Source organism: Peromyscus californicus, unplaced genomic scaffold (assembly GCF_007827085.1).
Source record: "Peromyscus californicus insignis strain IS unplaced genomic scaffold, ASM782708v3 Scaffold_8__1_contigs__length_139910024, whole genome shotgun sequence".
In the NCBI taxonomy this organism is placed as follows: Eukaryota; Metazoa; Chordata; class Mammalia; order Rodentia; family Cricetidae; genus Peromyscus; species Peromyscus californicus.
The window spans coordinates 49356108-50509540 of NW_026294606.1; the positions used below are offsets into that span (position 1 = coordinate 49356108).

Consider the following 1153433-nt stretch of genomic DNA (forward strand, 5'->3'; position numbering starts at 1 on the left):
GTCAGCTCCCCAGTTGTCGCCCTCCTTCCCCCTCGGTCCCTCCTTCCCTCCAGGTAGCTGTCCGAGGTGTCCCTAGGTCATCCCTGGGAGCCAACCCGGAACAGGGGTGGGCGGAGTCAAGGCGGCGGGACCCAGAGCGGGACTCTCCTGCCAGCCAACCGCACGTGGTAGAAGCGGGGGAGTGGGCGGAGCCTGGGTGTGGGCGGGGCCTTCCACACGTGACTCTCAGTGGGCTATTAATCCGCTGGTCGCTGCTTCCCGGCGTGCTGGTGCTTCGCCGGAGACTCTGCGCCCAGGCGTGCCGCCCCAGGAACTGCACAAAGGTCACCGCAGCCCACTGCCTATCCATCCATCATCCGCCCATCCATTCATCCATCCATCTTCCGTCCGTCTGTCCATCCCTCACGCCGCGCTCTCTTCCCAGCCGCCCACAGCCGCCCAGCGCCATGAACCAGATAGAACCCGGAGTGCAGTACAACTACGTCTACGACGAAGATGAGTACATGATCCAGGAAGAGGAGTGGGACCGAGACCTGCTCCTCGACCCGGCCTGGGAGAAACAGCAGAGGAAGGTGAGCAGGGTCCCTCACGCATGTCTGTGTTCTGGTCCCCATGGGGTGGGGGTGTCGCCGGTTGTGGCCACTAGAAGAGGCCCCCTGGTGGAGGTGCTGTGGTCCTCCCAGCTTCCCACCACACCCGCCCCATCAGAAAGGACAGCAGATCCAGGGACAACAGGCAGGACACCGTGTGTGTGTGTGTGTGTGTGTGTGTGTGTGTGTGTGTGTGTGTGTGTGTGTGTGTGTGTGTGAAGTTAACATAAGTCAGAAAACAAATGATGTTCAAAAGATTTTGTTAGCCTAGAATCTGAGAGTCTCAGGTCTGCTCTCCTTCATGACCTTGGCCTAAAGTTGTTCTGTGACAGGTCCTGCTGTCTTCATTTGCCCCAAGCCTGTCTTCCCACTAAGACACAAAATGAAAGCCCGCTCTTTGCAAACTTTCATAGGTCTGGCCCAAAGAGTGGTTGAAGACCATTTGTTAAACATGTTGGGCTCTTTAGAGAGGGATGCTGTAGAACCCTAGACATTCACCCACAAAGTAATAATCATTTCACACTCTATTTATAGTTCATTGAGGTAAGCACACAGGGATGAAAGAGGCAGCCAGCTCCCAAGAGCTCCCTCCCCATCCTGGTTGGTGCTCTCTGGGGCCTAATGGAACATTCCACTATTTCAGGGTTTCTTCTTGATCCTCTTGGCTAAGCCAAATAGGGGACACTCACCAGGAGGCTAAGTTCCACCTTGATTTGACTGGGCACAGAGCCTGGATGGCAAGGCAAGATAGCAGACTAACCCAGCATTGTGACAAAAACCAGTGTCCCAAGCCAGTGCCTCATGCCTACTCTTCTTATTTCTTCTGGGCATGAGGAAGGTGGATTTCCCTCCTAAGAGCCTACTTTTAAGTCAATACTTAGTGCGACTTGTAGGTTTCTATAGCTGCTCCTGTGGATGATTGTGTGACAGGGTGTGGACAGTAAGTGTTTAATGTTGGAAATCTGTGTGCCATCTCACCCAGTGGTGTGGGCAAGAAGGAAAAAGGCCTCGTGCTTGGGTAGTGATCAAATAACCAAGCGCTACTTTTTACATCAGTATTTCTCTTTTCTTGTCTACTCTCTCTTAAATTCCCAGTAACAGTCCTGTTCTTTAACCTTTCCACTCCGCCTCATTTCCTAAGGTGTCTGTCATCACCCCCTTTCTTGGGAACAAGGGGTTGACCGATACATTTAGAACTGGAGTCTTGTTAAAGGGCTTACCGAGAGGGAGGCTCATGGCCCTGAGACTTACACCGTCTGGATGTGTCAGTGTGTAATCACTTGGTAAGAAGTTGAAAAGGGACTTTAATTCTAGCAATGAACATCTCATTTCCTTTTTTAATTTTCTCAACAAGTTCGATTACATTTTTCATAGCTTAAAAAAGAACTTAGCTTCTATGTTTTTGTTTTGAAGATTGGTCATTTCTTAGGAGGAACAATAAATACCACAGCTTAGGCATGGAACAAGAAGAATGCCCATCATTTTTGAAAGCCAGAGTCTATTCCAGAACTTTCTGTTGATTCTAAGAAAATACAATACAAAGCAGGTGGAGACATTGTCAGTTTCTGAGGATGCGTCGTTATGCTTCCTGACCTATTTAATTTAAAAATATATTCACAATATTTTTACATAAGTAGTATTGTCCAATTTTTTTTTTTTAGTTTTAGGATTCCCGAGTGACCTGTTATTACAATTGTAATAGCACTTGAAGTATGTTATTTAAAAGCTGAAATATCACCTGACCCAGTTCAAAACAAATTCCAAAAAGTGTAATACAATCATTATTTCCCCCCTTAAGATATATTGAGCTGAATGTGGCATCACATGCCCACAATCCCAGCACACAAGAGGCTGAGCCAGGGGGATTGCTGCAAGTTGGAGGCCAGCCTGGAATACATATTGGAAAAAAGTGGGGGGTATAGCTTAGGTGTTGGAGATGCTAGGGGAAGCAGAGTCCTGACTTGCTCAGAACATAGACCTGAACGGATGTGCACACAGCTCTTTCCCCTTTTGGTAGAGAACCTGCTGCAGTCAGTGAAATTGTGTGGAGCCATGAGCTCGGTGCAGCCAGGGCAGTGGCCTCTATATTTGTCCTATGAGCCACTGTTGGAACCGGGAGCGGACAAGATGCCATTGTTTCTATTGTGGGCCACCTTCTCTGCACTTGCCATTTCACTGATATGCCGGGTATGTGATCTGTCAACAGATGCTGGTGGCTCTCGATGACGTTGGTGGCACACTAATGGATGTGGTGCCTAATTATACCCACAGTTCAGAGGCTTGGGACTGTGGTAATCCCTGCCCCCTGGTGTGGAATGCCTTGCTGCAGAAGGCCTCAGGAACAGTAGAGTGCTTTTTTTAAAGGTCACTCGAGATGTTGGACTTAGAATGTGTGTGCTGGCATGCCCACCTTATCTGTGAGGGGGTATTGGGACCATGGAGTAGACTCTACATGGTCTATAAGGAAGATTGTGTTTTAAATTTAACTACAACTCAAGGAGAGGAGAACAGTTCCTGTAGTGCTGAGATGGAACATTTAAAATAGTAATGAAGGCTAGGAATGTAGCTCATTTGGTAGTGTCTGTCTAGTATCCAGTGGGTCCCAAGTCCAATACCCTAAATAAACAGGGTGTGGTGGTATATGTCTATAATCTCAGCACATGGGAGGTAGAGACAAGAGGATCAGAAGTTCAAGGTCATCCTCAGCTACATAGTTGGATTTGAGGCCAACCTGGGATGCAGGAGATTCTGTCTCAACAAACAAACAAACAGGAAACAGGAATGTCAGCAGAAAGTATCAGGTTTTAGCCGGGGTGAAAGAGAAAAACTATCATTCAGGACAGTTTAGGGATTCTTGTTTCCAGGTAAGTCAGGCTGCCCTCCAGGGCTTGTCAAAACCTTTAACACTGATCTTCTCCCACACACGTGGGAGTCTAGAAACAGGTTTCCTCTGCATCAAACAGTATGCTCGGGCTTAACCTCCAGGGAAGCCTGGGCAGATGGAAACCTGTCACAGCAACAGTCCTGAATGTGCACTGTCCCTGAAAGTACAGGACAGATCTCTTTAACCTCATGGGAGGTGAGAGCAGGTCTTTAAAGAAAACTTGAGTGTTTCCATACCTAAAGGGTTCTTCCATCTTTAATGTGTACCTGATGCCATGATCATGACTTTTCTAACCTGTGGACATTCTGGTGTTACTGTATTCTTTCCAGTTTAGTTGGCTTTGTTCTTCATGGAGCTGTCTCCTGTCAGCCTGGCCACCCCAATAACATGTGGCCATGTTGGATCAGGCAGCCTGGAATGATAGGTGTGTGGGAGCAGCTGGACACAGGGTGGGGATTAGACTGAGAGGTCAGGATCTTTTGGACTGCCCCTTCTGTGTTCTGTGTGGGCTAAGGGCACTTAAGGGCATGAAGTCCAGGCCCTCAATATTGGGAATTGAACCTGTGGCTTCATAATACTAGGCAAGTGCTCTACCACTGAGCCACATCCCCAGCTGTGACATGAACTCTTGTGTAAAGTTTTTATCAGGAGAAAAGGAACTAATTGGCCAAATGAACAAGCTTGTGGAATTTCTCAGATTCAGGAGGCCCTGATGGTTCTCAGCTCTACTTGGTTCTTTCTGTTGAACTGCAGTTGAGTCCACACATCTTTCAAGCCTCAATTTGTTTATTTATGAAACAAAGATAAAATTCTTTCATACATCACCAGATTGTGCCTCAGTCAAGTATTTAAACTGAGTTAGTTTGAAGGGACTTTATATACCGTAAAGGGATCCATATATATTAAACACTACTGTCAGCCTTATAAGGCAGTACTTGTTAATTTGACCAATTGGTCTGACAGTCATCGGCACTATGCTTGGACTTGGGAGAGAGAATGAAGTGTAAGATTCAATCCTTGGTGATTGAGATGTACTATTTGATAGTAGTAAAATGTATACAGCAGGAGCTGGGCATGTAACTCAGTGGTAGAACACTCGTCTAGTATGAGCTAAGCTCTAGATTCCATTCCCAGCACCACACACATCCACATCCACACATCCACATACACACACACACACACACACACACACACACACACACACATCCACACACACACATCCACAACATATACATCCACACACACATACACGTCCACACACACACACACATCCACAACATACACATCCACACACACATACACATCCACACACACATACACACAAACTCAATAAAAATATACACAATATACCACTTTATTTTAATATTTTTTTTAAAAAACATACCACTTCAGCTATTTATTCTAAAAAATTTAACATTTGGCCGGGTGGTGGTGGCGCATGCCTTTAATCCCAGCATTTGGGAGGCAGAGCCAGGAGGATCTCTGTGAGTTTGAGGCCAGCCTGGTCTACAGAGCAAGATCCAGGACAGGCACCAAAACTACACAGAGAAACCTTGTGTCAAAAAAAAAAAAGTTTAACATTTGTTTGTATGTGTCTAGGTGCACGCATGCTATAACTATGCATGCCATGGATGCTAGAGGATAACTCGTGGGAGTCAGTTTTCTTCTTTCATGATATAGATTATGAGGGTCCAACTCAGGTTATCAGGCTTGGAGACAAGCACTTTTACCCACTGAACCGTCTCACTGGCCCCCAACTTTAACCATTTTAAGGACACAGTTCATAGGCATTTGCCAGATCTCTTCTATCATCCCATCCAGAAACTCTACCTCTCTCTATGCCCCTTCCCTGGTGTACTTTTAAAGATAAGATTTGCATGTGTGAATATTTAGATCACAGGAATGTTTAATAGCAAATGCTGGATGCTCATCTAAAGCTTAAAACTTCTGGGAGGTGGAATAAGGAGAATCATTGTGGGTGGAGAATGATAGGAGAGGGTTTACAAGAGGGTAGAAGTTGAACTGGGTTTGCACTAAAGTAATTGTTAGCTGAGCGAAAAGCAGAGAGAAACAGCCTTCTGGAGTCGAGAAATGGTGTGAAGCCCTGTTGCAGGTTTGGCGGAGAGATAAGGAGGAATAATTGCTGGGTGAATCTAATTAAACAGATGTGATCTTCCCAGTGAGTGTCCCTGCACCTAAGACTGGAGACAGGCACTGACAATAGCAGTGTCTAATGAAGAGCATCCCTTTATCATCCAGAAGACTGGATGGGAAGCTATTTACAGGATGTATCATCATTCTGCACAGGGCATGAACAGCTGTGTCCAAAGTGGCTAGCTCCCATGTCTAGGGAGGAGAGACTAGAGTTCTAGATAGTCGTACAGGCCAGAGAAAGCTTTTAAGAGTGGAAGGATAAAGGAAGAGGTGAGGACAGACTCTTATGTGAGTTTGAGGAAGCCTACACATCCGACCCAAGGGAGCAGTTCTTACAAATACATGCTTAGTTTGCCTGAGAGGTTCTAAGATGCCCCAAATCACTGTTTTTGTCTTCTGTCGTTGGGAATAGGATGTGCCCTGTCCTTTCAGGCAGATTCACCAAGTAAGAAACGTGAGACCAAAATACGATTTTCTGTGCACGGGGGAGGAGGAAGCGAAGTCTTGACTGGGACCCTTAATTAAGGCAGTGTCAGAGAGCTGTCTGAAAGCCCTGCAGTTGGTTGCTGCAGCTAGGAGACGCCCACGGAAAAGGCGCAGGCTGCAGTGGGCGGGGAGCCGCGCAGAGGAGTTGGTATAGAATCCGTTGGAGGACAGTCAGAACTCTGCCTCCGTTTCCCTGGGAACGGGACTAGTTCTTCCAGAAGGAAGAGAAAGCAAATGGTGGGGAAGTAAACTTAAATGCCGCTTTCAAAGGAAGGGAACTCTTAAGTGCAGGAACGTGGCCTCCTGTGTGTTCAGTGTGTGCAGGTGCACTTGGGTGTGTGGGGGGGCGGCGGCAGAGGTTGAGATTAGGTGTCTCACTCGGTCTCTTCTCACTTTATTATTTTGAGACAGGGTCTTTCATCAATGAGAGACCCGGAGCTCACTGATTCGGCTAGATTGCCTGGCCTGCACCAGAGAACCTCCTGTCTCAGCCTCCCCAGCACTGGTTTTACAGACACGTGCCTTTGCAACTGACTCTTTATGTGTATGCTGGGGATCTGAACTCAGATCCTCATGTGTAAGCAGCAAGCTCTTTACTGACTGAGCCCTCTTGCCAGCCCTAGATGTGGGTCTTTCTGTAGAAGTCCCAGGAATGTTTTAGTGTAGTTTTATGATGTGTTCTGCACCAGCACACATCTGAACACAGGCTCACCCAGGCATCACTACACACTCTTTCTCCAGTGTTCTAAACTGGAAAGTCACCTAACCCTGGTGATGAGGAGATGACGAGTGGACACAATGTGGATGTCACTCTGTCATTCTCTTCCCACAGTCATTGATTACTGTATCAAGATGCCGTTCCGTCTCCTACACGTGCGGTCCATCAGTTCCCGGTTCCCATGGTGTCACTTTCTAGACCTACCCCTTCTTCCTCTTGTCTCATTTCTAAGTCTTTCATGCTTTCCAAATTTCCTGCCCTGGCTAAAGGTGGTGGCTTCATGTGCAGTTCTTCCTCTGTGCTCTGGCTTGTCACCAGCTTTTGTCCATGGCTCTGGCAAGAATGATCTTGGAAAGACATGAGCCGAGCTGAGGTGTCCGCGGCTGCTACCACCACCTTCTCCTCCCCCCTCCTCCTCATTCTCTCCTCCTCTTTTGTCAGTATTGGAAACTGAACCCAAGCCTTATGCATCTCAGGAAAGGACTCGACCACAGAGTCTCTGGTTGCCCCTCACTGTGTTTCACCTGCTCCTTTATGTTATGTGCACCCCCTCTCCTCCCTCCACTTCTAAGAGTCATACTCCCCCATCTCCCATCCCAGCATCCCCACTCTGGGAGGTCTGCCTGCTGGGATAGGAGTGTCTTGATGCCCTGTCTCCTAACCAGGGCTCAGAAGTGTCACTTCTCTGCAGCCCCAGGCCCCTGATTGAGCTTGCGGAGAGAGCTTGCTCATACTTATTGAATGAGCAGATTATGAACCATCTTTCTGAAAACAGTGAATCTAATTAGCTTTTTAATTAAAATTTTAATTTAAAAAAGTTTAATAGTTTTTAAAAAGTTGTATATATATGTGGGTGGGATATATATATATATATATATATATATATATGTATATGTGTGTGTTTGTGTGTGTGTGTGTGTGTACAAGGTTTTTTTTTTTGGATGCCAGAAGGCATTTGACCCCTTGGAGCTGGGGTTACAGGTGGTTGTGAGATGTTTCCAGCCCTCCCCGCTCCTTGTTTTTTTGTTTGTTTCTTTTACAGTTTTATAACTCTTTGAATTCCTACTAACCTTGTTTTGTAGTGCTTTTAAATATAGAATGGGGCCAGTAAGATGACTCAGTGGGTAAAAGCACTTCCTGTGCAAGCCTGATGGCCTGAGTTTGACCCCCAGAATCCACATGGGTGAAAGAGAGAACTTCCCTCTGCAAAGTTGTCCTCTGACCTCCACTTGTGGCACACAAGCGCATATTCACAGATACATCACACACACACACACACACACACACACACACACACACACACACAGGAGGGGGTGGGGAAGAAGGGGGACTTGTTGGGACAAGGAATGGGATCAGCAAGAGTGGGAATGGGATAGAAGATAATAGAGGGTGAGTATGGTGAAAATACATAGTACTGGAGAGATGGCTCAGCCATTAAGAGCACATGTTCTTGAAGAGGCCCCAGGTTCAAATCCCAGCACCCACATGGTGACTCACAACTGTCTATAACTCGAGTTCCAGGGGATTCAACAACTTCTGATCTCTGTCAGCACTCTGCACACATGCATGTGGTGCATAGAATGCATGCAGGCAAAAATACTTATATGCATAAAATTAAAAAATATTTTAAAAGTGCTTGTATGTATTTGCACATGTCATAATAAAAACCATTATTGTATAACTAATATATGCAAATAAAAAGAAGAAGAAATAAGAAATGTATTTTATATAAAAAACATGAAGAATAGATAGAAGTGATGTCACATAGTATGTGAGACCCTGGAGCCACGCTGGCCTGTGCAGCATTAGTGTGTATCATGTTTTAGGCCATGAAGTTAACATGACTGAGTTGTCATGATTCATTTGTTTTGCCAAGGGGGAAAATAAATTTGTTCATCATTGTCTGTACAGATTGCTGTCTACTTTGAAAATAGATCCTTTGTGGTGTCTGGTACAGTAGTATGTGTGTAGTGGGGTGGAAGGTGAGGAGCCTGTAGCTTGGAACAGACTCTCAGTGGTTGTTAAACCACATGGTTCAGTGGAGGAGTATGAGGTTGTTTGGGGCAAGTGGGAACTGTATGTAGAAAGAGGCTACGGTTGACTTCTGTGCAGGTAATTGTAACTGAGACCACAGGGGCGCACAAGAAACCTCATCTTTGAAAGTCGCAAGGAATCTTCAAACTAGGGAAGTAGAGGAAGGAGGATGGAGTCCAAAATCACCCTGAGCTCCTCACTGCATTGAAGGCCAGGGTACTGGGCGATGCTGTCTTCGAACAGCAACAAAAAGTTTTCAAGTGACTTTGTAACAGTGAGACAGATGTGAAGACAGTAATCGCCGGGGAGGGGGATCTCGTTTCTCTCTCGAGATACTGTGTATGTATCGGGTGGAACCGATGATCCTGACTCCCCCAAACTGCTTGTTGTTCAACCCCATGAAGCTCCTTTACCCTTATTGTCACTCAGACTCTATTCCAAGTTCACTGCCAGAACCACAAGACAGCTGGGCTGTAGAACTGAGCGGTGACCATGCTACCTTGATTTCCAGTGGCTTTAGTGTGTGTTTCAGGGAGTGAGGGAAGTGTTGGGGGTCTAGGGGAAGCTAACCTGTGGGATGTGGATTGAGGAAAGATGAGGCAGAGGTGGAGACCAGGGAGGGGCACAGGGGACGCAGTAGAATGAACTAAGAATGGAGGACTCCAGAGGAAGAGGTCACAACAACTGAGTGTGGAAGCCGTGCTTTTCTGGATGAAAACGTGCATGAGTTACACAGCTTGGGACTGTGCAAATTTGTCAAGCTGTCTTTGGTTTTTCCTTCTGGAGAAATTGCACCTGGTACCCTGATAGAAGATCAACAGTGATCCCAGATCTTCTACTTCCTGGAGCAGAAGCCTGGGGCTCTGGTACCATGGAATGGAATATCTCTTACTTCATGAGACAGTTTACACCTTCAAAGCAAACTAAAGCTATGAGGGATTATTTGAGGGTACGTGCTCAAGTCTTTGGCATAACCCCGAGTATGGCCACTGGTAGGCTTTATTGAGGGTGACATCATTGAAAATTTGTATGGATTACTGAAGAAACTAGATTTTTGTTTCATCTTAACATACCAGGTATAGAATTAAACTTCAACATTAATCATTAGTTTACACACACACACACACACACACACACACACTTTTCCCCCTTCTTTCCGAGGCAGAGTTCCAGTCTGTAGACTGTGGTGACCTTGAACTCTTGCTACTTCCTGCCCTGTCTTCCAAGTGCCAGAATTACAGGCACAAGTCACCCCTTCAAACTCCCTATTTCATCGTTTGAAAAATTACAGACGGGTTGTCCTTACACAGGTATTTTATCTTAGGATTAAAAGACAGAACCATTTTGTTTATTGGATAATTTCAGTCATGAAAATAGTAAATGACACATAGGATTTTGCCAGCTTAGAGATTCCCCTGTAGAGAATACTTTTTTTTTTTTTTTTTTTTTTTGTTTTTGTTTTTTCGAGACAGGGTTTCTCTGTGTAGCTTTGCGCCTTTTCCTGGAACTCGCTTTGGAGACCAGGCTGGCCTCAAACTCACAGAGTGAGTTCGAACTCACAGAGATCCGCCTGGCTCTGCCTCCCGAGTGCTGGGATTAAAGGCATGCGCCACCACCGCCCGGCGAGAATACTTTTTTGTTTGCTTGTTTGAAAACACATTGGGTCAGCAAAATGGCTCAGGAGTAAAGGCACTCTCCACTGAGAGTGACAACTTGAGTTTGAATCCTGGGACCTACGTGTAGGAAAGAACCAACTCCTGAAAGTTGCCCTCTGACTCCCATGTATGTACTGCAGCACACATACATACACATAAATAAGTAAATGTAATCTTAGGATTGTTTTTAAAAGGAAACAGATACACTGATGAGAGACAGGCGAGTTGGAGAGATATAAGCTGTGGGTTTGCATTTACACACTGACTCTTCCGTTCTACTATTTCACTTTTATGCAATTTGAGGTGATTGGTGATTCTGTTGACTATTTTGGCCATGTATTTAGATTTTTGGAGAAGGACCTCTTTTTTCTTTCGATATAACACTAATCCCCAAATTAAAAGCAAAACCCAAGCAGACAGTAAAAGTGATATTTTAATGTATGGATTTTCTTCTCTTTTTGCCAGTGGGTTTTTAAAAGGTGTGTGTAGGAAGGGATTTTGGCACATCATTCCTGGTACCCTAAACTCTTCACTGTATGGAGCGGAGGCGCAACTGTTTTGAGAATTTCTAGACATCATTTTAACCATATATGTATCACTGTTCGATTTCACAAAAATCGTGCAAGACACACATTTTTGTCTTCAGTTTTTGCTCAGAGATGTTGAGTCACCTGCCGAATGGCTGCCGAAGGTGGGGAAATGGTAGCTAGAAAATGCACATAGAATTTTGTCTGAGCCGGGCGGTGGTGGCGCATGCCTTTAATCCCAACACTCGGGAGGCAGAGCCAGGCGGATCTCTGTGAGTTCGAGGCCAGCCTGGGCTACCAAGTGAGTTCCAGGAGAGGCGCAAAGCTACACAGAGAAACCCTGTCTCGAAAAACCAAAAAAAAAAAAAAAAAGAATTTTGTCTGGATGAAAAAGTTGCATTTTATCTTACAATTAAAATTTTGTGAAAGGATAGAGTTGCCAGTTACTCAATTGCATGTTTTTTGGGTTATAAGTGGTAAAACTAGATTTCAGGTCCAAGCTTCTTAACTATAAGGGTAGATTAAAAGCGGGAGCGGGGAGGGAGGGTAGGCTAGAGGTGACTTGGTGGTTAAGAGCACTGGCTGCGCTTACAAAATACCCAGGTTTGGTTCCTAGCACCCACATGGCAGGTTACAACCATCTGTAACTCCGGTTTCAGGGAACGTGAAGCCCTCTTCTGGTCTCTCTGGGCACTAGGCACTCTCAAGGGGTGCACAGATAGACATGTCGGCAAGATACTCACACAAATAAAATGAAAAAAAAAAGTTATTCAACTACTTCTGTTTTTGTTGCTGTCTGCTCAGATCTATAACCAACAACCCCAGAGCAAGTTGTTGAATTTTGGCTGGGATGAAAGTTGAATTAAAAGTCTAGAATTTTAGCTAGGGCTATAGCAGAGTTGGTGTAGTGCCTGCCCCAATGCACAAAGCCCCGGGTTTGATCTCCAACACTGTATACACCCTCTGTGGTGGCACCTACAATCCAGCACTTAGCAGGTGAAGGCAGGAGAATCAGAAGTTCAAAGTCATCCTCAGCTACCTAGAGAGGTGAAGGCCAGCCTGAGTTACATGACACCCTGTCAAAAATGTCTAGCATTCAGTCCATCTGGTTTTTCACTCATCTGAAACCTCCTGCCCCTGTGGGAATGTCTGTGCATCTGTGGATTTTTAATTTCAAACCTTACTAACTGGGAATGTCTGATGAGAGTGGAAATCCTGCATTTTAAGCTTTGAGTACACTATCACGCTAAGGCTTTCTTCAAGCAGAACTCTAGTGGTTGCTTCATCCAAGAGAAATGCCACGGTAGGAGGAAGGGACCCCAGGAAAAGGCAACCAGCCTCTCTCACAGTTTTCAAGGACATCCCACACACAGCTCATGTGTGGGGGTAACTGCTTGTATGTTTGACTGAGTTCCTGAAGCAGAGCCAGGGGCCTAACTAAGTATTTGAGCATGCATATGCATCGGGTGAAACCATATGAAGCTCAGGGCCAGCAAGATGGCTCAGAGGTAAAGGCGCTTGCACTTGAGTTTAATCCTGGGAACCCAAATGGTGAAAGGAGAGAACCGACTCCTGAGTGTTGTCCTGTGACTTCCACAGTTAAATTGTGGTATGTGTACAGCCATGCCCTTCCCCCACAACACAAAATAAATATATGTGATAGAGAAAAATTAAAACATGAAATTCTTAATGCTGACTCCCAAAACTACATTTTGTGTGTGTGGCGGGGGGGGGGGGGGGGGGGGGGGGTGCAGAGAGGCAGGCCAGGTAAGCACTCTACCAACTGAGCTGCCATCGGCCCCCACCCCACTTTTTGTGACAGCCTCTTGCTATGCACCCAGGCTAGTTTTGAACTAAAAATTCTCCCATCTTAGCCTCTCAAGTGCCAGGGTTAAAGACTGGCGCCTCCACGCCTGGCGTCTGATTCAATGAGACACTGCTTTGTCACTGTTGTCCGATGTCTTCAAGGTCCTTGATCAGGAACACAAAACCCCCAAGTGGAGTTGCCTCCTTCAGGGAAGCAAAAAATGGTGTGTTCAAAGCCAAGAGTTGAGGGCAGAGCTGTCCCCCCACAGATGTCTGTCTGTCTGCGGGAAAACATTCCGAGGTCAGAGCCCCCTGGAGAGTCAGCCTACAGTGTTAGAAAATGATAGTGCAGAGAATCACATTATGTTTAGATACATTCTGCTTTTATTTATTTGACTTCTTGTTAGGAAAATTTTCAAAAATGTGCAGAAACAGGGAATAAAATACATCCATCCCTCTCTTCATGGGGAAGAGCCAAGTTTCACAAGTAGGGGTTGTTCAATTTTAAAAGGAAGAGGGATATTTATGGTTACAAACACTTTTTAGGAAAGCAGCTAGGCACTGGGTAATGGGCACTGGTGGCCTACTCAGTACTTACTATTCATTTTGTGTTTACTCTGTCTTTTTTGCAGTATAGGAGTTTATTCAAGAGCTCCACCCACTGTGCTACATCCCCAGTCTCCTTGATATGTTAACACAGGATCCCAATAAATTGTCCAGGCTAGTCTGGAGCTCACTCTGTACTTAGGCTAACCTTAAACTCATGATTCTCCTGCCTCAGCTTTCCAAGGAGATGAGACAATAGGCATGTGCCACTAGGTCCTGCTGCTTCTCCTTGTTTGGAAGTCTTCCTTCCTCCCCAAGGTCCTGTGCTGCCTGCTGGGCTTCCTCTGTGATCCATCCGTACCCCACTACCCCCAAGTCCAAACTAATCTCTGATGCTCTTTACATGATGTTTTAATCACGGGAAAAAGAGGTTCCTAAGACCTGCCTTTCTGTAATAACCAGTATTTTATTTTATTTTTAAAGATTACTATTTTATATGTAGAGATATTTTGTCTATATGCATGCCTGTGCGCTATGTGGGTGCCTGGTGCCTGTGGAGGCCAAAAGAGGGAGGTGGATCCCCTGGAACTGGAGTTACAGACCATTAGGAACTGCCATGTGGATGCTGGGAACTGAACCTGGGTCATCTACAGGAACAGACAGTGTTCTTAATGGCTGAGCATCTCTCCTGCTGTGGACCAACTCAACTCTGTGTGCCTTTATTGCTTTTTGTTCATGTTATGTGCTGTGTACCTGGTTTCATAAGCATTTATTCTTATGCTTCATACAATTTGATATTAATCTGTGCTAGACATTAAGGATACTTACTTGTACATTTGAAGAGCTAAAAGTTAAATATTATTTAAATACATGAACTAGGAAGCTGAAGAGAAGACCCCGTGGTTAAGGGCATGTTGCTGCCCCTCCTGAGGACCTGAGTTCAATTCTGAATACCCATTTTGGGTGGCTTTCAGTCATCTATAACTCCAGCTCCAGGGAATCAGATGCCCTCTTCTGGCCTTCTTAGGCAACTGCATACACATGGCACACACACACACACACACACACACACACACACACACACACACACACGCTCACACTCACACTCACACTCACACACATAAATAAAAACAAATCTTTAAATATCTGAACCAACAGCAAAGACAGACATCTTGCTTTGTTTTTCTAATGGTTTTAGACTTTTCTCAGAATTACAAGAATTTGTTTCTAAGTTTAGATGCTTGAAAATTTAAGGATAAAGTGGGAATAAGTTTATTTACTGTAGTCTAAAAATCATCTTGAAGGAGGCATTTCCCCTTAGTTCCCTAATGAGACACAGGTGGTGTGTCACTGTTTGAGCCCTTTAAGGACTTGGTCAGGAAGCAGGAAAAACCGTGTCAGAGATGCCTGGTGTGTGACAGTGGCCTCTATTGCTGGAGCTGGCATCTGGTAACTGGATCTGCAGGATTCCAAAGGATTTATCTTCCTCAGTACCAAAGCCCAGACAGGGTGTACCTTCGTCCTTAGGACTATAGTGTGTAGTGTTGAAGTACAGGGGCTTGCACATGAATATGAAAACTCTTGAAGTAACACCTTAGTAAGAGATGAACTTCATCTGGCCTGGTGGCACATGCCTGTAGGCTCAGGAGCTCAAGGTCACCCTCTGCTACACAGCAAGTCCAGGGTGAGCCTGGGCTGCTTAAGACTCTATTTCACAAAGAAAGGAAGAAGGAAGGAAGGAAGGAAGGAAGGAAGGAAGGAAGAAAGAAAGAAAGAAAGAAAGAAAGAAAGAAAGAAAGAAAGAAAGAAAGAAAAGGTAGACTTCAGAAAACTAAGGTTTCTGGATTGTAACTAGTTTGGGAATATGGGAAATTAGTACAGTAAAATAATTAACATAATTACAGATAAACAGGGAAGGGGAAAAATTGTGAATCTGGGCTAACAAATTTTATATAATTTTGGGGTTGGAGTTAAAGCTCAGTTGATAGAAAACTTGCCAGTTGTACATGATGCCCTGGGTTCCACTTACACCTCACACAACAAAGCTTGGAGATGTATGCTTGTAACCCTGTACTGGGAATAGAAGTAAAAAGGTCAGTGAGTGATTCGAGGCCAGCCTCAGCTACACAGGGAGTTTAAGACTAGCCTCAGCTACACAGGGAGTTTAAGGCCAGCTTGGGAGATAAGAGACCCTTAAAATTTTTGTTTTTTCCAATTCTTTTTTTTTTTAAACTTTTTTTCCATTTTTGCTGCTGGTTTTAAACCAACCCAAGGCAAGTGCTGTACCACTAAGCTACACCCCAGCACTCCAAATTACTTACATTTTTAAAAAACCTTTTGTATTTATTTTGCATTTGTGTGTATGTGCACACCCATGTACTATGGAGATCAGAGGACAGCTTTCAGGAGTCTTTCTCCTCACCATGTGTGTTCCAAGGACTCAGGTCATCAGGCTTGAGGTAAGTGCCTATACCTACTGAGCCCAGTGACTTACTGGCCTTCCAAATTACTTCTCTAAGCTGTATTTCAAAGTAGTTGCATAAATGACATGTGTTCATTGTGAAACACAAAGGTGAGAAAGTTAAAGGCACACGTCAGAGAAGAGCAGAAAACGTTTTGTCTCGGTGCTTCCTGGCCGACGATGAGCAGTGGTGTAGGAGCACGTGCTTATCTTTAAACCACAGCATGGAATTGTCTGAAATGATTCAAAAAACAAAGACTTCATCCTGCACTTTTGTGAGCATTTCTGGGAACCTTGCTTTAAAATTAAACACCAAAATATTTGATGTGTGTGGGTGTTTTGCCTACATGTGTGCCTGTGTACCAAGTGCATGCCTGGTGCCTGTGAAGGCCAGAAGGGGGCGTCAAGGTCATCTGGAATGAGAGCAAATGTTGTGAGTGCTGGGGACTCAGGTCGCCAGGAAGAATAAGTAGTCAGTGCTCTCATTCTCTGAGCCATCTCTCCAGTCCTTAGGGAACCTTCCTAATGAAGAAATCCCAGCCTGACTACCTGCTGGGTGGAGTCAGCAGGATGCTGGAAATGCCCGACTTCCCCATGTTTTTGCCATATGGTAAGCATTCCCCGCATATGTAAGGAAAGCTGTGCCTGTATCTGACTGAGGTCTGGGGCAGCAATGCAGACAGTATGGTGTATTCCAGAAAGCTGCTTCCTCCCAAATGAATGCTTTCATCCCTTTGTGTAGGCAGCCATTTATTTGGGTCCCCCAAAATAGTAACAGTATGGATGGTGAACTTGAATTAAAGAATATTTTGCTGTCTGTGTGGTACAAGCTGCTCCCCCAGTTGCTGGATGGGCTGAGGGGGGAAGCATCAATGTGCTTTTCTTTCAGCTTTGACTTCACCCTCAGGAAGAGAATGAGCAAAGTATAATAAACTGAGCAACAGTTGGGCTGCCTGGCCAGGGAGCTTCGTGTCCTGCATGATTCCGTGGCTCTGAGGGAGCAAGTTATTTCGGGAAGCATAGCTCAGATCGATCAGATGTAGCCTTAGTATGGTTGCTTACCAGTAAGTCCTTGGAGGAATTCTCCACCCATCTCATGCCAGAGTTGGGAGGCAGGTGTGACCCCACAGAACACCAGGCTAGTGGCTGAGTTGGGCTCTGGGCCTAGCACAGCGTTAAAGCTTGCATGATGAGGCCCCAGTAGCTTTCATGTGATCCTCAGTGTTTACTTCACCCCTTCATCTTTTACAGAGAAAATGGATTAGACTTTCATTATGAAGATGTTTGCATAGTTTAACATAATGTGTCTAGCCTTAAAATAGTTGGGGAAGAATCACACAGTTCTTGTCAGTTAAAAGGAAGGGCTTCCCCAAGATCAGCTGTGACCCTTTGTTAGAAGAGAGGATGCATGGGACTTGGTGTGGCTCAGTGATAGAGCACTTACCTAGCCTGTGCCAGAGCCCCGGGTTCCACTCCCTACATTGAAAAAAAAAATAGCAGAAGAGATCATATATATTAGCTTAAAGCTTTTTTCTATTTACTTATTCATTTATTTAGTGTAAGCAGGTGGACTTGTACCAAGGCGTGCTTATGGAGGTCCGAGGACAGTTTTCAGGAGTCAGTTCTTTCCTTCTGTCATGTGGGTCCTGGGTGTCAAACTCAGGCTTGGTGGCCAGCCCTTTTGCCTGATAAGCTATGTCACCAACCTCAGGGGTTTTTGTTTTGTTTTGTTTTTTAAATTTTGGTTTAAAGCCAGGTGTGGTGGCGCATGGGCAGGAAGATCTCTGTGAATCCCAGGCCAGCAAGGACTACATAATGAGACCCTGTCTAAAAACCAAAAACAAACAGAATTTTGTTTTGAGAGCTGGAAAGATAGCTCAGCTGTTTAGAGTATCAGATGCTCTTCTAGAGGACCCAGGTTCGAATCCCAGCACCCACATAGTAGTTCACCGCTACATGTAACTCCCTCTTCTGATCTCTATGGGCATCAGGCACATACATGGTGCACAGACATACACACAGGCAAAACACCCATATGCATAAAATAAAAATAAATAAATAAAATTTTAAAAAGTTGTTTTGAGAATCTTGCAATGTTCCTTGAGTGAGCTTGCATTATCGGCTAGCCTTGGGACTCTGAGCCTCAGAGTATTTGTTCTCATTAGAAAGCTTAACTCTAAGGTAAGGGCGGCAGAGGTGGGGATGAGTAATTGCAGCTGAAAGACAAGAATCAGGAGCGTGAGTAATGGACTTCTGTAAGCTGTGCTGAAGTGTTGTGGAGGCTTCTCCTGAACAGGAGGAAATCAACAGATGGAAGCTGCTTGGCTTCTTGATAAATGTAAGATCTTTGTGAGGCAGAAAAAGTGCTAAATAAGTCAACCTAAATCCAGCATCAATTAATGAGTGTCAGAGGGAATGTGAGGATACCCATTGGGTTTCATTTGTTTTTGACATTTTGAGACTGTCCTCACTGTACAGCTAGAGCTCATTGTGTAGCCCAGGCTAGCCTGGAAATCACTGTGTAGTCCAGCTCGGCCTCGAACTCCTGATTCTCCTGCCTCTTTGTCCTTTATTTTAGGATGTCAGGTGTGTACCACCATGCCTGGCTATGTTGTGCTTTAAGGGAAAATTTGACATGGAAAAAGGATGTAGAAAACCATGATTTAGGACAGTTATTGGTTTTGTGGGGCAAAAGAGGCGGATCAACAAGTGATAGATGCCTTGCTCCTGTATGAACTGCTGCTTACCTTCATCAAAATCGATCAAGTTTCCATTGAGGGAAGAAGTAGATCATTGGGTAAAAGCACTTGCTGTGCAAGCATGAGGATCCAAGTTCAAATCCTCAGCACTCATGTAAAAGCTGGGTGTGACTGCACACCTGTAACCCCAGCAATGTGTGGGAGCGGAGAGGGGACTTTTTGGCTGCCAGCCTCGATCCAAGTTAGTGAGAGACCTTGTCTGAAAGGAACAAGGAAAAGAGTGATAGGGACACCCAGCATTCTCCTCTGACAGGCACCCCTCCAAACACATATAAACTGTACACATTCGTCTCATGCAATATATATGTGTGCATATATATATATATATATATATATATATATATATATATATAGTGTGTGTGTATGTATGTGTGTGTGTGTGTGTGTGTGTGTGTGTGTGTGTGTGTGTATGGTAAAGAACACTGTTGCTCTTGCAGAGCGCTAAGTTCAGCTCCCAGCACCCACATTGGTTGGCTCACACTACCTGTCATTCCAGCTCCATATGTATATACCCACACACAGATACATACACACAATTAAATAATAAAATAAATCTTTAAAAAATTACATTTTAGCTGAGCGATGGTGACGAATGCTTTTAATTCCAGCACTTGGGAGGCAGAGGCAGGTGGATCTCTGAGTTTGAGGCCAACCTAGTCTACAAAGTGAATTCCAGGACAGCCAGGGCTACACAGAGAAACCCTGTCTTTAAAAACAAACAAAACAGAATGAAAGATTACACTGTAGACTGGAGTAGTGAGTGTTTAGCCTGTCTGCACATCTTTAGGAGGGCTCTATTAATAAAGACAGTTCTTAAATAAACCTATGTAATGGTAAATCCATGTTAAAGATGTTCATTGGACTTGAGCTAGTGGCAGTCCCCTGCCTCAGCCTCTTAAGTTCTTCCATTACAGGTGTGAATCACCATACCCAGATTAAATAGGTGATTTAATTAAATTGATGTCATGTATATGACTGTAGACCACAGATGAGCATATAAGGTCATTGATGTCATGTGTATGACTGTAGACCACAGATGAGCATATAGGTCATTGATGACATGTGTATGACTGTAGACCACAGATGAGCATGTAGGAGGCTTAGGAGCCCAGCTCTCTCCCTGTGGAACTCCACCTTGCCAGCCATTTCCCACCTCTATGTTCCATAGCTATGATTTCTTTCATCCTTTCTGGAGGTTATTTTATTTGTTTACTTTTGTGTGTGTGTTGAGAGTGGGTGGGGTACATGCATGTGTATGTGAAAGTCAGAGGCCCCCATTATAGGTCTTCCCTAAAGCCATTCTCCATCTTAGTTTTTGAGGTGGAGTCTTACTGGACCTGAGCTCACCATTTTTATTTTGGCTGGCTAATGAGCCCCCAGAGGTGGGTACTGGGGATCCAAACACAGGCCCTCATGCTTGAGCAGCAAGCATTTTAACCATTGAACCTTCTCCCTACTCCCTTTTTCTGGATGTTTTGAGGAAGATTCCCACATATCAGAGAGATCACTCCTTAAACCCCAGTGCATCCAGGCTAGGTTCAGCTTTGTTGAAAAACCCAGAAAGCATTATTTCTTGCTACACAACTTCTTAGCACTTGTGTTTCTGAATTCTGAGCAGCCTGTGGTTTAGACAGAAGGCAGACTCTTGAGTTTGGCAGTTGAAGCCTGAAGTTCCCAGTTCAGAATTTCTGATTAAGGCCAGGTCTGGATAAGACGGCCTTTCTAAGTTCTGGAGGAGCCATGCTTAGCCTGCCCACTTGGTCACCCATGAGTGGATTCTATTTTTATAAACATCCTGTCCAGTAAAGTTGCCTGTTATTTTTGCCCCCTCCCTTCTCTCTCAGCTTACAGAGTCTTTCGTGATGTTTGAGAATTCTACAGTTAAGTTTGGCATGATAATTTTTTTAAATGTAGAATTTGAACAGATACATGTTCTGAGCATTTTTGGTTTTTAAAAAAGAACTTGGTTACACTTTGAAAGCTTGGTAAGTAAGATCATATTCAGCAACAGACTTCCAGGCATGGTGGTAGCTCATGCCTGTGATGCTGGGAAGCTGAGGCAGGAGGATTGCAAATGTGAGGCTAGCCTGGGCTACAAAATGAAACTCTGTCTCAAAGAAAAAAAGCATGGGCTAGGGATGTATCTCAGGTGATAGAGTGCCTGCTTAGCATGGACAAAGCCCTGGGCTCCACACCCAGAATACCATACATTGGATTTACTGTAATCCCAACACTTACTCCAGAGGTGGAGGCGGTAGGGGCAGAAGTCTGGTTTGCACCACTTAGGGAGTTTGAGGCTAGCCCGAGACACACGAAAGAGACCCTGTCACAAACAACCCTCAAATAAGAAGTGGTTATGACATGCCACTGTACTCCAAGGACTGCTCCCATTGAGGTCAGAGAACCTTGGTTTTCTGCGTCGTTGACTTCACCAGCTTCTCCTGAGTGTTCAATGAAAATGGCAGGGCTTCGGGAAGCCCTGGAGATGTTTGCTGGCCTTCCTACTGTGAAGACTTTGGGGGTGCATCAGCTTTAGATAGAAAGCATCCAGAGTGAGACCCTCCAGCTAGGGTGTGCTGGACTGACTCCACAAAGGTCTTCTTCTCTTTTCCCTCTCTCATCATTTCCACATCATTAAATATGCTGCCAGTGCTAGCCTTGACCCTCACTTTTGCTAATGAAATCCAATGTATTTGTGGCCAAGACTGTGGAAGTTGGGATGGACAGGCCCTGGTCCTCTGGGTGATTTGAAGAAGGCAGTATTGGAGGTGTATCCAGTTTATTACGAACCATGTCCTGATTTAAATGTAACTTTATTATTTTAATTGTCCCTTGGCAATAGGGCTCTTTTTTTAAAATTACATAGGCAAACATAACTCTTATCGGAAAAACTAATGATCTGAATACTTTTTATCAGATTAAGTTAAGATATGCTAATATTGGCCAGAAAATTGGTAAAGGCTCTTGCCAGCAAGCCTGACAACCTGTTTGATTCCTAGGACCATGTGGCAGGAGAGAACCAACTCCCACAAGCTGTCTTCTGATCTCCATATGCACACACACACACACACACACACACACACACACACACACACACACGAAATAAATGCAGTTTTCAAGGATATGTGCTAATGACAGGACTGAGGGTGTGACTCAGTTGGTAGACTGTCCGCCTAGCCATGCATGAACCCGGAGTTGGAGTTCCATCCCCAGCATGATATAAACTAGACAAGGCAGTGTAGTGCATACCTGTTGCCAGCACATTTGGCTACTGGAGACTGTCTTGAAAAAACAAAGATACAGTAACAATGCTGTTAGTTCTCTAAACAGTGGTGTCAGTGCTCTTGATAAATCTGGGAAAGATGAAGACTGGGCAGCCATCCAGGTGCTGGGACAGAGACCTTGTATCCCTTTTAGCCTGGTAGCAACATCCTGTGAACTGTGCTAAGCAACTGTGTGTTTATCTTCAGCTATCAGAGGTGGGATAGCTCCTAGGCTCAAGCAGGCTTAAATCACAGCTAGGGGTTGGTTGTCTCTGAGAGACCTTTCCCTACCTGAGCAAGACTCTAAAGTGGCTTGATTCGTATTCATTCATTCATTCATTCATTCATTCATTCATTCATTCATTTTCTCTCCCCCCTCCTCCTCTACCTTTCCTACCTCCCTCCCTTTCCCTGTTCCTCTCTCTGATTTCCTTTCTTCCCTCTCTCTCTTTTATAAGACAGGGTCTCACCATAGATTAGGTCATGAACTCACTCTGTAGTCAGGGGTGGCTGACCTGTGCTTCCCCATGTCACAGTGTCTAACATGATCTTGGAGATTAAGCAGAGGTTTGTTAGCAGAGAATGAAAGAACTTCCCGGCGGTGGTGGCGGTGGTGGCGGTGGTGGCGCACGCCTTTAATCCCAGCACTCAGGAGGCAGAGCCAGGCGGATCTCTGTGAGTTCAAGGCCTGGTCTACAGAGCGAGATCCAGGACAGGCACCAAAACTACACAGAGAAATCCTGTCTTGAAACGCCCCCCCCCCCAAAAAAAAGAACTTCCTACTGTGTAGCTTGATACCTGGCCATGTAAATTATGAGAACATTGGGGTTCTGAACAAACTTCAAGACATCCTGGAGATTGATGGTAACCGGCTTGCAGGATCCTTAGGGTTAATGTTCCTGATGTTGTATACTGCTTGCTTTAATTTACTTATTTTTCAGCCTGGGGATGGAACCCAGGACCTTGTGCATACTAAATTAAACAAAAACTGTATCACTAAGCTGCACCCCAGTCCTGCTTTGGTGAAGTTTTTAAGATTCTGTGAAAAGTTGAAAAGTGCACAACCTTGAAAGTGTGAGGTGGTTTTTTTTTCCTGTTGGATGATTATTGAGTCTCATGGTCAATGTTTTGTCACTCCTGTGAGTGCTTTCTGAGTCCAGAGACTTCCTGAATGAAGTAGAGGCCTGCAAAACACTTTCCTTGATCTTTTCCAAGATGGTGAAGGGTCTGAATATTTAATTTTGTTTGTTTGAGAGAGAGTCTCTCTCTGTAGACTTGCTTGCCCTGGAACTGGCTATGTAGACCAAGCTGGCCTTAAACTTGAAGATATCCCCACTTCTGCCTCCCAAATGCTGCGATTAAAGGCATGTGCCACCACACTCAGCTGGATATTTAAATTTAAGGCCACACTGGTGGCTTCTTGGTATGTGTGTGTGTGTGTGTGTGTGTGTGTGTGTGTGTGTGTGTGTGTGTGTGTGTTGCTACACTTCTATGCATGCATGTGTGTCTAGAGGCCAGAGTCAATCTCAGATGTCTCTTCAGGAGCCACCCACCTTGCTTGTTGAAAGATCTCTCGCTGGCCTGCAACTCTTCAGGTGGCCTAGGCCAGTGTGCCCCAAGAATCCTCTTGTCTCTGCCTCCTCAGCCCTGGGATTACAAGCATGTGCCACCATGCCTGGCACTTTTTTAAACATAGTTTTTGGAGGGTTTACATGGTTTTTGTATGGGTTCTGGGTGACTAAACTCAGTCCCTCAGGCTTGCAAGGCAGGCTCTTCACCAGCTAAGCTGTCCTTCAAGCTGCTACACTGCTGGCTTCTGATGCGGCTTTCCAGGTACTTATTGGCTGGGGTTGGCACTGTTGCATTCATATGGATGACACAGTGTCACTCTTTGTGTGGTGTATACACTATCAAGGCTTTTCTATTTGGGGGTGTTCAGGGAGGTTCATAGTGAGGCAGTTACTTCTTGTGGCAGCTGCATGGATGAGTGGCAGGTGTTTCTACCCTCAGGGTTAGGCCATCTACTCCCTGAGAGGGCAGAGTGTCCTTTCTCAGTGGCAGTTCTAAAAACCATCCCCTTCAGAGAATGAGCTCTGTCCTCCTTCCTCTACCTCCACCAAAGATGCTGAATGCATGGGCAGCTCTCTAGAACTCCCTTTCCTTCTGCAATAGTGATCAAGAACCAGGAAGGTGATCAGTGATTGTGGCAAATTAGGAATTCATGAAGTAGAAAAGAAGACACCGTGAAAGCAATTATTATAAATAAAATAGTAAATGGAGCATTTAAAAAAATCAACTTAAAACAAAATTGTGTTTTTAATATATATGTTTAAATTAATTCAGTTTTTCTTTTTTGGTCAGAGTGTATTCAGAATCATCTCGCCAGGCAACACTGGCCAGCCCACTCCTTTATTTCTCCTCCTAATAACCATTTGAACTATCTCAATGCTGATCATGGCAGTTATTGTACCTATTTTATAGCTGAGCAACCATCAAAATGTGAAGGACAAATAATTGCACAATGTCACAGTCAGAAATAGAATGTGAGTTCTGAGCCACGATTTCAGGTTGGATGCAGCTCCCTGCCCATCCTCCCTGTTCCTTTTTGGGAAATTTTGACTGTTTCACCTGAAGGTTTCAGGCCAGGGCAAGTGTCAAGGCAGGCTTAGAACACACAGTGTGTGCTTCTTGACTCCCTGAGGAAAGGTAATGATAAGTAACTTCAGAGTCACGGAATGCTTTCATGGTTCCTGACCATGCCCTTGTAGACCATTCTGTCTTATCACTAGTGAACTGACAAGACCTCCCTGCCCTTGACCTTCATTCTGTGGAGCCCGGTCCATTGCATTCAGAAAAACACTAAGGCGTTTCCATTTTAGAGAATGTGTCTGAAATGGGTGTTATATGTAGTAGTATATTGCCCAAATTTGTCTGGAGAACAGGTCGTGGTGAGGGTTGAAAGACAGAGAGGGAGCAGACTTAGAACCTTTTTACTGAGAGTAACCAGCCAGGTCTGGTGACACAGGCCTATGATCCCAGCTGCTTAGAAGTCTAAGGCAGGAGAATCACAAATTCAAGACTTGCCTGAGCTACAGCGTGAGTCAAAGTCAGCTTGAGTAACTTAGATCCTGTTTTTACCGAGGAGGTAGCTCAATGGCAGAGCACCTGCCTAGCATTCATGGAGTCCTGCGTTCAGTCCCAAGTACCATAGCAAAGGCAGGGGAAGGGGGAGAGAAGAAGAGTGGGGGGGAAGGGGAGCAGGAGGAAGAGGAGGAAGAGATGAAACAGACTCTTCTAGGTCATTGATTAGTCTTTGTGTCCCCAGCAACAATCTCTTCAGGTACACATGTGACCAAAGAAGAATGATAAAAATAATTACACAATAAAAGAAAACAAGCCAAAAAAACTACATGAAGCTAGAGAGTCAATGGTTAGGAACACTGGCTGTTCTTCGAGAGGACCTAAGTTCTGTTCACATGAGGACACACATGGTGGCTTACAACCAACTGTCACTCCAGTTCCAGGGGACCTGACACCTTCCTCTGGTCTCTATGGGCACAAGGCATGCACATGGTGCATAGATGTGCCTGCAGGCAAAACACCCATATACATAAAATAACATTTTAAAAAATTTAGCTGGGCGGTGGTGGCGCAGGCCTTTAATCCCAGCACTCTGTGAATTCGAGGCCAGCCTGGTCTACAGAGTGAGATCCAGGACAGGCACCAAAACTACACAGAAAAACCCTGTCTCAAAACAAACAAACAAATTCTAGTTCCAGGGGATCTGATGCTGCCTAGGGCTGGAGAGACGGCTTAGCGGTTAAGAGCACTGACTGCCCTTCCAGAGGACCTGGGTTCAATTCCCAGCATGCACATGGCAGCTCATACCTGTCTGTAACTCCAGTTCCAGGGGATAGATCTAACATCTTAACACAGACATACATGCAGACAAAACACCAATGCACATAAAATAAAAGTAAATTTATAAAAAAAAATTAAATTACAGATGAAACTACTTTTCCTTAAACCATTCCTCATAAAAAATTTAATAAAATATTTTATGAATGGATGGAATGTTAATCGGTGTACTTGACTAAAAAGTGAAGGCAAGTACCAAGCAGAGCAACTGAACAGCACATGTTTCTCTCCTCGGTTCAGCGAGGACCTAAGTTATGCTCACCATTAAGCACACACGTTGTTCTGTGTTATAATTTCCCTCTGGGAAAATCAGTGGATTTAAGTCGTCGTTTGTGAAAGATGGAATGCCCCCCCCCCCCATGTTCTCACACGTGCTCCTGGAAAGCCTCTTCAGCTGATCCTTGGCTGCCATGTTTCAAGGTTTGAGGAGCATTTTTTCCCGGAGCCTCTGGGTTGTATTCAGGACTATGGCAGAACTAGAGACTGTTGGTGGTTTGAGTGTCCCACAGTCTTACCAAATGAAAGCAGGTGACTGACACGTTACCAGAACAGGACCAGAATCTTAGCCCTATCTGCTGCTTCCTGGGCCTGGAGAGCTCCTCTATGGTCCAGGGATGAGCACCACTGGAAGGGGAAGCCAGCTTGTGCCTGTAGACTGCCCACAAAGCACCTTGGCGGTTGTGATTCTCTGTGCTCCGGGAAGGGATTCTGTACTTACTCCAGTAGTCTAAGGACCACACAGCATCTCTTTCCTTTACTTACTCCAGTAGTCTAAGGATCGCACACAGCATCTTTTCCTTTACTTACTTCAGTAGTCTAAGGACCACACAGCATCTCTTTCCTTTACTTACTCCAGTAGTCTAAGGACCACACACGGCATCTCTTTCCTTTACTTACTCCAGTAGTCTAAGGACCACACAACATCTCTTTCCTTTACTTACTCCAGTAGTCTATGGACCACACAACATCTCTTTCCTTTACTTACTCCAGTAGTCTATGGACCACACACAGCATCTCTTTCCTTTACTTACTCCAGTAGTCTAAGGACCACACACAGCATCTCTTTCCTTTACTTACTCCAGTAGTCTAAGGACCACACACAGCATCTCTTTCCTTTACTTACTCCAGTAGTCTAAGGACCACACAGCATCTCTTTCCTTTTGCTGTGACAAAGCCCCTGGGGTGGTGCTGCTCACAGACAGGGTGTATCTTTCTTCCTTCCCCTCTTCCTCAGACAGGCCCAGCAGTGTCTCCTAGGTGATTCCAAATCCAGTCAAGTTGACTGTTCATCTTCACACCCAGAGCAGCAGTGCCTGTCACTGCACTTCTATCTGTTATCTCTGGGACTTTGAGCTTAGTTTATTTGTCTTCCTTTCTGGCTTGTGGTTCTCTGAATTCTCTCTCTCTCTCTCTCTCTCTCTCTCTCTCTCTCTCTCTCTCTCTCTCTCTCTCTCTCTTGTTTTTTGTTTTTTTTGTTTTTTTTTTTTTGAGACAGGGTTTCTCCGTGTAGTTTTGGTGCCTGTCCTGGATCTCACTCTGTAGAACAGGCTGGCCTTGAACTCACAGAGATCTGCCTGGCTCTGCCTCCCGAGTGCTGGGATTAAAGGCATGTGCCATGGCTGCCCGGCTTGGTTGTTTTAATATTTTTTATTACCTTTATTTATTTATTTTTTGTGTGTGTGTGTGTTTGTATACATAACAGTGTGTGTGTGTGTGTGTGTGTGTGTGTGTGTGTGTGTGTGTGTGTGTGTGTGTAGTTGGAGGACAACTTTCAAGAGTCAGTTTTCTCCTTCCACCATGTGGGTTCGTCAGGCTTGACAGCAACTGCCTTTATTCCCTGAGCCATCTTGCTGACCCTCCCTCTAACATGTTTTTATGTTTGCCTCACTCCCTTGTTTTTGACACTGGTTCTTGGTATGTAACCCAGACTGACCTTGAACTCATGAGTCTCCTGCCTCAGCCTTACAAGTGACGAGGATTACATTCACATGCCACTGTGCTTAGCTATGTCCCTATTTCTGAGATATCTAAAACACTTGGATTTATCACTAGGTGCAGAGGAATGGGAATAGTGAGGTGGAAGAGGGTTTGAGCTGGAGGGAAGATGGTGGAGGGTCTCAGACTGGCTAGGCAGCTTCTGGGGAGAGCTGTGGGGCGGGAGATTTTTGTGTCCTTCCTCCATGGCCTATCTTTAGTTCTCAGAGTGCCACTTTCCTTTAATATGGGGCATCTGGCTAGGGGATCTAGTTCTGAGGTCCCTCCTGGAGTAATGTGGTCCTACCTTTGTGGCTACTTGAGTTCTCCAAGGTTCAGTTCCCATGGACCTTAAATATATAAATATATACATATATATTGCTGTATATTTATATATCACTAAGCAAGAACACCTACAAAGGAAGTTCCAGAAGGTTGTAGAGTTTTGTTGCTGTCTTGTGTATCCTAAGGATCCAAATACTTTTCCCAGAAGCCCCTGTGATGGCAAAGGTATAGGAATAATGTCCCTAGGCTGTGGCAATTAAAACTGTAAATAGAGTCCACGTTAAACATTCTAAGAAGCCGTATAATTCCATCTCAGTATGCATTGGCCTCTTTGCCAGCAATTGTCATGGAGCCGTCTGAGCTCCCTTCCCATGGTACTCAGCCACATCCTTTGTTGGTGCTTTGGAGAACTCATTTAAAGGTAGGATGCTTCCTGGGGCTGCATCCTGCTGAACACATTGGCTGTTTAGATTACACTCATTCTCTGGACTTGCACAACCTTGTAATATGTATGATAGAAAGCCTCCACTGTAGTTGTGCCCAAGAAAAGACATTATCAGTGTGATTTTCACAGCATTCCATGGGGTGTTAGAAGCCTGTGCTGATGTCATGAGCAGCTTTGGGGATATGTACAGAAGTGCCTCTGATACCCTGACTTCGAAAGGATTTAAATGATAAGACACCAAGTACCACAGCTAGTCCTTTTTTAAGTAGAGCCTAAATAAAAGCAACTCTATAAATGTTTACATTGTTATGTTTTCCTCTCTGTCAATTTTTAGGTGATCTGGTATTCTGTGTCTTCCCTGCAGGATCACACACATATGTAATTAATCTGGATGTTGTCAGTTAAACAAATAAGAGCACCTTTCAGGTAGTTCTGTTGTTGTGTAATGTTAGTTCTTAAAAAGTCTTTAAATTTTAAGTGTGTGTGTGTGTGTGTGTGTGTGTGTGTGTGTGTGTGTGTGTGTGTGTGTGTGTGTCTAGGTCAAAGGACATCTTTCAGGAGTTGATTCTCTCCTTCCACCCTGTGGATCCCAGAAATCTAATTTAAGTCATCAGGCTTGGTGGTAAACTCCTTTACCTGCTGAGCCATGTTGCTGGCCCTGTTTTATGTTTGTTTGCTTTTTGTTTGTTTTATTTGTTTGTTTTGACAGAGTCTCATATAGCCCAGGCTGACCTCAAACTCTGTATGTAGTCAGGAATGACCTTGAACTCCTAATTCTCCTGCTTCTACCTCCCAGTGCTAGGATGAAACCTTGTTCTTATTTGGTACTAGAGACCAAACCCAGGGCTAATACACACCATGCAAGTACTCTGCCAATTGAGCTACATTCCCAGCCCCTAAGTACATACAGTGAAGTTACACTTAAGCAACATTCTTGTAGCCATCTTACCTTCAGATAGCAAGCCTGATATCTAGAGTGATGCTGGGAATGCTCTGTGGCTGCAACACCTCACACTGAGCCCTTGAACGATGACTGGTGTAACTTTGAGGCTACATAATAAGTCTCAATAGCCACTTGGAACTAGACACTGCCCCATTGATAGGATCTAGGTCTATTGGAGCTTCCATATTTATGTCTAAAGCTCAAGTGTGTTTAGGAGAAGCAATTATTCATTTAGACTCTTGGGGCAAATTTGATTTCTGTAATTCCGAAAAAATGCTTACACATTTTGCCATTGAATTTCTATCAGTTTCATGTAGTTCATGAAACAAATGACTGATAAATTCAAAAGTCCCGCCGGGCGGTGGTGGCGCACGCCTTTAATCCCAGCACTCGGGAGGCAGAGGCAGGCGGATCTCTGTGAGTTCGAGGCCAGCCTGGTCTACAGCGCGAGACCCAGGAAAGGCGCAAAGCTACACAGAGAAACCCTGTCTCGAAAAAAAAAAAAAAAAAAAAAAAAATTCAAAAGTCCCCTTTATTACCTGGGAAAGTTGGTTTTTATGGGCACTGTGCTTTTTCCTGGGCCTGCTTGGAAGCAGCCTGTTTGGGAGAGGCTGATTTTTCTCATCATGAGTACAGACCCTCTTTATGTGTCCCCTGCCTGCCCCTCCCCCCTTTTATATGCTGGGCACTTTGTTCCTGAGCCCAGCAGCTGTTGTGACAGGGGGACAGTTTGCATTCTTAGCCAGCAGCTGCCTGAAGCATTTATAATCTGGTTTTGGCAGGAAATAGCACACAAGTGAAAGCTGAGTTAAAAGAAGCTTGAAAAATAGCAGAGTAACTTAGGGTGCCACTAATGTGGGGTCCGTTTTCCTCTGCAAATTGTACTAGTGACTTGTTAATATGATAGGACCTAGAGGCAGTCCGGGTGGGGCCATGTTTAGTCAAGTTTAAAATCCAGAATCTAGGCGCTGGAGACATGACTTAGTGATTAAGCCCGTGTACTACTCTTCCAGAGGACCCAAGTTCAGTTCCCAACACCCTATCAGGTGACTCACAACCAGCTGTAACTCCAGCTCCAGGTGATCTGACACCTTCTTCTGAGCTCGTGGGACCCTGCTCTCTCTCTCTCTCTCTCTCTCTCTCTCTCTCTCTCTCTCTCTCTCTCTCTCTCTCTCTCTCACACACACACACACACACACACACTTTAAAATAAAATAAATCTTTAAAAAATACAGAATCTGAGCTCAAGACATAGAATAAGCTCCTAGGAGGTTATTACTATTTTTATTTTTTAAATAATATACTAAGTTTGTTTTAATTGATTAAGCTAGGAACTTAAAATTATTGTTCTTTCAAGATAAACTGATAATTGGTAGTTGTGGGTCCCTCCCCTCCTCTGCGCTGTAACAGTGTCAGCCACCCGCAACAGAGAGCGGTTTCAGCATTCCTTCGGCATTATTTATGTCTCTTCAGCAGGCAAGCTTACTTCTGCTGAATTCAAGGACTAAAAGCATGCCCTTACTGTCTCTTTCCTTCAAAGTAAGCGTTCGTCAGAAGGCTCAAGGACTGGGTGTCCGTGTGGAGCCACTTCTCACTGAAGGTGAGAACCCCTCAGAGGCGGAGCGAGGCTCAGCAGGCAGAAGCACTGGTTGCCAAGTCTGCCACCCTTAGCTCTGTTCCTGAGGCCTGAGGCGGAAGGAAAGAATGGACTCCTGCAGGTTGTCCTCGGACTTCCACATGTGCATCCTTTCACTCATGTATCCCTCTCCCCCACAAAATAACTAAACAGATACGTAAGTAAATACATGTAAAAAATTTTAAATTCCTCAAGTTGTAGTTGCAAACAAATGAATTTTGTCCCTGAGGAGATTTTACTGAGTGTTCACCTCTGTGTCTCCAATTCTTCTCTACATTGAATTCTGTTTCCTGTAGAAGACCAGGTGGCCCTAGCCTCTGACAGACCCTTTCAGCGGTTCTTAACCTTCCTAATACTGAGATACTTTTAATACAGTTCCTTGTGTTGTAGTGACCACCAACCATAAAATGACTTTGATGCTGCTTCAGAACTGTAATGTTGATACTGTTGTGAATTGTAATGTACGTATTCGATATGCAGGACATCTGATACATAGCCCCTGTGAAAGAGTCAGTTGACCACAAGGGGGTCGCGACCCACAGGTTGAGAACCACTGCTTTCAAAGGAGCCAGGTGCTGTCCATGAAGAAGAGGTCTGCCAGCTGCTTGGCCTGTGCTCACTGAGTCTGGTTTTCTTTGCAGACCTTCACTGCCTGGTGCAACTCGCACCTACGGAAAGCTGGCACCCAGATCGAGAACATCGAGGAGGATTTCAGAAATGGCCTCAAGCTCATGCTTCTTCTGGAAGTCATCTCAGGTGGGTGTGCAGACTCTGGACCGTGTCTAACATGGTCATCTCAGGTGGGTGTGTAGACTCTGCACTGTGTCTAACATGGTCATCTCAGGTGGGTGTGCAGGCTCTGCACTGTGTCTAACATGGTCATCTCAGGTGGGTGTGCAGGCTCCGGACCGTGTCTAACATGGTCATCTCAGGTGGGTGTGCAGATTCTGCACTGTGTCTAACATGGTCATCTCAGGTGGGTGTGCAGGCTCCGGACCGTGTCTAACATGGTCATCTCAGGTGGGTGGGTGTGCAGACTCTGCACTGTGTCTAACATGGTCATCTCAGGTGGGTGTGCAGACTCTGCACTGTGTCTAACATGGTCATCTCAGGTGGGTGTGCAGGCTCTGGACCGTGTCTAACATGGTCATCTCAGGTGGGTGTGCAGACTCTGCACTGTGTCTAACATGGTCATCTCAGGTGGGTGTGCAGACTCTGCACTGTGTCTAACATGGTCATCTCAGGTGGGTGTGCAGACTCTGCACTGTGTCTAACATGGTCATCTCAGGTGGGTGTGCAGACTCTGCACTGTGTCTAACATGGTCATCTCAGGTGGGTGTGCAGGCTCTGGACCGTATCTAACATGGTCATCTCAGGTGGGTGGGTGTGCAGACTCTGCACTGTGTCTAACATGGTCATCTCAGGTGGGTGTGCAGACTCTGCACTGTGTCTAACATGGTCATCTCAGGTGGGTGTGCAGACTCTGCACTGTGTCTAACATGGTCATCTCAGGTGGGTGTGCAGACTCTGCACTGTGTCTAACATGGTCATCTCAGGTGGGTGTGCAGGCTCTGGACTGTGTCTAACATGGTCATCTCAGGTGGGTGTGCAGACTCTGCACTATGTCTAACATGGTCATCTCAGGTGGGTGTGCAGACTCTGCACTGTGTCTAACATGGTCATCTCAGGTGGGTGTGCAGGCTCTGCACTGTGTCTAACATGGTCATCTCAGGTGGGTGTGCAGGCTCTGGACCGTGTCTAACATGGTCATCTCAGGTGGGTGTGCAGACTCTGCACTGTGTCTAACATGGTCATCTCAGGTGGGTGTGCAGACTCTGCACTGTGTCTAACATGGTCATCTCAGGTGGGTGTGCAGGCTCTGGACCGTGTCTAACATGATCATCTCAGGTGGGTGTGCAGACTCTGCACTGTGTCTAACATGGTCATCTCAGGTGGGTGTGCAGGCTCTGGACCGTGTCTAACATGTAACCTACAGGGCAGGGTCTGTGAAGATGAACATGCTCTTTGAAGTTGGTTGGCTACAACATGGCAAAAAGCTGGGTGCAGTTAATTCTAGCACTGGGTAGGCAGAGGCGGATGGATTTCTGTGAGTTCCAGACCAGCCTGGTCTACATAGCAAGTTACAGGCAAGCCAGGGCTACACAGTAAGACCCTGTCTCAAAGAACAAGGCCAAGGCCAAGAAAAACTTTTTCAAAGAGCAATCTGCCTGGGTTGTTTGTTTGTTTTTGTTTTTTGTTTGTTTGTTGGTCCCCCCCCACCCCCGTTCTAAATGAATGGATTCTGTGTATAATAGATTTTAAAAATGTTTAGGGCTTGATGTGACAGTACAGCTCTATAATTCCAGTCTGAATCAAAAGGATCACCATGAGTTTGAAGCCATAGGAAGTTGCAGGCCAGCCTAGGGTACATGATGAGATCCAGACTCAAAAAACAAAAGAAAATAAAACAAACAAAAACCCCAGTAAAACAAAATAATATACTGAACATCTCAAAGCAAGAGAAAAAATGGACACTTGTATGGTCCCTGCCACGCTATCTGCTTCATCTTTAGTCCACCTAGTATAAATTACAGAAATAAATGACCCCTGGTCCAGGCCAGTGCACGTGTTTCACATGACTGGACTCGTGCGAAGATCACCCTGGGCTTGTCATCCGGTATAGACAGGGCAGGGTGAGTAGGTGGCCCTTAAGATGTGACTAAGGACGGGCGGTGGTGGCGCACGCCTTTAATCCCAGCACTCGGGAGGCAGAGCCAGGCGGATCTCTGTGAGTTCGAGGCCAGCCTGGTCTACAGAGTGAGATCCAGGAAAGGCGTAAAGCTACACAGAGAAACCCGGTCTCGAAAAACCAAAAAAAAAAAAAAAAAAAAAAAAAAAAAAAGATGTGACTAAGAAGGAGAATGGCAAGCCCACTCTGGTCCAGATAGCCTCATAACCAGATGTCTAGGAAGCCCTGGCAACTACTCCTGTGACTTCAATTAGGCTACCTGACTTCCTCTAACAGCTAGCCAGCAACTCTGAATGCTCCAGGGTCACTAACTGGCTTTTCTCTTTGTGAATGTGAAGCCTAGCTCATGGCCAGACCTGACATACTGATATGTCTGCAAAGAGTGCAATATCCTTAATGCCATAGCTCTCTTGGTCACATTGGCCTTGAATGTGTTCCCTCTTTGTCATTTGGGGAAACCAGGAAGATGTCAGAAGCAGTGGGGTGATCATTTCCTCTTTTAAAAAAAAGCCTAGATTCTAGTATTTAACCCCTTGATTCAGAACCAAGGCAGTACTCTGAATGATTCTTTTTTCTTCCTTCAGGGGAAAGGCTGCCCAAACCTGACCGGGGCAAAATGCGGTTCCACAAGATTGCGAATGTCAACAAGGCTTTGGACTACATAGCCAGCAAGGGGGTGAAACTGGTGTCGATTGGGGCTGAAGGTAGGTGAGAGGCGACCTCCTAAGGAGGAGGTCTGTTTCCTCCCTACTCCCACCATGCTCCATGCCTGTACCATGCTCCCTACTAGGCACTGCCTATAGACCTGAGAACCAGGAGTGGGTCCCAGAGTCTAGACTCACTGGTAAAGAACAACAGCAAGTATCACACCTTGTCTTCTTCAGACCTGTTACTGGAACGAGAAACAAGATTCGTGTCTGAAGGACTCTAGGTTAGGAACTGATCACTAGGACCAGGTGTGGTGTTGAGACATGTCTGTCATTCCAGAACCTGAGAGGCTAAGGTCCATTTAAGTTTGAGCGCATTTCTGGCTACATAGGGACTTCAAGGCCAGCCCTGGCTGCATAGTAAGATCTTGTCTCAAAAGAAAACAAAGCAAAACTGAATAAAACTCCTAATTTCTAGGAAGGGAGCAGCCTCCCCATTGTCTGTGGAAGACTGGGCATGAGGGGAGGCCAGGAGCTGGATCAGCTGCATGTCACTGTGCATGCTGAGTCCTGCAATTGCCATTTAGGGAAGACTGCAAGGTGGGGCAGGACAGAGATGAGAGGACAGTGTCTTCTCTCTGATGGAGTCGTAGAACTCCTAGGTGGTCTGCAGCAACAGAACATATACAAGATTGGTGCTTATTATTAACTCAGAATTCATTTAAACTAGAACCATTTGCAATAAATGCCACACAAGCAGACATTCTGCAACACTTGTTTAATCAGACGGGTCTGCTCATGTGTATCCTTGCCAACTGTGTACTGATTGTGTCATCTGTCCACTAACTTGTTTTTCGCACCCCAGAAATAGTCGATGGCAATGTGAAAATGACCCTGGGTATGATCTGGACCATCATCCTCCGCTTTGCCATTCAGGACATCTCAGTGGAAGGTAAAAGTCTTGAATGGTGATCCAGTTGTCTGTTTGGAAACTGTGCTTGTAAATTAAAATTTGAGTAGGCTATTGTGACATTGAGTAGTCATTATCAAATGAGAGGCATCTAAGTTGAGTTTTCAGAAATGTTATATTTCTGTGGGAAAAGCCCCTGGTGGTGCTGTTCTATTCTTGGGGTGGAATCACTTTGCAAAAGATGAGCACATGTTCAGAACAGACGTTATTTTTAACACGGGTCTCTGTTCTGCATATTGCACTAGGAAGTTCACAAATTAACTAACAAAATAGGCAGAGGGTTTTCCTTTCTTCTTTGTTTTCTCTATCCTTCCCTCTCTCCTCCTCCCCTCCCTTACTCCCTCTCTACTCCTTCTCTTTGTCTCCCTTCACTAGGGATTGAAACTGGAGCCTTGCACATGTGAAGCACATGTTTTGCCACCGAGCAAAATTCTTCAGGCTTATAGCTAGAATACCTTGTTAATAATAATAATAATAACAACAGCAACAATAATAATAATACTGAAAGTTGGGTATTGTGGTTGACACCTATAAACCTAGCTCTGAAGAAGGTATGGCAGGAAGATCACAAGTTTGAAAACACCTTAGACTTCATAGTACCAGGGCTACGTAATAAGATACTGTCTCACCCCCAAAACATTGTCTACATTCCTCCAAATAAAGAAGAAAAAGAAAGCAGGAGATGCTCCTAGCTTAGCTAATGCAATAGTGTGAATCAATCTTCAAAATAGTATCTACTCCATAAAGTGGGTTTGCCTTTAAATATTTAAATTTAGTGTGTAAAGCTGACACAATTATGACAAATTACTGTGTTTTTAATAAAGTGGGAACCTTTAGGAAGCATCTTGTTATTTTCATTAGCATGAAGAAATACACTTTTATAGAACCACATTTGCAGGAGTTTTTAAATGCAGACTGTGCATTCTTCAAACTAGCTGTCATTTCTGAGCCTGAACTGAGGTTTGAATGTCGTTATATCTTAGTTTGATGTTTTGGATGACATAAGTGGGTTTGGGGTTCTAAAAAGAGAATCCCAAGTGAATTAGAAGTTCTCTATGGGCACATACTGCAGGTTCCTTGTCAGCTAGTACAAAAGCAGGCAAGTGGAGTTTTTAAAGATTTATTTTATTTCGATTATGTATATGTATGTGGGGAGTGGTGTGTGCGTGTGAGTGCAGGTGTTCTTGGAGACCAGAAGGGAAGTCAGAAGGAAGTCAGCTCAGCATGGGGGCTGGGAACCGAACTCAGGTCCTCTGGAAGAGCAGTATGAGCACTTGACTACCAAGCCTTCTCTCCAGCCCCAGTGGGGGGTTTTTTAATGATTGCTGACTGATGATGAGTCACTAACAGCACCAGAAAGACCACCATCAGAGCCTCTTCTAGCCTGGGAAGAACACGCCACCTCTTCCAACTGAGGCTTGGTTAGCTGTTAGTTACCAAGCTAAAGAAGGCTGAGTGCTCGGCAGTCCTGCTTGCCCTTAACCTGTTCTGCAGGTACACATGCTGTACTTTGAGAGTTAAGTAGGCAGCTCTAATTTTCAGAATGTCCAGTTGACATTTGCCAACAGCACTGGATTCAGATTTAATTACAAGAGGTGCTGATGAGATGACTTAGCAGGCATCTGAGCCTGACAAGCAGAGTTTTCCTTCCTGGACCCCACAAGGTGGAAAAAGAGTACCGACTCCTGAAACTGGCCCTCTGGCTTCCACCTGTACACCAGCGCGCGCGCGCGCACACACACACACACACACACACACACACACACACACACAATTTAGTTTTAAAAAAATTTAAAGAAATAAACATTTAAGAAAAAGATTTAATTACAGTAATCAAACACTTGTTAGGCTAAAAGGCACAGTAATAAATTTTGTTAAAAGTGAAAAAAAAAAGAGCACTAATAATGACATGCAGAGCCAGGGAAGGAGAGAGGTAGCAAGCACATCAGACCGCACGTGCTGGTAGGTATGAGTGCTCTGTTTAGAGATGGGATTGGTCTAGAACTCCTCCTGCCATCTCCTGAGTATGGGATTAAGGGGTCCAGCAAATCCTTCTCCAGTCAGCATTGCAGAGGTGAAGGGGTTTGTTTGTTTGTTTGTTTGCCGAATGGTTGTTTCGGTTTTTCTTCTTTGTATTTTTGTTGTTGTTTGGGTTTTGGTTGCTGGATATTGCACTCAGGGGCATGGGAACACTAACCACTCAGGTATTCTACTCCTGCGCTACATCCCATAGCCTTGGTTACAATTTTGTAATTAGTGATAAAGCAAATTTAAATTTTTTCAGGTGTAGCTGTGAGAATGGCATGTCTGAGTTTCCCCTAAATGATTTTTTTGTATGTCTAAAATAAAATAGCCTTTTTCTGAGTGCTTTTCCTTCCAGACACCTTTTCTTGATGTCATTACAGAAACATCTGCCAAAGAAGGTCTGCTACTGTGGTGTCAGAGGAAGACGGCCCCCTACAGAAATGTGAACATCCAGAACTTCCACACCAGGTAAGTGCCAGGGCTTTCAATCCCTGTCTGTCCCCGCAGAGCCCAGGGAGGCCAGGAGAACCACATGGCTTTTTACTAGGTATCTCTCCTGTCCAGGGGGTAGTTTCCACAGCAGAAGTGAAGTTATCTTTTCCCAGTACTTAAGGTTTCCCAGAGGAAACAGTCCTTTAGGGTTTGCAAGCAAGGGGGTGTGTTTATAAGTGGAGGCTGTGCTGTGCCAGGGTCCTTCCTAGTCTGATTTGGGGCTCCTTATGGCAGGAGTGGTGGACTCTTATCTGTGACAATGGGACCCCAGCAGACTCTGCAACCACTCTGGGCACTCTGCCAACCTGGTGCCTCCTGCTAAGTCCCTCAGCTTTATCATTTTTAATCACTAAAATTGAGAACAAATAGGAAAATCACATTTTAAAAACGGCAGGGAATAAGACAGATGCAACCCAGACTTGGCATGGGAGTGCAGCGTGGCTCTGGCTGCAGGCTTAGCTCCCAGGAGGTTTTCTAGTACTGTCACATGTGAGCAGAGGCTTGGTCATATTTTCATCCTTTGGATGGTGAGTTCCCATGGGTCTGTGGATAGTGAGAGAAAGGAAGGACAAGGTCACATCACAGTGACAGACGGGGAGGTACTTCTAGCTAGAAAATTATTAGATTAATGGCTATGGAGAGGGAGGGTCATTTTCCTTGAAGGGTGTGACTCTTGATAGGTCAATCATACTCCAGTGAATGGTCCCCCATGAGTATATGGACAGCACAGTTGGACTTGATGGATTATTTTTTTTACAAAGAAAGAAGAAGGAAGAGGATTGGGAAGATGGGGATAGATCTAAGAAGAATTAGGGAAGAGTAGGGAATGAGGATTAAACTGTATACCTATATGATTCACTCAAAGAAATACTTTAAAAATTATATTTAAAAATACGTTAGAATATCTCCAGGATGGTAGCACCAAGCTAGGCCTTCAAGCAGAGGAGAAAGGAAGCATTCCCTGTCCCAAAGAAGCCAGGGAGAGCTGAAACAGCCAGCCAGGATGGAAGTCAGGCTCCCGTGTTTGCCTGTATGTAGCTGTCTCCTCTTCTCACACTGAAGCCTTTCCAAGTGATGTTTCCATCAGGGTCTTCTTCCATTTCTAACTCCCTGAGGGATCCCTCCCATGCCCGCTCTCGCTGACTCTGCTGTCTGCAGTACACTCAGAGCTGAGCATCCAAGGGCCATTAATAGTGGTGTCTGTCCCTGCTGACATCCAAGTTTGTGACCTTCTCACCTACAAGCTTTGGCCTTTAAAAAAAAATAAAAGTAAGCTCAGAATGGTACCATCCATCTGCATTCCCAGCACTTAGGAGACTGAGGCTGGAAGGGTGAGAGTTTGAGGCCAGCCTGAGCCATGCTGAAGGACCCCCTCTCAAAATAAATAGATAAATCAATGAAAGCAACCCCCTGAGGAAAGACAGAGTAGCTGGGGGACGGTGTTGGCTTTGAAAAGTACCATAAGAACTTTCAGAGGGGTGCATCTCCCACATGGGGTCAGTATCCTCGGGGAAGGGGGTTACTGGGTAGTACCAGGTAAGGACCAGAGTGAAGACTGGGTAAAAAGTGAGTAGGAAACCCCAGGATTAAAAGGGTAGGGACAGTGGTAGACTTATTTCATTTCCCATTGCTGTCTGTGCCAGCACATAGTGGACAGGGCCAGGGTCCCTGGCAAGGCCGGGCCTGCTCAAAACGGAAAGGAGAGGGAAGGGAATGGAGATGTGCATGGGAAAGTACAAGGCGGGACCATCTGGGGCCATTGGTGTCACTCATTGGGGAGGTCCCTTTGGTACATGACATCAGATGGGAACAGCTGGTGTCTCACCCAGGGGAACCCCAGGTCTCTTCATTAACCCACGTTCTTCTCCTCTGTGCTGTGAAGCTGGAAAGATGGCCTTGGACTCTGTGCCCTCATCCATAGACACCGGCCTGACCTCATTGACTACTCAAAGCTTAACAAGGTCACTCATTTGGGGTGGTTTTCAGTGTCACCCACCCATCACGCTCGGCATGTCACCCTGAGAATGAACACATCAGCAACTGACTAGCATGAATGTGGGCTGCCCGGAAGGCTTTACATGGTAAAGGTTTTACAGGCCTAGATTACTAGACAGTGCCTAGGGTTTGGGGAAAAGTTCAGTTGCTCTCCTCCTTTTTAATGGCACCAGGAGACTGCATATGTTAGGGGAGAGCTTACTAGTGAGCCGTATTCCTTGCCCTTAAAAATTCACTTTACCTTTCTGGAGGATTCTTATGTATCTGTTGAGAACTGATTAATTTGTTTCTCACACAGGATCATCACAACTATGTCATTGTTGATGGCAAGAATTAGTTTTTTGTCTTACAAAAGAAGCTTTGGAAATTTGGGGTGGGGTGGGGGAGTTAACCTTAGAAAACAATTCAATATTCTAGGTCTCAGATGAGGTTGGAGTTCAGTGGAGTAGTGTGGAATACGGGGCTCTTGTAGCTGAGGCTGGCTTTGAACTCTTCATCTTCCTGCCTCTACATCTTAAGTACCATGATTGCAGGAGTGCTCCTCTCACAATTCCAAGTAATTCTAGGCCGGGCGGTGGTGGCGCACGCCTTTAATCCCAGCACTCGGGAGGCAGAGCCAGGCTGATCTCTGTGAGTTCGAGGCCAGCCTGGGCTACCAAGTGAGTCCCAGGAAAGGCGCAAAGCTGCACAGAGAAACCCTGTCTCGAAAAACCAAAAAAAAGTAATTCTAGAGTGAGGTATGGTGCCCAGCACTTGGGAGGGTGAGGCAGGAGAGTGGTGAATTTGAGGGCAGTCAATCCAGACTATCCAGCAAGAGTCAAGATCATTTTAAAACGTAGGTTGTGGAACAAAGAGAAACCAGGCGCTCTTCTGGAATTGCCATGCTTCAGAAATGATAACGCAGGAAGATTTAGGGCCAAGAGTATGGCAGTCTCAGACATGCTTGCCTTGGGTTGTAGCCACAGATTTCCTGCTGGTGTGCTGAGCTGGCCGTTCATGTGTGCTGTGTATTTTGGGTTGGAAACTGGCTCTATTGCATGCTGCCCTCACGTGTGTGGCATGTACAGTTGTGGGGCAAGTGCTCTCTGGCTTCCCTCAATCTCGTTAGTTATCACTTGCCTCACCTCCATCCCCACTCCCACCCCGGCCTGTCTTCATCGATTCAGAGCATGCCAAGGTTGATTTGTTCCCCAAAAGATGAGGACGGAGGTACCATGGTAGAAAGTAGCTTTTCAGGCTAGCCAATGCTCATAAGCATATGTACATTTTCCCTATGAATGTTTATAAAATGAAGAACTTGTTCTAAATAGACTGTTTCACTACCAATTTAGAGTGATCAGTTTTTAGTTTGGAAGTGAATAGACTTGTGGAATTAGTCATCCTTAGTGGGTAGAAAAATTAGTAATATATAATGACAAGTAGTGCTTTACACTCTTTATATCAGAATCTATTCTGAATAAATGTATGTATGCATATATTCTCAATATATGTAAGCATGTGCATAAAATCATGCATACATATTCATTGAAGTTTCACACTAAAGTCAGTGCTTTAGTTTTTGTAGTTTGTTTGACACAAAGGTCTGGCTGTGTAGCCCAGACTCCCCTTAAACTCAGGGCAGTTCTCCTGTCTCAGCCTCTAGAGTGCTCGGATTATGGACATGAGCCATCACACCTGGTTTCAGTACTTACTAGTCCAGTGTTGTAGACCTAGAAAGTGGGAGAGCCAGGGCTTGCCCAGGGTCACATGACTTCCTGTGCTAGGAAGTACTGAATTGCCACATTTCATCTCTTTAAATAACAATCTAAACCAAATGGTTGCCACAAAGTCTCACTTTGTTTTGGGCTCTGGAATCTTGCTTACATATTTTTTGAAAAAAAATTTTTTTCATCTAGCTAGTAAACTTCATAAACATAGCCATAAAACAGGCAAGTAAGATTTGCTTAACAAGATTAATCAAATGAATATATGCTTTATTGAAACAATACTTAGTTAAAAACCATTTTTGCCTGATATAATCAGATACTCTGTGAAGTAAAGGACATGACAGTGGTGTTCTCTGTGGGCACATCTGAAATGTGTTTTTGAAGCCTGAGGCTTTCAGGTGGTCCCTTGTAGTAAAGGGGCCTGAGAACACTGCAAATCAGTGCAGTTTCTAAGATGTTCAAATGGGCAGACGAGATGGCTCAGCAGGCAGAGGTACTTGCTGGCCAAACCTCACAACCTGAGTTCAACCCCTAGACCCGTGATGGAAGGCGAGAACCAACTCCTGGAAGTTGTCCCCTGACCTACACACATGCTCTGTGATACACATGTGCCTGCCTGTGCACGCGAGATAGACAGACAGACAGACACACACACACACACACACACACACACACACACACACACACACCCCAATAATAAATTTAAAGAAATTTGAAATATTTAAATGACACTGCACTGAAAGCTGGTTGAAGCTGTCCCTGAACTAACACTGTTGTTCATTTGGCTTTTTCTCTCTTACCTTCATCCATTTCAGACTTATCATAGTTCATCTCTTTAAGAGATTAAAACAATTTATGTCAAGTCTTCAGTTTTTCAGTTACACATCTCTAGTTAACCTTGTTATGCATGTTTAGCCAATTTCACAAGGTGGAAAAACATAATTTCCTGTAAAAAGAACATGACCATTGTGAATTCACTTGAGTTTTTAATACTGTCATTTTCTCGCCTTTAACATAATAGAAGAATCATTTCTGCTCTTCATAGCCACCTAGGACCTCTCCAGTGAGCTAAGCATTCACCCAGTATCACCTGCTTTTCATCTTCCTATGCCCCAGCTCGCTTATATTCTAAACCAACGTATCAAGCTGAGTGTGGTGGTGCATACCTGTAATCCTGGCACTTGGGGAGTAGAAGCAGGAGGATCAGTTCAAGGGAGGACTTGTGAGGTGTGTCAAACAAACAGACATCACAGTATGATTGGGGTAAACATCCCCAAGGTCTCCTTCCACATCTGGAAAATGGCTTTCATGATTTAGAACGGTTGAGGGTTTTTCCATAGCCCTAATGCATATCAGGGTGTCCTTTCTGACTGGTGACAAAATATCTGACCCCCCACCCCCTAATCCAGCATTTGTCCTCTTACACCCTGTGAGGTGGAGCTGCATGGGTCCTGTGGTTTCTGTGACTTCTGATGTTTCTCTCCGTGTCTCATAAGAAGGAACGTCGTGTAATTCTAGTCCTGTGTGAGTGGGAAGGTACCCTTCCTGCAGTGACATGTGTGTCTTGTTCATTGCTTTGGTATTTTAAAAACCTGCTTGTCTTGTTTTCTACACAGGATGACCCCATAGGAAACATTAACCTGGCCATGGAAATAGCAGAGAAGCACTTGGATATTCCTAAAATGCTGGATGCTGAAGGTGAGATGAAAGAATGCCTACCGAGTTACACAAAAACAAGAGCAAAAAAACCCTATAGGTTGTAAAAGCTGTGGCTGTGGATGGGAGCTTTGTAAAGCTATAGCCATGTTACATCTGAAGTACTTAGGATTCCAACAAAGCTCTGTCCCTCAACACATGAGTATTAGAGTTTTGTGTCTATCTTGCTCATACATGATCTTGCTAAAAAATGGGCCAGCAGAACTGTAGAAGCAGGATTTGACAAAAATTTCAGCTTTAGATAAGAACTAGAATGTGGGGGCTGGAGAGATGGCTCAGTGGTTAAAAGCACTGGCTGTTCTTACAGAGGTCCTGAGTTCAATTCCCAGCAACCACATGGTGGCTCCCAACCATCTGTAAATGAGAGCTGGTGCCCTATTCTGGCATGCAGGCAGAACACTGTATACAAAATAAATAAATCTTTAAAAAAAAAAAAAAGAGAGAACTAGAATGTAAGCCAGGTGGTGGTGGCACACACCTTTAATCCCAGCACTCGGGAGGCAGAGGAAATGGATCTCTGTGACTCTGAGGCCAGTCTTGTCGATAGAGTGAGTTCCAGGACAGCCAGAGCTATACAGAGAAACCCTGTCTCAAAAACAAACAAATAAAAACAAAAACAGAATGCTTTGGTAAATAGAGATCTAGATAGGTGTGTGTGTGTGTGTGTGTGTGTGTGTGTGTGTGTGTACAGATACATACGTATACACACTGTCAAAAATATGTATACATATCCCAGGTGTGTATAAATATGTAGTATGTATATACATATTTATACATACCACATATTTATACACATCACATAGACAGTGCTACAGTACTGGAGATTGAGTTCGGGGCCCTGTGTATCTATGCAAGCACTCTACCACTGAGCTGTATTCCCAGCCCTCTTTTTACTTTCTAGTTTTGAGTCAGGGTCTCAAGTCTCGTTAGGTTACCCCGGCTGTCCTTGAACTCATCCCACAGTCCAGCCAGGTCTTTTGATCCTCCTGTCTCAGGCTCTCCAGTAACTGAGATTGTAAGTCCACACAGCAGGCTTTATTGGTTTGCTGTTTTTTAAAAAGACTTTCTGTGTTTTGTTTTGTTTTCAGGAGCAGATGCTTTTCTCTTCCCTGTGGAGAGATACATTTAGCAGATAAATCCCTTTGTGAGATTTAGCACTTAAGAGAAAACAAGTCTTCCCAGCTGAAAGCTGTGGAACAGAATTTAAAATATGGAGCATTTGGCCCTCAGTGTACTCACCAAACTTTCACGTGTTGTTTTGAATTTATCTAAATGAAATTTAATGTTGACAGACCTGGGTGGACTTTTGTATGTTTGCAGTTTGCCAGTTCCCCTTCTGGGGACTTGTTTCATATCCTTCTCATGTCCCTTTGGAGTGGTAAATTCATGGGGCTGTACCTGCGGCCCACTGTTCAAAGCACAGGCATTTGGAGAGGATGCATTCATTTCATTTATCCGTGAGCAGTTATCCCTCAGCAGACGAGTACTGAACACTTACTGTGAGCCAATTCCTGTCTGCTGGGAACTGTGGGATCCTGAGCTGTGTAAGTTTCTGCCCTCTGTGGCTCTGACTTTGTTTTTTGCTTTGTTGTTGTTCGTGCCATTATTCCGTAATGGGAATTCTAATTAGTCTTCCGTAATGGGAATTCTAATTAGTCATCAGTCAGTTCTCTTAGCACTGAACAACCACAAGCTGGGTGGCTTAAAGCACCAGAGCTCCGTTCTCCCCACAGCTCTGTCTGAACTCGGAGTGTTGGTCAGGCCAGAGGCTGAGAGGAAAAGATCTTTCTCTACCTTTGGGAGCTTGAGAGCCCCAGACTCCTCACCCTGTGGCAGCATTGGTCTAGGACTGCCTTCTCTTGGAGTCTGCCTCCACCTGTCCTTGTGGTATAAGGACACCTGCTGGGCTAAGGGATCTGTGTACTCCAGCCTTAGTTCCTCTTCACTCCCTCCCCTCTGGGGTGATCCTTCTGCATGAGGTCCAGGCACAGTTGCTGGCTCAGCCGTTCAGTCCATGGCAGCAGCTTCTCAGTTAGCAATACTCTAATCCACACCCCATGTGGGTGCTAACACTTGAACTCCTTCGTGGTTCTTACAAGTACTCAGAACACAGACAGAAGGAAGCCCTCCTGTGCTTCCTGCCAGGCTCTCTAGAGGGAGAATGCAGAACAGGAGCATAGAAATGCCCCCTTCCAGCTGTCCTCTCCTAACTGAATTTGTATTCATGTCCTCTCCCCATGGACTCTTCCATGTGGTAACTAACCACCAAGAACTCTTGAATTAATATCCAACGTGGATTAATACGTTCATCTCTCTGCTCATTAGTGCCTCTTGAATGCCTGTTCCGAGTGGAAGGGCCAGGGTTGCTTTCATTGCACACTGATGGTGGTAGCAGGATCACCATTACAGTCCTGGCATTACTCACCTCCTCCTCCGTTCTGGTTCCCCTTAGTCTCTGGGTCCTGGCTGGGAATGCAGTTATCCATCCTTTACTTTGTCATCTGGCTGCAGGCATGCTTTAGCACTTGTATCATTTCCTCCTCCCTTTCTCCCCCTACTACCTTCTCCTTCTTTTCTTCTCCCCTCCTTTCCCTGGCTCCTTCCCTCCTTTACTTCCAGTTCTCTGAACAAGGTCTTTCTATACATTCCAAGTTGACCTTGAATCCACTATATAACCCAGGCTAGCCCAGAACCAGAGGCAACACTCCGCCTCAGCCTCCCAAGCTCTGGGGTGTCTTAGGGTTCCTATTGCTGTGAAGAGACAACATGACCACAGCAACTCTTGTAAAGGAAAACACTTAATTGAGGTGGCGGCTTACAGTTCCAGAGGTTCAGTCCATTATCATCATGGTGGGGAGCATGGTGGTGTGCAGGCAGACAGGGTGCTGGCTACATCTTGATCAGAAGGCAACAGGAAGCCCACCGTGACACTGGGGGTAGCTTGACCATGGAACTCGAAGCCCACCCCCACAGTGACACACTTCCTCTAACAAAGCCACACCTACTTCAACAAAGCCACACCTCCTAATTGTGCCGCTCCCTTTGGGGGCCATTTCCTTTCAAACACCACATGGGGTTACAGGCATGTGCTGTTCTGCCTGACTATTCCTTTCTTTGTCATCTCCTTTAATGATCCATAATGTTTATACACCGCGTTAACCATAGCTGTAGGAGATCTGTGCAGGAATCTTGTGACGGTTAAGATTGTGATGGTCTTGGGTGCAGAGCGAGCCGGGATGTAACCACTGTGGATCATCATGTATTACCAGAGAGGTGTTGTGGTCTGCTCTCAGCCCTGCTCTCACCACGGCGGCGTTCAGTAGCCTTTCCTCCGCTCATTCGCTGTGCTGACGGGCCCACATCTGCTGTCAGCTTAGCCCTGACTCCTGGCAAGTCCTTGATTTCCACCTGCTATTTCCGCTCTCATCCTGGGATATTTGTGTTGGTCTCTGAATCCACGTGTGGGCTATCATGAGTCTAACTGACCTCCTGAGCCATGAACTTCCCTCGAAGTGGAAACTGGGGGCATTCTTCTCATCCTGTCTACCATACTTTCTACCATTGGTAAAAATTATATCCACCTTGAACCTGTTTGGAGGTGAGCTCTGAGTTTAGATCTGTAGGCACACATGCTTCTTGTAGACCTGTAGACGGGATCTTGTTGACCTCAGCCCTCCAGGTCACAGAAAGCCTGTGAATGTGCTAGAATTCTAGGAGCCTCGTGTGCTTTCTTGTAACTTAGGCTTTTCTGGACCTACCGTACTCTCCTCTCTGCAATCTTTTTCTTTCCCTTGGCGGTTCTCACAAGCTCTCAGAACAGAGACTGCACGTGTGACTTCTGTGATTTGAGCCAGACTCAGACAGCAACTGCGTGGTGGGGCAGGCTCTCTTTGAGACCTCCCAGAGGAAGTGCTTATCAGAAGCCTGCTGTTGGAGCATCCAAGCACTTAGCCCTCTTTTCTCCACACAGATTTAGTACACACTGGCAGACCCTCCCGGATGACAGAGTGGCAGTAACTCACGTGTCCTGTTACTGTCATGCCTTTGCTGGTGCACAGAGGGGAGGTCGTGGAACACGTCACCACTCGCCCGTCACCTTCTGTGTCTCATTTTATTTTCTATCATTCCCCTCACCCTTCCTGGCCCCTTCTCCTTAACAAGGAGACCGTCTGGTTCTGAGGAAGCAGTCCTTGGTCTTTTATAGTCTAGTTTTCTTTGAAACTTTCTGCTCCAATGCTGGTCGTGTTGTTTTCCAGAAGGTTCCATATGCTTACAGGATCCCACATTCATTTACTCACAGCTTCAGAAAACCCAAGGTCAGAGTTTCACTGTAAAGAATGACAGGGTATCATTTTATCTCCCTGTGTGCATTGGCCCAACCATGTCTATGGACAGGTAAAAAAGCACTCACCAAAAATGATATCATAGGAGGAAAGCATGTGTGGTCAGCAGGTTCTGTTTCTCTTCTGCATGGTCTGCAGCAGCTAATACAAATGGCAGCAATAAGCACAGCCATGTTTGCCCCCTTCTTTAGATGTTTCCTTACTCTTTGTGGGAAGGTAAGTATGTTTTGAAGGTGTTAAAGACAACCCACCCCCGCAACCACACACACAAAATGAGTTTCACCTCTCTCTCAGGGTGGTTTCCAGAGCAGAGAGCTCCCAGGCATGTGAGGGTGGGACTGGGAAGTAGGACAGCCCTGCTGTGTCTCTAGCATCGTTCAAAGTAACCTGTCTTCCTCAGAGCCAAGGTTTTGAGACTCACAAACAAGACTAACAAAAATGGGGTAATGATCCTGATAGATGCCATATGAATCCCCATGTTAACATGCTATATATACTTTCAAAAGCCCATTGAAGGGATGCAGGGCACAAGCCCTCAACTGGACCATTAAAATAGCCAGTTTCCAGGACTGGCAAGATGACTGAGTAGATAAAGGCATTTACCAACAAGCCTGATAACCTGAATTTGGTCCCCGGGCTCCACCTGGTGGAAGGAGAGAACTGACTCTCAAGAATTGTCCTCTGACCTCAATATGCATTCCAATAGAATGTGTGTGGGGGGCACACATTCCACGGAATATGTGTGTGGACACACACACACACACACACACACACACACACACACACACACACACATTCATATACTGAATAAATGAGTAAAAAAAATGTAATCCCCAAATTCCTATTCTGGGATCATTTCAATGCTGTCCGGCTGCCCTGAGGTTCTGGGTCGTGGGCCCATGAAATGCGAAGCAAAGTGGTCGTGTAAGCTGATCAATTCCTCCCTCCGTTCACCGTGGTTTCTCCTCTTCGCCTGTGTGTGTCTGTGTCCCGTGTTATTTTTGCCCCCTCAGACATTGTCAACACTCCCAAACCCGATGAAAGAGCCATCATGACTTACGTTTCCTGCTTCTACCATGCTTTCGCGGGAGCGGAGCAGGTACACGTCCCTTGTGCACGCAGCGGGCTGCGCTGCGCTTCTGTGTGCGCGCGTGTGTTTCTGGGTGTGTGTCTGTGTGCTTCACATCTGACCTCGGAATCTCAGTGTTTCATAACGACCTAACACAGCAAGTTCCAAACTACAAGTCATTTTTTTTAACTTTAGATAATAACCAAAGTGTTTTTCTCTACTCTTTCCCCTTCTAAGATATTTCTTCTACTTTGTTAGAAAATTGTTAGAAATATTTGTACATTCTGGGGCGCAGAGTGCCTCGAAGAGTGCGCTGCATGCATCGAGTGGTAAGGGAAGGTGACTAGGAGACATGAAGACTTCTCCCATGCTACTTGTTCTCATTGGCCTGGAAATGACCTCTATTTAGTGGTTTGCTCCATCATTCAAGACTAATTGTATTTTTAGTCAAAGGGATAAAAAGGTTACAACCTCAGAAGCATTCACATACCTCAGAACAGTCTGAGGGACACTGTGAGAGAACAGTCATTCACCTTCTGCAGATTCACCTGTCCCCTTTACCTGGGCAACCCGTAAGGACTGGATGGGCAAAGTGTGCCTTGTGTCTCCCCTCTGTAAAGGCCACCGTGGAGAGATGAGGGTAATTGGAATCAGCGTGGCCAGGAGAATCAGGGCTTTAGAAGCCAGGCTTTGGGAAAGTGTCCAGTTGGTTAGCTTCTCTGGGCCACATTGGACAAAGATGGATTGTCTTGGGCAGCACAGGGGTGTCCAGCCTGTAGCCCAAAGGTTGCAAAAGTATGCATATATTTACTTTGCCTGACATTGCAACATTGTGTTGTCACCTACAAAGTCCACACTCAAGAACCATGCAATTGAGCTACACACACACAATTTTTTTCAAGTAGGATTGGTGAGATGGCTCCATGGTAAAGGTATTTGCTGCCAGGCCTGACAACCTGAGTTCAATCCCTGGGACCCACATGGCAGAAAGAGAGAAGACACTACAAGTTGTCCTCTGATGTCCACAGATGTGCCTTGGTACACATATGTCTGTACTTACTTGTGCACAGTCTCTGTACATGTACACACACACACACACACACACACACACACACACACACACACACGTAAAATGTAACAACAAACAACAATAAATATGGGGGCACACTCCTTTAATTTCACCACTTAGGAGGCAGAGGCAGGCAGATTTCTATAAGTTTGAGGCCAGCCTGATCTACATATTGAGTTCTAGGGCAACCAGAGCTGCATAGTAAAACTGTCTAAAAACAAAGAATCTGAAGAGTTTACAACATGATGTTGGGATACATTCATTGCTGTCCTGGTTACACATGGCACATGGGCCATGAGTTGGACACCCCTGCTTTAGGACAGACAGGCACATACCTCTTCTTGATCCATTGGAGGAGCATATTATGAAACATGTGACCCAAGTTCCCTTCAAGATGATGACAGAGAACTATTTATTGCTTCGATGATTCCTCTTGTAGATTAAACAATGGATCAAACAACATCTTAAGGCAAACTTGTCTCTAGTATCCTATCTAGAAAGTTCTACCTGTCCCTGAAAAGAGCTGAGGTCTTTCCATGGATTCAAGGTCAATGACATGGTAACAGGACCCAATCACTTCAGCTTTGAGCTCTGAAGCCAGTGTCATTCCACCCCGTAGTGACAGGGTCAGTGTTCAGGAGCATTTAGGTGGACAGTCAGGGACCTGAGATCTTGGTGTCCTTTGACCCACATATTTCTGTTACTAACTTGCTCAATGTTTTATAAAGCTTGTGCTTTAGACTAATGATATCTCCCCGTTATTCCCTACAGTGTATTCAGCCTGCCCTGTAAGTCTGTGTGAAAACTAAAAAAGGTGTGAACTGATTCATCCCCTCTATCTCACCCGACCCTGACCCAGACTGCACCATTTTCAACACACCATCTCCTTCAGCCTGCCTTGCCCGACCATGTCTTGCTTTATGTGTGTTTGCACGCATACCCTTGTCGACCAGCCATCCTGTTTACCTATTGTGTTTTGCAGGCCGAGACAGCAGCTAACAGGATATGTAAGGTTCTTGCTGTGAATCAAGAGAATGAGAGACTGATGGAAGAATATGAGAGGCTAGCGAGTGAGGTAAAGGAAATGGGTGGCCCCAGCTCTGTCCACCTGCAGCCAGGGGTGAGGCAGAGACTGCCAATGGATTGTCCATGTTTATTTTTGTACTTTTCATCTCAGAGAGAGTGAAAGCAGAAAACACACCTGGGCTCAGAGGTTGTTTATCCTGTAGCAACATGCCTAGTGCCAATGCTCCCCCCACACCCCCATGGTCTTTGCAAAGACTGCAAAGCTTAGCTGTAGTCTGCATGTTTGGAGGTGGTAGGAAGGGGACTCTAGTCTTAGCTCTGTCCCTGCAAGGTCAGACCCTCAAGGCAGCATCATGCACCTTGGTTTTTTTTTTACCCCTGGCTTGTGGGCTACTGACATCATGTAGGATGCTCTTTGTGTCAAGAGCCCTGTTCAGCACTGTGACCCCATGTGAAAGGAGTTTGCATAATCTTTTTGGAGGAGGAGGTGTGTACACAGGCCCAGAGTGGGATCTGGGCTCACCTTCTGAAACCTTGGAGCCTCGGGGATGCATTTCTGTGGCTCTTTATCCTGATTTTTGATTTGAGCAATGCTTTTACAGTTCTTTTTCTTTTTCTTTTTCTTTTTTTTTTTGGTCCTTATCATAGCAGAGAGGGTACCAAGGCATCTTTGTTGTGCTTCTGTGTTCCTTTTGTGACACAAGCCAAGGCCGAGGGACCCCAAAGCTGTGTCCTCAGAGACAGAACTCAAGTAAAGAGCCATATTCAAGACCGGATAACTTAAACTACATTTTAAAAATAGTTTAAAAGGTTAAAAAAAGAAAACAAAAATAAATACAAGACTAAATAATTTTTGCCTTAACTTGCTTGACCTGATATTTGGTCTGTGCTATGAAAATTATCAGCCTAAGTGGGTCTAATCTTCCCAAATCGGTATTTGATGATGATTGAATCAAGGTAAATGAAATGTATACCTTCATGCTGCTGATATGAGGAAATTTTGGTTGTTTGATTCCTTCCACTCTTTTTTCTTTTGTAATTGTTATTATTGATGTGGGAAAAAAAATCAAATTCGTTGGCAGTAAGGCCAGTCTCAAACTTCAAGAGTTTAGTATGTTCATCACAGGAAGATGGTGGTAATTGTCAGGAATTTTCTTACTCATCACACCATTAATTTAATTTCGCTCTCATTGCTGTGATAAAACAAAACAAAACAACAAAAACAAAAAAAACCCCAAAACCCACCTTACAAAAGTAACTTACAGGAGAAATGGTTTATTCTGACTCTAAGTTCCAAGGGGACAATAGTCCCCTTGGAAAAGGAGGCATGGCAACAGAATCCTGAGGTGAGCTGGTCACATTGCATCCACAGTCAAGAAACAGAGAGCCAGGCGGTGGTGGCGCACATCTTTAATCCCAGCACCTGGGAGGCAGAGCCAAGCGGATCTCTGTGAGTTCGAGGCCAGCCTGGTCTATAGACCAGGACAGGCACCAAAACTACACATTGAAACCCTGTCTCGAAAAAACAAAAACAAACAAACAAAACAAAACAAACAAACAAAAACCAACAACAACAAAAAGAAAGCAGAGAGAGAGAGAGCAGGAAGGAAGGCCGGACTGTGAAAACCACAGAGTCTGCTTCCAGTGATTCACTTCTTCCAGTGAGCTGCTTCCTCGTAACGCTTTCCTAAACAGCGCCACCTGCTGGGCAGCAGGTGTTCAGACACATGAGCCTGTGAGGGACATTCATATTCAATCTGCAAGTTTTTCATTTACTCTTGTGAGAGTGGTGGCATCATCACTATAACTAGTTTTCATTCTAGTCTGCTGACACTTTCCAAGGGATAAGTACACATGTGAGTAAATTAAATAAATAAGTAAATAAAGTAAAAGGGGGGCTAGAGAGACGGTTCAGCAGTTAAGAACCTGGCTGTTCTTCCTCAGGACCTGGGTTTGAATGCAATTTGAACTGTCTGTAGCTCCAGTTCCAGGGGCACCTGAACCCACTTCTGGCCTTTGAAGGCACTTCATGCATGTGATGCACAGACACACCTGCAGGCAAAACACCCATACACATAAAATAAAAAGTAAAATCTCAAATTAAAGAAAAAAGTATGTAAGTGACTAGGTGTCTAACAGGTCATCTCTGAGACCTGGGTGGTGACTCCGGAGAAGGGAAGATACTAGTTTTGGGGAATTCACTACCCTTTTTACTCATACTCGTGGATTTTCATAAAAACTAAATGATAAATCCTCCTCTGCCCCAGAGTCTGTCTTAGGCTTATAGTACATTCTCTAGGAGTAAACTCATTAGAGACCCGAGCTTGTTTTTTTTCAGTGAAACCTTTGACATGCAACCCAGTTCCTTGCTGAGTGTATCAACACCATTCTTTGCTTTATTTTGTTTTTCTTTTTAGAATTTGAAAGCTCCATCAGCATTTGTCCGCTAGTGTCTGGTTGCTGTGTTTCTTGTACATGTCACATTTTTGTCAAACACGACTTTGTGTGCTGACCTGAAGTTCAAGTTAAACCTGTGTGTGGTCTCATTGGGGTGGTCACTGTGGCCCTGGGTGGACACTGCTATTCATTGTACCATGCACAGAGCTGTCTCCGCCCTTGAAGTCAGTGCAGTTGTGACCATGTTCAGTCATTTGGGAGCCTGAGGGGAACTGGTTCCAGTCATTGGGCCCCTTTATTTTTGAACTGGGAGCAGTTTGCTAGTATTTTCAGCTCCACTTTTATGTTTGGAAACAGCTCTTAGAATGGATTCGGCGCACAATCCCCTGGCTAGAGAACAGGACACCCGAGAAGACCATGCAGGCCATGCAGAAGAAGCTGGAGGACTTCCGGGACTACCGTCGTAAACACAAGCCCCCCAAGGTGCAGGAGAAGTGCCAGCTGGAAATCAACTTCAACACGCTGCAGACCAAGCTTCGGATCAGCAACCGGCCAGCTTTCATGCCCTCCGAGGGCAAGATGGTGTCGGTGAGTGGCCGCAGTTCAGCCCCCACTGCTTTTGGTCTACTGAGGAGGCCTTTACTTCCTGAGTGTGACTGTTAGTGAACGGCCCTGTAATCACTCCATTTTTGTGGGTTGAGAGATTACTGAGGTTGGACCCCAAGACTTTGCATGTACAGGGCAAGCACACCACCTCTGAGCTACCTCCCCAGCCCTTTTCAGATCTTTCTTTCTTTTTTTAATCTTGCAGCCCAAGTCACTAGCAGCCAGGGTGCTTTATTTATACAAAATTAGGTAAGCAGGGAGAGATTCACGTTGTTCCAAAACATAGATCATATAATTTTTGTTTTTGGACGTGTGTTTCACTTTTTCTTGTTCATCTTTTAGGCATCGTTGGTAAATTATGATAGAACAGATTTATCATTTCTAATCATTTTCTCTCAAGTTTTGATGGACTCTGGACTGACAGCTGGGGATCAAATCTTTCTTTTGAGAAATGGTCTTACAAAGTTAGTAGGCTGACCTCGAGTTCATTAAGTTCCCCAGGCTGGACTCAAACTTACATCCCTCCTGCCTCAGCCTCCTGAGTAGCTGAGATTATCAGTGTGTGCCACCAAACTTGGCATTCATTACTGATACTCTACCCTCTCCATCATGCAGTTCTTGGTGTCCTGAGATGGTGCCCTGCAGGCTTTCAGCAAAGCCTCTGCTCCTCCCTGCCTCCCAGACTTGTGACCTTGCCCTTGCCTAGGTTTCTCTATAATTTACATCATCTAGCTCTTCCCGGGCACTCCCCTTCCTGCCGTTACCACTGACCCTCTCCACCCTGTGGGACTTGGTCCACATTTGGAGGGGTGTCTGGGTAACTGATAAGAACAGCTGTGCTAATTTAAAAGGCCACCAGCGGGATGGTTAGTTGTGCAGAAGAGGCAAGGAAAGATGCAACCAGAGGACATCACTGTCAGACACGTGTCGGGGGATTCATGGGAGCCCTAGAAATCCACATGTGATACCTGTGGCCTCAAACATTTTCTGTTCCTCAGGACATTGCTGGTGCCTGGCAGAGGTTGGAGCAGGCCGAGAAGGGCTACGAGGAGTGGCTATTGAATGAGATTCGGAGACTGGAGCGCTTGGAGCACCTGGCTGAGAAGTTCAGGCAGAAGGCCTCCACGCACGAGACGTGGGCATATGGTAAGCGCTGAGTGTGGGCCGGGGAGATGGCTCAGTGGGTAGAGATGCTTGCTGCCAAGTCTGACACCCTGAGTTAGAACCAATTCCTGCAAATTGTCCTCCGTCCTTCATAGACACACTGTGGCATGTGTATGCACACCCCACACACAACAAACACACACATACAACATACATATAAATAAATAAATGTAAAAAATGTAATCCAAGTTCTGCTGGACTTGGTGGTGTGTATTCCTCTAATTCCAGCACTCAGGAAGCTAAATCAGGAGGATGCTCAAGAGTTCCAGCTCAGCCTGGACTATACATTGAGTTCAAAGCTAGACAGGTCTCTAGGAAAAGATCTTGTTTCACAGCAACAGCCAGGGGTTTGGAGAGATGGTTCAGCAGTTACAGCTGTGCTCTTTCCCGGCAGCACCCAAAGCAGGGAGCTCATAACCCTTGTCGCTCCAGCTGTAGGGCATCTGGTGACCTTTCCTGGCATCCACAAGCACCTGCACGTACATGCACACACCCACACAGAGACACATACATACTTGAACACATAATTAAAAATAAAAATAAGTTGGGTGGTGGTGGCGCACGCCTTTAGTCCCGGCACTCAGGAGGCAGAGGCAGGCAGATCTCTGTGACTTCAAGGCCCGCCTGGTCTACAGAGCGAGTTTCAGGGCAGCCAGGGCTACACAGAGAAACTCTGTCTTGAAAAACCAATAAGTAAATAAAAATAAAAATAAATCTTAGAAACAAACAACAAAGAATGGACATACTGTAGCTGTTTCCCTGCTAAGGCTTCTGTGAAGCATCAGTGAGTTCATATGATAAATATTTCAGTCGGTGTCTGACACATCCTAGCTGAAATGTTGTCATTGTTGACGTGCACATTTGCTTTCCATTTCCTGCTTTACAGAATTAAATTGTCACTAGTCAGAGAGTAAATGTAGATCTGGGTACCTGGTCGTAGCAGTACTAGATTTAAGAAATACTTACAGAGAGGGCTGGAAATGTGGCTCAGTTGGTGGGATGCTGGCTTAGCATGCACTAACAAAGCCCTGGATTCAATCCCCAGTGGTGCATAAATTGGGCATAGTGGTACATGCCTATAATTCCAGCACCAAGGATGTAGAAGCAAAAAGATCAGAAGTTCAAGGTCATCCTTGGCTAAATACTGAGATCAAGGCCAACCTGCACTAGGGACTCCTTGTCCAAACAAAAAAATTAATAAAGAAAATCTTATGGAGGAATTAGTGGAGGTTCCAAGAAGGAAATCTCTAGTGTTTAGAGTCAGAACAAACAAAACAGGGCCACATTTCACCCCAGAGTGTAGCTTTCAAATATAAAACCTGGGGCAAGAAAAACCGGCTGACGGGCCGTTTTTTGAGACCAGGTCCTGCTGTGTCACTCATACTCAACATGAATTCACAATGCTCTTGTCTCAGGCTCCTGGGTGCTGGGATTACAGGTGTGCACCACCATGCCCAGCTAACTGAATAAGGGTTTTACTCAGTCGTCCCCTGTGGCTCATGGAATAATTTCCAACTGAACTGTGTGTTGTGGTAGGAAAGAAGACATTTGTGACTTAGAATGATGCAGAATATACTTTGTAAAATGCATGCTTCTCCCACCCCACCACCTTTCTTGCTGGGCACCTCCCCTGTGAGCACCTACGGGGCTAGCTGTTGCTTGCAGGCTGGTCCTTATCCTTACTTGAAATCTCAGTATTCTCTGATCACATCCTGGTGTGGGGAAGCTGCTGTGTGACTTTGACTTTTCATGCTTATTTAATTGATTAATATATTTAGGCAATACTGGGACTTGAACTTATGGCCTTTGCATATCCTAGGCAAGCACTCTACCACTGAGCTGCAGTCTTCTGTTTCTTTTTTATTTTGAGACAAAGTCTGACAGAGTTGCCCAGGCTGGCCTTGAACTTATGATCCTGCTGCCTCAGCCTCCAGATTAGTTGGTGTAACAGACCTGGCCTCATGCTTCTTGCTGTCCCCTTTGCAGGCAAAGAACAGATCTTGTTGCAGAAGGATTATGAGTCAGCATCCCTGACGGAAGTGCGGGCCCTACTTCGGAAGCATGAGGCCTTTGAGAGTGACCTGGCTGCACACCAGGACCGTGTGGAACAGATCGCTGCCATTGCACAGGAGCTCAAGTGTGTGCTGGTACCCAGAGTGAAGGCCGTAGTGGGCTATGGGCACTATACAGGGTCTCCAGGGAGCAGGCACTCTTCCCTGCTGAGTTCTAAGGGTCAGGCTGGAGCCCCCAGGGATGGTGACTTTGGTATCTAGAAATGTAAAAACAGGTTCATCCTTGCTGTGTGCCAGAGTCCTTGGGTCCTCCCATCCCTCACACTTGACCCTCATATAAACTATTCTGCTTCCAAGGAAATGAGATGTCAGTGTGGAGGCCTAGCCGCCTGGCTCACACTGGGGCAGGCGGTAGGACCCATGGCTCATGCAGAAAGAAAGGCCAAAGAGAAGTCACTACCTCAGCCCTGACGAAGCGATCTGCCTCACTTTTCTAAGTTTTGTTCTGTGGGAACAGATGTCGTGGTGCTTTTAGTAATCATTGTGCAGATGTTTTCTGCCTCTACTTTATGCCTGTGATTCCTGGGATGTGTACAGTGTGTGTGGAGGGCAGAAGAGAGTGTCAGATCCCCTGAAGCTGGAGTTCCAGATGGTTATAAAACTCTGGGTTCTGGGAAATGAACCCAGGTCCTCTGCAAGAGTAACTAATACTCTTAACTGCTGAGCCATCTCTCTGGCTCCACATCTGCAGAATTTTTATTGCCTATCACTTAATAATAAAAACAAAGTAATTAAAATGTACTTCAGTACGTTGCTCCCTGGTTCCTCACTTTTGAGGAGCATGAACCCCTTAATTAACAAGTAGGGCTTCATAACACACCATATCTCAGATTGGCCCATATAAATCCTTCATCTTTTCAGCCTCACATTATAGCTGGACCTTCTATCATGGTTTTATGCTGCTTGAATGTTGGCTCTTTGCTAATTAACAGCCACTCACTAATAAAATGAGGTCTTGAAAAGGACTCAAATTATTTAGTGTACTGTAATGGCTCCCGTGAGTAATTGGAGCAGTCTTAAGTGTTGCCCATAAACTTTAAGCAATAATTTTTATATTATTATGACTGTTCTTCCTGGCATCTTTGGTGCTGTTTGCTCCACAGAGCTGAGGTGAAACCAGGCATGAGATTTAGGTTGTGTTCATCTGACTGTCAATAACATTCTTTTCCTTCCTGTCCATCCTAAAAATAAATCAGAGATTTTATGCAGTTCTCAAAAGGACATAAAAATAGTCATTAAGAGCCCCAACTCCCCAAATGTAGGTGTCCATGGAGCCATTGTGTAAGAGTCAGGGAAAACGGGGAGACTCTAGAAATAATCTCAGAGGGACGGCGTTGATGCTTCCATTGTGGTTTAGCAGGAAGTTCCTGCAGTGTTCACTCTTGCTTCTTGAGACGGGGTCTCTCTGTGTAGTCCTGGATGTTCTGGAGCTCTCTGTGTAGACCAGGCTGGCCTCAAACTCAGAGATCCCCCTGCCTCTACATCCCGAGTGCTGAGATACTTTTTCTTAATAATAATTTTTAAAAATAATGGTCTGTGAATGGGAAGATGCACACATGTATACCATCGTGTGTGTGTGTGTGTGTGTGTGTGTGTGTGTGTGTGTGTGTGTGTGTGTGTGTGCAGATCAGAGGGGAACTCCCAGGGGTTGGTCTTTGCCACCCACCTTACTGAGGCAGGGGGCTTTCTTGTTTCTGCTGCTGTACTGTGTACTGTAGGCCTCTAGTTTTTCTCCTGTCTCCCTCCCATCATGCCATATGAGTTCTGGGATTACAGGCATGTACCATTTAGCTTTTTATGTGGGTTCTGGGGACTGAACTTGGGTTGTCAGACTTACATAGCTAGCATTTTTACCTGGGGAGCTATATCCCCAGACTCCTTAGTTACTTTTTCGTGTATGTTGTCAAAATGCCTGACAGAAACAACTTGAAGGGGGAAAAAGTTTATTTTTGCTCACAGTTTCATAAGGATTTCAGTCAGTCAGGACAAAAAAGACCAGGAAACTAGGAGATCTAGTGGATTTCTTTTCTTTTTCTTTTCTGCCTCTGCCTCCAGAGGATGGGATTGAAGGCATGTGCCACCATGACCTAGCGTATCTTAGATTTCTATTGCTATGATGAAACATCAGGACCAAAAGCAACTTGGGCCGGGCGGTGGTGGCGCACGCCTTTAATCCCAGCACTTGGGAGGCAGAGCCAGGCGGATCTCTGTGAGTTCGAGGCCAGCCTGGACTACCAAGTGAGTTCCAGGAAAGGCGCAAAGATACACAGAGAAACCCTGTCTCGAAAAACCAAAAAAAAAAAAAAAGCAACTTGGGAAGAAAACGATTTATTTCAGCTTACATGTCCTGATCACATGTGCTGAAATCATAGGCCATCATGAAGCGAAGTCAGGGCAGAAACTTAAGCAGGAGAGGAACCTGGAGACAGAAACTGATGCAGAGGCCGTAGGGGAATGCTGCTACTGTCCTGCTCCTCCTGACTTGCTCAGTTTGTTTTCTTTCTTTCTTTTTAAATTGTTTCTTTTTATTAGATTTATCTTTTATTTTATGTTTGAGTGTTTTATCTGTGTGTATGAATGTGTACTACTTGTGTGCTTAGTGACCATGAAGATTAGATGAGGGCATTGGACCCCTGGAATATGGAGTTAGGAATGGTTGTAAAACTACCGTATGGGTGCTAGGATTCGAACCCATGTTCTTTGAAAGAGCAACAAGTGTTCTTAACCACTGAGCCACCTCTCTGGCCCCTCAATTTTTTTTAATGTATCCCGGAACGACCACCCATAATGGGCCTGGCCCTCCCACATCAATTATTGATCTAGAAAATGCTCTACAAGCTTGCCTGCAGGACAGTCTTATGGAGCCATTTATTCAATTGAGGTCCCCCCTCCCCGCCCCCTCTCAGATTACTGTAGCTTTCATCAAGTTGACATGAAACTAGCCAGCACATCTAGAGTGGAACCAGAGATGAGTATGACCTTCTAAGGCCCACTCTTGGTGACTCACTAATGCCACCAGACTCCACCTTCTTCAAATTCATGCAACTGGCCAGGGACTAGGCATTCAAAACATGAAACCATAAAGGAAATTTCAGATTGAATTATTCAGAAACTTCTGAGAAAGACTTGTCTCTTTAATGTTTACTCTTGAACGAACTACTGCCTTTCTATTTCATATCAGCGTTGTATAGCTGCTCGGAGACATTTACTAGGTTTGTCTTTTGATTTATAAGTCAAAGTAGACACAAGAATCTTAGTCAGCCTTGGTGTATTTGTAGCTAGCTGGTGCTTGCTCTTAAGAACTGGACAAGCTTTAATGAGGTGACAGGGAGCTTCTGTTCCTACCAGAATGTTCTGGAAGAACACTCAGATAACAACCGTATGCATTTCCTCTGTGCAGCAACACAAACAGCAGAGTCAATAAACATGAGCTAGTATATGAAAAAAGAAAAGGCAGTGTGTGTGTGAGACAGAGGGTAAAAGTGCTTGTGGCCAGTCCTGATGACCTGAGTTCAAGGCCAGGACCCACGTGGTACAAAGAGAGAGCTGACACTTGCAGGCTGACCTCTGACCTCCATGCACTTGTGTCGTGTGTGTGTGTGTGTGTGTGTGTGTGTGTGTGTGTGTGCGCGCACGCGCGCGCACATACACATTTATTTATAAATAAATAAATATGCAATAAAAATTGTTTAGAGTAGTGGACAACTACTGCCTTAACTCAAAGTTGAATAAGCAGAGAAACAAACTGGAGCCTCAAGGGCATGGTTTATGGGGAGCGGGGCACTTCTCGGGCTGTTTTTAAAGAAGCCGCCTGAAAATGCCTTCTGGTCTTTACATGCTCGCTCTCTTCTTAGCCTAGGAGGGTGTTTGGGTTTTATGCAGGACTCAGACGTTTATCCCTGAGATGAGGGTAACTTTCACCCAAGCAAGCTTTTCCTTTTGTTCTGTTCTTTCTACCACACTGGAGGCATCCAACAGTCCAAAGAGTGGTTGTCCCTAAATGGAAGAGCTCCATACTGCCCAGTTTTAGAAGTCTCTCTGTACTCAGTCATGTCCCCACACCCTCCTGGACTGGTCACTCAGTAGGCAGCAAGCTGCGTGCCCTTCTAGAGGAGCCAAGGACACAGAACCCTGCAAGCGGACACCTCCTTCCCTGTGACTCATTTCTATGTTCCAGTCACCATGGCTGCAGCTTGCTCTCTGGACTGACCTGGGTCAGATAGTTGGCTTTCCTTGTAGTTTCCATTTAAAAGTCATGCTCTCAGGAGGCCTCAGAGAGGACACAGGGAAAGAAAGCCAGCCAGAGGCATTGAGAAGACAGTGGTGCCTGTTTTAAGAACTGTTGACTAGCATGATTTTTAGTAATTATTCCAAGTGATAATACTTCCAACAGGGACAGTTCACAAAACCCTGAAATTCCCTACCAGATTTCCATACCTTTGTTTTTTTTTTTTTTTTTTTTTTTTTGGTTTTTCGAGACAGGGTTTTTCTGTGTAGCTTTGCGCGCCTTTCCTGGAACTCGCTTTGGAGACCAGGCTGGCCTCGAACTCACAAAGATCCGCCTGCCTCTGCCTCCCGAGTGCTGGGATTAAAGGCGTGTGCCACCACCGCCCGGCTGGCTCATACCTTTGTATTTTGCATATGTGTATGTGTGAGGTGGGGACCAGGGGTCCCTGAGAGATGTGGAGAGGTCAGTCTCAGATGTTTTCACCAGTCACTATCCACATTTTTTAAAGACAATTTCTGAACAGCCAGAGGGCTTGTGTGATTCAGCTGTGTCAGCTGCCTAGTGAGCCCCAGGGATCCCCTTCTCTGTGTTAAGTGGTAATCACAGCAGCACATTTGTGGAGGTCAGGGGACAACATAGGCATGAAACTCAGGCTGTCAAACTTGGTGGCAGGTGCCTTTAGCGGCCGAGCCATCTCACCAGCCTCCCCACCGGCTTTCTATTCGGTCTTTTTAAAAGGTGTGGGGGTCGGGGGAAGACTGTGAGGTGACCTGCTGTGTACACATGAGGACCTGGGGTCGGGGGAAGACAGTGGGAGATGGCGATCAGTGGAGTGCCTGCTGTGTACGCATGAGGACCTGGGGTCGGGAGATGGCGATCAGTGGAGTGCCTGCTGTGTACACATGAGGACCTGGGGTCGGGAGATGGCGATCAGTGGAGTGCCTGCTGTGTACGCATGAGGACCTGGGGTCGGGAGATGGCGATCAGTGGAGTGCCTGCTGTATACGCATGAGGACCTGGGGTCGGGAGATGGCGATCAGTGGAGTGCCTGCTGTGTACGCATGAGGACCTGGGGTCGGGAGATGGCGATCAGTGGAGTGCCTGCTGTATACGCATGAGGACCTGGGGTCGGGAGATGGCGATCAGTGGAGTGCCTGCTGTGTACACATGAGGACCTGGGGTCGGGAGATGGCGATCAGTGGAGTGCCTGCTGTATACGCATGAGGACCTGGGGTCGGGAGATGGCGATCAGTGGAGTGCCTGCTGTGTACGCATGAGGACCTGGGGTCGGGAGATGGCGATCAGTGGAGTGCCTGCTGTATACGCATGAGGACCTGGGGTCGGGAGATGGCGATCAGTGGAGTGCCTGCTGTGTACGCATGAGGACCTGGGGTCGGGAGATGGCGATCAGTGGAGTGCCTGCTGTATACGCATGAGGACCTGGGGTCGGGAGATGGCGATCAGTGGAGTGCCTGCTGTGTACACATGAGGACCTGGGGTCGGGAGATGGCGATCAGTGGAGTGCCTGCTGTATACGCATGAGGACCTGGGGTCGGGAGATGGCGATCAGTGGAGTGCCTGCTGTGTACGCATGAGGACCTGGAGTCGGGAGATGGCGATCAGTGGAGTGCCTGCTGTGTACGCATGAGGACCTGAGTTTGATCACACTGAACCCATTTCAAAATCCTGGCACAGGGGCTGGAGAGATGACTCTGTGGCTGAGTGCTCCATGACCTGCTCTTCTGGCCTCCACAGGCATACACACACACACACACACACACACACACACACACACCTCTTCCCTGTTTATCTCCCTCACACCATTAATCTTTCTTTCTTGCTTTTCCTAGTGAACTGGACTATCATGATGCTGTGAATGTCAATGATCGTTGCCAGAAGATTTGTGACCAGTGGGACAGATTGGGGACACTCACCCAGAAGAGGAGGGAGGCCTTGGAGGTGAAAAGCTTGACCTATTGACTTGAGAATTCCTACCTGAGGCTCCATAATGAAACCAATGGTGTTAATTGTTTCTCCGTGGCCTTGTGTCCTCGTGCAGAGAAAACCAAACATTCTCCAGTAAATGGAGTCTTAAGAAGAATGTGGAAAGTAGGAGTCAGGACCGAGGGAGGCTGGTGGCTTAGTGCTGGAATGTATCAAGTCAGCAGCAAAACATATTCTTCAATTTTAAAATGTTTGAGTGGATTATGGTTGAGGCCCTGTTTGTTAAGTAGCAAGCACTACAGATTTCCCAAAGTTCTTTTGAAAAATTTTAAAGACTTATACATTATTTTTAATTTATGTGCATGAGCATTTTGCCTACATGTATGCCTGTGTACCACTTGTGTGCCTGGCACCTTTGGAGACCAGAAGGGGGCATCGTATCTCCTGGACTTGGGGTTACAGATGGTTATGAGCCATCATGTGGGTGCTGGGAATTAAACTCAGGTCCTCTGGAAGAGCAGTATAAGCTCTTAACCACTGAGCCATCTCTCTAACTCCACCAAAGTTCTGCTGTGCCAACAACTGACTCAGGATATCAGACCATCTTGAGATATGTACCTGGAAAATGGCAACAGATATGGAAGGGAAAAAATGCTAGAAAATAAGTCAGGGAATATAGCTCAGTTGGTAAAGTGCTTGTCTCATACACACCAAGGCCTGGGATCACTTCCTCTCATCCTATAAAACTATATTGTGGTTAACAGTGACTAATCAAAACTCAGGAGGTAGATGTAGAAGCATCAGAAGTCCAAGGTTATCCTTAGCTGGATAGAAAGTTCAAGGCAAAGCTGGGCAGTGGCACATGCCTTCAATTCCAGCACTCAGGAGGCAGAGACAGGCAGATCTCTGTGAGTTCAAGGCCAGCCTAGTCTCCATAGTGAGCTCCAGGATAGCCAGAGCTACCAAAAGAGACCCTGTCTCAAAACAAAACAAACAAACAATAACACTCACTTCTACTTAATCTTCAGAGAACTGAGAAATTGCTAGAAACAATTGACCAGTTGCACCTGGAGTTTGCCAAGAGAGCTGCACCGTTCAACAACTGGATGGAGGGCGCCATGGAGGACCTGCAGGACATGTTTATTGTCCACAGCATTGAGGAGATCCAGGTGAGGGGACTCGAACCCAGTATTCTTTCAATTAGTGTATATTTGTTGTATGAAGTGATGTGTTTGTTCAAGTATTTCCTGTACCAAGTCTTTATTCTGCATTACTCTCTCCTAACCCCACTTCTGCCTGTCTCCTTCCTTTTCTCAAATAGTCTCTCTTCTGTTTTCATGTCACATGTATGCATGTGTGTATGTGCCTCAATATGTGTATAACACCTAGGTTCTGGGTTGGTAAGATGGCTTAGTTGGCAAAGGCACTTGGCCTCAGTCCTGACAGTCTGAGTACAATCAGCAGAATCCACATGGTGGAAGGAGAGAACTGACTCCCACAAGTGTCCTCTGACTTCCACACACATTCTGTGTCATGCATGAACCCGAACTCACACCACACACACACACACACACACACACACACACACACACACACACACACACACACACACAGAGAGAGAGACAGAGACAGAGACAGAGAAACAGAGAGAGACAGAGAATCTGTAAAAAGGGAAAATAAAAGCCGAGCAATGGTGGTGCACACCTTTAATCCCACCACTCAAGAGGCAGAAGCAGGTGAATCTCTGAGTTCAGGCCAGCCTGATCTACAGAGTGAGTTCCAGGACAGCCAGGGCTACACAGAGAAACCCTGTCTCAATAAGGTAAAATAAACAAAACAAAAAGGGAAATAATAAGGGTCCAGATTGAGGAAGACACCTGATGTTGACCTCTGGTTCCCACAGTGTGCACACAAACATTCATGTAATGACATATGCACACATACAAAAGAACCTCCCAAACAGCACCCCTGCTTCCTGCCAACCTAAAGTGTCTTACTCTTATATTTCTCCAGAGCATTCAATTAAGTCTATAAATAAGACCTGCTGGCTTTGATGTTAAGAAGAACAGCTACTGTCAAGTACCCAGGACCCAGTTTATTCATAATCCATTTATGGTGAATTCGAGATATAATAGAATATAAAGAAAACACACATTTGTAATTCTCTTTCCAGTAAAATTGATATGTCATGAGGGCTGGCTTTAGTCAGTAAAGTATTGCTTTGTGGGTATAAGTTCGTGAGTTCATTCCCTAGAATCTACATTAAAAAAATTTAACAAATTGGGCATGATATTACTCGCTTGTAATCCCAGTGCTGGGGAAGTGGAGATAGGCTGGGACTAGGTGATCAGCCAGACTAGTCTAATCAGAGAGCCTCCAGGCCAGTGAGGCCTCCGGTCTCTACATACATACAAACACACATACCAAGTTCACACTAAAAGTCTGGGTGTGGTGGTACATGCCTGTAATCCCAGAAGCTGGGAGTAGAGAAGGAGAATCAGGAGTTCAGGGTCATACGTGACGACATAGCAAGTCAAAGCCAGTCTGGCTACATGAAACCTTGCCTAAAAATAAATAAGTGTACAGTTGACGCTCCTGTCAGATTGGTTCTCTGCCCTGTTCCCTGGCCTAGAGTCTGATCACCGCACACGAGCAGTTCAAGGCCACGCTGCCTGAGGCTGATGGGGAGCGGCAGTCCATCCTGGCCATCCAGAATGAGGTGGAGAAGGTGATCCAGAGCTACAGCATCCGGGTTAGCTCCAGCAACCCCTACAGCGCCGTCACCATGGATGAGCTGCGAAACAAGTGGGGCAAGGTGGGCAGCTGTGGGCTGGGCGTGGGTTGAGGGAAGGACAAGGTGGGCAGCTGTGGGCTGGGCGTGGGTTGAGGGAAGGACAAGGTAGGCAGCTGTGGGCTGGGCGTGGGTTGAGGGGAGGACAAGGTGGGCAGCTGTGGCCTGGGCGTGGGTTGAGGGAAGGACAAGGTGGGCAGCTGTGGGCTGGGCGTGGGTTGAGGGAAGGGCAAGGTGGGCAGCTGTGGCCCGGGCGTGGGTTGAGGGAAGGACAAGGTGGGCAGCTGTGGGCTGGGCGTGGGTTGAGGGAAGGACAAGGTGGGCAGCTGTGGGCTGGGCGTGGGTTGAGGGAAGGACAAGGTGGGCAGCTGTGGGCTGGGCGTGGGTTGAGGGGAGGACAAGGTGGGCAGCTGTGGCCTGGGCGTGGGTTGAGGGGAGGACAAGGTGGGCAGCTGTGGCCTGGGCGTGGGTTGAGGGAAGGACAAGGTGGGCAGCTGTGGGCTGGGCGTGGGTTGAGGGGAGGACAAGGTGGGCAGCTGTGGGCTGGGCGTGGGTTGAGGGGAGGACAAGGTGGGCAGCTGTGGGCTGGGCGTGGGTTGAGGGAAGGACAAGGTGGGCAGCTGTGGGCTGGGCGTGGGTTGAGGGAAGGACAAGGTGGGCAGCTGTGGCCTGGGCGTGGGTTGAGGGGAGGACAAGGTGGGCAGCTGTGGCCTGGGCGTGGGTTGAGGGAAGGACAAGGTGGGCAGCTGTGGGCTGGGCGTGGGTTGAGGGGAGGACAAGGTGGGCAGCTGTGGGCTGGGCGTGGGTTGAGGGGAGGACAAGGTGGGCAGCTGTGGGCTGGGCGTGGGTTGAGGGAAGGACAAGGTGGGCAGCTGTGGGCTGGGCGTGGGTTGAGGGGAGGACAAGGTGGGCAGCTGTGGCCTGGGCGTGGGTTGAGGGAAGGACAAGGTGGGCAGCTGTGGGCTGGGCGTGGGTTGAGGGGAGGACAAGGTGGGCAGCTGTGGGCCGGGCGTGGGTTGAGGGGAGGACAAGGTGGGCAGCTGTGGCCTGGGCGTGGGTTGAGGGGAGGACAAGGTGGGCAGCTGTGGCCTGGGCGTGGGTTGAGGGAAGGACAAGGTGGGCAGCTGTGGGCTGGGCGTGGGTTGAGGGAAGGACAAGGTGGGCAGCTGTGGGCTGGGCGTGGGTTGAGGGGAGGACAAGGTGGGCAGCTGTGGCCTGGGCGTGGGTTGAGGGAAGGACAAGGTGGGCAGCTGTGGCCTGGGCGTGGGTTGAGGGGAGGACAAGGTGGGCAGCTGTGGCCTGGGCGTGGGTTGAGGGAAGGACAAGGTGGGCAGCTGTGGCCCGGGCGTGGGTTGAGGGAAGGACAAGGTGGGCAGCTGTGGGCTGGGCGTGGGTTGAGGGAAGGACAAGGTGGGCAGCTGTGGGCTGGGCGTGGGTTGAGGGAAGGACAAGGTGGGCAGCTGTGGGCTGGGCGTGGGTTGAGGGGAGGACAAGGTGGGCAGCTGTGGCCTGGGCGTGGGTTGAGGGGAGGACAAGGTGGGCAGCTGTGGGCTGGGCGTGGGTTGAGGGAAGGACAAGGTGGGCAGCTGTGGGCTGGGCGTGGGTTGAGGGAAGGACAAGGTGGGCAGCTGTGGGCTGGGCGTGGGTTGAGGGGAGGACAAGGTGGGCAGCTGTGGGCTGGGCGTGGGTTGAGGGGAGGACAAGGTGGGCAGCTGTGGCCTGGGCGTGGGTTGAGGGGAGGACAAGGTGGGCAGCTGTGGGCTGGGCGTGGGTTGAGGGAAGGACAAGGTGGGCAGCTGTGGGCTGGGCGTGGGTTGAGGGAAGGACAAGGTGGGCAGCTGTGGCCTGGGCGTGGGTTGAGGGGAGGACAAGGTGGGCAGCTGTGGGCTGGGCGTGGGTTGAGGGAAGGACAAGGTGGGCAGCTGTGGGCTGGGCGTGGGTTGAGGGAAGGACAAGGTGGGCAGCTGTGGGCTGGGCGTGGGTTGAGGGAAGGACAAGGTGGGCAGCTGTGGGCTGGGCGTGGGTTGAGGGGAGGACAAGGTGGGCAGCTGTGGGCTGGGCGTGGGTTGAGGGGAGGACAAGGTGGGCAGCTGTGGGCTGGGCGTGGGTTGAGGGGAGGACAAGGTGGGCAGCTGTGGGCTGGGCGTGGGTTGAGGGAAGGACAAGGTGGGCAGCTGTGGGCTGGGCGTGGGTTGAGGGAAGGACAAGGTGGGCAGCTGTGGGCTGGGCGTGGGTTGAGGGAAGGACAAGGTGGGCAGCTGTGGGCTGGGCGTGGGTTGAGGGAAGGACAAGATGAGCGGCCAGGGGTTGGGTATGAGATTAGGGCAGGATTAGGTGAGCAGCTGGCCGTAGACTGGATGTGTGATGGGAGAAAGGGTTGGGGGAAGAAGAAAGACCTAATTCATCATCACCCTCAGACTTTCCTTCCTTCTGGGTTTTATAGATATGTTAAATTGTCCTGCTGTTTAGCAGCTTCTGTGATTTGTGGAGAAAGAAAATAGAAGTTATTTTCCTTAAAGAAAATACTATAAATTTTGGCAAAGTACATGTTGGTTATGATATTAATACTGTCAGGGAAACATTTTCAAACCCTGGCCTGAGATGGCTCAGTGGGTGAAGGCCCTTGCTGTGCAAGCCTGGGGACCCAATGCCCAGATCCCACTTAAAGGGAGGAGAGAAAACCAACTCCACAAAGTTCTCCTCTGACTTGCACATGTGTGCGGTAGCATGTGTGTGCGTGGAACACACGCATGCATACTCACACACTCACTTGCACATGCACACACTGTTGTGATAGTGACCATTACTGGTTCTACTGAATCCTGTGTGCATCTGATGCTCACATTCATAGATAAAGGAAATGCTGACTTTCAGTCAGGGAAAGTGAAGGCTTTCCCACATTCAAGTTCATGATTCTGTGCTGTGGTCCCAGTCCCCATGGGCTTGGTGCTGCAGAAAGAGGCTCTTGTCTTAAATACCCATGACTAAGCTGTCCTTTCAGTAGTCCCTTGGTGTCACAAGGTAACTGTCAGAACTAGTCCCTTGAGCAGGGACTCCCATTTCTCTCTGTTCCCAAAGCCTCTTTCCTTTTCTTCCCGCTTGCCCCTTCCTCCCTCTCCAAACCCTAGAGTCCTAACATCTGGTGGTGAGCTCATCCTGTGGTCACTCCTGTGAGACCAGAGCTGGCCTCTCACCCTGCTGTCCTTGGGCTCTGACAGGTGAAGCAGCTGGTGCCCGTCCGGGATCAGTCCCTGCAGGAGGAGCTGGCTCGCCAGCATGCTAATGAGCGTCTGCGGCGCCAGTTTGCTGCCCAGGCCAATGCCATTGGGCCCTGGATCCAGAACAAGATGGAGGTAGGTGGCACCCTTTCTGGAGCCTTCCGGAGCCTGGACTTGGTACTGAGCTTCAGAACAGCACATCCCTGCCTTGTTTTCTGTCTGCCCCACATTGTCTGTGACCTTTGTCTCTCCATGCCAAGGGCTGGTAGAGAGGTCAGAGTGTAGGGAGAGGCACACTGAGAGAGGGGGCATTCCCACTGCCATCTCTCATCAATGACAAAGCCCTTTCTCAGGTTTGGTCTCACCAGGAGCTAGATTTTTAAACCATCCCTCTCTAAAGAGGGCAGATGAAGACTCACACACACTTTGTGTTTCTAGAACATTCAGGGCACAATAGCGTTGGAATGGCTCTGAGGGTCTAGCTTCATTTTATAGCTTTTCAACAATAGCTAGGAGATATTTTCTGTCTCCCCTTTGGGATAAAATGTTAACTTTTAGAGGTATAAACACCTAAAATTGTAAGAAATTCTTCCCAGTGGTCTGATACCTGTCTGGCAGCTCTGCCGATGTCTGTCAGTCCTAGGGCCCCCAGCACCAGAGCACAGTCGCTGTGCTCAGAACATGTCTCCACCCTTCAAGAGCGCCAGCGGGACTTTCCTTACTCCTGCTTTGGATCATGGTGGTTGATTTTCTTTCCCCGTTCTCTAGACAGACATGAACTCCACCTAATTTCATCTTGTGATCTTGTCACCAATCTGGGAACATCTAGTGCCTTGGGCTGCCTGGTGTGGATATGGCCACTGGCACAAAGCCAGAGGCCCTCTCTGTCTGTCTCCATGCTCACTGTCTGCCTCCAAGCACCCTCTATCCACCCACCCGCCCCCAAGAGTGCCCCCTCACTTTCCTCTACCTGCCTCCTACTTACCCCTGGGAGACTGCCCCCGTCACTGAGTGCCCCTCTTACCCCCACACATAGGAGATCGCACGAAGCTCCATCCAGATCACAGGGGCCCTGGAGGACCAGATGAACCAGCTGAAGCAGTATGAGCACAACATCATCAACTACAAGAACAACATCGACAAGCTGGAGGGTGACCACCAGCTCATCCAGGAGGCCCTGGTCTTCGACAACAAGCACACCAACTACACCATGGAGGTATGACAGGCGGATGGGCAGGCTTCGCTTTGCCACCGACCTTGACACCTTCTCAGCTTGTTTCCTCATACACATCTCCCTCTCTGTTTGTGGAAAATGCTGTACATGTGAACACAAGAGAGATTTATGTCTTCCTACTTACCGGGTATGGAAGAGCACTGTGAACTGTTACCAGTGCCAAACAATAGTTAATTGTCAACCTTCTATATTACTGCCACAGTGAAGTCATTACATTTCTTTGGAGGGGTTACTAGAACTTAAATTGTCCTCATTTCTTCCCATTGTGTTTTGGTTAGGTTTTTTTTTTTTTTTTTTTTTTGTTTTTTTCGAGACAGGATTTCTCTGTGTAGCTTTGCGCCTTTTCCTTGAACTCACTTGGTAGCCCAGGCTGGCCTCGAACTCACAGAGATCCACCTGGCTCTGCCTCCCGAGTGCTGGGATTAAAGGCGTGCGCCACCACCGCCCGGCTTGGTTAGGTTTTTTGTTTGTTTGTTTGTTTTTTGGTTTTTGGTTTTTTGTTTTCATTGTTTTTGCTATTGTTTTTGAGACATGGTATTATATGCCCCAAACCCTCCTGGATCTGACTGTGTAACTGAGAATTATCTTGAATTTCTGAGCTTCCTGCCTCCACCTCCTACGTGTGGTGATTATAGGCCTGTGCCACCATGCCCATTTTTTATTAGTTATTTTAAAAATTAGCATATAAAGTCAAGACTGTCCCCATTTCTGCCAGTATGGTTCAGTTTGATGTCCCTGGGAGCCATTGGGTATAACCCAGTGCCCATCCAGCTATTTGATAAGTGTCTTTAGTGACAAATAGACCACATGTTGAATATTTAATCTCCATAGCGTGGGCTGGAGATACAGTTTAGTCATAAGTACTGGCCTAGCATGTGCAAGGTTCTAGCTTTAACCCCTAGTTCCAAATATATGAAATATAAATAAATCTGTCCTATTATGCAAAGGGCCATTTTGTAGATTGTCATTTGTAGAATTCTGGTCTCACTTCTCAACATTTCCCACACTGTACAGAATCTTGCAAAAATTGAAAACGTGGAAATGTTTTTAAGTCTGGGAAAGTTAGGCTGGTGAGAAGGCTCAGCAGGTAAAGGCACTTACGGTAAAGCCTGACAATCTGAGTGGAGTCCCAGGAATCCATGGAAAGGGAGAGGGAGAGAGCTGATTCCCAATTTTCCCTGTGGTCGCTGCGCATGCACCCTCACCACACTGATGATGATGATAATAATTAATAAGATAAGTATAGAAAACCTCTACCAAGCTGTGCTTACTTCCTGCTTGTTTGAGTCACCCTCCTTCTGTGACCGGGGTGCACTAGAACCTCCTTGACCTAGTGATTGTTGGTTCTTCTCCTTGGTAGCATATCCGCGTTGGATGGGAGTTGCTGCTGACAACCATTGCCAGAACCATCAACGAGGTGGAGACCCAGATCCTGACAAGAGATGCCAAGGGCATCACCCAGGAGCAGATGAATGAGTTCAGAGCCTCCTTCAACCACTTCGACAGGGTACTGCGCTCTCTCTCTCTCTCTCTCTCTCTCTCTCTCTCTCTCTCTCTCTCTCTCTCTAGTTGTGTGAAAGGCAGTTATATCTGGAATAACATGCATACTGTCACTTTGAGTCCTCAAAGTCTCATGTATCCCAGGCTGGCTTTAAGCTCTCTATGTGGCTGGGGATGACCTTGAACTCCTGGTCCTCCTGCCTCCACTTCCCAAGTACTGAGATGACAGCAGGAGTGTGCCATCATGCCTGGCTAGTCACTTCAAGTCTTGCTGCTCCAAAAACTTCACAAGGAAACTGAGTGACACCAAGGGAACTAGCTATCAAACAAGCAGTGGTAACTCCTGATGCTGTGCCAAGTGACAGTACATCAGGGCATTTGCTTTGTTTCCCGGGGCTAGGGATTAGCAAGCACAAGGCCCTGGGTTCAGCCCTCGGCTTGGGAGAAAGGGGGAAAAAAGTCAAAATCTACTAAAAAAGATCAAACAAACAAATGAACCAAAACAACAATGTAGCTTGCTTTGTTTCCTGCAGACCCTTTAACTGGGACATTATAGTTAATATCAAAGTTTAACTACCCTTAGTGAAAGTACCTGCTTGGGCTGGAGACATGGCTTGGTGGTGAAGAGGTCTCCTGTTCTTGCAGAGGACCTGGATTCAGTTCCTAGCACCCACACAGTGGCTCACAACCACCTGTAACTCGGGCTTCTGACCTTCGAGGGCCCATGCATACATGTGGTACACACATGTACACACAGGCACACAAACATAAGCATTAAGTAAATAAATAAATATAAAATGTTTTTTAAATGTAGAAAAAGTTTATTTATATTAAACATTGGAAACAAAGTTTTCTTGGAGTGTGTTGGGGTAAGAGATCAGATGTTTAGATTACTTCATGTTCTCATTAGACAGCAAGATGGGACCTGGTGTGATGGTACACGTCTTGAAACTCAGCATGAGGGAGCAGAGGCAGGAGGATCTCTGTGAGTTCCAGGCCAGCCTGGTCTACATAGTAAGTTCCAGCACAGCCAGGACTACATAGCGAGACCCTGTCTCAAGAAATAAAAAAGAAAAGAGAAAGAGAAAACAACAACAACAACCAAATGGGATGGCAGGGCCATGGAGGCTGTGGATGGAGAGCTTCCTCCAATGGACATCTGAGTTGCTGAATGTCATAAAGAGCAGGAGTGATATTATCAGAGTTGTGTTTCTGGAGAGGCTCATCAGGATGCTAGATGGGAATGGGTGTGTGTGTGTGTGTGTGTGTGTGTGTGTGTGTGTGTGTGTGTGTGTGTGTGTGTGTGTTGGAGTGAAGGTCTGAAACGGAGCAGAAGTCTGCAGAGCTTAATGACAAGATTTGAAGGCTGTGTGAGGGAAAAGTGATAGGTGACATAGTCATTCCACACTCTGAGGGCTAGAGGGGAGTGCTCATGTGCCATGTCCAGTAAGCCAACCCTTCTACCCCAGCAGTGGGAGGCCAGTTTCAGAGCAAAGCCAGGGAGTCTGCACTTAACGATCTTCTCCAGCAAGTGACCATCTGAGACGGAGAGAGAGAGGTTCCCACCTACAGAGCTATTGCTCTAAAGTGGGTGCAAGAGCCAGAGCAGGGCACCAAGGGAAGTAGACAGAGGAGTGGTAAGACAGAGTGCAGGGCTGCAGAGTGGCTGACACTGGGGAGGGCTAGACCCACAGGCCTGAGCGCCAACACAGGTTCCATTCGTACAAGACAGAACTTCTACTATTAGGTCTCCAAACTGGCCATTTCCTGAGTGAACAGAATCAACCTCATTACCAATAAAGTCATGCAGGTGTTTGAATGTTAGCTGTCCCCCTCACAACCCTGAGACATGTACAAAGGAACACTTTCCATCCTGCTCAGGATTTTGCATCAGCTACCACCTACAGAACTGAGACCACTGTACCATTGGGTTTGGGGGAAAAGCTGAGCTTGCCACACAGATGAGGCCACTACACCTGGCCCTGGGTTCCATTCCCAGCTTGCATCTGAACACTAGGTCCCAAGGCTGGGTGAGTAGCAAGTTTCCAGCTCTAGAAATGTTTGCAGTATGTGCTGTTATCAGTAGGTGGCAGTGGTGAGCTCCTGACTGGCTCCTTTTGCTGCCTTTAATGTGGGTTCTCTTAATTTTTAATTAGTCTTTCCAGCACCTGCCTCCTTCTCCTTTCCTTTCCTTTCCTTTTATTTTTGCAGCTCTCAGGATCAAACCTAGGTTCTTATGAACGTTAGGTTAGCACTCTTCCACTGACTTACAGCCTAGGCTCCTCTTCCCTGCTAAAAAGGCTATTTTATAATGTTCTTGTACTGGTGGCTTTGTCCTCCTATAAGTCAGGGGTGACCTCTGATCTTGGCTGGGCCACAGGTCAGTGGGCACTGGGTCAAGCAGACCTTTTCATCTTGTCCTTAACTGCCCTCTCTCTGTTCTTTGCATTTGCACAGAGGAAGAACGGCCTGATGGATCATGAGGATTTCAGAGCCTGCCTGATTTCCATGGGCTATGATTTGGTAAGACACAAGCTGCGATTTTATCGAGGTCTGATACTGTATCAAGCCTAGATTGTGGGAAACAAATGATATAATACTTTTGGATTGGTTCATTTTCATATCACAGGGCCATGTTTTTTTGAAGATCTGCCTGTCACTATAGGAAAACAGTGCTACAGAGTTAAAAATTCATTTTTGTCCAGTAACCAGCAAGGTTTCCTTATGGTGAAAGCATCAAGGATATGAGTTTTCCTGGCAATTCTTAAAAGCTTTATTAATATAATTTACATACTCCACTGAAACCACTTAACATGTACAATGGCATCCAGTATCCTTAGTCTTAAAGTGTGTTTTCCTTTAATATTTTAGAAGACAGAAGAGAGATTCTTAAGGGCTGGACATGATGATATAAGCCTTTAATTCCAGCTCTTTGGAGGCAAAGGCAGGTGGATCTCTTCGAATTCTAGACCAGCTTACTGTACATTGAGAGTTCCAGGCCAGCTAGAGCTAAACAGGGAGGTCCCTGTCTTTTTTAAAAAGGAGAAGAAGGAGGAGGAGGAGGAGGAGGAGGAAGAAGAGGAGGAGAAAAAGGAGGAGGAGGAGAGGAAGAAAATACATCAGCTAAGAAAAACATACTTGCTGTGAGCTGTGACAATCATAGTGTGCTCAATTACCTTTGAGGAGTTACATATTTATCTATTTTGAAACAGTATCTTGTTAGATGGCTCAGGGTAGCCTTGAACTTGCTGAGATCCTCCTGCCTCTGCCTCTAACCTGGGGGTTAGAGTCCCAGCACTGGAAGAATAAATTAAATATATAAAATTTCAAAAGAAGCCAGAAAACCAGGTGGATGACGTATGCCTGTAGTCCCAGCACTTGGGGTATCTTGCTGTGTATCCCAGGTGATGGATGATAGCTTGGAACTTACTGTGTACTCCAGGATGGCCTCAAACTTACCATCCTTCTGCCTCAACCTCCTGAATAAAACACTGTTTTTTTAAAACTTTTTTTATTTCAGTGCTGGGGACATACTAGTCAAATGCTCTGATACCGAGCTGTACTCCCAGTTTTTAATGAGTATTTTATACATGACCTGCTTTGATTCCTCTGGTAATTTAAACTAAGGAACAAGCACTATCTTACTTAATTACTCTTCCTAATTATGTAATGTAAATTAGAAGAGCATTGTGGGCTACCCGATGGACAGACTTCTGACGTGCAGGGGCTTCTGGCTTGATGCTGCAGCAGCTTTTAAAACTGATGAAAATGAGACTATGTCACCCAGCAGGGAAGCCCTTTTCAGACAGTGAAGAGAACCATGTGGAGGATCCTTTGAGTTTTCAAAGCTTGAAGCACTCACTGTCTCTGTACCTCCTCGCCTTAGGGTGAAGCTGAGTTTGCCCGGATTATGACCCTGGTTGACCCCAATGGACAAGGCACTGTCACCTTCCAGTCCTTCATTGACTTCATGACCAGAGAGACTGCAGACACGGACACCGCAGAGCAGGTCATCGCCTCCTTCCGAATCCTGGCTTCTGATAAGGTCGGCTTGGATAGATTTTCTTTTGTTTTAAAACTTTTTAAATTATCTTTGGGTCTCTGAGGGAAGTTAAGTACACACAAACATGGGCCTTGGCGTGTGTCTAGGTCAGAGGACAACCTCAGATGCCAGTCTTGCCCTCACCTTGTTTCAGATATGGTTTCTCTTGCTCCATTATGCAAGGCTAGCTTGCCTGCAAGTTTTCAGGGATTCTCCTGTCTCCACCTCATATCTCAGCATAGGAGTGCTGGGATCATAGATGCATAGTGCTATATCCAGGCTTTAAAAAAGTGATATGCGTGTGTGTGTGTGTGTGTGTGTGTGTGTGGACAGTTCTCTCCTTCTGCCCTTACGTGGTTCCAGGGACAAGCAGCGTTCTCCAGGATTGTGCGGCTTTTACCTTCAGAGCCAATTCACCAGCTGGACATTTCTAATATGAATTAAGCAGGGTTTATAGTCAGACAGACATTCAGGGAAAGAGTAAAGTTCATCTCAGAACATGAGTAGGTGAGGGCTTCTCAAAGGAGAATCGCTATATGTGTGCTTTTAAAAGCTCTATCCTCAGATGTCATTCTTACTTTTTCCTTTTTTTTTTTTTTTTTTTGATTCTTCAACTGAGACAGCAAGAAAGATGGTTTATTGTACACGAGTTACACTTGGCCACAAGTGAGAGCAGAACTAGTCCAGAATGCCATAGGTCCAGGGAAGAGGGCCAGGGAGGCTGATTTGGTTATAACAAAGGCAGTCAGGTCTCTCAGGTGGTCTCTGCGAGCTGATGGTGATGTTCCAGGTCCACTGAGACTTAGAGCGACAGTAGCACACTGTCCCAACAACTTGTACCATCGCCCTGGCCTTCGGCATCCCTTATTTCTGCTCCTTCGGCCTTTGTGGGTGCACAGGCTGGCTTACTTGGACCTCTGCCTCAGCTTTCTTCTCCTGCACTTCAGCCTGCACATCCTTTTCTTCCTCCACTTGGCTCTCATGGCCCAGGAGTTTCCAGGAAGATGGCGCTAAGGCCAAGAGCAATCTTACCTTTTCTTTAAGAGACTTTTTTTTTCATAGCAGTTTTTTTTCCATATTTTTAATAGACAGAGCTTGAAAGGGTCTCTGTTTTCTAAAAACACCAGTTATGTGAAGTCAAATGACTCACTCCTGTGTTCTCCTCAGTGTATGATGTAAACCAACTCTACCTGTGAGGTGGTAATGTAGATCAGAATGTTTGTCACTCACATTTGGCCCAGTTTGAGAGAAATATTGGTGATAACTCTTCATGTGCTTCTAAGAAGCATACTGAATTTCCTGCTGGCCACCTTGTAGACTCACCCTATACAAACCCAGCTTTTGTTCATCAGTTGGTACAATGGGTGGTAGAGGCCCTACCTGTAAGCCTTGCCAACATAAGAAATGTGTAACTACTAAGATGGCTTATAGTCTAGTGTTCTCTGCATTTAATTTGCGCCGCTTGTGTGTTTCTTTCCAGCCCTACATCTTGGCAGAGGAGCTTCGCCGAGAGCTGCCCCCAGATCAGGCCCAGTACTGCATCAAGAGAATGCCCCCGTACTCAGGTCCTGGCAGTGTTCCTGGTGCCCTGGATTACACAGCCTTCTCCTCTGCCCTCTATGGGGAAAGTGACTTGTGATGCTGTTTCTGTAATCCCTGACCCTATCAGAATGCAATAAAGGCTGAAGTATAGGTTGTTTCCTGGAAACCTTGATAAATTTTATTAAGAGGTGTGGTGAGCTGGATGCAGTGGTACATGCCTTTACTCCCTGCACTTGGGAAGCAGAGCCAGGTAGATCTCTGTAAGTTCAAGGACAGATCTGGTCTACCTAGCCAATTCCAGGCCTACCAGGGATACATAGTGAGACCCTGTCTCAAAAACAAATAAACAACAACCACCACAAAAGAGAGATTAGAGTGAGGGAGGGGCTAAGAAGAAAGGTAGTCTGTAAAGTGCTTGCCATGAGCACAAAACCTCAGTCTGATCCTCAGAACTTACACTTAAAGAAGAAGAAGAAGAAGAAGAAGAAGAAGAAGAAGAAGAAGAAGAAGAAGAAGAAGAAGAAGAAGAAAAAGATGGCTCAGCAGGTAAAGGCGCTTGCTGAAAAGTCTTAACAATCTGAATTTGATCCCTGGATCCCAAGTGGTGGAAAAAGAGAACCACAAGTTTTCCCTGTGGCTTTCACACACATATACACACATGTACCTGTACGTATAGGATCATGCACATGCTCAGATAGTTCTCTGTAATGAGTCTTTCTCTGTCCTGCTCACCAGCTCCCAAATAATGACACGGAGACTTACTGTTAAATATGAAAGCTCAGCCTATAGCTTAGGCTTGTTCCTAAGTAGCTCTTACAACTTAAATTCATCCATTTCTATTAATCTGTGTTTTACCATGTGACTTTTTACCTTTCTTTCATTCTGTATGTCCAACTCCCTCCATATTTCATTGGCATCTCCCCTGTGCCTCAATTATTTCCTCCTACTTCCTCTCTCTGCCCAAAAGTCCTGCCTATACCTCCTGCCTAGCTATTGGCCGTTCAGCTATTTGTTAAACCAGTCACAGTAGGATATCTTCACACAGAGTACAAATACCCCACAACATGCTCCCTGCAGCTTGTCCTTTCCCAGCCCATGTCAGGCAGAAGCAGTTTCAGTGCCGGGTGATATAATGGTACTTTACCCATGGGTTTCTCTCTGAATTTTTAGCTACATGAAATGAAAGGGTAGGTAGGCTTGTTTCTTTGATTAAGTGAACCAGATCCTACTCAAATGCTATGAAAATAGGGTACTCACAGTACAGAAGTGAGTGAGGGTGTGAAAACCAAAACATTCAGGATTCATGACTGGGAGAAGCAATCACAAACTGATACTCTGAAGGTCTGGTGAAGGTTATGGTGTTTAAAATAAATCTTCATGCCGTTTATGTTTATGTGGTTATCCTTGGGAGGACATGTTTGGGATTCTAGCTTTGGATTTTCTTATCCAAAGATCAGCTGGACTTAAATCTAAATGATTCTGTCATATTGCCAGTGGAATGAAGCATTGTGAGATGGGCCTGGCAGTGGGAAAAACGATTGCTCAAAAGATCTTTAGTATTAAAAACCTTTTTTTTTTCTTGAGACAGTGTTTCTCTGTAACTCAGGCTGGCTTCAAATTGGCAATCTTCCTGCCTCAATTTCCAAATTACAGAGAGATCACAGGTGTATGTCAATATGGCCCCCATTTAATAATTAAAACAAACAAAACTTTTTGTTTTTTTGAGTCTCATGTAGCCCAAGTCAACCTTGAACTCAGTATGTTCCTGAGAATGACCTTGAACTCCGGATCCTCCTGCCTCTGCCTCCAAAGTACTGGGATTACAGTGTATCACTAAGTCAGGCTCATTAGATTTTAACGTTTTATTTATTCTATTATTACAGTTTAGTCTATTGTGTGTGCATGTGGCCATGTGCATGTGGTAACGTATATGGAGGTAAGAGGACAACTTCTGGGATTTGCTTCTGTCCTTTTACCATGTGGGTCCCAAGGATCCAACTCCAGTTGTCAGGCTTGGTGGCGGGCACCTTTACCTCCTGAGCCATCCTGTTGGCCTTCATTCATATTTTCGAATAACTAACTTTTATTATGTAATGTGTGTGTTTGTGTAGGTAAGTGTACATGGGTGCAGGTGCATGAGAAGGCCAAAAGTGTTGGATCCTCTGGAGGTGGAATTACAGGCAGTTGTGGGCCACCAGACACGGGTGCTAGGAACTGAACTCTGGTCTTCTGGAAGGGCAGTGAGTCTCCTTAACTACTGAATCATCTTTTGGGCCCGTTCCCATTACCGTTTTTGAGGCAGAGTTTGCAGTCATCTTTTCACTGCGTAGGACAAGACAGTCTGACTTGTCGGGGAAATCTTCCTTGGGACAGGAGGTGATTGCCGGAGATGGAGGTGGAGTCAAGAAGGAAAATGAGGTGTCTGTTGCTGTCTCTTGATTCCAGATGCCCAGAGCCTTTTATGTCTAATGCTCTGTCCTTAAATAAGGAGCTGGCAACAACAGTTCCCAATGGCACAAGAAGGCTGCAGTCTGGGGACACCAGGTGGAGCTCTCATGCCTTAGCAGGAGAGGTCTGCCATTCTCAGTTGAAGGAGGTAAGGTTTCCCCTCTGGCCCTTTGCACTCCTTTGCTACATTCCTTCTGGGAGTTAATATCACTACAGGTCAGGGCTTCACCTCTTGGATAGGACAGGGATTCATAGCATGGCTCTGTCTGGGTCAAGCCCCAACCCCTCAAGGACATAGGACATCATCTGTGCTCCCCACTGGGTGTCTTGGTCTAGTCAGTGTGCATTCAGTTTTCCAATCCTGTTGTCTAAAGCTATATGACTTCCCAGAATTTCCATCATGCTGACAGCTTGCAGCAAACAAAGTGGGAACTCCTGTGAAATGTTGGTCCTTAATGATCAGGAAATGAGCTATAAACAACCAAAACAATTGCTAATTGCAATTAAAGTGTGAATAGAGAGGCAGCAATGTGCCTACTAACTATGTCTGTTTCCTCGGCTTTGATAGGTTGCCACAGCCAACTGGAAATTTGTTCTTTCCTACTTACCAGTGTGTGCTGATAATCTCACTGACCTTTCACCTTGGTCCATTTTCTTCATTTGCTTCATAATTAAGTAGTTGACAGTTTGAACATCTCTGAAATACTTGAACCTTTAAGTTTAATATCAGATGCTTTTGGGGTGGTATATAGGTAAGCTTTTGACCACTGTATTTGAAGCAGGTGCTACGCTCCAACTGGAAAGGTGAAGGAGAACCCTGGGAAGTTATTCCTCTTCACTGGGTACTTCTGTTTTAGGGTGGCCATGGGTAACTCATCTCCCTAATTTTTTTTAACCTCCCTACAATATTCAGTAAGAGATTGGATCGGTACTATCTAATAATAAAGGAGAAAGGGAACTAAGCCATGAAAAACAATAAAATGTTTGTACTGTCATCCTAGAAGTTGTTTTTATTTCTGATCATGAGTTATCAATTAAACTTGTCAAAGAAAAAAAGCATCTCTGTTTTTATCATTTTAAAGGATACACAGACAATTTGGTTAGCTGTAAACAAACTTCTCATACTTGAAACATTCATTTGGTGTTGTGTTTGCTTCCTTTAAGGAGTCAAGACTGGTTGGGGATGTGGCTCATTTGGTAGAGTGCTTACCTAGCATACATATAGTCCTCGGTTCCCAGCCCCAGCACTGCATAAACCAAATCTGGTGGCACATGCCTATAATCCTAGGGAAAGAGGAGGATCAGAAGTTCAAGTTCATCCTTACCTACATAACTCGGAGTTCCAGGATAACTTGGGTTACAGGAATGAGACTCCCCCTTTAAAAAAAAAAAAAGGAGGAATAGGGGAACTTGTATGTAGTGTGGAGTAAACTTGAAATGGGGGAATTGGGACAGACGCACTGTGGGGTGAGTGGTGCATGACTAGGAGTAATGTTTAAACAGTAGGTCAGTTCAGAATTCATATTCAGTTCAGAGATTACATATTTGTTAATTGTCCATACACCCAGTTCTTACTTTCGGGTTTCACACTATGAAGGTCTGGGCTGTGACTTGGACATCTGTGTTTTTATAAACTCTACAGGAATTCTGCTTAATTCCCAACTGAGAGCCTGTGGCTTAGAGGGAAGATCATTTAGTCATAAAAACCCCTAGAAATTAGAAAAGCCCTCACTGGAAAGGTTAATAGGGACTTGAACAGCAAGAGTGGCCAGGCCAAATCATTGTGTTGTCTGTTTGGCAGAATAAAAATGCTTGAACATAGCCAGACATGGTGACACATACCTCTAAGGCCAGCGCTTGGGAAGTAGCGTCAAGAGAATTAGAAGTCCAAGCTCATCTTTAGGGAGTCAGGTTATCTGGGTCTATATGAGGTCCTGTTTCAAAACAAGTTCCCACCACAGCAGTTTAGGCTTCTCTACTGAGAAAATCAAGGGGAAGAGAATGCTTGTGAGATCATCAAGGGACATGCACCACTCCTCTTGCATGGTTAGGAACTTCTGGGAAGGGAAGCCAAGCTGGCAGGTGGGTAGGAAGTGGGTTGCATGGGCCTTTGGAAGACACGACCAGAGAAAGAGGAAGATTCACCCTGTAAACAGTGGTTATGCAGGAAGGCAGAAAGTCTCTGTGAATACACCGCATGAGCCAGGAAATGGTATTATGGTCAGAACTTAATTTAAAAGGATTGAAATGAGGATAGGGATTACTAGGATTGAGGTTCAGAGGCTAAGACCTTGACCCAGGAGCAGGCCATGGGCTCCACTGGAAAGAAAACAAGGACAGATCAAACTGGGTACACTAAAGTTGCAGAAGCAGACTAAAATCTGTGCCAGAAATGGACTTTTTAGTTATTTATATTTGGTTTTTTGAGACAGAGTTTCACTCTAATGAAAGGTAGCTTCTGATTCAGGGTGGTCTTCCAGACTCAGCCTCCTAGGTACAGAAATGGATTTGTGTGTGAGTGTCTCTGTGTTGTGTAGCAGTTTCCTCCAAGAGTAAAACCCTTCATCTTGGAGGGAAACTTCTTAAGACATAAGACACAAAGGGAGAGCAAAACAGAAGGATATTTTCTTAAGATTTATTTTTTTATTTATATAATATATGTGAAGGTTTTGCTTGCTTGTGTGTATGTCTACCACATTCCATGGAAGTCAGAAGGTGTTGGCTCCCTTGGAACTAGAGTTACAGACGGTTGTGAGCCACCATGTGGGTTCCGGGAATTGAACTCAGGTCTTTCTCAAGAGCAACCAGTGCCCTTAGCCACTGAACTATCTCTTCAACCTCACATCAAGGTGTTTTTACACTGGATGTTTACAAGCAGGTGAAACAACAGGGTATTCTAGGGGAGGTTGAAACACTCAGTAATGCAGGGAGGCTTCATAAGGAAAGGAAGTAAACAACTCAAAATAGCTTCAGGAAGTTCCTGAAACTGACCAGATTCACCAGGCCCCTCCCTCCCCAAGAGTATGTAAGCATTAAAGACTGACAGGAGTTACTCTTAAAAGAGCCAAACTTCGGAGAAGACTCAGACTGCCAACCAGCCTGGAAGAGGCTCAACCCAACTGAATGAACCATTTGGAAAGGACAGTCTACAACCTGTTGAGCTGCCTGCAGGTTGTGCAGTGGGCTCCAGATTTCCAGTTTTCATGAGCTGTCTCTCATGCTAGGGTGGACATTGGTGATGCAGTTGTCTTTAAGTCATTTCTGCTCCTGTAAGTAACCCCTCACCCATATTCCTATAGGTAACCCAATAAAATTCATCAGTTCACCAAGTTGAACTTTGGTGTTATCCCTTCTAGGGTGAGTAGGCGTGTGTGTGTGTGTGTGTGTGTGTGTGTGTGTGTGTGTGTGTGTGTGTGGTGTTTCCCTAAGAAAAGTCTTATCTCAAAACTGAAAGGATCGGTATCTCTCAGGACACTCCAAGACCAAGTTATCAGCACAAAGGAGATTTATTTGTCCCAGAGGGACAAAGGGCGGGGAATAAGAGACAAAGACAGGAGACAGAAGATAATGGAGAAGGAGAAGGGAACAAGGGAGAGGGGAAGGGGTATTTGTCTCAGAGGGGACAAAGGGCTGGCTCTGGATAGAGATGAGACAGACTTGGCCCATAGGTAAAATGGCAGTTTATAAAGGTAAAAAAGAAACCTTTTGTTAGAATGAAGTGTTTAATTTTAATTGGGCATGTTAATTAGGTGAGCCAAAGGGGGCTTTTGATTTCTGGACTTCAATACTTTGATAGCTGGACCTTGGTAGTCAGCCTCAGGAGGAGGAAGTGGCCAAATAAGGGAATGGCCCTTGGCTAGCTTTAGGAATGTAATCTAACAGTTTTTAGCAAGGCAGAGGGAATGGGGGAGAAGGACAAGACTTGCCAGAGCCATCTTTGTCATGCTCGAGCTGGCTAGAGTCCCTTCAACAACAGTGTGTCTGTATCTGTGTACGTTGTATGTGTGTGGTGCATGCAGGTGTGTGTACCTGTGTGTATACATATGGAGGCCAGAGAAGGACACTGGGTATCTTCATTTATTACTCTCAGTCTTATGGTCTTGAGTCAGGGTCTCTCACTGAACAGGAACATTTCCACTTTGGCCGTGCTACCTGGTCAGCAAACTCTTCTGATCTTTCTGTCTCTGTCCCCCAGTGCTGGTGTCCCCCAGTGCTGATGTTACAAGCATGTGCATCCATTCCTAGATTATTACGTGAGTGCTGGCGTCTTCATGGGAACTAGGGTCTTCATGATTGCACAGCAAGTGTTAGTCACTCAGCCATCCTCCAGTGTGGGAGCCTGCTCCCACCTTTTGAAGGATTCTTAGGTAGAGGAGAAAGGAATTAAGAAGTGATGAGAAGAAAGACAGAAACACAGGATAGCTTTGGGAGGGCTTGGGTCAATATCCAACAGCCACTTCATTTACTCAAAAGGGCTTTTTATAACAAATCCAAGGGGAGAGGCAAAAGACCTCCCCCTTGCAAGATCAGAGCACATCGTACAGCCAAATGTAGACCCTTCCAAACACCTGGTAAACACGCCCATGGTCAAACCATCCCAATAATGCAGCCTTGTTGCGTAAAGCAAGCTCAGATTCTCTGACCCTGAGTTAGTTCTCACTAGGAAGCCTCTGTGGGCTCCTACACTCTAGCCCCTAGAAAGTATTTTTAAAATAGAACATCATTGTGGGGGTGGATAAGAAATGGAAAATGGAGAGCTGGCATGGTGCTGCACACCTGTAATACCAGCACTAGGTGGGGTGGAGGCAGGAGCATCAAGAGTTCAAAGTCATCTTTATCTACATAGGGAGTTTGAAGCTGGACTGTAATAGGCTCTGTCTCAAAAAACAAAACAAAACAAAATAAAATAAAAACTCCAACAACAATAAACAAAACAAATAAAGTGGAGATGTAACCTTAATTTAAAAATCCAATTCTTGAGGAAATCACAGAAGAGTTGGGAGCAGAAATGTAAGAGGCCATAACAAAAAAAGCCCATCTTGCTCCTTTTCTCTGCCTTTGGGTGAGAGGAGGAGAAGTGAACAACTCCTCTGCCCACATGACTGCTGCCAGGGTGTCCTGATCAAGCCTGTGGCTGAGTACTGAGACTAGAACAGGGAATGTCACCTGACTTTCCTTGGTCTCCATAAAGAGCAGGGACACATCCCTGGCAACTACTGAAATGTCACATCTTGTTCCTTTCCCCGGGTCATCAAAACAGGGCTGTGGTTTGCTTTCCAGTCTGCTTTCCACATTGCTTCCTTCTTTATAATTGCGTCTGAAACCAGTCTAAAACTTAATCAGGAAAACTGATGCCCAGACGCAGTCCTGCTGAACAGTTAGCATGCTAGAAGGCCGTCCTGTGTGCTATCTCTACTAGGCAAGCTGAGAAGAGTCAATGACCAAGATGCTAAGAACTTTTTTTCTAGGGTGGACTGTTCCTTTTTGAGACAGGATCTCCTAGGCTGCCCTTGGAGTCATGGTACAGCTGAGGATGACCTAGAACTTAAGATTTTCCTGCTTCCATTGCCTGAGTGCTAGGGTTCCAGGCATGTCCCACCACTCCAGGTTATGTCTAGACCTCTTCTGCCTTTGGATTATGTTGCAACTTGATCATTTTAACTGTATATCATCTTCTGTGAAGGAACAGAAGACAGTATTGCTATCTCACTTAATCCTTTTTTTTTTTTTAAAGTTTTCTGAGACAGGATTTCTCTGTATAGTTTTGGTGCCTGTCCTGGATCTCGCTCTGTAGACCAGGCTGGCTTCGAACTCACAGAGATCCGCCTGGCTCTGCCTCCCAAGTGCTGGGATTGAAGGCGTGTGCCACTGCTGCTTGTCACTTAATTCTTATAAACTCATCTCTAATGTAATAGTTGTTCCTTAAAGCCAAATGGGCAAAATACTAACTCGGTTTTGATTGTTGAACATTTTTCTACTTGGGATATTAAAAAGTTTCTTTCTTGGGTTATAAGAGATTTTGTTATCAATGTGGCTTCAATTTAAGAATCATTTCTAATTTTCCTTTGTTTAGTATGTAAGTTTTCAGAATTCAATGATAAGCCTTTGAAAAATGTTCTCAGGGTGGCTGAACTCCCAGCATGCTGGAGGCTGGAGGAGGAGGACTGGTCTGAGTTTCACACAGTGAGGTCTGCAATAACCTGACCTACAGAGTAATATCCCATCTCAAATGACTTTATCAGGTACCTTTTCCTCCTTATATCACCTTTCTAAAGGCAAGAAAAATTAGTAGTTATCAAATTCTGCTCTTAGTTCTATATTTAAGCTGATTAAGTTCCATGAATAATGGTTCCCAGAAGTTGCACCTTCAAACCAAGCCTTCTGTAGGCTGATTAATTCATTAGAACTTCAGTGATTGTGGAGAGCTGGAATGTTGCAGATCCACAGCCTTCTTAAATTTATCTTGGACTACTTTAGCCTTCTTCTTCTTTTTTTTTTTTCAAGACATGGTGGTTTCAGGATATTTGATCACACTGTGAAACTCCGAGACTGTGTTAATAAAATTAACCTTGGATCAGGAGGCAGAGCCAGCAACTAGTTGACAGGAATTAGTCATAGAGAGTGCAGAGGACCCAGGAAGATGGATGGAGAGACACACAGAAAGGAATAGGGAGGGACTTAGAATCTGGGGTATTTTTGATTTGGGAGAGGTGGAGAGATGCTCTCTTGCTGGGACTATGACTGAAAAGGAAGGTTAGCTAGTTGCTTCTCGGCTTCTCTGATCTAGCAGGTTTTCATGCCAACATCTGACTCCTGAGTCTTTATTGGTAAATAGAACACTTAGACTAAAAACAACATTTGGCATCCAATGTGTGGGCTTCTGCCACTGCTGCTGCTGCTGTTCCGCACCCAGGCCCCTGAGTGACTCACGTTGGTGTGGATTTTTGTACATTGATATAAATTTAAGGTTATTTTTGTTACAACATACTATAAGGTACTATACCTATATAACTCATTTAAAATTGCAATGCGAAGTTCTAGTCCTTGAAAGGTACTATTAGAAACTGTTTAGGATAATTAAGATAACCATCAAACTTGTAGTCATGCTAGGTATATTTTCAAGGTCAAACAGATATATTTTCGATAGATAGGTGGTCTTCAAACACTTCAGAGATCTACAGAATTGGCATTTAAGGTGTTTTAATAACAAGACTTTTCATGACATTGAGATAGGTCTGCTTCTGGAAGCATTAATCTACTTCAGAGAAGATGATGGGCATTGGAGAACCTCCATATGGAGTTTACTTTCATTGTGGCAAAGTTAAACACTGGGAAAAAAAACTGCCCTTGCCTCAAAAGCTGACAATATGCTATCCAAATTGGACAAGCAGAATACAAAGGAAGTCAAAGAAAGTTGACTGCCAAATTTTGCCAAGATAAGGTAGGTCATTCCTTCAAAATCCCTGCTTCACAGAAAACTCTGGGTTTTTTTTTTCCCCTTTACTCTTTACGCTTTGGGGGGCCTACTACCCTGCTCCCACATAAACCACATGGAGTCTTATTCTTTCTTATGAATGCCCCACCTTAGCTTGGCTTATTTCTAGCCAACTTCTCTTAAATTTTGTTGTGTACCTTTTGCCTCTGGGCTTTTGTCTTTCTCTGTTTCTGTGTACCTTTCTTTACTTCTTACTCCATGGCTTGCTGTGTAGCTGGGTAGCTGGCCCCTGATGTACTCCTTCTTTTCTTGTTCCTCGATCTTGTTTTCCCAGATTTCTCCTCCTATTTATTCTCTCTGCCTGCCAGCCCCACCTATCCTTTCTCCTGCCTTGCTATTGGCTCTTCAGCTCTTTATTAGACCAATCATGTATTCTAAACAGGCAAAGTAACATAGCTTCACAGTTAAACAAATGCAACATAAAATAATGTAACACATTCTTGTATCATTAAACAAATGTTTCACAGCATAAACAAATGTAACACATCTTAAAATAATATTCTACAGTCTGTCAGATATTGTAGGCCTGTAGTCCAAAGATGAATATCCCAACATTGCAGAGGAAATGGGTGACTGTCCAGGCAGCCAGCTGTCTCTGTCATTCTATAGTTTTGGAAATTGCTTACCTTGCACTTCCTGTTTACTTTGGTAATATTTTATCTTTCTCAGGTCACTGATGGGTGTTAAGACTTTAGTTATACCGTTTTCTTTGTTACCAAATTCAGAAAAGAAGCTTAGAAAAGAGATGTAAAGTTTAAAGGTTGAGAGACATAAACGCTTAAGTTGTTATCTAAGAAAAATTTTTTAAGGTCTAAAAAGACATTTTTAGGATGGTAATACAAGTTATAGTGCAAAGTAGAAAACTTTGGTATAAAACTTTGGACTTACCAAGATAGGATAGCTAATAGAGTATTTCCTCAGAATTTGCCAGATACAAATGGACCAGACATTGTGAATGTAATTCTTACCTGATAATTGTTCTCATTGTAATTAGTTTTACTGTGTTAGAGTTAAACCCTTTCCTTTTCCTTTTTATTGAGATAATACCTAATAATTGTTTTTACAATTATTAGTTATTATTTATTGTTCTTACAATTATTAGTTATTATTATTAAATAGTTTTGCTGTGTTAGAGTTAAAACCTTTCCTCTTTATTTAGATAAAAAGAAGGAAATGTTGCCGGATATTTGATCAAACTGTGAAACTCTGAGACTGTGTTAATAAAATTAACCTTGGATCAGGGGCAGAGCCAATGACTAGTTGACAAGAATTAGCCATAGAGAGTACAGAGGAACCAGGAAGACAGATGTAGAGAAGCACAGGATGGAGTAGGGAGGGACTTAGAGATTCATGGGCCTCTGTGTTTTGAGATGGGTGGAGAGGCACGCTCTTGCTGGGTCTCTGACCAAAAAGGAAGGCCAGCTGGTTGCCTTTTGAGTTCTCTGACCTAGCAGGTTTTCACCCCAACATCTGACTCCTGGGTCTTTATTGGCAAATAGAAAAATTTAGATTAAAAACAACACAGGATTTCTCTGTGTAGCCCTGGCTGTCCTGGAACTTGCTCTGTAGACTAGGTTGGCCTGGAACTCAGAGATCTCCCTGTCTCTGCCTCCAAGTGCTGGGATTAAAGGCATGCTCTACTATCGCTCTGTCTATTTTAGCCTTCTAAATAGCCATTCATAGCCATTCTGTGTGTCAGACATAACATCTGTGATTAAAAAGTAAAAACCTTTTAGACTGTCTTAACTTAACCAAACACTGGCTTCCATCAACCAAAAGGCCAAGAATGCCATCAAATAGCCCCTGAGTGTTAGTCCTGAAAATTTCGAGGAGAAAGACAGAATCTGCCATAGTCTAACTGAAGCAAGCTTTATTTTGGCCAGTCCAGCTTGCTACCTTTCCCTAAACTGGGATTCTAGAGAGCAGCCCCTGCTGGCCTCCTGAGGTTCTTTTTATACGATAGCTAAGGTATGCACAGCGGTAAGAGAGTTGGCTGTTATACATTGTTAGAAAGATACAGAAGGGAAGGAAGAAGGGTAAGGATATACATCATGTGAATGGGGTTGCAAGTTTATTGTTAGTTGAAAAACATGTTTTGCAGTTTACATCAGATCTAAGAAACAGGAACTTATTCTTAATTATAAATAGAAACCTTAACTTGCAAGGACTTAACAACACAGGACAAACAAGAAGTTATTCTTTAACTTTTGCAAGGATTAAACACAGGACACTCAGGAACGTATTCTGCAACTACAAACAGAAACCTTAACCTGCACAGGCCAAACAGGCCAAACAAATAGGTCAAACAAAACAAACAAACAAACAACAAAAATAAACAGACGCAGATCTATCAACAGGTAGAATTATTAGCTGAAATAGTTCTACAATATGATAGGGCACTTGACCTGCTCTATGTAGAACAAGGGGGTATCATATGGTTTTAAGAGAAAATTGTTGTTTCTATACAAACCACACAGGGATCATTAGAGATAATATGACCGTACTTAAAGAAATGTTGCAAAATAAGGGAGACCTAAGATGAAATAAATGACCGGTACCTATTCTCATGTTCAGGCTCCTCCTAGATAGTAACTGATGTTGTTGTGCCCGTGTTTCAAGACCCCCAAGCAAGACCACCACACAGCTGATATCTGATGCAAGCACACAGGAGTTTATTAATAACAAAGCAAGCCTGGGCTTGGTGCATTCCAAACACTCGACACAGCGGGTGGAGGAGGATGGCCCGAGCACTCATTTCAAGTGGTTTATATAGGAAAGGTTTACGTGCAGAGGGTTACATATCTCGGGATTGGACGAGGGGGCTAGGGGTGAGGTAGTTCTTTGAAGTTACTGGCTGAACTATAAGCATGAAATTACTAGTGGCTAGCAGGATGCAGGGTATCTACAGAGACATACATTTTTTTACTCTCTATGTCCTGTTTTTGCTGAACCCAGGATATATACATTCAGATTTATTGTTCCAGTCCTATTTTCCCATAAGTTCGATTTCTGGTCAGTTGAGTCCATTACTCCCCATATCCTGTTTTGCCAAGTCCAGGATATATAGATTTATTGTTCCAGCCTTATCCTCCCATGAGTTCAACTTCTGGTCAATTCTAAAACTGCTGGTCAGCAAATACCTTTTGGGGATTTGGGAGAAGGGAGTGTCTCTCAAGATGGCTACTGATTTTTCCCTTTCAATGTCAGCTATCACTGGACCTTTGACGCTTCGTTTCTGCTAATTACTGTTGGCCCTTGCACCATGAATACCTTAATTAGAAACATAAATTTCCACCCAGGTGCCAGTAAATTGATAGTTATTAGAGCCCAATATAACCAGGTGCCCACTGCAGAGTCAAGGATGTAGTGAAACTCTAATGGAGTCATTGTCTCTAGGGTAAACATTAGAATGAAATAGTTGTTTTCGATGTATCTTGGGTAAACTTTGGAAGAATAGTTGTTTTCTAGAAGTACTTTGACCTTGAAGAAATCATTGTGGAAAACAGTGATTGTCTTCTGTTATCTATGGAGTTGTTTTTTCTGAAGGAGCTTTACAGCCTTTGCATGACTTTGGTCACAAGACTATCCTGGGGTACTGCAAACAGTACACAATAAGGACTAAAGTGGCAGGGGTGTGATGTTTTCCTTCAGGAAAAACATATGATTAGGTCAGGGGCTTTGGTATGTGCAACTTGTTTTACCCAAAAAAAAAAAAAAACCAACTAATTTTGTGTATCAATCAATCAATAAGCCTTTGCATGGCTGTTTAAGGTTCAGTTCACAGAAACTTCCTTCCTGTTGCCAGAGAGCCTAAAATGCCTCCTGGAGTGACCCTCTTTCTTCAATTGACCCATGCCACACAGAATATCCAATACAAGGATTTGACACAAGAAACCACTACATTGGGGAATGTGAGACGAAAACAGGAACAATCTACCTTGCAGGTTAAGGTTTCTGTTTGCGGTTAAGACAGTTAAGAATAAGTTCCACTATTGTGGATTCCGTCTTTCTCCTTGCAATTTTCAGGTTTAAAATGAGGCTGATAGTAGAGCTTACCCTACTTTCCTGTAACCCTCCTCTCTGATGTTTCTTCCTATGTATTTGTAAATTGTCAGATCTCCCAGAAACCCAGAACAAGGCTCACTCAGTACCTGTGACTCCTCCCAGCACTTCTTACCCTGCCCCCACCTCACTTCTCCAGCCCAAGGGCTTCGCTTCCCTTCCCCCAAGCTTCTCATTCCTACATAGACCTGGCATTTAGGCCTGGAGTTCTTTTGGTCCTCCACTCTTGGCTCCTGGTTCTCTCTCTTGCCACTCTCTCTTCCTCTCTTGCTCTCCCCTCCTCCTCTGATGACCTGGTTTATTATAGATTCTTCCAGATGCCTCTGCTGAATTCTCCCTCATATCTACAATAAAACCTCCTCAACTATATCTTGGAGTGGTCATGTCCTCATTTTTCACTCATAAAATATCTTGATTTATGACTTTTTGTCTTATTAAATTGTGGTTGATATATTATGCACCCCAATAAACTTATCTGGGGGTCAGAGAACAGAACAGCCACTATATTAAACATAGGTTTAGGCAGTGGGTAGCACACGCCTTTAATCCTAGCATTCTGGAGGCAGAGATCTGTCTGGATCTCTGTGAGTTCAAAGTCACACTGGGAACAGCCAGGCATGGTGACACACGCCTTTAATCCCAGGAAGTGATGGCAGGAAGCAGAAAGGTATATAAGGTGTAAGGACCAGGAACTAGAGCCTTGTTAAGCTTTTAGGCATTTAGCGGTAGTTCAGCTGAGATCCATTTGGATGAGGACTCAGAGGTTTCCAGTTTGAGGAAATAAGATCAGCTGAGGAATTGGCGAGATTAGGTTGAATGTGGCTTGTTCTGTTTCTTTGACCTTTCAGAATTCACGCCAATACTTGGCTCCTGAGTGTTTTTATTAATAAAACCTTTTAAGATTCTTGTTACCTGTTGCTAAGTTCACACATACCTCCTGTCAGCGCTAGCAACTGGCTCATGCTCTCAAGGACCTCCAACAGTGACATCCTCCAGGCCTACCACAGTTGAAGGACCTCACAGCAAATGCAGATTGAGAAGATTCCTCAGTGAAACCCTGCAGCAGTCTCTGCCTGTCAATCATTCTTGCTTGGCAGGATGTCTGTTGACATGAGATTACTACAACCTTTATTATAGCATGGTATTATAAGGAATGTTTTTGTGAATAAACTGCATCTTCAAAAGGCAAAAAAAAAAAAAGATTCGTGTTACATTAACTATCAACTTATCAACAAACATTGAATGATAAGTGATAATTGGAGAATTAGTCTTTATACTCTTAGCAAAATCTTCTGTTATCTCCGGTCATCTCTCTCTCTTTCATTCTTTCCTGCCTAATCCATATAATCCCTTCCAAGTATGGCCACCTTTGGTAAGGTGTAAAAAACAGGTCTGAGATCTCAAGAAAATTACCACACAATCCAAAGTATTTCAGCAAGGCAAAAAGTTTTATTTCTGTAGAAGTGTGTGGCTGCATTTAAGAAAGCAAGCACAACCAGTAAGTAATCGTCCAGTGAGTTTTTATTCCTAACACTAAGTGACTTTACATTCCTGTGAGCCTAGTTAATTTAAAGCCACTCAGTTAATAAGAAGAATGCAGTTTTGAGCACAGAGTGTAACCTTGAGCACATGTTTTGATTTCAAGAAGTGCTGACCCTGGAAAAATCTGATTTTCTGCCAAGTAGCTTATTAACACTTTTTAAAAACAGTTTGTCAGCTGGGTGTAGTGGTACATGGTTTCAATTCCAGCACTCAGGGGACAGGTCAGGTCTCTATGGGTTAGATGCCAGTCTATATAGAAAGTTCTATGCAAGGCAGGGTCACATACAATGAGACTATCAACAAACAAACAATGGAGTTTGTCTTACTTAACCCTCTTTGATAGAAAAGATGGTACAGGGACCAGAACATGGCTCAGTGTTTAAGAACACTTGCTGATCTTACAGAGCACCTGGGTTTGGTTCTCCCACCCATTTTCAGCAGCTCACGACCACCTGTACCTCCAGTTCCAACAGATCTAATACCCTCCTTTGGCCTCCAGTGAAATAAAAAAAAAGAGAAAAGACAGTACATTTTGTTTACATTTCCCACATAAGGATGCTATATATTATACATTTTGATTACAATTCTATATATTATATTCATTATTATATGTTTTAAAGATTTATTTATTTTTTATTTTATGTGTATGAGTATGTGCCTACATGTGTTTATGTACACTTTATGTATGCAGGTACCTAAGGAGGCCAGAAGATGGCATTGTATCCCTTGGAATGGGAGTTACAGAGAGTTGTGAGTCATCATATGGGTAATGGGAACCGAATCTGGTCCTCTGCAAGAGCAGCAGGTGCTTGTAAGTGCTGAGCCACCTCCTCAACATAGTTTATAAACTTTAAAATTTGCCAAATGAATCAGGGGTAAGCGGCTTATAACTATAATGTCAACACTTGGAAGGCTGAGGCAGGAAAATTGCTAGTTTGAAGCTAGCCTGGTCTACTAAACAGTTTGAACTACAATGTGAGACCTCCTCTCAAAAAACAAAAACATCAAATAAACTAAAATTGAGGTACAATTTATATACAGTAACTTGGGAGTGTTATGCTTTTTTTCGTCCCATGAACACAGTCTTACTATGTAGCCCAGGCTATGCTGGAACTCACAATCCTACTGGGAATTAAGTGCTGGGAATATGGGCCTTTATCACTACTCCCATGCCACTATTCCTGGGTCTATGTATTTTTTTATTTTTCTAGAATAAAATGTTTTATTTTACTTTTTTATCTCTTTTACCATGATCAACCTCACTGAACTATCCTTTGGTTTTGAATCTGAAAAATGGTGTTTGTTTGAAAGCCGCACACAGGCAGCTGATTCAAAGCCAAATTGTACTATATACTAAAATCCTATCTTAAAAAGTATTGTGTTTTGGGCTTGGGAATTTAGCTCAGTGGTAGAGCGCTTGCCTAGCAAGCGCAAGGCCCTGGGCTCGATCCTCAGCTCCAAAAAAAAAAAAAAAAAAAAAAAAAAAAGTATTGTTTTATTTAGGTGTATTTCCTCTGACTAAAAAGAACATACCCTCCCTTTGAGACCCAGCTAATTTGTGTGTGTGTGTGTGTGTGTGTGTGTGTGTGTGTGAGTGTAGGGTGTATATATGTCTGTGTGCTGAGATGTATGAGCCCCAGGCTTACAAAGTCCAAAGGATAACATCTGGTATCCTCCTTTATCCCTATCCACATTATTCCCTTTAGCCAGGGTCTTTTTCTGAACCTGTAGCTCACCAGTTTTTCATTCAGCCTGGTAGCTAGCCAACCTCAGAAATCTTAATGTCTCTTCCCCTCACAGAAAATACCCATGTACTTATTTGCTTTAGAATACAACAGGCACTTTGGGATGTTCCTTATTTTCTTTTTTCATGTTTAATTATTTATGTGGCGAGTTGTCCTTACTGACTGACTCACTTGTGCAATCCAAGTGTGTACCTCAATGCTTTACATATAGGTAGTCAATAAATGTTTACTATCAATGTGACTATTAGCATTTATAGTTGTACTATTAGCATCTATAGTTGTACCTCAGAATTTCTATAGTGCACTTACAGGATCTTATTTTAATCCCTGTTGCGATCCTGTAAACTAATAGTCACTTCTGTTCTAGTATTTCTTTTCTATGGATAAGGGAGACAGATATTTAGTGTCAGTAAAACTAAGCTACAATTAATTTGCTAACTTCAGGTTACTGGTCCTTGATACTGTACCATTGGCGCAGGTCAACACCGCAGCATGTATCCCTGCACTAGAACTTGTAGCCCGCTTGGCGAGGCACTTCCGGAACCCAGAAAAAACGATGCTCAGGTCTCCCTAGGACCCAGTATCGAAGACTACATTTCCCATAGGGCCACGGAGCAAAACCTCCGGCGATTGGTTGCGACCAACAGCCTATACACAACGGCGAGGAGTTGGTAAGGACCAATCAATCACATGCCGCGGAGGGGGCGGGCCCTCCCGCGGGAAGCTAGATTGAGCCGAGAGCTAACGGAGCTGTAGCTGAGTTCGGTGGCAGCGTGTGGCTATTTCCACGTCGTCCTCCCCTTAAGTGTTTCGCTGAGGCTGCGCGGGTGAGTTCTGCGAGCTCTGCGCTTGAGAGTTCGGTAAGAAGCGCGTGCCCGCGGCGCGCACCCGGAGGCCCCGCGTGCGGGCTCTGGAGCTTCAGGCTCCTGGACGTCGTCGGTCCGTTCGTCAGGGCAGTAAGCGCTGGCTGGCGCCGCCCGCGGAGGAATTCTTTGGAGATCACGCCTTGCCTGCTTGAGGAGGAAGCTCGGTGGCGTGTCGCCTGAGTTGTCGCAACCCGATAACGCCTCCACCCAGGTCGAGCGGTTCTGTCGGTGCCTCAGCTCCTCAGGTGCTTCTCCCCAGAGACGCAGCCCAGAGCCCGGGGGGCCGCGGACCTTGCTGGGTCCCTTTCTCCGTCTACACGCGCTCGGTTCCGGAACGGCGTGCATTGCCTTTAGCGCTGCAGGTTCCTGTGGGGAGTTCTGTATGATGTAACGCTCGTATTCAATAAATATTTACCGAACGCTGTCTGCCCCAGAAAAGTTAAGATGCTAGGAGGTTGGTAAGGCAGCCCAGGCAGTTGAACCACGTGGTTTTTTAGTTTCTTTTTCTGCTCTTGACTTCTGTAGACTCTAGCGTTAGCTTGACCGTGGGCTGACCGGACTTCTCCCAGGGGTAGGGATAGGAGGTGGAATAGTAATCGCAAATGATTCTGATGTTGGTGGCACCGGCTTCCACAATGAGAAAAGACACAAAGGGAGTATAATTTTAGTTCTGTGTGTCTTAAAAATTTGGGCAAAAATTCCTATAACACATGGGAGGTGTGTGGTAAGACGTGGAAACGGGAGAGTTAGTAATAAGGACATCGGAGTTGTGCTTGTCCAGCCGGCAGGAAGCTTGGTTTAATTAATCCCTAGCTCAGCATAAAACTAGGCGTGGAAGTAGGATCTGAAGCTTAAGGCTATTCTCTGCTACGTAATGAGTGAGTTCAAGTCCAGCCTGGGTTACATGAGATCCTGTTTCTTTTAAGACAGAGCAGTGACCCAGTGGTATGACATGGTGTGTAGCACCGGGAGGAGGGTGAATATCTGACAAATGGAGCTGGTAGAATTGTCCTTGAAGCTAGTGGGATGGTGCTTAACGGCGCATCTGTTGCTATAAAACAAGATCTCTTTTTCATAGAGGTATGGTAATAACGAATAACAACCTTTAGGGCTTCAGGCTTCCTCCTTCCCATTTAAAAAAAAGAAGAGTAATTTCTTCTTTTGAATATAGTTATGGCTGTCAGCAGAAAGCCTCTGAAAATTTAGAATAGATTGAACAGTGAATGAAAAATGAAAGAAAATGGTTGAATACTTGCACCTGCCCCTGCCCCCTCCTCCACTTTCATTCATGGTTGAACACCAAGTTCTAGGTCAATTACCTCCATACCTGTGGCTTAGAAATGACGCTAGATATATTTCTACTTCTCTCATGTATGTGTTGGTATTACAACCAAGTTTTAACATCCTAAAAACCCTTAGTCACTGGTGTCCACCTTTTGTTGTTGTGTTTTTATTGTTGTCGTTTTTCTCTGCTTTATTTCCTATCTTACTGTCAAGTTTTAAACAGTTTTTAAGGAAGACTTAAGATTCTTGAACTTTAAAGATTGAGCCCGAAAGCTGGATGTGTCCTGAGCTGTGGCTGTGCCTAGTGGTGGAATGCTTGCCCTTGCAAGTATCCAGCCCAAGAGTGAATCCTTCCAGCTGGTGGGCAGGGTGGGAGATTAACCTCAGTCCCTGATTATGTCCGTTGAGGAAAGGAGACTTGTGGGCCAGCAGGAATTTTGTGTGCGAAAGTTTCAACTACAGCTTCTAGCGATTTCTTGGTTTCATCCTTGCATGTTTTTAGGAACTTAACTAATGAATGATTAATGGAAGAATGAATAAATGAGCGAATGAATTGATAGCAGCCCAGTTCTCTTCTGACTTTTAAAAATTAGTGGGAGAAAAAAATCTATTTCAAAAATGAGGTATGTACACAGATGCCTACAAAGTAGCAAATCAGTTCAAACTAGAGATTAGAGGCCCCAAATGAAGAAGTATCTTGCAGGGGACTTGTGGGGCAGATCACTAAAGCAGCTGAAGTGGGAAACTGCTGAGAGAGCGTTGAGGTCGTTTGCTTATAGTGCAGAAAAGTATTTTTAATCCTACTCCAAAAGGGAAGTCCTACTGCAGACCCACATTAGGGTTGTTCTCTCTCCAGAGCTTGCCACTTACATTCGTATATTAGAAACAGATTGTCTTATATCTTCGTCTTATTCTGTAAGTTGCTTGGTTTTCATTTGTTCGTAGTGCTGGGGATGCTGGGGATCTGCTGTAATGCTTTGTACATTTGTACACATACAGGCAAGTGATTTACGCTGAGCTGTATCCCCAGTCTTTTAGAATACTTCTCAGGTGCCACCTGAGTTATGTACCTTTGAGCATCTGATAGATGCTGTAACCAGTTAGTCCTACATTCATTTATCCTTTTGAATGTTTACTGTGAATACAAATGGGAGTGGTTAAAAAAAATGTTCAAGTCAGAAAAAGAAAAAAAAAAAGGGCTAATTTACCAGGTCAGTTCTTGGGACTTTTTTCTATACAGCAGTTATTTACATGTATACAGATTTAAATATAAAACAATTTCTGATCATCTCCTGGGGGTTATTATGAAACCATGTATTCTTTTATTTACCCTAAAAGATGCGTCAAAGAATCTATTCTACTTAGAATCAGAGTAGTTATCACTTCTCTACTTTTTGGCTAAGATCAAGCGTAGAATCGGCCTAGTCAGTTGTAAAATATACTGCATATTCTAGGCCTAACAAACTGAACACAGAGACTTTTTTTGGAGGTGGGGCCATTCTTTACAGAAAAGTAAAGTTTCAGTGAATGCCCACTATGTTAAGGGAAAGGATAATCATCAAGAGGATTTAATTTTTAAATTTTACTTATGTCTTTATGTTTGTATGTATTGGGGCAGGGGGATGTTGTTCAAATGTGCTGGTTTGCACATGTTGGTCGAGGTCTTAGGAGGTCTGTTCTCCTCCCACCATGGGCATCTGGAGATTGAACTCAGGTCATCAGGTTTACACAGTAAGTGCTCTTGCCTACTGAGCCTTCTCCCCGGCCCAAGGGGATTTACTTTTAAGAGAAGGTTCTGATGGCAATTAGAAATGCTCCACTCTAATGATAATTAGACCTAGTAAAAGATAACCGCCTACTAGAAAAATCAGTAGACGCTTAGACTAAGGCTTCTGGAGAACATCTTAGGTTCTCTAAGTGATAAATTGCACATTGTTCTTTAAGGATGATAAGCATATGGCTGATGCAGAATTGGATTTTGTTGTTGTTTGTTTTGTGAAAGGATCTCATATAGCCAAGGCTGACCTCTGAGCTCACTATGTAGACGAGAATAGCCTTGAAGTCTTGATCTTTTTGCTTCTGAGATTGTTGGGATTACAGCAATGTACCACCACACCTGGCTAGCAGTAGATTTTTAAATACCTAAGTTGCAGAGTTTTATCTTCAGTTCCCACCCATTTATTACATGTATTCTTTTTATCTATTTGTATTTGCTACTCATTATTCTCTTGCTTCTGTAGACTCTTTCATATGTATCCATATATTTATGTATTTCCTTGTAGATCTCAGAATTTATATGTGGGTTTGGCTGTTTATGGTATATAGCGAACTGTTGCAAAGGCGAAATTTACATAAATATGATAGTTAATTTTTTTCATTCACTCTTCCACTCTTAAGAACCATCTATATTGCCTTAGTATATTGGTTATTGACATGAGGTATTTCCTGGGGAGTTCATACCACATTTTCTATAGGATGAAATTTCCTGAGTTTGCCTCCACTTGCCCCTTCTACCATATCCTCTGTGTTCTCATATGGACCAATGTTTTACTTTCTTTTTGGAAAATATATCCGAGAGTGAAATTGCTGGTTTTCTGCATGGTTAATTTAACTGAGCCCTGTGAGGCTACTTTCCAGAGTGGTTCTTGTTGTCTACATTCCAGGCAAGGAGGCTGCTCTACAGAGTGGCTCTAGGTGTCTGCATTCCAGCCAGCGAACATGAAGGTTCAGGCGTTCTTTGGCATTATATACTATTTTGAGTCCATGTCTACTGGAAATAATAGCTATCATCATGTTTTAATTCTTTGATAGCTAATGAATTTAAGAATTTCTTAATTTATTTGTCTTGTTTTCTCTCTCTCTTTTTAAAGACAAGTCTGGTAGCATAGCTGGCCCTAAACTTGCTGTGTAGCCAAGTACAACCTGATCCTCCTGCCTCCAGCTTTTAAGCGCTAGGATTATAGGTTTGCCTCAGCGAGGCCTAGAATTTCTTTCCCTTGGCTATATTTGTCTTTTTCTTGTTCTTTTGGCTTCTTAGTATTATACTTTTTTTTTTTTAATATGGAAGCTCTAGATGTTAATCCCTTTTAGTTTTAGACATAGCAGAATCTTTTCCTAATCTATCATCTGTGCTTTTGTTTTAGTTTTTATGGGATCAAACATCTGAAAAATTACATCGTTGCACACATCTTTAATTCCAGCATTTCGGATTAAAGCTACATAGTGAAACCTTGTCCCAAAACCAAAACCAAAACACAAAAACCAAAAACAAACCAAAAAATTACAGATACTGAGCTGGTAGTATATTTTATTATATTGTAAGTCCTTAGTTTCACTGGTTCCAATAAACACACACACACACACACACACACACACACACACACACACACACACACTTACTTTCCTTCTCTCCCATCCATCCAAGTTGGATCTTTGGAACTTAAGTTCCTTTATATTAAGTCATCTAAGTTTTCCATATAAATTTTAGAACAAATGTAGCAAGTTAACAAAACAAAAACATACAAAAAAAGCCCCATATTTTGTTTAGTTTTTAAAAAATATGGCCATGTGGTCTCATGCTTCTCTGGTGACTCTACAAACAAGATCTCAGAATTTGTATGTATGAGGACTGAATTATTCTATGGTAGTGTAATGTCTTAAGACTGAAAACGAAGTTTATATTTCTAGATTGAAACGTGAGTACAGTAGGGACCCCACTGAGAAGTACCACCCCCCGCAAAGCCCTCCCCCATGACAGAGTTTTTCTACTAACTCAGAGATTCACCTGCTTCTGCCTTTAACTGCTAAGACCAAAGATGTGTGCCTCTATGCCTAGCTTCAAGTATTTTTGTGAAAATGGAGGGATAGAGGCACTCTCCACAGTTAAATTTACTAAATGTATGCACTTGCTCAGTGGCTCAGTCATCCTGAGAAAGACATGTAAATAATAGAATGATGATTGTTTGTTTGCCTGTAGCTGAAGTTTTCCTTGTGTCCCACCCAGTCTGCAGCTGCTCAGACCCAAGTAAACACACAGAGGCTTATATTAATTATAACTGCTTGACCATTACCTCAGGCTAACTACTGACTAGCTCTTACACTTAAACTCAGCCCATTTCTGTTAATCTATATGTCGCCATGTGTTCCATGGCTTTACCTGTGTGCCGTTACATGCTGCTCCCTGGACGGTGGGCTGGCATCTCTCACTCAACCTTCCTCTTCCCAGAATTCTCCTTATCTGCTTATCCCACCTATACTTCCTGCCTGGCTGCTGGCCAATCAGTGTTTTATTTATCAATCAATCAGAGCAACACATTCACAGCATACAGAACATCCCACAGCATTTGCCTGATGTCAAAAGCCATGTCTCATTGTCTGTGGGAAAGATTGTACTTTTTTTCCTTAGGAAGTTTGGGTATCATTCTTATAGAAATTCCACATAAGTGACCTTTCTCCCAATGTCACACCCAGTGCTCAGATAATCTTATTCCAGGGTGGATTACAGCATTATCAGTCGGGCACATTAAGGGTTTTGGCTCTCCTTTTTCTCATTAGAAATATGTTTTAGCCGGGCGGTGGTGGCGCACGCCTTTAATCCCAGCACTCGGGAGGCAGAGCCAGGCGGATCTCTGTGAGTTCAAGGCCAGCTTGGGCTACCAAGTGAGTTCCAGGAAAGGCGCAAAGCTACACAGAGAAACCCTGTCTCGAAAAACCAAAAAAAAAAAAAAATAAATTAAAAAAAAAAAAAAAAAAAAGAAATATGTTTTAATTGTTCCCATGGACTATTGTCTTCTTTCCACGAGATTGGCTCATGGGAAGTGTTTTATCACCTGTAAGTTCAGTAAATACAGCCAGATGTGGTGGCACCTGTGTCATTCCATCATTTGGGCGATAGAGGCAGCAGGTCAGGGATTTGAGGTAGCTACATAGTGAGTGCAAGGTCAGTCTGGGCTGCATGAAACCTTTGTTTTTGTCTCTAAAAACAAAACAAGTTCATTAACTACACTTAGCTAGTTTGGGTTTTTCTTGCAGGTTATGGAAGTGACCTGAAGAGGACTAAGATGGAGCTCACTAGTAGAGAGTACGCTTAGTATAGGGATTTATTTTAGAGGTCACACTGGCAGGGCTCATGATCTGAATAGGCAGGTGGTTGTTTGCAGGGAGAAGAGGCGTCAGATGATATTGAGATTTGGAGTTTACATTTCTGGGAAAGACATTGTCATTCACAGAAGTAGGAAAGTAAAACAATACAGCAAGATTGGTTTTGAAAATTAGATTGAGAGTCAGTTGGGTATTCTGGGAGGAGATGTCAGGTGCATAGTTTGAAACCTGCGCCTTAGATTGGTGTCTTCAGTAACTCGTAGGTCATTGTTTACTGTAGAGAGTAATCTTTGAAGAGTGGCAGAAGAGGAAACTGTATCAGGAAGATGAGGAATCTGCATGTTGGAGATGGGAAGGAGTTAATTGGGGGCCATGGGAAGTATTGGGGCATCATTGATCATATATTCCATTGCTGCTCTGTTATTGCTGTTGCTGTGATAAAATACTGTGATGAAGGCAACTTACAGAAGGAAGGGTTATGATGAGTCCATCATGGTGGGGAGGTTTGGCAGCAAGTGGCAGGCATGGCTGTAGGAGCTGGAAGATCACATTTCACATTTGAACCCCAAGCAGGATGCAGAGAAAGTGGAGTGCCACTATATACTCTCAAAGCCCATCCCCAGGGACCTACTAACTGCAGCAAGGCAGCAGCTCCTAAACCTCCCCAAACAGCACCATCAACTGGACCAAGGTTCAAATGCATGAGGTTTTTAGGGACATTTTACATTCAAATCATCACAGGCACAGAGACAAGGAAAGAGCCCAGCTGCAGGAGGAGTTGGAGGTGCTTCCACCAGAAGACATTTGCACAGGACTAGGTTTATCACTTGTAGAGTGAAAAGGATGAGAAGGACTTGGTACCAAAGTAGAGCGGAGGTGGAATCAGCAGATGCTGGAGGTACTGAAAAGATGAGCCACAAAGGCTTGATGTGAGTTCATTCCAGTCAGCTCCCTTGTGACCTTCTACTAGTTCTTAGAAACTAGACAGTAAGGTTGGAAAGGGCTGGAATTGGGATCTTTTCTGGGAGCATTTGAGAGGTGAGGAGCTTGAGGGTGTGAGGAGGGTATTATTTCGTAGGCAGAGCAGAGGTGAGTGAGGAAAACCCTGCGGTGTGACTGTTTTGATTCCGGCGGTAGGTGGATGGGTGATGGTGGAAGCTGACACTCTAAGGTCAGGGTGGAAGTGTCAGTGTTCTCAACTGTGTAAGCTGGACAGAATTCACTGAGTTCTGAGGACTTCCTCAGCCTGGCCTAGGTTTATGCCCCTTAACCATTGTTGACTGGTTCTCTGAACTCTGAAACAGAAGTAGCTCGGCCTATGCCACCATCGATTGGGGTTCATCGGTGTTTTGTGATGTGTAAAATGTTTCATTAGAAATGACAGTAACAGCTGGACAGTGGTGGTGCACACTTTAATGCCAGCACTTGGGAGGCAGAGGCAGGTGCATCTCTGTGAGTTCGAGGCCAGCCTCGTCTATAGAGTAAGTACCAGGATAGCCAGGGCTACACAGAGAAATGCTGTCTTGAAAAATGGAAAAAAAAAAAATGACATTAATAGCATTTTCAGCAGCAGTTTTCTAACGCTGTAGTTATATAAGTTCATAATCTCTACTTATTCTGTGTTGTGAGTTAGGAATTATCCTAAATTTCCCCTCCATGTTCTCTCTCTCTCCTCATCCTTCCCTTCCTTCTCCTTACCTTTTTTCCCCCTTTGTGGTGCTGGGACAAACTCAATGGTCTTACACATGAGGTACCTCTTACCTACATCCCCCACATAGTTTCTTCTTTCATTCTTTGAAGTCAGTGTTTACTTTCTTTAAAGGAGGGATGAAGAAAACCCTGCAGGATGAGATTGAAGCCATTCTTAGGAAGAGGATTATGGTGCTCGATGGTGGAATGGGGACCATGATCCAGCGGTACAAACTAAGTGAAGAAAGTTTCCGAGGTCAAGAGTTCAAAGATCACCCCAGGCCACTGAAAGGCAACAATGACATCTTAAGTATGACCCAACCTCATGTTATTGGCCAAATTCATAAGGTGAGTTGTTTCTAGGCTCTTAAACATTTATTCAGACTATTTCATGTATCAAGCTCTAGAGATTATGGAAAAAGGATGTGATTTATTAAAAAGCAGGTGTTTCACACCAAATAAAATTTATATACTATGTTGGTTGGGCCCTTGGGATAAGCAGATGACAAAGGTAGGTTGGTTTTTTGTTGTTGTTTTTTGTTTGTTTGTTTTGGCCTTTGCAGCATTTAAACTTTAGCTGAAAAACCATACATCCTGGAACAAATTAGGAGTTTCATATTTGCCTATTAATACCCTGTGAAGATACACTGAAAGATGGTGTCTTAGTTTGTGCTGCTATAAAAATTCTCAGATTGAGTTGCTTAAACAATGACATTTCTATTTATTTATTTAGTTTTATATGTGTGAATGCTTTGACTGCATGTATGTATGTGTATTATGTGTGTGCCTGGTGCCCAGGGAAGCAAAAATCAGACCCTCTAGAACTGCCTCCAGAAGTTTTAGATGGTTGTGAACTGCCATTTGGGTATTGATAGTCAAACTTGGATCTCCTGGAAGAGCACCTGGTACTCTTAACTGTTGTGCCATGTCTCCAGGCCCCAGCATTTATAGTTTGTAACAGTAGGAAGTGCGTCACTGAGATGCCATTAGATCTAGTGTCTGCCGAAGGCCCTCTCTGCTTACCATGTACCTTTCTTCCTATCGTATCCTCACATGGTGGAGTGCAGTAGGAGAAAGCAGATTTGTTCGTCTGGTAGGGTACACTAAGGTCTGAGTTCCATGTCTTTCTTTCCCTCCTTGCCAAGATTCCTATGTTAAATTTCAGTACAGCCTCAGGAGGTGCCCTTAGGGTTGTTTTCTGTCTGTCTGTCTGTCTCTCTCTCTCTCTCTTTGTGTGTGTGTATGTGTGTGTGTGTGTGTGTGTGTGTGTGTGTGTGTGTAGTAAAATATATATGTAAATATATATCTCTACATCCATCCATCCATCCATCCATCCATCCATCCATCTATCTAAAATTGCACATACGGTGTTTTGCCTGCATGAATGTCTGTACTGTATGCATACCTGGTGCCTGTGGAGGCTGTAAGAGGGTGTCTGATCCTCTAGAACTATAGTTACATATGATTGTGAGCTGCCATATGAGTGCTGGGAAAGAAGCTGGGTCCTTTGGAAGAACAACCAGCTCTTAACCTTAGGACCATCTTTCCAGCCCCCCTTCCTTGCTATTTAACATAAAAATAAATTCCTGTTTGACAATAAATTGCTACCCTCCCCAGAACTACTATCAGTTGATACTTATCTTCCTAATTATTTTTGTTACATGTTTAATCTGCATATTATGTGAGTAGAAGGTACATGTTTTAAACATAATGGCTGTATGTATATGTTACTTATCTCTGCTAGAATAGTTAACAGAAATAAGAGATTTATTTTGCTCAAAGAGAGGGTACAGTCCATTGTGGCAGAAAGGCATAATAGTGGAGGGAGCAGTTGCTTATTACATGGCATTGGTCATGTTACATTGTGCTGATCAGGAAGCAGACAGGGACTGGTTATACCCTCCTTCCTTCAGCTCGGCCCACTTCCTAAGGGTTCTACAACCTCCTGAAACAGTGCTACCAGTTGGGACCAAGTCTTTAAACATGAGTCTAAATTTGCATTCAGACCATAGCAGTATGTTTTACACAGTGTGTTTTCCTGTTTAGTGGTGCTTGGCGGCCTCACTGTGTCATAGACGTACACAGTAGTTTTTTTAGGTGTCATATGACATGTAATAAAGTTGCTTTAGTTATCTCCCTCTTGAAGACTGCTATTGTAAATGTGCTGCTCATCTTGGCTTTCATTTTCATTTCTGCAAACATTATTCATCAGCTTAGGAAGACTGAGTTTGTTGACTGTTAGAAAATCAAAGGGTTTCAGGCTGTGAGTCAGACTGAGATGGAGATGTTGTTCAGACAGAGAAATTAGGAAGGCGGGTTTTAAAGAGGCAGAGTGGTAGGGTACCAAGTTCTCAGTGTTCCAGGAGGGTGCACATAGAGGAGTAGGAGATGCAGCCTGAAAACAGCATGCTCAGAATTTGATCTCTTAGGGGTGGTGCAGTTCTCAGTGCACATCAGTTATGTTTCAGTGGGGAGGTGTGGAGAACAGAGCTGGTGGCTCCTGAGTGCCCACGGTGTGCCAGACACCTGAAGTGCTGGCTGATAGTACCATATAGATTTACTGTTGGTGGGAAATGGTTTTAATACTTTGGATGAGGAGGCCAATACTCAGAAAATTTAAGGAACTTGACAGGCAGGATTCTAGTTACTGCCCAACCACTGCCCCTTGAAGTTTGTATATTTTTCCCTTAAAAAATGGCAACAACAACAAAACCCAAAGAACCCGAAACCAAATACCAGAGTTTAAGGAATGTGATAAAATATATATAACTTAATGTATTATTTTTGTCTGAACTTACATTCTGTGCTTATGTATTAGACCACATGCCTTTCTGTGAAATTCTTGTACCTGCTTGCATCTCTAGTCTTGAAAGTGTTGTCTTACATGTTGGTTAAAAGGTGGTTGTTGGTGACAAAATGAAAAGCCATGTTTATGCGGTCGGTGGTGGCGCACGACTATAATCCCAGCACTCGGGAGGCAGAGGCAGGCAGATCTCTGTGAGTTCAAGGCCAGCCTGGGCTACGAAGTGAGTTCCAGGAAAGGCACAAAGCTACACAGAGAAACCCTGTCTCAAAAAACTAAAAAAAAAAAAAGAAAAAAAAAAAAAAAGGAAGAAAAGCCATGTTTATTATTGGGGCCATGGACTCTTAAGCTCACAATAGCTGACTTACTGTCTTTTGTTGCAGGAATACTTGCTGGCTGGAGCAGATATCATTGAAACAAACACTTTCAGCAGCACTAGTATTGCCCAAGCAGACTATGGCCTTGAACACTTGGTAAGACTTTCCTGTCTAATATGCTTATTAGTATTTATTGCACAGGAGATTGCTAATGACAAAACCACCTGAAGTGGCGGTCAGTTTAATCCCAGTTATCAGGGATCATGGCTTGAACCTCTTCTGCTTATGAGGGTAGCAGCCCATTTATTGCAGCTGGCTTTTTGAGGCAAGTAATAGTCAACTAACAGTGTATCCTTTGGTAAAGGCAGTAGTACTGACTGAACCTGTACATGTAAGTAAATGGCTGTGGCTGTTCCAGTGCAGAAGTGGATAATGAGATGGGCCCTGAGCCACAGTGCACCAAACAAACCCTGTTAGGATATCCTGGTTTGTTAATTTGAGAAGCCAAGGCAGTTAAAGGAGTTGATGCAGATTACAAATCTAAGAACACTTGCTGGTGTGTGAACAGCTTCTGAAGGGTCCCTTCACTTGTGGACAGACTGCTTTGCGTGTGTGTGTGCCTACTTGTTTGCTCTTTCCCAGCAAGAGGTCCATGATCTTTCTCAGATGAAAAAAATTGTTTTTATGTGCTTGAGTATTTTGCTTGCATATATATCTGTGCACTCATGAGTGTGCTTGGTGCCCGTGGCAGCCAGAAGAGGGTATTGGGTCTTCTGGAACTGGATTAGCAGGTGATTGTAAGCCACCATGTGCGTGCTGGGAATTGAACTCAGGTCCCCTGGAAGAGCATCCAGTGCTTTTAACTACTGATCTATCTCTCCAGCACTCTTTATCAGATTTTTTTTTTTTTTTTTTGTAGTTCTGGAGCTCACTCTGTAGACCAGGCTGATCTCAAACTCAGAGATCTGCCTGCCTCTGCCTCCTTAGTGCTGGGTTTAAAGGTGTGTGCCAACACCGCTGGCATGATTTTTTAAATGTTAATCTACAGAAAGTTTAGAACTGCTTCTTCCCACCATAGTCCAGTAAGAAAATCAGGGCCAGGGAAATCTGCTCTGAGAACTGCCATCTGGTTCTGGAGTGGCTGAGACACTCTAAGATCTTAGATTTCCTCTCTCAAATGTTGGTGGTTTTCCCACTAGAATACTTTTCCTCTTTCTTTTTTTCTTTCAAGACAGAATTGCATTGTATAGCCTTGGCACACTTTGAATTCACCGTCTTAGCTTCCCAAGTGCTAGGATTATAGGCTACCACACCTGGGTTAGAATATTTTATTAATTTGTGGAATATTTGGCTATATCAACTTATTTGACGTGCTAGAGGCCCAGATATCAGCCTTACAATGTATGGTTTCACTTAGCCCTCATTAGTTCATGCTAGTTCTTTGATGAGTTCAACTAAGAATTAGCTAGTTATAGATCCCTTGCTGGATGGAAGAAAAGCAGGACAGACTAACTTCAGTGGTTGATATGTTAGGCCTACCGGATGAACAAGTGCTCTGCAGATGTGGCCAGAAGAGCCGCTGAGGAGATAACTCTGCAGACAGGTAAGGGACGTTCTCCTTCTTTATTGCACACACACAAGTTCTTTGATGGTCTCAGCTCTAATGTGCAGTTTTCCTTTACATGATGTTTGGCTTGGGAGCAAATAATCTACTTGTTTGCAGGATACTTCCTGTACGTAGTGTTATAGAGAACCATTCAGTGTCTCCGAAGTGACACTGTTCCCCTGGACCTCCAGTTCAGGGTTTCCTCTTTTACCCTACTGATGCTCATAGCCTGACTTGGTAGCTAGGCATATCACTGGGTTATTAAATAGCAACTGGCTGATTTGATTTTGGTTATTATTAGAGTATTTGATGTTATCTTTCTAAAGCTGGCTTCTTCCTCAGGCCTGGCTTATTTAAGCAGTGATTGCCTTTTGAGCATTTTTCTCATGTAGACTACTGATGACCTGATTGCTCTTCCTGGCTGACAGAGGGCTGTAGCATTAGATTCAATCTTGCTGGGACTTGGAAAGTGGTTCTTGAAATAACTAACCTCCTGGCTAGCTGCCATCAGAACATTTGGGCTGGTGAGAGGCTTCGAGACAGGGAAAGCAGTAGAAGAAATATATCGAGCTCTGAAAGATTTGGGACTGTGAAGTTATTGCCAGTAGGAAAGATGGGAAGAAATTGTTAGGACGTTACTGACTGCATACTAATGTAGAAGACCAAAGCAGTTTACAAGGAAATCTGTTTCTGAGAGATAACGCTTTAAGTTCATGGACTTGCAGAGCCTATTACCCCAACAGAGGGGTGGTCATGGGCTATTGAACCAGTTCAAACAGGGAAAGATAAGGACATTTTCCTTACACCTATCTACACTATTATTCATCACTGGGGAAGATAAAGAACATTTAGGCCTGAAACCTTTTCACAGGCTGCAAAATAATTTCTCTTTTCTCTTTTTGTTTCTTTTGAGGCAGACTTGGAGTCCAAGGCAAGTCTCAACCAGTGTTGCAGAGGAGGAACTTGAACTCTTGATCCTCCTGCCTCTACCTCCCTAGTGCTAGAATTACAGATGGGTGCTGTCTTACCCAGGCATTATTAGCTAGTTGGCAGGCTTCTCCTGTGTAATTGTAAAGCACAGCCCAGGTTATGCTACTAAAATCACCAAGTAATGAGTTACAGGACTCCTGGCTTTTGTTCTGATATGCCTATGAGCACAACTTCCCAGGCTGCTATAGAAACAAGTTCACTACTGGCCTAGAGGCAAGATTAAAAAAAAAAAAAAAAAAAAAGATCTTTATTTTATATGCATTGGTGTTTTGCCTGCATGTATTTCTGTGTGAGCATGCCAAGTCACCTAGAACTACAGCTATAAACAGTTGAGAGCTGCCATGTGGGTGCTGGAAATTGAACATGGGTCCTCTGGAAGAACAGCCAGTTCTCTTAACCACTGAGCCATCTCTCCAGCCCCTGAGGCAAGATTTTTTTTTTTTTTTAAGAGCTGACTAGAGCAATATTCATTCTGCTTTATGCTGGAATTTCAGGCTTTATAATTGTTAATTCTGATTTAATATTTACTCTAGTGAAAGGCCTGCAATGTAATACCATAAAGCATTTCACATTATGTTCTAATGTGAATCACCTTGTTAATTTCAAGACTTTGAATTTTCCTCAAGAATAGGGAGAAAGTATGCTAACACACAGCTGATAGAAAGGGATTGCATGCAGAAATACTTGGATTTGCAGTTTGAGAGTAGTTTTGAATTGTTAACGGCAATGATATTTATATCCCTTTTATTGTGTGATTTTCCTAGTCATGAACAAATATGTTAAGAGAATCTGTCTGTCAACTCAGTGACATAAAAATTAAATAGACTTTTATTAGTTCAATAAAGTTTTGTTTCAAATGAATTCTGAAAAAATTAGGCTTTTAGAACTTTTTAGGTTTCTGAGCTATAGAGGACTATAGCCTTATAGGAAAATTATCCCTCACCTCCCTTTTTCTTGACTGGGGGAGGTAAACCAGGATGAGTGCCTCGTGTGCTAGGCAAGCACTCTACCACTAAGCCCCAGTCCCAGACCTTTTTATTTTATTTTGGGATGGAGTTAGGTAGCCCAGGTCAGCCTCAAACTCACAGACTTGCTTCTGACCCCTGAGAACTGAGATTATTGATCCTAAAGTCTGTGTATTCATACCGAAAAGTTTGAGTGACTGGTGATTTCACACTTTTTTTTTTTCTTTTCCCAAAGGAATCAAGAGGTTTGTGGCTGGTGCTCTGGGTCCCACTAATAAGACACTTTCTGTCTCCCCATCGGTGGAAAGGCCAGATTACAGGAACATCAGTGAGTATTCATTGCATACAATCACAGACCTTGGGGAAGTGCTTCAGTAATCTACAAATCTACAAAGTGAGACCTCAGAAATGTGACTGTAAGTGTTTCAGGGGCATACAGTAGTGCCTGAAATACTCTAACGTTAGCAGCTGTCTTTGTTTGAGCCTGCTCCCAGCTGTTCATGGTCATATGTCAGTGCTTCCTATAAAACTAGCTGAACCAATACTTACAAGGAAGACATCAAGCAATTGGGTATCAGCTCTTGATCTATTATAAAATAACTGCTGTGTTGTTTTTTCCCTTTCTACCCTCCACTTTTTGAATTTTTTTTTTTTTTTATCTTTTTTTAAGACAGGATCTGACACAATAGTTCAGACTAGGCGGCCTAGCATTCTGTCTAGCCCATGCTGTTCTCAGATTTGTGGCGGTCTTTTCGTCTCAGTCTCCTGAGTGAGGGGATCACAGATGTGAGCCACCATGCCCAGTTTATATCACCTTTCAATTCCCGAAAGCAGTCTAAAATATCTAAACATACTAGCCTTATAGGTACACATTAGCATATATAAACTTGCTTTGTTGAGATTTGACAAAAAATTGAGAGTGTAGGTCAATCTGCGAGCATTAATACTGTATGAAAGATTTAAAACTCTAGAGCTAATTCTACCACTGTGGTAATGGATTTTTGTGTAGGTGACAAGTCCAGGTGAGTACAGCTTATGGGATTTCGTTTACAGAATAGTGCACGCTGTGCTGCTATGCTTCTTTACTAAGAGTGGCACTTCCCAGGCTGGTGTGGTCCATGTTCCCTGGATGTGACAGTGCGAGCCTGTTCCCAAACGGTACCAAGTCAGATGTAACTACATAGCTAGCATAGTAGGTGTCTCTGTTAAATAGCTAGGCAGTGTTTTCTTTTTGGTTGGGAGATAAAGTGAGAAGACAGATGACTTCTCACTGGAAATAGATGACACAGGACATTTCTTACAAAATTGACCTAGTAGTTAGTGAACACTGTCGGTTCCATCAAAATTGTCTTCTGGAGAGGTGGCTTCTTATAAACTGAGATGGGGGAAATCCATGGGATCATAACATTTATTAGAGATTTAACCTGTGATGTATCCAGATCTCATTTATTGTATTGTATTGTATTGTATTTTTTATGTGTGTGTGTGTGTGTGTGTGTGTGTGTGTGTGTGTGTGCGCGCTGCGCGCGCGCGCGCGCGCATGTGTATACCTGTAAAATTCAGATGAGGTGGTGAGTCACCTGGAACTGGAGTTATAGGCAGTTGAAGCTGCTTGGTGTGGGTGCTGGGTTCTCTCTGGTCCTCTGGAAGAGTGGCAAGTACTCTCAACGGCTGAGCCATCTCTCCAGCCCCTAAATCTCATTTCTTAGATTTGTCTCCTAATGGGTTAAGGTGATCTATGGGAAGAGTGATTGATGTGTTTATTTTAAAGATGTTGAGAATAAAGTACATAGTTCAACAAATTAATGCACCTTCCCACTCCTAGCTCATATGTGAGAAGAGGAGGGCACATGGCAGTGGTTTTGGAACAACTTTGTTTGTTGATTATTTCCTACCACTGAATTTGGTTTTTACACAGTGTTGTCCTTAAACAATTGCATTGTAAACCATCAATGATTCACAGGGGCCAGACTTGAGCTTGGCACACGGTGGTGTCATTCAGAAGGTGTGGGTTTCTGATTGCGCTGGCTGTGATTTGTTTTCTGCAGCATTTGATGAGCTTGTTGAAGCATACGAGGAACAGGCCAAAGGACTGCTGGATGGTGGCGTTGATATCTTACTCATTGAAACTATTTTTGATACAGCCAATGCCAAAGTAAGTGAGGGGAAGAATGGAGTGGGATGATGGAGGACTGTGAAGAATCCTGTACAGTTAGAAGATAATAGTAGCTACTGCTGAAGTTGAACAAGTTCCTGTGTTTGCTCCATTATCGTCTGTCTCTGATTGCCTCTTTCATGTGTGTGTATACCACCACACCTGAGTCTAGAAACAGTTATTTCCTTTTCAGTAATTTATGCCCTCGGCTCTTTTTTCTACTGTATGTTTAAAAATGATGCATGTATGTGTGTGTGTGTGTGGGGGTATGTGCACATCAGTACAGATGCCCACGGGGTCTAGAAGCATCTAATTCCACCTATAGCTAGAGTTACCAGTGGTTTTGAGCTGCCTGATACAGTTGCTGGGAATCAAACTTGGGTCCTCTGGAAGAACAGTATGTGTTCGTAACCATGGAACTAGCGGATACACAACTGAAAAGAATCACAGTATTGTTTTTATTGGAAACATGGGCAGGTAAACAAGAACATAAAGCACTAGGGTAGATTTTTTTTTTTTTTTTTCTTTTTCTGGAGCTGAGGACCGAACCCAGGGCCTTGTGCTTGCTGGGCAAGCACTCTACCACTGAGCTAAATCCCCAACCCAGATTTTTTTTTATTTGATGGAAAAGCTTAAAAAAAGTCACTGAATTTTTAAGTTTTAAACTATGTGGCCTGTATTGCTTATGGTGGAAGTATATATGTGCACACATGCATTTATGTGTATATACGTATGCATGTGTAAGGGGGCATGTGGAAGATGGAGGATAAGCTTGGTGTCATCCTCAGGAGTCCTTAAATTTAAAGGATGCCACCCACTTCAATTAAGATGGTTCCTCATTGTTGTGGATCTCTCCAATTAGACTGGCTAACCAGCAAGCCCCAGGGACCTTCTGTTTCTACCTCCCCAGAACTGGGATTACAAGTGTGTTTCACCAGCTTTTAAAGTGGGTTACAGGGATTGAACTCAGGTCCTCATGCTTGTAAGGCAGGTGTTTCATCAACCGATTATCTTGGATATGTATAAATTTTTAACACTTTATTTTGTACGTGTGTATGTGTGTGGGTATGTGAGTGCCACAGTGCATCAGTGTTTATGACGGTGGACACTTGGGGAGTCAGTTCTTTGTTTCCACCGTGTGGTCCCTTGATCAAACTTAGGCTATCAGGCTTGGCAGTGGGCACCTTTACCCACTGAATCATCTTGCAGGCTCCATACATTCTTTTTTATAATAGATTTTTTTCCAATGATATATTTGGGATTTAAATGTGGTGTACTCCTTATTTTGAAGTATGAAGTAGGGAGAACATTTGTGTAAGATTATTTCATTTTCCTAATAACATCTGTTAAACACTTTATTTTTCATTAATTTTTTTCATTTTATATGTTGATGTGTTTTTGCTTGCATGTATGTTTATATATCACGTGTATGCTTAATGCCCATAGAGGCAAGCGAGGGCTTGGGATTCCCTGGAACTGGGGTTACAGAGGGTTGTGAACTGTCACATGGGTGTTGGGCATTGAACCTGGGTCCTCTGTAAGAGCAACCTGTGTACTTAACTGCTGAGCCATTTCTCCATCCCTACATACTTTATTATTTCTTAGTGACATGAACGATGCATAAGACAACCTGTCCTCGTTAGTTTTTTGTCAAATTGAAACAAGTCAGGGTCATTTGGGAATAGGGAGCTTCAATTGAGAAAATGCTTCCATCAGATTGGCCTGTAAGGAAGTCTGTGGTTGATATGGGAGGGCCCAGCTCACTGTGGGTGGTGCCTCTCCTTGGCTGATGGTCCTAGGTTGTATAAGGAGACTGAGTAAGGCATGGGGAGCAAACCAGTAAGCAGTATTCCTCCATGGTCTCTGCTTCAGTTCCTGTCCCCAAGTTCCTGCCTTGGCTTCTCGTTTGATGGACTGTAACCCGTAAGACAGATATAAACCCTTTCCTCCCTAAGTTGCTTTTGATCATGGTGTTCTGTCACAGCAATGGAAACCTGACTAAGACACCCTAAATTCTGTAGTCCTTTCCAGAAGTCTGTTCATGTGGCATTACTATATTGTTTGCTACACCTTTAGAATAGTTTGAATGACTGGCAGTTCTTTTACCTAGAACTTTCTTGGCTATTCTGATGTATTTGTTTTCTATAAGATTTTAAGGGTAAAAAATCTTACATAGCCAGGGGGTGGTGGCTCATAGCTGGGCGGTGGTGGTGTACTCCTTTAATCCCAGCATCAAGGAGGCAGAGGCAGGTGGATCTCTGTGAGTTTGAGGCCAGCCTGGTCTGTAAAGAGAGTTCCAGGACAGCCAAGGCTGTTACACAGAAAAACTCCTAAAAACCAAACAATAACAACAACAACAACAACAACAAAACCCCAAAACTGTAAGATTTTAAGGGTATAAAATTTTACACAGCCAGGCAGAGGTGGTGCACACCTTTAGTCCCAGAACTCAGGAGGCAGGGACAGGCAGATCTCTGAATTCAGGCTAGTCTGGTTCAGGGAGGCCAGAGCTACATACCGAAACATTGTCTTGAAAAACAACAAAACAAACCAAAAAACCACAAAAAAAAAAACCCACAAAAAAAAAATTTTAAGGATCAATTTTTTTTTTTTTTAGTTCTGAAATAGGAATTCCAGTTTGTTGTTTTTGTAGCAGAGTCTTGCTATGTAGCTCAGGCTGACCTAGAACTGGTCTCACAGGCTGGCCTCAAACTTGACATCCTTCTACCTCAGCCTTTCAAGTATTGCATTACAGGTGTGCATGACCACACCAGCATTCAATGTTGTTGACTTAAGAACTTTCCATGAAAAACAAAACAACTGGAAAGTTCATCTAAATGACAAATTACTTCCAATTTCAGTGGTGTTCATCTTCACATCAGTGACTAATGATAAAAGGAAGAAGAAGTAGAAGATTACTGCTTGTGACTTAAATGTGGACTGTTAACAGAGGGAAGGAGTTTTACAACCCAAGCTCCTGAGGATTTTTCTAGGGATGCACATCTTTGGTTCTTTTACCTACCTTTGATGTATGTGAAAGGTTGACAAATGGGCAGGGCATTTTGTTGTATTTACTTTTATTTTGATTGAGGGAGGAAAGAAAGAAAAGTTAACTCTTCAGCTCTTCTTCAGAGGAAATAATTAGCTTGTTAGGTGAATTCAGATTATTTTATTTTAATTTTTTATGGTTTTTGGGGTTGAACCCAGGACTTGTGCACCATGCTAGGCAGGGCTCTACTACTGAGCTGTTCCCTTACCTGAGCATTGGTTAGTGTGTCCAGTGTTACACTTGAGATCCCTCACCTGAGCATTGGTTAGTGTGTCCAGTATTACACTTGAGATCCCTCACCTGAGCATAGGTTAGTGTGTCCAGTGTTACACTTGAGATCCCTCACCTGAGCATTGGTTAGTGTATACAGAGTTACACTTGAGATCCCTCCCCTGAGCATTGGTTAGTGTGTCCAGTGTTACACTTGAGATCCCTCACCTGAGCATTGGTTAGTATGTCCAGTATTACACTTGAGATCCCTCACCTGAGCATAGGTTAGTGTGTCCAGTGTTACACTTGAGATCCCTCACCTGAGCATTGGTTAGTGTGTACAGAGTTACACTTGAGATCCCTCACCTGAGCATAGGTTAGTGTGTCCAGTGTTACACTTGAGATCCCTCACCTGAGCATTGGTTAGTGTGTCCAGAGTTACACTTGAGATCCCTCACCTGAGCATTGGTTAGTGTGTCCAGTGTTACACTTGAGATCCCTCACCTGAGCATTGGTTAGTGTGTCCAGTGTTACACTTGAGATCCCTCACCTGCGCCTTGGTTAGTGTGTCCAGAGTTACACTTGAGATCCCTCTCCTGAGCATTGGTTAGTGTGTCCAGAGTTACACTTGAGATCCCTCACCTGCGCATTGGTTAGTGTGTACAGAGTTAAACTTGAGATCCCTCACCTTAGCATTGGTTAGTGTGTCCAGTGTTACACTTGAGAGGGTGTCATGAATTTAGGGAAGATTTCCTTTCCTCAGCTTTGTGTGTATCCTACCTGAAGAGGTCTTAGGAAAGGGGTGTGCTGATCAGGCAGTTAGATTGATCTTGGACCTTTCTCAGAAATAAAGCTATTCTTTTTTTTTCTTGACAGGCGGCCTTGTTTGCACTCCAGAAACTCTTTGAAGAGAATTATGCTCCTCCCCGGCCTATCTTTGTAAGTTCTTAAATATGTGCATGAGAACTCCTCTCCCTCTAAGAAAATTCCTTTACAATTAGGGTTTTGTTGTAGGTTTTCTCCCTCCCTGGAATGGTAGAATGTCTTTCAGAAACTATCCCTCTCTTCACCTTCCTCCCATCAATAGTCTCTTACCTCTGGAGAAATATGGAAAACAAACCTAGAAGTGATTGATGGAAGACAGGCTGTTCAAAAGAAGCCAAAGGCTTAAAGACTTGGTTTCCTTAGAGCTCACAGAGGGATGGATGTGGGCGTGTGACGTCTAAGGCTGTCATTCTTTCCCAGTCACTAGGCATGTATCCATTCTGCCAGTGCTCTCCCTCATGAAAGAACTAAAAAACTTTCACTTGTTTGTTTCTGTCTTTGTGACTGTATTCTTTACCAGACTCTATATTGTTGATCTGTTACATTGTTTATTCAGATTTCTGGGACCATTGTTGATAAAAGTGGACGGACTCTTTCTGGCCAGACAGGAGAGGCATTTGTCATCAGCGTGTCTCATTCAGACCCACTGTGGTGAGTGACTCTTTCTTTTGGGGCATTTTTACTGGGGGCTGCACAGTGTGGCCTCAGAGAGGCCTTGCTTCTGTTTTCCACTGTGCCATTTCCGTGATGCACTAGATTTCCTCTAGTCTTTCAGACTTTACTCTAAGGGCTTCAAGGCCACTGTAGTAAATGGGCCACGTTGATATCAGGAGAGTTCTCATACCTTCTGGGCAGTCAAGTGTTTGCCTCTGAGTCTGCTTATGCTTTAAGATTGCAAGTGTTAAGGCAATGTCCCTCCCTATTTGTGGGACAAGCAGAGGCATTCCAGCGTAAAATAAAGTAGGAATGTTAAAGGTCAGGTTTTTATCTCTTAAGAATGGAGGGTATATAGAAGTTAGCAATCATGTGAAAAGAGTTAACATATGAGAAACTATTGTTTAATGATTGACTGTTAACACAGACTCTTTTGTTAACAAAGAACAGTAGAGTCCTGTGTTATTATTAATTCATCATTTATTGAAATCTGGCTATGTGCTCTGGAATACTGGTCAAGTGAAATAGTCCACATTAGGAAGAAGCCCTTCACTAAATAAGAATGTAAGGCCGGGCGGTGGTGGCGCACGCCTTTAATCCCAGCACTCGGGAGGCAGAGCCAGGCGGATCTCTGTGAGTTCAAGGCCAGCCTGGGCTACCAAGTGAGTCCCAGGAAAGGCGCAAAGCTACACAGAGAAACCCTGTCTCGAAAAACCAAAAAAAAAAAAAAAAAAAAAAAAAAAAAAGAATGTAAACCATGGGTCACCAGGTAAAGGTGCTTGCTGCTAAGCTTGGTGACCTGATTTGATCACCAGGACCCACATGGTAGGAGAAAATCCACTTGTGCAAGTTGTCCTCTGACTTCCAGATGTGCATTCCTCCCTTGTATTCCCTCTCCCCAAATACAAATGGTAAGACAGATGGTGCTGTATAGAAACAATGAAGGAAATGACTGTGTGTAGTGGTGAGTCCTTGTAAGATTCAGAGATGGCTCTTTAGACATGGTAACATCTGAACTGTGTTGGAAGACTTGAGCCAGAGTTTGCTAAGCAGAGAGACAGGATACATGGGTGTGCCAGAGTGACTTAATGTCAGCCTGAGAACTGAATAGTTGATAAGAAATATCCATATGTGATGTTTCATTTGAGCTTTACTAGAACCCCAAGAACTGAGTGGGCATTACTTGCTGTTATCTAGGTACTTGTGGTTGAAGACTGCTTGGCTGGGTAATGTCAACAGTGGAAAAGACAAATTAGCATTGGAACTAAGTTTGGAAAACATTCAAACATCCTTACTAGAGATAGCACAATGATTTACAGCATTCATTTTTATATGTTGAATCCAGGTGACAGTAGTCTTGATTACTTGATTACTTTTTTGTTGCTATGATAAAACACTACAACCAAGACAACTTATAAAAGAAAGCATTTAATTTAGGGCTTACAGTTTCAGAGGGTTAGAGTTCATGACCATCACGGTAGGGAGAATGGCAGCAGGCAGGCATGGTCCTGGAGCAGTAGCTGAGAGTTCCCATCTTGAGACACTAGGCAGGGAATGATGAAAGTCTTAAGAAACCTTGAAGACTGCCCACAGTGGCACTCTTCTTCCAACAAGGCCAGACCTCCTATACGTTCCCAGTTTCACCAACTGAATCATGTGAGCCTCTGGGGGCCATTCTCATTATAACACCACAGTGGCTTACCATGAAAGTCACTGAATGTACTAGTAAAATGGCTAAACTGAAAAGGTCTGTTCAGGTGGAAGTTAACTGTGCATTTTACCTTGCAGTCCCCTTTTTATGTGTTTGTTTTTGAGTCAGCATCTCCTGAAGCTCTGACTGGGCTCAGACTTGCTGTGGCACCGAGGAGGCCTCATGCCCCTGCCTCCTGAGTGCTGGGATTACAGACATCTGCCATCGTGCATGAACTTGGACTTAGCAGTCTTAAGGGAGATGTGAGGATCGGTTGAAAATCAGTGATCAGAGAATCATACTTGCTTTAGATCAGGTACAAGCTTATTTAAACAACAACAAAAACATGGAAAGCAGAGTTTTCTATAGTCGCTCCCTGCCCACACTTGCCCCAGTTTTCCCTGTTAACAACTTGCCTTGGTGTGGTATGGTATTAATAACCGAATTATTAACCGAATATTAGTGTACATTAGAGCTCACTTTTGTACATTCTATGGATCTTCCCAAATATGCAGTGACATGTATCTGCCATATTTATCTATTATAACTTGTATGCATAAATGTTTTGAATGAAAGATGATGTTTCTGATACCTGCTTACTGTTTTTCCAGCATTGGATTAAATTGTGCTCTGGGTGCCGCTGAAATGAGGCCTTTCATTGAAACAATTGGGAAGTGTACAACAGCCTATGTCCTCTGTTACCCAAATGCAGGTATGTTTGGGGGGGAGTTGCACATGAAGAATGGGATATATTTAAGTCATGATAAATGGGGTAATGTCTTAATTTGGAGAATTGGTGTTGTAATGTGTGTGTGTGTGTGTGTGTGTGTGTGTGTGTGTGTGTGTGTGTGTGTGTGTGTGGTGTGTACATATAGAAGGGGGTAAGGAGGGAGGCTCAAGTGTGTGTATTTGTTTGAGATTCAACATAATTAGGGCATAACTTCGGGGAATTGGTCTAGTTATGTCACTAACCAGAGTTTTGCCATGTGAATATAGCCAGAGAGATGCCAAAATAAGAGGGATCCCCTCCCCAGTTCATTTATTAGCAGAACAACATTTTTTTTTTTTTTTTTTTTTTTTTTTTTTGGTTTTTCGAGACAGGGTTTCTCTGTGTAGCTTTGCGCCTTTTCCTGGAACTCACTTGGTAGCCCAGGCTGGCCTCGAACTCACAGAGATCCGCCTGGCTCTGCCTCCCGAGTGCTGGGATTAAAGGCGTGCGCCACCACCGCCCGGCCAGAACAACATTTTTGATAGTAGTAGGTGTTGTTATGTTCTAAAAGCTAAGATCTAGTTGATGGCACATAAAACTTTCAAATATTTTTTTAGATCTCTAACTATCTAGTAAATGTTGATAATTTGGTCTAGGCTGGCCAGATTTCCCAGGGGATGTTTTGAGTACTATTCAGCTATGTAGCGCTAAAAGTCATTTTCTGTATATTTTTTATCTGAATGTATACATTAAAAAATTTAAAATAATTTTGTTAATATGTATGCATATGATTTATATGTGTGGGTGCAGTTGCATGTGTCATGGCCTGCATCTGGAGGTCAGAGGATAATTTTTGGGAATTGGTTCTCTCCTTCCACTGTGGGTTTTGAGACTTGAACTCAGGATGTCAGCCTTGTGCAGCAAATGCTTTTGTTTGCTGAGGCATTTCACCAGCCTCAAATATATACATTTAAAAATGCATAAAAAAGGGTCTGAAGAGATGCTTTAGTGGTTGAGAGCACTTGTTCTTGCCAAAGATCTGGATTTAATACCCAACATCCACATGTTGACTCACAACCATCCATAACTCCAGTTCTAGGGGATGTGACACCCTCTTGTGACCCCCCTGGGCTCCAGGTACTCAGGTGGTGCATAGGCATAAATTTGAGCAAAACACATATACCCATAAGTAAATCTTATAAAATGCATAATATATTTTATTTTTCTTTAGTAATTAGGGGCAAGGCATGAATCCAACAGGAAACTAGATAATCAGAGGGTAAAGAATAAGGTTATACAAAAGAGAGATAAACATTTACTTTAGAAACAAAAATGTCACAAGCCCTAGGTAAAAGATACACATGGGAAATAGTTCAGATACTATGAAACCTTTTATGCCGTCTGAAATGCAGTAGAAGTATTTAATTTAAAGAAGGCTGGTTTTTCTTGTTTTTTGTTGCATTGCATATCAGATGTTCATTAGTTCGAAGGCTGTGGGAGTGTGTACAGGGTGTCTTCCCCACGAGCGGTTTTGAAGAAGAATGAGTTTATCTTATAGTAAGGGACTTGGAGGTGGAGATTGGAGCACTCTGTTCCAAATGGGAGTGAACTCTCTGTTTAATATGTAAAAGAAAATGAATGTTCTCCAGATTTTATTGTTGTGATTCTATCTGTTATATCAGTACTGCATTATTATTCACTTTGTAAGTAATTAAAATTTGAGTGTCAATACAGAATTATGTAAGTTTTAAAGCACTTAAGTATTTGTTTAGATACTTTCGAATAATGATTGAAATGTCCTTTCTCAGGTCTTCCCAATACTTTTGGTGACTATGATGAAACACCATCCATGATGGCCAATCACCTAAAGGTCAGGGATCCATTCATTTCAGTTCTGAAGAGACAGATACAATGTTCTTTTAATTACTTAATTAACTTGGAGATCCAGTCTGCCTTGCCTAAGCTGCTCTTAAACTTGCTATCCTTCTGCCTCAGCCTCCTGAATAGTTGTGTTTAGAGAGGCATGTGCCACCATGCATGATGGAAGGTGGTATTTAGATTTAACGTAATTTTCCCTCAAAATCTAGTATGTAAGTAAGAAAATGAAGTTTAGGTACTCTGAGTTAAAGTAGTGGAAGCATAAAGCAGAGCTTAGCTGTCTGCTTACTTATTGATTGGCAGTGGTATCTGTTGGAAAATTCCCAGTGAGGTACTCTCCAAAGTAAATGAGTCCTGGCTCTCTATAATGTCCTGTAGCTAGAGTTTTCTTGCCTGGCCCACAGTCAGGATAAATCTCTCTCACCTGCCAGTCCCACAGCCGCTCAGACCCAACCAAGTAAACAGAGAGACTTATATTGGTTACAAACTGTATGGCCGTGGCAGGCTTCTTGCTAACTGTTCTTACAGCTTAAATTAATCCATTTCTATAAATCTATACCTTGCCACGTGGCTCGTGACTTGACTTACCGGCATCTTCACATGCTGTTTGTCATCGTGGCGGCTGGCAGTGTCTCTCTGACTCAGCCTTCCACTTCCCAGCTTTATTCTCCTCCTTGTCCTGCCTATACTTCCTGCCTAGCCACTGACCAATCAGTGTTTTATTTATTGACCAATCAGAGCAACACATTTGCCATACAGAACATCCCACAGCAATGTCCCTTCTGCAAAACTATCAAATAATGACTTCCCCTCTCATTCGCTTCAAAATGCTGGGTGGGTGGACTAGATGTTCACTTGGCTCCATGCTGCTATCTGCAAATCCTCCCTTTCTGGAATGTACGTGCCATCTTTGAATCACGAGGCTGAAATACCACTGCTGTTGCTCAGTGCACTCCTCTAATGATGCCTGTTTCCCTTCAGTTTTTGAATGTTCAGCTCCTGGCTCACTGATGCTTTCTCCTAGACTGTTTCTGAGTCATTTCTTAGATTCCAGTATCCATTCTTTGTTTCCATTGAGATAGTCCCTGTTTTTGAGCTTGTGATTCTCCTGCCTCGGTCTCCTGAGTACCGAGATTATAATTTCAATTATCTTAAGTAGATAGTCTTGGTGCTGTGCTTTCTCAGCCCCCTTATTTCATCTCACTTTTTCACTAACTAGCCATGGCTTGTTCCAGACCCTGCTGATCATCGTGGCGTCTTACCCATGTGTTTGATGGAACACTTGAAACATGGCTATGTGACAAAGGACCTTCATTTTTTATTTAAAAAATTTTTAAATTAAATTGAAAAACTGATACTCATATGTTATTTGAAAATGTATTGTCCATTTCATTCATTCTTGTCATATGGGTAAAAAACTGTTTCATTTAATTAAATAGGCAAATAAAATGTCTACTGTGTTTCAGACAGCATAAGTTTTCATAGTATCTAAACTATGTCCCATGTGTATCTTTTACCTAGGGCTTGTGACATTTTTTAATCTAAAGTAAATATGTTTATCTTTCTTTATTATAATCTTAGTTATTCAGGAAATACAGAATGTAAATGCTCTTTTGCTGAGTTTGTTTTGGTAAATTTAGAATTCAGATGAATTCACTTTCTCTAAGTACAGGACTTTGCCATGGATGGCTTGGTGAATATAGTTGGTGGCTGCTGTGGTTCGACACCCGATCATATCAGGTAATGGTTACCTCTTTTTTCTTGCTTTAGAAGGACAGCTAAGTGTTCTTTGGTGAAGCACATAGCTCCGTTAGATTCTCTCCTCCAGAGAAAAAGCAGTCAGGTGACGAGCATTTTGAGGTCTAGAGGAATATCCTCCTTGGTGCTGTGTAGTCATTACTTACTCATGCTTTCCAGGGCCAGCATGAAGGAAGGAGTGAAAAATGGCAGTGCTGGTTATAGACACGTTTATCCTTATCATTTGTGGTTCTCAGAAAGATTGGAATTCAGAGGATGTTGTTTAGGACTCTGCCGTCTTTCCCAGAGTGAACAGTGATTGTGTTTTCAGCCAGCCCTTACTGTTCCGTGTATGTGCACATAATATATTTCTTTAGCTAAGTTACCCAATACTTTTTTTTTTTTTTTAACTGCTTTTCTTGACTTCTCTGATAGAATTTTTGGCTGGAACTTCCTGTGTAGACCAGGCTGGCCTGGAACTCACAGAGGTCTGCCTACCTGTCTTTGCCTTCTGAGTGCTGGGCTTAAAGATGTGTACCTACACATCTGGCCTCTATGATAGACTTTTTTTTTTTTGGAGACAGGGTTTCTTTGTGTAGCTTTGGAGCCTGTCCTGGAACTCGCTTTATAGACCAGGCTGGCCTCAAACTCACAGAGATCCACCTACCTCTGCCTCTGGAGTGCTGGGATTAAAGGCATGCACCACTACTGCCTGGCGACTTTTTTTTAATTTATTTACTTTTATTTTATGTGCATTGGTGTTTTGCCATGGGTGTCAGGTCCCTTGGAACTGGAAGGAATTACAGACAGTTGTGAGCTGCCATGTGGGTGCTGGGAATTGAACCCAGGTCTTTTGGAAGAGCAGTCAGTGCTCTTAACCATTGAGCCATCTCTCCAGCCCCTATGATAGACTCTTAATAACTATAAAGTTACTATGTATTTGCCTTTTTGGTGCTGTTAATTGAAACCAGGGCTTTGTATATACTCATCATCTACTCTAGCACACTATACTTATATCCCTATTTTTTATACATCTTTTATGTTATATCTTCATCAGTAGTTGAAGTATCATATCTTTGGATCACAGACTGACTCTTCATTTTTTAGTTCACTTCCTCTTTAACAGAGTTGTTTTTAACTTGTGTATTTGTAGGTTGATGTACTTATTTATAAAATCTGCTTTTACTTAGTCACCCACATACTAATTTGGAGACAATAGAGTGAGCAGTGCCTACAGGACCTGATAAATAAATAGAGAAAGCTAGATTTTGTGGTTTATCAAACACATGATTCATTGAAGTTGACAATGTTGAAGAGACTGGATACCTGAAACCCGTTTGGAGGAACAATTGTTTTGAAGTGTTCAAGCTCTATTTCTCTGTCCATCCCCTGTTGTATGCACAGGACTGTCCTCTCCCACTGCCAGCAAACACGCCCAGTCCCCAGTTTACTGTTATTTCTCGGAGCTACAGACTTCTTTTTGAAGTTGTTAAGCAGTTGATTAGGTAGCAAGGGCATGTTTATGTGTAGATTTGTAAAGGCTATCTGTGGGCTGGGGAAGGGAAGGGTTTGCAGTGTGTCTTTGTGCAGACCTCATGTAGCAGCTCCAAGCTTGTGTCTGGGATGGTGGAAGCAGTACAGGCAGCACTGATGAGCTTTCTGTTGCTGAGGAAACTGAAGGATGTAACTGCTGCTGTACATTTAAGTAGGCATATCATTATGTGCATGGGTATATTGATGCAGACTTATTTCATAGCTGGAAATTAGCTTAATTAAATTTATGTTGCTCTGAATTAATGAATATAGTGTTTTCTCTTTTAACTTAGGGAAATTGCTGAAGCTGTGAAGAAGTGTAAGCCTAGAGTTCCACCTGCTAGTGTTTTTGAAGGACATATGTTACTATCTGGTAAGTCTGAGGTTGTGGTTTTGATTTAAAAGCCATCTGTAGGATGTGTTTAATGTGCTTGTGTCTAAGTGGTAGTAATATTTATACCAGGAAGCTTATTAGATCAAAGAAGAGTGCTTATTTTTCTTGGCACTTAGGTAAGTTTTACTAAAGAATTCTGTTTTTTTTTTTTTTTAAGGATGGGGTAGAAAGATTGATTTCAGGGTAAAAATGAATGAAGGCTGGGTGGTTTGCTCATGTACTTCCCTTGTTTCAATGAGAATCTGTGGGTTTGTCTTTGCTGCACAGTGATAGCATACCCTTGTCCCATGCCTAACAATTTTAATGGTCAGTTGATAGGAATTATTGAAAATTCTAAATGGCTAAGGCCTAGTGCTTTGTAATGGCAACAGTGTCTTCCTGGAAAATTTCATTTGCTTCCAGATATTGTTAGAATCTTTATTGTTTTGGTCTTTATAATTATTTGTATATTTATTTTCTGTGTGTTTCTTTTTTCTTCTTCTTTTCCTTTTTTTTTTTTTTTTTTTTTTTTTTTTTGAGACAAGGTCTCTTTAGCCCTGGCAATCCTGGAACTCATTTGTGTAGACCAGGCTGGCCTCAAACTCAAGCTCACAGAGATCCACCTACATCTGCCTCCTGAGTGTTGGGATTAAAGGCATGCATCACCATGCCTGGCTTTTTACTTTATTTTCCTGAAATAAAATTAAATTAAGACAGGTCTCATTGTATAGCCAAGGGCCACCTCAAACTAACAATCCTCCTGTCTCCTCTTTCTGAATGCTAGGGTTACAAGTATGTGCCACCATGTCCAATCTGAAAAACACTTTGTTAACCTGTGTATAAACGGTGAACAAGAGAAGCACTGCTTCTGTATCTGATTCGTCATTCCTGCTAGATCAGAAGCACTTGTCAAATGCCATTAGGTCACACGAGCACTCTCAGTGTTAGTGGTTGTCATCCCTATTTGCCTGGTACACAATCCTCCAGATTATGTGAAAGGTCAGGGGCATAAGACTCATTAGCAATGAGAAAAGTCAGAAGCTGGAACTGTAGAAAGTGATTGCTTCCTGAGTCCGTGAACAAATGGCCTGGAATATCTGCATAATTACCCAGCCCATTCATAATCTTATTCTTGCTCATATTAGCTTTTTCATATAATGCTTTGGCAAAGGACTCAAAGGCCATTTTCTTTTTTAATGACAGCTCTGATAGCTGATGCTAATTTTGTGCTTCATTTTTATGCTAATTAAGGCAGAGATCATACCTGATTTGTAAGCCGAAAGGTTGTGTGGGCAATTGTCTCAGATTGTGTGATCATATAAGTGATGAACCCAAGGCCATATGTCTCCAGAACCTGCCTCTGGCAATTCAGGGAGACTGCTTCTTAAAATACTTTAAAAACAAAGCAGTTTGAGAACCTTTTTATCTGAGTATAATGCATCTACATGTATTATCTGATACTTGCCTCTGAATTATTAGCCTGTGCCAGGGAAGAAGCTGTTACTCCTTAGTAAATAAAGCAATAATACGCCAGAAGCCCAATGGCCTGCTTTGGGTGCCTCATGTTGGAAGACCTGCCACAGTGACTCCTGCATCTCCATCTGGGTCCTCCCTCACCATCCAATTTGGCGGTGCTAGTTTCAGGTTCAAGGTCTCTCAATTAAAGAGATGGGGTGACCTCCCATAGTCACTGTTGATGGGACCTTCCACATACACTGTTGATGGGACCTTCCACATATGCTGTTGATGGGGTGAAGAGATTTGCTCCGTGCAGCTGCAAGCTGATTTCTGATAGAAAGCAGTTTTTTTTTCCTTTGAGATAGAATTTTGCATCATAGCATATAAAGTCCTACATGCTGCAGAGTTCTGGGATTACAGTCATGAATCGCCATGTCTGATTCAATAATCCTTTTTGTTTGTTTGTTTGTTTTTTCAAGACAGGGTTTCTCTGTGTCCTGTAAATTGCTTTGTAGACCAGGCTGGCTTTGAACTCACAGAGCTCCGCCTGCCTCTGCCTCCTGAGTGCTGGGACTAAAGATGTGTGTTTTGTTTTTACAGTACTTTTTATTCTTTGAGAATTTCATATAATGTATTTTTAACATATTTACATAAATCCTAACTTTTCTAACAACTACCCTTTCTACTCTGCCATCCCTCCCTACCCAATCTTTAGTTTTCTCTCTGTCTTAGTTAGGGTTTCCATTGCTGTGAAGAGACACTATGACCACGGCAACTCTTACAAAGGAAAACACTTAATTAGGTAGCTTACAGTTCAGAGGTTCAGTCCATTGTCATCATGGTGGGGCATGGCAGCATATAGGCAACATGGTGCTGGAGAAGGAGCTGAGAATTCTACATCTTGATCTGCAGGCAACAGGAAGTGAACTGAGACACTGGCCATATCTTGAGCATAGGAAACCACAAAGCCTGACTCCACAGTGACACATTTCCTCCAACAAGGCCACACCTACTCCAACAAAGCCATATCTAACAGTACCACTCCCAGTGAGCTTATGGGGGCCAGTTACATTCAAACCACCACACTCCTCAACCTTCCAGTTGGTGTGGCCTAACTAGTTTGACTCTTTTTTTTTTTTCCTAGACAGGGTTTCTCTGTGCAGCCCTGACTGTCCTGGAACTCACTCTGTAGACCAGGTTGGCCTAGAACTCACAGAGATCTGCCCTCTTCTTCCTCTCAAGTGCTGGGATTAAAGGTGTGTGCCACCATTGCCTGGCTGCACATGGGTTTTGAAAAGAAAAGTGACACACACTCCATTTACCTCCCTTTCCCTACCTCCTTGTTTCACTATTTCCTAGCAGCTATCAGATGCCAGTAGCTTCTCCGCTCATGGTGAGATTTTGTGCCCATTTCCCCTCATATAGCCCTGAATGAGACATAACAGGCTCCTCTCCCAAGGCTTAGGGATTTCAGGGGAAAGTGGGGCAGAAGGATATAGCTGTCAGAAGTTGTGGGTAGCATCACCAAGCAGGATTTTCCAGACACAGCAGAGTCGTTGCGTGTATGAACTCAAAGCAAACAGAGCAGCATGCACAAGACCGACTTAAGCTTAGTCCCCTTTTGATTTGAAGCCTTATCACGGCTTTTGCCCCAGAGTGGTAGTTAAATAAGAATGATGGTGACTTTTCCTTTTCAGAGGCTGTGTGGGCCAGTGCACTATGGGTATTTGCAGCAGAGAGCTCTGATCTTCTCTCGGGAGATCTGATTGTAAGCACAGTTGCAGCAAGTAGCCTTTCAGTGTTCAGAAAAGATTGTGATCCTGTTTCCCTTCAGATCTCTTATCCCATCTGCTCAGATGGGCTTTGACATTCTTGCTGAAAATACTTTGTTTTATGTCATCCATGTGCATTTTTAAGACTTTCTCAAAATGCTTCTCCTTTTAAGGTCTAGAGCCCTTCAGGATTGGACCATACACCAACTTTGTTAACATTGGAGAGCGCTGTAATGTGGCAGGATCTAAGAAGTTTGCTAAACTCATCATGGCAGGAAACTATGACGTGAGCATCCTCATGAGACCCCCTGGGGCATTGCCATGCCTCTGGGTAGGCTGCATGTCAGGAACGTGTGTTTGTTCTGGCTGGTGCTATTGCAGAGCTGCTAGGAAGTATGCGAGGGTGCTGATGGCAGCTGGCAGTGGATGGGACAGCTGGACATTGAGGCCTTGAAGACTTGATGTTGCTGTTACTGGTCAGAAAGCATTACATTTGGGGTGTGGGGTGAGATGACTGGGAGGGATCCAGCTTCTAGTCATTCATTGTTCCGTAAGTTTGGATATTTGGGAATACTCTCCATTTTGGCCTCTCAGAAACCAATCCCATTGTTTTAAACTATGTAGTATGTATATGAACATTTTGCTTACATGAATGTGTGTGTGCCATGTATGTGCCTGGTGCCCACAGAGACCAGAAGAGGGCATTGGATCCCTAGGAGATGGAGTTACAGATGGTTGTGAAATTCCTTGTGGGTTCTGGGAACTGAACCTGGGTCTTCTACAAGAGCAACAAGTATTTACTTACTTATTTTCAAGACAGGGTTTCTCTGTGTAGCCCTGGCTGTTCTGGAACTTGCTCTTTAGACTAGGCTGGCCTTGAACTCACATACATCCACCTGCCTCTGCCTCCCAAGTGTTGGGATTAAAGTCATGACCACCGCCTGGCAACAAGTATTTTTAATTACTTAGTCATCTCTGCCGCTCCGAAAGAGAATTCTTATTCATCTGACCACATCAGATGCTTGCTGAGGAAGGTATTCTTGATCCTGTAGGTCAGCACAAAATGAAAGGCCCTTGCCTTGAGAAGTCTGCATTTTTAAGCTGTGTAATACTATAGATGAGTCTAATTTAATCCACACAGAGCATGCCTAAACATCTGGATAGATTTTTCTTTTCTACAAATATGAAATAAAAATGGAAGAAGATGGTTTGAGGTTTTGGGTTTTGTTTTTCCTGTGACTTAAATTCTTTCTTTTTTATCCTGGTGGTGGTGGTATATACCTTTAATCCTAGCACTAGAGAGGCAGAGGCAGTTGTATCCCTATGAGTTGGAGTCCAGCCTTGTTTACAAAGCGAGTTCCAGGGTAGCTGGGGCTACACAGAGAAGCTCTGTCGGGGGCGGGGGGGGGGTTTCTTTTTTAAACTGGGGCATAGTTGTACTACATGTCTTTAATTCCAGCACTCGGGAGGCAGAGGCTGGCAGATTTCTATGAGCTCAGGCTGGCATGGTCTACATAATGAGAGCCAGTCTTAAAAAAAATATGTTTTTAAAAATTATTTTGTCTGTCTTTGTGTGTGCATGTGTGTGTGCTTCTGTATGTATATGTGTGCATACCTGAACATTCATGTGCAAGCCACTTTGTGAATGTGGAGTCAAAGGACAACTTGGAAGAGTTGATTCTCTCCTTCTACATTTATTTCTTGGATCAAATTCAAGTTGTCAGGTTTGGTATCAAGCACCTTTACCACATGAGCCATCTTGTCGTCCTTTGAGTTTTTATGATGGTTTTTTAATTTCAGGATCTGAATAGATTTAAGTGTTTTTTTTTAAATATACTTATTTTATTTATGTGTGTATTGTGAGTTTATGCACATGTGTGTGTGCATGGGAGTCTAGAAAGGACATTAAATCCCTTAGAGTTAGAGTTTGAGGGATTCTGTGGGAAGCCTGGCCTATTAGATGTGTGCTGAGATCAGGACTCAGGTCCTCATGGCTGTGCATTAAGTGCCCTTACCCTTTGGACCATCTTTCTAGCCTATAGATTTAGGTGCCCTACCCCTCAAGACAGGGTCTTACTATGTAGTTCTGGCTGCTCTGGAACTCACTATGTAGACTAGGCTAGCCTTGAACTCACAGTGATCAGCCTGCCTCTGCCTCCCAAGCGTTGGGATTAAAGGGCCACTATGCCCAGCTTAGATTTAGTTTTTAGCCATGTAGCACCGACCCATTTGTTTATCATCCTTTTTGGAATTGCTAACCACTGTTTCCTGGCATCCCCTGATGTCTTTCCTAGTGCAGGTGTTTTTTGCCTGCTGCTCTTTTTCATCTTGTTGCTGTTATTCCTGCCATGTACTTCCATCTTGCTTGTCTTCCAGATCTGGACGTTTTTGTGAGTAGGATACAGTTCAGCTTCTTGAGGCCGTCATCTTTTGTCTCCACCTTTGCTTGGAGCCTTACCATCTTGATTTGCCCCCTGAGCATTCTGGAGGGTTGCTCTGCCCTCATGCCTTGGCTCTTGCTTGTGCCTTCTGAAGTCCTTGTGACCCTTAATAGTCAGACGGTGTTTGTCAGTTGGCAGAGGAGCTCATTTTATTTTGATTCCTCTGCTTATTCTCTGGATACCCATTTCAGCTTTGAGATTGATGGCCTGGTTAGTGAGGGCAGAGATACTTTAGGAGGAAGTACACAGATAGACAGACTGTTAAGGTTTTCTTATGTGCCTGGCCACTGTGCTGAACTTGCACAATCCCATGAAGTCAAACTGCTTGTTTCCACCATCCACAGATGTGGTAATGGAGAGTTGGGGGGGGGGGGGTGTTAAAATTATCAGTCTATCGTTACATAGAGTTGATAAAGAAAGTCTTGAAGCCCATGTACTCAACTGCCTGTGGTCCTTGCCTAGCGGGACCTGTAGGGAGATGCAGTTGAAGTGGGGCTTGGGGCACAGACTGGGTGGATGAGTCCTTCATAGACTCTACATTTCCCTGACTTCAGTGATCTTCAAGGCCCTGTGCTTTGAAGGGGAGAGCACTGATAGAGCAATGTTAGGTCTGATGTCTTTCTCTTAAAGGAATGATGCCATGACCCTGAGCTAGTTTGGGAGCAGTCTACCTTCAAGCACTTGTTCTGTGACTGATGAAATAGGTCAGATAATGGCATCTGTATTTCCCAGGTCTTTGAAACCTCTGTTGATAACCTGTCTCCTCTGCTTCCTCCAGTCTGTTCCTCCATTGGTGGGATGAAGACTTTTCCTCTCAGGACACACCACCTTTGTTAAAGTTGGTTAGCTTTCATATCTGTTTTAGATAATCTTGGTATTTGATCTCCACACTGGTTATCAATACTTGTTTGTGTTGTTTTTCAATGTGACAGAATTGTGTGCCTCCAACGAGATATAAGCCCTTCAAGGACAGGGGTTGTGATGTACCTTTTTTATTCCTAATACTATTGAAATCATCCCTGATACTAAAAACCACCCCCTTCTCCCCTGTGCTGGGGGCAGAACCCAGTATCTCATGCTTGCTAAGCAAGTGCTATAGCCACTGAGCTGCAGTCCCAGCTCTGCCTCCCTGCCCTGTTACACACACACACACACACACACACACACACACACACACACACACACACATACACACTCACTCTTGAACCTAGGGCCTTGAGTGTACTAAGTAAGCACTGCCACTAAGCTGCAGCCTAAGCACCTAAGCAGCTGAAATCCTGTTTTTAGACAGGGTCTTACTGTGTATCCCTGGCTGGTCTCAAACTCAAGAGACCTACCTCTGCCTCCCCAGTGCTAGAATGCCCAGCCTGAAAGCCATTTTTAATTTGTACTTTTTGTGATCCTTTGGGCTGGGAGTGTAGTTCAGTGGTAGAGCTCTTAGTTATCCTTGTTAACCTCTTTCTCTGTGTAGATTTGTTCTCTGGCATATGTCCAATGGCTTCTTCCTGTTTATCACAGTGAATGACAAATTCCTTCTGTGGGGTGTGTGTGTGTGTGTGTGTGTGTGTGTGTGTGTGTGTGTGTGTGTGTGTGTGTGTGTGTGTGTGTGTGTGTGTGTTGGGGGGTGGTTAGGGGCAAAGAAAAATCAGGCTAGCAGCAGCATCTATTACTGATTTTCCCTTTGCTCATTTATTGGGCTACAAAACTATAATGAAGACTCCAACAAGTGTCTGTGTTATGTTTGTTAGAAAATGTCATTGAGGGCCTGGAGAGATGGCTCAGCAGCCAAGAGTATATTATGCTTTTGCAGAGGACTGCCCATTTGGTTCCCAGCACCCACATAAGGCACTTCACTTCCCCCTGTACTCCTGTTCCAGGGGAATCTTACACCTACTGGCTTCTGTGGGCACCTTTGTGCACATGGCATATACTCAAACAGACACACATTTATATGCAAAATAAAAATAAATCTTTACCTATGTGGGTAAACATTGAAGGATTAAATGAGTTTGGATGGTTGCTCTAAAGATCTTTCTTGAAAGAGCAGACTTGAGCTCGGTTTGAACCAGTCTGGAAGGAAAGGTGATTATGTTGCTAGCAATGATGTTATGTGATGTGTGGAACAGAGGTGATACTTGTCTGGGTAAAGTGTCCAGTGAGGGCCAACCAAGAAAGGCATTTGGGTGAGAAGGTGTCGTTGCCTTAGAGGCTCAAGAGTTTAGATCCTTCATGGTAGGAAGCTGCTTTGGTGGACTCTAAGCAGTGAGGTGATGTGTGAAAGGGTTAGTAGTCTAGGGTGAGCATTGGGGAGTAGGGGACAGGCCTAGAGTCAGGGAGCCAACATGTCTATTTCAGTAACAAAGGGCCTCTGAGGGTGGGAAAATTACTCTTCTTAGTCATCGTCTCCTAACCATACTTCTCCCATTCCTCCTCTAGGAAGCCCTGAGCATTGCCAAAGTACAGGTGGAAATGGGTGCTCAGGTGCTAGATATCAACATGGACGATGGCATGCTGGATGGTCCCAGTGCAATGACCAGATTTTGCAATTTTATCGCCTCTGAACCTGACATCGCCAAGGTTGTACAAGGTTTATACTCATCAAGGAGGTTTACCCGCTTGCTGTCATTCATTTATTTATTTAGCCTTGTCTATCTGTCCGCTCAGGAACTGCTTCTCTTCCTACATTGAAAGTACCATTGTTTCTGATTCTGAGCTTTCTTATTAAGCAGTCTGTTCCACCTAGAGCAGATTTTAGAGTGATTGGGCTCGGCTGTTGACGAGGTGTCTTGGAGAAGTAGGCTTCAAGAGAACTGAGTTTTGTCTCTTGTCTGGAGTGTGAGAGTTGACTGTTGTATCTCAGAGGGATGCGCTTAGCTGTTGCTTCCACACTGATTCTATTCCTCCCATGGGAAATGGAGCTCAGTGAGGGCTTCCTTACTGTTGGAAGAGGCCTTGTTGGGCCTAGCAGATGAAGACGGTGACATCTCACAGGGTTAAATCAGGGTGTTCTGTCGGTGTTTATACTTGTTCTTTCAAAGGTAATGTTAGGGGTTGCAGAGCTGCCTCAGTAATTAAAGCACGTACCGCCCCTGTGGAGGACCTGGGTTCAGTTTCCTATACTTACTTCTGGCAGCTCACAATTGCCTATTAACACCAGCTTCAGGGAGATCCAGCTCCTCTGGCCTCCACAGGCACCTGCATTTGGGTATACAGACCCCCAGACAGACACAGATATAGACACATTTAAAAATAATAATAGAAACATTTGCTTGTTTGTTTTTGAGACAGGGTCTTTGTAGTCCTGGCTGACCTAGAACTCACAAAGATTTGCCTTTCTCTGACTCTGCTGTAAAAACTAAATGTTACAGAAAGGTGAAAGGCTTTTGTATCAGTCTTTTAGAATGTTTTAGAGGGTTTAAGCTAAACCTTTTTTCCCTTTGTCTATGTAGCCAAGGTTGACCTTGAATTCCGGCTGCATCCACACTGGTGTTTATCACCATGCCGGGAAGGACTTTTAAGGGTTTTTTATTTTAAAGAAACTGTTCCCAGAGTTGCATATCTTTAGGTTGAACTGTCTTTTTTTTTTAAATTAGGCTTTAGTAAGAACTTAACCAGAAGCCTGTAGTAAGCATTAAATTGTATTTACCCATCTTCCATTACTAAAAGCCCTTCCAGTTTTCTGGGAGTAAACCTTTTAAGATCGTTAGGTTCAGAGCAGCTCTGGTCTGTTCAGAGTCAGTCTGAATCAGAGCTGTGGGGAAGAAGTCTGGGTCTCCTTAGAGCCAAGCACACCCTTCCTCATCTCTAAGGTGAGGTGATCAGACCCGCTGTGCTCAATACTTCAATTGTGATGGTGAGAGTCTCTTGTTAACTGAAGGATCTTATGCGCTGCAGAGAACTTGTTACTCAGTGCTCTGACTTGCAACAAATGACCTTTCTTCCCTGGTTTTAATCTATTAAATTCACTGGACATCGGGTGTGGTGGCACACGCCTTTAATCCCAGCACTCAGGAGGCAGAGATAGGCTGATTTCTGTGAGTTTGAGGCCAGCCAGGTCTACAAAGTGAGTTCCAGGACAGTAACAGAGAAACCTTGTCTGGAAAAACAAAAACAAAAATGAACAAAAACAAACAAAAATTTACTGGAGACCAAATTTAAGTCATTAGGATAGAATATAAAAATATGCACTAAGCAGCACTCAGGAGGCAAAGGCAGGAAGATCGCAGTTGGAGACCAGCCTGGGCTACATAGTGAGACCCCAAAGACCCTGACTTTAAAGACCCAAAGTATGATTAGTACGTTTTCACCAGCAGAGTTGGAACACCAAAGTATGAGCTCTTTCAGACACTGGCCTGGTACTTACCTGCCATTTGCATTTGACCCTTTTTTGGGGTAAACACTTTATTACTAGTGTGCTAAGGAAAGCAAAATTGGAAGAGTCCTGTGTTTAAATGGTGTCTTACATCCTGTGCTGGCCTGAAAATCACTGTGTAGTTGAGGATAGCCTTGAACCTTTTAATTCTCCTGCCTCTATCTTCCAAGTGCTAGGATTAGGCTTCTGTCAACAGTTTGTGAACTGAGGACCTCTGCAAGTACTCTACCAGCAGTGCTACTTTCCTAGACCTCCCTGCCCCCCGCCCCCATATCACCCTTTAAAACGATAACTTTTTTCTGTGTGTGTTTATGGTATTGGGAAGCAAAACCAGGGCCTCACACATGTCAGGTTCTCTGTTGCTGAGACAGACCCACCCCTAGACTCCTTGTTCTTTTTGTTGTTCTGTGTTCTAGCCTTTCCTGTACTTTCGTCTTTACTTGTTTAAACATTTATCTTGGTAATGGTGAAGCCAAGGACCTGTTCGCCTTCGAGGGAGGGAGTCAGTTACTAACTGACTGCCCTAAATAATAGTACTAAGTCAGCTGTCCTGCCATATTTATTTCTTTGTGGCAGTGAATCATCCTTTCACCTTTCTTGGAGCAGAGGCTGGATTAGTCCATGGTCTCTCATATGTTCATTTTAGTTGTTTGTTTTGATTATTAGCAATTACTGTTTTTGGGGGGATTGGGGACTAGATCTGTTTTTCCTTTCTAATATTTTTTTTTCCTGCTCAGGAATTTGTTTTTATAAAGAGAAGATTTAATTTGAGTACCTTGGCCAGAGGGATCTTTCCAAAGAGCAAGACTCTCAACCTTAATATCGAGTCTGGGTAGAATGCTTGAATAGTCAAGCAGGTGTTTGCCTTAGGGTTTAAGTGCTTGGAAATATAAACTAGGCCTAAGCCCATGAACTGCTCTCTTGGATTCTGTCTTTGAGCTATAAATCTTGGCCCGTGTACATATTCTCTTGTGAGCTGATCTTACTATAAATATTTAACTTTAAGCTTAAATAAGTGTTTTAAAATCCTATTTTAACACCCTAGATTTATTTATTGTTCCCTAAAGAAGCAATAGAGTTTGTTGGGAACCATTCAGAGGGAACTTCTGGTGACTTGTGCCCTGTGATCTTCCTGTCCTTCTGTCTCAGGTGCCACTGTGCATCGACTCTTCCAATTTTGCTGTGATTGAAGCTGGCTTGAAGTGCTGCCAAGGGAAGTGTATAGTCAATAGCATCAGTCTGAAGGAGGGGGAGGAGGACTTCCTGGAGAAGGCTCGGAAGATTAAGAAGTTTGGAGCTGCTGTGGTCGTTATGGCTTTTGATGAGGAAGGACAGGTAAGTGGTTTCTGTTGGCCTGGCACTGTTGCCACCCAATGAGGAAGCAGTGGGAGAAAACCAGGTCTGAAATAGCTGTATGTGTATACACACAAACACGTACATGTGCTTATCTGTCCACACAAGTTTACACATACATTCATACATAATACACTTCTGAAATCTGATACGTTGTACAGTCTTTACGTCAATAGGGAAGGGTTGAATTATTCACTAAGTTGCTGGGACAGACAGCTGGTTTTACATTTGGAAGAAAAAAAAAATAGAGTCCTGACTTAATTCATTTTGTGCTGCTATAGTAGAATACCACTATCTTAGTTTCTTTTCTATTTTTATGGCAAAACGCCATGACCAAAGCAACTTAAAAAGAAATCATTTAATTTGGGGTCATGATTGCAAAGGATTAGAGTCCACATCTTTCATGGTAAGGAGCCCAACAGCAGGCAGGCCTCCCTGTTGAAAGCCCACACCTAGTGACATGCCTCCAACAAGGCCACACCTCCTAATCCTTCCCAAACAGTTCTGACTGAGGACCAAGCATTCATATATATGATCCTATGGAGGCTATTCTCATTCAAACCACCACAACCACAAACTTGGTAATTTTAAAATACTATAAATTTATTTGGCTCACAGTTATGGAGGCTAAAAAATTGAGACCTTTTTGTCTGCTTTGTCCTTTAGTGAGGGGGCAGAGAAAAGGTGAGGAAGAGCAAGAGAGGGTGGAACTTGGTTTTATAAAAAATCCACTTTTTGGCAGTGAGCCCATTCCTTTGATGACAACATTATGCATCTAAGAAGGAAGAACCCTCAAACCTAGTCACTTCTCCCACTTTTAAATTCATTATATTTTATGTGTGTGAGTGTTATGTCTGCATCATGTACATGCCTAGTACTCATGGTTGTCTGAAGAGGATGGTGGATTCCCTGGATCTAGTTATAGATGGTTGTGAGATGCCATGTGAATGCTGGAAACTAAACCTCGGTCCTCTGTAAGAGCAGCAAGTGCTCTTAACTGCTGAACCATCTTTCCAGCCCTGCTAGGCAGCTCTCAAAGGTCCCACCACTCAGCACTAGCACCACATCCTACTATATTCTAAAATAAAATAAAAAAAAAATAAAGATTGAAATGTAAAAAATCTTGAACAATATATAGGAAATCATTAAGATTTTCATGTAGAAGCTATTGCTGATCTCAAGATGTGAAAAAGAAAATTGATGAATGTATTCACATAGAAATGTAAAACTTTACGTGGCAGAAGATATGGTACTATTAGTAAGTTGATGTAGTTTCTGTATGTCAGAGAACAGAATGTCCCTAATAGAATGGACAGAGGGATTGAATGGCCAACTTACACAGGGGTACAAACGGACAATGAGCCTGTGAGGAGATAACACGATTTCTAATGCTTAGGGGAATAGTGAAGCAGTAATTCATTTCTTTCATCAAAGAAAAAAAATGAGAAGATTGATAAATGGCATCTCACATCTGTGCTGCAGAGCCAGGTTGAGGCTATGGAAGCTGTACATATCATGGTAGTTCCCAGTGATACATATGCATTGGTTCTACAGTACTGTTCTTTATAGGTCATGTTAACTTTCAGAAGTACGTAAATGTCCATGGGATAGTTAATCGATAGTTAATCTGTTAAGCAGAAAAAACTCCAGTGCTTATGATGAACCCTCTCCTTAGGTCTTAAGATAGGTTGTACATGTAAAGCCACGTGCTCACTTCCACTGTAGTATTGTGGTAGTCAGAAATTGACACAGCCGTCCATTACTTGAAGAATGCTTACGTCTTGGTATATGCCACATAAGATAACTTGTACATTAAAAAAGAATGTGATGATGGGACTGTGTGAGGAAGTAATTGACATGATTTCAGTTTTATTCAGGAAGCATTTATGTAGATATATATGAGTCTGTATAAACAGAAAAAAATTGGTAGGTGTCAACTAGGGTAGAATAGTCTACCATGGGGCATATTGACCATAAGTGATATTGTCTATATTTTTGTATTTTTGAAATAAAATTGTTTTGATTAAAATGCTTTTACTTTTATACAAGATACATTTTTGCCTTGAGAACAATTGAAATAATTCCAGAAGAGTACCAAAGAAAGATGGTTATCATTAACTTACATTAGACCTTAGTTTGTATACCCAGTGGGCACAGCACATAAGTCAGTTGTTTTTCCTATCATCCTCTACCCTAGTCCACACACCTCTACCCTTGTCCCCATCTCCCAGGGTAATTCATTTCAACCATGATTCTTATAAATGCCTTGTGTCAGAAAGAGATTCCCAGAATACCTTCACAGATGTGAAGAGCCCAAGTCCTGCAGTGTTACCATCACACAGGAAGAAGAGCAAAGCGTGTAGGTGACATACTGCCTGAGCTTAGTGCTCCAGCTTCCAGCACACTCTTGGAATTTCCCTCTCTGAGTGAGAGTTGAGTGGGTCCTTTCACCCCCTACCCCTGTTAAAAAGTGCTCTTGTTTCATCCAGACCTTAATATTTACCACTGCAGAGTAGGGTTTTCAACAACTATCTAAAAGGGATCAGATCTTCTCAGTGTTGGCTGGGCAACATCACTAAGGACTCCTGAATTGCTGGAGCCAGCCTCAAGATTCTGATTCAGCTGGTTTAGGGTACCATTACTATGAAACAAACAAGCAAAAGCCCCTCATAGCTGAGAACTCTGCCTGATTAACAGATCCTTCATCCTGTTCTGCTGAGCTTCACGTGGGGCTGTGAATTCTTGAAGGGTAACCAAGACTCAACAGCATGTGAGTTTTACAGTGCCAAACATGATGTACGATAGGGCCTGCTCCCCACAGAGGCCTCTCCCAGACCTTACTCTGAGGTCTGTTTCTTTACGTGATGGCCAGAATCTAGGAACTGTTCTTGGGCCAGAGACTAGGCCAGATGTCAGGAGAACAATTTGACAAGGGCCTGTAGAGAGGTTATAGGGTACTTGCTCTATTCCTGGAAGTGAATTCCTGTTGTGAGAGCATGTCTGTGCTGTTTTAGGTGGGGAGCTACACCACACCCCACTCTATCCAGTGCCCAAGTTGGCTCAGATAGAAATTACCAGACTGTGCTTTCTTTCTTTCTTTCTTTCTTTCTTTCTTTCTTTCTTTCTTTCTTTCTTCCTTTCTTTTTCTTTTTGTTTTTTTAAATTATATTTTTTAATGGCTACAATAGACATTTATTTAAAGCAAGGTATCTGCAGAGCATATAATTCTTAAATTGTGATTCAGGTTGAAACAACTTCATAAAAATATGCTCAGACCAGGCACATCCACAGATCTCAACTACAAGATCATTTCTTTGCCCATTCTTATTTCTCTTTCCCAAATAACCTCTTTCTGATAGGGTTCAAGGTAGAATTTGTCCTCCTTATATTTTGTCCACTGTTCCTTAGGCAAGATCTGATGCCTCCTGGTCAGGTCCAGGGCTCTCAGTTTGAAACATTCTGTCATTATAAAGATCCGCAGGAAGCCTTCTTATGGCTTCTTTCACATCTTCAGTCTCGTATGTTGTATCATCTCGCATTACCCCCAGTTTGTTGAATCCTGCAGCATTATAATATCATTTTCGAAAACATCCAGCCACTTGTTTGACACTGCACCAGCAGGTCTGCCCGTCGTTTTGACCTGAGAGTCAGACTGTGTTTTCTTATTTTCCAATCACATGAGGTCCCTGAAGTTCAGAAAGTGTCTGGTCAGAACCAGTTCTTCAGTAGCCTTACTGCTCCTCTCCCAGAGTGGGGTCTTCCCACCATGCAGGCTCCTTCGTATTTCAGTGAGATCAGTCATGTTTCAAGAACATCTTTTTCCACATTGATTTAGAATTGACCCTCATAATTATTATGTATTCTTATGACGTGATAGCCAGCACAGTAACATAGCCTTACCTTTTCCTGTACTATACACACTGTACTTCTTCCTACACATGCATACCTATGTAGTAAAACTTGCAAGTTAGGATCAGTGAAAAATTAACTAACATACTGTACCGTTTTTCTCAAAATACCTTCCTGTACTTTTCATGGTTTTACTTACAGAGAGTGCTTTATAGCTTCTGGTTGGTGTATCCCCCTTGTCAGCGTCACCAGTCCTGTGCTCAGCACTGAGTAAAGGATCATGGGCCAGGTGTGGTGGTTCCTTTATTTCCATCACTTTAGGGGTGGAGGCAGATGGGACTCTGAGGATTCTAGGGTATCATAGCAAGTTTCAGGTCATCCAGGACTGCAGAACTGAGACCCTGTCTCAATTTAATGAAGAAAGGATCGTATGAGCATGTATTCAGTGAGTGGATGTTAGACAAAAAGATGACTCATATCCCAGGTGGGATGGAGCAGGACCGTTGAAGATGTGAAGTTTCTTTACACTTTTCAGAGTGGCATGAAATTAAAAACCTAGGAACTGTTAATTTCTGGAGTTTTTCACTTAATATTTTCAGACTGCAGATGACAGTGGGTAACTAGTACCATGAAATAGGAAAATGTGGGTAAGAAAGAACTACTGTTTTTTATTTTCTGCCCACCTCCAGAGCACATAGGATCAACAACATTTAGAAATTCTTAATGTAATTTGATGGGTATGCCATTTGGAGATTTGATCTGAAATGAGCTTCCTTGGCAAAGCTGAGAAACACTTTGGAAAAGTAGCATTCATTCACTGCCTCATTCATTCCTTCAACATCGTTTTGAGCACATATTCTAGCAGCCCCTGCTCTGATCTCTGGGGATCAGTAAGACGGATGTTCTAGCTAGTGGAGATAATAATAGAGAATAAAACAACTGAGAATAATAATAAGGTATATGGAAAGAGAAACCTCAAGGAAAGGAGGAGGTGGGAAGGGTGGTGGTGTGCTGATTTGGAGGGAGTGATAAGGCAGACTCTGAAGGGACAGCTGACTCTGTACCTGTGAGCTGTGAAGTATAGTTAGGCCTTGTGTGTTCTGGGCCGGCAGCAATAGATGGAAATGGAAAGCCTCTGAGGTAGCAAGAGCATGGCAGGTTTTAGGAACATCAGAGGAGCAGTGAGGAGTGAGGACAAATGGTGGGGCCGAGGTGGAGGAGAGGCCCTGGCTGAGTGCGATGGGCTGAGGAGCAGGGAGGGTGGACCTTGCCAGAATGTGTTTTGTGTTTTAGGATCCTACCCAGAAGGATGATGATAATTTGTAGGTTTTTAAAAAAGGCTTTATTTCATGTGTATGAATGTTGCCTGCAAGTATGTATGTATGTACACCATGTGAGAGCAGTGTCTACAGACCAAAAGAAAGTAGTCTGGTCTTCTGGAATTCAAGTGGTGAGCCTCCTTGATGGTGTTGGGGACCAAATTTGGGTCCTTCGGAGGAGTAGTAAGTGCTCTTGACTGTTAAGCCATCTTTCTAGCTTTTGTTTTTGTTTGGAGACAGGGTCTCATTATGTAGCCCTGGCTGTCCTGGAACTCACTGTATAGAACAAGCTGGCTTTAAACTCAGAGATCCACTTGTCTCTGCTTTCCAGGTGCTGAAATGAAGGATGTAGGCCATTATGCCCAGCACTAATTTGTAGTTGCAGCTTGAGCATGTGGTTCCAAGCATGTGTTCTAGTAGGTTTGTGTGGTAAATAAATGCATGTCCTTGAGTCTGCTTGAAGGAAGACCCAAGAAAGCTACAGCAGTGTTGTTTGTGTGAGAGGCACATTGCAGGCAGGTGAGGAGAAGTGGGGCACTTTGAGGAACTCTTTCCCGTTGTTAGCCCACAGTGACTTGACACTCATGTATGCAACTCAGGGTGGCCCCTACATGTCACAGTTCTGCCTCACCCTCTCCAGTGCTAGAATGACAGGTGTGATGCTCAGCTGCTTATTTTTCATCTGTCTTTAGTGGAGTTTGATTTTTAAACCACATCTGTCTTTAGAAACCCACTTTGTTAATATATCATTTATGAAATTTTTTCATAAGGAATAAAATTGTTATATTGAAGACAAAGTAACTGATTGTCTTCTGAGATAAGTTGATGAATGTTTAGAGGTTTGACATTTGGGTTTTGAAGAAATAGTCAGTGAGACTTGAGTGGTTTTGATAAGTGACATATGCTGTTTCCATAGACAACAATTTGCTTTTCTATTGTAAATGACATTTCTGCTTGTTTCTCAGGCAACAGAAACAGATGTTAAAATCAGTGTGTGTACCCGAGCCTACCATCTACTTGTGGAAAAACTGGGCTTCAATCCAAATGACATCATCTTTGACCCCAACATTCTTACCATTGGTACTGGAATGGAAGAACATAACTTGTATGCTATCAATTTTATTCATGCAACAAGAGTCATTAAAGTAAGTCTGGGTATTTGCTGTCTTTATCCAAGACACAGCTCAAATTTATCGCCTTGGTTTAGTGCTCGCTTAGAACTAACACATACTGATTTGCTGAGAATAGGAACGTTCCTGTCCTTAGTTTTCTAAAATGTAGGGACTTTTATATAATGCTATTTTAATTATAGTGTATGATACACATGAGAATATATAAAACATACAGTCTGTAGTCTATAATAGATAAGTAGTAATGAACCATATAGTAACTTTCACTTTTCTGAAGTGGCATGAGGCTACTGCCCCATCTCTCTTTTTCTGGATATGCCTTATTCTCAATTTCATGAAGTAACTTTCATTCTGATATCTATGGTTCTGAGACTTCATTATTGTTTTTGATAATAATTTTATTATATGCATGTCTAGTTTACATTTATATCCATTGATTTTTGTGCTTGCCAGTGTATGCTCTAAAATTTAGTTTTGACCTGAGTCAGTACTCAGGCTGCTTTTGTAGTCAGCCGTGGACATGCCTTTTGTAGGCTTGACTCACATCCTCAGATGAGGATGACCTTGGAGACAGTCAGCGCTTATTCTGTAAACAGGTGTCTTGTGAGTCTGTTCAGTGCCCTTTTATGTTCTGCTTTTTGTTTGTGATTTCCCTGTTTGAGAGTGCCCTTCAGTCCTGGTGCTAGTGCTTTTTAGTGTTCACAAGTGCAGGACACCTATGGTGTGTCTAGTAGAGAAAATGCTTGTTGAATAAGCCTCATTCAGACATAAGTCACAGGGCTGCTGGCCATGAGTTTAGTCTTAATAATTAAGATATGCATGCCAAATAAAGTGTCTTTAAATATTTATTCATTTTTATTTATGTGTATGTATGTGTGCCTGGTTGGGTTTTTGTGTACTACATATATTTAAGTGCCCCAAAAGCCAAAGAGTATTGGATTCCCTGACACTGGAGTTAGAGGTTGTTGTGAGCCAATGTGAGTACACTGTTGTCTGTTTATAAGAGCAATTTGCACTCTTAACCGCTCTGCTCTGCCATCTCCAGCCCATAGGATGTTTTAACAGACACACAAAACAAGGCTGTATGCTGATGAGGTGATGAACATAGGACCAGAGGCTGCCAGCTGCTGTGTTACTTGTGAGGACAGAACTATTAGGGAATTACAAGAATTAGGTATATGTCCACATAGTGTAAATTTGCTGCTTTTTGAGCTTAATGTAATTCAAATAATAAATTGCTTATGCTGTTTTCTCCCTATTCAGCTTCTTTTTTTTTGGACCGGGTCTCACCATGTAGCTTAGGCTGGTTTAAACTTATCAGCCTCCTGCCCAACCCTTCTCCAGTGCCACCAGGCCCACATCAGCCTTGTTTTAAATTTCATTTGTATTGCGATAGCTATATCTGTTCTATATTTTCACTAGTGTGTAATTATTTGCCTGAGCACGACTAGCCATTTCACTGTTCCACAGTTGTGAACATTCTTGCATTAGGTTGGTGCAAAATTAATTGCAGTTTCAGATGGTAAATTTTAAATCACAGCTAGGCTCAAACATACCTTCATTAATCAAAATAGGAACCATTTATAACCAACTTGTTTTTACCAATGAGAAATAAATTTTTTAATTCTCCTAGCATAAAAAAAAAAAATCAGTGTTCTACAGGCTGTGAAGATGGTTCAGCAGGTAAAGTCGTTTGGTATCAGTGAAGCTGATGGTCTGTATTCAGTCCCTAGGTCCTACATAATAGGGAAGGTGAGAACTGACTCCTGCAAGTTGTGTTCTGACCTCTTCACACACATTGGCTTGTTTATATACTACTCCAAATAAATAAATAAATGTAATAAACACTTTTTTAAAAGTCAGTGCTTCAGGATTGGAAAGAATTTTTTCTGTCCTGCTGATTGTGGAAATTTTTTTCTTCAAAAAGTTATCAAGATGTGTGAAGAAATGGCAGTCTGTTGGTGAGTGATCAGGTGAATATGGTGGATAAGGCAAAGACTTCTTAGCCCAGTTCTTGACTTTTGAAGCATTGGTTGTATGATGTATAGTCAAATGATGCCATGGGGAAGAACTGGACCTTTTCTTTTGACTAGCACCAGCTGCAGGCATACATGGTATAAAATAAATATTTAAAAGAGCAAGTAATAAATCATTAACAAAAACCCCGTAAAACAGGACTGCATTTTTTTTTTTTTTTTTTTTTTTTTTTTTTTTTTTACCATAACCAAACTTACCAAGAATGTATTTCAACATTAAGGAACAAATTTCCACAATGAAACCTACCATTACTTTTGCACCAATCTAACATGTTAGGCCCATATGCCTGAGTTAAGCACATATGCCTGAGTTTCTCTGTAGCTTAGGGGTGGAATGGCTAGCCAATGGCAAGCTGTCTTCCTGACACGTCGGCCTGTGTTGAGAGTTACTGTTACGGCTAATGCTGGATACTGTCATAGGCATCTCAGCTGGCTTTGCTCTTCTGCATTTTGTCAAGTTGATGATGAACTAGAGAACTTGTTCATTTAAGTTACTGAAGACTTCCGGCTTTGAATGGGTCAGGAATGTATGCACATTTATAGAGGCATGCACATAATCTTTTGCTTTCTGCCCCCCCCCCCCCCCCCCCCCCCCCCCCCCCCCCCCGGGTTATTTATCCAGCAGACATTTCTTGTAACTCATTTTCATGCCTTACGATGGTCATTATAGAGATAGTCAGAGATAAAAATAGGATTTGATATTTTTCCTACAAAGGCTAAAGTGTATTAGGAAAAGCTACTTATGAAGCAGTGCTTAGTTAGAAGTGACACTATAAAAGGCGATAGATATATAAACTAAAAGAGGAACCAGAGTACTTGACACAGTTACGTGGCAAACTAGCAGTTCTTGGCCTAGTAATAAGCTCAGAGTTACTCTGGACTTTTTTTTTTTTTACTTCTCCTTTGTACAGAGCTTACAAGGTATGACTGATGGTGGCTTTTGACAAAATAAGAGAATCTTTCCATATTTTTACACTTTTCCAGGAAACATTACCAGGAGTCAGAATAAGTGGAGGTCTTTCTAACTTGTCCTTCTCCTTCCGAGGGATGGAAGCCATTCGAGAAGCAATGCATGGTGTTTTCCTTTACCATGCCATCAAGGTATGGTGAAACCAACTTTAGCTTAGATGCTGGGAAGATGGCTCTGTGGGTAAAGTGTTTGCTGTACAAGCCCGAGGACTTGAGTTGAAATTTCACAGCCTCTGTGAAACGTAGTGTAGTAGTAGCTCCTACTGGTGAATGAGAGATGGAGACAGAATCCTTGGAAGATTGTAGAACCAGCTAGCCTAGCATGTCCAGTGGTGAACAAGAGACCCTGTCTGAAACAAAATGAAAGGCAAGAGCCAACACCTAGAATTGTTCTCTGACCCCCATACATGTGCCATGGTTTGTGTGTATCCACACACATATATTACACTGTAAACATATGCAAGATTTTTCAAAGAATTGAAACAAAAATGATGGCACTGTACTTGGACGTACATCAGGCTTACAGACAGAGTCCTGCAGGATAACTGACCTCTTCTGTCTTTAAATGAAGCTTCATTGGAACAGGGTGCCCTCATCCCTTCTCCTGTGTCTTGTCTAGGGCTGCTTTTACACTACAGCAGAGTTGAATAGTGACCAGCTATATTATAAAGTATTTTTCTCTGATCCCCGATTTAGGATGTCAGTAAACATTCTCATTTTCCTTTATATTGCCCTTAGTTTGGTATGGACATGGGCATAGTCAATGCTGGCAACCTTCCTGTGTATGATGATATCCAAAAGGACCTTCTTCAGCTCTGTGAAGACCTCATCTGGAACAGAGACTCTGAGGCTACGGAGAAACTCTTACGATACGCCCAGGTAAAGGAAAAAGTATCCAAAGGGTGACTTTTCCTGCCTTAGAATTTATCACTCACTGGTAGCTACTGGACCTTTATTGTAGAATAGGAACAAATGTAGACTCGTAGACTCGTGTCTCTGGATCATTAATCATCATCATCATGGTTTTTATAGTGCTTTAGAGAAGGTATTGCAGTTAGGTCGAGGAGGGAGAAATAGACCTTGTCTAGATTGCTTTAGTATTCTGAACTTAGACTTTTCTAAATTGATTTTTTTTAAGAGACCTTTCTTTTTTTCTTTCTTTTTTTGTTTGCTGCAGATAGTTCACTCTGTATCATTTATAGTTACTTTTTGGTCTTAATTTTAATTCAGACTCATGGCAAAGGAGGGAAGAAAGTCATCCAGACAGATGAGTGGAGGCATGCCTCCATTGAAGAGCGTCTTGAGTATGCTCTTGTGAAGGTGAGTACCAGAGCCTGTACAGGAAGCCTGGCGACTCATGGCGCCCTGGTGCCATTGCTGACAGCACGTGGAGGGGGCGCTGCCCTAGACTTTTGACCATTGAATCCTAACCTGCAGGGGTCTGTTTCCCAGTGCCGTTTGACAGTGTCTAAAGATGTGTCCAGTTTTCATAGATGGGGTGGAAGATGCTCTGGAACTCAGTGGCTGTAGTGCACAGGATAGGCTCACATACACAGCAAGGACTTGCCCAGGCAATTAGTAGTTCTGAGCTTGAAAACCCTCTCTAAGCCAGGTTCCTTTAGGTCAGTCAGCAGGACAATAATGGCTCTTCCACAATAGATAGAATTTTAGGTAAGATATCAATTTCCACATTTGTGAGCCTGGAAAATTCCAGAGTGTTTTTTTTTAAAAAAGCTCTAGAATTTAACTTTTAATTCTTAGACCTTCCAAGAGTCACGTATTTCAGTTTTTGGACTATTCATTTGTCGCCTACAGTCCTTGAGGATCCTCGGCTTTAGAGGCTTGTCAGCAAAGGCCAGGCAAGTCAAGGGGAGAAAGTTCCTTTTTTTTTAAACTTCACCTGAGAGCCTTTCTAGTGTTCAATCCTGGTCTAGCTAAGTAGTGTTATATATAGTGAGAGAAGATACTGGTTTATTTATTTATTTGAGACAGGATCTTACTGTGTGTCCCTGGCTGGCCTGGAACTCACCATGTAGATCAAGCTGGTCTTGAATTCACAGAAAATCTGCTTGCTAGCGCCTCCTGAGTGCTAGAATCAAACGCATGCATCACCACACCTCATTGAGCAGATAGATACTGATTTTATAGAGATGTTTATTTACTAGCATATAATCAGTTGCTGAGAATTGAACCCAGACCCTCACACATGATAAGCACCTACTTTACACTGAGCTACATTCTTGTCTTCACTAATACCTTTTTTTTTTTTGAGTTACTTCCTATTACTAGCTAGACATTGTAAATAAATGGCATCACAGTGATTGTCAAAATAAACACAGGGTTGGTACTGTTGTGATTCTTTGAGGAAACAAACTTAATAAATACCTGCATTAGTGATGAGAAGCAGGACTCAAACTCTGTCGGACTGATTCTGGGATTCATGCTCTTAAGCATCTCCCTGATTCATTCTTTGATTTTTGACCTTAATATAATTGCTTGTTTGTTCCCTTCTCCCTCCTTCTTTTTCTTTCTTTTTTTCTTTTAAGGGCATTGAAAAGTACATTGTTGAAGATACTGAAGAAGCCAGGTTAAACCAGGAAAAATACCCCCGACCTCTGAATATAATTGAAGGGCCTCTAATGAATGGAATGAAAGTAGTTGGCGATCTTTTTGGAGCTGGAAAAATGTTTCTACCTCAGGTTGGCAAAACAGACATTTTAACAAATCTCTTTTTCTGTTTTTCAGAAATAGTGAGTTTGAGTATTTTCTGAATTTTTAGTCTAGGCGGAGCTTGACAGTGTTATCTGATCACTCCTTCTCTGGGTGTATTTAAGAACCATCTCTTGCCAGTCCATCTTTAGAGTGTGTAGAGGTTAGAAAGCTTGCAGACATTCTTAGTACCATAATCTGCATGTTCTGAATTTCCATGCCACCTCTCACCTTAGTTCCTACCCAAGATAAATGTAATGTTAATACTAACATTTGACTTGACAAGCCAGTAACCATCTTTAAGAATGCATATTTTGAAAATATATTACTCTTTTAAGTAGTGGGACTAAAAAATGTTATGCTTTAAGTAAAAATAGAACTCTTTATTCAAGCAACTACTTAAAACTATCATTTAACAAATCCTTGCTGAGCATCTAGGTTAGGGGCTCTGAAGCATATAAAAAGCTAAAAGAGCCTCTTCTTTCATAAACCTCAATTTTAAGCGAGTTAAAATCCTGGAGATAGAATAATGGTGATGCATCATGTTGAGACATGGAACTTAAAATAAAAAAGACTACAGAATTCAGAGACACAGTAGAAGAACTTTAGGCAGGGGGGAAAAAAACCTACCAAGTGAAAGTTGAGAAACAGAAATTATAACCTTTGGTTTGTGTTTGGTTTTCCTCTTGCTGTGCCTCATTTATTGGTGTTCCCCACAAGGATCTAATTCCTCATCTTGCTCACTGTAGAAATGTGGGACTGTTGAATTGTGCGTTCTTAATTGGTTCTGAAGCTCCACAGGTCAACAGTGGCAGTCATGTGATGGTTTGCTAATGATGCTTGACTCTGCTTTCATCCAGGTTATAAAGTCAGCCCGTGTCATGAAGAAGGCTGTTGGACACCTTATCCCTTTCATGGAAAAAGAAAGAGAAGAAGCCAGAGTACTTAATGGTTCAGTTGAAGAAGAGGCAAGTCATTTTGTCCAGGCCTGGAGTCTTTTCAGGAGCTGGCCTGGAAGACTGTTGTTTTTGTGGGGCTGGGAGCCTCATCAGTGAAGCTTCATAAAAGTCGGTGCCCTCTTTCCACCTTTACTGAGTGGACTCAGGCATTGAACTCAGGTCTTTAGGTTTTCACAGCAGATCTTCCCCTACTGTATCATCTTGTTGGCCATGTTCATGTTTTGAATGTATCGTGTTTGCTTTTAGAAAGCTCTTCCCCAAATACTCTTTGGTTGTACCCTTGGTACCACTTGTAGCAGTCATCCTTGCTGACTGCACCACCAGAGTCAACCACTAGGCCTTTTACTTTATTTAGAGCCCTGTGTAGTTCAGGCAACTTTGGTCCCTAGAACTCTAAATTCTTAATCTAAATTTGCAGTTGGCTGAATTAGAGAAATGATGCATGCCTTGCATACCTTTCCTTTCCATTTTCTTGTTGTTTTGTCAGTGCACAAAAGAACTGTTTTAGAAAAATAAAAGATGCTTCTACATTCCCTGCACTGGGCTGCTTTCAAAATTTGAGGGAAATCTGCAGTTGGCCAGCTCCTCCCTTGTAGCAGGCTTTCTTTTGGGCCACCAACCAGCTCCCAAATCATGACATGGAGACTTAATATTAGTTATGAATGGCTCAGCCTTATGCTCGTTTCTTGATAGCTCTTATAAATTTAACCTGTTTCTCTTCATCTACGTTTTGCCTCAGGCTTTTTATCTTTCCTTTCTTCTGTATGTCCTACTCCATCTGGCTGGCTGGCCCCAGGCCTCTCTCTTTCTCCCTTATTCTCACCTTTTTCTAGATTTCTCCTCTCTGCCCACCAGCCCGACCTATCCCTCTCCTGCCTAGCTATTGGTCACTTAGCTCTTTATTAGACCAGTCAGGTGCCTTAGGCAGGCAAGGTGAAACAACCTTGCAACACCTTTTTACATAATTAAACAAATGCAGCAGAAACAAATGTAACACACCTTTACACAGTTAAAGTAATATTCTGCAGCATAAACAAATAAAACAAATCTTTACATAGTTAAATATTCCACAACACTCCCCTTTCCAACTCTCAGCAATATATCTTGGCAGTTTCAGGGTTAAGGATGTGTTCTTTAGCTGTGGGACTGTGTCTGTGACTGTTGACCCTCTTTCAGATGCTAGAACCTGTGAGCTTGGTTGAAATCCCTGAGCTGACCTGCTAGGCAGGCCTCTATTGAACTTCTGGGAGGCACAGAGCTCCAAGTAGAGACTGTTACTGGGTCCCCTACCTGCCTTTGAGGTGGTTCTGCTGTTTATTCCTCTGCCATCACCTGTGTGGCTCATGAGAATCAGATGGTCTTCCCTGGTGACCCCCCACCCATGCTCAACTGCTTGCCTCACTTTGCAGGATCCTTACCAAGGCACCATTGTGCTGGCCACTGTTAAAGGTGATGTGCATGACATAGGCAAGAACATAGTTGGTGTGGTGCTGGGCTGCAATAATTTCCGGTAAGTTGAGACTTTACTCCATCCCCTTCATGTTTACAAAGGAATGTAAATCGTAAATGTTTTACTGGGTGAGAGGGATGGGGTGGTTATGGCCATGTTGTCTACAGCTGTGAACACAGCTTTTTTTGTAGGTTCATAATTATGTATCTCTTAGGTATTTGTTAAGGGCATGGAGAGTAAGACATAATCCCTAGAGTCAGGCAGCCAGGAGGCTTCTTGAGAATCTGTATTGGACATAGTCTCTAATAGTTGCTCATCAGGCTTGTCTTAGTTAGGGTTTCTATTGCTGCGATGAAACACCATGACCAAAAAGCAAGTTGGGGAGGAAAGAGTATTCAGCTTACACGTCCACATTGTTGTTCGTCACCAAAGAATGTCAGGACAGGAACTCAAGCAGGACAGGAATCTGGAGGCAGGAGCTGATGCAGAGGCCATGGGAGGGAGCTGCTTACTGGCTTGCTTCACTTGGCTTGCTCAGCCTGCTTTCTTATAGCTTCCAGGACCAGCCCAGGGATCGCACCACCCACCATTGATTGCGCCCTCTCCCATTGATCACTAATTGAGAAAATGCCTTACAGCTGGATCTCATGGAGGCACTTCCTCAACTGAGGCTCCTTCCATTGATGACTGTAGCTTGTGTCAAGTTGACACAAAACCAGCCAGTACAAGGCTTCTCATGGCCAGCACGTACCATTTTCTGCTCAGCAAACTGCCAGGTTTTAGACCGGGGTTCTTATGAGAGCTGGCTTTGTAGGAGGGCTTTGTCTTTAATAGTCTTGCCGTCGTCCTGTGTTTCTTGGTGATTATACTAGTGTTCTCTAAGGAACAGAACTGATAGAATGAACTAATAGATGTTTATATATTAGTAAGGATTTATTAGAGAGGCTTACAGGCTGTGGTCCAGGTAGTTTCTGGTCCATCTGTTTCCTGACAGAAAGGCCAAGGATCCTTAGTTATTCAGTCAGAGACTGGATGTATCAGCAGTCCCAGTCTGGTGCTGGAGTCCCAGAGAGGTCCTAGAGAGCTACCCGTTTCAGTCCACTTTGGAATCCCAAAGAAGTAGGCTTAACTGCTTAGAGTGGGGGCAAGCAGACAGAAAGCACAGCTTCATCTTCTGCGTCCTTTTCTGTGGGCTGCCACTATGAAAGTATGGTCCAGATTTAAGGTGAATCTTTGGACCTCAAAGATCTAGATTTAGGGTGGATCTCCCACTTCGAATAATCCAACCGAGAAAAATCCCTCACAAGTACACCAAACTGCTTGCGTTTTAGATACTTTCAAGTGTAGTCAAGTTGACAACCAAGATTAGCCATCACAGTGATGATGTAGCTTTTGGAGTGATATATTCAGGTAAAACCTCTTTTTGCTATCTCATAATGAATAAATATTCATAACAAAGTTATTTCCACATAAGCTAATGTGGAAATATAAACTTATATTAAGTTTATATTTTCCTCACTTGATAGTATAGCTCAATGAAAAATCACTAATGCCTGTCCTGGTCCATGTCTGGCCAGCAGTCCTTTGGAGTCGGGGCTGCTTTCCACTGTGCCTTTTCTCGGATGGAGAAGTCTGCTGGTGCTATGGTTATGCCCTCTTGTGTTCTCTTTTCTGGTCAGCTAACAGTGAGCCCTCCCAGCCTCTCCCCTCAACACTTGACCCATCTCTGTCTGGAACACTGATTAGACTCCATTCGGGAAGGCTGAGGCCGGTTGTGTCAGGAAGGCAGCTTCCCCATGGACAGTCTTTCTACCTTTTTTTCCAGCCTGTCTTGAAGACAGCATTCTTTCCTACCCTGAAAAATCAGGACTGTGGTTTCTACCACCTATTTTTTATTCATTAAAATGACAAGTCAGCCTTTGTTCTGTGATGTCACTTAGCTGCCAGTATTGTTTTGACCTGTATCAACTTAAACTGTAATGTATTCCAAATTTCCATGGAGAAATAAGTTAGAATATTCAGAAGTGTTTTTGATCAGATTATTGATTGCATGACAGTTGAGACAGTAGATATACTGTCTCAGCTATGGAGAAGACAATTATGTACTTTCCCTATTTAACACTAGTTATATAAGAAAATCTGCTATCAACAGAAAACTGCTATAAGTCAAGGGCAGTTGATGCTAATCCAGCCTCTCTCAGCACCTTACAGGATCATCAGTCATTTAGAGGCCTTTCACTTGTCATGGTTTGATGGAAGGACTTTGAAAAATTTAGTTTTTTTAAAAATAGAAATGGGCAGGGTGTGGTGGTGTATGTCTTTAATCCCAGCACTCAAATACAGAGGTGAGTGGATCAACATGGTGAGTTTCAGGCCAGCACAGGCAAGTAGACAGAGAGCAAACATTTCCTTCTAGGTCATTTTATGTGGGTTTCCACCAAAAGGTATGGCCCAGATTTAGGATTTCAAATGATGCAGATTTAGAGTGGGGGAAAGAAAAGGGGGGGGGGGAGCAACAGAGGTAGGCCCTGTGAGTACTTTTTAACCCTCAAGTAGAAGAGGGGAAAAAAAAAAGAAACAAAGGAAGAAAAAAAAAAAAAAATCACAGCTGGGTGCTGGACTGGTAGGATGCTTCCATCTAGTGGTAGGATGTGTGAATTGCAGGGGCAGCTGCCAGGAAGTGATAGGCACCATCAGGTCCCTGCAAGAGGAGCTGCTGTTTAGTACAGCTAAACAGCTGTTGAGTTTTCTTTCATTTGTACCCCTCCCTTCTCCCTTCCTTCCTCTACCTCTCTGCTATTTTTTAATTGACATGGACTACATCTTCCTAAGTTACATATTTATAAAGTGTGACATGAAAATACATGACTACACAGTGTATTGAGCAAGCGTTTGTCTCTTGTGTCCTTACTGAGGTGCAGGCGTCACCCTCCCCTCACAGCTCTTCATAATACGCAGCAGGTGTTGTGTCCAGTAGCGCCTGCACTGCTGTGGAACGTGGGACTCATTTCTCCTGCTTAACTGTGGGAGTTAAGTCTGCTCCGCTGCTCTTTATCTTCCTCTCCTCACCCCGTCTAGCCTCTGCTAGTTACTTTTCAACTTTCTTATACTTTAAGGTCAACTTATACGTTAAGTTTCTTCACATGAGAGAGGTCATATTTCTGTGTCTGGATTGTTTGACGTAATGTCCATCAGCCCCATCTATTTTGCTGCAAATGACAGAATTCCATTTTTTTTTGGCTGAATAGCAGTTCATTCCATGCGTATGTTACATTTTCTTTCCCTGTTTATCCATTGGTGGAGGCTTAAGTCATCTTGGCTATATATGCACAATTTTACTTTTCTTTGTGATTTCTTCTGAAGAGGAAAAGAGCTAGTTTTGTCTATTTTGTAAATTCTGTGTAATTTAAAATACTATTGGACACCATTAGTAACTCAGGTTTTGTAGCTTCTGTTTTTTTCTGAATTTAAATCCCAAGTACAATGTGTACTTAAAGCTCTTTCTAAAAATACTTTAAAAACAATATATGTGTATATATACACACTAGTGCTTGTGGAAATCAGGTAACAACTTGTTTGGGCGTTGATTTTTTTTGTCTACCATGTGAGTTCCAGGAATCGAACTCAGGATGTCAGGCTTGGTGGCAAATCCCTTTACCCACTGAGCCCTCTTACCAGCTCTTAGAGCTCTGTTCTAAACACCAAGGAAGAACATTGGAAAAGTAACAATTTTCACAGCTTTCTTCCTCACCTTTCTTCCCCCTCCTCACTTTTCCTTCTTTTCACGCGGGGTCTTACTGTGTCGTCCAGGGTGGCCTGGAACTGGAGTTCTTCCTATTTTAACCCTCCAAGTGCTGGGCTGAGATGTATACCACCAGACATAGGTCAGTTTTCATTCTTCCTTCTTTTTAGTCTTTTCTGTGGCAGGAAACAGTATTATACCTAGGGGAGACCCACAGACATGGGGTGTACACCACTCAGAGTGAGCAAGGGATGGTAAAGGAAGTGGGTGAACAGGAGGAGACCAGAGTGGGGGTGAGAGGGAATGGCAGGGGTAGACTAGTCGTACCCACCTCTAGGCCCCAGGAAGCTCATGGAGTTTTAGCTGGTCATGGCCCCAAACCATCATGGTGTAGGATCAGCCTGGGCTGCCCTTTCTTCCCTGCACCTAGCTGGTACTACTGCTTCAGTTTTCAAAGCGTAGCTCTGGTGCCCCTGAGATGCCTCTAGTTGTTGTTTGGTCTGAACGGTCTCTGTGCCCACTGGAACACTCTATGGGGGCAGTTGTCATGCATGTCTAATTCAGCTGTTTCTCAAATATGCTAGGCAGTTCATTGGTGTGCCCTTGGAGATGCCCTGGGACAGCCTCAGTGCTAGATTGGTACTCAAGGCTGGGAGGGACTGCCTTTGTGAGGCCCTAAGCTCTGTGTGTAGAAATTGGAAATACTCCAGGGGTGTATTCAGTCATTTCCCAGCAAGACTTCTTGAAGGCAGGTTAAGAACTGCAGGATGACATTGCTTCCCAGTCCCCTTGCTCACTGTCCTCAGTCTGCCTCACTGACCAGTGCTCATTACTCTTCTTCTGGCTCCTTCTTCTCTGATCATCCTCAAACACAAGAATGCCTCCAGGCTCAGCCCTTGGGTTTCTCCCCTGTCTAAAATGATGCTTCTTAACCTTTCATTTCCCCTCTCATCGTATCTTATGGAGACTCAGGTCTGGTGGGAGGGTAGGTTTGGGAAGTCCTTTATTTCCAGGCAGCTGTCTGATAGCATTGGTGCTCCAGGTACAGGAATGGGCCCCAAGTAGTCAGGCCCAGGACAGGCTCAGCCTCATCATCTATCTAGTGTCTTAACTCTGATAAGGTCCGTTGTCTTTGTGTGGATCTCTCTTCCCAGACTCCAGATGTTCATGTAACTGCCTAAAGGGCTCTATTTGAATTGAAATAGCAAACTAATATTTTGGAAATGGAGTTAGTTGCTATCATCTTAAGAACACCTCTCCCTAACTCACCCGTTTCAAAACACTGCTCATACCAAACCCTTGGGTGTTCCTGGCTTCTCTTCTCCCCAGCTTCATGTAATACAGTGTTTGCAGGGTATGGCCAGCTCACCACCCATAACTGCTTCTAAACTGGGCCAGACTATTGTTAGGTGTCTCGGTGTGTAGCAACCTAACCAGTTTCTGCTTTTCCCCTGGGCTTCTCTGGTTCCAAGTGAATCTGTTTGACTGCAACCAATCTTACTCCTCCATTCAACTCCTGTAGTAACTTATCAGAGAATCGTAGTTCTTGCCCTGATCTACAAGGTCTTTTTTCAGGGTGTAATCTCAGAGCTGCCAGGATCCTGTTCTGCTAATTAAATCAGTCTCTGAGAAATACAGGCCAATTTCCAGTTGGGCTCAGTTGAAAAAAGTACGGGTTCCATTGTGTGATGGTGGCTCTTGACACTGGGTTTGAGAAGCCCCTCTACTGCTTTGGGTGTGTGCTCTCTAGTCTCTGTCCTTTGTCCTGTCTTACGCATGTAAGATGTACCCAAAAGTAACAAGATAAAACGGGAGAGAACAGTGAGAGCAAGATAATTGTTGTCATTATTCTGATGATTTTTAATCAGATTTAAAAACATAATACAGGGCTGGAGAGACAGTTCAGCCATTAAAAGGTAGAAAATGTCAAAAATGTAATACAGTGCTGTAAAGAGCTCTGTGGTGCATGCTTTTTGTCTTGATTTAAAAGCTGTTTGCAGCCGGGCGGTGGTGGCGCACGCCTTTAATCCCAGCACTCGGGAGGCAGAGCCAGGCGGATCTCTGTGAGTTCGAGGCCAGCCTGGGCTACCAAGTGAGTTCCAGGAAAGGCGCAAAGCTACACAGAGAAACCCTGTCTCGAAAAACCAAAAAAAAAAAAAAAAAAAAGCTGTTTGCTCTTGCACCTAGTTTATATTGAGCAGTGTATACTTAGTCATCTTAAACAAAAGATCCTTCATTACTAGATTTTCTTCAGCATTAAAAATCACAGTAGCCTGAGAGGTCATCTGCCACCACCTTCCAGAATCTGTTTGCTGTTGGTCAGCACTAACAGAGCACAGTGTACTTGTTGTCAACTGGAATTGTCTCACTTTTTGTTGGTTCCATAGTGTTGGTTAATTAAAAAAAAAAAAACAAACCCAAAAACAAAAAAAAAACCCTCTTGTAAAAAGAAATACAGGGACAAGATACCAATCCATCAGTATAAGAGGGTTTGCATAAGAATGATAAGCAAGCCTACTTCCCACTTCTGTGTTCAGCACTCACTATTGACAATTGATGTTATGTTCTAGAGATGTTCTTAAGTGAACTCAAAAAAAAAAAAAAATTAAGCATTTTGTTTGTTTTGTTTAAGACCAGAGTTTCACTGTATAGCCCAGACTATCCTGAAACTTGCTAGATATAGCCCAAGCTGGCTTCCAATTCATGACAGTCCTCTTGCCTCACCCTTCTGAATTCTGGGATGTACTACCACACTTGTCAATTTTGGTTTGTTTTCAAGAATTTCTGACAATAAAATAAGTGAAAATACATGCTCTAATTTTTAAATCATCTAACAGATATAAGGTTAAGTGAAAAAATACACAATGGGAACTCTCTCAACATAACATGGAAGAGTTATAGGTAGAAATCTCCAGAGAGTTTCTAGATTCTGTGAGTTCCAGGTTGTGTACCTCTCTGAAATTCTTTGGCATTATTCTGCCACCCCTCACTCCCGCCTTTTTTTTTTTTTTTTTTAAATAGTTATCTTTACTTAGGTATATGTGTTTGGGTGACCTTGGAGATAGGGCATTTGATTCCCTTGAGCTGGAGTTACAGGGGCTTGTGAGTCACCTAATATGGGTACAAGAGTAGCAAGGGTTTTTAACTGCTGACCCATTTCCCTAGACCCTGCTCCCTGTTCTGTCTCGGTGCTTGCCCTTCAACTCCCCTCCAACTCGTGTGCCCACGAGAGTTGTCTTTCTGTTCAAGACCTGCGGACCTCTCCTGGTGATGTCTCCGAGTCACTTTCTCTTCCCTTCCTTGCCTTAAGTATGATCTTTGCCCAGCAGCTGCCCCACAAGTGCAGGGACTACCTGCTTCTGCTCATCCTCTCTACTCACTCCCATCAGTACTTTTTTTGGCCTGAAAGGATAAGGTAATGAGTTTTGTCCTAGTTTCTGATTCATATCCCAACTCTACTGCCAATCGAGTGATGGAACCTTGTCTTAGATGATCCCTTTTTCATTAAATTGGGTGTGGAGTAGTACTTGTGACACAGAGTTGAGGGGAGGGTCCAGATTGCCACTCAATAATCACAATATAGTGGAAACAACCCAGGTTTGTATTAGTAGATGAATGGGTAAGAGGATGCAGTGTGTCAGTCAGTTCTCTGTCACTGTAGTAGATACCTGTGATGACTTAGAAGAAAGGATGGTTTTGGCTTATAATTTTTAGAGATTCCAGCCCCTTGTTGGCCTTGTTTTTGGTCCTGTGGCAACACCGCACGTCATGGTGAGAAGTGTCCTGCAAAAGCCTTGTTAATACTTGGGTTGTGAAAAAGAACAAGGAAAGCACAGGGCTCCTGCTTCAATAACACAGAATAAAAATTAATAAAAATGCCAAGCTGGGAGCCAAGCCTTCAAAATGCTGGTCTTTTGGGGCACATTTCAGATTGAAACTATAGTATGTAATCCATTCACACAATAGAACATTATTCTCCTTAAAAGAAACTCATGTGGATGACCTCTGGTACTATGGTTCCAGTTTACATTAGAGCAGCATTTAGTGGCTAACATTAAAATGTTCATTTCAGCTCTGTCTCTTATGTGCTCTTGTTAATTTTCTGACATCTCGTTTCTTGCCACAGAGTTATTGATTTAGGAGTCATGACTCCCTGTGATAAGATACTTCAAGCTGCTCTTGACCACAAAGCAGGTACTGTGCCTCAGTCTCCTGGGTGTAGCATTCAGCATTATTCTCCTGAGAGTCTGTTGGAGAATGGTAAAGCCCAGCTTATGTGGGGTCTGAGGGACCTACAGGCAGCCAGCTCCAGTGCAGGGTGTTGGGGCTTGAAAGAGGTGTGTGAGTTTCCATGGGCCTCCTGAGTTCTAGAGGTGGAGTGGACTGGCCTCTTAGAGGAAAACAGCTGGGTTGGATTTTCCCTTTTGTGTAGTTGTTTTTATGGTCAAGTCTGAGAGTATCATAAACTAGAGATAATTTCTGTTATGTGGCTTCCTAACTCTGTTACAACTATGTTGCTGCACAATTAAGTTACACTTCTTATTACCCAAAGCAAACATTAAATTCCTAGAATTATAAATTGACGTTATAGGTTTTCTGATCTTCAGTCCAAAATGTTTAAAAAGTGGTCTTCTTTTCTCTTTTTTTCATTATCACTGGTCAATTCTTTTTTTTTTTTTTTTTTTTTTTTTTTTGACAATAGATATAATTGGCTTGTCAGGACTTATCACTCCATCCCTGGATGAAATGATTTTTGTTGCCAAGGAAATGGAGAGGTTGGCTATAAAGATTCCATTGTTGATAGGAGGAGCAACCACTTCAAGGTAAGTCAGCATGATAACCTTTATACTCACTCTGAACTCTCCTAAATGCCGGTGTTTCATGACCGTGGGAAAATCTGCTGCTGTTCTCTCCTTTGCTTCGCGAGTTGTCTCCTTGGCGCAGCTTCCCATTCTTTCACGGGAAGTGTGAGAAAGCTTCTGGAGCCTGCTCTGGGGACTGCTTTGTGAGTCCCTCTGCTGGCCCTGTTTTGGATTCTGTTGGCTTGTAGTTGTCTTTTCCTTAATCCTCTTGTCTTCCAGGCAGCTCCTAAGAATTGTAATGTACTCTTTACCCTCTTGGAATCAGACTGAATAGCAAAACTGTGGTGGTGTTTTTTGTTTTGTTTTGTTTTGTTTTTTATTTCAGAAAGATGTTGCTTGAACTTCTGCCTACTCTGTTCAAGCAGGAGTCATGCTAAGTAATTATAAATTTTGTGAAGACACTCGAACCTTGTAATAACGACACACTAATGAAAATGAACTAGGAGGTCAGTTGGAGGAGTTGTTTCCAAGAGGAGGACTTGGGAGAACTTTAGGATGAAAGGCATAAAGAGGAGAATGTCCACACTGAGTTACATGGGCAGTGCTTGGTCTAAGTTCTGCCTAAGATCGTGGTCATGGCGAGAGACACTGGGCTTCTGCAGGATTTCTTACATCACAGATACTTGATGGTTGGCAGAGGATAATATCAGGCTGGAACATTGAATTTGGTGGTCCCACAGTGTGCAGGGTTTTTTGTTTGTTTGTTTGTTTGTTTTTTCTAGTGCAAAAGTAAAATAATACTGTGGTCCTAGGGATTCTAGAGCTCCTCAGAGAGTGAGAGACTTCTTGTGAGTCATTGCCTCATGTGAGTGTGCCTGGAGCCTCAGGCAAGAGCTGCTGTTGCTGTCCTAGTCTGAGGACAGTCTTCAGGCAGAAGTTCTTTGCACAAAAGGCAGGGGGTTAATGAAACTGCTTAATACTTTTCTGAAGGTTTTTAGCTGATTGATGAGGTTAACCCACATTATGGAGAACCATCTACTGAATTTACAGATTTAAATATTTATTGCAACTAAGAAATACCCTCAGAGCAACATTTGGACTGCATGCAGTGTGATCAAAAACTGACTAATGTGGCATACCCAATTTTACACATAGAATTAACTATCATATTATTTATAATGTGAAGGGAGAGTTTCCCCAAGTAGCAAAATGTTTACATCTTTATCCATTAATTACTTTTCATTAAAGTGATATGATAATTTGGCCATTGTTGCTGATATTAGAAAATTAGATTTGTTTCTTACCAAGGACTGACTTACTAGCCAAGTGGCAGAATTATTCTTAAGGGATCTGACTGGCCAGTGATAAAGAGGATTTATTTGTGTGTGTGTGTTTGTTTTCTTTCTGTACTGAGATTGGTACCTAGGGCTTGTGCATGCTAGGCAAGATCTCTGACTCAGCTATGTCCCCAGCCCCCTTTTTTACTTTAAATCTTTTATTTTTTTACTTTTGGGACAGGTTCTCACTAAATTGCCTAGTCTTGAACTTGCCTGTAGCCCAGGATGGCCTGGAATTTGCAGTCCTCTGTCTCAGCTTCCAAGTAGCTGGAACTATAGGTCTGGACCTATAGGCCTGGTAGATAACTTGGGCTTTAGGAACTTAACCTAGTCTTTTGCTTAGTGTGGAAAGTGGCAATAGAACCTATGGACTATTGTCAAAGTAAAGACTTAAAAATTGGGATTATGTAATATACTAAATCTCTACATTAGGAGTTATGCACCTGGGATGCTGGATTCATAATTAAAATATTTTTATATCATAGTGTGCTTCATTAAGGTCAAGAATTTGTTACTTGTGCTGATTGGAAGTTGACTACTTGGTTCATTTTATTATAAGAGCCACCAGACAAAAGAAAAAAGCCCTCCTCAGACACCTGGTTGTTTCTCCTCACATGGTTGAGGGTTCAGCAGTACCTAATTCTTCCCTTTGCCAGATGACAGCTCAAGACTTGTATGATTTTATGAGACAGATTTCTGAGGGTGATAAGCTATGACTTTTCCAGTAACAGCATGAACCAGACTTGTGTTCCCAAACATTTGAGTACAAGGTATGACCATCCAGTAGAGGGTCTTTAGAGAACTGAAGGTAGGGGTCAGAGATGGGTGGGAATATACTTGGAGTGTCGCATTTAAACCCGTTATTCTATCTGCAGTGTGGGTGATGTGGTATCACATACAGGAACTTCATGGAAATCTGGCTTTGTTATGGGCAGAACTTCACAGGGTATACATTCTGAAAGTCATCTGTTAAATTTAACGTGTAGCCAATTACTACTGTTTTAGTTAGAGTTTCTATTGCTGTGATGAAACACCATGACCAAAAAGCAAGCTGGGGAGGAAAGGGTTTATTCATCTTAAACTTCCACATTGCTGCTCATCACCAAAGGAAGTCAGCACAGGAACTCAAACAGGGCAGGATCCTAGAGGCAGGATTTGGTGCAGAAGTCATGGAGGAGTGCTGCTTATTGGCTTGCTTCTCATGGTTTGCTTGGCCTGCTTTCTTAAAGAACCCAGGACCACCAGCCCAGGGATGGCCCCACCCACAATGGGCTGGGCCCTCCCCCTGTCAATCACTATCTAAGAAAATGCCTTACAGCTGGATCTCATGGCGGCATTTCTGTTGACAGGGTTTTTCGGTGTCCCAGGAGCTACACCCAAGTAACCACAAGGAGGTTTAATATTAATTATAGATTCTTGGCCAGTAGCTCAGGCTTGTTACTAGCCAATTCTTACTGTTTTAACCCATTTATATTAATCTACATTCTGCCACGTGCATCATCTTGCACCTCCTATTTTCTCTCCATGTCTCTCTGGTGACTCCTCCGACTCCTTTTCTTCTCCCAATGTCCTTAGTCTGTTTCACCTGCCTGACCTTATCCTGTCCATCCATTTGCCAGTCAGCTTCTTTATTAAACCAATCACAGTGACATAGAGTCACACAGTGTAAAGGAGTATTCCACACCACACATTTCCTCAGCTGAGGCTCCTTCCTCTCTGATGACTCTAGCTTGTGTCAAATTGACACAAAACGAGCCAGTACAACTACAAAGTAGGTTTTGCAATTGCCTTTTTTTCTTAAATTTAAGGGAAAGTCACTTTGCTCTAAGGTAGAGATAATTTTCTGAGTGTGTGTGTGTGTATTTAATTGCTCGGAAGTAAGGTGATTTTATCTTCCTCTTTACTTTGACCATGAGCTTTTGCTAGGGAAGCTTAAAATGTAGGGGTGTGTATAGAATTTCATGGAATGCATTTTAGATCTGTTCTTACTTCTGATTTTATCATCTTTTTTTTTCTCCTTTGTTTTTTAAAAATGTGTGTGTGTGTGTGTGTGTGTGTGTGTGTGTGTGTGTGTGTGTGTGTGCGCGCGCGCGCGCGATGGTCAGAGGATAACCTTGTAGAGTTGGTTCTCTTGGGTGTGCATATGCCATGGTGTGCACGTGGAGGTCAGAGGACAACTTGGGGCACAAGAGTTTCTCTTTCTACTTTGTGGGTCCAAAGGGTTGAGTTTATGCCACCTTGCTTGGCAGTGGGTGCCTTCTACTCACTGAACCATCTCACAGGCTCTCTTCATCTATGTTTATGTGGGCTCCAGGCATGAATTCAGGTGGTCAGGTTTGTGTAGCGAGCACACTGACTGGCTGAGCCACCTCACCAGCCCTGTCAAAGCACCAGCTTAACAGCACCAGTGTTTATATAAAATACTTTCATTCTAGACTAGGCCATGATATGAAAGAAAAGATTACAATACACTTTGACTAAGGGAAAGAATATGAAAATGCCTGATTTGGAAGAAGGAAAGAACAGGAAACACATGGCGGGAACTTCTGTAAGCCATCCTGTGAGCCACTTTTCTCCCTCTTCAGGCCCCACTTAAACCACTTAAAGTGAGGCTATATTTGTTTCCAGTTCTCAGTTTTGTATATTTCTTAATGAAATTGCTGATACATAGCCTCCACCATTGCCATAAGCACCTACCAATCAGGACAATATGTTTAACATGTTAAATGTGATATTTAAGAATTAAAGGTTAAGCTGGGTGGTGGTGGTGCACGCCTTTAATCCCAACACTCAGGAGGCAGAAACAGGCAGATCTCTGAGAGTTCGAGGCCAGCCTGGGGTACAGAGTGAGTTCCAGGAAAGGCGCAAAGCTACACAGAGAAACCCTGTCTCGAAAAACCAACCAACCAACCAACCAAACAAAAAGAATTAAAGGTTGTTCCTGGTATCTGCATGTTAAAGTTTGGCAATGGAAACTTGGGGCTGAGCAAATCTTAGAATGAAGTATTTTGTTACTTCTATGCTTTGTTTTAAATGAATTGATTCACTTTGTGATATTAGGGGTTGAAACTAGGGCTTTCTGCATTGTAGCAAGAGTTACAGTGAGCTATAGCGCTGGCCTCTTTCTGTTCTGTTTTTGTTGCATTTCAGGTCTGGGGTTTCTTTTTACAAGTAGAAGTGGGGTTGAGGCCAGTGTATAGATGGCTCTCTCAAAGAGGAAGCAGCGGTCAGATCCGTGTCCTGTGTCTTCTGCCTGCTTCCTGCTTCCCCAGGGCTCTGGCTGTTCTCCCAGTTCATTTGGAGGGAGGAAGTTGACCTTGATGACAGTAGGGTGTGACTGCCAGGGACTGTGTTCCTCCCTTGGCTCAAGCAGGCTGTGATGAGTGCCTGGGCTGGAACTCATTCCTTGTTGGCAGATAACTAAGAACAAACCTTTCTCATTTTGTCAGACTCCCTTGGAGCCAGGCCTATCAGTTTATGTCATTTCACCTTGTTTTTCTCATCTCAGGATGGGAAATAGTCCTTCTTGGTTTATAAGGGAAATTTGAAGTTCAATATTTGTAAGTAAGTACCTTGAAGATTGCTCTTGAAAATACTTTAGAAACATATTATCGCTAATGGTTCTGAACATGAGTTGTCTGAGCAAAGAGCTGTCAGCACTGATGGATATGCTTTTCTTCTTGACCCTTGTTTTCAGAACCCACACAGCAGTTAAAATAGCACCACGATACAGTGCACCTGTAATCCATGTCCTAGATGCATCCAAGAGTGTGGTGGTGGTGAGTGTGGGGCCTTCCTTTACTTCAAGTGCGTTCTAAAGAGGGGACAGAGAAAGCACTAAGAGCTTAGGTATCACTTGAGACCCACTTTGTTTTGACAAGTTCTACTGCAGACATGTGAAAGAGCAGGTGAAGTGACATGTGAAAGGTCATGGTGTGCCGCTGCAGGGCTTGCCCCGCTGGAAGTAAGCCCCGTTGGCATGTCTGGTGCTTTTAGGGATGCTGACCGAACTGAGCAACAGCTCAAGGATGGCACCAAAGGTGCCTGGCACTTGGGCATCTGACCAGATTGACAGATGCCTTTCATTTACAGATATGAGTCAATTTCTTTGGCCATTGCTAGAATTAAATGGAATGTAGGAGTTTTAAAATGACTTTGTTCCAGATGTAAGAACACTTGATAGGGCCAGCTGACTCAACCGAAAGCAGTCACCAGATATTCAAAACCAACAGTAATAGATAGCTCCTCACTGAACATAACAAAAAGCCTTGCCCAGGTGTCTTTCCCTGCCCTTGTCCTCTAGTGGATCCTGATTGCCGTTCTCCTGTGTTTGCTGAATAATAGGCAACACCAGCTGGGGGACATGTGAGAGACCGCATGGTCCTTCAGTTTCCAAGTTGCTTGCCTAGAAACTCAGTGTAAGGTAGAAAAGAGCTAAGCGGACTCTTCTGTCCTTAGTCTCATTTGTAGTTTTCAGTGAAAGCATAGTTTGACAACTCCAGGGATTTTTGTAGGGAAGAAATACTACTGAAGGGTCTGGTGATCTGGGGGACTCCAGCAACACCGTGCAGACTGGATGACAGTGACCACAGTTTCTATGCTGTATTCTGAAAGGAAAAATTCAGATCTGTGTATTTATTTACATGGAATTTATACAGTAATCACTATTACACTGAATTGAGTGTATCATGAGGTGTTATTGCAAGGGGAGGGGTGGTGGTGGTGGGGGTGGGGGTGGTGCCACCGCCGCCGCCGCCCGCCGCCGCCACCACAGTATGTGTATGGAGGTCAGAGACAACTTGTGGGGATTGGTTCTTCTTCTAGAGCAGGTCTACCCTGCTCTGGTCCTCAGGGTAGTTTGGGCAGGGCAGTTAACTCCAGCCCCATGTATCCCAAGCCCATGTAACCATGGGTCCTAGGGATTAAAGTCAGGTTGTCAGGCTGGCAGCAAGCATCTTTATCTACTGAGCCCTCTCACCGGGCCTCAGTAGAGTTGATCTTCCTTGGCTGCCTTATGGTTGTTGAACTTTCTCTTGCATTTCAGTGTTCTCAGCTGTTAGATGAAAATCTGAAAGATGACTATGTTGAAGAAATACTGGAAGAATATGAAGATATTAGACAGGACCACTATGAGTCTCTCAAGGTAAGTGATAAAAGCAGGTCTGTGCTCATTTCAAATCAGAGTGATCTATGGTTTTTCATGGGTTTTATTGACTATTTTGAGGAGTCCTTTGAGAGAGGCCTATTTCCTAGTACAAATTTGAATTCTTTGGTATTTCTAAATTTCTGATTTTTTAAAATTAAATTTTTTTTTTTTTTTTTTTTTGGTTTTTTCGAGACAGGGTTTCTCTGTGTAGCTTTGCGCCTTTCCTGGATCTCGCGCTGTAGACCAGGCTGGCCTCGAACTCACAGAGATCCGCCTGCCTCTGCCTCCCGAGTGCTGGGATTAAAGGCGTGCGCCACCACCGCCCGGAAAATTAAATATTTTAATGAATTATAAGTAGGGAATGGACCTGTATACCTATAATCCCAGCACTTAGATGGGGGCAAGAGGATCATGAGTTTGAAGCCAGCCTGGGCTATATAGCAAGACTATATCTCAAAATACTTGGGAATTTTTTTTTTAACTGTATGAAGGCAAACATTCTGGATCCTCAGTAAGTATTAGGCTGTATGCCAGACACTAGGCCTATGAGAAAGTAAAACATGAGCTCCTAGACATCCCAAAAATATGAGCTAAACCATTCTAAAATGGTATTCTCAGACTCACTGTTGAGGGAAAATGGAAGAAAGGGGAGATGTTAACCAGGTCATTCTCAAGCCTCTCCTGGTTATTAGCCTGATCCTGTCTGCTATTCAGAATCATGTGCCAGGAACAGTCCCTCTAGGCTTCAGGAACTCCATAATTACCCTTTGAAGTTACTAGGATAGTCCTATGCTTGTCTGCATTTTCTTTGTGTGGGGCATTAAGAGAGTTGCTCGGAATGTGAATGAGAGAATAAAGAGTTGATGTGTTTCTGAGGCGCTGGAGAGCCGTAGGTGCTGCTCATGGCTTCTTCCCAGTCTCCTGTTTGCCTACAGCTGGCAGTTCCGTGGGTCTACCCTGCTCTGGTCCTCAGGGTAGTTTGGGCAGGGCAGTTAACTCCAAGCCCATGTGTCCTGAAAGAACTGGTCAGGGCTGCAGGGTTAATCTTACAACCACAGTGAACACATGTCACTCTTTACCGTGTTCTATTCTGGTGGCAGTGTGAAGCAATACTGGATAAGAAAGATAAGGATTTCTCTTTAAAAGTATTTGGTTTTATTCATTTGTTTTGTTTGCAAAATTTTCTTGGTTATGTTTTCATTGTAGAGATAGAAAAGCTAACAGGTTCTGACTAAATTACTATTTTTTTCAACAGGAGAGAAAATATTTACCCCTAAGTCAAGCCAGAAAAAATGGTTTCCACATTGATTGGCTGTCTGAACCTCACCCAGGTCTGTGGCTGTTGCTGGAGACAACTTAAGTGTGATAACTGACAATGTCTAGGAATGTTTGCAGTTACTCGGCTGCAAATGAACCTGCAAGCGAGTAATTCTCAGTTGTGTGTTGTAATAAGTCACCCTCATTTAAAAGAAAGTAGATAGGAAGACCTGTTGAGTGCCACAAACTGTTGTGAGATGGATTCACCACGGCTTCCTGAGTCCTTTGGATGACTCTGTAACAAGCATGTTTATTGTCTCTATTCTAATTGAAGAAACGTGGATTTCAGACAGTAACATGAATGGTTGTCCAGCTTCTACCATCAGGTTTGTCTTCTGTAGCCTCGGTGCTTCTCTGGGCTATGCTTGAGTGAGCCTCCTCGGCTGACCTGAGTTGCATGCAGGCCAGAGGACTCACTGAATGTCCGAAATATAAAATAACTACATTCACAGGTCTTGAAAAACTGCAGCAAAGCTGGATCCTTTTTCACCTTCTTGTTCTGTCTCTGGATGCTTCCCTTTTAATTTCTCTTATGTGGTTTCTTCCCGTTTTATTTCTAGCTACCTTTCTTACCTTACATAGGTATTCACAAGGGAATAGTATGCGTAAGATGTTTTGACAGGCTCAGAGAGACATGAGGCACAAATGTAAAACCGAGACAGGGTGAAGGGGGATTCTCTTAACGGAATCCGTATTTCCAAGGTAATGTCTGAATCCAGCTTTCAGTGCTCATGACATCTGTGTTCTGCACATGCTCAGCAGAGTCGAGAGGATTCAATTGGAAATGGAGGTGTGCTCAGTTCTGATTTCATTCCTGCTGGGTTCAGTGTGGGTTAGTGCAAAGAGTGCCACGTTGGGAGCTGGGAGGCCCGGCTGCTCATCCTGGCTTGGCTCCTGGCTCTGATTCACCGTGTGACCTTGAGTGTCTGTCTTCTACATTTGATAGGCGCTGAAGTATAAAGGGGGATTACTTTATGGAAATGTTGAACGGTTAAAATAAGACACTAATGTGAAAACCTTTGAAGAAATAGAAATCACTACAACAGAGTCCATGCTGTAGCTTTTCGCTGGTTGTCTTTTACTCTGAAATTATAGAGGCACCAGGGCAAGTCATACACCCAAATATATATTTTGCTAGAAATGACCCTGAGAAGGCCCATGATGCCTGGTAATGGTGGAGATACTTCCTGGATTACCTTTTTAGCCCCCATATGATGACATCACTAGGCTCTAGCCTGCTGCCTGAGGGATCTGGGGTCCCAAGGTATGGCCTTTGAATGTTTTGAGGATAGCCCACTTGTCTTCAGGGAGCTGTATGAAGTAAAACCAGTAAGAAAGCAGGGCTTTCTCTCTAGGCTCTGGGAAGTAGAGCCTGAAGCAGCCTTGGAACTCTGGCATGAAGCTTGATCAAGAGCAGCCCTACCCTCAGGGACTCCACACCTGCAGGTCGTTGCCTGCCTCCTAGCAGGAGGCCTCTTTGGTCTGAGGTGTCAGTGGTCTCTCTTGAGTCTCCTCTTTGGTCTGAGGTGTCAGCGGTCTCTCTTGAGTCTCCTAAGAGGACTGTGCAGACGTTATTAACAAACAAATCTACATGATAATGGTTAAAAAGTGGGGGCGGCCCTGCATGGCAGAGCAGATGGGGAAGAGTCACTGTGGTGCAGGAAGGCAGCGATTCCAGCTCAGTTAAGAGCTCCTCTGTCTCGCCTTGCTTTCTGAGAGGCCCGTGTTCTGCAGAGCAGCTGCTAGCAGTGGAACAGCAAGGCCTTGGATCCCTAGTCACAGGGAGGCATGGGCACTCAGAGTTGGCAGTAGCACTAGCCCCTTGGCTTCTGGCCCAGTATCCATGTGGCATTGTGTCCTTGGTGTCCTGAAATGTCTGAAGCACAGTCTGCCTGTAGAGTCCCGAGGATTATGTGTGTTACGATAGGTTTCAGATTTGAGATGTAGAGACCGATTTCTGAATGCCTGTGTATTTCCATTACTCAACCTAAGAAATAACTTACAACTTATTTAGTCTTCTTTAAAAAAGTCAAAGATATCCATAGCAGCAGTCCTGTATTTGTCCCTCCCCTGTAGAAGTAGCCACAGTTTCGAGTTTGGAGCTTCATTTCCATATATGCCTTTACACTTGGTGTGTGTGTGTGTGTGTGTGTGTGTGTGTGTGTGTGTGTGTGTGTGTGTGTCAGTGTGCAGTGAAGGCTCTTGGTTCCTGTTTGTAAACTTTATATAAGTAGTGTACTACACACGCCCTTCTGCAGTAGTCTCTCTTAACACTGCCACCGACACCCAGAAGCGAACTGAAGCCTTCCCTTTTGCTAAGACATAGTGGGGATGAAAAGGTTGGGGGAAGAGTTTCCAGCATGGGGTAGCCAGTGTGCTGCATGGGCAAGTTCCTTCTCCATGATCGTTTAAAGTTACACTCTTGCTGAGACAGCTTCTGTGGGTGACAGGAGGGAGGCAGGAGTGGGAGTAAGCTCCAGTGAGGAGCAGGGAAGGGCACCTGAGTGTGTTGGTGTGAGTGCTGTCCCAGCTCGTGTGGCATTGACAGCTGTGCCACTTTCCTCTAGTGAAGCCCACATTTATTGGGAGTCGGGTCTTTGAAGACTACAACCTGCAGAAGCTGGTGGACTACATTGACTGGAAGCCTTTCTTCGATGTCTGGCAGCTCCGGGGCAAATACCCCAATCGAGGCTTTCCCAAGATATTTAACGACAAAGCCGTGGGTTAGTAAGTCCTTCCTGCCTGGTATTCAGGAGGTGGTGGTGTGACTCTGAAGGTGGTCTCAGAGGACTAAGCGCTAAGTGTTTAGTGTGCACAGGATATAGCTGCTTCCATATTGCTCACCCACTCGACTTTCAGATGGACATTTCATAGTTTGCTGGCCCTTATTATGTCAGGTAAATCTGGCCTTTTATTCCCCACTTCCTTTAAATGAATGTACTCACTGACAGCAGTTACATTCTGGTCTCTGTGTCCCACACAGAGGCAAACAAAAAGGAGGTAATCCTGTGACTTAGTACCTGATTTACTCACTGGTGCAGCCGACAGTGCTAGGTTTGTGCTGGGCTCTTGCTCTGGGTTCAGCCTGCGATCCCCCTCATATAAGAAGAGGGGCTAGGACTCCAGCAGGAGGTTAGAATGGGCTTCCTGGAGGCGGTGGTACTTGAACTGTTATTGAAGATTCCATGGAACCGCTGAGGCTGGGCTTAGGGATAGGAAGCAGAAATGAAGAAGGAGCATGTCAAATTGAGGCGAATGAGAAGCCTTGGACATGGGTGCCCATGTGGGGAACTGCAGACCTCATTGTACCCAGAACATTTAAGGAAGGAGGGAGACTTGGCATGGTAAAGGAGAGAAGTGAGTAAATCCCTAAATTGCTCCCCTCACTTGTCTCGGGTAGCTTCACCCCAACCAGCCCCTAGAGACACGGGAGGAAGAGTACTGGTGAACTGTGGGATTCCGGCTGGAGAGAGCCAGGGAAATGAGATACTAGTCACCTTGGGGAGGTCCTGGGTATGCTGCATGCTGAGACCCAAGCACTTACAGGTAGTGGGAGGATTGGGTAAGGGACTTCTTACTGCACTGTCCCTGTGCCACCACAGCACGCTGTGAAGGAACTGTGCGACTGCCCTTCACGCAGGTAGGGCAGCACAGTGTTGCCTCCTGAGAGCTAATGGGAACTGATGGAAGGGGCCCCAGACCTGCAGGGGCTGAAGCTATTCAGATACAGTACCAATGCCGTTTAAGAGGATTTGGACCACATATCACCACTCACCCTGTCTCATCCCCATACATCTCTGTGAAGTTAATAGGGTTGTATGTGGAATGCCGATTCTTGCCCTCTTTCTGACAAGACTGTTTTGGGAGCCATTGATTTAGCTCTCTGGAGTCTACTAAATGGGAAAATATAACCAGATTGAGCTAGAGGAGGCACACTGTGGGGATTCGTTTCATGGACCCACTAGCCACTGTTGCTCTGCTTCAGGCTGTGCCGTGGCAAACTTGAGAATCTTTGTGAGAATGGAGAAGAGGGCAGGAGAAGGAGAAGCAGCAGTGCTTTAAGAAGAATTGTTGTTTGCAGGTTATTATCGGCATCTTTGAATAAATTCTTATTGTGTTTTTTAATAGGTAAAGAAGCCAGAAAGGTGTATGATGATGCTCAGAATATGCTGAACATACTGATAAGTCAAAAGAAACTCCAGGCCAGGGGTGTGGTTGGATTCTGGCCAGCACAGAGTGTCCAAGATGACATCCACTTGTATGCAGAAGGTGTGGTGCCCCAGGCTTCAGAACCCATAGCCACCTTCTATGGGCTGAGGCAGCAGGTATGGAATGTGTGTGGACAATGAGTACACTGCTTTGACTCTCAGGCTTGGAAACTACACGGTGTCAGTGAGAATTAAATAAGAAACCTGAGCCTTTTTTCTGTTCCATTTCATCCCAAACAGTTCTCCATAGGCCTGAGTCCTAAGCATTTGTGAGGATGGAGAGAAGGCACCCACATGGGTGTCCATTAGGTAGGGTAGGAGTTCACTGTAGTGTCCGCAGATAGACAGGGAACAGTGCTGCTAGCCCAGCTGTCATACACGCATGGTTCAGTCTTTCAGTCCCCTTATCTCTTGCAACTAGGGGGCATTTACTTTCCCTAACAGTTGCTTCTCATCTGAGTGTTCTATTAAAGACTGTTACGTCACTTACTGTCTCAAAGGGAAGTCTGGTGGGGACAAATATCCCAGAATGTCCGCCCCGCCAGGTCCCGAAGAGGGAGCAAGAGAGCCAGAGTGCAACCGTTTCATGGTGCTGTTGTCAGGCGGCTTATGTCTCTGTTTCACAGAGGAAAAGAAGTGGGCAGAGGGAGCTGGCGCTGAGCTTCGTGTGCAGAGAGGCAAGCCCCCTTGAGTGCACCCTGGCTGTGCTCTCCCTGTAACAGTTCTCGGTGCACACCATCTGTGTTTTCCTTTTGCCTCACCCTTAAAAATGCAGGCACCATACGAAGACTTGAGCACTGTAGACACAATTGTCTCAGTCAAGAATTGGAGCTAGAATTTAATAATTAGCAGTAAATTACTTCTTTAGTTTCACTCACATTTTTAGTGATTTAAAATTGGTAGTGTTGCCTTTTATCATAATGCAACTCATAATGACAGGGTTTTAATAGTAACAACGGATAGGATTTTTAAATTTGGGCCTTAATACCATAAGGAGTTATGTGAGAACAATTTCAGCTTTACTCTGCGTGCTTAGGCTCAGACACCACCGGATACAGAGTAGGGAGTTCCAGTGCTGAGCTCTGGCCCTTTCTTGCTAGGGAATCATGAGCTTTTCTTTGACTGGTAACTAAGGGCAGACACCTGCTGGGCCCATTCTTTCATCCTTGGTTTTCCTCTGCTGTCTTTTCACTTCCAGAATGAACTAAATACTGTTGTGTCAGGGAAGTCTGGACATGCTGTATAAGGACATTTTCCACAGTGGATTCTCAGTTCACTCTTTTAGTAGTCCCTAGAAAGGGGAACTGGACCATATGTCTGTATTGCCTGTGTGGATAGCCATTTATTAGGAGGTGATCTGTAGGGCACTGAAACAATGTAGCTGAGCCTTTTGTTCAAAGTAAACTCTGTTCAAACTCTGATTGGCATCCCTTCTAAGGCACAGTGGGACCAGTGACCTGTCCTACTGCAGAGTAGGTTTGTGTACCTCTCCTGCTTTTCTTTCTTTTTTTAAAATCAAAGAACAGTAGAGTGCCACTAGAAAATGGACTAACCCTCCATTCACCTCTATCCCTGAGCTCCGGGACACTTATGTCTTCTGACCTGCAGCCACTGGCTTATTCTCTGCCCGGCGTCAGGCTACACTTGCTCTCATGACTAGCAAATGGCTTAGAGGATTCTGGGTGACTCCTCCTTGATGAATTTATCAGTCTCGAGTAGTTCCATGTATCTAGGAGCATTTGTTTCTAGACCTGATGGGGCACTGGTGTTAGCGCCTGGGTCTGGCCACTGCCTGAGCCTGTGGGTCAAATTTACGTCTCAGATTTCTTGCCTGTGAAATAGAGCGTGTGGATCACTTTCTTCACTGAATTGCTAAATTAGTACCCTGTAAAGAACAACAGAGTGTTAAGTACTTGGAAGTATTAGTTAGAAGCTAGTAACTTTTTATTGACTGTGATATGTATAAGACTTTTATAGCTTCATAGCAGGGAGGATAATTACCAGTTGAGAGTAAACCAGTGGAAGATAGACACCTGTGCTATGGAGAGAGCCTGTCTGTGTGTGTGTGTATATATGTGTGTGTGTGTGTGTGTGTGTGTGTGTGTGTGGTTTTGAGACAGGGTCTCATGTGTCCCAGGCTGGTCTCAAACTTGATGTATCACCAAGGGACCTTGAATTTTTGATCTTCATGCATGCTGAAATTAGAGGCCTGCAAGATTGTACCTAGCTTATGTGGTACTGGGGATCAAACATAGAGCATTGTGCATTCTAGGCAGGCATTCTTCCAACTATGATTCCCAGGCCCTGGACAGAGTATTTGTATTCAGAATGCCTTAGTGTGTTCTTAGAAGTCTAACAAACCATGGTAGACAACACCGGGCCTGTATGCACTTGACCTTAGCAGTTTGTTAAAGTCTATCTGTTAATGCACAGTGAAGGCTAATCCCTTTATCAGGCTCTTCTCAAACATGCTCATCTGAATTGAAAACACTACAAAAGTAATGTTTAATCTATGGTTTTTTAAGGTTCTGGTTCCTAGCAGAGTGCCTACAGGTATTCAGAAGTGTTTAGTGAGTGCATAAATGAGCAAATCCACTAATTTCCTAATTATATATGCTACATCATGTCATATGTTTTTAAAAATGTCATTTCATTTGTGTCTTTGTTTTCTATTGCTATAATGTAATATTTAAGACTGGAGATTTATAAAGAAAAATGTTTATTTTGGTTCATTGTTCTGGTTGTTAAGTCCAAGATCAGGCAGCCACATCTGGTGAGAACCACGTGCTGCTTTGTAACATGGCAAAAGTCAAAAAGGCACATGGGTGAGTGAGAAAAGAAGGCTGAACTCCAGTGATAGCCAACTCATCCTGCAAGAAAGATAGTAATCAAGTCATGAGGGCTCCACCTCCTATGCTGCAGTGCTTCTGGGCCCCATATGGCTATGTTGAGTAATTGCAGTTTAGTGTATGAACACACTAAAGTATCTATTGCATCCTCACTGTGTGCCAGACACCGTTCTGAATGCTGGGTAGAGCTGAACGTAGCAGGCAGACATTGTATGTCCTAAGGCTTATATTCGTTTTGCTCTTTACTATGTCCTGGTGCCATGGCCATACTAATGACTTCTCTGCCCAATGCTTGGGTTTTAAGGCTGAGAAGGACTCTTCCAATATAGACCCCTACCACTGCCTCTCAGACTTCATTGCTCCTCTGCATTCTGGTGTCCGAGACTACTTGGGTCTGTTTGCTGTTGCCTGCTTTGGGGTTGAAGAGCTGAGTAAAGCCTACGAGGATGATGGCGATGACTACAGCAGCATCATGGTGAAGGCACTGGGGGACCGGCTGGCAGAGGTACAGCATTGGCAGATAGTGGGGTACTGAGGTGAAGTCTGGGTGTTGGAGCTCTCATGACAGTGTCAGAAAGCCTGGCAGCCTTTAGAATCTGTGTCACTGTGTAGTTGAGCCAGATGCTGCCGGCTTTAACACGATTTGTAGTTTAAGTCCTGTGTCTCCCAAATGCCACTCGGGTCATCTTTTAGCAAAGAGAAACCTCCAGTGCTTCACTAGTTGGTTGTTGCCCTCAAGGGTCTTGACCTTATCTCTGAATTAGTCTTCCTTTGATTATTGTGATGCATCATTTTACTGATAACTCCCAGAATTAAAATCAGATTTCTGCTTTAGAGTCCTCTGTAATGTTGGCAACTTTGGTAGAGTTATCTTTGCTGCATGTGGGGTGAGGCAGGCCAAGCTGTCGGAGGGCCTGTCCCCTTTCTTTTCAGCAGGCCATGGAGAGTACAGCTCTGTGGTCCCAGTACTCTTCTGGTAAAGCTGTGGTCCCATTGACTTCAGGAAAATGGCCTACAATTCTCAGATTATTAAATATGATACTTCAGAACTCAGTTGAGGACACCATTGAGTCTCAGGTCAGCTAGTGAAAGTACAGTTTTTCCTGACTGTGGCCAGGTGGGGAAAGTGATTCTGTGCCACTGTGATGCAGGGCTGGAGGCCACAGATTGCTTCTGCTTGATTGTGCCCCTCTCTCTTCTTGTTCCCAGGCCTTTGCCGAGGAGCTGCATGAGAGAGTTCGCCGAGAACTGTGGGCTTACTGTAGTAGTGAGCAGTTGGGTGTCACAGACTTGCGCAAACTCCGATATGAGGGCATCCGACCAGCTCCTGGTTACCCCAGCCAGCCTGACCATACTGAGAAGCTCACCATGTGGAGACTGGCCAACATTGAGCAGGCCACAGGTGTGTGGGAGACAGTGAGATCCTGTCCTTGCTCATTGAGTGCATGCACTTACCAATGACATATGCAGTTAAAGTTTTTATAAAATGGAAGAACTTAGCATGAAATCACCCCCCATCCCATCCTTTCTCACTTGGATCTGTTCTGGCACTTTACTTCCAAATTACAGCAATGTATTTTTTGCTTTAATATTTTAGACTTAGTTTAAACTGTTTACTCTTGCCCCATCCTGGATGGGGATTTACCTTGTTCTCTTTTCTTCTCCCTGGCTTTCAAACCTAGTTTTCTGTCTTGGTACAGTAGTTAGTGGCCGGCCCCTGTCCTGTTGGATGAGTCTTCTGCCTGCTCAGGCCTGCACTGCTTGCTGATGGCTGTTTCTGGGCTCTAAAGCGGCAAGCTCCCAGCCTTCCCAGAGCTTTCTCACTTCTCTGTACTTGCTGTTAACATTAATGCTCCTCTGCAGTCATCATCTCCTCTTCAGTTTTCTCTATGGCTTGAGTCTCAGAGTTGAAAGTTAAAAGTTGACCTGTGCTCTGTTGAGACAACAGCCTCATTGTCCTTGGCTCGGGGTGGAGTCAGTCATTGTTCTGAGGCTGTGTGTTGTCCCATCCTTACTGCATAGCTTGTGGAGTTGAGAGGACTCAGGTTAAATCACAAACCCCTTGGAATTAATCAATCAAAATTAGCTATCAAAGCTGGCAAAGTTGAATCCATATCAAAGAAAGGAACTGGGAGTGGCGTTGGATCTGGGTCTGCAGAAACAACTCTGGGAATCACAACATCTAGGTGTGAGCCCCGTTTCCTGTGAGTGAGCTAGAGATCTTTAGAAAGTATTTAGTCCTTGGTGATTCCATGTTCTTGTCCATAGAGTGAGTAGTGCTGAGTAACAGTCCTGAGGACCCTTCCTTCTCAGTGCTTTTGTGGGCTTGTTCTTCATTCATGCTACCAGCTCACCTCACAAAGTCATGAGGAGCGTACTGCCAGGGCTAGCAGTCCTGCCTGAGAAGACTCAACGTAGAGACAAATTGGATCCTCTACAACTGATCATGGGTAGCTGGGGGAAAGAATGCAGTCTTTTCCAGGCTTGCTTCCACTGGGTATAATGTGCATGTCCTGAATTTGGTTTTTCCACGTGACAAGAATTTGCTAGACACTGTGATCGGAGCTTCTTACTGTGTCATTGTGTCTGCCTTGAAAGCATGAGTTTACTTGGTGCTCATTCAGAGTCTGTTAGTATCCTGCCTGGGCACTGATTGCTTCCTGTGGTTCTCTTCAGGCATCAGGTTGACAGAATCCTTGGCAATGGCACCTGCTTCAGCAGTATCAGGTCTCTACTTCTCCAATGTAAAGTCCAAATATTTTGCTGTGGGGAAAGTTTCCAAGGATCAGGTAAGTATGTGACTTCTCTAGATAACTGTCTTTAAAATGGACCTGTAGGACCCACTTTACATGACAGTGATGTGGGGTGTGTGTGTGTGTGTGTGTGTGTGTGTGTGTGAATAAACTCACCCCAGTTGTGTCTTAATTTGATTTCAGCCCATTACCCTGATTCTAGCCCTCCCTCTCTACCTGTGATACACACACACACACACACACACACACACACACACAAACCTTCCAACTTCCAAGCAGCAGACATATATGCCACATGCTGTTTTTTGCCTAGAGAGTAAAGCAAGTAGGCAGACAGAAAATACCTCTGTTTAGCTCAGTAGATTGCTGTCAAGACAAGATATGCCAGGTTCTTAATGTTTATTCCAAAAACCTGTGGAAACTCAGATCAGAAAAGAAAGTCTTGGCACTTTGGTTTAACAAGATGCTTCTGTCTTTTACAGATTGAGGATTATGCTTTGAGGAAGAACATGCCTGTGGCTGAGGTGGAGAAATGGCTTGGCCCCATTCTGGGATATGATACAGACTGACTTCTTTCTCTCTCACACTCCTTTTCTCTTTCTCTTTTTTTCTTTAAAACCTTATGTTTGCTGACCTCAAGAGAGTACCATCCAGAGTGCCTTAGAAATAACAACAAAAAGCACCCGGATGCCTGCCTGGCCAGTGTTGGAAGGCTGGTTGGTGGCATGTAATGTAGAGCAGGTCTTCTGGGGTCCTAGAAAATAAGTAACTTTTTCAGGGACCTTAAATGAGGAACAACAAAGTGCTGAGGCTCCTGGTGTCCCTGGGTCCTTAGGATTGGAGCAGGCAGAAGGTGTCTTTTGCAACTTGTTCCTGTTTTTTTTTTTGTTGTTGTTGTTTGTTTGTTTGTTTTTATTGTTTTTTTTTTCTTTTTCTTTTTTTTGGTTTTTCGAGACAGGGTTTCTCTGTGTAGCTTTGCGCCTTTTCCTGGAACTCACTTGGTAGCCCAGGCTGGCCTTGAACTCACAGAGATCCGCCTGGCTCTGCCTCCCGAGTGCTGGGATTAAAGGCGTGAGCCACCACCGCCCCGGCTTGTTTTTATTGTTTTTATCACATGAAAAAAAAGATTCTGAAAATAAGTTGAATAGGGGAATGTGTAGAGACATGTGACACAGAAGCAAAGTGCCACCGTGAGAAGTGTGACATTTCAATCTAAGTGGTTTCAACAGTAGACTTGGATGGGGAGCAAGGCAGTCCTCTTTTCTCCTGCAAGACCTCATTTTCTGAGGCTCAGCTAAATGACTATAGAACTCTTTGGCAGAGGCATGCTCACTGCTTGCTGGACAGAAATACTGGGACTGTTTGCCCTGGTGTGCTGGTGTGGCTGTGCACCTGACTCCAAACTCATATATTTTGGATATGCTACATTGACTTGTCTCTGTTATTTCTGGAGAAATTGTTCAGGGCGTTAGGCCGTGAAAGTACAGACTCCAACTTCAACTTGACAGTGTAACTGCCATGTGACATAAGCTAAGTGCTTAGTCTCCCCAGCACTGTCTGCTCATCTATAAACTGAGAACAGTGATACTAATTTCTGTCTCACTGGGGTGAGGCTTAAACAGGAGTGTGCATGGAGACAGTTCAGATACACACAGATGTCTAAGTGGAGGTCCTGTAGAGCTCTGTAGTCTTAGCACAGTAGGTACTCATGAGAAGAATAAGAGGTTAATGGAGGAGGTAGAATAGGGAAATGTGTTTGGGAAGGTGACTGTGGGGGACTCTCCTTCTAGGATTAGAACCCCAACTTAACATTTACACCAACTGAGGGAGAAACCACCGCCATCAGGACTCATCTTCCGTGAGAGAGACTCCTCCCTTACCTCATATGTTGCCCCAAAGCACTTGCCCCAAACACGTCCTCTGGTATAGTGGAGGCAAAAAGAAGAAAATGGCTGTTGGGTAATGATGATCCTGCGTATCTGTAGTCTTTCCAAGTTTATTTTCAAAGTAGTATACATTTTTTATATCTTGTTTTTATACTTGCCCTCAGAGTGAAAAGAATTGTCTTCTTTTTTAAGGTGTGTTTAGCATGTACTAGAATATAAATGGGACTCATTAGTTTGAGCCACTTAGTTTCAGGACATACTTTCATAGCAGGTATATTCTTTAGACTTTGGGACATTCGTCTGTGAGGAAGAATAACCTCTAGATATTTTACTGTATTTCAACTGAAGAATTACTAGCAGTCTATTTATTTCATTGCCACTCTTTGAGCTGGCTTCCTTGAATATGTCTTTGATCTAATCCATGACATACGTCGTAGTTATCTTCCTCTTCTTTTTTGCAAGTTGGGGTGTATAGATACTCACTAAGGGATGTAAATGATAACTTGAAAGCATCCTTCTTAGTTTATTTTAGGTATTCCAGAGAAGCTGGACTCCAAAGGCTAACATTCTAAACTGGGCTCTTGTGTGCATGATTGAATGCACCCAGCATGTTCCCTCACCATTGGCACCTGAGACTGACATGAACTGATTTCACACTCAGAGCTTACACATTCATTCGGGCTGCATGTTTATTTTTTCACAGTTGGGAATTGTCTGTAGCCAGATGTGCCTGCCCTATGCCTGTTATCACAGCATTTGGGAAGTGGAGGCAGAAGGAGGATTGGCGTGAGTAACAACAGGCCATCCTGAGTAAATAGACTGTCTTCAAAAACAAAAACAGGACCAGCAAGATGACTTAGTGAGCAAATGTACAGGCTGCCAAACCTGACCTGAGTCTGATCTCTGGGACTCACATGGTAGAAGAAGAGACGGACCCCCGACCTCCACTTGCAGCTTGTGGCACACCACACAATAAATACATGTTTGGGGGGCGGTGGGAAGGAGTTGTCTCCGTTTTGCTGCTTGCTCTGCTGCCTGCTGTAGAGGCTCGTTTTGTGGAGCAGTGGCTGGGGATAGGCATAGTTTTGTTGTAACTCTGCTCCTTTGAGCTGTTTTGCTAGCCATTCTCCTCCATTCATAATGAACACACATGGGAATATCTGCCCCCCCCCCCCCCCCCCCCCCCCCCGCCCCAGCTCATGGTCTCATGCATGCTCTCTTCACATATTTGGGCTTCTCTCGTGTACCGGTTATTTCTCTCCTCCTTGCACTTAGTGCAGTAAAGTTAAGGGAGGTGTCTTTCTCATCTCTTAGCACGGAACACTTCTTAATTATTGGATCTAGAGGCCTCCCCAGGGGATTATCTTCTCCGTGGTTTAGACAGTGTTGACTGCTCCAAGTTCTTACCCATATCCTCTCCCTTGACGTAATTCTTTTGTTAGCCTTTTATGTTTATGGTCGTTTCTCAACCATTTTTTCTTCTACCTGTTTAAATTCTTACACTCTGTCATTAGTTGCTTTCCCAGCCTGTTGTTTCAGAGGTTGATGTCATCTGTTCAGTACTCCAGGCTCCTCCATTCTAATCCTTGCTCCTTAAGAGGAAGGTTGCCACCTCAGTCCTGAAGGAGTACATGAGGCATCTGCTGGTTGAGTCTCCCAAACCTTGCCTCTGGGTATCTATCTCATCTGCTCTCCAGTATATTCAGTAATAAAGACCGATTGGTGCTGCCCAGTCAGCAGATTGCAAGCTCACTCCATACTGTCTTTCCCTAGGACAGTTTGCTCAAAAATGTGTTGGTCTGGTGGTGGACGTACTTAGGGAAGGCCCTGGTTGACTCACATTTTAGGACCCGAAGAGTAAAGATGGAACATCGGGGAAGGAACAGATGAGGAACTGTGAATAGAAACATTAAAGGTTATAAAGATGCCAGATCTTTCCAAATTGAGCTATGAAGTCAAGATTTCCAGCGGCAGTTCTAACTGAGGTCATGTTGAAGACAAGCAGATGACTAATGTGGAGTAATAGCAAAGGATCAAAAGTGGTCAGATGCTTATGCAAATGAAGAAAGGTTTAGGGAACTTGTCTGACATTACATGGAGCTTTGGTGCAGAAATGGCTTCAGTCATTGTTACCAAAGGCTAAGGACTTCAGATAAGCAAGTGAATGACTTTTTTTTTAATAATGTAGTTCTTTATTGATTCTTTGGGAATTTTACATCATGCACCCCAATCCTACTCACCTTCCCACCTTCATATCTGCCCCTCACCACTTCATATCCATCCCTCCCCTAATAGGTCCCCCACACCAAGAAAAAAAAAAAATTAAAAACAAAGTACACAAAGCCTGCCTGCCCTCCACTGGCCCTGGTATAGCTGGCCCTGCATCTTGCAGGAGACTACAGCAGGAGAGCTGGACCTGCCCCTCATGGGAGAGCTGACCCCAGCACTCAGGGAAGATGGCCCACTCTCACCTCAGGCTTGGGAGAGCTAGTTCCACATTCACCTCGCCTGAGGGGGGCAGTTCTAGAGGCCCAGACTGACCAGTTCAGCTACCACCCTGAGCCTTGGGTTGGCCCACTCTAACATCTACCCCATCTATGAGCTGTTGGAGCATGTTAAGGGACTGGTCCTACAGAAAGATAGCCACGGGATCTCCATGACTTGGCAGGATATCCAAAAGGAGTTTTGATGAGGGTCCAGTGATGCTGTGCCAGAGGCCTCGAACCAGACCAATGACTCACTGCAATGAACATTTGTGAGTGAGACTGATTGGACAAAAGGGTCTAATGCTGTGACACACCACAGCTCCCAATGTTACTAGGACAAATGAAGAGGTGTTTGCTTTGAGAAGACATTTTTAAAAAAGTAACCAATAAGGGATTAGTAACCAGAATGTATAGAAAAGCATTCTCAGGATGGTGGGAAACAAATACATGTTTTGTGGTGATCAGAAATGTGAGATTCTGTTTTCTGTATGTAACATTTGCAAGAATGGGACCCACAGTTCCAGGTGTTAGATGGTCTGTAGGTAGTCACACATCTTTCACATCACTGCTTGAGAGCAGTTACACCTTACAGATGTGAACAATCTACAGTGAATATGGGCAGAACTTCTAGTCATGTTCAGCCATGTCTTACATTTTGGTCATGGCAGTATAATCATGGTAGTAACAGATGGATAACTGAAGTTCTGTGCATGGGAGAATGGTTTCATAAGGTACCTTCAGGTACGTGGTGTGGTGAAAATGAGCGAATTACAGCCACAGTTGGCAGTATAGGGCCAAAACAAGTTTCTTGTGACTACTTAAGGCACTATACCTATTTTTATTGAGTTCAAAAGTGTGTGAGACCAAAGAACATACATGGTAGCTTCATATGTGATAAAAACTTACAAAGGAAAGTCACAGAAAACCCAAAATCAAGCTTAGTGATAGATAGCCTATTGAAGGAGGAGTAAAAAGGGCCGGAGAAAAGCCCACAGGTGAATTGTGAATAACCTGCTTTAGTTCTTGGATGGGAGGGCTATGGCTGTTTACCACACACAGCATTTTTGTGTATTTTAAATATGCTATATTTAATGTGTATTTAATATATTGTAAAAAATAAAGTACAATGGAAACCTCAAGTCTGGCATGATGACTTTGTATGTATTGTATATGTCAAACACACTTGGAAGAATGGAAGAACATTTTAGCTAGAAGAGCGGGGATGAAGGCACTTGGACAAGAGGGATAGATTTGTACACCAGAATTCTATCTCACAGCCTAGGTTTTGGTGGATGAGTGGGTGGTACCATATGCTAAAACAGGTTAGAGGAGGGGAGGAGAGTTTTGGAAAGATGGGATATGACTAGACTAAACTGTAGCTTTTTGGAGATTAATCTGCCTGTTGTGTGTGTAGTGTGTAAGATAGGACTGTGTGCTCGGTGAAGGTCTGCGGCCTAATCCGCCTGTTGTGTGTGTAGTGTGTAAGATAGGGCTGTGTGCTCGGTGAAGGTCTGCAGCCTAATCCGCCTGTTGTGTGTGTGTAGTGTGTAAGATAGGGCTGTGTGCTCGGTGAAGGTCTGCGGCCTAATCCGCCTGTTGTGTGTGTAGTGTGTAAGATAGGGCTGTGTGCTCGGTGAAGGTCTGCAGCCTAATCCGCCTGTTGTGTGTGTGTAGTGTGTAAAATAGGGCTGTGTGCTCGGTGAAGGTCTGCAGCCTAATCCGCCTGTTGTATGTGTAGTGTGTAAAATAGGGCTGTGTGCTCGGTGAAGGTCTGCAGCCTAATCCACCTGTTGTGTGTGTAGTGTGTAAGATAGGGCTGTGTGCTCGGTGAAGGTCTGCGGATTCTGCTTGTACTTTGAAGTCCTCTAATGTAATTTTCAAAGATCTTTTTCTTCAGCCCTTTTTTTTGTTTTATTTTTATTTGTCTGTGTGTTTGTTGTTTTGCTTTTGTTTTTTGAGATGGGGTTTTCCCATGTAGCCCTGGTTGTCCTGGAACTCCCTCTAGACCAGGCTGGCCTCAATCTCAGAGCTGCCTGCCTCTGCCTCCTGAGATCTTAGACATCAGCATATATTTTTTTTGTTCTTAAATAGATGATTTTGCTCTTTCCACTTGAAAAAAAGCACTGCACAGCTTTTCTTTGATGCCCCTGAATTACTGGCACCACCACGGTTACTTTTTGTACAATGTCATAGGAATTGATAAGTAGCCCAGACAGCTACCAAGTGACTAATGGGTAGGTAGCATATAAAGTGCAGATACATACACACTGGACAAGGGTCATTCGTGTCCCTGGCAGGACAGAGTTGAACAGTGTGAGAGATCACACTACTCAGAGTGGTACCCAGTTTAAAACTTAGTACTTGTTTATTTCTGGAATTTTTCATTTAATATATTTGGGCTGTCATTTCTTGTAGATAACTAAAACAGTGGATAAGAGGAAGAGCACTGCTATATAGTGTGGAGACTCACAAAGCAGGCAAACTTATTTTTTGCCTAATAAAGGACCTTAGCCTTGAGCTTACATATTCTATGAAATTAAGTAAGTGTTGCTAATGGACTCAATGCAGATCCACACAGCAGCCTCCAGCATGAAGCTTGAAGTGACTGAGAAAGTTGTTTTGAACTTATGTAGGATTTGTTACCAGACAGTAGTTTATCTAAAGCCTTTTTCTAGTCATTATCAGGTTTCTCCTTCCATTTTTCTGGATGAGTATTGACATCCATTTAAAAACTTGAGAAAGCTGAAGCATGTACAACAATCTGATAGCAGAGGCAGGTCAGGTATCTGGTCTGCTCAGTTCTCCAGCAGACTGAATGAATTAAATGTCGAGTAAAGGGGTTGAAGAAATTGGCTTGGTGGTTAAGAGCACTGGCTGATTTTCCAGAGGACCTGGGTACAATTCCCAGCACCCACATGGCAGCTCACAACCACCTGTAACTCCAGTTCCAGGAGATGAGTGCCGCCTTCTGGCCTCTGGGCGCCAAGCATTCGCATGGGGCACAGACAGGTATGCAGACAAAACACCCGTACTTATGAAAAGATTTGTTAAAAATCGTGGGTAAAGGTTGGAATCAACTATGAATCAGTGATCTTACCATCTCTCCCGCAAGGTGAGCAAATATACAATAGATTGAAGGATATACCTATATGACTTAGTTTGTCTCTGTTTTGCATTGAAGTCTGGACTAAATTCTCTTGTAATTAGAAGATTTAAAACTGCAAATGAGATGAAAGCCAAAGCACACTTAATACTATGTTATTCCTAACAGGTTGGATGAGCCCAAGAGAAAAGGCCCTGTGAAACACCTTCACTTATTAAAAGTAACACTGGGAGAAACAGAACAAACCTGTAGCACTTTAACATTAGACACAGAGGCATGGAATCTGTCCTACTTGGTAAAGTACTCACAGATGAGCATGGCATGCAATAGCCAATGACAGAACCAGAAATTTAGCAGTCCTGCCAGGCACATAGTAGGACTATAAGTATGTGATGAGTAAAATTGTCACAACTGAACACCAGAAAGCCACTTAGTGTTCTCTAGCTTTTCCAGGCATGTGCAAGGCTTGCTGCATCAGCCGCTGCACACAGGCAAATCTGCTCTGTCCATTAAGGAGATTATCCAAAACTATAATTTATCCAAAACTAGGCATAGTGAAGACTTAACGAGCATTGCAGTATTTTTGCAGTATCTTTTGAGTCATCAAAGACTCATTAAAATTCAATATAACTTCAGTGTCAAATACATTTTGCCATATGAATTGTTTTTGAAGATTATCCACCCAAGTGTGATAAATAGGATCTGTCTCTCTTAACTGAAATATAGATGAAGTAAAATTCTTCCCATTGTGTCCCATAGTTGAGTATCTTCTGCTGCTGTTATCATGTGGTAAAAGAAGGAAAACTGACATTCTTCCAGCTGGTAAATAGGGTACCAAAGCATAGAAGATAGTTTGTCAGGGCAGATGAAAAGATGCTGGGGTAGAGTGGTTACAAAATGAGGGGGAGAGTTGTGACAATGTCCTGGTGTAGGGCAGGGTTGAGTGGTTTAACTCCATTGACGGGGCCGGGGTGTGCTAATTTTGCATGGTTTGTGTCAGATTAGCAGGACTCTCTGACTTGAGAAAGCAGAATACTGGGTTTTATCATGTGAGAAGTGAAGTTTGGTTTTGAATGTTGCCCTCAATTTTTTCCTCAGGATGTAGGATTGAAGAAGTGAAGATTTGTGGATGGTGGAAATAAGAATGAGCTTTATGTAGTATGGTGATATTTTATTTGTACTGAAATGTGATTTTATTTGTATGTTAATAAATAAAGTTGCCTGGGGGTCAGAGCTAATAGCAAGCCATAGCAGAAGCTGGGCGGTGGTGGTGCACGCCTTTAATCCCAGCACTTGGGAGGCAGAGCTAGGTGATCTCTGTGTGTTCAAGGATACAGCCAGCATGGAGACACATGCCTTTAATCTCAATACAAACCATAGAAGACCTGGAGGTCTGTACAGACAGGCAGTGACGAGGAGGTCATGTGGTTGGGATTACAACCAATGAGAAGGCAGAACAGAAAGTCAATAAAAAGGACAAACACACAGGAAGTAGGTCTCTTGCTGAGAGGAAAGACAGCAGGGGCAGTGAAGGGTAAGCTCAGCTGTCAGCTACTGCTCTGGCCTCTTTGGCTTGTAACTCTGCAATTGGCTCTGTGTTTCTTATTTAATAAGACTGTTCATCTACAATGTAGTATTTAGTAGTGTGACCAGCAAATATGTATGGTCCTGTTGGTGAAAAGGAGACAAAGAAGTGGAGACATGACAGTCCTCAAACCAGGGGGAGAGGACAGAACTTACCTAAGTCTTGACGAGCACTAGTGGGATAAAGCATGTCTTTGCAAGGAGTAGAGTGGATGCTCCTTTCGGTTGGTGGTTGTGCTGTTACCAACTGCTTTGATCTTGTGGACTCATTTCTACTGCCTCCTTTAGTTCAAAGGAAAAAACTGTAGATTTGGGTGAGATCTATTGCAGAGCAGAACCAGTAGGAGCAAAGCCATTTATATCAATCTGCCCTTCCAACTTCTTCTCCAGAAGGCTTACATAAGCAGTGGTATTATCAGACACAGGGCATGCTGGTGGGGCAAATTCCTTCTATTCTTACTTTGGCTGAGATCCTCAAAAGGTGCATGTTCTCTATGAAATATGTGGATCTCTTCATACTCATTCCTGTCTATGTTCGTCAAGTAGTTATTGGTCCATATCCTGTAGTAAGGCTGACACACAAGGCTCACCAGAGCAAATTTCCCAGGTCTCCTGGAGGGCACTGTTTTCTAAAAGTCTGAACTGACAGTTTAGACATCAAGCAAGTTAGTTTTCATATCTTCTTATTTAACCTGGCTTGAGGCCAGCGTGCAGTGTACTCCTGTGAAAAACATGATACAGTGACCTGGTTGGTAACCTAAATCAAGCTGAATATTTCAGGGTAAGTGTGTGCATGTGTATGCATGTAACATGCACACATTCATGGGTGTAGTGAAATCTCAGTACTTGGAAGACTAACATGCACATACATAGACTGCTGTGTGTCTCAGAAGAAAAGGTCTGTGGTCAGCCATGAGCGTAAGTATGATACAGAATTGCTTCATGAATGCAGATGCAGGAGTAGCTGTCAGGTCTCCCTCTTTTTCCCTCCCCATGACCTTTGGGAACAGAAGTGCCCAGGCATCTGCCCTGCAGATTACCACGCTGTGTTATGAGGAGTACGGATAAACATCTGCCTTCTGAAAAGAATCAACTTCAACACTCTGCTGTCTAGAGATCTCCAAATGCAGCATACCTTCCTACCTTTATTATAAAGTAGGCATCTCTTCTCTGTCTTCTTCCATCCTCACTTCCAACAGCATACTTTTTGAGCATTCAGGCAACTTGAACAGAGTTAATAATTTAACATTAATGTAAGTTTTTTTCCCTTAATCTCTGGGATCGGAGAGAGTGCTTGGATGTTGGTTCCAAGCACTCAAGCAGCTGCCGCTGCCTGTAAGTCCAGCTCCAGAGAACCTGATGCTCTCTTTTGGCCTCTATAGGCACTTTACACGTGGTATGCATGCACACGACACACTATACACACAAGTAAAAATTTTAAAAAATCTTGGAAAAATCTTTTAAAACCTCACAACTCATTTTAGAATTATTTTTCATTCATGTGTTAAGTGTTATTTATGAGTAAAACCTACAGAAAGAGTATCACATTAAGTCACTATGCTAGGGACTGGAGAGATGGGTGAGCAGTTAAGAACACTGGCTACTCTTCCAGAGGACCCAGGTTCAATTCCCAGCACCCACATGGCAGCTCACAACTGTAACTCCTGTTCCAGGGGATCTGACACCTTCACACCAATGCACATAAATTAAAAAAAAAATCACTATGGTATGCCCTTAAGTGACCCTTACTATCTGTTGTAATTTGAGTGTTTCTCCTAAATTCCATGTTGACATTTAGTTGTCATTATAACAGTATTAAGGGGTGGAGAGAGCCAGGCATAGTGGGATCTCTGTACTTGGGAGATTGATCTAGAGGAATGTCATGAGTTTGAGGTTAGCCTGGGCTACAGAGTGAGACACTGTCTCAAAGGGAAAAGAAGTGATTAGACTATGGGACTCTGCCCTCACAGATGGCTTAATACTGTGATCAGAGGTTCCGGTGAGTTATCTCAGGAGTGAGTTCCTGATGTTTTTGTGATACTTGTTAACTAACAGCCTCGACTAAAGGTTGTGTGTCCTGGGTACTGGGAGAGGCCTGGGTCAGATTTGTGTTGTGTCTTCTTAGGAGATAAGTGTTTAAGTAGCTGCAGTGTATAATAATGCACTTCACACAGGCCTTCCCTGTCATGCCTCTAACAATTGCTTACTGGTTGAGTATGGGCACCTTCCAAGGCTCTCTGCCTTCAGCTTCTCCCCCTGGAAGGGGAGGTAGGAAAGGGTAGAACTCATATGTGGTAGTATTGTGTTCCCCAAAATATTGTGCACCCTAATAAACTTATCTGGGGTGAGAGAACAGGACAGCCACTAGATACAGAGGCTAGAAAATGGTGGCACACATGCCTTTAATCCTAGCATTCCAGAGGCAGAAATCCCTCTGGATCTCAGTGAGTTCAAGGCCACATTGGAAATAGCCAGGCATGGTGACTCACGCCTTTAATCCCAAGAAGTGAGCCTTTAATCCCAGCGAGTGATGGCAGAAAGCAGAAAGGTATATAAGGCATGAAAACCAGAAACTAGAAACTTTTGGCTGGTTAAGCATCCAGGCTTTCAAGAAGCAGTTCAGCTGAGATTCATTCAGATGAGGACTCAGAGGTTTCCAGTCTGAGGAAATAGGATCAGCTGAGGAACTGGCGAGGTGAGGTAGCTGTGGCCTGTTCTGTTTCTCTGATCTTCCAGCATTCACCCCAATAACTGGCTTCAGGTTTGATTTAATTAATTAGACCTTTTAAGATTCCTGCTACACTCATATGCAGGAATCTTAACTGACACATGACTTAAAAACAAAAGTTTCCCTAACTAAAAACAATGATGGAGATCCTTGGGATGTGTTTAATTTTTTTCAATTATTTTGTAAAACCATGCTTTTAAAACATTCATTTAAATATTTTTCCCAGTTGTTTTTAGTTATTATTGGCCTAGAGGGAATTTTTAGAAAATTTCTCCAGTCAAAACTTTCCCTCATAATGTATTTTAGAAGCATTTATTTATTATTATTTAAAGGTTTAGTACACATACATACTGAATTTTGATCATTTCACCCCCATTATTCACTGTCACTCCCCTTTCTCCACCACTGAAGCCCTTCTTCAGTAAGTCTCCTGCTTTGATGTATGTCTTTTTTTTTTTTTTTAACTCGCTGAGTTTAATTATGGTTGCTTATATGAGCATAGGTCAGGGGTTACTCACTGGAACATGGGCAGCTTATCAGAGTTTTCTCCACTGAAGAAAATGACCCACCTTCCTCCAGTACCACTGACTATCTACAGTCCCTGAGTGAGGGATAGGACTTCATGGGCCTCATACATGCTAGGGAGGTACTCTATCACTGAGCTAGTTCAACCCCTTACTATTTTGAGACAGATTCTCATTGAGTTGCCCAGGCTGGACTTGAAGTCACCCTCTATCTCAGACTTGAACTTGAAATCCTCTTGCCTTGACCTTCTAAGTATCTGGGATTGCAGTCCAGTGCCACTTGGACTCACTGAATGTATTTGTTATGCCCTTGAATACAATATCCATTTTGCATCCTGTGGACCAAGAAATAATTTGACCTTAAAGCTTTAATATTTAATGAATACATTTTATAAGTCTAGTTGTCACAGAGAGTGATTTCTCTCAAGCATGTAAACTGAAACGTTCTGGAAAGCATTTGCCATTCTAGAGTCATTAAAAACATGAGTCATGGGAAGAGGTCAAATAGCAGCATTCACAGGAGTTTGGAAGAAATGATTCCCCCGCTAGGGAGCTTCGAGGGCTCCAGGCTCCAGTGGAGGAAGTCACTGCCAATGGGGAAGAAGCAGCATGAGGATGGATGAGAAGTGAGCCTGAAGATGTGGCTGAATTGCTGTGGCTTTATGATGAAATCTTAATGGGAGAAGAGCTGCCTCTTAAAAATGAACAACATAAAGAATGATTTCCTGGGATGGAACCTACTGGTGAAGAAGACACTGAACATTGGTAAAAAGTCAACAGAGGATTAATACTACTGCACACACTTTGTTGATTAATCATGGTTGGTATCTTAGTTAGGGTTTTCTCTGTGTAGTTTTGGTGCCTGTCCTGGATCTTGCTCTGTAGCCCAGGCTGGCCTCAAACTCACAGAGATCCACCTGGCTCTGCCTCCCGAGTGCTGGGATTAAAGATGTGTGCTACCACCACATGACCTTAGTTCGGGTTTTTATTACTATGAAGAGACACCATGACCATGACAACTTAAAGAAAACATTTAATTGGGATGGCTTGCTTACAGTTTCAGAGGTTCAGTCCATCATCATCATGGCGGGGATCATGGTGGTATGCAGACATGGTGCTGGCTATATTTTGGCTTGCAGGCAACAAGAAGTCAACTGAGACACTAGGCAGTATCCTGAGCATAGGAAACCTCAAATCCTACCCCCACAGTGACACACTTCCTCCACCAAGGCCATACCCACTCCAATAAAGCCACACCTCCTAATAGTACCACTCTTATAAGATTATGGAGGCCAATTACATTCAAACTACCACAGTCTGTAGCTAAAAATTTTTCTGTGTCCCACCTGGTCCAAGGTCAGGACAAATCTCTCTCACCCACCAGTCCTGCAACCACTCAGACCCAAATAAACTAACCCATTTCTGTTAATCTCTGTGTCGCCACATGTTCCGTGGCTTCACCTGTGTGCCATTCATTACATGCTGCTCTGGACGGCGGGCTGGGGTGTCCTGACTCAGCTTTCCTCTTCCCAGAATCCTCCTCTCTACTTGCCCTGCTTATACTTCCTGCCTGGCTACTGACCAATCAGCATTTTATTTATCAACCAATCAGAGCAACACATATTCACAGTGTACAGAAAGACATCCACAGCAACAGTCAGTGTTTTGGGTTAAAACTGGTTCTTACCATGTTGCCCAGGCTGGCGTGAAGTTCACAGTTATGGTCCCACTACTGATACTTAGAGTGAACAACAGGTGTAGCACAGCATACCTCCAAACTCTGGCTCAAATGATCGTCCTGCTTCAGCAGTCTGAGTATGGGACTGTGCACATGCTCCCCTCCACCTGACTTGACTCCTGTTTTGGCAGGTTCTCTGGGTAAAATGCTGTCAAGCAGCATCACATGCTACAGAGAAATCTGTCATAGAGGGGTCAGTCAGGCAATGCAGAAAACTTCATTGTTGATTTATCGTTGTCTTATTTAGGAAACTGCCACAGTCCCAACCTTCATCAAGCATCAGCCATCAAGATTGAGACATACTGAGCTGGATATGGTGATGCACACCTTTGATCTCAGTATTGAGGAAGCAGAGGCAGGTAGATCAAGGCTAGCCTGGTCTATATGGTGAGTTCTGGACTAGCCAGGGCTACATAATGAGACCCTGTCTTATATGAAATGAAAAAAGAAAAAAATGAAAAGCAATTAAAGATACCTGATGTATCTTTAGATGTCAACCTCCACTTCCATGTGCATGTATGTACACTTTGAGTCATGTGTGTACACACAGCACATACAAACAAATACACCCACACAAAATAAGGTGACAGTTCAGAGGAAGACACTTGACATTGGCCTTTAGCTACCATACACACACTTGTTCACACACAAATACTCAAATTTTATAATAATAGTAGATCTCATATTAAGTGTTCTTAGCCCAGTGAAAACAAAACAAAAAGCAAAACCAGTGTCCATCAACAAAAACATGGGTAGGCAAAGTGTGGAGTATTCATACCATGGAATACTCTTCAGTAATAAAAAGAATGAACAACTCATAGACATGGCCACACAAATAAATGCTACATCTTTTGATCCAGGTAACCCAGATGCAGACATGCCTACTAAGTTTAAGTATGGACTAAGGTATTCCATGGTATTCAGAACAGTGAGTGTTCTAGTGAGGTTTCTGTTGCTGTGATAAAGCACCATGAACAAAAGCAACTTGGGGAAGAAAGGGTTTGTTTCAGCTTACAGTTTATAGTAACCATGCAGGAAAGTCGTCAGGGCAGGAACTCCAGGCAGGAAATGAAACAGAGACCGTGAAGAACACTGCTAACTGGCTTACTCCTGCTGGCTTGCTCAGCCTGCTTTCTTATAACACCCAGGACCACCTGCCTAGCTATGACACCTCCCACATTGAGCCAGGACCTCTATCATTAGTTGGTTAAAAAAAAAGAAAAAAAAGAACGCGCCCTATAGAGTTGCCTACAGGCAACCTAATGGAGACGTTCTCTCCATTTCCTCTTCTCAGATAAGATAACTAGCTACTAACAAGTGGACAAACAGCTAACCAGGACGGTGAATATGAGGGCTGGGGGGGCTGACCACAGTGGGCAGGAAGGTAATTTCTGGGATTGTAGAAATCCTCTCTAAACGTGGCCTGGGGTGATGATTCTATGAGAGGCGTAGTCATCAGATCTCAGTGGACTCTACACCCAAGATCTCTGCATTGTCCAGTGCGCAAGGGGAACTGTAGCCTTGGCAGATGTTGAACCTGATTAGTAAACTTCTTTTTGCAGTAGTTTGGGCTAGCAATTTTGTTTTTGTCATTGGAAGAAGTAGCTATAAATTTGAAAATGAGAAAAGAGTATAGCTAGAGGCTGTGGCTTTTGGTAATCTAATTTTTATAAAAAATCCCAGAATCCAGAAACATTTTGGATAAATGGACATTTATCATAAAATAGATCAGAACCTTGGTAGCTCTATCTTTTGAAAACTGTTATTTCTTATTTAGTGTTATTCAAAGACCATATCCTAGGTATTTAATAGATTTTACTTTGCTTTGACGTTTCCAAAGAATGCTTTTAAATATCCTTCCCTACGAAAAGAAATTGTGGTTTTGAAAACACACATAGAATGTCAAAAGTTTGGCATAGTCCCAGCGAAGCCTGAATTGTCTTGCTGTTTCCACTTTAAGCCTCTTAACAATGGGTCTGTTTCTATAGAGCAAGGGCAGACCCCAGAAAAGTAATTTTTCTTGCTTTGTGGAAACTTCTTTATCTGGCAGAAAATGGTAACTCATCAAACTGTGACAGAAAACAGCTTTTCAACTCTCAGTCAATTTGATCAATATTATGCATCCATCAAATGAAGGATCGGGAGCGATAACCTCAAAAAGAGACCCTGGTAGGCAACTAGGTATCGATCTGTGTTTGGCCTGATGGAGGGAGGCACAAAGACAACAAGTGATGGCAGAGAGTGGGGACCTGGCCACCGGCCCTTTTCTGCTGCCCCAGGCAGGATGTGGCTGGAAAGCACTACTGTGGGTTTTTCTGCAAATGCAGCTTCTTCCTGTCACCGTCAGTCAGAATCTGGTCCTAGCTGGGAAATGGCTCCTCCTCTTCTTTCCTTGGGGTTTTCAGGAAGCCTCAGAACAACTTACAGTGAAACTTAATTACATTCATTCTGATGATTTGAGATCCACTATGATTGGAAATATTTTGAGGATAATGTTAGTGATTTATACCAAGAAGTAAGAATAGATATCTCAATAGTATGAAGGAAGTGTGGGAAGGTCTCAATTTATCTTTGAGATTAAAGTCTTTTCAGAGGCTTTAGAAGCATTGATTCATATTAAAGTAATAAATGTGCTAATTACAGTTGGATCGTTTCAATTCATTAAGCCAGGCCAGCAGACCTCTCATTAGCTTGCCACCTCAGTGGTTAAGAATGATGATAGGTGTTGGCTAGGGACCCCTGGAGTCATCATCTGGCAAATGTCTAGGTTAACCTCAGACAGAAGCTCTTCTTGGTGTCATCCTTTTCCTTCACCCCCTCCCCCACTCACTGTTCAAGGCCCTAATACCTTTGAGAGACTTCTTGGCACATTGTCTTAATAAAGTCAAGGAAATGAACTGAGCTTTATTATGGTCCTTGTGGCATCCTGTTAAAATTATTTATTTAGGTCTCTCACCCTTCTAGATCATCACTTTTTATAAATAAGATCTTATGGTGCAAATTAATGTATAATTAGTGATATTTATACATAACTGATACTATTTTAGCTAATTCAAAGCCATTATAATCTAGTAAGTGAAACTGGAGGCTGCTGTGAACAAAAAGTAGATCTTAAGGTTCATCCAAGAGCATAAGACAATGATTGGCACAAAACGCCGACCTAACCAACAGTAGGGAAACAACGGTGGCAGGCTCTTAACTGCTAATGAGCAAGCTTTCCTGGGAAAGCGCTGATATCATCGGAGGAGAGCAGACTTATAGATAAGCATCTTTGCAGTCGCCCCTCAGGTGGTGTGGTCTCGCAGGAGCTCCAAAGGAAAATAATTATGTGGGTAACTCCCTTTGACAAAGGCTCAGCAGAGACACAGAAAACAGCTACTTATCAGTTGTGCGTGGCCTGTCACTGGATGCATCTGCATTGCTAGACTCGCATCCTTTCATTGAGTGGATTACATGAGCTCTGAGGTTCTGCAGAGGGAGCCTGCCCTTCCATAATCCATCTTTCACAGAATGACAAAGGTGACTGTCCAGATCATCTGAGGATGCAGCATCACCAAAGAAGTAATGAGAACATTGCTGGCTTGTATGCTCAAGTACATAAATCAATTTCCAGCTTCATTACTCGGAGTCTGCTCTTCACCATGAAAAAAGAAAGAGCCACATAATCAAAAATTACATAACAAACGTATAGCTTCAGCAGGATACCTGGAAATCTCTCTCCTGTCAGAGAAATGGTGAAGAAACAGATTATGTAAACAATGGCAAGAACACAACCACAACCTCTCCGCCTGCTAGAGGATGTACTTTGGCTAGGTGTTGCATATTTACTCGAGTTACTGAAAAGAGAAAAGAAACCTTTTCTGCTTCCATGCATATTATTCCACAAAGTGTCCAGAGGTTGTGATATTATTATGAAACTGTCTAGCTGCTTTACACTGTTGATCAGGGAGAAATTCTTTTTTTTAAAACATCAAATCATTTTTTAATTGAAAATAGATTCACACAATACAAAATGACAAGTTTCCCCTCCCTATACTCCTCCCAGCCCCCTTCCTTTCTCCTCCAAATCCACTCCCTCTCCTCTCTTCAGAAAAGAGCAGGCCTCTAAGAGCTAACAACCAAACACAACAAAACAAAATTCAATAAGACAAGGCAAAAGCTGGACAAGGCAACCCAAAGTAGGAAAAGAGTCCCAGGAGCAGACAAAAGAGTCAGAGACACACCAGATCCCACTGTTAGGAGTCCCACAGAAACATCAAGCTAATGGCCACAACATATATGCAGAGGACCTGGTGCAGACTCACACAGGCCCTGTGCTTGCTGCTTCAGTCTTTGTGAGCCCATATGAGCCCTGCTTAGTTGATTCGGTATACTATGTTCTCCTGGTTTCCTCCATCCCCTCTGACTCTACAATTTTTCCTACCTCTTTTCTGCAGGGGTTCCCTGAACTTCAACGGAAGGTAACCTGTTGTTTTACCTTCAGCACAGTGGCTGTGCCTTAATCTGCTATTTCAGCCATCAATTGCATCTCCACAGTTACCGGCCTGCCTCTCTGGCAGCAGCCTGGCTGTTCAGGCTACAGCCTGGTGGGAATTCTTTTCCCATAGGCACTGGCTCTGTTGCTACTGCTAAAGGTAGCTTTAACTAAATCTCTATCATTCTATTTATAAATAAGACTTAAGATTCAGAGGCTGGGGTGAAAACCTGCTAGCTCAGAGAGGTTGAGTAGCAACTAGTTAACCTTCTCTCCTTGCTGGAGTTTCTCAAAAAGCCCATCCTTCCACTCCATCAAATATGAGAGGAAGGCTATTAATCTGATGATGGACAGAGGTGTGAGTGTGGTGGTGATGTAGATGACTAGGGGCAGATACAACCTTTTATGGGTATATCCCCAATGACCCAGTTCCTCCAATTAGGTCCTACCTTCTAATAGCCCATTTAGCTCTGAACTCACCAATGAAACTAACACCTCTCAAACAGTGCCACCAGCTGGGAAGCAGCCTTTTCATGTCAGCCTTGTGGGGAGACACTTTGTTCTAGTTTGATTTTCTGTTGCTGTGATGAAACATTCTGACCAAAAGTAACTTGGGGATGAAAGGATTTATTTGTTTTACCTTTCCAGGTCACAATCCACCATAGAGTGAAGTCAGGGTAGGAATTATGGAAGAATACTGCTTGCTGGTTTACACTCTGGCTTGCTCATAGGCTCATCTCCAGCCCAGGACCACCTGCCATGGTGCAGGCCACAGCTGGTACATCAATTGGCAGTCAAGAGCATGTCCCACTGACATATTACTGACCAGTCTAATCTAGGCAATTAGTCAATTGACATTCCCTCTTTCCAGGTGACTCTAGGTTGTGTCTAGTTGACAATAAAATGTAGGACACACTTCATGTGCAAACAATAACAGCCTTCGTTTCTAAGTCGGAGGTTTATTTTGAAAAGAGGAGGAAACTTTGCAGTTTGTTCTTGTTCCTGTCTAACATGGAGTCAGCAGAATGAATCAAAAGGGAGGAATAGGAAACGCAGATGAAAAGATTGGAGTTGTTGATCACAGGAGCCAGTGGAAGAGAGAGCTTTGCCTTCTAGTCAACCTCCTTTCTGTCATCTGCCAGTGGGGATAAGACTTTCTCAAAGCCTGTTGGCATCTGAGATGACTTAGTATGTATCTGTAATATTCCTGGAAGGTGTGTGTGTGTGTGTGTGTGTGTGTGTAGAACAGCAATGATAGCTCAAAGTATCTTCCAAAGTCTAACATTTTTGTTTCATCAGAGAGGGAAAATTTTCTTCAGAGACTCGAGGCTGCGGATAGCTTTGGAGTCGGGACAAATGTGCACCTGTGTCTATACCTGTGCCTACTTCAGTGCTCGAGAGGGAGAAATGTGTACATGGAAGGGAGTGAGACAACATTAAAAAAAAATGAGTGAAAAGAGGAGAATTTTGTAGCAAATGGAGCTTAGGTGATGCTTTGAGGCACAATGGCTTTCACGATTCTCCTGTGTCAGTAAGTTCACCTCTGTGCATGTACCTGCAGATTCCAATTATCTCCTATTCCGTAATTGTTTGGATAATGGTCCTGAATATTGGTTCCATTGATGATGTGGGACAGGAATGAATGATTGACATACAGTTCCCGATGAGATGGTCCCATTCAATAAACATTACAGGAGACCGTTGTTTGGGCCTCAACAGATGAGACTAAAAAGAAAAATGGAGTTATGCTAAAGTTCTACATCAGCAAACTGAAATGAAGCTGTTTATCTAACCTTCCAAGAAGCCAGGAGAAATTAGAGAGAATGGTCAAATTTCCCATAACTGATTTCAATAGGTTTCAATGGTGAAACCCCATTCTTCTTAATCCTTATACAAAAAGAAATGACCTGAAGAACAACCATCTCATCATTTTTCTGTGTTTCTGTCCCTCCCTTACAATGGCAGTAGCTTTGAAATGATTGATACACTATGTTCTTTATTTCTTATTTCTCCAGTCTTTATCTGCTTGCCTCACTGGAACACTTAGACTGCTATGTGAAATGTTGTGTTGTCCGTCTGATGATGAATATATAAGATCAGTTAAGATCTTGAAAGGGAATTGTTATAATTTGCCATTTGCCATTCCTTATAGGAAAAGACCTATTAAGAGGAGGGTGTGATGGATGTTCTTGGTTATCAACTTGACTACATCTGGAATTAACTAAAACTCAAATGGCTGGGCACACCTGAATGGGATTTTTGCTTAATTAAATCATTTGAAGTGGGAAGACCCATTTATAATTCAGGTCTTTTTTGTTTGTTTTTGTTTTCTTTTTTGAGACAAGGTTTCTGTGTAGTCTTGGTCATCCTGGAACTGAGAGATTCAGCTGCCTCTGCCTTCCAGGTGCTGGGATTAAAGGTGTGCATCACTATCATCCTGAAATATAATCTAGATCTTTTGAGGTAAGAAGATCTACCTTTAACCTAGATCTTCTGAGGTGGGAAGATCCACTTTTAATCTGGATCACACCTTCTGCTGGCAGCCTGTAGAAGGTACATGGAAGAAGGAAGCTGGTTCTCTCTTCACCTGCTTGTTCTTGCTCTCACAGGCAAGTCCACTCCTTCCCTGGCAGTAGAGTCTACTTCTTTGGGATTCTAGCATATAGTGGAGACCAGCTGAAACATCCAACCTTGTGAACTGAACAACGACTGGATTCTTGGACCTTCCATTGGTAGACAGCCATTGTTGGACTAGCTGGACAGCCTGAAAGCCATATATACACATACATACATGTATACATATTCATTCTGTAAGTTCCACTCCTCTAGAGAACCCTAATACAGATGGCTTCCTAAAATGACAATCCATCTATAAATTTTGTACTTGCCTTTTATATCTAAAGAGCTATTGCTTCTTTGATCACAATGAACATTTCATAGTCAAAACTTTAGCTTGCCAACTGGAAAGGTTTTAGGCTAATGGTATTTCTTCTTGATATAGAAGGGATTGTCTCATGTCAATTAGAACATGTAGCTGCATGTAATGGGACATGCTTAATCCCAACACTTTGGAGGCTGAAACAGATGGACCATGAGTTCAAGTCGAGAAAACTACACAGTGAGTTGGAGGCCAGCCTGGGCTATATGAAACACTGTCCTAAAAATCAACCAACAAATAAATCAACCAATCAGCTAACCGGCCAACCAACCAAAAAGAACATGTGTCAGTCCTGCCAAGTAAGACCAAAATGAAAGGGACAACCTTCTGTAAATTTCCCTCTTTTATTTATGGACACCAGCTTTATTGGACTAGAGTCCACCCTATGACCTCATTGTGCCATCACAAAACTGCATTGTGTCTGTGATGGTGGTATATTGTAGCATCACAATGCTGAACTGCGACATCACAGTGTTCCATCATTTCATTACAACACACCACTATTACCATCCTCCATTTCGCCTTCATAGTGCTTACTATGTCATCACAATGTTTCACTGTGATAGAACAATGCTGCTGTGTGCCATTATGATGCCTTATTTTGCCACCAGAGTGCTATATTGTGACATCACAGTGCTCCATTGTTTCACCACAATGCTCCATTTTCATCACAATGCTGAACTGTGGTGTCAATGCCCATATTGTGAGAGTACAGTTCAGTAATTTGTGTGTGTGTGTGTGTGTGTGTGTGTGTGTGTGTGTGTGTGTGTGTGTGTATGCTTGGATGCACATATGTGTAAGAAAATAGGCATAATGTATGTGGAAGCTAGAGGATATGATTTCTCGGGTGCTGTCTACTTTGTGTTTTGAGAGTTTCTCACTAGCCTGGATTTCAGCTCACCCATTGGGCTAGATTGTCTGGCCAGTAGGCCTGTGTGTCGCTGGAGTTGAACTTGTGATGGTTAGTGTTAATTGTCATCTTGACAGAATCTAGTGCCATCTGGAGATGGACCTCTGAGCATGCCTTGCTTGTGTTCACTGATGTGAGAAAACCCATCTTAATTGTGGGTTGGCTCCTTTCCTGAAAAACAGTCACGTCTTTCTCTTTCCTGATGGTGAATGTGATGTGACCAGCTGTTTTGAGCTCATCATGCTGCTTTGACTGCCCCACCATGATGGACTGTACTTTGAGCCTTTCCTCCCTTCAGTTCCTTTTGTCAGAGTACTTTATTACAACAGGAGAAGAAACCAAAATGGGGCCTCGTTCACGTTAGGCAAGTGCTCTACCACTGAGCTATGTTCTCAGCACTGAATAACCCTTTAGCCACCCTGTCTCTGCAAAATGTCACAGTCTGAAGTACTTGGTATTGTTAGGAATTCATAAGAATTCTAAGTGGACAGAGTTTACTTCCCAAGTCTCACTTTTTTTTTTTTTTTTTTTTTTTTGGGCCATAGCAGAACTCAGACCATAGAATTGTACTATCATGCAGCTATCATGAGCACCTGGTTACTATGCCTTAATGGCCAGCATAAATTATAGCCTGCATCATCTGGACTGGGTGGTTAATATGGCAGCAGAGGAGAGAGAAGCTGCTTATAAGACCCTTTGTTGAAGTTGTTGCCTGACTGCAAGACCATTACCTTTGTGCTATTCTTATTCAGGTCAAAAGAAGAATGGTGGGCCTGAGATGGATCAGCAGCTTTGTGCCTGAGATGTTCTGACCTGAATTTGATCTCCAGAACCCACATGCTAAAAGGAGAGAGCTTTAAGAAAGAGTATAGAACCCTCCTAAACATGCAGGTCAACACATTAGTCCCATTGGTGTTACCCACCCTCACCCTTGAGGGTGCCGATTCACTCATAGACCTCACTCTTCTTTCCCAAGCTGTTCCTTTCTTCCAGCCCCAGTGCGCACATCTATACCACAACCCCTCCACCTGAGGCCCCGTAACATCATGGAAGAGGGAAAAGAAAGATTATAAGAGCCAGAGGACCAGGGCATATATTGTGAAATTGTGTCTTCTATATATAACAGGGATTATGCAATCACGAAATCTAAACAATATGGATACCCAAACAAGACCTGCACAATAACAGCACCAGTTGACATGCTAATGTAGATGGGAGAAATCTTCAAGACCCCATACCTAGATGATGAACTACAGGCAGTTAATGACCGTTGAAAAAGGGAAAATCAGTCTTTCCTAGCCCCCTAATTGGCTATCCAATACCAAGTGGTCAATTCTAAAAACATATACATAGGAGCAACACTAAATGGATCCAGAAGGTTGTATTGATATGTTAATGTGTATGCATGTATATACCAATAATAATTAAAGGGGGAAACCCAATAGAGATAATACTCTACAGTAGAGTGAGGACTTGGAAGGGGAACAGTGGGAAGGGAGAGCAGGAAACTGAAATTGATCAGCATATACTATATACATCTGTGAAATGTCATAATGACACTGTTATTTTACAATATTAGTGAATGTCCCTCTCTGTTTTCAGTTTTCTTTCTGCACAGTTTGTCTCCAGGTTCTGGGATTTCAAGATGAAACTAGTCTCACTAGCAGTAAGTGCATAGTGGGTAAACGAGCCTTTATGCATTGAGGCTAAGATGGGGCGTCTCCCCACTTTTATTTAAAACTTTTTACATTTCTTTGTTTGTTTTACATGTAGGTGTGAGTGCTCACATTTCATGGAAGTCAGGAGACTGTAGAAGTCAGTTCCTTCCCTCCACCATGTCCCAGGGATTGAACTCAGTTTATCAGGCTTGGTGTCAAGTCCCTTTACCCTTTACTTGTATTTAAAAAGTAATATAGCACCATCAAAAAAACCTTTTGCCTATATGCCTAATATTTTAATAGAAATGATCTCATTTTTTTCTAAAATGCCCTCTTGGCACACTTATATACATAAATATTTCTGTGAAATTAGAAGGGTGGAGAACTTAATTAACTTTTAGGTTTATTTTATTTTATGTGTATTAGTATTTTTGTCTACATGTATGTGTACTATGTGCATTCCTGGCGCCTGAGGAAATCAGAAAAGGCATTCGATTCTCTGGAACTGAAGTAATGAATGGCTGTGAACTACCATGTGGGTGCTGGAAACTGAACTTGGGTCCTCTGCAAGAGCTACAAATTCTCTTCACTACTGAGCCATCTCTCCAGTTCTAAATTTATTTCTGTTTTTGCCTGCATGTGTGTGCACAATGTGTGTGTCTGGTGTACTCAAGAGCCAGAAGAAGGTAATGGATCTCCTGCAACTGGAATTACAGATAGTTGCAAGCTGACTTGTGGGTTCTGAGTTTTTTTGAAGAGCAGTCAGTGCTCTTAACCATTGAGCCATCTCTCCAGTTACAACCACTTTTGATATCTGCATAAGCACTCATTTTTCTTAATAATGTTGAAATAGTTTACTCCGTGGTGTGTGATCAGTATTTAGTTCTTGAATTTAACAACAGCAAGTCATTGGCTATCTTTGGTTCTTTTTCCCCTCACTGCACTGGTCTCTGGGGACACATTCCCTGAAGTGAACTCCAGGGTCAATGTTAGAAATGCATCAATGGTTTCTTTATATGTATTTATAACAGTTGTTTCATGGGAAAATGAATTCTGAGTTTTTCAAACAAGCTTCTGCACAAATAAAATCATCTCACATTGCTGTTTTAAAATTTTACTAATGATTATTTGGCCTTCATGTTTGTGTTATGTAAGTTTGTGTTTCTGAGTGTAGACATACTAAATTTCTCAGTCTTCTTAGGAAGCTATTTTGTGTTCTCAGCTTTGGAGAGCTGTGCTCGCTCGTATGCCCAGAGTGCAGGATTCCTGCTCACCTTCTCTTCCCAGGACATTCTCAACCTGCAGAGAGCATTAACAAAGGCATCTAGCTCCATTCCGTTGCTCGGGTGGAGCATGAGAGGGAGGCAGTGTCTCCGTGCTAATGTCTTTCTCTAGAACACTCTTGTAGGCGGAAGGAGTAGGAAGCGTTGTCAAGGCTGAGAAGCAGGACGCAGCTGCTTCTGAGAGCTCTCGAAGGAGTTGGGAGGTCTCTTGTGGGCTGCTGTCTGTCCTCTCTCAGGTGAAGCCACTGGTTAAATAGCTTGCTAATGGAGTTCTCTGGAGGGGCAGGGATTGGGTTTTCTCACTGGAGCTTGCTGCCAACTCTCAGATACTTTCAAAAGCCAGTCAGGTTGCCAGCAAATATGTCCAGAAAGACAGTGAAAGGATAAAGGTACCAATGACTCCCTAATTCCTCCCCCATTCTTCCTTTTCTTCCCTCCCTCTCCCTCTCCCAGACCTGCCCCCACTTTAAAAAAAAAAGCTCATTTCTAAAGTGCTTTAAAAAACTTTTTTTTTTTTTTGAAGATGGATTTCACGTAGACCAGGCTGACCTTGAAATTACTGTGTAGCCAAGGATGATCTTGAAGTCCTGATCCTCCTACTTCCACTTCCTGGATGCTGAGATTATGGGTGTGTGTGCCACTCTACCCAGGGCTTCTTGCAAGCACTCTACCAACTAAGCTGCATCTTTTTTTCCCCCTAAAGCTTTTTTTTTCCTTTGAAGAACCAGCGCATTTTCTTTAAGGTAGCACACACACACACACACACACACACACATACACACACACACACACACACACACACACACACACACACACAGAGAGAGAGAGAGAGAGAGAGAGAGAGAGAGAGAGAGAGAGAGAGAGAGAGAGATTAGAGGACACCTGGGTGTCTGAGTCCTGTCTTCAGGCTCAGCTCAGGCACAGTGATATCCAGAATGGGAGCATCCACTCTTAGACTAACACAGTGTAGGCCCTAGAGAACATTTTTTTTTTTTTTCGGTTTTACTCACTGTCTTCAAAACCACCTTATCATTAAACCAACCAAACAAGAACAACGCTAAGGGAGAGGCTAGGGAGGAGGAGCCTTTTACACCGCAGGGGGTTGTAAACGACTGCAGCTGTTAAGAAAATCAGTGTGGAGGTTCCTAGGAAAACTAAAAATAGAATGACCATTTGATCCAGCTATACCACTCCTGGGAATATACCCAAAAGACTCTTAAGTCAGCATATCACAGGGATTCTTGCAAAATCGTGTTTATTTTGGCTCTATTCACGACAGCCAAGCTAGGCACCCATCAACAGATGAACAGATAAAGAAAATGCAGTATACACACAATGGAGCTTTATTTAGTCATCAAGAGGAACAAAATGCTGTTGTTTGCTGGAAAACAGATACAACTGGAGGCCATAGAAAACAAAATAAGCCAGATTCAGAAAGGCAAATAACATATAACATTCTTCTGTGGAGCCTGGATGATATATATAGACACACACACACACACACACACACACACACACACACACACACACACACACACACCATGGAAGTTGAAGGAAGACTGTAGCACAATTCTTAGAAGTTCTTATTAATAAAATCAAACCTGAGGCCAGTTATTGGGGTGAAATGCTGGAAGATCAGAGAAGCAGAACAAGCCACAGCCACCTCACTTTGTCAGTTCCTCAGCTGATCCTGTTTATTCAGACTGGAAGCCTCTCAGTCCTCATCCAGAATGAATCTCAGCTGAACCGCTGCTCAAAAACCTAAAAGCTTAGGCAGCTTAGTTCCTCGTTTTCACGCCTTATATACCTTTCTGCTTTCTGCCATCACTTCCTGGGATTAAAGGTGCGTGTCACCATGCCTGGCTATTTCCAGTGTGGCCTTGAACTCAACAGAGATCCAGGTGGATCTCTGCCTCTGGAACGCTAGGATTAAAGGTGTGAGTGCCACCATTTTCTGGCTTCTATGTCTGTCTAGTGGCTGTTCTGTTCTCTGACCCTAGATAAATTTATTAGGGTGCACAATATTTTGAGGAACACAATACCACCACAGAAGACTGTTTAGGAAGAGGAAGGGAATGAACAAGAAGAAGGAGGGAGGTAATGGGAATACGTATGATCAAAGTACATGATATTCTTGAATATGGATGTTACTATTGGAATCTCTTTTTTACAATAAGTATACATTAATAAAAAATTAAAATGGGTAGGGAGGTATCTCAGTAGTACAGTGCCTATAGAAATAAAAATGGCTAAGAAATACCTGAAAAAATGTTCAACATCCTTAGCTATCAGGGAAATGGCAATTAAGACTACTTTGAAATTTTGCCTTACCCCACTCAGAATGGCTAAGATAAGGAAAAAACTGAAAGTGAATGCTGGCAAGGATGTGGGAAATGGAAACCCTCATTCACTGCTGGTGGGATTGCAAACTGGTACAGTCAATATGGAAATCAGTGTGGTGGATTCTAACAGAGTTAGAAGTAGATCTACCATGTGACCCAGCTATGCAAAGCAGGAGTTCGAGTGGTGTACATGCCCAGTATTGGTAGGCTACTGCAGGGGGATTGCAGTGAGTTTGAGGCTAGGCTGGGCTACTACAACTAAAATCTAAACTAAAACGAACAACCTGGAAAAGGTACACGCCAACCAATCACAAAACAGTACACTAAGGGCCAGCACAAGTGCCTGCCATTACCCCTGCCCACTTCCTGCATCCGTCTCCTCCATTTTTCTTCTTCAGGCAATGTCTTCGCTACCAGGCATTCACCCCAGTGGCCCACAGTACTTGCTGAGTTCCCTCCTGGGCAACTAGAGAGGTCTGATTAGGGCAGATTGGGTAAATTTGCATCCCTTGGGATAAACTGATCATACTCTCTACCTCTAGAGAAATGCCTAACTCTATTCTGCTCTTGGAGTGCAGAAGCTCAGATTTGTGTTTAAGCATTACTCCTGTGATGGTTAATCTTGTTCATCAATGTGATTGGATCTGAGATCATTTAAGGGAAACACCGGTGGATAGTAAATCCAGGAAGGATTTACAGGGGTGAGGGTAGGGAAGAGAGCCTTCTCCCAGAGTCGAGGTCAGGACCTTCTAGACAACAGCCTAGACATAAAGAGGTCTGAGGGGAAAGCTCTTACTTCTGTCTGCCCACTTTTGCTCCTTCCAGGTGAGTGCTTCTATTCGGTTGCCACAGCTACCACCATCTTTTGCTGCCATCTGAACTCAGTTCCATTGGCTTTCCAATGTAAACCGAAGACCAAAGACCATTGACTCTCCAAGAGTACCCCAGTCTTTAAGTGTCATGCTGGAACTGCTGAGACATCCAGCCTCATGGACTGCTCATTCTGTGCCTCTCTTATCACACAGGCAGCCATGGTTGGACTACCCAGATTGTGTTGTATAAGATAATCTATTAAATCCCCTTGTAGTATATATTCATTCCATGGTTCTGTTCCTCTAGAGAACCCTGACTAGCTCACTCCTGCTCCTCCAGTAGAAGAAACTTTGGATGTGTGGCTGGGTCCTTTGATTAGCTCTGCCTGGCATCCAGAACCCTGAACAAACTGGAACAGATGGGAGTGTGGGGAGAGGTGGTTCTCCAGTCCTCATCCCCAGACACCTCTCACTGTGCAGCGGTGAAATGCGACTGAGACAATATTTATTACACACCCACCGTGAGCAAAGCTCTCTGCCAGGTAACACTGTGGTACAGAGACAAATGACTGTCCCTGATCCCCAGAAATGAAAAATTGACCAGAGGACAGGGACAGAATGAGGAGACTGGACAGGCAGAGTGAAAAGCGCAGGCTAAAGCACAGGTGGGAGCCAGGAGACTGGAGATACCATTCCACCCTGCTGGGAATGTTTAAGAAGTTTGCGTCGACTCCTCAACAACCATATGTTCAATTTTAGTATTATTAGAATCCGTGCTTTTCAGGATGAGGAAACCATGGCACTGTGATGGTAAGAAATTTGCCCAGAGTCATGTACCTGTAGTAGTGGTATCAGGACAGACATGGAGGGACTGAAGTTCCAGAAGGGGATCTGTAAGGGATCAGGGCCAAAGTCACAGTGAGTGACTTGGGAGGTGATAATGGGTTTTTCTGTCTGTCTGTTCATTTATGACAAATATTCCACAATTTCCTCTGGTCAGAAATTCTTTGCGACAATTCCCTTGGCTCTTGGTCAGTCAGAGGACAGAATCATTTGGCTCATCCATACTATGAATGGCCCAGCAGACAGCTTATGTTCTAAACTGGCCATTAAACCTGCCTATGACCTTGTCAGCTTTGGCTACATTCATTTGGATGGATGCACGGTCTTTGGTATCAATGAATGATGTGATTGGTTTTGGAGCATTTCTGTAACACTAACTCACTAGTGTCATTCTGTTGAGACTGCATCTGCTTTCACTAACTCCAGTAAGATCACAGAGAGGGGAGAATGATTTTATGTATGTATGTATTTATAATTTATTTATTTATTTATTTATTTTGTTTTTCGAGACAGGGTTTCTCTGTGTAGCTTTGCGCCTTTTCCTGAAACTCACTTGGTAGCCAAGGCTGGCCTCGAACTCACAGAGATCCGCCGGCCTCTGCCTCCCGAGTGCTGGGATTAAAGGCGTGCACCACCACCGCCCAGCCAATTTATTTATTTTTAAATCATGTTTATATGTGTGGGTATGTGCACTTGAATGCAATGTCCATGGAGATCAGGTGCATTGAATTTCCTGGATCTGGAATTACAGGCAGTTGTGAACTGTCCAGCTTGGATGCTGGGAGTTGAACCTTGGTACTCTATAAGAGTAGCAAATCCTCTTAGCCTCCAAGCCATGTCTCCAGCCCTAAGAATGATTTTAAGAGGCAAGAAAAGGAGCAGGGTCTCCAAATTGCAGAAGCAGTAACAGTCTGAATAGAGTCCTCCTGTGGCCTTGTGGGATGTTGTCTTGGCAAACATTGGCAAAGCTAATGGTGAGCTGTTTTGTTTACAAATGTTCCTCAGCAGGTGACCAAGTCCCTGGCTCTGGCAGAGGCTCTATAATGTTGGTTCTACATGTGTGTGAATGAATTGTAAGATGGGTGGTGCAGTGGGTAAGGTGGATGGTTATAGATTTTTCAGGCCTTGAAATGTGATTGCAATGAATATTGACTGAGAGTCTCACTCCTATGGGTTTTGAGAATCCTTGAGATTTGTAGCCCACCCACTGAAAGGTATGAGTGAGAATGATGCATCAAAGAGGCAAGAGTCTGACTGTTACACAAATCCTAAATAGTCTTATAATAAAAAAACCCAGAGCCAGATGTTGGGGTGATTGCTGAAAGATCAGAGAGACAAAGCAACAAGTCACAGCCACCTCTTACCTCTAGGACTCCTCAGCCTGCAAAGACTTCAGTTCCTGTCTCCTCACACCTTATATACCTTTCTTCACCCATCCATCACTTCTTTCCTAGTGCTGGAATTAATGGCGTGTGACTCCCAAGTACTGGGATTAAAGGTGTGAGATCTCAAGTGCTGGGATTAAAGGTGTGTGCCACCACAGCCTGGCTCTGTTTCTCTCCTAGACTGAATCAATCTCATGTAGTCCAGGGTGGCTTTGAACTCACAGAGATCCAGGTGGATCTCTGCCTCCCAAGTGCTAGGATTAAAGGTGTGTGTCACCATTGCCTGGCCTTTGTGTTTAATCTAGTGGCTTGTTCTGTTTTCTGATCTTCAGGCAAATTTTATTAGGGTACACAATATATCACCACACCTGACAGCTAGTTGGGACAGAGGGCAATGTTCACAGGACTGAGAAAGAGGCATGTGAGCATGTGAGTGAGTGAGTCTAGGCAAACGAGCCAAGGAAGACTCCAGTTTATAATCTGGTGACAGTGAGGATGAGACACACATACAAACGTGGATGAGTTTGTGCATGTACACATACACAAGCATAAATGTGCACACGTACAGACATGTGTCTCTGTCCTAGTCTACCACCATTCAAAAGGAGGAGGGGGGAAGAAGAGGAGGAGGAAGAGGGAAGGAGAGGGAGGAGAGAGAGAGAGATAGATGGGGGGACACACTGATTTTTAGCACAAACGCTGAAGATTAACCACATCCTAAATTCTGGGATTTTGACAAAAACTATGCAGCAGCAAAGACAATCAGATGCCAGGACTGTGAGCTGCTAATCCTGAATATTTGAGCTCTAGTAAAAAGTCCTTCACCTGTCAGTCCAGCCGCCAGGCACTGCACTGTATTTTCCACTGTCCCATAGGTGGTTTGCCACTGTCCCATGGGTTGTGAGAGCTACATCTGGAGTTCTGGGCCCTTCCTGGAGCCCTGGGACACGCAGCTCAATAACTTTTCCCTTGTTTGTTGGAGTTAACTGCAGCCTGAGTTACTTGCTGAGATGAGGATACTTCCTCGAACCCTGGCTCTGCTTGTGGGGTCCCTGAGTGCCTTAGCCATTTTTTCCAATGTCTGCTCCCCAGAATCTGAGCCCTGTTCCCAGTTGTCATGTAGCAGGATTGAGCAGAGCTTTCTGGCTTTGGTCTAGTTCTGCTATGGCAGTAGGACCTCCTCTTCTTGCTTATGAGTCTTCTTCCGGAGCCCACTTCATATCCTGCTGCCACGGTGGCCTCTCTTGTGATTTCAATGGCTGATAGCACCTGCAGGCCCTGCTTGACCATCAGTGCTCTCAACCCATATTGAGACATCTCTATCTTTTTGTAAATCACAGCTGCTGATGAAAAGTCCCTGAAGCATGTGGTCAATCGCTAGTGCAGTAAGCGATAAGGCTATCTCATGACCAAAGATGTGATAGGTCCCAAAGGTAGAGCCCCATGTTTAAGAAGTTTCAATATGGAAAAGGTGCAGCATTAAGTTGAACTCAGAGCCTCCAGACAGCTGGATGTCCCTGAAGCTGCCCTGACATTGTTGACTTGGCCCTTGGTGAGTAAGAGAACACAAGAATGCAAAGTGCAGATTTTAGCTGGGTGAATGGATCTAGGCAGAGGCCAGAGGTCATGGCCATTCCTGGACAGTGAGAAGTGGTTGGTGGTTGGGTTACTTTGAGGCAACATTGTGGTGACTTTTTTTGAGATAAGGTTTCTCTGTGTAGCCCCAGCTCTACTGGAACTCCCTCTGTAGACCAGCTGGCCTTGAAATCAGAGATCCACCTACCTCTGCCTCCTGAGTGCTGGGATTAAAGGCATGTGCCGTTATACCTGGCTGTTAATTTTTAAAAAAACTATATTTTGTTTATATTTTTAATTATGTGGATGTGGATGTGTCTGTATGTGGATTGGGTTAGTATACATGTGCACACTGTATTTGCAGGACAGAAGAGGGCATCAGATCTCCTGGAGATGGAGTTATAGGCAGTTGTAAACCACTCAGTGTGGGTACTAGGAACCCAACAGGGTTTTCTGTAAGAATAACTGCTGTGGGATGCCTTTCTGTATGCTGTGAATATGTGTTGCTCTGATTGGTTGATAAATAAAGCTACATTGGCCTATGGGGGGGTGGGATGGAGCCAGGCAGGAAAATCCAAGAGAGATAGTGGGAGGAGAAAGGAGAGTGGGCCAGACGTTGCTAGCCGCCACCAGGAGAAGCAAGATGTACTGGTAAGCCACAGGCCACATGGCAAGGTATAGATTTATAGAAATGGGTTAATTTAAGATGTAAGAGTTAGCTAGTGAGAAGCCTGAGCCATTAGGCCATATAGTTTGAAAATAATATAAGCCTCTGTGTGTTTATTTGGGACCAGCTGCAGGATGTGGGTGGGAGAGATTCTTCCCGACTGCAGGGCCCAGGCGGAACACAGGAAAACTTCCAGCTACAAATAATACCTGTTCTTAACCATAGAGCCATCCCATTTGGTGATATTTCTTCCTAGATATTCATGTATGAAATTACCAAAGAACAATAAAAAATAAAGTGAAGAAATGATCAAGGAAGATGCCTGACAGCAACCTCTGGCCTCCATATGTATTCATGTGCACCTACATACACATATGCATTCACACACACACACACACACACACACACACACACACACACACACACACACACACACACAGAATTACAGCTTAAAAAACAAGAAGGTGGTGGGGCTCTGTTCATCCTGCCTGAGTGTGAGGTAGGCTCTGGTTCACTCACCACAGTTCCTAGTCTTTGTTGCTCTTTGCTCTTCCATCTTCAGAAGTGAGGAGGAAAACCCAGGGCTCCACTCCCCGCTCCCCAACGACTCCTACATTCCCGAAGATTATCAATTCTGAGGCTCATTATGCCATCTATCCCTGATGAACCCCATCCTCACAAGAAAGCCCAGGCCATATGGCTGCCCTTTTTGGGTAAGATAACCCCTTACTGCTTTAGATTACTATCCTGGCTTATTTTTGTCTCCATATTCTTAGTACCAATGTTTCTAGTCCACATTGTACTTTGTTTTACTTGTATATCCTACATATTTACTTCAGGAGAATGTACCCTTGTGTATTTTATTGCTCCTTAGTCTGTAGCACCTTGTAAGTGATTACTAAATAATTTTGAATGAATGATTACAAAACAGAATTTAAAAATATCAGCTAAGCATGGTGGTTTATACTTGGAATCCCAGCACTCAGAAGGCCAAGAAGAATGGTGTTAGTCTGAGATCATCCCGGAATACATAGTGTGATGGTTAGTGTTAATTGTTATCTTGACAAAACCTAGAATTACCTGGAAGATGGGCTTTGGTGTGCCTTTGGGGATTATCCTGATTATATAATTGAGGTAGTATGAGAGCCAAAGTTACATTTTAAGTTTTAATTACTATGCCTAAGAGATCCATGAAACAAAAATGCCTCTGATCTGCAAACCCCTTGCCCAAGGACAGATAGTTCCTGAAGTGCTGGAGGCTATTGTTTATGGGAGATAACAAGCCACATGTTTTTAACTCCCCTAAACAAGTTTGTTTGACCCATCTGTGATATGCTTGATCACATATGGACAGGAGATTCACAGGCTGGAGGTACATCAGGATGTATACTTGCCTATGATTGGATCTGGTGGGAAATGCAATGAATTATGGGATTTCCTTCTTAAGCCACTACAAACTGTGATCTGGACCATTTCCCAGGAACCTTGGTATGGACCTAGCCAGAGCACATCTACCTGATCAGTAAAGCATGCTTCAAATTTGGTTTTAAACCGTGGTAGTGGTCTTATTTTCGATTAGTGGGATTAACAGTAGGAAGATCTGGACTGTATAAAAATGTAAAAATGAGCTGGGCAACACTTAGGAGGCAGAGGCAGGTGGATCTCTGTGATTTCAAAGCCAACCTGGTCTACAGAGTTTGTTCCGAGACAGCTAGGTCTACACAAAGGAACCCTGTCTTGAAAAACAAAATGAAAAACAAATAAACAAACAAAATGTAAAAATGACTGAGTACTAGAATACATACATTAATTCATTGCTCTTTGCTTTTGACTAATTGCGATGTGACTGGGGCTTCAGTACCCTGCTACCTTGACTTTCCTGTAGTGGAGGACTGTAACTTGGAATTGTGAGTCAAATAAACCCATTCTCCCTTAAGTTGATTTTGCCACAGTGTTTTATCACATCAACAGAGAAGAAACTAAGACACACAGTGAGTTTCGGGTCAGCCTAACCTACAGTGAGGCCCTGACTTGGCATGGAAGGCAGACTATAAACCAGCTATAAACTACAGGCTAAATGATGTATCATGATAGTTTTTCTGAAAAATATCTCCCTCTTTTTACCACATGAGATGCATAGACCATACAGTCTCTAAGGCACAGGCTTTAAACAGATGCCAAACCTGGCAGTACTCTGGCCTTGGACTTCTAGCAACTGTCTGTTTTCTGGATACTTGTTTGTCACATTCTTACATGGCTGACCCTATCCCTTCCTTCTCTTACTGTGGTGGTTTGAATAAGAATTGCGCGCCCCCCCCCCCCCATCGCCCCCAAAGGCTCATATATCTGAATACCTAGTCACCAGGTAGTGGAACTGGAACTGTTGGAAAGAATTAGAAGAATTAGGAGGTGTGTCCTTGTTGGAGTAGGTGTGTCCTTGTTGGAGTAGGTGTGTCCTTGTTGGAGTAGGTGTGTCCTTGTTGGAGTAGGTGTGTCTTTGTTGGAGTAGGTGTGTCCTTATTGGAGTAGGTATGGCCTTGTAGGAGTAGGTGTGGCCTTGTTGGAGGAAGTTTGTCACTGGAGATGGGCTTTGAGGTTTCAAAAGCTTATGTAAGGCCCAGTCTCTTTCATCCTTCTGCCTGTGGATCAGGATGTAGCTCTCAGTTACTTCTCCAGTGCCCTGTGTGCCACCATGCTCCACTGTACCATGATGATAATGGACTAAACCTCTGAAATTGTAAGCAAGCCTCCAATTAATGCTTTCTTTTATGAGTTGCCTTCGTCATGGTGTCTCTTCACAACAATAGAACAGTCAATGACTAAGACAGAAATTGTTCCCAGGCATTGTATAAGGAGATATGATTGTGTCAAGTTGACAAGGGATGGACTTATGATGGTTATTCTTGGTTGCCAACTTGATTACATCTGGAGTTAACTAAAACCCAAGTGGCTAGGTATACCTGTGAGGAATTTTTTTCTTACTTAAATCATATGAAGTGGGGAGGTCTGCTTTTAATCTGGATCTTTTGAGGTGGGGAAGATCCACGTTTAATCAGAGTCACATTGTCTTGTGGCAGCCTATATATAAAGGACGTGGAAGATCATTGCCTGCTAGCTCTTGCTGTTGCTGGCAAGTCTATTCCTTTATTGGCATTAGAGTCTACTTCTTCAGGACGCTAGTATATACTGAAGACTAGCTGAGATATCCAGCTTCATGGACTGAACAACTACAGAATTCTTGAATTTCCATTTGCTAAATACAGCCATCGATGGACTAGCTGGACATAACATGTGAGCCAGTCTAATAAATTGTGTGTGTGTGTGTGTGTGTGTGTGTGTGTGTGTGTGTGTGTTCATTTTATAAGCTCTGTTCCTCTAGAGAACCATGACTAATAGACCTAGAAGGGTGCTTCTCAGAGTAAATAACATCCTCTATCATCAACTCTCTGAACCTTTTGAGTTTGCTTTATGTCTCTTACAGTATTGCACTACATGTATGTTCTGTTCTCCTTGTTTCCTCCACTTAACACAAGTGCCACTAAATCAGGGGGTGTATTTGTTCTTTTGCTAGACCAAGAGACTGGAGCAGTCCCTCAAGAAGGGTATCCATGAATATATGTCAGCTGCTAAGTAAAAAGATGGACGATGGTAGCAAACTAGAGAATCAGGGGTAGCCATGATGATTTTAAAGTTGAGGGGATGTGGGCTGAAGGTGGTAGGCTGTGCCATTAGGACATCAAGAAGTTATAAATTCCCTCCAGCCATTCTTGGGAAGATCTGGCTGTAAAATGTTTGCTTTGGAGTGTGAACTGGTTAGGCTAAGAGTGAGCTAGAAAGATGTGTCTTTGGACAAGAGTTTCAGGGAGCCATGTAAGAAGAATCTAGAAGGAGGCTAGAGAAGGAAGGACACAGAACCATGATCCAAGGTGGGAGTCTGAGTAGAAGAAACCAATAATGGCAGAAGAGCTGGAGAGTGCTGAGGAGTAGGCTCATTGTGTACTCTAGGCTAGCTGCTAAATGGATTGTAATGCAAACTATGTGTCTTAGTTTCTTTTCTGTTGATGTGATAAAACACTGTGGCAAAATCAACTTAAGGGAGAAAGGGTTTATTTGGCTCACAATCCAAGTTACAGTCCTCCACTACAGGAAAGTCAAGGTAGCAGGGTACTGAAGCCCCAGTTACATCGCAATCAGTCAAAAGCAAACCCCAAATCCTGTACAGCAAAATCTACTCTGTATAGTTATCCTGTGTAAATTATGCTTGCTACGAGTCAGAGGCTAGTCTTTGTCCTCTGTTGCTTTTGTAGACAGAGCCCTCTGCATGCTACTTCTGGGTCAGAGAACACAGAGAGGTAGGGCACACATTGATCTTCAGCATGAATTAGTCTCACTCACACAAATGTCTCCCACAGAAATTGTAAGAGGATTGTGCTTACAGGAGGAAAAGCACAGCCATTGATAGCAGTTATTTTTTAATGTGACTTAGTAGGGAGAGAATTAAAGTCCTGTCTCTGAGTGGAAGATTATTAAGTTTTCTGACCTCAGGGTGGGATCTATTGAAGAGCTCTGGAGAGGGAGAAGGACTTGGAATTTCATGATGATTTTCCTGTCAGGAACAAGTCAGAGATGAAAAGTGAGAGGGCAGACACTTAGTTCAAAGGAATTAAAATGAAAAATGGATTTTTAGCAGAGTGTAATGAGGCTGCTGCAGAGGCTGCCTTAGGTCTGGGCTAACTTGGCATTCTAGGAAAAACACTAGGGCTAGAGGGTCACCTGCAGAGGAGACTGTAGAAAGTCTCAGTTCAGTGCGGTTCCCAGACTGGGGGGATGGCATTACACAAGATTGGGTTGGGGTTGGTTGTCTTTGGACTGTAGTTAGCAAGAGGGGAGGGAAACACAAAACCTAATCTAGCAAATCTAGGGGAATGCATCAATGCTAAAAGACAGTTGGGGAGGATGTGGCTGTGTGGTGAAAAATTAATAAATTAGGATGATTTTGCATGTTATTTTGCATTAGTACAAGCTCCCAGAGTGGTCTATGAGGGGTTGGGGATTTAGCTCAGTGGTAGAGTGCTTGCCTAGCAAGTGCAAGGCTCTGGGTTTGGTCCTCAGCTCTGAAAAAAAAAAGACAAAAAAATTAGCAGAGTGGTCTATGGATGTTGCTGAACTGGAGAGGAAAGTACTGGTGGGATTGTATTCTTTTTATTTGGTTTTATATGTATGTACAGTTGAACATAAGTGTGTAGGTACACATGAAAGCCAGAGGTCAGCAACTTCAGATGCCATCCTCAGGAATACCCCCTACCTCCTTTGAGACAGAGTCTGAGCCTGGAGCTCACCAGGTAGGCTAGGCTAGATAGCCAGTGGGTGTCAGGCATCTGACTTTCTCTGCCTCACTAGTGTTAGGATTACAAATGTGTGACACCCAGCATTTTTTACATACATTCTGGGATTTAACTTGGGTCCTTAGGCTTGCAAGGCATATCTGTCTGTCTGTCTGAGCTGTCTCCTTAGACCTGATGGGATTGTATTTAATGTGGTTTTGAATTGGAACCTAAACGAATATAGGTAACTCTCTGACATGTAGGCTTATGATAGGTGGAGATGGCATGGTCTCAACTCTAGTGAAGATAAGGTGGCTTCTGACTAGAGGCTTTGTAGTCCTGAGAGGAGGGCCAAGAAAAAGGGCATGGCCTATCATTTCTACCATCCTCCCCACTACCATTTCTGGGAGCCATGTAGGTAGGTGTTAGAATTCCTAGCCACTTCCCCAGCTGCATGACCACACATGCGCTGTCAAGATGCTTAGTCATCCCAGGGCCTTATGACCTATATAATCTATGCAATGCGTGATCATATAATTTGCATGCAGTGTGATCACATAATCCATGCACATGCGTGGCATAGCTACGTAAGTCCATATATGTGCAGGGGGGTGGGAACCTATAAAAGCGGGTTCCACATATTCCTCCCCTCTCTTCCTGCACGGTCATTCCCCATAGGCCTATGCACACTCCTTCTGTTCCCTTCCCTTAATAAACTCTTATAGTGGGTTTTGTTGTACCTCATGGCTTTTCTCGCATGGTAAACAGTGCCGCTTAATGAATAACATTGCGCTGCGTAATAAATAACAGTAGGTATGACAAGGAAAGTAGGAGCCTGGTGAGTGCAGTCTGTAGTGCCGCCAAATACAGAGGGCCAGACTGATGCTCCAGTAATGAAATGCACAAAGTGGTCCTTAGCTCTGTTTTTAAAAATTAGATTTTAGGAGGCAACACAACCATCTATTTCTGTCAATGCCTTTAGCCACACCTGGAAGAATCTTTCTTCAAATTGGTTCAGAGATCTCACATGGCAAATAGATTGTAAGAATTTGGTATGGATTCTTTTAGGGGGCCATTGTTGGCCTGGAACAATGCCCTGCTAGTTTTAACCTTTATGTACAGTGTTTTCTAACACTGTATTAGTTACTTTTACATCACTGTGGCCTAATACCTGGAGGAAGCCACTTCAGTGAGGAAGAGATTTATTTTGGCTCAGAGTCCACAGATACAGTCCCTGGTGGTGGGCAGGTAAGACATTGGAGCAGGGACTCCATCCATGGTGGTGGGAGCTTGCACTATGGCATGCTCTTCAAATCTTAGCTGTAAGGAAGCACAGAGCTCCAACTGGAAACAGAACTGGCCCACAACCCTTAAGTCCACCTCTGCACCCCTATGTCTTCAAGCCAGGCTCCATGTCTAAAAGCTTCCACAACCTCTCATAACAGCACTACCAGATGGAGACCAAGTGTCTGAATATAGGAGCCTGTAGGGGACATTCTACATGCAAACTGTAGTACTATCCCAGAGTGTATGATACATTTCCTAAGAAGGACATGGAGATCCTTAAGGAGGCTTCTGAGACTTGTTATTTAGTATCTGGCAGTGTCTTAGGTTTCTATTGCTGTGAAGAGACACCATGACCACAGTAACTCTTTTGAAGGAAAACATTTAATTGAGGGAGCTTGCTTACAGCTTACAACTTCAGAGGGTCAGTCCATTATCATCATTGTGGGGAGCTTGGTGGTGTTCAGGTGAACGTGGTGCTGGAGCTGAGAGTCCTACATCTTGACTCAGGGGCAACAGGAAGTCAACTGACAGTCACACTGAGGGAAGATTGAGTGAGAGACCTCAAAGCCAGGCCCAACAGTAACATACTTCCTCTAACAGGGATACACCTCTTAATAGGTGTATTAAGCCCTCCCCCAACTCTCTTTGGGGGCCATTTTCTTTCAAACCACCACATTCCACTCCCTAGCCCCCAAAGTCTTATAGTCATATCATAATGCAAAAAAATGCATTCAGTCCAATTTCAAAAGTCCCTGTAGTCTATCAGTCTCAAAGTTGTTTCAAAGTCCAAAGTCTCTTCTGAGAGTCATGGTAATCTCTTAACTGTAATGCCCCTGTAAAAATCAAAATAAAAAAGCAGATCATATACCTCCAACATATAATGGCACAGGATATATATTACCATTCTGAAACATAGGGAAGAGAGCATAGTGAGGAAAAACTAGACAAAAGCAAGACCAAAAGCCAGCTGGGCAAACTCCAAACTCTGCATCTCCATGTCTGATGTCAAAACTCTCTTCAGATCTTCAACTCCCTTCAGCTTTGTTGACTACAACACACTTCTTTCTCTTGGGCTGGTTCCACTCCCTGTTAGCAGCTCTTCTCAGCACGTATCCCATGACTCTGGCACTTCTAACATCTTGGGTTCTCCAAGGCAATCCAGGCTTCACCTTCACAGTTTTACTCAATGGCCTCTCTAGGCCTCCATTCAGGGATACCCCTGACACATGCCTGGCCTTAGCTGCTTTCCTTAGGCACTGAGGCAAATTCCATAACCCATTTCTTCTATCCTTAACTCTAAAGCCAGAACCACATGGCCAAAGCTGCCAAGTTCTGCTGCTTGTTGGGGCTGGAACATGGCCTTTTTTGTTTGTCCTTTGATTGACTGTTGCTAGAAGCACCCAGACCCCTTTTTTGTTTGTTTTTAAGATTTATTTATTTATTATGTATACAATGTTCTGCCTGCATATATGCATGCAGGCCAGAAGAGGGCACCAGATTTCATTATAGATGGTTGTGAGCCACCATCTGGTTGCTGGAAATTGAACTCAGGACCTCCGGGAGAACAGCACGAGCTCTTAATCTTTGAACCATCTTTCCAGCCTCAACCCAGACCCATTTTAACACAGGACCTCTCACTGACCTGGAACTTGCCAAGTAATCTAGGCTGGCTGGGCAGCAAACCCAAGGGATGTATCTATCTCTACCTCCCTAGCACCATGATTACAAGCATGCCCCAGCATGCCTGGCTTTACTCACTCACTCACTCACTCACTTACTTACTTACTTACTTACTTAATTTATTCATTCATTCATTCATTCATTCATTTGTCCTTACACTTGCACAGCACTTTATCACCAGAGCCATATGCCAGCTGTCCTCTGTCTTCTTCCTCTGTTCTGTTTCTCCTCAGGAAATTTCCCTTTTCTCTGCCTGGAACAGTGCTTATGACATAGTACTCAGCAAAATTAAATCGATAAATGAATGAATAGCAAATCTATATTCATAAATAATACTGAGATAATTCCAGGTAGTGCTTTTGTGTTAATTATCTCCTATTAAAGAACACAGAGACATAAAATAGGTACTGAGTCATTCAGGGTCAGGCACAACTTTTAACTAAATGACCTGGAAAATTGAAATCAAACTCTATTTTGACCCAAATAAAGCAAGAACTGTTTCAGTTTTCTTCCTCATTTTGTCAGCAACAACCACGCCCTAGTTTGCTGAGATAAATTAGACTTTAGCTGGATGAGGTCATGAATTGCTGAGTAACTAATGAGAAGTAAATGGAGTTTCCATTTTGTCTCTTTTAAAACGGAGACTTTGGATTTATACTCATGGCTCTTTATACACTCCAACTGTTTATATGTACTAAATTCCTTGAACAGAGAGCTTTTGTTTAGTAAATCCTTTGTCCAAATGTCAAATGAGCTCTTTATTCTTTGTGTACTTATTAGATATAACAAGGTCTGGCTCATCCCTATTTTGAGGACATTTTCCTAAAGTATATTTGAAAGGGGGGCATTTTTCCATGACCTCATATGAGTCACCTCCTCACACAACATTGGTAAGCTGTCACTTCTTCCCAATTTGAACTATAGATCCTGTGCAATCTCAATCAATATGCCACCATGTTGTTTTGTGCATTTCAACAAACTGCTTCCACAGTTTATAAAGGTGGTAAATGACTCAGAATACCAACACTGTTTGGAAGAAGACCACATTGGAGGATTGGTGCTACCTAGCTTTAAGACTTCCTATAAGCCAACAGTGTTTAAGACAGTGTTGTACTGGGGAAAGGCTGGAAACATAGGTCAGGGGTGAGAACAGAGAACTCAGGAATAGGACTATGCAAATATAACACACCGAGAATTACCAGTGGGCCAATGGAATAGGGGAGTCTTTTCAATAAACTGTTGAACAATTAATGTTAACACGCCCTAACTAGTCAAGCCAAACCAAACTAAACCAAAACCTAGACCTTCTCACAAACTAACTCTATGTCACAGACCTAACTGCAAGAAACAAAATGAAAAATCCAAGAGGAAACAAGAGAAAATGTAAGGTCTTTGGTTTTTGTGACCAGTTTTATATGCACTAAAAACATTCCTGAAAGAAAAAAAAATAGACAAATTGTTAAAATTTAAAGCTTCTTAAAAAAAGTTGCTGTTAAGAAAATGGGAAGATTACCTGGGTACCCACAGGCCACCCTGGTCAGAGAAGCAGGTAGGCTGACTGCAGACCTTGGCCTCTCCCTTCTTTCCTTTAAATCCAGACCTCCAGTTTCTCCAGCTCTGTAGTGGACCACCTGCTTCAGACTCCCTTCCTCCCTGCCCCCATCCCCAGCAGACCACGTAGCTCTTCTCCCTAACCTTCCTTCTCCTGACTCAGCCCTTTATCCCAGCCCCGAACTCCAGCAGACATTCTCTGGGAACATACCAATCACACCTGCCAGAGAAGCCAGTCAGTGAGTTTCAGATCTTCACTCTCTCTCCTCTCCTCCAATCCAATCCCCAGGTCTTATCCCCAGCTCCATAGCAGAACATCTGTCGTGGTCTCTCCTCACTTTCTGACCCCATTCCCAGGGGACTAAGCAGATCCTGGTGGAACACCCCACTTTCCTACCTCCTGTAGACCCCCTTCAGCCCCATACCTAAGTGTCAGCTCCCAATACCTAGAAACACATTGTCTAGAACCCCCAGTGGCCACATCTGGCAGGATTCCGGAAGAACTCTCTACCAGGCAACACACGGCTAACACACTCTCCTAAGGACTAGAGAGGGTGACGGAAACCAAGGAACAAAACACCTACCCAAAAAAGACAAGGCCAGATACCAGCACCTAGAATTACAACCATCCCCAAACCAGATGCCTAGACTCCAGCATAAAAACAAAATCAAACAGTGTAACATGTCTTCACTGGAGCCCAGCAACCCTTCTACAGTAGGCCCTGAGAAACGCAGCATAGCTGAAACACAAGACAAGGACCAGAAAATAGCCTTTATGAATATGATAGAGGTCCTTAAAGGGGAAATGAAGAAATCCCTTAAAGAAATCTAGGAAAACACAGACAAGCAGTGGAATGAAATGGATAAAACAATTCAAGACCTAAAAGTGAAATATAATCAATAAAGCTTGTAGAAGTTGACAACCAATATCTGATTTAACTTAAGGTTCACTCCACAAGATGGAACCCATACCCAACACTGCTTGGGTGATCAAGAACTTGAGACTTACCAGGGACCTCAGGTAAAACCAAATAATACTGTTCTAAAAACAAACAAACAAACAAACAAACAAAAGCAGCAACAGTAACAAAAATAACAGAAACCAAATAAGTAGCAATAAAATGACTCCTAATGACATTCTGCTATACACGTAGATCAGTACCTTGCTCATCCATCATCAGAGGAGGTCCCCCCTGTAGCAGATGGGAATAAACGCAGAGATTCACAGCCAGACAATATGCAGAGTGAGAGACCTTGAAACACTCAACCCTACATGGGATGTCTCCATCAGATCCCTTCCTTCAGAGCTCAGAAAACCCTGCAGAAGAGGAGGGAGAAAGAGAGTAAGAGCCAGAGAGGATGGAGGATACCAAGAAAGCAAAGCATTCTAACCACAACAAGACCTATGCACAGTGTCTGAACTGGTCTGTGCCAGATGGGGTCCTAGAGTTGAAAGGAGAAGTGGACACATGCCTCCATCACTAACCCAGAAGGTACGTCCAATTGATAAGCACTTGCAAATGAAAATTTAGTTTTCCTCAAGGGAATCTCACTGGGTAAACAAACTACTCTTAAGGGTAGACTGCATGCTCAACAGTAGATCCAAGCCGGGCGGTGGTGGTGCATGCCTTTAATCCCAGCACTTGGGAGGCAGAGGCAGGTGGATCTTTGTGAGTTCGAGGCCAGCCTGGTCTACAGAGCAAGATCCAGGAAAGGTGCAAAGCTACACAGAGAAACCCTGTCTCGAAAAACAAAAACAAAAACAAAAACGCCAAAAAAAACAAAAAACAAAAAACAGTAGATCCAACACAAAATGAACTCAGAGGCATCTTTAGAGGTTTCTTGTCTCATAATGTTATGTTGGGCTTTTTCTTTTTAAGAAAATTATCACTTTATTTTCTATTTTTACTTTTATTTATTATTTATTTTTATTTATTTTTCTCTTTTTTACCCTACAGGCCCTTTGCATATATATTACGACATCTGGTTTTGTGTTTTTATGGGATTCTTGAGTGTGCTAACAAGCAGGTTTCTTCGCCTATATTTGTTCCATTGTCTATATTTGTTTCTTGTGTCTTTTCTTGGGCTCTTTTCCTTCTCTTTGTTTGTCTTGTCCTATACTGGTGTGTTGGTTTTTGTTTTATCTTATATTATATCATATTATGTTATTATTATTATTATTTTCAGAAGCCTGTTTGTTTTCTAATGAGAGACAAAAAGGGGGTGGATCTGGATGGGAGGGGAGGTAGGGAGGAACTGGGAACAGAAACCATGATCAGGGTATATTATATAAAAATAAATCTATTTTCAACAAAAGCAAATAACAACAATAATAATAATAAATGGAAAGGTAAAGCGTAGACTTAATATATTTGCAAAATGCTTATGTGATGAATGCCTGGTATCTAAAATTCATAAATAACATTTATAACTCAGCAATAAGAACAACCCAACTACGGAAGTGAGCAAACATCTAAACAAAAACCTCTGAAAGAAGATATACAGATGGTCAGTCAGTACATGAAAAAATTTCAACAGTGTTTTCCATTGGGGAATTACAAATCAGAACCACAATGAGACACTACCATATCCACACATTAAAATGACCAAAATAAATAAATCTCCCACAATTTCTAAGGCCGTGAGACTATAAGGCAACAGAAATTCCTTTGCTACTGGTGAGAAATTTGGCATAGCCATTTTTTCAGTTTCTTTGGAAGGGCCTAGAACATTCCTTTAATATTATTTTATAGCTAGCTCAATTTCTTCTCTTAGTGTCTTTTGGTAAGAGAACATTTGATATAAACCACAGGATTACATGTGGTAACACATAAGGAACTTGGAGATGACAGTTCCAGGATGGCTAATGTCAAGTTCACCTGTGTCAAGTCCTGGATCAGCATTTGGAGGGTGGCTGTGGCTTTGAGCACTGGGTCTTTTAGGGTACCAGCTGAGCAGAAAGGAGTCAGAGAGGTTCTTCCATCAGCAGAGTGCTGTTCCTGGAGATGAGCCACCATATACTTAGCATTCTCTCAGGTTCCCAACTCTGAACTCAACCACAGTGCCTATCTCTCATGGAGACAGAGGGGACTTCTGTGGCTCGTTCATGTACATTGGACATAGCACCACCTGCCATATGAACATGCCTAGGGTTCAGCTGACAAGGATGAGATGTGGAATGGAATGGCTGTTGGGAGGGCAGACAACAGTATCTGCCTCCTGATTGATTTCTGTGTGTTTCACAGTTGGCTTTCCAGTGATGAAGACAATACTCTGGGGTTAGGGGATTAGCTCAGTGGCTGAGTGCATGCCAAATAAGTGAGAAGAACTGAGTTCAGTCCCCAGCACAGAAAGGAAAGGTAAGACTTGTTTCTCATAACACTTCAGTTTTCAGTATTCTTGAACATTGCTTTGTTCTGTTGTCATCAGAACTACAACAGAGGCAAAGACAACAGCTCTTCTTTGACAGAGAAAGAGAGACTTGGGGTGGTAGTGGTTGGGGTGCTGGGACTTAGCAGAAGCCCGAGGAGCTGTCCCTAGGGACCTCTACCAGTACTGCCGGATCCTTGACTATGCCACAGAAAAAGAATTCCCAGGTGGGTTGGAATGAAGCAAAGTTAGTGAGTTTATTAAGTAGAGAAAGTATGTGCTTCAGATTTAAGTGTGGAGAGAGAGAGAGAGAGAGAGAGAGAGAGAGAGAGAGAGAGAGAGAGAGAGAAAGTGCATGCTCTAAGTATCTTTACAATGGCTGCATATATGATTCTGTGCTTTTCTAAATTACTTTGTTCAACAGATAATTTATAAGACTTAAAAATTAAGAAAGGTTTAAAAATTAAAGTTTTGGACTGTAGCTCAGTTGGTTACACATTTGCCTATCATGAGTGAGGCCCTGGTTTTGAGCCCCAGTACCTCATGAACTTTGCATAGTGACACATGAGTGTACTCCCAGCCTTTGGAGGTAGATACAGGAGCACCAGAAGTTCAAGATCATCCTCAGCTACCTATAGGTCATCTTGGGATACATGACAGCTTGTTTCAGAAAATATTAGGTACAATTTAAAAACTGTGTTAAAAAGGTAATTTACTTATTTTTCTCATCTTAAAGAATTTCATTTTTGTAAATGAAATTGTAAGGTCACTTTATGAGGTGCATTGCTTAAATTTTGGTATGGGAGAGGAGGGCTACTACAGTTAAATCAAGGCCATAATCATTCTGTGCATAATGTTGTCAGTGGTATATGTGTGTGTTGCATATGTATGTAAATGTGCAGGTGTATTGTACCTATGCACATATAAGGAAAGGACAGAGGGAGATGTTATAGGTGTTTTATTTCTGTTACTCTCTACCTTATTGCCTTGAGACAAGGTCTCTCACTGAATTAAAAACTTGCCTTTTTGACTAGGCTGTCTAGCTAGCAAGCTCTTGGGATCTACCTGTCTTCACCCCACATTCCTAGGTTATGGGCACATGAGACACACTGACTTTTTATATGGATGCTGAGGATTTGATCTCAGGCCCTAGGATGCTTGGTTAGCAAGTACTCTTGACATCTGAGCCATCTCCTGTAGGTGGAAGTTTTTCTCCTGCCTGCCTGTTCCCAAATACTCAGCAGCCGCTTCCTAAATAATTGATTCGGAAGCTTAATATTACTTATAATTGCTCAGCTGGTAGCTCAGGCTTATTACTAACTAGCTTTTACCCTGCTGGCAACTTCTGACTCTGCCCTTCCTCTTCCCAGAATTATTCTAGTCTGATTGCCCTGCCTATGCTTCCTGCCTGGCTACTGGCCAATCAGTGTTTTATTAAGCCAGTTTGAGTGACAAATCTTTACAGTGTACAGCAATCCCGCAGCAGTCTCCCCAGTTTTATTTGCTGGTTTTTTTTTAAACATACTTAATTGAGATGTCTTCAGGAAAGCAAGAATTATCTCTGTAAGTAGTTTTGATTTTACCAGTTTCATTGAAATTTCTGACTCCCAGCCAGATTTTGGAGTAGGGACTTCTCTCTGTTTCCATGTCCCATAATTGTCCTTGTCTTTTTATCACTCAGAAGGCACTGAGTGAGTCACCTATGGTCTTGCAGTTTTTCGGAGATGGGAGTAGATTGAGATCTTCTGACATGAGCTCCCTATAGACTTTTCACTCTTCTCCTATGGGTGTATGCAGAATGCCTGGGAGCCTATACATGGAGCTATGCTGGAAGTTTGGGCCATGTTTTCTGTTCAGGCCAGCACCCAGTGTTCTCCACAGATGGTGATTGCTGGATGCTGAATGGCTGACTGCAGGCTGCTAGAGAAAGGGTGGGTGGTGAGGCAAAATTTTAACACAGACAGGTCTTGTGAAAACTAAGCAATGCCTGGACAGAGGATGATGTCTCTCAACTGGGGTACAGATGGAGGCTGCAGATGTGTGAAGGTTGCATCAGCCTACAGGGAATCCAAATGTTCTCAGAGGCATCTTAGCCATCTAATTTTCTGTCAGGAACAGTTACAAGATTGGATCTAACCATTAGTGTGCTCCCCCTCTCCTTCTCCTTCTCCTCTTCCTCCTCTTCTCTGTCTCTGTCTCTGTCTCTCTCTCTCTCTGTATGCTGGTATTCATGCATATGTGTATGTGTGTATGTGGAGGCTAGAAGACAACCTTGGATGTCTTACCTCAGGCACCAGTCATCGATTCTTTCTGAGACAGGGTCTCTTAGTGACCTGGAATTTGCCATGTAGGCTAAGCTGGCTGGACAGTGAGCCCCAGGTATTCCCCTGCCTCAGATTGCCTCAGATATAAGTGTGCATCATTATGCCAATCTTTTTCACATGGGTTCTGGGGGTCAAACTCAGGTCCTTATGCATTCAAGTTAAGCAGTTTACTGATGACACCATCTCCCCAGCCCCATTAGTTCGCTGTTTGTGTTTGAGACCAAATAAGGGGTAAACTACAGCTTTGGGGGAGCATCTGGGAACACAAAGCCACAGAGAAGCACCTCTGATCACTTCCTAGGAGCAGATGGTTGGAAAGCATGAGCGCTCCCAGGGTTTGCACATTGCAGTCCTCTGCTCATTGCTTACTGTCTGGTCCCTGACCTGGGTCCTTACTCCCTGCCAGTCAGCAGGAAAATTACCTAGTAATAAACTCATGTGTTTCATGTAGTAGTCTACACTGAAAAATTTCTTTGTCAAAAGTGTTTTCAGTACACATATTAAAAGGAATACAAATTTAAGACCACTTAAACCATGCCTTACTCTTGAGATTTCATATTAAGCAAGCCTTTTGACATTGTGACACAATGATGTCATCTAGAAAGTTCATACTGGAGAACCAACATGCAATGGATTTGCAAAAGGTACAGATGACTTTTGGGATCCAGAAGAGACTATTTCCAGGGCTAAATTCTGTTAATGCTAAAGATGCTCCTTCAGCAGGGCTTGAGGTACTTGCATATGGCTTATGCCCATCTTTCGCTACACTTTAAGCCATCTCTAGGGAATTTACAATGGCTAATGGAATGAGAATCTGCATAAGTAATTATAGCACGTAATCTAGGAAATAAGGACAAGGGGAAAAAAAAGAGTCTGTGCATGCTTTGTAAAGATGTAATTCTTCCCCCGGGTATTTTTGATCTATAGTTGGCTGAATTCATGGATGAGGAACCCAAAGATACAGATGGCAGACCAGCTTTATCTAATTTGGTAAAAGTTTAAAGAAAAAAATATACTAAGATCATGCTTTCTCTGAAAGGAGGAAGGAAGGAAAGAAAGGAGGAGAGACGTCAAAGAGGGTGGGAGACGGGAGAGAGGGAGGAAGGAAGGATGAGAGGGATGGCAATGAATGGATGCCCTTTGTGTTTATTCTGATCCCTTAATCCTCTCTTTAATCTGATCCCCTTTCCTCTCAATCTTATCTCTAGGCTTTAAGTCCACGAGATTAAAGTGAAGGTGATGTCATTTATTTTGGACTTAAACTCCAATTTTCTTTGTGAGTGGGGATCTTCGCATTTTCATCCATTGCAGTGGATGTGAGAGCCTGCAAATCTAGTTCCCGAAACATCTGCAAAGCCCCCAGGCCCCGGAGACTGCTGCAGGTGGATTGAGTCACACCTTGCAAATTGCAAGTCTAGCTCTGAAGCTGGAGCCTGTTTGCTTTCCTGAGTGTCTGTGTCCCATCGCTCAGGCCCCCTGGGAGCAGAGAACTCTGCTGACTCACTAACCTCCTAGTTTGAGGATGCAATCATTGTGGGAAAGGCAAGATGACAGGGGTGCCAGGCAGCTGCTCTCACTGCATCTGCAGTCAGGAAATCAGAGAAATGAACGCTAGTGCTCAGCTCACTCTCTTACTTCTATCCAGTTTAGGAGCCCAGTCCATGAGATGGTGCTGCTCATAGTTAGGATGCATCTTCCCATCTCAGTTGGTCCAGTCTGGAAACTCTCACAAACAGGTCCAGAGGTTTGCCTTCTAGGTGGTTCTAGAACCTGTCATTTGACAATATCCACCCTCCCAATGGTGTGAGGCTTCTTCCAGTAAACTGTGGTGATAGGGTTGGAGGTGTACCACCGTGCTTGAATAAGAAGTAGATTTTAGATTTCATGTGTCTACGGCTTCCCTCTGTGGCTTTTGAGAGAGCATCATGGGTTTTGTCACAGAAGCAAGTGGTGTTTTCTTGGGAGGCAAAAGGCATCAGCGGCATGCCTCAGGTGGCATCAGCGGCTCTTGACTTGTAGAGTTGTGTTTGCTACTGTGATGAATAATTTTATGTCAACACAGGCTAGAGTCATTTAGAAAGAGGGAACTTCAGTTTAGAAAATGTCCCACTGCGTTGGCCTGTGAGAAAACCTGTGGTGCATTTTCTTGATCAATGATTTATGTGGGAATGCTCAGCTTACTGTGGGCAGAGCCACTGTTGGCCTAGTAGTCCTGGATGCTATAAGAAAGGGGGCTAAATAAGCCAGAAGGATCAAGCCAGTAAGTAACAACCCTCTATGTCCCTGTTCCTGTGTCCAGGTTTCCATCCTGACTTCCTTCTGTGATGGATTTATTTTTTTTCCTTATTTATTTATTTATTTATTTATTAAGAAGGTTTTTTTTTATTCATTTTACGTACCAACCACAGATTGCCCCCTCATTCCTCCTCCCACTCTCCCCCAGCCTTCCCTCCCATCCCACCGCTATCTCTTCTTCTGAAAAGGTATGGCCTCCAATGGGGAGTCAGCAAAGCCCTGCACGTTCAACTGAGGCTGATCCAAGCCCCTCCCCTTGCATCAAGGCTGTGCAAGGTGTCCTACCATAGGCAATGGGCTCCAAAAAGCCAGTTCATGAACCATGGATAGATCCTATTCCCACTGTCAGGGGCTCCTCAAACAGACCAAGTTACACAACTGTCTCGCCCATGCAGAGGGCCCAGTCCAGTCCCATGCAGGCTCCACAGCTGTCGGTCCAAAGTTCATGAGTTCCCACTGGCTTGGTTTGGTTGTACTGTGATGGACTTATAAACTGTAAGGTGAAATAAACCTTTTTTCCTCCCCAAGTTACTTTTGGTCATCATGTTTTATCACAGCAATAGAAACCCTGACTAAGACAGCTCCCCAGCGGCTTAAAATCCTTGGGAATTTGGTCCAGCCAGGAGAGGAGAGAGGAGAGAGGAGAGAGGAGAGAGGAGAGAGGAGAGAGGAAAGACAGGATCCAGTTTTACAATGTGACTTAGAAGGTCCTTTGTGTTTGTGTCTGTGTGTATGTGTGTGTGTGTGTGTGTGTGTGTGTGTGTGTGTGCGTGTGCGTGTGCGTGTGCGTGTGCGTGTGTGTGTGTGTGTATGTGTATGTGTGTGCCCAAACATAACATGAAGTGATTTCTTCTATTGCTTTGCATTTTTATTTTATTGATGGAAGATTCAACCTAGAGGTCATCAATTGCAGCTCGTCCTAGCCAGCTTGCCCCAGGGATGTCCTGTCTCTACCTTCAGAGTGCTGGGGTTATCAGTGGTCACTGTGCCTGACTATCTTTTTTTTTTTTTTTTTTTTTTTTTTGGTTTTTCAAGACAGGGTTTCTCTGTATAGCTTTGCGCCTTTCCTGGATCTCGCTCTGTAGACCAGGCTGGCCTCGAACTCACAGAGATCCGCCTGCCTCTGCCTCCCGAGTGCTGGGATTAAAGGCGTGCGCCACCACCGCCCGGCCAACTATCTTTTTTACATGAATGCTGGAAATCTGAACTCTGGTCCTTCATGTTTGTCTGGCAAGCTTTTCATCTACTGGGCTATCTCCTCAGCCCAGGAAAGGTCTTTTTGAGGTACCTGTATCAGTGTCTACTTGAGAGTCTGCAGAATAGTCAAGTCCCTAGTCAGAACAAATAGGCAAAGGGACAATTTGAAAAGCTGATGGGATTGAGGAATGCTATGGAAACATGCTGAGATTTTCAAAGACTCAGTGGACTGCCTGGGGGGTCAGGAGGTATGGGAGAGTGGGCTGCATTGTGGGAGCATCAGTCACTCACAGTGTGACTTCCTCCACACCCAGACATCACACCTCATTAGTTAATTTTATCAGGGGTGTGAACAAAATGCTAGAGAGAAAAAAATGAAGGAGGCAGGATTTATTTTGACTCTTCATTTCAAAGGGGTCAGTCCATGGATTCTTGGCACTGAGGCCAAATGTCATGGTGGTAGGAGAGTGTAACTGGGCGGATTGTTCACTTCTGGGTGGAAGGAAGCAGAGAGATTGAATGCTGTGCTCTGCTGCCTTTGTTCTTTCCTCTCTTTTATTTCATCCAGGTCCCCAGCCCATGAGTGTGGTATCAACCACCATCAGGGTAGATCCCCCCATCCCAGCTAATCCTCTCTAAAATCGCCCCCACAGACATGCCTAGAAGTGTGTCTCACTAATCAGGCTGACTCTAGATCCAGTCAAGCTGACAATGAAAATCAACCATCACATCACCTTGGAACATTTTACCCCGATTCAAGTTACTGAATCCAGTGTTTTCTTGGGTTGGGGACAAGCCCTGTGACAGGCAGAGCTTGGGGGCAGTAGATACCGTACAAACTCCATCCACGAAAGCATCTGTGTTTTTTGATGTCCTTCTCTCCGGCACCATGGCCTGGTCAGTCACACCAGCTGGATGACTGCTGTCCGACACTCCCTTAAATGGAGAGGCAGAGGCTGTCTCAAGTGGTACTCCACCTCTCATAGGCAGGGCCAGCTGCTCTGTGTCCTCGGTCAGCCCTGTCTGCTGACAGGACTATGCTCCTAAGTTCTGACAGAGCTGATGAGGAGACACTAGCTTCTTTTGAAGCTGCGTAGGCAACACCGACACAGAATGGCCTTTTATCCCCTCTTTGGCTGTCAGCCTTTTACACACCAGTATCCTTGTTTACCCTATGAACTGAGGGTGACTGATAATATTCCAAGTCACACTGTGTGACTCCAACACAGAGATATGGGATGGTGCACTGGGCTTTGTCTAACACCAGGAGTGACCTTTCAGCACCAGAATGCCTGGTGGCAAAACACACAAAAACCCCAAAACTTAACAGGTTGGTGTTACTATTTTTTTTCCCTCACAGCTCTGGGAAAGAAGAAGAAAACACAAAGAGTTAAATAAGCATTCCCATAGCCACTTTTTGGGTATGTATATGGTGTGTGTGTGTGTGTGTGTGTGTGTGTGTGTGTGTGTGTGTGTGTGTGTGTGTATGCATGTGGAGGTCCAAGGCTTATGCCAGGAATCCTCCTCAAGCACTCTTTTACCTCATTCAATGAGGCAGGACTTTCAATCAAACCCAGAGCTCAAGGATATGCTCTGGGGACCTTTCTAAGGAAAGGAGCTAAGCTTGAGTCCTCACACTTTCGCTTAACTACTGAGCCATCTCTATAGCCATCCACCTCACTTCTTTTGAGACAGAGTCTCTCTCTGAACCCAGAGCTTGCTGTTTCAGCTAGCCCAGCTGGCTACTGAGCTCTGCAGGTTGCCCTGGCTCTGTCCTGCCCCAGATGTCCTATGATTCTGTTTTCTGGCAGTCCCCAAGTCTGGGACAATTAGGTTTTGCCTTCTATGGGCAGGAACTGAAAACTGTATTGATTTGATTTGCTTCAAGAACAAAGGAAACCCAGGCAGTCATGTTCTCCTAATTAATTTTTCATATTCCATGACCACTAGTGCTTCTACAGACAAGTGAAGCCCAGGAGTGGTTTCTCTGATGCTTTCTAGATGTCTAGAGACCCCTTCTGTCTCCTGATCCACCAGCATAGCTGGGAAGGGACACAGCTGTCTTCTCATGGGTGGTAGATCTCAAAGTAACTGCAGCAGGGGAACAGAGACAAAATCAGAGAGACACACAGAGAGGGTCGAACAGTTAAAATCTCACAGTTGTCCTTCCTGAGATGAGGATGATGTGACCTTCATTTCCTATCAGGGAAACACAGGAGCCCAAGGTGACCCAACAAGGGTGTCTCAGTGACAAATAGTATAGGTGTAAGGAGAGCGGTGAGTTTCCTTTAGTGCAGTAGGGCTGCCTTGTACCATGAGGTCATGAAGATAGTGATGTGCGTCACCATTTGTCATCAGCAAACCTCTTCTCTCTTATCGGGAGGTCCTGCGGGTCTTGCTCTGCAGGGCTCTGGTATGTGGCAGGACACAGCCTCTCTGTGTGTCATTAGAGAAAGCACATGTCTTATTGCCCCGGAGTTGCTGATGTTTATTTCTCCACTGGCTTGTGAATGCTTTCAAAAGAGTAAGTCTGTCCCCTATATCGAGTTCCTAGGGTCCTGTCCAAATGAAGCCCCAAGCCGGTTCCTAATGGATAAGAAATAAAGAAAAATAAATATGACCCCAACTCTTATCTTCCCTGGAGGTCCCAGGCTTAAGCATTCTTGTTGTCTAGAAGTTGGTTCTGTATGTATGCAGGATACAGGATATGAGTGGGGTGTGGGGAAAGGAGTATTGAGGTTTGAATCTAAAATGCCCCCACTGACGTATGATTTAAACACTTGTTTCCCAGCTGATGGTATTATTTTGTGTGGCTGTGGAAACTTTGGGAGGTAGGGCCTAACTGATGGAGTAGAGCAGGGCTGGGTCTTCAGAAGTGATACTTGGCCCAAAGTTTTGGCCTCATTCTCTGCTTCCTAGTCTTCTACGTCAACAACCTCCACTCCACATTGCTGTTGCCATGGCCCGAGCCTCCCCTCCCAGCCCAGCCGGCTGTCAGACACGGAAGTCTCTGGTTCTGGAAGCCATAGTTTCTCTTTGAAGTGGTTTGTGTCTGGTACTCTGGCAACGGTGATGAAAGGAAACCAGGATAGAGTTTTCCCATTGATGGGTCTTTCTGGTATGAATGACTCATTGCATCACTTTCTGGCTTCCCAGGGTAGTTGACAAGTCCACAGTCATCAAGACATGGGCCTTAGAAATCAGCTGGGGTGGTTGTCTTGTTGTCTCCAACAGGGAGGTCCAGAAACTCAGCATGCTAACAATACAAAGCATGACTTCTTCCTGCTGGGTGAAATGGAAGCATGTGTGAGGCCCTGGGGAGGAGAGTGAAAGGGACAAGTGAAGGTGTGTGACGGTTGTCCTGTCAACCTAGCTCTGTTGCTTGTCTCACTCCCGGGAGAGGCTGTGTGCCTTTGGGGTCCCTCTGACGTCAGACTCACTAGAAACACAAAGAGGAGCCCAGGGTCTATCCAGTAAGCCCAATGCATGTTGGGGGTTGCTTGTTTGGAAGATGCTTCACTTATAATTATTAATAAAACCCAGTGACAAGCCTTAGTTTCAGCCTTTTATTTATATTTATTTTGTTTATTTTATATGTGCATATTTGTGTGTATGCATGTTTGTGCATGTTCATATGCAGCAGGTGCACATGCACTTTATGTACATGCATGTGGACGCCAGAGTGTCTTTGCTCAAATGCTGTCTACCTTGATTTTTTTGAGACAGGTTTTCTTATTGACCTGGGTCTCACATATGAAAAATGTGCATATACATACCACACACACACACACCCACACCCACACCCCCCCCAAATGGTAGAAGAAAATGTAGTTTAGCTGGACCCTTAGGAGAGGGGAAGACTTTGACATATAAAAGTATTCCAGATTATTAAGTTTGCTTCATTCACATACACTGTTGACTGTTCAAGTAGATGTGGTTATATGGCTTGCTTTGTCAAATGAAATCTGAGCCAGTGACTGCTGTGTGGTCAGTGTTTCTTATTTTCAGCTGTGTAACTGGTAAGGTTTAATATTGTATGCCTTGTCACCCTGAGTACTGGATTGAGAAGAACACAGAGCAGAACTTCAAGTTCACAGTCAACGGAAGTAAGCAAAAACCCTTTGTGGGCAGACATGGAAATCTAGGTCTTATTTATTACAGCAATGCAACTTTAGCCTAACTGGACCGAAGCAAATTTCTCCCTGATGTTGATTTCTCTCTCATAAGGCCTTTGGCCTTGATGGAACTCCCTCAGTAGCCATCTTTGTCATCCGCCTTGCTGTGAGCTCTGGTGAGCGTTTCCTTGACTGTCCTTTCTCTGTAAAAGTGCCTCATGCACTCCACATTCCAGGACCTGCTTCCCTGACAGCAAACCCATCCCCTTCATTGTCCTATTTTGCTTTATTTCATTTTGTATCTTTTATATCTCCATCAATGACATGACACCTGAAGAGGAAAGAACAATATTTATATATATCTATATATCTATATCTATCTATCTATCTATCTATCTATCTATCTATCTATCTATCTATCCTGTGACTTCAGCATCTTAAACCTAAAACAAAATCAAAGCAAAACAATAACAAAAAAACAAACAAAAAATCTTTGAATTTTTCCTTTTTGGTTAACCATTGGTAGGTAGCTTTATCAGGTCCTTACTGAGGACAGATCGAAAGGTGCACGAGAGGAAGAAACAGGAAAGATGGATGATAACGATAATACTGCTAGGATGGAGGCCAAAAGAGGCCACTGAATCCCCTGGGACTGGAGTTACAGATGTTTGTAAGGCCCCATGTGGGTGCTGAGAATCCAACCTGAGTCCTCTGCAAGAGCAGCCAGTGCTCTTAGCCACTGATTTCTCTCTCCAGGTGCCCACCTTTCAGATTTGCAGCAAGTTTTTTTTAAAGGTTTATTTTTATTTATGTGTGTGTTTCTGTATGTGCAGGTGTGTGTGTGCAGGTGCTCATGAAGGCCAAAGGAGGGTGTCAGATACCCTGGAACTAGAGTTACAGGAAGTTGTGAGCTGCCAGATTGGATGCTGGGAAGACAACTCAGGTCCTCTGCAAGAGCAGGAAGCGCTATTAACCTCTGAGCCATCTCTCTAGCTCCCATCATATATTGCCTAAGTGCTCCCAAAATTCAGATAAGTAGGCTATTTGTCTGCTTGCTTATATAATATCCCCTAGTGTGTACATTAGTGAAGGTGTAACTTTAGTTTGTCTTCATTATTCCATTTTTCCTGTTTCTTTTATGAATTAGATTAGATGTCCAGTCTGCCCAATAACTAAGTGAATGAAAGTGAATGAATGAGCAAATTATATATATGAGAGAGAGAGAGAAAGAGGGAGAGAGAACACTACCAGCCATTACTGCTTCTGGCTTATTGCCAAAAGAGATAAAAAAATTGAAATATATCTAAACATTTGACTTCTTTTGGGGGGCTTGGGTATCAAACCAGGGCTGTGGGCACGCTAAGTGTGCACTCTACCACCGAGCTGCAGCCCCACCCCAGAACATTTTGTTTCTAACAGGTTTCCTCTTTCTAAGTAAACTATGATTGTGGAATGCTGTAAAGGATATTACCCCCATTCTTTGGAAGATTGTCTCGGTTTCTAAACTGCTTGATCATTCAAGTTAATTCTTCTTTGCTGTACTGAGCTGTATATTTTCAATATTGTGAGCAGTTCGGAAGATGAATGTTAAGGGTGTTAATGACTGTGTTTGTGGTATAGAAAGGGAGAAAGCACTGACGTTTTCTTTGTACAGTGTTTAATGTTTTTGAGTCCTCACAGCAATTTAACAATTATTACTGAACAGGGTATAAAATGTGTAGAGTTTTGGATAAATTTGAGAAATGTGCAATGTAAGTATTGTCTATGTTCATCATACTGGTTGCTATATAGAGTTCACTATTTCTAAAGCACTGTATAGTTAACTGTGTTGGTTTACTTTAAGCCATTCTCCTGAGGAATATATGTGACCAGACATTTGTCCTCATAACACTCATGGGAGCTAAACATTGTATGTGGTTTAGAGATAACAAGTATTTCAAGATCAGCAAAAAGTGGTCTGCCATGAGAAGCTGAAAAATTGGGGAAAATGAAAGAAAATAGTGCAGCATTTTCTAAGATTTCAAATTGCTCTGAGAGTGTCCAAATGTCCAATGTGCAGTATCTTCATTCTGATTGGTAGCTAGTTTTTCCTTCTTCAGGCAGTATGCCTTGGTCATCTGAAGGCTGGGGTACCCATACTGGATTTCACCCTGAATTCCGGGAGAAAGGAGAGAATGAAAAAGCTGACCGAGTCCTTGGCTTCAACTCCATAATGCCAGAGGGCCTTGCTAAATCACCTTCTAAGGACTGATTCAAACTGAGCACCAGAATGAAACGATGTGGGAGAGCAAGAGCTAAGTCGGAGCTGGTGATACCACCCCATTTCTTCCTTTTTTTTTTTTTTAAAAAAAAATTATTTTATAATTTAATTTAATTTTACATATCAGCCACGGATTCCCTTGTTCTCCCCCCTCCCGCCCCCTTCCCCCCAGTCCACCCCCAATTCCCATCTCCTCCTGGGCAAAGACTCCCCTGGGGATAGAGTTCAACATGGTAGATTCAGTCCAGGCAGGTCCAGTCCCCTCCTCCCAGGCTGAGCCAAGCGTCCCTGCATAAGCCCCAGATTTCAAACAGCCAACTCATGCACTGAGGACAGGTCCCGGTCCCACTGCCTGGATGCCTCCTCCAAGGCCTCTTTGCAGGCCTCCTTTCCATTCTCCGCACTCTCTTTTTATCACCTCCTTCTTTACAAGTTTGTATCAGCATCAGGAAGTAGAAGACCGTGTAACAGGATGGCTGAGGGTTCAGCCACCAATGGAGAGCGCATGCACGAGGGGAGGGCTTGGTTCCTTAATGATTTCCGTTTTCACTCTTCTCTCCGTTTCTTTTTCCAGTTAACTTCATTCTTCCATGCAGCCATCTTTTGCATGCACAACACCCTGCAAATCCAGTTACTGAAAATTAATTTGCCTATGCAAAACAGATAATGCAAAGTAAATAAAAAGCTCAGCCTATCTAAGGGTCTAAGCAGGAAGGTAGAGATTCTAGAGGGGACTGACATTGGACACCAATCACACATTGTCCTTGAACTACTAATAAGTAGCAGCAGCATTATATGGAACTGCTTGACACCACCGGCCAGGACTGAAGAGGCCCTTGTTGGGATTAGGAGTCCACAAGGTAGAGAGATAATGCTACATAAATAGAAAGTGCTTCCTGCACAGTATCTATCTGCTCAGAGAACAGTCTACTCACGTAAGCAGTGGGGGCTGGGGCTAAAGTCTCAGTATTTGGGGTAACAGTTCTAAAAAAAGAGTTAGAAGATGACTTTGGATACCCTGAAACAAATAACAAAGAGCTGGAATCACTGTGCAAAGGACAGGAGTCTACCTGCGAGGGTATGAAGTAAACAAGCAGCTGACTATATCAGATGTATGTTTTTTTTTTTAAATTGTATGTGTGTGCTATATTTAAAAATAAACTTTCTCTCTCTCTCTTTGTGTATGTGTGCCTATCTGCGGAGGGCAGAGGTCAGTACTGGTGCCGTCTCTCACTCTCCACCTTATTTTTTAAGATAAGGTCGCTCACTGAACCTGGAGCTGTTTCTGCTAGATTGGCTGAGCAGCAAGCCCCAGAATGCTCCTGTTTTAATTTGCTGTCAGAGGCTGGATGGTTAGCTACCGGAGGGATAGATCAACACTTCTCCCATTCCTGTCCTTTTGACTTGCTTAGAACTGCTTTCAAATAATTCTTCACACATTCGGTGAGTGATTTGGCCAGGGCAGGAGAGCTGGGATCCTGGTCTCCAGTTTTTGCCACAGAACCATTGTTCTAGAAGTGCTGGCACTTATGTCCCAGCGTCCTAGTAGTTTCTATGTTGCTGTCTTAGTTAGGGTTTCTATGTGAAGAGACACCATTGCTGCAGCATCTCTTATAAAGGAAAACATTTAATTGGGGTGACTCACTTACAGTTCAGAGGCTCAGTGCATTATCACCATGGTGGGACATGGTGGTGTGTAGGCAGACATGGTGCTGGAGAAGTAGCTGAGAGTCCTACATCTTGCAGGCAACAGGAAGTGGTCTGTGACACTGGGTGGTATCTTGAGCATATATGGGACATCAAAGCCCGCCTCCATAGTGTCACAAATTCCTCCAACAAGAGCATACCTCCAAATAATGCCACTCACTTTGGGGTCCATTTTCTTTCAAACTACCACATGTGTCTAGCCAGACAACATGACTGGCTGGTCAGTTAAGATATGTCAAAATTCCCTCCACTCACTAGAAACCAAATGGAATCAATCCAGTTTTAAGTGTTCTTACAATCAATTAGACAATATTTGTTAAAAAAAGTGGTTATACTTGAAATAATTTTATACTTGACAAATGTTTGAGGTGCTTAAAAATAGATTAATAAATAGGAACACCTGTCTGTGGCTCTATGACTCAAGACATAAATGTCAATATTTTCTATGTTCTAGATATGATCCTCTGAGAGTTGAGGTGATTTGACCTGGCTTTGTGTTCTAATTCATGTTTTCACTCCAGTAAATGGGAAATATTTTCAAATGCTTGTAGAGTCACACAGCTTTGTACTTAGCTATTTCGTATATAAATAGAGCATTATCGTACAATAATTTTAATTATGTGACTAATCTAACACAGGGGCAAAACAATTTCTCCTCCCCCCAAATTGATTTTGCTACATTGAAGTGTCAGCTGGGGACAGCAGGGCAGATCACGTGGTTAGCCATTCTATTTTTCTTTTCACCACTTTCCCACCCCTGGGTCCAGGTCATCCTCCTGAAGCCCCGACTCAGCTCCTGTTTTCCCAGGTAACACACACTAAGGCAGAGGGTGGTTGGCCATTGGGCCTCCTCTAACATTAAGGCAGTAGGTGGTTGGCAATTGGGCCTCCTCTAACGGGATTCACCGTGAAGACTGGGAGGCAAGTCCTGAGACCCCAGGATCTCCCTGGAAACCAGAGGCTAGACCGTGAACATTCCTCCTGGTGTATGCCTGTGCTCTCCCAATGTTGGAAAGTCTTAGGGAGCAGGCCTTGAGTGTGCCCTTCTTTTCAAAGCTCTGACTCTGCCCAGGCTCTTGTCTTCATTCTGAACTGAGGTGCTTGGTGGAATACTCATTAAACTGATCAATTTCTTACTAGGTGGTTGGAACCAAGTATGTTGTCAAAGAGGTCTCAGCATATGACCAAGGGTTCAGTGTGCTCTAGCCGTCTGTGGCTGGGCCATTGTGATTAATGTGTCCCCGAGACTCTGTGTCCTTTGGCAACTGTTCCTTAACAGAAGGCTGGGCCTCAGATGTGGCTTTCCGTAGTCTCTCAGTGTTCCCAGTCATTATGCTTCATGCCCATGTCCTAAATTCTGACCAGGGTGGGACTTAATCTCTGAGTGACAATGACAATGGCTTGGATATGGTAGCATTACAGCGGTGTTTGTTATAGACTGTCTTATTTAAATCTCACCACAAACCGCAGAAGCAGAAATCCCCCCTCCTTGTTTTGTGGATAAGAAAACACGGTCTATGATACAAGAAAGCTGTGAGGCTCTCTGGCTAGAAGCACAAGGTTGGAGTCAGAACAAGCACCCCAGGAAGCTGGCTTGCAGCCAGCCACCAGGGCATATTGACTTCGGCAGGAGTTTGGATTTTCTTCTTTTTCCTCCAGTTATTTTTCATTTTAAGACTCAGGATGGGAAAACACATGCACCACATGTGTACAGCTTTACTTACCTACTCACTTAATTTTCTCCTTGCTGTGACCAAATGCTAGAGAAATGTACCTTCGTGGAGGAGAGGTTTACTTGGGCCCATGGTCAATGGAGACAGTCTGTCACAGTGGGGAGGGTGTGCTTGGAAGAGCAGTTCCTCTCTGCGGTGGCTGCCTGCTCCTATCAGGGTGGATTGGGTCACATCTCTCAGTCAGTCCTCCCCAGGGTTACTATCACAGACACATCCAAAGGTGGACCCTACTACTGCCTGCAGTGTTCAGTCTAATCGAGTTGACAATTACAGTTATCCCTCGCACTTACTTCCTGCTGTGTCTTTGGCTGGATTGGATTCCAAATGGTACATTTTATAGCAAAATCGTTTATGGTAGTCAAAAGCTAGAAGTAAACAAAATGTCCATCAATTGGTGATGGGTTAGCAAAATGTATATACCCATACAATGGAGTTTTCACTCACAAAAAATGAGCAAAATGATGATATGTACTATGATAGGATTGAATATTGATTATAACAAATGGAAGAAGCTAGTCACAAAATACTGGATAATGTATTATTTATTGTACGTAATGGCCAGAATAGATAAATCTATGGAGACAGGCGATTAGCACACCACACTTTAAAAGATAGTTCTAAAGCCCATGGCTGAGGAATGTGCACATACAGTAGGTCCTCAATAGAGCAAGAAGAGTAGAGCTGTTATGGAAGTTGATATTAGTTATGTTTCTCATTGCTGTGACCGAACAACTTAATAGGAATCAGCTTAAGGGAGCAAAGGCTTATTTTGGTTCTGTGCTCAGGGGGATATAGTTACCATGGTGGGGCAGGCATGGCCATAGATATGTGGTGGGAAGCTGCTTGCCCACATCTGGTAGGTCAGGAAGCAGAGAAAGGAGCATGTTTGTGCTCAACTCTCTTTCTCTGTGTTTCTGTTTCCATTCAGTCTGGAAGGCAGTGCTTACATTCAGTCTGTGTCTTCTCTCAGCTAATCTCTGGGAAACGCCTTCATGGACACTGCATCCCAAAGATGTGCTTCTCCAATACCTTGATGTTTTAATCCAATTACCTTAAGTGTCCTAAGATAGTAAAGGTGATAGGATTTATCTCAGACTGGGTCCCAGAATCTGGTACACGGTTATTATCAGACCCTTGATACACATTGGTGTTGCTGGACTGTGGACTTGGCAGTGTGTGTATTGGTTGTCTACAAATAGTTCAACCAGCAAGTGCCCTTTCTATGCTGACAGGATGTCTGGCCCTATATAAACATTTCTTTTTTAGAACTACTCTAATTCCTGCCCTCCTTAGTTTATCATTAGTTTCTTGAGAAAATAATCTGTGTGTCCCAGGATGGTGAGTCAGGCCAGGGATCCAGGCCATTTTCTGGGCAGTAGCTGGACTCTGGGCTCTATTCTGTTAGGACCAGAGCCAGCTCGCTGCAGAGAGGTATTCCTTCCACCTCCTGGTGGCCATGGCCAGCCCTTCTGCTCCTTCTCTCCTGCCACCCCTGCTTTGGTGGTTGCCAGAGTAACCATAAAAATATTACTCCACATGCTCCAGGAACAAAATGTCAGTGCGCTTTACTATTGTTTTAATTTAAAAACAAATGTGTGAAAATAACTCCAGCCTGGAAGAAATTCCCTTTTTGGCACATGGCTCCCTTAGGAGAGAAGACTTGGAATCAATGTGAAGAGGGCAGGCAGAGCAATGATACTTAGGCTTATTAAAGAGCCAAATTCCTACATTTAGAATGATAAGTGTTTTACAAATGCTTGCTGAATACTTCTTGCTAGACCCAATTTCAATATTTTAGGAATAATATTTTGAACAGCATTTCCTTCTCAACCCAAATTTGCATCCACTGAGAACCTCCAAATGTGATCCTATTTGGGTACAGGGTCCTTGTAGATATAATTAATTAGTATTATCATGGGCTTGGAGGATGCCTTCAGTCCAGTGACTGGTGTCTTTAAGAGAAGAAGAGTGAATAGAGAGAGATACAGATAGACAGCTGTGTAGAGATTACAAGGAGAGAGGGGATCATGGGAAGAGAGAAGACAATGGGGAGGATGGGGCCCATGGGGAGTGTGGTGACCATGGGGAGAGTGTGGGTCATGTGGAGAATAGTAGGAATTTGGAAAGACATCAGTAGTCACCAGGAACTGGGAAGGGCAGGTGGCATTTCTCTTGGAAGGTGGCATGGCTCTTTGGATAACTTGGTTTCAGACTTATAATCATTCACACTGTGAGAGGATAAATCTTGGTGTGACTATTTGCCACCGCAGCCCTTGAGGACTAGAATTATGTGTTTCTTACTTTATAATTATAGGGCAGTATTATGAACCCCCAAGGTATTTGGGAAAGTGGGCATATGGCATACATATGTATGTTTCCAACTGCTCAGTGTATAGATGCAATGCAAAGAAAAACAATTGAAAATTTGGACTGATTGGCTAAGGAAGAAGAGGGGATTCTTATTAGAGACAGGATTCTGTGGGTCACGACCAAACTTCCTGACCATAGTCTAGATGTCTGATGTTTTAGAAACGAGTTAAATTGCTGTCTGTGAGACTGTGCCAAGGACATGGAATTCTGTCAGATAGCTCCAAAGGTGAAAGGGGCTATGTTCCAAGAACAGAGAGAAGATGATGCAGAAGGAGTTCAAGGGACAGGGAATGGAGACAGACAGACAGTAGGACTCCAGAAAATGACAAGTCAAAGTTATTGTAAAATTCCTGGTGGCAAGGGTGGCAGAAGGACTTTTAATCTATTTACTTATTTTCCATTTATACATGAATACATTTTATTTCGGTCAAATCTGCCCCTCACTCTTACCTCCAACTCATCCCCCTCCCCTCACATCCTCCTCCCACCTTATGTCCTCCTTGTTTTCCTTAATTAAAACATTTTAAAATTAAAATACAATCACGTCATTTTCTCCTTTCCTTTTCTTCCTCCAACTCCTCCCACGTCTTCTACCTCCAACCCTTACTCTCTCAAATTCATGCCCTCCTTCCCCCCTCACATACGTGTGTGTGTGTGTGTGTGTGTGTGTGTGTGTGTGTGTGTATGTATGTATGTATGTATGTCACCCTCAAACAAAGGAAAGCAGTCTAGAGAACATAACACCCACATTCACAAGAGGTGAAAAGGGTGTTTTTTGGTCATTTAGTGGGTTATGGATGTTTGTCATCATTTAGGGGAGGTATAGGAATATAGGATAAAAAGACAACTATTAACCTCAAATATTTTATATTGGTATGGATTTTGGTATATTGATACAAATTTAAAATTATTTTTGCCTTACTGCATGTATGTTTCTACTCTCATGTGGAGTATTGTGCTCATGCAGCTCATTTAAAAATTGAATGCATAATTTAGAAATACAGGTTAGTAGTTATCTATAAATAATCAAACTTGCAGTTATGTTAGTTATGTTTTAAAGGATAAAAATATATTTTTGATAGATAGATGCTCTTCAGATGCTTCATAGACCTACAGAATATGTCATTTAAGATGTTTTAATAACCTAAGGCTTTTCATGACAATGAGACATGTCTACTCCTGGCAGCACCAATCTACTTCATAAAAGGATGATGGTCATTGAAGAACCTCCATATGGAGTTTGCTTTCATTGTGGCAAAGCTAGCCATTTGGGCAAGAAACTGCTCTTGCCTTGACTCCTGACAGTATGCTGTATAAACTCAACAAGTAGGACACAAAGGAAAAACACTGCTGAACTTTGCCAAAATAAGGTGGGACAGTTCTTCAAAATTCCTGCTTCATGGAAAAGTCTGCCAGATATTCTAGGCCTGTAGGCCAAAGATGGATTCCCCAACATTGCTGAGGAACCTTGGGTGACTGTCCAGGCATTCAGATGTCTCTGTCATTTCTATAGTTTTGGAAGTTGCTTGCTCTGCACTTTCTATTTACTCGGGTAATATTATATCCTTCTAGGGTCTTTGATGGAGTTGAAGACTAGATAGTTATAGTTACAGCTTTCCTTAGTTATGATAGAAGGTAAATTTTCAGATATAAAATGTTCCCCCTGGGTTCATGTATTTGAACAATTGGTTTTTAGCTGCTGGCACTGTTTTTGGAGGTGTGACCCCTTGAAGAGGTGGGCCTTAGCTGCGGGAAGTTGGTCATGAGTGTGCTGATGGGGAACTTTAGGGTTACAATGTAGCCTGCTTCTGGCCCATACCTTTGCTTCCTAGTCCTCTGAGAGTAAGCAAGCTGCCTCATGCCTATGTCCACAAATATAAAAGTCATTCTCGTCACCAGGCTGTTAGCATTGTATCTGTAAACTAAAAGAAGCCCTTTCTTCCCTGAGTTACCTTGCCCAGGTTTCTATCCTGGTGATAAAACTGGTTGTAGCTGGTCCATAAGCATAGCTGAGCACAGGGTGCATGGATGCTCTGTAGGCCTTCCGAGGTTGTTTGCTTACCTAGTGCTTTGTTTCTTCTATTTGCCCTTTTCTACCCAAACTAATGCAGTCACTTGCACTGCACATAGGATCAGTTTGGGGAGTAGCACTAGCTAACCCTACACACCAGCCTGTCCACACTTGGCTCACACTCTGCCCCATGTCGCCTGTGGAGCTCAGTGAAACAAGGAGTCACCTCGTCACCTTGACTTTTCCTGAAGGACTTCTTCATTTCAAAGACATCCCTAGAGAGGATTTTTTAAAGCCTGTTTATATCTTTCAAGTTTTTTTTCTTCAGTGCTAACCTATCTTTCCATGACAAAATTTGAAGTAGTTTAGTTTATGATAACAACTGATTATTTCTTTATTTCCACTTGTGAGTTTTGAGAATGACTGATCAGAAGCATGTGTGCTATTCCAAGCACAAACACCCATGGCTTGAGTGAAGCTGGAGTATGTTTTTTGTTTGTGTTAGTTCATTAGTAAGTGCCCTGCCATGGTGCTTTATACATGTTATTCACAGGGACACTTGAGCTGCTCTATCTCTGACAAGGATAACAACTCTTACTTATATATTTGAATACGTTTACTCACTTTGAAGTTCACACTCATTGAACCCTTATTCCAGTTCATTTTGCCTTGAGAAATTTTATTTCATTATTTAATATTGCATTTTATTATTTTTGAGACATCGTCATGTCCAGGTTGCCGTGGAATTCACTATATAGTCTTTATTTTAATTTCTTTACTTTAAAATTTTTGTGATGCTAAGGATTACATGGAAGAGTCCTAAAACAAACAGTTTGAAATTATTTGTATTGTGGTATATTACTATGTCTATTTTGCTATTATCTGTTGTTAATTTTGAACTGGTCTGTGGTTGTTGGAATGTAACCTGTCCCCCGACAGGCTCATCTGTTTGGACCCTCTGTCTCCAGCAGGTGGTGAACTCTGGAAGGCTGTGGAACTTTTCAGAGGTGAGGCTTGCTGGAGGAAGTAGGCACTGGCCGGCCTGAGGTTTTATAGTCAGTCCTACTGTGTACACTCTCTGCTTTCACAGTGTGACAGCCAGCCTCTTGCTCCTATCATCATGCTTTTCCTGCCCGATGCCATCATGATGGTCTGGATCTCTTTGGAACTGTAAGCCAGAACAAGACTTCTGTCTCTTCAGTTGCTTTTGTTAGTGTTTTATCACAGCAAAGACAAAATACCTAAGGCATGTTCTTAATCTACAACATTTAGTTTAAAATTTAGTTTCAAAGTTTATCACAGCTATAAGTGTAGAGGAAAGCCCACTATGTGCAGTCTGCAGCTGTCTGAGGCTCCAGGCATCCCCTGGGGTGTCGAGGAAAGCCCACCATGAGTAGTGTGTCTGCAGCTGTCTGAGGCTCCAGGCATCCCCTGGGATCTAGTTCAAAATTTTAATTTTAAATTATGCAGTACTGAAAGTTGGAATTCAAGGTCATACTTCTGTAACACAGGGCCCCAGACTCTAGTTTCCTTTAAGAAAAGATCTATATGTTTTTATTTTATATGCATTATTTTGCCTGCAAGTTTGTCTCTGTGAGGGTGTCAGAGACCCTGGAACTGGAGTTGCAGACAGTTGTGAGCTGGGAATTGAACCTGAGTCCTCTGGAAGAATAGCCAGTGCTCTTGACCTCTGAGCCATCTCTCCAGACCCTAAGGTTTCCTTAATATGAAAGTTTGTTAGACTAAAGGTAAGTGGTTCAGGTCAGCAGAGCCACTCTGTTTTAATAAGGTCATCAGAGTCTAGCAGAAGGTGAGCCCATGAATAAAGGATGGTGACCGGAGTAAAGACTCTTTGGGCTGATGACATGCTTTTTATTTATTTTTAAATTTCTCATTCCCAATTGTGGCCCATCACTTTCTACTGCCTGAGGTCTGCTAATGACCAGCCAGCATAAGTAGTAGGCCCCTCTCCCTTCTGGGAGCTCAGAGAGAGCACAGACAGGGCCTGAAGCAAGCCCGTCTTGGCCACCACAATTCTTTTGTCTCAGAAGCTTCTGTTCTACCCCCTCATAATTTCTTCCCCCATTCTCTCTCTCTTTTCTTTTTAACACTGAAAGTAGGAGTCAGGTGTTACATTTTCTGGATTGAAGCTCCAAGTGTTTTGTAGCTAGAGTTTTCCTGCCTGGCCACAGTCAGGACAAATCTCTCTCACCTGCCAGTCCCACAGTCGCTCAGACCCGACCAAGTAAACACAGAGACTTATATTGGTTACAAACTGTATGGCCGTGGCAGGCTTCTTGCTAACTGTTCTTACAGCTTAAATTAATCCATTTCCATTAATCTATACCTTGCCACATGACTCGTGGCTTACCAGCATCTTCACATGCTGTTTGTCATCATGGCGGCTGGCAGTGTCTCTCTGACTCAGCCTTCCACTTCCCAGCTTTATTTTCCTTTTTGTCCCGCCTTTACTTCCTGCTTGGCCAATGACCAATCAGTGTTTTATTTATTGACTAATCAGCAACACATTTGCCATACAGAACATCCCACAGCACTTCCCCCCCTTTTTTTTTTCCAAAAAGGAAGGTTTTAACCTTAACAAAGTAAAATTACATATAATTTGGGAATTTGAGCATAGCTTCTCTTACTACTTCCTGCTGGAGGGGGGCGCTGTATCTTATGGGGACACAAACAAAATTTTAGGATTATGGAATAGTCCATGAGGGTGTATCATCTGAGCCAGTTGCCTTCAAACCATTCTGGATGTTGGATCATCTGGGCCATGGTGTCATCGGAGACCTTTCAGGGGGTCTTGGCTGGTCAAACCTGATGTATCTTAATCTGGAACAAATCCATAGCCTTTGGCTTTCTGTGGGAACAAAAGCAGAGTCTCCTTTCCAAAGCAACATATCCTTATATTCAAATTTTGAAGTCAAGGTACCCTTAAAATATACATTTTGGCATAACTCAACAGCTATTACAATCAAATGTTTTTCTGCAGTTAAAAATCCCAAAGACAACACAATCCAGATTCTTTGTGTAATATTCATCTTCATGTGGTTCATTTTCCACCAGCTCTGGGAGCTATCATGGGTCTATGCTTTTATCCAAGCAGTGTGTAGCCCAGAAACCTCTTTTTTTGTTTTGTACTAGCAAAAGCTAAATCCACCACGCAGCTTAATGTGCTACTTGCAGAGGCCTCATTCCTGCCATACTGCGGGTCGAGCGCACACGCTAGGAAGCCACAAGTAGCTCAAACCGGCAGCTGCAGCTCATTTGAGAGAGACATTAGGAAGCTGTTTTTAGCTCCATTTTAGAATCTTTTTTCTCAGTTTTTAGGTGGAAACTCTTGCCACCACGTTGGGCGCCAGTGTTTTATCTGTTTGTCTTGATTTCCATATCTGTCTTTTATTTCTATTTCTAGGAAATCTTCTTAATTTTAAGTTACAAATCTCTGTTAAAAAGTTTCTTTAATGTTTGAATTTCTCAGAATTCTTTCTTACTCCTTTTGCATCAATACCTGTTCTTGGTTTATGATTGCTCTGTCTTGCCAGTTTGGTGATAATATCTGATGTTATTCCACATCTTGCAATTTCTGTTCTTTTGAGGTTCATGTTTCTATTTATTATATGTTTTTTCTATATTTTAGCTTTCTTAAAAATACCTGTTTATTTTTAGTTTTGTATTCTTATTTGGGATAAGAATATAAAGGTTAGGAATGGAGGTCAAACTTGTGTAACAAGAACCTACAAACTACATTTTTTTTTAATATGGAAGTTTAGTTAGATTAAAGGTGAGTGGTCTGGGTCAGTGGAGCAGCTCTGTCTCCTGGGGTCATCAGAGTCCAGCAGTAGGTGATTGTCGATACCTGTTAGTGTAAAGGGTTGGGGGATGCATGGTGGAGAAGGAAGACAGAGAAGAAAGAGAGCCACGACATACCAGGAAATTCTGATTGCTGATAGAAAAACAAACAAACACACACACACATACACACACAAAAAGAGCAGAGCTAGTGGCAACTGGAAGCAGAGCATCAGTTTTGATTAATTTTTGATTAACTTTGATTATTTACTTGTTTGAGTTAGGAAACACGTAGGTTGTTAATGAAGCACATCTTTGAGTATGTCTGTAAGGATGTTCCCAGATAGGATTAACTGATGGAGGAGGCCCATCCTGAATGTGGGCAGCAAAATCCTGTGGGGAAAAAGGACAGAGCCAGCAGAGTGACAGCATTCCCTTTCTCCGTTTCCTGATCTACCCAGCTGTGAGCAAGCAGCCCCATTCTTCTGCTGCTGTATATTCCTGACATGGTGGATTGTACCCTCTAACTATGAGCCAGAATAAATCCTTCCACCGGAAGTTGCCTCTTATCAGGTATTTGGTCTCAGCAATGAGAAAAGAAACTGCTGTAATCGGCAGGAGACAATCAAAAACACCTGGACAGCTGGACACTTGTCTCAGGAGGACTCTGGAGGTCAGGACAGAACCAAGGAGAAGGGTATCAATGCCGTGTCCAGGGTGACCTTGAACTTCTATGAATAGATGTCTGGAGTCTGTGTGGCTAAGACCGAGAGTTTCTTGCCTTCAGCTGCAGTTGATATGGAGAACCACAGAGACTGACTCTCTATCAGGTTTGCTTGGTGACAGGCTTTTGGTTGTTGCTGCTGCTGGGAGCCTTTCAGGGCATTGGCATGAGGAGGGTTTTTGTTTTTGTTTGTTTGTTTTTCTTCCCTTCTAGCTAAAGATATCTTACACAGAAGAGCAAATAATTAAAATACATTAAAGGGCATGCAAATTGAATTAGTTGAAAACGAAAAGGAAATAAAAACAAAGCCAGAGCAAGAGCATTGAACATTTTTATGTGAACTCCATTAAGAACAAAAGAGTAATTCTCATATATGGTAAAAGAGAAAAACATGTATAAAGTGAAAACTAATTGACAAAGCAAATGGCTTCCCAGGACATGGAATACAGATGGAGTGTCACAGGGACAGAAGTGGGGCTCTTGATCAGGAGAGAAAGAAAAAATGACAAAACTGAAGCAGAGAAAATATAAAAACTGCCGGGCAGTGGTGGTACACGCCTTTAATCCCAGCACTTGGGAGGCAGAGGCAGGGGGATCTCTGTGAGTTCAATGCCAGCCTGGGCTACAGAGCAAGTTCCAGGAAGGGCGCAAAGCTACACAGAGAAACCCTGTCTCGAAAAACCATATATATATATATATATATATATATATATATATATATATATATATATATAAACCTAGCTTTCTGTGCTGCTATCGCTCCCACCAACATGGGGAACATTCCTCAGGCACACTGGACGGTCTACAAGAAATTCGGTAAACTCCAACCCCACCAAGGGACACAGGACAAGAAGGGCGAGGAGTCTTTGTATGCTCAGGAAAGAGGCATTATGACAGGACACAGAGTGGCCCCAGGGGCAGACTAAGACAAAGAAGGTTGTTCTGAGACTTGAGTGTGTTGAGCCCAACTGCAGATCTAAGAGGATGCCGGCTAGTAAGAGATGTGAGCATTTTGAATTGGGAGGTGATAAGAAGAAAAAGGGCCGAGTTATCCAGTTCTAAGCCGATTTTGTTATAAAGACAATAAAGTCATAAACTTTTACTCAAAAATTACACACACACACACACACACACACACACACACACACACACACACACACACACACATCTCCTAGAGCAAGGTTCACAAAATGAAATCGAAAGAGACTGAGTGTTTTAGTCACAGGATATAGAAAAAGCCGGACTTGTCACTCTGGTGGTAGAGCACTTGTCTAGCAGGCACAAAACCCTAAGTTCCAGCCTTAGCACTGAATGCAAACCAGGCCTTTCATCCCAGCACTCTGAGGTGGAAGGAGAAAGATTAGAAATGCATGGTCATCCTTGGCTACACAGGAAGTTTGAAGCCACCTGGGATCTCAAGACCATGTTGAGACAAAAAAGTATTTTTTTTTTGGTTAGGTATACATAGAAATCTGATTTTAAATGTAACTTACAGGGTTGAGACATTAAAAAATCTGTTTACTTATCTGTCCATCCATCATTTATTGAAACAGCACCATACAGTTTTTGTTCTGGAGGTCTGAATGGAAACCTTGAGGGGAAAATCTGAGTCATGTACCCACAGGCTCTGGATATTTGCCACTGTAAGTACTTAGCAAGCTTTGGTTCCATTTTAGAGACTCTTGCGGGGAGAAGTTTAGCTAGTCACAAAAATAGTAAGTTACACATTTATAAAAAGAATGCCCTAGAAGTTTCTAGACTCAACTGATACGCATAACCTCCACATCATGAACGAAGCTGGAAGAACACAGTTTAGAAGCCATCCTATGAATATTTTAATAAGAGCAGCAGTACACAGTGTGCCTTTGTGAAGAACAGATCCTGGCTGAGGATGCCACTCTCCCCATCTGACAGAATGATAAGGCAGCTGACTGAGAGGGAGGTAGTAGACAGGAGCTGCTTGTGACTTCACTAAACATTCCTACTTCTGCTCAGGAGGTGACTGCACCAGGAAATTATGATGGTGCTAACCAATCAAGAAGGAATGAGATGGACTGGGCGGTGGTGGCTCACATCTTTAATCTAAGCACTCAGGAGGCAGAGACAGCCGGATCTCTGAGTTTGAGAGCAGCCTGGTCTACAGAGTGAGTTCTAGGACAGATAGGGCTACACAGAGAAACCCTGTCTTGAGAAACAAAACAAAACAAAACAAAACAAAGAAAGAAAGAAAGAAAGGAAAAAAGAAAGAAAGAAAGAAAGAGAAAGAAAGAAAGAAAGAAAGAGAGAAAGAAAGAAAGAAAGAAAGGAATGAGATGGTTGAAGGATCTAGAAATGGTAGCCAGGGTGTTTTGAGCTGAATAATGACAGCCAGCCAGTTGTATGACAATCCTGTGAAGAGTGTCTGGTGGAGGGAGAGGAGCCCCCAGAGAAGTCTTGCCCTGCTTGATGGTGGGAAAGAGGGCCAGTGTCTTTGAAATGTTATGAACAAGTGAGGATAGATATGGTTAGTGGGTGGGAAGGGTCTGAGAATGCAGGGTCTTCTCATCATGGTATAAATGCCATGGCTTTTATTCAAGGGCAAAGAGAGAGGCGAGGAATGGATTGGAGATGGCTGAAGGAAGTGGAAGAGGCTGCTGGGGTGGAGTGAGGGTGTAGACAGCTTGGACCAGGACATGGGAGAATAGCCAGATTTGCAATCTATTTGTTGGCATAAGTTGCCAGCGGACTGATTGTAGGGAGCGAGGGAAGAGGGTTAATCAAAGCATGTCACCTGGGTCTTTGGCCAGACCAGCATTAACTGTGATGGGGAAGACTTTGAAGCAAGATGAATGAGGATGGGATTTGGGGGTGGGGTTCTTCCTGGTGTCATGTCTGAGTTGCCATCTGTCCATTCATTCGAGACTGAGGGAAATCAGGTATTATTCTGGACCTCGGGGAGAAATTGGCATCTAGAAGAATCAGGTAGAAATCACAGCCTAGAGATCTGGTTTGTATGGTTTCACCTGAGTCCTCGTGATTTGCCTGTGAGCTAGTTAAAAGTAGCAGTAGATGAGTGGAAGGCCTTTCTCAGCCTCTCATCTTTCATACACCCTCAAAAGGCTGAACTTCAAAAGTCAGCAAGTGTCCAGCACTTTCTCTGAAAGATCCACATAGATGTTCCAGACTTTCTGGAGTGTGGCCAATCCTTGCCACCTGTTCTGTCATGTCCAGGCCTTTGGTACCTTCAATGGAGCCGAGACAGAGAGAACAGCCCACCTCACAGTCTCCTTCACTCACGTTACCATGACCTCGGCACCCAGTGATTAGTAGGCACTAGATAAACGGTCTTAGTTTTTAAAGTATCAATAAGACACTTTGGTAAGAAGAGAAAGTTGGGAACCCCCAGTACAGAAAATCCATTAGTCTATCCCAGGAAAAATATTTCTAAGGATCTGGCAACTTCCTAACTGAATTAAGATGGGATTTAAGGGAACTTAAAATGCCTGCTAAAGTCCTGGTTCACCTAAGCCCTGCATAAAACATACACACACACACACACACATACACACACACAGCTCTGCATGAAACACGAACACATATACACATACACACGCACACATACAGCTCTGCATGAAATACACACACACACACACACACACACACACACACACACACACAGAGCTCTGCATGAAACATGCACACATATACACACATACACACGCACACATATAACTCTGCATGAAATACCCACACACACACACATGCGCGTGCATGCACACACAATAATCTAAGATACATGTCTTGATCATCTGAATGGCTATTCCTAGGATGAGCTACATTTTGATTATTGGTTCACCCCTGAGATCCCACCTTGTCTTTCTTATTTCCTTTGTCCTTTAATAACGAGGACCACTGCTCTTCCTGGACCTACTCATGTCCACATGATGGATGATATTTGTTACCATGTAGTTCACAAGTCATCTGTTCCAAGCAGCCTTTCCCTATGTCCTTCACCACCCATTCCCACCTCTCTACTCTGTCAAAGCACTCACTTTTCTGCATGCCATACTGCTGTAAGCTCCAGAAACCCAGTATGTTCTTGCTCATTCTGTATTCTGGGAAGAGAGCACAGAGCCAGGCAGTAATGATGGCGAATGAATACTAAATGCTTGAATGCATGGACTGAATATCAACTGTAAAGCCGACTGGGCTGCCGAGGTGGCTCCGCCCTGGTCTCTGCCTTCAGCTCTCTTAGAATGCAGTGTCAAGGGGAGGTGTTGGCTTGAGCAACTTCGTCTTCCATGACTGGAGTAAATTTCTGCTAGTGGCTCAGTATGCCTGCTACCTGAAAGTAAGTATAGAATCCTGCCAAGTGTCATGACCTAGAGCCCAATAGGGCACAGTGATCTTAAAGCTCAGAGATTATTTTCTCAAACTCACTTTCCTTAGTTTATCACCTTTAGAAATTGCACCAGGATTAGGACATTCAATGACAAATTAAATTTTTTAAATTGAAACACATTATTCCATTTGTATTCAGCCAATCACAGTGGCAGTCAGTATCAACATCTTCCTGAATTTTCTATTTTTTCAGAACCCCATAGCATTGGATATGTGAGTAACCTACCCTTCCCAGTACCACATTTACCCCTGACACATGGATCTCTTGTAGTCAAGTCAAGATGAAGTTCAGATTGATGTGACCTTGTGGTCAATAACAACAACAGTATACTACATGTGCAGATATCTAACACATGTGACATTGAGTAAAATGGAAGATGAAAACAGAGGAGGCTATTTGGGTTAATTACATAGGTGTTGTAGACGTTTGAAGAATATCTGATAGATTTCAACTTGTGGGTTAACAAAATGGAATTTCTTTATTTGACAAAGAATCATGTTCCTCTGTTTTTAAATAATGGCAGATATTCTTGAGATACCACCTTAAGCATAAGACAATCATGATAACCCCTTAATATTTGAGGGCTCTCTATCCAACTGTCCATGAAAATTATTTGAAAGCCAGACAACTGTCCCATTAAAATTATTTAAAAACAAATGCATCTTTATTGTATATGTATTACATAGCAATTTCCTTTGTGATAAAACATTCTATCTTAAAGAGAATCTTGCTAAGACTCAAGGTGTTCTAATGGCGGTGAAACATCCTTTCTACAGGGGAGTTTCTTAAATCTCAGAAAGTAAACTCAATATCTTCAGGAAATCCCTGAAACTGACCAGATTCACTTTCTAAGTGTATATAAACAGGAAGGACTACTAAGAGACATCCCCAGACAAGCCTGGGTGCTTGGAAGAGACAGAGAACAGCCAATCTGCCTGGAAGAGGCTCAGACCAACAAAGTGCCTAGAAAAGACACTCTCCAACATGTTGAGATGACTGTAAGTTTTGTAGTGAGCTCCAAGTTTCTAGCTTTCATTAGCCATCACCCATGCTGGGGTGGACTTTTGATGATGGAGCTGTCTTCAAGTTATTTTTCTCCTGTAAGTAATCCATTACCCATATTCCTTTAAGTAACTTAATAAAACTTATTAATTCACCAAGTTGGAATTTGGAGGTATCCTTACTGTGGTCTGTCATCGGTTTCCTATGTGGGCTGGGTAAGTGCTTGTTTATGTCTCCATGAGAACAGGTCACACAACATGTGTAGACCTTTTTCTTGTCATTGGTCCCTAAACTAGTAACAAAATTTGCATAATTAGTTATAAGTAATCTAAAGATGATGTAAAAATGTAGGATTATATTTGTAGGTATAGTTATATGTATAAACTTAATATAATATAAAACATCATTTTATATGAAAGACTTGATCACTGGCAGATTTTTGTATTTTCATGGAGTCTAGAACCCACATTCTCTTGATATCTAGGGATTGCTGTAGTATAGATATAAGTTAAGGCCGAATTTGCTGGTTGTTTAACCAACGTTTACCTCAGGAACCCACATCTTGTCAGAAGTTAAAAACTCAGATATTCACATCTCCTTGGGAACCTGTACTTCCCCAGGAACCCAAATCTCTTCAAGAACCCGAATATGTGCAGGATACCACATCTCCTTAGGAACCCAAATCTCTCCAGAATTCGTTTTTTTTTTTTTTTTTTGATTTTTTTCTTTACTAAGAAATTTTCTACTCACTGCACATACCATCCACAGTTCCCCCTTCCTCCCTCCCCCACCCCCTCAGCCCTCTTTCCCGAGCCACCTCGCATCCCCACATCCCCCAAATCGAGGTCTCCCATGTCTCCCCAGAATTCTATATCTCCTCAGGGTGCCACATCTTAGGAAGCCATTTCCTCAGGAACTTATACCTCTTCAGGAAACCACAACTCTTTAGAAACCATCTTCTCAGGAACCCATAGCTCTGTAGGAATGTATGTATTCTCAGGAATGCATGGCTCCACAGGAACATTCATTTCTTCAGAACCCACATTTTCCTTCAGCAGAGAAGGTGGTCAATTAGTGAGATTTCCTTTATGGGGAGTTACTCTTTTCTGTGATGTTCTGGGCTCCTCTGATGCCGTGATGGGCATCATATTGACTTTTGTCTTCTATATATAGTTCAGTCCTGACCGGCTAAACTTGAGTGCTCATTGCAGTTTGGAGCTTAATAATTTTAAGATCGATAAAAAGAATGGGTAATATAGTGATGAGTAACCTTAGAATCTTAGAAAACCAATTTCACCCAAGCATCTGAAGTGTGGAGGAAAGCATAAACTGGATTTTATTTTTGAACACAGAGTAATCCCTTCCTTTTCCCTTGAATTTACTTGGCATTCCAAGAGCTATCAGGACCCTGGTTGGCCTGCAACCAGGGACAGATCTCTGCCAGAACCTTTTATAGTCCATGCTAATCTAGACTCTTGAACTTTCTACTCTGGCATCAGGGTATGTGAGGAACACAAAATAATGATAAAGAGCTCAGTCATGGCATCTTCAGACCACCGCCTCACTACTCAGTAGCTATGTGGTCTTGGACAAAGCAAGTTATAAGACTTGGCTCTTTCTTCCTAAAATGGAATGTGTGAAGATGAAGAGAAATAATGAAAATAAAATGTCTGGATCATATAAATAGTCAACAAATAGGACGACATCATCATCATCTTCTCTATCTTGGTCGTCATCTTCATCAACACCACCTTCATCATTATCACTTTTATCTCCATTCTCTTCCTCCTTTTCCTCTTCATGATCATCTTCATTTTCACTCTCATCATCATCCTGATCATCATTGTCATCCTCATCATCTTTATCTTCATCATCTTCATAACCACTATTATCCTTCATGTAATTTCTGGTTCTCTGCCATGATACAGACCCAAAGATTCAGGCCATGTCACCTGAGGGCCAACTTGTGGTGATGTCTCTGGTGAACTCCTGGTATATTATCCTAGGGCAGGTACACACAGGAACTGTAGGAGCTTAGAGAATCTTCAACAACTGAGGAAGAAGTTGGTATTTTGAATTCACATCATTGGAAAACAGTAAATGAATAATCTTATATGTGCCCTAATGTTTTGTTCTTTAAGGATGCCTAGAGTCTTGCCAAGCTAATGATGAGTTATGTTGTCCCATTCTGATCTGGGCAGGTGCAGAAAAACTCTTTATTAAACCTAGACCACACAGCAATATTTTGTTCCCCAAACCAAACCAACCCAGCCCCCCCAAAACCCAACAATAAGAAAAGGAAATATTTCCCTCCTTTTTTGAAGATTAAAAAAAAGCCACAAAGGAGAACAATCGTCCATTTTGAATTGAATATATTAGAAAGAAAGTTCTTTAAGCTGTTCTTTTCTTTTGTAACAAAAATCATATAAAGAGTCCAATAATATGGATGAGCTTCCATATTGGTTTTCCAATGCAGAGTGGTCAGTCCTGAAACCATACACAAACAAACAACAAAAATGGACTAAGCAAGTTGCATTTATATGTATTTGTGAACACACACACATATACACACACACATATATAACAATAATAAAAGAAAAAGAGGCTATCACCTTGAGAGTGGGGGGACATGGGTGAAGTCTGAGGGAAGGCAGCTGGGAGGGGCTGGAGAGAGGAAAGGGAGGAGGAAAAGTGATGTAATTCTATTTCAATTAAAGCATATTAAAAATAAAATACAAAAAGGATTCTAATAAAATAAAGCAATATTAAGAAAACATGTTTCAACAGCAGACATAAAAATGGAATATATGCAATATGAACCTAGGGAAAAAGAAACATTTTTATAAAAGCTGAACAACACATAAAGTACTGAATATTCACGACTCAGAATAGCTTCCTCCGCTATTTTTGCATAACTTCAGCCTAGAGTTAAAGATTCTAGGCATAAAGTTTATGTCCGCATCATATTTCTTTTTCTAAAATAAAATTATATTTAAAATGGAAAGTTCTAAAATCCTTTTTACTTACAGGGTTTTTTTCTAATTTACCTTTTGGATGGCTTAGCTACAAGTCTCTAGTTTCTTCCTCTATTGATGCAGGAATCTGCCAAGTTTTCCGGTGAGATGATGGGTACCCTTCTGTAACACAGACATCGCACTATAGAGTGAGAATACTTGTCCATAGACAGACATATGATATTTATTTTTCTTGGAAATAGACAAAAACCCTAACTCTGTGAGGACAAAGTTAGTGGAAATAAAATGTAACCCGAATGGAACTTTCTGGTCAGTTTTAATGATCTGTCAGATGCCATAGCGTGTGTAGCAGAGGGAAATGGATGCAGGATTATTTTATAATCCTTGCACCTGTACAGGATGGGCATTTGGAGCTGTTCCTCTCTCCATATTTTTTTGGGGGTAATATAAGTGAAAGAACTGTGAAATAGGAAAATGAGGTACTGGATTTCTTGTCCCAGTTACTTCAGACATTTTATCTTCTCAGTCATAGTTACATAGATTTTTTTTAAACGTTTATTTATTTATGTGTGTGGAGGCAGAGGAGAACTTGGAGGCAGTTCTTTCTTCTCACCATGTGGCTCCCTGGGATTGAACTCAGGTTGTTGGGATTGGTGGCAAGCGCCTTCACCAGCTGAGCTATCTAGCCGGCCCACAGCTGTCTTTAAAACGGGGGATCTGATTGCTTGTTATTGCATGGAGCATTGTGAGGGTTGGGTATGACACTTATGGAGGAATGTTCAAATTTTATTCCCCAGGGAGGATAACAGATACTATTGGGTGAGTTTAGGGCCACCCAGTGACTCAGACTGGTCCTTGTCATTCCAGTTTATTGTAATTCCTTGCTTGTGCAGGTGGACTTTGAACTCTTGTGTCTTGCACCACATTGCCTGACAAGATGCTCATTTTGTTGTTGAATGCTGTGATTGCTGTGCTGTTGTTGAAAAGTATCTATCTATCTATCTATCTATCTATCTATCTATCTATGTGTATGTGCCTGCATGGATTTATGTGCACTAGTGCATGCAGATGCCCATGCAGGCCAGAGGTCATTGGGTTTCCTGGAGCCGGGGTTACAGGTGGTTGTGAGCCGCCTGGTGTGGATGCTGGGAACCGAATTGGGTCCTCTACAAGAACGGTGAGTGCTCTTAACTACTCAGCCATCTCTCCAGCCCCTGTTACTGGACATTTTGTTAAAACTCCTCGTGCAGCCACACCATGCCCCTTGTGTGGATCGTCTGTGATGAGAACTTATCTCTGATGAGCGCGGTGCACTCTGACTCGATAACTAAGAAACCACGTCTATCTAGAACCGAGGGAGTCCAAGTGAAAATATCGAATACACTTAGAGAGTCCCCACTCTGTGCACCCCGGGAGAAGGTGAGTTTTCCACGCAATCCGAGGGGCTTTGGCAATTGGTGTGGAGAACTGGAGCGCGGCTCAGCGGGAATTAGCGCCTTGCTAGGCAGGGCTTGAGGTCAGGAAGGGCAGCAGGTGCAGGGGAAGGCTGAGCGCTCTGGCACGCGCCAGCCGATCCCCCGAGCAGCCAGTAAGCGGCGCTGGGCCCCGGCGCTGGCGGCCGGAGGAGCGAGCTGCGGATTACCTGCAGCAGCCGGGGCTGGCAGCTCCTCCCCGCCCGCCCCCAGCCCGCCCCCGCCGCCGCACTACCGGAGCTCCGCGGGCTCCAGGCACTCGCTGGCGGGAGCCGGGGCCGAGCGCGCCGGCCACTGGGGCCTCCTCCCTGCGTCTTCAGGCCGGCCGCCCTCCTCCCGCACCGTGCGGCGCAGGGAGGCCCCGCGCCTCGGCCGCCCCCGCTCGCCCGCCTCCGCCGCGCTGCAGGGGGACCGCCGGGCTCACGGCACCAGCAGCGCGGCCCCGGGGCGCCTCCGGCTCCTGGCTGTGGCCGCCGCAGGGGCAGCGACCTGAGCAGCCGCCGCCGGAGCCCCTAGAGCATCCCGGGTAGCAGTGACTAGAGCGCCCAGAGAAGCCGCAGAAGCAGTAGCAGCAGCGTGAGTGGCCGCTGTCGCCGGGCTCCGCAGGGCTCCCTAGCCGGCCCGGCCAGGAGCGCGGAGCCATGGCTGATGCGGGTGAAGGCGAGGACGAGATCCAGTTCTTGAGAACTGTAAGTGCCATGTCGCGGCGCGCGTCCTCCCTGGGGAAGGGGCGCCCTGGTAGCCACCAGCCGAGTGCCTGCAGAGTGACAGCCGGCTGCGGGGCGGGAGGCGCCCCAGGGATGCTTGGAGGGGTCCGCATCGGCACATGTGTGCAGGTGTGCGTGTCGGTCCGGGAAAGGGCAGGACGCGTGTCAGTGCGCGCGTGTGGAAAACCAAGGGGACCCTGTGCGGTGACAGCGTGGCGAGCCAGCGGGAGGTACCCGGGCGGGTGCTGCCCAGCTGCGGGAGCCCAGACTGGCCAGGGACCTCTCTGACGGCCTCAGGCTAGGGTGCAGAGCCGTGTGTCCGTGGGGCGCGCGGAGAGTGGGGACTCCGGTTGTCGCCGGCCCGTCCCTGGGGCTTTGGGGCTGAGTCTGCGCGCTGTCACAGAGCGAGGACATCGCAATCCGCGTACTTGGCATAGCTCACATAGTGAGTGGCCCAGGGTTGAGGAAGCTGCCCGGAGGATGCCCCCAAGTCAGGATGATACGAATGCCACAAGGGCTAGCTCCAGTGGTCCCCACGGTTCCCGGCGTGGTGACATGGTGGTTTTGTGACGACGGCTTGCAGAGCACATGGGAACCGTAGTGTGTGTGTGTGTGTGTGTGTGTGTGTGTGTGTGTGTGTGTGTGTAAATGTGTGTTGTATGTGTGTGCGCGCCGCATGAAAGCATTTACACAGGGTGGGCATCATGAACGTGTGTTGTCGTTCTCTAAACGCTGGCTTGTTGAATACCTAGTGCAGCAAAGTGCGTGCCTGCAAGTGTGTGTGTGTGTGTGTGTGTGTGTGTGTGTGTGTGTGTGTGTGTGTGTGTGTGTGTACGTGCGCGCGCAAGGCGAGGGTGGCTGCCCGGAATTTCCACACTGGGTGATAGGCAGGGAAAGACTGGCCTCACTCTAATAAGATTCCTTCTCCGTAAGTGCCCCTTGGCGCTGCTGCTTCCTCCCTGACTTGTTTTAACACTGCAGATACTTCCCAGCCGGTTGCTCACCTCCAAACCTGGACTGAACCTCCAGGACCAAAGAAACGCAGGGACTGTGTTAGAACAGTCTAGTTAGCCTTCACCGCATCATTTCAGCCCTTCCTTCCCCACCTCTCTTTCCCCAAGAATATCCTCCTGACAGGATTCCTGGATTTCAACCTAAAACTGCGTTTTTTTTTTTTTTTTTTTTTTTTTTTTGGCTGGGATATCTTCCCAACAGTCTAAACATCCCACTTCCAGGTACAATCCCTTTCATAATCACAGAAAACACCACAGATGGGAAAATTTTGAAATACTAACTAGAAGATAATTTTTAGGTGTGAAACCATGTTGATGTGTTTGGGTAAAATCTGGAGGGTGGCATTAGAAGCCCATTCCCCTGCCCCTTTTGCTCTTCACTGGTATTTTTTTTGGGGGGGGGGTCTTTTGTACATTAGAGGGTATTCCAGAGAGGGCTGGGAGTGCAGATCTGGGTCCAATGGGGAACACTGACCTGAGCCACACTCTGCTGCCCCAGACCTTTAGAGAACATCTTCACTAAGACATTGCTTATGAGGCTATTTGAAGTCTTCTAGCCATATAGTTTATTGCATTTCTTAGTGGACAATTGTCTAGAAGTTCTGTTTTGTTTTTAATGAGTCAAGTCATAGCCTCAAAACTAAAGAATGTCTTCTTCAGGCAGACTATATATTTAGTTTCTATATGGCTTTAAAATTCAGTTTGTAACAGACTCCACAGGGTTAAAATTAGCTAGGAAATTTTGGCTGGTTTTGTACATTCAAGGGCTCCCTGCAGGCTTAAATGTTAAGCCCAGCTTATGGAGATGCTGTTATCAGGATGCTTAATGGGGGACTGAGGGACTGTGCTTGCTTGTAGGTTTTTTTTTTTTCTTCTTCTCTTCTTTCCACATACAAAGTCATGTTAATTCTATGCCACTTAACAGCTGCCTGTCATCCAGAGCAACACCTTTGATAAGTGGGGCTTGGGTAAGGTCTGGCAGTCCTAGGCTGAGATTCTTCTTTTAATAAAACATTAGTAGGTTGTTGTGCTGATGATAAATGACCTTGAAGGAGTAGCACTGTGGAACAGGGTGTGTGTGTGTGTGTGTGTGTGTGTGTGTGTGTGTGTGTGTACCATTCGTATTTTAAAGGAGTGCATCTTTTTCTTAGCTTGTGATTTTAATATGATAATTTTCAGGTCTTTTCCCAGCTCCCCTGTCTGCTGCCCTGGATCCTTTCCATTTTGTTCTTTAACCTGAGCATGTCAGTGGTTCAGTAATGTTAATGAGGTTAGCAAAGGCAAGAGTGCCATTCCTTCATTAGCCTCATCCCCTTGCCCAGCAGTTTTTAAATGTGCAAGTGTCAATATGAGTAATTTCATTTGGCATTTATTTATTTATACAAGTTTTTACTTGCTAGCCTAGGCTGGCTCTCTCTGTAACATAGGATGGTATAGAATTCCCACTCTTCAGAGGGCTGGGATTACAGGAGTCACCATAACTGGCTTCATTTTTTTTCCCTTTAAATTAAAAAAAATAAATCTCAGGCTGGCTTTGAACTTGCTTTGTAGCTGAGGGTAACATTGATCTATTGATCCTTCTGCCTCCCATTCCTGAGTGCTGGAATCACAGCTTGCACTCTCACCACAGGTTGATGTGGTGCTGGGGAATGAACCCAGGGCTTTGTGCATGCCCAGCAAGCGTACGCCAGCCCCCATCTTGTTTTTTAAAGGCACACGTACCAAGGAGCATTAACACTCTGCATATCTTGAGGCAACAGTTATAACTGAGGACTTTCTGGTAGTAATAGACAAAGCTATTATACATAAAAAAAAATCAGTCATGGGGACACCATTACTGTGCAGTGGACCAGACATTTATACAATCTGATTAGCATATCCTGATTATCATCTTGTCTATTGGATTTGAATTTTGCATTCCAGCACATTGATGTGTCTTTCTACAAGCCACAGCTCCTTCCTTTTTCTTTTCTGAAAGAGGTCTGAGATGACTACTCAGGGACACAGAGGTGACATCTTTAATGGAGCCTTTCCATGAGTTATGTATTTTCGGTTGCTATCAAGTATGTCTTCGTTTGTGAGAGCTTTTGTGACTGTTAGCCCATCGGTCCAATTCCCATCTCCTTTCCATTATACTGTTGCTGGTTTTGTTGTCTGCCAAGATTCCTTCCCAGCAGGTGATGGGTGGTTTCCCTGCCAGCTGGAGATGTGCTCCCTCTGATCTGTTTATATTTACAGGGACTGAGAAGATGCTGTGTAAACTTTGGATGTGCCTGACACTTGGGGCAGATGAATCCTATCATAAAATAAACTGTTAGCACCTAATAGATTCACCCACTATGTCCAGACACATGTGTGATTTGAGATGTGTGGCTTCTTTTATCTTAAAAACTTTTATGGCTTTCTCAACATAGCAATGAACTGTAATTTGGTATTTAAAAACACAGATCATTTTTTAAAAAGTAACCATTTATTACTTATTTGGTGTGTGTGTGTGTGTGTGTGTGTGTGTGTATGTGTATGCTCTTTGGTGTTCTAGTGGAGGTTGGGGACAATTTAAAGAGGTCGGTTCTATCATGTGGGTCCTGAGGATTGAACTTAGGTTGCCACGCTTGGCAGCAGGAACTATTATCTGCTGAGTCCTTTTGCCAGCCTAACATTACTCTTTTTCTCAAGCAGTCTTGTACAGTTTCATAGAAGGTATAAGCTATGCCCTTGGCTTAAGAAAACCTGTGTTACTAGATGACCTTGGTAGAGGTTAAGCTCTCAGTCTTCTGCCTTTCCTTTTGTCGTTGTAAGTATAGCTGAGCTACTCTAGTAACACACCCCGTCGGGCAGTCAGTATCATGCACACACAGACTTTAAAATTGGGTCCTTGATGCAGAGATCATTCTACTTTGCAGAAGGAGCTCTTCCATGGGAGGATTTCTTCCTGTGCTTTCCCATCTTGCCCCATAGCGACAAAGAGCATCTTGGGAATTGCTCATCAGTTCATAGCAGTGAAAAGAAACCTTGAGGTCAGTGATCAGTGCTGTGCAGGTAATGTCTGGCCCCGGTTTGTGGAGGGGCAGGAAGATTGCTAGTGTGAAAACGGTGCCTCCCAGCAGTTAGGAACCCCCGGCTCTTTCTTCAGCTGCAGGAGTGTCCATGGGACAGGATCTAGCAAGCTGTGGACATTTGTGCTTTTTGCTTCCTTGATCACAAAACCGCAGAAAGCTTGAGGTTAAAAAAAAAAGCGCACCATGGTACTTTCTCAAGGAACTGATGGGAACTCCTTCCTCATTGCCCAGGATAAGTCATTAGATTTTAAAACAAAAACAAAACAAAACTTAGCAATCAGTGCGTACACTCGCAGGAAGGGCAGGCTCTGCAGCCCCCAGGATACTAATTTATTTGACATTCTGCCCTATTTGTACTTTGGCTTTAGATAAATTTTATTTTTTGTTTTAAAATCTAGACTGACTTAGCAAAGGAAAGATGACAGCATGCAGCACCTGGGTGGCTGCAGATAGCGTCTTGATGAGAGGGAGGGATGATAAGACATGCGTTTGGACCCGAAGACCCAGGGGAAATTCTGTTGATTCAGAAACTCATTAGCTGAGCACCTTCTGCATACACACCAGGATCTTGGGTACTGAGGAAACATTTAGAAGAAGTAGAGAAAGGTTTCTTTTTATTATACATATAAAAGATTTAGAGGCCATGAGGGGACTGTTCAAAGAAAGAAACAACATACAGACCATCTTTAGTCCCGGGTAGGTTGAGACAGTTAGGAAACAGTCCCCACTCTGCCCTCATTTCCCCCATCTTATAAACAATGAAACTCAAGCTTAGTGCACCCAAGGAACTTGACTTCGTGGGTGTCACACTCCAGGTCAATGTCTCAAATGGTCAGAAATATGTGGTACTTCTGAAGCTTTGCTCTAGGTGCTGCACATCTGCCTGACATTCTTTCTGTCCTTATCTTGACCTTCACAGTATCCCTGCCCATGCCTGCCTTCTCCCTCCTGCGTCAGAAAGGACGGCCTCTGTTCTTTCGGAGCCGCAACCCTCACGCACCCTAAACCCTGGGTCAGGAACTGCCTCCATCCTTCTTTGCTGCTGGTCCCCTCTCCACGTCTCCTTTTGGTTTTTCTCATAGCCTATGCATCCCTCCCTCACTGGATTTTTCTTCTTTTGGTTTGACCCTAATGCTTTACTTTGCTGTTCAACTCCTCTAGATGAGGCCTCTGCTCCTGGTCAGCACCTTCCTTTGTGACCCCCTAACTTCTCCTCCTTGTTCCTGAACTTGCTGGGAACCCCTGCTTCCCAAATCTAACCTCCCCTCTTCTTCTGTCCCCCGAGACCCTGCTTAGGAGTTGTACACCTGATCCTCTGTTTTGAAGCTACTTCATGTGGTCAGGGAAGCAGGACACGTTCTGTGATGTTTTATGTATTTTTTGAGTGTGCTTTTGGGGGGTTCACTCCAACTTTGTGTTTGGTTACCCCCAGATTCCATTCTGTTCTTTCTTTGGTGTCTCCTCTGCTTTCATGAGTTTATGTGTGTCTCAAAATCTGAGATCTTTGGGGGAAAAAATGCAACCACGTCTCCATTCATTTCTGAGGGCTGGAGCTGGACGGGGTTTCTGTGTGCTCCTTTTCCATAAGGGCACTGACCTTACTTGCAAGGGAGGCCATCCAATTTCCTTCTGAAGGCCCCACCTATTGAGACTATAATTTTTTTTTGTTGGTTTTTTTTTGAGACAGGGTTTCTCTGTAGTTTTGCGCCTTTCCTGGAACTCACTTTGTAGACCAGGCTGGCCTCGAACTCACAGAGATCCTCCTGCCTCTGCCTCCCGAGTGCTGGGATTAAAGGCGTGTGCCACCATCGCCCGGCGAGACTATCATTTTGAGGGCTGGGATTTCAACATGAATTTGAAGGGAACATAAAAGATCAGAGCATCAGCACCTTGTATTTCAACCTTCATCATCTTTCACTCCTAACAAATATGCCCTGCCTCTTTGAATCCTCCTAGCCCTTTAATGAGGGTTTTATCCCCAGCCCTCAGTTCAGAGTCCTGTCCCACCCAGACTCTCTTCTCCCCTTCAGCCATGACCTCTTAGGATCTTCCCATTCATGTTTATACTTTGTTTTACTGTTTCCATCCTATAAAGAATTTTATGGCATCACTCCAGCTAATGTCGAGTTTGCTCCCTGACCATCCCCCCAAACCCCAATCTGTTTCATCCATTTTAGTTTCCTCTGATGCTTAACTTTGTGTTAACTATCAAGGACAGATTTGAGGAAAATCTATGGCATTTGCAATAGCTGGGCAAATAGGCCAATAGGCACCTTCCTCCATGGTAAGAGTCACTCAAATGTGTTCACCCATAGAAGAGTGCTCTATTGGAGGTGAGATCCCTTTAGAGACAGGGAGTAGAAAGTTTGGTGGGTGAAAGTCTGAAATGAGGACAGAGGAGGTGAGCATGGTATAAGGGACACCATCCCAATAGCTGCGGGGCCAGAGGTGGCATCAGTGTTGAGGACACAGTGTCCACATGCTTGTGTGAGGGACACCATTCTGATAGTGGCAGGGCCAGAGTGACATTGGTGTTGAGGACATAGTGTCCACATGCTTGTGTGAGGGACACCATTCTGATAGTGGCAGGGCCAGAGGTGGCATCAGTGTTGAGAACACAGTGTCCACAAGCTTGTGTGAAGGACACCATTCCAATAGTGGCAGGGCCAGAAGCAGCATCAGTGTTGAGGACACAGTGTCCACATGCTTGTGTGAGGGACACCATTCTGATAGTGGCAGGGCCAGAGGCGGCATCAGTGTTGAGGACAGTGTCCACGTGCTTGTGTGAGGTTGTTCAGGACACATCTGAACAGTTCTAGACACTGGTTTGGAAGTTCCCCTGGTCTCACATACAATATCAACCTGGAGGAATACCTGCCTACCTGTCTGATGTGCTCAGTCAGGGGCTCCCACCGTCATACGGCATTCCCCACCTGCTGTTGTTGCCTGCTTTATTTCTGGTATGCCTGTCTGTACTTGCTGTCTACTGTAGGACTCTTAGGTATTGCGTGTGTATTTTCTCATAAAATTCTTACTGAGTCACTCAGAGTTTGGTACAAAGAAGTCAAGCCATCAGCCAGGATTGGGAGCGACAAGGGTTGGACATAGGGTTGTAGCTCCAGGTGGCCATTCTAGAGCCCTCGCTCACCCCCAAGGTCAACAGAAAATGACAGGAGGACTTGGCTCTTGCTTTCCTCTCTTCCATGTGTGCCTGTATACAAATATATGTGGTTGCATGTCCATGTGTGTATATATACACACATGTATGTGGTTCTGTGCGTGTGTGTGTGTGTATGTGTGTGTGTGTGTGTGTGTGTGTGTGTGTGTGTGTGTGTGTGTGTGTGTGTCTAGGCCAGAGCTCAACCTCACATGTCAGTCTTCAGGAGCCATCCATTTTGCTTCCTGAGACAGGACCTCTCACTGGGACCTGGGGCTTGCTGACTAGGCTAAGCTGGCTGGCTGGCTGGCAAGGCCCAGGGATCTTCCTATCTCTGCCTCTCCAGCAGTGGGATCACAAATATATAATACTACACTTAGTTCTGGGGAATCCAACTCAGTCCTCATGCCCGAGCTATATCCCTAGCGCCTCTTCCTCTCTTTAGAAATATCGTCTACATTATCAAATGTGCATATTTTGCACTCCAAACACTTGGTGAGGGTGTCTACCGCACAGTAGGACATTGTTTAATGTTTGTAGACTTGTTCTCACTCTGAGACAAAACTAGATAATAAATACAGAGAGGTGCAATTTCTTCAAAGTGTGTTAGGTGCTTTTATTCAGCGGTGCTTTAGCTTGAATCGGAAATGTCTTCACAGGCTCATGTTTTGAATGCTTGTTCCCTACACAATGACAGTGTGGGGACTAGGCCCTTCAGCACATAGGCTTAGTTGGCAGAAGCGGGTCCCTACAGGTAGACCTTTGAAAACCGTAGCATAGCCTGGCTTCTCCTGGTCTCTGTTTCTTGGTCTGTCATGATGTGACTCTTCTGCCACTCTCCCACATCCTTCCGGCTTTGATGGACAGAAACTCCCTTAAGCCGTTTGTATCTCTTAATTTGGTTCCAGTGACACGGAAGTCACTAATACAGGGAGCATGTACTTAGAGTGTGCTTTGTTCATGGCAGTGTGCCAGGAACCTATGAAAGGCTGTGAAGCTATGAGAAGACATAGGTCATGCAGAGCAGAAATGATGAAACAACTGGGCCTTGTGCACATAGAAGCTGGAGCCACAAGTTCTGTTTGTGAGGACTGTGCCCTGTGCGCTGTCATGGGGGACAGAGGTAAAGAGGTGATGAGCGTGGCCATGATCTTTAATAGGTGGCATTAGTGGCAGTAAAAGCATACTGCATTTCACATCAAATATGACAACAACAGAGACGGAGCATTGCTTTCCTGTGACCAGGACACTCTTGACATGTGTCTCCAAGGATAAATTCACACTGGGCGTTATGACAGGCTCACAAGTCCTGTTGGGTCATGGGAATGTCAGGAGAGTATTTCATGTTGAGTCACAGACAATGGAAAGCTGCCCTTTGAATGTCTTTGGTGATTCTCAGAGAACCTTGAGTGCTCAGTCCCACTCTTGTCCTCTTTGAGACACTCTAGAGTGGTGCTGTCTTCTGAAGATGGGTCATGTTTTAGTGTGAACCTCTTGTTCTTGTCGTGAGAGACTGAGTCACCCAGGGGTGCCAGAAGAAGTTGTCCCTTTGGCGTCTGCCTTCCACAGAAGAGGACAGCAGATGCGTGAAGGGGAAGAGATGGCTGTGCCGGCACTGTTTATCACGCATGAGGTACCGGCTGACTGGCTGCCATGTGTAGGACATGGTACCCAGTGCTTAGACACAAATAGCTCAGCCATCATTCCTTCCTTGAGAGAGCTTGTACCGTCTCTGTTGGGAGGGATGGAGAAGAAGGGGAAATCAATGTTCTACTTGGAAGAACACTGGGAATGGAGATTGAGAACAGATACTCTTAACAGGAAAGGCTGGTGAGGAGAAAGGGAGACCTGATGTTGTATGCGCTCTCCAAGGCTTCATGGGGAAGACAGGATCTCCAGTTAAGAATTTTCAGACTGAGAAAGAGCTTCAGGAATCCTGGTCCAACCCTACAATTTGATCATGAAGGGAAATGGAAGGACAAAGATGTTGGGTCCATTTATTCAGCTCAGACAGGAGAGCCATAATTCATTTGATTCCTGGAACAGTTCATTTAGTCTATAAAGCCATTAATTGCACGGCTACACATTAGGAAACCGAGTGACAGAGGGGTGAGATGACTTGCTCAAGGGCAATTTATGAGTGAGTGATGTTGGTGAGCTAGGTTCTTCCGGAGGCCAAAATCTTCTCTCTTCCTCCTTCCTCTTTCCCTTTTCTCTTCTTTCTTTCCTATCTTTTCTTCCTTCTATCCCTATCTCTCCCTCTGTCTGAAACTTGCCAGAGACTGACATGGATGACTAGGAAAAAATGGTGACTGGGCTCTCCGCTCCACTCATCCCTTAGGGTTCTCTCTGCCTTTTATTGGCCTCTGAGTTGTTTAAAGCTCCTTGAAGTTGTAGTAATGGTTCTGGAAGCTCAGACTTTGGGGGATGCACCGTGGGCCTCACCAGTCCTCTGTCTCTTGAACCTGCGCCTGCTCACCCTCGGAACTGCAGATTGCATTTGGGGGTGTGCTTGCTGAGTGCACTGGTCACCTGGTGGGCTTCTGTGTTTGCATGTCTTTTGAGTTCTCCTTCCAAGCTGCTGTGACACCATCCTAGTCCTCTCATTGAAGAAGTGAAGCCTTGGCCATGTGTTCATTTGTATTTGTTTGAGTCAGCTGGTTACCTTGTTGGAGAACTGACTTTTCATATCACCAATGTGCCTCTACAGGGGTGGGATTTGGTGAGTTTGGGTGAGGAGAACATGAACAGGGGCCATATGGCTGTCTTTTTGGTTTCCTCTCCCCAGGAACACCTCATTTTGCCCTGCTCTGTGCCCTTTAGACTTCTGCCTGTGGGTGTTGGGAACACGACCTCCCCCCTTGCAGCTCAGGAAGGTTGTTGCTGATCACTGCATGACCCATCCTCTCTGTTTGATTCTGTCCCTTGCTTCCAGCCCAGTCCTTGGCAAGAAGTGATCCTTTTATTAGACTATTTCCAGTTAATCCCACGAGAGTGCCCACTCACTCCTTGGCAGAGCTCTGATGGAATAGGCAGGAAACATAAAGGGGCATGTTTGGGAAATAGAGTGATAGTGTGGGCCGTGGCAGTTGCAGAAGAGCAGGGAGCCTTGAGACCAAGGTCAATGGTTTGAATTCTATATGTAAGGCAAGAAGGGCCTTGGAGTCACTTGTCCTTTCCTTCCCTCTGGGGGGAGGGACGTGATTCAGACCTGTCTGTTAGGAAGATTGGTGAAGCAGCAATTCATAAGATAAATTGGAACAGTGAGAGCACAGCCCAATGCTAAAGCCTATGAGGAGAGTGCCATCTCAGAGTTGGTGCCGGCTAACTAAGGTCTACATTGGGGTGGTGTTTGTGGGCATGCTGAAGGGACCCTGCTGAGAATAGATAGGTAGCTGATTAGATATAAGGCCAGGAGGAAGACACAGATGAGCTCAGAAGGCTTTAGTAATGGGGTGAGGTTGACTTGAAACCAAGAAGGTTTTATGGGGAGCCAGTGGGTTTTGGGTTGCTTTGGAATGTTCTTATGGACCGAATTTTCCCCCTGGAAAGACATGTTGACCCCACTAGTATCCAGAAGGTAACCATATTTGGAAGGACGGTCTTCATAGAGATAATCAAGTTGAAGTGAAGTCGCTGCAGTAGGCCCAGTCCCACATGAACAGTGCTGTCACGAGAGGGGCCTGGAGGATGGATCCACCTCAGAGGGATGATGGGAAGACATGGAAAGCAGCTGTACAGATCACAGTAATGCGACTACCCGCTAAGAATCACGGAGGCTTCTAGGAGCTAGGGTGTGGGGGCAGCTGGGACAGATCTTTCTGTCTATAGGAGGAGCCAACCTTATATTAATATCCTGGTTGTGGGCTTTGACCTTTTCACACTGTGAGATCATAAATGTCTGTTATTTAAGATACTTGATTTATTTTGCTTTGTTAGAGCACAAAGTTCAAAAGTGAACTTTATGCTTTACTTAAAAAATTATTTTGTGTGTGTGTTTTTTTTTGTGTGTGTGTATGTGTATGTGTGTGTATGTTTGTGTGTGTACATGCATATGGAGTCATAGTGTTGATACTGTGGCAATGTCATCAGGCCTCTCTCCCTACAGGGCATGAGGAAGAGGAAGAAAAAGAAAGGTGTAAAAAAAGGGTTGTACTAGTCCTCTTTCCTTCCCTGTAACAAATAACCCACATAATACATTTATGAAGAGGAAGGGTTTGCTTTGACTTACAGTTTCTGAAGTTTTTACTCCATGATCCCTTGCACCCATTGCTTCTGGTCCTGTGTTGAGACAGGTGTGCACAGGAGGGCAAGGGGAGCAAAACTTCACGGCCCGTGTCTTGGTTAGGATCACTATAGCTACCATGAGACACCATGGCCAAAAAGCAAGTTGGAGAGGAAAGGGCTTATTCAGCTTACACTTCCATATCACTGTTCATCACTGAAGGAAGTCAGGACAGTAAATCAAACAAGACAGGAACCTGGAGACCGGAGCGGATGCAGAGGCCGTGGAGGGGTGCTGCTTACTGGCCTGGTCCCTGGCTTGCTCAGACTGCTTTCTAATAGAATCCAGAACCACCCACCCACCATGGGCTGGGCCCTCCCCCGTCAATCCCTAATTAAGAAAATGCCTTACAAGTTTTTCTACAGCCCATCCACACTCAGGAAGCAGTGAGACAGGAAGCCAGACTGGGCTATAAAGCATCAAGGCCCGCCCCCAGTGACTGCTTCCTCCAGGAGACTCTACTTCCTAAAGGTTCCATAACCTTCTCAAACAGTACCACCAGGTGTGGGCCTATGGGGCATTTCACATCTAAATCACAACACCACCTATCAGTGATCTGAAAGTGAGTGTCTGCAGTCAGTGACAAAGCATGGATGGCAGCCTCATTACTGTCCCAAATCAGTGCCTGTCAGGCTTTCCCAAGAGGAATCTTCCTATCTCTCTTTTTGTGTTGTGTCTGTGTGGGTGTAGGTGTACATGCGTGTCTGTGTATGCAGGCTCAGCGGTACATTCATGTATGTGTACACATATGTGTGGAGGCCAGAGGTCAACCTCAAGTGTTCTTCCTCGAGTGGTCCACTTTCTTTTTTTTTGAGTCAAAATCTCCCAGTGGGACCTGGTGCTTATTGATGAGGCTGGGATGACTGTCAGTTAGCCCCAGGCATCTGCCCGCCTCTGCCCCTCCAATGCTGGGATCACAAGTGTGAGTCACCGTGCTTATTCTTACAAGGGGATGGAACTCAGCCTTCATGCTTGTGTGTCGGGTGCTTTACTGAGCCATCTCCCCAGCCTGGGAATCTTATTTTGAGGTGGCTATTATTATACAATATAATAAAATATTATACAATAATATTATGCAATAATCTGCCTGAGACTAACTATACTACAGGCATTCCATGTGTCAAAGACATGACTGGACAAAATATTACCAACTGGCTGTGTCACATGGGATACAGTCTTACCTTGCCTGAATGTGTATGTAGCATTTGTATATGTAACTACATCTACATGTCAATGAAAACTATCCATCCTGTATTTATGTGTGTGTGTGTGTGTGTGTGTGTGTGTGTGTGTGTGTGTGTGTGTGTGTATCACATGCACATGTATGTAGTTGTAGGCATCTGTGTGTGCACATGTGGAGGCTAGAGGAAGATGTCACATGTCTTCCTCTATTCCTCTCTGTCGCCTTCTTCTTCTTCTTCTTCTTCTTCTTCTTCTTTTTCTTCTTCTTCTTCTTCTTCTTCTTCTTCTTCTTCTTCTTCTTCTTCTTCTTCTTCTTCTTCTTCTTCTTCTTCTTTTAAGGTTTATTTATTTTGATGTGCATTGGTGTTTTGCCTGCATGTATGTCTGTGTAAGGGTTTCAGGTTCCCTGCAATTGGAGTCACAGAGAGTTGTGAGCTGCCATGTGGGTGCTGGGAATTGAACTCAGGTCCTCTGGAAGAGCAGCCAGTGCTCTCCACCCCTGAGCCATCTCTCTAGCCCCTGCCTTATTCTTTTAAGGCAGGCTCTCTTATTGAACTGGATGCTCACCATTTAGCTAGACCAGCTGGCCAGTGAGCTCCCAAGACCCACTTCTCTCTGCCCCTACTGGAGTTACATGTCTTTGTAGCTGTGCCCAGCTTTTTGTGTGAGGTGCTGGGCATTTGAATTCAGTTCTTCATGCTTGCACAGCAAGTGCTCTTACCCACTGACACATCTTCTCAGCCCCCATCCTGTGTCCTTTAGAGAACTTTGAAAAAACTAATATTTTTAAAATTGTTTTTTTTGACAAGTTCATATATGTATTCCTTGTATCTTGGTGATATTCACCCCACCTCCTCTTTCCCACACACCTTAAGTCCCCACATCACATTCTCTTCCCACTTTATGACTGCCTCCTCTTGTTTTTGAAAAGAAATGTTGCTGCCTGCCTGGACTTGGGTGGGGCCACCCCCTGACCTTGGGCAACGTACCAGCAGCTACACCTCTGAAGATAAATGACCCCCAACCCCCACCCCAGCCACCATCAACTGCCAGTAGCTCTTCAGCCAGAGGTGGGGCCTCATGATCCCTCCCCTCTCCATGCTGGCATGTTGACTGGCGTTGATCCTGTGCTGGTAACCACAGCTGCCATGAGCTCATGCATGCAGCGGCCTGGTCACGTCTGGAAGACGGCATTTTACAGCACTCTTTGCCATCCTCTGGTTCTTATGCCATTTTCCTTCCTCTCCTCCTTGGTGTCCCCCAAGCCTTGTGGGGGAGGGTCTACTATTTGCACGGCACGTGGTCACACCTATGGAGCCCTGTCCCCCGACCCTATCCTGTATCTTGTTACAAACTTCCTTTGACCAGTGACAGAAGGCGAAGGTCAAGCTTCTACACCTCCATGGGGCAGAATGCCTCTAAGGATGAGCCGCAGCTCAGGCTGACCAAGCCCACACACCCAGTTCTCCTCTTGGAAGAACATGAGCTGCTCCCATGTAAAAGCTGGTGAGAGAGGACTGAGAATCAGATGGAGAGAAGGGAGGGGTGGGACCAAAGTCCTCACCGGCCTCTTCCTCACTGCCAGCCGCAGTGAGACTCGGCTATCTGCTCACCTGGTAAAGGTGATGAGGGGAAAATGTGTGCATAGTAACACTTGGGCACAAAGACGTGGGGAGAGGGTGGCTTTCCAGTGTTTGCACTGCAGAGTGACGAGGCATGGCCATGTCTCCTGGGACGCATTTCTTGTTTGAATCCTGCCTAGGCCGTTTTCTAGAGAACAAAATGTCACGTGAGACTCTCACACGCTTAGCAGAACGAGAACCGTGGCAAGTGTCAGAGCAAACGACATGTTGCTCCGGAGGCTGGGGAAATGGCGCGGCTGGTAAAGTGCTTGCTGTGAAAGCACGAGGATCCGAGTCTGGTGTCTTAGAACCCATGTGGGAAAGCTGGCTGCAGTAGCATGTGCCTGTAATCCCGGTGCTAGGGAGATGGAGACAGGGGCATCCCTGGTCTTGCTGGCCAGCTAATCTAGCCAAACCAGAGAGCTCCAGATTCAGTGAAAGACCCTGTCCCCCCAGAGTAAGGCAAGTGAATGAGAAAGATAATCAGTGTTGACCTCTGGCCCCTACATGTATACATGTTCATACTGCTTTGGAGGCCTCAGACGAGGAGTTGAGTGTCACTTGAGAATGGCGCCTGTGGTTCTCTGGGTCACACTTCATGCAGCTGCACTGTAAGGATGGACTGCTTAGCAAGTGAACGTCACTCTCCCCGCTCTGTTCCTGGCTGTTTGGTACAAAGTGGCGGCATAAGATCATGTGAGGACTCAGGAGGGTGCAGAAATGGATGTTAAATCTTCCTGCTAACAATGACAATGGACTGCCTGGAGCCTGAATAATGGAACCTAGTAAAATCTGACCCAAACAGAATCTGGAAAGGAAATAAAAAAGAACTCACAAATCTTGGCGTCAGAGAGATGAATGATGACATCCTCTTCTGCTTGCTGTTCATATAACCAGGAGTCAAGAACTTTGCATACCTGAGCAGCAGAGCTTCCAAGAAGGGCCCTGATATTGTGGAAATATGCTCTATTTTTAGGTTGGATAAATTCAGTCTCTTTTTATGGGCAGGGAAAATTATTGCTGAAGTGTTTTTGATAAGGTCCTTCTATGCTGTGGACGGGAATCTATTGAGATTATAACATTTAATCATGGGGGTGAAGTGAGGGAAAGATAAATGAGGATAAATTATAGGCTGTGCCTGTGGTTTTTATTTGGGTGCTAATTGCTAAGTTTGGGGGCATTAATTTCTATTGGCTTTCATGATGAGCTTTGTGGTTGTTCCAGTTTTTGTGCATGCAGTGGACACGGGATTGATGACCTATCCGGCTAATGTTTTCACTGTGTAGTGTTGATCTATATGGCTAAAGAAGACCATGGCTATCTGGTGTGCTGGTTAGTTTTAAATGTCAGCTTGATACAAGGTAGAATCATCTGAGAGAAGACCCTGAATCATGGAATTGCCTAGATCAGATTGGCCTGTGGGCATGTCTGTGGGGGATTGTCTTGATTGCTAGCTGGTGTAGGAAGGTCCAGGCCACTGTGGGCAGCAGTATTCTCGAGGCAGGTGGTAATGAGCTGTATGAGAAAGCTAACTGAAAGTGATAAGACAACAGAAGATCAAGGGGCTACAAATCGGAAAGAAAGAAGTCAAACTTTCACTATTTGCAGATGATATGATAGTCTACATAAGTGACCCCAAAAATTCCACCAGGGAACTCCTACAACTGATAAACACCTTCAGTAATGTGGCAGGATACAAGATTAACTCAAAAAAAAAAATCAGTAGCCCTTCTATACACAAATGATAAACAGGCCGAGAAAGAAATCAGAGAAACATCACCCTTTACAATAGCCACGAATAACATCAAATACCTTGGGGTAACTCTGATTAAGCAAGTGAAAGACCTGCATGACAAGAACTTTAAGTCTCTGAAGAAAGAAACTGAAGAAGAGAAAGCTAGTGAGCCTAAGCCTGTTTGTGTGTCTGCAGGCAGCATCCTCAGTTCAGTTCCTGCTGAACTTCTTTGGTGGTGGGCAATGCTGTGTGGAATAGCAAGCCCGTCTGTCTCCAAGCTCTTGTCTTGACTTCCTTCAATGATGGACTGACTAACCTGGAGCTCTGCACTGAAATAACACTTCTTACCTAAGTTGCTTTTGGCCAGGGTGTTTTGTTGCAGCCACGGAGGAAAGTAGGGCATGGATGTCATGTTGTTCCATTTGCTAAGGTAGATAATTCTCTGTCTATGGTGTGTCAGGAGTGGGCAGGCTGCTATTGGTGTATTCCAATGCTTCTTTCTTCATGTATATTTCAAAACAGCTCCCACATTGTTACTAATAAGACTTTAAACTGAAAAGTATCTGAGACTAGCAGCCATGGCCATCTGGGTAAGATTTCCATTAAGGTCCATGCCAAATCAGCCCACACTTCTATATAATATGCTAGCATATATTTTTCTATTTTACCCAAGAGAAAAATTAATGAGATCAATAAAATGCTGGCTAAAACTTTTTATGTTTATAGTGGTAGAAATATAAACTCCATCCAAATTAATTATTTTTGTGACTCTATTCCTCCTTCTCCCTTTCTTTTCTCTCTGTTCCTCACTTCTTTCCTTTTCTTCTTTTTTAGAAGGTCTTGCTATTTATCCCAGGTTAGTCTGAAACTCATTATGTAGCCCAGGCTACCCTTGAACTAGTTAGTGACTTTCCTGTCTAAGGCCCCTGAATGTGGGGATTGCAGATATTTGTCATGAGGTCCAATTTACTTTTGATTTTTATAAAATCAAGTGGCCTGGAACTTACTATGTAGACCAGGCTGGCCTTCAACTCATAGAGATCCACCTGCCTCTGTGTACTGAGATTAAAGGCCTGTGCCACATGCCCAGCTAATTGTAAACATTTTTAATTTACTCTTTGAGAATTTAGCTCTCTCACACACACACTGAATTTAAAAATATTTATTTAATGTATGTGTGCCTGAGTGTATTTATGTGCACACATTCATGGAGAAGCCTGTGGAAATCAGAGCAGGGGATTAGATTCCCTGGAATTGGAATTGAAGACAATTGTGAGCCCATGTGGATACTGAGAACTGAACTTGGGACATCTGCAAGAGCAGCAAGTGCTCTTAACTGCCAAACTATTTCTCCATCCCACTATGAATCTTCAAATTCTTGTTCAAATACATGTTATATCCAAGACATTTAACTGGACTCTATGGTTGTAGTAGAATATATTGGATATTGTCCTTTCCCACAAGATATGATTTCTAAGACAATTTATACCTTTAATAGATTGTTTTGTTCCTATGAAAGCTTTCCAAAGAAGAAACCAAACCTCCGTTGAAATGTTATGTGAGTGTTGTGTAGCCATTGCCTGTGAACTGAGACATTCCACTCTGGAAGGAGGGTCTTCAAGCCTCTCTGGAAGTCTCTGAAACACCTGATTTACAAGACCTCTCCCTCCGAGGCGCTGAAGGGGGAGGGGAGACACTTCTATCTGTTGAACTGCCTGCAGGCTGTGCAGTGTGCTCTGGGGCCCAGCTTTTGTGAGCTCTCGCCCATGCTGGAATTGGCTGTTGCTGATCCATCTGCCTTTGGGCTGCTCCTGTAAGTAATCCAATAAAGTCTCGGGTTTACCACGTTGGACTTTGGTATCATGATTTTGTTCTGTGCTTAGTTTCCTAGCTTGAGTGAGAAGACATTTATTCATATCTCTCCAGGAACAGTGTTGTAACTGCAGCCCAGTGACATCTTATGGTAACATATGTAAATCTTATGTGTGTAGTTTTGAGTTGTTTTCATCCAGATTAGCACATGAGTTAGCAGCTCATAGAACACCTTAACTTTATAGAATCCGAAGGTTACCACTAGGATGTCTTCTAAGAAACTAGATCTGTTCTAGGTATTTTTGTGCTTCGTGTGAGCACAGTAATGCAGTACATTCCACTTTCTCTGTGGCTTCACATTACACCTGTGAGCAACAGTCATGCTGTGCTTTATGGTGACTCATTATTGGCTCGTTCTCTGTGCCATCATTTGTGGGTCCATTCTAGTGACAGACATTGGGGTGCCTATCTAGGCTTACTTTTTTTTACTAATACAATTAAGACCAGAATGAATATTCTCAAATATATTAAATATATATTTAGAGATTTGAAAAAGCACACCTGAAATATAGATATGAGTCAGTTATGATCTGAGTGCAAAACATGTTTCCCAGGCTCATGTGTTTGAACACTTGGTCCCTGCTGCTGATGGTGTTTTTGAGGTTATGGAACCCCTAGGGAGCGGGGCCACACTGGAAGAAGGGGATCACTGAGGCATGGGCCTTCAAGTTTACAGTGGCTCTGCTTCCCATGAGCTGCCGCATGTCACTCTTCCACAGAGCTCTACCACCTTCCCCGCCACAATAGGCTATAGCTCCCGAAACTGTGAGCCAAATGGACCTCTGATGAGTTGCTTTTTGTCAGTTTTGTTTGGTTGTAGCACAGGAGGGAGCAAAAGTAACTCCAGCAATGTTCATTCTGGTGAAAGACTGGGTTAGCATTGACCTATGTGCAAGTTTCCCAGGGTTTCCTTGTAGCAGTCATCTGTCACCTCTGGCTCTTACAACAGTCTTAGACATAGCAGGGCAGTTGCACTATGAACTCACAGTGGTTGTGACAGGATGTGTAAGACCCATGCAAGCCCAGGCAAGACAAAAGCCCAGCATACAGGGGAGAGGTGCACCCCAAGTCTCACGTATGCTGAGTAGCTATGGTCAGGAGAAAGAGAGTTAGCTTTCTATAAGGGTGTGGTCCTGGTGGGTCGAACACACTTCCCATCAGATGATCACATGCTTGACTATATAGCTAGCACTAATTGGACTCAGTGGGTTTTAAGAAAAATGAAGACAGAAAATTGAGTGGATATGAAATGGGGTATGGGCCTTGAAGGAGTTGGGACAGAGGGCGAATTTGGTCAAAATACAATGTATGGAATTCTCAGAGGATCAATTAAAAATATATAAAATTGTAGTCACTATAATGGATGTGTTAGAGGTAGCTCATTGTGACATTTGTTTGTACGTTTTCATACTCAAGTAGCCATTTGGATGTATTCTCTTGTAAAACACTGCTTCAGGCCTGAGCCTGTCTTTAAGATAAGGCTCTTTTTCCTATCAGTTTATTCGGAGTTTGTTCTGGTGGCAGTCTCTGCTCACATGTGGCTGTTCCTATGTCTTCTCCAGCACCCATTTTCTCCCTTCCTGGTCCTCTGATAGTGATGAGCAGTAGTGTCTCATGGTCATGGTCATGAACTCCAGTTCTTCCCTCCACCCTTCTCTCATTTTACATTATTGGGGTGTGTGTGTGTGTGTGTGTGTGTGTGTGTGTGTGTGTGTGTGTGTGTGTGTTGTGCACTTGTGCCACAGTGTATGTGTGGAGGTCACAGAACAGTTCTCTCCTTCTACCACATGGGTCCTGGGGACTGAACTCAGTTCATTAGGCTTGTCAGCAAGCCCCTTTACCCTTGAGCCATCTTGCTGGCCCACAGCTCCTTTTTCATTTCATCTTCCAAAGCCTTTATTTTTTTTTTTAACTTTGACATTTATTTCTGTGAATCACCTAGAACTTATTTTCTCTTCATAGTCTGGTTTGACAGTCAGTCCCTACCCCTGTCGCTCCTCTGGATGTCTAGCTGATCCAGTCCTGGTTATTATAAAGACTGATTCCTCCCAGTGATGCTGAAGTAGCATATAGGAAACAGGTGGTGTCTGTTGCTGGAGTCTGCGTTCTCTCCCATTGGTCTGTTGGACTTTTCTTGCTCCAGATGCTGTAACTTTTAAATGCTGTTTCATTTGATGCTGCTTCGTTAAACACTGGTGTTCATTGTCAAACTTTCTTGTTCTTCTGGGAGAATGGGTTTGATATTCTTGGATCATTTCATTTCAGCTTAAAATTTGGAATTAGCTTATAAATGCCCACAAAAACCTTACTAGTATTTTATAATGAAATAGTGTCAACAGAGATCAGACAGAAAGAAATGTCTTCCTTACAATATTAACTCTTCTCAGCTGTCTTAGTTAGGGTTTCTGTTGGTGTGAAGAGATATCATGACAATGGCCATTCTTATAGAGGAAAACTCTGTAGACTAGGCTGGTCTTGAACTCAGAGATCCCTCCTACCTCTACCTCTTGAGGGATGGGATTAAAGGCATGTACCATCACACACAGCTCTGAGCTTTTCTTTAATTCCTTTTTACAAGTTGGAAACTTAGCTGGATGGGGTTTTGCCCTGAGGTCACCACTCCCTTTATTCCATTTAACATCAGTTATTTCTTTAGTCTGTTTATCTCCTTGAACGCAGATCTAGCTCCATTCCACTTCCTGGTCCCCCTTTTCTCCTCAATCTGTACATTTTGTATTTTTACTTGCTCAGCTTTCTCCTTTTCATTATATTTCTCCATAAGAGTGAACACTGGTAACCACAAAACAGTCTATAGGAGGCTGTTTTGAGATTTCCTCTGCCAATTTCTTCACTTTAGCCTCAGGCAGACTCCAGACAAGGGCAAAAACCAGCCACATTCTTCACCAAAAAAATCACAAGAACAGTTTCTCAGCTACATATTAACATTCTTCTCCAAAACCTCTTGATCCAGGCCCCCACAGTTCAAGTAATTCTCAGCACCATTGTGTTCCATGTTCTTTCTAGTATGGTCCATTAAGCAGCACTTAAAGCATTGAGCTGCTTTTCTAATTCATAGTGCCAAGGTTCATATTCCTCTAAACAATAGCATAGTCCAGCCTAGCACAGCAATAACCCAGTCCCTGGTACCAACTTCTGTCTTAGGTTTTTATTGCTGTGAAGAGACACCATGAGCACAGCAACTCTTATAAAGGAAAACATTTAATTGGGGTGGTTTACAGTTTCAGAGGTTTAGTTCACTATCATCATGGCAGGAAACATGGCGGCATGCCCACAGACATGGTGCTAGAGAAGGAGCTGAGAGTTCTACACCTTGATCTGCAGGCAGCAGCAGGAGACTGTGAGCCACACTGGGCATAGCTTGAGCATAAGGGACCTCAAAGCCTGCCCCCACAGTGACACACTTCCTCCAACAAGGCCACACCTACTCCAACAAGGCCATATCTCCTAATAGTACCATTTTCTATTTGCCAAGCATTCAAAGACATGATATGGGGGCTATATCTATTGAGACCACCATACCAACTGTGAAAATAGTGTGTTGTTGTTGTTGTTTTTGCTCTTTTGGGGGCCTGACACCCAGATCCCCCCAAAAAAAAATCACATATAGAGGCTTTTTCTTAATTATGAATGCCTGGACTTAGCTTGGCTTGTTTCTTGCCAGTTTTCCTTAACTTTAAATTTTCCCATCTACCTCTTGCCTTTGGGCTTTTCCCATTCTCTTACTTCTTTAAATATTACTCTTACTCTGTGGCTGGTTGTGAAGCTGGGTGGCTGACTACTGGAGTCCTCCTTCTCTGGCTGCCTCTTCTCCTCCCAGATTTCTGCTTCTATATATTCTCTCTGCCTTCCAGGCCTGCCTGTCCTTTCTCCTGCCTTGCTATTGGCTCTTCAATTCTTTATTAGACCATCCGGTGTTTTAGACAGGCAAAGTAACACAGCTTCACAGAGTTAAACAAATGCAACATAAACAAAAGCAACACACCTTTAAATAATATTCTACAGCAGTGTGTCCTTTTTATAATTAGATGTCTTTACTTTTCTCTCAGCATTATGCCTTTTTTTCCTGTAAGGTTTTGCACATTTTTGCAGAAAGATTAACACTTAGGCACTTGATGTTTATTGATGTTAATGCATATGATATTATTTAAAAGTTTGGTTCAGTGGTTAAGAGCACTGGCTGCTCATGACCCCAATGCTGGTCCCACAGTGTCCACTTAAGCTTGCTCCTCAGCTTCCATGTCTTGTTCTCATCACATTTCCTGTGGCTTCAGAAAATGCTAACTAGAAGACATGGTAGTAGATCTTTGATACTTTTCCTCATGCCTCAATTTTAGGAAAAAGAAGTGGTTCATTTTGTTTGATATGATCTGTGCTTTTCCAAGAAGTTCTCTGTTGTTTTTGTCTCAGATTCTGTTTGATTTTGAGAATCTTACCCTGTGCATATGTAGCTTAAAAAATATGTGGATTTAAGCCTGTTCTCTCACTGTGTGCGGGGTTAAAACAGAGGACTGAATGAATGTGTTTTTCTCACATTCATTTATTAAGATTCTGACCCCACAGTGTCAGGGTCAGACAGCAGGGCCTCTGGTAGGCAAGTGGGTCAAGAGGGTGGAGTCCTTATGAATGGGTTTAGCCCTCTTGATAGAGATCCCAGAGAGTGCTCCTGCTCACTTTCTAACTACTGGGTGAGCATGTTAATGAAAAGGCAGCTGTCTGCAGGTCTGTGGAGGATGTCTCACCACAACCCCACTAGGCTGTACCCAGTCCCAACTGCCTGCTTCCTGAACAGAGAGGGAGCAACAAACTCCTGTTGTTTTTAAGGCACCTGGGATGTTGTGTTTTGTTACAGCAGCCGGAACAGACTAAGAGTGGGAGCTTTTTGTACTTCTTTGCTTTTTCATTTTGCTTTCTTTGAAATTAGTCAAGTATTTTTATTTGCTTATAAGTTTTTTTTTTTTTTTTTTTTTTTTTTTGCAAATAAGATTTTTCTACCGTTGTTTTAGTGTTTACACCAGAAATGGTCATATGTCCCCTTAATTTACTCATATCCACATTAAGTAGTAATTATATATTTATCCCCTCTCTTTGTGCGGTTAGCATCTCATGTTTTAATGCTACTCCCCTCCCTTATCCAGACTAAGTTCCTCAAAGGCAAGCCTCCTTTTAGGTCTTATAAATACTTGGGCTGGAGAGGTGGCTCAGTGGTTAAGAGCACTTACTTTTGTAGAGGATCCAGGCTTAAAGCCTAGAACCCACTGGGTGACTGACAACAGCCTGTAACTCCAGTTCCAGGGGCACCTGTCCCCTATTCCAGCCTCTAAGGGCACTGCATACACGCGGTACGCATGCATATGTACAGGCAAATGCTGATCAAACAAAATAAATGAGTCTTACAATAATACTTGGGTCCCATCAGACTCTTTCTGGGAATGTGAACATCTCCGTTAGGATGTTGTAGCCACATTTCTCCACTCTACTGGGAGACATTCTGTGTAAGAGGAGCATTCTGTCCTGTGATGCAGTCAGTTCCTAGTATCTTCAGATAATCTTCTGTTTCATCTAGTTTTATAGTTGTATTCAGAATGCCTTGGGACGGTGTTCTCAGTACCAGCTTCATCATTACTAAGAAGCCAAGTCCTCCACTGGATGCTAGATTTTGAGGGTCAGCACAGCTGTGCCTGTGCTTACTTTTAACCTTTTATTGGTTTTGGTGTATTTGTATTTATGCAAGTGGATACATGTATGTATGTACAGGTGTGCACACATTTGTTTGTGGAGGCCAGAGGTCAACCTTGGGTGTTATTGCCAGGCACTGTCCATCTTGTTTTTGAGGGTCTCTCACCACCTGGGAACTCACCTAATATGCTAGACTGGCTGGCCAGTGAGGCCCAGGGAACCTCCTCTTTCTGACTCCTCAGTGCTTGGACTGCAAGTGTAATTACAATATTACAACTGTGAACCACACTGTGGCCTGTAGCAAGCTTTCTCGGACTGCCATCCCCCAAGTCATAATGTTATTAGTTATTAGACTTGTTATTAGTTATGAATGCTCGGCCTTATCTTATGCTTGTCCCACTAGCTCTTATAACTTATTTTAACCTGTTTCTCTTCATCTACATTTTACCTTGGGGCTTTTTACCTTTCTTTTACTCTGTATGTCCTACTCCATGTCCGGTTGGCTGGCTGGTGGCTGCCTGCCTGGCTGGCCCCAGGCATCTCCTCTTTTTCTCTCCTCTCATTCTCTCTTCTTCCTACTATTCTCTCTGCCCACCAGCCCCACCTATCCCTCTACTGCCTAGCTACTGGCCATTCAGCATTTTTATTAGACCAATCAGGCAGGCAAGATGAAACAACAACACATCTTTTACATAATTAAACAAACACAACATAAACAAATGTAACGCATCTTAACATTGTTAAACAAATGCAGCATAAACAAATGTAACATATCTTCACATAGTTAAACAAATGCATCATAAACAAATGTAACACATCTTTGCCTACTTAAGGTAATATTCCCTAACAGTGACCTGAATTTTTATGTGGGTTCTAGGGATTGAACTCAGGTCTTCACCAAGCAAGCACTTTACCAACTGAGCTCCTTCTCTAGTGCTGGAAATGCCTTGTATTTCTCTGGGATAAATGCTTGGGGGGGATGTTTGGCAGGTTATTTCGTAAGTATTCTTTTAGGATTTTTAAAGATACGCTTGCTAAGTGAGTTTGCAGAATGTCTGCCCATGAAACATGGCCACCAGCCTTGTGTGTCGTATGCAGTTTGTTTACATCATTACCAGCCTTTGGGGCTGTCACTATTTTAAAAGTTTAGCCATGTTGCTGGGTGTGCAGTGACACCTCATCATGCTGTTAATTTGCATTCGTCTAATGGCTGGTGATGCTGAACACATTTGCGTATTTTTGTGTGCTTATTGCCATCTGTGCAGTTGTTTTTGGTCATGTCTTTTGCCGGCTTTAAAATATTTCTCTCCTTCCCTTTTCCCTTTCCTTCTTTTTCTTTCCTGTTGATTAAAAAAAAAAATATGTGTAATGTTTGTGTCTGTGTGTATGGGCTGGTGGGGGCCAGAAGAAGATGTCAGATCCCCTGGAACTGGAATAGCAGGTGTTGTGAGCCACCAGACATGGGTTTTGGGAAACTGAATTCAAGGCCTTTGTAAGAACAGTCTGATCTCCTAATTGCTGAGCCATCTCTCTGGCCCATCCTGTTGTTTTAAGAGTTCTTTATCTATTCCAGATGAGTCTTTCATTGACTGGGTGACTCATACAAACATTTTCTCCTAGTGCATAGCTCATCTGCTTTTCCCTCTTAGTGGACCTATTTGCAGAATCAAAGTTTTTCATTTGGTAAAGTACTGTTAATGAATATGCTTCTTTTGAGGGTTGTGCCTTTTGCCTCATGTCAAAGAAGTCTTCCTCGAGCCCCTGACCCTGAATCTGCTCTCCTTTGTTTTCTTCTAAAGGTTTGGTAGTGTTAAGCTTCACATCAGAATCTGTGACACTCTGTCACTTTTATGCAGGTGTGATGCAAGCACTTATTGACTATTTATTTATTTAGCTAACCGATCTCCAGTTGCTTCAGCAGCATTTGCTGAAAAGGCTATCATTCCTCTATTGAGTTGCATTTGTACTTAAAGAAATCATTTGGCTTACTTCTGTGGGGCCATTTATGGATTCCAAGCCTCTGTGTGTCAGGTGCCCACCAGTAATGAGTCTGGACATCAACTTGAGTTCTAATTTCTGATTCCTCTTTTTCAAAAATTGCTATGCCATTGTAGTTAGTTTGTGTTTTTATATGAATTCTGGTACAATCTGGTCTCTGTTCCCAGAGGAAATTTCACCAAGACCTTGTCAGGAATCGAAGTAATCCTGATTATCAATTTGAATGACTTGGATTTATTCTGAGTCTTCCACAAACCTAGAAGCAGCTCATTGTGGCAAGTCTTCCTTGACCAAGCTCTCCTCAGTTTACATCCTGTGCGCAGCACCCTGTTTCCTTGTTCTTTTTTGCTGGACCTAAAATACACACCAGCCAACCTGTGGCTATGTCTGCACATCGTTTTTCCTTGACAGTGTGATGAATGCACACCGTATTGTAGTCTACAGAGCTGTCATGTCATCAATCACACCGTACAGTGAGCGCGTGACCAAAGTCAAGATCCACGAACTCATGGATCTATGTCTCCAGGTTGAATTGAATTGTTTTGACTAATAAGTTATCTTTTTCTGAGCCAGTCTCAGCCAATAGTACTGATGTTCCTTCTGGGGTCATTTTCCTTGGAGAAAGAAACTTCTGAGAGTGTCCTCGGGTCTGAATTCAGGGACTACCATGTGCAAAACACTTGATCTGTTGCTGAGCTGTACCCCAGCCCCCTCATTATCTTTTAAAAAAATTTCTTGGAAATCAGCGTATGCAGTATGGTGGTTCCAATAAACCATATGGCTGCAGAGACAGAGCCATTAGTTGTTCCTTACTTGTCAATGGGTGAAGAAGTTTATTCCATTGTAAAATTATTGTTTTTACAGGTCACATATCCTTACTATGGCTCAAGAATAGTTGGAGCCGGGCAGTGGTGGTGCACGCCTTTAATTCCAGCACTTGGGAGGCAGAGCCAGGTGGATCTCTGTGAATTTGAGGCCAGCCTGGGCTATAGAGTGAGTTCTAGGAAAGACACAAAGCTAGACAGAGAAACCCTGTCTCGAAAAACAAAAACAAAAACCAAAACAAAAAAAGAGAATAGTTGGAACTGTTGCATTTATATGTGCTGTTGAAACTTCTGATGGACAGGATTGTGTTGGGTGACTTCTCTGTCCCTTTTCCATTTCCACTGTTGTATGCTTGTGTATTGCTGCTGTTTCTCTTACTTCTTTTCTTTTTCCTTCCTCTTCTCCTTTTTTCCCTACCCCTTAAATCTCCCTCCCTCTATTTCTCCCTCCTTCCCCCTCCCACCATTCCTTCCTTTTCTTCCTCCTCCTCCTCCTCAAATTCAGACTCATATTCATTCTGTTTTGAGACAAGATCTTGCTGTGTATCCCTAGCTGGCCTGATACTGTATGGTATCCCATATTGGCCTTAAACTCATAGCAATCCTCCTGCTTCAGCCTTCCAAATGCTGGAATTATAGGTATACAACACCATTCCTGGCACATTTGTCTCTTCTTGGGGATTAAGGGACATTTCCAGTTTGCTAATCTGTCCCCTCCACACTGTGTGTTTTCTTGTTACTATGCTCACTCTAGCTTTTTGTATTGGAATGTTTAAAAAGGAAGGTCCTTGCCTGTCTCAGGGTTTCAAATGCTGTGAAGAGACACCATGAGCATGGCAACTCTTATAAAAGAAAACATTTAATTGGGTGGCTTACAGTTCAGAGGTTTAGTCCATTATCATCATGGTGGGACATGCAATATGTAGGTAGATGTGGTACAAGAGAAGGAACTGAGATTCCTACATCTTGATCTTCAGGCAACAGGAAGTGACCTGAGTGTCACACTGAGCTAAGCTTGAGCAAAGGAGATCTCAAAGCCCACCCCCACAGTGACACACTTCCTCCAACAAGGCCATACCTGCTCCAATAAAGCCACACCACCTAATAGTGCCATTCCCTATGAGATTATGGGGGCCAATTACATTCAAACCCACATTTCTCTATTGCAATCTGACTAAATATGTGAATGCGTTCTTGTTCTCATAATTCATTTTTACTTTGAGCATTAAGTTGCTTCTTTAACTGTACTCTCTGAATTTTTAGGTACAAAACGAACTTCTGGCTACTGTCTAGCTTTCTCTATACCATGGCCTTTAAGTGACATTTTGTTTCATGATGCTCTTAGGTAAGTGAGTTGAGAAAAATCCCCACATGCAACAGAGATGTCATATAGAGCAAAATGTTCTGGATTATGTCATGTTTGGCATAATGATAGCAACTCCAGGAGAAGTTGCCTTTTCTAGGAGAAAGGAGATGCTGTCTCCTGATGATCTGGCTGGGCCAGTGATAGTGAGATAGTGTCCCTCACTACAGCAAACCACTCGGGAGCAGATGCAGAGGTTTGAGGGCGTGATTTTTAGAAGGGTTATTATTTTGTGTGTTTTCTGATACATAAACTTGCTTCTTTACTAATTTAATGATGTTTTTAACGTTACTGATATCTAGTATAATTAATTTCAAACTAGGCACAGCGAATGAGACATTTATGGCTCATGCTATGCGTACAGAGAGGACCTTCACACCGGATTCAATTATTAATGCCTGTTACTCGGATGACAAAAGGAATCTGTGAGAATCAGGTGTGTTTATGTAACATTTAGCTCTGGGGAGAAGTATTTTTCAAGGGAAACATTTGAAGATGTCCACCAAGGGTACAGATGCCTCTCACAAATGTTTAAATTCAAGTGAGGCACTGAGTTACCAGCAATGAATGGTTTCTTTTACAGTTTTGGCAAAGTCTATTTTTTGCCTTCTATGTAGTATTAGGCAAGAGCTCAGACTTTTTATTATGATGTTTTATTTTCAAGGTTGTTTCCTTCAGCCAATTTCATTATGCCATTTCTCAAGGAATTTGTCTTAATCATTTTTAATCATTACACTGGTTTTCCCTACCTTTGAATTTTATTAGGTGTCCTCTGTCTCTCTCTGTCTCTTGTGTGTGTTCCTGTTTGTGCGGGTTTATGTGCTTGTGCACATGGGTGCATGTACATTAGAGGTCAGAGGACAACCCTGAGTGCTGTTCCTCCAGTACTATCCACTTTTTGTTGTTGTTTGTTTGTTTTAGTTTTGTTTTTTGAGACAGAGTCTCACTATGCAGCCCTCCATAGCCTGGAACTCACTATGTGGACCAGGAGGGCTTTAGACTCATAAAGGTCCACCTGGTTTTTCTCATTAGTGCTGGGACTAAAGTAGTGTGCCACTGTGCCTTATTCCACATTGTTTTTGAGACAAGGTCTCTCATTAGCAGTCTTAGGACACCCAGCAATCTACCTGTCTCCATTTTCACCAGTACTGGGATTACAAGCATGGCTTAAAATGTGGCTTCTGGAGCTTGAACTCAGGTCCTCATTCTTGGAAGGCAACACATTACTGATTGAACCATTTCTCCAGCCTACGATTCTTTTTCTTAAAATCTTAATATCCAAAGTGGAATGTATGACTTTAATAGACATTTCCCTTTATCCCTTCACCCTATCTTTTAATGTTTCCCCTTGCTCATCTGACATGATGAAACTGTGAACCAGAATAAACCCTTTCTCTCTAAGTTGTGTCTTTCCAGGTGTTGGGCCACAGCAGTACAACATAGCAAGTGTGACTCATGGTGGGGAAAGTGTTAGCCTTTGAGGTCTGTTGTCTGGTAGGACATTCTGTTTCCCACTGGGCAAGGGACTTCCTGACAGTCAGTGCATGGGCAGGGAGGCTGAATGAGAGACAAGTGCTGGCAATCCTTCCATCCTTGCATCGGAGATGGGGATGGCTGTGAGCTGTGACCAGGTGGCCCTAGGGAGCTGGTGTCCTGAGTTTTTCCATTAATGTGACAATTGGCAGCATGAAAGGAGAGAGTTCAAGAGCCTTTTTGGACTGTCAGCATTCACATGGCTTGTTGTAAGCACAAAATGCATTTGTTGACTTACATTTAATGTTAAAAAGAATTGGAAAGGGGGCTGGGTATTTGGCTCAGCAGTTAAAAGCACTTGTTCTTGTAGAGGACCTGGGTTCAATTCCCAGCACCCACATGGTCGCTCCAGTTCCAGGGGATCCAATGTCTTCTTCAAGCCTTTGAGGCTACCAGGCACACATGGTGCACATACACACATGTAGGCATACACATACAATAACAATAAATAAATCTTAAAAAAAAGAACTGGAAGGGGTTTTGGCCTCCTTGTTCCAATAGCAGAGCATTTTAATATAAAAATATTTATATTTACTAGTTGGTGCTACAGGTACACCAGAAGAATGTGGCATATTCACCTGAGAGTTTCTTTTGTTTATTTATTTTTTTAGATTTACTTAATTAATTTGTGTGTGTGTGTGTGTGTGTGTGTGTGTGTGCTCACGAGTGCACACACTGCCACCTGCTTATCTTTATGTGTGCCACATAAGTGCAGTGCCCCTGGAGGCCAGAAGAGGGTATCTGATCCCTGGAGCTGGAGTTACAGGTGCTTGTGAGTGCATGAATGCTGGGAACTGAACTCAGGTCCTCCTCAAGAGCAGCCAGAGCTCTTCACCACTGAGCCACCTCTCCAGCCCCCGATGACCTATTCCTCCTGTTCCCCTGCTGTACACTGCAACAGTAGTTTTGGGATCTAGAGGATTTATAGAGAAGGTCTTTGCAGCATGTTAAAGTTAACCCTGAATTTCAAAGAATGTGGATTTTATCCTGGAGCTGAGTGTCTGTTTAAGGAATTTTCTTTTGAAAATTTCAATAATAACTTAATAGTAACAATAAAACAGTTACCGTTTATTAACAAAATAAATGAAGGAGGTGAACCTGTCATTTCATGGAAAGCAAGGGAGGTTTTTTTTTTTAATGATCTACCACACATTTCGTCATTTCAAGCAAAAGAATTATGGAAATCATGTATCTGGCTCAATGAGTTTGACAGCACCTCAATATCTACAGATATTGCAGGTGAGAATGGTGGTGATATAATTATGACTTTTGATATTAAAGTATATCATTTATAGGATTTTTTTTTTTTTTACTGTGTATGGTTGGTGTTGAGAAAACAAACAGGGCTTCTATTTTAGGCTGTTCCTGACTTTAAACAGGAAAGTCAACAGTCTCAAGGTAGATGAACCTAGTTGCAGCATAGAGCCTGGGTAGGAAGGGTGGGCAAGGCTGGACAAGCATTGAAACTGTAGCTGTGTTTGTTGGCTCCTGTAGTCCTACACTCATACAAGGCAGTGTTTTCCTTCATTATAACAAAATATGTGAGAGAACTTGCTGGTAAAGGGAAGGGCTTATTTGGATTTATAGTTTTAGAGATTTCAGTCTACGATGAATGAACTGATGTTTTGGACCTGTGGCCAGATGGCACACCAGGTTTGGAGTACATGGCAGAGCAAAGCTCCTCAGCTCATGACCAACATGGGGGCATGGGAAGACGGCCAGTGTTGTTGTTTGTTTTGCTCTTTTGGGGGGCTTGCCACCCAGTTCCCAAATAAATCACACACGGAGATTTACTCTTAATTATGAATGCCCAGCCTTAGCTTGGCTTGTTTACTGCCAACTTTCTTTAACTTAAATTATCCCATCTGTCTTTTGCCTCTGGGCTTTTCCTGTTCTCTTACTTCTGAAATCTTACTCTGTGGCTTGCCCCTGGAGTCCTCCTCCTACTCTGGCTACTTCTTCATCTCCTCCCAGATTTCTGCTTCTATATATTCTCTCTGCCTGCCAGCCCTGCCTATCCTTTCTCCTGCCTTGTCATTGCCCGTTCAGTTCTTTATCAGATCATCGGGTGTTTTAGACAGGCACAGTAACACAGCTTCACAGAGTCAAACAAATGCAACATAAACAAAAGTAACCCACCTTAAAAAAATATTCTACCACAGGCCAGTGTCCTATATTTCTCTTCAGGAGTATATTCCCAATGATCGGAGACCTCTCACCTCTTAAAGGCTCTACCACCTTCGAGTAGCTCTACTGTGAAGAGTAAGCCTCTATCCCATGGGCCCTTGGGAGACACTTTTGCATAACAGCTCTCTGTAATGTATAGACAGTTGTCACCCCCGTTTTCATAGAGAATTTCAAAGAGAATTTTAAAGCACGCAACTTGCTAATTTGAACCAAGACTCAAAACCTACGTATGCCAGAGTCTATTCTCTAGCCTGTGACTATGTGACCCCCACATGATCACTACAAAGGTCAAGTGGGAAGAGTCTTTCACCAGCTAAATGTTAGGTATTGCTTATGGTGTGGAAATCAAGTATCAGTGTTGATACTGTAAACTCGCCTTCTCTCTCTGTCTCTGTCTCTCACTCTGGGTAGGTGCACATGTGAGTATGGAGGTCATTGATCAACCTAGCGGCTGTTCTCAGGTGTCCCTCATCTTTTTTAAGACAGGGTCTCTCATTAGCCATCAGGCTAGGCTGGCTGGCCAGAAAGCCCCAGAAATCCTCCTGTCTCTGTCTCCCTAGCACTGAGGTTGCAGTCATGCATCACCACACCCATGAAGACCACGCTTGGGTCCTCATGCTTGCATATCAAGCATTTTACTGTTAGAGTCATCTGCCAGCCTGGAAAAGATGCTTTTATTTTAAGTTTTTGGTATTGCTTTTGTGCATTGCTCTATTGTCCTGGTGGAATCAAAATCCCTGTTTCATGAGTCCCCAGTTAAGAAAAAAAAAAGTTAGTGATAGATGTTCCATCAGTACGAGTTGCCAGTCCCAGCAGACTCTCTTGGAATCCCCAGAGCTTCCAAATTCCCAGGACCATAAGGTTAGCTCACCAAGTGCCTGGAAAAGCAGATGTGTGTGGGCTGAGGGCTTGTTGGTCTCTCTGGGAGTTCTTTCTATATGTAAAGAGCGTTAAATTGGACCCTGCTTTCCCAATGGTTCTTTATGTGGGTTTAATAGGGGAAGCCCTCAAGTTATGCAGTCCATGCATGAAACACTCATTTTCATGCACACCTGCAGTGCGAGGCAACATTCATTCTTGTGCCATCTCATTGCTGCTGCAGAAGTTACAGAGCCTGGGCAGTGTCTCCTTTTTATGAAGTGAAGATTTGGGTACATGTTTTTTAACAAGCTGACAGATGACTTGCCTTCTGTAAGCAGTTACATACTTTCTATTTTGCGAGTGTTTATAAGGACCTGGATCCAATCCAGGATTATAGCCTCACCCTGCTTCGGGCATGCAGTATGGGGCAGCTCTGTTTTGCTGTGAGTCTTCCCTCGAGGAGTCACAGAGAGTGGTCAACAGCTACCTTTTCAGAGTTCATTTATGTGGGGCCAGGAAGTGAGCAGCTGAAATTGTGCCAGTTTGGTGCCTGCTTTGTTGGGAGTTATTTGCTGATAGAATTCCTTGCAACCATGTGGAATTTTCCCCTGATCAATTTATGTGGCGGTTGGAAATCCCAAGCTCTGGATGGAGTCGTTGCGGTCCTTGGATAGGTGTATTCTAAGTGGTGCCGTGCTTTGTTCTCTGGAGTAGTTAGCTCTTTCTCTCTTTTCTTCTGTGTGTGAGGGAGGGGGGAGGAGAGGGAGAGAGGGAGTTGAGTACACTAGTAACAGGATTTCCCATTGAACCTGGAGCTAGACTGACAGCCAGTGAACTCCCTGAAATCCTCCCATCTCCACCTACCACATTGCTGGAGTTATAAGAGTAGCCTGGCTTTTCATATGCTTCCTGGAGATCCGATCTCAGGTCCTCATATTTGTGAAGCAGGGGTCCTTCCTTCCTTCCTTCCTTCCTTCCTTCCTTCCTTCCTTCCTTCCTTCCTTCATTTCTTTTTGCTTTTTAAGGCAGGGTCTCACTGTATAGCCCTGGATGGCATGGGACTCACAATGTATACCAGGCTGCCTTGAACTCACAGACTGCCTCTATCCTCCCAGTGCTGGACTAAATATGTGCACCACCATGCCTAGCATAGCCAGGATTGTCGCACATTGAACTATCTCCCCAGACCTGGGTTTTCTTTTGATGGTGTGTAGGATTTAGATCAAAAGCTAAAATCCAGGCATCCAAAGCTCCTCCTTTGACAAATCACAGTTTGCCTCTTATTTCATAATCACCTCTGTTCTCTGTCTGTGTTCCTTTGAGCTGTTCCCTGGCAGCTCGGAGGACTTGAGACTGTCAGTTGGAGAGGTAGGTATACCAGCATCCTGTTGGGACTAAAAGGGCTGATGTGCTGTTGTGTTAGCTTTCTTATTGCTGTGACAGTAAACCTCACATAAACAACTGAGGGAGGAAGAATTTGCTCTGACTCACAGCTTAATGTGGTTCTGTTCATCATGGTGGGCTGAATATGGTGGGTAGAGGAGCTCCCATCTCAGTGGCTAGAAAGGAGCGGTCCAGATCTAGATCCAGACTGGGTTAGGGAGAGTGGGAGAGAGAAGAGGGGGAGGGGGTAAGGGTGGGGAGAGAGAGAGAGAGAGAGAGAGAGAGAGAGAGAGAGAGAGAGAGAGAGAGAGAGACAGAGACAGAGACACACAGAGAGACAGAGAGAGACAGAGACAGTCAGACAGAGAGAGCGAGAGAGGGGAAGGCTGCACCTAGGGGCTTTCCCCATTACCCCCTTTGTTCCATCCGGTCCCCTAACCTATGGGATGGAGCCACCATACTGCAGGTAGATCTTCCCACCTTAGTCTTGTCTCAATCTCCCTCACAGACACTCCCAGAGGTGGGCTTTACCACACTCCTAGGAGCATCTCAGTGCAATCAGCTTGGCACTCAGGATGAACCATCAAAGCCATGTCTAAACACAGGCAGGTGTCCCTTATCATAAACTATGAAACAAAATGCTCCTAACTCTGTTTCTATATCTCCATGCTCCAAATTTGAGACACAGCAATGAGTTAGTCACTTTCTGCCTCCTGTGCTGTCCCCTTACCACTCTCTGAAATGGCTCTGTGACAGGTTACCAGGGAGCTCTCAAATGCTTTCCCCCTTGGCTGTCCCTGAAGGATATGGGGTAGCTATCTGTGTAGGTCACAGAGAGCACTGTGTGTTTTGCATTCATCTTAGTGTGAGCCACCAGATTTCAGCAGTTCAATAGCCATAGCTGGCCGGTGGCTACCATATTGGATAGCATGGGTCTAAATAATAACCAATTCCCTCCTCACCTGGTGACTTCACTGTCTGCATCTGAATACTTCCAGGTTTGTCCTTGCCTTCCTTTATCTGCCTGCACATTCTTTCTTGAGAAGGTCTCATCCACAACCCCATCACCAGGTATGGTGGGGGAGGAGCCAGTACTAGCCCAGTACATCTGTCTTCACTTGGATACCCAATAGGATCTTAGATTAAGCATTTTGAAAGATTTCATCATCTGAGGCTGGTTTTCTCTGCCTTTATCCACCATTCCTGGATTCTAACATTCCTTCTAATTTCATAAGGCAATTAAGACAATTAGCCCATATAAGCAGAAAGCTGTGAATGCCTAGAATCCATGAGCTGAGGGCTGTGGAGATTGAATGGCACTTGTCAGGAAGTTTGGCACAGCTAAGGAAGTGCGGAACTCTCGCCAGCAGCCAGGTGATGAGGCACCTAGAGCTATGCATGAACACCAAGCTCCTTATTGCTTTTATTCATGAGCAGAGCAAGCGTTTACTTGGTACCAAATGCAGCAGTGGAGGAGGGGTATCTCATGACCTCCATCTCCCTGATGCAGATACTTGGGGGAGCTGAAGCTGGCTCCCATCGTTCCTTACCTGTTCCTATTCCCAGCGGCTAGTCTTGGAGTTCCCTGGAGATTTCACTGTTTCCAGTTTCTCTGCCTAGGTGTTTCAGTTTTGGCTGGGCATTTCCTAAATGTTCTGGTCCCTGTCCGTTTTCTTTTCTTTTCTTTTTTTTTGGTTTTTCGAGACAGGGTTTCTCTGTGGAGCTTTGCGCCTTTCCTGGAACTCACTTGGTAGCCCAGGCTGGCCTCGAACTCACAGAGATCCGCCTGGCTCTGCCTCCCGAGTGCTGGGATTAAAGGCGTGCGCCACCACCGCCCGGCCCCTGTCCGTTTTCCAAAGAGGAAAATCAAAAGCTGATTTGGACTCGACCTAAGATGAAGTTAACTGCGGATTTTACCCTCTGCACCCATGCAAGGAGCATGAAGTGAGCCTGAGGAAGGGCTGAGGCTGGGCCCCTTGCGGCTTGTGACCACAGCGAGCCAGAAGGACCTTGTCCTCAGAGGTGACTCCCCTAAGGCTGAATAATGATAAGAAAGTGCAGAATTAGGACTGCCCTCACCCATGCATTACTTCACGTGTATTTTATTGAGTTGTCTTTCAGCAAAAAGCATCCACGAGCAAATGTTTTCATTTATATTCAATTTTGGCATGGTTTGTAAAATGTGAGCTTCAAATGTTTTGTAATTTAATTTCTGTTGGGCTTACAGAGTAGAAACCCTCAAATTAAAACCAATTTAAAAGCACTCTCTGGGGTGTTAAGATGGTGTTTGCAGCTGCCCCTCCCCTACAGAATTATTTTGTAAGAATTTATCTATTTCAGCTATAGGGGAGAAATTGGTTTGGTGGTTGAAAATAAGCTAAGGAATCAGAATCCTCTGAGTTCAAATCTTGGCTCCCCTTTTGGAAGAATTACTTATCTTTTCTCAGTTTACTGCCTCCCCTTTCACATAAAATAAAATCTATCCTATTAGAGAAAAAAATGTAATGTGCTCAGTTAACACTGGTGTCCCCTCTGCTGTTCCCAGGAGTTGCAGTGAGGGGGTGCATTGGTCACTTTTGTGACAAGAAGCAACTTCAAGGTAGGAAGGGTCTCTTTTGGCTCATACATCCAAAGTGCAACCTCCCATGGTGGGGAAGTACCAAGGTGCAACCTCCCATGGTGGGGAAGTACCAAAGTGCAGCCTCCCATGGTGGGGAAGTACCAAGGTGCAGCCTCCCATGGTGGGGAAGTAATGGCAGTAGGATCTAGTCCAACCTCCACAGTCAGCCGAGAGATGAATGATGCTTCTTAGCTCACTTTCTCCTTTGTGTTCAGCCTGGGCCTCAGCCTATGGCATGCATGATACTGCTCACATTTAGGGCAGAACTTCCCACTTCATTTAACTCCATCTAGCAACTCCCTTAGAGCCATGCCCAGAGGTTTGCTTGTGGTATCTTGCTAGGAAAGCTGCAAAACAAGGATTGTAAACTCAGGCGTTTGCACAACAGAAATACATTTGAATGCTGTCTGGAGGTTGGGAGTCTGATATCAAGATGTCACCAAGATTGGTTCCTCTTAGGGCCTCTTTCCTCGGCTGGCAGGGGCTGCCCTTTGAGTATGTCAGGGTCCTCATCTTAAAAGGGCAAGAGGATTGGGGTCCACTGAAATGACCGCATGTTAACTTGAGAAATCCTTTAAGACATCGTCTTAAAATTGGATCTCATTCTGAGGTCCTTTGTGGTAGCGCTTCCACTTGTGAATTTGGGGGATACCTTCAGCCCATATCCCGGCCCATCTTAGTGATTTCTACAAGGCCCTGCACGAGGGTAAACAGTGTGACTGGGGTCATGTTATGTCACTTCATCATGCTGAGTTCTGGGAGGTTAGGTCACTGTGGGGTTACAGACTGAATGGACTTTTATTCCCCAGCTGAGATAGACCACGTTGGCTTTCAGCCATAAATTATACTTTAAATTTGATGGGACTGATAGCAGTATAGTAATGAGCCTGTGGCTCCCCCCCCTTGGGGCAATGTGGGCTATCCTTGTATATCCATGCTTCCAACTCTTGAATTCTTCCTCCTTCTCCCTCTCTTTCCCCCCTAACCTGATTACTGATCCCTGATCAGTAAACTATTACTGATCTACGTTATAGTCTAGCAAAATCAGGATTAAAAAAAAAGCCATAAATGTTTTGGTCTAAAATAAAAAATCTCATACATTCAGCTCCAAGGACCATTGGTGGTGGTAGATGCATTCTTAATGCCAGATGTTCCAGGAAGCTTTTTAACTGGCCCACGGATATGTCAACCAACAGAAAACGGTGCATTTTAATCCTGCCAGGAACCAAGATGGGGGAATTGGAAGTTGTTGAATCTGTCTTGCTACATGCTCCTATCTGAGCTGCTAACAGAGTGGATGCCCCTTGTGTCTGGTTGGCTGTCCCTGGGCTTCATCTCTTCATATTGCTCCTTCCACACGGGTGTCCTTTTCAAACGAACCTTCATAAACATTGGCAGAACTCTCTGTGACATCAACTTGATGGGGTACAGAGTCACCTGGGAGACACACTTCTGAGCATGCCTGTAAGGTGTTTTTTTTTTTTTTTTTTTTTTTAAGAAAGCACTAACTGTGGAGGGAAAACCCACTTTGGGGGTTCCAGGATGAATACAATGGAAAAGTGGAGGAAAGCAGCTGAATGCTAGCATTCACCTCTCTGTCCTCTGACCTCATACCTGGGCTATGGTATGAGTGCCTACCCCAATAAATAATAAATTTTAAAACGAGTAACCACTTTCTTCTATATACTGTTTTATTCTTCCTAAGTATATTTATTATTAAAAACAAATTTTGCTCTGCCTAGTCCTAGTCTAGATTTGTTTGTGAGGGACAATGAGTCAGTGAGAAATATCCAAAAAAATTTAAAAATAAATAATCTACTGAGGATGAATTAAACTGAAGTATGTCTTAATTTTATATGACCTCACACTTTCTCAACACTTCTGAAGGGGCAGTGATTTTGTGCTACTTTTAGTATCTCATTAAAAAATAGGAAAAGATAGACAGTCTATAAACTAGTTAGAGCAGTGGTTCCCTTTGCTATTTTTGCTAGGGCCAGTGTATCTGCCTCATGCTGAGATGCACAGGGCAAGTGAAACCTCAGTTGGTGAGGCTTTAGAATGAAGTTTTCAGTAGCTTCTGTTATGCAAATTATTATTTTTTCTAAGAGATATATTTATTTTATTTTTTATGTGTGTGCGTGTGTATGTGTGTTTATATGTGAGTATGTACATTTGTGTGAGCAGTACCTGCTGAGACCAGAAGAGGGTGTTAGATTCCTAGAACAGGAGTTACAGACAGTTGTGAGCTGCCTGGTATGGGTGCCAGAAACCCAACTCAGTTCCCCTGGAAGTAACTGCTGAGTCATCACTCCAGCCCCAGAAGATTATTCTTGGTAGGTTAGTGTGTTGGCTAGTTTTGTGTTAACACAAACTATAGTCATCTGAGGGGAGGGAACCTCAAGTCAGAAAATGCCTCCATAAGATTGGGCTGTATACAAGCCTATAGGGCATTTTCTTAATTAGTGATTGGTGAGGGAGGGCCCAGCCCATTATGGGCAGTGCCATTCCTGGGCTGGTGGCCCTGGGTGCTCTAAGAAAGCAGGCTGAGCAAGCCATGATGAGCAAGCCAGTAAGCAGCACCCCTCCATGGCCTCTGCCTCAGCTCCTGCCTCCAGGTTCCTACCCTGCTTGAGTTCCTGTCCTGATTTCCTTAGATGATGAACTCTGATATGGAAGCATAAGCCAAAAAACCCTTTCCTCCCCAAGTTGCTTTTGGTCAGGTGTTTCATCACAGCAATAGTAACCCTGACTAAGATAGGCAAGTATTTAAAGAGGAAGACTCCTTTTTGAGAAAGAAAGCCCACGTGAAGCTTAAGGGTCTGAGTGACTATGCCACTGCTAGCATGGGTATGAGAACATCCTGCATGTGCATTGGAAAAAGCTAGTCATTTTGTAATAAATTAAGCTAGTTAAATGAAGATTATATACTTACATTTAATTGCATACATTTATTTTTGGACAAGTCTTCACATAATATTTATGTTGGGTAAGTTTGAGCTGATGGAGGCGTGTTACTATTCTGGAGGAAGATATTAATAGAGATTGGATCAAATGGTTCACTCTGAAAATCTGGCTTGGAAAATGGCATAGAAAGTCATCCAGACTGGTCACACCAGTTGTCTGCTGGGGGCACTCTGCCAGGATTAGAGCAATTGGTAGCTGCTGTGGTGTGAAGGTCACCGTGGCATAGGTTGTTCTGGATTTCATGTGAGGGCTGGACATAGTCTCATGTATACTGCTTAGAGGGTCCCATTAAAACAAACAAACAAACAAACAAAACTTTAGGAGAAAGGTGCCATTCCCTAGACCCTGGTAATCTGGATTCAAAAATTTACAAATATCAGGGCCTGTTTTTCTAAGACTTGCTGTTCTTCAAGTCCTGAATTGTGTCCTAGGACGAAGCCTCACTTTTCCTCTGAACCTTTGAACCTCAGACCTGTGCTGTCTTGCATGGCAAACCCTGGCCATATTATCACTACAAAGAAAAGCACCCCGGAGATGTAAAGCACAGCCTTGATGCCAGGCCTCCACCTGCCTCTGCCTTCTGAGTGTTGACATTAAGGGCATGCACCACTATTCCTAGCTATACTGATATTTTTTCATCAGTTTTGTATGTGGTTGTGTGTACCCATATGTGCATGTATGTGTGTGTGCATGTATGTATGTGTGTGTGTGTGTGTGTGTGTGTGTGTGTGTGTGCAAGTACATGCCTGTGTATGTAGTTGTGTACTTATACACACATAGAGGTCAGAGGAGGATACCTGGTGTCCTGTCCTATTACTCTCCACTGTATTCCCTTGAGGTTGGATCTCTCACTTCTCACTGAACTTAGAGCTCATGGTTTTACTAGATTGGCTGGTAGCCAGCAAGTCTCAGTAATCCTCCTGTCTCCCCTACAGGACAGTACTGGGATTACAGGTCTAAATGATTACATTTGAGGTTTTATGTGTGTGCTGGAGATTTGAACTCACATCCTCATGTGTGCACAGCATGTATTTTTGCCCATCGAGTCACAGCCCCCATCTTGTCCTCTTTCTTTTTAATCATATGTTTTTCTGACTTCTTTTGATCTTGATTTGATGGTCAGATGCAGCTGGAATGACCATCATCCTATCTACAAAGACTTGGCATGTTTGTGATACCGGTTTTGGGGAAGGAGTTCTTGCCCAGAGTGGTTCATCAGGACAGCCTATGGAATGGGTTGTACCCTGCCGATTTCTGGGTAGCACTAGGTTGCTGTTGTCCAGTAATGTAGAGTGCTGTTGTAAGGTCAGAATAAAAAATAGGAAGGCAGAGTGGGAGGCCTAAGGGAGCCTAGATGGCCCTCAACTAGGTCCAATTGACCTAGAGAGGACATTTTCTGCATTGTGGACTTCAGCCTCGATTGGGTGCTGTATTTGGGACTGTGTCCCCTAGGGGAAGTGCTTAGCCCTGGGCTGGGGGTGCTTAGGCACTGAGTGGCTCTCAGGAACCAGAACGTAAAGAGCAACAGCATCAGATGGCACATAGGATAAACAGCCAGAAAGGCCACTGGGCCCCTTCACTGGGTCCAATCAACATCAGTGCTTTTGCACAACTGAGATAATCCACACAAGACCTGTTTCCCGTTCCGAGCCTCCACACAGACATGTCTGGCTGTTCAGACAGGAGTGTTTCTGCAAAGGGGGACCCAATGAATACTGAAAACTGACGTGCAGCTCTTAAGTGCATTTGGGAGAACTTGCTACACACGGGCTCCCTGTGGGGGGAATCCTTCTGTTTCAAAATCATTTCCTTTTTGTTGCTGATTCTACAGGGCTCAGTTACACTCTGGCTGTGAAGTAATTTCCTCTGCAGAGCAGCAGCTACACATGCTCTTGTGTATTTTGAGTTTTTACTTTGTTGTTATTTTTAAAATAAACTCCTTTTACTGTAATGAACTTGCAAATAAAAACATCATGCAGCTCTGTTAGGGTGTCCACTCAAACATGTGCCCAGTCCAAAACTCTCCATCTCAGCGGACTTCTGTATAGTTAACATGGCCATTCTGAAGCCACGGAGCTTTGTTCAGGGCTACACATTTTCACTATCAATTACATTTTTATGCACTTATCCACCACAAAAAGAAAAACATGGTGAAGTCGAATCTAGAAAAATAATTAGCTTTAGATCCTTTTTTGCTTAAAGGACAGAATGTAGACAAATGGACATACAGTCATGAAAGAGGACTTTTCACTCATGTATTTGTTTATTTAGTTTGAGACAGGGTCTCACTATGAAGTCCAGGCTGTCCTCAAACTTATCATTCTGCCTCTGCTTACCAAGTGCTGAAATTATAAGCCTGTGTCACCATGCCTGGCCTCTTTTATAATCTTAAAATGGGTTTCATTTGTTATTAATCTACTGATAGGGTTTGGTTATGACCCCAAAGGTTCATGTGTTAAAACCTGAGTTCCCAGTTGGTGTCCTATTGAACAATTACTGAAGCCTGAAGGTTCTAATTTTTCAAATTTATTTATTTATTTTGGTTTTTTCGAGACAGGGTTTCTCTGTGTAGCTTTGTGCCTTTCCTGGAACTCACTCTGTAGCCCAGGCTGGCCTCGAACTCACAGAGATCCGCCTGGCTCTGCCTCCCGAGTGCTGGGATTAAAGGCGTGTACCACTACCTCCTGGCCCGGCTCTAATTTTTCAATGGTTTAGTCCATTTATAAGTTCATAGTTGAATGTTTTATGATTAGGAGATGAGGCTTTGGGAGCAGGCCTTGGAAAAGTATATCTTATCCCTGACCCCTGCCTGGTCCCCTCTCTGCTTCCTGGTTGCTGGGAAGTGAGCAGCATTGTTCTCCACACACTTCCTGCTATTATATTTTACCTCACCCAGCCTGAAAGCCAGGGGCCCAGCTACCCATAGATTGAACTCTCTGAAACTATAAGCCCAATAAGTCCTCAGTTCCTCTGCTCAGGTATTTTGTCACAGTGACAAAATAAAGTAAGGATGTCCTGAGGAACAAAGGCCATTATCTTCTTTATTTTGGGGGTGGTGGGGGAGGGGATCATCTAGTATGTACTGATCCAATATCTGACTGCGAAGGTGTTGAACAAACACTGGTTAATAGCACACCTTCTCCCGTTTGACAAATGCTTTGTTTATTTTATCGTCTCACACATTATCAAGACTCTAAGTTGTAGATCAGCTTTTTTGGGGCCCTGGCTCTGTAAATACAGATGGTCTGAATTAAGTGCTATCCTAAGTCTATTCATGAGGCTTTTGTGGCTCAAAGTGATTAAGGAGCTTCTTCAGGCCCTAGATGTGAATTAAATTTCTAAAAAGCCTCATCATATGCTTATCAAGACTTTTCTCCTTTTTTTTTTTTATAACCTTACAGTTTTAGAGATAGTCAAGGCACAGAGGACATGTGATGAGTATGTAAAACGAATTTTCTTTATTCAGTCTTTTTTGGTTTGTTAAGAGAAGCCTTAGTTTCTGTTGTGAAAACTGGAGTTATTAATACCGACGTGGGTTCTCCACATTTCTAGGATCTCATTACATTATAAACTGTCACAAAAGGTCAGTGAAGGTGGTGGTCCCTGGGATCCTGGACATTTCTACAACAGCAGCCATGGGGCTGTGCAGCAGCCTTCTGCCGGGCAATCTGAAAGTCTCAGCATAACTGTGCTCTGGTGGGTTTTGTGAAAAGGGAATCTCTTCACCAGGACCGTGCCTGGGAGTGCTGTGGAGTCAAGAACTGAAGAACAAAATGAACAGACTTTGACATCAGCTAACAGCGGGAGGCCTGAAACCCCTTCTCAAGCCATGGACATGCCCACTGGGCCTCCCTAGCCTGTGATGAGCTGGGCATGGAGCAGCTAAGCTCTGGATTCCATCTGGGAGGGGCACCCATTGTGTCTGTGAGGCCTTGGGAATGACTGTTGGCAGCCATTTGAGCAGGTGCCCTCAGCTGGGGAGAATTTACATGTGGAGAAGACCAGACAAGAAGCAAGATGGCCTCTAATAGGCTACTCATTGCACAGCTCAGTGTGGTTCAGGAGGAATCCACAGAACAAGATAAGCATGTCAGCTGGATTCCTGCAGTGTTTGACCTTGAAGTCAGGCATTCCAGACAGGAGCGACAATGTGAGCCCTGAGAAAGCCAGGTCCCCCTGGACTCTCGCTCCTGGAATAGTTTTACTTCTCTATAGAAGCCAGAGTCTCATGATGAATTGGATTTAAAAACTATCACAGAAAAATAGTGAGCAAGGCCATGGCCCCTGGATGTTATTTTGTATTCCCGTCAGTTTTCATGGGCCTGGATTTATAGGAAGGAAAATTATAATCCAGATTTGACAGTCTCTCCCTTCGGCAGGAGGAACTAGCCTTTTAGTTTATGTCATTCAGCAATGCCCAACTCCACATATTTTCCACTGTAGCCCAGCGCCACTGCCAGGCTGGGAAATCTTGCCTCAGGGCTTGTTTCACTTGGGGATTAAGTCACGTGCCCCCTGCTCTTCAGTTCTTGTCACCACACTTGAGTCCCTCCTACTTCCTCCCCCTCATTTGTAAACTGTGAACCTTTTCATCTGCTTTTGTTTTTCAAGCCAGAACTGTGCACTCATAGCTTTTGTTCCTACGAAAAGGGTTTCTTTGCAGCGCTGCACAGAGGCTAACAGGCCTTGGAGCTTTGCAGTATCCGGTTCTCTCTGCATATCTTAGTCCAGCCCCAGCAAGAGATGTCTCAACAGTGTTAACTTTTATTCCTCCAGCCATTGTAGGGATTCTGTGTGTGTGTGGTATATGATGTGTTCAGGTGTGTGTATGTGTATGTGTATACGCATGCATGTGTATGTGGAGTCCAGAACTCTATTTTGGGTGTCTTCCTCAATCACTCTCCACCTTATTTTTTTTTAAAAATTTAAATTATGTGTATATGTGTGTATCTGTGTGTGAGTATATGCCTGTGAGTGCAGGTACCCTTAGAGCCCAGAGGTGTTGGATCCCCTGGAGGTGGAGTTAACAAATGGTTGTGAGCTGCCCAATGTGGGTGCTGGGAACCTAACTCAGGTCCTCTGCAAGAGCAGTGTGTACACCCTTAACCCAACACCTATTTTATTTTTTTGAGACAGGAGTTTTATTCTAGTTTCAATTTGTTGCTATGATAAAACACCAACCAGAAGCAACCTGGGGAGGAAAGGGTTTTACTTGGCTTACACTTCCAGGTCACAGTCCATTACTGAGGGAAGTCGGATGTGAACTCAAGACAGGCAGGATGGAAGAATGCTGCTTACTGGCTCACACTCTGGCTGGCTCACAGGCTAATGCTCAGTCGGTTTTCTTGTATAGCTGAGGACCAGTTGCCTAGGGATGGTGCTACCCACAGTTGGCTGTGACCTCTGGCATAATTAATAATCAAGACAGTGTCCTCCTGCAGGTGTAGCAACGGGCAACTCTGATCCAGGCAACTCCTCAATCAAGGCTTTCCTCTCCTACGACTCTAGGCTGTGTCCAGTTGACAATTAAAGCTGACGAGGACAGGCTCTTTCAGCAGACCAGGTGCTCACTGATTTGGCTAGACCAGCTGGCCAGCAAGCTCCAGGGATCCTCTGCTTCCCCATCTCTCCAGTGCCATTGTGCCTGGCTTTTTATATGGGATTGGGGACCCAAACTCAGGCCCTCATGCTTTGAGGCAGCGCTTTGCCACCCATGGAACCATCTTTCTGGCCTCGAGCTTTTTAACTAGGATATAATGATCTCACTGCCTGGATAAGGTTACAGAAGAGGACCAAGGGTGTGTTCCGGCGCTGCCTTTTGGACCTTGTCTCTCACAGGGCCACATCTCACACCTCCTTTTCACGTGTGGGTTTTGTTCCTGAATGCCTTTCTCCTGCACGGCATTGAGCTAGATGTTCTATATCCAGCCGGAACTGGTACTGTTGGCTGACCCCACAGGCCCTCCACTGGACTGCCATCCCAACTGAAGGTCTTGAGTTGCACTTGTGACTTCAGGTTATTTTAGTGTAGGCTGCTTATTCAAAACCTTACCAAAATTGGTTCTGACTAATGGCCCTCTTCAAGTTGGATTGATCTTAGCTTTAATGTGTGTTTTCTTTCTTTCCCTCAATTTCTGGATGGCTTATGTTCCAGTGAATGTGATTCAAGTATTCCAGTGCAGTCAAGGACACAAACTATGTCCCTTAGGTAGATAAATAGAGGGTAGAATTCTCTTGAGTTGCCAGACTGACCTTTTCTATCACCACCGAATGCTCTGAAGAAATGGTACAGAGATTTAAGCCTGTAGTTAAAAGGTGGCGGAACTAAAATGCTTGAGTTGAAGGATCCAGGAGACTGCCCCCCTATTTGTTCTTCATCCATTCCTTGGCATTCATTTTTAATTAGGAAGTGGACCCCAGATGGCAGGACTGCTCTGCTTCTACTGAGTGACATTACTTAAATCAGGTTAAATAAGGAAGAAGGATGCTCTATTGGTGTGGTTTCTGGGCCTCTGGCAGGTTTATAGGTTTTGACTTAATACTCCTCACTATTTCTTGGGCACCCCTTGATACCAACTTACAGTGTAAGAGATTGGAATTGATAAGGAAATGGGAAAATGTCTTGCAATTCAATCAGAGCAAATTGTGGGGCTGGAGAGATGGCTCAATGTTAAGAGCACTGGCTGCTTTTGTCAAGGTCCTGGTCCAGTTCCCAGCATCCAAATGGTGGCTCACAACCACCTGTAATTCCAGTTCCAAAAATCGGATCTGACCTCCTCTTCTGGTCTCTGTGGACACCTGCATTTATATGCTCACACACACATATGCACAGAGACAGACAGACAGACAGACAGACACACTGTTTTTTGGCAAGGGAAGGACATGGACTTAAGTAAAAGACTGCTATGTTTCACCACTTCTGGGAACTTAGTTTTTTAAACCAAGTATGAAAATATCCCATGTCTGTCCACTACCAGTGATGCTAGTCATAACCAGTCAGCATCACCCACAGGGAATGGCTAGGCCAGAGAGACAGCAAAACCGAAACCTTATATTCTGTGATTTCTTGGTGAGCCAGTCCCCTCCTTGTTGGTCTTGATATTGCTGTAGTTTCCTTGGAACACATTTGTGTTTTAGATAATTACACTAAATTAAGATTTGAATTTCAAATTGAACTTCCTTTACCATTTTCTTTATTAAAATATATGCTTTAAAATGTTTATACTTAAAGATAAAATCAAGATAGATTCACAGTCTCTTAAATGTCCTATTCATTTCCTAAGTAAATAGTTAATTTGTATACAAAGTTGTCATTTAAGACCTCAAAAAGGCATGCCATTTTTGTCACACCATTTGCATTATAAAATGTCCTGGCACAGGGTCTGGAGAGTGGCGCAGCAGTTAGGAGCATTGGCTTCTTTAGCAGAGATCCAGGTTCAGTTCCCAGTACCCACATGATAGCTGACAGATACCCAGAACTCATTTTAGGGATCTGACTCCCTCTTCTAACCTCCTTGGGCACATACAAATATAGAGGCAAACACTATACACATAAAAGTATGTGGGAAAAAATTGCTGGGCACAGAAGATTGGTCAATGATTCAATTTGTATTGATTGTTTAGCTTATAGATTTTATTTTCACCAGTTTTTTGAGACATAACTGACAAGTATACATGTTCAAACACACACTCACACATAGATAGATGTATTCAGAGTGTACAGTGAGATCCTTTGACATCATTGTGAAGTTATTGCTATAATCAACGTAGTTAACACAGCTGTTACCGGCAGTGTATGTTCATGTGTGTGCATGTGTGTGTATTTATGTATGTATAGTAGGGATACTTAAGGTCTCTTTAAGCAAAGTTCATGTATGCAGTACAGTAGTGCTAACATGCTGTGCATTAGGAACAATAGCCTAGCACAGAAGCAGCCTAGGTCTCTAAGAATGGGACTGTGAATAAGGAAAATGTGGGCTATATGTACAATGAGACTCTGTTCAGTCTTAAATAGAGTGAAATCCTGTCACTTCTTACAGTATGGATGGGCCCGGAGGGCATCATGAGGATGAAATAAGCCAGGCACTCAAAGATGACACTGTGCGATCTTGCTTACACACTGAATCTAAGACTCATACGAGCAGAGAGAATGACATTTTCCAGGGACATGGGGGGTGGTTAGTGGGGAGACGTGGGCCAAAGGCTATAAAGTGAGTTTTGCAAGATCTACTGATTCTGTGTGGACTGAGAGAGAAGTCCACATGACCTAGAGCAGCTGCTGCCGAATACTCCGTGAGGCCCTGAGACTGGCTCCCCCACTCAGGCAGTAATCCCAGGGGAGAGCTTGGATGGTCTGGGACTCTGCTTGGCTTGGGCTGTGCACAGCTCTCTGCTAACAGTGCCCCTGGCACCTCTCCTCCCTGACCCATGTGCACTGTGCACACATATTCCTCTCCAAGCAACACACCTAGCAGCCTTGGACCCCCACTGTACTGGACTGTGTATACATTCTCTAGAAACTGGGACAAGGTTCTCTTCCCCTTACAACAGATTTGGACAGTTTCTAATCAGATATATTCCCAATGTATGTGGTGTATGAAGAATGAAAGGGGATGGTTCCATTTCTTCCGGGTCTGGGCCCACTTGGCTCAGCAACTGGAAGATGGCATGGCATTAGAACATAGCAAACAGAAGGCAGAGAAGAATGAATTAAGAAGAATGAATCTCTCTTCATTTACATGTTACTTATGGCACTAGCCTTGTAGGTCTGGGCCTTTGAAGAGTTACTGCGGTTTCAGCAGGCAGTTGGCCAGGACAGGAGACACCTCATGGGACTGCAATTCTCAGGCTCTCCTGAGCAGGGCACTGAACTATGTCTTTGTGTCAATGACCTAGAGTTCCTCTGAAGTTGTCCTGGAGAAAGGCAGCTGCTTCATCGGTTTGGCCCTGTGCTACCATGTCTTCCCCGTTCTTTCATTCTCTCTGCTTTGGCCCCAAAGTTTATCTTTGCCATTTGTCTTGTAGATGGGACAAGATACCTGATATGAAGCACCGTAAGGGAGGAAGGGTTTGTTTTGACTGATAGTTGAGGCGTGAGGTACATCATGGAGGGGAAGGAGTGGTAGCTGGTCACACTGCATCCACAGTCAGGGAGCAGAGAGAGATGGATGCTGCTTCTTGGGTGGCTTTCTCCTTTTTATTCAGTGCAGGACTCCAGCCCATGGGATGGTGGCACACACAGGGTCAGAGGGTCTTCGAAACCCCCTCACAGACATGCCCAGATGTGTGTTCTCAAAGTGGTTATTAACCTCAAGCTGGCAAAATCAACCATCATTGCATCCCGCTTTCCAAGTTGGTACACATATCAGTACTGGCCACTAGCCTCAGAGCTGTGTGACATGCTTTCTTTCAGGGACTAAAAGCTTCCTTCTCTGTCCAGTTACCTCCTTACACCCTGCTGTCTATATGAGGGCTGGTCCTCCCCTGTGACTGATTCACATTGCAAGAGGATGCACAAGGGGTCTAGCCATCTGGTTCTCTCTGGGTCTTAGATGCTAAAGAGACAGACCCTACCAAATTTCAGCCACCACTTTTCATGTTTTTATTAAAAAAGAAACAAATCTGACAAAAACCTTTTTTCAGTTTAGACACAACAATTCGCAGTGTTACTGTTAGTCTCATGGCCATATCCTGAGGGTAGTGGGGGGTTTCTGTCTCCACTGTGCAGAAATCACCTTCAACTGTAGTCAATTTGTATTCTGGTTTTCATCTTTTATGTTCATTAGACAATTTAGTACACACACACACACACACACACACACACACACACACACACACACACAGTAGAAGTCCTTCCCTGTTTAATGTTATCTTCTTCCCGGACACAAATGCACCCTGGGGCTGTGCACTTAGGACTCATTTAGTGAAATAGAGAGGTCACAGCATGAGGCTGGGATCAGCAAAGACAAACGCAGGTGTTTTTTTGCTTGTCCACCAGCCGTCCTGAGAGAGTGATTTTAAAACTATTTGACAGTTAGGGGCAGGAAAAGCCTTTGCATTGCCATAGAACACACATTTAAAAATGACCTTTTCTGTTGGCTTCCTTTGTTTTAGGGCAGGGTCTCCCTGTGTAGCACAGGCTGTCCTGGAACTCTTGATGCAGGCATGCATCACCACACTTGGCTAAAATTTACGATTTAAAAAAGGGTTTTCCTTTATGTTATGTGTTGCCGGCATGTATGTTTATGCACCACATGCATGCAATGCTTTTGGAGGCCAGGCGAGAGCATCAGATTCCCTGGGAATGGAGTTATAGACAGTTGTGAGCTGCCATGTGGGTGCTAGGCATAGAATTTGGGTTCTCTGGAAGAGCAATCAGGGCTTTTAGCTTTGGAGTCATCTTTCCTAGACCACTAAAATGTACTACTTGCTCGATTCATTGGTGTTAAATATATTCACATTGTTGTGTATTAGATGTCTGGACCCATGTGGGGCTTGTTTACCATTGTGTAACAGGCAGGGAGGGGTATCACTTTGCTTACATGGGTATCAGTCAGTGGCTGTGAACATTCTACAACATCCCTCCCACATCCACTGGAGGCTCTGGTCACAGGTCCCCTGCTGCTGCTGGCAATGTCAGGCATTCTGGCCGATTGTCAGGGGAGAGGTTTCAGTGCAGAAAGGCCTTCTGGAACCTCACAAATAAGGGCTGCTGCTCACAGCCTGTGAGTCACACATGGCTTCTTCTGGCAGAGTCTCAGTTCTGGCAAACTTGTCAGTCCAGGTGGAACAGAACCCTGAGCTGGCCCAGCTGCTTTCCTCCTGGGTGTTTGGGGAGACTCAAGTGTTGATGAAGCTACTTACTGTCTGCATGGACTTTAGAAAGTCATAAATACGTGGAAACACACCAGGAGAAGAGGGTAAGGGGTTGAAGGAAAGAGGGAGCTGTGGTGTCCAAGGTCATTACCAGGTGGAGCATCTTTAGACAGCGGCAAGTGAGCAGCCTTGGAGGGATCCAGGGCTGGCAGACAGGACACCAGAGTATGGGGGCAGGAGGTAGAGATGGAGCAGAGTGGGAGAACAGGAAACAGCCAAGGGGAAGCTGAGGGGCTGGGGCTGATGCAGGGTCTGGAGCGCCACCTCAGGACTGGGTTTCACACTGCCAGCCATCAGGGAATCATTTCAGAGCTTCGAGTTGGGAGATAGTGTATTCCAATTTTTTCCGTTTGGAAAGCTCCTGTGGCTGCTGGGTTGAATCTAGACTGGAGTCAGGTAGGGGGTGGCAAGTAGGCAGCTGGAAGCTGCTGCGGTCTCTACCTGGCAGTGGCAGGTAGAGCAGCCTTTGTGGAGCATCAGAACTCTGGGGGTGCCTTGCATCTAGCCAGCAGGGTTGCCCATGTTTTAGATGCAGGCTGAGAAAGAGGAGGAGGAAGGGACCACCCTAGGTCCTGGCAGGTATGGTGTTTCCAACCCTGCAGCTGGAGAAGGAAGAAAGGAAGAGAGGTGGGGTGTGTGGGGGAGGGGTGGGCACAGCTGCTCCAGTTAGATGACTCCTTTGGTAGGTGTGAGGGTGGGGTTTGCAGATGGCACACATTGGGAGAGAAGTGCATTTCTTGCTGTGGTCTGCATGGGATCTTTCTGTCCAGATCCTTTTAGGCTGCTTGTCGAAACACCATGGACTGGGTAGTCTACAAAACAATTGATTTCTCAGCCTTCTGCAGGATTTCTAGTCCAAGGTCAAGGGACCAACAGATTTGGTGTCTGATGGTTGCTGTTCCCTGGTTCATAGATAGCACCTTTTCCTTGTGACTTCACATGGTGGAAAGGTCTTTCAAGTGCCCTTTAAATTTATTTTTAATTATATACATATACATATACATATACATATATATATATATGTATATGTATATATATGGGAGAGGGTGCAGAGGGGAAGGGTATGTGCACATGAGTGCAATTGCCTGTGGAGGCCAGAAGAGGGCATCAGATCCTCATGAAGCTGGAAGTTACAGGCAGGAATGAGTCACTGAACATGGGTGCTGGGAACCAAACTTGGGTCCTCTGCAAGAGCATATGAGCTCTTAACTGTTAAGCCATCTCTCTATGAAGTCCTTTATTATTATTATTATTTTGTTTTAGGAGGCATTAAATCCATTAATACAGGCTCTATCCTCATGATCTAATTACCTCCCAAAGCTCTCAGTTTTTAATGCTGTCATCGTGGGAGTCATTATTTGAACAAATGAATTAATGCTGCAGCACATAGGAGATTGGTTTGCGTTAGGGCCATATGGATGGGAAGCTTACAAGGCGAGGACGGATGATGTTTGCTAAAGAAAGGCAACAGCAATTAAATAATGACATCCAAATATCAACAACACTTTGTACTTTATATGTCTTAGCAGAGACGTTGTAAGTATGTACTGTGAACCTCACTCTGATGGTTAATATTGATTGTCAACTCAGCAGGATCGTGAATCACCCAGAAGATAAAACCTCTGTGTAAATCCATGAGGAGCTTTCCTGATTGGGCTAAGTTGGAAGAGCCATCCTAAATGTGGGTGGCCCTAGGGGCTGGGGTCTTGGATTGAATGAAAAGAGGACACAAGCTGTGCACCGCGATTCATCCCTCTCTGTTCCCTTCTGGTGCCTGTAGCGTGGCCAGCTGCCTCAAGCTCCCACCACAATGCCTTCCCCTCCATGACGAACCTTACACTTGAACTGAGAGCCCAAACAAACCTTCCCTCCCTCAGTTTTTGTTGGCAGGTGCCTGGCACAGTGCTGAGCAGAGCCACTAACACACCCACATATGGTTCCTTGCTTATTAGGACCTTATGGGCTGTCTTGGTTACTTTTCTTGTTGCTATGACAAGATGCCATACAAAGCAAATTAAGGGAGGAGAGGTTGATTTTTAGCCTTATAGTTCAGAGGACACAGGCCATCATGCTGGGGAGGCATGGAGGTCTGGGGCAACACAACCTGCTCACGTCTTGTGGATCAGGAAGCAAGAGACCAGGGCAGGACTGGGACCTGGCTATAACTGGCATGACATGCCTTCCAGTGACCCACTTCCTCTGCATAGCTCCACTTCCTAAAGGTTCTACAACCTTCCAAACAACATCACTAACTGGGACCCAGTGTTCCAATGCATGAGCCCATGTGTGTGTGTGTGTGTGTGTGTGTGTGTGTGTGTGTGTGTGTGTGTATGTGTATATGTGGTGTGGTGTGTGTGTGTGTGGGGTGTGGTATGTAGTGTGTGGTATGTGTGTGGGTGCGTGTAGTGTGTGGGGTGTGTTGTGTGTGTGTGTATGTGTGTGTGTTGTGTGGGTGTGGGTGTGGGTGTGTGTGTGGTATATGGTGTATGTTGTATATGTATGTGTGTGGGTGTGGTGTGGTGTGTTGTGTGGGGTGTGGGGTGTGTTGTGTGGGGTGTGTTATGTGTATGTGTATGTGTGTGTGTTGTGTTGTGTGTGTGTGTGTGTGTGTAGGATTGGAATTGGTAGTGACATTTTATATTTAAATGATAGCACATGCTTTCCCTTCCCTATCTTCTGGGTTTCCCATAACAACTGCAAAGTCACCTCACTATGTCACAGCTTCAGGATGCTCAGCAGTTCTAGATTCAGGTCGGTGACTTACATCTCTGGGTTTCGTTCCAAGTCCATGGAGATGCTGGCTTGGGGCAGGGTCATACAACCCCAGCTCTGCTTGGAAGCACTTCCTGTGAAGCTGGCTGTCCTTTGTGTGCACAGAGACTTCTCCCTCTTTCTTGAAGGTGGTCCCAGAACTGTGTGAAGCTTGACCCTCATGACTGCCATCTTCCTTTGTTATTTTGGGGTTGTTAAAAAACCTCTGCTTCATCGTGGGGCTGGTTTACGTCATGCCTGTGCTTACAGGACCCGGGCCCGTTTTTCTGAACCCGTCATTCTGTTGTTGCTGTTACAGCATTTCAGTGAAAAGAGTCTTTGAAAGTATTTGTCATCTTACAATGAAGTTTCTACAGAAAGTATAAAATATGCCTTTAAAGAAAGGGATAAATTCCAGCCCAAGACTCAAGCTGTGGATGAGGTTGAGAGCACCTGCTGTCAAACACATGTTCCCGAGCTCCCTCCCCAGGACTGAGGTTGAGAGCATCTGCTGGCACACACATGTTCCCGAGCTCCCTCCCCAGGACTGAGATTGAGAGCACCTGCTGGCACACCCATGTTCCCGAGCTCCCTCCCCAGGACTGAAGGTGAGAGCACCTGCTGGCACACACATGTTCCCGAGCTCCCTCCCCAGGACTGAAGGTGAGAGCATCTGCTGGCACACACATGTTCCCGAGCTCCCTCCCCAGGACTGAGGTTGAGAGCACCTGCTGGCACACACATGTTCCCGAGCTCCCTCCCCAGGACTGAAGGTGAGAGCATCTGCTGGCACACACATGTTCCCGAGCTCCCTCCCCAGGACTGAGGTTGAGAGCATCTGCTGGCACACACATGTTCCCGAGCTCCCTCCCCAGGGCTGAGGTCACACTTTCTCTAACTTTCCTCTGTGAGAGTGATTAGAGCTAAACCTGTTGACAGCCCTAAAACTTCAGTGAAGGTAGAATAAGGAATCTGACTCCAGAACATTCTTTAGTGCTGTGTTTCTCCCATATTTAACATTCTCTCAGGCTGTTGTTCAAGTTTCAGATGTTTATGGAAACCTCTAGACTGAAGCTGCAGGGAAATGACTTCAAATCTGGGTGGTCAGACCATGGCTGCTGTAGGAAGAAGAGCCATAAACAGGGGGACCTCTTCCCGCCCAGGTCTGAACTGGTTGAGAGGATGAGAAGAAGTGGGAGGTCAGATGGCTTGGCTTGGCTGGAGGATGTTGTGTGAAGTCTGCCAGCACCAGCCCTTAAGGAGAAGTCTGTTAATTGAATTCCTGGAATGGAGTTGATTTACTGCAGAGGCCCCAGTAGACCCCTCCCTGGAGGCAGCCCTGGAGCTGTAGTGGAGCTCAGAGTAAATCAGTGGGCTTCCAAACCCTAGGCCCGGCCAGTTCAGAGCTGAGCAAGGCCCAGGTTTTGCCTTCTCCCTGGAAGGGTGTCTGAGTATGCATGGGCTGCAGGTGGAGGTCCTGGCTACTGTGGAAGACAGAGGTGTACCTGCTGTGGTTGTTAGAGGGGATCTACTTTCTTGTCCTCTATGTGGTTCCATAGCAGTGGTTCTCAACCTGTGGGTCAAAATCCCTTTGGGGGGGGGCGTCAAACGACCCTTTCATAGGAGTCACGTATCAGATATCCTTTGTATAAGATATTTACTTTATGGTTGACAGCAATATCAAAACTATGGTTATGAAGTAGCAATGAAATAATTTTATGGTTGAGGGGTCACCACCACATGAGGAACTGTGTTAAAGGGTCACAGCATTAGGAAGACTGAGAACCACTGTTCTGTGGGGTGACATGCTTTAACAGACACACAGAGGTGGGTTTAATTCTGAATGGCAGCTTGTGGTTTCTGCTCTCTGTGCATGTATGTGTGGTAGAATATCCATGGGAAAATTGAATGCTATGTTACACGTGTATATAAAAGCATATAACTATTTCATAACACTACATCCTAATACAGACATGTATGATGCTATAACTTTGTACTAATTCTACATAACATTTCATAACATATACTATAGTGGACTTTGTGTGGATGTGTGTGTGTGTGTGTGTGTGTGTGTGTGTGTGTGCGCGCGTGTGCACATGGCGGGAGGTGGATGGCAGGTATGCTCTCAGTTTTCTCCACCCTAGTTTTGGAGACAGGGTCTGTCACTGAGCTTCAAGCCCATCCCTTGGGCGAGATGGACTGTCAGGACCCCCCAAACATTTGCCTGTCTCTGCTGCCTCTGGGGACTGCAGTTGTACGCTGCTGCACTTAGCATGTGGGTGTGGGGATCAGAACTGAGGTCTGCATGCCCGAGTGGAAAACACTTTGCCCAGTGACCCACCTCCTAGCCCCTGACCCTGTATTTTGAAAGAGTTTTAGAATCAACCAAGAATGAATCTAAAACAAAAGTACTGGCAAGCCCACACCTGCTTACATTTTGTTTTCCTTTGAGACAGAGTAGTCCACACTATAGCGCAGGTGGCCTATAACTCACTGCTGTAGCCCAGGCTGGCCTACAGTGATCCTCCTGTCTTAGCCTCCTAAGAGGTGGAATTACACGCATCAGCTGCCATGTTTGGCTTACTTGATAGATTTTAAACTGAGAAATAGAATCTGAACAGACCGAAAAAGGCTCCTTTTAAATCATATTTATTTTTGCATGCTGGCTAGAGCATGGCACATGCTAAGCGAGCACTCTGCTCCTGAGCTACACCCCTGCCATCCCTCCCTGTTGGAAAAATTGCTGAAGAACCTGCAGCTGGATGCAGACAGGGATCACATCAACAAGTGATTGCCTTGAAAAGGAAGTTGGTTTTTTTTTTTTTTTTTTTTTTTTTTTGTGTGTGTGTTGCTTTTCCCCTGAGGTGCTATCTATGTGTTCTGGAAAATCTAAAAGCAGTGCTGGCTATCTGTGCTTATGTCCCGAAGCCCACCAGCATGCAGAGATGACTGGTTCTGTGGAAGCACCTGTGTGAGGGGCCCCAGCCCAGGGAGGCATCTGTTGCCCGTGGGTGGAATGTGGGTGGCATCTCCTCCCAGCAGCACCCTGCAGCAAGGGGGGGCATGCAGTTGATTTGAGAAATTGAACAAAAACATTTGCTAGGTGGGTAGAGGAGATGGAGTTAACTGGTTACAGTCCTGTGATGGGTAGTTTCTGGGGATGATTATGTCTGAAGGGGTTTGTGCCTTAAATGTCATCTTGGTGGCATTCAACAATGTTTTCTGAACATGTGACCTGGCTTTGAACACCAAGCTAGTTTCCCAAATGACAGGTCCCAAACTGGATCCTAAGACAGATGCTTGGCTGGTATGATACTGCCAGCTGGATCTCCTTTGCTTATTAGAGAATTTGGATGTTCTTGTTATGCTTTTGACCAAGTTATATGTCCTGAGCTGTGGGGCTACAGAAGAGAAATTTTCCAACTACTGGCTCCTGGGGGTTCTTCACACTGAATGATACTACATAAACTTTCATGTGAACAAACAGATACTTAACCCAGATAAGGCATCAGTGACAGGATTCCACCCAAGTCTAGGCTGGTGAACCAGTGAGTTCATTGGACTTACCATGCTTACAGGAATGTGGGTGACCTCAAAGTAGCTATATACCACATAAAAGACTCACCCCAGCATGGATTATGGCTTCACTATGCACAGATGGGGTACCCCCTTCAATTAACCATCTACCCTCTATACATCCAAGTTTCTCTCAAAACTCTTAGTCCATGGGCAGCTGGGGCAGAATTATATGCATCTGGGTGGGAGCAGGTATAGGAAGGGGTGGCAGAGACCTCCTGTAAGGTCTAATGACCATCCCTGCATTCCGCTTCTGTGAGAAAACATCAACAGACTGGATGCTGAGGGTCTCTGGTGGCTTGTCCCAGCTGTTCTGAGGCGGATGGCGGTGGCTTTTTGCTAGGAAGGACAATGTTCTGTAAGCATGTTTTGGAATCTTCTGAAGGACTTGTTAAAAATGCAAATTGCTGTGCCCTGACCCCAGAGTGTCTCATCAGATGCAGATGGGTCTGTGGCAGGATCTAAAGACATATTTCTAGCAAGTTCTCAGATGTCGCCCGTTCTCAGATGTTGGCCAGTGCTCTAGGCAAAACTGGCAAATCTGGCTCAGATTGCTGCTGACCTGCGACCCACCCAGGTAACCAGTGTCCCTTTACATGTCTGTGTTCTCACCTTGGTTCCTGCCTCTGAGTGTTCATGGTCTTAACCCTCTTATTGTGGACTACTCCATTCTGTGAGCAGTTGAAGCCAGGGTGTCAGAGGTGACAGCAGCTAGCGTTGGAGTGCTTCCACTGAACTGGGTCCCTGTACGTGTCTGTAGTCATTGTTTAACCCTCCAGGCTCCTGAGGTCAGTTTTTTTTTTTGAATTTTTTTTCTTTATTAAGAAATTTTCTACTCACTCCACATACCATCCACAGATCCCCCCTCCTCCTTCCCCCACCCTCAGCCCTCTTTCCCAAGCCACCCCGAAACCCCACATCCCCCAAATCGAGGTCTCCCATGGGGAGTCAGCAGAGCCCAGCACACTGAGCCTAGGCAGGTCCAAGCCCCTTCCCACTGCACAAAGGCTGTGCAAGGCGTCACGCCACAGGCACCAGATTCCCAGTAGCCTGCCCATGCACCAGGGACAGATCCTGATCCCCCTGCCTGGGTGCCCCCCAAACAGTTCGAGCCACACAACTGTCTTCCGTATCCAGAGGGCCTAGTCCAGCCCCATGGGGGCTCCACAGCCACCAGTCCACAGTTCATGGCTTCCACTAGCATGGCCGGTCATCTCTGCACGTCCTCCCATCATGATCTCGATGTCCCTCACCTGCAGAATCCCTCCTTTCTCTCATCAATTGGATTCCCGGAGCTCAGCCTGGTGCCTGGCCATGGATCTCTGCATCTGCCTCCATCGGTCACTGGACAAAGGCTCTATGATGACAGCTAGGTTATTTGCTAGACTGGTCACCAGAAAAGACCAGTCCAGGCTCCTGAGGTCAGTTTTGATGTTCTTTTGTGTGGATTCTTTTGAGTTCACTGACATGGACAAGGGCAAATGTAATGCTGAGTCAAGCTTGCAGCTTCAGATGCTAGTTGGGTTGAGGGTGAAACTGCTTGGAGGGGAGATGAAACAATTGTAGGTACACTTGATAAATGTTCTCATGTTTAGTGTCAGGCTATTTAGGGGAATTTTTCAAGCATGGATAGGATAGTCTTTTATAAGATTACTTAATTGTTAGTGGCTATATTTTGTCTTCCTTTCTCTCAAAAGTAAGGGTGGGGGAACATCTTAACAGTTTGTGATAGGAAATGATTAAAATTGATTCCTTTCCTCCCTTTATGTCCTGGAACCTTTGGTGGATGATGGAGAATTAGGTGGTCACCTGGAGGTAGTGTTGTGGTCTTGAGGATGTGGCTTCATGGAAGGTTTTGAGGGAAAGTGAAGGTATCTAGCCCCGAGTGTGCAGAAGAAGCAGAACAGGAAACTATCAGATGGACAACACTGCTGTCCCCAGAGTGCTTTGTAATTTCTGCTCACTTTTGTCCATCCTGTGAGGGTTACTGGAAACTTTTGAATCTTGAAGCATACATACCTGTGTGGCTCACACCCTAACTCTGCCCAGTATGCACTCTAGTACAGGAAGGGCTTGTATGATTGTAGGTTTGTATCTTTCTGAGCCCATACAGTGAGGTGGCAAAATGTGATTCATACCATGTAAAGTTCCAGAAGAGCAGGTTTCTTATCTGGCATCCTATGACATCTTGTTCCTACATAGTGGCTGTTAGATGGACACCAGCCATGGGAGGTTGTTGCTAGAGTTTTCCTGCCTGGCCCACAGTCAGGGCAAATCTCTCTCACCTGCCAGTCCCAAGCCGCTCAAACCCGATCAAGTAAACAAAGAGACTTATATTGGTTACAAACTGTATGGCCGTGGCAGGCTTCTTTCTAACTGTTCTTACAGCTTAAATTAATCCATTTCTATTAATCTATACCTTGCCACGTGGCTTGTGGCTTACCAGTACTTTACATCTTCCTTATCCTGATGGCGGCTGGCAGTGTCTCTCCCACCCAGCTTCCTGTTCTCTCTATTCTCCTCTCTGTTAGTCCCACCTATACTTCCTGCCTGGCCACTGCCAATCAGTGATTTATTCATTGACCAATCAGCAACACATTTGACATACAGACCATCCCACAGCAGGAGGTAGGTTTGACACTTAATGTTCACTGTCAACTTGACTAGACTTGGAATCACCTAGGAGACACACCTCTGGGTATGTCTGTGAGGGTCAGAGAGGTCGAAACGAAGAGGGAAGATCCACCAGGGGTGTGAGAGGCACCAGTCCCTAGGTTGGGGCTCTGGATTAAATAAAAATAAAAAAACCACGAGAAAGCAAGCTGAGCACCAACCAGCATTGATCTTTCCCTGCTCCCTCATCCTTGAGTTGCTTCTTGTCAGGCTTTGAGTCACAGTCCTGAGAAAGCCAGCTAACACAGTACAGACAGCCCAGTGCACCCCAGTGGGGAGTGAGAACATTAAGAGAGACAGTATTTGAACAGAGGCAGTGGGGGTCCCAAGTTTTCCCACCCTGGCTTTAGATTTTTTTCTCTTCTTTTATGTCTCTTTGCAATTTTATATTTAATTTGGCCACTTTTGTTTACCTCTTCCACTAATTCCCACCCACTTCTATCTAAATTGTAGTATTAAGAAAAACCAGTTAATGATTCACCCCCTTCTAGGCAAATCTCTAGGGTTAAATGATTTAGTGTTTTCTTCCTTTGATACATGGCTCCCCTCTGTAACACACATATAGTAGTAATTACATTTTAAAATTTCTGGGGCCTCATGTTTATGGGTTTAATCTCTCTATGAGGACATAAGCCTTTTAGGAACAGGGACCATGATTCTCTGGTGACATGTACTAACTTTGAAAATACCATGAGTTCTTGGCTCATGTTTAGTTTATAGTCCATTGTGTAACTTGCTGTCACTCTTGTGTTTGGCTGGTGTATCTTCGATTCGGTGTTGTCATTTGCTTTTTTAGCTCTAAGTCCCCTACCTTGGATATCCTTGGTACTACATAAATATTTATTGAAGGAACTCTGTAGAATCCCAGAAGTGACTCCTCTCTCCTTTGCATCCTCGGGGTGCAACACTTGGTAGGAATCCAGGGCAAACTCTTGCTTTTTAGGTACAAATGACTTCTAGGTGCAGCTTCAATCATTTCAGAAAAGGGACTTTTCCCTCGCACCCAGCCAGCCATAGAACACCATTGACCCTTTTGTTTAAGGACTTGATCACATGGTCCTTTAACCATGGGATACAGCTGCTCCCCAGATGTTAAAACCACATCCTACTTACTGATACTGTTTCTGTTGCTGTGATAAAGCACAGTGACAAAAAGCAACTTCGGGAGGAAAGCTAAGTTACACTTCAAGGTCATCGTTCATCAATGAGGAAGTCAAGACCAGGACTCAGTCAGAAGTAGAAACTGTGTAGGGACATTGCTGGTTTACTAAAGTCCATGCCTAGGTAGCTTTCTTACATAGCTCAGGACCACTTGCCTAGGGATGGTGTCTCAAAGGATGCTGGGCTCACTTCCATCAAGAGGGACTCCCTTCTCAGAGGACCCTAGCCTGCATCAAGTTGACAGTCAAAGCTAACTCAATCAGTCTCTTGCATTTCTGGCCTAATCTTGACATTTCGTAGTGTTTGGAAGGAACAAAAGATGACTGTAATATAGTATGGAGAATCTACATAGCACACTTATGAGACAGAGACAGTGGCAATGTGACTTCTAGTCACACGTAATGGAAATATTTCCTGGTGTACTGGTTTTTAAGACCACATGAGAATAACTATTTTGTGTTTCTTTTTTATTTTTATTTTTATTTATTATGTACACCGAAGAGGGTGCCAGATATCATTACAGATGGTTGTGAGCCACCATGTGGGCGTTGGAAATTGAACTCAGGACCTCTGGAAGAGCAGTCGGTGCTCTTAACCTCTGAGCCATCTCTCCAGCCCCTATTTTGTGTTTCTACATGGTTAGCTCCTTTTAAAGTATTGTAATAAGGGAAATGGGAGAATTCAGGGCCCTAGACTGAGGCAGAGTTAGAGTCCATGGCACTACATCTATTCAGTATCCTTCCTTTCTCAAATATACAATGTCCCTCTTCTGCACTCAGCTGTCTTCCCAAGTAGTAACATTTTATTTCTTTTTTTTTTAACTAAAAATTTAAATTGTTTTTTTTTTGACACAAGTTCTCCTGTCCAGGCTGGTCTTGAACTGACTATGAGGATGATCTTGAACTTCTGATCGTTCTGCCTCACTCTTCCTAGGGCTGAGATTGCAGGCGTGCCACAAAACCTGGTTTATTCTGTGCTGGGAATTGAACCCAGAGCTTCACACATGCTAGGCAAGTACTTTGCTATTTGAACCACATCCCGTCCCCAACCCGGCATTTCTGTACAAAGGACAAAGACTTTGGTTTTATAAATAAGGAGGATTTTAAAAATACATATGTCCCTGAGCTGAGTAATATTCCACCAGATACAAGTTTGCATCAAATCCAAGGAAATGTTTCTTTTCCTTTTTGTTGGACATTTTTATGGAGTAAATATAGAATGACCAATGCCTCCAACAGAGCCTTGGCCTGGTCAGTGGCACGAAGACTGGTTTAATGATGATTCTTTTTTTGTTTATATTTCCTTCCTTATTAAAATCTGTTAAAACTGATATGTAAAACTTCTCTTGCTGGGCAGTGGTGGCACACGCCTTTAATTAGGAGGCAGAGGCAGGTGAGTCTCTCTCTGTAAGTTCAAGGCTAGCCTGGTCTACAGAGAGAGAGAGAGTTCCAGGACAGTCAGGACTACACAGAGAAACCCTGACTTGAAAAACCAAAAATCAAACCAAAACTAAAAACCCCAAACCCCCAAACAGAAAACCAAACCAAACAAAGCAACCCCCGCCCCCCCATAAAACAACAACCCAACAACAAAACCAAAACCAAAAACCAAAATACAAAAAAGTCACTTTTCTTTGCTGGACGTGGTGGCTCACTCCTGATATCAGAGCAGTCAGGAGGATGCTAATGGAGTGGGCTTGTGAGTTTATGTCCAGAAGGGGCTACATAATGAGAGCCAAGAGGACCTGGATGTAGCCAGCTATTATACAGCTAGACCCTGTTTCTCTGCTCCTTCCCCCAATTTTTTTTCTCTAAAATTTTAGCTATTACAAAAACCATTTTTACAGAAAAAGCCTTTGACTAAGGAGACAGTCTAACACATGAAAACTTTCAAAAGTCATGAAACACAAATTTCCTTTAGAAGTTAGTTCTGAATGAGGCTCTAGTCATGGAATATAAGTGTATGAATGCTTTGAGCTCAGACACATCAGACTCCAACACTCAGAAGCTTGGAAATGTCTAGATTTTGAAATTGCTGCTGTCCCATTGCCATGACTCTGGGAATCCCTCTAAAATCTCCTTGGTAAGGGAAGAAAATCGAGGGCGAACAGAATATGTCTCCCAGGAGAAATATTAATTTAGGAAAATACTTGGGCCAGGCAGGCCAGCCTCTCGAGTCAAGGCCGTGGGCAGTATGCTCCTACCCTTTCTAACGAACAGAGTGGCCTGGGGTGGTCCTCAACATCTCTGAGCCTTGACTGCTTCCTTAGTCTGTCAGATGGGATTTGAGGCAAAAAAGTGTTACTTCTCACTGTGACAAACACCTGCAGGAGACAACTTACATAACAGTGGAGTTATTTGGGTTGGGGATGTGAGAGGATGCACTCTATTGCCAAGGCTTTGGGCTCTGTGGTAGTGGGATCCTGAAGCTGCTCACTCATCCCAGCAGACCAGGGAGCAAAGAGATTGGGCCAGAACTGTGGCTGGATTATAACTCACAAAACCTTCCCTACTTAACCCCCCATGACCAACTAGACCCCACCTTCTAAAAGTTCCACAACCTCCTCAAACAGTGCCACCAGCTGGGAGCCAAGTGTCCAAACCCAGGAGCCCGTGGGGGACATTTACACTCACACCATAACAGCAGGATAATAGGTATTCTGGTCAAGTCAGGATCGGGAGTGCACTTTGGAACAGAGTGTGAGAAGGAGCCCACGTGTGTCACTATGGGCTCCACTACTGTAAAGAGCATTCAGGACACTGTGAGGAACAAGGTCATTGTCACTGCCAAGTGTAGAACTTGGGGAAAGTTTCCATGTTGACTGTGAGATCTAACTTCACAGGGGGAGGAAAGCGGAGCCTCGGCCGGCCGTAGTCAGGAGTGAAGCGATATGGCAGCATCATTTCTTTGTGCCCAGGCTGTCATGGTGGGTTTGCCTCTGCTACTGGAAGCTCAGCTGGAGACCTTCTCGCTCTAGGTTAGGAGCAGCTCAGTACTTACTTTGTGGGATGCAGGAGTTCTCTCCAGGTTTGCAGGAGTCACCTCTTTGTTTTTCAGATAGATCCACAGGGAACTGTAGAATGTAGTTCTACAGAGTGAGGCTGCTACCCACAGTGGGCTACTTCCTGATCCCCCCAGAACCCCAGTTCAGCTGCACTCCAGCACAAAGGTGTGTTATAATGGTGTTGGAAAAGAACCACTGGAGAATGATGAGGGAATCTTTTTAGGAAGTGTGGTATCACCTCTTCCCTGTGAGGAGGAAAGTGTGTTGTTCCTCCTCAGCAGCCAAGCTGGGTTCACTAAGGTTCACTTCACACAGCAGATGTGAGCTCAGCTTTGGCATCAGAATGTGGTGTGATGGTGTCTGCCCCTCTGGGTGAGAACAAACTTCTAGGCCTGGGGGCTTTAGCAAGTGTGAAATGTTACCTCAGAGACTGCAGCGCTAACTTGGGAAAACGGAACCTCTCTCCAGGACCCCTCTCCCATTTCCAGCGATAGGATTATGCTTGTATTTGTAGGGTTTTCAGCTGAAATTGGCTGGAGCTTACTGGCTCCTTTTCTATTTTCATTTATTTATTTATTTCTAAGGATTGTCTTTAAAATTCTATTTATTTATTTATTTATTTATTTATTTATTTATTTTTATTTATTGCGTGTATGTGTGTATGTGTGTGAGTGTACCACGGCTCATAGGTGGAGACCAGAGGATAACTTGTAGAAGTTTCTCTCACTTTCCACCATGTGGATCTAAAGGTTTAAACTTGACCCATCATGCTTGATGGCAAATGTCCTTCTCAACTGAACTATCTCACTGGCTCTTCCTTTTTACCTTTTAATTTGGTGATATATATATACACACACATATGTATTACATATATATATATATATATACGTACTTGAATAAGATTTATTATAGATGACTTGCAAATAAATAAAAACATCACATACAAAAACCAGCCAAAAGTCTATACAACTCAGCGATCACCTTATGCAGTCAGTAAAGGCATTCCGAATGGAAGCTGTGAGGCTTCACATTAAATTTTATACTTTCATCATGGAATATGTTTTTGGTTTTACCTGCTACCAAAACCAAAATATCCAGCACAGAGTTAGAACTAGAAAAACACATTTGAGAATGAGGTTTCATCAGATGTATGTGAAACGTGGGCTGGATATAACCATAGCGCTGGTCCCTTCTGCCCACCTCCGGGAGGGCCTGACCACACCTCCTGTGAGACCGTAGTCACTGTGGCAGCCACAGACAGTGCTGGATATAGTGAAGCAGCTGCTGGTGACATCTGCTGCTGCTGTCAGCTGTGTTGCAGGTCCTAGGCTCAGCCCTGGGGCAGCCTAGCACCCTCGTGGGTCTAACCTCTCGGGAGTACCAGGGTCATTTGCTAGTGAGAAATACTCTGTAGTCAGATTCATGGTGGGAGACGTTAGAGTGGGGGTAGAAGGGAAAATGGGGAGTTGGTTTTTGACAGGGAAGATGTGTTTTTCTCTTTTTTTTTGAGGTGATGGATTTCTTAGATCAAATGACTGGCTTGGCAGGGAAGGCCGAAGGGCATGTACACTTCTGGGGACTGTATTGCAAGTTGCCAGGAGGCCAAACTCCTTTCCCTGTCACCATCTACAGCAGCTCACCATCCTCACCTTTGATTGCCACTGTAATAGTTTACTATGACGTATGATAGGATCATTGTAGCTGGAAGATTTCCTGTGTCCCACCTGGCAAATGGTTGGGACAAATCTCTCACCCACAGTCCCACAGCCTTTTATAAAATAATCACACAGAGGCTTAATATTAACTGTAACTGCATGGCAATGGCTCAAGCTTTTAGCTAGCTAGCTCGATATTTTAAATTAGCCCATAACTATTTATCTATGTATTGCCACATGTTCATGGCTTTACCTGTGTCCCATTACATGTTGCTCCTTGGATGGCTCGCCGGTGTCTCCTCCCCTTCTTCCTGTTTCTCTCTTTGAATTTCCCACCTGCCTCTAAGCTGCCTTGCCATAGGCCAAATGGCTTTATTTATCAACCAATCAGAGCAACACATATTCTTAGTGTACAGAAAGACATTCCCCCATCAGATCATATTTTCTATCTAATAATGGTCTGATGTGAAAGTTCATGCTATGTGGATTTTACCATAATTAAAAAAAAGAGAAGCAAAATCTTTATACACATGTATACATGTGAGTAACTTTGTTTTCAAGGGGTGGTTTGACTACGTCTTCTATAATCAGGGCAGCCATTTTTCTGTCTTCCTGTTATAGATGAAGACATTGGGACCCAGAGATTTGCGATGCCTAAACAAAGAGCACATGCCCATCAAAGGAGGAAAAAAAATGTTTTTTCTACTTGTTTTTTTTTTTTTTTTAAAAAAAAACAACTTTAAGCTAGAGAGATGTCTTAGAAATTCAGAGCATTTGTTGCTCTTGTAGATGACCTGAGGATAGTTCACAGCACACACATCAGGCAGCTCACAACTGCATGTAACTCCTGCTGCAGGGACTCCGACACTTCTGGCCTCCATGGGCACTTGCACATACATGTGCGTAATACACACATATGCATGCAGGAAAATCTTAAAATTTTTAGAAATGCTATCAAAAGCAACAAATATTCCCCAGCTGTGGTGGTTTGAAAGAAAATGGCTCCCAAAGGAAATGGCATTATTAGGAGGTGTGTCCTTGTTGGAGGAAGTGTGTCACTGTGGGGGTGGGCTTTCAGGTCTCTTTTGCTTAAGCTTCCCTCAGTGTGACTGTCAGTTGACTTCCTGTTACCTGCAAGATGTAGCACTCTCAGCTCCAGCAGGCTCTCAGCCTGCATGCTACCATGCTCCCCATCATGATAATGGACTGAACCTCTGAAACTGTGAGTGAGCCATCCCAATTAAATGTTTTCCTCTATAAGAGTGGCTGTAGTCACGGTGTCTCTTCATAGCAATAAAATCCCTAAGACACTAGCCATCCTTGAGATAAATTTGCCATGCACTTCTTTATATCATTTGCATATGTAATACATGCATATATGTTTATAACACACATACATATATGAATATGTTTTAAGAATGGACATCATATTGAACATACTGTTTCTTTTTTTAATTTTATTTTATTTTACAATATAATTTAGTTCTACATATCAGCCACGGATTCCCTTGTTCTCCCCCCCTCCTGCCTCCCTCCTTTTCCCCCCCAGCCCATCCCCCATTCCCACCTCCTCCAGGGCAAAGCCTCCTCCAAGGATTGAGATCAACCTGGTAGATTCAGTCCAGGCAGGTCCAGTCCCCTCCTCCCAGGCTGAGCCAAGCGTCCCTGCATAAGCCCCAGATTTCAAACAGCCAACTCATACACTGAGCACAGGACCTGGTCCCACTGCCTGGATGCCTCCCAAACAGATCAAGCCAATCAACTGTCTCACTCATTCAGAGGGCCTGATCCAGTTGGGGGCCCCTCAGCCATTGGTTCATAGTTCATGTATTTCCATTCGTTTGGCTATTCTCGCTCATATAAACCCTCCTCTTTCTCGCTAATTGGACTCCTGGAGCTCCACCCGGGGCCTAGCCATGGATCTCTGCATCCAGTTCCCTCAGTCATTGGATGGGGTTTCTAGCACGACAATTAGGGTGTTTGGCCATCCCATCACCAGAGTAGGTCAGTTTCCGGCTGAGAGGATATGGAGCTAGGGGAACTCTCTTCCACTGCTGGTAGGAATGCAAGCTTGTACAACCACTTTGGAAATCAATATGGCGCTTTCTTAGAAAATTGGGAATCAATCTCCCCTAAGATCCAGCTATACCACTCTTGGGCATATACCCAAGGAATGCTCAATCATACCACAAGGGCACTTGCTCAGCTATGTTCATATCAGCATTGTTTGTAATAGCCTGAACATACTGTTTCTTAATCCATACTTTCAAGCTCAAATTATGGTTAAGTACTTAAAGGAGAATTACTCTATCAGTCATTTTTCAAGATATGTCATTCCCGTGAAAAAAGAAATAAAATCACCTCTTTACAGAAGATGCATTTAGAACGAGACAATTCTGGGTTGTTGTGTAGACGTGATGGGCTCAGTTGTGTTTCCCTCAGATCCCTCTTCAAGTCCTGACCTGATATCTGAGAAAGTGACTTCGTCCAGATAGGGTTTATAAAGAGGGAATTAAGGTCAAACTAGGTCATTCAACTGGGCCTAATCCAGTGGGACTGCTGTCTGCACGAGGAAGGAATACTGAGGGTGTGCATGCACAGAGAAAGGGCTGTGTAAGGACATGGGCACACAATGGCCATCTGTGAGCCAGACGGGGGCTTTCAACCTTGCTGACCCCCGATCTCCTGTGTGCAGCCCTCCAGGATTTCCCGTTGTTTCGGTCACTTAGTCTGTGGCATTTTGTTGAGAGAGCTCCAGCAAAGTCTACCGGTGGGTCATTGCTGAAATTGTCGCAGTGATCACACCCTTTCTCACCCTCTCACCTTCATGCACCTGTGCTGTCATTGGAGTGCATGGCTGCTCACGGCAGCCCAGGCTCCAGGTGTCCAGGGACAGATGCCTGGGTCCCGTGTCAGATGAGCCTGCCAGGCTCCACAGATGCCTCCCTCTTTAACGAGGATCAGCTTGGACAATATGTGTCTGAGGAGTGGCAGGCAAAGCTGAGTTGACCTGGCTGTGGGGCTGCTCTGTACTCAGGTCGTGTGGTTCTAAGTCAGTCAAAGGGACAGATTGCAATGCACTGAAGGACTTGCCATGTGTCACCTCTCAGCTCTGAGGAGATGTGGGGAAGTGTTCACCCTGGTTGCAGGTCCGGGTGTTGGTTCCTCTGCCTTCCTCTTGGCTTTGAATCCCACTGTCTTGTTTTGGGCCACTTCCTACAGCTTTGAGCTTTGTTCATGATACGGATGTTATTCAGTGAGAACCAATTTAATATTCAAAAGTCAAAGGACAGAATCATCACCTTCCCTTTTCCACCACGATGTCTGTTCTTCAAAGCAGAAATTGGATAGGGAAGTGTGTGTGTGTGTGTGTGTGTGTGTGTGTGTGTGTGTGTGTGTGTGTAGATGGACATGTCGGAGCATGTGCATATATGTACATGTGTACACATTCAGAGGTCAGAGGTTAACGTTGGGTGCTGTTCCTTAGGAGCTATCACCTTACTTGTTGATCAGGAGTCTCTGCTTGGCCTGGGTCTCTGCTTCAGCAAGGCTGGCTGGTCAGTGAGCCCCAGGGACCCTCCTCTTTCCACACCCTGGCACGGGGATTGCAAGTGTGCAGCCTCACACTGGGCTTCCTGACTGGGTGCTGGAGACTGAACTCAGGTCCTTGTGCATATGAGTGTTTGATGGACTGAACTATCTCCCCAGCCCCCAAATGTCTGTTTTTATAGAATTGGGTGGGAGCCTGCTGACTTCCCGGACCCTCAGTCTCTGGTCTAGTAGTTATTGCTTTTGTCGTAGGAGTGTCTGAAAGAAAATGAGATCATCTGCTAGTGGCTTAGCTCATATTTTCTGACACAGCCGATACCCGATAAATGTTAGCTCCAACGCTATTATTTAAGCACCTTATCCAGTGGTACCTTAGGAATTATAGTAACTGGGAACTATAATTTGAATTCTAGAAGCTCTGGACAACTTAACCACACTTAAGTTCCTTTCAGAAAGACAGTACATTTGACATAGCCAGTTCATCTTTAAAATGCACAATTTGTTAGAGCTCTGAAGCAGTCTGTGAATGGAAGATGTGTAATGTGGTGGTGGAATCTTAAAACATGCTGTGAGTGCTGTCCGGGACACATGTCTAGCACTCCTGCTAAATGATTGTGTGATCGCATGCAGGTCTCTTAACTTTGTGCCTCAGCTTCCTCGTTGGTAGTGGCTCGTTCTGAGGCTTAAGTGTGCTTGCCATAGCCTCGTTTGGCTGCGGGCTGTGACTGTTCATGTGGTTGTCCTCTGATTTGGCTCTCCAGAATCTAATGGCTGATGAGGGGATAAGGACCTTCCAGATGGGAGTTCTGAAGGACAGTAAGGACAGTCTCACAGTGCAGTGGGCCCACTATTTGCCAGGTGTCTGGAGACCTGCATGGCATCTCTCCCTCTCATGAGAAGCCCATCCCTCCCAAGGCCTTGAGGCCACATCCAGTGGGAGAGGCCAGCCATCCTGCTTCCTCAGGAACTCATAGCTGTGGGCTTTACACACTCTGCGTGCACACATGTATATTAATGCTCAGCGAGACTGATGTGGCCCAGGAGTTGTGTTGTATATAGAAGGCATGAAGGTGACAGGAAGGATAAATGTCCTCAGAGATGCATCTTGATGTAGTTCGCAAAAATACAAGCAAACAGCAAACACTATCATTTTTTGAAGGTGCATGTAGGTCATGGAGGAAAGTGGCTCTGGTCAAAGGAGTGTGGTAAGGAAGAATGGGATTATTTTGAGGACCAACTTTGTGCCAAACACCCAGACTACATTTTACAAAGATTCTCATTCATTCTGAAGGTAGTGGAAGAGCCTGAGTTGGTCAAGGTAAAGGCTGTTTTGAGAATCGGAACAACTGAAGGCCAGGGAAAGAAGGGTCAGGCTTCGAATGAGTAGCCGTTTTGGCTTGGTAAGGGCTGGTGATTTTGTAGAATTTCTAGCAGAAATTATTATACCATTGTGATGGGAGGCTGACAGAGAGTGGAATGTCACCGTCTAGAATGGTGTTTTTAGTATTAATCCCAGCTGACACTCTGGATTGACAATCACACACACTCCATAAAAAAGAACAAAGCAATAATCACCAGAGACTTCCATGAGTCCCTGTAGACAGGCCTGATGGGTGACCTTGTAGGGCTTGTAAATTGCATCACATTGTTGGAGAGATGGAAGGAATATTGTCCATATGGAGCTATAGATCCAGACACAGTATAGTTGCTAGTCTCTCTTGGTATCCTTAGGGAAATTAAGCTGTGAGATTAAAGAACAAACATCAGAGTGATGACTCATAGGTGTGGAGATAAAATTAGCTCAATAGCTGTTCCCTCCAGATATGAGTGGGGGCCCTGAGAGTTGAGCTCACCCTAGAGCAAAGCTTGCTTTACTCCTTTTGAGATCAAAATTGTCATCTGTACTTCAAATGGGGACACAGATGACAGAGTTATCAAATCTCTGGGAAATCCAGAGTCAGTTAAATGTTAGTTGGTAGACATTGGTGCTGAAGGTCAAGGCCAGGGATGGTGATAATGATGATGATGGTGATGATGATGGTGGTGGTGGTGGTGATGATGATGATAATGATGGTGATGGTGATGATGATGGTGATTGTGGTGGTGGTGATGATGATGATGATGATGATGATGATGGGAGCAATCTCCCTCAATGAGAGGGAGGCAGTCTCAAGGACAGGGTCACATAAATACTCCACAGAAGCTGCATGCTGATCTGAAGTGAAAAAAAAATGAGTTCCCAAGTCAGAAAAATCTTAACAGAAAGATGGCATTTCTTTTCAAATGGTGAAAGTGAGAATAGGACTTAATGCAAAAATGATGCTGGATACAGGCTGGATGAGGTCACCATCAGGGGATGTCACAATCCTATTGGAAGATGCTGGAGAGATAGGTAAAGTGCTTGCCTTGCAAGCATGAGGACACTGATTGATCCCTGGAACCACATAAAAGGATCTGGGTATGGCGGTGCATCGTATAACCAAGCACTGGGGAGACAGAGACAGGTAGATGCCTGAGGCTCACTGGCCCCAGCCAGCCTAGCTTAATTGGCAAGTTCCAAGCCAGAGAGAGATCTGGTTTAAAAACAATAAGGGGAAAGATCCTGAGGAATGGTATCCAAGCTTGTTCTCTGTCCTGGACACTCGCATACACAGATACGCACACATACCCCTCTGTCTTAGTTATAATTTCTATTGCTGTGATGAAACAATGTGACCAGCAAGTTGTGGAGGAAAGGGTTTATTTGACTTATACTTCCACAGCATTGTTAGTCATTGAAGGAAGTCAGGACAGGAACTCAAATAGGGCAGAATCCTAGAGGCAGGAGCTGATGCAGAGGCCATGGAGGGGTGCTGCTTACTGACTTGCTTTCCCCTGGCTTGCTCAGTCTGCTTTCTTATAGAACCCAGGACCACCGCCCCAGGGATGGCACCACCCACCATGGGATGGGCCCTCCCCCACTGATCACTAACTGAGAAAATGTGTTAGCTGGATTCATGAAGTCATTTCTTCAACTAAGGCTCCTTCCTTCCTCTCTGATGACTCTAAGTTGTGTCAACTTGACATACAAAATCAGCCAGCACACCTCCACATATGGACATGAGGAAAGGTAGTAGAGACATCTAGAAAAAGTTTTTTTTCATACAGCCTGGTTTTACTTGGGTTTTGAAGAAGTGTGTGTGTGTGTGTGTGTGTGAGAGAGAGGGGGGGGGAAGGGCGTTATTTAGATTACACAGAGAGAGAGAGAGAGAGAGAGAGAGAGAGAGAGAGAGAGAGAGAGAGAGAGAGAGATATTGAGATTGCAGATAAACATAAACTATTAGGTGATGTGCCACCACTTTTCTCAAGGAACTTTTTATTGCAAGTTAACAAATTTTCTCTTTTAAAACATAATAAAAATGGTTATGTATAGAAGGGCTAAAATTAAGTTTCCATGGCATCTCAGATGAACAAACATTCCTATCTCCTTTCAAGTTGCATAATGAACATGTGGCAGCACTGTAAGGATTACCCCCAGTGGTGCTGTCATGCTCTGGGGAAGTTTCTGAGACTATCATTTGAAGTATACTAGGCACTCTTGTCCTCTGCAACATGGTGGTTTGAGGGTGGAGTCCATCATGGCAGGGAAAACATGGTGACAGAAGCTTGGGACAGCTGGTCATATTGTGTCCACATCAGTAGTCAGGAGAGAGGGATGCTGGTGATCAGGTTGCCTTTTTTATCTTTATTTTTAAAATTCATTCTACTACTCAGCACATGTGATGGTGCTGCCCACATTCAGGTGGGTCTTCCCTCCTAACCCAATCTCTTCTGGAAATGCTGTCCCAGGCACACCCAGAGGTGTGTCTCCTAGGTGATTCTGAACCCTGCCAGGTTGAATGAATATCAACGGTCTCAGGGAGGTAGCCAGTAGTAAAGAGAAAGGACTTGCTTTTGCTCAGCCCGTGGAGCTCTAGTCCATGCGGAGGTAGCCCTGTTGGTTTGAGCCTGTGGTAAGAAAGCATTACATGGTGGCAGCACATGACAGAAGCATTCATCTCATGGCCAAGACACAAAGCAGAGCAAGAGAAAAGGCTGAGATCCCCAGATCCTCTTCAAGGGCATGCCAGTAGGCACTCTCTTCCAAGTTCTTCTGTATCCTGATACAGCAGTGGGTTTAGGACAGGGCTTTTAGGTGCATGTTTGTCTCCATGCAGGACTTGGCCATCCTGCACAGTGATTGGTGGCTGTTTAAGATTAATGCTGGGGCTGGGAAGATGGCTCAGGCAGTAATGGGTAGAAAGCACAAGGGCTTGAATTTGATCTCAGAACCCATGTCAGAAACTGAGTGTGGTGATGTGAACTGGTACCCCAGCTCTGCAGTGGAGATAGGAGGATCCCTGAAGCTCACTGGTCAGCTGGCATAGTGGCATTGATGAGCTTCAGAGTCAGTGAGAGAACCTGTCTCAAAAAATTAAAAGTAGAGCATGTAGTAGGGTGCCCTATGTAAAAAATTGTGTTGCAATTAATCAATATACATTTCTTTCTTTCTTTCTTTCTTTCTTTCTTTCTTTCTTTCTTTCTTTCTTTCTTTCTTTTTCTTTCTTTCCTTCTTTCCTTCTTTCCTTCTTTCTTTCTTTCTTTCTTTCTTTCTTTCTTTCTTTCTTTCTTTCTTTCTTCTTCTTTCTTTCTTTCTTTCTTTCTTTCTTTCTTTCTTTTCTTTCTTTCTTTCTTTCTTTCTTATCTTTTTCTTCTGAGACAGAGTCTCAAACCCAGGCTGGCCTCCAGTTCACTCTGTAGCTGAGGATGTCTTTGAACTTTTGGTATTCTTGCCTCAACCTCTCCAGGTGTGTGCCACCATTTCATGCAGTGCAGAGGACTGAACTCAGGGCCTTGTGCATGCATGTAAGGGGAGCACTCTCCTAACCAAGCCATGCTCCCAGCCTTGAAATTATATTTAGGTTGTGACCCTTTTAAAACCTTTTCTCATAAACCATATGAGCAGAGCATAGTCTTGCATGGTCTCCTGGCACAGAGTGGAGGGAAATCTTTTGGAAGAATTTGCAGTGGGGTTGGTCAGTGATCAGCACACACAATTCGCTTAGTTTAATTACTCAGTTGCACTTTTTTGATTTTCTGCCACTGTGGTTTATAGGCACAGCCTTGGCAGATGTCCTTGTCTGGTCACTGACTCCAAGGTGGATTTCTAATGTTTTGTAATTAATTAAAATGTTTTCTTTCGGGGTGTGGGTGGTAGAATTTCTTTATTATGAAAGGAAATAATCTTATTCCTTATTTGGTGAGGTTTCTTTTGTTCATGAATTAAAGTCTGGATGAATTTTATCTAATGTCTTTCGGACAGCTTTCTCTCTCTCTTTGTGTGTGTGTGTGTGTGTGTGTGTGTGTGTGTGTGTGTGTGTGTGTGTGTGAGAGAGAGAGAGAGAGAGAGAGAGAGAGAGAGAGAGAGAGAGAGAGAGAGGAGAGAGAGAGAGAGAGAGAGGTGGTAATTTGGGTGCTTGGATTTGAACCCAGGCCCTCAGACTTGCATGGCAAACTCTTTACCACTGAGCTAGGTCCCCAGCTAGGCAACATTTTTAAAGTGGGGGCTGAAATTTGGGATCATCCCTCAATTTTCTACCATTTCATAATTATGGGATGGTACAGGGCCAGCAGTAATGTAAATTTAGCTTTTATATCTTGGGAAGTCAAACACCTTTCAAAAACCTTACCCCTGGTGGGTGAAGGTTCCCACTTCATAAAAACTCTGGGGAAATTACAACGGACCCTCCTCACCACCAGCCAGAACCACCTTCTCTCTCCGTTTCTCTCACTCTGGTGTGAAGGGAAGGTATGCCAGGTGCTTGTGGGAAACCTGACTGCTGGTGTTTCTTCCTTACTCATGGACCTAAAGGCCAAGGCTGTGATCTGCCTGACATTTGCTGCCCCAAGGCCCTGATGATCTAAGGAAAATCAAACAAGACTGGATCCTGGAGCCAAGAGCCAGGATGACCTCATGTTCCATTTATCTTTGGTAAATTTGGATTTGAGGCTCCAGGGAGTGAGCCAATGTGCTAGGACTAAGGGCAATTGCCAGTTATGAGGTTCTGCAACAGAAGAAGCTATAGTTTGACCCCTGCAGCTTGGCACTTGACTGGTGATGGGGCTTCTTTCATGATGGGCAACCATAAATTTTTCTTTCTTTCATCCCCATTTTTCATGTATGTATGTATGTGGTGTACATGTGTCTATATGGATGTTTTTGCTTGTGTGTGGGCACACATGTGTGGATATGTTTTCATGGGGAGGCCTGTGATTAATGTCAAGAATAATGGAACCATCTCCCATTGATCTTTCACCTTAATCACTGAGGCAGGGTCTCCTGACCAAGCCCAGACCTCACTGATAGGGTTAGCCTTCCTAGTCAGCTTGCTCACTCCCTTGCTTCAGACCTCATTTCTCTAGCTTTATGGAGCTTGGTGTCCTAGAGTAGACCTTTGCAGCTGGCCCTTGCTAGAGAACCCTCTAGACACAGTAGCCAGATTGCCTGTATCAGCTGGTTGGTACCTGTGAGTGTGTGTTCCAGCCTCTCCCAGTACTCCACAACCACCCAGTATGGAAGCGTGAAAACCCAGGTCCTTCTGAGACAGAGATGATCCTCTGAGTTCCACATGGAAATCAGCAACTTTAGTATGCCGTTGAACCCTTGCGTAGCTCCCTCTCTATCCATGTATTGCATTATCTACATCCCACAGTCTCTCAGGGATTCCTTATTGATACTTTTGCAAACCCCTCCTCTTAGGGTCTGTTTCTTGGGAAACTGGTTTCAGATGTCACCTAATCTAAGTACCCACTCTCTTACGTATGCTGGGGAGATATAATTACAAACACAATCTTCTCCCTCCTCTGAAAAACTCCTCATGAAGGAAGTGAAAAAGATAGCAGTTTTATTATCAAGTGAATATTAAACCAGAATAGGGTGTCTATTGCAAGCAATCAATTGAAAAACAAGACAGACAGCAATCTATTTTGTTACTTTTCTCAGGACAGACAATTAGATCCTCAAGTAGGAGGATTTGACCTCACAGGGTTACCCACAGTTCATCTGAGTCAGGTCACCTAGTGTCCAGGCTGATTACGGGTGTCAACGAATTCCTATCTTTGTGATAGGAGATCGTTTGACAGCTTGTAGTCAGGCGCCCACCCAGTTAGGCTTCTAGCCTCTGTTTGAGACAGGGAGATAGATAGGGACACTATCTCCCTTGGGTGTTAACATTCCCAAGAGATGGTTCCCAGGTCCTTGAGCAAGCTATTTTGGGGTCACAGAACCGACTGAAGCCTTATTTAGCTTTCAAAGGAATTCACGCTTATTTTGGAGGCATGAAGGAACTCACAAGCTGTCCATAGAAAGTACTTGAAGGAGAGGGAGGGGTGACTCCTTGCTTATTTTCAACATTGAGAATTATTTGGTTTCTAGTCATTACTCGTAGACCATGTTTCAGGTGCAGAGATCCTGCCACACCCTTCATGTTATTTTTTTTCTGCAGCTGTCTCGCTGTGGTCTTTGTACACACTTGGTTCTATATGCGACACATGCCTGGAGTTCTGTCAAAGCTGGTGAGCTGGGCAGTGAACCTGAGAACCAGCCTGGGTTTCTCCTTCGCTCCTAGATGTCCTGTGCCCTAACTGTACTGTTCACACTTTCCCCTCTTGTAGCGCATAGGCACACTTCCCTAGCTAGCAGTTATAGCCAAGCCTACTACTTTTGAGCTTTTAAAAAAAGCAAAGCAAACAAAACAAACCCCATGATTCAGCAGGTGAGATGGCCCAGTGGGTAAAGGCACACACCACTGAGCCACAGGACCTGAGTTCACTCTGGGCTCCCACGGTAGAAGGAAGATGGCTTCCTGCATGTCGTCTTCTGCTTGTGAAGAGAAAAAATAACATTAGGTGATGAGAAAGGATGGAGTGCAGACAGAGGAACTCACGGGTCATGGAAGAGGATATAAACTGTTTTCTAGTTCCAACTCCATCAGGCATTCCCTCTGTTGAACATGTGACTTCAACTTTCTGTGTGTTGAAGTAGCACGGATCATTTTTGCACCCCAAGGAATTCAACATTTCTTCCTTTGAGGCAGTGACTGTGACAGCTGGGTTTTCTTTTTAATCCCCCCAATCACTAGTGCAATGGGAAGCAGACACAACTAGTCACTGAATACATTTATCACACTGACCCACTTAGAAAAAGTATTCTAAAAAAAAATGTTGTGAGGGAAGACATTTTACAATCTAAAATTTTCCCCCTTCTTCTGCTTGAAACTGTATCAAATAATTCTATTACAATGTTATTTACTATATAAACTATATTGTTGTGAATAAAATGAAATGCGATTGTATGAAAAGCCAGCAGTGCTCTGTAGGCAGGGTTTGGCATCAATCACCTGTGCTCACCATGGTTTCTCAGGCTCAGGCATTGTTATGTGTTGCTCTGTGCACTCCCTTACTAAAGTCCATTATTCCTTCATGTGGCTCTATGGGCAGGCATATGCCCATATTCCTGCCCATGGGCAGCATGGGTTTCTTGTCCTGGGATGGTGAATCCCTGAGCCTCCTTATTGCATTTTCTGGTGTGTGCACACTTTCTCCAGGGGTGCTCTCAGAAATGAACTCGGAGGCCACTCTTTCCCTTGTGGCACTAATGCCTCTGAAAGTCCTGTCCATTGTTCCTGCCTGTCTGTCTGTTTCCTGCCTCTGCAGCAGGGTGATGTCTGTTATCAGCCTTTTTCTCCACCTCAGCCCCTCAGTGCATGCTGGCTGTAGAGCTCTGGGCAAATTAATACCAAAGGCTCGGTTCCCCAGGATCACTGTCCTCCAGAGACGACTAACTTTCCAGCCTGGTGATGGAAGTGGAGGCAAAAATAGGAGCAGCAGTGAACTGGCAGCCAGTCCAAGAATAGCTCTGCTGGAGAAATATGCCTTGATCGTAATGTTTTTAAATGGGGGGGTTCTCACTGTCAGTGGCTGTTATTAATTAAAGCTGCAGGGCTTTCCCTTATAGCAGTGGCTTCGTTTGAATAAACAAATAAAAAAACAAAAAAGACTTCAAAACCTAAGGAAACAGCATCACGTCACGATTAGTAAGAATGTTAAAGATTGCCCGCAGATGGTGTGCTAATAAGATATATTGGTTCCATAAGGATGTGAGATTAGCAGTGAGTTGGGAAATAATTATATGTGTTATTGTGTCAAATAAAGCAAAGAAAACACAGTTATTGACTTTTTCTGGGAAGGAACAACTCTTTAGAAAGAGTGAAAGTTTTTTTTTTTTGAAATTTAAGGAAATGTTAAGCATAATTGAGAACCCTTTTTCTTTGATTCTAGTATCTGGAATCCCACGTGCTAATTTAGTGGGTGGGATCTCTAAGCTATTAATAGTAAGATATCTAAAGAGGACAGCAGCATTTGGGAGGGATGTACAGGGTCCAGTGTGGCCAGTGTCCTGGTGAACCTGTCTGGTTGACATGGGGAAGAAAGTGTGAACACTCAGTTCCCAAGGTCACAAATGACTTTCCCAGGTCTCCTCTGCAGACGTGTCCCTCACACAGCCATTATTATTCCTGGGCCCAGGAGTCCCTGCCATTGATGGAATGTGTTTCTCCTTACAACATTCTTAAAACTTATTTTTAATGATGCTTTAATTCCTTGATAGTCCCATAAATTTATATAGGGCACAATAATCACACCCATTACTATCTCTTTCCATTTCTTTCCCTCACCACATCTTGTAGGGTTGTGATGCTTTTCCTGGAGTTTGTTTAGACATTTAGGGGGGTGTTGAGTGTAATTGTAAACCTTACTTCCTTGATTCCAGTGTTTGGAATCCATGTGCTTAGTGGGTAGTGTCTTTAAGCTATAAATAATGACAACTGATAGTGAAATTGTGACAATTTGAATTCTTTTAATGCTCACTTTCCCCTAGTTTCTGTCCACTTGTAAAAGGCTCTTCTTGGTTCTCCTTGGAGAGTTGTTTTTTTCTGTCATCTAGCCAGCTTCTTTTCTACTCAGAAAATGTGTTGGCTCGCCCAGTTCCAGCATGCGTTTTAGGTCTGATGCTTATCTGTTCTCATCATCTCATTTCTGAATTTTAAACTACATTCATCTTTCTCTTCAGTCACTTAAAAAATAGACAAGAGTTTGGAGACTGAACCTGATGTCAAATTTCTCTCTACTCACCTGCTCTGCATCAGACATGCTATTTTAAATTTTGTGCAGTTATTTATTTATTGCATGGATGCATGCACCACGGCACACTTGTGGAGGTTACAGGACAACCTACACAGATCAAGTTTCTGCTTCCACCACATGGGTTCTCAGTTTTGGTGGCAAATATGTTTAGTCACTAAGCCGTCTTGCTGGCTCCAGATATAGTATATTTATTTTAGATTTAGTGATTTTATTTTATGTGTATGGGTATTACTTACGTGTGTGTATGTGCACATGTGTGTGCCTGGTGCTCTTGGAGGTCAGAAGAGGGCATCAGATTTTCTGGAATTGTGTTATGGATGGTCAGCCACCTTGCTGGGAAATGAACTTGGGTCTTTTGCAACTTTAGTGAGTGTTCTTAACCACTGAGCCATTGCTCCAGCCCCAGATATAGTGCCTTTTAAAGAAAATATGTATAATTACATATATAATTTATTTTGAGACAGGGTCTCCTTAGGTGGCCTTAAACTTGATTTGTACACCAGGCTGGCCTCAAACTTGCAGTGATCCTCCTGTCTCTGTCTCTGAGTGCCAGGATTACAGGTGTGTGGTACCATGCCTACCTGAAGGCTACACCTGCCCTTAATGTTATCAACTTTAAGGTTTGGAGATGGCTGCAAATGTCCTTTATTCTGGGACATGGTGATTAATACATGAACCAGTCTCTTTGGGAACAGGTTTTGGGGTCAGACAGACAACTTGCAACTGTAAATTTGAAATCCCAGGCAATTCTTTTTACCTGAGATTAACAAATGCAAGCAGAGATCAAGATTACTCTGCTCAATGACACATACACATAAAAGAGACTGAAAAAAACTCCAGGGTGTTCGTTGTTGTGTCCCATTGAGAGTGGAATGAGGGTTTTATTATCCCTGGAAAGTGGGAAAGGTCTCCATATTGTAATTCAATGCAGTATCTTCTATTAGCTCCGCTTCAGTTCACTTTCTCCATTCATCTCACTACTACACTGATAGAGTTTCTTACCTGCCCTCAGTTGGTCTGTGAAGTGGTACACAAGCTGCTTTAGCAGTATCTTGAGGTACTAGCTTCTGCTCCCTGTGAATTTTTAGGTAAAGAAGATGAGAGGCAGTAGTCATTTCACATATGTGAGACATTGTCATGGTTTACAAAACCTGGCCAGTGTTCTACCCAAGGAAGTCCTCCATGGCTTCTGCTTTAGGTCCTGCCCTGATTCTCCTCAGTGATGGACTGCGATGTGGAAGAATGAGTGAAATAAACCCTTTCCTCCCTAAGTCGTTTTTTTGTCAGTGTTTTATCTCAGCAACAGAAAGTTATTATTGGTGGACAAAGCAGCCCAACTGACTAGAGAGAAAGATTTGCAGTGCACCAAGCGGTCACAATATGCTTTAAAAACTCTCTCTCTCTGTGTGCAAGTGCACATGTGTCATGATGTGTGCATATGTTTTGTGTGTGTGTGTGTGTGTGTGTGTGTGTGTGTGTGTGTGAGAGAGAGAGAGAGAGAGAGAGAGAGAGAGAGAGAGAGAGAGAGAGAGAGAGAGAGAGAGAGAACAACCCGGAGTGTCAGTCCTTGCCTTCCACTTAGTTCAGAGTCTTGGTGATCACTGCTTTTTAGGCCAGCTGCCTGACCCATGATTGCCCCCTCTCTGCCTCTCATTCTCATTGTAGAATGTTGGGATTACAGATGTACACTACTGCTTCTGTGGATGCTGGAGATCTGAACTGAGGTCCTCATACTTGTGTGTCAACTACTTTATCCGTTGAGCTATCTCTCCAGCCATATATGTTTCTTGGATGTTCCTCATGTCATTTTGAAATGATTCAAATGAAATGGCTTCTGCTATCACCAAGCTTTCAGCATGACATGGCATGCTTATAGGGTTTTGTAAGATGAATTACTAAATGGTCTTATTAATAAAAACAAACCTGGAGCCAGGTATTGGTGTGAATGCTGAAAGATCAGAGAAGCAGAACAAGCCACAGCTAACCTCACCTTGCCAACTTCTCAGCCAATCCTATTTCCTCAAACTGGAAGCCTTTGAGTCCTCATTTGAATATATCTCAGCTGTACTTCTGCTAAACAGCCTAAAAGCTTAAAAAGCCTCTAATTCCTGGTCCTCACACCTTATATACCTTTCTGCTTCCTGCCATCATTTCCTGGGATTAAAGGCATGTGTCTTTCCCAAGCAAGAGATGAGATTTCAAGTGTTGGGATTAAAGGTGTGTGTCATCATGCCTGGCTGTTTCCAGTATGTCCTAGAACTCACAGAGATCTGGATTGGTCTCTGCCTCTGGAATGTTAGGATTAAAGGCATGTGCTACTATTGCCTAACCTCTATATTTAATATAGTGGCTGTTCTGTTCTCTGACCCCCAGATAAGTTTATTGGGGTACACAATATATCAACCACAGGGTTTGGTCAGAAAGACCTAATGTTGAGTTTCCTTACTTGCAATTGACCTGTTTCTTCTTCAAATCCCTAAACATCTCACTGGCCTCATGAGGACGTGAATGCTCTAAGAGCTTCTGAGACACAGATTTTAAGCTCAGTGTGTGAACATAGTTGTTACTGTTGTGGAGCGTAAGGAATGTAGGGTAACCTCTCATGGAGTGGGAGAGTGCTCAGGAAGTCTGTGTCCTAGAGGAAGTCATGGTGGGCTGTGGGTGAAGCTAAGGCTTTGCAGTATGACAGGACTTGGCACTGATTCAGCAAACACTAACTCAGGGCTCTTGGAAGCATCGCAGTACTGGCTGACAAATCAGATTTATCTTTGAGAAGGGCAAGACAGGGTGTCAAGAGATTGGAAACAGAACAATGGGTGTGGTTTGCCCTGGGCTGAGGGATTCTGAAGTCCTGGAGCAACAACAGATAGATGTGATGGGCCACGGAATAGACATGGACAGAATACAGAATAGTGAGTTGAATTGCAGAAATGTTAGGGGAGGGGAAGGAATGAATTATGAATGAGGTGAAGGTGTCTTGTGTTGGCCAATCAGTGACAAGTGACAGTGAATGAATACAGGACATGTAAATGAAAACAAACAAACAAACAATGGTAGCAGATGGGAAAGGAGAGTATCTCTTTCATAGGAAAGTCCTTTAGCTCTGAATTGTTCTGTGCTGTTTTTTGAGCAAGGATAGGCCATTATCATGTGTCTTTATTCTGACAGCCAGATTAGTCTATGATATTTCTGCAAAATACTTCTGACGAACCAATATCAGACATTTGGAATCATAATTTAATGTTGAGTCAACTGGGATGAGATACTTCCAGACAGCATAAGGCTTGTGTATGCACACCCCTCTTTTATTTTGGCATTTCTTGAAGGTTAGAAAGCATAGCTCAACAAATATCTTTAGACTTTTACAATAAGTTTGCACACAACCTATAAAACTAAAAATTTTAAGCCATGGGTGGTAAATGAATGTTGTAAATTTTGAAGATGATACTGAGTTGTCGTCTAGTTTTCATTTAAGTCACCCCAAGGCTGTATTTGTGTTAGAAATAAAGACATCACTTTCCATTGTAGAAATAGTATCTTGCCACCAGGCTTTTGATTTTAAAGAAGCACATAGAACTAATGTATGCTTTTAAATTTTTTTTTCTGGGTTGGTACTTAATATTTCTAGAATCTTCTATTCCAATTGAATGGTAGATGATGTTTGGAATCACTTTGGTCATAAACTAATAAATACAGTTGAAGAAGAGGATGAGTGGGAAGAGAGACCACAGCCTGGAAAAGGTTTCATTGTACTGACCCTGCCCAAAGAACGTTGCTGACCCCTGGTGATGCTCCAAAGTGGAGGACATGGCCCCCAAAGGGGCCATGGGTGGGGATTTTGAGTGGGGTCGCTTTGCAGAGCTTTCTCCTCAGTTTAGATTAGGTTTCTGAGCCCTCTTGGAAGGGCTGGTTTGGTGCTTCATTGTCACCTCACAGAGACACATCTGGGTGGTGCAGCACTGTTGTGAGCACCCTGAGGTCCTCTGAGAGCAAAGAATGGAGCTGTTGATCAAGGAAAATCAGTTATAATGTCTTATTCTCATCAGTCCATACAACACCCAAACATGCTTACCTTGCTTTCTGAAAGTCATATAGTTTTTCTTAAGTAATGGATTTCATTATGTCCTTTTCAGACATGTTGTGGTGCCTATTCATCCCCATTCTGCATTCCCTCCTCCCCCTGTTTCCCTCTTGTAGTCCCCTTCCTCTTCCTCAATAGCCCCCCCTTCTGTTTTATGCCATGCGTGTTGTTTGCTCCCCTCCCCTTCCCTCAGAGCTTCTTCCTTCCCCCCCTCATGTTCTCTTTTCTAGTCTTACAACATATACACATGCTAGCTTTAGCTAAAGCATCCTGAATGACCTGTGTGGATTAGAACTACCTCCTCATCTTGAGGGACATTTCAGTTTTCAAAATGTTCATTGCTTCACTCATATTTTTCTTCTCATTGGCTTGATGGGTGAAGCAGGACTTTAAAAATGAGTACAGTTTCCTCTGATAATAAGACACAATTCTAGGCTTTTTTAAACACACATTTTGTGTGTGTGTGTGTGTGTATGTGTATGTGTGTGTGCACACGTGCACATGTGCACACTTGGGTGCCTGTGGAGGTCAGAGGACATCTGGCAGGAGCCTGCTTTCTCCACCATGTGGGACAAGGGGATCAAACTCGGGCTGTGATGCCGGTGGCAAGTCCCTTTGCCCACTGAGCTGTTCCCCTGGCCCTACCGTTCTTGTCAGTTATGGAGATGAAGCATGTCCCATGACTGGCAGTCAGAGGAAGGGTGCTTCATGGCTCCTCAACTTCTAAGGTGTCTTAGATACCACCAGGCCAGTTGTGTGTTCTGAACCTCAGGAATCCACAGGGACTCTCAGACTTACTTTAGTAATACTCACTTCCTTGTTTCCTTAAATTAAACTATCTAATAAAACAAGGGAAGTGAAACAAATGTCTATGGAGGCCAAGAACCACTTCTGAATAATGGCTTATTAAAATACATCAAAGGAAATTAGATTTCTGTTTGGAATTTTATTTAAGGGAAAGACTATGGTTTTGATTTCAAACTGGATATTACCAGTTTTATATTAGAATAAAGTTCAATAAATACTCACTAGATAATGCAAATGGTCATTAAATTGTTTGGATAATTGTAAAAAATTTAGTTGTGTAAGTATGGCTGGCTATTTAGTAGGTTTTCATTTATTATTACATCTGGTTGGGAAGGATATTGTAGTGAGGACCATTGCTGCTGATCCTTAACCCTGGGCAATGGAATTCTTGGATCTGTATCCATCTATTCTGCCAATTATGGGCTATAAATGGTCAGAAAAGAAATGAAGCATCTGTTTTGAGAATGGACAGGCTTGCTGTTCTTGCCGTGTGCTGCCCAAGCAAGAATCTGAATTTGATTAAAGGTGCGCGAGAAGATGTGCAGGTGGAGCCAAAATATGCTCCCATTCTACCGAGGGACTTGGGTATCCATGGAATTTGGTTCTGTGTCTGTGAGGCCCTGAAACCAAGCCCTGGAGATACTGAGGGATGACTGTGTTTGAGATCACCTCTCAGAGCTTTCACAATTCCAACGTCCCAGTGCTCGGTCCTGTGTGTGTCTCTGTGCTTACACTTACACCTCTCACCTTTGGGTGTCTGATCTAGCACCCAGGTGCTCTTTCCTGAAGGACCTACCTGGCCCCTCAGTTCTGTCTTGGGCTCTTTGTCTTCCTCCTTCATCTCTCACTGATCTGCCCATCATGGCAATGTTTCTCAAACTGTATCCTGTGGAAGCTGACAGCAGTGCTGTCTTCCACAGAATCCATGGTCAGAAAGTTCTAGAGTGGATCCTGGGACTATATTGTAAATTCACTTTATACCCTGAATTGTATTTAGAATGATTAAAATGTTTACTTTAAGGTTATATATATATATATTAAAATAATAAATAAAACATGAGAATCAGAGAAGTCTTCCTGGTTATATTGTGGAGGTTTTATAACACATTAGTAGATTAGAGAATCTGAAAAGTTTTAAAGTAACCTCCTTAACTTTGCTTGACTCAATATTCTCAAGCTGTTGATAGACTTTAAAAATGCACAATTACTTATTAATGTCTAGCTAGTTAGTATTCTCTGGAACACCGAGTTCTAATTTCTTGCTTCATCAAGTATCTCCAACTAATGAAATGTCAGAGACAGGACCACTTTTGTAGTCCTGGACTAAAGGTTAGGGCAAGTCTTCAGTGAAGCATCTGTTGAAAGAAATGCAATAATGTGTCAAATCCCCCTAGACAGTAAGAAAGGAGGTGGATTAATAAGAACCCAAAATTAGCTCCTTGAATTCTGAGCTGCATTCATCTTTCACCGAGTAAGTATAAATGAAAGCCTCAGGAAGTTGGTGTGAAGGTTGAAGGGGGTGGTGTGTTATGGAAGGTACTGCATAAGTGTTATTTTTTTGCCAATAGGAATTTTCATAAACTTGTTGTAGGTGACATAAGTTGAATGTTTGTGATGAGATGATTTCTGGATATGCAGGAGAATTCCTCGGAAGAAGCTGTGCCTACAAAGGCTGATTGAAACTTCAGTGATCTGGAGAGGTTGGGATGTTACAAGTCCAGAGTCTAATGACAATTTATCTTAGGCTATTTATTCATAGTCTACTAAATACCCATTCCTTGACCCCTCCCCCTTTCTGTGTCTCACCTAATGAATAAAGCTGACTGAACATCCTGACAAGCAGATAAAAAAAAAACAAACCTTTTGGGATGTATTAACTTAACAAAAGCCTAGTTTCTCAACAATCAAAGGGCCAAGAGTGTAGTTAGATAATACCCAAGGCCAATCACAGTGTGCTCCAGCTTGCTGGAATCTACCTACCTGATGTCTCCACCAGCATATTTGAAAAGTGTCTTGATTTATGACCTTCTTTGTTCTGTTACTATTAAAAAAATTCATGAAGTTGCTACTGCATTGGAACATGGATTTTGGGGTGACCTAAATCTGTGTTCCCTGGGTCATGGCCATTCATATTTGGCTTCAGAATAAACTATTTCTTACTCCTTTTGAAGTGAGAGTTGTGTTTTTGTATTGACATGGGGGAAGCGTTGTAGTCACATGAGTTAAGGGACTGTAATAATTTAGAACATTGGAGGTAAAGCTAAAGTAGACTAAGATAGAATGAGGTGAAGAGGTGCTTGGAGGCAGGACAGCAAAAAAGGCACACCTTCAAGAAAACACCGTGCCCTTTCCAAAGTTTTAACTTTTGCATGTGCTCTTTATCTCTGACTTCTGAGGAGGAAATTGGAGATGGTTTGAAATTAGGCATACAAACTATCATAATTAGCCTATGTCATCTTATACCTACATGCCTCCCCCATCTCTAAAATTGACTTGCTGTTGCTTTCCCGGTCTTTGGCTTTAGAACTTAGGTGTGCCATGCATTTTGTACCACATATTCTACTTTCACAAATAGCCAAACTAGTAGCTCTGGGCTCTTTTAGGGTAAGAATCATATCCCTGAATTGACTCTTCTGTGCTCAGTATCATGCTTAACACAGACTAGATATAGAATGAATGATTCATGTTTAACACAGCTAGGTATAGAATAATTGTAGATGCATGAATGAGTAAACAAAGAAAGTGTGGACCTTGCATTTGTTTATTATTTATTCCTTGACAGTTCCATCCAAGTATACAATGGATTTTAATCTTTTCCACTCCATTATCCTCTCTCACCCCCTCCCTCTTACACTGAAATTCTTCTTCCCGAGAAATAACCATCCTACTTTCACATTCTGTATGTGTGACCCATGGAGTTTAAGTTGGGTTGCTTGTGTGGACCACGGTTATTTACTGGAGTGTGGGCAACTTAGTGATGGCTACACCACTGAAGAATGACACTTCATTCCCTAGCAACCATTAATTGGCAAAATTTCCTCATGGAGCAGTAGGTTCTCAATCCCTAGAGCTTGCTTCTTGTGCTTTAGACAGTTTGTGATTTCTCCTGAGTGTATAAGGTTCCGATTGGTAAAACTATTCAAAACCACATCCTCCCTTTCAATGCTGAAGTTAGGAGATCTGGTAGAGATCAGCACCCCTTATGCACCACATAGTTCATAGTTAGGTCTCTACACCTGAAGAGCTTATGGTAGACTGATGCTTTGGGAAGTTTTCCTGCAAATCTGAGCCATATTTTAAGACCCACATCACTTACTACCTCCATGGACACCTGCTTGTGGAGACAATCTTAGGAAGTCATTAGTGTATAGCTGAAACTATTTTATGTTGCGTTATTTCCTCATTGCTTCCTGTATGGATTTTAGGCTTCTCAACCTCCCCTCACCCCCATCCCTGTTTGAGTTTGTGAGGTCAGGGACCTCATGCCTTATGGGTCCAACTGTGAAAGCATCATTAGAGTTTATGAACTAATCTTAGTTCATTCCTGAGGTTGGCACTTGACGGGCACATTAACATTCAAGAATTGTAAAACAAGCCCATACTTACTAGTCATGTTAATTTTATTACCAGCTATAATTGGTCCAGCAGATCTGACAATTTTATTATGGTTTTCAGTTACATTTTCTTCCATATTTCCTTAATTATTAGTCTGCTGGTGATCTTCTCTTCTGTTCTGTTATGTAGATTTGCCATCTTTACATGACAAATGTAATGTGATATTTCAATTTATATATACAGAAGAAGAGGATCCCTCCCCCTTCTTTCCTCTCCTTGTGTAGACTGGGAGCAGATGGAATTGACAGTGTGGCCCTGGATATCCAAATATGTATTCTTCTTGTCACTGGAGTCGTCCATTTTACCAACACCTGATGGCCTCTTACTGATTCTTATAGATCTCTGCTTGGATGAGATTGTACTGGCCCTGGGTGGTAGTTTTAAACTCAGATGCCCTCCCCCCCAAGTAGACAGTTTAAAAAAACAACAACAAACAGAGAACCAAAAAACCAAGAATTAGACTTGAAAATTTATAGAAGGACAGTTCTTTGTAGCTTTGCTCTGTAGTCAGAAGTTTTCCTGTGTTCTGCCTGGTCTGCAGCCGCTCAGACCCAAGTAAACACACAGAGGCTTATATTAATTAAAACTGCTTGACCATTAGCTCAGGCTTACTACTGACTAGCTCTTACACTTAAACTCAGCCCATTTTTGTTAATCTATATGTCACCATGTTTTCTGTGGCTTTACCTGTGTGCCATTACATGCTGCTCCCTGGATGGTGGGCTGATGTCTCCTGACTCAGCCTTCCTCTTCCCAGAATTCTCCTTGTCTGCTTATCCTGCCTATACTTCCTGCCTGGCTACTGGCCAAGCAGCGTTTTATTAAACCAGTGTACAAAAGCATTGTCCCACAGCATTGCTCTATGCCATTATAATTATGTATTTCTATACATACAAATAAGTTGCATGAAAATATGTTTTTTTCAACATTAGGCTTATGATGGGATTGTATACAGGTAGACATTATTGCTCACTTCAGTTTTCTGTTTTTATTAAAAATCTTTATTATTTTTGATGGACATAGTTTTAGATATTTGTGGGGTAAACTATAATTTTTATTATGAGACAGGGTTTCATTATGTAGAACAGGCTGGCCTCGAACTCATAGATCCACCTGCTTCTGCCTCCCAACTGCTGGATTTAAAGGCATGTGCCATCATGCCTTGACAAATGTAATGTGATATTTCAATTTATATATACAGTGGGTGTCAGTCAACTCAGGGTAATTAACATGCCTATTACTTTGAACTTTCATCATTTCTTCATGATGAGTGTGTTTAATTTCCTCCCTTTATTGAAATAGATAACACAATACTGTTAATTGATTTCCCCTATGACAGGCAGGACAAACCTGTCCTTATTTCTCCTGTTAAACATTAGCATTATAATCATTGGTCAACATTTCTCTCTTTCTTGTTCCCAATTGTTTGCTTTACAGACATTTAAGAAAGAAAATAACTTCTTCTTACTTAAGAGAAAGCTAGGATTAGATCAACGACTCAGCAATTAAGAAAACTTACTTCCAGAGAATCTGAGGTTCATTCCCAGCACCCATGTTGAGTGGTTTATAGCTACCCCTAACTCTAGTTTCAGGGGATCCAACAGTCTGTTGTGGTCTCTGTGGGTACCCCTACACATGTAGCTTTAAATTCACACACACACACACACACACACACACACACACACACACACACACAAACACAAACACAAACACACAAATATATATATTAAAAGATATATTGAGATGTTACTTTAGATGGCATGCTAAATTGGGAGAGTCTGTTGTTTATAGCTTAGGAATCATTTAAGCTGATGACTAAGTTTACAAACATATGGATGAAAAGAACTATTTAATTACTTTGAAAATTATCTGTGAATAGGTAAAGTTATGATAATAGTGTATATATGATTATGACATATTTTAAAAAATGTTTCTTTTCAGTTTTATTTATGTGTGTATGTGAGTTTGTATGTGTGCGTGCACACACGTGCATGTGTACCCATGCACAGTTACACACAGAGGCATTCGATCACTTTGAACTGGAGTTACAGGCAGTTGTGAGCTGCCCAGTATGGGTGCTGGGAACTGAACTTAGGTTTAAAGCAGCAAGTGCTCTTAACCACTGAGCCATCTTCCCAGTTCCTAATTAGGATTTATAACAAATATAACTTTGGATCACACATTTCCAGTAAGAAAGCAAAGAGTTTTTGGACCTCTCATATGGTAGAAGACACCTCTATTCTGTTTTCACTGCTACCGAGACTTTGGGGAAAGGATGAGTTACATTGTGTACTCAGACTTGACAGTGAATTGAAACACAGCTGAAGGAATTACTTTGCCATTTTATCAACTAGGAGTTTCTCATTTTATTAACCATTGCAATAGCTTTAATTAAAAATGAATCTGGAAATGTCCTCTGAATATGAAAGAAGAGTACATTTTGGTAGTCTTTGCATGTAAATATTTGCATAATATTTCAAATTGAGTATTTACAGACAGATTTATTTCTTTTCATATAGAGAAGATTGCTTGTTTTATGTTTTCAGCTGGAGTGTCAAAGGGAATGGAAGCTTGGGAATGTGGGATGGGAGATTGCAGTCTTTTTGGAGACTAATGTAAATAGGGATTTAAGGAATTATTGTGGATTTGGGAGGAGGAATGATAACAGTATGGTTAAGCTTTAGAGGAGGTTCCTCACTGTTGAGGGGTATGCACTAAAAGTGCTTAGGGATGAAGTGATATGTGTATAGCATTCTTAGGGGAGGGCATGGTGGAGGTGTGGTGAAAACATGACTGGCTGTGGGCTAATGTTTATTAAAGTTAGGTGGTAGGTGCATAGGAATACATGGAACAGTTCTCTCTGTGTTTGAATATTTCTATGAAATTACATTATGGATCCCAGTGAGGTTCATCCTGATGGCCACAGATTGTGAAGCTGTGAGTTTGGATGGAGGTTGTAGAGATTCCTGCCCAAACTCCCTGGGCTTGTGGGCCTTGTTGAAAAGCTAGGTTCTAGAGAATACACTAGCTCCAACCAATGGGTAGGGACCACCTGGAACATTCTTTCTGAGACTGTTCTCTCTTTGGCCAAAAGTCCAAGATCAGATAGGGATGTCTGCATGGAAGGAGGAAGTGAGGACACTGTGCCAGGGCATCCTTGAAGCATGCTGTGCACTTTCAATGACAGCTAAAAGACAGTAGAGCTTCTGAGTAGAACAGGGGGAGGACCATAGTGCACTGGTCCTTAGCTGCCTCTCCTGCTTAGGGCATAATCTGAGTATAGAGAGAATGGGCAGGGATGTGCTATCAGTCCACTGTGTTTTGAAAAGTGGAGTATATTGTTCAGAACACTAATATGGAGTAATGAAGTCATCACATGATTTGTCCAACAATTGCTTTTGGTTTTGTGAGTAAACTCTCACCTGATCCCCCCGCCCCGTGAATATCTCTCTAGTCTCAGGAAGCTTTAGAGGTCAAATGGAGATAATTTGGGATGCCATGTTCAAAGCCCATTTTACATCTAATTATTTACTTATTGTATGTGTGTATGTGTTGGAGCACATGTGCCATGATGCATATGTAGAGGTCAGCTGACAGTTTACAGGAGCTGGTTTGCTCTTTCAATATGTGAGTTCTGTGGATGGAACTCAGGTTGTCAGGCATAGTGGCAACCTCCTTTACCTGCGGAGCCATCTCACTGGCCCTAAAACCCACTTTCAATTTAACAGACATGCTGTAGTTTGGATCTGGAATGTTCCCTAAAGGTCCACTTGTTAAAGGTTTGGTTTTGGATTGGTGTTCTTGGGAGGTACTGGAACCCTTTAAAGAGGGGGTGTAGTGGAAACTGGGTCTCTGGGATGCCAGTTTCTTTCTCTCTGTTTGCTTCCTGGACACCCTGAGTTGAGTATCTTCTTTGAACATGTGTTCTTGCTATAATGTGCTGCCTCCAATAACAAAATAACTATTTCTTAAAGTGTGAAACATTCATAAAGTATCATGATTCATTCTTGTGTGAGTGGTGATCTGAGGTATGTATGGTATGGAGAATGAAATGTGTTTTCCCCCCTACACTTAAATAAGTGGTGTCATCAGGTACCTTCATTGTATAGTGAAAAGCATTACCTGTAATTAACCTTGCCTTAACTTTGCTTGTGTTTGATTTGGCACTTTTATTACATAAATATGCTCTAAGAATCCTTTGATAGAGGCTGGAGACATGGCTCAGTAGCTAAGAGTACATTCTGCTCCTCCAGAGGATCAGACTTCACTTCCAAGTACCCATTTCCAGCAGTTCACAATCTCTTGTAACTCCAACTCCAGGTAGTTTGATGTCCCCATCTGGCCTCTGTAGGCATTGCACTCAAAAGCACACACACACACACACACACACACACACACACACACACACACACACATACACACACAAAGCCCTTTGCCATTTCAAAAACCTATGAAAACACAAGAAAGTAATTGGAACATTCCCTAAAGATTTTTTTCTTTCTATTAACAAGAAGAACTGGAGGGAGGAAAGAACAGGCCGGCTCTGGTTCGTGAACACTCCCGGCTCGAATGAGTCTGAGTCTAATTTTCTGACCAGAGATTCAGGAGTTGGCTGTGACCAGACAATTATGGAGATGCTCCAAGTTAACGGCCCTTTTACTTTCGGGCTCAGACATTCCTGACGGTTCTCAAGAGCTGTTGTTGATGTGGGTTTTATCCACCAATCAGTATTTCTACCCTGATAAAAATTAAAACAGTGACTCTTTAACATTTACTTTATTAAAAACAAAAAACCCCATTGCACAATAAGTAACTTTTAGAAAATAGAAGTAAATGAGAATGACAGTATCATGCTTTTTCCACCCCCAAATTCTGATGCTTATCTCCAGTACATTGTGTGTTATTTAATGTGGTTACTTCATGGAGGTACATGAAGGAAATCTGTGCTGAGAGGATGGGACTCTTGGGCCACTGGTGGCCCATAGGGGTCCCTAGAGCTCAGACAGACAGCATGGTTTTAATCTACAGGGTACTGCATTTTAAAACTTTAAAGTCCCTAATTTGACAAAAAGTTGTCCCCTTAAAAATTCCAGATTTGATACATACAAAGGACATAATGAATGGGACCCTTTTATTTCAATCAATTTCTGAGCAGCGTAGGATAGAATTCACGTGTTTTGTCTAGTCACTTATCAGCAAACACGGGATTGTGTTGCCTAGTGGGACTTGAAGGCACTTTTAAATTAGGAGAAAAGGGACATGGTGCAGCTTAGATACCATTTCCATGGGGCAGTGTTATGGCACTTAGAAAGATAAACAGGGCCGGGCGGTGGTGGCGCACGCCTTTAATCCCAGCACTCGGGAGGCAGAGCCAGGCGGATCTCTGTGAGTTCGAGGTCAGCCCGGGCTACCAAGTGAGTCCCAGGAAAGGCGCAAAGCTACACAGAGAAACCCTGTCTCGAAAAACCAATAAAAAAAAAAAAAAAAAGAAAGATAAACAGAAGGGTCTCAGTGTCTGGATGCTCTGTCTAGAGTTAACAACTATTTTGTTCTTTTTTGTTGTTGTTGTTGTTGTTGTTTGAGACAGGGTTTCTCTGTGTAGCATTGGAGCCTTTCCTGGAACTCGCTCTGTAGCCCAGGCTGGCCTCGAACTCGCAGAGATCTGCCTGCCTCTGCCTTCTGAGTGCTGGGATTAAAGGTGTGCGTCACCACCGCCTGGTGGGATTTTGTGCTTACATATATGTTATATGTGCAGACATACACAATGAGAGGACCTGAGTTTGGTTCCCAGCACCTGTGTTGGGTGGTTTACAAGCCTCTTTCACTTTAGCTCCAGGGAATCCAGTGCCCTCTTCTGGCTTTCACAGTCACCTGCACTCACGTATGTATGTATACTTTGCACTCTCCCCACATACATATGGTTAAAAAATACATGTCTTTTAAAAAGGAAGTGATGCCCATTCAAAAGATCCTTTTACCTCTTTTAATCAAGTGCTGATTACCTGAGGATGCTGTTACCCATGTGGATACGTGTTACTAATACTAGTTGGTGGTTGCAGAACCAGGCTTTCCTTTTGAAAACCAGAGACTGTTGTGAAATACTGTCCTCTAAGCATCATAAACATCACTGTCTTTATCTTGACAGATCAAGATGGCCTGTTGATAATCCCTCATAGAAGTAGAGGGTGGGAGGGCCTCGCACTTCCCCTGTGAGCCCAGCTATGTGTTCTTGCACCTCGCTGATACCCATATGTAATTCTTCTCCTGTTGCCTGTGGTTTCATGGTTTTGGGAGGTGTTAGAGAATATAAGGTGTGGGAGGCCAACTAAGGTGAGGGACTGCATTGTAGAGTTATGGGGATGCTGTCACTCACACTGGGATGAATGAAATCTTGTAGCAATGTAACTGCTGTGTGGTATCCTAAGCAACTGTGAATAACCCCTCACCCATGCTGTGTGAATAAACCCAGGAAACACATTGGTCCTCAATCTGTACTTGGGTGAAATCCTCAATTGGGGCTGTCGTTAGAGCTTCATCTGGGATGAGTAGACATTTGTTTCCCTGGGAAAAGCTGATGCAACAGAAGACTAAAGAGGGAGCTGGAACAATACTACTTTTCCTGTTAGCTTCAATGTAAGCTTTAGCACCAAGACTTGGTCCGTAGTAGTGAGGTCTGGAATATGTACAGGAGATCTAACCCTTGGAGTCTTCCCTGGGCACACTGGCCACCACTGAGGGGTCTATCTGAGGGGCAGGGCTATCCCTACTTCCCGACTTCCCACCTCGTAGCTGATGGAGGCTGAAGTCTGGCTCTGCCTGGTACATGGTCAGAAATGTAATTTCATTAGTGTCCTTGAGTTAATGAGACTGCTGCTTCCAAGCTGGAGAGCTGTCAACAAGCAGGAACAGCTAATGGTGCTGATGCTGAGCAGAGCTTCACTCCAGCCGGCTGGACTCGTATCTCTGCTCAGCTGCAGGCTTGATGAGCCCTGTTGGGAGTGTGCTCACTGCACAGGGATCTGGGCTCCCAGGTCACAGGTTGAATGTGACATTATAGGGCAGGCTGCAGGGACAGTGGGGTGAAATGACATCAGGTTGCACCAGCAGCAAAGTAGATAACTTCACAGATGAATGTGTATGAGAGGAAGGCATTAGTTAAGCCTGTGTTCGGCTACACACGGCCTCTCAATACATGTGGATGGTCACTTTGCAACTTGTGGTTTGATAATGTTGGTGGTTTTTAGTAAATTCTCTCAGGGCTGGGGGTCTAATTTTTTTTTAATTTCCATAAGTTTTTTATTATAAAAATTTTCTTGGGTTTTATATATTTGAAGATATATCACAATTGACCTAAGATTTAAATTTGAAATATGAAACATATTGTGTATACAAGGCATGCATTACTTATTGTTCAATAATGACAAGGTATAGAAGAGTCAAAATGGTAACTTAACAACAGCTATATTCTCATTCAAAGTATTTTAGTTAGGTTAGGCTGTGATAACAAATATCTCAGATTTGATAGTTTCTGCACATATTTCCCATAGCTCTGGAGGCTAGTTGTTCAAGACAAAGTAGCCATTTTCACTAATTTATAATGAGGACTTTGAATTTGTTTTTAAGTATATATGCTTATTAACATCATTCCCACTCCTCCCTTTCTTTCTTCCAACAACCCTCCTTCCCCCAGTCTCTTCACATTCATGCCTTCTTTTTCTTAATTGTTACATGTGTACATATAATTGAATAAATACAATCTCCTGAGTCCATTTAGTGTTGCTTGCCTGTGTATGTTTTCAGAGCTGACTGCTTGGTATTGGATAACCAACTAAGGGCCTTATCCTTTAGGAAGACTGATTCTCCTACTATCAGAAATCTTTGAGTGCCTGTACCTCTTCATCTAGGAGTGGGACATTGTAAGATTTTCCCATCCATACTGGCATATCCACTACTGGGTCTAAATTTTAAAAGGTTCTTTTTAACCCCCTCCTTTTCATACACGTGTTTTGATTGCATTTATTCCCTCCTTACCCTCTTTTATATCCCTCCCCTGCCTTTGGTCTCTATTCCTCCCAATACATTCCCATTCTACTTTCGTATCTTTTTAAAAACATGACCCACTGAGTTTTTAATTAGACTTGGTTGCATGAGCATGAGTGTGAGATTATTTACTTGATCATGGTTAACTTATCAAGGGCCACACCATTGGGGGGAAATGTTTTGCCTTCTCCGGCATCTATCTACCAACAGCTCCTCAGCTAGGGGTGTGGAGTCCAGATTTTTAAGTGATTAGGATTTTTTTCAGTATGAAACTGTAGGGAGTGGAATCAGCTGAAGGTTTAAATATGTGTGAACATTCATAAAAAGGGTTGCCCGTTAAGAAGCAGGTAAAGTCTAGGGTGTATTTTGTTCAGTAACTGTGTTTCATCATTGAGTTGCTGAGTACTGGTGAAGGCAACTGGACACGGGAGAACATTTGCAGTTCTTGCTACACACTGTACTGTACCAAAGAGCTCCTGGAGCGTTTGCTGCTTCCCATGTCAGCGTTGAAACTGGGCAGTGAAAACATCAGCATTTGCTGTTAGTGTTAGGGTTTGGGGTTCAGTCTCTGTACAAAGGGACATAACAAGCCAATGGCCCCTTGCTGGAGAGTGTGCTTGGATGTGAGGACGTGAGATGGAGTTAATTGTCTTTGTTTAGGTTTGAACAAAAGGATGCTGAAAGATAACGAAGTAAGCAAACGAACCTCCCCACCTCGCTGCAGTTTGGCTCTGAATGCCTAGTGTTTGAAGATGGTTCTCCCAAGAGGCTGTCATCCAAGCTTTTTAATTTGATTTTGAAAGCTGTGCTTTGTTGAATATTTGATGACACCGACTGCAGCTCTCTGCAGCGCCTTCTCCATGAGTCCCTTCTGGCAGCTAGAGGAGCCTGTCGTTTTGGAGATTTCCAGGAGTTGACTTGATTCTCTATGAGGGAGTAGCGAGAGGAAGCATGCTTATTCTAGTCAGTTTAGCAGGCACTAGAGGGGTAGGGGGACACCCACAATCTCCTACCTTTTGATAAAAATCCCAGCAGTCCTCTGTTGCATAGAGGGCCAGGAGCTGTAGCTGTCCAGCGCTCCACTGAGGGCTGTTCTGCTGAGTAATGTCTCCAGGGATGATGGTGAGGATACCCTTTGGTTTGTAATAGCTCTCCGACTTGATGGCTGCACTAGCCTGGGCTTTCTCATCTGTAGGGCAGAGAAGTAAGGCCCACAGTTGCGTTTAGATCATTCTCTAAAGCCAGGAATCAGTAACTTCTGTGGATCCATTCGAAAGAAAGTTTGCATGTTCGGAGTCCATGATTGACTGCTGTAGGTTCTCAGCCATGTAGCTCTTAAAACAACCAAGCAGTAGCAACAGCTGCTTTTCCTGGATGCTGCCCCAGTCCACTGGACACACTGAAATGTTGGGAGACTCAGCAGAGATCAGGGAAGGAGGGAGGCTGGAATCCATGGCTGGCATGGTACACCCTTGAATACTCAGTGTGGATGCAACATGGGCGTGGGAGGACTAGGCAGCTGCATGTGAGGATACTGCAGTCTTACTGGGCTGGTGATGCACTTGCATTCCTGGGCATGGGAATGGTGCCTTAAAGGGCTTGGGAGAGGATGCCTTAGGAGCCTTATGCTACATCTTTCTTTTGGGTCCTTTATTTGACAGTTACTAACTTTACTGTTTTTTTTAAACTCATCCTATAACTACATGTTAGAAATCATGTGTATTTTATTTTTTATTAATTAGAGAATTTCATACAATGTACTTTGAATATGTTCCCCTCTCCCAACTCCTCCCACAACCACCCTATTCACCCTCCCATCCCTTCCCACCCAATTTTGAGATTCCTTTTTCTCCCCTCTCCTCTTCCTCCTCCTATTTTGTTTCCCCCTTCCTTCCTTCCTTCCTTCCTTCCTTCCTTCCTTCCTTCCTTCCTTCCTTCCTTCCTTTTCCTTTCAATCTAGTTTGTTGTCGAGCTAGTCTTGGGGTGTAGGGCCTGTCCTGGTGTGTGGTCCACTTACCAGGGGTCACATCATTAGAGAAAACTGACTCTCCCTCTTCTAGCAGCTGTCAAATGCCAAAATAGCCTTTCAGCCCATGGTAGAACATTGTAGTCTGTTACTTCTTAAGAGATCTTTTTTTTTTGGTCTGTTGCTGATAGGTCTCCAAGCCTCCAGTCCCTTCTCTTCAGAGAATAATTCCTGCTTCCTGAGGATGGAGGCGAAAAATAGGTCTATCCTATAATATGTGAATTCTAGTTTTCATGAAAAACATTTTGAGGTTGTAACTTAAATTTTTTAGATTATGCTTGTATTCCTCTTTGTTCACAGGGTCATAATAAGCTAACTGACCTTTGCTGGAGAGGGTGCTACAGGACATAGGTTGAAGTTATTTTTTCTTCCTATGCTGGGGATCAGGTCCTCTGCTCTGTGCTTGCTGGGTGGACACTTTACCACTGAGATACTCCCACTGCTCTCTACTTCCACTGATTTCCCATGTGAGTAAGGAGAGCAGAGCTAGTCACCTTGTGTCCTTCCTGAGTGCTCTGCCTTGCTTGGAGATCTGATAGCCGACTGGAGCTTTTTCTTTTGATTTTTTTTTTAACCGGTTGGTTTAAACTCAGGTGGGCATTTTGGTCTTTGTTCCCAATGGGGAGACATGTGAGGACATAGGGTTGTCAGCTCTGCTTTTGATTCATTTTCTTAACCAACCACAAAGTAACAGAGCTGCTTAAATATCTCATTTAAGTCGCCTTCACTCTTCCATTTTTATTTCTGCGTCTCCCATAAGAGTAGAAACTTTCCCTTGGATTGGTCCTAGTGATTTCTCTTTACCTGAGTGCTGATAGAATGCGATATTTCTGATTGAGTAACATATTAGGACACTATTAAACTTTAGTTATTGTGAATACAAATTAATCATTTTATAACTGTTGTCTCATTAGATTCTAATTTATTTTCCCACCTAGACAACAAGGGCCATTTTGTTTTTGTCTTAGATGGATAGACTTGGGCTCCTGTGTTCTTATTGCCATTTTTCTGGGGGAAGTATATCTTAATTTCCTGCTGGGCCTCAAGAGCAAATGTGGCTGGATTCGCCACTTTGATTAATGCTTAACAGACTTGTGGCATTTGAAGTTAAAAAATGGTAACTTGGAACTTTAGAAATGCTTTGGTATCATTTGTACCTGAGTAGGTTACAGGCACAATATGCAGTTTGGTTAAAATGATAAGCCAGTTTGGTGAAGATGCATACCACCAAAACTTGCACCTTTATCAGCTATTATATACCACATAAAACTTGATATATAAGTGTCCTTCTGAGATGAACTAGTTAGTGTTGATTTGGCTAGGGTTTAGATACTGTTTTAGTTCTTTTGTGCATGTATTGAGTTATAGCTGTATACATTCATTATTCTGAATGGTGGGATTCAGCAATCAAAAAAATAGACCAAGTGCTTCTCTCAATGTTTTTATTCCTTTATTACTGTGTATGTATGATGTGTATGTGGTGAGGGAGCTCACATATGTCATAGTGTACATGTGGAGTGGGAGGACAACTTGCAGGAGTCAGTTCTCCCCTTCCATTGTGAGTTCCTGGGATTGAACTCAGGCCACCAGGCTTGTGTGGCAAGCTCCTTTACCAGCTGCAGTGTGAGGTTGGGGAGAGAAGGTAGGCTTATGGATGAGAACTTGAAGGCAGCATCTCCTGGCAGTAAAGTTCTCTGGGTCTCAGTCACACAGTCTAGGTTGCCTCTCTGCTAACAGGAGACAGGAGCAATGACAAAATGTAGTGAGATGAACAGAAGCATCTTCGAGCTTCACAAGAATATGCCATTCATTTCATCTTGCCCTCATAACAATCTCTAGCAATCTTTATGATAAACTGGACATGGGAAGTCTGTCTCTATTCTCAACACTCAATGGGGCATGAGGGTCATGAGTTCAAGGATGGCCTGGGGTATATTGTGATACCTTGTCTTTTAGAAAAAAAAACTTTATAGGAATACACGTCTGTTAGGATGCTTCCTGTGGCATAGGACATTGCAAAACAAGAGGCTACTTCCACAAATGGAGGAAACCACCCCCCCATCAAATTTTTATTTTTCAGATGACATTATTTGCAAACATTAACAATAATACAAAATATTAACAAATGTAAACACTAAAAATACATTTGGAGAATGGCATTTTATATTAACTAATATGACACAATTTACCTGATATGCAATAAATAATGCCTCTGAACTGGGGCCTCTTGATCAGAATAGACTGACAAATTGTTTTATAAGGTCTTTACAGTACAATAAGAGGAATTAGGATTTTAATTTTTCTAACGTTTCCATTTTTTCACATATTTACAGATATAAAAACACTAAAAAGGTAGTGGGGGTAATCTCTTTGACTTACTTAGCAAAATGAAAAATAGTTTACACCGAGGAAATATCCAATGATCTTGCAATTATTACATGATGAATTAAAGCAATATATACAGAGAAGATGGTGGTTTTGTTGCTGGGTGGCTTTGTTTTTATTTTTATTTTTTTAACAACTGTGAAGACTATCAAAGAGCTAATGAATACATTTTCTGTTTGAAGGGAGCCTAAGCCTTCATGCTCTCTTAGGTCCTTAGTAGTGACTGCAACTTTCCTAGGTTTCCATTATCCCATCAGTAACATCTCTCAAAACATATAAACCTTTCTTTTTTATGAAAAACAACTTACCTTTTCTGTATGCATTTATTTTATAACTGCACATGCATTTATTTCATAATTACATATTCATTTATAATACTTAATATTACCTACTTAGTCAGGAAGAGCAATGCAAATGATTAAGGACTAGTCATCGGGAACCATGTGCAGTCGTGTGTATCTACCTCTGACTGCAAATGAGTCTGGCACTTTGCAGTGCTGGGGATTGAACCCATGTTCTGTAGCATGCTAGCCATATGCTTGGTACCAGTGAGCTACAGACTCGGCTGAGTTTTGTACTTTGTTCTGGTTATATAATGTGACAACAACACAAATAGGAGGTTCCGGGAATAATGGATATTTTTAGAGCATAACTGGGTGGGTGGGGGCTGGAGAGACGGCTCTGTGGTTAAGAGCACCGGCGCTCCTCTGAAGGACCCAAGTTCGAATCCCAATAACAATGTGATGGCTCACAACTGCCTGTACATCTAGTCTCTGGGATCTGACACCTTCTTCTGGCCTCTGAGAGCACCAGCAGGTTGTGCACAGATATACATGCAGGAAAAAACACCTATACATATAAAAATAAAAATCTCAATCTCTCTCTCTCTCTCTCTCTCTCCCTCCCTCCCTCCCTCCCTCCCTCCCTCCCTCCCTCTCTCTCTCTCTCTCTCTCTCTCTCTCTCTCTCTCTCTCTCTCTCTCTCTCTCCTTGGAATTTGAAATTACAGTTTAAAGCAAATCCAGAAATGCAAAGATTTGGACAGTTGAGGTGGCACCTGATTGCAATTTTAGCACTTGGGAGACAGAAGCAGGAGAATTACAAGTTCAAGGCCAGCCTGGGCTACTTTGTGAGTTCTAAGCCAGCTCCAGCCATAAGAAATGTTGCCAAGATTCGTGGAGGCTGTGTAGATGGCTTGTTGCAGCCAGACCTGTGCTGTGGAGCTGTAGGAAGAAGCAAAGGCTGCAGACACAGCCCTGGCTGTGCTCAGCAGTGGTTCTGGAGAGCAGAATCCATGTAGGCGGAGGGCCGTGTGGCGGTGGGGGTGGAGAGGTGGTGGAGGTGTGTGCACGACACCATTGACTCTCCATCTGTGTTCTCAGTGGCTTTCATTCTTGGAGGTTCCAGAAGGTATTGATTGTGGTATAGAGGAGATGGAGGCAGATGGTCAGGTTTTTCTTAAACATCAGTCCTTCCTTCATGAAGAAGAGGAGGTCTTAAAATACTTGGTTTTGAAATGTCAGCAGCAATATGAAGGATGACATGCAGTAATTGCCAAGGAGTAGTGCAGACACCGAATTATCTGGAAACAGGGGACCTTCTTCTTTCAATCCCTATTCACTGCCTGTCTATGGAAATTTTTCCCTGCTGGACTGTATCTCCACCTCCAGAATGCCTGGATTACATGTAGATGTGTACCATCACACCTAGTTCATGAAGAACTGAGGATTGAGCTCTTGTGCATGCTCAGCAAGCGCTCTACCTACTGAGCCACATCACCAGCCCCTCACTGCTTTCTAGAATCATGGTAGGCACCTCAAGAGTTTGCTTGAGTTCCCAGATTGGCAGAGTTATGATTTATTGTCTCCCTTCCCATTGCTTACCTCCCTTACTGTGTGCTAGAACTCCCATCTCAGTGCCAGAGCCAACCTTACTGTTGAGAGTTTGACTGTTAGCCATGTGCACTGTCAAAAATATCATATATTATGTGGGGACAAATGGGAATCTCTGAGACTCCTCTGGGCCTTTTTACTCCCTGTCTGCTTTCACTATGATGCTTGGATGGTACAGTGCCATGCTTTTGAATAGGCTGCGGTAGATTACTGTGTTCTGGTCCTAAAACTTCAGAGTTTTGTACCATGCAGTGAGTAATGTGTGTTTGCTTCCCAAGCAGGTGGTGAGGGATTATGAAGCTCTGTAAAATGCATACAGTTCTGTAGATAGAGTTTTCCTGCCTGGCCCACAGTCAGGCCAAATCTCTGTCACCCGCCAGTTCCACAGCCGCTCAGACCCGACCAAGTAAACACAGAGACTTATATTGCTTACAAACTGTATGGCCATGGAAGGCTTCTTGCTAACTGTTCTTATATCTTAAATTAAGCCATTTCTATTAATCTATACCTTGCCACATGGCTCGTGGCTTACCGGCATCTTAACATGATGTTTGTCATGGAGGCGGCTGGCAGTGTCTCTTTCTGCCTTCCTGTTCTTTCTTTTCTCCTCTCTGTTAGTCCCGCTTATACTTCCTGCCTAGCCACTGGCCAATCAGTGTTTTATTTATTGACCAATCAGAGCAACACATTTGCCATATAGAACATCCCATAGCACAGTTCCTTTGCAGGAATAGCAAGGCTGTTACCTACGGCTTTTTCTGCTTGGTTCCCAAGAGGCTAAAAGCACATGTGCAGTCTCTTTGGCTGTGCCTTTAAAATACTTAACACTTCTGAATGAGAGTGGCAAATTAATTGGAGTGCCTGGCTTCAATGATGGCCCCCTCACCAGTACTATGTGGGCAAAATTAAATTACGACTTAAACGCATTGGCATAGGAGACTACTTCCTAAATAGAACACCAGTAGCACAGACTCTGAGACAAACAATCAATCAATGGGACCTCTTGAAACTGAGAAGCTTTTGTAGAGCAAAGGATACGGTCAACAAGGCAAAGCGACAGCCTACAGAATGGGAAAAGATCTTCACCAACCCCACATCTGACAGAGGACTGATATCCAGAATATATAAGGAATACAAGAAATTAGACATCAAAATGCCCAACAGTCCAATTAAGAAATGGGCTATAGAACTAAACAGAGAATTCTCAACAGAGGAAACTCAAATGGCTGAAAGACATTTAAGGAACTGCTCAACATCCCTAATCATCAGGGAAATGCAAATCAAAACAACTCTGAGATACCACCTTAGCCTGTCAGAATGGCTAAGATCAAAAACACTGAAGACACCTTATGCTGGAGAGGATGTGGAGCTAGGGGAACTCTCCTCCACTGCTGGTGGGAATGCAAGCTTGTACAACCACTTTGGAAATCAATATGGCGCTTTCTTAGAAAATTGGGAATCAATCTCCCCCAAGATCCAGCTATACCACTCTTGGGCATATACCCAAGAAATGCTCAACCACACCATAAGAGCACTTGTTCAGTTATGTTCATATCAGCATTGTTTGTAATAGCCAGAACATGGAAACAACCCAGATGCCCTTCAACTGAAGAATGGATAAACAAAATGTGGTACATATACACAATGGAATACTACTCAGCAGAGAAAAACAATGGCATCATGAGGTTTGCAGACAAATGGATGGATCTAGAAAAAATCATCCTGAGTGAGGTAACCCAGACTCAGAAAGACAAACATGGTATGTACTCACTCATAGCAGGATACTAGACATGAAACAAGGATGACTTGTCTGCTACTCACATCACCAGGGAGGCTACCTGGAAAACAGGACCCCAAGAAAGACACAGGGATCACCCAATGACAGAGAAATGGAATGAGATCTACATGAACAGCCTGGACATGAGTGGGGGTAATGAAAGGCGAGGGTTGAGGGAAAGAGAGCTTGGGGGAGCGGGAGATCCCAGCTGGATCAACAACAGAGAGGGAGAACAAGGAATAGGAGACCATGGTAAATAAAGACCACATGAGAATAGGAAGAAGCAAAGTGCTAGAGAGGCCCACAGAAATCCACAAAGATACCCACACAACAGACTGCTGGCAGTGGTCGAGAGACAGCCCGAACTGACCTACTCTGGTGATGGGATGGCCAAACACCCTAATTGTTGTGCTAGAAACCTCATCCAACTACTGAGGGATCTGGATGCAGAGATCCATGACTAGGCCCCGGGTGGATCTCTGGGAGTCCAATTAGCGAGAATGAGGAGGGTTTATATGAGCGAGAATTGTTGAGACCAAGGTTGGATAAAGCACAGGGACAAATAGCCAAATGAATGGAAACACATGAACTATGAACCAATGGCTGAGGGGTCCCCACTGGATCAGGCCCTCTGAATGGATGAGACAGTTGATTGGCTTGATCTGTTTGGGAGGCATCCAGGCAGTGGGACCAGATCTTGTGCTCATTGCATGAGTTGGCTGTTTGAAACCTGGGGCCTATGCAGGATTGTTTGGCTTGGCCTGGGAGGAGGGGACTAGACCTACCTGGACTGAGTCTACCAGGTTGACCTCAGTCTGCGGGGAAGGCTTTGCCCTGGAGGAGATGGGAATGGGGGGGGGGGTTGGGGGGAAGGTGAGGGGGATGGGAGGGGGGAGAACAAGGGAATCCGTGGCTGATATGTAGAACTGAATTGTATTGCAAAATAAATTAATAAAAAAAAAAAAGAAAATTAAAAAAAAATTACGACTTAATTCTTTCTGTTAGGAAGAACACTTTCCCTTTAACCAGGTTCTTAATATGCAGTCATAAAAGGTGGATTTAATTAGTGAGCTCTTTCACCAGGCTTTGGATTTTGTTTGCTGCTGGGGAAGGGTGCCTGGCAGTTCTAGGTGCTGGCCGATACCTTTCTCTCATCATGTCTGTTATTTTTATGTTGATGTGAACAAATACTTGACGGAGCAACTTGAATGAGGAGAGGTTTATTTTGACTCATGGTTTAAAGGGATACATTTTATCAAGGCAGGGGACTCATGGAGGCTGCAGTTCGGTTTGGAGCTGTGGGAGCTTTTTTCCTATATCTTGATGTGTCAGGAAGCTGTCGGGGCTTGACAGAAAGCAGGGTCTGGGCTGTAATCCTGAAGGTTCAGTCCCTAGCAATTCACTTTTTCCTGTTAGGCCCCACCCACAAAGGTTCCACAACCTTCCAAAGAGCACCACCAAGTGGGGAAGAAGTGTTCAGAAACTGGTATGAGTGGGGGACATTTTATATTCAAATAAAATTATTATCATGGGGACAGTGTGAAAACTGTAGACCACTGCCCAGGCAGACAGAAGAACTGGTCGTTGAAAAAGGTTACCTTTCATTTCCACTACCTGTTTGGATTTCACATTTTAAAGAAGAAACTTATAGCTCCAGTGGAACCCCTCCCCACAACAAATGTGCCTAAATCTTTTGTCCTTTTATACTTCCTGCAAATTCTGTTTTAATGATTTTTTTCCCAACATTCAATTGTGTACAATGGTGGAGCTATTAGGAACTGTGATGTCATTTTGTTATGAATGAGACTGTGGTCTCTGAGGTTCTGGGGGGTGGAAGAATTAATATGTGGAGTCAGGCTTTCCTTTTGCTGGAAGAGTTGTTCATCTGATGTCATGTGTAAGGCTCAGTGTGGTGGATGATTTTGATCAAATATTTCTGATTCGAAATGCCAGAACCTACATCTAGAAGGATCCCAGCAAAAAGCTTGCAATATGAACTCTGGTTCACTGTTGGTTTTTATGGTCATAGTATAGTCCACTGATGCTCACAATTACTCTGAGAAGACCATTGCCGTCATCATCATCATTATCATCATCATCACCACTACCACCACCACCCTTAAGGAATTATTGCTCTGACTTTTCAGTTGTAAAAAGGGGGGGGGGTCAGAAAGATTAACATGCAACCAGATGGCTGATGGTGATGTTATAAAGAAACTGTTCTTTTATCTGCAGCTTTTTATATCCAGACAGGGTTAGATGTAGATCCTATTTGTAGAGTGTGCTCTGAGCTTTGGGCATTTCTTGCTTTATAGCTAAACCCTTCCACTGGGTTTGGAACAGAAGACAGTGGCGTTAAGCCCTAGTATTGCTGTTCATTATCTGTGTGACTTGATAAACCACACCTCCAGCCCTGTTTGCCTATTTCTATAGTTGAACACGAGATTGGGTAATTTATAAAGAAAAGAAATTTATGAGTATGGTGCTCACTTCTTAGTCATTTGGTAAATGTATTTCTTCTGGTTCATGGTATTGTAGAGGGTCCACGTGGGGAGACAGAGAAAACTTGTTTTTATAATAATACATCTTCCTCAGTAACACATTCATCCAGGAATGTACTAGTCAGTTACGAGAGCAGAGTTCTTCTGAATCAACCAACTCTCAACCATTCCACATGGTGCTTCTTCTTACTATATCACAAGGCAATTAAAACCTTTATGCCCTTGTTTGTAAGCAGTGAAAGCGTTTTCTCACTTCACTGGCCTGGAGAAGATTACAGGGGATGTGTGTGCAGCCTCAGAAGTACCTCTGGTAGAGCTGCTGGAGTAGCTGGGTCAGATGGTACCTTTCATCCTGGACCGACTGGTCTTCTTCCTGGCATAGCAGATTTCCACAAAGGTGGATGGGGGCATATGTGTGTGTGTGCACTGTCACCATGAGTATCTGTCTGCACGTGTGCATGGACAATTTTTATGCCGGATTCTTAATTGTCCTGCTGTAGCTTTTGAACTACAGGACAGAAGCATTAAGGAAGAGTTTGTCCTTGGTGATAAAAGATGAAGTTGATTAAATAAAATAGTTTAATTTTGAAAAACATAGCTTTAATGATTCCTGATTATTCAACATTATGAAACTTTAAAAAGTTTCATTTCTTTTCATCCTATCTATCTTAGCATTTAAACAGAGGTATTTGTAGTTGTTTGAATAGGTATAGCCCCTATGGACTCATGTATTTGAATGCTTGGCCATAGGGAGTGACACTATTAGGAGGTGTGGCCTTGTTGGAGTAGGTGTGGCCTTGTTGGACAGTTCACTTCCTGTTGCCTGTGGATCAAGATGTAGATAGAGCTCTCAACTCCTTCTCCAGCACTATGTCTGCCCACGCACTGCCATGCTCCCCACCATGATGATAATGGACTAAACCTCTGAAACTGTAAGCCACCCCAATTAAGTGTTTACCTTTATAAAAATTGCTGTGGTTGGGGTGTCTCTTCAAAGCAATAGAAACCCTAACTAAGACAGTATTTAATGAGGTTGCAGAGGGGTGTGTCTTGGAGGTCTAAGAATCTTGGGTCTTTATCCATCCTCACATTAGTGCTAAGGAAATAGCCAAGTTCTGTTGATAATAATGGAAGCCTGGCTGAGGGTACCACATTTGATTCAGTTTCCTGTTTTGTCCTAAGGCAATCATATTTAGCCATTCCCTCTTAATGTAGGCTTACTTCCCATTACATTTTATTTTTAAATATATTTTTATTTATTTCTTAAGAATTTCATACATGTACACAATGCATTATGTTTGTTTTGTTTTTGAGATAGGATCTTACTCTGTAGCCCTGTCTGGCCAGGAGCTCCCAGAAATCCACCCATCTCTGCCTCTTGAGTGATGGATTAAAGGGGTGTGCCCCATGTCCAGTCCTGTATCATTCATTTTTAGTATATTTACCCCCAAATCCCTCCCTAACACTCCTCTCTGCCATACCCCCACCCCTTTACAACTTCGTATCTTAAAAAAAAATAATCTACTGAATCTAATTAGTGCTGCCCATATGCTCATGGGTATAGGACCACCCACTGGAGCACAGTCAATCTACCAAGGTCTACACTCCTGATGGAAATCAATTCTCCCCCTCCCTGCAGCCATCAATTGCCAGTAGCTCCTTAGGCAGGGTGGGGACCTCATGAGCCTTTCCTCACCTGTGCTGGAATTCTGACTGGCTTGATATTTTGCAGGCCTCACAGCTCCTGGGAGTTCCCAAGTAGAGTGGTCCGGTCATGTCAGAAGACATGGTTTCACAGGAGTACTGACCGACCTCTAGCTCTTATGATCTTTCCTCTGTTTCCTATGATATTTCCTGTGAACCTTGGAAAAGGGTGCAATATAGATATTTAAGGGTGTTTATGAGTCCTACCTACCACTACTGACACCCTACCCCCCTTATCCCCTCTCCTTGCTCTCACTGTTACTTCTCATCCTGCCAGGTGCCACTTAGGGAATCTGGGACTTGATTGCCATTTTCTGAATGGAGCCTTTCCTGATCTCACTGCCCTCTTTGAGGTCCATTCTCCTCTGTTCCTCTGCTCTTCCTGTGATAACTCCAGAGAGTGGCACTTGCCTGCTTAGTCCTCTGTTTCTCCCTCAGATCTCCTTTGTGACCTGACAGTCTCGTGTGCACCCCCGCTTCCATGTCACATAGCAGTCAATAGAGTGTGGGGACTTCTAATTTGTATGAAATTTTCAGGAGAGACTCCAGGATGGGGCTCCTTATAAATATTCCAGCAATGACATAAGATCAGAACTAGGTAGCATTTTTGAAGCACTAGTAAAGAAAAAGGGATCTGAGAGACTCAGGATTTGCAAACAGCCAACTCACTGGTTTATTCAGATTTATCAAGGAAGGCTGAAAACCTGGGTACTAAATAAGGTTTTCTCTTTTCAGTCTTCTGAAATTTATTTTCTAGATTAGGTGTGTCATCATGGGTCAACTTTTATGATTGCAGAGCTTCAGCCTTGTTAATAATGTATAACTGCCTAATGAATCGGGAGCTTATGCAGAACACTTGAATATGCAAATTTATAATACTCAGACATGGAAGGCTCATATTTTGTGTTTATCTAAAATTGCTCTGTCTCATTTGCATCAGATTTCATGGGTATCTTACATAGTGAGGGATCTCTGTGCATCACATTCTACTGGAATGGCGTCCCTGAGGGTACTGGCATTAAAAGTTGAACTTCAATTATTTTACATGTTTTATAGGAACATTTTATCTATTTTAAAGTAGCAGAAATGATGGCCTTGACTCTGATGTTGGGGAAACCAGGCTTGGGGATATGTTTTCAGTTTTTTTTCTTTAATCTTTTGGGGGAACCAATAGACGTTTTAGTGTTGCTTTAGACTTATAACCCTCAAATGCATTTCCTCAACAGGTGTTTTTATGTGTCTGCCTACATACACACCCATGCCCGACTGTGTACGTGTACCTGTAGTATATTTGAAAAGTGGCTGAGTTGTAATTTCTTGGGCAGTGCTAAGAGGACCCAGTAGGTGTGAACTATTAGGATATGCATTGCTATTCTTCAGCTCCTTTTGGTTTTGCAGCATGGGGGGTTGAACCTTGGACCTCACACATGCTATGTAATTGTTCTACCATTGAGCTACACTTCCAGCCCTGCAGTACCATTCTTAAATGCCTATGTCGTTTCATATATAATTTTGAGTAGCTTTGTGAGTATTAAGAGTATTTTGTGTTTTTATGCTCAAGTTGTTTGGAATTGGCTACTACAGGATAAAGTGAGCTGTCTGCTTCAGGACTGCAGGGTGATTTTAGAAGGTGATGTGACATAGTAAATTTGATCTTAAATACTCTTTAAAATATCCATCAACATGCGAGTAGCTAATGAAAATGTGAAATATGTACACAATGGACTTGTATTCAGTTATAAAAAGGAGCATGAAATGATGATATTTGCAGGGAAATAGGTGGAACTGGAGACCATCATACAAAATGAAAGAAGCCAGACTCAGACACGCATTGATCGTTTTCTCTCATGCAGAATCTGAATTTAAACACACAGTGACATATGTATGATGTACAGGACTGGACTACCCTCTAAGCCAAACTCCTGCCATCTTTATGAACTGTGTTTCCTTGTAAAAGATCATCACAGCTGGGCTTGTTGGCTGGTGACCTTCCCTTACAGAAGGAGAGGTGGGAAGTGTCATGGGACCCTTACTCACACATCCAGACACTGTCCCCCATCAGTTGTTTGCAGTTCTTCCTGTGGCCTCAGTGAGGCACTTCAAGTATAAGGGCTATCAAGGACTGGAGGGGGGGATCTGTGTAGCCAGGGGAGAGCCTTCGTCCCTGCTGGGTGCAGCTGCTTGAAGTCCTGTCCATAACCCCTGACCAATTGCTCTGTGTTTGTAAACTCATTGGTTCCTCAGAGTGAACTCAGGAAGAATCTGTACCTTGGTTTGTGGTTGGGACCTTAGGAACAGGGCAGACATTGCTTAAGACGTGGCTTAAGGGATTTTTAGCAGCAGTGTATAGGCGTATATGTAAGGCATGAAGAGGGGAGGGCTATGAGAGGAGGGGAAGAGATTTAAAGGGAGGGGAGGGGCAAGAGAGGAAAATGGAATCTATGTGCCATGAAAGCAGAATGGGAGATTATTTAGGGCAAGAAAGGAGCCAACAAGAGTGGCTAGAAGGAAGTGGGGGGGGGGGGGTAAATAACAGCAAGGTGTTGTGATATAGGTGTATGAAATGTCATATCATAATGAAGCCATTGCTTTGAAATACTGGCTACAGTCAATAAAAACAGTGAAAGGAAGCACATACATGCGTGTGCACCTGAGCATGTACACATACACACTTGGGGTGGAGAACTTTAGATATTTAAACCAATGCTATGTAGAAGCCAACAATAAATTGAGAATGTATGAATATGCCTCTGCAGTGGAGGAGCATGACCAAAGCCAGTACTTCCCCATGAGCACTTTTCTGATTTAGTCTCTCCTTCCAAATAAACAGTCCCTATCCCAATTCCTCCATCATTTTCCTGTCTTCTTAACCTAAAGTGTATAAGATTTGTTTATGTCTGAACTTTAAAGTAATTTCAAATGCTTAGCATGTGTTTTCCTAAAATCAAACCTTGTTGAAACTTATAGCTTTAGATTCCTGAAGAAGATGATCTCTCCCTCCTCCAGTAGCCAACACACACACACACACACACACACACACACACACACACACACACACACACACACACACACACACACATGGAGTTACCTTGTATGGGTGGGATAATGACTTTCTCCCAGATGCCATAAGATCTCAAATAAAAAGCTCAGTGCCTAGTGTGGGTTACTTCCCTTGAGTTGTCAGTGCCCCCCCAACAATACTGGTTACTGTTATTGCTCTAAGTAATTTAAAAATTATCAAAAGTTTTACTATAAACCTTGGGGTTCTTAATACACCAAGAATTTCACTTCTGCATAGAGTGTAGTATGGGAAGATGTCTTTAATGTTTTTTCAAAGTACTTCTCACCTGCTGCCCTTGCGCTATACACTGGATAGCTGCACTTGCCTGTTACTGTCTTCATGATATGTGTGTTTCTGAGCCTATTTCTACATGGTCTCTCTCATGATTGAATTATTACAGCTAGTACAAGTATGGTGTCTTTTAGAGTTGTCCTTGCTGTTCATGACCATCCTAATTATCACACTTTATCTGCACTGCCTGACTGCTCCAGAGAAGAAACAAGACCATGGTCTTAATGTTGCCTTTGTTCATCTTCAGAAATGCTCCAGATATCAGGAGACACTGTTGGAACAGATTGGACAAAGGTTCATTAAACTGCTGTCTCCTCATGAAGCTAATTACATTGGCTGACCTCTGCCTTTGTCATTATGGTATCTTCTGAAGCTAGGACCCTGCAGCTAGGATTAGATTGGGCTTGTGGTTTCCCCGGTAAGTTCATTGTGTTCAGGAGATTAGGAAGACCATTAGAAGTTCTTGAGATGGCCCCCAAAGAGAAGGAATCAAGGAGGGAGTTTACAGTTCCTGAACCAGTGAGCCCAATGACTCCTTTGCCCTTTATACCTTATACCTCATTTAACTTCCCAGGGTCTCCGAGATGGGAATCTATTTCCTGTCATTGCTGCCTGGTGTGGACTGATTCACACTGTATCACTCACAGTCTTTTCATTGGTTTGTTGCTGATGCTGTTCTTGGATGAATGTTAGAGATGAGGACCACTCTGCATACTGAATAGCAGTGTTTCCAGGTGATGCACTGGGCAGAATGTGAGGATCTTTGGCCTCAACCAGTGGTTGTCATGGTTTCAGCAGAGATCTGTCTTGGAATGGAATGCTCTTAGGCTGACCAAGAAAAAGGACTTAGCATGTCTCTTGGTATGCCTGCAGGACAGTGCAAGGTGCCCAAGTGGTTTTCTGACTGAATTTCAGGTCTGTGACACAGGAGTGCTAAGGCTTTTAGTTGTAGGGGTGGTCTTTCTATTTTCAAATTTACTTTTAATTCTTTGACAGCTTCATACATGTATATAATAAATTCAAGTCATTTGTGCACCCCATGCCCTATCTCACCTACCTTCTCCTCCTGCTTAAGCCGCCACCACCACCACCACCACAGTTGTTTCTTCTCCTCCTCCTTCTTCTTCTTCTTCTTCTTCTTCTTCTTCTTCTTCTTCTTCTTCTTCTTCTTCTCCTCCTCCTCCTCCTCCTCCTCCTCCTCCTCCTCCTCCTTCTTCTTCTCCTTCTCCTTCTCCTTCTCCTCCTCCTTCTCCTTCTCCTCCTCCTCTTCCTCCTCCTTCTCCTCCTCCCCCTTCTTCTTCCTTCTCCACCTCCTCCTCTTCATCCTCTTTCTTCTCCTCCTCCTTCTTTCATTCATTTTTTTTTCCATGTTGGATGTGTGTGACCCATTGAGTTTAATTATCCAGGAGTGTTCTTGATGGGAGCCCTAGCTTGCTGCACCCTGTCCTTGTCTTCTGTGGCAAGTCACAGGTAAATGAAAGAGCAGTTCAGGTCACCAGTGGGAAAGATAGGTTGGGAGCCCAGGACCATGTTTTGAAGGGGGATTCTCTGTTCCAATAGCCAGAAAAGGTGGACTGTTGGGGGGCTGCCTGGAAGGAAGTGGGTGAACAGGACACAAGTGACATCCATGTCACCAACTCCCCTCCCTCTTCTGCTTTGGATACTGGGCTGCTCTATACAGTCTGCAGCTCACAGTTTTGCTGTGACTTTGGACTTTGATTTCTCTCCGGCAACTGACCCTCTACCTCCTTCATTACTGATGCACAGTACTCTCCTTCCTTCATTACTTATGCACAGTACTCTTCTTACTTCATTACTGATGCACAGTACTCTACCTCCTTCATTACTGATGCACAGTACTCTCCTTCCTTCATTACTGATGCATAGTACTCTACCTCCTTCATTACTGATGCACAGTACTCTACCTCCTTCATTTCTGATGCACAGTACTCTCTTTCCTTCATTACTGATGCACAGTACTCTCCTTCCTTCATTTCTAATGCACAGTACTCTTCTTCCTGCACTACTGATGCGCAGTACTCTCCTTCCTTCATTACTGATGCACAGTACTCATCCTTCCTTCATTACTGATGCACAGTTCTCTTATTCCTTCATTACTGATGCACAGTACCCCACCTCCTTCATTACTGATGCACAGTACTCTGATGCACAGTAGGCTTTATGACTCTTAGACTTTCCTGGCTTTTGATCTTTAGAGAAACTCTTCCTTTTCTGCTTTGACTTTGTCATCAGCTCAAGTAATGATGATAATGATGATGATGAATTAACATGCTAAAATTAATTACATCAATTGACTGCATAATTAAGTTCAATTCTATAATTAATTATATTTTTTCATTTAATATCATGAAGATACTGATATTAGTTAAATATTAGATTATATATGTGGAAATTTCAGTGTGAAATGTCCCCCCCGTAGGCCAATGTGTTCAAATACACCAAGTCCCTAGTTGCAGGTAGGCCTTGAGGTGGAACCTAATTGGTGAAGTGGGTCATTGGGGGGCTTGAGGTTTCTTAGCCCAGCTCAGATTTCAATCCTGTCTCTGCTTCTTCACTGTGGACAGGATGCAGTGTGACCAGTTGCTTCACTCTTTGCCACCATGCCTTCTCTGCCATGATGAACTGTATCCCCTCAACTGTGAGCTGAAATAAACCTCTACTCTCTAAAGTTGCCTCTTGTCAGGTGTTTGACCACAGCAACAATAAGAAGTAACTAGTGCAATATGATGAAGTCAATAACTATATGAACACATAGCAATAATTACCAATCCTCCCTGAGGAGTGTTGTAGGTACCTCTATCCATTGCCTTATCCATCTTCATTCACAAAGACCAAAAGGGAAATATCAATGTTCTATCATGTGGTATAAGAAGGTCAAGTCATTTTCTCAGTGTCAAGATCCTGGTGAATGGTGAGCTCTGCAATGCAGCCTGGGATCTCTGCAGAGGTCTCTTGGCATCTCCAAAGGGGGATCTGGAGTTTTTCAAGAGACATCAGAGCTCCCTAAAGTGTGTCAGAGCAGATGCTTTCCATGTTGCAGCCAAGTTGGGGACAGTTGGATGCATGTACATCATCTAAGTTGGCTCTAGTATGCTACAACTAAACTACTAAAGCAGCCAACCCAGCAGTTGCCTTGCAGAAATGACACTTCACAGTAGCTGCCAGATGGAATGAGAGGTCTAATAAACACAAAGCATGGATGTAAAGTAGGTGCTGTGTGCCGAGGGGTAGGAAACTGGATGGTATGGCTATGATAGGGTCTAAGCAGGAAGATTAGTAGAGAGATAATTGTATTCAAATCTGTAATTCTCCTAATTTGTTGATTTTTTTATGTCATGATGAGTCCAGAAGGACCAGGACCAGAATCTGGCCAACCAAAAATCCATGGCTTGTCATGATCAGTTCTTGGTGCATATTAAACTGAATTGAATTGTATTCTGGTTGCAGGCAGCTTTGTATGCACAGCCTACTTTGTCTTATCTGTCTGTCTGTCTATCTATCTATCTATCTATCTATCTATCTATCTATCTATCTATCTATGATCTATCTTCCTTTTCCTTCTCCTTCTTCTCTTTCCAGTTTTGTTTTGAGATAGATGGGAGATAACCACAAGCTTTTACAGTGTATGAATCCCCATCCTTTAGGTAGTTGGGGCTTTGGATCTCTAAACTGCTGACTCATTCGGGAATTAAGATGCAATATGAAGTTGTCTTCAGCTGTGGGATAAACTCAAAGACTTATGGAAACTTTCACTAGTGTCGGCTGACCTCATTAAAAATCCTTCCTTTCCTTTGGTCCCTGTTCGCTTGTAACTGGGATTGGGGCCAAGACAAGACACAGATGTAGAATGGAACAAGGGAAGCAGTGTATTAGGTAGGGCATCAGTAAAGCTCTGCAGTCCTCTGCTGTATATCCCAGGGGAGCCTCGAACTCATAATCCTCCTGAGCCTCCCAAGTGTGAAAACTGACCGAGGAAGCTATGTTACAGGGATGGATGAGGGAAGAAGAAGGGAGAGGAGGTGCACATCCCAAGTGTGAAGCAAGACCACAGGGAGCCTGTGGGTGGAGAACCACAATGTGTCCTTTGGAGTTACTACTTAGCAGCCACAGGTGGCCTTCAGATACTGGTTTAGGAAAGATGTGGGCATGAAACCACTGGGGACACCAAGTACAGAACATGTATTTGAATGTTACCATGACATAATCAGGTTAGCAAAAAGGAACTTTCTGGTAGTGAGGATGAAGAATGTGTAGAGCAGTGAGGTTCAGAGAACTTGGAGAAAGCAGAAATGCCAGGGTGGCAATGAAACTAATCAAGACATGGGGACAACTACATGACCTTTTAGAGACTTTCTTGAACATGGACCTAAAAAGCTGCCTCTTCCCTTGTTCCATTTTACATCTGTGTCTTGTCTTGGCCCCAATCCCAGTTATAAGAGGACAAAGGGAAAGAAGGATTTTAATTAATTAATTAATCAATTAATTAATTTTTATTTTTATTTATTATTTTATTTTTCTTTATTAAGAAATTTTCTACTCACTCCACATGCTATCCACAGACCCCCCCTCCTCCCTCCTCCTACCCCCCAGCCCTCTTTCCCAAACCACCCCACATCCCCACATCCCCCAAACTGAGGTCTCCCATGGGGAGTCAACAAAACCCAGCACACTGAGCCTAGACAGGTCCAAGCCACTTCCCACTGCACCAAGGCTGTGCAAGGTGTCACACCACAGGCACCAGATTCCAGAAGCCTACTCATAGACCAGGGACAGATCCCTATCCCCCTGCCTGGGTGCCTCCCAAACAGTTCGAGCCAATCAACCGTCTGGAAGGAAGGATTTTTAATGAGGTCAGTCAGCCCATACTAGTGAAAGTTTCCATAAGTCTTTGAGTTTATCCCACAACTGAAGACAACTTCATATTGCATCTTAATTCCCGAGTGAGTCAGCAGTTTGGAGATCCAAAGCCCCAACTACCTAAAGGATGGGGACCCATACACTGTAAAAGCTTGTGGTTAAATTGATCGGGATTGTGGGCACATCATACGTTATGTAGGAAGCTTTCTGTCCCTCTGCCACTTTCTTAGAGAACCCACCTTCACATCAGAGTGTAGCCCTGGGTGGGTCAGTGCAGGGAAGATCACTGACATTTGGAGTTGGTCCTATGATTCTGCCTGGCCAGCAGTACCTTTGCTGTGGGGACCCTACTGTGGGAAAAGTCCATGTCTAAGCTGGACTTGGGGTGTGTGAAGATGGATACTGGTGCTGAGACCAGAGGAGGTGGCAGGCATGGGGAGCCCAGGAAAAGTGGTCCATGTGGCTGCTGCCTCAGGAGGACTGTAGCTCCTGCCCTCTCCCAATTAAGGGATGAGAAGATGCTGACTCTGCTGTGCCCGCACCTCACCATGCAACTTTCAGGTTTGCTCAAATTATGGAATACAATTTACAAGAAAAGGAAAGGAGGACTTTCCAGGAACCATAAATAACTGCCATTAAAGCTTAATTTAATCAAGGATGCATTTCTTTTTCAGAGAATTACATAACTTGTTTTTTGATAAATAATAGGCGCAGTCACAGGACTCATACGTTCTTGGCAGAATAAATCATCTTTGACAAAAGCAGTGCTTATGTGGTCTGCTTGTATTCATCCTTATATAATGTTAAGCTTCAGCTTTCACTGAGGTACTGTGTGTCAACAGTGGTGGGTTTATCAATAATCTACAGAGTCTGCAGCCCTGTGTTGTATGTTAATATTTACCATGTGCTGCTGCTTAGACTGTTTTCTTGTATGATAAGTATATTTGCTTACTCCTTCCATCCTTCCCTCCTCTCCTCCCTTCTTCCCTCCCTCCCATCCTTCTTTCCGGAACTTCCTATGGTCTTCCTGAAAGCTGTGTTGGTTTCTTTTCCTCTTTGGTTGTATTAAAGTATTTTGGTCCCTATAGAGGAGTTCTGCATTTTGAAGCTGCTAGATAGACGTAGTTAAACATTACAGTCAGAAGGCACTGAGATCTTGCTGTATTCTACAAAACTGACTTTAGGAAGTGTAGGTATGTTGTCTGTGTATGTGTAAATGTTCATGTACACATGAGTATGTATGCATATAGAAGCCAAAGGTTAATGTTGGGTGTCATCCTAAAAATTTCTCTACTATATTTTCTTCTCATTGAACCTGGAGCTCCCTGATTAGACTAGATGGGCTGACCAGTGAGCTCCAGAGGTCCTCCTGTCTCTCTCCAGCATTAGTGCTGGGGTTACAGATATGCACTGCACCTGGATTTCACATAGGTACTAGGGATTTGAACTCAGGCCCTCATGTGGCATGTGTCTTACTGACAACACCATTTCCTCAGCCCACAATCTAAACCAGAGTTCTTTGTCTTCATTCAGTGTACTTGGCTTCACCCATCTCTATTTCTAGCTCCATGACCTGTGGTCTTTGGACTGGCTTGTTTAGATTCAAAACAAGGATCTTAGTCTCTCTTGTTGCTCTGCCGTCAGTTAGATAACCAGTGATCACCCGTTAGATGTTCATATGGAGTGAGGAAGCGGCCTGATGGAAAGCAGGGGTCACTTCCTGGGAACTGCCCAGCTTCTGGGGACAGAAAGTGGTGGTTGTGTGGCTGTGAACTCTCGGTGTAAAGTGACTGAATCTGACTGGTATTCCAGAAGTTTCCAGGCAATTGTCAAGGTCTGGTTGTGAGAATGAGAGAGAGTTCTGGAGGCATAGACAGCAGCAGGACTCCAGGCACATGAACTCCAGCAGGCATCTCCATCACTCTTCTGTGGCTTTGGTGCACACATCAGGTAGGCAACCGCATGGCTCTCCCCTTGCAGTGTGCAGTACAGCCCCTGCTCCCTGTTCTTGGCTTCAAGGGCCTGGTTGCCAACAGCTCATCGACACAAATCAGTCTCTGGGTCTGGGCCCTAAATTTTTCAGCTTCAAGGGTAAGAGAGCTGCTGTTCAAGTCCTTGGGCATCTGCAGCCTAGAGCTTATTAGTCCTTTGGGATCTGAAGCCCTCTTACAGGTAAATCCCGCATCCTGATTCTTGATGGGCTCTTGTCTTGGAGGGATTTATAGTAAGGAGCTGGGAAAATACTTGTCTTCTTTTGTCCCTTCCTTTCTGTGTTTTGTTCACAGATTTGGCAAAGGCCGCCCTTTCCTTGGGTCATTCAGAACAATTTGTCTTCCCAGCACTGCTTATCTTTGCAGATTTCATAGCAATACATACATGAAAGACAAATAACCTGAAGTCTTAGGGTATAATAATAACTCTACATTTTACTACCCATCTGGAGGCTTTACTTCAAGTCTACCCAATGAAAATCTGGGCTAAGTATCAGAGGAGCTTGATATTGTAATGGTACAGTGACAGTCATTTATAGTTTTGGGCCAGATTCTTTGTTTTTGCCACTTGGATTACCAAGATCCCAAATGATGTCTCCTGGGTAATTATGGTGAGCCTTTTCCCTAATGGGGTAACAGAGACAGAGCGAGACCTGCTTGCATAAGTAGCCCCATCACTGTGAAGCCAAGTACGGGCTGTCCTTCCCTCATGTCCCCAGAAACCCCATCATCTTGATTTACTTTAGAATACAAAAAAAAAAAAAAAAAAAAAGACTTCCCTGTGGCTGTGAGTGGAGTAGGAGCCTGCGGTAAGTTTTCAGTATTTATGTCAAGCTGCTGCAGAGCTGGTAGTTTGCACAGGAAGCTGCCCACTTGCAGAGGCCTCCCTAGAGCTTTGCTGTGCAGGCTGTGCCTCCATCCACTGTGGAATCTCTGGAAGAGGAACCCTTGGGGGTGGAAGAGCTATGTGGACGGGCCCCTGCATGTGAAGCAGGATTAGGTCTCTGCCAGTTCCCCAAGTGAGAGGCAGACTTGGCTATAGCCTGGCTCTTGCCAAGCTCCCAGAGTGATCAGGGGGATAGCTGGCCGGCACCCCTACTTCCCACATTTGGCTTAGAGCTGCAATAAAAAGCCCAGTGGAGACAGAGTCACATAACTTTCCAATCCTGAAATTGCTCTCTGGACAGTAAGCAGATGGCTACATCATACTGTGTTCTGTGGCCCAAGAGACTTGGGCATTATTTTAAGAACTCAAAGCTCTCTCCAGACTACACCTATTACAGCCGACTCCTCCCACCCCCAATATTTGGGGTGTCAGTTATAGTTTGCCTCTGAGCTGTTACTGTCATAAACCTCTACACACTTTGACTCATTGTGCATAGTTTTAAATGGTTTCCTCCCCATTCCTGCACCTCTTTCTTCGTGTGTGTGTGTGTGTGTGTGTGTGTGTGTGTGTGTGTGTGCACCTATGTAGGGGCTAGAGGACAATCCTGGGTGTCATTCCTCAGCTGCTGTCTCCCTTTTTTGTTTGTTTGTTTGTTTTTGAGCCAGGGTCTCTCACTTGCTTGGGCCTGTCAAGTAGATTCCCATTTTTTACCTCCCAGTGTGGGATAATAACTGTGTTCCACTGCACCTGTCTCTTTAATACAGGTCCTGGGGATCAAACTCAGGTCCTCATGCTCACTTGGCAAGCGCTTTGCCAACTGAGCTAGCTCCCTAGCCCCTGCTTTCTTCTCAGACTTCAATTTGTTCTTCAGATTGCTAAACTTGTGGACTGTTGATGGGATTGCGTTGTCTCATGACTGAACAGTTAGTTTGGAGGAGAAAGCTGACATTGCTCTAGAAATTCTGTTTGTAGGGAATGACCATAACCATGACTGTGGTTGTGACCATGAGTGCCTGGTATAGTTTTTGTTAGGGGAAGTCAGAAGATGGGCTCATTTCTGCTGTGTAGTTCCTCAAAGTTGGTGTTCTAGCATTTATTTATGAACAGGTAAAAAGGACAGAGAGATGGGAGGGACTCCCTGTCTTTGGTAGGTACAATAGGCCATCTGTGGTGAGGGTGGGGAGTAGACACTATGTGCCTGTGGGCAGTGCTTACATTGCTTTTGTTGTTGTTGGTTTTTGTTGAATTAGGAAAAGGTGGTGTTTTAGTTTTTGTCAATTTAACATAAACCTGGGAAGAGGGAATCTCAGTTGAAGAATTGCTTCAACTAGATTGGCCTATAAGAATGCCTATGGGTGTTTTCATGACTACTGATTGATGTGTGGAAGCCCAGCCCAGAGGGCAGAGCCATCCCTGAGCAGGCAGACCTGAACTGTATAAGAAAGGGAACTGAGCAAGCCATGGAGATCCAGCCAGTAAGCAGCATTCCTCCATGGTTTCTACTTCAAGCTCCTACTTTGAGTTCCTACTTTCGCTTCCCTGGATGATGGACTGTGTGTAAAGCCTAGTAAACCCCTTTCTGCCAGCTTGCTTTTGTTCTGAGTGTTCTAGCACAGCAACACAGAAATGTAACTAGAACAGGTAGTATCTACGGGGTCCAGTGTGTAATCAGAAGTTTCTAGCTACTGCATTGCATGAACTTGGATTTATAGGGTTCTTGACAAGGTTTGATGAGCTAAGCTTCGGGTTCTATATGAGGATAATGATTCCTGATGTAACTATTAGGATTGTTAAATAAATCGATACACAGGGAGGTTTTAGCTCAGTACCTGACATCCTTGTTCACTAAATTTTAGTGATTAGCATTACACCACTTAAAACAGTTCTTGGGTGATGATTTAGGTAGGCTATTTTGTATCAATGTTTTGTAGACCTAATATTGACTACTTTAGATTTTTCTTTTCCAATTTTGTGTGTGCATGTGTGGTATGTGTATGCATGTTTACGTGAGTGCAGGCACACTTGAGTATATGTGTGTGCATGTGGAGGCCTGAGGTCGATGTCAGGGGTCATCCTCAATGACTCTTCCACCTTATTCATTGAGGCAGGATCTGGCAATCAAAGCCAGCCTCACTGTATGGCTAGTCTGGCTATCCAGCTTGCTCTGGGGCTCCTGTCTCTGCCTTTGCAGCTGGAATTATAGCTGGGCTACCATACGCGCCTGGTATTTATGTGTTTTGGGGGCTCCGAAGACTGGTCTTCACATTTGCATCACCAATACTTTAACCAGCGTGCCATCTCCCCACCTTCAGGTTGTTTGAAAATAAGGTTTTTGTCTGATGTCTTTTCTCTTTCTACATTGTGACATCACTAAATTTGTTGGACACTAGAGATCTAGAACTTTCCCATTTTGCAAAGTTGAGAGTCCTAAGATACTAATCCCCCTTCTCTCCCACCTCTTGGAGTTGGCATTCGTCTTTCTACTTAGTGTAATTTTGATTTTTCATATGCTCTGTATGAGCTGGAACCATACCTTGATTGTCCGCTGCCGGCTGACTTACCCCACTGTGACATGGTGTCACATCCCTGAATGCATTGCCATCTGTGTTCTACATCTTTTGCCTCTAGCTTTGTTTCCCCCCTTTGCAAGATTAGGCTTCTATATTTAGCTTATTTTTAGAGATTCATTCATGTTGTAGCATGTAACAAAATCCCTTTCTTTTAAAAAAGCCAAATACTATTCTTGTGTGCACATGTTCACTTGTGCATGCACATATCTGTTCATGTGTATGTACACGCATGTTCATGTATGTTCATGAGTGTGGACAGGTGTATGTGCATATGTTTATGTATATGTACACATGTGTGTTTTGATGTGTTCTTGTGAATGTATGTTTGTGTGTGTGTGCCACATGGATTGCTTCTACCCTTTGACTATGAGGAATAATTCTATGGGAACACATGTAAATATTTCTTTGGATCCTGTTTTGAATATTTTTGAATATGTATCTTTGTCATGGATTGCATAGGCTACCCAAAAATTCACATGTTGAAATACAATCATCAAGGCGATGGGATTTGAAGCTTTGGGGAGATAATTAAGTCATAAAGGTAGAGCCCTCATTGATGAGATTGGCATCCCTACAGAAAAGGGGGCCAGAACTAGCTCTCTTTCTCTCCTGGGAAGACAGTGAGAAGGCAGCAATTATGGTCTGGAAGGTGTCTTCACCAGATGCTGATGTCTGGCCCTTGGTCTTAGACCTTCAGCCTCCATGCCGAAGAGAAACTAATTTCTGTTCTTTATGGGGCCCCATCTATGTTTGTTGTCCTTGTCTTTAATTTCTAGAGTAGAATAAGCTAAGAAAACAACCTGGAAACTAGGTTGTTGGATCCCATGGAGATGCTATTTTTAACTTTTTGAGGAACTGCTGTACTTTTTTCCATAATGGCTACCACTCTAGCTTCCCATCAAAAATGGGCAAACATTTCTGCAGAGCCTCATGAAAGACTTGTTTTCTGTTCTTCTGGTGCTGGCCATCCCGATAACTGCTAGGTGAGATCTCATCATGGTTTTGATGTTTTGCTCTCAGGTGGTATGATTGAGCACCTCTTCATACATGTAACGCACTCTTGGTTACTTTACTCATTGCTTTGACCAATACCTGTCAAGAAGTAGTTTAAGGGAGGAAGGATTTATTTGGGCCCATGGCTCAAAAAGTCTATCATACAGAGAAGGCATGGCCACAGGACAGTAAGGCTTAGTGGTTAAGTGCACCTGCTGTGCACCACAAAGACTGGAGTTCATATCCCAGCACCCATGTAATGAGCCAGGCAGCCTGTGCATACCCAAAACACTAGTTTCAAGGGGATGGACACAGGAGATCACTAGGACTCACTGACTTCCAGCCTAGTTGAGAAAACTCAAATGCCAGGTTCAGAGAGAGACTGTGACTCAAAGGAGTAGGTGGAAAGTGATAGGGGACGACACTTTTTGCCCTCTTCTGGACTCTGTGTGTATGCACAGGTGCATGCACACACATGCACATACACTCACATAAAGTAATATTTAAAAATAGTGAAAAGGATAACATTGCATCTATTATCTTGTTGACAAGTGTTGATATAAAATAAAAGTCCCTTAGCAATTTCCCATGTCAGATGGCTGTTGGAAATATTTTGTAGAGGAGGAAGCAAGTGATGGGAGTTCTCTGATTATTGCTGCAGTTGTTTGTCCTGGATGAATAATGTTTGCTACATTTTGGGTCAGGTCCCTTAAGTGAGAATGGGTAGGTTTGTTCAAATCCTTAATTAGCATGATACCTGCTTTGATTCCTCTGCAATATTACCACCTGCAGTGAGGTAGGTAGTGTAGAGTTTCTGGATAATAGTGTAAGGAGATTACATTTAGGAGAGTCATGTGGCATGCTCAAGGGTAGGTGACATGCACAGACAGAGCCATGAGGTGACCCCATACTTCACATATACAATAGCTCATGTAATCCCTGAACAAAATTGTTTGACAGCTTTTAATATGTTATCAGTAAACTTCATATTCTCTGAACTTGCTTCCAAAAGAGAAGCTACATACTTAGTCACCATACAAGAGAATCAGCCTTGAGCACTGCCCTTACCCAGGAGCCAGGAGACCATGGGAAACATTCATCATCTCCAAATTCAAGAAAGGAAGCGAGGCTGCAGGAGAACATGTACCCTCATCTAAGGTGTTCAGCATAGACACGGTGAGGAGTATTGCTAAGGAAGATTTGGTTTTCTTCATTTTCATTTGGCTTCTTGTAAGCATACCATCAAATTTATCATGGAATAAATAATCATCGGTGTGCATTATCTGGAATTGTATTCTAAATAGTGTATGCAATTAAGTTATTTGATGTTATTTGGGATCCAAGCATGAGGACAAGGGTGAATCATATGTGCTCTGGATTCTTCCCAATCCAAAGCCCATGGCCATGATGGCATGTGTTTGTAGATTGTCTGGACATTTCTTTTCTTGGGAATATTTGGGATAGTTTTGAATGACTTCTTTGGACCTGACACTGGTGATGTTCATTAAGTAAAATGAAACTGAGCAGGGATCCCTCATGTAAGTATCTTTTACTCCCCCCCTGGACCACTAAGCACTGAGTAATACTTTTGGAAAAAGATGGTCACATATGCTGCAGACATATTTGGAGGGAGGTGTGTGTATACATCTGTGTGGAGGCCAGAGGTTGATGTCAGCTGTCTTCTTCAGTTTCCCTACATCTTGTCCTTTGAGGCAGAGTCTCTCAGTGAACCTAGAGCTTGCAGATTCATTAGGCTTGTTGGCCAGCAAATCTGAAGTATCCTGTTTCTACCTCCCCAGTGTCTGGCTTTTTTTCTATATGGAATTCATCTTTTATGAGAGGATGAAACTCAGGTTTTGATGCCTGCCAGGCAAACACTTTACTGAATAAGTTATCTCCCTAATTTTTGGATCTCTTTTTAATGTAATTGACACTGCTTTATGTTTTGGAAACTTCAGAAAAGAGATGCACATTTTCTACTAGTGTCAAAACTGACAAATCCATAGAAATGTACGCAGCACATGATGAAACAGAACTGCAGGCACCAGGATTTTACCAAGTTCAAGGAGAATGTGTGTTACATCTGCCACTGTTTTCTCACTGTATTCATAATGGCTTGGTAGAAAACACCTTCTAATGAAGAGGAGACTGCTTTCCTCTGGAGTCACATGTCTCCTAACTGCCACCCCATCTCTAACTTTTCTTTTTTTCTTCCAGATGGATGAAGTAGAATCCTTTTGAGGTCTTCACATGTTTGTCATTGATAAGAATTGAGAAAGAATTTTACTTGGAATTATCTTTCTTCTGCATTCTCAAATCTTTGCATGAAAGTAGTTAGTTTCTTCTTGTCTTGACTTTGACATAGCTGCTCTCGAGTATGGACATGTTATTAGCATTTCTTAGTGTGCACTGATCCTTCTCCTTCTTTGGGACTCTGGTGGGGCTGGCTTGGTGGAACCTGGGTTGGGAATCTAGAGAAGAAAAGAGATTTCATGGCTATCCCGGATCTTCCAGACACAGAGATTCAATCACTAATGGAGTCTTTACTTCTGGCTCTAGTTGCACATATAATATACTATATAATATACATAATAGAGACACAGGCCACAAGGTGCTTTTGGAACAGTCTCTGAAATGACTATGTAGGGAGGGAGGTATGGAACTGTTGAGTATCGATGGACTGTCCAGGACAATGGAGGTGGATAGGGCCAGAGCATTAGGTGAACAGGTGCTGTGGTCCCATCATTAAGGCCAGTCTGATCTGGACTGTCTCTCAAGTAAGACTTAAAAAAAAGTTTTTAAAACAGGTGACTGTAGGTTGTGTCATGTTGACAGTTAAAGTCAGCAAGTATAAGAGTATATCACAATAACCTTATCAGGGTCATGACTTTGACTTGGGGAACCATTAGTAAGTAATGTATTACTAGCCCACAAACCCTGTGATATTGGGACAATCATCTATTTGATAACTAAAATGGCTACTAAGTAACTAATGGGTGGGTAGCTTATACAATGTGTACACATGAGATAATTAATAGTTTGAAACATTTCAGTGATTTATTTCTGGTATTTCCCATTTAGCATTTTCAGAGCTCAGTTGACAGCAGATAACAAACTATGGAAAATGAAACTGTGACTAAGGGGGAGTAACTGTCACATCTGTAACAAGTGTAACAGCAATTATAACAGTAAAGGCAGCTGAGGAACAGCAGGGAAGCACTGGCTGGATTGTTTCCTCTAGGAATCCAGCAAACCCCAGGTTTTTGTTTTTGTTTTTGTTTTTTTAGGAAAGGTAAACCTTTGAAAGTAGGAAGGAAGGTGAAGTTGGTGTGAGTGTTTCAAGAAGCACCTGATCTCCATTAGGCAATCAGTACGTGTTTATGGAGTAGTGAATAGACATGTTAAGAGTTCTCCACATCTTTGAGATGTTTCAAGTGATTACTCATGCATGATTTTTTAAAAATTTCATTTTCCGATATGTTTGGTTTTGCTCTAAAAGTTTAAGAAGTTCATTCTACATCTTGTAAAGTATGAACTATAGAAAATACAGAAAAGTAGACTCTAGATCTTGAAATTAATACTCAATGAAAATTAAATCAACTAAAATTTTAGCTCTTAAAGTCACCAGTGTTAGAGTTTCGTGTGTCACATTTAGTCTCTTCTATACATTAGCTGAGGAGTGTTCTCACATCCTACATTGCATGTATGTTTCATGTATTGGAGTGTGGAGTTGTGGGTAAAATACCAGGTTAGGTATCGGTTGGGCATCGCTTCAGTGTACTCATTGGGTAATCTTGAGTTATACTATTGCTTCTCCAATCAAAGGTGGTGGTTTGTAAGCTGGGCAGTGGTGGCACACACCTTTAATCCCAGCACTTGGGAGGCAGAGGCAGGTGGATCTCTGTGAGTTTGAGGCCAGTCTGGGTTACAGAGTGAGTTTCAGGAAAGGCTCCAAAGCCACATAGAGAAACCCTGTCTCAAAACAAAACAAAACAAAGAACAAAACAAAAAAAAGAAGTGGTTTGCATTGTGTGAACTTGAAGAATGAAAAAGAAAGGGCTTGTGAGGGCTTACTGTAATATCTGTGAGCCTGTGCTTAGGACTCCATAAACCCAAAACAAAAAGGAGCTCTTGGATGAGTTTGCAGTAATTTCTGTCTTCAGCTCTGTGTTTGTCTGGTAGGCTGTTAGAATCATGCTCAGAGTTCCTGACAGGAATCTACACACGTCTTTCCCAGTCTCCAGTATAGCCTCTCTAGGGAAACAGCAGTGCTTCTCCATCTCTGAGAAATCTCTAAGTCAATGGCAGCTCAAGGAATAGTATTCCTCAAGAATGCTCATGGAAATGCCCCCAGTACACTTTTTTCACATTCTTATCACAAACTGTCTTTAAAGTTGTTGAGGTGTTTTGGCTCTTTTTGGGGGCCTACCACCCAGATTCCAAGTAAACACACACAGAACCATATTATTACTTATTTTTGTCCAGCCTTAGCTTGGCTTATTTCTAGCCAGCTTTACTTAAATTATCCTGTCTATCTTTTGCCTCTGGGCTTTTCCTGTTCTCTTACTTCTGTAAATCTTACTCTTACTCCATGGCTTGTTGTGTAGGGCGGCTGGCTCCTGGAGTCCTCCTCCTTCTCTGGCTACTTTTTTTTTACTCTTTCCACACTTCTCCTTTCCCAGGTTTATCCTCTCTGCCTGCCAGCCCCGCCCATCCTTTCTCCTGCCTTGATATTGGCCATTCAGCTCTTTATTAGACCATCAGACCTGTTTTAGACAAGCACAGTAACACAGCTTCACAGAGTTAAACAAATCCAACATAAACAAAAGTAACCCACCTTAAAATAATATTCTACAACATGTATTTGGTTACATTTTAGCTGCACTAAAAAAAAAATAGGTTGAGATTAAGAAAATTTTACTTTTGGGTGACTCTCATGTAGCTCAGGCTGGCCTCAAACTTGCTGTGTTACCAAGGATGACCTTGAACTCCTGATCCCTTGCCTCTGTCTCATGAAGGCTTGGATTCCCGGCATGTGACCATGACTGGTCTCTGTTGTGCTGGAATTGAACTCAGGACTTCATGAATGTTAAGCAAGCACTCTGCCACCTGACACATATCCTCAGACCCAGCGATGCTAGTTAGGTAATCTGGGTAGAATAAAACACACGGGAATGTACTTCGATGGCTTTATAATTGTAGAGTTGCTCTAATATATTTTATGGTTTGCCTTCTGTTTTTCAAAAAGTTTCTGTATTCATTATTTTCCTGCCCCCCCCCCCAACTCTTAATAGGTAGCTAGGGTAGAGCAAAAACTCATTCTCTAACCTGAAGTTTCTGTCCTATTATTTCTTCTTTGAAAAAATTCTCTAGCTGGCATTGCTTCTGACATTTGATGGTAGTTTGTGGCCAGAGAGTCAGTTTTCTTTAGGATATGGCCTGTGATTGGTCACCTATGCCCTGGTTAATGGATGGCCCCAACACAGGCACCTAAGAACAGCACTGATTGGACTCAGTGGACTATTTTTTTTAAGAGGAAATGAAGCTTGAAGGATGGTGGTGGGGTATCTGAGAGGAATTGGAAGGGTGCGTAAATGTGATCTAATACATCATATACAAGTATAAAATTACCAAAATATTAAAAAAGTATCTTGTTTTCACTTTTCATAATTGCTTGCTACATCCATTTGGATTTTCCTTAGGAAATTAACCTAATTTTTTTCTCATGAATGGTGATTTCTTGTTATTTGTCTTTACCTGGTCATTTATATGTAAGCTCTAGCATTTATCAAGTTGCCATATAGTTACAGGTCTTTGGTTGGCTATAGAATAAGGAAGATTTTGGTCTGAAGAATGAAATGAAATAGGAATTGCTGATCATAGACTTCAGAATCAAGAACTGTTTGATTCTGAAGTCTATGACTTATCAAAGCTTTGGATAATTTGCATGCAGAAAAATCTGTATGGAAGAGAAGCTCTGAGGTGGATATTTTCTTGTCTTTTAAAATTTTAATTATTTTATTCTCTGATAGTTCCATGCATATAATGAAATATGATCATATTCACCACTCATTGTTCCCTGGATCTTCTCTTATATATCCAGCTCCCAACTTCATGTTCTAGTCTCTTGTTAATAACCCACTAAGTCTGTTTAATGCTGCCTATAGGTGCAGGGGTGTGGGCCATCCCCCTGGGCAGCATGTCAGGGGCTACTCATTTCTGGAGAAGTGACAGTTCATCAGAACTGCATCTAGCCAAATGGGTGGGTGTTCATCTGGACGAGGATTTCAACAAACTTAAAACAATTATTTATATGTTTGCCATGTGCGTCTGTGTGAGTGTATGCCACATGCATATGGGTACCTCTAGAGGGTAAGTGTGTGTTGCCAGACATTGGTGTTGGGAACTGAACTCCAGTCCTCTGCAAGAGCAGTACATGCTCTTAATTGCTAAGCCATCTCTGCAGCCCTGAGCTTTAACAATTTTAATTGAATATAGATTAATGCCATATAAATTATTGTCAGATTAATTCAGTCAAGATTAATGTGGCAATGTGTTCTCTTGTCATTGGTGAGGGATAGATACATAGATCCTGAGGAATTCCCTGAACGTTTTGGGGACCTTGCTTCAGACCAAACTGGGGTTTGCAGTTTTGATGCTGAGTAGAATTGCAGGACTAGATGGTACAGTGAAGTAGAATTGGAAATTTTATTAAAGATGCTTTAATATAGGCTTAAGTATAAGCATTGAGAAAGAAGACAATCACAAGGAGGGGCAGCGGTTTCTTAAGGGAGAGTAAGCCATTAATTGTCCTGGCATCAGCCACAGACACTCTTCTCTCAACTTAATCTCAGAAGGTTGAATAGAAACATTTTTTTCTCTCTTTTGATAAGAGAGATGTGTGATGTGGCTACAGAGATGCCTTGGGTGGAGTGATAATTTGATGAAGGTGAAAATCTGAGAAAAGTGTCTTCTCCCAGCCATAAACCTCACCAGCATTTTAATCATCTGGGAGAAATCCCTTCAGGTTCCCCAAACCTGTTCTTTCTTTTGCTTCCACCAGGCCTTCCCATGTGGCCTTTTATGACATGGAGTAATATTTGTGGAAAGGTGGTATTTTGAATGAGGAACGTAAAAAATATTACCTTCTTCAGTTCTGACAAAGCCTCTTTTAGTTAAGAATTGAAAGTAGGGGGCTTGGGGGAGGAGCTCAGTTGATAAAATGCTTGAGGCACTAGTTAGATGACCTGAATTGGTTCCCCAGCCCCCAAGTGAGAAAGCCGGGTATGACAGCTTTATAAAGTGTTAGTCCCACTATAAACTTATAGTGGAGACTCTGAAGGCAAGAAGGTCCTTAATGATTTCTGACTGGCTATTCTAGCCATTGGTGGGTGAGCTGAGGTCTGGAGAGAGAGAGAGAGACACACACACACACACACACACAGAAAGAGAGAGAGAGAGAGAGAGAGAGAGAGAGAGAGAGAGAGAGAGAGAGAGAGAGAGACAGAGAGAGAGACACAGAGAGAGAGACAGAGAGAGAGACACAGAGAGAGACATACATACAGACACACATGAACACAGAGACACACAGGCAGACATACACAGACACAAACACATGCAGACACACACACACACACACACACACACACACACACACACACACACACACACCACACACACACACACACACACACACACACACACACACACACACACACAACCTGAAAACTGAAAATGACTGGGCCAAAACACATTTTGACTGTGTTGTCTCTGCCTTCCTTGCTAGCAACTGAATGGAAGAAAATGAACCTGACTGGATGCTCATTTATTACTTCTTCAGTCCATTAGTGTCACTTTGAGGTCTTGACTCTGCCCTTGCTATTATTCAAGGTCTCATTTCACTGCAAAATTCAGCCTTGACAGCTGTCTTCTTCTTTCCCTAATAGTTCTGGACAGACATGTTGATTTGTAGCATCTGATGAGATGCACACTTGTCAACCTGGACTGAAATAGTTTAGAGTCTTCCTATGAAGTCTCAGATGTGTTTATCCACCTATCAGGGAAATTGCAAGCAGATATGAGTGCCACATCTTTCCTTAAACACCTGATGTATTAGACATGAAATCAATCATTAGACTATAGGTTTAGTGTGTATAATCATTTATGGAAGTCCCTTTCCAAAAATGGGCATTGGCATTTTCCTTGCCTCATCTACCTTCATCCCTGCCAATTATTGTCGTCTCCAATGTTCAAAAGGTCCAAGTCTCCAAGAGGAATCTTCAGTGGGTAACAGGCTTTTCAGATGGCCAAAGTGTCCCTCCTCTTGTGACTTGTGTCTGATGGTGGCACTGTAGGTTTTGATAATTCTGTACTGGCTGATACTATATGCCAGGGGATGGACCAAAATACGTCGTACCCTCAGGATCGGTTTGGTAAGTGCCATTTTGTTCTGACTTATTTCACCTTATCTACTGATTCTTGTTGACTGGTCTACCAGATGACTAAAGGATAAGCTGTCACATAGGTTGGATTTTCTGGGTAAATGGAAGTACAAAATAGAGAATGTCCACAGAAAAATTGGAGAAATGAGAATGGAATGAACAAAATCATAAAGGTGGGATTCTAAATGAGATGGTTTAAATGAGAAACATCTTCTGTAGGGTCAGGTATTTGAACACTTGGTCCCCCAGTTGGCAATGCTATTTGAGGAGGTTGTGGATCCTTTAGGATGTGGATCCTTGCTGGAGGAAGAACATCACTGGGGCTGGGATTTGAGAGTTTAACCTCATCCCACTTAAGTTTGCTTGCTCTGCTTAATCAATGTGGATAGAGATGTGATTTCTTAGTTTTCTGTTCCCACCATCTGTTACCACGCCTTGCTTGCCATGATGGACTTGCTCCCTGAAACTGTGAGCCCAAATCAACTCTTACTTCTATTGGTTGCTTTGGGTCATGGTGTTTTATCTCAGCAATAGAAAAGTAACTGACACATTTGTTATAGATTTATGACATAGAGGAAAAGATTGGATTTAGGAAAACATCCTGTCTATCAAAATTTGTATTTGTTCTTAAACTTTTCAAGATTTACATATGCATGTTATGAGTATATTTTTATGTCTAATGATACTCTGTTCTTATTTCTTTTTATGCACTTAAAAAGTTACTACAGTTATTTTGTGCATATGTTTTTTATTTGTACATCATGTGTACACGTGCATCATGGTGGGCATGAAGTGGTCAGAGGACAACTTTCAGGAATCAGTTTTCTCCTTCTGCAATGTGAGTTCTTGGGGATTGAACTTTATCCCCTTAGGCTTGGTGACAAGCACCTTTACCCATGGAGCCATCTTGCTGGCCCTCTTTGTCACTCATTTCTAGTGACTCTTCTCCCACACCTATTTGCTGAAGCTTTCTAAAATTTTCTAACATGAACTAAAGAAAAAAATTCTGTGTATTACTTGATATTTATGCATAGTTGAGGGTTTAAAATTCAGGTGTTGCTCACATGATGTTGAGAAGTAGAGACTTAAAGGGCTCCTTCCTTGTGGGTGGGATAAGGGTATTTATTATTTACACACACACACACACACACACAAACACATACACACAAACACACACACACACGACTATTATGTGTGTATGAGTGTGCTAGAGGTCACCTTGAGTGTTATCCTTCCTCAGGTACCATTCATTTTGTTTTTATTAGATAGATCCCTCTTTGGGAGACACCTGAGACTTGCTGATTAGGTTTTACTGGCTGGTCAATGAACACCAGGAATCCCCCCGTCTCTACCTCCCCAGTGCTGGGATTACATGAGTGCACCAGGGCCCTCAGCTTTTTATGCAGATGTTGGGGATCTGTGTCACATTGCCACTCATGTTCACGGAGGAAGCACATAACCAGCGGGGTCACTTGCACAGCTTGGGACTAAAGATTTTGAAAGGAGACCTCAACAAGCAGTTGTCCTCTTCTGTCTTCTACTTTTGCCTTCTGCCAGGTGAGGATAGAGTAAGAAATTCCTCACTGGGTATGTACATGTTGATCTGGGTTTTCCCAGCCTCTAGAAAGTGAGGAGATAACATTCTGTTCTTACTAAACAGAACACCTAGTCTACTGTGTTACAGTAGCACACACTGAGACACAGCTAGTGGGACCATTGTGTTCTAAACATTCTGTCTTTTCCAGAGTTGCCCATAATGACAAAATGGTAGTAGTTTGCTAATGTTTCCTTGGGCTTTGCCTTAGATTGGCTCTTGAAAAATAGTTGAGGGAGTGTTAGATTCTAAGGGAGCATAAAGGCTCAGGTTTGCTCTAGGGGAGGCCTAGGTGAATAATAGCCATCTGCACCATCTCAATGGTCTGGTGCTAGGTTTGCTTGTGACTTATGGGAGAAGCTCTTGCATTTGGACACTTGCATTTGGACACATTTCCTCTGCTCCAAGTGTGAGCTTTGTGGAATTAGTTTTGTTTGGATGGTGAAGAATTTTGGAGTTATCTCTGGTAATGATTGAGATATAGACAAAACCAGGTGTCGTCACTCTGGAGTTTGCTGACTGCACGTTTTATTGACAATAGTGAAAATTTGGAGTGTCTAAGTCTTCATGCTAATGTGGATTTCTGACTGATTTCCTCCATTGAAACACTGTATATTGTACAAAGTAAACACATTGAGATGCATAGGCAAGGAACTTTCTTTTCATAGTGTTTGAATATCAGAGCTTTGAACTAGAAGTGCTGAGTGTGTGCTTCTTAGGATGCGTTTGTCACACTTGTTTGCATGGTCTTGACTTTAGAAAAGTTATTGTCCTAGTTACCTTTTAATGTCAACCTGACACAGCCTACAGTCCCCCGAGAAGGGGTATTGCCTAGATCATAGCAGTACATGGTGGACTGTTTTGACTGTTAATTGATAAGGAGAACCTAGCCTGCTGTTGGTGGCACAATTCCCTGGACTGTATAGCTAGATGAGCATGAGCCAGACCAAGCCATTGAGCAGTGTTCCTCCATGGTTTCTACTTTAAGGTCCTTCCCTGACTTCCTTTAGTGATGCACTGTGATCCTGAAGTGTAAGTTGAATAAATCTTTTTCTCACCAAGTTGCTTTTAGTGTTTTATCATAGCAACAGAAAGAAACTAGAACAAAAATCATGTCAATTTTTCAATTTTATTAATTGACAAAAATTCCTATATTTAAGATGTACAAGTGACAGCCTAATGTACAAATAGATCTTGAAGACTACCACAATGCAGACAATTAACACATTGTTCCCTATAGCATAGTTAACTGTACATGCATGATAAAAGCACAGACAATCTCTCACTTCACCCAATTTCAGCACAATGTATCATCATTAACTACTGCACTCACGTCTCTAGAACATACTCCTCTTGTGACATATTTATAGGTTTTTACCTTTTGGCCAACATTTCCCCTTTTCTTCTAACCCTTGACCTCTTGAGAATCCAAAAAGTGTTGAATTCTGCATGGGTAGATGTCTTTGTCTTGATGATTTTACTCAGGTTCATCCTCCAGGTTGATTGACCATAGTTGGAGTGTGTCCCCTCAGGCACAAGGCATTCAGTGGGTGATTAGATAATAGGTCCAGTCCTTGTGAAGAGAGTTACATCTTTAAAAAGAGGAGAAGCAGAGCTAGGATCAGCAGACCCAAGTTGAGGATGATCCCTCAGGGATTGATAACTCATGCATATTCATATAGGTCATTAATATTCTTAATTTTCAGGATGTCTGCATTGTCTTAGGTTTTATGTGTTGCCATGGATATTTCTGTTGGAAGTGGTGGACAGGCTAAGGACTCAGAAAGTAGCTGTCACTGAACGAAGGGGTAGTGTGCTGCTGTGGGGTGGGTTAAAGCCTGGACTCTGAATGTTCCTGAATGCAGCTTCTGTTAGAGGACACAACAGGAATATGTGTGTATAGGGGTTCAGGAAACTAAACTTCACCTACTGCAGAACACCCCACTTTTGTGGTACAGTAACACCCAGGGTACAGATGTAGGGAGCTAGTTACAGCTGCAGCTGTGCTTGCATCTGGTTTTGCACTGATGAGGAGAACGGCATATGTTCTTTAAGAGATGTCCTTGCTAACATGAGGAGTTTGTGTTTGCACCTCAGACCACCCTCTGCTGTTTAAATCAATTCTTTTCAGGGGAATAAATGAAAGCTCATATCGATGGACTTGCCAGAGTTCACTTAGTAGCCGAGGTTACCTCTGGGATGAGAGCTGAGTTTTTCCTGTGCTGTGTTTAGTGCATTACTTCTGCATTGTTTATTTACTTATTTGTATTGGGGATATACCTAGGGCTTTGGGCATGTTAGGTAAGTGCATTATTACTAAGCTATATCCCCAGCACTCACAGCACCCATTCTTTATTTTCTCCATCCTTCTTTCCCTTCCCTTCCTCCCTCCTTCCTAGCCTCCTTCCATCTCTCCTCTCTCTCTCTCTCTCTCTCTCTCTCTCTCTCTCTCTCTCTCTCTCTCTCTCTTCATTTCCTTCTTTCTTATTCTCTCTTTTGCTTGTTCTTTCTTGGGACAGGGTCTCATGTAGCCCAGGTTGGTCTTGAACTTGCTTTGTAGGTAAGAATGACATTGAACAGCTGATCCTCGTTCTTCTACCCACAGAGTGCTAGTATTGCAGGTGAGCTGCCATACCTGGTTTCTGTGGCGCTAAGCATTGAACCTAGGGCGTCATGAATGCTAAACAAGCACACTCTGAAATGAGTCACATCTCCAGTGCCTCCTGTGCCAATTCTTAAACTAAAACACCAAATCATTTCCAGAAGGTGATCTCATTGCAGTGGATTTATTTTTTAGTTTATCACTTACCTACTTGACAAGGCTCTGAACCATGATTGCATCACTTTGAAGAAATACCAACAATGCCACACTTGATTGACATCCTCTTGGTGTATATTGAGTAATTGTGGTGTGTGTTTAAGGGGAGGTCCCTGTCAATCACACCCCATTCCTTTACTATGGTTTATTACTTTTTTTTTTTTTTTTTTTTTTTGGTTTTTTGAGACAGGGTTTCTCTGTGTAGCTTTGCGCCTTTCCTGGAACTCACTTGGTAGCCCAGGCTGGCCTCAAACTCACAGAGATCCACCTGGCTCTGCCTCCCGAGTGCTGGGATTAAAGGCGTGCGCCACCACCGCCCGGCGATTTATTACTCTTGAGGATGGTTTTTAAGTTCTTAAGACTATCCACTCAAGGAAAATGTCATCTTTTATGTGGGACATAGTTAGGATAAAATTGATGATTAAAACAAATGAAGTTAATTAGCTGAGGGAAATTAAAATAGAAAAATAAAACATCTTTAGTCAGATGTGCACAATGCAACAAAAGCATTGGCACATTTTATGCAAATCTTAATCTGTTTGACAGATGAGTAAGAATTCAAAAGTTAAAGGCATGTCAAGATTTTTACAGTTTCTTGCAGTGTTTTTTTGTTTCTCTATATTTTACCTATTACAAAGAATGTTCTTTGGAAAAAGACAAATTAAAAAAAAGTGAAGTTCTCCTTTAATCCTAGGTATAGATATTCCTGTGATGGTTACTGTTGTCAACTGGACAGGTCTAGAGTCACCTAGAAGACAAGTCTCTGTGCATGACTGTCAGAGTTACTAGAATGAGTTAATGGAGCTGGGAAGACCCCACCATAATTGTGGATATTACAAGCACTGGGGCCCTGGACTGAATGAAAAGGAGAACATGTGCTGAGCACAAGCGTCACCTCTGCTTCCTGACTGTGGATGCCATGTTACCATCTGCCTTGCCCTCCTGCGCCCATGCCTTTCTGCCATGATGGACCGCACCCTTCAACTATGTCTTAGTTAAGGTTTCTATTGCTGTGAAGAGACATTGGGACCACAGCAACTCTTATAAAGGAAACATTTAATTGGGTGGCTTACAATTCAGTCCATTATCGTCCTGGTGGGGTATGGTGTTGTGCAGGCAGACATGGTGCTGTAGAGGTAGCTGAGAGTTCTATATCTTGTGCAGGCAACAGGAAGTGAACTGAGACACTGTGTGTGTCTTGAACATACCTGAGACCTTAAAGGCTACCTCCACAGAGACACACTTCCTCAAACAAAGCCAACCCTACACCAACAAAACCATACCTCCTAATAATAGTGCCACTCCTAATGAGCTTATGGGAGCCAATTACATTCAAACTACCACATTCTACTTCCTGGTTCCCATAAGTTAATAACAATATCATAATGCAAATTGCATTTAGTCCAACTTCAAAAGTCGTCATAGTCTATCACAGTCTCAACAATGTTTTAAAGCCCAAAGTTCAAAGTCTCTTCTGAGATTCAGGCAATCTCTTAACTGTAATCCCCTATAAAATCAAAATCAAAACATACTTCCAACATATAATGGCACAGTATATGCATTACCATTCCAGAGTGTAAGAAAGAGAAGATAGTGAGCAAATACTGGACCAAAGCAAGACTGAAAACTATCTGGGCAAACTCCAAACTCTGCATCTCCATGTCTGAGATCAAAATGCTCTTCAGATCTCCAACTCTTTTCAGCTTTGTTGACAATAATACATTTCTTTCTCTTGGACTGGTTCCACTCCCTGTTAGTAGCTTTTCCTCGGCAGGTATCCCATAGCTCTGGCATCTCTAACATCTTGAGGTCTCCAAGGCAATCCAGGCTTCACCTTCACAGCTTCATGCAATGGCCTCTCTAAGCTCCCATTCAGGGACACCCCTGACACATGCCTGGCCTCAGTGGCTTTCATTAGTCATGGAGGCAAATTTCATAGCCCCATTCTTCTGTCCTTAACTCCAGAACCATGTGGCTGAAGCTGCCAAATTCTGCTGCTTGTTGGAGCTGGAACATGGCTTCCTTGTTCAATTACACCTTTCACCAGCTTTCTGATTTTTATGGTTTCCTTCACTGCCTAAGCTTGTTCTGGAACTTGCTCTGTGGACCAGGCTGGCTTCAAACTCAAAGATCTGCCAGCCTCTGCCTGTCCAGTACTTTAAATCCCAGAGATTAAAGGTGTGCACCACCACACCCTGCTCTAAGTTTTTCTTTAATTCCTTTTCACAAGTTCAAAACTTAGCTAGGTGGGATCTTGCCCTGGGTTCACCACTCCCTTTATTCCATTTCTTAATCTATTTATCTCCTTGAACACAGGACTTAGCTCCATTCCATTTCCTGGTGCTCCTTTTCTCCTCAAATTTTATATTTTATAATTTACCCTGCTCAGCTTGCTCCTTTTCATTATAAATCTTCAATAGAGTTACCACTAAAAACCATATAACAGAGTCTATACTAGGCTGTTTTGAGATTTTTTTTTCTCTGCCAATGAAATTAATCCAAAATTCTTCACTTTAGCCTCAGGCAGACTCTTCAGACAATGGCAAAAGGCAGCCACAGTCTTCACCAAAATATCACAAGATTGGCCTCTAGGCCACATACTATCATTCTTCTTCTCTGAAACCTCTTGACTCAGGTACCCACAGTTCAAATCACACTCAGCACCATTGTCTTCCATGTTCATACTAGGACTGCCCATTATGCAGTACTTAAAGTGTTTTACTACTTTTCTAACCCACATCCCAAGATACATATTCCTTCAAGCAAAAGCATTGTCAGGCATATCACAGCAATACCCCAGTCCCTGGTACAACTTCTGTCTTAGGGTTTCTATTGCTGTGAAGAGACACCATGACCATGACAACTCTTATAAAGGAAAATATTTAAGTTACTTTCATCAGACATTTGGTCATAACAACAAGGAAGTCAGTAATATGTTGCCCCATACTTTTCTGTTATACTGTCCATATTAGTTTTCCTTTCTCACTAAAACTATTACCAGTATGTTAGGGACACTAATTGATCCAGTTATTTATGCTCAATGGCTTTACAATATCCTGTTGTATAATACTCTTATTAGTGAGCATTTCGGCTGTACTTAGATCCTTACCATTAATAACAATACATGGAATAGCATGTACCTTTGAGAACTTGCTGAATTCTTCACTTTCCTCTCCCACTCCCTCCATCCCCTCCTCTTTCCCCTTCTTTCCTATTCCCATCTTCTTTTGCTCCCTCCCCTCCTGTCCTCTTCCCTCTCTCTTCTTCTCCTCTTACCTCTTCTTTTCCTCTTTGGGACAGGTCTCACTCTATTCCCAGCTAGCTCAGAACTCATTATGTAGCTCAGGATGCCCTGGAAGTATTGAAAATCCTGCTGTAGCCTCCCAAGTGCTGAAGTTACAGTCTCATGATCCAGCATTCCTGGCTTTTAGGTTATTTCCATAAGAAATAATTCCTAGGAATAGTATTGAGGGGTCAATGGTATATCACATTTTACAACTTTTTTTTTAAATCATTTTGCCAGAATGTAATAATGGTATGCATGTCTAGCCATATAGAATAATGTTCATTTATCTCTGTGTTATGTTAGCCACAGGGGGATAGAGTCACCTTTTCCTATTTGCCAGGCTGTTAGGTAAAAAAAAGTGACATGCTAACTTATTTTTAGAGTTTGGTGATCTGGTCTAGAGGACAGACCTTCTGTGTTTGCATGGATCATTTATTCTGTGTCTGCTGAGTATTTCTCATGGGAACATGGTTATCAGCCTTTTCATTCCAGACCTTTATATAAGCTTAGTGAATGCTATATGATTTTCCTACTTTGTGATTTGCTTCAACTGGTCTTATAATATAGGGTCTTTACATTTATATATAAGCATACACCTTTATTACTTCCTATGACTATTTCTATGCATAATTCTTTAAAATTATATCTATTTGGTTTTGGTTTTTCAAGACAGAGTTTCTCTGTGTAGCCCTGGTTGTCCTGGAACTCACTCTGTAGACCAGGCTGGCCTTGAACTCACAGAGATCTGCCTGCCTCTGCCTCGTGAGTGCTGGGAATATTGGCATGCACCACCACTGTCTTGTTTTAATACTTAGATTTTTAATCCATCTGAAATTTATTCTGGGAAAGCATAAGGGAGCACACTGGCATTCTCTTTCCCCATTGGTGCTCACTTGTCCCAGTCATTGATTTTCTGGCTGACTCCTGATGTTTTAATGTATATACACAAAGCCCTAAACAATTTTTTTTGCTAGTATATGCCTCATACTGCTTTACTTACTACAACTTTATATTTGATTTTAATATGTAATAGAGGTAGTCAAATCCAATACACTCCTTTTTTTGCAATTTATTTTTACTTTCTTGTGAATTTATTCTTGCAGATGAACTTTAAAATATAAAAATCTTCATTGAATACATTTGCAAAATCAACGTGAGAAATGAAGTGGTTGGCATGAGATTTTTCCCGGAGAAGGCATCTCAGGGCATGGATATATCTAGAAGTTTGAATAGACCTTCGAAATCTCGCAAGATTTGATAATTCCAGAGCCAGAGAAAGAGAATTCACAGAAGTGGTCCTCACCTCAGACAAGTCAGCTTGGAGGTGGTGGTGTGGGGTCTTTGTTTTTTTTTTTTTTTTTTTTTTTTTTTTTTTTTTTTTGTTTCATTCTACTATATGAGGGAACTGGCGGCTTTACTTTGACATGCATGGTATTTTCATTTGGCTCAAACATTGGGCCAGGAGAATAGGGCAAAGAAACCCTGGATCTACCTCTCCACTGTCCCTGTCCCAATCACTTCACACCAGGAGGGAGATCTGTAGCCTTGTCAGGAATGGAGTGAAGCACTGCTTTCTCATGGGAGTTGAAAGCAAGGAGGCAGTTCCTGCCATTCCACCTCAGTGTCTGAGGTCCAGTTGGTTCCCCAGGCACTGCATCCCCACACCTCTCTGATGACATAGAATAGCAGCTCATTCACCCTACATGGACATATCTGGTTTGTTACTGTCTTACCAACTCTTCCCACCCCTTTTTCCTTAACTTGGTTTTAGGTTCCAGCATTTGTCTGGGCATTAGTAATTCAATCTGGAGAAACCCTTTAGTTCAGGCACAATTTCCTTCCCTGGGAATGTCCTCTAGGACCTAGACATAGACCCGGACCTAGACCCAGACCTAGACCTGGACCTAGACTTAGATCTAGATCTGGATCTAGACCTAGACCTGGACCTAGACCTGAACCTGGACTTAGATCTAGACCTGGACCTAGACCTGGACCTAGACTGGGACCTCGACCCGGACCTTTCAACCTGGACCTATACCTGAACCTCAACCTGGACCTTGACCTGGACCTAGACCACTGTTTTAGGTGTTGGTTTCATTTGCTGTATGTCTTAGTGGGCTTTCTATCACTTTCATAAAACACCATGAACAGAAGCAGCTTGGGAAGGCAGGGTTTATTTCAGCTTAAAGCTCTCAGGTCACCCTCCATCACTGAGGGAACTCAGGTCAGGAACTGAAGCAGAAGCCACAGAAGAGTGCTGCTCACTGGCTAGCTCCCTGAGCTCTGTCATCAATCAGTTAAATGCCTTGCTGTCTTGCCTAGACCAATCCGGTGGGGACATTTTCTCAACTGAGATTCTTATTTCCAGAAAACTAACTTGTGTCAAGTTGACAGTAAACTAGGTAGGACACTACAAATGAAACAAGTTAAAAGATTACATAAACAGGGAGCATTTCCCATGGCCCTTTGCATCTTTAAAAAGGACAGTAAGACTGCAACTGTAAATCATTTTTAGATAAATTACATTAAAACTCCACATAGGGCTGACGGGATGGTGCACCAGGTGAGGACACTGTCTCCAAGTGTCTGGAAACCTAATTCAATCCCCAGGACCAGCAGCGTAGGAGAGAACCAAGTTATCCTCTAACCTCCATGTATGCACTGAGGCATGTGTGTGCAAGCAAATACACACGTACACATACATAATAAGTGCACACATGCCATAATAACTAACTAACTAACTAACTAACTAACTAACTAACTAACTAACTAACTACGTAATTTCTCTATTTCAGCTTTGGAAAATGAATACTCAAGGCTTAGCTCAACCCCAAAGACTGCACTTATTTTTCATCTCCCCAAGCCTATAAGTCACAAGCAGGTTGCCTGGAATGGAAAGCCAGTTCCCGTTGAGGACTGTGTAGGAGTTTTGGATGCAGGTCTGAGGTACAGAAATATTTGTTGGTGCCAGTGTGACTCACTAGGTTGTCACTCCAGTTTATTTGGATCATTTAATATACAGCTTAATACAGCACTGAATGAGTGTATCATGTATACAGTAGGTATTCAGTAAGTGTTTATGAAAATGAAGGGCTACCTCTAAAATTTTTCCAGCCCCTCACCACAACAGTGTTTACTGTCTAACAGAAAGCAGGGCTCTTGCAGAGAATACATTGGCTATGGGTGGATATGTTGTTCAGACTTCTTCCAGAAGAACTCACTTATCTCTGGGAGGCTTCCCCATGGTGACTTTGACTATCAGGATAGTGAGCATCCTGGGTGGAGGAGGCATACCCAGAATAGAAGTGACTTTGGTTCTCCTGTCATCCACAGCTCTGAGTGGGTTCTGACTACCTTTCCTTCCAATGAAATCCTGTGTGAACATTCTTTTGCTCAGTCCCGTTTTGTCTGATGACACTTCATGTGACATTATAATGTGACCTTTCCTGTGAAGTGGCTCAGGATGCAGTCTTTCTATGTGTCTAATTTGTTGATATTTGTCTTTTTATTTTAAGGTATGTGTACGTGTCTCTGTGTGGGTATGTACACATGAGCACAGATGCCTGTAAGAGGCCAGAGATGTCCAAAACCAGTATGGGCCATTAACCACCCAGCCATCTCTCCAGTCCTTCTCTATTTGTCTTTTTAATGTTTGAGTCTAGAAGACATTTTATTTAATGTGCCTACTATTATCTGACTGTGAAATGTCCCCACAGGCTCATGTCTGTGACCCCACTGGGACTGTTTCTGGAGGATGTTCAACCTTTAGGAGATGGGGTCTAGCTAGAAGTGGATCTTTGTGGCATAGTCCTTGTGGGTTGTAGCCTGGCCCTAGTTCTATCCTGAGCTCTCTGCTACCTGACTATTCACAGGGTACAACCAGCGCCTCAAGTTTCAACTGCCACAGCAGGAAGCCGTTCTCAACTCCATCTTCCCTGCTGTGAAGAAGTTTATCCCCCATGAGGCTCTCTTTTCTTCTTTCTATTAGGCATGTTGTCAAATAACAAGCAAAATATTTAGTACAACAGCTGTAGTGACCACAGGGGAATTGGGGGAAATCTAGTCTCGACTGCTTAGGCAGTCACTAAGGGCTTTGGTCCACGCATTGGTCAGCCTGACATGGAGCTGTGGCTGTAAAGCAGCTGAAGCTTATGTCAGCTTGAATTGGTGGATATGGAGTAAGAACTCAGTAAATGATTGTAGTGGTGACTTCCTGCAGTCCTGGCTGGGCACAGCATACAGTAATTGTGCCCCATGATTAAAGAGTAGCATCAACAACTGGCACCCTCTTCCTGCACTCCCTCTAAGAGAAGTCCACCCTGGGGATGCAGCTGGTGGGGGAGCATACACATGCACACAAGCACAGGGGTTTTTACCTTGGATTTGTGCTCTGCAAACACAGACTCTGCTGTATTTGTTTTGCTTAAAGGGTTTATTGCTATGCCATTCTGATGTGAAAAGATAGTTAATGGAGACAGGAGGATTAATAGCAGAGTTTAGAATCATTTAGTGACTAATCACTCCGTGGCTTAAAAAATTTACCTTGATATGCAGGGCAGCCCTCCCATTAACATTTCTAAGCTGTTTAGAGTCAGCTGGATGCTGTTGGGTGCACATCCATTTTTCATCTTCTCATTTCCATTCAGGAAACATCAATAGAGTTGAATAATTCCCTGTCATTTCTGAGACAATAAATATGGTTGTAGATTATTAAAGGGTTATTTTTCATTTTCATGGTGGGTAAGCGTTAAGAGGGATCCTCACTGAGTAGTTGTGACTTACTGATTATGATCATAGGATTCATATGAAGTCGCGCCAATATTTTCATGATGCTTTCCTGGTGCTTTTGTACTTCCATTGGAATAGCACTAACTGTGATGTTTTATTATTTACTGGACACCTGCTGGGCACAAGCTAATTATATGACTTGTGTATATTATCTTTGATATTGACAGTAGCTTCTCAGAGTAACTAGCTTTTGTAGCAGAGGGGATACAGGCTGCAGAAGCTTCAGGAAGGATCCTAATGGCTCAAAGTCTAAATATTTTTAAAGAATTTTTCCCTTAAACTTGAGTTTAACTCCTTCTTTTGGAGGCATCTGCGTCAGGAATTTGGTCTTTGGATGCTGGAGTTAATTAGTTAAATGCTGGTTTGTGGGATTAAGTTATATGATGCATGCTCAGTGTCTAGAGCGGACATGTCACAAAGCTACTACTTCCTCTTCACTGCAGGCTTTGGTTTGGGTTCCTGGTGTTCCTTCTGAGACCCAAAGAAATTAAAGTATCAATCAAGGAAACAAGTTGGGGGAGTCAGTAGACCTGAGACTGAATATGGTATCTTCCAGTTCTGAGGGCTTGATTTTCAGAGGTGCTTTTGGCTGCAAGTGAGAGACTCCTTTTTATGCATGTCTTATACTGTGTGTGTGTGTGTGTGTGTGTGTAGAGATATGTTTATGTGTATATAGATGTGTGTTTATGTGTATAACATACATTTAAAATTTATATGTTTAATGTCAGCCAGGAGAATCCAATTTTTTTTGGCAGTATCTAGAGCATCATAACTAGTAGGCAGGATGAGACACATGCCTTGTTCTCTCCATCTGGCCTGATTAGGGTGTTGACTTTGGTCCTGCTGATGATTCAGCACTTCTTCCCAGCCTTTTTGATCATGTACTATTGGCCTTGAGATCCACACTGAGAATGACTGTGTTGTCTTCTGTCTTTTCTAGTACTTTGGTGGTCAGAAAGGCTGATGGTCAAGTGTATGCTTCCTCCTGGTGGTGGTCTTCTGGGGCCTGGTGTCTGGGGCCACTGAAAGGAGAGAACTGACTTGGCTTTTTGTAGAACTGACTTGGTTGCCTGATCATCACCTGCCTCAGTGGTTTTCAGAGCCTTTGCTTTGGCTCTTGCTGGGGGTGGGGTGTGAACTTCCTTCTTCACTTCGGTCTTATCTTGGCGAAAAAACACAAAGATGATTTATTTTTGTCATTTCCCCCTCTATTTATTATTATTTTTGGAGCTAAGGCTCAGTGGAGTAGCCGGAGGTGACCTTGAACTGCCAGGCCTCCTGTCTCCATCTACCAGTGAGTAGTGTTGGGGTTATGTGCACCATCATGCCTGCCTGGCTGTTTGCTGTCATAGTTCCAGAAGTAATGGTGACCCAGAATGGGCTCATCCTAGTGGCTCATTCCTGTGTTCTTGGTGCAGTCCATCTAGTAATGAGTAGCAAGAAGGTTACTCTGTCCTGATATCCTGTCCAGGATGGAAGTAGATAGACCATTTCTTTTTTTCTAGAGGAAGAGTTTTTTCCAAAAACCTCTTTCCCCAGGAGACTTCTGTTTATGTCTCATTAACCAGACTTTGGTCAAATGCCCATTACTAAAATAATTGTTAGCAAAGTAAAAATATCCAGTGTAACTGGGAGAGAGGTGGTGGCTTCCTCTGAGGCACTTGGCTGTGGGGAAGGAACTGTACCACAGAGCATCAAGATCCTGTTAGTTAGGAGGAAGGAGGGAAGGATGCTCATCCATTAAGACTGGATCTCCCTGTGGATACAAGTGGGAATGTTATGCTTACCTTATTTGCATATTTAAGGAGTTAGGCACCATTCTGAAGACTAGCATCATTACCATGAATGTAAAGAAGCCCGAGACCTGGTTGTGCAGTCTTCAGATAGGACATGTCAACAGCATCAGTATTTCCTCCCTAAGTGCTTGAAGAACCTGGAAAAGAACAAAGCCAGGCAGTAATACTATGTTTTTCCTCATGGTGTGACCTGCTCTCTCTGGACAATGTGCTCTCTCCTGAGAGGAAAAAACAGCAGAGCTGAGCTGAGGACACCCACTCGTTTCCAAATTTACCAGAAGGGTGAAGTCATCTCTTAAGGATGAAGGAAGACGAAGGACTGAACAAGGTCCAGAGTGGGTGTTGAAGGAATCCTTTCCAACCAGGCTCTAGGTGTGGGCAGGAAGGGCTCCCTGTAAAGGCAGCATTATGAGTAGATGAAGTTGGGAATGTAGTGAAAACATCATATTACCATTAGAGTAGGGAATGGGACAGGTTGCCATGTGGTACTCAGCAGTGGTTCTGTGGGAAAGCTGCTGGTCTAAGCAGAGCTGGGTTCCTGTTGATTGCTACGCATGTCCCCTCTCACTGATTCCTGGAGTTTAAAGATGGCTCCTCCTGAACCAAGGTGTTTGTGTTTCGTTTCTCTAGCTCTGAAGGGCATCTGCACTTTACCACATCATTAGTGGCATGACTCATATATTTACTACCAACAGGGGGCAGTACTTACTATTGTGTTTCAAAGCAGATTGCTATCTTTGAGAACATTACACACAGTGTGGGTAGAAATACTGTTTACTTAGGGAAGCACCTAAGGCACTCTTTAGGCACCTTAGAGCTCATGGGAAGCCACACCAGAAGGGACCTGTCTGAGAAAATGGTGTCCTCAGAATCCATCTTACTCCCAATTGTAATAGTCATTTAAGAGTGTCTGGGCTGCTACTTCACCGAGTGGTAAAGAAGTGATTAGTGGAGAAGTTTATGGTATCTGAAATCAATAATACTCTGCAGAGGGAGGCCAGATTTAATTCTAGGGTTGCCATCTGAAATGGAGCTGGAAGAGATGTGTCGTATGGCTCCTCATAGTGTGGCATACATTTGATTTCCTTGTGCATGGATTAACCCCGTGGTCATTTTAGGAGTATAATTTTAACATGATGTGTGAGGATGGCAAGATGGTTTATGTAGCTGACTGAATTGCCTAGTCTCTAAGCAGCTGTCTATCAAATATCAAGAACTATATAGTTTTTGTCATTTTAATGTCTGTTTTCCTTGTTTGATTTTTTTTTAAAGCCAGCTAAATGTTTTGCTGAAGAAGTATGGAGAAAATGAACCAGTCCTTTTTAGAACTTCATTACAGTTGGTGTTGGCTATGTGTGTCTGGATCTGTGGTGGAGAACCCAGTCTTGGCATTCATGGGATGGACATGATTTCTTAATACAAATGTTGTGCCTTCTTATATTTTGTTTCATCAGCACTAGCGAAGACTTTGAAATAGAATAAAGCAGAAGGGTACAGAAACAGGATATGCTTTTTCACATTCTCTGAGAAGAGAGATGCGTATGGAATTAGAATCCATGGACAGGCAAGCTGGATGAACTAGCTTATACAAGGAGGCTAGCACTGATGACAGTGTCATTGTGGCTAAGTAATCACGTTCTTTCAAGCCTTTTCCACTCCCACCCAACCTTACACCATTTTGCTTTTTGAAAGGAGACATTGTGAATCCCCGTTTTCTCCATTGTAGATGAGGGTAGGATGGACACTCTTTTAGCACTTCTGGAACTCCCCTGGGCTATGAGTGTGAAACTGGCTTATTTTCCCCATTAGGTGTCTCCAAAGATGAAATCTTCTTGCTACCAGCCACATATATCCCACTGTTCTCTAGCTTGGTTAAAATGAATTCATGTCATACAGTAACTTCTGTGTTCTGTATGAGGAAATGTAAAGATAGGGAGGTTTTGAGTGTTGGCATGACTGACAGTTGTGTTGGATGTACTTGAGCATTCTTGTACACCTCGTCTCCCACAGGATGGGGCATGTGTAGCCTAAGCCCTGTGTAGCTGAGGTGTCCATCGCTTTTTCAGAAGGAAAAGGATATAGAAGGAGAAAGCTGGGGATCCCACAGGAAAGGAGAGTGGAGATGGAAGAAATGCTGCCTTGCAGTGATGGCACACTTGAGTCATTCCTGTACTCCAGTGGATATTGTGACTTTGTGTTTGTGTCTGTGCGCCGATCCATTTTAATACCTAAGAGGTGTTTAATTATACTGTGCAAACTTAGGCTGTTTATACAGATCCGGAGGGCACCATTTCCTTCTTAAATTTTTTTCCTTGTGCAAACTTCATTTGTTTGAGCAAATCTTTTTATTTTTGAGCAATAAAGAGATTTTTGTGATGAAAATGACAGTCCTAGATAGCTTCTAGAGTCTTATTATTCAGTACATTTCTGTTCACTGTGTCTCCTCTGTGTCTGTCTATCTGTCTGTCTGTCTGTCTCTGTATGTAGAGGTGAGCACACACATCAGTGTCAGGGTCAGAGCTGTACTGTTCTATTATTCTGCACCTTACTCTCTTAAGACAGGTCTCTCTGAACCTGGAGCTTGGCTGGCAGCCATCCAGCCCCAGTCATTTTTCTGTTCCTGCATCCACAGTGCTGAACCGTTCTTCACTGATTTTTTTTTTTTTTTTTTTTTTTTTTTTTTGTGGATGCTGATAGTCAAAGTCAAGATATCATGTTTGTGCAGTAAGCACTGTTACCTCTGGAGCCATCTCCCCAGACATTGGGTGAATTAGGATATTGTGTTTCTTCTGGGTGGATTTATTTTTTTAATTTTTTAAAATTTATTTATTTTTATTTTATGTGCATTGGGATTTTGCCTATATGTATGCCTGTGTAAGGGTGCCAGATCCCCTGGAAATGGAGCTATAGATAGTTGTGGGCTGCCATGTTGCTGCTGGGATTGAACTTGGGTCCTCTGGAAGAACAGCCAATGCTCTTAACCTCTGATGTCATCTCTCCAGCCCCCAATTCTGGGTGGATTTTTAATGGATGTGTCCTGTACTATCACACAGTGTTTAACATAATCATGAACCAGCCAGGAATAATGGTGATTAGACCTGCTGTCCCCTGATTGACCATTATATACATTAAAAACAGATACAATTTGTGGTGGTATTGTGTTCCCCAAAATATTGTGCACCCTAATAAACTTATCTGGGGTCAGAGACAGAGCAGCCACTAGAATCAAAGGCTAGAAAATGGTGGCACTCACACCTTTAATCCTAGCATTCCAGAGGAGAAATCCCTCTGGATCTCTGTGAGTTCAAGGCCACATTGGAAACAGCCAGGCATGATGACACATGCCTTTAATCCCAAGAAGTGAGCCTTTAACCCCAGGGAGTGATGGCAGAAAGGCAAGATATATAAGGCGTGAAGACCAGGAACTAGCAGCATTTGGCTGGTTAAGCTTTTAGGTTTTGAGCAGCACAGTTCAGCTGAGATTCATTCTGGGTGAGGACTCAGAGGAATGGATGAGGAGTCTGAGGAAACAGGATCAGCTGAGGAACTGGCGAGGTGAGGTGGCTGTGGCTTGTTCTGGTTCTCTGACCTTCCAGCATTTACCCCAATACCTGGCTCAGGTTTGATTTAATTAATAAGACCTTTTAAGATTCATGCTACAATAATTCCTTGGAGTATTCCCTAGGAGCTATACATATTTGTAAATGTGAGTTGAAGGGATATTGAACAAACTCAAACTTCAATGTGATGCCGCTAGCTATTATAATGTGAGTTACAGACATGAGTGTTGGTAAATGTCTTACCAGTCAAGCTGGATTGGATGTAGATGATGTATTTTTGATTCAGTGCAGCACATATTTCAGGCTGACCATTAAACTTGTGATCTTCCTGTCTCTACTTCCCCAAAGCTAGACTTGTAGATGTTTGCCTGGTTTATTTGATGCTCAGGATCAGACCTAAGGCTTCATGCATGCTAGATGTTCTGTTTAGATTTCTTTGCCAACTTGACACTAGCCAGGCTCTTCTGGAAAAAAAGCAAGAGAGACAATGCCTCTGTCAGATGGACCAGTAAACAAGTCTGTCAGGCATTTTCTTGATTAATGACTGATGTGGGAGGACCCACCTCACTGGGAAAGGTGCCACCCTGAGATGCTTGGTCCTGAGTTGTGTCAGAATGCAGGCTGAACCAGGCAGTAATAGCCCTCCTTCAGGGCTTCTGCCTCAAAATTACTGCCCTTTTTAAGGCCCTGCCTTGGCTATATATCCTGTAACCAGGATATATAGGTCAAATAAACACTTTTTCAAAGAAACCCAAGTTGCTTTTGGTCTTGGTCTCTATAACAGCAACAGAAACCCTAAGACAGTGGGCAAGCAGTCTCTCAATGGAGCTTTATCCATAGCTGGATATTTGGCTCAGAGCTTCAGAGCTTGAGTCCAGCAGAACCTGGCATAACTTGGTAGGTAGAACTTGAATCATCAAGCCTACTGGGCAGTTTGGGGTGATGTTCTCTTACTTAGATAATTAGAAGTAAATTATCTCAAGTGAAAAGGCTTAACAAGCTTTTTTAAAAAGGAGGCCCAGGCAAGCTGTGTGATATTTGTATAAATAAAAGCTTTCTGTTTCTACCTTTCATGTCCCAGAGCCTTTCCACCCTTTAAAAGTATAGGTACTTTATACTAGGGTGACATGATGATTAGCTTTGTCAACCTGACACAACCTAGAATAACTTGAGAAGAGAGTCTCCATTAGGGGTTGTCTAAATTGGGCTTAACTGTGGACATGTGGAAGATTATCTTAAAAGTTGCTGGATGTGGGAAGATCCAGCCTACTGTGGGGGGCACCATTCCCTAGGCAGAGAGGCTTGAACTATGTAAGGGTAGAGGAAAAGAACTACTCACCAGCAAGCAAATAGGAAAGGATGCACTCATTTTTTTTCTCTGCTCTTGACTGTATGGATGTGACATGACCAGCTGCTTCAAATTCTTGCTGCCTTGACTTCCCCACACTAATGGGCTGTAACCTGGAATTGTGCGATAAAATAAACCTCTTTCCCAGGACTTGCTTTTTGTCAGATTCGTTTGTTTGCTTTAATCATAATAACAGAAATGAAGCTAGAACAGACCCACTGGATTTTCTACTGCATTCTCTTAACAAGAATCTCTACTTTTTGCCTTGTGATGGAAGCCAATCCTACTACCTGCTTCAAGTTTTACATTTTTTTAAAGGCCATATAACTCAAATTCCACTATTTGGAGAAAATAACAATAACAATAAAATTAAAAAAATAACATGCCCATTTTTTGATAACTTTTACATTTTATTTGATAACATTTTACATTTTATTTCTAATTACCTGTTTTGTGCCTTAATGTACAAAATTTTTAATTTTTATTCTGTATTTAAATTCCTCCAGAAATTATTACTTCTGCTGACAGGAAATGTATCTTGAATTCAGATTTTTAAAAAATCTAAAATTTAAAAAGTATCACTAAATTAAGTCTCTTTAAGAACCCTAGGATACCAAGAATATTGATCAGTTCTGTGTAGCTAGAGTTTTCCTGCCTGGCCCACAGTCAGGACAAATCTCTCTCACCTGCCAGTCCCACAGCCACTCAGACCTGACCAAGTAAACACAGAGACTTATATTGCTTACAAACTGTATGGCCGTGGCAGGCTTCTTGCTAACTGTTCTTATAGCTTAAATTAATCCATTTCTATTAATCTATACCTTGCCACGTGGCTCGTGGCTTACCGGCATCTTCACATGCTGTTTGTCATTGTGGCAGCTGGCAGTGTCTCTCTGACTCAGCCTTCCACTTCCCAGCTTTATTCTCCTCCTTGTCCCGCCTACACTTCCTGCCTAGGCAATGGCCAATCAGTGTTTTATTTATTGACTAATCAGCAACACATTTACCATACAGAACATCCCACAGCACTTCCCCCCCCTTTTTTTTTTCCAAAAAGGAAGGTAAACTTAACAAAGTAAAATTACATATAATTTGGGAATTTGGGCGTAGCTTCTCTTACTACTTCCTGCTGGAGGGGGGCGCTGTATCTTATGGGGATACAAAGAAAATTTTAGGATTATGGAGTAGTCCATGAGGGTGTATCGTCTGAGCCAGTCGCCTTGAAACAGTTCTGGATATTGGATCATCTGGGCCATGGTGTCATCGGAGACCTTTCAGGAGGTCTTGGCTGGTCAAACCTGATGTATATTAATCTGGAACAAATCCATAGCCTTTGCCTTTCTGTGGGAACAAAAGCAGAGTCTCCTTTCCAAAGCAACATATCCTTATATCCAAATTTTGAAGTCAAGGTACCTTTAAAATATACATTTTGGCATAACTCAATAGTTTTTACAATCAAATGTTTTTTTGCAGTTAAAAATCCCAAAGATAACACAATCCAGATTCTCTGTGTAATATTCATCTTTATGTGGCTTATTTTATATATTAATTTTACTGTCTCTTTAAAGACTTTTTTTTTAAACTATGTATTTGTTTCTATAACTCTATATATCACCTTTTTTGTCTCTTTTAAGCCTACGTATATTTTACACACATTGTAAACTTTTATATCTGAATCTGTCTTATTGTGAATCTATTGCTTTAAACTGCAGCAGCTGTGGCTGCTGGCTCCGCCCACCTCAGCTTCCCAACATGGCTACGTTTACCACCAGCTCTGGGAGCTATCGTGGGTCTATGCTTTTATCCAAGCAGCGTGTAGCCCAGAAACCTCTTTTTTTGTTTTGTACTAGCAAAGGCTAAATCCACCACGCAGCTTAATGTGCCACTTGCAGAGGCCTCATTCCCACCATACTGCAGGTCGAGCGTGCACGCCAGGAACCCACCAGTAGCTCAAACCTGCAGCTGCTGCTCATTTGAGAGAGACAATTAGGAACTGTTTTAGAATCTTTTTTCTCAGTTTTTAGGTAGAAACTCTTGCCACCACGTTGGATGCCATTTGTAGCTAGAGTTTTCCTGCCTGGCCCACAGTCAGGACAAATCTCTCTCACCTGCCAGTCCCACAGCCACTCAGACCTGACCAAGTAAACACAGAGACTTATATTGCTTACAAACTGTATGGCCATGGCAGGCTTCTTGCTAACTGTTCTTATAGCTTAAATTAATCCATTTCTATTAATCTATACCTTGCCACGTGGCTCGTGGCTTACCGGCATCTTCACATGCTGTTTCTCATCATGGCGGCTGGCAGTGTCTCTCTGACTCAGCCTTCCACTTCCCAGCTTTATTCTCCTCCTTGTCCCGCCTACACTTCCTGCCTAGGCAATGGCCAATCAGTGTTTTATTTATTGACTAATCAGCAACACATTTACCATACAGAACATCCCACAGCAGTTCTGGGAATATTTTCCCATGAGCTGCTACAGCAGAGGCCTTAGGGAGCTTGTAGGGAACACACTGAGAAGGTATTTTTCTTAATTATTTGAGCTGCCAACATTTTTTCCCTAGGCTCTCTGAAGTAACCTTGATCTTAAAGTGAAACCCTTTATACTTTGGGAAGAAAAGACTCCCATCTGTTACATGTTTTCATACTAAGAACATATATTCTTAGGTGCTCAGGTGCTATACTTCTAAGCTGGGTAGATCCTTTGAAACGAGTCTCAGTCCTCAGTCATCTATCAGTCCCCACCCCTTAGCTTTTCCACCTGGCTGCACCCAGACTTAATTCATAGCCTTTCCAGTTAGTGGGTTTGGCTGTTTGTAATGTTGGTGTTGAATACCCTCATGAGATGGTCTAAACAGAGAGCTAATGGAATACATCTAGGTTTACATCTGCCATAAATGTTTAGTGGGAGATGGTGTGTCATTGACTCTCAGGCCTTAAAATATTTCATATTAGAATAATTTCAAGTTTCTTAACTTTGGGAGATAAATTAAAATATGTAAATTGAAATGTTGCAAACACACTTTTAACTGTAAATTGACTTTTTTCTTGCTCTGAGTGTTGAATGGGGGGGATGGTTAGTTTTCTAGGTATTAGGATATCCTTCTAGGTAATTTGCAAACTTTGCTTAGTGTCTTAGGGTTACTATTGCTGTGATGAAACACCATGACCAAAGCAACTTGGGGAGGAAACGGTTTGTTTAGCTCATTCCTCCACATCACAGTTTATTATCAAAGGAAGTCTGGACAGGAACTCAAGCAGGGCAGGAACCTGGAGGCAGGAGCTGATGTAGAGGTATGGAGGGGTGCTGCTTACTGGCTTGCTCCCCATGGCTTGCTTAGCCTGCTTTTTTATAGAACTCAGGACCACCAGCCCAGAGATGGTACCACCTACAATGGACTTGGCCCTCTTCCATCAATAACTTCTTAAGAAAGTGCTCTACAGGCTTGTCTACCACCCAATATTATGGAGGCATTTTCTCAGTTAAGGCTGCCTTCTCTCTGATGACTCTGGTTTGTGTCAAGTTGGCATAAAACTAGCCAGTACACTTAGATACCTGGAAATTAAGGTAAAAGGTTTTCATCATCTCACTGACCCTCATCCACTCTCCTGCAGAGCTCACCTCTTCAATCACTTGTGCTGAAAAAGTCTACCATTCTTTTCAAAGAAATTGGGAAATGTCCTCAAAGCCTCTCTGGATATCTCTATGGGGCACAGAATGCTTGAAAAAGCTCTGAATATCCTGTAATTCTTAAAAAAAAAAACTCTAATCAAAATTTAACTTTAATTGTGACCTTTGGTTTTCACAGGCCAGAGACCTTACTATTAGCCTAAAAAGTCCTGAAACTGCATTAAGGTAGAAACATTATTGTGGCAGTTTACAAAACATACATACTAATGATAGCTCTGCTACTAAGTAGTGTGGTGGTCTTGAGTCCTACACTACACCAAGCTTGAGGTCCACAATGACAAAATGAGCAAGTCATAGAGGGCTCTTCGAAGGAAAAAAATAACATTTATTTTCATTTATAATACACTAAGTGGTTTAGTGACACCCCTGCCCGAAGTCCAAATATAGTAGTAGCTCAGAGAGCCCTGAGGTTCGTGGGTGAGGTGGGTGAACAAGCTTGCAGCTTCCTCCCAACCTCAGGATCTCATCTAAATGTCATTCCTAAAATTAGGTTATTTTTCAGTGAGTTGGCTGCATAGGATGGAAAGATAATTCCGTTTGTATGCAAGGAAACAAATGACAGCTAACACTGTTTGTGACATGACCACTGTCTTCAGATGACCCAGCATCTCAAAGAACATCTACAGATATTATCATTTCAGATCAGATGGAAATGGGATGAAATAAGCACTTGGGATTCAGCAGGCCTTAAATTATTAGACTCAAGGATGCTGGCATTTGAAGAAAGAGGCAGATATCTAATTAGAAAACTGTACTCCTCTATAAACCTGATAATGGAAAGAGAAGTCATGCGGATTGTTAAATCTGTTGTAAGACAGGGATTGAACCGAGTGCTGTCTTCTCTAGAACACTGAGCTGTTCTGTGCTGGACTTTGGGTCAGTGCTCTTGTGTGTCATCATGTCTATGATGTCATCAACACATGAATCATCCTAAGCTTTAATATGTCAGAATGTGATGTGTCTTAGGACATGTGGAATCTTATTTATTCCAAAAACTGATTGTTAGAAGTTGACAAGTAGCAGTGTGAAGTTTGGATTACTCTGTGATCATACATGATGCTGAGTTGGTCACGGTGTTTGTGTTTTAGTGGCGAGTGCAGTATAAAGATCTATTGGTAATACCCTGTAGTTAGTTGCAAAAGTGGTAATAGCAGTGCATAATTTTCCTCTCGACTTTGCATTTTCACTCTCTAGGGAAATTAATGCAAGGAAGAAAACTATTCCCACTAAGTGTACAGTGGTGAATGAAGAGAATACTTCTAGTGTTCCCCATGAGGATGGAGGCAGAGCTCACAAAGCATGGCATTTGGTTGTGTGTTGTGTGTGTTGGAAGCCATATTTTCCTATCATCTGTTCAGTCTGGGTTCTGTACTTCATTTGAACTTGACACTTCAAGCTGTCAGCTGTCTTATGTCAGGCATTTGGTCATAGCAAGGAGAAAAGTGTATCATAAAGAGTAAGGTTCCATCCTTTATAGCCTATACAAGTCTTTCTCAAGATTTATAAATAAAACTTCATTTTTATTTGCCAACCTAACACTTTTTGTGTATATATATATATATATATATATATATATATATATATATATATATATATAATTTATTTATTTATTTTTATTAAGAAATTTTCTACTCTACATACCACCTGCAGATCCTACCTCCTCTCTCCTCCCCTCTCCCAGCCCTCCCTCCCAAGCCACTCCACATCCCCACATCCCCTAAATCAAGGTCTCCCATGGGGAGTCAGTAGAGCCCTGCACACTGAGCCTAGGCAGGTCCAAGCCCCTTCCCACTGTACCAAGGCTGCACAAGGTGCCACACCACAGGCACCGGATTCCCAAAAGCCTGCCAATGCGCCAGGGATGGATCCTGATCACACTTTGGTAAAATAAATGCATCAGTATTTCCCAAAATATGTAACATTATATTTTAAAAGAAATCCCTAGATTTTAAGTTTAGTAAAGTGGAAAATTAGGGAATCTGATGTTGATGGAAAATGCAGGAATATTGCTATTTATGTTCTGTACAGAGAAGTAAGTAGAGCATTCTGAAAAAGAAATAGGAACAGAATGGCAGGAGAGATAACCAATTCTTTGAAATAAAGATTTTATTAAAACTATAAACTGGAAAAAAAGAGGAAGGTTCAGACCATGGTCCAGAGGTGTGGGGGTGCCACCATCACCCTTCAAATCATTTGTACAGTCTGAGTTGATCCCCTTGAAGATGAATATCCAGATATCTTGCCAGAAAAGACAGCACTCAGCAAAGCACCTGTCTAGACAGCAGGTAGACTCCCCCTTCTGCCTGGGTGCCACTGTTCACATGCAGATGGACTCTCCCTTCTGCCTGGGTGTCACTGTTCACATGCAGGTAGACTGTCCCTTCTGCCTGGGCGTCGCTGTTCACATGCACCATGTACCAGGTGGCATTCAGAAGTTTAGAGAAACCTTACTTTTCGGCATCTGTGGCTCTTTACTCCCAGGGCAGTTGCGGGATCCATGCAGACTTCCTCTGTCAGAACATCTAGAACATAGCATTTAGTGATCATCTCATAAAAACCCAGGCTTTCACTGTTTCAAAAATGGATTTTCAGTCCTCACTCTTTTCATGTTGTGCCAGCAACTCTGAAGGATGGCTTATATGGATTATAATTGGCCTGTCGAGAAGATCTTTGGCTTCTCTTACATGTGTGTAGTGTGTCACTGGGCTCACTGAGCAGTTATCTGAGGAGGATTCCAACGACTTCTCAAGGGAAGCCATGCACCTGCTAGTGTGGGAATGAAACTCAGTGTTGGGACCCAGGGACTGGGAGTAGGAGTTTAGAATGTCTGGGGAAACGTTCATCACTATTAAAGCTTGGGAACAGAGGGAGGCCGGCAATAGAGCTGTGGACAGTGTCTGCGTGCATTCAGATTCAGGTTTTATGTGAATTGAGGCACACAAAACACACAACAGGCATCAAACTAGAGGTGAGTCTCCAGAGACTCGATGCGGACAAAGGACAGTGCTGATCAGAGATTTGTGGATGGCTTTAGGACTTGGAAATCCCGCTTCTACCTATTGAGAGAAACTGAACAGGTTTGCCAGTCAGCAGTGGTCCACCAGTTCTTTAATGCTAGAGATGGCTTTTGTCTGAAGTCTCCCTGTGCTGGGGAAATTTTCATTATCCTCTCTCCTTTTGTGCTGGGGGTGGAATCCTGGACCTGCCTGATGAGTGCCAGGCAAGTATCCCACCACTAGCTACACCCCAAACTCCTGATTTTTTCACCCCTCTCCGTGATCCCTTCAATGCCAGCACATTGCTCTCTTTTCTGGGAACTGTTGCTGCTGTTCTTCTGAAGGCAGTGGCACCCCTCGCTTTGCATGTAACGGCGTGGGTTAGGAAGCGCTTGGCCCTCCCAGCGGTGTCAGTGGTCTCTTACTTCTCTGCATAGTGGGTGAATTTTAGCCTAGAGGTTTGCCGTTTTTGTTTTCTTGCTATGTTTGATTTGGTTTTTACTTAGGAATAGTACCCTACCTCACCTCTTTCCTTTTGAAACGATGCACATTTGGATGGCTTGATTTAAGGAGTGCTTGTTTAATCAATAGAGCCAGCCATGCAGTGGAGACTCTAAGGCATTTGATTGCCAGCTTCAGCTGAACATGAGTATAAAATTTGTTTAACTTGTGACTTTATTTTTTATGATCCTGCATATTATTTTGCAAATGATCGTTGGTTATTAGCCAAAAGCTATCTTCAACTTTTTTTTATTTTGTCTGATACTGTCACGAGTATAAATGAATTTCACTCTCATCTGCTTCTTAGTTTAATTTGAACAACTGTGTTGCTGTGGTTGCTTCTTTTCCTGGTTGCCATGCTGGGGACTGAACCCAGGGCCTAGTGCATCTTAGGCAAGAACTCTACCACTAAGCTACACCTCCATTATTTTAATTTTAAAGAAAAGATCTTTAGTACCTTGTCCCTTGCCATAAGTAGTTCCTTTATGTGTTTTTAAAGTAAGAATACTTACAAAGAAGAAAAAAAAATTGCTCAAAAGAATTAAATAGCCCTAGAAGAGGAATCATTCAGAGTTATGAAAACTATTTGCTTCTTTAAAACCCTTTTAGCCAAGTCACACTTTTCTTGTCATTTTCTTTTGATATCAGGCTTTATATTATTCCCTCCTCCCTGCTATCAGGTTTTAAGTAACAGACTTGCATGGTTCCAGTGCCCACTTTGTGTCAGCCGTTCATTGCAGAAGGGTTCCTGTCAGGGCTGATCTTGATTAAGGCAGTTACAGTAACTCCACAGGGAAGGAAATAAAGCCCAGGCCCACTCAGGTGTCACAGTCCAGTGAACTGCTGGGGGTTCCAAGTTCCATTGTGTCCCTCTGCCACCAGTGCCTTCCACCTCCCAGAGTTGACTAGGGAAAGGGCTCAGGTGACAGCTTAATAAGCAGCCCCTTGCTGGCCATTTACAGCACCATGGGTGGGTCGCACAAAAGAGAAACGTTGTGGAACAAAGACTTCTCTTGGGGTAGCCATTTAGGTAGCTGGAGAAAGGAAGAGCCTAACTTGGTAGAGAGGAAGAAAAGGAGAAGGCCTACTGAGAGAGACCTGTTGATGGTTTCCAAAGAAATCAGAAAGAACCTGTGGTAATTTAGGTGGATCTGCAAGTGCCAACTGCACCACAGGCCACTGAGCTGAGCAGCCCACAGGTTCTATAAAGCTTAACGCTGCAAACAGAAGTCCTGAAGCATAAGGGTTTGTAGCCCCTCTGGAAATTAAGATGAAGGATTGATTCATTTGAAAAAAAATCAAGCAGGGAGGTCAAGATCATGATGAGGGAACCCACAGAGACAGCTGACCTGAGCTATTAGGAGCTGACTGGATTGACAGCTAGGGAGCCTGCATGGGACCAACCTAGGCCCTCCACATGTGGGTGACAGTTGTGTAGCTTGCTCTATTTGTGGGGCCCCTAGCAGTGAGATCAGCACATGAGCTGGCTTTTTAGAACCTATTCCCCATGTTGGGATGCCTTGCTCAGCCTTGATGCAGGGGGAGGAGCTTGGTTCTGCCTCAACTTGATATGCCATGCTTTGTTGACTCTCATGGGAGGCCTGCCCCTTTCTGAATGGAGGAGGAGGTAGACAAAGGTAGGGTGGGGGGAGAGAACAGCAAGAGAGGAGGGAGGGGAAACTGTGGTTGGTATGTAAAACAAATGAAAAAATTTAATAAAAAAAAAAGAAAAAAAATCAATACATTTCCAAGGAGAATTGGACTTCTGGTAGTGTGTCATTCATCAATCACTATAGCATCTTTGCAAAAATATCTTCCATGTGAAATCTGGGATATTTCTTAATTTTATCCCCTATCAGATAGCTAATGTATGAGTTTATAATGCACACTGTGTATCTTTCTATTGTTGGAGAAGGATGAATTAATACAATTAGATGTTTGACCTAGAAGCCAGGTAATTCGGTGAAGGGTGGAGCCTAATTTTCAAGACAGTGATGGAAGCATGCAGGATATTCCCTTATCACAGGCATTTCTAAAGAAATCAGTTTGTGCTTTTAAGAACTTAGAAAGATGTCCAGGCATGTAGTATCCCGATGGACACTTTGTTTTTAATCTCAAGATAAAAGGATGGTTGATTAATTGCATGTCTTTGATCAGATATTGAGTTGCAAAAGCTGATTCAGTTTCTGTCTGGGTAAAATTTTGATGAGAAGTTTGAGGAGATTAGTAAGTACTTTGTCCAAATCGAACATGGCTTTTGTGCTGCTCACAGTGGCCTTTCCCCTTCTTCTCAGTGACGTCTCTGTCTGCCATCTTGACACTGCTGTCTTGCCATGCTCCAGAGAGTGCCTGTGACTTTGTTCATGATCTCTGCTGCTGGTCCACGTTATTGATGCAGATGTTAGCAATTGCTAACTACTGGATGACATTTCATAATTTCATGTGTTCTATTTAATTTGAACTTCGTGGATAAAGGAGCAAGTTAATTTTTTTGAGACAGTTTTTTAGTTCTTTGTGTGGATATATGTATGTGTTTTTATGTGTGTGCGGGTACATTGTATGGATGTGTGTGTTCATGCATGCAGGTGTGTATGTGTGCAGGTTCATGTGTATGCTGGTTCATTTGTGTATGGGACCAAGTATGTGTAACTTTCTTGGTCTTTCAGAGTAACTTCAGGCATCATTTTTCATTGTCCATCTTGGAGGGTGTGTGTTTATATGTGTGTGTGTGTGTGTGTGTGTGTGTGTGTGTGTGTGTGTGTGTGTGTGTGTGAGAGAGAGAGAGAGAGAGAGAGAGAGAGAGAGAGAAAGAGAGAGAGAGAGAGAGAGAGAGAGAGAGAGAGAGACTCTTATTCTTTCTGGAGATTGCCAACTGCCTGGCTAGTCAAAAAGCCTTGAGATCCCCCTCTTCTGCCTCCCCAGTGGTGGAATTACAAATGCACATCACTACCCTTGGATCTTTATGTGGGTATGAGGAATTGAACTTGGATCTTCATGCTTGCATAAAAAGTGCTTTACAGATTGATAACTCTTACCAGTTCCTTTGGTAAAGTTTTATGGGTATTATTTTTTAATTCCCCCCCTTTTTACTTATTCATTTATATAATATTTCTCAAATATCTGCTATGCTCCAGAATAAGACAGGGTCTTTATCCTCGAAGAGTATAATCTGAGTAGGAGAGAGCCATAGAGAGAGTCATGCAGAACATGCCAAGTCATAGTCCCCATGAGCAAACCCATTCACATAACTCAAGACGGACAGGGTGAATTTATTTGAGATGTTTGCATTTTTAGGGGATAACAACCTCCTCTTACACCTCTCCAGTAGAGCTGGGATGTGAGAATCTTAGGAAGGTGACAGGGACAGCAGATTGGGAGTCTGTGACTATAAATGCTAGAGAGAATCCGCTGCAGTAGGCTGTTGGGACGCTCATGGCGTGTCTTTCCTCCTGCTGCTTGACTCCCACCCTGATCTCCTATCATACCGCATTGCACACATGCCCTTACAGTCAGCAGTCCACTTGTTCTGTCCCCTCAAGTGGCCTCTGAGCACTTGGAGGGCACTAGTTGCCAGCTTTTTCAGAATACGGAACTCAGTACATCCAGCCCATTCACACACTAGTAATATTTTTTGATCCCTTGCTCAGCTATTTCTCTTCTTCTTCCTCCTCCTCCTGTCTCCCTGTCTCTCTGTCTCTTTCTTTCTGATTTACTGATAATACATATTCATAAAAGATTCGGGCCCTGCCGAAGTCCTCTTCTTTAAACATGTATCATGAAGTAGGTATGAACTCTGGCCTTTATGGTCCTGTGTTTCCTTTGGTGGTTCACCCTCTCCTATTTCTCTAAGGCAGTGGTTCTCAACCTTTCTAATGATGCAACCCTTTAATACAGTTCCTCATGTTGTGATAACCTTCAACAATAAAATTATTTTCGTTTGCTACTTCATAACTTTTTTTTTGCTACTGTTATGAACTATATTGTAAATATCTGAGTTTTCCGAAGATCTTTTGGGGCTCATGACCCACAGGTTAAGAACCACAGCTCTGAGGTGTCTTCTGCTCCCACATGGGGTTGATGGCCTTACTTTTTCTTTCAGTGGGAAAAAAAAAAGAAGCAGTTGGAAGAGGATTTCTGCACCTTCCCATTTCTACATCAACCAAACTCCCAAGACCAGTATCATGACTCCTTTCTTAGGATGCCACCTACACCTGGGCTCTGGAAGCCAGGTGCAGATGCTCAAGTCACAGATGCTGCATGCATCCAGTGTATTCTTCTCCCTGTTGCATGTTCTCCCATCAGATGTCACATATAACAACGTTTCCTTACTCTTACACATGTCAGGAATACTTGTCTTGGATCTTTTTCTTTGTTATTCCTGTGATTTCATGCAGATGCTGTCATGAGAGATGCCTTCCCTCTATGGCCTATTTAAATAATTACATTCCATCTTTCCTGTATCTTGCTTTGTGTGTGTGTGTGTGTGTGTGTGTGTGTGTATGTGTATGTTACCATCTGTCCTTTATTTCTATGAGGTCAGTTTTGTCTGTTTGATTATCTTCTCTTTACCTCTTGTCTTAGTTAAGGTTTTTATTGCTGTGAAGAGACACCATGACCACAGCAACTCTTATAAAGAAAACAATGAATTGGGGTGGCTCCCTCACAGTTTCTGAGGTCCAGTCCATTATCAACATGACAGAGAGCATGGTGTTGTGCAGGCAGACATAGTGTTGGAGCTGAGAGTGCTACATCTTGCTGACAATAGGAAGTTAACTGACAGTGACACACTTCCTCCAACAAAGCCACACCTACTAATAGTGCTACTCTCTTTGGAGGCCATTTTCTTTCAGATTACCACACCTCTCTCTGTAGTTCTTAAGAGTACTTGAAATATTAAAGATTTACCCTCCCCAAGCCCATATTTCCTTTCCTAACTGTGCATCTCTCCAGCTTTTGCTCTGTTTGTAGAGAAGGCATACAAGTTCTGACCATATCTACCACTCTGCATCTTCTCCCATTCCATCTTAAATCATTCCCATTCTAGACCTCCTTCCCACCTCTAAGGACACCTGAGTGACACCTTTGAGAACCAGCTATCAAATGCCTCAGCAATTCTTAGCCATCTTCTCAGTTGGGATTTGCTTAGCGTTCTCCATAGTTCAAGGATTACTATCTCTCCCTCTTTTTTTTTTAAACTGGCTATGTATTTCATTTGGCTCCTGATTTTCCTCTGCCCTTATAGGCCATCTTCTTCACCTATCCCTTGTTGAATTCTCTGTACTTTTGGAACTCTTAATGTTGAGAGCTACAAGTTAATGTTGAGTTTTAGTCCTCTTATCTCATTTATCTACCCATACCATCAATGATCTTAATTAGTATTATGTCTTTAAACACAGTCTTCACTTTGAAGACACTGAACTACTACTCATCATCAGCCATGACATTTCCCCTGGATTCCAGGTTTGTAAATCTAGACACCTGCTTGACCTCTCCATTGGATGTAATGCCTCATAAGTCAGACACATAATAACTTGACTCAAATGCAAGCTGCCCCTTCCCTGGTGTTACTTACCTCAGTTTGTAGTTGCACTGTCCACTCAGGTATTTGGCCATAAGACCTTGTGATCATTATTTCCCTTCTCTGTCTACTCCACATCAGCAAATCCCATTGATTCTGCATTTAAATGACTTCTTCCCAATACTTAGACATGTGACACTGATGGTAGGTACTGACATTGTTTGATGAGGCCACAGGAATTCTTATACCCATAGCATGGCAGTACAAGTGAGGTTTTTAGAGGAGAATGCTGAAGTTTCCCATTCCTCTGTTTGCAACTGGTGCTCGTCTTGGTTGACTATGTGTCAAAGCCCTTTCCATGGTATACAGGGCCCTCTGGAAGCATACTGCTATATCTCTGTCCCATTTCCTCTCACTCATCTCAGTGCCTCCCTCCCCCTTTTGAGTCCCCAGGCCCTTTCCCTTTCTGGACACCATGATTATTGTGCTTTCTAGCTGGACTATTTCCCACGCTTACTCATAGCCTTGTACAGATCATGGTTAGTATCATTAGAAAAGTTAGCTCTGGCTACCCTATAACACAGACCTTTATTTTTATTGATGGTTCTACCTCATACTACTTTTATTATGGAATCAATTTCATAATCACATGTTTTCTCACTGTGAATACCTTCCCTGAGTCTTGTATTTTGTAAATGAATTTAATCCTTTCAAAAATAGGAAAGAGAAAGGAACAATTATTTATCATCTTTTTATATTTTGGGCACCGTTTCTGAGGTACTTTGTACAAATTATATTCATGATTAATGTAGTTCTTTAAAACAATCCTCTCCAACAGAGTTTGATTTATTTTCATAGATTGGAAAAAAAATGATAGTCTCTGTGACCACAAAGGGAAGTGAGGAATGCTGGGATATGAACCCTGGGTGTGGCTCACTCAAGAGCAAGGTACTTTTCACTTAATTTGTGTTGCTCCTAGCTGCTAACTGATAATTTGAAGGTAAATGACTACACATGACCACCATGGGATGACTTCCCACCTAGTGGTGATAGCGCTAAGGAAAATTGGTAGACTGACTTCCCAGGACCTCCCTGGTTGATCCCCACTACTGCTGTGGGACAAGGGCTGGAAACCTAGCTCCCTGATTTGGCCCCAGGAGGTTCATTGTGTCCAGCCACAAGCTTTCAAGTGGCTCAGAATCTTCCTTCACATGCATGAGTAAGCCTGTTATGTTTCTGTTTGCTTGACTTGACCCTTGTTAATGGGCTGATATTCTTTGTGATTTCAAGGCCAAGCTTTTGAAAATCCAATCCTAAAACCTATACCCTGAATTTTACTCGTGGTACATGTCACCCTTTAGCTGATCTCTACAGCATCAGTATGTGCTCAAGAAAAATAGCTGAGCAGAATCTGCTGCTTTACTGGGACTGATTTTCACTGCACCATTGCCCATCTTGGTTCTTAGCACGAATAGATTATGGTTGGGTATAAACTCCTAGCTCACTGATGGATTTTCAGGCCAGAGAAAAGCCCTCATTGGTAATGTTTACTGTTTGTAAGAAAAAAGAATCAATTCAAAAGACAATGAAACTGTGGGAGTTGTAGTGTCTGCTACACTGGATGCTCATTAACATTTTAATTAAATAATTAGATTTATCATTAGCAGGAAAGAAGGGAATTGAATAGTTTCATCAGTAACAGAAATACATGGAAGGTTGGAATGGAAAACTTTTATTTCCTTCTATTTTCCCAAAGCAAATCTATGAACGCCTACGTAGATAGAAGCTATGCCTGTGCACAGAGGTATGGATGCATAGATGGAGGCTAGCACAGAGGTATGGATGCAGATGGAGGCTGTGCCTGTGAAAACAGCTATGGATGCACAGATAGATGCTATGCTAGTGCATGGCAGTGAGGAGACAGAAATCAGAACATGCCCTGGAAAGAAGAGCATATTTACTTGTATGAATCTTATTAGAGCAAGCTCCTTGCATTTGTTGCAAGCTCTTTGCTGGTTATACTCTTACAGTAGAATACTGTGAATTTGGCCAGATTACTGTTATATTACCTTACTGCATCCTGAAAATTTGTCCCTACTTCATATAGTCTAAGAGCAATATGTTCACTGAAGGTCACTGTATTGTGCATGCAAGAAAGGATGGTGTTCTAAAAAGTTAAGTTGCCTTATCTTGAAATAATGAGTTTTGGATGCATACATTCAGATCTTAAAAATCGCCTCTAAAATTAACCTCTCCACATTCTCTTGTACAACAGTCTACTTAGGCAATGAGCAGTCTTTTCAGTATCCTTCCTTAAAATGGGCCCTTTTTAGCATTCCTCATTAAAATGAAGGATTTTCAGAATCTTTACTCAAATGTTGAGTTAATTAGTATGCTGTGGTTTTCCTTTTAGAATTTGAACATGGATTGTGTTGTGTGACTGGGAGATGGGTCTTGGGGCTTCCCAGCACTTGCTCTTTGTGGGTTCTGTCAGTATTTAGAGAGGAGGAAGATGGTGTCCAACATTCTAAAATATGCATTTATCGATGGCCAAAACTCCCTGAACATATGGTCTCCTCTAAAATGTAGATATAACCAAACCAACATGTATAATATGTACATATATTCATACTTATATATGGGTCCCATCTGCTCTATGTAGATACTAAATATTTCAATGTACTATGAATAAATATATTTAATTTGTATGGAAACACAGGTCACAGTTTGTAGTTTAGGCATTTCCAGCATAGATGCTAAGGGGTTAACCTATTTGGAATTTATTTTGGTCTCTTAATACTTTATTTGAGGATTTGGGGAGGTAGCTTAGTTAGTAGAATGCTTACCTAGCATTCAGAATGCCCTGGATTCAACCTGTAAACCAAATAAATTGAAGATGGGAGCTGGTTCAGGCTGGTAATTGCAGCACTTTGAAGGTAGAGGCAGGAGAATTAGAATTTCTATATCATCCTTGAGCTACATGTGTATGAAGCAAGCCTGGCTACAGGCCACATCTGTCTCACTGTCTTGTAGCCACATGTACCCTTCCTTCTTGTCCTGCAAATATACAACTCTGTTCTTTCCTATATCAATAACTAAAAGTTGGGCTGGAGAGATGGCTCAGTGGTTAAGGGCACTGGCTGCTCTTCCAAAGGTCCTGAGTTCAATGCCCAGAAACCACATGGTGGCTCACAGCCATCTGTAATGAGATCTGGCACCCTCTTCTGGCCAGCAGGCATACATGCAGATAGAACACTATACATAATAAATAAATAAATCTTAAAAAACAAAACAAAACAAAACAAAAAACCTAAAAGTTATGCTTGAGCTCTACTGGGATGGAGATATTATTGGTGGCTAAGCCAAACTATCTCTGTGTGGATGTAGACCTTTTATGCATGAATAGGAATAACTTTTCTGTAGTAGTTATCTCTTTGATCTGCTTGCAGGTGTGTGTGTGTGGGGGGGGGGGTGTCAGATAACTTTCTTGGACTCAGCACATTTATGAAGATGGGTTTATCAGAGGTCTTGATAAATGGACCAGTGTTCATTTATCGATGCCAAATGAGAGATGTGGGCCACTGAGGGCTAGGACCACAGGGGTCTTCCTAATTCATGCTACTTTTAGTTGGAAAGTAGAAATTGATGTATTCTGTGCTTGTGATTTCTTGTGAATATATTAATCAGAGTATAACTTTCATCTTGCTTGAATGATGCAAACTTTGACTCTCTGAAATCTGTCCTTATTTTTCGATTGGATGTTGTTTGCTCAAAACCCTTTGGTGTTTATTCTCTTGTAGTACAATTCAGTAGTACGTGCTACTTTGAATAAAGATCAAATTAAATACTCATTTTTTGTGAGCTGCTTTCAGCTAATTGACACATATCATCTAATCTGTTTTAGGTCTTAATCTTATACATGTGTACAATTGCATATGTATGTGTGTGGTATGTGAGTGTTTGCATGTGAGTGTTTGAGTGCATGTGCATATGTGAGCACATGTGTTTGGAGGCCTGAGGTTGACACTGGGTGTCTTTCTCTATTGATCTCCATTTTATATGTTGAGGCAGGGTCTCTTGTTGAACCAGGAGCTTGCTATCTTGGCTAGTCTTTCCAGCTAGTTTGTCCCAAGGATCACTTGTCTCTATCTCAGCACTGGCATTACAGGTGGGTTGTCACACTGTTAATCCCAATGGAGAGAATAAGACCACTACCACAATTAGAGTCACATTTGAAGCAAGCTTGATTTTTTTTTATTGGGGTGCATTCAAGAGCTGGCCAGAGATTGCCTCCTAAGTCAGGTTAAAGACAGCAGCCTGAATCCACTTCTTGAGCCCCTTTTAAGGAGTGAAATCATGAGTAGTTTTACAGAAGGGAGACAATGGGGCAATAAGGAAATAAAAAAAAAAATCTTAAAAAAGTCATGTGGTCACTTACCATGTGATTAGGGAGGGGTCAGAGAGAGAGAGGGAAGGTCAAGAGGGTTGGGGTATTCCCAAAAACAAATCAAGGTCACGGGTTGGGGAAGGTCAGGTTCCAGGAAACCGAGAGCAGCTCAACTCTCACAGTAATAGAAACTTATTTAAAAATACAGCCTAATGGCTACTGCCTTCCACATGGAGTCAGGCGGGTTCCTCAGCACCCATCCTCATTTTGTTTGGGTTCTGGGGCTCTGAACTCTAACCTCTGTTTGCACAAGAAGTGCTCTCCTCACTACGCCATCTCCCTAGCCCTTTTCTTTTACTAACCCCAAGCTCCATGTTGCCACAGCTGTGAAACTAGTTCAGACATGTAGAGTAGTTTCAAGAACTTATATGAAGAAAGGAATGCCCTTTGACTCATTGGTTCTGGGACCTTTTCTTCTACTTTGGTGTCTATCAAGATGTTCAGTTTGCTATATTTCAAAGGGCTTCATGACCACATCTTGAGTTTTTTGTCATGTAGTTTGGAATACTGGCTAAGACACACCTCGTTCACTGCCATACAGCTACACGCATCATCCTTGTTCCTCAGTCATGCAGCTCTGCTCCTTTGCATTTCAGGACCCCGTTGCCCCATCTGCTAACAATGGTCTCCTGCAGATCTCTGACTGTCTATCCGGTTCCTTATGCTCTTTGGGGGTCTCACCACACAGTACTCTCAGTTCTTTGCCAGACTGTCCCACCCAGTCCTCTCAGTTCCTTCACAACAAAGGTCATGCTCTGTGGTGGCCCCTGGAGCATGATGGGAAGAGATACTCAGATGAAGGAGGTGATGCCTCCTGTGGAGGAGCTGATGTGTGTTGCACATCACAACAACTGGAAAGCAAGCAGCGCAGCAGATTGCAGGGCTTAGGCAGTGTACCGCCAAGTGCAATTTACAGAAGGAAGGGTTTGTTGTGACTCCCAGTTCCAGAGGGGTGGAGACCATAATGTCTGCCAAGGCATGATACAGTGGCAGACACACACACACACACACACACACACACACACACACACACACACACAGAGAGAGAGAGAGAGAGAGAGAGAGAGAGAGAGAGAGAGAGAGAGAGAGAGCGCGAGCGCAGGCTATAAACCCTCAAAGCCACCCAAAGGGGCGTATTTCCTCTGGCAATCTTCTACCCCCTAAAGGTTTTATAATATCCCCAGACAACATTAACTAGGCATCAAGTATTCAAATGCAGAAGCCTGTGGGGGGCATTTCACATTCAAACTACTAAAGACAACTAGGAGGAAATACTAAAGGGCCCTAGGTATCTGGTACTGATACTTGATCTGTATTGATCTGGTATTAATTACTGCATCACTTGTTGAGATAGGGAAGATGGGTGAATGGAAATATTTTGAGGAACTGCAGAGAAATGATATGTTGGACACATTAAATTCCAAGGAGAATATAGATCCTTACCAGATATGGTGGCACACATCTGTCATCCCAGTACTCATGAGGTGGAGGCAGGAGGATCAAGAGCGCAAGTTTAGCTTTGGCCTACATGGCAAGTTTGAAGCTAGCCTGAGTTCCATGTGACCTTAACTCAAACAAGAAAACAAAAATAAAAACTAACATGACATGATTTGTGGGTGCTGGTAAGATGGTGTGTCTGGGCCTTCTTTCCTGTTTCTTTCTGTTCCTCTGACACTTGTAAAAAGGCATGCAAGACTTCTTCTGTTGACATCTCAGCCTTTCATTTTGCTAAGTCTTTGATGGCAGGAAGCCAAGCCTTCTCCTCTCTGGAGATTGCTGATGGGCTCCTTCTCATGGGCCCTTCAGGGTCTCAGTGAGGTAACTGATGGCAAGTACTTGCCTGGACATTCTTGGTGCAGTAAATTTTGTCAGCCCTGAACAGTGCCCTCATTTAGGAGGAAAATGCAAAGTTCCTTTGTGATAGAAGTTTGTGCTTCAAAGATGTGCTAGAAAAGCCCTGTTGGAATGTGTATATATTCAGACACAGTGCTGTCTTCAGATTTCTGTTTGGCCGGTTGCCATCTCTGGCTGGTGGAAAGAAAATGAGAGGTCTGGCATCTCCATCGTGCCTGAGAGTTGGATGTTCCTGTCCTGCTTCCCCTTGGCTGACATTACCCAGGCTCAGGGTGACTGCAGGCCTTAAAGCCCGTACTTCTTTACATGCCATCTTGTATATAAACTTTTCTATAAGAGTCAGTAATATAGAGCAGGAGACTACTTCTGTAGCTTGCTTGTTGTTTGTGAGATCAAACATTGTGTTTACCTTGTATCCTGGTTAGTTTTTATAATCAACTTGACATAACCTAGTGTTGTCTGGGAAGAGAGAACTTCAGCTGAAGATTGACTCATTTCGTTTGTTTTGTGGGTCTATCCATGTGTCACTGTCTTGAGTGATAATTGGTGTGGAATGGCCAAGACCATTGTGGGAAGTACTGCCCCTAGGTAGGAGGTCTTGGACTGTGTAAGAAACTTAGTTGAGCATAAGCTGCTGAGTGAGTCAGCAAGCAGCATTCCTTCATGGTTTCTCTTGCAGGTTCCTGCCTTGAATTCCTACCCTGCCTTTCCTCGATGATGGATCATGATCTGGCAGTGGAAGCCAAATAAGCTCTTGCCTCAACAACTTGCTTTTGGTCAGAGTATTTTATCCCAGCAACAGAATGAAGCCAGAAGTCGGTGCGTCAGACCACATCACACCACAAGTTAGGAAAGCTTAGTTAAAAAAAAAAGGAAAGGGGACTACAGGAAAGCAGTGGTCTGTAGTCCCTCTGCTGAAAGCAAAGCCAGACATAGTCCTCAATGTAAAGTATCAAAGGCACACCAAATTTCTCCCCTTGAAATTGCACAGGGAAGGATCTCTCTCCTCCCTTGTCTTTCTCTCAGAACTATAAATGTGAGCACTGGAAGAGACTTTGGAGGACCTTGAACTCTGCTGGTGGAGAACTGAGACGATGCAGTCACATCATAGTCTAAACAGAGTAATATCACTGCCAATAAAAATGACTGAAGAAAGCCAGATGCAGCGAGCAGCATACTCATCTCGGCACTTGGGAGGTGGAAACAGAAGATCAAGGTCATCTGGCCACTTGGGCTACACAAGAACTTGTCTAGAAACACACACACACACACACACACACACACACACACACACACAAAACAAAAACAAAAACAAATCAACAACAACAAAACAAAAATAAAAACCAAAAAACCCAAGAATTTTCTGATGTCTTTAACGTGTGCCTGCCTACCTGTCACTATCAAACCACAGGCATACATGTCATGAGGTGTCAGGTCACTTTTAGTCAGGGGCAACGCATGGGCAGCAAAGTGTGTGGTAGGGGGCCTGTTGGTTAGTGCACAGAAAACGTAAAATTTGACAAGAGGGAATTGGCTGGCATGGATGACATGAATCCAGGCAAAAAAGGGGGTACCATTAGAAGAAAAAAATTCCAATGGAGCAAAAGAGTTAGAGAAAGAAAAGTGGGCTGGGGACAGTGACAGTCCTGGAGAGATTCCACACACAGCCAGAGGAACACACTGAAGATGGGTTTCCAGCAAATGAGGACGGCTGATGTGACAGAAAGGCATTATCCCAGAGGAAGTGGCACAGGGCGAAACATTTCAGAGAGATTTCCCCCTGTTGAAAGCACATAGAAAGTTCTGGAAGCTGATTCCATCAGAGAGGGAGTGTGTATTCTTGCCAAGGCCTGTAGTTGATGCTTGTAGCTCATGGGAAGTTCAGCGGTGGGCAGGTGAGCTCCATGCAACTGTTCTTGATCAGTGGTTTATAAAGAAACGAACCCCCCCAATTCTTGATATTTCCAATGCTTTAGATTATAGTATACTAAATTCATTTTCGTTCCACTATTTCCTTTCAATTTCCTGTATATTTATAAATCTTATAGTAAGAGTTTTTAATCTTTGGCCAAAAATTTTAAAGGTCACAGAACAAGTGTAAACAATCATAATTTTCTCATTTCTTCCCTTTTCTTTGTCTTCCTTTCTACTCCTCTACATAGCTTTTCCTTTTTTCTTTGTGCTAGGCTTAAATTAGGGGTCTCAAGCATGATATACCTGCAGTGTACTCGTGAGTACACCCTAGGTCAGAGCTTTCCTGGGTGTTGCTAAGACTCTGTTTTCTGGCTCCAGCATCTCTTCCCCAAACCCCTGTCTCTGGGCCTCACCCCCACACAGTCTTACTTCCAAGTCTTTGCTCAGAAGTCACCCCCCCACCCCCCCGTGAGTCGCTGACAGTCCCTCTCCAGAATGATAGCACTTCCCATCCTCTTAGATTTCTCTGTATTTTTTTCCTTATAGAACTTTTCATCTTCTAAGTAATTATACATTTATTGTGTTTCTGTTTATTGGATCTCTTCCCTTGCCAGCACGTAAGCCTAATGAGTTTGGGGATCTTTGGTGTACCAGGCAATTTATCTCAAGCACTTAGAACAGTTCTTAGCATATATTTGTGTCCCAAGCAAGTATCTGTTAAGTGATGAATGAACATTTGAAAGAGGCTGTTGATGTTGTTGGTTGAGATTTATTTTCTGTGCTGTTCTGTTGGCATCATTTGTTAGAGAAATCATGTCTTATTAACTTGTCACAAATTTGCCTGCAATAGAGGATTGCTCTTGCCTTTCTCCCCGTAAATATCATACTTCCCTTTTAGGAAGTTAAATTTTTAGTTATTTATTGGGAATGGGGCACACCCTGGCATGCATGAAGGTCAGAGAACAGCTTCTGAAATCTGTTAACCTTCTTCCACAAGTGGATTCCAGGGACTGAACTTAGGTTGGGGGACTTGGTGACAGGCGCTTTTATTGGGTTCTTGTTTTCATACAGCTGTTCATACCATGGCACATGTGCCAACAGGCAGAATGTGGCCTAAGGAGCTGGAAAGAACTGATTCCTATCCACAAGAAGCTTATCATTCATGAGTTATGAATTTTACTTCTGGTAATTTAATAGCAGTTGGGAAATGAATATGGAAGCATGAATAAAATATTTAGACTTACATTTGAATTCTTCACGAGCTTTAATATGCTAGCACTGAAAAAAAACTGAGTCTCCTTTGTTTTATAGTTACTTACATAAAGCAGGAGTCCCTGTAAAGGATAACTGGAAGAAGGATTCCAGGTGCCAGGGGCTATTGTGATAGGCTGGCCAACTGTAGAAGGAAGTGGTTTTTCTTCCATGCACCCCACAGATGTGAGAGCCACATCTAAGGCATAGTTGGTCAAAATTGGTAAACCCAGCTGAGCATGGTGGCTCATGCCTATGATCCCAGCCCTTGGGAGGAAGAGATGAGAAGGTTGTGAATTGAGGGTGACCTGGATTACATGGTAAGGGTCCTCTTTGTTTTGTTTTGTTTTACTTACACATCCTCTAGAGCTCACCCTCCAGTCTCTCCTCATCCCCCCTCCCTCACCATCACCTCTCCTGTGTATCAGTTTCTAGATTCTCTGGTTCCAATCTTTGCTTTGAGGTTTCTCCTTTACCTCCTTTCTGGATATCTGTAGCTCTAATCTTCAGGGCATTTAGCATTTCTTTGCTCTTCAAAGGTATCCTCATCTCTTTTGGTTCTGGGATCAGCCAGTGTGCGTTTTAACCCTGTGTGAGGTCTCTAGGTATTCCTTGAGGTCTTACCCTCTTTCTTTGCCAGGATGTGCCGGCCTGTATTACTATCTTGTCATGGTGTTTGTGGGAAAGCAAGATTCTTTCATCACTGAGAAAGACTTCGTGCTGAGCTTGGCTCTGGAATTGCAGTATTTTTCCATGAGTTGAGTGAAAGGGTGGTACCCATCTATTAGAAATTTTCGCTTTTTGTTTTATTCCCTATAAATGAATTCATTGAGATTCATGCTTACTGGCTCCCTCTTCCATTCCTGACATTATGGTTTGGGGGCTATATTTCTAAGTAATAATAGTCTCAATTTAATAACTGGACATTAATAGCTACAGAAATGAATACATAATGACCAAAGAAGCTAAAGGGAGTAATACAGTTACAGGGGTGTAAAACACAAGAGCTAACAGCCTAGTGGAGCAGGGGAGGCTTGTGTCTAAAGACAATGTTTGAATTTAAACCTGAAGGATGGTCAAGTGTTAACTGGGGGAGGACAAAGGGGCTTAGCAGCATATTGAAAAGACTTATGGGAGAATCAGAAGACAGGAGGTTGGTTGAAGATAGTTCCTTGGCTACAAATGGGGGGACACACGGTCTTAAAAACTGATGGATATTTGGGCCTTTATTCTTACAGAACTGGGAAACCATTCAAGGGCTTTGTTTTTTTTTTTTTTTGTTTTTTTTTGTTTTTTTTTTTTTTGAGATAGGGTCTCATGTTACTCTCAGGCTTGCCTTAAATTCACTATGTTGAGGATGACTTTGAACCTCTGATCCTCCCCACCTCCTTCCAAATCCTGGGATTACAGATGTGTAGCACCATGCTAGTTTATGTGGTGCTAGGGATCAAATCTTCATGCATGCTAGACAAGTACCCTACCAGGACATGTGAATTCAACGTTCTGTGTATTTAAGCAACTAGAACCATTTTACATTCCAAAAGAACTCAACAAGTGTTATTCCTTGGAGAATGGGCTTTCTTCTTAACTCCATAGACCATTATTATAATAGGAGTTAGACATGACTAGTCAATGGATACATTTGTCTCATTGACCTACTTAGAAAAAGTGATTTTTAAAAAATGTTTCTTCTATGGAGAGAGCTCTTGTAATCTGAAACTTCCATTTTCTTTCTTCCTTCCTTCCTCTCTGTCTCTCTCTCCCTTCTTTCTTTCTTTCTTCCTTCCTTCCTTCCTTCCTTCCTTCCTTCCTTTCTTTCTTTCTTCCTTCCTTTCTTTCTCTCTCCCCCCTCTCTCTCCTTCCTTCCTTCCTTCCTTCCTTCCTTCCTTCCTTCCTTCCTTCCCTCCTTCCTTCCTTTTTCTTTTTTCTGAGACAGGGTTTCTTTGTGTAGCCTTGGCTGTCCTGGAACTAGCTCTGTAGACCAGGCTGGCTCTTAAACTCACAGAGATCCGCCTGCCTCTGCCTTCTGAATACTGGGATCAAAGGCATATGCCACCACTGCCTGGCTAAATTTCCATTTTCTTATGTTTAAAACTGTATCAAAGCATTCTATGTCGATGTCATTTATATGTAAATTGTATACCACACATAAAATAAAGTATGTTTTTCAATTAAAAATTAATAAAAGCTCTACCAATTGAGCTATATCCCCAGCCAAGCTGCCCCCAAACTCATGAATCTCCTACCTCTCTACCTACCAGTTTCTGAAATTACAGACCTTGTGCCAACACACCCAGATTCATGACATTTTTTCTAAATTATTGAAAGTGTTTTTACTGTTCTATTCAACATTTTCCTAAAGTAGATTTATTGTTTGAAATTTGTTTTACAAAATAGAAAATGATAGCTTCAAGTCTTTTATGGGAGCAGCAAGAGAATTTTACAATGCTCGTCATTTGTGCTTCATTAACAGATAGGTTTTGAAATAAAAAATAATGAAGTAACAACTTACATTGGATCCATTTTGTAGTAATTTGATTATGGAATATGATTTATTGTGAACCGAGTATAAGTGTGTTGCTCTAGTAAGGCATTAGGGCAGTAGACCTGGGGGAAAAAGAAATGTGGAAGTGAGTTAGTTAGCTAAACAGAAGAATGCCAGTAGGTGTGTAGGGGAAGTGATGGGGCTCAATATGACCCCGGAATATTGTATAAAAGTATAAAATTATCAGATTTAAAAAAGGTTTTAAAAAGTGTAACATATAAATTTTAAGGTGCTTTTAGCTTTATGTACTAAGCTAGGAGTCATTATGGCCATCGCTTGCATGCCTTAGACACACACTTGATACACATGACCAGGTTTAGAAGCAATAACTGTGAATTTGAGACTTAGCCTCAGGAGCTAGTTTGAAAGAAGCCTTATGACCCACACAGACATCTTCCACTGTGTCTTTGTCATGTTAGCATTCTGGATCTCATCAGTGTTAGGCAATATTAGTCTTCAGCTTTGGGGCTAGAAACTAGGTTTTATATACATGAATATTCAAATTAGATCATCAAACACATATCAGACACATATTAAGCAAAACCAAAGCTGCTGCACATGGATTTCAATCAGCAGAAAACTGCAAGTTGTTCCTACTAGCTCTTGCTGTAAAGCCTGCAGGCTCTTTTGTCATAGGAGAAAGTGTCTTCATGGGGATGAGTGATGGGCAAATAAAAGGGAGTTGGCAGGTGGCTTGCATTCTGCTATTTGGTCCATCAAGTGTTTGGCATATATTACTTTCTGTCAAAAAATGGGAACCCATCACTTTCAGGGCTGTAAAATAGAAATTGTTCTCATGTATACTAGAAAAAGCTTTGTGGGTCTGTCAGGTTAGGCTCTGTTATTTCAAGCCAAGTTATGATTGGCAGTCCTGGCTATAGCCTGTCTCCTTGGCAATGTAGTTGAACTTTTCTGAGCACAGTGTTACATGGTTCCTGGGTTGCTTTGTCACCCAAGTTTGAGGTGCTACATGGAAGGGAAATTATGTAGAAATGTCAATTGTATAGGTTTGATAATATTCTTGAGTGAATTGTTTAGTCTTTCGTTTTCTTACATAATTGGTGTTCACATCATGGTGGACATTCCAAATGATTTCTGCATTTCTGTTTTTTTTCCTAGTATGCGTAGCCTGACTGACTGACTTCTTTCCTTGATTATTTAATTACTTACTTATTTAGTTAGTTTTTGAGACAGGATTTAAGTTATCCCAGACTGGCCTCAATTTGCTATATAGTCTAGGGTGACCTTTAACCAACTTCTGACTCTTCTTGCATCTCCCCAGAGCTGAGATTACAATTGTGTAATCACCACTTACAGTTTATGAAGTACCAGGGATTGGTACGTGGCTTGATGCATGCTAAGCAGATTTTCTGCCAACTGGGCTACATCTCCAGCTATAAACTTATTTTAATATTCCATTGCTTATCGGTGGCCTCTTAAACTCTTAGGGAAGACCACTCATGTCTCCTAGGATCCATATGCTTTGTGAGACCCATTATGGATCATAGATACTCAGAAAATGGCCTTAAACATTGACATTTATTAGAAATGCACTCTTAGTACCACCCAAAGCCTACAGAATAGGAGTGTGCATTTTAGCAAGATCCTCTGGCATCAGGATGCATGTCAGGATATGGGTAACAATGCTGCTGGTAACAAAGCATGGTTAAAAAAAATATCAGTTCATGGTAGATACAATGTGGATATGGCTTTCAGGTTCAGATACATTAGATTTAATGATTCAGTTCGTGGAAACATGTATAACAAGTTCTAGTGAGGAAAAAGTTTTGTTGTGCCTCATTTTCCTCCTCCTGTGTCTGTGATGAGTCTTTATATGACATGGGAATAGTGAGGGGCAGGCAGACTCCATGCCTTTGAGAACCATGTGATGCCTTCTTTGTTTTCAGTTTCTTAGTAAGGCTGCTGTTCTTATGAGTCCCCAGTGCTGTGTACTTCTTTCTCCTACCTACCCTCAGCTCTTACTGTCTTCAGTTCTGTTCACTTCCATGTCTTTAATTCATGCCTTCAAAGAATTACTCACTAAATAACACTGGGGCAGTCTCCAGCTTCCCCCAAAGGTTCTTTTACCTTGGAGTGCTATTTACATAATAGAGCTGGGTCCATAGGACATGTAATACAAAATAGTAAGAGACCTCTGGGATTTGCTAGGCCTGCGAGCACATCAGTACCGTTTCCAGCTTTCTCATTATACTTCATGTTTGGAAACCACCACATAGCTTTGATCTTGTAGTAGATTATGTAAAGCACTTCACGATCTTTTATTTTGCCATGCAGCACATGAATTTTGCATTTGCTCTTACTTATAGGGAAATCAGGCTATTTTTTCCTCCAGCAAATGGCTTTTCAAGTAAAATGAATGTTCATTCAAATTAATGAGCACCCAGAGGTGGACTTTGAGGGTGGTAGTTAGCAGCTTTCCTTGGCCTGTGGCAGGTGCTATTTGCTAGCTGCTTCATTCTGCTGTTACCATGTAGGAAACGAGAACAAACAGCAAATACCAGAAAGGTTTAAATGCAAAGTGGAATTGTGCTTTTTCAGATGAACACAGCATTAGCTTTGAGGTAACCAAAGCAGCTTATTTTCTCTTTCTTGGGATTCGTCCCACTTACTCATCTTTTCTCTTCCATTCTACGATGGAATGTAGTACAAGTGCAATCCTTGATACAGTGCTCTGGGACAGCACTCTTCAATGGGAAGACTCCTGAAAAGGATTGGTGGATGCTTGTGTTCTTCCCTTTGTCCTGTGTCCTTCTGTGACTTTGCGGTTGACATGTCAAAATACAAGTGGTGGGCTTGACATGAGTCAATACGGTACTTGCTATGCAAGCATGACGACTGTCTTGGATCTCTCAGAACCCATGTTAAAACAAAACAAAACAGTCAGGTATAGCAGAGGTGGACACAGGAGGATACCTGGGATTCACTGATCAGCCTTCTGAGTCAGTGAGCTCCAGTCTCAGAGAGAGAGAGACCCTTTCTCAAAAAATAAAGAGGGATTAAGGAAGACACCCTTGCTCAGATCTCTGGCCCACCCCCCACATACCACACCATACATACACCACACACACACACACACACACACACACACACACACACACACACACCCCACATACACCACACCCACACCCCCCCACACCACACACACACACACCATACACACACACACCACACACACACCACACACACCACACATACACCACACACACACACACACCATACACACACACACCACACACACACACACACACACACACACACACGCACACTACAATTGGTTGTATATTTTTAGACATTTGCCATTAGTAATAGAACCTGTTAAATGGATGATACTTTTTGACAGAATAACTGTATCACCTCTTAGTTGGTGTCTGTTTAGTCCCTGAGTCATTGTGGTAGCACTTTGTTTGCATCATCACTTCAGAGACTGAAAGCCTTGCCTAAGATCACATGGCCTCGTGTGTGGCAGAGCCAAGATGGCAGATTCTGCTCATTCTTTTTTGCAGGGGATATGGGCTGGTCTTGATCTTGCTATGTAGCCCAGGCTGGCCTTACATTGGATCCTGCTCAACTCCACATTCCTTCTTCTTGGCTGAGTCACAGTCTCTACGTCAAGTCATCCTGTCGATCACCTTTTCCTGTGAGCATGCTTGTCTGTAATCCTGCTTCACCACTTGGTTTGAATCCCTTGTTGTGTTTCCAAGTATTGAACTGACAAATGGTCTCACTATGTTTTAAAGCAGCCCAAGATCTTCTCAGATAGGATCTGCCACTGTGTAGTAGAACCAGGGTGACTTACCATCGACTTGCACCCAGTTCAGTTATTGGCATCTTTCCCTGAGTTGGTTTTAGACTGCCATGCATGCCAGTCTGTAGGACCTGTTTCCTTCTTGAAGATGTTTGATGTCCTCAGAAGCAACTTATTGGTGAAATTATTAAGGCCACTCCACGTAGTTAAAAGGAGATTTATTTAATGGCGTAACTTACAAATTAAGGAATAGGTAGGTCGCGGAGTCTGGGGAAGGTGTATCACAGTCCAGCGGTGTTCTCTGGAGCTCTGCTCGGTCCACCTCTCCAGTCCAGGGTCCCGCAACAGAGAGCGCCCGCCGATCCAGATCTCGGGTCCCCCTGCGCCTCCCTTGGCCCCGCCTTGTAGGCATGACAGTTGCCGAAGTCTCAATGGGGGTTGGAACTTCCAGATCAAAGCTGGAATGGCTACCCACTACATCTCCCCCTTTTTGTCTAAATAAGAAAGTTCTAACCTAATACAAGACTATATACAAAGGAATGGTTATCAAATATTGTCCAGGAATAATGAGGGATAATGACCTAGATAAGATGGAAGTACAACCAATGCAAACAATATCAAGCAAGAAACACATACTAAAGTCCAGAGAAGTATAGAGCATAGGTAAATGGCATGTTACAAAGATCATTCCAAAAGGTGTCCTATCCTAAAGAACCTGAATCTAATACTTAATATGTTCTATCTACTAAGTTGTAACTATAACTGCTAGTCTTCAATCCCATCAAAGACCTGAGAAGGAATATAATGGTACCTGAGAAACGGTAGATGGATGCAAGCAACTTTCGGGAATCTTGTGAGAGTAGACGGAGACAGCTGGCAGCCTGGACAGTCACCTAATGTTTCTCAGCATTGTTGGTGCATTCAAATTGGCTACAGGCCTAAAGTATCTGACAGACCATTTTCAGAAGCAGGAATTCTGAAAGACCATCTTACCCTGTCTTGGCAGAGTACAGTGGTCGCTTTCCTTGTGTCCCACTTGTCCAGAAAGGATAGCATTGCATTAGTACTGTCAGCCGTCGAGGCAAGGGCAGTTCTTTGCCCAGTAGGCCATTTTGTGCCAAGAAGACAAACTTCCAAATGGAAATGTCTTAGAAGCCCAACATTCTCTCGGGATCAAATTGATGCAGCCAGGAGCAATTATGTCTCACATCAACAGAATTCTAAGTTATTTAAATGCCATATTCTCTAGGTCTATGAAGTGTTTGAAGATTACCTGTCCATCTGACATATGTATCTGTAAATCTGGATAACCTAACTAACGTAACTATAGAGATGACAAGCATAGGTGACTATAAATCTATAAGTCTTATTTACCGAAATAACCTAAGGACTAAGGCTTCACGTAAACAAGGTAAACAGTCTATAAGCAAGTGTATGGTAAAGAACGATGACTTCAAAATTGTGACAATACACAAGATGTTATAACAGAGGTAGGAGTATATAGTGCGATATGCAATATGACAATAATCTTAAATATATATCAATATACCGAATATCCTAAACAGAAGTAGAACCTACATAAAGTATGACAGATATAAATTTACATTTGTATCAATATACAAGTATTTCAAATAAGAGTAGAAATATATGTACATTATAACAAATATAGTTCCGTATTTGTATCAATATACAAATTATCTTAAACAGGAATATAAAAATAGTTTACATTTGTATCAACATATAAGAACCCATAACAGTGCAAATTACAGTGCAAATTATTTAAGGCTACTATGGATGGCGGGGAGCCGGGATGGTGGGAGCCGGGGCCCGCACTCAGGGAGGAGGGGGATCACCTCACTCACAGCGGTTTTTCGCTGGTCTGGGGGCTAAGCTAGGGAGCTGAGACCGGACTAGCTGCTCCCTTTTTCGGGAATGGAACCGTGTAGGTGTTCCCTGGTTCTATGGAACTCTGCAGGCGGGTTTAGGTACCCGCCAGCCGGGGAGGAGGCTGAGGGCGGGAGCCACCCAGGCCTTTGGAACTTGCCCCACGTGAGCGCCAGATATTGGTGAAATTATTAAGGCCACTCCACGTAGTTAAAAGGAGATTTATTTAATGGCGTAACTTACAAATTAAGGAATAGGTAGGTCGCGGAGTCTGGGGAAGGTGTATCACAGTCCAGCGGTGTTCTCTGGAGCTCTGCTCGGTCGGTCCACCTCTCCAGTCCAGGGTCCCGCAACAGAGAGCGCCCGCCGATCCAGATCTCGGGTCCCCCTGCGCCTCCCTTGGCCCCGCCTTGTAGGCGTGACAGTTGCCGAAGTCTCAATGGGGGTTGGAACTTCCAGATCAAAGCTGGAATGGCTACCCACTACACGACTGGTTTCTTGGCACTTTTGGTGATTGAAACTGTGTGAGAGTGTGAACTAGAAAAATCCTGCCTTTCATTGATAAATGTTTGCCTTTGGTGATAGCAATGAGAAAATTGATGAGCTTTTAATGGCCCTGGCCCTTCCCTTTCTCCAGCTTCCAACTTCCTTCTTGCAGATTAAAAAGCACCCAAGGAACTGACCCTGTATAGCTTTTTTGGGTGGCAGTTCTTACATCTGGCTCATGTTCTAGGTTCCTTTTTGCTCCTGTGATTAAAAACAAACAAATGAAAACACCCTGACCAAAAGCAACCTTGGGGTTGTCTTCCATCCCAGGTTTTAGACCATCTTTTGGGGGAAATCAAGGCAGGAACCCAAGCAGCTAGTCACATCACACCCAAGGTCAAGCAAAGAAAGAGTAAGCATAGCCTTCCTTGCTTGCTTTCTCTAAGATAGCTTTGTCCTCTCTTATACTGTAGAGGACCCCTTCACTGGGGAATAGTGCTTCCCTCAATGTACTGGCTCTTCCTGAATCACTTTCCCCCAAGGAATTCAAGGTTGTGTCTAGTTGATGGTCAAAACTAACTAGCACAACTCATATTTAATATTTTTTTTAGATATTTTATGAGTATTTTGCCTGTGTGAATGTATGTGCACCATTAGTGTGCCTGGTGCCCATGGCAGTCAGAAGATGATACCCAATTCCCTAGATCCCCTGAAACTGGGGTTACAGATGGTGATGTGTCACCATGTGGGTACTGGGAATGAAATTTGGGTCTTCTTCAAGAGCAGCAAGTGCTTTTCACTGCTAAGCTATCTCTTCAGCACCTTACACCTCAGATAATTAATAGGTAACAAAGTCCTGTTTTTCTGGATCTTACTTAGCCCAGCTGTGTGGAAGCTCACTTTTCTTTCTATTTCTCTCTGTAGGACGATGAGGTAGTTCTGCAGTGCACAGCGACCATCCACAAAGAGCAGCAGAAACTATGTTTGGCAGCAGAAGGATTTGGCAACAGACTTTGTTTTTTGGAGTCTACATCCAATTCCAAGGTGGGTCAAAAGCTCTCAAGGCTGATGGAGTATTCAAGTTTCACTCATGGTAGTGAGTTCGTGTGTGAGCACTCTGTTGTCTTCTATGGAACAGGCAATTTATAAACTAAATGGGGGTAGGAAAATGTTTCCGCTTCTTAATTTGAAAACTGAGTCTTGCAGAGAATCGGGATGTACTTGTTCACAGGAGTAGAAAAGACCCTGATCCATGATGACTGTTTGGTAGTGGAGTACCAATGTGTCTATAAGTGATGTGATTACTAAATGGAGAATGGCCTAGAAGGAAAGCAGATTAACAGGAAGACAGAGATCAAGAGAGGTCTTTTTTTTTTTCACAGCACTTCACTTCAGGAAGGCTTTTTTAAGATAGTGATGGTTGAACAGGCCAGATTGAAGTGACTAAGTTCTTGAAAATTCCACCAGAAGAACAAAGTCATGCAACATCTCTTGGGCAGGCATGAGGACTGCTTAACTAGTACAAAGTGACCAGTAGTAGTAGAGGAAGTCTCTAAGGATAACCTGGAGCCCGGGATGGGAAGGGGTCCAGGTTTCTTTGTAATGCAAAATCAGGCAGTGATTCCATTTGTTTGAAGGGCTCTAAAGATTCTCATGGATCTTACTGAGATTTGAGATGATGGAGAGTGAGATTGGAAGCTGGGAAGGAGCAGGAAGGGGCTTGCTTTGTCTGATTGGCAGCTAATTCTTCCTCTCACTGGGAGCTATGGCTGTGGGAATTGTGATTGGATTTAGACTATGCTCCAAGAACACCCTGGGCCTGTTGATAGGTAAGTTTGTGAAGAATTGAGGAAAGAAAACATTTCTGGGAGTCATAAAATGAATGAGGAACAGCCCTTGCAGTGATTCCCTGCATAGCACTTTTGGGTTTATAGCATTCTTGGTGTGTACAATCTCATTTAAATTCCACCATAAGAGGAAGTATGTATTGTGGTCATATTCATTAGACAAATAAAGAACTGGAAATAGATATCAAGTCCTAGACTTGAAATACTTAACATGACTTCAACATCAGTGTTGGCAAGGACTGTGCACACTTCTACCAAAACTTCAGGCTTCAAATATTTGATTAGTCCTTTATGCCACAGCACCTTTTAATTGTAAAGTAACAATGAGTATATAAGATATATTTATTACAGTTATTTATGCCAAGTGAAATTCATCAATGTTGGATGTATTATACACCCGCTTAGATTTTTTTTTTTGGTTTGAGAGAAGGACTCATGTAGTTAAGTATATGTTAAGGATAGCATACTCTTCTTTAGATATTTTTTTGAGAAAAGGTCTCATGTAGCTTAGGCCAGCCTCGAACTTGCCATGTAGCCCAAGGATGCCCATGAATGTATGACTCTTCTGTTTCCACCTCCTAATGCTGGAATTTCAGGTGTGTACCAACACAGCTGATTTCTGCAGTGCTAGATTTGAGCTCAGAGCTTTACAGATACTAGGTAAGCACTCAGACAACTGAGCTTCACCCCAAGTCCTCTCCTTACACTTATTTGAATTTGACAAATTTTATTGGAACATTGTCTAAGTTATGAAAACTATTCTTTGAGGACTAGCATCTTCATATTTAGCATTTTCTTTGATTTCTCACATTTTTGTGGTGGCTAGAACAAGTTTCTTTGGTTAACTGACTCTTTAAAAATACTTTTACTCTTTTTGTGTTTGCCTGCATGCATGTATGTGCATCATGTGTGTGTTTGGTGCCCTCAGAGGTCAGAATGCAGCATCAGATGCCCTAGGACTGAGTTACAGGCAGTTATGAGCTGCCAGATGGGTGCTGGGCAACAAGCCCAGGTCCTCTGGAAGAGCAATAAGCACTTTTAACCTCTGAGCCATCTCTCCACCCTTGTAACCTGGCTTTTGACTATCCTCATTGTATCAAACATTGTATTAGATGATAGTTTTGATTCTTTGTTAAAGAAATTTGTTTCTAATAATAAAAATTAATATTCCGGATTAGGGAGATGGCTCAGTTGGTAAAATGCTCACACATACAAAGACCCAAGTTTCATCCCCAGAATCCATATAAAAAAGTTTGGCATGGTGGTGCACACTTGCAGTCTGGACATTGGGAAGGCAGAGACAGGTAGATTCCTGGAGCTAACTGGTCAGTCAACCTAACCTCCTTGAAGAGTTGCAGACTAATGAGAGACCCTGTCTCAAATCTTAAAAAAATGTGGACACACCCAAGGAATGACACCCAAGGTTGTGTTTTGCTCCCCTTACATAGTAATACATACTCAAATTAATATTCCTAGTTCAGTCATGGGTATACTGAGTGACAATCAAGCATTCACATAGGCCTAGATCTTCACTTGAACTGTTTAGTTCTTAGCAAGGAAACACTTGACTCTGTGTTTGCTATAGATGATCAAATGAACTGAATATATAATCCTTTTACTTTCACAGTACTTGCATTCCTCCTTCTATGAAAGAATGTAGTATGAAAAGTTGCACTGGATTATTTATAGAATGTAGAATTAAAGATAAAACTGATGTTGGGCAGAGCACTGAGCTGTTTTCTTATTTTGTTACAGCATAAGTCTCCTTCCTCTCCACCCCTCAGGTAGCTGGATCATCTGGCATGTCCTTGTCTTGCTTCATTTTGATATGATTTGATACTTTATTCTTTTCTTCCAGCAGCTTTTTCTCTTTGCCTTTTTCATGTAGAGTTGGGACTCTGGGCTCCGATTTTTAGGTCTTAGCAACTTTGAGACAGAAGTCAATTGCTTCTAAAAATAAGGGGAAAGGGCTTGTCCATCAAAGTCCATGTAAAACAGCCTCTTCCCAGTCACCTTTCCCAAACTGCCACTGTAATCCCCACTTCAATGGTTTTCTTCCTGTATTTCTAGGATGTACCATGTGGTCTATCTCCTGACAATCTTTACAGGACATTGTAGAGTTCATGCTGATGTTCATCTTGTCTCTATATACCAAGCCCTGGACCTTTAGGGACCAGATTTAACTCCTTTGTTGTCTCTTGGTTTATGATTCTAATCTGTAAATACAGCTGTAGTGCTGTATTTCATCTGGATGTAGCTGGATTTGACTTTCATTAGTGAAAAAATGGGATGTAGTTTTCCTTTCTCCAATTGGTGTCTCCTGCATTTGTCATGAAATAAGGAGCATAGAATGATTGTTGGCAATAACCAGTCAGGTTCTATAAATTATATATGAAGGCCTGGAAGCAGTCCCAGAAATAGCTCAAGCCATAACATCTTTCCATCAAAGGCAGGGTTGCCTTCTTGGGGGAAATTGTGCATTATGCTCCTAAGATGTTTATTCAGGCTCATCTTCTCCTGGAAGGGAAGGTTTGAATATCAGTGTAGATTTTCCTGCAGAAAATATAAACGTTTACGTCTGATGACATGATTGGTTATTCCTCATTCAACATGACAGGTATTTGCTGTGTATTCCTTATACAAATGGCATGTCATTTTTGCCTCTATAGAGTTGAGAATTTGGGCTTTGAGTTTTGGATAGCAACTTTGAGGAAGAAGTCAATTTTTAACATTTTAGACAGTTGGGGGCTGGAGTGGTGGTTTGGTGGTTAAGAGTGCTTTTGGCTGCCAAAGACAGCTGAAGTTGGTTGCCAGTACCTGTGTTGAGAGTCTCACAACTTCCTATAACTCCATCTCTAGAAGACTGGATGCTCTCTTCTGTATTCTTTGGGCACTTACACACATGTGCACATATCCCTTGACTGTTGCCTACATAAATAAATCTTTAGGAAAATTTTAGAGAGCTCAGTTGGGGAGAGGCTCAGTTGATAACGAGCTCACCATGTCAGCATGAAGACCTGAGTTTGAGCCTCCAGAGTTCACGTGGCTAGTGCTTGAAATTTCAGGCCCAGAGAGATGGAGCCAGGCAGATCCCTGGGGATCATTTCCGGCTAGCCTAGCAGCATCCAAGTAAAAAGTGAAAGACCCTATGTCAAAAAAGCAAGGTAGATGGCTCCTTAGAAATCACACTGGAGGTTAATCTCCAGCCTCAGCAGCACATATGTGCCTGTGTGCACCACCATGTCCCTATGCACACACATACATAAAAATATTAGGGAGATACCATGTTATCAGACAATCATAGTTTTTTAAAAATCTTAATTATTTTTCTTCATAAAAACAGAGTTTCATAGGGGATAAAACACTTTCTCCACACACCCAATATAACACATAAGGCAAGCTCAGTGGCTGGCATTTTTTGCATGGAATCAGTGAGTTCACAGGAAGATGTGAGGGAAAGATGGCATTTGTATTGTTCCCCAGTCTGGTGACAAGAACACATTGGAAAGCATAGTTGACCAATGTGAAGCAACAGCCATGTCCACAACACATCTTTTCCCACAACAAAAGGTCCCTATACCTGAAAATTAAGAAATACATTAGGAAATAAATCTTGGGTCAAAGGAGAAGCAAAATAAATAAAGAATAATCAAAATAAAAAACTATGTTTCTTATATACAAAGATAAAGCATGATGTTTTAGAATATATGTGGTGTAGTAAAGAAGTGAAGATGATATTTATAGCATTAAATTCACATATTCTTACAAGTTAAAAAAATGAACAACTAAGTAGAAAAGTAAGAAAAGAACAGCAAAATAACCATAGGAAAGCAGCAAGATGGAGCAGTAAAATCAACTGATGGGATGGATTAGTTAGTTTAAAAAACTCATTCTTTGAAAGAAAATCAGTAGAAAAACCAGTAATGAAGCTAATGAAAAAGGACAAGATCTCAAATAGTCAAATGTTAAGTTTCATATGGGTTGAAGGTGTTAATAACCCTAACAGTGGAAATTTAATCATAAAAAGACATTTACCCACTTGTATGCCAATGAATTTGAAAATATTCATGAGATGAATAATTTATAACCCAGGCTAGCCACGGCATAATTTATAACCCAGGCTAGCCACGACGTACTACTGATCTTCCTGAGTCAGCCTCTCCTGAGCGCTGGGACTACAGATATGCACAATAAGCTTAGGGCCCTAGTCTATTATTTAAAATTAGAATGGCCCTGTGCAGTGGTTCATACTAGAAATCCTACTACTTGGGATACTGCGACAGGATTGCAGTGAGTTTGCAGTCAACCTAAGCTACACAGAGAGTTCAAGGAAAGCCTAGGTTGCAGAGTAGGACCCTGTCTCAAAGATACAAGCAAAGGTGCACTTCTGTGCCCAGCTATTTTTGTGTGTGGATTCTAGGGATTGACCTGAGGTCCTGGAGTTTGCAAGGCAATCACTCTGTAGCCTGAGCCATCTCTCCAGTCCTTGGCACACCTTTTAAAAAGGACACATCCATGTGTAGAATGTAGACTTCATCACTGAACATGGCCTGCCCTAGCTGGCTTTGTGGATGATCTGATCATTATAACAGAAAACCCACTTCTGACCAGTGTCTTACAAAGGAGCACAGCCAGAGAAATGGGACAGTTCTGATTTTCTATTCTTCTTCTCACTTACTATGACTTTGTAATCTGCAAGATAACTCATTAAGCAATAACCAGTTCACCTACTGGGCCTTTGGTAAATTTGAATTGCTCAATGGTGTTGACTTGAATTACATGAAAAGATTACTTACGGCTGATGTTTAATAGCTGAAACCAGGCATATTTAACCATGAGATAACTAAAAACAAATACTCTACTGTGATTTCATAGGAAGACCAGAATAACACTAATGAACTCAAATGGTTCAACTCCCCAGCCCCCCTGTGAAGGATTTCTATTAGTATTTGGTTTTATGTTTTCACTGGAGACTGATCTATTTGGCTCTTCAGGTCCATACAGGGGGACATTTATAGTAATATGCCATGGTGAATACTTATCTTCTCATATGGCACCATGTGCTGCTATCTTCACCTTGTCCGGGGATCTAAACCTATGGTAACAAGCACTTCAGACATAATGAGTAGGATTGGTGAGATGGCTCAGTGGGGAAAAGTGAGTGCTGCCCACTAAGCCTGACCAGCCAGCTAAGTTCTATCCCTGGGTCCCAGATGGTGGAAAGAGGGAATGACTCTTGAAAGTTGTCTTCTGACATGCACACATAAAAATAAATGTAATAAAAATTTTTAAAAATCATAATGATGTATCTAATGTATCAAAGCAAAAAAGGGATAATTCTTAAGCACGAGTTTATTATATACAAATTTATAATAGTAGGAAATACTACAACACTAGGAAATAATTTTACCTCAAACATAGTAGATCTGATGGAATCCCGGGACCACAGGAGCACAGTTTGGGAAACGCTGTTATATACCAATGTAACCATCTAATCCATAGTTTACAGAGTAATCCAATCTTAAGAAATTCGCTGTAACAAAGACTTGCTCTTATTTAATGGTCTTATTGTGATGAAGTATCTACCTGATGTCTGTGAGCAGAAATAGTATGGGTGCTGCCAGTTTTTCTTTGGACCGTCAACTCCCAAATAATGACATGGAGACTTCTTATTAATTACGAAAGTTTGGCCTTAGCTTAGGCTTGTTCCCAACTAGCTCTTATAACTTAACTTAACCTGTTCATATTAATATGTGTTCTGCCATGTGGCTCATTACCTCTGCTCAGTATAGTACATTCCACTTCCTTAGTGTCTGCCTGGTGAATCCTACTTCTCTTCTTCCTAGAGTTCCTATCTCTGCCCAGAAGTCCCACCTATCCTCTCCTGCCTAGTTATTGATCATTCAGCTCTGTATTAAACCAATCAAAAGTTCCTTTCACATAGTATAATCAAATATCCCACAACATATAGGGGTATTATGGATTCCTTGCAGCTAAAGATGTCACAGACTCTGTGCTGCCTATACTGGCCCTTGTCCACAGCACACATAAACACTACTGTTAATTTTTATCAGTCTTTCAAGAGTTGACAGTGAACTCTTCCCAGGGCACTAGAGAGATGACTCAGTGTTAAGGAGCATTTGTGGCTCTTGCAGAGGACTTGGGTTTGGTTTCCAGCACCCACATGGTGGCTCACAACCATCTGTAACTCCAGTTCCATGAGATCTGACTTCCTGTTCGGGCCTCTGCAGGCACTGTACAGATGTGTTGCACATACATATAATGTAGGTAGAGCACCTATACACATATATTTAAAAAGAAAGAAAGCTTTCCATTTCTTGTAGTTTCTCTGACATCACTTTAATTACAAGTATTTCTTCCTATAATGGGACATGAAAAAGCAGAATTTTATCTCTGGCGACTTCTCATTTCAGGATATTATCTACCCCATCAATAATGCATGGGGCATCAATGATGCATGGCAGTTGTGCTATTCCAGATGAACTGCTCTTCTTATTCAAGTGGGAAAATTTGAATAATAAAAATGTCAGTATGAGATAAATGCTAGATGATGTAAGAAAGGTTGGCTTTAAAAATAAGGTTTGTGAAGCATCTTAAACTTCAGATGCTTCTTTCACAGCATGTTTCCTCTAACATTTAATTGAAATAATAAAACATGTTATAGAAAAACAAATCTGAGTGTTATTGTAGTTCTGTTTATTTATTTTGGATTTTAGGGAATTTTGTTTCGGCAGAAGGGACACACAAGAAAGACCAGCATGTTGGGAAAGAATGTGAATTTTCCAGTAACCACTTTTGCTTACCAGTATCCTTGTGTTTTGTCATACATCACTTCTTTACCAGTATTTTAAGAGGAAAGGAAGGTAATGAGTGTGTGTGGCAGAAAGAAAACATCTCCACGAGGGCTGGAGAGATGGCAGTTAGTAAAGTGCTTGGCTTGTGAGCTTGCTCCCCAAAACCCCTGGGGAAAAAGCTGGCCATGCTGGCACGTGCTTGCAGTTCTAGTGCTGGGGAGGCAGAGACAGGCTGAACTCTGAAGCCTGCTGGCTGGCTAAACTGGCCTGCTTGGTGAACTCTAGGCCAATGAGATAAAGTCTGTCTCAAAAATTCAGGTGGCTAGCTCCTGAGGAATGGCAGCCTACTCTTGTCTTCTGGTCACACACATATGTGTGTGTACACACCCAAGAAAATTTAGAGTAAGTGATTTGGTGCTTAAATCACATTCTGATGGAACAGAAGGTTTGTAACATTTGATTAGGGGAACAGATTATTACATTGGGCTAGAATGGAACTGTGTTTCTGTAAGTTATAGGTGAATCATTCCTGCTAGAATTTAAACACTCATTTATACTGCTACCCACTTAGGAAAGAATGGCTACAAAAGGACATACTTGTAGAATAAGATGACATAATTGAAATTCTCCATCTAAGAAATATTTTATGGAATATTTAGATAATAAATGTGACATCAGTGTATTGCGTTATAAGTTGAAGATTCATTCCCAGGAACTTTCATGGGTTTTAAAGAATCCTTGTGGTGGTTAAGAAAGGGGTGCTCTATTTCCTAGTGAATTTCTTGCAAGATCTAGAAAAAATAAATAAAATGAAAACTTTAGAAGAAACAATTTTTACCCATCATCTGGTGGAGGTCTCTGCTAATCGTGGAGCAGATGGGACTGCCTGGAGCAGATCCCCGCTGGAGCTTTCCTCTTGCTAATGGAGTTCCTCCAAGCACTGGGAGAAGATTAGCAGATGCTATAACCCACCTGGTCTGTCTGCTGCATACCCAGGTGCCATGCTGGCAAATGAAGTGAGCAATGGGGTTATGTTCTTGTCACCTCATCCGCCGGCTCAGTCTCTGCCTGGTGGTATGAGCTTTGGAGAACAGGAAGATGAGGATGGCTTGCTAAGTACTGGTAGCTTTGTTCTGCCCAGTAGGTACTCAAGGCCTTTGGGAACATCCTTCCAGAACCTCATGTGGGACTGGCTATTTGATGATAGTGAATCTGTCCCAACACTAGAGAACAGATGTTTGTAGGAGAAAGAGAAGCTTCTTGTCCCACCCCTTTTCCCATTTCTCATGTGTGTTGTGCATGTGTATGTGTGCATGATTTTTGAATGTATGATTATGCATGGAGTCTCCATAAAATAGCATACTCTGGGTTTTCCTTATCTTTGCCTTCCAAGTCTGGAATTATACCCAGGATGCCACACCTACTCAGAATTTACATGGGATCTGAACTCAGGACCTCAGTCTTGGGATGCCCTAAACTACTGACGCCATTATCTCCTCGTCCCGAAGTTGCCAGTCTTTGACACCAAGATCTGAATTTGAAGAACAGCACTGTTGTGTTAGGGGCTTTTGTGCTTCTTCCTTTTTAGATCTCAGAGTGTGGCTTAGCTGTGGTAGACACATAGCAGCCAGTGGAGCTGGCTTGGCAGCTTTTCCTGGAAAGAGCCAGAGAGTAAATATTTTAGATATCTTGGGTCATGTTTTCTTCTCAACTCCGACATTTAGCCCCAAAGCAGCTGTAGACAGTATGCAAATAGATAAGTCTGGCTGTGAGCCTAAAAACTGTACAGATGGGCACTGAAATATAAATTTCAGACATTTTGTGTGTGTATGTGTTTGTCTTGTACATGTGTGAGTATATGTGCATGGGAGCATGCACATTGTGTATGTACATGTAGGTGGAAGTCAGAGGTCAAGGTCAGTTGTTTTCTGTGGCTCTCCAACTTCTTTGTGTGTATGTGTGTGTGTGTGTGTGTGTGTGTGTGTGTGTGTGTGTGTGTGTGTGTGTGTGTAGGGTCTCACTGAACCAGGAACTCACTGATTGCTTGGGCTGACTATCCAGTGAGCTGGAAACTTCCTCCAGTGGCTGCTTCTCCAGTGCTAGGATTGCAGGCCTGTGCTGTAGCTCCCAGCTCTTTATGGTCTTCTGGGGATCTGAACCCAGGTCCTCATGCTTGCATTCAAGCACTGAGGTATCTCCCCAGACCACCCCCCCACTCCCCCGACATACACACAAAAGAGGAAACTATTTCTATTTTATGAGCTGTTAAAAAAAATGCAGTGGCCATATATGGTGCACAGAAGCAGCATAGCTCTGTCTGGTCTAATACATGGGAAGCAATGCATTTCTAAAGAAGTAGCTGGAACAAATGCCATAAGACTAATATGCCAAAGTATGACAGAGGAAAACTTCCATGTCAGTTAAAAATTCTTATCCCATCATAAAGCTAAGAGAGAGTGAAAACTTCTGTCTCGAAGCATTAGTTGAGTCTTATGACATTGGAGGCATAGGTCTTCATGGATCTTCTAGGTGGATGGCAATTAATGAGTTAATGTTTTTGAAATTTGAAGGGGACCAAATGGATAACACTTGAGTTGTATAGATTATAAATAGAGTTTGGTGCAGAAGCATGCAACTGCCAAGTGTTCTATTGAAGGATATGGTGGGCCTTCATACTCTGTCTCCAATGTGTTAATTGAAAGACAAGGAACAGTGGGCAGTTCTTGAATATTGCATTGTATATCATATGCTCTGCGCACTGATTTGGTACTTTGAGACATGCTTCTACATTCCCCAAAGTATAAACAACCCAGTTCAGTTTTCCTAAACACAAAATGAAACTCTGTGCCTTTGAATATGCTCCACTTTTCTTTCTTCCTAGAAGACCCTTGCATATACTTCACTTGAAGGAAGCAGACTCCTTGATTCAGCTGTTAAACATGGCTTCCTTTGTAAAGCCTTCCTACATCTTTCTGAAGAACCTGCTGGCAGAGACAACCACTCACCTTTCTCATCTCAGGAACTAACGTACTTTTGAAGGAAGTAGATGGTCAATAAATATATATTGATTTTTAATTGTCTTTCATTCTTTAGACCCTTAACAATATTTATAGATCAATTCTGACAGTTCATTAGTTCGTGTGGCTTTGGAAAGATTCTCCTGTACTCTCCATAGCACACAGAGATTGCCTTCCTGCTTTGTGGAATTAATTGAATATCTTTAACATGAATTGAGTAAACACATTTGTGGCTACAAAAATGCTTAATGCTGCACTGATTGACTATGGGCTTGGTGCAACCCACTTGGAGAGATATTTAATTTACTGCTTGATATAAAGAACAAATCTCTATTGTCATACTTACACCTAATGTAAAGACTCAAAGGCTTTACAGAAAAATTCTGAAAATAGATAATTACAAAAGTTCCATAGCCAGGTGGTGGTGGCAGCGGTGCATGTCTTTAATCCCAGCACTCGGGAGACAGAGCCAGGTGGATCTCTGTGAGTTCAAGGCCAGCCTGGTCTACAGAGTAATCCAGGACAGGCACCAAAGCTACATAGAGAAACCCTGTCTTGAAAAACCAAAAAAAAAAAAAAAAGTTTCATGATTAAAATGCTAAGATCTTTTGTTAGTATAACTTTGTAATATCTTTCCATAAAAATATTTCAGCTGCAAACATTGACATGTGATAATGAAGATCATGAAATTACATTTTAATACAAAATGTAACAATCCTTTTAAAAACTAGTTTGTTATTTCTGATAAAATCAAACTTTTATGACATAGCCTGGCAATCCACTCAATCATTTAATCAAAGAGTTATTTATCTGCTTCTACTCAAAGTCTTGTCCAAGTGTGTTCAGGTGCTTTTTCTCATAACAGCCTCAAATTGAGAAGCAACCCTAATTGCCATCAACTGACAAAGTGATATTATGTAGTAAGAAAAAAAATGAACTACTCATTTGTTTCTATAATTTGTTTCTGTAATCACTAGGGTACTGTCACCTCAGGGCCTCCAGTGTCCTAGTCATGGATTTTCAGCCCTGAGTGACATCTCCAATTCCAAATTTACTAATTCTGTACAACACAGAATCCTTAGATAAAAAGACCGATGCAACATCCAAGAAACAAACAAACAACAATAACAAAAACAACAACAAAGACCCAAATGTATCTCTGTTGATAAGGCAGCTGAACATGAAGGGTTGGGAGAAGTAAATGGGAATTTGCTGTAGAGATAAGTAGATGTGTCTCTTCCACAAAATAGATGAACCCATTGTACTTTGCAAATTTGGTAGTTAAATGATAGTTGTGAAGTCTGAAAGTGCATCAGATTGTGTGACTTAATTGGTAAAGTTTATTACTTGTGAATCATACTTAAATAAAACTGATTTTAAAAAAAGTTCCAAGAATCATAAACATCAAAGCAAAACAAACCCTCATTTCCCAACATTAAAAGGAAAGACTTCTGGATATCAACAGGTAGTGTAACACACAAAACAAACAAGCAAAACAACAGGACAGAGCTCAGACTGGGAAACAGGGTTTTAAATTGTGCACATAAGATATGCAGAATTTCACTTTGGAGAATAAACAGAGGTCTCCTGTGAATTCATAATGAAAAAAAGAGAATCTAAGTTGAAAAAAAAATACTTCAAGCATTTGAAATTTCTCCAAGAGAGGTAGCTCACACAGCTTCCTAATGTTTTGAAAGATGTTTGGTGGTGTTTGGGGTGATCAGTAAGAAAAGGAAAACCACATTTTGATGAACTATGTGTGACAGTGGCAAAAGGTTGCAAGGGTGACTCTCTAACACGGTGACAATGGGCATCCTTAAACATTTCTGATAGGACTGTAAACTCGTAAAACCTCTTTAGAAAGTAATATAGGACACACACACACACACACACATACACACACACACACACACACACACACAGAGCGAGTGTGTGTGTGTGTGTGTGTGTGTGTGTGTGTGTGAGAGAGAGAGAGAGAGAGAGAGAGAGAGAGAGAGAGAGAGAGAGAGAATTTTGTGAATGTTTCCAATGTATTTGACAGTCTCTACCCTCCTGGTTTTCTCCCACTCCTCCCTGACCCTCCATGCACTCCCCTCCCATGCTCTTTTTTATAGCTTACTGAGTTCAATTAGTGCTGCTTGTATACATGTGAATGTGAGGCCACCCACCTACCAGGGGCCATGAAGAAAGCTGACTATCCTTACCCAACAACCATGAAATGCCAATATCCCCTCAGCTAGAGATGAGGCCTCTTGAGCACTTCCCCTAGCCACACTGGAGTACTGACCTGCTTCATCTTGTACGGGTCTTGCGCATGCAACCACAGCTTCTGTGAGTTCATGTATGTCTTGTCATATCTAAGTGATACTGCTTCACAGCAGTGTTCCCAAAGCTCTGGCTCCTACAGTCTTTCCATCTTTGCTTCCGCAATGTCCTCTGAGCCTGGGGAGGGAGAGGGTGTAATATAGGTGTTTCATAGAGGGCTGAACACACCACAGTCACTTATAGACCCTCCTAGACACATATTTGTTCTGGATCAGCTTGCTCAATATGTGATCGTGAAAACATGTGCATACATGTTGATGTCAATTTATTTGTAATAGAAAACCAAGATCTAGTAAAAGGAACAAGCCCGGGTGATGATGACATCAAATGCTGGTGAAGCTGTGGCACAGTGGGAGCAGGTGTGCTGGAGGACTGTGTGACACCTTTACATCAGATAAACATGCCTTCACTGTGTGATTCAGTTACCATCATCCTTGGGCAAATGACTTGAAATGTAAGGTACGGTAGATACCTGCACTTGAATGCTAATAGATGCTTACCTAAGTCATAAGTCTCCAACCTTGGAAGCAGCCCCACGTCTTTCAGCAGGTGAGCAGATGAACTTTTTCATACCCAAACAGTGGGGGTAGGATTTAACACTAAAGGAATGAACCTTAATCTGAGAGAATATGTGATGGAACCTCCAATGCACATTGCTAAATGAAAGAAGTCAGTCTGAAAATGACTACACCTTATGTGTTGCCAACTAAATGATATTCTAGAAAAGGTCAAATTGTGGGGACAATAAATAGGTCAGAGGTTGCTTGGAGCTAGTAGGGTGAACAGGAAGTATACAAGATGCTTGGGCAGTGGGGACTGGCCTGTTGATGTCGATGTTGGTGAGGTGTAAGTGATAGGGGCAGGGAAAACATGGGAGTGCTCTCCACCTTCTTCTTAGTGTTATTGTGAAAATAAAATTACTATAGAAAATTAACCCATTTGGAACAAAAACTAAACAACCAACAGATATCTCTAAATATTCACCAGAGAGGAATTAGCATATATTTAAGTCATGCACATTGAAACCATAAGCATACATGTTAACAGTAATCAACTCAAAAGTTAACCCAGAGTGTATATAGACATATGCCTTGTTATACTATGTATGTCATGTTAATATATGCAAGATAATTCTATATAGGCAATTAGAATATGCATGTATCAGTATCTGAATAAGTATATGTAGTGGTAAGCAGTAATTTCAGCAGAAATTATGGCATTTCTTCAGGATGGAAGTAAATCAAGGCTGGGCACTTAGTTTGCTTCATTTCTGTATGAAAGGACTTGATCTTTAGCTGGCTGTTAGGACATAGATGCTGATTACAGAATTGTGTATGTGTATGCACATTTTAAAGATTACTTATGTGTATGTGTAGATGAGTGCTGTGCCTGCAGAGGCTGGAAGAGGGCATCAGGTCCCCTGGAACTAGAGTTACAGGCAGTTGTGAGTTACTTGACAAGCATGCTGGGAACCAGACTCAGGTCCTCTGCAAGAGCAGCAAGTACTCTTAACTGCTGAGCTGCCTCTTCAGCTCCAGAATTTGTATATATTTTATTTTGGAAATACTCCATTAAAAAGAGGCTATGGACAATGGTGCTTGATTTGCAGCTGGGTATTTTTTTAATGAGAAGCATTCAAACAATGAATCTAAGAAGCTCTAATGCAATATGTATGTACATGTATATATGTATATATATTGCAGTATTGATTTACATTTTTGAGGTTGCACCTTCAAAGCCTCCAGAAGAAATTGCTTTACAATTTTGTTGCAATTCCAAGCTTAGTGTTGAGGTAAGGGAGCCGACTTGCTGAAAAGAAATAGAACCAAGAGGAGCTGAGGAGATTTGCACTAGAGTCTACCCTGCAACACAGAGTCCTAGCAGGCTGCAGTTGAGTTCACTCTCTGTTCCAGCTACTAGAAACTAAAGTTTACTCCAGTATTTTACCTAAAAGCCCCAATTTGCACAAAGCTCATGACTAAGTCAGTGTTCCAGAGTTGATATGAGAAACTGAAACAGAACCTTTCTTCAATTGTCTCTCACACATTCAACATAGCACTTTACATCTCAGTACCTCTGACATTTCCCCAGTGACACCAATAAAGAAAGCATCCTATGGTTTAACTTAGTTTTTACACTTTTCACTTTGGGATGGCCTCAGATCATGAGAGCTCAGTCTCACAGGATGTGATGTCAAATGCCAGGGTCCAGTTGCAGGGCTGACATCTGAGGGTTATCCAGGCTCTTTTCATAAGCTAGAATGACTCAGAAATCAGATAGTGTCTTCACTGATATTTTCAAAATTAATTTTTGGTTTTTATTCTTTGGTGTTTTCATGTATGTATGTAATGAATTTTAGTTGTTTTTACCCCCATGACCTCTCATCTCCCCCTCTCTCCCGCTGAAACTCTTCTTCCCCACAAGTCCCTATCCTTCATATCACAGGAACATACATTGCTATTGTCTGGGAACAGCTGTTCAAAACACGAGCCTGTGAGGGGCCCTTCACAGTCCAACCATAGTAGTTGACAACATAGTATTGTGACTTAATGTTATGGTCAAAGAATGCAGAAAGGGTATTTAGTAACTTCACAACTCTGGGAATTCTGACTGTGGGCACAGTGACTCTGAGAGAGTGGAAGTGACCCAGGACAAGCCTTTCTGTATTTCAGCATCTACTCTACTGTCAGTTCACATAGTGGTGATCAGTGCCCCTTATATATACAGACTGATCTTCCCACTACGGAGTGAGCCAATCACATCGTTCACAGGTTACCCACACATTGCCTTGGTGGTTTCAGGCTTAGGAAATAATACAAAACCATTAGAGTGGAAGAACTGAATCCAAGCTTATCAGAGCCATCAATACTGGAAGGAGGACGCCTTCAGTTCAAATTTCAGCACTTGCTGGGTGTGGTGGCACACGCCTTTAATCCAAGCTCTAGGGAGGCAGAGACAAGTGGATTTCTGAGCTTGAGGCCATTCTAGTCTACATAGTGAGTTCCCTTGCATTTCACTAATAAAAACAATCTAGATTAATCTGAGTGTCATATCAGAATTATTTGACAATAAAGTGTTCTTTATTGTCAAATAAAATACATCTTTTAAAAGAAGAAGCTAGGACTATATATAGAGACCCTGCTTCAAAAAACAAAACAAAACAAAACAACAACAAAAACAAAAACAGACAAATGAACAAACAAAAATGAACCAAATTAAAAAATTCTAGCTTCTCATATATTTTATTCTTCTTTTAAAAGATTTATTTTATTTTTAAAAGTGTGTGTGTGTGTGTGTGTGTGTGTGTGTGTGTGTGTGTGTGTATGAGTGCAGTTGCCTGTGGAGTCCAGAAGGCAGCATTAGATCCCCCTGTGGCTGGAATTCTAGGGGGTTGTAAGATGCCCAACATTGCTGGGAACTGAATACAGACCTTCTGCAAGAGTTGTACTCACTCTTAACCTCTGAACCATATCTCTAGTCCCATCTGTCTGTCTGCCTCTCTGCTTTCTTCCTTCTTTTCATTCTTTCTTCCTTTCTTTCTTTTGGATCTATGTGGAATTGTCTCTATAATTATATCAAGGGTATGAGAAAATAAGATTCTAACAGGTTTTATATATTCTCATCTGAAAACAAGTAAGAAAGGATTGAGATTTCATCAGTAAATTAGCATTTGCTGCCCAGTTTATCCTTTCCTTGGTTGGTCTGAATGATATTTGGCTACATAACATCCATTGTGTAAGTGACCCAAGGATTTCTGCTGGTGAGCAGCAATTCCATACTTGGAGTATGTCTGATTTTGATGTATAACAACAAAATACTCATCTGCCTTAGCAGGCATCTGTTAAGAGCAAGCTCCTATGTGAACTAAGTTAACAGATGTCAAGTACTCAGAACATTCACAGGCAGACAAAGCAGAAGCTTGATGATGGTATTTTACTAGCTGGTTTTATGTCAACTTGACACAACCTAGAGTTATCAGAGATGAAGGAGCCTCAATTAAGAAGATGCATCTATAACATAGTCGGACATTTATCAGGACTATTGACTCTCAATAATGACAGGGAGACTTACAATTAATTATGAAAGCTCAACCAATTGCTTAGGTTTGTTTCTAACTAGCTCTTATAACTTAAATTAACCAATATCTTTTAATATACTTTCTGCTTCATGGCTTTATTACCTCATCTCCATGGTGCCCATCATGTTTGCTCTACATCTGGTTGGTGACCCTGCCTCCTTCTTCCCAGTGTCTCTCTGCCTTGAAAATCCTGCCTAGCTATTGGTCACTTAGCTTTTTTTTTTATTAAATTAATATGTTACTGTGACATATCCTCACACAGTGTAAAGGAACATTCCACAACATCTCCCTCTTTTTGTCTAAAGAAAAAGGAAAGGTTTTAACTCCAACACAATAAAACTGTAAACAATAAGAACAATTATCAAGAATTACATTTATAATGTCCAGTCCATTTGTATTTGGCATATTTAGAGAAAACATTCCATTACCTATCCTCTCTTGATGAGTCCAAAATTTTATACCTAAACTATTTTTTATCATAACTTGTATTACCATCTTAAAACTACCTTTTTAGATCTCAAAACATCTTCTTAGATAAACAATTTAAGCTTTTATATTTCTCAACCTTATAAACTTTATATCTCTTATGTAAGTTTCTTTTCTGAATTTTGTAATAAGGAAAACTGTAAAACTATAACCATCTAGTCATCAACCTCATCAAAGACCTGAGAAGTATATAATATTACCTGAGTAAACAGTAAGCGCAGAGTAAGCAACTTCCAAAACTAAGAAATGACAGAGACAGCTGGCTGCCTGGACAGTTACCTCAGGGTTCCTTTGTAACATTGGGGCATCCATCTTTTGTCTACAGGCCTAGAGTATCTGAGAGACTTTTCTGTGAAGCAGGAATTTTTGAAAGACTATACTACTCTGTTTTGCCAAAGTTTGGCAGTCACTTTCTTTTGTGTCCTGCTTGTCCAATTTGGACAGCACACTGTCAGTAGACAAGGCAAGGGCAGTTTCCTGTCCAAATGGCTAGCTTTGCCACAAAGAAAGCAGACTCCATATGGAGATTCTTTGATGCCCAGTATCCTTTTATGAAGGATATCCTCCTCTGTCAGGAGCAGAGGTGTCTCACTGTCATGAAAAACCTTATGTTATCATAGCATTTTAAATGCCTCATTCTGTATGTCTTTGAAGTGTTTGGAGATCACCTGTCTATCTTAAATATTATCTCTTTATGACCCCGAAATATACCTGGCTATAAGTTTGGTTGTTGTAGATGAGTAGCTACTAACCTGTATTCTTTATTATCCTAAATAACTTTCAAGTACTAAAACTTTACATTTTTAAATGAGCTGCATAGGTACAATACTTTAAAAAAGAAATAGAAATATGTAATATAGTATAACAAAAATAACCTTCAACTTGTATCAATATACAAAATTTCATACCAATATAAAATATTTGAGACAAGTAGTTGTTCAAAAGTAGACTAAACAATCTATCCTTTTATCCCATCATTTCTATACTATATCCCCCCTTTTACTCTTCAGAAAGAGGTCCCTGAATCTAATCTCCTTTGTTCAGTTCTTTCCTCACCATTGCCAGTAACAACTTGTAACCAACCCCACCCTAAACAATGACAAATATCCATGACCCACTGAATGACCAAAAACCACCTTCCTCTTCTCTTGGTATTGTGGGTATCATGTTCTCTAGACTGCTTCCTGCTCTCTTGGGGTGATGATGTTTTTGGGGGACCATGAGAAAATCAGGATAATGGTCAAGTCCTGGCTAGAATAGTCTATGAGGCTAGACCATCTCAGCCAGCAGCTTTGAAACTGTTCTGGATGCAGCACTCTGAGGAAACTATAACAGAGGCATTCTAAGAAACTGGATCACCTGGGCCACCTGTTTTCATTGGTGTCTGGTCTCCTTCTTCTGAAAATACACAAACTTTCAAAGGTAACATACATATCTGTATTAACACAACTATGGACTGTGCATTGTACATAAGTCAGCCAAAGATGATTTTTTGTTTGATGTTTGAACAGGTAAAATATATCTCACTTGTCTTGTGTGTTTTTTTTTAATGTTCATTTCTTTATGTTTGTTGTGGTGTTTTCAGGGGGTCTCTCCAATCAAATCTGATCCTCTTTAACCTTGAGCAAATACACAGCCTTTTGTTTTCTATGGAAACAAAAGCATAACCTCTCTTCCAACTCAACACATTTTTCATTCTAAACTTCCATTCTGAAGCCAAGCCATCCCTAAAGTATATAGCTGTTTTAATTCAGCTGCCCCTTCCACAATCCAATTTCTCTCAGCATTCTCTCTTTATTTGTTCTCTGTTTATTAGCATTTAAAAATTCAAAATTAACAAAGCACCATATAAGATCCAGTTACTCTGTGTGTTTTCCATCTTTATGTGACTTATCCTTTTTATATTATTTGATTTTCTCTGTAAAGACTTTATTTTATTATTTATAAACTGTTGTTTTCAATGATTGTCTATACTCATTTTCTTTTCTTTTTTTAAGTCCACACACATTTTTTAAACACACTGTAACCTGTTTAGAGGTTTTCTCCATCTGGATCTGTCTTTACTGAGTACCTACAGAGTTCTGTGACAGCGTGAGACACTCCTTAAACTTCCCGTCAGCTGCTGGCATGGTTCAGCTTAGCATATGGCCCTGGCAGCTGGCTCCATCCTGCAGGCAGCAGCCAGTAGTGGTGCCTCTGTATGTCACTGGGCATCAGCCCATCTGAGAGAATGCAGGACTAAGAAACTACATCCGGCTCCTTGTCCAGAACTTTTCTTAGCTTTCTCAGGCCCTATGTTTGAGTATTCGAGCCCCCACATTGGACACCATTTGTAGGCAGATTTTTTTTATCAGGACCATAAGCTCCCTAATAATGACAAGGAGACTTATTATTAATTATGGAAGCTTAGTCAATGGCTTAGGCTTCTTTTAACCAGCTCTTATAACTTAAAATAACTCATATCTTTTAATCTACTTTTTGCCTTATGGCTTTATTACATCATCTCCGTAGTGCCCATCCTGCTTGCTCTGCTTCTGGCTGGTGACCCTTCCTTCTTCTTCCCAGCATTCTCTCTGCCTCAAAAATTCTGCCTAGCTATTGGCTGTTTAGCTTTTTTATTAAACCAATCACAGTGATGTATCTTCATACAGTGTAAAGGAATATTCCACAACACCATAAGATCAAGCTGTAGGCAATTTCTTAATTAGTGATCAATGGGAGAGGGCCCAACCCATTATGGGTGGTGCCATTTCTGGTTTGGTGGTCCTGGATCCTATAAGAAAGCAGGCTGAGCAAGCCAGGGAGCAGGCCAATAAACAGCACCCCTCCATGGCCTCTGCATCAGCTCCTGCCTCCAGGTTCCTGCCCTGCTTGAATTCCTGTCATGACTTCCTTTGGTGATGAGCAGCAATGAGGAAGTATAAGCCAAATAAACCCTTTCCTCTCCAAATTGTTTTTTGGTCATGGTGCTTTGTTACAACAGTAGAAACCCTAACTAAGACAATATTACCATTATCTACCAGGATACTCTTAAACATTTTAGTTGTAGTCAGATCTGCTCAAAAGCCCACAGCTCATGAGAGTCTGTGGAGAAATACACATTGAATACTACATTAGTAAAGAACACATAAAAAGAAGTCAAAGAGCTGCTGTTTCCCCTACCTCCACCCTTTGACCACTGTACTACAAGGAGTCAGAACTTGACAGCAGTTAGATCTGACATGGCCTTGGCCCCAGACGTTCAAGTCTCCTGGGATGCTGTATGTGAGTTTATGACCTTAATTACATCTATTGCCTATGGATCTATGCCTCACAATAGAGGCTGTTGCACTTGTGAGGTTATCAGGGTCTGTGAGACACTATAGGATGAAGGACAGGAGCCAGGGATTTAGCTAAAAGAATTGGAGTGTTATATAATAAGTCCTTGAGAAAGTATTTCAGTCCCTCTTTGGGACTTTTATTGGTGGGAGATAGAATCTGAAGTCCTATGGTAAATTTGACATGAACTGGCTGAAATCATGCTAGGAAGTTGTTTTTGTTTCAGCTCCTCTGTCTCCCTTCCTCTCTTCCTCCCATTTCCTCTCCCTCTGCCCTCCCTGCGTCTTCCCACATACCCCTTCCCCCTTTCCCTCTTTCCTCCCTCCTCCCCTTCTCTTCTCCTTCTCCTCTTTCTTCATTTAATTAACTTTTCTTTCTTTTTTTTTTTTGGCTGTCTACCAGATTTCCACGAGTGTCTGGACCAGATCACAGTGTTCTACTGCAAATACAATTTTCAGTTCTTTTGAGAGATGGCACACAGAGCTTAATAGCTAAAATTCCATTCAGAAGGATGATCAGTCAGCAAAAAGATGTGTTTCAGTGTGCATTCTTTGAAGGCCAGTTGCTCTCATAGGTCTTGGTTTGGCAGCTCTAAAAACCAGCATTACTTATGTGTCCGGGGAGGCTTTACACTCTCCTGGAAGCATGTGGATGGGTACACGTTCAACATTACAAAGAAAGTCAAACAAAAGCTACCCGCTTCTCAGGCAGCTCTACTGTACTAGGGGTCACCTGTGCTATGAAAAGGCATTATTAGTTGATTGAATATGTGTCATCTCCACAGGAGCAGTGTGAGCTCATTAGTGTTGAAGGTGTATGAAACTGGAAAGGGCTCAGCAGCAGAATGCTTAAGGGTGATCCTGATGCTGTTGTCCTGGGGCAGAGATGCAGGTGGTTCACCCAGTTGCTAGCACATCACCTGAGCTGCTCATCTTTTGTCTCTGTCACCTGGTACTGGGTTATGAAGGAATCGATGCTAGCTTCTCCAGGAAATGAGGTTAAGCTAACAGGCATTTTCTCAGGCCCGGAAGTGTGCTTGATTCTTCTTTCATCAACCACAACCACAAACTGGGGTATAATATGGATGAAATGAATATGACTTGGGCTTAGCTTGGGGAAATCAGATGGATAGTTACTGTAATGGAGGTTATTACTAGCTGTCTTTTAAAAATTTTCTGTTTGGTTGTGTATGGGTATAAATGGCTCACATGCAGAGGTCAGAGCACAACTTTTTGGAGTTGGTCCTCTCCTTCAACTGTGTGTGTCCCAGGCATTGAACTAAGATTGCTAGGCTTGGTGGAAAGTTCCTTTATCGACTGAGCCATCTCACTTGCCCTGATATTAACTTTCTTTTGTATCACTGAAGCTGGTAGTTTCTTATATTGTCACTCCCATCTGTCATTGCTATGGTATAGAAAATCCCATTTTTTTTTTCTAGAACTTCTGAAATAGAATCCTTTCATGTTACTTCTACTAATTTTTTTCCAACTATTCCTGGTGATATCTTAGTCATCAGACTCACAGTCTCTGGCTTCTTCACCCTGTTTGACCTCACTATTGAATTTGCTCCTTTGAAAATGGGGTGTGCCTCTTTTCCTGTGATTGTCTACCGGCCTATTGCCTTTTCTTGCTTCTTCTTCTTTGTGTGTGTATGTCTGTGTGCACATGCACATCTGTGGGTGCACATGCACATCTGTGGGGCTCAGAGACTGAGGACAATTGTCTTCCTCGGTTATCTGCTTCAGGATTTCCTCACTGTTCCTGGAGCTCAGTGATGCAGTTGACCTAGCTGCTCAGCAAGTTCAAGGGATCCTCTGGTCTCTACCTACCCTTCAGTTAGCATCACTTAATGTGCTGGCATCTCAGCATGGAAGGCAGTCACATCTCCTCCTGGACCAGACAGGCATTGCTTCATCATGTCTGATATTGTCCCACGAAGACTGGCTTATTCCAAATCTTAGGGTGTCATCAACATAATGCATTACCACCTTCCTCAAATTACCACCTTCTATGATCCTCAGTCCAGTCAATAGTGGCTCCATCTTAGCAGCATTTTAGCTGTCAAATTCTGGCTTAGTGCCTAGTTTCTCTATTACCTTCTCTGTCCTATTGCTTGTCAATTCTGCTTTCCTTTTCCTTTAGGACTGTGCCTCAGAGTTTCAGTGCATGAATCTTTGGTGTGTTGGTGGGGGACTCCATTTAAACTTTGTCTAAGTCATAGCAGTATTCGAACTTTAGAGCATTCTTGTGGCTTTGTCAAGACCCTGTGTCCAACTCCTCCCTTCAATGTCTGATGTGTTAAAGTGAATGGAAGTCGAGTGACAAGTTTTCATGTATTGATGCATCTTGTCTACAATGAAAACCTTACATTACTTAGTGGATCAAGTCAAACAGCTTTTTGCTATTTGCTGTCAAGCATCGTGAAAGTAAGAGCAACCTCTCTCAGAAGAGTCCTGCTAATGGTTAGACCCTTCCAAAGGCACATGGTCTGTGTTAGTCACCTCGGTGCTCTGACTGAGCCTGATGGGCAAATGAGAAATACAAAAGCTTAAGCTTAGGTGCATGCAGATATTTAACTTACTGGCTATTTTTAAAATATTTATTTCTCACCAATGTTGTTGTGAATGATATTTTGTTCCCAGTTCCATCCCATATTGTATTAGTAGTATAAAAATTGAATTTTGTGGTGCTGGAGAGATAGCTCAGTGGTTTAGAGTGCTTGTTGCTCTTCCAGAGAACCAGAGTTCAGTTCTTAGCATCCATGTTGGACAACTCACAAATGCCAGTAACTCCAACTGTGAGGCATCTGGAGCCCTTTTCTGGCCTCTAAGGGCATCTGTACACATGAGGTACATACAGATCTACACATATGCATAAGTTGAATTTTGTGTGTTGCTCTTGGTTTTCTTTGTTAGGAGTACTAGATTCATGTGCATGTGTTACCTGGGCCTCTAACTGTACATGATTATATGTAAATTCAGTTTCCTTTATTTTCTGATATATCTATCTTTATCTTTTCTTGTCTCTCTTTTCTTTTTTCATTTAATTGTATAATTTTCAGGACATAATTTTTATCTTAGAACCCATTTGTCTCTGAATGATACTGATAGAGTATCATTTTCCAGCCTTTTCAGAGTTGATTGTCATGTACATATATTTTATAAATATATTTTTATACATATGTCTCTTTGTGGTTTTCAGTCTGTGGGGTGTGTCTTGTAGGGGGTGCAGAGTTAGATCATGTTTTTTGAAAATCCTATTTGAAAAAAAAATCCTCTGCATTTTGGTTAGTGTTTTTAGAATAAGCATATTTAATGTAAATATCGATACTTTTACTAACATTTGCCATTTGTCATTATTTTTATTTTTAAAAAATTTCCTTTTCTTTATGTGTGTGCACGTGCATGCATGTGTGTGCATTCAGTGCCCACAAAGTCCAGAAGAGGGTGTTAGATTCCCTTGAGCTGGAGTTACAGGTAGATATGGGCTGACTTGTAGATGATTTCTAAACAGTCTTATTAAATAAGAAACACAGAGCCAAATACAGAGGTGCAAGCTGTAGAGATTGGAGCAATAGCCACCAACTAACCTTAGCTTACCACCTCGCTGTAGCTTCCCAAGAGAACCTCTTCCTGTCTAACCTGTGCCTTTATTGCCTTCCTGTTCTGCCTTCTCATTGGCTCTAAGCCCAGCCACATCACTTCCTCTTCACTGCCTGTCTATACAGACCTCCAGGTCTCTATGGTTGGTACTGGGATTAAAGGCGTGTGTCACCACACTTGACTGTGTCCTTGAACACACAGAGACTCTGCCTGCCATGTGATCAGATTAAAGGCATGGGCTACCACCACCTGACTTCTGTTTATGGCTGACTACGACCTCTGATCTCCAGGCAAACTTTATTTGTTAACATACAAATAAAACATCACATTGCAGCACAAATAAAATACCATCACACTGACTGATCTGGGTGTTGGGAGCCAAACTCAGGTCCTCTACTAGAGCAGCAATCACTTTAACTGCTGAGCCATTTCCCCAGCCCCTTGTCATTATTTTTATATGCTGGTACATGTATCATACTTTATTTTTTTTTAAGTGAGCCCATGTGACTTACTGACTCCTCCCTCTCTCCCTCTTCCTGTCTTCTCTCTCCCCCTACCCTCTCTCTGATCTTTCCCTCTCTCTTCTTCTCTGCATATACTCCTTTTCCTACCCCTTCTCTGTACAGAGTATGAAATAATGGGCCACAGCTCTGTGTGGAAGATCATATTACAGATGGTCCTATGTATATATGTTTATGTGTATTTGTTAATGATGTCAATGCCAAGCCACTCTTCCCCAGCTTTATTCTCTCTTTTGGTGCTGGGGCATGAACCAACCATGAGACAGGAGTTGTCCCACTGAAGAACATCAGCCTTGTTTTGCATTGTCAAGCTATATCTGTAAGAGAATAATAACTGCTTTCAAGTGCTTTCCTACTAGATCCAAGTCGCAGGTTAGTTTTCCTGATCATTTTATCACTGCAGTATAGGTTATACATTGTGTTTTTCCTGTCTATGCCAAAATTTTGAGCTAGAGCTGTACATTTTTTTTGCTATTTAATATCATTTTTTGCTTTTGTTTTTTTTTTCATTTTTCTTTATTAAGAAATTTTCTACTCACTCCACATGCTATCCACAGACACCCCTCCTCTCTCCACCCACTCCCCAGCCCTCTTTCCCAAGCCACCCTGCATCCCCACATCCCCCAAATCGAGGTCTCCCATGGGGAGTCAGCAAAGCCCAGCACACTGAGCCTAGGCAGGTCCAAGCCCCTTCCCACTGCACCAAGGCTGTGCAAGGTGTCACACCACAGGCACTGGATTCTAGAAGCCTGCCCATAGACCAGGGACAGATCCCTATCCCCCTGCCTGGGTCCTTCCCAAACAGTTCGAGCCAAACAACCGTCTTCTGTATCCAGAGGGCCTAGTCCACTCCCATGGGGGCTCCACAGCCACCAGTCCACAGTTCATGGGCTTCCACTAGTGTGGCCGGTCATCTCTGCACATCCTCCCATCATGATCTCAACGTCCCTCGCCTGCAGTATCTCTCCTCTCTCTCATCAATTGGATTCCCGGTAAAGCTGTACATTTTAGAAAATATAGCCATCCTAAGTTCAGATACTTCCCTGTTGAAGGCTGCTCTTGCTAGATTTTTATATTCAGCGTTCAGTGTTGAGTAAATTTCCTAGATTAAACTTTTAATTTGTGGACATTAATGTCCCTGGTCAAAGTTTGAAAGGTTCCTTTTATTTTAAGAAGGATTTCCTAGGTGAGTCCTTGTTTATACATAGCTTAGCATTCAGCACTGATAGTGCAGAGACTATGTGCCCTCTTAAGAAGGAAGGAATCCACTCCTTGTAAGTGAACCGCCTGTGTACGGGTAGGATACAAGTGTGACAAGTGCTGTAGGCCATCTGCGTGTCTTACATGTGTGATTTCAGTGAGGATCTTTGGAGTCAGCCCCATGGCACATGGGGCCTCCCTACACTTGTCACTGTCACACCATGCCTACTGTGGCAACTCCTGCCCCTGCCCACAGGGCAGCCAATGCCAGGAAGGAACAATACAGGTGTCTCACACAAAGTTCAGCAGTAATCTAAGCCATGGATGGGCCCACATCCTTAAGTGGATTCACGTGGCTCTGAAAGTGTTGGGTATTTATTTGTCCATTTATTGTCATTTTTATTCAGTTTTCTATTTTAGACAGTGGATATACTAGCCTTCTCCCTCAGTCATAGGAAGGAATTCCCCATAAATTTTTCTTTGATGTCTCTTTAATTGACCTTTAAAAATATTTACAAATATATATAGTATATATGTATATATATTCTATACATACATGATCCACACATACACACATGTATATAATTGTGGATCATATTCATCATATATCTATCTCCTAGAATAATCTTCCTAAAATATCCCTTTGAAAAAATTTATTTTAATTATGTGTATGAATGTTTTTTCTGCACATATGTATGTGTACCATGTGTGTGCTCTGTGCACTTGAAGATCAGATGCCCTGGGATTGGAGTTATTGATGGTTGTGAGCCACCATATGGATGCTGGGAACTGAACCTGGGTCCTCTGTGAGAACAAGTGCTTTTTTTTTTTTTTTTTTTTTTTTTGGTTTTTTGAGACAGGGTTTCTCTGTGTAGCTTTGCGCCTTTTCCTGGAACTCACTTGGTAGCCCAGGCTGGCCTCGAACTCACAGAGATCCGCCTGGCTCTGCCTCCCGAGTGCTTGGATTAAAGGCATGCGCCACCACCGCCTGGCGAGAACAAGTGCTCTTAAACACCGAGCTACCATTTATGTCATCCACTGACCTGTTCTGAGCCCACTTATTTGTTAGATGAGGTGAAATATTTGCTTAACCGAACTCTACTTCAGATCGATAGATTCAACTTCAGCTTTCTAGTCTATGAGATTTAACATGACCCCAGAGTTGTCCATATCTCTCAAATTTAGTCAAAGAAAATCAAGTGTTCATAGTTACAAGTTTAATTCCATATAACAGGTGGAACCTCTAAGCTAACCTATCTGCCCTGCCTTGTTTATACTGCAATTCCATTTTGTATCCCTCCCATCAAGATTCTTCAGCCAGAAAACATTGCCCCTTCTACTGCAACGGTGACTCTCTTGGGTATCCAGCCAACTCTACAGCATGACTGAGCACAAAGGATGGCTCTTTCCATGCCTGACACCCTTGTTACTGTTTGTTCTTTCTGAGCGGCCCATCCCAGGACATGAGCTTCTAAAATGGCTCTGATTTCAGATCCCAAGTTGAGGCAGTGTACCTATGAATGGGTTCTGTTTGAATCTCCTTTTCACAAAATTCCTGGGAGACATCCTTACCAATCCATAATTGTCTCAGGACTTACCATCAAGCTTGTTCATGATTCATTGTTTGTTGGGATGTTTATCAGGCAGAGCTGAGGTCTCTCTGGTACTAATGTTCAATGCCTTCTGTGCCCTGTGTTATCTTCCTTTTCTTATCTCTATATTACTGTGACAAGGCCAGATGCTTGCTACATATGCAGTCATTAAAAATCTGGCCTTTGAGCAGCATGTGAAGTTGCCTTGTAGTCAATTAAGCTGTTTGAATGACAGCCTTGGGCCTAACACTTTCATTCATTATTGTCTCCTTTCCATTTGTATACTCATTTCTTTATGCCTTTACTCCAACTGTTCTAAAGTCTGAGATTTCAGTTCTATAACTATAACTAACTTGAAGATTTTCTTTATTTTTATGTACATGTGTACATGTGTGCATGTGTGTGGGTGTGACCCATGGCATGGGTGTGGAGGTCAGAGAGCAGCTTTGGGAATCAGTTCTCTCCTACCATAGGGATCATGTAGATCAAACTCAGGTCGTCAGCTTGGTGGGAAGAACCTTTACCTGCGGAGCCATCTCACCAACCATATAACTTTTGAGTAATAGATATCTTCATCTTGAGCCCCTTCTCAGAGCTTCATTCTAATATGCATGTAAATTACTGGAAATTATGAGTTTTAAATGCAGTAAGTATGTGGATCATACCTAGAGTCTGAATGGTTGGTATATAGTCCTCCTATTTGAGATCATAAATAACAGGGTGGGGATGGAGAGGTGGCTTGGTGGTTAATAGTACACACCACTCTTGTAGGACATGAGTTTGGTTCCCAGCATGCAGGTGGATTGGGCCACAACTGCCTATAACTCCAGCTCCAGGGTATCTGGTGCTGTCCTCTGGCTTCTAAGGGCAACTGCACACACATAACATATGTTCACATAGATATACACATAAGTAAAAAACCTTCTAAAAATCAGTACTGCTTCACATTTAATAGGGTAGAAATCAACCTGCTTGCAGTGGATTGGCCTTGACAATGTTAGAAGCAAGGGATGCCTGGGTATTCCCATATGCTACTTTAGAGACCTGATGTATTACTTTTTTGTTTTATAGGATAGGGTCTTTTGTAGTGCAGGATGACCTTGAACTCATTAAATAGCTGAGGATGACCTTGAATTTCCAATCATCTTCCTCCACCCCAGTGCTGAGATTATAGGATTGCACTACCACACTTGGTTTTTGCTCCCGAATGAACCTAGTGAACCCAGGACTTTGTGCATGCTAGGCAAGGACTTTCCCAACTGAGCCACATCCTCATCCCCTGTTTATTACCTTAAGACTCCTTTGTAGTAGGAGAAGCCTCTTCTCTGGTTTCATGTGTGTGTGTTGCCCTTCACAGTTTCATGGATGCTAGTCAGAAATGACTCCCACTCAAGATGCATGCGAACAGAGTTGACATGATACAGTATCACTGTGTTGATATTAAAGAGAGAAGGTCGTTGACAAACACTAGCATACTTCTAGTTTTGCATGGGCACAGTTGGTCTTTGGTATTTTAAAAAGTAGTTTTAAAAAGTAGCTTGCTCTACTCATGTACTATTAGATTTGAAAGATGCTTTATGGATTATAAATTATGGATTCAAGTATGGTTTTTCAGTACCATGAAGTCCTTGGGTGTTGTGTTCTAAAAGATGGATTTCGAAGAGTGGAAACCCTTTGAACCTCCACTAATTCACTAGAGATTTTCATAATTAAGAACTAAATCGGCACAGCTGTGGCCTTTGAGGTAGTAATGGCCTGCTAATCATCCCTCATTTAAACCTGCTAATGCCTTTCTCCTACCTGGACCCTGTTGTGGTCCAGAATGCCAAGATCAATGCCTCCAGCTTTTCTGAACAATCTTAATGCCTGGGGATACCCAGGTTTACCAGCTTCATTAATTAGCAGACATTTACCCTTGTCTTTCAAAGAGGTGACATGACATTCATTGACACAGGAATGTGTTGATATATTGTGTCTCCCAATATATTGTGCACTCTAATAAAGCTTATCTGAGGATCAGAGGAAAAAGCCAGCCACTATATTAAACATAGAAGTTAGGCAATGGTAGCACATGCCTTTGATTCTAGCATTCGGGAGGCAGAGATCCATGAGGATCTCTGTGAGTTAAAGGCCACACTGGGAACAGAGCCAGGCATGGTGGCACACACTTTAAATTCCAACACTAGTTAACCATAAAGGTCTGGAAGTCTGTACAGACAGACAGGAAGTGACAGAGCTGGGCAGAAAGAGGAAGTGATGTAGCTGGACGGAGAGAGCACGTGAGATGGCAGGGACAGAAAGGCATATAGGCATGGGCATACAGGAAGTAGGTCTCTTTGGAGACTGAGGGCTGGTAAGGTGAGGTTAGCTGTGACTTGTCCTATTCCTCTGATCTCTTGGTTTTAATCCCAATATCTAGCTCCGGGTTTTTTATTAATAGGATTGTTTAGCAATTTGTCTTACACAGGAACAATCTTTGCTTTGCAAAGGTGATCATATTAACTTCTGGGGCAGAGAGGGAAGGAGGGAAAAAGAATAGGACAAAGAGGGGCTGGGACAAAGTGGCTCAGTGGGCAAAGTATTCGCTATGCAAGTGTGAAGGCCCAAGTTCAGATGCTAAAACCCAGGTGCTGTGGCATGTGTGTATAATCCCTGTGTGAGGGCCTGAGACAGAGAGAGGATCACCAGAGCTCGCTGGCCAGCAGTCTAGTACTAATCTGTGAGTTCCAGGTTTAGGGAGAGATACTGTCTCAAAAAGAAAAATAAATAATGTGGAAAGTGATGGAGAAAGACATCCAACGGATATCAGCCTCTGGCCCCATGTGTCCACACACACACACACACACACACACACACACACACACACACACACACACTAACATATACACTTATCTACACAATTAAAAAAATAGACTTAAAAAATACCTGGAAGATGAACATCCACGGAAAAGTGAAAACCTTGAAATAGTTTTTCCAGGCTGGCACTGTGGTAGGGTAGTATGAGTGAGGTTTTGAAGCCATGTAGAAAGGAAAACAGGAGCTGGGATTTTTGTGTATTCTGGCTCATATTTCCCTCCCACAGTGTGTAGGAAAGGTCATTGGTCATGAGACCAGGGTTATAGTGTCACTGAGGGAACATATAAGCTTCAGGACAATGGTTTTCACCAGCTGGTGAGTAAAATCTTGCAGGGTGCGTGTGTCCAGTCAGTACATTGGCAGCAGCAACTCTGTTGTGCTACTTTACATCCCGCTAATGCAAGGAGGAGCTGACCATCAGTGGTCATGGTACTTTGCCAGAAGCTGCTCAGCAGATGGGTGGCCAAGCCCTGATGAGCTTGCCTCAGCCACAGGCCATCTGCTCCATCTGAAAGTGTGCTGTGGGTACCTTCCTATGTCTCGGCCAACCCGCAGCTTCTCTCTTCATTTGCACCTCTGAGTTTCTGAGCTTTCATGTGAATGTGGGCTTTTCTTAAACTGGAGAGATAAAATTATATTTTATTGGCATTTCTTTTCAGCTTAGAAGACAGATTTTTAAAGAAACTTGAGTCTCAGTGATTCTTTGGAGTAGGAGTGTTCTTCAGCCCATAGATTGGAAGCCCAAGCACTTTTCCATATGGCTTTTGGCTGATCACCTATCAGAACTGAATCCTGAGTCTCTTTTTTCCTTGCTGTCAAGCTATCAAGATCGAAAACAACATTCATTTTTAAAACACATTTTGTTTGAATTGCTTCCATGTTGCCCTAGAGGTCGCCTGAAGCACACTGAAAGGAGGTGTAAAAGTTAAACTAACTTCTTTGCCTTCTTGACGGGAACCCAGGATTCCTAACAGAAAACCAAAATGAGAGGAAACCACTGCCTGAGCTAAAACCCTCTCCATCCCTGTATACATTTGTTTAGCTTTCTGGAAACAGATGAAGTTACATACATGTAAATGAAAATTAAATGAGAAAATGCAGCACACACTTGTATGCAGACAGCAGCCAAATCTCTGTGTCCTAAGTTGGAGGCAAAATATGAATCCAGCTACAGGAATATAAATGTTTATCTTATACAAAAGAAAAAGCCTGTGTCAATGAATGTTTTATATCAATTCATTTTTCTGTTTGCTTAACTCCAGTATTAACTGAAGCCAGTGTTATTTCTCTGTCTTTGTAATATTTCTGTAATCATCAGGCTGCTTGTTAGGTTAGAAATGAACCATTGAGATCTGGAGAAGCCTGGATTCTAAAACCAGCTTTAAACATTTTGTAATTCTTTGGAAAAGTAGCTTAACTTCTCTTTTGTCTTGTCAAAATCACTGTTGTAGGAATCCTGGCCATGGGACATAGCCAGTACAGACAAAGCTCCAAGTGTCATGTGTCTGAGTAGATGTTCCACGAGGAACAGATATTATTCTCAGTCAGTTCAAAGTGTCTTAGATGGGGGTTGGGGTGTGTAGCTATCATCTGCTAGAGTGAGGGTGGGGGGGATAGCTGTCATCTGCTGAAGTGGGGGTGGGGGTAGTTCTCATCTCCTAAAGTGGGGGCTGGGGAGGTACCTTTCATCTGCCGAAGTGCTTGCTGTGCAGAGGACCTGAGTTCTATCCCCTTGAGCCCATGTGAAAATGAGCCAGATGTGGTGGTACACACTTGTCATCTCAGTGCTGGGGAGGCAGAGACAGGAGGATCTGTGAGGCTCACACTCAGCCAGCTTAGACTACTTGGAGAACTGCAGGTCAAAGAGAGACCTTGTCTCAATAAAGAAAAGGGGTGTATGTGTGGGAGGGGGCGCTGGAAAGATAGCTCAGCAGGTAAGAGCACTTGCTGTTCTTGCAGAGGACTTGGGCTTGGTTCCTGGCACCTGGCAGCTCACAACCATCCTTAACTCCACTTCCAGGGTATTACATGTCCTTTTCTGACCTCTGAGGATACTGGGCACACACATGATGTACACACACAGGTGCAGGCAAAACATAAAATAAAAACGTAAAGTAAAAATAATACTTGAAAGAGTTGAAAGCTGATTTTTTTGTTATTACTGTTAACTTCATCATAGATTTTTTTTATGGTGGATAAGTGAATTCAACTTTTAAATTGAATTAAATTTATTAAAACATTAAAATATCAGGAAACATTTAAAAATATACAAAATAAAAAATTGATAGCGAAAGTGTGAAACCCTGAGTGAAGCTCCATGGCCTCTTAAAGACCACTTGAACAACATAGAAGTTCAAGGGGTATGTGGAGTTTGGGACTGGGCAAGTGTTTGAGTGGCTACCCTAAATCAGCTGCTGCACTATGTTTCTATATTTTTAAAAAGTAGATAGCATCTGAGGAATGATACTTTGTTGACCTATGGCCTCCATACACATGTGCACGTACCTACTCCTACACTAGCACACATGCAAGCATATACATGCATGCATTCACAGACTCATAAGAAAGTGTTAACCATGTAATGTAAACACAATGCATCCTACATGCGAAGATGAGGGTGAGAGGTCACAGGTGGGAAGGGAAATGGAGCTTTACAAGTTCAACTGACTGCATGCTTGAGGAGGATGTTACCCTGATGGTTCCTTCTCTCTCCACATAGAATGTCCCCCCGGACCTGTCCATCTGTACCTTTGTGCTGGAGCAGTCCCTGTCGGTACGTGCTCTGCAGGAGATGCTGGCCAACACGATGGAGAAGTCAGAAGGGGTAAGTACTCACTTGTATAGATGTGTGGTCTTTTACTGAACTTAGTTGTATGTATGTGAATGTTTGCCTGCCTGGGTATTGTGAAATATTTTTTGCTCAGTCAGTGGCTTCTATATGTTGCTTCCTTATGTTTGATTTCCTACTTTATCTATCAGGCCTAGAATGTCTTAAAGACATCTATAAAAATAATTCAACCTCCATTCGCTTCATGCTCATGTGTGTGTTTTGTGGGTGTTTGTGTGTCTCCTTACATGTTCCCGTGTCACCGTCTGACTGCTAGCTTTATGCCTGGCTGTTTGTCATTGACCTCTGTCTCATTTTCAAATGTCCTTCTCCAAGTGACATGTCCTAAGCATCTTTGTAACGGATACAATTTCATGGCACCATTCTGTATTTTAAATAACAAAATTACAGCAGTACAGCTTCAGCAAATTGTAATTTTGCAAACAGCAAACCATCTTCTGAAAATTAAAATTCCTCTTCTGTATCCTCATGATGACATTTTTCTTTGAAAGCCTATTGGGTTATTTTAATTATTTTTCCAGGAGACACAGGATTGCTGTTTTTTTGTTTATTTGTTTGTTTTTGCAGGGGGAGGGGGTGATAGTACATGCTCTTAATCAGTTCATTAAAGTTTGTACATAATCAGTAGGAGGAATGGCCACCCCACACCCCACCAGTTACCCTAGTGCTTCATAGTCTAATAAACTATTTGCTTCCAGGAATTCATCTGGGACTTTCCTTGCCGTTATTGACCATTTGTTGTTATTTCCAAAACTCTTTCAGTTTGGATAAATAAAGAGATTAAAAAATATTGTCACAAAGTTTCATATGATGACTAATCAACTATGCTCTAACATTAACCTTTTTAGCCCTAAGGTTTTAAACACATCTTAGAACATTAATTAGTTTTTTTCATTAATTATAAATTAAATTTTTACATACAGGATGTATGTGTGACCAATATGGATAAACCATTTATGGTTCTTGTAATTCTCCTGAAAATCCTGTTTGTCTGAAATTCTTTGGGAATAAGGTGGAAAACACAACTAACGTCTATCAAGAATGATTCCGTTTCTTAGTTTTCTTTTTGGGCACATGTCAGAGCATGAGTGTTAGCCTGATTGTCATGTGTACATCTCCCAGAATTTTGCTTTTCAATAAAAAATTTAATTGTTTTAAAAATCAAGACATGCTGTGAGCAGATCTGTTTTCACCTTGTTGATAGGAATAAAAGTTGCCATGATGATTGTGGGAGATAGTTTGAAGGTGCTTCAAAAATTAGAAATAGAATTATCACATGATCCAACAATTCCACTACAATATGTACATCCAGAGGAAATAAGTATGTTGAAGAAAAAAAGTTTTAACATAATGACTAAATGTGGAAGAGAATAATGATTTTACTCACCGCTCCAAGGAAAGCTGTTTTACCAACCTCCAAACATGTCACATGTTTTATATTATTTTAAAATCACTTTTGATGACTACCAATTACAAATTTCCCATATCAACAGGTGTGAAGTTTTATTTATTTATTTATTTATTTATTTATTTATTTATTTATTTATTTATCTTTCTTTCAGCAAGGTCTGCCATTCTCTTGGAGTGGAGTTAAATTATGAAAAAAAATGAAGTTTCTCTGTTCAAACAGTGGTTTCTATCTGGAATTTCACCTCTTGTGGCTTTTAATATCAGAGGCATACCAGTTTTTAAATTTGAATTTGTCTTAAAACAAAACAAAACCAACAACAACCAAACAGCCATTGCTTTTGCTTGCAGAACAATGTCCAAAATTTTATATTGCAAAGCTGCTTTTTCCTTTTCTTTCTTTTTCTTTTTTTATTAAGAATTTTTTTACTCATTTTACATACCAACCACAGATCTCCCTCTCTTCCATCCTCCTGCCCCCTAGCCCCTGCCAACCCACTGCCCCCATTCCTTCCTCCAACAAGGTTAGGCCCCCATGCTTTTTCTAAACTTAACTTTGGAAAAATCTGTATCCATGAGGTTGAACTAGGCAAGCTCTGAATATCCCATGCCCAGAGGAAACAATTAAAAATACTATTTAGGGATTTGTGCTTTTCACATTTTATTGTTAGAATTCTGGATCCCTTTCTGCAGTTCTTTTACTTAGTTGAATTTAATTTTGACCTTTTCTCTAACCAGAACATTTCTACCCCAGAGAATGTAGACATTTGTGTGAGGAGTTGGATCAGCATCTTACAAAGCCCCACATGGTTGCCTAGGATTGAACATAACTAGGATTGAGAGCATGGTAGGAAGCTCCTATAGCGGTGGTTCTCAACCTGTGAGTTACAAGCACTTGGGGGAGTTGAATAACCCTTTCACAGGGGTTACCTAAGACCATAGGAAAACTGTTTACATTATGATTCATAACAGTAGCAACATTACAGTTATGAAGTAGCAATAATTTTTATGGTTGAGGGCTACTTACAACGTAAAAGGTCACAGCATTAGGAAGGTCGAGAACCACTGTCCTATAGAATGTGCATGGGATAGTGCATGGGGCATATCATAGAGGACCTTAGGGAGGTCTAGGTTAGGAAGCCCTCTTGGATGGGGACTGTTTACCAACACAGATATAGCAATTTCCCTTTTAACAGCTGTGTTACCCCTTGGGGTGCTTATATCATCAGCTCAGGGTTAAGTTGTGCGACTGGCAAGTGCTGCTGGTCTTGTATAAGCCGAGTCTCTTGGACTCAGCAGACATGCCTATCATCGCTTCCGGTCACATAATACCTCTCTAAACCAAAAGCATTCTGGATTATTTCATCCAAAGTAAGAAAAGAGCCCAATGTGTGATAAAATAGAGATAGAGATCTGAGCTAGTGTTTGTCATTCAGAGCATCATGACAGTAGAGGACCAAGAGCAGATGCCTAGAGATGCTGAGGACAGAGAGACCCCAGCGAGGCCACAGGAGGATGCACCTGCTGCACTGTGTCCACTGCATTTTTATTCCAGGTGTTTTTCCTGACTTCTGCATACACACACATCTTTCCTTCTCTCCCTTCTGCAAATCTTGGATTTCCTGTGGATCTTAGTTCTTTTCTGTCTCTGAACCCACAAGTGTGGGTTGCTTCTTCCTCAGGGCTATTTGTGGGTGTTTCTCTAGTACAGCATTCAGAGGAGAGGCTTGAGAGTGCCATCCTAGCTCTGTCCTCTTTTCTGAGGGAATGGAAGTCTTCATCACCAAGTTTGAGTAATGACCAAATATGATGTTGGATGTAGAAGAGTTAGCACCCGCTTCAAAGTAGCATTCAGAAGAATGAGGCAGAAGGGTTGCCATGAGTTTGTTTGAGCCTAGCATGGGGCTACATAGTGAATTTCAAGAAAGCCTGGGCTACAATGTGATATCCTGTCTCCAAACAAACAGGTGGCTATTTATACCCTTTACTGAATTCTCATATAGGAATAATTCACCTGGTTGTCCTGAAACTCATTATTCCTGCCTACCTTTTCTCTGATTTCCCTTTCTGGAATCTTAGCTAATCTTAGCACATCCCCTTCCTGCACTGATATCCCAACTAGGTCGGCCACATGGAGTTGAGCAGTTTAATGATGATGCCATTGTGTGAAAATACAGTTAGTATGTATGTAAAATGAACAAAAAATTCCTTGATTAAAAAAAAGTCTCAGGAAAAAAAAAACCCAGTGACAGCACTTGCTATTCTAGTTTCAAAAAGTTTAACATTTGGTTTAACTTTTGCTCTTGCTGTTGGTTTTATCTTAGTAAACTTACTAAAAATATTTGACATACACTTCTCTTTATATGATTTTATTTTTAAACACATAATTGAATCTAACTGTTCTGCTTCCAAGGGCACACCTGCCAAGTGAAAAGTGATGCAAGATAGTGGAAAGAGTGTGTTCAAGAGGTTTACTGAAGTGTCTTTCTAAAGTACTGATTGTTTATTGTGAAGGCTTCTCTTTTGTTTAATGCCATAAGTACAATATACAACTTGGATGTCCTAGTTAGGAGCATGTGTTTGGAAAAAGAAATGTTCCACATTTCCTGTTCTTTCTGTCTTTTGGTATGGTAGCTTCTGGAAGACTGTAGAACCTTGTCCCTTTTGATGTTCACTTATATGACTTTTTGACTGCTATTTGTACTACTAACGGTACTATATATTTGCCCTGAGCCTTAAATGTAGGAGAAAATTACAGAAGTAAGAGCTGGAGGCCCTGGATATCTGCTGCTGGATAGTGTCTCTAAGATATGACAGGGAAATTGCACCCATGAAATCCTAACCATACGGTTGAACAAGACCAACATAATGACAGCTTCAGTTGACATGACAAGCTGGGCAATAAGGTCCCACCCCTAGATGAAGAGTTACAGGTGACTAATGGCTGCTGATAAAGGGCTAATTGATTTTCTCTAGGGTGGCTCCCACATAGGTTGTCTAGCCCCAAGTGATCAGCTCTGGATACATTACCAGCAATGCTAAATGGATTAAGTAGGTTCTGTATACATGTGTGCATGTATACATATGCATGTAACAGTAATAATTAAAGAAGAAGAGGTCATGAATTGGGAGGGAGGGGGAACATCGTAGGCTTGAGCTGGGGAAGTGAGGCAGATGTAGTATTCATGTATGAAGTTCTCAACAAAAATGAAAATTAAACATACAAAAAATACCAGGAGGATTAACCAGAGCTTGCTTATACAGCCTGTTCTTGGATAGGGAAGTATGCTGATATCTTTGGCACTTATTCATTTTAATTCAGTATATGTGTAACTCACTGTGGAATTTAAGGATTTACTGTAGATTATGAGTGATACTTTACAAATCAATAGAATCTAGGATATGATAAAATAGTATGAAGATATAATATCGAGTTGAATCTTGAGTGAATTGAATTTCAATCATTCATTTATTTAATGTTAATGTTTTAAATATTTGTGAAATAAGTTATGTCATATAACATCTCCGTGGCTCTAATGATAACTAGTGTAGTTTTGCCATTAATGACTCTGTGATTTCAGGGTTAGAAAAACAATTACAGTGCTCTTGTGAGGACTATGTTAAGAGTGTAGGGTTTCTTATTATTTTGAATTTTCTCTTAATTTTTATACTCATCCTCCACACAATTAGAGTTAGTATGAAAACTATTTACATGAGTTCATTTCAAATTTATTCCCAGAAATGATTTGATCTTATTGGGCCATTCTTCAGAATTCAGGTAGAAAACAAAACTTCCAGGATGTGAATACATAATATTTTCACCAGTATTATTTATTTTCTGAGAAAAGGATATCTCACTTTTGTGTAACAGGCACTCACAGAGATCTTCCTGCTTCAGACCCCTAGGTGCTTGGATTACAGATGAGAGCCACCACACCTGGTTCCGAGGTTTTCTTAGAGTGCCTTGAATGGCTCTATTTACTAAAATAGTTTATTATTTGATATGAATATAGGAGTACTGTTAGAAAGAAAACTACAAGAATACTGCTTACTTTTAAATAATGCTTTGTCTTTTAATGAAAGGGACAGGGATACCCCAGCGACTTAATTGTTGATAGAGCTAGCAGATGTAAGTTGGCTCTGTATTTTTTTGTGAAAAATTAGAGTTGTAGAATGTGAACTATTAACATTCTTGTCTGTAGTCTCATAAAATTCTTTCTCTTTGACTCATGTACTCTGAGAACACTCAAAAGTGCATCAAAAGGCTGCTAGCTAAACTCACCAGTACATGAGTTTTTAAAACTACATTTTTCAAACTTCAAAGCACCATAAACGAGTTTTTATGAGTACATGTATTGAGCCTCAAGGCACTGATTTCAGACAAGTAATTGCACCAAAAAATGATCTTGTACCTGTGCAAGAACAAAAGGTGAAATTCAGGGAGTCTGATGCTGTGTCTTGTAGTGTCCAAATGCTGAGATTAAACAGCACACTCCCAGAGGTAAGAAAACCATTGAGCAATCTCTCTCCCCTGTACTCTCCTTATTTATAAAGTGAGACAGAATAATAGTATTTCCTTTGTGGAGCTGTGAGACTTAAATACTGTGATAGACACAGGACAAGCCCATCACAGGGGTGACACTCTGGGTGTGTTCACATCATTTTATGATTTTTCTGTTGAGTCACACTGAAAAGCTATATCTATATACCCCTGCCCCAGGAGAAAGCAACTATAAACTGTGGACTAAATATAAAAACTTCTGAATCATTACTATCACTTCACTCAACACCACAAATATTCACAGATTTTAGCTGTAGTTTTATTTCTCTTAAAACAGATGACCACCACTGAAATGTGGTGGCTTAAAACATTGCTTATCAGCTCATATTTTTAAAATTCACATATTTATTAGGCCCTGTGAGCTCGAGGAGAGGTAGATGTTAGCAGCCTTGTTAGTTCAATTCCTCACTACAATGTAAAGACATCAGACAAATGCACCCCAAGGGAAGAGGGGTCTATTGTGACTCAGTCTATGGTACAGTCCATCATGGCAGAGAAGGCATGGTGGCTGGAAAGAAGGTGAGTGGTTATGCCATATCCACAATCAGGAAGCAAAGAATGATGAATGCTATTGTTTGGCACACTTTCTTATTCAGTCCAGGACTTAAGCCATGGGATGGTGACACTCACAATGGGTGAGTCTTCTCACCTCAATTTAACCTAGTCAAGATAACTACCCTACCCTATTCAGGGTCAAATGCTAATCTACATAACCCTTTACAGTTGATCTTAGGGACTTGTTTCCTAGGTGATTCCAGATCCAGTCAAGCTGACAATTAATAGTGGTCATTGCAGTCATCCAGTGTTCCTATTTGTGTTTCAGAATGCACAGGGGAAGCTCCTAATACTCAGTATGACTTCTTCCAGTCCACCCTCACAAATGCTTAGAGGATCCATGCTCTATAGGCAGTAAGATGTCACTAACTCTTTGTATGAGAAGTTGCTATTCTCAAATGTCTACTATAACTTACACCCTCTTGAGAGGCTGGGTTCTGTTTACATCTGTTTTTCTGGAACATCCCTCTTAAGTAAAACTAAAGACGACCACTTTAGGGAAGAGCCCAGGATGCCAAAAGCTTTGAAATTTTCCTAATGGATGAATCATTCTCTGTTTTGTCTAAAGCCTGTGTATATGAACACATTTCTTCCCGTCATACACAGAACTGAAACTGTAATTTAAAATAACTGGGATTATAATTTCCTAAAGGGCCTTCAGTTGCACACATTTGTGAAACCTTACCTATTTTGTTGTCATGTATAGAATGTGGAAGTCTGTGGTTGAAATGTGCATCTTTTATTTGTAGATATTTTTTTCTATTCAGGAGCAAAGACTACATGAGTCTGCATTTGACTGACATGGTTCACAGACTCCAGCATCAAACTCAATAAGGAAGTCAATTTCATCAGTGTGTAATTTAATCACAGTGGCAGAGTTATAGACTATTTCAGATTTTGAACCCTGAATGTATAGATTATTTGATTTGATTAGAATCATTCAATTCAGACATTTTTCTTAGATTTTTTTTGTGTGCTTACAGTATAGAAGTAATTTTAATATGAAGTTATTTCCTAGCAAATGAACAATAGGGTAATTTTTTATCTCTGCACACCATTTCTTTACAGTATATAGAGCTGAAGTTTAAGAATTTTTTTTTTTTTTTAGTGAAGTCTAGGGACATTCACTGTGGACCTGGAGTTTCTTTAAGATTAGTATTTAGGATTTTTCTCCTAATAGTTGAGTAATTGACCCATCATTATCTATGGCTGATGATTCTCTTCCTTGTGTTGGTTACCATTTCTTTTTAAACACATTAAATTTGTACACAGTTCCAGGTTTGAGACTCATAGTTAAGCCTTCCACCACACAAATATGTCTACTATTGTCCCTGCAAATGACAATGATTTCACATTGTAGAAATGTATCACCATCCAATGAGGTCTGTCCTAAGTGTTTGTATTTTTCCCTCCGCACATTGTTTGTGTTCTTCTTCTTGTTTTTTTTTAATTGTCTCAAATGAGATTCCTCTTGGCATTTAATTGTGCTTAGTAATTCTGATGAACTGCCCACCCAGCAACCAGCTGCCTGTTATTAACTTAGGGACCCATCATTTGAATTTGCTAACATGAAAGCTTATGCAAGAACCGCTTTGCCATACTTTCTGCTTTGTGCAAGGAAGTGTTAATAATTTTGAGCTTGATGTGTGCATATTTTCCTAAATTTTTACAAATTCAGGAATCATTTAAGTAACAATAAAGGCACTGTCCTGCTTCTATACGAGGAATAATTGAGAGGATCTTAATTTTCTGTTGCCTGGTTTAGTTTAAGAGAGGAAAAAGAAGTAAGTTTCTGAGTAACAATTCTGAGTGCTTTTTGCACATATGAGGGTCCAGGAATTCTGAGGTGACTGGAGTCATGACTGACAGGTCTGACGAAATGGAAGCGTGTGGGTCATTTAATACAAAGCAGTATAAAGAGAAAAGTTGGGCTAATTATATAATTCAGCAAATTACTGGACTTGCTTTTGTGGCCTCATTTGCTTAATTAAATTTATGGTAAATTTTTTTTCTTAAAATGACAGTAGAAAGAATTTTGCAGTCTCATGCAGTTTAAAAATACACACCACAGCCATTATTCTCATGGGCAGATATGACTTTAGCATTTATAATCTCTCCAATAAGAAGGCTGTGTCCATGTGTCCTCATTTACGACTTTGCATTTTCCATTTTGAAATTGCTTGGCCTGTTCCTGGAAACACTTCAGAGACCTCGGTTTGAGGTCTAAGGAATCTCTATTCTGACATTTGAAAATATATATTAAGGGGCTAGAGATGGCTCAGCAGTTAAGAGCACTAGCTGCTCTTGCAGAGAATCTAGGTTTGGTTCCTATCACCCACATGGTGACTAAGTACTATCTATAACGCCAGTTCCTGGGGATCCACCCCCTCCCCTTCTGGTGTATGTGAGTATCAATTACACATACATGCAGACAAAACATCCATACACATAAAAGTAAACGCATCTTTTTAAATAAGAAAATATGTACTAATACAAGAAAGAAGTAGGTGGGGAGATGGCTTAGCCCCTAAGAGTGTGGTTCTGTTCTTTCAGAGGACTCCAGTTCAGTTCCTAGCATTTATCTATACATTGTAGTTCACAACTATCTGTGACTCCAGCTCCAGAAGATATGACTCCCACCTTTGACCTTACTGGGCATCTGAACCCACAAGCACAGACTCACACATATTTTTTTTTTAAAAGATAAATATAAAAGGAGAACTGAAAGGTTTCTTGGTGAATATTGTGTCCAATAGTTAAGGAAAGCATGTCAGAAAGCCTGCTATTGTGCCTGTCACAACAGATTCACAGGAAGAATTAGCATCATTCCTGTTGGGGACAAACGCACTGTTGAAGTGTGTTAAGTACTAACGTTCCAACATAACGATGCAGATTTCTTTTAGTTCTGTGTTCATTGGCGGTTTGGTCACTTAGTACATATTAGGTAATTTGCAGTCCACATATAATCCATAGCAAGTTTGCAGGGAAAGAAACTTACAAATCCAAGCAATGCTTGTTTTACATTGTTTCTCATTTGAGTCAGACACTGCAGGAAACATTTGGAGAGGCATAAAATTAAGTAGTTTTGTTTCCAAAGAGCAGTTGACCAGTATTGTAACTTCTGGGACAAAAAGTTTAAAAGCTCAAAACTAGGAACATTTAAAAATGACTAATTTAGAATTCATTAACTCTAATAAGAGGTATTAAGTTACATAAGAAATACGTTTCAGAGACAATGGAAACTTCCAAGGTAGCTAGGGATGTGGAGCCAGAATTCCAGCACAAAAGAAGTACATTGAGGTATGCCTAATACTTTCAGAAACCTGGGGTTTAAAATATATGTGCTATGGGGGTTTGAGAGATGGCTCAGTGGTTAAGGGTAGTGGTGTCTTGCAGAAGACCTGGGTTCAGTTCCCAGCACTGGTGTAGCTGCACACAAAGGGAATCTGATACAGACACCTGCATGCATGTGCTGCACATAAACTCGTACATGCACACACATATACACAAAAATAAAAATAGTAAACAAATACCTGTGGTTAAAATGCATAATAAAATAACAAAAAAATGGGAAGATATAAAACTGCTCCTTTTGGAACATGCTGAAGTTGCTAATTTGTACTAGAGTGTTAAAAACCATCAATGCCTAAGTGATCTTTGTCAAGGAAAAGACTGGTGTACTCAGCAGCCTTCAGGGCAAATGGAACCACAGTATTTGATTAACGTAAAGAAGAAGAATGAAGAGGAGAGAAATAAGAACATAATGGGATTAAATCTGTTCTGAATTTAGATTATTAGTGATGGCTTTCTGCTCTTTAAATATGGTAAAAAGTTGTTAATTGTGTGCTTTAATAGGCAAAAATCATGGAAGTTGTTTCAACCTCTTCCTCACCCTTCCCTCTCTCCCCCTCTCCTCTCTCCCATCTCCTCCTCTCCCTTCTTTTCTCTAGGGGGTATAGTTGCTGGGTAGTAGGGGACATGGATCAAGCTAAGGACTGTGCACATACTAGGCAGGCCCCTGCCACTGAGCTGAGCTCTAACCTTAACCCTGTAAATTACATTTCAGTAACAATTTAGAAAGACCAAGAGACCTACGGAATACAAGTGCAATGATAAATATATTTCAGCAATAAAGCTAAATGTAAGTGAATAGAATATTTTGGTTAAAATTTGTGAGTAGGGCTAAGGAGGCTGAACATGCAGGAGGCCTCAGTCCTGCTTTTTCTGTTGCTTGATTAACAGTTATGTGCTGCTGACCATATTAAATGATAGGAAAAATAAAAGCTGTAGTCTGACAATATTTGTATATGTATATATAGCTGGAGTAGTGAAGTTACTGTCTGAAATGGAATAGGGCAGAAATAAGTATGGAAACGAAGATGGACTTTTTTTATGAGGACAGCAAATTTATAAGACAAACATAGTAATTATAAATTTATATGAGTCTGATGATAGAGCTTACACATTTAGTAAGTCAAGCTAGGCACAGTGATAAGGGAAACCCATCAATGTGAGACCACAGCTATCATAGTAACTGTTACTGTACATGGGAAGTCAGTCAACAGGGTGTGGACAATCTGCCCCATTTGCAGGCCACTGCCCTGAGACTCACCTCTTCCCAGCAACCTTTTACACTTTTTGGGGAGAGGGCCTGTCAGTCTTGTGACTTTCTGAATTTTTTAAACATCACAAGCTTTCTGAGTCTTTAGAGCCTCATCCTTCTCTTGAGAAGTGGGTGTTTGAATAGGAGGAATAACTACTCAACACAGTCTCAAATAAAATGACTGAGGCAACTCCAAGAAACAACAGCACCAACAGTGTAAGGGTATGGATTTTCCATACTTGGTGCATTAACTTGCAATTAAAACATAAATGCAAAATTGAGATGGTATGTGAATTACCTGTTTTTCATTTAATGATATAATTTCAGCAGGAGTTATTTTTGTATTGGACTGTTGTGTCCTCTGCTAAATCAAGCTGACTTTTAAAATGACTACTTCTCTTAAGAGATATTTTTGTTTAAAAAATGAGGTTGCTCTTTTTATTAGTGTTCCTGTGATAAAACATTTAGTATAATCTGCTACAAATATTGTAGTATTTTCTCAAGCATGATAAAATTGATATATTTCTTTAAACTTCCACATAATCAAGGGCTAGGGATGTAGCTCTGTTGGTAGAATGCTTGCCTAGTGTGCGCAAAGCCCTGGATTCGACTCCACCTAGGCATAAACCAAGCATGGTGGGGCTGCAATTCCAGTGTGTGGGAATGCAGCAGGGGGATTAGAAATTCAAGGTCATCCTCAGCTGCATGGGGAGTTCAGGTCTGAGATACATGAAATCTTGTCTTAAAAAAGTCACGAGTAAGTTCTTAGAAAAATGTTCATTTTTTTCCCTCCTTTTTTTATGAATTTGGTAATTGCTTAGATTCTAAAACTGACCAAGTTTTTGGAGATTTTTTCTTTTGTGTGTGTAAATTTCTTGATTAGCCCCATGAAAATTGTTTTTTCTCCTCACTGTTTGCAGGTATTGCAAAAAGTGACTCATGTTGACTTTGACAAGAGCCGTGTCATGAAATCACTGTGCCTGGCTTATGTGTAGTTACAGCCCTGTGGTCCTTGTCTTGTGTGTCCAGCTGACCATCCACTGCCTAGCACTAGCTGTTGCTAAGCCCCTCTGGTTATCTGGAGAGAGGGGAGTTCATGTTGTTCTTTCCAACCCCCACTACTGTGTCATCATTAAAACTCCTGTAGCTGATAATGTTAACTATGGCCTGATTCCCAAGTCTGTCTTCTGATAAATCCTACAGTGTTTATCTTTGCTCTGGTGTGTACAAGCCCGTGTGCTGTGTGAATGTCTAGCATTTAAATGTGAGCATGATGGTATCATACATTTTGATAATCATTTATATTATTAAAACACAGCATTAAAATTTTCCTGATAAATATGGAAAAGAAATAGTTGTTTAAAATATTTTTTCTTATAAGCATACAAATATAAGATTTGTCCATTTGGGTATAGGACAGTCTGTGACAACTGAGCCACATTTTTCTTTCATTGTTAGCATACAAAGAATTGGGTTTCATTATGACAGTTTTCAAACAAAATCTCCTTATGTTTTTTTCTCTCCCTTTCCCATGCCCCGCCACTTGTGCTCTTCCATCCCTAGCAACCCCTTTCCACTTTCATGTCACAATGGAGTTTTTCCCTCTCCTCATCTTGCTTCCATTTACTCTAGCTCTAAAGAAACCGATTTACCTTTTGAATTATCTAATGTCTGTGCCACCATACTCAGTCTTAAAATCATTTTATAACATTTAACAAATGTGGCTTACAAGACATGGATATACTTAGCTAATGCCTGGATTTAGCTTTAGCTAAACAGCTTTAGTTTTTGTTTTTTTTTTAGATCTGATTAATGAAATTTTCTAAGGAGAAAAAAAACCTAAATTAATGAACAGTATGAATTAATGTCAGTTATCACAGGACATAAATCATGCATTCTATTCTAGGGGTGAAGAGTGGAGATTTACTTTTAGAGTTGAGTGTGTCCCTCCATAGTGGACTCCAGGAACATTCTAAAAGGCGTTCTTGTTGACATGTAATTTTGTTGTTGTTCTTTTTATACCGTGGGTATCATACTCATGTCACTTTTGTTTTTTAAATGAGTCACACTGTGATTAGAGTACCTTGCATTTCACTAATAAAAACAATCTAGATTAATCTGAGTGTCATATCAGAATTATTTGACAATACAGTGTTCTTTTTTATTGTGGAATTTTATGTAATGCTCAAAAGAATGAGGTAAGAGAAATTTTTGCTTTTCATGTTGTAAGGGAAGTTACTATGAAGCATCTTGTCTCCAGATTGTCATTGTCCTTTATAATTAAGTGGAGCTTTCGGGGGAGGGGTTCTAACTATCAAGATGGCAGATTGTGCTTGAGATTCTATACAGCTCAACTCACCTTTTGAGTGTCTTGGGCTGTCTTCTGGACCTGCTTCATTTTTAGCAGAATACCTATGGGATTGCTTTACTAACTGAGAATTCTTTGGTTTATTGAGATGAATTGATAATGGGAAGTTTGAATATTATTGTATATTCTTTGAAATAGGAAGTAGATTTTGGGTCAGGGGTCACACTTTAGTTGACTTAGACAACCATCGGAAACATTGTTAGGAGTTTTTGTTTTGTTTTGTTTTTAATTTCTTTTGGCTTTTTCTTTCCACAGCAGGTTGATGTGGAAAAATGGGTATGTGTTTCCCTGCATTTACAAAGGACTTGTGACCAAAAAGCGCATGCTCGCTGCTGCCTCTGAACCTTTTCATTTTGCTTCTTAGCACAGCTTCTTTTAGTGTTTGAACTCACTGCTTGGCTATAATGACCACATTTTACCGGTCACCAGTTAGAACCTTTTATGTCTCTGAGTTACTGTCAACTGCAGCGGGCTCCATAAAAGGACTTTCTACTCCCAATTAGATCGTTTTATGTAATTGGTTTAATTATACAAATGTTGATGTATACAAATGTTGATGTATAGGAAGGGTTTTGTTACTAGTATTCAATATGATTTGCTAAACAAAAGTGAATGTTCTATCTTAAAAATGCTGCGGTACAGTCTCAATATTGCTCCATGCATTATAGAGAGAAAGGCAGGGCTTTTCCTGTGTTCATGCAGTCTTGAAAAGTGAAGGGGAAAAGCAAATGGCTTTGCCACATAGAAAAGGCAGTTACAGGTGCCCGGTCTGGAGGCAGTGTGAGGTCCACACTGTTAGCAGTTTGTGTCATGGTACCATGGCATTGGTACTCTGTTTCTTCATCTGTTAAGAAAAACGATGAGGAATGAAAAGAGAGACAGAGGAAATAGGTGTGGGTGAGAGGCAAGGAAAAAACGAAGTGGGGCAGGAGTTAATTTAGACCAATCTATCAAAGTATCCAAGTCCTTCTGTTAATACTCCAAGGTTTGAGTGGAGTTCAGTCACCCCAGCATTTACATCCCCACTCAGCTTGTCCCCAAAGTTCATAGCAATGACAGTTTGCCTTAGTATTTTGCTTTTTTTTTTTTTTTTTTTTTTACTTCATAGGAAGAGTCTCTCGAGACAGACTGAAGTTGTTACTTCATTTTTCCCTTGTCACCTACCCTTACTTGGGGCTGTCTCTCTTCATCTTTATCTTGGGGCCAGGTTCTCTCCATCCCTGTCTTGGGATCTGCTTCTTTTGATACAGTGGAGCTTCCTCACCTCCCCCATCCCATCGGGGGCCTTTCAAAGTGATCCCCAAACAACTACATGTCTACGAGGATGTTTGCATTTTTTTCTCCCTTTGATCCTCTTTCAGCCTCTATATCCAAGCAAGTTCTATTGATGAGACTTACTGTTTCTATGATGATATCCGTGCTAGTCTTTGAGACCTTCCATATTATAGTTTAAGTCCACCATACCTTAAACTACTTCTTCTTGTCCGGCTATTTTATTTTTTAATTTGAAATTGTACACCTCCCTCTAAGACAAGAGTTAAAATTCTGATCCGTGCTCAAACTTTTCCTGATGGGCTATGGGCTCTTGTTTTTCTAAGCATGGCTATGGCACCTCCTTGTTTAAGCCCCACCCCTTTAATATCAGCCTTTTACAACATGTCTCTGTTTCTGTGTGTATCTGAACCCTTCTTTTCCACCGCAGCATTTCTGTGCTGTATCTAGACTGGCACTTTCTTCAGTATCCCTTCAAGCCACTCTTAATTCTTTTGAAAATCAACTATGTAAACTGTATAGAGAGACATAGAAATAGATATTATTTGAAAGCATTTGCAATTATTCCTCTGTGTTTGCTTGCTTTCCATCTGCCTCACCAGCCCACATGCCCCTCTCCATCCATAACGATTTCTCATTTTAAATTTGGCCTTCTGGTGTGAATTTTATGTTAGAAATTGCTTGTTAGTTATAAGGAGGTCATGGAAACACCATTGAATGGAACATCACAGGCTTTGTTTGGCTGCTGACCAGTTTGGTTAGGCTCTTCTTGTTCCTGAATGTTAGTGTTCTGTCAGGAGCTAATCACACTTTTGTTGAGCTGTGCATTCATTTAGAAGCCATGTCTGTGGAGTCAGTGTCATTCAGACTGATGAACACTCTCTTTGACCTCTTTCTGTATAATTCAAATCTCACTCGTTGGCCATTTGAACTGTGAAATTCTGCTGTGACAGCCATACTGGAAGGGCAGTTGGAAATAACTTAACCCCCTGGTGTTGAGTGACCCTATTCCTGGGGAGAAGTGAGCAAATATCTGTTCACCCCAGCTAGAGAACTGATGACAGACTCAAGAGAAGCTACTATCAAAGCCCAACTTTTGTGAGCTAGTGAGCTTCATCGGATTATTTCGAAGAGCAGAATGACTCAAAGGCAAACATATCACCAAAAGCCCACCCCTGCATGAGTAACAAGCTCATAAAAGTTGGAAATCCAGATGTCTTAGTTAGGGTTTCTATTGCTGTGAAGAGACACCATGACCATGGCAACTCTTATAAAGGAAAGCATTGAACTGGGCATGGCTTACAGTGTCAGAGGTTTAGTCAATTTTCGTTGTGGTGGGAAGCATGGCAGCATGCAGGCAGACATGGTACTGGAGAGGTAGCTGAGAGTTCTACATCTGGATCCATGGGCAGCAGGAAGTGAACTGTGAGCCACTAGGCCTGGCTTGAGCTTCTGAGACCCCCAAAGCCTGCCCCAGTAGCACACTGCCTCTAACAAAGCCACATCTACTCCAACAAGGCCACAGCTCCTAATAGTGCCACTCCCTATGGGCCTATGGAGGCCATTTTAATTCAAACCACCACACCAGAGGGCACCACATAGATTATAGGAAGCTCTACAGGCTAGTGAGAGTCTCTTCCAGGCAGCTCAGCTGATCTGAGAATGAGCCTCAGCAGGCCTTACTGCTTATATAAGCTTTGGGAGGGAGGAACCTAGGGAATCTGGTTGGTTTCAGGAACTTCCTGAAGGCTTTGAGTTGTTTACTTCCTGCAGGATGGAATGTTTCACCTCCCCTTAAGAAATTCTGCCTTTTATTCAGCTTCCCTGTAGGATGGGATGTTTTACCCTGGAGGAAAATTGCTACACAACACTTAGAGTCTGTTCATATTGCTCTGTGGGTACATTCTTCCATGTCCCTTGTGTCTAACTAAAATAGCCTTACTCATATTCATAGATTTAGTGTGCCATGGTCATTTCCATCACACCAGTCTCATGATGGCAGTCATCATGATGCCCTATTGGGTCAAACCTCAGGGTCTCTGAAGTTTTACTTAGTTAGGGAGCTCAAGCCACTGTGACCATATCTCTGAGTCAATGAGTGTGGGCAGCAGTTTCTGCTGCACCTGACCTGTTCTTCAGGCTCCTGTTCTGTGACTTTTCCATGTATGATGGAACGAGAAGAGCCCAAGGTTGTCTGAAAGGCTTCTGATTCCAGAGTCATTTCATTTATCAGGGCCTTGTTGGGTATCTTCAGGGAGCTTCCATCATGGATATTCCTGACCTGTGATTCTCCTGCTGTAGTCTGATGCATCTTATCTGTCTGGTTTGGGAGTTTACCTTCTCTTGGTGTGTCCTAGAACAGTCCTAGGCTAGATCTTCCTAGGCTGCCCATGTTGTCTGTGGGCATGCCGTCCCTTCCCAGATGCTGCTCCATAGGAACTATATGTATCCTTTCGGCCTTTGGGCTTTAGAAGTCACGAGTCTGCAGGCTTCCAGCTTCTGTGGACAGGGATGACCTTCATGACACTTGTGGTGAGGGCAAGCTTGTGAAGGGAGGAAACTCTCCTGGTTGAAGAGCTCTTCTCTCAAAGAAGCCATCTTCTTGCCCAATCACCTGCTGACAGCCTGCCGAGTGGGTAGTCAGCTGACGGAAGCAGGTGGACTCTCACCCTGCTCCTTTGGAACGGGCTAGGTGGTGCTCAACAGTGTAACTGTTGCTCCTTTCTGATGTGGGTGCCTCATCTTCACATCCACTTCACTGGCTTGCATAGCATGCATTCTGCAAGCCACATAAAGTTCTTAGGAACCTCATAAAACTTAAGCATATACATAGTAATATACACAGGTGATGCATATATAGGGTATAGGAAATTAAAATGGCGCCTTTGGATTTTCTTAGAGCATAAATCTGAATAGCTTCAAGATTCAAGTTCCCCCTCCCCACCTCTCTCCTCCCCCCCCCGTCCTTGTTTCCTCTCCTCCCTTCCCCTCTATTCTTCTCTCTTCCCTTTTGTCTTCCCTCCCTCCCTCTTTCCTCAGTCCATCCCTCCCCTTCACTCTCTCTGATCTGTCCTGTGCTCCTCTCCTCCTTTTCCTCCCTTCTTTCTTCTTCCCTTCCTTCCTCTGTTTTCTATTCTTTCCCTCCCTCTCTCCTTCTCTTCCTCCATCTTTCCCCCTCTCCTTCCTTCCCTCTCTACTTCCCTTCCTTCCTTCTTCCCTTCTCTTCTTTCCCCTTATTTCCCTTCTCTCTTCCTTCCCTCTGACCCCTTCTCTTCATTTCTCCTTTCCAGCTTCTCTTTTTCTCACTTCCTCCTCTTTGTTATTCTCGATTCCCTTCTTGCTCCCTTCTTCCCTTCCTCATGTTTCTCCCTCTTCTCTCTTTCCTTTCCTCCTCCTTCCATTTCCTCTCTTCTCTTGTCTTGCCCTTCCCCTTGTCCTCACCTCTTTTCTTCACCTCTTTTCTCTGTGCACTTCTTCTTCCCCTCTTTCTTTTTCCTCTTCTCCTGCCTTGTCACTCCTTGACTCCCTTCTTATCCTTCCTTCCTTCATCCTTTTCTTCCCCCTTCCCCCTCCTTTGCTCAACTTCTTTTTCCCTTTTACTAATGTCTCTTTGGAGCATCTGTGTACTTGTTTAAACATAAATCCATTAAGTTATAAAATGTAACTCTTCACACTTAAAAGAAAATTCTATTTCTGAGTCTTGATATAAAGGATATTTAACTATTATCTTCACTTACCCCATCCTCCCCTGACCTTTTCCTAACCTTGGTGTTAGTTTCTCACATGAAGGCCTGGGATTTCAGTCTATGAGAGGGGATCAGAAGAGAAAGAAACATACTGAAATTGTTACATATGGTATATTATTTGTAGATCAAGTGACTCCTTCCACTTATCTCTAAAAGATTCATAATGTTGCTATAGATATTAAAATACAAAATATTTTAAAATGTTTCCTAGCATCACAAAATAATGCATTGCATACCCAGCTATCATATGAGGGTATGTGAAAAAACATATCAGGATTCATTCATACTCAAAATGTATAAAGCATTCCATCTCTTGCGGTAGATAATTATTGGTTTGTTGGTGGCAGTCTTAGTATATAGGTCAGGCTTCATATGTCTTCAGTTACTTTGACCCATGTGTTTGCTGTAAGGGTCACTGTAGTGTTTTGTGTATAGAAAACTCTCTTTTGAGACAAGCTGGAAAAAGAAGAAAGCTCCAGATAGCTATTGACTTCACACTTTAGGCATTTCTGAGCTCTGTAATGTATACATGTCACTGAGCTAGAATGCCAAGTCTTACTCTAGATTATCAGCATCATTTCTTTTCCTTCTGAAGCAGAACTAGATAATTATGAAAACTTGTATCTGTCAAATCTATTGCACTCAGAAAACCAGGTCATTTAAATAATTTCTGTACTGAGTTATTGATTGGTTGGAAAAGACAACAGTTGACACACATCTGCTCCAAAATATGCTGTAGTCTTTTTAAGCATATCCACACATGTGTGCTCAACCAGATGTCAATAAGTGACCAGAGTGCTGGCAACATGAGTCACACAGGAGTGTGGCTGTGAGAGGTTTCCTGTGTATAACTGCCCTTTATGGGTTGAAGGCTGAGACCTGTTCTGATACTCTCTAGATCTCCATTTGCCATGCCCTTCTCATCATGCAGTATTGGATATTTTTGGTAGGGAAGTCTTAGAAAGTTAACAATGCATACAGAATATGCTCATCATAAGAGTAGTAGTTGACATTTCCCACAAATACGCATCTACAGATGTTATTCTATAGTATATAAGGAGTATGCTTTGAATGTGGGATTATTCATGTTAGACTATGTTTATCCTCTCAAACATATTGTGAGCATTCTTAATTAAATACAGCCACTGATTCACCCAAATCTTTGATGAAGGCACTTCTTTTTCTCAACATAGTGAAGCTACTTCACTCACAAGGGAGAGAGGAGAGGTGGCAGATGGAACATTGTGGGAAATCCTTACATCTTAGCTCATGGAGAGACAGGATATCACAAACATCTGACTTTGAATGAGCATCTTCTGTGTGGAGCAGGGTGTTTTAGTTTCTTAATGGGGAACCCAGGCTAGTCCTGCTCCTGAAACTGTTCCCTCAGAGTCCAGCATTCAGATCCTTTGAATGATAAGTCTCCTGAGTGAAGGTTCCTTGGTTGCCAGTTCTCTGTCTAGACACTTTTTTTTGGGCATCTTCCAGTAAAGATTCATTTAAAAATTGTAAGAGAGATTCTTAGATAAAAGTAATAACTTAAAAAAAATTTATTCATTAATTCATTTCATTTCATTCAGTGTGTGTGTGTGTGTGTGTGTGTGTGTGTGTGTGTGTGTGTGTGTGTGTGTGTGTGTATTTGTGTATTGTGGGGTGCACGTACCACAGTGCATGAGTAGAAGTTAATTAGTGGGAACTGGTTCTCTCCTTTTACCATGTAAGTCCCAGGAATCAAACTTAGTTCTGTATGATGCCTTCCTCTTAAGGGTGTAGGAATGGGTTCTTTTTCTCTGCCAATTAAAGAATTAAGGGGCAGAAAAGAAGTGTGACTGGAAATCTTGGAGAGTTTGAGTGGGGTCATCAATGATACCAAGCAAACCAGGGTCCTCTCTGGGGGGTTCTTAGTTTCACTAATAAAAAATATTAAGAATGATATCAAATAGACATTCAAAGATAATTCTTCAGAGTTTAAAAGAATTCTCCAGGGCAAGCACACTGTGAATTTGAAGCTGACTGAGGAGGTAAGTGGAGAAGATGAGCCAACATGGAGATCACCCACATGTTAACAGGCAGCCACACAGTAAGGAGGGGAGCTTTACAGAGATAGTAAGGAAGTTGAGAATATTAGAAAGTTACAAAAGAAAAGACCCAGGGTAGGCAAGCTGCAAATCTCAAAACTGCCCCTGAAGAGAGGAATGGAGATGCCCCATTGTTTGAGATAAGCTGGTGTGGAGGTCAGCACATGGAAATGAGAGGGATTTTAAAGAGAGAGAATAAGGAAGCTCAAGTACTAGGCAAGCATACCTAGGCTCTGTCCAGCATCAGAAAGAAAAAAGAAGAGAAAAAAGTGAATAGTTACACTTTTCTGAGTCTGGACTTAGAAAGGTCAGCAGACCCAGCACAGCATGGTGGGGGCTGATAGGAGCTGCACAGGGTGGAGTTCTAGGAAGAAAGAGTGCATTATCTGAAGGAGAACTCACCTGTCTATGGGTGGCCCCTTGGGTACGTTCCTGACCTGCTCAACAGAATTAACTCTTAAGGGAGAAGAGAAGGCAGGATTCCACCTAGATATAGAATCCATTTTTCCCTGTAATAGTCAGGCTTGGCTGGTGGCAGACACCCTTACTTGTAGAGACATCTCACTGGCACAGAATTATTAATGAAAAATTCATTTGTATTAGTCAGGGCTCTCTAGAATAACAGAACTTATAGAATGAATCTCTCTCTCTAATATATATATATTAATTATTATTTATAATTATTAATTATAATTATTATCTCTCTAATATATATATAATATATATATATATATATATATATTAGAATGACTTACAGGCTGTGGTCCAGCTAATCCAACAATGGAATGGCTAGCTGTGAAAGGAAAGTCCAAGAATCCAGGAGTTTTTCAGTACATGAGATTGGATGCCTCATCTGGTCTTCAGTAGACACTGGAATCTCAAATCCCAAATAAGTAGGCTCTGATGCCAGTGAAGGAATGGACTTGCTAGCAAGGCAAGGACAAACAGGCCAAGAGTAAAAGCTTCCTGCTCCCATGTCCTTATATAGGCTTCCAGCAGCCCATATTAGATTAGAACTGGATTAAATATCTGGATTAAAAGTGTGTCTTTTCCCAGCTCAAAAGATCTGAATTAAAGGCATGTCTTCCTACCGCAAAGATCTGAATTAGAGGTGGATTTTCCTCCTTCAAAGTAAGAAAAAATCCTCCATAGATGTGTCCACCATTTTTGGGTTTTAGTTCCAGATGTAGACAAGTCAACAACCAAGAATAGCCGTTACTGTTTCACATTACTAAACTGAATATGTTAAAGATAACAAGGCTGAGCCACAAGTCCTCACAATGGTCAAGGTGTTCCCTGAGTGACTGTTTCTTGCTTTGTACTGAGAACAAGATAGAGCATAATTTGGGGTTCTTTTGATGTCTGGCATTTGTTGTCTGTGTGAAGCATTGATATTTTACTTATAATCTCCTTGTAATCATTTGTGTTTCCCAAGTACACCTACTGGGGTCTTTCAGATCTATGGTGATGGGTGACCACATGGGATTGTGTTGTGTTCAGTCAATCATTTGTCCAGCAGTATCACCTCTGCCTGTGCTGAGAGGGTATGCTAGCAATTTCTCTCCCTGTTTTAACATTAGTAAAGGTGTTGTGGGCAGTCATACCTCAGCTCTTGCTCTTCACATCATCTGTGAAATCTATAGCAACTGAACTGACCCTAGATAGCACTTGATAGCCGCATGCAGTTTTACACCAGAGAACTAAAACTCTGTGTTTCTGTGCAAATTGGTCACCATCTGTCTTATTTAAGGTTACTGTTGCTGTGATGAACCACCATGACCAAAAACAACTCTGGGAGGAAAAGGTTTGTTTCACTTACAGTTCCACACAACAGTTCATCATCAAAAGCAGCGAGGAGGAACCTGGAAGCAGGAGTTGATGCAGAGGCCATGGAGGAGAGCTGCTTACTGGCTTGCTCTCACAGAAAAGCTCGCCAAGCTTTGAATACTCAATGACTTTTCTAGCCTAAAATCCTTTCATACCATCTAAGAACTTCTACCAGAATGGGAAGTGGGTCAGAACCTGTGCAACATGCCCATGCTATAATCGCCCTTATCATGACCCCTTACTCCACTTTCTCTACTGAAATCTTAGCTTGTGTCCAGAGAAATTTTCACAAGTGAAATTAGTTCAGTTTATCTCTCATTATATTTATTTTAAGCATAAACATGGTGTTCTCAGCATAGAGAGAGGATGTGTCATAAAGGGTTTCCTTAGTTGATTTTGTTGTTGTCTTTTTCTTTTAATCATACCTACGTGGTGTTGGGATGGAGATCAAACTAATATATCCATTCCTCCTGATTTAATGCTGTTTCTTTCTTCCTTTCCCATGAGTGATCCCTTTGGAAAAATCTTCTGTTGTCATCGCTTTGTTGATAGTTACAACTTAAGCCAAATTATTCAAGAGATTTGAAAAGAAAGAAGGTTAATCTGGATCTAAGCTGCAGTCAGTCTCTTGTGCTCTTGGTTGTCCCGGGACAGCTGTGTGGCATCCATACGTGCTGTTCTTTCTCATTCTGCAGATGGATGCTTCCACCTTCCCTTAGCTGTTCTGTTCATTCTACTCCATTGTATGGTCAGGTCTCCTGCTCTGTGTCTTCCTCTTCCTCTTCCTGATGTTATACACGACTATATATTCTGAAGAGCCAACCTGGGCAACTCTGCTGACTACTTTGTAAAATTACCTTCTGCCACTGTAAAGTAGTTAACTTAGGAAACTGCCAAATCAAATCAAGAATAGTTTTTAAAGAAAAATTTCCAATCCCAACCCAATTAAAATCCACAGAAAGTATCTATTGTAACCATGTGCCATTTGAAAAATGTTGATTTTTTGTTTGTTTCTTCTAAATATGACATGAAAATGATTCTCTCCATTTCCTCATGGGATCATATTTCCATTGTCCTATTTTGATCTCTGTTGCTATGATAAAACACCTTGACCAGAAGCAACTTGGGTAGAAAAACTTCATCTTACACTTCCAGGTCATAGTCCATCATTGAAAGACATCAGGGTAGAACCATGGAGGAAAGGTGCTTGTTGGCTCACTGTCTTGTGCTTAGCTGGCTTTCTTACACAGCCCTGGACCACCCACCAAGGTAATAATGCTTCCCATAGTAAGATGGGCCCTCCTGCATCAATTAACAATCAAGAGAATCCCTCACAGATACACATACAGGTCAGTTTGATCTAGGCAATCCCTCTATGAGGCTTCTCCTCTAAGATAACTTTAGGCAGTATCACATTAACAGTGGAAGCTAACCATTAGGACATCCAATATTGTCAGATATGAGGGCATGTATTGTTTTGGTATGGAAAGTAAGTTTCCTGTTGTCATTGACCATTAATATCAGTTACATTTTTTTTGTAACTAACTTCCTGCATTTTCTAAGTGAATAATAAAAATTCTCTTTTACTTTTTATTATTTGACAGCTCATACATTTATACAATACATTTAAGTCCATTTCACCTCCATCCCACTTCCTTTCTTTCCCACTGGAACCCTTTTCCTAAGAAGTTCCTCACACCACCTAAGAAGTTCCTTTTGTGCATGGTCCACAGAGTTTACCTGGAGTTCCTTGACTGAGCATGGTGGGAGGTCTTCAATTTTTTTGAATTTATTTTCTTGTTGTTGCATTTTAACCAAAGCTTCCCCTTCTTCACCACCATCCACTCCTCCACTGTTTCTCTTCCAGTAGAGGTGAGCATCCCCTGGAGGTCCACCTACCATGGTATATCAAGCTGCACTGAGGCCAGGCACCCCATCCTCAAGCAAGGGTGGATGAGGCAATCTGGCAGGAGGAATGGGTCCCCAAATCAGGCAACAGAATCAGAGACATCCTTTGCTTTCACTGCTAGGAGTTGGTGGGAGGTTATTTAACAGGTCATGGGCAACTTTCCAGTTGTGACATCACTGAATAAAATGACATCCTCCCCAACAACCATTAACTGTTGATATATTCCCTCAGGGAATATTGTGGCCTCTTATAGCACCACCCTCTCCATAATGAATTGTTGGTGGACCTAATCTTGTGCAGGTATTGTGCAGATTTTCACAGCTGCAGTGTTATGAGTATAGTGGCCATGCCATGTCCAGAAGACATCTTTTTGTTTCCCAGCTCCCCATCTTCTAGCTCTTACACCTTCTCCATCACCTGTGTCACCATGTTTCCTGAGATCTGGAGGGCGGTGTATGACTGCTCATTTAGAGCCGAGCATACCACCATCACTTATCCTTACCACTTTGTCCTGTTATGGTTCTCTGTGTTACCTGCCTGCAGTGAGCTTCTATAATGATAGCTTGGAGCAGTGCTAATCTCAATGGTGAAGCAGAGGTGGGCAAGAATTTCCCTTGACATTATAATATAGAAAATGAAAAACATCACTCACAATGGTATTTCCACTTATTTATACACATGCTTCTGTTTATATGTGTTTCAGGGAAGCAACTGTAATATTTACAAACATGTATATTGGAAAATGTTCCCTGGATGTTTTCCTTAAACCTAATGGGGATATGTCCATATTTTTTCTTAATATGTTTTAAATCTGTTTATAACAACTTACTTCAGCCCTAAGTTGGGAAATCAAACATTTTCCTCCTTCTTGAATGTTTATCTATGTACCTTCCCAGAAACAAATCCAAGAAACTAGAGGGCATCTAGTAAAGACTAGGAAAGATGTAAATGTTTTACAGAAGAGATAAGAGCTGTATTAGAGAGGTTGTGCTGTGTTTAGAGAAAAGGAGAAATAGCTTGTGTGCCTTTCTTTGAAATGCATCTCTCACCATAGGCAGCATCTAAGGACTGCTTCCTGTTCCCTGCATGAAGGATGTTCGGCTCCATGTTTCAGAGTTTCCTAATCTGTTTCTTCTTACCTACCAGCTTTACTAAACTTAGTTGGGTTGTCTTGTATCACTGCATTTATGCCAAAAGAGATGAAATGAAGTTTTTTTATTTAAGCATTTGCAGAGAATAAATGGAAGATTATACCTCTTCAGTGCTTGGATGTCATAAATTGAGCCAGGCATTTTTAAACTAGTGTGGCATGTTTTCACAGAAAACAGCTGAACTAATGTAAAGATTCCTTTAAAAAGATTTTGCTTGCTATAGCATTTTTCTAGCATGTAGTTGAATATACGTTCTGTTGCAACATCAGTGTGAATTTTCTGTTTATCGTTGACATTGCTCCACTTAGAACAGTGGGGTTTTGATAAATAAGGTAGTTTGAGTCCTTGCAATGATTTGTATTTAATATTTTCTCTCTTTTCTTTATGTTTCCACAGAAGTTCATGATGAAGGTGAGGCCTTGATCTTCTGCTGTGTGTGTGATAGTTCCTGTCTTAGTATGGGTATATGTGATAATTCACGTCTCTTAGTGTGGGTATATGTAATACTTCCTATATTTTAGTATGGCTATATGTAGTATATATAGTCTTTCTTTCTTTTTCTTTCTTTCTTTCTTTCTTTCTTTCTTTCTTTCTTTCTTTCTTTCTTTCTTTCTTCCTTCCTTCCTTCCTTCCTTCCTTCCTTCCTTCCTTTCTTTCTTTCTTTCTTTCTTTCTTTCTTTCTTTCTTTCTTTCTTTCTTTCTTTTCGACTTTTTGAGATAAAGCTTCTCTGTGTAGCCCTGGCTGTCCTCGAACTCACTTTGTAGACCAGGCTGGCCTCGAATTGAGAGATTCACTTGCCTCTGCCTCCCAAGTGCTGGGATTAAGGACATGTGCTGTAGTGTTGCTTATGTATGGTCAAAGGCAATATTCCATAAATTTTAGGATGGCTATATATAGTATTTTATAAGTTTTAGGATGGTTATACAAACTTGCTTTATGTTTGCACAATAACTTTCCTTTAAAAAATTTTAAATGAAATCAAATATTTAACATTTAAATGTAAATCATCTGTTTTGGTTTTATAATTTAAATAAATTTTGACACTTTAGGGTCATATAGCACCAAATTAAGTTTAATTAGTCATCTTTAGGGATTTCTTCCATTAAAGTATTTTTCAATTGTTACTTGATTAGAATGCTACCTTTGTAGGGATTCTGGCTGTTTTGCTTTTGGAAGACACTTATGTGAATCTCATGGGACCTTACATTGGGAAATGAGAAGAAATTCCATATTAGTTACTTTTCTGTTGCTGTGATGAAATGCTGTGACCAAGGCAACTTATAGAAGAGAGAGTTTGTTTTAGCTCATGGTTCCAGAAGGCTGGAGTCCGTCATGGTGGGAAGGCATGGCAAACAAGCTGCAGGCATGGTGCCTGGAGCAGGGACTTGGGAGATCACATTCAACCATAAACATGAAGCAGAGGATTAACTGCAAGCAGGGTGATGCTATGTCCTCTCCAGGCTTGCCTCAAGTGACATTCTTCCTCTAGCAAGGCTACATAACTGAAACCTCTTCCAACAGTGCTGCCAACCGGAGGTCAAGTGTTCAAATACCCCAGCCTCGGTGGAACATTTCTTATTCAAACCACCACAAGCATCAATAACTACATATTTGTTCTAGAAAAGAAAGTAATTCATCCCTATTTTATTTCTCAACTAACTTAGAAAATTGGAAGCCCTTCAAAGGAGACATCTCAAGAGGTTAAAGCACGTGGTAATGTCACTGAAGGAAGAAGTTGAAGACAGAGAGGGAAATGAAGTTGAATTTTTTGGGGCAGTTTCAGCCACATTATCCTATAATTATTCAAGAAGCTTGCTGTTTTATGCTAAAACCTCAGAAACAATAAATACATCTATTTGTATTCAGTTAATAAATACTTAATACAATTTGTAACCTGAAGAAACATCATTTTAAAGATAGAAATTCCTGGAAATATGGATGAAAATTTGGATATGGATTGAAAAGGAAAGAAATGAGACAGTTCTCTTGCACATCTATTGACTGAGTTAGTTAAGGCTTTCATTCCCATCCTAAACCCCAGGGTAGGAATTGTTGCCTTTCCTAGGTTGACCCTATTCACTAATAGTAAAGACCATGAGACTGCTGATTAGATGACAGAGCCTAGTATTTATTTCTTTGAAGCTACCTCTTAATGAAGATGTGGAACATCTTTCAAAATATCATGTCACTCAGCTCTTATTTTTCAGTAGAAAACACTGGTGTATGATAAGGAAAGGGTGCTACATGCTGTATTACATCTATCATGACAAGTGTTTTGGTTGTGTAGATATGATAAGCATGAAAATATGAATATATGCCATTTCCTGCAGATATTAATAAATAGTGACCTTGGGTTGAAAAAATTCAGTTTTTGTTTTTGCCGAATATGCATTTACTATATTTATTGAATCATTGCCTGCTAACCCCGACCTCTAAACCATGCTGTATTCACAGGTGCATACACTCATCAACCAAATTACTTACCCCCAAGTCCATTGCAGGAGCTGATTTGTAAAACAGTACAGATAGAAACATGAGGTTGGCCACTTAAATCCAGATGTTATATACCTTTAAGACAGAATTGGGTTCTGATTTCTCTTAAGTGTGGGACAGAATTCATCACATTAGATATTGAGGAAAGGTTGGTGTCTCATTAAACAGAGCACACACATGTGATTAGGGCAGTTTGCACCACTTAGTAGGATGAACATGATCAGTTTTTATCTTGTAATCCTGATATACAGCCAGGTGGATGTGTACTTGTTATGGGAACCTGTTTGTGATTGCTGGTGCCAAGGTTCTTGTGTTGGTGTTATCTAACTCATGGTAGTTTGTTCAGGGGACTTGTGGTTTCCACACTAGCACAGGTGAGAGGCTGGCCACTTACCGTCAAGCCACTATTTGCTCAATGTTTTACTGGGTTGGCCAAGCCAGGCATCTTGTTAGAATCATTCTTGATATTTTTGTGGGGTTCAGGACTTAAGGATTGCAGGACTGTTAGAGAATTTTTTGTAACTGGGATTCAATTTGGCTGGAAATGTCAGACCCCACCAGACCCTGATGCCCCTGGGTGAGGCTCCTTTTACCTCCAGTTATTCTTAGACCTTGGGCAAGGTTGGGCAGAGAGGCATTTTCTCTGAAGATTTTTCCTCCATGAAACAACTATTTTTTCTTTATTCCTGATGTTAATATTTGTACATATACTTAAATGTTTCTCCACTTAAATGTCTGAACACTGTGAAAGAAATCTTATTACAGATTATCCTTGCTGTGTATAATGTCTGTTTCTAGGCCATGGTTCTGTGTCACAGGACTTCTAGAGTTCCATGACACATGACAGCCTCCCAGGGGTATAGAAGATTAGTGAACCACATTTCCTTCTTTCCCCTATTCCTCTCCCAGCCTCTCTCCTCCCATCCCCTTCCCCCTTTTATCCCTTCTTTCTGTCCCCCTCCCTCAGAATTGTACCCAGGACTTGCATGTGATAATCCTTATTACCCTACCACTGAGCTTCTTTGCAGCTCTGATTTCATTTTTTACAAAAGCCTCACAGAATGACAGCTTTGAATCAGACTATCAGAGTGTTTCTGTACAGAGGAAGGGTTCTCTGTCCGCCCTGGTTTAGTATCACACAGCTTCAAAAGTGGCATGACATAGTATAGCCATACTTAAGATGTTTAGATATTATATTTTATAGTTAGTGAATTTAATGGCTTTGATAGTAAATAATATAAAAGATTGATTAATAAGCCAGTATATATTGCAATCATGTATTTTTAAAAATATTGAGCCTAAAAAACAGCACTGAAGGTTGAATATAGAACCAACAATATTCATGTATTGGTAAACCACTGTTATTGGTCCTCATCATTACCATTCAGATTTTATATTTATGTGGGCTACAGATTTAAGCTTATGACAGTAATACCTCAAGTGCAGCTGTAGAAATCCAGCTGTTCTCCTGTCCCACAAAGTGGAAGAGATAGATAGCCCCTATGACTGTTTCTCTAAAGAAATATAAGTGTAGCCGGGTGATGGTGGCGCACGTCTTTAATCCCAGCACTCGGGAGGCAGAGGCAGGCAGATCTTTGTGAGTTCAAGGCCAGCCTGGTCTTCAGAGTGAGATCCAGGAAAGGCACAAAGCTACACAGAGAAACCCTGTCTCGAAAAACCAAAAAAAAAAAAAAGAAAGAAAGAAAGAAATGTAAGTGTAGATTGTACATTGAGTTCACACCCAAGTGTAGACACTGACACTTTAGTTTACAATGTGATTTCATCAGGAGGACATTTTTTACTTGGTCCTAGAAATGTAAAGGCCCACAAAGGGCCAGCGATGCTAAATTTGTCTTACAATGACTTGTGAACTTTACATGAGAATTTTTCTTTTTTTAGATGACATTCAGAAGTATCACTTAGGTTTCATTTGAAAGTTGGGACATTTTTATCCACTTATATCTTATGGATTTATTTTACATTATTCTGTAATATTGAGTCTGTCAGTCATCTCTATGGGAATGAGAATAGCCTCCCACCTAGAAGTGGGGTAACCATTTTCACAGGTCTTTTTAAAAAGTCAGATTTTACCTTTCATTAAATCATGGGCTCTCTTAAATTACAAATCCCATTAAGAGAAGATGGTCACCCCAAATACAGAATTTCATTACTGTACCCCCTCTTCTTTCTCAAGCACCTTAATTGAGGTAGGGGGCATGTATGGTATATGTCTTCGTACACATACACCACAGGCAGGTATATATGTCCTTGTACACATACACCACAGGTAGATGTATGCCTTTGTACACATACACCATAGGCAGGTGTATGCCTTTGTACACATACACCATAGGCAGGTGTATGCCTTTGTACACATACACCATAGCTAAGTGTATACCTTTGTATACATATACCATAGGTAGGTGTATCCCAGTACTTTTGTTTTACTCTTTCTTACTGAACTTTCCTATGAAGACAGAAGAAAAATGTATTGACCTAGTTCTTTACTCATTCATGATTCTCCTCTTCTCTACCCTTCTTCTGTCCTTTCCATAGACTGCTCAAGGTGGAGGCCACCGGACACTCCTCTATGGACATGCCATATTGCTACGCCATTCCTACAGTGGTATGGTGAGTGAACATCTTGACTGGTCTAGAGTCAGATAGACTGTCTAGAATGTTGAGGGTATCATTTCAGTAATGATAGTAATGAGTTTGAATAGATACGTTCTTTAATACCCTAGTGTCTTGTTTAGTTTTCTCATTTATAAGATGAAGGTTAGATTAATACATATCAGGTATGACTCCTATTTTCAATGCCTTTGATAGATTTTTTTTTTTTTTTTTTTTGCTTAGAAACTGTATGACCGTGGCAGGCTTCTTGCTATCTAGTTCTTATATCCTAAACTAACCCACTTCTATAAGTCTATATATTCTCATGTGGCTCATGGCTTACCAGTCTCTTTACATCTTACTTCTCATGGCAGTGGCTGGCAGCATCTCCTGACTCAGCCTTCCACCTCCCAGAATTCTCCTCTCTGCTTATCCCGTCTATACTATACTTCCTGCCTGGCTCATGGCCAATCAGCATTTTATTTATCAATCAATCAGAGCAACACATTCACAGCATACAGAAAGACATCCCTAGCACTTCCCCTTTTCTTTTTTTCAAAAGGGTTTTAACTTTAACATAGTAAAATTACATATAACAAAACAATTATAAAGCAAGAATTACAGTTCTAATATCTAGTCTATTTGTATGATAGATTTTTAATATATGTAGAAAAGCAAATTTTAGGAAGAGGCAAGTATAAAATCCAAATGCTATTTTCCATTTCTAATTTTGTTTCAACCATTAATTCATAAGTGCATTAAAATATCCAGATCCAAGGGATCTGACACCCTTTTGTGGCATCCAAGGTTACCTTCATTCATATGCACATACATATACATAATGTAAAAAATATCAAAATAAAACTTAAAATACCTTTTGGAAAAGTAAGATAAAATACTATCTGTGGAGATCCACAGAGCCTCTTGTCTGTCATCTTGAGAGGGAGTGCTTTGCAGTCAAGATGGAGAGTGAGTCTCCAGGTCAGTTTGATTCCACAGCCCTAGGATCTTGACTTCCAACTGCTGTGCCTGCTCATCCAGCCCATTCCTCCATCTCCCTTCATACACCTGCGGACACCATTTAGCCAGATGTGCCATGTTCCATAAAAGGGTTGCTTAGTGTTGGCATTAACCACCCAGGCCTTTGGGAAGGGGGTTAGCCTTGCTTAGTTCCCACCATTGTTTCTGAATTTTCTTTGCTGGAGCCCCTTCTCACTGGCAAAGTACTTGTTTCACACAGATGGTCCGGTATTTTAAGCTCATACCACATTCATCTTAGTGTCCTCATTCTTCTGTCACTTAACAAGGTGTTTGAAGTTGGGGGCAGGGAAGCTGGCATGAAAAATGATCTAAACTTTATATCTAAGAATAGATACACTTAAGATAATCTAAAGATGGAGGGAATGAGGCAGTGCAGTTGAGACAGTCAGAGTCCCCCGAGAGAAATGTGTTTGTGGATATTCGTGTTGCCCTCCTTTTATCAGGATGAAGAACTGCATACCCAAGTAGATTCTGGGTGTTTCTTTTATGAAAACTAAAGTAGAAGATAAAAGTGACTAGTGCTCAGGTTTCTTTTGGGGACAGCGTTTTGATGTAAGATCATGTTGTACATTTGCAGAAGGCCATGACTATCACATGAGGGGAGAGATATACAAACATGTCCCGATCACTTTTCTCCCTGTCCTGACAGAGTTCATTTCCCTAGTCTCTTGTGAGGGGCAAAGGTCTGCCTTTCCTTATTCCTGTTGCTTTGAAGGCCTTCTGTGCAAGTGATGCTTTGCCTCCGATGTTGGGAGGTCTCTGCTTCTCACAGAATCAAAATTTTTAGAGAAACACTAATCAGAGATAGACCGATAGCAGCTTACTTGTCCAAATTGGACTCTGATATGACTGTACACATTTTATAATAATTTAATTTTAGTTAGCATATAAATTATAATATATCTGCACTCATATACACGTGTACATTATGCTTTGTTCTCGCTCACCTCCCTCACCGCTGTCCCTCCTCTGCCCTTCCTGGTCTTCTTTCCTCCAAATGGTCCCTTTTTCTGCTTTCATGTCACATAGAGCCTATTGCTCTCTCTCACTTCCTCTCCCTTCTCCATTTACACCTTCCCATCTTTCTCATAGTCCCTCTTCTACTTCATGTGCTCACACATCACCCATCACCCTATTCAGAATGGCTGTCATCCAAAAAAAATGATAGCAAATGATAGTGAGGATATGGAAAGGCAGGAACCCTTACGTGCTGATTGTGATAATGTAAACTTATGCAGCCACCATGGAAATCAGTGTGGAAGTACTTCCAAAAAGCTAAAAATAGAGTGACCATGTGACTCAGCTCTACCATGTGTGGGTATGTGCCCATAAAATTCTAAGTCAACAGACCATAGATGTACTTGCTCATCCATGTCTATTGCTGCATTAATAATGGTAGCTTCAGTAGGACTGTCCACATTTTGTGGTGATGACTGATCTTGTATTTTTAGTATCTGTGCTGTCTCTCCACCTCCCGGTCTTCCACTGACAAACTGGCCTTTGATGTTGGTCTTCAAGAAGACACCACAGGTGAGTACCTGGTACTGTAATGGAACCCTACTCAGAGAGAGTCTGGCTAGACATGGTCAGAGACACATGAGGTGGCTGTTTGTATCATAAAGTCAGGAAAGTGATTTTCTCTTTGACATTTTTGGTAGAGTGGGAGAATGTATTTTTTCCTTCTGGTTGATTATTCCTAGGTGATTGGTTAGATATAAAATTTTGACAGCATATCCTTACTTGTGGGTTGAGAGAGATAAAGTCAATGCATACTGCATGATGGATTGGCTATGGTAAAGCTTGCTGATGTTTGCTGAACAGTTTGTAAAGTATCACTGCATGACTTTTAATCATTCGTCTTCAAACATTCCTAGGTATAATATAATAGTGTGCTCAACGTTAGCACTCAAACACAAAAGTATAAAATGAAATTCTTTGTTGCTTTGCCTCCAGGGCTCTGCTGTGCTGTGTGTCCAAAAAGACAGCTGTTTCCCTATTTTGGAAACAACGAAAAAGGTTTATCCAAAACATTTATCCTTCCATAAAATCCAAATATGAGAGCACAAGGTTTTTCCGTGTTCTTGTTCTTTGTCATCTGCCTCTACGTTGACTCACTGTACCCCAATTAGAGCATTTTGTCTTTTACAATGAGCAGGCATGACTTCTGGAATGAAATTTTAGTAACAGAGCTAGGGATGTAACTCAGTGGTAGAGCACTTGTCTACCATGTGATGAGTCCTGGGTTCAATTCTAAATGTCAAAAAAAAAAAATTAGATGCCAAGTAGAAAAAGGGATGGAAGGAGAGAATCTAACTTTTATGTTGTTCTTCCCTGCTCACTCCATTTTACCTCTTTAAAAAAAATAGTTCTCAATGAAGATGTTGTTCAGTGATAAGAGTGTTGACAAGTGTAATGCCCTGGATTCTATCCCCAGCACCATGAACCAAACGAAACTCATGTAACACACATGCACAAAGTTTTTGGGAGCTGTACTTAGCACAGTGTAGCTACTGATTACAGTTTTATGTCCTGAAATCTTCAGCAAGCAAGAGGGAAAGAACTGAAATCTTTTCTCCACACACAAAGGTTATGCGTGCCTGAGGAGAGGTCTTTGTCCTGATGTAAAGTTCAGATAGCAAAACAGTCCATGGTACCCACATGTAAGGTACAAGTTTACATTCTGTATTGTCATTAAAAAGGGTTTTTCATATTAGCCACACTTTTACAAAATAACAGAGATGATAATGAAAAAATATTTATAATGAGCCCAGTTAACTTTTGATAATTTTGATAATCCTGGGCATAAAAAGATAAATATAATATTCAGATATTTTACTTTGTATTATATAAATTCAGTTCTGTGTTTTTCTAGTTTCTCAGTTTTTTTTCTTAATGTATTTTAGAAAATAGTTAAGTAAAACATCTTGAGTTTGCACACCAAAACACGTGATCTAGGCCATGTATTTATATACTGAGCTAATTTCATGGCAGAGTAACACAGCGGCCAGTCCCCTACCCAGAGTCCTCCCCTACACCCTGAGTCTTTTCTCTACCCTGCTTTCTCCCCAGCTTCTCCTTTTTTGTGAATTCCTGGAAAACCATGGCATTTGTCCTTTATTTTCTTTTTGCCTTCACCAGAATTAAAGAAGGCAGATGATCTTATTTTTATGTTGATGAATTTTCAACTGCTGAAGCAATGACTGAGAAACAGTGGGGGCACTGTCAGTATTTGGGTGAATGAATGAAAATGTGGATCCAGTGAATGGGAATGAAGAATTCTGCCTGGTGACGTGCAGCTAAGACTGGTTTGAGTGAGAACATCTTAGGCCCAGATTCGATATTGACCTTGAGTTCCTAGGATGTATCCCAGATGAATTTACTCATTGAGACAAAATGAATTGTTGAGTGCTACAGTGTGGTGGGTGACAGGACCTGGGAAAACCCCAAGGAACAAAAGGCACACATGTTCTGGCATTGGGGAGTAAGTTAAGAAAAAGAAATATTATAGAAAAATAATAAAGGGCAGGCAAGATGGCTGAGCAAGCCCAACAGTCTGGATTCAATCCCCAGATCCCATATAGTACAAGGAGCAAGCTGCCCCCTGATAGTCGTGCGCATGCTCTGGTTTGTGGTATACAAATGCAAGTAAATAAAAATGAAATAAGCTTAAAAAAAGAAAAATAATAAAGCTTGGTAAAGGCGGAGAATGGCACTTGTAGGTGATGGGTACCACCAGAACACAGTTGTAGTTGTCAGAGAGGACCAGTGAGTTCGGGACTTCACAGGAACTGTGGGTGGGCTGCCTTTCTGCTTCTGGTGTGGGTGATGGGACTCAGAAGGCAGGAGGATGTGTGCTTTGTGCTGCCGCTTGGCTTACTTTAGATGTATTTGTTTTAATGTACACCCAGCTCTTCTAGTGCATCTTTCTGTACTATGAGTCTCTTAGATGAATAGGAACTAATGCATTTTAAAAGGAAATAAAGCAGAGCAGTGGAGACAGGATAATGAGATCTTTAAGATAGCAATCCTTTGTGTCAGTTTTGAATCAACAAACGAACGTTTATAATGCAACTACCCCAACAGAAAAACCTCAATTCCTTTTGATGAAAATCATGTAAAAAGTAGATTTATTTTTAGAGAGTAATGTAACAAGATTGCTTAAGGAATAACATCACCCTGACTAACAGACATATCTAGGCTTATGTTAACCCATGTAAATAAACTGTCATTTTCCAGCAATTCTTATTGAAAAAAGACACCAAACTATTGCATCCATTTCCCATTAGGAGAAAGTTTGCATTTCTCTATGTCCTACCCTAAGTGAGTTTGGCTGAGTTCTTTTGATTTTCAGAATCCAAGAGATTAGTTTGCATAACATCACGTATTTCTGAAAGTCCTGTGAGTGGTATCACCTGAAGAGGAAATGGATCTTAGGTTAACTGCATCTTCTCCATGTTTCGATTCTATCACTCACAGGGGAGGCTTGCTGGTGGACCATACATCCTGCCTCTAAGCAGAGATCAGAAGGAGAAAAGGTGCGGGTTGGAGATGACCTCATCTTGGTCAGTGTGTCTTCTGAAAGGTACTTGGTAAGTGTGGGAACGGGACTGGGGACTTGACACTTTGCTGAGAGATGGATCCATGAAATGATGCTTCCTAGGAAGTGTGCTTATGAGCAAGCAAAACTAGGGAGGTGGCTCACAAAAGCCTGGGTCTCTATCTTGTGAGCTATAAATAACTCCCCAGAAGAGGAGACTTCTGTGGCCTGAGGGGGAGGGTGGCTCCTTGGGTCTGTTGAGCAGGCTTCCCTCCAGACCTTGATATGCATATTCATGAGGCTGATGGTGCCTGCTCCTAGATCCTTTTATTAACAGATGTAAAAGGAGTCTAATCAGGAGTTTCAGATTCTGTGGTCTTTAATTTGTGCCCCACATGAAGGCTGTATCAATTGGGTTCTCATTCCACATTTTGATGCTTAGGAAAGTAATTGACTGTGTGAGAGACACTTTAAGCAGCAGCTTGGCTGCCTTCATGCCTGGATTCAAAGGGTAGGGGCTAAGCATAGGAAAATGAAGAAGTTACTTAGTCATTGAATGTAGTTTTTGATTTTTGTGGGAGGCAATTATGGATTTAATTTAACATATTTATTAGGCTGTAGTTTTCCTAATCTAAAGAGTAACTCTGTATAGAAGTTCACAGAAGAATGAAATCCATGAAATGGTAGAAGGGACAAGTATATAATATTCTTTGTTTTTTGTAATTTTATTTGTTTCTGATTTGAGAGAGGGTCTCACTATGTAGCCCAGGCTGGCCTTGAACTCATCCTTTTTTTTTAATCTCACCCTCCATTGCTGACATGGTAGGTCTTCACCACCATACTCAGCTAAATATTCTTTCTTTTTTGCACTATTGGGTATTCATCCCAGCCCTCATGTATGGTAGGCAAGCACTCCACTACCGAGCACTCTCTAACTGGGGGAACAGGTCAGTCCATTGAGTGCTTATATACATTCATGAAGACATGAGTTCAGATTCCAGAACCCATATAAGAAAAGCAGGGCATGGCAGTACACTTGTCTTCATTATGGTGAGGCAGGGACAGGCAGATTCTTGATGCTTGCTGGCCAGCCTGCCTGGCCTACTTGGTAAGCTTCAGGTCAATGTGACCCTATCTCAATAACAGAGTGAATGTCATCTGAAGAGTGACTCCTGAGGTTGACTTCTGGCTTCCACATGTACATCACACATGTATACATACATCTGCATACACACATACAGGCACACGGACACACACATACACCCAAGACTGTAACAGGGTGGGATTGGTAATAAAGTCATTTTCAATGCACCAATGTGTTCATTTCATTATCAAGTGTTCCTAGGAAGAAGAACCTTGCTTGACTTCCTGTGTACAAAGTGGTGGTGCTAGAGACGGGAATGGCTTAACAGGGCTTCCTGTCATGGACAGGAAAAATCCTATCTTTGATGCATCTGCTCCCGTGTAGCTGTGGGAGGCTTGGAATGGTCCTCCACTTTTGTCTCGGACATTGTCCCTGTGTAAGTTTCTTGTGCCATGCAGCTGTGTAGTTTATTAAAATATACATTATTAAACCCCTAATGTGTGCCAGGGCTGTGTGCCGTGAGGGTGATGCATGCTGATCAGAAGAAGCACCTTTCAAGTTTAGCTGGCTTAGAACCCAATAGCAAGAGAAACAACTCATGCCCCTCTTCAGTGCAACACTCCAAGCATGTTCCCATTTGATTTGGGCCTGACATTTCCTGTCTGTTGTGGTTTCCCAGCTTGGACTTTGTGCTGTGTGGCGGAGGGTGAATTGATAGGGAGGCTTCATTATGAATCAGAGGAGTGGAGTATTCAGAACTTGCAAGAACTAGGCTACTGATGTCCCGTCTGTGCCTGTCAACCTGTGCAGTTCTAGAACTAGCTTCCTCACCTCCAGAGTTGCTGTCTGTAAAGTGAGGTTGATGCTAATGGGAATGCCCAGTCCAGACCTTCCTGGGAGAGGCAGTGGGGGAAGGCACTTGAGTGTCACTGAGCGATCAAAGACTGCAGGAAGAAGTGACAAAAAAGGACACTTGCAGTTCACTTCGGAAGTAAATAAACCCTATTCATTAAAATTTACTACTAGTTTCCAAGCTTCATTTTTCCCAAGTACTTAACTTCATTATTCGGAGTAGCGTTTATATATATATTACAGAAAATGTGGTAGGGATATAATAGATAAATAATTTGTATTAGATGTAACATAGATATAAAACAAAATATGTAAATATGCGTGTATAAATGCATAAATACATTTTATGTTTATGCTTATATGTTTATGTGTACATAGAATTATATAAATATAAACAAATATATATGTATATATGTGTGTGTGTGATTTTGAGACATGGTCTTACATTGTAGCCCAGGCTGGCCTTGTGCACTCATTGTGTAGCCCAAGATGGCCTTAAACTCACAGTGATGCTTCTTTCTGCCTCAACCTCCTTAGTGCTAGGATCAGCAGCATTAGTGACCACAGCCAGTTCTGGGTAATCCTTTAAATAGAGGAAAACAGAGCAGCAAGCCACAGTGCTGGGATTTCAGTCTCATGTGCTAATGAGGTCCGTGCTTTTATTGTTCACACCCACTGACTCTCACATATATAGAGAGAAGGAAACCCAAGAACACACTGTCTGCGGTTTCTGCCCTCGGAGAAGAAGTGCTGGAACCAAATCATGTTAAGTCAACTTTCTGCCAGTGTGACAGATACCTGAGACAGCAACTTAAAAGAAGGGAAGACTAGTGGTGGGCAGAGCACTGTGTCAGGGGAGACACGGAGAGCAAGGCTCCTCACCTCATGACAGTGGGGACATAACTAAAAAGAACTAAGGATCCTCATCTTCCTGTCAAAGGCTCAGCCCCAATCACCCAACTTTCTCCCTCTAGGCCCCACCACCTAAAGGATTCCTCCCAACAGTTATGGGACTGTCAGTATTACAGGATGGGTGAGGGATGCTGATGCTGACCGATGTCCCCTTTGAACTAAGTATCACTCATTGTTGTCTCACATTTCCACTGATTGGATAGTAATGGGTCATGCTGTGGTAATGGGTTCAGGGGTGGATGTGGTGGACTCAGTGCAAAGCCTTTTAGAAAACAAATGAAAGTAAAGAAGAAAGGTAGTGAATGAACTTTAAATACCTTAGGCTGCCCTTGAACTCACTGTGAAGTCAAGACTAACTCTGGTCCTCTTGTCTCCACCTTCCATGTGATAGTGTTACAGACACATGGTGCCAGGCTTGCTTTATGTAGTTAGTGCTCACGGTGGCATTTGTGCTCAAGTCTTGTACATTCTAGATAAGCACTGTTAACTGAGCCACATCCCCAGGCCTCATGTGAGTCCTCAGTTTCTTCATCTACAGTATGGGAATTATGAATAATCCAACTGACACAGGGGCATTAGGAGAATCAAATGCTGAAATCTAAGGAAGATCATCAGCCCTTGCATAGTGAGTGGCTGCCATTGTTTGCTTGGGGGGGTTGTGCCTTTGCACAATGGTTAAAGAAGTGTGCCAGTATTTAGCTTGAGGAAGAAAAACCTGGCCAGAAGAGGACTATTTACAGAGTGTCTTAAATAAATATCTATTATGTGAAAGCAATGTCTGTATTCTGAGATGCTAATTTGGTTAAAAATGAATGAAAACTTTTGTCTCAAAACATATTGATTAAAGTGACTATAGAAAATTAAAACTCCCAGTATTTAGCTTTTTCTTATCGGGTCTATGACTGTTGAGCTATTTTTCTTTCACTCTAGCTCAATTAAGGTTAATCCGACTTTTCCCTTGGAACACTAATGGGGCTTGAAGCCCTTGCAGTGGTGAATTGATGGCTGGCTGATTTTCCTCCCTCCCATCTGCAAAAGCACCTCCTAAACAGAGAGGGTGTTGTGGTTGGGAGCCCTCAGCCTGTCAGCCTTAAGTTGGACACAGGTCGATTCCCAAGGAATAAAGGGTCTTGGCTATAAGATTGGTTGTAAACTACTCACGCTACTTCCGTTTGCTGTTCTAATTTGAAACGGCATCCTAATCTTTTCAAGAATATCCAGAAGGGTTTTTCTGTGCTCCTATTGGACAATTTGTCCTCTAAAGAGGCTTTTGCAAAGCAGCTTTTGTGTAAGAGAAAGAACTTAGCCTTGTGAAAGCAGGACAAGTTGGTGTTACTGACTTAGGATCGACTTCAAACGGAGTAAAATAGGATAGGTCACATGAAACTTCGCTTTTAGTGTGTCAGTTGTAAAATCTCTCTGGTCTGCACCAAAGTTTCCCATCTGTCTTTTCCACTCTTGAAATGTTGATTTTTCTGTTGTTCCGGTCACTTGTAGACATTCAAAAATCTTATGATCCATAAAGCAATGCTCCAATAACTGATTGAAAATCAATCAGGGGTCTGGAGAGATAGCTCAGTGGTTAAGAGCTCTTGGTGCTCTTTCAGGGGATCCAGGTTCTGTGCATGTGTCATAGCGTGTATATAGAGATCAGGGGACAACTTTCAGGAGTCAGTTCTGTCCTTCCACCACGTGGGTCCTGGGGATTGAACTCAGGTCAACAGTCTTGGTGGCAGACATCTTTACCTTCTGAGTTCTCGCTCTAGCCCTAGATCCATATTTTATCAATGACAAACATCTAACACATGTTTTCTGAGAGTTAGAGATAAGATGCTGATGGTACCAGAAGGGACCTAACTCATGTCTTCAGACTTGGCACCATGAGCCTTGACCCACCTGCTCAGTCATCTCTGTGATCTTTATCTGGGATTTTTAAATAAGAAATAAAAAGATATTTTGATTACATGACAAGTTGCTGATTTTCCTAAAGCTGCATAAATATAGCAACAGAAGGCAGAGGTCATTAATATTTACAAGTGATTTGTTATGTCATCCAGTTCAATTTGGGGGCCATCCCAAACACTTTGCCACTGAGCCATCAGGTCCAGCTCCTCCAATTCAATTTTAGTTAATTTACCTTGAGTCCCCCTTTCTCTCCCTGTGGCCCAGATGGTAGAGCCATCGAACATTACATTTAAAAAAGCATCCACATCTTTTTCCCCCATTTATCTTTTCTTATTTTTTCCAAAGGAAAAAAAAAGCTGCAGCCTGAGGGCTAAGATGGCTTGTTTACTCATGTTTCTTGTCCCTGGATGCTAATTTATTTGGAATGCTGTATCACCAGGGCCCAAGCGCCTGACATTTAATAAGAGATAAATAAATGAATGAAAAATTGCATCAGACAAGGGCTGAATTCAAAGAATCTTAGAAAAATGTTGGGTCAATGGAACCTTCTGGCAATCTGATAAAGCATTCAGACCTGCTGTCACAATCAGCTTTTAGAATGCATCAAATAAATCCATAGGATTAGAAAGGAAATTAAAAGGTCAGAATATAACTCATAGGGTTTGAGTTAAGATCCCCAGGGAAAGCTGTGGGGCACTTAGGTCTTTGAGATTTTGTGTTTCTGTTATATAATATCTCATTCCCCCAAACATAAATTTAGGATCAGCAGTTTTGATGGTCTCTGCTCTACTGCTCCTAAATTGGAAACTACTTTTCTTTCCCACTTTTTTCCCCCTTTTGACGAATTGCTCAAATGATTCTTATATATTTTAAAAGTTAAAATTCATGGGCTGGGAGTGATGGATCAGTGGGTGATAGCTTGCTGGGTAAGCATGAATGCATGAGTTCCATCCATCAGAACACATGTGTGAAAAGTCATGGCTGGAGAGATGACTCAGTGGTTTGGGTCACTATTACTCTTGTAGGGACCCAGGCTTATTTCCTTGCACCAACATGGTGGCTCACAACCATCTGTAACTCCAGTTCCAGGGAATTCAACACCCTCTTCTGACCTCTGTGGGAACCAGGCATGTATGTGGCACACACAACACACACACACACACACACACACACACACACACACACACACACACACACACACACGGGGGGGGGCACAAAACACTCATGCATGTAAAATAAAATAAATCTAAAAGCTGGGTGTATGGTGGCACTCAGTTGGGAGGTAGACATAGGTGGATCCCTGGGACTTGCTGACTACCCAGCCTAGCCTACTTGCCAGGCCAAAGAAAGACTCAAAAAACTTGGGCAGCACCTGAGAAACAAATGCTGAAGTTGTCCTCTGGACTACACACACACACACACACACACACACACACACACACCAAATAATAAAGGTTGACATAATTAACATTAGGTTAAAGGTGAGTGAGACCTGATTGCCAGGAGCCCTGAGTCATGACACATGGCTTTACTATGGCTGAGACTGCTATCTTACACACTGTTGAGCCCAAGGCTGATTTTGCTTTCAGCCTATGCCATCATCTATCTCTGCTTTAAGGACAACTCATCTTGGTTTCAGTAGTTGGATTGTTGCTGCCTTCTGAATATTTAATAGCAATGGGTCTGGCTTGATGCTGTTCCTACTCAGATTTCTATTTTGCTGTTTAAGCAGCAAAATTAAGTAGAAGATTCCAGAGGCAATGCTTCCTGAGATGATTCCTTTTGAAGAGTAGGTTTCATTTAGATAATTCTCTATGACTTCAGTATATTCTTAAGGACATAGTTAGAACTCTTCCTCACAGATTGGCACATTCCCATTTTTCTATTTCTCCCATGTGAGATTCATCTTTGTACTTAGGTCTCATTTACAGATCCCTTTCAGTTCCTCCACTCACTCATCACTCTTGCTGTGGTAGCTCCTGGCTGCCTGAAGTGGGAGCTCCTTGATCTGGCACCAGCCTTTGTCTGCAGGTCTGTCCTTCTCTCCCCTCCTTAGTGTGTACCCGAAGCTTCGAAGAGAGGACTCTGCACTCTATGTCGTCCTCAGGACTCTGCCCTTTGATTATGGTAATCTCTTGGCCATATTTTCCCTTTATCAGAGTTTTTAGACAGCCAGAGGGGCCTAGTCCACAACTGTGCCATGTAGTCTGATATATTAAAATGAAAAATCCAAACTGGCTCATAAAACATTTTTAGTATCCTTAAAACATTTATAGCCAAACCATTGACGTTATATTATACATACGTAAATATGCAGTATGCATCTACTTGTTTGGAGACAATGTATCTCAAATAGGAGATCCAGGCCATGTGATCTCGCTGCTCTCCTCAAAGCCTTTGCCGTGAAAACTCTCACCTCTCCCCATGGCATCAATGTATCCCCTCCAGACCCAGCATGATGAAGCCTGTTTCAGTTGTTTGGTTGGAAATATTCCCTTTTGATAATTCCTGAAGCAGTTTGAATGTACTTTACACATTTAAAAAATGTATTAATGCATGGCATTTTATGTAGCTCACTTATCTCCCCCTACAAGATTACAAGTACCCTTGGGGCCAGAAGTTCACTCTGATAATACTCAGAACAATGTTTTAGACAATACATTGAATGAATCCATGATGTGTGAACAAATGGTTATCTGTCCTGAGTGTGTATGAACTTGCAGTTGGTTTAAAACCAAAACAAATATAAGAATTATTACTGTGAATTATTTTTAGGAGTTTTGATAAACTATATATGCTGTATATACACACGCACATATGTACAAATCTGTTTACTAAGTCATTGACAAAGAAATAACTCAGATTTTTTAAAATCTGTTCTGGGGGCTGGGGAAATGGCTCAGTGAGTGAAACGTTTCCTATGCAAGCAAGAGGACCTGAGTACCAATCTTCAGCAAGTACATAAAAAACCAGGTACAGTGGCATGTGCCTGCAATTCCAGAGATGGAGGTGGAGGGAGGAAGATCCCTGGAGCTCCCTTGCTAGTCAGTCTAGTTAAATTGGTGAGGACTAGATTCAACAAGAGACCTTGTCTCCAAAACATAGAGAGGTGACTGAAGAAGACACCCAACTTTAGCCTGTGGCCTCCATACTCATGAGTGTTCACACTTGAATACAAACAGATACACCATCATGTACACAAAGAGAAATGAATAAAGGTTGTTGATGAAATTATGCTATTTAGATTTTAAAGGTCTGACCGGCGCCTTCTCCTTGTGTATTGAGTAGCACTCTGGATGGTGAGAGGCACCCCTGTGAACCTCAGTCAGGCAGCTTGAAGGGGGAGAAAGAAATGAATCAAAGAATTTGTTGTGTGTTAATCGTCACAGAAAATACACTGTTCTTATTTATGGAGCAAATGGGATAGGATTGGTCTGTGAACACTGAAGGCATTTTCACATCAGCAGAAAGAAAACTGAGCCAGGAAAGGAGTCTCAGGTGGGGACTGAGCATAAGAATGATCACCCTAAGGTGACTAAGGGCTTGAATGAAAGCAAAGGAACAGCTGGAGTTTGAGAGAGAGGAAGAAGGGATTGCTAAACCTGATGATCCCCTGGGAAATTTTAAAATCTATTGATTGGTGCATTTAGTGATGAAGTTCGTATGTGTATTTTACAGTGTCAGTTTCAAAAGATGGGGTTAATATGCAGTTTTTCAGCTTCAAAAGTCTTTTATTTTAATTGATTTTTGGTTAGCATACAAAGAAATGGATTTCATTGAGACATTTTCTCTCACGCATAGATATCAGACATTTTATACTTTAGTCATCCTTTTGTTGTTAGTGTGTGCCCTCAATTCCTGCTCTCCTCTTGTGGGCCCTCCTCCATTCTACCACTGTCCCCTTCTGCTTTCATGAAACACGTAATTACTTTGCTCTCACTTGTTCATTTATCTTCCCTCTGTCTAGATCTCTTCCTCCTCTCATAGTCCTATATGTACACATACATATATGCATGCATGGATGCATATACTGTTTTTCAATCTAAATTTTTTTTTGTCTTTTGAGAAAACATGAAATATCTGTCATCCAGTCTTCCTTATTTCTCCTACAGGATGATCCATCTTACAATTCTTCATTATGGATGAATAAAATTCTCTTGTGTATGTGAGCTGCATTTTCTTTATCTGGTGGTTTCTTTTTAAGAGAATGAGTGAAATTGTTGCTGAAAATTGGAATCACCATCTACTGGCTCTGGTATCAAATTGCAGCTAACAGTCACCAAAGGGTTTTATTCGCATAATGGGTTGTCAATAAATTATCACAGTATCATATGTACAAAAATGAATGATAATTTCAAGTGCTCACTTTAATACTATTTTGTCTATCAGCAACCTAAAGACAAAGTTTCTTCTTACAAATAATTTTTTTCAGTGTATTTGTTATTCATATGTATTTTCTGATTACTGATTCAAGTCAGTAACTCTTAGGATGAACCTGAAAAGTATCTAAAGTTACATAGTGTTCTAGTTAGCTTTACCTGTCAACTTAACTCAGCCTAGAATCACTTGAGAATGGAGTCTTGTTTGAGAGGTTGCCCTGAACAGATTGGCCTGTAGGCATATTTATGGAGGATTGCCTTTATGGAATTGGTGTAGGAGGGCCTAGCCCACTGTGGGTAGTACCATTCCCTGGGCAGGTGGTTCTAGACTGTATAACAAAGCTACCTAAGCATGGGTCTTGGGGAACGAGCCGGCAAGCAACATCTTCCATGATTCCTGCTTGTCCTAGGCCAAGATTCCTCAATAATGGACTGTGATCTGGAAGTGTAAGCCAAGTATATCCTTTCCTCCCCTAAGTTGTTTTTGGTCAGAGTGTTCCATCACAGCAACAGAAAGGAAACTAGAACAGATTGATACTTCTATTATTCTTTTTTCTGCTCATACTTTAATTATCTTGTTTAGGTTTATCTATTTTTGAGTCAGAGTCTTGGCATGTTGTCCAGGCTGGTCTTGAAATCAGGATCCTTTTGCCTCAGTTCTCCAAGTGTTAAGATTCTGGGTGTGTGCTTCCATGCTGTCTAGTGGTTTGATCTTTGAAGACCAGGCTGAAGTGCATGTTCCTGACGGCTGTTTCCAAACCAGCAGTGTTGCTCCCAGGCTGCCAGAGCCCCTGCACCAGGTTTACAGCAATGCTTCTTCTTGCCTCTTGCTGCAGCACTTGTCATACGGCAACAGCAGCTGGCATGTGGATGCTGCCTTCCAGCAGACCCTCTGGAGCGTGGCCCCTATCAGCTCAGGAAGTGAAGCAGCCCAAGGTAAGAGATCCTCTCTAATTAAAAGGCTTGTCCTTGATACAGAGTTGATGCTGATCGCTGGAATTGTGATAATGAGCTGATGGCTAATTAGAGACCTTTCATGTTCCCATATTCTATCATGCAGAAACATGACATTTTAGAATCTTGCCTAAGCTGCTCTTTAAAAGTGAAGCCCGTGCTAGACTTCATCTTCTTTTATTTTCATGGTGTTGTCAACTTTGGCTGATTTCTGTGATTTCATGTGCTAGCTCTCTAAGGGCTGTTTACCCCATTGGGAGACCTCGCGGTACTGCTCAGTTAGTCTCATGCCATCATTTGTTATTATCATTCCTGTGCCTAGTAGCTGGATCACAATGATGTTTATGCAGCAGGGTCTCCCAAGGTGATAGCTGCCTTGATTATGGTAGTTCTCACTTTTATAGCTTCAAATTGGAGCCAGTACTTGTTTGTGTGTGTGTGAGTGTGTGTGTGTGTGTGTGTGTGTGTGTGTGTGTGTGTGTGTGTGTGTGTGCATGTGTATGTACATACATGTAGAGGCTAGAGATCAAGAGGGTTGGGTGTTGTTTACTTTTTGTCATACGTATGTGTGCATGTATGTGTTCATGTATATGTGTTTGCATACATGTGGGTGCACAGGTGTAAATGCTCATGTTCATTCACTTTTATTTAGTTTTTGATTGAGTCTTTTTGATGGCTTGGATCATACTGATGAGTCAAGGCTGGCCAGCCGGTGAGTCCCAGGGGTTCACTTGCTGATTGAATGGTCTCCATAGCCCCACATTTTGTGTATTTAATGGTGATGTTTAAGGGACTGGGGCCACACCCTTTGATTAAAATATCAAACTGACTCAAGGGGTCAGCCAGTGCCACTCGGTGATTTGGTCACAGGTTCGAGACAATTTACTAGCCCAGTGTGTCTCCATCAGTACAAGTAGATGATTTTATCAAATATATTGTCTGGGCATCAGCATCTGGCCATGGTATTCTGAACACAAATGACTTTAAATCCTTGCAGGGTATCTTATCGGTGGTGATGTTCTCCGGCTACTACATGGACACATGGATGAGTGTCTCACTGTCCCTTCAGGAGAACATGGCGAAGAACAGCGGAGGTTGGTACTCAAGGCTGACATGTTGCACTGACCTTGAAGTATTTATTGGGAAAAGAATAATCTTGGTGTTACACAAAGGAGCACACAAACAAACTGAAAATAATTTGTCATTTTTTCCTTTTGCAAAAATGGTACATCTGAACCCATACCTGCTAGCTAGCATGCTGGACAGAATGACCTCTGTGTTCATCACCAAAGTAGGTTGTCACTGTATCTCATCCCTTTGGTGGGAGCTTGACTTCACAACTGGCTGACTGGCACAAAAGGGAAGGGGGAGATTAAGGAAATACTGGTCCTTATTGGCCTGACTGCCTTTGATAGAAAAAAGAATGTTTCTCACAGACTGACACATTCTGTTTGCTTTGACAAAAGTTTTCTTACCTAGGAATAGATCTGTTGCAAGCATTAGCATCACCAAAGGTAGATGACACACATTCATTGCCCTCTGAAGTCTTCCACTTCATGGCTTCCTAAGAAGGCTTTTCTCTATTTTCTTAAATACCAAAAGAAGAATTGAATATCTTCATCTACTTAAAGCACATAAGAAGCATCGAGTGGGAGGGAGAATGCATGAAGTTAAAGTATTTAAAGTGCCGTAATTGTCCATTAGTTTTGAACGACATTTCTGGAAAATTTAATCTCATACTCAGTCTCAGAGTTCTCAGGATTCCTTTTTGTCATCTCCCATTTATTAAAAAGTAGTAAAGTTGAGCACTTTCCCTCAGATTTCACAGGGAGACAAAGCTAAAATTGTCTGCAGGTACTGAGAGAAGTATACAGGTGTGATGAAAATATGCCAGTGTTTAGTGTGATCCAGCTGCTGGTCGTTTGTCTGGTGAATTGAATTAATTAACAAGTGCAGTAATATGAGAATACAAAGAAGAGGTCACACACAAGAGGAGAGCTACCTGGATGGTTTGCTGTGTGCTTTTAAATCTTTGAGTGGGTTTTTCTCATGATGTTAACCTGGGTGTTTAGGTAGTTTGTTTAATAGAAGCTTATCACTCTCATTTAGTAAAAAGATACAACAGAGTCTTTAAAAAATCAGCTGTCACTTCAGTAGCTCAGGAAGACTCACTGGGGACATGCTCTCATGGGCTAACTTGGCTTAAGGTGGAGCACAGCTTGTAGGGAAGGTCCATCAACTACAACTGCTGTGTCCCCTGTGACTGTGAACCCCCTCCTCCAAGGTTCCTATGTATGGGTACTCAGTCCCCAGTGGTGCTATTCTGGTGTATGTGTGTGTGCGCGCATGCGTGTGTGTGTGTGTGTGTGTGTGTGTGTGTGTGTGTGTGTGTGTGTGTGATCGATCTGAGGGAGGTGGGAATATCATTGGTGTAGATCTGAGTTTGCAGGGTATATGATGGAATTTCCACACGCTTTACAAGGAATTGTACAGAGAAGCATGGCTAGTTGGAAGAAAGGGGATGGTGCATTAAGGGAAAGATACATGGGGGCCTCATGAGTGTCATATCTTACCAGTGGCCTGGCTCCAAGAAGACAGAAATAGGTGAGCCAAGGTCTGCAGTGACCTTTTACAGGTCATCAGCTTAGTACCTGTCTCTCCCAAGGTCATTTAATGCAGACAGCTCTTCAGAGCATGCTCTTTTGTCTGAATGAAGCTCAGCTAGACTAAAGGCTGCTGTCTTTTTTATGTTTTAGTCTCTGACATTTCCTTTTCCAGTTTCCTATTCTCCTACCTCAGTGCCTTGCTGGAGGGAGGGGCTGTTGGGGGAAGGCATTGAGATTTCTCAGCAGTGCTCCCTGATGCACCCAGATTTGAGCAAGCTCTAGTCATCACTGGCTGCTCCTGCCATCATGTCCTTACCACAGTGTCACTCTGTAGCCCTTAAACCGTGAGCCAAATAAGCTTTCTGCTTTGAAGGTGCTTTAGTCAGGTAGTTTATATGTTTGTTTAATTATGTCTTATTGCACTTGTTTATTTTGTCATGTTGTGTATGCACAAGAGAGCCACACTGTACATGTAAAGGTCAGAGGACAGTGTGTGGGAGTCAGTCTTTTCTGTATGGGTCCCAGGGATCAAATGCAGGTCATCAGGCTTGGTGGCAAGTGCCTTTACCCCCTGACCCATATAGGTGGCCTGAACCGAGTGTTACAGTGACAAAAAAAGTAACTGGTATATGTTGCTTTCAGTGAGTTAGGAATAAGATGCTGATGGTACCAAGAGGGTCATAGAATGCTGAAAAAGACATCAAAAAGCAGTTGGCTTGAGGAATTAATTCCAAACTGAAAGCTAAACATAAGCATGAATGTGAGTGATGGAAGTGTGTTCTGAAGTAGCAGTTTTTTTCCTAAGTGATGCAGAGAGAATATAGAAAGATTAGAAGCTAGATGCATCTGCTGCAGACATTTTTCTGTTAGCTCCAGGCTCATGGCTTGGCTCTTCTTCTGTGCTTCCCGAGAGGGGCTGGTGGGGCTGGGTTGGGATCCTCATAGCTGTGATAGGCAAAAGACACTTGGATTAGAGGTGAGAAGAGCTTAAGTCAGGGTAACCCATTAGAAAGAGGGATATCACTGAGTTCATGTGACAGAAGATAAGGCCTCGTGTTAGTTACCCTTTATTATGATGGAAAAAGACCTGCCGTGAGCAACTTGAAGGAGGGAAGGTCTGGTTTTGCCCATGGTTTCAGGGGAGATAGTTGGTATAGAAGATGGCAGCGGCAGGTGCTTGTTTGTTATGAGAGTTATGTTAAAATTGGGTGCAGTGAGTTCAGAGGGTCTAAGTGCAGCCAGCAGGAAAAGAGTCTGTGTTGAATATAAATCAGAAAAGAAAGAGACCATTTGAGGGAAAGGGCCAACAATCAGATGTTCATGTAGAGGGGGAGGAACTCTGGGGCGGGTTACGACCAGTCATCCACCAGTGCCTTCAGGAGGCTGTGAAGCTTGGGGTAGACACTGGGTTAATACAACTCCTGGCACTAAGCTTGATTGAATTCTGAAAACATTTTTTTTTTTTTTTTTTTTTTTTTTTTTTTTGCCAACCGAGTCTCAGTGTGTGTTCACCTCAACATACTGAGAGACTCTTCCAAGGTCGTGGAGGCAGTGAGAGCACATCTGTTTGCTATCTTTTTATAGCATGTTGACATGGTGCAATTAGATGAACGTGGATGTCAGATCATGACTGTAGGGAGAGCATGAGTCAGAGCTGGGCAGGATGGAGCCTCAGGGAGGATGCTGAGGGAAGAAAGGTTCTGTTTCTTGATTGAGTTGTGAAACTGAGCAATCTCATATATATATATATATATATATATATATATATATATATATATATAAAATGAAAAAAAGGCTTCCTTAAGATCAGACTTATGGAAAGCCTTATGATTTTGAATCTTGTTGATATCATTACATAGACCTTCAAAACTGCTTCCTTTATTCTCCTCATAAGCTATTGCCTGTGTCTTAGAGAACCAGTGAAGGCTGCAGCCTGCAGGTGGTACTTTCTGGTATTAATATCAGTCTGTTTGGGGGGAAGAAATGCAGAATGATGGCCTAAGCATATATTTTGATTTATTAGAAAAAGAAGTTAAAATGATTTGATTATTTTTTAATGGTGAGTTTGAACAGGGAAATATGTAAAAAACAAAACATAGCATTTTTGTCTTACAGGCTTTTGCTTGTAATTTTGATCTAGCCATGCCCATTGATTGTTTACTGCTATTAAAATTAAAGATCAAATGTCACATGAGATTTGTTCTAAGTAGTAGAAATGACTGAGGAGATAGCCAGTGGTGACATTTGCTTCTGAGCAATTCAGGACTGTTTTGATCATCTGTGTTAGGCTCCCCAGTGGATTTGGCTGTTGGCTCTACCTTGTTCAGCCAGGTACTTAATAGCTGTAACTGTAATTGGAGAGGCAGAAAACTGTTCAGTGACAGGGCATGTAATTCTAGATACCAATGGACTTGGCTCAACTATTTCACAATGAGATGTATCTGTATTCATCCTCCAAGTTATCTATCCATTCTCATAGAGTGTTAATAAGACTCGTAGGAAGAATAGCCTCCAGTGTGCTATTCAACTAAGTAAAGTTGAATCAGAGAATGAGCTATCAAGGCTTAACTACATAGATATTCCCCTATACTTCCTGCCCATTTTACTTGACAGATTGACTTTTGGCAGAGGTAGGGAGTATATATCACTATTATTTTAAGTTCCTTGAGATTTTTTTCAGGTAGGCGTTTAGCTGTAATGTTCTAATGTACATCTTGCGGGGCCAGCAGTGAAGGTGCAGGCTGCAGTGGGTGTGAGCAGTCAGGCAGATGTCTCAGTGCTAACTGTGGGGATGCTCTCCAGAAAGAGGGTAAGATACATTAGGGAGGAATAGGTTCTGGGAGTCAGTAAGAGAATCAGGTGCCACATGGTGCTTTAATTAATTTTATTGTGCTTCAAATTTAGTGATCAGATTCCATTTGGAGCAAGATAGATTTTTGTTGTAGATTTTGTCTCTGTATATATCTCATGTTCAACCGTAATGTTTTGTAAATGTAATAAAATGTCAACAAGGGCCTTATTTAAATGCACATGTGTTTATGAAGAGAATGTGTAGTATGGGAATTAAGTGTGACACACCTTTAAGGCAGTAAATTTTATTATACTTATTATTTTGTTGTGCCAGGTTTTGAACCTGAGACCCAAGCATCCTACCATTGAGTGACATCTCCTACAAGTTAATAGATTTAAAGCAGTTACATTAGGGAATATTATTTTGAATCTTCAGTTTGGAAATAAGTATGGGGTGAATATTGTTTATAAAGCATCATTTTAAATTTGAAAACAGGTTTACAAGATATCTTTTGTATATGAGTTCATTCTACAACAAGTTGGGAATGACTGTCATATTCTGGATTCTGGGCTCTGAGCTGTGTGGAAAGAGACAGTTTCTTCTCTCAAGAAGGCTACATTCTATAGTAATAATAAAAATAAGCACGTTGATTCACAGTTATAAACACACATTGCCCATGTGCATATAGGTTGAATGCACTGGATAAAAGCTATGAGGGAAAAAGGATGGAAAGGAATCAGGAGTGTGTGGGTATTATTACATGTTCTGTGGGAGTGATGGGGGAAGGAAGAGAGGGAGGGCAGGAAGGCACTGGGTTTGCATCTGATCATTGCTTCTGGAATCTATTTACTTTGTCTTGTTCCTTTCATGGAGGACAGTGAAGACACAGTACCTTACGCGATATGGAAATAAATGCTACATTTGCTTTCTAGAATGTGACCTAATAGACAAAAGCTGTGCTATGAATACATGATGATAGTTTTACTTCTCTGGCCTCTGTAAAACAAAGATGATTCAGTGTGCTGTCATTATGAATAACTGACAAATCATGAGATGAGGTTCACAGAATGAGCTGAATGTCTCTCAGTCTGGCTTAGAAAGAGGCACATGGTTCATGACCCTGCACACAGTTAGATGACCTAGTCCCCTTATGAGGATACTGCTCCCAGGTTACTGTGTAGGGGGCACCCTTCTGTCAAGTTCAGCACAGTCAAGGATGAAGCTATCCATGTTTGTCAGCTTTCTGACAGATATATGACCTTTCTGGGTATTTTTGCTTGTTTGGTTTTGCAAATGAATATCTAGTGTTTAAAAAGCTACCCCTAACCTATTGGAGTATCTCTGCTTTGTCAAAGATCAGTTGACTGTATTTGTGTGGATCCATTTCTGGTCTACAAACAAAGATAGTTTTATTTTCTTTATTGCTTTATGTATACTTTTCTTTATTTTTATTTTTTTGGTGCATTTTTAAAGGTAAGATCTCATACAGCTCAGGTTATCCTTGTACTCACTGTAAGACTAAGGATGACTTTGAACTTCTGATCTTCCTGCCTCCACTTCGATGTGCTGGAATTACAGGCATGAGTCACCACACCAACCCAATTGGTTTTCTATGTTAACTTAGTATTTGGAGCTTGTCTATAAGGTAAGTTATTGGCTTCAGGAGTATATGTTATTATTGATGTAATAGATCATATAAATTTTTTAATGAGAATATGACGAGACCCAGCTCTAGCATTGGCCCTCAGAAAAAGGCTTGCATGGGGTTGTCTGACTTAAAGACAAAGATTAATTTATTGTCCCCAACAGTATTTATAACAGAAGATGACTCATGTCTTTGAATACGCTGTTAGTAACTCTTTTATGACTGTGATAAAATATCTGACAGAAACAACTTGTGGGAGAATTTGATTCAGGTCCTGGTTTCAGAGATTCATCATTGGCAGGCAAGGTAGGCTGGTAGGACCCTGTGGTGGAGACTGCAAGTCTTGGCTGCAGAGCGGGAAGCAGAGAGAGCAAGGTGGGACCAGGAATGAGTGTGACAGTCAAAGGCCCTCTGCTGGGGACTTTACTTCTGCCAGTCAGTTTCCACCTCCCTTAGGTTCCACAGCCTTCAAAAATCGCACCATAGTCTGGGGACCAAGCATTCAAACCACAAGTCCGAGGTGGGTATTTCAGATCCAAGCCATAACAAATGTCTTGAAGCCCATAATACTACTGATTTGACATAGTGACTCAGTTCATGATTGAGTCTTTGCTTATCACTATAGAAGACTGACTACAAACTCCAGTATTACCATTTGAATCCTCAGAGGACTCTTTACAGTACTATAGAGAGGTTACATCATTCTTAACATCCTCATAGTAACCAAGGGAATGCTTGAAGAATGGAAGCAGGGGAGAGATGGCTCAGTAGTTAAGAGTGCATATGGCTCTTGCAGAGTACCCAACTTCAGTTCCCAACACCCATGTTGGGTTGTTCACAACTGCCTGTAGATCTAGCTCCAGGGAATCTGACATCTACTTCTGGACTTCAAGGGCACATATGCATAGACACACACACACACACACACACACACACACACACACACACACACACACACACACACACACAAAATCTTAAAAAGTGGAGGGTCTGAGTTTGGCTACCTGCCCAAGTTTGTACAATTTGAAATGATGTCTTTGGAAAGTTCACAGCAATGAGTTATGAAAGTAACTTGCCAAATTCTTCCTGCCCTACAAAAAAAGTGAGCTCATGGCTGTAATGTCATCTGGAGAAGGTGCCCTCTGTCAGAGCTCACTCTTGTAGCCATCAGGGGTCTTCTCATAGCACCCAGTGTTTTTATTAATGATGCTTTATGATTATATCCTAAAGCTCACTAATTGGAATTGTGTATCCTATAAAATTTTATTATGAATAAATACCCCCATGTCAGGCAGTAAGAAGCTTGTAAAGATTTGTACTCTCATTAGTATGCTAATATAGTATTTTCTGGGCTTCAGATTCAGAAGATGAATAAGCTAGCTGTCACAGCACTTGCTTTTTACCCAGAGAATGAATGGTTGAACAATTGAGATAAGATTTAAATTATATTTTATGACTCCCAGAGCCAAAAGAGCTAACTACTTATGTTTTGGTGGACAATGTTATAATAACCATGAGAAGCTGAATTGATGACATTGTGGGGAGACTGTGTGCTTAGAATAAGTTTAAAGTTCCTCTTACATGGTCAGCTTGAAATATGAGTTCCTAATGAAGCACATTGCATTGGAGAAGAATGTGTTATGGAAGCATAATGTACAGAGTAGTCATGAATGAGCTTGTATGATTGGTTGTTACATGTGCATTTCAAAAATTCCTGTTCAGTGAAATGGCAATGACTTCAGCTTTTCCGATTTATGATCTAGAAGTGTCTGTTAACAAAAAATGTGTGGTTAGTATCAGCTTTTGGGTTTGTCATCCTAGTTACTCAAAAAGCTGTGGCAGGGGGACCTCCAGCCAAAGACCAGCCTTGGCTACCGAGTGAGTTTAGAGTCAGCTGGGCAATTTAGAGAGACCGGTTGCTAGCTAAAAATGTAGAAAGAGGTCTGGGCATTCAGCTCGGTGCTAGAGTGCTTGCCTTGTCATGTATGATGTCCTGGGCTCAATCCCCAGTACTGTGCAGTAATAATAATTTGGGGATGTTAGAAATATTATTAACTTGTATTATTTTTACTTATCCCCCCCCAACTATCTATAACAGTGTAAGGAGGAAAGGGTTTATTTCAATCACAGTTTCATATAACATATCATCATCAAAAGCAATGAGGGCAGAAACTCAAGCAGGGCAGGAACCTGGAGGCAGGAACTGATACAGAGGCCATGAAAGGGTGCTTCTTACTGGCTTGCTCCACATGGCTTGCTCAGCCTGCTTTCATATAGAACCCCGGACCACCTGCCCAGGGCTGGACCCACCCACAATGGGCCAGGCCCTCCCATATCAATCACTAATTAAGAAAATGCCCTACAGGCTTGTCTACAGCTCCATCTTTTGGAGGCATTTTCTGAATTGAGGCTCCCTCTTCTCCAGTGACTCTAGCTTGCATCAAGTTGACATAAAACTTGCCAACACAACATCCATTCGACTTCCTTGAATTTTGACAAATTGCTGCCATTGGCATTGTCCCCATTTACCACCAGGCAGTGTTGTCTAAGTCTTTTTTAACTTCTTAAAGAAGGTTTTTTTTTCTTCCCTCCAGTCTTCCATGTAGAAAGGATGATTGCCCTGAGAAAATCATTGAGTTGTCTGAGTTTAAAGATATTAATACCATTTGGTAAACTTGTTGGACTTTGTGGTGGTCTCATTACTGAGAATGGCCTTCATAGGCCATATTTGAATGTTTGGTGCTCAGTTAGAACTGTTTTGGGAAGGATTAGGAGATATGGCCTTGTTGGAGGAGATATGTCACTGGGGGTGGACTTTGAGATTTCAAAAGTCCATGACAGGCCCTGTTTCTCTGCTTTGTGTTTGTAGTCTCAACATGCCAGCTCTCAGCTACTGCTCCAGTACCATGCCTACTGATCTGCTGCTGTGCTCCCTGTAACACTGGTCATAGACTCTAACCATCTGAGCCCTCAAATTAAATTCTTTCAGAAGTTGGTCATGGTGTCTCTTCACAGCAGTAGAAAAGTAACTTAAACAGACTTTGAAAAAAGTGTCTTTTTGGACTCTGATTTTGATGCCTTAGATACAAGGTGGGCAAAAGTGATTCTCCCTTCATAGAATAGGTGCTTGCCTCCAGGTGGATCAAACTTTAAATAAGCTTGCCTTCCCTTTGTGTCATTTAGAATGGGCCTATAGCCTTGTTCCATTTAGGGTTTTTGATACCTTGCACTAACATTTAACCTGAAATAGCCCATGGAGACTTAAAAAAAAACACCAACATCTACACATTCCGTTTATATGGGGGAATCCAATAAATGACCAAGCTGCCCTGGTTAGCTGTGAGTACTTGGGAGGGAGCCCAGGTTCTCTATCTACTGTTGGATCGGAACATTTTGCAAACACAGAGTTCAGGGGAGGAGGACCTTTAGGACAGAGCTAAAAGATTTCAGAAAGGAAGTAGGATTTACTCTCCTTTCAACTTTGTGTTTTAAAAATCTGAATTAAACTTATCGTTAGTTTTCTACTCATATAAAATTAAAAAAACTTCCTGCTAAGTTGAAATGGAAGGTTAGAAAGAAAATGTTTGAGCAGTTCCCCTGTATAGATATGTAATTTTACACAGCCATATCCATACTGTGTGTATGTTAAAGCCCATTTTTTTTCAACCTTGTGATTTCTCTATCCCTGTCTGTTTAGTCACCATTTTAGGTTCATTATTCAACACCTTTTTCTAAGCTCATTTAGAACTGAATATTTGCATACTTATGGCAGATTCATAGTGATTTATTGTTGTACAGAAAGTGGGTATCATTTATATTTCTGTCTCAGTTTCATTTTCTGTTACTGTGATAAAACATCCTAAGAAACACAACTTAGGGGAAAGGAAAAGTGTGGATTTTAAGCTTCAGTTTCAGTTTCTGATTCACCATGGTGGGGAAGTCACTGTGGCAGGGACCTGAGAGAACTGGTCACATTGCTTCTACAGGCAGCAGAAGAGACCAACAAATACATGCGTGTGTTAATTCCTTTCTCTCTCCTATTGACTGTGGGTGTGATGATTCCAGGTGCTTCAAGTTCCTGCCACCTGGATTTCCCCATGATGTGGTCTCTGCCTGCACTTGTGAGCCAAATAAATCCCCTTTCCTAAGTCAGTGTGCTTTCTTACAGTACCAGAGAAAAAAAGGAAGACAACTCCTGTGTCTTTATATTTACACATATCCTAGAGCTCCATCTTTCTGTTTTGTATTAATGTGGTTTGTTCTTTTTTCTCTTCAGACAAGAGTTCTTCCTTTTATTCCACTTTTTTTTAAATAATTGAGGGATTGTAGGCTAATGGCTTTCACTCTGACTCTCTTGATGCAAGGCACAGAGGTTATGAAATGGTTGTATCTTCATTTTATTCCAGTTACAGTAAATCTTTGATTTTAATTTTGATTCTGAGAAAGTTTCTTTATTTTCTAAATGGTTAGGATTTTTTAAAATTCCATTTCTAAATTTCATTGTTAACCATCAGAAGAAATGACAAGGAGTCTGGGGGTGGGGTGGGAAAATGGCTCAGAGGTTAAGAACACTGGCTGCTCTTGCTGAGGATCCAGCTTGAATTCCCAACACCCACAAAGTTGCTCACAGCTGTCTGTTACTCCAGTTTTAGGGCATCTAATGGCCTCTGTAGGCACCAGGAATACATGTGATGCAAGGCAAAACACCCATATGCATAAAAAAGTAAACAAATCTTAAAAATATATCTAGTACGCTGTTCTTTATGATGAAACACAAGACTTTTATTAAAACAGAGTAATCTAAACTATCATCTATCTATCTATTATCTATCTATCTATCTATCTATCTATCTATCTATCTATCTATCATCTTTTACCTAATCTATCATTTGTGTATATATACACAGAGAAACTGAATGTCTAGATTACTTTTCATTTATTTCTTAAACATATACCTGGAGACTGGTTTTGTTAGCCTGAGTGTTGTCTCTGCCTTACATTTTTCTAAAGCTGCTGAAGCATTACTATTACATAACTAAGGTTAAGAACAATGCCAATCAAATAACTAGTGTAGCCCCGTAGTTCTCAAAATGTCAATCTGCAGAATATACTTCCTGTAAGGACTTAGGAGAAATGTAGATTCATGGGTTTCACCCTTGACTTCAATCAGACTCTAGCCATGAGGCCAGCTTGGGCCTTAGGAGGATCTTGAGAAAATTCTACCTCACTAAATGTTAAGATTCATCCACCTGCATCTAGTGCTGTACTTGGACTGATTTTGTCTCAAGGGACATTAAGAAATGTGAGAGCCAGTTTTGCCTATACCAGCCTGGAAGGCTGCTCTTGGCATTTAGTTGATAGGGGGTAAGATTGCTGAAAATGTCCTATAATAAAGGAGACAGTCCCACTGTTGCAAATATCCTATAATGTAAGGGACAGCTCCAATGCTGCCAATATCCTATAATGTAGGGGACAGCCCCAGCAGCAGAGATATACCCAACTCCACACAGTAGGTGTACTGCTATGGAGATACTCATCTAAACCATGGGATCCAAGTTTTTGGCTCTTTATTGGACTCAGCTGAAGACTTTTTTCTTTTCTTTTTATTAAGAATTTATTTTTATTCATTTTACACACCAATCAAAGATCCCCCTCTTCCCTCCTCCCGCCCCCAGCCTCCCCCTCACAACCCACCCCCGACTCCCATCCACAAGAAGTCAAGGCCTCCCATGGGGAGGCACATTCAGTAGAGGCAAGTCCAAACCCTTCCCCCTGCCTCAAGGCTGCATGAGGTGTGCCATCGTAGGTAGTGGGCTCCACAAAGCCCTCCTTTAAAAAGAGCTAAACTCCACATCTACTTTATATGAGGTGAGGGTATGGCATAGCATTTTTGATAGTTTCTTGTATGGTTATTATCTACAAGCGTGTCAGAAAGTAACTGCTGTAGATAGTGTTTACAGATGCACCCCAAATCCTCTGGGCACTGTGGACTCCTGAGGATGGTTCTGAGCCTACAGGTCGATCTTAAGAAATGAACAGCCAGGTATTGTGTTCCCCCTGATGGTTATGATATCACAGGAAGTGGGCAACATGTATCTCTGAAATATTATTCTAAAAAAAGTCTAAATTGAATAAGCAGCTATGGTTAGAGGTAGACTTAGAAATAAAGGCCATCATGAAGCTGGAGAGGTTGCTCCATGGTAAGAGTTCTTGCCGTTCCTGTAGAGAATCTGAGTTCAATGCTTACCAGCCATATTAGGCAACTCACAACCACCTTTAATGAGGATGGGGGTACAATTAGAAAAATCCAGAATACAGAAAGTTCGGTGGGACAAATGGAACTGAATTTTTCATAAAACAAGGAAGGAAGGAAGAAAGGAAGGAAGGAAGGAAGAAAACAACATGAACAAAGCGAACACTCCACAAAAGCCCAAGAACCAGGAAGAGAGAGAGGAAGTAGTGAAAACTACCCTAGAATGAGGAGGAAAGTGAACCAACATGCACATCTTGTTTGAATCCTGATAAAAACAATGGGAGGAAAGATTTTGTGAGACAATTTAGAAGATTTGAAAAGTGACTGGATATTTTAAAATATCAATATTTTTACAGGTTGTCTGTGGAGGGATAAGTAGAGGCTGTATGTACTCTAGATGGCCTTACATTTTGTGCTGGGTGTGCAAGGGCATATTTATTCTAATTTTGTGTGTATTTGAGAAATTCCACAGTAAAGATAGAGTGAAAAAGCCTGTCAAAGGGGAGAAGGAGGAGAAGGAGGCCAGGATGGTGTCAAAAACATGGCCTGGGCAGAAAGGATTTCCACAGTGTTTTTGCAAAAGAACCCTTTGGAGTTGGTGACAGGAAGGTTGACGACCATGGCAAAATCCGTTTCAATAGAGAAACAGGTCTGGGAGGAGATTGGAGCAGAAGGAGAACCAACAGGAGGCAGTGGTAGTGAGACTGGGGTTGAAGGGGTAGGAGGGTGGTAGGGAGGCTGGAGAGGAGGGAGTGAGGTGTTGGTGTTCTTTTGAGAGAGAACATTCCTATATGTTTAGATCATGAGGGCTATACTCTCGAGAAGTTACTGAAACCTTGGGAAAAGATACAATATGTGTGTACAAGCTTTGGCTTCCTTGCAACATTGTTGAAAGGTGGTCGCAGAGATCAATTTGGACAATTTATGTAAGTTTCTCTACATCTTAAATTGTTCGAAGTGCTTTGGCCTTTGGGTACATGTAATATGCATCCAGAGATACACCTTTTCTGATTTTTTGTTTATGTATATGTGTGCATTATATATTAAATATTTTATTTCTACTTATGTATTTATGTGTATGTGCATACATGTGTGGGTACCTATGGATGCTAGAAGAGGGCATTGGCTCACCTGGACCTGGAGTTACAGGCAGCTGTGAGCCACACAACATGGATGCTAGGAACCAAACTTAGGTTCTCTGCAAGTGGGGCACGTACTTTTAACCCCTGATCCATCACCCCGACTCCATCTTTTTATATTTTGTCATACATTGCCCATTTGGTATAAATTGCAGATGATTGTATTAAAATACTAATAATTGGTCTTCTTATATTTCTCGGAAGTATTTTAAATAATAAAAGCCAAATTTAGAACTGTGAAAAATTACATGCATATATTTAAATAATAATATATAAAACCATACCTAAACTGGTGTGTACTTCCACAGACCAAAGTTGGTAAAAATCTGTCCTATAGAGGGCAGTTATGGAAACATTATATTAATATTATAGGGGGAAATGATGGTGAGAGAATATGTTTAAATAAATGCTTATTGAGGAAGAACTTATTGATCACTGTTACACTTATTTTTATCTCCAGCTGTATTATCTCCTGCCTCACAGTAGATTTTTAACTGTCCATTCACAGGCTGTTCCATATCCTGCTTTCTCTCAATTTGCTTAAAAGGCAGAAAAGAATGAAACCTGTTAAACTCAAACTTTTTTTTTATGTCAACAGAACAGTTCATTACGAAGGTGGTGCTGTATCGGTTCATGCACGTTCCCTCTGGAGACTAGAGACCCTAAGAGTCGCGTAAGTAGAACTTCTACACCTAGGCTAACATTCTGAGGGTACAGAATGATCAGTGCCTTTGGCTTCCAATTCAGGGTGAGATGGTCCTGTTAATAGCTCCAGAAGCAAGCAACATGGAAAACGAATGTGGTGTCCAACCCCTTGTTCTTCTCGTCTCTTTCTGCCTCTTCTGTCTGTCTTGATTCACTAGGCACTAGACTTCAGAATGGTCCCATTTCATACACCGTACAGCCTGCCTTTCTCTTTGCTCTTTTGCTTTGTTACATCATCTCAGCCTATGCTTGGCATCTTCCTGGCACAAAGTGCTACTAGTACAGATTGATGTCTAATTTGGAAGCAGGACAAGTTATCTGCAAGCCTGTCACTCACCTGAAGCCTGAAACTTTGTGGGTTTAAACTTCTAAAGGTGTGCATGAATATGAAGAATTCAACATCTACCTGCAGAGACCATGAACTTTATACTCACTGAAGTAGGACATTCTGGATAGTAGCAAAACAAAACAAAACAAAACAACCCCAAAACACTACAGTATTCATTATAGCAATAAGAATTTAGATATACATGCATGTACATATGTTTTTGGTCAATGTAAAAGTTATCTAAGGAGTGCCTTTCAGTTCATTTAAATGAACACCACATCACTGATTAAGGTATAGCTTTAAACTGCTTTAGACAAAGCTATCAGACAAAACTTTTAAAAAAATAAATGAAAGATTTAGTCTTTGTTTAAAATGCACTAAGTTGTCTGTGTATTTTTCCTACAATATTGCACTCTAATGGGAGTTATTAGCATAGGATACAGACTCCTTGAATGAGAGCCAAGGACTGTTTTACTACAGTCAGTGTCTATAGATTTTTTTTAAAAAGTGTGCACAATTTACCTACTTAATGATAAACATGCAGTTTTGTGTCTGCAGTAATTTTGCTCAGGTATTCCATACATCAATTTTAGAAAACTCGATACATACTTGATTAATATTATCCTGATCAGTTTATAAAGATGAGTAGAAAATAACTTCCTGTGTACTAAAGGAGAAATGTTTTTGTTTTGTTTTTTTGAGAAAGTGTTTCTCTGTGTAGCCCTGACTGTCTTGTAAATGGCTCTGTAGACCAGGCTAGCCTTTCTTAGAGATCTGCCTTTCTCTGCTTCCTGAGTGCTGGGATTAAAGACATGTGCCACCAGCCCAAAGAAGTGATGTTTTAAAATAAAATGGCTTCATCACTGCTTTCCAAATAATCAAGTAAGAATAAATAGTGCTGTGAGTTGATATTCTACTTCGTTTACTTAGAAATACTTCAATTCTTTTTTCATGTGTAAAGAATGCTTATTATTCCAATTTCTCACTTGTGTTGGTCTCCTGAGGGATTCAGCTTCATGGTGGTGTGTTTTTGTGATTGTGTTTTGTGATTGAAAAGAAGTTTCCCTTCTTTCCCTGTCATCTTCCTTAGCAATAAGATGTTCTTGTCAACTCTTGTATGTTATTCAGTTAGTCTATAACATCACACTTCCCTGTTCACAATATTTAATGTTTGATAATTAAAAAATTCAGTCATTTTTGGTATGAATATCATGTTAAGTCCACTTTAATATTAATACTTTGGATAATTATTAAGCTTGTAGGTAAAATTTTATTACATATGCATCTAATGTATACCTGTACATAACTAAGCTGGCATTTTAAAATGTTTAAAGTAAGGGAAATATTATAGCTACATAGTTAAAGTAATCTGATCCCCCAAATTCCGAAGTATAAAAGCTGTGAGTTTCAACTCCAGTCTTCTCAGTCTGTCTCCCCTTTTTGCACCTGCTTCTGAGATGTTTGTGCATACAGACATATAGCATATATGTCTGCACGTGCTATATATAGTGTTTATCCACACACATGTGCACACACAGAGTCATGCTTGTACATGTCAATGGCTGTCTCTCTGATGGTGATGTGATTGGATCACATTCTGGTTGTTCTGTCAGGTGGAGTGGAAGTCACATAAGATGGGGCCAACCATTCCGACTCCGGCACGTCACAACAGGAAAATACTTAAGCCTTATGGAAGACAAGAACCTTCTCCTCATGGACAAAGAAAAAGCTGATGTCAAATCAACGGCCTTTGCCTTCCGGTCTTCCAAGGTAAGATGGATTGCATCATTTGTGGATTTCTGTCTATGTGTCCCTGCTTTGTTCCTGTGATGCTGGGAACACAGAAAGAACTGATGTAAAGTTTTCCCATTCCCAGCTTCTCTTCCCAATTTTTTTCCTCATTGAATCAGTTTCCTAAACTACTGAAATGAGCAGGGATAGCCTGCTGGCTTCATGGTTTTCATTTTTAGATAAAGTGCACCCTCTAGCTCCTTCCTGATTTCTTTTTTTTTCTTTCTTTTGAAAATATAAAATTTTATTTTATATTTTTTCCTTTTATTGAAAAATATATTTTTTCTCAATTATATAGCCTGATTATGGTTCCCTTCCCTGTATTCTTCCCAGTTCTTTCCCACCTTCCCTCCCATTCAGATTCACTCCTTTCTGTCTCTCATTAGAAAATAAACAGGCTTCTACAGGAGAATAACAACATCAAATATATTAAGATAAAACAAAAACTAATACATAATAGGACAAAACAAATAAACAGAAGGAAAAGAGACCAAGAAAAGGTACAAGCCACAGATACACAAGCGGAGACCCACTCATTTACACAGTCAGGAATCCCATAAAAACACTAGACTGGAAGCCATAATATAGATGCAAAGGACCTGTAGGGTAAAAAGAGAGAGAGAAAAGAAATTATATAAATAAAAATTTTAAAAATATAGAATTGAAAAAAGGAAATCCATGACACAACATTATAAGACAAGGAACCACCAAAGATGCTTTTGGGTTCCTTTTCTGTTGGCCATCTACAGCTGGGCATGTAGCCTGCCCTTAAGAATAGTTTGTTTCCCCAGTGAGACTCTCTTGGAGAAAACTACATTTTCATTTGCAAGTGGTTGTCAACTGGAGATAGCTTCTGGGTTAGAGATGGGAGCATGTGTCCACTTCTCCTTTCAGCTCTAGGACTCCATCTGGTGTAGACCTGTACATGCCCCATGCAGGCTGCCTTAGTCTCTGTGAGTTCATATGAGCTTTTGCATGGTGATTTAAAGGGTCTTGTTTCCTTGGTGTTCTCCATCTCCTCTGGCTCTTATACTTTTTCTGCCTCCTCTACCACAGGGTTCCATGAGCCCTGAGGGGAAAGATTTGATGTAGACATCTTGTTGAGGTCTTTCACTCTCTGCCATAATGTCTGGGTCTCTTCATTTGTTCCCATCTGCTGCAGGAGGAAGATCCTCTGATGATGGCTGAGCAAGGTACTGATCCATGTGTGTAGCAGAATGTCATTAGGAATCATTCATTAGGAGACATTTTATTGCTACTTTTTTTTCAAGAACAGTTTTATTTGGTTTTATTCTAGGTCCCTGGGCTAGTTAGTCTCTTGGTCAGCTTCAGGTATGGGTTTCATCTTGTGGAGTGAGCTGTAAGTCAAATCAGATATTGGTTGGTTACTCCTATAAGCTTTGTGCCCCCTTTGCACTAGCACATCTTGAAGGCAGGATACCATTGTAGATTAAAGGGTTTCTGGGTGGGCTGGCGTTTACATTTCTCCTTTGGTAGTGTGCAAAGTACGTTCCTGTACCAAAGATGCTAGCACATAGAGGTGAAGGCTGTATGTAGGCACCAGCTTGACTTTTCCATGTTCAATGAGTTGGTGATAGCTTCAGTAATAGTGCCTTAATGTCAGTTTGTGGGGTGGACAACCTTGCCTTGTTCCTGATTTTAGTGGAATTGCTTCAAGTTCCTCTCTATTTAAGTTGATGTTGGTTATGGGCTTGCTGTAAACTGCCTTTATTATGTTGAGGTATGTTCCTTGTATAGCTATTCTCTCCAGGACTTTTTATCATGAAAGGGTGCTGGATTTTTTTGCACTTAATGAGATGATCATGTGTTTTTTGTCTGTCAGTTTGTTTATACAGTGGATTACATTTATCAATTTATATATGTCGAACCATCCCTGTATCTCTGGGATGAAGCCTACTAGATTATGGTGAATCATCTTTTTGATGTGTTCTTGGACTTGGTTTATAAGTATTTTATTGAGAATTTTTGCATCTATGTTCATAGTGGAAATTGGTCTGTAATTCTCTTTTGTTGTTGGATCTTTATGTTGTTTAGGTATCAGGGTAACTGGCCCTGTAAAAAGAATTGGGCAATGTTTCTTTTGTCTCTATTTTGTGTAATAATTTGAGAAGTATTGGCATTCATTTTTCTTTGAAATTCTGGTAGAATTCTGTGCTAAAACCATCTGGCCCTGGATCTTTTTTAGTTGGGATATTTTTACTTACTGCTTCTCTTTCACTAGGATTATAGGTCTACTTAAAATGCTTATCTGATATTGATTTAAGTTTGGTAGTTGGTAGATATCAAGAGAAGTATCCATTTCTTTTTGGTATAACACAGGTTTTTGAAGTATGTCCTTGTAATTCTTTGAATTTCCTTAGTGTCTATTGTTATGTCCCCATTTTCACCTCTAATTTTGTCAAATTTAAATATTGTGTCTTCACCTTTTAATTAATTTGGTTAACAGTTTGTTAGTCTTATTGATTTCCTCAAAGAAACAACTCTTTGTTTCATTGATTCTTTGTTTTATTTTTTTTGTTTCTATTTTATTGATTTCAGCCCTGAATTTGATTATTTCTTGCCAATCTACTCCTTTTGGGTGTGACTTATTCTTTTTGTTCTAGAGCTTTCAGGTGTTCTATTAAGTTACTAGTATGAGATCTCTCCAATTTTTTTTTGTGTGTAGGCATTTAGGGATATGAACTTCCCTCTTACCACTGCCTTCATTGTGTCCCATAAGTTTGGGTATGTTGTATATTAATTTTCATTCAATTCTGGAAAGTATTTCTTTCTTAATTTCTGTCTTGACTCATTTTCGTTTAGTAGAGAGTGTCTGTGAATTTTTAAGGTTCTGTTGTTCCTATTGTTGATACCCAGCTTTACTCTATAGTGGTCAGACACGATGCAGAGTATTATTTCAGTTTTCTTGTATCTCTTGAGATTTGCTTTGTATTCAAGTATGTGGTCAATTTTGGAGAAAATGAGCTGCTGAGAAGAAGGTATATTCTTTTGTGTTTGGGGGCAATGTTCTATAAATATCTGTTGGGTCCATTTGGTTTATAACTTCTGTTAGCTCCAGCATTCTCTTTAGTTTCAGTCTAGATGACATGTCTATTGATGAGAGTGGGGTATTTAAGTCACCCACTACAGTGTGTGAAGGTCGAAATATGATTTAAGCTGTAGTAGTGTTTCTTTTTGAACTTGGGTATCCTTGTATTTGGTGCATAAATGTTAAGAATTGCAATGTCTTTTTTGGTGGATTTTTCCTTTGATGAGTATGTAGTGCCCTTTCAAAGATAAGATGTATCCCAAACTTACATTCTTTCTTGTGTTTATCCTCCTGCCTCAGCCTCCCATGTACTGGCAGCAAAATTGTGCATTAAAATTGATCTTGGTGGCTTGCACTGATAACCCCAATACTAGGGAGGCAGAGACAGGTGGATCCCTAAGGCTGTTGACCAGCCAGATTTTTGAATTGATGAGTTCTAGGTCCCATGGAGACCCTATTTCCAAAAATAAAGTGTGCAGAACCTGGAGAATGCTACCCAAGGCTGTCCTCTGGTTTCCACATTCATGGCTATACATCTGCACATACAGATACCACTAATACACCTGCTATTGGGCACACACAGACATGCACAGATAGACATATAGTAGACACACTGCACACAACTACATAGGAAAACATTGAAAAGATTTTCCAAAGTATAGCATTTAAAATGCAAAATCCATGTTTCCAAAGTTGGTGAAAATGAGGGAAAAGTAAGAGGAACATGGAGTGATGTGCTCACTTCCTATGAAATAGAATCGTAGTGATCTTTCATGTTATGGATATATTACTTTTTAGAATTATTAATTTTTTTAGTTAGCATACAGAATAATAGGTTTCATTATAACATTTTTATATGTAACATAGTCATAGTTTGCCACCCACTCTGCATTTTCCACCCACTCCATTATTACCTTTCATTGTCCCCTCTAAGGTTTTAAAAATGGGAAATCAAGTTGAATACCACAGCATGTACCTGATATCTCAGCACTTGGGAGGCAGAAGCAGACAGATGTTGATGGAGGGGTAGGCAGGAGGATCACAAATTCAAGGCTGACTTGGACTATATAGAGGCACTCTTAAAATAGAAAAACAATCCCAAGAAACCATTCCCTAGAAACACAGAATTAGCAGTGACAAGGTAAACATTCACTTATGTATGGTGTTTACTAAAGTAAGGCAATGGAAGAGAGGTTGATGAGCAAGAAGATGCTGTTCACCCTCTAGCCTCACATGAATGAGAAACTTTCCAGGAAGAACTGTAAGCACAGATGTTTACAAAGACAATTAGGGAACCAAGACCACAGAGAGCAAGCAAACCAGAGAACCTAGCATGTGATAGGGCATGGACTCAAAGCATTGGCTTTATAAGGATATATGAATAGAATAAAGTGCAATTTAAAATGAAAACAATTTGGTATTGGATCATGAAATATAAGCCATGATAGAGACCACCTGTAATGAAACTTTATTTGGAGAGACTGAAAAAAGAATGGCTAATGGAATACCCAGGACAATATTATCCCAAAGCAACAAGGGAGCTTGGCTGAAATACACCCTGGGATAATATCCAGGCAAATGAAAGCATTGCAGTGACAAAATATATATATTTCATGGTATTAAATAGTGAAAACCATTGAAGATGTAAGTTGTGAAATTTATGTACCAAATCTCTAATGTAGCCTTAATAATCATAACCTGCAGGAAAAAAGTCTGTGTCTTTGTGGGAGAATATATGCTAATCTTTCAAGTTCACAGACTTTAGAAGGATCAGAAAATAAGAGTGGGGGAGGGGGAGATTTTGTACTGAGCCTTGGTGTGGCAGATACCTGTAATCCCAGCCCTCAGGAGGCAGAGAAGGGGGATCCCTGGGCAAGCAGATTAGCTAGACTGGCCAATTGGTGAGCTCTGGGTTCAGGTGAGTGAAACAGAGTGGAGAAGGATGTAAGCAGACACATGGCATTGACAACTTTGGGCTTCACCAGTCATGTGTACACACATGCCCAAGCACATACGTATGCACACACACATATGTAAACATGCATATACATATACCGCATATATGTATAAATAAATAAACCCATAAGCACATGACAGGAAGGAAAGAAAAGAAGGAGAAGAGAGAAGAAACGTAAGACAGGAAGGAAGGTAGACGATGGATGTGTGTGGGGGAGGGTTTGCCCATCACAGTAGACACAGGTCTCTTGTAAGAACATAATCAAGTAGAGGATGACAGCCGTTAGAATGACAGTCTGTGCATAGTTCTGACTTACTTCTTTAGGACAGATTCCTCGAAGTGGAGACACTAACTCCAGAGCCGAGAATAACTTTGCAAGCTACTGGTGCGTCTTGCCTACAGCTGTAGCTTTTGATACTTTTTTTTTCTCTGAGTCTCTCTCCTAACATCCTGTCAGTGTTGGATTTGAGCTTGCATTTTAATTTTTTTACTGCCTAGGTTCTCAGTGGTTTCTATTCAGGGACTCTCATTCTGGAAGCTGATGGTCAAATAATGCCACCATCTCCACTGAAGGCAGCGAGGCCACTGTCTAAAAATGACTGTGATGAACTCTTTCTCTGAAACTCATTTTTTGCTTGACTCCCATGTCCACAGCACCACTCAACCCTGAAGGGTGCTAAGAACTGGTTTACACACACAGGCTCTTTGTATGTAATTCTCAATGGCTACTACACATGATGAGAGAGTGACAAACAGTGGAGCTGGGATTCAGGAAGAATCTTAATTTTAAAAATTGCGCCAAATTTTAAATATTACTGACAGACCAGGTAATTGATTTTTCCAAAAGGTTGAGACAATTGCCTGTATTACTTCTTTTAAAAATTATTACCCTTTCTATTATATAGTTTATATATAGCTATCATTGAACATTTAAAAAAGAGGGACCAACAACATGGCTCAGCAGATAAAGGTGTTGCCTCCAAGCCTGATGACCTGAGTTTGATCCTCTGTGTTGCTAGAGTTTTCCTGCCTGGCCCACAGTCAGGATAAATCTCTCTCACCTGCCAGTCCCACAGCTGCTCAGACCCAACCAAGTAAACACAGAGACTTATACTGGTTACAAACTGTATGGCCGTGGCAGGCTTCTTGCTAACTGTTCTTACAGCTTAAATTAATCCATTTCCATTAATCTATACCTTGCCACATGGCTCGTGGCTTACCGGCATCTTCACATGCTGTTTCTCATTGTGGCGGCTGGCAGTGTCTCTCTGACTCAGCCTTCCACTTCCCAGCTTTATTCTCCTCCTTGTCCCGCCTACACTTCCTGCCTAGCCAATGGCCAATCAGTGTTTTATTTATTGACTAATTAGCAACACATTTGCCATACAGAACATCCCACAGCACCTCTGGACCCACATGTTGGAAGGAAAGAAACGATGCTCACTGGTTGTCCTCTGATGCCCATGCACACACCCATCCATGCACATATACACTAAATAAACAAATGTGAAAAATTAAAAAGAGAATTCAGTAATGCAATCAGGGATAAATTAAGATAATTTGCAGTTTGGTCATTCAAAAATAACTCTATGCCTTTATTGAAACTTTTAAGAAATGTTGATAGTAAACAGACTTAATTATATACTTATTGGGTTTAACTATTATTTAACAAAGTATCTTGTTCAACAACGTTTTTTCTATAATGAAATTTGGGCAATTCAATATTCTGCAGTGCATATCTATGATAATGCCTTTAACTATTGCTTTGCATCTGAAAGGTTATTTTCACATTTTAAGTGAACAGTTTTGTCTTTAACTATTGTTGACTCCTTTGTTGGAAGTTGAACTGTTTTTGATCAATAGACAGGAAGGTTTCAGGAGATTCTGGTCTTAGGAACTGCAGAGTTGATTTTGATAAAAATCAATGACATCTTTGTAAATGGTTTATGGATGTTACTCTTTTGAGCTATAAAATTGTTTTTTGTTTGTTTTTAGTTTACTTTTAACTTATTGTTATGGGGGTTGCATACCTGAGGAGGGAATAGGACAACCTTTTAACGTCTATTCCTTTCTTCTGCCTTATCCATTTTACATGGGTTCCTGGGATTGACCCAGCTCACCAGGCTGTGCTGCAAAGTACCTTTACAGGCTGAGCCATCTCTGCTGCCCCAAACTCATCATTTTAAAGGCATTTTATAACCTTTGAAGTATTTCAATGAGAGAAGCATATTCCTCCTTCAGCAGTCTGTAGAACCTGGCTTCTCTGAGAAGATGAATGTGGACAACATCTTCCTGCTCCTTGTCTGTCGCCTGGGATGGAAGCTTTAGAGTGACTTCTAGAATGTACCTCTAGCATTCTTTTTTATGTGTGAGGTTGTACCACATGTATGTTTTTCATCTCTGTTTCAACTGCGTTCTCATTCTGACTATACATGGACGGAAATAAAGTAACTCTGAAGCCAGGCCATGAGTACTTGGGCTGACCAGAGAAACTTAGTCCAAAGCTGGGCACATTTCTGGGAGAAGGATCTCAAATCCCAATGTGCTGATCCTAAATTCTGCTGTTCCTCCCTCTTGAGAATGAGAAGGGAGGGTTTTCTAATTGTTCCAAGGTACTCCTTCCACTTGCCACCCTTGGGCCTCCTCTGACCACCTTGTCTTCTCAGTCTTTGGCATTGTGAACATTTTGAAAATGACCTCCACCCCCACCCCCCACCCCATATCAATTCCAAGACCATTATGGTGTGTTTCAGATAACTTAGATTTTCATTCTGTGTTATTTTAAAGTAGAGAAGTGACTTTGTCATGTATCTTTTTTTTTTAAAACCTGCTATCACCCTCTCCTCTTCTTCATCAAAAAGTATTGTTGCTTTTTGGTTTACACAGTCCCGTTAGAATACACAGTACTCTATCCACTATATGTTTTTAAAAGATTTACTTTTAATTATGAGCATGTATATATATGCACATGTGTGTGGCTGCCCCTGAATGTCAGAAGAGGGCACTGGAGTCCCTGGAGTTACGTGCAGTTGTAAACCACCCTATGTGGAAGCTGGGAACTGAACTTGGGTCTTCTGCAAGAGCACTAAGTGATCTTAACTGCTGAGCCATCTCTCCAGTCTCTCCTTCTATTTCTTATTTTAAATATTTTAATTATAGATGGTAGATTTCTAGAAGTTTATCATTAACTGTGTGGGAAATAGAGCTGTAATTAGAATTAAAACTACATCTATCAGAAACACTTAGGGGTATGAATGCATTCTAGTGTTATTATAGAAAAGGGATAGATCAGGATATAATTTTTGGGTAATGTTTTATATAATTTTGATTGGTAGAAAATATTTTTAGAAATAGATGTTTCTGATATTTAAGAAGTAAAGTCCACTTATGTGCTTTTTTATGTGCCTAAATTGGTGTACTATATTTATATAAATTTCTCTGAGACAGGGTCTCTCTATATAGGCTAGGCTTACTTGAGATTCAATATGTAGCCCAGGCTATCCTCAATCTCATGGTCTTTGTGTCTTAGTCTTCTTAGTGCCAGGATTATAGATATACATCAGCAGTTCTAGTAGTAGATGCTATTTTGATAGTTTAGTTTTATTTAAAATAAGTTACAATATAAAAATGAGAATCCCAGGAAAAAATAAATGTCAGAGAAATACACATATAAAAATACATTCCCCACACATAGACTGTGAAAAAATTAAAGATGTTAATAGTGTTGATTGTAATGTTTAAAATACCGCATTTTAATTGGAAAGAAGCCTAATGAAATTAAAATTCATTTATTCTGCAGAGTACTATCTGCAATTATATAATAAAGACAAACTAAACCAATGGAAACAAAATAAAATGAGAGTTTTCGTATTATCAAATTTTAGAGAAAATGGAATACATGGTTTTATACTTTTCTTTATTAGTGATAATTTGGTCCCAGCTCTGTATTTTTAAAATACATGTTGATCTCACACACAAACACACATATGTGAACACACATGAAGACACACATAACTATCCTGTACACATGTGTACAGGTTCATGCTTATGCAAATACACATGTGTGTGTGTGTATGTGTGTGTGTGTGTGTGTGTGTGTGTGTGTGTGTGTGTGTGTGTACATGCCTTTGGAGGACAGTAGTAAACTTCAGCTGTCCTTCCTCAAGAGCCATCCATCTCATATTTTGAAACAGGGTCTCTCACTGGCCTGTTTTACCAACTGAGCTAGACTGGCTCGTCAATGAGCCCCAGGGATCTCCCTGTCTTTATTCCCAGGGCTGGAAGTGCAAGTGTTTGCCAGATTTTTTCATATGGGCTCTGAGGCTAGAATTCAGGTCCTCATGCTTGCCAGGCAAGTACTTTACCAGCCGAGTAATCACTCAAGCTCCTCCGCCCCTGTGTGCCCATACACGATGTGAGATTCTTTTCCTTGGAGTATCAGTGATAGACATGAAACGTATGTTGCACTTTCCCTTGTTTTCAGTAAGAAAAATGAGCACGTCCCTTCTGGAAGATAAGAGTCCCTTTTTCTTACTGTGTCTTTGACTCAGGTATGCTTCAGGTCTGCAGTGCCTAAGGGGCTTGGCAGATACACTCTCTCTGTGGCTGTTAGTGAAAGAGTAAGCTTTTCTTGGTGAGTGGAAATGATGAACTTTTGTTTTAGACTCTATTAGTATCTTCATCTTTCTGAATTCCAAGATGAAAATCCACCCAGAGCCTGGCCTGGTGGCTCAGGCCTATTATCTCAGCTATGGAGTAAGCAGCCTTGGTCATGCTAAGCTCTGACACTGGGCTCCATCACATCCCCAGGTCTCTTCTGACCTTTAATTTTGAGAAAAGGTCTCAATCAGTTTCCCAGGCTGCCCTTGAACTTCACGAAATGGATGCATTGAACTTGCGGTCTTCCTGCCTCGCCCTCCACAGAAACAGCCGTACTGGAAGGCCTGCACACTGAGGCCAGGCTGTAATTATATTCTCAAAACTTACAGATCAGGAACATCATTCTTCCTTAAGACTCATAAATGATAAGGGTTTTTAAAATGTTGTACAAGGGGGTTGGAGATTTAGCTCAGTGGTAGAGCGCTTGCCTAGCAAGCGCAAGGCCCTGGATTCTGTCCTCAGCTCTGGAAAAAAGAAAAAAAAAACAAAACCAAAACAAAAAAAAGTTATACAAAACAAAACAAAACAACAACAAAATAAAACCCATGCTACTAGTCGACAAGAAAGACATATTTTTTTGGGGTGTCACAAGGGTGCCCATGACACTGATGTGAATGTTCCCTAGCCAATCCCAAGTTCAGGAGCTGGCAGAAAAATCACCAGTTGATGACAGCCCTATGTATTCAGAAGAAATTGAATCAGGTAGGACATAGTTTATAATGTAAGTGACATGGGCTCCCAGTTAAGGAAAGCAGTTGACATAATGAAGAATGCAGTTTCACACCTGTAGGTTTTTTAAGGCGTATTTTCCACTTCTAGAACTTTTAACTGGCTCTTACAGATGCCTTTATATGTCAGCTTTAATCATAATGTAGGCCCTGGCAGGCATATATGTATTGTACACCGGTATAATTTTCTTGTAGCTCAAAATACCACTGACATATTCCTTGGTAGGTGAACTCCCGGCTCTCCCTCCCTCGTGTACCGTGAATAGAAGTCTTTTGCCATGGAGGTGATAGGATGACAGCCTCAAATGAGACTAGCAATGCCATTAAAAGGACTGTGGGGATGAGGGCAAAAATAGATGGAAACACTTCCAGGCTGGGATTCTTTGTATATTATTTTATTTAAGACTTTATTTTTGGTTCAGAAAATATGAGTTTTAAAGCTCTTTCCCTCTTTCCTTTCCTCCCTTGCCTCTCTTCCTCATCTTGATTCAGGCTTGCTATGTATTTGAGGATGACCTTGAACTTCTCATCCTCCCACCCCAGCTCCCAAGTGCTGGCAATACAATGTGTCACCTGCCTGGGATATGCATTTGCTGCTAGGGACCCAGCCCAAGGTTTTATGCATGTTAGAAAGGCAACCTCTCAACCAAGCCACATCTCCACCCAGCCCTCAAAGCATCCCACATAAAGACAATAAGAGTAAAGTGTAACAGTTTGTAGCATGCTGTATAATCTGACTACCAAATTTGATGCGCTGTGTCATTTAAGTTAGGACAAACCTGTGACTAGAGACAACTGAGAGATTATTTTCAATCTTCATCAGGCAGTTGTAGAAACTGAGTCATTGTTAAGTTCTATGGAAGAGCCAGACTTAAGCTTCAGTGATAAATCTTAATAACTAATAGAGAAGAGACATCACTCACTCAGCATTCTCTGTATTTCAAAGGTCTTTAGTGACAAGGGATTAAATATCTAAAAAGTAGATTTATTTTTACATGATTTTTCCTCATAAAAACAGCTATACAAATTATCAGTGGGCACCAAGGAAGGGATAGAGTCTAGCAGGTGGGAGAGGATGTTAAAGATAGAAAAGGATAAGCAAAGTGTGTGTGTGTGTGTGTGTGTGTGTGTGTGTGTGTGAGAGAGAGAGAGAGAGAGAGAGAGAGAGAGAGAGAGAGAGAGAGAGAGAGAGAGAAAATTAATGAAACAGTATTTTGCAAGCTAACTAAAAAATTAATAATAGAAAATCCTAATCTCAAAGCTTACATGAAGCTGAACTTTGCGTGTACTAGGATTAAATTCAAAGGAGCTGAATATAGCAACCTTCTCTGAAGAGGAGCTGAGGAAAGAAGAGAAGATGGTGGAAATGATGGTTTTCTTAGGAGATAGAGATTTGGTTACAAGTATGTCAATGTCTAATAGCATTCAGCATGGCATTCAGTGAATGCCATGAGACCTTCAATGGCTATGAAAAGTATCTCAGTTGGGGTCCAGCCAGAGAAGCAAAAGTAGGATACCTGCATGATGTTCAGGGACTTACTGTGTAGCTTTGTCTGCTAGTACACAAGGGCTGGTTAGGGAAGTGGGACATCCACAGTGCATGTGGGCTTATGGGATAATTTTGAGACCCATTTCCCAGTGACCACTTATTCCCATTGTATTATAACATCATAAGGAAATGTGGTAAACCTTCTTTACCTTTCTATCTATCTATCTGTCTATCTATCTGTCTGTGTGTGTGTGTGTGTGTGTGTGTGTGTGTGTGTGAGAGAGAGAGAGAGAGAGAGAGAGAGAGAGAGAGAGAGAGAGAGAGAGAGGAGGGGGGGCATGCACATGTACCACAAGGCTCATGTGAGTCAGAGGAGGAGTTGGTTCTCTCTACCACATGAGTCCCAGATTTAAAACTCAGGTCTTCAGGCTTGGCAGCAGACACCTCTACCTGCTATGTGTTCCAATGCCTCATATTCTTTTGACCTTTCAGTTGTTCTTAACTTGAACCATTGTCTGTCTTAAGGAGATGGTATGTAACTAGGTATTATTAATAATGTATAATTTAAAATGAGAAAGAATGTCATTATTCAAGATTATGGGCCTATCAGTCCCCTAGCTCTATTGGTTAGTTATCCAGCAGTTGTATAAGATAAGAATGAAAGATTTCAGCTAATTCTAGAAGAGTCCAAATGGCAATTGTACAGCACTAGTTTTAGTGTGCTCATGAGTCTTGCTTGGTGAATACAGTGTCTCTGTGTCACTTACTAAGGCCATAGTTAGTTTAAAAATAGTTTCCCGTTTATAAGAAACCAGATCAATGTGCCCATTTTGGGCATTATTTTATACTTTTAAAGCCGTTTCCTAAATGGAATTATTTGAGTAGTTTGTTGGTACATTTTCTGTGGGACATGAGAAAGGATATATAGTCCTTACTTAATTCATTCACTTAGCAAATTGCTGTTGAGAACTGGCCTTTTATGTAGCTGGACAGATATGTCAGCATTTAAGAGCACATGATGCTCTTGTAGAAGCCAGGAGCTCCATTCTCAGAACTCATGTTGGGCAGCTCACAACCATCTGTAACTCCAGTTCCAAGGGATCTGATGCATTCTTCTGACTTTCATGGTACATGCATTTAGGTGCATATACCCATATGTATACACACACACATACATGTACATAATTAAAAAGAAAGACAAATATTTTTAAAAGAGCCTCACATTTGCAGACAATGATCAGATTCTGAGGATACAGAATGATTATAGCTAATTTCAATGATTAGTACACTGATTGATAGTGGAAGACAGTATTCATGTCAATATATAAATAAGAAGAGAAGAAGAAAGCAATGTCTGCACAATAATGGACTGAAAATATTTCTTGAGAATTTATAGTACCTAAAATCTCAAAATGGACAGAAATTACAGTTATGAATGAATGAATTCCAAGATGATATGCCAAAATGATCTCAAGGTTTCTTGACTGGCTATGTACCTGATGGGTATAATAGGTCTATGAAATAAACTGTGTTTTACAGGAAGTTTCTATTTAACAGCAGAATATGTATCTTAGAGTATGTTTTATTTTGTTTTGGTTTGCCTTATATGAGATGGAGTCTTGCTCTGAACCCCAAGGCTTGCCTTGAGCTTACTGTGCATCCCAAGCTGGCCTCAAACTCATAGCAGTTCCCTTGTCCCAGCATTCCAATACTGAGATTACAGATATGAGCCACTATGTCTGGCAGGTAGAGCACTTGTGGTATTCATATGATCTTCAGATTAGATATCCCTGCTGGTATTATTTCAATTTCATTGACCTTTTGTCTTCCAGTTCCAGTGATATCCAGGTAATCCAATATTCTGATTATTGCTATCAGTCTCTCTCTCTCTCTCTCTCTCTCTCTCTCTCTGTGTGTGTGTGTGTGTGTGTGTGTGTTTAAATGTACATTGTATTTTCTGGCAGAGATCACCTATCTGTGTATTCCTTGTGTGTGTAAAGGGTTTTCCTCTTGGCGTTTAAATATGTTTTATATGTATAATAGATGCTTTAGTGGGTAGGGAGATGGTTCAGTGGCTAATGTGCTTGCTGCACAGGTATGAGGACCAGAACTTGGATCCCCAAAACCTATGTAGATGCCTTGTGGGTTCCCAGGCTTGGAAGACAGAGACGGGGATCCCCAGAGCAAGGTGGCTGTGGAGACTAGGCTCACCAGTGTGCTATAGCTTTGATTGAGAGCCTCTGCCTCAGTGAATCAGGTGGAAGAACAATGAGGATAATTCACCACATCAAACTTAGGTTTCCACATGCACAAGAACACACATGTAAGTATACCTACACATGTGCTCACACACACATGCACAAACATGCATATACACACATACACATCTCATAGACATGAAAGCATAAACAAATGAACCACCTTAAGTTCTTTGTCTTCTAGCTGTATGATCAGGATCCACATTTATGTTGTTCCCTCACACACACACTTCCCTTTTTTGACATTAACTTTGACACTATAATGGACATCAGAAGTGATGCAGTGTGGAGACTGAAGTTTGCTTTTTTTCTCTGAAGACTTACTTCAGTTTTGCAGGCAGGTCACTCTGTGAGACTGAAACCTGCTCCTGTCTTTGGCAGTGAATAGTTGCTTATATTTCTACTTAGTTCTCTACATCCCACCTGCTGCCATTGTTCCCACCCTCCTCCCTGTGTGCACAGGTTATTGGTTGACAGGAATTGGGATGGGTTTCTGTAAAATTTTAAACCCCTCTGCATCCGAGTGTGTCTCTTTTGATACCTCAAGCCAAAGAGACAGTTGCTTCCTTTTGCTTGAGTGGTATTTATAGAGCCAGGTATACCTCGAGGAAAAGGCTGGCATCCATAAGCCAGGCTAAGAGTTGTTTGTCTTTTTAGAGTTCTACTGTCTAGTCCCTCCCTGCTTTTCTTATTTTTTTCCAAAATTTTGTAGTTACCCATGGGAAGACTTGTACTGCTAATCTCCATTTTCTAAAGTATAGTAACTCAATAGAAAAGCCCTTGATTTGTGAAAGGGAAGTCAGTGTGGAGTTTTCACATGGCTGTCACTTCCTAGTCTGTTTACTTGACTTGTAATAATGTAGGCTCACCTTCTGATGGAAGCTTTTATCCTATGTTCTCTTCTTGGCTCCTGAAACTCTGTACTTACTGTTGTTCAACACACTTGAGGCAGGTGAGCACAGGGGGTGGCTTAGCAATCAAAGGCTCTGCTGGGTTTGGATACACACACTTTCTTTCCAATAATGTACTTGGAAGCCTGGGATCTTTACCTGGAAATAGTATGCATGTACATCCCTTTCTGAACAATGCGGCCAGCAACTTGTTAACAACATGGGACCCCTACCTCTGGTGAGCTGTAGGCATACCTCTCTCTGGGTGATGGGATACATTTCTTCTCACCTTAACGACCACTAAACTTAGAGTCTGTTCAAACCTAGAAGGATTGAAAGGTCATTCTAGCCTAGACAGGTTTGGGGTACATGTGCAGTAAAACAAACTGTTTTCCCAAGTGAATTTTTAGGGAGAATCTCCTATTTTCCATCTTATGCCTATGCATAATTGGGCATTCATGTGATTAAAATCAGATGCATTATGGGAAGGGGGAGTCACAGTAGAGTTGATCTGTCAATGATCAGTATAGAGAACTTCCCAAACTAGACCCCTAGTAAACAAACCGTTCTTTCCTTTATTCCCATAGAAATAGAAGCTCCTTGGGTTAGAGAGATGGTTCAGCAGTTAAGAACCTGCATTACTCTTGTAGAGGGTAGGAGGTTGGTTCCCAGAACCCATCCACACAAGGAGGCTACCAGCTGCTTATAACTGCATCTCTGGGAGAACCACACCTTCTCCGACCTCCACAGGCACTCATGGGCTCACTCTTCCTTCCACACAGACAGTGTATTTCTGATTTTCATCGTTGTAACTAAAGATACCTTGATACGTTTTCAAATCCCTGGGAGCTCCTGTTTCAATCCTTTGTCTGAGGCCCAAAACCTAGAGATATCCAGCCCAGATCCTGTGCTGGAATGCCAGATTATTTTCGTCTGAATTTCTCCTAAGTCTGAGCTGTAGGAAATGAAGACAGAAAGAAGAGCCACGACCCTGGGTGTTTCTTTTGTCTCATGTCACTTCAGCAAGTTCTTACCTGACTCCAGGGTCAATGTCACTACCAGAACACGGTCCTTGGGAAATCTCCTCATTAAAACCCCTCACAGTGGCCATGGCCCATTGCAATAGAAAGTCAACAAAGCCTCACTGTGCAGCTAATGAGGGCGGGACTTCTCAAAACACAAATAATTAGGCTCTAAACTCATTTCCCAGATAAAAGACAAAAAATGTTTAGAGCCTCATTGTTTTCTTTTGAAGAGATAATTACATTGTTATATTTTCCAGAATTTAATTTTCCCATTGACAGGGTTGGCATAAGTAGATTAGCTCTCTATCTCATCTGATAGAATGAAATTACAATAGTATATCTGTTTTATTGCTGATTCTTAGACTATTGTTCCAAGTTATTTGCATAATAGTTCATTCGACTTAGTTGATAATTGTATGCTTTTGAGACAGCTTTGACCGTTCTGTATTGATAATTGAAACTCATTTAAATTCAAAGTTTATCTGCTCACTCACTCATTTTAGGGTCATTAAAGGGTCATTATTTATCACTAAAAAAAAAAAAGAAAAGAAAAAAATCAGATGACATGAAGAATCTGTGACATTTTGTTTTGTTTTGTGTTGATTTTTGAGACAGAGACTCCTTATGTAGCCTTGGCTAGCCTAGACCCTACTAGAGCAGGCAGGCCTTAGACTTGAAGTAATACTACTGCACCTGGATCTCAAGTACTGAGATGATAGGTGTGTGCCACCATATTTGGCCTTCCCTTTTGTTTTGTTTGAATGGATCCTTTAGATAAAACAAAACTCAAAACTCAACTAATTTTTACTTTAAGCTATTCTTAAATAAGCATTGATGTAGTGGATGGGCTTTGTCAGTCCACTGCTTACCTTGTGCTATGAGGACGTGACTTTGATTCCCAGGAGCCATGAAAAAGAAGAAAATCTGGGTGTGGTGGCATGTGTTTGTAATCCCAGTGTTAGAAAGGCAGAGATGGACAGATCCCTTTGGCTTGCTGCCCAGCCAGCCTAGCTTCCTTGGTAAACTTCACCAGTGTTATACCCCATCTCAAAGAATAAGTGGGGGCAATATCTGGGAAATGTTACTCCAGATTATTCTCTGGCTTCCACAAGCAAGCACACCTGTACACATGTGAACACATACCCACACATATGTGAACACACACACACACACACACACACACACACACACACACATACACACACACACACACACACACACACACACACACAGAGAGAGAGTCAGTTCATCAATAATCAAATAACCAAAGACCTAAAAGGAACATAACTTGAATTTAGAAAGGATAGTTATTTAGTGAAGGCATGTATGAGAAACAGGAAGGAGTCCATTCAGCTTTGAAACTGTTATTTTAAGGAATATTCATAGTACTAGAGAGATGGCCTCAGTGCTTAGAGCACTGGCTGCTTTTCCAGAGAATGTGGGTTTGATTCCCAGTATCCACATGGTGGCCTATAGCTGTCTGTAACTCTAGTTACAGGGATCCAGTGCCTACATCTGGCCTCCATGGGTGCCAGGGATGGCACATAGTACACAGACATACATGCAGGTAAAACAAACAACAACAACAAAATACATAGTGCTTATTGGTTTTGCAGATGATGGGAATACAGATCCCAGCACCCACATCAGGTGGCTCACAGATGCCTGTAACTCCAAGGGATCTATTACCTTTTTCTGTTATACTACATATCCAAGGTATACATGCACACACACACACACACACACACACACACACACACACACACACACGCACACGCACACGCACACGCACATGCACACCCACACTCGCGCACATACATCTTCAAAAGAAGTTTGAAGAATTTGACCTAGTCAGTTTCTGAATCTCAGCCCTCCTTAGTAATACAAAATTCTGCAGTTCACTTTGGAAATTGCAGGAACCAAAAGTACAATTCAAGAGAAATAAAATTCAGCTGTCACTAACAGCCTCATTCACATCCACATCTTCACAGTTGTATCCGAAGTCGATCAGGCTGACTGAAGGTTTTTTTTTTTTTTTTTTAAATTCCAGATATGTTCAAATTTTTTCAAGTCTGGTCTCATTTTTTTTCTGATCCTATAAGGAGATACTTTTATTTATAGGTGATAAAACGGAGTCCTATGCTAGAAAGATGGCTTAGCAGTTACGAGCACAGGCTGCTCTTCCAGAGGACCCAAGTTCTGTTTCCAGCACCCAGTAGGGGGCCTCACAGATAATTCTAACTCCGGATCCTGGGTCTCTGATGCCCACTTCTGCTTTACAGAGACACTTGCATACATACCTCAGATGCACATATGTGCAAATTGTTAAAAATAAAATGAATCTCAAAAGAATAATACTTAGCCATTGCCAGTATTTCAGGGGCCCTGAGAAAACTGAAAATTTCAAGGCGTGTTTTTTACAAGATAGTGTTCTATTGATATAGACTAATGATTTTTTTTTTTTACAATATATGCTATTCTCTTTTTATACATAGGAAAAATTGGATGTAGGGGTGAGAAAAGAAGTTGATGGCATGGGAACCTCAGAAATCAAGTACGGAGACTCCATTTGCTATATACAACATGTGGATACAGGCCTGTGGCTAACCTACCAGTCTGTGGATGTGAAATCAGCACGAATGGGAACCATACAGCGTAAGGTAAGATCATACACAAGCACAGCTTACGTCAGTCATGTTCATAAGTGGAAAAAACAGGAGCACAAAAACAAAGGCTTCAGCCACCTCCCAGGGTTCATTATTTTACACTCTAAAGGTCAAATTGTACTGTTTGTTTATTTAGTATTTCATCCAAAAGATTCTGATGATCAAGTTGCTTGTCTATGCATGCAAACCCAGTGCCCAGTCTTTCAGATCCCATTTCTTTATCTGAGGATGTAATAATAACTACTTTTAATGACTTATGAGATTTCCAACCCCTTGGACCACGTGCAACAATGCCACCATAATTGACTTTTTTTTTTTTTAGGATGTGGGGGTTTTCTCAGTGATGTATAGGATTACAATTTGGGGATTCATGCATTCAAATACTAGGGGAATAAATACACTGTCTTCTAGATTCTATGTTATTCTCCCTAGTTTTCTTTGTCCTTCATTCTTACTGCTACCTCCTCTTGCTCACAAGATAGCCACCATACTTCTTGGTGGTGGTACCAGTCTAGGCCTGCCTCCATTCTAAACCTTTCTTCAGTTTCTTTTTTCTGTTCCTTTTTTTCTTTTCATCTTTTCTTTTCCTTCCTTCCTTCCTTTTTTTTTGAGAAAGAGTCTCACTATGTAGTTCTGGAAGTTTGAAACTATGTGGTCTGGGAGAGCCTTGAACTCACAGAGATCTGCCTACCTCTGCCTCCCAAGTACTGAGATTAAAATCATGCACTACCACTCCTGGCTCCTTTTCCAAATTTCTAGACATCACATTTCACTGATCTAGTGTATCACATAAGCAAACTTCTTGTCATTCCCCAGAAAATCACAGATTTTCACACCTGTGTTTTTGGATAGGCTGGTTCTTCTTTTTAGTGTATGACTCTTGTTTTGTCAGCCCAAGGTTTGTGCATTCTTCATAGTCTAAACTCGAATAATCACATTGGATGATCTTCCCTTCCCAGATGGTCCACTGTATACTGTCTGTGTTCTGAAAGCATTTATATAGAGCTTACTAAATTTTACGTACACTTCCCGTGTGGTTTGATTTACTCAGTATTATGGTTTGAATGTGAAATATCCTGCAAGTTAATCCTCTCTGGAAATGCCCTTATAAATACACTCCAAGGCATGCCTCATTAATTCCCTAGGTGCTTTTTAACCCAAGCAAACTGATAATCACAGTTAAATATCACAGACTCTGAATTGCTAATGCTGCTTTTGGAGAGCCTCAGAAGGAAAACAAGGGATGATAGACTGATAGCTGAATCCATGCTAGCTGTCTGTATTACTCCATCTTTGGTGCACCTACCGTGGTTTTTACTCACAAACATGTTTGTTCTTCTCTTGTCTGGCCATGTTCCTCCCAAGTTAACTTCTGTGTTTTTTTCAATTGTTTTGAGATTTCTTTCAGTTTCTATCTGTCTGTCTATCTATCTATCTATCTATCTATCTATCTATCTATCTATCTATCTATCATCTGTCATCCATCTATCCATCCATCATCTATCTATCATCTATATCTACCTCTCTATTATCATTATTATTATTATTATTATTATTGTTGTTGTTGTTGTTGTTGTATCCTCCTTCTTTAAAAATTTTTCATCTAGCTTTTGTAAAATTTTGGCCTATTTTCATTTGAGCTTTTTTTTTTACATGTTTCCTCACTGTGAATTTTCACTCCTGATTTATAGATCTTACAGTATTTTGCATCCTTAAGATAATTGAGATTATTTTTATTTTTAAGTGGTCTCATTTTATTACTTTTTGGTGGTATTTAAGAAAAAAATAGCAGTGATTTTTGAGTTTTATAAGTTAAAGCCAATGAAAATCATGTTTTAGCTTCCTTTAATTTGTTCAGATAATTAAGATACCAGACGTCTAGTTACTAAAGAATCCTTACATTCATAGAATTAAACCCTACTTGACCATAGCCCATTATTCTGGTAAAATCCTACTAGATTTAATTAACTTATTTTATTCAGAATTATTACATATATTCATGAGGAAAATTAAATTCTCTTTTTGAGTCATTAAGTTTTCATTTCATATAATTTACATGTTTATTAATTTCCACATGTCCTGAAGCATCACTCTTCATTGGTCTCTCTTCAACCACTGTGAAAATGGAATGACTTTTCCCAGATCACAGATTTAGAAAGACAGATGACAAGACAAAGTTCTCCATCCACTGGTCTAGGATATCAGCTCTTTGAAACTGTATCAGCATTCATGTACAAAACCATCCAGTCCCAAGGTCTTCTAGCTTGTGAGCCTTAAATTATCCCTCCAGTGTTTCCTGAAAATGAACTATGTGTAATTGATTTTATAATCAGTTGAACGGAGCACCTTTAGAATACCAGGGCTTACTGTTGTTTTTGAGATAGAGTCTCATTTTGTTTCCAGGCTATCTTTTAACTCCTGGGTTCCAGTGATCCTCCTGTCTCAGCCTCTAGAATAGCTGGGGCTATAGGTTGTGCCACCATGGCCATCTCTGTTGATTATTCCTCTGGATTAGTCAGGCCTTCTGCTGTTTGTTTTTGCCATTGGAATAGATTCCCATAATATTCTATTAGCATAGTCAGTTTCCTGTATTCTATGTTTCTTCCTTCCTATTTTATTTTCAGCCAAGTCTGGGAGAGGTGTATTTATATATCTTCTCAGAGAATCAAATTTTAGATTTACTCATCCTTTCTAGTGTCTTCGGTTTTTATCTTCATCAACTCCATCTTTCTACTTTGTTAGTTATCCTTTTTGTGAGACTTTTTTGAGGCTTAATACATTATTTTAGTATTTTTCTATTAATAAAAGCAAGCAAGAGAAGCATCTTGCCTTTGAATACACATCTGTGTCTCATTGATTTTTGCTTCATGGGTTCCTCTTTACTCAAGATACTTAATAATTTTAGTTCCAGTTACAGATTATGGTTTATACAATTTATTCAGAGTGCTGAATTAATTACCTTGCTTAAGTGTTGAATGAAGGAAGCCATATTTGAAGGGACATATGGTCTCTTTCCTCAAATACATTGTGCAGCCAATAGACTGGAGCCATTGAAAGCGTGGAAGGTGGTGAGCACTATGATAGGCAGGACAGAAAGGAAGCCCTGGGGAGATCTGAAACTATTCTAGTATCTGCCTTTGTGATATAGGTGTTGGCCACGTGTGTGTGTGTGTGTGTGTGTGTGTGTGTGTGTGTGTGTGATCTCTTTCGAAAATTCATTGACCTGTTCACTGAAGATATGTGCACTTACCTCTCATGGAATGTTCAATATATGAAAACTAACAAAGAACTAGTGTGGATACCTCAGAGTCAGGGGTTAGTGCTTAGTGATCGATCAGTTCATGATACAGCTGATCATATTACATAGCAATGGAATGAAATGCCTTCTCTGTTGGTTTGTTGTTTGTTAGGCTGTGGATAAATCATTGATTGCAGATACAGGGCAATGTTTTACTGTTGTTTCATTCAGCTCAAAGTATTTATTGAACCATCTTTAAAACAATAATGTAGTCACTGTACTGAATGGCTGCTTTGTACAGGGACTTTCCTATTATTTACTCTGAGCACAATTGTATCTGTTGCCTGGTTTTGATTCCATTTGTTGTTATGGCTCAACTTTTAAAAATGATTTAATTTTTCATCCATACATGAATGCATTTTATCGTGCTCACTCCTCTGATTTTAATTCCTTCCAGGTCCTTTCCCCCATCTCAGCTTTTTGAGTTTTTTTTTTTAATTAATTTTTGTCAAGGAGGAATATTTGGGATTGAGCCCAGGTTCTTCCAATGCTAGGCAACCACTCTACCACTGAGCTATACGCCTAGCTCACGTTATTATTTCGGTTTGAAACAGACTCTTACTAGGTTGCCCAGGCTAGGCTTGAGGCCTTTCTGCATTCCTCCTGTCTTTGCCTCCTGAGTGACTGGGGTCATGGGTCTATGCCACCCACAGGGCAAGAGCATATCTCCTTCTATAGCTACCTTGCTGGAAAAATAACATTGTTCGCATGCTCCTGCAGGCCATTATGCACCATGAAGGCCACATGGATGATGGCTTGAACATATCCAGATCTCAGCATGAAGAGTCCCGCACAGCCCGTGTTATCCGGAGCACAGTGTTCCTCTTCAATAGATTCATAAGGTAATTTGTATAGTGATAGTTGTTTGATACTTTATGTTTGGCTTTCTTCCTGAATTTACAAACAGATCATTCTAAAACACACTAGCCTCATAAATATATGCTTTGCTAAGCTCATATAATACAATTTAAACTGTAGCTTAGGTTAAGGAACATGAATTTAATAGAAAGCTATCAGTCATGATGATTTTATAATTTTTTTGGTGAACTTATTAAATTCTGTGATATAGTAAGGATAATGATATCTAGATAGTTGATGAATTTTAAGCAACATTAAAAATACTGTGATTCTTAAAATTAATACATTTTTCTACTTAATAATTGAAACAGTTTCTTATCCATGAATCAAATTAACCTTGTGGCCACACTGTTTTCTGGCAACAGCATGGTAATATATGACATAGCCTGGATGGAAGGCCTTTCTCTGTTTAAGTTTGCAGACCTGATAGAAAAAATATTTTCTATAAATACACAGTTCATATGCATACACAAACACACCCACCCACACACATATGAAACTAAATAAAATGAAAACTTTAAAATGTGTACTATTTAAAATTTGCAGTAATATATACTTTAAAAATTACTAATTATGAGAATGGATATGTTTTACATTTGTTTTTTGAATTACATTATTATTAATTAATATTCTTACTAGAGTATTAACAACTTTTTACATTAGAGACATTAATTTCCTGTGTAGTTGTATCATTGATAATTTATTAGTTAGGAAAAATAATTCTAAATTATTTTTCATAGTTCCTGCCTTAATCAATCTTTCTGTTTTGCTTTCCAACATTCAAAAGACTTTTCCCATCCAAAATTATATTAAAGTTCATTTTATTATTTCCAGCTTCATTGACTGCTCTCAATGTATGTGTGTATAAGTGTGTGTGTGTGTGTGTGTGTGTGTGTGTGTGTGTGTGTTATGTGTGCTTATATCTAAAAATGCACACAGCTTTCACCCTTACATATATCTGATACTTACTCCATTTGTCTGCCTCATTTAAACCTTGAATTTCATCAGCTGACTTAGAAATGATGTGGGAATAGCTTCCCATTGCATTTTTTATTTGGCTTTCTGTTCTGTATCACTTACATTGCTGTACCAGTCTACACAATACTGATTGCTTGTATTAATCTGAAAACCATGTGGAAGTAATGAAACTTGGGACTGGTTTTAATTCAGTTGGTACCACAACCCATGAAGCTTGGGTTCTGAAACCCTGATTGGGGGCTCAAGGAAATGAAGAAAAGACAGACACACTGACATACATACAGTAAAGTTGAGACCAGGTGGGGTCTGCTACCGAAACTAGAACCTCAGCTTATTAGGTACAGCACAGAGAGGGAGGGGTTGGCTAGTCTTTATAGGAGGTCTCTGCAGGCCAGCAGTCTCAGGCTGTAAACATCCAGAAGGAGGAAGCTGCAATTGTTAGTCTCTGCACTCCATGGTCAATCGTCCACAAACACTCACACTCAGACTTGCCCTGAGGAGAGCTTTGTCATCCCTCTGAGTCTCACATGGGCAAGACTTTGCCACTCCCATGGGGCTGAGGCACTGGAGTCCTGGACATGGCTGTGCCCATGTCAACAATATACTTTGACTCAGGACTTCAGCCACTCAGGGCTCCCTTCATTCCCTGTAAGCTGGCATAGTTGTCAGGAGTAGTTGTAGTTTTACTATTTCTAGTGATTGAAAAGCTGAATTCAACTATTCCAACATCACTATCAATCTTTATATGAATGACCATACATTTAAAATAAAAGTTTGAGTGTTATAAAATGCAAAGCTAAGTTAATTGTCATTAATAATATAAAAATATTAATTTTAATTTTTCAACAATTTCATATGTATGTGTTTTGATCTAGTTTTATTTATTCTTTTTGAGACCCATTGAGCAAGAGTGCACATTTATTTACGGGAGCAGGGGGAACTTACCTGTGCAACACCACTGAATAGAATGAGTCCCTTTTCACAAGTGACCATTAACAGCCAGGAGCTCCTCATGGAGGGTTCAGGCCTCTTTGAGACCCTCCTCTGTAGATGATGGAATCTTCTCAGGCTCCATCTTGTACAAATAATCTCACCTCTGAGTTGGTGAGTGCAACTTTTAAAAGATTTAGTTTTAATTTTGAAAATTGAGTATCTATGTGGAGGTTTGTGCATGTGAGTACATGTGCTCACAGAGTCCAGGAGAGAGCATTGGACCCCCTGGCACTGGCGTTACAGGTGGTTGTGGGCTGCCTGATGTGGGTGCTAGGACAGAACTCAGTAAACATTCTTAGCTGCTCAATCATCTCTTCAGCCCCATAAGTGCATGTTCTTTTTAAACTGATAGGAATTAAAGAGTAGCAGGTAGTGTCAATGATAGTAAAACCTAAAATAATCCCTTACCCAAAGCCAAAGCAACCTCAAACAATCAAATGTCAGGGTTATGGATCAGGGAAGATACAGCCTTACATCTTAAAGTAGTGCTATTAATTGGCTTTGTATTTAGACCATTTCTCCATTGACCCAACAGGGTTTGTTGTAGAAGCATGACTCTGGATGCTGCAGTCTGGGATACACTGTGATGCTTAGATACTGTGTTACACAGTTATAATGTGAATATGGCCATTATGGCTGGTAGAAAGGATGCCTTGCATATTCCTTTGATTGTGCCTTCTATAAGAGAGGATGCCACTGTTAAATCATCTGCCAGTCAAAATACATTGAACTGAAATTGTGGATCACTAACCTAGAGAAGTGTTTGCTTTTGCTTCAGGGGCCTGGATGCACTCAGCAAGAAAGCAAAGGTGCCCACCGTTGACTTGCCCATCGAGTCTGTGAGTCTGAGCTTGCAGGACCTCATCGGCTACTTCCACCCCCCGGATGAGCACTTGGAACATGAGGACAAGCAGAACAGGCTGCGAGCCCTGAAGAACAGGCAGAATCTCTTCCAGGAAGAGGTGAGATCACACCCGTTCATTTTCTGTTGTTCTCTTGGGAAAATGACTTTGTAGTGAAAAAAATTATCTGTCCATTCCACATCTCTATATATTCCAGTAGAGAGTAACAAGGGCATTACTGAGCAGAGAAGCAAGCTTGGAAGAAAACTGCTCATTATCTTTATTTCTGTGTCATTCACCTTGCCAGGGACACTTAATTTTACCATCAGCTCTCACTGGGTCATTTTTACCACTGCAGTAGAGCACTGCTGGGTGGGCTCCAGTAGAGGTAGTTCCATGTTATTCTTAGACTTGACTTTAACGGGTTTGAGTTTGCAGCATTTTGTTTTAAGGTGCTTCTTAGCCACATTCAAAGCTATGAGTTTAAAAACACAGCCCCATAAGCTGAGCAAATGAACACACTTTGATCACACTGTTTTATATTGGCTCCATAAATACAGAACACACACAAACACACACACACAGATACACACACACACAAACACACACACACAGACACAGACACACAGACACACACACACACACACACACACACACACACACACACACACACACACACACACCTCATCAGACCTTGCAAACTATATAGTAGGCTATAGGAAACTCCTTGAAAGAGCCGCAGGCCAAGAGTGCTCTGGGCTTGGAATAGAAGCAATAGAGGAGATGGAGGAGGAGGTGTACTCCAGTTTCCTGTATGAACAAAGTACCCACACCCTTTCATTTTGCATATATTACATTGTGTGTGTGTGTGCCTGTGCGTGCATGTGTGGGTGTGTGCATGTGTGTGCATGTGTGTGTGTGTGTGTGTGTGTGTGTGTGGTGCTGGAGACAAGCCCAGGTACTTTTGTGTGCTGCACAAGTGAGGGATCTGTCATTTAGCTGTCCCCAGTCTCATGTGTGCCTTTGATATATAATAAATTATATAAAATATAATTTATTCTAATAAATGTTCCACTGCTTAAAAAAAAAAGCAACTCATGTACCACCTGTTATGCCAGAGTCAAGCAACAACCAGTTTGCCAGCCTAATGGCCTGAGATGGTTGTCAATGTTAGAACTACAGGTTTCAAGCCTTTAAGTGAGGGTGTTGGAGATGATAGAGCCAGCGAGGGTCTCAGGAGACATTTCAACTCTAAATGTTCCCAACATGGGCGTGGTGATTTTTTTTTTTAAGAATTAACTTAGGCTAGAGATATGGCTTAGAGGTTAAGAGCATATACTAAGCTCTTTGGTTCCTAGTACCCATGCCAGGAGGCTTACTACCTGTTAGCTCTAGTTCTAAGGGATAAGGTGCCCCCTGTGGCCTCTGAAAGTACTGCAGGCACATGCATATCACATACCCACACAGACATATGCATGTCTCTTTCTTTTTTACAAGAATGAAGTACCTTGTAAAAGCATCTAAGGAAAAAGCATAGAGGATGTTGTTGAGTTTCCATAATCCCAAAATCTATGCTGTACTTTTGAAACTGTTTTTTTTCCTGATCCTTTTGAAACTGATACTAAATTTTGCAGCAGTTTCTTTGTGTAAATAAAAGAAATAATCTATGATCATCAACAGGAACATTTACACAAACCAATAGTAAGAACAAGAGGGATTAATTGTAAGGAGTTCTTAGGTTCACATATGCCAGATTATTGAACCTGTACAATGGTTCCTGTACAGTTCCTGTACAATGGTTATTTCATATTTGGAGGAATTTCACATAAATATTAGGCTATGAAAATTTAAAATATGAATTTAAATGTTTTCAGTCTAATGTGAATAAGGCTTTTGATTCTTTGTCATTTTGTCACATAAGACCATCCAGAAAGGACCTAGCTGAGATCCATGGCTGCTGCTAAAATTGTGTCCAATGAGTGAATTTGATTACTCAATATTTTATAACTTTTGTTTTCATGGTGCTGTCTCATTTTGCAAGCCTGGACCCAGCAATAACGATGAAGACTCCATAGGCTATTTCCTGTAAATGAAATTTTTTACTTGCTCTAAAATTTCTTTTCGGTGGCTTTCTTTCACTTTATTCAATGTATCTTTAATTTAGTAGTTACAGTAATACTTATTAAAACCAAGGATGAAGTCACTAATAGTAGAATACCACTCATGACCTGTTCATGCCAACCACTGTTAAACCTTGCAAGGTAAGTGTGAAGAAATAATTTTGCAATTTTCTTTCACTTTTGTTTGAGAATGAAAACCAAGATTGAAACCCTAAGTTATCTGAAGATCATTTCTCAGGCAGACATGTTTCTTCTTGTCCTTTGAATAAATGATCTGAGTTTTCTTTATAATGAACTAGACTTCTCTTTAAAATCAATTTGTCCTCTTTTTCCTTTTGTCCTGAGCACAATTTGTTTCTTTCTTTTGGGACACAGTCTTATCTGTAGTTCAGACTACCTTGAACTTGCAGTTGTCCTCCTGCACCAGCCTCCTGTGTGCTGGGATTGTACAGGTGAACTACCATGCCTAGCTCAGAATTAGCTTCTGACGGTGATTTATTTTTACCCCTTCTCCCAGGGAATGATCAACTTGGTTCTGGAGTGCATTGACCGCCTGCATGTCTACAGTAGTGCAGCCCACTTTGCAGATGTCGCGGGCCGAGAAGCAGGGGAATCTTGGAAATCCATTCTGAATTCTCTGTATGAGTTGCTGGGTAAGGACCATGGCTAAGTTTCTATGGAAAATGGGATTATCTATTTGATGATGTCCTGTAATAGTTACAGCAGTTTTACAGCATGCTTCCTAGTCAGAACTTTTAATTTTTAATGAAATTGACCTAAAGCCAATGATGCTTTGTGGATAGACCCTTCTCTGAGTGAGGAAGTAGTTGTGCCTTGGTTAGGGGAGGTGGCTATTGCAAGGCTCCAATAATAGCCAGTATTACTTATTTCCTTCTTGGTTCTCAAGTTAGTATTATAAAGTCCCTCTCCTTTCAGCTTTGGTTTGTCAGTGGTTGTTCTAATGTCTTCCTGTAGTGTTTGTAGGATCTGATTTGCCAACTTATATATATATATATATATATATATATATATATATATATATATATATATATATTATATATATTATATATATATTTGAGCAACATTTGAGGTGGTTTATAACATATTCTATTGGCTCTGTGCAAGCATAGGTATTCCTTAGTTTTGACCTGAGCTATTTAATAGCCTTTTTCATGTCTCTTACCAAGAACTTGGGTCAGTCTGGTTTTACCATATTGCAAACCACTGCTTCCATGGCAGTTAGCATGTTTCCTGTACCATATCCTATTGAGTGGTAACTGGGGTTGGTTTCAAAGACAGGACTATCACCTTTCTGGGTTTTGAGTCTCTCTCATTTGGTTTAATGCCTGATACATAGTAGATACCTGATATCTATTAATAAATCACTATTAATTAGATGACTGAATTCTGATGGAATAGGAAAGTATATCCAAATTTTAAAAAATGATAGAATATTTTTAATGTGAAGAAGAATAGGTAGTCAAAATATTTGGAAATCCTTTAAAATATAATTAAACATCATTAAAATTTATAGAGTCATAAAACAATTTATTCATAATTGTCCCAGTTAGAATTTTTAATGTTTTTGTCAGATGAGCACTTTGATATGCCATTAAAATTAAGCACATGCAATTTGGTGCTTTCATGGGGCTGGCATTCACATTCCTCTGAACAAGCCCAGGGATACTGAAGCTTCGTAGAAGTCCAGATTTACTATTTACCCACAACTGTTATCAGGATGAAGATTTCCTGGCACCAAAATTCTAGAGAGTACATTTTCTAAAAGTGCATTTCCTTGCAAATGTAGAATTAATGGCATTGAAATTCTTAACAAATCAACAACAGCAAAACAAACAAACAAGCCAGAGAGAAGAGAGAGAGGAGAAAAACTTGAGTTTGGTGCGTTTTTAACCTAGTGTGGTATCTTTTTAAAACCACAGTGTAACTTCTTTGCGTGATATGATGTGGATTGACTGCAGACAAACTATACGTTTTACCAGAGGTGTGTTATAAGGTGGAACAAGTTTCACATGTATCAAGACAGTGTGACACCTTAATTTTCTCTTTATGTTCATTCTTTCTATGGTCCCATCTCATCTGCCCCTTCAGCAGGTCATATGCTCACCTTCCCATGAGTAAGTAGCATGAACATTGGGAGTGATGATGATTTGGGGGAACTCATCATTGAAGTTTCTTGTGGCCGGATACACTCGTAACCTCCCCTTGAAGCTGTAAATCCCTCAAGAGTATTCCCTATGACTACGGAGAATTTGGGGATCTTCAATTTGTTTATTTTAGAGCCCATTGAAATAACTTTAATATACTCTACAGAAGGCTGAGAATTGTACAAGAATTGTAATTAGGTTTGTGGCTTCTTTTATTGGAACATAGTAAGAGACGTGACTTTAAAATGGTACACGTGTCCCAGGAGAGAGAGATGGCAGGGGTGGAATGGGTAGAGTGATGTATCCATGCCTTAAACATCACATAAATGGAGGTCTAACATAAAATTTAGCACAGTGTCTTAATTGTACTTGGAGGATCAACTTTTTTCTCTCTCTCTACCTTCTATGTGGTCAGATTCCCATAATCTGGTTTCTCTTTAGGACCTGAGCTATCTCTTGCCAGGACCCTGTGTTACATACTTTGTAGTGTACTTCCAGTTTGGTGTTGGAGAGGCAAAGGAAATACTGTCTTGAGAAAAAGAGCACATTTCTTCCTCTAACCCTCTGACACCCACACCTGCTGTCTCACAGTCCCAAACCATAGCCATTCCTGAACCAGGGGTGGGTGGGTGGGATTTTTACCAGTACTGGCCAATGCTTGAAACCAAATTAAGCCTTGCTCTTCATGGCTCTCAGCTAGAGGGTGGAAGTTTCAAGGAAAGCTTGCCTGCACATCATAGATGCCAGTTCATGTGCTTCATCCATCTAAACGGTTGGATGAACCAAGGATTAAAGCAGAGTGCTTTTATCTGCTGCCTCACACTGTGCATTGGGCAGAGTTACATTCAATCAATGTTATTTTAGCTGATTTAATAAACACATTGTAGAGATTTCCATTGATTTTTGGTAGCAGGATGGATACAGCCATTAATTCACTTTATTCAAAAACAATGGGCCTCTTACTCCTTTTTCATTAGGCCCTTTTATTGAGAAACAGAAGCCTAAATTCATCCATAGCCAACAGCTTCTGAGAAAATATCTTTCCCTCTTCTGAGATCCTAGCCTCTGCCTCTGCTATGGCTTTGGGTACAGATGAAGCTCAGTGTTCTGATTGAAAAAGTGGAGGATTTAAAAAAGGTGCCTGCTTCTAGTGTTATTCTGCCAGTTTTATGAATTAACACACCAGGCAGATAACAACCAGCACCTATTGTTTTGAATGCTGTCAGGGAAGTAGTGATAATGATTCTGCCATGAGGTTGTTGGGCAGTTGGTATTTGGTTTTGGCGTCTCCATGCGTAGCATAGGATGGCACTTTTCTTCTTGCCTCCTCCCCAGTCCCCATCACCCTTTTCCTTTTGGCTAGTTTCTGTCATCATCCTTTCCCCCTGCTAACACAGTATTACTTTTTCTTCATCTTCTGCTGTAGTTCAAACATGCCCTGGGAAAGAAACCTTATATACATCTCCTGGATGAGACAAGGAAAGTTCTAGATTAACTTGTAGAAGATAATATGGTCATGATTATTCTTAGAATGTACTGGTGTTTGGTTTTTACATCTGGAAAGTACTAGTTGCTAGTACAATCTAGTACAATCAAGATGTGATGAAGTGAGGGGGGGGGAGACAAAGTTTCTTTACACTTCTTGCTGCACTAAAAACTTTAAATTCTGCTCATTCTCTGGATATAGTGTCTCCTCTTCTTACACCTGTACTTGCAGCATCCCATGCCTAGCTGATTCTCAGCAAATATAGCCATCCTTCCATAGTCATAGGTGTGGCATCCACACTTTTTAGTGTCTGTGGATTGAAAATAGAAAAATACTGTGTCTGAACTAAACATGGATGGCTTTGTTTTCTTGTCATTATTTCTGAACAGTACAGGGTAATGACTGTTCACTTTGTCTGATGTAAATAATCCAGAGATGATATGAAGTGTGTGGCAGGATGTGCACAGGTTGTATGCAAATTGACATCATGTTATCTGAGGATGTTGAATGTCTGAGAATGTTGGGATGTGTGGCACTGACTCACCAATGATACCCAGGGATTACTGAGCTTGAGACCTCCACGACACTGAGATTCTGTAAAGTTTCTGGCTGTTTTCTCTGACTCTGGTCCTCCTGTCTTCCCATCTCAACCTCAGACCCCAGGTAGCCCACCATCACTTCCTCATGGATCTTCATCGACTCTAACACTGCTCTCTATGTTTTCTAGAATAAGGCGTCCCATGTCTGGCTTCCCTCTTCCTTTCTAACCCCTGACCTCACTCACTCTTTGTAGTTGCTCTATGTTGCCTCTTTCTAGTACTTTCTCCAATCAAGAATTATACTTCCAGAATGTCTATAACTAATTAATATTTATAAAATTTGAATATTCTTAAGTGTCTGTACATGCTTCCTTAATTATTTATAGCTCATTTGATTAAGAAAGGATTTGATGGTGCTATTACTTAATATTGACATAATTAGAATTCCCTGAAATTTACATCTTGCCAGTGTAATAGCTGTATGGTACTAAGAACACAGAATAGTTTCAGGCTCATGAATATATTTTACTTTTAAATTTAATTTTTGGGATGAATAGATGGCTCATTGGTTGAGCACATATGCTTCTCTTGCAGAAGACCATAGTTGGGTTCCCTGTACATCAGGCAGCTCACAGATGCCTGTAACTTTAACTCCCGGAATCTGACACACCTTCTTATGGGCTTTGTTGATACTGTACTCATGTGAACCCCACAGCACACATGCAGATAAATAAAACTAAAAAATAGACTGGGTTTTCAGAGCAACAAAAGATAAAGTATTTTCCCCAGTGTGTTCGTGTTTCTTGACTTTTGCCTTTCCACTCTGCAGTCCTTGGGTGAGCCTTTTGTTTAGCTACATCTGCACCTATTGGTTTGTTTTGATTACATATTTACTTAAATGCTTCACCTCAGGAAAGGTTCCTTGCCCTTCTGCCTGCTTCCCTAAGCACCTCAGCCTCTTGTCCGGTGTGTAGATGAGGCATCCTTGTACAACAGAGACATCTAGGTTGGGGGAACATGGGCTTAGTGTCTGGTGTCTCCATGCCAGTAGAAGCTCTCATGCAATCTGAGTAGCTGTAACAAAATATACAAGGCAGATAGATGGCCTATGTACAATGACAGTTTCCCATACTTTTGGAAGCAGCAGTTTGAGTTCAAGGCATCAACACACTGTGTCTACAGAGGACTGCTGAGAGGCAATCTTCTGACCATATTCTGCAGAAGGTGTGAGCATCTCTCTAGGAACTAGATAGGTAAGGGCACTAACCCTTCTGATAAGTTCTCCAATCTGATGACCTTATTCCCACCCAATGACTCCATCTCTTAGTGTCATTCCTAAGGATTAGGATTGTAACATGTGAGTATTTGAATTCAATATTCAGATCATTACACAGATTTCATGAATGGGTTAAATATTTGTTAAATATCTACTTTGGGAGATGCTTTATCCAGGCACTGAGGGACAGTGGTGGCCAAAATATAGCACCTGTGTGTGGTGATATTTTATTTGTGCTGAAATATGATATTTTATTTGTATGTTAATAAATAAAATTTACCTGGAGATCAGAGGTCATAGCGAGCCATAAAACAGAAGTCAGGCGGCACAGTAGCACGTGCCCTTAATCCCACTACCTACCATAGAGACCTGGAGGTCTGTATAGACAGGCAGTGATGAGGAAGTGATATGGCTGGGCTTAGAGCCAATGAGAGGGCAGGTTAGACAGGAAGAAGCTCTCTCTGGGGAAGCTACAGTGTCGTGGTAAGCTAAGGCTAGTTGTGGCTATTCACCATTTCTCTGATTTCTTTGGCTATTACCCCTGTATTTGGCTCTGTGTTTCTTATTTAATAAGACTGTTTAGAAATTTGGCTCTACCTGTGTAAGCTTTGAAGGAGCTTAGAGTCAAATGGGAAAGACAGAAAGAAGTAGAAATCACAGTGCCAGCAAGGATGTGTGCAACTATTCACTGAGCTGCCTTCATCATCCCATCACATTGTCAGTACATAATGGTAATATCTGACTAACCAAAGATCAATAAGTAGGGTCCCATAAAATAGTTTGCATGATAGATACTATCATTGTAAAATCAAAAAGCCTGGAGAAATATGCCAAAGTTTGCATGAAAGTCAAATCCTAATTAGTTCCTCTAAAATGTGGAGTTTTATATACCCAAAAGAAAAATAAACACTATCTAATAAAAAATAAACAAAAATAACAGCTAATACAATAATGAATGGAATAATAAAATATCTTTACCATGTCAAATAAATGCAAATTAAAATAATAACTAAAAATTCTATGCTTTTGACTAGGTTGGCACAGAAATAATTTTGATAATACCCATCATTAGGGAAAATGTTGGCTGCTGTGTTCTAGATTGGAGCATGAATGATGGAATTTAAAATCCTGGCCAACCCTGGTCTGACTACATATAAAATTTTAGATGCTAGTGTTCCTTTGCTCTCACACACTCTGCTTTAAGAAGCATGTTCTAGAGGTGTATTTGTATAAATGTGAAAAGATCATCCACTGTAGAATTACTTGTAAATAGCATAAAATTGAAAGCAATCTTTATATCAACAGGGGATTGGTTCCAGAGCTTGTGGTATACTTTAGTGTAGTACTGTGGAATCATTGAAAATTGAGATAAATCTATCATTTGGAAAACTGTATGAAGCAGACCAAATTGTTTCTCTATTTCTATTTGGGAACCTGTGGTATGACATTAACTTGGAAGGAACAGAAAGGCTTAATTAAGAATGTATGAATTAGGATTCCAAAGGTAGGATTGGAGGGATGCCTCAGTGGGTAAGAGAATGTATTACTCTTGAGGGGATCCAAGTTCATTTTCCAGTATCCACATTGAGTGACTGGCAATCCTTGTAACTCCAGCCTTCTTTGACCTCTGAAGTCACCTGCTCACCCCACCACTGTCTCTCTCTCTCTGTGTCTCTGTCTCTGTCTCTGTCTGTCTGTCTGACTCTCTCTCTCTCTCTCTCTCTCTCTCTCTCTCTCTCTCACACACACACACACACACACACACACTCAATCAAATCTTATTTTTTTATAGTTAAGATGATTTATTTTTTAAAAACAGAAATATGTGTCTTCTCTCTTTGTTTTTTCTTTTCTTTCTTTCTTTCTTTCTTTCTTTCTTTCTTTCTTTCTTTCTTTTACTTTGCAATACAAAAAAAGCTTCCACCTGTATAAAATTAGAGATGTGTAGAGGAGGAATTTCTTGTGTCCAGATGTTCTTCAAGAATCTACAGAGAAGTGTTACAAGGCTGCCTCTTAGCAGGAGGATCTTGACTTTTAGCATCTGTTTCTACTTCTGTGTCACATTGGTTCATAATCTGTTGTAATGAACAACTTTTATGATTGACAAAAGTGGTAGCACATGCAACTTAAATTAGATATTTGATGGTAAGAGAAAAAAAGATATATGTTGGTTCAAGTTTAATTAAAAAAAAACCCTGGAACATTTATATATCAGTGAAAATGAAAGTCTTTTCTTTTGTATACAAGGTAGTTTAATAGTTTAGAGGCGTTCCAAGTGAATAGAATTACGAAAAACTTTAACTTTACAACATTCCTTTGGTTTATTTTCATTACAATATTTATTTTTTTAACCTATTTATTAATTTTTTAAAATTTATTTTGCATCCTGGCCACAGTTTCCCCTCCCTCCTCTCCTTCCAGTCCCTCTCCCGACTCCCTGTATTCCCACCCCCAACCCACTCCTCCTGTTTCTGTTCAGGAAAGGACAGGTCTCCATGTATATGAACAGAACATGGCATATCAAGTTGCAATAAGACTTAGCACCTCCCCATGTATTAAGGCTGGACAATGCAACCCAATATGAGGAGTAAGGTCCCAAAAGCCAGTAAAAGCGTCAGAGACAGCCCCTGTTCCCACTGTTAGGAGTCCCACATGAAGACCAAGCTACACAACTGTCACATATATGCATAGGGCTTAGGTCAGTCCCATGCAGCCTCTCTGGTTGTTGCTTCACTCTCTGTAACCCTGATGATACCAGGTTAGTTGATTCTGTGGGTTTTCTTGTGGTGTCCTTGACCCCTCTGGCTCCTACAATCCTTTCTTCTCCTCTTCTGCAGGATTTCTGGGACTCCAACTAATGTTTGGCTGTGGGTCTACATCTGTTTCCATCAGTCACTGATGAAGCCTCTCTGATGACAATTGGGCTAGGCACCAATCTCTAAGTATAGCAGAGTATTGTTAGGCATCAGTACATTGACATTTTACTTTTTGTCCAGTCATGTTTGGTTCTATCCTAGGTCTCTGGGTCATCCAGCCTGTAGTTCCTGGTGCTCCAGGCAGTGTCAGGGATGGGCTTACTCTCCTGGCGTGGGTTTTAGACTGGACCTATTTTCGTTCTTACTGTTGTTCTGGTGACCACTGATTTAACAACCAGGAAAAAAAAATTAAGAAGTGAAAACATAGATTAGATTTTGACTTTCAGAGATTTAAAAGCTACCTTCCAGCATTTTCATTGACTCCAGACTGTAAGCCCATGTGAGCTCATACTTCAGTTTAGAAGAGTTTCAGTTCTGTCACAGTCATTAGAGTTCTGTAATACATTTCTATGTCACATTCCTATGTAGCTCATTTTCCTTAGCTTTCAAAAGATTTACTATAAATACCAACTTCAAATTTATGACTCCCCCTTCCTGATTCTTCCAAAGAGGTAGACAGGATTCAAAGACATACCTTATGGGTAATATGCTTGTGTAGCCTGTATAAGGTCCTGGGTCCTACACCCAGTGTGCACATGCACACACAGGTGTATACACACACACACACACACACACACACACACACACACACACACACACACTAAAAATAAAACAAGCACAAAATAAAAACAAAACCTGCTGTGGGATGTTCTGTATGGCAAATGTGTTGCTAATTAGTCAATAAATAAAACACTGATTGGCCATTGGCTAGGCAGGAAGTGTAGGCGGGACAAGGAGGAGAATAAAGCTGGGAAGTGGAAGGCTGAGTGAGAGAGACACTGCCAGCCGCCATGATGACAAACAGCATGTGAAGATGCTGGTAAGCCACGAGCCATGTGGCAAGGTATAGATTAATAGAAATGGATTAATTTAAGCTGTAGGAACAGTTAGCAAGAAGCCTGCCACGGCCATATAGTTTGTAACCAATATAAGTCTCTGTGTTTACTTGGTCGGGTCTGAGCAGTTGTGGGACTGGCAGGTGAGAGAGATTTGTCCTGATCGTGGGCCAGGCAGGAAAACTTTAGCTACAAAACCCCAAATAGCTGGACATTAGATTCTCTCCTAGAGCTAAGGAAAGAATGAGCTGCTTCCTGCTCTTGCTGCTCAGTTTTCTTTGGATGCTTGTCATGTGGAGAGCAAACACAGAAGGTAGGGTGGTAATCTATAACAATCTGGTGCTTGACATGGACTTAGTGAGGCTGGGTCTTAGGTAGAGATTGATAAAGGTGGATTTATGAGCCACCGTCAGGAAGACATCAGGATGTCACAGACATCTGTACTTGGAATTGGAGGAGCATTACTGTGGCCCTCTTTCATATATCTTTTCTGACATCCACATAATTAATCTGTGGAATGCAGACAAGTCAGCATGGCTTTCTAAAGATGTCTGGGACATGGCTCTTTGGCAAACTATGAATACTCATTTGCTGAGGATTTGAAGCAGAAAACAAACGGAGTAGGATGCTGTTCTTTATTGTTTAGCAGAAGTGATCAGTCTCTGAATCCTTGAAGAGTTGGGGAGGTCAAGGCTTAGTTCCCAGTTCAGTGTTTTAGGTGGGGCTTTTGGGATCTGATTGGACTATGGGGGCTCTGACCTAATCAGTGTATTAATCAAATGGAGTTATAATTTGATGGTCTATTAGGAACAGGTGTTCTAGAGTAGGAGACCCAATAGAATGAGTATATATTAAAAGAAGATTTTTAGATTAGTTCACATAATACAGGATGGGCTGTCCAACAATGGCTGTCTCACACTTGAGAGTCTGAAGGCTCCCTAGAGAACTGCTGGTCTTCATTGTATGTTGAATGCCAGAAGATTCTTGGTTCTGATAATGGGGAAGGGGTCCAGCAGCAATGGAAATCCCCATTTATCTGGACTTCCACTGGAATGTGATGCCAACATTTAGGGTGACTCTTCTTGCTTCAGATAACCTGACCAAGACAGTCCCCCACAGGTATCCCCAGCAGCTTGCTTTGTAGTTAATTCCAGATCCAGCTGAGATGACACTATTAACCACCACAAGGACATCATTTAAGGTGGCTGAAGCTATGAGGTGAGGCTCTTGGAGAAAGTGGGCCAATGGGGATTTGTCCTGGGCCAGCATACCTTGTCTCAGTCCCTCTTTCTTTTTCTCTGCTTCCTGGCTTCCACCAGGAGAGCAGCTTTCCCATGCCCTTTTGCTTCTGTGTTTATATCTTGTCATAGGCACAAAAATAGTGGAGCCAGCCTATTATGGATTGGAACTAATGACACAGAATTAATCTTGCCTCCTTTCAAATGGTTTTCTCAGACAATTTGTCACAGTGATGGATACTGACTGTCACAGAGCATACAGCAGCTAGAGACTTCAGTGCCTCCAGAACATTTCCTAGTATTGCTAGGAGGCAGATTCCTGGGTGCCAGGACATGGCGGGGAGGCTGCAAGTGATGAAAACCAAGTGCCTGGCCTTCCCAAGTGCTTAGCATAGGAGCCATCCCATGCTTGTCTGCAGAGATACTTCCTGTCTTGTTCCCCACAGTCCTGGAAAGGCATTGCATTTAAAGGCATGCTGCTTCCCCTGTTTTACTATTTTGTCCTAGTTTCATCTTTATGAAATAGCAATGGCAGTCACAGACATAGTTTAATAGGACTTTGTTTTATTACCAACATTGAGATCTACCTTTCTGAATATGGTTATACACTTATAGGGCTCTAGTCTTTTAAATTATTTATTTATTTATTGTTTGTTTGTTTATCTATTTGTGTGTGTGTGTGTGTACACATGTGTGTGTATGCTATAGTTTGAAAGTAGAAGTCGGAGGACAATTTGTAGAAGTTGGTCTCAGATCAAACTTAGGAGTCTGGCTTGGTAACAAGTGCCTTTTCCTGCTGGGCCATTTTGCTGGCATGAAGACACTAACTCTTAACACTTTTAGAAGACTGGGCAGTTGAGCAAGAAGGTCACAGAGCCTGTTGTGTTCCCATAGGTCCAAGAAGCCACTGCCTGTGTGTGGGCTTGGCCCTGTGTTTGTAAGCCTGAACATGACCTGGATGTCATCTTCTTAAGCAGTTTTTTTCTCCAGACAGCTGCTCCTGATTGTTGAGGGTGGTAAAGAGAGGGAGACTGTACTGTTGATACTTGGTTATGTGGCTGTACACTCAGTGCAGGAGATCAAGGCTGACATCCTTGGGGGCCTGGCAGTAGCTAAGAGCCACTTTCTCTTGTAGGTATATTGGGATTTCCCAGAAGAGCCTGTTTGTCTTAAAGTTCCTGTGGTGAGTCAGGAACTACCCTCATCTGGGTGGCTCTTTGTTAACCCCTCCTTGGCTGTGTGCACCTAGTGACACAAGCCCAACCTCTTTTCCTTAAAGCCACCCTGCTACTTCAGTGTCCCCACTGAGCAGACACAGGGCAGCCTCACTGTGGCACTTCCTTCCCATGATCAATAGAGGACACCTGATTCCCTGAGTGCTTCTTTTACTCCAGCATCTTTGGGCAGGAATAACCCAACTGTAGTTGCCAAGGTCCTTCATCCTCAGGGACAATGTCTCCATTTCTCTAAGACTCTCTTAAATTCTTCACCTCCAGTTTTTAGTGGATTTTAAGTGTCTGCTTAGTACTCTACATGTTCTTAAACCTTTCAGATTCTCCTTCCCTCAGCCCCTGCTGACTGTCTTGTGGAGAGCCTGTGGGCTGTGCATTTGCAGACTGTGAGAGGCTAGTGAGATGGCTTCTGCCTTTGTGTTGCTACCCAGCACCTACCTAGTACAGTATATGGGATATGTCATGTCCCCAGTGCTGAATGAATAGTGTTGATGAGTGAGAATTTCCTGGCCTGACATTGAGGTTTCAATCCACTGGTAATTTTCTGAGTCTGTCATTCTTCTTGGAAAGTTTAAGTCAAAATTTAGAGCTATGTGAGTATGAAGACAGGATATCAGAATACTGCAGGTGCTCTTCAGGGCATGCTAGACACGTCTTCATAAGCACTACATAAGTTGAATATACAGTAAATTGAAAATGTGTCTGAGATATTAACCTCTCAGACATTATTGTTTAGCATAGCCTGTCTTAAAGTGCTCAGAGAACTAATGTCACTCCACAAATGGATACAATCATCCAGTATGAAGCCTATTTTAAAGGAAGAAGGGCTCAAGCAATTATTAAGGACTTGTGTTCCCCAATTGCTGTTAATATATTATTGGGCATCAGCTACTGGCCCTTATGATGACATGGTGGACTGGATCTAATTACCCAGCACCACAAAGAGAAACCTGAATGCCATATCCATTGCTCAGAAATAGTGTTCAGAATGCAAAGCACTGCTTCTATGAACATTATATTTTCTTTTTTATGTCAACAAGATTCCAGAAAATCACACTATTTTAAGTTAGGCTCACAAGAAATAAGAAATGGATAATGGAGTGCTTGTATATGTTAGTTACCTCTCTGTTGCTGTCATAAAACACCATGACCAGGACAACTTATAGAAGAAAGAGTTTATTTGGGCTTGTAGTCCCAGAGGGCCAATAAGAGTTTGTCACAGCAGGGAGGCATGTCAGCAAGCAGCAGGCAAGGCTGCTGGAGCAGGGTGGTGAGAACTCACATCTTAACTGCAAATGTGTACCTGAGATACCCAATAATAAACTATGAGTCTTTAAACTCTCAATGCCCGCCTCCAGTGTCGTACTTCCTCCAACGAGGCCACCACTCCTAAACCTCCTCCCCTTGCATCACTGGCTGGAGACTGAGTGTTCAAATATATGATCCTATGGGGGATGTTTTTGTTCAAGCTATCCAACTGTATAATAAAATAAGGATTTTGCTTATTGTGGGTATATATCCATGTGAGCTTATGTACCACAGTGCACATGTAGAGGTCAGAGGACAACTCTGACCTCTCCTTCTTATTATGTAAGTCCCTCAGATTGACTCAGATCATCTGATTCAACAAGAAGTACCTTTATCCACTGAGCCATCTCACCAGCACATAATAATGATTTTTAAAACTAGTTCCCAACAGTGAGGCTGAGTGTGGTAACACATGCTTAGAACCCCAGCACTCAGGAGGCTGAGGAGGGAGAATTATGATGAATTAGAAGTTGCCTTGGCTGCTCAACAAGTACCATACCTGCATGGGTGACATAGCTCGGACCTCCCATAGACATAGATACACACCCAACAGAGAAAACTATTAATACTTACTTTCACATTCTGACTAGATACAAGTTTAAAGATTTTAAATTATTCAACATTGATAAAAATTAGTTGCATGAACTTGCAGTTGCTTCTGAAGAGCTTAGTTAGAGTGTTTTTATTGCACAGGAGATGAATTACAGTTATTTACGCACTGGATATTCTTGGTATGTACACTTGCAGCTAGCTATTCATTTGTACAGCGGAGAAGTCACTTCTCTTGTACCTTCTGCACTGTGAAGAGATTTAATAAGGCAGAATATTAGATTTAAAAGAACTTAAAATCCAGCACAGGGAGACTTTGCCAGCCCCCGTATTCTGTTCACCTTTTACATTCCCTTGCATTCCCAGGGCTGCTCACAGGGCCCAGTACCCTGATGTCAACAATTCTTAACTGAGGGAAAACAGGAGGTGTGGAAGATGAAAAGCCTTAGAGATTAAGGCAGTAAGGAAGTGGTTAATGAAGGTCGTAGGAATTGTGTTTTTCTAGCATTAGGAAAGAATGTTGTCTTGTGCCCTATACTGTAATGTTCTGCCCACATTAAACTTACACTGCACTTTGCAGGAGAGAATGGTCATCAGATGAAGACTGGCAGGATGAAATGGCTGCCATTGTTTTTCTTTTAGAAGGGAAATACTTTATCTTATCAATTGATTTTTTTTATTTGTGCGCATTATAGGCTGTTGGAGGTGCAGGAGGCACAGACATGTCAAGGTACACATGTGGAGGTCAGGGGACAACTTGCAGGACTCAGTTCATTCCTTCCACCATATATAGGTCTTGAGAATCAAACTTGAGTTGGCAAGCACCTGTCCCCAGCCCCAGTCACTGCACGTACTCCATTTATCCTGTTCCTGAGGCTCCTATGTTTCCCTTCAGGCAGAGGGAGAGAAAACTTCTTGTCCTTTGTGTTTTTCTATTTTACTGTCAGAGCACGAATCAACTTTATTCGTCGACTTGCTTTGGAAGGAGATGTGAAGGGCATCTTTAAGTGTGGTTTGCGCAGTCTAACTGAAGGCTTTTCACCCTCTTGTTCTTAAGCAGTAGGTTGAAGGCAAGAGCCCTTTTTCTCCATTCCTTCAATCTACTTCCTAGTATGGCAAGACTGTGGATAATGACTGTCCCTCTGGGGATATCTTTCTGCCTTTAAATATCATGCTGTTCAAAAATCTCACCTACACCTTCAAGCACTTACACTGTTTCTGAACAGTCTTACAGGTCTAAGCATAGCACTTCTGTTAAAGAAAAATACTAGACTTTCTGTCACAGAACTGAATCTGCTGAGTTTTTAAATGGAAAATTGAATTTTTTTGAGTATATCAACTTGGTTGAAATAATTGTCATTTCAAAATTTCATGTGAAGAAGCATCTTTAGTTGAAGAAGTTGAGAACTGTAAGTCTAGGAAAAGTTAAAATAGCTTTCTCTAAGTTGTTTCAGTCTTGTATATGATTGGAGACCTCTAAATGAAGAGCGGTCTGTAGACATGAGTGACTTACAACTTTATTAGTTGTCAGCCTGCCGTCCTCTTCCCTTGCCTCATTTAGTTACATCTCCCAGCACACTTGTTAGCATCATAGCTGCTAGCTGTATGCCCTTTTATTTTGACTCAGGAAATCTGATGTGTTCTTAACTCCTTTGGAGTATAGGTGTGAAAATTGAGCTCTGGAGAGATCAAATAGTTCAGTCTGGTGGCTAATTAAAAGCAATACATGTTAGAATCCAAGTGGGGAAACTTCCAGAGCACTGGTTTCTGCTACTTTTCATTATCACCTCCCTGTGTGAATCGTTACTTTCTGGAATTGTTTGCCTTCTAATGAGAAGAGCAGTTTTCAGACCCCTCCTGAAGATGCCAAGACAGTTTCAAAAATATCCAGGTTTGTGTGTGCGAATGTGAACATAGTTGCATTTGCATATGGTTTAGACTGACACTGGGAGATGCTTTGTTCTCCCCATCCCATATTGTATGCCTTGTGCAATCTTACCTTGGTCCTTGAACTTGAAAGTCACATTAATGCGAGTTCTTCTTTTGCAGCGGCTCTAATTAGAGGAAATCGTAAAAACTGTGCTCAATTTTCTGGTTCCCTTGACTGGCTGATCAGCAGACTGGAAAGACTGGAAGCGTCCTCTGGTATGTTCCTAGTTTTCTCCTTGATGTGTTTGGTGTTCCTTCCTGTTTCTTCTGTTTCTTGTGCTTGAAGACAAAGCAATTTTGCATGTTCAGCATTATGTTTTCCTTTTAATTGGTTGATTTTTTTTTATTGATTGATTGAGTCACTGTTGCCCCTGAGAGGGTTGGTGCAACCACAGAGCTTCTGGAAGAGGAAAGTAGTCCATTCTAGAGCCAAACATGAGTGACCATGGCCTAGGAACATAGATTTAGGTTACCCCAAATTCCATGTCCCAATGTAGATGCAGTTTTGGGAAGTTCATATAGTAACAGAACAAAGAAAGCCATGAATCAGAGCACTTTCCAAATGCTTCACTGGAAACATCGAGTAGATGAATCAACACCCAAGTAAGGAAAGCTCAGCCGTAGGCCTTGGAACTATCTGCTGACACTTGGAGTGCTCTGTACCTGTACAGTGATGGACGTGTTTTTACATGGGAAGCCTGCCAACTCCCCTCTAGTGAAGGGCCAGTGCAGGGTTCTTAGGGGCCTTCAGATGCCAGAACTTTGAAACATAGTGCTCAGTTCCTGGACACAGGGTGGTTTAAACACCCGAAAGTTACCATAGTTAATGATTCTTGGAATTTTGAAGCTCTTCATACTCTAAAGACATGATTTCCACTACTTGGACAAGAGTGTCTTATCCTCTGGGGCCCTATGAAGCCTTCCTCCTTGATACATGGTTAGATGTGACATGTTGAATTAAAAAGAGACAGCTACTTGAGTGACACCAACTCAGATGGCTCTTATGACACAGAGAAAGAGAAGGAGGCTCTTTCATTGGAGATGTGATTCTAGCTTTAAAAACATCTGGTGGTGTGTGTGTGTGTGTGTGTGTGTGTGTGTGTGTGTGTGTGTCCGCGCGCGCGCGCGCGTTTGCGCGGTGCGCATATGGAACAGTGAACATGTGAAGGTCAGAGGACAACTTTGGACATCAGTCTTTACCTTCTGCCTCATTTCTTGTGGGAGGCTCACTGGCCCAAGAGATTTCAGGGATCATTGTCTCTATCTCCATCCCTACTACAGGAGCTCTGGGATTACAGATTCATATTACTGCCTCTGGCTTTCACATGGATTCTGGGGAGGGTTCCAAATTTCTGTCCCCATGCTTACATAGAAAATAGTTTTTCTGCTGAGCCCAATATTAGCTTTTGATTTAAAGCTTTGTATTTTACAGAAAGTCTACCATGAGATATTGGAGGGATTATGTTCTCCAGTCTCGGGAAAAAAACCAAAAGCAAAACTCAAAGCAAAACTAAACTAAACTAAATCAATCACAATAGCATTGGAAATTTTCTAAAGAAAATCTTTGGTGACAGTCACTGGGGTCAGTACCTCTTTATATACCCTAATATTCCTAACATTCCACACTATAGACAGCCATGTTTCCTACCCTGATCTGTAGTAACAATAAAAGTGGTGTTTTATGTGATGATCTAAGGTGGTCAGGACTTGTAAACCATGCTTCATGTTACAATTACTTAAGAATGCAGGAAAATATAGAAAGCATTTTGTAAAACTATTTACTCCAAGTGCTTGAAATAAAGTATTAATTTTATGGCACACGCCTTTAATCCCAGCTCTCAGGAGGCAGAGGCACGCAGATCTTTGTGAGTTCGAGGCCAGCCTGGGCTACAGAGTAAGTTCCAGGACAGGCTCCAAAGCTATACAGAGAAACCCTGTCTCGAAAAACAAAAACAAACAAACAAAAAAGTATTAATAATAAGAAGGTCCTAATTTAGTAGTCAGGTGTTGTGAAAATTTAAAAATTCTCTCCCGGTCCAAAATCAAACCTTCCTGAGCCGCACCAGGAGGAAATGGTACTCTCCTCACTTCCTTTCTCCACAAAGCAGTAAGCTGCAACTCGAAGGAAGAGACAGAGAAAGAATGGAGCCTTCATTTGGAGGCTTCTTGTATTTTGCTGTATTTTATCAATAAGATGATATGTAGCAAGTGGGGCAGGGGGATCCCTCAAAGGAAACTCCAAATGAAACAGAACCCTTTTTTTTAAAAAATTTATTTTGCAATACAATTCAGTTCTACATATCAGCCATGGATTCCCTTGTTCTCCCCCCTCCCGTCCCCCTCACCTTCCCCCCAACCCCCCCCCCCCCCATTCCCATCTCCTCCAGGGCAAAGCCTTCCCCACAGACTGAGGTCAACCTGGTAGATTCAGTCCAGGTAGGTCTAGTCCCCTCCTCCCAGGCCGAGCCAAACAATCCTGCATAGGCCCCAGGTTTCAAACAGCCAACTCATGCAATGAGCACAGGACCTGGTCCCACTGCCTGGATGCCTCCCAAACAGATCAAGCCAATCAACTGTCTCACCCATTTGGAGGGCCTGATCCAGTGGGGACCCCTCAGCCATTGGTTCATAGTTCATGTGTTTCCATTCATTTGGCTATTTGTCCCTGTGCTTTATCCAACCTTGGTCTCAACAATTCTCGCTCATATAAACCCTCCTCATTCTCGCTAATTGGACTCCCAGAGCTCCACCCAGGGCCTAGTCATGGATCTCTGCATCCAGATCCCTCAGTAGTTGGATGAGGTTTCTAGCACAACAATTAGGGTGTTTGGCCATCCCATCACCAGAGTAGATCAGTTCGGGCTGTCTCTCGACCATTGCCAGCAGTCTGTTGTGTGGGTATCTTTGTGGATTTCTGTGGGCCTCTCTAGCACTTTGCTTCTTCCTATTCTCATGTGGTCTTCATTTACCATGGTCTCCTATTCCTTGTTCTCCCTCTCTGAGGTTTGCAGACAAATGGATGGATCTAGAAAAAATCATCCTGAGTGAGGTAACCCAGACTCAGAAAGACAAACATGGTATGTACTCACTCATAGCAGGATACTAGACATGAAACAAGGATGACTTGTCTGCTACTCACATCACCAGGGAGGCTACCTGGAAAACAGGACCCCAAGAAAGACACAGGGATCGCCCAATGACAGAGAAATGGAATGAGATCTACATGAACAGCCTGGACATGAGTGGGGGTAGTGAAAGGCGAGGGTCGAGGGAAAGAGAGCTTGGGGGAGCGGGAGATCCCAGCTGGATCAAGAACAGAGAGGAAACAGAACCCTTTTTAATGGGCTAAAACAATGTAAAATGTTCAAAGCTCCTAGGTTTCCTGACTTTTTTCTCTTCTTCAGAGTGCTTTTCTTGCAGCAGGTAGAGAAGGGCTGTGGCAAATTACATCTCTAGAAAATGGTTCTTACAATGAAAGAGTTCTTCAGCTATTTCAGAGTCAGGAATACAAGGTGCCCTGCTTCATGACGTGGAGCTGAGTGATTTTACAATTATTTTCCATGGTTACTTGAAGACCACTGTTCACTTCTAGCTGTAGTTCATTGAGTGCTAAGGGTGATGGGACGGCGAGGCTTGCTGGATTCTGGCTTACAGATGCAGAGGTTTCCCGGTTGGCTTAGTCATAGGTGGTGCACCCCAGGTTGTACAATGTTTGACGAGTCTATGGCTTCTAGAATGTATTTTGTTACTCATTAGGACTGTAAGTTCTCAAATGGGCAGACTTACTATATGTACACACTATTTCTACTTCTGCCTCAGTGATGTCTTTCATTATTATTTTTTGGTGTTTCTTTATCTTTTCTAGAGATTTTTTTTAACAAGAAAATAGATTTCTTTGGTACATTTGTAAGGGACATTGGGATAAGCAGTGGCAAATGTGCTGCCTGCAGCCTACTTTATGATTCTTGGAGTAACAGATACCCAATCACATGACCTGGAAACTTGCCTTGTTCTGTGAGTGTCAGTTTCTCTTCAATTTCTGTTAAGGAAGGACCTAAGGATGTCCTTGTCTATTTAAGCTTTGATGTGAGGCTGAGCCCCTGAAAATTATGAGTACTGTGGCATGGATACTCTTCAGAGCTGCTAGTGTGGCAGGAACCACTGGGCACAGCCATGGCACTCATGAACTCATAGTAGCTGTGGTTTCCTGCACAAGACCTGCACAAGATCAATCCAGTCCAAATTCTGGCATAGAAGGGGAAGGTGCTGCTGGGCCCCATTGCTTATCAAAGGAGTTATTGACAGTTGACCAAAATGATTGTCCCTCCCTCTCTTTTTTTTCCCTCCCTCCCCCCTCTCTTTTTCTTTCTTTTCTTTTTTAATGTGTGGCCACTTGTGGTGGTATTGTGTTCCCCAAAATATTGTGCACCCTAATAAACTTATCCGGGGTCAGAGAACAGAACAGCCACAATATTAAACATAGAGGTTAGGCAGTGGTAGCACACACACCTTTAATCCTAGCATGCCAGAGGCAGAGATCCGCCCAGATCTCTGTGAGTTCAAGGCCACACTAGAAAAAGCCAGAAATGATGACTCACATCTTTAATCCCAGGAAGTGATGGCAAGAAGCAGAAAGGTATTTAAGGCATGAGGACAAGGAACTAGAGCCTGGTTAAGCTTTTAGGCTTTTGAGCAACAGTTCAGCTGAGATTCATTCTGGATGAGGACTGAGAGGCTTCCAGTCTGAGGAAACAGGATCAGCTGAGGAATTGGCAAGGTGAGGTGGCTGTGGCTTGTTCTGCTTCTCTGATCTTCCAGCTTTAACCCTAATACCTGGCTTCAGGTTTGATTTTAATAAGACCTGTTAAGATTGATGCTACAGCCACTGGTAGATTTCCCATGTTCCTATGAGCAGACATGAAGTTGAGAGGGGCCTGTGTTGGAATGAGTGTGGTGAACTAGAGAGGAAATGGGGGTGGATATGATAATATATGAAATTGTCAAGACTACGAACTTGATCTGACATAGGCAATTGTGGGACAGTATTTTGCATATATCTCAAGGTTCAGAGAGCAGTGAGAAGCAATGAATAATAGAAAGCAGGTAGTCCCCTGGGTCCTATTTTTGTCACCAACAAGACGCAACAAGTAGAAAGTTAGATGGGTGACTTCATGTATTGGGTCACAGCCAGAATGCAGTGTTTTGCACACTTAATGTCTAGTAGAAGAAGGGCTTGTACCCTTTCATCTGTGACATGTTGTCAGTATTTCATGTGAAAAGTTATTTAGAACATTGTATAAAATATCCTTTAGGCTGGCAACATGGTTAGGCAAGTAGAAGTACTTGCCACTAAGCCTGATGACATGAGTTCCACCCCTGGGACCCAAATAGTAAGAGAGAACCAACTCCCAAAGCTGTCTTCTGACTTTCATAACACATGTTGTGATGTACATGCCCACTCATATATACAGTAAATAAATACATAAATGAGTAAATAAATAAGTGTAGTAGACATTAAAGTAAATCAAATTACTTTTGGAATATGTATATAACATAAAGGAATTTTGTGTCCAGATATTGACTCTGCCCCTAAAATATATCTTTATGTATATGCCAATCTAAAACAATAGTGAAGAAACCTCCTGAATGTAAAGCTCTTCTGGTCCTAATGTTCCAGGCAAGGGAAACTCATCTTGAGCATTCTGCTTTACTGAATTCCTGTCATCCTACCATCAGATTTCCATTCAAAGACAGAGAAGACAAGGCCAAGCACTTACAGGTCACTTGTTTGAGGTCAAGGAAAAGCAGAGGAGGATTGAATCTGCGTCAACACTATGAGCTCTGGAGTAATGTCGTCTTTGCTCCTCATTTTGCTCAGACCAAAGAGCTTACAGAGATTGGCCCACTGGATAGACTCAGTAACAAACTGATGAATGAAAAAAAAAATAACTAAAACCAATAACTATAGTGCCAAAAGTGGCATAGGAACATCTTGTAGTGTTTATGATTCAAATTGCCTCTGTTCTTTGAGACAGTCTCCTGTAACCCAAGCAAGCCTTTAATTCACTGTGTAGTGGAGTGTAGCTAGAATTTTTCTCTCTGGTCCTGCCAAGCTCCAGCAGTCCTGTAGCCCACTTATAAAATAAACATACAGATGCTTATGTTATTTAAACTGCTTGGCCATTAGCTCAGGCCTACCATTGTCTAGCTCTTACTCTTATACTCAGCCCATTTCTGTTAATCTATATGTCGCCACATATTCTGTGGCTTTACCTGCTGCCTTTACATTATGCTCCCTGGACGGCAGGCTGGCGTCTCCTCCTCTCCATCTTCCTGTTCTTTCAATTCTCCTCTCTGCTAGTCCTCCTATACTTCCTGCCTGGCTACTGGTCAATCAGTATTTTATTTATCAATCAATCATCCACAGCAGTGGAGGATGACCTTGAACTTCTGATCCTGCAGTCTCCAATTCTCTAGTGCTGGATTACAGGTGTGTGCCACCATGACTGGTTTTAAGCAGTGCTGGGAATCAAACCCAGGGCTTCCTGCCTGCTAAGCAAACACTCTATCAACTATCTGAGCCACATCTCCAGCCTCTGTCATCTTTTTTGAGACATAACAATGTATCCTAATAAAAATTTGAATAGTATCAAATTTCTGATATGGTCATCTGGTCTTTAGATCATAAACTGTCTTGAAACTGACATTCCTTTTTCCTAACTGTCCTTTGGCAAATGTAGTTTCTCTGTCCTTCATAAATCCTGGCTCCTCTGACGGAAGGGAGCAGCCATCAGAATCCTAATGAGGCTGAACTGCACATTACAGTTGCACTGCTCTGTGTTTGTGCTCTCTCTCAGTTAGTTTATCACGGGAAACTCTGGACTCACACCTGCCTTCCAATCCCAAACCTCAGTCTCTCTTCTTGGCTTATTGATTTTGCGCATGCTTCTCCCCAAGCGTGTTTCGTTACTTTGTGTATGCATTAGAATACTGTGCACTGGCTCCAGTCTCCAACTCTCTCCTGATTTTGCCAATTTGTGTTCTATTTTCAAACTTAACCTTCTCAACTTTTCTCCCTCCTCAGTGTCACGTGAGTTTGAGAAATAATGAGTTTATTTTCCTCTTTAGCCTCAAAAACAGTCTGAAAATTCAAAGTATATGTAATTGTGTTTTCTCAGTTAGGCTTGAAGCCACAGCTCTTTCAGTCATGATTTTTACACTTTATACATTTGAATACTAATGTGATATACAATTTTTTTTCTTTCTCCATTTGGGTAAGATATGGAAATCCTATTTAGGGTAACTTTCATTTGCTTTTATGATTTAGCCCTTGTTAACGAAAAGAAAGAAAATTCCATGCTGTTTCTTTCTTTTTTCCCTTTTCTGTTTGCCAGAAGACTTAAAAATAAATTAGTCATTTATCTTATACTGAAACTCAAATCATTTCTTATTTTAATCTTTGAGTACATTACTTTTGGTAAGTGTATGTATGGTGTGTGTGTGTGTGTGTGTGTGTGTGTGTGTGTGTGTGTGTGTGAGAGAGAGAGAGAGAGAGAGAGAGAGAGAGAGAGAGAGAGAGAGAGAGAGCACAAGTGTGCACATGCCATGGCATGCATGTGGAGATCACAGGACAATCTCAGATGCTGGTCCTTGCTTCCTACCTTCGTTTGAGATAGTCTTCCTTACTGTGCACCACTGTGTACATGAGCAGAGCTGACCCATGAGCTTCTAACAATTCTCCTGTCGTTGCCTCCACTCTGCTGTCAGTGGTTTCGTCTCACATTACCACTCTTCTCTTCTGTAGGATATGCTGTTCACATCCAGATCTAGCCATATTCCTTTCCTGATGCATTCAGTTTTGATCATGCTATGAGCTTTGTGAGCCATTGTTTGCTAAGAGAACCTGTTCTCAGTCTTCTATTGCTTGTTTTTTTTTTTTTTTTTTTGTTTGTTTTTGTTTTTTTTTCCCCTGAGTACAGGAGAGGCTGGCTAACTTTTCTGTAAAAGGCTAATGCCTCAGTCTCAGTGGCTGATTCAAAATACCACATGGACAGTGCCTTTTGGATTTGGTGTATGGATCTCCTCTCACATTGACAGCTCTTCCTTTCCTGGGTATCAGGAAAAAGCGTGCTCCTGTAACCTTCCTCCTCTTTAAAGGCACAGCCTATTCATAAAGAATCAGCCCTCATGACCTCAGGTTATAGCATCCAGATATATATTTAATAGCCAGTGTGCCCTAAGGTCTAAACATTCTGAAAATGAAACCCATTTTGCCTTTTTTCTTTTATAAACCTTAAGAAAAAAAAGGCATATTATACTTTTGTGATGGTTATAGTTTATATTTTTCATTTCTGTACAATTTTGTTTATTTCTTTTGTTTTTTAAATGGAAGTATTTTTTTTTCCTGGGGATCCAGTTTAGGTTGTCAGCCTTCGCTTCAAGTGCCTTTACTCACCTATCCCTCTTGCTGGTTTAGGATTATGTTTCTAATGCCAGAAAGCTTCAGAATCTGCCCTATGCTACTGTCCTTCCATGCCTGTCTCACATACTGGCCCACTCTGGTGTGCCTGCCACTCAAGCCTGTACTGCCCCCTCCTCTCCGTGAATATCTGGAGGGGGATACATTTGCTGAGTCCTCCAAGTCTGTCATACTGCTCTCTATTATACTCGCGAGGTACAGTCACCTTCCTCCGCTAAGCTTCATACTGCTCTCCACCGGGATCCGTTGACTTTGGATACCTGTCTGTTCTGACAAATGCCACCTGTTGCTTCCCACAGTGCCCTGTGGCAAACACATTGAGCACAAAGTAATTACATGTCAAACAGATCGAGTGCAGTTGAATGAAAAAAAGAAAAAAGAGCAGCTTCCCAAAACCTCAATCTCCTTCCCCCTTTCATTGTCTGTAGGCATTCTGGAGGTCCTCCACTGTGTGTTAGTGGAGAGCCCAGAAGCTCTGAATATCATCAAAGAAGGACATATCAAATCCATCATCTCACTTTTAGACAAGCATGGAAGAAACCACAAGGTAAGTGAGCTGTTTGATTTCCACGAGTGAATTCTAGAATCATTACACAGTGGGGAGTGGGCTATATATTGCAAAAGGCTAGAAGAAAGGATTTGAAATGTTTTTCACCAAAATGAAATGATAGGAAGTTTGAGCTGTGTGCATGTGATTGCCTACTGAAAATACAAACCAGTGAGAAAAATGGGATAAATGTTCAACAAGCCTAAAAGGAGTGAAATACTGAGAGGTCAAAATATCTAGTATGTATATAGTGATTTAAAACAGGCAACATGTGTATGCATCTAAGCATACCCGATTGTAACATGAATTGCTAAATGGTCTTTTAATAAAAAAACCCAGAGCCAGATATTGGTGTAAATGCTGAAAGATCAGAGAGACAAAGGAATAAGACACTGCTATATCTCACCTCACCAATTCCGTGAATCCTCTGACTGAAATCCTCTGAGTCCTCACCCGAAAGGCTTCAGCCAAAAAAACCTCTAGCTGTAAGGGACGGTTCTACCAAAAAGACTTTAGTTCCTGTCTCCTCAAGCCTTATATACCTTTCTCTGCCCAGCCATCGCTTCCTGGGATTAAAGGCATGTGTGCTTCCTAGTACTGGGATTAAAGGAGTGTGCCACCACCGCCTGGCTCTATTTCTCTCCTAGACTGAGTCAATCTCATTCCTGGGTAGCTTTGAACTCACAGAGATCCAGATGGATCTCTGCCTCCTGAGTGCTAGGATTAAAGGTGTGTGTGCCACCACTGCCTGGCTTTTATGTTTAATCTAGTGGCTTGTTCTGTTCTTTGATCTTCAGGTAAATTTTATTAGGTTACACAAAATATCACCACACCTGATAGCCTATATGTCAGTATGGTTTTTGTCTTCATGCATCAGTTAGAATAAATTAATAAACTAAGAGATATACCAACAGAAGATAATTTCAAGATGTTGAAATTTTCATGAATGTTTTTCATCCTTAGTTACCATGGAGTAAGATTGTTTCATGTAAAGTCATTGTAACCATGAGAGTACAAACAGTTTTTGCTTTGTATGTGAAAGAAAGATGGAGAGTCACTGGGACACACACTGTCATGTTAAAATGACTGAGCTGAGGCTATGGGTGAGACATGATACAGAGGTTTCAAAAGCCTGAGACTCAGAGTTCACGTCCCCCTCATCCACAAGAATGCTGGAAAACTGTGACTGCTTCCTGTAATCCCAGTGCTTGGGAGGCAGAAATAGGTGACAAGCTGGATTTAGAGTAGTCAAGTTGGTAAGCTCTGGGTTCAAGTGAGAGACCATGCCCCAATATGTAAGGTGGAGAGAATGATTCAGGAAGATGCCCAACATCAACCTGTCTTTCACATGCACATATACACATGTATGTCCACACACATTTGAACATGTATATACACGTGCATGCATACCAGAGAGAGAGAGAGAGAGAGAGAGAGAGAGAGAGAGAGAGAGAGACAGAGACAGAGACAGAGAGAGACAGAGAGAGACAGAGAGACAGAGACAGAGAAAGAGAGACTGAGAGAGAGACAGAGAGACAGAGACAGAGGGAGAGAGAGGGGAGATGATGGGATCAATCACAGTTGGGGTTATGTTTGCCTTGTGGAAAGTGCTGTTGATGAGGTCAGAGGCAGCTGGACGTGCTCTCTCTCCCTAGGTCCTGGACGTGTTGTGCTCTCTCTGTGTTTGCCATGGGGTTGCTGTCCGTTCTAACCAGCATCTCATCTGCGACAATCTTCTGCCAGGACGAGATCTCTTACTACAGACCCGTCTTGTGAATCATGTCAGTAGGTAAGTTCCCATGGACAATGTCATCCAAACCACTGCAAGGAGCTGTCTCTCTAGGGAAGCCAGAGGAGGTCTGTTTGTTTTACTAAAGGATTTGTGTGTGTTCCCCCACTAAACACGTATTGTTTTCTACCTAGTAGAAAGGTTAATAAAATAGCAATAGATGAACTGTTTACTGCAAACACATGTGTAAGAGTTTCTGTTCTCTTTCATGTGTGGACAGATTGCCACTGGCGTCTTCAGAAGTAGGCTGTAGCTGCAGTAATATGCAAGGATATAGCTGTAGGTAGTTGTAAGAAGTCACATTGTTCTTCAGTATCCCGAGAATGTGCCTACTATCGGTGATAAAAAAGATAGTGCCCAAGTCTAACACATTTCAAACTAAAAAGCTAATGAAATGGCATTTTCCACCAGACCAGCCTTTTAGGGAATCTGACAGTGTCACCTACAAGCTACCTAGTGCTACTGTTCCAATTTGCCCATGGCCTGTGCTGTCTGTATTTTGTGAGCTTTCTTCAGTACTGCTCTTGTCTAATTTTTGCAGATGATGAGGGTAGGACTGGGGTAATCCTTGGGTCTGTCTGCAGAAGCTGAGCTAGGGAGTACTATGCTGTCTTTCTTATCCCTTTAGATTAAAAAAAATCAATAAACCAGAAAAATAATATGCTCTATGTGGTAGAGTAACTAGCTCTTTCCATAAGCTTCCATCACTTTATTTTTCCATAAACAGAAGTGGTGTAAGATATGCAGCTTTTAAAAGATTTGTTTGTTTTCATTTTATGAGATTGAATGCATGGTATGTATGTGTACTACATCCATACCTGGAGGGCAAGAGGAGGGCATCAGATTCCCTGGAGCTAGATTATAGGCCATTGTGAGCCACCTTGTGAGAACTGAACCAGAGTCCTCTGTAAGAGCAACCACTGCTCTTAACCACTGAGCCACCTCTCTAAGCTCCCTGTGTTGTGTTGTTTCAACAGGAGTGATAAGGCTTTTGTTGTATGTCAGCCCTGATGTTAATGAGTGGTACTTCCTGACATTGCCATTTCTCCTTGGGATTCCTAGAGAATGTAAGCCCACTCTTAAAATGGACTTAAATGAAACTTGCCAAAAAAGTCTTCTGTTCAAAGTGAGGAAAGAGTAGACAGAGACAACAACAGTCTTCTTTTGTCACATGCTACCGTTGACCATATCATATCATAGCCCATGTGACATGGCCCTTATGTTAGGAAAATTCATGTGTTCTGCGTTAATAGCAGCTCCATTTATTATGTGGTCTTGTTGTATCAAGTATCTCATTTTATGATCTACATTTGATTAATGATATGAAATTTTCAAAAGATCAGTTAAGGAAAAAGTCCTATTGGACCCTGGATTGACTTGGCTGAGTAAACCCAACATCAGGTGTTACACACTCAAGGTGAACTGGGGGTGCTGTCTGCCTGGGTATCACCTCAGTGGTGGTTTTGTAATTCTGTGGTATTTGTTAAAATGTAAGTTTAGGATGTTGGATCAGTTACCTTACTTGTTGTCATGACAGAATACCTGACTGAAGCAATATGGGGAAGAAGCATTTATTCTGGCTTGCAGTTTGCAGGTATAGGTGGGTCAAGTCATGGCAACAGACACATACGATGGATGGGCAGTTTGCATGGGCATTCAGGAAGCAGAGAGATAAATGTTGGTTCTTAGCTTGCTTTCTCATCTTTAGTTAGTCCAGAACCTTAGCACCCAGGATGATACTGCCCACCTCAGTGAACTGAATCTAGAAACATGATCACAGACGTGTCCAGAGGTTGGTCTCCTAAATGATTCTAGAGCCTGTAAAGTTGATGGCACCGACTATCACACATGTACATGATAGAGAATTAGGAATAATATTTAGAATCATGAGTCAAGAAACCAATAGAAGCTTCCTTTGTCTTTTTCTGTCTAAAAGCATGAGGCCTAATATCTTCCTGGGTGTCAGCGAAGGGTCTGCACAGTATAAGAAGTGGTACTACGAGCTCATGGTGGACCATACAGAACCCTTTGTGACAGCAGAGGCTACTCACCTGCGAGTGGGCTGGGCTTCCACTGAAGGCTATTCCCCGTACCCTGGCGGGGGCGAAGAGTGGGGTGGCAATGGCGTTGGTGATGACCTCTTCTCCTATGGGTTCGATGGCCTTCACCTCTGGTCAGGTAGGCATTGTCCCTTTTCCTTGAACAGTTACCAGATGGAGGTCTTGTGACCTGTTGTACTTTTCTGTAAGCTGAGAACACTTGTTGTTAAACACCCAGACGATGAGTACAAGAGTTTAACGAAAAACAGAATTTTTAATACAGAAAAAGAAAATAATTGCGTTACAGTACATTTCCATAGGACTGTAAAGCTTGTGAATGTGTGTTTAAAAATGACATTCTAGTGCGTGAACAAACTGCAAGATTCTCAGGTGTTTCTGAATCACTTTAATTGGTATATTCAAAGATTTAATGTTTGTTATAAAAACCATACAATACAATGACTGGTTTCGATTCCAGTGAGCTAATGTAAAAGCCAGTCAAATGGAAGCTCCATGGGACCAGTCCAATCATGGCATGGCTGGGCAGGTGTGGAAATCTTAAAGCTATGTATATAATCAAGATACCAGCTGCCAAATTCTCAGTAGTGATTTGAATACCTGTTGCAAATGCTATATGTTAAAAATTTGTATTTCTTTCTCCAGATCACAAATAGGTATAATTTGGCTTACTTCAAGGTTTAGTTCTTGCATAGTAACATAGTATTATTTTTGCATTGTATTATTGTTTTCAGGTACTGGGGTTCACCTGGATGTTGCAGGCATGGGCAGTTCATGAAGCTGCATTTATATGACAGTTCTGGGGTGACCTTGACGTATCTTACACTTGGTGTGTGAAAGACATAGAAAGCTACTTTAGGTTATAAAAGCTGAACTTTGTCTCTTAGTTGTGAGTGATGTTCATTTAATAGTATAGAGGCCTAATAAAATCTAGAAAAAAAGGCTTAAAAATTTAAGTGAATTAAGTCCAAGAGTTGATAGTAGTGAGATTAATGAACTCAAAGCACTCTGTAGGGTCAAATCTACATAATAATAGTTATTGGGCCTGTTTTATCCAGTGCCAGTAGTTCAGATGTCATGAGGGTGCCATGTTTTGGATAGCTCATCCATCTCTTGGAGTTTGTGGTCAGGGGCCTCAGAATAATTTATATTGCCTCCCTCCAAGTGCATGAGCCAATCAGATCAGAGCCATAATGCCTTCCTTGTTCTCATGGTAATTTTCTGTGGTCCCAAGGACAGGAAAAGAGTGCTTAGCCTAACATTGGGCTAAGTTCTGTTTTATGGCATATTTGATCTATAATACCCTGAACTCTATTACCCTCACTTCTGAGAATTGCTTCATGGGAAATGGGCCCTCCACTGGATGAATGAGCCATGTTAAAGTGTTTCCCTTTTAGACAGTGGTTGGGGGAAAGGTTTCCTCAGATGCAAAGCCCAGAATTGCTTTATTGGACACTTCACTACTTCTGATCTTACATTACGTTACAACTTTTCCTTTTGACATATTAGAAAAGCTTCATGCCATTCAACTAAAACCTGTGCTTTATGCCTCAATGAGAAGGTGCTAAAGAGAAAAATAAGGACAGAGCATAATGTTTGCATAGATGTGCCATAGGACAGATGGCAGGTCACAGAATTCCTGGAGAAAATTATCCTGAAACTCTGTTGTCAAGAGAACTTATTTTTTAATCTTAAAATCTTTTTCTTGGTGTGAGGTGTGTGTGTGTGTGTGTGTGTGTGTGTGTGTGTGTGTGTGTGTGTGTGTGTATGTGTGTGTGTGTGGTCAGAGGACCACCTCTGGTATCAGTCTGTTTTCCACACAATTTGAGACAGGATCTTATTACTGCTGTGTACAATCCACAGACTCCAAAGATTCTCCCATCTCAACATAGGGGTGCTAGGATAACAGACATGCATGCTACTGTATGTCTGTCTTTTATATGGGTTCTGGGGATCTGAACTTGTGTCCTCGGGAATGTACCATAAGCCTTTGTCAACACTGAGCCGCTTCTCTGGCCCCTTGCTCAGTTTTTAAAGTGCTGAGAAACTATAAGTCATTATGGCTGTAGTTAAAAGCTGCGTTTATTCTATTTAGGAGCTATGACATGCTTTACAAAGACCAATGTAAAGTAGGTAGAATTTGCCTAAGTTCTACATCACGTTCTTACTAACTGAGGCAACTTTCCTAGGGTTGCTCTTGTATTTTTCTTTGTTTTAATGGTTTTTGTAGGATTGAAAGCATCAAACTGGCAGTTTCTAGGAGAGAACCAAATTTTACCATTGTACATTGTGTAATTAGAGGCCAGTATTCCTTGGAACAGGGATTTGGCTCCAAATCAATATTTGAATGACATCTTCATTTATTCTCCCAAACTCAACGATGGACATCATTGTTATTGAGGCGTCCCAGACGAGGACAAGAATATGAAATTCTTGCAACTTTTAAAGAATTGAAATAAAAACGTATAGAGGAGTGCTGTGGAGCAACATAGGAAAGATCAGTGTAGATTTATCACCCAAGGTTGTGAGTCTACCTGCTGCTCCTCCATGTGAACTAAAGGTTCAGTGGAATTCAAGGAGAGGCCCTCTACCTGGAGATGTAATCATGAAGCTTCCATACTGTGTGTACCATGGCCTTGAGTTCTTCACTCACTCTCTGTCTTAGCTGAGCACTACAGACTTTCCAGAGAAGAGGACATAGATAACCCTTAGGTGTTCATTAGCTTCATCACAGCAATGTCAATAAAGCTGAACAATATATTGGATTATAGTTAATGTGTAATTTTAGTATCATGGCTAAAATAGAAACATTCTTATTAACTGTGGATCTTGACACTAGCAAGAAATCAACTTTTTCTCCAGGAGCTGCTTTGCTGTCCTGTTTTTGTTTCTTCTTGTTTTTAAAGCTGCTTTTTATAATATTCAGGGAGTTCTAGAAGATGTACCTAATGATGATTCTGATGCTGAAAGAGTTGTGTATTGATAAGATCAAAACATTGTCTATATTTTAGAAAATAGAGACTGTTCTTTGTCTTTTTTGTTTGTTTTTTGATACAGTGTTTCTCTGTGTAGCTTTGGAGCCTGTCCTGGAACTCACTCTGTAGACCAGGCTGCCACTGGTGCTTTAAATGTGTTCTTGCTTAGAACTCTTGGTATGCTAGACATAAAAAGATGTGTGTGTGTGTGTGTGTGTGTGTGTGTGTGTGTGTGTGTGTGTGTGTGTGTTTATACAAAGCATAGGGGATGGAGAAAGGGTTCAGTTGGTAAAGGAGCTTGCTGCTATCCTGAAGACCCAAGTTTGGTCCCCAGGACACACATGATAGAAGGAGAGAATGGACTAGTTGTCCTCTAACCTCCACAGGCACATCATGGCACACATACATATACACATATCTTAGTCACTGTTCTATTGCTGTGAAAAGACATCAAGACTAAGGTAACTATTATAAAATAAAGCATTTAATTGGGGCTGGCTTACAGTTTCAGAAGTTTAGTCTATTATCATCATGGCTGGAAGCATGACAGCAGGCATGGAAGGCATGATGCTGGAGAAGTAGTTGAGAGCTACATCCTGATCTGCAGTCAGAGAGAAAGACACTGGGCATGGAGTGAGATTTTGAAACCTCAAAGCTCAACCACAGTGACACACTTCCTTCAACAAGGCCACATCCCCTAATTCTTTTTAAATAGTGCCATTCCCTGTTGACTAAGCACTCAAATACATGAGCCTATGGGGACCATTCTTATTCAAATCAACAAAGCACCCATAAAAAACACATAATAAGTAAATGAAAAATAATGTAATAAAATTTATGGCAAAGCATGAGTCATGAAGTCCTTGCTCTAATTGTGTATATGTTTGTGCCTGTCAGCCTATGTTTTGAGGTGACCCATACCTCCCTTTTTGTGTAGTATGCTGTGTGTAGTGGATTCCCCTTGGGACTAATTAGCTGATGACTTGTGATGTTATCAAGAGTGGGCTGATACCATTGGTTGTCCAGAGAAAAGTATGACATTCATCAAATAACTTCATGTCTCTCATTGTATTGTGCTGTACCCAATAAGCCAACCACACAATGTGTAAAGTAAATTTCATTATAAAACAAAAGCAAATTGGCCTTTCATTCTTTCACAGTAAGCAATATGCTGCAAGAACAGAGATAGTTCTGCTTTCAGTATCCCGACTTTATTTTGTATTTATGAAACAAAGATGGTCGTAAGAGAAAGGGCACCAACTGTAAACTATGCCTGAAACTACTGATTTTAAATAATTCATTACTTTTTTCAGCACACTAATTCTAGAAGATGGTACTATTTAGTGCTCAGCTTATAAGAAATCAGTGCCATGAGCAAGATCCAGGACAGGCACCAAAACTACACAGAGAAACCTTATCTCAAAAAACTAAAACAGCAACAACAACAACAACAACAACAAATCAATGCCAGTCCTGGTGGCACATGCCTTTAATCCTAGCATTTGTCAGGCAGAGAAAAGGTGGATCTCTGAGTTTGAGGCCAACCTGATATACAGAGCAAGTTCCAGGAAGCCAGAGCTACACAGAGAAACCTTGTCTTGAAAAACAAAACAAAACACAACCCAAAATAATAACACATACACAAAAACAGAAAGGAGTCAAGGTTCAGAGGGTAAGTCATTTGCCAAGGGCTGTACAAGTTCACGTGGTAGGTGGCAGGGGTTATTGGCAGTTAGATGCTTTCCTAGGTATACTTGGACATCGTTATATTTTCTCTGAGATCATTTCTGCATCCAGTAACATACATATACATGTAGAAATTTCTAGACATGACAAAGCCCCTTTTCCAGCCAAGCTCCTTAGCTCGTGGAAAATAAAATGTTTGCTTTCTTTTTGAACAAGCGTTCTAACACATGATATTTATTTTGGAGACTCACAGTCCATATATTAGTCACGTCTTGTTACTGTGACAAGATACTCGTCAAAACAGTTTCGGTGAGGAAGCATTCATTTTGGCTTACAATTCTAGGTGACACAGTCCATCATGGTGGGGGAAAGCATGATGGCAGGAGCAGGAGGCAGCTGGTGATATTGTGTGCACAGCCAGGAAGCAAAGAGTACCATTGCTGATGTCAGCTCTCTTTCTACGCTTTATGGAGTTTGAGATTGCAGCCCAGGGGATAATGCTGCCCACCTTTAAGGTGGGGCTTTCCACCTCAACCTAGTCTAGATAATCCCAGAGGCTTATCGCTTTGGTGGTTCCAAGTCCTACCAAGTTGACCATGGACATCAACCGCCACAGTGCATTCTTCCCTCATGCTTTGGTCCATTACTCTTGCTATGGCTCAGAGGGTGATTCTCTGTGTTAAATTTCACCTTACTGTTTCCCCCAACAGGTTGTATAGCTCGAACTGTGAGCTCACCCAACCAGCACTTGTTGAGAACTGACGATGTCATCAGTTGCTGTTTAGATCTAAGTGCCCCAAGCATCTCATTCCGCATTAACGGACAACCTGTTCAAGGAATGTTTGAGAACTTCAACATCGATGGCCTATTCTTTCCAGTTGTCAGTTTCTCTGCAGGAATAAAGTTAGTATCTCTCTGTTGCTTAGTTTGTTTCTATTCTCACTTCTCATACTTCCATAGAGGACTCTCCCCTGCTTCCCTAACCTCAGAGCTTCCCTCTGAGATAGCCATTTCTAGATGTGTATTGTCTGTTCCTGGAAAGAAGAGGTGGGGTCCCCCCAAAAGCCCTACCACCTCTTCATCACCCTGTGGAATTCTCTGGGGCTCTCCTTTCAGTATCCTGAAATTTCACACCCATTTCTCTAGTTCACTGTGGTGTTTTATAAAAGGGAATGGATGAAATTCTACAAAGAATATTTTAATTCATGATGGCCTACCATAGTAATTGTCCATACTGTTACCTATTAGTATATTTGTGTATCTACCTAATGTGAGAAACTCTTTTATTCCTACCTACTGTTTTTGTTTTGGTTGTTATTTTAGTTCTAATGTTTGCCCAGGAATAATTTCTAGTTATAAAGGACCATACTGAAGAACACTAATCCAGAGGCACTAGCTAGCCATGCAGATATGGCCATTTCTGGTGTATTTATACAAATTGTGCTACTTTCCCTTAGTTTGTGGATTATTTGAAAGTTTTTCATTGTTTTATCCTACTTCCTTTTTTAGCATGGAAATGAAACAAATTAGAAAATAAATTATAAGGACTTAAAAATGTTAATTGATTTTTTTTGTAAGCTGAACATCTGTATCATTACTGTCATGTAACTGTTTCAAAGTTCCTTCAATAAAGCTCATATATTTAATTGAATGTAATGTCCACAAAATCTTAGTGAGTTCTTTGCTGTTGCTGAATTGACAAAGTATTGGAACTATGGCAACCTGCCTCCTCAGCAAGCAGAGGTGACACCTAGAGTTTCTTTAGGAAATTAGACTCTGGACAGTGACTGGTTTTCCCTAGTAACTCATCCAGATTCTGTCATTTAAGCACACAGGTAGTTAGGTCCCATCTTCACTGTGTCTGATAGTACTTGGGTGTCTTGGGACATTGAGTTACTGAAAATATGTTCTTAATTCATGGAAATATGATAATGTACCTTTCAACATGAAACTGTTCTTTGTAGTTCGTCAAGTGTTAGGTCATCACTGACCTGTGAATATACTTGAGCTGAGATTTTATCTTTGGTCATTATGATGCTCTTGTGTTTAGTCTCTTGGGGGAGAGGCTCTTAGATTCCTAGGTGAGAAGACTATTATGATATTGTATTGGCTACTTTTCTGTTGCTGTGAAAATACCATGACCAAAAGCAATGAAGAGTTTATTTTGGCTTATAGTTTCAAAGGGTTAGAGGTCATACTGGCAGGGAAGACATGACATAGCAGCTGGAGTGGAAATCAGGATGGTCACATTTTCATCCACACAGGAAGCAGAGCCAAAGCAGCAAGTAGGGTGATCCTATAAACCCTGAAAGCCCACCTCCAGTGATGCATTCCCTCCATCAAAATTGCACCTCCTAAGGATTCCGTAACCTCCCCAAACAGGGTCACCTGCTAGGGACCATGTGTTCAGATGCATGAAGCTAATGAGGGACATTTCTCATGTAAACCACCATAGATACTTAGCAGGGAAGGGGAATGTGGCTGTGACAAAGTTAGTTTTGTATTAATAAATTTCCCTAATATTTTTCAATTGGAAAACTTTCATGTGTATCAAAGATATGATTGACTCAAACTTGCTTCCTTTGTAGGGTTCGCTTTTTGCTTGGGGGGAGACATGGAGAATTCAAGTTTCTTCCTCCACCTGGCTATGCAGCTTGCTATGAGGCTGTTTTGCCGAAAGAGAAATTGAAAGTAGAACACAGTCGAGAATATAAGCAGGAGAGGACATACACACGAGATTTGCTGGGGCCCACGGTGTCCCTGACCCAAGCCGCCTTCACACCCGTTCCTGTGGACACCAGCCAGGTACAGAAAGAGACAATGATGGCTATCGGTATACAGTGGCTCTCAAGCTTGGATTGCAGCCCACAACAGTGCACTTCTCAGCCATTCAACTAATGGATCTCATAAGATAACACTCCTCTTTTTGTTCTCCATTTGTCTGTTTTCTATCCTGTGTTTTGGCTTTTCATAAAGAATTATCTCAACCTGCTGTGCTTCTTTCATAATGCTTCACTCCATCACAATGTGAAGGGTTTGTTTGTTTGTTTTTGTCTGATAGATGTAACAGGATTCTGAGATTGAGAGTGAATTAAACACAGCTCTATTTGAATGATGTGATAACTTTTGTGATGTTCATTAGATCATTCAGTTTGTTTATTTGTTTGGAACATGGAAGGCATTTATTTCTAAAAAGTTGACTTCATACTGGGTTCCAGAAACTTCTGTTTTTATCAGTCATTTCGTCACCATATCCTCATTTGGCCAGCCACCTTGTGGTCTTTCTTGAGAGGTCCCTAAATATTTTCCCTTTCTAATAGGAAGGTGTAAGTGTGACCTGACCCCCTCCCCCGCACCGTGAAGCATAATTTGGGGAAACACTAAAAGGAACACAGCAGAGTTCATGGTAAATCAGTCACTTTGTCAGATGCCCAGGATCATGGAGCCAGTGAACTGTCTGCAGCCTACTGGCTCGCCCTGCCCTGTGGGCACTGGCTGGGGGGCCTTAGGAGTGCTGGGTGATTCCTCTTTCTGACTGATGCACACCTTGATATTGATCCATATCCACTTAGCACCTATCAGTTGCCTTCACCAGTGCTCTTGGGAATCTTTCTGGAATGAGCACCCCAACACCAATGAGAATGGAAAAGAGGAGATGTCACCAGTGGATTGAAGTCAGGACAGCTCCTGAAGGGCTTTGAGGCTGGGTCTAGTTTGTATTTTCATTTTATACTCTAAAATTGCAAGGTGCAAGATTTTACAGAAGTGTATATGTCAGTCAGCAGGTTGTTAAGGGCAACGGCCTATGGTTTCAGCTGTTTCTCAAGGTCATTCTGTTCCAGTAGCAAGTAAAGCCATGCTTAGCAAATAGGCAGCACTGCTTCAGGCAAACTACTAAATACATCAATAAATCAATATCTAATAATTGGTCTTTTCTACCTTATTATACTTTATTCTGTTCTCTTTGTCCATTTATTTACTTGCAGTCCTAAATGTACACACACACACACACACACACACACACACACACACACACACACACACACACACACACACCAGCATTTATCTAGTGAACACTATGAAATAGCTGGTTTAGAACCCGATTATTTTGTTGTATTTGAATGGTTTATGAGACACATGCATTTCTTCAGGCTCGCACAATGCTAGCTGGCATGGTACCTTCCAGCATTTGTTTCTGATGAGCATTCTCTCCCTTCTTTCCAGATTGTGTTGCCTCCTCACCTGGAAAGGATAAGAGAAAAACTGGCAGAGAATATCCACGAGCTCTGGGTTATGAATAAAATTGAGCTTGGCTGGCAGTATGGTCCGGTATATGATTTTGAAATTTATTCTCAGATTCTGTTCATAAATCATTTGGAAAGATAACATTTTCTCATTCAACCGGCTGTGGTGTGAAATGAATCAATAGAATTGATTTTCTTGAGGCATCTTGGTTCTGTGCATCTTTTTAAAAACCAAAAGGAAAGGCAATAGTGGCAGACTTACTTCCTGACTTGAAAGTTACTAGTGTATGAACTGAAAGTTGTACTTTAAAAATCAAATTAAATATAGACAATGAGCCTTTCTTTCCTTTTGTTTTTGCTAGAAAACAGGAAAAACAAAGTTGAAATTGGAATGAAAATAAATAAGTCAATTTGTTTTTTCTCCAATATTCTCCTTCCATCCCAGATATATAGTAGCAGAGACCTGTGAGTAGATGTTCCTAGTTAGCTCCATGATTTGAGGATAGTGTGGCCAATAATAGTGTATATGTTTCCCAATACTTATTTACTGAGGATTTCACTTTATAATTTGTCAGGAAAATGTTGCTTAAAATAAGCATATAACTCTCTATGACATCTCAGTTTGTGATAAACGTATTTTAACAGGATCTTGGTAATAATGCTTGTGGTTTTAGAATCGTACTTGGATAAGTATCCCAAAGGCTGACATGCTGTCTCATGATTGACTCAGTATGGAAATTAGTACATTCATCCATGGCACCTCAGTGTGTCACACTGAACTCTGAGTGCAGTACATGGTTAGTGTTGGTAGCCATGCTAACGGTTCATGTATGTTTAGAATTTTGTCCTTTGATGTGGACTCTCATGTGGAGATGATCAGCTTGGACCATTGTTACAGAACACTGGATTCTTGTCATTATTTCAGTTTTTACTTCAGTATTTCCAAAGTCAGGTGTAGGCTATGGTAAGAGAGGGAAGGGATGAGCCAGGGTTTTGATTCACTCTGTTCACCCTGGAGGCATGGCAGTACTGGTTCGTCTCTGGAATAGGGTAGAGAATTATATGGAAATTACATAAACAGGGAATTATGTCCAGGCTCATTCATTCTTGCTTTCATCTTTAGAATTTAGGACTCAAAATTTGGAGTCTTCAGTTCAGTTTTGTAACTCTGTTTCATTCGTAATTCCCATTCATTTGTAATTCCCAGAGAAAGAGGAATAAAGCCAAGATTTCTAATTTGGCTCTAAAGAAAAAAAAATATTGCTCATGTTTGCACACTTTTTCAGTGGCATATATAGAACCTGGTAATTATTCCCATGGAGTAATTTGTTCCTTCACAGCTGATGGCTGTCATCAAGGTGCCACCGGGGTAGGAATGCCTGTGTAATTTAGGTCTTTACAAAGATTACAAAAATTTAATTACTAAGCCAAGAATAGAAAGCATCTTCATTAGTTCCTTCCTATAATCTTGAGTGTAGTGTGACCACTAATGCACTTGGCTCTTGGCTTTTATCACTAGATTCTGCATTCATGGATGCAATTGCATGTAGGTAAAAAAAAAAAAATCAGAAAACAATTTCCATCAGTATTGACTACGGATAGACTAATTTTTCTGGTTATTATTCCTAAGCAAGATTGTATGACAACTATTGACACAACACTTTCAGTTCTTCACGTATTAGAAGTCATTCAGAGAAGACTTAAAACATATGTGTGCAAGGGGGAAAGGGGACATTTCATAGGTTCTGCATACAGACATTGTCATCTCAGAGAATGGACTTAAGAATCCAAGGATTGTTTTGGATCTGAGGTTGGAGCAAGATTGATAAAATCTTGTACCCAGTCCCCAGTGGACACCAAGGAACACTGGCAAAGTTTACTATGAAGAAAACCTTTATTGTGCCAATCAATCTGTTAAGGTCATGGGTTTATTTGTGATCTCAGAAGGTGATTATGGAGGTTGAGATGAGCAACCAAAACTACCTTGGAGTTTATGGGTGTCATTCATGTTGCTTTTTCATATCCCTGAGCAGATTAATTCTAGATGGACAAAGTACTGTAAAGTAAAGCTAACGTCATTGCCGTATCTTTTCATAAAGTTCATCCATATGTTAATGCCACATGTCAGGGCTTAGATTATCCAAGGGCTGTTTCTTTGAAAGAAAGTTTCTTCTTTCACTATCTTCTAGTGAAAGAAGATAGACAATAAATTGAGTAAAAATCTAGTCTTCTGGGCATAGTGTTGCAGGTCTGCAATTCTAGCTTGCAGGAGACTGGCAGGAAAATCTGGAGTTTCAGGTCTGACTGCTACTTAGTGAGTTCAAGGCCAGTTTGAGCTACCAAGTAACCCCCTCCCTCCCATCTAATCTATTACCAAATAGTATTGTGTAGAATTAAAAGAAATAGACAGTAGGGTCAGTGAGCAGATTATTATATTAGAAAGGCAGATGAAAAAAAGGAGATTTGAGCAGGTTCTGGAAGGAACCCAGTGAGCATGCTCATGGACCTCAGGAGGCAGCATGGGGTCCTCAGCTTCTGCATGTGGGAGTTGAGGACAAGCTATATCAGCGTGAAGAGAGTAGGGAGTGAAGACCATGCCAGCCTTTGTAACAGACATTTGAAGATTCCAGAAGCTTCCCAGGGGCAGCTGTCAGGGTTCCATCTCCCCAGCTGTCCCCTCACAACTGTGTTTTATACTGGAGGTTCCTCGATGCTGATTTCCCATCCTGTTTCAGGTTAGAGATGACAACAAGAGACAGCACCCATGTCTGGTGGAGTTCTGCAAACTGCCGGAACAGGAACGCAACTACAACCTGCAGATGTCGCTTGAAACTCTCAAGTGAGTACCTTTGTATGTTATAAACTCCAGGTAGCCAGGTATTGACATTATACACTTTAATTATGCTGGAAAGTTCTTTCTATTGTTAGAAAGTTCAATGAAGTGTAGGTGGATTGGATCAATATTTGTTGGGAATTTGACTTTGGTTTTGTTTCTTTGCTGGTACATGGCTCTGGAGTTGTTTGTTAGTTGATCTTTCTTATTTATTTTATCTGTCTGTCTGTCTATCTATCATCTATCTCTGTTATTTGTCTCTCTCATCTATCTATCTATCTATCTATCTATCTATCTATCTATCTATCTATCATCTATCTATCTATCTATCTATCTACCTATCTATTATTGTTATTATTATTATTGATATACCTTCAAATTCATGTTTCTTCTATCAATGGGGGCATTAAGAATGTTCCTACGAAGACAAGTCTCAGTAGGGTAGAGGTGTTGTCTTCCTCTGTGGGATGGGTATGCACAGCCAGAGGCTCTATCCCTAGTCTTCCTCAGAGGGTCAGGTACTGTACTATTCAGCTCTGGCATCCTGCCTAGGTTTGCAATATGAGCTAGATGCTGGAGAATTCCCTATTCCTGTGGGCATAGCTCCCAAACCACTTGGCCTTCTTCCCTGTGTCCACAGCTTCAACAGCTAGGAACTGTGGAAGTCCACACAGACCTGTGGGTCTTAACCTGGGTCAGATCTGATCCCACCCTGACTCCACAGCTTCTACTGAATCCTCTGTGAAATGTGATGGTCCCCTCTTATTTTATATATTCTGCTGTACATCAGTATTTCCCAAAGCGAAGCCTACGACTGCTTAAGGGAATTAAAGAATACAAAAGTTCTAGAATCTAACAGCACTGCTTGGAGTGTGAATCAGGGCCTAGGCTAGTCACAAACTGTCACTGGTCTGTGCTGATTTTAGATATGAAAATTAAATGCTCAGAAATATTCATACCAACTTAAAGGAGAAATGTCCATAGATTTAATAACTTAAAAATATAGGCTCATATATTATATATCTTGATTTAGATGTTTTTAATTTTATATAACAGTTTTATTATACTTTATCAGAGTATCAGACTTATGACTAGAAATGAAGAAAAAGTTAGCCCTTCACCACCATTATCTTGAAGAGCACCGACTTAATATATGTAGAGGAGTTACAAGAGTTAACCAACTTTTCATTTTGATGATGGACTCTGTATGTAGCTGGGACTATTGATCTCTGAAAGTGGGTGGAGTCAAGTTATATTGTTTCCTAAACTTATTTAACAACAGCACACTGTTTTGGGGGGAACCTGGGAGACCATTTACCTGTGCAGCACAGTTTGAGAATAACTACTGTCAGCTAATTTATACCATCTCATAAAGGCAGCTATACAGTATATATGGTGTTTGTGTGTGTGTGTGTGTGTGTGTGTGTGTGTGTGTGTGTGTGTGTGTGTGTGTGTTCTCATGGGCACTCACAAGCCAGTTTGACACCAGTGCCCTCCTGAAGTGTTTACATCTTATTTTCTGAGACAGGGTCTCTCACTGAACCTGGAGCTCACCAATTTGACAAGTCTGGATGGCCAGCAAGCCCCACGGATCCTCTCCCTTCTCTGTCTCTTTAGTGCTGGTTTACGGACATGCACTGCTACATGATCTTTTTGCACATGGGTTCTGAGTATCCCATTAAAGTACTCATACTTGCACAGCAGGCACTTGACTCAGGGCCATCTCTTCTTCCCCATCATATCTTTATTTTTTGTTGACTTGGCTGGTGGAGACTGGGGATATAGCATGTTTCTGTGAATAAATAGTGTGTCTGGGATAAAATAAATAAAGGAATATGTTTTCAGATTTTACTTTAAAATGTTACTCTTTAAAAATTCTGTAACTTTTATTTTTATTTGTGTGTGTGTGTGTGTGTGTGTGTGTGTGTGTTTACCTGTGGAGACTAGCAGAAGTGTCAGATCTCTTGGAGCTGGGGTTACAGGTAGTAGTGAGATGCTTGGCATGGTCCTGGAAACTAGATTTGAGTCTCTGGAAGCGCAGAAAGTATTCTTAACTGCTGAGCCACGTCTCCAGCCCCTCTAACCCCTGCCTACCACCATATCCATCATTAATGTCTTATAGAAATGGTTTTGATCAAATTCATCCGTTAGCTAAATGTGCTTCTATATTTGTCCCTTTTCTTTGTTTCCTGTTAAGAGCAAGGAGTAATTCATACTGAAGTCGCTTTACCACAGACTCAGAATATAAAACCCAGGTGACAGTTCAGGCTTTGGATGCAGAAGCCACCCATATGTGGCAGATGAGGTTTAATGTCATGGAAATAAACACATTGGGAGTGAGCTTAGGGTCAGCTGGTCACTTCCTAGGAGGGGTGTATGCACAATAGGTCAATGGAACCTTCTGAAGGCAGATGATGGACAGGCTGGTTGGGCTAAGGAATACATTCTGTGTCACCATGACCAGCTCTGACACTCTGCAACTCTTCATTTGTAGTCATGACAAAACATTCATACATTTTGTTCTGGAATTCACGGTGACTTGTTATTTCCCCGTATTTTACAAAACAATGTAGTTAAATTTGCAGTGCTTTCCTTGTCACTTGAACAATTGGCAGCTAGACCAGCCAAGTGTAGAAATGTCCGATTTGCATCGAGTGTGCTAAAGCTTTGACTGCTGTGTATAATCGAATCTCCCTTCTAACCACTCTTGGTGGCTAGTTTGATGAATCTGTAGACGCCTGTGTGTAGTGTTTTTCCCTGAAGGGAATGCTAATGATTCTGCTCATGACTTTATTCTGAACATTTCCTTTTTGTTGCTCACAGCTAAGTAGTGTGCATACATATGGTTTTTGGGTTTGCTGATTTTACCTGCTTCTTTAAAAGCCAATTAGAGGGGATGAAGCCTCACTGCTCCTACACACATTTACACTGTCAAGCAGTCCGGGTTCTTGGGACACACACACAAGACGTAGGGAGAAAGAGTGAGAGAGAGAGAGAGAGAGAGAGAGAGAGAGAGAGAGAGAGAGAGAGAGAGAGAGAGACTGAGACTTAAGCACACACAGTCAGAGGCAGAAGGATAGACACACAGGTAAACAGATACACTTATATACAGACAGAGAGATAGAGAGACAGACAGGCAGACAGACACACACACACACACACATAGGTAGACAGAAAGAGGCACAGACATATTCATATACAGAAACAGAGAAAAAGACAAAGAGATACACGCTAGGTTGGGTGGCATGTGTACAATTGTAATGGGCTAGCCCATAGCATCAAATAACAGTGCTCAGAGTCCAATGGATTCTTTCTGAAACATGGCTCTTGGCTTGAGGGTGGTCAGTCTGTTTTCTTGGGGTTTCACATGGCCCCAAACCAATCTATTTAAATGTTACTCTCAATCAAGAAACACCTTCATGGACTGATCTGAAATAATATTTGACCAAATACCTTCATAATGTGACTCACTGGAGTTAACACATAAAATTAATGAGATACAATAAAGTAGATGTCAAGCTTGCCCCCAGGTTTCTTTTTACCTGTAACCTACAACTGTCCCTCTTCTCCAGCCAGCTCTGCTCTCCCCACCACACATCTCCACAGACCTCGGCTCCTGTAGACATCGGTGTCGTCTGCAGCCTGGAGCATTTCCCTCCTTATCCAACCCTTTATGCCCGTAGAGCCTTTTACTTTCCTTTTGAGGTATTAGCTATTCTTATTAGGATGTATCTCAAATGTATTTATTAAAAATGTAACCTGCCCTTAGTTTGAACTTCACCTGGTTTTTCTGTTAATTATTTGTGAGCACCTTCTCGCTCGCACACTCTGATTGCTGCAGGCATTCTGTAAGGCATTCTTGCAAAAGGCCTGATCCACAGCAGTAACTTGGTGGATCCCCACTGCCATGTCTTTGTTCAGGCCCGGCCTGTGATGGTCACTCTCTGTGTGAGATGAAGCCACACTTTCTCTAGGAAGTGTGTGCTGGGAAGAGGATTAAAAGGCTGCATGAATCTGTACTGAGAAAGTCACACTGCAGTTTGTAGAAGTCTCTGGCTCTTGTTAGAGCCCATGGGGGCTAGAGAGATGGCACAGTGATTAAGGGTGTATGTTGCTGTCAGAGGATCCATACCCACTGTGGGTCCAGCTCCAGCCACTGCACTCATATGGAAAACCCACACACATACACATCATTAAAACAAAATAAAATTGTAAAAAAAAAATAGCCCATAAGAAGATGACATATACCAACTTAATTTTCCATAGGTCGGGCCTTTAGTATCATTATTCATGTTACTTTGTCAGCATAAATTCACAGTCCTTACCTTTGCAAGGTGTGATGTTGAGGTACCAGTTTTTCTTGATAGGAGCATAAGAGCTGTTAACATTCACATAGGACACCCCCCCCCCCCACCCACACACACACATACATACACCAGCTTAGGAATTATGGTATAATCAGATTTCTTGGTGGGCATGTACTCACAGGCGTAATTACCTGAATTTAAGATAAATTCAAACATTATTGTCATCCTTATTACTTCAAAGCTGGCTTTGGCATCTCCAGTTGATAGTTTCATAGCCCTCTGCACATCTCATTGACCCCAAACCCGGATCAGAAGTGTCTACTGTGTGTTGCACAGGACTCAACACTTAAGCATTTAACAAATACTTACTGAATGGATACATGATTGAGTAGAGGACAATAGGTAACACACTATCTGCCCCAGGACACTGTTATTGAATAAACACAACTTGGATTCACTCTATGAGACAATTTTCTATCCTTCTGTTGCTGGTTAGCCTTGTTTTAATAGGTAAATTCTTTATTTTATCAATAACATCTCTCCACTCACCCATCCATCCATGCAATTATATCTAGATGGCTAGATAAAATATATGCACAGACATCCATATATGTAAATATCTAGATATATAGATGGATACTAGGCAATTGTTGGTTCTAGTATGTATTAAGTGTATGTGGTCATTCACTATAGTATTGTTTAAAACAGTTGAAAAAGGAAAAGGGTCCTAAAAGAAAATGGGTTAAAAACATTTTGACAGTTCCAACAATAAAAACAATTCACTTCAGTGATGAAATGGCTCAGCAGTGAAAGGCATTTGCCACCAAGTCAGAGAAATTAAGTCTGATCCCCAGGACCTACACAGTAGGAAGGGAAAACTGACTCCCACAAGTTGTTTTTTGACCACCACTCATATGTGTATCTGTCTACATAAGTAAATGAATAAATAAAATATTTTAAAATGTAACAAATAGCACTGGAGAGATAGTTTGGCAGTTAAGAACAATAAATGTTTTTGTCAAGGACTCAGGTTCAGTTCTCAGAACCCACATTGTGGCTCAAAATCATACATATCATCCATAACTCCAGTTCCAGAAAATCTGATGTCCCTTTCTGACTTCTATAGCCACCAGACATGCACACAGTGGACATATATACATTAAGGCAAATCATTTATATGCATAAAATAAATATAAATACCCGAAAGTACAATAAATAAATCCATTTGGGATTTTAAAGTGATCACTTTCACATGAGAGAGCAATGGCATAAAAGTTGTAGGAAAATATAAAAATAGTAAGTTACAGAGAAATAGCTCCTGCATATACTCATTAGGGTAAAAAGTAGAACACAATAGTGCCAGTACCCATGTGCAAACCCAAATATCTGATTTGGCATATGCAGAGACCTCCACTCCAGCGTAACACAGACCTGAGAACACCTGATATTTAGATAAAGAAACATGTAGAAAAGGGTTGAGGGAGGGTCCAACTTTTCAATGCTAAGGGCTTAGTGCTATTTCAAAGTTCATTGTCTTTCCCCTTACATGGAAGTAAATAATCTATATATGTTTCCTTTACCTTTGGAGGCAGAGCCTTGTGCTCTTTTGCAAGGTGGAAGATGAGGTCTCACTCTCGCGTGCTCTTATGCTGGGTGCTTTGGATGTAGGGAAGTGGTTCTTCGGACTCATCTCTGTTGTTGTTTCCCAGGACTTTGCTGGCATTAGGATGTCACGTGGGTATAGCAGATGAACACGCTGAGGAGAAAGTGAAGAAAATGAAGCTTCCCAAGAAGTAAGTTGAGTGACTCGCCTTTATCTGATAGCAGATGTGGATCTTCAGCACCCTAGAATAAACCTCGGAGGAGACAGACAGGCCTGTGTCCTTAGCTATGCAATCCAGACTTCAAAATGTAACGAGGCTGGGGAGATGGCTCAGTTGTCAAGCGCTTGCCTTCGAGTATGGAGATAGGAATGTAGATTACCAGGGATCCACAAAATACCAGGTAGGTGTGATACCCTTCCTGTAATTCCAGCCTCAGAAGGTGGAAACAGGATCCCTTGAGCAAGTTGGCTAGTGAGACGTGCCATATTGGTGGTGGTGAGCTCTTATTGAGAGATCCTGTCTCACTCAGTAAATAAAATGGGAGAGGGATGGAGGATTAGTCTCAGCATCAGTCTTGGGTATCCACATGCTTACAAGCAAGTGCTCATGTGTATATGCACATGTGGTGCCTGTAGGCATTCAGAAACATGCACACACATGTACACCACATATGCACACACTCCGTGTGTATGTGTATGTGTACATTTTTTTGTGTGTGTGGTGCAGGTTCATGCATGGTCAGAGGACAACCTTTCTACCTTGTCTCTCTGCCACTACATAAGCCAGGCAAGCTGGTCCATGAGCTCCTGGAGACTCTACTGCCTCTATGTTTCATCTCCCAGTGGGAAACACTAGAATTACAGATGCTTGCACTACTACACCTGGATTTCACCAGGTTCTGGGGGACCCCAAATTTGAGTCATCAAGCTTGTGCAGCAAGTACTTTTACCCACGGAACCATTTCCCCAGCCCCCTGTGTATATGTTTTGAAGTGACACCTTTTACCTGTTTTCTGTGTATCTCAATGAAAATAGGTCCATAGTGGCTAGACATCTATGTCACAATTGTTGTTTCAGTTTTCCCTTAAAACTTTATCTCCATCTTCATGTACTACATTGGGTTCCCTACCCTCTCTCTGAAAAGATGGTGTCTACTAATCGTATGTAGTGACCGTTCCTTCTCTCTTGAAATGTTCCTTCGTCTTGACTCAAGAAATCTAAAGTGTAAAGGAAAATCCCAGGTAAAAGGAACTGAGGTGGTGGTGCCTTGCCACATTTGATATTTATTTTAAAACAAACAAAAGGGAGTGAAATAATAGAAGAAATGTATGCCTGGACATTCCCGATTCCAATTTCTGTTTCAAATTAATTCTGCTCTAGTTGTTTTCTGGAAAGCGTTGTTTGAATATTCTCTATACCCTTTCCCTGAAAATGTCAGCCAAGTGCTCGTTTCTAGATGTGCTTCCAACAGGACATGCTGTTCATATCTCAACTGTGCAGTCATCTGAAGGGTCCCCATTTGTTTCTGGAAGAACCGATTTTCTATTGGAGTTTATAGCTAACACCTACATAACCTGGACTTTATCTTCTCATGTTCACTACACATCTTTCAAGACAGTGATTTCCCAGCTTCCATTAACTTGATTCATACTACATGGGGTATGAGTGGCTGGGGCAACACAGGGGTTCGCTAAGTGTTGTTGGTGTTCTGGCCTGCTTTGGCTACATTTTGCTTGGTCTCTTTTAGACAAGTTTACACTATCCACTTAGGATATCTGTGGGTCTTGTGGGAACGGAATATAAAACTGGTCTGCCACTTACCAGAATTCCCATCTGCTCACCCAAGAGATAGCAATTCTTCTTCTTTTGTTTACATCTTCAGGGATTTGATGCCGGTGGAATGGGCAGTTCAGCAGAATTTGTTTGCTTTACTTTTGTTTCTCTCTGTGTCTCTGTCTCTGTTTCTGTTTTTTTGAGACATAGCTTTTCTGTATAATAGTCCTGGCTGTCCTGGAACTCACTTTGTAGACCAGGCTGGCTTTGAACTCACAGAGATCCACTTGCCTCTGCTGGGATTAAAGTGCTGAGATTAAAGGGATTAGAGTGCTGGGATTAAAGGTGTGCACCATCACTACCCAGTTTACTTTTGTTCTCTTTTTCACCAGGTATTTAAAAAAGAAATTTGACTTTAAAGAAAACTCATAGCCAGACTATAGTTTTTATTTGTTTTATTAGATTATGTACATGTCAAAATAAAACTAAAAGGTAATAATTGCAAAAGAATGTTGGTACTTTGTCAAGTGAATGGATTAGAGTTATATATATATATATATATATATATATATATATATATATATATGCTTAATTATATACTATGTATATAATGCATGTATGTATATACACCTAATGAGCTAATTTTGTAGAGTTATTGGCACAAGGAGCTGGCATGTTGAAGTAGATGTAATAAGAGCTACTGCTGAACAAATATGTGAAAGGAGAGATGGATGTGGCTAGATGATTCTGTTAGGATTTTTTTCAGAAATTTCTAGAAGGTAGAATGTAATGCATAGATGGGTCTGTTGTTGAAAGGCTACAGAATTTTGCTTGCAAGAATCGTTGCAGGAATCATTCCCTTATTTCTTGTGAGTTTCCTGGAAATCAATCTGAAGCTTTATTTCAGGCTATTAAGCTTCCAAGATTAACATCAATTTCTTTTGTCAAAAAAAATCTGAGCTCTTGGTTTTTCCAAGAAGATAGTACTTCATATAAGCCATTGGTTGATCACTGTGTACCTTATTAGATACCATTAATGTGATGAAATGGAATAGTTTTATATGTTCCTTTTAAATATTCAATTTGATTTAATGATTTGACGTGTGTGTGTGTGTGTGTGTGTGTGTGTGTGTGTATTCATAGATATGACCGTGGCCATGCATGTGCTGTGGTATGCATCGAGAGGTCAAAGTTCAGCCTCAGGTTCGGATCCTCACCTACCTTGTTTGAGTCAAGCTTTATCTGCCACTGTGTACACAAGGCTAGCTGGGCGTGAGCGTTTGAAGATCTTTTTTGGTCTCTGCTGCTCACTTTACTGAAGGAGTGCTAGGATTACAAACATGGGTACTGCTGTATCCAGTTTTATTGTGGGTTTGGGGATCTACGGTCAGCTCCTCACACTTGCACAGCAAGTGCTTAACTTATGCAGCTGTCTCCCTAATCCTCGATTTGATTCCTCAATTCTTTCTTAGGATATATATATATATATATATATATATATATATATATATATATATATATATATATTATAGACAGAAAAGTCGTTTTAGTCATGTCTAGCTCCCTGTGAAGCACTCATTATATCAGCAGTCTCAAGTCCAGCTAGTTGAATGTATGACTTTCAGAGATACCTGTATTTATCTTTACTGTGTGAGATGATTTGAAGTTAAAGGAGTGGATGTGACATGGTTCAGGTGAAGTGGTAGGCACTTTAGTTTGGATGGGATTATTAGTTATTTAAACAAACTTCTCTAAAGCTTCCTTTGTTATTTCCTGGCACAGGGTGATAGAAACTCAGATGAACTAAGCCATAGTTTACAGTCTGGGATGATGACTTAGATGATAAATTGCTTGGCTTGTGAGCATGAGTACCTGAGTTTGATTTCCTGGATCCAATGTTTAAAAAGCTAGGCATGATGGTGCCCACTTATAAATACAGCCCTGGGTGTACACTTATAAATACAGCCCTGGGCATGATGGTGCACACTTAAAAATATATCCCCAGACATGATGCCGAACACTTAAAAATACAGCCCTGGGCACGGTGGTACACACTTAAAAATATATCCCCAGACATGATGCCGAACACTTACAAATACAGCCCTGGGCATGGTGGTGCACACTTATAAATACAGCCCTGGGTGTATACTTATAAATACAGCCCTGGACACGGTGGTGCACACTTAAAAATATAGCCCCAGACATGATGCCGAACACTTATAAATACAGCCCCGGGCACGGTGGTGCACACTTATAAATACAGCCCTGGGCACGGTAGTGCACACTTATAAATACAGCCCTGGGCATGATGGTGCACACTTATAAATATAGCCAGCCCTGGGATAACTGAGTCAGATGGATTCCTGGGGCTTTCTGGTCATCCAACCTAGTCTTCTTGGTGAGCTCCAGGCCAGTGAGAGATGCTATCTCAAAGATAAGGTACATGGAACCAGAGGAATGACATCCAAGGTTGACCTCCTGCCTCCACACATGTACATTTGTACAGGGGTACCTACACACTTACAGTCTACATTTGAAAATGAATGCGAACTAATTATTACCCAACTTAAAATTAACAAATATAAGCAGAACTTCATGGCTTTCACTGAGATCATTCACAGATCAAAGCAATTTGGGGAGAAATTCCATCCAGGAAGAGGACGTAGATGTCAGGATTATCTGGTTTCACATGAATAGAACTTGTCTGTAATATTGTACTAAGAAGGCATCCCTCCTTCCTCTCATCTATCAAAATTGCCTCCTTGGTATGTTACATGTGGCAGGAAAGCCTCCCATTAACTTTGCTTGCAGGGAGGCATTGTTTTTCTCAGCGAGGGTGGTTTGTATGAGTGTTGGCTTTAGTCAATGATTTATAGATTGATCTTTGATCTTTATTATCTTTGTGCCCTTACTGATAGCTGCCCCTGAGTAGGTCCCTGAGTGCCCATTTAAAAGCTGGATATGGTGGTGTGTTCATGTAATCCCCGCAGTGGGGGGGGGGGGTGGTAGAGAGATAGCTGCATCCCTGGGAGCTTACTGGACAGCCAGTCTAGCTGCACTAGTGGGCTCCAAGTCTGTTGAGACACCCTGTCTCAACAAACAAGATGGAGAGGAGATGACGAAGATGTTTGACATCATCTTTGGCCTCCACAGACAGGAGCACATAAATACACACACACACACACACACACACACACACACACACACACACACACACACACACACAATCTTTAAAATATACGTGAGGAGAAAGGCCTTGAGTGTTGTTCATTTTAGATAATCAAATTTTTGTTTTGAGCCCCCCCCCCCAAACCTCAACTATTGGGAACACACAGCTGTAGGTCCTTTCTGCCTTTTAGAGATAGGTAAGCTCTTTCTCTCTACATTTTGTTGACATGCACACAGAAACATAAAGACCCTGTGACTTTTCCAGCTACCCAGGCAGCAGCTAAAACAGAAGGGGCTCAAGCTTACCGAATGCTCTTTTGGCCTGATCACCACAGTCTTCAACAGAATGATTGGGATTAGATGGACCAGGACAGGACTGTCACAGGATTTCCAAAATGGGCAATCTGAAGTTTCTCTGTTTGCTTTTCAGTTACCAGCTGACCAGTGGATACAAACCTGCTCCAATGGATCTGAGCTTTATAAAACTCACCCCCTCTCAGGAAGCAATGGTGGACAAGTTGGCCGAAAATGCTCACAACGTGTGGGCCCGGGACCGAATCCGGCAGGGCTGGACTTACGGCATCCAGCAGGTACCCAGGCAGTTATCATTTCCAATGGAAAGGATGAAGTCATGACTTTTCTCAGCTCACCTAGACACCTTAGTGTGTTTATTTTTCTGGCAAAAGCATCTCCTCACTGCTAAACCACCAAGGTGGTTCAGTAGGTCCAGTAGGCAAAGTACTTGCCTCTCATGCTTAGCAACCTGGGTTACATCCTCACCACGAATGTGAAGGTGGAAGGGGAAAACCAGCTCCACCAACTTGTCCTCTGGTTTCCACATGTGTACTGTGGCATGTAATGCTCCAGCCCCAACCACATACACAACCATAATGAATACATTAAAAAAAGAAATTTGGTGACCATAGCTATGTGTGATAGGACAGCAAATGTTAGTTGAGCTGCAGATCCCTAGCTTGCACCAAATGGATCATATTACAAGGATAAGATTTGTTGTATGGTTTTGGGCATTCCTTTCATTGAGGCTGCTTAGGAGGGACTGTTGAAACACAGATATTGAGGTACAGTAAAAATAAAGTAGATCACAGTTCCTGAATCACAACTCTGATTATCAGGATTCCATTCAAAATTTTGTTCTGTGTTGTTTCTCAGAGTGGTAAGATGACATATTACATGTTACAGAACACTCTTAGGGACCAGAAGACTGTAAATTACTTTTCCAGTGCAATCTAGACTTGATGGACACCCTGAAGAATAAATAAAGTCTGTAGTAGCCTTGCATCTGCTCAGGGCACCAAATGAGTTTTGGTTCAGTTTAGGAAAAGAAAAAAACAAATTTTTGGAGTGTTTTGGATTTCAGAGTTGAGTACTAGTTGTCATGGATTATTTCCTCATATAGACACACTCACGGAAGTAGCTGGCAACCTTTGAGTAGAGGTGGAGGCAGCGCAGCAGAGGGTGAAAGCAAAATTTAGCCTCACCACTTAACCACATCTTAATTTATCTTGCTGTCAAAATTCTGTGTGCTACTGTTTCCCTCATTAACAAAATATCTGACTTCATTGTGTGATACAAAAGGCAGTAGCAATTCCTGGCACCTGGCAGATTCTGCAATCATTTTTATTATATTAGAAGCTGCCACTCAGCTTAGAGTTTTGTAGTTACTGTGTTGAACTCACACAGTTTCTACCAAGAAAGACAGAATCTTGTTCCCACACTATACACAGTAGGCATAGAACCTTAGGGAGAAGACTCTGCCCAATGCTGCCCAGCCATCAGTTCACAGGATAGGACTGGGGTCAAGTTCTCTGACGTCAGAGCCAAAGCTTTTCACTTCTTAGAGCATCTCTTGGTAGCTCATGGTGGAACGCCTTTACTAGAAGATTTTCAGGGGAAAAAATGGATAATTGCTTGAAGACTTAGAGTATGTTTCATATAAAGAAAAAAGATGGTTTGAAAAATATATTTTGAAAGGCTTTACCACTTCAAAGACTAATGAAAACTAGGCTTTATTTACCTTTATAAAATAAAATTGTGTGTGTGTGTGTGTGTATGTGTGTGTCGTGAGCTCTCTCTCTGTGTTTGTGTGTGTATGCCTCTCTCTCTCTCTCTCTCTCTCTCTCTCTCTCTCTCTCTCTCTCTCTCTCTCTCTCTCTCTGTGTGTGTGTGTGTGTGTGTGTGTGTGTGTTGAACTTTCCCCACTGGCCCCACATGTTTGCTGCCTACTGTCTGAATGATGAACTCTTCGAGTTTTCACCTTCCTCTTCACATTATCTGCTTCAGAAATAAGCTATGAAGTCTTGGAGAGTCTCTTATAGGTGGACTCAAACACAAGTGTGCACAGAAACCAGGGGAACTCCATCAGCAGTCACACTCCTAGTCTGCCATGTCCATAGACTATGCTCCATGAGGCTCCTGGCGTTTTAGACTGGGAAGCTTAGATGGCAGAACTCAGCACCAAGTCAGAAGTAAGGAGAATAGGCAGTAGGATTTGAAGATGTGTCGGTGGGAAGGCCTCTGCTGATGCTGCTTGTTGTGAGTGGGGGTAGCTTTGGAATGTCACCATTCCCACAAACAACCCATATGACTTGGTTCTAGAGAGAGGTGAATGGTCAGGCATTCCTTATAAACTTGTGGGAGGAAGGGGAGAAAGAGACAAAACAGGGCTCCTTGTACCTGTCCAGTCCTTTAGCTTGTTTGGTTTTTCTGTGCGTTTAAGATCAGATCTCACTATGTAGCCAAAGCTGTCACTGAACTTGCAATCTTCATGCCTCACCTTCCCAAGTCATGAGATTACAGGATTTGTCTCCATGCTTAGATTACCTCAACTGTGTGTGTGTGTATGTGTGTATGTGTGTGTGTGCGCACGTGTGTGTGTGTGTGTGTGTGTGTGTGTGTGTGCGTGCGTGTGTGTGTGTGAAAGACAGAGACAGAGAGTCAGAGAGAGAGACAGAGACAAACACAGAAAGAGAGAGACGGAGAGCCTCAGAGTTCCTCCTAAGCCAAGGTAGAGTAGGACCTGATGGTCCCTTCATCAGATATGAAGACTTTAGCTGTGGGGCTGTAGCCCAGCTAGCCGAGTGCTTGCCTCACTTGCACCAAGCCTTAACCTCCACCCCCAGCACTGCTGCATGGCTCAGATGACTGCAAACCTTCTCCCCGATACAGGACGTGAAGAACAGAAGAAACCCCCTCGCCTCGTTCCCTACACTCTTCTGGATGACAGAACCAAGAAGTCAAACAAAGACAGTCTCCGAGAGGCGGTTCGCACGCTGCTGGGCTATGGCTACCACCTGGAAGCTCCTGATCAGGACCACGGTACTGGTTTTGCTTTGTCCCCCTTGGTTGCAAAATCATGTAGTGGGTTTTCATAGCCAAGGAGCACCTAAAAAGGGAGGGCAAGAATGCCTCTTCTACTCTAGGTGTTCACTTCAGGCTGGTGACCTGGGGTGGTTCCCCCACCCTGAAGGATTAGACCCATGTCTTAGTGAGTGGCTCACTGCTGTACAGCTTCTTTGCAGTGCTCACCTTCCCGTATGTCACATGTTATTCCTCTTCCTCCTCCACATTTCTTTATTTTATGTTCCACCTGTCAGTTTAATTTTGATCAAAAGACAATTAAATGTAAAGATTGACTGGGGGAGATTGATCTTTTAACAATAGTTCACCCATTTATGAACATGGCATATATACTCTTTCTTGTTAGTTTCTTTCAGTGGTTTTTAGGATAAAGAATATATATTATTTATTACAGTCATTTAATACAACTGTATGTGAAATTAGCTTTGATTTAACTTTATTTAGTAGGGTGTTTTTTAATGTGAGATACAGGTTGGTATTTGCAGGTTGATTTTGTTTCCTGTGTGTGTGTGTGTGTGTGTGTGTGTGTGTGTGTGTGTGCACATGTGTGTGCACAACTGTGTGTGTATCAGTTCCATTTATTTTTATAAATTTCATAGAATTGTCTCTATATAAATAAGACAGAGTCTCACTTTTTTCTTTTACAATAATTGTGTTTTACTTTTTGATTGACTGAGTGTGTGAGAAATTCAGAACCATGTGAAATAGAAGTGGAGAGAGCAGTTGCCTGCTTAGTCTCAGTCTCCAGGGAACATTTTAACACTTCACAGTTAGACATGGTATTAACAGTAAATAAGATTTTGTTTCGATCTTTCTTTTCCCAGGCTAGGAATCAAACTCAGGACTTTGTCCATTCTAGACAAGTCCTCTATCCTTGAACTATTCCCCTGGATTCATAGATTTTCTTTTTTCTTTCCCTTTTTATTTTATTGACTTTGCTACTTGGCAATTTATAAATATATATGATGTTTTAAGATTACTCTTGCCCTCTTATTTCCCTCCATCATGACCAATACTCTCATTCCTCAATTTCTGTCCTAGACTTATGACTTCTGCAATGTGACCCATTTAGTTTACCTAGTGCCATTTTTGTGACAATTGGATTGGAATTCTCCATTGGAGTCTAGTGGGGTCATCAGGGGGTACACAATTGCATACAGTAGTCCCTCTTTTCTCTGAGTCTATCAATAGTAAATAGTTCAACAGAGAGGGCTCCTAGGTCCCTCCCCCATCTATACCTGACTGCTGATTGGCATATTCTTATGCAGACCCAGTGCTGAAAAGAAATGGTAGATGAGAACTCCCTAAGGCTCTGAAACATGGTGAAAGATGGGGGGGGGGGCTGCAGAATGAGTCTTATAGGCACGAAACAGCCATTGGAGTTAGGAACTCACAGTAGCTAAGGATAACTTCTTTTTAAAAATTGATATCATTCACCACACTGAACAGACCTCCTAGTTTATAGGGAGAGTTTGCCATGCATGGCTGTTAAATATGTTTTTTCTGCTTGCAAAGAGGAATATTTATTTTCTCTTTTATTCTTTTGACATTCTTTAAAGTATTGATATTTGAACATTAAACCAAATTTTTATTTCTTGGACAGCTCTATTTAGTCCTGATAAATTATCTCCTTTTTCTATGTACAGCTAAAACTGTTTGAAATGATTGGTTTAGAACCTTTGCATCTATCTTCATAAGGAATATTGGTACAGATGTCTCTTGTAATGTCTTTCTTGTGTTTTGGTAGAATGTAAAACTGGCTTCACAATGGACAATAGGAATTGCTCCTCCTTCTTCTACCTATCTGCTGAAAGAATAGTCTATTTTGTTTCTGCCTTTTCCTTTTTGATAGGCTTTACCAGTTTTTCACTGAAATCCTCTGAGCCTGGAGGTGGTCCTTGAGGAGAAGAATTTTTATTATGTTTACTGATAAATCCATCTGCACAATTGAACTAGCCATACTTACCAGCATAGAGTTGTCCACAGATCTTCATTGTTCTAGTGTTTATAGGATTTATTGCTAATACCACCTTACCTCTCCAATTTAACGGTTGTTGGGTTCTTGTTTTTACTGGCACTGGAGACTGAATCTAGGGCCTGAATCATACTAGTCAGGTTCTCTGCCACTAAGCTACAGTTCCCCCACACTTGGCCTGCTGGGCTGTCTTGCTAGCTCTTAAACTTTTATCTAGTTCTTTCACATATTTCTTTATTTTCTTAAACTTCTTTGAAGTGGTTAGTTAGTATTTCTTTAGGACCCAGCCTTCCTTAGAGTCAATTTCTGTTGCCTGTTTCCTTTATCCCTGTATATAGTACTATACTTTGTGGTCTTTGCATACCTTAGAACTTTTGTTAGAAATTGGACATTTTAAATAATATATTGTGGCAACTCTGGATTTAGTTATTATGTACGTTGCTACTTTTTCTGAGCTAATTTTGTAAAGTCTATGTTTGTCATGTGTGGCCTTTTGAAGACCTGTTTATTTACTTAGTGGTCAGCTAGTGAATGACCAAGACTTCCTGAAGTATCTTTCTAAGGAGAGGCTGCAGCTGCTTGTTGGGACGTTCTCTAGCATCCTACCAAAGAGTTTGTGATTTTACCTAAGCTTCTGTTTGCTGCTTGTGCACAGCCTCAAGGTCTTTCAGAGATAAGGCCAGGCAGAAGTTCTCAGATCTTTTCTGAATAATATGCATAGCCAGGAACAGAAGCGTAACTTTGTAGATTTCTAGGAAAATGAGAGTTCTTTCCCCCATACAGCCTGTTGTGGGTATCTCCTTCCCAGGCATCTCTGTCAGATTGTTTATTCAACTGTTGCTTATCTCATAGCTGCTGCTACCTTGAGCAGCTGCAATGTGAAAGAGTTGTCCCTGCTGCCTTTAACAACTGTCCCCATGGGGAAGAGTATTTGCATTGAGCTAACTTTAAAGTTAGATTGAATATAGAAAAAGTTGGAAGTGAGATTTATCTGAAGATGGACCAGGAATTAAAATCTTGACAGTTACCTCTGAATTGGCCTTTGGGGGTGTTTCAGCCCTGTTCTGCCTTCCCCAGAGACTTGTGGGTAGCTGGCTTCTCACTGTGCTTGAGGGGCTATTGACTTTCAGGATATCTTGGAGCTGGAGAAAGGGGTCTAAGGATGGACATGTTAAAAATATCATGAAGCTTCCTGTGTGTATATTGGCCTTTTTAATTGAGCCGGTGCTCCAGGGACTTCCATCTCCTTAGGCTACTTCTCAGGACCTTGGGAGGGATGAATGCTGCTTGTGTCCCTGTGATCTACAGAGCAGAGAATTCTGTGCATTCTTTACTCTGGTGATGACATTCCAAGCAAAGGTTAGCAAGAAGAGTGCAAATAGACAAGAAGACTTTAGAGAAACATTCATTGTCTGATCAAAGGTAGAGACAGACTTAAAAGAGGTGCCAACCTGTGTATGTGTGTGTGTGTGTGTGTGTGTGTGTGTGTGTGTGTGTGTGTGTGTGTGTGTATGTGTGTGTTTTCCAGCAAACTCAGCAGAACAGGGAACTGGTTTGGAGTTATGGTTAACAGACTAGGTAGGGAGAAGATCATAAGGCAATACAATGCAGAATACTGTATAGGTCAGGAAGAAAAGAAGGAACCGGGGCCAGTGAGATGGCTCAGTAGTAAAAGGTTCTGTTCTCCATTCCAAGACTCATGACTTGAATCCAATACCTGGGACCTACATGGTGGACAGAGAGAACAGACTGCTGCAGGTTGTTCTATGACCTCTGCATGTGCACCGTGGCATGCGCACACGCACACACACACACACACACACACACACACACACACACACAAATATACACAAATGTAGAAAAAAAGGGAGCTGGATGGTGGTGGCACACACCTCTAATCCTGCACTTGGGAGGCAGAGGATCTCTGTGAGTTTAAGGCTATCCTGGCCTACAGAGCGAGTTCCAGGACACCCAGGACTACACAGAGAGACCCTGTCTTGGAAAACCCAAAACAAGCTGGATGGTGGTGGCACATGCCTTTAATCCCAGCACTCGGGAGGCAGAGGCAGGTGGATCTCTGTGAGTTCAAGGCCATTCTGGGCTACAGAGTGAGTTCCAGGAAAGGTGCAAAGCTACACAGAGAAACTTTGTCTCAAAAAACCAAACCAAACCAAACCAAACAAAAACAAAACAAACAAACAAAAAACCAAAAAATAACAAAACATACAAAAAAAACCAAAAAGGAGACAAAGAGTAGAAGGAACTTAATGATTTTGCAGGTGGTTATATTCATACAAGGAATTGAAAAAAGAGAGGAGAAACAGTGATCAAGTAATGACGCATCTCATAAGAATTTAGAGACGAGCATTACCAGTTGACTGAAAGCTAGCAAGATTGCTCAGTCAATAATGTACTTGCCACAGAAGCATGAGAAACTGAGTATGGTCCCCAGAACCCACAGAAAACAGGCAAGAGCTTCAGCACATGACTACAGACACAGTGCCCAGAGATGGAGACAGGGGGATCCCAGAAGCTTGTGGCCAGCTAGTCTAACTGAATCAGAGGGCTCCAGGTTCAGGGTGACATCCTGTGTCAGAGAGAGAGCTCCAGGTTCAGGGTGACATCCCGTGTCAGAAAATAAGGTAGACAGTTATAAACGGAGACACCTAACAGCAATATCAGAGCTTTATATGCATGCACACATTCTTGAATCCCTCACCATGTGCACTTCTACATGTGAATACATACAAACACATGAAGAAACAGTTGATGGACAACTTTCTGTCTTACCAAAGTCACATGAGTAGTGATCAGTGAGGCAAGGGTTGTATTATGCTGCCATAGGACGTGAGATCGTGTTTTTCACACATGGTTATACCCTTGAACCTAATAACATGCCTCCCTCTAGTAGAGATTCTGTTGCACATTACAGAAAGTAGGCACAAGAGATTAATTCACCCATGTGAGGTATCATTTAGGGGAGACATTGTTTTCTGAATTAGATACTGAATGGATCAAAATGTCAGCAATTGGAGATCAGAGCCATACATTTTCTAACAGAGAGTATGTGTGGCCTGGTTACCTATGAAAAGACCTAAGGAATGGCTCTATCCTTGGGCTAAATATAAGGAACAGGTCAGGAGACAGCAGCCATGGATGATAGGAGGATAATTAAGGCAAAACATGGAATATATTGAAAACCCAGCTAAGAAATGTGGAAATATTTGAACAGGGAGTACCAGCCCCAGGAAGTTGCCAGGCAGTAGCTTGCTATGCTATCCCAATTTACCATAGAAATATAACTATGGTAACAGAGAGAGGACAGATTGGAGGGGGAGGATGCTGGGACGTGGAGAGACTAGTTGAGAAGCCTTTGGGGGGAAAAAACAACCCTGATTTTTCTAAAGTAGAGATTAAAGGTGTGAAAGATTTTAAGGTATAAGACCAAACCAGTCTGGTAATTCCTTAGATACAATTAAAAACATTAATCTGTGGCCTGAGAGGCAGCTCAGAGGTGAAAACATCTGCTGTGCAAGCCTGAACACCGGAGTTCAACCCCTGGGATGCATGTAAAGACATGAGAGAGCAGACTCCACAGGAGAGAGCAGACTCCGCCTCTGACGTGGAGGTATCATGTTACCCCCACATTAATAACAATAAATAAGGATTTTTTTTAAATAAAAGAAGCATTAGTTTGTAACTTTCCCTTTTGCTGTGGCTTACATCTGAACAAGTCAAAAACAGTAAAGGTTACTAAAATTGAGCCTAACTGTGTCATTGGTTATAGCTGTAATTTATATATTCCCCATTGTTTCAGGGGAATGTTCATATAGTCTGAAGAAAACTCTCAGTCAGCGTTTGAGTTGTGGTACTTTCAGAGTGTTCTCAGTGATGGATTAAAATATCTGAAAGTGGAATGCGCTCTCATTCATTACAAGATTTTTATCGGGATTTGAATTACTTTATTAAATGTAATACCAGGAAGTTGAAAGGGTGGCTGGTTCGGTACCAATTATTTTTAAAGTATGATATAAATACACCTGGCACATTCCAGATAATGTGTAAGATTTTTAGAAACTAAAGCTGCCCGCCTTGCTGCTGGGTGGAATTTGTCATTTTCATATGTAGTTAGGTTCTCACTGCCCTCTAGTGGTTGGTGGCCCCAAACCTGTGGGCTGGTGAGAAATTGGACATCAGAATATGACACAAGACTTTACCCTTGATCTTGTCTGATCAGTCACCATGAACCTGTTCTGTCCAGGTCTGGGGGTCCAGGGAACACAGTCTTTGATCAGATCTATTTCCCAACTTTCTTGATTCGAGTCCCAATAGCCTTGATCATTTACAGGAGAAAGGTACCTGCTACAGGGTTGTTTTTTCTAATGTCAGTATTCTATTTATTATTAGAATATAAGCATCATTTGTCAAACTCATACAAGTTAGAGCTACCGACCACGTGCCTTTGAATAAAGCACTCTGTGGGGTTTTTCTACATGGAAAAGAGTTCTTTGTCTTCGGTAGGGCTGCCATTCCTCAGCTCTTGCTGGGATCCTTTGCAGGTGTTTGTGCTCAGCTGTTTGCTGCTACTACACACACCAAGTAAGTTGCAGACTGCTTGGGTACTTCCTTTCTTTAATCCCTGTAGGTCTGGGTTTTCGTTGTATCGGAAGTATTTTTATCAAGAAGCAGAATCCCGAATGGTTGTTTCTTTACACCACAGCTACTACCTTAAACTAAACAAATACAGAAAGTGAATGGTGAGCTGCTTAGACATTTGCAGAAAGACCTTCAGACTGGTTAAATGAGGGAGAAAAGTTCACCTCTGTAAAGTGCCTGCTTGATGGTTTCTGTGTGTAGTATGTTCTTTCAAGTTCAGTGTGTATTATACTGAGCAATAGAGTTAGTAGAGCACCTAAGGCCAGGAAGAGTGTGCCTGGACCAAGGGAACAGGAAGCTACTACCATTGATCTCTGCTATATCCTGTTTTGGTGTTGGGAGTCAAGTCAAGGGCTTTATGTTTGTTAGGTTGAACTCTCCCTGGGCCCTGACCTTCTGGTATTTTCATTTCCTTGTGTTAGTGAAGGAGACTCATAGTATCTCTCAAAACCAGGAGGAAAAATTTGGAGTAGTTTTAGAAGAAATGATCTGCCATTCTTAAAAAAAAAATAGTTTTAATTTTAGTTATGTGCACGTGTGTCTCTTTGTGGGTATGTGCACCTGAGTGCAGTGCCCATGGAACCCAGGAGAAGGAGAAAGATCCTCTGGAGCTTTAGTTACTGTTGACTGTGAGCCACCTGGCTTGGGTGCTGGGAACTGAACCCAGGTCTTCTGCAAGAGAAGTACATGCTCTTACCTTCTGAGCCATCTCTCCTACCTCTCTCATACATTTTTATGTCAAATTTGGCTTCCAGATATTTGATTAAAACTGATGTTGAACTGTACAGAAAGTTTTCGTTTCCCTCCCTTAAGCTGAAACTTCATAGTTATGAACTCTGATGTCACAGAAATATAACAGGGGATAGTGACTCCAGGACATTTTAGTAGTTTAGCTAACTAGAGAATGAAATATTTCATACTTTGGAAAAGCATGAGTGGAACTTCTCAGTGACATGTTGTAGCTAGAGTTTTCCTACCTGGCCCACAGTCAGGACAAATCTCTCTCACCTGCCAGTCCCACAGCCGCTCAAACCCGACCAAGTAAACACAGAGACTTACATTGGTTACAAACTGTATGGCCATGGCAGGCTTCTTGCTAACTGTTCTTACAGCTTAAATTAATCCATTTCTATAAATCTATACCTTGCCACATGGCTCGTGGCTTACCGGCATCTTCACATGCGGCTTGTCATCATGGCGGCTGGCAATGTCTCTCTGACTCAGCCTTCCACTTCCCAGCTCTATTCTCCTCCTTGTCCCGCCTATACTTCCTGCCTGGCCACGGGCCAATCAGTGATTTATTTATTGACCAATCAGCAACACATTTGACATACAGACCATCCCACAGCACTTCCCCTTTTCTTTTCTTAAAAAGGAAGGTTTTAACCTTTACACATCTCCAAAGTCAGCTTGGTATATTTGGGAATTTGGGCGTAGCTTCTCTTACTACTTCCTGCTGGAGGGGGGCGCTGTATCTTATGGGGACACAAAGAACATTTTAGGGTTATGGAGTAGTCCATGAGGATGTAGCGTCTGAGCCAGTTGCCTTGAAACGTTTCTGGATGTTGGATCATCTGGGCCATGGTGTCATCGGAGACCTTTCAGGTGGTCTTGGCTGGTCAAACCTGATGTATCTTAATCTGGTACAAATCCATAGCCTCTGGCTTTCTGTGGAAACAAAAGCAGAGCCTCCTTTCCAAAGCAACATATCCTTACATCCAAATTTTGAAGTCAAGGTACCTTTAAAATATACATTTTGGCATAACTGAACAGCTTTTGTAATCAAATGTTTTTCTTCAGTTATGAATATCAAAGAGAACATAATCCAGATTTTCTGTGTGGTAGCCATCTTTACGTGGCTTATTTTTTTATATTAGCTTGAGCCTATTGCTTTGAACTGCAGCCTTCTAAGCCTGAAACGGCGCTGGCACTGCTGGCTCTGCCCACTTCAGCTTCCCAACATGGCGGTGATACGTTTTCCACCAGCTCTGGGAGCCATCAACTCTCAGAAATAGTGGGTCTATGCTTCTATCAAAGCAGCATGTAGCCCAGAAACCTCTTTTTTTTTTTTTGTACTAGCAAAGGCTAAATCCACCACACAGCTTAATGTGCCACTTGCAGAGGCCTCATTCCCGCCATACTGCAGGTCGAGCATGCACGCATGCTAGGAACCCGCCAGTAGCTCAAACCCGCAGCTGCTGCTCATTTGAGAGAGACAATTAGGAACTGTTTTTAGCTCCGTTTTAGAATCTTTTTTCTCAGGTTTTAGGTGGAAACTCTTGCCACCACATTGGACGCCATTTGTAGCTAGAGTTTTCCTGCCTGGCCCACAGTCAGGACAAATCTCTCTCACCTGCCAGTCCCACAGCTGCTCAGACCCAACCAAGTAAACACAGAGACTTATATTGGTTACAAACTGTATGGCCGTGGCAGGCTTCTTGCTAACTGTTCTTACAGCTTAAATTAATCCATTTTCATTAATCTATACCTTGCCACATGGCTCGTGGCTTACCGGCATCTTCACATGCGGCTTGTCATCATGGCGGCTGGCAGTGTCTCTCTGACTCAGCCTTCCACTTCCCAGCTCTATTCTCCTCCTTGTCCCGCCTATACTTCCTGCCTGGCCACGGGCCAATCAGTGATTTATTTATTGACCAATCAGCAACACATTTGACATACAGACCATCCCACAGCAACATGTAGGTTTTACTTAACTAAAACAAAGGAAACTTCTAGAAAGAAGCCCTAAGTGTGAACATCACAGTTCAAGTTCTAGGTCTCTTAGACTAGTTTAGAGCAGCTGCAATCATAATTTAAGGAAGGGCTAGTAAGCAGTTTCCTTAGGATAGATGAGTATTTTTTGAGGTAGGGTCTCATAGTAGCTTAAGGTGGCCTGGTACTGATCATAGTACAAGCTGGGCTTGAACTTGTGGCAGTTCTCCGGCATCAGCTTCCTGAGTTCTCAAAGATTGAATTTTTAATTTCATTTGACTTTTCCTGTTTTGTATTGACTCTTGCAGCAAGGGTAACTAATGGGCTCACAGTGGAAGCTGCTTTAGCTGTCAACATCTGCTGCTTTTCCTCAGATATTTACTTATTCAGCAACAGACCTGAGTGTTTTTCATTAACTAGTTTTTAGACAACTTTGGGAATGTACACAATACACATTGACCACTCTCCAGCTCTTTTGTACCTCCCTCCCACCCTGTCCCTCCCTTCCCTCCCCTCTCGTTAATGTCTATTCATTTTGTTTTGTGACCCACCGAGGTTAACCAGGTTAACTGCAGGTTAGGTGCTCTCGGTTGGAGCCTGTTAGGCTCGACAGTGGGTGCACAATGACAGACGCTTCTCTGTTGTATTCAGAAACGTGGGTTATCTGTCGAAAACTGAGCCAGCAGGCGCTTCAGCACTGCATCTGGAATTACTACCGTCCTCATCATTGGGAAACAGCTATGGAGTAGTGCATTAATCCAGCCCATAACAGGGAGCCACCTGACATGACAGCCAATGTTTCTTCTCTTGCTTTATTTCACTTTCATGTTATACCCACTAATTATGAGCTAACTGTGTTTTACTATTGACTTCTAGAGCTTTTCTGGATTATTTTATTTTATTTATAAGACAGGGTCCCACTGTGTAACTCTAGCTGACCTGGAACTCATGGAGATCCACCTGTCTCTGCCTCCTCCACTGCTGGGATTAAAAGCATTTACCACCAAGTTCTGCCCACTTGTTTTCTTTTTGAGACAAGGTCTCATGTAGCCCAGGCTGGCCTCAAGCTGTTTTTTTATTTAAGTGCTGTGATTACAGGTGTTTAGCGTATCACCACACTCAGCTTTAGTTACTTTTGTAGTTTTATTTGGTCATTTCCTCTCAATAGTCAACTTATTAAAGTTTTATTATTTACAAATGTTGGCGTTGCCCCAGTCTTTAAATAGGAATAGACAAAAGCTGCTGTTTATCTGGCACCTGCTAACTCCATGCCAGATGCCAGCAGCCGAGTGGAAGAGAGAGTTGTAGCTTCAGATGGCTCCTCTGATCTGATTCCAATGCATTTTGTATCACATACCTGAAGTCACTGCAGTTTGTTCCTTGGGTCCCAGCTCAAGCCTTACCAGAGGTGATGGCCCTTGACTGCCTCCTCTATTCAGTGGACCTGTTCTTCAATCCAGTTCTCTGAGATTAATGTAGGTTGTGCCTTCTCAGGGTTACTCTGGCTGGAGGTTTCAGGTGCCTAGGTGGCCTGTAGTTCCTTGCTTGGTCCTCTCAGTCTCACAGTCAATACACACACACACAGACACAGACACAGACACAGACACACACACACACACACACACACACACACACACACACAGAGGCATGCTCACAGGCACACACATAGACATACAAGCATATACATACATACAATATAACAAAAATTTATATATGCATATCCATCTCCAAAAAGGGATAGCACGTATTCTTTGGCACCTACTTCAGTACGGTGAGCACCCGCGACATTCGTCAAATTGAGAAGTTTGGAGTCAAATCGAGGAAAGTGAATTGAGTCTCAGGCATATGAACATTTTAAGTGTGCAATACCCACAGGTGGAAGAGAGTGCCCCCTCCTGGACATTGTAGGTATGGAATATTCCAACATGTATTTCCCCCTTTGTACACATTGGTTTTGATCTTGAGCTGTGCCTCTACCCCATCTCTTGACCCATTTGTCAGTGTGGCAGGCTCTGTGGAAAACTCCTGCATGGTGACCCAGAGCCCGTTAGCTTTCACATGGTGGAAATCAGTCACAGGTTGCCATTTCTCTTGCTGCTCTTTCTGATTCCTTCATTCCCATATCTTACCCATAAAGAGTTAGGGTCACAGCTATGGCCCCAACAAGATAGTTTAGCCACCTGACCTTGATAAGCCAATTGAACAAACCAGATTCATGGTGAAAAGCAGAAAAGAAAGATTTATTTAATGAGGCCATTCTGAGAGGAGGGACACATAGTTCTAGCCCCCCTCACCCACCCCAGTCCATCTTGAACACCTATCATGAGGGTAAGATTTCAATAGAAGGCAAATGACATGCATAACTAGGCAGTGCCAGGCAGGTGAACCCCCCCTCCCCCAACATCCTCTCTGTCTAGTCTCTCCCATAGGATCCCAGGTTCGTATACACCTTTCTCCCAGACTGAAGTTTTTCCTCTGGCTGCCCCCAGAACTTTAGCCTTTTCTTTTCCTAGGAGGAGATTGGGGTACCCTCATTTCTGGTGATCTACTGTTTGAATAGTGTGGTGGCCAAAGGGAGGGGCACAGGGCAGGCCAGTTACACGCTTATTATCTGTTTATTTGCAGAACAGTTTATTTATTATAATAATGTACTTTTCCCCACCTAAGACTTCAAGTTCATGTGGTCTTCTATTTCTGAACTACATGAACCAAACAACCAGGGCTTATTGTCTTTCTTTCTCTGAAAGGGGCAGAAGGAGGAAGCTCATGTGTCCTAGTCAGTCACTGAGTTCTTCCCCAGCCTTCCCAGGAAGCCCTGCCTGGCTTTCTGCTTTACTGGATGCTTCTACCTAAGTGTAGATGGTGAAGCAGGAGAATGGGTGGGGTGGGGTAGTTGGCCTCCCTGTGGGTTTTATGACCAAGTTTAGGTCAAGTCCTGCTTTTCTCTTAACTTCCCACCCAATGATCTCCAGTCTCTCAAACCCACAGCCGCGAGAGCCGAGGTGTGTAGCGGCACTGGGGAGAGGTTTCGTATCTTCAGGGCAGAGAAGACCTATGCGGTGAAGGCTGGTCGCTGGTACTTTGAATTTGAGGCGGTCACTGCTGGAGACATGCGTGTGGGCTGGAGCAGGCCAGGCTGCCAGCCGGATCTAGAGCTGGGTTCTGATGAACGTGCCTTTGCTTTTGATGGTTTTAAGGTGAGTAGCTTCCTGAGACCTGGCCTATCCCTGCTTGCATTGGAGTTGCTAGAACACCCCCCCCGCCTCGCGGTTCCTCACTCGTCTCACAGCAGACCTTGGTCATGTCCTTATAGTCATCTGAGGACTCCTCCCCTGCCCTACAGCGCCAGTGAAATGTGCCAAAAGGTTGTTAAAGAGACAAGCCTTCCTTGTCTATCATAAGTGGTCAAGAAACCAGTGTGGTGATGCATACTTTAATTCCAGCACCAAAGAAGCTAAGGCAAGAGTTCAGGGCCAACGTGGGCTTCATGTAGGGAAACCTTGTCTAAACAAACAAACAAGGCAGCTTTGGTTTCCTTCTTGCTGGTGATCAGATACAGTGAACCAGAGCAAGAAATAACTTTCAGAAATTGAAGTTCCCTCCGCACCCAGCAGCCCACAGATAAGGAAAGATGCTCAGCCTGGAGACACAGATGGCAATGAGACAGAGATGCTAGGGGAATTCTGAAATGCTGTGCCCTTGTTACATAATTTAGTTAAAAAAATTAAAAGCAACATGTTACATTGAGAATAATTTCATAAGTATTTTATACAAGTGCAATAAAACATTATATAGCATATCACAATGAAGGTGGCATTCCAAATAAATTTAAGGGATTTATGTGAGAAAATAACTCATATGACTAATTTTGTACCTATAAATTAGTCTATGCCGAACTCATGTTTGCTGAAACTCTGTATCCAAGTGTATTTATGATAGACATTTTATTTTATATATAAATGGGCTGGTAGCCATGTTTGGTTTGGGGCTTGTTATTTCCCCAGGTATCTTCAGAGTATTTTTAGGTGTGATTTGAAGCTTTTCTGATGTTAGGAAGGAATGGAGAAGTTTCCAGAATTCCATCCTTGTTTAAGTAGCATCGACAGTGGTCCCAAAAAGAGGAATTTTATTTTGAGAGAGGTGAATATGAGAATGTTTTGTTGTTGTTTTTTTTTTCCTAAGGGGTTGGCATCCAGTTTAATTCTCAGCTCTTGTATGTACAAGTTGGAGTGGAGAAAAGCAACCCATATCATGGGAAGCATTCATTATAGTTTGTAAAAGTAAATTATAAAAGTGCATAGTTCATATGGTTAGATCAACTTTCAAAAGCATGGAGTAGCATTGGATTTGTTCATAATCTCCCACCCTGTATTGACATTAGGGATTTAGAATTCACAGACTTCCCTCTGTCCCCAGACTAGTGATTCTGACTAAGATCACCCTACTGCTGTTCATCTGTCTGACTCTGTGACAAGGAACTCTTCTACCCTCCATAGGCCCAGCGCTGGCACCAGGGCAATGAACATTATGGACGCTCTTGGCAAGCAGGTGATGTCGTGGGCTGCATGGTTGACATGAACGAACATACCATGATGTTCACTCTGAATGGTGAGATCCTGCTGGATGACTCAGGCTCCGAGCTGGCTTTCAAGGACTTCGATGTTGGTGATGGTAAGAGCCACGGTATTCTCTTGTCATTTGTGTTTGCAATACAATGCAGCTGTTTATTCTGATTCATGACCAGCCCCGGGAGTAGTTTTAGGGTGAGTGGGCATATGAGTTGGAGCTGTAAATTGCTAGGTGCCATGAAACTGATCTGATCAGACATCCTTGAAATTATCTCCCCAGAAATGACATCTATCCCACTTGGAGAGGGTTTTGATGAGGTAGAGAGGTCTGTGTGCAAAGCAAAACAAGTGGTGGCCACTAAGATGGCATCCCACAGCATTAACTTTTCATTCAGGATATCTGTGGTTCATCAGTGGTTTATAGCATTTTCTTGTCCATTAACTTCACAAAAAAGGAATGAGAATCTGACATGGCTCAGGCCCTCCCTCTCTCAGAGTCTGGGGTGACACAGATGATGAAAGCCAGGTCTCATCTTCATGTAGATTGCAGTTTGTCGAGAGGTTGACACTTTCAAGTTCCACTCAGCGTATAGATTCAACCATAAGGAAACCATTGAGGAGGTTTTGCAAAACATTAGATGGAGAACTACCATGTGAGCCAGCTATATCACTCCTGGGGATATGCTCAGAGAATTCTCTCTCTTACCACAGAGATGCATGCTCATATAAGTTCATTGCTGCTCTATTTGCAATAGCCAGAAATTGCCATCAGCCTAGATGTCCATCAACTGATGAATGGATAGTGAAAATATGGCATATATGCACAATGGGATTTTATTCAGATGTAAAAACATGAGTTCTGCAAGAAAATAAATAGAACTGAAAATTCACCCAGACTCAGAAAGACAAATAGCACATGTTCTTTCTCATAGGAGGGTCCTAGATTTTAGTGTTTGTATATGTGCATATGTATGAACATGTGTCTGGTTATATATAGGTCTTGAAACTAGAAAAGGAACCATGAGAGGGGGAAAAGGAGGTTTTGAAGGTCATAGAACACATGGGACATGAAACCCAAAAGGAGGGCACTATGACTAGAAGGACATAAGGTGGTAGGAGGATATGTGAAAAAGGAGAGACTCAGTTCAAACAAATTCTGCAATGCAACCTAATACAGTATTAATACTAATTAGCATACAAATGATGACATCCTCTTAATTATTAGATTCCAGACAAATGATTTAATACATTGATTGTTATCTTACTAAAAAATGGGGCTAATATTAAATAATATATGGGAAGATGCTCACAAATTATCAGCACACTATCTACCACAAGGGAGCATTAGCTTTCTTTTTCTTCTAATCCCCAAATTCAGATTTATATGAAATAAAATTTTGGCTCACCTAGTTGAGGTTGTACATGTGGATTCCTGTCCTTATTTCAGGAAGGTTAAAGAATCAGGTATTTGATAATTCTTAGGAAATGTTTATGGTCTGTTCTAGCTTCCTTTGTAGCCCCAGCTATAGTTTTTTTTTTTTTTGTTTTTTTCAAGACAGGGTTTCTCTGTGTAGTTTTGGTGCCTGTTCTGGATCTCGCTCTGTAGACCAGGGCGGCCTCGAACTCACAAAGATCCACCTGGCTCTGCCTCCCGAGCGCTGGGATTAAAGGCGTGTGCCACCACTGTCTGGCTCAGCTATAGGTTTTTATGGCTTGTGTTTTGACTCACATCCTGGGGACTGCCAGTTTCTAGGCTATGCTTGTGTGCTCATCACACATGCTCTGCTGTGGGGACAAAGGCTCACACCAGAAAGTAAAAGCTTGTTAAAGCCATTTGTTCTTGACTACAAGAAGCAACTTCACCATAAGATATATAGATAGTGTGTGTGTGAACAGAGTTACAAATAGGGTGGGCGTGGCTGAGCCTGATATAATCAGTTGAGCTCATTTGCATTAATTATGCTAAGACTCATTGCCAGAAAGACTTTCTTTAGAAGTATATCACTGGGCTCTGTTACTGGTAGAATGTCACTTAAGGTAACTGACTAGAAGATCACAAATGCAAAGGGCAGAAAAGAGGGGCCAACATTCTACAGATGTTGGGTTTGTACAAAGCTCTATAGAAATCTGTTTCATTGTGTTGGGATATTATTCCCTTGAGACAGGATTTTTCACTGAACTGGAAGCTAGCTGGCAGCTAGCAAGCCTCAGGGATCCTCCTGTCTTTGTCCCCACAGCTCAGGAGTTATAGGTGGATGTGTGTAGTCATACCTATTTCCTATGTGAATACTGGGGATTTGAACTAAGTTTCTCATGCTGGGGTAGCTGGCACCCTTAGACACTGAGTCATCTTCCCAGCCCTACCCCCTATTTTCTTGTTTACTTACTTTATATTTTATGTATTTTGTATTCACAGATAAGTGCCCTCAGTTAAGGGCTCATTTGAATTTGTTCACAGCTATAGCCCCAGTGTATAGATCATGAGTATGCCCTGGGTGTTTATTAAATATTTGCTGGGACAAGTATAGTAGTACTTGAAGTGAGAACATAACCAGGATTAGTGATTAGCAAACTGAGGGCCTTGGGCCAAGTCCCTATCTACCATCTTCTTTTATAAATGAAGTTTTATTGCATTATAGCTATGTTAATCATATATATGATATATATAAGCTTATACACATACAGCACACACAAATATATACATATGTATATATATATTTCATCTATCAGTAAGAATTCCATGAAAAAAGAACCTATACTCACTTGTTACTTCTATAATTTATATGATTACAATGACATAAAAATGGACTAGAGAGATAGCTCATTGATCAAGGAGTACTTGCTTCTTTTGAAGAAGACCTGAGTTCAGTTCCTAGCATCTACAACCTTGTATTTGTAGGTGACTCACAACCCTGTATCTCTAGATTCAAGGTATCTGACATCCTCTTCTGGTCTCAGTGGACACCTGTACACACATGGTACACATAAATTTATGTATGCATACACATATACATATAACATTAAAAATAAACATTTAATAAAATTATATAAAAGTCAAAAGAAATTTGATGTTTGGTATATTTATTTCCTTCATGAAAATTTGAAAGGATGTTGTGAAAATAAATCTCTTTTAAACTGATTATAAATGCTATTCAAATCAAAAACATTTTAAGTGGAATTTAATTATCCCTATCAACTCCCTGAGAAATGTTAATTGTAAAGCAGTATAAGAAATAGTATAGTCATTCTTTTCTACTCTTCACCTAAAATGATTGTATACTTAAAATTGTTATATCAGTTTTATTGTTCTTTCCAATTTTATTTGTGTCTATACTATGTGTGTGTGTTTACAGGTGTTTATGGAGGTCAGAGATTGACACTGGTGTCTTCCACTATTGTGTTCTGCCCTATCATTTGAGGCAGGGTCTCTCACTGAACCGAGAGCTCACAGACTTCTCTGACTGGATGGCCAGTTAGCTCCAGGATCTGTCTTTTTTTTTTTAACCCCTACAGTGCTAGGCTTACAGGCATGTTCAACCACGCCTGACTTTCTTATATGGATGGCCATCATCTAAATTCAGGTTCTTAGGCTTGGGCAGCAGTTGCTTTACTGACTGAACCATCTTCCTACCCCCCAACTTTTACTTTTTTAGTCATAAGATGAATTTTAATGGCTGCCCATATTTAATCTTGCATATATATGTATAAAACAACCATTCATTTTACTATAGGTAGATTGATTTCTACTTCTTTTTCTATCTAAAATTAAATTCAGTGAGCTCAAACAATAAGTTGTAGACATATTTTACTTTAAAATGTTACTTTAAAACCATAATCCATATTTATTGCTGCTCTGTTCACTATAGCAAAGAGATGGAACCATTCTAGCTGTCCATCAACAGAGGGATGGATTATGAAAACCTGGTACATGCTTAAAATGATATTCAGTGCCAAAGAAAAGTGAAAAAAAATTTTTCAGAAAGGAAACAATTACATATTCTCCGTCATTGACAGATCCTGGCCTATGATATATGTGTGGGTACAGTATAACATGTAGAAAGGAGACCAAACAAGAAAGGGAAAATATTAGGTGATGAGGAAGGATGGAATGCAGGTAGGTAATGGACATAAGTCATGAAAGAGGATATAAAGTTAATTGTTTCTCTCAGTTCAGCTCTGTTAAGCATTTTTCATCCTTTTGTGGTAGATTAAAAATGTGAAATATGTTTGATAGTGAAGGTGAAATTCAGTGTGAAGCCCCACAGCTTCAGCCCAGCTGCTCTAGATATACAGAAGTTCACTGAGACGCATAGATGTTGGATCTGGTTAATCTGACTCTGTAATATTTTTTATTTGCAAGATTTGTTCTTTACAATAAGTCTTAATTATTAAAAAACATATTCCTATCATGTAGGTTAAATGAAAAGGGGTTGACTCTCCAAGAATGTACACAACATGCAAAGGGTCTAGTAGCTATTCTGAGTGGAGCTAAGACTTAGGTCCAAGTCACCTGAGTGTCATGTAACATGAATCTTAAAAGATCTTATTAATAAAAGCAAACCCAGAGTCAGTTATTGGGGTGAATGCTGGAAGATCAGAGAAACAGAACAAGCCACAGCCAACCCCACCTCGACAATTCCTCATCTGACCTTGTTTCCTCAAACTGGAGGCCTCTGAGTCCTCATCCAAATGGATCTCAGCTGAACTGCTGCTAAAAGCCTAAAACTTAACAAGGCTCTAGTTCCTAGTCATCATGTCTTACATAACTTTCTGCTTCCTACCATCACTTCCTGGGATTAAAGGCATGTGTCACCATGCCTGGCTGTTTCTAGTGTGGCTTTGAACTCACAAAGATCCAGATGGATCTCTGCCTCCAGAATGCTAGGATTAAAGGTGTGTGCTACTACTGCCTAAATCTATGTTTAATATAGTGGCTGTTCTGTTCTCTGACCCCCAGATAAGTTTATTAGGGTGCACAATATATCAACCACAGTGTCAGGCTCTTGTCAACCCCTCCCAGGACTGACTGCCCAAATGCCCTGCTCCTAGACACTGTTCTGGAGATGTTACTGAATCTTCTTTCTCTATCCTTCCTCTGCCCCAAATACTTCTTGGAAGGACAGTGTGGTATTTGGTTAAACTTTTTCTATATCTTTTGGCCCCTCAGCAGATGGTGAGCAGTTTGGTGCTGGTATCTCTGTGCTATTCAACTTTATTTCTAGTTTCTGGTACATGGCAGCTGATATTTGTCAAATAAAGAAACTACATGTGGTTTCTCAATGAATATGAGTAGCATGTCCCACATAAACATCACACTTGTTCAGAAGGATAAGCAGGGGTTTTTTTTGTGCAGAATTCTGAAACTGGACTCACCATACACAGAACTGAGTATTAGACTTGAAGAACATGCCATGCAAGTCATTGTATCCATATAATTCCAACACATTTCTTTCTAGAAAGGATGTTGCCATGTACTGTTTCAGTAAGTGAAGTATTTGTGGTGGGAATTGTCTCTTGTTTTCATAAGAAAATATGCATTCACTAGAAGAAATTTGTCAAGGGACATAAGAAAAGAAAGACCAAAAAGTGTTAAAAAGTCTTTATAAAAGAAGCTTCTGGATAAACATTCTGGTGTTTTCTTCTCTGGAAACAGTGTTTGCTCTGTGAAATGCATGTCCATGAATATTTTCTTTTTTACATATATATAATTTTTTATTAAAAATTTTTTCTTTCCTTTTACATACCAACCCATTTTTATATATGAATGAGCCTTTGAAGAATAAACTTTCAAAATCTAGATATTATTCCACCCAGGAGGTTTATGTATTATTAAAGCAATGTAGACTTGTGAATAGAGATTTAGTGTCTTTTTCCATATATAACTCTTTGTGTATGTCACTAGTTAACTTAATTAAAAAGATAAACTACTTTAAATGTACATCAGAAAGTCAGAGAAGTACAATTGACACTCAAAGGTCTACCATGGAGATATTTGCAAGTCTCTCGGGTCTTTCCAGCCCATAATTCCTCCACAAACACAGTGATCAGAAATAAATAGATGTTTGTTGTCCAAGGAGCTGACTCTGTCTTATTGTCTCTTCAGTGGTGTCAGATGGTGGGTTACACTTCCTAATTGGCACAAATGAAGTTCAAGTGTCTCCCATCTGTTCTATGTATCCAGTCCAGCCCTTTGCTTCCCTGGGGACCCTTATTTGCATCAGCTTTCCTGACTGCTGGAACATGGGCTGTCAGGCACAGCTGCAGCTGATTCAAATCTAACCACAAACTGGTAATTTACACTGCTTGGTACGCAGCTGGATGTGTCCTTCCCCGCTCCTTGGTGGTAGCACCACTGCACTGCCATTCTTTTGCATTTGTACCAATGGAAACAGACTGGGGGAGAACACTGAACATTATTGCTTTAAGGTTTATTTTATTATATTTTTATTTTCTGTGTGTGTATGTCTGTGTGTGTGTGTAAGCCACGAGTGTACCAGTGCTCCTGGAGATAGAGGGTGTTGGATCCCCTGGAGCTGGAGATAGGCAGTTGTGAGCTGTCCATGTGACTGCTGTGAACCGAATTCAGGTCTTCTGTCAGAGTAGTACCTGATCTTAACTGCTGAGCTATCTCTTCAGTGCCAGGGAATAACTGCCATGATTGTTACTGTCTTATGGCACAGGGAGTGGGCTATCTAATATGAGGAGTCATTGATGTGACTTTTACTGTCTTATGGTACAGGGGATGGGCTATCTAGTATTAGGAGTCATTGATGTAACTTTTACTGTCTTATGGTACAGAGGGTGCTGAACACTATTTTCCTGTGGACCTATTTGGACCCTTTAAGCTATACTCTGCACCCCAATGGATGTTGCTTGTGTGCTGGCTGCCCAATATTAATGTGAAACGTTATGGCAAGAAATGAGGAGTATAAAGAATGTTTTCCCTTTGGAAAGAGGCATCCCAGATCTGTTGCAAAAGTAATACTATCTAACATCATCAACAACAGATCCCAAAGATCTCAAATAAACAATTAGCAGTATTATGACAATTTTGTTCTTGTCTAACAATGGAAAGATTAGCAGATTCTGGCTTTTGTTAGATTAGGTTATCAAATGTTCTATTAGTTTTTGTCTCATTGTTCAGTGCTATATGTGTGAATGCATATTCACACATGTGTGTGATGTGTATATGTATTCATTTAACTTGGGCATATTATATCTATGTATATGCATATATAATCTATGTATAGTACATATACACATATATTCATCTATACATATGCATACAGGTATGTTCTCTCACATGCATTTATATACATTTTCCTAGGCCTAGTCTTAACTCATCCCAGGAGGGAAAAAAAAGTCTCTTCAAAGATCAGAGTAACTGTGAACACTTCAAAATTCTTGATTTTTGTTTTATCTGTATAGGTGTTTTACCTATATGTATGTGTATATACCGTGTATACTGGGTGCTCAAGAAGTCCAGAATCTGGTGTTGCATACCCTGGAACTAGAATTACAGATGGTTGTGAGCCTGCATGTGGGTGCTAAGAACTGTAACCATGTCTCTGTAGGAACAATACATGCTCTAAGCTCTGAGCCATCTATATAGCCCTAGACACCTTTCAAATGTTCGCCTCTAGCCATTTTCTCCTTGAGAATACATATAAAGAAGCCAGTGGCACTGGCCATGTCTGATGTTGTAACATATTGAGCCCTTTAGCTAGTTGAAGAACAAGGCAAAGAGATCCATACTCCCCTTGGTCCTTGGTCCTTCCTCACTTTCATTCATGAAAGAAGAATGTATACCTGATGGTGTGGAGGCACTGGTAGGAATGGACACTCCAAGATTCCTAGAGGTCAGGTGGAGGAATGTACTTTTATAAGGTCTTTAGTCAGTAAATCACAATGCCAGGATCATACACCTCTACTCTCATAATGTTAGCGGTTTCTTCATTACACTGTGTTCTTTCCAGGTTGATGGTTTTCTCAGAGCCAGGACTTGGGAAGCAATTTGCTTGTTATGCCTTACTAAGAGAATCTCACATTAAATACTGAAGATCGTGATTTCTGTTTTTGTTCCAGGCTTCATCCCTGTCTGTAGCCTAGGGGTGGCACAAGTAGGCAGGATGAACTTTGGAAAGGACGTCAGCACTTTGAAATATTTCACCATCTGTGGCTTACAAGAAGGCTATGAACCATTTGCTGTTAACACAAATAGAGACATCACCATGTGGCTGAGCAAGCGGCTTCCTCAGTTCCTCCAAGTCCCATCAAACCATGAACACATCGAGGTTTGCCTTTCCTTTAATAATCAAGCCTTTTCTCAAAAGTAGAAGTGGGATATCTTTATGTATAGGAGCTCCTACGTGAGAATATGTTAATGAACAAACAAAACAAAGCCCTTGCTCTCTTACAGCTTCCATTTTTCTTGTTGGATATGTAAAGAAAAGCAGAAGGGGGGGGAGCTATGAAAGACAATGCTTGAGCTCTTTAGAAAATGTATTCTTTTCATTCTCCCAGAAAACAGTATGAATCCTCCAGTTCTTCTCCATTATGATTCTCAAGGCCCTTAGCACAGCCCCCATGTAAACAGTATCAGATCAGCAGTACACACTTACCAATGCCCCCTCTCGTTCTGCACCTCCATGTTCCTACCTACCAGTATGCTATTTCAAGGCAAATCGCACTACACTCAACACTCCTCTTCAAATGTCAGTAAACACCCCTACATAATATATCCCAACTTTCAGCATACCATGTACCCTATAATGTAGTGGTATTTGCTCCACCCATGACCTTGGGCTCTAGGACCTGAAGGAGGCGGTGCTTCTTGCTGTTGTTTGTGACCTCTTAAGAGGTAAGGGAGAGCCGGGCGGTGGTGGTGCACGCCTTTAATCCCGGCACTTGGGAGGCAGAGGCGGACAGATCTCTGTGAGTTCAAGGCCAGCCTGGTCTACAAAGGGAGTTCCAGGAAAGGTGCAAAGCTACACAGAGAAACCCTGTCTCAGAAAAAAAAAACAAAAAACAATGTAGGAAAGAGAGAGTTTATTTTAGCTTTCAACTCTAGGTTTCAGGTTCTAGTTCCAATTCATCACAGAGGGAGAGTCCCAGCAGTGGGAATTGGAGGGAGTTGGTTATATCACAACCATAGTTAGGAAGAAAGGGCAGTGATTACATGCATGCATGTGCTCACCTCATTTTGTCCACTCTTGGACAATCCAGGGTTCCCTGCCTAGGGAATAGTGCCACCCACAGTGAAGATTTTTCATAGACATGCCCACAAGGCAATATAGTCTAGATAATTGCTCTTCCCAAGTAACTCCACATTGTGTTCAGTTGACACTCAAAACTAACTGGCTTCTTCATCTGCTAGGTAACAAGAATAGATGGCACCATTGACAGTTCTCCATGTCTGAAGGTCACTCAGAAGTCCTTTGGTTCTCAGAACAGCAACACTGACATCATGTTTTACCGCCTGAGCATGCCCATTGAGTGTGCGGAAGTCTTCTCGAAGACAGTGGCAGGAGGGCTCCCTGGTGCAGGCCTCTATGGGCCCAAGAATGATCTAGAGGATTATGATGTGGACTCTGATTTTGAGGTTCTGATGAAGACAGCTCATGGTCATCTGGTACCTGATCGCATTGATAAGGACAAAGAAACCCCGAAGCCAGAGTTCAATAACCACAAAGATTATGCTCAGGAAAAGCCTTCACGCCTAAAGCAAAGGTGATTAGCAGATAGTGTGGTGGCTTGTCTGGGCTGGGGTTGCTGTTTGTGTGTATATACATGTGTGTGGGTGCACTTGCATTTCAGTGTGTGTGTGCATGTGCATGTCTGTGCGTGTGTGTGTGTGTGTGTGTGTGTGTGTGTGTGTGTGTGTGTGTGTGTGTATGTGTGTTTAGGCCAGAGGAGGATGCCTGGTGATTACTCTTCTCATTCTGTACCTTACTTTTGGAGGTAAAGTCTCTCACAGAACCTGGAGCTTGCTGGTTCTGCTAGACCTTCTGTCCAGTGAGCTCCAGGAATCTGTCTCTGCCTCTCTAGTTCTAGGATTACAGGCATATACTTTTGCATCTGGCTGTTTACATAGGTACTGATGATCTGAACTCAGGTCCTCATGCTTGTGTGGCAAGCAGATTACCTAGTACAATGTCTCTCTAGCCTTTGGTTTGGATGTTTTGAGACAGAATCTCACTCTGTATGCCAGACTGACCTGGAATTCATGCCAGTCTTCCTGTTTCAACCTGCTATGTGCTGGCATTACAGGTGTGAAGCACTGAGCTCAGCTACAGTATGTTTTTAAGTTATATGGTTACCAAGTGGCCCAATCTGTAGTAGAGGGTAAAGATTTTTAGTATTCATTCGTTCATTCTCAGAAGATTTTATAGAGGAGCATAACACAACTCATGTTTTTCTAATTTATGAGCCCAAATGTCATCTGTTCAGAGTTATCTATATTTACACTCTTGGTTGAGACTTAAAGAGTATTCCCTCTAAATCAGTGGTTCTCAACCTGGGGGTCATGATCACTTGGGAGGTTGCATATTGGATATCCTGAATGTCAGACATTAGTAATGACTCATAATAGTAGCAAAATTACAGTTATGAAGTAGCAACGAAGTAATTTTATGTTGGGGGCTTACCACACATAAGGAACTGTATTAAAGGGTCACAGCATTAGCAAGGTTGAGAATCACTGCTGCAAATACTATTTTCTGTGATCAGAGAGACAGGTTACCATAGCATCCTTTCCTGCATTGATCAGTATTTCTCAAATGCAATGCTATTGCCACTCTGCTCAGGCCATTTTTTTTTTATTGTAGGGACAGCCCTAGGAATTAAAAGGGTATTGAGTGATTCCCTTCACATATACCTACTAGATGTTAGAGTGCTCCACTACCCAAGTTGGGACAACCAAAAACTTCTCCTACTATAGCCAGATGTTCTCTGGGAAGGAGAATGCCCTGTTGAAGATTTTTTTGGCTAATGATCGCATATGCAAAGTGGGCAGAACATGCTTATTCCTCCTCTCAATGTTACAGATTCTTACTTAGAAGGACAAAGCCAGATTACAGCACAAGCCATTCTGCAAGACTCACTGAAGATGTCCTTGCTGATGACCGGGATGACTATGAGTACCTGATGCAGACATCCACGGTATGTGCCTGAAGCACTTGTTGTACTTTCCATCTCAAATGCTGTACTTTGATATATTGACAGTGTTTTTTGGTTTTTTTTTTTTTTTTTTGGTGGAGGGTAACGCAGGGTCTACTGTAGCCTAGGCTGGCTTTGAACTTGCTTTGTAGCTGAAGATGACTTTGAACTCCTGATCCTCCTGCCTCCATCTATGTGCTAAGATTATAGGAATGTGTCACCACTCCCAGGTTATGTGGTGCTAGGGGATGGTATCCAGGACTTTTTGCATGATACACAAACACTCTGCTAACTGTCCTTAGCCCTTATTTTGTTTTTTTGAGACAGTAGCTCACTATATATTCAAAGCTACCCTTGAACTCTATCCTCTTACCTCAACCTTTGTAGTATAGGTATTATAGGCATGCACCACCACACTCAGCTGAATAACATTTTAAAAGCAATCATTTGCTTATATTTTTCGACATATTTTGGGGATAGAAATTTTGTAGCAAAGCTTGTATTGTGATGTCTGTTAAGGAATGAGAACTATTTTAAGTAACAGTCTTTATGGACATCTATAATTCAGACTTTGATGTGTAGTTTCTTGATGAAATTTGACAATTCCACTGGACTTTTTAAAGTCCATATAATTTAGTTAATCTTAGCAAATTGTCTGAGAGCAGATAATTTATTATACTTTCCATGGGACCCAACTTTTGCCGTCTGCCATTTAAAATGTTCAGATTTATGTATCTAGAATGCCAAATTAGAAAAAAAAATAGTTGTATCTATTGTAGAGTGCTTCTCAGTTACTTTTTAAAAGTTATTTGTTTTTATTTTATATGTATAAATGCTTGCTTGCATGTAAATGTGTACATAATGTGCATGCAGTGATAGTGGACACACACCAGAAGAGGGCGTTGGCTCCCTTGGGAATGAGTCACAGGTAGTCGAAATCTACCATGTGAATGCTGCAAACCAAACCCGAGTACTCTGCAAGAGCAACACATGCTACTAACTGCTGAATTGTCTCTCTAGTCTTTTGGTACTTCTGTGTATGAGTTTGATGTCCATGCATCAAAGAAGCCAAAGGAATGACTTCAGATTTTGGAATGTTACATGTAAGAGAAAGGAGAAGCCACACATATGTAAAGAGGCCTGTGACCAAAGTGAAACTCTCATGTACCTGCAGACATTTAAGGAATTGAAAATTTATCTGTCTAACAAATTGATACCTATCGTGTATGTGCATGTGTGTATGTATGTGATATATGTAAAACTACATGTATATATACATTCCTAGGTACATGTATGCACACACATACCTAGGAATGTACAAACCTCCCATTATTTGTCATGTTCTCACATATAATCTTAATTTTTTTCATTTCTGTGTGTGTGTGAGAGAGAATGTTATGTGGAGGGGGTGCCTGTGGAGGTCAGAATCACTTGGAGTTGCAGTGATGGACAGTTAGTTGTAAACTGCCCAATATGTGTTCTTGGTCCTCTAGAAGAGTAGAAAATACTTATAACCACTTGATCCTAATCCTTTTGAATACTAGCCCCCTCTGCCTGTACCCTCTAATTCAGCCAAATGATCTTAAATAAAGAAGTGTATTCAAAGGCTCAGATGACACCCACATTTTGTTTTGTCTTGTTTCACACTGCCCACACTTCGTTCCTCTGTCTCCACAGTACTATTACTCAGTGAGGATCTTTCCTGGACAAGAACCTGCTAATGTCTGGGTGGGCTGGATTACATCTGACTTCCACCAGTACGACACAGGCTTTGATTTGGACAGAGTGCGCACGGTGACTGTCACTCTAGGGGATGAAAAAGGAAAAGTACACGAGAGGTTGGTTCTTCCAGTGTTTTCCACAGAATTGTGTCTGAGAAAATATTGATAGGCCTAGATACTCTTGTTTCTTGGATTTTTGTATTCAGGATATTTTCATTTATAGGATGATGTAATTAAGCCATTGATGTCAATGTCCTCTTTTCTCATGCATACAAACCAGCAAGGAATCTAAATATATTAAAAGCAAAAATCATATAATAAGAATACAGCGTCCTTTAGGGTAAGGAGCACATGTTCTTCAGGTGCTGCAACAAAGGACTTAAGTTGCCAATACTAGGTCTTAGGATGAGAGATGAGTGAATCGAGGCGGAGTGCCTATGGTCTGATAAGCCTCCTGGGGACTGGCTGTGTAGTGGGGAGGGAGTGGGCTCGCAGCTTAGAGTGAGTTAGACAAGGGGCACACCGTTGAACTCCGACTGAGGACCAGTGGATTCTTTCCTCAGCTTTGCCCTTGACTCGCTGTGTGGCCTCGGGTAAGTCAGTTACATTTTGTGTACCATCCTTTCTCATTTGTAAAACACCGAACTCAAACCAAACCTTCAAAAAAGTGAAGAAGGCCATCTTCCTTGCAGAATAAGACAAGAGAAGATCCTCCCATTTGCTTCTACCCTGTGCGCCCATGCGATCCTCTCTGATCTGCTATGACAGGTCTCAGAAAGAGTCTTCCATAGTGTTGCTTTTCTTCTTCAGCTGAGCCATCCTTTTTGGTGATCTGGGAAATGCACTGCCCCTCCCCCAGCACTGCAGATGGATGAGGGCTTTTGCAAAAGCCTCAAAGAGTACTTGCTATCAACATGGGACCCCAAATACCATGTCTTTTAAAGAATAATCTGGACATGTATTTAATTTTCAAAGATGGCAACCATGCACGGCAAACACTGACTCATATAAGAATGCTATAACTGATGGGTTAGTAGAGTTGGAAACAGGACGAGGGAGAATCACCGAGTACAGGGTGCCTAGTGCAAAGAAATGCAGCCTGCATTTGGACGATCCGAAAAGGACTTTATCCCAGCCTGTTTGTTTTTGCTGCCTTTCCTGCCTGCCTCTGGCTTTTCCTCGCTAGTCTTGTGATGTGTTGGCTGTAGTGCACCTAAGAGAATGGAATAGAACTTTCTAACGCAGGTTCTGGTGAAGGTGAAGTCAGATGGAGTTTATAGTCATCGTTGCTGTGTGCATTATCTACTTAACTGTCCTTTGTAGCATCACCAGAAATTATGCATAAATACACACCATTTTGGTCAGATATATTTTGGTAGCACTCATGACTCATAGAGAATTTTCCTGGGGATTTTATCTCACCTGGGGAGTTCTCTCATCTCAGAACAAGTAGTGGTGTGTGTGTGTAGGGTGGTGGTGGTGGTGAAAATTCAAATTTGGATAATTATTCAATAGTCAAACTTTTTTGAACCTCAGAAAAAAAAGGGTCCAGTTTGGTTTGAGTTTTCTTTTTTTGTTGTTTGTTTGTTTTGCAGAAGAGGTACAGATCAATTCTTATTTGGTGTCAAGCTCATTGGCCTGTCTCATTAGGTGTGAAAATTAGACATGTGACAGACCTGATGTAGCCTGTCCCCTGCAGTCAATGAAGTACTGCTCAGAATCACAGACTTGGGCCCATTTTGCATCTCTCCCATTACAGCATGAGCTTGTTGCTTGCACAGCATAATTTAGGCTTAGTTTGCAAGATACACTTACTTTCTCCTGTGTTTGTACAAGGATACAAATGTCCATTGTTCTTTCTTTAATTCAGCATCAAACGCAGCAACTGCTATATGGTGTGTGCGGGAGAGAGCATGAGTCCTGGACAAGGGCGAAACAACAGCAATGGTCTGGAGATTGGCTGTGTGGTGGATGCTGCCAGTGGGCTGCTCACATTCATTGCCAATGGCAAGGAGCTAAGTACTTACTATCAGGTACGTGGTCAGAGTTGGCCTTAGGCTTTTGCTCCTGCTACAGGGAAGCACATTTCCTAAGATGAAAATCTTAGAAATTAAGAGAGAAGGAAAACAGAAATGAGTTTATGACATGTACAATTATCTTTTGCATATTTGCAGCACCATAAGCCTTTTGGAGTTAACGGTATTTCCCTCCAGAGCTGTCTGTTCAATGATGAATCCAGTGATTATTGACAGGATAGTCACAAGATGGAAAGGGAAAATCTCTAGTCTCCTTCTTTCGTGTGCCTCTTGGTTGTTATAAAGGAAATGCTTGTTTCTTTGCCTCCTGTCTCTCCTTTCTTTACTAAAATCACACACTCATTTGTTCATTTAAGGTGGAGCCAAGTACAAAATTATTTCCTGCAGTTTTTGCACAAGCTACAAGTCCCAATGTTTTCCAGTTTGAGTTGGGCAGAATAAAGGTAAGAAAGACTCTGTTGTAGTTTTCTACTATTGCTGTAATAAAACACGCTGACCAAAAGCAGCTTGGAGGAGCTATTTCAGTTTATAATTCCAGGTAAGAGTCCATCTCTGAGGGAAGTCAGGGGAGGAAACACTGAGGAATGCTGCCCCTCTCTGGCTTGCTCAGATAGCTTTCTTATGCAGCCCAGGAGCCTAGTGCTGTTACCACCCACAATGGGCTGGGTCCTCCTACACCAGACGAGCCCATTGTGGAACAATTATTCAGCCATTTATTTATCTCTATATTTTTATTTTATTATTAGTGCCTAGGCTGCATGTGTGTATGTGTAATATGTGTGTGTGTGTGTGTGTGTGTGTGTGTGTGTGTGTGGTACCTTTGGCGACCAGAAGAGGGCAACAGATACTCTGACACTGGAGTTACAGATGGTTATGAGCTGCCATGTCAGTGCTAGGAACCAAACCCAGGTTCTCTGTAAGAGCAGTAAGTGCTTTTGACTGCTGAGGTATCACTTCAGGCCTGGAGTCAGTAGCTTTAATTGAGGTTCCCTTTCCCAAGCAATTTTAGGTTGTGTCAAGATGATAATAAAAACTAATCAGGACAGTCTATAATGTGGCATTCCTATTATTTTCTATTAGTGCCTAGCATGTGCTCCCAAAATGGATGCTCTATTTTATTACCAATATAGATATTCTTTAGAAGAAAAATAGCCACATTTGGAAATCTCTTTCAGGTCACTGATAACATAATTCAAGAGTTCCTTTGTTTTGAATATATTGTTCAATAAAGCAAAGCTTATAGAGAAGAAAAAAAACCCCACTAAACTGTACACAATAAATCATTGATCTGGTAACCAGATGTCAGTCCTTGAAACCATACATTGAGGAGAGAATGATCTGTAAGGTTCTCTGGAGATATAAATGGGAGAATAGCTAAGATGCACTGGGCAGAGGAGGTGGAGATGATATTTGGGTTGATTGCTTTATTGTCAATCATGATTGTCCAGGTGCATTTACCAGGAGAAGGCCCTCTTGGTAGAGGGAGAGAGAAGACAGAAATCTGAAGAGTGAAAGTAATGAGGTTTAAGTGGGTCACTGTGGTGCACTAGAGGATTCCTGCTGAGGCATGGGTAGAGAGTGACAAGTTCAGACTTAACAGCTGAAGTAGTCCTCTGTTCTGATGTTCTGAGGGGAGTGAATCCACCTGGCAGTCCAATCAGACCCTGAAGCAGGCAGCAGGGAGAAGGGACTCTCTCTCTTCTCCCTTACCTCTTTTTTTTTTTTTTTTTTTTTTTTTTTTCGAGACAGGGTTTCTCTGTGTAGCTTTGCGCCTTTCCCTTTGTAGACTAGACTGGCCTCGAACTCACAGAGATCCACCTGCCTCTCCCTTCCAAGTGCTGAGATTAAAGGTGTGAGCCACCATCACCCAGCTCTCCCTTACCTCTTAAGAGGTCACATACAACAGCAAGAAGCACTGCCTCCTTCAGGCCCTAGAGCCCAAGATCATGGGTGGAGCAAATACCACTCCATTATAGAACACATGCTATGCTGAAAAGTTGGGATGTATTGTGTAGGGGTGTTTACTGACATTTGAAGAGGGGTTTTGAGTGTAGTGCAATTTGCCTTGGAATAGCATACTGGTAGGTAGGAACATGGAGGTGCAGAATGAGAGAGGGGACATAGGTAAGTGTGTACTGCTGATCTGATACTGTTTACACGGGGGCTGTGCTGAGGGCCTTGAGAATCATAATGGAGAAGAACTGGAGGGCTCATACTGTTTTCTGGGAGAAGGAAAAGAATAAATATTCTAAAGAGCTCAGGCATTGTCTTTCATAGCTCCCCGCCCCTTCTGCTTTTCTTTACATCTCCAAGAAAAATGGAAGCTGTAAGAGAGCAAGGGCCTTGTTTGGTTTGTTCATTAACATAGTCTCAGTATCTAAAACAATGCCTGAGCGCTTTAGCAAATGTATTCTTTTCCAGTCCTAAGAGGGGTTAAGAAATAGCAGGAAGGTGAAGCACCTATAGAGAATAGTCCAAGGCTCATCAAAAGGGAAGAGAGCCTGGAGCTCAGGCAGAGGTCAGACATTGTTTTCAGGGCTTCTAGTGGAGGCAATCAGGAAAGGCTTAAGCAACATGCAGGAAGGAACACTTCTGGGCAATGCAGAGAGCTTGCTTTCTGAATCTAGAGGAACTAAGGCTGGCTGACACAGCCCATTCCAGGTGGAGGAAAAATAAGCAGTGCTGGTTACCATCAGGTTCATTTGACTTTCATGGGGGATACATGGGTACACCCACTCAGCTGTCTCTGTGCTGCAGGTTAAATAGGGTGTGCTTGAAACAGGGGTGACAGGGCAGACGATAAGAAAGAGCACTTAGTAGAATCTCCTCCAGTAAAAAATTGTGTGGTACTGTTGCACGAATTGTTAGAAGGTCTTATTAATAAAAACAAACCCGAGAGCCAGGTATTGGGGTGAATGCTGGAAGATCAGAGAAGCAGAACAAGCCACAGCCACCTCACCTTGCCAGTTCCTCAGCTGACCCTGTTTCCTCAGACTGGAAGTTTCTGAGTCCTCATCCAAATGGCTCTCTGCTGAATTGCTGCTCAAAAGCCTAAAAGCTTAACCAGGCTATAGTTCCTTGTCCTCATGCCTTAAATACCTTTCTGCCTCCTGCCATTACTTCCTGGGATTAAAGGTGTGAGTCACCATGCTTGGCTGTTTCCAGTGTGGCCTTGAACTCACAGAGATCCAGGTGGATCTCTGCCTCTGGAATGCTAGGATTAAAGGTGTGTGTGCTACCACTGCCTAACCTCTATGTTTAATATTGTGACTGTTCTGTTCTCTGACCCCAGATAAGTTTATTAGAGTGCACAATATTTTGGGGAACACAATACCACCACATGGTACCCTAAAGCCTTGCCAGTTTCCTCTGGGACTAGCCCTGTGAAGCAACATCATGGATACAGTCTATGCTTGGTCATACTTGCATGGTACACATGGGGAAGACATATTCTTTAAAACTGGTGTCCCTGCCCTGAAATCCTGAAATTTTAGCTGTTTTCTCACCACCTTTTCCCCCATTTGGTCTTTCAGGAAATTTTAAACTAATTTTCTATTTTTTGTATCTGCACAATCTTAACTCACAGTGCATCTTATTTATACCAACTCTTTCCTATTTAGCCTATCAGTCAGTGTGTTAGGAGCCCCAAGTGACATGAGCAATAACCTTTTTTTCTTTTCTTTTCTTTCTCTTTTTTTTTCCCTCTGCTCCATGCTCTAGAATGTGATGCCTCTCTCAGCGGGATTGTTTAAAAGTGAGCACAAAAACCCAGTGCCCCAGTGTCCTCCACGACTGCATGTGCAGTTCCTGTCACATGTCCTGTGGAGCCGGATGCCCAACCAGTTCTTGAAGGTGGATGTCTCTCGAATCAGTGAACGCCAAGGCTGGCTGGTGCAGTGTCTTGATCCTCTACAGTTCATGTCCCTCCACATCCCTGAGGAGAACAGGTCAGCCCCAGTCACCTGTCACTACTTGATGGAGCATTTAGAACTAGACTTTCAGGATGAGGGATAGATTAGGGAAATAAAATGTGTTTCAAAAGAATGGTCTGGGGCAGGGAGATAGTAAAGTGTGAGGACTCAAGTTGGATCTCCAGAACCCATGTGCCAAAATCCTAGTGTGGGTGTGGTGGTTTGTGTTTGTAACCCCAGTGCTAGAGGGGGAAGGCAAGCATATGGGATCACTGATCATCCAGCCTAGCTTAAAAAAAATATTTTTGGTTGTGAGCCTAGCCTTTAACGGCTGAGCCGGAGGCAGAGCCAGGCGGATCTCTGTGAGTTCGAGGCCAGTCTGGGCTACCAAGTGAGTTCCAGGAGAGGCGCAAAGCTACACAGAGAAACCCTGTCTCGAAAAACCAAAAAAAAAAATAAAAATAAAAATAAAAAAATTAAAAAATAAATAAATAAATAAATAAATAAATAAATAAATAAATAGAAGGTAGATGGCTCATGAGGAATGATACCCAAAGCTGGCCTCTGACCTCTATACACATGTGTGCATGTGCATGCACACACACACACTCACACACTCACACACACTCACACTCACAATGGCCTGTGTAGCTCAGACTTCAGCGTATTTCTCAACCACTTTGTTATCTCTGAGACTTACTGAAGCTTTAACGATCACAACTGGGAGATCTTGGGGGATGAGATCCTAGGAACCACTTTATGAAATTTTTCATTTTAAACGTGTGAAAAACTGAAAGCAAGAAGCTTAAAGAGGAAAAGCATGAAGACAGCGAGAGTACATTTGTAGCAAACTTAGGTGTGTTCTAGGCAGTAAAGACAATGTCAAGACTCAGAGGAGGCATATTCTTTGGCTCCCCAGTCTTCTGTGGCTTCCCTTAATCTCAGTGATTTCACTTCAGCAACTGTTATGGATTAGGAGCTGAGGTTCTTAAGCTGTGCATCAAGAGTTACGTGTCAAGGTAACATGAAAATACTAGGTAATAAATCAAGTGAATCTCATATACCCCCACTGTCCTTTTCAAGTCTGTGGTCTAAAAGTAATTGTAGGAGCTTGGCTGAATTTTAGACCATCAAAGGTTGGTAAGGGGAGGAGTGTCTTATATATATAGGAGTCATAAGAGAATGGCCAGACCTACTCCTGTGTGTGTATGGGCAAGACTAGTTGGACTCATTAGGATATAGGCTTAAAAACATACATGTCATATATATTATAAAGGAAGAAGAGGGCATGAATTTGAGAAGAGGATGTTGACAGTTGGGATAATTCCAGAGGGGTTTGCAGAAGTGGTAGATACTATGACATTTGATTGTACTTATATATGAAATTCTCCGAACGCTTTTATTTGTTATTGGATATGTATGTATACATGTATATATGTATACACACATATACTTTAGATGTTAGGTTGATTTAGTTTTTTTTCTTTTTGTGTGAGGTAAATTTTTTATCAGAGTTTTGTATCTGCTGATGTTTTCTTTAAAAAGAAAGAAAAAAGAAAAAAAATACTAGAGAATAATTCCTTTTGGGGCTGGAAAGATTCTCTTATTAATTGGTAGAAAACTTTACATAGACTAGAATATTTTGTGATGTCATGATCATCATCACTGATATCATTTGTGATAACTACATATGTAAGAGAGTGGGTAATCTAAAGCTTCACTAGAATTCATACATGATTTGATATTTCCCTAAACCTGAGAACCACAGCTGCATTAAAAAAAAAAAGTGATTGGAATGAAGTTCCTGAGATGGCAAGGGCACCAGAATAAACACCACAAGTGAAGACAGACACTCAAGTGATCACATCACCCTCTTTACTGACCTTAGTGACCAGTCTCGACCTGACCTGAGTCATGCTCCCCTGCAGTCACAGGAAAATCTGATAAGATTTGATTTCCTGAGAAGAGGAGTCCCAGTGACATAGGAAACTCTTTTGAAGTTGGAGATGGTGGTAGATATGTGTCAGCATTTTTTTCCTAATGTACATCATAATTGTTATTTAATTTTAAGACCTCACTGGCCTGGAACTTGCACACATAGACCAGGCTGTCTTCGAAGACAGAGATCTGCCTGCTTCTGCCTCCCTGGTGCTGGTATTAAAGACATGAACTACCATGTCCAGCATTCTCTCTCTATTTTTAAATTTATATGTGGGTAAGCCATGGGTGTGCAGATATCTGTGGAGGCCAGAAGGGGCCATTGGATTCCCTAGAGTTGCAGTTATGAGTAATTGTGAGCCACCTGTTGTAGGTCCTGGAAGAGCAGCAAGTGCTCTTAACTTCTGAGCCAGCTCTTCATCCCTGCAATTATTATTTAATTTCTTCTTTGGGGAAGGGATATGGCTTTGTCTCCACAACTGGAGAGTGAGCTGCTCGAGGGATGCAAGCTTGCTTGTGCTCTTTACACTGTCTGTACACAGTGCCTAATGTGTTCTACACAGTAATCACTGATGAATTAATGAGAATTATTGAGATATGAAATAGTTCCTCCCTCGGGGGGCTGTTAAAGGTAGGATGAGTTATATTTGTCTGATTTTGATGTAGTTACAAACAAGCTAAAGAAATCAGTAGCTCTCAAATGAGCATTTGTTTCTGGCTCAAGGTCTATGTTATGGGTCTCCTATTGCTCTTCTAGGCTGACAGTAGAGGAAGAAAGCAGTGGAGGAAGTTCTCTCTGGATTAGCAGGTCCTTCTTTTGATCAAGGATATGCCATGGTTCTGCTTTTAATGCTGGTGTCTCCCATGACCTATTTATGATTTAAAATTGGTAGAACATATAGACACATCCAAGGAAACATGTGCATTAGCAGAAGTGATGATAGGTATCATCTGGCCATATGGTTTAAGAGAAACAAAGTGGCCTGATTTAAAGATCCAGGGTGGCGTAGATTAGGGTACCATTATCAGAGACAATTCTTAAGGCAGTGCATGGCAGAATGTGGGGAGACTCACAGCTAGTCAAGGTGAAGAAAATATGTGACTGTGGTGCTCAGCTCCAAGTGAGAAATCTTTATTACGCCTCCCACAAGGCTCAGGGAACATTGAGGAAGAAGGGGTGGAAAGATTGTAAGAGCCAAAATCGGGGAGGCCTGGAGCAATGAATTCTGCACATGACTGAATCATTGCACTTATAAACTCCCAGCAGCTGAGAATATCTGCATATGGTGTCTGAGATCAAGCCAGTCAACATTTCAGGATGGATGGGGAAGGGTCTCACAAGGCCTCTAACAGAGTTATTGGCAGTTGATGGCTACTGGGGGAAGGAGAGCCAGTTTTATTTAAGGGTGTGACACCTCGTAGGTCTATCACACTTCAGTGCATGCCTTCACGCCCATGAGTATATGAAAAAGGGTTCAGGTAATTGTCCCTTTTTTTTGTTAAGAGGAAAATGCCATTCACATTGCTTGTTTCATGAGCTGTATGCATGTACTTTGTGGAAACATAGGTAGTTCTGTCAGGTGATGCTGAAGTCTGTGCAGGATGCCTGAGGATACTTTACGTCAGAGGGTGAGTGCTCTGTTGACCCATTTCTGACCTGTCATGGTCATAGTACAGAGATAGCAGCACTATGATCCAAGGTGAAGCTTTCTGTTTTCACATCATGTTAGTCTGTTATAAAAGGAAAGCTGGGATTTCCCCTAAGAATACTCAGGCTCTGAAATTGAGGAGTCCCAGACTTGGGATGAAACACACATATTTCAAAGGGTGCTCACAGCCTCACTACCAGGGAGGATGAAGGAAGTTCTAGATGAACTCAGGGCTGAAGCATTCACTTAAATTCTCTAAGTAAGAAAACGTGTAAGCCAACTAGAAATGACTTACAAATACTGTGAAACCACTACATGTCAGAAAGTTAAAGGATGCTCATGTCTGCTCCCTTAGCTCTGTCCTCCCTTCCACAGATCTGTTGATATCTTAGAGCTGACAGAGCAGGACGAGTTGCTGCAGTTTCACTATCACACCCTCCGCCTCTACTCTGCTGTCTGTGCCCTTGGGAATCACCGGGTGGCCCATGCACTGTGCAGTCACGTGGACGAACCTCAGCTGCTCTATGCCATTGAGAACAAGTACATGCCTGGCTTGCTGCGCGCTGGCTATTATGACCTGCTGATTGACATACACCTCAGCTCCTATGCCACTGCCAGGCTCATGATGAACAATGAGTTCATTGTCCCTATGACAGAGGAGACAAAGAGCATCACCCTCTTCCCCAATGAGAACAAGAAACATGGTCTCCCAGGCATTGGCCTCAGTACCTCCCTCCGGCCTCGGATGCAGTTTTCCTCCCCTAGTTTTGTGAGCATTAGCAGTGAATGTTATCAATATAGTCCCGAGTTTCCGTTGGATATCCTCAAGGCCAAGACCATCCAGATGCTCACAGAAGCAGTGAAGGAGGGCAGCCTCCATGCACGGGACCCTGTAGGTGGGACCACAGAGTTCCTCTTTGTACCTCTCATCAAACTCTTCTACACCCTGCTCATCATGGGTGTCTTTCACAACGAGGATTTGAAACACATCCTGCAGTTGATTGAGCCCAGTGTGTTTAAGGAAGCTGCCACTCCAGAGGAGGAAGGAGGAGCCCCAGAGAAGGAGATCAGTGCAGAAGACTCTAAGCTGGAAGGAATATGTGAAGAAGAAGCCAAAGGGGCCAAAAGGCCCAAGGAAGGCCTGCTCCAGATGAAACTCCCAGAGCCAGTTAAACTACAGGTAACTGGGGAAAAATGGAGGGACTTTCAGAACGCTTAAGTGTTAAAGTAGTAAAATCCTCTTCTCCTCCTCTCTCTCTTGCATTGGTCTTCATAAATTTACTTTCCATTCTTCACCTTTACATTAACTACCCATTTATTTGTGTCTGCATAAGCATTTATCCCACATGATATTTAGTTGTGTGTGGATTTGAGGCACAAGCATCACCTTTCCTTCCCACCTCCTCTGTTGTCCATGTTGGAGCATGCACGTGCACCTCTTCATAGGAAGCAAGAATTTTCTCCTCCAGCATGTCTGTAAGGAGTCTAGACACTGCCTGGCTTTCTGTTCATCAGAGTTGATGGAGGCTTCTTAATTCATGCCTCTTCAGTGCTTTAGCTTGATGTTCAAGTCATTGGCATTAACTTTGCTCATCAACTTAGCATCAGTGGAAGTCATATTCTGGACCATGTGTTTAGTGCAAAGAGAAGGAAACAGGTATGAGTCCTGCCTTCCAGAAGTCCGACATCTCTAGGGAAATTTGTACCGGTTCATGAATTTCTTTTTAGCATCTCATTGCCAAAATCCATCACCTTGTCTCAAGTGAAAGATGACTCGCTGGAAGGAAGATCTTTTGGATTTCTGTTAGAAATAGAAGGAAGAGTCTTTGTAGGTGGTGATTTTTAAGCTGAGGTCAAGTAGAGAAGCTGGAGTTCCATAGTGGGAGCCAGAGGTATTGGGTAGAAGGTCTCAGGAGCTTCACATACACAGCAGACAGCCCAGCCCAGAGCCTGAGGCTGAAGAGGCCAGGTGGATGCTCCTAGGAAAGCAAAGGAGGGAGGTAAGCCTCACAGCCCAGATTCCAGTTCCTCAGCAAGCTGTCAGACTTGTCTAGACCTGAGGGCATAGTGTGTCCTTTGACAAAAGATTTGGAGAAGGAAGATAAGATCGAGAGAAAATTCTCGTGATTATACTACCTTGACGTGCAAGATTTTAAAGTTCTTTTGGAATACTGTGTGTTTGTCACAAAGGGTGTTAAGTATATTAGTCATTTTCTAAATTTAACCTCATATTCTTTCATAGGCAACTGTTTTTTTCTAAAACATTCAGTTTTGTTTACATGTATGTATTTGTATAGGGTTGTAGGCATGTGAGTACAGGTACCAATGGAAGTCAGAATAAGGCATCAGATGCCCCAGGGCTGGAGTTGGGAATTTGTGAGCTGCCTGACATGGTGCTGAGAACTTAGCTCAGGCATTCTGGAAGAACAGCAAGCTCTCTTTACTCTGAGCTATCTCTTCAGCCTCTGTTTTTTTTATGCATTTGTTTTGTTTTGTTTTTATGTGTTGCTTAGGATTGAACCCACAGCCTCATGCTTCCTGGGCAAGCATTCTACTACTGAGCTACATCTCTGTACCATTCACAGACACATTTATCAACAAATACTCTACCTGTTAAAAATCTGTTTGGTTTTCTATGAGCATTCACTGAGCTAGCCACTTGAGGAGTAAGCTCTCACCTCATAATCACCTTGTATATGAACATCATAGTTGTGGCCCTGGATCAGGGATTCAGTGATGTCTTTCTGCTCAGCAATGCTCACCTGTGTTCCTTCTGTTTTCTCACAGCACTTCTCCTCCAACAATTGAGTTATAATACACTTGCATGCATTTTGAAAGAAAGGCATTCTATTTCCTTACCAATGGTGAAAAACCCCCTAGAAGACCCCTTTGCAAACTTTTCCTTATTTATCCATTGGCTGCTCTGCCTGTGGTATAGCAGAGGACCTCTGAATGATTACCTACTCAAGGGACATGTATCCATCAAGCTAGCTTATACATGTTAGCTTCATCCAATAAGACTAAATACATTTCTGCCTATAAAGTTCTAGGATTCTGTTTTTAGGGAGAATGGGCAACTGAGAATATTTAACACTGGTTGTGACTTGATATACATTAACTATTAATAGTATATGTTTTAAATTATTCTCTCAGATGTGCCTCTTGCTTCAGTACCTCTGTGACTGCCAGGTTCGGCACCGGATAGAAGCCATTGTAGCCTTTTCAGATGACTTTGTAGCTAAGCTCCAAGACAATCAACGGTTCAGATATAATGAAGTTATGCAAGCCTTAAACATGTCTGCCGCACTCACTGCCCGGAAAACGAAGGAGTTCCGGTCACCACCACAAGAGCAGGTACCATAGTGGAATTGGAGGACTTTCCTTTCATTTTGGATTTTTAGAACATTCAAGATTTGTTCATTATAAAACTGTATGATAAATTATGATTGGCTTTTTCTTTTCTGTTCTGTTGAAATTAGCCAAGTTCATTTTGTCAGTATTCTAAGTTTCACCAAAAGAATCTATGTGGTTACATTAAACTATTATTAATTAATTAATGGCATATTATTATACTATTAGATAAATAAGTAGCTAATCACTAAAAGGCATCAGGTAAACTACAGTTGGTTTAATGAAGGTCAGGATGCCACAACTTGAGGTTCCACAAATAGTGACAATGTTCAACCAGAGATGAGTCAACTTTGACTGGCCTGGGTCACGTCAAATAATAGAAACCCTCCACTCCTAAAAATAGGCACTAGATTCTTTCTCTTTGGCACCCTTGTAGAAGAAAGGTCCAGTAGCCACAGGGCCCTTTCTTTAAGTCTTCCATTGGTTAGTGTCAGAGTAAGCTGGCTAAGATGGGAGTTTGAGTAAGATCCAGAGTTCACTGCACAATACTGAAAACATTCACATTCAAGTTAAAGTCTCTTCTTTGGCCAGGAAAGGACTAGGTAAACAAAGGAAATACCAACACTGAGACTGCAGCTCTTAATATGACAAAGCTACTCTCACTAAACTTCCAAAATAGGAAAAAATAGAAGGGTCTCAGCAAAGAACCAAGAAGAACCCATAGCATCTTTGATTAAAATTATAATAGCTGGAATGAAAAATGAGCTGGAGAACATGATGGAGAGGGCAGAGGGTGCCATTTTAACTGGGAAGAGAACAGCACAGAAGAATCCCTCAGAGGAAAAGAGAGAAGAGAGAAAACAAAGAGAGACAAAGGATTCCACCATGGTTTTGGGCTGCAGAAGAAGAAACAACAGGCAACTGAAGAAAGATCACTGAAGAAAATGTCTTAAAATATTAAATTCTCTAAAGCAGTGGTTTTCAACCTTCCCAGTGCTGTGACCCTTTAATATAGTTCCTCATGTTGTGGTAACCTCCATAAAATTATTTTCATTGCTTCTTCATAACTGTAATTTTATTATTATTATGAATCATAATGTAAATATCTGATATACAGTATATCTGATATGTGACCCCTAGAGAAGGGCCATTTGACCGCAAAAAGGGTCGTGACATACAGGTTGAGAACTACTCCTCAAGGACTATGTATGAAACTAGAGATTCAAGAAGCTAGTAAAGTCCTCAACAGGAAAACCTGAAGTATCTTAACAAATGTACATTATAGCTGAATTTCTGAAAATTAGACAAGGAAAAAATCTTGAAAGAAATGAAATCTTAGTTGCAGAGAGAGAGGATAAGCTCAAGTATTAGCAGGTTGTTATCAGAGAAGATGGGGTCAGCATGAAGTGGAAGGTGAGTCCCAACCACTGAAAGAAAATCTGTCAGCTCAGAGTTCTACACTCTGTGGAAAGAACCTTTCAAGAGGAAGTGAACATTTGACACTGAAAATGAAGAAAAGTCGCTGGAGAGATGGTGTTGACATTAAGTCCACTTGCTGCTCTTCCAGAGGACCCACGTTTGGTTCATAGCATCTGCATTTAGTGTCTCACAACCACCCATAACTCCAGCTCCAGGGGATCTGATATCCTCTTCTGACATTCAAAACATCTGCACACAATACACACACACACACACACACACACACACACACACACACACACACACACACTCACACTCACACACATTCACACTTAAAGTGAGGTAATGGGAATTGAACTATCTTGAACATGCTACAAAAAAAAGCTAAAGATTTTTTTTTTTTTAACAGAAAGAAAATGACAGAAGAGAATAGAGAAACTCAGAAGGGAGAAGGGAAAAGAACAATGAAAAGTGTTAGGCTACAAGTAAATAAAAACACATTTTCTTTTCCCTTGGATTTATCCTAATATTTTTTGGGGGCTATGTAGGTGTTATAAAACTGTCTTTTGCGGTTTTAACTGGGTGTGTGGAGAATTTTAAGAGGACTGTTTTGTAAATGGAAGCTAAGAGGACATGGATAGAGATAAGATTTTAGAATTCTTCCCAACTGGCAAATGCTGGCATCAGCAACTAAGCTACACGTAAAGGCATGCTTGATCTCTCTTTATTATTTTTCACAAAAGCATATGAATCTGTAACTATCTCAGATCTGTAATAAAATCACACTATAAACTTTAAAATCTCACAAATGGAAAATATAAAAGAACATCCATGCTATCTTATCTTCATTTGTAAATTTAATATTATTAGTACTAAAACTTAAGCAGATGGAAGGAAGTGTCCTGTGTTTTGACTGAGGCATGAATATTAGCGTCAGCATAGCTGTCTATTATGTGGCTTTCCTCATGTATTTAGACCTCTCCTTCTCTTTGAATCTGTATTCTCCTCAAAAGCATTCTTTAGAATATACAGAAAGTGACAATATTAGAAAATAATAGATGTGCAGAACATAATAAATTGTGAAGAATATAATAAAATACTTCAAAAAGATTTTTATGCATGTGTATGTATGTGTGTGTGTGAGTGTATTCTTTGTGTGAGTAGGTGCCTGTGGAGACCAGAAGAAGGTGTCAGATCCCCTGGAGAGAGTGATAGGAAGTTATAAAACACCTGATATGGGCACTGGGAACTGAACTAGGTTCTTGAAAGAACAGCAAGCATTCTTACCTGCTAAGCCATTTATCCAGCCCCCAAAACCACTTGTAGTTAAAGATAACAATGTATATGAGTCTAAAATTTAGTAGACCTGAGGAGGATCCTAAATGATTATAACTGTTTTCCAATCACTACATTCAGGAGGAATTGACTTACTTTGTGATGCTAGTTAGATTGAATGATCGACAGTAGCTTTTCACTTATTGAGGGGAGTGTTTATGCACATTAGAAATGTGGTTTTCAATGCTCTTGAATTCAAATTCTCCACCCCCACCTTGTTCTTTCTCTCTTGTTTTCCTCTTCCAGATTAACATGCTTCTCAATTTTAAGGATGACAAAAGTGAATGTCCCTGTCCTGAGGAAATTCGAGACCAACTCCTGGACTTCCATGAGGACCTGATGACTCACTGTGGTAAACTCATTGTTCTGGTATAATCTCTATTGCCGTGTCAAATAACATGACCAAGGGCAGCTTAGGAGAGGAAATATTTATTTGGCTTTGGTTTACACTGCCAGGTCACAGTCCATAACTGAGAGAAGTCAGGGTCAGAACCCAAGTAAGAACCTGAAAAAGCTGTGCAGGGATGCTGCTTGCTGACTTGCTCAGGCTTATGCTTAGCTAGCTTTCCAACATAGCACAGCACTATCTTCATAGGGAATGGTAACACCCACTGTGGGTCATACCCTTCTATATCAATTAACAATCAAGACAGTCCTTCACAGACATGCTCACAGATAAGGAAATTCCTCAGTTGAGTAACTATAATCAAAGAAAAGGAGACATGTATTTCTTTATGAAATGATGTGGTGAAGATTTGAGTTTCAATGACAGAAAATTGTAGTAGAATATTATTTTAAGGTGTGTTACTTTTGTTTATGTTGCATTTGTTTAACTCTGTAAAGCTGTGTTACTGTGTCTGTGTAAAATACCTGATGGTCTAATAAAGAACTGAACAGCCAATATCAAGGCAGGAGAAAGGATAGGCGGGGCTGGTAGGCAGAGAGAATATATAGAAGGAGAAATCTGGGAGAGAAAAGGAGGAGAAGCCAGAGAAGGAGGAGGACATTAGGGGTCAGCCACCCACACAGCAAGCCACAGAGTAAGAGTAAGATTTATAGAAGTAAGAGAACAGGGAAATCCCAGAGGCAAAAGGTAGATAAGTTAAGTTAAGAAAAGCTGACTAGAAACTAAGCCAAAATAAGGCTGGACATTCATAAGTAATAGAAAGCCTTTGTGTATAATTTATTTGGGAGCTGGATGGTGGGCCTGCCAAAAGAGCAGAAATAACAACAGTTTGGTGCCCAATGTAGGGTGCCAGTTGCTGTTGTATTTTAAATTGTTGCTGCCTTTTAAGCCACAGCTGTCCAAATCACCAAGTGCAACCCCGCTGCTACCAACAGTGGTTAGGCTGCAAGGACCATAGCTGGAGGGAATTCTGTTCCCTCAAGCTCTGACTCTTGCAAAACTACAAAGGGAACTTAACTAAACCTCTGTCCCACTAAAGAACTCAAGATTCAAAGGTTGAGGTGGAATTCTACTCTTCAGAGATGCTGAATTGCAAGTAGCTCACCTCCTCTCCTTGTTTGCGTCCTCCAAAAAACCCTTGTGCTTCTCCTCATCCCTCCTTATAAACCCTTCTCTACCTGACTCCTCCCTACCACTTCCTGTCAGCTAGTTGCTGACGCAGCCTCCTGATCACAGATGAAGTTTATTTAATCAAACACATCTTTGCATCATTAAACAAATGTTCCAGAGCATAAACAAAAGTAACACACCTTGAAATAATATTGTACAACAGAAAATGAATTTGTCATTTTTGCCAGTGATGTAGATAGATAGATAGACAAAAGATATAGATGATGGGTAGCTAGCTAGCTAGATAAATATATAAATAGAGAAAGATAAAGAGATAGAAAGATGGGTGACAGATATAGCACCAGTCAGGTTATTCTGACCTTATTATAGGAGATATTAAGAATATCACATTATACTTTATTTAATTTCATGAATGAAAACCCACTTGCCTATATATTATGTCATCTATATAATATCAATAAAATATGCCCCAAACTGTAGAATTCTTGCTATAGGTGTAAAATGGCCCCTGGTTTAGGAGATCTAGTTATGCTTTTCTCTCTGCCTCTCAGGTTAAAACACTGATATATCTGGAAGAGAGAGGATAGAGGTCCTAGGAATTTTAGACAGGTAGGATAAGAAGTTCAGGCAGACAGTCTCCAAAGTCATTGATGCTAAAAAAGTCAGGCAAAGAGCAGAACTGATCTTTCCTCCTAATGGTACCTTTTTGTTCTTCACTCAGTGTGAGTGTGTCCTGATTGTCATTGGTCCTGGAATAACAAGAACTGGGGAAGAAGAGGAAGGAGGGAATGATGCTGAGAAGTGAATTTTATTTGAGTGTTCTGGGGCAAGGTAGCCTAATAGGTGCTGCTAGGTGCTTGAGACCTTGCTGGGAGTTGAGGATGGAAAAGCAGGAGAACCTGAGATTGGCTCCCAATTTTATACTGTTTTGAAAGGATTTCCTTTTCTGCTCCCCCTGCTGTTAATGCCAGGAATTGAGCTGGATGAAGATGGATCCCTGGATGGAAGCAATGACTTGACAATCAGAGGACGTTTGATGTCCCTGGTAGAAAAGGTGACCTACCTCAAGAAGAAACAAGCTGAAAAACCAGTTGCAAGTGACTCCAGAAAGTCCTGTAAGCATTTTAAAGGGTCCTGGTCCAGTGCCCAGCCATGAGATTTATTTACCCTGAAAATGAACACTACACTTAGCAGGGGATCCTAACTTCCAAGGACCAGCTTTAACGTTTGTAGAGCCCAGATGTAGGCGGCAGCAGCAGATGCTGTACTCATAGGACCAGCTTGAGAGAGCTGCGCTGTGAAGGACTCCCTGCATCGCTAACGTTTTACGTACTTGCTCACAGACTATCAAGAGAAAGCATAGCTTGGGAGATGGCTCAGCTAGCAAAGTGCTTGCTGTGTAAGCACAAAGATCTGAGTTTGGATCCCTGGCACCCATGTAAAAAGCAGTAATACACACCTATAATCCCAGTGCTGGGATGGCAAAGACAGGGGAATCTTTGAGGCTTGCTGGCCAGATAGTCTATTTGAAGTGGTGAGTGCCAAGCTTTCAAGAGACCCTGTCTCAAACAATAAAGTGGAAAACTATCCAGAAAGACATACAACATCAGTCTCTGACCTCCAACCATACTCATATTCATTACCACATGTACACGTAGACACATGTGAACATGTACACAGACATACACACACAGAGAAATTATAAAAAGAATAACTTAGACTTCATCGGTAAATACTGTACATGCTTTTTAAATGATGGTATAAAATTAGACTTTTCCTTTTAAAGTTAAATAGATGTTATCTGTAATATAACTGTATTTGGTTCTGAAACCTCTTCTAAGGTATGCATTTTTGGTAAATTGTATACTATTTGATCAAGAACAGTGGCTGCTGGTCCTTGGAACCAAATAAGCCAGCCCTGTTGGACCCTGAGCTCTTCAGAAATGTGCCTTAATCCTAAAGGGGTTATGGACCAGAGCCATTGGATCCACATTCTTAGCACTGCATTTCTAAGATCCTACCAATTTTAAGATACAGCACTGGTTTAGTAAAAGGTCTTTCTAGAAAAAAAATAGAAATCTTATTCATAAAATTATGTTTTAGAGACAAAAAAAAAGATTGAGGTAGGCCATCATCTGCCAGAGTTCTAAGTTTCTTTTTTTCTTTTTTTCATGATACATTTTTATTTCACACTTGCAGGGTGTAATGGCGTCAGTGTTTAGCCATAGGAACATAAAACATTAATTCCAAGCAACCATACTGGATGTTCAGGCCCCCTCCAGTCCCCATCCCCACTATACACATAATGCATATAATATTAGAGGTTTAAAAAAAGGCAGTATGCACAAAATACCCTTTGACCAAGTACTCCTCAAGAGTCTAATGCTGACCAGTGTGGTTTTTTTTCAGTTTAAGCATCTTAAAAAAATAAAACATTAACTGTAACAGTACAGGCATCAATGGGTAACTTGAACATCTCCCCCAAGAGTTCTAGTCCTCTGTGCTAAAAATAAATATATCTGCATCCCTTATGCACATTCCTGGACTTGAACAAAAAGTAAAAGCAGCTTGGTGATGTCACAGGTTAAGGGTCATTATGAACTTTTGGAGAAAGCTGGGAAATTCCTATCCAATGGGTCTCCACAAGCCCTGTCAACTCACCCCAGCTTCAGGGTGGAAAAACCCAGCTGTCCACTAGCAACCCAGGGCTATCTAAAGAGGGGGGAGGAGGCTTGGAGGGCTCTGCACAACTAAGGCCTCTACAGTCCCTTATAGTCATATATCACAGAGAAAGCCAAAGGAGATTCCTGATGACCAGAAACCCAGAGGCTGAAAAGAGGCTACTTATTTTGTGCTTACATATTATTTAAGGAAAAGCAAATCTACCAATTTCATCCAAACGAAAATAATGGAAAGAAACTTAGAACTCTAAGTGAGTTAGAACTTCCTAAGTTTCTAATGAGTCACATTTGCTAACATATTTATGGCTTTTACTTGTTATCATAACAATGAAATTTTGAAATGTATGGGAATATATTGACATTTCTTTCCATTATTTTTGTTTGGATGAAATTGGTAGATTTGCTTTTCCTTAAATAATATCTAGGCACAAAATAAGTAGCCTCTTTTGAAAACCAGCCAATGTATGAATGATAGAAATTAGGTCTCACTACCCCTCAGCTGCATCTACCCTACCTAACTTAGATGCTTTCATTTTAGTTTAAGATGCTTAGAAAATTCTACTGTCTTTAAATTGACCATGTTGCATGTTATGCCAAAGATAGTCTTGTATATCTGATATGATTTTTCAGTTTAGTTAAAACTGATCAATCAAACCCTTTTAGAGGCATTTTAAGTGATAATTTTGATCCAAATTTAAATAAAACCATATAGATGTATCCATAAACCATATCCATGTAACAGAAAACTTAGTTGAGGAAATAACTGGATAACCAAGCACCATGATGAGTGTTCCATGGTAGACCTTTAGAGGTGGAATGATGTCAAACCTTCTGGGAAGAAAGTCAGAAAAAAAATAAACGGAAATAAGAGTTTGGGCACTTTGTATTCTTTGACAGATCTGTGGACTCTCAACAATAGTTTTGTCACTTTTCTGTTGTTTTGATAAAAATACCCAGACAAAAAGCAAATTAGGGAAGAAAGGGTATATTAAGGCTTACAGTTCCCATGAGGTAGAGTCCATCATGGTGAGGAAGGTATGGCAGCGGGAGCATGAGGCCATTGGAACACATTCATTGTGCACAGGAAGCAGAGAAAAGCAAGTGGGGCCAGGTTATAAAATCTCAAAGCCCTTCACCAGTGACATACATCCTCTAACGAGGCTCTACCTCCTGAAGGGTCCATAACCTTCCCAAACAGTGCTCCTCACTGGAGACCAAGTGTTCAAATACATGAGCCTATCAGGGATGTTTCTTATTCAAACCATAACAACTTATAACTTTGAAACAGCTTATCTTAATTATAAGAGATATTATTTAGACAGGAGTGCTTATTTTTTCATCCGTAATAAACTGCATCTCTATGGAAAGAGTGATGGTATTTAAATGACATTTGTTAAGAATATATATATATATATATATATATATATATATATATATATATATATATATATATATTTGGTTTTTCGAGACAGGGTTTCTCTGTGTAGCAGCAGCACCTTTCCTGGAACTCACTTTGTAGACCAGGCCCTCGAACTCAAAGAGGTCCGCCTGCCTCTGCCTCCTGAGTACTGGGATTAAAGGCATGCGCCACCACCGCCCAGGGTTAAGAATATTTTAAGTATCCTTAATATGTCCTAATTTTTGTGATAGCAGCTTGGGGTTATGAGGTTATAGAGTTGGAATGTCTAACTGATGTGTCTTTTCTCACTACTTGACACAAACCTGCCATGCAGCCAGTCTCCAGCAATTGATTTCTGAGACTATGGTGCGGTGGGCTCAAGAATCTGTCATCGAGGACCCTGAGCTGGTGAGGGCCATGTTTGTGTTGCTGCATCGACAGTATGATGGCATCGGGGGTCTCGTCCGGGCACTGCCAAAGACCTACACTATCAATGGTGTCTCTGTGGAGGATACGATCAACCTGCTTGCATCGCTTGGTCAGATCCGATCCCTGCTGAGTGTGAGGATGGGCAAAGAGGAAGAGAAGCTAATGATTCGTGGATTGGGGTAAGCTATGTAGCCATAGCAATCTTTGTCTTATGCATTTCTTCTCATTTCATCAAGTTAGCAATGCATAAGAACACTAATACCAAAGCTCTGACTGGATTATGGGATGATGTCAAGTATTTTTTTCCCTAGAGATTAAGCTTTTAAACCAAATTAGAAAGTTGCTCACTGGGTCATGGGCAACCTGGGTGGGGGTTCATCCCTGAAGAAAACTGACCTTTCATTCCTCAGTACTGTAGAGAGCTCCTCAGGGTTCTGTCCTTATGAGCCTTCCTCCATCTACACTGGATGTGGACTTATGCAGGTCTTGTACAGGCTATCAGAACAGTTAAGAGTTCATAGGTATGGTACCCCTGTTGTGTCCAGAAGACATTTTGCACAGAATGTATTAACATGTACCTTTTCACATTGAACAATACATTAAAAAATTGATAAGCACAAAGGCCCTTTATTCTGAACTCTTCCTTACCGCTGTCTCTCCTATTCTTTCTAGGGATATCATGAATAACAAAGTGTTTTACCAGCACCCCAATCTCATGAGGGCCCTTGGAATGCATGAAACAGTGATGGAAGTCATGGTGAATGTCCTTGGAGGTGGAGAGTCCAAGGTAAACTAAAGCCTTGACTTCAGGGGTCATGTTTGGTTTAGCCTTCTGTAGTGACTACAGAGAAACTACAAGAATGATTATTTCTTTAGTTGACTGGTGTTTAGGGAACACTGGTTGTCACATGCATGCCCGCATGCACACACACACATGCACACACATCCTTGAGTCTAAGAGTTGTAGTTAGCTATTTGAATTTTCCTTAGTATTGAAAAAGAAATTCCTGCTCTATGCTCTGTCATTTGTTGTCTCCTAAATGAGTCTATTTTAAAGGATATCCAGCAACTTACAAAGAGCATATCAGTTTTTTTAAAATTAAGTCCCATCTCATCATAAGTACAAGGCATACACCTGTACTTCAGACTCAGCCACTGCTAGGATTCAGACAGCAGTGGATGCACTAAATTTCTGAGTGAAATGATCAATGACTGGACAGGATTGTTCTGGAATGGGTTTGTGGTAAGACTTTAGAGTTAAATTTTAAGTATGTACAATTTACAACAAAATCTGCAACAGCAGGATGTTTAGAACATAGTGAAGAGCTCCAGCATTTCATGTAAATCAGCACAGTTTCATAATCTGACATGCAAAAGTCATGCCTAAATTTAAATCATACTGTACATTCTTTACAATATGTATAAACCTAGGTTTTCCATGCCCCATGCATAGACAAACATATACAACCTTCACAGTGTATTGAGTTCAGGAAGAAACATATAGGATAAGGTGAGAGGCATGTGTCAATGCTTACCAGATAGCCCTTCTGGCCAAGAACTTTGCAGGGAAGTGGTGTCTAGGGCAAGGAGGTTTTGAAGCCCTGAAATGTCAACAACCACCACAACAACAATTGATGCTGATAAAAAAAATATCCCATTGTGAGACTCCAAGTTCTGAACTTACTGTAGTGTATCTTCCCCTTCAGTTCCTAAGTTCTTAACATCCATATTTTCTGAATCTTATAAAACAGAATCAGAGGGATTATGTAGTTTCCCAGGTAGGCGCAGATAATTGTACAACCAGGTAGCACAGCTGTGTCTGTGTTAGTCTGACACCATAGCCAGGCTCAGGCTAGCTGTAAGTTTAGGGCTAATTGAAGATACAATCAGGGATGCAGGTGGGGTTTGTGAGTCAGTGTTAGGCTTGATGTTTAGCATCTCAAGGACTGAGTGAATCACAGGTTGCATGTTTGAAGGTTCTTAGTATCTGAGTTTGGTTTTCATGGGTGTAGATGGGTTGATACCCATGGTGGCCTCACCTTCTGAGCTCAATCTTATCATTTGTTTCAGCAACTGACTAGATACTCTTTATACAGGAAATCACCTTCCCCAAGATGGTAGCCAACTGTTGCCGTTTTCTCTGTTACTTCTGTCGTATAAGCAGGCAGAATCAGAAAGCCATGTTTGACCATCTCAGTTATTTACTAGAAAACAGCAGTGTTGGTCTTGGTAAGTTAATGTATGATGTTAATTTAATCTTTAAAGGAAAAATAAACTGTATAGGAGTGGGAGAGTTGGTTTGGTGGTAAGACTACTCACTTGCTGTTCCTGCAGAAGACTGGTGCTCTGTTCCTATAACCCATGTTAGGTGGTTCACAACTGCTTGTAACTACAGCTCCAAGAGATCTAGTACCTTCTTCTGGGCTCCACAGGCACCTTTACTCAGGCACGTGTGCACACACTTGCACATACATAATTGCATAAACATAAATAAAATAAATATTAAAAATAAGATGTATATTAAATTTAAATGTTCATATATGGGCAGAGGATGTTCTTAAAAGATAGATAGATAGATAGATAGATAGATAGATAGATAGATAGATAGATAGATAGATAGAGACAGACAGAGACAGACAGAGAGATTGAATTGGCCAATGGATGAATGAAGGGGTGTTCAGTGTCGCTAATCCCCAGCCAAGTACAAATGAGAACCACAGTGAGCTGTCACCTCACACCTGCTAGAAGGCAAATAATAGTGACTATTGACAAGGGTGTAAGGAAATGGAATACCAGAATACTTACAGTGGAAATCATAATTACTCTAGTTGTTATGGAAAACAGTGTGAAGGTTCTGGGAAAAGTTAAAAGTAGAATTACAAGGCTCTTAAGATGGTTCATTTGATAAAGACACTTGCCACCAAGGCTGATGACCTGAATTCTATCTCTAGGACCCATGTGGTGGAAGGAGAGAACTGACTCTCAGAAGTTGTCCTCTGTATTCCCCGTGTGCACCATGATACGGGTGTGCTCATATGTGTATACATGCATACACCAAATATATAAATGTAATACAAATTTAAAAATACGATTAAAATATGATACAACAGTTTGACTTCAGTGTACATGCCCACAGAAAGGAAAATCAATATGTTAAAGACATGTCTTTACTCCCATACTCATGCCAATGCTTTTTCAATAGCCAGGCTATAAAACCAATCCCAATGTAATGAAACAGATAGGTAAAGAAAATGTGGTTTATAAACACAATGCACAATCAGATGGAAATTTCATCAAATGCAGTGGATGGCCTGCATTTGATAACATCAATGTAATTACATCAAATCAAGTGTCATACACATTAAGGTGGATGCCCCATGTTCTCACTCTGTGTGAATCTGAAAACGGAGTCCACTGAAGCAGACAGTGGAACTGTGCTTACTAGCGCCTGAGAGAACTAGACTGAAAACATACCAGTCAAAGGTTATACAACTTTACCATAAGTGGTGGCTCATACCTGTAATCCCAGCGCCCAGGCAACTGAAGCAAGAAGATTATCCTGAGTTTGAGATCAACCTGAACAACATAGTGAGTTCTAGGTCAGGCTGAGCTACAGTATGAGATCCTGCATCACCTGTACCCCAGACAAAGCTACTAATTTTGACTTAGATAGTAGGCACATAAGTTAATTTTCTCACCATTGTGATTAATATCTGACAAAATGCAAATTAAGAAAAGGAAGGGTTTATTCTGGCTCACACTTTGTGGCTATAAAGTGTTATTGTAGGGAGGCATGGCGGCAGTGGCACTGATGTGGCGGTAGCCAGGAAGCAGAGAGAAAGGAGGACGCAGGCAGCACTCAGCTGTCCTTACCCTTTTTTATTCAGTCCAAGCCCTCTACCCATGGAATGGTGCCATCCATATTTAGGGTGAGTCTTCTCATTCAATTAACCCAACCTAAAATCACATTCACAGACACGCCCAGAGGTTTGCCACCTGAGATATTTTTCTTTTTTTTTTCTTTCATTTTTCTTTATTAAGGAATTTTCTACTCACTCCACATACTATCTATCTACAGATCCCCCCTCCTCCATCCTCCCACAACTGCATCCTCACATCGCCCAAATTGAGGTCTGCCATGGGGAGTCAGCAGGGCCCAGCACACTGAGCCTAGGCAGGTCCAAGCCCCTTCCCACTGCACCAAGGCTGACACACCACAGGCACCGGGTTCCAGAAGCCTGCCCATAGACCAGGGACAGATCCTGATCCCCCTGCCTGGGTGTCCCCCAAACAGTTGGAGCCAAACAACCATCTTCTGTATCCAGAGGGCCTGGTCCAGTTCCATGGGGGCTCCACAGCCACCAGTCCACAGTTCATGGGCTTCCACTAGTGTGGCTGGTCATCTCTGCACATCCTCCCATCATGATCTCGACGTCCCTTGCCTGTAGTATCTCTCCTCTCTCTCGTCAATTGGATTCCCGGAGCTCAGCCTGGTGCCTGGCCATGTATCTCTGTGTCTGCCTCCATCAGTCACTGGACAAAGGCTCTATGATGATAGCTAGGTTATTTGCTAGGCTGGTCACTAGAGTAGACTGGTCCAGGCACCCTCTGGACCACTGCCAGCAGGCCAAAGTGGGGTCAACCTTGTGGATTCCTGATATCATGAAATTTGCAGGCAAATGGATGGAACTAGAAAATATCATCTTGAGTGAGGTAACACAGACTCAGAAGGACAAACATAGTATGTACTCACTTATAAGTAGATACTAAATGGGAGGGAAGGGATGGCCAGACTGCAACCCACAACTCCAGAGAGGCTAGCTAACAGGGAAAGATCCTAGGAGGGACACATGGAGGATCCTGTAAAGAAGAGGTGGATGAGATCTACATGAGTGGACTGGGTGTTGGGGGGGTGGCAGAGGGTGAGGAGTAGGGGATGAGAATGTAGGGAAATGGGAGGGTCAGGCTGGAACAGGGACAGAGTAGAAGGGCAGGGAGGAAGATACCATGATAGATGAGGACATCATGGGAATTGGAAGAGGCAGGGTGCTGGGGAGATATTTTTTTATACTGTCTAGTTTATGATCATTTTTAAGGATCACAACACCCAAACACCCAAACATGTGGTTGCTGCAGTCAACAACAGTATGTTGTATTTTTAAAAATCGCTGAGTAGATCTGAAGTGTTCTCATCAGAAAACTTGGTAAGACCCTGAAGTCTTGCATGTTCATTCTTGCAACTGAGTCCTTTCACAGTTTGAACCTATTTTAGTCACAATAAATGTATACATTTTTAGCTGTCAAAGATAATACATTGATTCAGGCTAGTATAATATACATGTCATTTAGATATTGAGTGTGGGAAGGTGCATTTTCTTACTCTCTATTCCTAGTTCCAGCACAATTCAGGTATTATTTTCTCTTAATTTGAATTAGCTTCACCAGCCATGAGAGGTTCAACCCCCCTGGATGTGGCCGCAGCTTCAGTCATGGACAACAATGAACTTGCCCTCGCTCTGCGGGAGCCGGATCTGGAGAAGGTGAGCCATGCTCCTACCTGGAATGTCTGTGAACTGTACCTTAGGTACAGTTGTCTTGAGATTACTTCAGTATGAACACCTCTGCTGAAGTTATAGTCATATCATGGCATGTGACTATAATTCTGTAATATGTCTTATATTTGACTTAATTCTGTTTCCCATTCTGTAACACTGGGTCTGATGATGATGAAGAAGTTTAGGATGTTTCTCTTACCACAAGAATTTTCTGTGAAATAGGAATCATCTTGCAATGACCGATATAGTTTTTTATGATCTCTGCTGTTTTTATTTAAGAATTAGTTTCCCTAAGGATATTTTTGTCTTCTCATATATACATTTTCTACCACACAGATATTCATATGTTCCAGTGACAATGTCAGTAAAATTGCAAGGCTGGGTGCTCTAAGTTTATCTAACCACGTGTGTTGACCAGCACGCATGGAATGTTCCCCAAAGTTTGGCTGCAGAAGCCTTCCATGTGATCATTTGTTCCTTCTCTAGAGTCCTGTCTGTCATTTCTTTACAGATGTGGATCATCTTAAAAGGATCCCCTCATTCTCTTCCCAGGACTGCTAAAGGCTTCCTGTGTCACTGGATGTAACAGACACAAGTTTCCTCCAGTGCCATCCACCCCCATAATGCTCTGCTCCCATATCTTACCACTATCCTGTCCCTTCTCTTTGTTCTAGCCACACAGCTCTCACTACAGCTGGACAAGCTAGAATGCGTCTCTGTCTCAGGGCTTTGTACTCACTGTTCCCTCCACCTGCCAGGTCCTTCCTTACCCCTCAGCCTATGGCTCTTTGCCAGATATCTTTTCATCATGACTCCAAAGTCATGTTTGTGATCAGCTCTTCCAAGCCCTGCTATTTAAAGTTGTAAGTCATTTCTGCCTTCTCTAGCTCTTCCTATTATTTTATGACTTAATTTTCTTGAAAGCATATATACTTGCATATAACATATCATGTATATGTATATAAGTGTACATTTCATTGGTTTCTATTTATGTGATCTATTTATGTATTATATATGCATACATATATAATGTTTATATTCGTATAACATTTAACAGGAAAACTTTCTGAGAAATGCAGTTCCATAGCATCTTTGTGATGCAAACATCATAGAATGTACTTCCCCAAAACAAGACATGTGTGACATCTCTAGAGGTTGTGGTCTTTGAGGATCATGATCATATATGAGCTTGATCACCAGTTGACACTGTTAGGTAGCTCACATGCAGATTAAGAATTGCTATGTTTATGTGTTTCTTAAAACCTACTCCCTACTGATATTGCTACTGGTGATGTCAGCATTTTTGCAAATGCTTGCCCAGCTTCAGAGAAGGTGTTGGCACTGGGGTATATCTGAGTGTACCTGTTACAGGTGTAAGGCTGTGAGCTCTTCCCAAGTCCCCTGACATGCCAGATCAGTGTCATGAAGTTTTACATCTCTGACTTGCAGAGGAGACTTTGCTCCTATATGTCACTTAAAATCTTTTTTTTATATAACTCCTTAAAATAGTTAATATCTAAACCCTTGATAACACCAAATATAGAGGGAGAATGTTGAGCAACTGGACAACCCTGCCAAGGAGCTGTTGAATGAATGTTGCACACTGAGTCTGAAAAACCTCCCAATAGATTATCAGTTTAAATATGAACTATTTACAATGGACTATACACATAGCCTTCACATTCCTGGGGATTTGCTCAATGGAAAGAAATCCATCATAGTCCACAGCTAAAACACCCACCACTGTACAGATTGGTAAGTGAAGCTGTAGACTGTCTGTCCATGTGTGGTGGATTGCTATTCAGCAATACAAAATAATTTGGTATTAACTTCTAGTACATTGTGACTAGGTACAGGAAGATACATGCCACATAATTCCATGTGTGAATATTATTGAAAAAAACAAGCTAATTTGTCCTGAAAGAAAGCAGTTCATCAGGAGCTAGATATATAGGGAAAGGGACTGCAAAGGGCATAGGATACCCTGGAAGGAAGATGGAATGGTCTAGGGTATTCAGAAATGTGCTCCTTTCAAACCATGTTGAATTAGTACCTTAAGTTGACCATTCTCTTGACCATCACTTGCCTCAATGCTCCAGACATAAAAGTCTTAGCTATAACATTTGTTTCTAAGCTGAATAGAACTCTCAATTTATTCTTGTAATGCTTTGTCACCTTTGGCTATGACTTCTTTAGGGTTGGGTTTTTTCTTATATCTCAATTCCACATGAAATGTTGTGTACTATTAGTATGCCTATGAAATGAAGTATCTTAAAAGATAAACCAAGCAGGTATTTTTTATTTGCTCATTTCTACAGCACTGAAAAGTACTGCTAATGTGCAGGTTGAGTATCTCTTAACCATGATGCTTGAAAGCCATCATGTTTCAGATGTTAGTGTTTTCTGGATTACAAAAAATTAGCACACACACATAATGAAATATTTGATTCATTTTTTTTAGTGCACCTGCCTTTTGAATGTGACCTGTCATTTGAAGTCAGATGTAAACTTTTTTTTTGTTTGTGACTTCATGGCAATGCTAAACATGTCTTAGATGTCACAGCTTTGGTGATTTTAGATTTTTGGATTGTAGATAGTATATATATCAAGTTTTTATGGATGCTGATACTGACTCGAGGAGCATAAATAACGTGCTCAAAATGATGCACCCTGTGGGTGAGATATGTCTAATCAGAGCTGAGGAGATCTGCCTCTAAATTAGGGTTACCCCACTTAAGAACATTCTCATACCTGCCCTACCATTGAATGGATGAATAAATCGCTTCTCTCCAAGATGCTTTTGTATCTCAAACAGGAGTTCCTGCATTCAGGTGGTTTTACAGCCCCCCTCTTTACCAGCTGAGCTATGGGAAGATGCACTCAGGTGGTTTTTATTTGGACTAGAGGTTATTAGACATTCAGGGGTATTCAGAGATTATGACTTTTTGTTTTTTGTTTTTGTTTTTGTTTTTGTTTTTTTTTTTTTGGTTTTTCGAGACAGGGTTTCTCTGTGTAGCTTTGCGCCTTTCCTGGAACTCACTTTGGAGACCAGGCTGGCCTCGAACTCACAAAGATCCGCCTGCCTCTGCCTCCCGAGTGCTGGGATTAAAGGCGTGCGCCACCACCGCCTGGCCTATTATGACTTTTGTATGCAAAGTTCTTGAGTTACATGGTATGGAATTCAAGAACATTATTTTCTTATAGAATTCATTCATATTTTTAATGGGTACATTTTATTGTATTTTAGTATGTACGTATTATTATTAAAGCTTAACTAGAGAGAAATTATGTCAGTTATCATGATGTTAAAAAGAATTGCAAAAAGAATACATTTGTTAGGGCTGGAGAAATGGCTCAGTGGTAAGAGTAATTGCTGCTCTTTCAGAGGACTCAAATTCTATTCCCAGCATTCACATCAAGTTGATAGCTGCCTACAACTGCAACTCTAGGAGATCCAATTCTCTTCTCTGGCTCCCCTGGGAACCTGCACTCAGGCGTACATATACATGCATACAAATAAATGAAATGCATATGTTTTAAACCACCCGTGGATAATCTCATTCTCCAGACTTAGTTTAGGCTCATGTTACTTCCAAATGAAGGCTAACCCCTTGCTTATCATTTGTTTGTAGGTAGTTCGCTATCTGGCTGGCTGTGGGCTGCAGAGCTGTCAGATGCTGGTGTCTAAGGGTTACCCAGACATTGGGTGGAATCCAGTTGAAGGAGAGAGATACCTCGACTTTCTCAGATTTGCTGTTTTCTGTAACGGTAGGACATTACTGCTTGAGGACACATAAAACTGTGTGAAAATAAGGGTTCTGGGGCTGGAGAGATGTCTCAGTGGTTAAGATCACTTATCGGCTCCTGTAGAGGACCCAAGTTTTGTTTCCAGCACCCATGTGGGACAGCTCACAACTGCTTCTAACTCCAGCTTCAAGAGATCTGATACCCCCTTATGGGGCATCTGTACTCTTATGCACACACAGACATGTATATATGCATAATTAAAAATAAAAATTAATGTTTTTTAAAAATGTAAAGAAAACAATGGTTCATCATAGCATTTTCATATGGGAAATTAATATAAGAGATTGCACATTTTATTTAATAAATAGTATTATTTCCACAGCAATAACAAATACTATATTTTTACATGGATTATACTTTCATTGTTTAATTTGAAATCTGCATGTACCTTCTAGATTTTTGCATTTGGGTCTTAAGGGTTGAGATTGCAGTACCTTCTCCCATAACAAATAGTTTGTCTCTGTAATATTTTGCTGTACTTGGAAAATATTATCAAAGAAAGTAACTTAACGACGTTTAGTGAGCATATCTGTCACTTTTCTCATTGCTATGACAGAATACTTGATAGAGGGACCTTGAGGAAGGAACTTAATCAGTCCATCACTACAGAGAAGGTGACTACAGTGGCTTAGTCTGTGGTTGGCGGGAGCTTGCAATGCAGCCTCCTATCTAGCACCAACCAGGAAATAAGAGTGAGAGCTAGGGTATAGCTGGAGGCAGCTCTTCCTTCAAGGCCCTCGCTGACAGACTGTAATAGCCAGCTAGGCCCCAGGTCCCAAGACTCCCAAGACAGCAGTGTCTCGTGGGGATAAGTATCGAGACACACAAGTCTCTGAGGGTCATTCAACATGTAGACATAACAATATATATAAAAATTGTGATGTGTGTTGAGTGTTGAATTTATGGGCCGGTGAGATGGCTTAGTAGATAAGGTGCTTGCTGCCAAGGCTGACCTCTTGACTTCCATCCCTGAAACCCACAGGGTAGAAGGAGAGAAACAATTTCTGCAGGTTGTTCTCTGGCTTCCACGTGGTGTGTGAACTGACTCCCCCCACCCCATAAATAAATGTAATTTAAAAGCTGCATTTACTATTATAGTATATTTCTAAGGTATACTGTTTCTTTAAATGAGAAATGCTTATGATATATGGTCCCTGGACGTCTTATATTTTGTTTACATTACTCTTTTGACTGCAGGGGAGAGTGTGGAAGAGAATGCAAACGTTGTGGTGAGGTTGCTCATCCGGAGGCCCGAGTGCTTTGGTCCTGCCTTGAGAGGGGAAGGTGGCAATGGCCTCCTTGCAGCCATGGAAGAAGCCATAAAAATAGCTGAGGATCCTTCTAGAGATGGCCCCTCCCCAACCAGCGGATCCAGCAAAAACCTGTAGGTCTACCATGCACACCCTCAGCAAGTGCTATCAGCCCACCAAGGTTGACATGTATTTGACATTTTGCTAATTACCCTTTCACTGTCTGACACTGAAGAGTTTCCCCATTGAAAACTGAGTGTCTTAGACAAGACGAATGTGGAGTTGGTTGTTGGACTAGGCTAAATGAATGAAGAGATGAGCTGGGGAGATTGTGTAGATTTAGGAGATGCATTTTGTAGGTATTTTCAGGCGCCCTAGGCAAAAAGCACAGTTCAGAAGCCTGTATCCTTGACAGTGGGATGTAATGTTGTCATCTACAAGGTGTTTGGCCACATTATAGCTATCCTGGGCTAATACAGCCCACAGGCCACAGGCAGCAAGCATCTTTATCTACTTGAGCCATCTCACCAGCCCATAAATTCAACACTCAACACATCGCACATACACCTGTGCAGTATAGATGATGAGAGGTAAGTCTCTGAAACTTGAGTCAGGTCTAGCGGTAGTGAGATGATTGTGTATGTGTGTGTGTGTGTGTGTGTGTGTGTGTGTGTGTGTGTGTGTGTGTGTGTATACCTACTTGTACAGGCACCCGAGGGAGGTACTATTTGTCCTGCTCTGTCACTTTTTACCTTATTCTCTGAGACAGAGTCACTCATTGGATTAGGAAGTAGGCTGGCAGCTCACAAGCTGTAGCAATCTTCCTGAATCTGCTCCTCCCCCAGCACTTGGGTTACAGACATATGTGACATGCCTGGCATTTTATGTGGGTCCTGGTGATTTGAACTGAGGTCCTTATGCTTATGATGCAAGCTCTCTTTCCTGCTGAGCCATCTTTCCAGTCTTCCAAGATGAGTTCTTATAATGTTATCAGGTAGGGAAAGAGACCTTTAGTAAGAGAATGGGGATTCAGCCAGGTGATTGATGGTAGCATCCAGGAAAACAGACACAATTCTGAGGAGCAGAATGCTTGGTTAATGTACTAGAGACAGATGTGTGGCAGAAGACACCGATACTGGTGTCTAGTAGGGTCCTAAGGCAATGCAGATGGGCATGTGTCTTATGTGTCCTTACCTTTATAGTCTTTTCATCTGTGGAGGTGAATGTCCTCTGAGGAGGTCAAACACCCACACTGCTAGTGCAATTGTAAAGATAAAACATAGGGCTCAAAGGGGACAGACTTGCAAGTAAACTTTAGTCTTTCCACAGGTGGAAGAGGCATAGAGCTAATGTGGTTTATCAGGTAGATACAGATGGTTAAGGCAATCCTTGGCTGATCTCACAGTGAGAAGTACATCCAGAGAGCTCAGGCCAGGACCATGTTAGCCAGTGTGTACACAAAAGCTTGAGACCTCCCTCGTGGGCATGTAAGGCTACTCACTGTCACTCTGCAGCAAGGAAGGACATGGGCCCCAAAGTCTGTCCACATTTGCATTTTATCAGCAAAATAATGGAATGTTTGCAGAAAGAAAATCTTGAGGAGGTAGAGAAAGAAACAGACTATATTGACTATGGGTGATGGAGTGAGGGTAGGGCAATTGGTTTGGGATAAGTGAGTAAATGAAGTTATATTTCTAAATGTTACTCCAGATCAAACAGTATACATGGAGTCTGACATATGTTATCATATATGATGTCTTTGGTTACCCTTTCTCTATTTGAGTGCTACTTAGAAAATCACTCTTAAACTTATTTCACAATAGTCTTTCCACCATTTCTTTTGTTAATATCCTGTTTGTCATTAGAAATGAACACTATATATATATATGTATGTATATGGCATATATACACATATCATATACATATATGTGTTGTATATGTGTATGTATTTCTCTATATATGACATAAAAACAAAAAGAGGCTATTTGGGAGGAGGCAGGGTGTTGAGAGAATGAATATGAAAAAAGTAGACTGTATTACATTTTTGAAAATACCATAATGAAAGCCATTTGTTTGTACACTAGCTCAAAAGATTAACAGAAAAAAAGAAGCAAAGAGGCTGGAGAGATGGCTTGGTGGTTAAGAGCACTTGCTGTTCTTCCAGAGATCTCCTGTGTTTGGTTCTCAGTACCCAAATCAAGCAGCTCAAAACTTCATGTAATTCAAGTTTTGGGGCATGTAGCACCTTGCTCTGGCCTTCAAGGGCATTTCAGACATGCCTACATTAACAAACACACACACATACTCATAAATAAAAATAAAATAAATCTTTAAGATTGGAAAAAAAAGCAACAAATGAGCAATCATCCCCTTTTCCCTTGGCAGGAATCTTAATATGCCCTTGCAATGTGTTCTTGGTAATAGAGTTCCAATTCTGATCCTGAACTCTTGGTTATTTTGTTTGAAAAATATCTCGCTGGTGTATCTGAGATATGTGAAAGTACTGATAGGGAAAGGGAACCCCCTCTTCTCTGAGCACTGCACCTTCATTTGCTTTCCATTTCTTTTGGAAAAAAATGCCCAAAAGTGATACAGAAGAGGAGGAAGATGATGCCATCCACATGGGGAATGCGATCATGACCTTCTATGCAGCTTTGATTGACTTGCTTGGTCGCTGCGCTCCTGAAATGCACGTGAGTCTATTTGGGGGCTGGAGGGCAGCAATCTTGATACAGTCATCAGTGCTAGAACATCATGGGTGGCAGAGCTCACAGCAGCATCCTGAACTAGTAATATTCATGCTCCATTAAAAATAATGGCTGTGGCCTAATTACTGAACAAGTGTTTGTTTAGTTGGAAATGTCTCATTGGCTATAAAAATTAGTAATGAGATTTTTCAGTACAAGTCATTAATGGGATATATAGTCACCCATATGTCTTTAAAACTCATGTGACCTCCTTGCATTTTAAGAAGAGAATATATTTTCCCTGTATAGATTCTTCTCTTTTGGAAAACCACTGCTTCCATCAATAATTGATTCCTTTCATATAATGCTTATCTCTATAAGAGTAGAGGTGAGCAATATTGATTTCAAAACTGTAAGGTAGACATAGTTGTTGAGAGCTCATATGTGTAGCATCCCTGTTATGTTCAGAAAAACCTATTTCACAGCAGCCTCTTAGTCTTCTAGTCCATGAAAACTTTCTACCCTCTCTTCCACAGTGCTCCCTGAGCCTTGAGTGTAGTGTTGTGTTACAAACGTCCCATTTGGGGGTGGGCACTCCTCAGTCATCACTTGTTCTCTGTACTTTGACCAGTTGCAGTTCTCTGTAATAGCTTCTAGGCTCCTGATAACCCACATCTAGCTGATGAACTATTGGCAGTGGATGGCTATTAGGGGAAATAAAGTCAATTTTCTTTGTGAGCTAGCCAGTAGGTTTCCCATGTCTTTGTGGATGGCCTTACACCCATGCAGCACAAATTTGATTAAGTGGGTTATTAATTTTTTTAAGGAGACATGTATTTGTAAGACAAGTTGGATGGCACAGAGGGAGTTTGCAGAATGTAATTGGTGATGAATATGATTGACACATTTATACATGTATGAAATTTTAAAAGAAAGAATGAACTTGCAAGTCCATATTTGAGCTGGGATAAACATGAAGCCATAGCAGACAGCTTGTAGCTTATCTCATTCCCCTGCCCTTGGTACCTACGCTTGTTTTCAGTTCTGTTATTTTGTGGTCTTTCCTTTAAGCTCATATGATAAAACCTACTTGAGGTTTTCTTCTGTTGTAACCTGAATACAGAATAGAGAACTACAGAATAGAGAACTGTTAGAATATTAGAAAATCTAGAATCATTTTTAAAACTTATTTTTATTAATAATTAATAGTTAATTAATTAATGTTTCCCAGCCTGATCATAGTTTTTCCTCCCTCTCCTTTCCTCCTAATCCTCCCTCTCCAACCTCCCCTCTTCAACCCCATCCACTCCTCCTCCTTTCTCTTCAGAAAGGGGCAGGCCTCCCATGTATATCAGCCAGCTGTGGTATGTAAAGTTGCAGTATGACTAGGCACCTCCTCTCCTATTAAGGCCGGACAAGGCAACCCAGTAGGAGGAAAGGGTCACAAAAGCAGGTAACAGAGTCAGAGAGCCCCTGCTCCCCCTGTTAGGAGACCCACAAGAAGACCAAGATAGGCAACTGTAACATATATGCAGAGGGCTTAGGTCAGTCCAAAGCAAGCTCTGTGGTTGGTGTTTCACTCTCTGTGAGCCCTTATGTGCCCGGGTTAGTTGATTCTGTGATTTTCTTGTCGTGTCCTTGGCCCCTCTGGTTTTCACAATCCTTCCTCGCCCTCTTCCACAGGATTCCATAAGGTCCACCTAATGTCTCTGCATCTGTTTCTATCTGTTGCTAAGTGAAGCCTCTCTGATGATGATTGGGCTATACAACAATCTAGGGGTATAGCAGAATATTATTAGGAATCATTTCATTGACATATTTTGCCATTCATGTTTGACTCTATCATAGGTCTCTAGGCTGTCGAGTTTCTGGGTCCTGCCCTCCCAGCAGTGTCAGGGGTGGGCTGTCTCTCATGGTATGGGTTTCAAGTTGGACTAGTCATAGGTTGGCCATTCCCTTAATTTTTGTACCACCTTTACCCCAGCATATCTTGTAGGCAGGAAAAAATTTTGGCCAAAGGTTATGTGGCTGGGCTGGAGTCCCAATCTCTCTACTCTAAGTCTTACCAGGTTACAGAAGATGGCCAGTTCAGGCTCCCTATCTCCCACTGCTAGGAGTCTTAGATAGGGTCAACCTCATAGATTCTTGGGAGTTTCCATTGCACTAGGTTTCTATCTCATCCCAGAGATGCCCCCTGATTCAAGTTGTCTTTCCCAGTACTCTCTCCCTCCATGTTCCCCAACCCGATCCTTCCTGTTCCCATGCCTACCTACCCATTTAGACCTCTTCTCCTCGTCCACGTGTGATGGGGATGTCTATTCTATTTCCCCTTCATAGTGTGATTAATGTGTCCTCCCTTTAGCCCTCCTTAGAAGGGCTAAAATCATTTTTTAACCCAGCCTCTGTTATGATGTGATTTTTTTTCACTTTGGTAACTGGAAATGGATGATGAAAGATCCATGTGAGGGAGAAGGTTGTAGATTAAAACATGGTTGTTCACACAGTTTGTATCTTTGTCTGTCTCAAGGAAAAAAACCAGAGGAACTAGGAAATAAATTGTAATAATATATAGAAGCTTTCAGTGTTATTGTCATGCCCATGTTAAGGATCTAGAAACACTAAAATGGATTTATGATGACTCACCTTGCCTCTTCTGAAGTTCAGCCACCTTTATGGTTATTAGTTGAGTCCTCTATTAGGCCATGACTATCACTTGCTTTTCCTGCCTTGTGGTGAAGGTAACAGATGTTGGTTTTGGCTCTAGAGAGCTGTGGTTATTCCAGAAACTCACTGAGATTCTTGACTATCCTGATCCACTGGTATCACGGAAACTTCCTCAGCCAGAAGTCTTAAAGGAACTGACCCCCTCCTCCAAGAATCAGGGTGAAATATGGATAGATATAAAACTAATTTCCAATCTCAAGAACAGAAAGAGGCTAAATAAATCACAAATATTAGTTTATTTTCAGTTACTGGAAATGATGGCTGTTTTATTGTGTTGTTTCTCTGGTTATTGATAGGTATATGTAATTTTAGAGGTAATTGTTCATAAACTTATCTGACTTTCAGTTTGTTTTTGGTACCCCAAACATTGTTAAAAAATAGTCTTTTTGGCAAACCAGGTGGTCTAGAATGTAGTGTGTATAACTGAGTGTTTCCTCTTATTTATGGGAACTGTAAGATGTTGTTGTCTACCTGTGTGTCTGAGATGGCAGTTTCTGAGAGATGGCTAGCTTTATGCATATTCAGGAAAGACACTGCTTTAAACTTGGATTCTCACAGTTTAAGTTTCCTAGCATAAGTATGGACAGAGTCAATCGCTGGTTCTAAGCTTGCTTTATCCTCTTCCTGTTTAGTTGATTCATGCTGGAAAGGGAGAAGCCATCCGAATCAGGTCTATTTTGCGATCCCTGATTCCACTGGGAGACTTGGTGGGCGTAATCAGCATTGCATTTCAAATGCCAACAATAGCCAAAGGTAAGATCAGCTTCTGTCCTGTGTAACTCTGGACTGGGAGGGCAGCACTTTGTGAAAATTTCATCCGTGCTTTACATCCCCTCTCCCCACCTCCATTTAGTTAGGTGCATCCTCAGGTGTAAGAGTAGGCAGGTCCTTCACTGCATCAAGTCCTGTGTGGGAGGAGTTAGAAACAATAGACCATGGTAGCACATCAGTGGGTTTTGAGTCCCAGGCAATTGTGATTATATTAAAGTCAATGTTAAAGAGCACCTGAGTTAAATCCCTGGGACTCACATAACAGAAGGAGAGCACTGACTCCTGCAAGGTGTCCTCTGACCTCTGCTTGAGGCCATGGCACACATTCACACATGAATGAATAATTAAACAAATGTAACAACAATTTTAAAAGTAAAATAAAATCAATGTCAACTTGAATGAGTGTTTGAAAAGTAAAGAATTGTTTGGGTCTCTGAGTGGCTCCATTTTTATTTACGTACAGCTAGATGGTAAAATAGTAGAACCATGACACCTTAAATCCCAATAATGTGTTGTTTTTTTTAAGGAGACTGATATGGAAATTTTACATCATTATTTATTTGAAAAAACTATGCCATACAAATATAAATAAACTGAAAATCAAATCAGCCCAGGTTGAATGTTAAACACATTTTAGTAACTTCTAGTTCAGCTCTGCCAGTCACTGGGTTGTGAACTTGGATAAGTTCCTTCCTCTTCCCAAAAGTCAACGCTCATCACCTGTTAAATGAGCATCATGGAACTCACCCCACATGCAGATCATAGAACTTGTCTGTTATCCCATTATGGATAGACCTCTCAGTTCTAGAACTTTTGAAGGAAATAAGGAAATCAGTCAAGAGGTGCAGGCAGTTTTAGAAGTTTATTCAGCAAAGCAAAGCAAGCACCCACACTAAAGAGGTTGGAGTGCACTGTCCCAAAAGGCGATGTCCCAAAGGTGTTCTGTCCCAAAACTATGCAATAGGTTCAGCACTGTGAATGTTAAAGAACCCTTTACAAATATTTATGAGACAGATTGTATATTTGTAATAGAAGGTAAATACTCTTTTCCTTTCCCTGGTCATGGTAGGATAGTCTCCTTTAAGGGTGTTTCTTTTCATGGTCCTCCAGAAAAGTTCACTGAGGGAGTAAAAACCACAATGCAAATGATATTGTAATGATGCCCTTTGGAGAATGCAGACTGCTCATTTGTGCTGTGTATGGGAAGATGCCCTGGCACGTTAGTTTTTGATACAGTGGTAGCAACCACTTTGCAGTCTGAAGAATGGGAAGGGGGCATCTGACTCCTAGGAGGCACAGCTACTAGGGCATCATTGCAACTTTCTAGGCTCCCTCCTTCCTGTCTCCCTTTTGAGACTAATCAAGATCCCACAATTTGTTTTGTACCAGGGATAAGACAGTCTTCTGTTTTAAAAACTGATGCTTCATCATGGAGGCAGGGAACAAAGTCTTGCAATAGCCTGTCCGTCTGTACAGACAGACACAGGGGTTGGGTTGTCCTCACAGACCTTCTTCCAACTTCATCACTCAGGTCTATCACCTAACAATTCCATTTATCATATTCCAAGCAGAATACTTGACAGCAGTTTAAACACTAAGAAATATTTTTCTTATAATGTAAAGCAAAGTAGTATTAGTTACATTAGATATTCTTATAATAATAAATAGGAACTAATGAACATCACTTTTTAATTTTATTTAAAATATTATTTATTCATTTTCATGGTAGGAATATAAAATTCATTCATTGACTCCAAGTGAGAAACTATTTCAGGCTGGTGATGGTCATGTGTCATCCTTCCCTGTTCTGTTTCCTTCAACATTACATCCATGTGAAAAATTCTGTGATACCATTCATAAACTCTTACTGTAGGTTATAAGAACCAGTTTGGCATAATTATCTTATGATCAAATAGGAAGCAAATAAACTCCCCAGTATTTTAAGTTGGCACAAAGTCCTATAATTCTTCATACTAATGGTCCCCAACCTCTGAACTTAAGGAATTACTATAAGGAATTCATTCATCTGCATAGACTTCAACCATTGGGTATTGAGAGAGAAAATGACATGATATGTTAGACAAAATATGTTATAATTAATGAAGTCTATTTCATATGAAATCCATGCCGTGTTCATGGTGTTGATTTATCACATTATGATTATTGTGTAATTATAATCTCCATGATGGGATTTCATTTATAATTATAATCTAAATCATAGCAGTAGGAAAGTGTCCTGACTATCACATGGTAGAGCATGGGTGTCTTTGTTAGGGTTTCTATTGCTGTGAAGAGACACCATGACCATGGCTACTCTTATAAAAGAAAACATTTAATGAGGACTGACTTACAGTTTCAGAGTTTTAGTCCATTATCATCTTGGCAAGAAGCATGGTGGCATGCAGGCGGACATGGTACTGGAAGGACCTGAGAGTTCTATATCTTGATCTGTAGGCAGCAAAAGGAGACTGCCATATTACACCTAACTTGAGCATAAAAGACCTCAAAGCCCGCCTCCACACTGACACACCTCCTCTAACAAGGCCACACCTACTCCAACAAGGCCACACCTCCTAATAGTGCTATTCCCTGTGGGCCAAGCATTTAGACACATGAGTCTATGGAGGCCATACTTATTTAAACCACCATAATGAGTTTAAAGGGGTAGTCCTTAACAAGAGTAGAAATATGTGCTTCTTATTTTTAATTTTTTTATGGTATCCACTCTGTATTTTACCAGGTCTATCTGATGCCTTCTGTTTCATTCTTGGCATCTACCAGATACTCTGCTTTTACAAATATGAAGTGAACAAACAGATGCCCAAATGACATCTAAATGACCGTAGGTTCAAACTGCACTGCCCTAGTTCTCCAGTCATGCACACATTTGTGTGAGGGTAGTAAAACAGGAAAATGTTTCATTAATATACTTGATTTGAAACATGACATGGTTGGCAAAAAGCCAATTGTCATCAACCCACATATGGCCAGGCCATTGACACCAACATGTCACCTTCTCTCTTGTAGATGGGAAGGTGGTGGAGCCTGACATGTCCGCGGGGTTTTGCCCAGATCACAAGGCAGCCATGGTTTTGTTCCTTGACAGGGTCTATGGAATTGAGGTGCAAGATTTCCTCCTCCATCTCCTTGAGGTTGGCTTTCTGCCTGATCTCCGAGCTGCTGCCTCTCTAGACACGGTATGATATAGAAAGTGAACTTGTACTCATGACTCTCAAACTCTGAAGTCTGTGTCTCATGGTGCTCATTCATCTGCTCGTTATCAAACAACATTTACTGCATACCTGTGTTGTTTTCAGGCAAGCAGTGAGTAAATAGAAAGTAAAACAGACCCTGTCGAAAGGCAGTTCACTGACTAGTGGCACTACCTGCCTCAAAGGGCTGACAAGAAATCTGATGAGGTGCCATGGAAGTCAAGAGGTTCATCTATGCTTAACGTGGGAGGTCATAGGGATGTCTATTAATGCCTGTCCATTTGTGGGAGGTCATAGGGATGTCTATTAATACCTGTCCATTATGAGCCTCTAAATTGTCCTAGAGATAGAGATGGCTCAATTGATAAAGTGCTTGCCACATAGACATGAAGACCAGAGTTTGTCCTTCAGAACCCAAGTGAAAAACTGAGGCATGGTAGTGTACACATAAGTGTGTGTGTGTGTGTGTGTGTGTGTGTGTGTGTGTGTGTGTGTGTAAAATCTAAGCACTGGATGGTAGAGACAGAAGGATTCCTGGAGATTACTGGCTAGCTAATCTAGCTGAATTAGTATTAGTAAACTTTCAGTTCAGCGAGAGACCCTATTTCAAAAAAGAAGGTAGAGAGATTAAGGAAGACACTTGACAATGACCTCTTGCCTCACCATATATGTATACACAAGTGCTCACAGACATACAAACATGTGTCCATACAAAGAACAAATTAATATATAAATAAATAAATTGGCCTCTGCACTGTTGCTGCTTGTCGAAAGCAATAAGCATTAAGGCTTATTATAGTTTTGTCAGTTACAGTGGCATTCTGAAGCATCAGTCTCTTAAGTACTTATTGCATAATATCTGCCCTGTATGTTAAGTGACCCTATGGAGGATCTGCCATTACTAGTGTCAGGCTAATGTCTAAAACATGGTGGAGTAAAGTGGAACACCAAATTCCATCTAAATCATCCTGAGTTATTTACTTACTTATCAATTAAATTAGCCCCTTTGATCCCATGGACAATTAGATCCTGAGTTAAGAAATCCATAGCTAGCCGGGCGGTGGTGGCGCACGCCTTTAATCCCAGCACTCGGGAGGCAGAGCCAGGCGGATCTCTGTGAGTTCGAGGCCAGCCTGGGCTACCAAGTGAGTTCCAGGAAAAGGCGCAAAGCTACACAGAGAAACCCTGTCTCGAAAAACCAAAAAAAAAAAAAAAAAAAAAAAAAAAAAAAAAAAGAAATCCATAGCTGTACAATCATAAAAGCAAGATGGAAGTTTCACCTTCTTTCACATTCTAAATCTGAAGAGTAGAGACACCAACATAGTGATACAGTGGTCTCCTGATGATTGACACTTATAGACAGGAATAAAAGTATGAATGCCACTGATCAGTTGAATTCAGATTGTGTGTGCAAATCTGAGATCAATTATGCAAATATATTCATTTCTTTCTGCCCACAAGGAAATGCTCATTGACATCATCTTCTATTACACACCCTAGTGATGTCTCAGTCTTTTTAGAACTGCCTTGCTCCAGGTCAAGCTCATAATATTCCTCTAGATTACATAGAACTGTTTACTAAGTTCAGAGAGTACCATCACATATGTTAGAGGAAATGATATTATCATAACCTAACCTTAAGCATGGATTTCCTGAGCTCTTGGAGAAAATAGATATTGTCACATTCATTTTAGTCTACTTATAAACCATCAATGGTTTTAAGTGGTGAAGCTCATGTGACCCATGGGTAAAATTTGATCTAAGGACTGCATTTCCAGCTGTTGTTATTTACAGATAGGAAGATTATGTGGCAATGCATTGAGTCCTTTGCTGATCACACAAACCTGTGTCCTCTTATTCCTCTCTAGGCTGCACTAAGTGCTACAGATATGGCCTTAGCCCTCAATCGATACCTTTGCACAGCTGTCCTGCCTTTGTTAACAAGATGTGCTCCCCTGTTTGCTGGAACAGAGCACCATGCTTCCCTCATTGACTCTCTACTGCATACTGTATATAGACTGTCTAAGGGATGCTCCCTCACCAAAGCTCAGCGGGACTCCATAGAAGTGTGCCTGCTCTCTATATGTGGGTAAGTGGGTGATTCTCTGTACTTTTCTTTATGGCATGGCCCTTTTAATTATCATGAAATTTTTGGACAGTTTCTATATCAAAAATTAATTTTTATAGTACAATATATGAATGTCTGAATCTTGAGGTTGTCTCCATTATTACAATTGGCCACCTTGTTCCAACAGCCAACTGCGACCTTCTATGATGCAACATCTACTCAGAAGGCTGGTATTTGATGTTCCACTGTTGAATGAGCATGCAAAGATGCCTCTTAAGGTAAATACCGGGATTCTTGGCACTGTGTGGTCCCTGTTTCCTTGAGTTGACTTTTGTTCCTGATCATATGTCTCTTAGACTTAGTGTTCTTGGTCTCTGATGCTGTAGAATTTCTCCTAGTTATTGAAAAAGCCTTATAAAATTGTGTGTGTGTATGTGTGTGTGTGTGTGTGTGTGTGTGTGTGTGTGTGTGTGTGTGTGTGTGTGACCCTTAAACAAGCAATACAGGAGCATAGACTTCCTAACATTGATTCTATAAATTTGGAAGATACAGATCACAAATAAATTTCCCAGAAATCTGCTAAATAACTGAAAGATCCTTTTATGTAAGTAGGTCATAGACTGCATCTGTAGGTACTAAACAAATGTAGAGTCATTTTCAGAGTTTACTCATAGAATTAAGATGAAGCCATCACAAGTGATAGGTAAGTCAGAGATGAAACAAAAATATTCACAGAGATAAGGTTCCCACTTAACATCTCTGGGCTATTCTACCTTCCATACCTTTGTTTTATACCTTTACTCTAGGAGATAATTGTGCATGGAGTCCAGTAGATAACAGTTCACATAGTTATGAGTAAATGAAATTAAAAGAAGTAGAACTCTGGACTATATAAGTATCAAAATAACCCCAGAAAGAATGCCGTTCAAGATACATTAATTATTTGTATATGTGTGTGGGTATGTGCATGTAAGTGCAGTAACAATTAAGTCCAGAAGATGGCAAAAGATCACCTGGAGCTAGAATTACATGTGGTTGTGAGCTGCCTGGTGTAGGTGCTGGGAACCAAACATGGGCTTTTTGCAAGAGCAGCAAATACTCTTAACCACTGACCCATGTTTTCTGCCTACCTCAGGATATGTTTTCAAAGTTGAACATTTGGTCCACACTTTGTATTGTGATCAGTATCTAATTTGAAAGAGACATAGTATTCAAGTAATTCTGTTCCCAAAAGAACTTACATGGATTTGATAGTTTCCCTTCCATGGACTTCATATAACATTAGAATGTCATGGAAGAGGAATGGAAACATAGAAAAGATGTTTTTGTCTGTTAATTTTGTGACTACTTTTCCACACAGCTTCTGACAAATCATTATGAAAGATGCTGGAAATATTACTGCCTGCCTGGAGGATGGGGCAACTTTGGTGCTGCCTCAGAAGAAGAACTTCATTTATCAAGAAAGTTATTTTGGGGCATTTTTGATGCTTTGTCTCAAAAGGTAATGGAAGGCCTGGGGGGATTTATATGTATTGATAAAGCAACAAAAAGCCTCAGATTATCTGTAAGGTGATATTTATAGTGGAATAATGTCTTCACTAATCAAGACTTAAAAAGTGCCAGGTATGATGGTGCATGCCTATACTACCAGCACAGAGGAGGCTGAGTCAGGAGGATCTCAAGTTCAAGGACAGCCTGGGCTGCATAGATGAGTCTCCACTGGGGTCTGGGTTATAGGGTGTGATCCTGTTTCAACAAAATGAAACAGTGGAAAGTTATCTTTTTTTGTTTTTTTCTTCCTTTCTTAATAATGCATATTGAGAATATATTATACATTGATTTTCAATGGTCATCATTGTCACAAATTCCTTGTGATCATAACACTGTTTCTGAAATTAAAATAGTGGAGGAATGTAGGAGATCAGACATGTAGTTGATTGGTGTTAATGATAGAATACACTGACACAAAGCAACTTAGAAGAGAAAGTGTTCATTTTGTTTTACAGTTCCAGAGGAGAAACAATCCATTATCTTAGTTAGGGTTTCTATTGTTGTGAAGAAGACACCATGACCATGGCAACTCTTAATAATGGAAAATATTTAATTGAGCTGCTTACAGTTCAGAGTTTCAGTCCATTATCATCATGGTGGGACTTGGCAGTATGCAGGCAGACATGGTGCTGACGTAGTAGCTGAGAGTTCTATATCTTGTGCAGGCAACAGGAAGTGAACTGAGATATTGGGTGAATCTTGAGCATAGGAAACCTCAAAGCCCACCTCCCACAGTGACACACTTCCTCCTACAAGGCCACACCTCCTAATAGTGGCACTACCTATGAGTTTATGGGGGCCAATTACTTTCAAACTAGTACATCCATCATGGCAGGGAAGGCATAGCAGCCAGAATGAGCCTATATGGCAGTCAGGAAGCATGGGATGGGGGAGGATGAGAGGAAAAGGGAGACAGGGAAGAGAAGAGGAGAGAGGGTACTATATAGTGACCTTTCTCCAGCAAGTCTCTACCTTGCAAAGGTTCCGTGATTCCAAAACAGTGCTACCAGTTAGAAATCAAGTGTTCAAATATATGAGCCTATGGGGAATATTTATCAACAAGCCACAACAAGAGTCATATAGATAATAGCTTACCATTGTTGTTCTTTTCCCAGAAATATGAACAAGAACTTTTCAAACTGGCCCTGCCTTGCCTGAGTGCAGTTGCGGGAGCTTTACCTCCAGACTACATGGAGTCAAACTATGTCAGTATGATGGAAAAACAGTCATCCATGGATTCTGAAGGGAACTTTAACCCACAACCTGTTGATACCTCAAAGTATGGACTCTTTCTATTGCAGCAGATTTTTATTGTAAATGATGTGTGAAGTCTGAAATTGAATAAGGTACTGAAGTGAACTTTCTCTGGTACATGCCCCCTTTGAATAGGAGCCCCTTGAATTTGTCAGATGGCAGTAAAAATAACGGTGAATATTCTAATATCAGAAATAGGTGTGTACCCTCTAGGGTGCTCTTTGATGAAGGAACAATCTCAGGGGATAGCCACATTATAATATCTAGAAGAAGGAGACTCAACAAAATGCATGAGCTATACTTAGTTGAAAATTTAACTGAATTGTATATCAATAACCATAATCAACCCCATCTTTAGCTGAGGATAGTTCCAAAATGTTACTGCAATGCTGTTCCTGTGAGTGAAAGGATTATTTCTCCCACTGCAGCATCTTGGCCAGGCTCAGGCTTTGTTGATGATATCCTATATCACAAAGAGATGAAAGGAATATCAAGTAGAAATTGGCACAAGAAATAAGCATATAGTCAGAATGTTGACAGAACTGATAGCTTTAAACAAAAATCAAGCATATGCTCTTATCAAGCTTCATGCATGTACTAGTTTCCTAAGTTGTTCTACAAATGGGATGCATGGGATACATGGGGTACATGGATGCTTCATGTGTTTCAAGTTTGAGTAGGACCATAGCTCCCCATTTTTGAGAAAAGCTGTCTCTTCACTTAGTTTACTGATGCCATAGTAACTTGGCAAGACTAGTTAGCAAGGTAGTCATATGTTGGTTATTAACCACCACTTCTGAATCAGTCTGAGACTGAACTTTGAGGCTTCAGAGAAGCTCCCAGCTGGGTTAGCCCCCTAAACCAATCAGAATATCAACCCAAATGATGTACCATTAATCTAAGAATGTCTTTCAAGTACATGCTTGATATTACATGACAGTCCTGTGAGAAAAGAGTCCACTCCCTAAGTGTTTGGATTATGTGACTGGTCCTTTGTATTTCTTTCAAAGTAAGTCACCAAAACATCACAGAGTAACATTATTCCATGGGTAAGTGTCTGGTCTGCTCACATATGGAATAATCCAGGCTTTTCAGGAGAGCAACATCATGGTTTGGGTGTTAATTAATTAAATCCAATTAACTAACAAGTGTTGGGCATGTATGATAATTTACCCAGGCTTGCTTTCTGGGGAAAATTTTCAGTATAAATTTACATGGTGGTTTGGGTAATTTCTACTTGAGTATGTTTTTTTAAGTATTGCTTCTTAAATATGTGTTTATCATTTACTAACTGATAACTTTGTTGACAAAGATCAGAAAACCATTTCATTATGTTTGATTTTATTTAGAACTCAATTCTCAAAGTTAACTGTTTAGTAAGTTGTATTTATTAAGGAGTTGAATGTGTATTCTATTCTTTATTCATAGATACATTTGATATTCACAAGTCTTAACATTTATCAGTAGACCCATTCATCAATTGCACATGCTGGACATGAGTAGGATAAATATTTATTGAAACAATAAAGGATTCAAACAATATGTCAAACAAAGCATAAGTTTATTAATTACTTTTCCTTATAGGCCAAATTAGTAGCATTTTATAATGTTATCTATATGGAGGACTAATATCAGAAAGTGTTAACACATAACTGATTCTATGAAATTAAGCTAAAAGTATGGCAGATCAGAAATCAACAGTGTTGTTCATTCATAGTTTAATAAACACAGTTTAAAAAGACAGCATAATTCCTAAGGAGAAATATAAGAGAAAAGCATGGCTTCAAACTTAGTGATTGTTGGTTTGGGTTTGTTTTCATTTTCTCGTATAATCTATTGTCATCATCTTTGAATATATTTTAAATAACATATATTATTACATTTATTTTTATATTAACACAATAAATGATGTCTGAGTTTGAGATGAATAGATAGAACATGATATGCTTGACTTACATTGTTTGGAAATGTGAAGAAGCAATCCTTTGTTACAACTATTTTTTAAGTTATGAGTTGAATGGAATTTGAGTATTACTCAGCTGTGAGTAAATATAATACATTTGCCTGTGAATTCTGTAAAACACCAAGCTCTTTTCCTTTATTTTTATTGTAGCATTACAATTCCTGAGAAGTTGGAATACTTCATTAACAAATATGCAGAACATTCCCATGATAAATGGTCCATGGACAAGGTAAAAGTCAAAAGTGCTGTCAGGATTCCCATCCAAGGCTGTCATTGTGAATGACTGGTCACTGCTCAGTCTTCCCATCCAAGGCTACCATTGTGAATGACTGGGCCTTGCTCAGTCTTCCCATCCAAGGCTGCCATTGTGAATGACTGAGTGCTGCTCCAATGTATTCAACTATGCCAACTTTCTCTTTGTATGTGTATAGTGTATATATTTGTGTATGCATGTCTATTCATTACATGTTTACATGTAGTGGTCAGAGTCTGACTTCATTGACTGTATCACTCTCTCTTTTATTTCCTTTAAGACAGGGTCTTCAGTGACTCTAGAACTTTCCATTTCAGCTAGATGGATCTGTCCATCTCCACTGCCCCAAGTTCTGGGATTACAAATGTGCGCCACCATGCCATATTTGTTCTCACTAAGCTGCATCCCTAGCCCCAACTTTCTCTTTTAAAGAGAGAGCTACATCCAAATTAGTAATGGGCATTTAGTATTGGTGAAATTATTAAGGCCACTCCACATAGTTAAAAGGAGATTTATTTAATGGCGTAACTTACAAATTAAGGGATAGGTAGGTCACGGGGTCTGGGGAAGGTGTATCGCAGTCCAGCAGTGTTCTCTGGAGCTCTGCTTGGCCCACCTCCACCGTCCAGGGTCCCGGAACAGAGAGCACTGGCCGATCCAGATCTCGGGTCTCCAGGCGCCTCCCTTGGCCCTGCCTTGTAGGCGTGACAGTTGCCGAAGTCTCAATGGGGGTTGGAACTTCCAGATCAAAGCTGGAATGGCTACCCACTACATCTCCCCCTTTTTGTCTAAATAAGAAAGTTCTAACCTAATACAAGACTATATACAAAGGAATGGTTATCAAATATTGTCCAGGAATAATGAGGGATAATGACCTAGATAAGATGGAACTACAACCAATGCAAACAATATCAAGCAAGAAACACATACTAAAATCCAGAGAAGTATAGAGCATAGGTAAATGGCATGTTACAAAGATCATTCCAAAAGGTGTCCTATCCTAAAGAACCTGAATCTAATACTTAATATGTTCTACCTACTAAGTTGTAACTATAACTGCTAGTCTTCAATCCCATCAAAGACCTGAGAAGGAATATATGGTACCTGAGAAACGGTAGATGGATGCAAGCAACTTTCGGGAATCTTGCAAGAGTAGACCGAGACAGCTGGCAGCCTGGACAGTCACCTAATGTTTCTCAGCATTTTTGGTGCATTCAAATTGGCTACAAGCCTAAAGTATCTGACAGACCATTTTCAGAAGCAGGAATTCTGAAAGACCATCTTACCCTGTCTTGGCAGAGTACAGTGGTCGCTTTCCTTGTGTCCCGCTTGTCCAGAAAGGACAGCATTGCATTTGTACTGTCAGCCGTTGAGACAAGGGCAGTTCTTTGCCCAGTAGGCCATTTTGTGCCAAGAAGACAAACTTCCAAATGGAAATGTCTTAGAAGCCCAACATTCTCTCGTGATCACCTTGGTTTTTGATGCAAGGTCTCTCCCTGAGCCCAGAGTTTACTGATTGGCTAAACTGGCAGAGAGCTCCAGAATTCCTCTTGCCTCTGTTCTCTCCAGTTACACACGTACACTAGCTACCACATCCAGCTTTTCACACTGGTGTTGTGGATCCAAACTCGATCTTCATTCTTGTACAGCAAGCACTTTACCAAATGAGGCATCTCCCCACATCCTTGAAGAGTCTTAAGTTTTGGTGATTATGTACTTTCTATACACCTATCCACGCAGATAGCTCACTAAAAATAGAATACATCTACAGAATGGTGTCCCCAAGGAAAAAAAGTACAATGAGCAAACTCAGTGAGTTGCATCCTATCAATTGATTCTCATTTCTGTTGAGTTTAGTTTCCGTTTGAGAGGGAATGGCGATCAGAAATCTGTCAAAGAAATTGAATTAACATGGTACAAAAATCTAGCATGCACATGTACAGCCCTGAAGTGAAAAGCAGGTGCCCCAAAGGATGCTCATGTCCTGAGATAAGTCAGTGGCATGGCATGTCTCTTTCCTAGTTTGATGTCTATTGCTGTGATAAACACCGTGACCAAAAGCAGCTTGGGAGGAAGGGGTTTATTTAGCTTATGTTCTTATCATAGTTGATCATTGAGGGACAATACAGCAGGAACTCAAGCAGGACAGAGGCAGGAACCAGGGAGGAACACTTGCTCCTCATGGTTTGCTCAGTTTGCTTTCATATATAACTTGGAAACAAGTACCCATGGATGGCACCACCCATGGTGGACTGGACCCTCCCACATAAATCAGTAATAAAAAAAATGCCCCCCACACACATGCACTTAGGCCAGTCTGATGGTGCCAAATCTTCAGCTGAGGTTCCCCCTTCCTTGGTGACCCTGGCTTGTGTCAAGATGACAAAAAGTACCCAACACAGTCTCATGCTCTGTTCCCCACTGTACTACGACCACCTCTTTCTTTCTCATAGAGATACTTTTCTATCTGTATGATGATCATGTGACTCTGTGTCCTAGAAATCAACAGTCTTATCAGGAAAGTCACTCAAGAGTCACTCTGATACAGTAACTCCACTGAACACTGTGTGGATAGAGTGGGGAAGAGTGAGAGATGCCTTGGGAAGGAAGTCCTGAACTGGTCCAGTCTAGCTACCTGGACTTTTTGAGCTAATGGTGGTACGGACAAATGAGGCTAAACCAAAATGGTCAAATTATTAGAGGATGAATCCATTGATAGACAGTGGGATACAGAAATGAGCAAATAGGAAGTGTTATTCTGAGGCACTCCTGATTTGCATATTTCAAACCAACCTCTCATAGACATGCATGCATCACAGATCAGGGCTTAAGATGTGTCCGAATAAGAATAATTAACACCAGTCTTTGGTCCCTATAGCCTCTCTGTGGGGCATTAAGCATGGGCACAGTTATAGACCTGGTTTGTTGTAGGGTGCATTTAATCTCTGGTCAAAGGAACTCATTCCAAGTGTCTACTGAAAATGACACTAAGAGGGGAACTCTGAAGTTAGGTAACATTTAGACCTCAGTCAGGCCAAGTGGTGCAGGCTTCTAATTCCAGGTACTTGGGAATCTGAGGCAGGAGAATTTTAATCCCAAGACCTGCCTTGGAACACAGAGTGCATTCAAGGCAATTTAGCAAGATGTTGTCTCAAAATAAAAAGTGAAAAGAGTCCTGGGGGTGTAGCTCAGTGGGAGACAGCTTGCCCGCTCTAAACAAAGCCTGGCTTCAGACCCTGGCCACACCGAACAGACAATAGGCCTTAATCATTTTCTTAACCCACTTTAGGGTTATTATACCAAATAGTTGCTAAGCACATGTGCACCTAAAATACCAAAATTAGTATATGTAAAACTTTTTTTAACATTTTGTTTGTTTTAGTTGGCGAATGGATGGATTTATGGGGAAATATATTCAGACTCTTCTAAGGTCCAGCCACTAATGAAGCCATATAAACTATTGTCTGAAAAGGTGAGAGGTTGTTTTTTTTTCACCTTAAATTTATAAAGTATTATGTTTGGGGTAATTTTTGTTTTACATGTGTTTGTGTGTGTGAGCATGGGCACTTGTTTGTACACGTGCTCATTGATGTGGTCAGAGGACAACTTGTGAGAGTTAATTCTCTCCTTAGCAGCCTTAGTTGGCTAACACTTCAGCATTTTATACATCCCTTGAATGTTTTTATTTTTTGTTTTATTTATAAATATCCTGGATAATCAGTTTTTGAATGAAAGCAGTCCATTTCAGAACAAATCATTAAATATTTTGAATTTTCATTTTGGGTTCATGATACCATTAATGCTTTAATTTTTTTTTCCTCTAGGAAAAGGAAATTTATCGCTGGCCTATCAAGGAATCTTTAAAAACGATGCTGGCTTGGGGTTGGAGAATTGAGAGAACACGGGAGGGAGACAGTATGGCTCTTTATAACCGGACTCGACGCATTTCTCAGACAAGCCAAGTGAGAATCATAGTGACAAATGGATTATTTGTGTTATTACACATATATATTTATAGTTTAATATATATATACATATATTTTTACACATGCATGTATGTGTATATAATATATAAAATATATACCACATACATTTATAGTTTAATATATAGGTACACACATTTTTACATACACATGTGTATATATATATATATATATATATATATATCATGCATATATATATCCTTCACATACACACACATACACACACACGGAAAGAGACAGAGAGAGATCAATGTTAGAGTTAAAATTAAAAGAATAATTATCTTTCTGTGCTCTTTCATGACTCATGTGCTTGTTATCTGAATTTCATTCTTCCTCATCATGTACTATTTTTTAATAAAAGAATAAGCATAATGATGAAATATTTTACAATAGAGCTTAAGATCTATAAGAAGACCCAGGGTTCATGTCTTCCTCATTGGTTGGACTAAGATAAGGGATAGAATACAGTGAAATTGTGGAAGTTGACAAGACGATGTATTCGTTTACTGGTTTATTTTTGTGTGTCTATGTGTATGCATCTCTGTGTACATATGCACACATGTGAGTGCAGCTGCCTGCAGAGAACTGAAGAGGGTGTCGGATCCCTAAGAGCTGGAGTTATAGGCAATCCTGAACCACCTGATTCCCTAATGTGGGTGGTGAGAAATGCAGGCGCTGAGCTGTCTCTCTAGTCTCTCTCTCTTTTTAAAAAATACTAGTTTTTTTTCTTTGAAAATTTCATGCACGTATTCAATCTCTCCATTGTGGGATGTGGATTGACTGATCTTGTGCAGGTAACCACGGCTGCTGAGAGTTCATGTGTGCAATGGCTAAGTCAGATCAAACAGCCTTTCTTAGTTCTCCACCTCAACTTCTGGCTCCTACAGTCCTGCCCTCTCTTCTGTGATAGTCTCTCAGCCGTGTGTGTGTGTGTGTGTGTGTGTGTGTGTGTGTGTGTGTGTGTGTGTGTGTGTGTGTGTGTGTATAGGGATATGAGTGCTAAACCAGTCATGAATCTGTGTGTTAGCCACTACCCACTGTAAAAGGAGCTTCTCAGACCAAAGCTGAGAGCAGCAGAAATCTATAGGTATCAGTATAAATATTTATATCCTGCTTTTAAAAGCAAAAATATAGAAATTAGGCAAGTCTGGTCATTGACGATTTCCTTGTAAGCCACTAAAGGCTACATGGTACAGTTGTTTAATTCGAGTTGGCCCCTGCTTCTCTTCACAACTGACCCACAAACAGGCTTGTAAATGGTGAGCTCTCAAGGCCTCAGTGGCCCTTGGCTGGGGACACACTGCAGGACATGGGATTCATCACATACTTCTAACTTAATAATTAACTTTTTAGAAGGTCTCTCCTTGAGGTATTAAGATTAATTATTTAATCATAAGTGATTGTGAGACACTCACAATTTAATTTAATGTGTCCTTGAAATTATCCTGTTGCCTTTACCTCAGGAAACATTGTTTGATGCTTGCCCTAAGTTTTTGAAGGCTCTTTCTGCAGCTTTTAATGAGATGCTTCTCTTTTTCTTTTTAAACAAATCATCCAGGTGTCTATAGATGCTGCACATGGTTATAGCCCTCGTGCTATTGACATGAGCAACGTTACACTGTCTCGAGACCTGCATGTGAGTATCCAGGTTTTCACAATAGTCTCTAAAGCTCTTATGAAAAGCAAACCAGAACACTTTTGTGAGCATTATACAGCGTGCGTTGTTTCATCATATGACCAGCCTGTAGAGTTCATGGTTAATACACACTCGACCTTTTAGTACCCTAAATGTTGATAACCCAAGTTCATCTATGGTTTTGCCCTTTGTGATTTTTGTTACTTCCTGTGGTCTGAAATGGTCAGCAGTTGCCACTTCCCATTCTGAGTTCCATGATGTAACTAACCTCTTATTATCCTGCTTCTTTCCACCCTGGACATGAATCTTTCCTGTGTTCAGATTTTTATGTTGTGTAGACTGACCCCTGCCTAACCATGTAGGCCATCATATTGACTGTCAAAGTAGAGCAGTGCTTGTGTTCAGTTATCCTTATTTTATTTTATGATAGCTCCAGACTGTAAGTTCAGTGATGCAGAGGAGGTGTGAGGCCTGGAACACAGGAGGAAAGATGATCTCTGGTGCAGCATGGCAGCACCACAGTTAGTGCATGGGGGGAGACATATATGCTATACTAAGGATCTGGTACTTTCTGAGGTTTCAGGCCTCACTGGGGGCCTTGGTGAGCACCACTCAGGATGAAATAAAGGTGGCTACTGTACAACTTTCAAAACAATGTTTCCTTGGGGCTGCAGAGATTCATCAGGGGTTAAGTGCACTTGCCACTTTTCCAGGGGAACTGAGTATATTTCCAGCAATATCAGCAGCTCACAAGTGTCCAGCTCCAGAGGATACGATGCCCTCTTCTGGTCACTGTGTGTGCCTACACACACACACACACACACACACACACACACACACACACACACACACACACACACACTGTGGGTGCCTAAAGACACACACACATTGTAGGTGCCTATAGACACATACACACATGTACACTTACATTGTGGCTGCCTACAGACACACAGAAATTGTGGGTGCCTACAGACACATACATACATACATGTACATACACATTGTGGTGCCTACAGATACACACACACACACACACACACACACACACACACACACACACATACATTGTGGGTGCCTAAAGACACACACATACATATATATACACATATTGTGGGTACCTATAGATGCAAACACACATTGTGAGTACCTACAGACACACACACATGCACATAGACATAAATATAAAAATGCATGAGAAAAGAGTAAATAAATAATCAGGAATTTTAGGTTGTTCATCTATGGAAATTGGACACATTCCATTTGTCTCATCTGGAGCCCCTGTCTGCTCTGTGTCACTAAGGAATGTGTTTTGAAATGACCATTTTGAATGAAAGATAAAATTTATTTCCATAGAGCTTAAATTAGTAAGTTAATATGGAATATTGATCTTGGTTAGTTCAAGAGAACCAAGGATATAAATATGAGCTTCATGCGCTGTTAAAATGTTTGGTTTATTTTTCATTCTTGCTCATGTAGGAACCAATTAAAAAGACACTAATCTTGACTTTGAAAGAGCACAAGAATATTAGAATTTTCCCGAAAAGTTTACAAGAAAAGATCACATCTGATCTAAGATTCCCCATTTGGTTTAGACAAAGAATGACCTAGAAGTAAAATCTTTGTTCATAGTGTTTGTCTTATTATTTAATAAGGTACAGGTTGGATTAAAAACTTTGAGTTAAAACACAAGTTTGTATTTGTATATCTATTTTCTGTCCACATCCATAGATATTTTGAAGATTCATTGTTGAATTAGCAAAAGACATATTTAAGCATAATGAATAAGAAAGGCTATTTTCATCAAATCCACAGTTTGGTGATACTTAGTGTCTAATTTCTCAAATCATTAAAATTCTATGGAATTGGATTTCCAAGTGAGATTTTTCTGTTTGACTGTTTCAGACTCATCTCAGCATTAATATTCTGCTCTATTCCTTTAAGATATATCTGTGTGTTCCACTTCAGAAGACAGCTCTATCCTTTTTCACTGAAGAATCGATTAACTCTTCAATATTTGGTACGTTATAGGCTATGGCGGAAATGATGGCTGAAAACTACCACAACATATGGGCCAAGAAAAAGAAAATGGAGCTGGAATCCAAAGGTAGTATTTCCTAGAGACATCTATTAAAAACCCAGGGAGTTGTACTGTAGCGATGTAGGATCCAATGAAGTAGGTATACATTTTTGCTTAAAACCCCAACATACCTTCATTATACCAAAATGTTTCAAACATGCCTGCATCCAGAGTCCAACTTACAACTGTAATTTCCTTTACTGTTAATGTGTATTCCTTGTGCATTGGGATTTTAATAATGTTTTTCTTTCCCTCTTTGTATCTCAAAGCTATCTGGATTCAAACTACTATCCAAGTATCTGAATTAGCATCAAAGCGCTAGACACTTTGTCATTAGTGTATTATATTTCTTAGACTGACCACAATCCTCATGTCTAACTAAACTTTCGCCAATTTCATGCGTTTTGCACCCTATTGCAAGCCTTCGCCTTTTGTTTACACTACTTATGTTATTGCCACTTTCCTGCTTGCATTTGCCCTTTTCTCACTCTCTCTGGCTTTGTTTTTAGTACTGGGGATTGAACTCAAGCATTGTGAATGCTCGGGCACTGCCTTAGGGATGTCTTCTGCCAGGAACAGATGTCCTCAGCCTTCTCTTTACCTTTACATTTGAGACTGAGTTACCATGAGATTGAGGCCGGCTGTAAACTTACTATGTGGCCCACACAGGCTGCAATCTTCTTGCCTCAGGCTCCTGAGTAACTGGCCTTCTTTTCTCCTTTTTCTTTTAAATATTTTTAGATTCTTTTCTATTATTTATGTGTACATGGGAATGCAGTACCCCCAGAGGCAGGAAGAGGGCATCAGATTTCCTTGAGCTGGACTTGTAGATAGTGGTTGCAATGTGCTGGGAAGCAAAGCTATCCTCTGGAAGAGCAGTGGGTTCTCTTAACCACTGAGTCATCCCTCCAGTCCCCTCTTGAAAAAGTACCAAAATGCTAATGAAATCTTTTCATAATTTACTTACATAAATACATTATTCAAGCCAATGCATTCTACACTGAACTTCTTGCATTCTTACTCATTTGGCCTTAATTTGTGCACATATTATATGTGTGTTTGTATATGTGTAGGTGTGTATGTTTGTATATATTATTTGTATGTATTTGTGTATGTGTGTTCATGTATTTGTGTGTGTGTGTGTGTGTGTGTGTGTGTGTGTGTGTGTGTGTGTGTGTGTGATTTCCGTGTGTGTTAAGGTTGGAAGTACTCAGTGATTCAGTGTTGAGTCTACAGTTTCATTTCCGCCCATTCTGATTTCTTTTACCATCATCACATCTGTTTGTAGATGTATCCATTTTAGAAAAGCCTGAAGAAAATAATTTATTTCATTCACCCTGGTGTTTGGTACTCTTTCTGTGAATGAGAGGAGTATATGAAAGGTTCAGGGAGAATAAGAGACCATAATAGAAATGTGTATCATTAAGAGAAAAAGAGTGAGGCCTGGGAAAATAGCTCAGGACTTGCTTGCATACATTAGGCCCTGGGGTTAATCCCCAAACATGCTAATGATGAGATAGAGAAGCAGAGGAGTTAAAGTTCTGAGACTAGTAACCATGCTCTAACATCAGTGGCAAGGGTTTAGGGTTCTTCTCCACTTTCACCATCACTTGGAATGTTTTGCACTGTGGTGCTCTGCCATGGAGACAAGGGTTGAACTTTCCTTGCCTTCTCATATGAAGGAGTTCACAAGTCAGAATGAATACTGGCATGTTTTGGGTAGCATCCTTGGAACTCCTGCATCCACTCAGCTTTCTGTTGAGCTGCCTCCTTTCCCCCTACATAACACACCCACACCTACATGACCAGTGGGGGGAAAATGAGGGATGAAAGAGCAGTCACACTGCTGTTTAGAGGTACCCTTGCCCCTCCCTCCTTATGAGTTCTTTTGTCTTGTTTTTGAGACAAAATCTCATATAGCCCAGGGTGGCACTGAACTTGATACATAGCTAAGGATGATCTCTATCTCCTGATCCTCCTGATACCACCTCCAGGTACTGGAATTACAGGCATGTACTCCACATCTGACTGATTCTCATAATTTTTTTTTATATTATACCTACTTTCTACAAGTTCTAAACATATAGGATATCCAGGCTCTTGCTAGAAGCTACTAACTGAAAGCTTTTAATTTTTCAAATATTAGATACTTAATAATGGTCAACTTTTAACAGCAAGTCTATATATATTTGAGTGTGTGTGTGTATGTGTGTGTGTGTGTGTGTGTGTGTGTGTGTGTGTTGTATATTTAGATGCATACTGTGATATGGAAGGTGGCACAAGAATTTCTTATTAAAGACATATTTCCTTTTCTTCTCTCCTTGGGACAAAAAAATGAAGCATCACCCTGGAGCTTGTCTTAAAATCTCTCCACTGAGTTGTATCTACTTTTTTGTCTATTACCACTCCTCAAATTTAGGCTCCATGTGAATAAAGAATGCCCTTGGCTTTTTTCCTTCCATGGTGACAGCACATGTAACCAGCACTTGATATTATAAATACATGTATTTTCAGGTTTGAAATGCCTGTTAGAAGGCCCAAGTACCATTGTCTGGGTGTCATCTCAGAGTATATTGTCTTGCTGTTCCCTTAGGAGGAGGAAACCACCCCCTGCTGGTGCCCTATGACACACTGACAGCCAAAGAGAAAGCCAAGGACAGAGAGAAGGCCCAGGATATCTTCAAGTTTCTACAGATCAGTGGTTATGCTGTATCCAGGCAAGTGGACATCCATCTCATGTTCTTTCCGAATGCTCTTTGGGATTTCAACTGAAAATAAGTTCAGTGACCTGACTAACCCTGGGGGCCACTGGATAGTATGTTCAAAACACACATCCTAGCTTCCCTTCTGTTGCTGTGGTAAAGCATCTGGCCAAAAACAGCTTAGAGGAGAAAGGATTTATTCTCTCTCACAGTTCTAGGTGGCAGTCCATCGTTAGTGAAGACACGATGGCAGGAGTGGAAGCTGTTAGTCCCATCACTGTCAAAAGCAGAGAAAAGTGAATGCACACATGATTAGTGCTAAGCAAACTTTTTCTCCCTTTATGCAGCCCAGGAATCTACAACATGGAATGATGTCATGTTGTTGCTGTTTTTACTCTTTGCTCTTTTGGAGGGCCCACTACCTAGCTCCCAAGTAAATATACATGGAGACTTATTATTACTTATGAAAGCCTGGCTTTAGCTTGACTTATTTCTTGCCAGCTTTTCTTAAATTATTCTGTCTACCTTTTGTCTCTGGGCTTTTTACTTTTCTATATTTTTGTGTACCTTTTCTTTCCTTCTTATTCCATGTCTGGCTATGTGGCTGGGTGGCTGGACCCTTCTTTTCTTGCTCCTCGATTTTTTTTCCTGATTTTTCCTTCTACTTATTCTGTCTGCCTGCCAGCCCTGCCTATCCTTTCTCCTGCCTCACTATTGGCCATTTATCAACTCTTTATTAGACCAATCAGGTGTTTTAGACAGGCAAAGTAACACAGCTTCACAGAATTAAATGCAATGCAATGTAAAATACAAATGCAATGTAAAAGAATGCAACACATCTTTGCATCATTAAACAAATGTTCCACAGCATAAACAAATTTAACACATCTTAAAATATTCCACATAATACTGCCTACTTTCAGGGTTAGTTTTCCTACATCAATTAGGTCAACCAAGGCAATCTCCTCACAGACTTACCCCCAGGCCAACCTGGTCTAGACAATCCCCCATTGAGATTGTTTTCCTAGGTGACTCTGTGTTGTGTCAATTGGACAGTTTAACTATCACAGCTCATACCAGAGACAGCAATGCCCTTAGCTGTTTGTTTCTTTTACAACTTCATTCAATCTCCATCCATTATTTCAGCAAAATCTCTAAGCAAATGAAAAAAGAAGAAAAAAGAACCATACCCCATTTGCATAAATGCAACATTTTAACATGTAGTATTGGAATGATTCATTTTAATTTTATATTGGATGCTGTAGCTAGAAGTTTTCTCTGGTCCCTCCCAGCCTGGTGGTCCCTCAGTCACTTATAAAATAATCACTCAGAGACTTATATTATTTACAGACTGTATGGTCTATGGCTCAGGCTTCTCATTAGCTAGCTCTTATAATTTAACCCATTTCTATTAATCTATAAGTTGCCATGTGGCCATGACTTACTGGTATTTTCACATCTTGCTTCTCCTCCGGTGGCTCACAGTGTCTCCTTCCTCTCCTTTCTCCTCCTACTATATCTCTTGGATTTTCCCACCTGGCTCCATCTTGCCCTGCCATAGGCCAATGCAGCTTTATTTATCAACCAATCAGAGCAACACATATTCATAGCATACAGAAAGACATCCTATAGCGCTTCCTCTTTTCTGTCTAATCAAAAAGGAAGGTTTTAATTTTAACCTAGTAAAATTGCATATAACAAAACATTTATCAAGCAAGAATTACAGTTGCAATATCTAGTCTATTTATATTTATCAAATTCAAACAAAATATTCTATTTATCTTACATTTGCTAGTCTAAGGTTTCATACCTAATTTACCTTTTATCATAATCAAGGAAAATTATAACTATCTAGTCTTCAACTACATCAAAGACCCCAGAAGGATATAATATTATCTAAGTAAACAGGAAGTACTTTGTAAGCAACTTCTAAAAATCTAGAATGACAGAGACAACTGGCTACCTGAACATTTACCTAAAGTTCCTCTGCAACATTGGGATATCCATCTTCAGCCTGTAGGCCTAGAGTCTCGCAGTCACTTTTCCTGTGTCCTGTAGAATGTCTGGCAGTCTCCTCTTCAAAGCAGGAACCTGAAGGCAAAACAAATCACCTTGTGTTGGCAAATTCAGTGGTCATTTTCCTATGGGTCCTGTATGTCCATTTTATACAACATTTTGCCAGTCAGTCCAGGCAAGAATAGTTTCTTGCCCAAATGGCCAGTTCTGCCAAGAAGAAGATAAACTCCATATGGAGTGTCTTTGATGCCCATCTTTCTCTTTGAAGTAAATCAGTGCTTCCAGGAGCAGACATGTCTCACTGTCCAGAAAGTCTACGTTTTTAAAACATTTTAAATGCTATATTCTGTAGGTCTTTGAAGTGTTTGGAGATTACCTACCTAATTGAAATTTATCTATATATACCTAGAAAACTTAACTAATATGACTATAAGTTTGACTATCATGGATGACTAATTATTAACCTGTATTTCTTAATTATGCATTACAATTTCAAATGAGCTACACAAACATAATACCTTAAATGAGAGTAGAAATATACATATGGTATAAAAAAATTAACTTTAAATTTGTAATAAACTAAAATCGATAGCAATGTAAAACATTTTAAACAAATTGTTGCTCTTTAAAAGTAGGTTCAATCTACCTTTTTATCCTATCGTATCTATATTATATCCTTTTCTTTTTTAGAAAGAGATTGTATTTATAATCAACCTCCTTTAAATAAAAATAAATATTTATAAACAATATTTTGGGAATTTGGGAATAGCTTCTCGTACTACTTCCTGCTGGATGGGGGCACTGGCAATCTTTTGAGGATCCTGAGAAAATTAAGAATTATAGTCAAGTCCTAACTGGAATAGTCTGTGAGACTGCATTGTCTGGGCCAGTTGCCTTGAAGCTGTTCTGGATGTTGGATCATCTGGGCCATGGTGTCATTGGAGACCTTTCAGGGGGTCTTGGCTGATCAAACCATGTTAGCCTGGAAGCAATCCACAGGTTCCCATCTTCTGCGGAAACAAAAGCAGAACCTCTTTTCTAAAGCAACGTATCCTTAGACACAAACTTTGAGGTCAAGGTACCTTTAAAATATAGGTATTTCTTAACTCAGTAGTCTTTACAATCAAATGTCTTTCTGCAGTTAAAAATCCCAAAGACAATATAATCCAGATTCTCTGTGTAATTTCCATCTTTATGTGGCTTATTTTTATATTATTCTTATTGTCTCTTTAAAGACTTATTTTTTAAAACTATCTACTTCTTTTTTTATTTTGCAATATAATTCAGTTCTACATATCAGCAATCTACTTCTTTATATAACTGTCTATCCTCCTTTTCCTCTTTCTTCTAAGCCTATGTACATATTTACACACACTATAAACAGTTTAGAATTTTATTCCATCTGAATCTGTCTCATTGTGAATCTGTAATCCTTCTCTGACCAAGAGAGATTTTAACTGCTAAGCTGTGAGGCTAGGACCAGCAGCCTTGGCTACTGACTCCACTCACCTGAGTTTTTCAACATGGTAGGGGTACCCAGGAGAGTCATGCTTACCCTGATAACTCTGGGGTCCATGCTACCATCAGTGAGCATGCAGCTAGACCATAAACCCTTTTTGTCTGTATGAGTAAAAGCTAAATCCACCATGCAGTGTGCTGCACTGCTTGGAGACACCACTGTGTACCATGGCAGGAATCCACCATGCTGCACTCAAGCCCACATGCCATGGTGTCTCTGTACCTTGGCATCTCTATATCTCAGCCTGCATGAGACATGAAATAGAAAACTGTTCTTAGCTCAATTTTAGAATTTCTTTTTAAGTTCTGTCAAGTTTTAGGTGGGAGTTGAGCTAATACATTGGGTAGCCAAATGTAACCAGAAGTTTTCTCCAGTACCACCCAGCTGCGTGGTCACTCAGCTGCTTATAAAATAATCATCCAGAGGCTTAATATTAATTGCCAATTGCATGGCCTATGGCAGGCTTCTTGCTAGCTAACTCTTATAACTTGACCCATTTCTATTAATCTATAAGGCCAAATGGATTTATTTATCAACCAATCAGAGCAACACATATTCACAGCATACAGAAAGGCATCCCAACAGCAAGATGTAAAGTTTTCCTTATAGGTAAACCCCTCTTTTGTCATCAGCTCTAAGAATATTATGTTGCCTGCAATTTTATGCGTAGTTTTTAAAATAAAATTTATCTTCTGAGAGACCACATATATACATACTTCAGTGTTTATTTTTGTTGTTTTAGAGGGTTCAAGGACCTGGATCTGGACACACCTTCCATTGAGAAGCGATTTGCCTATAGTTTCCTGCAGCAGCTGATCCGCTATGTGGACGAGGCTCATCAGTACATCCTGGAGTTCGGTATGTGGTTTCTCTTACTGCTCGTCATCGTCGAGCTCTTGCTGTTCCTAGTGTTTGAAGTGTCAAGGTGTCCACATTCCATCCATCTCAGTACAAAGGCGTGCATAACAGCCATTAACCACGTTTCTGGAGAGTGGGTTGAATTGGAAAACTTTAAAATAGCCATATAGTGTTATATGAGTGCACATGAATTTCTTAGACACTGACAGAGTTTGGTTATTTCTAAAACTTCCCTATTCTAAGTTTGTAATCACCTTCTAGCACAAAAATGTTTTTTTTCCTGAATCAAACATATCAAACCAGGATAAAGATTGTTCACACTTTGAACCTCTTGCTATTTAACATAAAATTATATTTGAAATTTTTTTTTCTTGGTACATACTTCCAAAAAGGACTTTTCATTTATTTGTTTTGTTTTTGAGGTAGGGTCTCACTATATAGCTAGCCCTGGCTGGCCTTGAACTTGCTATATCAATGAGGCTGGTCTTGGATTCACAGAGATCTACTTGCCTCTGCCTCCTGAGTACTGGAATTAAAGGCTTGTGCCATCACACCTACCTAAGAGCAGCATTTTCATACTGAAAATTTGAATACTCTGGTGATGAGAGTTTTATCAAAGGGCCTTTCTGTGCCATTGCACAGTTATTTTACAGAGGTAGAGAAAATTATAAGCTAGGGGACCCCATAATAAAAACATTAGCATCTCTGCTTTACATTTCCTTCCTTCATTTTTATTCCCATTTCATTTCTGCTGGTGTGGTTCTGTTCTCTCCAAACCTGTTCATATTATGTCAACATGTTAAATGTACAAAAGGATATTTCTTACACTTCCTGAAATATTTGGTGATTTGACTGTGCACAAAGCCATCTTGATATATTTTACACAAGAAAGTCCCTTATAAAGACGTTTGCAAGCTAGGATACTGGAGGTATGTGCCCTGTAATACCAGCTACATGGGAGGCTGAAGCAGCAAGATGGCAAGTTCAAGGCCAACCTGGGCTACAGAATGAGGTCAAGGCCATCCTAGGTAACTTAGTGAGACTCTGCCTCAAAATAAAAATAGACAGAGGGCTGGAGATGCTGTCCACTGGTAGGGCACTTGCTGAGTGTGTACTGGGTTCTTTGTTCTATCCCTAGGACCAAGGGGAAAAATTCAAGTGTAAAACAAACCAACAAACAAAACCAAAAAGCCAACCAACAAAAAAACCCACATTCTTTTTCTTGTTCTGATATCATAAAATATCATGTCTTCCATGAAAATTACCCTGAATTTCTAAGATTAGCTAAAGCATATATCATCATTCCTATTTCTAATTGCAAAAGTTCTTTTTTTTTCTGGCACAAGTCAGTTTGAGTCTTTTAAAATCTGGATGCTTATGTTCATCTCTGAACTTTTAGTTTCATACAAAGTTCTGCATATCGACAGAATTGCTGTAGGTTGTTATTACCTCTCCTGTGTGTAGAGGCATGGGCCTTTTCTGTATGCATGAAGTGGGTAATAGAGACTGTCTTCCAAGCCAATGTGCTAAGGTTGATCAATTACTAACATTGTATCTTTCTTTAAACCCTGGGGAAAACAAGAGTGGTTTTTCCTCACATAGGAAATCCTTTTTTGACATAGGTCAGGGTACCTTTGCTCTCTAGTGGAATCCTAATTTTGCAGCTGAGTATTCACATTGCTGAAGTTAGCCTGAACACTTTGTTTGGCGTTTTCTTTCAGTTTGGTGGGATGACACATTTAGGAAGACATTTTAAGCTATGCATTTTTTACGAATTTCTTAAAATGTTGGAAGTTCTACATGGACCTAAAAATCTCTTCCTGTCTACAGATGGCGGCAGCAGAAGCAAAGGAGAACATTTTCCATATGAGCAAGAAATCAAGTTCTTTGCCAAAGTACAGTATATGACATGTCTTGCTTCGGCTTCAGTGTGTGTGTGTGTGTGTGTGTGTGTGTGTGTGTGTGTGTGTGTGTGTTTACAAAATGGACTTATTAGATCATCACTACTTTTTATAATACACTTGTCTATAAATGCTCCTCTCACTATAAGTATATATTTGCTGGCACAGAAATACCTGCTTGGCTCATGTGAGATGGGTCTGCTTGTGGTGTTCTTGGTCAACACTTACCTTATACTCACCCAGCTCTCCCCACTGTGTTTCTCACATGACTTAGTTATGCCCTACCTCCACCCCCCAAAAAATCCAAGTTCTAATTCTTAGGACTTTTTTTTGTGTGAAATAGAAGTAGCAACCCGGTTTCTTAACATTTTGTACATCTTCTGTTAGGCAATAAGCTTAACTGTGTATGAATGACTATATTGCTTTGGCCATAAATTCTGTGTTGTGGGATCTTAATCTTGCTCTTTCACAAGCCGAGGCTTAGAGGATAAATTGCTCATAGGAAGAGTATCAAGGGTTCTCCATATTACCGGGGAATTCATCACTTCTTTCAGCCAAGGAGGGATGGAGATTAAGGGAAGTGTAGCCTTGCCACTGGGCTCCTTTACTTCCTTAGCTGTGTCAGGCAGGAGACTGGCCTGGGGACTGTCACAGATACATTAGTGTCCCTTGTGTAAGTGTGCCTCTTAACAACACAGTCAAACTGAAGGCACACTGCTACTGACAGTTTTTTTTCCCAGGATAGTTGTATTGGTGATATTTCAGATCATTTTCTATAAACACATTTGGTAGATTTTCAAGTGGCATGTTTTTTGAATGATTAATATCTGCTTTTGGTTCTGTTTTCAGAGTTACACCTTTTACTGGATCTCTCATCTATTCTTTCTACTCTATATAGGACTTATAGTTTGATCCAGTCATCTAAAGATGTGGTTTATGCCAGGATGTTAGTAATAGATGAATAGATAGAAGATAGATTGTCAGATGACAGAGAGATAGATCCGTATCTATGATCAGTTCCAGTCACTACATGATTGTAATTCCCTCTTGACACTCAATTATCAGAAATGATATGTATTCATGTCACTAATATATCTTTAAACTGCCTACTTACCCAGCACCCTTAGTTGTTGCTTAGAGATGTTTACTGTGACTGAATTTCATTCTCCATTTTGATCGAGTAACTACTGTCTGTCAGCCAATATATTCAGGCTCTATTATGACTTTCAAGAGAATGATAAAATTGTATATTTAGTCATTCATTATAACTGTTTTGTGCTACAAGGTAGGATAAAAATACCACATTCAGCAAAAATGGCAACTAACAATTCTAGAGGCCAGAAAATGACTATATGGACCTAAAAATCCAACCCCATTTCTTCCTATCTTTTGACTAAAAGGTTTTGAGAGAGGGGAGATGGAGAGAGAAAGAAAGAGAGACAGAGACAGAGACAGAGAGACAGATAGAGAGGTAGACATAGAGACACAGAGACAGAGAGACAGATACAGAAACAGAGAGTTCTATCCAAATTAATGCCTTGGAGGGGCAGTGAATATAAGATTTTTCTCTAGTGAGGATATCAGAAAAGGTCTGCCTACCCAATGAAGCACCTCTGAGCTGAGGTCTGCCAATGAGGAGCATGAGGAGTCAGAAGTGCCCTTCACAGGGAGGAACTTGTGTGTACCAAGATGTGTGTGCAAGTACACAGAGTAGGAGGAAGAGACAGTCTAGGGCAGTGGAGCTAAGTCTGAACAGAATGGGGACCTTGGCTTTGAGAAAGGGCAGATACCATGTATGTTGTGTAGGGAAGCGGGCAGCACTGTGGTTTTGAATAGGTCTCGTGTTTCATTTTTCATTTAACACCTACAAAGCAGAAATAAAGGCAGCTACCACACACAGTATACATTAGGACAAACAGCATGGTGCTACATCCTTGTCAGTTCTCACATATAATAGTGACTCAGTGTGTGGTAGCCCTGGGGATTTGAGAGCCTGTTGGTCACTGAACGATATTGTACGAACACAATCAAGTATGTATTATTTTGAGAATATTTCTGAACTGTTCAAAACTGTTGTGTTCTTCATAATTATGTTACAGCACATCCTACTCTGCTCTGCCCATGCTCACAGGCATGCACAAAAGCATGTACATATGCACACATACATGAGCTGGAGATGACAGAAGAGAATCATCATGGGTGCAGTATTACACAGGCACAGATCTCTGTGGGCTCTGAGCTCTTGCGACACCACCCCCCCAGTAGTCCATTCTGTAGATCTGTTTTCTCTTCCTCTCTTTCAGGTTGTCCTTCCTTTAATTGATCAGTATTTCAAAAACCACCGTCTGTACTTCTTGTCTGCTGCAAGCAGGCCTCTCTGCACTGGAGGACACGCATCCAACAAAGAGAAGGAGATGGTGACGAGGTACAGAGCTATGGTCTTAGAGCTTTGTATTTGATTCCTTTGTGTTTGTATTTAGGTCAGAGAACCCCAGAACCTTGAGCAGGGCTGGAAGGAGAGTCTTCTCCCCTGAGTCTCACACTAGGTGTGGAGAGGTTCTGCAAGTTGACATATGTGTATGTTAGAGACAGATCTTTTGATTTTGCTGCTTAAAGGTAACACTAACAGAAGAAATAAGACACCATTCAAGACGAAGTACATGAGGGTACTATCTCCAGCCCATTAGCACTAAACAACTCCAAGAAGGTTGGGGAGGAATCTCCATTTTGTTATTTATGAAAACAACTGTGTTTTGAACATTAGTTGCTTTGATTTTTTTCTTGACAAGCTAATGTTTTTGAGAGCTTTCATTTTTAAGAAGGTAATACCCTACTTAGACACTATTAGTTTTTCAAAAATTTAAATGAAATCATAGCCCCATCATGGTAATGGAGTGAAGAAACAAAACAAAACATACCTTTCTGGTGTTCTCTTGTGCCTCTCAACCTGGCATCTTAGAAATGCCTTATTTGTTTTAAAACCCTTGTCTTCTTTATAGATGCTTTTTTCCCCTGTGTGATTCTACTGTGTTCCTGGGGTGTATGTTCTTAAAACTCAACTAGGACTCAGTCTATATAAAGATTAGCAGCTATGAAGATCTCTGACACTGCATTGCTCACAACCATCCCAGATTTTTAGAATGTATTTGAGCAATATTTTCATACAAGAGAGTAAACTATATGAAGAGCACTTCTCTTGGCCTTGATGTTCCTGCTGTGTGGAATGATCACGTCATAGATAGAGTGAGATGTACCTGAGTGGGACCACCATCATCAGTGGATAGGAGTGAGAGTCCAGGCTTGAATAATGTGAGAGGGTGGAACCAACTCATTTAACTTTCATTATCTGCTTCCCTGACTACAATGCCACTATTCTCTCTCTCTCTCTCTCTCTCTCTCTCTCTCTCTCTCTCTCTCTCTCTCTCTCTCTCTCTCTCCCCCTCTCTGTCTCTGTATCACCTTCTTAAATACTGATCTCCCTGTGAGGTTGGTAAACACACTAGTGAGCACGGCAGGATGAAAAGCAGTGCAGGGTCACATCCCACTGTGAGACTACCCCCCTTCCAACTTGGGCATGACCTTCCTCCCTTAATTCCCTAGAGAGGAAAAGGTAGTCTTGCAAATTTCTCAGGGATGCTCTTCCATGTCTTTGGGCCCATGTCCCTGTGGACTGAGAGAACACATAAGCAGCTAGAAAACCCAGAGTCGCCCAGTCCCCATGAAGGATGGTGAATCCTGAACCTCCTGTGTCTTCTGGGGTCACTTAGCTGTTTGTAACAGAGACCTTGTTCCCCAAGGGTGTTGGTAATTTAAAGTACACTGAGAGAAAGCAAGGAAAACATACAAGTAAACCAAAACAAATTCTACTTTTTCCCATTTTCAGTCTCTATTTTTAGTCAATGTTAGCTTTACTCTTGGAAATGTTAACTGTTTACAACACACAGATGCCAAAACACTAAGTTGTATACTCTTACTGCACACCTTTTTTACTTGCTGATTATACTTAAACCTGGAAGAAAAAAACCATAGACCTATATACCCCTGAAGTAGATTAGCCTATTGTCTGTAAGCAATCTTGTATCCCTCAGAGAAAAAGTTAGAACCACAGGTTTCCAGGGCTGCCACTGAGTGATGTCGTTGTGAGGCCCTAGAAAGCTAGCTGACAACTCTCATTAATGAATAATACTGTGGGGTTTTCAATGATACCACTTTCCATTTAATAGCACCTGATAGAAAGAGGATTGGTAAAATTTACTCTTCCCATTAGCATTCCCAGAAAAGAAACACATATGCCTTTGAATAATCTTAGCACACATGCAAAAAAAAAATGAAACCAAAGTAGAAGTAAATTACTTCATGATGGTGCTTTAGTGTCTATCATGGGAAGTTAATCTCAGAGGGACCTAAACCAATAGATAAAGTAATGATAAATTAGGGTGTATTGATAGATAAAATAGATTGTATAATTAAAAATCATGGTGGCTAGAGGTATCTAATGTAGGGAAATTACCATAATCAAATGCATTTAAAAATATTATTAACCCAACTTGTAGAAGTACCTACCTTTTCACACATATATAGTACAAATAAGGAGTAAGTATAATTTTAATAGCTGTTTTCTTTACATAGTGTATTATAGGTACTTCGTTCCATTTTATGTGTTGTAAAAATGAGAACAAAAACCTGATGATCCAAATGTTTAAAATAGCCAATATCAGGCACCATGACAATAACATACAAACAACCAATTTATTTGAGATGCAGGGATGGAATACCTGAGATTTACAGATGTCAGCGTTTTTACCAGTTGAGTTAAATATTACAACTTAAGTAACTAAAATGAACAAATAATAAGATCAAGGGACTGGAGAGATGGCTTAATGGTTAAGAACATATATTACTCTTGCAAGGGCCTGGGTTTGATTCCCAGTACCCACATTAGGTGACTCACAATCACCTGTAACTCTGCCTCCAGGAGATCCATGCCTTCTTCTGTCATCTGTCAGCACTTACACTTTTATATGTATGTGTATGTGTCTGTGTGTCTGTGCATGTATGTGCATGCACACACAGAAAGACAGACATACAGGCAGGTAGATAGACAAACACACACACACACACACACACACACACACACACACACACACATACACACACAATCAAGTAGATAAAATGCTAAACCCTTACCTTGCTGTTAAGACTAGACAAGGATACATTGAAATGCATTTTTTGTTCTGTAATACTGGTTTAAATTAATATTTATTGGTAATGGTTGTTCCTAGCAGTAGTTTCCTTTGTCTGAGTTAATTTCTCCCTAGTCATTAATCATTGATTCTGTGAGACACTTTTTATACTCACTTCCTAGCACTCAAAATTCTTTCCTAAGCATCTATTGTGTCTCAAGTCAGAATCATCATGTCTGCAAAGATTGAGATTTGGGACAGCAGAGTCACAGGCAATAGTTTTAAGGGATGTGTGGGATGTGGTTTGTAACAATCACAAGTCCGTGGTTGCCCAGAAATTCTATCCCTAAAATAGATGACGTAAAAGGAGACATTGACCTTCCTGGAGGCTGTTTTTCTCCCTGATGACATGTGGTTAGTGAGAGTGAGATGGGGAAGAATGACCTTTCTCTGGCACGTTGAGTGAACAGAATCTAGTGGAAAGAGACAAGAACTGTCCTGTTTCTGAAAGAGCCACACAGCCTAGGTGTGGATCCATCAGGACAAGCCGTGTTAACATATAGTCAATGTTATCAATTCAGTAGCACCAAGACTAGCTCACAGTGCTTCGCACAAATACTAGAGAGTAGTAATCAATGCCCTTTAACACAGGTGAGGATGCAGCCATATAGTGTGTTACTTTAGGTCTGTGTTGTCAGTCTTTATAGAGAGATAAATCTGTCTTTGTAAAGAAGGCACTTACAAGCCACTGTGAAGCTCATTGGATGAGAGATCTTAGTCAGGGTTGCTTTTGTTTAGAAAAATTAGTAAATAAAATTATAGTGCAAATACTATACATATCAACATCAAATCTCACACCTAAGGGTTGCATACAGAGATCTTTATTTTTAAATTTTTTTTTTATTCCGGTAAGTGGTGTCCTCTAACCCAACATTCATTCAGACATTTGCAGATGAACATTTTCTTGGAAAAGCTACAGAATACCCTATGTAATTATTTTCATTAATAAATGAATCCAGCTTGGTGTGGCGGTGCCTGCCTGTACTCTCAGCACTCAGGAGGAGTGGACAATTGGATTATGAATTCAGTGCTAGCCTGGACTCCCTGAGTAGTATGAGGTCAGCCTGAGATGTGTAGCTTGTCCTTGTTTCAAAGGGAAAAAAAATCAACAAATACATTTTCAAAAAAACGATTAATCCATTGTGGTATGAAGTAGTGCAGAGCCATCAGGTTAAAATTTACTAAAAGAGAGGTCAGCACACAAAGGTGAGACTCTTCCCTTCCGTCTTCCTGGATTTAGTCCCTTTATTTTCCTGTGTGGCTGGTCTCTAGGGTTGGTGTACCCTAGAAAGAGGAGCTTTCCCAGAGAGCCTGGTAGTGCGGAGCCAGCTCACCCCACTAGAGAAGCCCAGATTAGGTAGGCCTTCACAATCCTCCAGGGAAGAGTGCCAGGAAGTGCTGACTAGGACAAGAGCTGTTCTCTGAAGGGCTCAGAAGAGAGTAGAGAGATAGAAGTGAGTGGAGGCTGTTACCTGCTGGATTAAATGCTGTGGTGGAACTTGATTGGCGGTTCCTGGGAGCATCAGCAGGGACACCTGGAGATAGCAGTGTCACTGGAGAGCTGGACATCAGGAAAGGCTTCTTGGAGTCTATACAGCATGTGCTGAGTCTGAGGGACAGGGTTAAGGACAGTGAGAAGGAAGTGAGGTATAGCAATCAATATCAACAAAGAGTATCTTTAGAATAGGGACTCTTGGGAGGCCATGGGGCTTGGAATGGGCAAAGAGGCAGAGGCTGCACCTGCCCTCACAGCTCTGGAATCTCCACTGAGGGGTAGTAGGTTTGAGGTTCTGATGCTGACTGTGGAATACATGTTGTGGTTACCTGAGTTGTCCCATTGATAGCTACTGTAGATTTCCTGGGACCCCGAGGTAGGGAAATAAGACACTCAACTCATCCATCACTGTTAAGAAGTTTCCTGGTTATCACACCTATCATTTCCGCTGACTGACCATCAGATAATCAGTTCAGATTCCATTTCTAATTCATGAAATCTAAATTCATAGGATGTTTGGTATTTACATAAGGAGCACAGTGAAGTTTAGAAGAGGCATTTTACCCAATAAAGGAGTAATAAAACTTACAGTAGCATTTATGCCCAAAGCACCACATTTCTGTTTGTAAATAAGGCCCATGATAGTAACCAAGTGTATTTGGGCAGATTGAATTAGACTTTTTCCATGTGGTTTTTCTGTAGTTCCATTCCTTGTGAGGTTTATAGAGATGGCTTCTGTATTAATGAGCTTTGCTTTCTATTTTATTTTGTTTCTTTACTTACAATATGTGCTTTTTTAACCATGTTTGTTAAGAGACGCAGAAATTCTTTCTTTACTCTCTTACTCCACATCCTGCTCAGAGAGTCGACCCTTTCTGCGTGACATCATGTTTGCTTTTTTCCGGCTCATAGGTCAGCTGTCTTGTTTTTCTTTCTTTCTTTTCTTCTTCTCATCTTATTTGATTTATTTTTAATTTCCCCGTCTTTTTTCTACCTCCCCTCCCCCTCCCTTTTTCTCCTTTTGTTTTTCTTTTGTCCTCAGCCTGTTCTGCAAACTTGGAGTTCTTGTCAGGCATAGGATTTCACTGTTTGGTAAGGAGACCGTTGGGAAATTTCTGAGCATGGCCATCAGGGGCTTTTCTTTGCTAATTTTGCACTGTGTTGTGTGCTGCTATGTTGCATGGATGCATGACTGCATGGCTGCATGCATGGCCATCATAGGCCAGACAAGTTCCTGGAGGTTGTATGTAAGTGACATTACCTATGGAAAAATGGAGGGCTGTGTCTTCCCTAAGTCAGTCCAAAACACGACTGAAAACGGAAGCATATTCAATTAAAAAAGCAAAAGAATGAAAATGGCAGGTTTCTGCCATATTTACCATTTCAAGGGTAAAATGAAACCAGGCTCTTGGATTTTTGCTTGGCTCTCCCCGTAAGATTAAACAATAAGCTGATATCGATCCAAATTTGGGACTTTACATTGTATTTTCAATGTTCTTGACTACAGATATATTTGTCTCCTGCTTTCCAAACCTTGGAGCTTGGTAATTGAGACCATAGAGCCCAAGAGCTTTGCTTGGTCAAAGTGGCTTCTCTAGCACCACTTTCCACACCCCAGCCTTTTTCTGACATGCCCGATGGTCCATGTTGGTGAAGGACACGCTCCTGGATAGCTGTGCAGGGTGGGCACTCACCTTTGCCATTGTTCCTACCTGGGACTTTAGGACTTGGCAGCTGCCGGCATATTCCAGGCACTCACTTTCTTTTATCTGATTATATAAACTGCCAAAGCAAATTGAGCCCTTTGCTCTCTAGATTTTGGGGATAATGTTGGAATGTTTTATAGAGATATATTGCTAGAAATGCTTTCAATTTAACTATATTTTTATGAAAGACTAAAGACTTAGAAAACTAAGTCCTTTTTGTAAAAGTCACAGTGAATAAACAGAGAGTCTTATAGACATAAATAGATGCACACACACACTTATTCATATAGAGACAGGCACAAATAATATACATTCTTATTGAAATTTGTAATAAGTAATAGGTTTTGCTACAACTAGCTACTACTGTACTGTGTACTTCTTGATCTGCAGTGTTTAGTACACTTCTGTTTATCAGTTAACTCATATTTCATATACATTGTCTGGGCTTTTGCATTATTGCTTAAGATATTTAAAAATTTCAGGGCAGTTATCTTCAGAATGATTTCTGCTTAACCATTTTTGTTTAACTTCTCATCAATAGACAACAATTCATGTGAAAATTCTTCAGACAAGATTTTCATATTCTCTTCAGCTTTCTTGGAGTGACAGCAGGTTCGAACACCCCCTTTGTCATCAGAGAGTACTGTCTAATTATGGATAGCTCTGATGGGGGCTTGTCTGTCAATGCTAGTGTCTATATACTCACTTGAAAGCATAATACGGTTAAACTCTTTTTCACTAGCCACCCATTTAATAACCTTATTTCTTTTGTTTTATCTCATTAATCCCCCTTTAGGAAAATTTAACATATCCCATGTACATGACAAAGTACATACATATTGAGAACAAGAAACTTCCCATAATTACACATCTGCTAAATCAATAGTCAGGTCAAGACAAAGTTTCCAACATTCCTGGCACTTACTTTCGTTATGCCATTTTTAAAAATGATAAACTTTTCCAAAGGATCACTACATGGATGTTCCATGAGCAAGGATTTCTTTTGCCTGTTATTTAGACTAATATTGTTTTCTCTCAAGTATATCATCTAAGGGTAACTTACGATAAATGTGTAATATAGTTTGTTGTTCCCATGATGGGGGTGGTAAATTATTCTTTCTTGTGTGATCTTAATATCTAGCTAGATGCAATATTTGAAATCCATTAAGCTGGAACATGTCTTTAACATTCAAACATGCTCTAATATAGACTTGTCTAGTTAATAGAGTCTTTAAGTTTTAGCACACAGACTTTACATAGCACAATTACAGCCTGCCTTTAGACTCAGTGATCACTAGTGGGGAGCACTGGGCTTTGACTATGTACATGCTGCTTTCGAGAATTAACTATTTGAATGATTTGGGCAAGAAACTTGAATACCTAAACTTTTACTTTTTTGTATTTGTGGTAGGCTTAAAATCACCACTAATCTTAGAAATTTGTTGTGCATATTAAACCTAATTGAGTTAATGAATGTTGAGATATCATGGAAACTGTGAACTTGCTGTGTTCATATCCTAGTTTGAACCATTAGATTTTACTTATTGGGTTCCTTTGAATCTTATTTATTAGCTCTTACATAGGTGAATCAAATTAAATATAAAATGTGGCTATTTAAAGTGGATGCACAAGACCTTTGCATACCCCATTGCATCAGAGATGGGTTTTGTTAGAGAGACCTAAGCAAATATAAAGCAGATGCATGCGTATAATCACATTACTCTTTTATTTAGTTCTTTTATCCTAGCTCATATATATTTGCATATGACTTTCTTCATTCTGGCAGGAAATAAGCTGTTTATCAACTCTATCATATATACTGCCTTAGTTCAGAAAAACTCATCACTTGGAGCCAGAAGGATGGATCAGCAGTTAAGAGTATGTACTTCTCTTGCAAAGGACCCAGGGGCAGTTTCCAGTACCCAGACTGGGCAGCTCATGACCCCTGAAACTTTAGTTTCAAGAGATCTTCCTTCTGGGCTTTAATGGCACCCACATACATGTGATACACACACATAAACATAAATAAAAAATAATACTTGAAAATAATTCATAATTTCATTTAGGAAATAGTTGAGACAGATTTAACCTCTATGAACTATTTAGGTTTGATAATGGGTACCAAAATTGAAGACACAAAAAGATACACATTAACCTTCTATAGTTAGTCACTGGAGACCAGGGGAGAGCAATAAGCAGACCAAGTTCTTGCTGTTGGGGTCACTGTGGTGAGCTGGTCTGGAATGTACTAGGGATATTTAGTCTGTATTATCTGTCAAATTAAATTAATATCTACAATTCTTCTGGTAGTCACAATAATGTTATGACATCTAAACCTCGAGGATTACTAAAAGTTGACTCCCCATATTTGCATGTGTCTTTGATCTCCTTTAAAAATCTTTTCTATACATCAAAAACCCAAAGAAAAGAAGAGACCAACCCAACAGCTCTCATGCTCTGAATTGTTATTCTGAGGCTCTTAAAGCATTTCACATTATGTGGGAAAATGGTAAAGAGACTTTTTCCAAGGATGGGTGTTTTCACTGTAGAGGTTTGGTGAACAGAGCAGGCTATTTTGTGAGGTGGGGTGGTGAAGAAAGAAAGAAAATGCCACCTTGCTTAAATCCATGCTTTCCCATTTGAACTCTGAAGTGTTTGCTTGACTCTCTAAGCTGGTGCACACATGAATTCTGGAAATTCAGTTGGGATGGGAATAACACTTAGACACTTTGACAAGACAGAGGACCTCACTTGCCATTCTAAGAGCCCAGTGTTGGCTAAAAAAATATTGTTTTTATTCTTATTAATACTCTCCACTTTCCTAGATAGGAATTCTGTTTGCTAACTTTAAGACAACCAGAGCATCCCCAAGCTTACCCATGATATTAAGCCCTTTTGTCATTGGTAGAGGGTGCAGGATGTGAAGGCAGAACCACCTCAGCGATGATGTCACAGAGTTGTGCCTGAAATGTCTGTTAAGGGCATTGTTTGCAACACAAAGAAAAAAACTGTGCTTCAAATGCATCATTGAATATGTGGTCATTGTGTGTCTGCTGTGTGTGAGACAGTATCTTAGGATGTGAAGATGGAGAAATGAATTTTCTTTCTGTTGTTACACTGAAGTCAATCTACAAACACTTTTACCTGTGCTACTCCCGGACCAAAGAACCCATTCTCTCTGAATTCCCTCTTCCCACTCTGTGCCCCATGCGGTCATGTCTTCCTTAGACAACAGCCTCCTATCCTACTCCTGCATGCCCAGTGCCTTTCATTCCTGTAGAATAACCCGAGCATGCAAGTCCTGTGTGCTGGCTTCCTCATGTGCCACTCCATCCGTTCTCGTCATCATGTTTTTCCTTGCTTACTATGCTACCTCAGCTTTCCTGCAAACTCTCTATCTCTGCCGTGTGTCATGTCCCTTTTCATTCAGGGTCTTTGGTGCTGAATTACTCTGTGGGATGAGATTCCCCACACCTAACACTTGCCTTCTTAATCCCCACTAAATGCAGTAGATTCCTGCCCTTCTGGCTTCCATTTGTCTTTATGGGGCTCAGCAGGAAGCTTGGAACATGATAACCTTTTAAAAATACCTGACAAGTGAAGGGATGAATGAACCAATCAGATCCTGCTCTCAAGGAGCCCAGGGTCTTAATAGAGAAGAAAGATAACAGACATTCAAAATAGTAAGTGCTGTAAATTGCAAGAGCTTTTTTTTTCTTTTTGCATTCAAATAACACAACATTTAATTTTGTTTTTATTTTTTGAAAATTATTAAGGAAAAAAAATGTAAGTTTTTCCTAGTAAGACACTCAGTCCCCCAAGATACTTCTCTGAGACAGTGGAGAATGTATCAAACTTTTGACATGGAAACGTCCAGAAATGCTTATGAAGCCAGCATTTTGTACATGACAAGCAAACTGTCCAAGAATTCTTTTGGTTTCACCTCATAGTGGCCCTAAATCTGAACCTACAATATCACTGCAGTTCACCACAGTGTAAGCTGGGAGGATATTGGCGCAGCATAAATATCAGATGTTTAAAAGGAAGCTACTTGTTTTATGGAATTTTTCTGTTTTCCAGTTGAGGATACTTAATTTTCGCTAGTGCACAAACCTTGAATTTATATTTGGACAAGTTTCCAAACTAAAAGCTAAGTGACCTAATTCAGAGAAAATTTTTCTTGTAATCTCTCCCTGGCTGTTAGAAGATTAGATTTGCATTGATAGTTTGATGTCTCCCATCAAAATCCCTTGTGTATTTGAATAATTACTGCTATCTGCCATCAGGAGGTATCAGAAAATTAGTCTGTGTATTTTATCCTTAAAAGGCTCAGGTTGTGCTGGGCTTGTTGGGCATGGTAGAGACAATGAATAAGAAATCCCTTTAAAGCCCCAAGCATCTCTGAGGACAGTATCTGTCTAGAACTGAGAGTGTCTTTTGTCTTACAATGTGTCTAAACTGGCCTGCTCCTGTTTGGGATGATTACCCACGTATATGTAAGTGGGCTATTTTGAGATGTGTTTTTGTCTAAAGAAGATAACATACAGGTGTTACAAAAACTTACACTGAATCATGACTCATTGTCCTAAAGATCGAGTATGTGTATGTGTATGTGTGTGTGTGTGTGTGTGTGTGTGTGTGTGTGTGTGTGTGTGTGTGTGATGAAAGTATAGAACAAAGACTGATATGGCTTAAACACATTTTGGTAGTCAAATTATTTGTTAATGGAGTCATCATTTTTATTTATTTATTTATTTTTAAAATACCCATCACTGAGCATTACACACACATGCACACACATACACACACTGTTTATGTCACTCATAATTTTGTACTTTATATACAAAATGGCAAACAAAATGCCCGAATCTCATTGTTTTTAAAAATTACGTTCTGAGTAATGCAAAGGAGTTCTGTTTAAGGTTCTGGAGAGATGGCTCAGTGGTTAAGAGCATGTACTACTCTTGCAGAGGACTCAGATTCAGTTCTCAGCACCCACCTCAGGCAGCTCACAGCCACCTATAGCTCCAGCTCAAGGGCATCTGACACTTTCTTCTGGCTTGCTTATGTGTACATAACCACATACACATACACATAATTAAAAAAAATGCTTTAAAAACAAGAGTTCCATTTAGCTTCTCCAATCTCTAGTTTTATATGTTAAAAATGAATTTATTTGTTGCTTCCCTTTTAGCCAAAGACCAACAAAGTTTGGATAAATCAATCCACTTTACCACATCAGAATTCAGGCATATTAATTCTCACTGAGGCCATTGAATGAAGTAAGAAAGCAGAGACTCCTGAAGTAATTAAAATAGAATTAAAACGTGTAGAAGTTTGGTTCATCTCACTTCAGAAAGATATGTGGTGACTTTAAAAGTTTGCATACTGTATGTATTACAGTGCATTAGTGTGGGGAGAGGAACGTATCTGAGGAGTTCAGCAAAAATTCCTTTAGTTTCGTGCGATGCTTTCGAATGCTTCTGGAGCATGTCTGCTGTCTGGTAAGACATGCTCCGCCGCTTGTCTACTTACATTTGCATAACCACTTTTAAGCAGAGAAACTGCATGATTTCCAACTTGAGTCTTCAAAAGTCTTTTTCATTAAGTTATGATTGAATTGTGTGAATTAACCAATGTTTGCAGCACATGTGTTAATAGGGCAGGAGAAGGCTAAGAAATTCTGAAGGCAATTTATGAAGTGTTTTGTTTCCCCTTCAGGGAATGATGCTACTTCAATTGTGAACTGTCTTCATATTCTGGGTCAGACGTTGGATGCAAGGTAACTAGGCACAGTTTTGTCTAATGAATTGATAAGGTTCTGACATACAAGAACATTTAAATGGGACCACATGTCTTGTTTTTATTTTGGTGATTTCATGAACACTTTGGCACAACTGAAAAGAAACCTTGTAAATTATTGATACAGCCACGCTTCGTTTTTACAACCCTAAGGTTATTTAATCTTCACAGCATTTCTCTAGCAGCTGATTTTGTAACTGAGTTATCAATTAGGAATGCACCTTATGAAGAGCAATAGCAGCCGGACAATTTGAGGAACCTGTTTAGCTCCCAAGGGTGGTGCCTGTGCTCAACATTCATGATGATACCTGCTTTTGTGAAAAGCTAGAGAGATTCATCTTCCTTGAGTGAAGTGATGTCTAAGACAGGACAGGATGTATATAGGCCAACTGAACCCCAAGTCAGTGTGCTAGCTATTCTGTTCCACAAACCAGGAATGTTGCACAAGTACAACATTGTTTAGCATGATCGATGCTGCCTTTTAACAATCAATTTAGTTCAATCTATAAATACAAATTTGACCACTTCATATCTCTTATAGGGACTATTCTGTGACATTCCTTGACTGCAACCTTATGTTTAAACTTTTCTGGGGGTATCACTGTAATACATAAAGGAGATGGAGTTTACACATCCATTCCCTTCCAGGAGCAGTGGACTGGGTTGTCACTTCTTCAGAAAGCCAAGCCTTCACTGGCTTTTTTAGATAAGGTTGCACCTGCTGCCCTTGGAAGTGTTTTAGCATTGTCACTGCTCACCTCAGATGGTGTTTCCTTCATGCCTGTTGCCTCAGAAGGTGTCCTTGTGTTGTTGGATATAGGATTAGCCAACTGGCTGAAAGTTGCTGTTGTGTTGACTATGAAATCCCAGACCACTAACAGAAATCCTAAAGCATTATTGTGTTCCCGGTCCTTACTGACATCAGCAGTGAGGTCATTTGTGAAAAGTGACTGGCCAAAGCAGCATTCCTGTAACTTCAGATATGTAGAAGACTTATTTTAGATTTGATATAAAAATGAAGTTAACAGTTGCTAAGGGAGGAGGGAGCTGCTAAGGCCCTCCCTTCCTTGAAGATGTATAGGCAGCTAATAGTTTCTAGGGATGGGGGAGACATTTTCCTTATTGGTGTAGTCACTGCTAAGTTGCCCGAGCACTTGTAAATAACCTCTTTCCTGTGCCCGGGTAAGTAACCCTTTATAGACTCATTGGTTCACCACCTGGTCATATGCATGCACTTATGTGAGCACACATACACAAAGACATGGAAGTAGAACTCTCTGGAAAGAGGGAGGATTCAGTGGGAGGAGAACAAGAGAAGGTAATTAGAGGTGAATATGATTAAAATAGATTATGTGCATACGTGAAAATGTTATAACAAAACCATTATTTTATAAATTAATGTATGCCAATAAAATTTTTGAAAAGTTAAATGTGTTATGGATACTGTAGTAGTAGAAAGATAGCATAATGGGGAGGGGCACAGATTTTCTCCTTTGATTTCTTGCTGTCAGAAGGTCCAATCTCTTCCTTCTTGATTTCCCAGGACTGTGATGAAGACGGGCCTGGACAGTGTGAAAAGTGCTCTCAGGGCCTTTCTGGACAATGCAGCAGAGGATCTGGAAAAGACAATGGAAAATCTTAAGCAGGGCCAGTTTACTCACACCCGGAGCCAGCCCAAAGGGGTGACTCAGATCATCAACTATACCACCGTGGCACTGTTGCCCATGCTCTCATCCCTGTTTGAACACATTGGCCAGCATCAGTTTGGAGAAGATCTGATATGTATGTAAATCTGGTCCTTATGAGCTGACTTTTGAACTAGCATCATCAGGGTCATCCCAACATGCTTCTGCATGCAGATGCTTTTATTATTACAGAACAGCATAGATGAGTGTACTAGTTAGAGAAACCATTCATACAGGGACAGGTCTGTGCCTCACATGGCCCTGGAGTAAAGTTACCATTTTAGCTTATATCTTCTGCACTTTTGAAGCTCAGGTTCCACCAAATTCCATGAATCCATTGCACCTTTCAAATATTTACTTTCAATAGATTTGGAACACAGAGCCATGCCACATTAAATGTTTTCAAATCAGTTTTGAGTCTAACACAGATTGCTGACTGGACTATGAGTTAGTCCATCAAATAATATGAAATGTACTGAGCCAAATGCAGCATCTAGAACACTGGACTATGACAAGCACAAATAACTGTTGATAGGCTTGAGTGTGATTCTGAGAGATATTTAATTAGCTGGTTTGGAGCCGGAACTCTTAAGTTCTTTTTAAAAATTGTCCTCAGAATACCCAAAGTTACGTGGAAAATTAACACTTGAGTTGTCCTGATGTTTTGTAGGTCTGTTCATAGTGACATGGGATGCGCAAGGAGCTTTGGGGGAGCTGACACACTTTCGGAGACTTTCATAGTATAGGTTTCCCAGATGATGGACAGTGCAATGTGAAACCACTGTGAGGTTCAGTGGCTCTTCTGCTAGCATTGGCAAAACCTTAATTTTCACCAGTGGGAACATTGCTGTGGCCCAGAGTATAGAAGGAAGTAGGTCTGATAGCAAAGATAATTTCTTCTGTTGGTGGTATATCCCACCTGGCATGGCAGCAGGGTTGGAATTGGAAAGTCACATTTCTTAGATTTCTTTGCCTTTTAAGCATGTATTATTCAATGATTTAAAGATATTTTTACTAGATTCTTTGTTTGGTTTTTCTAACATCAAATACTGTAGGAAGGGGATGGAAAGATGGTTCTCTGATTAGTAGTATATATTGTTCTTGCAGTACATGTGGTTCCCAAAATATACTTCAGATGGCCCACACCCCCCTGTAAATCCAACTCTAGGAGGATCCAGGCTTCTGGCCTCTGCAGATACCTGAACTAACATACACGTACTCACAGACAGGCAGAGAAGAATATTCCTAATTAAAAAATAATTTAAAAAATCTCCTGGAGAAACTTATATCTGAATGTCAGAGCACTAGGGATATCATTTGTGAGTTATGGTAGCAGACAGTTATTATATTTAACATGGGGTGAACTAGAAGACCTTTTCCAAGCAAACCTTCATAGAAGATAAAATATTTATTTCTCCCCATAACAATACTCAATATGTTTATAAATCCCTTGTCCTTCCAGATAGTCTTGTGCTTTCTTTTGTTCTTGGGCAAGTCCTTTCCTTTAACACACAGAGAGACTATTAAAAATGTTTCTGAGGATGTTATAGATCAGTTGTTTTCAACCTGTGGCTCGTGACCCCTTTCCGAATGAAGGACCCTTTAACACAGGGTGCATAACAGATATCATGCCTATCAGATACTTACATTATGATGTGTAACAGTAGCAAAATTACAGCTGTGAAGTAGCAACAAAAATAATTTTATGGTGGGGGTTACCACAACCTGAGGAACTGTATTCAAGGGTCACAGCATTAGGAAGGTTGAGAACCACTGATCAAGATAATCACAACACATTCTTTAAAGTGTTTTAAAGAATTTTTCAAAGAAGCTTTTATGCTTTACTTTGTAAATGTGTTCTTATTTTGCATTTTCCAAAGTTTCAAACATTAGAATGAGTTTAATGACAAATTCTGGGTTCAGCCTAAACTTTCTCAGGCTTATCTGTCATGTAAGTGTTCACTTCTCAATGGAGACTCTCTTTGTTCTCAGTGGAGGATGTTCAGGTGTCTTGTTACAGAATTCTGACCAGCTTGTATGCCTTGGGAACGAGCAAGAGCATCTACGTGGAAAGGTAAGAGCTAAAAACAGCCTAGTGCTGAGGACAACTGCACCCCAAAACTCTTTGTTTTATACATGTTTCTTACCTTTGAAGCAACCCTGATTAATCTGTCCAGTTTCTCTAGAGGAATTAGACAGTTTTTAAGTTAAGAATTACTATATTTTTACATAGCAGCATAGTATATAAAATTTAAACTTAGAGCTTGTAAGGCTTAGGAGGGGTGTCTGCGAGCATTATTACTTTGTATCAGAAAGACAAACTAAAGGGCTTATGGAGTGAAGATCCCTGTTTAGACCCACAACATTCATCTAAAGAGCCCAACATGGCAGCGCTTAGTTTGCAATCTGCAGGCTAAGGGCCAGAGGCAGGAGAATCCTCGGAGCTTGATTGACGACAGCCCAGTGTAGATGAATCAGTGGGCTCCAGGTGCAAAAACTAGGATGGAGAGTGATTGAAGTAACTCAATGTTGACCTCTGGTCTCCAGATGTGTTCCTACATGCCTGCCCCACCCACCCATCCATCCAAAAATATATCAAATAAGCTAGAAGCTCACTTAAGCCAGCTTCATTTTCTCACATTCCAGACAGAAGTGATTCACCACTGTCAAATGCTGTTGACAGGGAAACTAAGTCTGCACATCAGCGTTTGACCTGCTCCCAAAGCTTTAAGTGGTGTCTATTTGTGATTATTTTCCTAACCAATAATAATCCCCAAATTTAGAAATTCATGGCTAAAAGCATTCATATGTGAAATAGCTATGACTCATCATTATCTTTTCACAAAATTGGTTTGGTTTATACTCACCCTTAAAGACCCACATGCTCAGTTCTCCTCTGTTTTAGCTCTGAAGACTTAGCAGCAGAATCTCAATTTTATCCTCAAAGACATTTTCTTAATTTTTCCTTGCTTCCTATTTCTTTGGTGTTTACTTTGGCACTCATATTTTTTAATTCTATGAATTTTCTTTTCTTGCCTATTATGTGCAGGTAGTTTTTTATACATGGGGACTTTCGATTTTTGTTTAGCGACATTTGTCAATTACTTCATACATGTTTTTTCTCCTTAGTTTTATAATGTCAAAAGCTTACATCATACTTTTTTTAGTAGGCAAAAATTCAAATATCAATTCTAGTTTTCCTCTCTAGGTTTTCCATTATTCAGATTTACCTTTTCATGCTATTGTTTGATTATTAATTATTAGTTAAATGCCTGATGCAGGGATAGAGATGCAGCAGTGAAAAAGATAATTTTCCACCATCATGGGTCTTGAACCTGCTGGGAGAAGCCAGAACCCACAGAGAACTGAACTGATGAATATAATGGCAGATTGTGCTTGTCAGTTGAGTAACCACACAATATAGAGAGCAAGATACCCAAGATTAGATCACTTAGGACCCAACTTTTAAAGCTCTTTACTAATAAAAATTCTCAGCCACAAACAAAATATCTCTGTCATTAAGTGACTGGGCATGTTTATTTTCTGGGATATTTAAACTACCTAATAAGAAATATTGTGTAGGGGCTAGAGAGATCTCAGCAGAGTACATTGCTCTTGCAGAGGACCCAAATTCTGTTTCCAATGGCTACTTCAATTGACTCATCATCACCTGTTACACCAGCTCCAAGAGACCCATCGCCCTCTACTGGCCTCTGAGAGCAGTTACACCTACAAGCACATACCCACACACAGATGCACATAACTAAAATAAAAATTGAAAAATATTTAAAAGTAAAATAACATAATATTTTATGTTAATTTAAGTCACATTTATAATATTTATATACTTCTTTTAGGAAGTTTATAATGTGCTTAAATAACTTTCCTATCAGTCTTTCTTTGATGAACAACTTAAGATTCCAACAAAGCCATGAATTAAGTAAATTACTAATAAAAGGAGATATTATCAGACTTTAAGCTCTGTCCACAATCAATGAGACATACTCTGATTTCTTCTTATTATAAATGATAAGTCAGCTTCAGGTGATATCCATTTAATGTATTTTAACATTTCATAGCTATGATTAAATTATTTTTATGTGGTAAATTTGCATAAATCATAGTCAGTATTATTACTTCAACTTTTTACTCTTCTGAATCCACTAAGTCAGTAGCAGAAATTTTCTCCTTGTTTTATTTTAAAAAGGAAAGGGAAGAAAGGAAGAGGCAAGCAGTTCAGATTTTGAGTGATTTGTTGGTCTTGTTAATCTGATTTTGAAGTTATTGCTAATAGACAATTTAGCTTTTATCCAATGGATCAAGATTTGGTCACCAAAGCATATAATTCTTTTTTCCCCCCTGTAATATACAAAACTGGATTTCAGGGTTTTTTTGTAGCATTTAAGCATATTATAAACTTCATAAAAGAAGTATATAAATATTATAAATGTGACTTAAATTAACATAAAATATTACATTATTTTACTTTAAAATATTTTTCAATTTTTATTTTAGTTATGTATCCCACTTGTAAGTTAAATCTACCAATTTTAATGTAACTTCTTCAGTTATTCAGCTGGAAACAATAAATATTTTGCACTTGTAGGCAACGATCTGCACTCGGAGAATGCCTAGCTGCCTTTGCTGGTGCCTTCCCTATAGCCTTTTTGGAGACCCACCTGGACAAACATAACATTTACTCCATCTACAACACCAGATCTTCACGGGAGAGAGCAGGTAACACAGAACTATGCTTGTTTTTTGAGAAATGAAGCTGCGTCTAGATGGTGTATATTTTTTTCTGTAGCATTTTGTGCTTGGCATAGTGATATCATTTATTCAGAAGTTCTCACTTCTGAAAGTACAAGGTAGTGATCTTGTAAGGAAGCAGTGTGCCTTAATAGGGTTGCTCATGAGCCCAGGTTACCAAAGGAGCTTCCTTTCCAGGATTCTGGAGGAGGAGTAATTGGCTACAAGGGGCAGGGTGGGGTGATTTCTTACCTTGATTAACAGATGGGGTAGTTCATAATTTGATGCAGTTTATGCATATGTGGGCTAAACATCACATAATTTTAATCTTTTGTATGCTTGATCATGTATAGGCATAGATAGTAAATAGAAGGTTTCCTATAATGCAGTGATTTTTAATTATCCCCTTGAATTTATGATCTATGAGGATCTTTGTTCTTGTGTTATAACAACATTCTTTTGTAATGTGTGGTTCTTCTAATGTTTCTGAAGGAAAATTTGTTTAATTGCTCCTAAGTTAACGAGCCACAGACAAATGAATACCCTACTGAGAAAGACAAAATAATCAGCAAATATGAAGAAAGTAGGTTGATCTGCTTTCTTATTAAATTGTCTTACAAGTAAGTCAGGAAGGGTTACAATATCGTTATTTATTTCACTGATGAATTTATGCTTTTCATTGTTTTTAAAATTTTTAATGTTTATTTTGTGTGTGTGTGTGCTTATGTGTGTATGTATGAATGTATGTGTGAATGCCACACTGTTCATTCCAATGTCAAATGACAACTTGTTCATCCTATCCATGTGCTTTTAAATTTTTTCGTTAGCTGATTTGACCTCTATCACTTAAAAAAAAAAACAACCTTAAAATTGGAATTCTGAGAAACTTAACCAACAACTTTAGTTTACACCTGGATATAAGGTGTGTCTTCCTAAGATCCATGAGTTTGTGTGTACATTCAGTGTGTCATGGACTCAAAGTCCATACATGGTATCCCATGCAGGAGAATCTGATTGTTTGTTGCATAGATAGCCATATTTTTTGCTCATGATTCCAACTGAAAAAGACATTTCCTCCCTTGCTGATGATTTCAGAGAGTTACCTGTAAAAACCTACTAGAATGTGAGCTGGGTTGATTGCAAAGTGAGTAGGCTCTAGTTATTCTTCTAGTCAGCCTCGCAGAATAGTCAAGATCAGCTCTAAAGGTTCAGTATGTCACAGGTGCCCTCTGGTGGGAACTTTCCTGTTTGAGTTTTTTCCTAAGTCTTTGGATGTTGCTTGCTTTCTAATAATCCTAGAATGTCCTCAAAACCTGGTATGCGCAGCTACCTGTGAACTTGATTCTCTGTCACCTAGATACACTGTTGGGTATTTGGGTATTTGATTTTTTTAATGAAGCTTACTAATAAGTAATGACCTGAATAATTATTATTTAACTTGCCTATTTTGTCAGTCTCACTTCATATAATAAATGAAACTATAGGCAAATGTATTGAATATGCAATAGGAATATTTTTACATAATTTCTATATATTTGTAAGTAGTGAAAATGGTTAAGTTCAAATTGTTGATTTTTCTATGTAATAATATAGAGTCATCTTTTGTAGGCTTTGTGAATCATTAGTATTTGGCTGTGAATCAAGAACAAAGTGGATTTATTACCTCTGTACAGATAAGGAGCTGTGCAAGCAGAATATTTACATGCGCAGGTTTCTTTATCACCTCATTTGCATAGGAAAGGGAATTAAATTTTATGATTTCATTAGTCAATCATTTCAGAATCAATTTTGTGAGGTTATGATAAATAGAGGAGATATGATATAAAGATGAGTAAGATTCGATTCCTTCCCTTGAGGTGCTCTGGCTTATAGTACAGACAGAGACTGATAGACATGGGTGATAGAATTCAGAATAAAGACTACTGGGCACCAGGAAGCAATGTTATTCTAGAGCCCCTGGGAAGACTTAACACAGCTAACTCGGGATGAGTCTTGAAATTGAGAAGACAGAAACTCCGGTTCGTTAGGGAAAATGTCAAGCATTTCACATTGACTGGAGATAGCTCCCAGGAGAGGTGAGCCGACAATGAAGCAAGACGGCAAAGACAGAGGAGGGGAACCACGAGTGGGAACTGAAGCCAACAGCAAACACGATTCATTTACCCCCCGCAGAGAACATGTGCTGTGGCCATCCATCCTGACAGCAGTAAGAGAGTAAAAGTTCAGCTCTGCTGAGAGCCCGAGGCACGATGTGACCGGACAATACCCATTGGGAAGAACAGGCAGTGGGTGGTTATGAGATTTTCTGGAGGGAGAATCATCTCAGATGTGAGCCGAGGAAGGTTTAGCTGTATCAATCCAGGATGACTGATTGGATAACACCTTCTTTGAGTTAAGTAGGCTGGAGAGGAAGTGAAAAGTTTAAACCCATTGTGTTTCAGTGGACCCTGAAAAAAAAGTCCTGGTTAGACAGAAAAAAAAAAGATGAATAAATAAAACTTTGAAGGATTGATTAGGCATAGCAAATAGAAGCCAGTAGCAGTGGATGTAGTCGTCAAAACAAATATGTAAGTGGAGGAAGAGAGGGGCTAAAATGAATCTTCAAAGAAGCCAACATCTAATTTAACAAGGAGAAAAGAGTTAAGGATGGTGCTGTATTGAATAGAGAGTCACAGAGACTGGAGATGGTGATGATAAGGAAGGAGGCATTTTCAGAAAAGGGAAAGGCTACCTAGCAACCAGTGAGCTATGGATGTAAAGTCATGACTTTCCTATGTGGTGGAAAACTGAGTTTAGTTTCTGTACAATTATACCTAGGAAGTAGAACTTCTGGAGGCATTTGCCCATTTGTAGATATGGCTGTCCAGGAGCCAGAGAGGAAAAGGCTGGGAATAGAGACCTGAGCAAGGGCCTGTGGTGGGAAAATCATTCAGATAAGAGGTAGCAAGAGAAGTACCTCAGAATCTCCTTCCTCTAAAAAATGGGAATAAAGGTGAATAAAGCCACACAGAGATGGCTTGAAAATGGTGAGTGCCAGGAGCAAGAGGGAGAGAGAAATTCTTATTTGCTGTGGAGTAGGCAGAGCAGCTGTCTACCAGCCTAAGAGAGTGACGGCAAGGTAGGATCTTAGGATTAGGAAAGCATTTTGAAATGACAGCCGAGATAAAAGGAAGAGATGCCAGGAGAAAGGTGGCCAGGTTTAGCTGAGTTTTGAAGCTCAATATGAAATATGGTATCTGCTTGAGACAGTCATGTCTACTACATGGTGCCTGTTTTTCATTGAGCACAATCCAATTTTATCTGTATTTCTCCAGCTCTCAGTTTACCAGCAAATGTGGAGGATGTCTGCCCAAATATACCATCCCTGGAGAAGCTCATGGCTGAGATTATAGAGCTGGCAGAGTCAGGTATCCGTTACACTCAGATGCCACACATGATGGAGGTTGTACTGCCCATGCTGTGCAGCTATATGTCACGATGGTGGGAACACGGTCCTGAGAACCACCCAGAGAGAGCTGAGATGTGCTGCACAGCTCTCAACTCAGAGCACATGAACACACTGCTGGGTAACATTCTCAAAATCATCTACAACAACCTAGGGATTGACGAAGGAGCCTGGATGAAACGCTTAGCAGGTAAGAAGTAGAAAGAACGCATACTACCATTTGTTTTATTTCCAGAGAAGATTTGAAATATTGACGGCTATAAACTTCCCACAGTAATCACTAATGATTTCTTCTGTGCTCAAAACTCTCATTGCTTAGTCCTGTTACACTGTTTAAAAAGATACAGAGAAGATCAGACATTCTCTACCTGCCCTCATCTCACTTTTGTTGCTGTGATAAAATATCCCGACAAAAAGCATCCTTTGAGAGAAAGATTTTATTTTATCTGGAACTGTGGGCTAACATCACTTGCAGGATATCACAGTGGCGGAAGCTTAAAGTACTAGTCATGTCAAATACATCAAGTGCAAAAATAAATAAATGCATGCATGCTCGATCACTTGCTTGAGTTACTCAGCTCAATTTCTCCACTCTTATGTAGTTCAAGACCCCCTGCTTAGGTAATGATGTCACCCGCAGTGGGCTGGGTCTTCCATATCAGTTAATTTAAGGCAATCCCTCACAGACATGCCCAACAGCCAACCCAATGTAGACAATCCCTCACTGAGACCCTCTTCTCAGGTGATTCTGGGTTATATGGAATTGACAATTAGAGGTACTCATTACATAATTAATACTTCCAAACAAGTCTCTGAATTATTTATTTCTATATAAGACTATTTAACAAGCACAAGAAACAGTGATTGGTAGCATCAATAATGGTTATGTAGACAGAGACAAAAATAAAGCTGGATTTGAAACAACCTACCTTTGTATTGTTCTCCTATGACATCAGGCTGAGAAATTGATGATCAAATAAAACCTGTACAGTTTGCAGTATTTTGGAATATTAAATATAAAAATTCTGAAAGCAATCTAAATACCCAACAGCTGGAGCAGGGGTACATAGTTTCTGTTTATCCTCTTACCAAAATACTACGTTTTCTCCAAGCATTCAATATTTGGCAGTGTTTTGTATCTTGGGAAATACTCATTATATTATATAGAGAAAAAAAGCAACATTTTTAAAGGAACACAGAATGAACTATGTATACTATGAGTTAATGGGTTTATCTATTGATGAAAGCTAAGAGAAATATACTAGGGTTTTAGTGATCTGAATAGGTGTATTTTAAAACTTTCTCTCATATTTATTATTCAATGTATGTATGTATCTGTATATATGCATGCATTATATAACTTTTAAGGTAAAAATCCATCTTAAAACTTGCTTGTGTAAGCCTAGGCCTATTACTGAATGCTAACTAGGACAGCAGTGCTGTATGTAATCTAACCCTTCTATGAGCTGAGGTTAGGATGAAATGAGGGAACCTCACGTCTTGCATGATGATATTGCAGAGAGTGTTTATCTTCTAAAAATGAAAGAGCTGGAAGACTCATTTCCGTTTGGGGCTTTTGTGTGATAATACAGATTTCAGATATGATTCCAAGTCTTTTTTATTTTATTCTAAATTGTCAAATTTTGTTAAAAATAAGCACATTCAGTAATCACATTTAAATATCAATTATGCAATTAGGTTTGTGGCTAGAAAAATGGTAGAGACCTGGGCTCTGTCCTTAAGTAAGCCCTAAGAGAAGAGGTAGGGATCTCACTCCATTATCACACCAACAACTCATCTTGATTTAATAGGTGTTTTCCATTGATGAGTATTAATTTCTGTTTCCAAATAGTGTTTTCACAGCCTATCATCAACAAGGTGAAGCCTCAGCTCTTGAAAACTCATTTCTTGCCCTTGATGGAAAAGCTAAAGAAAAAGGCTGCCATGGTAGTGTCTGAGGAAGACCACCTGAAAGCCGAGGCCAGAGGGGACATGTCCGAGGCTGAGTTGCTAATTTTAGATGAGTTCACCACACTGGCAAGGGATCTCTATGCCTTCTACCCTCTCTTGATCCGATTTGTGGACTATAACAGGTACAATGTGCCAAAGTGACTCACTCTCCCAAGTCCTTCATGACCTCCTTGGCTCATCTGTTCATACAGAGTACTTAGTTCACTGACTCTTGGGCCACAAGCTTGTTTGTGGTTCTAACATAACAAAACATTAATGCATACATTAATTCTCACTGGGCATCTTCAGTTTACCACTGGGTATTTATTGTTTGCTAAAGCCTCCTGTGCTTTGCAAGTAACTTATCTATTGTTACACTGTTTCTTTTTCTACAGCAGAGACTGGAGGTATAAATGAGCAAGTCTGTAGATTATACAGAAAAGATGCACTTTAATTGTTTTATATATAGTATATAAATAATATGTATACATACATAAAACATACTCTATATTAAGTGTGAATGTGGATTATAAAGCAACCATTTGTCAAAATAAAACTAAACTTTTTAGTTTTAATTTCTTTCTCTTAAAAAGCTGTTGGACAGTTACAATGTTTACAGGTTTTTAAATGTTAGTGTTACCCTTCAACCATTATGAATTCTTTGGTCCATAAAGCTGGCTTTGACAAACTGGGTATAACAGCACACATCTTTAATCTCAACATTTAGAAGAGGCAGAGTAGGCAAATCTCTATGAGTTTAAGTCCAGTCTGGTTTATATACCAAATTCAAGGCTAGCCAGGGACTCTGTCTCTCTCTTAAAGAAAAAAAAGGCTTTGGTAGAAAGGATTTTTGGGGAAGATGTTTTGTTTTTCATAATTAACTTTAACTGAGACTCTATTTATCATATGTTCCAGGGCAAAGTGGCTGAAGGAGCCCAACCCAGAGGCAGAGGAGCTGTTTCGCATGGTGGCTGAAGTCTTCATCTTCTGGTCCAAATCCCATGTAAGTAAGAGAATGCTGGCCAACAGTATCTACTGTTTGATGTGTGATAAGGGCTTTGCAAAGGTAGACCAGTTGTTTGGACCCTGGAGTCACTGTCTGAATGGCATTTCTTGAGTTTGTCTCCTAGAATTCACCTGATAGCTTAGAACAGAAGGAAGATGACTCTGAGGACTTCAGGGAAATGCAGACTCTTTTAAGCTCTGTAATTTATCTTTTAAAGATAAAATTTTGATAGTACTGTATAAACATTAAGGTGAGTATTTATATCTCCCCTCTTTCAGACAGTGTGTCGTGTAGCCCTGGATAGTCTTAAGTGAACACATTCTTGGATCCTTTAGGACATGTCTGATTTAAAATGACTTTTTAAACATGTATATGTACATATTCAAATTGATGTCTGTTATCTGTGACATCCTAGGTAATTCTCTTAAGTTGTTTTTGCTCTTCTAAGTAAATCAAATGAGATATTTTAATTGTTTGTTTTATGCTTGGGTATGCTGGGCTAGGGATCTGCCCCGATGTAGATCTCAACCCTTGATATTTTGACACAGGTCCTCCCTGTATATTTTAAGCTGGCCTTGGAGTTAGCCTGACCTCGGACTTATAATTCTCTTGCCTCTGTGGGACCATTGGCATGTGCCAACATGCCCAATGAATGATTCCTTATTTTGTGCAATACATTTTAAAGGATGCCTTAGCTTATTTGGGATATTTTGGGGAAAATGTATATTCTAGGATAAATCAACCCATCTTCACCTGCAAAAAGCAGAGATAACTGACAGCCTTTTACCTTTCCCCCTCTCCCTTGGGTAACCCAATTTTTATTTGCCAAGAGGACAAATAGAAGGAATCCAAGATTAGATGCTTTAACAAGTTAAAAACTTCTGGAGCCGGGCGGTGGTGGCGCACACCTTTAATCCCAGCACTCGGGAGGCAGAGCCAGGCGGATCTCTGTGAGTTCGAGGCCAGCCTGGTCTCCAAAGCGAGTTCCAGGAAAGGCGCAAAGCTACACAGAGAAACCCTGTCTCGAAAAAACCAAAAAAAAAAAAAAAAAACTTCTGGAAAATTAACATATGTAATCCACTCATCAACCATTTAAACACCAATGAAGTGTCTTTAAATTTTTGTCTTAAAGAATATTTTGGAATGAGGTCTCTATTATTCTTAGCAGGCTCATTTAATGGTACTTTGAATAATAGAAATATTGATATATCTTAGAGTCAAATTTGTTTATATATATTGATATTTTTTCCAAATGTTTAAAATCAATTTATTAAACCATTCTGTTTCTAAATTAAAAGTACATAAAATAATATTATGGTATTTTTAGAATTATATAGACTAACTATCAGAATAGAAAGTTGTATCAGAGTTGTGTGTGCTCTTGAAAGACTGTCTTCATCCCAGGAGGCAGCATAAACCACTCCCCAGCTAAATTGGGGGATGGAGTGTTCATACTGTCATTTGGTAATGTATGATTTTTATGACTTAAACTTTCTAAACTTCGTATCCTGCTTCAAAACATACCTATGGAAGATGGGTCTGATGGTATATGGTTCTGTCATCCCAACTCCTGAGAAAGTGAAGGAAGGAGGCTTACAATTTCATGGACTGCTTGAGCTATGGAGTGAGAACTTATCTTCTAATAAGTAAGAGGGCTAGGGAATGTACTCCATGATAGATCACTTGCCTAGTAAGGACAAAGCTCTAAGTTCCATCACAGCATTGGAAAAAGTCAATCATACTCACATAAAGTTCTGAAAACAGTTGTCCCTAACCTAACAGTCACAAACAAGTGTCTGTCCTTGAAGAAACTCTGGACTTCTGTGTAACACTGATTGTATTGTTTTTCTCTAAGCTGTTTTAACTGAACTTTCCTTTGCAACTTCTTAGAACTTCAAAAGAGAAGAACAGAACTTTGTGGTGCAGAATGAAATCAACAACATGTCCTTCCTCATCACTGACACCAAATCCAAGATGTCCAAGGTATCAAATTTTACCATCAATTTCAATGTTCCTTTATGGGTTGATAGATTTTAGAGGTTTGTTTGAAAGTTCATAATGGTAATTGGGTTGGTTCAATAATATTACTTACTGACATAAAAACATATATGCCATTTGGGTAGTTTCTACTATTAGTTTGAATCAGATGTGGTAAAATACTGAGACATAAAAATGACCTATGAAGGATAAAGTTCTTGCAGATTCGTAGACAGTAAACTTACTAAGAATAATTTCTTACACGTTGGTATATTTAAAAAATGAGTTCTACACAGTAAGTATATCTCTTTGGGTTATAACCATTTTTGCTTCTAATGTTCAGAAAATTATAGATTTGATAGGGCAAAACTATATGTGGAATAATATACTGTAGTATGATGACTTTGTATACCAGTCCTTCGTAATGAATCAATTGTTGGAACTGGAGAGATGGCTCAGCAGTTAAGCACAGTGGCTCACCCAGGTTCAATTCCCATTATCCACATGGTGGCTCATGAACATCTGTAACACTACTCCTAGGGGATCTGATGCCATCTTCTGGCCTCTGTGATTGAAACACACATGTGCACAGACATACAGGCAAAAACTCTATACATATAAAATAGAAATCTTTAAAAAACGAATCAGCAGCTGCCTTACTTCTTACAGTGCTGAGAAGTTTTTCAGTGCCAGGCTTTTTCTTATTTTACCTTTTTTTGTTGATGTTTTGTTTTGTTTCTTTGTTTTGATTGTTGTTTTTGAGATAGTGCCCTGCTGTGTAGTTCTGGTTGTCCTAGTACTCACTATGTATAACAGGCTGGCCTCAAACTCGCAGAGATCCATCTACCTCTGCTTCTCAAGTGCTGGAATTAAAGGTTTGGGCTAAGATACTAGACTATTCCACCTTCTTTTAAGTAATGCCAATCACTTGCATGCTTAAATCCCCTTTGTTTTTTTTTCCCCTCAGGTCCGTATAACTTTCACAATATGTCATTGTCATAGAACTGGTTCAGTTTGAAATTATTGCTACAAAAGAAATCCAATATCTTTGAAGTGGATATGGGTCAATTATTTTCTAATAATTTTAGGACTTAATCTCTTTATTTGAAGACTACTCCCTGCCCATCAGAACTTATGATGGATTTGAGATACCCTTGTGGCACCTCCATAGTCCTTAAAAGAGTCATAGTAGACTGCTGATGTACCCTGAGGTTCAGTTTTAACATGATCACACCAACACTCCTTAATATTTCTGAATCTCTGAGATTGGTATACCACTTGGTTTCTCAGGTGATATAGTGAAGCTATAATAAAAGAGGAAAATGTATTTTATAATAGTTATGTATAAACCACATAGGTAATTTATAAATAATCCAGATAGTTTGTACTATGTAAAACACATCCTTTTTATTCATGTGTATTGCAAAGCATTTATCCAAACAAAAATAAGCTTTCTGTACTTAAATTTAAGCTTGAGAATTAGAAAGCATATTATGTATGAAATTACTATATGAAATTTCTTCCTAATATTATGATGTGTCCTAATATCTAAAAATTGCATGGGAATAAAATACCATTAGTTAATGGTAAAGATGTAGGAAGAATAAAAACTAAAAGCAAAAAAAAAAAAATTGCTGAGAAGAAAAGATGACCTTTTCAGAATGGTTAGGATTCCTGAAAGTAGGGACCAGGAGAAAATAAGAAAGAGGGGACCATGATTAGGTTAAAGAAGATTGGTAGATCAGAATAAAAGAAATGTGGGTGAGCATCCCAGTATTCATCTTTGTTCCACAGGCAGCCGTTTCTGACCAAGAGAGAAAGAAAATGAAGCGCAAAGGGGACCGGTATTCCATGCAGACATCTCTGATCGTGGCAGCTCTGAAGCGACTGCTGCCCATTGGGCTGAACATCTGTGCCCCAGGAGACCAGGAGCTCATTGCTCTGGCCAAAAATCGATTTAGCTTGGTAAGTTTCCTTGTTACCTAGGGGTGGTGGTCAGCAGACCTCCAGACTCTATGGCAGTGTATCCTTTGAATAACTCTGTCAATACTTCATGTACAGTTACATTTTTAGTAACTATTTTTTTTTTTTACGACTCTAGGACTTAAATCAATGACTGCCTATTATTTTTAGGGCATTTTTTATCCTAAGTTATGGTAATCACCTCCAAGGCATATTCTAGAAACAAACAAAATATATGAATCTCTGGCCCCATGGGGGGAAATGGATTACAAAGGAACTCCTTTATAAAATCTGCCATGAGAGTTGTGGTCAGATTTTTGAAAGGTGATTTTTCAACATCGGAAGCAAAATGTGTTGTACCAATGGTGGCTAGACAAGGTGTTAGCTTCTAGCAGCTCTGGGCCTTTGCAGGCATTATGATTTTTTCTTTGCTAGAGTTATTTCCTTGATTTTATTTTTCATAATTACAGATGACCATGTAAATTTCCAGAAAGGTGCTTTGGAATTGCTTGTTGGTATATGCAAATTAGAGAACATATTCTCCGTGTCCTGTTTTCCAGAGACTGACAGTGAAATGCCTGTGTGGGTCTTGTTTTGTGTCCTGGAAGGAGTGAATGAAGGGAGGATAACTTGGGCAGAGTTAGCCAATGTTTGATTTTTGTGTACACACTTCTTGTTAGAGCTCTGTGATGGAATATGTTACAACATGCAAAAGTCTCTTTCTGGAGATTTGAGAGAAAACCATGGATTTATTTCCATATGAGCCCAAGGGAGCATGATTTGGTCTTCTTTCTTTTCATGAATTAGATACTCCTTCTGTTGACTCTTGACATCCTTAGTGAGCAATTAAAGTAGATTGTAGACTTGTTTGAAGTGGTTGCAGCAGAGAGAAGTTTTCTAAGGGGTTGAGAGGTGGCTCAACAGTTAAGAGTATGTGCCACTCTTGGAAAGGACTAGGTTCAGCTCCCAGAGCCTACTTTGGAAACTCACAATCACCTGTAACTCCTTCTCCAGGGTATCTTATACCATCTTCTGGCCTCCATGAGCAACTGCACACACATAGACACACTCACACACTCTTTCTTACACACACACACACATACACACACACACACATACACACACACACACACACACACACACACACACACACACACACACACTCATGTGCACGCCCTCCCTCTTTTTCAGAGAGAAAAGAAAAATGTAAACATACCTGTCAGACATACACTATTTAACAGAGTATTTGATCTGTTCTTGTTGACTGTGGCAGTTGATGCATTTATTATGAGATTTCTTTTAGGTAACATGTATTTCTTGACAGAAAGACACCGAGGAGGAAGTACGAGATATAATCCGCAGTAATATACACTTACAAGGCAAGGTAAGCCAGCTTTTACTCCAAATCATGTTTAATATTTTCAGGATATTATTACTAATAGTATTACCTAGCAAGTGAGATAATTTTAGTTGACCATTATTGTACTTGCAAAGATCTTGTATTAATAACCTAAATGGCAATAAATGGTGTAACTTTAAAAGTAGAGGATCATACATTATAAAATTAAAAACAGTATGTCATAGATTGAATAAATATTGTATATGTGTTTTTACAACTCTTTTCCAAGGTTTGGAGGACCTTCAAACTGGTATCCATAACAAGTTGAAATTTTTCCTTTAGTGTTTAGGCAAATGTGTATATTTAGGAATTATTCATATAGAGGAGATATTGAGGATTGCTGCAGTAAGAACAAATGAGTTGACTTAAGGAGAGGAAAATCCAATTGAAGACAAATGTGACTAGAAACTATGTTTTCCAGCAATACTGAAGGAATTGCTAAAACTGGGTTTTATAGTCCAGTATTTGCTCTTATTTGAAGATTTTTTTTAAATACCACTGAGTAGGTCACTCATTTATTCATAGGATATCATGTAAAAAGTTTTATTGTTGCTGGGCATGGTGGGTAGAGCATGCCTATAATCCCAACACTGAAGAGTCTGAGGTGGGAAGATTGTAAGTTTGTGGCTAGCCTGGGTTACATAGCAAAGCCCTGAATCCAAAAGCAAAGACCAACAAACGAAAAAGATCTATTATGTGACCCCACCTTTAGGTTCCTACTCTAGTTTGTCATCTTTCTGAGGATTCTGTATAATTCATTACAATGACGAAGACAAAAAATATTTAAAAAAAAATCACTAATTAGTCCTTCAGTATATTCAAATATTCCTTCCCACAGACCTGCCTTCCTTTATTCCTTTAGCGTCTGGGAGGATATGGTGCAGGTAGAACACACTTCTGCTATATTCCCAGTGCACATGGGTGTCTTTAAGGCAAATTTTCTGTGAACAAAACCATATTTTGGTAATAAATCCCGCAGAGAAGGGGTATCATTCCTAGTGGAGTGTCTTTTTCAGAGAGACAAGAACAATATAAATAGTTTTTGTAAGTTGTCATAAAACCTCCATCTGAACTCAGGCCTAGAGTTTATACTGTAAGCTCCCATTCAGTGAGAGACATGAATGTTTTTACAGATAGGTGTTAGATGGCATCATGAAACCCTGGAAGGGCTCCTGGGGTCTCTTCATTTAGATAATCCCTGTTGAATGCCCTCAGGGTCTGTGCTCATGGTAGGAAGTGATCATGTAGCTCTTGGACTTTGAGATCCTGGATTCTCCCTAGACATGTGACATTCCTGTAGCTGGAGTTGTCCTGCCTGGCCCATGGTCAGGACAAATCTCTCTCACCTGCCAGTCCCACAGCCGTCAGACCCGACCAAGTAAACACAGAGACTTATACTGGTTACAAACTGTATGGCCGTGGCAGGCTTCTTGCTAACTGTTCTTACAGCTTAAATTAATCCATTTCCATTAATCTATACCTTGCCACGTGACTCGTGGTTTACCGGCATCTTCACATGCTGTTTCTCATCATGGCGGCTGGCAGTGTCTCTCTGACTCAGCCTTCCACTTCCCAGCTTTATTCTCCTCCTTGTCCCGCCTATACTTCCTGCCTAGTCAATGGCCAATCAGTGTTTTATTTATTGACTAATTAGCAACACATTTGCCATACAGAACATCCCACAGCACATTCCCCATCAAACCCTGGTTTGGTGGTATCAACCTCACAGCTGTTCTAGTACTCTCGATGCTGGATGCCTTTGGCCTCACTGCTGCATCCATTTCTTGCTACATCAAAACACAGGCACTGGAGAAAGAGTGCTGTTGCCTCATCCAATGTGAGGACTGTCTGGAAAGGGTCTGTCCCTTACCCTCACCTCTCTCTACTCTGAGAGCCCAGTCTAGATGGACACATGGGCACAAATGTGGAGCAGCATCACTCTAGCCTCATGTTCATACTCCATGGAAACACCAGGTGGAGGCAGAAGCCTCAGAGGAGTCATTGTATGAGAGAGAACATAAAGATTTCAATTTATCAAAAACATCTATTATTGAATATAGACAAGAACAAAACATATAGTCCTTTGATATGAAAACACAGAAGAAAGCATTTTATTTTGAACAAAGGACAAATAGTTTTTAGAAGTGTTTTGTATATGAAGTTCTGTCTCTGGGTTTTTTTCCCCTTCAATGTTATTTCTGTCATTTGAAGCTAGGCCTTCTTAGGAGTTTGGAAGTTTAAGAAGATCTCTGTTTGTTTCTTTTTTATAAAATCTAGTTTTGTTTCCAGTGGAAATTCTAAAGTGGAGGAGAAAGAGATGAAAATTGTTTTGCCTACTTTTAATGGCATGGCTCTTATGTTTTATTTCTTTGAAATGACAGGTTTTTCTCCCATTAAGATGTTTGTATCTCTCAGGTTTTATGATTTTATAGCCTGTCTTAAAAGCATGAAGAAAAAATAGTTTTAAAAAAACTTTGAAGCTGGAGAACTGGTTCAGCCATTAACATTTAACTGTTCTTTCAGAGGAGTTTGATTCCAACACTCATACCAGGGAATCTGATATCCTCTACTAGACCACATGTGCACATGTACTCATCTGCATAGAGACACACATATACACAGTTTAAGAAATAAAATATTAAAAAATTAATCACAAAGACTTTATTTTGAACTTTTATTATGAAATATGACAGCATTACCAAATAAAATGTTGAGATTTCTTTTTGTTGAGTATAAAATTTATATGCTATATTATTTTATATTATTTAAAGTCTTTATTCCATTGAGAATTTGCTATGTTGAAAACTCTATAAGTTTAGAGTTGATTGTGGGCCTATTTCATAATTTATAAACACATGTGAATCTTTCAACAGTGTGTGAGGAGGAAAGAGACAGGTGAGGCTCATCTTTATCCTATTGCTGCCTTTGTCTGTCCCCACTTCAACCTCACACCTTAAGTGCATCCTTTTTTGTTTTTTATTTTGTCTGTTTTACTTTTTCTTTCTTTATTTTTAAAAGTGAAAATAGATTCTTCTCTCATATAATAATCCTGGCCACAGTTTCCTCTCCCTCCACTCCTCTCAGCTTCTACCCCACCTCCCCTCTCCCCTGCATCCACTCCCCTCCATCTCCCTTCAGAAAAGAGCAGGCCTCCAAGAGACAACAACCAAACATGACAAAACAAAATACAATAAGACAAGGTAAAAGCCCTCCTACTGAGGCTGGGCAAGGCAACCCAATAGGAGGAAAAGAGTCCCAAGAGCAGGCAAAAGAGTCAAAGACACACCAGTTCTCACTGTTAGGAGTCCCACAAAAACACCAAGCTAACAGCCACAACATATATGCAGAGAACCTTGTGCAGACCCCTGCAGGCCCTGTACTTGCTTCCTCAGTCTCTGTGAGCCCATATGAGCCCTCCTGAGTTGATTTAGTGGGACATGTTCTCTTGGTGTCCTCTATTGCCTCTGACTCCTACAGTCTTTCCACCCCCTCTTCTGTGGGATTTCCCAGTCCTTGTGAGGAGGGACCTGGTGGAGACTTCCAATTTAGACTCTTTGCTTAATGTCTGGTGTAAGTCTCTGCATCTGCTCCCATCTGCTGCCAAAGGAATCCTCTCTGATGTGTATAGCAGAGTATCATTAGGAATCATTTCATTGATATATTTATCTTCTAATCCAGTTGTGTTTGGTTTGACCCTAGGTCTCTGAGCTATGCACTGTCTGGTTCCTGGCCATGCAAACAGTGTTGGGCATGGGCTCCCTCATGTGGAAAGGGCCTCAAGTTAAATCAGACATTGGTTGGCTACAAGTTTTACACCACTATTGCCCCAGCACATCTTGCAGGAAGGACAAATTGTAGGTCACAGGTTTTGTGGCTGGATTGGTGTCCACCTTTCTCTTTAAGTAGCCTGCAGAGTACTTTTCCACACCAAAGATACTAGAACAAAAGGGTTAAGACTCAATGCAGGTACCAGCTTAACCTCTCCAAGTCCAGTGAGCTATGTGGATATTGTCCTTGGCAATGAAGCTCTGTTGTAAGTTTGCAGAGAGTAACCCTCTGTCCTAGTGGCAGCCTGGGTTGTTTGGAAATCTCCACAGAACTCCCAGGCCAACAACTCAACTGAATGTAACCCAGTCCTGCCACTGGGAGCCTTGCATGGCTATAAGAGATGGCCAGTTCAGACTCTATATTTCCCATTACCAGGAGTCCTCACTGGGATCACCCTCACAGGTTCCGGGAAGTTTCCATTGTAGTAGGTTTCCACACTGCTCCCCAAAGGCCCCTCATTTCTAGTCATCTGTTCTTGCACTCTCTCCCTCCATCCCATTCCCTTGCCACCAGATCCCTCCTGCTCCCATCTCCACCCACCTCCAGTTCACCTACAAAATCTATTGAATGTCCACTTCCCAGGGAGATCCATGTGCCCCTCACACCCAGAGTCTTCCTCTTAACATAACCTCTCTGGCTCTACTGAATATAGCTTGGTTATCAATTGCTTAACAGTTAATATCCACTTATAAGAGAATACATACCATATTTGTCTTTCTTGGTCTGGGTTTCCTCCATTAGGATGATTTTTCTAGTTCTATCCATTTGCCTGTAAATTTTATGATGTCATTGTTTTTAACAGTTGAGTAATACTTCATTGTGTAAATATACCACGTTTCCTTTATCCATTATTTAGTTGAGGGACATCTAGGTTGTTTCCAGTTTCTGGCTATTATGAATAAAGCTTCAATGAATGTAGTTGAGCAAATGACCTTGTGGTAAGATGGAATGTCTTTTGGGTATATGCTCAAGAGTGGTGTAGCTGGGTCTTGAAGTAGATTGATTCCAAATTTTCTGAGAAGCCACCATACTGATTTCCATAATGGCTGTACAAATCTGCACTCCCACCAGTAATGGAGTAATATTATTCTTGCTCTACATCCTTTCCAACATGAGCTATCACTTGTGTTATTGATCTTGGCCATTCTGACAGGTTTAAGATAGAATCTCAAAGTAGTTTTGATTTGCATTTCTCTAATGACTAAGGATGTTTTCTTTTTAACTTCCTTTTTAACTTATTCTTTGTGTGTTTCACATCATGCATCCTGATCCCACCCATCTCCTGTCCCCTCACATCTGCCCTCTGCCAACTTCCTCCTCCCTGAAAATAAAATAAAATAAAATAAAATTTAAGATTAAAAAAAGGAAGAAAGGGAAAGTCTCCTCATGGAAGCTGTAGTGTGGAATTGCTTTGAATTTCTCTCCATTTAATTTGATGTTTGCTATGGGCTTACTGTAAATTACCTGTATTATGTTTAGGTATGTCTTTTATGTTCCTAATCTCTCCACAACTTTTGTCATGAAGGGTGCTGTATTTTGTCAAAGGCTTTTTGTGCATCTAATGAAATGTTCATGTGATTTTTTTTTTCTTTCGCTTTGTTTATATGGTGGATTACATTTACTGATTTTTTTTTTGTATATTGAACCATTGCTGCATCTCCAGGATGACGCCTACTTGACCATAGTATATGATCTTTTTGATGTGTTCTTGGATTCGGTTTATAAGTATTTTATTGAGAATTTTTACATTCTTATGTTCATAAGAGAAATTGGTATATAATTCTCATTCTTGTTTAATCTTTATATGTTTTTGGTACCAGGGTAACTGTGGCCTCATAAAATGGACTGGGCAATGTTCTATTTCTATTTTCTGCAAGAATTTGAGGAGTACTGGTGTTAACTCTTCTTTGAAAGTCAGGTAGAATTCTGCACTAAAACCATCTGGTCCTAGGCATTTTTTTTTTTATTGGAAGACTTGTAAAGATTCCTATTTCACTAGGGATTATAATATACTTAAATTGTTTATCTGATCTTAATTTTACTTTGGTAAGTGGCACCTATTGAGAAAATTTCCATTTCTTTTAAATTTTCCAGTTTCATGAAATACAGATTTTTAAGTATATCATTAAGTTTCTGTACATTTCCTCGGTGTCTGTTGTTATGTCCCCCATTTTCATTTCTGATTTTGTTGTTTTGGATAATCTCTCTTCATCTTTTAGTTAATTTGGCTAAGGGCTTGGAAATCTTGTTGATTTTTTCAAAGAAACACTCTTTGTTTTATTGATTTTTTTGTATCATTCTCTTTATGTTTTATTGATTTTACCCCTCAGTTTGGATTATTGATCACCATCCACTACTCTTGCATGTGATTACTTCTTTTTGTTCTAGATATTTCAAGTGTTCTGTTAAATTGCTCTTATGAGATCTCTTCAATTATTTTTATGTAGGCACTTAGTGCTATGAACTTTCCTCATAGCACTGCTTTCATTAAGTCCCATAAGTTTGGGTATGCTGTGTATTCAGTTTCATAGAATTCTAGACTATCTTTGATTTCTTTCTTTTTTCTGTCTTGACACATTTTTTTATTTAGTAGAGAGTTGTTCAGTTTCTATGGGTCTGTAAATTTCTGATGTTTCTATTGTTGTTGATATATATCTAGTTTTAATCCATGGTGGTCTGGTAGCATGCAGGGAGTTATTTCAATTTTCTTGTATTAGTTGAGACTTGCTTTATTCCTGAGTATATGGTCAGTTTTGGAGAAAGTTCCATGAGGTGCTAAAAAGAAGGTATATTCTTTTGTAACTAGGTGAAATGTCCTATAAATACCTGTTAGGTCATTTGGTTTAAATGCCTGTTAGCTTCAGCATAGAATTCTTTGTTTAGTTTTTTCTGGATGACCTGTCCATTGATGAGAATGGGGAACTGAATTCTCCCACTGTCAGTGTGTGAGGATTAATATGTGATTTAAACTGTTGTAGTGCTTCTTTTACAATCTTGGGTGTTTTTGTGTTTGGGACATAGATGTTAAGAACTGAAATGTCATCTTGATGGAATTTTCCTTTGATGAATATGAAGTATCCTTTCCTATCTCTTTTGATTAGTTTCGGTTTAAAGTCTATTTTGTTAGATATTAACATGGCTACCCCAGCTTGCTTCTTAAGTCCATTTGCTTGGAATATCTTTTTCAAACTTTTACACTAAAGTAATATCTATCTTTGATATTAAGATGTTTCTTGGCTGCAGCAGAAAGATGGATCTTATTTTCTCATCTATTCTGTTAGTCTGTATCTTTTTATTGGGGAATTGGGACCACTGATATTGAGAGATATCAACGACAATGATTGTTGATTCCTGTTATTTTGTTTTTGTTGGTGGTAGTGGTGTGTGCATGCATGTGTATCTCTCTCTGTCTCTGTGTGTGTTTCACTCCTTTTGGTTTTGCTGGTGTGAGATTATTTATTTCTTGCATTTTCATGAGTGTAGTTAACCTCCTAGATAGATATTGTTTAAATTTGACTTTATCATGAAATATCTTATTTTCTCCATCTGTGCTGATAAAAAGTTTTGCTGGCATAGCAGTCTGGACTAGCACCTGTGGTCTCTTAGAATCTGTAGCACATCTGTCCAGGCCCTTCTTTGTCTTAGAGTTTCCATTGAGAAATCAGATGTAATTATAATATGTCAGTCTTTATATGTTACTTGGACTTTTTCTCTTGTACCTTTTAATATCCTTTCTTCTGCATATTTCATGTTTCAAATATTATGTGGCAAGGCACTTTCTTTTCTGGTCCACTCTGTTATATGTTCTGTATGTATCTTATTCTTTTATTGGCATCTTTTTTTTAGGTTAAGAAAATTTTCTTCTATGATTTTGTTGAAAATATTTTCTGCTCCTTTGAGCTAGGATTCTTCTCCTTTCTCTATTCCTATTATTCTTAGAGTTGGTCTTTTCATGGTGTCCTAGATTTCTTGGATGTTTTGTATCAGGAACATTTTAGATTTTTCATTTTCTTTGACCAATGTATCCATTTCTTCTATCATATCTTCAGTGCCTGAGATGCTGTCTTCTATCTCTTATATTCTGTTGGTGAAACATGCCTCTAGAGTTCCTATTTGAATTACTAAATTTTTCATTTCCAGGATTCTCTCAGTTTGTGATTTCTTTATTGTGTCTATTTCCATTTTCAGATCTTGAACAGGTTTGCTTCCTTCAATTGTTCTTTCTTTGTTTGTTTTCTTGGCTTTCTTTAAGGGATTTATTCATTTCTTCTTTAAGGACCTCTCTCATCTTCATATAGTTCATTTTCAGGTCTTTTTCTTGTGCTTCAGCTATGTTGGAATATTCAGTGCCTGCTTTGGTAGGATAGCTGGGCTCTAGTGGAGACATATTGTTCTTGATGTTATTGATGGTGTTCTTAAGCTAGCATTTAGGTATCTGGGTTTGGAGTGAAAATACATTTAGGTGCTGACTTCTGGGTTTGTCTTTGTTGGGTGGTATGTTGTTCCTTGGTTTCTGTTTCCTCTCTGGATTTTCAGGGATTGTTATGGCTGTGTGTTGCCAATTTTACTGCCCTCCTCAGCTGGGGTGTCCACAGGGAAAAATTCCTGCTGGTGTTGGAGGCTGGGATCCAGTAAGGAGTAGTTGCAGGGAGGTCTGAAGGGGATGGTCTGTTGGATCCACAGGAGGCATGGACAGGGCAGAAATAAGGCTGCTGTTGGTATTCTCTTCCAGAACTAGGGATGAGCCTTAGGGATTGGGTCTGCTGGGGGAACAGAGAGAACAGAGAAGGTCCACAGGCAGCCTACCTGGTCTTATGGCAGATGTGGCCTGTGGTTGAGCAAGGAGTGTCCCAACGGAGTTGGGGGCTAGGACTCAACAATGAGAAGCAAGAGGGAGAGGCCAGGAGGAGATGGTCTGTAGAATCCATAGGAGGTGTGGACAGGAGGGAAGGGAGGCTGCAGCTGGTGTTCAGTTGCAGCAATGGGGATGAGCCTAGGGATTGGGTCTGCTAGGGGAACAGAGAGAGTGGAGAAGGTCTGTGAGCAGACAACCCAGTCTTCCAGGTCAATCTTGAAATTTCAACTCTGTTCCTTGCATCAGTATTTGAGTTCAATCATCTAAGAAGATTTTAGGTTGCACAGACAAATGCCATTTATGATTCTTCCTGGGGTACATTTGTTGGAGATGCAGATATTCTCACTGTTGCAGCTTTCTGAATCTCTGTTTTAGGAAAAATGCCTGGAACTCTTGTTGACATTTCATACCAAAGTGTTGAAAACACAATCCTGGGAGGTTCCAGGGCCTCTGGGCTGTGGTTTCCTGGCCCTATGCTGCTGACTGGTGACTTTCCCAAGCAACCAAAGGGTCTTCTGTGGCTTCAAGGAGTTTTCAGGTCCCCAAGATGCCAAGGCTGGTGTCCTCCACTCTATTTGCCCACCATGTGTTTACCCCCTAATTACATCTTAACTACTCTAGGGAAATATTCCCAATCACTCAAACAGTAGATCATGTCTCATGGTTCCTTATATGTCCTCCTCATAACTCTTATTAAAATGATAAACAATAGTATAATTCCTATCCTGTCTGCTACATGAGAATTTAATGGATATATGAGGTTTTACTTTTGTGGTCTCTAAATCGCGCTTGCTTGATTTTTTTAGTGATATATTTAAGATGTGCATCATAAAATGTAGATGTACATAGACATAGAGAAATGGTTTTAGCAGTCAAGCAAAACTAACCTTGCCATTTCTTCCCACAGATGTCTATTTGTGGCTGCTTAGATTCTCCTGTGTAACTATAGTTCGGCAGGTGTTTTAGTACTCTCCTATGTGTGCTTAGTGGTCATGGTAGAGCAGTTAGTGATCATGCTGGACACCTCCTCTCTTCAGTTGCCACCTTGTGTTTTCTTGCCCACAGTTGGAAGATCCTGCAATCAGGTGGCAAATGGCTCTCTATAAAGATTTGCCAAACAGGACAGAAGACACCTCAGACCCAGAGAGGACAGTGGAGCGTGTCCTGGATATAGCAAATGTACTTTTCCATCTTGAGCAGGTCAGATCTTTGTGTTAATTTCATCATAATGGCCTTAACCACATGAAATGTTTTCAAAATGTACAGTAATTTTTAACTGTGGTCCCCCAACCCCCATTTATGTTTAGAATGTTGATTACAATGAGCATATAATTCATTATTTCCAAGATTATAGTTTTTGGAGACATTTGTAGATAGTATGTTTCAGGAGATCAAGGCCTTCAATTTTATTATATGTTTCAAACTTTTCTAAAATTCTATAGATTGTTAGTAGTATATTCTAAACCTTTCTAACAAAGTATCACAGAGTTATACCAGATTTCAAATATTTTATTTTTATATCATTTTAATACTTCATATAAATTATGTATTAGATATTTTGTCTTTTTCTGGTTTAATATCTGAAGTGTTTTCTCTTTTACTTACTTTACCTTTGGTTTTATGAGAGATTTTTGAACAATTTCTCTCTGAGATAAAGAGCAAATTACATTTATAGAAGAATATTACATTGACAGTAAAACCTCAAATGAGGAAAATATTTTTGCATCATTTGACAGTCATCTCCTGTTTTAACTACCAAGTTCTTGTGTGTTTTTGTCTCTACTTTGTCCCCTTAGTTCAACAATCTTCAAAGCAGTAATTCTTGAGACACTCTCAGTTAGAAGGTTATATTGTATGTTTATTTATATTAAAATCAGTCCTTTACAAAATACATGTATCCAGGCAATTGTCTGGTTTCCATACACATATCTAAATCTGTTTGTATAAAGTTTAGATCCATTACATGGAATTTACACTATACACAAGTAAGCATGTTCTCTTTAAAACATGACATCTAGTCAATGTGATAACATTAGAGGGCTGGAGAGATGGCTCGGTAGGTAAAATGCTGGCTGTGAAAGCACGAGGACCTGAGTTCAGATCCCCAGCACCCACGGCAAGGCTGAATATGGTGGCGCATATCTGTAACTACAGCACGGGGATGGGGTAGAGACAGAGGGGTCCTGAGGACTTGCTGTTTAGGCAGCCTGCCTGAGGTTCACTGACCTGTAAGTTCAGTGAGAGATTCTGCCTCAAATACTAAGGTGTAGAGGTTTTAAAATACACTGATCTCTGCCCTCTGTTCACAAACATATTGGTGTGAGCATCCACCCATGCACATGTATTCAACATGCACAAGTGAAATAAATACTTAAAATTAAAAAAAAATAAAACATGATTACAGCAAAGTGAGAGGCTAGAGTAGTCTGCCAGTGGGTCTCTGACAGTACTTAGGTGGTGTGCTTTCTTAATACTGAAGCTGAAATAATAAAATGCCCTGTGTCATCCCAGGAACCTTCCTACCTTTGTGCTGTAAGGATTAAGCTTTGATTTTTCTATCCCCTTTAGCCACATTTGCATATATAACCATAATATTAATAAACATGTTGCTTTGATTTATACTAGATATTGTTTGAACATCTATCCCTGCCTTGACTGGTTAAATAACATATGGAGATGGTTCAAAGTAGCTTGTCCCACTACTTAAATTTTTCCTTGTATAATTTTTTGACAAATTTTGAGGCTAGATGCCAGTTGGATCCTTTTCTCTCCAGCTCACAACGATATCTCAAATTCTCAAGAACTTCATATATGTCTAAGGGTTTTGTCATACTTAGCAGAATGCCATGTATTTATCAAAACTGCTGCCTTTAAAGTCTCAGATCCCAAAGTGGAATTTTATATTGGGATACACTGGCTCTCATTGGACCATTCAGCTATTGGTTCTGTTTTAATCTACACTATTCTCAATAAGAGTTTATTCCACCAAATGCTCACATTAAGAAGACAATTGAAGTGGACATTTGCTAGATTGTTACATTGGTCTTATGGAGGACAGAGAGTCAGAGAAATAAGTGCTTGTCAGTTACACAGATTGCTCTGTTAAAAATGTCTGCAGTGGCTCAGTCAGTCTTAATGTGTTCAAGAATTATTATATTCATATTCTGAGCATTTATTACAAAGCACAATATATTTGGCTTTACTTTGGGCTAACATAACATTTTCATTTTTTCCAGAAATCTAAGTATACTGAGTATACTGGCCGGAGATATTTCAGTCTGGGAAGTACAGTGCTCCATTGCTTAGAGAATACTAATTAATTGACAAAACCATACTGGGAATTTATCTTCTTTCTAATACTTATGATTAATCTCCTTTTTTTCTCTTGAAGTTTCAAGCACCATTATTCAAATAAATAGCCTGTTTGCATCATTTCTTGTAACTTTCAAATTCTCATTTATCTTGCCTAACAAAAATAACTTCATATTTTAGTACTTTTGTAATATTAAATCCTTCTATTTACTCCTGGTACTGAGCTCACAAAGCCTTGTTATCTTCTTTTATTAAAGAGCAGTAGACTTTTCATTAACACTTTTCGTATTTGTGGTTCCCATACTTATAATAAAAGTAGTTTCAATAGATATGTGAGTACACTCCTATGTAGGAAACAAAACGGAACGACCCACAAAGGGGATCAGAGAAATGAAAGGAGGACCTGAGTTTGGTCATCAGAACCCACATTTAAAAAGCTGGGCCTGGTAATAAGTGCTTGTAATTCTAGCACTTGGGAGACAGAGATAGATCTCTGGGACTCACTGGCCAGCCAACCTATCCTAGTTGCTAAGTTCTAGGCCAATGAGAGACTTTGTCTCAAAAAAAGAAAAAAACCAAAACAAGGTGGATGGCAACTGAGGAATGACACCCAAGGTTGTTCACTGGCCTCAATATGCATGCTCACATGTGTGTACATTCATGTATGTACAAATATGCATATACATGAAATTAAAAACTTCAAGTACTTAAAATTTTGAGAATGATGCAAAATGATTTTGTGTAGAATACTTTTTGGTTTCTTTGATTTTAAAGATAACAAGGCTTGGGAGCTACAGGCTATTTGAAAAATAGGTAATTTTTACTAAGTACCATTTGAAAACATCTCAAATTTAGCTTTGGGTAATTTTGAGGATATAATCCTAACCAAAATAATTGTTAGGCAATTTCAAATAAATTTAAAAGATGCAGCTGATTAATATCACTGAAGGTGGATTGAAGCTGTAAATGTATGTTTATTGTTTATTTGTGCCATTCTACCTCAGGTGGAACATCCTCAGAGATCAAAGAAGGCTGTGTGGCACAAACTACTCTCTAAGCAGAGAAAAAGAGCTGTTGTTGCCTGCTTCCGGATGGCCCCCTTATATAATCTGCCAAGGTCAGAATTTTTTAAATGTTTAAAAGAGATTAATTATCTTCTCTAAATAGTGGGTAACAATGATAATCTATCCAAGGGATGAATAGGAGAGAGTTATTGGTTCTTATAACTCATCAGTTTGTTTTCCTCTGTTCAATGTTTTTGTTTGAATCATAGTTTGCACTGTCACTTAAAAATGATATCTGTTGAGGAATATCTGCTCACATAGGGGAGGACATGCAGTATAACTGGAAACATTCTTTGAAGTCCATTTGCTCAGATTTCAATTTCAGTTTCTGTATTGCACAACATTGATCAAGCTGAATCCTTCACTTCACTATGGTTTCCCCTTGTGGACTATGGCAGGACTGACCCCATAAAGTACAAAGACAGACTGATGAACTAATATGCACAAAGTGCTTGTCAGTATGCTGATCACAGTAGATGCTAGCCATTGCTGCTGTTTGTATAATTGTTCTTGTACAAAGAAAAGAAAAGATACTCTCCTGACTTACAGGTATGACAAAATGAACTCAACAGACCCATTGCTGTTCTCTTAGGATTAAAACAATGCACTTGTTAAAAGAGAGATATAACATAGTGCATTCAAGTCTGTCTTGATGACCTGTGACAGCTTCCTGGATATTCTCCCAAAGCAGTGGGCTCTTTGCTACTCTTAACTTTCTGCAAGTAACCATATTCCTACTGTATTGGTTACTTTTCTATTACTGTGATAAAACACCAAGACCAAAGGTAACTTAGAGACAAAAGAGTTTATATGGACTTAAGGTTCCAGAGGTGTAAGATCCATCATGAAGAGGAGTGGCAGACATGGCAGATGGAGTAGCAAGCTGAGATCTCACACCTTGAATTGCAAGCACAAAGCAGAGAGCAAACTGGACATGGTGTGAGTCTTAAAACTCTCAGAGCACAACTCCAATAGCACATTTCTCCAACTAGGCCACACCTCCCCAAACAGCTCTACCAACTAGAGGCAAGTATCCACATGGCTGGAACTATGGGAGATATTTCTCAACCAAGTCACCACATCAATGTCTTGTAAACAGGGCTCAGTTCAACCATATCTCCTTTTGGAACACCTCTGATCTTGTAAGTCAGCTCCTTCCTTCTGTATGTTTATATAGCAAGGTTACAACTTCAGGTTGTTGCATTGTATGCTACAGTGTTCAGGCTGCTTGCCTCTCTGATTCCCACTTTAAGGTCCAATATAATTTGAAGTTTCTGTTTTCCTAACCCTGGACAGCAACCAGTGCCTTGCCATTCATTAAATTTCTAACATATTGGAGAAAGGATTAATCTTACAAGGACACCACTTAAACCATTTCAGGAGCATCTGAGCTGAGCTAGGTGAATATGGATTTCCCAAGGCTGAACATTGCATATTTAGAAGTCTAAAATCTGTGTGCATGACTCTGAGGTCTTGAAAGCAGTTGAATACATCCTTTGGCTTGCCTTTTTCATGTGCAGGAATTTACAGAGTTTTTGAGTATTCCCAAACATGTTGTTAGTTTCTCTCCTGTTTTCCAGGCTCTTCTTAAATCCGTCTGGCCATTATGCTTCTTGCTTTCCTAACACACCTCTGTTATTGTTGAATGCAGGCTTCCCTTATACAATATCATTCTATAACTTCAAATATGATGTCCACTTACTATTCTTTTGTCCTTTCTCACTTAAATCTTACTCATTTCTCTCATTAGCATTGTGATGTGTTTCATTGACTCTTCTAGTGTTCACTGAATTTTTTGTATTTGATAGGCAAACATTTTTTGAAATTTATTTTTTTTAATTGTGTGTAGGTGTGTGTGTGTGGCATGTGCAGAGGTGGTTGTGGTGTTGCACAGGCATTCAGTAATAACAGAGGCCAGAAGAGGGCATTAGACCTAATAGAGCTGGAGTTACAGGTGGTCATGAACCATCTGCCATGGGTGCTGGGAACTGAGTTTGGATCCTCTTGAACAGGCAACAAGTGCATACCACAGAGCCACCTCTTCAACTTCATGTGGACATTTTTTTTTAAATCAGTGCTCTAAGATTTCATATTCATTCATAGAGTTGTAGAAAGTTCACATAATACATTACACTCTAGAATGGCCAGAGCCTATGTTTGAAGTTAGTTTGAATATAGGCTAATTCTTCTGTTGGCTTATATTATTTAGCAAGAATCACAGCAGGGAAATAATAGCCACTATTTAACTTACATCTATCCAATGTACTTTCCTACCCTTTATCTCACTTTAAGTCTTATAAGATGGAGATGTAGATACAATTATTCTTGTTGCATGTATGAGAATTGTGAAGATTGAAACCTTAACATGTTACAGAGCTTAGAAATGTCTGAACTGGGACTAAACCCAGAGCCAATATGTGAGCTGAGAAGCCTGCCTTTATATGGCACAAGGAATTGTCTGTGAAGAGAAGAATCTGTAACAGGACATTTATTTTTATTTTATATTTTGGTACACAGATAATCTGATAATAATGTACTATTGAATTCTTTTTCAAATATTTAAAATCCCTTTGTTTGACATTGTGTTTATCTTTTAGGCATCGGGCTGTCAATCTTTTTCTTCAGGGATATGAAAAGTCTTGGATTGAAACGGAGGAGCATTACTTTGAGGATAAATTGATTGAAGATTTAGCAGTAAGTTTTTCAATGGAGTTATAAAATGCAAGAGTATTGAAAGAAAATCATTACACTACACATTGGTCTTAGGAAACTTTTTAATTTCTACTGTTGCCACATTTACTGTTTATGACAAAATCCCCCTCTTTTATTTTCCAAAATACATACCTATCAATATCAAATAATTCAGAATATAAAATGAAAAGCATGAGTTATTTTATTAACTAAATGATGTTCAGTTAGTCTCTTAAACTATTCAAAGCCCTATTCATATTAAAGCCAAGATGAAAATCTAAAAGAAATTATCCACACCAACTAAGTTGATGACTAACAGACTGTTGCTGATTTTCAAAGTTAAACAGGTCAGAAGATACACATTCACCAGGATCTTCTCACACATCCAAGATCAGAAGATGCACATCCAAACAGTTCCTCTCATAGATCCTAGGTCAGAAGATGCACATCCACACAGGTCCTCTCATAGACCCTAGGTCAGAAGATGCACATCCACACAGGTCCTCTCACAGACCATAGGTCAGAAGATGCACATCCACACAGGTCCTCTCATAGACCCTAGGTCAGAAGATGCACATCCACACAGGTCCTCTCATAGACCCTAGGTCAGAAGATGCACATCCACACAGGTCCTCTCATAGACCCTAGGTCAGAAGATGCACATCCACACAGGTCCTGTCACAGATCTGGAAGCACCATGTGTTCTCTTTGCATGCCACAGCAATCTGTATCTCTCTTTCTTAACATCAAATGTGGTCCATCCTTTCACTCATATTTTTTTCTCTTATTATTTTCCACTAACAAAACTCTCTCACTCTGTAAGCGTAGAACAGCTGTCTGTCTGGCCTGGTCAGGCAATGAGGTATTTCTCATAAGTGGAGTGCATGTGGAGGAGGAGGAAGTTGGGATAAGCATGGTACTCAGCAGGTAGAACTTCCATCTGATAGTGCCAGGAGGAAGGCTGTGTTTTGATGGGTGCTATGCCCTGGAGGACTTGGGAACATCAACATATTTTATAAGCTAAGCTACTGTTTTAAACCATCTTTCCAAATGAATTTTTAATCACAGGTTCCACAGAAGTCTATAGAGTTGCTGGAGACATTACAATTTCCAAATTAAAGATCTCTTATAAAATTACAAGAGCTATGAATAAATGCAACACAATGTCTAAAAACCTAACTTTGATTGCCCTTCCCATCTCTTTCAAACAGACAATGTTGACCAAATTGGCTTCCAACTCTCTGTGTAGCCAAATAGAGACTTGAACTCCTGGTTCTTCTATCTCCACTCTCATGAGTTTTGGAATTCTGTGCTTGGGCTACAAGACCCAATTTATTCTGTGCTGGGTATCTACCCCAGGGCCTCATATGTGCTAGGCAAGCACTCTATCAACTGAGCCCCAGCCCTAACCCTATTAGTTCTTTTTCTTTATAAATTCTACTTGCCTTTACAATCAAAACAACTGTAAAATATTTAGATATCTCATACAATTTGACTACTAATCACAGTTAAGACTCTCCTTTGATATAGAAAAAAAACAGGCTGAATGGGAAAGAATATATCTGGAGACATAAAATCCATTAAAACATTCAGTAAAATCAGTATCAATCAATTTTTCAGGCAACAAAAATGGTTAATAATTTGTTTCAATGATGAAGATTTATCTAATGTTATTTTTCGTTTTAAAAGTAAATAAAAATGAAAAAGATGTACATACTCAGTTATTAATCCATTTTGTGTTCTTTGTCTATCATTTTTTGGGTAAGCCAAGAAAATATTTTATGTGATAAATATTGTTGTGTAGACTTAATTGTTATATATAATGTGACAACATTTTATTATAAAATTTTATGTTTTGCCCTTTCTGAAGATGAACTCTCCTCTGTACCAAATATTCTTTCTATTAGTTTTAAATCTTGCTGGAAAGAATAGTGTTTTCTTTTTAAATTTTATGGGTTATTCTTGTTTAGCTATTTTTTGATCAAATTGTTAAATACTGTTTTACATCAGTATTGTAATCAGTATGCATGCTGGGTTTATATCTGTATTGTATTATATATTATATATGCACAAAACACATAGAACATACATGTTCATATGTATATGCACATACAATACCTATCATATACTGATTCCTGGGGTTCGCTGATCAGCAAACCTAGTTTAATCAGTGAGCTACAGGTTCAATAAGAGAGCCTGTTTCAAAAACCAAAGCTTCTAAGAAATGATGACACCTGAGGTTGACCTCTGACCTCCACACATACACCCACACACCCATACGCATACTCACATATACATCCATCCCCCCTAAAAAATCATATATTATACAAAGCACACATATGCATGCACACAACTTAACACATATCCTTCCTATTGCTCCTGGATTTGGGTGAACACTTACACTTTCTTTGTTTTGGTTTTTAGTTATTGAAACACTGTCTTGCTATGTAGCACAGGCTGGCTCTGAATTTGCAATCCCCCTGATCTTCCTGCCTCCATCTCTTAAGAGTTGAGATTTAGATATAAGCCACCATGCTGTCTTAAATATTTGTTTTAAATGAGAAATGTTATGTATTTTATATTCATCTGATTTTTTTTTCAGAAACCAGGTGCTGAACCTCCAGAAGAAGATGAAGCCATGAAAAGAGTTGATCCTCTCCATCAGCTCATTCTTCTATTCAGCCGCACGGCCTTAACAGAGAAATGGTATGGTGGGGAGGGTTAATAGCAGACCTAGGAGATGCTGATAAAGAAATCCACATCTAAGTCTTATCTGTCATTTATTTATGTCTCAGTTACATCCTGTTCTTGTCAAGAGAGGAAGTAATTCACCAATGTGATCTGTCTGACATAAACCCATAGATCAGCGTTGCTTCATTTTTTTGGGGGGGAGGGAATCTTTAAACCCTACCAGTGAGCATCTGGGAAGATGGCTCAGTTAGTAAAGTGCTTGCCTCGCAATCATGAGGACCTGACCTCTATCCCATAACTCACATCAAAAGCCAGACATGGTAGTAAAACTCAGAACTGGGGAAGGAGAAACAGGCTGATTCCTAGGGTTCACTGGCCAGCAAACCTGATCTACTCAGTGAGCTCCGGGTTCAATGAGAGAGCCTGTCTCAAAAACCAAAGTGGATGGGTTCTAAGAAACGATGACACCTGAGGTTGACCTCTGACTTCCACACACACACCCATACATGCATATGTGTTTCTCACATATCCCCACCCCCCCCAAAAAAAAGACACTATCAAGGAATTCTGGGTTTTCTTAACTCTGTATTAGGCTGATTTTATTGATTCTGATCTTACAAAAGATTTTATCCAATACTGTTATTATATAAATAAAACAAAATAACTCATAGAAAGTGAAATCCATGGCTGAGGATGCTTGGAAACTAGTGAGAGTGACTCTCAGCATCCCTTTAGAGATTATCTCCCACTTAAGGAGGCTTAGGAAACCATTGGGTACTGGATGAGGCCTTTGGTAGCATCTCTTAGATCTGTTTCAAGGATATTTCCCACTTTTCTTGCCTTCACTCTTGGTCCTACAAATGCACCGAAGCTTCAGAGGGCAAACTCCTGTAGAGTCACATGACAAATTCAACCTCAGAAGCTACAATGAAGGGATGCCCTGGCTCCTTCTCCCTACTGGGGACACTGGAGGGTGTTGGCTCTGTGGGTGGGACATGGTAGAGGTTGTGGAACCTTTGGCTGATTTCCTGCCCTTGGCCCCAGGCCTTATTCTTTCTCTTTAGACCCTGGGAGATCATTTAATTATCAATACATCCATATAAGTCTTCTCATAGATCTGAAAGCACCATGTGGCCTCTGCATGCCACAACAATCTGTATCTATCTCTCTTTCCTAACATCAAATGTGGTCCATCCTTTCACTCATGTTTTCTCTCTATTATTATTCCCCACTAACAAAACCATCTCATCCTATAAGCATAGAACAACTTTCTCTCTGGCCTGGTCAGGTAATAAGATATTTCTCATAAGTGAAGTTGGGACCTATAATACGTTTGTAAATGTTAGGCATTCTTGATAGAAACTTGGTTGTTCACATAGTACTAGTTTTCATACTTCTTTAGAAAAAGAATAGTGAATATATTTTGTCCTGTTCTGAATTTTAAAAGTCATTGTCCTGGCCGTGTTATTATTTTTAACTATGACATTTTAACTTGCTGAGTCTTTCATTAGATGTCAAATATCACTCTGCTGTCAAAAGCTCTGTGCCACTTGAGTTTGCTTTTGTTTTCTTCTTCATATTTTGTAGTTTGAAGAAAATTATTTACTCCGTTTATGTACATTTGCATGTATGCAATAGACCAGCTTTGTTTTCACACTTGAAGGACTCTGCTATAAGGTCGCGGCCTGGGGGCAGGGTGTATCTGCTGAAGCCCTTGATGGCCTTTGCTTTCTGATTGTAAAATGGTTTGTTTGTAGATGTTTACCATTGCCTAAATTTTGTGTTCATTTAACTGTCAAAACAGGATATGTGTTGAAAAACAGCAGTTACTTTATATGGGGATGGTTTCTCTACACACAACATGCCTTCTGCTTAAGAACTGATCTTTCCCCCTTGGTTTCCTAGCAAACTGGAGGAAGATTTTCTATATATGGCATATGCGGATATTATGGCAAAGGTAAATATAACTTTCTTGATTTTTAATATTTAATAAAACTAGACTTTTTTTATTTGTCAAAGTATAAGAATCTGCATAAAAGATATTGTTAAATCTTAGAATCATGAAGTGTATAGATCTCAACATTGCACTGATTTCAGGAATTTCTGCTCTGACTTCCTGGATAGACCAAGATCATTTTCTATTTAACACTTTATGAATGGGGAATTCACTAGTTTCCCATACATTCTTTCATTTAGCTCACATTCATTAGACAGCAAGACCTGGAAGATAACATGATGAAAAAGAAAAAAAAAACAACACTTATGCATTATATACTTGTAGAGTTTAACATCAGATGGGGGCAATAGGAGTAAAAGACAGGGCTAGAGAGATGGCTCAGCAGTTAGGCTCACTTGCTTTTCTTCCAGGGTCCTGAGTTCAGGCCCAGTTCCCACATCTATCAGGCAGCTCACAACCACCTGTAGCTCCAGCTTTACAGGATCCAGCACCTTCTCTGCCCTCTATAGCCCCTGCATGCACACATGCCCATATATTCATACACACACATACATATGAATAAAAGAGAAAGTAAGTCTTTAAAAAGTTGAAACACTTGTATTAAAACTGCTAATTAGGGGTTAGGAGAGATGGCTCCATGGTTAAGAGCACTTGCTGCTCTTGCTGAAGTATGGAGTTCAGTTCCCAGCACCCACCTCAGGTGGTTCACAACTATCTGTAACTTCAGCTTCAGGTTATCTAACACCCTCTTCTGGCTTCCAGGGGTATCTGCATACATGTGGTATGCACATATGTAGATGCACACCCATATATATATATAATATATATATATATAAATGTAAAACCTAGTAATTAAATGGTAGAGAAACGATTGAGGGTATTGTGGATAAGTTACTTAGACTGTGGTGAGGTTTCTTAGAAGTCCTTAGCTGTAGAAGGCTGGTATTAAATAAAGTAGCAGTATTTGCTGTTATTTCATCCATCTCAGCAAGAAGAGATAGATAGAAAACAGGGGTCTCATTTCTTTTGAGATTTCAACCTTGGGTGCCATACTGAGAGGAGAGCCCCAGAAAATGACAGGTCTTGAGTGAAAAGAGATGACAGATCAACTCCTATACATGTTAAGGATGACCACGAGACTTTCATGTGAAAGTACATTCCAGTTTGATATGAAAGGTAACCCACAGACACATGCAATTCAACACTTGGTCCTCAGAGGGTATTGTTTTCTGATGAGGCTGCGGAATCTTGTGGGCAGAAGGTATGGATGGTAGAGGTGGGTCACTGAAGGGTTTTCTTTGGAAGATTGTCATCTGGCCTGCTTCCTGTCCAAGCTTTCTGTCGTTTTCTGTGATGTAACTAGCAGCCTCATATTCCTACTGCCATGGGCAGGAGCAGTCCCGTCACTTTGCCTTCCATTCCCTTGAGCCAAAATAAACCTCTCTTCCTTAAGTGGCTTCTGTCAAATATTTGATCACAGCAGCGGTAACAGTAAATGGTATAAGATGTTAAACAGATGAATGGGCATGCATGTCTTGAGACTGGTATCTCAGGTTGCCTTCTAAGTACACTCTTCCAATTCATCAGAATTAGATACCAGGAAAGCAGTGGGTGTCAGTGACCTGACTCCTGAGAGGAAGGCAGCAGATGCAAGCTTATGATAGAGTCCTAAAGAACAGAGAGACACTAAGAATGACTAGAAAACAAGGGAGGTAGAGAGCTTTAATGTGAGCTTATAGAGGAGTAAATCTGTGTTCAAATCTGCATGAGGCTGGGAGTCTGAACAGGGGAAGCATTGAAAGCATCTATAGGTATGGTGAAAATCTCAGAGGATTCAGGAGATGAAGAGGAATGAGGGGAGGAGGAAAGGCCAGACTGTGGGAAATAAGTATAACTCAAATGTGAGAGGGAGTGGAGCATTTCTTTTTCTTTTCTTTTTAAATTTTATTTATCTTCAGGGCTGTGAGTTGACCCCACAGCCTCCTGTATACAAGGAAAGTGTTTGGGCTCCTGAGCTAGATTCCCATTGTGAGACTGTCCCAAATGCCCCAAGCCTGTGCACACACCCACATTCCCTTCACATACTTTATTCACAAGTCTGCTGTTCCAAACAGAAAAAATAAAGTTTCACTCAGATTTGTTGAAATTCTCAGAGATCATGAGAAGCCTTTTAGAATTTAACTTGGTGTTGGGAGGGGGTCTCATTTGGTACCCTCTCTTCCATCTCTATCTCTGTGCTCAAAGCACTGTGTCTCCTTGAGTTGCAAGTGTTTTTCCAATTTGTGACTGACTCCTTGAGTTGCAAGTGTTTTTTCCAATTTGTGACTCATGCTTCACTGTTTGCTTCTATGCACCACACAAGTTACTGAGCACTTAACAAATGTAAGAAACACTGTAGAACAGTTAGCATGATCTAATGTCAGTGGGCAGAGAGTTTCTTCCCACCACAGGCATTGGTTAATGACCAGCTCCTTTTGATCACCACTGTATTTCGAAATCCTAGCTGTGATTTATTAAATGCAGATTGCTTTCATATAGTTTTCCCAGGTGGTAGATATTTATATTAATCCATATTATTCCCTTAAGAACCCACGTGGTCTTTCTTATGGTCAATATGAAGAAGAGGAGACACAGAAAGAAGTAACTTACCAAGTCAGACTAGTTACTGACTGGCAGCATCAGCATGAAACCAAACCCTCTGCCGCCTGAGTTTATTCCTCCACCTCCTCCCCTCCTCCTTTTGAGTCCTATTCCTGGCCACCATCTCCCTCTGCCACATCCACCTACAGCAGTCTAGGCCATGAGAATTAGCTAAGAATATGCTGGTGGCTCCGTAGAATGGAAGTTGTGTGTGTTTTGTGTGTAAATAATAATCTTGTTAACAAAAATTTACTTCCTTCTTTGGGTGAAGTATGATAAAAAATGAACTTAAAGGCATTAGAAGAATCTTGTTAATGCAACACATTACTGTAATCAATGCATACTGCTTTGTGTTAATTTTAAATAACAGCCATGGCATGCATCTGTGTTAGTTAATGCATGCAATGGCAGGCTACAAAAGCGAGGATGGTTCCCTGTATTGAAGGTTTGCACTTGGGTTTGAATGAGCCAAGTGCACAGACAAGTAGTTGGTTAAGTGTGAGAACCTTCATATGAACTACATAGTAACCTCTGTTGGGGATGAAATAGGCCTTTTATTCTTTGAATTTTGCAAAGGGAAAATCTTATAAATAAAATAGAGCTTTATTTTAGCTCACCAATTCACTGATGGTGTCGTGTAAGTTTTATATCTACTCGGTTTCAATAGTGCTCATGAAATATTAATACAAATCACTTGGAGTTTAGGTTAAACAAACATTTTACATTTTCTCTACCTCATCATAGTATCCTCTACTTTTTTCTCTCTCAAATCAGAGTTGTCACGATGAGGAAGATGATGACGGTGAAGAAGAAGTGAAGAGCTTTGAAGTAAGATGGATCTTTCTAGAATTGCCTTTTCTCCATTTGGAGACATTGTTTCATAGCTTATAACGGACTTTTATGTTTCTTGCTTCATGGCTTATTGCAGCTTATTGTGTCCAGGAACTGCATGTCAGAGCTGGATGGACAGACCTGAGTCCTAATGTTTGCTAAGATAAGAGCAAGGAGCACAGAGCAGTTGAATACTACAGTAAAGCCCATATGTCCAGAATGAGTGCACCTGGCAGCCCACAGAGACGAGACCACTTCAAATTACTCGCATCTTAGGGATGCTGTGGTCTGTAATTGCCAATAGACACACGAGGAAAATACCTATTGAAGAACAACATGGCATAAAGTTTTTAATGATTCCATTGGTTTTGGACATTTTCTTTTCTGAATCAATTGGCCTCCTGACTTCTGCCCAATTAGGTCACTCATTCAGTACACATATGTAAGTGGTTGCCATGGTGCAGTTTGCTTGCATGAAGTAGAGGCGCATCTTTTCTAGGATAGATTCCATTTCATGATTATTTTCTCAAGCATTCTCAACCTTTAAATATTTGCCTATGATTTGAATTACTGCTTAATGTTAATTAGCATTAAAGAAAGATCATTTCATTCCCTACTTTGCTTATAGTGTACTTTTGCTTCTTTAGGAGACTAGCTAGCTGTTATTAACTATCAGTTTCTGATTTACTGCATTTTTTTAAAAAAGAGAAATAAACTAGAAGAAAATGGAGAGTAGATTTTTCCTAATAGTTATATATATATATGGACTTTGAGCTAGAAGTCTGGAAAAATATAAGTAGCCAGCAATGAGTCCTTAATTCATGGTGGGAACATAGCACACAGAAACAAGGAATAAACTGAGACTATTCCATGACACTTCCAGAAATAACCAATGTGACCATCTCTGCAGTATTGAAGTCAGTGTATTAAAACAAACAAACAAACAAACAAAAGAACAACATAATTTGAAAATGACCCATGACTATTGCTGGCTGAGCAAAACGCCCCAAGTTTCATTTCCTGCCCAATCCTTGCTAACACACGTGAGTTCTAGTCTTAAGTCCACCCTTCCTGGAAGGGGACAGGGAACTTAGAGCAGTCCACAGGCAGCAAATGGTACTGTTTTCCTTTGCGGGTTATCCATTGTCTCCAGAGCAGCTGTTTATTGCTATTTTGCTTCTTGTCCTCATCCTTCCTTAAGGTCACAGGATCCCAACGCAGCAAGGTAAAGACATGTGTATGTGTGTATCTGTCTGGGTCTGAGTTTCAGTTTCTTGTGGCATTTACATGTATTAGACCCAAAGTCTTGGACTCTTTTGTAAGAAAAGATCTTTAGAACCATTCTGAGAGTTTGTAGTGCTTAGTATCCCTTCCTTGATTTACTCTTTCTTGCCATTTAAATGACTCATGATTTGAAATTGTGTCCTCCATGATAATGCTGAGCTGCATACTGTGCTGGATGAGTTTGGCCTTTTAGTGGATAAACATGTAACTAGAGACTGTCCCATATAGGAAGGACCTGGGCCTCATCACTTTGAATGTTACTCATACCTGTTTCCTTATGTAAAGCAGACATGGTAAATGGTATTACTGGCAAGGATAGTGAGGTTGGCTTTTTCTTTTCTTTTTTCTTTTTCCTTTTCCTGTTCCTTTAATTGGCACCTGGGGTATAGGTATCATAATTTTAACATTGATTTTTGGCACTTTATTAAAAGAAAAGGACTCTGGATGACTGTTTCTGCCTCTTGGCATTTTAAATATTTCATCTGGAAATTCTGCAAATAGAAGACATTTTAACCTAGAATTACATGATGTTTTTATTTTGTATATTTTATGTGAAGTTTGAATTTTATTTTCATGAGGTCATTTTTACAGGAAAGTTGATCATAAATACCCTGGGGAGGCAATGCTCCTAATGGCTTTATTTTTTCAGTGACTGTTATGAAGACTCTATTTAGAATAAACAAATTGCAATGTTTTAGCTGACTAGAATATATTGTTCTTATTACATATCTGGATCATTGTAATTTTAAAATTCAAGTGAATAACAGTTCAGCTCCAATCTAATAGACACCATGATCCATGACATATAGTGGACATCAAACTTAAAAGCAAAGTAAGCTTCTATAATAGATAGTGGCTCTAATAATAACTTCTTACATTTTGATTTTCACCTTAGGTAGAGCTCCTATAAATGATAGAAACATAAAGGAACCTTCTAACATTAACCAAACACTTGGTTTCCTGGCTAGCACAGGCATTTATAACCAAGAGTCCACTGATAGGTGCATCAGGAGGAGTGGATAGGATAGAGCAGGATGAGGAGTGTCTATAGCCAGACAAATTACTTGGAAGGTTGGAATTTTAGGAAGATCTAGAAACCGATGGAATTGATTTACAGGCCTAAACTTAGAGGCTTTGGAGATGTTCCTGGGAAGGGCTAACATGACAAATGTGATGTTCGGAGTGTAGGATATGGGTCAAGCTGGGGAGAAGAACCAGCCACAGAACAGAGCTAGGGCAGAGAGAAAAGAAGGCTGCCTTTAGGTTTAGAGCGATGGTCAAATTCATCTGATGGTGAGACCTGATTGCTAATCCCCAAATAGGAGAAGTGGTCCAGCAGCTTTGACTAGCTCTGTAGCTAGAGTTTTCCTGCCTGGCCCACAGTCAGGACAAATCTCTCTCACCCGCCAGTCCCATAGCCGCTCAGACCCGACCAAGTAAACACAGAGACTTCTATTTGTTACAAACTGTATGACCATGGCAGGCTTCTTGCTAACTGTTCTTATAGCTTAAATTAATCCATTTCTATTCATCTATACCTTGCCACATGGCTCCTGGCTTACCGGCATCTTCACATGCTGTTTGTCATCTTGGCGGCTGGCAGTGTCTCTCTGACTCAGCCTTCCACTTCCAAGCTTTATTCTCCTCCTTGTCCCGCCTATACTTCCTGCCTAATCACTGGCCAATCAGTGATTTATTTACTGACCAATCAGCAACACACTTGACATACAGACCATCCCTCAGCATTGCTCAGCCCAAGACAAAATTCTAAAGCTCTTAGAAGTTGCCACACACTCATAAGTAAAACAGTAGGCTATGTTTGAGGATTTTCAATTCCATACTAGTAGTTTTATGATATTTATGTGATTTGGGAGATATATGCTTAATTCAGTAACTTGCTATTCTTTGCAAAATGCATGCTATACGAGTAAGTGTTATCACATTTTTCAGAGTTTAAAAACAAGTTATATACAACCCATCACTTATGAACACCATTTACTCTGAGGTTGAATGTGTGAGGCTACCAAAAACGGGGGGGGGGGGGGGGGGGGGGGAAGCTTAAATAGACAACTGAGTGATTACTTTTCCTTATCCATTTAGTGATCCATCAGACTGTTTACATGGAGATGTCTGGTTGGTTGACAGAATTTCTGTGTAATCTAATTGCAGAATTTTTCTTGTAAGTCATAGTGACTGAAATAGTATTTGCCAGTTTCAATAACTCATAGAATAAATTATGCCACATAAGCTTGGAAAGAACAAAAAAATTGATATATGAATTTTATCCCAGTCTCCCTGGTGGGTTGTTAAAACTGGCCATAGTTTCTACTCAAGTTCTTTGTAGCATATTTAGCAAAGACATCAAGAAAAGTACAGAAATAGCTATGCTAAGAAATGTGGTGTTACAAGAAAATTTCCCAATGGCTATAAAAAAAATTTAAAAATCACAGAAAATAGCAAATGGGAACCAAAGTGTCCCCTAGTTCTCTTCTTTTCATCACCTGTGTGTCTTATTGGTGTGATCCTGCTGAAGCTCAACTGGTTTAACTATCTAGTTTAACTGTCAGTTCCCTACTTCCTTTATAGTATAGCACAAATCTGTTGGCTTTGCCCATTTAATACCACAATAGCAAACTTAATTATTCTTTTTTAGATCTGTGGATACTTCAATATTAAAATAATAAAAAATAATTAAATGTTAGAAAGTAGAAGTATTTTTTCAGGTACTCAGCAAGTCAACTATTGTAGTCGAATGCTTTATTTACCTTTCAGATTTATCAAACTCCGTGGAAACATTATTCAGATGGCTGGCTGCTCTGTTGCTCCCATCAAGCAAGCAATTGAGGATATGACTTTAAAATAACCTTGGCTTGAGATCTGGCTCATTGGTTAAGAGGGCATACTGCTCCTCTTACTGCAGAGAACCCAAGTTAGGTTCCCAGCATCCACACAGGGCAGTTCATGACCACTTGTAACTTCAGATACAGGGTATCCAATGCCCTCTTCTGTTCTCCATGAGCATATCATCCATGTGCACATGATTAAAAATAAAATCTTCATTTGAAAATATAATTCACTAAGCACACTTTTGTGAAATATTAAGGTTCTAAAATACAGTTTTATAACCCACTGAAAATCTAAGTTAGTGAAAGTGGAATGGTAAGTGAGAAGGGCAGAACATGGACTTCTCTTCTGACTGCCTTTCTCACATGATAAATAAGTTGCATCCCTTTTTCTCTTTCTTTCTGAGTTCCAATTCAGATATAAATTTTCTCAGGTATCACTGAGGCCCTATTATTATTTTTTTGTAGTTTAGATTCAGAACAATTTCTTGAGTCTTAAGTAAAATTTACCTGTGGCTGAGCTGGAATTCTGGTAAGGGTTTAGGGAGTTTTGCATGTTTTTCTCTGGATGTGCCTCAGATGTAGCTAAAGATATGCCTTTTGTGAATCAATGCCCATACCAGTACCCATCTCATGGTTCAAACCATAACACAAAGGCTGGAGGAATCAGTTTAGAGCCAAACTGTCTAATGGCCCGATAATAGATAGCATCTCCCAGTGATAATATAACATATGCTAGGACACCCTAAAGGTTTAATTTTGAAGAACTCCATTTTTTCATAGTTTTGAAAAACTGAATTGGATACAAGATGTTCTGCCCCAAGTAACTACATAATTTGAACTCTGATTTGGTTTATTTAGAAATAAGAACTATGAAATATCTAAGAGTCAGACACAGAATTGTGATTATAAAATGTTGATCTAGCAATTCCTTTATCAAGAAAACTGGAAATCTTTAACTCCCACCATGGAAGCCTCACACATCTAGAATACAGACTAAAGCATCACAAATGAATCTTAGAGAGCCAGGGACTGAGGAGTTTGATGGAACACTAATGCAGTCTGTCAAATTCATTTATATTTATCAACCTGGTGATCCCATTCAGTGTGTTGCTAGCTCAGGTTTCCTGGTAAACAGAAACCATAAGCTTGTGTGCTAACATGTCATTTGGATTGAGAGTTTTACAGTTCCAGGGAAGTAAGAGTTAGAGAAAGGGAGAAATGATAGAAGGAAGAAAGGAAATACAAGAAGTAACCATAGCTACTGAACAGTGTCATTGCTGTTTAGTGGTGGGGTGCCTCCAAAGAGACCATGGGTCATATGGGTCAGTGGCTCCTGTAGGATGGGAAAAAAGATGAGTGTCTCCAATGTTGTTTTGGTAAGAGAAGTTCATTTCTCCTTGCCTCCTGGTATTCACTGGGTCTTACAGCCAACCCCAAAAAAGCCAGATCCATGTTTGCCCCAGCTTTTCCAGAGCCTAGCTCTGAGGCCTGACCATCTCTATCATGAAGGAGTTTCCTTGGTGTAGGCTTGCAGTGGTAGCATCCAGATTTTATAGTCACAGTCACTTACAGAGCCTTTAGGGCTCAGAATCAAGTCCAAGGTTTTGAGAGTGGAGTTATTAGGAGGATGTGGGATGCTAACCCTTGTAAGAGAAACTGGGAAACACAGTTCTTTACATTTTATATAAATCATGTACATAAATATGGGACCCTTCCACACTGTGTAGAGGACATGTACTTAAAGTTAGAATGTTTTCATATTGTTTTTCATATTACAGTAATTTGACTTCATGTCTAAGCTTTTAAAAAATAATACTGGAAGAAGCTTATCCTTAACCAAGTTATGTAGAGTAAATAAGAAAGAACATGTATCCTTGTCTTTCCTCATTTGATACTTAGAATATCATGTAACTGTATGTAATGCAGCAAGACAGAGAGATAAAGTATTGCACACCACAGAGGAAAGAATCCCAACAATAAATTTAATCCACACACTAAACCCATGCCAGAATCTTGCCAGTGTGTGGTGACTATCAGCACATTTGACTCAAAGCTTTCTGTGAGCCAACTTGAAATCACAATACTTGTTAATTAGATCAATAAGCAAAAAGTCTTCTTTGAGAGAAACGGATTTTTTTAATTTAATGTTACAATAGAATTTATTCCCTGAGGACAAGTTGTGACATAATGAAAAATGTTCTCAATAATTCTGTCAAGGAAATTATGATGTGCCATCTGAGGATAGATAGTAAGTGTATGCAAGGATGGAAGAAGCATGTGCATCCCTAAGGTAACCTGTAGAAAATTCCTGCTCTAAGCTAAAGAGATACCCCTCAATTAGGCACTGGGAGCTGCATTAAGAACAGCCATTTGTCCAGAATTAGTCTAGTTTAGAATTAAGAACCAGACTTGAGAACTGAGAACCATGGAAACTCAAGTTATAGAGTTATGGTGTCTAAAAAAAAAAAATCAAATGATGAGTTGTGGGTCATTCAATGCTGAAAGGTATTTTTAACTCCCTATCTCCCACAAATTAATATGGCATCCCATACCTTCATGAACTATATTAGGGTTTTTTTTTTTCTCATAGCTCTGACAAGAGCAACTTGTGGAAGGAAGGGTTTACTTTGTCTCACAATTGAAGGGCACAATCTGTCACAAGGGTCAGGCATAGAGGCATGGTCACAAGGCTGCTGGTCACATTGCATCTGCACTCAGGAAGCAGAAAGAGATAAATGCTGATGCTCAGCTCATTTTCTTCTTTTTATTTAGTTTGAGACCCCCACCCATGGATGGTGCTGTTTACATTCAGGGTGTGAATGTAGTTCCCTTTTCAGTTAAACCCTTTGGTAAACTTCCCATAGACACATAAGCCTTTGGCTTGTCTTCTAGGTCATTCTAAATCCTGTTAAGTTGACAGTGGAGATGAACCATCACATGATCTAACCATGGCTTTATATTCCTAGTGGTCAACATTTTCTCTTTTTGTCAGGCTTGGTCAGTAGAGAAAGGATTGTATGGTATTTTCTTTCTGTACTCAAGACATTTTAAACAAAAGCAAGTAGGAGATGAAGGTAGTTTTAAATCAGTTTTGTGCTCAGAGTAAGCCACGTTGGCTAAATCTTGTCGATTTGGTCTTGACTTTAGAATTGTCTTTCCCTAGTTTTTAATGGTCCATTAATGGAGCTTTTTGTGATAGAGAATAATTTCTACTGGCTAGACCTGCCAGAAAATATTTCAACTGAACTGGTTGTATTAACATTTGTTCTAAATTGGCTTTTAAAATGCTGAATCAAGGGGGAACATTATTCACCCCCAAATCTAGATAGAAATGATATTGGAAGAAGTCAACAGTGAGAACACACTGTGTAATAAATCTTGCCCTCAGAGCCTCCAGCACACTGGCTGGAACATTCACTTCTGGCTCAGTGTTTCTCTTGTCTGGCTGTGTTAGTGAGACTTTCATTAACCTTTTATTTCAGCAAAACATGCTTTGAATCATAACATATTTTTTCTTTTCTGTTTTTATTGGAGAGCCATAGAAATTATGTCCATCCTGTAGAGAGGTAGGATTTTGTGAAATTGCTGCAGTGTTTGAAAGTTTAGTCATAAAGAGAATAAAAGGTAGAAAGAGAATATTAAACAAACTAAAGTGTACCATCTGATAATTATGATTTATTTGTATTAATATAATTCTGAAGTCCCATTTGGCCTTGTGCTAAAAGGAACTAAATATACTTCCACAATGTTGCTTATCTTTCAAACTAGAAGATATCACTTGCAATATTTCAAGTTATGATCACACCTACATGGTACTATGGTGTCACACTGTCTAAACCTGTCTGGTATTCATTCAGATTTTCTGGAACACTTCCAAATTCCTATACATCCAGTATAATATGCTAAGTATTTGCTGGTTTTATGGTTACAACAGGCTCCCATCCTCATATGGCCTTCTACTGGTAAACACTATATGAGTTATTTTTGTTAAGAAATTGGAAAGCATATATCAATAAGTAAAGTTATATTCTTTTCAGTGCTTTTTGTTCTTAAATAACCATAAATTAGCTCTATAAAAAGACCAATCTAAAGCTGGAACACAACACAATTAGCTGCAGAATAGCACAAGACTCTCACTTATGGTGGTGGTTTTCTTTACTCTAATTTGGCTCGTTTGCATTATAAACCAATGTACCTCTCTGCTCTTCAACCCCTTGTCTTTGTCACCTGCTTTGTCCAACTGATTTCCCAGCTTTCATTTTTTCTTTTAGTTGTTAGTAATTGTGAAACACTCCACCTCACCTTTTATTTTAAGATACCAAAGGATATTTGCAGTTGGAGCATGACTAAATGTTGAAACATTACTAAATGATGAGAGACATTTTTAAGAAGAATTCGGTTTCTGGAAACTTCTCTTTGTTTCGATTACATCAGTTTTTTCATCCTATTTAAAGAGGAATGCATGAAGACCTTATTGGAATCTTGGAAATACAGAGGAAAAAAATCAACGGAACTGAGTTCTTTGTTTTGATTCATGGGCTGCAGATTGGTTAGGTGTGGCCTCTGCTACCCCCATGTCCAGGCCACTGAGAAAATGCTTTTTTAGCAGTCTGCTCTTCTTTGCTGTCTTCAGGTTAAACTACCCTCTCATCTTCATTTTTGGGATGTGCTACTTTCTCCCTCAAGGATCAAGGAACAGTTGAAGTTCATTATTATTTCAATTCTCAGCTAAGGAAAAATCATCGAAGAACTGTGTATATCTTTATTTCCTCTTCAGAAGCTTTTGTTTTCCCACCAGCACAGAAGCTTGAGGGTCTCTTAAAGAAGATGAGTCACGTTGTCAGGAGCTGCGATTACACAAGAAGGAAACATTCCTGACATCCTGTATTTCCATCAAGGTGTGCAATTGGATCAGGGGTCTGGTTCATGACCCTAATGGATTTTGAAAAGACACCAGTTTGGTTAGAACAGCAGAAAGCTGATAATTTTGGCAATCAGAATGTTTTGTCTCAAGGAGCATGCAGGCCGTGGTGCTGCCTTTGTTCTCTCGTCCTTTGTCACCAGGGAATAACTAAAGACAAAGCTGCAATGGTGTTTCTGTAAGAGCCGTAGGGAAGGAAATGTAATCTGCAAGGGGCAGGGAACCTAAGATTCTGTGTCCCCAGTAAGAGACTTTTCAAAAGCCTACCTCAAATGCTGGACATGATGGAGCACACCTGGATTCCACGGCTTTCGTGAATGCAGGGAGGAGGATCTCAAGTTCCTGGGATGACTGTGCTATATGTCAGAATACTATCAGAAAGAGTGAAAGAGAGAGAGACAGAGACAGACAGATAGAGAGACAGAGAGACAGAGGAAGAAAGGAAGGAAGGAAGGAAGGAAGGAAGGAAGGAAGGAAGGAAGGATAAATAAAAAATACTTTTCAAATTTGCAACTTTCTTAGGAAAGCTCACATGCAGTTTGAAGGAAAAATAATTTCTTTGCATGTAATCCATCTTTCTGTCTTAGTTTTCTAATTTTATTTATTTTATGGCATGACAAAATATCTCAATGAGAAATTAAAATGATACACCTGGACGAAGTTCCCAAGGACAATGTACCAGAAAAAAAAACATAATCCTACACAGATCAGAAGAGCAAGCCCCCAGCTCAGTGGAACCAAGAGAAAATTTGCCACCTTTCTTCGTGAAGCAGGAGCCTTTGTTTGTTGTTGCTGTTGGTTGGTTTTGGTTTTGTGTGTTTGTTTTGCTTCTTTATCGGTATTCTCAGTTGCCCAGTTGTTTTCCAATATTTTCCGTTTCTTCCAGAAATATTCATCACTATTGAAATTTAGTTGTCAGATATGAAAAATGAAAATGGTCTTTGTCTAGGGGTTGTGTTTATAAGAGAAGGGGATTTGCTGTCCCGTCAACTTCCTGGTTTCCCTGAGCTCAAGTATCCAGTGTGATTTCAGTGATAAAGATAACAGTGGGAGCTTGATTAGGAGGTGTCTGAGCAGGTCTCTGAGCCAATCCACCCACTTTGGGAGCACAAACAGCGGATGGTTGCTTTTATTTTCGTTGGTACTTGTCTCACTGCCCTTGTTCCTCTTCATGGCTTTCTGGAGATTATCTTTGTGCTTTTGGTAGATGGATGGTTTTTTTTCCCCAACCTCTTGGCCTTTTTGGTTAGTGAAAAGTGGTAGGGGACAGTTCCGCAGAGTGGAACTTCTTGTCTTTGTCTTCCCGAGAGTCTTTTTGGAGATGGAGTTGGTTAGGCTTACCTTAAATACAGGTTCTGTTTTCAGCTCTGGCGACAGATGGAAAGTAAAAGAGTATTGGGTCCAAAAGGAAGAATCAGTTGTTGATCATGAATTTTAAACCACGAATGGAGAGCAGACAAAGGGGTCTTTTTTTTTCTGTTTTCTCACACCTGTGTTGTAATGACAGTATGGTTTTGTGTGTCTGTGTGGTTTCGTTTCTGTTGTTTTTGATTTCTCAGGAAGAGGTTTAAACATGAAGGCAACCCTTTCAGGCTAACGTTAGCATGGCTACAGACGAAGCACAGCGGCCTCTTTTATTTTTCTTTCTCTGCTTCCATTTAGGCCTATCACATAATTTAAGGAAAAAAAAATTTTATCACAGGAACTCTTAACTAAAGTATGGAAAAAAACCAACAAAAACACCTGATCAATTTTGTTTTTGCAGCACGATATTATCAAAGATTTAAGAAACAAATTTGCCAGCCTCGGCGAGAACTCTCTGGTAACAGCATAAATGTCTGTGTTGGTTGCTTTTGATTTGAAGGTTTCTTTTCTTTTTCTTTCTTTCTTTCTTTTTTTTTTCATTTGTTTGAACCCATTTCTCCCCTGCCCCCCTCCTTTTAGTTCACTTTCTTTCTCATACTCTGTAATGAGCAAGCCTTCATTTTTTAAACCTCTTCCATCTTTCAATGTCTATTTTCCGTACTCTGGATGGAAAGTTGACGGCGGCACAGTTGTCATCCTGGCTACTGCTGCGGTGCCTACTGCCCTAGGTCACTTATGTTTTGGCCGTTGTGTTAACGGACATGATACTAATTGAGCGTTTCATGTCCCATTGACTAAGCTTCTCTACCACGCCATTCGATGGACGCGCTGTCACAGGGCTCTATGCAACTTGCACTCTGCAACTTATACTGCTTAGTTCCGTCTCAATTCTCCAGCGAACTGGATTGCTCAAGTGAATGATCATAGCAGCCTTGAACTTGCTGTGCCTTTATATTTTCCTCTTGATTTCCTTCTTTATGTTCACAGCGGTAGCTTAAGTGGAAAAGAACAAACACCAGCCATTGCTCTAGCGGCACCATGCAGTCTCTTTTGTTACCTCCTGAGAATACAAAATATAAAGGCACATTGCTTCTCTTATTCTTTGGGGGGCAATTGGGGTGATCTGTATCATAAACCCACGACTCAGTTGAAGCCTACCTTTTTTATCCATATCAGCTTTCAATTTTGCTTAAACTCCGAGACGTCTAAGTTAATGTTCTTTTTGTTTTTGTTTTTCTGTGATTCACTGGTAACTTGCAACTCGAGCCATTTGCTGAGCAGTATCAAGTTATGGCCATGACCTAGGAGATTACCAAAAATACATGACCAACTCTATGCACAGATGTATCAATCGGAACGTGCAAGTTTCAAAGATGAAGTGTGAAACAGGCTTTGGACTGATCAACCAATTAAAATTGAGAAAAAAATGCATCCTGATAAACCAATACTAAAAGTATATCGGGAAAAATATCAAGGGAAAAAAAAACAAACAAAACCAAACCATGAGTTGAATATGTGCCTATCTGTTTGATGACATTGTTGGTGTTGAAATGGTCCATAATGTTGTCATAGAGCCCATACATGAAGAGATAACTAGAAATGTGGTCTGTAGAGAACTGTTGTGATGTCTGATAGCCACTACATAAATGGTTGGGATTTGTGTTCAGGAAAAAGAAATGGAGAAGCAGAAACTTCTCTACCAGCAAGCCAGACTGCATGACCGTGGGGCAGCAGAGATGGTGCTTCAGACAATCAGTGCCAGCAAAGGTAAGGTTTGTTGCTGTCCCCTAGGGTCACCATTCAGCACCAGCAAAGATGAGGTTTATTCATGTCCCACAAGGAGCGCCACTCAGAGCCAGCAAGAATGAGGTTCATTCCTGCCCACCTCCACTAGGGGGGGCTCCATTTTCTAGATACTATACTGAACACAAAGTCTGTGTTCTAATAAAAATTTATTTACGGTGCAGATAGAGGCTATACTTGGTCCTTGGGCCATAATTTGCTGAATTTTGATAGAAATGTTTAGACATCTTAAATGAATCATTTAAAATTAATAAAAGATTGTACACCTCATTAACCAGTTATTTCAAGATTATTTTCCCACGTTAGTAACATTTTTGTGAAAACATTTTTTAAATTTCTAAATATTATTAAAAATTGCTAAATTAAATCACATAATAAAATTAACCAGACACAATATATAACTCAGTGAACTTCTGTATAGTTAGAATATTCACTTAGAACAGAGGTGTGGAGCTTCACACTTTTATTCTTTCAATATCAGATATATTTTATGCACTTATCTACCACCAAAAAGTAAAAAATCCACAATGGAGTTAGAACTAGAGGAACAAATAGTTTCATATCCTCTTTCATAACTCACATCCATGGGTGGACTTAGAGTGTAGAATATTAAATGACGTCACGTGATCTCAGAAAAAAGTCTACATGTTCTCTCTCATATACAGCATGTAGCTAATTTTATAGATTAAAGATTTTATTTTGTATATTATATATAAACAAATGTACATGTGAAAACAGTGTGACATGTAGAAAAGAGAACAAGAAAGAATGAAAAGTAAATGTTGAGGAAGAACTGAATGCAGTAAAGGACACGAGAGAAACACTTTTAACGTTACTTGTACTCAAATAGAAAATGTAAGGTGAAAGATGGAAAAAAAGTCGTGTTTTTTTAAGTAATGTATATGTTATTAAAACCTATTGCCCCAAGTAGAGGTTAATAATATAGAAACAAGATACAACCAATGATAGATAACTAGTTTTTTGTCATTATCCAGTTAGCTTAAAACTGAAAATATACATAAAAAGAGTATATTAATATATTAAAAGTAATTAATGAAAATGACAAAAGTTAAAATATAATACTTTTGAAGGAGGACAAGACATTTTCCTTCAGGGGAGCTCTAAGTAGCTCGTATTCATTTAAATATTATCTTAATATGGATATATTACGATATTAATATAGATTTTATATATGTATGTGTATATATATATATATATATATAAGCTTGAACCTTAGTACTTCCAGTCAGTATTTCAGAGTCAAGTTTTCTTCTCATTCTTTCCTATATCTTCATGTAGTTCCCATTCTTGAATACATTACACAGAATATAATTAAAATATTAGCAGTGGAAGGTTGGTGTGGTTTGATTACATTCATGCTTTTTGTTACATACATCAGTTGGCCCCCTTTCCATAACAGAGACTTATATGGGGTAATAAGGACTTTAAAAGTGTGTTGTGGTTTCTTGTTTGTTTTTGAGATAATATAAGTTAACATCATGAAAGAAATGGAATTCTATTGTTTCTATGTCTTTAAAAAGGTGAAACTGGACCAATGGTGGCTGCTACTTTGAAACTGGGCATTGCTATTTTAAATGGTGGGAACTCCACAGTACAGCAGGTAACTAACATTGAGCAAGCCACACGATATGATTTTCTGTTTGCCTTAAAAACTTCATTAGCACATAGCCCTTGTATGAAGTGCTATGTTTCATATGGACATTTTTATTCAAATACCTCATGTTCTATGACAGTGTTTGCCCTCTCATTGGTCCCTCTTATCCCCTTCCCACTCAAGGTCTTCCTTTCCTCCACATGGTCCCCTTGACTTTTAAGTAGCAAAGCAGTACCTTCCCCTAACCCTTGAGTGTGCCCATTATCTCATGTATACAGATGCTTCCCAACTAGAAGTGGGGTTTTGTCCGATAAATTCATCACAGGTTGAAACCATGTGTTGAAATGGCATTATTAACTATCCCAGTCCTATGAGATGGCATAGCTCCATACACAGTATGTAGTTAGAGGCTGAGCTATTTGCCCTCTGGTCCCAGTCCTTTGAAGGCAGAACCATAGTTCTCTGATGCCCCCTAGCTTTGTGTGAGATTATCACACTGCACATAGCCATGCTAGGAAAAGAATGCAGTGGGACCAGGACCTGTCCTTAGTGCATGAGCTGGTTGTTTGGAACCTGGGGCCTATGCAGGGACACTGCTCAGCCTGGGTGAAGGGAGGAGGGGACTGGACCTGCCTTGACTGAATCTACCAGGCTGAGCTGAATCCCCAGGAGAGTCCTTGCCCTGGAGGAGATGGGAATGGGGGAGTGGGCTGGGGGGGGGGTGGGCTGGAGGGGGGGGGCAGGAGGAGGGAGGACAGGGGAATCTGTGGCTGATATGTAAAATTAAATTAAATTATAAAAAATATCTCAAATTCAAGGTGTACATTCTATGTAATGCATATCCCTATTGCAGCATCATAAAGTTTTTTTTTTTTTAAATCCAAAATGGAACGAACCATCATGTATAGAGGGAGATGCATACTTTTTATGTGAAACTCCTCAAACATAATATCCTTATTAGGGATAGCTGTTTTGTGATGCTGTGTAGCAAGCAACTGACCAGACAGATCTAGCCACTGCCTTAGCATGTTTTGAATTCATGATTAACCAAAAATATTGATTACGGACTCTGAACATCCCCTTTGAGAATAGAGAAGAATTGCTGAATGGGTCACTGGTTTCTGCTTTACTTCAGAATCTGCGACTGAGATGGTAAAAACTGTGGCTCTGCCACATCAGCACAAGGTTCCTCCTCCAGCTCTCTGTTGCTGATGCTGCTTATAGAACCGACCTTTGGCTGGAACCCTGTGCACAGTGTCCACATGAACCTTCAGGTTTATGTGTGCTCGAAATCTGAATGTCTAAATACTTAGGCAGTGGCAGGAATGAATTACCAGTGTCACTCTCCCAACAGGGTGCTTATGGTTGCTCATGTTTAGCTACAGCCACACCTGCCAGTGTGCATCAGCCTCACTCCCAATGGTTATTGTTACGTCATGGGAAAGACAGCAATAGTAGTATTTGTGTGCATAGACTTCTTTTAAGCATTTGTTTGAGAATAGACAGCATAACTTGATTATTTATTTATACAAACTTTATGAGCACGTGTTTTTTTACATGATGGTGGCTTTTGTTATGACATTTGCACACACACACATATATTTTGATCCTATTCAGCCCTGTTACCCTCTCTTGTCCCCCTCCCATTCCCACTGTTCCCCTTCCTTTTCCCACCTAGTTCCTCTTCTGCTTTCTTATATTTTTCTTTTGATGGCTCAGTGAGTTAATTAGGGTTTAGTTACTCACAGGAGCACAGGCAACTTGCCAGTACTTGCACCACCGAAGAAAATGACTTGCCATTATCCAGCTACCATTAACTACCTAAAGATCCTTACAGAAGGAAGGGCCTCTAGTCCCCTCCATGATGGAATGTTGACTGTCCCAATTTTGTGCAGGGCTTGTGCAAGTAACCATAGCAGCTGAGAGCCAGAGTGTAAGACCATATCACATCCAGGAGATGATGTTCCGCATACTCCACCCATTCCCATGGCTCTTGCATTCTCTCTGCCCCTTCTTTTGTGATATTCCCTGATGGGGTGATAGAGATGTCTCATTGAAGGCTGAGTGTCCAAAAGTCACATATTCTCAAGATTTCAAACAGTGATGAGTCTCTGTATGTTTCTTTACTTTAAAAGCTAACAGCACATTTGTGCTCAGCAACCATGTGTTTTCTCTGTTTCTGTAGAAGATGCTGGACTACCTGAAGGAGAAGAAGGATGTAGGCTTCTTCCAGAGCTTGGCGGGCCTCATGCAGTCTTGTAGGTGAGGATATGTAGGATATGTAGGTGGTCCTGCTTTACACAGTGGCATGATTCAAAGTATTTGTTTGGTATTGCACAACAGTTATTAGACAAACAAGCATGTTTCATGAACAAGGAGTTGGTAGGTGGTGTCTTGTTGCCTGTCTTGTTTGTAGAGTGTTAGTAATGTCTTAAGTAACACTTTAGTAGGTGTTTTCGGAGTCTGTGGGCTTAAATAGGGACCTTTGAGAATGAAGTACATTCTCTGTACTTGAAAATAAGCCTTACAGTTTTGTTTTGTTTTAAGACAAGGTAAAACAGAAAATTCTGTTGAGTGTTATTTGGGAACTTTGAAGGCCATTTTAATGGGGGCATTTCTCATTTTGTTTTCATAGTGATCTCTAATTATCTCATTGCAATAGTCATTTTCCGTTTTTTACATTGTTTAGAATCGTTCAGGGAACATTTGATTGACAAGCTTGATACAAGTTTAATGCAAGCAGTTCCAGTTGCAGAAACACAACCATTGTATTTCTGCACATTTGTTAACAGTAATATTCTCTCTGAGATGAAATCTATGAACCTTGTACTTGACTTTCCCATAGATCATTCATTGTGGGCCCTGGAGAGAGGTTGGCTGGTCTGCCTCTAGGAAAATGAGAATGGAATGCAGTGGATTGGGAAATGTTTTCAGCAAATACTACCATTTAGTGCACATTTGAAGGCATTTTAGTGTGTAGGCATTTGCCTCCCTGAACAAAGAAAATGACCTGTTTGTCCTGTGAATGTCTTCTTTCTTTTTATTGTAGTGTCCTCGACCTGAATGCCTTTGAGAGGCAAAACAAAGCTGAAGGACTTGGGATGGTGACTGAAGAAGGATCAGGTATTGATCACTTCAATGGAAAGGCCCTTGTCCCTGCTCTTCCAGAGATATGTTCATTTGCAACTACATTTTCAAGAAGGGAGAGTCAGAGCTACTTTTAAATAGCTAACATGCTTAGGAGCTCATTTGAAAGTTTACCTCTGAAACCTATATTCCACATTAATCCTGACACTACTGTCAATGCCCTTTCTCATAGTTGGGTAGTCACAAAGAGATAAAAGACTAAAAAGAGATAAAAACCCTTGTTGGAGATTTATCAGCAAAATCAAAGTATATGCAAGAAGAGATAATATTTCACTTTCTTTGGCCATTTTAGCAAGCTGCAGGCTCATTTTCTTCCTCCTTAGGACAACCACCCATTCTTCTCCTTCAGTTTCTCTCTCTCCCTATCCTTTCCTCTTTGGTATACTTACCCTTCTCTCATCTTTTCATGTCCAGATCTTGTTTGATTAAAAAAATCGGAGTTTTTTTTTTATATTTAAATAGTTGTAACTACTTTATTTAGACATTTCCCAGAGCTCATGCCATCTAAGAATGTTTCTATCAATAGAAAGATGGCCATGTAATAATGCCCTGAAAGCAGAAGTCATCAGTGGTACCCTGTTCATTTTAGGAATATTTATTAAGAAAAATTATCAACTTTTTTGTTTCAATCTCTTTTGATTCTTTTATGTCTGATTTTAAAACCATTTTAGTGTCTGTGGGGCCCTGCCTGTTTTTCTGCTTCTGTTTGCTTGGTCTGACTTAGACTCAGCACAGTGGCAGGTGCCATATTAGGTTTTGGAACATTGCATCCTTCCTTGGATTAATTTTATTTCAAAAAGTAAATGTTGTGCCATCTGTCATTTGTAGCTTTTCCTGGCCATTCTGAAATATTGTTGAATGAACTAATCCTTTTATGTCTGTGTATTTTTGTTCTTACTAGTAGCAAAAAGATCCATTTCTTTCTTACTATCTCCTATCTTTTGTTACTGAGACATATTGTGACCCTGCTAGGCCCATGTGGTTTCTATGTTATTTAATTTGTGATGTTTTCATAAGTAGGTCCAGCCATCACCTTCAAGCCATCAGGTCCTTTAATCATTTCCTCCTGTCAAAAGGGTCACCAGCACCATTCTAAACCTTCTGATACTTTCTTGCCCCGGGGCCCCATGAGAGAAATGAGGGACATTAGAAACCTCAGGGCACTTTCCTGCCTACCTCAAGCATCTCAGCATTCTGGGTGTTTTTTTAGATGTACAATGCCAAAAAGTAAATGAATCTTCTGCCTAACTCCCCGGGTTAGAATTTGAAGTTAATTTAGTTCCCCCTGCACTTATAGAATGTTTCAGCCCCTGAATGAGATCCAGTTTTTCAATCTCATACTCTGTTTATATCCATGTCAGGGACTGGGGAGATGGCTCAGTGGTTAAAGTGTTTGCCTCACAAGTGTAAGGACTAGAGTTTGATCCCTCAGAACCCACACAAATACTGGGTGAGCATGGTGGCAAACCTGTAATTCTGTCCTCCAAAGGGGGAGACAGGGGCTACCCAGAGCAAGCTGGCTAGCAAGACAAGTCATATAGGTGATGCCTGGGTTTGACGGAGAGATCTTGATTCTGTGAATAAGTGGAGGTATGATTTCCAACATCAACCTCAGGCTTCCACATACATTTGTACTCATGCACATATACAAACACACACACACACACACACACACACACACACACACACACACACACACACACACACACACACACAAGACCCCATACATAGAACAGGAAGTGACAAAAGAAAATAAAATCAATCATTTCCAACAAAAGGAAGATAGACACACAGGGTGTTTCTTCCTGGGTCAGCCAAATGTGGATTAGAAGTGCAGGGTTTTAGTTCCCAGTCAGAAAGTCCATGATAGTGAGGCCATGACAGTGAGGCCATGAAGGTGGCCACCTGGGTGTAACAGTTATGTACGCCTCTCATGAAGAGGTTGGTTTTGTCTCTGCATTATTTTTTGTATCACACACAAATTACCTGGATTAATAAATCACTTTCCTATTCTATTTCCTTACTGTAGTAAATGAAAACCCTACTTTCAACTTCTTTCTCTTTTCCATTTTCTTTTCTTTCAACTACTGTCATGTACCACCTTCCTTTCCTCAGTCATCACTCATGAGCGTGGTAACTATGAAAAGCAGGCGGCTGTTTGTTTATTTGCTTTTTGTCTAGGCTACCTATGTGTACATACTCGGTAGTGACTATTTTGTTCATTTTTCCCTTTTATTGTCTTTTTATAAGTAGATTATTTAATGTCTATCCTGCATCCTGTTCCTTTGTTTAAACATTTATAAACCCAGCTGTGTTCCTTTCTTTTTGTCTTATTTCTGTGAAGTTGAACAATTATTCATATACAAGATATGAAGGGGCCACAGGATTTAAATAACAATGTTTTAATTGTTCTCTTGTGTTTCTTTCATTTACACAATGGTCCTCAAGGGCCCAGTGTTTGCAACTGCCGTGTGAATGAAGGAGTCCTAGAATGTGTGTGCCCATCCCACTGTGATGTGTCCATCATGAACATACTGTGGCTTTATGACTGTATCACGTGCATGGCAATCTGTGCCACATCAGGAATAGTGACTTATGACTAGCCAGTGACTCTGCCACTGGCCTTCCAACAGGAGGTCCACCAGGTCATTTTCTCTTCCTTTGAAAAATATCACAGATTTAAAAAGTCTTTTGGCATAAAAGTTATTTTCATCCCTGGGACTAAATTAAAAAAAAATAGTGTTGTCATTTTACTCTTCAAAGAGACAATTTTGTAAACTCTGAAGGGCAGTGCAGGAACAAGGGAAGAAAGAGGGGTGGGCTATTTATTTATTTATTTGTTTTTAGTGGAACCTAGTATGTCAACAAGACTTTTGAACAAGAAACATATTAGAACACTCCACTGGTTCCTGACCTCTGATAGTACTACCGCATCTCCAGCTCTACTTTAAGAATTCTTGTAGTGATTCACTTTGGGTATGTGCCTGTCATTCCTGTGCTCAGTTCATTCATTTTTTAATATTCTGTAAAAGCAAAGAAAAGCGCACACCTCTTTGGAGAAGGAAAAATTGGTCATCCTTCTGAAAATCCTTCCTCCTCCATTCAAGGCTCACATCACACAGGCTTGGCACTGGGAAAACAAACGATGACTTGACTGTATCTGCTCAGCCTGGTGCACTGTTTTCATGAAGTGATGCCTGTTCCTGGTGGTGATAATATGACCACAGTTACAAAACTCATGAACTCACATGAATGAAGGTTCTGGTGCCCACAGCTCCTCTAGTAAGGGAAGCTATGGGCTGGATGTTACGGGTGAAGAGACAGATGCATCAGGAAGGTGACCTGACTTGGTAGATGTCACACAGCTGTCTGTCAAGGCCAAGGTGGAAATATGGGCATGCTGCTTCATTCCAGTGAGTTTGGGAATTCCATGAGCTGAGCCAATTTTGCACCTCTTGTGGAAGCATCAAAATCTTTCTTTTCTTTTCTTTATTTTATTTTGAAATTTTTACTGTTATTGGTCCTATTCCTAGTCTGATTGGGAGAATTCCCTTAGGAGCCGGGGGTTAGTTTCAGGTTTGTATATACATATTTTGGATGAGTGATGGGCTTTCCTGCTTTCTGACTATAACTGTTGCCATGTCAGTTTGTACCATCTCCTCTGTTGTTTCTGCTCTCTACTAAATGTCTTCCATTTTGACAAAGACCTCTATGTCCCAGTTAAAAACAAGCAAAACAACAAAAACCAAAATGACAAAAAAAATCCTAAAAACCTTCAGAAACTGTGTTTGGTGGCTGTGTGGTATACTCAGTATTGCCCTTTCTGTCTCTCTGTGTATTTTATACTCATATAACTTCTTAAAACTGACATCACACAAGCTGAGCTTAGTACTGCCAGCATTTCATCTCAGCACTGGGGAGGCAGAGGAGTTTGAGGCCACTCTGCTCTACATCCTGAGTTCCAGGACAGCCAAGATTACATAATGAGACTTTGTCTCAGGAAAATCGATCAAACACACACACACACACACACACACACACACACACACACACACACACACAATGCCTATATTAATATTTTCATCTCATCCTTGGATTTTTAGCTTTTTCTTTCTCAGAACCATGTAACCTCACGATCAAGCCATCAGGAACTTAAAAGTGTAGTTTTTATTCTTTCAGAGCTCTTCTGGTACACAGCAGAAGAGATTGTGTTTTGTTTTGATCATTCTGATGTTATGGACAAGATAAACCTTTGAAGTTGATCTGATTCTATAGAATTTATTTGATTAAAAATAAATCTCTTCTAAACATTAAACTGCAAACACCCCTACTACCCAATCTCAACTCTATTTAAAAATATTTTACCTTGAAGTTTTCATATTTATTGAGATTGCCAAATTCATGTGAGGGTGAAGCAACAAAGATTAATTTTTAATTAATTAAATGGGATTCTATTAATTTTGAGGGATTGGCTACCTTAACTTTTATTAAAGTTGTTTTTTTATTGCTTCATCTTGCACTAGCTTTCTCTCATCCAAGATTTTCAAATTCCATTCACAAGTGAGTCTTGGTGTCCTATATATTTTATTCTGCCCCCTTGCTTTTAGGAAAGACTTTGATGTTGGTTCATGGAACCAAATTAAGTTTTCTTTTGAACCTTTGAAGCACTCAGTGGAGTATCTGAGGGATGCTGGCTGGTGTCCTAGGCACTGGAGGAGATGATGATGAGAATTCCATGTTATGTAGAGATTTACAAGCATACAACTTTAGAACAGTCTCTTGGTATGAGTGAATTGACTGGAAATCCCCAAGCTGGGGGTCATGACTTGTAATAGGGATGAAATCTGGCCTGAAGGGGGAGTCTTTATGGAGAAGGAAGCCAGGTACTCACTCCATGTGGAAGGGACAACACATAAAAGTTTATTGTGCAGAACAAAAGGTAGGATTGTGGATAACCTGGCCAGATTGAAGAGATAACTTGATTAGTGTAGATAGTTAAAGTAGAGTTAATGATGTCAATGTAAAAACCCAAAGTCATACCTCAAAAGGAATAGGAGAGTCTTTATTCTGGAGCCAAATATGAGAGACCATATCTTAGTGCGGTAACATATAGGTAGAGTTTTGCATCAGGACTGTCAGTCAGCCCTGTCCTGCCAGCCCCTCCCAAATAACTACAGAGACTTATTAATTATGAAAGTTTGGCCATTAGCTTAGGCTTGTTTTTAGCTAGTTCTTATAACTCAAATTAACCCATTTCTATTAATCTGTGTGCTTCCCCAAGGCTCATTTACCTCATCTATGTACTTTCCATGCTGCTTCTTCCATGTCTGGTGACTCCTCAGACTCTGCCCTTCTTCTCCCCAGGGTTCTCTCTGCCATGAAAATACTGCCTAGCTACTGCCTGTTTAGCTTTTTTATTAAACCAATCACAGTGACATATATTCACATATTCTAAAGAATATTTCACAGCAACCATTTCAAGAAGTTCTTTGGGATTTTTTTTTAGTAACAGAACAAAGGAAGTCATAAATAAAGATATTTAAAATACATTGGTGGAAACATCAAGTAGGTGGGTTATAAAAGGTGAGGAAATCTCTGCTGTAGGCCTTAGCTGTTATCTGGTGCCATTTTGGTTGGATGCCCAGGTCTATTTGTACATTACAAAGGATTTACTTAATAACCATAGGGATGCTAAGTCACCTTAACTAGCTATTTATGGGGCTGAAATAGTCCCAGATGGTTTGGTTCTGGATGGGAAACTTTTCAACTCTCCACAAATCACAGAAATTCTGATCAGATCTGTCATTTAGCCTTATAGGATATTGAACATGCAGGTCTGCCTTTTTCTGGGAACTTCAGTTTACAATGGGAAACCTTGGAAGATCTTCTCCGTCCTGCCAAGAAATTTCTGTTTCTTTCTGGAAGCATAGCAGATCTTTAAATAAGTGATGTTGTGTGCAGTGTTAGGCAACCCAACTGGGATGCAGGTCCTAACATCACTGGTAGAAGAATGTGTCTAGGTTTCCCTGATGTTAAAGCACACAGATTTCTCAGGAAGACTTTTGTAATAAACAGACCACCAGTCCTCCAAAGACAGTGACCATCATTCATTCCTTTATGACTGTCAGAGAGCCCTGAGGTATGTCTAATGACAGATTGTAGGGACATCTTCAGAGAAAACTTTTCATCATGAAAGGAATACAACTGTTTATCTGGAGAGCATTCTCACTGGGTTGGTGCTTTTGGATTTTGAGGCAACATTGTGAATGAAGGTGATCACTGTCTGTAGGGAAGGAGGTCAGCTAGAATGTGAATGAAAGACAGCAGAAATTTCAGGGAGAAAAGTGACCACTGAGATGCAAAGTTCTGGCTGTAAGAGAAGCAATCTCCCATAGTTTGGAAAGTGCCTGCAGCTATTTCAATCCACCGGAATAACAAAATGCTCAGTCAGCCTGCTGTCTTTTTTTATTGTCTTGGCCTCTGAAATAGGAACATCTTGTACACACGATTTCTCACTAACTCAGTTTTAGTGAGTGTGTTCTGTGGAATTTATAGAGTGTTCCAGATACAGCCTACTTAAATATGCTGTTTTAAAAGTCTAGGTTGTTTGACCTGTGGCTTCATTGCTTCGAAGTTTTACATTTGTTCCTTGACTTAGGTTTCTATTGCTGTGATTAAACAGCATGACCAAAACAAGATGGGGAGGAAAGGGTTTATATATGCTTACAACTCTCATGTCATACTCTTTCACTGAGGAAAGTCAGGGCAGTAACTGAAGACAGGAACCTAGAGGTGAAACTGAAGCAGAGGCCATAGAGGAATGCTGCTTACTGGATTATTCCCCCACTACTTGCTCAGCCAGCTTTCCTAAAGCCCTCAGCACCACCTGTTCATGAGTAGTACTTCACACAGTGGGCTGTGCCCACCCTTATCAATCATCAGTCAAGAAAACATACCACAAGCTTGCCATAGACCAGGCGTGATTTTTTCAACTATGGCTCCCTCTTCCAAAATGACTCTAGCTGTGTCAAGTTGACATAAATCAAATAACACACTCCTTTTGTGCTTTGCAAATTTCAAAGCAAAGCATCTTTATGAGTTTGAGCTAATTTCGTTGATCAAACACAAAATGAGAAAAGTGGGGAGTTTGTTCTTCTCTATAACAAGGTGGGAAATTCAAGGTAAAAGACTGCTTGTATTTATTTCTTTTCCTGTTTGTAGCTGAAGTTTTCTCCAGTCCTGCCCAGCCCCATGGACCCCACAAATGCTTATAAAATAATCACTCAGAAGCTTATATTAATTAAACTGCTCGGCCATTAGCTCAGGCCTACCACTGACTAGCTCTTACTCTTAAACTCAGCCCATTTTTGTTAATCTATATGTCACCACATGTTCTGTGGCTTTACCTGTTGCCTTTACATGTTGCTCCCTGGACGGCGGGCTGGTGTCTCCTGACTCAGCCTTCCTGTTCCCAGAATTCTCTTTTCTGCTTGTCCTGCCTATACTTCCTGCCTGGCTACTGGCCAATCAGCACTTTATTTATATAGAGCAATATCCACAGTACCTGTTTCTGTGATCAAACATCATGACAGGGGCAACTTAAGGGAGAAAGGATTCAGTTTGGATTCACAGTTCAAGCACACAGTCCATCATGCTGGGAAGTCAAGGCAGCAGGAGCTTGAATAGCTGGTTACGCTGGAGTCATGGTCAAGAAACAGAACACAACAAATGTTATACTCAGCTACTCTTTCTACTTTATACAGTCCAGGATCCCTCACTCAGGAAACAGTCCTGTACACAGTCATTTAACGTAATTAAGATAATTCCCCACAGGCATGGCCAGAGTCTATCTTCTAGGTGATTCCAGACTGTCAGATTGACAGTTAATGCTAATCATCATACTTCACCAAAGCCACATATTGGAAATGGTTTCCTTGGGTTCTAAAACATTAAGTTCATAGTGGGAAGAACATACAGTATACATGATGGTTGTTAGTCCAAGATTTCAATAGTTACTGATACTAGCTTTACAAAGTCTAGATGGGATGGCATACTGGATTCAGAAAGACCATGAAATCTGGAAATGTGCTGTTCCCTGCCTGCCTCCTTCATCAGATTGTGGTTATTCAACTTCAGGGCACTGTTCATCCAAAATGGTACCTGGCCTAGAGGAGATATTGCATGCTTATTGACAGTCACTGGACTCAGATCTTTAACCTGCAAATGACTATATGGTCTGAGTCAAGTTCCCTATATTCCAATTTGGGTTGAGTTATAAAAAAGATTATACCTACTTAGTTTATATTATTATAAGTCTCAAGCGAAATCATGTTTCTAGCACAAAATCATGGTAACTCAATGTGAACTGTAAGCCCATTTTGAAAGAAGTAATTCTTTGCTAGTTGACTTGTAAGATAACTATAGAAGTTATGTTTAAGCTGCTTAAAAAGTGATATTAAAACTAAATCCATGCAATTAAGTCCCTAAGTTTTTACTACTTAATGGTATTTTCAGTATTATTTTTTCAGCTTTGACATCATATAAAATAAATATTTAAGTCCTTTAAAAATCAATTTTGGCCGGGCGGTGGTGGCGCACGCCTTTAATCCCAGCACTCGGGAGGCAGAGCCAGGCGGATCTCTGTGAGTTCGAGGCCAGCCTGGGCTACCAAGCGAGTCCCAGGAAAGGCGCAAAGCTACACAGAAAAACCCTGTCTCGAAAAACGAAAAAAAAAAAAAATCAATTTTAATTAATTTTCTCCATTGCCATGGAGTATTTCTGAGATCACTTAAATGAGGTCTCCTGGGGAAGTCTTTTGATATGGACACAGTTATAGTTATCATTATTAGAGATATTGATATAACAAGACCCTGTAACAATGGGAACACTAGTCTTTGGGGCCTATTCTTTTCCAATTATTATTCATGTGCATTCTAAATAGAACTTTCACATATGTTATTAAATTTATGGACCTGTTAATAAGTATAGTCAATTAATTTTACACTAGTATTAGTAGCAACTGAAACAAGCTTTAGCTGGGAAAGAGGCTAAGAACTTCAAACTGTATCCATGGTCATTCCGCATGATCCCTGGTTCTACACAAAGACACATACACACAGACACAGAGACACACAGACACAGACACACACACATACACACCTCTATCCCCAGCACAAATGTCTTATTCAACTTAAACATATACTCATTTGTTGTATAACCTGGGTAAACCATCTGTAAGAATAACAGTGTGTTAACTTTATTAGGTCACATAAAAATGGAATCACTGTTTCATTCTTAGTTTAAATAAACAAGGTCTATCTAGTTTCTTTACAATGAAAATTTAAAATGCTGTGACTGTTTTGCTCCTTTACCATGAAGGTGACTTCCATAAACTATAAATACAATTAAATATAAACAAATATCTCTCAGACAGGCACACCACTCCACTAGTCCTTACTGTGTCCTCAACACTGTTCTTCATGTCAACTTTTTAAAATGATCCTTTTTACAATTTATAAACATCCCACAGATGATAAAGAGCCACTGGCAGGGCACAGGGCAGCCCCATTTTATAGATGGAAAGAACTAAGATGCAAAGAACAAGCTCCTCACAAGCAACAGCCTCTAAATAATCCCCTCTGTCTGTCAGTATTGGGCATCTTAAGCTGCTGATAAAGTGAAGCAGAGGTCTGTGCTCCATTATATTCAGATCAGCCCCTACAAGACTATTATAAATATCCCAAGACTGCAAAAGCACTTTCAACTCCACCTAACTCCTCCATTTCATCACTTGTTATTAATCTCAGTTTGCATCCGACTGAGGGATTTCCTTTGCATATATCACAAAACTTGTTGATTGTGCACCATCTGCAGACATAAAGCCGTCTCTGTCTCTGTTACTAGACCACATCCTGGCAGCATGGGCAATGGCAGCATTTTAATTGAGCAGCAGTGAGTTCATGAGGCAGAAGCGTGCTGGTATAAACGTGACATCACTGATAGTGAGCAGAGGCTTGACTCATCCTCTCCCATCCTTCTGCCCTCTCTCCCATTCTTCTGCTGTATGCAGTGTCCTTAAATAAGCGAAGTTTAAGTTGTATGTGTTTAAGCTTAGGTGAAGAAAACACCACTATGCCAATAATAATGAGTTTGGTTATAATTTATTTCACATTAGGCACACAAGTAGACTATCTCAATATTGTCAGCATTGTTTTTTTTTTGAATACTTTCCACAAGGCTTGTATTAGCCAGTAGCATTTTGCACATTGAAAAAAATACATGCATATGCTATTTTCCATTTTCTGAAATAAAAATATCAATGGGCTCACAGGGAAAGAATCAATATGTCTGAATGAACTCATAATTTTTTATTTCAATATCATTTTTAAAGAGTCTCCTGGTTTATATGGCTCATGAAAATGATACCCAGAATCATCAATGGAGAGTTTAGCTTGTCTATCAGCCTAAACTGTTCTCCTATCATGGACCTAAGCGTTGAGGAATGGACTTATCAGCCATGTGTGGAGGTTCCTCTTAATCTTTGAACTTGCTGCATCATTAGATTGGTATACTTGGTGATTTTATCATGTCTTGGGGGTGAATAGGGAAACAAGTACAGTGATTATATATACCTTTTTAATGTTTACATTAGTTATCAAAATGGTTTTGCTTCCTACCCCTACCATTATATGAAGCCTCTCACTTTGAAAGTCACAGACTACGGACTGGTAAGTCCATCAGCTCTCTTGTCTCCATGATCATTCATTTTTCTAGCTGAGCACATGAACATTGGTTGCATAGTATTCTTTTTAAACCCAAACTATTTCTAGCCTGTGAAGTTGTTATTTTATTTAAAAACATTAGAACATCCATTCACTGGCAGAACAACTTTTTTTTTTGGTCATTTTGCTTTCTAAACAAATATACATTCCCAAGAAGACGTTCATAACTTTGACATTTGTTCCAGTTGCACATCTTTACTTTAACAATCAGTTTTCATTTGTGTGATGCTGTTTCATGTTTGTTTCTTTCCTTGTGTTTTTGTGTCTTGAAGGAAACTGTGATTGTGAATTGCAAAATAGGTAAGGGATCAAGCCCTTTTCCAAGTCTTCATCCTTAGTCATGAAGTATTTGTAGTTTTTATAATTCAATGTGGCTTCTGCCCGAGGACTGTCCATCTTGTTTTCTTACCCTTCTATGTTAGTGATCAGCTCTCAGCTGTACCTCCAAGTCTTTCTTGGGGTTTCACATGGACAATACTACCCATCATTTGAAAACACCTCCAATAGATATACCTCCATTTGAGACACCTGAGGTACTGGCTTTTTAGTTGACAAGTTGATGAAAAATTAAAGTGTGTTGACCATTTCCAGCAGTTGACAATTTTCATGAAGCTCTTTTAATTATTATTTATTAAAAGAAACCCTTGGTGCTGTTTTGTAGGTATGTTAGTGGCTTTACCATGAGCCATGTGATGATGCCTTGAGAGCAAAGCAAGCCTATTTATAAAAGATGTAGAGTTCATCACTATGCACAAAACAAGGTAGTGGGGAAGGAAGTTTCAACCTTTGGGTTTTTGTAAAATGTTGCCAACCCATGCTGCTGCTTTTAACAGAGAGAAATCTGAGTTTTAAGATTTACCTGTTCTTTTCTGACAAAGAAAAAGTGCATCTATCTGCCAAGCGCATGATCCTAGGAGCTTCAGATAGAAGCGTGGTGGCTGGGACTGGGTTCTGTTCTGGGTGCAGAAAGCTGCTAGCTGGATATGCAAGTGTTGGAGGTGGGGGCAAGAGGGAGGGCACCCGGGGATGGTCACACTCATCCTCTACCCTTCCCACAGGAGAGAAGGTACTGCAGGATGACGAGTTTACCTGTGACCTCTTCCGATTCCTGCAGCTGCTTTGTGAGGGACACAACTCAGGTGGGTGATCTGCAATCCTGGATGAGGAGAGCAAGGAAGTGACCCTCGCAGCTATGACAGCAGCAACCCATGGCTTCCAAGTGGAGTTGAGCTTCTGAGTTGGTGGGGATTGAGCATTGTTTTACAGGCACTGAGCACTGTGCCATGGCAGGTGATAAGTGGTACTGCTGCTTCGAAAGTCTTTGTATAGCTTTTTCACAGCCCCCTCCCTCCCTCTCCCTCCCCAGTCCCTTGTTCTTCTTCCTCTCCCCCCTCCCTTCTCTCCCTCTCCTGCTTCTCTGTCTTCCACTCTTATTCACTCCCTTCCCCCACTCCCTATACTTCTCCTCCCTTCCTCCCTCCCAGTTTTTGAGACAAAGTCTCTTTGTTGTAGCCCTGGCTGGCCCCAAACTGGCTGTGTGCACCAGCCTGACCTTGAACTTGCAGCACTCCTTCAGCCTCTGCCTCCCGAGTGCTGAGATTACAAGTGTGCACCCTGTCCCTGGCTTTGCTTGATTCTTCGCAGTATTGTAATGTTAGTGAAAACAAGGGGTGTGAAAATCATAATAGCAATAATAATAATATATTTTCACAGCAATGTGGACAGCTGTCTCTTTTGTACTAGTTTTACTGACTTGGGTGTACACTTGTTTATATTGCTTGGTGTATTTCTACTCCTGGTTTTCATACCCAGCTCTTGGCCAGCCTCAGTGTTGTCTTTGTTTTCTAAACATTTTGTGCAATACTTCAGAACACAAGATTCCTGAATAAATAATTCTGTTTTATGTCCTCAATGATGGAAACCTTCTCAGTCATTTATATGGCCAGAGCTCTAGAGTGTGGGATAAGATGATATTAGCAATGTCTTAATCTGGAATTGAGCGTTGACATTCTATGAAGCTTCTAAGTATGTTTTGGGAGATAATTACTGAATTTAGTTTTTGTTTATGTGGCTGGAAATCAATTCGAGGGCCTTACACATGTGAGGCAGGCTCTCTACTGCTATGTAACTGGTGGTTTATAGGAAGTACAAGTGATTTCACATTCAAATGATCAGAAAAAACACTACCCTTTGCCACCCTAATGTTATTGTTGAGGGCATCAGTGACTTGTAGGGTCCCTTATTTTGTACTTCCGAGGGGGTCTTAATAAAAAAAATTGGTTTTATGTAGATTTTCAAAATTACCTGAGAACTCAGACTGGCAACAATACAACTGTCAATATCATCATCTCTACGGTGGACTACCTCCTCCGAGTGCAGGTAAGTGCTCACGCCTGCCAGCTCCAAGTAGCCCTGGGGTCAGCTGGCCAGCTGCAGAAGTTCTGTTAAGTGAGTTTGAATGTGTGTGAATTTATGGCTGGATAAGTCGTGGGCTTTATTGCTGATCATAATCTTCCCATAATTCTTAGGGAAAACTGGCAGTACTTTGGCCCCTGGCCCTGACTCCTAACATGCCCATTGGTTTCTCTGTGTATATGTATGTTTTTTGGTAACCTCTCATTTTGAGCTCAGTGGCATTCTAGATTCATTCCTGTTTTGTGAAACACTTCGATGCATGATTCTTGCTCCTTGAGCTGAGACAGTACTGGGGAGAGTATTTGAAACATTCCTAAAAGTAAGACAGTCCATCCCACTGCACTCAACTTTGCCGTTCCAAGCTTAGTTTTATAATTGTCTTAATATTTCGCTGTTTTAAATTTCACCTTAACATCTTGTTGCTTAGAAATACCTCTGAGGCTGAATTTGTGTCTAACCTGTTTGCCAGGTTGGAGCTAAAGGGATGAGGCTGGAATAATGATAACAACTCTGTAAAGCTTTTATTTCTCTCATTTTCCTATAAAAATGTCAGGCCCAGTATTAAACAAATAATCAGAAACCTAGAAGTTCAAAACTTCCAGTTTTTTCCTTGATATTTAAAAAAAATCCCTGGCACCAGGATTCTGACTTAAGGTCTTGAACTCACACTGTATCCAGGAAGCCCTTAAACTTGTGATTTTTGTCTTAGGTTGTCTCCCATCCCCAACAGCTGGGATCATAACATGACATCACCAGGCCAGGCCTATATTGCTTTGAAAATAAATGAGCATGGCTATTTTAGTCGCTTCCCTTCTCTTCTTCCCTCCCCTCCCCCTTCCCTTTCCTCCCCTCCCCTCCCCTTCCCTTCCCCTCCTCTTCCCTCCCCTCCCCTTCCCTTCTCTTTCCTTCTCCTCTCCTCCCCTTCCCTTCCCCTCCTCTTCCCTCCCTTCCCCTTCCCTTCTCTTTCCTTCTCCTCTCCTCCCCCTCCTCTCCCTTTCTCCTCCCCTCCCCCCTCCTCTCCCTTTCTCCTCCCCTCCCCCCTCCTCCCCCTTTCTCCTCTCCTCCCCCTCCTCTCCCTTTCTCCTCCCCTCCCCCTCCTCTCCCTTTCTCCTCCCCTCCCCCTCCTCTCCCTTTCTCCTCTCCTCCCCCTCCTCTCCCTTTCTCCTCCCCTCCCCCCTCCTCTCCCTTTCTCCTCCCCTCCCCCTCCTCTCCCCTTCTCCTCCCCTCCCCCTCCTCTCCCTTTCTCCTCTCCTCCCCCTCCTCTCCCTTTCTCCTCCCCTCCCCCCTCCTCTCCCTTTCTCCTCCCCTCCCCCTCCTCTCCCTTTCTCCTCTCCTCCCCCTCCTCCCCCTTTCTCCTCTCCTCCCCTCCCCTCCCTTTCTCCTCCCCTCCCCTCCCCTCCCCTCCCTTTCTCCTCCCCTCCCCCCCCTCCTCCCCCTTTCTCCTCCCCTCCCTTTCTCCTCCCCTCCCCCCTCCTCCCCCTTTCTCCTCCCCTCCCCTCCCCTCCCTTTCTCCTCCCCTCCCCCCTCCTCCCCCTTTCTCCTCCCCTCCCCTCCCCTCCCTTTCTCCTCCCCTCCCCTTCTCCTCCCCTCCCCCCTCCTCCCCCTTTCTCCTCTCCTCCCCCTCCTCCCCCTTTCTCCTCTCCTCCCCCTCCTCTCCCTTTCTCCTCTCCTCCCCTCCCTTCCCCTTTCCTCCCCCTACCCTCTGCTCTACTCTTTTCTTCACCTTTATTCCTTCCTTTCTTCCTCTCTCTCTCCCTCCTTCTCTGCCACTCTCCTCACTATCTACCCCCTTCCTTCATTCCTTCTTTCTTCCCATCTTTCTCTCCTTGATAGGAGAAAAGTCCATTATGAAACAAATATATCAAAAGGCACTTCTGAAAACACATTTGTAAGTTCTTAAAGACTATGTCATCAAACTCAAATGAAGTTCATATGTTCAACAAAATTATATTATTCATTTAGACAACAAAGGCTTCTTCCAAGTGTGAGTACATGGGACGTATCCGTGAGTATCAATCTCACAGGCATTGGTTTTCAGCTCTTAGTGATCATGAGCAGGCCAGCCACTGTCCTTAGCTACAAAAGCTAGGAGCACCATGGAATTCTCTTGCTGAAATACTCCTGGCTCCTCTGGAGAAAAAGGAGGTCAGATGTCTGCAAACCCAAAAACATTGTTCCATGGCCTGTCTGCTTGTCCGGCTCATATTATAAGCATCCAATTTCACTCAGTGGACAAATATATTAGTCTTCCTGAATTATTACCGTTGTCAAAATCAAGGTGATCAGAGAGGAATTCTTAAAGCTAAGTTCTTTGCTTGTTATTTTGAGGGAGGTGTTTCTGGGGGTGCTGGAGTTGTTCCACACTGTATACTTGGGGAGAAGGTTGATGACTGGCATCTACTTCCCTGCCTTCCTTTTGCCGCTGTATCTAAGATCTCTATCTGTGCAGGCTCTAAGCTGGGCTGGGGCAATGCTAACTGGCTAATGCCCTTCCACAGCATGGTCTCTGTTTTCCAGGAGTCCATTAGTGATTTCTATTGGTACTACTCTGGGAAAGACATCATAGATGAACAGGGCCAACGCAACTTCTCCAAAGCCATCCAAGTGGCGAAGCAGGTGTTCAACACTCTCACGGAGTACATCCAGGTAAACATCAAGACATTTCTGCTATTTACAAAAAAACAAAAACAAAACAAAAAACAGTTTTAAAGAGACTTTTCTGACTGGGCCTGGTACCACAGATTTTTATTCCAGCTAATCACGATGTGAGGCAGAAAAATCCAAAATTTAAGGCCTGTCTGGTTTACAGAGTGAGTTCTGGGCTAACCTGAGCAATTTAATGAGACACAATTAAGAAGTAAAGAGGACAGATGATGTGGCTCAATGGTAAAACATTTGCTTGGCATGTGTGAAGCTCTAGGTTCAATCCCCAACACTTATAGCTAGGTAGGTGGGTAGATAGATAGATAGATAGATAGATAGATAGATAGGTAGATAGACATAAAATTTAACCAGTTACCATTGAATTCCATAGAAAATGTATTGCACCTAAAATATATTCCACATTCCTATTGACTTTTCAAAAATATTAATTTTATTTATATATTTTTTATTTTTTTATTTATGTATTTATTTTTATGTGTGTATGGGGTACCCCGGGAAGCCAGAAGAGGGTGTCAGATGCCCTGGAACTGGAGTTACAGGTGATTGTGAGCTGCTGTGTGGGTGCTGAGAACCAAATGTGGGCCCCCTGGAACAGCAACGAGCATTGTTAGCCTCTTATCTATCTTCTCAGCACTCCTATCCATTCTGTGCATTCTCTTTGCCAATATCCAGACTAAACTATAAGATGGAGACCTGTACTTATACACCATGACACTGTGGTTTTTGGACAGACTGAGATATGACTTATTCACTACAGGAGTGGTTTGGGTGATTTTGCATTTCTAGGGCCTGTAGTAATTGTTGAGCATTCAATGAATACAAGGGAAAAGAAAAGAAAGGAAAGAGAAACTGGGTCATTAGTGATAGTATTTCAGTGACAGTGAAGCTGAAGTCTCATAGAAATAATTTTAAAAAAAGCATTTAAGAAACTATGTTCAGATAAGGATGTACACTGCATTCCTTTCAGCTTTAAAGACTGTAAATGGGTGAGGTTTTATAACATCATTTCCCATCTTAATTCATGTTATTTCTGAGCTCTGGAACTAGGCAGCACTTCATTTCCTAAAGTAGACTAAGTCTGTTCATGAGCTAGCAGAAGGGGCCTGAGAAGTTGAAGGTTACGGGCTGGTCATTCAGGGTTGTTCTCCCTGTCTCCTGGGCTGGGGAGGCAAAACAATTTACAAAGCAGTAACCGACCGATCAATATCAGGATATATGATCAGACTTAGGTGTGATTTTTGTGTCGGGATTGTGTTAAGGAGGCTCTTTCATTATCTTTCCAACTGAACTAGATCTAGGAATTAAATGTCCTTATCTTTCTGGTTTTTAGAAGGCAGATTAACTAACAGCTTGGCTTTTGGCTTGGTAACCTGGAACCTTAGCATGAATGGCTTTATTTTGATTTTCAGCCCAATTTTAGTCCAAATAATGGTGTACTGCAATATTCATTTGCTAATGGAATAGTGGGTGTGCAGCCTTAGGCTACTCACACAAGTCCTAGTTAGCCATATGTGATGTAATACATTATTTATTATTATTATTATTTTTAATTTTTTCATCCTAACCAGAGTTTCTCCTCCATCCTCTCCTCCCAGTTCCTCCCCTCCCACCTCCCCTCTGCCCCCTGCTTTATCCACTCCTCCTCTATTTCTATTCAGAAAAGGACAGGATGTCAACAAAACATGGCATGTCAAGTTATAGTAAGACTCAGCACCTCCCCTTGTATTAAGGCTGGTCAAGGCAACCCAGTATGAGGAATAGGGTCTCAAAAGCCAGCAAAAGAGTCAGAGACAGTCCCTGTTCCCACTGTTAGGAGTCCCACAAGTGGACAGAGTTACACAACCATAATATATATAGAGAGGACCTAGGTCAGTCCCATGCAGGATCCCTGGTTGTTGATTCAGTCTCCGTGAGCTCCAAGAACACAGGTTAGTTGATTTTGTGAGTTTTCTTGTGATGTCCTAGATCCCTCTGGCTCCTCCAATCCTCTCTCCCTCCCTTCAGCAGGATTACCCAAGCTTGGCCTAATGTTTGACTATGGGTCTCTGCATCTGTTTTTACCAGTTGCTGGTGAAGGCTCTCTGATGACTATTAGGTTAGGCACCAATCTATGAGTATAGCGGAATATTGTTAGACATCATTATATTGACATTTTTTCCCCAGTTGTGTTTGGTTCTATCCTAGGTCTCTGGGCAACCTAGTCTCTGGGTCCTGGCATTCTAGGCAGTGTCAAGGGTGGGCTCATTCTTGTGGCATGGATCTCAGGTTGGACTGGTCATTGGTTAGCCACTCCCACAATTTCTGTGTCACCCTTACGCCAGCACATCCCATAGGCAGGACAGACTGTAGGTCAAAGGTTTTGTGGCTGGTTTGGTTTTCCACTCCCTCCACTGGAAGTCTTGCCTAGTCATAGGAGGTAGCCAGTTCAGGCTACATATTCTCTTTTGCTAGGAGTCTTAGCTGGGGTCATCCTTGTAGATTCCTGGGAGTTCCCCTTTCACCAGGTTTCTACCTGACCCTGAAATGGGCCCCTTTCCAGTTGACTCTTTCAGTACACTCCCCGCAACTCCCGCCACCTGATCCTTCATGTTCCTTTCCATCCCCACCCACCCTCAGTCTACCCATGAAGTCTCCTCTGTTTCCCCTTCCAGGGAGATCCAAGTGTCCCCCTAGAGCCCTTCTTGTTACTTTCATGTTACAATCTGTGGATTGTAGCATTATCCTTTACTTTACAGCTAATATTCACTTATGAGTGAGTACATACCATGTTTGTCTTACTGTGTCTGGGTTACCTCAGGATGATTTTTTTCCTAGTTCCATCATTTGCCTTTGAATTTCATGATGTCATTGTTTTTAACAGCTGAGTAATATTCCATTGTGTAAATGCACCACATTTTCTTAAACTCTTACTTTGACTCAAAACCTTAAGTATCTCCCAAAGGAAGTCATTACAAAGCAAAGACCCAGTTGATTTTCTGCTGTTCACCATTGACTTTTTGGTCTGTTCTCCTTGATACTTGTAGCATGCATTCCTGTGTTGCAACTGCACTTCCATAGCACTGAAATCCTACAGATCCATTGTTTTGGGGCCAGAAGCTACCATGGCCATAAGCAGGACAAGTACAGAGAGATGGGAAGGGGAGGAGAAGGCACACATATGCTAAGGCACATGCGTGGATGCCAAAGGACGTATTTCAGGAATTAGTCCTTGCCTTACATCTTGTTCAGGTTCTATTTCTTGTTTCTGTTCCTGAGTAAGGTACTTCAGTCTAGCCTGCAAGCTTTTCTACAATCCTCTTGTCTCCACCTCCCATCTTGTCTTAGTTAGGGTTTTATTTGCTTTGAAGAAACACCATGACCACAACAACTCTTATAAAGGAAAACACTTAGTTGGGGCTGGCTTACAGGTTCAGAGGTTTATTCCATTAGCATCATGGTGAGAAGCATTGTGGTGTGCAGGCAGACATGGTGCTGGAAAAGGAGCTGAGAGTTCTATATCTTGATCTGCAGGCAGCATAAGGAGACTGTGTGCTACAGTGAGTGTAGCTCGAGCATATGAGATCTCAAAGCCTGGCCCCACAGTGACACACTCCCTCAAACAAGGCTACACCTCCTAATAGTGTCACTCCCTATGCACCAAGTATTCCAACACATACACACACACACACACACACACACACACACACACACACACACACACACACACACACGAGTCTATGGGAGCCATACCTATTCAAACCGCCACACCCCTCAATGTAGGAGGACTGGCATAACAGATGTGCACCACTGAATCTGGCTTTTTTATTTTTTTAATGAGGGTCATAGGGATTGAATTCATCTCATCAGGCTTACACAAGCGCTTTTTATCCATTGATCCATCTCCCTGGCTTGACATTAAAATTTAAGAGTTTATTTTAACAATCATTGAATTCACTTTGTGAGGATTACTTGTGAGTTCAGTTAAGTTACCTCTTTGTAAATCAGGCTCAGCCAGCCTGCAGGTGACTCAGTGCTCCACCAGGGGGCAGGGTGGGAGGACGTTTATCCTGTGTTTTTGGAAGTAATAATGTTTTAAATAATGCATCTAATATGTAACATATATTAAAGAAACTACTTGTTATGTATACCTAATATATGATTGGCTGAATAATAAGGCTTCTAATTAGAGGTTCCTTGTCTGTCCCTGACTGTTGAACTCATGTTTACAATGATGTGGCTTGGTTTGGCTTATGAGGGAGTCCAAAGCTAGAGCTCTTTCAGCCAATAGCTTTCCAATAAAATATTTTAACAGAATCAATTCCCTTGGATTCAAGATTTATGAAGTTAATGATCAAGTATTAATTTTTAAATTGTCAGTAGTTACACTGTTTGCTAAGTAATTGTACAACTGAATCATCAAAGAGGGGTTGTTTCCTTCATGTGAATATTATATCCATGTTACGACTTAGGAATAAGAAAAGATTTCTTCTTCTCCTAAGCGCATTCTCATATTTTTGTTGTTTTTGTTTTTTGAAAGAGGGTCTCATGTTGCCCAGGCGAGTCCCTAGCCATTTAGTGTACAAGTGTGGTAGCCCGAGATGACCTTGAACTCCTTCCTCTCTGTTGCTGGTATCACAGGCCTGTGCTACCACACTTGTTTCACATACTCTTTTTACACAAGGTAGTAACTATTGATTTGACTAAGCGACCAAACCATCGGTATCCCCCCCTTTTCCTAAACAGATGAAATAATCGGTGTCTCCAGTGTTTTCATCTATCTATCTATCTATCTATCTATCTATCTATCTATCTATCTATCTATCTATCTATCTATAGAAACAACACATCAAAATACCTGAGAAGTTCTTAGGGACACTTAACTAGACAGTTCCAGGAAGAACACTCGCTGTCAAGGGCACCTTATTCCTACCATATTTCATTCATTTTATGCCTCTCTTCATAGATAAGAAGCTGGCAATAAGATATATAAACAGGGAATTAAATTTTTTTCTTTCCTTAAAGTTTATAATTAGTCAAATAAATAATTCTAAATGATCACTGTCCCTCTGTTCATGCTGCAGGGCCCTTGTACTGGAAACCAGCAGAGCTTGGCACACAGCAGGCTGTGGGATGCTGTTGTGGGCTTCCTGCATGTATTCGCTCACATGCAGATGAAGTTGTCTCAGGTAAGTCAGCGGCCTTTAACTGAGTGGGTCCAACATGGACTGTAACCACTAGCAACTACACATGCATCCTTATGTTTTGATATTATCTCTTCTACATCACTTACCTATGGGCCTTTTACTCTATGTCAAATATTTTATTTTTTCAATTTTTATTTCTTTATTTTATTTTTTAATAAATCACTTTATTATAATGAGTTCACAAATAAAATATCACATGGTTAAGGTAGATGGTTTCTTAAAGATTTATTTTTAAGTGTGTGTATGTCACATGTAATTGAAGGCATACATAAAGGACAGAAGAAAGCATTGGCTCCTGTGGAGCTACAGTTTTAGATGGTAGTAAGACACCTAATGTGGATGCTGGAAACTAAACTCAGGTCCTGTGCAAGAGCAGTAAATGGCCTTAACCATTGAGTCATTTCTTTACCCTATACGTCAGATATTTTAATAAAAAACACCTTATCCCTCTAATGGAGAGGGTACCAGCTTTTGGACCAAAGGAATGATTCTGTCCAAGTCCAACTTGGGTGAACAATGAGTTGGGTGAACCTATCAGATAATGGGTGACTCAGAAGCAACTGCATCATCACAGAACCCGCTGGATGACTTCCTTAGGGACAGCTAGACCACTGAAGGCTCCCACATGTGATATGGAAAATTCATAAAATCAGCACAACTAAAGAGTTCCCACAATCCTAGGGCAAACACAGTACTGCAGAGCACCCATCAAGACCAAAACCCAGAGCACTTCATGTAAGGTTAGCACAGAGGGAGAACAAGGGATATGAAGCAGCCATTACCATTTCACAGCCTTCTGACCCATTCTTTGCTCTTGGTTCATTGGGAATTTTCTTCCCACTCACAGATATTGAAAAGGGATTTGAAACCTGTGATAAATTTGTTAAGATGAGGAAGTCCTTACAAGTTCACACACAAGCAAAGATGACATTCGCTCCCTACCAGGAATGTTAACTTTTTGAAAGTCAAAGAAGAGACAATGGTTGTAAAGATAAACAAGGGACATGCTTTGATATTAATTAACAAAGTCTGTTGGGAGCATCAGCTTCCTGCTTCCCTACCACCATGCCTGTTTCATTTCAAACCAAATATGCATGGCTAGAAAAAACTTAATATCATCCCTGGGTAAACGGGCCTCTGGTTCAGGGCATCTTGGTGGTATCAAAAGACCTGACACACCTGTTGGAAATGGGTGCCTGCCACATGATAGAAAAAGGAATGCAAGAGTTAGTCAGAAGAGAGGTGATCAGAGGGTGAAGGCACTAGCTGCCAAGCCTGGAGACCGAGTTTGATCCCCAGAACCCACATAGTGGAAGGAGAGAGCCACCCCCTGTTAATTGTCCTATGGCCACCATAAGCTTGCAGTGGCACCTGAGCATGCACATATGCATGCGTGCACACACATACGTGCTACACACTCTCTCAAAATAAGTAAATGTGTGTAAAAAAAAAAGAATAAGAAAAAAGGAGTCAGAGAGAATGGAAAATACAGTCTTTTCAAGTAAAAACTGTGTCCAGTATGCAGAAACAGCTGAATCTTGCCTAGAATTAGCATGTGCCTCAGGACTTAGGTTCCTCCACATACCTGTTGGGCACATGTCCTTATAGGCATTTCAGCAAACACACATCAAAAGTGAGCAGTAAAGGTTCTTTACTTCATCAGTCTGTCGGTTTTTAGCAAGCCATGTGTTTATATTTAACATCCAGTAGTTCTGTGATGCCTTAAAGGGCTTAGTTTTGGCAACCGAGAAGTTTCCTGTGAGGACAGATGTGATCTGGCCATGTGTTCTTCTCCTTATCTTGAATGTAATATATTAATATTTTCAGGATTCCAGCCAAATCGAGCTCTTGAAAGAACTAATGGATCTCCAGAAGGACATGGTGGTCATGCTGCTGTCCATGCTAGAAGGTAGGGCTTTAGTGTGTCCTTTCAAGTTCTCTTTTATTCTTGTTGGACAAATTTGTGCTTGTGTTTGGCATCACCGTGGAGCAAGGCATAATGCTGTGAAGCAATGCTCAGCTACTCGGATGCATTGCTGGGTGTCTTAGTTTCTCTTCTTGATGCTACGATGAAACTTCCTGATAAAAGTAACTTGATAGAGAAATGGTTGTTTCTGTAGCACATTCTATCCTAGTGAAGAAACTAAGGTAGAAGGAGATTGAAGCAGCTGGTTACGTTGTACTCATAATCGGAGAGCACAGAGCAATGAATGCCTGCTAGTGTTCAGGTCCTTTCTCCATTTTGTACAGTCCAGGATCCCCTGCCCAGAGGATGGTCTTGCCCACAAGTAAGATGGGTTTTCCAACACCAATCAACATAATTGAGAGAATTCCTCAGGGGTATTCCCAGAAGCCCACCTCAGGCTCCTCACCTATTGTTGCTGTCCGCAAACAGATGTTACAGCCCCCTTGCCAGGCATAGTGTTCTGTTTGTTTTGGGGTTCATAGAACTCCCTGTTTTAGGAATACAGCCCTCTGTGGGTTGGCAATTTACAAAATAACCTTGTTTTCTGAGGCTTGGCAGTAATCTACCCTTTTCTTACTCCAAACCCTGGACCATGGGGAGATACAGGATGGTGGTTTCTATTATAAATCAGAAAATGAGGGGGGAGGGAGAGAGAGGGAACTTAAGTTGTCAGTCATAGGAGTAAGTGCCCTTTTCTGATGCACCATCTCGCAGGCCCAGAAATATTATTTAATGTGTGGAACCTAATTACTTTGAAAATACAGCTTTTCCAGTATTTCTATAATCACTTTTTGAGATGTTAGTTTAGAAATAATTATCTATCTGCTCTCAAGGCCTCATACATTAGGAGAAAATTTAAATCAATGAATTTGGTTCTTGTTTAAGTCCAGGTTTGTATGATTATTTTGTCTGTAGGTACAAGTTTTGTAAAAAAAAAAAAATTCTCATTTTTAAACAACTACACATGCTTTTCCACCAGGTAACGTTGTGAACGGAACGATAGGCAAACAGATGGTGGACATGCTTGTGGAGTCATCTAACAATGTGGAGATGATCCTCAAGTTCTTTGATATGTTTTTGAAACTAAAGGACTTGACGTCCTCTGACACATTTAAGGAGTACGACCCTGATGGCAAAGGGGTCATTTCCAAGAGAGACTTCCACAAAGCCATGGAGAGCCATAAGCACTACACCCAGTCAGAGACTGAGTTTCTGCTGTCCTGTGCAGAGACGGATGAAAATGAGACACTGGACTATGAAGAGTTTGTCAAAAGGTTTCATGAACCTGCTAAGGACATTGGCTTCAATGTTGCTGTCCTGTTGACCAACCTCTCAGAGCACATGCCCAATGATACGAGACTGCAGACCTTCTTGGAGTTAGCAGAGAGTGTCCTCAACTACTTCCAACCGTTCCTGGGTCGCATTGAGATCATGGGCAGTGCCAAGCGTATCGAGAGGGTCTATTTTGAGATCAGTGAGTCCAGCCGAACCCAGTGGGAGAAGCCACAGGTCAAGGAGTCCAAAAGGCAGTTTATATTTGATGTGGTCAATGAGGGTGGGGAGAAGGAGAAGATGGAACTGTTTGTGAACTTCTGTGAGGACACCATCTTTGAGATGCAGCTGGCAGCTCAGATCTCAGAGTCTGATCTAAATGAGAGGTCAGCAAATAAAGAAGAGAGTGAGAAGGAGAGGCCTGAAGAGCAGGGCCCACGGATGGGCTTCTTCTCCCTCCTCACCATCCAGTCAGCCCTGTTGGCTCTTAGGTACAATGTCCTAACCCTCGTTAGGATGCTCAGCCTGAAGAGCCTAAAGAAGCAGATGAAGAGAATGAAAAAGATGACAGTGAAGGACATGGTCACAGCCTTCTTCTCGTCCTACTGGAGTGTGTTCGTGACCCTCTTACACTTCGTGGCCAGTGTCTGCAGGGGCTTTTTTCGCATTGTTTCCAGCCTGCTGCTTGGGGGGAGCCTGGTGGAAGGCGCTAAGAAAATCAAAGTGGCAGAGCTTTTAGCCAACATGCCAGACCCCACTCAGGATGAGGTGCGAGGAGATGAAGAGGAGGGAGAGAGGAAGCCGTTAGAGTCAGCTCTGCCCTCTGAAGACCTGACGGACTTAAAGGAACTGACGGAGGAAAGTGACCTTCTTTCAGACATATTTGGCTTGGATCTGAAGAGGGAAGGAGGGCAGTACAAACTAATTCCTCACAATCCAAATGCCGGCCTCAGTGACCTTATGACCAACCCCATCCCTGTCCCTGAGGTACAAGAAAAGTTACAGGTACTTCACTTGAAGTTATCGTTATTAATGCCATGAAGCACTCCACCCAACCCCCCACCCCCGCTTGGCCCATGCATGTGCTCTGGCTCTCTCTGGCTCATATGCACATGCTCTTTCTTACTTGCTTTGTCTCTCTCTCTGTCTGTGTTTTCTTCCCTCCCCCTCCCTCCTCCTACCCTCTCCTTCCTCCCCCACTTGAGGATACATGCTCTTTGGCTTTTCCTCACTCTTAGGCACACATCCTCTCTTGCCCTCTCTCACTCCTTTGCTCTCTCACACACTCTTTCTCTCACTTGCTCTCAACTTTAATTTCTGGGAAAAATGACCTTTGTAAGGCAAAACTAGACCTGTGAAGAATCTGTGTGATCTGTTATGAGAAACTGTTAATTTGTATGCTTTGTGGGCAATGAGATCCTGCTGTGACGGTCAGCTGGACCATCTTTCCATACCCAAATCTTTATGCCTATTTTCCAAGTATCTGAGAACACTGAGGGAATGAGAAGTTCAAAGCTAAAAGGTTTGCCAGTGGGTGGAGTTGTGCTGATATATTTCGAAGGCCAGTACTTAGATGATGATACTAAGCAATAAAACTTAAATTGACCTTGAAAGAGAAAGAGGATTTGAGCAGGTAGATAAGATAAAGCAGGTTGTTTCTGAAATGAGAAAAGCCACTGGAAAGGAGCCTAGAGAGTTTTTAATCCACTGCTTTTGGAGACGACAGTGTGCATAAAAAGTGAGGGTTGGAAGGGGACATGGAACTTCTATCTCAGTGTAAGCACAAAAATCTCCCGTGTGGGTTATGAGGTGGCAGGTGGCTGCACAGCTCCCCAAGGGCACTCAGGTGACATATAATCCTGCTTAGAGAACTGAGAAAGTCTCTGTCACCATAGTGCTTGCTTTTGTCTTGGTTACTTTTTTGTCCAGTTGATCCAAGCTAGAGTCATTTGAGAAGAGGAACTCTCAATGGAGAACTACCTTCCCTAACACTGGCTTTTAGGCAAGAATGTCAGGTATTTTCTTGACTAATGATTGATGTGGGAGGGTCCAGGTCTCTGTGGGCAGTACCACATCTGGATCTGGGTTGATAGTCTTGGGCTGTGTAAGAAAGCAGGCTGAGAAAACCATGACGAAGAAGCCAGGTAGCAGCATTCCGCCATGGCTTCTGCTTCAGTTCCTGCCTGACTTCCCTTAGTGATGGACTGTAAACCCTTTCCTCCCCAAGATGCTTTTGATTATAGTGTTTTTTATCACAATAGAAATCTAAGTATGACACTCTGTAAGCATGAGGCCTAGAGTTCAATCCAAGGCACCCACATCTTTGAAAGAAATGGCCAGTGTAGTAGTGCAGGCTCATAATCCCAGCTCAGGAGAGGCAAAGACAGGCTGGTCCCTGGAGCTCACTAGCTAGCCAGGCTAGCCTGATTGAAGAATCTCTTACCAAAGAAGTCCTGTCTCCAAAACAAAACAAAACAAACCAGGTGTATGGCCTAGGAGGAGTGGTGGCTTAGGTTGCCCTCTGATCTCCACATGCATGGCCACACATGCACACACACCCACCTGCAGACACAAGTGTAGGTGGACTTTTCTTTACCCGCCAGTTCCCAAATAACCCACAAGGAAACTTAATATTGATAAAAATGCTCGGCTGATAGCTCAGGCACCCATACACATATACCTACAAAAATAATAATCCTGTTTTTCTGTTCCCTATTGACATGTTCAAGGAGCAGAAGGCAAAAGAAGAGAAGGAAGAAAAAGAAGAAACCAAGTCTGAACCTGAGAAGGCTGAGTATGTACTGCCACAGGCTTTCCTCCATGTCCCTGAACCTCTTGGCTTGGCCCCTGCTCTTTGGGAGCTGGGATAGAGACTCTTGCCCTGCAAAGGCATCACATGATCCAGTCTCACATCTATGTGGAAACCAGAACCTTACTCTATGCAGGGCCACCTGGATTCTCCCCAACCAGATTCTCCCTCCTCTTTCCATGGGCAGTCCCTGTGTGTGCTTCTCCCTTATTGGAAGAGACCGCAATGTCTCTCTGAAAGGACTATGGATAAAGCTTACGTGTGAATGTTTGTCCTTTTAAAAATGGGAAGAAACCAATGTGGCAAATTCAGCAGCTTAGTGTGTTCTGGAGTGGTATTCCTCTGAGCATTGTCTGAGGCCGCGTGCTTAGAAATCTCCTAGACATGGGTAAAAATTGAGGATTCCGTGCTAGAGAGGTAGCTTAGATAATAAAGTGTTTGCTGCAGAAGCATGAAGACCTGAGTTCAATCCCCAGAGCCCACAGAAAATCCCTGGTGTGAGGTGCAGATTTGTAATTCACTGGGGAGCCAAGTTAGCCTAATTAGAGAGCTCCAGGCCAGGAAGAGACTTTTACCAAAAAATACTGGGTGGATGGCTCCTGAAGAACGACAGCTGAGGTTACCTTGTGGCCTGTAAGAAAACATGTCACATGCACCCACCTACTCAGAAACACACAGTACAGATTCCTGGGTCATACCCCACCTGCTTACTCATACACAGACACACACAGACACACACACACACACACACACACACACACACACACACCCCTCCCCTGTTCTGGAACGGGCCTAGCAGTCTTCATCTTCATGGACACAGCAGGTGTTGTGGAGCCCTATTATAGATGCAGAGGTAGGTAATGAAGAGTACAGCATACAGCAGGGGAAATACCAAACTCCTTCTCCATAACAGCTTTACATCAATAATGTGGAAAACTCTTATCTTGCCCCAAGTTTCTGTAATCTTACAAGCTCATCTAGAAAAAGCTAAGAAAAGTTAAAGTCTTAGGTCCCTGTCTCACTACCCTTCTCCCAGAGCAGCCGCTTTCCCACATTATTTTTCTATTTCATTAGCCTGTTTTCATTGTCTTAGTTCTTGGATCTGTTGTAAATGTGACGAGATAAATGACATTTAGAATAGAAAAGGTGGCACTTGTGACGGGGTACAGTAGGCATGCAGGTCTTACCTGATATGAAGTGTAGCGTTGGCTAGACTTAGTATGAGCATGATGTAGCATCTATGCCCTTACAAGAAGGATTCTTACTTCACACTTAAAGCATTTTTTATATAGACTTCTAATTCTGGGACCAGAGAGATGGTTCAGCAGGTGAATGTGCTTGTTGCCAAGTCTGGTGACCTGAGTTTGATCCCCAGGAGCCACATTATGGAAGAAGGTAACTAACATCCTCAACTTGGCCTCTGCCCCCACACATTTGCAAGAACACACACAACTTAAATAAATAGCTCTAATTCTTTTTTTGGGGGGGGGTTTCAAGACAGGGTTTCTTTGTATAGCTTTGCATCTTTTCCTGGAACTTGCTTTGTAGACCAGGCTGCCCTCAAACTCACAGAGATCTGCCTGCCTCTGCCTCCCGAGTGCTGGGATTAAAGGTGTGCACCAACACCTCCCGGCTATAACTCTAATTCTTAAAAAGTATTAAACTTCTAGTCATAATTCCATTGTTATCTAGAATTAATATAACAATGTAATTATATTGATATTAAAATTAATATATTTCCCTTAATAGAATTAGGTAAGTGTGATTATCTGTATCAGTGTATTGGCATATTAGTATCCTTTATATGTGAGAATAACCACCTGCACAGGACTTTGATTTTAGGTGTCAATGGCTAGAGACTGTTAAAAATTGAATTATTCATCAGTAAGATGGCTCAGCTGGTAAAGGCTCTTGCTGTCAAGCCTGAGGACTTGAGTTTGATCCCCCGAATTTACATGCGAGGAGGTTAGAACTAAGTTCTACAAGTTTTCCTCTGATCTTCACTAGTGCTGTGCCCTCCCAACCCCACAAAACAATCACCTCTCAGCCTTTGGGCTGAGGCCAAGTATAATTAAATATACAATTAAATTAAATATGATTTTAATAATCAAAATTTAAAAGCAAGGTATGTTGCTAGGCCTGGTAGTGCAGTACTGATATCATGGCTACTTGGGAGGCTAGGGCAGGAAGACTGCAAGTTCAAGACTGGCTTGAATTATACAGAGGAAGTTCGAGGCCAGCCTAGGCAACTTAGTGAGACCCTGACTCCAATTAAATAGTGAAAAGGAGGCCTGGGGATGTAACTTCATGGTGGATTGCTTGCCTGCTATGCACAAGGCCTTAGCTTTGGGCCACAAAACTATATTTTAAAAGTAAGATGTGTTGAAAGGGGGGCCAAGAAATGTCTTTGTTGTTGTACCATTTTGTAACCAAATATTTAATTGTACAGGTAAAGAGAATCTGCTAAGAAAAGGATACAACAAGTTTTCCAGCCTGAAAAATGTCCCTTTGATTTAAATTCCACAGAATCACTCAACTGTGGGAAGGGCAGGAAATTCTTTTCCTCAGTCTAAAATCTGGAATACTATGATTCATTGGAGCAGAGATTAGTTTAGGAGCTAGAGGAGATAGCTCAGTTCATAAAGCTCTTGCTACATGAGTACATGAGTGTGGTGATATTTTCTTTGTGCACCTTAATAAAGTTTATCTGAGTATCAGAGGAAAAGGCCAGCCACTATAGTAAACATAGAGGTCAGGCAATGGTAGCACATGCCTTTAATCCTATCACTTGGGAGGCAGAGATCCATCTGGATCTCTGTGAGTTCAAGGCCACACTGGGAACAGAGCCAGGCATGGTGGCACACACCTTTAATCCCAGCACTTGAGATCTCATGTCTTTACTTGGGAAGGACACATGCCTTTAATCCCAGGAAGTGATGGCAGGAAGCAGAAAGGTATATAAGGCGTGAGGACCAGGAACTAGAGGCTTTTTAGAGGCAGTTCAACTGAGACCCTCAGGGGTGAGGACTCATGGAAACAGGATCAGCTGAGGAGTTGGTGAGGTGAGGTTGGCTGTGGCTTGTTCTATTTCTCTGATATCTCAGTTTTCACCTTAATATCTGGCTCTGGGATGTTTTTATTAATAAGACCGTTTAGCAATTTGTCTTACACATGAGCCTGAGTTTGATCCCAAAAGCCCACATAAAAGACTGTGTAATGCCCTGCCCTTGTAATCCCAGCACTAGGGAGGTAGAGACAGTCAAATCCCTGGGACTTGCTGGTTAGCCAGCCTAGGCTAATAGGTGAACCAGTCCAAGAGTCTGTCACACAAAATGAGGTGGATAATGCCCAAGGAAGAAGGATGCTCAAGGTTGTTTTCTGGCTTCTACATTTATACACACACACACACACACACACACACACACATGCACATGCTTACACATGAACACACACACACACACACACACACACACACACACACACACACACACACACATATATATATATATATATATATATATATATATATATATACAGAACTTAGTTTCTAAGCAGATATTGTGATTTATTTGTTTACTTTGTATTTTGCAGAGCACCTGCTTGGCTCTTCGCCTTCTAGACAACTTATGCTTTCTTTGTTTTCACAGGGGGGAAGATGGAGAAAAAGAAGAAAAAGCTAAAGATGATAAAGGCAAACAGAAGTTGAGGCAGCTTCACACACATCGATATGGGGAACCTGAGGTGCCAGAGTCGGCATTCTGGAAGAAAATCATAGCCTATCAGCAGAAGCTGCTGGTGAGACTTTGGGGATGACTTTTAGGACTGAGTGATTGTCCCTGGCTATGTGCAACAGTTGGTCCCAAAAAACCCTTCTACCACCCACATCTGAGAATAAAATCCCTCGTATAAAAATGATCGAGTGTTTGTATGTAAACAGCACATGTCCTTCTGTGTATTTTGACCTATCTAGATTATTTACAGTCTCTAATGCAATGTGACTGTTATGTAAATGTTTGTTATAGTGTATTATTTAGGGAATAGTGGCACGAAAAATGTCTATATCTATATAGGACAGAAATTGTTATCCAATTTTTTTTTCTTTGCAATTGGTTTGATTTATGAAGACAGGGTCTTCAGAACCAGGGGCTAAGCAGATATTTTATCTACTTACTTTAGTGCATTTGAATTTTTTAAATGGTTTGTTTATCTTTATGTGTACATATAAGTGTCTGCAGGTATCTATGTGTACCCTGTGTATACAGTGCCTGAGGGGCCAGAACAGGGCATCTGATACCTGGAGTTACAGACAGCTGTGTGCTACCTTGTAGGTGTTGGACACCAAACCCAGGTCCTCTGCAAGAGCAGTCAGTGCTCTTAATTGTTAAGTCATCTCTACAGCCCAGTGTATTTGTTTTTTAGGGTACATGCCTTTTTCAAAGTCACTGTTTCTTCTTCATAATTTATGCTGCCAGACACCCCATGACCTCTACACACCTTCATGTGGTCTGACATCCCCAAAGCCACTATAAATGTTCACATTGTCTTGACATCCTTTGACTAAATAACAGACGTCATGGTAGGTCTTCCCACAAATACTTTAGAACCCATTAGGTATATTTTCAAGGCCCTCTTACACAGCCTCTTGGGTTCTGCCCCAAAACCAAATGAGTATCATCCCACCTTTTACTAAAAAGAAATATGTATAGACATATAAGTAAAATATAAATATATTTTTATAAATGTAAACTTAATGAGTGAGCTTTTTGGTGATGACAATTCAAAATTATCCTTTACAGACAAGTAAAAGACAGTGAAGAAATGGAGAGAAGGAAGATAGTTTTTTCATAGGGTTTTATAGAAGTATTCCCCAAGTCTTGTATTTTTTCTGTAGTGTTTGTGACAGAGTCCACTGAACATAAAGGTTCTTGAGATAACTCTGTGTAATTGTTAATTTGATATGCATCAGTGGTTGCCATGGCGGCAGCAGGCTGGGTAGATGCTGTAGTGCCCTCTAACAGCCTGTGAGTCCTGAAGAGCCTAGCTCTCTGCAGTTGGATAAGGAAAGAAACTGAGCTTGTCCGTCCAACTCTGCTCAGGGTTCCTATGCTCCTTGTCTCTGTGTAACTTTTCCACTTTCCTCCTTCTCTTGGTGGCTTTGGCATATGCTTACCAGTTGGCACACATAAGACCAGTCATGGCTATGGTGCCCTCCACAGATCCCTGTCCTCTGTGTCTTTATGACTGTCTCCATCCAACAGTCACAGTTAGATAACTCAGTCTCTGTGACCTGCTGTTTTCCTTTCCAGGAGGGACAGTATAGCTGGCCCAGCCTCAGTGTGTTATTCAGTCTTAGTGTGACTAGGTGTGGCAGTGAAGCCAGATCCATTGTAGGGTAAAGACCCCAACAGAGAGAAGCATGTTCATGGAGAGGTTAATGAGAGGCATTGTTGCTATGGTTAGGCTTTATCCCTCTAAAGCTCATTTCATGTTATAACAAATAGTTGCTTTCAGTGTGGCCTCTTCCCTTACATCCGCTTGTCTGAGATTGTTTTGGTTTCTCCTGAATCAATGTACCATATCAAACACTCACCTAGTTGCTCATATTTGAGTCCTTTCTCTTTTACCTCTAACACAATACAGTAATAACAACAACAACAACAACAACAAGCCAAAATTCAGCCCCAGCTCTTCCTTCAAAGTACCTCAATGGCCTACCCAGTTCTTTCCTTGTCCACAGTTGCCATGGAGACCAGCCCACTGCCAACATCATTTCTTCTTGCATATTCATGCTTACTAAGCAGTCACTGTTGCTTCTACTGTCTCCACAGAGGAATTTCTAAGTCATCATCTAGGTGCATCCTGTCCTCTTTAGTTCTCCACCAGCATCTCAACCATTAGAATAAAATATCAGCTTTAACAGTGACAACATATGAAGTACCATATATAATTACTAATAGCATATTAAAATGAGTAACTGAATTTTTTCATATTTTCTCATAGCAAATGTAGGAAGCTGGTTTTGTTGTTATGCTCACATTACAGAAGAGACAAGTTGTGTTCCTGGAAAAATTAGGTCATTCATTCAAATCCAGGAAATATTGGGACAGATATCCCTGCAATGTAGTCCTAGAGGTTCAGAGGTCATTGAATCAGTTTACTGTAAGAGACAACTGAAATATTCAACAGAAGCCTTCAGAACTCAGCCCCTGTAGCATGAATCTTAAAAGTTCTTATTAATAAAATCAAACCTGAAGCCAGTTATTGGGGTGAACACTGGATGATCAGAGAGACAGAACAAGCCACAGCTATCTCACCTTGCCAGTTCCTCAGCTGGTCCTGTTTCCTCAGACTGGAAGCTTCTGTGTCCTTATCTCAATGGCTGTCAGCTGAACTGCTGCTAGAAGCCTGGATGCTTAACCAGCCAAACGCTTAACCAGGCAAATGCTGCTAGTTTCTGGTCCTCACGCCTTATAAACCTTTCTGCTTTCTACCACCACTCCCTGGGATTAAAGGCTGCTTTCTGGGATTAAAGGCGTGAGTCACCATGCTTGACTGTTTCCAATGCGGCCTTGAACTCACAGAGATCCAGAGGGATTTCTGTCTCTGGAATGCTAGGATTAAAGGTGTGAGTGCCACCATTTTCTAGCCTCTGTATCTAGTGGCTGTCTGTTCTCTGACCCCAGATAAGTTTATTAAGGTACACAATATTTTGGGGAACACAATACCACCACAAGCCCCTGTTCACCTGCCAGAGTCCACTTCTTCCCTCTCCTTGCTTCTCTCTAGGGCTCAAGCACATTCACACACACACACACACACACACACACACACACACACACACACACACACACACACACACTATTACCCTTTTTAAGAATATTTTAAATATTTTCTGTTTGCCGGTGTGTACATATGTATACCACTTGCATGTTGTGCCTGTGGAGGCCAGAAGAGGACATCAGATTTTTCCCATAACTGGAGTTACAGATAGTCGTGAATTTTGTATGTGGGTGCTAGAAACTGAAGCCAGATCCTCTGCAAGAACAGTAAATGCTCTTAACCCTCTCTCCAGCCCCACAGCATTACTCTTAATTCAGGGCCCAGTCTTCACTATCCATGTCTCAAATACACCTTCCTCCTATGGCTCAGTTAGCTCCTTTGCTACCCCTGGGCCAGTGCTCAAGCTCACCTCCTAAGATAGCCTTTCCAAGCCACCTATCCAAACTTCTACCGATTCCCTAAGCCCTCACCTATGTATCAATATGTCACTTGGAGTTCTTGAATGATACTTTGTATCTGAGGGTGTGGTTATTATTAGCTGTCTCCTCCTTGGTGGTAGAAACTTTGGCCTTTGCTGTATGTCCCTAATACCAAGGACACAACAGGCTCCCAATCTGTGGTTTAGAGTAAATGAATGGATCTTTGTTTAAAATGTTTGCAAATTTCTGATCTCTTACTGGCTGGCCTGTTCTTAACCCTTTCCCCCTTCAGAACTATTTTGCTCGCAACTTTTACAACATGAGGATGCTGGCCTTGTTTGTTGCCTTCGCTATCAATTTCATCCTGCTCTTCTACAAGGTATGTACGTGTGTCCCTGGGGTTAAAGACCATTCTAAAAGTCCAAAGTGACTGATACCAATGGATAGATTCCCCTGTGAGCTGCAAGGGAGCACATTTATACCAGTTCTAAAATGTACCTTAACAAAAGAGAGACCAAAGTCCAGTCCCACCACAGATGCTCAGGAAGGCAGGGTGCATGCACTTCTGGAATAATAGGAGGGGCCTCAGCTAGCTGTGACTGAAGAGGGCTGGGTGTTATAGAGGGTTCACCACCAATGTTCCTTGGATGATTCAGCTGAATTTCTTACTTGTTATGATGTCTGGATGTGACACAACCTCCCTCACATGACATTATTTGGATAACTGAGAAGAAAAGTATCTAGTGTTTTCCTGAGGATTGGAATCCTTGTAACTTTGGTTGGATTAGCATGAACTGAAAAATACCAGCATTTATTTTGTGTGTGTGTGCATGCAAGAGTGTCATGGTATGCATGTGGAGGTCAAAGATAACCTTGCGAGAGTCTGTTCTCTCCTTCCATCCTGTCATTCCTGGAGATTGGACTCAGGCCATCAAACTTGGCAGCAAGCGCTTTACCCTACTGAGCCATCTCTCAGTCCCCCAGCATGAATTTTAGAAGTGTACCTGTTACTTGTATTTACTGTTGGAAGAGATGTCTCTTTATTCTTTCCTGTTAGTCTTTCCATGATACCGTCATGCACTGACTTCGAATTCGACTGCGTTTCTATTTCCTTCTTTTGTGGTCATGTGACACACAGTGCACTGACTGTATTTTAAATGGTTTGAATCAGGTCTCCACTTCTTCTGTGGTTGAAGGAAAGGAGCTGCCTGCCCGAAGTTCCAGCGACACTGCCAAAGTGACCACCAGCCTGGACAGTAACCCACACAGAATCATTGCAGTGCACTATGTCCTTGAGGAGAGCAGTGGTTACATGGAACCCACCCTGCGCATCTTAGCCATCTTGCACACTGTCATCTCTTTCTTTTGCATCATTGGATACTACTGCTTGAAAGTAAGTCCCCAAGTACCTGTGCATTTAGAATGTCTGTTTGTAGATGGGATTCCTGGGGAGGCGAGTGCTGAGATGGAATCTGTGGTGTTTATTTGAGATGCTCTAAGGCTCTGCACCTCTGAGTCTGGAGAAAGAAGCAGGTTGAGGTAGAGGGAAATGATTGTCTAAGGGCAGAAGAGCAAACTGTGGTCATAGGCTTCTATCTCTGAAGCTAGGACTGGAGGGGCTTGATCTTTCTAAGTTTCCATCAATCAGCCATTGATTGCAAGTATGTTTTTGCTTATTGGCAGTCATTCATATAGTCAACATTTTTACTCACAACTTGACCATACAGAAGTGAAGCCCATTGCCCACAGTCTCTCACAGTTAAGTAGCTGTGAGGCCTGACTGTTCTGTTGTTGGATATGTATCTCTTACCATCCATGACAGAAGACTCACAGTTCCTACTATTTCATCCAGAAAATAAGTTGTGTTTATCCCCATGTCCCTGCTAGGGGTAACAGTAAGCATTGGTGAATAGAAATCAATAGGGTAACATAGTCTCTCTGGGTGCTTGGGGATGTCTTTGCCTGTGCAAGTATGTTTATTTTTGTCTTTATTTCACTGCACTTTGCCTCTGGCTATGAAGCCTATAAGATATTTGGAAAGCTAGGGCTTGGAATAAAAGACTAGAGTGTGAGATGTTCCTGTAGGAATTTTTTTCTACCTCTTGTCCCGCTTTTCTCATGGGGGTAAGCATTCCTGTATACTTCCTCAGTGTCTGCACCTGCCATCTGTGCTTGCACAGATTCTGCCCGTGTGAAAGGGGAATCTTCAGCAGATGACAAAGGCATTGTTATACTCGCCGCCAAGATTTTTGCCAATGTTGAAACTTGAATCTGCCTCTATATAATATAAGCATGTTGTGTACAGAGTTATTAAAGACATTGAAAAACATACTTTCATGGACATTAGTAAAATCACCAAGATTTTTTTCCACATCTGTTCGTATTGATGCATTAAAGTAATATGTATTTAAATATATATTGAATATTTTGTAATCACCTGTCTTTCTTTAGTATTTAGGATGCTTTCCTTAGTCCAGTTATGTATTAACCCTTGTGTCTTTAAAACATATGCCTATATATGCTGTTTTCCCAAAACCTTCTAGATACTTCTTTCTGCCTGATTGTAGTTGATTCATTTTCACTCAATTTTTTTCCTTCCTGCAAGTAAGTGGAGAAATAGTTCTTCCTAAAAGCTGGTTTGTAAAGATAGTGACTGTGAGAGACGCCAGTCCAGCTAAACGAATGTTGACATGTTTACTCCCATCTGCAGGTCCCGTTGGTTATTTTTAAGCGAGAGAAGGAAGTGGCACGAAAATTGGAGTTTGATGGGCTTTACATTACAGAGCAGCCATCAGAAGACGATATTAAAGGCCAGTGGGACAGACTGGTGATCAACACACAGTGAGTGGGGGATTCTGAGAGGCATTTCTGGGTGCAGGAATTTCAAGATGTTAAAATAATTTCTCTGCTAGAGTTTCTGAAGATTTGTTAAAAGTTTAGTCCAAGTGAATAACAGTTATATATTCAGCCAAGAAAATCAAAAGACTAAAAGCCATCCAAAGCTAATGGATGCCACAATTTCTGCCCTGTGCTCTGAGTCTCTTAATCGAAAAGCGCTTTGAGGCCATTTGCACAGTGCAGATGGGAAGGCACAGGCATTAGCCAGGGCTCAGGGAGGTGTGCAGCACCAGGTCACAACCCACAATGCAGAGGCGGCTCATCCAAATGCAGGGGAAGCAGAAATTATTCATTAAGGAAAGGGCTGTAGCGTTGAAGGCAAAAATACTGCATTCACATTGCTAATGTGTCTGAACATCCAGAAGACACTACCAGCCAGCCTCACAGTAACCTAGCAAATTTTACAATGTGATGGCACTTGTAAGAGGAGGAAAAAAACCACTTTAAAAAAATGATCCAGTAATCATTTAGCCTGTGGGGTCAAGATAAAAACAGACAAACCAACCAACCAGCTACTATATCTCATGTAAGTCTATTCCAACTTATAACTTCCACAAAGACAATTAATGATGGTATATTTTTGAGGATTATGCATCATAAGAGTCAGATATTATATTATGGTTGAGTCTGTTTATTCTTTTTCTTTTTCTTTTTTTTTTTTTTTTTTTGTGTGTGTGTGTGTGTGTGTGTGTGTGTGTGTGTGTGTGTGTGTGTGTGGTGAGTAGGATCGACTCCAAGGCCTTGACCTTCCTCTGCCAGCGCTCTACTGCTGAGCCATGTCTCCAGTACTGGAATTGCTGATTCTTAAACGTTATTTCTAGTAGGTTTTGAGTTCTCCACTGGGGAATGTGACTCTAACTTTATATCAAAACAGTGACAGGCTTCTACTAGTTTGTTATTTGTTGTAGTGGGAGGACTTAAACTCAGGGCCTTAAACATGCTAGACTAGTCCTTTACCTCTCAGCCACCACCAAAGCCACAGTTTCTAGACATTCTGACTTTTAAAATAACTGACAAGAAACATATATATATATATATATATATATATATATATATATAAAACACTCTTACAAACAAATGATAAATATAATATGCAACTTGTGAATAAATATGATTATATTAAAATATTATCCACATTATTTTAATGTGATTTATTTATTGGTATGTTTACATGCTATTATTTAAAAGAGATTTAATACACTTATGATATAGAAAAATTATGAACAGAGAGGTTATGTGACTCATTGTACTTCTAAGTAGATGGCAGAATAGCTTCATGAATATTATTTTCAGTATTTTGCTTATTTCAAATTATATGTTATTAAACATTTAAAAAGTACTACTCCTCTTACTTCTCTGCTTTTGTGTCTTTTAGGTCATTTCCCAATAACTACTGGGATAAATTTGTTAAAAGAAAGGTAATGTTTCTGCGGGGGAATAAATTCCCAGTGTTTTTCTTAAAGTGAGCTTCAGTGACTGTGATGTGATTTGGATGGAGAGTGGGATGTGAGGTGTGTTCTGGTTGCCTGCTGTTGTTATTTCATAGTGGCGAGAGAATCAAATAGGCATCTTCAGAAGAGCATCTAAGACATTCATACTCGGTTGTGCTAAATAACAGACCTCGCTTCATTTACCCATCATGCCTTAGGGAACAGTGAAGTGTGCACAGTGACAAGAACCAGTAGGAACTTGCTTTGGTATTGTTTGGTTTGCCCTAGTCAGCTGCAGGCTGTTCTTCTTTCTATAACTTTAAAGACTTTAACAAAGAAATCTGGCTCTAATTGTGAGGGTGGGTGGGAGAGAGGACACTAGCATTGCTTCAGCCGTGCCCCTGGCTGCTGCTGAGCTCTGCTGTTGAGAACCTCTGTTTAGAGGCTTGGGTTATCCCTGTCCTCCTTGCCACACAGGATCTGTGCATGGCTCTTCATGGTTTAGTTGAAATATTGTATGTAACAGTGTTTGTGTGCTGAGGGCTGCTATTTGGGAAATACTCTTTTTTATTTTCTTGCTTTTTTTTTTTTTAAATGGAGTTTTGAGGCAAAGTTTCAAACTGTAGCCCATGCTAGCCTGGAACGGACCAAGTAGCCCATGTTGGCTTCAAACTCACTGCAATCTTCTTCCTTCAGCTTCCCAGGCATGAGCCACTGCTCCCAGCTCCTTGCTGATTCTTTGAGCTGCTCAGTTCACACATTGTTTCATGGTGAATGCCAGCTTGGTGTGGCACTGACACAGAGGCACCTGTTGTGTGAAGAGATCATTTGTGTCTTTATCAAGTCAGTGCTATTCCAATGGTGGTTGTCAAGGAGACACTCAAAGTTTTTTTTACCACCTCATGCAGAGATGGAGCATACACTAAGAACTTAAATGTAATTCAACTGTATCACTAAGCACAGTGTGAGTGTGTGTGTGTGTATATGTGCGTGCGTGTGTGTGTGTGTGTGTGTGTGTGTGTGTGTGTGTGTGTGTATGTGTACATGCGTGCATGCGTGCATGCATGTGCATGTCCATACTTCCTGGTGGAAAGAATCTGCATTTGCTGATTGTTATGTGTACCTTTGTGCATTTTTTGTTGCATTGTGAACTGGCACTTTGAGTTTATTACACTAATGCATATATATGCATATCTAAATTAGGGCAAAGTTTTAAAAGACTTTTAAAATAATTTTAAATGGACATTTTGAATATTTTATGTCTATGAAGTTTTTAGTGGAATAAAGAGGGTGTTTCTAAAATATTAAACCAAAAGTATCTCTAGAGATAACTATATATCTATGCCATAGAAATAGCAAGATCAGGACTAGGGAGATGACACAGTTGGCAGATGTTCGCTGTGTGATGTGAGGACCTGCGTTTGCATCCCTAGCCCCCACACAAGCTGGCACAGGGCATACTTGTGATCTAAGCACCAGGGAGACGTAGAGCAGAGGGTCTGGAGGACTCCCTGGTCAGCTGGCATCGCTGAAATGGTGAGTTCCAGGTTCAGTGAGAGATCCTGTTTCAAATAATGAGCTGGAGAGGGATTAAGGAAGCCACCTGACTCTGATCTCTGTCCTCTACATATACTCATAGATGTGCATCCTCACAGGTGTGCAAACACAGACACAGACACAGACACACATGTTAATAAGAAAGTAGGGAAGGAGAGAAAGGGAGAGAAACCAACTCACTCCTGGCTTCTCTACTGCAGTACCGGCTGTGTCTTTTAGGGAGAAGAGCGAGACTGTTCCCTGTAGAAATTCCATCCAGGCCAACACATGCCATCTTCAGCACTGAGAAAATCCACTCAGCAGATTGGTTTAGTTAGCTTGAAAATTCTGTGCTGTGGTCATTTTAACTACCGCTTTTCTTCTGTGCTTTCTTTACTTAACCTGTTTTGTGCATTTGGAGAGACCTGTTTTATTTCTTTAAAACCACTTTGTCTGGGTTCCCTCTGTCTGTTCTTTTCTTCCTCCCCATGTCTTCTCTCTTGTCCCACTTGGTCTCCTGGGCACCTCCTCCTTTGCTTGCTTTCTCCCTTCCCCTCTTCCTGTTGTTAATGATCTATTCTGCTTTTCCTGCGTTCCCTATTCCTTCCATTTTGGCTATTCTATAGAACCATTAAACAATGGGTACTTGAACTTAAGGGTGAGAGCAGCACATCACAGAGTTGGACCTGCTGGCATTTAGGCTGAGCTGCCAGCCATATCCAAGCACCAAGCTTTGTTCATCCTTCCCTTATGCGTGTGTGTGTGTGTGTGTGTGTGTGTGTGTGTGTGTGTGTGTGTGTACATGCTTATGTGTGTTTGGGTACACAGGTGTATGGGGGCGAATATGTGCACAGGTGTGTGGATGGGTGTAGAAACCTACCTCAGCCTTGGCTATTGTTCCTCAGGAACTGTCCATCTTGTTTTGAGACATGGTCTCTCCTTGGGTCCTGAGACTCACCGGTTAGACTAGACTGACTGCTCAGTGAGCCTCATGGTCCCACCTGTATCGCCTTCCCGGTGCTGTAATTACAGGCACATGCTACCACACTTGGCCTTTTACATGGCACTTCACTGACTTCCATCTCCTCAGTTTCGTAGTCTGTACAATGGGATGCTAATATTAATACACAACTGGTCCATCATGATGGTCACGTAAGACAGAGTACAAAGCTTACATATTGTGACAGTCACAAGTCATCTGACAAAATTCCTGGTAAAAGACTGAAGGTCACTTTCCTTCTGCCCCCACCATCTCACTCTTTTACTGCAGAGCAGACTTTCCCGTGCCTCCCTTACTAGAAGGAGAAATCTCAGAGATGAGTTATTCACAGTTCTATTGATTTATTTAATACATGACTCCAGAAGACGGACTGTAAACTAGATGACTAAGTTTTCTTTAAAATCTAGCAAATATATGGTAAGAAAAAAATTGATACTCTGATATACATGTGTAAGTGGTGTACTTAATAGTTAAGGCGAATAACATTCTTCTCCCTTGACCACAGGTAATGGATAAATATGGAGAGTTTTATGGGCGAGACAGAATCAGTGAGTTACTGGGCATGGATAAGGCTGCACTGGATTTCAGCGATGCGAGAGAGAAGAAGAAGCCCAAGAAAGACAGCTCCTTGTCCGCTGTGTGAGTGACACTTCTGCCCCACAGATGGGGTGGGGACAGGGGTGCATTTCTGACCTAGCTAGCTCACTGATTTCCCTTCCCTCACTTAGGAAAACTGCAAGTGCTAAAGAAGTTTGACTTTCATACTTCTGGGTTTTCTTAGTTAGGGTTTCTATCGCAGTGATGAAACATCATGACCAAAAATCAGGTTGGGGAGGAGAGGGTTTGTCTGACTTATACTTCCATAGCCCTGTTCATCATTGAGGGAAATCAGGACAGGAACCCAAACAGGACGGGAACCCAAACATGACAGGAACCTGGAGGCTGGAGCTGATGCAGAGGTCCTGAAGGGGTGCCTCATGCTTAGTGGTTTGTTTGTGACTTGCTCAGCCTACTTGTTTGCTCCCCCCGCTTCTCTCTGTCTCTCTCTCTCTGTGTCTTTCATTTTTTCATTGTGTGGATGGGTGGGGTAGGGGGTGGGGTTTTTCGAGACAGGGTTTCTCTGTGTATCCTTGGCTGTCCTGGAATTCATTATGTAGATTAGGCTGACCTCAAACTCAGAAATCCTCCTGCCTCTGCCCCCTGATTGCTGGGATTAAAGCCACGAGCTACCACCACCCAGCTTTCTTATAGAGCCTAGAACTACCAATCCAGAGATAATACCACCCACATAACTGGGTCTTCCCCATCAATCACTAAATAAGAAAATGTCCTACAGCCAGATATGAGACATTTCCTCAACTGAAGTTCCCTCCTTTCAGATAGCTTTAACTTCTGGCACGTTGACATAAAACTAGCCAGGACATGAGTATTTGGAGCTTTAGAATGAAGGGATATTTTACTATTAACTTACTACTACTACTACTATTTATTATTATTATTATTATTGAGACAGTGTCTTGCCATGTATTCCAGGCTGACCTGAAACTCATTATTATAATATCTCAGGAAGGCCTGAAACTGACTGATAGCTCCCTAGGCCTCCAACTCACCACCTTCCTGCTCTCACCTCTGGAGTGTTGTGATTTGAGGTATGAGCCACCAGATGTGGCTCCTATCAATGTTTGAAGATTCTTTCCTTGTTATTTACATACAGTGAGGGAAGAGCAACAAGAAAATCCACCATTCTTGATCGAAGTCACCTTTTCTAACCTCAGGTCCTCCTTAAAGTCAAGCACACGCAAAGCACAACATAGAACTATGTTTTAGGGGGAATCTTTTTTTGAAGGGAAGTTAAATTACATACTTTGGAAACAGAAGATGTGTAGTTCCTGTATTAAAATGTACCCAAAGTTCCTATCTTGGTGTTATAGTTCTTAAATGGCAAAGCATTAGTGTGCCAAAGCACCATGTTGCCCTATTATTTGAAAACTTACTTCAAAATGAAGTTCTGTTTAAATGGCACTCGTGTAAAATCACGCTGTTACCTTGAAAGACACAGAGGAGTTGGATTGAGTTCCCTTGAGACTGACAGTTTCCTTCCAGCTCCCTCTCAGGCACATGTGCCCACAACACAAAGGGTCAGTGGATGTGTATGACCCTGTCCTCTTAGCAGATGTGACCAGCTGGATTTCTGCAATCAAGTAAAGCACACTCATTGTTGCTAGGTGCCAGTGTACTACCCAGGCACTTCACTGTTTTAGAAGAAGCATGCAGTCACTTTCCCTTGAGAAATCAGCTTTGCTTGGTTTTTCTTGGTTCGCTTTGCAGCAACAGGTATCAAACCCAGGGCCTCGTGGATAAGCAGAGAGGCAAGTGCTGCCCTGCTGACCTGTATCCCCAGCCTGGCACACCTTATCTGTGCATTTGTGGTCTCAGTCTGTAAGAGATGAGATCATTGCTCTGAAAACTCATTTTGTCTTAGAAAAATATAGTACCTGGAATTAGAAAGATGCTTTGGTTAACTATCTCATTCATTCATCACAGGTTTTCTTTTTTTTTTTCTTTTTTTGTTTTTTCAAGACAGGGTTTCTCTGTGTAGCTTTGCGCCTTTCCTAGAACTCACTCTGTAGCCCAGGCTGGCCTCGAACTCACAGAGATCTGCCTGTCTCTGCCTCCTGAGTGCTGGGATTAAAGGCATGTGCCACCACTGCCCGGCCATCACAGGTTTTCTATGTCTTTAAAAATGATGTGAGTTTGGAGCTTGTGATATGGCTCAGTGGGTAAAGGTGCTTGCCATCCGTCCTGACACCCTGAGTTAGATCTCTCAGACCCACATGGTAGAAGAAGGAGAGAACTGACTCCTGCAAGTTGTCCTCTTAACTACATACATATTATGCTGTGTGTGTGTGTGTGCGTGTGTGTGTGTGTGCGTGTATGCATGTGTTTCTATATGTATCTGTGGCATGTGTATGCATGTGTGTGTGTGCGTGTGTATGTATGTGTGTGTGTGAGATATGTCTTCCTGTGTATGTATGTCTGTGTGTCTGTGTCCATGTCTGTGTGTGTGTGTGTGTGCGTGTGTGTGTGTGTGTGTGTGTGAGATGTGTCTTCCTGTGTATGTATGTCTGTGTGTCTGTGTCCATGTCTCTGTGTGTGTGTGTGTGTGAGTGTGTGAATGTGAGATGTGTCTGCCTGTATATGTATGTCTGTGTGTCCGTGTCCGTGTCCGTGTGTGTGTGTGTGTGTGTGTGTGTGTGTGTGTGTGTGTGTGTGTGTGTTTGGTGTATGTGTGTGGGGGCATGGAAGTGCATGTCTATAATCCCTGAATTTAGAATATGGAGACAGGAGGATCAGGAAGTTCAAGGCCAACCTGAGCTATACAAGTCCCAGGCCAGGCTGAGTTACACGAGACCCTGTGGTGTTTAGAATGTGTCACACACATAAAGAAGGACATCAAGAGTCTCAGGAGCCAAGGCCTTCAGGTCAGTCATTTGAAACAAGAAGTGGGGTGTGAAGGATTCCGAACTCCTCATGAGCATTTGCAGGTCACTGGTGACTGACAGAATTAGACAGTTTTGCTGAGTTACATATTTTATATTTCTTAGTAATATTTGTAACAACAACATTGAAACCATTTAAAAATAGGAGGAAAACCTGAGACTGTTTCTTTGTTGGATAGTGTTAAATCTGGTGATGGGGTAGTGAGATGGCTCAGCAGTAAACATACTTGCTGCCAAGCCTGGTAACCTACGTTCCATCCCCAGACTCCACTGTGGAAGAAGAGAATTTACTCTACAAGTTGTCCTCTGACCTCTACACACATGCTCTGGGACACATACACATATACGCAACACACACATGCACATGCGCAAGTATAACAATTTTTTTTAATTGGCAAAATCTTTCATTATTTTGTGTAATAAATACTTTTCAGATTGACTGCTAGCAAAGGGCCAGAAAATCTATGTTCTTATTACTTTTAAATATGGATAATAAATCTGAATGAAGGTCCAGTAGGGAATGTACAAGATTGAGGAAAAAAGATTTCCCTTTACTGAAACATTTAGAAGGTCGAGACTTAGTGGGCCTCTGTGTGCCTGCTATCTTGATGTGTTCACCCAGATTGATAACAATCCATGTAGTAGTTACTTACCAATAAACTGTTATCCTTACAAGACCCATTTATAAACAGATCTTCAATATTTACAGTATTTTTCCACCCATGCAGCTTGGTGGGCGCACATTTAAATAAGTGGTCTGCTTCTTCCCTGTAGGTAAGAAAGACTGAGTGGTCTACATTTGTGGGAGTTTTTGAGGGGAGGGCAGACAAGCTTATATCTCGAAATCCTTAAGCAACCTCTCATCCACCCACTGCTCACCTTCTTCTCTAATTTATAGGATTTTCTTGAATCAAGGCCTGTTTCCTGGGGAGCCTGAGCCTTGATTAGCCACCCCAGTTAGCCAGGGCTACTCCCTGGGGGTGGGGTCAGGTCCACACAGCATGGATGCTATAGGTTTATGGACAAAATATTGGGCCCTTCAAAAAAGAGACAATGCTTAATGACAGTGGCAGTGGACTGTCACTCATGTGTCTGATTAATGAAAAATAACCACAAAAGAAAAATTTTAGGTAAGAAACTACAATGTAAAATTCAGACACCCTGAATTTTAGAGCCTTGGTTTTGCTTGAGATCATTTCTATGGAAAGTAGTGCTGCTCTCATACAGATCATCCAGTCACTTACCTCTGTCAACTCCTTTCAGACTTAGAAAAAAATTAATGTTGAAACCTATTCCAAATATGATGGGCTGCTTATGGAAGAAGGGTTCTGTGTAATAAAAGTATGGTTCAAAGACAAAGTTTTGCCTTGAGAGAAGGAAAAATACAGGGGGCCTGTCAGGGCACAGCCTGAGAACTTGGGAATTTTAAGTAAGAGGGTTAGTTGAGCCTGTTTAAGAACAGTATTGGCAGAAAAGCTACACACTGCCACAGAAAAAGAAAAAGACAAGAGAGAAGGAAATCCTGAGCTAAAGAAGGGGACCTTCACCCTTCCAGGAAAGATAAAACTAAGACAGAAAATAACAACAACAACAACAACAAATGCCCATCTTATCAGCTTCACTTAACAAACTGCTCATTCTCAAACTTCAATTTTCAGATTTGTCTACTTAAAAACAATCATTTTTAGAAGTAATTAAAGACAGAACTCTTCTGTCTGGAGAGGCCCTTTGAGACCTGTGCCCCCTCACACTATATTGTGTCTGTTCATCTCACCTGCCAGTTAACCTGGAGCTGGGGTATAGAAAGTCTAAGTTATGTCTAACCCCCAAATCAGTGCCAAGTTCTGAAAAAAAGTGAAGTGTTTTATAGCACATGCATTTTTAAATTTTCAAAGCTCATGAGTTTTTTGTGCTCAGATTTATTCACTCAACATAGACTGATGGAGAGACATTTAATTTGTTTGATAGTACTTGGTGCCCAGGAGGTCGCAGATCAGTAGCAGAGATGGGCCCCCAGGCAGGTGCAGCATTAGCAGAAGCTAAGAGGCATGCTGGGAGTCATAATAGGATGAGGGTCTAGTCCCTTGGGGAGCAGGGGAAGGCTAAATCCTGCTTGAAGGGAAATGGAGCATGAGCTGGTGGGGTGACTGCAAGCCGAAAGAAACAGGGCTGGGACTGCAGCTCCGTGGGAAAGCGTTCACTCAGCAAGTACAAGTCCTGGGTACATGCCCCAGGACTACAAAGAGAAAACAGAAAAAGGAGACAAACTGCTCTCGTTTATAAAATTTAGTTGTAAGATAAATGTATGTGTTCATGCAAGTTTGGTTATTTGAATCAGAAACCCTTCTCCTGAAATGCAACACAAGATGGACAACAGGGCTAGGCAGGTGGCTCAATGGTAAAAGCACTTGCTGTACAAGCATGAGGACCAGAGTTCGAATCTCCAGCAGCCATGTAGAGCCAGGCATGAATGCGCATATGTGTAATCCCAGTGTTGGGAGGTGGAGGCATGTGGATTCTGGGGGCTTGCTGGCCTGTGTCTAGTCAAAATGATGAGGTTCACTAAAATACCCTGTCTTGAAGTAAGATGGGCAGTAATAGAGGAAGACAGCCAGTCAACCTCTGGCCTTCACACCAACATGCACGGAGTACACCTCATACACATGTAAACACACACATATACTATACACATACAAAAGCATACCACACACACACATACATACGTAAACTGTTGATGCTGAGATTCTAGAGAAAGAAAGGACCAAGTTCAAAGTTGTCCAAATTAAAACAAGTTGTATTTGGGTGCAACCAAGACTGGCCAGCCAGTTGTCTCTCCCTAAGTTAGGGTTTGAGAGAGCAGCCCCACAGACTCTTCAAGTCCCTCTTACAGGAGAGAGAAGGTGTTCCCAAGCTGAGAGGGTTGGTGATTATTGGTAGTTAAAAGGATACAATGAAGAGAAGAGGAACAAAGCAAGGGTATGCATCAAGTGTGGTGGGTTATGAGCAGTTTACACCAGACTAGGGACTTGCTGTGGACGACACATAGAAGCCTCAATTAGCAGGGACTTAACACAGAACAAACAGACCTCTCTTAGCTACGATTTAGCACCAAACAACCAGGAACTTCTTGTTAATTGTAAACAGAACTCTTAACCTGCAAGATACATTTTAAACTTCCTTCTTCCGTCAACCTGTGGGGTTGTTCCTGTTTTGGTTTTCATTACCTGCACATATGACTACACATTCTCATCCTCTTTCTCTATCTCGTATCTCTCTATCTTCATCTCCCTCCCTCTCTTTCTCTATATCCATCTCCCTCTCTCACCCCACCCCCACAGATATAGCAAAAATCTGTTTTTAAGGGGCTGGCAAGACAGCTCAATGGTTAAGAGCATTTGTTCTTGTAGGGAACAGGGATTGGTTCCCAGCACTCACGTGGTGAGTCACAACTGCCTAGCATTCCAGTTCCAGGGAATCTGACTCCCTCTTCTGGCCTCTCTGAGCACTGCACAAATGTGGTACACAGACACACAAGCAGGCAAAATACCCATAGACAAAATAAAAGCAAATATTTTTAAAGGTATTTTAAATGCACAATAAATTTTACTGAGTCAACTTTTGAAGCACACATGTTAATTAGCTTTGTGTAGTTTCCAGGGATAAAGGGCACATATAAAGTGAATTCAGTTATAATGCAGTAAAAAGAAAAGACTGTTTTCAAATACCAAGATGAGATGTTGAGATTGCTCAGTGAACAAGGGCAGGCAAGCCTGGCAACCTCAGTTCAATCCCCAGAACCCAAAGTAGAAGGACAGAAGTAACTTAAGTAGGTTGTCTTCTGATTTCCACACATGTGCTATCCCGTGTGTGTGTGCCTGAACACACACACACACACACACACACACACACACACACACACACACACCATACACACATACTATAAATACTATGCATAACAATAATAATACCGATGGTGAAGATAAATTTAAATTACTGCAGAAGAATGTGGTACTATTTGTTTTCTTTCCCATGATCCCCCGAGAGGTCATCGCAGAGCACTGGGGTGTGTCTCCAGAGCTGGTTTTAGCTCTTCACTTTTACCTGGGGACAAGTGGTCTCCTGAGAACTGTCCTCCTGAGCAGGTGTCCAGCTTTGCCCATGACAGGTGTAGGCCTACAGGTTCTCACAAGCCTAAGTCTATTAATGCAAATATCTACTCTTTCTTGTGTCATTCCAGATTGAACTCTATTGATGTGAAGTACCAGATGTGGAAACTCGGAGTTGTGTTCACAGACAATGTAAGCCTCCTTCACTCTCATTAGATGACTCCATGGAGTCTTGCAGATAAAGGGAGGTTATTTAAGGAAGTTACTCAGATACTAATGCAGTTAATAAACATGGCATTTGAGAGAGACACAGGCACAGACACTTTAACCAGCCTATCTTGTATATTAATATAAGAAAAACTTGAAAATTTATATGGATTTCCATTTATGTTTCAGAGGAACCATGGTAGACTGCAAAGGTTTGTAGATGCTCAAACACACGTAAATAAAATAAAAAATAATTTGTACTAGAGAGGAGATGAGTGGGAGGAGGAGGAATATTGGTAGTAAAGAAATGGGTGGGCAGATGGAGAAACAAAAGAAACAAAGTATTTATAAAAATGTCATAATGAAATGTAGTGCTTCATGTATGTTTTTTAAAACTAATACATTTTAAAAATATTTGTGCTCACTTTTCCTCCAAAATTAAGTACATTAAATCATTATGTTCTTATTCTTGATTTATCCTTATCAAAAAGCATTTTGACACCAAACATATGGCCCAAGTGTATACTTAAACATGATTGAATATACTCATCCATTACCAAAGGCTGTCTCTGCACCTCACTGTTTAATTTTAACACTGGATTTTATAGTGAAGGTTTCTTTTTCCTAGTCTTTAAAATCTGTGACAACAAGTAAATTCTCTTCCCTCCATCCCCACCCTTCCACTCAGTCATCAAAGGTACTTCTGAGAACTTCAAAACTTAGGTCATAAGTATCTTTCAGAGCCACAGACTGTTAGCATACCACCTTGCAAGTACTTCCTTGTCAAATGGTGGAAAACTTCTCAATGGGCAGAAGCTGACCAACTCCTGCTTCAGCTGCTATCTTCCACTCAGGTAGCATGTACACTCTGGCTTGGGCACACAGGGGGCATCTCCATGCCACAGTCCTTGCATAACCCTCTATTGCTCGAGTGAGTCTGACCTTAATATTTTCATTTCTGTGGAGCTTCTTGTCATCCAGAGAAACTTGGATGTGGGTTAATCCTGCAGGTGCCTTGGAGAAGTCCGTTCAGACATCTTTCTGAGACCCCTTAGGCTGTCAGCTTTATGGCTTCTGTTTGGCAGTTACTCCTCACATGTTGTCAGGTCTTCAACAGTTTAGTTGGTCTCTGAAAAGCAATGAAGGTGATAATCAGATGAAATATGAGATTGTCAGTGACATTTCTTATCATGCAAAGAGAGTAACTTTTAGTATAAATGTGAATAAAGTACCAATGCTAGGAACTGCCCATTCTCCATCTGTCACTCAGACTTAACAGGGTACCTCCATGTCAACCAGCACCACAGCCGTGACTAGTTTGTCAGTCATTTGCATCTCCTTCCTCTTGTGTTCCCCGTATGTGTCCTTTTCCCTCAGGCTTTTCATCTCTTCCTAGCCTGTGACATTACTCCTTCTTAACGTGCTATGGCAAGCGTAAACCCTTCCTGCCAAATCCTGTGTCTTTTTCAAATGCCATTTTTGTTTTCCTCACTTCAGTCCCTTGTTGCTCATGAAATCCTGTAGGACCCCAGACACTTCTTTTTTCACCTTCTTGCAATACCTTAAGATTAGAGTCAGGGCAACAGTTCTGTTCCTCTCCTGTGAGTGGATGTCATCCAGACACAGCATGTGTAGGAGAAACTAACTGCTCCAAGGAGCGGAAGCCATCGCTGGGCTTCTGGCCTGCAACTTCACTGCCCCCCCAAACATGGACATTCTCACCCTAACAGAAGTGATTATTTACATTAATTATAATTCAGGAAGCTGGAGAGAAGGCTCATCATCAGACCAGAGCATCCATTCTCTTGTAGAAGACCTGGGTTTGGTTCCCAGCTCTGACAATGGGCAGTTCAGACAACTTTCTGTAACTCCTGGGGAACTTATTTCCTCTTCTGGCTTCTGAGAGCACTGCATTGTGTGCCCATACCTACACACACACACACACACACACACACACACACACACACACACACACACACAGAGAGAGAGAGAGAGAGAGAGAGAGAGAGAGAGAGAGAGAGAGAGAGAGAGAGAGAAAGAGAATTAAAAAGTAATTTTTTGGTTATGATTCAGGAGACTTCTCCAAGCAACACCAGTTATGTAGTTTTGCAGTTAAGGTCACTACAAGTGTTAGTGAAATCAGGGAGTACTTTGCTCTTGGGCTCACTTTAATTCATGCAAAGTGCAATGCTGCCTTAATCAAACTCCTCAGGAACAATGGATTCTAACTAATAGATTAACAAGCTTAGTGTGTAGATAAATAAGGAGCAGAGGAGAAAAGGAGGAGTCAAAGTTGGAGGATTCTTGGGATGACTGTAGACAAGGGTTCCCAAACAGAGACAGTCTTGTCCCTCAATGACATCTGATGGCATTTTTATGATCATGGCTGGATATTCTTTGAAATCTAATGGATCCTGAAGTCACAGGGTAGCCCAAATAGCAAGAAATTATTGGTGTAAAATAGCACTATGCTGAGGCCAAGAGACCCTGCTGTCAGGGCATAGGATGATCATTTCTATTATTTGTGAGAAGATGAATAAGAAGAACTGATGTGGTTAAAAGAAAAAGAAATTACACTGAGCCTTTCACAACAAACTAAATAAAGGTAAAATGTGCAAAGATGGAATCCAGCTAATTCGACCTGAAGAATTAGTCTAGAAAGAAAAGGTGAGTGCAGTGGTTATCGTGGAGTGAGATGGCAGTGGCTCTTACCAGTTCTTGTGAATTCTGGTGTCTGACACATCTACCCCTGTTTGCTCCAACAGTCCTTCCTGTACCTAGCCTGGTACATGACCATGTCCGTTCTTGGACACTATAACAACTTTTTTTTTGCTGCTCACCTCCTTGACATCGCAATGGGATTCAAGACTTTGAGAACCATCCTGTCCTCAGTCACTCACAATGGCAAACAGGTAAAAGGTCATCTTTCCTATAAAGGAACTAAAAACAGCAAGAGAAGAACCTGCAAAAATAAATCCAGCCCTTAAGTGACAATATATGGCTTTAAAGACTTCTCATGGATGGATAGTCTATGTCTTTTATAAATTATGATTAGTAATTCCAAAGACCCTATAACCTGAGTTTAAGGATTGGCTTGATGGATTTGCTGTGTGATCTTGGACAAGTGAATTAATATTTGTCAATATCAAATCCTTTTTTGGTAAAGTACAACCAGTGACAATACCTTGTCAGATTCTGTGAACACTGAGAACAAATCCAGCAGATCAGAAATATCTGCATTGAGCACTGAGGAAACTAGTTCCTGTTTTGCTTATGAGACAATATTCACTCCATCTGATACTATACTGTGCCAAAAACTGTTGCAGAATCCAGATGCATTAGTTGCATTGATAATAAGAGGTGTTGCAGCTAAATTTAATAAGATAACCTACTTTTTAAATTAAATAAAATCTTAATGATACTCTATACTTGACAAGGGCATGCTGACATGGGGAACAGTTAGTCTAGGTCCAGAAAACCCACTGACATCTGATGGAACTCAGCTCTTCATGCCGGATCTCTCTATTATGGTGACTTGGTGCAAAAGTATACATTTACTTATTCATCTGTTGTTTCACGTGTCCAATTGGTGGTAAAAATTCTGTGCTAATTATCTGGATTAACAGCCCTTCTAGCCCAACATGTTATAATCAGTGTCCCTCCAACCATGGGAATCACATCTACTTTTACTGCCATTACCATAATCCTTTGTTTCCTAAGTCCAGCAAGTAGCTCCTGCACATGTCACCTAAGGTTAGGAATAAAGCTGTCCTACTCATGGCCAATCAAAGGCACCACAACAGAATCCCTGTGCACTCTGCTCACTTGCCAGTTGGTGGATTGTGACAGACAGAGCTCCCAGCACATTTCACAGCTGGAGAGATGGCACAGCAGGTTGGAGATTTACTGCTCTTGCAGAGGATCCTGGTTCAGTTCCCAGCACCCATGTTGAGTGGCTCACAACTGCCTGGAACTCCAGTCCCACGGGATCCCACACTGTTCTCTGGCTACTTCAGGCACTATACACACATGGTGCACATACCTAAAAGCAGGCACACACACACACACACACACACACACACACACACACACACACACACACATACACACACACACACACACACACACACACACACACACACACACACACAAATAAAGACTTGGCTCATAATGCAGGAGAATGTTATACAGTATCTTCTATCAGTTAGAAGATGGTCACAAAGTGAGTAATAAAGCTGCTTTCTAATATCTATCAAATCAAGCTTAGCATAAAATATTTTGATGGACTGATAAAGGAAATGTGCAAATAAGCTTCACTTGTGAGCTAAGAAGGTGGAAATAATGAGGGTATGGATCACATTGGCTTTTAGTAAGTCCCGGTGTGTCGGGAGAGTGTTTCCCTCCCACACAGCTGTCAATTACACTGGTCATATATTCTGTATCCCTAACATATGCTAAATGTCACCTTGCTTTCAGCTCGTGTTAACTGTGGGCTTATTAGCTGTTGTTGTGTACCTGTACACTGTCGTGGCATTCAATTTCTTCCGAAAATTCTATAATAAGAGCGAAGATGGTGATACACCAGACATGAAATGTGATGACATGTTGACGGTAAGCTCCTGAACTTGTAGTAAAAACTACCCCACACCTTCCATCTAAGTTAGTGTGTATTTCCGCATCCCCAGAGCAGGAGAGGAGGCACCAGGCACAGTGAAAGGTTGAGCGGCTTCTCAAACTATAGCATTTTCATTTTAGCAGCGCATAAAGGACCATTGCTGGTGACTTCCCACCTGTGTTTGTTCAGCTTAGTAATTAGTAGACTTGTGAGAAATGTAGTTAGGACTGGAAGACATGCAGTCATGTCAGCTCATTACTCATACATCCCAGGACAGCAGGTAGAATGTCCTCCTGCTCTGAAGCCTTGGCTTTGGGCTTGCCTTACTGACTTTACCTGGCATTATTAAAATCCACACAATATATCTTAACAGAACTGATACTTTCGCTTTTATACTGAGTATCTTGTCTTAAAGGTCCTGGGCAAAATTAACAGATGTTTCAGCTTTCACATTGTTGTGTGTAACTGTTGTATAACCTGCTTCTCTGATGATGGTTCTGTTTCTGGGATAAAATATCCTGGCCAAAAGCTACTTAGGGTAGAAAGAGTTTATTCTGGTTTGCAGTTCTGGAGGGATAGAGTCCATCATGACAGGGAAAATGTACAGCAGGAAGAGAAGTCATGAAGGCAGGAGCAGGAGGCCGACTGGCCACGTTTTATCCATACTCAAGAAACAGAGAATAGCAAGTTGAACTAGGCATAATGGCTTCATAGCCCTTCCCCCAGTGACATATTTCCTCCAGCAAGGCTCTGCCTTCTGAAGGTTTGTAACCTCCCTGAACAGCACCAACTGGAGACTAGGTGTTCAAACACATGAGCCTATGAGGGACATTTTATATGAAAAAAATCACAAAAATGACTCTTCTAGAACACTTAGGTTTGGGAGGGGAAACTTAAGACAAATTAACTGTTGTTGACTGGGGAGAGCAAGGCCTTTCTGTGAGCCCTTCACTGGGACACCTGCATGGTTTGGGTGTGTGTGTGAGTGTCAAGGGGGCTGATAGGATGATTCTGAAATTCTCTCAGAAAGGAAATGTCCTGGAAGAGTGACAGGAACGAGGTACTGATACTATAATGAATAACTGAAGTATTTCTGTACCTCCTTTGGAATAGAATAGAGTGACTTGGAACACATATAAATACTCACAGAAATTAAACTATGATAAAGTTGCTTTTTACAATCATAAAATGCAAAAAAATTCAATAAATGGTATTGACCCCATGTACAAGCCCCTGAGGGATGGTAGAAGTGAAGAGCAGTCTTTTGATTCAAGTCAATAACAATTAGGACAGGTTTGCATCCTTAAAATAATGACAAACCTTGAGAAAAGGATTTTCTATTAATGATATAAAACCTAGAAAGCTGTGAAAGTAAAAAAATATTATTTTTGTTACTAGTAAATATAAATCAAGTCTTATAGACAAATGATAAATTGGCCAAAATGTATTCAGCATGGTAAGGAAGAGACAATTTCCTTTACTGGCACAGTTCTTATCACACCCTTGAAAAGACAAGCCCAGGCCTGCAAGACGCTCAGTGGGGAAGGCACCTGCCTCCAAGCTTACAGCCACTCTGAGTTCAATCCCCCAGGCCTGCATGGTGGAAAGAGAGATACCTGAATGGTGTCCTCCACACCCATCCATGGCACCCCCCACATAATGTACAAATAAAAAGTAGTTTAAGTAATTTAAAAATGTTATAAGAAAGAAGACAACACACGAAGGGTCAGTTATGTGGCCAGATAATGCACAGGAGCATTAATTCCTTCAGCTCATAAGTCTGAAAGGATGCCCAACTATTACTGTAAAGAAAGAAATGTAGGCCAGAATAACAGAAAACCACAGTTCATTATTAAAAATATTAAAGCTTGCAATAACTCCGGTCAGTGGATTGATGGGGAAGCTAGCACATTCCTCTTACCGGGAATGTGAGTTTACACAACTTTAAAGAGATTATCTGCTATGTATCAAAGGCAGCTAGTTATCAGTTAGCTGCTCTTATCACGCGGCCCTGTGTGACTCTGTTCAACCTGTAGTCACCACACCTGAGATGACCTGGTTTTCACTCAATCTCCATACATGTTTCCATTGTTTCCCTTCATTTGTCTTAGGAGCACCACAGCCTCTCCTGCTTGGGCTTGTTTAGCAGTACAGGATGTGAATCCAGAAGGCAGAGAGATTTGTCTCCATTTTACTTTTGCCTTGGCACTGCCAAAATGCTCGAGAACAGCTTTAAGGTGTGAATTGTATATCATGGCCCACGGTGTCAGAGAGGCTAGCCAGTGGTGGTGATGAATGCATGGTGGAGCAGATCAGTTTGCATCTAGGTGGCTAGGAAGCAGAGAGCAGTGGATTCTGAAGGGCATGAGAGCCTGGAGGACCTGTCACCAGAACCTACTTCCTCCATCAAGGCCCCACCTCTTACTTCCCAGTAATGCCATCTCTTAGGTTCAGATCCATCCAAGGATTCCTTCATTCCTTCTGTCAGAGCCCTGATGACCCACTTATCTCTGAAAATACCCTTGTGGATACTTACTAATATCTTAGGTGCATCTTTATCCAAACAAGCTGACAAGCATGCTTAACCATCACAGTCTCGTTTTAGGATAAGGAAGTGGGCTCTTTACTTCCCTAGAGCCTGGACATCATCAGTTTGAGGGACTTCTTTGAGTCATTAGCAAGACCATTGGTGACTATCTCTGGTTTAGGCTTTTCTCTTTGCATATCAGCTTGAGGCTTTTATCTTGTTGGTGGCTGTGCTGAGCTTGGATGCTCTGTGAGGAGCTTGGATGCTCTGTGAGGAAGGGTCTCAGGTGTCTCCTTTCTGCAAGAGAAAACTGAGACTTTTACTGTCATTAAATTTTAAATGTAAAGGTAATTTAAATTACTTAAATTACTCTGTGGGTAGAGGGTTGTCTTCTTCAGGGACTTCAACCTTTGGCTGCTGTCGCTTCCAGCAGGTGGCGCTGCAGCCAAAGTTTTGCCACTCCCATGACTCACCCAGTAGTTTCTCCTTTCTTCCTAGACCACGGTACTTTACTCTAGAATCTAATTAAACCAGCCCCGTCCTGATAGGCTTTGAACTCCCTCTTCAAGAGTGTAGGAGGAAAAAGTGGGGAAAAAAAAGTCTACAGCCCATGGCAAAATGGTGATGGTAGCTGAGGAAATGGGGCGCAGAAGGACATTTTGTCTGAAAGCATGGGCATCTCTAGAGAAGCTCTGCAAACCTGCAGGACCAGTGGACAACCCCCCCTCCCCACCGCCCAAATTTCTCAGACAATGAGGATAAGAGGCAGCTTGAAGAAGTTAGCTGCTCAGGCGTTGTTGGAGATCACCTCAGTTAATTGACTGTTCTCACACATCTGACCTGACCTTTCCGTCAGGATCTCTGGCTCCTGCTTCCTGGTTCCCTAAAAGGACTCCCCTGCCCTCTGCCACACTTCCTTTGAGCATCCACAGACTTCCTCCCTCCACCTCCACCTCTGGCTCCTGCTCCTTCCCCACCGTTATTTATTTTTTTTCAGAATCCCTGGAAGAAGTGTAGTTTTCAGTCCCCCAAACTGCTTCTTCCACTTCCACCCTGACTAGGCTCAGTCTATGAAGAGAAACATGGAGAAAAAGGATTCTTGTTTCCAGTAATTTGACTCCTGAGCCCCAGACACCAGTGGGTCGTCACATACCTTGCCAATGAGGCCATTATGAGCTTATCTGGAAGGCCAAGAGTAGGAAAACCCCACTGAAGTCCCAAGGACAGCCCTGTCAGCTCATTAGCCAGGGCCAGACAGCTGAGGTCATCACTGCCACCCACTGTGGCCTCAGTTCCACGTATGAAGACTCACATCAGAGAAGAGCATGGGACTTCACTTTCTCCATGGTAAAAAAAAAAAAAAAATGAGCAATGTGTGTGATATAAAGAATTTAAGCAGAAAACAAAAGTCTACAATGAAAAAAGATTATCCTTTATTCAAAAAGGCACTGTGGACAATTTTAGCCACCAAGTTTCAAGAAATCAATGTAGTGTCCCAAAGGGAGATGTTGGTTTTTGTTTTGTTTTATTCAAGTGACTCTCTTCAACATTTCATATTTGGACACAAACACAGTAAATGCCACTAACAATCTGGACACCTGAGCCTTGAGGAGTCTGGGTGTGCAGATAGGCCTAAACCAGCCCAAGTATGACTACCTTAAACCAGCTCTCACTAGAGGGCTCTCTTGACTTCTCTGCCACAAAGAGCCTTTTTTTTTTAGGCTCCAGAAAAGTCCTGGGAGGTTCAGGTGGGTTTATAAGGTAGTGGGGTTTAGGGCAGCTGTCCTGATGTTTTTGGCTTATTGTATGTCTGGCTGAGAAAGTACCTTTATGAGTGTGATGGTTAAAATTGATTATTGACCTAACAGGATCACATGGTGATGGGATGGTGGGCATGTGAACCAAGTATGAGCTGTAGAGAGGCTGTCCCCCTTTGCTGTGTAGGGAACAACTAAACAGACTAGAATGGGTTAGAGACACGTGAGTTGAATAAGTTAGGCTATGTAGAGCAGACTAAGAAGGTCTAATTTTGGAAGGCCTGTAAACTTAAAGTATGTGCTTTGGATGAGGATGGAGAAGGATACCACCTGGTACAGAGGATGCTCAACAAAGACCTGGAGTTGGGGGTGGCTCTACAGGGTGGCTTTACAGGTCTGTGAATATTGAAATAAGAACTTGTAAATGAGTGGGGCCCAGAGTACAGGTGTGAGGTGGGGAGCTGAAGTTATCTTGAATGAAGTTAAAAGTCTAGATGCTGTGAGCCAGGAACTCTCAGCCTGGCTTGACTCTGTTCCCAGAGGACATTTGGCATCAAGAGTCACTTTTCTTTATTATTAGTACTATAGAGAAAGGCACTGTTAGCAGCGAGTCAGTAGAGGTAGAGGATTCTCCAAAAATCTAAAATGCACAGCATGGCCCCAATTACAAGAAATTACTCAATCCTCAAATGGCAGTGATGCTGAGGCCAAGTCCTGTTCCAAAGACACTCCTGTAAAACCTCTTTTCTGTTCATCATTCTTTAGCAGATGTAGTAGGTGTTGACTGCCCTTTTGTTTTAATGAATGGGCTTCTCATTCCTCCCTATCTCCCCACACCATCTTTCTTCATTATCCTAGACACTAAGCAGAAAAGATCTCTGCATCCTATTCATGAATTCTCAGTTAAGAGGAGAAGCCACCAAGTCTGCCTTGTTCTGGCTCCGTTTCTAAGATTCCATCTCCCCCCACACTAGGCTTTTACTTTCCATTTTCATGTCTGTGTCATTGGAAATAACCAGATAAAACAGCTTTATATAGTTCAAGGCCCTGTAATGTGATTGTAACACTGTGTCATCTCATGAGCTTCAGAGCCAAGGTGCTAATTAAGCTCTTCATTGTCCCAAGTGATACAAAAGCTCTAAACCTGGTGAACAGTGTGCAGTTTTGGTTAGGAGACAACAGTGTGCAAGAGCCACATATTTATATCACAGGGAAAAGGATTAAAACAGAAAGACAATGCAGAGCACTAAGATCCTCTTCTCATTTAGAATGAGGGCCAGATACTAGAGAGAAAACCTCATGTCATTAGAATGTCGAGGAGGGTTGTGACCCTCACAAGTGTCTCTGTCCCTGTCTTCCAGTGTTACATGTTCCACATGTATGTGGGTGTCCGTGCTGGAGGGGGCATTGGTGATGAAATTGAAGACCCAGCAGGAGATGAGTATGAGATCTACCGCATCATCTTCGACATCACGTTCTTCTTCTTTGTGATTGTCATCCTTTTGGCCATCATACAAGGTAAGCCGTACCCAGCTGTGGCTCCTGGGTGTCTTGAACTTGAGCCATCTGCTGCTGAAGGCAGAATGCAAGGTGGGCTGACAGTATCACATCTTTTCTGTCAAGGCCTAGTGGAACTTTTTCATCTAGTATTTCTCCTTATAAAATCTCTAGATGGAAAATAAAGAGGAATGTGTTCATATAAACAATCAGACAAACAAACAAACAGATAAACAAACAAGCAAGGAAACACAAAAACCTCATAGCTTTTACCATAAAGGGAATAAGAGACAGTTTATTCTTGGACTAAGTTTGAGTGATCAATCATGGCCTGGGAACACAGACTTAAGTTACCCCAAATTCTATGTTCAAACATAGAAGCAGTTTCCTAAAGCTTTATAGTTTTACAGAATAGAAAAAGGAATCATAAATCAAGGCAAATTTCAAAGACACCAGTGAGGACCTCAGAGAAGCGGTTACAGCAAGATGGGGAAAGTGTTTCTATAGACCTCAGATGCTTCCTGATGACATTCTTAGCTTTTAGGTAGGTGGAAGCTAGGGGTCTGCTAAGCTAACAGATGCTAAGGGTTTTAATCTATTAACTACAGAATGTTAGTTCCTACACAGAAGTAGGCAAGAAATGGGCTATTCAGGAGGTTAAAGCTAGTCCAAGATAAGGTAATTAGCCTGGATGGGCAGCATCCCAGCCTCTCTCCATCACTGCAGTTCTGATCAGCCAGTCTTCTCCATACACAGCTTCTTTCCAGGAGTTCTCATTGTCATGTGGGTCCCTGGGATGTAGTGTGGTGGGTATACTTTTCCTTGATCTCTCTCTCTCTCTCTCTCTCTCTCTCTCTCCCTCCCTCCCTCCCTCCCTCCCTCCCTTTCGTGTGTGTGTGTGTGTGTGTGTGTGTGTGTGTGTGTGTGTGTGTGTGTGTATGACAGGCATGCTCATGTGCATGTTAAAGACAGAGGTCAATTTCAGGAGTCTTCTACTTTTCTTTCTTTCTTTTTTTTGAGCCTGGGTCTTTCTCTGGAATCTGTGGCTCTCCAGTTAGGCTAGGCTGGCTGGTCAGTGAGCTCTAGGGACTTGTCTCTGCCTTTGTGGGATTACTCCACCAAGTGCTGGGATTACAAACTCTACCGTCTCCAGCTTTTGCCCTCTAAGAATTGAAAGCACACTTTGCTGACTGAGCCATCTTTCAGCCGGTTTGATTTCTATTTATGAAAAACAAAAATGTTCTACAGGGGTTGGCTCCTGGTCTTGCCACATGACCAGCTTTGAAAGTTTGGAGGGGATGAACCATTCATCCTGAGACAGTAACTCAGCTTATGCAACTCTCTAAGTTCTACAGTTGTGGAGAACTACCAAACAAGGGCATCAGTTCAAGTCTCCTCTACAGTATTGGTACCTGATTAGCTCATCATGCACAGTCGTGTCACTGTCATTGGTGACTCCCTACTACGTGCCAGTTGTGTCTAGTAACTCATGTTACCCTTCCCTGATATCATGAGGGTTATATCATGTCAAGACTTACAATGTATGTGGGAACTAACTAGTCTAGGGGAAGTCTCAGTGTCTTGCCAAAGTGTGTAGCTGCCCAGGATGGGCAGATTGGGTTCAGAATCTTTCCCTGAAACCACAGAGCAGTGTCAACCACTAGTTTTTCCTCTTCCTCTGGCTAACTTGGAGTGAGATCCCTTTCTCTCAGAAAGTCACCCCTGCTTTTTTGTTTGTTTGTTTGTTCCTTAGTTAACACATTCATCCCAGCTCAAATTAAATGTCTGTAAATAAGACATTATCCTTTATGTTCCACAGGTGTGACATGATACTGGTAAAGTGTATAAATAAGTATAAAGGGTTCATAATACATCTGCAATGTCTTTATAGAAGGCAACATTATTGCTTTATAAGAAGGAAAAGTTGGGGCTAGAGAGATGACTCAGCAGTTAAGAGCACTTGCTGCTCTTCCAGAGGATTGAAATTGAGTTCTTGGTGCCATGTAGGGCACCTCACAGCTGTCTGCAACTACAGCTCCATGGAATCCTGCACCCTCTTCTGGGCTCTGTGGGTACCTGCACACATGTGCACATATACACTCATAGAAATGCACACATACATATAAGTAAAATAAGTCAGTTTTTAAGAAGCAAGAAAAGTCAAAACATTTGGAAGTAGCAGTTGGGAAGTCACAGAACAGAAAGGAGGCAAAAATGCAACAATTCCACTTATCAAACATTCATTCACGTTTGATAAAATTATGAGGGGTTATAAGGTTGATACATATATCTCAGTCCATACAATAATGTTTTATTTGATTATCTTTTTGTGGGGCTTTCTGTATTTTTTTTTTTTTTTTTTTTTTTTTGGTTTTTCGAGACAGGGTTTCTCTGTGTAGCTTTGCGCCTCTCCTGGAACTCACTTGGTAGCCCAGGCTGGCCTCGAACTCACAGAGATCCGCCTGGCTCTGCCTCCCGAGTGCTGGGACTAAAGGCGTGCGCCACCACCGCCCGGCTAGGGCTTTCTGTATTTTACAACCATAAATCTCAGCTACCCCTTTCACCCTGCAGTAAGTAATAATATAGCTTGTGTATGTGCCAAGTTAATTAGCATTTTTTTCTAGCTTGTCACTTCATTTTAAAATGCTTTTCCAGTGCGTGTCAGTTCAAGTCACTGTATGTTCCATTCTCAGAGAATGTCACTTCCCTAGTAAGAAGCAGCCAGTGCGACCTCAGATTTCTACCATGTTCTAAGTGTTTCCTAATGTGGCTGTATTCTCATTTTCTTGGGAAGGAATATCCAAGGAGTTATGAGTTGAATGATTGCTCATAGTTGATGGGCATCACATAACTTCTCTTTTCAACACTAGGTTTGATCATCGATGCTTTTGGAGAACTCAGAGACCAACAGGAGCAAGTCAAGGAAGACATGGAGGTGAGGCATTTGTGGCTTGGTTATGGTGGTGCTGTGGGTGATGCCCTAGTTCCTCAGGGTTCACTGAATTCACTTGAAGCTGCACATAATCACTGTAATCCCAAAATCCTGGCTTGAAGGGAGGTTCTGCTTCACTTTGGCTCCTGGTATGGGCCTTCAGTCCTAAGCATAGACCACCCACCTGACACCATGTATAAAGACAAATCCAGAGTAGAGCAATGCAGAAAGATGAAGGAGGCTATTCCTAAAAGTTTATTTAATAACTGGACCAGCACTTGACCAAGGAAGGACTTTTTCCAAATCACTGATGAAACACCTCATAATTGGTCTAAGATTTGTACCTCTTTTGTTTGGGTAGTGGACTTTGTTTGGATAGCTGGCAAATTTTCAATTTCAGCTGAGAATACAGTTAATCCTGTTTAGCTAATTACTCAGTGTCATGAACCACTAAGTCTAGATGTGTGCATGTGGGCTGTAGAAAAAAAATGAAAGCCATCACTGATTAGTTATCATTGTCCTCCTGCTGGAACCCATATTCCTTAGGAAAACCCCAAGATATAGTTATGATGGCAGTTAAATTTGTGCTCAGGGGCCATGGCACAATCCTCACAAAGTGATGCTTGGCATATGTTGAGCAAGTCACATAGTAATCTTCCTTTCAACAATGTATCATGTACCATTTTCTGAGGAGGTGTCAACAAAGGCTTGTTTATCTCAGATAGGGCACTGCGTCAGGCTAAAGAAATGATTCCAACCCAGTATAACTTGGTGGACCATTGAATGCATTGGGATTATTTACAGGAGCATGGGTGAGGGATTGCTTCAGGATTGTGGGTAAGAGGCTACCCACAGCAGCATTGGTGAGGGGTTTTTAAAGCATCATGGTGGAGGGATTGCTCACAAGAGCATGAGTGACTTATAGCAGTGACATTTCAGAAAGACCCACCAAGATTGGGTAATACCTTAGGACAGCTGCATCCCCAGAGCTCCCACCCACTTTACAGACAGCTGCCTCAGTCTCTCCCTGCTAACCTAACCTAAGGGAAGGGCCTATTGAACCTATAACTCTCTCAGCTTCCTGAGCCGGTCAAGTTTCCTGTGTCCAGTAAGTTCCTGGTAGGTTTCCTGAGCTTCCTGAATTGTGTGGGCAGTTCTTCTTCCTCCAGGAGGGATTGGCAATATTGACAGGTAGCAGTTGCATAACCCAGTGAGTGGACTGTGTGTTCATTTTTGGCTATCCTGTGCCTTCTCTGACATCTTGCTTGCCTCCCTTTGTCTTCTAGACCAAGTGCTTCATCTGTGGGATAGGCAATGACTACTTTGATACAGTGCCGCATGGCTTCGAAACACATACTCTACAGGAGCACAACCTGGCCAACTACCTGTGAGTGTCCCTCATGGGGTCTTCCCCTCCCCCAGGAGCCCATTCCCTCCCATCCCTGTAAATTCCAGAGGCAGGTAGTGGTCAGACTCCTACAGACTCCAACAGCCCTGGAGTAGGCAGACTTAAATGGTTAAACTGTCTATATTCCTGTGAACGATACTGATTGAGGGATCTAGAATGGGAGTGGAGTGGCATGGAGCTTTGCAGGGAGGCCTGGCTGTGCTCCTATTTCAAGCAGGAACCTTGCTGATGCAAGCCTAAGACGTGGATCCTCCCTCCTATTTTCCCTATTTTGGCATCCCCACCCTTTTGAACACCTATAGGTCTCTCTGGACACTACAGAAAGTTCGGTTAAAAACTGGCTTTTGTCGTTTATATTGATAGTCATATGTTAGTTTTTTTTTGTTATGTTTTGTACAGTCATATATATGTATGTATGTATGTGTTTATATGTATGTGCATGTAAGTATATATAGGTGTATCGTATATGCATGTGTGGAAAATGAAAATTTGGCTTTTTGGTGAGACTAATCCAAACAACAGTTTATCAAAATATCATTTTTAGTTTCAGATCTAATTTTAATATCAGATGGACAAGATATATCAAGTAACATTATTGGGGGAAAGTGGTTGAACTATGTATACTCAATTAAACTGATAAAAATATGGAATTTATGAAGCTAGTCTTCAATTAAAATTTGTCAGTGTTGATTTGAGCCTGACCAAAAACAATGTACATCCAAGGGCCAGGCATGGTTGTACTTTAATCCTAGAACTGGGGGGGTAGGGGTGGATGGAACTCTGTTTACATGGTGAGTTCCAAGCCAGCTAGGGCCACAAAATGAGACGCCAGTCCTAAAACAAAGAAAAGTAACTCAGATATAGAATTGCGTGTAAGATTAGATAAGCCATCTCAGAGAATATGCTTATTTCTTTATGGTCCACTGTAATTAATTTTCAAAAACTGCTTTTATGGTGTTTTCTCTATTTCCATAATACAATGCAACCAGGATATACTATGTAAGCATCCATCCTGTTCATGCTGGTATTTCCATGTTGTCCATTCCTGACCAGTTTCTTTGTCTCTGTAGGTTTTTTCTGATGTATCTCATAAACAAGGATGAAACAGAACACACAGGACAGGTGGGTGAAGAGCAGTTTTACACCATCTTCAGAATGAAACTGTAGAAGAGAGGTGGTAGATAATGTAACAGAATGAAGATGTTCAGCACTTGGGGAAGAATTACTTTCGGGGGCTAGAGAGATGGCTGAGCAGTTTAGGGTGCTTTCTGCTTTCTGGAAGACAAAGGTTCAGTTCCATCACCCACATGGCAGCTGACAACCACTTGTAACCTCAGCTCCAGGGGACCCAGTGCCATCTTTTGGCCTCCATGAACACTGCACTCCACGGGCACATAACCACACAGACACACAGATTTGATTTAAAAAGAAACATTTTCTTTAGATATTGATTATGGTATCTTGAGATAACATTCCTTTGTGTGACATAACTAACAAAGAGATTGCCTCCTTTGAAACAATGAAATTCTAATTTTCTATTTAAAAATAAGCTTTTAACTGAATATAGCGGGTTTACTTATGAAACCCATTTCTTCTACAAAAATTGTTTATCATGTGACCTATACTTTCAAGTGAACTTCTGCTTACAATATTATAATTGGAAAAAATTCAGTGTCTAAGGTTTTCAGGAAATTCTGAAATTCCCCTTCTGGGATAATAGTTTAAACTTGAACATGGATAAAATTAATAATGATAATAAATGATAACCCCATAGACTTTATAAATATGTTTTATCATTATTATATTATTGTCAAGCTGAAGGTGTTTTTATTTATTTGAAGATTATATGCTTATTATTGAAGGTAATTTAAGTGGGGCTATCTGAGTGCAATTGGACATTTCCAGTTTTATGTGATATATCAAGAGAGTTGGGTGTTATCGTGTAGTCTGCCCTGTGTTATCCCATAGATTTTGGAGACCAGGTTAACACACTGATTTCTTCTGTTGACAGGAATCTTATGTCTGGAAGATGTATCAAGAGAGGTGCTGGGAGTTTTTCCCAGCAGGGGACTGTTTCCGGAAACAGTATGAAGACCAGTTAAATTAATATCATACCTGAATTGTCTCTGAAAACCAAAAGCAATCTCTCTCCCTCTCTCTGTCTCTCTGTACCTCCCTCTCTCTCCTCTCTGATCCCTTCGAACACCTGCTCATATTTTCCACTAGCCAGCATCCTGTGCTGAGAGCACTGATGCTCAGTCTCAAAGGACCTGACTGTTGTCCCCCAGCCTCATGTGTTTTCATTGAGAAATCAAGACTGAAGAACAATCCAAATCCACATTCAGACTAAACAGGAACCCTGGAAAGAAATCCATTGTGGACACTCCACCATACCACCCATGGACAGCTTCCCCTGAGGGTCATGGAGTCTCCAGGAGCCGCCAGACCTGCGCAGCCAAGCATGGCAGCCACACTCACCCGGGCTCTTTATTTCGCCATCCCAGAAGGAAGTGTCTGAGGGTCATAGAGCACTGTAGCACTTAACGGGTTACCATGGACACCAGTTGCAAAGGGAAATAGTGCCTTACTATAAGTGGGTTGAGCTATGCAGAAGATAATGTGCATGACAAACACCTTTATTTTCTTTATGTCAACCTTTTTTTTTTTTTTTTTTTTTTTTAGCTAGGTTGGTTTTGTGATTTTGGTTTTATATTTTATTGTTTTCCTTTATTCTTTTCTTTGGTCAGGGAGGGTAAGAAAAGCTGTCTGCACCTTTTTCAAAAGATGGGTGGTGTGTCTCAGGACAGAAGGAGGCTCTGCTCATTCAGCTACGTCACATTTACCCTCCCTACTTTGGTAAACACTCCGATGCAACGTGGCAACTTATGAAATCTTTGTATGAAAACAAAAAGACTGCAAAAAATACAACTTTAAAAAGAAATAATTCATTGCATGTTTATTATGCAAGTTTAAATGAGCAAAGAAAGCCTTTGGGGACAAGTTGATCACCACAGGAGAACGTCTACGATAATTACATCCATAGTAACAAATGTCCGGAGTCAGTGTCATCCACCGACCGCTGAAGCTATCACCGACGTGACAGGTGTCTTGGGTTTTCCCCTTTCTTTTGGCCACCTGTGATCAGTCATTAGTTAAGGACGCCTTGTCGGGCCATCTTTTGATATCCAAGCTGAAGCAATATACATTCAGAGATTTCATTGGTTGCGTCATGAGACATGGGTGGCCATGTACATCGATTCATTTTATGTGTTTTTTTTCTCATTTTGAGTCCTTTTAAATGTAATGCTAAACTTTACAATTAAAAAGACAGGTTCAGAATGGAAGCGAGGTCATTCTGTGAACATTGGAGATCTTTTATTACAAGTCTGCTTGTTAATTTTAGAATTGTAAAATGGCTCTAATTAAACTATTTAACTAACTTCCTTGTCCTCCTTTCCTCTCTTTCCATTTCACTTTTACCAGGGAACCATAGAATTCCAAGCTTTTAACTGAGTTGTGTGTAGGACAAACCCAGACACCACTGAGACCTTTCACAGTCAGACACATGTATTTGTAACTAGGGAGACTTAGGTCCACCAGGCACTCAGCCCCACACTTGTCCTTTCCATGTTATGGGATAATTCCATGACAGAATTCACTCTTCCCACTCTTAAAATTTCCATACATCTTTCACTTTAAAGAACCCTTCCTTGCTCAGGGAAGTGAATTTTTCAATAATAATAATAACAACCCACTTCATATCTTAATATGAAAGAGACGTGGGACACAAATGACACAAACACACAGACACAAACTAAACACGTGTGAGGTGCCACGGACCATCGAGGCTATCAGTCACACATTCCCTGTTCTATTAGGCCTTATTATCACATTGTCTGAACTACAGAACCCGACTTTTGTGTTTGTTTTTCAGTATCACTTTTATTTAGAGGAATGGATAAATCCAGCTGCACTGAAGAAATTCCTTCCCAGCCTTCTCAGAACTAGGACCTTATGCCCTAAAGAGTCTGAATCAAATAGACGAGGTCAGCTCTCTAACACATCAAAGAGCAGCTAGCCCTGTGCCGTGACACATTGTAGAGGAAAGTTCACGGGAGAATAACTCATTACTCAAGACATAAAGTCTTGGGGGTACTTTCAGGTCTTCTATTTATAGTGTCTACATTGGAGTCAACATAGAGCAGCCGTGCAGGTAAGAGACAAAGGAAATAAATTCACAGATTTGTCAAGGTCTTGTGCACTTTACGGACAGACAGCTCCTGGGAGGTAGTAGAAATACTAAGGAAAGAGACATTGGAATTGGGGAAATGAGGCTTCCCTTAGCCAATGGACTTTGCACACACATTGGTATTGGAAGAAAAGTAAAAATTCAGGTGGGTCACTTACGCAAGCCTTGCTTGTCTATTCTTCATCATTGGCCAACAGAGCAGGACATCACTCTAAGATCATCAAAGAGAAAATAGTAAAACCAAGTATGGTGGTGTATGCCCCAAGGTGGAAGCTCTGGGCCAGAAGTTAAAGATATCCCTAGGCTACATAGTGAGTTCAAGGCCAGCCTGTGATAGGTGAGACCCTGTCTGAGAAACAAAGTGAAAGGAACTCAACCTTATCAGCATTATTTATCCTCTAAGGAAACGTGTCAGGGAATCTCAAACAGCATGACTCTACCTCTCCAACTCACCAGGCTGCCTGACTCAAACTCAGGAAATGTGATTGTGTGAGGTATCTTTATCTTCCATCATCGAATACCTGAGTGAAGCCAATAATGGGAGAAAGGACTCTTGTGGCTCATGGTTTGAAGGTTACAGTTCATCAGGGCAGGGATGTGGTGGCAATGGATCCATAATGTTGGAAACTGTTATATTGTTTGTTCATATTTCAGCCAGTCAAGAAGCAGAGGGATCAGCCCTGCTCTCTATGGCTCTATATCTGCCAGCTGGATCCATGTCCAAAAGGTTCCACACCTTTCAAAATTGCATCACCAGCTGTGGACCAGGTTTTCAAACAGGAGCCTGTGAAGGACAGTTTCAATTCAAAGCATGGCAGTCATCCTAGAAATATTCTATCCCCCTCATCCACAGGAACATTATCATGGTCACTCTGGGTCCTGACACAAGCTTCAACATATAGAAATCCTTAAGATCTTCAGTTCTTGTCTAAGTTTTTTCTCCCTGAAAACAAATTTTCCTATGATCCATAGAATAAGCTAAGCTTCATGGTTTTAGCTAAAGCTTTCCAAATGCCCTTTGGTCATGTAGCTTACATGGCCCTTCTTAGATGTACATCTGGCATGTTTTCAAGGGCAAGATGGTAGCTTTCCTGTTAGCCTCTGATAGCCTATATCAAGCAGAACAGTTTGAACAATCACAGGCTCCTTATGACCTTATAGACTTTAGCAGGAAAGCAGAGAGTTGGGAATGTTTTGAGTAAGCATCAGTGATGCTCACTAACACCCTACTTTTGTGACAAGAGGATCCCCAGGGGAATCAATACATAACCAGCTTCAGTATGTACAGTTGAGCATACTCTTTATGAATAAAGAGACAAAGTCTGTTTTACTCTTGAGTGATAAGAAATGCCCATTAGAGTTTGTTTCGGTGTTGAGCCCATTTCTGTAGTGAACACTTAGTTTTCATAAATATCCATCAGTTATTTCACTGTTGAGGTTATACCATTCATCACAAGTAACATGATTTTAGTTCATATTTTCTTAGAAGTTTTGTATAACATTTCTAAAGAAGATTTCAGAAGGTTAAACAATTTATTAAGGTCAGGCCACAGAGGCATTTTCATAGCAAAGGGGAAACTAATACTTGGCTTCCTTGCCCATGTCAGGGAGGAAAAATGTCCCCTCTACTACTATGTCTAGTGTTTGGAAGCCTACAAATTAAACTGAGATGTTAGAAGGACAGATAGATTTAAATTTTGGCTATGACTTTATTTACTACTATCTTATGGCTTAAATTGCCCATTTCACAAGCTATGATAGATGCTGGTTGCTAATGCAATAAGACAAGAAAAAATATAATTGATATAAACAGTGGCATAAAAGGAAAATGAAAAATGTATAGATAAGATAGATAAGATGTTTTATAAAATGTAAAATAAGATTAAACAAAATAATCAACAAGGTGGCACAATAAAAAAGTTTCCTTAACAAACATGGCTGATATTAAAAACTATGAAGTGCTAAAAAAATACATAAAATAAAGTGGAGAAAACTTGCATGAGAACCATAAGGTATTACTCAACATTTCTACCTTATGAACCTGAGAGTTCACAGGAAAATGTGGGTCACTGCTGCAGAGGTATAAGCTCAGATACCCATGAGCTTTCTGAAAGTATTTAAATTTTAATATGCTGTTTCATAGTCAACAAAAATTGTCCATACTGATCAGTTTTTATTACTTAGAACAAGAAAGGAAATAATTCTAGGAGCCTGGGGAGGCAAAGGAGGAGAGAAGAATGAGAGAGAGAATGAACAAGGGAAAATGTACTCTGTGTCTGGATAGCACTGAAGCACCCAAGACAGTGTTGTCAGGATGAAAGCAGGGAAGGGATGAGTAAGGAAGGGGCAGCAAAGATTTACAGTACAAAAAGAGTCCAAGCCATTGTTGTTGACTGAAGATGAAAGAAGAGAGACAGTAAATGTAATGTCCAGTTGACCTCTAGGATTAGTGAATGATCTTGGCTGACAGCCAGAAAGGATAGAGAAACCTCTGTCTCACAGCTTGTGGGATTCAATGCAGCCTGTGAGTAAGCAGGAAATGGATTCACTCCTGAGCACCCAGAAAGGAACAAGTTGTGCCTACATCATCTAACTCCTCAATGGTGTAGGGTCCCTGTCATGGGACTATGAAATAACAAATGAGTATTGCTTCAAGATATGAGATTTGTGGTACTTGTTATTCTAGCAACAGAAAACTAGTTTGAATAGAATAACCTAACAGTACAGCATCTGAGATGAAGTATACCTGAGACAAAGTTAATAGAAGTTTAGATTGCATAGGTGCACTTAAAAATATGGAGGGGAAAAAACTGCTCAAAATACACAGGGGAAAATAAAGCAGCATGAAATGGAGAATTTCTTTTAAACACAAAGCATAAGAAAACAATCTCAATAGTTGCTGAAGCACTGACTATATACAATTCTCTCTTGTGATTGAAACAAACATAGACGTGAAGAAATGTCTCAGCCTTAAAACAGTGTCTACAGAAGCCCCAAACTATGAAAATGCTCTATGCTGCGGAATACACAATCCCCACCAACAGCAGGGACAAAACAACCTCCAATGCTGTCTACTGTAGCCTCTTGCACTTTATACTCAACAACCTGGGCAAAGAAATGAGGGACAATAAATAAAGGCATCCAAACTCTAAAATAAAACTACATAGAGTAGACAGAGCCAATGGATGTGTGTTTAGGTGGCACACGTTTACACCTCTATACATATCTATAATTTTTAATGAATTTTTTCCTGATCCTATCAATCCAATATAACCCTGCAGAGCCCAGTCTCATTTCTCTACTTACCTGTAATTCCATTCCTAGTTGGAAACCTTCTACCCTCAACAGATTCACCACTTCGTCCCATACTCCTCATTATGTACCCTAGAGCCCATGGCCACATTGTCTTCTGCTTGAACATCCCCATCCCTGGGCTGTTATATCCCTGAGCTTCCAGGCCTCACTCAGCCACACAGAGACAGTTATTCCTGCCAGCATCACCATCTAGCCTAGTAACTATTTCCTCCCAGGGGCTTCTCACACTGTGAAGAGGCCCTCCTCAGTATTCTTGGATTTCTGTGCCCACTCTGGGGCTCTCCCACTGAGATTTATGCAACTGGATACTCACCTGATGGTTTTTAGGATACATTAGCAAAGGAGAAAGAGGGGGGGAGGAATGGATGGGGGGAAGTACTTTTGTTTTCTGACTAGCCCTTAAATTTTTACTATGTTGATCAATATTGTTTAATATTGATTATCAACTTGATGGGACCTGGAGTCACCTAACAGTGATGCCTCTGTATAGACACCTCTATACATATCTATAATTTTTAATGAATTTTTTGTGAGCATTTCCAGGAAGGATTAACCTTCGAGTGAGTGAAGACCCTCCCCCTGAGTAGGTGACACCTTCTGATGACTGGCCCACATGTAGAGAGGTCCTAGAAAAAGCCTTGTAGCCTGCCTGTGCTGTCTGTGCTTCTTAATGGTGAGTGACATCAGGTTCTAGCTTCTTCTGCCTTCTAATGTAGAGTGAAGATTATCAGCTCTCCAGGTATCCTCCAGGCCTTCCATACTAGATTGTTACTGTTGAAGTCTCCTTCTTCATGCTCGGAGCTGCTACCACATTCTCAGACCCTATCATGTTAGCATTCTGCTAAGTCCGTGTGTGTGTGTGTGTGTGTGTGTGTGTGTGTGTGTGTGTGTGTGTGTGTACATATTTATCTTACCAGTTCTATTCTACAGAACCCAGTCTAATGCATCAACTGGCAAAGTTGTTTTGTATGTGTTTGGATTTGTGATGAAATTTCAAGGATGTGTCTTACCAACACATTTTCTGGTTAACTATGATCTTTTAGCCGCCTTGCAAGGCATTGCTAACTAGATTGTTCCTGGCTTTACCTGCATTCCTATGTGGGTTGATGCCTCAGGTCTTGAGACTTTTCTTTGCACATTGTGGGTTAATACACCCATAGAACTCTCCACGGTGCTGAAAGCCTTTCCCAGCGTTACTAACCCAATGGAAACCACTGGAGGAGGCATAACCAGCTCCTGTATGAAGAAGCTGTACAGAGATAAGTAAGAACTGAGCTTGCCTTGGCCATGAGTTTTAGGCACTTGTGTCCATGGAAATCAGTGATGGAAGAGATGATCCCTGATCAGTTGCCAGATAGCCATGGATGTCTGATGCTGACTTCTCCATTGTGTATCATAATAGTGTGTTCTGCTATCAGTATCCAACAATTAGAGGTAGTTTGACTGCTCAGTTGATAAAGACACACAAATAAATATAGCACAGGGCATTTCCAGGCTATGGACAACACAGCAGGATTATCTAAGTTACACAGTTCTGTTTCTCAATCCTCAATTTGAATCTTCTGAAGATGCCCCACTCTTGCAGAGAAGAAAGTTCATTTTATTTCTCTTTATCCCACCTTTTCTCCTCCTTAACACCCTCCCTCTCTCTTTCCTGTTTCCTTAATAACATTGTGATATCTATCATTTTGGAGTTTATTTATAAAGTTGAGATGTGGTCATTCCACTGATGTGCATCACCTCCATTTGTTAGATTACTTTAAAAAGCTCATCTGGTATTTAGGTCTAGTTTTTGTTTCAAAAAACACCCAGCTGAGGGTTTCTCTATTCATGGGATTTCAGGTTATTCTGGCATATATCCCATCCAGTTATCCATCAACACTGAAAAAAGTATTGGACCTGTAATTTCAGCATTTGAGAGATGGAGGAAGAAGATCTCCAAGTCCAAGGCCATCCTGGGCTACATAGTGAGATCCTGTTAACACACAAACACACACATATACACACAGAGAGAGTGGGAGAGTGGGAGAGAGACAGAGGGACTGGGGCACAGGGGGACAGAGAAAGACAGGCTCGGACTAAGGGAAAGAAATGCCTTGCCCTGTTAGTTGCTGAGAATTTTGAGGATTAGGGCCCATGTGTTTATAACTATTTTGTGGTCCTTTTTCTGATAAGAAGTAGATAATAGATTAAAAATGTTTACTATTAGGCATTCCAGCAGTGGTTCTAGATTCCTTCTTTCATGCATTCTTTTTTCTACCGATACTAACCTAGCTGCGTTGAACACAGAAACAGATAAAAAAATGAAACAGAATATAAAATATTGTCTAATCCGTTTAAAGTCCAACTTTCTCCTCTGTTAGATGAAGATAGGCACATCTCAGCTCAGTGTGTCAGCAGGAAAATTAAAGTACCTAACATTTATCATACACTTGAATAACATCATTTACATTTACAATGTGTGTGTGTGTGTGTGTGTGTGTGAGAGAGAGAGAGAGAGAGAGAGAGAGAGAGAGAGAGAGAGAGAGAGAGAGTATCTGGAGATCAGAGGACAACTTATGGGAGTTGGTTTTCTCTTCCACCATGTGGGTTCTTGATGACTCAGGTCATGAAGCTTGGGAGCAAACACTTTTACCTGCCATCTTGCTGTGCTCTATATACTAGTCTTTTATTACATTTTTCAGTGGCCTATATCATTGTTTCAGGACTGTGGTAAAGCAAATTACTTTGCATGGTATTTTTGGTTGTTTAAGTGGTTTGACATACAACCAGCTCTAATTGTGTCAGGGTGTAATTACACTCCTAAAGTCTTTACAACAGACCCGTTTGCAATAAACTATGCTGGGAAATGACACTTCCCTCTGGCATGCGAGAGCAAGTTTAGAATGTTTTCCACTCACTTGGTGACTCCAAGCGCTCTCTTTGTGTTTCTTCCCTGTAACTCCTTGTCTGTGTCATTGACACGTGGTTTCCACCCAAGGTACCCAAATCAATTATAAATTACTTGGCTACCTTTAAAATCTTTTTATGAGAAATTCAAGAAGGAAGTTAGTCACATTTGTAAACATGTTGGCAGCTTCACTTTCTGTGGGTACCTCTTGTGTTTCCTCCATCCTGTCTTAGTTTTTGAGCTACTGTCAAGTACAACCTGCACTTTCTATCACATCTTCAACTCCCCCACAGCAAAGGTTAAACTTCTGAGTCATTATTGGATCAAGGGAGTAAAAGCATAACATTCTTTTCCTGTCCTTCATCATTTTCATTGAGTGAAAGCCAATTATATCCATAGTTTGCTGTCAAGTCTCCAATTCATAAAGATGTGCCTATGGTATAACCTTCTTGACGTTATATTGCTCACAGATCCTAAAATAAACTTTCCCCAGCATCCCTTTCTCAATGCCATGACCTTGTCCAATCCCTGTCAGCACTGTATGTTCTTTGTGCTTTATGTATGGTCTAAAGATGGCTGGTGTTGCAAATGTTCCTTTCTGACTTTCATCTACCTCCAACATTATATCATCAGTGCCCATCTCCCTGGGGCCTCACCAGAGATGATCTCAGTGGATATAGTTCCTGTCTTTCTACTTCTCAACTTCTGCCAACATTCCATGGAGTCATCTAGGATGCCAACTTTGCTCAGATCTCAATGCCATAAGACTTATTATTCTCCAGAAATTAGAGTATACTCAAGAGGTTCTCAGAGCCAGAGTGGTGACATATTGCCTAAGAAGGTTTGCTGTTCTTTCAAAGGATAAGAGTTCAGTTCCCAGAACCCACATTGGGTGACTCACACCCTCTTTCAACTCAGATCCAGGGACTCCAGTGCCCTCTCCTGGCCTCTGAGCACGCACATGCACACATACACACACACACACACACACACACACACACACACACACACACACACACACACGCACGCTCTCCTACACATAATTAAACATTTGAAAACCTTGAAAGTTTTTATGAGTTCTAAGGTGAGTCTGTGGAAGTTGATATCTTCCTATTTGTTTTAATATTTTATGCTCTTTCTAAAATCACTGTCAGAGGTATGGATGAAAAATCCAAATATGTATGCCACATACATGTAGAACGGCCTCTTGACTGTGTACTGGTGGGATTTTTCTCAGAGCAGTGCACAGCAGCTCTTAATTATCTAGGGTAGTGAAGGTCATTTTTTACAGAGTTTCATATAAACTTTGTTCTGTTAGGCACTGGGGGTTTTAGTTAGAGTCAAGGTCTTTATCTATGAAGATATTATGAAGATACTTATCTGTTTGACTTATTACATTGTAATGTCTTGCTCTTCAGATACATGACAAGATACATGACAATCATGCTGGGACATTGAAATGCAGAACCTAAAATTATTTTTTCAAACTGAGAAGACATAAAAGTGCTCTAGTTACAACACATTTAAGTCACTTCAGAGGTTTCCAAGGAAGGAAATGAGTTACCATTCAGCTTTGAATGGTACATCCCTTCACTGCCTCCATCATTCCAGTTGCAAGTGACCTGATTTACTATTGAAAATGGGCTGGCATCAGTTCAGGATATTTCAGGTACTTACTTGCTTCCAAAGGGTACTAATCAGTGTTTATAAGCAAGAAATCTATCCCACCATTAGGACTTCATAGCTTCCTCATCTTTCCAAGTTCAGAACTCCCCCTCATTGTGTTCTATCACATGGCAAAATGCAGAAAGCAGACTCAAATGACTCTGGAGAATTCTATAGTGTTCCCTGAGATAATTGACAATATCCAGAGTGCCATTGGATGGTGCTGGGAACGACCTTTGATATTCTTTCTCAGATTCAGTTGGAAATGAGTACAATCATATATGAGAGGGCTTAAGGCAGGTTCCTACCATCTTTGAAATGACACTAAATGAGTAGATGGCATCCATGTAACAGCCTCTTCAGATTCTTATCTTGATCTTTGTATGTCAGTGTAGAGCTACTCCATGATGATGCCTTGCCTGTCCAAAGTCACGCACCTCTGCTTTTTGTCCCACGCTTTCCTGATGTGGCTGTGTGGTGAGGTCAGATCTTACTTCTCTGGGGTTCATACACCTGTCATCTGGGTCAGAGGCCAATGGAGAAATGTCTCACATTCCTCTGGAAGAACACCAGGGTGCACATTTCCACTAAGACTGTTAAGGTCTGGAATCTAATATACAGCACTGGAACCTTCAAGTTTTGCATAAATTAAATGCAACAGAATATAACCAAGATGGTGGCCCCAGAACCAAGACAGTTTCAGAGAGCTCTTGTCTACACCATGAGGAGGCAGCATGTGTGGAAAGAAAACTGACGTAAGGCACAGTGGGAACTTAACAGTTATCAGCCAGCATTTGCCTCATTTGCCTATGGTCCGATGAGTAGGCCTCTATGACTGATGGATTCCCAGATGCCATGACTGACTGGAGTTCAGCCGCTTAGTACAAAAATGTAGTCCTGAATTGGCTTGTAGCAACTTTACACTCTAAATTAAGTTCTAGTCTGTTGTGTAGGGTCTCACAGTCCAGACACAGCTTTGATTTTAGTTGTGTGTGACATGACTATATGGGCCTAGGAGATAGCTCAGTCTGGAAGGTGATTGCCAGGCAAGCACAAAGACCCTGATTAGAGAGAGTCCTGGAACCCAGGTGAAAAAACAGGGCAGGGTGCCACACACTTGTAACTCCAGCACTGGGGAAGCAAGACAGGAAGACTCCTGGGGCTCCTGGTCAGCCAGCCTAGAACAATTAGTGAACTCTAGGTCATAGAGCCTGTCTCAAAAGAACAAATGTGGCTAAAAGCCAAGGTCATTCCTTGAGTACATACACATACATGTGTGCACCTGAACACATGAACATGCACACACACACACACACACACACACACACACACACACAGAAAGTGAAAGTAACAGAATAGCATGATTATAGTTACTGATACTACATTTTGCACTTTATATCTACTGATAGCAGATCCCATGTGTCTTCACATCAAGAACAGGAGTTTGGCTAACGTGGACTTTCAATGTTCTAATTGCTTCATGGCCATCATTTCACAAAATCTCATACACAAAATCACTACGCCATACTTCTTAAACACACACATTTTGGGTAGAGGTGTAATACCTCCATTAAGGTGGGGGCTGTGAAAAGGAGAGGTGTTTTCAGATGCCCAGCGCATGAGTGTCTGACCACTGGGGCTGCAGCTAGCTCAGCATCATGCCCTTGAGCTACTTTCCCTGCATCTCTGTTTCTCTCCCTCTGCCCTGCACTTCTGCCCTTCAGTTGTATCCCTACCCACATGAGGACTACCTGTGCGGAAGCCTCGTTTCAGCCTCTGGTTTCAAGGGAATCTAGCCTATGACCTTAGCTGCTTAACCAGCTCAGACATTGCTCAGTTAGAACAAACACATATTTGGAGCTGCTTTTTTTTGCCAACTTCCTCTTTTGGAAGGAGAGAAGAAGAGGGTGAGATAGGTAGGTGGGGCCACCCAGCTACCTTGATATAATCACAAAACAAAAGGTGCACAGGGGGAAACGCCAGTCATGGGGATAAAAATCTCAGAAGGTGGCAGGAAACGGCTTTAGCAAATGCATAGTTAATGACTTAGCAAAATAATTTAATTAGGCAGACCCTACTGATCTCTCTCTCTCTCTCTCTCTCTCTCTCTCTCTCTCTCTCTCTCTCTCTCTCTCTCTCTCTCTCTCTCTCGTGTGTATGTGTATGTGTGTGTGTGTGTGTGTGTGTGTGTGTGTGTGTGTGTGTGTCGCACACGCGCGCGCCGCACACACACACACACACTCGCGCACAGGGGGTGCAAAGATTGTCATGACTGTGAGATCAAAGCTCACTCACAGTGTAATTAAATCCCAAGTGCTGGTGCTGCTCAAAGGAATTTAATTTTTTATTTTCTTTTAATATTTGACTCAACTTTTATGAATGTCCCTGGACAAGTTAGCTATGAGTGATGTAGCCTTGCATTTGGGAACCCAGATGGTTTGGGGTGGATGCTCAGCTGGAAGAATGAGTTTGTACCCTGGGGCCTTTCCTGCACTGGCAAGTGAGATGTGAGAGGAAGAGAGTGATCTGGTAGCAGGCTCTCTTCTAGCTGCTTTCAAGGCCTTCTCCATTTAGCCTCACAGTGACATTTGGACACAGAAATGGCTCGGAGCATCCCTGGTGCAGCAGTAATGTGTGACCCCTAGCAACAACAGAAGTTGATATTCTGATGAGGTTTGCTATTGTAAAATAGAACTCACTGCACTTTTCAACCAAGGTCAGGAAGAAATGACTGATTAAAGGTTGGACACAAATACAGGTACCACCTTTGTTTTCCCTCATGCATGGACTCTAGGATGGGGTAAGAGTGTGATAGCAACAGGAAGGCTGTTCGGGATGTGAACTAAGACGCAAGGGAAAGAGGGAGGTTAAGGAACAGCAATGGAGGGAGCAAATATTTGTGAACTATTGTAGATGCACATATGGAAATGTCATACCAAAGCCCTAAGTGGATGATTAAAAAAAAGCTAAAGAATTAGCTGAGTGGGGTCTGTTATGGATGTGGAGATCATTGTTAATTACAGAAAAGAGCAATAGCTGCCATTATCTCACTGTTTGCTGTGTGTCAGGCTCTCTCTCTCTCTCTCTCTCTCTCTCTCTCTCTCTCTCTCTCTCTCTGAGATATATATCTTTTTCTTTGTAGTTTGTGTTTGTATGTGGTGTATGTTTATAAGTACACATGTGTGCACATTCAGAGGCCAAAAGAGGGTGTCAAGTGTCCTCTATCACTCTTTACCTTATTCCTTGAGACAGTGTTTCTCTCTGAACCTTGATTTTTGCTGTTGTTTTATTTTGATTTTTGTTTTAGGGAGTTGTTGGTTGATTGATTCCTTTGTGTTTTTCCTAGGCTGACTGGCAATAAAACCCCATAACCCACCCCTACCCCTGATACACACACTTCAGCACTTGAATTATGGCCATGCTCAACTTTTATATCACTACTGGGGATTTGAATTCAGGACCTCATGCTTGTGCAACATGCATCACCTTTTCAGACACTACATATATATTTCTTGATGCCTTTATCTCAATAACTGTCTCGTCTTCAATTTATAGACAAGGATGAAGAGGAGGAGGAGGAGGAGGAAGAAGAAGAAGAGGAGGAGGAGGAGGAAGAAGAAGAAGCCACAGCAGCCTGACTAACTCTGGAAGGCAGGTTATTCCTCTTCACTCCGGTTTTAGAAACTGATACAGAGAAACTCTAGGTGATGTGATTGAACTGATGTGAGGAGATGGGAGGTGACTGAGTGTGAAGGTGAGGAACCAGGTGTGGCTGCATGTGGAAGGCATCTTCCGACAGTGAAATCTGAGAGGTTCTTGAAAACTAGGAGGAGCTTTTGAAACAGGACAAGGCTAGGCATACAAGAAAGAGTGCATCTAATTCATAGTCACTTTGCTCACCTTTGCCCCTTACTGGAAGAAAGTTCGATACCTCCAGCAGAGGGGACATTTAAAAGAATGGAAAATATAGGCTACTGGTGATGGGAGGAAATGGGCTCTCAGCCATAGTGGAATATAAAGAGACCTTAACTTCATATCACCAAGGGAAACGAGCCAGTCTAACAAAATGACACACTATGTAATTCCAATTTCGTAGCATTATAGAAAGGAAAATGTAGGCAAATACAGGAAGGGGCATTAGAAGGGTTTGGCGGCGGGGGGGGGGGGCGGTGGGGGGTGGGGTGGGGTGGGGGGTGGGGATGCTACCAGAAAATCGTGAACTGGTGGGGTATAAGGGATGGTTTAGGGAAGTGAAATCGTCTTGTATGGCATTGTAGTGGTGGATACATGGTTGTGCATTTGTCAACACCCACAGAGAGTACAGCACAAAGAATAAACCCTAATGTAGTACAGACTTCAGTTAACAATAACTTATGTGTATTGGTTATTCTATCATTATGCATATTTGACTAATGAATGGTGTTAATATATGGGAAGGAGGGAGACTATCTGAGATCTCTGTGTTTTCTGTTTGACCCTGTCTCTTTGCTGTTGCTGTTATAAAAATAACCCGACAAAGAACAAATGAAGGAAGAAAGGATTTATTCATATCACAGTTCCAGGTTATAGTCCATCGTAGCAGGAAAGTCACAGTGGTAGGACCTTGAAGTAACTAGTTACCTGCAGTCATGAGCAGAGAGGGGGAAAAGCACATACTTGATAGTGCTCAGCTAGCTTTCTCCTCTTTTATACAGTCCTGGACCCCAAGCCTGGGGAATGGTACCACTCACAATGGACTGGGTATTTCCACATCATTTAACACACTGAAGATAAACCACCACACACATGCTCACAGGCTGACCTGATGTCAACAATCCTTCCTTGAGATGCTATTTTTAGGTGATTGTAGATTGTGTAAAGTTGACAATTCAAACTAACTGGCACATTGCTTAATTTTTCTGTTAACCTAAAATTACAATAAATGCTATTAGAGGATAGATATGAGAGAGAGAAAGAGAGGGAGGGAAAGAAGGAGAGGGAGAGAGAAAAGAGAGAGGAAGATACACTTTTAAAATAGTACAGAGTAGTATGGACAGAGTTGTGAAGAGAGGACCTCACATTATTGGTGTCCTTTAAAAATCCTGCAATAACCTTGGAGTGTGTGGCTCAGACATCCAGTCACCAGTAACTTGCAATGTTATATAAATCAAATTATCAGTTAATTATCTTAATTGTTATAAGCTGGCTTTAGGATGTGGAGGAAACAGACTCCTTTGGCTGCAAGTGAAACAAACATGAGTCAGAACCATTCAAGCAACAGGAAATGGTACATGTTATATAACTCAGAGCCCAAGGGTACACAGAGCAGACATGTCATGAGTCTTGATTCTTCTTCTCTCCCTGCCTCTTCTTTCCCTCCTTCCCCTCCTCTCCTACCCCCTGCTGCCTTCCTGCCCTCCCCCTCCCTTTACTGCTCTTCTTTCTTTTCTTTCCCCCCTCTCTTTCTCCCCCATTCTCTCCCTGCCTCCATATCTCTGTTCTCTAATTCAGTCCCATCCTCTATTTCTCTGGATTCATTGCGGTGATGAGCTGCAGGTCAAGACTACTATGATCTTGAGCATTTCCACATTTGGTCACAAAGCATCTTTTCCCCCTGTAGATATCACAGAAAAGTAACCCTGGCCATTGGCAGAAGCCCTAAGTAATCACCCCAAATTAGTCTACGTTCAGGAGAATTGGACAGTTTCCTCAGTTCTACATGTTCACATACTATAGCATCAATTAATGAGGCAATTCCACGTAGTTTTTCTGGTAATTAAAAGAGGTTTATATCAGGGGTAACTTACATCCAATAAGGGGTCGATTATAAGATCCAGGAGAGATGAGGTACAGTCCAGTGTAGTTCTCTGGGGAACTCTGTCTGCAAATCCAGCCTCTAGGACCATGAGGAGCTAAGAGAGTGAACAAGTACACATCTCGGGTCTTAAGGGGTCTCCTTTTGGCCACAGCCCAGGGGCAGGTCATAGGCAGGTGTGGCAGTTTCTTGCTGCCACACTAGGGGTGGTGTTTCAAGGTCAAAACTGGAACAGCTACCCACTACAACACACACTTGATAGGAGGGAAGGACGGGGCAGCAGAGGGAGAAATTAAAAGGAAAGTTTCTTCAGGGAGAAGAGAGGGAGAGGAATGACTAACAGACCCAAACCAAACTAAATCAAATCCCCAGGGGTTTAAAGAGCAGACACAGAAGTAGATCCAGATGTCATGGTGCATACCCACAGCCTAACAGCTCAGAGGTAGAGGCAGGAGAATTCAGACTTCCAAGTCAGTTGCCTAACAGAATAATAAGCGAAAGAAAGAGAGGTAGAATTGAGCCATGGTTATGGCTTGCCAACTATGAAAAAGGTACTGGTCTGTATGCTGTAAGCTTATCAAATTGTTAGCTAGACATTTGTGATTACTCAAAGAAACAGGAGCCTGAAGAGCTGGTAAAGAAGCAGGCACCACGAGAAGTCCTGAGAACAAAGGAGCAGGTGGCAGAGCAAAAGGCTCCCTATGGAAGCCAGCTCCTGAGGTACATGATTAACATCCCCTGTGTGTACCCCAGGTCACAGTCCGATGGGGTGGGCCTGACATGTTTGCGTACTGTTCTTATTTTGTTAGGACTGGCTACTATGTTTATGGTATATGTACCATTTGCCTCAAGTCTCCTTGATGAGGTCTACTCCAAGGCAGAAGACAGTGAAACACCTACTTGAACAGGTACTGATCTCACAGCATTAATTCTATCCATGCCTTTTGTAAAAGGAATACATTTAACAACAACAACAACAACAAAATAGGTATCATAAATATTCTAAAGGAAAGAAGGGAATGACTATTACCTTGGCAGCTGGAAAATGTATAACTTTGTTAACTTACTTAGGTTTGGTCTCTTTGAGTTGCTTTCCAGTCTCTAAAATGAGGAAAAATAATTGTTACTTTGTATGTTATTGAGCTTTTGATGCTATGTGTGCTCACATGTGAGCACGCATGCATGCATTTATGTTTGAGTGAGGGTGCATGCATGCCATGGTGCATGTTTGGAGGGCAGACAGCACTGATTTTTAGTGCTGCTTCCCAGTTTGTTCGAGACAGGATCTCTTTGTTGTTTGCAGCTTAGTGTACCAGGCTCCTGAGCCTGTGCAATTCCAGGGGTTCTCCTGTCTCCCTGTAGTATTGGGGTTTGCAGGTGCACAGTACTGCTCCCAAGTTCATGTTAGCACTGGGGATCTGAACTCTGGTCCTCACACTTGTCTGGCAAGTGCTTTATCCACTGCCATGCCTTCCTATAATGTGAACAAGTCAAAAAGTATTTGATTCCCGACAGAAATTCCCTAGGAAAAAACCTGAAGATCATGAGGAGAATATAACTCTTTGCTATATTAAAGCAGTTGCATTTTGCACAAATGCAAAAACAGAAAGTTGATGTCCCTAACTTAGAAGTAGTTGACTGCTCAGCAAACAACTCTCTATGTGTTCTACAAACCAACCCAAAGTCTGATTTTAAACAGGGTTATTGTTTTCGAATAAATGGCCCTCATGAATCAGGCCTAATCCAAGCTCTAAAATAAATAGATGTTTCATCTCTTTAGGAAGACTTGCTATTTTCTTCAGGATTTCTGTAGCCATGTTTGCATGTATGTATGCCCTTCTGTAGCACGAGTCTTAACAGGTCTTATTAATAAATCAAACCTGATGCCAGTTATTGGGGTGAATGCTGGAAGATCAGAGAAGCAGAACAAGCCATAGCCGCTACCTCACCTTGCCAATTCCTCAGCTTTTCCTCCTTTCTCATTTAGTCATTATTCAAGCCTGTACTACTCAATAAGGCAAGAGGATTCTTGAGGCCCTTAAACTAGGTTTTGGAAGTGACATGGGCTTAGGAAGACCACCTCTGTTCTTGTTTGCTGGGGAGAGGGGAGGCATGCTTAAGTTTTAGACAGAGGCTGAAGCAAATTAGTTCAAATAACTTGACTGTAGACTCTGCCATGAACTGGATTGCTGGGTGAGCACATGGCTTACAGCATCCACTCATTATGGAAGAAAAACTCAGTAATACTGTCTGTGTCTAGAGCCATTATAGGAGACCGAGGAAAGACAAGACCTATGGTAAACTGAGGAAAAAAGGCCTGTGGTAAGGACCTGCTGTGATGTAAGTTTACTGAGTATTTGTGTATCCATGATGGCCTAGTCCTGCTCAAAGGAACACAGGAAACCAAGGCTACAAGAGTAATAAGGGAACACACTGGTCTTTGCTCTCATGGGAAGGATTTATCCTGTCTGGGAGTACTTTGATACTGCAAACACTCTCTCTCTTTCTCTCCTCTGTTTTTGGTGGAACTGGATTTGACCCCTGTAATCACTGCCTAGTTATTTAAAATGGGACAGTGAATAAAGGAGTCATTTGTCTCATGGGAACTCTGTCAGGGCAGAGGATTTGGCTCTTATCTTTTTGTGCCAGATGCTGCTGTAGGTAAACCAAAGATGGTTTGCCTTTTCAAATCCTGTGTGTTCTTTAGTAGCTTAGTTTATAGTTCCTTTCTTTTAAAGTGAGAGGAGGTTTATGTAAATGAGCCTTTCTCATGGAAAGCAGATTTAACTGGTCACTGAAGAGCATAATCTATTCCCTCCATGGACTATTTGGAGTAGGGTTGCTTTATCCTGGGCTGAGCTGAGTATAAGTTTGCCTGCAGACTCTCTACTAGGAACTGGATCACTTTAAGGAGCACACTCCTCCAGGCATCCCCTCACCACCCAGCAAAGTTCTGAGCAACACCTGCTATGTCTATAGCCATTCCAGGAAACAGGAAAAATGGCAGACCCAGTTCATTTGTCAGCATGACATGAATATTGGTCACAAACATAATTGAAATCATTCTGCTTTGTGCTCTACATTTTCAGGAGTATATTCTGGTGCACTTTTCCATCCTACCTGAGATGGGGAAGTTCCTTTTGAATTCTCTTGTATTTCACAGAATAGAAATTTTCATCATGTCTTTTAATTGAGTAATTTTTATGGCCTCAAAATGATGTTTAGCATTTTTATAGGTAAGATTGCAAACTCTTTATTCTCTTTCTGTGCGTGTGTGTGTGTGTGTGTGTGTGTGTGTGTGTGTGTGTGTGTGTGTAGCTTATGAATATTAATCTGTAATATACAATTTCAGAGAATATTTTTAAATGCTAGAATGCTAATCAAGGGAAAGTCATGAGGTAGAAGCTATGAGAGGAAATAACTGAAGGACTTATTCACAGGAAATACAGAGCCTCAAGTTGATTGGCCCCAACGCAGGGGCACTGAGTCATTCCAGAGGTGACTCAGGTCTTCAGTGTCATCTCACATAAGTGACTTCAGCAGATTGCTTAAAAACAGTCTCTGCATGGTAATTGCCAAACTGTTGACTTGTGAAATTCAAAGGTGACCTTGACAGAGAGCTGCCTCCTTGGCTTTCATTACAAAAGGCCTTGTTTATGGGCACTTTCCCATCACCTCTCTGCAGCCTTCTGGGTAGCAGCAAGTGCCAACCTCAACATGCCTGCAGGCACAAACTGAAGGATAGAGGAAGAGAGCATGTAGCTTTACCAAGAGCCTGAAGCCAAATGCAGAGCCTGGAGCAGGTACACAGAAAGCTCTTTTCCCAGGGCTCAACCTTCTGCACATTTCTATGTGTACTTAAGCGATCCGAATTAAAACAACCCAACCATACTCTGTTCCATCCCATGATAATCAAATCAAAGTCCTCTTGCATAAATAGCTTCTCTGATGTCAAGAACACTCTTCTAGGTCCTGGGCAAATACACAAAGGGAGAAAGTGTTCAGGCTCTGAGAGGCTTTGCTCCATATCTTCAGCCAATGTGACCTTGCTCTGGTGGGCCACAGGAAGTCCAAACATGAGACATATTCCAAAGACATGTAAAGGAAGACAACAGCAACAGCTGAGTACAGGAAAGGTGGGCAGAATTGTTGGTTTGTATGAACTAAGGAGCCTACACACATGAGGCTTGTGCCTGGGTGGATACACAAACTGCTATTGTTCACTATTTCTTTGAGGAGGGACTGGGAGTAGGGAGGGGGAGTGCTTGCTCATGTGTGCTTTCATGTTGGTTTGCTTTCTTTCTAATTTGCTCATGCAACTTGGTATTTCTTACAGCTTGAGTGTAAACTTCCCCTCATATGATTATGTCTTTAAACACTCAGTCCTGGCTGGTGGTGCTGATATAGGAGGTTGTAGAATTTTTAGGTCTATGGTCTAGCCGGTTGAAAGGAGTACTTCGGTGTAGAGAGAAGTGTCTCAGTTCTGCCCAGGCAGCAGCTGTTTTTATGAAATAATCACTCAGAGGCTTAATATTAATTACAAACTGTTTGGTCTATGGCTCAGGCTTATTGCTAGCTAGTTCTTACATCTTAAATCAACCCATTTCTATTCATCTATGTATCACCATATATCTCATGGCTTTACCTGTATTCTATCACATCTTGCTCCCCCTGTGGCCCACAGTGTCTCCCTGACTCTACCTTTCTTCTTTTCTTCCTTTATCTCTTGGATTTCCCACCTGGCTATATCCTGTGTTGCCATACACCAAAACAGCTTCTTTATTAACCAATAGTGCAACACATATTCACAGCGTACAGAAAGACCATCCCACAGCACTGGGGTTGGAGGGGCCTTGGAGGTGATATCTACTTCTGGTTCTGACCAGGATTCTCTCTGTTTTCCAATCTACCAAGATATAAGAATTGGTAGCCATAGGCTCCCCCTACCATGTACCAGGTGGTTGTGCCCTGCCTTCTCTGCAATAATGGACTATCTTCCCAGAGACTCTGAATCAAAACAAATCCTTCCTCCACTAAATGTGTTTGGGGCAGGTATTTGTGTACAAATATGTAGAGACCGGAGGTCAACCTTGTATGCTATATTCCTCAGGAGTCATCCATCTTGCTCTTTGAGGCAGAGTTTCTCATTGACTAGAGCTTGCCCAGTAGGCTAGGCTGGCTGGTCATTAAGTCCCAGGAATTCACCTGTGTCTATCTCTTCAACCAAGGGATAACAAGCATCATCCATTGGTTCTGAGGATCCATTTCAGGTCATTGTAATTGTGTGGAAAATATTTTATTGACAGAACTATCTCCTCAGCCCTTTAAGTGTTTATTGACAAGTATAGTGCCATAGTAACAGAAAAGTAACTAGGAGTTAGTGAGATGGCTTAGTGGTTAAAGTCACTTGCTACCAAATGATGACCTGAAACTGATCCTTGGGACCCACATAGGAGGAGGAGAGAACTGACTCTTGCAAAGAGTCTCTGATTTCTACACATGCACACAGGAATATACAGAAATGAATAGAAAATTAAGATAAGTAACTCATATTGTGTTTAGATGAATTATAGACCTTTTATTGTTTTATACATTTTATAATATATTTAAGATAGATTGTGAATGTTATTTTTGCAATATCAGATTAAAAACATGAAGATATACTGAGAAATATATGAAAAACATTAAAGTCCCATAGATTACTAGTCAACATGTAAAATGGCAGAAACATTTTTTGGAAACAGTTATGAAATGCTAAACATAGGATTATATATGACCTAGAATTTCTACTTATGCACAGTAAGAAGAAATGAAAACATATGTCTATATGAAAACTTGTACAAAGTGTTCACAGCTAGTTCTCAAGAGGTCTAACTGAAATATCAATCTATTGATAAGTGCATAATAAAAAATGGAACATTGGAATGTTATTCAACTATAAAAAGGAACAAAGCACTGAGGTCTGTTACCATGTAGGGGAACTAGAAAATAATATGTTAAGTGAAAGTAGGCATTCACAAAGGACTATGTGTGAAGGGGACTCCAGCAGAGGAGGGGACAGGTGATCCTGAGGGAACAGGTGATGGGGGAATGTCTTTTTGTATGCTGTGAAAATATATTGCTCTGATCAGTTGATAAATAAAGCTGCTTGGCCAATGGTGAGGCAGAATAGGGTTAGGCAGGACATTCTAACTAGAGAGGAGGAATCCCAGACCTGTCAATAGGATTTCACAGACAGTAAAAAGCAGACAACAGATTCCAACAGTACAGCCACCGAAATCAAAGGGGGAAGCGCTCTACCAAACCAGACTGGATGGAATACGCCTAACTAGTAGCCAGTTCGTGGGAGTCCACTATAACCAGTGAAGGTCGTGGTGGGGTGCAGTCTCCCCAGTCCCACAGGACAGAGTGGAGACACTCTACAACTGTCACTCCGACAACCTGGAGACTGTTTAGGACAGCAGGGGCGGGGGAACTTACCAATTAGCAGCTGTTGGATGAGGGAATCAGGCACCAAGTAAGAAGGGTTGGGGGTTTGTTGGCCAATCCTGGATTTCAGCACCAATGAAGGGGACTCCTGCACAGTGGGGGCTCCCTTCCAGACCCCAGATGCCACACAAACCACACCCAAACAGCCGTTTTCACAGAGAGATCCTTTATTAAGCAGGGGGAAAAGTTAAAGTGGCTGCTTTCTGACTCAGACAGCATCCAATGGCCTTGCAGGTGTCATAAGAAAAAAAGGGGAGGTCTGTGTTAGAATGGGCTAGGATGCAGTTGTAAAGGAGAGAGAGGATGGGGGAGAAGGGGAAGGGGACAAGGGAAAGGGGCACGAATATTTGTCCCAGAGGGACAAAGGACTGCCTCTGGATAGAGAAGAGACAAATGTGGCACATGGGCAAATGGTGGCTTATAAATGTAAAGGGGGAAACCCTGTGTTAGGACAAGGTGTTGAATTTTAATTGAGCATGTTAATTAGGTAAACCAAGGGGGGCTTCTAATTGCTGTACTTTGGTAGTCAGCCTCAGGAGGAAGAAGTGGCCAAATAAGGGAACGGACCTTGGTGGCTAGCTTTAGGAATGTAATCTAACAGTTTCTAGCAAGACAGAGGGAATGGGGAGAAGGGCAAGGCCTGCCAGAGCCACATACTCAAGTGGGCTAGCATCCCTTTATTGTGTAATATGGTTACATTTCATAAGAAATGTCTAGGTCTGGAGATATAGCTCAATGGTAGAGTGCTTGACAGGCATATATGAAGCCCCAGGTTCCATCTTCGGGCACACACACACACACACACACCAACCAAGGCCTGGAGCACACAAATCTCTAGAGACAGAATAGAGGTTTCTAGTGACTTCTATTTAGTTCAGACCTTTTTTGGGTCAAGATTATAGCCTAGCTTAGTGAACCCATGACTTGACTGGGGGGTTCCAACAGAAGTTTCAAGACTAAAGTTTTCTGTATAACTTTCAAGTACTGATCCACAGAAGAGCCATTTCCTTCTCCTGAGCAATACAGCCAGAAGGAGCAGCTTCAGGAGTCTTGTACAGTTTGGAAGCTTCTAGAATCAAGTTTCTCATGAGTTTGGGGATGTTTCAACCCAAGGAAACAGCTATGTAAGTCCTCTTACTTGTAAAGCTTTTCCCATCCACATGAGCTGAATGGTCTCATCCTGTGGACACAGAAGAAGCAAAGAGGAAATTGCTGACAGAGACTGTAGGCCTTGAAAGACTTGCCTGGTCTGAAATTGCTGGATTAGGGAGTATGTTAGTCAGGACACCCTGGAGAGACAGAACCATAAAATGAATATATGCCAAGAAGGGATTTACTAAATTGGTTTTTATACAATGAAGGCCTCCCTACAATGAACAGAAGGGAGCCACTAGGAATGCCCCCCCTCTTGGTTTCTTGACACAGTTTTGATTATGTGTTGATCCCATGCAATATGTTGTAAGTACATCTTCTATACATATTTTGGGCATGATGAGATTACATGAAATGGACTCAGTGGTCTTAAGTACACAGTAGATTGATATTAACTCTAATCTGTTCCTAACTCTTGTGCACTTGTACAACAGACTTTTTTCACTTACTCCCATCTAGTTGAAATTCAGAATCCTTTGGCCAGTCTCTCCCTTAACAACTTAATCCTGGTCTGCTTTCCTCTGAATACTCTAGAAGTTTTGGCAAATGCAAAATAAATTTCATGTCCCAATAAGCCCATGATTATGTATCAAAAAGGAATAAACTAATTAGGCATACAAATAAGAATATTTGAAGATTATTAGCGAGATTTCTGTTGTTGTGAGTGTATACTTGAGAGAGTCAACAGAAAAGGAAAAAAGGTTTATGTTCTCTGGTTGACCAGTTGCTTTGAGTTCAAGGCTCCAGTGTATCATGGAGGAAGTAGAGGCAGCTTATTCACCTCATGGCAGTAAGGAAAAAGAGGAAGGGGTGGGCCCTAACATGTCTGTCGTGACCATGCTCCCAATTACCTAACTTCCTCCCACTAGTCCCCACTTCTCTCACTCTTCCACTACTTTCCATTTATACCATAAAACTAATCCTTTAGCACGGAGGCCTTTGGAAAACACTATAGCCCACAGTAGGCATGAAATAGTAACCCAAATAACCTAGTCTTATTTATGTATTTAAAAGGCAAAACTCCATAGGTGCAACTCATTTAATCCAGTATCACCAGAGAGCATTCTTTTTACTCCTATAAATCTGCCTCAGAGGCATCCCTCTGTTCCCTTCAGCTCCAAACCATATTGCTTGAAACAAGAAACTTCAAGTGGCAGGACCTCTTCCTGTCACCTAATCAGGTATTCTGGGTGTAGCAGATATATGACAACGTCTGCAGACCGTCAGGTAAGCAAGGGCAGAAAAGCAGCATTTTTTCAGCAAAAGCAGGAGAAGGGTCTGATAAGAGGCATAGTGCACAGTAGTCTAAACTTGATGTTGAGTTTTATAATATATATAAATATGTATATATAAATATATATATATATTATATAAAACCTTATATTAGCTAGGTCTCTCCATTCACACCTTTCATTCCAGTACTTGGGAAGCTGAGACAGGAGGATTGTTATGAGTTTGAAGGCCAGCTTGGACTACCATAGTGAATTCTAGGCCAGTCAGCACTACAAAGCAAGATGGGGCAGGCAAGTTTAATGAGATATTAGTTTCAAGAAATTTTATCTCTCTCTCCCCAGCATTGGCTTATTGTGTAGTTTATCAGCTTGTGGGTCTGTCCTGGTTTGGTTTTCTGTAGTTACAATAAACACCATGATCCAAAACAACTTGTGAGAAGGGTTTGTTTCATCTTACAACTCCAAGGTCAGGGCAGATACTCAAGGCACAAACCTTGGAGGCAGGAGCTAGTGCAAAGGCCATGGAGGAAAGTTGTTTACAAGCTTGTTCCTCATGGCTTGCTCAGCCTACTTACTTATACAACCCAGGGCCATCAACCCAGGGCCATCTACCCAGGGTAGCACCACCTATAGTGGGCTGGCTCCCTATATCATTAATAAGAAAATGCTCTATAGACTTTTCCTATAGGCAGTCAGATGGACACATTTGATGGATTCAGAGTCTCTAAGATGACCAAGCTTGTGTCAAATTAACATGCTATCACAGGGTCCCTGCTGATGTTTGGGTGACTCAACTTCTTAAAAATTCTGGCAAAGTGGTTAGCTCAGTGTGCATTGTAAACATACTTCCCTGTACAAGCATTCCTGTCTCTGATCAATGTTAAGGATTCTGTGGTCACAACACCAACAATAACAAACCTCCAGAAATATATTCTACAAGATATTACTTCTGAAACACCATAAGAAGGGGGGGGGTTCCTGGTACAATGTATAGTCAATTAGTTCCTCTCTTCAGAGGCCCACAGGATATTAATAGCCTTCTAGAAAAAGCCTGGAAGGTTTCATATGGAATCTTTAGGGTCAGGATTGTGTAGCTGGAGTTTTCTCTCCAGGTCCCGCCAAGCCCTGGCAGTCCGACAGCCCACTTATAAACACACAGATGCTTATATTATTTACAAACTGTATGGCTGCAGCAGGCTTCTTGTTATCTAGTTCTTATATCTTAAATCAACCCATTTTTATTAATCTATAAGTTGCCATATGGCTCTTGGCTTACCGGTATCTTACCATCTTCACATGGCGGCGGCTGGCAGAGTCTCTCTGCCTCAGCCTTCCACTTCCCAGAATTCTCTTCTCTCCTTGTCCTGCCTATACTTCCTGCCTGGCTACTGGCCAATCAGTGTTTTATTTATTAACCAATCAGAGCAACACATTCACAGCATAGAGAACATCCCACAGCAGGATTGTACATATGAGGGCTGAGATGGACCAGTCTTTTTTTCTGTTGGAATCCCAGATTCCTTGTTGCTTGGTAAATGCCATTTAGAGCACCCTACACAAAGTTGCTTTGCTTATGCAGTAAGCTGAGAATACCTGGCCATGTCCATTTATTTCTCCTAAAAGAATAGTCAATGTGACTTGATTGCCCTTTCCCAATCCCCTCTTCCTTGACTGTATTCTGTGTGCATATCCTACCTTGTGTCTACCACTGTTTCTGGGTGACTCTCTGGTTCTTACTCCTGTACATAGCTCAGGACCTATCTTAGTAAACATATGTGAATTGAGCAAACTGAAGCTCCACGTTGTCAGCTCTGAGTCAGAACTTGTTGGACATTTAGACTTGGCTGGTACAAGGACAAAAGTTGAGTACTGAACTTAGTTTAGGTGATGTTTTTCTGGAGTTTTGTACATTGTATTGAACAAATTTAGAATATAAAGTATTTTAACTTAAACCTCACCTATGTGTTATATTCATTTATCCCAGTTAGCCTGAAGTAAATGTTTGCAGGAAATGCTTTTCTATAGCTTCATGTCAATGCTCTTATAGTTTTACTATTAAGATTTTATATATATATATATATATATATATATATGTGTGTGTGTGTGTTATATGTAACAAATATAAAAGTATATATAATATAAATATAATTTATGTTCATAGTATATGTATATATTTATGTATATATAAAAATAGATTTAGGGGATATACACAATTGGTAGGGTACTTACCCAAAGCTCTGAGTTCAATTTTGGAATAGGAGGCAGAAGGATTAAGACTCTATGGTGAATCTTGGCTATATAAAGATCTTGAAGTCAGTTTGAACAAAATAAATAAATAAAACCTGGAGAAAAACCTTAGTCCTATCTGGCAGTACAGTTATTTTCACTAATGTTCACAAAACATGCTATAAGAATGTGCTGATCTTCAGAAGCTAACATGGGGACTTGCAGCTATGGGCATTTTTGAAATTTATACATTCTCACGTTGTTCTACTTGTGATAGCCAAGGTGAGTCAGTTTTATCACAGACAAATTGATCTCTATTACTACTACCTGCACCCTGGCTCTTGCCCTTGGATTGGAAGCTGTAGTAGTTAGAAATACAACTATAAGCCTTGATTCAGATCTCTTAAATCACTCTCTGGAAGTAGGGATGGTAATGTTTCAGGGGTGGTGGGAGGATTCAAGACCATGGCTTTGAACAGGCCAGGCAGTTGCTCCAATACAGAGCTACTTTCCTGACATTTTTTTAGTGACAGGGTCTCTCCTATGCAGCCTAGGCTGTCCTTTAACTTGTCAACCATCTTGGGGATCCCATGTGCTGTGATTACAGATGTGTATAGACATGGCCTTTCAGTGATTGGTTTAAAGTAGCCCCTCCTCTTGTGATCTGCTGGCTGTCCCCTTAAAATCCAAAACCCAGCAGTCTGAGAGTGTTGTGGCTACTCAAAGACTAGTTCTCTCTGCTTGAAAATTCCTACATCTCAAGCTTATAAAACCTTGTTAGTCAGATATTTAGTTAGGTATGTATGTTTGACCCCTGCCCCCCTTGAACCGTATTCTACCAAAACATTGATTGTTCTTCTCAGGTGTGAGAGCCAAAATAAAAGGACAGTATGTTACTCTTTGCTCAGATGAGTTGAGATGCCTTCCCTAAGTGAGAAAAGTGAGATGCTCAGATAAATTGAGGTGTTCATTCAGAATCAGACTAGCTTTCAAATGAGAAGCCCTTCCCATGTTGGGAATGTAGTCAGTTTTTATTGACACACTTGATCTGGGCAATTCATCTCGGTTTTCTGATGGCCAAGTAGAATATTAACAAGACTCCAATGATGATTGTTACTGCAGAAAGTCCTACTATCCACAGAGCAGGGGAATCCATAGGGGTGCCTGTGGAGTGGAAAGGTGGGTTAGTGTGTGCTGAATCAGCCCAAGCTATACTTGACAGAAGCAAGTAGTCTTCTATAGGGATGGTGATTACTTTTGTGGGGAAATATACATTGAATAGTAAGGAACAGGGCAAGAAAGCATCTTTTAAGGATGAGGGGAATGACTGGGTCTTGCTATGTAGCAAGGCTGTCCTTGAACTAGAAATCACCCTCCTGCCTTGCTTTCCAAGTGCTGAGATTACAAGCATGCAAGATTGTAACTAGCTAAGAAGTAGCTGGTAATTTGATATCTTCCCACTCACTTGAGTATCTATGAAGCATGTCTGCAGGGTCCTTAGTGGATTGGAGAAGGATCACAGGGCCCTTGCTAGAGATGCTGGCAGTGTTGTTTTCAAAATGAAGCTCAGATTTTCTTCTTCCTGGTGGAGAGATGAGAGCTTGCAATTGGTTGTAAATTTCAGTTGTATACATGAGTCAAGTGTGAGCCAAGGGACTAAGGAACAAAGTCAAATCCCTTGATGCACACTTCTCCATTTCACATCTTATAAAAACCTTTTTTTGTGTGTGTGTTTATACAAACCCAATCAAATCTAAGATTTTCTATTTAACTCTGTGAAAGTGTTATTTCAGTTCACCAAGAGTTGGACATAGACAATCACATTCAATGATCTCCACCACCACACCCCCTGCCTTGCAACTAACATCCTCTCCTAGAAAAAACACTGGCAGTAGCATTCAGTTAACCTTTATATTCCAGAGGTTATGTGTTCAAACAGGAAGTGAGGACACAACCTGTTATAATCCTATGTCTATCTGTCAGTTAAATGATCTGGAAAAGTCAATCTATTGTCTTTACAACTGGGAATAATGGTCATAATCAGAATTGGCTTGCAGTGGGAATATTGGGCATCATCAGAATTGGCTTGCATCTGTCTTACACTATGTACATTGAATTGCTAAGAGTTTTTTTTTTCTTGTAGAAAACACCTAAGGATTCAAGAATCATGAATCATGATTCAGAGACTAGTCAAGTGCAAGTGAGTGGGTCAAGTAGAAGCATTTACATTTATCAGGAGGTCTGGGTCTGGCCAACTCCAGACCATACTGTGTGTCTACAATTCTTCAACCTGTGTACCTTTAAGGGCACATTGAAGACCTGCATTCAGGTAGGTCAGGACATCTACTTTTGAAAACTGGCCAGATGTAAAAGGAAAAAGTTGACAAGGGGCTGGCTAAGGAAAGAAGTCAGTCAGTAAAGTGCTTGCTTTGCAAGCAGGAAGACTTGAATTTGGCTTCTGGTTTAGTCAAATTTTGTATAAATGGAATTAGAGTTTTTAAAAACCTGAGATTGTGGCAATCTAGTTAGCTCTGTACTCATGCAGTTAGTATGGAGGGAAACTTCATTAATGAGATAAACTCTTAGTTTAATGGCAGAAGCTAACACAGTAGGACTCAGGATTCATTTAGGTCTGGATGTAGACAGCTAAGATACTCACTCCTTGAAGCAGGACAGATTACCATGCAGGATGGTGTCCCAGCGGGCTGGCAGACCAGTGCACTGCAGTGCAGGTATACCTGGAGGTTAACAAGTCAATATCATGTAGGCATTTTCCATATCAGACATCTCCCAACCCCATACCTCATCTCCAAAAAGTTGAGAAAGTGTTATAGCTATCTGCCTAAGTTAATGTCACAATAGTCTTGAAGAACCAAAGCCCAGGTGTCAGATGGCACTCATGTTCTTGGTAACACCTTGAAGAAGCTGCCCTCAACATCAAGAGCCAGTGTCGAAGGTCAAAGAACCACCTTAGAGAGGTGGTAAAGGGGTAAAACTGTCATGAGTTCTGGAGGTTTTAAAACTTTGCAAGGGTACAGAAGGATATACCATACCTGTCCACCAAAAGTCTGCTTCTCCCTTATAGCACTGGTGAAGCTGAAGGTGGAGATGCTGAAGCGTTGGTGATGAGAAGGAAAGGGCCTTGATGCTTTCTGGACAGCAATCCTTTTGGTCTGATAGTTGTCCCCAGCATATGGGCATCTAAGCCAAGAGCCACAGTTTGTCAGGATGGGCTTATTCGGGGGGCCACCCAGGTACATGGAGGAGCCACTTACCCCTTCACCAGGATTGGCCACTGTGGTTGATGAAAAGGCTTAGGGCCAGGTGTGGCCCAACACTGCTCTAGCAGTAGCCCCAAAGAGGGATCTGTTCTGTGAAGGATGGAGACTTCAACATAGATAGGATCCAGGAGTAATTTCACCAGTGGGTAGTCATTAGCCCCATAGTAAGAGCCATAGCTTTTATCTGCACAGCGAAAACCAGAATTAAAGTGGGGCTAGGGGATACTGAAGTAGATAAAATACCTGCCCTGTAGAAGCATGGGTATCTGAACTTGACCCCCAGAACCCATGTGAAAAGACCAGGCTTGATGGTCTGTGCTTATAATCCTAGAGTTGGCAAAGCAGAGAGAGAAACTCCAGGCCAATGAGGGATCCCATCTCAGGAAAAAGGTAGATGGCACACAAGGAAATGATCTGAGGTTGACCTCTACATTCTCCTTCTCATTCCCTCCCCTCCACCCACCCACCCACCCACACACACAGAGAGAGAGTGTTAAACTGTTAACAGAACTAGGAACTACTAGGAATAGAAGCTATTGAAGCATATCCTAAATACCCGTACAAATGTCGTGTTGCCAAGCTAGTGGACTGACAGAATTCAGGTGGGATTCCCTGACTGGGAAGGGCTTACCCTTGGCAATCTGAAGCTCCAGATTGAGAGGCCCAGGCTGCATCTTAGGAAGAGGTGGTGGGAGACTTAGCACTTGCATATTAATTGGGGATGTGTTGCTGAGAATGGAATAGCTGCAGCTGACTTGGAGCCTGTAGGAAAATAAGATTTTAGGTGTGCTGGCCACACCTGCTGATTTTAACTCCAGAGGAGCATGCGGTAGGTGTTTTCCAAGTTTGTATCTCAAATTAGAGGTGGTTTCTATCCTAAGAGCTGCTTTCCATTGTTACTATGCAAATAGGACCAGTATGAGTTGGTGAGAAAACTATGTAAGAAACAAGTGTGCTGCATGAGACAGGTGACTAGTGCAAAAGCAGATAATTAGTGAACATCTTACAGGAGAGGGGATAGGAAGCATGAAAGTGACCGGTAAGAAGCCCAGGTCAAAGGTGCCCCATGGAGGCTCCATGCCAGGACAAGCCTAAGGTTGGAGAGGTTGAGAGCATCAAGTGCTCTGAGAGGAGCAACATAGAGTTATTTCACAGGGCTCTCAAGGCAATGATAGCACTTTTTTTGCTTTAATCTACAGCAGCAAACCTCAAGTGTGAGACCCTTTCAAGTCTGAAAGGAATTCTCTCAGCCACAACCTAGACAAGGTAAAAATGAGGTAGCCCAAGGGAGAAACAAGTCTCCACAAGATGGAAGGAACAGAAGTCTTGCATGAGAATGAGGCTGAGATCAAGTTGGGAGCAGAGACCCGGGTAATGTATATGCAGCTGTCTACATGAGTGGTTAAGCTGAGGTAGCAGGCAGATTCATCTGTTGCTGAGAAGTGTTCTACTGTGGACTCAGTTTACCCCAGGATTCTTGCCTTATGAAGAAAAGGCCTACTGGCCTCTCTGGTCAAAAGTGACTACCTGAAGATGCTGTCTCGGGTAATAGAGCCATTGTCCCAGGCTCTCACATCCTGAGTCGCCACTAGCTCATTTTCATACACGACCTGGTCTCCAGTGATCTGTCCAATGGGTAAAGAGAAGCTGTCACTTCAGTCTGTTGACTGAATAAGCACATCCATGTTGCCCAGACCAAGCTCTTAGCCTTGTCCTATTTTGTATCCTATTTTCTGATGCCTACAGAGAGGCAGGGCATCCTGTCTGTGAATAATATGGAAAAGTAGGGCTTATGCTTGATGCAGAACCAAGGAATGAGAGATGATTTAAGTACTGAGATTAGGTAAATGGACCACCCCAATCCAAGTCAGCATCATCCTCCTGATTACCCTACATTCTGGAAGTGTGAGGAATCTGCTCCTTATATTTGCTCCCTACAGAATAGTGGGGGAAAAGCTGGGACCATGGCAGAGGCATTTGCTGAGTGCCAACAGAAGCAGCCATCCTCTAAGCAAGGCCTTTTTTGCCCTAGAGACTGTTCTAGACAGCAGGCAGTGGTCAGGGATGTTGCTCATGACTGTAATAACTCAACTTATCTCCTAACCACTCAGGCATTGCCTCCAGCCCCACCCCTAAGGCACTCTTCTCACCTGCCTTGTGGTCCCACAGGAAGTAAATGGAAAGTGGAACAGGACAAAGGTGGGCGTTGCCATCACAGGATCACATCCACTGTCACTCCTGAAGACCAAGTGTAGTGAATCCAAGTGCAGGGGTGGCGAGGTCACATTCCTGGACACAGCAATGGAGAAGCGGCCCCCTCTGGTGCACTGGGAGGTCACTTCAACACCAGAGACAGGTGAGATCAGGTCACTCCTGAGATGGAGCGAGGTGGACCTGAGTCTAATAACTCATTTGCTTCAGGTGTCTGCATAGTGAAGTTGGAATTTCTGATGACCTGGCAACAGGCTCCCAATGACCACGTGCACCAAGGCCTTGCCATGGTCACTGAGGCACGGCTGTAACTTGGCTACACCTGCATTTGTAGGGCAGGTGTGGGATCACCTGCCATCTTTTACTGCTTAGAACTGGGCTCTGCATGTTTAACGTGCTAGGAAACCTTCAAGCTTGATATGGGGCATGTGAATAATCACTTGGGCAGGATTCTTTCTAAACACAATCTTAAGACTACCAGCCACCCAAGTGGCTGTTCCTTGGGAAAACAAGAGTTTATCAATTGGTAAGTACCTGTCACATAGACTTAATTTCTTAATGTCCCTGCAGGTTTCCTTTATGTTTGACTTCTAGATTAGACAGTGAAAGGCTATAGAAAGTTCTAATTCTAGGCAGCACTGCCCATCTACTAGCAACCAGTTGCTTTTTATTTGCTGGCTGAATAAAACTTTCCCTGCTCTGATGTTACCAGCAATCACTAAGCCCCCTTTTCTCAACGGAATTGAGATGGAAGCAGGTACCTGTGTTTCCGTAGTAACAGGAGCCTGCCTCTTCCTCTTCAGAGCTGTAGCAGCAGCCCAGCTCATCACAGTCTCCTTGAGAGATGGGTGAGGGAGCACAGGGCAGCCTTTCCTTTACTGGCACAGACTTGCACACTTCAGTGTTCAGAGTATCTGTGACTGGATATTGAGAAGGGAAGGGGAGCTCAATCTAGGCAGCAGGGTGGTCCTTCAGTGAACCATCTTGTCACAAAACTTGGGCTTTGAACTCCAGAACATCCAGACCACCTTAATAGGCCTGTTGACTCTACTCACTAGATTAAATCCCAAAGGAAGATCAATATTAAGTCACCTTGTCAGAGTCTCCTGAAATGGATCCCTACTGAGGAAAACATTCTCCCAGTGTGTGTAGGAGCAGTGAGGCTCTTCACATGCCTTCCAATGACCACCTTTCTAGATCTTTAGAGGGACCTATCAAGCTTTGCCATGGGTGATACCACAGGAGCTTCCCATGCCATAGGACTTCCAGTAGCTTTGAATATAGAATTGCCTAGGGTTTCCTAGTTAAATGATCAAGTGTCCCCAGCTGGAGGTGGACAAGTGCAGCATGAGATAGCTTCTCTGGCTATTTCCTATGCTAGCTTTTGTTTTCCACCCATTCCAAAGGGTGAGAAGGCTCTTGGTTCCAGTTACAAGTTAATTCTCATTTAAATTCCAACTTTGCAAATCACAAGTGAAGCTGCTCAGTGAGAGGCCCAACAGAACCTAGAGCCCTGGGTCAGGAAGTAAGGTTCCAACTCCTAACCATGCCCAGCCTCAGCTGGAGTCTCTCCATAGTTAATTTTCCTAAGGGCTGACATGGAGGGAGGAGTCCTTCTTAGCATCAGTTGTTGATGCTACCTGGAGTAGACAGGAGTTACCCAAGAGCACCTTCCAGGCAGGACCCTCCCCTAGCCTGAATGCTTTCTACACTTACCTCGAAGATCTAAAGGGCACTTAAGCAGTCTCTTCATTGGCCCTGCCATATGGCCAGCTACATCCACCCCTTGCACTCCAACTACCATGACATAGTAGGAGCCCTGAAGAGACAAGCAACAGTGATCAGCCTGGCTGGTGGTAGGAAGGATTCTTGTCTGATAGCTGGGGTCTACTTACCCTCAGAGTGACATAGCAGCCATTGTACGTAGCTTCCAACACCAGGGGGCCACCAGGACTGTCCATCACCCACATACCACAGTCAGAGTCATTCTTTAGCCTGTGTGGCAGCCCTTGGCTATCTAGGGCAGGTCGAACATGAAAAGCACAGTGGTTAATCATCGGTGGATAACCAGACCCACCTCTTGACCCTAAGGGACTTCCATCATTCAGAAAAATACAAGACAAGGCAAGTTTGGAAGTAGCAGTTTCGACTATTCATTCTGTAGGTAGGGGCTGTGAAGATTTTAAAAGGAGGAAAGGGTCAAGAGAAGAAGTTTAAAAGTAGGTACCTGGTTGAGTCTGACTTACCCCAAGCTGTTAACTCAGGACTCTGTGCCTCCAGGCTGAGGTTCATGGTAAACTGGAAGTTCTGTAGCCCACAGTGGAGCACACCTGGCATCTCAGTCACATGCTGCCCACTCAAAGGAGGACAGAACGGGAAACATAGTAAGATGCCGGACAGAAGCCACGGAGTGCTACTTAGAGTCCACCTAGCCATTCTTTCTCTTTCACTAGCCCACATCCACCAGGAGAGATCTCTTTATATACACAGGAGGAAAACTCCGTTTGGGGTGATAGCGTTAACAGTCGGCAGGTGGAAAAGACTTTAAAAAGGGTGATTCTTTCCTTCTGGAGGTGCAGTCTACAGATGCATCCCATTAAATATTTAATCCCCTGGTCTTCAGAGCTGGGCTGACCTCTTCTTTTTGGCTAAAAGCAGGCTTTTTGGGTTAGCTGCATGTAGCAATTGTTCTACTAGCTTGTCTTCAGAAAAAGGAGACTGGTTACTTTCTAGAATGTTGCATACTTAAGTGAGGATCCTAGCTGCATTGGCCCAGGTGAGTGATGAGTGACAGGAACCAGGAGCTGCATAGGTTATGGCCTCTCTTAATTTTCAGTTTTCCATCTGGAAAAATGAGAATGATTATTAGGGCAGTACGGTTCTTAAGGATGCCATGAGAGATTTAGGCCAAATACATGACATCATGCTTGCCCAAGCTGGGAGAGTGCAGGCAATGTCCTTGGGCTGAGGTTAGCTTCTTTAAAGGCCCTTCTTCCTTTCTCCTCTGGTTCTAAGCTTTCATGGGAAGTCACTCTGCAGTTGGTTCAAAATCCCACGATCCCTTAAACCTGATTTGTGAGTCAAGTTGGTTTAGAACTTGGCCCTGTATTCAGAGAGAATCCCATCATGGCTCTATAATCTATAATTCCAGCACTCCGGACATGGAAGCAGGGGAACAAGAAAATTCAAGGTCATATTTGGCTACATATCAAATTGGAGTCTTGCTTGGTCTATATAAGATCCTATAAAACAAACAAACAAACTAAAAAAACCCAAATTATGGAGGGAAAATTAGAGGCTTGTGTGAGCTAGTTTGTAACTAGAGAATATGAACAAGAGTCCATCTGTTCTCCTTTGTGGGAGTGAGGACTGTTCTGAGGGAAGACGGAAGTACCTCTGGGGGTCTTTTCAACAAGTCAGAATGAAGGGCCATCCAGAGTCACTTGGAAGTGATGACTTCCATCACCAGGCTCTTCTTTCATTCCCCTTCTCTGCACAGGCTCACAGGATGTGCTGTTAGGAGCCATTCTGTGGTGCAACACTTGTTCCATTCTGGTTTTGTCTGTGCTGTCCTGTAGACCTCATCCTTGCTGTGATGACCACCATGGGTACAAGGCCATCCTTCTCTGCCATGGGGCTAGGAGGGCAGCTAGTTAGCCTGACTTCTAGAGGACTGTTTGTATATGTTAATCTTAATCTCTGTCTCTCTTCTCTTTTGCTCTCTGTCTCTCAATAGAAAAAGATTATGAAAGTGAAGAGTAAATCAAATTGACAAAGGAAGTGGGAACTAATTCAAGACTTTGTGGTAAGGATTTCATGATAGGGTGGCTGGATACATGACTTCCCTATCTCTTAGGCTCATCTACCCAAATAGGTGGACATGTGGACTTCAAAAGTAACAGTTCTGAGCACCATCAACCAATGGGCTATCTCCCAGCATTCCTTTTATTGTCATAAAAGCAGGCAATTATCACAACTTCTACCTGTGACATTTATAATACTAAATAGGAAGTGATAAACCTTTAACTCTAGAGCATTCAAGCAATTTACATTTGTCTCCTGTAGACATGGCGGGTGTCTCCTGCCCATTTAGTATTTCTGAAAGCTTGTGGTGAATTCCTCCTCCACTCTCCTGTGCAAGACAAGGACAGAAGCAATAAGGTTGATGGCCAGATGATTGACAGCTGGGTGGTCCTTTGATTGGCAGGTGTGACTTCAACATGGCTAAGCTATTCATGTGGTTTGGGGTAGTAACAGTTGATTTTATATGATTTTTCCAAGGAATCAGGGACTCTATTTGTGTTCTTTACCATTTTCTCAAAAACTAAACAGCTCTCTCTTTCTCTCCACCAATGTGGTTTGAGAAAGATAGCCCATTTCCTTGAGTGAAGTGGCTGTTTAATATTGGAGGAGAATATAGAGATATCATGTTTAATATGTCAGATGCCAAGGTGTGTGTGTGTGTGTGTGTGTGTGTATGAGAGAGAGAGAGAGAGAGAGAGAGAGAGAGAGAGAGAGAGAGAGATGGTGGAGGCAGAGATTTGTAATTTCTTTCTTTTAAGGCTGCCCTTATAAGCACCACCCTGAGGTATTCACAACAGTTTATTGGCATGCAGTAGAGGACACTAGCACTGTGAGCTCAAGGAGTCTGCAGGGTCACAACAAATACCAAGGGGAGGTTGCTTCTGTGTCTTCCTGCTTCTCTCCTGGCTGCCAGCAGCCTTTGGCTGTCCTTGCAGACATGGGCTCCCATCTCTTGTCTCATATGCCATACTCCCTGTGTGTCTTCATACTGTCCTCCATCTGTGTCTGTCTCTAGGTCCAAATGACCTTTTTTAAAAAATTGTGGACATTGGTCATTTTGGATTAAAAATCTACCATGATGATTTCAGTTTTTGTTTGACTATGTATAAAGACCCTATTTCCAAATAAGGAAGGGAACATTCTGAGGCACTCTAGGAGTCAACCTGTCTTCGTGGAGGGTAGAGCTATTATGTTAGCAAAAGAAAAAAAAGAGAAAAAGAAAAAAGAAAAATCAAACAAAAATGGAAGTGTCATTTCTATGTTAAAATTCCTATCCTTGCCTTGACTGCACTGAAGGGATTGTAATCTCTTTTCTTTTTGAGGGAGTGGATCAGTTTTGTACCCAACGGCTACTGAGTAGGTTGGGACTAATGTTAGTGGTTAGTGAATTAGGGATGGGGTTCAAGGATAGGGAATTTGGGGAAAGGTGGTCATTTTCTTAGGCTTACAATTGCTGCATTTTCTCACGGTTGCTCTGAGCTAGCTGGAGTTAGCCAGATGTCTCAGGGCATCTGACATATCATATGTCTTATCCTGATCTATCTCGTTCTCGGTAGGCATCTATTTTAACCATGCTGTGGTCTTGCTTGTCTGACCACATGCCTTTGTACCCAGTCTCCTCTTTGTGGCCTGCTGGCAGCCCTGTCACCCTTTGTCCAGTTTTCCTCCTTCCCTTGGGACACAGGTTAAAGGGTCTGGCCCTGAGATCAAAGCACCAGAATCACCGGGGGCTTGTTTGAAATGCAGTTTGGCCCTTACTTCAGGTGACTCAAATAGAAACTGGGGTGGGGTTGGTGCTGTGTGCTCTAGTGTCCGAGCTTCCAGGTGATCTGGATCCCACTCCACCTGGAGGAACTGCTGAAGATGGTGAGGGCGGGCAGCAGCTTTCTGCAGGCTTCACCTTGGAGGACTCCCCTCACTCCTCACAGGAGGTGACTCCTGCTGGGTGAGCTTTCCTCCTCAGTCTCTCTGTCCCACTTGGAACTCCATTTTTCCCTTTGAGACTGAGAGTTTGAAGGTGGGTCAACTTTCCCCAAGTATTTGTACCTCACTAACCTCATATACTAAGACAGTATTGGTTAAATAAGTAAATTATTTTTTTAAATTTTAGACATTTAATCACTTAGAGGATTGTTAAACAAAACAAACAACCCAACAACAAAACAACATTCTGGGGCTAAGGATGTAGCTCAGTGGATAGGATGCTTGCCTGGCGTGTAAGAGGCCATTTGTTGATGTGGCCCAGTACCACATGTACCGGGTTTGGGAATACACACTTGTCCTTCTACCACACCAAAGGTGGAGGAAGGAGGATCCGAAGTTAAATTTCCCCTTAGCTACATGGAGAGTTGGAGGCCAGACTGGGCTACAAGAGATCCTGTCTCAAAAACAAAACAGAAAACAAACACAAACAAAATCACCTTGACCCTGTGTTTGTGCTTTTCACGATTGCCAGGGACAACCTGTTGCATCCTGGCATGAACACTCTGAGGACATGGAACCATGCTAGGTCTTGTTCATGTCACTTTCTATTTGAGACTATCTCTTCAGAACTTTTGGTCTCACTGCAGGAACCTAATAAAGCTGGCCTAGGGCACATGGCCTGTGGAGTCTGGGTTCTGGTGCCTTCCTGACTTCAGAAGGAGTGCAAACCCTTCTGTGACCTGAGTCCAGGGCAACCTAACTTCATTATTATGTTTATTACACAATGAATGTGCCTGACAGCTTGTGCCAGCATGTCAATGCTGGTTTACTCTGGGTACCTGAGATCCACATACTCTATCTTTGTTTCCTTTTAAAGTCTACAAACACTTATTATATAAAGGAGAATAAGAAAAAAAAAAAAACACTTTACCACATTTGAATTTTTCTTAATTTCTTCCATTCATCTTGTTGTCAATTAAAAATTTGATTAAGCCTTTATAAACACAAAAATGTTTATCATTACTGCTTGTATTTGGAGTCGATTTGTTCTCCTATTTTCTGTCCTCTCTGTGATGGCCTATCTTCAAATCCTTCACTCTGTTTTGCTTCGTTTTTCTTCCTGAAAAATGCCCTTTCACAATATTTCAGTAAGACCTTTGGGCCCCAAACTCTTTCGAGGCCCTAATTTTACAGGGCCATCAGAATGACTCGATGTTGACAAACTATAAAGTGGAGTGCCTCTAAATTCTGATGTAGCATTCCCGCACTTAGTTTTTAGGTTAGCGTTGTGACTCAGGGAGTTCTGGTTCAAATAGCCTTGCAAGGCTTTTCCAGTACCAGTCTTTCCTGGGAGCTGACTAGGGTCCTTTTCTGGGCTCCTTTGGTGAGTGACAGCTCACACCTGCTTCTTGCCTTCTATGCATCCTTAAACCATTGTGGGCAGACCTCCAGAAATAATGGAAATCATTGCAAAGGCAAATTTAGCTAACAGCTGCAGAAAACTCTCCTGTGGATCTGAGATGGGAATTGGCTAGGACATTGGCTAATGAATGTGTCCAATCTGGGTAAGAGACCAGGGTCATGCTTGTTAGAATCCCTCACATCGTCACTGCTGAGAGCAAGGCTCTGGCTGAGATTTAACATAGCATTTCAAAATGTCATTAGTGAAAAATTAATAATACAAAACATTTTTGAAGGGCCGAGGCAATCATCTCACTTGTAATAGCAAAGGACAGTTCTTGAAAGTGCTCTTTGTTTTCTCTTTCCTTGAGAAGAAATGAGTACTGGCCCAGATTATCAGATCTCTCCCTTTGTTTCCAAATTGCAACCTGACACTGTGGATCATTTCATCTCAAATTGGGTTGGGCTGGCCTGTGACATGCCTTGCATTTTTCTGCAGTCAAGGAGACAGATGTTTCCTGTCCTTTGAAGGTTATAAAAAAAATTGCTTCTTGCTCTGTGTGTTTGTGTGTCCTTGTCTTCATGCTCAATATGTGTTTGCATGTAAGTGGAGGCCAGAGGTCAACCATAGATGTGGTCCCTCAGGCACTGTCCACCTTGTTCTTATGGAAAGGATCTATCACTGGCCAGGAGCTTGCTAAGTAAACTATGTTGGATGGCCAGGGAGTTCCTGTGATCTGTTGTCTCTAACTCTCCAGTTTGGGGTTATAATCATGAGCTGCCACACTTAGCATTTTTATCTGTTCTAGGCGCAAACTTGGGTCCTTATGCTTACAGGACAAGCAATAAATATTGACTGAGCTATCATGCCAGCTTCAAGAATGGCTGCTTCTTGGTTGAAAATTATAAGCTTTGAAGATGGATTTTTTCAACAAAATTTGCCTTTAATAAACACTGTTGTGTTTCTATTATCTTCTGTGCTTTTATATTTTTGATGATTAGACAATTTCCTTAGCTTACTAATGAATGTCTCAGTCATTGAGGGATAATTTTTCTTTTTCCAGTAGTGTGTGTGTGTGTATGTGTGTGTGTGTGTGTGTGTGTGTGTGTGTGTGTGTGTGTGTGTGTGTGTGTATGTACGTGTACGTGTTTGTGGAGTCCAGAGACTGATTTTGGGAATCATACTCTATTCCTCTTCCACCTCATTCTTTCTACTTTCTGTCTTTCAATCAAACCCAGAGAGATCACCACTCATAAGCTTGCAAGTTCTGGGGACACCCTTGTCCCATCTTCTGAACCTGGAATTACAGGTGGCTTACCATGTAATTCTGGTCCTTCATGTTTGTGCTTCTGACAGCTGAGATATCACCCTGGCCCAAAGGACAGTTGTAAAGACACCTACTTTTATTTGAAATGCTCAGCACTTACAGAAAATTCATCTCACTAATGCTGCCTGCAGCTTTGTCCTGTAGTCAGCATCTGGTACATGATACTACTTTGGTAGCTCTTGAAAAGAATTCTAATAAAACCAGAAGAATGTATCTAAATTTTTGCATACTGAATAAAAGCTCTAAGACCCACTGAGTAATTGTAACTGAGAGCGGTGTAGGGATCATTGGAGGACCACTAGCTTTGCTCAGACTGACTGAGAACAGCTGAGTGAGAACTGGGGCCAGAAAGTAGTTTTTTTTTTTTTTTTTTTTTTTTTTTTTTTTTTTTTTTTTTTGGTTTTTCGAGACAGGGTTTCTCTGTGTAGCTTTGCGCCTCTCCTGGAACTCACTTGGTAGCCCAGGCTGGCCTCGAACTCACAGAGATCCGCCTGGCTCTGCCTCCCGAGTGCTGGGATTAAAGGCGTGCGCCAGAAAGTAGTTTTGACCATTTAGCAAAGCTTAGATAAGTGTTGTGGCAAAACAGTGAATCAGTTAAACAATGCCAAGACTGTGCATGATGGCTTATGTTTTAAATCTTGGAATTGAAAGACTGAAGCAGGAGATTCTCTGTGAGTCCCAGCCAGGGCTACATGGTGAAACTCTGAAAAAAAATTTTTTAAAAAATGCAGTAAAACTACAGACATTACTGTAATACTCTATATAACCAGACCTTGGGGTGAGGACTTAGAGTGGAGTAAGGTAGTGACAGCGGAGTATAAGCTATACAGAGGTGAAGCTGGAGTTGAGTTGATGAGAGGCATCAAGTAAATTCTCTGGAATTGATGAATGAATGACCAATGACAAGCAATCAACAAACAGAATAGGAAATAGGCAGGGGGTAGACAGGAGATGGCAGAAGGGGGCTGTCTGTTGAGAGACATTTCCTGGATAAGGCATATTGGATCCCATATATACTAGGCTCTCGGTGTAGGGCTGCAGAGATGAACACTGGAGTTATGTATCAGACTCAGACCTAGAATGCTACTCTTCTAAGTCCTAACATAGGGATTTCTCATTTTTAAAAATCTATTTTTATTTTTTAATTTTGTGTGTGTGCGCGCGCACACACGCACACACACATTCTTGTATATATGAGTACAGTTGCCTGTAGAGGCCAGAAGAGGGCATGGCATCCCCTATGCTGGCTGCAAGAAGAGCACTTGCTCCTAATGGCTGAGCCATCTCTCCAACCCTGTAGCCAAGAGAAGATAGCCTCTGGCAGCTACATCTTCTACTGATGTGTGCACAGGAATTTTCCTCTATGTGGTTAAGAGCCTTAGGTTCATGCTTGCCAAGTGTTCTAGTTTCCTTTCTGTTGCTGTGATAAAACACTTAGACTAAGAGCAACTTGAGGAGGAAAGGGATTATCTGGCTTTCACTACGTTGTCACTGTCCATCACTGAGGGAAGTCGGGGCAGGAACTCAAACAAGAACCTGGAGGTAGGAACCATGGGGGAGTGATGCTGGCTCCCTCTCTGGCTTTCTCAGCTGACTTTCTTACATGGGCCGGGACCACTGACTGAGGGATAGTGCCACCCACAGTGGGCTGAGCCTTCCTCTATTAATTAGCAGTCAAGTAAATGTCTTGTAGACATAACTACAGGCCAATCTCATGGAAGCAATTCTTCAACTGAAGTTCCCTTTTTCCAGGTCACTCTAGTGGTGTTAAGTTGTCAATAAAAAAAAATAGCCAGGACAGGAAGATAAATACAAAACTAGGCTTTGTCCTAGCTTGGGGAGTCATTGGTAAGTTGTAAAAATAAATGAAAGGATGGAAATTTTGGTGGTGTTGGTGTAGTCCAAAGGGGTCAGTAATAGGGAAAGCTTTAGAAGTAAATAAATGCAACTAAAACTAAGGCTACAGGAGAAGGAAGGCTATGTGTCTGTGCTCTTACCATGCACTTCTACATGTTAATATCACTTTTTGAGGCTGTAAAGAATTCAATTTGGTCAGAAATTCCAAGTATTATTCCCAAGTCATCAGGCTCATTGCTCACACTTCTCTGATCCATCTGGAGCTTTCTCCTTTGCTGCTAAATGATGTGGCAAATTGATATTTCTGCAACAGCATGGAGGGAAAAAAAAGCCTAACTTGTTTTTGATTTATGCACTGAATTTTCATGCTCTGGGGCATAGATAATTCAGTGCTGGCTGGAAATGAAGGAGAATGTATTCAAAGTCATGTGGGGATTGGATAATACTGTTGGGTCGAATGTTATTTGTATGACTTTGGCAATGATTGATTTACCAAACTTTCATTATTTCCAGAAGAGGTTGTTCATATACTTCTGTGTAAGTGACTCTGGGAGTATAGAGTTGATAGGTACTTGCTTGTGTCACAAAGCACTAAATGACATTCACTTCCATGCCCTAAAGAGAGCAGAGGTTATTCCAAAAGGTCACCTGCTTAGAATGGAAAGAGCTTTGCCTTGAGATTGAGGAAACTTGGTAATCACAGCCTCAACAAAGCCTATGCAATTATAAGTATACAATATATTCATGCTTGGCTTCCCCCACCTCATTAAGGTTGGCATATAAAAGTTATCAACTGACTTAGTCCATTTTGAATTACTATAATAAAATGCCCAAGGTTAAGTAATTTGTAAAGAGGTTTATTTAGTTCACAGTTCTGGAGGACTGATGCGATACCATCATTGGTTTCTGACAAAATTCTCATAGCAAAGGTTTAACATGGTAAGAAAGAAGAAAGACAACATGCCTATAAAGCTGAATTCTAAAACAATCTACACTCAAGATATAACCAATGAAGTCCATTAGAGACCTAATCCAGGCACTAGAGTCTAAGTCTAGTCCTTTGAGACAAACACAAATAATCTCATCCCTTGAGACAAAGACAGGTTGGTGAGTCCCTCAGGAATTCAGTGCTTTCTTTCAGGCCACAGCACTTCTCAACCCTGTTATTTGGGGACCAAACCTCAATCACACTGAAAGCATAGTCTTGACTAATGTGTTGTTAAATAGATGATGAGCTAGTTATGACTGTGCATATTTGCCTGTCTGGGTCTCAGTTTTCTCAGCTGTGATATAAGAGCATCTCTGTCAAGCACCACGAATGTCCCTAAACAGCACTAAAGTCTGTAACACAAGCCTTGAGACAATTCAGTTTATTTAATTATCATTTGCCTCATTCTGATAAAAACACTCTCTGTGGATTGAGATGAATTAGAAAACCTTCCCACTGACTTGTCCATGATGATAAATCTAAGACAACCTCAATTAAAAAAATAAAACTCACTTGTAAATACTAATAGAGTATTTGCACAGAAGAGATAATATCAGTACCAATAAACAAAATATTTTTTCTTTTTTTGTATTTACTTTGTGTGTCTGTGCATGGGTACAGGCATGTGTGTGATGTGGCACACATGTGGAGGTAAGGGAACAATTTCTATGAGTCAGTTATCTCTTTCCAACCAGGGGCCAAATTCAGGTTGCCAGGCTTGGTGACAAGAGCCTGTACCTACTAAGCCAGTTTCCTGGTCCAAAAATAAAATACTGTTTTCTTAAAAATAAGATGTTTTGGTCAAATGTTAAAAGATATGACTCATGACCTTGATCTTTTTGGTTTTATTTTCAATTTAATTGAAGAAATTAAACTTGGCCTTACTAGGTGGGTTTCCCACTGTAAGGTGTTCAGGTAAGATGAAGGAAAGGGGGCACAGGCTCCAGCCACAGGAGGCTTAAGAAACTCAGAGGAGGTGTGCTGCTCTATGGTGAGATGCAGGCTCAGTATGATGAGTTTACTTTAGTAATGTGTCCTGGGGTATATTTCTAAAGATCGTATTTGTTGTGTTGTCTCCACTAGAAGACCCAGAAGAGTGCCTCGGAGCTTGCCAAGGGAACTGAGTGGCAGTCCCTGAGGATAGATGTTGGTGTACTGGGAAAAGCTGAAGTCCCCGGAGAAGACTAGGAGCTCTTGATCTCTGATGTAGCTTCTTTTAAAGGGGTTGGTTTAGACAACCTACCTAGACAATCGCCTAGCTGGTAAAGATAGAACAAGGGTAATTGTACTTGGTATCCATGAGGGACTAGTGGAGGCTCTTATAAAATGGCACTTGCAATCTTTGTACAACACCTAACTCATGTCCTCTAAGATACTTTAAATCATCCCTAGATTACCTGTTCATGTAATACAATGAAAATAGTGCTATGCACCTTTAGGAACTAGTGACAAGAAAAATGCCTGTATGTGTTTAGCTCATACAAATTGCTACTACAGTAGGACTGGGTACATAATACCCATAATAAGGAGGGCCACCATGTATTCAGACCCTTCCTTACATGAAACCCCATGGTATAGAGGGAAGCTGTGTACTCAGACCCTTTGTTTCATGGAACCCTTCATAGAGAGGGCTACTGTGTATGAGACCCTTTTTCGATTTTGTGTCTTTGAAAGAGAATGCTCAGGGACTGGTGTGATAGCTCAGTAAAGTAATTGCAGTGCAAGTACAAAGACTTTAGTTAAGTGCCCAGAATGCATGCAGAAAGTGGGGCATGGTGGCATCTACTTGTAAGCCCATGTCCTCTTACTTCTCTATTGTGATAAAACACCATGACCAAGGCAACATATAAAAGAAAGCATTTGATTTGGCTCATGGTTTCAGGGGGTTAGAGACAATGATTGTGGAGCAAAGGAACAGCTGAGAACTGGTAAAACAGCAAAGCTCTGGGTAAGAGAAGTGGAGTCTTGGTTACCAGGGGTGGGGCAGGGTAATGGCTTTAAGTTGGTCAAAGACTACAAATTTTCAGTTACAGAGAATGAAATGTCCTAGGAGTTTAATGAAACTATAGTCACAATGTGGATTTAAGGTCTACTGGGGATATACCCCACATCTGCAGTGTCATACCATGCATTAAAGAAACCGTAGACAGGGATGGGTATATCAACAGCTGTAGTAATTGAGTTAGTAGGAATATGTACATCAAAATGTAGACTGCACAGATATTCAGCTTCAACAAAAATGAAGCATTGTAGTTTCCAGCGCTGTGTATGTTTGGCATGAGTCAGTCCAGATCTCCTATGGCTACTGTTCCTGAGACATGGGAGCTGAGGTCCTTCATCTACTGAGAGTAGGCAGCAGCACAGACTTGGAGAATTTTGCTGTTTACCACTCCTGGCCAGGAAGAAGGGTCAATGGGAACCTTTGTTGACCCAGCTGTGTTGATGAATGAATGGATGGTCAGAATAGATCCCCTTGAGAACTCCAATTTGAAAAGCTTTGCAATTGCATTTGGCTCTTTTCAAAACTTCTTATCCTATGATATCTAATTTATGCAAGTAATGCATCAGTCTTATAAAAAGATATTGGGATTTCCTTCTGAGCTGCATATGGCAAAGTAAATTCTGCTGACTTCCATGGGCATTTCTCCCTCTCTAAACTAGTTGTGTTGTATGGCTCACAACTGCCTTTAACTTCAGTTCCAGGGGAATCTGTCACCCCCTGCTGGCCTCCATGTGCACCTGCACTGATGAGGTGAACATACATACATACATACATACATACATGTATACAGACATACATACATGTATACAGGCAAACATTCACATGCATAAATAAATCTTTCAAAAGAACGTCAGTCACTGGTGGACATATAAATTGCACCTCTGTTGTAGAAGGCTCAGCTGCTTATTTTGAGTATTTTCCCCAAAATTTTGTCTTCCTTACAAAAGTGTAAGGAAAATATTGATATTCATAAGAAAAGTAATAGAGCAGGGATGTAGCTCAGTTGATAAGAGGGTTTGTGTAGCATGCAGGAAGCCCTGAGATCAATCACCAGTGCCTCATGAAAACAGGTGCTGGTAATCCTAGCAGACCCCAGGAGGCAGAGGCAGGAGGATCAAAAGTTCAAGGTCAATATTGACTACATATTAAGTTCAAGGCTAGCCAGGATCACTGACTTTTTCTCCAAAATAACTAAAATTCAGATACTCACTGAATGAAGGTGATGCAACTCAGAAATGAGTTTCTCTTGGACCCGAATTAAATGGAACAAGAGTTGCCTCCAAATGTTTTCTTTCCTTCTCATTTAACAATTTTTCATTCGTGCAGAATAGATCTGTATTTTAAACTTCAAATTGTTTATTGCCCATTTGTCTTAATGCAAATGTCCTGAAGTTAAATGGGGGCTGAAGAATCTATTGTTAATTCAAACTCATACCAGTGCAGAATTACTTTCCTTGGCCAAAAAAACAATTCAGTAATGAATTTTTAGTTGGTATGCTGCAACAAGAAGACCAAGTCTTTTCTTGCTCTTTTGAGATCCCTCTTTTTTTCCTGCAAGGAGCATTCATCCGTGTGTGCGTGTGTGTGTGTGTGTGTGTGTGTGTGTGTGTGTGTGTGTGTGTGTGTGTGTGCATTCTTGTCAACCATACCTCTAGAACAAGCTTGCTTTTTTTTGTTCAGGGGCAGGGGCAGAAGTCAGCACCTTTGTAGTCTGGACCACATGAAATAAGGATGATGGCCTTAGAAGGATCCTGAAAATAACACTGTGATCCACCCCCCTTCGTGTGTGTGTGTGTGTGTGTGTGTGTGTGTGTGTGTGTGTGTGTGTGTGTAAATTAGAGGACAACCTTGGGTTTGATGCTCAGGCACCTTCCACCTTTTGTTTGAGATAGGGTCTCTTATTTACCTGGTGCTTCACCTTGTAGCCCAGGCTAGCTGGCTTGCCATCTGTAGGGTTCCACCAGCCTCTATCTCCCATCTCCCCACTAATGAGATCACTAGTGTATATCATCACACCCATCCTTTTGTGTAGCTTCCAGTGATTAGAACTCAGGTCCTCATGCTCTTGAGGCAAGTACTTTTACCCACTGTGCCATCTCCACAGCCCCTCACCGTCATGAATTTCTAGACGTGGATTTGTTGATAATGTAGGTATCCATATATTTATTGTCACTAAAGTATATGAAGTATTTATTTGAAAGTTCACCTCATCCTGGCCTCTGTGGGACCAGGAAATTAGAATAGACAATAAATAGCCTGTAAAAGCAGACAGATCACCAAGTTCTGAAAATTCAAGAGGGCACAGATTAGAAACTATGTTCCTTGAATGGTAATTGAAACAAAGCACTTGGTAAGGAAAGCTCAGAAAACCCATGCTTCTGCTATTACTAAGACATATAGGTGCCTCCTCCATTCTCCTGTAAAATTTGCATGGTTTTTCCAACTATTAGACCTCCCTCCCTTCTTCACTGAGGTTCCTTCTGACTTGCTGGGTGAAGTATCAGCTCCCCCTTATTCAGTTCACATCAACCCAGAACATGGCCCTCACTCCTTCATCTCCATGACATCACTGCTTCTTTTGTGGATCTCTTGTTTGGAAACCTAGATCATTGTGAGACTCTATGATGGAGGGGTGGTTTTAGGCTGCATCTGCCTGTGTGCTGTATGGCTGGTGTTTGGTATGTTGTTATTTAACATGAATAAATAGTAGTGGCTATTTATTTCATATTGAAGACTGACATGGTACTTGCATACTGAATAGAGCTCAGACAATAATGATGGGCTGCTACCTATGGCCATTTACTTTTCAGACTCTGTATTAAGCATCTTTTATGTATAGTCTCCTTCGATTCATTAAAAAACTTGTATTGCATTTATTTATTATATGTGCATGTGTGCATGTCACAGCACGCATATGGAGGCCTGGCAGGCATCAGCTCTTCCACCATATGGTTCACTCAGATTGAACTCAGGTCACCTGAAGCCTGGCTTTTCTAGTAGTCACTGGGTGATTGACAATCACTTAAACTGAGAGGTAGGAATGATACTGGAGCATACATGGGCTCTAGCAAGGAATAAATACATTTATACTTGTAAAGTGTATTCTGTCATTGTTATTTAGCCTTTCTTATATCAGGGTAGAGGAAACAGGGTGAAAAAAAAGTAGGTGACGTTTTTTACCATTATGATCTGAAATTACAGGGCAGACATAATAGCTGAGGGGATAGTAGCTTATTAATAAATGATGGAAGTGTCAAAGGAATCTGAAAATTAAGTGAAGTGAGAGAGCTAGGTCTCTGTGAGCATAAGTAACAGCAGAAATATTTGGCATTGTGCTGTTTAATTAAATGGATGAAGGAGGGAAATAGAAGAGGGAGGGAGAAGGGGAGAGAAGAAGGAAAAAGGAAGCGAAGAAGGAACAGAGATATGGAAAGGAAGAAGGGGAATAAGGAAGGGAGGGGTGAAGAGGGGCAGTGGAGGGAAGGAAAGGGAGAGGCAAGGGGAAGGAAGTACAGACACAGAACACTCCAAGTAATATATGCATAGTTCAGAGAGAAGAATCTGAAATGCTTGAGCTATATGGCCATCCAAAGCTAAGTTCTGGGCTACAAAGTGGCTCAGCAAGTCAGGGTGTTTGCTTCTGAGCCTGACAACCTGAGTTGATCCCTGAGACTCCCACAAATTGTCCTCTGATCTCCATATGTGCATCATGGCAACACACACCACACAGACACACAGACGGACACACAGAGACCACACATCCCAAGCAAACCAAGCAACCAACAAATAAGAGCACAGTTTAGTTCTGTGCATAAAGGCCAAAAGAGCTTCTTGGCATACTCTGGGGTGCTGCATGCAGTCCAGTGGTTGTAGTAACTGACATGGCAATCAGTTGTGGACCCAAAGTTGGCATTTTTTTTTTTTTTTTTGGTTTTTCGAGACAGGGTTTCTCTGTGTAGCTTTGCGCCTTTCCAGGAACTCACTTGGTAGTCCAGGCTGGCCTCGAACTCACAGAGATCCGCCTGGCTCTGCCTCCCGAGTGCTGGGATTAAAGGCGTGCGCCACCACCGCCCGGCTCAAAGTTGGCATTTTTATAGGCTAAACTTGAGGAAGACCTGTGAACAGTTTTAATAGACTTCACATATGTTAGTAGCCTGTGAACAGTTTTGTGGGGATTATCTCTACAGAGACGTCTTTGATCATATTTCCTCATAGCAGAAATATTAATATAGACATATCCCAGAGGCACATCCAAGTGGGGGAGGAATTGACAGAAGCTATGCATTAGTCAGAAGAAGTCACATAGAAGCAAAAATCAGGCCAAGTGACTGTCAGTGGAAGAAGGTGTAGACAGACAGATGTAGTCCTAGACCTTAAGGTTTGGGAGCCTCAGACTTTGTACTCCACCCCAAGGACTTTAGTAGAGATAGCCAAGACACTTGATGTGCAATCCTGATGTGGCTTGATCCTAGAAGCAGACAACCCTCCCCTAAATTCCTAGGTATAGGAGCAAATGGAGCAGCTGCTGTTTATGATCATCATGCCCCTGTTCTATGGTATACTTACAGTCTATTTAATTCTACTGCCTGTTAGCTAGAGGCATTTATGTGGAGTATTGACAGTACAGAAGGCCACGAGATGCAAACACAACTCACTTGACTGCTTACTCCTCCTCAGTGATGAGGTGAGGGTTCTTAGAGACATGGGTGAGGCCTTGTGTTCTTAAACCCTAGTGAAGTCTCAGGCTTCCAACAGCAGAATGCTCATTATCAAGGAAATGGAATTGGGACAGAAATGTACATAGTTCCCCTTGGCAGAAACCTAATGGACATAGCACCCCCACAGCTGAGTTTTCATAGATGATGTGATTCTCACTTTAAGAGTCATCCTTGTTAAAATAGGAGTTGCTTAAACAAGGCTTTCAACTTAGAGAAGAATTAGTTAATACGGACTAGACAAACCTTCTGACTACTTTTTCTAATTCAATTAAGTAGGAAAATGTCAGAGTATTTATTAAACAAATTCATAAAAAGGTCAGTTGATTTTTATTGCAAGGTTAGAATATTTAAGTATCTCCCTCTCTACAATCTCATTCTTGGGATTATTTTGTACAAATGTCAATAAAATATTCTCCTTTACAAAACTACTCACCTTTCCTATCAGTATAATTGTGGTTTCAAGTGTTAGTGGAAGGTTTTAGAACAAGTCACCATGGACCTGCCTATCTGCCTATGAGAGAGTTGGATGGGGAATGTTGGCATGTGGTCTTAGAAATTTAGAATGTGACAGATATGGATCTATTTGCAGTATTCTACATGTTGACATCCTGTTATGCAGCACTATTTGTTGAAGATGCTTTCTTTTTTCCATTGTACAGTTTTGGCTTCTTTGTTGAAAATCATATGTTCATAGGTGTGTTAATGTCAGGATCTTCAGTTCAGTTTCATTGGTCCATATGTCAGTTTTTATGCCAGTATCAAACTGTTTTTATTACTGTAGCTCTATAGTAGAGCTTGAAGTCAGGGATTGTGATGCCTCCAGAGGTTGTTTTATTATACAGGATTCTTTTGGCTATCCTGGGTTTTTTGTTTTTCCATATGAAGTTGAGTATTATTCTTTCCAGGTCTGTGAAGAATTATGTTGGGATTTTGATGGGGATTGCATTGAATCTGTAGATTACTTTTGGTAAGATTGCCCTTTTTACTATGTTAATCCTACCTATCCATGAGCATGGGAGATCTTTCCATTTTCTGACATCTTCAATTTCTTTTTTCAGGGACTTAAAGTTCTTGTCATACAGGTCCTTTGCTTGCTTAGAGTTACCCCAAGGTATTTTATATCATTTGTGGCTATTGTAAAGGGCGATATATCTTTGATTTCTTTCTCAGCCCATTTGTCATTTGTATATAGGAGGGCTACTAAGTTTTTTGAGTTAATCTTGTATCCTGCTACATTGCTGAAGGTGTTTATAAGCTGTATGAGTTCCTTGGTCAAATTTTTGGGGTCACTTATGTATACTATCATGTCATCTGCAAATAGTGAAAGCTTGACTTCTTCCTTTCCAATTTGTATCCCCTTGATCTCTTTATGTTGTCTTATTGCTCTGGCTAGAACTTCAAGTACTATATTAAATAAGTATGGGGAGATCGGACAGCCTTGCCTTGTTCCTGATTTTAGTGGAATCACTTTGAGTTTCTCTCCATTTACTTTGATGTTGGCTCTTGGCTGGCTATAAATTGCCTTTATTATGTTTAGGTATGTTCCCTGTATTCCTGATCTCTCCAAGACCTTTATCATGAAAGGGTGTTGGATTTTGTTAAATGCTTTTTTCAGCATCTAGTGAGATGATCATGTGTTTTGTTTTCTTTCAATTTGTTTATAGGGTGTATTACATTGACAAACTTTCATATGTTGAACCACTCTTGCATCCCTAGGGTGAAGCCTACTTGATCATGGTGGATAATTGTTTTGATGTGTTCTTGGAGTCTGTTTGCCAGTATTTTATTGAGTATTTTTGCAATGGTCGAAAGAAAGCCTGAGCTGACCTACTCTGGTGATCGGATGGCCAAACACCCTAACTGTCATGATAGAACTCTCATCCAGTGACTGATGGAAGCAGATGCAGAGATCCATGGCCAAGTCCCAGGTGGAGCTCCAGGACTCCAACCAGCCAGAGAGAGGAGAGATTATATGAGCAAGAGATATTAAGACCATGATTGGAAAAAGAACAGGGACAAGTAGCCAAACTAGTGGAAACACATGAACTGTGAACCAATAGCTGAGGAGCCCCCATGGAACTGGATCAGGTCCTCTGGATAAGTGAGATAGTTGATTAGCTTGAACTATTTAGGAGGCCCCCAGGCAGTGGGACTGGGACCTGTCCTTAGTGCATGAACTGGCTTTTTGAAACCTGGGGCTATGCTGAGACATTTTGCTCAGCCTTGGTGTAGGGAGGAGGGGACTGGACCTGCCTCAACTGAATCTGCCAGGCTGAGCTGAATCTCCAGGGGAGACCTTGCCTTGGAGGAAGTGGGAATGGGGAGTGGATGGCGGGGAAGGCTGAGGGTTGAGAGGAGGGAGGACAGGGGAATCCATGGCTGATATGTAAAATTAAATTAATTATAAAATAAAAATATAAAAAAAGAAATTTAGAATGTGTAAGTTGGGGTGGGGTGGGGTGGGGTGGTGGTTGAGGGGAGAGCAAGAGAAGGGTAGAGAGGAGAGGGGATGAGAGAAAGACATAGGCAAACTACGGTCAATCTTACCCTCAACACAATCTTGTCAGGTTTCAGAGTCTATAGAGTGTCAGACCTATTTAGTCCTTAGAAGGAAAGGAGGGAGAGGAAGAGGAAGCTTGCTTGTGTAAGACAACACAACTTAGCACAGCTCAACCCAGCCCAAGTCAGGAGACTGCTCCTCAACCTAAAGTGTACACTGCAACATTAAAGGCAGACTAGAGAATCAGTTAAGCCATGGTGGTACTCTGGCTCAGTCTGTGGAGTGTTCTGGATGAGTCTATAGGGGTGTTTCAGCTGAGTTATGGGGTACTCTGGGACTTTTCTAGGTCCTTAAAGACATTTTCAAAAAGAGAGGTTTTCTGGGAACTGCTTGCCTCTGTCCTGTTGCTGGTTCCCAGGCCATAGCAGACAGATTGGGAGTTTTCCTTCACCTGACTCTGTGGTCAGAGAGCTGGGATTCAACCCTGTTATTGGTTCTGAGTCTTTGGACAGACTCTTCAGTTTTTCTCCGTCTTGGTTTGTCTTTACAATCTTGCTCTGCATAGGGACAATATATGAATACACACTGTCATTGTTGTGATCCTAACTGCTGCACTGATTGCATTATGGTTTCATCCAGTGCTCAGACAATCCACTCTCTGTCAATTTGGGTACTGGGGAACAAGTGTGATAATGCAGAAGATCATTCTAGATATGGAGTGAACAGTGTACTCATTGCTATCTAATCTTTCTGCTACAAGACACATCTGGACAAATTTGAAAATTTGTCTATATTTGACTGCTTGTAGCTTTCCATAGGCACACTGTAATGACTAATTCCCCAACTACAAACCAAGCACCTTGTGCCCTAGCCACCCTGACAGAGATGGAAAAGATACAGAGAAGAAAAGGACAATTTTCTCTGCACCCTAGGTCCTCAAGGATTCATGATGACGGAGGCAGTGGCTTCAATATCTATCAGTAATACCCTGTAGGTAGGCTTGACTTGGGATCTTGGGGTTTGCTTGGGGGTCAGTGAGGCAGGGTGTGCATCCTAACTCTTCCCCAGCACTTCCTGTACAACATTTGGATTAATTCAAACTTCAGTGTCTGGTATATCAGGTGGTATAAGGTGATTTCTGGTGTTCAGCAGCTCCTTGCTGTGTAGCAGACCTGACAAGTGCTGAATTTACCATTTGCCTTCCACTGGAGCATAGAGAAAATACTAACGTATTTGACTGGGGTACTCAGGGAAGTTACAGTCACATCTGTCTGCCATGAGGCAATTCTGGACAAATAAGAAATCTTATCCTAAAACTGATTGTAGCTTCCTGTGACAACACTGTAGAGAACTAATCCTGCAGATATGAACAAGTACCATGTGCTTTAGCTGCCATTTTAAAATGTATTTTCTTTATTGGGAATTACATATATACATGCAGAGAAATAGGATTTTTTTTTGTTTTGTTTTCACTAAAGTGCTGTAGAGAGTGTTGATGAGTGAGAAAAGGTAAGATATACTAAAGAAATGAAATAGGGATGATAGTGAGAGAGATGACAGAGAAATAACAAGAGAGTGGGAAGACAGAGGCAGTGACAGATGATGGTAGAAAGAGATGATGCCAGAATGGGGATGATGTTAGAGAAGGAGTTGATGGCAGAGAGGAAGGTGATGCTGGAGAGATGATAAGAAGTGGACAATATCAGATATAGAAATGATTGAGAACAATGAAATCATAACATGGGGCTGGCAGAGGTGGATATGATGAAAATATAGATGTATATAATGGTAGAGATAGATTGAGAAGCATTCACAAACAGTAGGAACTACTCAGATTGGCTGTGAATTTCCTTGAGTGCACAGCAGGTATATTGGAATCAAAATATCTCTCTCCATCTGGAACCAGAGGTTCAGGCATCAGGGACTTCTGGTTAGATATAGAGAGATGTGTGAAGGATACAGGTCTTTGCTACCCAAAGATCCAACTGCATAAGTAAACTTCTACATTTTCCCAGGAAAGAAAACCCAACTCCAACCATGTGGTTATCATAATGTTAAGGTAACAGTGTCAAATACAAATATGCAAGTCTACCTTGATTAGAAATAAGACATAAATTAAATCTCCTGTATATTTGAGTTAATTTTCACATGTACTTTAGGTTGTAGCTCTGGTTGACTTTTTTTGCCTGTAGATGTGTGTCTGTCCTATACCATTTTTTGTCTATTTATTTATTTAGCCATCTATTTACTTATTTATTTCCTATGGATATTGCAGTTCATTTGATGAAACATAATTTCAGGCTTTTCTTTTCTACCATACCTGCCATTGAACTGTTAACTAAATATACTTGTCCAAAGGCAATTGACCATGTATGTGAGGGTTATTTCTAGCATGATCCTTTTAGTCTGTGGATCTGATTATCCTTGCAAGATCTTCATTGCTATATTACTGTACATAGTAATGAATCAAATTAAATTGTACTTGGCTCTTATTTAAGGTGTTTTTAGTTGTTTCTTTTTTTTCTATTAGGCTTCTTTACATTTTCATAAGACTTTTTAATTTTATTTATTATTTTTATTTTAGCACAAGGCTTAAATTGATGCAAAATAGTGAGTTGAATTTTTAAGAGGGACTGCATTGATTCTGTAGTTTGATTTATAGATTATGGCCATCTTAACAGTACTAACTCTTTTCATCTATGAATATGGGTTATTTTTAGAAAATATTTTATTAAATTTTAATTTTATTTTTGTGTACATGAGCATACCCACTGAAACCAGAATAGGTTGTTGGATCCCCTGGAGCTGGAGTTACAGGCAGCTGTGAGCTGCCTGATGGGGGCGCTGGGAGACAAACTTCAGTCCCCTGGGAGAGCAGCAAACTCAACTACTGAGTCATCTCTCTAACCCCTAGAAATAGATTTGAGTATTTCCTCAGTTCCGTTTTCTTTTTCTCTCATTACAATGACAATAACCAATTTACATGATTTTGACATATGTGGATGTTGTCACTGATAACATCTGTCTACTTTCCAAGTTCAAAAATTTGCTCTACTAGAATCTTCTTTGACTTTGAGTATCACAGACACCTGTTAATGAAACTATAGAAAGATAGTTCTGCTGGAGAATTCCATGTAATATCTTATTTGTAGAAATGATGTGATAATTTGGCCCTTGTAGCACTTACATGATTCAGTAGAAAAACAACGGCTAGTAGTTACCAAATATATACTATGTATAATATACTAAAGTGGAAGTGCTATATTATCTATTGTTCGTTATTAATCAATGTGAGAGACATGACTAATATTCCATTTAATAAAAAAGTTTTCAGAGAGCTGGACAAACTTTTCCTGAATCATGTGCCTTATATCTGTGGCTGCAGAAATGAACAAGTAGATGGTTGAGGGTGTTTCCCAGAAGATATGAGACTACCTCAAAAAACCTCCCATACTGGGAAAATCTATTTCCCGTTAAAAACCATGAGGATATCTTACCAGTGTTCACAGATCTATCTATAAATACACTTTTATAATGTCATCACAGCATAGACATTTTTAAAAATAGTTACTTGTAGCTAGAGTTTTCCTGCCTGGCCCATGGTCAGGTCAAATCTCTCTCACCTGCCAGTCCCACAGCCGCTCAGACCCGACCAAATAAACACAGAGACTTATATAGGTTACAAACTGTATGGCCATGGCAGGCTTCTTGCTAACTGTTCTTACAGCTTAAATTAATCCATTTCTATAAATCTATACCTTGCCACGTGGCTCGTGGCTTACTGGCATCTTCACATGCTGTTTGTCATCGTGGAGGCTGGCAGTGTCTCTCTGACTCAGCCTTCCACTTCCCAGCTTTATTCTCCTCCTTGTCCCGCCTATACTTCCTGCCTGGCCACTGGCCAATCAGTGATTTATTTATTGACCAATCAGCAACACATTTGCCATACAGAACATCCCACAGCAGTTACTTATTTTAATTTTATGTGTATGAGTATTTGACTGCATATATGTATATGCCTGGTACTATAGAGGCCAGAAGCATCAGATCTCTTAGAACTAGAGTTACAGATAGTTGTAAGCCAACATGTGGGTGCTGGGAATGGGACTTGGGTTCTCTCCAAAATAGCAGTAAGGGCTCTTAACCACTAAGCTGTCTCTTCAGCCACAAGATTATTTTACAAATAACTATTTTATACAATATGAATGGACTTCTGAAAAGGGGTTGAAAGGAAATTAAACAAATGCTAGACTCTAAGTTCAGTGAAGTTCTTACAGTTTTCTTCGTATATATCTTACAAATACTTTGATGTATTTATAACTATTTCTTATGTGCTAATATAAATGGTATTTGTGTTTCTGATTTCAAAATCCAATAATTCATTTGTTGATTTATATAAAAAATCAGTTGACTTTTCTAGTCTGCTCTACAGACTTGCTGCAAATGTATATTAATTTTAGTATCATTTGTTGTTACTGAGTCTGGGGTTCTTCTACATGGACAAGTATATATACCTGGAAACAAAGGCAGTGTTATATCTCCTACCTCAGCCTGCATACATCCAGTTTCCTTTTCTTGTCATATTCTGTTGGCTTCACTTTCAGAGCTCTGTTTAACAGGAGGGGTAAGAAGACACACAGAGCCTTATTCTTAGTCTTAGAGAGAGACTATTAAGTTCTCTCCATAAAGTGTGATTTCACTTTAGTTTTATTGTTGATAAATTAAGATGAAATTATCCTCTATTATACTTTTTGATAATTATTTAAAATCACAAATTAACACTCAAATTTGTTGTTTTAAATGCATCTATTAATATAATAACTTCTTAGCCTTGTAGATATAATATAGTAATTGATTTTGGACTTTAAATAAGCATCAAATACCTGGAATAATTAACACTTGGTCATGTTTGTTGCATAATTATTTTAATATAGTACTGTATTTATTTTCTCATATTTTGTTGAGTTTTGTATTTATGTTCAAGAGATTTGGGCTATACTTTTCCTTTCTGGAATATATTTTGGGTTTTGCATGAGAATAATACTAACCTCAAAATGAGTTAGAAAGTATTCCTTCTGCTTCTGTTTTCTGAAAGATATTAAAATACAGACAGTTTATATCATTTCTTCCTAAAGGAAGACCATTTAGGCTTGCTGATTTCTGCTGGGGGGTTGTTAATTGCCTATTCTACATCTTCAAAATCTACAGTGTGATTCTGATTTGCATTAGCTACTTCTCTTTGCATAGATTTTGGTAGGTTGTATCTTCCTCAGAATTTATTAAATTTCACCTTTGAAATGTGTAGGTACAGAGTTATTCTTAATATTCCTTTATTATCTATTGAATGTCAACAGGTCAATAGGACTGTTATCATATATAATAAGATAAGATGTGCCAGTATATAAAATCTTAGATTTTTAGGGTGGGAGGCCCTTCCATTGCAAGGAGTAATGAAGTACCAGTCCTTCAGCTGACAGGTATTTATGAATCTATAAATCCCAGGCCCTGCTTGAGGCACAGCAGCAAAACTCTACTGTGTCCCAACTTTAATTCTTCTGGGGACACAATAGTATGGAAACCTTACAGGCTGCATATGTAGCTCCCAGCACAACTGAGATCGTCCCCAAGCATTACATGTGATGCAGAACCTTTTCCAAACATGATGCTTCAAGCTTAGGATACCCTTGTGCAGCATATCGCCCACTGAGTAGATAAAATTAAACTCAGAGGAAATGAGTCAAGCCCAAACTCTTACAAGTGCTAATTGGAAAACCCAACATTTTAACAAAGCCTAATGTCTCAGCTTCTTCCCTGAATGGTCCAATGTTTACAAAAGTTATTCATATGTTAACAGATATTCCAGACAGCAGCAACTTTCTTAGAGGCCTCCTTATCAACTCAAGGTTTTAAAATTGGCTTTCTCAAGCACAACACACTTTGAAATTTTCAGGGAGTTTTAATTTCATCTAATGAGAGAGGAAATGGCTAGATCTATTATTTAGAATGATTAGAGCTGTGGGAGTACTCCAAGCAAATCTTTTGAAACTGATAAAAACACGCTCAGCTCTGACAGGGTTCATCAAAAATTTGTCCCATCACTCAAAAGCTCCCCCATATTTGCTGTTACATCTCCAAACTTTCCAGAGAATCGGACCGTTAGAGTGGCTCCTTTCATCAGATATCTCCAGAGACATGTCAGTCTGAGATTGTGTAATTTTTTATTTTAATCCATGTGACACTCACCAGAGACCCTTTGGAAGATGACATCACTTGAGGTTGATCCTCTGGTTAGAATCAACACTTGCTGGGTGATTTTTATTATCAATAAACACGAAAGACTGAAATTTAACTTTTTTAAAGATGAAGAAATGTTGTTTATATGTATGTATGTCTTTGTGTATGCACAGGTGACTGCAGGTACCTTTAGAGGTCAGAAGAGGGCATCAGATCCACTGCAGCTGGAGTTATAGGTGGTTGTAAGATGATAATGTGGGTGCTGGGAACCAAACTCCCATCCTCTGCAAGAGCAGAAGGTTTTTTTAAATGTTAAACTCTCTATCCAGTCCCTTATCTTTGCTCTTTACCAGAGAGGAGTAACCACCCTTAGATTTTTACAAAAGCATAGACTTTGAATGTGTAAATTCAGCTATAATCTCACATTGAAATTTTTTATCATTCAGTTCATTGATTCAATTTTATAATATTTCTATATATTTAAAATCTGATTTCATAGTGATTTTTCCTCACAGATACTTAATAGAGACATGACTTTAGAAAATATTACCATACATCAGGGCAGGCCTCATGCCCAGGAGTAGTTGGCGAACACAAAACAAACTAAATGGTATTTCGTTTCATTTTGCTTTGTTTTGGTATTTTTTCTGTCTTACTGCTCTTTTGCCTTTTTGTTTTGAGTTTTCAATTTTGTGTTTTTGTGTTTTTTTTTGTTATTGCTGTTTCTTATGTCTTTTGCTTTTGTTTCTTGGCATTTTTGAGTGAGGGAGAGAAAGAACATAAAATTGGGTGGGTAGAAAGGTGGGGGGAGGACTTGGGAAGAGCTGAGAAAAAGGGGATAACATAACTAAAATATATTATATGAAACAACAATTAAAAGATTAAAAAAGAAAGAAAAGGAAAAGATTACAAGTTTCAGGACTCTTTTTAAATCCAGGGCCTTGTGAATACTAGGTAAGTGCTATACTATTGAACTTTATTCCTAGATAAGATTTTAAAATTAAATTTATTCCCTTTAAATTTGCAAAGGAATAATTAATACTGCCTTAGATGACCACTTAGTTTTGACATGTGTAGTTTTCTTGCACAAAATAAATAGGGAAGCATCTATATGGTTGAAGAGCATCTACTGAGACAAAATTCTGAATGTTCGGAAAATGTCTCCTTACCCAGTAAGAAGACCACAGCCCAATAAAAGGGATGTGTGATGAGCACTTCTTAGGATTGATAGCATACTGGAGGAACCAGAGTATTGGCTTCTAAAGGTCCTCAGTTTATATCATGTTATGTAACGTGGCTGTTGTGACATCTGAGAAAACAATATCTGCCACTATGTGGGTCACATGGGTTTGAACTCAGGTTGTCAAGCTTGGCAGCAAACACCTTTACAGGCTGAGCCCTTGGCTGCCCCCAAAATGCTAGAGTTTAATACTAATGTCTGTAGTCATTCCTAACATGGCAGGTATTCTGTCTTCCCAATTCCTACTACACTTTCCCTATAGTTTTGCTTCTTGAGTTTTATTGTCTTAAAGGAAAAGCCAGATGCCAGGCCAGGTGTGCTTCTGAGAGCTGCAATGCACGTGAGGGATAGGTGATGCCTGATGACAGATGGTGTCTCTATTGACATCTGGGGAATCACTTCTGCTTTGTTACAGAGCAGCAGAATGGGTCAGAACAGGAAGTCAGGCAGCCAGGCACCATCCCAGTAGACACACCTACAAGTCATATAATTTCAGACAAGCCTTTTAACCCTTTTGAGCCTGAGTTTCATTATCAGTAAGTGGGAATGATAGTGCCACTCACATGACTCTGTGAAATAGTCAAGAAACACTATCTTTTAAATCTAAAGATTTTTAAATTTAATTGTTGTATTTAATATGTGGGCATGGGTTCACATGTGCCATGGTGCACATACAGAGGTCAGAGGACAACTTACAGGATTCAGTTCTCTTTTTCCACCATCTGGGTCCTGGGGAATAAACTCAGTTGTCAGACTTGGTAGCAAGCACCTTTACCTGCTCAACTGTCTTGCTGGGCTCCCAAACACGGGAGTTTAATAATACTGCCAGTTTAATTCCCAGAACAGCAGGGATATCATGCTTGCTGATGCTCAAACTCTTTGAAAAAAAAAAAACCACATTATTATTACTGTGTGTCTGCATTCCTTTGAGTGTAGGAATATGGTTACCATGGTGAGTATGCAGAGATCAAAAGGCATCTTTGTGGAATCAGTTATTTCCTTCCTCTTTACGTAGATTCCAGGTATCAAACTCACATTCTTGGGCTTCCATCATTGAGCAGCAATTGTCTTCACCTGATGATCCAGCTTGCCAGCCTTGACATGAATTTTTATTCCTCTAGACTCATATAGCAGGCTGGATCTTTACTGCACCCATTGTTTGTGTTTCTCAGCTATTTCACCGAAATGCTTCAGCATGTGTTTATTTCATGGTGACCATGAAGGAGCTACAGATCTATAGCCAAGTTTCATATTATATTTAATTCCAGAAAATAAAATATTTTCAGAGCATTACGGTGTAAACAAAGAAAAGAATACAACACTGATATTGTACTTTTTGAACATTAAACCATGTTTCTTGAACACCTAAGAAACTTGTCTGCCTGTGTTCAGGAAGGAACAGCCAAGCTCAATTGTTTTTATAGGTGGATAACTTAGGCGAAGAGAATGTACTTTTACAAAAGCAATTTTGATTATAGCACATAATGTGTGCTCACAAACAATGCTAGGGAATCCCTTTGAGCTGTTGCTTCTCAGGAGCCAAGTGAGTTGAATCTAGTAGATTGGAATACACGAATCTGAATTGCCTAGCTTAAACTTTATTACCTTTATTTTTCCATCTTTAAAGCATTTCTTTTTCACACAGGCTTGCCATTTTCATGCAAGTATATAATAATGTATTTTGAGCATATCCCACCATGCCTTACAGCTCTCACCTTTCTCCTCTGCCTCCCATTAGCTTCCTATGTTCTCATCATACCTTGGTGCTCTCTCCTTCTCCCCCCACCATTAGCCTCCTGTGTTCCCATCATACCTCGGTGCTCTCTCCTTCTCCCCCCACCATTAGCCTCCTGTGTTCCCATCATACCTCGGTGCTCTCTGTGTCTCCCCCCACCATTATCCTTCTGTGTTCCCATCATACCTCGGTGCTCTCTGTGTCTCCCCCCACCATTATCCTTCTGTGTTACCATCATACCTCGGTGCTTTCCGCCCACCATTATGCCCCTGTGTTTCCCTGTGTAGGTTTATTTCCACCTTCGTGTTGTCTGTCCACTTGGTTTTATGTCCCTATAAAGACTAGGAGTCAGGCAATATTTGTTTTTCTGAGACTGACTTAATTTGATTTGTACCACTGAAGTGATAGCCACATTCTTGAAAACAGGGTAACTTTGTTCTTTGAAAAGTCCGTTGTGTATATTCATTACATTTTCCTTAGACAGTCCTTTGTTAGTGGACACCTAGTTTGCTTCTGTACATAGCTGTTGTGGATAGTACTACAGAAAATGTAGATATGCATATATCTTTGTGACATGTCGACTTGGAGTCTTTGAGGGAAAAGCCCAGGAGGTGTATCCAGGTCATACAGCTTGTTCTAATTTAGTTACCTCTGTCCTGTTTTCCATAGTGCCTATACTAATTCATATTCTTCCCCGGGTGTGATACTGGAGATTCAGCCAAGGGCCTTCCACAGCTAAGCAAGCACTCTACCCATGAGCTACATCTCCAGCCCTGTTTTCACTTTCTTTTTTTGTGTAGGGTCTTCCTAAGTTTCCCAGGCTAGCCTTGAACTCTTGTTATAGCCCAAGTTAGCTTTGAACTCGTAATCCTCCTACCCTGGCACTTCAAAGGAGCTAAAATTATACCTCTAGGCCTAGGTAGCATGAAGGATTTGAAGCAAAGACCTAAGAGGTGTCTCAAAACTGACTCAGATCTTAATAGTAAGTGGAGGCAGACTGGAAAGACACTACTTGCTTTATACATGTTGGATTTCAAATATTGTGTCTGTAGATACATGGAAAGATGTAGCGTAAGTTATAGAACCAAACAGTATCAGTGAAGAGACCAATGGCACCAGTGACTGTCTGCTCAGTACTTGACTTCATGAGGCAGTCCACCCTTTATGTGGCTGCCTTGGAATGCTGGCAGTTTTTTGAGAGATTCTTTAGATTGAACTGAGTTCCATAACAATTTAGAGAAGATGTCAATAAGTTTTCACATATTTTAATCTTTTCTTAATGCTCACCAACGCATAGTGATGATGCTATTAACAGTGACAACAGAAGGCTCCACATGAAGACACACAGGAGCTCACAGACTGGCTCTTCATCAGAGAGGATGCCTTGAAGAATGTGGTGGGGAAAGGGCATAGAAAATGGCTCAGTAGGCAAACACACTTGATCTCAAGACAAATGACCTGAATTAATTCCTTGACTGCAAACAGTAGAAAGGTAGCACTCACTCCCATAAGACTTCCACATATATGTACATACACATGCTCACAATTTGTAAATAACTATAAAAAATTAGAAACATGACATAGTTCAGTGTGTGTGAGATGCCTTATTAAATAGAACCAAACCTTCACACTGGACTTCTGCCATGTACTTTCTCTTTTAAAAAGCATTATGGACAATAAATGATATTGTATTACTTATATCTAATATAGTTGAGGCACATTAAATAAAGTCAGTTTATAATAGACATTTGTCAAGATAATTCGATGTTTCTTGACTTAATAAACTTTCCTGTCTGTGAAGTACCCACTTACTGCCTGCATTTCATAACTGCACTGCAGAGGGTATAAATTTGGGGTATCTGTCTTATTGGTGACTCACTGAACACATTTGAGTGGCTGTTGAATACCTCTTGTCTCACTGACCCACACCAGGTTCTTCTAGTGGCTATTCTATGTCTCTTTCCAGATCTGACTTCATTGCATACAACTAATGGGCCCCAAAGGACCCCTGAACCAGAATGTCCTTTTAGACTCTTGCTTAAAAAATTTGGGACTGAGAAAGGTGTGTGTGTGTGTGTGTGTGTGTGTGTGTGTGTGTGTGTGTGTGTGTGTGTGTGTGTATGTGTGTGTGTGTGTGTGTGTGTGTGTGTATGTATGTGTGTGTGTTTGTAAAAATGCCCAAATTCAGTATATATGTGTGTGAATTTTTAAAATTAAAGACAGATTTTAAGAACTTGGTACTGGATCTAAGCGCTATCAAGTTAGTTTTTCCCCAGATATGAGGTTAGTTTTTCCATACCATATTGGGAGCTAGGGTAAAATAGAAGATATCTGGCTTAACAAAAGAGAAAAGAGAAAGGAGAATATCAGGGAGGGAATAAATACAGCGATGCAGTTGTGAATCTCAGAGCTTTGTTGTCCAGGGCCCCTGAAGTTTCCCAGAACCTAGTGGCCTACATTGTGCTTCTCGCTCTGTGAAATTTTCTTTTCTCGTAATGAAATCTTCATAGCTTCAACCTGCTGGAGTTGATTTCACCTAGTTTGCCTGCAAGTGGTTTTTACCAAGAACTCATAGGAATCTTCTTAGTGTTACCAACACTCAGCACCTATCAGGGGTTGCAAAGATCCCTGAGGCACCACCATATGTGAAGAAATGTAGTGATATTTTCTTCTCAGGTTATGAAACTGGATCTCTCCTGCACTCAGGACTTACCTGCTTTCTTTCCATGTTGTACCCTTGGGAAGAATTCTCACCCTTACTATATATCACCTCACATCTCCTGTGCCATTGTTGAATGCAAAATATGGGTCTATTTTGGTGGAATAGTCTGATACTGTTGTTGCAATGGATTGCCTAACCACAAGAAGGGAGAGCCCACACCAAGATCAGGGTAACCAGGCAAACAGTAAATGGTGGAAGATTCCCCAAGGGGAATGCCACACTACCTCCTGACTCAACAAGAAATATATCTCAGCTGTCAGTGATGTTCCTCTGGGTGACGTATGTGTAGAACACTACTCTTCCTGACTAGGAAGATGATCTTGGACATAGAAGGTTTTGGCTCATTTAGATCATGGATGGGGACAGCTAAGGGCCCCTGTGATCCAAGAGTTTTATTGGGGTCAGTGTAGACCATTCACATTGTGTTTCTTTTCTTGATGGTAGCACATTCAGCTTTAGAGATGAAATTAAAACTTCCTATATGTCAGAAAAAGTGTGAACACTTACTTAATCTCTTCCACACTTCTGTTGGGAACAAGAGAGAACAGGTGAGGAGCATCTCAGAGACCATGAACTAATAGAGAGTAACCTTTGAGTATCAAAATATACCCTTCAAATAGCTGGTGAAAGCCTAAGACATGAAGTGAGACTGTAGATTTCTTTTTAAATTTACTCTTTTTTTTTTTTTTTGCTTTCGGTTCATTTGAGGCAAAGGATATTACATTGAGTCCCTGATTAAACATAAAATCCCTGTTTTCTTAGATTGCCTATTATCAATGGTGGGTATTAAGTTAACTGTTAATTGTTTGACATTATTCAAGTTGTGTAAGTACTATAGTTTTGTGAATGTTCTTATTAGAATACACAAAGGGCTAATTTCTGTGGAGACTGAAAGAGAACCATGATGAAGGGACTAGATTGTTATTCAAGGACACAACTTCAAATTGATTGCTGTATCTGTCTGATTAAAGTAGCAGTTAAGTTAGAAATGTTAACCATTCTGAGTATCTCTCATCCTAAATATATGATTCATGCTGTACTTTAAATGAAATGATATGCGAAAGCTGCAGGACACATTGGGTTATCAAGTCCAGTTCTTCCCTTTTCTTGTTCTGAGCTTGGGATCAAAGTGGTTTTGAGCTCAAATGCTTTACTACTTTGGAATACTTTTGCATCTGTTACTTTTCTATTGCTGTGCTAAAACACCATGATCAAGGCAACCTACAGAAAAATGGCTCATTTGCTTATGGTATTAAGGGTTCATCATGGCAGGAAATCATGGCAGCAAGTGGCAGACATGGTGACTGAGCAGACCTGAAGGCTCATGTCTTTAACAGCAAGCAGGAAGCAGAGAATGAATTGGAAATGGTGCAAGTCAAAAACCTACATCCACTTCCTCCATCAAGGCTGCACATCTGAAACCCACCCAAGCAGTGTCATCAATTGTGGACCAAGTACTGAATTGTCCCAGACTATGTAGGGCATCTAATGCAAACCACTATAACTGTCATGCACCTATCTTGGGGATGAGACTGAAGTCTAAAAACCAAGTTTGTTTCATATTTATGTGTTACTAATAGCCTGAAATTAACTTTTTTCAATATTTTTAAAACATTTAGGTTTTGACTGTGACCTGTCACATGAAGTCAATCCTGCAGGTTTTCCACATGGATGCCATCTTGGTTCTCAAAAAGTTTTGGAGTTTGAAATATTTAGGATTTTTAGATTAAGGTCACTCAACTTTCCTTTAATAGCTAAGTTATGTACTCAAAATCACTATGATTATGTACACTTTGCTTTTGGCTGCTAATCACACATTTGGACAGATTTGATCATAGTTGGTACAATATTTAATTTTATACCAAAGAGTGTACTTTGCTCTTTGCTGTACTGAAATACATTACAAGAACTATCTTAAAGAAAAAGAATTTATGTTAGTTTTTGAAGGAATATAGTCCATCATGGCTGAGCAGATGTGGCAGCAAGATCATGAGGCAATGAGGCAGCCCCTCATAATTACAGTCAATCAGGATATATATCTATATCTTTATTTATATCTATATCAATATCTCTATCCATCTGTATCTATATCTGTATATTTATCTATCATCTCTCTCTATCATCTATTTATAGACAGACAGACAGACACACAGAAAGAGAGAGAGAGAGAGAGAGAGAGAGAGAGAGAGAGAGAGAGAGAGAGAGAGATTGGTGCTCAGCTCACTTCTCCTTTTTATTCAGTTCAGGACCTTAAGTATCTGATGGAGCGCCTTGGAAGAGGCATTTTGGTTGTGAAGATGGAATTGTGCTTATAGATGGGTTCATTGCAAGAATTGACAGCTCCTGTAGGTCATGGCAGCTTCCAACTCCCTTGCATGAATCTTCTCTTGTCCTGCTATGTGCTGTTGCCTGTGAACTGATGTAGGGGCCTCTGGAGCTGAGAAAGAATGGCCTAGGATCAAAGGTCTGGTAGTCTCCATGTTGTACTAATAGGTGTATCCTTTCCCTCTTCTTCCCTCTTCCTTGTGTCCCCTTTCTTTTCCTTTTCCCCTCTCTTTTCTCTTGTCCTCTCGTCTCTCTCTCCCTCCATTCCTTTTCCTTTCTTCCTTCCTTCTTTTCTCACCCTCCCTCTTTTCTCCTCTTCCTTCTTCCCCTCCCTCCCTCCCAATCCCTTCCTCCCTCTCTCAATTTCTCACTCCTTTCCCCTTTCTCTTTTTGAGACTTAATTTGTAGACCACATTTCTGGGTATCCTCCTGCCCCATGTGGATCTTCTCTTGTCTTGTTATGTGCTATCACCTGTGAGTTAATGTAGGGGCCTCTGTGGCTGAAGAACAATGACCAAAGATCAAAGGTCTGAGTAACCTTTCTCACACCAGCTAGGACCTGTGACTGTTTCTAGAGACTGCATGCAGGGGTGTAGCCTAAGAAGACCTCCTGGTGGCCATGACAGGGGATGAATATCATGAGCAGTGGAGAAAGGAAGGAGACAGCTGTGGAAGGCTGTCTTAGTCCCGGGGACAACTAGCAGAGGCCTAGAAACAGGAATAATTTGGTATGGTTTGGGAAACCCAAGAAGGGCAAAGAGTCCAGAGAAGTTTTGCTCTTGAGATTGAGACTACACTTTTGGGAGGTAGGTGTGGCTACTGCTACTGGGGTATCTTCTGAAGTGGGAAGTTTCAGTGTGCTATTGAAAACTGATTTTTTTTCTCTCATTTCCTAAAATATGTATTTTTGCTGAAAATTGTACTTTTCTGTTTTGTAAAAGTTAAAATACAATTTTTGACTCTCTGTATTTATATTTTTTCTTTTTGTGTGTGTGTGTGTGTGAACATGACTGCATGTGTGTGGAGGTCTGAGGACAGACTATAATAATCCTTACTTTCTTTCCATTATATGAGTTCGGGGGATTTATAGGGAAGAGCCTTTACCCACTGAGCCATCTTGCTGGCCCTTTCTATGTTTTGGTGGTTGGAGTCACATTTCCTATAGCAACTTAATTTTTGTGTCTGTGAACTTGGAGGAGGAAAAGCTGATGCTGCACTTTCCTTCTGTTTCTGTGGCTTCTGCTCTGTGTGCATGTTAATCTTCAGGTATAATTCCCATTATTTACAATTCTTACCGGCAGAACTTATGACACTGCAGGTATTATATACTAAGGAGGGAAGTGAACCTATACAGGTTATGAGAATCAAACCCAGGCCCTCTGAAAAAATGCAGCCAGTGCTCTTAATTGTTGATACGTCTTTTCATCTCTCGGATCTTTTTAGTTAGTTTTGACTCCACATCTGAGAGAAATGTGGTGCTTGTTCTTTGGAGTCTGTGCATTTCACTAATACAATGAATCCCAGCTCTGCCCATGTTACTTCAAGTGGCATGATGACATTCCTCACAGCCCTCACAAGCAGTTGGATCTTTCTAATAAAGTAAGAGCTTGGGACTTCCTTAGAGAAACCAGGGTTTGACCTTTACGTACATATTATGACAAAACTCTTAGTTAAAATGGTATAAGTGGGAAGTATAGAAAAGCCAGTTAGTAGCGTCCTGGAGGTTGTAGACTGAAATTTGGCAACTATAACTTGTCTTCTTCATTTGACCTGGTGGTCATCAATTGGCTGAAGCTGCCAGATGCTGTGCTGAGTAAGCTGCTGAGGCCACATCTTGGCTTTAGGTGCATAGGTTCCACCCCGTGTGCATAGCTGAATATCACTGACCTCATCTTCTCCATGTTTAATGTTTTTACATCTATTATTTATTTGTGTGGAGAACATATGGGTGGAGGCCAGAGGACAATTTACAAGAAGATGGTTCTTGCTTTCTACCTACCATGTGGGTTCCAGGAATGAGATTCAGAGGGTCTGACTTGGTGGAAGGTGCACTTGCCTGCTGAGCCATGCTGCTGGTTTAAACTCTAGCGATGTAAAGCCAACATTTCTCCACTCATTTTAGCATGGCTCTGGGCATGGCAGTGTGTGTAAGTGCCCAGCACTTAGTTTTAATCCTGTAAGTGCCAATCCTCTTTTGTTTCCTGTCAGGCCTCTTGAGTAATATTCTTTGAGGTATCAGGTTATACTCAATATTATAGAGTATAGTCTGGAGAATATGTTACACAGAAGGTTCTACTTGCCACAGAAAATTCAATTTGCTTTTTAAAAATACTACCCAATACATAGTCATCAGTGTTAAAATATTCAAGTGGTTTGAAGTATGGATAAAACTACTAAAAGGAAAAAGACAGAATGTTCTAGAAGGATTTACCTAAGATGAAACTCTTGACTTAAACAGATAAACACCAATCATGATACTCACAAGAATACTCACAGTATACCTTAAAGGACATGGGCTCAGGACTCTCAAATTATTTCTCTGAGTAAATTTTTTAGCCTATCAATTCAAACTCTACCTATGGAGGACTGCACTTTTGAGCTGTGGTTTATGTTAATGAATAAATATTCCACCTTACAGTCCACTTTGGATGTTATTAAATCTGCTTTATTGAAGTTGTCAACTTTCCAAAGTCAAGGGAGAAAATTTTTTCCTGCCCTGAAATTGATGGGTACTTCCCAAAGGCTGAGGAATGGGTCCAATGCACGTCACTTTCTCTGATGATCTCCCCTGGAGGTTTCTTAGAAGGCACAGGCTGTCTTTCAGAAGCCCTTTAAGCTACCCCACATTTCACCTGCTTCAGCTTCTTTGCCTATAATTCCACATCTTTTTATTTCCTGCAGCCAAAATGAGTGTTTGAACTTTTCAGTCTCTAATCAGAAGATTCATTATTCCCAAAACATGCCCAGGTTTATGATTAAAATAAGTCGGGCAGCACACTGTTCATTTATACCTGTGAGAAGCCAGCACCAGGCAGCTAGGAATCTGTCTGTCAAAGGCTTGATTCCTCCAACAGATGTGGCAGCCAGCCACTGCAGGCATTGAGGCTTGGGGAGAATTCTTGGCATGATGGGTTTATCCATCAAACTTTTTTTTTTCTTCTATGCACAGTGGAATTATAGGGGAAGCTAAAAACCCTGATGTTCTAATGGCTTCTTGCTTTAGATGAATTGCTTCTAATTAAAAAGTGTTTGTTTTATCTACGACATGAAAAAAACATGTGCACCTGATTCAAAAATATATGTTTATAATTAAATCCTGCATTTCCTTCATGGAATGTACTTGATATTTGTTTTTCTATTTCTTTTACTTCTAAAACAAAATTGAAGGCTCAATGGTAGAGCATTTGCCTAACACATTTGGATTGTTGTGTTTGGGTTCCAAGAAACACACACACACACACACACACACACACACACACACACACACACACACACACAAATGTATTGTAAAAGGCTGAGGCTTATGACTGGAAATACTGTTCTAGATAAACCTCAGAAGTCCTTTGTAATCACAGTGGCATTGGAAAGATGCTGCCACTTAGTGAGAGAGAAGCAATGTGTGTGGGTGGGGACATCACCACTAGTTGGCAGTGAAAGAATATTGCAGACATTGTACTTGAAGCTTCCCAGCACAGAGGAACAGAGAGGCCAATCCAGGGCAGGAATACTGTTTAGTCTGTTGTCAATCATCTGGCAGTACTCTCCCATTCCCTTGTCCAACTCCTCCTTTGGACTTGCCCACTCCTTCTCAGATTCATGACATCTTAACTATCTTTGCTTATGTATCTTCTACACTGATTCCACTTAGCAGCACCCATGAAATTTTCAACAATATTGATGCCTTAAGCTATATATAATTATTAGATCATCTGATGTGTGTGATATATGGCAGTGAAAATGTACATAATAAAACAGTCTTTATATATGCACATATATTTCCATATATATGTACACAGACACAGACACACACATATTCAACACCTTGGAAAATATATACATCCACACAGATTATGCATAAATGAGGTCTGTGGAATACAGCTTTACTTTCTTCCGTGTTTATGAGCAGCATTATTAAAACTTCAGGTATCTAAATATCCTTTTACATCAGTAAGCCAATGCTGAACTCCCAATACTGTGTAATACAGCATGGGGGTGAATAGTCCAACTGTTGCTACTGCTCTGCCTTCACCAGCTACGCATGGGGCACAATGGATGGAAGAATAAGTTCTGCGTCTCATTCTGGATCTAATCAGTAGTGAATCATATTAAAATACAGGTCCATGTAACCCTTGACCTTGCTTCTTAGCAGTGAACGAAGTCCTCTTTTTGTACTTATTACCTGGTGGTGGCCAGCAAAAAAGAGATCCAGGGTTGGGCTTCTCAGTATTTCCTAGGATTGAGTGTTTTGCCTTTAGTATAGATTTTTGTAAAGCTAAGTAGAACTAACACTCAAACCTTGACCCTTTCCTCATTAACCTCCTACGCCACCAATGAGTGTGATGGCTCATACCTAGCATGTGAGTTCAGAGCATCAAGTCAGTGTACAAACTGTTGCAAATGACTGGCCTTCATCATCGCTTACTTCAGTGTTACCATCTGGGAGGGTGCTACAGTGAGGCCTGTAATTTCAGAATATCAGGGGTTTTGACCAGGTTATAATACATAAAACAGACTTAGTTGGATCTTGACAAAGTTAAAATGCTTCCACCCTAGTTTGCTTTATTTTTTAAAATTTTTATTTCCTGCAACATCTTATAGCATGAGTTTTAGATGACTGGACTGGCAAGTGACCTCTAATCTCCTTTTCATGTTTCTACTTAAGGATGCTTAACACAGCTGTGTGACAAAGTACCAGTTAATGCTCTTATTAAAGTCTTTAGACTGTGAATCCAGGGACATCTGTAGGCTGTAGTGTTGATGGGACATTCCATATTGGTTGCTTGCATGTAGGTAGATAGAGTTCATAACACAGGTCTGTGTGGAGCAATTACATGTTATACAGAGGCATGTAAGCAGAGTGACAGCAGGTACTAATGGTTACCGGGGTCTTGTTTGTTTTTGAAGCTCTCAGTCTTATGTGTCTGAGGTGTGAAAATCTCTGCATGTCATCCCCAGGTGCTAAGTTGTACTTTTTAACAGTGGCTCTGCCATGTAGTATGGTAGTGCCTGGGAGTGTGCCTAACAAGGACATGAACTTCCTTTAAGACATTATTGGTATTTCCTGGTATCCTCTGGGTGAGGCCCTTCTCTGGAGAGGAAGTCTGAGTTTTGAACACTGTAAGGCTTTTACTTTACCAGATGCAGTCCTATCTCTGCTTCTGTTCAATGCCCAAAGACTGTTAATCCTCATGCTTTTGAGTATTCTGGCAAAAATATGCTTAAATCATCACAAACCGTGAATGGCAATGTGAACACAAATGTAAGTTATAGTGGGAAACTAAACGAGCAATGGTTATTTTCTCTTGTAAGAATCTCTAGTCTTCTTGGTATTGAACCACCTTAGAATCTAGTAGTAGGTAGAAAGGTACTTGTCCAGCAAACATATAAATATAAGTATGCAGCAATTATTGCCTACAATCTTAGGAGCTTCTTATCCTTTTTAAGAAGACTTTATCCAGGGGGCCCCCCAAGCAGATCAAGCTACACAACTGTCTCACCATGCAGAGGGCCTAGTCCAGTCCCATGCAGGCTCCACAACCATTGATCCAACTTTCATGAGTTCCCACTAGTTTGGTTTGGTTGTCTCTCCAGATTTCCCCATCATGATCCTGATGCACTTGCTCATAGAATCCCTCTTCTCTCTCCTTTTACTGGACTCCTGGAGTTTTGCCTGGTATTTGGTTGTGGATTTCTGCATCTGCTTCCATCAGTCACTGGAGAAAAGCACTGTGATGATAGAGTATTCACCGATCTGATCACTGCGGTAGGCTAGTTCAGTTCAGGCACCCTCTGCACTATTTCTAGTAGTCCAAGCTGGGTTCATCCTTGGGGGTTCCTGGCAACTTCCCTAGCACCAGGTTTCTTTCTATCCCCATGATGTCTCCCTCTATCATGGTATCTCTTTCATTGCTTTCCCACTCCATCCCTGTTCCAGTTCCACCATCCTCTGGTGCATGAGTGGGCTTTTTGGAGCCCTCTCTACCTATGATGGGACACCTCGTGCAGCCTTGAGGCAGGGGAAAGGGCTGGGACTTGCCTCTACTGGATGTGCCTCTCCATGGGAATCCTTGCCTTCTTGTGTGTGGGGGAGTGTAGGGTGGGCTGGGAAGGCGGAGTTGGGGAGTGGGAGGAGGGAAGAAGGGATCTTTGATTGGTATGTAAAACGAATGAAAAAAAAATTCTTAATTAAAAATAAAAGAACTCAAGCTGTGAGGCTGGAGAGATGCCTCAGGGGTTTTGATCACATGTACATACAGAGGGTCAGGATTCCATTCCAGCACTCAAATGCTAGCTCATGACCATCTGTAACTCTAGTCCCAGGGGATCTAACACCCTCTTCTGGCCTCTGTAAAACATACACACCTGTAAGCAAAACATCTATAAAATAAATGAATAAATAAAATTCCTCAAGCTGTAAAAAAATGAAAACAACCCCCTCCCCCCAAAAAAAAGAAGACTCTGTCCAAGCATGTGCCATAGATGCCCATGGGACCCTACAGAGACCCTTGTTTGAGATATACCATTCTTTAGAGAATAGTAGCCAAGAAGCAGACTTGTCACACAGGGTTGATGCCCCTCATCTTCAGGATATAAGGATGCTTAAGGAGAATCCAGCTTTTGTATTTAGGAACATGTGGTGACTAAAAGCAAGGTTAGTCACAAGGCAAACACATATCCTTCCCTAAAGTTGGGACAAATGATTTAACCTGCCTGCTGGCCTTGGTGACTCTTGCAGAATTGTGGCAATGGGGCTTCAGTTTGGAACCACAGCCTGGCAATTTAACGTCTATAAAGAGCTCAGCACTTATGGAATATTGTAGTCTTTCTTCCTCCTGTTCTGCCCTTTCCTCTTCTATGATTACTAATGTTCCCTAAGAACATTTAACGATACACACATCCTTTTTTAAAAAATATTTTGGGCATGAATGTTTGTATGTGTGTTTGTATGATGCATATGAGCATGTACGTGCTGGTGCACCTGTCTTATAGGTGTGCACAGAAGCCAGAGGAAGATGTCAGATGCAGTATTTTTGAGCTCTCCACTTTACTTTCTTTTCTCTTTTTTTTCACTTTTTTTCTTTATTAAGAAATTTTTTATTCATTTTACCAACCATAGATCCCCCTCTCATCCCTCCTCCTGCTTCCCCACAACCTCCCCCCTCAACCCACGCCCTATTCCCTCCTCTGAAAAGGTAAGGCCTCCCATGGGGAGTCAGCAAAGCCTGGTACATTCAACTGAGGCAGGTCCAAGCCCCTCCCCCTGCATCAAAGCTGTGCAGTGTCCCACCATAAGTAATGGGCTTCAAAAAAGTCAGCTCATACACCAGGGATAGATCCTGATCCCACTGCCAGGGGGCCCCTTAAACAGATGAAGCTACACAACTATCTCACTTTACTTTCTAAAGACACAATCTCTCACTGAATGGAATTAGTCTGGTAGCCAGAAAGCCCCAGTAACCTTCCTCTGCCAGCCCCAACAACACAGGAGTTACAGGTACGTGCTCCACATGTCACAAACAGCCCAGTATGAATTCTGGGCATACCAACTTAGCTCCTCATGCTTGCACACAACTGATCTTACCAAGTGGGCCACTTTCTCCCATTCTGTGTTCTCACTTACAGTAAAATGCTATAAATTCCATCCTTACACATGTAACATATTACTGTAAGTGAGGACGTAGAATACAAGATAATTGTGTAAAGTGATTAGAGGCTGGATAGAAGCTGGACATCATTCGTTTTCAAACCAAATCCTGTAGTGTAGTAACTACATGGTTCCATGAAACACTATTGGAGTTTTAGATTTATCTTAAGTGTATGGGTGCTTTGTCTGCATGGATGCATGTATATCATATGTGTGCCTGGTACATGTGGAATCCAGAAGAGGGCATTGAATCCCCTGGTACTGGAGCTGTGGATGGTGTGAACCACCACATGGGTGCTGTAAACTGTACCAGGTATTCTTCAAACCCTGCAAATGCTCTTAACTGCTAAGCTATCTCTCCAATCACAACACAGAAGACTGAGTCCCTACTTTCTCATTCGGTACTTGGAAGATTATGGGATAATAAAATAGAATAAGCATATAATTATTACCCAGTGTATTAGAGCTGCACAAATTTTCTTTTTTCCACTTTCTCTTTGAAGATTTGAGACAGCTTTAGCAGCACCCAGAGAAAGGGACTAGTTAATTAGTTTATTGTTCTCTCATTCATTTTTTTCCTTGTTAGTTCTATGAGCACACCTTGAATAACTACATTGTATCAGGTGCTGAGCAGATATGAGTAAGAAACGGTCCCTGCTCTGAAGGAAATTATGACTTAGAAGCATATTTTATAGTGACTCTTGTTAGTTAACATTAAATCTTTCTCTCAAGTGCCTAGAGTTGGGCTTCTCCACTAATCCTTTTCCCCCTTAGAAGGTCTTTCCTATGTTTTAGAGTGAAGGTCTAGGAGAGAAAGGAAAAGGAAACTTCCACATTACCACTCATTGCCCTCAGAGCAGGGAGAAGGCACTTAGGACTTCATGTTATTCAGATTGGAAAGTTCCAGGCATGGTGATGGCAGATGCAATACCATATGTCATGGTTTGCCTTAATTGTTAACTTCACATAGCCTAGAGCAATCTGAGAAGAGAAACATCAATGATGAATTGCTTAGACCAGATTGGCCTTTGGGCATGTCTTGGAGAGTTGTCTTGACTGTTAATTGATGCAAGTGAATCTATTCCACTCTGGGCCACATCATTACTAAGCATGAGCTCCTGGGCTATATAACATAGTCTAGCTAAGCTAGCAAGTAGCATTCCTCATGGTTTCTTCTTTAGCTTCCTGCTTGAATTCCTGTCCTGACTTCTTTCAATGATAAAGGATGATCTGCAAGTATAAGCTAGACAAATATTTCCCTCCCCTAATTGCTTCTGGTTAGAATATTTTATCACAGCAACAGAAAGAAATTTAGAACGTTACACAATTGGATTCATGCAATTAAAATGACCAGCCAATGAAGGAGAAAGTTAAATTATTGGTTTAGCCTTTTCCTATCTAGGTGTAAATACATGGTTGAGTTGAGTTTGTGTTAATTATTCTATAAGTCTACCACCTTAAAAATGCAAACCTATGGTGAGTATTCAACAAAAACACCATTTGTGATTCCTGTTTTCAAAAAATCCTTCAGTTTAAAATAAGTGCCTTTTGCTCAGTTGATTCCTGGTAGGCAATTAGCTACAAGTGGAAGAACATTAATTTAAACTTCAGGGGTTCCCTTTAGTCTCCCCATGCTTCCTCAGGCATGTAACTTCAAATAAATTATGCATGTTACAGGGAAAGAAAAGTATATTATTTTCAAAACACTTTAGGTACCTTTGGAGAGATTTCATGTTTTGAAGAAGGAAAAGGGCTCACAAGTAACGTTTTTCAAATTTCAAATGTTTAACATAGGGATTTAATATTGCCTGCATTCAAAATAAGGAACATTAGTCACCAAGATCTCTGAGAAGCACTACAGAGAATGTGAAGTTTCAAATGTCACTGAAAATTAATGGAGATAGTAAGGCTTTTAATTGCAATGACGTGAAAACATCTGCTGTCAGCAGAGAAAAGGAAAGAAAAAGTGGGATGAGAATCCCTCTGGATTTGGGTTCAGAGACTCTCAGAATTGAGCATTGGAAAGAGCTTAACAGCAAGAATCAACAGTCTTCCTAAAATATTCTATCCTGAAAGAATTATCTATGATCAGGGAAATCTAGCCACAAAGAGCCTAATATGCCTGGAGCAGACCATCACTTTCTTGGCCTCATAAGTAATAAACCAGGAGAACAGGAGAAAATTAGATGTTTAATAATCTATGACCATTCTTGAGGTATGGAAAATGTTTAACTTTTCATAATTAAGGCACTTTCTCAATATAGCCTGTGCTACTTCTGTTTCTCCTTTTCTCTCTCCATTCCTCCCTCGATTTCCTGCCTCCCTCCCAGGCCCTCATTATTGTGATACAGGATCTCACACTGTAGCCTTGGATGACCTGGAACTCACCATCTAGACCAGGGGCCACAGACTCTTAGCTTTTCTCTTGTCTTAGCCTCATGAGTAGTGGCATCAGAGGCAGGAACCACCAGGCTGGCTCCTGCTTCTCTCTCTTCATTGGCTGTCCTTTAGGATGGAGTGAAGTTCACTATATTGGGATTCTTACTAATGCTTGGTAGAGTTCTTGCTAAAGTCTTTCTAAAATTTTCCAAGTTAGGTAATAGAGTGATTTGTAGATTATTTTTAATCTTCTAGACTGTTGTTGAGAAGAGGACAGAACTATATTTGCAAGAGAAAGCAATTTAAAATTCTAAAAAGGATTTTTCCTGATGAGGCAATTTTTAAAAAAAAATTATTTATTTTACATCCCAGTCACAGTTTCCTCTCCCTCCTCTTCTCCCACTCCTTCTCCCCACCCATCCCTGTTCCCACCCCTTAATCCATGCCTTCTCTGTTTCTGTTTAGGAAATGGCAGGTCTCCCATGGATATCAATAAAACATGGCATAGCAAGTTGCAGTAAGACGAAGTACCTCCCTTATATTAAATAAGGCAAGGCAAACCAGTATGAGGATAGAGTCCCAAAAGGCAGTAAAAGAGTCGGAGACAGCCCCTGTTTCCACTGTTAGAAGTCCCACAAAAGGACCAAGCTACACAACTGTAACATACATGCAGAGTGCCTAGGTCAGTCCCATGCAGCCTCCCTGGTTGTTTCTTCAGTCTCTGTGAACCCCAATGAGCCCAGGTTAGTTGATTCTGTGGATTTTCTTGTGGTGTCCTTGACCCCTCTGGCTTCTACAATCTTTTCTCTTCCTCTTCTGCAGGATTCCCTGAACTCCACCTAGTGTTTGGCTATGAGTCTGCCATCTATTTCCATTAGTTGATGGATGAGGCCTCTCTGATGACAATTGGAGTAGGCACTAATCTATGTGTATAGCATATGTGTAATCACATGTGTATGCATATCATTGTCATTTTCCCCCTCCAGGCATGTTTGGTTCTATCCTTGGTCTCTGGGTCATCCAGCCTGTGGGTCCTGGTGCTCCAGGCAGTGTCGGGATGGGCTTACTCTTTTGGTGTGGGTTTTAGGCTAGACTAGTCATTGGTTGGCCACTCCCTCAATCTCTAGGCTACTCTTACCCCAGCACATCCTATAGACAGTACAGATTGTAGGTAGAAGGTTATATAGCTGGGTTGGTTTCCTACGCCCTCCACTTGAAGTCTTGCCTGGTTACAGAAGATGGCCAGTTCAGGCTACATATCCACTGTTGCTAGGAATGTTAGCTGGGGTCATTCTTGTATATTCCTAGGAGATTCCCTTGCACCAGGTTTTTACCTGATCCCCAAAATGCCCCTGTTTCCAGTAGTCTCTTTCAGTACTCTCCCTTTCTGTCCCCACAACCTGATCGATCATGTTCCTATCCCCACCCACCCATAGTCCACTCAGGAAATTGCTTCTACTTCCCTTCACAGGAAGATCTGAGTGCCCCCTCACCCTGAACTCTCCTTGTTACCTAGTCTCTCTGGGTCTGTGGATTGTACCATAGTTATACTTTATTTTACAGCAAAAATCCGCATATGAGTTAGTACATACCATGTTTGTCTTTCTTGGTTTGTGTTATCTCACTCAGGATGATTTTTTTTCCAGTTCCACCAATTTGTCTTCACATTTCCTGGTGTCCTATTTTTAACAGCTTAGTAATACTCCATTGTGTAAATGTACCATATTTTTTTTATCCATTTTTTGGTTGAGGGACATCTAGGTTGTTTCCAGTTTCTGGCTATTAAAGATAAAGCTGCTATGAACATAGTTGAGCAAGTGTCCTTGTGGTATGGTTGAGCATCTTTTAGATATATGCCCAAGAGTGATATCATTGGGTCTTGAAGTAGATTGATTCCCTATTTACTGCGAAACCACTATATTGATTTTTAAAGTGGCTATGCAAGTTTGAACTCCCACTAGCAGTGGAGGAGTGTTACCCTTGCTCCACATCCTCTCCAACATAAGCTGTCATTTGTATTTTTGATCTAACCATTCTGAAATATATAAGATAGATTCATTTTGATTTACATTTCCCTGATGGCTAAGGATGATGAACATATGTTAGCATTTCTCTGCCATTTGGGATTCTTCTATTGAGAGTTTTCTGTTTAGGTCTGTACCACATTTTTTAATTGGGTTATTTGGTTTTTTGATGTCTAGTTTCTTTAGTTCTTTATATATTTTGGAAATCAGCCCTCTGTTGGATGTGGGGTTGGTGGAGATCTTTTCTCATTCTGTAGGCTGCCATTTTGTCCTTTGCCTTATAGAAACTTCTCAATTTCTTCTTGATGAAACTTTAAACAAGCAAGTGAAAGAGCTGTATGACAAGAACTTCAAGTCTTTGAAGAAAGAAATTGGAGAAGATATCAGAAGATGGAAAGATTGCCATGCTCATGGATCAGTAGGATTAACATAGTAAAAATGGCCATCTTACCAAAAGCAATCTACAGATTCAATGCAATTCCCATGAAAATCCCAACACAATTCTTTACAGACTTTGAAAGAATATACTCAATTTCATATGAAAAAACAAAAACCCAAGATAGCTAAAGCAATCCTATATAATAAAAGGACTGCTGGAGGAATCATTGTCCCTGATTTCAAGCTCTACTACAGAGGTATAGTAATAAAAACCATATGGTATTGGCATAAAAACAGATAGGTGGATCAATGGAATTGAATCAAAGGTCCAGACATAAGTCCACATACCTATGGGCACCTGATTTTTGACAAAAAAGCCAAAATTATACAATGGATGAGGCAAATTTTGAAGGGAGGCTATTCATGCTACATGGAAACAGTTCGCAATGCCACTAGCATGACAGATCTCCTGCTGTCAACACTGCTGCTGCTACTTAAATGAAAGTTATTCTGGTCACCATTCATTTTCCCCATTTAACAAAACTCTCATCCCTACATAGAAAGATTTGAAGTTCTGTGCTAGGGAACACAGTTTTTACCACTATGTGGTGATGACTGATTTTTAGTAACTAACTCAAGTGCTCCTAGGAGGCTGAAAGATTTGTATTAATGTATATACTATTCAAATGGAAATACTTGATACAATAAACCACATAGATCCTCCTTGTTTGCCATCTGATTAAAAATTGTCCTCAATTCATTACCCAAGAACCCATCAGGATGTGCTTTCAGACTTTCTCTCAGATTCAGCACATCACACTTTTCAACTTCTATTACTATACATTTTCCACACAAGGGGAATATTATACACTAAAAATACTAGAGGACTGTCTGCTTCTGTATCAAAGATTTTATCTACTAACATAAATGTCTTGAGTATCATTGCTCTTAGTTTTATTATGATTATCATTTATCAGCAAAATTCCGAAAAGGCTGAATGTTAGCTTTCCATACTTCGTGGATCTGCCAGGGCCTCAGCTATGACATCTTCAGGAGACACATGTGGTTTCCTGTGTTATGCCTGTAGAAATTTCAATAACTTGTCTTACAACACTTACTGTTTAATGAGCATTGATCAACCATTTACAGTGTACTTACTGCTGTTTGGTCTAAGTGAGTAAATGCATTTTCCGTGTGTGTGTGTGTGTGTGTGTGTGTGTGTGTGTGTGTGTGTGTGTAAGATTATATGGTTTTGTGCCTCTCCTTATATTTTTTCACTTATGCCCTCAAATTTAATAGTTGCTTGGATTATAACTCACATGATACTCTATGATGGAGCAGCGAGATGGACCTGATTTGACACCTTCACTCTTCCCAGGGACAGAGATGTCATTGGTTGTCTAATGAATATGGAGACCCTTCTGTATGGCTGGAGGCTGAGTGCTCTGCAGCTGGTATGGCCCTCAAATGTGGCCAGGTGGGTGTTTCCCATTAGAATTTGAACATTCTGGAAGCTTAGTGGGATCTCAGGAACCAACTCTTGTACGTGAGCTCCTCTTTGCTCCACTCTCATTTGAAAGCTTCTCTAATTGTCCCACTTGACTAAGTGTTTTGTGGACAGGGGTGTTTTGCTCACTATATGTAGCTTCATGTGTTATGTTGTAGTGACCCTACTCAAAACATTGGCTTTAATGCTGTGTTCTAACCAGGTGTAGAACTTTGACCCTAGTTTAACACCTTTGGACAAGTGACTTTTCTCTTCACTGTAACAAAGCATTGGCAAAAAAACTTTAAGAAAGGAGGGATTTATTTTGGCTCATGGTTTTTAGTTGGGAGTTGGGAGACATGATGGAGTTCCGACCAGCTGGTGTTTATGGTAGAGCTTTCTTGTACCATGGTGGATCAGGAAGTCCCCATGGCCTGATCTTCATGGCTTGTATCTTCCAGGTAGGTATAAAGGTTCTAAAGGTTTCACAACCTGCCAAAACTACACCACCAACTGGGAACAAGTTTTCAAAGAGATGAGCCTATAAGGACATTTCATATTTAAAATATAATGGTATTAAAAATGGTTCAGGATAGATGTATCCCACAAGACTAAAACTATTGATGTAAAAAGGAAAATATATATGCAAATAAGATTCTGTATGTATGTTATATGTAATGTGTTCATGTTCCTGTGTTTGTGCAGGTGGGTATGCAGGGGTGAGTGCACATTCATGTAGAGAGCAAAAGTCAATGTTAAGTATCTTTCTCTTCTTTCTGTATTTTTGAGATTTATTTTATTATTTTTACTTGCACTTATGTATATGTCTCTGTGTGGATATGTGCTGGAGATAACAGAGGGCAAAGGGGTCATTAGATCCCCTCAAATGGTTGTGAGCCCCAATAGCTGGATGCTGGAAATTGAACTTGGGTCCTCTGGAAGAGTAGTATATGCTTTGAACCCCCCAGCCATCTCTGAAGCCCCTTTATCTTTCTGTGACAGGGTCTCTTACTACACCTGGAGCTCATCAGAGTGGTGGACCACTGTGCCCCATCCTGTGCTAGGGTTGCTGGCTCACACCACCACACCTGGCATGCCACATGGAGATGGGGATCAAACTCAGGCCCTCCTGCTTGTGTAGCAAGCATTGTACCAACAAAATGGTTACTTTAAAATTCATTATACTGTAACATTGTCAACTTGCAAAGCAGAATAATTTTATTTTAATCTCACAAATCTAAAGAGTCTCTAGAATGTTTTAGGGATTGTTAATATATTTGTACATCACTTATTGATGATAATACATTCTAAAAAGTATTATTAGGTGGTTTGAGCATTGTGTTATTATCACAAAGATTATCTATACTAACCCAGGTGATATAGTTTGATCACTCTGTATGTCCTCAGTGCCAGTAAGAGACTTGGTAATCATGGGGGTGTGAGGCTTCTCATGCACATATTCCATGTCACCATCTCTGCCTCTTCTTTGATTTGGACCTATTGATGTAGTCTCTTATACACATATATTTTGTGCTGAGTTTAGTAATGGAATCAATGACTTGCTGGCTCCAGTGTCCTCTCTATTGAATGCTACTGGAAGGACTCACTTGTTCCCTCCTCTATGCACTTGACCCCTAATGAGTTATAACCTGTCACTTCTCTATCATCTTCAATCCTTTCTTGTTGCCTCTTTACTGTCTGACATTATTCTCTTTGGAAATTAAAGCCCATTGTGCCTGTTGTCTCCAACACCTCTGTTGAATCTGGCAAGTAACTTCTGTTGGCAAACACATAAAGCATTTACAGAGGGTCACTGTTGAGTGACCATGGACTAGACCAGAGGAAAGACCCTGGGTTCAAATACCCTGCTCCCTCCCGCCTGAGTCAACGTGAGCTGTGCTGTGACCTCTGCTTTGTCACACAGCCTGAGAAGAACTCAGAGTTCTTCTCCAGAGCACGGAGATGCTGACCCTTGTGAGCAACAAATAGAATTTTTTATGGGAGTGTTTTTAAATCCTATGACAGCTTTGTCAAGAAAAAGGTTTAGTTAAATATTGAGCAGGTAAAACAATCATGCTGTAGCTAATAACAACAGTAGTGAAGAGAAGAAATTTTAGAATGTAAATGAAATTTTAAAATATTCAAAAAATAGGATATATATATATTCATGAATATATGAATGAAGTATAATAGGGTAAAGGAAAATATGCTATGAAGGAACAATGGCTGTTTATAAAGATTTAATGAATCTTTGAATTAAGGCAGAATGTCATAAGGCTTACGCATATGGTGTTCATCAGTGTGTATGTGTATTAGTTACTTTTTTCATTACTGTGGCAAAATACCTGAAAAGCAAGTAAAGGAAGGAAGAATTTATTTTGGTTCATAGGTTGAATGTCTAGTACATCATGGTGGGGAAGACATAGGGCAGGAGCATAGGCAGCTGGACACATTACATCTGTGGTCAGGAAGCAGAGAGAGAAATGTTGGTGCTCGTCTCTCTTCTTATTCAGTCCCAGATTCTAGCTAGAATCATCCACATTTTGGGTGAGTTTTTGCACCTCAGTTAACCCAACCTAGAATCTCCCTTCTGTGTTCAGACACATTCAGAGATTTGCTTTCATAGTGATTTTGAAGCCAGGGAGTTAGACCCTCCCAGAAAGTCAGGATGTGGTTCTGAGCCAAAGGTTTCTGTTTGCTTACTATAGCTGAACACATCCTGATTCCTTCAAAAACTATAGAGGTGCTAACAGTACTCTGACTGAAAGCCAAAAACCACTGCTTACAGTCCCTCCACCCTTTTCAAAGGCCCCTTTTAAACACACAAGTAAGCCAGGCAGCAACAACCCACTTTAGGGACCTGTTCTGTTGAGCTGGAGCTCTGGTGAGCATCAGGCCTTTGTACCAATCTCACCATCACGCTGTCCTACCCCTGACGCTTACCAAGCTTCTTGCCTTTGCCCTCACCTGTTGTTTGTGGATTTAATTAGCTGATGTCATGAAATGTGAAGCCAGTGTTGATCTCTGGTGTTGGGACCTTGTGGCACCTCCAATGTCTTCTGACCACAGTATCACACATCAAGGAGAACTTGGGTTTGAATTCTAAATCACAGTAAGTGGATGATAGAAGGTAACATCATAACATGGCAGTAGGAGGCCGCTCTCTCATTCTTGGGTAGGAAGTACAGTTGGCTATGGAGAAATCAAAAGCTAGTAAGCACGGAACTTAGAAAGCTGGTAGAAGGCTAGTGTTCTCCCTTCCTGTGAGTCTCCATATACTCAGTCCCTCCAAACTTTTCCTATGGAACTGAATTTGAGCACATCCAACAAATGTGTGTGGCACTAGAATGGTGGGACACTAGGACTCATAGAAACAGTGGGGCCAGCTCACTTTAGCTCGGGTATGAAACTCAAATGGTTATCTTGCCACCTACTCTGGCCCCTGCATTTGACATTACAGCTAGTTTTCCCCACCCCACTGCTCTTGATTCATGTCTTGCCAATACCTGGCACATTTTTGAAATTCAACTACTAACAGAAGTTATATGTAACATGCACAAATCAGTCATCTTTAACCCTGACTTTACTTTTTTTTTCCTTACCAATTTAAATTGGCTTCTGGGAATCTTAAGCTACATTTACCATTTGTTGTTATTAAATACAACCCAATAATGTTCCTGCTTGCATGCTGACTGTTTCTGAAACATTGTTTTCATTTCATGCAGAATTATGGACACCCTGCTCACTATATATTTAGGCCAAGCAGGCTCATTTTAATGGGTGGCCATTAGCTTTGCCTTCAGGGGAAGATTTATTTTTTATTTACACTTGCTGCTATGAGAAAAATGAGCTGCACAGGTTAAGGGTGATTGATGATGGCGTTTCCAGGGCACAGGGATCCCTGGCTGAATAATCTGAGATCTGCACAGGAGTTCAATACTTCCTCAAGGTTGTTTGCAGACTAAACAGGGACTCCAGCTCCTACCCTTTGTCATGTCTTGTGGTAGCTGCTCTGCTCTTTCTGGCAGCAGGTATTCTCCTTGTCATCAAAGCTTTGTTTATTACCTTTGCTTTCATCAGGTTACAGAGCAAGGAGATGGTTGGAGATGGGTTTCTGATGCAATGAATTATCTGCCTGCTCTGCAGTTTTATCACTGAGTCTCATCTAGGTGCTTGGAATGGAGAACCCAACCCATCTTCCCTGTCTTCTGATTATTCCTTTAAATATCTCTGAGGAGAATATTTTTGAGCTATTCATGACCCTAGTCCATATTCTTGTTATGTAAAAAACAAACAAACAAACAAAAAACAAACAAAAAAACTAAATTAGTGAAGAGGCAGATGGAGGTGTAGAAAGGAGACATATTGGAACACATGCGAGGGAACATGTCTGGGACTGAGCTGAGCAGGACAGCAATGGAAATGCCAAAACTATATCAACAGATAGTCCTGGGAGGAGCCTGAAGACACAGAGGGCACAGGCATCTGGAGTCAGACTCTTACATTAGCTGGGACAGAACTAGAGCCATCAGTGAAGAAGGCAACCATATTCCTAGGTAGACACTGGAAAATGAGGGCTGATGGCTGGAATCATCTCATAGAGCAGGGACAGAATGTGACTCCAGAAACAAATCTGAGATACACAGGTCACACCCAGAGGGGAAAGCAGTAGGGGGTTGTTAGCTAAGATGCCAAGACAGGGATGTGTTTGAGATCTTCATTCCAACAGGAACAAGGAGAAGTTGATGGTTCTGAAGATCAAAGAACAAGCTGTGGTAGAGGCACAGGCTGAGGGACTGGAGAAGGAAATCAGCAGCTTCATGTCCAGGTCTACTCAGGCTTTTGGTTTGTAACATGATACTGTGGTCTACAAATGTAGGGCCACATTTGTGGCTGTCCTGTGATGATGTGCAGCCCGTGGACATGCCTTTGCAAGCAGGCATGTGTGATCAGTGAAGAGTTGAGCTATCAATTAACTGCAGGCTCAATTTTGCCCATGGGCTTCTCTGACTCCCTTGGATACTTGTCTTTTGAAGAATGAGACTATATCTTCTTCCTCCCTTTCAGAGGTATGTTTCTTGGGGACCATGCTTAGCACAAGGTGCAATTTAGGAAATTTAATTGTTTAAATAAAGGACTAAGTCAAGAGTTTGTAGAAGCAAAGACCCCAATGAGTGAATTTCTGTGCGTTAAGCAGTGTTCTGTTGCTATGACAACAATACTTGAGACAATCAACTTAGAGGAAAGTGTAATAGAGACTTAGTGGGGGCTTGGTGTAGGGGTGTGAAGAGGACAAGAGAAAGCAGAGGGGTAAAATAATCTATATCCATATCTGAGAGGACAGCTCTGACATTTGTGATTCTGTGTCTGGTTTGTTTAACTTAACATGATGATCTCCATCTTCACCTATTTTTCTAAATATGAGACAATTTTTTTATGGCCAAATATAACTCCTTGTGCATATGTATTGAATTTTATCTATCCATTCATCTGATGGGCAGCTAAACTCAATATTTTGTGGAAATTTGTTTCAACATTGATACCCATTGATTTATCTTGGCTTTTTCTCCCCCTGAAAATCTTGTATTGGGTTAGAAAATGGGATAGTCCATACCAAAGTAAATAACTTTCTGAATCTGTCTGAGTCAATTCTTAAGAGATGTATTGGCTGGTTCACTTTAGGCCAAACATTGATCTCACTGAAACCAGAGATGGGGAGACCTTCTAGGATTTCCTATCCTACCCACTAGCAATGGTGGTTCCTTCTTTAGTGGTCCTAGGTCAAGTTTCCTAGAGCTCCTTTGTCCATTCAGGTGTAAACATCCCTTGGCCTTTGTCTGCATAAAACTCACTGAGATCTAACTCATCTTGGAGATTTCACATGAGAGAGGAAATAAAGGAACCTAGTTAGCCAGCTTTTCCTCTCCCTTGTGTCTACATACGCAGCTGGTCTCCTAGAACATGTGCAGGGAGGGCTGGAGACAGGGGTAAGGCAGATGGCCTGTCAGAGGATATGGATGCCACACTATAAAAACCACACAGCATATTTTTTTTATGACAGGGCTAATTTCTTGACTAAATCTATAGTCTTTAGTTTTAGTAGCTGTGAACATCACTCTGGGGCTGTCAGGAAATTGTGGCTACAACTGGAAAGGCCTGCCTGTCTGGCTTCCTCTCTCTTGATGAACACACACAAGGTTCTTTTCAGCAACCTTAAGCTCATGGGGACCAGTGTTCTTTTCACCTTTGGAACTGAGCCCTCCCTCAAGACTTCTCAGTTATTAGACAAAACCTGGATAGGGCTGACACAGGTTGCATCTGCTCCAGAATTCACCCTTGGCCTGGAATGATTCTGATGTGACTGAGACACTAACATGGTGCATGAATTTTGTAGTGCTCAGACAATATGAGCATGTAGTGTTACAGACAAGAAAAAACTCTAGGCAAACTTATAAGAACTAAGTAAATCACAAAGAATTTTGTTCTGAGAGAGATCACCGTGCATAGCCTTCCTCTGAGAGATGCATGTGGATAACATAGTCATATTTGTGGAAATATTGTTTTTCAGTGTACAGAATTTATGTAGAAAGATAGATGACATAGCCCACTTTTGTATAAAGGAGTTTTTTTAAAAAACAGATTTATTTATTCATGTGTCCATGTGAAAGTTTGAGTTTTTGTGTGGTTGTATGTGCACACATGTACATGTGTAAGAGCCAGAAGAAGATGTTGGATCCCCTGGAACTAGATTTATAGGCATTTTCTGATGCCTGGCTTGTTATCTGAGTGCTGGGATCTAAACTCTCATCCTCATAATTGCTCTTATGCACTGAGCTATCTCTCTAGCCCCCCAGAGTTTATTTATATTTTTATTATGTCCATACTTTTTGTTTGCATATCCCTGAATTTCTAGGCAAGCATGCAAGAAAGTAATAGATCAGAATAATACTGACCAGAAATAGATAACTTAGAAGGAGGTCAATTAGAATCCTAATATTTTCTTTGGTAGTTAAGATCATTTTGGATACAATTTCAAGTGTAAAAATTTGATGAAGTTGGAGCTGATGGGATTTCTTAGTGGTTAAGAGCACTTACTACTTTTCCAGAGGACTTGAGTTTGGTCCCCAGCACATAAATCGGGTGGCTCCAAACTATTTGTAACTCCAGCTCCAGAGGATCTGATGCCCTCTTCTGGCCTCTGAGAACACTCATGTGCACATACCCCCACCCACACCCACACACATACACATATACAATAAAAAACAATTACAATAGATCTTTAAAAATGTTTGAGGGGGTGAATTTGCTTACTTTAAGCATTTGCAGATACTTTATGTTTGTGTATTTGTGAGAGGAATTGAAAATGATGTTAGCAAGGAGATAGGCTAAACTTAAATCACATGTAGTGGGAGGTCTGAATACCTCCAGAATATTCTGTCACCCATTCTTGCTTCTATTTCTCCATGTTTGCTTAATTCTTGACTATGAAAATCCAATTCCTATGGATGGTAGGAGATGGGGCCAATTACATTCAAACTACCACAACATCTAATTAACCAGTTTGGAGACAAGACAAGAAGAGGTGACAAGAAAGAGAAATTCAAGTATAACTGAGTTTACCTGCCTACCTACAGCAAGGTTAGTGCTAAGCATGATCTCTTAGTTAACTTTGTATTTCATGTGTTACCAGGATGAGTATCTGTGTTCTTTCTTTCCAAGGGAAAATAACATCTCTACAGTGGAGAATTATGATAAATAGCACCTTAACTGAGCCATCAAAGTTCCATCACCAGTAATGGAAAACTCTAAAAGTGAGTAACTCCCAATGTTACACACAGACACAGTATCGCTTGTGCAATGTCCTTGCCAAATTGTTCAACCTGGCTCTATTCATGAGAATAAAATCATACAGGCCTCCATTGTGGGATTTTTTATTACTAAAATGTCAGCTCCTGGAAAAAGACTAAGAAGGCAAGAGGACTGTCAGAAGGAGATGGAGTGACAAATTACAGTATGGGTTGTGTTGGTTGCTTTTCTATTGCTGTGATAAAAGACCATGACCTAGGGAACTTGTAGAAACTTTATTTGGGCTTACAGTTCCAGAGGGTTAGAGTCCATCACAATTTTGATGGGAAGCATAGTAGCTGGCAGGCATTATTGCTTGAACACAAATCTGAGCTTACATCCTCAAACCCAGAGCAGGAAACAGAGAACAAATTGAGAATAGTATGAGGCTTTTAAAGTTTAGAGCACACCCTCAGTGATGCACTTCCTTCAGCAATGACAGATACTTTAAGCCTTCCCAAACAGCACTACCAACTCAGGGACCAAATAGTCAAATGCTAGAGATTATTTGGGACATTTATCTTACATGCAACCACTGCGGCTATCATTTTTTCTAGCATTAAAAAGTCTCCCAGCTATAAGACTGATGGCCAGTTAGGGACTTATTAAAAAGATTGTGTACTTGATATTACTGTTTAATAAATTTTGAATTTATGGAGAATAATATTGATATTTTTGATATATAAAATGTTCAGGTATTTAGATATATTTTCATATATGTAGAGGATTTGTAAGTAATTCAACAGAGATTAATGTGTGGTATGTATGTATCTTAAACAGAGAGAAAAAACATGAAAAAGAAAAAGAGAAATCATGTATCAGTCAACTTTCCATTACTGTAAAAAGCAACAGAGATAATTTGTTGTAGAATATTATTTTAAGGTGTTTTACTTTTGTTTATGTTGCATTTGTGAAGCTGTGTTACTGTGCCTGTCTAAAACACCTGATGGTCTAATAAAGAAGTGAATGGCCAATAGTAAGGCAGGAGAAGGTGTAGGTGGGGCTGGCAGGCAGAGAGGATAAATAGAAGGAGAAAGGTAGGAGCCAGAGTAGGAGGAGGACATCAGGGACCAGCCACCCAGTTACACAGCAAGCCACGGAGTGGAGTAAGATTTACAGAAGTAAGAGAGTGGGAAAAACCCAGAGACATAAAGGTGATGGGATAATTTTAGGTAAGAAAAGCTCATAAGAAACAAGCCAAACTAAGGCAGCTAAGAATAAGCCTCTGTGTGTGATTTATTTGGGAGCTGGGTGGTGGGTTCCCCAAAAGAGCAAAAACAACAATTAAATTATAAAGGGAAAAGGTTTACTTTGGATCACAATTTTAGTTATTTGTCAGTTTAACCATAGACCAAACCAATTGCTTTCATATTTGTAGTGAATTAGCTCTTCACAGCAGGAGTGTTTCCCACAGGGAGACTGCTCACCTCATGATCAGAAGTGACTAGAAGCCAACCAAGTCTCACTGTCCCCCCAAGGACCAGCTTCAGTGACCTGGAGCCTCCCCTAGGTTTCATTTCTTAAGGTCTCAGCGCCTTCCAATTGCAACATCTAGGAAAACAAGCCTTACGAGAGAGTGTGTGTGTGTATGTGTGTGTGTGTGTGTGTGTGTGTGTGTGTGTGTGTGTGTGTGTGTGTGTGTGTTTGTTCATTTAGGTGCATGTGCACATGTCTGCAACTGTACTTGTGTGTGCAGATGCATTTGTGTGCTTATGCAAATGGACTCAAAGGACAAAGTGTGGTATTATTCTCAGGTACCATTCTCTCTCTCTCTCTCTCTCTCTCTCTCTCTCTCTCTCTGACAGGGTTTCTCACTGGCCTGGAATTCATCTATCAGAGTTAGAGTGTCTGGCCACCAAGCTCCAGGATCTCATGTGTTTCCACCTCCCCAGCACTGAGATTACAAGTGTGTGCCATGACACACAACTTTTCCAACATGGGTTCTGGGGATGGAACTCCAGTCCTTATGCTTCCCAGTCAAGCAGTTTATAAGCTGAGCTATCTCTTCAGCCCTACAAAGGCCTTTGAGGGGCAGTAAAACCCATATAATAGCAGCCCATGTAGTAAGTGATGGCCAGTCATGAATCTAGATGAAAGCAGTAGAGCGGGTAGTCATTATGCAAGTTTTCAACCCTTCTTGTGGGCTTGACAGCTTTAAGAATAAAAGACTGGGTTACCTCACTCAGGATGATTTTTTCTAGTTCCATCCATTTGCTTGCAAATGTCATGATGTCATTGTTTTTTTATAGCTGAGTCGTACTCCATTGTGTATATGTACCACATTTTCCTTATCCATTCTTTGGATGAGGGGCATCTAGGTTGTTTCCAGGTTCTGCCTATTATGAGTAATGCTGCTGTGAACATAGTTGAGCAAATGTCCTTGTGGTATGTTTGAGCATCCCTTGGGTATATGCCCAAGAATGGTATCATTGGGTCTTGAGGTATATTGATACCCAATTTTCTGAGAAGTCACCATACCAATTTCCAAAATGGCTGTACAAATTTGTACTCACACCAACATCCTCTCCAACATAAGCTGTCATCAGTGTCTTTGATCCTGGCCATTCTGATGTGTAAGATGGTATCTCAGTCATTTTGTTTTGCATTTCCCTGATGACTAAGGATGTTGAGTAATTCCTTAAATGTCTTTTGGCCATTTGGGATTCTTCTGTTGACAAACATGGTATGTACTCTCTCATAAGTAGATATTAGATGTAAAGCAAAAGATAATCAGACTACAACCTACAACTCCAGAATAGCTAGGAAACAAGGAGGACCCTAAGAGGGATATATGGATCACCTTGGGAAGAGGAAACAGAGGAGATCCTGATGAGCAAACTGGGGTTGGGAGGTGCAATAGTGGGTAGGGGATGGGGGATGAGAACATGAGGGAATGGGATGGTCGAGCTGGGGGAGGGATGGAGTGGGAGAGCAATGAAAGAGATACCTTGATAGAGGGAGATTCTATGGGGTAAGGGAGAAACCTGGTGCTAGGGAAATTCCCAGGAATCCACAAGGACAGCCCTAGATTAGACTACTAGCAATAGTGGTAAGGGTGACTGAACAGGCCTACCCTGGTAATAAGATTGGTGAATACCCTAACTGTCATCATAGAGCCTTCATCTGATAAACTGATGGAAGCAGATGCAGAGATGTACAACCATGCACCAGGCCAAGCTCCAGAAGTCCAGTCAAAGGGAGGGAAGAGAGAGTATATGAGCAAGGGGTTCAAGATCAGGATGAAGAAATCTACAGAGACAACTGAACCAAACTCAAAGGAACTCACAAATTTTAGACTGACAACTGTGGAACCTGCATGAGTGCAGACTAGACCCTCTGCATACGAGAGACAAGTGTATAGCTGGGTCTGTTTGAGGGGCTCCTGGCAGGGTGATCAGGATCTATCCCTGGTGCATGAGCTGGCTTTCTGAATCCCATTACCTATGGTCGGACACCTTGCTCACCCCTGATAAAGCAGCGAGGGGCTTGGTCCTGCCTCAACAGAATTTACCAGACTTGGCTTTCCTCCCAAGGGAGAAGTTACCCTGTTAAAGGAGGGGGTTGGGGGGGAATGGGAGGAGAGATGAGATGGGGATCTGTAGTTGGTATGTAAAATGAATAAAAATATAAAAGTTTGGGATAAAAAGGATGTGCTGTAAGAGTAATCTTAGTTTATAATCTATTATTTGGAAGCAAGAAAGGAGCCTGGAAAGGTGCAAACACCTCAATGTTATCTCTTCTATGGTTGGAAATAAAAAGCACTGAGGGAACACAATTTGAAATCTTATTTTATTAGATGTGACTGAAGGTGAGACATAACACAGCTTCTTGGGAAAACAACATTTCTTAATGGAAAAAGTTCACTTTCAGCTAATAGGAGGTTAGTATGCCTGATATTAAGTTCTTATAAAGCTAAACATTGATAAGACAAAAAATAAGATAAAATTCTAAGTTTGCTGTGAGTTACTGTCTCAGTAATGTGAAATAACTTCCTAGAAAATATGTTAAATAACATATTGACAAATAATATCAGATAACAAAACAAAATTCAGGCTAGCAAATTGGCTCAGTAAAAGCAGTTGTGCATGGCCTGAATTCAATCCAGAAGAGAACCAACCCATTAGATATGTTCTGTAATCTCTCCATGTTGACTGTGGGGTGTGCCCTCTTGCACTCATACACATATATACATACACATACAAAATAAATGAGTTAAAAATTTAAAGCAGTATGGAAATTAGTCTAAACTGAAAGGAGCATTGGCTCAACAGTTACAATGAGCCCAATAAAACCACACTTACTTGATAGAGAGCCTGCATAGCATGCCCAAAGCTGTGGGTTCAGATTCCTAGTGCCCCACAAACTGCTCATGTATACATCTGCAATCCCAGCATTGGGGAGTTGGAGGCAGGCGGATCACAGATCAAGGTCATTCTTGGCTACATACATAGTGATTTTGAGACATGCCTGGGTGAAAGAAGAAATAAAGAATGGAAGGAAGGTTAGAGAGAGGGAGAAGGAGGGGAAGGATGAAAGGAAAGAGAAAGGAAAGAAAAATAATTAAAGAAAAAATACAACGCACCCACAGGGGACCCAATACTGGGATCAACAAGTGTGTAGGTACAACCTTTCACCAACATGGACCCAACTCAACAATCTTTACAAACAGGCACAGCATCTAGAAGGCAGTGTGAAATGGCTGTGTTTTCTTTAGTCCAGAAGGATTTGCCTGGACTTGGCTGTCCTAGAGTCCTGTCTTTTTCTCATTTTCCTCATTTCTTTCATCCCTACTGGTGACCATTTCTACCCTATCCTAGAGCAGTGCTTCTCAAACTTCCTAATATTGTGAATACAGTTCCTTGTTGTGGTGACACCCCCAACCTTAAAATTATTTTATTGGCACTTCATAACTGTAATCATGCTACTCTTATGAATCATAATGTAAATACTGATATGCAGGATATCTGATATGTGGCCCCAAATAGGACCCACAGACTGAGAACTGATGCCCTGGAGCCTTGACTCCATTCATGAACATCATCCATAGCTCAGAACCAACAATGTAGCTTGTTGGACTCTGTTAAAGAGTCATGAACTTTACTCTGGAGAGAATGGCTGCCATGAAAAGAACAAATAACAAATGCAGGAGAGAAAACAGAAAAAGAGATTCACTGCTGGTTGGAATGTAAATTAATCTAGCCACTGTGGAAATCCGTGAAGAGGGTAAAGACATTTGGCCAAGGGAAGGAAGGAAGCTGGAGAAAAATGCCAGGAACTGATTATGAGAGGCGTAGGCTGTCTGTAGAGAGCTTCTACTTCTAAGTGATTCCAGCCTCAAATAAGAGTCTTTAAGAGTAAAAAAGCAGATGATCATCACTTGCAGTGAGAGGGGGGAGGGAACAGAGACTAAATCACATGGGATTGAAAGTCTCCCATTTCTCATCTCCTTCCTTTGTAGTACAGAAATGGAGGAAATTAAGCAAGCCCCTGCATTGCGCATCTACTGCATGGTAATGGTGGTGTGCTCAGCTGTGGCAATGAGATTTTATTTAGATTCCAGCAGGTGCCCATTGATAGAAAGAAAGACTTATTTCAGGTTTACCAAATCATTTCTATGTCAGTTGCCTCATCGCCAATTTAAGATGCTCATGAAAACCAAGCACATCACCTGATTACATAATTTATCCCGAACGTACATCACGCATGAAGAGTTACGTTATTTAAACTCATTGCAGAAATAAATTTCTGGCAAGGTCTCAGCACTCAGAATCCAGGCTGGTGCTACCTGCTCAGTTATGTGTCAGTCAGTATTTTTCAGATTAGGCTAGATGAAAGTGTTCAGAGGCATGACCACTGCTCATGGGTTAAATCCCCAAAAGCAGACAGTTTCACCCTTGCGGGCCCAGGCAATTATCCCTCCCTAGGGCTTCCTACTGTTGCTCTGATTGTCCAGTGAGTGAGGAGGGCCAAGGTCACAGGGAGGTCTGGCATGTATAGTGGAGGAATTGTTCCCACATCAGTCCTGGAGAGGGAACAGTGCAGTGTAATCTAAAAGTAAGAACTTGTGGCCATTGAGATGGCTCAGTGGGTAAAGGTCCCTCCTGTCAAGTCTGTTCCCTGAGTTCAATTCCTAGGACCTGCTTAGTGAAAGGAGAGAAATAATTGCTGCAAGCTCTCTTCTGACCTCCAAACCTGGGCCTTGATACATGGGTATACATGTACACACACACACACACCCCAAATGAAAAAATAAGTAAATGTAAAATGGAAATTGAAGGCTGAACTTTGCCAGGTTTAATGGCACACACCTTTAATTTCAGTGTAGGGAGGCAGGCAGACAGATCTCTGTTAGTCGAGGTGAGCTTAATGTACTTAGGGAACTATCTCTAATTAAAACTTTATTGTAAAGAACTTGAAAGCTAAAATCACACACCACCATCGCATGGTGGTGCATGCCTTTAATCCCAGCACTGGGGATGCAGAGGCAGAGGGATCTCTGTGAGTTGCAGGACAGCCTGGTCTACACAGGACAACTAGGGGTGTTACACAGAAACCCTGTCTTGAAAAACCAAAAAAAAAAAAAAAGAAAGAAATAAAGAAAGAAAACCACAAACCAAAATTAAGCAGACCAAAGTCTATGCCTCTCATTAATCTCTGTACAGTTAGACTGCCCCCTCTGACAATGGATCTTCACATTGGATTTTGTACTTTTACTATCACATATACTTTTGTGCACATACCCACCACCCAAAACAAAACAAAACAAAAAATCCATGACAGAGTTGAAATTATAAGAGCAATTAGATTCATACCCTCTTTCGTGACTCAAGCATCTTCTTTCTTCATTTGGTCCTTCCTCATCACCTAATGTTTAGACTTTCTTGTTCTCTTTCCCACGTGTTATAATGAACCCAATTGAGCATCTGTTTGCACATATCTATATATTGTATCTTTCCTATTCTCTTTAAAGAGCTAAATCTCTGAAGGAAATAAACCTAAGACTATGGATGCCTTCAAGGGCTGGGAACTTCATTTTACAAAGCACATTCTCTTCCATTATCACTCTGACCAGAATCTCCCACTGAATTAAATTTGATGCCTGCTGGTGTGAGCAGATGTGAGACTCAAACAGCACATTAACAAAGAAAGCCTCATTAGGTTTTGTCCTAAAGTCCCATTTACTCCAGCAAGCTATGGGCATGGTCACAGAATGTTTGATGCAAGGTGGGTGTTGTGAAATGCCTGACCTACTCAGAAAAGAAAGAGGTCTATTACGTTTGCTGCCAGGATGTGGGAGGATGGCTGGTTCCTTCCTCCCAGGAGGTGTTGTGAATGAAAGTTCCCAGGAGAAGCTGCACCTTCAAGTTAACACATTCTGCAAGGCTGATTGACTGAATGGAACACCACTGATTGAGGAGATGGTAGAATGTTGCTAGTGGAGAGCCTAATTAGAGTTTACCTTGAGCTGTCTTGAGACTCCTAAAGAACCATTCCTTGCCCACCTCTGTGTCTGATCTAATATTCTGTGGCTAACAGATAAAAGTCTCTTGGAATGTGCTAACCTAACAAGCTTCCACCTCCACTTCCAAGAGGGGGAAGGGTGACTTGAAATAACATTTGAGGCCAAAGGCTGAGATTTCTCAAGTTTTGATGTGACTGCCTACTCCATGTTTCTACCAATGTATTTGAAAAGTGACTTATGACTTTGTTGTTGTTGATGTTATGATGCTATAGGAACCTGATAGAACTGCTTCCACATTAAAGCATGGTATTTGGGGTAACTTGAAACCATGTTTCCAGCCACTCATACTTGGCTTCAGAATAAGCTATCTCTTATCTCTTTTGAGGTGACAGTTATGTTTTCTGTTGACAGCGTCTAACAAAGTCAGAGGAGGTTACTGTGCTCCAACCATGTCAAGTCAACTCCAGAATGGCCTGGTGTGGCCTGCCTCAGAATCCTAGATGTCTACCACTTTTGTCTTCCAGTTATTATGTGCAGAATAAAGATAATGTGGAGAAACTTGCTACTACTCCCTTCTGCTAAGAGTACGTCTGTCTAGGTCTCTGTGCATATGGTGATGTCCCCTGGCCATCCAGGTTTTTCATCGGAGAATCTGGAGATGTTTCTGGAGCATTCTCCCATCCCTTTCCTGGGGTCCACAAAATCACTGAAAACTCCACTCTACTTTGCAGAGTTTTTGCTAAGGAGTGAATCTCCCCACCTAACTCCCAGACATGGCAAATGACCCAGGGAAAAAAGGCGGACTGAGGCTGCCTCTGCCAGAGGCACTGTTGGCTGCCAACAGCAGCTCTCTGAAGAGCCAGGCCCCTATTTCATCACCTGTTAGTGCCCAGAATTAGCAATTTCTATGTGGCAGAAACAGCTGCATTGGACTCCTCAAGGACTTAACTTTTTCTAGTTCTTGTTCAACTGGCAACAGCTTTCTGCTCCCCACACACCCTCCGACACAGCAACTCAGCATTTCATGTAATTTTAAACCTGTGTGGGGGTGGGATGGGGAGGGGAGATGCAGTGGCGTGTGTGTGTGTGTGTGTGTGTGTGTGTGTGTGTGTGTGTGTGTGTGTGAGAGAGAGAGAGAGAGAGAGAGAGAGAGAGAGAGAGAGAGAGAGAGAGAGAGAGAGAGAGAGAGGTGATCCTCACCTTCTAGCATGTGTGAGATGGGGTGTCCTGTTCACTACTGTGTCCTCCCTGGCACAGAGCTTCCAGGGACTCTCCTGTTTTCACCTCCCATCTTGATGTAGGAATGCTAGGATTGCAGACCTGCATGCTACGGTGCCGGGCTTCATGTGCATTACAGACTGGGCCCCTCATGCTTGCACAATAAGCACTTATCTCGCTGAACCATCTCTCCAGCCCTCATGTACTTTTTAAAACTCTGTTTAAAATCTTGGCTGTTGTAGTGACTTTTGGTAGAAGGGAGTCAGGGCTAATCTGTTTCACAAGAAAATGAACAGCTTTGAGTCTGTGCTTATTTTACAGGTACTCTGCATGGCTACTTCTACAAAGTGTTCCCACATTGTAGGCAGTCTTGCCATCCAACATGGCGTTTGGAAAACTGGTGATACAGGTGGCAAAAAGAATTCTTCAAAGACACAAAAAAGACAAAAGAGAATTTATTGCGGTAAAGTGTGACAGAGCAATGGGTCAGTTCCCGGAGAAGGGGCTGCACAGCTGAGAAGAGATGGCCCTTCTGGTATAGCAGTTAATGGTGGTGTAATTACTTGCTCTTATTGTGGGATTGAGTAAGCCTGTACTTGAGGGGACAAGTGGACCTCTCATTATCTCGTTGAGCAGTAAATTTTGTAGCACAGTTTGCCTTGAGACTGGATTTGGATAAGGTGGGTTATTAGGGGCAGGGCTCCAGTTGTCAACATATCACACAGCTTACTAGCTAGCAGGCCACCAATAATTGTGGTCAGATTGTTAAAATCTATGAGTTTGCTTTTACATTCAATCGTTTTGTTTCTACAGTTAGTACAAGCAATTTATGGGGGAAAATAATGTTAAACCTTCAATCCAACTGATAGATTTTTCTAACCCAAATAATAGTATTTTAATTAGGGTTTCTATTGCTGTGAAGAGACACTGTGACCGCAGCAACTCTTATAAAGGAAACATCTAATTGTGGTGGCTTACAGTTCAGAGGTTCAGTCCATTATCATCATGGTGGGACATGGCGGTATGCAGGCAGACATGTTGCTGGAGAGATAGCTGAGAGTCCTGAATCTTGCAGGCAACAGGAAGTAGTCTGTGCCAATGGGCATGGCTTGAACATATATGAGACCTTAAAGCCCACCTCCACAGTGACACACTTCCTCCAACAAGACCACACCTACTCCAACAGGGCCATATCTCTTAATAGTGCCACTCCCTTTGAGATTATGGGGGGGGGGGGTGTTGCAATTACATTCAGACTACCACAAAAATACTCTTTGAAATCCATTTTCAATCTTTGCAATCTTCTTTTGCAATTTTGTGTATCTCTGTCTTCTATGTCTCTGCCTCCTTCTCTTCCCCATATACAGTATATATAAATGGAGATATATGCATACCCACATATGTGCATACATACACACATGTCTCATATAAGATCCTGTTGTAATGAAGCTTTTTCCTCTAAGTGTGACATGGCCACCACTATCATGAAGAGGAGTTATTGTGGTGACCTAAAGAAGAGTCCACACTTAAGGCAATGTAATGAGTGGAATAGCACAGTGGTGATTTGGTCTGTGGTGATAAGGCTACAATATTCCCTCCTACAAGTGTATGGGGGGTGGTTTTGAGACTCCCATCTGAGATTCCTGGGATCAGTAATTCCTGCTCCATCTGCCTGTAGTCTTCATAAATTCAGGAGTATATAGGAGGTAGAAGATTGACTAGGGGTAGGGAACTCACCATTGATGTGACTGGCAGTGAACTAGACATGCTGGGTATGGGAATTTCTGGTGCTTTTGAGTCATCCATGCTTTTATAAGTAGCTATAATAAACCTACTGGTTCACCAAGCTGGTCTTGGATGGAATCCTTTCTTTGGTTTCTCAGTGTCCTTTTTTTTTGGGGGGGGGGCAGGCTTCAAGACAGGGTTTCTCTGTGTAGTTTTGGGGCCTGTCCTGTAGACCAGGCTGGCCTCGAACTCACATAGATCCACCTGGCTGTGTTTCTGGAGTGCTGGGATTAAAGGCGTGTGCCACCACCGCCTAGCTCAGTGTTCTTTCTGTCTGGGTAATTAGACGTTTCTTTACATCTCTCAGAACAAGTGACAGTTGTGGTATTTTTTAAAGTCATTCTGTGATTCAGATATGTTTTGAGTGTGCCCCTAGGGATTTGTGGGCTGAAGATGAATCCCCAAAGTGAGACTTAAGAGGATAAAATTAAATTTGCTATAGTGTTCAGAGGTAGACTTTGAGGAATTGATGGATGAAGCCCCATGACTGAATCCACCCACGTCTTAAGAATCCTCTGGCCTCTGCTGCCAACAAATCTACGACCTGATATGTTCTTCCAAATCTCAGCCAAAATAAACCTCCTTTGTTTATTACTCAGTCTGTGGTATAGTGCTACTTCAACAGGAAATGGACTTACAATCTGCAGCCTTCTTCTTCAGCACAATTTTACTCTATTTCTTTTAATATTTTCTTTTGTGTTTATATCAGAACATATTTCTTTAAAATCTTTTGATAGTACAAGTAATAAAATAAATAATCTTGAAGGAACCATGTTAAAGTGTTAATACAGATTGTAAATACCAAAAATATATATAAAAGATGACTTATTTTCAATAGCATTTAATAATTTCAAGCAGAAACAGTGGAAGAGAATTAGTCTACAGGACTTCAAAACTGAGCCAGACATGGTAGCACATGCCTGTATTCCAGCTCAGTAGAGGCTGGGCGAAAGATTCCAGAGTTCAAGGCCAGCCTGGGCTATATAGATTTAGTCTCAAAAAAAGGAAAAACTAAAAAGTACAGGTTCTGGTTTTCTCGTGAGACACAGAAAATGCTATCTATGGAATGATAATCAAATAAGGTTATTTTACTTACTAACATGATTAATTGGGTGGAATACTGAATGTGAAGGAGAAACCTTGATGCCAGATGAAGCATCTAATTAGCAAAGTTAAGGAGCAATGATAACCTTGACCCAGTGTGCCAATTATGCTTTACTTGAACTGTAGAAACTTGTTTTATTTATTACCAACAATTTTTGGAACCTTCGTATTTATAGCTGCTTTGGGTTATATTTTACCAGAATTTGTGACGTAAATGAGCTTGATCTTGGCCATAAATACTGTCCTTCTAGTTAATAGGTTTTCTTTCTAGAATATATATCAAAAGGTCTTCTGTGCTCGCTGGATAGCTGCACTAAATTATAATATCAGAGAGGAGGGTAGAGAGATAAAGGTAGGAGAGATGGAGAACTGGGTGGCTTTTCCAGATTATTTGTGTAGTGAATGAAGTACATACTGCAGGCAAGAATGGAAGAAAACTAACAATATGTTACTATTACTATAGATTGTCAACTAGAGGGGATCTAAGATCATCTAGGAGATGATCTCTGGTTATGTAAGTGAGGGGTTTTCTGGATTAGGCTGGATGAAGTGCAATAACCCACTCTACATGAAAGCAGCACCATTCTACAAATTACAGTCCTGGAATGAATAAAAAAGACAGAGAACAGAACACCAGAATTCATCTCTCTCTTCTTCCTGATTGTGAACAGAATGTGAACCCGCTGCCTCACATTCCTGCCTCCATGCCTTCCCTACAATGATGGACTATATCCTCAAAATATGAACAACTATGTCACCTGCTCCCCTTTATTCAGGCAATGATTTTGTTCTCATTTTATTTGTTTTCTATTTATTTTAATGAATAAGCCTATGAATAAAGAGAATGAAAGATAAATGAGATCTTTCTGGAAGGCAGAGGATAAAAGAAGTTTGTTTTTTGATCAAACAAACAAACAAAGAGCAGCAAAGAATATTCAAAAAGTGAAGCATAGGAAAAGAGTGCTGTCCAGTGGGAAGTGGAATTTGCAGACTGGCAGGGGTAGAGGAGCAGAGTAGTGGCTGCCCTCAGTTTGAAGACACTTATTGTCAAAATCCCAATTAGACAGTGATATCAAGGGGAAGACAGACCCACACAGGTTACAGTAGAAAGAAATATAGACGCCCCCCCCCCCCCCCCCCCCGCCGAAAAACAATCCCCACATCTCTCTGTGTGTACAGATAATCATTAAGTAGCGGACACATAAAGAAAATTGTCTGCATGAGAGAGAAAAACCAAGATAGAGAGGACTGGTCCAGGAATAAATCCAATGCAAGGAACATACAACTGTTTGAAAATTATAAGTACTTCCCAGACCTTTGGTACAAAACTGTAACATCAGCATTCAGGAAGCTGAGACAGAAGGATTACATGTTTGAAGCCTGCATGGGCTACATAGTGATACTTAGTTACCAATGTCTTTAGAAAAATCACAGGAAGCCTTGAAATTCACAAAAACATGAGAGAATAGGAAGAGATCTTTCAGACATCCAGCATTCAAAGATTGGGGATGAAAACAACAGACAAATCTGAAGAACATTTGGGCAAAATAAAAATTAAGGAATTGGTTTATAGACCATATACACGAGTAACAATTCTAGAAAATAGAGAATCAGGGAAAGAATAGAAGGCATTTCCTCTGAGCTGAGAGAAATACCTTCACAATCAAAGACTGAATAACATTTTAGGACAGCAAAGACAAACAGGTTGTTTAAGGTATAGCCTGAACAAGATGGTAACCCACAAAAGAATGAAAATTTTTGGATTGTGTTAGATTTCTCTTCATCAGAAATGTTCTTTGAGGACGTCTAGAGACAAAATTATAACAAATTTAGTTTTAAAATGTAAATGGTTTCTTTATTCTAGAATCAGGCAACATCTCATTCTAAAACAATAATCCCAACAAGCTTGTTGGGTCCTTGGTCTCGGTGGTTTAAAGCATTAAAAGACAGAAAATAACTCAGAGCAAAGTGACAGTAAAGTCAGTCTTTTGAGCAGAGCAGTGGGTACCAGAGATGAATTCCATCGGTTCTAGGGTACCTGGATTTTATTTGGGTTTCTGTTGCCCCATCCTATCTATATTTTTGTTGTTTTTCTAAGGTGTTTAGATGTCTCTTTTGGTGCAAGAACTGAGGCTCTTTTTCTGCCAGTAAGCATGGACATAATTGCAGTAGGACCCCAACTTGGTGTATGAGCTCAGACTAAGCTGTAATAGGGACCCCTGCCGTGGTGCACTGGTGCAGAAACAGTTCTGCTTTGCCTTGGATCAGAATGGATCCTAGCCCTGTCTTTTCTATGTGGTGTAATGGGGGAAAACAAACTCACTGCAGATGGAGGGAAATGGCCTACTTTTCAGGTCAATGGAAATTCATTGCTGGGAACAAAACTGGGTGGAGGTCATTTCTCCATTTGTGTTCTTGGGGTGCACAGCTTAACTGATTCTTTTTTCCCCTGAAGAATAGTACAGAAGAAGGCTGAGGAGAGCAGAAACAGCAACTAAAATTATAGTGACCATTTCAAAGATTACTGAGACCTCTTGGTTACTCTGACATGGGTTGGCTAGACTCTCTTCATTGTGTTTTAAACAGGCTTCTTGCAAAGTATAATTTAGTAACGAGGCATTTTATACAAGTGACTCAGTTTTTCTTTGCACTGGGCTTCTGGGATTACTGTAGGAACTTAGTGACAAGCAGTGGTCTCATCAGGGCATGATAACTTGTACCTGTAATGCCAGCATTCAAGAGGCTGAGACATAAGGATCCCAAGCTGGAGGTTAGCAGGAGACACATAGTAAAGCTTTGTCTCAAAACAAGAAAACAACAGACAAACAAAAACACTGGTCCTTCAGAGACGTTCATACAAACATTAAAGATATGGCTTCAGAATCCTGGGGAACATTCATCAAGATCGTGATGATTTGGAAGAAAATGGCCCCCAAAGGAAGTGGCACTATTAGAAGGTATGTCCTTGAGGATGGACTAAACCTCTGAAAATGTAAGCCACCCTAATTAAGTGCTTTTCCTTTATAAGAGTTGCAGTGGTCATGGTGTCTCTTCACAGCAATAGAAATCTTAAGTTGGTACCAGGGACTAGGTTATTGCTATGAAAGACCTGTCCATGCTTTTGTTCAGACTTTGAATTTGGACCTCAAAGCCCACCTCTACAGTGACACATTTCCTCCAACAAGATCACACCTACTCCAACAGGGTCATACCTTCTAGTAGTGCCCCTCCTTTTGGGGGCCATTTTCTTTCAAACCACCACACTACCCCAGTTAAATTCTAAGAGGATAACATTTGCCTCCAAAGTACGTACTTAAGAAAAAGATGCATTCCACAAAAGAAAGACAATTTTACAAGCTCCAGGAAAGCATGTGCACTGCTATTAATCGTATTAAAATGAGGTAATAAATCATGGATAAGCAATTAGAAAATATAATCTTTGCATTCTGGGGCAGCAAGCATGCTTTCTTTCAAATAGTGCATGAGTAATTCGTTTTGATTTGTGGTGAAAAGATCATGGTCTCTGTGTATGATTTGATTTAGCAGCAAATACTATTTTCAGAGTCCATACACTGGAAATTATGTGAATGGAAACAACGATATTCATCAATTTAGAATGCTTTTTACTGTTTTAGATATAAACAAGTTTGTTTTAGTCAAAAAAATCAATAGTGTGTGTGTGTGTGTGTGTGTGTGTGTGTGTGTGTGTGTAGAGGTCAAGAGATGAAGATAGCGATTTATTTTAAGGAAGTGGCTTATATGGTTGTGAAGATGGGCACACTGGTAATTTTCAGCCAGTGAGTAGAATGGGGAAAGAAAAGATCCTGAAGCTGCTTAGAAGCAGGGTTTCTATTCCCTGGGTATCTCAGTCTTTTTGCCTAAGACCTTCAAAGGATAGGGTGAATCCCACCCACATGGTGAAGCAGTTTGCCTTGTTCGAAGCTTCCTTGTTTAGATGTTGACCTTAACTAAAAGTACCTTTGTTTGCCTGGAGTTTGCCCAAATTATCTGGGTCCTGTGGTTATATAAATAACCATAATAAGCCCATCATACAAACATGACAAATCTTGGCGTGATCAAAATAAAGTTAATATGAACTTCTACAACACAAAAATTGCAACCCTAGTGACAGAAAGTAGAAGATGGTGGAATGGGGGAGAGGAAGTGGGAATGGTGTGCTTGCTAGTTTTTAGGTCAACTTGACACAAATTATAGTCATCTCAGAGGAGAGAACCTAGATTAAAAAAATGCCTCTGTAACACTGGGCTGTAAGCCAGCCTGTAGAGCATTTTCTTAACTAGTAATTGATGTAGGAGAATACAGTACATTGTGGGTGGTGCCATCCTTGGGCTGATAGTCCTGGGTTCTATAAGAAAGCAGACTAAGCAAGCTATGAGAGGTAAACCAGGAGGCAGCACTCCTCCATGGCTTCTGCATCAGCTCTTGCCTCCAGGTTCCTGTCCTGCTTGACGTCTTGTCCAGACTTCCTTCAGTGATAGAGTACAATGTGGAAATGTAAGCTAAATGAACCCTTTCTTTCCCATCTTGCTTTTGGTCATGGTGTTTCATCAAAGTAATAGTAACCCTATCTAAGACAAATGGTATCCTAATTAAGAGTAGCAAGAGGAAGTGGGTGTGGCTTACAACTTTAATCCCAGCATTACGGTGGAGGCAGGAGAATAGCTATGAGTTCAAGGCCAGCATGAGCTACATTGTGAATTCCAGGCCAACCTTGGGGGTATAGTAAAACTCTGTTTCAACACCCACCTACCCTCAAAGAAAATGAAGAAAAGTAACAACAGTTGATGGACCATAAGCTAGAATCTTAATAAATATAGAGACATAACATAATTGTCTAAATCTGAAAAGAGGGATAGCAGAAGAGGATGTTTGTGTTAGAAAAATCCAAATTGTTTCCAAAGTGGAGAGCTGGTATCTACAACCTAGATATAACTAAAGTGATATAGATAGTTTCAAACAAGGCTACAAGCCAGGTCTCTGTGGGCTAGATTCATTGGGCAGGCGAGATTCCTAGTGTACCGAGTACCTTTAGGTCCACATAGACACGAACAGGCTCTCAGTTTACTGAACTATATTATCTTGAGAAAGTCTGGCTTGTGTGTAGCCCATTCTGAAATGTACACCCCCTGCCTGATTTCTGTAGGCATTTGTGCTTCCAACTCTGAGTTAGAGGGAAGAAGTGGTTACTATCCCTGCAGGTAACTAACAGGTAGAAGTGGTGAGTTCTGTAAACTTTGAGTGAGGAGAGGTGGGGTGGGGGATGTCGTTTTTATGGCAAGTTTGTCTGCTTTATTTTTTCTTATGTGATTATATATTCTTCATATATGATCACGTGTCTTTGATGAAAATCAATGAAATGAAACACAGAGAAGAGTGAAGGGGTGGTATTTCTCACCTTAGACAATTCTTTTGAGAGTTAAGGAGGGAGACAGAAAAATGTTAGAAAATAAACAGAAGAGAAAGGGGGATTTTTCTCTCCTAGGGTTTTATAATTGGGCATTTATATTTTATAATTTGCTCTAGGGTGTCCCTCTCTCTGCTCCTGGGAGGTAGACTTCTGCACACTTGTGGCCTGTTATTTACACTTAAACCGGATTGCTGAAAATGCTGAAGAATGTCTGGTATCAGAGAAATGTGGGTGCTTTTCAGAACCACAAGTTACTGGCTGACTCATAAGTCATGGTGGGTGGACTGAAAAAAGGCTAATCACTTATCTACAGGCTTGAAGGGCACTGGGAATGGATCTGCCCCTCAGAAATGGCAGCTCATAAAAATAGGGACTGAGCCTGAAGGACTGGGTGTTTAAATGAATGGAATATGAGTTGTACCTTTAGCTCTGGCTGGAGACATGATATTAAGATTCTAGCCAATCAGAAACTTTCAGATAAACAAAACAAAACAAAACAAAAATAAAACAACAAAACAAAAAACCCAAGGCATCCCAGACCATTGTTCCATCCTGTGAGCAGCAGCAGGTTGCTGGTGAGGTGGCTCAGCTGGTAAAGGCACTTGCTGTCAAGCCTGACAACGTGAGTTCAACCCCTGGAACGCACATGCTGGAAGGAGACCCCCACAGGTTTTCCTCTGGCCTTCGTACATGAATTATGACATGCATGTGTCATCTGTCCCCATACACACAAATAAATAAATATATAAATGCAATAAAAAATTAAAATTAATCTGAATGGGCCTGTCAATCATGTGGGCAGAAAAACAGAGCTTCAAAAAGCAGCCTGTTATAGAAATGTCAGAAACAGCATGAAACATTCCTAAAATGTGAATCACCACATTGTTCACTCTCACCCCTTTAGAGTACTAATGTCAGGCTTGATACACTCTAGTTTTCTTCTTATCAGAATTATTTTGATGAAGATTGCATGGGCCCTTGAACTAAGAGGCTAGAATGAGAGCCACGTGAGAGATGCCCCCAAAAACCCAAAGATGCTGAGGCTACACAATGAATCCATGAGAAACTGTCTGCTACCAGAACTTCAGAAAAATTTCCCCATCAGTATTGTTGTTGATCAGCATTTGTGAGAATGGACCATCCACTAAAACATCCTGGCAGGAAGTGACTCTGCCTTTTCCTGAGGATCTAGGCACTCCAATTAGCTTAACTGCAGGATAATGATAAGAAAACTTAATGCTATTCACCGATTTTACCATTGGGGAGATATTCTGAAAACTCTGACTAGATGACCTAATGTCACTATTAATACTGTGATATCGTGGAATTAAGTGTGATTAGGCTAAATTGAGAACATATTCATTAAGATATCCATATACTGCTCCATACATTGTGGCTTTAGAGTTATTTTAAAGCATGTCTAGGCATTAAGTGATTCTAATTCTCTGGGTTTCAATTACTAGAACAGCTTACCATTGGGTTGATATTTTTTGTTTATTTGTCTGTATTGAGTTGTGGAGACAGAATCTCAGCCCAGGCTGGCCTCAAACTCATTATGTAGCCAAGGCTGGCCTTGAATTGCTGACCCTCCTACCTCTACCTCCCAAGGGCTGGAACTACAGGCATGTAGCTCCTCTTTCCAGAGTCTACATTAAGATTTTGAAAAGTTTTCTTTCTTTATTTTTCCTTCCTTTTCTATCTTAATTGCACTGGACCCTTACCAAAATCTTCAGGCATCAATCCACATAGAGGGAGAAGTTGGTGGGTGGGCAGTTACAAAAGTAATACTGCCTGGTATTGTAAGTAGCATTTGCAGAAAGAAGGGAAGATAAACTAAGCCTTCCAGAAAGAAAGATTGAAAAAAATTCTGCTGGGTGTGGTGGTGAAGGCTTTTAATCCCAGTACTCTTGAGGAGGAGGCAAGCAGATCTCCGTGAATTCAAGGCCAACCTGATCTTCATAGGGAGTTTAAGGACAGCCAGGGCTACACAGTGAGACCCTGTCTAAAACAAAAATAATTCTTAAAATTGCTGCAGTTGGGTCTTTTATTCCAAAAGTTGTGTTGCAAGGTTAAATGAAAAAATTTAGTATATTTTATAACACAAAATAATGGAGGCGATTGGCCCTGGAGATATGGTCCAGCAGTTAAGAGCATGTATTGCTTTTGCATAAGACCAGAGTTTGGTTCCCAAAACCTGTGTTAGACAGTCATGATCATCTGTAACCCCAGCTCTGAGAGGTCTCAAACCCTTTTCTGGACTGTGAGTGCAAGCGTGCTCGTACACACACACACACACACACACACACACACACACACACACACACATACACATACACACGAGAGAGAGAGAGAGAGAGAAAGAGAGAGAGAGAGACAGAGAGACAGAGAGACAGAGAGACAGAGAGACAGAGAGACAGAGAGACAGAGAGAGAGACAGAGAGAGAGACAGAGAGAGAGAGAGAGAGAGAGAGAGAGAGAGAGAGAGAGAGAGAGAGAGAGAGAGAGGAGAGAGAGAGAGAGAATTTAAAGTAAAATCTTTCTAAAACATGGATGTAATTTATTCTGGCTAAGTTCTGAGTGCAGCCACAGTTCAGTGTAGCTGCTGCCAATTCCTTAAAGGGTTTGTTACAAATGAGTCGCTGTAAACATCAACTTCTGTTGTCTTAAAAAAAATTACAGGGCTTTTCTACCATTTCCCTGAACTGAGTTTCTAGCAATTATCAAAGTAAAGCAGATTAAAGACAAAGTTATACTTTCAGGCTCCCATTGGGAAAAGCATAAATCATGTCTCCCAAAGAAGTTCATATAGGAGAAGTTATCTTTGGATTCTAATCACTGATGAGAATTTTGCACTGATTTATTTGAAGAAATTCTGAACTAATTATAAAGATCTAAGTACCCTTGATAAAGCTGCAGATTCTCATTTTAGTCTCCATTAGTGGACTTGTCTTTCCTGGCTTATCATTAAGGTTAACAGTCCAAGTCAATACCTTCATTCATGTCCTCTGCTCACCTTGTTCTTCTTCCCCTCCTTTTAGAATCCAGCTTTGTGTCTGTTCCCCATCACATAGTCAGTGAGTGTTGTTATCATCACTCTTGCCTTCACCAATAATTCCATGAGAAGTTCAGGAAATGGTATCGTTTCTCACACATTTATTGACAGTTTCCTGTCAATAGGAGAATTTGGCTCTCTTGCAATAAAGTGCTTACTGGATACTTGTTTTTTGTTTGTTTGGTTTTTTATTTTTTTGCCTTAAGTACCTGTGTTCAGATTGAAGACTGCATTTAATGGCCTCTTAATTGATAAAAAGGTAGGATCACCCCAACACTTGTGAATGTCATTATAGATTTATGAACTTTCCAAACTCAGTGAGTTTTAGACCCCTGTCACTCTCTCCTTCAAACTGTTATTTTATCAGGGAGAACCTTGTAAATGGACTCTCTGTCCTATGGCTGTAGTGCGGAAAGCCCCTTGGCTTCTGAAGCTGTTATCTGTGATCAGAGTCTGGGTCAGCTGTTTCCAGGTTCTTGGCCCCTGATCCAAGGAGTTGAAATAAAGGCTTACACAGATTGTGAAGGAGAGAAAATTTTATTCAAAAGCAAAGCAATAGTGCAAACCAGAAAGAGACACAAGAGATACATTGCTGGATAGCAGTGGGTCATAGCAGTGATCAAGAAAGTGATCAAGAGCCTGATTATTGGGGAGAGGGGTCCTTTTCTGGAGTTCAAGAGGAGGAGTTTGGTTGCTAGGGGCATACTTGGTTGACTTCTAATTTACAAATTTGAATGCTGAAGTCCTTGTTCACTGTTCGTTTTCCTTCCCAGAGTGCATCTGAATTTAGTCAGATGCACCCCTATTATGCATATGTATAATATAGTAAACAGGAAATTCTCCCCAAGTGTCCACTTGGGGATATGATTTTGGCCTATTGTGCACATGCCCAGAACCGTTCTGGGCCCCATAGACATGTCTATTCCTCATACCCAGGCACAGTAGAATGAACCTAAGTAGAAACTGTGTATGTTTGATGGTTGTTAAGGAAGGAGAAACCTATTCCATCATTTAGAGAGTGGTGTGCACGTAGTTTGAGGCAGGTGGGTGTCTTGCAGGGGTAGTAGGTTGTAGGTGCATTGTTTGAAGAGAGATGTGTGTGTATAGTATGGGCAGATAAGAAACTTAAGCTTTCAAATATAGTATTAGTAGAAGAGGGGTGCATGTAGACCAAGCCAAGTGAGATTCCACGATACTGATATGTCCTGTCCTTGCTTGTCTCAAAGCCTGCTTGCTTTTGCCTTCTCTTTCCTGGGTGAGACATTAGTTATTCATCAAGAAACCTCCTCCCAGTACCATGAAGCACCCCTACCACATCTGTATGAGAAGGGTGATCACTGCTACTGGTGACATTGTGATATCTTTCCACAGAGAAGAGCCAAGAAGATGATACTTCAGAATTTCATGACCTCATACTAACACTTTGTGGATTCATTTTAGTATCATACAGTTCTTATCAAATTCCTTTGATTTCACAATTACATTTGTACATGGACTGAAAATTCTTGTTTTATCCATGCTTACTTCTGGAGAATGGTTAGTAAAAAGGGAAACTTCTCTGTATTTCTTTTCAATTCTAGAGAACATCCCCCTAAATATGGATGTACTAGAAGAAATTATATCCAAGAATAGATATGTTGATAGATATACTATAGATCTACATGACAATATATGAAATATATAAATATAATTCATATATAAATAATACATATATAGTCTATTTGTTAGAGATGGCAATATAAATTTCATTTATATGCAATTGATATATAATATATTACACACACATACACATATATATAGCTTAGAACTTCATATCAATGTGACATGCCAAGAAATCTTTTAAAACATTCATTAATCTGTTCCAAGAGCCCCATTTTGCAGAGTGTAAACCCAAAGTGGAGACTATAGACAGAGTTGAATTCACTATCCTTCCTGTTTTTTGTTTTTGTTAACTAATAAATAAAAGTAACCTGGCTCTGCCTGCCTGTCTTAGGAACAATTGCTATGTAGTCTTCTTTTGAGACTCTTCTTGGAGCAAAGGCAATCTTCTGCCTGGACCTCTAGGATATGCTGCAGGAGGATTCTGATTTTTTTTTTTTTTTTTTTTTTTTTTTTTTTGGTTTTTCGAGACAGGGTTTCTCTGTGTAGCTTTGCGCCTTTCCTGGAACTCACTTGGTAGCCCAGGCTGGCCTCGAACTCACAGAGATCCGCCTGGCTCTGCCTCCCGAGTGCTGGGATTAAAGGCGTGCGCCACCACTGCCCGGCGGATTCTGATTTTTACTTTCTCTTCCTTCCCACTTCTTGGTTCCCAGAGTTACCTGATTGCCCTGCGTCCCATTGCATTTGAGATGTGTGTGAGCTCAGACTGAGTATTGGACCCAATACTCAATTTAGAATTCAAGACGGTTGGACTTTTTTTTTTTTGAACAGGAGAATGTTGTCTTGGGACTGGTTTTCTGATGCCTGGGGAAGTTATTATTTTTCTTCTGTATAGCCCAGATTTGATATTTGAGTAAATTTGAGGAATGCTGTCTGCCTGTAAAAAAAACAAAACAAAACAGAGATCCCTTTCTTGCCATGCTTGGCTCACTAAGGACAACCTGGTTGTAGAAAAGGAGGGCCTGCTTGTCCTTGAGCTTAGGGTATGTGACTTTGAGGAGACATGAGATTTCATCTATTATTCATTCTTCATTCTTCAGATGTGAGAATTTGATAATTGTGCTAGTTTGAATGAGAGTGGTCCCCATAGGCTTGTAGATTTGAATACTTTGTCACCAGGGAGAGATTTCATTTCAGTAGAAGGTGTGGCCTTGTTGCAGGGAGTTTCTTACTGAGGATGGGCTTTGAGATTTCAAAAACTCATGCCAAGCCCAGAATCTCTCTTTGTCTTGGCTGGCAGATCAAGATGTAGTGTTCAGCTACTTCTCCAGCACCATGCCTGCCTGTGTGCCACCATGATAATGGACTAAACCTCTGAAACTCTATGCAAGTCCTCAATTAAATGCTTTCTTTTTCTAATAGTTGCCTTGGTAATGGTGTCTCTTCACAGCCATAGAACACTGACTATAACAGCAATATAAATTTCCCAATGCATGGAAAATGTGAGCTGGAGCAAACCTAACTTTCTCCTTTTTGTTTCTAAGCACTACATTCCATTCCCTTCCTTTGGATGAATGGATCTTTACATAGTGCACTCAAAAGTGATGAATTAAACTCAAACTTGCTGTAATGTCACTAGCCATGGTGGTGTGAATCTGTGAGAGAAAAGGGGGAAACATTTCAGTTGCCAGCACCCCAGGTAGGCTCAGTGCAGAATTACAGATTGTGTGAAAATCATTTCTGTGTCTCTGAACAATACCATGACTCTCTGTTCCCTTGAAGAAACAGCCAGGTATACTAGTATCCGCCCTTAAAGAGATGGTGACTGGTTTAAATCCTTAGAGACCTTTCTTGAACCTTCCTGAATGAGTTATGTCTCCAGGAAAATGAATCAGCCAATCATTTGTAACCACACTGCCAAATGTTTCTCATCTGTTTGCATTTCAAACGCTATTTACGTTTATGGTTAAAGTGATGAATTTACATAACTGTGAGATGAGGAGGGAGTTTTACATTTAAGGATTGGATACCTGAGTCATTACTGAAGAACCAGAACTGGGACTTGTAAAATGCCCTGACTTTAGTTAGTTTGGACACTTTCCTGTCTTAACAAGCTGTCCCTGAGGCACAAGGCTGAGTCTCCATTTACCTGGCCCCAGAACTCTGCAGCACACACAAATACAGAATACAGTCACCATGTATATCTTCAGACTTACATCCAAACATACAATTGACCTAAATCTCCCTTGGATTCATATCCTCCTTTGCTATGAAGCTCCTGCAAAAAAACAAACAAAACAAAACAAAAAAAACCCAATTTCTTCTTGGTTCAAGTTCTATCCCAAGTAAGATGAATTGTAGCTGTTTCTTTTCAGTCTACAACCTTATTTGTATAAAAAAAATAGAATGTTGTTTTTTTTTGTTTTTTTTTTTTTTTTTGTTTTTTCGAGACAGGGTTTTTCTGTGTAGCTTTGCGCCTTTCCTGGATCTCGCTCTGTAGAACAGGCTGGCCTCGAACTCACAGAGATCTGCCTGGCTCTGCCTCCCGAGTGCTGGGATTAAAGGCGTGTGCCACCACCGCCCGGCAGAATGTTGTTTTTAATCATTTAATTTTATTGTGCCTTCCACAGTTCTGGCCATTTTGTGTTTGTAATAGAAACACTGACTTAGGCTTCACTGCTGATTCTCAACTGATGTGTGGTGCAAGTGCTTCAGACTCAGAACACAAAAGGTCTCTGTTGGAAGCCACCGCTCCTCTCACTGGTCTTTCCAGTCTATAACACGTGGCTCTATTCAGTGATCCTTAATCCCTGTTCCTCAGTTCATATCTCAATGATCATATCAATGTGTTGTCCCAGGAGTCTGCTCTCTTCTCTGTCACCAAGTGAGTTTTCACCCTTCATGTCCACATCAGGCGGATCCCTTTAATGGACCCCTTTGGCTTCTAGCTATTTCCACCCCAATCCCTCACTGGCTTGGTCTTGGGAGATGGCTTTTCAGTGTGAATCTGCTACACCTCTTCTTATGATTACTAAAAACCTGGAAAGGCTTCATACTACTTCATGGAACAGCTGAGCTCCATTAAATACTGGGCAGAATTGCATCTGCACCCTGCCACTGCCACACAAAGGGCTGAGATAATTATACCACCATGACACAAAGCTGTTCCCCACTCCAAGAGAGAGTCATGCTTTCCTACCTGATGGGCTGTGGCAAGGTTTTTCTCTAGCTGTACCGTGGGCTCTGCAGCTGAGCCTACAGTGCTCAGCACCAGTCCTGTTTTGCCCTCTCTTAGCACCCAATCAGTGATAAAGGTCTGCTACCTGCATACCAATTCTTTTCTTCCTATTATTTGGACCTGATATAGCTGATCTTTCTCTTCCATATGGTGCCTTCTGGGTTTGGGCGTACACATTGAAAGATATGGTTCATGAATTTTTTTTATCTAGAACCAAGACATATTTTTGGAGCTCCTGCTGTTGAGTCTTGTTATGGTTGGGCATTGGTTTCTCTTTCTATATTCTTTGGTGCACAGGAATTCCCTGCTCATGTTGGAATTTCATATTCTGCAAAGAGGAAGTGGAAACAGAAGGAGGTACCAGAGTGTCTGCCTTCCTAAAGGAGACAGAGTGGTAAGGAGAGGCCACGGAGGAGGGAAGTTACTGTTGATGCCTGGTTGTAGAAGGTCTGATGACTGAAGGCATGAGCAGTGGCAGCTCTTCAGTTCAAAGTACTTACAGATCAGTGTAAAGACTGTGGAGGCCATGCTGTGGAGGCCATTCTGGCTTCGGCATGGGCACAAGGGAGGAGGGCAACAGGTGGTACTTCACAAAGGATGGGGAAGCATCTGGATTTGACTTCTTTCCTTTCTTCCCTTTCAGGTGAACTGACCATTTCAAAGTAGAGGCGTTACAAGAAATGGAAGTATGGGCATGGAAGGCAGTTAGTCTAAGACATCACAGGAAGTTTTCTGGAAGAGTTCTCATGTACATTTTGATTTCAAAGACAAGTAGGCAGTGTTGAAACAAAAATAGGAAGAGGAAGAAGAGAGGATATATGAGTCAAGAGAGACAGCATGAGGAGGCATGGTTCATGAGGAAGAAAGTGGGTCAGGACTGCTGAAGCCTTGAGAGCAGAGTAAGGAGGGAAATCAGTAAGTACCGAGGGAGCAAACATCAGTTCAGTCAGGAAGCATCCATCACACTGAGGAATCTAGACTTGTCCAGCTCAGAATCTCCAGGATCCTGATTTCTCTTCCTCAGATCTGCTCTAAAATCTCAGTAGGTTGACCAGCTTTTATATTCAGAGAACTGTGCACCTGTATACATACATACATATATATATATATATATATATATATATATATATATATATGTGTGTGTGTGTGTGTGTGTGTGTGTGTGTGTGTGTGTGTGTGTGTCTTTGGATGTATGTATACACAAAGATCTACCTGTGTCAAGAGGCAGAGCCTTTCTGTCCCAATTGCCTGATCCCAAATAAACACAGAGAAGCTTATATTAATTATAAATGTTTAGCCAATGGCTCAGGCTAATTACTAGCTAGCTCTTACATTTAAATTAATGCATTTCTGTTAATCTATGTATTGCCACATGGTCCATGGCTTACTAGTTCTTTCACATCTTGCTTCTTGGGTGGTTCGAAGTGTCTACCCCAACTCCACCCTCCTTCATCTCCATCCTCAGTTTGATTGTACTGCCCAACCTTATCTTGCCTCACCATTGGCCCAAACTGTTTTATTTATCAACCAATGAGAACAACACATATTCACAGCATACACAAAGACCATCCGACATCATCTACCACCAAAAGTCTGGAACCAGCAGGAAAGACCCCGCTACCCATTCATATTCTCTCAACTTGGATTACTTCTTCATTCTTCCTGGTTGCCCTTGTGTGAGTACCACTAATGCCCTGATAGATCCCTGTGATGTGCAAACTGCACCTTGGGAACATCACAGTCAGTGGAAGGGTCCCAATCTAGCACATGGAATCTGCTAGGTTCTCACTACAGAGAACTCTCTATGCACAAAACTATGAGTAGTGATGAAGGGTAGAAATGTTTCTGAAATATTTGAGAAGCAAACTATGAACACACAGCAGTGGTTTGTAACACTGAGCAGATGTTAATGTGACTGGAGTTGTTAGGGTCAAAGCCTGGTCCCTGGAAGACCTAACAAGCAAGGTTTGTCACCTGTTCTAAATAGGCCAATTAAATAGACAGGTAATAGCAAACAGCAAAAATCATTAACTATGCCCACACTGGGAAGAGAACAATGAGGTCCAGTGACTTGACAAGTCATGTTGGGGTCATTGCATGAAGTTTAGGTTTAAATAGAAGGCAAGGGGTATACATAGCTAAGTAGTCCTGATCAATATGTGGTCCAGCCCATCATGGACTCATCATTATTTCAGTTCTGCTGTCTCCTGCAAAGTGGTCTGACAGGCTGTCATAAGTATGTAAAATCTATTTCCAGGGGACAAGCATCTGTCTAGCTGGTATCAGGCTGGTATCAGCCTTTCCTTTGCTCAGCATGAGACTTCTCAGGGGGTTTCAATTCCTTGGGGACCATTGTTTCAATAGTCTGATGGCCAAAGGGAGGTGCACAAGTATCTGTTTAGAATCCCTCACCCCCAGAATGGTTGTACTAAGAACAGAGCAGTTGAAAGTGGGTGGGGAGCAGATGAAACACAGATCCACTGTGATGCCATGTGGAGATGGTGAGCTTCCTTCTGAGGTAGATTTGGGATCTCCTTGTTGCAACAGATGTTGATGGAGCCTCACTGTGGGCAGTGGAACCCCTTTCCCTGCTGCTGGGCAAAGGGCCAACACACAGCCCTTGCTGCAGCCTTCTTGATTGTACTGAGCTCAGCAGTGACTAAACTAAGCTACACATTAGAAGAATGGGAAAAATTTAAAATCCCACTGACGGAGCCACATCTCGGACTCATGAAAGAAATTTAGGGGCAGAATTTAGGCAGCCACATATTTTTGAAGCTCCTCAAGTGATTCCTTCTGGAAAACAATTGGCCGCTGCTGTCTGAAATGCAAGGAGCTTCTGCACATGTGTAAGAGCACTATCTCCTTCCCAGGTCTTCCCCCATGGCTCGCTAGTTGTGGGTATATGAAAGCTAGCTTCCTTGATGCAGGTAGGACAAGTTTCAAGTTTTCAAAGTGCCCTAATAACTAATTCCATGTCAAGATTTATGTACTTGAAATTAGATTTCATTTTTTAAAGTTTTTATTTTTATTTATGTACACATGTGTGTGTAGCTCTCTGTGTGTATGTGTACCTGTGTGCCCTCAGAGGCCAGAAAATGGTGTCGGTCCCCTGGATTTAGAGTTATAAGCATCTGTGCACTGCCAGACATGGGTAGTGTAGTTGTCAAAAGGAGCAACAAATGCTCCTAACCACTAAGCCATCTCCCAAGCCCAGCGGTTAGATTCATGTTAGCATGTCTTTGCTCAGTGTTTCCCCTGATCATCCTTTGTTATTGTCTATTTTCTAGGTTCTTTTCAAAAACCTCCTCTAACTTTCCTATACACAAGTTTTCATCTCAAGTTCTGTCTCTAGAGAACATAATCTGAGATATGATGGATAGGGAATATAGCTGGCATGGGGTGGTAGTGGTGTTGCATTTTCTAACTGCAAAGCTTTTACAATTTGAAAAGGCTTAATCTTACTTATGGGCAGAGAAAAGAGGATGGGACTGCAGTTAGAGCTTGAAACAGAGAGACAGACATTACTGGAAAGAAGTTTGGAGGAGACCATAAACAGTAGTCAAGAACTTCCCTTCCTTCCCTGTTTATGTGTCTAGTGTAGTCTTCTTAACATCACTTCATTCATTCATTCATTCATTCATCAAGCATTTATTAGCTACTTGTCAAATATCTGACATTATATCTCATGTAAAATTTTTTGATGGATTCTAATGCCATAGTAGTTCATAGTTTAGATATTGTTGTGTGTTGGTGGAAGTTTCTCTTCCACCTGCCTGTTCCCAAATACTCAACAGCCACTTTTTAAATAATTGACTCCAAGGCTTAATATTACTTAAAAATGCTCAGCTGGTAGCTCAAGCTTTTTACTAACTCTTACACTTAAATTAACCCACAATTCTGATCTATGTTTAGCCATGTGACTTAGTACCTTTTCTCAGTGGCATTCTCATTTTGCTTCCTCTGTGTCTGGCTGGTGACTTCTGACATCACCCTTCCTCTTCCCAGAATTCTCCTAGTCTTGTAGCACTGCCTATACTTTCTGCCTGGCTATTGATCAATCAACATCTTATTTAAACCAATTCAAGTGACAAATCTTTACAGTGTACAAGAGCATTATCTCACAGCATTCCCCCCTTTTCTGCCCAATTAAAAAGGAAGGTTTTAACCTTAATATAGAAAACAAAAACAGTTATTAAGTAATAATTGAAGTAACAATATCCAATTCATTTGCATTTGACAAAATTAGAGAAAATACTTAATTATCTATCTTACCTTGGTGAGTCTAAAGTTTTGTATCTAATTTACTTTCCATTATAACTAAGGAAAACTATAACTATTTAGTCTTCAACTCCATCAAAGACCCCAGAAGGATGTAATGTTACCTAATGACAGGGACATTAGGCTGCCTAGACAGTCACCCAAAGTTCCTCTGCAATGTTAGGGCATCCATCTTTGGCCTACAGGCCTAACAAATCTGACAGACTTATCTTTGAAGCAGGATTTTTGAAGGACTGTCCCACCTTCTCTTGGCAAAATTCTGCAGTCACTTTCTTTTGTGTCCTGCTTGTCCAGTTTTTATAGCATACTGTGTCAGTAGTCGAGACAAGGGCATTTTCTTTGCCCACATGGCTAGCTTTTGCCGTAAAGAAAACAAACTCTATATGGAGTTTCTTTGATGCCCATCATCCTCTTTGAAGTAATTGGTGCTGCCAGGAGCAAACATGTCTCACTGTTGAGAAAAGTCTAAGTTCTTAAAACATTTAAAATGCCATATTCTGTAGGTCTTTGAAGTGTTTGAAGATTGACTATCTATCAGAAATATATCTCTGTGTGATCTTGAAAACATACCTAACATGACTGTAAGTTTGCTATTATAGATGACTACTAACCTGTATTTCTTAATTGTATATTACATTTTTAAATGAGCTGCATAAACATAATATCCTAAGCAAAAGTAGAAATATACATACAGTATAACAAAATTAACTTTAAATTTGTATTAATAAACTAAAATCCATACCAATGTAAAATATGTAAGATTAATATTTTGTTTTTGGATTAAAGTAGATTCAATTATCTTCCCTTTTATCCTATCATTTTTATATCCCTCCTCTTCTTTTCAGAACAAGATCCTTGAATCTAATCTCCTTTGTTTAGCTTTTTTCCTAACCATTATCCATAATAGCTTGTAACTAAACCCCCTAAACAGTGACAAACATTCATAATTTTCTCTGAATTTGTCAAATGTTAATGAACTAGACATTGTTGTTATACTTATGGCCTGTATATATTTGGATATAGTTATTGTACTTATTGTATATAGTTTCTCTTATATTAGTTATAACCTTCTTTTTTTATTTTAAACAAAAAAGGGGAAATATGGTGATTTTTTGTTTGTCCTTTAACAAATAAATCTTGCCTGAAGATCAGAGTACTGAGCTAGCCACTAGAGGCCAGGCAGTGGTAGCATGTACACAAATTTCTAAATGGTCTTATTAAATAAAAAAAAAAAACCAGAACATGGAGCCAAACATAGGGGTGAAAGCCTTAGAGAGATCAGGGAAATAGGGAAAGCCAACAGCCAACCTTACCTCAGCAATTCTGCAGCATCCAAATGCGAGTTACTTCCTGTCTACCCACATCTATATGCCTTGCTGTTCTGCCATCTGATTTGCCCTCTCCGTTCAGTCACATCACTTGTCTTTCTACACATCTCTGTCACTTTCTGTCTGTCTGAACAGACCTCCAGACCTCCATGGTTAACTAGTGTTGGAATTAAGGCACGTGCCACTATACCTGGCTCTGTTTCTGGTGTGGCCTTGAACACACAGAGATCTTGCCTGCTAAGTGATAGGATTAAGGGTGTGTGCTACCATTGCCCAACTTCTTTGTTTACTGAAAATGACTTGCTATTTCCTCTGATCTCCAGGCAAGCTTTATTTATTAAAGCACAAATAAAATATCACCACATTTCAGCACAAGTAAAATATCACCACAGTGGCACACTCCTTCAATCCCAGCACTTGGGAGGAGGAAACAGGAAGTGCTATGGCTGGGTGGAAAAAGGAAGTGATAAGACAGGGTAGAGACAGGAGCTCGGCCGCTTTAGGTGGGTTTGAGGATTTAGTAGAGGAAAGAAGTCTCTCCAGTGGCTGGCTGCTTGTTTCTCTGATCTTTCAGCATTTACCCCAATGTCTGACTTTGGGTTTTTATTATTAAAACCAATTAGAATTCACCATACAATCATGGAACACAGTCCTCCAAACAAAACAGTCCCCATCTTTAACAGATGAGCTTTTCCTGGTTGACAGACTTGTTGATGTTCTCTCATGGAAGAAAGGGGGTAGGGAGGTTTACTGAACTTTCACCTTAGATTCCAGCCGTTCCTCTCAGGTGTTTGTGTCAGTTCTGCCCTAATTGCACATGACCTTGGGGTCTTGGGAGGTGCTAGAGTTTACAGGCTGGGGAAGGTTAATCCAGGGAGGCTTTGTGTGGCAATGGAGACACTAGAATCTATGCTGGGGAAAGACTTTCCAGTGTGGTTGCTTTAGAGTCCCACATGGTCTGTTCAGGAACCCCTCAGTCATGCTCTGTAAGTAATCCTGATAAACTCGTTGGTTCCCAAGGGGGAAGGGGGTAGGGTGGAATTGTCCATTGGTTTGTCATTGGGAACTTCTGAAGAGGGAGTAAACATTGTTTATGTCTCCCTAGGAAAGAAGGTCTTATAACAGTCATTGGGCTTCATTGGGAAAACAGACACAGTACTTAGCACAGTGCAGTACGGGATTCTTTTGGGGTGTGTGCACGGGGGTGTGCTGTGGAAGTACAAAGGTGAAGCTGCTGGTTCTGACCTGGGACAAAGTTTCCTGCAAAGTTGGTGAAGTCTGAGCTCGGCTGGCCTTCAAGGAGGAATGTGAATGTGCTTGGGCTTGAAGATGGAAGAAGCCAAAGCCTTATGATTAATTCATTTGTTTGCAAGTCAGCATTCTGTGTTAGGCAGGGGCTCAACTCTTCCCAGCATCTCATGGCAAAAGTTCTGTAGATGTTTCTGTCTCAAAATTCCTTTTCAGTTCAATAACAGAGGCAGGGAGAGAGAAAGGAGGAGAGAGAGGGAGGAAGGGAGAGAGAGAGAATATGTGTATAATTGCTTTGAGTTTTTCTTTTGTTTGTTTTTTTCTCAACAAGAAGTCTTTCAACCTTGTTATCTGGGGTGAAATAAGAAGCTGGGTCTATTTGCACTTTTGAGCCAGGCTGCCAGCTTTGCACACTGCTTTCAGTAAACAACAGGCAGAGCTATAAAATATTTACGGACCCAACCACCTCACTAGCTGTTGCCTCCACCATGCTTTTCCACCTGTGAAAATGTCACTTGTAGTAAAAAGCCTGTCACCTTTCAAATTCTTCTTAAAGGCCACACTGCTAATAGCAGCCTGTAATCTCTTCCCATTTTCTGCCTCAACTAGAACTTATTTACTTTGTGTGTGTGTGTTGTGATGTATGAGTATATATGTGCATGTGTGTGTGACATGGTGCATGTATGTATGTACACGCGTGTGTTAGTATGGTATATGCACACGTGTGTGGTGTGATGAATGTGTTCTTGTGCATGTATTTATGGGTGCCTTAACCTGTGTGTGCACACACTGCATGCAGAGGCCAGCAAGAGGCTGCAGAATTTTAAAACTATGTCAGGAAATTTGGATATGGTCAATCATCAGTCCATCCTTTGAAAGAGTATTCATCCACTTCATTTATTTATTTGAGCACTGACTAATTTATTCATTCCTTTTTCAGTGTGGGGAATGAGCCTAGGACCTTGCGCAGGTTAGGCAATGTTTTCTCTCCCTGTGCTTCTGCTTCTTCCTCCAGATTGTTGGTGCAGTGGTCCAGAGGGTGGAGGGAGCAGAAGCCGGGAGCAGGGTTTGGACAGCTGTGGGTATGATGAAGACAGCCCTCCAGGATATGACTTCAGTGAATTAGCTCAGTTTCATTCCACACTATAGGAAATATATAGGATTGGGGAGCCTGGGGACAAATCCTAATTGGCATTAAGTGGCATAAGGCTTCCTATGTAGCAGTCGGGTCCTATACAAAGCCCTAGCACAAGTCTTAGTTACATATATGCAACAGAGAAGGCTTCTAGCAGGAAAGTGTGCCAAGGGTCACCCTAGAGATAAATCAGGCATATAGTTTAGAGACAGGTTTCGAAAAGGTCAGTCCTTCAGCCACAGGACATTCTTCAGGGACATTCTTCAGAAAAGGGCTGATAGACAGCAGGAAGTTTCCCTGGGGGATGGGAGGTGTCCTAATGTTGCTGAACTTTGGAAAAAGCTGCCAGGCCATAATAGACTGCAACCTCTAACCAGCCAGCAAGGCCTCCCAACACTACCTAGAACTGTAACTTGAGTTTTCCTGCCTTGCCCACAGTCAGGACAAATCTTTGTCACCTGCCAGTCCCACAGCCGCTCAGACCAAACCAAGTAAACACAGAGACTTATATTGCATACAAACTGTATGGCCATTCCAGGCTTCTTGCTAACTATTCTTATAACTTAAATTAATTCATTTCCATAAATCTATACCTTGCCACGTGGCTCATGGCTTACCGGCATCTTCACATGCTGCTTGTCATGGTGGTGGCTGGCAGTGACTCCTTCTGCCTTCCTGTTCTTTCTTTTCTCCTCTCCGTTAGTCCCACTTATACTTCCTGCCTAGCCACTGGCCAATCAGTGTTTTATTTATTGACCAATCAGAGTAATTTGACATACAGACCATCCCACAGCACTTCCCCTTTTCTTTTTTTTTCTTTTTTTTTTTAAAGAGGAAGGTTTTAACTTTTACACATCTCCAAAGCCAGTTTGGTATATTTGGGAATTTGGGCGTAGCTTCTCTTACTACTTCCTGCTGGAGGGGGGTGCTGCATCTTATGGGGACACAAAGAAAATTTTAGGATTATGGAGAAGTCCGTGAGGGTGTATCGTCTGAGTCAGTTGCCTTGAAATGGTTCTGGATGTTGGATCATCTGGGCCTTGATGTCATCAGAGACCTTTCAGGGGGTCTTGGCTGGTCAAACCTGATGTATCTTAATCTGGAACAAATCCATAGCCTCTGGCTTTCTGTGGAAACAAAAGCAGAGCCTTTTTTCCAAAGTAACATATCCTTATATCCAAATTTTGAAGTCAAGGTACCTTTAAAATATACATTTTGGCATAACTCAACAGCTTTTGCAATCAAATGTTTTTCTTCAGTTACGAATATCAAAGAGAACATAATCCAGATTCTCTGTGTGGTAGCCATCTTTACATGGCTTATTTTTTATATTACCTTGAGCCTATTCCTTTAAACTGCAGCATTCTAAGACTGAAATGGCGCTGGTGCTATGGCTGCTGGCTCTGCCCACTTCAGCTTCCCAACATGGCCGTGATACGTTTTCCGCCAGCTCTGGGAGCCATCAACTCTCAGTAATAGTGGGTCTATGCTTCTATCAAAGCAGCGTGTAGCCCAGAAACCTCTTTTTTTTGTTTTGTACTAGCAAAGGCTAAATCCACAGCGCAGCTTAATGTGCCACTTGCAAAGGCCTCATAGAACCCCCCTCCAGTCCCTGTTAGATACAGAGTCTCACTAAGTTGTCTAAGCCTTGAATTCACTCTGTATCCTAGGCAGGCCCTGAGCTTGTGATCTTCCTGCTTCATCCTCCTGAGCAGTTGGGATTACAGGCATGCACCATCAGGTCTAGTCATGCATCTCTTATCTCTCTGAAAGAATCTGAGCAGCTTCCAATCCAACAGACCATTCATTTGTATGTGCTGGACCTTGCTTTGGAAATTTTCAAATTTCATTGTTTTATAACAAAATCATTTATATTTGTTTATGTGTGTGTGTGTGTGTAAAAGTTGGTTCTGCCCTTTAACCTTGTGGGCTTTGAGAATTGATTGGGTTTGGCAGCAGATGTCTTTACCACATGCTCTATTGCCACCCTCCAAGTGTCATGCTTAAAATTTGAAAGAAAATGGAATTCTTGATGTAAATATCACTGCCTTAGTGCGTTTTGTGCTGCTATAACAAAATACTTGAGTCTAGGTAACGTAAAGAAGATAAATTTATTTGGCTCATGATTCTAACGGTGTGGTGCCAGTGTCTGTAACGGCCAGTTGGCTGGGTCACAACATGACAGAGAAATGGAAAAGCGGGACCAGAAAGACATATGTAGCAGGAACAAGGAAGCAAGGCACCAGGGAGGGGCAGGCCTCTTTATAACAACCCACTTTCTTTCTTTCTTTCTTTTTTTTTTTTTCGAGACAGGGTTTCTCTGTGTAGCTTTGCGCCTTTCCTGGATCTCACTCTATAGACCAGGCTGGCCTTGAACTCACAAAGATCCGCCTGCCTCTGCCTCCCGAGTGCTGGGATTAAAGGCGTGCACCACCACCACTTGGCAACAACCCACTTTCTTAGACCCACTCTATTACTACTCTCCCTTGGACTCCTGTGAATCCATTTGCAGGGTCCAAACCCTATGACCTAATTATCTTCAGGTAGGGCTTGTCTCTTAAACGGTCCACACCTTGCCAGCATCACCACGTTAGGGAAGGAGTTTTCCTCATGAATCTCCCAAGGGCAAACCATATCCAGCTGTGGCCACAGTCTTTCAGTGTGGTCGGGTTCAGCTTATAGTTCTGCGCTGTTCTTCTGATCTGTGCTGATGACTCCTCAGAACAGAGCTGAGGGACCTGTTGTTATAGCAGCTGCAGTGAAGGGAGGTTCGTGGTATCCATAAAGCAGCTGGAATGTCAACAGGGTTCTGAGTGGCCTCGTTCTATTCAATTTACTCAAAAGGTCTGAAGAAACAGGAGCCCCATATTGGGAAGGCAGAGAAACTCGGAAATGTGGCCTCTGCTTGGAGGGAATTATGTTCTGTTCTGAAGAGCGCACTAGCTCTCTAACTCTCTTCATAACTTCAATCTCCAAACAGTGATTTTCAGCCTACTAGCGAGAAACATCACTTTGTGCCTTGAAAGATAAAAAGCATTGTTGGGAGAAATATATAGTAAACAGTCTTAATCTTGCCAGCAGGCTCCTTCTCTTAAAGGGCCTGTGCCTCAGCACTACCCCTTCAGGGATGGACTTTCCAACCTATGAACCCTTGAAGGACAAACCACAGTCACCCAGAGATAATTTTACCATGTTTCATAAATGGGCACAAATGGGTGTAGATGTGAGTTGTTTTGTGGTTGTTTTGTTTTGAGAAGCCCAGGCTGCCCCCAATCTCACTATTTAGCCAAGTGTATTGGCTGGTTTTGTGTGTCAATATGACACGAGCCAGAGTCATCAGAGGAAGGAGCCTCAGCCTAGATGAGATCCAGCTGTAAGGCATTTCCTCATTTAGTGATCAATGGGGCAGGGCGCAAGCCATGGTGGGTGGTGCCGTCCCTGGGTGGTGGTCCTAAATTCTATAAGAAGGTGGGCTGAGCAAACCAGGGGAAGCAAGCCAGGAAGCAGCATCCCTCCATGGCCTCTGCATCAGCTTCTGCTTCCAGAGTCCTGCCCTGTTTGAGTGCCTGTCCTGACTTCCTTCAGTGATGAACAACAATGTTGAAGTGGAAGCCTAATAAACCCCTCCCTCCCCAACTTGCTTTTTGGTCATGGTGTTTTTGTCACAGCAATAGAAACCCTAACTAAGATACCAACAAAGACAGTGAAGTCCTGATCTTCCTGCCTCCACCTCCTGTGTGCTGGGATTACAGGTCTGCCCCACCATCCCTGGTTTATAGGTGCTAGGTTATCACCCAGAGCCTTGTGCATTCTAGGCAAACACTCTACCTGCTGAGCTGTGTCCTTAGACCTGTATTAATGAGTGTTACTGGTAAAATGACACACTGTAGTACTGGAAGGGGCTCTTTAGCAATTTATAACGTAGTCTTTTTTATGAATTTAACATCATACATAGATAATACTTTCTTCAGTACCTTTTTTTTTTCTCACAAGAACCCTTCATAGGCAAAGAGTGGAGAGGAACAAATAAGACAATGTAAGTAAGACTTCTTGAAGAGCTGATCATGTGTCATCGAGCAAGGATGCTACAGGCTGGGAAATCCCGGCAGACAAAGATAGATGCCAGAGCCACGTAGAAGGGAATGGTGGAGTTGACTGTCTTCACACACAAACAAGAGCCTGCATCAAAGCAAGGTGGAGAGTACAACTCTTCACCAGGCAACCAGAAGGCTCTGTGTTCCTGGAGGTGCTATCTGAAGGGTAGTGTGCAGAAACATGGGGGCTGTACTTACTTTTGCCACCTCATATTTAAAGACATGTAGGGCAAGAAGAAGATAGTTTGCAGTGTAGGAATAGTTTACATTGTGGATGATGGAATATCCCACAGTTCCAATTGTCTATCTTTAAGGAAATTCTAGACTACCGAGATGTGAGAATACCATGACAGTACATCTCTCTTCATAAATCTTTCCCAGGTGAATTGAATGTGTGGCTTTTTCAAGATTAGAATGTAATTTTCAGGCAAGCTGGGCTTGGTTTTGCTCACACTTGAGATCTCTGCATGTAGAATAATGCCAACAGTATACTAAGAGCTCCATAAATATTTGAGGTCTTTGATTAATCAGTGAACACTGAGCTTGTGCACTGAAGGAATTTAGTCAGAAATATAGAGTTCTTTACCCCATGGAATGTGTTAGTCAGATACTCAAAGTGCATCTGCATAATTTTGAACTCATTCTCAATTCTTGTGAAAATCAAAAGTCAAAATCAGCATCAGAAAGGCAACCCTACTATGAAACATTTCCTTCCCTTCCTTTAGACGAGGATGCTGCCCTGTGGGTGTTTATAATGCATAAAGCAATTTCTCTTTTTTAAAAATATCACAAACTCAGGTCTAGATTTGAGTAGTGACATGTGACTGCACAAAGGACAGTCTCAGTGAGAGTCCCAGTGGACACTGGGAATGTTTCTGCCATAAGGAAGCCTGGCTTGTAAGTAGGGCTGTGAGCACCTGGTTTAGTGGAGTAAATATGTTTAACAGTCCAATGCCAGCTACTGTTACTTCTGGAGAGAGCCTATCCTTGAGTCATATTTAGGAACTAACACTTGTGTGCTTAGTTCTAAGGGTTTTCAAATCAGTATCCCTGCCAGGTTGCTTTGGTTATGGTATGCTCATAAAAAATGTGTTCGCTTTAAAGTATGGAGGGAAAACCTAGGAAAGAGGAAGAAAAAAAATATTCTCATTAAGTTCAGTAGAACCTTATCTTCTCCTTAACTCAGAGAAAAAGGTTAGTGGGTACAGGTTGAGGATGTCCAGATCATGTGATTTGAAGAGGGAAGGGCTGCTTGCTAAAACTTCTGAAGCACATAAAATTTCCCCTCTTAAAACAATTCTTTATAATTTTTATTACATTTAATGTTTATTCATTTATATTCTCTCTCTCTCATTCTGTGTGTGTGTGTGTGTGTGTGTGTGTGTGTGTGTGTGTGTGTGTGTGTGTGTGTGTGTGTGAGGTCTTGTGAAGACAACCTGCAGAAGTCCAGGAGTCAGTTCTTTCCTTCCACCATGTGAATCTAGGAATCAAAGTCAAGTCATCAGGGTTTATCTGCGGAGCTGTCTCACTGGTCCCCATTTTAAATACTTGAAGGGGACAGCTCAGTGGCAGTGAGAACATTGGTTGTATCCAGCATCACCATCATTCATCTCTGGAGCTCTTCATCTTACCAAGCTGATCTGAACCCATAAATATGATTATTCCCTCTCTACCCCATCCTCATCAAGCGCCAGTCTGTCTCCTGTCCTTGGGAATGTGACAGCTCTAATTGCTCTGGTAAGTGTAGTCCTATAGCATTTATTCTCCAGAAACTGGCTTATTTCATGGAACAGAATGTCCTCAAGCTTGATCTGCACTGCCAGATGTTGGAATTCTGGAATTCCCTTCCTCTCAACACTGAGTAGTGACCCATTGTGTGTGCACCTTATTTGCTTATCCGTTAATCTGCTGAAGGCTCTTTGGGGTGCTTCCACTCTGATTATCTGAATAACAGCATTGAGGACACGGGTGTGTAAATATGCTCTTGAGTTCCTGGATGTGCACACAGAGGCTTGATTACAGCACTATGTGCAATGTTATTCTTAATGTTCTAGAAAACCACCACACTCCTGTTACATTGTTGTGGGAAGAGCCTCCCTGAGCTCAAAATCAGCTCTGCCTAGTTTTCCCTTTGGATTTTGGAAGAAGTGATGGAGAGCATGGCAACACTCTGGGGGCCCTTGTGTTATTTCCATGGGCTTGCTTGCACCTTTTATATCTTCTTTTTCCTGTGTGACGAATTCCATTAATTATCAAATAAAAACATAAAGGTGACTCCTGAACTGCTGTGGCCAATGCTGGATTCCACCAATGTGTATCCTAGTGTAATTGATAAAAGGACAAAAGACATTAATTATAAACTTTTCTCATTGCCTTGATACTGCATCACATTTAATCAAAGTACCTGATGGTTATTGAATACCTATGTGTATCAGGAGCTTGGTGAACATAGAATGCTACATTTTTCTATTGTGTTTTCTAAATAAGCTTTTAGATCCACATATTCTTTCTTTTCATTCTTCGTGGGCCTTGAATACCTTCTCTAATTTGATAGCTGATATTCTTGGAAAGTCAATTGTATACATAAAAGGAAGCTGTTGAAGTGTGCACATCATTCAGATACAAAAAAAAAAAAACTAACCAAAGGGCCTATTCCAAGTGATTCTAGAAGGTCCAGATCCTTGGTTCATCCAGGTAGGTAAATCTCAACTCAATGTTTTCTTGTCTAGTGTCAAAGGAGCTTATGTTGATGCCTTTGTTCATTTTCTTATCATTATTATTGGATGGGACTGCTTGTGGCTTGAATTGTTTTATTTATTTGTGTGAATGTGAGTTAATGTGCATGCCACAATGTATATGCTGAGGTCAGAGGACCACTTGGGGCTATGAGTTCTCTCCTTTTACCATGTGAGCCCCAGAAACGGAGCTCTGAGGTTGATATGTTGTGCACCCTAATAAACTTATCTGAGGGTCAGAACAGCCACTAGATTTGACTTAGAGGCCAGAAAATGGTGGCACACACATCTTTAATTCTATCACTTGGGAGGCAGAGATCCGTTTGGATCTCTGTGAGTTCAAGGCCACACTGGAAATAGAGCCAGGTATGGTGACACACACCTTTAATCTCAGCACTTGAGATCCCATGTCATTGCTTGGGAAAGACACACGCCTTTAATCCCAGGAAGTGATGGCAGGAAGCAGAAAGGCATATAAGGCATGAGGACCAGGAACTAGAGACTTTTTAGGCTTTTTAGCAGCAGTTCAGCTGAGATCCATTCAGATGAGGACTCAGAGGCTTTCAATCTGAGGAAACAAGATCAGCTGAGGAATTGGCAAGGTAAGGTTAGCTGTGGCTTGTTCCCTTTCTCTGATATTTCAGCGTTCACCCCAATACCTGGCTCCCGGGTTTGTTTTTGTTACTAAGACCTTTTAAGATTCGTGTTACAGATCTCAGGTCATGAGACTTGGTAATGAGTCTCATTGAGCCCCTCTACACACTGAGCCTTCTCACTGGCTCTGTTTGTGGCTTTAATCATCTTTTCAGCTAGACGACGACGATGTATAGAATACAGAGTGTAGCTGAAGTTTTCTCCAGTCCTACCTAGCCCCACCGACCAAGCAGCTGCTTATGAAATAATCACTTAGAAGCTCATATTAATTAAAACTGCTCAGCCATTAGCTCAGGCCTACCACTGAATAGCTCCTACATTTAAACTCAGCCCATTTATGTTAATTTATATGTTGCCACGTTTTCCATGGCTTTACCTGTGTGCTGCTCCCTGGACAGCGGGCTGGCGTCTCCTGACTCAGCCTTCCTCTTCCCAGAATTTTCCTTATCTGTTTATCCCACCTATACTTCCTGCCTGGCTACTGGTCAATCAGCGTTTTATGTATCAACCAAATCAGAGCAACACACATTCACAGCATACAGAACAACATTCCCATCAACAGAGTTTTAAAAATCACATATATATATTTTATTCATTTATTAATTAATTTATTTATGTACATGTTTATGTGCCTACATGCTAGTATACACACTAATGTGTGGTTGCCCATGAAGTCCAGGAAAGGACATAGGATCCCCTGAAGCTGGAGTTACAGGCACTCAATGAGCCACCCAATGTGAGTTCTGGGAACTTAACTTTGGTCATCTGCAGGAGCAGCCATCATTCTTATCTATGAAGCCATCTCTCCAACTCTAATACTGGGTTTAAAATAATGCTATCTCATTTGATTCTGGCTACCTAATATTATTTTTTAATCTTCTTGACAGTAGTAATATATAGAAATTGCCATCATGGTTTGTTTTTCCAGCTGAGAAAATAAGTATTGACCCCAGAGTGACAGGGCCAGAGTAAAAGCCCCATGTCTTTGGAATTCGTGTTCTATGTCACTCTCCTTTCTTAAGACTTTGCTACCTTTCCATTTTTGTTTCATTCCACAAATATTTATTAAATTTCTATGACAAATGAGGTGCCAGAAATTTATTTATACTACTGTGCTAGATGTTAGGGGATAAAGATAAATTGTAAGTAGACATTTCTGTCAAACCAATTTGGTAAATAACAGAGGTCGGCATAGACCTTAAAAGTGATCCTATAAGTGACGGAGTGTGTTATGTCAGCCAGGAGTCACGGGATTTGAAACGTTTGTTATGAGTTATACTTTACTTTCAGTTTTCAGTTACTGTTTTTGTTTATAATGTCAAAGATGAACAAATTCCTCATAACAGATAGTTGATACTTTTGATCTTGGATTTTTTTTTCCTAGCACAGATTTTTAAAATCTGTATTATCCATAAACTACCTTTGGTGGTTTTCTAAATCACAAATAAAATACAAGTCATCAAGTAGATAAAATAGATCTGTCTTCAATATTGTTGAAACACTATTGAAACAGGAATGTCAGAGCTCACACAACGAAGAGCAAGAAGATATCTATTAATTCCTTGGCCAGGCCAATCTTTGTTAGCACTAGGGAGGTAAGAGACTGCTTGGGCTGGGAAGATGGCCAATGACTAAAACATTTGCCATGCAAGTGTGAGGACCCGAGTTTAATGCTCACAATGTGTACAAAGCTTGATGTAAGTGGCCACTTATAATTCCAACACTCCTATGATGAGATGGGAGGTAGAGACAGGAGACTTCTTGCAAGCTCCTTGGCCAGTTAGATTACCATGTGCATTGAGATCCTATCTCAAATAAGGTAGGAGGCAAGGTTCTATATCTGAAGTTCTGTTCTGACCTCTACACCTGCATCATGGCATGTGCGTGTCTGTGTTCACAAGCAGTTTAAAAAACAAAGACTATCAGGTTCATTTAAAAAAAAAAGGTTTATTTTATTTTAAATTGTGTGTATGTATGTATGTATGAGCCTGGAGGTTGGGGTGGTGTCCTCAAGTGAATACAGTGCTGTCTGAGTCCAGAGAGAGTATTGAATACCCTTGGAACTGGAATTACAGGTTGTTGTGACATTTGACTTGTGGTTGGACCTTCTTTGGACCACCAGCTCCCAAATAATGACACTGAGACTTCTTACTAATTATGAAAGCTTGGCCTTAGAGTAGGCTTGTTCTCAACCAACTCTTAAAACAATCTATGTTATGCCTTGTGGCTCCTTACCTCTCCTCAGTACTGTAGGTCGACTTCCTCTGTCTCACAGATGAATCTCATCTTTCTTCTTCCCAGAGTTCCTATCTCTGCCCAGAAGTCCTGGCTATCCTCTCCTGCCTAGCTATTGGCCATTCAGCTCTCTATTAAACCAATCAGAGGTGCCTTGGCAGAGACACATCTTCACAGTGTACAAAAATAGTATATTACAATACTGACTTGGGTGCTGGGAACTGAGCTTCGGTTCCTCTTAAAGAGCAACAAGTGCTCTGAATCTCCAAGCCATCTCTCTAGCTCCAGACTATTAGTTGAGCAAAAGATATGTATTAATTTCTTGGCCTATCTTTGTTAGCATTATGTGCTGTGGGATGGTCTGTATGGCAAATGTGTTGCTCTGATTGGTTGGTAAATAAATCACTGATTGGCCCGTGGCCAGGCAGGAAGTATAGGCGGAGGAGAATAAAGCTGGGAAGTGGAAGACTGAGTCAGAGAGACACTGCCAGCCGCCACGATGACAAACAGCATGTAAAGATGCCGGTAAGCCACGAGCCATGTGGCAAGGTATAGATTAATGGAAATGGATTAATTTAAGCTATAAGAACAGTTAGCAAGAAGCCTGCCACGGCCATACAGTTTGTAACCAATATAAGTCTCTGTGTTTACTTGGTTGGGTCTGAGCAGCTGTGGGACTGGCAGGTGAGAGAGATTTGTCCTGACTGTGGACCAGGCAGGAAAACTCTAGCTACAATTATGGAGATGAGAGACCTCTTGGGCTAGGGGAGATGACTCACTGGGTAAAGCACCTGCCACACAAGTGTGAGGACCCGAGTTCAGATCCTCACAATGCATAGACAGCTTTGCATAATTAATAGGGATCTGTAATTCCAACACTCCTGTGATGAACTGTGTTGTGCTTTTTTGTTTATTATCAGTTACACCCATGACTACATCTGTATTTTGCACATAAATATCAGGAAGGAAAATATAACACTCAACTCCCCATCCCAGGGTTCATGGTCCTCCTGAGTTTAGAAGTCTTATATCTATAGGTGTTCATTGATGTTTTAGGAGTTTCTCAATGAAGAGCAAGAACCAAAGATTGAGGAAGAGAAGCCCCAGAAAAGATCAAGGACTGTTTGTCAGATAGGAGTGACATCAGGAGCTGCTGTTGCTATGGAAATCCTAGCAGGGGCTTGATGGTGGGGTTCCTTAAAGACTGGTTTAGTTATCTGGCATTTCAAAAATGTAGTTAGGGGAGAGAGAAGAAAGACGAGAGAAATGGACATAGAGAGGTGAAGAGAGGGGAAGGATAGAGGGATGTTATACTTGCACACTTGTTTTTATATTTTAAAGATTAATGCTGCATTTACTGAGGGTGCAAATTTAATTCATCTTTTTCTTTCTATGAATTAACCCTGACTGCCAAATTTTGTTTTCTATTTATTGGCTTAGAGGCCTCTCCTGCAATGATGGTGGTTTTCCTCAAATGGTTTCCCCACTTGTTTTCTGGACTTTAATGGAAGAGATTCTTGTGATTAGCTGGAAACAGGCAATGCTAGACATGGAAAGCCCGAGGCAGAGATTGCCAGGTGTCTTTATTTATTCATTTTCTTATTTTGGTGGATACTTGGGATTGAATTTAGGGCTTACACATGCTAGATAAGAGCTCTACCACTGAGCTATATCCCCAGTCTTCTTTTGATTCTTTGTTTTCAGACAGAGGTTGCCCAGGCTGACTTGGTGCTCAGTCTGTGGCCAGGGCAGGAGTTGAGCTAATAATCCTTCTGGCTCATCTTCAAGAGGTAGTGGGGTTTGCAAGCCTATACCACCAAGTATGGCAAGGGGCTTTTGATTGGGGTGCTGCTCATGACTCTGCAGTATGCCTCAGCACATACCAGTCAGATAGATCTAGTATTATTTGCTCTTGTGGGGAATGGCACTTACATCTGGAGGCTCTTCATGCAGGTCTGCTTTGGTTACCTTTCCTAGCTAGCATTGAGGCTTCTTGTTCCTCTAGGGGTTCTTTATTCCACATATTCAGAGGAAGAAGAAATAGACTTTAGACGGATCTGGGAGATATCTTGGCAGTATTTCTTCCTGATTACCAGGACTAGCACACCAAGGGGAAGTGATAGCATGAGATGCTATCTATCAAGTGATTCATCTGTTGTCCCTCATACTGTGAGAACAAGTCAGAAGTCTAGATTTGAGTTCAAATGAGTCTTATGGGATAAACTGTGCTCTATCTATCTATCTATCTATCTATCTATCTATCTATCTATCTACCTGTCTATCTATCTGTCTATTGTTTTTTATTATTATTATTTTTTAATTTATTTTAATTTATTTTGCAATACAATTCAGTTCTACATATCAGCCACGGATTCCCTTGTTCTCCCCCCTCCCGTCCCCCTCCCCTTCCCCCCAACCCCCCCCCCCATTCCCATCTCCTCCAGGGCAAAGCCTTCCCCACAGACTGAGGTCAACTTGGTAGACTCAGTCCAGGTAGGTCTAGTCCCCTCCTCCCAGGCCGAGCCAAACAATCCTGCATAGGCCCCAGGTTTCAAACAGCCAACTCATGCAATGAGCACAAGATTTGGTCCCACTGCCTGGATGCCTCCCAAACAGATCAAGCCAATCAACTGTCTCACCCATTCGGAGGGCCTGATCCAGTGGGGACCCCTCAGCCATTGGTTCATAGTTCATGTGTTTCCATTCATTTGGCTATTTGTCCCTGTGCTTTATCCAACCTTGGTCTCAACAATTCTCTCTCATATAAACCCTCCTCATTCTCGCTAATTGGACTCCCAGAGATCCACCCGGGGCCTAGTCATGGATCTCTGCATCCAGATCCCTCAGTAGTTGGATGAGGTTTCTAGCACAACAATTAGGGTGTTTGGCCATCTCATCACCAGAGTAGGTCAGTTCGGGCTGTCTCTCGACCATTGCCAGCAGTCTGTTGTGTGGGTATCTTTGTGGATTTCTGTGGGCCTCTCTAGCACTTTGCTTCTTCCTATTCTCATGTGGTCTTCATTTACCATGGTCTCCTATTCCTTGTTCTCCCTCTCTGTTGTTGATCCAGCTGGGATCTCCCGCTCCCCCAAGCTCTCTTTTCCTCAACCCTCGCCTTTCATTACCCCCACTCATGTCCAGGCTGTTCATGTAGATCTCATCAATATGGCGCTTTCTTAGAAAATTGGGAATCAATCTCCCCCAAGATCCAGCTATACCACTCTTGGGCATATACCCAAGAAATGCTCAACCACACCATAAGAGCACTTGTTCAGCTATGTTCATATCAGCATTGTTTGTAATAGCCAGAACATGGAAACAACCCAGATGCCCTTCAACTAAAGAATGGATAAACAAAATGTGGTACATATACACAATGGAATACTACTCAGCAGAGAAAAACAATGACATCATGAGGTTTGCAGACAAATGGATGGATCTAGAAAAAATCATCCTGAGTGAGGTAACCCAGACTCAGAAAGACAAACATGGTATGTACTCACTCATAGCAGGATACTAGACATGAAACAAGGATGACTTGTCTGCTACTCACATCACCAGGGAGGCTACCTGGAAAACAGGACCCCAAGAAAGACACAGGGATCGCCCAATGACAGAGAAATGGAATGAGATCTACTGTCTATTGTTTTATATCCCTACTGCAGTTTCCCCTCCTCTCCTCTCCTCCCAGTCTGTCTCCTCCTACCCATTCTGCCTCTTCCCCATCCCCATTCAATCCTCCTCATTTTCTCTTCAAAAAAAGGACAGGCCAACCATGGTATATCAAGTTACAGTGAGACTAGGCACCTCCTCTTCTATTAAGGCTGGATGAAGAAACTCAGCAGGAGGAAAGGGTCCCAAAAGCAGGCAACAGAGTCAGAGACATCCCCCGCTCCCACTACTAGGAGTCCCACAAGAACATCAAGCTACACAGTACCATGCAGGCTCCCTGGGTGGCAGCTTAGTCTCTGTGAGCCCCTATAAACCCATGTTAGTTGATTCTGTGGGTTTTCTTGTAGTGTTCTTGACCTCTCTGGCTCCTACAATCCTCCCGCCCCCCAGCAGAGCTGAAGCTCTGCCTAATGTTTGGCTGGGGGCTCCTGTAGTTTGTTGTTTTTCACTTTTATTACTATTTTGGTTCTTTGGGGGGCCCACCACCCAGCTCCCAAATAAACACACATGGAATCTTATTATTACTTATGAATGCCTGGTCTTAGCTTGACTTGTTTCTAGTCAGCTTTTCTTAACTTAAATTATCCTGTCTATCTTTTGCCTCTGGGCTTTTACTTTTCTCTATTTTTGTATATCTTTTCTTTCCTTCTTATTCTGTGTCTAACTGTGTAGCTGGCCCCTTCTTTTCTCATCCTCTATCTTCTTGCTCCCCTTACTCTCTTTTTCTTCTATTTATTCTCTCTGCTTGCCAGCCCCACCTATCCTTTCTCCTGCCTTGCTTTTGGACGTTCAGCTTTTTATTAGATCCATCAGGTGTTTTAGGCACACAAAGTAACACAGCTTCACAGAGTTAAACAAATGAAAAACTAAAAGAATGCAACACATCTTTGCATCATTAAACAGATATTCCACAGCATAAACAAATGTAACAATATTAAAATAATATTCTATAACAGGCCCCTGCCTGTTTCCATTAGTTCATCAGTTGCTGGATAAAGGTTCTCTGATGACCATTGGGATAGGCAACAATCTATGAGTATAGCAGAATACCATTAGGGATCATTTAATTTTTTTTTCAATTCATGTTTGGATCTGTCCTAGGTCTCTGGGTTATCTCACCTCTGGATCCTGTTTTAGGAGACATAGTTGAGAAGGAAGTGCTCCTTTCAAGGGAAGTAGAGAACTATTTGTCTGTAAGGGGTCTATTGTAGATAAATAGATTGGTCAGACTGAAAAAGGAAGGCAGTGTTAAGTTCCAAACCCACAGCTATTATAAACACAAAATGCAACTAAAATCACATCGCTGGTCCTGAGCAGATGTACAGCTAGCCCTGAAAGTTGTATTGTTTCCTTAATCTTTGTGTGTTGATATAGTATTAGATTTTCAGAAGACCTAATTACATAGGTAATTCAATGTGTTCTCAAATATCATCTACCAGATTCAGTTTAACATCACATGTACCATGATGGAAAAGTCACCAATGGTACATTACTTACTGTCAATTAAATGACAGACTTTATTTAGGTGTTTTATTTTGCTTTGTTCCCCTATGAGTGTCTGGCTTCTCTGGCAGGATCCTGTTCAGGACATTGCATGGCACTTAACTACCCAGTCCCCTCAGTCTTTTCATGGTCCAGGACAATTTCACGGTGCCCCCTGGTCTTTTCTGACCTTGATATTTCCAAGGACTGGTCAAAGATTTTGTAGAATTCTACTCTGGCTCACTACGTCTGACATTTCCTCATGACTAGACTCAAGTTACAAATGAGTTGTCTTTTCAGAGCTACATAATCTCACTGTAGTTCTCTCCTGCCCGGTGATGCCTATTTATTTTAATCTCTCATCATTGAAATTCTTACAGATCCACACTTTATCATGTTATGTGCCTCCTATGACTCATTTTATTTTCTTTTAACATGAAAATAACTTCTCAGTGGATGCAGCCCCTTAAATTTTGAGACTGTAGGGGTGAGAAAGGAAACAACTGGTCACTAGGGAGAAGCTCACGTTTCACAGACTGAGTGATGATGTAAAGTGTTAAACAGATCCCATGTCACCACAGTTCTCCCTGTGGGCCACAGTTAGGGACTAATTTGGTACAGCAAGTCAAGAAGTTGTTTTCCCTGCTTAGAAATGATTTTTCCAAATATTGTAGGTCAACAATAAACTGCCTGATAACTTGCCTCAAAACATTTTCAATATAAAACCCAAATTTAATGGGAAAGCCACCATTAATCCAAATCACTCTCTGCCTCATGGACAAGGTACCATTTCTTTCCTGTGAAATAACCTGAATTCAATTGAAGTGCTGTTTCCCAATGCTTATGAGGCTCAATTGGTTAAGCATCCTGAGTGCCAATGGTTTCCAGTGACAAAAGGGAAATAAGATGATAAATTTTGATTTTGGAAGAAGCCATAAACTATTTACAGACAACAGCTCAGGGACTCAGGTGGAATTTGTCACTTTCTGATGGAAAAGTCAGGAGCCGCAGCTTAGTTTTCTGAGAGCTCTCTTAGTGCATTTGGGAAATTTTGCTTTTATATGTATGTATAGAACAAAAAGAAAAAACTCCATAAAATCTAAAGTGTTAGATGATCAGAATTATGGTCACTAATATTCATTCAAACATCGTGTTTTGGGAGGGGGGCAGAATGGGCCACAAGGGTGCTACCCTCTCAGTTATACTCCAGTGGTGGAAGATGTTAATGTGAGGAGCAGAAATTATAAGCCCTCTTGTGATCTTATTCAACTCAGTGGAAAGCAGAGGATTGTTTTTGGCAAGAGACCATTTTCTCAGTGAAAAAATCCTTTTCTTATATAAATGTTTTCTTTTCCTTAAACATGACTTTCCTCATGTTAAAGCTTAATTATGAGTCATCATATGAAGTGTTAATCTAATTAATCTTTATCAATAAAAAATCAGGAGTCAGATATGGGGTAAGGAGGAGGGGGTGGGGAGTGGATGGGTGGGAAGGCTGAGGGGAAGTGGAAGGAGAGATGAGGGGAATGTATGGTTGGTATGTAAAATGTATTAAAATATTCTTAAATAAAAAAAGATATTTTTCACAAAACTAAAAAAAAGAAAGAAAAAGAAAAGAAAAAGAAAGAACCTGAAAGATCAGATAAGCAGGGAGCAGCCTCAGTCATATTCTACCTCTACCATTCCTCTGTCCAAAAGGGCCAAGATCCTTTCTCAGCCCCGCCTTACTACTTCCTGTCTTCTCTCTGTCTACAGTCCTCGAAACCTCTATGGTTAATTTTGGTCAGCTAGTGGCTGACTCCACTCTCTGACTCCAAGCAAGCTTTATTTGTCAGAATGCAATCCAAATTATCACACAACAATCATGTATCAGCTAACTTAAGGGGTCTGTCTTATTATAACACAAACTATAATCAGCTTCCATTCTTGTACATTGAAGAATATTTCACAAAGCAGCCCAGTTTCCTTTCTATTGCTATAATAAACACCATGACTAGAAGCAAACTGGGGAAGAAATGGTTTATTTCATTATGAAGGGATGTCAGGGCAGGAACTCAAGGCAAGAACTAAAGCAGAGGCCTTGTAGGAATGATGCTTACTGGCTTGTTCCTTATGGCTGGCTCAGCCTGCTCTTTTCTACAATCAGGACCACTTACCCAGTGGTAGCACCACCCATTATGGGATGGGCCCTTACACATCAATTATTAATCAAGAAAATGCTTCATAGACTTTCCTACAGGTCAGTGTAATGGAACCATTTTCTCAGCTGAGGTCCCCTCTTCCCAGATGACTGGAGCTTGTGTCAAGTTAACAGAAACGCAACCAGCACACAAAGTGGTTTTCAGTTGTTCAGAAGTTCACAAAGAAATATTTAAAAATTCATCTTTGTGCATGTGTGTTTGTGTGTATGTATTTGTGCACATGTGTGTGTGTGTCTGTGTTTTGCAGTGTGCAGTGCCTGCAGAGGGCATTGGATCCCTTCAGTTGGAGTTACAGGCATCTGTGAGTGGGCTGCTGTGGGTATTAGGAGCTGGACCCAGGTTCTCTGCAAGAACAATAAACATTCTTAACCACGGAGCCATGTCTCCAGTCCTAAGCATATTAAAAGCACATGTGAAACCATGTGTGGTGGCACACACCTGTAGTTTCAGCACTCAGTATATGGAGACAGGATGGTTAGGAGTTCAGTTATCCTCAGCTACTTACTGAGTTTGAGGCCTGATGTAGCTACATAAGGCTATATATATATCTCAAAAAAATTATTGTAAGTGAAAAACAAATGAAAACAACGTTTTTATGCCTTTTAAATCAAGTATTATTTTTTTTCCTTTCCCTACCCTTCATAGATTCCTGGTAATATTCAGCTAGTTAGACAATATTAAGTGCCTCATTTTAGGAGCTGTAAACTGTATAATAATCCCATTTCAGTGGCATGTGGTAGAGCCACAGGCTTATGAAAAAGGTAGACTTGAAAATAGATGATTATATGTGATTAATGTGATTAAAAAGTCTTGTGAACTTGGGAGAAGAGCCGAAGACCTCTTTGTGAAGAGTTACAGAGAGGCTTTGAATCCCAGGAGGTCTGTATTCTTCAGAGCACAGCAGAGAGAGCATTGGTGGCAGAGAATTTGTGGTCACTGTGGGGAAGGAAAAAATACCTGGGAGGAGGAGACAAGGAGAGTGGAGATGAAGCCGAGAGCCAGTGTCTGAGAATCTGGGTTGTGTTCTGCAGACACAGCATGCTGCAGCAATCATGCATTTGTTTTAGAAGCACAGTTATGGGGATAGAAGATGGATTAGAACAATGATTCTCAACCTCCCTAATGCAGGGGCCCTTTCATACAGTTCCTCATGTTGTGGTGACCCAACCACAACATATTGTCATAACTATTGTTTTGTTACTGTTATGAATCATAACGTAAATATCTGTACATTTGACCCCAAAGGGATCGCGACCCACAGGTTGAGAACTACTGAATTAGAAGAAGGAACCATTAGGCTCATGAGGGGTTGCTATATCATTTAAAATCAGTGTGGAAATAAACTAGGACAACGGAATCCCCAAAAAACCAGAAGTGGATCTGTAGCCAGTCACTCGGTGGAACAGTCAAACTTGGTGGAGATGGGTGGGTGGCAAGAAGGGAGAAGAGTAAAAATTGATAACTGTCCTGTGACTTTTCCTAGGGGGACATGAAGAAATGTCTATTCATCTGAGCTAGGGCACCTATGATAGATAAAAGTTCTGATTCCTCCTGAGCTGAGTTTACAGGGATATGGTGGCAGTGGCACGGGGGTTGGGTGGGGTGAGGTGGGGATGGGGCACTATTTACAAGATCATGGCTGATTCTGAAATGCAGCTGCTTCACTGAAAATCCTACCCCATCATGGGTGCCAACTCAGGAAAGCTATATTCCTGGAGCTTCCTGCATAACTTCCAGGGTGGAGCCTCTTCTCCTTGATAATTATTATCAACCGCTTTAGAAACTTGGGGAGAGGCCTTGTGAATCCTAGAACTGTAAAAACTTCAGTGAACTATCAGATCCCCTGGTGCTTGAGTTACAGGTGGTTGTGAGATGCCTGACCTGGGTACTAGGAACTGAATGGAAGTCCTTTGGAAGAGCAGCACACCGAGTCATCTGCCCCGGCCCACTGATTTTTGTTGTTGTGTTTGGTTCTGTTTGCTGTTACTAATTCACTGAGCTAAAGGAAGATACCACACCCCAATCTCTCTCCTGCCTCCTACCCAGTTTCCCTGGCTTCCATTGAGGAAGTTAAAGTCAACCCTGCAAAATGACCACGGTGGCTGGGTTTCAAGGAGATGCATGCAAGAGAGCTTATGGCCTGTTTGCAGAGTTCAAGGGTTTTCTCTACCACAAGGATGCTGATTATTTGCCTTCTTGACCTTTGACAGTGCACATCTCAAGAACCCACATTACGGGACAAGCTGTGACCCTAGTGCCCTGATTGAGCCCAGTTCTTCTCCTGTCCTCCTGTGTCACGACCACAGGACTGCCAGGCTTTGTGCTTTCTTTATCCTTACAGAGTCTGATACCAAGGAGTAGCACCCCAGCTGAGTGTCAACAAGCTCACAGCACTTCAAAGTGAGCATATCTTGACCTCATATTCGAAATCAGTGCAACTCCAACACATTGAGCTTGTCTGACAGACATGCTTCCAGTTACTGTATTTCCTCATTCTTCTTCTGCTTGCTTGGCATTTCCTAATTGCAAACTGTGTAGCACTCACCCCCGGTCAGGTCACAGGCTAATTTTTACCTGTATGCAAGAAGACAAAGACACATGGTCAGACTTGGTCTTGACATTTCTTTGCTCTTTAGTATTCCAAGGCAGCCTGTCAAACATATACCCTGGCATAAACAATGCTTGCTGCAGACGTGATGGATTCTGAAAATAGACGCCTTTCCCAGTGCAGTCTTGGCAGATCTGAGTTTCCAAAACTTGTGAACAACTGTGGTTTGTATGATGTCAAAAAGCTTTGGCCACAGGTTGCACTAAGGTGAATAAACCCATGGGCTTTTATATTATGTTTAATATGTCCAAAAACATGTATATATGTGTGCTTACCGTTTGTGTTATCTTTGTTTGTTTGTTTTTCCATCTCTGAGATTTTGCTGCTTTGTGTATTCTAATTCAACATGGAGATTTTAGCTAGTAACCTGGGGTTAGTTAGTTAGACACCAACTGGGCTCTTAGATTCTTTATCTCTGTCAACTTAAGAATCACTGGGAAATAGCTCAGAGCAACATGAAAGTGAAGTTTGCTAGCAAGATTTACAGACTCCTCTGATGAGAATGGGCCCCACACTGGGAAGATCATTGAATCTAAGCAGGGCTGGCTTCTTCTTGGGTTTGATTAACCAACCCTCTCTAGGAGACCTCCCGTTTCATCTCTATTGAGCCTAAGATGTTCCTGTGCCCCTATTGGCACTGGAATTGGGTCCTTCATTCCTGCTGGTGGTCACAGGAACATCTGCAGGAGGGTCTTTTCTCTTGGGTCATGGGTATGGAAATGAATGTTGATTGGTTGAGGCTAGGGTCTCTCCCTAACCCTCCTCCTTCTATTTGTGATGTACCAGGGAAAGAATACTCTACTTCAGGAAAGGGGAAATGACGTGCTTCAAGGGAAAGGGAAACTTCCTGCCAGAGAAGGAGGTGGCCCTTTCCCTTCCTCCATTCCTTAGGGCCCATCGCCTCACTAGAATGCAGTCCATTCCTTTGTGTGGCTCACTTCTTACCCTTCCTCTCCATCCCTGGCCTGCAGGGCTATAGGCCTGTTAGAACACAATAAGTGGACTTAGTCCATGTGAACACAGTAGGTATACTTAGTCCATGTGAACATAGTAGGTGTACTTAGTCCATGTGAACACAGTAGGTATACTTAGTCCAGGTGAGCACAGCAGGTGTACTTAGTCCATGTAAACACAGCAGGTATACTTAGTCCATGTGAACACAGTAGGTATACTTAGTCCATGTGAACACAGCAGGTATACTTAGTCCATGTGAACACAGTACGTGTACTTAGTCCACGTGAACACAGCAGGTGTACTTAGTCCACGTAAACACAGCAGGTGTACTTAGTTCACATGAACGCAGCAGGTGTACTTAGTCCACGTGAACACAGCAGGTGTACTTAGTGCATGTGAACACAGTAGGTATACTTAAGTCCATGTAAACACAGTAGGTATACTTAGTCCATGTGAACATGCAGGTATACTTAGTCCATGTGAACACAGCAGGTATACTTAGTCCATGTAAACACAGTAGGTGTACTTAGTCCATGTAAACACAGTAGGTGTACTTAGTCCGTGTGAACACAGTAGGTGTACTTAGTCCGTGTGAACACAGTAGGTGTACTTAGTCCATGTGTGGTGTTCACCCAGGAAGTAGAGAAGAGGAAAGCAGAAATATAGTAACTACTCTACATAATTCAGAATGTCTAGGCAGTTATGACCGTGATGGGATGTTCTCGTCAAATAGGTTGACCAAAGCAAGTTTGGACCATTTTCTTCATGGGAGAGTTGATTTGTCTGCTATGTTCTAATTAGACATGATTATTAAAAAGTGAGTGTTTTTAAAATTGTTTGTTTATTGGGGGTGTATGCATGAGTGTGCATATGCCAAGACATGTGTTTGGAGGTCAGAAGGCAACTTGCCTGCATTGCTTTTCTCCTTATATCACAAATGGGTCCCGGGGATCAAACTTATTTCCACAGGCTTGGTTGCAAGTACTCTTACTTGTTGAACCTTCTCCCTATCCTAAATGGGTGATTTAATAAGATCGTATCTTTGCAGCTGAAGTAGTTGAGTTGATATTTCATGGGATACTGTTTCCCTGTCTTCTTTACTTCCTCCTTTTCTGTCCCTCTTTTCACAATCATTTCCATGTGAAGAGTGCTGACCATTTCAGTTTCAAGTAAATGGACTGCTGAGCTCTCTTTGAGTCTAAATCTTTCCTTTGGGGACAGATCTTGAGAGCTGATTCTAGTCACTGTGTGTTGGTCCTGATCCAGAGCCTGGCCACCAGCTTTGGAAGTGGATGGACCCCTACCAGTTTGTTCTTCATTCCTATTGATATGTGGGACTTGCCAGGAGCAGGGAGAAGGCAGATGAGCAGAAGTGACCAAGAGAGTGAAGAGCCCTCTGCGCATGGCGGGATTGGACACTGAGTTTAAACAAAATACAACGTTAGAGATTGACTTACCAACCTTTCCTGATCAATGCCTGAAGAATGGAACCAGGAAGTCTAGGACTCCAGACAACCCAGTACAGGAGTGCAAATTGCATCCCAAGGCTTATTTGTATTGTTGTAGTTCCTTAGATAACAGAGTTACAAATTTACCTTTCAGCAAGGAAACCTGATTCTCAGGCCAGTATATTTGAGGTTTCATAAAGCACAGCTATGTTCTTTTTCTTCCGAAAAACATCTGAAATATGTAACATCATTTACCTTAACTATTCTCTAGAAATCAAGAAAAGCCACAGGTATTCCCATGTTTGTTTCCACATTTGTTAGCATTCTAAATTCCTTTCTTGAAAAATATCAACATTGGCTATTCTCATGCTGTGCCACAAACTCATTATATCTTCACATAGGCTCAGTTCAAACCCCAACATTGTAACTTTTGAATTGACCGGGTTTTGCTCCAATCTAAGTTGGTTGTTGAGGAGTGTCAAAGGTGACATTGACACAAAAACTAAATTTGTGGTGCAGAGGGTAGGAGGTGAAGGGGTGGCTATTTAGCACGATTTGTCTTTGTCATGGGCCTAGGCTGTTGTGTGTAAGGACTGTCTCTTAGTGTTCTGTAGCTGACATGGAGGCATCTCAGGATGGCCCTGAGAATGTGATGGTGGTGTGTAAGTGAAGGTTTATGTGACCAGGAAGTGGTGACTGAAGCCCACATCTGGCTTGGCGCGCTTAACTGCAGGAGAACCCTCACTTGTCTGGTTTACTGAGAAACTCCTGCCAGATGAACAGCTGTTTTGTGCTGTGATTACTGTGCCAATTGTAGTAATGGGGCCTCATGCTGAGTCAACCTCGTCAAACACCCATGGAATTAAAGCAACATCTGCAGCAATGCCTCACCATGGGACATACTGAGCTTTCTGGAGGAGGTGATCATAGGATAGATGAAAAGAAAAGTAAGGGGGCATGGAGTGTTTGAGAGAGAGAGAGAGAGAGAGAGAGAGAGAGAGAGAGAGAGAGAGAGAGAGAGAGAGAGAGAATAGAAGAGAGAGAGTAAGAAAGGAAGACATTAAAAGAGAGAGAGTTAGGGAAGCAGACACATTGTAGGAGATGAAGGAGAAGGGATGGAAAGATGGAGGGAGGGAAAGAGAAAGATAATAAAAGAGAATCAGCAAAAATGAGAGGGAGGAAGGAAGTTGGAGGCATGAGGGGGAAGGAAAGGGAAGGGAGACTCTAATTCTTGTTTAGAGTAGTTGAATATTTCCACTTGCCTGGACAATGCAGGATTCTTTTGAGTAGTCTTCAACAGCAACAACAACAAATGAAAGTCTTGTGTCCAGAGCTTGGACTTGTTGATAATACTATTTCAGAAGTTTACACAATGCAGGTTTTAAAAAACATACTCATTTGTGAAAGGACAGATGGAGTATTCTGCAGTAAATTCTCAGGTGAATGTGATGACCTATGCAGTTTTATAGCTTCTTGCTCTGTACTTTCATTGTGATTTAATAAATGGTAGGATAAATCTCAGTGAGGGAGACTCAGCTGGCGTGATTCAAAGAAGGGGTGCCGCACCCCTTTCCAAACCTGGATGTTGAGTATGGAGATGCTTTTGTGTGCATTGGGCCTTTTTTTTTTTTTTTTTTTTTTTTTTTGAACTTCCCTGGCATTCATGCTTGTTCCTAGAGCTTTCCATGATAATGACTCCTGAAATGGCTAGGACTTTAAAAAGATCATTTAATGAGAGGATTGTTCAAGGGAATCAGAGTTGGTTTTGTTCCTTGTTTCCTCCTCAAGTGTCTGGTTTTCTCCTGGAGATCCCTGTGTGCGTTAGGTAGTTTCTGTTTCTTTTCAAGCTCCAGGCTAAGCCTTGAGTGGTTCTAGAAACTGAAGCATTGCTGTCCCAAGCCTCCCCTCACCCAAAGACAGTGGTTGGTCAATGATGGACACATTCTTCAGAGTTAGTGAGATCTGAAGACACTTCCAAAGGTACCCCCCCCCGCCATTAAATCCATTAAAAGAGTCTCTCTTTGCTTATGTCCAGGTAGGAGGAATGCCAGCCCCAGGAACACCTAGTAGTCCCTCTGGGAGAATGAATACATGACTTACCTAAGATTAGATCCTAGAAAGCTGACACTGACCACGACAATGGATAGTGGGAAGCTGGATCCTACCAGGCCAGGGCACCTGAAATCAACACACTCACCTGGACCTTCCAGATCACAGAGCGGAGTTTTTAACTGAGTTTCCAGCTTTTGGAGATAGTCTGGTGAGGGTGGGACCCTAGTATGGTTGTTCAAAAGTGCCCATTCTAGTTTTGGTGAGTCTTTCACCCTATGTGCTATTGTGGAGTCCAATTTAGGTTTAATTTAATTCTTAGCAAGTTACAGACAATGCTTTGAAAAAAAATTGTACTAAACTGGGTGGTATTGCCTATGCCTGAACACTTGGGAGACTGAGGCAGGATTACCATTTAAATTAGCCTGGCTACATTGATGAAACCTGTTTAAATTTTAAAAAGGGAAAAAAGGAGAGGAGAGAATGAGAACAAGAATATGAGAAATACACAGGGGGGGAATAAAATATGATTATGTAATTAGGCACTGGCAACCATATCTTCCCCACCCTCTTGGGATCTAACCTAGAATCTACCTCCCATCATTCTGTCTGGAATTTAGTACATGCCTCAGAGGAAAAAAATAATCCTGTGTGCTAACCAGAAGACACAAGCATGGACTTCAGTGTCACCTGTGGTGGCTTTGATATGTGACGATTGCTTATTAAAGGTGCTTGGGAGTAGAGGGACCAGGCTCAGTGGTGGAACATTTGCCTAGTATGTTCAATGTTTTGAATGTTATCTCTAGCACTATATAAAAGGGGGTATTCTTTCAAAGTTGTTAGCATGTGCGCCTTCCAAGTTCAAAAATGAAGATGTACAAAGACAGGGAAAGAAGTTACCTTTCTTTTTGAAGACTAGAAGAAGTTTCACATGGTAAATACTAGTTATAAATAAGTAATAAAAACTCCAAGTGGAAAGGTACATATCTGGAATCCTACGCTCCTTTTCCAACTGTCAAAGGCATCTCTCTGGTTTAATTTTAAAATTCATTAAAAGTACTGTTTCCTTAGCTTAAGCCCTACCATCTGGAATAAAGTTCATTCCGGCATAGAATAAGATGGAAAGTTTTTATTACCACCAAGGTGAGTTGAGGGTGTCTAACTCTAGACTGTCATTCTAAAGAAAAAGGAAAAGTGAGTGATAAATATTTTCATGGTAAGGCAGTTATTTTCAAGTCTGGCATTTAAAGTCCCCGGCACAAACTTCCTAAAATTTAATTTTACTTTATAATTAAAGTGCTGCATACATTTGTTCAAATGTTCTAGGCAAGAAACACTCTCTGACAGGTTCTGTGAATATGTATGGAAGCCGAGAATTTCAAAAGTTTTAACCTACATCTAGATGGGACCAGCTATTCTTTCCTCCTAGATTTGGAGCATTCAGGGAAAGCATCTGAAAGTTTTGGTCACAGATAACTTATATCAGAATTAACTAGAGTGACTTTTCCTGATGGGGGTCTAGACTGCAATTACTTCTACTCTAATAAGAAGGACAAGACAGACAAGTTATAAGCAGCAAAACTGTAGTTACAAGAAGAATACCCACCAGTGAGTTGATGTCTGAGATAAAGTTTAATGAGCTATAACTGGGGATAAATTCCCCTGGAGCTAAGAGATGTATTTCATGCCTGCAGAGCAATGGGGGTGGGGGGACTCTAACAAAGGGAAGGATGAGGGGAAGCCAGAGGGATCCCAAACAAGCCTTGGATGGCTATGTTTGGTCTGATCAGATCAATGAGAGCTGTCAGGATTCCCAGACCAGAGTGTATGCTCATTAACTGTCTATTTTTCATTGTCCTTCAAGGAGTGATTATGGACATTATTTCAAGTTCTCATGCAGTGGGATAGCTGGCACTAAACCTATCAAAAGATGCTATGGGCATCTCACTAGAGAAGGGAAATGAGAATATCACAAGCAACCTTATGTAATAAATTTAGCAGAAGAGATATACCTAAGTCTTTTAAAGGATACAACTCAAAACTGAAAGAAGACAAGAGCTGAGACTCCACATATGTCTTATGTATTGATCAGACATTGCTGAATATACCATACACTTGTGTCACAACATGTGAAATCAAGCACCATCCCTACTGGCTCATGTTCATAGTTCTGGAAGGTGCTATGTACACTACCAGAGGAAAAAAGTAGTCATCAATCTTATTCAGCGATGAGCCCTGCAACAACCACTGGCCTGACAAGATGTGTCCAGTGGTGTACTATTGGCACAAATGTTATAGAAGTAACAAATAACTTTCTAATTCTACTTAAAACCTGCTTCGTGAAATGGAACTCACATCTGGCAGTGCTAACAGGACCAAAAACCTGTGATTAAATTGATCATAGAACCTGATATTTTCTTTCTTCTTTTTTTTTTCCAGAGCTGAGGACCAAACCCAGGGCCTTGCGTTTGCTAGGCAAGTGCTCTACCACTGAGCTAAATCCCCAACCCCAGAACCTGATATTTTCATTATGCAAAATGAACATAATAATAAATTGGCCCCTAATAACTTATTGCTATATCCATAGATCAGTACATGTCTTAGGCTTCATCAGAAAAGCTGGTTTCAACAGATGATGTAGGGATCCTTCACTGGTCAACATGTAGAGAATAAGAGACTGCAGAATGCACAGTCTCAAATCACTCCAAAGCTCAGGGATTTTTGAAGAGGACAGAGAAGAAAGATTCTGAGAGCTAAAAGTTGCTGATAACCTCAAGAAAGTAATGTTTCCTGGATACAACAGAATGGTAGCATATTTGAATTTACTGCAGTTGGGATAGCATATATAAGACCTGTGCAAACTCAAGCCAGACAAACCCCAGCATGGAGTGGGGAAAGGTGGGCACAAAATCCCACCAGTATCTTAGGCTCTATTGGTATTTGGTAGATACTGGGAGAGGACAGTAAGCTTTTTTAAAATGACGTGACCTTTGGTAGGTGGACCTCACTCCTGGGCAGGCTCTGCTGTAGGATGTTCTGTATGGCAAATGTGTTGCTCTGATTGGTTAATAAATAAAATACTGATTTTATAGTAGCCAGACAATTAGTATAGGTGGGACTAACAGAGAGGAGAATGGAAGGGACAAGAAGGCAGAGGGGGAGACTGCAGCCACCTCCAGGACAAGGAAGATGTAAGGTACCAATAAGCCACGAGCCACATGGCAAAGTATAGATTAATAGAAATGGGCTAAATATAAGAGTAAGAGCTAGACAGTTATAGGCCTGAGCTAATGGTCAAGCAGTTTAAATAAAATAAGCATCTGTATGTTTATTTTATAAGTGGGCTAAGGGACTGCCGGGTTTTGGTGGGACCCGGAGAGAAAACTCTCCAGCTACAAGGCTCCACTGCCAAGAATACTAGGCAGCATAAATTAGACTCAGTGTTGGGGAAAAAAGAAGAAAACTCAAAGTTGGGAAGGTAGGGAGGTGAGGGTGTATAAGAGAAGAACTAGGGAGGGGATAAATATGATCAAAATATATTGTATGAACTTCTCAAAGAATTAATAAAAAAATATTACTTAAAAAAAGACTTTTCTAACACCAACTCCAGGTCCAGATGGCTTCATGGATTAATTCTAGAAAAAAAAATTGGAAGAAATATTAGCAGTATTTCATAAATTCTTTCAAAGTGAAGAGAAAGAAAAACTGCCTTCCAGATTGTATTATGAGAACGTCACAATACTGCCAAAATATGCAGAAACACTACAACAACAAAAACTTATAGACTAGTTTTCCTCTTAAACATTCACACAAAAGTTCTTTCTTTATAAGGTTTGTTTTATTTTTTTAGTTGTGTGTGTATATGTCTGTGTGTGATATGTACACATGAATGCAGATGTCCACGGAGGCTAAAAGTGGTGTCAGATACTGTAAAGTTGGGATTATAGGTGGATTTTAGCTGCCCAGTGTGGGTTCTGGGAACTGAACTCAAGTCTTCTGGAGGAGCAGTACTGGTTCTCAACTGTTGAGTTATCTCTACAGCCCTGTACTGCAGAAGTTCTTGATAAGATGTTAGTGAGTTAAAACTTACATTGTATAACACTTGATGATCAAGTAGAATTTGTTTTCGTAGATCAATATTACTTTCACATTCAAAAATCAGTCAATACTTATCACTAGATGAGCACAGCAAAGAAGAAAATAATATTACCTCAATAGAGGAGGAAATGGTTTGCAAAACTGCATCCATTTTTGAAATAAAAAGTAGACTAGAGGAATTGGAGGCAGGGGACTTGAGAAAGGCTGGAGGGAAGACAGGGAAGAGGGAAGAATGAAGTAATTTTATTTTAATTTATATATATATACTAAAAATAGGCTAACAACACACTTGAAACTGAAAGGGTTTCCTCCAGCCTCATAAAGAATATTAACAAGAAAATGTCCAACAAAAATAAACAAACCAAAACAACAGCCAATGACCACTGCAAACAAAACTCTTTTCTCCTGAATATTAAGAACAAGACAAAGATACATGTGCTCTCACCACTTCTACTAAACATTACACTAGAATTGTAAGACATTGGGTAAGAAGTGGCATAGAATTTGGAGAGGAAGAAATAAAATCATTATTCATATTTGTAGATTATATGATGTGCACCTTTGAATAAGACATACTGCCCATGCATACACACACTATAGATATTGGTTTCTTTTCTGTTGCTGTGATAAAACACCATGACCAAAGCAACTTCTGGAAGAAAGAATTTATCCGGGTTTGCAGTCCCAGAAGAATAATAGCCAATCATGACAGGGAAGCATGGCAGCAGGTAGCAGGCATGGCAGCCGGAGCAGGGAGCTGAGAGATCTCATCTTTAACTACAAACAGAAGTGCTATCTGAGGAAAGGCTGTACCTCACCAAACAGCACCACCAACCGGGGACAAATTGTTAAATTCCTAAGTCTGTGGAGGACATTCCTCATTCAAGTTACCACAACTAGTATTTAGTATGATTGTGAAATAGAAAAGAAAGTACTTCCATTTCTATGTACTTGCATAGAAAAAGCAATACTAAGAAGGAAGCTAATAAAATATATTCAAATTCTGTCCTTTGTGGCTCTAACAAATAACCACAGAATGGGTATCATAGTAAAACAATCTCAAAGTTCTATTCCTTCCTCCCTCCTCCCTTTTCCTCTTTCTTTTATTTCTTTTGGAGACAGAGCCTCCTGTAGCTCAATCTGGCCTTAAATTTTCTATGTAGCTGCGGAACTTCAAACTTTTGATTCTTCTCAGTTAACTTCCTGAGTACTGTTCTGAGAGGGTTATGTAGTGCTGGGGTAAAGCCCAGGGCTCTGTACATGCTAGGCAGGCACTCAACCATCTGAGCTTCATCTCCAGCCCAAGTCTCAAAGATCTAGAGGCCAGAAGTTTGACACTGTTTTTTTCTGGGTGCAAATTTCCATGTCATCAGGACCACATCCCCTCTAAAGACAATAGAGAGGATCTGTTTCTTGGCTTCAAGAATCTGGTGGCTTCAGAATTATTTGGCTTACAATCTCACTGCTCCAATCTTCACTGACAGTTTCCTCAACTCTTGTCTCTTCTCTAGCTTCATATGGGCTTCTCTGGACTTGAGCTCCATTTTTATAAAAATACAAGTGATTGAATGTAGATGTCAGTGTAATAACCCATAATATAATTACACCACATCTACAATGTTTTGTTTCCTTTGTCATATTAGATGGCTTCTGAAGCTTCTAATAATTAAAATTTGGTGTCATTAAAAGCATTATTCATGTTGTGACAACTACAGTACTTGTAAAAGGCCCTACTAAGAGTAAGAAACATTTTGCAAGATCATTAGGGTATAAGATCAAAAACACAAAACTCGATTATACTTCTACATCATACCAATGTATAACTTGGAAATGAAATGCAATTTTCAGTATTATCAAAAATTTAATATCTAGGATTTAAGTGAATGTATTTTGCTCATGACTTTTACACCAAACATAGTAATGTAATGTTGAAAATAATTAAAGCCCTCACAAAAGAAGAGTTGTGTCATACTCCTAAACAGTAAGACCCAACCTTGTTAAAACACAGATTCAGTATAATCTCAATCAAATGCTTATCTCTTAGGAAATTCACCAAGTGATTCTAGAATGTATAGGAAAATGGAGTTAATGCAGCCAAATGATCTTGAAAAGGAAACAAGTTAGAGTATTGAAGTGTTAGTGAAGTATTAGGGGCTGCAGAAATGGCTCTGCAATTAAGAGCATTTGCTGCTTCCAAGAAGACAGGAATTCAGTCCGAGCACCTATGTCAAGTGGTTCACAACCACCTGTAACTCCACTTTCAGGGAATTCAATGCCTTTTTATGGCCCCCATAGATACCTTAACTCACATCCACAAACCCATACATAAACACATGATTAAATGTAAAATAAATATTTAAAGTGTTCTAGTTTAAAGCTGTAATGATCAAATTATATAATTCACAAGAAGATTTATGAAAGGATTAAAGCAACAGGAGAGAAGGTCTAACTATAAACCTGCCTTGTCCAGTGGTTGTCATTAAAGCTGCTAGATCAGTTAGGAAAGGGACGTGTTTTTATGAATGGTGCCAGGTGAGCAGAATAAGCATAAAGAAAATACCTTAAATCTTAACTCAAATAATATTTACAAAGTGATTCAAGTTTTTTGTTATATGTATTCAGTGTGAGTGTACAAGTGTGTGTGTGTGTGTGTGTGTGTGTGTGTGTGTGTGTGTACATACCTGTCATAGTGTATGACTGAAGATCAGAGGACAGCTTGAGGAGTCTGTTCTCTTCTTCCACCATAAGACTCCTGAAGATTGAATTTGGGTACGAGAATTGATGGTAGGCACACTTATCCATTAAGCCCTACATAAAATAGAAATCTTTTTTTTTTTTTTTTTTGGTTTTTTGAGACAGGGTTTCTCTGTGTAGCTTTGCGCCTTTCCTGGGACTCACTTGGTAGCCCAGGCTGGCCTCGAACTCACAGAGATCCGCCTGGCTCTGCCTCCCGAGTGCTGGGATTAAAGGCGTGCGCCACCACCGCCCGGCAGAAATCTTTTTTTTAAAGACATGAAAGTATGAAGAAAATATCAGGAAGGGAAGGCTCCAAGGGAATTGAAGGGATGAGCAAAGGTCATGGCTGGGGTTAAAAATGACCAAAATATAATACAATATATGTATATAAAATTGTCAAGAATGCATTTTTAAAATATTTAAACAAAAGAAATGGAAATGTGTAAGTATCTGCAAGTAGGATTAAAAATGAGTGCTTTCGCCGGGCGGTGGTGGCGCACGCCTTTAATCCCAGCACTCGGGAGGCAGAGCCAGGCGGATCTCTGTGAGTTCGAGGCCAGCCTGGGCTACCAAGTGAGTTCCAGGAAAGGCGCAAAGCTACACAGAGAAACCCTGTCTCGAAAAACCAAAAAAAAAAAAAAAATGAGTGCTTTCAAGGAAACTTAGTGGGCTGCAAGAGAATTCACATAGAAAACTCAACATTACCAGGAAAACAGTACTCAATGGAGCTTGAAATGCAAAAGAAAAAAGTTAAAAGAAACAAACAAATACACTGGAGTCAGTGGGAGCAGGAATTCCATCAAGTTTCACAGCAACTTAGTCAGACAGAAGAAGGCATCTATGAACTTGAACACAGACCATTTGAAATTGTTCAGACAAAGGGATGGACATGTGTGAAAAGATGGAATGAAATCTGGGAAGGAGTGATGCCATTAAATGCAGTCATGTTTCACAGTGGGAATTTCAGAAGGAGACTAAAGAAAGGGGTAGAAAGTTTATTTAAAGAAATGATTGAAAAATTTCCAAATCTGAGGAGAGATATTGGCATTCAGGTATATAAAGCTCACATTTTCCCAAATAGGATATTTAGTGAATAAAAAATAAAGAAACCAAACTTTTACAGTGACATCAAAACAGAATATCTAATAAGAAACTCGAGAATAAGTAGGAAAGATTCTGTTCAAAGTAAAATGTCACAAAGAAATTCTTTTCATGGCCTCACCTGTCTCTCTAAGCATTAATTACATAATACTCCCCTAAACGTCTTTGATAAATGCTAATTACAATCATTGTGTTTGTGCACTTCATTTGAGAGAACATTTGGTTTTATGTGCATTAGAATTCCATGTAACAAAGTCTCACATTTACTCACAGTATCTGAAAATATACTGATCCCTTTTTCTCTTTTCTCTTTAAAATTCATTTCATGTCTGTGGGCCTGTGTGCCCATGTGCACATGCATGTGTGCATGTGTGCTTGTATGTGTGTATGTGAGTGTGCACATGTACATGGTATTGCAGTCCTCACATGGAGGTCAGAGGACTTGTAGAAGTCAGTTCTTTCTTTCCACCTTGTTGGTTTCAAGGTTTGAACTCAAGTCTTGGCAGCAGACACTGTTGCCCATTGGGCTACTTTGTGAGCCCCTTTTTCTTTTCTCTTTAAGCTTCTTGTTAAAAAAAAAACAACAACACTTCCAGCACTGATTTCTAATCTTTTATCTACTTTCCTTTGTCTCTAACAGTCATGTGTTTAATTTAACTTACTGGAATAAATCTGCCCTCTTGTTTATATACCAAACTTTGTACTCTTATTTCTGTTTGCAATGACCCTGCCTTCTTGTCCATCAATATGCAATTACTCTGCCTCCCTGTTCAACTTGATATGATAAACAATACTTAGCTTCTGGGGTGCTAAGGCTTCTCTAGCAGAGAGTCCAGGCCACCAGATCCCAGCTTTCTGTCCATCTGTATGTCTGTTTGTCTTTTCTTTGTTCTCTTACCACTCCAGTCAGATCCAACCCTGGAGCTATGTATGGATGCAGAGATAAGTGCTGGATCTTCTTTTTACGTGGTCCAGGACCATACCCCATACAATAGTGCTGCCCACATTTAGGGTGGGTCTTTCTCCTTTGATTTAATTTCTAGCTCACAGACATGTTTAGAGCTCTCTTTCCATGTGGTGATTTAAGTGAGACTGGCTCCCTTAGTCTATATATCTCACATTTACTTGGATATACATTGGTTACTTGGCTCCCAGTTGGTGAAACTGTTTGGAAAATATTAGAAAGTGTGGCATTGTTGGAGGGGATGTGTCACTGGGGGCATGCTTTGCAGTTTCAAAAGACTCATGTAATCTAAGCCAATCTCTCTTGTCTTGTGGTTGTGGATAAAGATGTGAGAGATCTTACTTGTTCCTTTGCTCCACCATCATGGACTGTAACTCTAAGAAACTGTAAGCCCAAATTAAATACTTTCTTTTATATTTTGCCTTGGTCACGGTCTCTTATCACAACAATTGAAAATATCTCAGATAGACATTGTTACCAGCAAGTGGGCTATTGTTGTAGCAGCTCTGGCCATGTGTCCTTTTGGTGAAATGTGGAAAACTTTGGGACTATGGGCTAGAAATATGGTTCAACACTGTAAGCAGGACTTAATGGGCCATTCAAATAGGATCTTGAAGATAGTAGTGTTGAGAGCTATGAGGACTGTGGAGGCCAGCTCAAGAGGTTTCAGAGGGGAATAATATTAGCAACTAGGCTAAAAATTATTCTTGTGATATTTTGGTAAAGAATGTGACTGCTTTTTTTCACTCATCCTAAAAATTTCCCTGAGGCTAAAGTGGAAGATTATGGACTAATTTATTTGGCAGAGGAGATTTCAAGATAGCTTACTATTGATGCTATCACATGGTTATTAGTAACCACTCTTATGCAGATCTCCACTAAAAAAGAGCGAGTGGGACAAAAAAAAATACAAAACACACAGATTAAAGAGAAAAAGGACACCAAGACATTTAATGTTGAAGCCAAGGTTGTCCCCGAAAGAGATGAGATTAAAGACAGGCCTGATCCAAAAACAGAAGAATGGGAAGAGTGCCCTTAGGAAAAGACCCCACCAAGCTAAGCTTCCAATTTATAAAAATAAAAGACCTAAGGAATTTTCTGCCCTTTAAAATCAACAACAAAGGAGAGCTTCTACAAATGTGGTTCAAGGACACCAGGGTTCACCTCAAGTTGGTAGTCAGATTTGGCAGTGTCATCCACGTGATTCTGGCTTTAGAGTCATGAAGGGTATATGAGGAAAGGGGTTGTAGAATCTTCATCCCAGACATGTGACAGAAGAGTCCCCCAAAAAGCACAGTAGCAGCAGGACAGGAAGAAAGATGGCTAACAAAGGGTATCATCTACCAGAGAACTTAGCCATGAATGGCGTAGTGAGTATAGAATGTAAGATGCTTCATGCTGTAGGATCCCTATGTGTATAACAGGGTGTGTGTGTGGGGGGGAAATAGAACAGGATGATGGTGAAGGAAGTAAAATAGAAAAATCCTAGAATTTTAATCTTAACAGTAAAATTTTAGCATTATTTGGAAAAATTATTATAGCCAAGAGGGCATACAAAATTAATTAATTAGCGGGCCTGATGGCCCAGGCCTTGTCTTCCTAACTATTCTGGGGGCTGAGGTGGTAGGACACCAGTTTAAAGGTAAGCCTGGACAACTTAGTGAGACCTTGTCTTGAAAAAAAAAAAAAAAAGGAAGAGCTTGGGAATGTAGCTAGGGGTAGAGTGATTGACTTACACAAAGCCTGAGTTTTAATATTCAGTACAACAATGAAGTAAGTAACTATTGAAATTTTTAAAACAAATTATTTTGGGAATAGAGAGATGACTCAGTGGTTAAGAGTATATTTTGCTCTTGCAGAGGACCCCAATTTGGTTCCCAGAAGCCACATCAGGCCAATCACAACTCCCTGTAACTCCAGCTCCAATTAGTCAGATGCCTTATTCTGGCCACTAGTGCCCACACAAACCACAGATGTATTCACACATATATGTAAAAATTAATTGTCTTTACTTGCTGCATAGAAGCGGGTGGAAACAGGTCTCTAGGTGGCAAGTTTGGTAAAATGCCCCCCTATGCATATTCATTCTTGGTATGGTCTCACCTGCAATTTTAATTTACATGAACTAAAAGCTTTTCATAAAAGCAGTTGGGGGTTAAATCAACATTTCAATACTGAAATGTTACTAAATGATGCATAAAATTTATGATGAATTCTTTCATATCATTCCATAGCAGTCAACAACACTGCATAAGGAAGAAAAGTTACGCTTTTTTCCTCCCTGGCAAGACTTCACATGTACTCTTCAATATGAGTTTAAAACAAACAGCAATTACAATTTATTTTTCAACCCACAGAGGAGTGCCTTTGATTGTGGGTCTTTGTGAGCTTGTTAAATTCCTTTGTTCGCCTTTAATTTGAGAATCAGCAGGATACAATAGTTGTGTCAGATGCAGAAGCTTGTCCTGTCACTCAGCCTTCAGTGATTTGAAGCTGTTTTCACAGTAGAGGAATCTTAGGTTTCTGCCTAAGTAACATATTAGGATGCTGCTCTGTGTTTACATGGCATTGTGAAGTTCCTGACTGGTACTTGTACTACTCTCAGGGCTACAGTTTTAAATTCCATAGAATAAACTCAAGACTTCCACAGAAGATAATTTTACTGTCCCCAATTAGCTCTTAATTACTTTAAATAATTCTGTTAATACTGACTCCTTTCCTTTGCATATGGGTGATTTAGTTATGTAGCTTGGTCTGTTTGTGGCCCTTAGCAGTGGGACCAGGATCTGCCCCTGGCACATGACCTATTCCCTATGGTGGGATACTTCGCTAAGCCTTGATGCAGCGGGGAGGAACTTGGTCCTGCTTCAACTTGGTATGCCATGCTTTGTTGACTCCCATGGGAAGCCTTACCCTTTCTGAGGAGTGAATGGGGGTGGGGGTAGAAAGAAGGTGGGAACGGGATAAGAGGAAGGAGAGGAAACTTTGGTTGCTATGTAAAATAAATTTAAAAAATTAGTAATAGAAAAAAGAAAGTGAAATTAAAAAAATACTGACGGCTTTATTGTAAAGCTACAGTACAATGTGTTTACTAGACTGACAAACTACAGTTCCTCAGCTGTAGTATTTGCCAGCTAAACAAATTCAATGTGGGCCAAGCTTATGAAGAAGTCTTCCTCCTCTTGTCTCTTGGAAAGATTCAGTTTGCTTTATTTCAAATAATACGTATAATTGCTTCCTGGTGGGCTAGTGGCTAAGGCTCAGACTTCTCTCTGCATTGATTATAATACCACTTACTATTCATCACCATGAGATTAAGAGTAACCTATTTCAGAAATGACTCTTACTAGATTTGTTAGGGTCAGAGGCAGGGCCCTGACAGCCCTGACAGACTAGGTCACGGCATGCAATAGGCCAATTCAATAGTAAAAAGCAGGAAAAGGAGATGTAGTCAATGTGACCACATTGGGAAAATGAGCAAAGAGGTCCAGTGACCCTTCGCACCCCAGGTCTATCTTCAGGTCCTGACTTGAATTTTAGTTTGAAATAGAAGGTTACATAGGCTTAACTAAGCAGTTCTGCTCATGGTGCCATCCCACCCATCATCATTGTCTGAGCCTCGGTTTCTCCTACAAGGTGGTCTGACAGGTTGTGAGAATTGTGTGAAATCTGCTTGAAGACAAGCCCCACTCCCATCCCCCTGACTGGCACCAGGATTTTCACTTCGTGAGACTCTTAGAGAAAATCCAAATTCCTTGGGGACCAAAGGGAAGAGCACATATATGTCTCTTTAGAATGTCTTCATGTCAGACTGGGTGGTTCCAGGTATATTTTCTGCTGCCACTCATTAGTATCCTGAAACTAAGACCCAAAGAAATGCATAACATTTCTAATTCCAACACCAGGAATAGCTGTTGACATTTTGGGTATAAACTTTCAGTTGCATAACAGGCCTGGTAGGATGAAACTATTCTAAAGAGACACCCCTGTCTCTCCATCTGATTATCATAGTATTCAAAGTAAATCCAAAGACAATGAAATTTCCCTGGAATTCTCATACTGGAAGAATGAGGAGGCCCTTGCCGGGGTACTACTGTAAACAGGGATTCCTGGAAAGAAGTTATCTGACAAGACTGACTGACTGATTCAAACTGCAGTGATGTGGAGAGGGTGGAATGTTACAGGTCCAGAGGCTAATTGCCCTATCTTGAGCTAGCGTGAGCCCCTAGAATAGCCGTTCCTTGCCTGCCTCTGTGTCAGAGCGAATATCCCATGACTAATAGATATAAGCCTTTTGTAATCTATAAACTTAGTAGACCAGTAGCTTTTATCAGTCTTAAAGCTAAGATCCTTCATCATCAGATAGCATCTTAGACTTACAGAAAAGCTTCCTCCATCTTGCTGTAACCATGCCTTTGATGGATCTACCACTATGCTTTAAACTTGCCTTATTTGTAACTTTCTTTGTTTTGTAAAACTATAAAACTCCTCGAAACTGCCTCCATGTTGGAATACAGAATTTGAAATAATCTAAATCTGTGTTCCCAGGCCATCATCACTAAAAATGGCTCCAGAATAAACTATTATTCACTTTAAAATGAGAGTTATCTATTTTTTTCGTTGATACCACCTTACTTGATAAGGTGGGTCAATGGTGGGTGGGACCATATCTTCACTAGAACTGCTTAGATATGCATATTCTTGGCCCTTTGTTTAAATTTTAATCTCATCAATCCCTCTGGAAGATGTGCTTATGGTGTAGATGTAACCAACGGTCTTATTAAATAAGAAACACAGAGCTGATTCACAGAAGAAAGCCAAGAGGTCAGAGCTAAGAGCCTCACCCTTCCTGATTCAGGGATCCTCTTCAGCCAAGAGAGCTCTCCGAAAGGGACCTACTTCCTGTGTGTATGTCTTTATATACTCTAGCTGTTCTGCCTTCTCATTGGTTGTATACCCAAACATGTGACTGCCTCGTCACTGCCTGTATGTACTGCCCTCTAGGTCCTTAAAGGCGTGCGCCACCGCCACCATGCACTTGCTATGGCTCTAATAGCTCTGACCCCCAGGCAACTTTATTTATTAACATACAATTAAAATCACATTTCAGTACAAGTAAAATACCACCACATTATGGTGTTCATTTGAATCATTTAAAATATAGGTATATATTTAATTTTAAATATTAGAATTATTAATTTTATTCATGTGAGTGTTTTCCTATATATATGTATGTATGAGTACCATGTGTGTGCTTGGTGCCTGAGGAGGTCTGAAGACAGTATCAGATTCCATCAAGCTAAGCTTATGGGAGATTGTGAGCCACCATGTGGGTGCTGGGAATCAAACCTGAGTGTCGCTGGAGTTTTCTCCAGTCCTGCCCAGCACCATGGACTCCACAACCACTTATAAAATAATCACTCAGAAACTTATATTAATTAAACTGTTGGGCCATTAGCTCAGGCCTACCATTGACTAGTTCTTACACTTAACTCAGCCCATTTCTGTTAATCTATATGTCACCATGTGTTCCGTGGCTTTACCTGCTGCCTTTACATGCTGCTCCCTAGACAGCAGGCTGGCATCTCTCCCAGACTTCCCCTCCCAGCCTCTCTTCTCTGTTTGTCTCACCTATCCTATACTTCCTGCGTGGCTACTGGCCAATCAGTGTTTTATTTATTCACAACATACAGGACATCCCACAGCACCTGAGTCCTCTGCAAGAGCAGCAAGTGCTCTTAACCACTGAACCATCTCTCCAGCTCCTTTCTGGTTCTCTTTTTTATCTTTTTTCCCAATGTAGACAAATTAAATAAATCTCATTTCTCTGCTTTCTCCTTTTAATTTGGTGCTTTTAATGGGCTTACTGAGGATGAATGGAAGAACCTGGCTTGGGGAACAGATTGTGACCCTCAAGTTCCATAACTTATGTGTGAATGGGTTTAGAAGACTTTTCTATGTGTGCATGTGAACATGTTTAGAACAGTCTAAAAAGATAGATCTGTCATTTACCAATCCATCCTTCAACTGATCACATATCATATCACTAAATTTTCCCACATCCTTTGATATGGTTCTCAAACAAGATTTTAATAGATTCTAACCATTTAATTATTCAGGTATGCTAAATTAGTAAGGAGATGACTTGTTTTCCTTTGGTATCATAAACTTGGTTTCTTCACATATCTTTTGTGCCCATTGTATGTGTTTTTCCCCTTTGATCACATTCCCAGTAGCCGAATGCATATCTTTCTCAATGAATAATTTGTGTATAACAATTTAATTGTGATTTTGACAGTCTGCTACATTGACCTGTCTACACATGTGATCTCTTGTTCTTTTGATTATTATTGGTTAAATACTCTGTGGAGGAATTATTTCAATCAATAACTTTACCAACTCTTCAGTCTTCTGTGATATGTCCTTGTGGTAAAATCTATAGGCTCAGAGATGATTCTCTCCCCACGTTTAAATTGTTTTGATATTATTTATGATAATCATTAAATGTTTCACAAAAGATAGTCATGGCTAATTAAATACCAGTATTTGTAAGGTCTTCAATTCAGGGCACTTAGGCATAACTTGAGGTCTCATGACACATTTGATGCCAGAAAAAGTGGGGTAGGGTGGTGTCCAAAAAGGAAGGATTTTTGTCTCCCTCAAAAGTGAAGAAGTCTGTCTTATGGCTCTTAAGGGCTATGAAGGGATATGGAAAGAAGGCATCTAGTTAATGTATGACTTACAGGATGTGATGGAGGTATAGAGGGGAGGCACATTTAATTGAATTGTCCCCATTATACCAGTAGCCCTCTGTTGTCCCAGATTTTGGCGACCTGAGGTCTGTAACCTTCTTTGGGGAAGTAAGAATGACACCCACATTAAGTTGTTGTTTTTTTTGTCAGGGTGTGTTATCACAGCAATAGAAAAGATACCAGGATATGATCTCATCTCTTCTTTTACAGCACAGCTCTTTGCCTGTCACTGCTAAAGTCAGAGACCCTTCCAATATTAGTTTGATTTTCCGCACACACCCTTCTGCATTCCTTCCCCACTGGTTTTGTTCTTTGGATATTGTCTTAGTTAGGGTTTTACTTGCTGTAAAGGGACACCATGACCATGACAACTCTTATAAGGAAAACATTTAATTGGGGAGGCTTGCTTACAGTTTCAGAGGTTCAGTCCATTATCATCATGATGGGGAGCATGGTGGAGTACAGATGTGGTGCTGGAGCTGAGAGTGCTACACCTTGCAGGTAACAGGAAGCCAACTGAAAGTCACACTGAGGAAGCTTGAGCAAAAGAGACCTCAAAGCCCGCTCCCCACAGTGACACGTGTCTTCCAACAAGGCCACACTTACTTCAACAAGCCACATTCTAATAGTGCCACTTCCTTTGAGGACCATTTTCTTTCAAACCACCACAGATAAGAAAATAGATCTTCTAGCTCATAAGTTATTGTGTTCTCACAGTAAATAAAAGACATTTAGCCACTGTGTACTCATAGTGATGGAAATTATTTACAACCAGATATTAAGGTATTACAAAATAAATAAAATGTTCATTTTTCAGAAATGAGAAGTCAGGGGCCAGTGAGATAGCTCAGCAGGTAGAGGCACCTGCCACCAAGCCTGATAAGAGTTCAATTCCCAGAATTCACATGATGGAAGGAGAGAACTAACACTTTTGGGTTGTGTTCCAACCTCTACGCACACACAGAGATACATATACACATGCACAGATACAGACCCAAACAAAGTTTTTAAAAATTTAATAATAATAGTAGTAATAATTACAATAATAATAATAATAATAATAATAATAATAATAATAATAAAAATGAGGGGTCAGAATCTTCCTGATACAACTAAAGGTTTTCAGCTGATTTTATGGTCCAAAGTAATATTATTTATTTCTTTTGTTTGTATTGGGAAAAATAGGACAAATCAAGATACAGTAGGAAATAATACTTTAGGAGGAACTAGACATGGAGGTCAGAGGACAACTTACAGAAGTCAGGTCTCTGCTTCCACCATGTGATTTCCAGGGCTCTTAGGTCACTGTGCTCAGTGACAAGCACCTTTACCCACTGAACCATCTCACCATCCTGACATGAAGTTTTAAGCTATGAAGAAAGATGGAAAATCAAACAAGGGAGATAGACTTAGACACACACAGGAATGGGCTTTATGTGTGTTTGCATATTGAAAAGCAATAGGACTTGCAATGCCTTTATGTGGAAGTTCTATAATAAAATGAAGCCCTGAGCTGAGGATGTTGCTTAGTGGTAGAGTACTTACCTAGCATGTACCAGGTGGTGGGTTTGATCTCCAGTATCAAGGAAAACAATACTCAAGGAACTAGCAAAATGAACTCGTTCTGGCAAGAGGACAAGGCTAGACACTTCACATAAAGAAACTCAGATGCTGGACTTAGGACAGGGGATAATAGCTTAAGAAATGACAAATGTATCATGTGATTTTTAATCCCAGTTCTTTAGAGTGCATCCTAATAGCAAGTCTGAGGAATAGGGGAGATTTATCCTATCATGATGCTCCCAGTGAAAGGACCAGGCTGACGCCATAACAGGATGCTTAGTCTTCTCTCAGAGACCAGGCCTCAATTCAGTTTCCTGAGACTTAAGCAAGTAGTTTCTGGGAGGGCCATGAACAAAAGACCTAGTCCTTGCAGTAGCTCCCTTATTGCATGTACTTTGACCACTCAAAGTTCAGCCAATTATTTACTGTCTGGGACCCCTCACTAACTTAGTGCTATGTGGATGGGTCAATGTGAAAGCCTGGGCCACTGAGCCAGTCCTTGCAGTCAGTATGTGCTAGGCCAGTCAGCCTCCACGGCAGTTCAAGGACGAAGCCTGGGACTTGTCTTGGCCTGCCCAAAACAGATAACTGTAACCCCCAACTAACTGTAGCCAATTAAAAGTTACTAACATGATTGCCACTCGCATAAACCAATCCAGAGTCTGTTCCTATGTAGTCTGTAGACCCCAAGCCCCACTTGCTTTAAAACCCTGCCCCGTTGCTACTCGGGGTCTCTCCTGCTCTGCTGCTGCATCAGATGGATGGAGAGGCCTGAGTTAATTCGAAATAAAAAGGCTCTTGACTTTTGCATTGGATTTGGTCTCTTGGTGGTCTTGGGGGAGACTCTGGGTACAACACCAGAAATTTTGGGAAGTTGAGGAAAGATTGCTACCTATGACTCGGGAAACAGTATCTTCTTGAGGTTTTTAGTGTCTTTAATTAAAGAATTTAAGAAAGGACTTAAAAGGAAGCTTAGGAGGAATTTTATTATAATTTAAAGAAAATTCCCGGGAGGACAAGCCATAAATCTCAGCAGCTGTAAGAAAGAAGAAGATTAAGAGAAAAACCCATGCCATTTGAGTTAAGCAGGCATGCACATAAGTCACAGGGTGGACAAGTAGCCATATGGTAAAAAAAAAAGGGGACTATTAGAAAATTAGTGAATCCCCAAGTACCAGAAATAAAACAGACATGGGCTCTGGCCAGCATCCAAATGAAAGACAGAAAGAAAAAGGAAATAATGTCTTTCTGACTCTGGACTCAGGAAAAAAAGGCACACTCAACAGAGCCTGTGGCAGCCCTGTAGCAACTGCACAGAGGGTAAGAATTCCTCAAAGGAAAGATACGTTATCTCATTACAGAGATAATTGTTCCTCCCATCTCTTTAGCAAGGCCTAAGGCAGATCTGCCTAAGGGTCATCCCTTAGCCAGGTGACTGACTGGCTGGGGGTGGGCCTCTTGTGGAGGGGACCTCACCTGATCCTCAGTTCTTACTGAGCATCCCACATCTGCAAAGGACCAAGTTTCAGTATTCAGAATGGGTTTCCTGCCTTTTTGAGGGACCTACAAAAGGGCACACTCTCTGAGGATCAAAATTCCCGAGATAACCCCAAGACGAAGATGCCACCGCTGAAGAAACAGTAACCAGAGAAACCTAACAATCTAAACATCTGAGAGGAATTGACTCCTATGCGTGCAACGGGAGAAAGAGCCAGGGGAAACTTACCAAGATGGCATGCTAGGGATGCTTCGGGAGCCAGAGGTACTTCATAAAGGCACCCAAAGGTGGCTTCTTAGAGGACAGGAAACAGAGTGGAAGGAGTAAGGAAAGAAAAAACTACAAGAAATATGTGTCTGTAGTTGGACAGATCTGCCTGGGATGAGCTGCACTGTGTATTGGGAACAGAGACCACAACGGAAACGGGGAGTAGATAAGCGCAGCCTTTTCACCCTTCTATCCTGAAACCCTCGGGTTTTCTCTGGGAAGAAAGACGTCTCTTCACTGAGATGTTTGCAAGAAGAGCATGGTTTCTCATCTTTTTAAGGACTATAAAGATTTCATGAGTAAGACAGAGAGAGATGTTGAGGACTGATGAAAGAGTAGCCCTGGCTAGGGATGGTCAATTGTCTCCAAAGGTCAGCTCAGTTCACCAAGTTTCCCTATGCCAAAGAAAAAGGATGTTCAGACAGGGGCCACCAAGTATAGTGCGTTTCTTTGGTGGTTTGGAGTCCTAGGTTGGTAAAGTTTACTGGAGAATAGCAGGAAGGGAAAGAAAGAGTTTATTTGGAAGACACTGTTCAGTACAATGAGCAAAGAAGTTCTCAGAACTTTTGGCCTGTGAGTGTGTAGGGTTTTTAACAGTAGAATCTGTGACTGGCTAGTAGCTATTGCAGATGTGACTGGGGAAACAGAGGTTCTCTTTGGGCTTCTTAGCCTTACTCATTTAGAATTTAGAAACAGACTCTGGAGGAAGCTCAAGGACAATTTTATTAAACTTGGAGGGAAACATCAGGAGAGGCAGGTTGTAAATCCTGGCAGCTGCAGGTAAGACAGGGATGGAAAGAAAGCTATGCCTTTTAAACTAGACATGGAGGTCAGAGAAACAGTGAGAAAGTTAAGAGAAACAGCTAAAGTATGGTTAGGCTTTTGGGTGATATCCCCAAAAGAGATAAAGAAAAGGAAAAGGAAAAACATGCCTAGTGCTGGGCTATAGTTCTGAGTTCCAAGGTCATAGGACTCCAAGCTATTATGTCTCAGAAGGAAAGATTACACTCGGGACACACGGTTAGAAATAGAAGCAGGTGGAGTTTATTTAAAGAAAGGGCAAGCACTTCTGAGAATAGGTGTGGATGAGAGAGTTGGGCAAGGGTAGAAAGGCACTGGGCCATGAGGTGCACAGCCCTATGTAAGACACCTACAGCATCCACCCCTGCTGTGTGCATGGCCTGGGCTTGTCTACGGCATGCTCTGCTTCTTAGATGAAGGTCAGGTACAGAAGGGATTTCAGTCATTTTCTACAAACTGACTTCTTTCATAGGTTGATCTTGATGCTTCAGTTCAGCCCCTACTCTCCTGTCACACAGATGCAGGGACTTGATCAGGTTGTATCTTGACCTGAATGTTGTTGAGGTGTGTTGCCTTTGCTGTGTGGTTTGCTCTCCTGAGTTCCTCGACCAGGAAAATAGAAGGGGTTTGCTTTCAGTCCAGGGTCTGTGAATATTAGTATGTCCCAACAGTTGTTAATTTGAAATATATACTGTATCACACATAGAATTGCAGAGAAATAAGGATGCGAAATGAAGAGATTTTTCATTTGACTCAAAGGTCTTACTCTTTTGAATGTCTCAGCAACACCCTGGAAATGACTAATGTTCTTAGCGTTATTTACAATAGCACAAACTAGAAATTATTGAAATGCCAATTACAAGCAGATTGGTTAAATACAAAATGGCATATCCATAAAGTTGAGAACAATCTAGCAAAAATAAAATAGAATAAAAGGGAAAGAATGAGACCCAGGTTCTTGTTTTAAATAAATGTAGTAATACATGGTTGTGTTTATAATATATATATATATATATATATATATATCCCCTTTGTTTAAGAGGAAGCATATTATAAACACTATATATATATATATGATCCACCCGAAGCTCATAATATACTCAGCTGTGGAAATGGATGGGACCAAAGCCTGAAGAACAGCCCTGGAGGGTCATTTGTGTGCCTGTATTTTTTTTTTTGTTTTGTTTTGTTTTTTTTGATTTTTCAAGACAGGGTTTCTCTGTGTAGCTTTGCGCCTTTCCTGGAACTCACTTTGAAGACCAGGCTGACCTCGAACTCACAGAGATTCGCCTGGCTCTGCCTCCCGAGTGCTGGGATTAAAGGCGTGCGCCACCACCGCCCGGCCCTGTATTTTGTTATACACTTTCAACTCTGATGTCTTACGAAAGCTTTGTGAGATTAAGGACAATAATATATCCCAAACAAATACAAAAAGAGGGAGTAGACCATGAAGAGGTGATGAATTAGTTAGTACTCATTCTCCTAATGAATTTCTACAAGCAAATAAACATGTGTGAAGCAGCCATTCTTGGACCTTGAAGGGCATCCAGAGCAGGGCAGTGGTGGTGCTTGCAGACTGAAGACACTCAGAACAAGCTACCCACATTCATGTTCTTCCCAGTCTTCTGCTCTGAGCAGCTTTAAGAAAATAGCATCAGAAAGTCTGAGGAATCCCTTTATGGTTGTCAGATGATATTGAGGAAACTGGGGTTACACTTGGGGTTCTTAGTGTCACAGAAAGTAGAGGACAGTTTCATTAAAGTTTTAAAGGGGGAAAAAAGGCCCAAGGCAGGTATGTTGTAATCTTGAGAGCTGCCCGGTGGGGGGAAATGGAAAATAGAAGGAAGATAAAAATGCCATGCCCTTTGAGTCAAGCCAGAATGGAGGCCAGTCACATGGCAGGCAGAAGGAGGCTTTAGAGAAACTGCAAGGAAGCCAAAGTATCTGAAGAGACATACTTAGCTTCTGGGCCAGCATCTGAAAGAAAGAGACAAGGGAAATGTCATCCCTATCTGAGAAAGGTGTACAGCACCAATAAACCTCATGACAACCTCGTGGTTGCTTATAGGCTATTCTGGGTGGCAGGGACACTGGGAAGGAGAAGTATGGCATCTTATTAAAGAAATAATTATGGAACCTCTTTGCTTAGCATGACTTAAGGTGAGCAGACCTTAGAGGTGGTCCCTCCTTCCCTAAGGGTCCCTTCTCTAGGTCATTGACCTAGCCCACCAGGAACAATAGGTCACCATCCAGGCCAGTGATTCTGTCCTCTTGACCAGAAGAACTTTCCCTTAATGATCCTTTATTGCTACTCTAACAGCTGAGGAATAAGTAATACTGTATATTTTATTAAAAGATGGAACTTTATCATCCAGCAAAAGAAAAGAACACAACCCCAAGCAGTCAGTATATGTGCAAGTGAAGCTTCAGAAGAAGAGACAAAAAAATTATAGGAGAAAAATTATTTGAAGTAATGTTAGAGATAATTTAATAAAAATTTAAAACATAAATAAATGATAATGATTAATCAAGCCACAACTCATCGAAAGGCAGATAACAACTGACTTTTGAGTGCCCATTCCCAGTTGACACAACTGCAACACAACCCCTGTACCTCAGGCTCAGGGAAACATCACAGAAGAGGAAGCAGAGTGTTTGAACCACAGGACCAGAATGGAATGTCTGCTTCAAGATGGCATCTTCTATATATGTCAGAGAAGCTGCAGCCAGGAAATCACAAAATGTATCTGCCTAAACAACACAAATCCACACGCTGATGTGGATGGGGTAGTTCTCACGGGGGCTTCTTCCATGGAAGAACTACAGCAACCAATGGTTGCTGGGAGAGTGAGAATCTTTTACAGGGACAAGACCTCTGGTAGGTCAGTCAGTCCTGAGAGGTCAACACTAAACACATACGAACAATACTAAATGGCCACAAGAGATTGTGTTAATAAATTTATATACATTTGTAATAATTTTTATTAAAGAAAAAGCCATGAATTTGAGGAGTTGAGCAAGATATGGGAGGAATTTGAGGGAGGGAGAGAAGTTACTCTTTGTCTATCCTTTCTTTTCTTTCTTTTTTTAATTTTCAGTGTCCTAAGGACTAAATCTTGAAATTGATTCTTCTTTTAAACATTTATTTGTGTGTGTGTGTGTGTGTGTGTGTGTGTGTGTGTGTGTGTGTGTACATACACATGCATGCTATGGTTTATGTATAGAAGTCAAAGTAAAACACTGTGTGGGAGTTGATTCTCTCCCTTCACAATATGGATTCTAAGGATCAAATTCAGTTACTCTAGTTGGGTAGCAAGTACTGTTACCTGCTGAGCCATTTTGTCAGCTCAGAAGCTGATTTTTATGAAATTTATTCTAGTTCTAATGTTGATCTTTTTTTTCTGAGAATTTACTTCTCAAAAGTGATTTAAACTTCAATATGTCACATGACCCAGAAAAGAGATATAGGTGGTCTGCCTTGTTTTTTGTTTTGTTTGTTTTGTATTTTTTTTGGTGTGACTATTCCCCTGCTCCATGTAAGTGGCTGATTCATTTTGTTTAATGTTTCTGTTATTTATTTACTTCTTTTAAAAACAGGGCATCAGGAAGGAATACTAATTTTAGTATACATAGAGCATATACATGACTGTGGCAAAAGGCATTGGGAGTCATTTTAGGGTGCTTAAGGGCAATCTAAGTTTTGTAGGGAAAAAGTTTATTTAACACTGTGATCAAAACTATTGAAGCTGATCAATTTAAATTTGAAATCACTGGAACACCCATCAATGCATTTGAATTAAAAGAGAACTGAATAGCTAAGACAGGTTTGAAGATTGTTCTTAGTTTTAACTGTCAACTTGACATGGCCTAGAACAGTGACTCTCAACTTTCCTAATGCTAAGACCCTTTAATACAATTCTTCATGTTGTGGTGACCCCCAACCCTGAAATTATTTCCATTGTTACTTCATAACTCTAATTTTGCTACTGTTATGAATCATAATGTAAATATCTATGTTTTCTGATGGTCTTAGGTGGGGTCACAATCCACAGATTGAGAACCATTGGTATAGAGTCATCTGAAAAGGGAATTTGAATTAAAGGATTGCCCAGATCAGATTAGCCTGTAGTCATGTTTGTGGGGGATTTTTTGATTCTTAATTGATATAGAAGGATCTAGCCCACAATGGGTGCACTCTTCCCTGGGCAGATGGTCCTGCTGGGCCTTCCGGAAAAAAAAAATACTATCTAAGCATGAGTGAGCTAGCAATCAATGTTCTTTCATGGTTTCTGTTTTAAGTTCTTGCTTGAGTTTCTGCCTTGACTTCCCTCAATAATAAACTGTAAATGTAAGCCAAATAAATTCTTTCATTCTCTAAGTTACCTTTAGTTAGGGTATTTTATCACAGCAACAGAAACCAAACTAGAACAGGGATGTGTCTTGGTTAGTAGGGTGCTTACCTGGCACGCATGATGCCCTGGGTTCCACCTTCAACACTACATAAAACCAGGAGTGGTGGCACACGTCTGTCATCCCATGTAGAGGACAGAAAATCAGAAGTTCAAGGTTGTCATTGGCTCTATGGTAAGTTTAGCCTGGGCTATATGGCAGTCTGTCTATAAAACAAAGTGCCAGAATGCTTTTTCCTGGGTACACCTCCCTCAATTTTTTCTCTGAAGACTGTGTTTACCACCTCACTTTACCTTTAGCTTTTTGGAAGTGTGCTTATCAAAAAAAAAAAAAGGCATTCTTGTATTTATTGTGGAGGCATTTTAAAAATATTGATACTTTAAACCCCCTAGGTGAGAAATAGAATCACCAAGGCTTTCCAGGGACTCCCTTCTCTGCTGTGGTCTTTATGAAAGAAAGATTTTTAGTATCTCATTGTCAGTCACCTCTCACCTATCAGCTTCCAAGTCCCCTAGTACCATAGTTTTCTCTGAGCCTGGGGGTGGGGGTCCTCATCCCACCAGCTAAAGCAGACTGTGGACAGAAGAGGCCACTGGGAAAGGATAGGTGTACTCTCAAAAGAAGTACTAAAAGTAGCATAAACCCTTCCTTAAGAAAATCCTTCCTGAAAAAATAGTGCCAGAGGGATGTCAGAGCACCCAAAGAAATGGGGGAAAAAAAGTAGATAATGAAAGGACAAACTCCATGCCAGTAACAGAGTTTAGGCATTGTGCATAATACTCTGTCTTTTCATAGTCAAGGAACACAGGACACTCTCTTAATTTCCTTTCCTGATGCAGGAAAATACTCTTGAGAAAAACACTTTAAAGGAGAAAGAGTTGATTATAATGCAGAGTTCTGGGTTATAGTCCATTGCGGCATGGGGGTCAGAGCAGCAGGAGCTTCAAGCAGTTGGTCATATTATGTCCATAGTCAGAAGAAAAGAGTAAGAAATACATGCTCACTGGAGCTCAGCGCACATTCTCTACACTTTTATAGTCCATGATTATCTATCTAGGGAGTAGTGTCACCCACAGTGGGTAGATCTTTCTACCTCAATTAATGCAATAAAAATAATCCCCTGGAAGCATGCTGAGAGGCTCATCTCCCAAGTGATTTAGAGTCTATCAAGTGGACAATTAACACTAAGCATCACAGATTAGATTTTGTAATATTCTGTTAAGATAAATTTATGCATAGTGAAATGTATGACTCCTCTTCTGGTCATAAATACAGGATGTAAATCTGTCATTTTAACCTATTGTGTAGAGATTTTTGTAATGGTCACAATGCAAGTAGCTAATACACAGTCAAATTTATCCCCATTATAGAAGACACACATGAGGAGGCAAAGCAGGGGGATCTAAAAGCCTTCTGGTAAATGAAGACTACCAGAACTCATAATGAAGACATCTCTTCTACTTGAACTTTGTACAAAACAGCAGTGGTCCTCTTCTGGATCAGGACTCAGGACATCACGTATGGCACCTTTTCTGATTCTAGAGTTGTCTTGGCTATTGGAAACCAAGATTTTCTTTTCTCTTTTCTTTCATTTTTAAAAAATTTCATTACAAAAGTATACTTATCTCTCTCAGAGATAGCAGGGATTTTCTATAAGGACCTAGAAAGATTGGAAAGATACATGAAAAGAAAGAACTACTTCTCATGGCTCCAGTGTATTAGAGGGCATTGAGGCATCTCTAATACCACTTTAGGACCCAGCTAATACATTTGATAAAATAATTGTCTCAAATACAGAAGAACCCACCTGTTGTTTTTGTCTAAATCTTAATCATTTGATGTTACCAATAAAGATTTGGGAGCCAAATGCCTCTCTCCAAGAGGCAGAGAAAGCACTAGGCTGACATTCCTCCACCACCAAGATCCCAGAAAGAGAGCTTTCTCCTACACTGTCTCAAACAAAACTCCTCAAACTGAATGTCCCTCCCTTCTACTTCCTGTGCATCTCTCTATCCATCATCATGACTTCCTCTTGCTCTCTATGGTTTTTTCCTGTCAATTGGTTGCTTGCTCTGCCTCTTGATCTATGGTTGACTTTATTTGAAACTCTTTACAATATTCAAGCAGAAAGCTCTTGTATTAAAGGTGTGTGCTAGGGCTGAGCCATTTATTCCACAACTAGAAACAGGCTTTTCCAGGAAATAACACAATCTTGGGGTTCAAAATGTGGTCAAATATCCTGCAACATCAACCATTAGAGAGCTGGTGTTTATTTCTTAAATCTAACATAGGAAATGCAGTGGTCTCATTCATATAGAAATAGGGGCAACCATAAAGCTTTACATGAGGTAGCTGTTACCCATCCCTTTGAAAAAGGCACCTAAATTAGCTTAACATGGATGTAGCATGAGACAGAACCCATGGAGAAAAGCAAGTGACCTCAGGCATGTGATCCTGAAAATGGTAAATAAAGCATTGAAGACTGCATACCCAGTGCAGATGTGCATGAACCAAACACTCTAAAGCTGCTTTTGCTAAAGTATTGGCTCTTTACTTGGACCCACAGATACCCATGGGGTCCCTGGGCATTGTCAGAGGCTCAGTCTGTCCACTTTGGACTTTAGAACAGAGAGCTTTGATCTAAGTGTCATGGGTTATGGATGGCAGCTGGGTATTCAGTCAGAAAGGATCTTGCTGGGTTGCCTTTCTATTGAAAGTGCTGCTCTTAATCGATGTATTTGTTGGGGGGGGGGGGGGCAGTGGAAGCCCTTCTTGCCTCTGCTGCTTCTCCTTAGAGAAATCTGAAAGATGTTTTCCAACAATACTAGCTTTAATTGAATGACTATTTTGAAAGTCACTTTGGTTCCTGGAGCGTTTTCAGAAAACAATGGATTGTCCACAAAAATGTGATCCTAAGAGGAAAAAGAACACCAAGTAAGTTTTCTCCAGAGAAACTATTGAATCCTAAAGTAAAAGATTTTGTTCCTAGTATATGTCTATGGAATTTCATGGTTTAGACAAATGAACCTTACCACAACCTTATAAAATCCTCAAAAAAGAGAGAATAACATAGAGCTGAATTGTAAATACCCTATCCCTATTTAAAAAAAATGTGACTTCCATAAGTGGAACTATGGAATTCACTATGCCTTTTGATGTGAGGTAATGGCAATATATACAGAATTGGATTATGATCAATAACTCAACAATGCCCCCACTTCAAGGCTATATGGGAAAAGTCTCTTGCACTTTAGTGTCATGAAGGGATGGAAGATCTGTATGGCCAGTTAGGAAAGTGTTTAGTTAACAAGAGTGGATCATAATGGCTTTTTTAAAAGGTATCAATTTGGGCAGAGGAGATGGCTCAGTTTGTATCTTGTTTGACAAACAAGTTGGGATCTGAGTTTGCAACACCCAAGTAAAAAGCTGAGCATGGTGGGGTATGTTTGTAATGCCAGCACTGGGAGGTGGAGACAAGAGGCTCCCTTGGTCAGCCAATGTAGCCTGCTTGGTGAATTCTAGGTAACCAAGAGCCATTGTGTCCAAAAGTAAGGCAGATGGCACTTGGGGTTCAACTTCCAAGGTTGACCTGTGACCTTTATGTGGGCACACACATATGAACACACACACACACACACACACACACACACACACACACACACACACATACACAGAGACAGAGACAGAGACAGAGGAGAGTGCTGTGGGATTATGTAATATGAATCTTAAAAGATCTTATTAATAAAAAACCTGGAGCCAGGTATTGAGGTGAAAGCTGAAAGATCAGAGAGACAGAGAGCAAGCCACTAGTTCTGACCCCTATGAAATCCTCTACTGAAAGAGTGTGAGTTCCTGTTTCCTCACACCTTTCTGTGTCCTGCCATATTACTTCTTGGGTTTAAAGGCTTGTGTCCTTCCCAAGCAAAGACATGAGATCTCAAGTGCTGGGATTAAAGGTGTATGCCACCACACCTGGCTCTGTTTCCAGTGTGGCCTTGAACTCACAGAGATCTAGATGGATCTCTGACTCCTGAGTGATGGGATTAAGAGTATGTGCCACCACTGTCTGGCCTCTATGTCTAATCTAGTGGCTGGCTCTGTCCTCTGACCCCTTGGAAAATTTATTAGGGTACACAATATATCACCACAGTATTATCCTCTTGTACACTGTATAAATTTGTCACTAGAATTGGTTTAATAAAATATTAATTGTAAGAAGTATAAGCAGGGTGACCAAACTAAGAATGCTGAGAAGAGGAAAGGTAGAGTCAGGAGTTGCCAGCAAGATGCAGAGGAAGCAAGATGAGAATACTATACTGAGAAAAGGTACCAAGCACATGACTAAACATAGATAAGAATCATGGGTTAATTTAAGTGTAAGAGCTAGTTATAAATAAGCCTGAGCTACTGGCTGAGCATTTATAATTAATATAAGCCTCTGTGTGGTAATTTTGGAAGTGGCATTTGGGAGTTTCTGGCAGGACAGAAACTTCCATTCATGAGAGAGAGAGAGAGAGAGAGAGAGAGAGAGAGAGAGAGAGAGAGAGAGAGAGAGAGACATTCCTAGTCTCCAGTTTTCATCATTCTATCAAACAAAACACACTAGCTCAACTTGAACCCTGGGCATCTCCTTGCTGCTTGCTTGCCATGAGTTTGCAAGTCAGTTCTTACAACATCTATGTTTTATAGACTCTGATTTTATGCTGGAGTTCTCTCACTTTCCAGAGTTTCTCCTCTCTGGAATTTTAGTTTAATATAACTATATCATTTCCATGGATCTCTGATTTCTATACATGTACAACTGTTGTAACTCAGTTACCTTTCCTGTTTAATGTAATAGGAACGTTGGTCCACTGGTATCCACTGTTAATCCCCTCTACAACTAGATAGCAGCAAAGAAGGAAGGAAGGATATTCTGCTTAAAACACAGATCTGGCACTATTTTTATATTCATGGAGTCTAAATACTTATAGTTTGACATGTCTTTAATTAAATATCTCAAGTATTGTCTGTATATGGATATTAAAATATTCAGCCTAACTAAGCAGTGTTTAGAGTCTTGTGGTAAAATAAATATTGCCTATTACAAAGGGAAGTAATAAGGCCAGAGCTGAATAGAAAGCAATGTTTCTGTATATCCTGGGAGCATCCATTTGAGTGCTGACACATTCTCCTTCCTTTTCTGTTTCTGTTTCTCACTTTCTTTAATTTCTTATGCTTTTCAGTGAAGTTGTGCTGTATTGTGGTGAAGTTCCAAGCTCAGCAGTGGCAAGTACTTAAGAACCACCCTTGAAACTAGCAGACATCTAAGTGTGGAATGCCAAGAGAAAAGTGAGACCATGGTCCCTTTGGGTCTTGGCAACAGATATAGGTAAAAGGGGGAAAGGGATCAGGCTTGGTCTTGGGAAAAACATGCAACACTCTTTAGAGGTTGTGGGTACCATATCACAAGTGACATTTATCACCTCGTATAGGATTATAAGAGAGAGAGGGGGGGGGGGAGAGAGAGAGAGAGAGAGAGAGAGAGAGAGAGAGAGAGAGAGAGAGAGATGGGAGAGAGAGAAACAGACAGAGACAGAGAGACAGAGAGATATTGAGAGATTGAGAGAGACTGAAATTGTTCTGCAGTTACCTGAGACCCTGGTTTGTCAGTGTTCATATCTTCTATTTAGTTTCTGGTCCTAGTCAGCCTCTCAATATCTTCCTGTAACTCACCCAGACCTCCATAACTCCATTCAACTCTTTCAGAATTTATTTCAATGAGTTGCATAAAAGAGTAATAAAACAATCACTCTAGTTAGTTGAATTGAATGTGTGTGTGTGTGTGTGTGTGTGTGTGTGTGTGTGTGTGTGTGTGTGTGTGTGTGTTTGTGTATGTATGTCTTACTAACTGGATATTAAAGTTATTGCTTAATTTTTTTAGCAGTACTGAGATTCAAACCTGGGACCTGCTATACACTAGACCAGCACTATATTAGAGAGCTTCAACCCTAGTCTCAAACTGTTGTACTTTTTAATTACATTTTTTATTTATATGTGTGTGTGGTATGCATGTATGAGTGCATGTGTGCTCTGACATGAATATGGAGGTCAGAGGAAAATCTGCAGGAGTCAGTTCTGTCTTTCTACCAGGGGAACTCAAGCCATCAGGCTTGGTAGTAAATGCCTTTGCCTGTTGAGCCATCTTACCAGATCAAATTGTTATGCTTTTTTTAAAGAGAAGAAATTACCCCATACAAACTATCTTAATTTAGGGAAGAAAAAAACCTCTCCTTTTCAAATACAACAAGCTGTTGCAATATCATACCTAACAATTATGATATATGTATAAAGATATGGCATTTGTGGTTATTCTTTCTAAAGTTACAAAATTTAAAAATTATACTGGGGGGAAACATTAGAGTTTCAAGATTCTTTAAAACTTTTACTTTTGAAGTTATTCTTCAGTGAATATCAAAATTATTATAGCCAAGTAAAAAAGTGAGGGGAGTCCTTTATGTGACTCATCTTGCTGAGCCTGTGATTCTAAACAAATAAGCACCCTTGAGTGGATAACAGAACTTTGAGCGGTTCAGCATAAAAATAGGCTTGCCCATTAAGATTATTAAACTCAGAGGCACATTCTGAAAAGAGCTTTTGAAAATGGATTTCTTGCAAACTGTCATCAAATATTCATAGATAAAATAATTATGTAGAAAGATAAAGGAGGTGGAAATCGAAGGGGCCTGACAATCAAGAGAACTGGAGAGGAGGGCTATGAAAACGTTTTGAGAGGAATTTTTTTTAAAGATAGGCTTAGATATGAGAATTTGAATATTGAAAACTAAACCTTTCCAGACCCTCATCAGTCTTGCCCTGCTGTATAAAAGGAACAGGTTAAGTATTAACTGCTGTCTTAGTTTCCTTTCTGTTGCTGTGATAATACACTCTAACAAAAGCAACTTAGGAAATGATCATTTATTTGGCTCGTAATAACCCAGGTTATAATTTGACTCTAACCCAGGTTAGAGCCCAACATGGTGGGGAGGTAAAGATAGCAGGAATGTGAAGTAGCTGGTCACATTCATAGGCAAGAACAGAGAGAATAAATGCATGCTTGAATGCACTCAGACTTCTCCACTCTTACCCAGTTCAGGAGTGCCTAGGGATTGGTGTCACCTACTGTGGGTGAACCATCAGAACTCAGAGAACACAATTAAGATAATCCGGTACAGACATGCTCACAGACCAGCTTGATCTAGACATTGAGACTCATTTCCCTGGTGATTCTAGATTGTGTTGAGTTGACAAAACTAACCATCACAGCTGAGGTGTCTGTGACTCATTTGGCTGAGATGGAATTTAACTCTTCTCCAGTCTGGATTCTTCTTTAACTGGACTTTGTCTAGAGCTTTCTTTCTCTATCTCAAAAATGGATGTGATGTTCTTTGCTGCTTCTGTGATACTTGACTGAACTCAGAGTAGGTGTAGATGAAAGTTTTCCTGTGTCCCATAGCTGCTTGATCCCAAATAAACACAGAGACTTATATCAATTACAAACTGTTTGGTCTATGGCTCAGGCTTCTTGATAGCTAGCTCTTACATCTTAAATTAACTCATTTCTATTAATCTATGTATTGCCACATAGCCATGGCATTGCTGGTCTGTTGGTATCTTGTCTCTTGGACAGCTAGATGGCATCTCCCCTGACTCTGCCTTTCTTCTCCCTCTCTGTTGAATTTCCCACCTGGCTATAACCCATCTTGCCATAGGCCAAGGCAGCTTCCTTACTAACCAACAGTAGCAACACATATTCACAGCATGCAGAAAGACCATTCCATAGCTTAGGTGTGGATAGACAACTGTCTGGTATGCTACATTACCCCCTCAATGCTGTGACATTCCAAGGCAGAAGACCAAGGGCAAGTCTGGAAGCTACCTGAGCAGAGGCTACCCAAACACAGAGGTGTGGTGGTATTGTGTTTCCCAAAATATTGTGCACCCTAATAAACTTATCTGGGGTCAGAGACAGAACAGCCACAATATTAAACATAGAGGATAGGCAGTGGTAGCACACGCCTTTAATCCCAGCACTTGGGAGGCAGATATCCATGTGTTCAAGGATACAGCCAAACATGATGACTCACACCTTTAATCCCAGAAAGCAAGCCTTTAATCCCAGGGAGTGATGGTAGAAGGCAGAAAAATATATAAGGCATGAGGACCAGGAACTAGAAGCATTTGGCCTGGTTAAGCATTCAGGCCTTTGAGCAGTAGTTCAGCTGAGACCCATTCTGGATGAGGACTCAGAGGCCTCCAGTCTGAGGAAACAAGACCAGCTGAGGATCTGGCGAGGTGAGGTAGCTGCAGCTTGTTCTGGTTCTCTGATCTTCCAGTTCACCCCAATACCTGGCTCAGGTTTTTTAAGATTCCTGCTACACAGAGGCTTGAACAAAATCTCTGTGTTCTCATTCCTAAAGCATGGGTATCCTCTGGATTCCATCTCTTCAGATTTCTCCCCAATGTAACACTGAACAAGGTGAACAGATGTGTTATAAGAGCTGATGATGGCTTTGTGTTAGCTGTTATCATCTTATTAGAGAACTAGACCTTGTGCCAAGCTCTGTAGTTACAATACTGATAGCTAGAGGTACACTTTCAGGTTTTGATAGTATAGCAAAATCCTTCTGACAAAGGGCGTTACTTTCAAATTTCCACATTACAAATGCTAGTGATAGTTCATAATGGCCATTCTTATGTTTCTACTCCTTTTAGCTGGGACACATGCTTTTTCCCCTCTCCCTCCACCCACCTTGTTCAGAAAACTTTAGAAACTTCAGAAAACTTCCAGAGCATTGAGCTTAGTCTCTAAAATTCTGTTTTATTTTTATTTATTTTATTTATTTTCCAAGATAGGATTTCTCTGTTTTGCCATGGCTATCTTGGAACTCACTCTGTTGACCAGGCTAGTCTTGAACTCAGAGATCCACCTGCCTGTGCTTCCTGAATGCTGGGATTAAAGGTGTGTGCCACCACCACCCAGCAGTCTCTAAAATTCTCAAACACAGATAACCACCAGAGTGTAAAAGAGAAGACTACCTTTCAAAATCCATATACACTAGCCTCCAGATGCACAAGGAAGCTAAGCTATATTCCTACTTGAAACTACCTTTTGATTTCCAGAATGTTCTTTTACATCCTTCAGTTTACATATAATATGGCAACTAGATGTTACCCCAGCTTGATTATCAAACCCAGAAAACTAGCATTGATATTGTTACATAAATGTACATAAATGTAATTATGGACCTTATTTAAATGTGTCCTTTTGTTCCTGCATCTACTACACAGTCTTACCTTCCTTCTGAGTTGAACACTGTTCTTCATCTCCCCAGATGCTTATAATGCCTCAGCCTTTCCTTCATTGGTAACATTTTCTGTGGTGTGTGTGTGTGTTTTCCAGAGGACAATCTCAGGTGTCCAGGTATCACTAATCAGAAATAGTCCACTATGGTGATATTTTATTTGTATTAAAATGTTATTTGTATGTTAATAAATAAAGTTGCCCGGGGGTCAGAGCTATTAGCAAGCCATAGGAAAGCAGGGCAGTGGTAGCGTACGCTTGTAATTCCAGCATTTGGTAGGCAGAGCTGGGTAAGTCTCTGTGTGTTCAGGGATACAGCCATTATTGGATACACATGCCTTTAATCTTAATACCAATCATGGAAAACCTGGAGGCCTATACAGACAGGCTGTGAGGAGGCGGTCATGTGGTTGGGTTTACAACCAATGAGAAAGCAGGACAGGAACTCTATATAAAGACTTTTACACAGGGGTAGCTCTGGTTCAGAGAGGTAGGACCACCGCAGGAGGAAGGGTAAGGTTTTAGCTCTTAGCTCTGACCTCTTGGCTTTCTTCTTTGCATTGGTTCTGTGTTTCTTATTTAATAAGAAGGTTGGATACATCTACAGTCCACCTTGCTTTTTTGAGGCAGGGTCTCTCATTGGCCTGAGACATTTTTTTTGGCTGGCCAGTCAATGAGACCCAGGAATCCTCCTGTCTTTGCCCCCTGCCCAAGTGCTGGAATTATGCATGTATGACATTATGCTTGGCTTTTTTTCCTCCATGGTTTCTTGGAATAAAACTGGCATCCTTTTGCTCATACTGTACATACTATACCAACCAAGACTTCTCCCCAGCTCTGTTACTACCAAGTACTAATTACTCACATGCTAGAAGTCCTCAAAATTCTACTCATCTGGAGTTTTCTCATCTTTAGATTAGGATTGGGCATTTTCCAGCAATGTCATAGGACTGCCCTATTATCCATATTATCTTAGTGTGTTGTATCTGGAGATTTGCTGTCTGTCTGATTTAGAACCCATCATGTTCACTCTGAGCAGTTGGGTAAGGTAGTGCCTGTTGAATTTCCTTCTTAAAAAATAAAATTTTAAGGTTTATTTTATTTTATGTGTATGGGTATGTTGCCTGCATATTGTGTCTATGCATCATTCATGTGCAGTTCCTATATAAGGCATCAGAGGGTCACAAATGCCCTGGAATGGGAGTTACAGATGGTTGTAGGCCACCATGTGTGTAGTAGGAACTGAACCCAGGCCCTCTGAAAGAGCAAGTGCTCTCAACCACTAGCTTTCTCACCAGCCCTCTGTTGGATTTCTTTACTGCAAACTTTCTCTTTTCCCTTTGTAATTATGCAAAATATACCTGGATACAATGAGAGAAATACTCTTCTTTTCTTCCCATTCATTCATCCCAAACCCACACCAGCCTTCGATTGTGTGATATGTAGGAAGTGTGCTCCTTCGTTTCCCAGCACAGGAATGTTTGGCTGCCACAGTCTTGCTTGTTTCTTTTTTTGTTCAATCCTTCTGTCAACTTATAGTGTTTTGAGAATTTCTAGGCCACTCCCTTGTGAGAAGAAAAGTTACTTACTAGGTAGCAATTTCACATAGAAATCTTTTTTGCCTTACAATATTTAATCAACACATTGTTTTTGAATGTGACCACTGCTTCCTTTCCCTCACCTTGTCAGTGTGGGCTTCTGTCCTAGTCCGAGTGTTGCTTCTGGCATCCTGGTTGAGTTTACCTGTTTCTACATTTTGCGTGTGGAACCTAATTAAAGTTTGAAGGGTTGGAACTCTACAAAAGAGATAGATTCTAAGAGCTGTCAACTCTCCTTCCTATTCCTTCCACTCCTTTAGTACACACCCTCTGTAGGTAAACTGGTTCCTCAGTTTCTGTTACATACTTCCTGTATTTATTTACACAAATAAACAAACAGATAAAATTTACTTCCCACTCTATTTTGTACATAAAGAATTATGATAATCATTTGTACACTGATTAGCTTTGCCTCTTAGTGTGTCACAGGAAACACCTGATCATCAACTCATGGACCTCTTCTCTAATCTCTTTAAAGTTGGTTTATGTAGTGTGTGTGTGTGTGTGTGTGTGTGTGTGTGTGTGTGTGTGTGTGTGCATACGTGTTGCATGCATATGCTATAAACATGTCTGGATATCAGAAGACAGTTTGTGAGAGTCATTTCTCTCTTTCCTTCTGAATAGCAAACTCTGGTTGGCAGCAAGTCCCTTTATCCATTGAGCCATCTCAGTGGCTCCTCACTCCCCCCCCCACAGGTCTACAGAACTACAGTATGTGAACTCACCATAATGTATTCAATGGATTTTCTATGTAAGAGTAGTGTATTAGCTACTTTTCTCATTGTATTACTTCCTTTTCTTGTTGCTATAGCAAAATAACAGTCAAAAGCAACTTAAGGAAGTCAGGGCTTAATTCTGGCTTGCAGTTTTAGGGTATAGTCCATCATGTTGGGGAGGGTATGTCAGAAGGAGCTGGTCACATTGTATCTGCAGTCAGGAGGCAGAGGGAGATGAAGGCTGGGGCTTGGCTCACTTTCTCCATTTTATTGTTTGTGATCCAACCCATGGGGTGGTACCACCTACATTCAGAGTAGATTTTTCCCTCTTCAGTTAAAACTATCTGGAAATGTCCTCACAGATATACCCAGAAGTGTCTTTCCATGGGGATTCTAAGCCTATTCAGTTGACAAATTCAGATTAACCGTGGCAGCCATTTATATTGTATTTGCATTTACGAACACCATTCCAATGTTTTACATCTAAAACACATCAAAGTTGTGTTTTTATATAGTTTGTGGTGGATAGATCCAGGAACCCTGTACACACCCCTTCACAAGCACTGCAAAAAAGTATTCTATCATGTTTCTTTAAGGAATCTGATAAGAGAAAAATGCTATCTCATTGTGATCCCAATGTATACTTCTCTGATTACGAGTGACTTGGACAGTTGTTTTCAGATCTGAGGACAGTTTTATATCTTTTATTACTTGATTCATAGCCGCAAAAAGCATTTGCAATACCAGAGACAAGCTGAGAGAGCAGATTAAAGGATGCTTAGGGACTGTGGCTGCAGATGAAGCTTTACTGTGGCCTCCTATGCTCGACCAAAGTTCTAAGATAAAAGAAGTTTCTTTTTCAAAACAAGTCAACCAGCTGGTTTTATGTCACGAATATGGTTGGCCATGGCTGTGCCTTTTGTAAAGCTCCTCCTTTTTAGATGAACTGTGAAAATTCCAGAAACTGAAGTACTTTGCTTTTCAGAACCAAAGTCACTTGTTTCTTTAGACTAGCAGTTCTTAGCCTGTGAGTTGTGACCCCTTTGGGGGTGCAGTGATCCTTTCACAGGGGTTGTCTAAGGCCATAGGAAAACACAGATATTTACATTACAATCCATAACAGTAGCAAAATTATAGTTATGAAGTAGCAATGAAAACAATCTTATGGTTGGGGTCACCACAACATGAAGAACTGTGTTAGAGGGTCACAGCATTGTGAAGATTGAGAACCACTGTTCTGGACTCTCAGCCTGCCCTCCCACCCTACCAACCCTCAGTAATGGCCAGCCACAGAGGATGTTTTTCTATCAGAGGTTACCCCAATAACAGCCAACTGAGGGCCCAGAGGAATCTTCTCAATCTCTTTCCCACCCCACTTCCTCCTAAACCTGCATGAAAGGAACCTCAGTCATTCTTCTGTCTGCCAATCCATTAATAATTCTTCTGGTTGCTCTCTCATAAAAAGGGGGTCTCTGGGCCCTCTTGAGCCCAAACCCAGAACCCTTCAAATATGTTTGTTCATGATGTAGTAGAAAGAAAGTAGATGCATCTTCAGACTCAAATAAATGAGTTCTCATTCTGGACTTCAAGTTTGCATGGCTTAGCACTGATCTGCCCCCTGTTATGGGTCTTTCTTCTGAGTAAAATTCTATGGATCCAAGAGGGGAAACCATTTGGAGTGGGAAGGCCCTTCTAGACTACACAGTGGATATATAAGACGTGGAAATTCAGCTTCCAGGGTGGGTAGGAGTCTTTTTGCTGACTTGCCATCTCAGAAGTGAGCTGTGTGATGTTCCACGGAGTCGCAAAAGGCTTTGGGCAACAAGGAGCCGGGTGTGTGAAGTGCAACTGTGCTGGGCTGTTCCTACGGGTATAGGCAGTGTCTGTGTTGCTGGGCTAAGGCTTAGATTGGGATGAAGATGGGAGCTGATTGTAGGTTGAGATAGAAGTTGAAAGAGTCAAAGCCTGTGGGCCCTGGGAAGCCTTAATAAACGAGGCTCAGCATGATCCTCCATAGGCCAATTAAAGATAAAAGATAGTGAAAGAGAAAGAAGGGAGATTTACTGAGCATGGCCACAGTGGGAAAAATAATGAAGAAAGTGGGCCACTGAATCCCATCTTTCACCTGCCTTAGGTTAGAATGGAGGGCAAGAGGCACGCGTAACTAAGCAACACTGGTCAAGGTGTACCTGGTCTCAGCTCTAGTCCCTCTCGCAAGGTGGTCTGACAAGTTGTTAGGAACTGTGTGAAATTTTCCCAGAGAAAACTCTCCCTGAGGCTCCCTTGTGTTAGCCTCCCTAAGGCTAATGAGGCTCCTCACAAGGCTCCCAGGTTTTTTCTTTCTCCCAGCCTGAAGTTCCTGGGGAAACTTCAATTTCTGGGAGGCCTATTGTTTTAATAGTCTAACGGCCAAAGGAAAGGACACAAGTGTCTGTTCAAAATATCTTGATTCCTACCAGGGTGTCCATATAGATGTGTACACCGGTGGCATCTATTCTCAGAACATGTGGTGTTAGTCGCAGACTTACTGATGGAAATGGACTTTAATAATGTGTGTTCTTTTAAGGAGAATGATAATTTAGGACACCCACAGGTCTTGAAGCATGAAACACACACACAATATCAACTCTCTGAGAACTTGCAAGGGAAACTGATTCAGGGAAAGTTTGATTTCAGCTAAGGCAGGAGTTTGAAGAGAATGTGAAAGAACAAGGAGTCAGCAAGGGGTTGTATGTGGCTGACCTTGACTCTATGAAACATGATGATGTTTCAAGTGGGGCAAAAGGGTGGGGTCCGAGGTAGAGCAAAGTGTATTTGGACACAAATGTCAAATAAAGAGTGGGAAAGGAATCAAGAACTGAGGTGGTAATTTTCATAGCTTTATTATGCTATGACTCATACTATGACATTTAAGTGTTTAAAGTATGTATTTGAATGGTTTGAGGTATAGCAAAAGACTTGTGCATTTGTTACCACAATTATGGTCATAGACTATGCCCCAGCAAACCCAGTTTGGCCACCTGTTTTCAATGAGCCAATTAAAACAGGCACATTAATAGTGAAAAACAGAAGAAGGAGATTTATTCAATGTAGCTAACATTGGGAAGAGAGTCACAGAGGTCCAGTGAACCCCACAAGTCCATCTTTGGGGTCCTGAAGTAGCATTAATGGTTAAGTCTAAGCCGTAGTTACACAAGTCTCGATTGTCCTGGTCACGGAGGAGTATTCCTGCCCAGAACTGAGCTGTTCTTGCCTTTTCTGTAAGATGTTCTAACAAATGCTGATTCTGTTTCCTTTCTCCCTCAAGCTGGCTCAAACTTTAGTCTTTCTTTTTCCAGAATGAGATTCCTGGGGACATTCTATTTTTCTGGGGTCCTCTATTCAAAGAATCTGATAGCCAGAATGAAAAGTGTGTCTCTTTAGAAAACTGTCATCCTTGCCAGGCCAGTTACACAATCGCTAGCCAAAGCAAAAGGGAAAATATTCACATTGCTCTAAAAGGTAATGAGGATCATTAGCATTCGTGTCTGTCCTGCTGCCCTCCAGTCTCAGGCAAGCACTAATCTCTTTTCTATCTATAGATTTGCCTTTTATAGAAAACTTCTAATAAATTGAACGTAAGTTATGCAATGTTTTGTGGCTGCCTTCTGGTGCTTGACATAATATTTTCAAGGTTCGTCATTGTAACACGAATCAATATGGTGCTTATGTTATTTATGAATAAACTGGTGTGGATATGCCATGTTTTGTCTATCCATTCCAGCCTTGATGGACATTTGGATCATTTTCAACTTTAGGGGGTATTGTAAATAATGTTGTGATGAATGTTTGTGATAAGACATCTGCCTTCATTTTCCTTGGGTCATGTTGTAAAATCTGTGGTCCATTAGGCTTATAGCATATATGCACAAAATGGACTTTCTATATTGATCTTAATGTTTAAATCCATTAGATCAAAAGCTTCCAATGTTGAAATAAAAAAAAAAAATCCATGTAGGTGCTGTTTTGTATGTATGGTTATATGTCTTGTACATGTTCACATATGTGTGCATGTGGGCATGCATATGTGTAGACACCAGAGGTCAGTGTAGATTATCTTCCTCAGTCATACTTCACCCTTTTCTTGAGAGGGTCTGTCACTGACCCTGGAGTTCACTGATTCAGGGAGTTTGGCTGGCTGCTGAGCTTCAAGGCTCTTCCAACTCTACCCTCCCAGCTCTAGGGTTAAAGATGCCCACCATCAAGGCTGACTTTCATGCATTTTCTGGGGAACTTTAAATCCAACTGTGACGGTCTGAATGAGAATGCATCCCATAAGCTTATGTATTTGAAATCTTGGTCTCTGGTGACTGGTACCGTTTGGGGAGGTTATGGAAACCTGGAGAAGTAGAGCCTTGTGAAGGAAGCACAGCTCTGGGGCTGGCTTTGTGAGTTCACAGCTTTACATCACTTCCAGTTTTCTCTCTCTCCTTCCAGTTTCCTGTTATGGCCATCATGCCTACCTCCTGTCATATTTCCCAATCAAGATGGACTCTTATCCCACTGGAACTGTAAGACCAAATACATTTTTTGTCTCATAAGTCACTTTTGGTTACAATGTTTTATCCCAGTAACAGAAAAGTAACTAGTATAGGAGGGAGGACCCACCCTGAAAGTGGGTGACACCATCCTATGGGCTGGAGTCTTGTACTGAATAGTAGGGAAAAATGACAGAGTGCACTGAGCACTGACATTCATCTCTCTCTGCTTCTTCACTGCTTATCTTGTCATAACAACTAACATACCTCTCTGTTGTGTGGCTGATGGGATACCCTGTGCTGCAGACACACACCCAGGATTCTTGGCTTATTAGATCAGTATAGGTATCTTCTGATGTTAATCTCAGGAGTATTCTAAATCTTTCCTCATGTTCCATATTAACATTTAGCCCCTAGTTAAGATGTCTATCTAATATGTTTAAATAAGTTCAGTATCAACCAAGACATTTATGTGAACGTCTGTGTGTTGGTAGCAAAAGGACATTGCCTATAGTCTAGGCTATATCTAGGCTGGTTTATAAAGTTCCTCTGTTTTCTTCTTATCAAGTTTCTTTTTCCACCAAACTTCTTCCTCCTCATTCTTCTTATGACCTAGAGAGCATTCTAGGTAAACAGACCATGCCCCATTCTTCATTTTTCTGATGACTTTAGCACACAGTATTTGTTGTGGTGGTCTTGCCATGTCTTTGTTGAATGTATGATAAACTTGAAGCTTAGGTAGATTTCATTGCACCATAGTCCTGCAGGATAGTAGAGTGTCTGGAAACTAGATTATCTTGGTATTACTTTCAAGGAAATCTTCGTATTGCTGCAAAGAAAGCTCAATTAAGTCATTGTTATGAAAAAATCACAATGGTCACTTTATTCCATTCTTATCACAAAGAATTAAAAGAAAAAATACTCAATTGTTAATAATCTCTCTTCCATAATTTTGTCAAAATCTAATGGCTTTATATATTTTTATTAAGGTTCTCTGGCATGAGTGAAATTATTTTAGGAATGGTAGTTTCTCCCAGACTTAACTCTTGGCATGAGGAGAGAGTTATTTATCAACTCCAAGGACCACAGGAAGTTGAGTACATTTTCCTCCAAGAGAGGACTTGTCCTGTGAAAATCAATCACTTAAGAAAACAATTCCTGCCAGGCTTGGTGGTGCATTCCCTCAAACCCTGTACTCTAAGTGCAGAGGCAGATAGATCTCTGTGAGTTTGAAGTCAGCTTGGTCTACATAGCAAGTTCCAGGGCAGCCAGGGCTGCATAGTAAGAACCTATCTCAAAAAACAAAACAATTACTCTTTTTTTTCTTTTATTGAAAATAGATTTTTTCTCTATAATATATTATCCTGATTACAGTTTTCCCCTCCTCTACTCTTCCCAGTTCATCTGCACTAACAATTACTCTTCTATTAAGTCAGAGTGAATTATCAAGTATGGATATGTTTTTTCTAGATCACTGTGGAATAGTGCTGTAATCCTTAGTATAGAACTTAATTCTTGGTATATACTTACATGTCTTTCACAAGAAATATTATTTATATCTCAGCAGAACCTCCACTTCCAGTAGACTGCAGACATAAGCATCAGACCCGTGCTATAAGGATAACCCATGAGAATCCTAAATGCCCACAACATTCTCTTAGATAGAAGGCAACAGGCAGCATTACTACATTCAGCTGAACATCATCATAATGTCAAGAACGCCTCAATTTTGACAGTGAGTAAAGATGGTGGGAGTTTTTTATTGAGTTGCTTTTAGAGGTTCTTCTGGTCTATGATTATAATTTTAGTAAGGGGGATTGTATAGCTGTAGTTGACTCTCTGCTCATATATTTGATAGTCTACAATGTCTGGTAACAGATCAGCAAGAGCACAGGACAGAGGCATATGATCATATCTATAATTGCAGCACCTGAGAAGCAGAGGCAGGAAGATCAAAAGTTTCAAGGCTATCATTGTACTGTGGCCAACCCTTGATAAATGAGATACATTACAAAAAACCAAACCAACCAACCAAACAAACAAACAAAAGGCATAAGAAAAAGTACAAACATTTCCTGAAATGCAGATGGCTCCTCTTTATTCTGTAATAAACTCCTCTACCTGTCTGCTAGACTGTCTACTGGGTGACTCATCTGAATTCTTCCATGGAGACCACAGGGATTGGGGACCAAAGCAGAGCCAGATTGAGATCCCAGTGACAAATGTTCATTTTCTACTGCTGAAGAAAAATTCCTGAGGCTGAGTACTTGACCCCCCCCCAAAAAAAAGAGGTTCATGTACCTCACATTTCTAAAGGCTTCTAAGCAGACCCTAGCAGGGAACGACATTCATGATGGTTGGGGTACACGCATCACACAGTGAGACTGGGAGCCAGAGAGATTTGGGAGCCTGACTCCATCTTTTCATAACAACCCACTCTGGTGGCAGCTAACTAGAGGTCTATACTCATGGCATTAATCCTTTCAGATTGATGGCCTGATTAATTCCCATTGTACTCCCCTTTTAAAGGACTCCCCCCCCCCCCCAGCTCTCAACCTTGGAGACCAAGTGAGTCTCCAGTTCAGGAGCCTTTGGAAGACATGCCTTAAACCACACACACACCATCTTACATTGCAGTGAGCGATTGCTTGATGCTTTTAAAATTCATTTTCTGATAGGTTGCAAAAGCTTGTGTAGCCTGCACCTGACCTGACTGACTACTGGGACTCCAGAAGAGTGATGACTACTTGGGAATCAACATGGGGACGTGCAGAATGGCACATATGAAGCTCACACAGGGTCTGGAAAGACAGCTCAGTCAGTCAGTGCTTGCCATGCAAATCTGAGGACCTGAGTTCAAATTCCAGGACTTGAATAGAAAGCAAGGTATTAGGGCATGCATTTGTAATCCCAGCACTGGGGAGACATAAAAAGGAGACTCTCTGGGACCCCTGGACAAGCCAGCCTATTCTACTTAGCCCCAAATCCTAGAGAAAGAACCTGTCCCAGAAAAGAGTGGTTGGCTCCTGAGGAAAGACACATGAAGATGACCTCTAGCTAACACATATGTGCATGATACACATGTGCACATGCACACATGTATGATTGCACACAGTTGCACACGTACCCACATATGCACAAACAAATGCATGCATGTACACTCCCCACACCCATGCATGCACACATATCATACACACACACACATATATATACAAACATATACACACATAAACACTCATGTACTACCCAGAAGTATACATACATGCACACATACATATATATACACACACACACATGTGCATGCATGAACATACATGTGAACATACCATGGACATATATGTATGCATGCACATGCACACATAAGCAAAGCAAAGGCTCATGTGGCACACTGAAGTTCCATCTGATGCTTGCTGAGTGTGACCTTGCCTGGCTTCTCTCTTCAGCTCTGACTCTCACTTTTCTCCCCAGCAAATGATGATGCCTTCTGACCATGACATTCTGTAGTTCTATGGATATCTCACACTAAAACTGTCTTTGTAGATGCAAATTGAAACTCAAATTTTAACCAAGAATGAATTTCCTGCCGGGTGGTGGTGGTGGTGGTGGTGGCGGCGGCGGCGGCGGCGGCAGCGGTGGCGGCGGCGGAAGCAGCGGTGCACGCCTTTAATCCCAGCACTCGGGAGGCAGAGCCAGGTGGATCTCTGTGAGTTTGAGGCTAGCCTGGTCTACAAAGTGAGTTCCAGGAAAGGTGCAAAGCTACACAGAGAAACCCTGTCTTGAAAAACAAAAAACAAAAAACAAAACAAAAAGAAAAAAGAATGAATTTCCTGAGTGTTTTCTGTGGGGTGCTTTGTTTCTGGGGATAGCTGTGCACAATTGTGCAAATCATTTGCTCTTGTTTTCACAAGGTCAGCTTGCTGAAATATGAAGTCATAATCACTTCAGCTTCCTGTTTTGTGCAAATCACAAAAGCAACTATGAAGAAGCCAGAATTCATGATAATAATCAGTATTTGGGGTAAACAGTCCCTTTAGTTGGAGCCAACATTTTACGGTAAAAAAAATGAGTTAACCCTCATGCCAGAAAACAAATCAGAGGAAATATATTTCTCTCTCTGTCTCCCTTCTCTCAAGGTATTTAATTTCCATAATTATTTCTGAATTTTTGAACATTTATTCTGTTTTTATCAGAGTCTGAAGGTCAGGATGGCAAAACAGGACAATATTTTTTATTAAGATTATCCTACCATCTTCTTATTAAATTCTAGGGAAAGCAGAAGGGGGATTACAAAACATGGCTTTCAAGCATGTTGGCACAATAATGATTATGAAACATTCTTTCCAGTGAACATTGGAAGCCAGGCAGGATGCTTACCCCAGCAAGTTGAACCCACAGGTTACTGAGTGTGAAATACATTACACTAAAAGCTCCATGAAATGCTAATTTCTTCAGTTTAATTTTTAAAAGACGGCCTAGACATTGACTTGACAGGAAAGATTGCTAAATTCAGTGAAGCGAGAAATGGTGATGTGTGTTTTAAGAAGTGGAGGGAAAAAGTGGTTAGTTGTCTGTGTTACCCCCCCCCCCCCGCCCCCCGCTTCTGCAGGGAGTGTTGCCAAACATTGGCATTGTAATACTCTTAGTTGGAAGATCTCAATCGGCTTCTATTGCAGTTCTAGAATTGGGAAGCTGCTTGTTCTGTAAGTAGGATGAGTGTGGTAATGAGCTGGAGGTGGAGGTTGGCTTTATAGGCAGAAAGAGCTCTGGAAAGCAGGCACAGGAAATGAAAAGCATGTGGCTGCTTTCAGTTACTTTCTTTGCTAACATTAAAGCAAAGAAACTTCCTTATGGTTCCCCAGAGCTGGCCCAATTGAGATTTGGCTGCTCATTCTCTCTCTTTCTTCCTCTCCCCGTCTGTCTCCCGAATCACAGATAGCTCAGCTTTGGTTTGATGGTGTGAACGTAACCATGACCAACTCCATTTTGATTTGCCCTGTCCATCCTGTGCAGTAGCTCTGTCCCATGCAATGGCCTCCCCCGAATTGTGTTTAGCAGTTCAAGATATGGAAGGAATTTTTCAAAGCATGAAGATGACGTAACATATCCCTGTCATGGATACCTTTGTTAGCTCTGTCCCATGCAATGGCCTCCCCTGAATTGTGTTTAGCAGTTCAAGATATGGAAGGAACTTTTCAAAGCATGAAGATGATGTAACATATCCCTGTCATGGATACCTTTGTCTCATGTCTTTTCCCGTTGAGACTATGGGAATCCTTGCTCAGACCTGCAGTCTGTCAGAGCTAATATAGAACTGTAACTGCCACCCATTGCTGAAAACCTGAAGGGAGACAGTGTCTGTTTCCCTTAAAATGCTGATAGCTTCCAAATGCAGGGAGTATGAATTCCAGGGTCAAGATGGGACAGATGGGGGCTGAAGAAATGGCTCAGTGGTTATGACAAATTCCTGTTCTTGCAGAGGACCTGAGTTCAGTTCCTAGAAGCCACGAGTGATTCAGTTGCCTATAACTCCAGCTCCAAGTGATCTGATGCCCACTGTTGGCCTCTGCATGTTCCTACACATACATACACACACACACACACACACACACACAGAGAGAGAGAGAGAGAGAGAGAGAGAGAAATAAGTAAAAATAAAATAATAAGATGAGGCAGGATGGTGGTGTAAACAGATAATTTTTCTAAATTAAAAAAAATTCAGCCGGGCGGTGGTGGCGCACGCCTTTAATCCCAGCACTCGGGAGGCAGAGCCAGGCGGATCTCTGTGAGTTCGAGGCCAGCCTGGTCTCCAAAGCGAGTTCCAGGAAAGGCGCAAAGCTACACAGAGAAACCCTGTCTCGAAAAACCAAAAAAAAAAAAAAAAAAAAAAAAAGATGTCATTGATGAACCCAGAATACTGAAAATATACCGGCCTTTGAAGAGCGAAAAGCCAATCATCACCTCTGTATTTTATGGCCCAAGGTGAACAATCTTAAAATGAAGATTACTAATGGTTTGCAGCCCAGACAAAAAAGACATCTTTCCTTTTGAAAAAAAAAAAAAACTTTTTGAGGACATTTCTCTGTCTGTTAAAAGATGCTTCAGTGTATATTATAAAATTCTTTGAAGGGAAGACATGGAGCCAGAACAAATATAGTCCTGGATCCTTAGAGAAATGAGATCTGACAAAAGAGGCATCCGTTGTCACCTTCCTTCTCGGAAAGCCACACCCAGCCTCCTCTCCTTTCCCGAGGCAGGACTTCCTGGACACTAATTCTAAATTTTTAGGGACTTTAATATTTTCAGTCAGTGTTTTATTTAATTAGAACAGGTTGGAAAATAGTTTAAGATCCCAAATAAACAAAACTCCAAGCTATACTAAATGAAAGAGCAGTGTTTGTTACCAGCCCAGGGTCTGCAAGTGTCTTTTCATGTAAAAGTATTGCAGGCCTGATATTACCTGCCTCATCACATGACAGGGCACCTTGGTCTGTGGTTTGTGGTGTAGGAATAGCCTGCAGTTTAAATGTGTCTTCAAATTTTATATTTTAGAAACTCAATTTTCTTTTTGGTTTTTTTTTTTTTTGAGACAGAGTTTCTCTGTGTAGCTTTGGAGCCTGTCCTGGATCTTGCTCTGTAGACCAGACTGTCCTTGAACTCACAGAGATCTACCTGGCTCTGCTTCCTGAGTGCTGGGATTAAAGGCGTGTACTACTACCACTGGGTTTAGAAACTTAATTTTCAATGTCATATGTTAATGGCACTTGAGAAATGGGATCTTTGAGTTCAGATCTCTGAAGCATGAACATCTATTCATTAGTCCATGGGCAGATGGATTAATGCATTCATAGGGGATTGCAGGAACAGCTTTTTTTTTTTTAAAGGTTTATTTATTTAATGGGTATACGTGTTTGTCTGAGTCTATGTGAACCACATGCATGAAGTTGTCCCTAGAGATCAGGAGAGGCCATTAGATCCCCTGGATCTGGAGTTACAGGTAGTTGTGAGCTACTGTGTGTGTGTGTGTGGGGGTGCTGTGAGCTCCTGTGGGGGTGCTGTGAGCTCCTGTGGGGGTGCTGTGGAATATGTCTGGGTCCTGTGCAAGCACACTAAGTGCTCTTAACCATTGAATAGTCTCTTCAGTCTAAGAATGGCTTTGTTATTAAGGAGAACTATGGCTAGCTTTCTTACTCTGTCCTGCCCCCCTACTGCCTCACCTCTCTTCAGAGCACCCTCACTGGACATTGCCCCTCACCAGACACTGTTCCTCAGCCTTGGATTTAACAACTTCCAACACTGTAAGACATAAATTAATTTTTTTGATAAACCATTCAGGCTCAGGTGGCATGTAATAACAAGAAAATGGACACAGAAAGCATGCTAAATGAAGCATAAAAATATTTGATGTGAAAAAAATTGGCAGCAAAATAATTCGTGTTAGGCAGGATCTGATGAGCCACACAAATGGGTTTTCTTTCTTTAGAGACCATGAGGTTGGAACATTACCACCTGTGGGAAGAAATCAGAGAAGATGCCTAGAAACCAGTGAAACTGCAGAGATGACCTACATAGCGAGCAGGATGGGTAAGCACATGGCCTCCTCTTTACTCTAAAAGATGTCTGTTTTAGTGATAATAACCAGCCCAAGCTGGCAGTAGTGTCATCCTTTTCATTCTTTGAATGTGTGTATGTTAACTCTAATTATTTAAAGTGTCTTTAGCAAATCTTCCCTTTAGAATTTGAAATCGGTCAATAACACAATAAACCTTTGTATTAATTACTACTTTTGTCTCTGTGGGGAAATGCGTAAGGGAGGAAGGGATTTGATTGGCTAATGGTTTTAGGGTTCAGTACAGTGTGATAGGTGAGAGGAATGGCTCAAGGCTCTGGTGCAGAAACACGAGGCTGTCTGTTCACACCTCCTCGGACCAGGAAGTAGATGCAGGACAGGAAGTAGTCAGTGGTCATGTACTTCAAAACTTGCTTCCTAGAGATTTGCTTCTGCAAGCTAGGCTCCACTCAAGTGTTCTATGACCTCTCAAAATCACATCACAACTGTTGAAAACCCAAACCTGTGGGGAAACTTTCATATCACAACCATAACTTCCACATATTTATGACCAACTACTTCCTAGCACAATTACAATGGAAAAATAGAATGCTGGTGGTGGGTGGCTGTGGAGCCAGTTCATCAGTTAAGAGCACTTGTTGCTCTTACAGAGGATCCAAGTTCTACTACCAGCTCCCACATAGGATGGCTGTAACTTCAACTCCAAGGGATCTGATGCCATCTTCTGACCACCTTGGGTATTTATGTGTGTGTGTATTTGTATGCACATACAAACATATAGACATGCCTACACACATGCATACACATAAAAGTAAGTAAGTGAGAATAAATAAGATGTTACTTTTTTTTTTTTGGTTTTGCAAGACAGGATTTCTCTGTGTGGTTTTTGGTGCCTGTCCTGGATCTCACTCTGTAGACCAGGCTGGCCTCTAACTCACAGAGATCCACCTGGCTCTGCCTCCTGAGTGCTGGGATTAAAGGCGTGTGCCACCAATGCCTGGCAAGATGTTACTTTAATACAAACTAGTTATAAATAGAAATAAGCATATAAACATTAATTACCACATGTCAGACATATATTTATTCAATGATGATGCCACTCAACTATGAGATTAATTCTGTTATAAATGCTGCTCTCATATGTGAGGAAACCAAGCCCTGCAAGTTAAGCAACTTGCAGGAGACAAAGCTGAATCATGAGAAGGCAGCCTGGCTCCAGGGTGCTACAGTAAATACAAGTTCCCTGCATTTCTATAGCTCATGGATTTTCTTTAAAAAAAAAAAACATTTTAACTGGAGTACATTACCAATTGTTGTGGTTAAATGAGAATGACCCTCCTAGGCTCGTATATTTGAATGCTTGGTCAGTGATTAGTGGAACTGTTTGGGAAGGAGGTGTGTCTTATTGGTGAAGGTGTAGCCCTGTTGGAGGAGGTGTGCATTGGAGGTGGGCTTTGTGGTTTCAAAAGCCCATGCCAGGCCCAGTCTTACACTCTCTCTCTGCCTGCTGATCAGGATGTAAAGCTTTCAACTACTACTCCAGTGCTGTGCCTGTCTGCTTCCCACCATAATGATCATGGACTAACTCTCTAAAACTGTAAGCAAGATTACAATAAATGCTTTCCTTTGTAAGAGTTGCCTTGATCATGGTATCTCTTCAGAACAGTAGAGTAGTTACTAAGATAGCAACTATACATTTTAAATTTGTATTTTGCTTTACATTATGTGTATTTTTGTGCCTATGTGAGGGTATGTGCATGTGAGGACAAGGCCCGTGAAGGCAAGATGAAGGCATCAGATCTCATGGAGCTAGAATTACAAGAGCCCTTTGTGGGTGCTGGGAACCAAAGTGTTGGGAACCAAACTTAGATCCTCTGCAAGAACAGTATGTGGTCTAACTTCTGAGTCATCTCTCCAGCCCTCCACCTATACACTTTTGACCTTGGGTTTTCTTATCAGCATATCTATGTCACATTTAGCAAGAGTATCAAATAGAATGAGAGCCATTTTTCTTGACATTTTTAATTTGGAATTTGCCTGGATATCGTATGATCACTGATGGTATAATCCTCCCCTCCAAAAATTCCACAAAACAAGCAAGGATATCTTGTGCTGTGAAAATTGTCCCATAGTCTAGTTCACACTAGGGACAACTAGAGTCTGGTGGTTCATTGTGATGGGACCCAGATAGAGCTTCAGTATGAAGCCCCAGTTGGCTTGGAATAACCTATGTAGACCAAACTGACTTTGAACTCACAGAGATCTCCCTGGGGGTAGGCTAGAATTAGTGGTGTGGTTCAGCATACTTGGCAGAATTAGCTTCATCTTAAATAATGCAACCCTTCCCCCAAGAGATATACTTTTTGACCGAAGAAAGACAAAATAACTAAGATTCATTTCAAAATCCTAAGCTACTCATGCATGGGGTTGTCATAACATGGATTGAGAAATTTTTAGGTATAAAGACTACTGGAGATTAATGTAAGGTAAGTATTAGTGCCATCAACAGAATCTCCATCCTCCTAGAGATGAGCCACACACTCTACCCTCTTCCTTACTTAGTGCGATGTGATTGCCCTCACTAAAACCCTCAGTATGTTTTATTGTAGATGATGACAGGCCTATGTGCCTCTTTGTCAAATCTCAGAGGTTAACTTGAAAAACAGGTTTCATGTGCACTGATTGCAATTAAGCACATCTTAGTGGATGTAAAATAAAAGGCTAAAGTAATTGGGTTTTTGTGTATTTGGGACTGGATCTTACTATGTATATCAGGCTGACCTTGAACGCGCAATCCTGCTCTTTTAGCCTCACAAGTGCTGGGATTGCAGGCTGTACCATGTGGATGTATGGCTATATAGAATCAGTGAACACGAAGAATGTAAGGGGGAGGGGTTCAAATATCCTCCTAAGTCACAGATTAAACACAACTCATGACTAGAGTTAAGGGCACACCACTCATGGCACTCTCTTTGGTCCTGGGGGAGCTGGTGTGCAGTATACAGGGCTTTCAAACCATGCATTTCCTCACTCTAAAAACCACCAAAGAGCCCTTGTGTTGGCCTGCCCTGTGGTAAAACCTTGTCATTTTATCTTAATAGGCTGAGAGAAATCTGAAAGCTGCTTAGTGTCATGGGAAATGCCCTCTGCTCTTCACTGCATGACATCTGAGAAGATGTAGTGTCTGTGTTTACACATCCATTCTGGAAGGAATTGACAACAGCCAAGACAGAAGTCATTACCTACCCCAATATTTCTTCTCTGTTTGTGTATATATTATCTGCATGTGTTTGCATTCCTGTGTGTGAACATTTATCTCTGGAATGCCTTTATCTGTCTCTTTTTATTTTAGCTTAATTATCTATCATTACTGTTACTGTTGTTGTTGTTGAGAAAGAGGCACACTATGTAGCCCTGGCTAGACTCAAACTCAGAGAATCAACCATCCCAGTTTCTTGAGTACTGGAGTTAAAGGTGTGCACCAGTACACCTTTCTCTACCCCCTTTTTTTAAACAACATCTCTCACTGTATCAGGAGCTCAGTATTCAGTTGGACTAGCTGGCCAGAAGGCTATCTGGGCTCCTCCTGTCTCCACCTCCCAGCACTGGAGTTACTGGTGAACTTGAAAGCTTGTAGGTGGATGCTCAGGATCTGAACTCAGACCCTCAGGTTTGCAATGTGAATACTTTACTCACTGAGCTATCTCCCATCTCTCATTCTTTTAAGCAGAAGGCTTAATTTTTGTAAGCAATGTATCTCGAAAAAACACTAGAGTTTTACCTTCTCCGTAGCACACTTTGTGGCCAAAGGTGATCAATGGGATGCTAGAGTATCTCAGAGAGGCTTGAAAGGGAGATATATAAAGTAAATTGCCTTGTCTGGGTGTTTTCCTATTTACTCTTATACTTTCGCTTCTTACTTGGATTATAAAAGTGATGCCTGGAAGTCTTGTAGTCATCTGGTGGCATGCAATTATAATTTTAGCATTTGGGAGGCAGAAACAGGCAGACCCCTGAGCAATGAGAAAAGCAATTAATACAGTGATATCATGTTGAACCCCCAGAACTATGAGCTAAATAAAACATATCTTTGTAAATTACTCAGCCTCAGATATTTTGTTTGAGTAACAGACAACAGATGAATATATGCAAATACAGTTTTTTCAGAAAGACATCCAAGCCCCTAGTGGGTCATTTATATAATTCTGCATCATTAACTAGAGCACTTGTGTTCAAGTTGGCACATTTGCCTTTTGATGGAGTTATGAATGCTTAGGGTTCCCCCCATGAGCAGCGATTAGACAATTGGCTTGCTTTCTGTTGACCAGGATCCATCTGCTGAGAGATCCTTCCCAGAGCATAGTTTGCATGCAACCCTGGAAAATCCATTTTTCACCCTTTTACTCCTGGAAGCAAATGTTGGTGATTTTATAATAACTGTTTTTTTTCCTTCCAGACAGCTGTTCTTAGAAATGCAATTTCAGAGTGTCCCTGTACACCAATCTCGGGTGGCAAGGAGATCCTGAAGGACTCATGTAGGTGAAAAAACAAACAAACAAACAAACAAACAAACAAAAGTCCATGGAAATTAAGCTACATTCCAGCCCTTAATTTTACTTTTTTAAAGTTTATTTATTTTATTTTATGTGTATGACTGCTTTATCTGCATGCATATATGTACACTGCATGTGTGCCTGGTACCTGTAGAGGCCAGAGGACATTGGGTACCATGGAACTAGAGTTAATAGAAGGTTGTGAGCTATCTGTTGGTGCTGGGAATTGAACCCAGATCATCTATGTGAGCAGCCAGTGCTTTTAACCCCTGAGTCATCTCTCCACAGCCTTCAAATGTATTTTTAATGTAGGCAAGTGATCCATCATTTTTTTTTAAATTTGTATTTTCTGTTACAATTAGAAAAAATTTTCCTAGTCCCTTGAATTTATGTAGTTGTTTTCATTTTATTTAAATTAGTGGGGTGTTTGGGGGCTTAAAGTGTTATTTCATATTTCCTTGGTTTGGATAGACTCTTCTATCATTTTGCTTTCTAGCATCCTGTTGTCTAATAGACCCCGATTTCTACTTTATCCTGGCATTCTTCCAAGTTTCTTTCTGTGCAGCAGATAGGACATAGTCTATAGTCAGAATTTAGAGTTTGCCGCTTAGGATCCAGAACAGTGCACTTAGTACTGCCAATCAAGTGTGACATCAACATCTATATATCCATCAATTTTCTAGTAGCTACATTACAAAAAAAGAAAAAAAATGTTAAAAATATTTGTAATTTGTAATTAATCTTAATACATTTATTTAACTCAATATATCCCAAAGACAATCCTTTATATATGTAAATGTCAAATTTTTTCTCATTTGTCTTTTTTTCTTTTGCCTTTTTGCTTCAAATTACATCTTTATAATCTGATAATTTACACTGTCAGCACAGCTTAATCTAGATTAACCTAGTGCCCAATAGTTAATGGTTCACATATTGTGTGGACATTGACCAATCAGAGCAGTGTGTCCTTGAATCACAGACTCCAAAGCAGACAGTTTGGAAGCCTGGTTGAGTGTGTTTGTGAATTCACCAAAGCTCCTGGATGAGAATCCTGTGGACACATGTTTCAAACAGGGAAATGAAAGTCACGTGTATCCCTTATCAGTGTTCTTAGCAGTCATGTGATGCTGTGAGCCATTTCACAACTGGAAGACATTGTCATCACCATTACCCACATGTGAGCACAGCACATGTTGCATGGACAATGGTGGGAAGTTTACTTTTTTTATCTGGGTGTGACAATAACATCATTAGTAAAAATATCAAGATTTCAAAATTCTTACAGACTTTTATTACCTTATTGCCTCCCTAAAAGTCATAGGCAGTCAACAGGGGGGCTAAGAAGCAGAGTCATTTTTAAAACAATCATCAAATTCTCAGAGAGATGAATGGGCACCATATTGTGTGGGTGAAGTCACAAATGATGACCAGTCATTCTGGTTTTTTTTTTTTTTTTTCTTTTTTTTTTTTTTTTTTTTTTTCCAAGACAGGGTTTGTCTGTATAGCTTTGCAGCTTTCCTGGAACTCACTCTGTAGACCAGGCTGGCCTCGAACTCACAGAGATCTGCCTGCCTCTGCCACCGAGTGCTGGGTTTAAAGGCATGCACCACCATGCCCGGCTCGACCAGTCATTCTGACATGAAATCACAAGACTCTAGAGTGAAGATTTCTTGGAGACATTGAGTGATGCTTGAATTTTGACCACTTTGTAGTCCAGGGTTTATGTGAAAATGGGAATACAGATTATAAAACCACTACTTTTGTAAGTCAGGGCCTCTCAGATCAGATGGTAGGACAAATAATACAAAATGCTGACAAAATTCTGAAGGTGTTGAAAGGTTCCTAGTGAGTTCTTCATCATACCCCCAGGCTTTTAGTATTTGGTAGAAGTTAAAGAACCTGGAAATGTTGTAAATAAACTTATTTACAATATTACAATATTGCAATTTTAGAGATGACTAATTTGGTGTTCTTGTACCCAAGATTGTTGATGGGCAAGAAATTCTGTGTTCCAAGAAATCTTGTGTTCCACTTAGAGCAAAATAGACACCTTTAGTTCTAGCACTTGGGAGGTAGGTCTTTGTGATTTCAAGGCCAGTCTGGTCTGCAGAGTTCCAGGCCAGGCCAACCATAGCTATGTAGTTTAGACCCTGTCTTTCTTTTTTGTTGTTTTTTTGAACATTCAGTAGGGTATTGAGCTAATAATTAGAAATAGCAATGCCCTGTGGTAGCAAACAGACTATTGTCTTTGTGGCATTTAAGAAAATATAGATAAGGAGCTGAGGAGACAGCTCAGTTGGTAAAATGCTTGCTGTGCAAGGTTGAGGACCTGAGTTTGATCCCTTGCACCACATAAAAGCGGAGATTAGTTATGTGAACATGTAATCCCAGCAATGGGGAGAGGGAAGCAGACAGGTTCCTGGGGCTTGCTGCCCAACCAGTCTAACTGAGCCAGTAAGCACCAGGTACCAGTGAGAGATCCCATCTTTAAAAAAAAAAAATGCTGGACAGAGTTCTGAGGAGTGACAGTGATCTCTCTCACACACACACACACACACACACACACACACACACACACACACACACACATTTGCACACATGCACAGCTGTGCACATTCCTGCACCTTTATGCACACGGACACACATGTGCACATGCTAAGCATCCGGGAGACACAGCATGAAAAGGCCGGGGGGAGTGGGGGAAAGCAGTAAATACAAGCAAGGAAAGTAACAAAATAAGATGACATGGTCTATAATCAAATGTGAGCAGGTGTGATGGATATTTATAAGGATGGGGCAAATTGTTGAAATATTATTTAAAAAATTGAGTATGTACTATGCTGAGTCCATGGGCGGAGTGACAGTGTTCTGATTTTTTTATAACTTGTTATCAGTGCCTATAAAGTCATATTGCTAAAGGGTATATGCCTTAAGTTGACTGGCCTCCTTCCTGAGTTTTCAAAGAAGTTACATTACAGCTAGGAATGAGCAGCTATAGGCAAGTGTCTGAGGTTCTGTCTTCCAAATGCTCTGTCTTTGGGCTAAGATATTCTGGGAATAGAAGCCTGTTGACTTGGCTGAACTGTGATAAGAAATATCAGCGCTGACATCCCCATGTGTTCCACACATCATCAAAAGCCGACTCTTGTGCTATATAGAAAGGCATTTTGTTCCATGTTTTGACAGCTCAGGATCCAGGAGAATTGGTCTCGTGGGTAGTTTATGCTGAGTGTAGACAGAAAGCATCTTCCATCTCCTCCTGTAGTGTCAAATAAAAACCAAAAGCAGGCAAGATGATGTGACATATGCCTGCAACTCTAGCACTTGAAAGGTGGAGGCAGGAGAATTGTGAGTTTCAAGACCAGTTTGGTTTGCATGGTGTGATCCTGTGTCAGAAATAAATAAACAGCACATACATAAGTAAATAAATAACTGTGTTTGCAATGTTGCTGATTTGTGGATGAGCCCGACTGTAACTGAGTAACCTCCCTGACAGGATGGAACACATGTACCCTACCTGCTCTTTAGAGCCAGATTCTAAAACTTGATATAAAAATGCCTGCTGAGGTACCAGCTAGAAAAAAAACATCACTGAGGAGAGTATGTTAGTTAATTTTCTCAGTGTTGTAACAAAATATGGGACAAGAAGTAATTTAAGGGAGAGAGGGTTTGCTTTGGATTTGTTGGTGGTGACGAGGCAGCTGGTCACACTGTATCTGCAGGAAGGAAGAAGGAGGGGTGAGTGTGGGTACTTGGCTTGCTTTTTCAATCTAGGAACTCAGTCCATGGGATGGTGCTACCCACATTTAATGTGGGTCTTACAACCTTCATTAAGTGAATCTAGGAACTCCTCAATAGGCTTGCCCAGAGATCTGACTTCTAGGCAGTTCTAGATCCTGCCAAATGGACAGCCAATATTAATGACTGCAGAGAGGAGCTATCTGACTCCAGCATCGAGGACGATGACCAGCAGGCCTCTGGCAGCACTACAGTTTACAGATGTACCACTGAAGACCTGGCCAGTGGGTCTTTAAATTTCAGTGTGCTGGTGTGTTGTGGAGGTGAAGGAGGCGTTTCCATAGTGAAGCACACAAAGTAACCACTAGCTGAAGTAGACCTTTCAGGTATTAACCGAAGTTACCAGAAAAAGCTGTGACTGCATCACACATTCCAGAGAGCTGGTGGATTAAAACTTCAGTGTAGGTAGGAAACTGGCAGTTTTCAGATCCAGAGCCAAATTATCTTTTCTATCTCAGCTCCCCAAATAGCCACTCTTTGCCTACCTCTGCATCTGACCTAACAAGATGGTGTCTGTCTTACAAGATCCTTTTAGGACTGTGCAAACAGACCTCTGGCTTCTACCAAACCAAATGCTAAGACTGTGATCAGACTAAAGAGGCCCACAGCTGTGGTGATATGTTGTGTACCCTAATAAAGCTTGCCTGAGGATCAGAGGACAGAACCAGCCACTAGATTAGACATAGAGGCCAGACAGTGGTGGCACACACCTTTAATCTTATCACTCAGGAGACAGAGATTCATCTGGATCTCTGTGAGTACAAGGCCACACTGGAAACAAAGCCAGGCAGTGGTGGCACACACCTTTAATCCCAGTACTGGGAAGCACACATGCCTTTAATCCCAGGAAGTGACGGTAGGGTGGAGAAAGGCATATAAGGTGTGAGAAAACAGAAACTAAGGCAGTTCAGGTGAGACCCTTTCGGGTGAGGACTTCAAGACTTTCAGTCTGAAGATTCATGAAAATAGGATCAGCTGAGGAATTTGTGAGGTAAGGCTGGCTGTGGCTTGTTCTGCTTCTCTAATCTTTCAGCTTTCACCCCAATATCTGGCTCAGGGTTTTTTATTAAAAGACCATTTAAGATCCGAACAACAGACAACAGTGTACTTTTAGAAGTACATTTGAGTAGGAATTAATTTATTCTGTTTCCTATAAAAACTTCATGGAACTATTATCACACTGGAATATGGTGTTTGGAGCAACCCAAGTCTGTGTTTCCAGTCCATGGTCCCTAATACTTGGTTCCAAAATAAAACTCCTTTACTCCTTTTGAGGTGAGAGCTGTGTTTTATGTTGACATTTTCCCTTCTCTTTGCCATTTATTCCAACAGAAGAGTGTTAGTGTGGAAGCAAGAACTAGACTCTAGCTGTTTAGGGCAGTGATTTCTCAACATGTGGATCATGACCCCTCAGGGGGTCACAGATCAGATATCCTGCATCTCAGAGATTTACATTATGATTCATAAAAGTATCAAAATTACAGTTAAGAAGTAGCAATGAAATAATTTTATGGTTGGGGGTCACCACAACATGAGAACTATGTTAAAGGGTCACAGCATTAGGAAAGTTGAGAACTACTGATTTAGAAATGCCTGGTTCTAGCCAAAGCAGGGTATTTCTGGTATGAATAGAAGTGACACCCCACCTTAAAAACCACACCTGTGTTAAACAGTCTATAAAGCAGATTGATAAAACACATCAGTGACTGTGGGGATTTGTAATGTTACCAGTCCAGAGCCAAATGATCTTGTACTTTCAAGATAATGTGCAAAACACTAATGCAAAAACATAGCTCTTACCTCCAAGAGAATAAGAGAGTTTATTTTGGAGCCAAGCATGAGCAACCAGGGCCTGGAAACAGAGGTTTAGGTTCCAGTGAGCAGGTTTGGGACACCCAAGCTGTTTGTCTCCTAGGATCTTGGGGTTCCTCCCTTGAGGTACTGCCCTTCCCTGCATCATAGCCTGCTTCAGAGATAGCACGTACAGCCCACTGTGATGCTTGGGGCCAGGGCTATCAACAGAGCTGTGCCTCAGGGCTGCTACTCACAGTCAGGCTCAGAAAGGGATTTAGGCAAAAGCCAGGCCTAGGCAAGGATAGAGAGCCATAGAGAGAAAAGCGAGGCAAAGCCATATTGCTTACACACTAAGCTGCTAGCTCAAGCCCACAATGTACCTGAGATCCAAGAGCTTGGAGCTAGGTGCAGGAAAAGTCTCCTGACCAGCAGCAGGTTTCAAAGGCTCGACTGGGGGTTGTGATTATTTTTGGTGAAAGAGCACATTTGTCCTTACAGGGTTCAGCAGGGAATCCAGATGTGATAAACAGGTGTGGCATCCTTTACCTCACTGCATTGCAGCACATTTGAACAGGAGTGTGCTGAGCAGATGCTGCCTCCTGCCAGACACTAGTACCTGTGGAAAGGCATCTGCATTAGAGAGATTATTGTGGTATTAAGGGCCATGGACATGAATTTTTGCATTGATTATGCAGCATTTGTCTTTTCTGCCTTGGCCCTTTTTCGTTTTCTTTCTCAGAAATATCCATCATTTTAGATAAACTGTTGCCGACAGGAGTCATAACCCCATGAATAGTTTCTCCACCAGGGACATCAAACATTACTTAATTGTGTTTAAAAAATTCCACGAGGGCTCACCCTATGTATGGTTTATAGGGAACGTGTCATTCACCACACATACATCCATGTTATGACGTGACAGTATCCTGTCAATTCCCATCAATGAGGCAATGCGGCTCCCCTGTGGCATAGTTCTTCGGAGGCAGAGATGGGATGTGAGGTTCTTGTTATACAACCACACTAGCCTACTTTGCATGTTGGCTGCTTCCTGGGGTCTCCCACATCAGCAAGCCAATCGCCTGGAGCAAAGCCCTGTTCAAGCTAATTAGCTCCAGCCCTGGCAAGCAGCAGACAGCAGATCTTAGTAGCTGCCTGGCTTCTCCATCATTTCTAATCGCATCTCTGTGTGCGCCCCACATCCCTGCCTCTTGCCTGTTCTCTGTTCCAATGCCGTAAGTCTCAGGGTATGAAGTCGTGACTCTGCCTTCTTTCTCAAGCCTGCTTTTCAACTTTCCTTTCGGCTCCGTCTCCCAGGGCTTGATGCCCCTAGGCCCTCTCGCTTCTCTCACCTGTGCTGTTACCATGTTTGTCTTTGTGAACGGTCAAAGACTATCCAGCACTCAGCCTCCTTTGCCAATGTTCCCTCCGTCCAGCATGGCTCAGGCTCTTAGAGACAAACCTTCACTTCTTTACCCCCTTTCATCATTTGTTCTCATTATAAGAAACGTTGAATTTTTTTAAGCCACCCCTGGTATTACCTCATAATCCAGAGTTGGAAATATACTAAGTAGGGTTGGTTAGCTCTCCAATAAAAAATAGCATGTTTCTCTATAATATATACCATATATAATATTATCTGTAACTTATAGACCTATGGCAATACACAGGGAAAAGAAGTGGAGACAGAGACTGAGATTGGAACAAGGAAGCTGTAGATTATACACAAATGCACACACAAATATACACACACATACACAGGCAGACACATACATACAAACACATTCATACACTCACATATATACATACTCATATACATACAGGGGCACACATACATAAACACATGTGCATACATATATGCACATAGACATATATACATATATAGATGCACATAAGTGCACATGCATGCGTCTGTGTAACTACACTGTGTATGCAGACCCTTTCCATAGTAGCAGTTTCATTGTCTTGTATTGTTTAGGCAATGTGCTGTAGCTATGTGTAATTCTGTGATGGATTCCATCCTTTCTTTGACATGCCCTTATCTCTGTCCGCATTGCTGTGTCTACTGCATGTAATGTGCAATTGTTATAGGGGTGACTGCATCTAGAAGGCACCTCATGGGAATTCCAAGTTCCTGTATCCAAGAACTAAGAGTTGGACTGGGAACCTTTGAGTAATGATAAAAATAGAGACAGTTTACTGAGGAAGAGAAATGTACTCTTGAAGGTACCAGGGAGACTCTGCTGTTCTGACTGGCAGCAAATTGGACTCCCTTTAGATGCAAGTGCCCGTAACCCCATTGAGGGGTGTCAATGTGCAAGGCAGGCTCAGGTCTGTCTGGTGGAAGTTGATTCATGCAGGTGCTGAAGAGCTCATGCTGCTCTGTCAGAAGCAGCCTGTTCTCACTGCTATGAAGCGTGACTCTCTCAGGGCTTCCCTAAGAAGGTTCAAACTGTTGTGCTAGCTCTGCAGGCAAGGTAATAAACAGTGCTCACACTTGGTATGAGGTAGGCATGCTCACCAGAAAATGCCTTTCTGTTTGGGAGCTGGCTGACATACAGCTCTATAACCCATGGCTTTAACCCCTTAAGCAAAGTTTGCTTTTGAAAATTCTTTAACAATTTTAAAGGGGAAAAAAGCCCAGGGAATTACACAGTATTGACAAATACTTTATATGCTGGTTTTGTTCATCGTGGTGGTGGGTGAACCCAGAATTTCATATTTGCTTAGGTCAAGAGTTGAGTACCCTGTGACTACTTTCCTATAGCTATCTTGTCAGGAATGAAGATATTCAGAAGACACACTTATGCAGGTTCCTTTGCCTCTCAGACCACTGAGGCAATGATCCCTAAGAAACAAATTTCCATATTAATCTCATGTAGAAGAAGAAAAAGGCTGAAGCCTGGTGCCAGGTAGGGAAAGAATTTGGAATGGTTTTACACAGCTCTTACAGCTTGTCAAGCTTATCACCTTGCCAGAGAGACTGGAGCCTTGATAATGATGGTTCAGTGATGAATGAAGCACACCTTCACCTGGACTGCCTAGCTAAGCATACATCCATTTAATCCTCATGCAAGGACCCTGATTATAGACTTAGGGGTGAGAGCTAAACTCTTGTTCCTATTCTCAATATGACCACATTGAAGACATCTCCTTCCTTTCTCTTTCAATTGTCTCTTTAGTTGGCCTGTGAAGGATGGATGGCAAACACTATATCTTTAAAGCTTCCTGGACTCTGAATCTGACAGTTCCAGTGGCATTCCAACCCCACTGCTTCAAGTGTCAGTCACAAGTCCATATTGTCTCCTCGTCTAGGCAATATGTCAAGGTTCCTGCGAGACTGCCTTTGCCTCTGGTTTGATCATTTTCAAGAATGGCTCACAGAACTCAGAGAAACTTGGCAGTCCCTAGATTACCTGTTCATTATAAGAGATTGCAGCTCAGGAATGCTTCTTGGCCTTTGGTAAAGCAGACCAGGCAGAGAGCAACTAGAAAGGAACAGCTGTTCACAGCACGATGGCTGCGAGTTGGGAAGTGGGGAAGGATAAGAGAAAAGAAAAGAGAAAGGGAGGGAAGAAGAGGAGAGGAGGGAAGAGAAAGAGAGGGGAGGAGTGAGGAGAGGAGGGAAGAGAAGGGGAATGGAGAATAGAATATACCTTTTCATCTAAGCTCATGTCGCCAGTAGCCTGTTGACTCCATCTTTAAGTCTCCTTGACTTCCCAAGAGCTCCTTAAGTCACAAATTCATAGTCCCTATGATCCAGTCAGCCCTCCAATGCTTTACTTTTGAACACTGCTTCACTGGGGGCCAACCCTGTAACACATGAGCTTCTTAGGGGGTGTTTTGGATCCAAAACAACACGATGAGACTGAAGGGCCCAGTGGCCTGGCTGTGTAACTGCCTCAAGGAGGCAAGGGCTCCTGACTTTGCTACTCTCTGTCTGGTGTGGCTTCACATCTCCAGGAAGCAGTGACCAGGGGAGTAACAGAAAAACAATGCAAAATGAAGACAGAGAAGGATTCATAAGTCCTGACTGTACAAGGGGCAGAAGAGCTAAAGGGAACATTAATTACACTCACTGAAAAGAAGGGCTTTTATCAGAGATAGGAATCTATGCAAATTATGCACAAAAATGTTATAAAATAAAAGCAGGCTGGATATTAAAGACTTTAAGTAATGCTTTTAACATTTCAAAAGCATATTAGTTCTAGCCCAGTTGATGGTCCCCTCTTAAACTTTCAAAAGTCATTTACCAAAATGAAATTGAAATGAATTGAGATTTTTTTTCATATAACCACCTTATTTATTTGCCCACTCTACAAAGATCCACAGACAGATAATACAGATAGCCAAAATGACCCTGTTAAGATTTTCAGAATTAAATTATTTTTTTATAATAGGGTCCTTGCATTTCATTTCAATTTTTTTTTTCCTTAAAAGCTAGGTGTTAACAGACGCCAGTTCACTCATTAACGGCACTAATTTTGATTTTCACCACTGTCTTCACAGGTTGTTGGGATGTCCTGGGGAGTGAACTCACTGGGTAAAGTACTTACCAGATAAACATGAGGATGTGAATTTCAGCCCCAAACCCATGTGAAAAATCCTAAGCATGGTGGCACGTGTTTGTAGTCCCAGTGCTGGGAAGGTAGACGCAGGAAGATTCTGGTTACTCATTAGCCAACCACTCCACAACCAGTCCACATGTTTATTTCTAGGCCAGTGTGAGAGACACTATCTCAAAAGAAAAAAAAAAGGTGGACAGTGTCTGAGGAGTAATACCTGAGGTTGTCCTCTGACTCCTACACATAGGTTCACACATAGGCACACATTCATGCATACACATGTACTTATGCGTGCAAACATTCACACTCTGTGAACATCCCCCACCTCCACAAAAGTGGTGGAAGCTATTCTTTCATAGAAAATGATTTGTCTATAGTCTCTATTGTTGAAGACTATGCCAACATGGAGACTGAATGACCATAGCATAGATGCTGGAGATAAAGGTCGAAGTTTGTGGCACTGGGAGTTCAGTGGGTAAAGTGATTGCTGTGTGTAAGGACCTGAGTTCGGATGCCAACACCCACGTAAAGAGGTCAGTGTGGAGGTGTGTGCCTTAACCCCAGTCCTGGGGATGTGGGGAGGGACAAGAAGGTCTGAGGGTCTTGCTAGGCAGCCATCTTCGCTGAAATGACAAGATTCAGATTCAGTGAGAGACTGTGTCTCAAATAAGTAAGGTTGGAAGTGACTGAGGAGACACATCAAAATTCAGCCTCTGCCCTTCACACACACTGTGCACCTCCATTACACACATGCCCACATGCATACACAAAGTCATAAAGTCAAGTGTACCTTATACACAGCCCTGACATTGTCGTAACTCCAGTGTTAAGACTTCATCTTCTCTGGGCAGTCTTTTGTTGTTCTGAATTCCCTAGAACTGTTCGTCTCTATGAGTTTTTCCCTCTTGGCCTAACTCCGTAGAGGAATCACTGGGCAGAATTAACACAAATATTTGCTTGCCTAGAAAAAAGTACATTTCAACAAACTTCTCAAAATTTAGAGGGGAAAAAAAAATCACCTGACACTGTCTCATTGACTGTGTCTTTAAAAATCTTAAAAATTCTGCCTGGGTTGGGCCAACCCACACTCCATGAATTCCCTTCAGTGCCAGAAAAGTAGACTGCTTAAAAAAATAAATAAAGCAACATTTCCTCATAACTATAGAATGGGGATATATTTTTAATATGAAGGGTTACGTGGGACTTCTCAGGCAGCTTTTTCGGCAAAGAAATCTATGAAGATGGATGTGAACAGGAGCGAATCAATCTACACTTTCATCTTAAAGTTCACTTCACACTTCGGTGACAAAGGATGACAGATTGGGGTCCTGTGAGAAAATTCATGGCTCTGTCAAGCTGCTCTCATTTAGCCAGCATGCCACATAGACAGTCTGCTCATAGAGGAGAAAATATTAGATTTGATGATTCTTTGAAGGCAAATATTTTAAGTTAACATATTTAGGGAAATAAATGCCAATTTCTGGGTAGAATTTGACAAGAATGCATGGAAGTGTGAGGAGCATGGCTGCCTCAGTTCAGGGTGGTGCTCCTGGGACACATGAGTTGATTATTGTCTGTGTCTGATGTCATTAGATAGTGCTCTACACGTTCAAAGCTGACCCTCAGATGCACTCAACACTGACCCTGAAGGTTTATCTCTGTTGGACGTGCTGGTCCCACACAGAAGACCCTCAAACACACCCCCAGCATCTGCACACTAGTTGGATTTCTGAAAGCAGATATGAAATATCCCTCAAAGTGTCCATGGCTCAGCAGTTAAGAGCATGGATGCTTTCACAGAGGAGTTTGGTTCCCAGCACTCACCTTGGCTCTCATCCTTGTGTAACTTATATCCAGGGGTATCTGACACTGTCTTCTGTTCTCCATGGGCACCATATTCAGGTGTACAAACCTACACACACACACACACACACACACACACACACACACACACACACACACACACGTAATTAAAATAAAAAATCTTTTTAAAAAGTTTCAGTGGGTCAGATAAGGTTCCTAATTTCTCTGCACTTCCTAGCTCAGGTTTTCTTTTAAAACTTGTGTCCACTTTGAAATTGGGATACATTTCATGATAGCATCTGAGGTTTATTGAAAGGTAATGGCTGGTTACAAATTCTCCTTATACTGCATTCCAGGTCCTCCACTATTGATTTTAACAGCTTTTACTTTTTCATTCAAATTCACAGTAAGTTCCTCCAGCTGCCAAATTTGATCATATACCTATTACCTTCTAAAGATGATATGACTCCTATAATAATACTGCTCAGATGGCCAAGATATTGTTAGTCTCATACTAGGCCCACTAAACTCATAAAAATGGGATGGGGAGACGGCTCAGTAGGTAAAGCTTTTGCCTTTCAAACATAAAGTTCCAGGTTTAATGCCCATCATTGACAAAATTTCTAGCTATGGCTGGCACTGTGGTTGGTACTATGGCTGGTGTTGTAGCTGGTGCTGTGGCTGATGCTGTGACTGGTGCTGTGGCTAGTGCTGTGGCTATTGCTGTGGCTGGTACATCCAGGTACTCTGTATAGCTCTTGGAAGAAGGAGACAAGCAGATTCCTGGGGCTTAGCAGAATCAGCAAGTTCTAGACAAGTGAGTGACCCTGCTTCAGAAAACCAGATGGCTGCCTCCCAAGGAAGGCTACTTGAGTTTGGTCTCAAAACTCCACATGTCTGTGTGTACATGTGCACACACATCCTCACATACAAATGCACCTGTACACAAACACAATTCACAAAAGTGACCAATGGAAACATTGACTTAGATGTATATCTTTAACAACAAGAGCAAAATACTATTAATTTAATTCCTTAGTGCCCTACACACCAGTGGAGGCATGGCTGTCCCCTCCCACCAAAGTGGATAGTTTTGTTTTATTCTAGACAAAAACACACTTATTCCAGCCTGGCTGAGACTTAGCTTAGTGCTGGGCCTTGCCTGTTCTCATTGAAAATGAAATTGGAGTTGATATTTTGAAAATTGAATCTGAGTTCCCAGGTGAGCCCATGCAATGCTCTTGGGGCCATGACAGCAGCAGCTGGTTGCTGTGCTGAGAAAAAGGAGGAAGTAGAAGCTGGCTCCTAATGGAGTAATGGCTACAGCTCAGGCTGAAAAGCAGCCCCTGCTTCTTAACCAGCTTAGTGTTCACAAACTGCTGGTTTTGCTGTCAGAAGGAAAGGGATAAAATAGAGCACGATCATATTTATCAGGGAGGATTGCCTAACTTGGCCAGAATCAGCAGCTTTGGAATTTTTGAGTAATTTTACAGCATCAGATTTTTACAAAATGGACAAAATAATCTTTGTGCCGTTTGATTTTATTTGCTTCTGATCAGATTGTTTGACCTATTTTTGCCACTTATTTATGTACATGGCCCAATGTTGATAAACTCTTTGTTAATAAAATCATTTTAAAACATAGTTATAGTATTTCCCCACATTTATCTGTTTAGTGTATGTGTCCATATGTGTAGAAGTCGGAGAAGAGGAGCTGGTCCTCTCCTTCTACCATGTGGATGGAACTTAGGTCCTCAGGCTTGATGACAAGCCCCTTTACCGGCTGAGTCATCTCACCCACCCTATAGCGTGTTTGTATAATGGAAACTTGTTCCTAAAGGGCTCAGCTTAGCAACAGTAGTGTTACTTCAAGTTTTCTAGAGAACCATAGGAACATATAGATAGATGTATAAGTGGTAGTACAGACATTATGGTAACTGACTGGCAGTAAGGTAAGCTTAGAATAGAAGTTTTTCTCTCCAACCCCCAATTTTCTTAGGACAGGGACTGATGTATTCCAAACTGGCTTTGAATTCACTATGTAGCCAAGGATGACCTTGAACTTCTATCTCTTTGTTCTTGCTAGGTCCTCCATGGATTAGATGATATCTACCTGTTTTAATGAAGGCAAATCTTTACTCAAATCTATTGAGGGACCTGCTGATCTCTTCTAGAAACACCCTTGCAGCCACATCCAGATAATGTCTGATCAGCTATCTGGACACTCTTAGCTCTGTCAAATTGACTTGTAAGGTTAGCTGTCACAATGTTTATCACTGGTGTGGCTGATCCATCACTCTCTTCCTAGAATCCTTCTCCCTTGGCTTCTTTGCGTGTGTTGGCATGCTGTTAGGTCCTCCACTGTGCCACTGGGGAGAGGTGGCTTGGGAAAGGAACTTACTGCTTTGAGGTGGTATGTGAATGACAGGTTTACTGTGATATTAGACTGCTAATCAGATCAGGGATACAAAAAATATTTCACATTCTTAAAATTATGGACAGATGAACTAAGCTGTGGTGGTGCATGCCTTTCATCCCAGCACTCAGGAGGCAGAGGCAGGTGGATCTCTGTGAGTTTGAGGCCAGCCTGGTCTACAGAGTGAGTTCTAGGACTGCCAGGACTGCTTCACAGAGAAACTCTGTCTTGAAAAACAAAAACAAAAATAAAAAACAAAACAAACAAACAAACAAAAATTATGGACAAATGAAGAAAATGAGGCAGGCACCTGTCTTATAATCTTTGATCCTTCTTACTCATATTTGATTCCCCTCAATTATCTATAGTTTTAAAAGTAACATTAAAGTATTTCATTCTTCTTTTTTATTATTATTAAGAGATTTCCCATTTATTTTACATACCAACCAGATTCCTCTCTTCTCCCTCCTCCCTCCCCCCAGCTCCCCCCCAACTCACCTTCTATTCCCACCTCCTCCAAGGCAAGGTCTCCCATGGGGAATCAGCAGAATCTGGTACACTCAGTAGATGCAGGTCCAAGCCCCTCCTCCCTGCACCAAGGCTGCACAAAGTATCCCACCTTAGGCACTGGGCTCCAAAAAACCATCTTATGCACCAGGGATGGGTTCTGATCCCACTGCCTGGGCGGGGGTCCCTAACAGTTCAGGCTAAACAACTGTCTTGCCTATCCAGAGGGCCTAGCCCAATACCATGGGGGCTCCTCAGCTATTGTTCCATAGTTCATGCTTTTCCACTAGTTTGGCTGGCTGTCTCTGTACATTTTCCCATCATGATCTCGATGTCCCTTACTCATAGAATCCCTTCTTTCTCTCATCGATTGAACTCCTGGAGCCCAGCATGGTGCTCAGCCATGGATCTCTGCATCTGCTTCCATCAGTCACTGGATGAGGACTCTATGATGACAGTTAGGGTATTCAGCCATCTGATCACCAGAGTAGGCCAGTTCAGGCACCCTCTCAACTATTGCCAGGAGTCTAAAGTAGGGTCATCCTTGTGGATTCCTGGGAACTTCCCTAGCACTCTGCTTCTCCCTATTCCCACGATGTCTTCATTTATCATGGTATCTCTTTCTTTGCTTTCCCCACTCTGTCCCTGTTCCAGCTCAAACTTCCTGTTCCCCTATGTTCTCATCCCCCATTCCTTGCCCTCCATTATCCCCTCTCACCCCCAGTTTGCTCATGTAGATCTCATCTATTTCTCCTTCACTGGGTGATCCATGCATCCCTTCTAGGGTCCTCCCTGCTAGCTAGCCTCCCTGGAGATGAGGGTTATAGTCTGGTTATCCTTTGCTTTACATCTAGTATCTACTTATGAGTGAGTACATACCATGTTTGTCCTTCTGAGGCTAGGTTACCTTACTCAGAATGATATTTTCTAGTTCCATCCATTTGCCTGAAAATTTTATGATGTCATTGTTTTTCTCTGCTGAGTAGTACTCCATTGTATATATGTACCACATTTTTTTAATCCATTCTTCAGATGAGGGGCATCTAGGTTGTTTCCAGGTTCTGGCTATTACAAAAAAATGCTGCTATGAACATAGTTGAACATGTGTCCTTGTGGTATGATTGAGCATTCCTTGGGTGTATGCCCAAGAGTGGTATAGCTGGATCTTGAGGAAGATTGATTCCCAATTTTCTGAGAAACTACAATACTGATTTCCAAAGTGGCTGTATAAGTTTACACTCACACCAACAGTGGAGGAGTGTTTCCCTTGCTCCATATCCTCTCCAACATAAGCTGTCTTCAATGGTTTTGATCTTAGCCATTCTGACAGGCGTAAGATAGTATCTTAGAGTTGTTTTGATTTGCATTTCCCTGATGACTAAGGATGTTGAGCAATTCCTTAAATGTCTTTCGGCCATTTGAGATTCGTCCATTGAGAATTCTCTGTTTAGCTCTGTAGCTCATTTTTAAATTAGATTGTTAGGTATTTTGATGTCTAGTTTCTTGAGTTTTTTATATATTTTGGAGATCAGCCCTCTATCAGATGTGGGATTGGTGAAGATCTTTTCCCATTCTGTAGGCTGTCGTTTTGTCTTATTGACTGTGTCCTTTGCCCTACAAAAGCTTCTCAGTTTCAAGAAGTCCCATTTATTAATTGTTGCTCTCAGTGTCTGTGCTACTGGTGTTATATTTAGGAAGTGGTCTCCTGTGCCAATGTGTTCAAGACTACTTCCTCCTTTCTCTTCTATCAAGTTCAGTATAACTGGGTTTATGTTGAGGTCTTTGATCCACTTGGATTTGAGTTTTTTGCATGGCGACAGATATGGATTTATTTGCAATCTTCTACATGTTGACATCCAGTTATGCAGCACCATTAACTGAAGATGCTTTGTTTTTTCCATTGTACAGTTTTGGCTTCTTTGTCAAAACTCAGGTGTTCATACATGTGCAGATTAATGTCAGGGTCTTCAATTCGATTCCATTGGTCCACATGTCAGTTTTTATGCCAGTACCAAGCTGTTTTCTAGTATAAATGATTCATTGCAAGATTAATAATTTATTATGTCTATAAATGTTTTTCATTGTAAATTAAGACTTCATTTTATCAGGATATTCCTTATATATTATCAGAGTTGTTAGAGTCAAAGCCTGTGTACAGACAGCTCCAACAGGCGAGATTCCATGAGCTGTCCTTAGTAAGCTTATTACAGAGGTACATTCATTAATAGTGAAAAGCAGGACAAAGGAGATGAATTCAGCCTTTCACTCTGTCCATCACTAACCTGCCATTGTCTCAGTTCATCCCAGGCTGATTACAAAGCACTGAAAGGCAGCAGTTAACCAGTGGTATGTTAGGTGACATCCAGTAGGATCACATAAAATCCAGTTGATAGCAACTACACAACACTATAGAAAAACTATACAATCAAGTATTAGCTCACAATTGAAGCCCATGTTTCCCTTTAATACTATGCATCATTCGGAAAGTGAGTTTTGTCATTTTGCATGATATCTATTAGATGTGGAAACCCTTCTGAAAAGAGGACATTATCTCTAACATTTGTGTATTCCATTAATTTGCTTAATTTTCTGTGTCACTATGAATAATCAGATATTGGTGGCAAGTGTTTCTTCTTTTTGTGTATCTTTCCTGCTTAAATGTCCTCCCTGATATGGGACCCAATCCATGGCTGATAGGTAAAATTAAATTAAATTATAAAATAAAAAAATAAAGAAAGAATTTATTTGAATGTTTAAAAGCACACACTCCATTTATTTCCTAATTATTTTACTTCTTTTCAAATTTTAAGATTGTCTCATTTATTAACTGATCGATTTGTTGTGTATATGTGTGTATGTGGGCTGGTGTATGCATGGCATTTACTGTGGAGACCAGAAGACAGCTTGTGGGAGGCAGCACTCTCTCTCTACTCTGTGGATCCAGGGATTCCAATTCAGGTGGCCAGGCTTGGTGACAATTGTCTTTACCTGCTGAGTCATCTCACTGGCTCATGCTACTTATTCTAAAATAGTTTTCTGGCCATAGACATAACAGTAATTTTATATATACAAATAAGTTTCATTAAGTAATAATGAATAAAACCCTCAAAAAAGAGAACATCCAATAAGTTGATTTAAGACATTCCTCACAGGGGGGAAATAAAAGTGCTACCAATCAGCAAGCATATTCGGTTGTGCTGGGAGACTATGGTATCACAAAATTTTCTATGGTGGCACATTGGTTAGGATGATGTGATGTTTGCTTTATTGATTTTATGATGGTGCAAAAGGAATTTACATGTAGTGGAATCAGGAAAGTATATCAGTGCTTTTCCATCAGGACTGCCAGCCCTCAAATAACAACACTGAGACTTTGTATTAATTCCAAAACCTCGGCCTATAGCTTAGACTTGTCCCACTAGCTCTTATACCTTAAATTAACCCATTTATTTTAATCTACATTTTGTTGTGTGGCCCATTACCTCATCTCTCCTTATTGCTCATGCTGCTTCCTCTTTGTCTGGCTGGTGACTCCTGCATCTCCACCCTTCTTTCAAGCATCCTCTCTGTCCCAAAAATTCTGCCTAGCTGTTGGACATTTAGCTTTTACTAAACAAGTCTGAATGACAAATCTTTGCAGTGTAAAAAAAGATCATTCCACAACATTTCCCCTTTTGTCTGAATAAAGAGGAAAGCTTTTACTCTAACATATTAAAACTATAAACAATAAGAACAATTATCAGATAAGAATTGCATTTATGTTGTCCAGTCCATTTGTATCTGACATATTTGAAGAAAACACTCCATTATTTATTCTATCTACATGAGTCCAAAGCTCTGTACCTGATTTGTCTTCTGTCAAAACTAAGGAAAACTAAAACCATAACTTCTAGTCTTTAACTCCATCAGAGACCCCAGAAGGACATAATATTACCTGAGCAAACAGGAAGTGCAATGCAAGTCACTTCCAAAACGACAGAGACAGCTGGCTGCCTGGACAGTCACCCAAGTTTCCTCTGTAACATTGGGGCATCCATCTTTGGCCTACAGGCCTAGATTATCTGACAGACTTTTCTGTGAAGCAGGGATTGTTGAGGACTGTCCTACCCTGTCTTGGCAAAGTTCAGCAATTGCTTTTCTTTGTGCCCTGCTGGTCCAGTTTGGACAGCATACTGTCAGCAGTCAAGGCAAGGGCAGTTTCTTGCCCAAATTGCTAGCTTTTGCCACAAAGAAAACAAACTCCATCTGGAGGTTATTCAATACCCATCATCCTCTCTCAAATAGATTGGTGCTGCAAGGAGTAGACATGTCTCACTGTCATGAAAAGCCTTATGTTATTAAAACATCTTAAATACCATATTCTGTAGGTCTCTGAAGTGTTTGAAGACCACCTGTCTATTTCTGTTAGACCTAGAAAACATACTTAAAATGACTACAAGTTAGATTGTTATAAGTGACTAACTACTAATCTGAATTTCTTAATTATTCTAAATAGTTTGTAATAAATTTTATGGACTAGAAATTCACATTATATTGTTAAATGAGCTACATGGATATAATACCTTAAACAAGAGTAAAAACTTACATACACTATAATAAAACTAACCTTAAATTTGGATCAATATACAAAAATTCATACCAATGTAAAATATTTAAGACAAGTAGTTGCCCTTTTAGTTTAAAAGTAGATTCAATAATCTACCCTATTATCCTATCATTTCTATATTTCTTTTTTCCTTCAGAAAGGGATCCCTGACTCTAACTTCTTTGTTTAGCTTTTCTCCAGACCAATAACAGCTTGTAACCAACCTCCCTAAATGATGACAAACATCTTTAAACCATCAAATGATCAAAAGCCATCCATCCTACCTCTTGGGAATGTGAGTGTCATTTTTTCTACACTGTTTACTGTTGTCTAGGGATGCTGGCGTCTTTAGGAAACTCTGGGAAATTTGGGATAGTGGTCAAGTCCTGAGAGAGGTAGTTGTATTATTTGTTGTCCAGTCTCTGTGTAATGGGAAAGTGCAAGGCTTATCTCAAGTCCTGGCTGGAGCAATTTGTGAGACTGAACCCTCTCAGCCAGTAGCCTTGAAGTTGTTCTGGATGCAGAACTCTGAGAAAACTATAACAGAGGCATTCTGAGAGGCTGGGTCACCTGGACTACCCATTTTCATTGTTGTCTGGTCCCCTTGCTCTGAAAACACATAAACTTTCAAAGATGACATGCATATCTGGATTAACACAAGTATGGAATGTACAGTGTGCACAAGTAGTTAAAGATGATTTTTGTTTTGTTTTGTTTTATGTTTGAGTGGGTAAAGTGTATGTCACCCATGTTGCAATTTTTTAGGTTTATTTCTTTATGTCTATAGCCAGGATTTTCAGGGGGTCTTCCCTGATCAAATCTGATCCTCTTTAACCTTGAATGATCCACAGCCTTTCATTTTCTGTGGAAACAAAAGTGTAACTGCTTCCCTAACATATTTTTTTGACTTCCATTTTGAAGTTAAGGCATTTTTAAAATATAAAGGTTGGCTTAATTTCATAGTTCCCATAATCCAATCTCTCTCAACAGCTACTGTTTGTTTATCAGCAATCAAAAAATTCAGACAACACAATAATGTACAGGATTCAGAGTCCCCAGGTATTTTATATCTTTACACGGCTTATTCTTTTTTTAAAAAATTACTTTACTCTTTCTTTATCATTTTTAAACTATTTATTTATTTATTTTTTTGGCTGTCTATACTCTTCTCTTTTTTTTTAAAGCCTATGTACAATGTTAAACATACTATAACCTGTTTAGAATTTTTTTTCCTGTCTGAACCATTTTACTGTGTGTCTGTAACCTTTTCTGTCAGCATGAGCAAAATCTTAAACCTACCACATGGCTTGGCTCATGATACACTGGTTGTTCAAGCATGCAGGCAGCTGCTGGGAGATGCATCTCTGTACGTGGCTTGTTATCATCTCTCTTTACTGCTCATACTGCTTCCTCTATGTCTGGCTGGTGACTCGCATTCCCATCTCCACTCTTCTTCCCAGTGTCCTCTCAGCCCTGAAGATCCTGTCTAGTTATTGGACATTTAGCTTTTTATTAAACCAATCCAAGTGACAAATCGTCACATGTACAAAAAGATTATTCCACAACAGGAAAGCACACTCAATTTAACACTGTGCCTGTTTTCCGGGCTCAGGCTGGTTGGGTCCTATGACATGATAGATGGCAGTACTTAGTGGCAGCTTCTATCAGCCACAAGATCCATATGTAGACAGTGATTGACTGTGGTGTTGTAGTGCTAAGCTCTGATGTCTGGTAAATTCCATATATAAACTGTATTTCTCACCTTTGATACTTTTCAGATTTGGTGAACTTATTAGGACATGACTTTTCATCATAAGGTGAGGAACATCTGTGGATGCCTATGGTTAGGATAAGGGTGTTAGATGCGGGGTGATGAAATTACCCTTACTTTAGCATGTGTGATGGAAGCCAGGACTGTATTCATGTTAGGAAACAGTGTATGGTTGAGCCTGTATGGTTGAGCCATGCCCTTAATACTGTTCTTTTCTTAATTCCATGTCAAATTCTAATCTAGAGGGTTAGAGATATGGCTCAATTGATAAGAGTACTTGCCTTGCATGCACAAGGCCTTATGTTCAACCCCCAGCACCACATACAACTAAGCTTGGCAGCTTATATGTGTAATCCTAATATTCAGGAGGTAGAGACAGGAGTATTAGGAGGTCAAGATTATTCTTGGAACTTAGCAAGTTTGAGACTAGCCTGAAATGCAAAAAGAGCCTGTCTCAAAAAAAAAAAAATCTAATCTGTGAATGAGATTCACACCCATTCATCATGTCTAGTCCCTTCATTAGACACAGCATGTGGGAAGGACATTTGTCTAACTCCTATTTATAATCTTAAATTATCACTCAAGTGATGTGCTGCTCTGATTTTGGTAGGAAACAAATTAGTTTAGCAAATCATTACTAATGTTTATTGTTTTTAAATAATCCACACTAAAATCTATTTGTGGTTTTTCTCAGAAAAATGTATTTGTTTAAACAAAGGGAATAGAAAGTACTTGCTTCTCATCTGAGATGTAGAGCAAGTCTGTAGACAGACTTATTTATAGCAGCTTTCTCTATTAGTACAAATAGGCCACATTCTCCCCAAACTACCAAACATAAAAAGTATATGAGAGGAAGACAAAAGTATGTTGTCTGCTTTCTACCATTTTAGTTCAGAATGAATAAGTGTGATGTGTTACTTACTTCTCTTATTGTGTTAACAAAGTACCCAACAAAAGCAACTTAAGAAAAGAAGGGTTTATTTGGGCTCACACTTTCAGCCATCATGGCAGGGAAGTCATGTGTATCAGCAGGAACATGGGATGATTGGTCACATTGTACTCACAGTCATGAAGCAGAGAGAATTGAATGTGGATGCTCAGATCACTTTATAGTTTTTATTCAGTCTGTGATCAAATCCCATAGGTTGGTTCTAGCCAGACTTGGAGTGTGTCTTCTCATTTTGTTTAAATCCTTCTGGGAACAGCTTCATAGAAATGCCCAGCTGTGTGTCCTCAGGTGAGTCATATCCAGTCAAGTTGACAATTAGTATTTACCACCATACATGTAAATCTTCCACCATGAAATTGCTTTGTCAAGAATGCTGACTTTACCATCCTTAATAGAGGCTCTGTCTTTAAGCTGACAGATTTTCTTAATCTTTTATTAGATTTTGTTTCATATGACACATAAGAACAAACCATTTTCTTTGTGAATCAGAGCTTCAAATTCATTCATTGTGATAGGTAATACTGTTTGCCAACTTGAGAAAACATAGAAACCCCATTAAGACAAGCCTCGAGAAACACTTGTGGAGGGTAATCTGTTAGTTAGCCTTTATGTATACCTGTGAGCAATTTTCTCATTATGCTGAAACAGAAACCAGAAACTTCCAGAGGCAGCCCAGACACACAGAAGGGACAAGCTTCTACTTTTCGCCTGCTTGCCTTTGCTTGCATCTTGCTGGTAGGTTCCTTCACCCTTTGCTGCTACTGCTGTTGCCACTGTTGCTGCCTCTGCTGCCACCATCATTGACTAATAATACAAACTAAATTCTTCGGCATTCTTGTGTAGACTGAAGACCAGTGGCTCTCTGGGAATCCTCTAGGTCTCAAGATTTGGGACTGATAAAACACCCAGCCTCATAGACTGAGCAGACACCATATTTTTCAATCTCTCCAATGTGGATACAGCCATTATTGGACTACCCAGACAGTGTCCTGTAAAGCAACCTAATAAATCTTATTTTAACATATATTCATTCTGCTTATTCTGTTCCTCCTGGTAATCATGACTAATACAGTGGTCTTCATTCTTCTTCAGCCTTATAACTGGCTCCCACTGTTTCTACTGTTTTGCACCTGACCTCTGGCCTGACCTCCCCTCACAGCACAAAGTGACTTTCCTATCCCCAGTCTTCCTTTACAGTCCTTGCTGAGTAGTAAGCTCCTGGTGGAATCTGTAATGACTGCCATTGCCACCTGTGATCACTGTGCCAGCCCTGTGAACCTAGACTGTGATTGCCAATACTGTCAAGAAAGCTAGCTGAACTAGAAGACTAGTTCTTAGAAAACACAGACCCCTAGACAGAGCATCACCAGAAAAACCTGGATCTGGATTGGTTCACTAGAGCACATCTTATTGTGTAATTAAAGACACAGAGATTCAAATAAGGAGTTAGGAGTGTAGCCCAGGTGATTCTGTGCTTGCCTGGGATACATGAAGTCTTGAGTTTGATCCACAGAAGCACACAAAACTGGGCATAGTGGTCTATGCTTGTAAACTCTGAATTTCAGAGGTTGAGACAGGTCATTCTTCACCATATAGGGAAATGAAGTTTACCCTGTGCTATAGGAGAACCTGTTTCAAAATAAAACATGGGGAAAAAAAGACAAAAAAGCAAGTAAGTTAAAAGGAATCCCTACTGATAGGGTGTTGAGATAGATTGGATAATAAATATCCCCCATAAGCTCATATATTTTCAGCACTCACTATTTGTGGATATTATGGAACCTTTAGGAGGCCGGGTCTTATTGGAGAAGGTACTTTACTAGCAGAGGGTTTAAGTTTTTTTGTAGACCCATTTCCTGTTCTTTCTCTGCTTCTTGTATGTGGGTGAAGGGGTGAAAATGTGCTCAACTAACTTCCTGCTCCTGCTATCAGGCTTTCTTGCCCTGCTTCATTACCATGCTCTAAGTTATCCCACACAAGTGTGTCTAGAAACACATCTCAGAGCGGAGTCTAGATCTTGTCAAGTTGACAGTCAGTATTGCCTATCACAACTGCCCTGCAGTAATGGACTCTATACCTCTAGAACAGTAAGCCAAAACAAACTCTTTCTTCCCTGAGTTAATTTTTGTCAGTGGATTTTTATCATGGCAACAGAAAAGTTATTAATACTCTTGTCACATCCTGTTCTGGCTGCTCAAAAAATATCTTTCTCTGGTTTATTAAAAAAATATGATGTTATAGTTTTAGAGGCTAGGCTGTCTAAGAGACATACAAGGTATTATCTGTGGGAGCCCACAAATATTTCAACTTGTGGTTTGTCAAGGTCAGAGAATCAGGGTTTATGTTGCTCTCCAAAGCTGCATAATAGGGTAAAAAGGCATGGTTACCAGGTGTCTTATACTTCAAGATCTAATCGCAAGATGCTTTGCCATGGGGCATGGTTACCAGGTGTTTTGAGGGGGTCTACACTTGGTTGTACATTGTGCTTTGATCTTGAAAGGGAGGGGTCTTTTGCCTCTCCCCTTGCTACTGTATAAAAATCCCATTAGAAGTAAACTCTGCTGGGTATTGACCCAGAGCTCTCCCGAAGCTATCCTGTGTCTCTATCTTTTTCTTCCTCTATGTCTATGTCAACCTAGCATTTCTCAATTTCTCACTGCCCCTTCAAGGGACCCTTTGATAGGTCAGGGCTGAACCCCAACACTGGGCCCTGACAATTACCTGCTCAAAGATAGTACATTATTACTGCATCCTTATGTGGCAGAAGGGGCAACAGGGCAGAAGCTCTACTTGGGACACTAATGCCATCAGGAATTACAAACTTTTGTGACTTCATCACCTCTTAAAAGATCTTCTCAAAACTTTTGAATCAGGGATTAAGTTTCAAAATGAATTTTGTAGAAAATACATAATAAAACCTTATCAATGGCTGAGTGTGATGGTTGTGTCCAATGATGGCTTGGGTACTCCTAGCTATCACTATCAGTGACTAGCACTTGGTTGAACTTTGATGTTCTTTACTTTTCCCATTCATGATATAGAACAAATAAGTCACATAGGTTCCATGGGTTCATGTGAACATCAAATGAATTAATATAACTACCTCATATATTCTTAAAATAAGTAAGCAAATAAGGTAAGCCTAGGAGGAAAATCCTGACATTTCTTACCTCTTCTGAGTTCATAAACAGAAATCAGAGGGGCAACAGAAATGAATAGCTCAGACATTCCAGAGAGAAGGACAATGGGTGGGTCATGTGGCAGAGGTTGTGATTACCATAAATGGGCATGGGGAGAGGCACAGACAAGCTGTCCTCCGTTCTCAAGCTGTCCTAAGGCCCAGTGGTGTCTATAAACACCTATTCTATACTTCTTCAGCAGTATGGCCTCCTACCCATGGCACGTTAGGAGAGACAATCAGATTATCTGACCTGTCCCAGCTGAGAAAGAAGAGAGTGACAAAAGAAGTTAAGGATATGACTGACAGCATTTGGAATATGGAGGAAGAGGGAGCGATCTGTAGTCTGGCTGAAACGTTTAGTATATATTACAGCAAATTAACATCCTATGCTTCTTTCTAGAATTCATCAGAGCTTTCAATTTATCAGGGCACATTGCAATTCCTAAGAGAGTTTGTAAGATGAATTGCTAAATGGTCTTATTAATAAAAACCTGGAGCCAGATATTGGGATGAAAGCCAAGAGATCAGGGAATAGGACAAGCCACAGCCAACCTCGCCTCACCAACTCTCTTCAGCTTTCAAAGAGACCTACTTCCTGTATACCCATGCCTATATGCCTTTCTGTTCTGCCGTCTCACTTCCTCTCTCCACCCAGGTACATCACTTTCTATGTGTCTGTACAGACCTCCAGACCTCTATGGTTAGTGCTGGGATTAAAGGTGTGTGCCGCCACACCTGGCTCTGTTCCCAATGTGGCCTTGAACTCACAGAGATCTGGATGGATCTCTGCCTCCCAAATGCTAGGATAAAAGGTGTGTGCTACCATTGCATAACTTCTATGTTTAATATAATGACTGACTTTTTCCTCTAATCTTCAGATAAACTTTATTTGGGTGCACAAATAAAATATCACTACAAGAGTTTGTTTTCTAGGCTTTTAAAAGTTATATTTATTATTTTGTGTGTATTGTTTATTATTGTTGTTGGCATGTGTGCACATGTACACACATGTGCATGCTACAACTCACACAAGGAACTCAGAGGACAAGTTTTGAGGATTGCTTCTCTCCTTCTATCATATGGATTCTGGGCATCAAATTAAGAAGTCAGACTTGTCTGCAAGTGCCTTTACAGACTGAGCCATCTCTCCAGTGCAAGATAAAGATTTTACAAGTAATATTGCTCAAACACATATGGGGCGTACCTTGTGATAAAACATATATTGAAAATGCTACTATGATTGATAGGTCCTTTACAAACACTTTATTTTAAACCCATCACATTCCATTAAAAAGTGACTGGAATAAAATGTATGTTGGATTGTCACAACCAAATGATAAAAGATAATGTAAGTTAATTAATTTATAATAAAAGTAGTTGATGTCATTAAACCAGGGTAATACCTTGGAAGGATTTCATACCATCTACTATACCTTAATAGACTTTATGAATATTTAAAGCCAAGTCACTGTTGTTGTTATTATTATTAAGATTTATTTATTTTATGCATTTGGGTGTTTTGCCTGCACTTATGTCTGTGCACCATACATGCAGTGTCTATGGAGCCCAGAAGTGGGCATCAGATCCCCTGGAAATGGAGTTACTGAACGTTCTGTGCTACCAGGTGGGTGCTGGGACTGAAATCCAAGTCCTCAGCAAGAGCAGCCAGTGCTCTTATGAACCATCCCTCCAGTTCCCAACCCACTATCATTAAAACCAGTGAAACACTATTTTTCTTCATAAAGTTATGGATGGATTATTTAATTTGTTTATGCCAGTTGATAAAAACCTAGATGCTAAATGACATAGCCACCAGCAGTAAGAACCTGAAGTATGATTAATGCCCCAATGGCACACTTGAGGCATTTTAAACTTGTAAACCATTTAGTTTAGAGTTCTGATTCATTTAAAACAGGTCTATTTGACATAATCATGAAGGAGAATTGATGTTGTTCATTGTAAAGTGAATTAGAGGGAGGAAACTCACTGTAAACAAGCATTGTAATGTAGATTCCTCTTTAGTCTGATTTTATTGTATTCCTAAATTGTCATAAAAATTGGTGTTAGAAGAAGTATGCATTTTTATTCATGTTTATTTTATATTAATATTTTCAGATTCAGAAATTACTTGTAATAGTTTTAAAAAATGGTAATGTTGGAATTTGAAAAAATGAGATGGGGCTGGTGAGATGGCTCAGCAGATATAAGCACTTGCTGTACAAGCCTGATAATGTGAAGTCTGTACAGATCCAATGGTGGAAGGACAGAACCAAATCCCACTACTGGTCCTCTCTCTCTCTCTCTCTCTCTCTCTCTCTCTCTCTCTCTCTCTCTCTCTCTCTCTCTCACACACACACACACACACACACACACACACACACACACACACACAAAGAGAGAGAGAGAACCAACATCCTTAGGAGAACAAGAAGTGCTAACGTGGTTAATAGCACAAGATTTCTCTGCCCCGTTGTGCTCTGACATAAAAAACTTGAACAGAAACTGGGCAGTGGTGGCCCACATCTTTAATCCCAGCACTCAGGAGGAAGAGGCAGGCAGATCTCTGTGAGTTCGAGGTCAGCCTGGTTTGTAGAGTGAGTTCTAGGACAGCCAAGGCTACACAGAGATACCCTGTCTCCAAAGAAAAGAAAAGAATAGGTGCTAAGAAAAAATCTCCCAGTATTTCTATTACGACCTTAACCTCATTTTTATCAGACAGTTCTACATGAGCTAGAGAAAGGCTCAATGGTTTCTACATGGGCTGGAGAGATAGTTCAATGGTTTCTACATGGGCTGGAGAGCTGGTTCAATGGTCAAGAGCACTTGGCACTCTTGTAGAGGACCTGAATTCAGATCCCAGCATGCACATGGAGCAGCTAACATCCTCCTGTAACTCCAGCTCCAGGAGATCCAATGTCCTCTTCTGGCCTATGTGAGCACTGCATGCATGTGTGCATATACACACACATGAGTAAAAATGAATAAATAAAATATATATTTCTTACTTCTTTACAATTTGAAAATATGTATAAAAAGCTAAAATATAAAGTTTAGCTCAATAGTAGATTAGCATTACAGAATATTTAAAAATGTAATATTGAGATAAACAAAACAAATTATTGAACATTTGTGAACTAGAGAACTAGTAAACTACTAGTAGTAAAATATGGTACTATATCATGATTTAAATAAACATAGAGAATGCGTATATTGGTGTATGTGCAAGTAAATGTTCAGAGAGACTGGTAAATAATGAAACAGAAAGCAGTTTATATAAACCCAGATGCATAATCTACATCAGCAGTGTCAAAAATAACAGCAGTTCATTAAAGCCATTTCAATAATAATGCTGCTTTTACTTTCATTCTTTTATAACTTAATCTTAGATTGTTGATAAAAAATAATAATAAACAAATATATTAATTCATAAAACTAACTTCATATTTGATGGCCTTTGTGAGTGAAGTCTTAATGTAAATGCAAGACAGTAATTAGAGATGGTTTCTGTGCACAATGCTAATGCCAGAGCTATGCCACCTAAAAGCTGATATGGACATTGCTCCTCTCCCTATACTTGTATTGTTCTATATCTGAATTGTTTCTTTTGTCCTTCACTCCATTAAATACATGATTTTTAAGAGGGTCAATGTCAGCACAACAAAGTCAAACTGTAAAAAATTTAAAATTGTTAATTTTATTTATTCATTTTTAATCGTGTGTGTATATGTGCACATGCTTGTAGTGCTTACATAGGTCAGAAAAGGACATTGGATCTTCTGGAGTTGGTATTACAGGTGGATGGATGTTAGCTGCTCCATGTATCCATTGAACTCTCTCTCCTGCCCATGTAGAAACCATTGAACCATCTCTCCAGCTCATGTAGAAACCATTGAACCATCTCTCCAGCCCATGTAGAACTGTCCAATAAAGATGAGGTTGAGGTCTCAGTGGAAATGCCAGGATTTTTATCTTAGCACTTATTCTTGACGTTCTCCTAAGGATGTTGATCTCTCTCTCTCTCTCTCTCTCTCTCTCTCTCTCTCTCTCTCTCTCTCTCTCTCTGTATGTGTGTGTGTGTGTGTGTGTGTGTGTGTGTGTGTGTGTGTGTGTGTGTGTGTGTGTGTTTATCTCTGGTCATTAGACTTGGAAGCAAGTACCTTTACCCTCTGAACAATCTCATCAGCCCTGCACTCATTTTTCTGAGTCAAACAACCTGAATCTTAGACTATTACCTTTCCTGCTCGTGCAGATATGTATTCAAAATGCAATTTTAAAGCATTGATTGTAATTCTTTATGGGTTTTATCCTCTGTGATCATTAAACATTTCTATGGATGCTTTAAGGATTCATGCAATTCACTGATCATTTTTCATGACAGCTCTGTTTATCTATGAAGAGTTCTCTCCTGATTTTTATTTTCTTTCACCAATCTGACTTCTGCCCATCTGCTTTGGCATCCCTCAGGCATCTTTAAAATAACACATTCTTGACTAAACTCATTTTTTCTCACTCTAGCTGATCTGATCCTCTTCTAAGTAGCCATTATCATGATGAATGGGTACCATTGCCATGTAGTTTTTTAAGTTAGAAACTTGAAGATAATTCCAACTCTAATAGCTTTGTGTAATCTCTTGGCACAGGAAATCAATTGTGTATCATCTAAATACCCAGAAGCCCATCCTTTACCTTCTTTCCCCATTACCATCACCAAAGTGTTGTTTCCTAAATTTGAGTTCATGTAGCTAAACTTCTACATTGTGTAATTAGAATGATACTTTAAAAATGTAAATGGTTTTTTTCTCCAAGCATAAGCAAAACTAATTTTTTGTTGTGTTCTATGAGTGTACACTTGTCAGCATGCTGACATTCATATATCTGTTTTAAGACAGGGCATCTCAGCTCCCATCAGAAGCCCCTTCCCATCTTCTTAGTCTTACTGATGTCTTGGGCAGGTGCAGTTTTCACTGAGCCTTGTTCTCTCTTTGCATACACTACTTTGATGCGTTCGTTATAGCTTTCTCATCTTCAATGTGTTCTGCCACTTAGCTTAGATGCTCTTCCTTCTAGGAAGATTTTTTTCTTTTTTAACTTTTGTAACACGTTATGGTTAGCTTTTATTTGACATTACCTAAGATCACCTGGGTAGAGAGTCTTGATGATGGATGATCTGCAGTGGATTGGCCTGTGGCCATTTCTGTGTATAGCACCATTTCCTAGGCTAAGGTTTTAAACTGTGTAAGAATGGGAAAAAAACCTGCAAACAAGTAAGCCAGCAGACAGTATGCATGCATTTCTTTCTGCTCTTATCTGTGGATGTGACATGACTGTTTGAAGTTCCTGATTTCTTAACTTCCCTGTGATGAGCTGTAATCTGGATTTGTGAGTTAACATAAATCTGTTGTCCCATGAATTGCTTTTTGTCAAAGTATTTTATCACAGCAACAGAAATTAAATTTAGACACACCTAACCTGGACTGGGCACATAGTGTGTCCTTGTATTCTACTCATCTTTTCAGATTATAGAAAGAAGAACTGTATCATCTAATGTGGATTTCTTGTTTTATGGATCTACTTCCAATGTGTTGAATATTTTTGGTCAGAAATTGTAATTCTTGTCTTTGCTTTCTTATAAACTTAATAGTATTTTGAACACAGAAGGCTTAAAGTATGTTAGTCAAGGGATGGCTTCATGAACTAAAATTCAGAGTGATGTTTTAACATCTTTACTGAGACATAAACCACATATAAAATCATAGCCTATTTAGGTTGCTATAACAAAGTACCCTGTTCTGGCTTACAAACAACAAATACATATTTCTCACAAGTTTGGAAGCCAAGAAGCCTAGAATCAAAGATTCTACAGTCTCATTTCCTGGATGGTATATTTCCTTAATAAATGGCTATCTTCTCACTATGGCCTCATGTGGCTGAAGACACGGGGACATTTATAAGGGATGGATTTCACATGTGAATTTTCTCCTTTTATAACTTAATCATGACCCCAAAGGCCTCACCTCCTGTTACTGACACCTCAAGGGTTAAGATTTCAACACAGGGATTTTGGGGAAACAAAAAACTTATTAGCGTGATGGCACAGGCTGACACAATTTTTAAAAAAGAAGAAATTTGTATCCTACAAACTGGTTGAACTCATTTAGTAGTTGTGACATTTTCTTTGTGCACGTGGGAGGTTCCTTTCATCCCCCTTGATCTTTAGGTCTCTAGATCCTAATGGAATAGAGTCACTGGTTACCCAACAACCAAACCAGAGCAGGTCACAAGGAGCATGCACCTGATACTCATTTTTAGCCCTCATATTTCTAAATCTCTTGCTTCTCTTGATTTTTAAGAACTACAAAATGCCGTTTAAACTTTAAACAGTTGATGTGATTTAGGAAAACCAAAGTCTATGGCGTCCTGTATTAAAATGGTGTTCTGTGAAATCTCTTTCAGTGTTGCTTCCACTTAATAGCTGTCTGCCATTGCTGCTTTCCACACTCACATCTCCATAGTCACTGTGATGTCTCTTGTCACTCACAGCTTGGTCCGTCAGCCCAGGGGGCTGCCTCTCAGTGTTAGTGACCAGCCATGCAACAGGTTAGAGTTCCAGAATGAAAGATGAAGCAGCCACCATTTTATTTTCCATGTAGGAAGTCACCCAAGGTGAGATACAGAACGTATTTATTCCTCCCAGAAACCCCATCTAAATGTTAATTCTTTTCCATGTTTCATTTTGCCTATGCTTCATTTACCCTTAGATTTTGTTTTTGAGGTTCTTGAGGAGAGCACACAAATATTATGGATGATGCCTTGGGCAGGCCATATTACTTTCATGATGCATAGCCTACTAGATATGGGCAAGAGGCTTTTAATGTTCAACTATTTTCTTGGTGTGTGTATGAATATATAAATAGATACCTGTTCTATGATTAATTATTAATTGTTGGATAAGCATCCACTTATGATTCAGGGTATTTTATAATCTCTTTCTTGATAGATGATGAAACTATTCTTTTTTTATTTCTTAATTCTTCTTCACAATAATGTATCAGAATGGAAAGAGATATATCTTCCTCATTGTTTCCTTAATTGGCCCAGGCATATTAAATATCCCTTAGGTATTGGATGAAGACATATTTCAGGTACAGTTATGGGAGAGTGAGCAGGAGAGACAGAGTCACTCCCTTCATGGAGAGGGCACCAGATACTGAGGAGCTGAAGTTACAGGCAGTTGTGAGCTGCCCATTGTGTATGTTAGGAACTGAACCAGAGTCCTTTGCAAGAGCAGTATGAGCTCTCAACTGATTAGCCATTTCTCCAGCTATAATATATTTTTAATTAAATACAAATGCAAATAAAAGTCACTCATGGTTCCACTTCTTGATGCTTGTATTAGTTTTCTTTTTTATTATTTTCTTCCTTTTTATTTATATATAAATATTATATCACACACACATACACACACATCTTACTTACATGAACAAACCAAAAAGATGAAATGACTTAAGCCTACCACAATTTTTTAATTTATGTGTATATGTGTGTGTATGTATATATGTATGCCGGTAGGTGCCCCTGGAGGCTGCTGCTAAAAGCCTAAAGCCTTAACCAGCCTAGTTCCTGGTTTTCATGCTTTATATACCTTTCTGCTTTCTGCCATTACTTTCTGGGATTAAAGCCATGAGTCACCATGCCTGGCTATTTCCAGTGTGGCTTTGAACTCATGGAGACCAGGGGCACCTACCGGCATACATATATACATACACACACATATACACATAAATTAAAAAATTGTGGTAGGCTTAAGTCATTTCATCTTTTTGGTTTGTTCATGTAAGTAAGATGTGTGTGTATGTGTGTGTGATATAATATTTATATATAAATAAAAAGGAAGAAAATAATAAAAAAGAAAACTAATATAATGCCTGAAAGTATGTATATTTACCACATGAGACCCAATGCCCTCTTCTGTCAGCAGACATGTATGTGGTACATATGCATACATTTAAGCAAATACTCATACATAGAAAAAATATATGTGGTGATATTGTGTTCCCCAATGTATCGTGCACCCTAATAATTTTATCTGGGGTCAGAAAACAGAACAGCCACTAGACAGACATAGAGGCCAGAAAATGGTGGCACCCACACCTTTAATCCTAGCCTTCTGGAGGCAGAGATCCATTCGGATCTCCATGAGTTCAAAGCCACACTGGAAATAGCCAGGCATGGTGACTCATGGCTTTAATCCCAGAAAGTAATGGCAGAAAGCAGAAAGGTATATAAAGCATGAAAACCAGGAACTAGGCTGGTTAAGGCTTTAGGCTTTTAGCAGCAGTTTAGCTGAGATTCATTCTGGATGAAGACTCAGAGACTTCCAGTCTGAGGAAACAGGATCAGCTGAGGAATTGGCAAGGTGAGGTAGTTGTGGCTTGTTCTGCTTCTCTAATCTTCCAGCATTCACACCTATACCCAGCTCCAGGTTTGTTTCTATTAATAAGACCTTTTAAAATTTGTGCTACAAATACATATATATATATACCAGATGCATTTATTTTTAGTCTTTTTAAACTTGTACTACAGTTGTTAACCTTATACTAATCATGCCACAATTAAATGTGTAACTATCAAATAGAAGTTAAAGCCTCCCCTCTTTTGAGAGTATTAGGGACTGAACCAGAGCCTGTTGCCTTGTAGGTAAATGTTCTAGCACTGATTTACATCTCTAGCCACACTCACATCTTTCTAATAAACTCTATGCTGTTTTTATATGGAGCTTTTCACTGGACAAGGGCTTGCCTACTCATTTTGAGCATTCCTCAGGATCCACCTGTGACTTGGTAACTGATTTGCGGCAGTTTTCCTCATTTAAACAAATTTCTTAGGAATCAGTTTGTCTTCCTTTTTTATAAACTGGCTTCTACTTAGTTTACAACCTTGTTCTATTGCATGTGTGGTGAATAGTGTGCACAGGAAAAAGTGCCCAGGGACTTTGCCCAGCAGCATGAATTCCTAGAGGTTGGTTTCTTCTCTAGTTAAAAAAGAAAATATAAAACACTCATTAAGTTCAAAGTTTTCATAGTGATGACCTTGATTCTACATTATTTTATCATTTTGTGGAGGTAAAACCTTCATAATTCACCATTGTAAGAGTTTAAAGTTTGTAGGTCAGTTTGACATTCAAAGGAACTCTTACTAAATGCAGCTCACGCTTTCAGATCAGACAAAGGGAGTCAGCACATTACAAGAGGTACTGATGGCATTTATGGGTCTAGATTAGGTGACTCAATTTGTTGCCAGGACCAGTTGCAAAGATGCTCATCCTGAGAACTCCAGCCCAAGGACACATCTGCTCAGAAGAATAAGTTGTATTTACATCTAATTTTCTGGGATTTCTCATCAGTTTTTTTCAAAGGTTTAATTCCAATTTAATTCCAATTTCCTTTAGTGTCAATTGTCTTTGTAAGAGTTGGAGAGATGGCTTAGCGGTTACTTGCTGCTTTTCTGTAAGACAAGAATTTGGTTCCCAGAACCTACATCAGTCAGCTCACAACCACCTGTAACTCCAGCCCCAGGGAATCTAATGCCCAGCCTCCAGGGGCACCTACCGGCATACATATATACATACACACACATATACACATAAATTAAAAAATTGTGGTAGGCTTAAGTCATTTCATCTTTTTGGTTTGTTCATGTAAGTAAGATGTGTTCAGTCTATTGTACACTCTTTCTGAGCTTTCCTTGTGATCCAGGTTCCTTTTGTAACTGGTTTGGGGCAGTTTTCCTACATTTAAATTTTTTTTCTTAGGAATGAATTTGTTTTCATATTGAATATGAAAGCTCTCTGTTAGTTTTAGTGTGATTTTCACCTGCCTAGAAGAAAAACATGTCTATTTTTATTTAGTGTACAGAGCTAATTTTGAAAATGCAATCAGATTTCCTGGAGATTATTCTGAGAGGAGTCATTCTTTTGGAGTTTACTAATAAAAACTCACCTCTGGTCCTGTGTTTGACAAGCAAATTAAAGAATAAAAGGGGGTCATTTTATGTTACATATATCTCTTCAAACTGCAACTTGGATATAATTTTAACTTTTTATTTGGCACATAAAATTAATAAAGCAAATTAAATATCTAAACAATTACTATATTAAGAAGTAAGAGCTGGATATGAGAGTGCTAACCCCCCCCCCCCCCGACACATACCATGTATGTATGTATGTATGTGCCTGAGCATGTATGTGTGTGTGCATCAAGTATGCATCGAACAGTAAAGTGAGATCTTAGTGCCATGGAAATTCAGTGCTTGCTTAGATAAATTCAAGATGCCATAAATTCAAGATACCAATAAAACTTACTTTTAACTATATATTAAGTTGATATTCTACAACATCTTTGAGAAAATCATTAAAATTTTTTAAAAGGGGCTGGAGAGATGCCTCTTGCAACACCACAGTTCCCAGCACCCCATGTGGTGGCTCACAACCCTCTGTAACTCTAGTTCCAGAGATTCTTATACCCCATGTTGGCCTTTATAGATGCCATGCATGCACACAATACATATACATGCATGCAGTCAAAACACTCATAGGATTTTCAAAAAAGTTTTATTATTTTTATGGCTATGAGTTAACGATATTAATTAGTTGTTTGGAGGAAGCAAACTAACAATGAAAAAACCAAATTCATAAAGTTATCTTGACAAGCAAGCTTGCTCATCCACAGTGATGGAAGCCTGTCTCTCCTTAGACTATTAAGTGACTTAAGGATAGCGTACATATATTCTGTAGAGTTGAACTCAGTATACTCCTTTTAGAAAACAGTAGCTATCATCAGTTATGCCACCCTATAACCTTCAATTTGCATTCCTACATTGAAACATTAGAACACAGAAATTGGCAAGGGGAGATGGACTTATTCATAGTTTGGCCAAACCATGAAGGGAAAGAATGTATTTCCTCCCCATGGTGTTTGTGACAGTCTTAAGATTTCTCCATAGAAGGAGATTTAGCTGAGAGACCTTGAAAATCCTCTTTTCCAGGTAGAAAGGGAAGAGCAGAGCACTCAGGCTCAGGAGGCCCCCGTCTTTGTTCCTAGTGGTTGCCTCTATTCTCAGCAGGGAAGGGCACAAGGTGTTCCTTTTGAATCTAGAATATCTTCTCTGTCCCAGCAGGGCTCCAACCCATTGTCTCTCAGCATGGGATGAGAAGCATACAACTTCCATGTTCAGACTGCTGGCAGAGGAAAATGAAACAGCAGAGCCAAGTTATGAAGAAGGGGCTCTGTGGTCCTTCCCTTTTCAACATGGAGCCTCACAAACTATGAATAAATTTTCTTTAGAAAATAAATTCTTTGGTGTCACACTGGGCAGACATTGTCACTTTGCTTTCTGAAGTGTGAACTTCAGTTTTAGTGACTGTTCAAAAACTCACCTGTAAAGTGCATGTCTGTGGTAATGCACAATGGGCCTTGAGTAAAGGACAGTTTCTCCACCACTACCTGTGGATCTGGTTTGACCTGCATGAACAGATGACTCTCTCATTAGCAGCTGTCTGCCCTGACAGCACCTCCTCAGTCTCTTCCCCTCTCACTGTGCCCTTCAACATGAAGATGAGGAATAGTTACAATAAGGTGTTTAGAGTGAATAGTTTTCCATCAATTCTGTAGATGTTGAAGCATCTTCAGAGAAAATGAAGGGTCCTTGTAAAGGGAAAAAAGGCCCTCAGCCTGGGGTCTCCTTTGCATTCTCCTATTGGCTGAGAGGCAGCAGACTTCAACATAGTTGACAAAAATCAAAATTACCTACAGAGTTGACATTCCCCAACAAAGAACTCCTAAACAACACAGACAATGCAAAGACTGTGTTTATAACACAGCTAATGTCAGTGTGTTTGGAGTATTGGGTTTAGCCCAATCTGCACTCCCACCTTGTCCCTAAATATGAACACTGTACCTTGTAAAACTATCACTCCATTTCATTTACAAAGGAAATTATGTAATGGAAATAAAGTAATGGAAGCTTTTTTTAATTTAATTTTTTAACTTTGTACCATCTTTGAACCTTGTAATTTATATGCTTTATTGCCTGGAAAGTCACATAATCTGTGTGAGGGTATATATGTTTCTATCTATCTATCTGTCTGTCTGTCTACCTATCTGCCTACAAATATATATAGAGAGAAGGGGGAGGATGCTCTTGAGAAATTTAGAAACAGCTCTCTCTTGAGAAGTCTGCCCCCATGTGTTGGGCATAGATTATCTTTTTTCTTTTTTAATAAAATCACTTTATTCTAATTAGCTCAAATAATATCACACAGATAGTTTAATGGAGCTATTCAGTCCCAAGTTCTATGTATCTCAGCGAACTTCTGTATAGTTAGAATAGCTGTTCTGAAGCCATGGAGCTTCACGTAAAGGTTTACATTTTGCTGTTACATGTATGCACTTATCTACCATAGAAATAAGGAAAGAGAAATGAAGGAAGGAAGGAAGAAAGGAAGAAAGGAAGAAACTATGGCTGAGTTGAAATTAGAAAGAAGTTAGGCGTATATCCTCTTTCATGATTCTTCTGCCTTTTGTCTGCATTTTGTTGTTCCTTGTCGCTTACTATCATTTTTTGTGCTCTCCCCTTTTTAAATGGCCATGCTTAAATCTGAAGCCTACAGTGTCTCTTATTTCTCTGTGATAAACTTGCTCACCTTTCTTAGCTCTGACTTGTAAGTTTTCTATGGGACAGTGAAGGATGTGGCTTTACCTGAGTGGAGACACCTCAGGACAAGAACGTCCTGGGCCATGTTTAACAATGGACTGTATCTCTTTGCTTCTGTAGTCAGATGTCAAATTTTCATTGAAATATGTGCTGTTTACTAGAAGCAATGAAGTCAGAGCCAGGAGCAGCCTGTGAGATATTCCTTACCAGGTGTTGTCCAGGGGAAAAGACATCTGTCTGCCATTTCCTTCATTGGTTTTCCTGAGTGGCAAATGGAGAACAGAACAGCTTACAGCTCAGGAAGCTGTGAGGAGGCAGCATAGGGCCAATGCTTTGGGGATGCTCCTTACCCACAGAAGGGATGAGTGAGTAAAGAAAGAGAAGAGCAGTGCTGAACAACAGAACATTGTTTAGGTTTAACCTTCCCCAGATTTCTATATTCTAGTTCGGGGCTTCTTAAACTCCTCTGTTCATAATCCCCCTTTGCCCTCAATATTTTGTATGCAACCCCAGGTGCATAAATATTTAAAATAGGTATATGAAGAAAGCATAAAGACATTTATTTTAAAATAATTTTTGATAAACATACCAGTTTTATAGCTTCTTGAAGATGAAAGCAGTTACATTCCGGTGACATGGCTGGCTGACTTAACTTTGCATGAAAAATTAGATCTTGAATGAATATTTGACTCTTCAGGACCTAGAACATCTTCAAAAATATTCAGAGTTGATTAATATTTAGATTTTATTATCATCAATATCAAGCACACTGCTTTTGGTGAACACATAGTACAAAAGAACAAAAAATATGCTTAGGGCATTTTCAGAAACATGGGGAACCTTGTCTTAACCCCAAAGCCCAAAATTCACTCAATGATTTTTTTTTAACATTGTAAGTGTTGACACTAAACCCACAGCTCTCATCTTAAAGGGAGTAAGGAATAGTTTATTCTAGAGCCATTTTTAGTGACCATGGTCCTGGAATAGAGATTTAGGTTAACTCAAATCCCATGATCCAGTGTAGAAGCAGTTTCATGAAGTTTTATAGTTTTTAAGGAACAAAGAAAGTCATAAATCAAGGCAGGTTTAAAACACATTGGTGGAGACATCAGAAATATGGTTATGGCAAGATGGGGGAAACTTTTCTATAGGTCCAAGATATTATCTGATGATATTTTAGCTTTGGTTGGTAAAAGTTAGTTGTCTATTAAATTCCAAAAGTTTCTAACTATCAGTAACAAGATGTTAGACCAGATACAGAGGTGGGAAAGACATAGCTATTCTGGAGGCTAGAACTAGCCCAAGATAAGGTAATTAGCCTCTGGACCTGCAACATCCCAACCTCCCCACAGTACTACAGTTTTAATCAGCCAGTCTCTTCATACACAGCTTGCCCCCCCCACCCCCAGGAGATTTTGTTCACAGAAGGCAGCAACTCAAACAGCTAATTTTAATATCAAACATCAAACACAGTACAATCCAAGATATTCTTTTTGATACATCCTGAGAAATGCTGGAAGATTTCTGTTGTCCAGAATTTAATCTTTATTCTTTCATGGGAGCAGAAAACTTTTATGGCCAGTAAAAAACCCCATGGTTCACGGCTCCAATTTGAGCTAGATGTTTTAGTAGAGTTTGTTGGCATTGCTTGGTGTGACAACATGCACAAGGCAAAGCACCCATGCTGTGTTCAGAAGCAATGGTTTCAGTGGAGCTGCATGGTAGTGTGAGACCAAAACAGGAACTGTAGACCTTGAAAGTTAATGGGAGCCCAAAACAGTATATACTGTAAATTGTGTTCCCAGCAATTTTTATGAAAAGTAGAGAAAGTGGCTTAAGTCCTGAATAATCATAGAATATATAACATAACCCTAAATTTTAAAAAAATAGAATTTTCAGAGTTTAGTAAGAATATCAAAGGCCATTTTTTTCCATCTTAAAGGGGAAATAGTCTATTTTCATGAGAAGTAAATATTACTTTAAGGAAAAGTTTATAATTTATTGAAACAGGTACTTGAAATTTTTAAAAATTAATTCATTAATTTATTTTTCATTCAGCCACAGTTTCACCTCCCCCTCTACTCCCAGTCCTCCCCATCTCCCCTCTGTTTTCACTCCCAATCCACTCCTCCATTTCTGTTTAGGAAAGGGCAAATCTTCCATGAATGTCAACAAAACATGGCATATCAAGTTGCAGTAAGACTAAGCACCTCCCTGTTATGCCTGATTGCAGGGACCCCCAAAAGACCACCACGGAGACCAAATCCCATATGTAAAAGCAAAGAACCTTTATTTTTCAAGCTCTGAGCTTGGTCTCTCTGTCTGTCCAATGCATTGGTGAAAGCAGAGAGCCCTGAGCTCAGGTAGGGTAGAGTTTTTATCATAGCAGAGGTTGGGGTGTGGGGATTTCCAGGGTTCAGGACCAGGATTGGCTGACATTTATCTTGGGGTGTCTGTAAAACAAAAATAGGCGTATGCTAGACTCAAGGACATCTGGCCACCTTATCTATTGGTTGGAATGTTTGGGATGTCAGGTACTTCCCCTTAGATATAGGCCCTCCCTGGGTGGGGTCAGCTTATGGCTTTTCCTGGGTCTAGGTGTTGCCTGCCAGTAAGCCTGTCACAGAAGCTGTCTCTGGGCCTCTAAGCCTGTCATGGCAGCTGTGTGGTCAAGCTGTTTTGGGCCCCTCCATGTTCCCCATGTATTAAGGCTGGGCAAGGTGACCCTGTGTGAGGAGTAGGGTCCCAAAAGCCAATAAAAGAGTTGGAGACAGCCTGTTCCCACTGTTAGGAGACCCACAAGAAGACCAAGCTATACAACTCTAACGTACATGCAGAAGGCCTAGGTCAGTCCCATGCAGGTTCTCTGGTTGTTGGTTCAGTCTCTGTGAGCCCCTATGAACCCAGGTTTGTTGATTCTGTGAGTTTTATTGTGATGTTCTTTGGCTTTCATAATCACTTCTCCCCCTCTTATGCAGGGTTTTCTGAGCTCTGCCTAATGTTTGGCTGTGGGTCTACATCTGTTTTCATCAGTTGCTGGATGAAGCCTCTCTGATGACAATTGGGCTAGGCACCAATCTATGAGTATAGCAGAGTATCATTAGGCATCAGTACATGGACATTTTCCCCCCTCCAGTCATATTTGATTCTGTCCTAGGTCTCTGGGTCATCCAGCCTGTGGGTCCTGGTGCTCTAGGCAGTGTCAGGGGTGTGCTTACTCTCCTGGCAGGGGTCCAGGCTAGACCCATCATCATTGGTTGTCCACTCCTGCAATCTCTAAGTCACCCCTACCCCAGCACATCCCATAGGCAGGGCAGACTATACGTAGAAGTAGAAGGTTATGTGGTTGGGTTGATTTTCCACTCCCTCCACTTGAAATCTTGCCTGGTTTGTTGAGCCCCACTTGACCTGTAGAACGAGTTCTGAAGCAGGGAGTGTGGAATTGGGAAATGATAGCTATGAAATATAGACATAGATAAAGAAAAAGAGAGAGACACAGGATAGCTTCGGGAGGATTCTGGGTCAACACTGCAGACACCGAGTTTTATTACTCATAGCCTTTAAGTACCCAAAAAGCAAGGAGGGCAAAAAGACCTCCCCCTTTCAAGGACATAAGGGTTCAAAGTACAAAGTACAGTTAAGTGTAAACACCTCCTTAGTACTCAAGACATCTGGTGACCATGCCTTATGGCAAAGCATCCTGTAAATAGGCCTTGAAGTATAAGACACCTGGTAACCACACCTTTGGCCAAAACATCCTATTATGCAGTCTTGCAGGGGAAAACAAGCTCAGATTCTCTGACCTTGAGTCAAGATGAAAACAAGCCACAAGTTGGGGTCTCTGTGGACCCCGACACTGGTCACAAGAGACAGTTGAAACTGGGTCCTAAGGTTCTCTTCAGAAATTACTATTCCCTGGTTGAGGAATTAAAATTATATCCCATTTAGAGGATCAGGAATTCAGCATGTTTGTGTGAGTGTGTATGCACATATGTGTTATGTTTATGTGCATGTTAGTGTGCCTTGTGTGTGGAGTGCAGAGAACAACTTTGACTGCGTTCCTAAGGACCCTGTCCATTTTTTTTTTTATTTTGAGAGAGGGTCTCTCATTGGAACTTGCATATTTGCATAAGCTGGCTTGCCATCCAGTATCTGGGGTCCTCTTCTTTCTCCTTGCCAGTGCTGGGATTATTCTCATGCACTGCCACACCTGACGTTTAGTTTTACATGGATTCTGGTTTCCTGCCTGGCAAGTATTTTCAGACTGAACTATCCACATCTCTGTAATTCAAGATCATTTTAAAAAGAAAATCAATTGCATTTTGATCACCAATTTGCAATTTATTAGGAATTGTAAATTTATTAGGAACCAATACAATTAAGTGGGTTTGTCTGCAATAAAATTTTATTTCCTCCAAATATGTGCAGGTGCCTAAATGAGACAGAAAGCAGGTGTGGGAAAAAATAATTATCTGGAATCCATAACTGCTTAATCCCATCTCTGAGGATGCCACAGAAGCCATTTGATGGGATTGTTTCTCAGACTCAAGATAGAAAGGTTATAAAGAGTAAAAATCCTTGATTTTATTATTTTTTTTACAGTCTTATCCCTTTTATTTTTGTGCAACAATAGAATCTCAGCTATCTGAGAGCTTTTGATTTTGGAAAGACAACTGTTCTGCAAATGTAAGGAAAGGGCTCTGGCAAGTGAGCATTAAAATGCTAGGCATCAGCTGTCACTTGCCAGAGGGAACACATACTGTAATTGCTCCCTTTAGAATGCTGTGTTGTTCAAATTCTGGCCAAGATGACACCCAAAGTGGGTGACATTAAAAAACAACCAATTCAATGCACCTGGTTGCATCTGTGTTGTTCAATAGAGGGGAGAAAGGAAAGGAAAGAAGAAAAGCCATTTTTGAGAATGATTCCTACATGGTTAACTGAAGGCAGAGTTAGGCGTTGTAAATCTCAGCAACATTAAAAAGTATACTGTGAGGTTTGCAGCTTAGTGACTACATTGCTGAAAGTACGATTCTACCTAATTTTATCTGGCACTTTCCTACCAACATGTAGCCTGCTGGTTCTCATTGGTGCCACATAGCTTGGATGGAGTGTAGATTAAAAGATGTTGGATCAGGGACCAATGTTCATCTGGGCTTTGCTGTGAGACAATTAGCAACTGACAATGATACTAGTCTCTCTCATTGCAGGTTGTTGCTCATTGTAACAGGGTCATTCACTTGTGATTGAATGAAGTCGTGAGGGAATCTGCAGTCCTAAACAGGTTGTTGCAGATGAGCCACCTATTCTAACTTGATCATTAGTACTTTATAATATGCATTTATGTGGTGATATTGTGTTCCCCAATCTTTCAGCATTCACTCCAATACCTGGCTCCTGGTTTGTTTTTATTAATAAGACATTTTAAGATTTGTGCTACACATTTATGAGACAATATCCTGAGTAGTGAGAACTGAAGTTCCCAGGAAGAAGGTAGCTACACACCTTTGTAAAACACTCTACAAGGCTGTTTGATTAAAATTATGCTAGAAATTGTTGAGAGCTGGACATTTGAAGGTCCAGAGCCAAATTATCTTGAGCTCTCTTTAGCACCCTAAATAGGTATTCATTCCCCACCTCTGTATTTGAACCCCTAATCTTTGTGACTGTCAGGAAAAATCCCCTTTGGAATACACCAATGGATACCTTTTATTCTACCAATGCAAATGCTACATCTTCCAACAGACAGCACTTCATTCCATCATAGAGATTCCTCTGCTTTCCTGCCACCCACCTGTCTGATATTTCCACCAAAGTATCTTTTAATTTCCCCCGATTTATAGGTTATTTTTTTTTTTTACTACTATAAAAACTCATGAGGTTGTCACCACATTGAGACATGGTATTTTGGGAAACCTAAATCTGTTCCTGGGCCATGGGAATTCATGGCTCCAGGATAAACTGTCTCTTATCCTCTTTGAGTAAAAGATGTGTTTTTGTGTCAATGGTATTTAGCTAGTTTCATCTCCCATGACCTAGATCTCTCAGCGCTGAACTGGCCATTCCCTAGGCACCAGGTTTCTTGTCACCCCCTAGCTATTTTCCCTTGTGTCCCCTCTTCCCAAATGCCCCAGGTGGCACCAAACCCCTAAAAAATGAGTAGTTCAGGGTGTAGCACTTGTCTTCATCCATCACAAAGCATCCTATCCTTCCAAGGATTCATTTTCCTCTTCATCCCAGTCCCTCAGCATCTTATCAAAACTAGAGAACTGCAATCTACCTAGCTGTCAACTGACTCCTTAAACATGAAGTTGCTCTGAAGACAGCAAGCATGCCTGCCCCATCTATTCAGCCTATGGTTTGGTATTTTATGTAAGACAGGCACTCAATAAATGCTTGCTAAAAGGAAGGAAAGAAAAAAAAAGGAAAAATACCTGAGATTTTGTGCTCTTTAAAACTCAGTCTCAGGAGTCAAACAGTTATATTCCTTGGGAGGAAAAAACACACAATGCCTCTGACTAATGTGAGCAAGAAGAAAACTTTATAGGAAGGCTACAGAATCTTTATGGAGGTAATCAATGGCAGTTGGATTTGTACTGGACTAAGATGTAACCTTAATCCAGTGACTGGTGTACTTATAATAAAAGGGAATTTTAAAGATGACAAACGGAGACTCAGAAGGAGGAAAACCATGTGTAGGTGTAGGCAGCAATGGGAGAAATATATCTATAGGCCAAGGCATGTTGGACATGGCAACACCCTGTGGAAGCTAGGGGAGAGTCTGGAAACAAGTTTCTTGGGGTCTGTGGACCCCAAGCTCTGCCTTGCCCACACTTTGTGATCTTTGAGCATTCAGAACTGTGAGAGGATAAAACTTATAGTCTTTTAGATCAGCTCCAGGAAGCACATAGTTTCTGGGAGATTCATTTTTATGCCTGAGTGAGTGTGGTCCCACTTGGCTAATGGGTTACACAACCCTAGTATATGATAAAATATGCCAGAAATGAATCTTATTTTGAGGACAATGTAATATTTCTTAGAAGAATAAAAAATAAAACTCTTACAAGACTAGATTATTTTAGGGCCATCATAAGGGATATATAATTGTCTACATATTCTGAAATTTATGTTATTTCTTTTTTTTAATTTTTTTAATTTTTATTTTGCAATACAATTCAGTTCTACATATCAGCCACGGATTCCCTTGTTCTCCCCCCTCCTGCCCCCCTCACCTTCCCCCCAGCCCACCCCCCAGTCCCACCTCCTCCAGGGCAAAGCCTCTCCCAAGGACTGAGATCACCCTGGTAGACTCCTCCTCCCAGGCCGAGCCAAGGGATCCTGCATAGGCCCCAGGTTTCAAACAGCCAACTCATGCAATGAGCACAGAACCTGGTCCCACTGCCTGGATGCCTCCCAAACAGATCAAGCCAATCAACTGTCTCACCCATTCAGAGAGCCTGATCCAGTTGGTGACCCCTCAGCCATTGGTTCATAGTTCATGTGTTTCCATTCGTTTGGCTATTTGTCCCTGTGCTTTATCCAACCTTGGTCTCAACAATTCTTGCTCATATAAACCCTCCTCATTCTCGCTAATTGGATTCCCAGAGATCCACCCGGGGCCTAGTCATGGATCTCTGCATCCAGATCCCTCAGTCATTGGATGGGGTTTCTAGCACGACAATTAGGGTGTTTGGTCATCCCATCACCAGAGTAGGTCAGTTCGGACTGTATCTCGACCATTGCCAGCAGTCTGTTGTGGGGGTATCCTTGTGGATTTCTGTGGGCCTCTCTAGCACTTTGCTTCTTCCTATTCTCATGTGGTCTTCATTTACCATGGTCTCCTATTCCTTGTTCTCCCTCTCTGTTGTGACATGAGTGGGGGTAGTGAAGGGCGAGGGTTGAGGGAAAGAGAGCTTGGGGGAGCAGGAGATCCCAGCTGGATCAACAACAGAGAATTTATGTTATTTCATTGCAATCAAGTTGACTAGATAGACTCAGATTCTGTCTTCAGAACAGTGAAGATCAGTAGTGAAGGTGTCCAGTTGTCTAGTGAGAGCTCACTGAATGCAAAACAGGAGGTTAAGTGCTGAGGCAAACGATGACATAAACATTAAGCACGGTCTTAGCTGATGATCTTTGCTATGCTCTGAAAAGTCCCCTAAGTGTTTTCTATTTGTTTTAAATTAGTGGAAGGAATCTGTTATGTCTGCAATAAATCATAAATCACTACCTTTCCATTCCTGTGTCTCCTATTCTTCATGGATAATTAAGAAGGAAGGAAGGGTAATGTCCAGAGAAAAATGCTTCTTCAAGGATGCCAGGCCTAATTCTACATCCACGGTCTGACCTACATGTTAGGGGACAGTAACATTTTAGACAAAGCCAGAGGGTAATTCATGCTGAGGTATGTGCCAGACAATGCCTGGGGAAAATGCTAAAGTGCTTCCTTGAACTCAAAGCTTTGACTAATGTTCAGAGGCTTCTTGATGCAGCAGCCTGAGCTAACAAGAGAGACCATCTGTCATTGTCAGTGCCTAAGGCTGCTCCCTGAAATGTCAATAGCAGCAACTGCAGTTCTCTGAATTCAGTGTTGTGTTTCCCAGCAGGAACCCAGTCTTTAGGTTCTCAGTTTCGGATGCCCCAGTCCCTTCTCTTTGAAAGTTTTCAGACTACCAGCTGCAGAGTACATATGTGGTATGCAACCGGGTAGGGAGCAGGTTTACTTTGTAGACGAGTCAGCAAGCTTTTCTCTGTTTTACTACAATGTGTGGAGTGCTGGAAGTAATGATGACTCGTTCTCAGATGCCTATCTTCACTGTTACTGCTTGCTGCCCAGTGTTGTTTTATTGAGACAAGGTCTCATTATTTAGCCCTGCCTAGCCTAGAGTTCACTGTGTAGGCCAGACTAGCCTTCAACTTTCAGCAATTTTTTCTGCGCCCGTCTCCAAAGAATTATGTGTTTAAAAGATTTACTTTTAATTTTGTTTATGTGTGTGGGTATATGTACATGCATGCAAATGCCCAAGGAGGTCAGAAGAGGGTGTCAGATCCTCTGGAGCTGGAATTAGAAGGAGAGCCTGTGTGAAAACAGTTTGTGTTTTTAACTGATGAGCTGTCTCTCCTGCCCCACCAAGAGTAGTAATTGAATAAAGCACAATAAACAAACAGATAAATAAAGCTACAAATACCCTGGAGTGAGGTAGAAGAGATATATGAGCAGTAGAGCTGAGCAGATGTAGTTGAAGAGGCAGAACAGTCTTCTGCCTATCTGTATAGCCAGACAGGCTATTGGAAACGTTGTCATCAGCTTTTATGATAAAACCTCAGGTTTATAGTAGCAGAATGCCATAACCTTGGGCAACAGAATGCTTTAACCTACAGTTTTAAGATCAATCATAGGAGCTTGAGCCATGTCAGAAGGGAGTCAGATGTGAGGTGACCCAGAGAACTGCAGCTGTGTCATGGTAGCTGTGTCCCCTGAGGGTCAGAATGTCCCTTTGAGGTCAAATATCCTTGTGCTTGTCCATAGCTTGTTCCTTCTTTATGAAAATGAAGGCACCAGATGCTTTCCCAATACTTGCACTAATATGGGGTCTACATCCTCAGATGATCTCAGCTTCATTACAACACAAATTGCACTGTGAGTTTGAGCCCTTTTATCCCTGCCTTTGTAGACTTTTTGGGAGAATCATGGATAGGAAGACCCTAAAAGGGGGGTAGTTTTAATTGACAATTTGACATAATCTAGAATCACCTGGGAAGAGTCTCAAGACTCTTGGGAATCCTTATCTAGATTTGGTTGGCATGTGAGTATGTCTGTGGGGTTATTTTGACTGTTTGTTTATATGGTAAGACCCAGCCCACTGTGGGCAGCATCATTCCCTGAGTCTGGATCTTAGACTGTTTAAAGACAAAGAGAGTTTAGCACTAGGAAGAATGCATTTATCTACTTATTTCTGCTATTGTTTGTGAATGTGATGTAAGGTGATACAATATGAGGATGTGATGTAATGTGACTAGCTGTTTTGAGTTCCTGCCACTTCGATTTCTTGCCTATGATGAACTATAAGCTGAATGGTGAGCTAAAATAAGCCCTTTCTCTGATAAACTGCTTTGTGTCTGGGCATTTTGTCACAGTAACACAAACAGACCTAGGACGCTCACCATGATTTGGGAGGTGAGATGTCAGCTCTCTGTTTCTTGCTCTTGCTACTATACCTGCTACTTGCTGCCACACCTCCCCATCATGGTGGACTCTAATCCCTTTAGAACCATGAGCAGAATAAACCCTTCTCTAAGTTGCCTTGGTCATGGTATTTTACCACAGCAACAGAAAAGTATCTGATACAAATGCCACATATATAATTTGGTTTAGAGAGGAAATAAACTTTTAAGTGAATGAATTCTGGATATTTTTGGACCCTCCTATCACAGAGGAATCTTTTTCAGTTTTTAAAAAGCAGAGATATGTTTGATATCCTTAACTTACATTAACATGTTTCAGTATTTATTTGTTCACTCATTACTTTGACTTGAGGCGAGGTCTTTCTTCTTAGCCAAAACTGGCCTTGATCATGTGATCCTCTTGCTCTGCCTCCTAGGTTCTAGAATTACAGGTATATACCACCATACTCAGCTAGAAAATTGACAAATTTTTTTTTTCTCGTTACTTTGAGACAACATCTCATGTAGCCCAGGCTTAGCCTGGAACTTGCTATGTAGCAAAATGGCTGGCCTTTGACATCTGTTCCTGCTGCCTCTGCCTTCTGCATGCTGGAATTCCTAGTGTACATAACCACAGCCAGATTATGCAATGCTTAGCATCAAACCCAGGGCTTCCTGAATGCTATGCAAGAACTCTACCAACTGAGCCATATCTCTGGCCCCTCAAGTGTTGAAAGCAGTTGGAACTGCTAAGATAAACCCTTGCTTCTCTTTAAAGAATTAGGGACCAAACAAGCCAATGTAGGTGCATTGTGACTATGCCTCTTCTTTCTATTAGAGGTAGTGGACTATTCATCCAAATATAACTCCTGTAGCTTTTGTCAGACTACAGCTCTCATTTGAAAATGTGAAGAGCTTCATAGATTCTATTTAACCTAAAATCCCCAGTAAAATAGTATCATTGGTATCAACTTATACAGACCGTGAGCAACTAACTGTGCGTGTTCAATGGGCATATTGTCTTTCTTTTAAATGATTTTTTCAAAGTCTGGCTTATGCCTCCCTGAACCTAAAATGACATCTAAAAGTCAGGTACGAGAAGATGCTAAGCGTGACACTCATTTCTGGTCTCTCATACATCCCACTGACATTCCAACTAGCAGCCAACCCCTGTCGTATTCTCTAATTCCATGTGCTTGCAAGGTCTTTACATTTTCTTCTGCTTGCCTCTCTGGTTGCCCTGAACCAGGAAAGTGATTACTGTTGAAATGGGAGTGTTGCCTGATTCAATTGCATTGGTGAATTTATTTTATTTTATTTTACATTTGCTGATAATTGTCTTTTGACCAGACTACTATAATTAGCAACTTGTGTTTAAATGCATTTCCACTTCAGTGTTGTCTTCAGAGTTCTAGTATTTCACCCATTACTGATACTTGGAAATAGGTCCATTTTCCTGTCTACATTTCTGGATATTTTTGAACAGAATTGTTTTTGAGTATTCATTTTACATCTATTTCTTTCCAGCACATAAAAATTATCTTTAAAGGTTGTTAATTTAACAAGTCAGTCCCAAGGTTCCTTTACTAAGGTTAAGGAACCTTAACTGTTAGCATAAGTATTCAAAATAAAAAACCAGACCTCCCAAAAAATTGTGAACAAGAATATCAAACTTAAGGAAGTATTAAGTTATGAAACATATCAATGAAACTGATCACATACTAAGCCCGATTCTCTATAAAGATCATTGCACAGATACCTTTATGTGATGCTATACGATACATGTAATTCATAGCCATGGGATTTTGAAATAGAAAGATGCTAGTCATGTGATTTATAAAAAGGAAAAGTAATCTAGACCTGTCATCTTGGCTATTTGGGAGATTGGAGGCTTACAAGTTCAAGGCTACACTGCGGTGTACATGGACTTTAAGACCAGTCTTGGTGACTTAGTATGACCCTTTTTCAAAATCAAAAAGTAAAATTTCCCCCAAATACAGCAACAACAAAGACTGGGGGTGGGGCAATTGAAGGGATGGTTTAGTGGGTAAGAACTTTGGTTGCTCTTGCCCTGGATTCAGTTCCCAGCACCAATGGGTAGATTACAATCATCCAAAGCCAGTTCTGATTTCCTCCTCTGATCTCTGTGGGCACTTCAGGAACTTGGTGCACTTACATGTACGTACACAGATAAAATGCTCATACATACCAAATAAAATAAATATAAAAATGAATTAAAACATAAAACAACAAAATGACATGGAGTGGTAGAGCCCTTACCTGTCATTTGCAGGACTCTGGTATTAGAAGAGACTGTGTGTCCAGCATGATATAGCTAAATAGAGTCAGGATCCCTAAGTTCAATTCCATAGTGTTTTAAATTTATTTGAAATTTAAAATATTTGTGACTTTACCATTAAAAGTATATATTTATTGGAAATTTACATACTTCTTTAAAATAAAATTTACTTATTCTTAAATATTTATTTAAAGATTTAGTCAAACCACAATCTTTTCAGTATTTCCGGAATATAACTTGATGTGGCAGGTGTTTAGCTCAGATGTGCATTGGCTGCCAAGGTGTCTCATTGCAGGGAAAGATCTATTTTGAGTAGATGCCTGGTTTCCGCTTTAAAAAATGCATTTTATTCCATGGTACACCTTGAGAAATGTTACAGCTCAATGAACAGCATGACTCTTTGGTTTTTCCATTTTTTTTCCTTGCCCCAGAGTTCATGAATATTAATCACGTCTCATCCTCATCACTGAGGTCAGGAGCACAGATGTACCCTCATCCAGTGGGAAGTGAATTACCATTGAGCAATCAGCACGCCCACCTTTTGTCCAGAGCATGGATGCCCTCTGACCCTTGCATAAAGCCTGTATTCTAGATCTTGCCCTGAGGAATTGATATGACCATTTCTAGATACATTTTTCCCTTCTCGGCTGCTACCAGTCATTTCCATTATTTCTACATTCTGAGAAGCCAGCATACCTTATACGTGTAAAAAACAGTCTTTAGACATTTGGTACAAGAAGGAAAGAAAACCAAAGCTAGAGGAAAAATTACAACAGGGTTCCCTCTAGGTAATAAAATAAAAATAGCAGTTACATGTATAAGACCACAGACATACTTTCACGGGTTTTGGCTCCTAGCATCAATGTTATTTAATTGTTTATTTTTTTAAGCTCATAATAAAACCTGTAGACAACAGTTCCAACATTTAAGAACCACTTTGAGGAATTGTTTATCAAATGACAAAGAAAACTCTGGATTTAGAAAGTTGGAAAAATATTTTTAAATGTTTATTTTATTGTTATTTATCTGTATGTGTGTGTTGGAGTTGGAGGTATACATTTGTGAGTCACCTCATGTGGGTGCTGGAAACCAACCCTGAGTCCTCTGCAAGGCCAGATTTAATTGCTTTTAACCACTGAGCCATCTCTCCAGTTAGAGATCTTTTAAAAACTTATCTGGCCTCTGTAATAAAGCCCATCTGGGGTGTTGCCATTTAAATTACCACCTAATTACAAGTACCACAGCTGCCCAATCTCTCCAAAGCTGGTTGAGATGGGTGAACAATGAGGACAATGGAACAAGTCTGTAAGCATTTTGTTTAGACTTGCTGACTGACTGCGGACACTATGGTGCACTGTGTTTTATCACAAGTGGTATGCAATTGATGAGCAAGGAGAAAGGCAAGGTTCTCTTTTGCCTGGTTGGACTATCACAAGTTCTGAAAAAATTGTGATCATTTCAACCATGCATTACCCTTTCATTTAGGAGGAATCAGTCATAAGTTCTTTAACCCATATTACCTGTGTTTATATCATGTCGCAGGACACTAAAAAAATACACTCAATTTCTGAGTTGCAAGCAGTCCAGCTTTTCTTCATCGGTCTCCTCAACATTGGGTGAAAATGAGTACAGTAATGTTCTAGGGACTTCAAGGGGTTGCTACTGTGGAGTATTTGATGACAAATAAATGCAAAAGCATTTTGAATATTTTAAAATAATATTAACTTTACATAATATTTATCATTGCTACACGTTCAAAAAAGAGCTTTAAAGGGTCATAACCCAAAGAAGAAACAATCAGAAAATTGGTCATGTCAGTATCCAATCTTACTTCCCCCCCCACTTTTTTTGTATGGATAGTTTTCATGATCAGGCTTGGAGTACACTGATTTTTTTGTTGTTGTTGTTCACTGTTTCTAATGTACTGTCAAGCCTACACATTAAAGTCAAGGCTTCAGTAACCCCATTTCACTTCTAAAGAGTCTCATCCTGGTGTGAACTTCCCTATCTTTTATTCAAAATTATTTTTTTTTATCATAAGGAATCATTCATGTTTAATCAATATTGTATGAAAGTACCAGTGTGTATATAACCCATGGGAAGGATTTTTCGATTGAGTTAACCCTTTTTTATCTTTTCATTATGCTAGAAATTTTTGATGATGGTCTGATAATATGTATGAAAAATTACAAAGATAGTTGGAGAGTATAGGAGATACCATGACCTTTCAGATAACTTAAGTTTGATACTGGCAGTCTGGTAGCCTAGAGGAAGATTGCAAAACCCAGGTATTTAGTTGTTGAATACTTGTTTTCATTTCTTTTTGAAAACATATTTATTTCAAATTCACCCTGCTCTATCAGGGCCTAACAGCAATTCATTTTTAAAATTAAGCTAGGGGTTGTCCTTCTTAGCAGGCTTTCAACTATTCTTTTTATGTGTTGTCTCAATGGGGTATAAGAAATTACTGAATACTCAGGTCAGCATTCCACACTCCTAAGTGAGATTTCATGGTTTCATAGATTTCTAATCCTAAACCTCAGCCAAGCAAAGAAAAAAAAATAGCACAAAAGAATTCTAGGTTCATCTTGGGCTCCTTTCACACCCTGGGATCTGATTTTTTCAGTTTGACAAACTGAACCCAAATGTGTGAAGCTGATAAGCATCCTTGGCCACACTGTCAGAGCAGCAGATAATGCCAAAGTCATTGGACTTTTCAACAAGTTCAAGTGGGAAAAAGAAGATGGATAGTTTCAACATATACATACAGGAGAAAAAAAATCAACAACACACACACACAACAACAACAAACACCTCCAGACCTAGGGAGATGGCTCGAATTTCATTCCCAACACTCATGTAGAGCTACATCTGTAAATTTTGTTCCAGGGGTTCCCTTGCCCTCACCTAGAATCCTTGGGCAACTGCACTCACACATGTACATATCCCTGTCTTCTCCAACATAGGCACATAATTAAAAGTAAAATAAATCTTTAAAAGCCACAACTTACAGCAAGCCTGTTTATGAAAAAAATCCTTAACTTTTGACAATTATGTTCTAAACCTTCTATTATTTCTTATCTCTAGCATCCTGCTAGATACTGGAAATCAAACAAAAGTACGACTAAAAAAAGAAAACTAAATCGACACTTGAACTAAAGTGATGTAACTAATAAATGGCAAACAGATGGCCAGATTTGAATCTATAAAATTAATATTTCACCAATACCAGAAAACATCAACTTAAAATTGTAACGTGACAGAAATAATCCTTCACAATAGTTACTACTGATACAAGGCACCTAGGAATTACCTTACAATAGAGAAGCAGGACTCTGGAAAAATGCCAACCCCTAATCTGACACATAGCAGACAAGATGAATAGATGGGAAATTGTTATTCCAAGGGATAAGACACTGTATTATAAAAGACAAAGATTTAGTCCAAATAATGTACACATGTAATCCAACTTAAAATCGAATTTCAGCTTTTACTTAAGGAGTTTTTCATGCAAACATTTTAAAATTTCACTAGAAGAATGAAGTCTGTGAATCAGTCACTGGAACTCAAAAAGAAAATGTCTTACAGTAGTGGGTACCTCTGTGGAATTTTCTAAAGCCTTAGAGCTAAGTGGAAAAGCTGTGACTAGAACCAGACACTCATATCCTTTCCACTGATGGAGGGTAGGGAGCAGAAAGGGAATAAATTACATAGATAAAACAAGCCATAAGGGCTGCATGGTAGATCATTTGCCAAGCATTAGAACCTGTAACTCCATGGTAGAACAGTTGCTTAGCATTAGAAAGGCCCTGGGTTGTGTCACAAGCAACACACACACCCTGAAAACCTAAAATATTGTCTGGCATGAAGCGTGTTAGTCATTACCAGGTGTCTTTAACTTTCTTTGTCCTGGTTGTTTCCTTTTCCCATTTTCTGTGTCCCTTCTATTGGCCTTGGGAGATCACTAAAGTCCCTTTCCACTGTATCAGACTCCAGGACAGCTATTTCTTCTTTGGGAATTTATGTTTATTCTAGTAACTTGAAACCAAAAAGTAGTTTTACATTCAACAATGGCATGTTAAAATATAAAATAAACCCTATAGATTTACAGGAATTCATTAGGCAGCTTTATGCCATTGGAAACAAATATTGAGGTAGTGTTGTTAATGGTTTTCCCAAATCACGTTTAAAAGACTCTCCTTGGTAATGTTTGTAGACTTATACAGACAGAAATTTCACTGTTGGTCAGTCATATAGTTTCCAAATTCATGCTGAGATTTTTAATTTGTTTTGATGTGTGTGTGTGTGTGTGTGTGTGTGTGTGTGTACATGCATGTGCATGAGTGAATATATGTGTGATTTATGTCTGCATGTTTGTACATATGTGTGGATAGCCTAGAAGACAACCTCAGTTGTTATTCCTCACCTTTGTTTTTGAAGCAGGGTCTCATACTGGCATCAAACTTAGTAGTCTATGCTAACTGACCAGGGCGCCCCAGGAATCATCCTGCGTTTGTTCTGTACTGACAGAGCCATCTTCCTAGCACTATTCATTATTATTTAAAAGTTAGGCCCAGGGGCTAGAGAGATGGTTCAGTGGCTAAGAGCACTTGCTGCTCTTCTGGAGGTTCTGAGAATTCATTTCCCACCAACCATGTCAGGTCAGGCAGCTCACAACCTACTGTCCCTCCAGCTCCAGGGGATTTGATGCCTCTGGTCTCCTTGACACCTGCACTCAAGTGCACATACCCACCTGAACACACACACACACACACACACACACACACACACACACACACACACACACACACAGAGAGAGAGAGAGAGAGAGAGAGAGAGAGAGAGAGAGAGAGAGAGAGAGAGAGAGAGCTACAGATAATTAAAATTAATTAAATCTAAAAAACACTGGTCTTACTGAAAAGCATTGGTGTTGCTTAGGAAAGGATTTCCCAGGGGCATGAATTCTCTCAGCTTCTTTCCTCTGTATTTATTTTCACTGTCGACATTTTCCTGGGTATTTGAAGAGGATTTGTGGTGAGAATTATTATCCTATATCCAAATATAAATAGAGGATTTAAAGGGTAACATCTGGACCTTTCCATTTTAAAAGTGATTAATTTTTCAGAGAGGTTCATTGAGACCTTAACCATGAAGCCAATGGTCATGACGACAGGGAAGGATCAGATTGCTCACACAGAGGCAGACAAGAAAAAAAGGGAATGACTTTGAACATTGACTTTACACTTTAACAATCAGAGTATCCCTGTGGGGCACTTTTTTTTTTCACCCAGAAAATAAAGGAATTAGAATGAACCATCTGAGGGACACTTTTTGACCCTAGGACTTTTTTTTTTTTGAGACAAGGTTTCTCTGTGTAGCTTTGTGCCTGTCCTGGAACTCACTCTGTAGCCCAGGCTGGCCTCAAACTCACAGAGATCTGCCTGCTTCTGCCTCCCAAGTGCTGGGACTAAAGATGTGTGCCACCACCACCCGGCGACCCTAGGATTTGATGATGGCTCTCAAACAGTGAACTCATTTTAGGTATTATATGGGGGAATTGTACATGAAAACAAAAGCCCCTTAACATTATCCACATTTTATTGGATTCTTAATTCATTTATATAGTTGCAAGTAAAACTAAGTTGATTCTTCACCATAGCTTGGTTTATGTGACTGTCTCAGTGTTGCCCGGGCCTCATTTTTTTATGATAGGAAAAATGGGCAAGCATTTGTCAGCTCTTTATCTAGTCTCTAAGGTGAGGTTAGAAGTGGTACATGAGAGACATTTTCATTGGTTAAGCAAAGTCCACATCCACCCATTGCAGTTGGTCTTTCTCAAACCTCTTGTTCAGGTTTCTGTGAAACAAATGTTGGAGATTTGGGTATACATGTGATAGTCTGACACATAAACATTGCAAAGTGTCCAGCTAGTATGCATGCATGCTCTCCTTACTGGGAAAAAAAAAGGTTCCTTGCAGATGTAAAATTAAATTATAAGTCAAACTTCTCGATTGGAGAAAATGTCCTAGATTATCTGGCTCATCATCATCATCATCATCATCAGAGTAGGAGATATTCTGGCTCCTGGCATATTTCAAGCTCCTGCATCTTCATATCAATAGGACACCTGAGACTGACTTGCTTGAAAATGAAAGCAAGCACCTGATTAGACTGCAATGGTCCTTTTCAGTTACAAGTGCACTGTCAGTCATATTTCTGAAAGGTTCCAACTATTGCAAGAGCTCTCTATAGAGAAAGAAATATCAGGAATTGCAATCCAAATGGTGAGTTTTGAGGTTGTAAGAAAACTGCTTTAGGACAACAGTTTGGGAAACTATAAAAAAAATATTGTGTATATGTGCATGCAAGCACTCTTGTGTGTGTGTGTGTGTGTGTGTGTGTGTGTGTGTGTGTGTGTGTGTGTATGTGTGTGTATGTATGCACTTGTATACATGTGTGTCATGGTATATGTGGAGGTCAAAGGACAACTTTATGGAGTCAGTTTTGTCCTTCCACTGTGGAGTTCTGAGGATCAAACTTAGGTCATCAGGCTTGGCTCTTGGAATGCTTCATGAACTATATTTTAGAAAACAAATTCCAGATGTAGATTTTTTAAAATAACAGAACTGATTTTTTAATTCCTCTCTGTCTAGGGCCATTATGGAATACATACAAATAGTTTCACTCTGAAAAATCTCAATTTTTCTATTTATTTACAGGCTGCATCAAATAAATGACAAGAACAAGTGAATAAGCATTTGGTGTCATTTTCCAGAGACCATTAGCTATTAATCAGAGACAAAATCAAGAGCGAATCTCTGTCTCAGCATGGCTAGTCAGCAGCTCCTTCCATCTGTTAAAATTAGGCATGAAATTCAGTGCCTACCACCAAGTTTTGTACAATAGAACGGGAGATAGCATTCATCATTCCATGTTTCTTTCCTTTGTTTTCTTCTTTCTTCCAGGTTGGACTGATCAAAAGGTGCAATATGGATGGGCCACAGACAGATAAACCAAGGATGACCAGGGACACCTATATCAGACACTTGTGGGGAATATGCTTCTAACATCAGTTGTCTACTACAGGTTCATCTTCACATCCTTTTCTAACTATTAGCTGACATAAGAGCTGAACTTGAAGACTCTTGAGTTCAACCAAAATTTCTTTTTTGGTTTCATTTCATTTTACACAGCTATTTACTCTAACTAAATGTTCAGCCTTTCTCCGTTAATCTTTAGAACTCTGATCTTTCTTTTTAAAGTCATTTATTTCCATTTTCTACATATGACTGTTATGTCTACATGTATATAACCACATGCATGGAGAGGATGCAAAGACAAAAAGAGAATGTCTGATCCCCTGAAACTAGAGTTTCAGGTGGTTGTGAGCTGTCATGTGGGTGCTGATAACTGAACCGGGGTCCTGTGAAAGAGCAATAAGTGCTGGAGGATGTCTTTCTGTACACTGTGAATATATGTTGTTTCCATTGGTTAATAAATAAGTTGCTTTGGCCTATGGCAAGGCAGCTTAGAGGCAGGCAGGAACTCCAAGGAGAGAGACAGGAAAGAGAAAGGCAGAGTCTGAAGAGATGCCAGCCACTGCTGAAGGAGAAGCAATATGCCAGCAGGCTGGTAGAGCCATGGAACACGTGGCAAAACAGATTAATAGAAATGGGTTAATTTAAGATGTAAGAGCTAGCTAGCTAGCAAGAGGCCTGCTATAGACCATATAATGTATAAATAATATAAACCTCTCTGTGTTTACTTGGGTCTGAGTGGCCACGGGATCATGAGTCAGAGAGATTTGTCTGGATCATGGGGCCTGGAGAAACCTTCCAACTACAAATAAGCACCTTTATCTATTGAGTCATTTTTCTAGCCACTGGAACTCTACATTTTAAGACTCATCTTAGGGTGGCATGCTCTGTGATGACTTCCTGACTTCCTTTCATCTGAAAACACAATGATCCCTGGGCAGCAGTCAATTGATATTCCTTGGTTCCTGCTACTGTAGCAGTTGTATGAATAACTGTCTTTGCTCTTTTAATGGGTAGTAACTTCTTTTTGGACAAGCACCAGTTTTAATTATTTTCAAGTCCATCAGTGAACTTAATGGTTCACACGGGAAGCTTAATACTTATTGAGTAAGTTCATGATTGAATTAGTAAATGAGCAAATACATGAATAGACTGAATTGAGGCAGGAATTTTGTACAAAGAGCCAGTTTTTATGATTCTCAAGTGGAAAAGATGCCTCTATGCTGTGGGATGTTCTGTATGGCAAATGTGTTGCTGATTAGTCATTAAATAAAACACTGATTGGCCATTGGCTAGGCAGGAAGTGTAGGCGGGACAAGGAGGAGAATAAAACTGGGAAGTGGAAGGCTGAGTCAGAGAGACACTGCCAGCCGCCACGATGAGAAACAGCATGTGAAGATGCCGGTAAGCCACGAGCCATGTGGCAAGGTATAGATTTATGGAAATGGATTAATTTAAGCTGTAAGAACAGTTAGCAAGAAGCCTGCCACGGCCATACAGTTTGAAACCAATATAAGTCTCTGTGTTTACTTGGTCGGGTTTGAGAGGCTGTGGGACTGGCAGGTGAGAGAGATTTGTTCTGACTGTGGGCCAGGCAGGAAAACTTAAGCTACACCTCTATGTAAGTATATTACCTATATATGTGGAGATACATATATTTATATGTAATACATATATATATATATATGTGTGTGTGTGTGTGTGTGTGTATCTTACCACACATGCATCTATATATTAATTTACAAATATATGCATGTATACTTAAATATAAATGAACATAAAGAGACATTTGGAAGGTTCAAAATTTTTAAAACATCATAGACACTATCACATATTATTTCTGTCTTATGATTAGAATATTTAATAATTGTTAATATGAATTTAACAAACATGTTTAAATAAGACATCAAGTCATAGTCATTTTGAGAGGGTCTTTTAAGCCTTTATTCCAGGAATCACCAAGGGATTCTTTGGCATCCAGGGTACTTTGCCTATGTGTCTGTCTCTGATCTTACTTGCATTGATTAGGAATGAGGACAATCATTAACCACCTTTCCCCTCCTTTTGTGGGATGTGCAACATTGGTAATGAAAACTGATATTATTTCATCCAAGCAACTGATGCTGAAGCCAGGCACTAGCCCATGGTGGCTGTGATGTTGCAGGGCAATAATGCAGTCTTCATAGAATAAAGATGAGTGGACTGCTTCTATTCTCTGTCCCACTGAACACAAAGTCCCCTTCCTTCAGGAGCTTATAGCCTCATTTATCTCCCTGTTCATTTTGTCATTGACTTACTATGTGCCAAACCTCTAGTGCAATAGAACAGAAAATCTTCCACAGAGCAAAAACAATGTGCTGGTCCCTAGCTCTTTCCAAGAGATAGCATCCCTGGCGATTACTAACACAAAGTGGTAGTGTTACATATTGGAATGTCTTTCCCCAGCTCCTCCATGTAAGTAGCAGCACATAACTATAGGCTTGGTCCCAGTAGGGTGATTTACATATTCATCCCAGTTACCTTGATGGTATGCCATCAGTCCCCTGGCCTGATTGCAAACAGACTGTCAACAATGTGGGTTATCAGAAAGTAAATCTGTGTTGTAATTATGTAAAGTCAGAAACACATGGAGCTGGACAATAGATCCAGTTTCCTCTTCTATCCTGCAGAAGTGCAGCAGTTTTATACACTGTAGCATGGAGAAATCTGAGCTGTTTGCTATTCTGTAACAGGTCTTCTCAAGCCCGTGAGATTCTGGATCCCACAAGCCATTTACACCCTTTGCCAACCCAATCCACAACCACAGTATCCATTTGCATAAGAAATTAGCCTGCTATTTCATATTTTGTTTTGATTTATTTGTATTTTCATCTTTCTTTACTCTGAAAGTAATCCAAACTTATCAAGACATTAAAGGAGGTTAAAAATAGACTAAAACCATGGGAAATTTTTAAAAGTTTCTTTTTGGTGTTTTATAGGTAAGCATTCTACTACTGAGTTAATTATCTACACCTAAGAAAATATTGAGGTAAAAAATATAAAATTAAATAAATGTCAATGCTTCCTACAATTAACTAGGAAGTGAGAAATAGATGGCTTAGTGGGTAAGGATACTTCTCCACAACCATGAGAACCTGGGTTCAAATATTTGGCATCCAGATAAAAAGCAAGACATAGTTGCAGTGCCTATAAAGCTCAATATTGGAGAGTAGAGAGTAGAGAGAGGCAGATCCCAAGAGCTCACTGACAAGCCTGTCTAGCCCTTTGAAGGTTTTATTTTTAATTTTCAGGTATATATATATATATATATATATATATATATATATATATATATATATATATATATATATATATATATACATATACATATATATATATATATATATACACACACACACATACACATATATGGGTATGTCTATATGTGGGTATGTACACCTCTGTACCTGTATCCAGGGAGATCAAACAAGGGTATTAGATCCCTGTAAATAGAATTATAGGCTGTTATGAGTTGCCTAATGTGATATGGGCTTTGGGAAATGAATTTGGGTTCTCTGCAAGAGCAGTGTATGCTATTAACCACTAAGAGATCTCTTCAGGCCCTTTGATTTCTATTTTAAGAATACTGAAGTCTAGGGTCACACTGTGCACTGCCATTTGTTAACTTCCAGTGCTCTATGATTGTTGGATATGTCTTATATCACTTTTTCTAGGACCACTGTGGTTAGCATGGACTTTTAGTTCCTTTCTGAAGTACTAATTATTCCCCACAATGCAATGAGACAGTCTGTGTCTAAGGCATTGAAGAAATAAATACTTTCTTAATTCTTATAAAGAATACACGTGAAAAGGTCTGGGAGGAAATGGGAGCAAAGGAGGCATGTGCTAAGCTGGTTCTACTAGCATTTACAATTTTGCTTTCCATGTTAATACGTATTTTCCAAATCTACTTTCTGTATGAGGTGTCTCTGGTATGTTATAGACTAAGAATGCCAATCTTATTTTATGAATTGATTTCCAACCATTAATGGACAACATCGACTTGTGATAAGCATTGACTATTTCTAAGTAGGTACTTCATTATTTACTTGGTTGTTTCCATCAGTTTATCCAAAGCATATTTCAATGCATGGTTTTTCCTGGTGTTTCCTCAAATAGCTGCATTAAGATCTAACAGCCCTAGCGTATCCAGAGCCTCTAAAGAGGAACATAATAAAGTCAACTTAAAAGACAACTGATGTGCTGAAGAAATGCTTCTACAGTTGATAACATGTACTTCAAGGTTCTCAAATTCAGCTCCCCAACACCCATGTCAGATAGTTTACAAACCCTTCAAACTCCAGCTCCAGGGTATCTAATGCCCTCTTCTGACCTCTGCAGGCACTGCACTTACATGCACACACAATTATAAAAATTAAAATAAACCACTAATCTAAGGGAAAGTTGAAATGATTTTATAGAAGTTTGTAGCTCATCTTTTTATTTCAAAAATATCACAGCTATTGGCACTCTTATTTACTGCTCCACATATTTTTGCTTTGTAAATAGCACAGGATTTCTGTCAACGTGACACAAAAGCATCAAGAAAGAAAATATTTTTGTCAGAATTGGCTCTGCAATCAACAGGCTTCCTCATCAGTTCAGGCAGTTGTCCCTGATGGTGGGGAGCCATGGGAAACTAATTTCATGCTAATTTTGACTTTGATTCCTTTATGCCATTAATATATTCATCATCAGTGACATGCCCTGAACTTCACAGTCAAGCTGGGGACCTCTAGAGATGGATTAATTAGGTCAATGGGAAGGAGACAGCATGAATCTCAGTTTTAGATGGCAGAAAGATCATAATTAACCCCAATTATTTTGAAGGTACCGGTTTCTTAGTTTTACCTTATAGGATAGCTGCCTTAAATGGTTTAGGAAGAGTTGCGGTCATTTCTCCCTCTTTGGAGTATCTTCCTATAAAGGGAAATATTGACAAAAGCTGTCATTATTGTCTAAGATAGTTTCTTTTGTCCCATTAAAGGGTTGAATTTGGATCTCTGCATGTAGTAATGAAGTCAACCTTATACATAGAAAGGTGTAATCTTTGTTCTCAAATCTTAGAGATCACCTCTGTTAGCTTCAGAGCATCATTTCTGAGACAGTAGCAGGATTTTAGGAATGAGCCAGGCCAGAAATTCTAGCAATGTGATATGGGGTGAGGACTTTGAGTCACAGAGTAATAGCCGGTTCTCTAATGGGGTAGATATGGTGGTATTTTATTTGTACTGAAATGTGATTTTAATTGTATGTTAATAAATAACGTTGCCCGGGGGTCAGAGCTATTAGAGCCATAGCAAAAGCTGGGTGGTGGTGGCACACACCTTTAATCCCAGCACTTGGTAGACAGAGCTAGGTAGATCTCTGTGTGTTCAAGGATACAGTCAGCATTGGAGGCACAGGCCTTTAATCTCAATACCAACCATAGAAGACCTGGAAGTCTCTACAGACAGGCAGTGATGAGGCAGTCATGTGTTTGGGTTTACAACCAATGAGAAGACAGAACAGAAAGACTATATAAAGACAAACACACAGGAAGTAGGTCCTTTTCGGAGAGCTCTCTTGGCTGAAGAGGATCGCTGAAACAGGAAGAGTAAGACTCTTAGCTCTGACCTCTTGGCTTTCTTCTCTAAATCGGCTCTGTGTTTCTTATTTAATAAGATGGTTGGTTACATCTACATTTGGTGCCCAACAGACTGGCGGGTGACAAAGATTTGTCCTGACTGTGGGCAAGGCAGGAAAACTCTAGCTACAGGTAGAGACTGAGATTAGCCTCTTTGCTACTCATCCACATATGTGGGTGGACTTAAGCCCTATAGACCATGTCCAACTTATAGCCCATGGTTTGTATATGGCTGGAATAGTGATAGACATGACCTAACATAAAATTGTAATTTTACTCAAAAGAGACTGAGAATTTAGTTTCTAAGCAGAAACGTTTTAGATAATTGGTGTCAAATGTTAAAATGGTAGACACGCCTGCAAGGTGTAGACAGACTTTCCTGGAAGAAAACACACTTGGGTTATCATTATTTTAATGTAGCATTGACCCTCACTCCTCTAGGGAAGTACAGTTGAAGACTACACTCTTTGAGCCTTTTGTGGCCCTGAGTTCATATGTCTCTTGGGTCCTTCATAACAGTGTCTGTTAGGTGTTTTCACAGTATAAGCAGGATGTAACAGCTGTTTACTTAGATATATAGTTTCACTTTTTAAATTCTAGGGTTGGACTATGAGAAGGATCTGCAAAAAATTTCTATTTCATCCTTAATGAGGTATCAATAAGCAAAGATTAAGAGTAATGTGCTTCAGAATTCACTAACAATGTTTGAAATTTGTGATCTTCCTCATTTTCACATGGTTATTACCCCTGCTCAAAACAAAGCATCATATGGCCCAGCCTGGCCTCAAATTTGCTGTATAGTTGAGGAGGACCTTGAAGTTTTAATCCTATGGATTCCAACTGTGGAGTGTTGTGCTGGGACTATAGGCATGGGATTATACCAAAATGCCCAGTTTATATGGTAGTTAGGGGGAAATCCAGGATTGCATACATGCTAGGCAGGGGCTCTACCAATTCCCTAGTCTTTGTGACTTATTTATTTTTCAGAAATGTCACTTTTATTCCCAACAGTCTGCACTGAAATACATATTCTCACCACCCTGCAGTGCTAGGGATCAAATCCAGAAGACTTATTTTTTGATGGTTACCAAGAATGGGGTTTGAACAAACTCCAACTCAGCATATCTCACTGCAGTGTATCCTGAGAAAAAACAGCCTGTCAAAAGAGTCGGGTAGCTGAGTCACAGACCTTAGCAGAAAGAAAGTGCAGAGTGATTGCTTTCAATATTTTCTTTTTCTTCTTCTTCTTCTTCTTCTTCTTCTTCTTCTTCTTCTTCTTCTTCTTCTTCTTCTTCTTCTTCTTCTTCTTCTTCTTCTTCTTCTTCTTCTTTCCTTTTACTTTATATGTTATGTAGAACAGCAATTCTGTGTATGACAATCAAGACCCTGTTGGGAGGTGTCTGCAGGACCCAAACCCAGCATTTCCTGGCACTTTTATCTGTTTGCATTAAAACTTAAAACTACTGTCTATGGAGTTAAAATGATAGCTTGGCACCCACTTCATAACAATCCATTGAATCCCCTTCTCCTGCATGCACTTACAGAAATAAACAAAAGAACCTAGGGTAACTTGATATCCTGATCAAACAGTAGAAATTGCTAATTTTATTATATCTTAATGCCTGAGTGCATGTTTTTTTAAAGCATGTTCTTTCTTTAAGATTTACTTTCAGGAGCTGGAGAGAGTATGCTCTTCCACAGGACCTATGTACGATTCCCAGCACCCACATGATAGCTACCAACTGCCTGTAATTCCAGTTCTGGGAGATTCAGTGTTCTTTTCTGGTCTTTGTTGGCAAGGAATGCATATGGTACACAGTCATACATGTAGCAAAACACCCATACTCATTAAAAAGTATTTAATAAGAGGTTTCCTTTTAATTTAATGGTATGTTTGCATATGGGTATGTGCACATGAATGTAGGAAGTGCCCAAGGAAACCAGAAGAGGGCATCAGCAGATGCACTGGAGCTGGAGTTGCACAGGTGGTTGTGGACTGCCTGACATGGGTACTAGGAACTGAACTCAGGTCTTCTGCAAGAGCAGTTAGTACTCGTAAACACTGCTAAGCCACTCTGCAGGCCATTTTTGTGCTTTCTTATATGTTCTTGACAGAGTATGGGAAGTACATTTAGCTACTGCAGCATACCTACTACAAGGGCATTGTTGAAAGAAAACTCTTATAATGTTAAACTGCAAACTGTGCCTGGACTCGTTTCCATGCTGATCATTTTCACTTGAAAGAATGTCTAATAGACCAACTATTAGTATTCAGATATGGCTAATAATTTTAAGATAAATATCTGATAACACTCAAGCATTCAAACAAAAATTAACATATTAAAATAACTATATCTACCCCTGTGGAGTTGAAAGGCTTTTCCAGTGAGATTAAGAGATGTGCTCATTGATGTTGTATATCAAACATGTCAGTGTGTGGAAATTTTGTCTAGCTCAGTGAGCCAATGTCTTCCCAACAACTAAAGTATAAGGTATAAAATAGACCATAGTGAAAAACATTCTTCACAGCCCAGGGCAACCAATAGATTAAAAAAAATAGTTTTTTTTTTTTTTGTGTGTGTGTGTGTGTGTGTGTGTGTGTGTGTGTGTGTGTGTGTGTATGTGTGTGCATGCTAGTGCCAGAAGAGTATGTCAGACCCACCTAGAGCTGGAGCTATGGGTTCTATGGTATGAAGTTGGGTCCTCTGAAAGAGCAGAAAATACTCTTAGCCATCTCTCCACTCCCTTCAATAGATTTTAATGAAATTGAGTAAAAGGTTTCTGATTTCTATTATGAAAGTCCTGAAGAGCTCACAATATTTTTGGTGATCTATAGGTGTAAAGCCAGATTTCCCTTTCCCTTACAAAAACCAGAACAGCACATTACAAGTGCTTGGATATGGAAGCATGGATGAGAACCTTGCTGTGTTTATTAAGCCAGAAACTACTCAAGCATGTAAATCCATGATATTCTTGATACTGTGTTATTTGTTTTGAAAATGAAATTATCTTCATAAAATATGCTGTTTGGTTAACCTACTATGTATTTGTCTTATGAAATAAATTGATAAGTTAAATATTTCTAAATATCTAGGCTTAAATTCACAAAACATTAAATACCCCTGGATCGCTGGGCGGTGGTGGCGCACGCCTTTAATCCCAGCACTCGGGAGGCAGAGCCAGGCGGATCTCTGTGAGTTCGAGGCCAGCCTGGGCTACCAAGTGAGTTCCAGGACAGGCGCAAAGCTACACAGAGAAACCCTGTCTCGAAAAACCAAAAAAAAAAAAAAAAAAAAAAATACCCCTGGATCAATACAAGCATGATGGTTATCTGAAGACGGGATTATAGCTCAGGGACAGAATACTTGTTTGCAGAGATCAAGAGGTCCCTAGTTCAAATCTTTAGTTCCCCCTGTTGATTCCTATTTGGTGAACTTGGGCTAGAGAGATGGTTCAGGAGTTAAGAATACTTGTTGCTTGATTGTGTGAACAAGGTTTAGTTTCCATCACTCATATGAGGTAACTCATAGATGCCTGTAACTCCAGCTCTAAAAGATACAATATCCTCTTCTTGCTTCTGAGCGTACCTGTACACACATGTGTACATACACCCCCTCACACACACAGAATCCTGAACCTTCATGAACACATACTTAAATAAAACAAAATCTTTGAAAAAATCCAGTTATCTGAAGTCATAAATTTTAGGAACTACTGATATAGAATATTCCTTCCTTGTCTACTCTTTTACTTGATTCATGCTTATTTCTGGTAAATGTATCCATATACCTTCATATATTTGTTCCTGCCTGAACTGGCATTCCTCCACTCTTGTAGCATAATTAGTTCTATCTTTAAGGCTCCATTAGAGCTGGTTTGGCAGACTTCTTCCTTATAGTCTTTTATAACCAGTTGTCCCAATTTCTCTCATACAGATTTTTCAATTTAATGATCTGGTCAGCTATGTGGTGCCTCGGTAGACTTTAAGGTTTAGTTTGTGTTGTATTTTGAGACAGTCTTGTTAGTTTAGGCTGGTCTTGAACTCAGATCCTTCTGCCCCTGTCTGCCTGGTACTTGGATTGAGGCATGTACTTCTTTGACAGGCTCAGAGTATAAGATCTCACAGGGCAAGTGTTTGCCCTCCATTCTTAAAGCAATTGTGTCTATGTACAGTGTTCTAAGTACAGCTGTCCAAAGGACTGACGTTTTAGGCTTGGGAATGCTGTGTTATCCTGCTGCCCTGACATTGTACCCAGCTGATGATTGTGACATTGGCAAAGTCGAGTACTTCACTGACCTGGAATGCTGGGAACTGAACCTTTTGGTAAGATATCACAGAGAAACCAGTCATCTTCTGGTTCCAGGATTTCTGGAAATCCTTCCAGAGTCCTAGCTTTTCTCCATCACTTGCAATCACCAACCTGTACTCAAAGAAATTACCATACAACTGAGGTATCCTGAAATAGTCAGACCAGTTAATGAAAACTGGAGTTATCCTGATGGAGTTGAGCCAGTTAATGAATGGAGACAGGCCAGCTGGCAGTATCTGTTAGAAGCCACACAGACACATGGCAGCAGGGCTTTTCCAAAACTTTTGTAATTGGATGGAAGTGGGGACATTTCTCAAGATTAATAAGGGTGGTGCATCATGTCCAGCTGGCAGCCTTAGGGTCTCAGCCAGTGTTCAATCACATTCTGTGTGAACACTTGGGCAACCTGGAGCAGCAGCTGGAGCCTCTGCTTCATGGGAGGCAGTGCCTCTTCTGGAAGCCAAGGCTCCTCTCACCTGTCATTGCTGACCTCTGCCTGAGGCCGCTTCCAGGGGTTCTTTCTTGCAGAAATCCTTGTCCTAAAAAATAAAAAAAGAAGCAAACATTACTTACAGCACAGGATGGCCTGACATCCTCCATGCTGTTACCATCTGTTGCAGATATTCATACTGGACAGTTTTCAAATGACAGCAGATGTCTCAGCAAGGAAAAAAAATTAATCAGCTCAAAATATGTCATTACCTAGCTAATGTTATAGTTTCAGAGGCTAGAAATTATGTTACTTTGGGTCATCAAGCTGATATCCTCATTTTAAAATCAACGTTCTTTCTTTTCATTTCAAATGAATGGTGTTAGTTGTACTGCCAAGAGTTTATTACATAAAAATATATTTAAATGTAAGTGTCTAAATGAGGAGTTTGCATTCAGATTTCGTGTCTTTAAATATGCTTTGAAGAATATTCCTTGGAGCCATTAAAATCCTGAGTAGGAACAAAAAAGGCACTGTCAACTGTTAGGGGTGTTAGTGACTGTCCGGTGTGCCTCACACCTGAAGAACAATTTTAGAAAGCCCACTCTAGTGTGTCCATCTTCCATTAGTCAATTTATAAAACTGATTAAAAAACCAGGAGATGAGAGTTTTCTGTGTATGTCTCCCAGTAACAGAAGAAGCTACAACCATAAAGTATCACCAACATGACTGTCCAACCATGAGCTGAACAAGTATGATACCAGTGCACATGCCAAAGTAGATAGGGAAATGCCTAGAGGGCCTTAACCCTTCACAAAGAACCATAGGCAGTCATCATCCACAGAGAAATCCAGTTCTTTGGGTAGAAATTCTGTAGAAAGAGAGAGTCAAAGAATCCTAAAGCCAGAAAAGGACATAGCAATGGGAAGCTTTGTGTTGCTGATGGAGGGGCCATTGTGACAGGGGATGCAGGTGTCCATCAGAGCTAGAAGAAGCTCCCAATTGATAGCAGATGAGGAGGGAGATGTTAGCTTTAACTTGTAGGAACTCTGCATATTCTCTATGTGTATCTTAGAAGTTAATTCTCCCCACAGAAAAAACTGCTGACTTATTAACAGCTTGCCATTATCCCTGAGAAAGTTAGAGCAGAGGGAGCAATTAAGTTTATGAAGCCTTCTTTGCATTACAATGCCATGAAATGGTCCATTAGTGCCTATTTAAGTGCCTAAACCTGTGGTAATTCATATAGCAACAATAGGCAATGATGCACCCCATCATAGGCAAAACCCATCCAGATTAGATAAACATTCTATTTGTTTTAGGAGAAAGGTCTTCTTTGGACATTATGCTTTAATGGTCCTGTGTACAAATTATCTTGTTTTCTTCCTAGGTACCTGTGGTAGTTTGAATAACAAATAGCTCCCATAGACTCATTTATTTGACTGCTTAGTCACAAGACAGTGGCACTACTTGAGAAGGATTAGGAGATGTGATCTTGTTGGAGTAGGCATGACCTTGTTGGAGGAAGTGTGTTACTAGAGGTGGGCTTTGAAGTTTCAAAATTCCAAACCAGGTTGAGTTTCTTTCTGCCTCTCTGCCTATCAGGATGTAAAGGTCTCAAATACTGCTCTAACACCTGTCTGCATGCTGCCATGCTTCTCACCATGATGATATTGGACTAAGCCTCTGGGACTAAGCCTCTGAAACTCTAAGCAAATGTAAGCCCCTAGTTACATGCTTCCTTTTATAAGAGTTGCATTGTTCATGGTATACAGCAATAGAACAGTGACTAAGACAGTACTCTTAAGCATATTTAGAAAGAAAATGAATTACTATGAGATATGAGTAGTCAGTGATTATGTACATTAGTAACAGGACCCATTTCCAGGCAACAGTGCAGGACACATTTTGAGATAACAAGACCCAATTTAATGTATACAAGTCTTTGAATGACAGTTATCTTGAGTACATGATCTCAATTATGTTTGTAAAGAGCTGGATTCTGTTCTACCACACAGAGATGAGGTATTAGCTCCCAGATCTGATACCTTTTGGTGTCAGACACAACAGTCTCATCCAACTCTTCTACAGGAAAAGATGAAGACACAGAATCGGTGTGAAGATGCTATAGAAGGAAATTTCAGACAGGCATTAGTAATGTCTGTTACTGAGTGGCTGGCAGGAGATGGAGCTAGACAAGGAAGAGATGAAGAGGTAGACAGACCAATTACAAATCATGAGCCCTTTAGCTAGAATGATGGACTTTCAAGACCTGCTTTAGTAATTCTTTGTGAGCAATGTTTGTGTTCCGTAATGATTTTCTTTTCCCTTTCTCTCTTGTCATTAATGAATTTTCCTTTTGAAAATGCCAATCATTTGTTGAGGTGTAAAAGAGAAGCTAGAAAAGGGAAATGTACTTTTTGCTGTGTTAAAATTTTAAAGTGATAGTATCATATCTTGGAAAGTATGTTCATTTTATGATAGTTAACACATATGAGCCCCAGAGATGATGGACACTTGGGAAAATGGATATGGCAAGAAGTAACAACTTTTCTTTGTATGTGTTTTGTCTTAAGGCAAGAAGAGTTGTGGCTGGTAATGAAGTTATCATAAGAAGGTGATCATGAGATTACATATTCTTATTTGTACAGTATGTTTGTGTTAGTTAGCTTTTCTTCTCTATGACAAAATAGCTGAGATAAAACTCTAAGAAAGGAAAGATTTATTTTTGCTAATAATTTCAGAGTTTCTATTCCATGGTCACTTGACTCCATGCTTATGAGCTTTTGGTGAGGCAGTGCATCCTGGAAGAAGAGCATGATTGTGGAAAGGAGCTCTCCTTATTCCAGTCAGGAAGTAGAGAGACACAGATAGGAATGGGATCAGAGGTAATACATACTTTCAGAGAGCTACCTTGTGACCATTTCCTCCAATATGGTCCTATCCCCTATTAGTCCATTCAGCTATAATTTATCATTCATCCATTTATTTACTCATTCATTTGAGATAGGATCTCATGCAGCCTAACCCATTGGTAAAGTTAACTCCCTTATTGCCTAATGGTTTCTTGATAACTCCATTAACTGGATACTGAGCCTTCAGCATGCCAGCCTTTGGGGCTACTTTATAGCTAAACAAAAACACTGTTTATAGTTGAGAATATTAAGGATATTTGGAGAATTCCAACTCTGTCCAAAATGAGATAGCACAATCTGAATTTATCTTTTTATTTGACCAACTAAAAAGCTAAATGAAATGTAGGGCACAATAGTTTTAATTCATAGAACAATAGCAAATACAGGCCCATGACCTTTAGGAAAATGGAATCCTAAGAGATATCTGGAGTCACAGCACAGTGGACAGAAGTGAGCAAAGCCTGGTGGCTGTCTTAACTCAGAAGATAGGGTCAGAATTTAGGGAGTCTGAAGTAGTTAGTGTTTGTTGTCAGTGTTCTTGAAAAGAAGGAATGAGTAGCCATTGAAAATAACTTAGGAATCTTCAACTCATAGTTCAGTTCTTTTATATTTAAAGAAGTCTATATACTGTTCTCATTTAAAATTTATGTGAATGTGTATGTATGCCTGTGCACATGCATGTGAATGCCTTGCCTGCAGAGGCCAGAATAGGGAACTGGATCCCTGGGAGCTGGACTCACAGGTGGTTGTGAGACACCAGATGTGGGTGCTGGGAACCAAACGAGTCATTTTCAGTAGCAGCATGAGATTGGAACTTCTGAGCTGTGTCCCCATCTCCACAGTCCAGATCTGATTCACATATGCTAAAGAAAGGTGCTCCAGAAGGGGTGGACCCCTAAATTTGGAGGCTCTTGATGAGTTGGCAATAAGTTGTGTTCTTACCAAGATTAAAAAGAAAGAATTTCTACTTCCTGAACCACTGAGAAAAGGGTTCAGAGGGGGGTCACTTTCATAGTGGGGATTACATTAACTTAGGACTAAAAGTTACTCTAGACCAAACCTAATAAATCTTATAAATAAGCATTGGAAAGATTAAATTTATCACAATTAACTATGAGCCAGAACATAGTCTGGTGTTCTTTAAAGACATGCAGCAGTGAACAATATGAAATTCACAATTTCTAACCTCCAGTTAAAACTTACAAAGCATGTAACGAGATACAAAAGTAAGAGCTGTAACTCAGAGATTAATCAATAGAACCAGAAACAACAAGGACAATGGAGGAGGAGACAGCAAGCTTTAAAGAGCCCTGGACTGATTTAATCTTATCAAAGAGGGAGCGAGCAGGTGAAGACAAAATAAATTATGTGGGATTTATAGCTTAAGAAGTATGTTAACTAGGATGGGCAATGTGACTCAGTCGGTAGAGTGCTTGACTAGCATGTACAAAGCACCAGCTCTGATCCCCAGCCCTGCAGAACCTGTGTGCAATGCTGGCACTTTAACCACTCAGGTGGAGGCAGAAGGATCAAGAATTCAGAGTTCCTTTTAATTACATAGTACATTCAAGCTTGATCTGAGCAGCATGGGAATGAATGGATGGATGGATTAATAAATGAATGAATGGTAACTAAATAAATAGTATTTTTTTTTTCTAAAATGAAATGCACTAGATAGGATTAACAACTCACTAAGCACTGCAGAAGACCAGCAAGCACAAAAATATAACACAAAGAGGATTGGTGAGGTGGTCCTGGGGGTAAAGGCACATGCTGCTAAGCCTGATTACTTGAGTTTGAACCTCAGAACCAACACAGTGGAAGGAGAGAAATTACTCTCACAAGTTGTCCTCTGCCTTCCAAATGCATGCAGGGCATACAGTACATAAACAAAAATGTGTATTTCAAAAAAGATATAGCGGGATAAATTGTTCAGATAAAACCCAGAAAGACAGCAGAGGAAGATAGAGTGAAGAAACCTTATTGAATTTTGAGGTGTTTGAAAAATATTAAATATGCCCCAAGGAAAAAAAGTCATGTCACATGAATAATGAATGAGAACAGACTTCTCCCCCGGAACTATGCAAGCCATAGAAAGATGGAATGACACCTTTAAGAATCAAAGGAAAGATATTAGAGCATTAAAAGAAAAAGAATAATGTACTTGGGGCTGTATGACAAATGTGGAAGTAGATAAGAGAATGGGACAGAAGATAAGATAGGACACATAGAAACATGCTCCCAAAGGCTCTGGAGCTGTTGGTGAATGCATTTAATATTCTTTGGAGGTGGTATTAGTCAAAATAAAAGCATATATTGCAAAACAACACTGCAGCGCTAAAACTTGAAGTATGAAAATCAAACTCCTAATCCCATAGTGGAAGCAAAATTAAATCACAAATTGTACTTACTGAAGCAAGGGATGATGGTAAATGCTTATTATTTCAGTATTTGAGAAGCAGATTTGGGAGGATCAAGATTTCAAGGTCATCCTTGGCTACATGACGAGTTCAATGCCAGTCTGGCTACATGAAATACTGTCTCCAAAAAAAAAAAAATCAAACTGAATAAAAACAGCAGCAGAAACAAATTAATTTTTCTAAAGCAAGGAAGGATGAATGAGAATATAATGAGCAATGAGATAAAAGGAAAATATGTTAATATGAGAAACTTAATTCTAACTGTATTGAAAGTTAAGTTATATAATTAAGATGCTCAAATAAAAACAAGAGACTGTAAAAGCACATAAGAAGTTAGAACTCTCTGAGACTTAATTTATAATAATAATTTGATCATTATTATTATTAAATATTTTAATTTTATTTGTAATTATATGTGTATGTATGTGTACATGTGTGGGGAGTTGTACATGAGTAGAGGTACCTACAGAGGCTAAAAGAAAAATAAGGTCCTCTGGAGTCACTGGTGGTTGTAGGCGACCAGATGTGGGTGTTGGGAAATGAACTTGGACCCTCTGTAAGGACAATATGAATTCTAAACTGCTGAGCCACCTCTCAACTCTGGCAAAAGACCCAATTTGATACAAATAAAAAAAAGTAAGCTAAAAATAAATCACAAGAAAATGATATAGCTGGATATACTAATGAAAAGACAGCAGGTTACATTTTTATAGATAAACATTTCTCTGTTGTATTTTCTCCATCTTGAAGCCTCTATGGAGATTGGCAAATGTTTTTTGCTCTGCTCTGATAGGAAGCCAGGATTTGGGTCCTAGAGACAAACAAAATGCCTTTCATGAGATTCATGTTTGTTCTTGCAGAGGGGCTAGTGTCTAGCTGTCCAAACCACGAACAGGTGCCCTGCTGTTGGTAGGCAGCAAGGCTACATGGTAGCCCTTTTTGTGGCTCTTGTCCTTGCTACTCTGTAAGAGATCTTTGACTGATAGGGGAGAAGTTTGCAGACGTTGATCAAGAAAGGCAAGAGGGACAACTTAGGTAAGCGTGTGTACTTCCTGAAGCAGCATGGTATAGGTTCCAGAGGCCAGAGGCAGTGTGGATTATCAGGCCAAGTGGGAAAGACCTTCTTGGCTCTTGTTCTCAACTTGTGGATAGAAGCAAGACAAAGTGAGAGAGGTGAGTGTCCAGACTTGGTTAGGGCAGGTGTTACCAAGCAGATTTCACCAGGGAGTTCTGTTACAGAAGGTGGGTTCATGGCGAGCAGGTGTGTGCTGATTGAAGCACTGGGGTGGAATAAGGGCATGCTGTATATCTGAGTGGTCCATGCAGGGTATGGGAGCCAGTATGGTGAAGTGAGAAGTTGATTGTCCTGGAGAGCTGGAAGGATGTGAAGACCAGTAGAGTGAGAGAAAAGAGGATGCTTTCTATTCTGCTGGTAGGAGTGTAAGTTAGTCCAACATCTATGAAAAATCAGTATGTAGGTCCCTCAATAAACTAAAAATAGACATACTGTTATTTGTATGACCCAGTTATAACATTTCTGTGTGTTAGACTACAAGACAACATATCACAGAGATACTTGCACATCAGTGTTTCATGTAGTGGTATACACAATTGCCAAATTATAGAACAAACCTAGAGGCCCATCAACAGAGGAAGGGATAAAAGATGTGATTTGAATACACAATATAATTTTCAGCCACAGTAAATAAAGAAATTGTGTTGTTTGTAGAAAAATGGGTACATCTGGAAGTAATTATATTAAGTTAAGTCAGTCCCAGAAAGAAAACAATCTCATGTTTTTCTCAGTTGTAGGACCTAGAATTTGTAGCTTCCTAAGCCCATATGTATTCTATGGTGTGAAAGGAGAAGTGAAGCAAGTGGTAGTGGGGAGAAATAGGAAGGGAGTAGGGGATGGAGGAGTGCATTTGGATATAAAGTTCATTATATCCATGCATAAAAATGGCTTTGTGGACCTCTATATAATCAGACAATAGAAACATCCAAGAAATATCACTACTTCCTCAATGAATAAGTCTGCATTACACCTAAGTGGCCACATACAAATATAAAGATTCCTCACAGAGTTTAGGTCAAGGAATGTGATTAGGCATAAAAGGGCCAATTTCCTAATGATGGTGAGAGCCATTGATCAAGAAGATGCAGCAATCCAAGTACATATGTTCTTCACAGAACTGACTTCATAGACTTACCATAAAGCAAAAATTCCCATGGTTAATCTTAGAAAGATCAACACTTGCCCAATGTTGCAGATAGAACAAACAAAAGAAAGTCAGTAAGGTTATGGTAGATTTTACTGACATCAGCCTGCCCTAATCTAGTATGGGAAATAATACATCAGGAAAGCCATGGGATACATATTCTTCCCAAGAGATGGACTGTGTATCAGTCATATCATTTTCAATGGACAGAAAATAGTTGACATCATGCAGAGTGCTCTTTTATGGCTAAGGTGGCTCAGTGAATTAAGCACTTACCATATACATGTGAAGATGTGAATTTGGATCCCAAGAGCCCACAAACAGGTGGATGAAGTACTATACATGTGCAATTACAGAGCATCTGTGGCAAAATGGGAGCATCCCTGGAACCCCAGAGGCTACTCCCATTTAGCAGTGACCAAGAGACCCTGTTTCAAGCAAGGAGACTAGTACTACCACCCAATCTTATCATCTGTCCTCCATGAGCACACTGAGCACATGTATACATACAGCACACACACACACACACACACACACACACACACACACACACACACACACATACACACACAAACACACACAATTATAAAAATACATTATTTGTCCTTTGTCTATAATGAAATATTATAGATTATATTTATAATTATAAACAATTATAAAATTATATGTAAATATAATTATAATCTATAATTACAATTATATTAAAAGAAACTTGATAAATATAATTTATTAATGTTATTAATTTATTGCCAGAAATTTATCATTGCAATTCAACCTCATTTCATGTGATGAGTTAAAGCAATCTTAGTTTTTCTTTATTGCTAGCAGTTTTGTGATCTGTTTAAGAAATCTTTGTTTATAACAAATCCCTGAAGAGATTATCTTGTTGTCTCCTCAGTATAATATAATTTTATATTTGATTTATAACCTGTATGGGGTAGAATTTCATGCTGGGAGAAGCAAAGGTTCATGTTCTGTCATTTCTGTGGGAATATCCAGTAAACTTTCATTTACTGAACAAGGCATTCTTTAACACAGTCTGGCAGTACTACTTTTGTTGTGAGGCATGTGACTTCATGGTTATGTCTCATTCTTAGGCTCTATTCAGCTTTATCCACTTGTTTATTTTTGCAAAAAAACATTAATCATTGTGTCTTTATAAGTTTCAATATTTGATGTCATCTAAGTCCATTTTATTTTGGTGTTGGAAGAACTCCAGAGTTATTCCTAAACTTTGCTTTTAATACAATAAATGTATCAGAGATTATTTTGAGTATTTATACAGATTTGGGGATGTTTTATGTCTTCTCCATATATTTGGGTTATCTCAGTTTTTCCTTAGTAAGTTAAATGCGTAGTCAACTTGACTGATCTAGAATCATCAGGCAAATGGGTCTCTGTGTTTGCATGTGAAGAGTTTTCTTGAATCCATGAATTGATATGGGAATCCCCATCTTAAATTGTGAGTGAGGTCATTTCATGGGCTGAGTTCTGGGGTGGATAGAAAGAGGAGATGGATCTGATCATGGGAATGCATTGCTCTTTATTCACAATGGTAGATGCAACATGACCAGCTCCAAGGCCCTTTCCCACCATGATTGACTGTACTATGAACTGTGAATGAAAATAAATGCTTTCTCGCTTAAGTTGCTTCTGTTGGGATATTTTTTTTGTCACAGTAACAAGGAAAGAAACTAAGACAGACTGCTGCCTAAACCACTTACATATATTATTATATTTATATATCAAATGATTTGTGGCCTTATAAATGGAGACATTTTGAAAAGTTATTTTCCAGTTGTTATTTATAGATAGATGGAAGTTGCTCATCCCTCTGATTTTAATATAATGGTCAAAGGGAGGTCTAGGCTTGGGGCAGGACTAACTGTGGGTCACTCATGTACACTGCATCACCGAAGCTTCAAGTGCAGTTGAGACCCAGCGGAGAGATTCAGATGGAGATGGAAGAGATTGCAAGTTTGAAACTTGGGGGTCATTTGTATAGAAAAGCAAATGAAAGAAATATATGTCTCAAATACAGAGAAACATTAAACAGGAGAGCAGGAGATTGGCTAGAATAATATGTTACTAGAAACCAAGGGGTTTATATCAGATCATAATGACTATGTTGGTATTTACTGTGTCAAACACTATTTGGACAGTTTTCATCTTCCTTAACTCCTTCAGCCTTCATGAATGCACCACATCAGCATTTCCATCATAGAGCCTTTGTATTCAGTCATTGCAGCAGAATAATGTCTCGTGCTTAGCCTCTTACAATTAGCTTAATTTAGCAGTAGTATTTGTTAATGCTGTTTTTAATGGAGTAATGGATGGATGAGCCAATATAGCTAAGTAAAACTGAATCAGAGGCAAAAGTTAAAAAGAAAAAGAAAGAGACAATGTAGAGAGCTCTTATGAAGGTTGGGTGTAACGTGGTTGACAGCTTGAATAGTAGATCCACAAGTGGACATTTTACTCTGTTTAAATTGTGTCAAGCAGGCAGGAGCTGACCGGAGTGCTGACTTAGCTTGTCCTCACTCTCCCCACACAATTTACCCTGAACAACTAGAAAAGAAACAGAAATGAATATTAGAAATGCCTGGTGTGTGTGTGTGTGTGTGTGTGTGTGTGTGTGTGTGTGTGTGTGTGTGTGTGTGTGTGTGTATGTGTAAAAAGTATATCTATCTGCCATTAATTTATTATCTGTCTGCCTATCATCTATCATCTAGCTATCTTTCTACCTGTCATATATCGTTTCTCTTTCTCTATCTATATCTGTCTAATTTCTTTATCTTCTTGTATATTTATCAGTCTATGTGCCTATTTTTATATCTATATGTCTGTCTGTTCTATCAATCATCTGTCTTCTTTCTATCATCTATCTATCTGCCCATCCACCCATCCATTTTTGCAGAATATGGCTTTGATCTCAGGAAGAGGTAAATATTTGTAATTGTATAAAATGGGACTTCACCATTTGCTTATCCTCTGGCTTTGCCTTGGGGCAAATAACCCTGGCCTCCACATTTTTCCCTGAATACCTCTGGCTGAGGCATCCTCAGGTGTCAAGTCTCCAGCATGGAGACACCCTCATTTTCTCATCATGAGACAGTATCAGGAGCTAATATCAGCTTTTGAGCAGTTGCTTTCTGACATCATCCTACTCTAAACTTGGATAAACTGAATCTTCTCTGGATACCTTGCTGTGCATTCTGAGAGCAGCACAAACCACCTAGGAGACTGTCAGGAACTACTCAGGCTTCCTCCTAAAGTCTGCATTATTTCCAAGGTGCTCTTGGGGATATCTTGGCCCAAGGGAAATGTGTCTAAGGAGTGATCCTCCTGTTGGCATTTCTACCTATGGGGAATAGTTAAAACCTGGCCCCAGGAGTTGATTTATATCTTGTGTATAGCTTTTTTTTTTGACAGAAAAGGCTGATCAGTATTTAAGGCTGTAAAGATCTGGGGGCCTAGAGAGAAATGTGCTTCAAATGTGAAGGACTTTCCATAGGCCCATGCATTTTAACACAGTTCTCTAGGCTGATGGCATTGTTTTATAAGGTTGTGCAATCTTCAGTCAGTAGAACCTTCCTGAAGGTTAACAAGTCACTATGAATGGGTGTTGAGGCTTTATAGCATGGCCCCACTTCCATCCATCCTCTGCTTCCTGAATGTGGATATAATGGGAATAGATTCCCCATGCTTCTGCCACCATGTCTCCCCAACAATGCTCTGCACATCTTCACTCATAAGCCCAAATAAACCCTTCCTCCCTCAAGTTGTTTTTTTGTTTGTATGTTTGATCATAGCAAAAGCAGTAAGAAAAACAGCTGACGCACACATGGTGAGAGTTCTGCCTATAATTACCACACCCCCTAGGATAATCAGGCTAGTAAAGCCAGTAACTTAAGCAGCACAACAAGAGTTATCCTGGCCTTTGAAATTTTGGAGTGAGACGTTGCCTCCTTCTCTGCAGCTATGGAAGTCCTTCATGATACTTTCTTTAAATGGAGAGATCAAAGTCCATTTGTTAGTGCAGCCACCTTCATCAGTGACCTGAGCTGGCACTTCTAAACTCATGGTGACTCTGAAACACTTGCTGCTTTACCAGTCCTTTGATGCTCTGGAGATGCTGCCTTTCTTAATCCTTATGGGTCAATCCAAGCTCACTTCAAATATCTCCCCCAAAGCTTCTGCATCTCCATCAGTCCTCATAGAATTGACAGCCTGGCTCTGAGTTGGGCTTTGATGTAAGCAAATATTACAGATCAAGGGTCTATGTAGACCATAACCACTAGAAGATTCCTTAGCGTGAAGCTGTTTGTGGTCTTAACATTTCATCAGAATAACATTCTTTTAAATATTTTTTCAATTATTTTAAAAATTAAGTGTATGGGTATGTATCTATGCAAGGATATATGCATGTGAGTACAGATGTCCAAAGAGGATGGAGATGTAAGATGTCCCAGGGCCTGAGGCTGTAAGCCATCCAATATGGGTTCTGGGTACTGAATCTTGGTCCTCTGCAAGAGCAGTCTATGATTTTAACTGCTGAAACATCTCTCTAATCAGTAAAATAGCTTTTTCTTCCTTCAATAAGTTGTTCTGTGTAAGGACAATGTGGCAAACATTTGGTGCTAGAGGTCTAGTTTTTACCTGTATCAGCCTATAACATGCTGTCTTGGCCAGCATAATTGTAAAACCCATTACTCTTCCTTCTATTCAAATGACTTAATTTGTTTTATTGACTTAATTTTGATATTTTTGTTTCTTAGAGTTTATGAAGGCCCAAAGTGGGGGAAGCAGGAGAACAAATTGGCTTGTATTAGGGAAATCAAAGACATGTAGCACTTCTGTGATGGTTTGAGAGAAAATGGCCTCCAAAAGGAGTACCACTATTAGGATATGTGGTCTTGTTGGAGTAGGTATGGTCTTGTTGGAGGAAGTGTGTACTGTGTGGGTGGGCTTTGAGGTCTCTTTTCTCAAACTTCACTCAGTATGACAGTCAGTCAACTTCCTGCTGCCTTCTGGTCTAGATGTAGCCAACACCATGTCTGCCTGCACGCTGCCCATTATGACGATAATAGACTAAACCTCTAAAGTTGTAAGCCACCACCTCAATTAAATGTTTTCTTTGTAAGATCTTCCATGGTCATGATGTCTCTTCACAGCAATAAAAAAAAAAACGTAACTAAGACAACTTACTCTTTTTTTTTGAGACAGGGTTTCTCTGTGTTGTTTTGGTGACTGTCATGGAGCTTGCTCTGTAGATCAGGCTGGCCTTGAACTCCAGAGATCCACCTGGCTCTGCCTCCCGAGTGCTGGGTTTAAAAGTGTGCACCACCACTGCCGGGCCTAAGACAACTTCTTAAGTTCATCATTTTACTTTAATAAGATTTATTATTATTATTATCATTATTATTATTATTATTATATAACTCACACATGTGCACACATGGATGCAGGTGCTTGCAGAGGCCAAATGAGAATGTCAAATTTACTGGTTGGCAATTATGCGCCACTAGGTGTGGGTGTTGGGAACTAAACTCTATTCCTCTTAAAGAGCTGCAAGGGCTCTTGACCATTGAACCATCTCTCCAGCCATTTTATATGGAATCAGTTTGTGGTATCTCCAAACACAAAAAATTATGATAGCAAAGATCTACCCAGTCAACATTCCTGCATGGCTGAGCAAAGGGCCCACAAGCTCCACCTCTAGCTGAGACAAAAATAGCAGCTGAGAGCTCCTGGAGGAGGGAGAGGCATGTGTCTTCAGTGATGTGGCCTCTTGTAGGTTGTCCATGCACCAGTGGAGGGCCCTCTCCCCTTGTGCGTATAAAGGCAGCACTAATAGGACTCAGTGGGCTATTTTTTAAAAATAGAGGAAAGGATGTTGGAAGAAGGATGCAGAAGTGGGCTCTTGGAGATGTTACAGGAGGAGCTGAGCAGACACACTACCCAGTAGTTTATAATACATACTGCTCTTGTAGAAGATCCCAGTTTGTTTCCCAGCACCATGTTGGGAATCACCCATGATTCCCAGCTCACAAGTGCCAGTAATTCCAGTTCCAGGGGATCTGAATCCATCTTCTGACCTGTGAGGCACTGTGCTATGCCTTTTCTCTGCCTCACATCCTCAAAATTTGGATGCTGGTATTATCATACTTTACTCATGAATCAGTAGTTAGAAGACCCTAAAATTTACATTTAAGTAATGGATTGCATAGAGTACAGTTCATTTTATTTGATCATTCTCTTGATTGGCAACCCAGAGAATAGATTTTCCTTGCAATCCAAGACCCTAGGCAGCAGCATGATAAAAGAGCACAAAACAACATGAGTTCATTAGTAGCAGATCTGAAAGAAGAATTTTAGAGTCATGATCCTGAAGTTTGTATTTTCTCCAACCACCTACAGTGTTGTTTTCCCATCTAATGAAGTCATATAGATCTGAAAGAGCCCTGGGTGTTGTCCTTCCCCAGTGTCTCATTTTTCTGTCATCTAAAAATCTCTGTTGTGGCTGTATGTTTGTATTCTGACTGGGCTTTCTTTCCTTTCAATGCCTTCTGCCTTATTACCTGAGAATCATTTCCTGGCCACCAGACCAGATTCTCCCATTTGCCACTGATGAACTCTTCCTGCCAGTACCTTCCCATGTTCTTTCCTAATGTCCCATACTTTGGCACTAGGTGCAATCTTTTCATGTTTGTCCCTCAGAAAAGATATGATGAGATTTCTATTTTTGTATTAAGATACTAACAAGCTATATCACAACACATTACACATAACAAAAAAGAAGTATTTTTGAAGTCCTGGCAAAAAGTACAGGAGACACAGACAAATTTTAATTAATATAACAAATATTGCAAAGTCCATGGTTGCACTAAACTGCATTCACTGTTACCTTAGGGTTACTACTGCTATGATGAAATGTCATAACCAAAAGTAACTTGAGGAGGAAGCAATTTATTTCACTCACAGCTCCATTTCTTCAAAAGAAGTGAGAGAAGCTCATCATCAAAAGCAGTGAGGGAAGGAACTCAAGCAAGTCAGGAACCTGGAGGCAGGAGCTGATGCAGAGGCATGGAGTAGTGCTACTTACCAGCATTCTCCCTGCTGAAGCATGGTTTTTATAGAAACCAGAACCACGGACCTGGCAATGGCACCACCCAACATGGGCTTGACCAACTCTATCAATCCTAGTTAAGACAATGTTCCATAGGCTAGTCCACAGATCAGTCTTATGGTAGCATTTTCTTAATTGAGATTCTCTCCTTTCAGATGACTTTAGCTTGTGTTAAGTTGATGTGAAATGAGCCAGCACAACTGTCCATCTGAAATTTGAGCTTAGTGGTGTGTTTAATACTATTTTCTTATTCTGGAAATACTAAAACTACAGAGCTTGACTCTTTCCCAAGTCAACTGAAATTCCATTTAACTGTATATAGCTAAGATTGAAATGTGTGTGAACATCTACAATGGCTATTTTCAAGCAGACTTTTACACATCAAAAGAAATGCTTCGATTCCAGGGATGAGTCTTGAGGCACAGTACCACACAGCAGATGGGACATTAGCCTGCTTTTCATTATTAAACTGGGAAGTGAGTATGCTGCAGTTGTTGAAAATGTCTGCAATAAAATAAAATTATACTTCTGTACCATGGTAGATTTCAGATTATAAAATACACATTATGCCACATGGCAGCTATTCTGAAGTCCTATTAATTTTGAAGTTTATTGCATGCTTAGTATTAACGACTATTTTAAATAAAATATAAACAATATTGGTTGAAATTCAAGCTATCCATCTATCTATCTATCTATCTATCTATCTATCTATCTATCTATCTATCTATGTATCTATCAACTATTTATCTATCATCTATTCATCCATTCATCCATCCCTTATCTTCCTGTTTCTCTATGTGCATACTGTATCTGTCCATTGTTTGCATGTTGCAATGAATCCATCAACAGTCAAGCTTTGAAGAATTTCATTCTCCTTCAAGGGGCCCTATCTGTAATGGTTAGTTTTTGTCAAGGAATACCAGCTTAGGACTTGCCATCATCATATTAGCTTGTGGACATGTGTGGGTAATTTTCTTGATGTGGGAAAGCCCAGGATATTGTAGGCAATGCCACTCTTTGGTACGTGGTTCTAGGCTGTATAAGAATCAAGCTGAATAGACCATTGAGAACTAACCAGTAAGCAGTATTTTTCCGTGGTCACTGCTTCAGTGCCTGTCTTGGCTTCTAATGCAGGAAATCCACAGAATACTAATAAAGGACTATTTATTAAATGATTATATTGGGGGAACAACTCACTAATACAAGATAAGGCAAATTCAGGTGCAGAGTCCTGGAAGGCTGAGAACGAGTCCCACACTCTTTCATGCTGCCTGACTCAGTCTTAACCATCTAAGAGCACAAGAACAAAGGCAACTGCATACATGCTCCCCAGGTCTTAAGCTCGCTAAGAGGCCATGCCCTAGGGACTGGTACCCCAAGGCCATAGGTGAAACAAATACCCACTACAAGCTTCCCTCAATGATGGACTAAAACCTGTAAGCTAAAATAAAGCCTTTCCTCCCACAAGTTATTTTTGGTCACTGTTTTATCACAACAACAAGAACAAAAATGGATACTACCCCTCATTGACTAACTATTTTCTACTAATATATTCTTGGAGAAGAGAAATCATAGTCTTAAGTTGTATGCCCACTGATGACTTCATCAAGCTCCAAATAGCCACTTCCAATCCATGGGTTAGATAGATGGCTCTGGTGAAACTCAGTGGATCACAAACCAAAACTAAGAGTCATGAAATTAGGAAAGGGATTGGTAGGAAGTGTTGATAGGGGTGGGAGGGCCATAAGAAATGGGAGCAACAGGAGAGTAATAAGAGTATACTTTATACATTGTATTAAATTGTCAAACAAAAATTAAGCAATGAAAAATGCCAACTGGGAGTCTTTGAACACTTATCTTCTTGAAACAATTAAACAGTTATCTTCTTTTTAGTCTATGACTTTACATATGATGTGTTGTGTAAATAGTTGATTTTGTGGAATTATGCTTTAAGTAGTAAAAGCTAAAACCAAAATAGACATGGTGTATCTTGCCAAAATATCAAGTACAATGCCAAGAGAATTGGCTATTTGTTTTTCACATCTGTTCATTGACTAAAGTATACATCAGACAGTGTCTATGTACAATCATTCATTCATTCATCTTTGTAATTGGCCATAAACTGTACATAACCAGTGAAGTCTGGCTGTGGATAAAATGAAAGAAAACAAATATCAAGAGGCATTTGGTATTAGTGAAATTTTCGGGGGTTTGGAAAGATGGTTAGGCAGTTAAACATGCTTGTGGCTCTCACTTAGGACCAAAGTTCAATTCCCAGCACCTACTTCAAGCATCTTACAACCACCTATAACTCCAGTTCTAGGGAATTCAGTACTTCTGGCATCTGTGAGTACCTGATTGAATGGCTCCCAAGGTTTGTGGGATGTGAGCTTAAGCATCAGTGGCTTCATAGAGAAATCTGAGGCAGTTACATTTAGGAAAACAGTGAGGCTAGTGTATTATTTACTCATATTTAAATATTCCTAGGTGAAAGGGATCCACAAATGCCACTCCAGTTTCATGCCTTAAAAGGCCTTGGGAACACACACTATTATGTTGGAGGTGCCATTTAGCTAGAACTAAAGGACAGCTGCTAATAACTGCCACCACACACCTCATTCAGAAATTAGCTTAAAAAGCCTACATTTACAAGAGACAAGCTATAACAATCTTAGAAGAAATCACAAAGGCATATATAATGACCATCTCTGAAAATGGATTCTTTGGTAAAAGGACAGAAGCACAGGAAACAGAAGAACAGAACTCAGATAAATTTGTGAAACAAATAATAGAAACTTTCCTTCATAAAACATTATCAAGACATTAAAGAAAGCCAGGTGCAGTGACTCCTGTCTGTAATCTAGTACATAGTAGGCTGATCAAGGAGAAATGCTAAAAGTTCTAAGCCAGCCTTGACTTGAGTGTGTGACTTTGTCTCAATAAGCATAATAAATAAATGAAGAATGAATGAATGTAAATAGCTACTCTACATAGTGGGATATAACAGTTGGAGATTATAATTAGTAAAGGTTTAGTATTCAGACTCTATAAAACTGCTTCAAACTAAATGGTACAAAGACATACTCCAATCAAAAAATGGACAAGGAAGATGACAGGATGGCTCATGAGTAGACATGTTTGCTGTAGGCTTGACGACCTCAGTTGGCCTGAATTCAGTCTCAGATTCCACAGGTGGCAGGAGAGAATTAACCCTTGAGATTTGTCCTGTGGTCTCCATGTATGCTTTATGATACATGCACATGGCTACATTTGCATAGGCACACACAGAGATGCACAGAAGAATAATATAATACATAAAAATAGACAAAACACCCAATACAAACAAATTCTCCAAAGACAACATCCAGGTGGTACATGCAGAAGATGGAAACTTCTAGGTTTCTGGTGAGAATGTAAGATGGCATGGCTTGTGGAGGATAGGTCAGTGGTTACTCAAGGAGTTGAAGGTAGAATTAACATTGATTCAGAAATTTTACTTCTAAAAATATACCAAAGATGTGAATTATTAGTCTAAATCTCTGTTTTATTTTTTAGCATTTTAAACCATATTTTGTTTATTGAAAGCAGATTATTTTCTCATACAGATATTGTATGTATTTTTCCCATATGTTATATGAGGAAGTCTCTGATGATGGCTGAATATGGCACTGATCTATGAGTATAGCAGCATAATGTAGGGAGTCATTTTAATGTTATTTTTATTTTTTTTAGACTAGTAGTATTTGGTTTTACCCTAGGTCTCTAGGCTATCTAGTCTCTGGTTCTTGGCCACCCAAACAGTGTCTGTTATAGGTTCCATCTTATGGACTGGGTTTTAAGTCAAATCAGACATTGTTTGGCTATTTCCACAAGTTCTATGCCACCATTACCATAGCATATTCTGTAAGCAGGACAGATTGTGTGTCAATGGTTTTGTGGCTGTGTTGTGTCTACATTTCTCTGTTGGTAGCCTGCAAAGTACCTTTCCACACCAAAGAGACTAGAATTTTGGGGTGAAGGCTCTTTGTAGGCACTGGCTCTATTTCTCCATGATCAATAAATTGTATGGGTATTGTCCTTTGCAGGGGGCCCCTGCTTTCAGCTTTTGAAGAGTTTTTGAAGAGTAACCTTTTGTCTTAGCATACAGCTTAGGTTGTTTAGGGATTTCCATGGGACCTCCTTGCCCAACAACTTAATTAAGTGTAACCTAATCCTGCCACTGGAAGCCTTATCTGGCTACAAGAGATGGCAAGTTGAGATTCCATATACCCCATTACTAGGAAGCCCCATTAGGATCACTTTCACAGATTTCAGGAAGTTTCTATTGCACTGGGTTTCCACATCACCCTCCAAATGCTTCCCCCCAATTCTAGCTCTCTCTCATCACAGTCTCTCCCTCCACCCCATCTCCATCACTTGATCCCCCAACTCCCATCCCCATCCATGCCTAGTCTACCTGTAAAATCTATTCTATTTTCCCCTCCCAGGGAGATCCCTGCACCCCCACCTCTTTTTTTTTTAATAGAATCTCTCTGAGTCTATGGATTGTAGCTTGGTTAACATTTACTTAGTGACTAATTTCCCCTTATAAGTGAATAAATATCATATTTATTTTTCTGGGTCTGGGTTACCTCAGGATGACTTTTCTGGTTCCATCCATTTGTCTACAAATTTCATGATGTCATTTTTTAACAGCTTAGTAATACTTCATTGTAAAAATGTACCATGTTTTCTTTATCTATTCTTCTGTTGAGGGACATCTAGGTTGTTTCCAATTCTGGCTATTATGAATAAAGACACAATAAACATGGTTGAGCAAGTGTCCTTGTGGTAGGATGTCCTTTGGGTTATGCTCAAGAGTGGTATAGTTGGATCTTGAGGTAGATTGATTTGCACCTTTTTGAAGAACTACTATATTGATTTCTGTAGTGGCTGTACAAGTTTGCTCTCCCACCAGCAATGGAGGAGTGTTCCCCTTGCTCCACATCCTCCATAGCACTTGTGTTGTTGATCTCAGCTATTCTGACAAGTATAAGGTAGAATCTCAAAGCAGTTTTGATTTGCATTTTCCTAATGGCTAAAGATGTTGAATATTTCTTTAAGTGAGTCTCAACCATTTGAGATTCTTCTGGTGAGAATTCTCCATTTAGATCTGTACCCAATTTTTAATTGGATTATTTGAGTTTTTGATGTCTAGATTCTTGAGTTCTTTATATATTTTTGATATTATACCTCTGTCAGATGCAGGGTTGGTAAATACCTTTTCCCATTCTGTAGGATGATGCTTTGTCAGGTTAACAGCATCCTTTGCCTTCAGAAGCTTTTCAGTTTCATGATCTTAGGGCCTGTGCTATGGGTGTTCTCTTCAGAAAGTTGTCTCCTGTGCCAATGTGTTCAAGGTTATTTCCTACTCTCTCTCTTTCAGATTTAGTGTATTTGGTTTTATGTTGAAGTTTTTGATTGACTTGGAATTGAGTTTTGTGCAGGGTGATAACTATGGATGTATTTGCATTTTCTACATGTAGACATCCAGTTATACCACCACATTTTTTGAAGATGCTTTCTTTTTGAATTGTATAATTCTGGCTTCTTTATCTAAAATCAAGTGTCCATAGGTGTGTAGATTTATGTCTGGGGTCTTTGATTCAATTCCATTGATAAAGCTGTTTGTCTTTATACCAATACCATGTGGTTTTTGTTACTATAGCTCTGTAGTATAACTTGAAATCAGGATGGTGATACTTCCAGCAGTTCTGTGGTGATATTTTTAAATACTTTATATTGGATTGGATTTTTATATATTGTATACAAATTATATATATATTCAGATTGATATTGTTAGAAAATATTGTACATATATTACTAATCTTGTTCAGGATATTGTACTTATACAGTTCATTTAACAATGTAATGAAATTTGCTAATCCTTGAACATTATCATTACCAACTATTAGGATATAAAGAAATGAAAGTTAGTAGTTAGTCATTACAATTTAATTTGTAGTCATATTAGGTATGTTTTCAAGGATAAGCAGAGATATATTGTAGCTGAAGGTTTCCTGTGTCCTTCCTGGTCCTGCAGCTACTCAGACCCAGATAAACACACAGAGACTTACATTATTCTTAAACTATATGGCCTAATGGCTCAGGCTTCTTGCTAGCTAGCTCTTACATCTTAAATTAACCCATTTCTATAAATCTATACTTTGCCACGTGGCTTGTGGCTTACCAGCACTTTACATCTTGGTTCTTCTGGTGTTGGCTAGCAGTGTCTCCTCTGCTCTGCCTTTCTCCTTCCTCTCTCTCTGGTTGGAATGTTCCACCTAACATTATTCTGCCTCACCATTGGCCAAACAGATTTATTTATCAACCAATCAGAGCAACATATTTTGACAGCATGCAAAGACATTCCCCCATCACTTCCCCTTTTCTTTCTAAACAAAAGGAAGGTTTTAACTTTAACCTAGTAAAATTACATATAGCAAGCAAGAATTACAGTTATAATATCTAGTCTATTTGTATTTTGTAAAATTAAAGAATATATTTTATCTATCCTATATTTGTGATTCTAAAATATCATATCTAATTTATCTTTTATCATAACCAAGAAAAACCATAATTATAACTATCTAGTCTTCAGCTACATCAAAGTCCTCAGAAGGATATAATATTACCTAAGTAAATATGAAGTACATTGCAAGCAACTTCCAAAAATCCAGAATGACAGAGACAGTTGTCTACCTGGACAGTTACCCCAAGTTCCTCTGCAAAGTTCCTCTGTTTAAAAATGTTTTAGTTTATTAATACAAGTTTAGAGTTGATTTTGTTTTATATATATATATATATATATATATATATAAATATATATATATACTCTCATTTAAGGTGTTATGTTTATGTAATTCATTTAAATTCATATAAATAATATATATATATATATATATATATATATATATATATATATATATATATACTCTCATTTAAGGTGTTATGTTTATGTAATTCATTTAAATTGTAATGGATAATTAAGAAATACAGATTAATAATTAGTCTTCTATGATAGTTAAACTTATAGTCATGTTAAGTTTTCTAGGTATACATAGATATAATTCAGTTAGGTAGGTAATCTTTGAACACTTCAAAGACCTACAGAATACGGTATTTAAAATGTTTTTAAAACTTAGACTTTCTGGACAGTGAGACACATCTGCTCCTGGCAGCACCAATTTACTTCAAAAGAGAAAGATAGGTGTTGAAGACACTTCACATGGAGTTTATCTTCTTCTTGGCAAAAACAGCCATTTGGGCAAGAAATTGTTCTTGCCTGGACTACTTGACAAAATGTTGTATCGACTGGACATGCAGAACCCATAGGAAGGTAATCACTGAACTTTGTGAGACGAGATGGTCCTTCAAGTTCCCGCTTCACAGAGGAGACTGCCAGACATTCTGCAGGACACAGAGAGAAGCAACTGAGAAACTCTAGGCCTATAGGAAGAAGATGGATGCCTCAATGTTACAGAGGAACTTAGGGTAGCTGTCCAGGTAGACAACTGTCTCTGTCATTCTGGGTTTTTGGAAGTTGCTTGCAATGTACTTCATATTTACTTAGGTAATATTATATCCTTCTGAAGTCTTTGATGTAGTTGAAGACTAGATAGTTATAATTATGGTTTTCCTTGGTTATGATAAAAGATAAATTAGCTTGATTTCTCCATGTTCAGTAAATTGTATGGGTGGTGCCCTTTGCAGTGGGGCCCTGCTTTCAGCTTTTGGAGAGCAACTTTTTGTCTTAGCATACATCTTAAGCTGGTTTTGCTGGTGTGAGATTATTTATTCTCTGTGTTTTCATGGGTGTAGTTAACCTCTTTAGGTTGGAGTTTTTCCTTCTAGCACCATCTTTAAGGCTGTATTTGTATATATATTTCCTGATCTCCAAGGGTAGGAACCCAATAGAAACCTCCAATTTAGACTCTCTCTTCACATAATGTCACCTATTACCCCCTATTGTATTCTTCCCACTTCCACAGATCTCTTTTCTCTTTGTAAATAGTCCCTATTCAACTCCCTCCTTCCTTCCTTCCTTCCTTCCTTCCTTCCTTTACTTATCTGATTCATGTTGTGAGACCAGACCTAAAGCCCATGTTCTAACACTTAGTTTTACATTTTGTTCTGTTCATTTGTTGAGGCAGGGTTTTGTGTGAACTTACTATGTAGCTGAATATAACCCTAACCTCCTGATTCTCCTTTGTCAACTTCCATATGATGGCATCATATGGAGCTTGACTTTACTATTGTGTGATACAGATTTGTACTTCTTGGTTATATTGCTACATTGCATAAAATAGTATTTTCATCTCTGTCATGTTAATACAATACTTACAAAGGAGATAAAGGTTACCTTTCCTATTTTACAGTTTTCAACATTACACCTTGGGAGATAGAATAACTAATATGGCTTACAAAAAGGAAAATTCTCATACCAATATGGTAGGTTCCTACCACTGTAATAAATGTAGATATTGCTAAGATAATGCCTGTATGTATCTCTTTAAAAACAGTATTTTAGAGTGAATTGGAAAAGATAAGTTTTCTATATAATAAAAGCACCCTACAGCATCAGAGAAAATTACCATTTCCATTGGTGTGTAATCATCTTGTCATATTCAAAGTCTGAATGGCACTATTTATAGCTGGCAGGGAACAAAACTCTGCCTAATATTGTCCTATTTAAATACAAATTGTCCCTTCAGAATGTAAAAGAGGTGTCCAGCCTTGTTTATCTGTGTAACTTACAAGTTTGTTCTCTTATCAGTAGACCTTTGGCAACTTAAATTGCCACCTTAAATGCACCCCCAACTGTTACAACTTAAGAAAAGTCACTTGACCAGGAGTATACATTCTAACTTAGAGTAGAAAGATCATGGTGGTCTTGGTTGACTTTAACTGTCAGCTCGACAAAGAAAAAATTAGGGCTACTTAAGAAGGGAGTCTCAATTGAGGGATTGCCCAGACCAGATTGGCCTGTTGGCTTATCTGTGGGGGATTGCCTTGACTGTTAATTGATAAAGGAGGGCTCAGCCCACTGTGGATGGCATCATTCCTTGGTCAGGCTGTTCTGGGATGTATAAGAATGCTAGCTGAGTATAAGCCAGTCTTGAGCCAGCTATAATCAGGCAGCATCCTCCAGGGTTCCTGGTGTACATCCTTGAGTGTAAGTGAGTTCTTTGGTTTGAAGGTAGTGTTAATTGAGTCTTAATTCTACCTTAAGTCTTTATTCCTTCTTATAATAATGATTTTCCTACAGTGGTAGTAATTTGTATTTATCTCAAATAGACTTATTTATTTAGATTGAACTCTGTATCTTTGTTACTAGTATCTGCTCATAGATAAATACTCTCATGGCTTTGCTCACTAGTGGTTTTATATAAAGTACATGCATATATAAAGTACATATATATACACATACATGTGTCTTACAATTTTAAAATTGAGGGTGGAGATTAAAGAATCACATTGGGTGTGTAAATGTAGTGTCCATCTTTCATTCTTGCCTCTTCCTTTTTATTGCTCAGGGGTTGAGCAGTGTATTTTAATTTGTCAGGGTCTGGGGCAGTATCTTTGGCATTGAGGAATGAACCTGTTGGAAGAAATGATGAGCTACTGACCACTGACAATTGAGAATGGACCTGAAGATGGAACTCCTCTTATTTGTCATATATTTTGAAGCATGTTTTTAAAAGTCCAAGCTTGGTGCTCACTTTATGTGATTCCATTATAAAGGTTAACAAGGAGGTTATGGGCATAACAAATTCTTCCAAATTTCACAGTGCTAGGAATTGCCATCTGTGGTACCAGTGAGGTTAAATCTTTGTGATATTTCCTGACATTGTGAGATCAGGAAAATAACTGTAAAAGTTGTGTTGATCGGCAACAAAAATGTAAAAAAAAAAATGATTAAATGATTAAAAGCTGTATTACGATTGAGTCCTGCTGATGTGAATTCTGCTTTCTGTTTAAAACATTTTCAGCTATCCTTCATGTGACTTAGAGCAGCATCTCAGGGTCTTCCCCTTAAAGTATTGCCTGTTCTTGAATGGGAATTATGACAGGAAAAGAAATCATCTGTCCTTAGCCACTACTGTGATATTTTTGTCCCCCACTGATAGGTTGAAGAGTGGATGAGAGATGAGGCTAAAGGAAAATGAATGGAAGGTAAAATGGATGGAAGAGGAACTAGGACGATGGCTCAGTCTGTAAAGTGTTTGCAGTTTCAGCATGTGGCTCTGGGTCTAGGTCCCAAGAATCCACAGGACAATCTGGGAGTAGTTGTGTGCACTTGTAATTCCAGTTCTGGGGAAGAAGGGACAGGAGGTTTCCTGGAACTCATTAGCCAGACCATCTAGTCAAATTAATGAACCCCAGGTTCGGTGAGAGACCCTGTTTTCAAACCTAATGTGGAAAAGTGATAGAGGAAGACATTCAACATCAGTCTCCCAACCTCAGGCCTCCATCAACAAACACACACATACATGGACACACACATATACATGCTCACATGAACACGTACACACATAAAGTGAAAACATAAGCTCTTCTGATTTGTTTTTTTTTACTTTATGTTAAAAATTTTTAAGTAATAATGTAACAAATTAATGATGTGTAGGTAGTTACTGCCTGTGTTTATGTTGCTGTAGTTGCCTTGATCTGTGTCTATCTTTACAGCAGTGTAGATATTTTCACCCCAAAGTTCTGATATGCTATGCTCCAGTTACTCTGTAGAGGGGCTTCTACAGCAATCTCCAAGCAGATAGATTGATCTCTTTGGGGAACAAACATGCTTAGTACACTGGGGCCTGGAAAAATGGTTCCCTGGTTAAAAGCACTTGCTGTTCTTCCAGTGAAGGCAGAAGTTTCTGTCCTGCCAGCCACTCCCAAACACCCAGCAACTGTTTCACAAATTACCACACAGAAGCTTATATTATGCCAAATGCTTGGCCAGTAGCTCAGGCTTATTACTAACCAACTACTATAATTAAATTAACCCATAATTCTTATCTATGTTTAGCCACGTGGTGGTTTAGTACCTTTTCTCAGTATGACATTCTCATCTTGCTTCCTCTGCATATGGCTGGTGACTCCTGACTCTGCCCTTCCTCTTCCCAGGCAGTTTGGTCACCCTGCTTATAGTTCCTGGCTAGCTATTGGTCAATCAGCATTTTATTAAACCAATTCAAGTGACAAATCTTTACAGTGTACAAGAGCATTCTAGGGAACCCCAATTCAGTTCCCAACACCAATGTTGAATGACTTGCTGCTGCCTCTAACTACAGCATCCAACATCCTCTTCTGGTCTTCATAGAGTCTCCCACTAATATGTGCATAGAGTCATATAGACATACACATATAAGCATAAATAAAAATAAACCCAGAGATACTTAACATGCATGTAGTTGGTTGTCAATTATATTCTTTAAAATGCTTTTCATATCTTTAACCAAATAAGATTTAGGATATCTGAAAACAGACTCTTCTCTCTTTGGTTGTGAATTACTATAATTATTTTTTCTTACTCTGCATGTGACAATGAGCCATTTAAACTGGTCATTGGATATTCCTTAAACTAAAAGCATGCACAGATAGCAGCATTGCGGTAAAAATAAGACTTCACTTCAGTGTGTGTGTGTGTGTGTGTGTGTGTGTGTGTGTGTGTGTGTGTGTGTGCGTGTGTGCATGTGTTTAATTATTGTATTCTCTTTTAACAACTAATAAGAATATGACTTTGGGATTTTCTCTGTGCTTTTCTGCTAAGATATTTCATTCATATTGGTCAACTCTTCTACCATGTTAACCACTGTGTAAGAAGAGATCTACACTCTGTGGATAAGAGCATTTATTATGTATGCATAAGGACATGAGTTTGAATTCCCAGCACCTTTATAAAACTTCAAGCATAGTTTCATGTGGCTATAACTCCAGCTGCCTATGAGGTAGAGACAGGTAGATCTCTGGGGTGTGATGGCTTCCAGACTAGTTCCACATTTACTGAGAAACCCTGTCTTAAAGGGAATAAGGGAAAGGAAATAGTGTATGTCTGTATGCATGTATGTGTGTCTCTCTCTTTCTGTCTCTGTCTTGGTCTTTCTTTCTCCTTTACACACACACACACACACACACACACACACACACACACACACACACACACAACACTTACACACCCCCAAGAAGAGAGAATATAGTGGAATAATGAATCAAGCAGTTTTACCACATAATGAATATACATCTGTCATCATGTATCCTATAATATAATAAATAAGTTTGTAATGCAGAATTTTTCCCCAGGTCACTGGTGTAAGAAGAATTATTATCTTTTTCCTCCTTAATAAGGCTTTTTTCCTCTTTCTATCATAACTTTTTGGTAGAAAATGACAGTGATTTGATTTGCAGTTATGATAATTCATGCTAATCTTTTAAGAATTTCAAGTCTGAAAATAAATGTTTCTTTGAACTAGAGATAAAAAGTGACCTCTTAATTTTCACAGAAGATGCTTACAACTCATAGGTAGTTCTATCTCAACTCTGGCCGCATTTGGAGCACTTTTATGATGGGTCCAGAAAAGTAATCATTTCCCTTGAGTACGATTGACATTTTGCAGTGAGCTGATGTCTCTAAAGTACTTTTCTCAATTAATAGTTTACACTCAAATAGAACTTCCTGATCAATGGTGTTCATATTTATGTACTTTGATAACAAGTTCACTTCCCTGTGGAATAATATTTTACATGAATCAAATTCACATTTCTTTCAGAGTCACATTTACCTTCCATTAATTGCCTATTGACACTAAAACTTCCATGGATGGGGCTGTAAAAACAGCTTAGTGGTTAAGAGCACTTCGTGAACTAGTAGAGGACTGGAATTTGGTTCCCAGAGCCCGTGTTAGGCAGTTCACAGCTTCCTTTAACTCCAGTTCTGAGGAATCCAGCACTCTGTTCTTGATTCAGAGAGTTCATATACTCACAAACACATATCAGACACAGATAAACATTATTAAAAATAAGACATACCTTTAAGAAAAGAATATCCATAGACAAAATTCCTAAGAAATATCAAGTGCACTGTTCACCATAACATGGGGACTCAGTGGACTTTGGGAATGTGGTTAAAATTTTAGTAATGCTTATTTAATCCAATGAATCCCTCCTGTGAATCAGCTTAGTGATATAATGAACATGGGTAGGTACTGGAATGTAAGCTATTAAATCCATTCTTCTGGTATCTTTTTTTGTCCCCATCTCTTTAAAATATGGTTTTCTTTTTTTATGTTTTGGATATAAAATGGCCCTAAAACATATGAGTTCCAGGACTGATTCCCAGCAGGTGACCCAAGTAACAGGTGCCTGGAACATAAGAACAGGAAATTCACCAAAGGACTACTGTGTTTATAGCTGAATGCACTGTCAGGTTTTTTTGAGGCAGGGTCTAATATATTAACCCACCAAGCTGGACTCTAATTCACCATGTAGCTAAGGCTGACCTTCAATTCCTGATTCTCCTGCCTCTGCCTCCACCTCCCACGTGCTGGGATTGCAGGCATGCACCACCACATCCAGACTGAAGGGAAGACTTTGCCCCTTGTCCTTTCCCTCAACTCTTTATGCTCACTGTGACACAGGAAGTTTCCTATACAACGTGCTCTTGCTGCCTTCATGTTCACCCACCTTTCATATCTAGTGCAATGCAGCTGGCACCAGACTGGATTCTCCTTCCTGTTGACTTTCTCATATAGTTTGTTATAGTAACAAGAACAGACTAATACAATACTACATTGCAATGGTCTTTGATGCTATGTGGGACTATTTGTCTTTTTTATGCTAAAAATCCCTTTTCAACACATTCCTTCACTTATATTCCATAATGGAAGGATGATGCATCATAACATGCTCATTAAAATGAGGGTGCTAGAGCATTGGTTACTTGGTATCAGATAACAGGTGTGTGTAGGAAAGGCACGGGGGGGGGGGGGGGGCTACAATGCCCATAGATACAGCAACATGAAACTATGAAAACATTTCATCCTGACAGCAGTGGAGTCTTGGTGGTCCCCAGATGGTGGTGCTATTTGAAAGAGATGTTGGGACCTGACACCTAGCTGGAAGTAGTAGGTCACTTGATGTGGGCTCTTGTATCTCTTGAATGTGAGCCCTTCCTGTCTCCTTTGCCCTGTTTTATGTTTACCAGGAAGTGAAAAGCAACTTCTACCATGACCTTTGGCCACCAAGATGGCCCGAGTGCATGGAACCAAGCAACCATAGGCTGACTCCTGTAAAACAATGAGCCTTAAACAAATTCTTCCTGAATTTGTTCATTGTAAAATAACAGACATGGCATAAGAATCTCGCCTGCTCTTTGCTCACTGCCTCAGAGGTGCATACTCTTAGAAGTCATGGCCTTGGAGATGGTTCAGCCAGTAAATACACTTACCACCAGGCCTGACGATCTGGGTTTGATCCCCTGAAGAATATCATTATGATTTTGATAGGCACTGAATAGTAAAGAGAACTGGCTCTTGCAGGTTGTCCTCTGGTATTTCCTGTCATCGCTAGAGTGTTTCAGAAAGAGATCTTAAAGGCAAATGGTTGGAAGTAGAATTCTTTACCCTCTTAGAATACAGTTTTAAAAGATCTCACATGATTCCATCTCAGAGTAACTACTGGGTTACTGTTGGGAGAAGAGACCAAGGTTAGGGTTTCAAGGGTTGGTAGGAGTCTATAGAATGTAAAGCTAACTTTTCCTCACTAATATATTACCTTTGATCCTTTGTAGATAAATTTCATTTTTTTATTGAAAAAAATGCCAACAGTTAGGGATAGGTAAGTTGTACTAAAATGTAGAGAGACTTTGAATGGAAAGAGCCTTTGCAGGCTAGAATGAATTGTGTCCAGATGGGATTTTGATAGAAGCATGTGTGTATGCGTGCAAACACACACACACACACACACACACACACACACACACACACACACACACACGAGAGAGAGAGAGAGAGAGAGAGAGAGAGAGAGAGAGACAGACAGACAGACAGACAGACAGACAGACAGACAGACAGAGACAGAGTGAAAACACTTGTGCATGTAGTGCATGTTGATCATGTGAGCAAAACAATATCCACTCCCCTCTTAGATGTACAAGGTATTGATGAATACAAAGATACAGAAGTAAGTCAATTCTACTTAATTCCTATAAAAGAGTTGGGCAACACTCATCATGAAGTAATTTATTAACAGGCCCAGATTAAGAATCCATTTAAAATTCCAATTGTAATGATATTTTGTCTAAAGGACATTGATTTTGTTCCACTATGCTGCTTCTGGAAGTGGGAGGGAAACAGAATTATGATTCAAATTACTAACATAATGAAAAATCATTTGTATTCGTTTTTATTACTCAGACTGACACCTGGTGAATAAGATAACCACTTATTATTTAGAAGAACTCTGCAGGGATATGGAAGGCAGAAATCCTCATTAACCATCTGTCAAGTGCTTAAAATTATAAGGGCTTGGGGGTGAAATTTAATATTACTTATGATGCAGGACCTATTTTATCCAGGATAAACAGCAGATTTTCTTTTAACACAGAGAAGAACAGTGAATTTCTCATTAAGAGGACTTTGGAAAGTGTTACAGACACAGGTAGTTCAAAAATGTTAACAAGAGAGGTTGGAGGAAGGGAGCATTTGAGACCTGTCAGATTTGGCAGATTCTGAGCATGACAGATCAGGATTGAAGGGAGGCGAAGTATCTTCAGTGAATGCTTTGTCTTTTATTCTTTCTATAGCTTAGCTGGGCTTCATACAGGGTTGAAATTAGATATTCTGTGTGCATCCTGCCACAGTCTAATGCCCTCATCCTGAATGTGATGTGAGTAGCACACTGCAAACTTTACCACTGACTCCTCTTATTCTCTATCATAAATGCGCTGGATACAGATGTAAGGCCTTAGGGATCTAACCTGAGTCTCCAAATCCTCTCTTTGTGGCAAGTCCCTTTTGGGAATTTATTCATCAGAGTTTTGACAGATGGACTAGGACACATGGTGATTATTTCTGAAGGCAGGATGGTGAAGGATGGTTAATAGGTGTTTGTGTAATATTAATGTACATGGTAAGGAGATCCAGAGGCACCCAGAGACTAATAGGTATGAAACCTGGGTACTTATATCCACTCCTTTGTTTCTCCCCTCAAGGAATGAAAATGGAAGCCCCAGTAAGAACATCAGCCATCAGGTTCCTGATAGGGAGAGAGCTATGGGAGAGTTACCCAGAACTTAGTGTCTTAGCTCCTTCTAGTCCCTTGAACTTAATCATGCCTGTTGAAGTTACTCAGAATCAAGAGGGTAAGTAGTCTGCATGATGAAATCATCCTAAATATTGACAGGAAAGTAAAGTAGAGAGCTTATAATAATGATGTGGAAAAAAGAGGATAAGCATGCTAGGCAAGACTGAGTACAATTGAGGATGGGACAGAGCACAGCTTCCTTCCAGACACTCTATCAATCAACATGCATGCAGTATTGGGGCACAAGAAAGGACAGCAGGAGCTCTTCCTTTTCATTCTGTATCAAGAGATTACTTTCACTTTGAAGTTTATAAATTTTACCAAAAGATCTGTTTTGAAGAGCTGGACCCACAGCATGAAGAATGTATTAGCTGTAATAGTTTGTCCTTTCCATCTATCCAATTTTGTTTGTGGGTTTCCCCTACAAAGCCAAAGGAAGAAGAGCATGATTGTGCCTTTTTGGAAATTAAACCAGCAGCTAAGGCCAGCTTGGCAGAGACACCAAAGATGGAAGCACTTGAGTGAAGATGAAGATGATTTAAGTGCCAGGGTGATTGGCAGTTCCTAAACCTGGTCTGGTCAGGATTGGCTTAGGCTCACAGCAAGTGTTAGCCTGGACATGAAAGTTGCCAGGTACCATTGTTGTATGTGAGACATATAACCATCAACAGCCATTAGCAGTTTTTAATCATAAAGGATAACTCTTCATTTCAGTCCCATCTAAGATGTAATGGGGGCTTCACAGGGAGTGATGCCTTGTGATATCCTCAGTGTGAAACTCTCAAGGTCCTTCAACACACTGGAGTCAACTTTCCTTTTTTTACTGGCTGCTGAGGATTACAGAAGATACAGCCATTGCATTAATATAGCTCAGTGGCAGCAGCATACAGTTCTTAACCTAGACTATCTTTTTAGTATTTTTATAATTTCTTATTAGAAAATTAAGACACGAATATTTCAATTTCAAAATTATATTTGATATATGAATATTAAGTCAGAAGTTGCAGTGTTAAAAGTGATACTATACTAATTAAAATATTTGGATTCCTTATTTGACAACATATGGCAATTCAAACTGAAATTAATTATATTGACAATGAGATGTGGCTGGATATGAATTCTGTCTTCCTGTGTGCTGAACAGGATCAGACAGAACAAAAAACTCTGTACTTCATAAAGGAAAGGATATAAGTTGGCCTAATTGGAAAGCAAATTGACTTGGGTGGCAGAGGCAGAAGGATCAGAAAATTAAGTCCATATTTGACTACATAGTGAGTTTAAGGCTTGTCTTAGCTGGGTTTCTATTGTCATGATAAAACATCATAACCAAAAGCAACTTAAAAGGCAAGGGCTTATTGCATCTTACATTTCCAGGTATCGCTTCATCACCTAGGATAGTCAGAGAAGGAACTCAAGTAGGACAGGAACCTGGAGGCAGGAACTGATGCAGAGACCATGGAGGAGTGCTGCTGACTGGCTTTCAACTTATGGCTTGCTCAGCCTGCTTTCTTATACCATGCTGGACCACTTGCCCAGAGGCGGCACCACACCCTGTGGGATGGGCTCTCCCACATCAATCTCAATCAAGACAATACCCGGCAGACTTGTCTACAGTACAATCTTATGGAGGCATTTTCTCAATTGTGATTTCCTCAGAAAACTCTAGCTTGTGTCAAGTTGACACAAAACTGACCAGCTCAAGGCTAGCCTGGGCTATAGGACTCTGACTCAAAACAAGATTTAGGACTTTATATTACTTAATTTGTCTCTTTTCATAATTGCACAAAAATGAAATATTAAGGACTGATTGTGTATGTGTGTGTGTATGCATCTGTTAACTGAAGTAAAAGGTAACTTACAGTACACTTGGTGCAGAAGAAAAACCTTCCCTGAATGCCCCAGACTGGATATTATGATTCTGATGGGAAGAGGGTGAACATTGTTAGTACACTGAAGGTATCTGCCCAACTTGTTCCTGTTTCTGGCTCTTAGTCTTTTAAGTTGCTATCACAAAGTACCATAGGCCAGATAGTTTATAAAGAAGAGATTTGTTTCTCATAGTTTTGGAAATTGAAGTGTTCAAGCTCAAGGTACCTGGTAAGGGTCCAGTTTCTAGTTCTTGGGACAGCTGTATTTTTGCTGGGTTCTCACCAGATGGAGGGGGTGAGAAGACTTTCTCAGGTTTCTTTAACTTAGGTACTGTTTCCATCTGGTGGATATCATCCTCATGATGGGATTGCCTTCCCAAAGCTCCATCTCTTCATTGTAAAATTTAGCAGGGAGAAGAAAAATTAAGCCTGTGATGTCTAGTGGTGGTCAAGTGTTTTCTGTGGATAGAACATGGGGATGGCTTGCTTTGCTTTTGGTGGTTGATGTCCATGCCTGTTGTCCTCTGTTAAGAACACCAAGAAGGAGCTACAACCTATTTACTCACACCAAGACTAGCTTTGAGCTCTCTCACCTCGAGAAACATAATTTACAGCAGTCTTCACAGTTAGTCAATGCTCTTTAGTTAGGAAAGCAATTTGCTAAAGCTGATGAATTCAGAAAGTTACTGGGTGGGAGGAGGCTTAGGGACATACAGAGGACACTGCTGCTCTTGTAAACTTTGTAATAGAACTTCAGCCTCAAATCATCAGATCCAGTGGTTCAGAACTGCACATGCACAATACTAATGTCAACGGGTGACAGCCAAATAAATAATTGAGTCCCACACTGGGCCTCTAGTGAGCCTATAACAAAGGCTATTATCCCTTTTCTTGACAAATGGCTCATAGACCTGTGCAACTTATTTTTCATTAGCCAAGCTCTTTTTGTAAAAATGACATTTATTTATTTATTGTGTGTGTTTGAGAGTGTATGCACACTTGATACTTATGTGCAGGTAAAAACACAGTTTGAGAGAGTAAGTTCTCTCATTCTACCATATGGATCCTTGGGATCCAAGTCAGGTCATCAGTCTTGGCATCAAGTGCCCTTAACCACTAAGCCTTCTGGCCAGCACTCAAACTCCTCTCATGGGAAGAAGCATAATCCACTCAGAACACACCCTGTCAGGGACATCTTAGATTCTACTTTTCATGAAAGCAATTTAGTCCTCTGGGAATGAAATTCTTGAGTGAATTCTTTTGCCTTTCCCCAAACTCAGCAAATCAACTCTTTATTGAAGGCCTCCCCACCCATAGTCATTCCAAGGCATGATGTACACACTCTCCAGCCTCAATAGAACTAAAGGAAGTCCTTCGTCTAACATGGCAGCATTACCCAGCTTAATTCACTTAATGTACGCCATAATCACTTTATTTCATTAGCTTTGCTCCAGTATGCCAGGGAGTCAAGCTTACCCCCCAAATCACCATATATTAACTACAATTCCATGAGGCACCAGAGCAGTTTAATTTGAAGATGAAACTTCAAATGCAGCTGGAGCCCAATTTAGAATTTTCATCTCTGTAAATGGAAACGCAAATCAGCAGAGCATATCCTGAGTGGAGGCTTGCATTCGTTCTCCTGTAAATTCCTTTGCTCTCCAAATATCTAAGCATTTTGCAAATAACCAATTTGATGCTGGGTTTCATAATTCTCTCCTCTAGTGAAGCAGAGCTGTGATTGGCCCTCATTATGGTTACTGGGCAGAAAGTGGTGTTTACCTCTCTTCCAGACTTAAGCCTTGACTTTCACTTTTCTGCGTTCCCTCTTCCCCAGCCTTTAGTCTTTGCCTGCTGGGATGAAAGAGATTTGACACTCGTTTGACAGTACTATATTTTTGCTATGGAAATAACAAACATGCCTGCAGTAGCCTAGCATTTTACAGAGTCAAAGAACTCTCCTTGCTCTTCTGAACCACACAGTGGACACATGCCATGGCAGGTGCAGTGCCATGTGTCAGACAGAAAGGAGAAAAGCGATTGCCATGGAGCTCAGGACTGTGTTTCTTCACTCCTGTTGCATGTAGATATTGGACTTTGAGAAACCCAGAGACCCCCTACAGGCCTTGATTCTTCTGGTATAAAGTGGAACACCCTATCCACTTCTCCTCCATCTCCATTCAGAAAGGGACTGGCCTTCCATGGGCTTGAACATATAGCATGGCACATCAAGTTGAGGTAGGACCGAGTTCCTCCCCCTGTATAAAGGGTGGGCAAGGTAATCCAGCCTGGGGAACAGGTTCCCAAAAGCCAGCAAAGCACCTGGGATAGGTCCTGATCTCATTGCTAGGAGCCTTACAAACAGATCAAGCTACACAACTGTCATACAAATGCAAAAGTCCTAGGTTGGTCCCATGCAGGCTCCCTAACTGTTGGTCCAGAGTCCATGTACTCCTACGAGCTTGGGTCAGCTGGCTCTATGGGTTCCTCCATTGACCCCCTGGCTCACACAGTCCTTCTTCCCTTTCTTCATGAGGACTCCTGGAGTTCAGCCCAGTACTTGGCTGTGGATCTCCGCATCTGCTTCCATCAGCATCTCATTCTGTTTCAATATGTTGAGTGACATTTTCTGGGGAGACATGAACCAACAGATACCTATTCAGCCCAGATAAATGGCTGGCCAAAGAAACAGTTCCACCTACAGCTAACTTTGGCCAATCCACAGATTTATGGTGCTTCTTTATAGCACATGGGTGACTCATGTATCACTGCCTGTCCCAGATTGGGTGATGCCATGGAAGCGTATGACTGAGGTCCCCTGCAATTTTTAGGCAGGTCCATTGAAAAGTCTCTTCTCTCTCAACAATTGCATACTGTTGATATGACCTCAAGGGGAAGCCTCATGAACCTTGTAAATTTCATTAGCTTCTAGTCTCTTACCTGTTCTTAGTTTTTTGAGTACCGGGTGAGCCTCTGTCCTCCATCCAGGATGCTATGCTTCAGTTTAGTTAGCAGCCACACAACAAACTGAT

At 41.5% G+C, this 1153433-nt stretch overlaps 4 protein-coding genes, 1 long non-coding RNA gene and 2 pseudogenes across 8 annotated transcripts; 4 read left to right on the forward strand and 3 right to left on the reverse strand.

Annotated features, from left to right (window-relative positions):
• Positions 1–221: 221 nt before the first annotated feature.
• On the forward strand, positions 222–77779 carry Actn2 (actinin alpha 2). Of its 3 annotated transcripts, XM_052727548.1 has the most exons (21): positions 222–572; positions 31726–31840; positions 34418–34537; positions 35346–35432; positions 37856–37943; positions 39850–39928; positions 43285–43366; positions 48741–48826; positions 50848–50940; positions 53646–53876; positions 54893–55040; positions 57045–57195; positions 63209–63317; positions 64331–64471; positions 65935–66117; positions 69312–69446; positions 70348–70527; positions 71906–72052; positions 74503–74568; positions 75932–76090; positions 77568–77779. In XM_052727548.1, the coding sequence occupies exons 1-21, from the start codon at positions 447–449 to the stop codon at positions 77724–77726; spliced, it is 2685 nt and encodes an 894-aa protein (XP_052583508.1). In that variant the 5' UTR covers positions 222–446; the 3' UTR covers positions 77727–77779. The 3 variants fall into 3 exon arrangements, with proteins under 3 accessions (XP_052583508.1, XP_052583507.1, XP_052583509.1); XM_052727547.1 differs by lacking the exon at positions 50848–50940 and having other exon boundaries at positions 325–572; XM_052727549.1 differs by lacking the exons at positions 222–572; positions 31726–31840; positions 34418–34537; ... (1 more) ...; positions 37856–37943; positions 48741–48826 and having other exon boundaries at positions 39897–39928.
• LOC128103299 (uncharacterized) lies at positions 59431–63195 on the reverse strand. The gene is made up of 3 exons (XR_008215666.1): positions 62216–63195; positions 61757–62149; positions 59431–61567 (listed from the first exon to the last, which is right to left on the reverse strand). It is a non-coding gene; the product is annotated as an uncharacterized LOC128103299 (long non-coding RNA).
• Positions 77780–95633: 17854 nt separating the features above from the next.
• On the forward strand, positions 95634–177909 carry Mtr (5-methyltetrahydrofolate-homocysteine methyltransferase). 2 transcript variants are annotated; one of them, XM_052727891.1, is made up of 33 exons: positions 95634–95748; positions 103994–104208; positions 107047–107136; positions 108514–108583; positions 110777–110869; positions 112590–112696; positions 116832–116894; positions 117337–117431; positions 119736–119836; positions 121642–121703; positions 123384–123451; positions 125275–125354; positions 128758–128870; positions 133462–133602; positions 136547–136732; positions 142884–143063; positions 146069–146185; positions 146792–146932; positions 147284–147373; positions 148600–148752; positions 149623–149730; positions 151131–151231; positions 159040–159107; positions 159616–159736; positions 164750–164831; positions 166097–166195; positions 167454–167529; positions 170083–170238; positions 171644–171840; positions 174877–175077; positions 175782–175974; positions 177249–177361; positions 177808–177909. In XM_052727891.1, exons 2-33 carry the CDS (start codon positions 103999–104001, stop codon positions 177892–177894), a joined length of 3762 nt encoding a protein of 1253 aa, XP_052583851.1. In that variant the 5' UTR covers positions 95634–95748; positions 103994–103998; the 3' UTR covers positions 177895–177909. The 2 variants fall into 2 exon arrangements, with proteins under 2 accessions (XP_052583851.1, XP_052583852.1); XM_052727892.1 differs by lacking the exon at positions 95634–95748 and adding an exon at positions 95755–96032.
• Positions 140057–142600, reverse strand: LOC128103657 (cytochrome b-c1 complex subunit 7-like; annotated as a pseudogene).
• A 70870-nt stretch (positions 177910–248779) lies between the features above and the next one.
• On the forward strand, positions 248780–249071 carry LOC128104457 (60S ribosomal protein L36a-like; annotated as a pseudogene).
• A 9023-nt stretch (positions 249072–258094) lies between these two features.
• On the forward strand, positions 258095–852213 carry Ryr2 (ryanodine receptor 2). Its single transcript, XM_052728780.1, is given in 108 exon segments — positions 258095–258528; positions 440273–440392; positions 473725–473829; positions 487603–487623; positions 499727–499741; positions 504381–504455; positions 506930–507008; positions 509955–510067; positions 519984–520083; positions 521099–521195; positions 535134–535208; positions 537182–537338; positions 555910–556074; positions 560099–560220; positions 562986–563169; positions 565687–565822; positions 580823–580918; positions 589610–589728; positions 591384–591517; positions 593454–593695; positions 598946–599138; positions 600824–601040; positions 602460–602564; positions 605215–605318; positions 611329–611412; positions 616594–616753; positions 619350–619370; positions 619373–619499; positions 631873–632081; positions 633381–633555; positions 641538–641746; positions 642829–643181; positions 644498–644612; positions 646287–646447; positions 648201–648363; positions 648723–648809; positions 652087–652313; positions 656240–657044; positions 659018–659218; positions 662216–662321; positions 664478–664621; positions 667921–668194; positions 668688–668802; positions 670112–670244; positions 673452–673555; positions 677203–677338; positions 678575–678761; positions 681215–681320; positions 684671–684791; positions 687837–688006; positions 689890–690110; positions 690277–690367; positions 691450–691590; positions 692756–692919; positions 695008–695086; positions 698493–698582; positions 698935–699072; positions 700652–700729; positions 702758–702833; positions 705400–705523; positions 709786–709901; positions 711732–711796; positions 714106–714227; positions 719583–719632; positions 725968–726028; positions 727592–727830; positions 729726–729807; positions 732340–732470; positions 735797–736117; positions 737780–738020; positions 738793–738880; positions 740774–740866; positions 742655–742825; positions 744147–744206; positions 753970–754104; positions 757221–757333; positions 759878–759974; positions 762574–762677; positions 764568–764619; positions 768034–768087; positions 769292–769315; positions 778907–778963; positions 780174–780273; positions 781851–781930; positions 784110–784186; positions 784974–785047; positions 795766–795798; positions 796911–796991; positions 798143–798231; positions 800785–800913; positions 805992–806096; positions 807942–808023; positions 809060–810357; positions 812082–812146; positions 815809–815956; positions 819653–819739; positions 820532–820753; positions 822071–822201; positions 823634–823676; positions 826730–826863; positions 833962–834022; positions 836803–836949; positions 838514–838648; positions 844298–844454; positions 847304–847368; positions 848652–848752; positions 849844–849895; positions 850785–852213. Coding segments are annotated over 108 exon segments (14985 nt in total). The 5' UTR covers positions 258095–258480; the 3' UTR covers positions 850881–852213.
• Positions 852214–878842: 26629 nt separating this feature from the next.
• Positions 878843–885713, reverse strand: Zp4 (zona pellucida glycoprotein 4). The gene is made up of 12 exons (XM_052727366.1): positions 885524–885713; positions 885173–885294; positions 884988–885096; positions 884039–884197; positions 883217–883404; positions 882594–882691; positions 881698–881828; positions 881061–881250; positions 880839–880986; positions 880445–880523; positions 879251–879367; positions 878843–878949 (listed from the first exon to the last, which is right to left on the reverse strand). The coding sequence occupies exons 1-12, from the start codon at positions 885711–885713 to the stop codon at positions 878843–878845; spliced, it is 1638 nt and encodes a 545-aa protein (XP_052583326.1).
• Positions 885714–1153433: the final 267720 nt, after the last annotated feature.

Excerpts from the sequence above, each read along its gene's own strand:
- Actn2 (XM_052727548.1), top strand. The coding sequence starts at position 447 with ATGAACCAGATAGAACCCGGAGTGCAGTACAACTACGTCTACGACGAA. Across the intron at positions 53,877-54,892 it reads CCGAGGGCAAGATGGTGTCG|GACATTGCTGGTGCCTGGCA; the intron begins GTGAGTGGCCGC and ends TCTGTTCCTCAG. Across the intron at positions 70,528-71,905 it reads ACACCAACTACACCATGGAG|CATATCCGCGTTGGATGGGA; the intron begins GTATGACAGGCG and ends TCTCCTTGGTAG.
- Mtr (XM_052727891.1), top strand. The coding sequence starts at position 103,999 with ATGAAGAAAACCCTGCAGGATGAGATTGAAGCCATTCTTAGGAAGAGG. Across the intron at positions 107,137-108,513 it reads ACTATGGCCTTGAACACTTG|GCCTACCGGATGAACAAGTG; the intron begins GTAAGACTTTCC and ends TTGATATGTTAG. Across the intron at positions 170,239-171,643 it reads ATTTAACGACAAAGCCGTGG|GTAAAGAAGCCAGAAAGGTG; the intron begins GTTAGTAAGTCC and ends GTTTTTTAATAG.
- Zp4 (XM_052727366.1), bottom strand. The coding sequence starts at position 885,713 with ATGGCTAGGTGGACTCTAAGTAGCACTCCGTGGCTTCTGTCCGGCATC. Across the intron at positions 884,198-884,987 it reads TTTAGATCTTCGAGGTAAGT|TCACAGATACTCTGAACACT; the intron begins GTAGAAAGCATT and ends CTCAATATCCAG. Across the intron at positions 880,987-881,060 it reads TGGCCAATCCTGGTGAAGGG|ATGCCCATATGCTGGGGACA; the intron begins GTAAGTGGCTCC and ends CTCTTGGCTTAG.